Source organism: Cavia porcellus, unplaced genomic scaffold (genome assembly GCF_034190915.1).
Source record: "Cavia porcellus strain 051 isolate PalLab524CR breed Dunkin Hartley unplaced genomic scaffold, mCavPor4.1 scaffold_27, whole genome shotgun sequence".
Classification (NCBI taxonomy): Eukaryota; Metazoa; Chordata; class Mammalia; order Rodentia; family Caviidae; genus Cavia; species Cavia porcellus.
The window spans coordinates 10,895,545-12,048,977 of record NW_026947510.1 but is presented as its reverse complement, the minus strand read 5'-3'; the positions used below and the strand labels follow the sequence as shown (position 1 = coordinate 12,048,977).

General features: G+C 39.1%; 12 protein-coding genes, 6 long non-coding RNA genes, 1 other non-coding gene and 2 pseudogenes across 46 annotated transcripts; 9 read left to right on the top strand and 12 right to left on the bottom strand.

Moving 5' to 3' along the window:
* Positions 1–24,327: 24,327 nt before the first annotated feature.
* Positions 24,328–28,281, bottom strand: LOC100727904 (uncharacterized). 2 transcript variants are annotated; one of them, XR_010043922.1, is made up of 2 exons: positions 26,203–28,281; positions 24,328–26,047 (listed from the first exon to the last, which is right to left on the bottom strand). It is a non-coding gene; the product is annotated as an uncharacterized LOC100727904 (long non-coding RNA). The 2 variants fall into 2 exon arrangements; XR_010043921.1 differs by having other exon boundaries at positions 24,328–26,043.
* Positions 28,282–28,294: 13 nt separating this feature from the next.
* LOC106025842 (uncharacterized) lies at positions 28,295–87,065 on the top strand. 3 transcript variants are annotated; one of them, XR_010043919.1, is made up of 3 exons: positions 28,444–28,613; positions 46,849–46,921; positions 81,766–81,897. It is a non-coding gene; the product is annotated as an uncharacterized LOC106025842 (long non-coding RNA). The 3 variants fall into 3 exon arrangements; XR_010043920.1 differs by lacking the exon at positions 46,849–46,921 and adding an exon at positions 84,997–87,065 and having other exon boundaries at positions 28,475–28,613; positions 81,766–81,868; XR_010043918.1 differs by lacking the exon at positions 46,849–46,921 and having other exon boundaries at positions 28,295–28,613.
* LOC101787012 (putative sperm motility kinase W) lies at positions 45,563–113,923 on the bottom strand. 4 transcript variants are annotated; one of them, XM_063238510.1, is made up of 14 exons: positions 112,455–113,923; positions 104,539–104,701; positions 102,420–102,509; positions 97,835–97,944; positions 95,707–95,857; positions 95,124–95,207; positions 93,355–93,437; positions 63,718–65,661; positions 63,364–63,435; positions 60,911–61,058; positions 54,511–59,806; positions 49,866–53,378; positions 47,742–49,002; positions 45,563–46,290 (listed from the first exon to the last, which is right to left on the bottom strand). In XM_063238510.1, the coding sequence occupies exons 8-10, from the start codon at positions 65,657–65,659 to the stop codon at positions 61,012–61,014; spliced, it is 2,061 nt and encodes a 686-aa protein (XP_063094580.1). In that variant the 5' UTR covers positions 65,660–65,661; positions 93,355–93,437; positions 95,124–95,207; positions 95,707–95,857; positions 97,835–97,944; positions 102,420–102,509; positions 104,539–104,701; positions 112,455–113,923; the 3' UTR covers positions 45,563–46,290; positions 47,742–49,002; positions 49,866–53,378; positions 54,511–59,806; positions 60,911–61,011. The 4 variants fall into 4 exon arrangements, with proteins under 4 accessions (XP_063094580.1, XP_063094578.1, XP_063094579.1 ...); XM_063238508.1 differs by having other exon boundaries at positions 47,742–53,378; XM_063238509.1 differs by having other exon boundaries at positions 47,742–53,378; positions 54,511–55,012.
* Positions 113,924–121,965: 8,042 nt separating this feature from the next.
* On the bottom strand, positions 121,966–146,476 carry Copg1 (COPI coat complex subunit gamma 1). 2 transcript variants are annotated; one of them, XM_003462757.4, is made up of 24 exons: positions 146,290–146,475; positions 145,361–145,413; positions 144,821–144,901; positions 144,510–144,581; positions 144,303–144,382; positions 143,142–143,217; positions 142,888–142,980; positions 142,448–142,534; positions 141,897–142,054; positions 141,669–141,802; positions 138,971–139,038; positions 138,659–138,847; positions 137,724–137,819; positions 135,080–135,323; positions 134,242–134,317; positions 132,445–132,548; positions 131,806–131,931; positions 131,564–131,632; positions 129,272–129,414; positions 128,859–129,030; positions 128,290–128,387; positions 125,789–125,927; positions 125,449–125,547; positions 121,966–122,409 (listed from the first exon to the last, which is right to left on the bottom strand). In XM_003462757.4, exons 1-24 carry the CDS (start codon positions 146,324–146,326, stop codon positions 122,279–122,281), a joined length of 2,625 nt encoding a protein of 874 aa, XP_003462805.1. In that variant the 5' UTR covers positions 146,327–146,475; the 3' UTR covers positions 121,966–122,278. The 2 variants fall into 2 exon arrangements, with proteins under 2 accessions (XP_003462805.1, XP_023417701.1); XM_023561933.2 differs by lacking the exons at positions 125,449–125,547; positions 125,789–125,927 and having other exon boundaries at positions 146,290–146,476.
* A 26-nt stretch (positions 146,477–146,502) lies between these two features.
* LOC134473603 (uncharacterized) lies at positions 146,503–160,424 on the top strand. Of its 4 annotated transcripts, none has more exons than XM_063238518.1 (4): positions 146,503–146,842; positions 146,958–147,216; positions 158,070–158,131; positions 158,736–160,424. In XM_063238518.1, exons 1-4 carry the CDS (start codon positions 146,652–146,654, stop codon positions 158,860–158,862), a joined length of 639 nt encoding a protein of 212 aa, XP_063094588.1. In that variant the 5' UTR covers positions 146,503–146,651; the 3' UTR covers positions 158,863–160,424. The 4 variants fall into 4 exon arrangements, 2 of the variants coding, with proteins under 2 accessions (XP_063094588.1, XP_063094589.1); XM_063238519.1 differs by having other exon boundaries at positions 146,504–146,842; positions 158,719–160,424; XR_010043917.1 differs by having other exon boundaries at positions 146,506–146,842; positions 146,958–147,099.
* Positions 160,425–190,331: 29,907 nt separating this feature from the next.
* Positions 190,332–201,883, top strand: Cnbp (CCHC-type zinc finger nucleic acid binding protein). 4 transcript variants are annotated; one of them, XM_005000356.3, is made up of 5 exons: positions 190,332–190,509; positions 199,185–199,301; positions 199,421–199,513; positions 199,670–199,871; positions 200,900–201,883. In XM_005000356.3, exons 2-5 carry the CDS (start codon positions 199,199–199,201, stop codon positions 201,015–201,017), a joined length of 516 nt encoding a protein of 171 aa, XP_005000413.1. In that variant the 5' UTR covers positions 190,332–190,509; positions 199,185–199,198; the 3' UTR covers positions 201,018–201,883. The 4 variants fall into 4 exon arrangements, with proteins under 4 accessions (XP_005000413.1, XP_005000412.1, XP_023417703.1 ...); XM_005000355.3 differs by having other exon boundaries at positions 199,185–199,322; XM_023561935.2 differs by having other exon boundaries at positions 190,334–190,509; positions 199,673–199,871.
* An 11,115-nt stretch (positions 201,884–212,998) lies between these two features.
* Isy1 (ISY1 splicing factor homolog) lies at positions 212,999–231,478 on the top strand. Of its 2 annotated transcripts, none has more exons than XM_023561934.2 (12): positions 212,999–214,585; positions 214,760–214,930; positions 215,954–215,976; positions 217,802–217,853; positions 218,580–218,645; positions 218,841–218,883; positions 222,137–222,249; positions 224,776–224,893; positions 226,474–226,596; positions 227,510–227,631; positions 230,262–230,348; positions 230,574–231,478. In XM_023561934.2, coding segments are annotated over exons 3-12 (834 nt in total). In that variant the 5' UTR covers positions 212,999–214,585; positions 214,760–214,930; positions 215,954–215,974; the 3' UTR covers positions 230,682–231,478. The 2 variants fall into 2 exon arrangements, with proteins under 2 accessions (XP_023417702.1, XP_003462820.2); XM_003462772.5 differs by having other exon boundaries at positions 213,013–214,585; positions 214,760–214,926.
* Positions 225,142–236,682, bottom strand: LOC134473604 (uncharacterized). The gene is made up of 2 exons (XR_010043923.1): positions 236,558–236,682; positions 225,142–226,102 (listed from the first exon to the last, which is right to left on the bottom strand). It is a non-coding gene; the product is annotated as an uncharacterized LOC134473604 (long non-coding RNA).
* On the top strand, positions 236,457–278,214 carry Rab43 (RAB43, member RAS oncogene family). Of its 4 annotated transcripts, XM_003462760.5 has the most exons (4): positions 236,457–236,592; positions 236,799–237,049; positions 260,839–261,022; positions 277,553–278,214. In XM_003462760.5, the coding sequence occupies exons 2-4, from the start codon at positions 236,852–236,854 to the stop codon at positions 277,801–277,803; spliced, it is 633 nt and encodes a 210-aa protein (XP_003462808.1). In that variant the 5' UTR covers positions 236,457–236,592; positions 236,799–236,851; the 3' UTR covers positions 277,804–278,214. The 4 variants fall into 4 exon arrangements, with proteins under 4 accessions (XP_003462808.1, XP_013000001.1, XP_063094591.1 ...); XM_013144547.3 differs by lacking the exon at positions 236,457–236,592 and having other exon boundaries at positions 236,722–237,049; positions 260,845–261,022; XM_013144548.3 differs by lacking the exons at positions 236,457–236,592; positions 236,799–237,049 and adding an exon at positions 237,240–237,413.
* Positions 278,215–349,061: 70,847 nt separating this feature from the next.
* LOC111754842 (small nucleolar RNA SNORA2/SNORA34 family) lies at positions 349,062–349,198 on the bottom strand. The gene has a single exon (XR_002789517.2). It is a non-coding gene; the product is annotated as a small nucleolar RNA SNORA2/SNORA34 family (small nucleolar RNA).
* Positions 349,199–380,053: 30,855 nt separating this feature from the next.
* Positions 380,054–722,385, bottom strand: Cacnb2 (calcium voltage-gated channel auxiliary subunit beta 2). 11 transcript variants are annotated; one of them, XM_063237565.1, is made up of 14 exons: positions 722,176–722,385; positions 713,054–713,146; positions 490,638–490,757; positions 409,316–409,438; positions 407,583–407,719; positions 404,683–404,759; positions 399,372–399,391; positions 395,828–395,908; positions 395,368–395,426; positions 388,166–388,275; positions 385,778–385,929; positions 384,024–384,119; positions 382,736–382,921; positions 380,054–381,874 (listed from the first exon to the last, which is right to left on the bottom strand). In XM_063237565.1, the coding sequence occupies exons 1-14, from the start codon at positions 722,287–722,289 to the stop codon at positions 381,380–381,382; spliced, it is 1,863 nt and encodes a 620-aa protein (XP_063093635.1). In that variant the 5' UTR covers positions 722,290–722,385; the 3' UTR covers positions 380,054–381,379.
* On the bottom strand, positions 516,325–517,589 carry LOC100719559 (proliferating cell nuclear antigen-like). Its single transcript, XM_063237882.1, has one exon. It carries the CDS (start codon positions 517,419–517,421, stop codon positions 516,636–516,638), a length of 786 nt encoding a protein of 261 aa, XP_063093952.1. The 5' UTR covers positions 517,422–517,589; the 3' UTR covers positions 516,325–516,635.
* Positions 564,867–566,109, top strand: LOC134473489 (uncharacterized). The gene is made up of 2 exons (XR_010043735.1): positions 564,867–564,996; positions 565,502–566,109. It is a non-coding gene; the product is annotated as an uncharacterized LOC134473489 (long non-coding RNA).
* On the top strand, positions 586,454–599,289 carry LOC134473488 (uncharacterized). The gene is made up of 4 exons (XR_010043734.1): positions 586,454–591,245; positions 592,413–592,496; positions 595,231–595,361; positions 598,163–599,289. It is a non-coding gene; the product is annotated as an uncharacterized LOC134473488 (long non-coding RNA).
* On the bottom strand, positions 690,763–698,683 carry LOC134473487 (E2F-associated phosphoprotein-like; annotated as a pseudogene).
* LOC106025971 (uncharacterized) lies at positions 721,188–772,576 on the top strand. The gene is made up of 3 exons (XR_001199577.2): positions 721,188–721,590; positions 766,460–766,507; positions 769,819–772,576. It is a non-coding gene; the product is annotated as an uncharacterized LOC106025971 (long non-coding RNA).
* A 27,382-nt stretch (positions 772,577–799,958) lies between these two features.
* On the bottom strand, positions 799,959–863,726 carry Slc39a12 (solute carrier family 39 member 12). The gene is made up of 13 exons (XM_003462762.5): positions 863,579–863,726; positions 862,402–862,683; positions 853,789–854,070; positions 850,607–850,814; positions 845,999–846,171; positions 841,557–841,725; positions 838,974–839,146; positions 835,182–835,334; positions 833,077–833,187; positions 830,572–830,638; positions 826,753–826,911; positions 824,867–825,054; positions 799,959–800,511 (listed from the first exon to the last, which is right to left on the bottom strand). The coding sequence occupies exons 1-13, from the start codon at positions 863,588–863,590 to the stop codon at positions 800,383–800,385; spliced, it is 2,106 nt and encodes a 701-aa protein (XP_003462810.2). The 5' UTR covers positions 863,591–863,726; the 3' UTR covers positions 799,959–800,382.
* Positions 863,727–897,844: 34,118 nt separating this feature from the next.
* On the bottom strand, positions 897,845–1,008,022 carry Mrc1 (mannose receptor C-type 1). The gene is made up of 30 exons (XM_013144549.3): positions 1,007,782–1,008,022; positions 994,696–995,097; positions 990,837–991,010; positions 986,815–986,979; positions 978,526–978,639; positions 975,151–975,297; positions 958,637–958,822; positions 951,717–951,874; positions 950,419–950,529; positions 945,084–945,199; positions 939,131–939,279; positions 936,977–937,176; positions 933,978–934,105; positions 933,203–933,290; positions 931,863–932,007; positions 928,901–928,942; positions 927,578–927,741; positions 926,515–926,588; positions 924,539–924,639; positions 922,917–923,059; positions 922,414–922,528; positions 919,420–919,586; positions 915,988–916,090; positions 909,572–909,804; positions 907,340–907,505; positions 906,391–906,540; positions 901,723–901,836; positions 901,050–901,214; positions 900,018–900,059; positions 897,845–898,805 (listed from the first exon to the last, which is right to left on the bottom strand). Exons 1-30 carry the CDS (start codon positions 1,007,840–1,007,842, stop codon positions 898,555–898,557), a joined length of 4,374 nt encoding a protein of 1,457 aa, XP_013000003.1. The 5' UTR covers positions 1,007,843–1,008,022; the 3' UTR covers positions 897,845–898,554.
* An 11,106-nt stretch (positions 1,008,023–1,019,128) lies between these two features.
* On the bottom strand, positions 1,019,129–1,064,916 carry Tmem236 (transmembrane protein 236). The gene is made up of 4 exons (XM_003462773.4): positions 1,064,593–1,064,916; positions 1,050,520–1,050,592; positions 1,046,921–1,047,062; positions 1,019,129–1,021,998 (listed from the first exon to the last, which is right to left on the bottom strand). Exons 1-4 carry the CDS (start codon positions 1,064,847–1,064,849, stop codon positions 1,021,436–1,021,438), a joined length of 1,035 nt encoding a protein of 344 aa, XP_003462821.1. The 5' UTR covers positions 1,064,850–1,064,916; the 3' UTR covers positions 1,019,129–1,021,435.
* On the top strand, positions 1,025,348–1,025,744 carry LOC100720575 (small ribosomal subunit protein uS8-like; annotated as a pseudogene).
* Positions 1,064,917–1,082,415: 17,499 nt separating the features above from the next.
* Stam (signal transducing adaptor molecule) lies at positions 1,082,416–1,143,930 on the bottom strand. Its single transcript, XM_003462774.5, has 14 exons — positions 1,143,688–1,143,930; positions 1,130,067–1,130,151; positions 1,112,644–1,112,719; positions 1,112,467–1,112,562; positions 1,110,130–1,110,276; positions 1,105,036–1,105,126; positions 1,103,381–1,103,573; positions 1,101,693–1,101,787; positions 1,098,303–1,098,391; positions 1,094,904–1,094,991; positions 1,093,649–1,093,703; positions 1,092,658–1,092,802; positions 1,090,570–1,090,748; positions 1,082,416–1,086,479 (listed from the first exon to the last, which is right to left on the bottom strand). Exons 1-14 carry the CDS (start codon positions 1,143,725–1,143,727, stop codon positions 1,086,245–1,086,247), a joined length of 1,614 nt encoding a protein of 537 aa, XP_003462822.2. The 5' UTR covers positions 1,143,728–1,143,930; the 3' UTR covers positions 1,082,416–1,086,244.
* Between the last annotated feature and the right edge of the window lie 9,503 nt (positions 1,143,931–1,153,433).

The following is a 1,153,433-nucleotide window of genomic DNA, read 5'->3' as shown; positions in this document are numbered from 1 at the left end:
GTTATATATCTATATTCACTTACTTTCTTTCACTGAAGTATCTTTTTTTAAAATTTTTTAAATTTTTATCAGTACCAGGAATCGAACTCACGACCACCTGCTCACAAGGCAGGTGCTTATGCCACTGAGCTAAATCCTCAGCCCCTGAAATATCTTTGGAGAGCACTTTTTTTTTTTTTTTTTTGGTACCCAGGATCTAACTCACAACCTTACACTTGCCAAGCAGGCACTTACACCATTGAGCTAAATCCTCAGCCCCTAGAACACATTTTTTATGACAGACATTTGTTTGGTTTTGGCTGTTTTCTGTTTTCTTAACCAGCAATTGAACTCAGGACCTTGCGCTTACCAGGCAATCACTTATTCCTCTGAGCTATATCCTTGGTGGTTTGGAGGGTTTTTTGGTTTGTTTGTTTGTTTTGTTTTGTCTTTACCTTTTCAAGACAGGGTCTCACTGCGCAGTTCAGGCTGGCCTTAGGGCTCACTTTGATCCACCTGCCCCAGCCTTCCAAGTGTCATCACACCTGGCTTTTTAGTTTTGGTTTTTTGGAACAGTGTTTCACTATGTAGTTCAGACTGGTCTTAAATTTACTGTGTACCTTAGCCTGGCCTCAGACTCTCGGGACCCTCCTGCCTCAGCCTCCCAAGTGCTGAGATTACAGCTATGCACCAGCATACCCATTTTGGTCATATGCTATTTTACAAGACCACTGAAGGAATTCCTAGATTCATTTAATTGATTTTCCCCCCACAAAATCAGATTTAATTAGCACTTCATGAAAAGACCAAAAACAACTGCATGGTTGTTAATTTTCCAATCCTTCCTTCAGTAGGCATTACTTGAGTAATTTGAACCAGACAGTCTAAGTGGTTAGTGGTAAAGGAAAGTGAACAAGCCTGTCTCTATGGAATGCACGCATTAGTCGTTTTGCCAAAAATGTAACGACAATGGGTAGCCACCATGCTGAACACAAGTAGCTCATTTTTCCATATTTTTGATGCTTTGACCTAAAAACACCGTTTTAACAGCCCAATAGTGCTATTTTTCATGCAATCGCAAAAAGCTACATAAATACAGAGTAAAAATGGTCATTTCATTTATGGTCATTTCATTTGTTTACCAAAGACTATTGATAAAGTGCACACACCGGAAAGAATAAAGCAGGTCCTCCACTTAGATAAAAACTCCAAACGCAGAGAGCTCCCGAGTTTTCCTTCTGTGCGGAATATGTGCACTGAGGGCATTCGTTTGCAGGGAAGCAAGAGGCTGGAGGGAGAAGAAAGCATAGAGGAACAACTGCATAGAGAAAATGATGGCTGTTAGATTTATTAATGGCAGGTGAAGAGGGAGAATTCAGGTCCCCCCTCTGGTGACGATTACAATACGGGTTGGGGGGTCGGCCACCAGGCTGGTGGCCCAGCGCATCTACATTTCGATTTTGAAAGAAAATACTCTGTTCTCAAAGAACAAAGAAGTAGAACCTTCTCTTCTGCTTCCCTCGATCTCCATTATTTGACCACACCATTTTTCCTTTTCTTTCGTGCGGAAGGTCTTTCCCTCGCCGTCCCTTTGCCTGCCTTCCCTTTCCACCGACACGACCCCAAGCGCGGCTGCGACGCAGCCTTCCACACGGAACTCCCCGCAAGGGGAGGGAGGGGCCGCGCCAGCCCGCCGCTCTGCGCACGCGGCCGGGTCCCACCGCCCGCCCGCTCCGCTCCCCTCCCCCTCCGTCCCCGAGGTCGGGCGCGCTAAATTTAGAGCTTGCTGGGTTCGCCGAGATTCACCGGGAAACCTCCGGATTTTCTTGGGGTAAACTGTGAGCTTTGAAGCGCTGCTGGTTTCATCTGGTCTCCGTGGAGGTCCCTCGAGGCCGGAATTGGCTACCCAACCTCGAGCTCGGTCGGCCGACCGTTCAGTGTGCTGGGGTCGGGAATCCCAAGCCCTGACGGTCGCCGTGTGGCCGAGCGCGGGATGGGGCCGCCTGGAGCCCACGGCCTTGCGGGTCCCCTGCGGAGGGGCGGCGCGTGGCGGAGGGGGGAGGGCACCGTGACGGGGGACCGCGTGGCTGCCGCGCGCGTCGCCGTGCCCTGGGGCCTCCCCCGCCCAGTCCCCAGCTGCGCCTGGAGCGCAGATTCGTTTCCCTCTGTCATAGAAGGCCAGCTTTTTGGAAAAGGAAATCAAAACCCAAGGAAAGAAAATCTGCTTTCGCGTTTGTTTTGGTTTTTCGTCTATTTGCTTCTCAATTAAAAAGTGGCCGCCTGGGCGACAGGTCTGCGGTTTTCACAGTGTAAAATGGATTAAAATAAGAGCTCTTGCCCTTCTCGGCTTTCGCCTGCGGTTTGCAACCCCCAGGCGGGTCTAACCCCTGGGTACCCGCAAGGACGAGCTTCCCCGCAGCTGTGCAACCCACCCGTGGGCGGCTCACCCCGGGCCTGGCTGAAGGAGGGGACGTTCCCACGGACAGGTGACCCGCGCGACCCCACGCCCCGGCGCGCTCATGCCAAGCCGCGCTCCTGGACGCAGAGGAGAAAAGTGCAAAGGGTTTGCTCATTCATTTTCTCCTCCGGTGCACGTAGATCTTCCCTCAAGAATCTGGAGTTCGCTGAGGACACTTACTTCCAAAGGACAAGGAGTTCATAGGCACACACTATTGGGTTAATGGGGCGGGGGGACTGCCCCTCGATCATCCTCCCCACGTTATCGTTTCACCAAATACACACAGCATGTGGGAAAGAGTGAGCTGGAACTGGGGCTCACGAGCGAGAAGAGAGTCCCCTCCTTCAACAACCGCGCCTGTCCACGAAGGTGTGGGGGCTTGAGCTCCTGGGGAAATCCCCCCAGGCCCGCCGGTCCCAAGCTGCACGCTTAGATCCGAGAGATCCATGCACATGCCGATCCTTGGAGACTTCTTCCTGCTGTATCCTGCTTTAAAGAAAGAAAGTAGAAGTTTGCTTTCGCGTTGCAAAAACGTCGTTCTGGTCTTTCTGCCCCAACGCAGAGTACATAGCCTCTGGCACCCGCAGGGAATTACCATTATCAGTTGTGACTGTCGCGATCGTTAAGCTAGCAGGGCATCCATAGACTTGGTCCTGCAGGTAGTGAGGCCAGGTACTACCAAGAGAAATCGCAACAGGAACGAGGAGATTCCGATCCTTCTGCACCGACCAAGACTAGCAAACCAGCACTTCGAAGACTGAAGGCTGCGCGCTCCCAAGGGAAATGAGGCCGGTGGGTTCCACCTTAAAAGGCGCGGTGACTGCAGAGGCGCCCCGCGACTGTAGGGGGCGCTGCTGCTCCGCGGTTCCGCCGGCGCCACTGCAAGTGGCTGGCCTCGCAGTTCTCCAGCCCGGGTCCTCGGAGGGGGTGGGGACGCTTGGGGAGGAAGGGCGCGAGTGTGGCAGTTAGGTGAGGAACTCAAGTCCTCTCGGATTTAGAAGCCACCTCTGCCAGGTGTCTGCTGGAAGGAGACAAGAGAAAGCGTGCTTGGGGGCTCCCTCCCTGCCCCCGCCGCTGCCTTCCAACCTCCTCCGCCTCCGCTCCGACCCCCTACGCGCTGCCCAGACCCTTTGTTCTCCAGGTTGGGAGCCGTGGGCTGAGGCGCCCGAGGAAGATGTCCCCGCGGCGGCGTGTGCTTCACCTGCGTTCTCTTGCACCCCTTTCTCACCCGGACGCCCCCGGCTCCGCTCTCCGTCCCGCTTCCCAGCTTGTATCGCCCGAATTCCTGCCACCTCCTAGGCGTCCAGGAGGATGGAGGATGGAGAAACACGCCGCCTCCAACGCGCGGAGCATCCTTGGGCATCACAGCCGAGGCAGGGCTTTCTCCGTGCCTCCGCGGGGCGCAGAGGCAGCCCCAGCAAGGGAGTTGGCTGGGCTCACCTCCGCCATAGGGGACCCCCGATCTCCACAGGAGGAAAGACGACAGTGTCCTTCGCGCCCCCCGGGGAAGGCTGTCCACAGATGAACGCCCCTCCCCCCCCCCCCCGTCGCCTCTACTGCGCGCGACCCCGAGGGCTCCCGAGATGGCATCTCGCTCCCCGAGCACAGCTGCAATTGTGTTCAGCTTGATTTCCTACTCGGAGGGAGGTGTCACGCAGGGAAGCGAGCGGGAGGGGGAGGGGAGCTGGGGAGGGAAAGTGAGCCGAGGTAGCAGAGGTGCAGGGACCCTGATCCGAGTTCGGCAGGCCAGGCCCACTCTCTGGGCCAGGGTGCCGCAGCCGCAGGCTGAGACCTGGTGCGCGCTCTTGTGCCGCGTGCCATCCGCGCTCTGCACGCTAGCGGCGGAGCCGGGACTCCGCACGGAACGGGTAGCAGAGGAGGCGCCTCCCTCCCCCCAGCCGAGGAGAGCAGGCGCGACCGAGCCGGCCACACCAGGCTGCCTGGGACTCCCTCAGTCCTCTTGGCGCCATCCTGCTCTTCGCTGGCCGATGCAGAGCCGCACTAGCTGTTCCCTCCGCAGCGGGTTCCCGGGGACACACCCCGTCCCCACCCCCGAGAGCTGGCGGCCAGCTCGGAATGCCAGGCGGCCAGACGGGCGCCCTGCCAAATTCCGCGTTCCTCTCCAGGAGACGGGGAATTGCGTCCCAGGCTCGGGAAAGCCCGCAGTTCGGGCTTGGGACTCGCTTGCAAACACCCTCCACACACATTCCAGGCGCCAGGGACACCCCTGCAGGTTGAATTCCTGCTCCGTATCACTTCAATTTTAATTAATCTTTTGAATCACCGCTGTCACGTCGCTTGCAGGAAATTAATCAAACTTGAATCCTTGTTGCATAGCAAGAATTTCGATCCGAGTCTTTTAAAAAGGACTTGACTTTGCGAAGTCACGTCTTTTACAGTTCCCTCACTCTCCTTTTAGCAAGGGAAATATTGCAAAAGTCAAGACATGTTTGTTTGCTTCTTCTTGTCTTCAGAATGAAACTTTGCTTTTTTCTGAGCGTTATTTTCCTGCCTTTGAACCAAAAAATGAGATAAATTGCCTACCTTTGTTAATTCAAAATATAATTACTTTGAATGGTCTTTGTTTAAGAGCCCAGATAAACTAAGATAATCGTAATTTTAATGTGACATGACCCCTATTTTTCCTTGTGAATAATGAGAATAAAGCAGTCATTAATTAATACCAAGATATCTTCATAGAAGATGGTATGCGGTCTCGCTGAGACGCCAAAACATCAGTTGTATTAGTAATTGATACTGTATAATTGAACACGAAGATAGTCGTCTATTTTTAACCTCAAAGCTCAGAGTTTATTTGGTGATTACTGAGCTCCTAATAATTTTAGTTCCTTCTTGCTGCAAAAATAATTCTTATGGCTCCAGTTCCCATGCAACACAAACACTTCTCATTAAAATCTGTTCCTCAAAATGACTGGGAAGTTGTATTGTACACTATTTCAATATTTATAACATTTCCTCTTTTCCCATTTTGCTTTGCTGTAATTTACCTACTAAGAATATGAACTCTATCTATAGTATCTTCTACTAGTGTTGCCTTTCAGTGATCCATTGGTTCAGTTGAGTGCATAACACCTAAGATGTTTCCCCCCTGAGTTTCTAGGATTTGAGGATGAGTTCTATTGAAGAATCAGAATTTTTTTTGGTACAGTATAGTTGCTATAGATTAGACTCCCACCTCGCCCATGGCCCATTTTATACTTCTCTGTTGTAAAACAAGACTCAGTTGAACACATTCCCTTTTTCCAACCTGATGTAAGACCGACTCCCACAATTTCCTGGGTTAAATTGAATGCTAACACAGTTTTTGATGTTAAAAAAAAAAAATCTCTCTCCCAATACCTAGGGAAGTCTTCCAAATAACAGTGGAAATTTATGTTTGCTTCAAGGTAGCTGATTATTTCTCAGAATCAATTTGCTGATGGTCTTCACTTTTAAAACCAGTGGGATAGAACTGTAATCTTTTTCTCACCCACACAAGGGGAAAAAACTCCCCTCCATCTTTCTTCAGTCAGGTGCCTCCAAATAAGTTTTGAATCTTTTATACCATATCAATATTCTTAGTACTTATCCTACCAAATCCTTGTGTTTTATTTAACTGTCACTGCCATTCCTAAAGTGTTTAAAAGTATATCAGTTTTGCCCTTTCATTTCCCCTTACTACAATTAAAACTTTAGGTCACTATATGACGGAGGAATGCCTCTCCTGGATTTTACATTTTCCCACTATAATTTAGGCTGAAATGGGATTAAAACAGGATCTAGAGTTCTAATCTTGGTTGATGTTTTGGTGTAGTCACCATAATGAGTCCTATTCCCTGGGGTCATGAAACTCCCAATTGTCAATCAGGCAAAGTGATTCAGAAATGCCATTATTGGGCTCTCATGTCACTCGCCTTCCTCTCATTTTATTTAACAATACCAGAGTTCTCTGATCAGTCATTCGGAATATGAGGCATTATCTGGGGAAAATTCACAAAGTGTCTTGATCTTTCTTGGGAGATACTGTTAAAGGGCTTCTGCACAGCAGAAGGTGCTTGTTTATATTTCTGTTCTTTGGACCACACGATGGATCGAAAGAACTCATGAATACCGCCTAAAAGAAAATCATACCGTAAATCCTTCAAAAATTAATTCATCCAGTCGAATGCTACATTTCTATTTTTGTGTTGGAGATGTTCAGATTTGTTACCGGATAAGTATCACAAGGTCTGGATCCAGTCGACACGGCTTGCTTCCCACCCCTCATTTAATAATGCTAATGTGTTTAGTCTACTTTGGTTAACTAAGAATTTATTTGGGGATGAGGAAGCCTTTTCCCGAGGAGCCTCTGTAACTTGCTTTCCCCAAGTGGCCATCCTGGGTCATTCATACCTCTGATCCAGCTCCGGGACAATTCTCAAAGCCGAAGGCATCGAGTGTTACTCACTCCCGAGCAGCCCAAATTAATAATCAACTAGCGGAGGCCTTACGCCCTCATTCTCGGTTCCATAGAATAGACCCCGGCTCCTGCGAGGGTTTCATTGGAGAGAGGCAGCCGTGCAGGGACGATTTCATAAGAAAACCTCTTGCTGGAGACTTTCACCTACAGGGCTGTGGGCAGGGAGGCAGAACTAACCCTCTCTGGGGTCTCACAATGGAATTCTCTCAGAAAGCACCACACACGCCCGGGCGCTGGGTGCTTGCTGGTGCAACCGCACGGCCCCCTGCACGGCGCGTCCTGCATTTACACTTAGAACCGAGGTGACCAAGGAAGGCCGCCTCGTGTGGGGCGCTCTCCAATGGGACGTATGATCAGCCACTTTCCCGTGAACTGTGCAAAAGTTCCAGGCAGCCCTTCGGAGGGAGAAGGGCAGGGTTTTCACGGCCTGCTCCCCTCGCCGCGCCCTGAGGTTCCCAGCGGCCACGCCAGCCCGGCGCCCGCTCGCTCCCCCTCCAGGCCGCGCGAGCTGGCTGGCTGGCTCTCGGAAGAGGACTGCGATTCCCGGGCGCGGGCGCCGGCTGCGCGCACGGCCCGGAGCACGCGCTTTTCCCTTTCTCTGCAAGCGGGAAAGGCCCATTCGCCCGGCGGTGGCGCGGGCCTCGGCGGAAACCCGAGCTGCCTGCGATTGGCGCTTGGAGAAGGGGCGGGGAGGGCCCAGCAAGCTGCCCCGGAGGCGGGTCGGGCGAATTCCTGAGAAAAACCCCTCTGGAAAACGCCAAACGTTCCGAGAGAGACTAAGGCCTGCCGCTCCCCCGTCCAGCGGCCTCGTCTGGTCCCCTCTGCGCCGCCCAGCTCAGCCCTCACCTGAGACCTAGCAGGGCCTGGCCTTGCTGTCTTCCCCGCCCCCACTCTGAAGCGCCAGCTCCCTGACCTTTCCGAGGCCTGGGCCAGGGTGCTTCGGAGGAAATGAAATTGTTCTGGAGATTACAGTGGGGCTTTAGGCCAGAAGTCCCCCACCCCTTCTCATGCTTCCATGTTAAGTGCAAACTTGGATCTCTCCGCACAAGAATGGACACATTTTCTCTGTCGCTTATTTGCAGTTTTGCAAAGTCCTACATACAGATTAGTGAACATGAAGGCCTTATGGACACCTACACTGTGCAGGTTTGTCAAGGTCCCCAGGCAGTAAACATAATGACAGGTGAGTCCCACCTCACCCCAAGACTTAACAACAGGTCAGACACTCAAAAACTCACTCCTTCGACAGCTTCAACAAACAGGTACGCCATACTGGGGCAGATTCTGGATCCCAGAGCTTAGAATCTTCCTCAGTGACAGGAGACCAGAGGCCCTACCCACAGGTGTCCCCTCCAGGGAATTCCTTCTCTGCAAATGACCCCTCAATCACACAGCACAGGAATCTCTGTGCTCCCCCACCTGTCCAGGTAGTCAGCCTTGTTTCTGGGCTTCCACAGGCTCCACGGTGTAAAGCTTGGTACTTTCAACCTGCATGTTCTGAGTTAGGAGTGGTGGCTCATGCCTGTGATCCCGGCACTGGGGAGACTGAGACAGGAGGATTGTGCTGAGTTAGAGGCCTGCTTGGACTATACAGAATTCACGAGCAGCCTACAATCACAGAGCAAGGTCCTATCTCAAAAAACAGATAACCTACATGTTCCTCTGATGTGACTAAAAATCAAGAGGAAAGAAGGGAGGAAGAAGAAAGGAAGAGGAGGGAAATATAGAATAAAAGATGGCCATAGGGAATCAGCAAAATAGAACAATATCTTACTCAAATTCTCCCTAAATCAGTCTTTCTCAAGAAGAGAGATAACAAGTAGTCTCAGTAACTAGCTTCTCAAGATAACAACTTTTGTGGAGGAGGGCTAGTTGGGGATGGAACCCAGGGCTTCATGCATAGTAGGCAAGTGCTGTACCACTGAGCTCCATCCTCAACCCTTAAGATAACTTTTCTGAGTGATATTTTACTCCCACACCTGACTGGATCCAGCTTGAAGAGAGGAAAGAGTCAGGCAGCTTAAGGGAGATAAACAGCTTTATGGGACAGAATAGCCTCCCTATAGCTACTCATCACTTGCCAGAAAGCCTGGGAGACTCATGCTGCAGGACCTAAGTGCTCTGTCTCCCAACCATTCTTAGCCATAGTCTGCTCCATTTAGATTTAAGAGAGATGGCAAGGCTTAGAAATTCAGGTTTCTTCCCTTTTCTGGCCCATGCCTTGAGAAGGAAATTCTCATACAGAAATATTGCTGTCTTTGAAAGTGTGGAATTGGGCCGGGTCTATCAGATGGATAGACAAGAGTACCATGGCAAAGAAGGGAGAGTGTGTATATGGAGACCAAGAGAGAAAGAGGAGCTCTTTGCATTTGTCCAACTCTATAATTTAGCGTGGGTCTAACCTTCTGAGTGTATTCTCACTCAGCCAAAAGAGTAAAAGAGAACTCGGCCTCTGGGTTTGTGGCAATGTGTGTGTGTGTGTCCGTATGTCTGTGTGTATGTGCCCGTATGTCTGTGTGTGTGTGTGTGTGTGTGTGTGTGTGTGTGTGTGTGTGTGTAGGGGTTGCCTTTCCAAACCTGGCTAGCACAGAAAGGAGCATATAATGGGTAAGAAAAAATCTCTCTCGAAGAGGGAGCTTGAGAAGCCTAGGCCACAGACACAGCCCACAGCAAGTCTGAGGAAGTCTTCCTCATTAAAGAAATCCTTTGTATGATGCTGCATTTCTTTCCCAGATTTGTAGCGGCCACATGGAAGGAGGAGGCAGCTGCAATAGCTGCTGCTTCTACATGCAGGCACCCAGCAGTGTGTGCCTAGCAGCAGACTTGGTGTCCCCAGTGTGAAGAGCCCCGGCTTTGCCCCTTAGGCTGTGACTAAAAACAACCCCCCCGCCCCCATCCAAGCAGCCTCCACAGTGCCTACCCGAAATCCCTAAACAGATTCCTGGACTGCAAGAACACAGTTCATAGCATGAGTGTCTAAGGGCTGGATTCGGTAGACAGCAAGAAAAACAGAAAAATCCCACCCCAATTCCAAAATCATGAACATGCTCATGTACGGTAGCCAGTACTCATGCCTGTATGTATGGCAGTGTCATACTTTTGTCTCCAGAATGACAATTCAGAAATATTTCCTACATACCACCAGAGGCTGTTTTTATATCCCACTATTGTGAGGCAACCTCCTGTAAACTATATTGTGCATTTCCCCCCTGGATTTTAATAAAAGGAGAATTGTGCAAAAGCCATTGCTTTGTCCCAGAACTGAAACAAAGAGGAAACACACAGGAAAGGTGCAGTCTCTCTCTCCAAAATGCCCTCTTCTCTGATTTGGGAGGAAAGCGGCTAGACTCACCATCCCATAATTGTGGTTGATATTTAATCCTCCTTGGTACAAAGCTCATCCTTCCTCTATGCAGAAGTACCATTGAGCTACGACTAACCTTTAGGGTTATATCCCAAACTGGGAGTCCACGGCTTACACTTGGATTGCCTGGGCCTCTTCTAAACTGAACAAAAAGGATTTGAAGAAAATCACATTTTTTTCCCTTCGCAACAAAGCATTCCTAATCACTTCAGCTCGTTGGTGAATTTTTATTCCCGTGTCCACTTGGGGTATTGAAATCGATCGCTGCAATATTTAATATATTACACTCCTAGGGTCATTGCTCTCCTAAGACCAAATTCTCTCCCTCTTGCCCTCAACTCAGCCTGCCTTCTACCCTTCCGCTCCCATCTGTCTCTATTTATCTGTCCACACAACTGGCCTTTAATTCCCAGCCCAGCCAGGCAACTTCATGTTTAGTCTGTTTTCTTCTGGTATGGAAAATTCTGAAAGCTGTAGGCAGCAGTGCACTTAAAAGGGAAAATGAGGAGCTCAGTAGATTGGAGAAAATTAACCTGCCACAAACAACCTCATTAAAGAACTGCCTACCAAGAGTTAAGAATTAATAGCAAAATGGATGGGAAAAAAAACCCTTGAGTGAAGAGACCTTAAACCTCTTCCCCTGAAAGGTGCATAATTTACAAGCCCAACCTAACATTCAGTTTTATTTCCCTTTCCTAGTGACCTGTCCCATAACCTTGTAATCTACTGCAGGGGTGTTTTCTCTTTGGTCCTTTTTCTTTTCTTACACACTCATTTCTTTTTTTACACACCAAATTTCTGATATTTTTTTGGTTCAAAAATGCACTTACGTTGTTTGGAGCCTTTTAATTTAGAAAGACACTTTAAGAGACTCCTGGAAATACCCTTTGGGAATCCTTAGATGATTTGAAGAGTGCCCTTAAAAGAATTGTGTTTGGATAGGGGAGGGAGGTGGAAGATTGGGCAGAAAGAAGCCTGAAAAATCAAAATGAGGACATTTTGGAGATTTAGAGTTCTGATGGTGTATTCTGCACATGAAGTTCAAATTTAAGTAAAGCCCATATGCATGGGCTTTAAGTTGTTTTTCTAATAAAAATTGGGCAGTGTATTCTATATTGGCATTTTATATGTATAATCTCATTTCAATGCAGAACTAAATCCTGGAGCTAGCAGATGAGAATGCTGTGTGGATATTACACTCAATTTCATTGGCTTCAATGAGACTTGCACATCACCATTTCCATTGTAATGGCTTATCTTTGGCTGGAATTTTACACATTGGCATGCTATTCCTTCTTTGGCCAGGATCCTGAATGAAGAAACCCTGTCAATGGATCAGCCATAATGATTCCATTCACATTATACCAGGTAACTGAGATCAGTGGTCCTGATAGTGTTTAGAAAAGATTTCCTGCTTTTCTTTTCCTTAATCGTGATTTTTTGGTACTTTTTTTTTTTTTCTCAAAGAAGATCACATTTAAAATCAATCTTGGTGTATATACACTGAAGTATTGGTTCAAAACAGGAAGAGATAGGAAATTCAGGATCAGGATGCTTCTAATTCATTTAGAAATCCTTCTGTTGTGTCAGGATATTATGCGTAGCCCTCCTATGTAGGATCAGATCCTATTCAGATCACAAACTAGAGACTGATACAAAAGATGAGATTTCAGAAACCCTGGCCACCCCAGTCTTCAAAATGAGTACTAGTTCCATTGAAGTTCTATGGAATAACTTGTCTTCTTCTTATTTAATTGCTATCTGAAATCACAAATACAGAGCAACCTGTATAAGGTTACATGAAATGTTGATATTTTAGGGAAAATAGTTGTTATAGAGGTAGTTTTTCTAAAGAAGGCAGTTGGAGTGATAGCTAATTTCCTAATTTATTCTTCAATGTATAGTGTATAAAGATGTAAAAAGATTAAAACAACACAATTAAAATATTTTTATTATTTTCTTAAAATGATAGAGCAGCAAAACAATAGAAGGTTTAAACATTAACCAAGCTCTTCACCTTAAAAACTTTCCTTATTTAGGAGAGAAAAGAAGTACCAACCCTCCTTTAAAAATTATTGGTGAAGGTCATGCACACTCTTTGAATTCTCCAACCTATACATTTAAGAAGCTCCTGCTATTAACAAAAAAATAAATGAATAAAAATTGGCTTTCTGAACACCAATTTGCCACATGATACATAACACTTGGGACAAAATTAAAAGCACCTCTGTGCATTTGCATCTGGCCACACACTCCACGTTAAAGCCCCAGCCATGTGCTTATGGAGTAGCTCGCCTGGTCTGGAGATACACACTGTTTTTTTATAGTCTGACCAGAATAGTTCAGTACATACAGGGCAAAAGGCTGGGAAGCCCTGGCCTCTCACCCCAGCAAGGAAACTCAGGATCACCGTAGGCTCCCAAGCTGAGTCTCAGCATTGATTTAAAGCCAGCTTTTTCCCTCTTTCCACCTCTGGAGAAGGGATTACTGAATCTGAGTCTTTCCTCCTGTAGCCTTCACCTGGATGCAAGAATAGGCAGTGGGATGGGAAGAAGGGACAGGCTGAAGAGGGTGAGAAAAGAGAAAGGGGAAAGGAAAATAAAGGGAAAGCTGAGAAAGGTAAATAAACCAGTTCCTGGTGATTCCTACTGTAATCATGCAAATTTTCATTTGAATGGATAGGACCAGAAGGTACATAAAAGCTTAACCATCTACTGGTCTGTGTACTTGGCCCCAATGTACAGGAAGAAAACTAATTTTTGACATTTGCATTGCTGACAATCAGAGTTTTCATTTGAAGAGAGTAAAAAAGAGAGAGAGAGATAGAGAAGGGATGAAAGTTAAATGTGCCTTTATTCCTGAAAGATGCCTTCGTGCTGACCAAGTTGTCGCCTTAAGATCCCTTAATATATTCGTGTCATAGCAACTTTCACAGGAAAGGGGTGGGCTGCTGCCTAGGCTCATGCAGTGTCTCTTGCTTGCCGTTTTTCCTTTCTGCTGCTCATCAGTTATCACAAGTCTTGTGTTTTTCCTGGAGCTAACTTAAATTGATCTTAAAGAAGGCAGGCACCGAGGATGGGAATACCACAGCCTTTCACTGCCCTACACGTACTTTCCAATTACTCAATCTCCAGAAAAAATCTGAATTTATTTGTTTGAAGACTTTTTTTTTCCTGTGGCTTGGGGAAGAGGGCAGTCAACCATTCAAATGTTTTTCCTTCTGTTACCTCCCTTTATTTCTGTTCTTTGCATCTGGGATGGTGAGGCTTTTGCAGACCTGTGAGCAGTTGCTCTTTGCTACATTGGTTATATTTTAGAGTCTAAATCCATTCGCTGCTAAGCTTTTCCCACCCCAAAAGGGTCAAACACAAATAGAGCAATGGCACTGATGTGATGAATAAGTGGATCTTCCTGGAGAGCCTGCCATTCTGTCTGTGTTTTTTCTTCTGTTCCAGCCATCTAACCTGATGGAAGACGCAAGCAGCACGAATTGCAAAGCAGGAATAACGTAGAATCTAAGTTTCTTAGGTTGTTTCTCCTATATTCCTTGCAGACTGCATGTGTATGCATGCATGCGTTAGCTGGCAGCAGGCTCTCCTATTCTCTGTTGGAATCCACCTTTACCACACATCTCTCTGGGCCTTAAATGTTCCTTGCAGCAAGGGAACAACCACTGCCCTTCCCAACAGCTAGGCACCATGACCTGCAGCCACGGCCCTACAAAATAATAGAAAGCCCCTTGTACTGCGACCCACGACCCACGCAGCTCAGCTCTGGGAGCAGTCATGGGAACTAAGCAAGGACTGTTCCCCCAGCCAGTAAAATATTTCAACAGGGCAAATATTTTCTGAACACCTACTCTGGCACTTCTAGATGCTACTGTGAGGTCCTAGGAAAATAAAGAATGGAAGTCTGAAGAAACTGCATGGAACCACACATTTTAGGGTTGTGTTTTTCCTAAATACACAGGATGAAAACATCCTGTTTGAAGAGGCAGGAAAGATAGAACAAGAGCCATCCCCATCCGATAGATAGGGTTAATCAGTCAGAAGAGGGGCTTTGGAGCCCAAGGCTTGAATTTGGTGAATTTGTGCAATTTGGAGCATTTCGACTCGGTATTGATTCCTAAACTTAATTTTGAAAACAGCCTCCACTGCCGACGTGTGGGTTGTGTTATCCCAGTATCTGCACGCATCGATTGGGCTAACATAAAATGCACCATACTCTTCACAAAAAAAGGAAAAGGCAGGAACAGTCACAAGAGGAATAGCAGAAAGTGCATAGTTAATATGGGTTGTATGTGAATCCAAGAAACAAGTGCTTTACACCCAGGGGGATTTCACTTAATAGCTAATTTGGTGAGAGTGAGAGTGTGCAAGCAGAGGGCCATCTTAGGGAAGGGAGATAGCTGAATACAGGTTTTTCTGATTGAAATTAACATTTCCTTGTGATATGTATTAGCTAATGTACAAACCCTTACGCACAGTCCACCTAACCCAGATTTTCTTCCATCAATGTAAGCTCAATAGAAATTTTCCTCCTACTCTGCAAGGCTAGAGCCCAGAGACTGAGGAGAGCTGACTGAGGCTGCTTTCCCCTACTCCTGGACCCACCAGGTCCTAAATTCCGAGAAAGGCTGACCCAGGAAGTGCTTTCCACTGCCCCTCTGGCCTGCAGGACCCAGCCACACAGGTCCTCTTCTCATAGTTTGGGCCAGTAACCCCAAGCATGCCTGGTTCTGCCCATTCCCATCCCGGATCCCAACTAGCTTTAAAGAGATCTAGAGCCAGGAACAGGAGATAGAAATATTTTATCTTGGACTAAAGAAAAATTCTTTCCCTTGTTCACAACAAAAACCTAAACCCTTTCCTCTCATTCTTCTTGTCTTCTGAGTCCCTTTCAGGTTTCTACTGGAGAGACAGTGTGTGTGTGTCCCACGTGAGAGAGAGGGAGAAAAGAGAGGGAGGGAAGAAGAGAGTGCTTTAAACAAAAGAAAAGGAGGCCCAGGCCGGGACCTGGTGCTCTCTCCCTCTGGAGCCTTGTTCTGCCTGCAGACCCTCCAGCTCCAAAGTCCAGCAGATACTTTTAGGGGTTTCTGCAAGCGTTTGAGACTAGGCCTGAGCCCACACTTGACGAGGTTGCAGCTCTGGAGACAAAGCCCAAGATCTGACCCCAGCACAGCTGGGCTCCACTGGAGCCCTGAGACCCCCCACAGGCTGTGACTAGAACTGGGGACCTGGCCTCTTATGCCACAGCCTCCTCATGCCCTTGCCGACATGCTGCCAGGGTCGGGCCAGCCAGCTAGGCTGCCTTCGCTAGCCAGCTGCTCCAGGAGGCCTGTGAGTTCAGAACATGCTTGATGGTAAATGAAACCTTAGAGAAAGCCATGTCACTTTGTCCCTGGGCTGGGCAGCCTCTCCAAAGTTCCTCATGCCACCCTCGGCTAGTGCCTGTTTCTGCTCCAGGCCTTAGAGGCCAAGTGGTCATTTACTGCCCCTCTGATTGTGCCAAGGACCAGGTTAGCTCATAAAGCCTTTCACACTCAACAATGGGGATTTTCTCAACAATTAACAAGAAACAACATAATAAAGCCATTTACAAAGACCTTGCTATTTACTATAAATTAGGAAGTCTTTAAGAGACTAGTGCGTAATTTCACACACTTTACAACTGGGGCAGCATTTTAAACACCCTGGAAAACAAGCTTGTTGCACTTTCTTGTGACCTGTCTGCAGTGCACCTCTGTGTCCCCTGGTCCCCAGTAGCAGCTTTGTTTGCTTTGCTGCACTCTAACCTCCACAACCCTGGTCACCATTCCACGTGCAGATGCACTGAGAAGTTCCAAGGCACAGGAACCAAGGCTCCAAGCCAGGCAGCCGACCAGTCAGCCATGCCCCCATCAGGATCTCCACCTTGGGTGGCTCACCCTCCCCACACACTCCAGCCCTCTGGCTGTGAGGCCCAGTGGGAAGGCCCATCTCTTGGCCACTAGTACTCCACACGCACGCGTTTTGGAAGCCTTGGTCAGGCCATCCCTGCCTCATCCAAGAATCTGGGCCCCATTTGCCTGGGGAGACATGAGGTGTGGATGAGAAGGTGAGAAACAGCGAGGTGGCATGTGCAAGGGCTGGCGAGAACTTCGGGGCACACAAAAGGAGTGCCAAATCGGGGTAGGCGCACCGCCCCCAAGGACTGGCCCTGGGAGGGGTCAAGGCTGGCTGGGCCCCTGCGGCCTCTGTGTCAGCTCCTCAGCCGGCAGGCTGTATGTGCACCAGCCCTACCAGGCCAGCTGGGTGTGAGCTCTTCTGCCCCGGGGCAGCAAATCATCACACATCCTGAAGACAGCAAGATCTGGGGGTGGGGAGTGGGGGTGAGAGGGAGTCATAAAAGAAATTTGCCACCATGCAAGATGGCGGCACTTAAGCACCTTTCTGGTGCTGGTGGTGGCCCTGGTCAGAAAGCCCTGGGTTGTCCTGGCTCTCTGAAACCCCACCTCACCCAAAGGTCGGGGATTTGAGGCTACCGAGGGGGAGAGGGACTCGGCTCGGCCATCCAGCCGGCACTTTGCGGCAGCCCTGGGCCGGAGGCTTGTCCCCTGCCTTCCCTCCAGGCCGCTAGGCCGCAGGCCCGCGCCAGCAGCCCCTGGCCACTGACCCCTGTTTACAAACACAGCCTGGGGCGGGGTGGGGCGGCCGGAGTGGGGGGAGGCCGTGCGCCCCGGAGGACGCCACCAGCAGAGAGAGATGAGGAGTTGGTGCGAGAGAGTGGGCCGGCAGCTGGAAAGGACTGAACGCCTTGTTTTTGAAACTGTCAATTCCCTCAACCCCTATTGTGAGGGCTTCATGCAAAACATCTCAGGCCTTTTAAAGTAGGAGCTTGTGAGGCCGCCACAGTTTGAAAAGGAGCCAGAGAGGGAGCGGGGCCTAGGGCATGGGCAAAGAATGATAGCTGGGCCCCCTCTTCTTTTTTTTGGTTAAAAGAGGGTCTGCCAAACAGGTAAAATGTAGCCCTCCCCCACCTCCTCAATCCGCCCTGCATCCCCACCCCCAGGCTAGTTTCCAAAATGCCCTTTGGCCTAGGGAGCAAACCAAAACCAAAACTAGCATTAAAAATAGTTCTTCCTTACAGGCCAGGGGAAAATGCTGGGATAACCGGGGTGACCCGGAGGATTTACTAAGGTGGAGGCCTGGTTCCTCCCTGCCAATTTCCTGAGGTTAGTTGATGGGAGCCTTTAATTTTTTTTTTTCCTGTTTCCTACTTTAGCTCTGGGAAATCCCTCTTTTCACATCCTTTTCAACAGGAAGTTATTTTCAAGGTGAAGCAAAACTCACATTTTCCTTTGTGGATGCTAACGATTTATTTAAAAAAAAATTTTTTTTTTTTTAACCAGGACGAGTTTTATTTGAAGGAAAAAAAGTGCTTTTGAGGAACTAGTTTCTTCTACATCTCTTCCCGCATGCAGACAAAACTATCATTCTCATATCAGCAGAAAATGAATTCTCAATCCAATTTTTGTTTGCCTAGAACTCTGAGGAATTTCTAGACCATTGGAAGTCACCCAGACACGAATAAGATAAAAAATCCACACACCAGCCCATCTAGTTTGTGTTATTGCTGTTTAGTGGTGGCTCCTTGTTGTTGATTTTCAAATAAACAACCATTATTGAGATTACTCCTCTGTAATCAAGTAAGCCAGTAGAAAGGAACACCCACTCTTAAAAAGTAAATAGTTGGGGTGGGGGGGAGAGCAAACTGCCTTCTACAAAGGCAGATAACCTAACTATGGGAGAGAGTACACACATCTCTCTAAAAAAATAATTAAATATTCACTTCACAGTTTTCTCAGAAAATTACTTCTATGTGACACTAAAAAATGTTTCCCTAAAAAGTCAGAGAAAAAGGCTTTTCCTGTATTTTCCTCATATCTGTGAATGCTGAGCTCATTTAGACACAGGCATCACTGACCCTGTAGCTATATAGCACTCTACTCCCTTTAAAAATTTTATTCCCTGAAAACATTTAAATGTAAAAATTAACCTATCAACGGAGGTAACTTTTGTTTTTCTCTCAATAAGGGTTAACTTTTGAACAAATGAGACATTTATAGCAGCTTAGAAAAATCTAGATATTGTCATTAATCATAAAACAACCCAAATAAAATAAACTGCACTGAGAATAATTCCCACCGCAGGATGGGAAAACAGCTTAGGGGCTACCAGGAATTGAAAGAATACCTTGTATTTGAAAGGTACTGCAAACTACTGGTACCTTCCGACAGAAGCCCCAACTCAGGTTTTACTGTGGTTGGCTGGCTTATGGTAGTAATGTGGGTCAAAAATTGTGTTGACTATTTAATTTCTTTCCTTTTTGATAGTATCACTCTGGAATGTGTCGGCCTCCATACTGCTCATTCTCCAGCTTCTATAAACTGGAACTATTGATTCTCTGAGGGCTGGACCAAGTGTCAAAGCTGTAGGCTGCTATTTTATGTCACAAATTCCATAGGGTGTGAAAGGTTTTGGCCCAGACAAGACACTGTAGCCAGGAAAGCCACAACCGGAAGCAGGAAGCCCCATCTTGCCCTGCCCCTAGGAAGTTACCTGTGACGCCATCTTCCCGCCCCTGGGAATTTACATATGGCGCCAAACCTAGGACCAATGGGCTACCTGTGTATCCCTAATGCCTGCCTTAGGTTCCACCCCAAACCGAGGCTATTTACAGGCCCCCACGCCGCGTGTCCGCCAGAGAGATCGCCGGACGCCAGCGGTGGGGTGCCGGTCATCTCTCTCCGTGTTCTCAGAATAAAGGCCACTTTTTACTTTATATTTCTCATCTTTTGTTAATATTTTTCATCTTTTGGAAATAACTCTATCATTTGGTACCGTGACTCGATCGGCAGGCAACTAACTCTTGGGCCACATACCCAGAGTTTCCTCGCCGATAGCCAGATATCATCCTGGATTAATCCCGAGCTTTTTCCTCTCCCGAGACGTTCCTGTCGCCAGCCGCCTGCACTCCGCATCGGCCAGACTGATTTCAGGTGAGCACTCCCCGGGGAACTTTTCGCACTGGGCAGCCCCAGTGGAATGTTCTCTCCGTCTGCGTGGGTCTGTGCATTTTCACGTCCTTAGGACCGCCCAGGGCAGGGTTCTTTCTGGGCAAACCTGCGCCCACAAAATCTCTCACGTTCTTTGGGTTCGGATAGCCCAAAGCAGAGATTTTTGGGACCGCCCACACTGAAAGAATGCCTCACTTCCCTTAAAGCCTTGCGCTTTCACGGGCAAAACTGTTACTGACCCCACGTAGACTCCATTCGTAAATCTCTCAGTGACGACTGGAGTTTATGGTTTGGAACCGTAGCCGCCGCGTGGTACCACAAATAAGTGACGACTTTTTTCTGGACCTCCGGTTTATTTTCTTGCCTGAATCAGTCATGGGGAACGTATTTTCTAACTCCCAAAAGACGCCTTTAAAATGCCTAATTTCCAATTTACGTACTCTAAAAATTAAAGGCACCATAAAAACTAAACAACTAACTTTTTACTGCCAGGAGGTCTGGCCAACCTACCCGCTTATCGGCAAGCCTTGGCCTCCGCAAGGAACATTTGACCCCTGCATTCTCAGGAACTTGTACGATTTTTGTCAAGCTGGCAACAAGTTATTAGAACTCCCTTATGTCCAAGCCTTTCTTATTCTGAGAACACACCCATCTCTCATTAAGTCTTGTGCTCCCGCTGAGATACTTTTAGCTAAGTCTACTGCGCCGCAAACTTTTCCGTCCTGCCCTCCAGTGTTTTTCCGGCCGCCGCCTGCCTACCACCAAACTCTTTCCCTGCCGTTACCTCCCGCCGGGCCGCGCTCTCCTCCCCCTATGCCTGATTCTCTCAGCAGCTCTAATCCCTCTCCATTGCAGATACCTTCCACTGTACGATCGTCTCCCTCTCCGCCTTCCAGGACCCATAATTCTCCCAGCAGCTCTAATCCCTCTGTGTCGCAGTTATCTCCCGATGTTCCATCCTCTCCCCTGCCTTCTCCTGGGACCCATAACTCTCCCAGTGGCTCTGATCCCTCTGTTAGTGCTTCCTCACAGTCTCCGACTTCTCCTGAGAATTCTCTATCCCCTACAGCATTCTCACCGCCTGCCCACCATACTAGGTCTTGGTCGCTATGTCCTTCCAGCAGGTCGCGTGATTGTTCCAGCTTGCGTGGGGAACAGTCGCCATGTTGCAACCCTCTGCCACGTGGCATGGCGCCGCCATGTTCAGGAGGGCCACATGGCGACAGGGCGCCGCCATGTTTCGGGCCACGTGACAGGGCGCTGCCATGTTCCCAGACGCCGCCATGTTCCGGGGGGCCACATGGCGACAGGGCGCCGCCATGTTTTGGGTCACGTGACAGGGCGCCGCCATGTTTCCAGGACCCTCACTGTCAGCGGGTGTCTCCTTGTAGCTCCTCTTGTAAACTGCAACAGCCGCCCTGTTGCAGTGCACATGACGCTTCATTGTGCTGCCGACAGCAGTCCTCTGGCTGCAAGGCACACAGTGAGACGCCATCTGCTCGTGTTTCCCAGGGTGACCGGCAGCAGCTCTGTAGCCGCTCTACAGATGATTGCTCACATGCGCCTACCGGAAGGATGGCTGCTCAAAAGCCCTCTGCTCCGAAATCTCTGGCTCTGCTACCGCTTCGGGAGCCAGCTGGCCCCAAGGAGCTTGTTAACATCCATGTGCCTTTTTCCCTTTCTGATCTATCTCAGATTACCCTTAAATTAGGTAGCTTTTCTGCTGACCCACAGAATTATATCAGGCAATTTAAATTCATTACTAATTGTTATGATTTACATTTTAAGGACATTTATAATGACTCTGGGCCTATAGCTGTGCCAGAGCAGGACAAGCATACTAACTATAACAAACTTTTAAAACAGGTCCAGGAGGCTAATCAAAACCCAGCTGTGTTCCTTTCTAATCCTCGTGCCCTGCAAGCAGTTCCAGCTTTGCTCGCTGTGTCGGGCCGCCTCCCAGCCCCTCCCCCATGCGCCATCCCAGCCCCTCCCTCCCCTGTGCACTGCCGTCGCCGCCGCTGCCATCTTACCCGTTTCCGGGGGCAGTCTGAGCCCGCCCCTGTGCGCTACATCCCAGCGCTTGCCCCACCCACTGGGCGTGCTCTGCCGGAGCACCGCGAAACAGCAGCTCAGCGGCTCTGCTCAGGCATGCTTTTTTTTTTACAATTTAGCTCCGCTCAAAAGATGCTTTTTTATTACAATTCTCAAACCATTTAATCAAGGTTATTGGCCACCTGATAATTTTACCAGCCTTGTTTATCAATCAAAGCCTTCACCAATCTCCTGTTTAACAACTAAGGTTATAAATTCCTTTTTGCTGGGAACCACTAGCTCTATTTCAAGACAAGGGTTTTCTTCAAAGTTTTATTTTATTTGTCTTGGTTCATACTACTGCAAATAACAACTTTAAAAGTAAATGTGTTCAGAATTTGACAGTATTAGATCAGTTTTGATTGATTTATTCATAAGATTGCTAAACCTTTACTGCAAAATGTTTCCATTAAAGCCTTGTTTGGTAGACTAAAGCTTTGTTAATTCTACATGTCACCCTAAAAAAAAAGCGATATGCCATCCAGATAAAGCCTGCTCTCTAATCTAAAATGCCAATATTAAATTCCTACATACTTACTTAATTCTACTGTAGTCCAAATCCCAAACAAAAAGGCAAAACTTGACCTTCAAACCTTATAGAGATCTTAATATGGTTTTTTATATTTTTAACACTTGTGACACTTGGAGTTCTGAGACAGGTAAACCTACACAAGGTGGAGCTGCCTGCCCCCTCCATGGACCACGCTCAAATGCAGCAGAAGACGCCCCATCCTGGCATTCTTTGAGACCTTACTCCAGGGCTACTGGACTGTCCTAGCCACCAGAGAGTGGGTAAGTCATCCTAAGTTCTAGCCCTGACAGGAAATGTTGACACTGCCAGATTCGTCACCGACAGAAAATCGCTGCTGGAGGCTGAGGGGGTTCAGGGCAACCACAGCTCCCTTTAAGGTGTCCGTCTCAGATTCCAAGTCGCACTAAAGTCTCAGGTAAGACATTCTCTATATTTGTGGACATACAGGCCATATATACAGAGTTCTTCCTGAGTATTCAGGCTGCTATATTAAGTCCTCAATCTCTATGACAGGGTATTGATGGTCAACCTATGCCATTTACAAACAGGGCCTATTTTGTGCAGGCCCCAGTCCTAAATCTTAAAATGCCTTTTATACAGGCTTAGACACACTGAGGCCTCAACAGCTTCCACCTATTGTTGCTGGTGGACCCTTCCTCAGTGATATAGACCACCCCCTTCCTTTCTTGTTCACCAATTTGTCAGACAACCCTGGTCAAGACTCTCAGATACATTTTTGTCTTCTCACTTGGTTTATACTTTTTCAGGATACATAAAAGCCTTTCTCATACTTGCTAAAGTTCTGTTACAGCAAATCATTCCAAGGACTACAACCAGGTTACAGCGACCCATGCCTAAGTCAAAGTTGCTGGACTCCCAGCCCTAAATCTGATCATTCTGAGTGGTCGTCTCATCTTCTGTCGCCTACCCGTCTCCGTCTCACAAAGGCCTCACAGCCACAGTTAACAGCCTAAGTCATGTTTTGTTATCCATTTTGGTTCTTAATTTCTTACATTCTATTAATGATCATTTTTACAGCAGGACTCTAACAGTATTGCCTACAGACTCCAATGTCATGCACACCAGAGAAAAGCCTTACCAACCTACCGTCTTAACTTTTATGCTTTCAGATGGGGGAGTAATCACCTCTCATAACTCCACTCCTCCTAACCCCACGTTTAGTTTTCAGAATACTGCCTCACCGTGGAAATGTTTCTACATCAACATGGTCCTGATAGAATGATATGTCTAAATCAAAGGCACCTTTCCCTCTACCTCACCTGGGTCCTTAAATATGACAGTGCCATGTCTCCTCATAACATCTTGTCTCTTTGTTTTTCCAGTCTGACATACGTGCATTCACCAGTGAAGTTGTCCTGGCTAAAACACCTGGCAGCAGTGTCTACCTGGGCATCAACCTTCATCCCGTCGACTCCCCTAGGCTCCAGTACAGCGCCCTTTGCCAGCAGGAAGTAGTTAAAGAGAGAAATCTTCACCCCTTTTCATAATAATAACCATAAGACGGGATATGAAAGGTTTTGGCCCAGACAAGACACTGTAGCCAGGAAAGCCACAACCGGAAGCAGGAAGCCCCATCTTGCCCTGCCCCTAGGAAGTTACCTGTGACGCCATCTTCCCGCCCCTGGGAATTTACATATGGCGCCAAACCTAGGACCAATGGGCTACCTGTGTATCCCTAATGCCTGCCTTAGGTTCCACCCCAAACCGAGGCTATTTACAGGCCCCCACGCCGCGTGTCCGCCGGAGAGATTGCCGGACGCCAGCGGTGGGGTTGCCGGTCATCTCTCTCCGTGTTCTCAGAATAAAGGCCGCTTTTTATTTTATATTTCTCATCTTTTGTTAATATTTTTCATCTTTTGGAAACTATCAGGGTGTATTTGTTTTAATTTGTGTTTATTCTGTCTTACAGTTCTACCACACCCAGGATCTGTAGACTTCGAATATTTCTGCATTTATATGTTAGAAACAATGAGTCCAGAGCCAACAAGGAAAGTACTGGTCTCAACATAGTAGTCGCCATACTTGGAACTTTCTTGATTTAGCAGTAATTAGAAAGTAGAAATCACAGATTTCCAGTGTATGTGTCATACCTTTGAACAGACTGATCTTGCAGGACAAGTCACTGTACCTAAATTCTGGATTGCCTTCAGAGAGGCAAGAACTCAGACTAAAAGGCCAATTTTGCTTCTTTTGCTGAGCTTTCTGAAGATTTAACTATTACATGGACTGGTCTTTGGAACTGTATAAAAATATGGATTCAAGGGGAACATCCCAGAATCTTTGCTTTGTCCATATCTATTATTCCAATAAAAAGCAACTCAGTGAACCTACATCTGGCAACATTCAGGAATGAAAAGAAGGAGGCAGTTCAAAGCATCTATTTACTCCATCGAAATGTATTCAGATGCAGGTATTCTTAGCCTCTGTCCTTTATAAGAGGAAAACCACAGCACATAGACAGCAATTAGGTCTGAGACCATCCAGAGCTAACTGAAACATTTATAGACAAAAGGAAAATTTCAAAGGGAATAGGAATTAAAAGGTTAAGGGGGAAAAAATAGACTGAATTTCCATGAGAAATAGTGACTTAAATTCACACAGTAAACATTTCATTGATGTTTTGTTTTGCTTTGTGATTTATGATCTATAGATGCAACTTCATAGATTCAAGATAGAAAGGAGCTGAGATACATAATTTGTCAGACCAAGGGAGGTGGATCAAAAATTCTTAATTTCAACTTTCATTAAAATAACAAAGGATCACTCTTCCACTTTCTGAAATCTGAAACTTTTAGTGCTTGATAGGCCACAAATTTATGAAGTTTTCTTGCTATTTAGGAAGAAACTTCCCAGTATTATGCACAGAGCCTGTCTGGCCTCATCACAAAGTATTTCAACAAACCACTGCACCCAATAAATGCATTTCTTTCAGGCAAAAACGTTACAAGTGAAAATGTCAACAAAATCATTCATTCCTATTAACTGTTCTTTAATCTGGAATAAGTAGAAATGTATGGAACCAAGAATTACAGCAGACTTCTCAGCACAAACCATTAAATCACGAAGAGTGCGGGGGGAAATAATTCAAGCTTTGAAAGATAATAATCTCCAGCCAAGATTGAGATATCCTGCACAACTATTCCTGGAAATTGATGGAAAAACAAGGTGCTTCCAGGATAAAGAGGAACTAGAGGAATATGCAACCACCAATTCAACTCTACAGAGAATACTGCAGGATCTTCTAAAAAAGAAAAATACGAAGAATCCAGAAACAGTGGCAGAGAGACCACAATGAATGGAGCAGAAAGTGAAATGGAGAAGACAAACTGACAATTAGTGACAGAAAAAGAGCTCAACAGAAATGAGGCAGAGAAGGTTGGATGGTATGAACAGCCATTTTGGAGAAAACAAGACATCATAATAGCTAGTGCTGATTTAATATCCTCTTGTTTTGAAGTCCCATCAAGCTTTTATTCTTCTGTCTACAGTGGTCTTAACATGTTGTATCTTATTGGATTTTATTATATGTGATAATATAAACAAAAACTTTTATAGACAAGGAGATTATACAGAAACCATTGTTCATTTTCTGATAGTTGATTCTAAATACCCTGTAATACTGTCATTCTCTTGAATGGTTTTACATTGTTTTGATATCTTTGATGCTACAGTATACAAAGTTATACTCAAAGATTTCAAGGAAAGAGACACTGTGGTAACTACTTTTATGTCGGGATTATCTTGTGGTGAAACACTATTTTGCTTAAATGGTAAAAAAAAAAGTGAATAAAAAATGAACAATTTCCAAACAGTAAGCATAGGTGTGAACTGTCATTTGTAATGACTGCATAGTACTCCACCATAAGGACGAGCAGTTGTTTCTTTCACCAATCAGTAAAGACTGTTCAAGATCATTGATGGTGACATCATCATATGGGGTCAGACACAAAGCACAGGGCTTTAGTTCACTCCTTGGTCTTGTCACCTACTGAGAGTATTTAGACCAGTCAAAATCTGTGCGTGAAGTTAAAAAATCCACAATAATGGGGCTGGAGATTTAGCTCAGCAGCATAAGCACCTGCCTTGCAAGCAGGCAGTCGTGAGTTCAATTCCCGGTACCGATAAAAACAAAAAAAACAAAACAAAAAAAATTAGAATATATCATTCTTCAACTTTTACTGAGGCACAACTAAGGATGTAGAAATCTAATTGAATACAACAAAAGATTTACAGAAACCTTCTGAAATTCATCAAGCAACAGAGTTTTCACATGCTGAACTGAGGTTAAATGTGTATTTACTCTAACAGTTGTGAATGAGGGAGGGTGTGACAGATGTTTCAACAGAGTTTCAAACTTCCTTTCTGCTGCTGCTTTGCCTAAAGTATTTACAACCTGAAATGAAAAGAACAAGTTAATGTTTTTCTTTCATCAAACAAACTGAAATAATCAGCAGAATGAGATTTGTTCCACCTAACGAAACAACTGTTCAGCTCCATTTCAAGTTGGAGTTATCATTTTAGTGATAATTAACATTAAGGAAATAGTAACACTTCACAGGATTCTTGAATTGTGTTATGGTAATAAGCACTTAACATCATGTCTGACCATTACTGGTTTATAAAAAAAACACTGCCTCAACTGCAAAGCATTAACATTTTGAAAATATCAATATTTGCTGCATTTAGTCATATAAAAAAAACTGCCTCAACTGCAAAGAGTTTTGAAAATATCAGTATCTGCTACATTTATTCAAATAAATTCAAGATCTCATTCAATTATTTTTGTTCACAAATATATTCAATAACAAACTACTTAGGAGCCATTTAAAATATTTGAAGTATAAACAATATTAATATATTCACTGTCATCCAAAGATTCCTCCAGGACATCAGTTTTTAATATTTTTTTAAAAATGTAACAAATACATATGGTCCATAAAAAAACTGGTTGACTAGCAAGCATATCTGTCAGAAATGAAGGTATAAAGACCCAAACCACCAGCTTCCCTCACAACTAACTGAAGCTTTTCAAGCACGTATTTTTTGTTTTGTTTTTTTGAGACAAGGTCTTGCTTTGTAGTGCAGTGTTGGCCTCACACACGCAGATACCCTTGTAAGTTAGCCTCCCGAGTGCATTTAGAGAGGCACTCAACAAATTATTATTTTCACCCGAATGCTGGAGCATGCGATTTAAGAGAATGGGTGTGTTTCATATGCTGGATATTAGTTAAGAGCAGAGATCTTTTCTTGTTCATTCTTGTAACTCCTTCACTGTTATGCCCACTGACAGTTTTTCTTCTTTCCTACACCGTTTTTCTTCTTTCCTACACCGTATACCTTATTCACCTTGTTCTCAGCAGGCATTTGTTATCTGTGAGAAGACAATGGATTTTACTCACGTTTAGACAGACAACTGGTAAGAAACGAAGGCTGTAAAAAATTTCCCGTTAGACTTAATCTATTTCGCTAGGTCGTGTAATATTTAAATTTTCGCAAATATTAAATATGTTAATCTGACCTGCCTCCTACCATAAAGCCGTCTTTAAGATACTTCTCAACTTCAGGTCTTAAAGATATTTTAGGAAAAACAGGCATTTTTTTTCTTGCTTAGTTCTTCAAGATGCTGAAAACGGTAGGTTTTCTTTCCAAATTGCAGACAGCAGTGTCTTCACAATGAGTAGCTACGAACAGTATAGGGACCACCAGGCATCCAGAGAAATCGCGCCATTCAGGTCAAGCCGCGTAAGGAAACGCGTGGAGCCCTTCATGATTTCTCGAGTTTTGCCTAATTAGAAGCGGCCTCTTTGCCTCCAACACCCCAGGCTCCCGTCCTCGGCGGATGTTCAGGGAAATACCGCACTGGATGACAGTGACACGTTGCAGAGAGTATCAAACAAAATGCTGTGTGTGTGCCTTTTGGTTAACTGAACACAGTAGCGCATCATCAGCTCCGCCGCTCCGAGTATTACATCCTGGTTTCCGATCACGCCCCCCCCCCTTTTGCCGACAGCGACTTTAAATCAGATATTAAGGTCTTTCCCTCTTTTTAAAGACCAGGGACGCAGCTGTCGATCTAGAAAGCCACGAGAGTCTCAAAACCTTTGTGAAGGGTGACTGCGGAGGGAGCGCTCACCAGCGGAAATTTCCCACTGCCCTATCTATCCTAGCATCTCCCAGGTGCTACCCGCCCACCGGAAGCGAGACCGGAGGAAACGCCACGTCGACGGGGTGGGTGGACGTATTGCATTGACGTCACGCGTCGAATTTCCGGCGATGGGCGGTCTTCGGAGCCCAAGGAGGCGGGGCGGAGGCGGGGCTTGGCGCTGGTGGAGACTACTGTGGGTAGGTGGGTTGAGACCAGGGGACTACGGGTCGGCGTTGGGCACAGCGGACCCGAAACAAAGGACTCTCGGCCCCCTCTCGGCGCGGCGTCTCGTCTGCTGTGGCTGAGCCGTTAGGTCGAGTGTGCGCGGCCGACCGGTGCCTTCGCCGCGGCGTCTCGGTGGGCTCCTGCTCGGTCCCCACGGCCAGCGCCGCGGTGCGGGACCCGGCTCGGCGGCACCTGCTGCTTAGGGAGCCAGCGGCCCGGCCCCGTGCTCATGATGGGGCTGATTTTCGCTAAAGTATGGAGCCTCTTCTGTAATCAAGGTGAGGAGAAGAGAGCTGACCCCGCAGGGACAGCGGAGGACGGTGCTCTGGGGACCAGGGCGCCCAAGACGCCGAGATGTGGCCCGGTGGAGGGGCAGCAGAAACTCGGTGTTTCAGACCGGAGGGCTGTGCCGGGGAGCCCTGGGGTGGGTAGAAGGGGGATCGGTGAGGAGTCTGCTGTCCCAGGATCCAGACTGGGGGCTTTTGGCCAAGCCAGGCGGGAAGCACCTAATGATGCCTCGAGGGCCTTTTCTGTCTCTTTCGAAGCTTCCTCGCCTTCCCTTTAGTTTTGGCTATAGTTTGCCCGCGAGAAACTTTCTTTTTCATTTGTTTTCTCTTTAATTTTTTTACCGACTTGGTGTTGTTTTCCGGGCCGCTCTCTGGACCTTCACGTTCTTTCAGATGTTACCTGCTCTATAGGACGAGTTCTAGCGAGATACACGGTTTCTGGAATCATCATTGTACTTTTCCTGGTCCTATCGCCTTCTTTTCTTTTTATTGTTATAGATGTTAAAGAAACTAAACGCTTTCGGTTTGTGTAAGGTGTTACGTAACGGTAATTAAGTTAGTCTAGAACAGGTTATGAGGCACCTGGCAGCTGCCAGTCCAAAGGGCCAAGAAGTTGTGCAACCTGTTCTGAGTCAGAATGAATTTGATGTGGGGTTTTCTACAGGGAGAAAACACCCAGATCAAAAAGGGCTGGCAGTCAAGTTTTAGGTGTTCTCTTAACAGAATAGTTTCTTAGTAGTTGAAACCAATTTTAAATTCAGCTAGCTTCTTGCCTGACACAGTGTATGAAGTATTTTTGTATGACGATACTAATTTGTTACTATTCATGTATACACACTTGTTCTGGACTTAAGAAGTGGTGAAGAGAATGTAATAGCTTTGTTCATTTTTTCTATAGATCGACAATGACAATACAATAGTCCTCAGTTTTGTAAATAAAAATATTGTACATATATGGCAATAAAATAGATTCATATACATACACATATGTGTATACTCATGTGCAGTTTCTACAGGTAAATAGCACTTTTCAAGTGATTTCAAAGTGACCAGAGTTCAGCTTCTTGTGGCTATTTTTTATGAATTTAAATATATTATTTTTCAACAATTTATATTTTGTAATCCTTGTAATATAAATTCTTGTAGCAGAGTATTTTAATACACCATTAAAAGTATCAGTGTAATAATCACATCAACGTAACAGTGATTAATAATCACCTGTTACTGTTTTCCTAATTTAAAAAATGAAAATCATTGAAGCGTTTGATTCTTTTGTGAGCCCCATCCCATTCTCCTTTCTCTTTTATCACTGCTGTGTATCTTTTCTGCTTTGATGCTTCCTTAATTAGACTTTGAAGGAAAGAAAGAGATAAAGGGAAGATACAGAAGATAATAAGATATTCACAGTCTACTTTTTATAGTCATATCATTGTTCAGGTCACCTAAGTCCCCATTTCTTCCTGGAATTTAACTTCCCTTTTAAAAAGTTAGAACTAGTGGTTTTTCTACTATTTCTATTCTCCTGTTTTGTAACATTTACTAGTATTGTAGTTCATTATCTAGTCTTCAAATTCAATGTTTTGTTTTTTTTGTTTGGTGGTACCGAGGATTGAACTCAGGACCTTGTGCTTGCCAGGCAGGCAGTTACGCTGCTGAGCTAAATCCCTGGCCCTTAACTAGTCTTCAAAATTAGGCATGGGAGGTACCAAGATTAAAAACAAAAAGTTAAAGGTGATTGCTCTCAGAGTACTCAAAGATTAGTAAATTAGACCTCAAAAAATGGAGTGAGGTAAATTATTTAACAGATGTTTGTAGAAATGCAGTGATGGCACAAGAAAGAAGTGAACCATTTTTCTCGGGTAGTTCTTGGGAGATTTTTACAGAGTAAGTCACACTTGGATTTAATAGGGCATAGGAGGCTAGAGGTACATTGAGGGGATGGTGTCAACTATTTTAGACAGGACTAATATGCAAAAGGAGTGGAAGGAAATAATTTGGTACATTTGAGGAAGCTGATAGTAGTTTAGTTTGCATAGTGCCTTAGTTTGGTTGTTGCAGTTAAATGAGATTTGGTAAGGATGGATCTGGGGACCAGATCGTAGAGGAGCTCAACTGTTGACCAGGGCATTAAGCTCTGTAGAGAAATTAAAGCCATTAAAGAGATTGGTCATTGGATGTTTTTTCCAAAACAGGAGAATCAGGTGATCAGCTTCGTATCTTAGTTTGTATTTTTGTTTTCTGTATCAACAGAATCAACTACCAGTCTTAGGATTTTTGTTCACCACCATACACATCTAATCCAAAGGTACTCAGTTTTGGTTGAATATTGGAATAATATGCCCAGGGTCCTGCTTTAAATTAGTGAAATGTGAATACCAACATGATTCTGGTGAGCAGCCAGTGTTAAGAACTGCTGATCTATCTTTTGGACTTCTTTCTCTTATCTTTTTTTTTTTTTCTTTTTTCTTTTTTTTTTTTTTTTTTAATCGGTACCAGGGATCGAACTTTTATCTTTTAATCTTTCATTATTATGCCTTTTTTGTTTTTTATTATATTATAGAGCCCCAAGCATCTACTCATAAGTTACCTTTCTAGAATAAGTGTATTATAACATGTGTTGCCTAAGTGAAGAATTTGTGTAATATTGTATTAATTTGAGGTGAGAGGGCTAATTACTTTGGCACAATTATCATTGAAGGAAATAATTTCAAAATCTAAATACCTTTCAAAACGTTCTTTTGTACGTAAGTGGTTATGTATGTATGTTTTTACAAAATGCATACTTGAGAATGTGTTGGTACTTTTAAACTCATCTCTCCGAAGTTTGGCTTTTTTAAAATTTCTTTTTAAGTCTCATGGGCATAGTCTTTCCTTTTCTGTGTTGTGACTGTAGTCAGTAGTCATCAGTTTCTTCTAATGTTATCCAGAAAGACTAACAAAATAGGTTTTAGTTGCAGTTCACTTTCATAGCCAAATAATAACATCTTCATATTATTATCTAATGATTTTTTTTCATTGGTTAATTTCATGTTCATCACCCTTGGCATTGATACCTGACTTTGTATGAAAGTGTTACCGTTTATTTCTTACTGCTCAAATACTGTCTTATATTTTTCCTTTTAGCTTATTCTCTAACTGCTGAACTTTTTACTGGTTTCCAGCACATTAAACTTAAACTTACTGTCTGTTATGGTTTGTGTCTAGATGTCCCCCAGAGCCTCATGGGGTTAGGCTTGTAGAGTCTGTGGCTGATTCATGATCCAATGCTGGGATTATGAGTGTGAGTGTTACATTCACTTGAGGGTGGGTAGCCTACATACAATATAAAGGACGGTCTTCTTTGTGCACTTCTTCCTTTCGCTCATCTCTTTTGCTGTCTGCCATCCTCATGAACTGTTACTACTATGCTATGAGCCATCCTGCCTTTGGCCCTAATGATTGTGGACTGCAACCTCCACAAACTGTGAGCTAAATAAACCTTTCCTTCCTTAATTTGGGGGCTCTGATATTTTGTCTCAGCAACAGCAGACAAGTAACAAGAGCACTGTCTGCTTTGTCTTCTAGAACATTATACTTTTGTAAGCATGAGCTCATTAATTCATTTAGATTTCTTACACATCCTGTTCCTCAGAGGCTTTCTTGACTAGTTTTCCAAAAATAGCACCCTTCCCACTCTAGCTTTCATTCTGTCTTTACTGTGTTTCTGAGTAATGTTGGTCACTACCTATAATTGTATTTTACATTTATGTATTTTTTTTTCTTTTAGTAGAAATAAACTCCCTAAGACATGATCTTTGTGTCATTCACTGTTGTATTCCCTGTGCCTTGATGCTTTCTGTCAATTTCTTAGTTTTTTTAAGTATAAAACTGTATATCAAAGTCATACATACAGATAAAACTAAAAGTGCTAAAGTCTTGAAATGCTGTATATCAGTTATATTTCTTTCAATGCTTAACTTTTCTTTCAGTGTCACGTACATATTTCTTGAATACTATGCCTGTCTGGAAATTGTAAACACTTTGTCTTGTGATAGAAAAGAAGTGCTTTTATGTCTGTTACCCTTTTTTCATTATCCTAATATAAATTTGATTTGATCTGGACTCTGCCTTTCCATTATTGTGGCAATATTGCTAGTGTGATATATTCCTTTTCTTCTCTATTTCTCCCCAGAGAAATTATGACATTGTGTCAGTTTTCTTTGTACATTTGATTAAGAGATTTCACAATATCCCAAAGCCTTCCTGTAACAGTTTTTCCCACCATACACCTAAGAGATTGTGTATCTTTCCTCTTTACACCCTGTGTCTTCCTTTCTGGTCCAAACCCAACATGGCTTTTTGTGCTCTGTACACAGCTATTCTCTGCTTGTCCTTGCTCTTATTCTAGGAATTTCCTATGCCTTTCCTCTTTCATTAAACCATGTCTTCCGCCTTCTTTATATTTAACATTGGTGGAACACATCCTTTAGAATTTCCTGAGAGTGTATCCGTTAGTGGTAAATTTTATGGCAATTCCAAATGTCTGAAAATATATTGATTTATCCTTTTACGTGAGTTTGGGCTAGTTACACAATTATGAGTTGGAAAACACTACTTTCAGAATTTTCAAGAGACTATTTTAACCTCCAACTTGCAGTGTTTGTGGTACAGACCTGTATCATTCTTGGCTTCTTTCTACTATATTTTAGAATTTTCTATTTATACCCAGGAATTTTACAGGGCGTACCTTGTATTTCTTTTGATTTTTGTGAACACACTAGATCTTTTCAGCCTAAAGATGTACCTCATTTAGAAATTTTAAAAAAATTATCAGGAATTTTTTTCTACTTTTCTGAAAAATACTCTTGTGGTAAATTGTCTATTAAAGACTTTTTTAATATATTCTAGTATATTGTCTTTTTTATTGTTACTACTGTCTTCCAATCTTCCCATTGGATATTATGGTTCAGCTACTGTATTTTTTACTTGCTATTATTTTATAAATGCTGTCTTCTCTTCCGTTTCCTTATAGTTTCCCTCTAATTTTGTTTTTGTAGCTCTTTAGGGTTTTCTTTCTTTTTTGTTTTTTGTTTTTTTTTTTTTTTTTTTTTTTGAGACAGGATCTTGCCATGTTCAAACTGGCCTTTGGGAGCGGCTTCAGTATGGCTAAACTGAGGAGGAGTTGCGTTGGAGAGACTCAGAGAAAATCAGCTAAAAACACAAATTGGCTTTGAAGTCAACTATGCCTCGAACTCCTGGTAATTTTTCTGCCTCAGCCTCCCAAGTGCTGAGATTACAGGCATTTGCCATTGCAGGAAGCTCTACTGTATCTCTTTGAATTAACCTTTCACATTAGAAGCTTTCTTCAGAGTCCACTTATAATTCCACTGCATGCATATACTGCTTTTTGTTTAGTCGTTCACATATTGCTAATCTTATAGATTTCCTTTTGACTTTTGTAGACTTGTTTTTCATCCTCTAAGAATGAGTATATTAGCAACACAATTTCTGGTGTAGTGTGTATTACTTTTTTTAACCCTAGGCCATTTTTTAATTGTGTTAGACTATCTTTATAAATAATCTCACTAGCAATTTTTTGAGTTCTGCTTGTGCCACATCCTTAGCAACAGATGTTGCCAGTCTTCCTAGTTTAGGCATTCTTTTGGATGCATATCTCATAATAGCTGTAATTTTTTTGATGACTATAGGATGTGCTGTTTTTCACCTTTTTTTTTCCTTTTCTTTTCTTTTTTTTTTTTTTTTTTTTTTGGTACTGGGGAGCAAACTCATGACCTTGTGTTTTCCAGGCACTTACGCAGTAGAGCTAAATCTCCAGCCTGTTTTTCACATTCTTATTGACCATTTGTATATGTTTCTTTAAAGACAGTTCAAATTCCTTGCCTACTTAAAAAATTAGGTCTTTTTTTTTTTTTTTTTTTTGGTACCAGGGATTGAACTCATGACCTCACGCTTGCCAGGTAGGCACTTATGCCGCTGGGCTAAATCCCCAGCCCAATTAGATCTCTTTTATTGTATAATTTAAGAGATTATTAATATACAGCCCTCTGAAACCAGATTTGTCGGACACTTACTGTGTATTTTTCCCTTAGTCTGTGCCACCTCTCCATAGTGCACTCCAGTGCTAGGAACCATTGTGCTAGCCAAGTACACTCCCACTGAGTTAGGGGATTTTGCTAAGAAGAAACTTTTAATTTTGGTCTTATTTCTTCAAAAAAAAATGCTTTCTGTCTCCTTTTTAAGGAAGCTACCCTTTAAGCTTTGGCTTGTATACTTTAGGTCTGTGATCACCTTGTATTATTTTTGGATTATGATATAACCAGGGATTGAGTTTCATTATTTTTTCATGAATATCTACTTGATTCAGCATAACTTTCTCAAGGCTTTTTGCACCAAAATGGATTGCATTGAAGCCTTTCTTCAAACTCAGTCATACAAATGTGAGTCTTATCTCTGTGTTTGCTATTCGCTTATATTGATCTATATGTCTATCTCTAGATCAGGTTGTACCATCTCAGTTACAATAGCTTGGTGCTAAATTTTGAAATCTAATAAATAGAGGCCTCCAACTTTTATCTTTGGAAAAAGGCAAAAGATTTAATTTTGTCAGTTTTGTGTTTTCTGCTTAATGCTTATTGTTTGTTTCCTTCCGTTTAGTTTTTTTTTTTAATTTTATTTAAGGAGAAAAGAAAAAAAACAAAGGGTATGAGTTATACAGAATTTCAAAAAAAAAAAACAAACAGGAAATCACTAGTTAAGTGATTACATATTATCATCTAAAAATAGTTGTTCAGGTTACAAAATTAAAGCATATAAAGTGGACATTCAGACAGTGAGACTGCAAACAATGATCCAATAAAAACTTAGTAATATGATTATCTATCTTATACACTTAAATATACATGCAGTTACATCCTTTAGAGCACTTTCCTGGCTTTTCCTCTCTTTTTTTACAATGACGATTACACATTTTGGGTTTCATTACTCCCACAGTTCTTATTACTTTTTTTTTTGAAAAGAAAACCAAATGTGACATAACAAAACAGTCAGTCAAATCAAAAGGATGGACAGAGTACAAGATGTAAAACCAGAATGCAAGATGATCAACAATGGTTACCATAATGTCTCTTGCTATCTTAAAAAGAATGGCCTGTATCATCAGTTATAATTGAACAAAACAGTAAAGAACAAAACCAATAAAATTAAAACATTAGAGACATTACAGGACTTCAAAAGAAGATAATAGTCAAACCAGAATGGGCATCATATTGAATCTTACTGTCTTCACAGTTGTTGCCTATATTCTCAAACTTGGTACTATCAAGCAAAACAGAATAGATTAAAATCAGTCAAAACAAGATGGTGAGAGCAATACAGGGTCTCAAATCAAGTTAATAGGAAATCAAAGTGGATTACTATAATATATCGTGCTATTTTTATGTATTTTTCCCTTGATTAAAAAGATAAAAATGAATAATAAAAGAGATTGAGATAAAGAGGACATAACAACAAAACAGCACAGGTCAGAACATAACCATTTAAGCAAAATAGTGTTTCACCACAAGATATCCCAACATAAAAGTAGTTACCATAGTGTCTCTTTTCTTGAAATCTTTGAGTATAACTTCATATACTGTAGCATCAAACATATCAAGACAATGTAAAACCATTCAGGAGAATGACAGTATTACAGGGTATTTAGAACCAACTAACAAAATGAACAATGGTTTCCGTATAATCTCCTTGTCTATAAAAGTTTTTGTTTATATTATCACATATAAAAAATCCAATAAGATACAACCTGTTAAGACCGATGGAGACAGAAGAACAAAAGCTTGATGGGACTTCAAAACAAGATGATATTAAATCAGCACTACCTAATATGATGTCTTGTTTTCTCCAAAATGGCTGTTCCTACCATCCAACCTTCTCTGCCTCATTTCTGTTGAGCTGTTTTTCTGTCATTAGTTGTCAATTTGTCTTCTTCATTTCACTTTCTGCTCCATTCATTGTGGCCTCTCTGCCACTGTTTCTGGAATCTTGGTATTTTTCTCTTTTAGAATATCCTGCAGAATTCTCTGTAGAGTTAAATTGGTGGTTGTAAATTCCCCTAGTTCCTCTTTATCCTGGAAGCACCTTGTTTCTCCATTAATTTCTAGGGACAGTTGTGCAGGATATGTCAATCTTTGCTGGAGGTTATTGTCTTTCAAAGCTTGAATTATTTCCCCCCATGCTCTTTGTGATTTGATGGTTTGTGCCGAGAAGTCTGCTGTAATTCTGATGGGTGTTCCCTTGTAAGTGATCTGTTTCTTGTCTCTGACAGCTTTTAATATTCTGTTCTTGTATTAGATTTATAGAATTTTGATTATTATATGCCTGGGTGTAGTTCTGTTTGGGTTATAGGTGACTGGGGTCCTCCTGTATGCCTCATAGATCTGAGTATCTTTACCTTTTCCCCTATTAGGGAAATTCTCTTTGATTATTTCTGTGAATAGCCTTTGTAGTTCATTTGTTTGTATCCCTGCTTCTTCCTTTATAGTCTTATTTCTTAAGTTATAGATCCTCTTATCATCTTCTAGCCTTTATATTGTTACTGCTTGTTTTCTTATTTTTAAGAGGTTTTTCCTTTCATGCTTCCACATTACAAATCTGTCCTCCAGTTCAGATAATCTATCCTTAGTTTCTTTCAAGGTGTTATGCCAGCTTTCAATAGAGTTTTTAGTTTTTTGGTAATCTCTTTGAACCTGCTTCACGTACTCTGTGTTTTCTCTATCTTCTCCATCAAACAAATGTTCTTCCATTCCACCATCTGATTTTTCTTGGGCGGTGCTTAGCATTTCTCTAACTATTCTACTTATATCTTGCTTTACTTGGTTAAATACTTCACTTTTGAACTCATCTGTGAGGTCCCAGAGATAACGTTTTATGCCTATTGGTGCCGTGCCTGATATTGCATGTTTTCTGTCCTCATTCTCCTTTGCATTTATCTTTCCTGGATCAGTGTTGTCAGGAATGGGGACTGAGGACCCTTTCTTGTTGCTGCCTGTTCCCATTCTTTTTGTTCCTTCCATACAAGCATATATAGGAGGCCCTGTTTCTTTCTTTGTCGGTTACAGTTTGTTTGAATTGCACCAGGTAGGTGTTTCCACCCACTGCAGTGTACTAGGGAGACACAGACCTGGGCAGCCTCTGCTGGGCCCACCCCTCCAGGCTAGTCAACATGCTGAAGGCTTCACTGCTTTAAAGTGCATTGCCAGGAGCAGGGACCTGGTTTGGGCTAGCCTACTGGGTCTTAGTCCACAGCATCACCCAGGTCAAGAGCTCCCTACCAATCCAGCTTGAGGGGGGAATATGTGACTGAAGTCACTGAAGCGTGCTGTTTTGGATAGTCTGCCCAGTCACAGAATGTCCTCTGTTGGAACCCTCTAGTCTATGGAAGGGTCCTCATTCCTCTCACTCCCCGCAGGTCGATGCAGGGTTCCTTGCCAACTCTGTTCTCAATTCGGTGCGCCGATTTCCACTCTCAGAGCTTTCACGTCTCTATCCCTGCTGTGCTGATTCAGATGCAGCAGCCGTGGCAGGAAATTCAAGCCATGGTTTCCAAGCAAAGGTTCCAGCCTCAGCACTGAGACTTTAGGTGTTCCCGTCGTAGCACCGGGATTGCATTTCCAGTTGGTTTCTCTCAGCTTAGTTGGTTCCTAGGTCAGCAGGGTATATCTTCCCCCACTTAGGACTCCCCACACCGCACCATTCCTGGAATCTAAGCTGGCTATATCTCCTTCCTTTTACTTTGGACTTGTGTTTACTACCTAGCCTGTTAAGGATGGAACATTGTGTTATTCTTTTTTGTTTTCTTCTTACATATGACGTTAGTATATTAAATACCTTTTAATGTGCTTTATTTTAATACTTAATTAAAACTTTTTAGTTTTTAATGTAATTTCTTTTATGACTTATGGTTTATGCAAATAACTGTTTATTATTTAAATAACTTAAGTTTAGTTCCTAATATAATTGTTTTGTAGTTGGAAATGTATGCTGTGCTTTTCCATTTTATTTTTTAATTAAAGCTTTTTTTTTTTTTTTTTAGTGTTTTGAGACAGTATCTTACCATGTAATTCAGGCCAGCCTTGAACTCATGTTGAGCCTTACAAGTGCTGGCATTATAGTCATGTGCCCACTCTTCCTGGCTTTGTCATTGAGACTTTTTAGTGGCCTGTCTAGATCTGTTTTATTGAAGAGTGTGTATTGTATACCTGTGAGTAATGTTTTATAAGTGTTGTATGATTAAGATGGTAGCAGTCTTATTCAGATTTTATGTGCTTTATTATCTTATAGAGAACATATTGTTAGATCTTGCTTTTTGCCTTTTTTTTTTAATCCATTGTGAACTTCTCTCCCGTTTAATTGGAATGCTTGGTGGGGTTTATTGGTTTGGTTTATTGTGTGGAATGCCCCACTACCTTATCTCTTCTCTTTGTGCCATTTGCTTTTATTATTTGATTAGTGCTTTTCTAGTTTCTTTGGATTGTGATTTTTTTCCCCACAAGTCGTTCAGGCAGATGTACTGTAACATTTTTGTAATGTAATTCTGATCATGATTAATTTTTGTCAAAAAATATTTTGCTTTTGTTCTTAAAGTACATTTTTGCTGAGTACAGCATCTTAGGTTGAATTTTCTTTCTTTTAGTGTATTAAAGTTTTCATTTATTTGCCTCCTTTTTTTTCCAGTTAACATTTGCATATTTATTTTTATGTAGTCTGGCATTTTCTATTACTGCTGTTGTTTTTTCTTTGCTTTTCAAGAAATTAGCCATTGTGTACCTACCAGGTTTGTTTCCAATGTATTTTTCCTATTTGAAATTTATTGTCTTCCTGGATTAAAAATTGTTTTCATATTTTTGTACTCACCGAGTTTACTTTTTCTAACTTGTGTTTCTTTTTTTGTCTTTTTCGTTTTTTATCGGTACTAGGGTTCGAACTCACGACTGCCTGCTTGCAAGGCAGGCGCTTATTAACTTGTGTTTCTTAAACTAGACTTTTCCCCCTAAACTGTCCAGCATAAATCATTAATTAATTACAGTGTTAACTTTTTGTCTTTTTCGTTTTTATCGGTACCAGGGATACAATGTTAATTTTGTGAAGATTGGCATATAAAATAGGAATGAGCCTTCTAAAATAGAAACTATCTGAATGTACCTGAGTTCATAAAGGCATTGTTCTATGACACATTGGTTATACATATACTAGGTCATGATCTCAAAGATTTTAAACTATGATCATAGTCAAATGAAATTAATAACCTAGATTGTTTCTACCTTTTAAAGCATAAGTTACAGATGATCAGCATTTGAATTTTCTAGATAACTAAATGCGTTGTGTTCTCTTGTTGAAGCATTGAAGAAATACAGCTTTGTTATTTCTTCAGGTGCTTCCCTTCAGCCTGGCCTATGACCTCACAGTGTATATTAAATGACTTACTTAGACTCTTTGATCATCTTGTTTTATTTATCTGTAATCCTGTTGTTTACCAGGTTATTTCTCTATTACCTAATAAGCTATTTTTTAAATTTTTGTAACACTGTAAGATTCAGTTTTGTCCCAAAGGTGGAAAAGCATCACATTAAAAGATCATCCACCAAAATTAAAGTGAGATTTACTCATAAAGTATGCTTTTTCGTATATTTACTACTAACCTTTTTCTTTTTCCTTCTCTTCTCTCTCTCCTCCTCTTTCTCTCTCTCTCTCTCTCTCTCTCTCTCTCTCTCTCTCTCTTTTTCTTTTTTTTTTTTTTGTTTTTGGTTTGAGACAAGGTCTTCCTATGTGACTCAGCCTAATCTTGAACTATGTATCAGGCAACCCTCGAAATTATGGTAGTGTTTGTGCCTCAGCTTCCCAAGTATTTGGAATTACAGGGGTGTGTCACCACACCCCACATTTACTACTAAACTGAGAAGTGTAGATATTTCACATGATTATTTTTTTTCCTGTAGGCTCTAAACTTCTTAAAAGACACCCATACAGATTCTATAGTCAAGTATTTTTAAACATTTAAAATAATTACTACAATCTGTTTAAATGTTTTACTTACAGCAGGCCTACCACAGATATATAAAGTAGTGTTAAAAGATGACCAGGAGAGCAACATGTTGTCTTAATAGTTCTGAGTTTTATCTTCAGAATTGAACACCTGGCCAGAATTGTCTTTACTTCCCAGCAGTGTAAACATTGGCAAGTTCTTCATCCTCACTTAGTTTTCTTCTAGTAGAATGAAGAATAATGGCTCTTTCTCATAGAATGATTATGAAGATTGAAGTACATTACGTATGTAAAAACACTTAGAGTGACAGTACAGAATAATGTTTTTTATTTGTATTTTTGACGGTGGTGGTACTGGAGATAGAATCCAGGTCTTTCATACTGAGATACCCCCTCACCCCCCACAACCATACCTTTTATTTGTTTTTGTTTTTTGAATTGGGGTATTGCTGAGTGTTCAGGCTGCTCTTGAATTCAGTGTATCACCCAGGCTGGCCTCCTGCTGAGATTACAGGCTTGTGCTACCAAGTTGACACTTTTTTCTTTTTCTTTTTTTTTCATTTTTAGATAAGATCCCACTAAATTGCTGCTGAGGCTGGGCTGTGATCCTTTGGCTCCTGCCTCCCAGAGTGCTGGGATCATATTGTGGGCCACCAAATCCAGATCGTTGACAGTTGGATGCTGAATCTTACCTTTAAGAGTACTACCTTGCCATAGGAGTCTCCATTTGTTACTTTGTAGTAATGGTGCTATTTTGTGAGTGCTTGTTTACACGCCCCTAAGATTCTGGAGGGTAAAGTATAGCTTTGTTCATGTTAAGTCACAGACACCACCCAGGAAGGGATTTAGGTAACTCAGTAAATACTGAATTATTGAATCATCTCATTTACATTGCTGTTGCAAAAAAAAAAATTAGACATTCAGCATTGTGGCTACCACAGTAGGAATGGGGAAAGGTTAAAGAACTGGAGAGGAAAGTTAATATAGTGTGGCAGAAAGACCAGGGAGACAACATTTTGGCTTTCATTGTCATTATTGATCTACCCGTCTTTACTCAAGCAAACTTAACTTTATAAGGACCACAGTTTCCTTATTTATCAATTAAGCAAGGTGACCCAAGTCAGTGAGTTTGTGCTTTTCCTGGAATTCTAGGCCCTCAGAAGTACCTTTGGAGATGGAAGTGTGAGGGTATAAATGAGTCACAGGTTGTGCACTGTGTGCCACACTGTATCGTCTTAGCAGTGAGTGATAGTCTCCTGTCAGACAGAGATAAGAGTCTTGGGCTTACTGTTTCCAAGAGCCAAGCTACCTGGGATCTCATTGTTGCTGTCTAGGCCTTTGGGTCATTGATTGTAATATCACACATATTCTGTGGTCATTTATCCTGTAAATTATGCCAAATTTGCTAAGTCACCAAATTTGACATTTTTAAAAAAATCTCTTGGTTATATAGTTATTTGTATTCCTTGTAAATTCAAGCTTTGAACTAGTTGCATGATAATTTGAGCACATACTTATACATACGGTAGCAGTACCTGTTTTCTTATATCTTTCCTGTATATCAAAATTTGGTCATTTTTTAGCAATATTAGATTTTAATGTGATAAAACAAATTTTGACGTTTCCAATGATTTTTAACATTGTCACTAGGGCTTCTCTAATCCTTTTTTTTCTTATAGTGTTAGTCTGTTTGGCTTTATTTGATACTCAGTATTAAACTTCTTAGAGCCAGGAGTGATGGCGTACACCTGTAATATCAGCCATGGGGAGGCTGATTAAATAAAGGATTGCCATAAATTCAAGACCAGGCCCGACTACATAGTGAGTTTAGGGCCAGTCTGAACTACATAGTGAGACTGTGTTTAAAAAATACACACACAAAATAAAACTAGTTTCTTTATTCCATTATTGAAAACCAAATGGAGTAGAATGAATAAAATCTTTGAGGTTTTTTTTTTTTTTTTTAAATGATCCTGGGGATTGAAGTAGACATTTCACAGGGACCTAATATCTCCAGTGCTTTTTCATAATTTTTAAAATTGAGTTCTCATCTTAGTACTTACATACTTTTTTTTTAAGGGGAATATTATAAAGAAATTTAAAAAACTAACACTGTAGTCAAGACTGCAAATAAACTTCTGGATCAAAATTAAACTGACTTGGCCAGGGATTTAGCTTAGTTACACAGTGCTTGCCTGGAAAGTACAAGGTCCTGAGTTCAATTACTGGTACAATAAATAAATAAATAAATAAATAGAGATTGGTTTGTCTCTTCATTTAGCATGTTTTTAAAAATATTTGTTTTCTCTTCATTTAGTATAAATAAACATGCCTTATTTTGGGCTCTGGAGATGCACGGCTAAAGGGCACTGGAAGAATTCGTCTCTGCTCTTTACTGGGAGAAGGGTTAGTGCTCGGTGTCCACAAAGTATTTCTAGTGCAATATGATTCCTGGATAACTCTCTCATGGTGTGAAGACTTAGCTTTGAAACATTCTAATTTACTGTAACCCTCCTGGTTATTATAATGTCTAAATCAACAATTGTTTGATTTTCCACAAAGGTTTTAAATTATACATAGCCCACTCCCAATATAAATATAAAGCATGAGAACACCTTGTTACCTGCCAGCAAGGCTCTGCCTCTCCTCGGCCTCCAATGCACTGCCTATCTCCTGAAAGGGCTTGCCCTTGGCTAACCTTGCGGGAAGGGACAAAACCAGGACTCTGTTCCAAACTCAGGGCCTAGCCACACAGCCTCCTGTGTCCCAGCCTCAGTTTCCCACTTGTGGAAGCACTGGGGCTGAGGTTGGGGATCGAGATGTTGCTTATTGTGCCCTTTGGCACAGCTGAGAAGGTGGCACGCCCTCTTTCTGTCCCCTGAGGATCAGGGTGGCTTGTGCTGGGCCTGCTCCAGGTGGGGGATGCGGGGATGACACGGGCTGCTCTGTAGCTGCGTGGCTGCATGGGCTGTGGCTCCAGTGGGAACCAGGAAAGGCTTGCTCTTCTGATCTGGTTTTGAAACTGGAGACCGGAGGTGACCTGAGGGCTGTGGCCAAGTGGACCTACTGCCACTCACATGCCAGCCACCCAGATCCCCAGCTGCTGTCCCTGCCCAGGTGTGGACAATGGTGAGGACATTCCCCAGGAGACACTGATTGGGCTCTATGAGCGAATCCAGCAGCAGGAGCGGAAGACAAATGAGGACCACATGTCCCAGCTGCCCCCAGAAGGTGAAGAAGCTGATCGTGGGGAAGAAGCCCATACATGCTTGGCCCTCAGGCATGGGGCCGCCTGCCCATCATTCTGGCCTCTGGCAGGCAGAGCTGGCGGGGGACTCCCAGGCATTCAAAGCAGTGCCTGCAGGCTTGAGGAATCCTGGCTGTTTGCTCGGGTTGCACTTGAGGCCCTCAGGTCCTTAGTGATGGCCCAACTCTGCTAACTCTAGGCTCTTTCCTTAGTGATCTGAGCCCCCTGTCCCTGACAGGGCACTACAGTGAGCTTTACACCTTGCCCACTCCCTGGTATCCAGGCTGGTGGAGCTGAGGACCTGGCGCCCTGGCTGGGCATTGCTGTGCCCATCCCCAATGTCCCAAGGTGATTGTGGACGTTAACATCGGTCCCTGTGCTGTTTTGCCATAGATCAGATCACTGTATCACCGGCTTGGCTTGTGAGTACCTCTCTGCTTCTCCTTCTGGCCACTGACCACCCACCCTGGGGAGCCTCCATGTGTCCTGACGTGTCCCTAGCCAGTTCCCCGTGCTCTGGGAGCCAGACTTCTGGCTGCTGAGTTCATGAGTGACCAGCATTTTCTGCTTCGTGGTTCCCTGGACTGACCTCTGGCATCCCTGAGACCCACAGCCACAAGGGTCAGGCTTGTGGTGGAGACACAGCTTTCAGCCCTTGGGGTGGCCTCTGTGGGCGTCCACACCATCGCAACAGCCTGCTCTTGGCCTTGAGACCCAGGGTCTATTTCTCCTAGCTCTGTCTCCATCATGCTACTTGTGACTGCTGCCTGCTCTGTGACCCCAGAGTGACCCCCACTAGCCTGGCAGATTGAGGCATGTCCCCATCTCTGTCCCCATCCCTGGTGCCCCAGCAAAACATCCAGATCCCCTCCAGTCCTCTTCCGTCCTACTTCTGCCTTCACACTTCCATTCTCAGGCACCAGGGTACACCAGTCCCCTTTGCCCTGTCTCCTAACAGTAGGTCTGTGTCCTTTGAGAGCCAAGGTGCTCCCCAAGGCAGGCCCAGGCCTTCCTGATGGGTCCCCTAGTGCAGGGGCCCCATCTGGCAGGTTGGCTGCAGGTTTCAGGGCAGCACCACTGCAGTGACAGTAGGGTGCCTGAGCCTGGTGAGCTTCTCAGAAGGGGCCTGCTGCTCTCAGCCCCCAGCCAATTGCTGTGGCTCCTAGGGACAGTGTGTTCTGATTGGCTCACATGAGCCCTGCCCCCTGGACCAGAGGAGGACCAGAGAGTTCTCTCCTCCAAACAAAACTGAGGGCTGTGAGGGTCTCAGGTGCAGGCATGGCAACTGTTCCCCAGCCCAGGGAAGGCTCATGCTGGACCTGTGCATGATCTGGCTTCTCTCCAGGGTTAGTTCTTTAAAGAGCAAGGGCCCTTACTGCCCGTCCAGGAGGACTGGCACTTCCTGCTTGACAGGGCCCTAAGGGGGCCATGCACAGCCATGGCAGCATCTCTTTGCTGTACCATGGGGCTGAGGTGCCAGCTGGGATGACACTGAGACTCAGATGGATAGGAAGCACTGTCCCCAGCGTAGTGTCTGCCCAGATCAGCTGAGCCCAGACTGCTGGCCTCTGGGCCTGATCGAGGTTCCCAACCCACTATGTCCAGTGTGAGTTCATGTCCTCTAAAATCAAAGAATGCATTTTAGGAACAACAGAGGTTAAGAGTAGAATATATTTATTGAGAGAAAGCAAGCTTCTGTCTGAGAGAGAGACAAAAGGGGTCCCAAGCGGGTTGCCAGGGACTCTATTTTTTCTAAAGACTCTTCGAGTAAAATCATGGCATTAAAAAGAGTTTAACATAGGGAAACTGGGTACTCACAAGCCAGATGGGCATAAGGTGGTACAAAACTATGACTAACCAATAAGATGAATAGTTCAGGTAAAATTGATTAAACTGGGGACAAAAGGGGAAGGGAATCACTTAGAATGCAGGAATTCTTAAGAGAGCAGTGAATCTTCCCTAAAGGTTTGGAATGTCACTCCTTACTTCCTCAGGGTGCTAGGGAACTCTTTAGAACTTCACTCCTTAGGATATGGATATATTTGTATGGTCTTTTATCTTGAGGCTTGGCCCACAGCAGGAGGTGCTTGTCTTCCCCTTAGTTGCAAGGTATCTGAGCTTCTGCACTGGCTCCTTTGAGGACCTAGCCCTGTCTCACTTCCTGTAGTATTTCTAACTAACTCAGCTGCTTATAACAGTCCCCTCTCTGAAGAAGTAACCAGAACTGCCATGAGGGTGTCATGGGTGATGACCGATCTGGCTTCTTCAGGCTGAAGAGGGTTGTAGTGGTGACCAGCAGTCAGAGATACTTCTGCAGAGATCCTGTCTAGAGGCCCCCAATAGATACCAGGCATTTTCATCTTGGGTAGACATATAGCTCTAAGTCTGGAGGAGACAAAGACAAAGAAACAGTTGAGTATGTATGGGCCAAAGAATAAAACCAGTAGAACAATTATAAGTATAGGTAACAAAGATTTCCACCAATAGGAACTAGTAATAGATTTCCATAAGAAGGAGAAAGACAAGGTCCAGGAGTCTTAAGAATCTTACATATTGTTAATTTGGTATCTAATGTCTTGAATAGCTACTGAGATATTAGCAGAAGAGTCAGGAGTATATATACACAGCATTCAGTTTTTACAACGGCACAAATGCCTCTGTGTGCTGCTGTTAGAATGTCTGATGTCGGGGCTGGGGATTTAGCTCAGCGGCATAAGCGCCTGCCTTGCAAGCAGGCAGTCGTGAGTTCGATCCCTGGTACCGATAAAAATGAAAAAGACCAAAAAAAAAAAAAAGAATGTCTAATGTCATCTGAGTTTGAAGGCAGCCTGTCTCATTAATTTTTTTCCTTATTTAATAGGGACCAGCAGCAGTGTCATTTAAGGCCCACTCAGTATAGTTAGTCAAGGCCTCAGTATGTTGCATGATGTCTTCTAATCCTAGGGAAGGGATAAAGACAGAGGCCAAATGATCATACCAGTGGAACACACTTCTGGACCATCCATGTTGTACCTGGGTAAGTTTGCCGGTTTTTCGATATTTTTGATACTCCTGCCTTGCAACCATGCAAATCCTAGTGTGCATCTGCCTATCCATCCAGGAAGCCGGCAGGGCCACAGATTGGCTCCACAAGACAAATGGGTGCCATTGGGAGCTCCCCATTTGATTCCAGGGCCATTAAACCAGTCTGTTGCAAACCAGTCATTAGCCTGAAAAGTTACTTGTGTGTCCACATTGTTCAAGGGCTGTCCACCCAAGGTGGCTAGTGGCATTAGGCCAACCAGAATAAAAGTGGTGTTTTTGTTCCCAACATAAGGGGGATTTTCTACTGAGATGTCCTATGGTGGGAGTTAATCATAGATACTCATCCCATATTTGAAAATAGCCATAATGATATCTATGGTTGTTGGCCCTTAGGATAGGACCTTTCTTTTTATCTACCAGGGGCCTTACAGGCCTGTAGAGAGGCTTCAGTGGCATTATAAGAAAAAAATCTGATTATGTCCAGGATCATTAACAATGTAATTTACAGGATCATTAAGAATATAATATTCAGAGGCCATTTTATTACTATGCAATTGTGGGCTGAACTATGAATACTGAACTTCTTTGTTATCTCATTACTATAGTCCTGTAATTTATTCCAATCACATCCTTGAAGTGGAGACACCCACCAAGGAAGTCCTGATGTACTGGACAAGGGCAGTGAGCCACATATCCTGCAAGAGATGTGTTGTAATGATTTTGCATATGCTTGTGCCCACATTAAAAAGGAGTTGCATCCTCCTTTCAGTGGTGAAGGGAACAGTAAAAGGGCTAATAGTAGCCTTACTTACCTGAAGTCTTTGTTTTCTTCTTGAAGAGGAATCTTAGGTCTTCTGTGCGTTCACAGGAGTATGTGGGTGGTTGTTCACATCCAGTGATAGTCTCAAGTTTCCAGGGTTTGTGTCAGGTGTGATGCATCCGAGTGTCCAGGCCTATTGTCTTCAGCATGGAAGAAGTCGACAGGATCACAGTGTAAGGTCCTTCCAAATGGCTGATGAGGGAGGGGATTTTACCAGTACTAAATCTCCAGGGTGGAAGATAGGTTTTCCTTTCTCTGTAGGCTGAGCTTCTGTAAGCTCTTGAAGAGTTTGTTGGAGTTTAGCCAATGAGGTGATGTCTTTTTATAAGGCATCTGTTTCTCTGACAAAGAGAAAATCATCAGTGAGGAAAGGGCATCCATAAGGCATTTCAGGCGGACTGAGGCCTAGGTTTTGAGGTGTATTTGTTATTTTGATAAGAGGTAAAGGTAGGATGAATCTGAACCCTGGTGGGGCCTTGGGCTGAGAGGGCAGTCTGACATCCAGTGGTCACCTTTGCAGTTAGGGCATGGCCCAGGGGGCTTTTGAGTGCAGTCCCTCTTAAGGTCACCTGGCTTGTGGCAGTGATGGCAGGTGAATGTCATTGTTGAGCTCTTCTTGGAGACCTGAGAATCAGACTTAGGGTCTGTTTCTCTTAATGCTGTGCAAAAGCAGCTGCTTTTTCTCAGTCTCTTTGTTTTCTCTCTTTGACCTCCCTCTCATCACAGTTATAAAATACTGAGGAGGCAACTTTTACTAAAGTATCAAGTGAGCTGGGGATTTAGCTCAGTGGCAAAATCACTTGCCTGGCCAATGTGTGGTTGTGTTTGATCCACAAACTCCAACACACACAAAATCAATGAATAAATAAAGTATCAAGTGGAGTATCTGGAGGAAAAGCCATCTTTTGTAGCTTTTTTCTAATAGCTGAGGCTGACTGTGTAATAAACTTATCTTTAAGGATAATTTGTCCCTCTATTGAATCAGAATCTAAAGAAGTATGCTTTATCAATGCCTCTCATAATCCATCTAAGGAGGCAGAAAATTGTTCCTTCTTTTCTTGTTGAATAACTGATAACTTAAAATAATTGAATGGTTTAGTTCTCACTCTTCTTCAGCCTTCAAGAACACATGTCTAGAAATATTTTCTAATCCAATCACCCACCTGGTTGTGGGCCAAGTAAGAGTCTTGCATAGGGACTGTTTGTGATCCAGTGGGAACACAGCTTTTGCAAACTCCAACTGCACTGTGTCGCTGGGCCAAGACAAAATAAATCAGTGCTGCTTTTTTAAAATAAAAACATGTCTTGTCCATTTTTGAACTCGAGTTTGGGCTTTGGGGGCTCGTTTGTGGATTACAAGATTTAATGGCATATTTTTATTATTTTATTCTTGCACAAGTTAAATTTAAACTAGTTGCTAAAGTTATTTCCCTTTATCTTCTGGCCTTCTAAAATTGACAATATGGTATTCATATCCAAAGGCAATAGCAGCCTGTAATGCTGCGTGTCTCTCACTAGAAGTGAATGTCTGATTTAAGAGTAACACTACATCTTTCCAATCTACTTCATATGCCTGAGTAAGTCCTCTAAGGACCTGAATGTACTTGTCAGGCTCATCTGAAAATTTGCCAAGATCTAATTTTATTTGTCTTGGGTCACCAAGAGAGAAAGGTACATGAACTCTGGAAGTTCCAGATCATCCATGTACTCCCTGCAAAGGATACTGCCCTTGAGGAGCTTGCTTAAACTCAGCTAAGGATGGGTATAGTCCTGGAGAGGCCTGGATTACAGCTGGCCTAGAAGCTTTATCCTTAAGGCTGGAAGGGCAGGTGGGGGAAACCTTAGGTTCAGTAAAAAAAGGGGGGGGGGATTTGATTAAGGCTATTTTGTCCTCAGGTTCTAACGGTTCAGGAGGTGCAATTTTCCGCTCTTGGGGAGAAGATGCCTTAAGGGCCCGAGGTGCAGAGTTTTCCTGTGGCTAACATTTACATTTAGAGTATAAATAAGAAATATTTCCCAATGCATAGAAAGTCTGAATGTAGGACAACACTGACCATTTTTCCTGCTTGTCATGGTATGTCTCTGGTTGTAAAAGAGGATCATAATTAATACTTACCTCTGTATTCCACTAAGGCTCTAGGGGGTAGGTAGGCCACACACTCATGCAGAGAAATACCAATTGGATCTTTTTCAGCATGGAAGGCTTGAACATCTAGTGCCTAAGAATGTGTTCCAAAGGAGAAGGGGCTTTGGCATTTTGTTGTCCATGTCTATAAAGTAAAAGCAAGGCATAAGTATGAAACCTTTTCTGTACCCAGGCATTGAACTAAGTACCGTTTGATGAGCTATGAGTGATATTGAGCTATCTAGTTATGCATAAAATGAGTTAAAATAAGATGTCCTTTTTTTTCCTATTTGATAGATGTTCCCCACGTGTCTCTTGGGTTGAAACTGCTCCAGGGCAGGTGAATGCCCTCTGGAGAGAATGGACGATAGATTCTGTCAGCTTATCCACCCTGGACCTGGCACACAATCCTATATTGCTAGATAGCTCGTGAGTTTTGTTTCCATAAAGAATGTTTAATGAAGGAAGCATGACTTTGTAAGCATGTATTATAAGGGAGCATACATTAAAAGGTGAATTGGTGGTAGAGTACTTTTCAGGTTTTTTAGAGTAACTCTCCTCTAGAGATAGATAGAACAACTGACTGGAGGAGCATTACTCCTTAATCTGGGCAAGAGTCTCCAGACATTTGTTTCTCACTTATCTAGGTAACCTTTCTTCGTAACAGGACAAGGTTATACTTCATTTAGATTTCTGTATCTTTGAAGCTCACAGGTTAAATTTATAAATTATCATCTAGCAGTCACATTTTAAGTTAGAAAGAGGCACATCAGTCTTCTAGTCACACAAAAAATCCTAGTTACATTTTTAAAAATTTTATTTAAAGACAAAAGAAAAAACTTTTATTTAAAGAGAAAAGAAAAAACTGAAAAAGAGTCCAAGTAACACAGAATTTCAAAAAAATAGAAATCACTAGATAATAGATTACACATTGTCATCTTAGAAATAATTGCTCAAGGGCTGGGGATTTAGCTCAGCGGCATAAGCACCTGCCTTGCAAGCAGGCGGTCGTGAGTTCGATCCTTGGTACCGATAAAAATGAAAAAGACAAAAAAAAAATACATAAAAAAAAAAAGTAATAATTGCTCAAGTCTATTTACTTTTAATTAACATAGGTAAATCATTTCCCTACTAGCTGCTATGGAATGTAAGCAATCATTGCAAGCTACCTCAGTATAATCTCTGAAGGGACGGGTAGTTTAAGTGATCTGAAGATCTATTGAAAAGTTTAGAATGTTTTTAGTCTACTAGCAGAGAAATAAGAATGATAGAAAAGGGGAGATTTTAAATGGTCATGAGCAAATGTCCATTGAGGAAATGTTGGGTGCCAACCAGGGTGTTGCTCTGGCCAGGAACCCTCAGTTCTCAGTTTCTATTGCCTCAGATAACCAGAAATCAGTCTCCAAAAAGGAATCCAGCTGCCTGTCTGGTCAACATTCTGTTGAATCCATTGGCCACTGGCTTCCATGGGGATTCACCAAACAGATGCTGGGGAAAGCTAGCCTCTGATTTTGAGGGTGGCAGTTGCTATAAGGATAATTAGCTGGCACAGTGACCACTGTGTGTCAAAATTCTATGAGGGATAATTAAAAGACTGAGCAAGATCATTACCTACTTCTTTATCAATTTATAATAAAGGTTTTTAAGTCCATAATTTGAGAGGTTGGAAAGTCTCCTTATTCTAAATAGGTTTAGGTCCCCTATGTGTGCTGCTTTTAAGGATAGCTGCTTCCATTGCCACATGGAAACTGGTTCTCCCCACTGTGTCTTGGGTTTAATTTCCAAAGGAGATTTGCCCAGAACACTGAGCTGGGACACAGCTTTCATGTGTATTCTCCTGAATGGGCACAATTCTGATGTCTCATCTGATTCAGAGATGGAGTATGTGTCCCTCATCTAAGATGACTTCCCTGTCCTTGGCATTAGCAAATGCTCATTTTCTATGGGCTTAACTCAGAAGGAAAAGGTTGGAATAATCTAGAGTTTTTCCCACTTTTATATGCCTTTATTAGGAAAATGTAAAGTGGGAAGAGAGTAAGAGGTAAAGTGAAACAAAGGAAACTGAAGCAGAACAGGCTTGACATTCCTCTGGAGGATAAAGGAGGATCAGAGCCAGTCTGTCTCAGTGAAACCTGTCCTTCAAGTCCGAAGCATGGCCACCAGCCTAGTGCATCTTAAATGGTGGAACGAGTCCCATGTTTTATTGTAGGCATGTAAGTTTTCTAAGTCTGAACTAGATTTCATTTAAGAGAACCATTTAATAGAAATTTATATTAAAGACTGTTGAGGGTGTTCTATTATCATCTGTGGTGCTATTGTCTAAATATAGTTAAGCAAGGAATACCAGTAACTTTAGCAACTAATATAACATGTGAAAGAATAAAATAATAAAAATATGCCATTAAATCTTGTAATCCACAAACAAGCCCCCCAAAGCCTAAACTCAAGTTCAAAAATGGGCAAGACATGTTTTTATTTTCAAAAAGCAGCGCTGATTTATTTTATCCTGGGCCCTGTAACACAGTGCAGTTGGAATTTGCAAAAGCTGTGTGTCCTCCTTAAGGGTTTCTAGCCTCTTGTAGAGAGCAGAGTTTACAAAGTAAAGGGATTATGGGGGTGGATCAGGAAATCTGCTAAGGAAATGTTTTCCTTAGCAGAGGACAGAGTAGTCTAGCATTAGTTAATTCTTTGTCAGCTGATTTTAGCACCACATCTGTTATTAGTAGAGGGCAACAATGGTTAACATATCAATTAGTTTAGGTTCCCGGGATTTACAATTTTTTACAGAAGGGAGCATTGATTAACATATCAGTTAGGTCACCCAGAGGGGGGGAAATGCATACAAAACAGTAGGCGGCTTAACAGGTACTTTGGCTTAATACAAACATAACAAAGCTCTTTTAGCTAGTGTACAGCTTTCCCCACTGATTTTAGTCAGTGCACCAAATCATTGGCTCATGGGTTTTCAGACATAGGTACCTGTTTATAACCTTGCGTCTTTAAAATCATAAGCTGTATAATTTGAACCTTTGACATAGTTTACTAATCTGTGTATAATACAAGGCCCAATAGGAAGATTAACAAAGTTCTTGCAGCTACCATTATTAAAGCTGTTAAACCAAAAGGAGAAAGAAAACCAACATTTAAATTCACTGTTTTGTCACATAATTAACAATTTTTTAAAAGCCAGATAGAGGCCTCCTTGGGGTCTCCATAAGGGAGAACATAAGATTATTAGTTACATTTGGCAATCCTGAGCTTTAAAGAGTCCTTGGAGGGAATGGCAGTCCACTTATCTGTAGGTTGATCGCCTTTGGAAGCCAGGACCTGCTTGAAGTGGGAATGATGCATCGAGGTAGGCTTTCTGGCTACTTTGATAGCAGTTGGAGTGCTGAGGACTACAATGTAGGGACCTTTTCAATGGCTCAAGAGATCCATGGTGAAGCCTGTTGATGAGCACCGGCGACTCAGGCTCTACAGCAGGGTGTTTGTCCTCTCAGTGGGCTGCAGGTGGAGGATGTTGTTGTTAAAATAACCAGTGGATGGAAGTCAAAACTCCCTGAAGAGTTTGGGGAGACTTAAGATCTTGATTAGCTAAATCAGCTAATTTTTCCTCAGAAATCTTAGGTATAAGAGGAGTTCTCTCATATAAAGCCTCAAAAGGGGAAATATCAGTAACATAGAGGGTACATTGCGCATGCAAGAGGTCAAAAAAGGAAGGAGACTCCCCTGGTTCTCACCAGTTTCTAAGGCCATTAGTAATTACCATCTTTAATGTCTGGTTTATATTTTCTACTTGTCTTGAACTTTGAAGGCAGTAAGCACAATGGAGTTTCCAATTGATCTGCAAGGCTTTGGTTAGTTTTTGAGTTATCTAGGCCATAAAAACCAGGCCATTCTCAGACCCGATGGATAAGGGGAGGCCAAATTGTGGGACAACCTCACATAAGAGCTTTTTGACTATCACAGCTAACTCAGATTTTGTAGAAGAAGCTTTTATCCATCCAGTGAAACTATCTACCATTACAAGTAAATACTCATATCATTGAAGTCCAGGCTTCCCCATTTCTGTAAAGTCTACCTTCCAGTGTTCTCTAGGCATAGTCCCACTTAGTGAGTGGCTGCTTTGGGTTCACCAAATGGCACTGAGGGCATCTGAGGCTCACAGGCTGGGCAAGCTTTGATATTAGTCCCCAAATGCAAGTCTTTTCAAGTGCAAATAGGCTCTGACAAAGTAGGTGGGAATGCAGTAATGTCAGGGCTATCTCAAATCCCCACTGATTCTACAGCTGCCTTGTGGGTGGTGGCATCTGCCAAATTATTTCCTCATATAACAAGGCCATCTCCTGCTCAATGGGCTCTACAGCGGATAATAGCCACTCTTCCTGGCATCCAGATGGCAGCCAACAAGTCCAAAATTTGGGAAACATTTTTAATCTTTTGGCCCCAGAAGACAATAAGCACCATTCTTTATAAATGGTCCCATGAACATGGGCAGTAACAAATGCATACTGACAACTTGAGGTCTCACTGAGGGCAATGAGTTCAGCCTGTTGGGCCAATGTTTTTGGCTCCAGGCTTGGTTCCCATAGAATCTGCGAGTCTGTAGTAATGGCTGCTCCCACGACCCACTTACCTGGATAAATTTAACTGCTTCCATCGGAGAAATACAAAGGAACTCTGAATAGTGGCTCATCTGTCAAGTCTGGTCCCCAATACAGATGTGGAGGGGCAAGGAGGGGCATCATCAGGCAGCAGAGTAGCAGGGTTTGAAGCCGCTGTCCCTTGAAACTGATGGTAGTCAGATCTAGAAGTAATGCCTGATAATGCATGACTTGGGAGTTGGGCAGCCATTGGTCCGGTGGAGGCTTGATGAGAGTCTCCAGCGAATAGGAGGAGACAATTAAGAATTTTGGTCCACAAGTCAGTTTTTGTGTCTCCTCTATCAGGATGACTACCGAGGAAAACACCCACAGACAAGGTGGCCATCTGGCTGCCACATAATCAAGTCTCTTGGAAAGATAGGCAACAGGCCTCTGCCAGGGTCCCAAACTCTGCATCAGTCCTATGGCTCCTAGAAATTTTTGCACTTGGTTTTTAGTCACAGACACTGGAATCTGTTGGATGGCTTGCATCTGCTGGGAGGAAAGAGTCATTTATTTTTATTTTTTTATGGAAAGTCCAACAGCCAATGCAGTTTTTCTGCCCAGCAGAAACCTCTTACGCCTGGTCTTTAGGGTCCTCCCGGTTGTCAAATATCTTTTAAGCAACCTCTGATAACTGATTGAAGGGCATTTTCTCAAATCTCTCAAACTTTTGCAATTTTTGCTTAATATCAGTGGCCGACTGGGTTACAAAGGCAATATTAATGGCCCTTGCATTTTTAGCCACTACTGGTGTATAAATGTGATAGGGCTTTTGCACTCTTTTCAAAAAACCCCGAGGGAGACTAATAAGTCTCTGTTGAGCCAATTGCCTCACCTCTGCTCTCTTGGGCAAATTGGTGGGTTTTCTGGGGTGCCCTAATGGCTACTGAGAAGAACTGGCGATACCGATAAGGAATCTCCTCATCTCTGGTTGTCCAATTAGGGTGGGACAAAAGGAAAACATGGTTTTGGCATTCTGGATCAGAGGCAGGTTTTATCCAGATGGCACACTGCTTTTTTTTTGTCCCAGGGTGGGCCATTGCCCACATGGCAGGCCACCGTTTTACTGAAATTACATACTTAACAAAAAAAAAAGAGGCTTTTTCATAGGTAACAAAAGTAATTGTGCGGCATAGTCTCCCAGATATCCACAGCACATGCAAGAACTTGTATTTTATCTCTATAATCACCAGTCACATTGGGCACAATAGTTATTGTTTTATTTTTATTTATTTATTTTTTAATTCTATTTAAGGAGAAAAGAAAAAAAAAGCAGAGAAAGGGTACAAGTTATACAGATTTGCAGAAAAAAAAATGAACAGTAGGAAATCACTAGTTAATGGATTACATATTGTCATCTTAGAAATAATTGTTCAAGTCACAAAATTAAAGCTTGTAAAGTGGACATTCCATCAATGATACTGCAAACAGTTCTGTTCAATGATCCAATAAAACTCTGATATCATTTTCTATCTTATACACTTAAATATACATGCAATTATATAGTTTAGAGCACTTTCTTTTCCTCTCTTTTGTACAATTTGGGTTTCATTGCTCCCACGGTTCTTATTACTTTTTTGGAAGAGAGTAAAACCAAATGGGACATAACAGAACACAATCGGTCAAGTCAAAAGGGTGGACATAATAGATAATGTGAAAACATAATACAAGGTGATCAACAATGGTTACCATAATGCCTCCCGCTATCTCTAATAGAATTGCCTATATCATTAGTTATAATACAATTCAACAAAACAGTAAAGAATAAAACCGACAAAACCAAACCATTGGAGACATTGTAGGTCTTCAAAAGTAGATAAAAGTCAATGAGAATGGGCATTATAATGAGTCTCATTATCTTCACAGCTGATGCCTAAATTTTCGAACCTGATACTATCCAGCAAAACAGAATAGGGGAACATCAGTTAAAAACCAGATGGTGAGAGTAATACAGGGCTTTAAATCGAGGTAATGGAAAGTCAAAGTGGGTTACTATAATATATCCTGCTATTTTTTCCTTTAATTAAAAGGATAAAAATAAAAAAGTAAATAATGGAGTGGAGATTGAGATAAAAGAGGGCATAAAAACGAAACAGTGCAGATCAAAACATAAACATTTAAGCAGAATAGTGTTTCACCACCAGATAATCCTGACCTAAAAGTAGTTACCATATTGTCTCTTTCCCTGAAATCCTTGAGTACAACTTCGTATACTGTAGCATTAAGTATGTCAAAACAATGTAAAACCATTTAAGAGAATGACAGCATTACAGAGTATTTAGAATCGACTAACAGAAAATGAATAATGGTTTCTGTATAATCTCCTTGTCTTTAAAAGGTTTTTGCTTATACTATCATACATAATAAAATCCAGTAAGATACAACCTATTTAGACCATTGGAGACAGAAGGACAAAAGCTAGATGAGACTTCAAAACAAGATGATACTAAATCAGTATTACCTATTAAGATGTCATTTTCTCCAAAATAGCTGTTCCTATCATCCAATCTTCTCTGCCTCATTTCTGTTGAGCTCTTATTCTGTCAGTAGCTGTCAGTTTGTCTTCTTCACTTTGTTCTCTGCTCCATTCGTTGTGGCCTCCACTATTTCTGGATTCTTTGTATTTTTCTTTTTTTAGAATATCCTGTAATACTCTCTCTAGAGTTGAATTGGTGGTTGCAAATTTCCCCAGTTCCTCTTTATCCTGGAAGCACCTTGTTTTTCCATCAATTTCCAGGGACAGTTGTGCAGGATATCTCAATCTTGGCTGGAGATTATTATCTTTCAAAGCTTGAATTATTTCCCCCCATGCTCTTCGTGATTTGATGGTTTGTGCAGAGAAATCTGCTGTAATTCTGATGGGTGCTCCCTTGTAAGTGGTCTGTTTCTTGTCTCTGACAGCTTTTAATATTCTGTTCTTGTATTGAATTTCTGGAATTTTTATTATTATATGCCTGGGTGTTGCTCTGTTTGGGTTGTAGGTAGCTGGGGTCCTGTATGCCTCATACATCTGAGTATCTTTACCTTTTGCTAAATTAGGAAAATTCTCCTGGATTATTTCTGTGAGTAGCTTTTGTAGTTCATTTGTTTGTGTCCCTACTTCTTCTTTTATGTTCTTAATCCTTAAGTTATGGATCCTCTTATCATCTTCTTGTCTTTGTATTATTGCTGTTTGTTTCTTTATTATTTTAAAGAAGTTTTTCATTTCATTCTCCCATATTACAATTCTGCCCTCCAGTTCAGATAGTCTGTCCTTAGTTTCTTTCAAGCTGTTATGCCAGTCTTCGATAGACTTCTTAGTTTCTTGGTAGTCCCTTTGAACCTGCTTCACGTATTCTTTAATTTCCCTGTTATCTCCATCAAACAATTCTCCCCTCTTTTTCTCTTCTTCCATTCCACCATCTGTTTTTTCTTGGGTGGTACTTAGCATTTCTCTAACAATTTTGCATACTTCTAGCTTCAGGTCATTGATAACTTCATTCCTGAATTGGTCTATGAGGCTCTCTATATGGCACTTTATGTCTATTGGTGCGGTGTCTGCTATTGCCTGTTTCTCAGAGTTGGGGGCCGAGGAGCCTTTCTTGTTGCTGCCTCTTCCCATATTCCCTGTTCCTTATATATGCAAGCTTATATGAGAGGCCCAGCTTCTCTCCCTGTCAGCCACAGCCTGATTGAATTGCGCCGGTTAGGTGTTCCCACTCACCTCTGCGCACCAGGCAGCCTACGCGGGGCCCGCCCCTCCCTGCCTCCGTCGGGCTCTGGGATCTGGGTTGGCCCAGCCTACGGGGTCCGCCAGCAGCGTCACACAGGCCAGGCACTTTTCACCAATCCTGCCCGAGAGGGGAATGTGTGGCTGGAGTCGCCACCGCGCCCTGCTCCCGCAGGACTGCTCGGGCCCAGAAAGTCCGCTGGACTCAAACTGTGGTCGAGTGTCAGTTTCTCTCACTGACCTCGCCACAAGTCAGAACATGCCTCCCTGCCCGTCCTGTTTTCGACTCCGTTCGCAGACTCCCGTTCTCAGAGTTTCTGTGTGTCTCTCTCCTTCCTGAGCCAATATGGAGGCAGCCAGCCACCGCGCGGTGGGAAACCCAACTCGCGGCTTCCAATGGCGCGGGGTCCAGCAGAGGCTTTTCTGTTCCTGTTTTAGCACCAGGACTGCATTCCAAGTTGGTTTCTCTCAGCCGACTTCGTTCCTGAGTCAGCAGAGCATAACTCCACCTGCTTATGTCTCTTTAGTCCGCACCATACCTGGCTTCTGAGCCTAGTTTTTCAGAGAGCCTCCGGTAGTTGCTGTTATCTGTCCGCCATGTTCTCCCGGAAGAATAGTTATATTTTTTAAATTTAGATGGGCTTTTTCAAGTAGAAGACGAATTTTTTTTTTCTGTTTTTTGCAACAATCTTGCAAGACTGAATCTGTTCCTAGTTTAGTCAGCCAGAGGTACAAGCAAGAAACAGTGGTCCATGAATAAATAAATGAATATGCTCATCAGGTGTCTCAGTATTAAAAATCTGGCGAAACAATTTCCACTTTTGATCTGTGTTACTTCTCGATTGCTGGATACACCTATATTTCTTGAAACACTAACATTGTTGGGATGGCAGGTTTTTCCCAAGTAACAGCTACCCAAACCAGTTTCTGAAGGGTCTAGTGTAAAACCAGAGGACTGCAGCTGCACCAGGCAAATGTGTATAGCACTTAGGAAAATCAAAATGGAAATTAATGCTCTTAATTTCATGCCATTGCTATTGAAGCAACAGCAATACAAAATATACAAGACGGGTCACATGACTGAGGGTAGACTTGAAAAGTTTTGTTTGTGCTATTACACAAAACCATGGAAAAAGCAGAAAAAGGCGAAGGTCATTGGCGGACGTAAACATCCCTATTTGGATTTATGATGGCTCTGCAGGTAGTTGCACTCATTGTGGTCCTGCTCTCGATCTATGTCCCTGGAACGGTGTCGAGATTCTCTGTGTCTGTGGTCACTGCTCCCATGGGTCTCATCTCGGTGGTTGTGATCACAATGTGGGGCATAGTGGTCCATGTGTTCACGGGAATAATCTTTTGGCTGCAAGTAGGCAGAGTCTCCACTCTCCTGAGTTTCAGAGTCAAATGTCTCTTGCCTGGAGAGGCCTTGACTCATACTGCTGCGATGCTTGTGATGTGGGGCTGAGGAGGAGGAATGGAGGTGGGATTTTGACAGGTTCCAAGCAAGATTCTTCTTCAGGTTGGGAAGCTGACCAATCAGGAGTGGAGCAATCAGTCACCTGATCACCTGGAGAACCCTGGTAACAAAAGGAACATAACTGGGCTGACCTTGGGCTTAACCAAGGTCAGAGTATAAAGAACTAAGTGGTCATCGTGCAAAGACATTCAAGTGTAGTCCTTTGAAAGGATCTAAAATGCTGAAATGAAGTCTAGTGTAGCTCAGTTGCTTAATTCCTTTAATATCCAGTGGCATCAGTACGGTTTGTATTGTGTTATATTGGGCTTTATTAAGTGCCTGAAACAGTACACATAGTAATCAGTTTATTTTATTATTAAGAATAAGTGAAGAAGGGTTACTGCTCTATTACATATTCTTTTGTTGAAATACACATGCAAGAGATTTTTCTATACGTGAACATAAACTTTCCTACCTCTGCTTGAACATAGATTAACAAAAACCACAATTAAAATAAAATACATGTGTGACACTTGATGGAACATCACTCCTCCAGGACCTTTACATACACTGTTTAATTCAGTAACCTAGGAGATAAGGTGATCTAAAGGAAAAAAAGACAAAAGATGTGACAGTCACAACAGATTTTAATTATTGCTAGGGTATCCTTACTGTTCTTAAGGCCAGCAAGCCAAGACGTAAGTTCACCTGAATTGTACATGCAGTTTCAGGTGGATCCAGGCCTTGAATGCAGACAGTTTACTGTCTCAAGGACCACACAGTTAGTTTTAAAAGTCTGTAGTATCGGGCTAGGGATTTAGCTCAGTGGCATAAGTGCCTGCTTGACAACTGCAAGTTGTGAGTTTAATCCCTGGGACCAAAAAAAAAAAAAAAAAAAAAAAAAAAATCCATAATATGTTGTATTTATTGTGCTTTCTTAGATGTACAACATACTGTGAACATTTTTAACTAAGTGACTCATGATGTGAGCCATACTTTCAATACTGTTAAGATACTGGAGCATGCACCAAGCTGGCTGATCTCAGTGGAAGACCTCCAAATTATATAGGGGAGTGAAACTCCTGACCTACTATGTCAGGAGGAGCAAAACACAGTTGACAAAGAATGCTCTAAAGGGGTGATACCAGTTTCCCCAGCACTTCTCCAAAGAGGTGCAAAGCTTAATCAAGGGGCTTGTCAACCCTGACCCAAGCATGCGCCCTACCTTGGAGCAAGTAAGGCATCATCCATGGCTTCGGCTGGAATCTATCCCTTGTCATCCTCCTCAACTGCTCCCCAAAGCCACAGAAAGGGCAATACTGCACATTATGGCTGGGAAGGGGTACAACCGGCTGAAGGTGAATTCGTGTTCTCTAAAATCAAAGAGTAAATTTTAGGAACAATAGAGGTAAAGAGTAAAATATATTTATTGAGAGAAAGCAAGCTTCTGTCTGAGAGAGACAGGAGGAGTCCCAAGCAGTGGGACTCTGTCTTTCCCAGGGACGTTTATAGAGGAAAATCATGGGATGAGATGGACTTGTGGGCAAAACTGGGAACTCACAAGGCAGATGGGCATAAGGTAGGGCAGAACTATGGTTAACCAATAAGATTAATAGTTCAGGTAAATTCATTAAATTGGGGACAAATGGGGAAGTGAGCCACTTAGAAAGCAGGCATTCTTAGAGAGCAGTGAATCTTCCCTAGGGGGTTGGAATGGTGACTCCTGACTTCTGCGGGGTGCTAAGAAGCTATTTAGAACATCAGTCCTTATGGATGTATTTGTTTGATCTTTTGTCTTGAGGTTTGGCCCACAGCAGGAGGTGCCTGTCTCCCCTTAGCTGCAAGGTATCTGAGCTCCTGCACTGGCTCCTTCAGGACCTAGCCCTGTCTCCCTGCCTATAGTATTTCTAGCTAACTCAGGGCCCCGAAACACTACTGCAGGCTTGCTGGGATCTGACAGCAAGCAGTGGGCGTGGAGTGCCTCCACTGTCTTCTCTGCACTGGACACTGCAATAAGACCACAGACCGCAGAGGCCTGCCACAGGTTTAAAGTCAGAGAACTTTTTGTCTTTGTGTTTTGTTTTTCCTGCCTGTGTACATTGTTCTCAGCTTTTGTATTTTTCTCTCTTTTTTGGTCCTGCTTTTTGCTCCTGTTTTATCACTCGTTTTCTAAGGCCTGGTAATCTCCCTTTGTACTTCAGTCTTCTTATCTCTCTTTTATTTTTCTATATTTTCTTGGTATCCCTAATAAATTTTCTCCCTTTAGGGCAAATTGCTCTACTGAGTATATTCTTACTGTATATAATATTCTGCTTTGCCTTATAGTTGGCTGTGTAACTACAAATCTCATACCTGTGATTAAAGCAGGCATATCCTTGGTCATAAGAGTTTATCATTTCCTGGCTGTGTTGGTTGCAGTTGTTATAGCTGATTGTACTATGTTAGCCAAAGTGACAGAGTTATTGGCATCAACTGATCTTCTTTGAACACCACCACCTCAGTTGTCTGAGGGGCACAAACAATCCTGTAGTTCTGGACTACAGAACTATAAGAACTGGGTGCTGGGCCAAACAGGCAGCAGCCCTTCATTCCTACCGAACTGAAGAGGCAGGGCTGGGGATGGAGCTCAGTGGCACAGCTCCTGCCTGGCAAACACAAGACCCTGAGTTTGACTCCCAGTACCAAAAAAGAAATTCCATAGTTTCTCGTTTTGAGAAAAAAAAAAAAAAAAAAAAAAAAAAAGTTCCTTTAAGAAAAGAAGAGGCAAAATCTTGGGATGACAGAATCCAAAGCCAGCTACCCCTACAGAACATCTCTGAAAATAGTCATTTCCTAAAGAGGTCCCAATACTAGTAATAAACTACTGACCATAAGCAATTTACAAGCCTCAAGGCAGAAAACAAGTACAAAGATAGAAAACGAGAAAATGCAGAAGCAAGATGCACCATGACATGTGTTATGTGCATGTTCCAACTTGCCCTGAACACTCTCTGGTTCAGATCCTGCCCCAGGTGCTGCAAACACAGACCACAGTTTGGAAGCCACGAATGTCTTCTCTTTACCAAATGTCACTGTTCCCACGGTGGCAAGCAACACCCTCACGTGTGGAGATTTCTCTTGTTCCAAACTCTGTCCCCACAACACGCATGCCTGTGTGCCCTCAAGGCTGGATATGAGTCTCTGTTTACTGACACAAGACTTCAATGGGCTCCTTTCAAAGGCTTGCAGATACAGACTTGGGGACAGCATTCAGAAGACCAGGGTTTGGGTCCATGTCTCTTCATGGGGATGTGTGGGGGTGATGGTAGATGACCCCTTGCTCTTCCCAGAACACACCCTACTGCCAGGCACAATAAGGGAGGTAGTGGTCAGGTGTGGTCAGGTCCATGGTACCCAGGTCTCCCTGCATCCTCATGGGAGGTTGTGGACAGGTCCATGGTGCCCAGCCCTCCCTGTCCCTGGGGCAGCCTCCCTCAGACAGCAGGATACAAGCCAGGTGACTCTCCCCCCTGCTCCTCCTGTCTTCCTCTCACTGGCTCTCAGCTCCTGGTGCCTGTGCAGCCTTCCCATGCTGTGCACCAACCCCTCCCTCTGCTTCTCACCCACAGGATACACTAGTGATCTTGACTCCTCCTCTCCCCTCCAGCTCCCTGCACAAAGGGCTGCAAGGCAACTCACTGTGGCTTCCACTTGCGTGGCTGACCTCGCTGTCAGGATGACCACGTCCATAGGAGGGATCATGGATCTCCACTACAAAGGCAAGGAGACATGTGTAATGCACGCTCACTGGGAAACACAGCATACAGTGGTGGCTGTGGTCACTCCAGCCTCCTCTGCAGCAGACCCCACTGCAACTCCTCCTACCCACACCTGGCCTCTGCCCACACCTGCCCTTCTCCCTCCCCTCCTCTCCTCCCTACAGTTCTTCCCTGACAGTTGAAAATGATATCGAGACACAGCACATTCTGAGGAAGCAGCCGGACCACTCAGACTCCTTGAGTGACCTCTGGTTCTCTACTGTGCAGTACTTACCCTCGACCACCTTGTGTTTGTGACACTTGCATGTCGATACGGGGCAGCAGCACAGGGCCCTTAGGCAGTCTCTCATGGTTCTCTTGACAGTTTTCCAGCCCCACCTCCTACTGCTGACAGGGGCTGGGGCAGCAGTGAAGGCAGCATTTGGAGTCCCAGGGCTGTGCTGGAAGGACTCACCGGGAGAGGCAGGGTTGGGCTGCCAGTATGACTCAGTAGGGGCACGGCTGGTTTTACAGGACTTGATGGGAACAGCAGGGCTTGGTTGACGGGATGCTTTAGGGGTAGCAGGCCCTGAATGGTAGGACTTGATGGAAGAAGCAGGGCTTGGTTGACGGGATGCTTTAGGGGTAGCAGGTCCTGGATAGTAGGACTTGATGGGAGAAGCAGGGCTTGGTTGACGGGATGCTTTAGGGGTAGCAGGTCCTGGATAGTAGGACTTGATGGAAGAAGCAGGGCTTGGTTGACGGGATGCTTTAGGGGTAGCAGGTTCTGAATGGTAGGACTTGATGGGAGAAGCAGGGCTTGGTTGACGGGATGCTTTAGGGGTAGCAGGCCCTGAATGGTAGGACTTGATGGAAGAAGCAGGGCTTGGTTGACGGGATGCTTTAGGGGTAGCAGGTCCTAGATGATAGGACTTGATGGGAGAAGCAGGGCTTGGTTGACGGGATGCTTTAGGGGTAGCAGGTCCTGTATAGTAGGACTTGGGAGAAGCAGGGCTTGGTTGACGGGATGCTTTAGGGGTAGCAGGTTCTGGATGATAGGACTTGATGGGAGAAGCAGGGCCTGGCTGGCCAGAGGTACCAATAAAGTTTGGACCGGGCTGGCAGGATGTGCGAGCAGGGGGAGTCCTGCTGATGTCAGTTGGCAGGGAGACTGTCTTCCTTTGCTGGCCGAGAGGCTTCACCTCGGGGAGGAAGTGGCCAGTGAAGAGGCAGGGCTCACTGGCCCTCCTAGCTGGTGGGGCAGCTACAGGGGGAGGAGATGCAGATAGCAGATTGTCACCTTTGTTTGTGGACTGTTCAAACAGATGTTCAGCCTCACGTTTGTGTGTGGGCTTCACCTCAGACCCGAAGTGGAATTTCCGGAGTGCCATGCCCCGTAGTAGCAGGAAGGGCGCCATGTACCGATTGTATTTTCTGTACTTCACTGCATCAATCACCTTCAGCGGGTTGTACCCCTTCCCATCCAAAAAGTCCACTATTGCCCTTTCTTTGGCTTTGGGGAGCAGGTGAGGAGGTCGACAAGGGACAGATTCAAGCCGAAGCCATGGATGCTGCCTTACTTGCTCCAAGGTAGGACGCATGCTAGGGTCAGGGTTGAGAAGACCCTTAATTAAGCTTTGCACCTCTTTGGAGAAGTGCTGGGGAAACTGGTATTGCCCCTTTAGGGCATTCTTCATCAATTCTGTTTTGGTCCCACTAAATGGGCGTACCCCAGCGACCATCTCAAATAAAATTACCCCTAAAGACCAAATGTCCAGTGGTGGGCCTTGGTATTTCTTTTTTAAGAATAACTCTGGGGCAGCATACTGTAGGGTGCATCCACACGCGGTCACCTCCTGGCCAGGAAGGAACCTGAAAGCCAAGCCAAAATCGCTGAGCTTGGGGTGGCCTTCACGGTCCATTAATATGTTCGCCGGTTTCAAGTCCCCATGGATGATGCCGCTGTCATGGCAGTACTGCACAGCCTCCAGGAGTTCTCGGAATATCAGCCGGGCCCTCTCTTCCTCCAGCTTCTGTGTCTCAGCAAACTTGATAAAGCGCTGCAGGTCTTTCCCGCGCGCATACTCCAACACCAGGAACACACAGGTACTATTTTCTGACACTTCCAGCAACTTGATGATATTGGGGTGCTGAAGGTCCTTTAGGATGCTGACCTCCCGTATAATAGCAGTAGGCCTCAACTTCTCCTTTTGAAGTACCTTCACAGCTACCAGCATCCCTGTGCACACATGTTCAGTGAGAACCACCTTGGCAAAGTGACCCTCACCAAGGGGCATCAGCATGTCATAGTCCTCAAAGAATGTTCCTGTGGACGATGACATGACGTCCAGCAAAGACATTTTACACGCCACAAACGATGCCTTGATGGAACTAGACTTTATAAAATCAATTATCAAAATTTCGAATCTCAAATCACCAACTCCTCTCCAAACACCACTCCACTTCACCCACAAAGGGTCTCTGGGCTGAAAACCCTACCTTATACAGCTATCTGCTGTGACCTCACAGGGGATCTTGTGAAGTCATGGTGCCAGTGGGCCCAGGCAGAGCTGGTCACCTCCACTTCACCCCTCACACTCTTGGCCACAAGGGTCTTTTGTTTCTAACAGAAAAATGTTACAAAATGTCTTACTAATGTGAGTTATGGAGATTGACACTTGAGTTTTTGAAATTCAAACCTGTAGGATGCTTCAATATCCCTTTTGTTTCTGTTCTGAGAATCTGTTCTCAGCATCTGTAATACCTCTTACATTTAGAGATCCCATGATGTCTACACTCAGCATCTCCAGTTCCTTTTGCTCTTAATTCTTACTGGTGTCAAAGTGATGCTGCAACTTCACTTACATTAGAATAACGTAACGGTCAGTGTATAAAATATGACAAATAAATTAATGCCTGTGCAGCTGACATCAATTCCCCAAAAACATAGTCATTAGACTTATCCTCAAAATCCTTGGAGAGCAGCGGCAAGCACAGTCACAGAAAGGACACCCAAGAGTTGGAGACACATTTATTTACACCAACGGGCACTGATTGGTACATTCCCAGAATATCAGGCCCTGATCTCTGATGGTCTGAGGCCTGTATAGGATAAGCAAGTGGGGAGTACAGGGGCAAAATGGCTTGTTGATTGGGGCTGGTTTATGCAGTGTGCATCACAGTGACCAGCTAGGCATCACAGTGACCAGCCGTTTCTTAGAGACAGAACTGTTACCTGGACAACTAAGAAACTGCAGTATACTGACTGGGGTGCGGGATATTCTGTTACAGGAGGACAGAAGGAAACAGGTGGACATGTGCTGTGTGAATGAAACAGTGAAACAAAACAAAAAGCTCTCTCAACTAAGCATTTTACATCCAGCAAAACTGTCCTTAAAATGAGGGGGAAAGCTCAGACATTCCTAGATGCAAGCACTGAAGAATGTCCGTCCTTCCTACTAGGCCTGCCTTGGGTAGAGGAGTCCCTTAGGTTGAAATGGAAGAACCAGCTCTGGTCCCACATGCCTGTGATCCAGCACTCAGGAGGCTGAGGCAAGATGATCACTGTGAGTTCAAGGCCAGCCTGGGCTACACAGCAAGACCCTGGCTCACAAAGGAGAATTTTTTTGCAGGAACTCAAGTCTGAAGAAAAGTCTGTTAAAGCTGAATAGGTGGACCTTTATGAAAATCAGGCCTGGTTTTGTATTCTACATGTTAGAGGCTCACATATTGAAAAGAAAACAATGCACCCTGTAGTACTGTATTTCCTGAGACACAGTGTGGCATACGTGGAGGAAACTACAAACTCACTCCCCAGATGTGGGGCAGCATCCTGTATATGGCTATGTTTAACTGCCACGGATTCACACCACCCTGGGGTGGCCTTGGGATTTTCAAAGTTATATCCACGGCATCCTCAAAGAAAACATAAATAGCTTTTACACAGGTGACGAGCCCATTGACTCCAAAACGAATGACTCCTGCAGAAGAGCGGGACAGCTGCTGCTGGAGTGGGGACAGCCACGCCCAAGCCTCTCTCCCAGTCAGCAGCATTCGCAGACTGTGGAGCGAGAACCAGGCCTCACAAGGGGGTGGGCCCTGCCTGGAAACCATGTCATTTTCATTGCTTTGTTGGTTGGGTTTTATTCTTTCATTTTGTTTGATTATATTAAATCTGATGCCATGAACAACTGTTCAAAAGATAGCAAGACGTGTTATGGTAGCCATTCTGGACTTACTGTGAGCTTGTTTTGAAGTCCTTTACTGCAGTCATTGTTTTGTGTTTGTTGTTTCTGCTCTATTCTGTTGTTTGATTTTTACCAGGTCCAAAGGTATCTGCAGCTATTTTGAAGATGATAGAGGCATTAACTATTGCTGATTTTCTAAGGCAGTAACTATTGCTGATTTTCTAAGTTTTAAAGACCTGTATCACTTATACTGGTTTATCTTGATCGGTTTTATTCTGTTTTATTTTCCTTGGTTTTATCCTCTTTTTAGGCCAGGGATTCAACTCAGCAGCATAAGATCTGTCTGGCAAGTGTGAGGTCCTGAGTTTGATCCCTGATACGAAAAACATAAAATAAAATAAAATTTTAAAAAATAAAGAAGAAGAAGACGAAAAAGAGCAAGGACAAGATGCTGCAAGCTCATGAAACAGCCACCTGACAGAGGCAAACTCTTGCAAGCTCTAATTCCCTTCTAATGAAGGGGCAGTGTCTTCCCAATCAAAAGCAGAGACTGGGAGACGAGATGGGAAACCTCACCCAATTAGATGCAAAGCAAGAAGGTAGAAAAAGTACAAAGTAAAAGTCCTCTGTGCCAAATACAGAAGAGTTGGCCACTCTACTGTTGGAGTGGGTCTTTGGTTAAGAAAAGGTTTCAGGAGACACAGGGACATATTAGAGTGTAGGTAGCAACATAACTACATGCAGCAGGCCTATCCTGTACCAGTAAATTTTACTTTACTGCAATAGCCAGCTGGGCATGTCACTACCTTCCCCTGAGGGACACTGGAAAGCAGTTTATGTGATTACCCACTTGCTGTGTCAAACAATGAGGTGTGTGAGCAAGTGCAAAAGTCTCAAAATGGGATTTTCACCCACGTTGTGCTCCATCTAACTGTTTTTGTGTGTTTATTCAAGCATCAAAGAGGGTTCAATAATCCCCCATTACTCCAGGATTTGTCTTTTTAAAAGCTTTCTTTTGATTTTTCTGGTGGAAATAGCCCAGTTCTGTACAATGGCATGTGAAAACTATATCTTGGAGGAGGTCACAAGTGAATGAATCGTCAGATTACTCATGCATGAGTGATGAAGATGATCCATTATGACAAAACACTTTCATAACAGAAGAGTGTTGTGGATGGATGGATGTCGATGAAGAGGAGGAAGAGGACTTTGAAATTGGCCATGTGAGTCAAACTTCCTGGGACAGTGAAGTGGAGCAAAGATCAACTGATACTGATACTGACCTCCTTTGTTAAGATGACAAAACAATGTGAATACATATTTGACTAGTGAAAATGTTGCAAAATGGCCACATAACCAAATGAAATGATCTAATGTTAATACTAAGTCCAAAAATATAGTGAGGGACTTGGCAAGAGTGAAATGTATTGGACGAATGCTGATACTGCTATTCAAAGTTGGAAATTTTAACACATGAAATGTTACAAGATTCTGTGAAATATAGAGGTTAAAATTCAAGTAAAGTGTTCTCTATGCACCACTAGCCATATTCAAAAATGTTTTATGACATGGTGCTGAACTGAAAGCATTTATGGATCTGTGTGCTTAGGAGGGATTTCTCATAGTGATTGCAGGAATGTAAAGGCCTCATGGAAAATGATGGGTCAACTCTGGCATAATGCATGCCCTTGTGCATGTGAGGACTTTTTGTGCTTTCAATTTAGACATTTAGCTTGAACTTAGCCACAAGGTGTTTATTCATAGAATAATAAACCAGATGATGTTATGAACAGAAATGTTCTTATGGTTTGGGACTACAGTTCATATGAGATTATTTACAGCAGAGAAAAATCCAGCTTTTCTTGTCAGTGAATTATGTGAAGTACTGTGGAGTGCACTGGTGAGCTGACAGGTGAACAGGCACACACAGCTTCCTAGATCCACGATGATAAGAGGAAAACAAAAAGATCTCAACTGTGTCCTACAAGAAAATACAGGAAAACAAAACATGCTATCAGTGGAAGTGTCCCTCGTGTATGGAACATGCAAGACTGCCTTGGGTATGACAAGTGCAAAGACTGCTTTGGATATGACAGTTGAAGCAAAGCTTATTTATGTGGTAGATTTTTGTTTCTGTTTACATTGCAGTTCACATAGGTTTCTATTTTTGATGTTATCTTTGATGTGAAAATATATCGATGTGTATTCTTTTTTTTTTTTTGTCTTTTTCATTTTTTTATCGGTACCGGGGATTGAACTCATGACCGCCTGCTTGCAAGGCAGGTGCTTATGGTGCTGAGCTAAACCCCCAGCCCCATTGATGTGTATTCTAAAGGCACAACACACAGTAAGAATTTAAGAACTTCTTTTGATACTTTATGTTCCTGTTGGCTACACACTCTATAGCACAATAACCTTGACAAAACAGCAAAACCATTGAGATATCAAGTACATCCTACAAAAAGAGTAGGACAGCAAAACGTGTGCTCCCAGTGTGAGTATTATGTGTCTATGGAATACGCTGTGGTCATGTGCACAGACTGATTTAGATGTGATAATTGAAGTGAAGATTACTTTTTTGTAAATTGCTGTTGGTATTTTCAGTGTAATTTGTATAGGAATATTTTTGTTATTTTTTGTAGACTTTATGCCAAAAAATTGTTGATGTTTTAAATTTTGATGCTTTATTATAAACACTCAATAAATATTAAAAATTCAATACTTTATATTTTTTTGTTTTTTTTTCCTGGTAAGCCACTGTGTAATATAACATCACTTATAAAAGTAAAGTTAATAACTCATCAATAGAAATATTCTAAAGAATGAGTGTATGTCTGGTAAACCTGTTTCTGCACCTTTATGACAAAGTTAGTGTTATGCTCCTGAAATAGTCAAGACCAGGAAAGTTTTCAGGGATGCTGTTCACAGTGTCATCATCTAACCTTGAAGACTCCTCTGGAGGTTTCACCTACATCCTGCCATGCAGACAAGCTCGCTATCTACAGTTGCCAAATCCTGGGAGGCAACACACCTCCTGCAACTGGAGTTCAGTATTCTGTCTCTGAGGTGAACATCAAGACGGTCATACATGTGCCAGGCCCTGGGAGAACTCCTGCTCGTCCTCTGAGAGTTCAGGGAAATCCCTGGGCACTGAGATCACTGCTCCTCTAAGCCAGGGCCTCCCAGTCACTTCTCCTGTTTCTACACTAACAGTGTCCAACAATCTAACAGTTTCAAGGCCAGGGAAGCTAGAGAGGCCTTGCAGCCAGGCCATCCACAGTGTGTTTCAGACAGGACTGGCTGGGCTCCAGCGAGGGAAGTGGTTGCCCTGAAGTCCTGCAGAGTGGTTTTGAAAGAGAGTTTTGTAGGATATATCACCTGGGTTGGATGTTGCTTTCTTTTATGTGTTGAAATACCTCACTCCAAGCTCTCTTGGTCTTAATGGTTTGTGTTGAGAAGTGTGCTGTATTTCTAATGGTTTTACATTTATAAGTGATTCCTTGCTTTTCTTTATGAGGTTATAAGATTCTGTTCTCACCTTGGACTTCCCAGGTATTGACTGTCATATGTCATGGGGAGATCCTTTTCTGATTGTGGCTACTTGGGGTTTCATCTGTCTTTCTTATCTGCATGTCAAGTTACTTCCCCATATTCAGAAAGTTTTCTGCTATTGTTTCTGTCACAGATTTTTATGCCATCTGTGCTGTCTTGTGGTTTTTCACTTATTCCAGTTAGTTGTCTGTGCACCATCTAATAGCTGTTGGATCTACTGTCCATGTTCCAGTTTTGTAAGGTGTCCCTGAGTATTTGGGCACTGACACCAGCCCTGTCTTCTAACTCCAGGGCTCTGTCCTTGTGGTCATTTCTGTTGCCCACACTTTGGATACAAGTTTAATTCTCTAGGATTTCTGTTTGGTACCATTTATGGACTCAAATTCGTTGCTAAGTCACTCATTTACGTTGTGTATCATGTCTTTTTTTTAGCTCAGGTAATTTTGTAGTAGTGTATTTTGTAAATGTACTGATCATTCTGTTGAATTTAAGCTTTTATCACCTTGAATAATTCAGATGATGATTCACTGTCACTACTGTGGAAATCTCTTTAGTTAGTGCTTTTCAGTGATGCTCTAAGAGGTGTTTCTCTCCATTGTTTAAGTTTTAAGAACACTTGTGTCTGTTCTTTTCAAGGGTATTGATGTGTAGTTATCTCTCTGATACTTGTGTCTGCTCTGAATAATCACAATAACAGTGACCTCATAAACTGGGAAATTTTGCTCCTCAAATTCCTATGACAGTGTACAAAACTGATACTTCTTCTACCTTCAGTGTTTGGTAAAATTCAGCAGTGAAGCTAATCAAGCCTGAAGTTACTCAGAAAGGTCTAACGAATTCAGTGTCTTCCATGGAAATGAGGCACAGGCCCATAGACTTGGGCCCTTCTTGTCTTTCAGGAAATTTTTTCCCTGCATCAAAGCTTTCAAACATATCCGGTAACATTCTCTCCTTTGTTTTAGGTTATATTTTTGGCCCTGGGAATTGAACTCAGGGCCTTGCGCTTGCCGGGCAGGCACTTTGTCACTGAGCTCCATTCCCATGCTTCCTCTTAACTGTTTACTCTTTCAGGTTCTAGGTAAATAGTGCTGTCCCTAGTGTTAATTTCTAAACGTATTTCATCATAGTGAGACAAAATTCTCTGCATAATTGAAATTCTTTTAAATTGATTGGGGTTTATTTTGTGACTGTGTTGGAAACATTTCCTCCATGTACAGCAGTGAATACTGCACTGCTGTTTGGATGGGATGCTTCTGTCAGTGGCAGTTGGTATAAGTTTGTCCATAATATACAACCTTTTTTACCAGAGGAACATGGCGGATAGATAGCAGCAGCCTCTGAGGCTCTCAGAGAAACTGCACTTGAAATCTAGGAATGGTGCAGGACAGGAAGATCCAGGCAAGGGGGGATATTCTTTGCTGACCCAGGAATGAACTAAATTAAGAGAAACCATCTGGAAATGCAATCCTGGCAAGATAGCAGGCACAGATAAGGTCTCAGCACGGAAGCTGGACCCGCACCACTGGAAACTGCAATTTGAATTACCTGCAGCTGCTGTTGCATCCCGGTCGGCACAGCAGGGAGAGAGGCGCAAAACCTCGGAGAGTGAGAAGCGTTGAAAGGAGATGGGAGCAGGACTGGCCAGTGCCCTGCATCGACCTGCCAGTGAATTGGACCCTTACATAGAGAAGGAGGCTTCAGCAGAGTACATACTCGGACCAGGCAGACTTCCCGGAACAAGAAGCTGCAGTGACTTCAGTCACATATCCCCCTCTCAAGCGGGATTGGTGGGGAGTGCCTGGCCTGTGAGAAGCCGCGGGCTGAGACCCAATAGGATAGCCCAACTCAGGTCCCAGTACCTGAAGGCGCACCCTAGCAGTGAAGCCTTGGGGGTAGGTTGACCTGGAGGGGCGGGCCCAGAAGAGGCTGCCCAGGTCTGTGTCTCCCTAGTACACTGCAGTGGGCAGGAACACCTAGCCGTCAATTCAAACAGACTGTGGCTGACAGGGAAGGAAGCTGGGCCTCCTATACACGCTTAATATAAGGAACAAAGAATATGGGAAGAGGGAGCAACAAGAAAGGGTCCTCAGTCCCCAATCCCGAGAAACACGCAATAGTAGACATGGGACCAATAGATATAAAGTGCTATCTCCAGAGCCTCATAGAGGAGTTCAGGAATGAAGTTATGAATGACCCGAAGCTAGACATAAGCAGAATACTTAGAGAAATGCTAAGTACCGCCCAGGAAAAAACAGATGGTACAATGGAAGAACAGAAAAAAAGGGGAGAATTGTTTGATGGAGAAAATAGAGAAAACATAGAATACATGAAGGAGGTTCAAAGAGATTACAAGGAAACTAAAAACTCTATTGAAAACTGGCATAACAGCTTGAAAGAAACTAAGGACAGATTATCTGAACTGGAGGGCAGATTTGTAATATGGGAGCATGTAATGAAAAACTTCTTAAAAATAACAAAAAAACAAACAGCAACAATACAAAAACTAGAAGATGATAAGAGGATCTATAACTTAAGAATTAAGAACGTAAGAGAAGAATTGGGGACACAAACAAATAGACTCAAAAGCTATTCACAGAAATAATCCAAGAGAATTTCCCTAATTTGGCAAATGGTAAAGATACTCAGATATATGAGGCATACAGGACCCCAGCAATCTACAACCGAAACAGAGCTACACCCAGGCACATAATAATCAAAATTCCAGAAATCCAATATAAGAACAGAATATTAAAAGCTGTCAGAGACAAGAAACAGATCACTTACAAAGGAACACCCATCAAAATTACAGCAGACTTCTCGGCACAAACCATCAAATCACGAAGAGCGTGGGGGGAAATAATTCAAGCTTTGAAAGATAATAACCTCCAGGCAAGATTGATGTATCCTGCACAACTGTCCCTAGAAATTGATGGAAAAACAAGGTGCTTCCAGGATAAAGAGGAACTAGGGGAATTTGCAACCACTAATTCAACTCTACAGAGAATACTGCAGGATAGTCTAAAAAAAGAAAATACCAAGATTCCAGAAATAGTGGCTGAGAGGCCACAATGAATGGAGCAGAAAACAAAATGAAGAAGACAAACTGACAACAAAGGACTGAAAAAGAGCTCAACAGAAATGAGGTAGAGAAGATTGGAAGGTAGGAACAGCAATTTTGGAGAAAACGAGACATCATAATAGCTAGTGCTGATTTAGTATCATCTTGTTTTGAAGTCCCATCAAACTGGTATTCTTCTGTCTCCATTGGTGTTAAAAGGTTGTATCTTATTGGATTTTATTATATATGATAGTATAAGCAAAAACTTTTATAGACAAGGAGTTTATATAGAAACCATTGTTCATTTTCTGTCAATTGGTTCTAAATACCCTGCAATAATGTCATTCTCTTGAATGGTTTTATAGTGTCATGATATCTTTGGTGCTACAGTATAAGAAGTTATACTCAAAGATTTCAAGGAAAGAGACACTATGGTAACTATTTTTATGTCAGGATATCTTGTGGTGAAACACTGGTTTGCTTAAATGGTTATGATTTGACCTGCGCTGTTCTGTTGTTAGGCCCTCTTTTATCTCAGTCCCCCCCCCCTTTTTTAAATTATTTACTTTTTTAATTTTCTTTTTTTAATTAAGGGAAAATAAATAAAAAATAGCAGGGTACATTATAGTAACCTACTTTGATTTCCTATTAACTTGATTTGAAATCCTGTATTGCCCTCACCATCTTGTTTTGACTGATTTTTCCCCTATTCTGCTTTGCTTGATAGTACCAATATTGAAAGTATAGGCATAACTGTGAACACAATAAGAATCATTATGATGCCCATTCTGATTGACTATTATTTTCTTTTAAAATCCTGTACTGTCTCCAGTGCTTTGGTTTTATTCTTTACTGTTTAGTTCAATTTTATTATAACTGCCAATTCTTCTTAAAATAGCAAGAGGCAGTATGGTAACTGATAGAACTGTGGAGTGGAAGGAAGAGGAGGAGGACTGGCGGCGGCTGAAAAGATAAGAAGTATAAAATATAAGTAACCTTTATTTTGGGAATGCGGGGAGAGATACCCCTGACCCCCTGGGGCATGGCATCTCCACCCCGGGGCCAGCGATCTCTCTGTGGAACACGTGGAGTGAGGCATATAAGTAACCTCAGCCTGGGGTGGAACCTAAGGGGCATTAGGGATGCACAGGTAGCCCATTGGTCTTAGTTTGGCGCCAGAAGTAATTTCTAAAGGTGGGGGGAGATAGGAGCTCCCTGGCTTTACTGGCTACAGTATCCGGCTTGGGCCGGCAACCCTTTCATATCCCATCTTATGATTATTAGGAAAAGGGGCAAAGATTTCTCTCTTTAACTACTTCCTGCTGGCCGAGGGCACTGTACTGGAGTCTAGGGGAGTCGACGGGATGACAGTTGATGTCTAGGTAGAAGCTGGTGCCAGGAGTTTTAGCCATGACAACTTCACTGGTGAATGCACGTATGTTAGACTGAAAAACACAAAGAGACAAGATGTTATGAGGAGACATGGCACTGTCATATTTATGGACCCAAGAGAGGTAGAGGGAAAGGTATCTTTGATTTAGACATGTTATTCTATCAGGATGACGTTGAGGTGGGAACATTTTTATGGCAAGGCAGAATTCTGAAAAATTAAATGTGGGATTAGGAGGAGTGAAGTCATGAGACGTGCTTACTCCCCCATATGAAAGCATAAAAGTTAAAAGGTAGGTAGGTAAGGCTTGTCTCTGGTATATATGATGTTGGAGTCTGTAGGCAATCCTGTTAGAGAGTCCTGCTATAGAAATGATTATTAATAGAATGTAAGAAATTAAGAACCAAAGTGGATGACAAAACATGAAAACCTGTGAGTCGTAAGGCAGAGATGAGTATCAAAAGTATGGTTAGATCTAGGGCCTGAGTGATGTGAAATCAGGATGGCAGTTTAAAAGGGAATAAAAGCATTTTAAGATTTAGGACTGGGGCCTATATAAAATAGGCCCTGTTTGTAACTGGCATAGGTTGACCTTTAATATTCCGTGAGACACTTAGGATTTATTAGCCTGAAAACTCATTAAGAACTCTGTATATGTGGCCTCTTATGTCCATGAATATAGAGATCACCTAGTATTTTGTTTTTACATTATTATGTCCATCCTTTTGATTTGACTGACTGTTCTGATATGTCGCATTTGGTTTTACTCTCTTCAAAAAAAAAAAAAAAAAAAAAAAAAAAAAAGAACTGTGGGAGTCATAAAACCCAAACTGTGTAACTGCCATTCTACCAAAAAAAAAAAAAAAGCTCTAAAGGTTATAACTGCATATATGTTTAAGTGTATAAGATAGCCATATTACTGAGTGGGGTTTTTTTTGGATCATTGAACAAAACTGTTTGCACTCTCACTGTTTGAAAGTCCACTTTATGTGCTTCAATTTTCTAATTTGAACAACTATTTCTAAGATGAGAATATGTAATCTATTCACTAGTGATTTCTTACTGTTTATTTTTTAAATTTTGTATTACTTGTACCCTTTTTCTGTTTTTTTTTTCTTTTTTCTCCTTAAATAAAAAAAATTATCTTCTGAAAAAAATACAATCTTTTGATCCCTAAAAATTGTGTTTAATTTTTCTATTAAATTGTGAGGACGTTGAAATGTCTGACTATAATTCTGTATTCAGTTGTCCTTTTATCAGTTTTTTGCACATTTCGAAGCTCTGTGCACATGTGTTCTGAATTCTTACACACTTGTGGTCAATTGGTGTCTTTCTCCTGAAACAACCTGTTTTATCCTTGGGAATGCAGTCTTCACTCAGAAATTGACTTTCCCTGACGCTCCTGTTGTCACTGCAACTGCCTTGGGCATTGAACTGGCCAGAGCTTTGTGTATCCTCTTTTGAGCAAATTGTACTCTTATATTCAGAGGGGATTTCTGGTCCACTGAGGTAGAGATAGCAACACGCAAGGAGAAAATTCCCCTTAGGCACACAGTAGACAGGCACATTCCAGTAGAGCACAGGGCCCTGACTGAGCAGAAGTTGGAAGTGGGGTAGTCTACGTAGGTAGTTTCCAAGTAGCAGCCCATGGTATCCATAGCAGAGCTGGGAAATAATAATTTCCTGTGCAAATCCTGGCAAACACTACCATCAAGAAGATGCAGCATCACATCAGCAGTTGTTGTGTTTAGGGACATCATGACCCTCCTAGTGTGACACCTGGGGTGGAACCGTCAACTCTGCAGTGCTCTTGATAGAAACACATCACCATAGTCTCAGCATGAGGGAATGTCAGGCAGCCAGCCAAGGGACCTGTGCAGAGGAACAAGGACAGCGTTCCTGGTAGACAGCGGACAGCCACAGATGGGAGGAGACAGCGGTGTCCCGCCACTGCACACAATGTGGAGTCCTAGATAGGTCCTGTAAAAGACAGATGGGAGAAGCCCAGGTGAACTGTCCACTGTACTTAGCAGTACTGCAGGAACGTCCACTTCCTAATGTCACTCATCGTCCTTCGGATCTCTTACGTTCCTCCTGTCTGAAGAAGCCAGGTGATCAGTGTATAGGAACTCAATGACCTTCTTAAAATCTGAAACTATTTCTACATAAAAGGAAAATAAAGCTAATAAGCAGCTTCTTTGTAGGTGCAATGGTTAATCTCACCTGACAGTCTGTGCTTTGTAACTGGTGATGAATGCAAATCACTGCCCTGTGTTCACTCAGCTGGGTTCCAGCCTGTCTTCCACCCTTTGTTTGCTCTTCCCTGATTTTCCTCCTCCCTTTGGATTAGTATTCGCGTCTCTCACCCTGCTGAGCCTCTATCCTGTTGCATGTATGTTGCTGCCTTCCAGCGTGTGCCATTGGTCAGCCAGGCCTCCCTTCAGCAGCGACCCACCAGGCCACGTGTGTGCAGGGAAACAGTGCGACATTTCTGCCTTCCCAGGCTGTGTGCCGCTGTTTCCTACATTTTATTTCTGTGCTCACCGTGGACCTCACTGTACCTGGCCATTATTCTTCTTTCCATTGGGACAGAAGGTGCCTAACATGAACTCACCCTCATTGCCCTCAAGTGCACAGCCCCTGGCATTGGGCACTGCAGGGTGCTGGGTGACCATCTCTGCCTGCACCTCCACAGGGCCTGTGTCACAGGGCTGCTATCCTCTATGAAGTGTTGGTTTGACTTCATGAGTAATTGGGAGAATGATAAACTTGAGTTTTTATGACCACCACTTGTTCCATTCCTGGTGATCCTCACACTCATATCACTGCCTTCCTGGGAAGCTTTCCTGTCATCTCCCTTGCTGAGCAGCTCTGCTAAGGAGGGACACCCTGGCCACCCATGTGTCTGAGGCCATCACAAGAGGCCTCTGTGCTGACAGCAGCAGCTGGCAGGCCTGGGAGATATATATCTGTGTGACACATGTGTGAGTCAGAATCATTGCCCTGAGAGAAGGGGACCAGACACAGACCACACACACTGTGAACCCATGTTCCTGAGACTCAAAAGGAAAAGCAATTTAACTATGAATAGACCCATGGGAGCCTGGGCTGACTGTTCAAAACCAGGGGCTGGCTCCAGGGTCACAACGCTATCCCTGTGTGAGTGCTCGGCCACTGGTGCCCAGCCTAGAGCTGGCCTGGGCTGAAAGAGGGAGCTGGGACAGATCAGCACTGCCTGGCTTCCTTCCATGGTGCCTGGGTCGGGTGTTTGCCTGTGTCCTTGCAGTGTCCGTGCTGTTAAATGACAGGCCTTCCTCACCATCCCTGAGAGCTTCCCCACTCCCCAGCCTGTGTGAGTTTATCTGGGGGTGCTGGTCAGACGCTGAGCTGCTGTCAGGGGTGGAAAAGTAATAGCAAGAAAATATAGGAGCCTTGGGTTTTGTGAGACTTTTCTGACCCTTCTTTCTCTAGCCCTGGAGCAACAATTCCCAGCGAGGCCCCATCTCACCCCCTTGCCTGGGGAGTTCTGGTTTGGGTTGTGGAGACCCAGGGGTGGGAAGTGGGCTCAGCATCCTGCAGGTGGAGGTCCACGATGCTGCTAACCATCCTGCCATCCCGTGGAGGCCTGGCTGAGATCCCCCACGGGGACCAGAACCTCACTACAGCACAACCAGACAGAGCACTGCCCCACTCCAACCCTGTGGCCTGCTGTGGGAGGGTGAGGTCCAGTGGGCTGGGGTCTAAGTGAGATCACAGGAAATGGAGGAAGTGGATCACCTCAGAAAGACAGGAGCACCTGTGGCAGAAGTGGGAACCAAGCGTTTCCAGGACAGTCCACACTGTGCAGGTCATCGGGGTGTCAAAGTGAAACACACCAGCTCTTATACAAAATCTGATGAGTCCTTCCCTGTGACCATGGCCATGATGGCTCCCTGTAATCCCCTCCCTCCTGCCTCCCTGGGAGGAGCCACTGTTACTCAAAGCTGGCTATTGTGCCCCTGGATAAGAGGCAGCTGCTGAAGCCAGAGCCTAGTACCCTTCCATCTGCAGCTTGGAGTGAGAGTGGCTCCTCCCAGGCTCAGCAGACTGGGACCCTCCCTGGTCCAGTTTTTGTGGGGCTAAAGCTGGGTCCTTGGCGTGTCATATCCTGGATGTGGACCAGAAAGGTCACAGGCAGCAACTTTCATGGTGTCACTCCCCAGGGTCTGCATGATGAGGATCACAGGGTGCCAGGGCATCACACTGCCCGCATGGTGCTCACCACACAGGTGGTGCAGAGTAAGAGTCCTGCAGCCTCCAAGCTGGCTGTCCAGCAGCCTCCCAGGATCCCTCCTCGGTGTACTCCAGGCTCTCTAGGCACAGGAGTGCCCGGGACAGCATACAGACCTCCGCAGCGGGAATCAAGTGGAGAGCCTGTGGCTGGCCACCAGGAGCGCCTGACACCTGGGTGGAGCACAGGAGCTTCCTAGTAGCTCCTAAGGAAGGGGAGCAGGTCCTGCCACACTGTGCAAACTCAAACAGAGCCAGGCCACACCAGCAGAGGCCCAAGCAGTCCTACAACATGTAGGTGGCTGAACAAGATGACCAGGATAGCCAGGGGTTCTCAACCCAGGCTTGAGGGTCACCCAGCTGCTTGTGGAGATGCCAGGGATGGTGAGGACAGGCCAGAGGTGCTGCACAGTCTCATGCAAAGCTGGGGTTGTTTAGCCAAAATGCCCACAGTGTCCAGTTGAGAAGCCCTGCCTTATACCCTCATGCTGGCAATGAATTTTGGGGTTTGCTATGGGGGAAAAATGACAAAAACAAAGAAAACTTTCCACTAAAAAACAAGGATAAAACCTTTCTGAGAAATGAGTAAACTGTGGGAGGCAGGGTCATGGGTGGAGAATGGGATGGCACCCTGAGCAGACTCTGGGGTCCCACATTGGCCAAGGTCAGGGCAGAGTGGCAGAAAGCCCCAGGAAAGGAAGTGGGCTGGTTGCAGCCTTTGAAGGTCTCACTGGCCAAGGCCTGTATCAGGCTTCTGGGGCCCACATGCCATCAGGGGGGAAAGTTCCCTGCAATAACCACTCCCCCAGAGAATCTTCCCCCAGTGGAAGCTGGCTGGCTACACACCCTTGTGGGTTGTATGTGGCTGCTGGGGCACATGCCCTCATCTTGTCCTCCACTGACAATGCTACAGCAGGTGGCTGAGTGCTCTGTTGCTATTCAAAGCTACAAAAGGCTTTCTCAGAAGCCCCCTGAGGCATATGGTGCCCATCTTCTGGAAACCGATGGATGCAGGAATTTCTGCACACATAGAAACAAATACCACCAACAGCCAGGACTTTGACCAGGACTTTCCCAGTACCCTGACGCCCACCATGCAGGCTGCAGCTGCTCCCTTGGGCTGGGTGGGCCCCTGCAGGGAAAGTATGTACAGGGACCCAGAAAGGAGCATGCAAGCAGCTGAGAGGGCTCCACTCAGTTTCATTCATCAGCAGAAGACATGGGACACGCAGAACAGACAACAGGGGACACATGCTGGCCAGGCCCTTGGCCTTGGAGTGGTTTCCAAAAGCCGAGTGAAAGAAGAAGGAAGGGAAAGGGGAGGCCTGGCCCATGCAGCACACCCTTCTGGCCACAGAGGGCCCTGCTCTCTTGGCCCTTCTGGGGTGTCCTTCTGTCCCCTACTGAGTGCTCAACCTCAGTCTTATGCACACTGCTAAGCAGGCAGCTATGGCCAGACATATCACAAGTTTTGAGAGAGAGAGTTTTATAAAATTAATACTTGTAAGGCCTCTGTTATGCCTAATTTAAATCCATGCCTCAGCTTAAGGTCCTTCCTACTTAGCTTAATATATATTTTTTAAAAGCTTTTGCATCCTCACAATGAAAGTTGAGAGCAAAGCCAAGTATTGAACTGAGACTAGGACTCACAGGGTAAACAGAGCTCAGAGACCATAATCACCTAAAGCAGGACAGGTGTCAAGGTTTGTGTCTGGATGTCCCCACAAAGCCTCATGCAGGCATGGAAGTCACTGCATCTAGCATTTGTGATTGGTTCATTGTCTAATGCTGGGATTGGCTGTGTGAGTGCTGCACCCACCTTGGGGCAAGAAGCTTGTATACAATATAAGGAAGAAGGCAATCTCTTCCCTTTTTTCCCTTTGCTAGCTCTTGTCATCTTTGGTACCTGCCACCACCATGAAGGGTTGCCCCTGTGCCACACCACCCTGCCTTGGAGCCAGCAGAGTACAGACTGAAACCTCCAAATACTGTAAGCTAAATAAACTTTTCCTTTCTTCACTTTGGGTGTCAAGTATTTTGTCTCAGCAACAAGAGAAAAGTAACCAAGAGAAGTGGCGAGAGAAAGAATCAATGTGTGCTTTGTGGCTCCTTTCACTGAGGATTACAGGTTAACTCCCACTTCTCAAAGACTCAGAAACCACAAAGTGAGGGGCTTGTGACCCTGCCTGATAACACTGCTGGGTGCCAGGGCCCCTGCCCACTGAGGACTTTGTCCAGGGATGAGCTAGCAACATCATAATCACTAGCAACTGTAGGAAGCAGCCCTTGAAACTCAATGCCAAAAGAGACCAATAAATCTAACCCTTAGTAAGTACAGGTGCAAGACAAAGACATCAACTGGTACTTCACAAATGGGTATTTTTCTAGTTTTTCATGATAACAACAATAAAAGATTGCACCTGGGCAGGAACTGTGCAGCAGCTCAGATGCTAGAGATGGATCTGAGGAGCTGGAGCAAATCCTGGAGGTTGTAGGGAAAAGCCTTCATAGGGAGTGAAATGCATCACATGCTATCTCTGCTAGATTCATGTCTCAGGAGATTACCAACTGAATTTAGCAAGGACCTTAAGAAAGGTAGCAATACTCCTTAACCAAAGCAGTGAAAGTCTGTGAGCTTAAGACTCAAGGCAGAATCCTGCTTAATGTCATCGAGCACTAATCTTATCACTCTCTCCACACAAGCATGTAATCATATATGTATGTGTCACATGCAGGAGCACACACACGCACATACACGCATGTGCACATGCACACACACACACAGGCTAGTGTCCTTAAGAATGTCTTGTGCATCAGCTGAGAAGATAATGAGATTCATTATAACGCCCATTCTCGTTGACTTTTATCTACTTTTGAAGACCTACAATGTCTCCAATGGTTTGGTTTTGTCGGTTTTATTCTTTACGGTTTTGTTCAATTGTATAACAACTAATGATATAGGCAATTCTATTAGAAATAGCGGGAGGCATTATGGTAACCATTGTTGATCACCTTGTATTATGTTTTTATATTATCTATTATGTCCACCCTTTTGACTTGACCGATTCTGTTCTGTTATGTCACATTTGGTTTTACTCTCTACCAAAAAAGCAATAAGAACCGTGGGAGCAATGAAACCCAAAATATGTAATAGTCATTGTACAAAAGAGAGGAAAAGAAAGTGCTCTAAACTATATAACTGCATGTATATTTAAATGTATAAGATAGAAAATGATATCACAGAGTTTTATTGGATCATTGAACAGAACTGTTTGCAGTATCATTGTTGGAATGTCCACTCTACAAGCTTTAATTTTGTGACTTGAACAATTATTTCTAAGATGGCAATATGTAATCCATTAACTAGTGATTTCCTACTGCGCATTTTTTTCTCCTGTAAATCTGTATAACTTGTACCCCTTCACTGTTTTTTTTCTTTCTTTTCTTTTCTCCTTAAATAAAATAAAAAATTTAAAAAAAAAAAAAAAAAAAAAAAAAAGAATGTCTTGTGCACAGTCAGCCAGGCCTGGTGGCACACACCTGTAATCCCAGCATTCTGGGAGGTTAAGGTGAGAGGACTGCAAGCTTGAGTCCCACCTGGCCACTTAGGAAGGCCTTGTCTCAAAATTAAAATAAAGTCAGACAGTCTTAACTTGTGCATAGGAGAGGAAATCCTGCCAGAGGAGTTGCTTAGGTACAGTCCAGAGGTTGGGAGCTGCCGTTTTCATTTACCAATAAAGACTCTCAGGTTGTGATGACCTCTGCTCTACCCCCACAGGCAGCTTTGAACAGGGTAGATGAGGTCTCAGAACAACAGCCCCGTCCTGAGTCCCTGCTTCTTTCTGTAATGCAGTTCCAGCTGGTGTGTACACAGAACAATATTTAGATACTTTGAAGCCAGGCATGGTGGCACAAGCCTGGAATCCCAGTACTCAGGAGGCTAAGCCATGAGGATTGTTATGAGTTCAAGGCCAGCCCTGCACTAGAAAATCAGACCCTGTCCCAAAAAGCAAAAAGCAAAACCAAAGAAAAGAAAAGAACAACAGAAACCTTGGGCCTGCTGTCTGTGCCAGGCAGCCTGGCTTCACACGCAGCTAGAGGCCCCGGGGTCCAGGCTGCACACCCAGGATGACGAGTAGGACAAGAGGACAACAGACTTTCAGGCCAGAGGAGGTTTAAGCACTTCCTTCTCTTCCTGTAAGAAAAGGATTTTCATTATCATTAAAATGGTAGTTTTTCAGAAGGAGCCAAACAGGACAGATTAGCACCTCCTGGTGGCACAGGTCTCTTCCAGGAGAAAGGGGAAAAACCAAGAGAGAAAAAGAGAACGCAGTCTGAACACAACTAGTTAGAACAAAGACCTTAAGAGACCAACGCCTGGGCAGATGGAGATCCACAACGCAAGGCCCACCTGGCACAGGGGCAAACACTGCCGTCCAGCAAAGGAGCAAACCTCCAGACCTTGCGTCTGGCCTCAGCCTCAGAGCTCACAGAGCCGCACTCACATGCCACACAGGGCACTGCCAGCCTCCCCTGCAGCAAGGAGATGGTGGAGTTACTCAAGAGCTAAGAAATGATAAACTTAATACCATACAGCTAGGAAAGCCTGACATAACATTCTCTTGCAAGTGACAGAAATCTTCGCCTCTTGCCAACACACCCCAAGGGAAATGGAATGAGGAAGAACTTGAGCCCAGAAGCACCATCCTGTGGCCAGATTCCAGCTGTCTAGTCACCAGGAAAGGTGGAGACGGTACAGGAGAAAAATGTCAGAGAGGCCAGGCAGATTGTACCACAGCCCTTCCTCGGTGCCCAGGGACTTTGTGGAAGCAGACTGCCAGACCCGGAGAAGTTTAAACAGAGCCAGCATGTTAACTCACTAGTTTTTACAAAGAGGAAAAAAGTGATAGTAAAGCCAAAGAGAAGGAGAAACCTTAATACAATAGCACCTACTGACTCCCAACTTTCCTTCAGGAAGTATCCCCACCTGGCTTAGCCAGGCTTTCCCAGTCCACTGGAACATAATGGAAGAGGAGGAAGAGGAGGAGGAGAAGGGGGGGAGGAAGGATAATCTGTTTGGTGTCCCTAAGATTCACTTGTCTCTATTATTTAATATAGACACACAGCACCAAGATTCTGGTGTGCAAATAGGCTTGAAGAACATCGGCTGTTAGGAGCCACTGAAAGGAAGAGAATAAGGCAGCATCTCCTGAGAATCAGCCATGCTGGAACTTGGGGGACCCACCAAAAAAGCAACGAGCCATCCTTACTGCTAAGCACTGAGAGCTGCAGGCTCACCAGGGGGGAAAACAAGTCAGTGTCTCCTGTGGGCCTACGTGCATGTGGGCCTAGAATCAAACATCCCACTCTGCACGCTGCCCCACCCATTAGTCACTGGATGGTGTTGAGGACAACCTGCTTTGATAGCAACTATGATACATAAAGCAACTAAGTGCTTGTATGTTTGGTTTATTATGCTGACCTGCAGCCAGGGGTCTTAGCATCTCTTGGGAGGATGACTGTATGCAATATGGCAAATAGGGGGATTTCCTTCTATCTTGTCTTTGAAGGCAAATATTGCTTTCACTCTTTTGCTTTGTTCTGATTGTTTTGCTGTGTTCAATATTCTGTTTGATTGGTTTTATATTGCTCAGTCTTTGGTATGATTTTTATATACCTGATTGAATGGGCAACTATTGTGAAGAAAACAAGGCATACTATGGTAGCTATTATTGCCATCCCAGTATCCTGCTCTGAAATTCTGTACCAATTTCACTGCATTGTCTTGATTTGCTTTGTTTTGTCTTGTTTTGCTATATTTTACTATCTTTAAAATGAAAAATAAATAAATATACATATAAAAACTGGAAATTGAACACATGTACAGGGCAGATGCAAGCCTGGGGCAAGATAAAGGCTGAGGACACCTGGCTCCAGCTCCAGTTATGTAAGGACGGTAGCCACAGGCATTTCACCCCTGTACTGAAATGCAACATGAGGGTCTTCTCCTAAGATACTTACCCTTGTTAACATCATTTGCTACTTGCAAAGTCTTTGGACCACCCCCAGATCTGTTCATTTGCCTGGGTTTTCTACTCTAACCCCCTAAGTAAACATGGGTGACCCAGAGACACTCCCTGTCTTAACCACTAGAGTCCCTGAAATCTGTAGAGGGCTGTGATCCTCCTGGAGCCCTAAAAGCATACCACTTACCTCATTTAGGTTAAGCCTTCACTGTACACTCATTTGGGGGATATTGGAGATCTAGGCCAGGTACCTGATAACTGGTGCCTGGAACAGAAACCTGAAACCCTGGACTAGGAATTGTAGCCTGAAGAAGTAAGCCCACCCTGAGTGGAAAGTCTGGGTAAGGAGGAGGTCTTCACAGGATGAAAAACCTCACCGGGGACACCAGGAGAAGAGAGGGAAGAACAAGGCTGAGTCTTCCTGCTGTGAACAAGCTGTTTTATCCAACAGTAAAACCAGAGCCAGGGATGTAGCTCAGTGGCTGAGCATCTGCCTGGCAAGCTCAAGGCCATGAGTTCTATTTCTAGAAACAATAACAAAAATAGGCAAAAGCGTTCAGCGGAGGAGCAAAGGTATGTATGGCTGCTCTAAGGCCTGCTTAAAGGTCCGAGGGTTTATGTGCCAAACAAAAGACCTAGAAAAAGGTTAAAAGAAGTAACCAAATATAATATGTGGTTTCCTCAGATAGGCACTATACATATTCATCATTGGGAACGAGTTGAAAAAAATCTTAAAAAGGCACGTAATAGGGGAAAAATCATTTCCCCCTAAGAGGTTCTCAGTTTGGAACCCACTTCATTCAGTTTCAAGTCTGTTACAGAGCGCTTACTCAGTGAATTCTGATTCAGACATGGACAGGGTAAGAAGAAACAGCAGGGGAAGGGACACTTCTCATTTGCACCGACAGGGGAGAGAAATGAATAGGTAGTGAAAGACAGATGGGCTTGAGAGAAGCCAGAGACACAAACAGGCTACGAGAATTCAAAGGGAAAACTGGCTTACAATAACCAAGGGAAAAAAGTGTCTCTATCTTACCAGTTGTTAGGAATGGGACAAATACATTCTAAAGAATCACAAATGTATATGCAACTGTTTATTGTATGTTGGATTCCAGTATTTACTCTCCTTTTGTAGATTTTGATTAAAAGGTGTCTTGATGATTATGGGCTTGTTGGGATGGCCACAAGGAAACTGGCTTGGTTCAACACTTCAAAATCAAATCCCAACTAGAGCAAGGACAAGGACGTAAAGAAACAAGGTTGCTTGTTTTGCTGCAAGGGAAAATCAAGGTTACAGTTCAACCTACTCAAAACACTGTTCAAATCTCCCCGAATTCTTGCAGTGCTCAATTTGTTATTCTTCCCTTGAGAAAAATTGGGAAATCTGTAAATTAAAAAAGGGTATCTAAAGGTTTTGGATCTTCTGATACTTATTGGGTTCCACAGATTAAGCAGGCCAATCCTAATATACAATTGACAAGTAAAGAAAAAGCATTTAAAGGGCTTTTAGACAGAGGAACAAGTGCCTCAGCTATTGCCCAGCACCGTGGGCCTGTGGCTTGGCCTCGGATGTGACCACTACAGCTCTACAGGTCTGAGCAATGTTTCTCACCCTAGTAAAAATGCTAAATTGATTTAGCCTGGAGGGATACAGCATGCCTCTGTTGCCATATGCAATTGCCTTACTTTTGAGCTATAAATTTATGATCAATTTAGAATCACAGCCACAAGGGTGTGGAGGAAAATTTCTTCAGTGGGTGAGAGAGACATCCCAAGATTTGATTTCTAGCCTTCAGGAGCTAACGTCATTTCAGAAATTTGCCTTTAAAAGTACATATAAATGGTGTCAGGCACAGAGAACTGTTGCTGGCCTGGCCTGGCCTGGCCTGGCCTGGCTCTGTGAGGTGGGACCATGCCTTGGAGTTGGGGCTTACAGTCCTGCCTCCAGTATGCTGAGGAGTGAGCACCACCAGGGCCAGCTATGCCTTTCAATGGCTGGCCTTCTGGCAGCAGCACAGCACTGGGCCCAGAGCCGGGAAGATGGAGGTTCCTGAAAGGTGGGACCCAGCTCTGGTCAGCCGGAGCCATCTCGGTTTTTCCAATCACTGGCATATGAACTTTATGCATCAAAAGTTTACACTGCACTGGCCCTGGGGTCCCCGATAACAGTGGGGCCTCCAGGCCAGAGCAGGAACACAACCTGTGTCACCACAGCAAGAGAGAGCCCAAAGTGCCTAAGTAGAAAATGCAGTTTTCTTTTTTTCTCTATACCTTACCACAAAAATCACTTATAATCTTCAGGTCCATAAATAATTAAATGTGCTCACAATTTAAATTTCAAAAAACAAGAGGGAGAGTTCACCTCATAATAGATTTCACTTGTCAGAAAATACTATCTAAAATTTTTAAAATTCTAATAAAGATGTAGCTACTGCAATAGAAAGATAATATAATCAAATAAAAGCTAAAAAGTCCATTGGAAAGACCTTCATACTGGACATTAAAAGCACCAGTCCAGTGCTAATGTGCGGTTGAAGGTGTGCTTGTGTTTTTCTGGAGAACGCTGACTGGCCTATCTGGGTGCCAGAGTCTGGCTGTATCATGGACCCGAAAGCACAGAGGTGATTCCACCTCTCCAGAAGCTGCTACTCAGTCCTATGACAGTGATGCCTCAGAAACCACACAACTGATGGAAAAGGATGAAACTAAAATGAACCTTAACTGACCTAGGATGCTCAGGAGATGGTATCCAAAAAAAAAAAAAAAAAAAAAAAACTAAAGGTCTAAATAGGTGTTGAGTGTATAAAGATCACCAAACTGAAACTTTAATGAAAGAAAGGGACACACGAGTTACTAGTATTCTAAAGATAAAATATAAAAATGTTAATTATCGATAAGATTTTGTCTTTACTCAATCCTTTTAAATGTGAGTTCTCTGCTAATTGACCTATAAAAATTGGACTAGTCAATTTATAGTTACAAATTCTAAAATTGTAAGCAATTATTGTAATTCAATTTGGCTAAAAATATATTTGCATTTTGATGTGTAAGATGTTTGTCAGTCTGTCTGTGTATCTGTTGTCTGTTCACCCAGTCTACTTAAGGAGTTGTTGGGAGTCAAATGAACTAGTGATCATTCATGCATATGGAGTCCAAGCACAAGTGCCATACAGGAGTGCCCAAGTGGCACAGAGCACCTGACAAGTGCCCTGAGGGCACGGGGTGATGGAGGTGAACAGGTGCTCCAACACTGAGAACACAGCGTGTAAGAAGTGAGCCAGCTCATCAAGGGGGCATGATACAAGTATATAAATAGCCCCTGAGGAACTTAGAGGGCTTGCACAGACCCCAACAAATTGTGTGCCTGTTTCTGTGTTTGTTGAATCTGTACAAATCGTTTATGAAATCGTCTATCCATGTTTGTCCATTTGTACACTCTGTAAACAGCTGTTCCTTTTATTTTGAGCTCAACAATTTTTTTCCTTTTTCTTTTGAATTTTTGGATCACTTGACCAAAAGTTGACTGGAGTTAGAGATTTACAAAGCTTAGGTTGCCACCTGGTCCAAATAACCCAAAGACCGGAAATACAAATGTAATATAAATTGTTGTTTATTATGGATTTCAGAGCCCCATTGTTTAAAAAATTAATGGGTTAAATGTTATGATTGGGTTTTTCATCAGTCATCAAAAATAAAAATAAATAAATGAAATGAATAAAAATAAAAACTATATTTTATTAAGATGAGTAAACAAAATCCCTTGGGGTTGGGATTATTGGATAGGACTCTGACTGACAAATAAGAAAGCAGCTGCCTGTTAACTTTTTTAACCAGCTCTTGTTTATTGAGCGGAGGCCTGAGTGATCCACAGCCTTATGGGAGACAGCCCGACTAAAGTTATATAAAATATATTATTATAATATGTTAACATTGATCATCATCAAAAGAAATAGTACAGTAGGGTGTCTGATTTTAAAATGTTCAGACACAAAAGTTTCATATGGCTGTGACAGACTGTTATTAGCCCCATGGTATATTAATGTATGGAGGCTCCCATATATGCAGGTTTTCCAAAATGTAAAACAGGGGTTGTTTGTGGTAACAAAATTTTGTTTCATATTCAAACCTTTGCAGGTACCAAAAACTTATGAGATTCACATTCCACTAAAAGTCAGTAAGTTAGCTCAAAGCGTTCATGTTTTAGATAAGGATGACTGACTAAAAGGGGAACTTTATGTCAAATAAAAGTTCAGATATATTGCAAAATGCCACGATAATAATGTTATATGTGGTTTTGGCTTCTGATTTTCTGTGTAAAATATATAACTGTTAACATTGTATACATATTCAAATGTTGAAATATCCATGGATAATAGAAACTAAGTTTCATTTAATGTTCTAAGGTGTTTCATATTTAGCTAAGACAGCAATGTTAAGCTCACTGCCTCTGATACACTATATTGTTATCAATCTTTTCTTCTGGATGTTCAACAACTAAAAGACCAAAAATCAGAGACAGATGGACTAAGAAGACAGCCAATGTTTTGGTCCCAGCTCTTCAAAGTCAATGAGGACCCAGGACACAAAACCACCTCTGCCTGTGTCATCCACAGATACTCAGTGAGTCCCTGGTGTTTTGGTCAAGAAGATTATGAGAACACAGAGTAAAACAGTCTTGGATGAATGGTGTGCCTAAGGAGAGTCACCAGGAGAAAAAAAATCTCCCAAGCTTTCATGTAAAGCACCTATATGATTATACAGAGAGAGGAGGAAACAGCAAGTAGAAAAAAGCTAACAAGAGGCTCTGGAGGTCTGTTAATAATCTCCCTGTTTCTTGAGTTGGGCACTACTGACATAGGTGTGCTCACTTTGTGATGATTTGTGGTTTGGACACCTTTATGTGAACATGTCACATTTCAAAAAACTTATGCTTAAAATGTTCTGGCTGCATTATTAAAAGACTACATTTTTTCCCCACATAATGATCAGATGTAGTGGCACACACTTGAAATCTCAGCACTATGAAGATAAACAGGCATATGGTTTGCAAGAGTGTTAACTGTCTTTTTCTTCCTTAATTTCCTAACTGCATTTTTAGATTATGTAATTATTTTTCTGCTTTCCATACACAAACATACAAATTATTCTGCAATAAATTTCACCTAGTGGCTGATTAACTTAAAAAGAGAGTATTTTTTAAAAAAGTATTCAAAGGCAGACACCTAGGAAAACAAGACTGATAAAAAAAACTGGTCAAAAACATCAGCCAGGTGTGCTGGTGCACTCCTGAAACCCCAGCAGAAGGCAGAAGGATTGCCTCAAGTTTGAGGTCAGCCTGCGCTCCACATTCCACATGGATATAATGCCAACATTAAAGTGAAAGAGTAAAACAAGAGAGTACTTACTTCTCAAATTCTCTTTCAATCTTTTTGGCAAAGTATTACCAGTGGAATATAAAACCTATTCAAGAAAATGGTGCTAAACACGATTAAAAAATGAATTATTTTAAGGAGCCCATATTAATTTGCACACGTGTGTGTGTGTGGTGATGGCACTAGGCCTTTCTAATTTCTTAAAAATTTGATTACTGTAGAAGGGATTAAACTCTACATTAAACTGAGAACATCCCAGCCCTTTTAATTTTTATTTTGAGACATGGGTTTGCTAAATTGCCCAGGGTATCTAATTTGTAACCCTTCTGACTCAGCCGCTGGGATTACATGCATGAACCACCACACCCAGCTAACAGCCCTTATTAAAATTCCACATCAGAGTTGGAAGCTGTAGATCATAAATTTCAATTTTTCTTATAGAAAGTTTCTCCCTAAACATTCCTTGAAAGGCAATTACTCAGTCTCTATCACTCATAAAATCAAATACATATCAGATTTATTAATAAAGCACAGTATAGAACTAAAGTTTCAGAATTTGCATTTGAAGAAAAAAATTAAAATCAGAAATACTTATGTTGACTGGTCTTTGATATAAATTTATGATCCAAATTTGAGTGGCTCCAAGTGTCATATTTCCTTAATCCACTCATTCTCCCATTGTCACAAAACTCCCTTTTTCAGAAATTACACATTGCTCTTCCATCCATATTCTCAGTCGATGATCCTGACTCTGGTTTCACAATCAGCTTTCACCTACTACATTACTAATACCCCACTTTATTTTCTGCTGATGAACATTCACAACTTAACACCTGTTATCACACTGAAATTGTTCATTATCAAGTACACCAATGACACACTGCTAAAAAGAAAGTCAATTATCACTGGAACCATCAACATCACCTCACACAGCTAGCTGGCCCATCTTCCCTGGTGAGGAAATATTTTTTTCTGGTTTATCCCCTCCCCTACTACTTCACAGACAGCTCCTCATTCCCTGCTCTTGATCCTTCCTCTGGCATGTTAACCCGTGAGTACGCTAAAGTTTAGGTTTAGAACTCTTCTCTTTGCTAGGCGTACTCACTTCCTTGGTAATCTCATTTAAACACATAGAGTTCATATCTTAAATGTAAACTTCAGGATTTTTCATTTCAGTTTGAACTTTCCCCAAAATTCCTAAAAGATGTATTCAAGTGCATATTCAGTGCTCTCACCTCACATTTAACATTACTACAACTGAATTTCTTATCTTTATTCTGAATATTGCTTCCACCCACAGTCTAATTTTTTAATTTCAGAAATGGGAATTTTGTTCCTCTAACTGCTCTGCTCATACCTTGTGGTCTTCTTGATCTGTATTTCTCTTATACTTTTAACTTCTAATCAGGGAATCCTACTGTACCTACCTTCAAGACCTAACTACATCTTACCAACTTCACTTTAATGTTTGTCTTAGCATCATCTCTTATCTGGATGACAGCAACAGGCTGTCATCTAACTTTGTACTTTCTAGACTTTAGAGGCTATGAACACAACAACTACACTGTTAAACCACACCATATCTTTGTTCAAAATTTTATGGAACCAATTTTCACAGACTAAAAGGCTGTGTTTATAATGGCTTCTAAGACACTATCCAAAGTGCTCCTACACAAATCCTTATCTCCTACTATCTTTTTACCTATTTAGTTCCATACTTAAACCTGAAAAACCTTATTTAAAGCTGGATGTGGTGGCATGCCTGTCACCCCAGCACTTGGGATGCTGATGCAGGAAGATCACTGTGACCTCCAAGCTAGTTTGACCTATAAAGTGAGTTCAAGGCCAAGCTAAAATGCATAGTGAAACTATGTCTTAAAAAGACCAAGAAAAGGGGGACAACAAAAAACCTTATATAAAAACGCAGCCCCTCTCCCTCTCTTCTTTAACCTGGTCCCCATAAAGATTCTAAGGCTGCTAGTTTTTTAAATTTATCTGTTTCAGAACAACTTTTAGAATCAAATGCTGTCCTTTGAGTATCAATTATATAATGTACAAAGAAGGCAAAGAAAACTTACTCCTTTAACGTGCTCAAAAGTGACATTTTTCATCTGAACAGGATCTACTGCAGAATCAAGCCCGGTAGTAGTCCGGAAGCGGACTAAATGGAAGAAAACAGATGTTAATATTTAACAGATTAACAAAATTTCAATCATCTTAATTTTTAGATGTAAGAAACCAAAGCCTCCAAAATTAAACATCGGAAAAATCTCTGTTCACATACACCGAAACAAAGTACAGAACAGAAAATAGGTCTTCTGATTTCTAGATCATGTTCAAATAGCAAGTGATTCACATTAAAGACATATATTTTTGTACTTTCCTTTAAAACCAAAAATTATTTTCCTGTTCTTGGACTAATAATAGAAAGCTTAAAATCAATGGTTATCAAATTTCAGTATGAATTTTTGAAAAACCACTTGAAAACTGTGTTAAAATGCAAATCTTCAAAACCGTGCTACACACTAATAGTTTGCAGATTTGAGAAAGAGCCCAGGAGGTTGCATTTTTAACAAGCACCTTCAATTATTCTGACACAACAGGTTACAGATCTACATGGTGAAATATATTGCCTTAAACACAGCATAAAAACCCGGTCCATTCATTTAATTAAAAGAAGGAAAGAAATGATTTCACTTTTGAAGTATTCTTCAATAATGACATCTTTAAGCATATGAGAGGAAGAGTTTGGTAGGATAAAATACTTCAAAGCTACCCTGAGCAACTGTTACAAAGTTTTTAAAAATTGCTCCCCAGGTCAAGTGGAACAGTTACAAATGAGTACAGTGATTTCTAATAACTTCATGAAACTAAAAGATTGCCATTAAGACATAGTGAAATTTAAAGGCAAAAGAAAGAAATGCTTGCTCGGTATGGTGGTACATGTGTGTAATTCCAACATTTTGGGAGGTTGAGGCAGGGCGATCTCAAGCTCAGGCCTACCTGGACAACTCAAGTGAGACTCTGTCTCACAGTAAAAAGGACTGTGGATACAGCTGAGTGCAGGTCTTGGGTTCAATTTCTTAGACAAAAACAAAAAAAATTTCTAACAGAAGAAATGCCTAACACAACAGGAACACACAAGTGGGAAAATACATATATAAAACAGTAATTCTAGAATGGACACTAACAGTTTGAGCCTTTTAATGAACTGTTTAAGGATCTTAAATAATTACAAAGAATGAACATATGGTAAAAACTGAATGATAGCTGAGAAAGTAATTAGAACCACCTACATGTGGTATTTATAACTGTATTTCAGAACTGCAAACTGAAAAGATACTGGATTCATCTGATTAAGAAAAAATTCAATTTATGGGCTTGTCTTTGAAGCACAAGACTGCCTTATATTGTTATTATAACATCCTACATGATGCTAAAATTTGATCATCCCACATGTATCATTTTCTAAAACCCTAGAAAACTAACCACTAGGAATGAAAGGTCTTGTAATGCAATCCACCAGCAGTTCCTTACCAGGTGCCACACCCACGAACCCCCAGAACCACAAGCTAAAATCAACCTCTTTCTTTTAGAAAAAGTACTCAATAGTCAGCCTTGGGTATTTCATCATTGAAACACAAAAAGCCTACATAATCTACAAACAGTGAAAAGGAAAAGAATATTTAAAGAAATAAAAAAGTTGCTGGGGATTTAGCTCAGGGGCACACGTGCCTGCCTGGCAAGCACGGGGACATGAGTTTGATTCATTACCACAAAAAAAAAAAAAAAAAAAAAAGAAAGAAAGAAAAAAGTTAACATGGCAGATAAATAAAAGCATCCTTACCAGATAAAAATGGATTTTTTAAGAGTCCATAAATGCCAAACAGAAGCAGAACAAAAAGAATTAAACGAGTTCGCCTTAAAGAATCTGGAAGAGAGAGAGAAAGGCTTAAGCTGAATACCACCAATGAGATATTGCAGCTAAACAAAATGCAAGTATCAGGATACTGATAATTATACTTTTATAATGTGCAATTTTGGAAGCTAGCATTCTTGTGCACAGCCACAGCCTTTCAGCATCTTCCTCAAAACTTCACGAAACCACATATGCTTTCTGTTCTTGACTTATCTCTTGAGAAAGTAAACTGCCAATATTTCTACTCAAACATAGTTTAACTTATAATGGAATACACCCATGTAAGAAGATGGATGAATTTTTGTTTTTTGAGACAGGATCCCACTATTTAATTGCAAGCTGGCCCTGAGCTCACTATGTAGCCCAGGCTGGTCTCAAACTCTTAGTTATCCTCCTGCTGCAGCCTCCTGAATGCTGGGAAACAGGATGAATGATTTCAGAAAAGTCATTTGTAATAGTTTAAATGTAGGCCTATGACATCTTTTCAGTTATTTTTCTCAAATCAACTTACCATTGGTTTTTTGTGTTAATGTTTGAGCTTTCAGAAAACCCTCTGCAAAACCAGTTTTAAATGCATCTTGATGAGCTTCAGGTATGTTTTTCGTTTTCATGAGTTTGTCCAAACTCTCAACATCTGATCCTCTGTCCCGCAAAAGAAACCCCTACATGCATGAAATAACACAACAGTATTTATTGGTCAACTGTACAGACAGGGATAATACTCATTTATGTCATGATCACCCACTAAAAATTAATTGCAAGTCTAAAATTTCATTTCTATTGCCAATGTGAAGAAATTAAGATTCAACATCAAATTAATCAACTGACCAGGATACTAATTCTAGATCCCACACGCACACAAATCAATTATTAACATAAAGAAAGTGTCATTACTCTGCACTACACTATACTGAAAACACTGCCACATAATGCTTAGGATTATAATGGTCTGATATTCACCGTACTTTATCTCTGCTGGAGGAAAAATTTCATTACCTTATTAAGATTAAAGTATTATTCTGCATGGCTAGGCGTAGTGGCATGCACCTGTAATCCCAGCACTCAGGAGACTGAGGCAGGAGGATCATTGTGAGTTCGAGGCTAGCCCGGACTACAAAGTGAGTTCAAGGCCAGCCTGAACTGCACAGCAAAACCCTGTCTCAAAAAGACAATAAAATAAGAAAATAAAATATTGCCCTGCACATACTAAGCCTAGTTCTAAAAATATAAAGATAATTAAGTCATTCTTCTTAAAGTTTCTAGCCCACTAGGAAAAAATATATAAATATTTTCTTAAAAATTGGTTTTGGCAGTGTGGAGCTTCCTTAAAAAACTAAGATTGGTGGGCCCATTCAACCCAGTTATTCCCCTTCTGGGTATCTTCCCAAAAAGAATTTAAAACATCATACCACAGAGATATATGTGCACCCATGTTTTATAGCAGCTAAGTTTATAATCGCCAGATCTTGGAAACAACCTAAATGGCCACTGACTGAGGAATGGATAAAAAACATGTGGTATTTTTATACAATAAAATATTACTCAGCCATAATTAATGATAAACTGGACATTTTTATAGGTAAATGGATATACCCTGAGAACATATTCATCAGTGTGACAAGCTGAAAGAAAAACATATATATGTGTATATGTATATAAAAATAGTTAAGACAGTTATACTACTGATTTCGCTGAGTTCGCTGAAGAGAAAGATCTGTATTGGTATTGTTTGGACAACTGAACACAGATGTCTTGTACTCTGGGTGAATGATTTGGGGATGACAACGTACAATGTATGTACTATTACTACCTCTGACTGATGTGCTTTGAAATTTTATTGTACATTTATGTTTGAATAAAATGGATTTGAAAAAAATAAAGTGCAAAGAAAGAAAAAAGAAAAAAAGATTTTGGTATCTAGTTATCGTAGCAAAAGAAATTCTATATACGGAAAACCACAAAGACCTTACAGAGAATGGACATAGTAACTATATAGAGGAAAAACATGACAGAGCCACGGAACAGCATTTAAGAACTGTGTGTAATTTGACACATCTTGCAGTCAAAAGCATGGGACAGGGAAAAGACTAAGTGGCATACCAGAAATGAGAACCAAAAAAAATGGTCAGTAAAGGTTTGAAATGCCCTGTAAATCAGACTGAGTTGGGTCATCATTTTATTACTTAACATTTTTTTTTTTAAATCAGGGATTGAATTCACTACCTCAGTTACCAAGCAGGCACTTGTGCCATTGAGCTATATCCCCAGCACTTGACTTTAGATTATTTTGTAAAGACTAAGGGGTAGGTCTGGAGGTAAAAACAACATAGTAAGACTAGAAGGAAGAAGATTTTGTCTGACCATAGCGTTACTAACTTTATTTATACAAGGTACACAAAAGCATTCATAGGTTGGTAGGAAAAATAAAAGCAGCTGTGTAATAAGCAAGTAGAGACAAGGCTCATACTTAGGGGAATTACAACAGGTATAATGATTACGTAAGTCACTCATTTCTTATTATCAGTAAATACCAAGAGAAAATTAATCAGTCAACAAAAGAAATAAAATATTATATGTCCTTGCTGTCTTAATAATTTGAAAATTATTTCTTTCTGAAATGTTAAAAAAGCTCTAATTACCTTCACAAAGGATGGTGCTACATTCTGTGTTTCTGCTACTCTTTCAGAGGTGGACTGCAGACGTCGTGTCCTCGATTTCAAAGTTTTAAAACCCCGAGACTGTATAAAAACTAAACAAAATAGTACCATTTACTTTGTAAGTTGCTAAAAGAAACTAAAATGCTTAATTAGGACTCTAAAAAGCTTATCAGTATGTCTTAGTTTATCTTGTTTTTTATATTTCTTTTGCCAAACACTTCAATAATACACTTTACATTTTTTCTATCAACCTTTTTTACAAACAAAAAAAGAACTTTAAATATTTTATTTCATGTTCATGGTAGAAGAGTAAATAGTTATTTCATAGTATAATTTAGAAAACAGGACCACAAAACTGATAATTTTTTTTCTGATCTTTTGTTTTCTTTCTTTTCTGGTACCAAGAATCACTCAAACTTTAATGCTTTTTCTAAAACATGTAGATCATTGAAAGGTAGCAATTCCAGAATTAATTTGGTATTTTCTTGGTAATTACAAAATATTTTAAAGACAAAAAAATGTCAAAAATCAGTGTTTCCTAATTCTTCAAATCTTAATCCAACTTCTTTCCTTAATAGTATATACCTCAGAAGAGGACAGACAGTATATTCCATTTAAATGTCACTTAACAGTTTTCTGTTTTATCTAACTACAACTTACTCAACCATTTTTCACTTATGGGCATTATTCTTTTATTATTATTTTCTTTTTGTTCCTTTGGTCTGAAGATTAAACCCAACATCTCACATATGCTAAGCACATGTTCTACCAACAAGCTACAGACTCATTACCTTTTTATTGCTAAAATCAACATTGTAGTGAACATTTTCATACATCCTTCAACACATGCAGAACAAATTACTAGAAGTGAAACACTAAGAAATTGCCTTTGAAGAAACTGTTATTGTATGTGCCTAGTTATGAACAAGTGTGTTTTCTTCATACTCTCACCAATACTAGGTCATAAAACCTTTTTAATTTACATAAATTTGGCAAAAAAAAGAAAAAATTGGTATCTTAGAAATTCCAGATTAAAACTCTAAGAAAATTTTAAAAAGATCCTTTTGTATTTTTATTTACTATTTTTCTTAAGTGACCATTTATGTCCTTTGCACACTTCACATTTTTATTTCTTTGTAGACTATAGATGTTACAGGTAATAATCTTTTATAGTGCACATATATTTCATATATCCAGTATGTATGGGTATATATTTAGAGAAGTACACTGTAAACATGTTTTAATTATGTTTTTCAATTATATAACACAAGAATGTATATGTTAATGTAACCATACTTTTAAAATATGTAACGTTTTCTCTATTTTTGTCTTGAGTCCCCACTCTCAAACTAAGATTTTTATTTATTTATTGTATTCAAAACTTTAAAATCTGGAATTTATGTTTTGGTACAATATAAAATAAGAACTTATCTTTTTTCCCAAATGGATAGCCAGCTAACCTAACACATTTATTGATAACCTACCCCTTGTTCACTGATTCAAACTCTTAATTTTTTTACATTATAGGCCAGTACCAGTTTAAATTCTGTAGTTTTACAGTTATTCATGATACTATTCTTTTGATTTCTACTGCTAAAAATTATGATTCCAAATTTCTACAAGTCTTCTAGAGATTTTACTAGACATATGCTAACTTTATAAACTTTGACATGAATGGATACTGCTATAATGCCATGCTTTCCCATTCATTTGACATTCTCTTTTGTTTAGAGAATGTCTCTTAGTTCTTTTTGTCAGTAAAGCTTTACATGCACACATGTATATATGTATAAACATATATTTCTTGTCAGGATAAACACTGGATTTTGAACAAACTGTTACTAAAATCTGCTAAAAGAAAGCTGTTGTTTTCATGTATCTATTTGTATGAAAAAAAGTGAACTCACTATCTGAACACCCTTTGATTTTCTGGCAAATACTTGTATGTTCTACAAATTGAAACTTTGCTCCTTCCTTTAATGACTCAATTCTTTCATTAATCATAATGTTCAGAACTCCCAAATCCTGTCTAAAAACAAGGCACTAGCCATCTTGTTTCTCACACTGATGGCAACGTAAGAGATGTTAAGAAATTTTAAAAAGGGTCGGGGATTTGGCTGAGCGGAATAAGCATCTGCCTGGCAAGCACAGTCTTGAGTTCAATCCCCAGTACCGAAAAAAAAAAAAAAAAAAAAAAGAAACTTTTAAAAGGTTTACCCTGTTTCTAACTTTTCTAAGAGTTTTCACAAAACATAGCAATTAAAATGTATCACACAAAATCATAGCATTTTTCGTCTCCAATCAACATGAATTAACAGGTTTACTAGTGTAAAATTATATCTATATTCCTTGATCATTTTTTTTTTAGCACAAGTCTAGACTTGGTTTTGTCAGATTTTACTTAGGATTTTGGTATTTATTAAGAAACTGACATACTGCATTCTTTTTTCTGCTAATGATCAATTTTAGTAACTTTACAACCTAAATAGGGAAGACGGAGGTCTTGCCATGTTGCCCTAAGTAACCGTGAACTCATGGACTGAAGTGATGATCCAACCTCAGCTCCCATAGCAGCCTGGACCAAGGGCACATGCCATTGTGCCCAGCTTTTTACTAAACTTTTAGGGTTGGGACTATAGTTTAGCGGTAAAATGCTTTTCAGCATGGTGTCTCACTATGTACCCTAAGCAGGATACAATCATTCAATTTTTCTGCTTCAGACTACCTAGCAGCTAGTCATAAATACACATACTCACATATAAAGAAAATCTTTTAAACAACAGGAAATTTATCATTCTAGATAAACAATCTAATTATAAAATCATCTGAAGTACTCAGGAGGCTTAGGCAGAAGGATCACTGCGAGTTTGAGGGCAGCCTGGGGTACATAACTGAGTTTAAGGCCACCATGCACTACATAGTGAGACCTTGTCTCAACAAACAAACAAAAATTACCTGAACTTTGGAGTAATGAAGTTTTTAAAAATTATTATTCTTCAATCAACAGTCATTATCCTACCTATTCTTGGGTCAGTTTTGTCAACTTACATCTAATTATTTCAACACATTTTTATTATTTCACATGGTTGAAGCATTGGTGGCACATGCCCAATAATCCCAGCACTCAGGAGGCTGAGACAGGAGGATCACCATGAGTTTGAGGCCAGCCTAGGCTACATAAGCAAGTGTAAGGCCAGCCTGCACAACACAGTAAGACCTTGTCTCAATCAAAACAAACAAACAAACAAAAAAAAACATCAGCACAGCTACATGCAGTGGTACATGCCTAGAATTCCATTTACTCAGCAGACTGGAGCAAAAAGACAAAGTGTGAAGCCAGCATGAGCCACTTAAACAAAATTCCATCTCAAGAATGGGCCAATCCTGGAGCAGATGTGGCTTAACTTTAGGCTACAATTGGCAAAAACCACATTGCAGTGAGGAGTAAATGTGAATGTGCATGTGTCTACGGGAACCTGTCTGGAAATTCCTGGACTGAGCACTGATGACAAACACAAATAGGTTGCTTCAGTCATGAATCACACACACAATTGTAGTGTCATGCTCGTTCACAGTAGTCTGTGATTTGTAGCTCACATACATTTACTACATAGTACTGTTGAAGAAACCCATCTGCTGTGAGTACTGATCACTGCTATCTTGTTTAAAAACAGAAATGGAGATTCTTCACGTTCCTATTTGGGACCGGGGAATTCAGCTCAGTGGCTCAAGCACTTGCCTGCTAAGTGTGAGGTCATGAGTTCAATCCCCCAGTACCAAAAATAAAAAAAGAAAAAAAAAGAAATGGAAGAGAAGGAATAAGACTATTTTTGGCAATCTTTCAACTGTTTATAACCAAAGCTCACTCTTGCTGACTCCAAGTCTAGAGGTTTTCCTGAGTTCTACTAGAATTAGAAACATACACATCTTTCATGACACATGATCCTAAATTCCATGAAGACGTCTTTTTCATTCATAACTATCACTATCACTTAACAACTATTGCTACTGCCTCGCAACCAGTTAATGAATGATGAATATTTCTCTTCTGAATACTTCCTACTCATTCAGAGTACCTGTCTGCCATCTCTCTCTTTCCCCTATCTTCAAATCATCTTTTACATTAAAAAAAATTTTGATGAATAACGAATAAAATTTGATCTTACTCTCAATTTATTTTCACATATTTTAATTTACTAAAACTCTTCTGGTGTTCCTCTAGACTTTTTATCTCCTTTTAATATTTTTTCTTTCATTTCAATGGGCTTTTGATGAGGGCTAGTAAACAAATTTTAGTCAATTATTGTGAAATAGTTGTAGATATATATCTAGGAGCTGGATTTACTATGATATTTGTTACCCACACACAAAATGTATACCTCCTATTATACATTTTCCTGATCTAAAATAACATAGAACTACCTAAACTGATAGATTTCAAACACTCTTTAAGTCCTACTGTCTATTGCAAATGAGTGGTCATAATCACTAGCATCATTAAAACAAATTTTAAAATGTTAAGTAACCTATTACATTTCTCAAAACAATTACAAGTGTTGCTTCATACCTGGCCAGTAATGAAGATCTGAACAAATTCTTTGAAGAGTTCTTGGATGTTGTCGAAACAAGCAAGTGGAACGTAAAGCACTAAACATATCTAAGTGACCCGGAGGGAAATTGTTAAAGGTAAGTTTCCAGCTTTTCCATACCAAAAACATAAAAATCACATGAAATATTAAGAATTTTTATCAACTGCTATGAAAAGTCACAATATTGGCTGGGGATTTAGCTCAGCGGCATAAGCGCCTGGCTTGCAAGCAGGCAGTCGTGAGTTCGATTCCCGGTACCGATAAAAAGGAAAAAGACCAAAAAAAAAAAAAAAAAACCCCACAAAAAACCCCAGAAAAGTCACAATGTAAGTTTCACAACTTTTGGTCTGTGATATGACCTTGCTTTCATAAAAGTATCTAAAGTATCATTAGTTTAAGAGCTCTTCATGTTACACTCACTCACTTAACACATTACTTTTACATCTGATATATAGCTATCATTCTAATCAATAGAGGTATGAGGTATAAATTCTAATCAATACAGGTATAAGGTATATATGTTCAAGTGAAAATTACCTTTAGAACATAAAGATAAGAAATTGCTCTTCGGTAGAGACAATTTCAAAAGCTTTAGTGATAAAAAAAGGCAAACCGGGGCTGGGGATTTAGCTCAGCGGCATAAGCGCCTGCCTTGCAAGCAGGCAGTCGTGAGTTCGATCCCCGGTACCGGAAAAAAAAAGCAAAAAAAAAAAAAAAAAGGCAAACCACAGCTATTGCTATCTTTCCCTTTTCAAGTTTTCATAACCAGTGAGTATGTAAACAGTTCCCTCCAAAGCTGTGAGCATGAATACAGTGATCCTTTCCAACTCCTCCTCTTAAGTAATGTCAACCCTTTCCTACTTTTTAGATGCTAGGGACTTGCTTTGCAGCCAATAAATAGTAGCTATTGTTGATATGTACCAATTAGAATTACATGCTGCAGATTAGAAAAGCAATAATAATATAAATACTAAAAAGTTTATCCTATTGAACACAACACAGAGCAAGCGTTTCAAGAGTTTTATATAAACAATAAAAGGGGGCTGTCAATCTGAGTCCCCAAGCTCAAAACTATTTTTCCCCTCACTCTTGTATTCTTTGTATCTTCATACTGCATGAAAGACCAAAGAAAAGAATTAGCAAATGAATTGTTTATGCAAAGTATAGCTTTGAATCAAATCATCAACTACTCAAACCTTTGAGGAAGCCCCAATATTCCTTATGTGCTATCCAAAAAGATCTTCTGGAAGCTAACCTGACAGACTGCAGTGTAAACCTACTTATTATGTCAGCGTGTTAAAAGCTTCAAAAAGATGCAGACATCTCAAAGAATATTTCTTTATCAATGTATTCTCACTAAGTTTAAATAAGGACAATAAAAAACACATTCTTCCCTGGTCGTGGTAGTGCACACCTGTAATCCCAGCACTTGGGAGGCTGAGGCAGAAAGATCATTGCAAATTTAAGACTAGTCTGGGCTACAAAGTGAGTTCAAGGCTAGCCTGAACTGCAGAGTGAGACCCACTCTAAAAAACAAATGAATAAATAAAACACCTTTTTCTAAATGTGATACAGTATAGTGCTTTAGATCCAGGAACAGAGTATCAACAATAAAAAAAAGTGATTTAAAGAAAATTTTGCTGAAATCCAAACAATTCACACTTAATTAAAAACACTGTTACAAGTCATGGTGGTGCACACCTTATAATCCCAGCACTATTGGGAGACAAGAGGATCCCAAGTTAGAGGCCAGTTTCACAACTAAATAAGTAAAATATATACATATAATATATAAACATATATACTACATATATATCAGTGTGAGTTTGTTTTAATAAATGTACCATGGTTATGGAAAATGTCAAAATTAAAGGGAAGTAAGGTGCAGAGTATACAAAAACCCTTGACACTACCTTTAAAATTTTTCTGTAAATCTAACATTGTTTGAATATGAAAACTTACCAGAAAAAGGAAAAAAAAAAAAAAAACCTTAAGAACCTGGTCCATAGTAAATGCTAATAAATGATTTCTAACTATTTTTTTTTAATAATACTTACATGGCTTAGTTTCATTAGAACCAAAAATATATAAACATACCATATTTATTTTCAAAGAAGGACTGTGCAGAGATATGAGATGTGTGCCAGTGGGAAGAAATACTTTTGCCTCTGTAAAATCCAGGAAGTAGATCTTCTACCAATTGGTCAATCTGTCCAACTTTTAATTCAGACAATCCAAGGTCCCTTAAATTAAGTGCAGGCTGTAAAAGATGAAGTTAACCAAACAGTAACATTATTGAGACACTTGAAGAGTATTTATGACCTGAAAAAATTTTTCAAATCAAAGACATTAATTTCTTAATATTTAAAATATAATTGATAAAAATACTAAGCTCCCCATCAATCAGAGAATGGATAAAAAAGATGTAGTCTTTCTATACAGTGGAGTGCTACTCAGCCATAAAGGACACATGAGATTTTTATAGGTAAATGGATACAACTTGAGACCACACTCATAAGTGAAATTAATCAAACATCATACTGGATCCCTTGCATAAGAAATCAAAAGAGTAAAATAAGGTCTAAAATATACAATAGATACTGTGAAATGGGAAGAAACTGTTCAAATGGAAAAAGAAAAAGGTTGGGGAAAGAGAAAGGATGAGAGGTAAAAGGGGAAAGATGCAAGTCAGTTGTACTATTAAGATTCTCTTAGCTCATTAAAAAAGGAACGTATGTGCTAATACTGGAGAAATTTTATACCCATATCTTATACTTTGAGTAATTACTTTAAAGATAACACCAGGTAATGTATTAACTATTCCTATTCTATTATTTTGCTACAAAATTGTGTTATTTTTTCTATAAAATAAAAATAACATATATCCTTAAGTTCTAGTTTCACTGAGGTCCTGTGAAGTTTGAAAAAGGCTGAAAAAGTATATCCCTAACGGTATTCTTAAATAAGAAAATGACATTTCAGTATGAATGAGGAAAAAATGTACCTTTTTATTCAAATCAGTATCATCATTGAACTAAGCATTATAATTCACAAATGAGGTTAAGTGTTTTACAGTTTCCCCTTCTTATCACTTAAGGTACTCTCACTTAGTGTTAATTCATCAACAATCAGCCAAACATTTATAATGACTGTGGATGCAGCTCAGTAATAGAGCACCTGCCTAGTGTCCTGTGATGAAAAAAAACAAGAGGAGGGTTGGGGGGTGCGGATACAAAGGGAAAAGAAACTTAAAAGTTACTGTTTTTCTTTGTTATACTACTGAGAAATGAACCTAGTGCTTCCCATTGAGCTATGTTCCTAGCCCTTTTGTAATTTTTTGAGAGAGGGTCTCTACATCTTTAAACTGCCCAACTAAGCTTCAATTTGTGATTCTCCTGCCTCAGCCTCCCAGTATGCTGGTATCACTGGTGTGGCACCACTGCTGCCACGAAGTTTTACTTTGTTATGTTTTATTGTTACCATTCTGGAGTGGATGTTTGGGTAAGCAGTGCCTGATGAAAGCAAAGAAGTCATCACATAGCAAAGAAAGTAAGATCAACTAGGGTGTTCAGCAATATGAAAGGTTTTGACATAACATGGTACTTTCCAAAGACAAATACAAGGACTAACGAGGTCCTGAAGGACATCAATCTGTGTTTCACACCATTAGTCTTATATTGCACCCAGGCTTCTAGTTACTTTTCAAGCACCAAAAATGCCCTTTAACATCAACTCAGCAATTTCACTTGATAAAATAAAGATTTACCAATGAAGGATGGAAACAATGGTATTGTTTCTGGCAACAACAACAAAAAAGAAATAATACCTGTTATAGTCAGGGGTTGTGCAGAAAACAATTAGAATCAGGACACGGAGTTTCTAATATTATTTCTGTGATGGTCACTCACAGTTAACACAAGAAAATGCAGGAAATCTATCCACGACACCAAAGACATAGAATATTTAGCCCAGGGCCCGAATTCCACAGCAATGTCTCACATGAGTCCAGATGAAAACCCAGAGCTCACGACAGTGTCTCCCAAGAGTCCAACTGGAAGAACATGGCGGATAGATAGCAGCAGCCTCGGAGGGTCTCTGAGAAACCGCACTTGAAATCTAGGAATGGTGCCGGGCAGGAAGCCCTAGGCAAGGAGGGAAATTCTTTGCCGACCCAGGAATGAACTAAATTAAGAGAAACCAACTGGAAACGTAATCCCAGTGATACAGCAGGAACAGATAAGGTCTCAGCATGGAAGCCGGGCCCCACGTTACTGGAAACTGTGATTTGAATTACCTGCAGTAGCTGTTGCGTCCCTGGTCCCTGTCAGCACAGCGGGGAGAGAGGCGTGAGAGCTTGGAGAATGAGAAGCATCGGAAGGACTTGGGAGCGGGACTGGCCGGGCGCCCTGCATCAACCTGCGGTGAGTGAGCAAATTGGGACCCTTCCATAGAGGAGGCTTCAGCGGAGGACATACTCGGACTGGGCAGACTTCCCAGAACGAGATGCTGCACTGACTTCAGTCACATATCTCCCTCTCAAGCGGGATTGGTGGGGAGTGCCTGGCCTGCGAGATGCCGCTGGCTGAGACCCAACAGGCTAGCCCAACTCAGGTCCCAGTGCCTGGAGGTGCACCCTAGCCGTGAAGCCTTTGGTAGGTTGACCTGGAGGGGCAGGCCCGGCATAGACTGCCCAGGTCTGTGTCTCCCTGGTGCCGTTGCAGTGGGCGGGAACACCTAGCCGACGCAACTCAAACAGATTGTGGCGGACAGGGAAGGAAGTTGGGCCTCCTATAAATGCTTAAATATAAGGAACAAAGAATATGGGAAGAGGGAGCAACAAGAAAGGGTCCTCAGCCTCCAATCCTGAGAAACATGCAATAGCAGACACGGCACCAATAGACATAAAGCGCTATCTCCAGAGCCTCATAGACAAGTTCAGGAATGAAGTTATTAATGACCTGAAACAAGACATAAGCAGAATAGTTAGAGAAATGCTAAGCACTGCCCAAGAAAAAACAGATGGTACAATGGAAGAACAGAAAAAAAGGGGAGAATTGTCTGATGGAGAAAATAGAGAAAACATAGAATACGTAAAACAGGTTCAAAGAGATTACCAGGAAACTAAAAACTCTATCGAAAACTGGCATAACAGCTTGAAAGAAACTAAGGACAGATTATCTGAACTGGAGGGCAGATTTGTAATATGGGAGCATGAAATGAAAAACTTCTTAAAAATAACAAAAAAACAAACAGCAACAATACAAAAACTAGAAGATGATAAGAGGATCTACAACTTAAGAATTAAGAACATAAGAGAAGAAGTGGGGACACAAACAAATGGACTACAAAAACTATTCACAGAAATAATCCAATAGAGTTTCCCTAATTTAGCAAATGGTAAAGATACTCAGATATATGAGGCATACAGGACTCCAGCCACCTACAACCCAAAAAGAGCTATACCCAAGCATATAATAGTCAAAATTCCAGAAATCCAATATAAGAGCAGAATATTGAAGGCCGTCAGAGACAAGAAACAGATCACTTACAAGGAAACACCCATCAGAATTACAGCAGACTTCTTGGCACAAACCATCAAATCAAGAAGAGCGTGAGGGGAAATAATTCAAGCTTTGAAAGATAATAACCTCCAGCCAAGATTGATATATCCTGCACAACTGTCCCTAGAAATTGATGGAAAAATAAGGTGCTTCCAGGTTAAAGAGGAACTAGGGGAATTTGCAACCACTAATTCAACTCTACAGAGAATACTGCAGGATAGTCTAAAAAAGGAAAATACCAAGATTCCAGAAATAGTGGCAGAGAGGCTACAATGAATGGAGCAGAAAACAAAATGAAGAAGACAAGCTGACCACAAACGACAGAAAAAGAGCTCAACAGAAATGAGGCAGAGAAGATAGGAAGGTAGAAACAGCTATTTTGGAGAAAACAAGACATCATAATAGCTAGTGCTGATTTAGTATCATCTGGCTTTGAAGTCCCATCAAACTGGTATTCTTCTGTCTCCATTGGTCTTAAAAGGTTGTATCTTATTGGATTTTATTATGTATGATAATATAAGCAAAAACTTTTATAGACAAGGAGTTTATATAGAAATCATTGTTCATTTTCTGTTAATTGGTTCTAAATACCTGCAATAATGTCATTCTCTTGAATGGTTTTATAGTGTCTTGATATGTTTGGTACTACAGTATAAGAAGTTATGCTCAAAGAATTCAAGAAAAGAGACACTATGGTAACTATTTTTATGTCAGGATATCTTGTGGTGAAACACTATTATGCCTAAATGGTTATGTTTTGACCTGCGCTGTTCTGTTGTTATGCCCTCTTTTATCTCAATCCCTTTTTTTAAAATTATTTACTTTTTTCTTTTTATTTTTTAATTAAGGGAAAAATAAATAAAAAATAGCAGGATACATTATAGTAACCTACTTTGATTTCCTATTAACTTGATTTGAAATCATGTATTGCCCTCACCATCTTGTTTTGACTGATTTTCCTCTATTCTGCTTTGCTTGATAGTACCAAGTTCGAAAGTATAGGCAAAACTGTGAAGACAATAAGAATCATTATGATGCCCATTCCGGTTGACTATTATTTTTTTTTAAAGTCCTGTAATGTCTCCAATGCTTTGGTTTTATTCTTTACTGTTTAGTTCAATTTTATTATAACTGCCAATTCTTCTTAAAATAGCAAGAGGCAGTATGGTAACCATTGTTGATCAACTTATATTTTGTTTTTACATTATCTATTATGTGCATCCTTTTGATTTGACTGACTCTGTTCTGATATGTCGCATTTGGTTTTACTCTCTTCAAAAAAAGTAAATAAGAACTGTGGGAGTAATAAAACCCAAAATGTGTAATTGTCATTGTACAAAAGAAATGAAAAGAAAAGAAAGTGCTCTAAAGGTTGTAACTGCATATATGTTTAAGTGTATAAGATAGATAACCATATTACTGAGTGTTTTTTGGATCATTGAACAAAACTGTTTTCACTCTCACTGTCTGAAGGTCCACTTTATATGCTTCAGTTTTGGAACTTGAACAACTATTTCTAAGATGATAATATGTAATCTATTAACTAGTGATTTCTTACTGTTTATTTTTTAAATTTTGTATTATTTGTACCCTTTTTCTGTTTTTTTCCTTTTTCTCCTTAAAAAAAAAAAAAAAGAGTCCAACTGGAGGTCCAGAGCCCACAAGAAGGATTCACACCAGTCTCTTTTACAGATTTGTGCTGGGAAGGCCCAAAGGTCAGCGGTGGAAGCTAGAAGAAAATTCTATGCCAGCGGGATAAAGGAGCTATGCTGGTAGGTTGAGGGTTCCACAATGGAGATGAGAAGTCACACTCACAACAAAGACCAGAGCTGTCCTGAAAAGCACCACGGCCATCCTCAGCGACACAGAGGCCCTGAGCTCTTCTGACCATAAGCACAGTCAGGTACATGCCAGGAATCCAGCAAGACGAGTCCATCCTGGAGACCAAGTAGCACACGTCTTTCTCTCCGGAGCCAGGAAGCAATGCTCAATGTGAGGGCCAGAGGTTCTCCAGGAGAACCAATGGCTCAAACAGCAACATGTAGGAGAACCCACAATGCTTCAACACCTCAACGCCTCAACGCTTAGTTTCTCCTTTTCCACGTCTCTATTTATGCTGGCAACTTTCCTCAGATGGGACAGCTACACTCAACACCATGCTGATGTAATCCAGCTGGCGTTAAGTTGACCACCAGTTTTTAATCCATAACAATACCCAACATAAGACATCACACCAAGTTTATACTACAGTCATTAAAACTACTAAAAATGAGCTGGGTGACGGCCGGGTGTGGTGGCTCACACCTATAATCACAGCACTTGGGAGGCTGAGGCAGGAGGATCATTGTGAGTTGAGATCAGCCTGGGCTACAAAGTGGGCTCAAGACCAGCCTGAACTGCATAGCGAGACCCTGTCTCAAAAAGACAAAAAAAAAAAAAAAAAAAAAAAAAAAGCTGGGTGCAGTAGCACATGCCTGTAACTCCAGGTGCTTAGGAAGTTGAGGCAGGAGACAACTGCTGGTTTGAGGCAACAAAGGCAAACCCCATCTCAAAAAAAAAAAAAAATCAATAAATAAAAATATAGAAAATACATAGCATAAACAATTTCATAGAGAGTTCTAAATGAACAAACAGGAATTCAAATCAACCTGTAAGGGCTAGGGGAGTAGTTTAGTGATAAAGTGCTTTCCTAGCACAATCAAGGCCCTGGATTCAAACCTCGTGACACAAAAAACTTTAAAATTTTAAATATCAGCATGTACAGTCTAATTTAACTATCACCAAGTACAAAAAGATAAACAGACCTGAAAATAAATGTAAAATGTTAACAGCATTATCTCTGGAGAGTACAACCACAGAGTAATTTTATTTCACCTACACTAATATTTTCCAAAATGTCTAGTGAGCGTAATTCTGCTGCATGTAGCATTTTTTTTTTTTTTTTTTGATACCAGGGATCCAACCCATGACCTTGTGCTTGCCAGGCAGCTGCTTATGCTGCCCAGCTGTACATAGCAATTTTGACATATGTAACACTCCTGATCTGCAATCTCCCTCCACTCTATTATCCCACTACACAACATGCAATACGTTATTTTGAGAGAAACACCACATTCATACAATTTTCATTTTACTACACTGATTTAACTACTCTATTTTATGAGTAGTTGTGTTTTGAGGATTTTGTTTTTTGAGATTAGGTCTCACTATGTAATCCAGGCTGGCATTCCATTGGTGGCAATCTTCCTGCTTCAGCCTTCTGAGTGCTGGAATGGTAGGCATGCACCACCACACCACCCTGCACTTGGACTGTAATTTGAGTGAAGGGTGTCAGAACAGCAGAGAGACAATGGACTGCCTATAGAAAAACAATGGTAAGGGGCTGGGGATTTAGCTCAGCAGCATAAGCGCCTGCCTTGCAAGCAGGCAGTCACGAGTTTGATCCCTGGCACAGATAAAAAAAAAAAAAAGAAAAAAGAAAAACAATGGTAAACAGGCAAATAGAAAAAAAAAGACAGTGTAAAGATGACAACCTTTTCATCTAATCACAATTTTTTTTCTAAGACAGGCCTTAAAAAGTACCTAGAATTCACTTTCTACTATTCCTCCACTGTCCTCTGCCAGAACTCCTGACTTCAGAATTAAAAGCATCAGGTTAAAGAGGCTGTTCAGAACCTCAACTATTATACTATCTTTTCTTTTCTTTCTTTTTTTTTTTTTTTTTGGTCTTTTTCGTTTTTATTAGTACCAGGGATCTAACTCACACTTGCAAGGAAGGCACTTATGCCGCTGAGCTAAATCCCCAGCCCCCATAGTATCTTTTCTTAAAAACATATTCTGGGGCCAGGGATTTGGCTCAGTGGTGCAGTGCTTGAAGCCTGAGGTCCTGAGTTCCATTCCCAGTACCCTCCTCTCCCCCTGAAATAGACCACATTCAGAGTTTGTAAGTAACTACCTTAATTGGAAACAGGAAGGTTCTTAGGTTCATAATTCCCCATATCCCAGAAATCACTGGATTTCTAATCATATGAATACTGAAAGTACAGTTTTCTACCTTGTGTATTTTACTTTCAAACACCTAGACTAAGCCAGATGTGGTGGCACACACCTGTAACCTGAACACTCGGGAGGCTGAGGCAGGAGGATTTCTGGGAGTTTGAGGCCAGCCTGGGCTACAAAGTGAATTCAAGGCCAGACTGAACTGCATAGCGAGACTGTATCTCCAAAAGAAAAGAAAAAAATTTTTAACAAAACCTAGATTAATCTACTCAAAGCTTCTGAGAGTTAGCAAATGATGTCTTACTATACTGACTTCCTTGAGACTTGGAAGGTAATAGTAGTGAGTTACTCATGAGCAATAGGTAGTGATAGCTGGCTGATATTTCAACAAACAATATTATAAATTATCGCATCAGAAAGACTTCCTCACACAACCAGGGTAAAAACTCTTACCTCACTGCCAGCAGCCTCATGTTCTGGAACTACATCTCGATGCTTGTTTGGAGAAACTGATGCACTGACTGAAACAGTCACGGGTTTTGGTGAATGGAAGGCACTGATAAGATGACTGAGAGGAACTGTAACCTAGAAAAAAAGAAAAGTTTTAATTAAGTAGCATATGTTTTTAAATCTCCTTTGTGTTGTCAGAATTTAGGATATGTTGAAAGTTAAAACTATGGACCCCCAAGTGGCCTGGAGCTGCCTGCACTCTGCCTTGAGAGCCAAAAGCCCCCGGAGAGATCTCTATCCCCTTGAGCAGCCTGTGCACATCACTTGGAGACTGGGAGGACTGTGCAGCATCCCCCATCACTAGAGGATCCTCAGGAAGGTCCCTCCGGGTCTACTTGGGGTTCGCCCAATAACCCCAAGTGGCTGGGAGCCACCTGGTAAGGTATGTCTAAGGACCTACACTCAACTGGGGAAATTCCTGCAGTAGAGATAGATGTTCTCAACCCAGGAAACAACTGAGGGCTGGAGATTTAGCTCAGTGGCTTAAGTGCCTGCTTGGTAAACATGAGGTCATGAGTTCAATCCCCAGTACTTTAAAAAAAAAAAAAAAGAGAGAGAGAGAAACAACTGAGACCTTGCCTTCAGCTTCCCTAAGGGAATATAGGAAAATCACAAAATGAAAGCGCAAAATGTAATTTCAACCTCCAGCCCATCCCAGGCAAGCCTAGGAGACACGGACATAGAAGAAAATGTAAGCCATACACCTGAAACTCGAAATAATAGCAAGTAAAGTAAAGAAATAACTCCAGAAAGCTATAAAGGAACTCAACTCAGAAATAATCTCCTAGGTAAAAGAAATGATGGCCACATCTAAAGAAGACATAGTTTAAAAATAGAGGAACCTGTACAAGGATGTAAACCTTCAATGAATATAAGAAACAAACAGAATGCATGAAACAGATTCAAAGAGATATCCAGAAAACCAAACTTCCATCAAAAGTTGGGAAAACCCCCTCAATGAAAGTGAAGATAGACTTTCAGACTCCAAAGACAAGACTGCAGCTAGTGAACAGCAAAGGAAAGATCTTTTAAAAATAACAAGAAGTCAGGAAATAACAATTCAACAGCTACAAGATGATGCACAGAAAAACAACATAAGATTGATACATATAAATGAAAAAGGTAACAACACAAATGATATTAAGACTACTTATACAATAGCCGAAAATTTCCCAAATTGGAATGGAAACTGAACATACAGATAAAGTGAAGCATACAGCACTCCAAATAGTCAAAACCAAAATAAAACGATACCTAGACGTATAATAATCAACATCCGAAAAATTCCACATAAGAACAGAATATTAAAAGCTGTTAGAGGGCCCGCCCCTCCGCAGTAGGCTGGCCCAGCAGGCCTGGGTTGCCTGGAACTGCCTTCACTGGGCCTGACCCTCAGCTGTGAAAATCTGAGAAGCCCCAGCAAGACCTAGCCACCTGGGACTGCCGCCACTGGGCCCATCCCTTACCTATGAACACCTGGGATGCCCCAGCACAACCTAATCACTTAGGACTACCACTGTGGGCCCATCCCTTAGGGAAACCACCCACCTCCTGGACCTAGTACTGCAGAGGATCTTTGGATCCAACCCCTTCTCCCAGAACCTTGGACTACAAGGAAGTACAGTGCTGGATGGATGGGAGACTCAGGAACCCCTTACCCAAACAGAAGACCTCAGCAGGCTCCAGTCAGTGTGGTGAGTATGCTCCTAAAATAGAGATCTGCAGAGGGTAAATAAGAGTAGAAGTGAAACTCCCTCTAACTATAAGACCTTGACAAACCTGGCAGGAGAGTGGGAATCCCCTCCTCCATACAGATAACATCAAACAGATTGAGGAGTGAGCCAATAAGGCCTCTGCCAACTTGCAGAAAATTAAAAGAGCTTATGAGACCTCCAGTGACACAGTAGGGCCTCAGCTGACACAAATACTATAGGCAGGGAGAGCTGCTGACCTGCAACAACCTGAAGACATAGCAACAGCAGGAACCAAGAGTTGAACTACATCAATACTGCTAGGCTAGTTAGCCCAGAAAGAATATAGGACTCACCCAACAGGCCCTGTAGGAGGAATTCAGGTGACTGGCTCTCCTCTACATTGTCTTATCCAACAACTGGACAAACGACACCTGCACAGTAGGACCCAAAAACTCATACTATAGACAGTTGAAACTGTTCAGACTGAAAGACCAAATATTTATCCAAAAGGTAAAAATAACAAAACAAAAAGGCAAAGTGTAATCTCAAACATCTAGTCCATCAGGAGCAAGTCCAGGCAACACTGAAATAGAGGACTATAAAAAAGTCATACACCAGGAACCTCTGAAAAGACAGCAAATGAAGCAAAGAAACAAATCTATGAGACTACAGAGGAAACCAAATTAGAAATAATGTCTTATGTAAAGACAGAAGTAACCTTAGTAAATAAATTGCTCAACATAGTTAGACAAGAAATAGACAAAAAAAAAAATACAGGAGCTTGGGAAATTGATTGAAACTTTGAATGAACAATGCAGAAAACAAGCAGAATCCATGAAACAAATTCAAAGAGATAGCCAAGAAACAAAAACTATTGAAAGCTGGCAAAACCATTTAAATGAAGCTGAGGATAGAATTTCAAACCTGGAAGACAGGATCACAGATAGAGATCATAAAAAGGTAGAACTTAAAAAAACAAAGCAGCATGAAATGACAATCCAGCAGCTTCAAGATGATGCCAAGAGAAACAATATAAGTCTAATAGGCATCAGTGAAGATGCAGGATTCAATGCAAATGACGTAACTAAACTATTCACAGAATAGCAGAAAATTTCTCACAAATAGGGAAAAAAATGTGATATAGAAATAAGTGAGGCATACAGAATGCCAAACAGTCACAATCAACATAAATCTACACCCAGACATATATCTCAAACATATAGCATAGAAAAAGGACACTAAAAAGCTGTTAAAGAAAGCCTATTAGAAATACGGCAGACTTTTCAGCACAAATTTTCAGGTTAAGACGAGCTTGGAGTGAGGTCCTGATGGGTTCACAGCTGAATTCTGCAAGAAATTTAGAGACGATTTGATGCCAATACTCCTTAAACTCTTCAATAAAATGGAAAAGGAAGCAATCCTCCCTAAATCATTCTTGGAGGCCAGTATTACTCTCATACCAAAACCAGAGAAAGACCCAACCAAAAAGGAGAGCTATAAGCCAGTCTCACTAATGAACACTAATGCAAAGATTCTCAATAAAATACTGGCAAAGAGAATGCAGCAAGTCATCAAGATTATACAACACGACCAAGTGGGATTCATCTCAGGAATGCAGGGATGGTTTAACATACGCAAATAAATAAATGTAATACACATCAATAGAGCCAAAAACAAAAACCACATCGTCATCTCAATAGATGCAGAAAAATCTCTCAATAAAGTCCAATACATGTTCATAATAAAAACCCTTCAGAAACCCAGAATACATGGTGCCTACCAAACCTTAAAAAGGCCATCTATGACAAACCAACAGCCAACATTATACTAAATGGACAAAAACTGAAAGCTTCACACTAAAATCAGGAATAAGACATGGATGTCTACAATCACCACTCCTATTCAATATAGTTCTGGAAACACTAGCCAGAGCAATCAGACTAGAGAGAGAGAAATAAATAGAATAAAGATAGGAAAGGAAGAAGCTAAATTATCACTATTTGCAGATGACATGATACTCTATATAGAAGACCCCAAAAATTCCATTAAAAGACTAATAAACAAATCAGCAGTGTACCTGGATACAAAGTCAATACTCAAAAATCAACAGCATTCCTGTACACAAAAAGCCCAATTATGGAAATATCATCCTTCACAAAACATCTAAAAAAATGAAATACTTAGGAATCAACCTAAGAATGTAAAAGACCTATATGCTGAAAATTATACTACGCTAAAAAAGAAGATTGAAGAGGACATTAGAAAATGGAATGATATTCCTTGCTCTTGGCTAGAAGAATCAACATTGTGAAAATGGCCATACTCCCAAAACTCTTACACAGATTTAACGCAATTCCAATCAAAATACCAAGAGAAAACACGTCTAAAATTCATTTGCAAACAGAAGAAACCCAGAATTACAAAGGCAATTCTGGACAACAAAGGCAAGGCAGGAGGCATCTCAATTTCTGACTTGAAACTATACTACAAAGCCACAATGATAAAATCAGCATGGTACTGGCAAAGAAATAGACCTGAGGATCAATGGAACAGATTAAAAGATGTGAGCACAACCTCAAAGACACTCGGCCACCTGCTATTTGACAAAGGGGCTAAACATGTTCATTAGAAGAAGGATAGCCTCTTTAATAAATGGCGTTGGAAAAACTGGCTGTCTACATGCCCAAGACTTAAACTAGATCCATGCCTATCACCATGCACAAAACTAAAGTCTAAACGGATCAAAGACCTAAATGTTAAAATAGAAACACTAAATCTACTGGAAGACAAGGTAGGTAGAAGTCTTGGAGACATAGGGAGAATTCATGAACAACACGCAAACTGCACAGGAAACACTTCAAAGAAATCACCAACAGAGTAAAAAGAAAAACCTACAGAATGGGAAAGAATTTTAGCCAACAACCCCTCAAAGGACTTATATCCAGAACGTATAAAGAACTGAAAAACATCAAGCCCCCCAAATTCAAAGATCCTCTCTAAAAATGGGCATTTGAGATGAACACACATTTCTCAGGTGAAGACATACAAATAGCAAATAAATACATGAAGAAATGTTCACCATCACTGGTCATTTGAGAAATGCAAATTAAAACAACATTTACATTTCATATCACTCCGGAAAGAATAGCTGCCATCAAGAAATCAACTGATAACAAATGTTGGCAAGGCTGTGAGGGGAAAAGGAACACTGCTCCACTACTGGTAGGAGACTAGACTGGTGCAGCCACTATGGAAATCAGTATGGAGAATTCTCAGAAGACTAGGATTGGAAGTTCCATTCAATCAAGCTATTTCCCTCTTGGGTATTTTCCCAGAAAAACTGAAAAGGTCATATCACAGTGATATATGTGCACCCATATTCATAGCAGCACAATTTGTAATAGCTAAATCTTGGAAACAACCAAGATGCCCATCAACCACCCCGAGTGGATGAAAAAGATGTGGTATTTTTATGCAATGGAATATTACTCAGCTATAAAAAGGATGATCTTGAGGCCTTCATAGGCAAATGGAGACAACCTGAGGCTATCCTTATTAGTGAAATAAATAAGGATCATATTTATAAATATCACATTGTATCTCTAGTATAAAAAGTAATAAGAAATGTAGGAGTAATAAAACCCAAAATGTGTACTTGCGCTTATAAAACAGAGAGGAAAAGAAAGTGTTCCAAAGGATATAACTGCATGTATGTTTAAGTGTATAGGATTGATAACCATATTACTAAGTTTTTGTTGGATAGCTGAACAGAACTGTTTGCAGTCTCACTGTATGAATGCCCACTTTGTATGCTTTACTTTGTAACTTGAACAACTATTTCTAAGACAATATGTAATTATCAACTAGTGATTTCTGTTTATTTTTTAAAAATTATGTATTATCTACTTTTTCTGGTTTTTTTAATTTAAAAAAATAAAGTATTGCTGATGATTCATGGGGGAAAAAAAACTGTTACAGAGAAGAGACAAATCACCTATAAAGGAAAGCCCAGCAAAAGCCCAGCAGACTTCTAAACACAAACAATGAAGTAAAGAAGAACACGGAATGAGGTATTTCAGATCCTAAAAAAAACTGACTTCTAACCCAGATTGATGTACCCTGAAAAACTGTCCTTCAAAACTGATGGAAAAATAAGATATTTCCATGACGAAGAACTTCATAACCACCAAACCAACTCTGCAAAGAATATTGAAAGATATTCTAGATAAACATAAAATATATAACTTCAAGAATGCCAACAAGAAAAAAAGCACTAAGCCTGGCAAACAAATAGAGGGTAAAAGTAAAGAATCAACAGCAGAAAGATAACACAACAAAAATAAACCTATATATATATATATATACATTTATATATCAGTTATAACCGTTAAAGCAAATGGACTCAAGTCACCAATTCAAAGAAATAGACTGGTGGAATGGATCAAGAAACAACATCCAATCATATCATGTACATCTAGTCCAAACGGAAACTCATAGACTGTAAGTCAAAGGATGGAAAACAATACTTCATGCAACGGGAACTACCCACCAAAAAAAAGCAAGGGTAACTACTCTGTTTGCAGACAATGTGAACTTCAAATCAAGAATGATCAAAAGAAAAAGAAAATCACTACGTACTAGTTAGGAGAAAACTTCAAGTGGAAGAGATAACAATCTTAAACATCTATGCAACAAATTCGGGAGCACCAGCTATATAAACAAATATTAACAGAAATGAAAAATCAAATAAGCAATAACACAATTATAATGGGAGACCTTAACACCCCCTGACAATAAGAGACAGATCAACTAGACAGAAAATCAACAAAGAAATAACAGAACCGAATCACATCTGTGAACAAATGCACTTAGTGGACGAGCACAGAGTATTCCATCCTGAAGATCAATGAAATAGATTGTAAGATAGAACTACAACTACACAAAACTCAGCCACCTTATCTTTGACAAAGGGGCCAAACACATTCACCAGAAGAAAGATAATGTCTTTAATAAGTGGTGCTAGAAAAACTGGCTCTCCATATGCCACAAACTAAAACTATACCCATGCCTAGCACCATGCATAAAACTAAAGTCAAAATGGATCAAAGATCTAAATATTAAAACAGAAACACTAAACATGCTGGATGACAAAGTAGTTGGAAATTTTGAAGACACAGGGACAGGCAAGAGAATTCATGAACAAAAATCAAACCACATGGGAAACACTTCCCAGAATCAATAACTGGAATTACGTCTTATTAAAAGTGTTTGCATGTCAAAATAAATCTCCAACAGAGTAAAAGGAAACTTAGAATTTTGAAAAAATCTTAGTAAACTGTCTCGCAAAGGACTTCTACAACATATAAAGTATTTAAAAAATTCTTTATATGTCTAGAACATATAAAGAATTTTAAAAAATCAGACCCCTTGAAATTCAAAGACCCAATCCAAAAATGGGCATCTGAGATGAATACACACTTCGCAGATAAATAAATACAAATGGCAAATAAATACATGAAAAAATGTTCAGCATCATTGGTCATTAGAGAAATGCAAATTAAAACCACACTGAGGTTCCATCTAACTCCAGAAAGAATGGCCAGGACAAAGAAAACCAACAACAAATGCTGGAGGGGCTGCAGGGAAAATGGAACACTTCTGCACTGTTGGTGGGGGTGCAGACTGGTACAACCCGAGGGTCCCCAGACAACTGCCAGGTTTTATGGGCTCAGCAAGAAGCATGTATGCTATGACTAATCCCCATCTTTGGCTTCCTCTGTCACCGCAACCTGCCAGGCAGGAAGTGAGCGGGACTCAGCTCCCCTTAATCACCGCTACCTCCCTGTGACCCGCCTCAATCACGCCTCTTTACAGTTGGGCAGAGCCGCCTAGGCCTCCTCAAACTTCCCTATCTGCACCTCCTGATCACTGATAGGACTAACGGCGTTTGCTCGGTCCCCACCCTGGGCCCTGGAGTCCCAGGAGTCACCCAATCCCATGGGCCCAGGGTGGGGACCAGCCTCCTGCCCAGTGTGACCTTGTGTGGCAGCGGCCCCTTCCTGGCAGCCATCTTTGTCCCTGGTCTCCCCAGGTACCAAGTAGCCCGCTGTCTCATCTGGGCTCCAGGGCTTCGGACCCTGCCCAATTGCCACCTCCCTCACTCGCCCACATTTCCCCCTCTACAGCCACTGAGAATTTGCTGAACACCTGCTGCATATCAGATCCTGGTGCAGGGTAGTCACCTGAGAGCAGCAGTCACCAGCCAGAGCCAGGTGGTGCTGACACACTCAGATGAGATCCTGAGGGGTGCAGAGGAGAGGCCCGCTCGGCCAGCAGCAGCTATGGCGTGTGTGTAGGGGCAAGGAAGGGCCTCTGGGGCATTGGCCTCTGCACAGAGCAGTGTGATGGCCAGACGCACAGCTCTGGTGTCCACATGGGCACATGGTCAGGGACACCTTCATTCCAGGCCACTTCTCGTAAGCGGCAAAAGCCAGATTGTGGCCATGTGACTGCTGGCAGAGGTGCTGGGCATCTCTGCAGCTTTGATAAACTTCCAATCCAAGGTCTCCTCCTGAGTCAGTTACTGTGCCCCTTTTGAAAAGGGGGCTATGGGACCACAGCATTCCTGGGTGATTTTCCCAGAGACCAGAGTTTTTTAAATTCTCAGAGCAGAAAGGAAGCGTCTTTCCCACACTATACCTCAGCCCCAAAAGACCAGCAGGGTTATGCTGTCCCAGATCAGATACTGCTGGGCTCTGCAGGCAACACCTGTCAATCTCCAAACTTCAAACTGATTGGGCCAGTCAGGTCACCTAGTATACTATCTGCCAATCACTGTACCTAGGGAATGCAAAGAGCCAATGGGCTTATCCGTGAGTCACTTGCTATCCCAGAGGCCCTGCTTCCCACACTGGGGACAAGAAGCTGCTCCAAGCACTGCCTGGGCTGCCACCTGAGGAAGGACATGGTTTCTGGAGGAGCAGTCACTGACAACCCCGACAGCCCCCCAAGAGAAATGAGTCTGTTCCCTCCACAGTAGGGCGTGGTGTGCGTATGGCGTTGTGTCAGGACACCTCTAGGGAACGGCAGCACACTCGAGTTGGGGAATTTGAAGAGCGGTTACTAAAGGAACTATTGCCCAAGGATGGGCAGGAAGTGGGGAGGTCACAGGGTAGAGCAGAACCTGCAGCCACTCACAGTGACAGAGTCACCAGGACATGGACAGGGTCGCAGCTGTGAGGAGAGGACAGTGGATTAGGAGCCCCAGGAAGGAGCCAGCGAAGCCCAGCCCCTCTGCCCTCCCCTCTTGCTCCTGGGCACGTTCTCTCACCAAAGCCAGAAACCAGACAACAGGACACTGTGGATGCAAAGCAAGCAGAGAAGCCATGAAAGCTGTGAGGTGGTCCAAGAATCAGAGGGAACTTCCAGAAAAGTGTTTATTTTGGCTGTTTATTTTGGGCCTGGGTTCTACCAGACTGTCTAGGCAGCTTGAACCTGGGGTCCTCCTGCCCGCATTAAAATGCCATTTAAAAACAGGCATTTCCCAGTGTATTTGAGTTAGTTGTTGAGAGCGTGGCTTGCTGTTCACTGGACCTAACGATGCAGAAAGCTGGGCAGACCAACTGACTTTTGGGACCCCCTCTACAGAGGGGTATTGTGAAGGCACCCAAGGGGCCACCCTCTGGGCTTGGGCCCTGGGATAGCACTGGTGGAACATGGTAGGGGAGGTAGAGCCCCAAGGATAAGCCTGAAGAAGAAACTGTCCATAAATACATGCTTGTTTATTTTATAGAGAGGGGATACATTTCTTTGGGGATATACTCTAGAGTAGGTCAGAACTTTTATTCATTTGTGATGTCCTTCCCTGAAAGGCAAGCAGCACAACCTAGGAAAACCTAAAATAATCCTGTTTTAAAGTTACCTTCCAGAAGTTCTTTAGGAGGGGACAGAATTCAAAACAAAACAAAAGCAACCATGATACATTTGCTTCTGAATATAGAAGCTGGTTAAAGGGTTTCCACCAGAATCCTGCAAAAGAAAGGCAAGACTTCTGCATGGTGTTAGGGAGGCCTCTTAGCCCACAGATGCCAAGATGATGTCGACTGGTAACTCCTCTGAACTTCGGGCTGTCACTTGCATTGTGACTGTGTCCAAAAGCAGCAGCCGAGAGCGTATGAGGATGTCATGACCACCCCGGAATACGCCTGGTGGGAAAGAGAGAGAGAAGGCTGTGTGAGGCAGAAGAGCTGCAAGGCCAGGCTGGGGCTGCACCACAGCAGCTGATCAAGGCGGCCCTGGAGAACAGTGGGGTGAGGAGTGCCTGCACAAGTCACGTGGCCTCACTGAACCCCAGGACCTGCAACTACAGAGTGGAGGCAGTAATGTACTACCATTAGTCAGCTCCTGTCCTGCTCAAGTGAATTCACGGAACGTAAGGCTGGTAGCTGATGTTATACTCACATAGGGACAGTCCCACCAAGAGCAAACCGCAGAGCAGGTGGCTGCAAGGCCCAGGGGAACAAGCTGATTCAATGTGGCCAGAAAGGATGTGGGTATGGGCAGTCAACTGTGAGCTGGTGTCCACCCACCCTGTTTATAAACACTCAGCCAAAGTTTCAAAAAATTTCATTTCCTTCTGCTGTTTTTACATACAACTGTACTGCACATAGCATCATTGTCTCAGAAGTACAGACATGGAAATATTCACATATAAAATGCTGGGGAGTGCAGGAAGATGAGCACTGGAATTTGTTACACTCTTCCATCTTTATGCATATTTGAAAATTTCTAAGTGGAAATGCTTGAATACCTATTGGCAGTACTAGGGATCGAATTCAGGGCCTCCCACATGCTGTACAACTACTATACCACTGCATTCAATATCTGACCCTAAATGTTTATTCTTGTTAGTAAAGAATAACCAGCCATGCATAGTGGTACAGGCCTATGATTCCAGCAGTTGGAAGGGCAGGAGGCAGGAGGACTGCTGTGAGTTCAAGAATAACCCTATACTACACAGTGAGTCAAGGCTAGCCTGGACTACATAGCAAGACCCTGTCTCAAACAAACAAACAAACAAACAGACAAATAAACAAAAAGACAAAAAAAGAAAAGAGCCATTAGACATGGGTCTACTGGTGCATGCCTGTAATCTCAGCACTTGACAGGCTGAAGCAGGAGGATTGTCAAAACTTCGAAGCCAGCCTGAGCTAGACAGCAAGACCTGTCTGAAAAAAACCAAAACAATAAAAAAGAGCAACTATGCCTGTAGACACCTAGACAAAAGAAAACAGACATGCCAATGAATAGGAAATACAAATGGAAGATAAATAACTTCATTCCAAATAGAAGAAATAGATATTAAAACTACACGAAGACAACATTTTCATTTCAGACTGCCAAGTTATAAAGTTTAATGATACCCTCTATTGTCCACAGTGTGAAAGGAAAGGAATATAATTCTTTTTTGGTTTTTTTTTTTTTTTTTTGGTACCAGGGATCAAACTCACAACCTCACACATGCCAGGCAGGTGCTTATGCCACTGAGCTAGATCCCCCGCCCCCATGCCCCGCTTTTTTGAGGCAGAGATTTTATGTAGTTTAGACTGCCCTCAACTCTCCATCCTCCTGCCTCAGCTTCTCAAGTTCTAGGATTACAGGTGTGTGCCACCACACCCGGCTATGTATATAAACTGTCTTAAGGACAAACGGGAATTATCAAAATGGCTCACTTGTAAATTTATCAAAATGTACACATGCAAAATAAACTCTGCATGATTAGTTTTCACATCATCATTTGTGTTAACAAAAGACTGGAAACAACTAAATGTTCATCAGTAGTGGCCCAGTCCATAAAAATATGGTATATCTCTACAGTGGGCTACTAGGCAGCCATAAAAAAAGATTCCTAGTTCATGCAATTTGGGATAATGAGAAAGTTGTAGAGATGCATGCTGGTGATAGTAATGCAACAGTGTGAATGTGTCTAATGTACTGAACTGTACACTTAAAAATAATGAATCTGATCTAGGTGTGGTGGCACACACCTGTAATTCCAGCACCCTGGGAGGTTGAGGCAGGTAGATTACAAGTTCAAATCAAGCCTCAACAACTTGGTAACATAGTAAGATTGTATCTTAAAATACACATAAAGGACTAGGGATTTAGCCCAGTGCCGTGAACTCAATTCTAGGCATAAAAATATATACCATATGTTATATAACGTAACATAAATAAGATAAAATAAAATGGCTGGGAATGTAGGTCAGTGCATAGACCCTGGGTTCAATTCCCAGGAACATCCCCTCCAAAAAATTTATTTTTTTTTCTTCCTTTTTTTAGTACTGAGCATTGAACCCAGGGTCTTTGCACTGACCCATATCCCCAACTCTTTATATATTTTTTACAATTTTAAGACCGTCTTAATTTCCTAAGTTGCCCAGGCTGAGCTCAAAAGTGATCCACCTGCCTCAGCCTCCCAAAGATTATAAGTATGCACCACCATGCCTAGCTTGTTATACATATTTTACCATAATTAAAAGATAAAAGAGTAAGAAAGCTCTATATATTGATGAGCCCTGTCCCTGGGCACATTGTAAACTGAAAAGCCAAGTGCAGAACAATGTGTGTACTACTTACACATAAACACCTGAGTTTAAAGATAGAAATGTATTCCTATTACCTCTTTTTGCAGTCATGGAGATGGAAGTCAAGCCTCACACATGCAAGGCAGTCGTTCTACCGCTGAGCTAATCCACAGCCCTTAGATTGTGGGAATATCTCACCAAGTTGCCCATGCTGAGCTGACACCTCAATCCTCCTCTCTTAGCCTCCCAAGTAGCAGAGGTTATAGCTTCTCGTGTTTTTATAGCCACAAAATGACCAGACAATACACAGGCATTGTTCACAATAGTAACAGTGGCTACCTGCTGAAGGGCAGCAACAAAGGTGGAGAACGGGGATGTCTCATCATGGGTCTCTTTATACTTTGTGAGGTTTTTTTTTTCCTTTTTTGTGGTACTGGACATTGAATCCAGGGCCTTTGCACTGAGCCATATCCTCATCCCTTCTTATTTTGAGACAGGCTCTCACTAAGTTGCCCAGGTGGGACTTGAAAACTTGTGATCCTCCTGCCTTGGCCTACAAGTGCTGGGATTACAAGTGTGCAAGATTTAGAAGCAGTGGACTCTGCCTCTTTGTGTCCCAGAGGGGTCCCCAGCCCTCCCACCAGAAGTGTTGCTCACCTGCCAGGAGCAGTGTGTGCGTGTTCTTGTTGTCTGGCACTTTGTCCGACCTCTCACATGCGTGCATTCCCAAGAACTTCACGATGTTGCCCACAGCCTCTGTTGGACAAGACAGCAGGGTTCAGCCATGCAGCTTGTTTTGTGGCAGTGGAGACAAAATCAGGGGCCTGTGCAGGTTGGGCACATACTCTACCTGAGTTCTGCCCCTAGCTCCAGCCTGTATCCTGTCCCCAGGTGCTGAGGGCTCAGGGAAGTGCCCCTGCTCAGGCCGGAAGGGGAGCAGCACTGTCAGCAACCCAAGGGTCTGGAAGGCAGGTGGTGGAGACAAGCAGGCCCCTACCTTCCAGTGTCTTGATGGTGGATAGCGTGAACGTCTCCTCCTTCTCAAACTCATCCCCCACCTCATCCCAGGCAGCTTCAAAGTTCACTTTCATGACCTTCTGGATGTGATCCGCCACACTGACCTCCAGGTCCTCTAGCTGGAGAGGGGGTAGACACCATTTCCAGGGCATGGAGCCCTCTGTGTGCACCTCACACACCTGGGCACTTCCCTCAACTCTCCACCTAACCCCAGGTACACACGCCTGGCGCTGAGCTGTGGCAGGCTCCAAGAACACAGCAACATGCTGGGGCAGCCACCCTAGCCATTCCTGGAGCCAAGTGGTACCCCTTCAATGCAAAACTTTCCTCATCCTAGTTTCTGACAGTGAGACATGTCCATCCTGAATTACCAAGAGGCCAAACATTGCAGATCCGGAGCCCAGGGTTACACAAGGTGCTCAGGTCTGCCTATGCCTTTCACTCTGAGAAGACCACACATGGCTCCAGAACAACAGCCATTTCTTTTTGTTTTTGGTTTTCTGAGAAACGGTCTCACTGAGGACTTAGCTCAGTGGCTCAAGTGTTTTCCTGGTAAGTGTGAGATCGTGAATTCAATCTTTAGCACCAAAAAATAAAACCAAAAAGAGAAAGGGTCTCATTATGTAGCCCAGTCTGGCCTTAAATTCACAGAATTTCTCCTGCTTCAACATTTCCACTACTGGGATGACAGGCATGCACCATCACGCCCCACAGTGGCCATTTCTGTTTCAGCAGATCCTCTCTCTAAGTTGTGATCTTTGGGCATCCTAGCTCTATCTCCTAACACCAGCTGCCCTGCACCCCACTGTGGACTGACTGCAGCTACTGAAGGTCCATAAGACAGGCCTTCAGGGAGCCCTGAAGGTGGATGTTTGATGCCAACATAAGCAAGACCCAGCTCCTGCAGCAGAAGGAAGCCAAGTAAAGCTCTCAGGAGCAGGGTCGGAGAGCCACTTAAGCTTAAGTGTGGCCCCCTCAATTATGGCCCACAAGGTGACACAGGATGAAAGTCAGATGTTCTCCACAGTGGCTGTTCCTCAGCTAAGGAGCCCTGGTCCTTAATATAGGACCAGGAGCCTCTGCTCCTGAATATAATGATCTGCACTGTGATGGCATTGCACTGGGCCTGTACTCACATCCCAGGGGAATCCACTCCAGAGGGACCCTGGACCAGTGGCCCTCCAAGCTTAGGGAAGAGACATGGGAAGGGCTCACTCAGGGCCTACATGAGAGCCCAGCAAACAGGTATGTCCTATTTACCTAGAAAGCAGTGTGTTAAAACAGGAATTGAAGTCCTCATAGCATGCTCACTCTCAACAGGAATCTATTGTAAAGAAGTAATCTCAATGGGAAAATGTAAAGAAATAGGAAGGGGAGGCAGGAGGATTGACGAGTTCAAGGGTAGACTGGACTACATAGTGAGATCCTATCTCCAAAGGGGGGGAAAAAGAAAGAAAAAAAGAAAAGAATCTGAAATGCAAATGAAAATGTGTGCCGTGCATGTCTAATGCAGCTTTGTAAAAGGTAGCAAAGATTTAGAAGTTTAAATATCCAATGTTAAGGAATGAAAGGTCAAACAAGTTATGATCTATATGTACCATGGAGTGTTTTAGTCATTAAAATGGTGTGGCTCGGTACAGCATGTGTTTAGCCTGGGATCTAGCACTGTGCTAATAGACAAATGAATCAAGTGTTTCTGAGGTATCTATAATAGTAAGAAAATATACCATAGTTAGGGGCTGGGGATTTAGCTCAGCGGCATAAGCACCTGCCTTGCAAGCAGGCAGTCATGAGTTCGATCCCCGGTACTGATAAAAGGAAAAAGACAAAAAAAAAAAAAAAAAAAGAAAAAAGAAAATACACCACAGTTTCAAGTGAAAACAGCAGGGCCTATAATATATAGAATGACCTCAATTATGAACTCCTGCTAGGATGGTAGAACACACCTATGATCCTAGCACTTCAGAGCTGATGCTTTGAGTTGAGGCCAACCTAGGTACAAGGTGAGTTCAAGGCCAGCCTGAACTTGGTGAAACCCTGTCTCAGTCCAAAAAAAAAAAAAAAAAATGATGGAACTTCTGCTTACAAAAGGGTGCCTAACAACTATGGGCAATGTTCCCCTATTTCTTTATACTTCACTTTTGATCTGCCAAGCTTTTTTTATATGTGTACTTTTACAAATTTAAAAACAAATCTTTTCATTTCTTTTTCCTTTAGAACTAGGCATTGAACTCAGAGCCTTCCCACTGAGCTACACTCCCAGCCTTTTTTGTTTGAGACAGGGTTTTGCTAAGTTGCTAAATTTCCTAGGCTGGGCCTGAACTTGAAATCCTCCTGCTTAAGCCAGTATGAGGATTACAGGCATGTGCCACCACAGCTGGCTAACTAGAGTTGTAAAGCCAAAGCCAAGAAGAAGAGGAGCCAGTCTGGCCAGCAGCTGCTAAGAGAGAGCTGCTCTGTGGCCCCTGACCCGCTTCTTACCACATACTCATCCTCATAGCCTTCTTCATCCATCTCCCCAGTGGTGGGGTCACAGTCCTTGACAGTGAACTTCATCATGCAGCTGAATGTGCAGGCCACTGTGGGAAGAGAGGCTGAATGGTCAGGGTGTCCCTAGCCTGCCTGCTGGGCTCTGCTGGATGGGCAGTAGCTGTGAGATGCCACCCAACTCCAGTAGGCTGGCCAGAGGCCACCACTTGCAGAGCAAGAAAGAAAGAAGATCGAAAGATGATGCCAAATAATGATAGCTGTGTCACAGCCAGGGCCACTGGGCAAGAAGCCAGGAGTCTCAATGGTACACAATGGAATGGGACCAAGCGTGTACTGTGCCCATCTTCAAGACTGCATGGCCCAGTGAGACAGCACTGCTTTCAACTGGGCAGGCCTATTCTGCACTTAGGCCAGACATTTAGCAGGGGCCTCAGCTTCCTCCCTAGGAACAGGGACAAGAGAATTTGCTCTGAGGATGGAGGCCACCCAGGACAACAAACGTTCAGTCCCAACCTCTTTCCATGGTTCCCAGTAGGCCAGATGGCATCTAAGGGGCTCACCAGCCGTGGGGTCTTCCTTGGGCAGTGCCACCAATGTGTAGCAGGTACCAGGCTGGTTGTAGGGTAGGCTCCGGGCAGGCACATAGCAGAGTACCTCATAGGCCTCGGTGGGCTCCAGGTACACAGTGACGTTCTCCAGTGTCCGGTCGTTGAGGGTGTTCGTGCAGTCAAACTGGATGGGGGTGGGGGAGAGGAGAACTGAGACCCTGCTTCCTGCCCAAGGACCCCACCACTCCCCATTCATGCACTGCCCCCTGCTCCTTGTGTTCTTCTGTGTACCCAGAGAGGTTCTGTGTCAGGAAGTTTAGGGGAAATTTCTGCTGGTGACAAACTCTGCTGCCAACTCTGTTCAGGGTACCAGAACCCTGTGGGACTTAGACCTAGAACCCCAATCACTGTCCCACCCCACTCACCTGGAACACCATGTGCTCAGTGAAGACATGTTTGGTGCAGTGGACGACATACTCCGTCTCTGACTCAGTGAGGGCCACAGGCTCAGGCGAAGACTTGAAGAGGGGCCCCAATCCTTGGAAGTCTGGCACTGCTGCCAACTGCTCTGAAACCCAAAGACCACATATGTTTAGTTTCTCCACTGCCAAACTGATTTAAGGGTGGTTGCTCTTTTTTTGTGGTTTTGTTTTTTTTTTGTTTTTTTTTTTTTTTGCCAGTACTAGGAATTGAACTTAGAACTTTTGCACTGAACTATATTCCCAAACCTTTTCGTTATTGTTTTTGTTTGTTTGTTGTTAAGGTCTCACTGTGTAGTTCAGGCTGGCCTTGAGTTTACTAGGTAGCCCAGGTTGGCCTCGAACTCAAAGTGATCCTCCTGCCTCAGCCTTACAAGTGCTGGGACTAGGGGCATGCACCAGTACACTTGGCTGGCTTATCCCTTTGAAACAGCATCTCACTAGTTGCTCAGGCTAGACTTGAACTCACAATCCTCCCCACTTGGCCTCCCAGAGTGCTGGGATTCCAGGTGGACAGCACCAAACCTAGCTATGATGGTTTCTATGCAAGTCCTACAGCCAATTCTCAAGGTCATCTGCCTGAGACACGTGTGGTGTACTTAGCACTACCTACTCACTTTTTCTTGAACAGGTCTGCATCTCACTCACAAGCTCAAACTGTACCCTCAGGGATCCTCTCCTTCCCTCTGTCCTTGGAAGATGTCAGAAGTAGAAGCAGCAGGGAGACCCCACTGTCCTGGGCCTAACCCCAGCTGCAGCCTCATTCATCTTTGGAGACACAGCAAGGATTCTTGACAAGAAGGTGGGAACCAGGAAAAGACTAGAAAGATGAGGTACAGACTGCTACAGTTATACCATCAGCAAAGAACAAGTCAGCATTTTATACTGGCCAGTGAGTGGCTGTGCACACCTGTAATCCCAGCAATCAGGAGGCTGAGGCAAGAGGATCACTGTGAGTTCAAGGTCAGCCTGGACTACACATGGAGACCTGGCTGAACACACACACGCGCACAAGCACACACGCACGTGCACATGTGAAAGCAAGCTAGTTAGCTAGCTGATGAAGCATGACTTCAAAATAAGGAATGCTGTCTAAGGTGTTGGGTGAGGGTGATCCTGGCACACCATGGCTGAGTGCTAGCTGGGTGCCAGACCTGGAGCCTTGAGTCTCATCACAGTACTGGCCCTCCTTGCAGGCTGTGACAGCCTCTTGCCTATGCCATCAACTGTGCTTTCCTCTGCTCTAGGGCCTTGGGCCACCTGTGTTAAGCCTTGAAGCTACAGCACTGTGTTGGAGCAGAGCTGGATATAGAGCACCCGGTCGTCTCAGGCTGCTATCTGGCTGTAAGGTAATATGCTAACAGGAGACATTGTTCTGGAATAGGAGAGAAGAAGGGGGATTTGTGTCAGCACACACTGAGAGGAAGGTGGCTGGCATTGTAGCAGACACACAACACAGCCAGATGGCAGGAAGAGTTGTTCAGCCCACAGAGGATCACAGCGGGCAGAAGTGATGCTCTTGGGAGAGCAGGAAGGGCTTCCAGAAGGAGGTGCAAGCCCCAGACGGAGGAATGAGGTGCAGCAACAGCCCGGTACCTCAACACAGACTGTCTTTTGCATGGTGGGTGCTGGAGCTTGGCAGTAGGGTACTTGGCCCACACACATGAGCCTCAGAGGACTAGAGGGACATGTGGGACATGGAATCTAAAGTACACCAGTGTCTTTGAGATTCAGCAGGGCTCAGCCATATTGAAAGTGCTGTGTTCCCAGGAGTGGCTCTAAGCCACTTTCACCTGGACCTTAATCCCAGCCTGTTCCATTTCCTACCTGTGTAAACCACTATCTCGGATGGAGCTTCCAACTCCTTAGACACCAGCTGGACCTAACAATCTTCCTGTGGGCCAAAAGTGCTGACAAACCAGAGACGCCCATCCAATTCTCTCGTTCTGTTCTGTACAGGGTTTTTTTGTTGTTGGTTTTTTTTTTTTTTTTTTTTTTAATGGTATCTTACTATATAGCTCAAAGCTCACACAAAAAAAGCTCAGGCTAACCTCAACCTAGTCATGATCCTCCTGCATCAGCCTCCTTAGTTCTGGGAGATAGGTATCTGCCCACCTGTCTTAAATTACTCATTGTTAATCTCGACCCCATCCAGCCGATGAGATGAGTATGTTAGGCCTAGGAAGACAGGTAACCCCCATCCTGACCCTGCTGGCTGTTCAGGTCACTCTTACTCACCCTGGAAGATCTCCTGCCGGGTGGCTGCCACTTTCTCGGGTTGTTTGGCAGATGTGATAGGGGTACTTTCTGCAGGAGTAGACAAACATGGTGACCAACAGCTGCAGGCATGGGCAGCAGGGGCACTGGCCCAGCATTGTTACTCACTTATTATAAATTCCAATTCCCCAGAGTGATGACTCTGCCCACCCTGGTGAAGTTCCAGGCTTAGCAGGCCACCCATCCAAGGACCCTAGTCTCACCTGGTCTCTGCTCAGCCATGGGCGTGGTGGCCAGGGGTACAGACTTGAGGTCAAAGGGTTTCTCTGATGGCTCGAGAGTGTACTGTTGCAGAGCCCTCTCTAGCCCAGGGATGGACACGGTCAGACCTAGAGGCCAGCAGAGATCGGTCACCACAGGACAGTATGACAGAAGGTGTAAGATAAGAGGATCCACTGTGGTCTGATTGGGAGTGAACTGATTAACCCTCTCAGCCTCTGCCTGGTGAATAAACACAGACACAAAGTGACTTATCAAAAGCAAACTGGTGTGAAAACAGAAGTTTTGCTATGGATTTGTCTTCTTGAGACAAAGTCTCACTATGCAGTTCAGGCTGGCCTTGAGTTCACTTTGCAGCCCAGGCTGGTTTCCAACTTGCAATAATTTTCCTGCCTTAGCCTCTCGAGTGCTGGGATTATAGGTGTGCACCACCACACCTGGCTAAAACACAAGGTTTTATGAACAACAAGTGTTCCCATTTACTGAGCTGCTTCCACTCTCATTATCCTGTGTCCCCCAAGGTCATGGCAAATCCATGGGATCACCAAGCAAATTCAGTCATGTTTCTGTCTCAGATTCCTGTTTACGCAGCAAACATGGGTCACAGACATCATGAGACTCACCGTTTAGGATATAGCCGGCATTGAGTGCCTTCTGCTTCTGCTCCAGGACATTCAGGTAGAAGGTGGCTCGGTCTCTTACTTCGTTGTCATCATCCATCACACACCTGCAGCCGGAATACAAGGTGCTCCTGATAGGGCCTGCCAGGGACAGCAGGAAAGATCCTGCAAGGTGTCATCAGGGGCAGCAAGGGCAGGGGAGCAGGTCTCCCAAAACTAAGCTCAATACCCAGAAGTAGGAGACCCAGCAACTCTTGAACCTGGGCATCAAAACACATAGGAGCCAGGCGTATGGCTTAGTGGATGCACAAGGCCTGGGGTCCCATCCCCAGTGAGGGTGACACCTCTGTCCAACAGCCTATGTTAGGAAGCACTTCCTCAAGAGACAGGAAAGTCTATTTTCAATGTGAAAACTTGGACATGAAGTCTCACAGCAGCATTGCTGCTCACAGGCCCAGAAATAACCCAAATGTGATTCATCTATAGAATGAAAGAGTTGGTAACGGAAAGGAATAGCTGGCCGTGGTGTGATATACCTTTAGTCCCAGCTACTGCAGAGGCTGAGACAGGAGGATTATTTGAAGCCACTCTGGGCAACCCTGTAAAACACTGTTTCTTAAAAAAAAAAAAAAAAAAAAAAAAACACTGTTTCTTAAAACAAAAAAAGTCAGACATGGTGGTACACATCTATAATTCCAGCTACTCAGGAGGCAGAAGCAGGACGACCATAAATCTGAAGCTGGCTTGAGCAACACAGCAAGATATTATCTCAAAATAAGGAATAAAATAAAATTATAAAAGGAAAGGAAAAGGGCTGGAAGTGGTAGAGCACTTGGCTAATACATACAAGACCCTAGTTCAACCCTCAGTACCGGAGAGAAATGAAAAAAGGACTAAAGTACTAGGCACACTACAATAGGAATACACTTTAAAAATATGGATAAACTGGGCATGGTGCTGAATGTCTGAAACCCCACTGCTCAGGAGGCTGAGGCAGAAGAATCATTTGGGCTACATAGTGAACTCAAGGCCAACCTGAAGCACACAGCAAGACCCTGTCTCAAAAGAAAAAAAAGACCCAGGGATACAGTTCAGTTCCTGGTTCAAAAAAAAAGGATAAAAGGCAGACTCCTTGCATAAGATAGGAGAGACTAGAGGGGGGAGGAGTGGTTGTAAAATGGACAAAGTTTCTTTATGGAGTGAAGGAGATATTCTAAATTTATTTATTTAAAATTTTTATTTATTTTTGTTTTTGAGACAGGATCTCGCTATATAGCCCAGGCTGGCTTTTTTTTTTTTTTCTTTTTGAGACAGAGTTTCACTATACAGTTCAGGCTTGCCTTGAGCTCATTTTGTAGTCCACCTATGTCTTAAACCTGCCAACAATCCCCCTGCTTCAGTCTCCCAAGTGATGATTACAATCTTGCACCACCGTGCCCACCTAATACAATTATTTTAAAAATGTAGTGCCAGGCATGGTGGCACAAACCTGTAATTCCAGCACTCAGGAGGTTGAGACAAAAGGACTGCTACAAGTTTGAGTCCAGCCTGGGCAACAAAGTGAATTCAAGGCCAGTCTGAATTGCACACTGAAACCTTGTCTCAAAAAGACAAAAAGAAAAAGGAACACTCCAGTTATAAATAGTCACTCATGGGGGATGGGATTTACACACTGCTTTTCATGCTTATCATTTTTTTTCCATATAATCAACAGTTGCATACATTTTCTCCCCTCTTAATGGACAAAGGAAAGCTGCCTGCCCGAGGGAATGCTGACCCCCAGGCAAGGCCCAGACTCACCTCTTCAGCAGCACCAGGATGCTGGGCAGCATCTCTTCATTCTGGGCCCCAAACTTGGCCAGAGCACTCACGGCACCTAAGCAGAAAACAAAGGTGATTCAGCAGTGCCCAGGGCACCACACCAGGCTGGCCTTGGAGCCACTGAGTGATAGCGTCACATCTACTTCATAAGCCAGTGTTGCCAGCACCTCACAAGCTCAGCCCCCAGGGCCCACTCCCACACCGCTGTAACAGGGCAAAGGAACTGCCTTTGCAACCAAATGAGGAAACAACCACTGCTTATTAAGTATCAGCCGCTGAAAGGAAAAATTCTTCCCAATGGGGTGGCATAACGTTTTTTTAAAAAAATTATAAACAAAATTAAGGTAAGAATAGGCTGGTTGTGAACAGTGTGGTGGTGCACACCTGTAATCCCAGCAATCAGGAGGCTGAGGCAGTGGGATTACTGAGTTCAACTCTGGTTCAAAGAAAAAAAAAGTCAAGCAGGGCATGATAGTGCACTTGAGAAGCTGAGGCAGGTAAGCAACTCTTAAGTTTGAGCCCAGCCTAAATTACATAGCAAGATCCTACCTGAGAAAATAAAGTGAGTAAAATGATACTTCAAAAAGAGTCAATAATTTAGAGATGTCCCTACCATTTAACTAGATGACATCTATTTTTTTCCCAACCCATTATATTTCAAAGAAAGAGGAAAAAAAACATGACATTTAAAGTATTTTCCATAAGGATACAAATTCAGCTTGGAAGGTGAGGACATGCAGCATGCAGGTCCCACTGCTAGGTCACTGCCTTGAGAACAAGGATGGGCTAGGGCTCTGTCCACCCAGCCCTGACGTACCTGCCCGGACCTCCTCGTGCTCCAGCACTACGCGGTTGTAGATGAAGCGGATGTACTTGGAGGGGTTGTTGGTCTTGGGCCCCTCCTGGCCCAGCAGATGCAGGATGCGCGTGGCCAGCACCGTGAACTCACAGTCCTCAATGAACTCGCACAGGTGTGACAGCCCCGTCTCCTTGCTCTCCGAGTTCTCCTCGATGATGCTGATGATGCAGTCCACAATGGCACGCTTATATTCAAAGCCACCCTGCAGGGAGGATGGAGCCGAGCCTGGAGCCATAGCCTGGCCAGGCTTGGTATCAGGGACACCAGGCCACACTGGAGCCTTGAGGCTCTGGCTCACTAGGTCTCAGCCTCTGGTCTAGGTACACCTGGGCTTTTCTGCTGCCCACAGGAAGAGTTTAACAGGAATGTTTTCAGAGCCTGTTTTTCTTCCTGAGATGAGACACAGGCAGACTTGACTGCATCAGAGGATCAGACACAGAACCATCACTAACCCAGCAATTCCACTTCCACTGTGTGCCCTGCCCAACTGAGAGCAGAGCCAAACAGGTATGAAAGCATCCTGACTGCCCACCCAGAGCCGCAAAGATCCCTAACTGTGGTCAACACCTACCATGCCTTAAGAAGGGAGGGAATTCTGACAGCTGGAGAAACCTTAAGACATGATGCAACATAAAATAAAACAGGCAGGAAAAGACCAGTCCCCGTCCAATGCCACTTTTCAGAGACAGAAAATGGAATGGTGGCCCAGGGCCTGGGAGAAGGGGGATTGTTATAGTTGATATGCTGTGCCAACCTGAGAAGTCTATAAGCTTAACTGACTCAGTGGGGGGCCTGGGTCCTGACTTTGCTTTTGTTTGGGGGGGAGGGGGGGTTTTCAGTACCAGGAATCAAACTCAGGGCCTTGCACGTGCCAGGTAGGGACTTGTGCCACTGAGTTATATCCCCAGCCCAGGGTCCTCACTTTGTAAGTATTATGAGACTGTCAAGAGGAGGGCATGGAGATGGTGTGAGTGCTACACCCAGCCAGGGCAGACAGCCTGCTTATAAGGTAAGGGAGGAGAAGAGGCTTGCTGCACCTCCTGTAGCTCTTACTGCTTTTGCTGTCTTCTGCCACCTCAAAGTGTTGCCCCTCAACCCGCCACCCTTGGAGCCAGCTGATTACAGACTGAAACCCCAACAAACTGTGAGCTAAATAAACCTTTCCTTCTTTAATTTTGGGTGTCAGGTATATTGTCTCAGCAGTAAGAGAAAAGTAACTAAGACAGGAACACACAGCTAGTGTTTACCAGGACAGTTTACCAGAAATGGATGGCAGTGAAAGTTGGGCACCGTAGACTTCAATGAGAGGTGGCAGGTGAGAGGCCGAGGGCATTAAGCATGTAACCTAGCAACAGGAAGAGATCTGGGTGGCAGTCCTGGGTCAACAGATAGTGCGATCTTGTCTTAGAGGAAGTCATTCCTGAATCTGAGGTCACCAGGCTGTTTAGCAAGGAAAAGTCTACATAAACGCCTGGCTTTGGTTTTTGTTTTTTTTTTTAATTGGAGACAGGATCTTGCTATTTATTTATTTATTTATTTAGAGACAGGATCGCGCTATGTAGTCCAGGCTGGCCTCAAACCTGCAGTGATCCTCCTGTCTGTCTCCTGAGTGCTGGGATTACAGGCGCACAGCACCATGCCTGGCTCACTTGATCTTAACTTTAGAAAAATCTCACAACCGGGTTATATGTTATTAGGCTCCAGTAGCTTTGTTGTAGAAGACAACTGTGCTAAAGCCATCTAATGTATGCATTTCTTTTTTTGTTTGTTTGTTTTTTGTTTTCAGATAGGACCTTACTATGTAGTTCAGGCTGGCCTCAAACCTGTGGTGATCCTCCTGCCTCAGCTTGTGGAATACTGGATCATCTAATGTGTTCAGAACTGAACAATGCTCCCTGCCTCACAGTATATGATTTTAAACATTCTGAATTAGTAGCAAGTATTTAAAATTAAGGTACACATAAGGTTGGGAGGGTCATAGGACTGCACACTGTAACATCTCTGAAGAGCCAAGCCCAAGAGCCAAGGGCTTTTAGAGTGTCAGTGCCCCTCTCTCCCAGTGTTCCTGGATACGCCAGACACCCAGGGTAATGGCTCTTCTCATGCTAGATCCTTGACCCTCTAAGGTAGGGGAGAGGGCACCACTCCCCTGGGAACCAAATCTACTCTGAAAATTTGCTTCTGCTCCTGGGAAATAAATGAGTCTTTCTGAGACACTAAAAAGTGCAATCACTAATCCATGTGAGGAACAAACACAGTACCAATGTCACATTATTAATGCCAGTTTCCCAAAAAACCACCCTCGGAGCTCCTAGAACAGCCCAGACATTTTAAACGCTTGACTCCTCCAGAGAGAACGTATGTTTACTCATCTCAGGCACAAGCATCACCTCAGGCCAGTGAGTCAGTGTCATTACACTTACATCACCCACACACGGGTGTTTAAAGGGCCCGTAGGCACCAGGAAAACAGCTAGTTAGCGGGTGAATGGAGCTCCAAAAAGGAGCTCTTGCCCCATAAAGAGCCTACACCCAGCAGACAGGCCATCCCCGCCTCCACCCCTTTAGGACACCAGGCAGGTCCCAGCCAGCCCAGGCCTTACCTCCTCCCGCAGCATGGTGAACAGGAAGTTCATGAGGACGGCATGTTTTCGGGGGTACTTCTGACACAGGGCACTGATGGCCTGAACAACCACCACCTGAGCCACACAGAGAAGTATGAAAGAAGGCCCTGAGACTTGTTTTCTGGGTGCCAACGAAGTGCTCTCCCACCCCAACGGCAAGACTGGTTCTGGGAGTGACACCAGGGCAGGGAGATGGGACTGCACAGGCATGCTGGGATCCTGAGATTCCCCGCCCACCAGATACCCACATGAGGGCTCCCCAGCCCTGCCCTCATGACAGTGATAGTGTTTCTAGGTTGTCTGCAGAATTGCCCATCACTAAAATCTTCTGGCTTACTTAGTGTTTATTTCCCCTTCTTTAATTTTTTGAGATATGGTCTCACTGTGTAGTGCACATTGACCCAGTACTCACTATGTAGCCCATTCTGATCTCAAATTTGTGGCAATCCTCCTGCCTCATTCTCCTGAGTGCTAAGATTATAGGCATGCACCACCACGCCAAGCTTGAGCTCACTCCTGCGTTTACTTGATGGCTTATCCACTGGCCAGAAATGCTGTTTTCAGTGGTTGGGAGTAGCAGTCCTGCTGTGTTGTTCAGGCTGGCTTGCAGCTCATTTTGTAGCCCAGGCTGACCTTGTAGATGGGGATTCTCCTGCCTCAGCCTCCTAGGTGCTGGGATTCCATGCTCAGAAAAGTAAAGTTCTATGAGAGCAGGTTCCTGTCCTTTTCACTGCTGTGTTCCCTTTTCCTAAAACTCTATATAATAGACAGCAAGTAGCTAAAATATACTTGATATAGAGGAGAGCCAGAGGCAGGTTTGCACTTGTCCCAGAGCTGAGGATCTACAGAGTGACACCCCTGCCCCATGTCCCACTGACAGTACAAGGTGCAGAGCCCCCCTGCCAGCACAATACCTTGAACTCATCAGAGATCTCCGACATGAAGGATGAGATTTGCTTCATGAGGCGGTCAATGCTGCTCTCACTGCCCGTCTTGAGCAGCGTGGTGATGGCCAGCGTGGCAATGCTGCGGTTTGAGTCGGTGACCAGGTTCTCCAGGTCCAGGTTGCAAGCAGTCACAGCAGATGGATGCTTCATGGCCACCTGGTTTGGGGAGGACAGAGACAAAGAGGACAGGACCCATCTGTCACTCCCTGTATAGGGTTTGGTCTGCTCTCAGCGTCTCAAGTGTTGGGGGACCAGGTCTGTGTGAGTCCACACTCTTACCTTATTGAGAGTTCGGACAGCAGCATAGCGGAGCGCGGCCTTGGGGGAGCTACAGAAGAGCTGGAGCACTGAGCAGACACAAGAGACAGACATTGGGGGCTGCATGGCAGTCAAGGGGGATCACAACCTCTGCAGGCCACAGCCAACCTTGGTTCAACTCCCCTTCCCTGTAGATGCTCCCTAACCCACCTGTCTGAGCTGCCGGCACAGCCCAAGGATTCCAGGCACAAGCACCAGCTGTGCCTACTAAGTCCCTGTGGCTGCGAGCCCTGTGTCACTGGTTCCTCACACCAGAGGATGCCGCAGTGACTACTGTCCTCCTTTCCAGAGAAAGACATTGAAGCAGGAGGGCTAAAGCAGCTAAAATGCCCCAGGTTGGCAGCCAGCTGGTCGAAGTGTGGGATTATAGACTGGCCATATCTGCAGCCTGGATACTTGGCCACTGGGAAATGAAACTGCTTTCCTCTCTCACAGTACCAACAGGAAGCAGCATGGCTTCCCCATGGTGCTGGGCACAGAACAAAGTCCTCTCTTAAGCTACCAATTTAGCTGAGCATGGTGGAATTCACATGTAATCCTAGCTATTAGGGAGCCTGAGGCAGGAGGATTTTGAGTTTAAACCTAGATTCGGACCACTTAGGAAAACCCTATATCAAAATTAAAAACATTAATAATAAAGACTAGAGATGTTACTCTAATGATACAGTACCTCGTGGTTAGATTCCCAGCACTGCAAAATAAATAAATCTGAGAGTGGTAACTCATGCCTGCAATATCAACTTTGGAAAGCTGAGGCACAGCTTTCCAAAGAAAATCACAAGTTCCAGTCCAGCCTGGCTCACTTCACAAGCTCTTGTCTCAAAAGGGCTGGTGGCTCAATTTAAAGACCCAGAATTCAACGTCTAGTACAGCTAAACCAATACACAAAGGACCAGTTTATTTCCCATCTCTCAGAGAGCTGTATCAGGGAGCAAATCCCTCTCTGCCCTCTCTGTATCAGAGTCAAATTTTGCACTCAATGGCTGTGTGACCCAGATTACTTTTCTGGAACATCCACACTCCTTTATTCATCACTGGGCTTTTATGTTCTTGTATTTTTTTAACTTGTCTTTTTTTACTTAAAACAGGATCACCCTTATTTCAGAAGCTCTGCTTTATGGTTTCTATATCCCTGGAAACAGGGGACACACTAGGAATGGATGACCACATAGGTTACTGAACAAACTTGTCTGTTCCTTCTGTTTGTGCACGGCAGGCAGAAGCCTTCTCCCTCCATACATAAATGCCATATTTCTGCATAACCAGATTTATACCATTAGTATGAGGATTAAAAAAAAAACATGGAGGTCCAATTGAGTATGGTGCCATCTGCCTGTAATCCCAGCCCTGGAAAGGCTGAAGCAGGATCACCTTGAGCTCAAGGCCAGCTGGAGTTACACTGAGACCCTTTCTCAAAACACTAAAATACCAAAAAAATAAAAAAAACAAGGAGGAGGAGGAGGAGGTGTCTAACCATTCTTTTTGCTGTTGTTATTGTTTTGAGTTTTTGTTTTTTGAGACGCAGTCTCAATGCACATCCAGGCAGATCTTGAACTCACTATAGAGTCCAGACTGGCCTCAAACCCATGGCAATCCTCCTGCTTCAGCTTCTGGAGTGTTGGGATTACAGGCATGTGCCACCACATCCAGCTGTTTTAATGAGACAGTCTCACTGTATAGCCCAGAACGGCCCCAAACTCACAAAGATCCTACTGCCTTCGGCTCCAGAGCGTGAGATGAGAAATGTGCTGCACCATGCATGGCTCCAATCAGCCCTAAGACCTGCAAATCTAACTCCTCAGCCACACCTTTGCTTTCCCTGGTGGGTCCTGGCTCAAGCTGTCTCCCCTCCCCTGCTCTCAGAATCCAGGCCCAGAACCTAAAGGGCTTCTCCTCCTCCACCCTCTCTTCACATGCAGCATTCACACCACTAAGTGCCTCACATGCACTTCCCATGCCATCCCTCCCCTCATGCCTTGCTCACAGGGGCCAGCACAGCAAGTGGGCACACTCAAGTCCACCATGTCTGCTAGAACAGGGCATCATGCTATACCATCTGTGCAGACTTTGACAACAGGCATGTTGCCTGGGCAACAGGCATGACTGTCACACACAGCAAAGAGGGAGACGAGGCCTGGAGACTGCCCAGTGAAGTGCAGAGCCAGGATTCCAACCAGCTGTGTGGCTCCAGGGTCAGTTCAGAACCACTCCTGTACTGCTACCCAGTTCACCTGTGGGTCCTGGTGCCCCACAAGCCCTCCTCCCTCAAAGTATTATGGATTAAGCCTTTACATTGCTCTATGTCCCTAGCCCCTTTCATTTTCATTTTTCTTATTTCGAGACAGGTCTTGCAGACTTGCTAAACTGCCCAGGCTAGGCTCTAACTTGCAATCCTCCTGCCTCAGCCTCCCACAGCACTGCAATTATAGGTGTGCACCACCATGCTTGGCTCACCTTGGCTCCCTGGTATAAGATAAACCTGAAAACAGCCCATCCCCAAAAGTAACACCCAGGATGTGTCTCCACACAGTGACCAGCCGTGGAGCAGGTACCAAACAGATTCTGGCTCCTTGATATCCCATGGACAGTGGCCTACTGAAGGCATTTCCTCACTCTCTCATTTTTGGTCAGAACTACTCGTTAAGTGATGGACACAGACCTGATACAGCTGGGGCCAGCTCCTTGGCACTGCAGCCTGGCAGATTGACAATGGCTGAGGCAGCTTCATACACTACCATCTCATGCTTGTTCCGAAGGCAGCTCTCGATGAAGTCAAACAGTGGACTGTCTCGGCTATAATAAGCGACCCAGAGACGACAAGTTGGGAACAACTCAGCACAACAGAAGGACTGAAGTAGGATCCAGCAGGAGGAGGCCGAATGCTCACCTGCCGTCCTCCTCTTCCAGCTGCTTACTGGCCACACGAATCATCATGCAGTAGGCAAAGGGTGACTTCAGGCCGTGCCGTGTAAATTTGCTGATCATCTTGTTGACAGCCAGGCGGTCGTTCTTTCGCACATGGTACAGGAGCCCCAGTGCATGGTACTAGAGGACAGTGACACAAGTTACACTGCCTGTATGGCCCTGGGCTGCAAGCTTCTGAGATGGGATTTCTATGTAGTTTAACTGGCCTAAAACTCGAAGTGATCCTCCTGCCTCGGGGATTAGGCCTATGCACCAACGTAGCACACCTGGCATTTTATGTTTTCTTCTTTTGGTAAACAGAGGACTAAATCCAGGGCTTTTCCATGAGCTACACACACACCTACTTTGAAGTGTTCTTTTTTTAATACAATGTCATTAAGTCACTAAGTATCCCAGGCTGGGCTGGAACTTGTATTCCTCCTGCCTCAGCCTCCTAGAGTGCTGGTATTGTGGGCATGTGCCGCCCCTTAGCTCCGCCTGAGTATTTCCAGTATTGTCTGTCCTTGTCCTTACCTGGACCATGATATTATCACTGGACGCTGCCTCCTGGGCCTCATTCACCCAGCGCTTGACCATGTCAAAGCTGCACTTCAGCAGGTGCTGTGGATACAGAGCAGATGAGGAGTAGCCAGGGTGGCCACCTGATACCCACCCTGGGCAGGGCACCCAAGCTTCTCCCAGACACGACCCACAGCCTCCCCAGCATCCTGGTCCCAAGGAGGGCCTCAGTTCCCACCTTTCTCCCAATCCCAACTCCAATACCCTATCACCCTATGTGTGGCTTAAGGACATGTGCCAGGGGCCTGTCAAACAACCTAGGCTCTCTTTGATGAGGAGATGAGCAGGACACTCAGACAGGGGGTATAAAACCACCCCCCAATGCACACTGGAAAGGGACTGATATTTTCTACTTTTTTCTTCCTATCCCACAGGGCTGGGCTGCAGCCACTCACCAGGGAAGACACCAGGGCAGAGCTGGAGACACTGGGCACTTTGTCCACAATGGCCTGCTTCATGTAGCGCTCGATGGCCTGCAGCATGGTGCTCTGTGGGGACAGAAGTGGTGAGGTAGGGACCTCAGGAACACAGCTATGGGGTGCAGAGGAGGAAGCCAGTGACTGTTTTGGGGGCGCTCTTGCATACCCCAGCCCAGGGAGCAGGGGACAACTGGAATTGTGCACAGGATGATGGGAGGGCATGAACTCACATCAGTGATCTGGCACAGGGCACGCACGGCTGGGCCCCGGTAGTTGTCCTCTTTTCCAGTCATGTCTTTTGTCAGGCTGTGGAGGATGCAGGATGTTGCTAACATTTGGGCATTGGGACAAGTCCAGTCCTATCCAGCTCCTCTGCTGCCAGACCTGCCTGGGTCACTACACAAGTCCCCTAGCTTGTGCTAACCCTCTGTTCCTCCCACCAAGGCAAAAAGCAGCTGGGCCTGGTGGAAGCTGAGGCAGGAGGATCATTGTGAGTTTGAGACCAGCCTGGGGCTACATAAACAAGCTCAAAGCCAGCCTCCATTACTTTCTCTCAAAACAAAAACCCAAGCAAAAACAAAACAAAACAAATAAAAAACACCACACAAAGGATAACTAAAAGGGTTTTTGTAGCTTAAAACTGACTTGGTTGCTCCTTTGCTTTCACTAAGACATTTTCGTGGCTTCTCAAGCACAGCACAGGACAAGCACCCAACAAGCCCCTAGGAGCCTGGCCAATTCCGTTAATCTGGGGGGGGGGGGGGCAGAGGCCAGAGCTGTCTTGTTTGTCATTCCACACAGACTGAAGCACTCAGTAAATATTTTCAAATTAATCTACCGGTGAGTGTGAGCCCCTCCCTTACAAACACAACTGTGGCAACAAAAATGAGAATGGAGCCCCGCTAAAAAGATAGAAATTATACATTAGGGACATCTGTCTCCTGAATCACTCAGCCTAATGTAGAAAGCATTCCTGGGCAGCACACAGTGATTTCAAGGTCAGCCAGAACCACACAGCAGACACTGTCTCAAAAAAAACAAAACAGGGACTGGGGATTTAGCTCAGCAGCATAAGCACCTGCTTTGCAAGCACATGGTCGTGAGTTCGATCCCTGGTACTGATAAAAAAAAAAAAAAAAGTTCCACAATGACTCAGGTGACTAAGAATCACAGGAAAGAAAGGTTTGTCCCCAAGTCAAAGCCAAGGAAGTCAAAGAGAAACGGCTCACTCTGGAGGCTGCCATGGGTGCCTTCAGTAACTACAGGATGAGGGACAGTATAGGAAAGGACATCTGGCCCAAGGCCAACCAAAAGCCTTTTCATCAGTACACATCACCAAAAAGTCTGTCAATAGACCCCATAGAGGAGCCTCCCATGGTCCCAAGAGTCACCTGCTGGTAACAATGATGACATCCTCTGCAATGCAAGACATCTCCTTGATGGTCAAGTAGCACATCCGCCGCAGTGTGGGCTGGGAAAGAGATGGGAAAAGCCCTATCAGCCTGCTCATTGAGGGCACCAGAGCTGGGAGGAGAAACCATAAGTATAGGTGAAAGCAGCTCTCATCTCTCTGGGAAGGCTGGGGTTGGGACACTTACATCATTGGATTGAAAAAGCTTGGTCATGGCAAAGAAGGCCTCTGTTGCTTCTGTGGTCCCCAAGTGCTCCCCCTGCAGTGATCAAGAAAGAAACTCAGCCTGAGACACAGGGACCAGGCAGTTCTTCCTGTGGAATCAGCTCAGGCCAGACCCTCAGACCCTGTAGGGTTCTGTCAAAGGCAGTGAATCAAAACAAGATGCATAGGGAACCTAGAGCTACAACCTCAGAGAGGCTGTCAAACAGCTCAATGGTACACCCTTCCTGACATCCCCTGCACCACCTTCCCCTACCCCAAACCTTACCCACTCACCTGGTTTATGAGGTAAAGAATCTTGGTGAGGATGTGGGCACATTTCCGAGGGTTGATGGGAGTTTCATTAAAGACACGAGCCTAAGAAGAAGCCACCAAAGGTATTAACTGTGAGCCCAGTTCATTTCCCTTCCACTCTCTCTCCTCAGGTACTGCAAGGTCTGAGAGTCACAGAGGAAATATATATACTTGCCTATACAAGATTATCTCACAGGGAAAGAGTCTGTTTTTAACCAATCTATTAATAATTCCTAAAATGTTTCCCTAACTTTTAAGGATGTGCTGACCTACTGACTAGTAAATGCTTAGCAAACTTTTTAAGTGGAAAGAGAAATGATGATTAGAACAGAAATCTAAGCTTCACACACTTTGCAAGAATCATGTTTCTGTGTTTTGGGGCATAGGCTTTCTCCTTGGTTGCCCTGGAAACCAATACAGAAAGTGTAGTATTGCCGTACTGTTTGTTCACAAACAATGTCAGAGGAGGGGCCCCAGCTGGATGACATTCATGACAGGGACAGAGGTGCAAATGACACTGACCTCCTGGAGTACTGCACTTTTCTCCAGGTGCTGGAATGGGTTGGAGCCTCCACCTGTAGTCAAGGAGAACAAAAAGGACCGATTTCAGGTAGTGACCCTGAATTTCCAAACTCCCAAACACAGGGAGAAGAAAATTGTTCCCATTCTCTACCCAGGAAGTCCTGACTCCTCCAGAACTGCGCACTACTGCTACAGTCTGACCACAGCTCTTGCCAGGGGGCTCTACTCTGCCCCAACCACTTACATTCCCCCAGAAGCCCTGGCACAGTCCTGTGTCTCCAGTGTCACATCCTGCAGTCATTCATGCAAACTGTACTTAACTGAGTCCACAGGTGCCAACCAACTTACCTGTGACCAAAATTTCCCTCACTACCAACGCACATTTATAACCAATTACATGTGTGATTACCTAGTCTGTCTCCTGCACTCCGTGACCCCTCTAACACTATATCCCTCTCGTTCCACTGCAGGATCAGGACACCTACAAAGCCTGGCATTCAGTAGGCACTCTATCTGTTTTCTGATTGATTGAATGAATGAAAAGCCCAAACTTGTTACCCACAGCACAGGTTACGCATCGGTGTGGCCAACACCAACTCAGGCCCGACAGATACCATAAGGTTGGACAGAAAAGGCACAAGATGCATCCAGCTGGGGCCCCTCCTCTGACAGAAGGGAAAACTGTGGCTCACATAGGCCTGTGACCCGCACAAGGTCAGGCAGCAAATCCCAGTAGAAGCTCAGGAGTGGGAAGCCGCGGGGCTCTTTGAGGCTTCTCAAAGCTTGCTAGGCCGTCTGCGACCCGAGGATCTGTTCATCACTGGGCCTCGGCGTCCGCGCCGGCACAAAGGCCGCGAAAGAGGGCTCGCGAGAAAGGTCGGAAAACCTGTGCCACGGGCCAGCCTCCCCAGGCCTCTTGTAGTCCTCACCCGACTCCTCGTCTTTCTTGTCGAATTTCTTCAACATCCTGAGGCCGGCGGGGGCGCAGCAGCAGCGCGAGGATATAGCGACGCGGCGAGCACCAGCTCCCAAACCAGCTCCCCACCCCGGCCACTTCCGGGTTCTGGCAGCCACGTCGCCCTGAGCTCTGCGCCTGCGCCTACGCGTTCCCCGCTCCGCGCATGCGCACTACGAGCCATCGCAGTAGCATCTCTATTAACCCTCTCGGCGCCGGGGCGGGTTGGGTGTTGGAGATCCTCAGCCCGGAGGGTGCAGGCCTTAGAACTCACAGTGACCCGAAGCCCATCTCTACTCCTCACGCAGATCTGATATAAAGGGCTCTTTATATCAGATGCGAGGGACACAGCGCCCTGACCCAGTTAATGTCACCTGTCCTTACTGTCACTACCAGGGAGGCCTCCTTGGCAGCGCCTCACTTTCACAGTCCCTTTCCTCGGCCTGCTTTTGTCACCAGCAACACCCGACATTTTTATTTTCTTGCTTCTACTGTCTTTCGTTCTCTCCAACGGATAATGTTAGCAGGTAATAATTGCTCCGTGGGTTAGTGAACAAAAATGGAGGACATGCTGAACTAATTCGTTTCTGTCCTGCCCTTGTCACACTTGCTCCTGGCACACATTGCTTCGTTATTTATTAGCGTCCAAGGAGCTTCCAGATGGAAAGGCTCAGCCAGGGGCTTCCCTATCTCCCGGAGCAGGAACGAGCGGGCCTCCATGGGAGAATGGCGCGTCACTCCCGCTTGTCAGCCCAGGGACCCACGCGGGACCGTGGAGGCTGAGGTGAGCACGGCGCAGGACCGCTTGCGGACTACACGGCGGACGCGGCCCGAGGCGGGATGGCCAGGCGCTGCAACACGCCGCGCTAGCCTGCCTGGGGAGGGCACAACTCCCAAACTGGTGAGCTGGGTGTGGAGAGGCGGGGCTGGCTGGGGGATCACAGGTGACCTAGGCCGATGAAGGAGTGGCAGTCTTTAAGGTCCGGTTTGGCAGTGCTTGAAGCTGAGGTCGAGTGAACCACGCTACCGTGGGAACTTGTCAAAAGCCAGAAACAATCAAAACCAATCATCCATAGCCTCACACCTCCGAAGAAGAAAATTATCCAAAAAAAAAAGGAAATGTCTGCCCCTACTGGCAAAAAGATGGTTGGAAAATTCCCAAATATCCATCTAAAGGGGATAATTAAGAAAATGATAGTATCCAGGTGTGGTGGTGCATGCCCCCAATCCCAGCACTCAGGAGGCTAAGACTAGAGGATAGTTGTGAGTTACAGACTGGCCTGGGCTACAAAATGAACTTAAGGCCAGCCTAAACTGCATAGTGAGATCCTGTCTCAAAAAGACCAAAAAAGAAAAAGCTGGATGTGGTGGCACATGACTATGACCCCAGCACTCTGGGAAGCTGAGGCACGGGGATTGCAAGTATAAGCCCAGTCCGACAGCTTAGCAACTATCTTTACATTAAAAAAGGAAAGAAAGAAAGAAAGAAAGAAAGAGAAAGAAAGAAAAAGGGATGGGGATGTAGTTCAGTACAAAGACCCTGGTTTCAAGCCCCAATACTAGGAGAAAAAAGATCCATCAAATGCTGTAGCATGAATCTGCATTTCATTTTTCTGACTAATAGTATTTCACTTTACAGTTAGGTCATATTTTATTTGTTGATGAACAATGGATTGTTTCCATTTTGGGACTCTTGTAAATAATACGGTTGTGAATGTTAATATACGACTTTTAGAGTTAGGGTTTTTTGAGATAGTGTCTCACTATGTAGTATAGACCAGCTTTGAACTTGCAATGGAGTCCAGGCTGGCCTGGACTTGTGTTTCTCCTGTCTCAGCCTCCTGAGCAGCTAGATTATTGGCATGTGCCTCCACTCCCAGTATGTATCAGTGTAAGTGTGCATGTGTGCGTGTGTGCGTGTGTGTGTGTGTATAAGCATGCACACATGGTTCACTTTCTGGATAATGGCTTCAGAGCAATAAATGCTTTTAATTTTGATGAAATTCCATTTATCTATATTGTCTTTCATTGTTTGGGCTTTTGGTGTCAAACCTAACAAATCACTGCTTTAGCCGAAGTTATTTTTACCTTATGTTGTCTTCTGAGAGTTTTATGTTTTTACCTCTTATTTTGCTTTGAGATTTTTGCATGGTGTGAGGTAAGGCTCCAACTTCAGCTGTACTGGCACCATTTGTTGAAAAGATTAGTCCTTTCTGCGCTGAATTGTGTGTCATCTTTGCTGAAATCAATCGTCCAGCAATTGCTGGGTTATTTCTGAACTTTTCATTCTATTCCCATGATCTATGTACTCTAGTTTTGAAAGATGTTACCATCAGAGGAAACTGGGCAAAAGGTCCAAAGATCTCTTTGTATTATTTCTTATAACTGCAAATAGATCTATGAGTATCTCTATAAAATGTAGTTTCAAGAAACAGTATAGCAGGCTGAGGATTTAGCCCAGTGGCATAAGCGCCTGCCTCGCTGAGCGCGCAGTCATGATTTTGATCCCCGGTACCAAAAAAAGAAAGAAGAAGAAATAGTATAGATTATTTTTGGCCCATCTCCCATGCCCCAAGGGGAAAAAAATTTAGATGTAGTCTAAGAATTTCCTCGTCCTCCTCTGAGATGCCCTCTTGTGTCCGCTAGGGGGCACCAACTCTCTTTTTACTTCTAGTTTTGCTGCCGCCCGAGCGTGAAGAGATCTGGAAGCCCCCTTGTCAAGCGGTCCTTGAGTGACACAGCGCCTCACCTAGGTGCCCTGGACTAAACAGGAAGACTCAGGCTACCCTTGCTTTTGGCTGTTTTCAGTCTCATAAAATAAGATTCCAGACTAATATCCATTGTGGAAGCCCCTCGCCTGATTGAGCGCTGTTTCGGAACACTTGGAAACTATCGTCCACGCAGTGTAAACTATGATGAATGAAAATTAGGACTGGGGTGTGGCTCAGTAGTAGAGCATTTCTCTATCATGTGAGAGGTCCTGGGTTACATCCCTAGCAATAAATAAATCAGAGTTTCCGCTAGGATGAAATAATGAATACAGGCTGAGTGTGGTGGTGCATGCCTATAATCCCAGCACTCAGGTGGCTGAGACAAGAGGATCGCTGCGAGTTTGAGGCCAGCTGGTGATACATACATAGTGAGTTGGAGACCTCCTTAAGTTACATAGGAAGACAATCTTGTCTCAAAAAAAGAAACAGGCAATGAATATCACACCTTGTAATAGGTGTGACCATTTGGAGCAAGGAGGTAATGCTGCAAGTCCTGGTGTTTCTTAAGGACTCACCAGGAGACAAGACTGTACTCCACCCAAAGAAAATGCCAGAGAAACATCCCTGTGCTTTTTACTGTCACAAAAACTGACCTTCTGGAAGGCTGTGTTCACTGCCAAAGGACGGACAGCTATGGAGGGACAGACTATCTTCACACCTAAGTTTTCTGGATTTTTTTTTCCACTTGTGATTTTCTTTGAAGTTTTCTGGATTTTTTTTAAAGGGTAAAAAAAATGACAGAAGGATAAAATGCAAATAAAGCTTTGTAAATAAGGAGGGAAATAGAGGCTGAAGGGATGGGAAGAAAATGGGAAAAAAAAGAAGAATCAATATATATCTTGTAGTCAAGGATGTAGCTCGGTGGTGCAGCCCCTGCCTAGCAAGTACAAGGTCCTGAGTTCAATTCCCAGTACTCAAAAAAAAAAAAAAAAAAGATGTACTGTGTACAGGAACAAATTCCCTATGACAAGTGTGATCAGTATGTATATCTAAGTTATATCAATAAATTTTAAAAAGAAAGAAAGAAACCCAGGATAGAGCAGTCCCTTTTTTTTGGGGGGGGGTCTTTTTGAGAGAGGTTCTCACTATGCAGTTCAGGCTGGCCTTGAATTTACTTTGCAGCCCAGGCTATTCTCGAACTCATAATGATCCTCCTGCCTCAGCCTCCTGAGTGCTAGGATTACAGGTGTGAGCCATTGTGCCTGGCCCTTTTTAGATGGGATTTTACACTCTAACTTGATTCCTTCCCCTCGAGGCCACCTGGTGATATTGGCTACCAGACCTTGCAAAAAAAATTTTTTTTTGTTTTGTTTTTGTGAGACAGGGTCTCATTATGCAGTTCAGGCCTAAAACTCACTATGTAGCCCAGGTTGGCCTAGTAGTCACAGCAATCCTTCTGCCTTGGTCTCTCAGGTATTGGGATACAGATGTGCATCACTACAACTGGCTACAGGGGTGACTTTGATTTCTTGTTCAGAAGCATCACTAGTGGGCTGGAGACATAGCTCAAAGGCAAAACATTTGCCTAGCATACACACAACCTAGGTGAATCTCTAGCATTTCAAAGAAAACAAAACAGAATCATTAGACACCTGCTATATGAGTCTCTTGGTTTGGAAAAGAACTAAACAAGAGTTGCTGGTGGCTTAGTTTAGTGATACATGCTAATAGTCCCAGCTACTCAGAAGGCTGAAGCAGTCAAGGAGCTTGAGGCCATCTAGACAACAGATAAAGACAAGATGTCACTGTTTAGTTTAAGCTATCCTTGAACTTACTGTGTAGCCCAGCTGACCTCAAACTGTTGGCAATTCTCCTGCTTAGCCCCCTGATTTCTGGGACTGCAAGCATGTGCCACCCAGGATTTGTTTTGTTTTTTGAGACAGGTCACTGTGTAGTACAGGCTGGCCTTGTACTCATCCTGTACCTCAGATTGGCTTTAAACTCATGGTTATCCTCCTTCCTCACCCTTCTGAATACTGGGATGACAGGTGTGTTCCACTATGCCTGGGCTGTTTGTTTTGAGATAGAGTCTTGCTTGGTGGTACAGACTGGCCTTGAGATTGCTATACAGCCCAGGCTGGAATTTACCATCCTCCTGTCTTAGCCTCCCCCAGGCTGGGATTATAGACATATACCACCACACGGGGCTGAGATGCTGTCATTTATTTTTGTTGTTGTTGTTTTTTAATGTTTATTGAAAAACAACTATACTTCTACTTCATGGCAACAAATGAAAATAAAACACATTGGGTTACAAGAGTATTAAATTATAATATAGACATAAATATTACCACAGAATTTAAAGACCTATATAGAGAAAACTAGAAAACATTACAGAGAAATTAAAAATGTCAAGAAACATTTTCATATGAAACACTTAAAAATAACAATTTTCTATGAAAATCCAAAAGACATGAAATTATTGAAACCATTTTGAAAAGGAAGAAAAAACTTTGGAAGGCTAAGATAACGTTATTCCTAAAGTTAATATACGTTTATAATATCTTATTTACTCTTTCAGCTTTTCACATGAGGGAGATAATACTATGTTTGCACATAGGGGTCTGATTTATTTCACTTATAAGTATGGACTTGAGTTGCATGCATTTACCTATAAAAGTCTCCAGTTCATCCTTTTTATGGCTGGGTAATAATTGTATTAAATAAAACCCATCTTTGTTATCTGTTCCTTGGCTGATGGGCATTTGGGTTGTTTCCAAGATTCTGCTATTACAAATTGTGCTGCTATAAACATGGGTGCACATATATCACTGTGGTATGAAATTTTTTATTCTTCTGGAAAAAAATCCCCAAGAGAGTAATAACTGAGTTAAATGGGACCTCTAATCCTAGTTTTCTGAGAAATCTCCACACTGATTTCCACAATGGTTGTACCAGTCTATACTTCTACCAACAGTGAAGAAAGATTCCTTTTTTCCCACAACCCCTCCAGCATTTGTTATTGGTTGATTTCTTTTTTAATAGACCATCTTTCTAGGGTGAGGTGAAACCTCAGTGTTGTTTTAATTTGCATTTGTCAACTGGCCTGGGATATTGAACATTTCTTCATGTATTTGTTTGCTGTTTGTGTTTCTTCATCTGAAGAGTGTATTCATCTCAGAGGCCCATATTTGGGAGGTCTGATTTTTTTTTTTTTAGTTCTTTATATGTTCTCAATAGTAATCCTTTGACTGAGGAATGGCTGGCAAACATTTCTTCCCAGATTATAGGTTGTTTCTTGACTCTGTTGATGGTTTCTTTTGCTGTACAAAGGCTTTTTAATAAAATGAAATCCCAGTTGTTCTTTGTGATAGTTCCTATGAAATCAGGGTTTTATTCATAAAGTCTTTGCCTACAGCAACGTATTCATGAGTTTTACTGATTCTGCCTTCCAACATATTTAATGTTTGTTTTGATATTTAGATCTTTAATCCATTTCTAATTTAGTTTAGTGCATGGTAAAAAGTATGCATCCAATTTTAACCTTCAGTATGTGCAAAGCCAGTTTCTCCAGAACCATTTATTAAAGAGGCTATCCTTTTTCTAGTGAATGTGTGTGGCACCATTATCAAAGATAAGGTGGCTTAGTGTGTCTGGAGTTGTTTCTGCCTTAGTGTGTTTGGAGTTGTTTCTGCAACTTCTAACCTGTTTCACTAGTGCTCAGGTTGGGTTATTTTTTTGTCAGCACCACATTGTTTTATGACAGTAGTTTTATCATAATGGTTGTTGCTATGAGACAGGATCTCCTTAAATAAGCATTGAACTCACCATGTGGCCTAGGCTAGCAACCACCTTTCGGTGAGCTTGGTGCCTCAGCTTGCTGAATGCTGGAATTATAGGCATGTGCCACCACCCCTCCCATGGAACATCATCTTTTTGGTTGGGTGGGTGGGTAGTTGATGTTTGATGTTTTGAGACAGAGTCTTACTATGTAGTTAAGGCTGATCTTGAACTCACTATATAGCCTGGCTAGTCTCATATTTGGGCCATCCTCCTGCCTCAGCCTCCTGAGTATTGGAATTACAGACGTGTCACTCAGCTTTGTTTTGTTTGAGACAGGATCTCTCTGTGTGGCTCAGGCTGGCTTTGGACTCACTCGGTATCCCAAGCTAGCCTCCAACTCAAAGAGATTCTCCTGCTTCAGGCTTCTAAGTTCTCTTATTATAGGTCTGTGCTATTACACACAGCTGAGACCCCATCTTTTTGTTTTTTTGAGACCCCATCTTTTAAGAAACAAAACACCTAAAACATGTTCTGTGAGAGGGACAAAGACTCCAAGTCCAGCTCCTAGTCACAGCTTCAAAGAGAAGGGTTGACCAGGGACACAAATGGATGCCAGGAGGTGGAGTCACTGGAGGTTCCCCACCCTCTTTGTATACCTCATCAGTGAAACTGGACATCGTCCCTTGGCTTGCCATCTGACTTTCAGCCTCTAGGACTGTGAGAAATACATTGTTGTTTATATGCTTTAAAAAGAGAGAGTATTATTAGTCAGGCATGGTAGTACAGCCTGGAACCCCAGCCCTTGAAAGGCTGAGGCAGGAGGATCACCATGAGCTGGAGGCCAGCCTGAGACACATAGTAAGACCTTGTACTAAGAAGAAGGAAAAGGAGGAGGAGGACAGGGGTCAGCATGTCCCAGCCAAGTCTTGCCTGCAGACTCCACAACACATTCCTTTCCCTCTTTCCCAGCTCCTGGGAGTCACCTGCCCTCAGTCTCACTGGCCTTCCTGGGTGGCTGCTTCCTGTTTCTCTGGCTTCCATCTCCAGTCCCTGGCTAATGTCAGTTGCTGGGGCTTTGCCCCCGTCTCCTCACTCAGCAGGCCTGCTGGGCAGTTGCAGTGACTCTGACTGCATTCACCCCTCCTATGCTGGTGTTGCCCAAACCGAGGTCTGTCACACAAACCTGCACTGCAGATAGGGTGTGACGGAGCAAGTGACTCACTTGTTTCCCTCCTTTTGCAGTGATGTCGCCTATCTGCTGCTTAAGACAGACCCAGAGATATGACTGATATCTTCTCCCTGATCCTCCTTATGATCTGTCTGTATTCTTTTTTGTCTCCTCAACAAATAGATGTAGCCAGATGAGGTGGCTCTTGCCCGTGATCACAGTACTTGGGAGGTTGAGGCAGGAGGATCACTATAAGTTTGAGGCCAGCCTGGGCTACACAGTGAGCTCAAGGCCAGTCTGAACTACATAGACAGTGAGATCTTGTCTCAAAAAATCAAACCAAAGTAAAACAAATAGATATAGAATTTCTCCCATGGACCAAGCCATGAGCTGCCTCTCAGGATCAGTAAACTCAGTGCTCATTTAAAACCAGTTTGCAGACTGGGAATTTAGCTCGGCAGCACAGTGCCTGCCTGGCAAGAATGAGGTCCTGAGTTCAAGTCCCAGTGTCTCCCCCCGCAAAAAGAAAACAATTTCCTTAGCCACACAGTTCATGAGGACTGAATGCATTAATAGCATGTAGCACCTGAGGCAGTTATAAGAAGATGGACCTGTGGTCATTCTGTGGCCATTAGGAATAAAAGATCAAAGTTTCAGGTGAGGGAGGAAGATGAGTTTGGATAAAAGAAATAAAGATACATTGAAAGGAAACAAGGAAAATCATAATTTAAAAATTGTACTTTTTTTTCCCTGAAACAGGGTCTCATCACATATTCCCAGCCAGGCTGGCCTTGAACTCACTGTGTAGGTCAGGCTGACCTCAAACTTGCAGTGATCCTTCCGCCTCAGTTTCCACAATGCTGGGATGATAGCCATGTGCTACTATGCCCAGCCAAAAATATTACACTTTTTGTTTATTTTTTGAGACAGGGTCTCTACATAGCTCAGGCTTGCCTCGAACTCACTGTGTAACCCAGGCTGGCCTGAAACTTGCAGCGTCTTCCTGCCTCCCTACCTGACAAAAACTACTTCTAACAAGACTTTTTGATATGGTGGTACACACCTGTAGACCAGCACTCAGGAGACTGAGGCAGGAGGAGCACCTCAAATTCAAGGGCAATCAGGACTACATAGCAAGGTCTTGTCTCAAAAAAATATATATAGTAGAACACTACAACTCCAGGACACAGTGGAATTCCCCAAGGTTGTCCATGTCATTCCCTAGGTCTCTCTCTATACTTCTTTCTTTCTAGTCCCATTCCACCCAAAATCCCTTAAAATTTCTTTAAATCTCTAAATTGTTTTAGTTGATAAAGTAAAGAGCAGAAACCTGATTCTAAGATAAAGGAAGGGATTGGCAGAATTCAAAGAATGTTTTTACCCAGGTGTGGTTATGCACATCTGGAATTCCAGCACTCAGGAGCGGGGCAAGAGGATCATCTTGAGTTGGAGGCCAGCCTTGTTACATGGTGAGTTCAAGGCCAGTCTGGACTACACAGGGAGACCCTGTCTCAAAAACATATTCCAGGCACAAGCCCATGAGTCCAGCATTTGGGAGACTGAGGCAGGAGGATTGGAAGTTTGAGTCCAGCCTGGGAAATTTAGCTAGACTTAAGCAAACAAACAAAAAGGGCTGGAGGTATAGCTTGGTGTGAGTGCCCTGGGTTCAGTCCCCAATACTGAAAAATAAATTAAAAAATTTTTAAAGGCACAATATATGTGAATGAGATGCATGAAGCTGCTGTGGGCATGATGTGACAAACTTCTTTGCTTTTGTTTTGAGACAGGGTCTCATTGGACAGCTTGGCCAGACTGGCCTCAAACTCTCCGTCTTTTCTGTCTCAGCCTCCCAAAGGCTGAGACTACAGCTGTACCACCACACTTTGCTTATACCATTTTACAGTAAAGTTGCTTTTCTCTCCAGTAATGGAGGTTGAGCTCAAATCCTTTGCACTGAGCTACATGCTTAGCCATTTATTAAGTTAGTTAGTTGGAGTTTTTTGTTTGTTTGTTTTGGTGTTTTTGAGACAAGGTCTCACTACATAGTCCAGACTAGCCTTAAACTCACTATATAGCCTAGGCTGGCTTTAAACTCTTTGAAATCCTCCTGCCTCAGCCTCCTGAGCATTACATTACAGGCATGTGGCACCACTCTGGCATTGTTTTTATTTTTTGAGACAAGGTCTCACTACTTAGCCCAGGTTGGCCATGAACTCTCAGTCTTCCGGTCTCAGCCTCCCAAGGGCTGATTACAGGCCTGTACTGCCACACCCAGATCGGATTCTTTTATAATTTCCAATACTATAGATTGAGCCTAGGACCTCCCCCCACCAGGACCTTTTTTTTTTTTTTTTTTGACCTTTTACTGAACTATGTCCTCAGCTCTTTTTATTTTTAAGACAGGATGTTACTGTGTCAGTAAGTTGCCCAGGTTGGCCTTGCACTCCCAGGGTTGAGTGACCCTCCTGCTTCTGCTTCCAAAGAAATGGGGCTATCGATGTGCATCACCTGCTGCACAGAGTTTAAGACCACTCTCAACTATATAGTGACACCCTGCTCAAAAAAAACAATTGCCTTGAAGAATCCCCCTTTTCACTGGTGTGTTGTGTCCCAGACCCACTCCCAGCTTTGGGGGTTGCTAACATAGAAGCTAAATTAGGTGGAGATATATAAGCAGTCTAACGGGGCTGTGTCCTTGGGGAGTCAGTGCAGAGGATGAGAACACATCCTAACTGTGGCTGGAGGCACATCTAAAGAGGACTGAAGTCACAGTGACCAGGTTTATGCATTTCCCTAAGAGATAAGTGGTATGAGATTACTGGCCTCACCCTTTTGAGATTTCCTATATAAATAAACCATTATCTCCTTAGAGATGGGCCATACTACCCCACCCAGTAAGACTAAGCCTGAAACTAGAACTGAAACTAGAACTAAGACTAAAGTCAAGGCTACAGGTTACATAGGTTATCTACCAATGGTAATGATGTCATCTATATCTTCTTGCCTCTGTTGGATCAATGTTAGCCAAGGCTATACTTGTAATCTTTCTCTGTTTTTCTTTCTTAATACTTGTAATCTTATTGGATGGTTATAGCTTGGGGGGGGGTTGGATTTGTTCGTTTTGTTTTTTGAGACCTGGTCTTGCTAGCTTTTCAGGCTAGCTGTGAACTCACTGTGTAGCCAAAGCAAGGTTCTAATTGGTCAGTTATAATTTTGACCTATGTTGTATATGCACCTTATGATTTTGCTCTGTAAAACTTTCTCAGAGATGTGAGTTTGTTGACAACCTATTTTGGGCCTCCTCCTATCTCTCAGGAGCTATTCCTAATCCCCAAACTTATTCCCCAATAAATAAATTTTCCTACTCTTTTTTTTTTTTTTTTTTTTTTTTTGTACTGGGGATTAAACTCATGACCTCACGCTTGCCAGGCAGGCACTTAAGCAACTAAGCTAAACCCCCAGCCCAATTTTCTTACTTTTAATCTCGTTGTTCCTTAGAATTCATTCCTCTACTTCAGAGAACATGAACTCGGCAGATCTGACAGGTAGCAGGCTAGAAGGTACATTTCCCCCTTGTATCTCCCAGGACTCACAGGTCCAGGGAAGTTGCCTTGTGGGTGGCTAGTTTATTGCAGCAAAAGGACTCAAAAGGAAAGGCTGGGGATATAGGTCAGCAGCACAGTGCCTGCCTGGCAAACATGAGGTCCTCAGTTTGATTCAAGGTACAAAAAAAAAAGGAAAAGCATATAGGGCAGCCCCCAGCAGCAGGCAGGGAGCCACTGGGGCCACGAATTTTTTTTTATTTTAGTTCTTTTTTTTTTTAATATCAGGGATTGAACTCATAGCCTTGAGCTTGCCAGGCAGGCGCTTATGCCCCTGAGCTAAATCCCTGGCTCCCAGTGCCTTTGTACAAGCTACATTCCCAGTCCCTTTTTCAAAATTTTTATTTTTACTAGTACACGTTTGCAATGATTACATTCATCATGGGGAATTGGTACACCTACATAACACACCTTAATCGCAGCCCTTTAAAAAAAAAAAAACTTTTTTTTTGTTTAGTTTTTTTGAGACAGGGTCTCCCTGTATTTCTAGGCTGACCAACAAGCAGTGAACGTCCTGCCTCAGCCTCCAGAGCACCAGCACAAGGATTACAGGTGTGCACCATTATGCCCTTTTAAAAAACTTTTTAAGGGGTGGGAGTGCCCGATACCAACTTCTTAAAATTTTCAGACAGGATCTTGCTATCAGGCTGACATCTCACTTACAATCCTGCACCAACCTCCCAGATTTCTAGGAGTACAGGTGTGCACTACCACACCGGGCTAAAATCTGAAACTTTTGGCGAATGAGTACTTGGGATGGAACTAAGGGTCTTTTTGCATGCTAGGCAAGCCCTCTACCACTGAGCTGCACCAGCCCCTAGGATTTCACTGAAGGGTACACACACACACACACACACACACATCCAGCACTACACAAACGCAACCCGGTTTGAGCACTACTTCCCAAATAGACATCCATCACCACGTAATGGGTAAGGAAACTTAGGACTCAATTGAGAAGAGCCAGTGTTGGGTCACGCCAGTCATTATCACTGGGCAGGAATGGCCGACGCGGGCAACCACAGAGGGGAGATGGGGGTGTTCACTGCCTGTGAACTCACAGCTAAGACTCCTCCCGCCACTTCTCTCTCTCTCTCTGTCTCTCTCTCTCTCTCTCTCTCTGTCTCTGTCTCTGAGAGGGGTGTGGTGGCTGCAGTTTGCATCCCTCCAAGATCTCCGAGAAACTCCGAGACCTGCCTGCTCCCTGCTGTCCCCGGGTGCTAGCGTCACTTCCCTGCGGCCTGCTGCACAAGCACAGTCATGCTCTCAGAGGCCTTCCATAGATGGCTTCGAACAACCTTCCTGCTGCCAGCCTTGAACTGCTGTCCCAGCTTCCAGAGATCCAGAGATCTCAGCCCTTTTGCTCCCACCCCCTAATTGGCCCAGTACCCCGGTGGACCTGACTTCTTTCCTAGGAAAGAAATGGAGACAAAGGTGTTATCTCCCTCCCCCCAGCCCTGTGTGCAAGGCTGGAAGGCTGTAGCAGGAGGATCACCACAAGTTCAAGGGCAGCCTGGACAACATAGAGATCCTGTCTCATAGAAAAAAAAATTGTATCTCAATATAGTTATTTTGGGGGCTGGGGATTTAGCTCAGCGGCATAAGCGCCTGCCTTGCAAGCAGGCAGTCGTGAGTTCGATCCCTGGTACCAATAAAAAAAAAAAGACAAAACAAACAAACAAATCAATATAGTTAGTTTTCTTAGGTGTGATTGCGCTGTGGTGTTTATGAAGAATTGGAATTACTTTGTGCAAAAGAAAACCTGAAATTACTAAGCACAAGGCTCTGAGTTTGATTCTTGATACTAAAAAAGACACTCAATAAAGAACTGAAATTACTTTTTTTTTTAAATTTAAGAGGAAAAAGAGAAAAACAAAACAAAACAAAGCGGTGTAAGGGTACACGTAATACAGAACTACAAAAAAAAAACATAACAGTAAGAAATCACCTTTTGATAACACATTGGAATATAAAGCCAATGTGGCACTTGATCAAGAATACAGTAGTTAAATGGAGCCAGGCATGGTGGTGTACGCCTGTAATCCCAGTACTCAGGAGGTTGAGGCTGGAGGATCCATGCAAGTTCAAGGCCTTCCTGGGCTACATAGTGAGACCCTGTCTCAAAAAGAAAGAAAGAGCCTGGGGATTTAATGCAGCAGTTCAAGCGCTTGTCTAGTAAGCTCGAGGTTGTGAGTTTGATCCCCAGTAGCAAAAAAATGTTTAAAAAATAGAAAGAAAGAAACATTGGCACCTTTCAGAACTACTTTCCCTTCTAGGTATCCCCATCCCCACCTACACTGTCTTGTCTTAGGTTCAGGACTCCGTTACCCATTTCTAATTATAACCAACGTTGTCTTCACAAACATTATCCAACATAACCCTTGCATCCAGTGAGAGGAATGCAGCCCAAAGAACCAAGCCTCTAACAACCTCCATGTGAGCCTCAAGCTAAAGGCCTCCATTACCCCTTTAATCTTCTCTGCAACCCTGTGTCAAAGGGTTTACTACTATCTGCATCTTGCAGCAGAAGATATAGGCTCAGGGTCAACACAAGAAACAGCAGAGCTGCAATTCCAACCTGAGTTCTTTGACCCTGAGTCATTCCCCCCACACACACACACTGGAGCTCTGCTTTCACACAGCAGCACCTGCCCTGGGGCAGGCTGGTGTCCAGGCTGCACATTCTCCAAGAGTGTGCTGTCCATATGGGGGAGTGTGTGAGCCAGTGGCGCCCTGACCAGATTAAAAGAAGATGCTTATCGCATTACCTTGGGTCTGTCTTCCTTTCAAAAAACCAGACTGTATGGAGGATACCATGTATAATAAAGAGTAAAAATACACGAAAGTGTCCTTGTGTATGGACTATAGTCTCTCTCTCTCTCGCTCTCTCGCTCGCTCTCTCGCTCTCTCTCTGTCTCTGTCTCTGTCTCTGTCTCTCTCTCTCTTTTATACCAGAAATCAAACTCAGGACCTTGTGCTTGTCAGGAAGGTACTTATAGTACCACTAAGATATATCTCCAGCTCAGCTTTTCTCTCTCTCTCTTCCTTGAAATAAAATGGATTTGGAAAAAAAGCTTTTCTCTTTTTGAGACAAGCTCTCACCATGTATTCCAGGCTGGCCTTGTACTCACAGTGATCCTCCTACCTCATGACTATAGCTTTTCAAGTGAACAGTTAGCTTCCTTGCTTTAAAGTGAGAGGAGATTTACCTAAAAAGGTGGCTAGAGTATAAAGAAAAAATATTAGGGCTGGGGCAGTGGAGCTAATGCTTAGTGTGCAAAAGGCCTTCAGTTTAATCCAATGGGAAAAAATAAACAAATGAAGAAAAACTAAAAGGAGCCGGGCATGGTGGCTCATGCCTGTAATCCCAGCATTCGGGAGGCTGAGGCAGGAGGATCATTGGGAGTTGGAGACCAGCCTGGGCTACAAAGTGAGCTCAAGGCCAGCCTGAACTGCATAAAGAGACCCTGTCTCAAAAAGAAAAAAAGAAAAGAAAAACAAAAACAAAAACAAAAACAGCTGAGCATAATGGTGTACATTTGTAATCCCAGTACTCAGGAGGCTGAGACAGGATGCTCACTGTGAGTTTGAGGCCAGCCTGGACTACATGGTAAATTTAAGGTCAGCCTGAACTATATAGTGAGAGTCTGTCTCAAAGATAATGAAACAGAATTAAAGAAAACAATTCTGGCCATGTGTCTACTCCTGAGTGGCCCTATACCCACTGCCCTAAACCATAGAAAGTGTAGCACTGCCCTTGCTGATTAGCACTTTGGGGAGATACTTGATCAGGTGCAGTCCGGGTTTGGACAGGGCCAAAAGTGCCCCAGTGTGGACAGGTGTGTGATTGGCGTGGTGCAGCGTGCTAGGGAGATTCTATAGCCGCCTCCTGTGTCCTAGCCTGGTGTAGGTCATCCCCTGTGTCCAGAACATGTCGGGCAGCATGTCCCAGTGACCCTGGCTGCAACTGAGAAAAAGGCAAAGCCTAAATAGCTCTCACAGTGGCCAAGGCTGATTATAGTTCTTTCTCAATATAGTCTGTGATTTGCTTTGCAGAAGTTGGCAGCATGTGTTAATGTGTGTTGAGGACAACCTATCAGCTCATATTTAAAAGAGGGAAGCTAGGAGCCTTGAGGTACACCTGTTATCAAGCTATTCAGGAGGCTGAGCCAGGAGGATGGTAAGGTTGAGGCCAACCTAGACTAGTTAGCAAAATCCTATCTCAAAATTTTAAGAGAACTGAGATGCAGCTCAGTAGTAGACATTCTATAAGTTCAATCCTCTCTGCTGGAAAAAGAAAAAATAAGAAAGAATAAAAGGAAGATTTTAAAAAGAGAAGGGAGTCAAGCATGTGGTGGCACATGCCTGTATTCCCCAGCACTCAAGAGACTGAGGCAGAAGGCTTACCATGTGTGTGAGGCCAGCCTGAGCTACATAGTGAAACTCTTAAAAAAAAAAACAGCAACAAAAAACAAAAACAGGAGCCAGGGATATAGCTCCATGGCACAGCATCTGCCTGGCAAGTGACAGGTTGTGAGTTTGACTCCTGGCACCAAATAAATAGAGACAGAGACAGAAACAGAGAGACAGAGAGAGACAGAGAGAGGCTCAGAATGTGGCTCAGTCAGTGATGGAGCACTTGCCAAGCATGTGCTAATGAAGGTCCTGGGTTTGATCTTCAGCACTGTAAAAAATTAGTAAATAAAAATAAGCTGCACAAAAAAAGCGGTTTTGGTAAATTGAAAAAAAAAAAAAAAGAAGATTCCAGACTTTGAAGTCTTCCTCTGCATTCTTTTTTCTCCAAGTACTTACAGATTTTTTTTTTTTTTATCAGTACCAGGGATCAAACTCACGACCATGCGCTTGCAAAGCAGGCACTTATACCACTGAGCTAAATCCCCAGCCCCAGTACTTATAGATTTTAGTGAGCCAATAAAAACACGAGAAGTATATCTAGATTCCTGCATTCATATTGGAAAGCCTTGGTTGCCCCCCAACATCCCACAGCACTCAAACTCTCAGTCATCAAGGTGGGTGGGGACTGGGGTCACAGGAGGCCTTGTACCCTGGGCTCCTCCACCCCTCATGGATGAGCTCTGATGAAAACTGCAGTGCAAGCTGGGCGTGGTGGCTCATGCCTGTAATCCCAGCACTTCCAGAGGCTGAGGCAGGAGGATCGTTGTGAGTTTGAGACTAGCCTGGGCTACAAAGTGAGCTCAAGGCCAGCTGGAATTGCATAGAGACCCTGTCTCAAAAAGACCAAAAAAAAAAAGAGAGAGAGAGAGAAAGAAAGAAAGAAAACTTCAGTGCAATCCAGTTATAAAAAGCTTGGTCTAGTCCAGGTGTGTGGCACACAGCCTACAATCCTGGAACTTGGGAGGCTGAGGTAGGAAGATCAATGCCAGTTTGAGGTCAACCTGGATTATATGGAGAAACCCTGCCTCAAACTACCTCTGAAAGAAAGAAAGAAAGTTTGTTAGCAGGCAGGGCTGGTATTGTGTTTTGTGCCCTTTCCTATATGTTTGAGAATTGACCTAAAATCAACATTATCAGCCAGACATGGTGATACAGGCCTATAATTCCAACATTCTTTAAGGTTCTTGTGGGAGGATTCCAAATTAATGATTTAGCAAGACCCTATATCAAAATAAAGAAGCAGCAAAAGAACATTATCAGGACCGCATATAGCTTTGCCCCTTAATGCCTCTAAAGCTTCTCTAGTCCAGAGGCCAGGGGCCTTCTGACCTGTTCCTGGGTCAGCTAAGTCAGCCTCCCTCTGGGACTTTCACAGCCACAGAAGTCAGGGAATCCTGCTCTTGCACTGGGCCCTTTCTGCCAGGCTCAGCCCCCTTGCTCTGTTCTCCCCACCGATTGCTTCACTTCCTAGCAGAGAAACAGGCAGCAGCAATCCCAAAGTTCCATTTCCCAACAGTAAGCCCTAGTGTAAGGCAATCCTCTAATGAGCTTCCAGAAATAGAAGTCCCAGGTCACAAGGATTGCCTTTCACAGATGCCCGTAGTCACCGATTTACCCCAGGCAGTAAAGACTAATTCCATAGCAAAAGAAAGCACTGGCAAAAAAGTAAACAAAGCTGGCATTCTAGCACCCACCTTAACATGAGTGCTCTGGAGAGCTAAGGCAGGAGCACTGCAGTTCCTAGTCCAGTCTGTGCAATTGAGCACCTAGGGAGACTGTGTCTCAAAATAAGAAATAAAAAAGGGCTGGGAGGTGGCTCAGTGTGCTACAGTAAGTTAAGGAGGCTGGAAATCAGAGATGGTGTGTGGCATGGCGAGGCTCCTAGGGAGGACCCTTCCTGAACTGCAGGCAGCGACTTTTTTGCTGTAGTCTCCTGTGACTGGAAAAGAGTCCTCCTCATCTTTGATTTGTACCTTTTGCAAACCCTCAATAAATAAAACCCTCAGCAATCTCAGCATACCCCCTTCTAGTGTCATGGCAACAAAAACACCAAAATGACACCCAGGATTTGGAGGCAAATTTATTTAACATTGGACAGTTGACCGGAGATCAGTTGTCCCTCAAAATGTCAGGCCCAGAAGGCTTAGGTAAGGAGTTATTATGGGTTTGTAAGAGGAGGTGGCACAGGGGTAGTGTATTTGATTGTCTTTGATTGCTTCTTACACTGTGCATCATAGTGGCCAGCTGTGCATCATAGTGACCAGCCATTTCTAAGAAATAGAAGTAACAGGAGCTGCTACCCGGCCATAACTGCAGTACATTGGCGGGGGTGGGGCGGGATTTTCTGCTGCACTAACCACTCCCTTATCCACCGAGCTGTCTGTTTCCACAAAGCTGTTAATTGTAGCAGGGTGCAAAGTTGTGTTGTGCTTTCTCCTAATGTCATAAGGGGGGGGTAGCTTTGTTTATTTACTTATTTACTTTTGGCTTTTTTTGAGACAGACACTTACTATGTGGTTCAGGCTGGTCTTGAGTTTACTAGATAGCCTGGGCTATTCTTGAACTTGTAGCAATCCTCCTGCCTCAGGATCCGGAATGCTGAGATCACAGGTATCTGCCACCATGATGGCTAAATTTAGTTTTTTCAGAGAAAGGACTTTTTATTTTCAAGATAGTATAATACTACATAGTTTGAGAAAAACTTTAGGGGGCTGGGGATTTAGCTCCGCAGCATAAGCACCTGCCTTGTAAGCAGGCAGTCGTGAGTTAGATCCCCGGTACTGATAAAAAGGAAAAAGACAAAAAAAAAAAGCAGAGAAAAACTTTAAAAGCTCACTCATAAACATGTCATCCTTACTAAATAAACTTTCTCTTCTTCCCCTCTTATTCTTTGGTGGTAGTATGAACTGCTGAACCCCAGGCCTCATGCATACCAGGAAAGTTCTGTACCATTGAGCTGTGTCCTGAGTCCAAGAAAAAACTTCTAGTCTTTACTTTTTCTATTATACTCTGTCTACTACACCCCTATTCTGAATTAAATAGAACTGTTATAGTTATTGATCACAAACATTTACAAGCATACAAACATATTTCACTTCTTTTGTATTTTTGAGGTGCTAGGGATGGAACCTAGGCCCTTGACATGCTAAGCAAGTGCTCTGCTGCATCCCCAGCCCTTTTTATTTCAAGACAGGTTAACTAAATTACTCCGGTGGCCTAAAACTCACAAGCCTCCTGCCACAGCCTCTGGAGCACCTGGGGGTCTTAGATGTGTGACCACACCCAACTTGCACAGATCCTATTATGGTGCTTTTATTCTGTAAACTAAATTCTCCAAGATAGGGTTTATTATATATCAATAAACATATTTGTAATTTTTTTGGTCGTTTTGAGACAGGGTCTCACGATGCAGTTCAGGCTGGCCTTGGGCTTACTTTGTAGCCCAGGCTGGGCTCAAATTTATAACAATCCTCCTGCCTCCACCTTCCAAATGCTGGGATTACAAGCATGAATTACTACACCCAGCATTATTTGTAATTTTGATAGTTGCAAATTACTTTCAAAAAAGTTTACAACAGTGCTCTCTTCAGCAGCACATATACCAAAAAAGGTTATAGCAGGTCATTCTCACCAACAAACAGTAATTTTTTTCCTGAGTATACTGAAGTTGTGTTTTTTAATTTTCTCCTTTGTAAATTACCTATAGGTATCATTTACCTATTGTTATTGATTTATTGAAATTAAATATTATCACTTTTGTCATTCTCTGTACTTTGTCCTTTGATATAACTCTTGAGCCAGATGTGGTGGCTCATGCCTATAATCCCACTGCTCAAGAGGATGAGGCAGGAGGATTGCCAAGAGTTGGGGACCAGTCTGAACGACATAGTGAGACCTTGTCTCAAAGTCTCAAAAAAGTCAAAATGAAACAAATCTAAATATCTTTGCTTTTATAAAACCTGTATTCCCTAATAAGATATATAATTATCTCCTACTTGTTGTAGTCCTCAAAATTAGAATTGTTAGTGGCCACATAATATCTCACCTACTAGATGGCCCATAACTAATTAAAAGTATTCTCTTGGATACTTAGGTGACTTTAATTCATTTTTTTTTTTTGTCTTTTTTTTTTTTTTTTTTTTTTTTTCGTTTTTATCGGTACCAGGGATTGAACTCACGACTGTCTGCTTGCAAGGCAGGCGCTTATGCCGCTGAGCTAAATCCCCAGCCCTTTAATTCATTTTTAATTGAAACATCTATGCACTGGCTTTCTGCTTATCCAATTAATTACTTTCAGTGATTCCCAGAGGAAAGCTCTAGGTTTTGAATATGTCTCACCACTTAAAAATTATGCTGCCTTAAAGCAGGTATAGTGGAGCATGCCTATAATTGTAGCACTTGGGATTCTGAGACAGAAGGACTGACATGAGTTCAAAACCAGCCTGGGCTACATAACTGAGTTCAAGGCCAGCCTGAACTGCATAGCAAGAGATTTTGTCTCAAAAAACCAAAAACAAACGAACAAAATTATGCTGCTGAGCTGGGTGTGGTGACACACACCTGTAAAATCTCAGCCCTGGGAGATTGAGGCAGGAGGATCATCGCAAATTGAGACCAGGTGAGTTCAAGGACAGCCTGGATTACATATGATATCCTGTCTATAAAGAAAGGAAAAACCAAACAAAGTAAAAATTATGCACATGCCTGTAATCCCAGCACTGAAACAGGAGGATCACTGCAAGTTTGAGGTCAGCCTAGGCTACATAGTGAGTTCAAGGCCTGCCTGACCTACATAGCAAGATCTGGTCTCAAAAAACAAATTGCGCCAAACCAGCATTGGTAGTGTACACCTGGGAAGCTGAGGCAGGAAGACTGAAAATTCAAATTCAGACTAGGCAATTTAGCTGCTTAAGTGAGCTGCTTTGTCTCAGTAGTAAGAAAATAAACTGTGTATGGTGATGCATGCTTGGAATCCTAGCATTCAGGAAGCTGAAGCAGGAGGTCAATCTGGGTTACACAGTGAGTTCAGCCTGAGCTGGATAAGGTGGTACATGCCTAGAGTCCCAGCACTCAGCAGGCTGAGGCAGGAAGATCACTGTGAGTTTGAGGCCAGCCTGGACTACATAGCAAGACCCTGACTCAAAAACAAAAAACAGAAAAATAGATGTTCCACAGAAAAAAAACCTATCCCAGAAAAGCTGAAGAAACAACTTATCGTATGGGAATAAATTCAGCATAAAGTAAATGCAAATAAGACATTAAAAAATATTGTTCTTCCTGTAACTTTTACCTTTTTGTTAGAGGAACTTTAGAAAAGTAAGCACTGGGGCTGGAGATTTAGCTCAGTGGCATAAACGCCTGCCTTGCAAGTTTGCGGTCATGAGTTCGATCCCTAGTACTGATAAAAATGAAAAAGACAAAAAAAAAAAAAAAAAAAACGTAGGCACTGTGCTCTGTGCCTCAGAGTGCAACTCATGGGTAGACCCTGGCTTCCAACCCCAGCACTGCAGCAGGAAACGGAAAGAAAGTGGTTCCACTCACTCCCCTGGCTCCTATAATGACACAGAAACTGTAGTGTGTTTAAGTTATCCATTCTTATTACCACATTCCTCAGGGTAACAGAAGAGTGTCTAGCATCAGAGTGTCTGGCAATGAGCAAAGCAGTAGCAAATTCTGATGTACAGGGCCATGCGGGGGGCTTCTGGGGTGGAACAAAGCAGAGAGTTGTCCCTGCCCCCATCCCAAGTTGATGTGTTGGGAACTTGATCCCGATGCAGCAGTGCTAGGGTGGGAGCCTAGTAAGAGTTGATTAGGTCAGAGGCCTCTGCCCTGGGGAGTAGGTAGGTGTTGTCTTAGTCACTTTCCCCATGACTGGGACACAATATCCGACACCCACAACCCAAAGAAGAGAAGCTTATTTTGGTTCATGATTTCAGTGCATGCTTGGCCAGCCCCAAGCAATGGCACAGGGGCCTGCTCAGGCCATGGGAGTCAGGAAATGGAGAGAAAAGGATGGAGCTGGGGACAGGCTTCCAGGTGGACCGCCTCCTCACAGCACATTCATGACTGAATTTACCAATGGATGAAACCACCCATGCATAAAACCCCACCATGACCCAGTCACTTTCAAACACATGAAACTTCTGGGAGACATTTTAGATCTAAATCATAAGATTCCACTCCTTGCCACCCAAAGGCTCACATCCATCTCATCCTGCAAAATATGTTTAGTCCATCTCCAAGAGTTACCAAAGTCCTGCCAGTTCGAGCACTGCTGAAAGGTCCAAGTCCAAAGGCTCCTCTGAGACCATGACCAACTCTTACCTGCAAACCCCTATAAAAATCAAAAAGAAGCTGGGCATGGTGGCTCACGCCTGTAATCCCAGCACTCAGAAGCCTGAGGTAGGAGGGTCCTTGCGAGTTCAAGACCAGCCTGGGCTACAAAGTGAGCTCAAGCCCAGCCTGAACTGCATAGCGAGATCCCTTCTCAAAAAAGACAAAAAAAAAAAAAAAAAAAAAAATCAAAAAGAAGCTAGGTGTGGTGGTGCATGCCTGTAATCCTAGCACTCAGGAGGCTGAGGCAGGAGAGTCACTGCAAGTTTGAGGCTAGGCTAGGGTGCAAAGTGAGTTCAAGACCAACCTGAACTGCATAATGAAACTGTCTCAAAAAGACAAAAAAAAAAAAAAAGCAAGGACTCTCGAGCTACACATATCTAATATACAGTGGCACAGAATAAATGTTCCAATTCCAAAGAGGAGAAATAACAACCTAGAAAGCAATAGGACCAAAGCAAGACTGAAACCCAGTACAGCAAACATGAAATTTGGTAGCTGCATGTCCAGCGCCTGGAGCAAGTTATGGTAACATGTGAGCTCCAAAGGGCTTTGGCAACTTCACTCCATGGCATTGTGTGCTGCAGCCTGTCTTGGGGTGGCCCTACTCACTGCCTTAGCAGGTGTTCCACATTCCTGGCATTTCCAACTTCCTGGAGTCTTTACCATACTTTTGCCTTCATACTCACAGTTTCATGCACAGCCCTCTCAGAGGCTTACTGTCTGGCCTCCCGTACTTGCACCCAAAATCTGGGTAGGAAGCATTGTGTCATCATAAGTTTTGCATTCTATAGCCCTGTGAAACCAGCACTATGTGGGTGATGCCAAGGTCTGCTGGTAGGATAAGCAGTAGCCAGGGCCCTTGAGGTAATGCCTGCAGGGTCCTCTGAGCCTTGGATGTCTTGAGTTGTATGAAACAAATTCCAGGAAACCAATTTCGAAGATGAATTTTCTGGAGTAGGGGGCTTCAGGGATCTCTTCTCAAATAACAGCAGTACAGTTTTACACCCTTGAGCTTATGAAGAGTGAGGTCTTGTTCATTCCTGAGATGCCTTCAAGCCATATTTCCTATTATCCTTTTTTTTCTTTTTGAGACAGGATCTCACTATGCAGTTCAGACTGATCTTAGGCTCAGTTGGTAGCTCAGACTGGCCTTGAATTTGTGAAGGATTCTCCTGCCTCAGCCTCCCAAATGTTAGGGTTATAGGAGTGCACCCAGGTTGGTCTTGAACTTGCAAAGGATTATCCTGCTTCAGCCTCCCAAGTGGTGGCATTACAGGAGTGCACCACCATGCCCGGAATTCCTATTATCCTTTTATAAAGTACTCTGCTTCTTCTTGTTAATCCTTTTCATAACTATGTTCTCCCTAGCCTCAACTTTGCAGATGGTTCCTTTCTGATTTTTGCTCCTTATTTTTACTATAAATCTAATTAAAGGGAACTGGTATTACCCATGCCACAGCCTGAACATTAAGATGCTTTGAAATTTCCCCTGCCAAATTAATTAGTCCTTTGCCCCTAATCACAGCCCTTTGAAAAGTCTCAGGACAAAAACAAAATGAAGACAAATTTTCTAGGACAGGGACTGGGGATTTAGCTCAGCGGCATAAGCGCCTGCCTTGTAAGCAGGCAGTCGTGAGTTTGATCCCTGGGACCAATAAAAAAAAAATTTTTTTTCTAGGACAGCATAATGTACGTGGCCTCTAGTCAAACTATCAGTGACCAGATTAACCATTAATCTCTGCTTACTTGGACTTTTTCACTTTCAAATGTGCCCGCAGAGTAGCTATCATCTCTCTTCTCCCTTTGTCTTCACTTTCAAATAAATCATCTTCTTTTAGTTGAAAAAAAGTCTCTCTCAGGCTGAGGATTTAGCTCAGTGGCATAAGCATCTGCCTTGCAAGCATGTGATTGTGAGTTTGATCCCTAGTGCCGATTTTTTAAAAAATCTCTATTTACTCACAAAATCTGTTTCAGAAACTTTCCTGTCATGGGGACAAAGTACCTGACACCTGCCATTAAGTTTCTGTTTCAGTTCATGGCTGGCTGTCTCCAAGACAGAGGTGCATGACAGAAGGCACTGGGAAAGCTGCCCATCTCGAGGCAGACAGAGAAACGGAGGAGCCAGGGCGGAGCACACACCCATCTAGGCCACAGCACATTCAGCAACTGAGCCCATCGATTGATGAATCCACTGGGCGCAGCTCCCCTGTGGGCCAATCACCTTTTGGAAGTCATTTTTTATCTAAACCATTACAGGAGGAGATTTGCTGTGCAAGGGTGTGTTTGAGATAAGAGAAAATTCAGGACTTTTGCTTGCTCTCCTGCTCTGGCCATTCCACCTTCCCCCTGGTATGACGGAGCAGGTGGGGGCCTCACCAGAGGGCAGGGCCATGCTGTGCTTCCAGAACCATGAGCTGGATACACCTTTTTTTTAATGAATTACCTGACTGTGATTCTAACATTTGGAAGGAAGCCAGGTGTAGTGATACAGGCTTGTGACCCAAGCAATAGAGAGGCTGAGACAGGAGGGACCCTGAGAGTTCAAAGCCAGCCTGGGATACATAGTGAGACTCTGTCAAAAAGATGATGAAAGAAGGGAAGAAAGAGGAAGCGGGAGAGAAAGAGGAAGCGGGAGAGAAAGAGGAAGCATGCACGTAGGAGAGAGCCCTTCATGTATGCTTAAATGAAAAATACGGCATCTCATGCTATCTAAATGTCATCTTGTTGTTGGTGTACTTTTTACTTTATTGTGTGTATGTGCAGACACACAAAACATAACAACGCATCTATCCAAAACATACATGCAGTCTCAGACAGCCACTCCCCACTCCAGAGTGCAAGATCCCAAGCTTGCAGAGCTCAGGTCACTCGTGTCCATGACGGCACAGACAGCATGCTGTCCCTGCTTTCTTACCTAACCTTTAGTTTTTGTTTGTTTGTTTGTGTTTTTGAGACAGGGTCTCATATGCAGTTCAGGCTGGCCTTGAGCTCACTTTGTAGCCCAGGCTGGTCTCAAACTTGCAACTATCCTCCTACCTCAGCCTCCCAAGTATTGGGATTACAGGCATGGGCCACCACGTCTGGCTCAATTTTTTAAATCAGATTTTATTGGTATATTTTAGATATACACAATGATCACATTTATCATAGAAAATTTGTATCTATACATGATATAACTTGACTTTTCTCATCCCCTATCCTCCCTTCAACTCCACCTTTCTCCATTTACAAATCTTTGTTTCTGTGTTTTTCTCTTTTCATTTTCTTTTTACTTTTCTGTCTTTTCCTCCTCCCTTTTTCCCCTTCCTATTTGAATATTTTCTTCCCACTTCACAATACCTATTATATATTTTATTCCTTGTTTACACTTTCTGTTTCTCATACCAGAGAGACAATCTAGTATTTAAATACATGTCCAATTTGTTTCACTTAAGAGGATAGTCTTAAGATGCATCTATTTACCTAGGAATGTCTCAAGCTTATCCTTCTTTATGGCAGAGTAGTACTCCATTGTATAAAAAAAACCCTACATCATCTTTATTTGAGACAGAGTGTAGCTATGCAGTTCAGGCTGGTCAGGAACTCCTTATATAGTCTAGGCTGGCCTACAACTCCTAGTGATTCTTCCTGCTTCAGCCCTTTGAGTAGGATTACAGGTGTGTGCCACCGTAACTGGTTAGATTGGTGTTTTAGTGTGTTTTGTGTTGCCATAACAGAATGCCACAGTCAAGTAATTTATAAAAAATAGAAATGTATCCAGTTCATGGTTCTGGAAGCAGAAACCCAAGAGCATGACCCTGCCCTCTGGTGAGGTCCCCCACCTGCTCATCATGTCAAGGGAAAGGTGGAATGGCCAGAGCATGGGAGCAAGCAAGAGTTCTGAATTTACTCTTGTCACAAACAGACCCTTGCCACAGCAAATCTCCTCCTGTGATGTTAGAATCACAGCATCACCACGCCTAGCTAAGGGACATATTTGCCAAGCAATGATTAACTGTGTGGTCATGAGCAGGCTACTTAAGCTCACTGTGCCCATTTTCTCTTCTGTGAAAATAAAAATATGAGCAGTCACAAGAGTGGCTGGGTAACAGGAGATAAGCTTGTGGAGTACTTAGTCGGGTTCAGTAAGTGCTAGTTACTATTACTAAGCAACTGAACATTTTTCTCTAAAATTTTTTTATTTGATGCTGAAGGTCAAACCCAGAGCCTTGCATGTGCAAGCCAAGAGCTGCACCAGAGAGCCATATCCATCCCTGAAATCTCTCTAGCTTCTCTTTCTTTGTTTTTTCTCTATCTTTCCATCAGTACTGGAGTGCAATCCCAGGGTCACTCTGCCACTGGGCTACTTCTCCACTCCCTTTTTTTTTTTTTTAAACAGAGTCTTGCTGAATGACCCAGTCAGTCCTCAAACTTTCAATCCTCTGACTCAGCCTCTTGAGTACTAGATCTAACATTTTAAAAGGCTGCATAACAATGTGTTATATTGAAATACTTACATATGTATAAAAAGACATATATTTAATACAAATATACTCAGATATTAGGACTTGCTGATGGATGAATGGGACTGGAAAGAGAGGTGTGTGTGTGCATGTGTGCTGTTGTGTGGGATGGAAAGGAGTTGCTGAGCTTTGTAACTGTGAAGATTTACAGACTGGCATGTGCCTGTAATCCCAGTAGTCTAGAAGGCTGAGGCAGGAAGATTACAAGTTTAAACCAAAACTGCACAATTTAGCAACCCTCTGTTTTAAAATTTAAACAATTTTAAACCAGACATGCTAACACATGCTATAATCCTAACACACAGGAGGATTGCCTGTGTTACACGAGTGTAATGCCAGCCTGAAGTATGTAATGAGACCCTGTCTCAAAAAATTAAAAAATAAATAAAAATTTCTGTAAGGGGGAGGGAAGTTAGTTAGGTGTAGCTCAGTGTAAAGGCACACTACAGCAATGAAACAAATAAACCCTTCCACCTCTGAAGCCCCGTGAAACTTTATAGTTTCTATGAAAACCCCTGGAATTGGCTGACATGGTCAGTCATGGAGGTATGGTATTCTTGGAGACGAAGGGGCCCGTTTCTGGAGAGTTCCTGAACATTCTGCCCATCCATCTGCCCACTGGTCCCACCCCACCTGCAGTTCTACATCGTTTTACTCCAGTTGCTTGCTGCAGGTGGCTTGGTATAGGCTTTGAGAGCAGACTTCTCACTGAGTGTCCTTTGGCATCATTACAGGCTCTGCTGGGTGTAGTGGGGGAGCAGTGAGGTTTGGGGGAAATTATTAGCAATAATTCTAATTTACCAATAGCCATTAATTTACCAATAGCAATTAATTCTAATTTACTAATAGCCAGATTTCTACTTGTGTTAGAGTTGACATCAGTAAACAACAAAAGACTAGCAAGAATAATTTATCATTTCCTTTGGATAATTTCTTTTGTGGAAATCCTAATACCAAACTGGGCATGGTTGTGTATGCTTGTAATCCCAGCACCCAGGAGGCTGAGGCAGGAGAACTGCCATGAGTTCAATGCCAATCTGAATTACATAGTGAGACCTGGTCTCAAAAACAAACAAAACAACAACAACAAGAGAAAAGAAAAAAGAAAGAAAGAGAGCTTTATAGTTCTTTACATTATTGTAATTTTTTCTCAGTACTGAGGGCCAAATGCAAGGCTTTCACACAGAACTACATTCCTGCTTTTATTTTTCAGTTTGGGGCAGGGTCTCGCTAAGTTCCTGAATGGGAAACACCCTCTGATGACCGGTAGTGAGTGTCCCTGCTCACTGAGCTGGAGGTGGCAGTGCCTTCTGTGGCCTGCGTGCTGACAACTCTCACTTCCCAACTAGCCCCCTTTTGCTGGCTGCAGCAGCCAGGCCAGGCCCAGGCAGCTAGAGCCACAGGCTGAGAAGGAGGGCCGCTGGGGTGTGGATCTGGACCAGGGACCTTTGAGCTCAGCCCAGGGGCAGCCCAGAAGCTATGATGAAGGATCTGAGCAGGACGCTCCCAAGGAGAGATCTAGAGGGGTCGGCTAGGGCCGGCATGGGCAGGGAGTTCAGTTCTACAGAGCTCTAGTGGAGCTGCTAAAAGGTTGCTTTTTCTTTTTTCATCTTGGTCAAATACCCTGACACAAATTTGATGTTTTACCTGGGGTGTGTGGTATATACCTGTAGTCCAAGCACTCAGAAGGCTGAGGCAGGAAAATCACTGTGTGTTTGAGGCCAGTCTGGGATTCAGTGAGATCCTGGCTCAAAACAACAACAGTGTACAGCCATACCACGCTGAATGTGCCTGTCTCAGCCTCTTGAGTAATGAGCCTCTCAGGAGGCCTGATCTGTGCCTGATCTCATCAAAACCACAATAAAGTTGGCATTTTAATGACTTTTAAGTATGCATTAATGGCATTAATTACATGAACTATAAAGCTGTACAACTATTGCCACTATGTTTTCCCCTGTGGCATCAAGATTCTATTGTTTCCTCTATATAGGTTTTTTTGTTGTTGTTTTCAGATCCATTGGATTTCAAAGAGGAAAAAAAAAGAAAAAAACAACTAAAACTAAGTCACCACTATTTCTAAAAAATTTCCATCACCTCAAACAGAATCTATAATTTCTGTTTTGTTTTGAGACAGCATCTCTCTCTATAGTTCAGGCTGACCTCAAACTCATGGTGATCCTCCTGCCACAGTCTCCCAAGGGCTGGGATTATGGATGTGCACCACCATACCTGGCACGTTTGTTTGCTTTACAGTGATGAAGTAGGCATACTCTAAAATTTATCACTTTTAGGTCTACAATTCCTTAACACTGAGTCACTCTCACTGCTGACAGCTGGCAGTGTCCAGAACTTATTTTCCCAAAGTGAAACTTCGCACCCGTGAAGCAGGATTTCCAGGTCGTGGTGTAACTGAGTAGTAGGGCATGTGTTCAGCATACTTGAGGCCCTGGGTTAAGTCATCACCATGTACACACTAAAATCAAAGTACTAACTTTTCTGGGCATGGTGGTACACATGCCTATAATCCCAGCTCTCACGCTGAGGCAGGAAGATCACTCTGAAATTGGGACCAGCCTGGACCACATAGCAAGACCCTATCTCAAAAGATCAAAATAATAATAAAATCTTAATTTAGACACTATCCCCCAGTTCTTTCTTCTCTCGGCCCCTGGAAATCATAACTTTTTATCCCTAGGACTTTGACTCTAGATTCTAGAGTCTAGATTTTAGACCTTTCATATAAATGCAAACACATGATACTTGTCTCTGTGCATGTAGCTTATTTTATTTGGTGTAATGTTGTCAATTTCCCCTAAATCACAGCATGTGTGAGAATCTGCTTCCTTTTTCAAGGCTGAATGATACTCTGTTATGTGAGCAAAAATACTATATTCCATCTGTCTTTTATTTATCTATCTACTGATAGACATGTGAGATGTTTTACTTTGTGGTTGTTTTGAATCATGCTTCAATAGACATTGGTGTTTGACTTCCTGTTTTCAATTTTTTTTTTGCTATCTCTAGAAGTGTTTTGGTGGATCATATAGATATTATTTTTTATTGTTGTTTTGAGACAGGGGTCTCATGATGTAGCCTGGTTGGCCTTGAACGTGTGTTGATCCTCCTACCTCAGCCTCAAAGTGCTGGGATCACAGGTGTGCGCTACCACTCTCTGCTCTGGTAATTCCATTTTTAAATTTGGAAGAATGGCCAAGCTATTTCCCATGGAGGCCGCACTGCTTCACATTTCTACCAGCACTGGATGAGGGCCACTGGAAGGGCCGGGTAGAGCTGAGACCAGCTCATCCTCTTGTCTTGGCCTGCACTAGGGCTTCTTGGGCTGAAGAAACCACTTCTCCTGTGTCAGCCACTTGCTTCTGGGTGGGGCAGCCAGCTCCTTCAGGCTTTTCCTTCTAGTGTCAGCATTTAGATCTGTCCTGATGACTTCTGATCTTCATTCTGATTCATCCCACTGTTAAAAACCCTGAGTAAGCCGGGTTTGGTGGCACACGCCTAGCATCCCAACACTCCGAAGGTTGAGGCAGGACGATTACCTCAAGTTCCAGGACACCCTAGACTTTACCAGGCTTCAAAAAACTATGAGCAAGATGATTAAATCACCCTTAACAGCAAAATTGCTGTCCTTTTTTGTTTTTAGACATAGGTCTTTTTTTTTTCAAATGCATTTTATTTCAAGGAGAAAAAGAAAAAGAAGAAAAAAACTAAAACAAAATTTCAAAACACAGGGGCAACAATGGTACATACATTGTGCATTGTCATCCACAAATCATTCAACCAGAGCACAAGATATCTGCATTCAATTGTCAGACCAGATCTTTCTCTTCAGTGAACTCAGAGAAATCAGTAGTATAATTGTCTTAACTCCGTACACTCACATATACATATGTTGTTTCTTTCAAATTCTCACACTAATGAGGCAATACTGTGTTTACACATGTGTATCTTATTTATTTCACTAATGAGGATGGCCTCAAGTTGCATCCATTTACCTATAAAAGTGGAGACAGGGTCTTGATAAGTAGTCCAGGCTGATTTTATTATGTGCCCTAGAATTTATAGTGATCCTCCTACTGCAGTTTTTCAAGAACTGGGATTACAGGTGTGAACCACCATGCCCAGCTTCTGTTCAGTTGTATGGTTTCTCTTTTCCTTGAAGCTCTTATGAGAGCCTACTCCTGGGCTGGTGTCCTGGCCTTGTGACTATCAGTAAGTCACTCAACTTCTCTGGGTTACTGCCTTGTGGAGGCTCTTGGGCGATGCGATATCATAGTTATTTTTTTCTTTACAAGACTCTTTTGCTACTTGGAAAAAGAATCCAATTATATAGTCTATCTTTAAAGCAATTATATTAAGCCAACCTTGGTGCTGAAGTTTCAAAATGGAGTGCTGCTTTTTTCCCCCTTGATGCTGAGGATTGAACCCAGAGCCTTTGTACTGAGCTATATCCCTATCTGTTTATTTATTTATTTAGAGACAGGGTCTCATTATGTAGTTCAGGCTGGCCTCAAACTTGCAGTGATCTCTCTGAGTGCTGGGATTACAGACGTGCCACCATACCTACCTCTTTATTTCTTATTTTGTTGCAAGGTCTCGGGCTGGGCTCAAACTTGTGATCCTTCTGTTACAGTGCAGTGAGCCAAAAATAGTCTAGGTGCTTGTGAACAGATGAGGATAGAACCAGAGTGCACACCTGGACGTTTGTTGCAGACTCCAGAAGGCAGTAGGAAGCAGGCAAAGGGCTAAGGGAAGGTAGGTGAAAGGGAAAAAAGGCCCACGACTCTGGCTTTCGTATTTATAGGGTCAGATACCACTGCTCCAAGTTGCCTCCCGCTGCTCTGATGTCAGCAGTTTATGTGACCTCCCAACTTTAATCCCCAATAATCATTAGAGTGGTGCTGCGGTTACAGTGAACAAAGGCAAGTGAGTGACTCAGCTCCTTTGTTTCTGTTTCCTGCCTCAGCCTCCCAGAGTGCTGGAATGACAGGCAAACATAGACCACCAACCTGGTTTATTTTCATTTCTGGAGGCACCAGCAGTTATTGCTTTGACGACAGTTTGATTAATTTAGAATAGGAGATGATAAAAATTACTGTATTTAGAAAATATATTGAGTTAAAATAAAAGATCTCTGGGGGGGGGTCCATGCCTGTAATCTCGGTACTTGGGAGGCTGAGGCAGGAGGATCACTGTGAGTTCAAGGCTTGTCTGCACTATACACCAAGAGCCTGTCTCAAAAAAAGTCAAAATAAATAAAGATAAAAAATAAAAATAAATAAATTAATTAAATAAAAGAACAGCTGGGAGTGGTAGGTGCATACCTATAATCCCAGCACTCTGGGAGGCTGGGGCAGGAGTATTGTTGTATAGTGAGACTCTATTTTATTTTATTTTTAAAAATTTTTTTGTCTTTTTCTTTTTTATCCATACCAGGGATCGAACTCACAACTGCCTGCTTGCAAGGGAGGCACTTACGCCGCTGAGCTAAATCCCCAGCCCTGAGACTCTATTTTAGAAAAACAAAATTAAAGAAAAAAGTAATAACTAAAAAGACAAAAGGAATGCATAAAATATCTTCAGAGACTCTATGTTTCTTGGCACCAATTAATGCATACATTTTACAGAGGTTTATATATTGCAATAAAATTTGTGATTGCTATTGAACTGGTTTGTCCTAGACCAAGAGGCCTGGGTGTTTTGCATGTGGACTTTGCCGACTCATTCCCATTAGCTTCTCAGAAACACAGCGAGAGTGGCCCAGACAAAGCGAATATTTAAAAGTGGACGCTGCTTGCAGCACCCCTGACTCAGCACAGCCTCGATTCTCTCTTGGCAAAGAAAATCAAGGACTCTGCGACTTCCCTACTGCGCTCAATAAGGCTTTGTGCCGATGTCCTCACAGTGTCTTGTGAAGCAGCCTCTAGGGACAGGGGACAGGGCCAGTGCACACAGGCTGTGATCAACTTCCTTGGAGCTGCCCTGTGCCTCTGGGAGTGCCACATACATTCGTTCACAAAATGGGAAATGAAATGACTCGTGTTATTTTTGTTTTCTAACTTTTTGTTTGTTCATTTGTATTGGTTTGGGGTGGTTTGAGATAGGGTTTTGCTATGTAGCCCAGGCTGGCCTCCAACTCAAGTTGATCCTCCTGCCTCAGCCTCTTCTGAACACTGGGATGACAGGTGTTTACCACCATACTCAGCTCAATATAGATGAACCTTGAGGACACTAAGTGCTAAGTCAAATAAGTGACAGACACAGAAGGAAAAAGACTGCAGGAGTCTCACTTATCGGAGCTCTGAGAGCAGTCAGTGAGCTGGTGGGAGTAAAGGGATGAGGTGGGAACCAGGGGAGGAGGTGTCCGTGGCACAGAGCAAAAGCACTCATTGCCTGGCAGCTGGCCTGGGTTCAGGCTCTTTCCAGGCTGAGATGTCAGGGAAGCATGTCTATCTAGCACACGCCATGTTGCATGTTCCATGTGGCTCCCCAAAGTAAGATACCCAGCTAACAGGACCACCTCAGAGACACAGTTCTTCTTGCACTGGGCCCTGCTTTGGAAGATGGAAATCTGCTCAGCTTTTTCTTTTTTGCAATAATTGAAATTGGATGCATGGCCTTGTGCCTGCTAGGCAAGTGCCTTAGGATAAACTACAACCTCAGCTTTTCTTTGTTATTTTCTATTTTAAAATTAAATTATTATTACCACTATTGCTATTACAATTAGCAGGTACTGGGCCTGGAACCTAGATCATTCACAGTAAGCTGCATCCCCAGACCTTTTTATACAGCATCTCCCCATATGACTAACCTCCCAAGATGGGACTCGAACTTGGGATCCTCTTTGCTGTCACCACACCTAGGTTTCTTTTAATTTCATTTTGAGACAGTGTTATAGTCTTGGTTACTTTTCTCTCATTGCTGAGACAAAACACCAGACATCCAAAATTAAGGAAGGAAAGGTTTATTTAGCTCACAGTTTGTGGAGGTTTCAGTCCATAATCAGCTGGCTCCAAGGCAGAGTGGCATGGCACAGGGGTAACACTTCCAGGGCAAAAGACAGCAAAACCAGCCAGAGGAAAGGGGTTGTGGGGAAGTGAGCCTCTTTTCTTCCTTTATATTGTACACAGACCACCCCTCCTCCAGGTTGGGTATAGCACTCACAAAATCTCTTTGCCCTCCTCTGCACAGGATAAGGATGTTTACAAAGGAGGGACTCTGGCTCCTTGCTCAGTGCATTAGTTCAATTTCTAAACTTCTCAAGTTGACAAAGTATATGAATCATAACAGCAGAATTGCAAGGAAAACAATTACATACAGGACACATAATTTATAGTATTATTTATGATAGTCACCGCAAGAGTCAAGTACAAAGAAAGTGCAGGGATCTGCCCACACACTACATATCTAGAGAATTCAGCCAAGGACCTGGATCCTTTGGCAGTGTCCTGCATGAGTTCAGCTAAAGACCTAGAGCCCATGACAGTACCTCCTATGTGTAACTGGAGGCCTAAAGCTCACAACAATGACTCACGCAAGTCTATTTCATGGATCTGCACAGAGAAGACCCAAAAGTCATCAGTGGAAGCTAGACAGTCTGTGCCAGTGGGATAAAGAATCTGTGCCAGCAAGTTGGGAGACCTGCACTGGAGCCAGGAAGCGATGCTCAAAGTAAGGACCAGAGCTTCCACAGCCATCCTCAGCGACAATGAGGTCCTAAGCTCCTCTGACAATGAGAACAGCCAAATTCATATCCAGAAGCCCCATGACAAACTTCTCCACAAAAACCAATAGCAACAGGAGAGTCAGCAACACCAAGGAGAACCAACAACCTCTTTGACTCCAGTTCTTTTTGTCTTGGCAACAATCCTCAGCTGAGCCATGCACACTCGGCACCATACTGATCCCGTTCAGCTGGTACTACAAGTTGACAGTCCACCACAGACAGATTTTATGAAATTTCCAAGGTTAATCTTGAATTTATGACTGACTTTCCTCAGCCTCTCAAATGGCTGAGACCACAGGTGTGTACCATCATGCCTGGTTAGTTTTCTTTAATTGAATGATGACCCTTTTTAAAAAATATCTAAGGCTGGGCATGGTGGCACAAGCCAGGAACGCCAGCTCTCGTGAGGCTGGGGCAGAAGGATTGCTGTGAGTGCATGCCAGCCTGGGTACACAGCAAGTTTAAGGCCAGCCTAAACCACATAGACCCTGTCTCCAAAATTTCAAACCAGCTGGGGATATAGTTTAGTGGCACAATGCCTGCTTGGCAAGCATGAGGTTTTGAGTTTGATCCCAAGTACCCTCCCTCAAAAAAAAAAAAACCCATGTAAACCAAAAAAATCAGTTTAAATGAAGTGAGATACAGATTCAGAGACTTGAAAATTTAACCCTTCCAGAGTAAAGCTTGATGCTTAACTCAGACACAGTGGTCAGGGCCATGTCCTGTCAGGTGTCACCATGTAGCAAGGTCACTACAGTCCCAGCCTGCCTTGTACCCCTGTCCCTTTCCTCCTCCTTTTTTTCCCCATGTAGTGCTGAAAATCATACGAGGGGCCTCGAATATCCGAGAAGAGGCCCCTATCCCTGAATGGCATTCCCAGACCCATTCTATACTAGCAGAACCTGATCGACGGCAGCCCTAGGAAGGTAGAAATATTTGTGACCTGACTCATTCAAGAAGCCTGCTAATCAGTCTGCAGAGAGGAACTTTAGACCCACGGGGGAGTGCTTTGCAGGAATCAGAGACAAGGGCAAACAGGAAGTCTTCAGGCCAACACTGTGCATGAGGTATGGTCATTTGCGCCTACAATCCAAGCACTGTAGGAGGCTGAGGCAAGAGGATCACATGTTTGATCCCAGCTTGGGCAATTTAGTTATTTAGTGATACCCTGCCTCAAATAGAAAATAAAAAGGACTGGGGATGTTACTCAGCAGGAAACACCAAGATTCAATCCCCAGTATTGAAAAATACAAAATACAAAATAAAGGCCTGAGCACAGGAAGCCACCCAGAGGCCTCCGGAGAGCCCGGAGTGGAGACCAAGTTGGTGTCCCAGGTAACTGGACCACTGTGGGCCAGGCCAACTTCAGCACCACACCCGCTCAATGTTCTCTGCCTGAACTGTGGGTCCTTATCATGTGCAGTTTTGCAGTCATGGCGTGGCCTGTCCTCTGGTGACCCCAAAGACCTGTGACATACTCACTTCATCACTCAGCTGAGGTCCACACTGGGACAGGGAGAAGCTTTGGTTTTCGTGGCTCTCTCCTCCCCTCCATGTGTATTTAGCTTTTGCCAAAGCCAATGCCATGAGAGTGAAGACACCCATCCTATACTGCTGTCCCCAGTTCCTGGACGGTGGCTGCTCAGTAAATGTTTGGTGAACCAAGTCACTCCCAAGCTCAGGGTGACAAAGGCTGAATCAGGATGGAGGGCTCAGGTGTTATGTCAGCCACTAATAAGCATTCATTCAGGGCTCTGCTCCCATGACCTCCTCCACACCAAGGCTGTGAAAATCACTGAGGCCTGGCCTGCCTGTGACCTTCAGGGCCTGTGATAAAGAATTGATTCCTATCCAGGCTTCTGGACTTTATTTCATTCATTCATTTATTGATTTATTTTCTTGAGACAGGGTCTCACTGTGTAGTTCAGGCTGACCTATGTAACCAAATCTGCTTTTGAACTTATGGTGATCCTCCAGCTTCAGCCTCCCAATTGCTGGGATTATAGGCATGTGCCATTATGCCTGGCCAGGCTTCTGGATTTTAATTTTCAGATACTTTTTTTTCCTGCTATCTTAACCTATACATTCATCTTTCATGCCCTACATAATACAGTTGTTTTGTTTTGTTTTTTGAGACAAGATCTTTCTGTGTAGGCCAGGCTGGCCTCAAACTCAAGGTGTTCCTCCTGTCTCAGCCTCCTGAGTGTGGGGATTATACGCCACCACGCCTGTCTATGTCATGGTTTCTTTGTATTTATTTATGTTTTGTTTTTGGTACCAGAACTCAAATTTAGGACCTTGCCCTTGCCAGGCAGGAACTGTGCCACTAAGCTATATCCCTGGCCCCTATTTATTTTTATTTTTGGAGACAGGGTCTTATAATTTTTCCCTGGCTGGCTTTGAACTCCCACACTTAGGTAGTTCTCCTGCTTCATTCTTCTAAGTAGCCAAGATTACAAGTGTGTACCTTTATGTTAGTTCTTCCTGATTAGTTTTATTTTAAAAAACTTTTTTCCTAATTATTTTTAAGCCAATCCACTTTTTTTTTTGAGACCAAGTCTAGGCTTCTAGTTCAGACCAGCCTTGAACTCACTATGTAGCCTAGCCTGGCTTCCCACTTGCAGTGGTCCTGCCTCAGCCTCCCAAGTCCTGCAATTATAGGTGTGCATTAGCATGCCTGGCTTTAGTCTTATTTTCAGACAAAATCTTAATTACTACACAAATGAAAACCACATTGAGATTTTTATAGGTAAATGGATGAGACCATACTTGTAAGTAAAATAAATCAAATTCACATGTGTAAATACTGTATTGTCTCCCTAGTATAAAAAATGGTAAGGCTACATAAGATACACAATGAATTCATACAAAACAAAACAGTATAAAACTGATCAGAACAGAGTAATAAAGGCATTTCAGGCCTTCAAAACCAGACAATAACTATAACCACTCTAAACAAAGAATAAAAGCATTACTGGGGCCGGGGATTTAGCTTAGTGGCCTAAGTGCCTGCCTGGTAAGTGTGAGTTTGTGAGTTTGATCCCCAGTACCAAAACAAACAAACAAACAAACAAATAAAAACCCCAAGAATTACTGGATTTCATAGCATGATGATAGGAAATCAGCAATGGCTACCATAATTTCTCTTTTTCTTCAAAATAGTTGTTCATATCATCCCACATACTACAGTTAATTCTTGTAAACTGTTTAGGAGAAGTTCTAGGCAACTTCTACATAACATCTATCCTTTCTGCATTAGAGGGAAAACAAAACAAAACAAAAAAATTACTAGAAAAACAAGAAACAAAAAAGACAAATAAATAACAATAGCAAGGAACCCAAAACAATGAGCATATAGGCCTTCAAAACAAGGTGATAGGAACATAACTAAGGTTGTTATTTTACATAGTGTTCTTTAAAAGAGTTCCTCAGATCACCAGACACAAGCATGCAAAATTGACCCAATCCTACGAATGTTAACTGTTTTGTTACAAGAACTAATAGAACTTGTAGCACAATCATCTTAGCTAACTTAAGTGTGTTTATACAAATTTAGACATTTCTCCTTTTCCCTGAGATATTATTTTCCCCCTTTGAGCAGATTCTTACCCTCTCACGGTATTTATTGAGGATTTTGTATATTATGTAGTCTTACCATTTTTTACACTAGGGAGACATTACGGTATTTACATATGTGAGTTTGGTATATTTTACTTATGAGTATGGTCTCAAGTTACATCCATTTACTTATAAAAATCTCAATGTGATCATTCTTTATAGCTGAGTAGTACTCCATTGTATAAAAGTACCACATCTTTTTTATCCATTCCTCAGTTGATGGGCATTCAGGTTGTTCCCAAGATCTAACTATTACAAATTGTGCTTCTATAAACATGGGTGCACATATATCACTGTGATATGATGTTTTCAGTTCTTCTGGGAATATGCCTAGAAGTAGAGTAGCTGTTTTGTTGAATGGGACTTCCAATCCCAGCTTTTTGAGGTATCTCCAGACTGACCACAGTGGTTGCACCAGTCTACACTCCCACCAACAGTGCAGGAGAGTTCCTTTTTCCCTGAAGCCTCTCCAGCATTTGTTGTTGGTAGTTTTCTTGATACTGGCCATTCTTTCTGGAGTGAGATAGAATCTCAGTGTGGTTTTAATTTGCATTTCTCTAATGACCAATGATGATGAGCATTTTTTCATGTATTTATTTGCCATTTGTATTTCTTCAATGAGAAGTGTGTATTCATGTCAGATGTGCATTTTTGGATTGGGTCTTTGAATTTTGGGGGTTGATTTTTTAAATTCTTTATATATTCTAGATAGAAATCCTTTCTCGGAGGGACAGTTGACTTAGATTTTTTCAAAATTCATGGGTTTCCTTCTCTTTGTTGGTTTGTTTTTCGAGACAGAGTCTCACTTTGTAATTCAGGCTGTTTATTCAGGCCAAACTCTCTATGTTGTCCTGGCTGGTCATGAACTCCTGTCTCAGCCTCCCAAGTCCTAGGATAACAAGTATACGCCATCTTGCCCAGCTAGTGAGTATTTACAAGGTAATTTGTTGAAATGCAAGTGACAGTTGGGGACTATCCTCTCAATGTCAGCACTGTACACTGTCTGGCTCTCCTCAGTGTAGACCAAGATGAGTCACTGGGCTCTGGGGACAGCACACCTGTGCCAGCTCCTATGATCCACAGCTTCCCTCCCATCAGTGGAGAAGGAAGACACATGTCACCTGAAGTCGTCCTTGCTTTCTCTCAGCCAAACAATGTTTCCCTTTCAGAGTTACTCTGTGAGTGAGCATTGCCCAGGAGAACCATCCACCTTCTCCAGGGCCAGCAAAAATCAGGGCTCTGAATCCCCTGCAGGCAGAGGGTGGTCCCAACGCCAGAGAACCAGGGATGTGAAAATGCTGGGAATCAGGCTGGCTTGGTTGTGCAATCAGGGCACTTGATTGCCTCAACAAACCAGGAGCAGAAGTTTGCTAGGAGCGCATCTCTGCCTCCTGGCCACTGCAGGTGCCAGCTCCACTTGGATCTGTCTCCCCGCAGGACCAAGCAATAGAGATGCCACAAGGGATTGGGGGCAGAAGGGCCACACATATGCAATAGGCAGTGCTGAAACCCTTGCTGACCACATCAGCGACCCAAACCTAAGGTTCAAAAAATCCTGACCAACCCCTAAACTTCATGAGGACTTTGAAAAAGAATGGTCACTAAATATTGACACAGGTTGGGTGTGGTCGCACACGCCTGTGATCCCAGTACTTAGAAGGCTGAGGCAGGAGGATCACTGCAGATTCAGTCTAGACTACAAAATCCCAGCCTAGAGCCAGGGATATAGCTTATCGGCACAGCACCTGCCTGGCAAGCACAAGGTCCTGAGTTGATTTCCAGTACCACAAAAACCCAACAAACAGGAAGTTAGGCATGGCAGGGCATACCTGTAAGTCCAGCACTTTGAGACACTCAAGTGAGAGAATCACAAGTTTGACCCTAGCCTGGGCAATTCAGCAATTTAGGCAGACTCTCCTCCAGAAAGGTTTGGGATGTATTTGGCTCAGGTTAAAAGCCAGTACAGAGCAGGGTGAGGGGAGAGGTAGAAACAATAATTTATTTTCCTCAACTTTAGCTGCCCACTTTCCAAGTACAGTGACAGTGATAGTTCACGAATGTAGGGCACAGGCACCCTGGGATATTCCTGTTGTTTCCCTGGGCAGACAGGAAAGACTTGATCTGTGTAGTCTCACCAGAGTCTGAGGCTGGACTCTGAGGCAGGCATTCCAACAGAATCGTGAGTCAGCAGGCAGCTCAGGAAACCCAGCACTATGCTGGCTACAGCTTCCAACTCACCCTCTAAAACGCTGGGTTCTTTCTCAGTGTCTTTGTTATCATCCTGCAAGTTCTTTGACGGCTTGGTCTCTGTCATCACTTGTCACCTTGATAATACCAGGTTTTCAGGCTGGGTGAACCTGAACGCTGGAGGGATAGAGGATAAAACACTTTGGAGGAAGGAAAGGCAAGAGGAGTCTTTTTGTGTTATTGGTAGTTTATCTCTAGAATGAGCTTCCTTCCTTCCTTTTTTTCTCTTTTGCGCTAGATTTTTGAAACACGGTTTCTCGTGGCCTTGAACTCACTGTGTAGCTCAGACTGGCCACAAACTCTTAAGTATTCTCCTGACTCAGCCTCCTGAGTGCTGGTATTATAAGATTACAGGCATGTGCTATTACACCCAGTGTTTTTTTTTTTTCTTTCTTTCTTATTTTCAAATATCTCTAGAGAAACAGGTGTGCACAAAAGTACATCCAAGCAACACAATGCTGTGGTTAAGCTCCACAGATAGTTACAATATATGAGCAGCGGCTCTATTAATAAGAGTCATTATAGAACTGAATGCCAAACAGAGATGGCCATTAGCTGTTACTTCTCTGTAGCCAAGCAGTAAACACATTGTTTCCATTTCTTCTACTTCAGTCTTTGCATACCTATAGAATATCTAGCTGACAGAACTATTTTACTCTCACCTTCTTTCTCCTTAACTGTTTAAAAATTGTAATATGAGGAACATTCTGTTCTTGGATCTATAGTGAATAGTAACCATTTTATGTAGCAATGTGGTTAGAATGGCAACAAAAAAATAAGTCAGTAACTATTCTTTTATGGCTCCTCTTTTTTTTTTTTTTGAGACAGGGTCTCCCTGTGTAGTTTGCACTGGCCTTGAACTCATTAGGTAGCCCAGGCTGGACCTGGAACTTTGGGGACCCTCCTGCTTAAGCCTACCAAGTGGAGGCTTTCTCTTGACTATTTTAAGTTTCTCGGCACCCAGCTGGACTTCGACCAGTCCCTTGCATTACCCTTCCTCTTTGCTTCAGCACAGGAAGTCCTTCCTTGTCTGCCACTGCCTTTTCCTGGAGATACCATAAAGATGAGTGAGATTATACTGGAAAAGCCTGGAAACCTCTGAACCTGTGTAAGCTTCTTGGCAATGAAACATAGAAGCCCTAAAACACGAGTTTATCGATGGTGTCTCTGGTACATCCATGGCTAGGGATTTATTCAACCTGATTGGACATGTAGCCTTTTTGTACTGAATTTTAAAAATTTCTAATTTAGGACTGGGGATTTAGCTCAGTGGCATAAGTGCCTGCCTGGCAAGCATGAGGTCATGAGTTAGATCCCCAGTTCCACCAAAAAAAAAAAAAAAAAAAAAAACTCCTTTAGATTGCTTTGGTTTTAAAAGTTTCAAATATCCCTGGTTGGGCTGGGGATTTAGCTCAGTGGCATATGTACCTGCCTGGCAAGCATGAGGTTGTGAGTTCAATCCCCAGTACCAAAAACAAACAAACAAACAAACCAAAAAAGACTCCCCAAAATCAAATGTCACTGGTTCTTAAAAAGAAGACATTCACTGGGCATGGTGGTGCACACTGGTAATCCAAACATTCTGGAGGCTGAGGCAGGATGACCACTGAAAGTTCAATGCCAGCCTGGGCCACACTGCGAGACCCTGTCTCAAAAAAAAAAAAAAGACATTTGCTCTCTGATCATTGCTGCCTTGGACACTGAGCTGTGGGTATCATCTGCTAAATGTTTTCTGGTGACTAAGCACCAGTGATTTGCAGGCCGGGTTCAGGCTGAGTCTCAGTGGTTGTGCTTGCAGCCACTTATAGGCTCAGAACTGGGAGAGTTAGCTAAATTGGCACAGGAGCAAGAGACAACCCATCTACACCATCACCAAAAGAATGCATTCTACAAACAAGGACTGTTCTTCAGAGTTTTAACTTCTCAGATTTGCGCACTTAACTTTGAAAAGTAAGATGTTATTAAAGAAATGCAGAATATAGTTATGGGACACACCCTACATAACAGGAAGTGGGTACTAAACTCCAGGAGTATATTTAGTAGGATATGACAGTAATTTCAGAACCTTTTGGAGCTTAAGAGAGAAGGGCCTTTCTTTTTTTCCCCATGCTTCTAATAAAGCCATTTCAGATTGGACACACAAAATTTTACAGTATTTTAGTTCACATTGAATAGTTCATGGGGTGGGGATGGTGCTGGGATCAACCTAGGGACATTTTTTTTCATTTAAAAAAACTTTTTATTAGTATAGCTTACATATATATTATATATATATATATACATATACATGAAATTAATCACAAGGAATTTGTACCTGTACATGTTAAACCTTGCTTCTTTTTTTCCCATTTCCCTCCCTTCCTTTTGACCCCTCGCCCCTTATTTACAAAAATGGTTTTCCATTTTTTCCCATTATTTTTTCCCTTGTCCCTTCTTTCCTTTCTCCTTCATTCCCCTTCTCATTTGAACATTTCCTTCCCATTTTTCAGTATCTGTTATACATTTTGGTCTTTATTTACTTCTCACACCAGAGAAACAAGGTGGTTTTTAACATCTCCAATTTATTTCACTCAAGAGTATGGTTTCGAGGTTCATTCATTTAGCTAGAAATGTCTCAGACTTACTCCAGGGCCAATGTTGATTTTTTTCTTTTTCTTTTCTTTTCTTTCTTTCTTTCTTTCTTTTTTTTTTTTTTTTTTTTTTTGAGACAGGAGACAGGATCTTGCTATGTATCTCAGGCTAGCCTTGAACTCACAATGTAGTCCAGGCTGGCCTCAAACTCATGGCGATCCTCCTGCCTTAGCATTCCAAGTTTTGGGATTACAGGCATTGGAGAGAACTGTTTATTTTCGTACCACAGTACTGGTAATTGTTCCCAGGACCTTTGCATTGATCTACATCCTCAGCCCATTTTTGAAATTCTTGAGACAAAATCTTGTCAAGTCACTAAATGATTTAAACTGGGTGCCAATATGAGTTTCCTGACTCAGTTTCCCATGGGCCTGGGATTACAGGGATGAGGCACTACGCCCCGTAGCAAACAACTTAAATTACCCTATGAAAGCCTCTTGGTTTCGTCTGAGGTAATAGCTATCTATGACTCTATAATTTTTTTTGGAGCCAACGCCAAATTCAAACTGAAAGCCATTTCTCAATGTGATAGCGCTCTTTCCCCTAAATCACAGGGGATATTAAGCCTGCTATGTTAAATGGGTCACAAGGAGGGTTGTGACACAGTCTCATCACTGACTGGATACGGAACCAAGGGCTTTCACCTTGAGCTACAATTTCACTCTTTTCCCACCTTATTTTGGACGCGGGGTCTCACTGTGTGGCAGAAGCTGGCCTAGCACTCCTGGCTCAACATCCCAAGCGCTAGGAGTATTTATTACAGGCCAGGGATACCGAGCTTGGCTAACTAGGACTTTTATTTAGCCCTGGTGGTGAGAGAAAGGAGGTCTTTTGGACTCTACTCAGGATCACTCAAAACCAAACCAAATCTTGACTTCATCCTAAAGTAAATGTGTTTACCAACAAATACAGGCAGGTTCTGAAATCCAAGTGCCCGAGGGAGCCAGAGAAAGGGGAAGGATTTTCCTCGCTCATACAAATTACAGGCAGCCTCTCTGGCCGTGGCCTGGCCTCCCTGCTGTAGCTGCTGGGAACGTGGACAAGACTCCGACTTCCTGACTGCAGGACTGGCTGGGAGCAGTGGCAGCACTAGGATTCGCCGAGAGCCGGGCGGGGCTGCCAGCGGGAAAAGCCCCACTAGGGGAACCATAGGACAAGCCGCCACACGCGGAGCCAGACGCCTGCCCCGCCCTACGTCGCGCTCGTGCAGGGTGGACGTACCAGCGGGTGGATCTGATTGGACATCTGAAGCCCTGCACGCTGATTGGCCGCGTGGGCGAGGCGGAGAGGAGCCGTGCGCAGCGACGTGTGGTGCCGTGTGCAGACCCGCGTGTGGCGCAGGCAAAGACCCTGAAAATAAACAGCCGCTCCCTCGCGAGCTTCCTTCTCTGAGGCTGCGTCCGAGTCTCCGCTGCTGCGGGTCCGCTCAGACGCCGAAGGTAGGGGAAAACGTATGGGTAGAGGGTGGAGAAGCCGTGGTCGGGCCCCGAGCGGAGGCGGACGGAAGGCGTCGGGAGCGGGGCGATGGCGGCCGCACTTTGGCCTTCGCTGCTGCTGCGTCAGGAGGAGACCTCAGCCGCCGCCTCGGGCCCGGCTTCCGGTCCACCGCCGTCCGCGACCCCGGTGTCCTTCCTCGGTCCGGGAGCGCAGTGCTGCGCTTTAGTGTCCGCCGCCCAGGCACCACCACGGAACGCGCGTTCGGTGGAGAAGGCCGGGCCGAGCACTGCTAGGCCGAGGCCTGCGCTCGTGTGCGGGTGTGGGGCCGGGGCGGCTTGGCGGGAACCGACGGGCAGGCGGTGGGGGATGGGTGGGCCATGTGCCGGGCAGGACCCAGGACCCTCGCAGCAAGGCCTGGGCAACTGGGGAATACGTTCTCCGTGTCGGACAGCCCCTCCCTATTCTTCAACTTTTTTCACGTAGGTTGAAGTTACTTTAATTACGCTGCCGTTCAGAAAGGGCTGGTAGGAACATCTTTTGCTCAGTCACCAAGATTCACATTTCAGAGACCTTATTAAAAACAAAACAGACAAACAGCAACAACAGAAACCTTTACAGAAAAAACTCCTGAGTTTGTCAGGGCTCCAAGACCATAGTTTCAGTGGTAGTCTTTGCTGTAATTTCCTGAGTTAAACTGGTGTAAATTACAATTGATACTGGAAGTTTCCTTTTAAATTGTCTATAACATGAAAACCTATTTTAGGAAGGGCATGGTCGCCTACATGTGGGTTTGGATGTTGTTAGGGACAAGGCTTGTGCCTTGTTGCCACATGTTAAGCACATGGCTTCAGCCAGAGGGCATTTTGAAAGGAAGTGACCGCATTTCATCTTGGGGATTTTAGAAAATTTGCTCTGTAATTGCCTGTAACTTAAGATAGTGTGCGTCATAGAGAAGGGCCCACAGAGGTAGGGTTAAAGAAGCCAAGACTTAGAGTTATCTTTTTAAAAGAGTGATTGATTTCATTTCCATCGTGTTCCCAAATTAAATTTTAAACATTTTTCCCACTTTGTTGTCTGACTCCATTTTGGAGAGAAACAGCCAGTTAATAATTGCATCAATGAATCAAATCTTTGAGAGTTTTAAAAAGATACATGAGATATAGACCATATTTCCTAAATTGTTGATAAAATGCCTAAAGAATTATTACCCTGATGAAGGTTTACAGAACATAAACTGTCACTGTCGTAGTACGTGTTTTTAGCTAACTTATCTTGAAGGATCTCTTTGTGTACTAGAATATAAAAGGAATAATTTATTAGATTTCAGGGATGAATAAAGTGCTTAAATTTTTTCCCAGATTGCAGCTGTTGGCAACCGTTTTTAAACAGGAGCTGAAATGAAAGTATTGCAGTGTACTTACAGACATCACATTAGGAAACTTTCTTGGGAATTAAAGGTCCATGTTTTTTCATATTGATAATAGTGGTGATTGATTTCAAACGGATCTGCAGTCTAAATTACTATGGGCCTGGTGGTCAGGCCTGTAATTCTAGCACTTGAGAGGCTGAGGCAAGAGGATCTAAGTGAGTTGGAGACCAGCTGAAGCTACGTAGTGGGTTCAAGGTCAGCCTGATTTATCTAGCAAGACCCTTTCTCAAAAAAAAAAAAAAAAAAAAGCCAAATTAGTGGGAGGTAAGTGGCATTTCTTCACTGGCAATTGAGCACCTGAAATGAGGTGATTTTTAAGTTATTGAGCTAGTTTTGTAATACGATTTTATAGTTTGATTCTTTTTACTTTTGCTTTATATTCACATACAAATATGTCAAGTATATCAAAAGATAACAGTGCTTACAAGCAGTCAAACCACTTTTGGGCTAATTGGAGAGTCTGGCTCATTATAGGCTGAATACTAAGCTTGAGAAATTTTGCTCTGTTTCTTTAACTGCAGGCGTGAATGCTTCAAAAATAAAACAAAACTCTGGTTGGCTTCTTTCCTCTTCCTAGCTTTCTGACTGACGTAGGTGGAGAGCCAGAAGACTGATGCCAAGGCACCCTGGCCAGCTCTGGGGAACAGCTTTCCCTGTTCTCACTTAATAGAGCATAGAGCTCCACCTCTGCAGTGTGAGGCTGGTGCAGTACTGGAGTGTGAAAGTCCAGTGAGCTGCATAGCATTGTCCTGTGGGGATAATAAAATGAGAGTTGTGACCACCGGAATTTAGGTTGTAAAGTAGTGTTGTTAATAAGGAAAAAGAAGTGATTGGCTATAGTGGCTCCATAATTACAAATGAGGGGATTAACTAGTGAAATTCAGTTGTCAGCATTTGTCCTGTGGTGGGACTTCCAAATTCTGCCTCAGACAACGGTTTAGAAAAGTTGTGTGAAAGTAAATTTTTTTACTTTGGTTTGACAAGAAATTGCTTGTGCAGTGTTTTAAAGTAGGTAGTGAATTGGTGTATTCATGTAGAGATTTTTTGTGTCCTCTTATCATGTAACCTTAACAAAACCTTTGCAGAGGACTTAGAACTAGATTGGAAATTCTAGTATCCTAGTAAGTTATATGACTTTGAGTAAGTCATTTAAAATCATCTCTCATTTTCCTATCAAAATAAGAATACATAACTTACAGGTATGTAAGATTATGGATAAAACATTTATTAGTACCTAATTCGTTGCAGATATTCAGCTATTTAAACCTTTCAGGTAATCAAGTCCAGGAACTAAGTGCCACAAGACTGGTAAGAACAGAATTGGCTTCAAGTTATATGCTGTGTTCTTCAGCCTTCTGGCCAAGATGCAAGCAATGCAGAATGCATCCTGCCTTCTATTATATCTGTAATTCATAAAAAGTAAAGTGTTAATGTGGTGTGTTGAGATATCAGACTAACTTAATTGGAACATAACAATTCCATCAAAGGGCAAAAGTTCCATTATAGATTATAGGTGTGGGGCCATACAGTGAAACGAAAGACTAGCCTCAACTGTATAGTGAGACTGACTCCAAAAAAGAAGCAAAATTAGGGGCTGGGGGGTTTAGCTCAGCGGCATAAGCCACCTGCCTTGCAAGCAGGTGGTTGTGAGTTCGATCCCTGGTACTGATAAAAATGAAAAAGACAGAAGGGGGGGGTGGCAAAATTTAGCATGCATGGCTTGTCAGTCTTTTACCTTGTCTTATCTTTCTGAGACACGGTTTAACTATGCATTTCAGGCTGGGCCATGGACCTACTTTGTTGCCCAGGTTGGCCTCTGAACGTGAAGCAGTTTTCCTGGGTCAGCCTCCCAAGTGCTGGGATTGATTATAGGCACATGCCACTATGCCCAGCTAGGCTTTTCTGTTCATTTTAAGAGTGTTGGTTGTATTCTTCCTGCTGCCTGGTGTGTCTTGTGCTGCTGACATTTTGTTTTTGTTTTTGTTTTTTTAAAGACAGAATCTCATTTTGTAGTTCAGCCTAGCCTCGAATTTAACATTCATTCCTCTTGGCTCAACTTCCTTTGTGATGTGTGCCACCACACCTGACTTTCTTGCTACCTCTTGTGCATCTGTATCTAGTCTGAAGCTAAAGAAGAATGGAAAGAATAACTATGCAGAGAACATAAAGGTCCACTGTGCTTTTTTATTTTTTGTTGTTTTTATTTTTTTGAGACAGGATTTTGCTGTGCAGTTCAGGCTGGCCTTGAATCTCCTTTGTAGCCTAGGCTGGCCTCAAACTTGCAGCATTTGAGTGCTGGATTACAGGTGTATGCCACTATACCCAGCTGAACTAAGTATTTCTAAAGCAAAACTTTGGATGGTTCTCATCTCAGGTCAGTTTTATCATCTTTTCTGCAATCGGAGGAGAGCAATCATGTTTTTGAGATAACAAAACAGGTGGTTCAATTAAATGGTTAACCCAAGGCTACTTGTGACACTTAACAGTCCTTATCTGTGTCCAGGCTACATAGATGTCCATAGTTTTTACCGAAAAAAAGTACACTGATGTTGTGTGATAACAGTGAAAAGGCAGCTCTTTTTTCTTTATTCCTGCTACTGAGGATTGACTTTGGGGCCTTTGTGCACTGAGTTACATCCCCAACCCTTCTTATTTTTGAAACAGCCGGCTAAATTCTTTCAACTTGGGCTTGTTCTCAACCTCCAGGTACTAATTACAGTAATAATCAGGCTTTTAATATTGTGTCAATACAAGTATTTTGTGGCATCCCATATAGTATAGTACAGAGGCTTAGTTGATTTTAAATTCTTGCAGTAACTTGAAGTGTTATGACCTGAGGGGTCCTGGGAAAATTGATTGCTGGCTTCTTTAGTGACCCCTAGTGGAAACTTCTCAGGATTGTATTCATCTGAAATGCTTTCATTGGTTTCATCATTTAGAAATTTGTTTTGCTGTCTTGTCATAGAACCAAGCAACATTAAAAGTGCAAGTTGCAGGTTGTTTCTCTTTTTAATTATTTGAGGAACTGTTTAGAGTGTCAGGTTTTGTTTTATTTTTGCTTGATTTTATGAAACAGGATCTTGCCATCTTGCCATGCAATTCAGACTGGTCTTGAACTCACTGTGTAGCCCAGGCTCTAATCAAGCTCGAAGTGATCTTCCCACTTCAGCCTCCCTGGGATTATAGGAGAGTGTCACCATACCCAGCTAGAGTGTCAGATCTGAATCTCTGTGAGAAACTGAAAACTGAGCTGAATGTGGTTGTGCATGCTGGAAATCCTGGTACTTGGGAGGCTGAGTCAGGAGCATCACAGATCCAAGGCTGGTCTGGGGCTACACAGTGAGGCTTGAAAATCACAATAAATCAGAAAACTCCTAAAAATCTTCATTTCCCAGAGTGCTGGTGTGTGACACTGCACCCACTGTGGGTTGTTGTTGATTCTTAATGAGTATATAATTGAACATACAATACTACTTCAAATTAGTGATGCAAGAACTATTGTGGTTGATAGTGAGAATTTGGGTACTTTATTATTAGCATTTGATTGGACTGGGTCTGTACAAAACACAGTTTCAGCACAAGACTAAAGGTCTCCCTGCCCCTAAAACAATTAAAATACTGAATTATGTAACTGCTATCAAAAAGGGTAGGTACATGAAGTGTTGTCATGATTCAGAGATAAGTTACTTGTTCTCTGAGTCTAGGGGTATGATGAGACAGATGCTAACCGAAGATGTAGACCTTAATAGGAAGGAGTTACAGCTAGGAGACAGATTCAGATTCTTTATTATAGAATTGGCCCTTAAGAGTTGGAAAGGTTGTAACAGGTGGAGAGAGTAGTACAGAAAAGAAAACAAACAGAAAAGCCCAGCCAGGCATCGAGAATTACAGAGCTATAATTCTCAGCTGTCTCACTGTGGTTTTTCCAAGGAACTGAGTTTAAATTTCTCTGAAGACCTTTTAGCTAAATCTTTATCTATGAGTATTAGGAGAGAGACATACCTCAAGGGATAAGCAGGATACCACTAAAATATTGTGGTGCATGAGTTGAAACAAATCTCTCCTCCTTTAAGAAGCATAATAGGAGTTGTTGACTGACTTGTGCTACTAGACAGAAGTATCACTAGGTGCCAGTTATTTGGTGAAAGTGATACACAGCTGATTCATTGGTGGTCACAGGAAGAAGGCAGATTTTGGACACATTTTGAGTCCAGCCTGAGCTACATAGTGAGATCTTGTCTCAAAAAGTAAATAAAAATAGATAAAAAATTATAATGGATTTTTTTGTTCTTTCATTAACCTTAATTTACTTTGATAAAGCAGATCATGTGAGAAAATTTGTTAACTGCAAAACAAACATCTGAAACTTCTATTACAGTGTAAAATGAGACTTTGCCACTAAGGGGTAGAATATATACTTATTTTGCAAAATAATTTCAAACACTGTTAGCAAGAATATTTTGTTTTTATTAAATTGAGAAATACTGCTTACCCTAAATATAATTTGTAGTTTGTACTGAAATAACATTTTAGCCAACCTTAGTCAGGAATTAGGATAGGGCAAAATAGAGCTTAATAGTAAAATGTAATTTTAATTGTCTTCATTCCAGAAATCAATCAATCTTTCTTTTTTCTTTTTTTGTACCAGGGATTGAACTTTCAACTTCACATCAGGCAGGCATTTATGCTGCTGAGCTAAATCCCCAGCCCCAGAAATACTTTTTTGAAAATCCTTTTTTTCTTCTTTCTAAAAACTTCTTCTTCTTCTTTTTTTTTTTTTTTTTTTGGTACCGGGGATGGAATTCACCACCACGCTCTTGCAAGCCGCAAGGCAGGCGCTTATGCCATTGAGCTAAAATCCCCAGCACCTTCTTTCTATAAACTTGAATCTGGTCTCCTGAGAGGAGAGTAAACAAGATTACATAATCTAAGAAACAGTTTAGGAAAAATCCTACATTGGTTAATGAGTTCTTGAATAGCTAAATTTTAAAAATTAGTATTTATGCTGGAAGTAAATCTAAATTTTAATTGTTGATATTTCACTGTTAAGTATCTGATTCATTTACCTTTATACATTCTAATTGTGAAATTAACAGATTCTTTCACGTTATTTTGAAGGGATAATGATCAGGAACTGTCATTTGTTACATGTTTTGACATACATTGAATATTGGATATCCACTTTTTGATTGTTTTGGACAGATCAAGTGACCTGGATTACACTGTGAAAGTCAGTAATTTAAATCCAAAGAACTCATTGACAGAAGTAGTTGAATATTTAAATTTACCTCACTCAACTAGAAAAGATGCAGAACAGAGCAAATGAAGCTGGGCATGGTGGTGCATGCCTGTAATCCCATCATTCAGAAGGCTGAGGCAAGGATCATCACAAAAGTTCAAGGCCAGCGTGACCCGTACAGTGAAACCCTGCCTCAAAAAATCCCAAAAAGAGCCGGGGAGTGATGGCTCACACCTGTAATCCCAGCACTCCAGGAGGCTAAGGTGGGAGGATCATTGTGAGTTCAGACCAGCCTGGGCTACAAAGTGAGCTCAAGGCTAGCCTGAACTGCATAGAGAGACCCCGTCTCAAAAAAAAAAAAAAAAAAAAAAAAAAACAAACAACCAACAAAAAGAAAAAGGAGCAAATGAGATGGGAGTAGGAGGAAGAGCCCCAGCTGCATTTTTTCTTGACTGCATTATGTGTGCTTTACTTTTTGTTTGTTTGTTTGTTTGTACTAAGGATGAATTTACAACCTCATACTTAACCAAGCAGGCCCTTACACCGCTGAGCTAAACATCAGGCCCTATTTGCTATTTTGTTTGTTTCTCCTTTTTTTTTTTAAAGACAAAGTCTCACTTGGAAGTTCAGGTGCTTGAACTCACTGTGCCCCAGACTGACTTTAAATTTACAGTGATCCTTTTCAGCCTCCCATATGCTGGGAGTGTGCAACACCATTGCCTGGATTGTGGTTTTTTTCCTTTCCTCTCCAGACAGGGTCTGGCCATGTGGTTCAGGTTGTCCTTGAATTCCAGAGTGGTCCTCCTACTTTAGCCTCAGAGCTGGGATTATAGATGTGTCTAGTGTGTTGTCACACATTGCTCTAGTTTAAAATTTTAACAGTTGAAATTAAAATTTCAGATCTAGTCTTAGCTGGATGATGCATTTATATAGGTTTGAGAGGATATTTTTAAAAACTGCCTTAACAATTTATTTAGATATGGAAGCAGGAAAATGTGTACATGATCATAATGTTTTCATTTTATTCTTTTTTTAAGTCAGGGTCTCATTATATAACTCAGACTGCCCTTGAACTCAGGTGATATTTTGCCTCAGCCTCCTGAGTGCTGGAATTAGAGGCATGCGCCACCATGCCCAGCTTCATTCCACTCTATTTTGTTACATTTCATTCTCTAGGAAAAGCCTTTGATTATTTTTAGGTTCTTACCTAAGTGTAAAATTCATTTAGTTTAGTGGAAATTTTTTTTAAAAAATGATAACCAATAAAGAATCTAGTGTGGAATTCCAATTAACCTTGCTTTAAATGTAAAATTACACTGTGGAAATATTGGTAGAAGGAAGAAGAAACAAATTACAAGGGTTCCCAGTGCTTAGGTTACTACTTCAACTTTGGTGAACCTTCTTGTTGTTTTCCTGATACTTTTTTTTGTGTGTGTGGGGTGGTACTGGGGATCAAATGCATGACCTCACACTCAATAGACAGGTGCTTGTGCCACTGAGCTAAATCTCTGGCCCCCTTTCATATGTTTTAAATAGACTTCTGTCTATCAGAAGTAAAAGTTTTTTTCTAATTGATTTTTGTTTTCTGTGTTTTTGTTTTGTTTTGTTTTTGGTGCCAGGGGTCGAACTTGCATTTGCCAAGCAGGCATTTACGCCACTGAGCTAAACCACCAGCCCTGTTTTCTGTGTTTTTGAGATAAGGTCTTGCTTTGTGGTTCAGACTGCCCTTGAGTTCATTTTGTAGTCCAGACTAGTCTCTTTAACTTGCAGCGATCCTCTTGCCTCAGCTTCCCAAGTGCTGGGATTACAAGAATGCACCACTATGGCTAGCTCTTGATTATTGTTTTAACATAACTGCTTTAAACACTATCTCAAGCATCAGATAGGTGCAATAGTGTAGTGTAGTTCATTCCTCTATATATTATAGGTATCTAATGGCTAAATGTAGATGTTTATTTCTAGCCCAATATGCTTTCAAGTGGCTTACTGTAATTTTTAACGTTTCCAAGATCTAACTGCAGCCATGAGCAGCAATGAGTGCTTCAAATGTGGACGATCTGGCCACTGGGCCCGGGAATGCCCTACTGGTGGAGGCCGTGGCCGTGGAATGAGAAGCCGTGGCAGAGGTGGTTTTACCTCGGATAGAGGTATTTTTGTCGAGTAAAAAATTTTGAAGTACTTGAGTATTCACTCGTAGCGAGACTCATCTAATTGGCCAAATTCTTTTTGTTTCTGCTCAAAATAGGTTTCCAGTTTGTTTCCTCATCTCTTCCAGACATCTGTTACCGCTGTGGTGAGTCTGGTCATCTTGCCAAGGATTGTGATCTTCAGGAAGATGGTAAGTATTTAATTTTTTCCTGTTCTTGTAGACAGAGGGCAGCAAGTAACCTCTGCAGGTAGCACTGGGAAGGATTTCAGCCAGGAGGTGGTTTAGAATATAACTACACTTTGAACAGGTTTTATAGTCTTTGTATGCTTCTTTTCCTTATTGTTGAAGCCTGCTATAACTGCGGTAGAGGTGGCCACATTGCCAAGGACTGCAAGGAGCCGAAGAGAGAGCGAGAGCAGTGCTGCTACAACTGTGGCAAACCAGGTCATCTGGCTCGTGACTGTGACCATGCGGATGAGCAGAAGTGCTATTCTTGTGGAGAGTTCGGACACATTCAGAAAGATTGCACCAAAGTGAAGTGCTATAGGTAAGTTGGTTCATGGCTAGAACTCTGTAGACAGTTGGAGATAGCTCAATTAAAGGGAAGTTTGTGAAGGGTAGTTCTTTCAGTGGGAACTGGCAAGGACCAGGTGAGACTCTTTTCAATAGCTTATTTCTACAGCATCAGCCTGTATTCTGTCTGCGATTGCAAAGTATGAATGAGTATAGATTTTTTTCATTCCTCCGCCTAGATAGGATTTTGTTGTGTAGGCCAGGATGGCCTCAACAACAAACCCTCTTGCCTTGGCCTTTTGAGTGCTAGCATTAAGTTGTGTGCCGTAGCAATTACTTTGCTTTTTTTTGGTGTTTTGAGACAGTCTGACTATGTAGCCCAGGCTGGCCTTGAAACCACAGAGATCCTCCTGCCTCAGCTTCCTGAGAGCTGGGTTTATGGGCATGTATCATCATTTCCTGCCTATATATATTACACTATAGTTTGGGTTTACTATTGCTCAGGCTGGGTTTGAATTTGCAAACTTTTTGCCTCAGTCTCAGAGTGCTGAGATTATAGACATGTGCTACCACATCCAGCTGTTTGGGTTTATTCAATGTCAATTGTTGACCTTTTAGGGCAAAAAAATTTTTTTATTTAGTTATTTTCTTTGGTGTTAAGGATTAAACTCATGACCTCATGCTTGCTAGGCAAGTGCTTATGCTGCTGAGCTAAATCCCCAGCCCTGTTGTTTATTTATTTATTTAACAGTTGTGCTATATAGTTCAAAGCTGTTCTTGAACTTACACTGACTGACCTGGAACTCATGATGATCGTCCTGCCTCAGCTTCCTGAGTGTTAAGCTTACTTTTGTGCTTCAGCATTCTCAAACAGGGCAAACACTTCAGTGGCTACAACCTACTTATTCCTGCCCTTAGTTTATTAGTTTGAAGCATTGTATTATTCAAGACAAACATATTTCTTTGCCTCATAGTGGGCTTTTATTCAGCAATAACTATTGCTTTGGTAAACAATTTTACTTGTTCCAAATACCATTGTGAAATTCTTAATTTCTTTTTCAGGTGTGGTGAGACTGGTCACGTAGCCATCAATTGCAGCAAGACGAGTGAAGTCAACTGTTACCGCTGTGGCGAGTCAGGGCATCTTGCACGGGAATGCACAATTGAGGCCACAGCCTAATTATTTTCCTTTGTCGCCCCTCCTTTTTTTGATTGATGGTTGTATTATTTTCTCTGAATCCTCTTCACTGGCCAAAGGTTGGCAGATAGAGGCTACTCCCAGGCCAGTGAGCTTTACTTGCCGTGTAAAAGGAGGAAAGGGGTGGAAAAAAACCGATTTTCTGCATTTAACTACAAAAAAGTTTATGTTTAGTTTGGTAGAGGTGTTATGTATAATGCTTTGTTAAAGAACCCCCTTTCCGTGCCACTGGTGAATAGGGATTGATGAGTGGGAAGAGTTGTCAGACCAGTACGCCCATCCTGGGCTTGATATATGTTCCCATGTAGGAGGTAAAACCAATTCTGGAAGTATCTTTCAACTTCCTTAAATAACTTTAATTTTAGCATAATGATGGCCTTGGATTGTCTGACCTCAGTAGCTATTAAATAACATCAAGTAACATCTGTATCAGGCCCTCATAGAACATACAGTTGAGTGGGAGTAAACAAAAAGACAAGTGTGTGCACTAATGGCTGTGTGAGAGAACAGATAGACACCTTAGACAGGAACACCTTCATCACAGCGTTGGTGGTGGACATACAGTTGGGGATGACAAAGGTTTAGAACACAGTTTTTCAAAGACTAAATCTAAAACCCAGAGTAAACATTGATGCTCAGAGTTAGCATAATTTGGAGCTATTCAGGAATTGCAGAGAAATGCATTTTCACAGAAATCAAGATGTTATTTTTGTATACTATATCACTTAGACAACTGTTTCATTTGCTGTAATCAGTTTTTAAAAGTCAGATGGAAAAAGCAACTGAAGTCGTAGAAAATAGAAAATGTAATTTTAAACTATTCCAATAAAGCTGGAGGAGGAAGGGGAGTTTGACTAAAGTTCTTTTTGTTTCAAATTTTCATTGATGTATTTGGCGTAAAATGCTGTGTTAAAGAGGGGGAAATAGAGGATTGAAACCTTGAAGTTTAAACCTTTTTCTTGGTTATCTTTAGGGAAGAAAAAAGTGCTGTTATAATGATATAGGTTTGGATACTTAGTTGTTTTGCAAAACCGTGGGAAACTTTTTTCTCATTGTAATCCATTGTAATGGTGCCCATTAGTGCTGTGGTCATCCTGAGCAGTTTTTAACACCTCCACTGTGTTTGAGCATTTCACATTTTTCCTCTGGTTTGTAAGGATCTGGAATGTTACAGTCCTTGGTTTTTTTCTGGGGTCCCATTTAGAATATACATGGGCATTAGAAAATGTCTAGCTAATAACCTTAGTTAATAAATGAATCAGAATTTAGATTGCTCAAAAGATGAAACAGTTAAGCCTGGAAACCTGAGCACCCTTCCTACCCCATCCTCTATCACTGTGCCCCTCCCACTAAATTAAATTTAGTCAATGATACATCTTTCCCCATTGAGGTCATGTTACCCTTCACAGCTCTAGACATGGGTGTGTTGTGTATCTGGTCAGTTTGTTAGGTGTCTCATGTCAGGATGCAGCTCTAGCCTGCTGTGTTCCTTTGCTAACCATGTCAGATCGGTAAGCAGAGCAGTCAAGAAAATGAGGTTACACCAGCTCAAATTCATTTTCTAAGGAGTGCAATCTTAGTGTCTCTGTTGTTCAGTAGTTGTGCTAAGCAAATGGTCTATCTCAACTTTTAACTAAGTATACACGTATGTAGATAATTTCAATTTTGGTCACAAATAGCAAACAGTACAGGGAATGATCTGCTTCAAAGGGATCACTGTTAAATGCAGTTGAATGTGAGGTTTGGAGGCCAGTGCATATGTGGCCATTTCCTCCCAAGGTTTCCCCTCATGTAGGAAACCTAAAACAATAGAAGGGGGTGCCAGGCTCTTTGTCACCCCAGTTCTGATTATCAGCTTTGTATGCCAGGAAGTTAAATGGTCTATTCAACTTCACAGCTAGTTTGCTTCATGTGATTGTTACGCATTCATGGTCCCTGACCTGTCTTGTTTTGAGACCCATTTCATATTCACAGCAAATCATGAAGGCTCTTTCATGATGAGTTTGCCTTGACTTTGACGATTGGAGGTGTGCAATGCAAATGTGTATTTTTCAGGGGAATCAAGCTGATCCATAGGTAATGTGCTATAGTTCTTGGAGGAATAAAAGTCTTGTGAGACTTGAATTTAAGGTCCTTAAAACCCAAATGACCAAGCATGGTGCTGCATTCTTGTAATCCCAGGGTGAGACCCTGTCTATAAAAACAAACAGGATACTCTGAATGATATAAACTCATTTAGAAGGGTGAAGATTCTGTGGAAAGGAAAAAAAGGAAAAACGGCCTTTCTCATTTGGGAAAAAACTATGCAAGTGATGAAGTCTGTCTAATAATCAGGTGACATCTCCCAGCTGTGACCATATGCTCATCCACTGGTATTTTGATTGGTAGTTAATATATAGTGAACCTGAACAGAAAATGGCAGAGCTCAGAGTTTGCATTCACAAGGCCCGTTTTTAGGCGAGCACAAACTCAGGAAGGTTTTGGTTCAGCTTGTTTTATGTTCAAACTGTACCTGAGAGAGGAAGTAAAATTTATTTGTAGTTGACGTTTAAAAACTCAAGTTGGAGTACATGAGCATTAGGGTTGTACACATATTCTTAGTGTTTTGCTTTTTTTTTTTTTAATCAGTACCAGGGATCGAACTCATGACTGCCTGTTTGCAAGGCAGGCGCTTATGCTGCTGAGCTAAATCCCCAGTCCCTGTGCACATATTCTTGCTCGTCCTCATCACATTGAAGGAGCACGGGCTGATCCCATAGCTATTGTGGTTGGATTCACTAAGCCAGCCATGTCTGAGTCATGCATTCAGAAAAAATGAACAGCGGCTGTCAAAGGACTGGACTTGTGGATTTACAGAAAGATTAAACAAGATTTTTGTTTTTAATCCGTATTGGGGATTGAACTCACAACCACACACTTGCAAGGCAGGTGCTTATGCTGTTGAGCTAAACAAGTTTTTATAGTAACCTGCTTGCCATAAAACTTTTAAGTACTGGAGGAAAAAATACTAAAGCTCATACTTCCTTCTAGGCTTGCTTGTTTTTTGTTTGAGACAGGGTATAACTATATGGTTTGGCCTCTTGCATTCCCTGTAGCCCAGGGTGGCCTCGTAACTGAATGTGATCCTCCTGCTTCAGCTTCCCAACCACTTGGTGTCACTGGCCTCTGGCACCACAACTGGGGCTTTCTTTTAAATAGCCATAACTAGGCAGGTGCATGTTCTTCCTTCAGGCAGCACTGCACCAGATGTGCTAGAAGGACAGAGGTAGGCTCTGCAATATCTTCTCCCCTGCCCTTGGTGAGCATGTAGTGGATATTTGTTAACAGTGATTAAAGCAGGGATAATGCTACATCTGATGGAGCGAAATGCTGCTTTCATCTGAAAACCTGTAGTGAACATCTTATTTGTGGATTTGTGTTGTTACCGTGGAGTTGACTTTCACATATTTGGTAGAGTTCAGTGCCTAGTTCCAATTCTAAGATTTGGATAGGTGATTCTAGTTGGTGGATCTATTGATTCTGCGTCAGATTGTTTTCCTTAACAGTTTTTTTTTTTTTAAATCAGAAGATAGGTCATCAAAAAGAAAAAGCCTTGATACTGGAATATTTGCAAAATGACAGGTAATGCAGAAATAGGATTTTCCATTTTATCATTTCTTAAGACTTAACCTGCTGAGGATCCAGCATGTGCTTGTAGTCAGGTGTAGCAATGCTCAGCTGTTTTGACCTTTTTTTGAGTCCATCTTACTAAGTTGCCCCAGTTGGCCTCTTGATGATTCGATCCTGCCTTGCCCCCCAAATATGTGAGATTACTGATGTGAATGACTATGCCTGGGTAGAAACTTGTTTATTAAAAAAAAATTTTTTTTTAACTCTACAATAGCATTAATCGAGGAGAGCACAACAGAATGAGTATCTTCCAGTGGGGATTTGGGTCAGCTGGTGAGGACAAATGAATAGGTCCCCTGATTCTGAGGCCAGGCTTGAAGCTAGTTTGGATGAACAACAGGAAGCAAGGCAACCATGACTTAAGTCAGTGGAGGGAATAATAGCATAGTGATTGTCCTGTCAGCCAGCTTCAACTACCGACAAATTTATGTCACTTTTACTCTTTGTAAAGCAAATCCTAGCCGTTATGCAGTTGTGCTTGTATGTGGCATTCTGCGAAGAGCAGAATTTTATGGCAGTCCTGAGGATTGAGCCCAGAGCCTTTGCACTGAACTCGGTAGCCCTCTGTTTCGTTTTTTTTTTTTTTTTTTTTTTTTTAAGAGTAAAACAATAAAATAGTACAATGAGAGTACTGTTGGGTTTCAAAAACAAGACAGGAAATCAGCAGTTAATATATTGCACATAGTTATGCTCTAAATAGTTGCTTAGACTATCAGTTACAGACATGCAAATTTAACATATAAGCCCTGTGTCGTTTAGTTGCTATCAGTTCAGAAATTTCAGGTGTATGACTTCTAAGTTCTTGTATGACTGTCTCCTGAACTTGATCTGTGTGAGATACAGGCATGCAAAATTAATCAAATAATACAAGCATCAAGTTGTTTCTTCAGTTGCTATCATTTCAGAAGTTTTAGGGTGTGTAACTTGTAATTTCCTTTGTGTGTATGTCTCCTGGACTAGTTCTGGGTGGGCTGGAAGTCTGAGATTGTACCTTTGCTCCTTCATTTTGACATTTTCCTGGGTTCTTCCCAGTCAGACTTGCTGAGTCCCTGTGGCTTCCTGCACTGGCTGCTTTGTCTTGCTGTGCAGGGGATTGGGCTAGGTACCTGTGTTCCTGTGATCCAGGGTTCCTAGGGTGGCAGAGAAGTGCAGGGCAGCAGCTCACCCATGTTCCCATGGCCTTACCAGGCTCACAGTTGCTGTCCGGTGGTAGGGGCTAGACAAGGGGTGTGGCTTCTTTGCTGGCTCACAGAAGATGGGGGGGGGGCGGGGAGGGCGTAGCTTCTCAGGCAGCAGTGACTGACTCGGAATTTTTTTTTTTTTGAGGCAGGTTTGGTAAATTACCTGGCTGACTCCAACATAACTGTTTGGCTTCCAGATTGCTGGGATTACTAACACTTTTAGTTAATTAACTTGGTTGAAGTGTAATTTACAAACACTATGTACTCATTTTAACAGCTTGGTATGTTCTGCTAAGTATATTATCACATAACCAGTATCACTACAAGAAGTTTTCTTTCTGACCTTTTATGGTCAGCTCCCCCTAACTCATTCCAGGAAACTACTGAGTTTTGTGTTTTTGAGACAAGATTTCACTATGCAGTGCAGACTGGCCTAGAGCTCACTTCGTAGCCCAGGCTGGTCCTCAAACACAAGGATCCTCTTGCCTCAGCCTCCCAAATGCTGGGATTACAGGCTTGTGCCACCGTGTCTGCTAGCACAAAGGTATTCAGTATCACAAAAGTCCTGCATGTTAGTTTTTAGAGGCATAGGATGAGGATAAGAAAAAATTATAATGAGACAGTTGCACCCCTCATTTTATAAATGAGTCCTAGGGAAAGTTTGAAAAGCCAGGGCTAAAACCATGGAGTGAGTTAGGATCAACTAGTTGTAGTCCACTTGAGTTTGTAAAGCTGTGCTTCACAACCTGGGAGAATTACTATAGCAAGGTGTGGCAGTGTTTGACTGTAACCCCAGCTACATGGGAGGCTGAAGAAAGATCCCAAGTTTGAACCCAACCTGGGCAAGTTAGAGTCTGTCTCAATAAAAAGAGCTGTAGCTGTAGCTCAGTGATTGAGCACTTGACTTAGTTTACACAATGTCCTGGGTTTGATCCACTGCACCAAAAGAGGGAAAAGAAAGATTCAGGATTTTAAAACTTTTAAAAATCAACATGTATTAGTGTACATAGCACGAGTCCCTAAATTGGAACATACAACATCCTATTTGTTACCAGAATCATGGGTGTGTTTCACATGATTTTTTATCTTGCCAAGTTTCTAAAATGGAATGCTGCATCAAAATTTTAAGCATGTTTAAATTTCCCCACAAACACTATATTTAATCCACAAATAATTTTTACACCATTTTCACTAGAAAATATGTGCACATTGTAGTTTTGTAGTCCTTTTGTAGTTTTTCTATGTATTACTAAGTGTTTTCTACCTTTATTACTCCCATTGATAGAAGTTTGTGTTATTAAATAGCATTTAAAATTGTTTACTGGTTAGTTGATTAGGCACTGGGAAGATTTCTCAATTTTAGAAATGAAAATAGAGCATGCTGTCCCATTCCTGTAATCCAAGCACTCAGGAAGCAGAGGCAGACGAACGGCCTCAAGCTTGAGGTGTGTTAAAAAAAAAGTCAACATATGTCTTGTCTTAAATCCATGTCAGTTCCTTTCTATTGAGAAAAAAGCAAGGTTGATTTTTATGAATTCCTACAGCATTTATTTGGCTATTAACTCTGATATGTATTTCAACTGCTATTCCCATAGTTTATGGAAAGTTGTAGATCTGGAAGATTGAATGGGCATTGGGCTTCCTGTCAGCTATTAGAAGGTGCAGAATATCAAGATTTCACTTTCAGTGATTCTAAGGATTATCAGGTTAAGTAAATTTCATTGTTTTCTGTACATTATAAAGCTGCAGTGTTTCTGTGCTTTAGAAGAGTACTACATGTTCCTAGATCACTTCAGTCATGCCAAGCAGTAAAGGAGTCTACATTCTTTTTTTTGTCTTTTTCTTTTTTACTGGTACCAGGGATTGAACTCACGACCACACACCTGCAAGGGAGGCGCATAAGCCGCTGAGCTAAACCTCCAGCCCAGGAGTCTAAATTCTTGAGAAAGCGTGGAAGACCACCAGGACAGCTGGGCATGGTGGCACATGCCTGTCACCCCAGCACATGGGAGGCTGAGACAGGAAGGTCACTGAATTTGAGGCCAACCTGAACTACATAGTGAGAATGTCTTAAAGAAAAGACTATCAGAACTTAGTGTTGATAATCTGGAAAACCTGGCCAAGTCACATTGCATTTTCTTAGCCAAGCTCTGCTGTACATGGGCCCAATTTCCTTATGGTCTTAGCCCAGGAGCCTTGTTCATTCTTGATGTTTGTAGCATCAATCAGACATGGGGTGCTTGGTGAGACCTCATTTGATTCAACTTCACTACATAAGTTACTGGTTTAGGTTTAAAACCAAGTCCTGCCAAAGCTGCAGTGTCTTGTAACATGAAAATCACTTCTGTGTTATCATTGGGATTACTTGAGCTCTTGATAAAGGGCCTAGCACTTAGAAATATTAAATGGTACTTCTATGATTTTATTCAAACTCTTCTGACAGTACCAACAGATTGTTCCCACAGCACCTGAGATGAGTGTTTCTCAGCATGTTTGGCAAATGAGAAATAGACTGTTTGCTCAGGCCTTTGAAAGCATAAAAACGATGGAGAAATGACTGAAGCTGATCAGCTGAGAACTGAAGGAAGTTGTGCTGTAGGGAGTTGGGATAGAGAATGTGAGTCCCTAATGGAGTGGGGTGGGGATGGGTGTGACACTTGGCAGTAGTGTTTATCAGTTGGTACTTTTGTTTTTTCCTTTGGTCTTTTTGAAACATAGTACAGGCTGGCCTTGAGTTCATTTTAGCCCAGGCTGGCCTCAAACTCAGGGCAATCCTCTTGTCTCCGCCTCCCAACTGCTGGGATTACAAGTGTGTACCACCACACCTGGCTTGCTTAATGCATTTTTCTTTTTTTTCTTTTCTCCCTCCCCTCTTTTTTGTGTGTTTTTTTAAAGATGGTCTTGCTATGCATTTTGGGCTCACCTTGAGCTCACTTTGTAGCCCTAACTGATCTTTAACTCTGATTCTCCTGCCTCAGCCTCTTGAGTGAGGGATTATAGGTGTGAGCCACCATGCCTGGCTCCCCTTTCCTTTTAAGACAGGCTCTTAATGTTAGTTTAGGCTGACCTGAAACTCAACATAGTTCTCCCGTTTTAGCTTCCCAAGTGCTAGGATTACAGATGTGCTCTATTGTGCTAGGCTACTGAAAGTGTAAGTTTATTTAGTCTTTTTGAAAGATCTCAGTATGCAGTTTAGGCTGGCTTTCAACTCACTTTGTAGCCCAAGCTGGCCTTGAATTTAGCAGTACTCGTGCTTTGGCCTCCCAAGTGCTAGGATTACAGAGATATGCCATCCATTGTGCTTGACTTGAATGTGTAATTTTAAGCCTGACAATTTTAATTAATTTATTTATTTGGTATTGGGAATTGAACTCTGGACCTTGGGCTTGCTAGGCAAGCACTTGTGCCGAGTTATATCCCTAGTCCCATGACATTTTCTTTTTTAAATAGGTGCTTGCTATGTAGTTCTGGCTAGGCTTGAATTTACTTGTAACCTAGGCTGGCTTTGAACTCACAGTAATCCTCCTGCCTCAGTCTCCCAAGTGCTGGGATTATAGTTATGTGCTACTACACCTGGTTTAGGATTTGGGTCCTGATTCTAAATTTGTTCATAATTTAAACTGATTAAAGGGGTTGGGGATGTTACAGTGGCACACCTGGCAAGTATAAGGTTGTGAATTAGATTCCTGGTCCAAAAAAATTGATTAGAAATTTAATTTGGTTTTGAAGATTTGAAATAAGAGCCTACAAATATAGTGGTTATACATTTTATAATTTAAAATTCTTGTGCCTTTGTAATTTTCACTCTGCATTGCTCTACACTCTTTGTCTTTTTAAAAATGTGTTACTATTATTTCGTGACATGAGAATTGAACCTAGGGCCTTCATATTTAGCTTCCATCTCCAACTCTTTTTTTAAAAAAAAATTCTGACAGGGTCTCCCTAAATATCCCAGGCTGGGCTCGAACTTGTAATCCTCTTGCCTCAGACTCCTGGAGAACTGGAATGACAAGTGCGCATCATCATGTCTGGCTATAACAAATCTACAGTTCTTTTGTCATGTAAGGTAACAATCATCTCTAGGTTTGGGTATCACGCAGTGTACACCCTTGAGAAGGTACTATTCTGCCTACTTTTCTGGGCTCTGGCCACTGAAGATTACTACCTTTCTCATGCAGAAAATGCATTTGCACCGTCTCAGCATTACCCAAAATATCAAAATGTAAAGCCTCATCTCAGTCCTTGCTCTGCACAGGTCAGTAGGATAGGCTCAGGATATTTGTATTTAACATTCCCTTAAAAGGGGGAGGGCAGAATGGAAGGAAAAAGATTATTGGTCTGAGCTTATATAAAAATCCTGCTAGGGGGCTGGGGACGTAGTTCAGTGTTTAAGCACTTGCATAGCATCCCCAGCACTGAAGAAAAAACTCAGGTCCACAAACACATGAGGCCTCAAAGCCTGAGGGTGTCTAGCTTCAAACATCCTATCAGTTTTCCTATTGTTTTTCCTGAAGGGCAGGGCACATTTACATGTGAGTTGTATATTTTTCTCCCATTGTGCCCTGTCTCTGTCACTGTATTGGCAGTGTTTTTTCTGGGGTAAAAATCTTAAACTTGTGGGGCTTGCTCAGCTCTGCTCTGAACTCCTCTTAGATAGGAGGTCTTATCTCAACCCTTGCTTTCTGTTGACATAGTTGTGTGCAAATGAGAATACCTAGTCTCTTGTAAGGACATTTATTTAGCAAAGCAGTGGGGTTTGAATCCAGGACTCTGCATATGAGGTAGACATTCCACCATAGGGCTACATTTCCAGTTCATCAAAAATCTGACTTTTTAGTCCTAAAGTCTATAGAAAACAGCCCAGTGTCACTCTGCTATTCACCCGGAACACATGATAAGGAATCCCTTAGTTTAGCATCTTTGTAATAGTGCTAGGCTGAGAATTTCCCAAACCAAATCCTTGCTTTTTTTTTTTTTTTTTGCTTATCACTTCTTCCCTCAATTTGTCTCTTCAGTGTTGCATTTTTCTTCTTTTCGTGTGTGTGTGTGTGTGTGTGTGTGTGTGTGTGTGTGTGTTTTGTACCAGCGATCAAACTCATGAACGCACTTGCCAGGCAGGTGCTTACACCACTGAGCTATAACTTTGGCCCTCATTTTGTAATTTCTATAGGAATGGAAAAGTTCGGAATGCTGGTTCAGCTAAATAATTCAAATTCATTCAAGTTTTGTTTTCCATGTAACTGCAGGACACAATTGAGCCAAGTTCTTACACTATATAAATATCCTTTGCCCTTCATTTTCCAAAAACAGTCCTTAATTCTGAATCCAACCAGCATCATTTTTTTTTTTTGTAATTCTGAGGATTGAACCCAGGATCTGTCACACACACACACACACACACACACACTACATCGTTACCCCTGAGCCACAAACCCCCCCCCCCCTTTCCCCGGGTCATGATTCTTTTGTCTTATTGCTGGGTGACTGATTTAAATGTGTTATGTTGCTACCCACTTGGACCACCAGTGGTACATGCATGGCTCTTTTTTTTTTTTTTCAATTTTTTAAAAATTTTATTTAAGGAGAAAAGAAAAAAGCAGGGAAAGGGTACAAGTTATACAGATTTACAGAAAATGAACAGTAGGAAATCACTAGTTAATGGATTACATATTGTCATCTTAGAAATAATTGTTCAAGTCACAAAATTAAAGCTTGTAAAGTGGACATTCCAACAATGATACTGCAAACAGTTCTGTTCATTGATCCAATAAAACACTGTGATATCATTTTCTATCTTATACACTTAAATATACATGCAGTTATATAGTTTGGAGCACTTTCTTTTCCTCTCTTTTGTACCATGACTTACACATTTTGGGTTTCATTGCTCCCACGGTTCTTATTACTTTTTTGGAAGAGAGTAAAACCAAATGTGACATAACAGAACAGAATCGGTCAAGTCAAAAGGGTGGACATAATAGATAATGTAAAAACATAACATGCATGACTCTTATTGGGCAGCATGGGATAGTCCCATCAAGTAGTTTAAGCTGCCTGATGGGGCAAGCATGTATGTACCATTGTGGTTCAAGTAGGTGGGAGCAGGTTAAACCTGGGTCTCACTAAATTGTGCTAGCTGGCATCAAAAGTCCAAATATTCCTGCCTCAGCCTCTCTAGTAACTCTGGTTACAGGTATGTGCTACCATACCTGGTACCAGAAGCTCTTGTTTTTGTTTTTTGGAGATCAGGTCATGATTGTAGTTCCGACTGCCCTTGAACTCATAGCACTCCTGCCTCAGCCTCCAAACTGCTGGGATCACAGTCATCTGGCACTAGACCTGGCCATTACTTTAAATGGTACTAAAAGTTTAATTGAAAAGGCTAGCTGGGTGTGGTGGCACACATCTGTAATCTCAACATGCAGGAGGCTGAGGCAGGCAATTAATACGAGTTTGAGACCAGCCTGGACTACATACCAAGTCCCTGTTTCAAAACAAAAAACACAATATAATGAGAGCTCTGAAAGTTAAATTTGTAAATGAATCTCATCCACAGTCAGTAGGACTGCTGCTGGAATCTATTTTACAGAGGCTGTCCATATTCCACTATTTTCTTAATCACTCATCTGACTCTCACCCTTGGCCCCCCTCTCGAATTCTTGTGATTAATTATATTGGCACCAATGGATAATTGGAATTGGCTTCCCATCCCTGGATCCTTAATTACACCTACATGACCCTCTTTTTGATGTGACACATTCACAGTTCAGGGGCTCAGAACATGGCTACCTTTGTTGTCTGTTTTCTTATCACCTTGCTTTCCAGTTGTCTGATTAATAAAGAGCAGTATCTAAGGCCCTTGAATGGTAAAGGAGTGCTTTTGACTTCTGAGTCAGATGAAACCTGAAAGGATGTTTTCTAATACTGTTTTTTTTCCACCCAAGTTAATGTACATTATTAAACACTACTTATAAGGTATGGACTGATAAAATACATGAAAATTTCACCTGTATTGACAGTTGGTGTGAAAGAATGTGGGTTCAGTGTTGTTCCAAATCAGGATTCTCATATTGCTCTTCCTAGTTTTTATAATGTTATAGGTTAAAGCATCTCTATAGGTGAGTATTTACAACTATAATGAATTAGTGATTGGATTTAATAACATCATAGACATATATTGATTAGGTTTTCAAAAGTTCATAGATCAAGTCTAGGGATGTAATCCTAGCTACTCAGGAGGATGATACAGGATTCCAAGATCAAGACCAGGGCTGCGGATTTAGTTCAGTAGTGTCTGCCTGGCAAGGGCAAGGTCATGAGTTTCGATCCCCAGTACCAAAAACAAAACAAAAACATACCAAGTGGTTCAGTGACTAAGTGCTTCTAGGTTCAATCCCCAGTACTGAAAAAAAAAGAACCCACAGACCTAAGTGGTTGAACTAAGTTAGGAATCCAAGCTGGTAGGCATCACCCAGGTAGATCAGTGACCTGAGGAGATGAGTTCTGTGGGTGAAATTGCTGCTGCAGGCAGAAGCTCGATGTAGGTGAACAGAGAAGGGAAGACCATTTAACAGACTGCAGCAAAGGGAATGGTATTAGCATGGTCTTTCAAATACCAGACCTGACTTCTAGTTTTAGCACTAAATGCAATTCATTGGTTTGTCTAACTGAAGACTGGTGAGCTAACAGTCTCATTCATCAACCTATAATGATGTAACCACATCATTTCTGAAAGTGGCTGATGTCCAATGTGACATCTTAAACATCTAACAGGGAGAGTTTTGTCAAGCATTGTAGTCCCAAGGTTCCTTTTGACTAGGTCAGCTTCAGGTCTTCTTGAAGGTTCCTCAGGTCTTCCATCACTCTACCTAGAGAAATGGGGTAATCAGCTCCTGTCTTCCTGGTCCTTGTCACAGTGTCTTCTGGTTCCAGCCATGTCCTCCATCACAGAACTTCTGAGAAGTTACACAGCACTAACCATACTTCTTGCCCAAGGAAGTGGGTGTTTCATCTCTGGACTTTAAACCCTTTTATTTGTTACTATTTTTGTGGTACTGGGGATTGAACCCAATGCCTTTACACTGAGCTGTATCCTCAGCCCTTAAAAAAAATATTTTTTTAAAAATTTGAGACAGGGTCTCATTAAGTTGCCCCAGTGGGGCTCGAATTTGATCCTTCTGGCTCAAGCTCTTTGGTTACTGGATTACGGAGGTGCATCATCATACTAGAATATTAAAATCCTTTACAGAAGGTGGCCTCAAGCACTATTCAGCTCTCCAAGGCCACGAGGTTACAGAAGAGGTCAGAAGTAGCAGTGACCCTAAGGAAATGGTAGGGACCAGTAGAGTGGTGGAACTGGATCGGCTGGAGATCTGGAGACAGACGCGCCCGCGGGAGCCGCAGCACCCTCTGTGGGAGCTCGGCTTCACTCGGCAATTGTTGGAGCCACCGTTCTCCGTTTACGCAGGAGGGGTACGATCCGGTTCAGGGTCTCCGGCGGCTGTGAAGACTCAGCTCGTTCAGAAAAGTGAAGACGGGTAATTTCCAAAAGAAGACAGCCGCTTCCACAGAACAGCCCTGAAAGGGGCTGGAGAGATTAGAAGAAAAGCAACCAGAACCCCACAGAGCCTTCCCCGCAATAGAACGCCGCGTTGCACACTTCTGCAGTGCCAACGATTAACGTGACCAACTCCAGACCCCGTAAGCGAGAGCGATTTCCCCAAAATTCCCTCGTCCCCCTCAATAACGTGCGACGATGGGTGGGACGGACGCGTGCGAAATATGCTCAGGGAAGGATAGCCAATTGCTTCCCCTCCCTGTTCCTCCACTTCCAGTTCCTCCATTCACTTCCTGTCCGTCACTTCCGCTCCTTAGTGTTCATCATCACTTCCGGTCCCTTTCACTGACTCTTCCGACAAAGCGTCAGTGTCCGGCTACAATTGGAATCTTCGGTTCTCGCGAGTGTCGTCGTGGTCCGAGACTGAGAAGCAGCCGGGACTGGGGCTGTGCGGACGCCGGGCAGCGCCCACACCGGCATCATGGTAGGTGGGTACTGGATGATGCTGGGTGCTAGGGGGTGAATGAGGATGGGCTGTGGGCTCTGGGACGCTCGGGGCTGTCATAGATCCAGGCTTCACCTGGGGCTCCTCTTCCCCTCGTTGGCTGGCAAACGGGAAAAAGCGCAACCGCGGGCCTCGGACCGCTTTTGAGTTTGAATTCTGGGAAGCTCTTTAGTTACCCACAGGGAAACTGAGGGACGGAGCGCGAGGACCCGCTCCCAGTCACAGTGCAACACGGTGGCTCGTCGTCGGGAACCAGTCAGATACAGGATGTGAACTGAGTGTGTGATCTTGGCTTGCGTGGCTTGATTGCCTCTTCATCCGACCACGATGTGTAAATAGGAGGAACTTGCAGTGAACTTGGGTATTGTGCATCTTGCCTAATGAGGTCCCCGTTAAAAGCCCAAGGACAGGAACTCGCAAAGTTTGGAGAGGCCTCTAAGGTCATCAGTTCTGGAGTCCTTCATAGTCTTTTCCACAACAGTAATCCCGTTTGGTATTCACCTGTGTGCATATACAAGCTATAGTGATGGAACATGCACAGGCATATACATGACCATATAAGCATTAGTAATGTACACAGGTGGAATAATCGTGTTTGTGTGTTTGTTTGCTTATTGGTAGTGTTGAGGATTGAACCCAGGGTCTCATGCAGCTAGACAAACACTACCACTGAGATACACCTCCAGCGCACCAATACATATTTCTATTAACATAAAAAGATATATAATAAACAATTATATATTACAGGCCAATTACAGGCCAGGGATTTAGCCCAGTGGCATAAGTGCCTGCCTGACAAGCTCGAGGTTCCAAATTCAATCCCTGGTACCAAAATAAATAAGTAAATAAATAAACAATCACAAGAGATTGCATAGCAGGCTAAAGAAGATGTATTGGAAGTGTCTTGCTTGTGACTGTATCCTTAAAAGAGCTTTTCACTGAACAGTAAATGTAAAAAAAAAAAAAAAAAGTTTCTTAATCATGAATATTTTTCTTTCTCTTCCAGGCTCGAAATGCAGAGAAGGCCATGTAAGTATCATTGCATTTTGGCTGAATGTTTTTTGTAACTTAACCACTATAAGAGTCTGTGGTCTTTTTGGTATAGGAGCTGTTTGAGAAGCTATTTCTTTCTCTGTTTTTGTAAACTAGCACCCTCATGTCTATTTTACTCCATTAGGGTTTTCTGACAGCTTGCAGAGCTTATACTGGATGAACTTTTGTTCACCTGTGAATAGTGTGGGAACAATAGCTAGGGCATTCCATGAAGCTAATCTTCTAGTGTGTTACTCATCACAGAGGACTGATGAATTGAATTTTGCAAAGTCCTTACATGCAGTATAATGAACTAGATTCTCAGGTGTTCAAGAACACAAATGGCTGGATGAGAGAGGATAAGGAAGGAATGGGTTAGTGAGATCCTGTTCCCTTCCACCTCCCCATATTACAGTGGAATAGGAATGTAGCTCAGTGTGAAAGGCCTGGATTCAGCCCCCAGTATCACAAAAGGAAGAGGAGGGAGAGGCAGAAGAAGAGAAATTTTGATGGCATGGTAGTGCCTGCCTGCAATTCCAGCTACTTGGGAGGCTGAAGCAGGATGAGTTCAAGGCCAGATTGGGCAATACAGACTCTATGTCCAAAAAAAAGGACTGGAAGTAACTCAGTTATAAGGCACTTGACTAGCATGCATAAGGCATTGTGCTCAATCCTGTTGCAGTCAGAGGTTGCAAGGAGAACAATTACATAGAGGGCACAGCATTTCTAGTATTATTTTATGATGGTCACTCAGAGTTAAATATAAGAAAGTACAGGAGTTAAATACAAGAAAGTACAGGAAATCTGTCCACAACACTAAAGACCTAAAAAATCCAGCCAAGGACCTGAATCCCACAGTAATATCCTGCATGGGTCCACGTGAAGACCTAGAGCCCATGACAGTGCCTCCCATGAGTCCAACTGGAGGTCTAGAGCCCATGATAATGACTCATTTAAGTGTGTTTTATGGATCTGTGCTGGGAAGGCCCAAAGATCAGTGGTGAAAACTAGAAAGGCTATGCCAGTTGAAGGATGTGCCAGTAAGTTGAGGGTTCTGCAGTGGAGCTAAGAACCAGGGGTCCTCTGAAAAATACCACAGCCATCCTCCGAGACAGTGAGGTCCCGAGCTCCTCTGATAGGAGAACAGTTGAGTATGTCTTAAGAAGCCAATGTGACAAGCTTCTGGAGCTTAAACAGCACACATCTTGCCTTCTGGAGCCAGGAAATGATGCTCAATGTAAGGACCAGAACTCCCCTAAAGTGAACCACAGACATTCTCAGCAACAGCATCCCGAGCTCCTCTGATTATAATGGCTGAATTCATGTTGAGGAAGCTAGCCATGATAAGCTCCTCCAAGGGAACCAATGGCTCCAAACAGCAGCAATGCCACACTCTTCCTCCACATCTTTTATGCTGGCAGCTTTCTTCAGGTGGGCCATTACACTCAGCAACATGCTGATTTAGTTCAGCTAGTGTTAAGTTGACCATCAATTTTTTTTTTTTGTCTTAATTTTTTTATCGGTACCGGGGATCGAACTCATGACCACACACTTGCAAGATAGGTGCTTATGCTGCTGAGCTAAATCTCCAGCCCAACCACCAATTTTTAATCTACAACAGTTCCCCAGTACCACTCAAGCCAACCCACAAAGGGCTTTGTAGGCCCTGTTCCCTGAGACATGGAAACCCTAAGGCACTCTGTGGTTTTAGTTTCTTGATTGCTGTTCTTCTGAGTGACGTTATAGTAGCTCTGCCCCTTCCGGAAACTTGTGTGATTAGAAGCCTGATCAGCTCTAATGGTATCTTCTGTGTCCCTGGCAGGACAGCATTGGCGAGGTTTCGCCAAGCTCAGCTGGAAGAAGGAAAAGTGAAGGTGAGTGTAAATCTTCCTGATAGGCTGTGAAGTGTCCAGAACAAGTGCATCACAACTCCTTCCTTGACAGACTTGGAGCCCTGCAACTGCCTGTTTGTCCTTGTTCACATCCAAGTTGAGTTTCCAGTGTTCCTGTGGGTAGCTGAGGCAGTGGACTCACCTGGCTGCTTATTTTTCCATAAAATGATAACTGACTCCCTTGAACATGTCAGCTCTGTCTAATATGGAATAATAGGAAGTGGAACATGGGGGTAGCTGTGCCTTAATGCGAGTGTAGAGTCTTAACTCAAGGGGACCGAGCCAAATTAGGACTTCTAGATATTAGGCTCTGATTATTAATATTATATTTTAATGTTGTACACATGCACACATCTATATTTATGTATGTATATTTGGCCTACATACTGACATCTGTCCTTTCTCAATGTGGTATACATAAACCATGGTCTCTCCATCCCTGGGCGTTTGTGCCATTTCCATTCTTTTATGGTACTATGCCTGCATTTGTTGGATGTTTTCATCTGTCATTGTTTCTTAAGGAGAGAAAAGAGTGAGATTTAAGGGCCAAGAAGGAGAGCTAGTCACTGAAACTTCAAATGTGCTGAGATTGGAGGAGGCATTGGCCTCAGGCTTGGATTTGCCATGTGTGTGTTTGTTTCTGTATGTCTGTGTCACATGAGCTATAGCTAGTCCAGTGGCCACATGTGTTCTTTTGCTTCCTCTTAGGAAAGAAGACCCTTCCTGGCCTCAGAATGTACCGAGCTGCCCAAAGCCGAGAAGTGGAGACGACAGGTGATTTCTGGGTGAATCTAATCTATATAGAAGTAACAAGTCTCTAATTGCTTCTTTTTTTTAATCTAAATGACTCTTAGACCAGAATTCTAAGAAATTCTAATGATCAGGGGTTTTTTGATAATGATTAGTTTTGAAATATAATGCTTTCAGAATTTCAAAAATCATGAAAATGTACTATCCTTGATTTTACAGATCATTGGAGAGATTTCAAAAAAGGTGGCTCAGATTCAGAATGGTAAGTTGACTTTTACTTTGTTTGATTTTTTTCTATGTTTTTGAGACACAGTCTCACTCACTGTGTAGCTCAGGTTGACCATCAACTAATTACATAGCCCATACTAGCCTGGAACTCCTGGCGGTCCTCCTGCCTCAGCCTCCCAAATGCTGGGATCACACACATGTACCATCACACCTTCGTAGCTAACTATCCTTTTAAAGGACTGAGTTCTCAGATGCAGTTACCTTGGTAACTTGAATCTTCTTGCGATGATCTATTGATCATCATCTATTAAGCAAATAATCAGCAAGGAAACATTAGACGTGAACAATACTGCCACCCATGACCTGGTTGATATTTTCTAGAATCTAGTGCCTAACAACATTTCCCCTAGCAAGAATAGTTTTTCTTTTTCTTTTTTTTTCTTTTTCTTCTTCTTCCTCCTCCTCCTCCTTCTTTTTTTTAATTGTCTTTTTGAGACAGGCTCTCAATCTGCAGTTCAGGCCGGCCTTGAGCTTACGTTGTAGCCCAGGATGGTCTCGAACTTGCAGCAGTCCTGCCTCAGCCTCCTGAGTGCTGAGATTACATGCCTTGCTAGTTTTTCATTTTTTAAGAGCACATGTAGGGGCTGGGGATTTAGCTCAGCGGCATAAGTGCCTGCCTTGCAAGCAGGCAGTTGTGAGTTCGATCCCCGGTACCGATAAAAAGGAAAATGACAAACACACACACACACACACACACACACACACACACACACACACAAGCAAACATGTGTAGCTGATTGTGGGTACACACATGTAATCCCAGCTTCTTGAGAGGTGAGGCAGGAGCTTTACAGGTTCAACACCAGCCTGAAAAATAGTGAGCCTCTGTCAGTAATAAAAAGAGTTGGAGATGTAGCTCAGTGATGGAGTACTCCTGTAGCAAATACCACCACACCAAAAAAACTCAACACAGGTGCTGGGGATTTAGCTCAGCGACATAAGCACCTGCCTGGCAGGCGCGAGGTTGTGAGTTCGATCTTCAGTACCGATAAAACAAACAAACAAACAAAAAACAAAACTCAGTATATGCAGCACTCACCAAAGTAAAACATATTCTAGGCTAGAACACATGTTAGCAATATTATTATTATTATTATTATTTATTTATTTTTGGTGCCAGGGATTGAACTCACAGGCACTTATGCCACTGAGCTAAATCTCCAGCCCTAATATTAGTATTATTATTATTAGATATAGAGTCTTGCAATATAGTCCAGGCTGGCACTGAACTATGTAGCCCAAGCTGAACTCAAACTCACAGTGTTCCTCCTGCCTTAGCTTCCTAAGTACAAGGATTATGGCTGAGCACCACCATGTCCAGTAAGCAGATTTAATTAAAATCATATAAATTGTTTTCTTTGATTTTAAAAACAGAAAGTTATCCAGAAAATGAAAAAATAATTCCAGATATTGTCCGATATATTGGCTCACCCCTGTAATACCAGCTGTGGGGAGGCTGAGGCAGGAGGGTTGCCGTGAGTTCAAGGCCAGCCTGACTACATAGTGAGACCCTGGCTAAAAAAAAATTCTAGGCATTGAACTTTATATATGTGGTCACTTGACTTTTTTTTTTTTTAAATCGATACCAGGGATTGAACTAATGACTGCCTGCTTGCAAGGCAGGTGCTTAAGCCGCTGAGCTAAATCCCCAGCCCCAGTTACTTGACTTTTGACAAAGGTAGTAAAACAATTCAGTGGAGAAAAGGATAATAATAAACTTTATCCTTTGTTTGCTTTGAATCAATTTAGGTCATCAAGACAGACCAGGACAGGGCCTCACTATGTAGCCCAGACTGACCTGAACCCATGGTGATCCTCCTGTCTCTGGCTCCCATGTACTGGATTTACAGGTGTGCACCACTACACCTGGCTAGGCATGAACTTCAAAACTAAAAAATAAGAAAATTAATTTGCTTTTTAAAAAAATGGGTGGCAAAATAACTAGGCTTAGTGATAGATTCTTGTAATCACAGCACTATAGGCTGTGGCAGAAGGATTCCAAGTTCAAGCCCAACCTGGGCTTATATTTTTCTTAGTTCCACAACTAGTTTCTTGGCAAAATCTTGTGTCAGGACTGCGAATGAGGCTCAGCACGAAAGCCCTGGGTACAAAGACTTCAATTCTTCTTTTTTTTTTTTTTAAGACTTCAAATTCTTGTTTGTTCCAGATGAGTGGTGACTATAACTGGGAAACAGAAGGCTCCTTGGCAGACATGGTGGTGCATGTCTATAATCCCAGCCATTGGGAGGCTGAGGATAGAGGATTCTATTCTATTGGGAGGATAGAGGATAGAGGATGCTATGAGTTCAAAACTAGCCTGGGCTACATAGTGAAATATTGTCTCAAAAAATAGAAAATGAGGCTCCAGTGCTTGTCCCTTTCTCATGTCAGTGTTTGCAGGAGTCTTGAAAGGAGGTTTAGGGGCTGGGGATTTAGCTCAGCGGCATAAGCGCCTGCCTTGCAAGCAGGCAGTCGTGAGTTCGATCTCTGGTACCGATAAAAAGGAAAAAGACAAAACAAAAAAAAAAAAAAAAAAGAAAGGAGGTTTAGATCTCTAACCTTCTGAAAAAGTGGGAGTGGGACATTGTAAAAAGTATCTTATTTATTTATTTTTGTATCTTTATTTTTACTTGACTTTTTTGTTTGTTTTTGTTTTTTTGAGACTGGGTCTTAATATGTTGCCCAGGCTGGTTTGGAATTCATAGACTCAAGCAATCTTCCTGCCTTGGCCTCCTGAAGACCTGGGGCTACAGGTACACGACACTGTGCCTGACTTTTTTTGTTTGAGATGTTTTTGCTATGTAACTCAGGCTGGCCTCTAACTCACAGGAACTTAGGGTGGCCTTGAACCTTGTGATCTTCCTGCTTCAGACTCCTGAGTGCCAGGACTACAGGTGTGCACTGCCATACCTGGCTTTCATTTTTCATAGTTCCATCAATGGAACTGCAAGATTGTTTCTGTTTCTCTTTCCTCAGTTGCTAGTGAAGATGCTATTTGTTTTAAAGGATTTTTTTCTCCTGTGCTAGTGGGAATGGTGTTTATAAACCTTACTTTTTCATTTATTTGGGTATTGGGCATCTTCATATCCATTTAAATGAGAATTTCATGCAGTATCCCTAAGGAAGAGTGGCCATTCACATTGGAGAGATGATGTTGAATGTAAATGTTGATGTTTATTTAAGGTATACCAGCTTAAAGAAATGTTTCTAACCTTTTGTTTTTCTAGCTGGTTTAGGTGAATTCCGAATTCGGGACCTGAATGACGAGATTAACAAGCTGCTAAGGGAGAAAGGGCACTGGGAAGTCCGGATAAAGGAGCTGGGTGGCCCAGACTATGGGGTAAGCACACTGCATCCCAGTAGGATGAGTGACCAAGCCAGTGAGTCCCAGCCCGGGTCCACTGCCCAGGAGGAGGCCAGGAAGGAATGGACTCCTGTCCCCCATGGCCATGGTCCCCTGCATCCCTTGGGAAGTAGGGCTGCTGCTCACTGGTGTCCTTCCCTGAGGGACCTTCACAGTGTTCCATTCTGTCCCTTTTGGGGGGCTTTTTCCAGTTTGGGTTCACCTTTTCACAGTGGTAACTTTTTTTTTGTTTTTTTTTTGGTACTGAGGATTGAACTCATGATCTTGTGCTTGCAAGACAGGCACTTATGCCACTGAGCTAAATCCCCAGCCCCTAATCGTAACTTTTGATCATATAAATAGTATGTATTCTATTGCAAAAAGAGAAAAAAACATATAAAGAATAAGAAAATATCTTAAAATATCTATACTATATGTATGGTATATGTATTACAGGTATTACTTAGAAGTAATTGCTTATTAGGGTTGGAGATTTAGCTCAGTGGCATAAGTGCCTACCTGGCAAGTATGAGGTCATGAGTTCAATTCCCAGTACCAAAACAAACAAATAAAGAATTGCTGTTAACATTTTTCTACTTGTGTTTCTGAAGTCTTTCCAGGCATTTTCATACATGTTTGTTTTTAGAGATTGGTTCATATTCTGGATACATACTTTGTGCTTGTAACAGTATACCAAGAACATAATTTCCTGCTAATAAGTAATCATTTATTCCATTTTAAAAATGTTTTGAGAGTTCCATTCGCTGGTACCAAAAAGACAAAAAACAGTTTTGAAAGCTGGGTGTGGTGGCACATACCTGCAATCCTGGCACTCTGGAGGCTGAGGCAGGAGGACTACACGTGCTTTTTGTTTTGTTTTGTTCTGTTTGCTTTTGGTCTTTTTGAGACACGGTGTTCAGATTGGCCTTGAACTCACTTTGTAGCTCATGCTGGCCTCTAAATCCGATCAGAACCTCTTGTTTCAGCCTTCTGAGAACTGGGATTACAGGCCAGGGATACCATGTTTTGCAATGGATTACAAATTGATCCCAGCTTGGGCAGCTTAGCAAGACTATCTTGAAATTTTAAAAATTAAGATAATTTTTAAAGAGTTATTTATCAAAGTTGTTGGGGGCTGGGGTTTTAGCTCAGCGGCATAAGCACCTGCCTTGCAAGCAGGTGGTCATGAGTTTGATCCCTGGTACTGATAAAAAGTTCAAAAAAAAAAAGTCATTTATCAAAGTTATGTAAGGTTCCATACTATAGTGGTACCTCACTTCATGAATTTTAATTCTTTCCGTGTTTTTGGATGCAAACCAAATTGGTCATGAACTGAATCAAATTTCCCCAAGGTCAACAGTGAACGGAACCATTGAATTTGATTTGCTTCTCCTCAACTCGTTTTGCAGCCAGAATTGTAGAAAGAGTTAAGTTCACATTCACAAATGTAATATAGGGATGATAAGGACTTCCAAAAATCCCAAATAATGTAAGGGAAAAATAACTCCTAACCTGCTAGATATCTAATATATGCCAAATCCATGTTCTCTAAAAATCAGAGAATGAATTCTAGGAACAGCGGAGAATAGGAGTAGGAAAGGAAATGTTACCTGGATGTGGTGGTACATGCCTGCAATTGTAGCTCTGTGAGTTTGAGGCCTTCCTGGGCTACATAGTGAGTTCGCTAGCCTGAACCATATAGCAAGACATAGGATCAAAAAACTCAAAAACCAAACAAACAAACAAAAGCAAGTGTTTATTGAGAGAAAGATAGCTTCTAAGGATGAAGGGGTCCCAAGTGGGTGGCCCTGGGGGACACTGCTCCTCAAGGGAGTTCTACAGAGCAAAGTCCCAAGGTGAGGCAGATATAATGTGGGCCAATATTATAATCAACTAATAAAATTACAAGTATAGTTGCTTAGGTAACACTGACCCAGTGGGAAATCACAAGGTGGGCATGAGATGGGACAAAGCTATGGTCAACCAATAAGATTATGAGTATAATCACTTAGGTAATATTGATTAAATGGAGATCAAATGGGGAAGCAAGGCATATAGCAAGGTACATGGAGCAAACAAATGTGATTTCCTTATCTGAGTGTTTTATTTGTTTGCTACTGATTCATTTAGCTAATTTGTAATTTTTTTAAACTGTTGTCACTTCTTGTGCTGAGTATTTATCTAAGTCAGTATAAGAATTTTATAAAGACATGAGTTTTAGGGGATAAGAATTAGAATGCATCAGTGAATGTGCCATAATTTACTTAAGTCTTATTGTTAGATATTGAAGAATTTTTTTTTTTCTTTTGAGACAGGGCATCACTGTGCAGTTCAGGCTGGCCTTGAACTCACTTTGTGGTGTAGGCTGGCCTCGAACTTGCAGTGATCCTCCTCCCGTGTGCTAGGATTCCATGTACATAAATATTTTCCATGTTTAATATTATTTGAAGTATATTTATAGAAGTGGAAAGAAATAGCAAGTTTATGTACCAGATTCATTTTGTCTTTTTCCCTCCCAATAAGAAAGTTGGCCCTAAAATGCTGGATCATGAAGGGAAAGAAGTTCCAGGAAACCGAGGTTACAAGTACTTTGGAGCAGCAAAGGATTTACCTGGTGTTAGGGAGCTCTTTGAGAAAGAACGTAAGTAACTCAGGCTTTTGAAGGTTTTCACCTCTAACTTGGTAACCAAGTTGTTATGGAAAGCAGGATACCAGACTTTTTCAGATACTGTAGGAACTAACTGTACACTCCTGAAGAGATGGAAAAAGCCTTTTATTTGACTAATCTGGCTTAAGAGAAGCTTGCACTTTGTAACTTCTGAGCCCCAGAGGCAGTGTTGCAAAGGTTTTTATACAGTTTGTGGTAGAAAAAAGATGAGAACCAACAAAGACAGTTACTTAAAAACGACAAGTTTATAACTTTGGCCATCTGGTCATCCTCAAAAATAGGAATCTAACCAAGGACAAGAGAGGTGGGGATGGGCACCGCAAATTAGGAAGTGAAGTCCCAGTACTCGAGGAAGGAGGAGGAGGCACAGAAGGGAGGCTCCAAGCATCCACAAGTTAGAGAGCTGCTGTGGAACTGCTGTAGTGTCAAAGTGAAGCCTAGGCAGGAGGAGGAAGTGGGCCAATAGGATCACTCTTTAAAATGGACCATTTAACAAAATAAAGTGTGAGTAATTTACTATATGCTAAATGCTTTTCTGATATTATTTCTTTTTCTTTTTCCTCTTTCTCTTTTCTTTTGTGACAGGGTCTCACTGTGTAGTCTAGCCTGGCCTAGACCTTGTGATGATCCTCCTGCCTCAGGTTCCTGAGTGCTTAGATTACAGTTGTGTCCACCATGCCTTGCTTTCTGCAGCAGCTCTGGAGTTCTTTTTCTTCGGTGTCTTTAGTTGGGTTGTCGTGCCTACCTTGATGTCCTGACTTAATTTAAAATGTTTATCTTGGGGCTGGGGATTTAGCTCAGCGGCATAAGTGCCTACCTTGCAAGTGCATGGTTGTGAGTTCGATCCCTGGTACCAATAAAAAATAAATAAATAAATAAATAAAATAAAATATTTATCTTTATGGTCATCTTGACTTTGGGGAAGAGCCAGAAGTCACAGGTGGGAGCTGAGGATTTAGCTTAACGGTGTAAGTACCTGCCTGGCAAGTGTGACATTGTGAGTTCGATTCCAGGTACCAAAAAAAAAAAAGTCACAGGTTGCCCGTTCTGGTGAAAGAGGTGGAATGAGGACACAGCATCATATTTTTATGAGCTTCCTTTCTGTTGATGATGCTTGGCAGCAGCATTCACCATAATTTGGATCCCACTTCATAAAGACACTCAGGAAAGAGGACTCCGGAGCTGTTTCAGAAAGTGACAAGAGCAGTGAGGTTAATGTGCTGGAAATGAAAGAGAAGGATTTTGTTTTATTTTGTGACAGGATCTCAGTATGCAGTTCAGGCTGGCCTTGAATTCCTCATGTAGCCCAGGGTGGCTTGGGAGTCATAGCAAATCTCATGCCTCAGGCTCCTGAGTGCTGGAATTATAGACATACATCACCTTGCTTGTCAGCAGTGTGTTTTTCTGTGATATACTTCTGAAAACTTAAACGTGGACTGCATATTTTGATCAAACTTTTGTGTACTGTCTGACTGCACGGTGCTATGGGAGAAGGGTGGGCTCAAGTGTCACTGTAACCTAGAAATGAGCTAAATTGCCTCTGTTTCCTCTAGCTCTTCCTCCTCCCAGAAAGACTCGTGCTGAGCTCATGAAGGCGATTGACTTTGAGTACTATGGTTACCTAGATGAAGATGATGGTGTCATTGTGCCTCTGGAGCAAGAATATGAGAAGAAACGTAGGTCTCTGGGTGTCTCAAACAGGACACCCTCTGCTTTTTCTCCTTTGAAAACTGTTTCGAGGAATACATTTGGCAGAAGGCTATTTTCCTTCCTGCTAATTCAGGTCCTCAGAGGTCTTAGAACTCTGGGCTGTGAGTCAATCCCAGATGACAAGTGAGTCGATCAGTGTGGTGCTGCCCTGGGGAAGCTGCAGGGCTGCCACTCCCTGCCTTAGGTGCAGCAGAGGGCTTTCAGGTGCAGAATATGGTGTGCGGGTGCTAGTCTGAACAGCGCTGGGTGACCTAGGACTTTGGAAGCAAGTCCTGGGTGTGGAGCTCCTTCCCAGCTTGCTGGGGCCTCCATTTTTTTTTTTCCTTTTTTCTTTTTCTTTCTTTTTTTTTTTTTTTTTTTTGGTACTGGAGATCGAACTCAAGACCACACGCTTGCAAGGTAGGCGCTTATGTCACTGAGCTAAAGCCCTGGATTTTTTCCCCTTTTTCAGTTTTTTTTTTCCCTTTTGTACCAGGGATCAAATGCATAATCTCATGGCTGCCAGACAGGCTCTTGTGCTGCTGAGCTAAATCCCCAGCCCCTCTTTCTTTTGAGTTTTAAGCATCTCTCTGTAGCCCAGTCTGGCCCTGAACTTGTGGTCCTCTCACCTCGGCTTCCCAAATACTAAAGCATGTAACTATCCATGACTCTCCTTTTCATGTGGGTGTGTCTGAAAGCCCCTCAGCTGGCCTTGGGAGTATTGAGGGGACAGTCCCTGAAAAGGTGTTGTATAATGACTTAAAGCTAGAGTATTGTGGAACCAGACCTCGTTCCCAGCCACGTCCTGGCTCAGGGCAGAGTGAAGGCAGCTCTTTCCAGAGCACTGTTTTGGCCTTTCCTTCAGAGATGTGATTGCAGCTCCTGTCTCCCTGTCTGCAGTAAGAGCTGAGCTAGTGGAAAAATGGAAAGCAGAGAGAGATGCTCGGCTAGCAAGAGGAGAAAAGGAAGAGGAGGAAGAGGAGGAGGAGGAAATCAACATCTATGCTGTCACTGAGGAGGAGGTACTAACATGGGTCCTGGCTTGGTGCAGAGACCAGTGTTTGGGTTCAACGCCAGCACCCTCCCAATGGGATGGCTGTGAAGATCAATGTTCAGGATCAGGGAGGGTCCAGGGAAGGAGGGAAAGGATGGCCATGGGAATCACTGTCAGCTGTGCTTTGCACCAGGGATGGCATCCTTTCTGCTTTTGATTTGTTTTGTTTTGTTCTGAGACAGGATCCTACTATGTAGCACAGGTTGGCCTTTAACTTTCAGTAATCTTCCTACCTCAGCCTCCTGAGTGCTGGGATTACAGAAGTTTATCACCCTGCCTGACCCTTCCTGCCATCTTAACAATTAGTGAAGCAGAGTGGGCTTTAGAACACCATATTCCAGGTTTCAGCCCCAGCCTCACTCAGCTATTCAGATGGTGCTGCCAGTGGTTCCTCTGTGCCCAGCATCTCCATTTCCAGATGGAGACAGAAAGGACCCACAGAAACTCACAGCTAGGAGGAGCTGGGCTCCAGGCTTCCAAGCAGGCCCAGCATGTGGAGGCCTGGAGTGTGGACAGCACCCTGCGGGTCTACTCCATTGTTCCAAGATAGGGGAGGGACACACACACACACACACACACACACACACACACACACACAAGCAGCTGTGAGAGGGGTAGTGGCTCAGTGAAGGTCACATGTCACAGTGAGGACTGGAGGTTCCACCACAGCGGGGCTTAGGCAAGGATGGTGTGTGGCCTAGGAGGTTTCCCTAGGTCCTCTGTAGCAAGTGTTTGATGAGTGACTATATGAGCCAGGCTCATGCCGGGTGCAGGGGCACAGCCACCATCCAAGCTCAGGTGTAGCACACGGTTGTAGGGGACCAGTGCAGCCTGAGATCAGGAACTGAGGGGAATAAAGCAAGTGGTAAGCAGGCAAAGGGAGTATATGCTCCATGCTGAGGGACACCAAGAACAGGGAAAGGACAGACAAACAGAACAGACAGATGGGCCCTGGGAAACATGAGTGACTGTGTATGGTCGAGCGCCCTGGAAACAGAGTTGTCCTCATTGAGCAATAGAAATCATTTTCTTTTCCTTTTTCTTCAGAAACAACTGCAGACATCTAGGTCATTGCAGAGCTAGTTTCCAGAGCTCCCACGGGCCTTTCCCTGTTTCCCCAGTGGCTATACCATGTGTAACTTAGTGCAACAGCAAAGCCTGACATTATCCTCAGCATGATGAGTGAGATCTGTGGCTTTTATCGGGGATGGGACTGTCTCCTCTGCAGTGGACACAGACCTGCTTCCTGGGCACAGAGTGGCTCTTGTTGCTCCCTTCTTGTCACACCTCCTCACCTCTGCATCCTCATCCCCACAAACTCTTTTCTGCTCTCTGTCTCTGTAATTCTGTCATTTCAGGACAAAACTAAAAATAAGAGTGGCTGTACAACCAGTTTTGAATCCTCCCAAGGGTCAATTTTGATGATGGTTGTTACTTGCCACAGGATACTGTTGAGACCTATCCACTGTGGAGTTCAGATTTCCTCCTTTTTACCACTGAGTGGTCTGCCATTTGCAGAAATTCGAGCAGGTCTGGAGTATAAGGGTCACGGGGCAGTGCCAGGGCTAGAACAGAAGTGAAGTTCTTCCTGAAGGGGCTTCATTTTCCAATCTCTGGTACTGCAGTTTGACTTGTTGCTGACCTTTAAATACCCAGGGAATCACAGGTACTGTTGTGTCTGATGTTTGTGGGTTATATTTAGAGTCCAGTGTGGGGCTCTAATGGATAGGGTTGCTGTGAAGTTTCTCTTGCCATGCTTTTGTTGAGTGTCTTAGGGGAATAGAATTACTAGGTCCCAGGGTGTGGTGTGTTTAATGGTTGTAGATACAATTGTTTTCCCAAACTGCTGAGCCAGTTGTGGTGCAAGCTTGTCAGCCTGACACTCAGGGCTGTGAATGTGGCTCAGTGGTAGAGTTCTTGCCTTGCATGCACAAGGCCATGGGTTTGATCCACAGTACCACAAAAACAAAACAAAATCCTGGCACTCAGGAGGCTAAATCAGAAGATCTCAAGTTAAAGCCCAGGCTGGGCAGTTTAGCAAGACCCTATATATATATTTAAAAAAAAAAAAAAAAAAAAAGGGTAAAAAACCTCCAAAGTCCTCAAACTGATCACACTCCTACCAGTACCTTAGGAGAGCTTCCCTCTGGCAGCCAGAATGGGGCAAGACCATGTTGGCACCTGGCATGGAGCCCAGCCAACAGCAGACTCTCATGTTATTTCCTTGGTTATTAGTAATCATCTGTAGCCTTTTGGTTAATCTTACTTATTTTTGTGGACGTCTTTCAAATTTAAATTTTAGAACATAGGCAATAAAAGTCACAAGTTTCCAAAGCATTGTACTCTTCTCCCTGTTCCCTGTCTTCCCTGTTGTCTGCTGTTGGTTTCTGTTCTTTTCTCTCCGGGACAGGAGGTGGCATAAAGCATGAGTGTTTCGTCACTTTTCATGTTTAATAATGTGTCTTGGGCATCCCCTGTGGAAGTACAGACCTCTCGTTCTCTTTTTTTCCTGACAGCTGTAGGGTGGCACCATTTTATAGAGGTGCCATTGATAGTGTTGCAGGTGCCTTGCAATGGCCATACTTTTTCTTTTTGCAGTCCGATGAGGAAGGCAGCCAGGAGAAAGGAGGGGAGGATGGGCAGCAGAAGTTCATCGCTCATGTGCCAGTGCCGTCACAGCAGGAGGTAGGCTAGAGGTTGCCAGCTGCCCAGGAACAGGAGCTTGCTCCTCTGGAACAGGTTGTGCTCAAGAGGGTGGAACCCCAGAAAGTCAGATGTTCCTGGTGGTGGGGAGTTGTGGCTCTTAGAGGCCACCTGGGTGTGTGAATCATACTTCTCAGTGATACCCTGGGGACTCCCTCTTGGAGGGACTCCAGGCCGAGGATTGAGCCCAGTCTCTGCTGCCTGCAGATTGAGGAGGCCCTTGTGCGAAGGAAGAAAATGGAACTGCTCCAGAAGTATGCAAGTGAAACCCTGCAGGCCCAGAGTGAAGAAGCCAAAAGGCTCTTGGGCTACTAGGACAAGCCAGCTACTCCTTGGAGTCTGAAAATCCAGTGGGCGGCTTGCTATCCCTGAGGCATTCCTGCCTACATGGCCACCCCAGCTGCGGTCAGGCCGCTGGCACCTGGAGGCCCTGCTTCTTTTTCATCTTTTATCCTTCTCGTCTTTCTTGCCTCCAGGGCTGATCCGAGCCCGAGCACAGGGCTCTTGTCTTCTGCCTCCCATTAGGCTGTCGTCAACTTTTTTACTGATGATTTATTTTGACCTGTGTGAGTTGTCTTATGAACCCATTTCTTTTTATTTTGGCCTGTGTTAACTACCATATGAACTCATTTTATTTTGGATATAAAAGATTGCCTTCTGGCTGCCTATTAAGCATTTTGTTTTGCCTCATACTGTGATTTTGAAGAGAGAAGAATCAACTAATGGCCAACATGAAGCTGGGTGTGGGGGCCTTCCCCTGTTACCCTAGCACTCAGGAGGCCCTGAGAATCGCTGCAAGTTCAAGACCAGCCTTGCCTAGTGAGTTCAAAGCCAGTTGCACTACATGGTGAGACCCTGAGTCATACCAAAGGCAAATAAAAATTAATTTTTCTAAAAGGATACTCTTTTTTCTGCAGAACTGAGATGATATGTCAGCCTTGAGCCCATTGTTTGGGGTCAGTGGCCTGAGTTGCTCCACAATGCTGGACACTGCCCTACTTCTCCACCAGCCTTCTTCCTGGAGGGCTGGAATATTGACTTTGCAACTTCTGCACTGTAATCTGTTCTGCAGAGAACCATTTTTATTAAAGATTTTTTGTAATAAAAGAAAACTGCCATGCCTTCTTCCTGGGGTGATTATCCTGAGGGAACATGAGGTCACCCACAGGGATGCTCTCTGACACAAGCACAGAACATATCCTGGGCTCCAGCAGGGAGTGGAGGCCCCCATGGGCTCCTGTGTTGGCCTGTGTGGTTGTCCATGCTGGACATGTAGGAGTCCTGAGGTCACTGAGCTGGGTCTTCACTGTTGAGTGAGGACCTAGTGCAGAGGCTGCAGGCCTGAGTGGTCCTGGGCTTGGGCCTTGTACCTTATAGCATTGTGGAAGCATCTTGATGCTCTTTGTTAGGGCCAGGTGACTGTCTCTTGAGTGTGGGGCACTGACTTGGGCTGTTGGGAAATGGGAGCTCCTGGCTTGGAGAAGTGCATCCCGCAGCAAGAGTGTGTTTTTCTTGCTGGAGTGGCACAGACAGGGATAAAAGTGCTGTGTGGAGCTGCAGGTGGTTGTGCCCAGATAGCTGTCTAGCAGCAGGCCATGTTGGCTCCCTCTCTTAAGGAACCTTACACTGCAGTAACTAGAAATGTTCTGAGGGAGGAAGAACCTAGTTTTTGTTGACTTGCTCCAGGAAGCTCCCTTCCTAAAGGACTGTCCAAGTCCCAACCCTGAGCCGAGCCTTGGGTAGATGTGCAGAGAGGAGGGAGAAGTCCAGGAAGGAGGGAGAAGTTCAGTGGTAGACAGGCCAGGCTCTGGGGTGCATCACCTAGCCTATGGCTCCCTGGAGTAGTAAGCTCATGAGTGAGCTTCATAGGGGCTTTGAATAAGTTCTGGGATCCAGCCTCAGTTTTCCTGTTCTGAGGTCCAGGACTGGAGTCCCAGCAGTAGTGGACTGTAGGCAGAGGCATCAGAGGGCCTGAGGACACTGTCCAGGTCTTTGTAGGGTGGGGTAGGGGTTGACTCGGGCATGGCAGACTTCAGGTCCAGTCATGGACAGAAAGGAGAACCCACAGGCAGTAACACTTCCTCACATATGGAGTAAGGCAGAAGATTCTCACATCACACATTCTTGGTCCCTAGATGAGATAAGCCCTAGAGCAAGTCTATCCTGCACAGTAAGGGCTGCAGAACTCCAGTGTCTTCCCCCAAGTCTCATCAGGGCCTCTTGGGTCCTACTTTGGGAAAAACAGGCTTGGAGTGGAGCAGCACCCAGCTGGCCATCTTACAAGTCTCCCATGTGTTGACCCAGAGGGCCTGGAACAGAGGGAAGTTCTCAGCTGGCCTCCAGCCAAGCCTGAGGACAGTAGGAAAGCTGTCAGCATAGGTGTGATCATTGGGAGTGAATGTGGTCAATTGGGCCCAGCTAACCAGGCTTGGTTTAATTTACAAAATCCAGTGACTTATGTTAGCTTTGGCTCTGCCTGCAGTATCAGAAAGGCGACTTTTCCTCTTATGTTAGCTTTGGCTCTGCCTGCAGTTTCAGAAAGGCGACTTACTTCCTTCCCCTCACCTCCCCACCCATCCTCTGTCCTCTGGTGAGGCTGTGCAGTCTCCCTCCTGGCTCAGCCCATTCTCCCAGTCCTCCTTCCCCTCACCCCCAGCCCCTGTCCAGCAGGGAGCTGAAACCCATCCTATTCGGTTTCTACCCAGTGGCTCCTGGGAGGGGACATGCTGGGGCCTGATCCCCTGCACACTGGCCCACTTCCCCTGCCTCCTTGGTGCTGGGACAGGTAGGGCACTTGGGGGCCCGTGTTGGCTCCTCCCCATCTGCCCCGCTGAGGGGTGCAGAAGGCTCTCTCCCAGAGCTGACTTGAGCCGGTGCTTTGTTGTTCCACTGGATACTTCTGGGCTACAACTCACTGGGACCTTAAAACTACTGCAATCTCTTTGGCCTTAAAGCAAAGGTAGAGGGCTACTCTAGAGTCCCTCTGGTGGGCTGATCTGGGAAGGATGAAAAGGCTCTGCAGGTTTAGAGGGGACAGGGGGTATTGCTTGTTGGCATGCATTTCTTGGGGGCTCTCCTTGGAGTGGTCTGGGAAGCAAGATTGTGTGAGATCACTTCTCCCCAGGCAGACCAAATGGAGTTAGGGCTGTGTCTGGACTAGGGAGGAAGCCAGGGCAGCCTTGTGGAACCACCTAGTCCTGGTCTGGGGCTGGCAGAGGGATTCCAGGGCACAGTAGAGTTGGATGAGAGGTGCCAAGAGGCAGGTGGCCTGCATATGGTGGGTCAAGGTCTCTATTGTGAGATCACCCTTACCAGAGGCTGAAGGAGGGGATTCATTTGTTCCCGTGTTTGTGACATTTTGAGACGTGGGAGGGAAGGGAAAGCAGTTGCCTGCTGCTGTTTTGCCTACCAGGTATGCTGAGGGCCACTTCCTGTTGCATAAGGCTGTACCAGCCTCCTGCACTTGGATCTCCAGTGCTACGGCAGAATTCTAGGTGTTGTTTGCCACTTTCAGTTTTCTAAGTGTTTTTCCATATTCATGACACAGGGCCTGTGGTTGGTGTCTAGTCATCTTTTTGATGACTTTTTATGTTGTTGTTTTTTTTTTTTTTTTTTTTTTAGTTCAGGCCTCAGTTGTGTTAAGGACTACCCTTTAGCTATGTAGCCCAGGCTAGCCTTGAACTCATGACGTTCCTTCTGCTTCAGCCTCCTAGGTGCTAGGATTACAGGTGTGCGCCACTATGCCCAACTGTCCAGCTGTTTGTTTGTTTTTTAACCGACAGCCTTATTTGTGGGGAGAACCGGAGGTCAGACTCATGACCCTATGCTTGCCAAGCCAGGGCCTTATTTTTATTTTGAAATAGGATCTTGCTAAGTTACCCAGGCTGGGTTAGAACCTGCCATCCTTCTGTCTGTCCATTTTTAACAACTGTAGATAACGCATTATTTCAAATCTGGGGCATTAAAGGAGACTTCTTAAGTATTTTAAACTACCCCATTTCACATGAATATTATTCAGCTTCAGATACAGTGCTATTGCTCTTCATGAACTTACTACCTAAAGACAGGAGACACATTTTTGTTGTTGTTTGTGTTTTGCTTTGTTTGGTACCAGGGATTGAACTCATAACCTCACATTTGCCAGGCAGGTGTTTGTGCTGCTGAGCTGTATCCCTAGCTCCCACATTTTTTAAAAAGTTTTCCTGAGGTATAATTTATATACTATGGTGGACATGGTAGCTTATTCCTATAACCCAAGCACTTGAGAGGATGAGGCAGGATGATTGCCACAGGTTTAAGGTCAGCCTGGGCTACATAGTGCGTTCGAGGCTACCCTGAATTTCATACTGAGACCTTGCCTCCAAAAAGCTACTTTTTATATACCATAAAATCTACTTTGTAAGTATACATTTTGATGATTTTTAATATTTCCTGAGTTTGTAAGCCCTACCACAGTCCTTTCAGGTTGTTTCTAGTATCTAACAGAGGAGAGGGAGCCTGGATGACAAAAATCTAGGCCCAGTGCCATAGGTGGTGGTGCATTCCTATAATTCCAGCAGTGGGGAGGCTGAGGCAGGAGAATTGATGCATGTTCAAGGACAGCCTGAACTACATATTGAGACTGCCTCAAAAAAAAACTCCTTGGGGGATGGAGGGAAGAGGTAAAAATAACTGAAATGTGTTATGTACAGGTACCAATCTCCTACAGTAAATGTAATCATTATATACTGCAAACATGTACTAATAAAAGTTTCAAAGAAAAAAAGAAATCCAGGCCCAGACCAGGCTTTCCCCCACTTTGCTCTGCATGAAATCCAGGCTGGGTATTGTCGGGGACAGGTGTCCACTCCCAGGGACTCATCCCAGCCCTGGCCCAAGTCTGTCTCCTGGACCAAGACACTGTGCACCAGGCACTAAGTGACCACTCGAGCCTGCGCCATGCCTGCCTGACAGCCATCCCCAGTGTATGGAGACCCTCAGCCTGGGAATGAAGGGAGACATTTCCTGCTACCGCAGCAGACAGCAGAAGGCTTTTCAGGGTCCCCTGGGGCTTGCTGTGCTACCTGTGAGAGTTTCCCAGAGGATGGAGTTCGCCATTAGGGGACAGACAGCTGTCCTGCCCTCACTGAGTGGCCTTGCCTGCTCCTGCCTGTCCCCTGAAGCTGGATAGGGTCCTTTGCGACCCTGGAAAAGGACCCATCTCTTCCCCCTGGGTTTCAGTTGCTGTGTGCCCTGAGAAAAACCTGTAGTCCCACAGCAGTGTCGGGCCAACGCCAGACTACTCGGAGTAATCATGCAGTTACAGGAAACACATGTGCCACAGGCCTGACAGGGCGAGTTCACAACTGAATCCCCCTCCCTCCTGGCTTTGGGGGTCGGGTCCCATTTGATCAAGTTAAATCTTTAACTGTTTTTGGAAAGGGTCTCGCCATGTAGCTTAGGCTGGTCTTGTAGCTTAGATGATCTGATTGCCTCAGCCTCTAGAGGCTAAAAACTCTCGGCTTCTAAGAGATAAACTGATCTCATCTCTCTGAGGACCCCTGGCTCCCGAGTCAACTCAGGAGCCCCGTCTCCAGCTCTGGTTCTAAGCTGGGTCCTCAGCCTGTGCCCACAGTCCAACCAAGGCCAGCCTTTCGTGAGCACCAGGGCAGCATCTCCTGGAAGTGCCCTTGTGCACCTGGCTGACGGAGGAACTGAGCGGGCAGAGGACAGAGAGAGGGAAGGACCACTGGATGGAGCGAGAAGCGGGGCGCAGGCGGGAACTTTGGGGGCTCTGAGGGAATTGGGGGCGGGGCGACGAGGGTGGGGAGAGCCTTCTGTGGGCGGGAGTACGCGTGGCTAAGGGGGGGCGGCGGATTTCCTTCCCGGATGCGGCGCGAAGGGCGGGGCCGGGTGGGGGCGTAACGTGGGTGTCGGGGAGGAGTTGAAGGCGGTGCAACCGTTGCGCTCGGAGTGCTGAGGGACGACTAAGGACTAGGGATCAAGGTGCTGGGGGCGGAACCGAGGGGATGTCCTGAGGGAAGGCTCCGGCGCTCGGGGCGGGGCGGAGAGCCGAGCTGAGGGAGCGCTGGCGGGCCGGGGGCGGAGTCAGGTGCTGAGGGCGGAGTCAGAGTGCTGAGGGCGGGCCCGGGAAGTCCCGAGGGGAGGCTCGCGCGCTCTGGGCGGGGCCAGGCGGGCTGAGGGAAGCTCACCGGGCTGAGGTGCCTCCGGGCCATTCTGACGCGAGGCGAGCAGTTCGCGAGCGGGCGCGGAGGGCCGGGTTGGGTCGGGTCGGGTCGGGTCGGGTCGGGTCGGGTCAGGCCGGGCTGGGCTGGGCTGGGCCGGGCAAGGCGGGCGGAGTTGAGCCCGCGGGCTCTAGGCGGGCCGGGGCGGGGCGGAGGCGCGGTCGGCGACGGCAGTAGTTAAGGTGTTGCCTCGGTTCCACGTCTCCAGAGGGCCGTGGGCTGGAGCGTGCGGAGCTCAGGCCACTGGCAACGTGCGGAGCCATGGCGGGGCCCGGGCCAGGGGATCCGGACGAGCAGTACGACTTCCTGTTCAAGCTGGTGCTGGTGGGCGACGCGAGCGTGGGCAAGACGTGCGTGGTGCAGCGCTTCAAGACGGGCACCTTCTCGGAGCGCCAGGGCAGCACCATCGGCGTGGACTTCACCATGAAGACGCTGGAGATCCAGGGCAAGCGGGTCAAGGTGGGCCTGGCGGGGACTGAGATAGACCCTTCCCTGGGAGCCCCTCGCGGTCCCTGCACCCGGAGAGTGGCACTCGGGGGCGAGCAGGGACCAGGAAGTGGTGGCTTCTGAGGCTTGAGGGCTGAAAGTTTCTGCCCGAAATTTCCGGCCTGGCCACGCCTCCTCCCTCGCCGCTTTATGGCCCCGGTGGCGGAACTTTCCTCGGTCCCCTCCTCCGCCGGCCCGAGCGGTCCCAGAACTCTGCGGATCCGGAAGCAGGGGAGCGGACAGGGCTCGGCCACCGAGCTGGCCAGCAGGATGTGGGTGCCACCGTGTCCCGCGGCGGCCGGATGAGTGACAGACACTGGCGATGAATGAAATCGAGGTACCAGGCCCCGCTGTAGAGCGGCTGACCGGGCCAGGACCGGGCGCTGTCTGTTCCTGAGCGCAATATCTGCGAGCCGCACTCTGCACTTGCGGGTATCCAAGTTCACCAGTCTCAGGACGACCCTGGAGAGCTCAGGGGAGGGCTGTTGCTCTCACTGTGGTTTCCCACAAGTGGGAGTCTCTTTGGTGGCTCTGCCTGAGTGCTGTAGGTCTGCTTCTGATTGCCTTTGGCTGGGATAGTTAGCTCTTTGTCTTTGTTTCTGTAAAACTGGGAATTCCAGGGTGTCACCTCCCTCCTGCCGCACCGTGGAGGGAAAGTAAGTTTTAAACCTTTATAGGACCGTGAGGACTCTATGGAGTACACTCGACTGGGAAACCAGGAACTCCTACCTACAAGGTTTCACAGTCTTTTGGGTTGCAGGGCATTTGCGTCTGCACAGGGTAAACAGAGGGCAGCCACCTGGAGTCATTTGGGGAGCACCCCTTTTGGAGCAGGTGGCAGAGAAGGGTGGCTACGGGTGGAGTGGAGTATGCTCATGTTTGAGCCTGTGGAGTTGCCAGTGCCACACTGAAAGGGCAGTGTGAAAACTGAGGCACCCATAAAGAGCAAGAGTTCGTCTGGAAAGCGTCTGTGTTTTTGGTGGTCCTGTGCTGGCAGTGGTTAGAGAGGGGGCGGGGCTCTTGTTTACCTGTTGAGATAGCAAGTGTGACCCAGCTGTGCTTGGGTGGACTGTGCACCCAGCACACATTATGCAATGCAGGGCCAGTAGTTCATTGTTTCGTACCAGGGATTGAACTCACAACCTCATGCTTGCCAAGCAGGTGCTTATGCCACTGAGCTAAATCCCAGCCTGCCCTCCCCCTCTGTTGTTTCTTTCTGTCACTTCCTGATTGTCTGTCTTAGGAGGTGACCAGGTGGGGCTGTGTAAGAGCCCAAGCCCCACTTAGAGATGTAGCTGCTACCTTTCTGGAGAGGCTGCTGTGAACTAGGGATGGTACAGTGTGTTCCCCTCACTGGAGGGCATTGTGATTACAATAATAATTTTTTTTAATACTAGAGATTGAACCTAGGGTCTCATGAATGCTGTGCATGCTGGGTGTCATGGCAAATGCCTATAAACCCAGCTTTCAGAGGGCTGAGGCAGGAGGATTACTGAGAGTTTGGGGCCAGTCTGGGTTACATAGTGAGTTCAAGGCCAGTGTGAACTACAGAGTGAAACCCTGTCTTAAAAAACAAAACAAAACAAAGAATGCTGTGCACTTGCACTGCCACTGAGCTACACCACCAGCCCTAGAGGGAGTTATTACCCTCAGTTCACTGTGCACAGGTTTGCCTTGGACACAGCCAGAAAGTGACAGGTGTGGAAAAGTTCTGTGTTTTTCTGGCTCCAGAACGCTAAGCTCTTTCCCCTCCAGCAGACTGCTTGGTAAAAGGGTTGTTTGCAGGGGGAAAGCCTTGACAATGATTTCTCTCCTCACTTTTCAGTAGGGGAACCCTGAACCCCAGTGCCTGGAGAGGCTGGGGTTCAACTCAGTAGCATTGAACCTTGTAGGAACCTGGTCCTTCACGTTGGGAGAGCAGGATTTTGCTGACTCAACAAAGAGCAGTCATTTTCCCCTCCTGGAGTCTGTTTCCTCATCTGTAAAGTATCTTGGAAGGGTCTTCAACTCTGCCTGTGATTGTGACTGTGACTGTGACTGTGTCCGTGTATATATGTGTGTGTGACTGGGGATCGAAACCAGGGTACCATACCACTTGGTATGTAGTTCAGCCTGGCTTCACAGCAATCTTCCTGAGTGCTGGATTATAGGCCTACTCCAGCACAGCCAGCCTTTATTTTTTATTGTGAGACAGGGTCTCAATAAATTGCCTAAGCTAAACTTAAACTTGCTATCCTCCTACACTGTCACAGGCCAGGTCACAGGGTCCCCAAGCTAAAATAAAGAACTCAAGCCACCCCTTTAAAATCAGTACAGGGGCTCACTGACTCCTGTCACGGGAAAAAGAATTTTCAGGAAACAACAGTAAAAGAGAATGAGAGAAGTTTATTAGAGGGAGATACAGGCTGATCTCAAGATTGGAAGTGCTCAAGGAAGTGAAGCATATTACTGGAATTGGGGAATCTTGTGTTTTGGAATTCCATGGAATTAGATAATCTCTAGTCTTAGTGTTAGTGGTTGGGAGAGGATGGCCCACCCCTAGTGAGATAATGATTTATTCCTAGGGAAAATCCCAAAGGATGGTCCTTTCCTGAGTGAATGAGGACCATTTGCAAGTAAAAGAGAGTGGGCAGACTCTTAAGGGATTTACCTAGGTTTGTTGTTTTGGGAGAAGGAAAAATAATAAACCCAGTTTAAGTTCAGAAGATGCAGTTTTTCTTTTTCTGGTGATATTTTTATTTGTTTTTGAGGCAAGCTGGCCTTGAACTTGTTTATGTAGCCCAGGTTGACCTCAACTCATGTGACCTGCCTCAGCCTCCCCAGTACTGGGATTACAAGCATGTGCAACCACACCCAGCAGCAGTTTTTCTTTTATTTTCTTGTCTCCTTTCTACCTAGCTTTTATTTAATCTATCCTATCAATTTTATTAAGGTTTAATTTACACACAGTAGACTCTGCTCATTTTAAGCGTATAAATCTGTGAATTTGACAGATATATACTGACATGTAACTACCATAATCAGGAGAGACGATATTTCCATCAGCTGAGGAAGTTCCTTGTTTTTGTAGCCAGTTCCCTCTTTTCACTGCATCCCCAGCAACCAGTTAACTGTTTTCTGTACTTTAGTTTCAGCAATATGATTTTAGGTGGAATCTTTGTGTTTGTTTTTTGAGACAAGGTCTCAAGTATGTATTCCAGACTGGCCTTGAACTCACAAAGCAGCCCAAACTGGCCTCAAACTTGTGGCAGTCGTCCTGCTTCAGGGTCCTAAGTGCAGGGATTACAGGCATGTGCTACCATGCCCAGGTCTTGTTACTTTATTGTATGCATCTGCTCGTGGCATTTATGAGACTTGAAATTCCCTGGTTTGCCTTTTCCTTTAGAAAATTAGCTCCTTTAAGACAGAGGAATCCAGCTGGCCAGCCACAGGCACAGTGTTCAGTACGTACATGCCTGTGTTCATATTTTAGAGAGCAAACTGAAGCCAGGAAAGATAATGTGACTGTCTTACCCAAGGTCTCTAGTAAGTCAGTAGCAAAATCAGGATTTGAACCCAGGTTCTGGCTGGCTCCTCCTTGCACTTGCCAGACAGGTGCTTAGACCACTGAGCTAAATCTCCAGCAGGTTAGTGAATCTTGAAAGAATGACTTGTTGAGAAAGCTGTGGACTTGGGCTGAACTCAGGGTGCAGTGTATTTATCTACCCAGCCTAACATTTCTGTAGCTCGAGACAATTTGTGGTACATGGGCTAGCTGGCAAGCCTTTGCACATGGTCATCACTTCCTGGGTCCACATGGGTTCCTTTGGCTCTGGCTCCCAGTATTGTAGACAGCCAAGTTAGGTAGAAATATCCTAGGCAGTCACACTGGGCTGGCTCGAGGGAGTCAGTGAAGAGGATGAGAACACAGCACAACTGTGCCTGGAGGTACCTCCACTGAAGGCCAGGCCACAAGATAAAGACTGAATGATGGAGTATATGTTGCCTCTGAGGGTTGCTGTATATTATAATTGGTATCATCTGGTCCAATAAAGTCTAGATAGATACCTCAGTGGGTGACCAGGACCTCCTGACTCAACTCCAAAAGAGGTTCTTTCTTTGTGTGTTTGCTGGGTGACTTTCTTCCCCATTGGATCAACGTTACCTAAACTGCTATAGTTGTAATCTTATTGGTTGATCATAGTTTTGTCCAACATTATAGCCACCTCATAATTTTATACCAATATTGTGATTTTGCCCAATAAAACTTCCTCTGGAAAGTAAGGTCACTTTCCAGCATCCCACTTGGATCCCCTCCTGTCTCACTCAGGAACTGTGTCTCAGTAAAATTTTCTACTCTTAACTTCCATTGTTACTTAGAATTCATTCTTCGATTTTGGGTAACATGAACTCCACAGATTTGACTTGTAGCAGTTTGAGAGTTATAATATTTCCCTTATATCATTTGGAAGTCCTATATCACTAGAACTTCAGATATCTGAGTACTGCTGGTCTTTCAGACTTGAAAGCACTGAACCAGGAGTCGGAAAGCCTGGGTCTACTATCTCTGTCACAACCTTGGGCAATTTCTATTCCCATTTGGAACTTCATACTTATCATTCTTCACATGGTGCTAATGACCACTGTTTCTTCTCCTGAAGGTTGCTGTAAAAGTATGGACATATATAAGAGCTGGGCAGGTGGCACACACCTGCAGTCCCACAGGAGAATTGCTGTGAGTTCTCCAAGTTTGAGGCCAGTCTAGACTATGTAGTGAGTTCAAGGCCCTCCTGAACTATCTAGTAAGACCCTGTCTCAAAAAACAAAAACAAGGCAGGGAAATCATTGTGAGTTCGAGGTCAGCCTGGGCTGCAAAGTGAGTTCAGGGCCAACCTGAATTGCATAGTGTATCTCAAAAAGACCAGAAAAAGGCGCACATAAGAAAAGTATTTCCCAGGGGCTGGGGATTTAGCTCAGTGGCATAAGTGCCTGCCCTCGCAAGGGTGTGGTTGTGAGTTTGATCCCCTGTACAGATGAAAAAGAAAAAAAAAGGAAAGTGTTTCCCTTCTACCTTTGTCTCCCAAGCCACCACTAAGCAGAAGCAGTCACTGTTGCACATTTATTTATCCTGAAAGTGTAGATTAGACCAAAAATGTATAATGTAAACCAACACAAGGGTTCATTTCATTATTACTATTGTTACCACTTCCTCCTGAGGGGTTGTCTGAGTTAGGCCCTCTCCTCTGCACTGTCCCCCAGGAAATCTCAGCTACTCTCAATCCCTGAAACACTGACTGGCTCTTGTCTTTCCTCTTATCTGGGACAGCACAAAGGCCTGTTATATAAAGTGGGTTTTGCAGCTCACTAGGCACACGGCCTAGCCGAGGTCAGCCTTGTCTGCACTGTACCCCTTTCCTCAGTGCAGGTTATTGGGGCTGCTGCCAGATCTCTTTTGCAGAGAGGTAGTTTGTGCCCTTGGGCCTGGGACTTCAGATTGCAGGACCTTTGGCCTTGGTGCTTAGCTGTCCTTGGCCTAGAAGTCATCTTTGTTTTTCTAGCTGCTCCTGGTACCTCCCAGAGAAGGGGGCAGGGAAGGGTAAAAGGCACCTTTTTTTCTTCCTTTCGAGAGTCTTGAGTTTGAATCCAGAACTCTTGTGCATTTTAATCAAGTATTCTACCACTGAGCTTCACCCCCTAGCCCAGAAATGTTGAAGTTGTTTTAGTTGTGCCTTCTCAGTTCTTCCCATGTCAGGTTTGATTTTGAAACTATACATTCTCTTATTTGGATGAAATCAGTTTGACTTTTCAGTCTTGATCAGAAATAGCAAAAGGACTGTTAGATAAGAGAAGTTCTGGGTCATGCTGGTTTTCTGAAGAAATCTGTTCTTGATACCAGTGGCAACCACCTGGTTGCAAAGTAAACCTTGCCTCCTGAGGCTTCTTAGCAATCTAGTGGACAGTGGAAAGAAGACTGCCTCCCAGCTGCAGGTACCAGGTTCAAATCTTGGCTCTGCCACATGTTACCTTGGGTATGTCCATTTCTCATCTAAATCCCTGTGTGTCATCAGCACATGGGAAGTGATGCTGGGTAATAACTAGCTTGGGAGGTGGGACACTGGTGTTCTCAGCCTGCCCTCCAGTCACCAGAGCAATCACTCACCTCTTTGATACCTGTCAGTGAAGGAGGTGAGATGTACCAGCATTACTAACCTTCCCTGGAAAGAGCAGAAGGTGGTCTCCGGGGATCATGTTAGCACTAGAGGGGACCTATGCAGACATCTTTTGGCATAGCTACTCAGAGTGTCCCTGTCTCTTGTCCTCCGATGGTTGGAGTTTTCTCTGGGTGCCTTGTGCATGCAGATTCTTCCGTCTCCTTGGTAAGAGCAACCCTCTCGCTCATACAAGTGCATTTTGTCCATTTTCATTATTTTGCTCATTCATTGTTCTGTTTGATCCTTGTGTCACCCTATAGGAGATGTCCCTATTGTCCAGAGGAGGACATGAAGGCCTGCACGTGACAGAGTATGGCCAGGCCTTCCTCCCCCTCACTGCTGTGCCATATACCATCCCTATAAACACACACAGGGTAACCAACCAAGAGAGAGGTTGGGTTTAGTTTAAATTTAGGTCATCACAGATCCTTGCATTTTATGTTTTGATTAGCAGTGTGATATCAACATTGTAACATCAAGTGCTTATTAGACAAATGAACAAATCCTTACTAATTCAGATTAACTGGGGGAAGTATTGAAAAATGACCAATTCGAGAGAAAAGGCTCATCTCCTAGACCTTTCTATGCAATACTGTTTTATTGTTCACATTGCAGCAGAAACCAATTAGGCCAGGGGCCATTCTAACCTTGTAGCTCCTGAGAAAGGGCCATTTGTTATTTTTCTATTTTATTTTATTTTATCATTTTATTTTTTGAGACGGGGCTTCACTGGTCTCACTATGCTAGCCCAGGCTGGTCTCAAACTTGTAGTAATTCACCTGTAATAGTGTCCTGAGACCTATAATGACAGGAATTCACCAGTACCTAACCTCATTTCTCTTTAAGACCCTTGCTTAAAAACAACTCAGAATGTGCTCTCTTGATTGCACCACTGTGGTTTACAAAACTACTGTTCCTGAATGGGGAGGAGGCAGACCTAATTCTGGAGTTGTATGAGTGGTGGTTTTTAGAGGTTTTTCATGAGCAAGTGGGGTAACTGTCCTACACATATAGTGTTAGTTCTTACTGCTCAGGAGGCTGAGGTGAAGATTGTTAGCCTTCCACAGTGCTAAGATCACAGGTATACACCACCACATGTGACTGAATTATAATTTCTTCTTTCTTTTTTTTAGACAGGATCTCACTATATAGTTCTAACTTTGAACTCACTCTGTAGCTTAGGCTGGCCTCAGATTTGCAATTGTCCTGCTTCAGTCTCCCAAGTCCTGAGATTATGAATGTGCCACTATGGCTGGCATTATTACTTCTTTTTTGTTATTCTGTCAATTTTCTTTTCTAGGAGACAGTTGTACAAGACAGGAACTGCAACTCAAACACCTATTCCCTTACCTTTCCCTGTATCTTTTTTTTCCCTTCTTTGTATTGGGAATGGAACCTAGGGTTTGAAGGTATTAGCCAAGTGGACCACCACTTATCCATACCTAAGCACCTCAGTTTTGTAAAATTTGAAATTCAGCTGCAGGCATCACACTTGACTCCCAAATACCTCAGTGTGAAAGTTTTAAGAATAAGGATTATAGTAAGTATCACTGGGCATAGTGGTACATGCCTCTAATCCCAGCATTTGGGAGGCTGAGTCAGGAGAATCACTGAGTTTGAGGTTGGCTGACCTACATAGTAGGTTCAAGGCCAGTTTGAACTTAGCAAGATCCTGTCTGAAGGAAAAGAAGGAGAAGGAAGAAGGAAGAAAGGAAGAAAGAAAGAAGAGAAAGTAGTACTAGTAGCAATAGTAGTACTACAAGAGATCTGACTCAGGATAAGTAGAGTACTTGTCTAGCATGTGAAGGCCCTGGGTTCAGTTCTCAGCACCTCAAAAAAAAAAAAAAAAGCACAACACCACAATTGCACCTAACCATATTAGTATTTTTTTTCTTAGAATCTGTTGTTGAGTTTGTTTTTAGGTTTTCTCAACCATATTAGTCAGTTTTTCATCACTGGGACATAATACCCAACACTTACAACTTAAAGAAAGAGAGATTTGTTTTGATGTATGGTTTCAGAGGTTCAGTCAATGGTTGACTGTCTATGAAGCAGAAATAGCATGGCAGAAAGCTTATGGCAGCTAGGAAGCGGCATGGGGGAACAGTGTCACTGAGGGGGCCAAGGATCAGATATGATATCCAAGAGTATATCTACTTGACACACTAGACATACTTTGCTTTACTAATCCCTTAGCCGGTTCTAAAACCAATCATGTTGAAAGTCCAGCTAAATTGTCAAATTCCAACCCTCATCAACCTGACATCCGAACACGTGACCTTAAATCATACTTAACCTCCAAATGGAGACAATAATAATAAGGTCATAATTCTAGCTAACATGCAGTTATACTGTTTGCAAGTGAAAATGCAATAGTGTTCCCCAAAATCTCAACAGTTCCAGCATTGCTTAAAAGTCTCAATCCAAAGTCTCCTCTGAAACTCAAGCAAACTCAGTTTTTAATCCTTGTAACAATCAAAAAACAAGTTATATAAACCCAACATACAATGACATAGTGTAAACATTCTTATTCCAAAAGGGAGCAGTAAGGGTATAGGTAAAAAAGGATAGGACTTTGCAAGACTAAAACCTCCCAGGACAAACATTATGTCCCATAGGTCCATATCCAGTGTCCAGGACACATGATGGCAAGATGTAAATTCCAAAGGGTTTGGATAGCCCCACCCCGTGGTTGCAGCCCACCCAGCTTCTCTTAGGCTGGCTCTGCTTGTTGCAGCTTTCTTCAGCTAACAGTTCACATTCCTGTCATTTCCCACTTCCTGGGGTCTCTGCTGCATCTTCAGCTTCATTCTCACAGTGCATTGCTCTCCCAGGAGGACCTTGCCTAGCCTCCAGGGTCTTCCTTTGAATCTGGTAGAAGCCTCTATGACCCTACACTTTGGCATTCTATGTTCCTAAAAAAAATCATGTGCATGAAGGCAGGGTCTACCATCAGCTCAAGAAGGCAGGCCTCCTTCTACCATGATCGTAGTGACCTCTGAATGCCTAGATAATCGAGCACAGTTAAGTTAATCTTGAAGAACTAATTCCCCAGACAGCCTTCCTTTAGTGGTGGCTCCAGGGACTCTTCTCAAATAGAAAGGTTGGCACCTTTTGCTCCCCTGAGCTGCTGATGGGTGGGGGTCTTGCTGATTTCTTCTTTCCCTGTTTTTTGTTTTTTTTTTTTTTTTTTTGTCTTTTGAGACAAGTTTTCACTGTGTATTTCAGGCTGGCCTTGAATTTATTGCAGTTCTCCTGCCTCAGCTTCCCAAGTGTTGGGATTACAGGTCCATACCACCATGCCCAGCCTGGGGTCTTGCTATCTCTGAGATGCCGCCTCTTATCCGAGTTCAAAGTATTTGGTTTCTTTTTAATGGCACTAATTTCTTTGGCAACCACACCTCCTTTGGTACCAATGATACAATGTTTTTTTCAGGCCAAAATTTAACTTTTCCCAATCATTTTGTTTCACTGTGCCTAGTGCATGCTGTAAATCTGACTAAAGGCTGCCAGTAGTATCCATGCTGAATGTTTGAATGTTAGGCTATCTTGTAATTTCCTTTGCAGAAAAGTCCTTCACCCTTAAATTTAGCCTCCTGCAAAGTGTCAGAACATGGGCAAAACATAGACAAGTTCTTTGCCAGAATGTAAGATGGATAGCCTCTAATCGAATTCCTGGTGGTGTCTTCATTTCCATCTGAAACCTCTTAAGCCTGATCTTTACTGTCTGCTTTTTTTTTTTTTTTGTACCTTGGCATGAACTCATGACCTTGTGCTTGCCAGGCAGGGGCTTGTGTCACTGAGCTAAATCCCTGGCTACTGTCTGCATTCTAGTCTTCTGAAATCTGACTGGAACCACCCATCAGGCTCTGCTTACAGCATTCTGGGGCTTCTCTAGCCTGAATCTTCAAATCTTTCCAAATTCATCCTGCAAACCAGTTCCAAAGAGCTCTGAACCACGTGGTTATATATAGTCACAGCAACAAATCTTGCTGTAGTACCAAAATTTCTGTATGAGTCAGCTTTTCATCATTGGAATGTATTGCCTGGTATCACAACTGTATTGCCTGATATCATTATTTAGGTTCACAATTTCAGAATATTCAGTCCACGTTTGGCTAGCTCTGAGGCAGAAATGATGTAGAGCAAAGATCTGGTGGAGGAAAGCTGCTTACCCATGGCAGCCAGGAAGCAGAGCTGGGGAAAAGTGCCACAGAGGAAAGGGCCAGACATCAGATATAGTGAATACCCAAGATCCCACCTCTATGATCCACCCAGATACACCCCATGTGTGCTTTACTGATCTTTGGTGGGCTTTAATGCCAATCAAGTTGACAATCTAACTTAGCTCTCACAACAACTTTCCACAATTCTTTTGTGTGTATGTGGTGCTGAGGTTGGAACCAGGACCAAGTGCGTGCTAGGCCAAGTGCTATACCACTGAGCTACACCCTCAGCTCCCCCAATGTCTTTTACAGTGCTTCCACCAGCTCAGTCTTCTGTGTCCATACTTTGCATTTGAGTGCTGTTTCTTTGTCTCCTAGACCAGATCAAAACCTTACTTTATAATTTTCTTTTAAGTAATGATATCTTTTTAAAAAAAATTTTTAAGTAATGGTATCTTAATGTGTTTCTCAGGCTGTTCTTGCATTCTTACCTCAGCTTCCTTGGTAGCTGGGACTACAGCACATATTGTTGTGCCAGGCCTTATTTTTTTTTTTAATTCTTTGTTTGTTTATTTATTTATTTATTTATTTATATTTTGAGTCAGGGTCTTGCTATGCAGTTCAGACTGGTCTTGAATTCACTAGGTAGCCCAGGTTGGCCTCACAGTCTTCCTGCTTCTACCTCCTAAGAACTAGAATTTTAGGCCTGCACCACCACACCTGGCTCTATTTTTTTTAAACAATACTGATTTTTTGTTTGAGGAGTCACCTTCTGATGCTTATGGTATCTTTTTACTTATTCCTTTATCCCCCTTGTTTGTTTATTAGACATGGTCTCCCTGTGCAGTTCAGGCTGACCTTGAGCTCACTTTGTAGCCTAGGCTGGTCTCAAACTTGGAACAGTTCTCTTGCCTCAGCCTCCTGATTGCTGGGATTACAGGTGTGAGCCACCATGCCCGGTCTCGGTTTTTTTGTTTTTTTGTTTTTTGTTTTTTAGACAGGGCCTTGCTATGTAGTTTGGGCTGGCCTTGAACTCACTATGCACCTGAGGCTAGCCTTCAGCAATCCTGCTAGCTCAGCCCCCTGAGCACAGGTATTATAGCTGTGCACCACCATGCCTGGCTCCTTTATTCCTTTTATTTTCTATAAGCTGGAAGCTAAATTTAAAGATTCCTTGAGTCTCAGGTTAGGCTGTTGTGGCAAGAATTGCCTCAGGTAGTGTGTGCTGGATCCTGCAGTATTCCTGTCGGGCAGCCTGCCCTGTCAGGCACTTACTGGGAATGAGGCCACATTTGATCACATCATTAGAGAAGTGTCTTTAAGATTTGTCCACTTTTGTTTGTTTAAGGACTTTGCTTTATTACATTTGTGCTTTCCTGTAATCCCAGCTATTCAGCAGGCTGAGGCAAATTCTCAAAGTTGGATGCCAGCTTGGGCAGTTTTTTTTTTCTTTTTGAGACAAGGTCTCGCTATGCAGTTCAGGCTGGCCTTGAGCTCACCATGTAGCCCAGGCTGGTCTCAAGCTTTCAACAGTTCTGCCTCAGCCTCCTGAGTGCTGGGATTACAGGCCTGTGCTACCACACCGGCTAGCTTGGGCAATTTAGTAAGGCCCTGTCTCAAAATAAAAATATAAAAAGGACTAGGGCTGTAGTTCAGTCGTTAGAGCATTCCTGGATTCAAACTCCAGTATTGGAAAGGAGAAAGCAAGAGAGGAGAAAGGGAAGGAGGAAGATTCCTCTGTTGCTCTTTTGACCTTGTTTTTGAAGTATTCAGAGCCATAGCCTTGGGGCTGGGGATGTAGCTGAGTGGTGGAGCACATAATATGCTCCAAGCCTTGAGTTTGATTTCCCCACCACCAGAGTGACAAAAAGAGAGAGAGAGAGAGAGAGAGAGAGAGAGAGAGAGAGAGAGAGAGAGAGAGAGATTAGGCCTGGATTTGACCTTTTTTTGTGTGTGGAACAGCAGACAAGCTGAGATGGAATTAAAAGGGAAGAACTGAAACCTAGAAGGTGCCTTGATGGGATTAATTGTGGTTGTTGGTTAGAGGTTGCCTACCTGCCACTCAGACTTCAGCACCAATTTGAAGATAATTACACTGTGACCGTGCGGTTTGTTCACCCTGTAAGTTCCTGCCTTCTCCCAGGCACCTCTGCAGGCCCAAACAGTGAAAGATAAATTGAGGGACTCCCGGCTTCTGGGTCACCTCTGCTTGGAAAAACATAGAAACATGTATCAGGCGTGTAATGCTGTTAGTGCTGTCACTGTGGTGACTGTGATTTCTGAGCCAAGCCTTGGACCACGTAGCTCAACAAGTATGCTTAGATTTATTGTAGTGACAGCAGTACAAAATGTTGACAGTGAGGATGGTTCCTCTAAAGCAGGGCCCGCGGTTGCCATAGCTGTCATGGAAATGTGTACTGCATACTAGGAAGGCCCTGAGGAGGTGGCAGTCTGATCTCCCCAGGGCAGCGGAGATGTGGGGGAGGGACAGAAAGGGGACCAGACCCTGGTATGCAGGGTCATCAAGGTTCAGGGAGGCACAGTGTTTGCCCAGGTTGGGGAACAAGACCCTGGAGAGCTCCTGGCCAGGCCAACCTGCAGCAGGAAGAGCAGTGTTAGGGGGGCTGCCTGCTAGTGTGTGTTCTTGAGAGTTGATGTGGTGACTAGTGGAGGATGAGGACAAAGGTTTCTAGGCATGCTGGAGGACCCTGTGTAGCCCATACTCCTTGATCAAAGTATTGAGGGGCAAGAGGGGATTTGAGGGGTGGAAAGCCTGGTTTGGAACTTGTACTGGAGTCCCCCATAGACTGGCTCCTAGCACTGAGGAATTCTGGGAAAAGAAAAGACTTGGGTTTTGGGGAGTTATGCAGAGGATGCAAGGGTGAAAGAAGACAGAACTGGAGTTGTGACTAAGTGCTGCTGGCTCGCCAGAACCCTCTCTAGATAGGCACAGTTGCTGTGAGGAGCTCACAGCCTACTCTGTCTCATGCCTGCCTTGTACAGCAGTGCTCTTCTAGACTGAGCTGAGTTGACTTGGCAGCCCGTGTGGGTGTGGTCTCTTCACATTTTTCCCTGGTTGCTAGTGGAACCTGTGCCTGAGGTTGGGGTGGTGGCCGGAAAGCGGCCAGGATGGGAAGCACAGGTAGCTGCTGCCCTCCCAGACTGTGGGAAGGAAATTCAGATGGTAAAAGCCAGTGTGACTCTCCTCCTCACACAGCTTGAAAGCCCCAGACCTTGGGCTCCTCTTTCATTCTGCACAGCCATACTACCAATTGTGGAGAGTTGCACTGTAACAAAGGATAAAGAAAATCCTTTCTGATGCTGGGTCCTGAGTGCAAGTTAGGGAATGGGAGGGGTTTGGTGTGCAGGATACTGTCCCAAGTATCCTTGGGTCCCTCTGGCACAGGCTGCATTCAAGCCCACTTCGCTTGTCCCAGCCTATGTCACTGAGCCAGTGTGTTCTTGCTCTATTATCTGCTGCTCACCTACCTAACCACAAGGTGTGTGGACTACCCAGATAGGGCCCGCGTCTGGCTTTGTGGAACACACTGTAGGTTGGCAGCCACTGATTGTTTTCCTGTTGCCTGGCAGGGCCTGGTGTGTGGGCTTCTCTGGAGTACCTGGTGCAGCAGTGCAGCCAGTGATAGTAGAGGATAGACCACAGCTCCACCTCCTGGTTTGACTTGTGCATTCCAAGACAGGATTGTATTTGGGTCAGTCTGATCACTTTAGCATCTGTCCTGACAACTAACTTCGCCAAAGTCCTTTTCTAATACGGAGGTGTGAGGAACTTTCCACTGCCTGCCTTGTTACTCAGAAAGGACACTAAATAAATGCCACTTGTAGTTGGGCATGGTGGCACACATTTGTAATCTTCAGCACTTGGGAAGCAGAGGCGGAAGGACCGTTGCAACTTCAAGACCAGCCTGAGCTACAAAGTGAGCTCAAGGTGAGCCTGAACTGCATAGTGAAACCCTGTCTCAAAAAGATAAAACAAAACAAAAACAAAAAACCCCCTAAAACCCACTGTGTTCCTAACAGGAAGGACCAAGCTGGCACAGATATTGACATTGGGCTTTCTACAGTGCTTTAACCATGGTACTTTCCCAAACAGTACCTGTGAGCTCTTGCAGTGGGACCAGTAGCCACAAGTCCTAGGAAAGCAGCTTCCAGGCAGGCGCTTATGCCACTGAACTAAATCCCCAGCCCCCAGGGCCTGTCTTGATATGCTGGGGCCTGTTCCATGCCAGGCATGGTGTTGGTGGTACAGGGAGGGATAAGGATGCCGTCCCTACATGGTGACACAACCTATGATCCCATTACTCAGGAGGCTGAAGCAGGAGGATCATTGTGGGGCCAGCCTGAGCTACATAGTGAGTTCAAGGCCAGCCTGCACTACATAATGAGACTGTGTCAAAAAACAAAACAAAACAAAAGAGGTGGGAGGGGATGTACTAGTACTGGAGGAAAAAAAAACCTCAGATGCCTTACTGATAAGGTGGAATCACCACTGGCAGCCCCTGGCTTGTTCCCACTCAGACCTTTTTGTTTGCCTTAGAGAAGAGTGATTAGATGTCTTTGTTTTTGTTTTTGCTCCAGGCAGTATGCCCTTTTTTCTCTCTTTTCATTTTATGAGAAAAGAGGTTTATTTTGGATTTTTTGGTTCTAGAGGTACAGGGTTATGGGTGGTGTCTGGTAATGACCTTTTTGCTGGTAGAGCCCCAAAGGAGTACAGGGTGTCATGTGTGAAAACAAGCAGTGTGTGTGTGTGTGTGTGTGTGTGTGTGTGTGTGTGTGTGCACACGTGCGCGTGCGTATCCACGTGCATGTGTCTGTGTCATATCCCTGCATCTGCCAGCCCCCGTCTTGCTGCTTTTTGTGTTCCCTGCCTAGTCCTCAAAACTGTCCTAGTGTAGGACTTGTGACAGGATACAAATGTGTGCTACTATAGACAAGGGCTCAGGGACACTGGACTGTAGCTGTGGGGTCAGGGACATGTACTGTGGGGTCCTGAGAGACATACAGGATGCATCTAGATGCTAAGAATGACAGCTTGTCCTGGGAAAGCAGTGATGGCAGGGGTGTGAAGACTCAGCAATAGTGAAGCCAGAAGCTCTGAAAAGAAAGGCCCCGTGGAGCTCTGACAGCACAAAGATCAAAGACTTGATGTCCCCACCCAACCTGTTTAAACTCACCTCCTTCAACTCTGCTGTGGAGGGGAGGGAAGCTGGAGCCCTGCCTGTCCTCAAGGTCCAGGAAGTCCAGGAGATGCTTCTGCATTGTAGAGATCCGCGCCAGAGACTTTCCCTATGGGTCATGCGAGACCAGAATCCCAGCTGGGGAGCAGTGGAGAAGCTAGGGTCTGCTCAGGGCACAGTGCTAGCCCTACCAGCTGTCCAGATTCTGTGGATGGCGGTTACCACCTAAGACCTGAGAGCGGACAGTGACAAGATCTTCATGGGTCCTTGGAACTGCGATTCGGCTGCCATGGGAGGAAGCCTGGGTTGGGTTGAGGCTGCTGGAAGTGACCTATGGACACTGGGGTGGTGGTGCCACTGTGAGAAGAGGTTTGGCAGGCACAGATGTAGTGGAGACTTAGTGTCCAGGGTCCTCCTCAAGACAGGAATCAAGATTCTTATCACTTGGATGCCTTTACCATACCCTTCCTCCCCCAGCCTGGTTGTTTCCTCTGCAGGCTGCAGGAGGACAGTGACAGTGACACTGCGGGGACTTCTGCCCAGTCTACGGCTTAGAGCCTCTGAGTGCAGGCCTGTCCTCTGCCATTGCAAGCTTATAATGCCTCCTGGCTGGAAGCACCTCACCCGACACCTGGCACCTGTTTCCCTTGGGCACTGCCTTGGGGAGCAGGATCTCTCTAGGTGTGGTTTCTCTGTCCTCTTAGAATGCAGCAGGCATTGAGACCTGTGGTGAGGGTCCTGTGAGCCTTCTGTGCAGTCCCATGACACCATTCTCCACCCAGCAGCTCGGGTGATATTTTTAGTGCATCTACCTTTTTGCAGCTGGGGATGGAGCCCATGGCCTTGGGTGGTTAAGCATGTGCTGTACCCCTGAGCTTCACCGCAGGCCTTGGAGTGTTGTCTCTGCCTGACCTTCCTGGTCTGCTTGGATTTAGGTCCAGGGCACCTGCTCTGGGGACAGGGCTGCATCCTACTGCTGGTTCCTGCTGTGGGCAAAGACTGACCCTGACTGGACTTGGGATTTTGGATGTGTCTCACAGTTGCCCTTCTGAGGGGGTAAAGAGGAGACTTTTTGCCCCCCCCCCCCCGACCCTGTTGGTCATGGGGATCCCAGGTGGTTGGCCCTGCCTACCTGGGTCATGAAGACGAGTGCAGATGGTTTCCAGCAGGCCACCTCAGCCAGACTTGGGTGCTCAAGGGCAAAATGAGACCTATGTGGCAGGGGTCACCTGTGTGAAGCTGGGTGCTACAGTGTGACCAGAGAGTGGGGGCCCTGATACAGTGGTTTGCTTTGGAAGTCTGCAGCTTTTTATTGTCATGACTATAGGATCCTTATAAGATCCTATGTGGGCTGACTCCAGCTGACTGCCTGGCACATCTTCCTCATATCCATCTGCACGCTGCCCTCTGTGTCTCTCACATGTTCAAGCCTTTTCCTGCTGCTGGACACTGCTCATGTGATTATTCCTCATTATCTAGGCCTCTATGCAGAAGTCAACATCCTGGCCTTCCTGGGCCATGGAGGTGGCCTTTGCTGCCCTTGGAGTGCTGGGCCCCCTCCACCTACTCAAAGTGTGTGTAAAGGTTGTCTACCTGCCCCTCCTACAACAGATGCTGTTTGCGCTTCATTCCCTGCTTCTCGAACAGCTGAGAGATGTGGCAGGAGCTCAGTACAGGTTCAATGAAAAGCCAAGGAACCAGGTATGATAGATAGTATACTTTGGGAGGCAGAGGCAGGAGAATCACATGTTCCAGCCCAGCCTGGGCTACTTAGCAACTTAGCAAGACCTTATCTCAAAATTAAAAAAAAAAAAAAAAAAAAAAAAGGGCTGGGTGGTAACTCATTGCAAAGGCCCCAGTACTTACTACCAAAAAAACGAAAAAAACAACGTGCACATAACCCAATACAGTTTCCTTTTGTTACTTCATATACTCTACTTGGCATATATATATATATAAATTTTTTTAGATAAAGTCTCACTATGTAATTTAGGCTGGCCTTGAACTCACAATACTCCTACATCAGCCTCCTAAGTGCTGCAATTACAGGCGGGCACCACCATGCCTGGCTACTTGGTATATATGAAAAACACTACTAGCCAGGAAACTATAATAGCTCAAAAATATTGTCCCATAAATCACATTTATTCATGCCAGCACTGCACATTGGTTTCATCCTCTGACCCTGCAGCACCTTTATTGACAGATGAAAATGCAATAGTTCAGAGACACAAAACAGATAAGTGACAGAACAGGGTCATATCTCAGGCCTGCTGGGCCTGGGGGTTCACAATATCCTTTCCCTCCCCTTCCTCTAATTTAGGGGCAGGATGGGAGCTTCACCTGTCAGGGAAGCATCTCCTTTCCCAAAACACCTCTTCCTAACATCCACCGTACCCCAAGCTTGGCCTAGAGTCCTTGGACTGTAGTTATTTTGCTGGTTTTCCATTTCATTGTACTTTATTTTTAGTGTTCTCTTTCACCACATATATTTTTAATTGACAGTATGGTTGTATATGTTTATGAGGTATGGTGTGAATTTCAATACATGTTCAATCTGTAAAGATCAGATTGTGGTGATTAATTGTCGCTTCAGACATTTTCATTCCTTTGTGTTGTGAACATTCAAAATACCTCTGGAAGCAGTTTGGAACTTTTTTCAGTCAGGCTTATTAAGCACAGTTCCCCTCCTTTGCTGGAGTACATTATAACCTATTGTTCCTATCTACTTGCACTGGTGAACATTTTCTGTCCCTCCCCCCATACTCTGCCTAGGTTCTGATTTTTCTAACCATGTAGTGCCTTTCAGTTGTTCATGCACAGTACTGCTTTTTAATATTTTGTTTATTTAGCTGGGTGCGGTGGTGCATGTTTGTAATCCCAGCACTTGAGAGGTTGAGGCAGGAAGATAACTGTGAGATTGAGGCCAGTCTAGGCTGTAAAGTGAGTTGAAGGATAGCCTGAACTGCATAATGAAACTGTCTCAAAAATGAAAAAAAAATTTATTTATTTAGTCTTTTTGAGACAGGGTCTCTTTTTGAGACAGGGTCTCTTTTTGAGACAGGGTCTCACTGTGTAGTTCAGGCTGGCCTTGAGCTCACTTTGTAGCCTACCACTAGTCTTGAACTCAAAACAATCCTCCTGCCTCAGCCTCCTGAGCACTGGGATTATGGCTTGAGCTACCACACCTGATTTGTTTATTTATTTTTGAGACAGGATCTCATGGAGTTGCCTAGGCTGCCTCTGACTCCTGGGCTCAAACAATCCTCCTGCCTCAGTTGTCTGTATAGCTGGGGTGACAGGTGTATGCTATTGTGGTCAGTTTGTTGCTTTTTATTTGAAATAGACTAAGCACTGTGTGTGGTTTAAAGAGTTATTTGGCTCTAGAAGGATTGTTACAAGATCTGAGGATACCCTTTCTTGACCTCCAGAGGGCCATGACCAGTTTTTTTTTTTTTGACCAGTTGTTTGTTGATAGGCTTTTTGCCTCTCCATTTATATTGATTTTTTTCTTCTTTTCCAGCTGTAGGCATAATCCATGAACTTCTTGCTCATGTGTAAGGAACTTTTGTAAGGATGGTCCCTTAACCTTGTATTGCATCCAGTAGTGTGGGTTGCTGATGTGGATTAAGTCTGAATTCAGTCCCTTGCAGCCTTATTTTCAAACTATCTGCTGACTTTGGTCACTTCTCTGAACCTTTACTGCCCTGGTCTTAACCATTCTGTCAGACCTGGATGCTGGCCCTGGTGTGCTCTTTCTGCCCTTGTTCTCTTTGTATCGTCTCATTCTCTGTCATCCTCCGTGCAGCCATCAGAGGCATCCCATTCAAAGAGACCTGAGGCGCCCCAGACTCCCTGAGCTTCTGCCTCTACCACTTCCTTTGTTCTCTCTCATCTTGTGCTTACCCTGCTTTCTCTTCTGCTTTGCCTGTCTTTGCCTTGTTTCCATTTTCTGTAAATGGAAAATTTTCTCTTACGTGAGAAACTCAAAGTATAAATGTAAATAAAAGACAGATAATAGGAAATAAGACAGTATTTTCCAAATACTGTCTTTGCCTTGTTTCTGTACTATGCTCCTGAGCTGCCTCAGGGTTCAGCAACCCATTCTCATTCCTGTGACAGAGTCCCTGATGCAGTAAACTATCTGGAAAAGAAGGAAAGGGACCTTTTAGCCCATAGTTTCCGATATCCATGCAGGACACCAGCATCTGCCCCTTCCCTATGTGGGTCCCCTTGTGTCCCTTGGGAACACTGTGATGTAGCAAGCGGCATTATGGCTAGAATGCTGGTGAGAGGGACAGAGGGCTCTGGTAACACAGGCCTGGAGCTGGGAAGGAGGTGTGTTCTAGTAGAGTAAGCCATTGTCACGGGAACCATCTAGGGCCCCTTCCCAGGACAGCGCCCACAATGTTGCCTCTCCCCCTCTCCCACAGGTCCACCCCTTAAAGGCACTGGCACACTGACACTTCTGCCTTGTGAGTCTGTGGGATAGTCAGGCTGTGCCCACAGCACGCAGGTCTTTGGTACTTGCTGTCTGTCCCTGGAGAGTGCTTGCCAGCACTCTAGGCTTTGAAGCATGCTCAGTGGTTACCTGTCCAGGCCACCACCACTCCTCATTAGAGCCACATTCCCCACACCCTGCAGCTCTGCCCTGCTTGTTTTTATTTGCATGTTTGTTGTACACGATGGTACATTCCTCATGGGTAGTTGGAGTGTGGACATCGCATATCTTGGTTTTTTTAAGTTCTCATCCCTAGCCCCTCTCTCTATCTTTTTATCCCCTTCCCGTTTGTGCAAGTTCCATTTCTTATTTCCTATTATCTGTCTTTTATTTACATTTATACTTTGAGTTTCTCACATAAGAGAAAATTTGTAATATTTAAGGTTGTGCGCCTGGTATATTTCATCTAGCATTATGGGCTCAAGGTGCATCCATTTTCCTACACATAACTCCAATTTATCCTTTTTATGACAGAGTAGTATCCTATCTTGTGTACATACCACATTCTGAATGCATGCATTTATTAACATCTAGGCCACTTCCAAGATTTAGTCATTGTGAATTATGCTGCTATAAACATCGGTATACATGTAATCACCATGGTATGACTTTTACTCTTTTGTTCAATTCTGGTATCCTGCTTGTTTTTTCCTTACTGTTATCTGGTCTACATATTGTTTAATGTATATTGTTTAATTAATAGTTATGATATATTAAAATTATTAATAAATTATCAGAACTTTGTATTATATGTTGATATATTTAAATATAAAATGTTAAAGCATTATGTATATAATAAAAGTTAAGTATGGTGGTGCACACCTATAATTCTTGCAAGGCTGAAGCAGAAGGATCACAAGTTTGAGTCCAGCTTGAACAACTTAGACACTTTCAAAAAACAGTAAAGGGCTGGTGATGTAGTTCAGTGCACAGCCCGTGGGTTTAATCCCCAGTGTAATAAATAAATACAAGTTCTTATTTTTAAAAATTTTTTTGAAACAAGGTTTTGCTATGTGGTTCAGGCTGTGCTTGAACTCACTATGGAGTCCAGGTGGCCTCAAACTCACAGCAATCCGCCTGCGTTACCTCTAGAGTGCTGGAATTACAGGTGTACACTACCATACTCAGCTTTGCCTCTACTCGAAGGATTTCTTCTACTTTATCTTCCAGCCCTTGTGTTGTACTTTTCATTTATGTTAATATATTTTTAATTTTCAAGGGTTTTATTTTCTTGCAGAATGCCATCCCTTTTCTAAAAAGATCATGCCCTGAGGCTGGGGGATAGCATAGTGGCAGAGCACATGTCCAGTGTGTTCCGGGTTCAATCCTCAGCACTGTGAACAAAAGACAGTACTATATTCTTCATCCTGATCTTATAGCTCTCTTCCTGTTCCTGAAGATACAGATGTTCTGAGATGGTGACTTACTTCTATGGAGTTTGCCCTCTCCTCAGGTTATGCTCTTTCTCTCTCTTCCATGTTCCCCTCTGGATAGAGAGGAACCTTCGCTTCCTCTAATCCCTGTGTGAACTGGGGGCACTAGGAACTGCAGAATCAGGGCTCCAGGTGGAGCCTCTGATGGCTGAAGCATCAACAGGAAATTCTTGAGAGAGGCTCCTTGGCCTGTTGTGGCCAATGCTTTAAGCCTCTGCTTGTACTTAGGGCAGTGGCCACCACAGGGCCAAGGCCAGGGCCATGCCCTGCTTTCAGAGTCTGCCAAGGGCAGTGATGGTGAATGTTTTGGAAAATGAGTGCCCAAATTGCAACCCCAAACCCACTTGTCTATCACAGAGTGCCAACACTGCAACTAAGCAGTGTTCCAGCAGAACATCCAATACTTGGGCTGCTGGGGGGAGTTGGCTCTGGTGCTGACAGAAATGGATCTGTGTGCTCACTGCGGCACACATGCCATAGGATTGCCACCACTGGTCTATGGCCTCTGGACTTGTCTCCTCTGGACCTGGAGAACTGGATAAAGAAGTGCCAGAGAGCTGTTGGAGTGTTTGCTGTGAGATGTGGTCCCCAGCATGCCGGCACTAGCTGAGGAGGAGAAGGACAGGGAGGAAAGTGCCCTGCAGCTCTGTGTGGCACATAAACTCCTACATCTACAAAGAGCCCCGCCTCCTGTCAGGGATGGTGGCACATGCCTATCATCCCTGCACTTAGGAGACTGAGGTGGGAGAATTGCCACAAGTTGGAGGCCAGCCTAAACTACATAGTGAGTTCAGTGCTGGTGTGGACTACGTATAGCAAGACCCTGTCTCAAAAAAACAAAAGAATCCCACCCAGACCCCTTCTCCAGGCCTGCTCTGCACAAAGATACGTCAAAGGAAGCCAGGCAGCTTCTTCCCACAGCCGTACCAGCAGGGGCTCTGCAGAGAGCACTAGCAGGCATTGGTTAAGTGAAGTCACCTAGCTGTTTGCTTTGGCCACCCTGGGTCACCTGATGGATAGAAGCAGGCTTGTACTTAAAGGCACTCCAGGACTCGGCCATCACCCCAGAAGGTGCCTGCTACTCTAGCGCAGGCTCTGGGCTGTTGACCTTTGGGGAAGCCTGTGTGCTGGAGAGGCCTAATGCCTTTAGTGGGCAGGGATCCAGATGTTCATGCTTGCAACATCCCTGGAGGCAACTGTCACTGCAGATTCATGGGCATGCTGAGAATTGGGCCAGGTTACAATGTGTTGTTTGTTTATTGTGGGAGACAACTCTAGTGACTCCCTTGAATGCAAAACAATTACTGCAACTTTGATTATTTGGAGACATTTTATTATACTGATATGTAGAGAGCTGGCTATGGCATTTCCTTTTCTCTTTAACTGGCTCTAAGCATTGGAAATGAGGGTAGCCAAAGTGCTGATATGTAATCTCTAAGGCCAACAGACAGTCCTGTTTCCTCCCATAGTGTTCTCGGTATAGAAGTTGAGCACAGTGGGATGTTAGAGCCAGTCAGTTCTGGAAATGTCAACTGGGTATGAGCCTCAAGGTAAAGAGACTATGACTCCCTAGGGCACAAGAGTTTACATATCAAAAACTAAAAGCCTCTCAAAACAATTTAGTTGCTACTTAATTAGATTATGTAAATTGATTCTTCTGTACATATCTTTATCTCTGTGATTTATAGAGGTGCCTTTCTCTCACCTGGCCAGCCAGTTCAAGTTACTCATAAAATTCCCACCATCCTCACTGTCACTTATCCCTGAGCCACTCCCCTTCTTCACAAGATAATAAGTTCTGGGAGAGGCCTACTATCAGAGCCTTTGTCTGAATGCCTCAAGGAGATTGGACTTAAGACCCCTTGGCTGCCCTTAACTGGGAATATGTCTTGGTGTTTTTACTCTTGCTATGGGTTGTGTTGTTGGTGATAGATTAAAATTAACTTGCTGGAATTCCAATAATGTCTCCGTGAGATTACAAATGTAACTTTTTGGATTGTGAGAAAAACTAAAAAGAGGATTGCAATACATGGATAACTAAACTCAATATTTGGGATTACAATGTTTGTCCTCTTTTCCTGGAGGACCCTAAAGTTAAAAGTTAGGGCTGCCTGCCTTCCTTTTACTTCCTCCTTTCTTCCCCAAGATTGGTCCCAGAAGACAGGTCCTTGTGTGCCACCTCATGGGTCAGTGGAGCTGGTGCTTTGTGTGGTAGCTCCCTGCCCCCTGTGCTCAGCATGTACCAGGGTTCAGCAGAGGCCTTGTTTCTTTAGCTGCAGATCTGGGACACAGCTGGCCAGGAGCGGTTTCGCACCATCACCCAGAGCTACTACCGCAGTGCCAATGGGGCCATCCTTGCCTACGACATCACCAAGAGGAGCACCTTCCTGTCTGTGCCCCATTGGATTGAGGATGTGAGAAAGTATGCTGGCTCCAGCATTGTGCAACTGCTGATTGGTGAGCAGGGCTGGGAGGGACCTCAAGACACAGTTACTATGGGCCTATCTCTGCCTCCCCCCACACTGGGAATCAAACTTAAAACCTTGCACTTTCCAAGCAGCCACTGTGCCCCTGAGCTGTATCTCTTTCCCTTTCCTTTTTTCTCGCTGTCTTTGTGACAGGGTCTTGTTAAGTAATTTACACTAGTCAGGAACCCACTATGTAGCCTGAACTATTCTTCTGTCTCAGTTTCCAAGGACTGGCTCTTTCTCTTTCCAAGCTCAGGGCAAGCCTACAGCAGAGAGGAGTGAGCTTGAGCAGTTTGAATCCTGAGCTTACCCACCCTGATCCTGCCATCACCTACAGTGCTGGAGTTGTAACAGGTGTGAGCTAGAGGACAGGAGAAAGGCAGCTGGTACTCACTCTAGTGAGGGTGTGTTCCCTTGCCCTGTAGCTGGTAATACGACTCTACAGGCTGATAAGACAGGAAGGGAAATTTATTTGGCTTTTAGCTCTGGAGAACTGAGGCTGCCCAGCTGCATCTAATGACCTCCTTGTGGGATCAGCCATGGGGTTTCCAACCTTGTCCAGTCCGGATGCCCCCTCAGCACTGCAGTTGCATTGAGTTCCCACCCTCCTCTCCTCCCTGTAAAGATCAAGCTCCAGCCCAAGTTTCGAAGGGGACAGATAAAGTCAACCCATAGTATCAAGTTTCTGCACTGTGGCCCCGCTGCCTCATCACAGTCACGAGATTTGCTTCTCCAGCCCTGGCTTCGCTGGTGGGAGGGGATAGATTCAGAAAGTCCCCCAAGCCTGTGAGCTCAGATGTGGCCCCATCAGTTTGCCTTTCTGGCCTGGCCACTTCCTCTACCCTGGACATTTCTCAAAAGCCTCTGGTATAGAGCACCTCACATAGTTACAGAGACAGGACCCTGTAACAGACCCAGGTCCCCATCAACCTCCTTCAGCCATTTGCACTTCAGTCTACCTCCTCATTTTTCTTTCCTTGTCCCTCCTTTTGCTTTGAGACCAAAATTACGTGCCAAACCATTTCACCGGTCTATACGCCAGCACAAGTCTATAGACACACTAGAAATACATGACAATACTATTTTCATATCTGAAATTATTGACAATTTTTAGCTGGTTGTAGCAGTTTGGACCTATAGTCCCAGCTACTTGGGAAGCTGAAGCAGGAGGATAACCGGAGCCCAGGGGTTTTCAAGGCCAGCCTGAGGCAATCCTCCTGCCTCAGCCTTCTGAGTAGCCAGGATAGCACCTGTGTGCCACTATGCTTGACAGAATCGGAAGTCTTCACAGTTTCCCTCCCTCCCTCCCTCTCTCCCTTCCTTTTCTCTCTCTCTCTCCCTTTCTTTTTTTTTTATTTTTTTAATTTTTTTAAGTTTTATTTAAGGAGGAAAAAAAACAGAAAAAGGGTACAAGTAATACAAAATTTAAAAAATAAACAGTAAGAAATCACTAGTTAATAGATTACATATTCTCATCTTACAAATAGTTGTTCAAGTTACAAAATTAAAGCATATAAAGTGGACTTTCAAACAGTGAGAGTGCAAACAGTTTTGTTCATTGATCCAACAAAACTCAGTAATATGATTATCTATCTTATACGTTTAAATATACATGCAGTTACACCCTTTAGAGCACTTTCTTTTCTCTTTTTTACAATGACAATTACACATTTTGGATTTTATTACTCCCACAGTTCTTATTACTTTTTTCGGAGAGAGTATCAGAACAGAGTCAGTCAAATCAAAAGGATGGACATAATAGATACTGTAAAAACAAAATACAGGGTGATCAACAGTGGTTACCATACTGCCTCTTGCTGTCTTAAGAATTGCCTATATCATCAGTTATAATAAAATTGAACAAAACAGTAAAGAATAAAACCAAAACATTGGAGACATTACAGGACTTTAAAAGAAGATAATAGTCAACCAGAATGGGCATCATAATGAATCTTATTGTCTTCACAGTTGCCTATACTTTCGAACTTGGTACTATCAAGCTAAGCAGAATAGGGGAAAATCAGTCGAAACAAGATGGTGAGGGCAATACAGGGTTTCAAATCAAGTTAATAGGAAATCAAAGTAGGTTACTATAATTTATTCTGTTATTTTTTATTTTTCCCTTAATTAAAAAGATAAAAAGAAAAAAGTAAATAATTAAAAAAAGGAGATTGAGATAAAAGAGGGCATAACAACAAAACAGCGCAGGTCAAAACATAACCATTTAAGCAAAATAGTGTTTCACCACAAGATATCCTGACAAAAAAGTAGTTACCATAGTGTCTCTTTCCTTGAAATCTTTGAGTATAACTTTGTATACTGCAGTACCAAACATATCCAGACAATGTAAAACCATTCAAGAGAATGACATTGTTACAGGGTATTTAGAGCCAACTAACAGAAAATGAACAATGGTTTCTGGATAATCTTGTCTATAAAAGTTTTTGCTTATATTATCACATATAATAAAATCCAATAGGATACAACCTGTTAAGACCAATGGAGACAGAAGAATAAAAGCTTTATGGGACTTCAAAGCCAGATGATACTAAATCAGCACTAGCTATTATGATGTCTTGGTTTTCTCCAAAATAGCTGTTCCTACCATCCAATCCTCTCTGCCTCATTTCTGTTGAGCTCTTTTTCTGTCGTTTGTTGTCAGTTTGTCTTCTTCATTTCTCTTTCTGCTCCATTCATTGTGGCCTCTCTGCCACTATTTCTGGAATCTTGGTATTTTCCTTTTTTAGAATATCCTGCAGTATTCTCTGTAGAGTTGAATTGGTGGTTGCAAATTCCCCTAGCTCTTTTTTATCCTGGAAACACTTTGTTTTTCCATCCATTTCCAGGGACAGTTGTGCAGCATATATCAATCTTGGCTAGAGGTTATTATCTTTCAAAGCTTGAATTATTTCCCCCTATGCTCTTCGTGATTTGATGGTTTGTGCCGAGAAGTCTGCTGTAATTCTGATGCGTGTTCCCTTGTAAGTTATCTGTTTCTTGTCTCTGACAGCTTGTAATATTCTGTTCTTATATTGGATTTCTGGAATTTTGATTATTATATGCCTGGGTGTAGCTCTGTTTGGGTTGTAGGTGGCTGGGGTCCTGTATGCCTCATACATCTGAGTATCTTTACCTTTTGCTAAATTAGGGAAATTCTCTTGGATTATTTCTGAGAATAGCTTTTGTAGTCCATTTGTTTGTGTTCCTACTTCTTCTTTTTATGTTCTTAATTCTTAAGTTATAGATCCTCTTATCATCTTCTAGCCTTTGTATTACTGCTGTTTGTTTTCTTGTTAGTTTTAAGAAGTTTTTCATTTCATGCTCCCACATTACAAATCTTCCCTCCAGTTCAGATAATCTATCCTTAGTTTCTTTCAAGCTGTTATGCCAGCTTTCGATAGTTTTTAGTTTCCTGGTAATCTCTTTGAACCTGCTTCACGTATTCTATGTTTTCTCTATTTTCTCCATCAAACAATTCTCCCCTTTTTTTCTGTTCTTCCATTCCACTATCTGTTTTTTCTTGGGCGGTGCTTAGCATTTCTTTAACTATTCTACTTATATCTTGCTTTAGGTCGTTAATAACTTCATTCCTGAACTCGTCTATAGGCTCTGGAGATAACGCTTTATGTCTGTTGGTGTCGTGTCTGATATTGCATGTTTCTCAGGATTGGGGGCTGAGGAGCCTTTCTTGTTGCTCCCTCTTCCCATATTTTTTGTTCCTGCTATACAAGTGTGTATAGGAGGCCCAGTTTCTTTCTTTGTCGGTTACAGTTTGTTTGAATCACGCTGGCTAGGTGTTCCCACCCACTGCAGTGTACTAGGGAGACACAGACCTGAGCAGCCTATGCTTGGCCCACCCCTCCAGGTCAACCTACTGAAGGCTTCACTGCTAGGGTGCACCTCCAGGTGCTGGGACCTGGTTTGGGCTAGCCTACTGGGTCTTAAGTCAGCGGCGACACCCAGGCCAGGCACTCCCCACCAATCCCGCTTGAGAGGGGAATATGTGACTAAGGACACTGCAGCGTCCTGTTCCGGCTAGTCTGCCCAGTCCTAGTATGTCCTTTGCTGAAGCCTCCTACTCTATGGAAGGGTCCCCAATCCACTCACGACAGGTCGATGTAGGGCTCCCAGCCAGTCCCGCTCTCAACTCCATTCACCGCTTTCCACTCTCAGAGCTTTTGCGCGACCCTCTCCTTGCCGTGCTGATTGGGACACAGCAGCGGCTGCAGGAAATTAAAATTGCGGCTTCCAGTGGTGCGGGCTCCAGCTTCCATGCTGAGATCTTATCTGCTCCTGTTATAGCACTGGGATTGTGTTTCCAGTTGTTTTCTCTTAGTTTAGTTCATTCCTGGGTCAGCAGGGTATATATCTCCCCTTGCTTAGGACTTCTTGCCCCGCACCATTCCTGGATTTTATGTGGGATATCTCAGAGAGCCTCTGTAGCTGCTGGTATCTGTCTGCCATATTCTCCCTTTTCTTTATTTTAAAGAAAAAAGGAAATAACAAAATTTCAAAACAAGATAATAAGAGAGTAACAATGGTTAATACATTGTGTATTGTTATCTTTAAATTAGTTACTCAGAGTGTAAAATATTAGCATTTAATTGTGCAGACAATACTAGCACAGACCTTTCTTTTCAATGAACTAAGAAATTAGTAGTAAAACTATCTTAACTATCATCTGTATATGCATGTGTGTGTATTGTTTTTCCTTTTCTCCATTTTCCAATCCCAGTTTCTCTTTGCTTTTGAAAGTTCTTCCCATTTTACATTATCTGTTGTACATTTTGGATCCTATTTACTTTTTCAGCTTGTAGGAAGACAATATGATGTTTACACATGTGAGTCTGATTTATTTCACTTACGAGAATGGTCTCTAGTTGCTTCCATTTACCTATAAAAGCCTTGAAGTTACCCTTCTTTATAGCTGAGTAATACTTCATTATATAAAAACACTACATTTTTTTCTCTGTTCTTTGTTTTTTTCTTTTTCTTTTTCTTTTCTTTTTTCTCTGTTCTTTGGTTGATGAGCATTTGGATTGTTTTCAAGATCCAGTTATTACAAATTGTGCGGCTGTAAACATGGGTGCACATATATTGCTGTGGTATGATTTTTTAATTCTTCTGGGAAGATACCTAACAGGGGAATAGCTAGATCAAATGGGACCTCCAAACCTAGTTTTTTGAGGACTCTCCACACTGATTTCCACATTGGTTGCACCAATCTACACTCCACCAACAGTGCAGAAGGGCTCCTTTCTTTCCAGAGCCCCCCCCATCATTTTTTATTGGTTGACTTCTTGATAATAGCCATTCTTTCAGGGTGAGGTGGAATCTCAGTGTTGTTTTCATTTTCATTTCTCCAATGGTCAGTGATAGTGAACATTTCTTCATGTATTTGATGTTTGTATTTCTTTATCTGAGAAATGTGTCTTCATCTTAGATGGCCATTTTTGGATTGGGTCTTTACATTTGGGAGATCTGGGTTTTTTTTAGTTCTTTATATGTTCTCATTAATAATCCTTTGAGGGTTTTTAATTTTAGTTGTTCCTTTGAGGAACAACTGGCAAATATTCTTTCCCACATTTTGAGTTTTCCCTCTGCTAGTGGTTTCTCTTGCTGTGAAAAAGCTTTTTAATAAGATGAAATTCCAGTTATTGATTCTTTACGATAGTTCCTATGCAATCTGGGTTTTATTCATAGTCTTTGCCCACATGGATGTCTTCAAGAATTTTACCTATTCTATTTTCCAGCAGATTTAATGTTTCTGTTTTAATATTTAGATCTTTGATCCACTTCAAATTTATCTTAGTACTGTGAAAGATGAGTCCAGTTTTAATCTTCAGTATATGCAAAGCCAGTTTTTCTAGCACCATTTATTATTTTATTTTTTGTTTTTTTTTGTGGTACCAGGGATCAAACTCACGACTGCGTGCTCACCAGGCAGGCACTTTATTACCACTGAGCTAAATCCCTGGCCCACCGTTTATTATTTTAAAGAAAAAGAAAAATTTCAAAACAATAATTAGGTGGTAACAATGGTATATATATTGCATATCATATATGTATATACATACATATATATGTATTTTATATATGTGTTATATATACATATACATGTATTGTTTCTTTCAGCTCACACTAGTGAGACAATACAGTGTTTACACATGCATGTCTAATTTAATTAACTTATGAATATAGTCTCAAGTTGCACCTATTTACCTATAAAAGTCTCAAGTTATCCTTCTATGACTTAGTACTGCATTATATAGAAATAACACATCGTTTATCCATTTCTCAGTGGATAGGCATCTATGAGTTTCCTAGATCTAGCTATTACATCAACGCCATTTATTAAAGAGGCTATCTTTCTTCCAGTGAATGTATTTGGCACCTTTTTGAAGATATGTATGTCTGGCATTGCTTCTATATCTTCTAACCTGTTTCCTTGATCTTTGGGTCTGGGGTTTTGGTTTTTTTTGTTTTTTGTTTTTTGCTAGTATCATGCTGCTTTAATCACAGTAGTTCTTTTATAGTATAATTTCTTTTTTTTTTTTTTAACATTTTTTTAAAATTTTATTTAAGGAGAAAAGAAAAAAAAGCAGGGAAAGGGTACAAGTTATACAGATTTACAGAAAAAAAATGAACAGTAGGAAATCACTAGTTAATGGATTACATATTGTCATCTTAGAAATAATTGTTCAAGTCACAAAATTAAAGCTTGTAAAGTGGACATTCCATCAATGATACTGCAAACAGTTCTGTTCATTGATCCAATAAAACTCTGTGATATCATTTTCTATCTTATACACTTAAATATACATGCAGTTATATAGTTTGGAGCACTTTCTTTTCCTTTTGTACCATGACTATTACACATTTTGGGTTTCATTGCTCCCACGGTTCTTATTACTTTTTTGGAAGAGAGTAAAACCAAATGTGACATAACAGAACAGAATTGGTCAAGTCAAAAGGGTGGACATAATAGATAATGTAAAAACATAATACAAGGTGATCAACAATGGTTACTATAATGCCTCCCGCTATCTCTAATAGAATTGCCTATATCGTTAGTTATAATACAATTGAACAAAACAGTAAAGAATAAAACCGACAAAACCAAAACATTGGAGATATTGTAGGTCTTCAAAAGTAGATAAAAGTCAACAAGAATGGGCGTCATAATGAATCTCATTATCTTCACAGCTGATGCCTAAACTTTCGAACCTGATACTATCCAGCAAAACAGAATAGAGGAACCTCAGTCAAAAACAAGATGGTGAGAGTAATACAGGGCTTTAAATCAAGGTAATGAAAAGTCAAAGTGGGTTACTATAATATATCCTGTTATTTTTTTCCTTTAATTAAAAGGATAAAGATAAAAAAGTAAATAATGGAGTGGAGATTGAGATAAAAGAGGGCATAACAATGAAACAGCGCAGATCAAAACATAACCATTTAAGCAGAATAGTGTTTCACCACCAGATAATCCTAACCTAAAAGTAGTTACCATATTGTCTCTTTCTTTGAAATCCTTGAGTACAACTTCGTATACTGTAGCATTAAGTATATCAAAACAATGTAAAACCATTCAAGAGAATGACAGCATTACAGAGTATTTAGAATCGACTAACAGAAAATGAATAATGGTTTCTGTATAATCTCCTTGTCTTTACAAGGTTTTTGCTTATACTATCGTACATAATAAAATCCAGTAAGATACAACCTATTTAGACCATTGGAGACAGAAGGACAAAAGCTAGATGAGACTTCAAAACAAGATGATACTAAATCAGTATTACCTATTAAGATGTCATTTTCTCCAAAATAGCTGTTCCTATCATCCAATCTTCTCTGCCTCATTTCTGTTGAGCTCTTTTTCTGTCAGTAGCTGTCAGTTTGTCTTCTTCACTTTGTTCTCTGCTCCATTCGTTGTGGCCTCTCTGCCATTATTTCTGGATTCTTTGTATTTTTCCTTTTTTAGAATATCCTGCAATACTCTCTGTAGAGTTGAATTGGTGGTTGCAAATTCCCCCAGTTCCTCTTTATCCTGGAAGCACCTTGTTTTTCCATCAATTTCCAGGGACAGTTGTGCAGGATATCTCAATCTTGGCTGGAGATTATTATCTTTCAAAGCTTGAATTATTTCCCCCCATGCTCTTCGTGATTTGATGGTTTGTGCAGAGAAATCTGCTGTAATTCTGATGGGTGTTCCCTTGTAAGTGGTCTGTTTCTTGTCTCTGACAGCTTTTAATATTCTGTTCTTGTATTGAATTTCTGGAATTTTTATTATTATATGCCTGGGTGTTGCTCTGTTAGGGTTGTAGGTAGCTGGGGTCCTGTATGCCTCATACATCTGAGTATCTTTACCTTTTGCTAAATTAGGAAAATTCTCCTGGATTATTTCTGTGAGTAGCTTTTGTAGTTCACTTGTTTGTGTCCCTACTTCTTCTTTTATGTTCTTAATCCTTAAGTTATGGATCCTCTTATCATCTTCTAGTCTTTGTATTATTGCTGTTTGTTTCTTTGTTATTTTTAAGAAGTTTTTCATTTCATTCTCCCATATTACAAGTCTGCCCTCCAGTTCAGATAGTCTGTCCTTAGTTTCTTTCAAGCTGTTATGCCAGTCTTCTATAGACTCCTTAGTATCTTGGTAGTCCCTTTGAACCTGCTTCACGTATTCTATGCTTTCTCTGTTTTCTCCATCAAACAATTCTCCCCTTTTTTTCTGTTCTTCCATTCCACCGTTTTTTCTTGGGTGGTACTTAGCATTTCTCTAACTATTCTGCATACTTCTAGCTTCAGGTCATTGATAACTTCATTCCTGAATTAGTCTATGAGGCTCTCTATATGGTGCCTTATGTGTATTGGTGCGGTGTCTGCTATTGCCTGTTTCTCAGAATTGGGGGCCGAGGAGCCTTTCTTGTTGCTGCCTCTTCCCATGCTGCCTCTTCTTCTCTGTTCCTTATATATGCAAGCTTATATAAGAGGCCCAGCTTCTCTCCCAGTCAGCCACAGCCTGATCGAATTGCGCCAGTTAGGTGTTCCCGCTCACCGCTGCGCACCAGGGAGTTACGGACCAGGCAGCCTACGCGTCTCCCCTCCTGGCCACCGTCAGGCTCTGGGATCTGGGTTGGGACAGCCTACCAGGTCCGCCGGCAGCGTCACGCAGGCCAGGCACTTTTCACCAATCCCGCCTGAGAGGGGGATGTGTGGCTGGAGTCGCCACCGCGCCCTGCTCCCGCAGGACTGCTCGGGCCCAGAAAGTCCTCCGCTGGAGTCAAACTGTGGTAGAGTGTCAGTTTCTCTCACTCACCTCACCACAAGTCAGTGCACGCCTCCCTGCCGTTCGCAGATTGCCGTTCTCAGAGCTTCTGCGCGTCTCTCTCCTTACCGAGCCACTGTAGAGGCAGCCAGCCGCTGCACGGCGGGAAACCCAAATTGCGGCTTACAATGGCGCGGGGTCTAGCCTCCACACCGAGGCTTTTCTGTTCCTGTTTTAGCACCAGGAATGCATTCCAAGTTGGTTTCTCTCAGCCCAGTTCGTTCCTGACTCAGCAGAGCATATCTCCACCTGCTTATGTCTCCTTAGTCCGCACCATTCCTGGCTTCTGAGCCGAGTCTTTCAGAGAGCCTCCGGTAGTTGCTGTTATCTGTCCGCCATGTTCTCCCGGAAGTCTATAGTATAATTTCAAGTCAGGGATTGTGATGCCCTCTGTCTTGCCTTTGTTGCCCAGGATTGCCTTTGCTGTTTTAGGTCTCAGCTGGTTCCAGGTGAATTTTAGGATTGTTTTCTCTAATTCTGTGAGATATGCTATTGGAATTTTCATTGGGATTGCACTGAATCTGTGTAACAGTTTTGGAAGTGTGGCTATTTTCACTATATTGGATCTTCCTACCCCAAATCACTGGATATCTCTCCATTTTCTAATATCCTTTTAAGTCTCCTTTTTCAGAATACTGCAGTTTTCAATGTAGAGGTCTTTTACATCCTTTGTTAGATTGATTTCTAGATATTTCATTTTTTTGGATGCTATTATGGAAGGTGTTGTCTCCCTAATTTCTCTCTCGGTGAGTTTATTATTCATGTACTGGAAAGCTATAGATTTTTGAGGGTTGACTTTGTATCCAGTTATACTACTGAATTTGCTTATTAAATCTAGCAGTTTTTTAGTGGAGCTTTTGGGGTCTTCTATATACAGTATCATGTCATCTTCAAATAATGATAATTTAACTTCTTCTTTTCCTATCTTTATCTCCCCCCCCCCTTTTCTAATTGCTCTGGCTGAAGTTTCCAGGAGTATGTTGAGTAAGAGTGGAGACAGTGGACATCCTTGTCTCATTCTTGATTTTAGAGAGATAGTTTTCAGTTTTTATTCATTTAGTATGATGTTGGCTGTTGGTTTGTCATAGATGGCTTTTATCCGATTGAGATAAAAACCATATATTCCAATTTTCTGTAGCGTTTTTTTATAGTGAATGGGTTCTGGACTTTGCCAAAAGCTTTTTCTGCTTCTATTGAGATAATCATATGATTTTTGTCCTTTCCTCTGTTAATATGGTGTATTACATTTAAGAATTTACGTATGTTGTACTATCCCTGCATTCGTGGGATGAATTCTACTCGATCATGGTGTGTAATCTTCTTGAAGATTTGTTGCATTCTGTTTGCCATATCTTATTGAGGATTTTTATATCTATGTTCATTAAAGATTGGTCTATAACTTTCTTAGTTGGGTCCTTCCCTGGTTTTGGTATCAGGCTAATGTTTGCTTCCAGGAATGAATTTGGGAGTATTATGTCCCTTTTAATTTTATTAAAGACTTTGAGAAGTGGTGGTCTTAAGTCTTCTTTAAATAATTTCTTGTAGAATTCAGTAGTGAATCCATCAGGGCTTGGGCTTTTCTTTGTTGGTAGATCTTTAAGTACATCTTCCATTTCATTGATATCGATTTATTTAGAATTTTTATATCTTCTTGAGTCAGCTTTGGTAATATATATATATATAATATATTATAATTTATATATATTTATATATATGAATCTGTCCATTTCTTCTGCATTTTCCAACTTATTAGAATACAAGTTTTCTTTCTTTCTTTTTTTTTTGTCTTTTTTAAGATGGGGTCTTGCTATGCAGTTCAGGCTGGCCTTGCTCACTTTGTAGCCCAGGCTGGTCTCGAACTCGCAATGATCCTCCCACCTCAGCCTCCTGAATACTAGGATTATAGGTGTGAGCCATCACACCCAGCAGGATACAAGTTTTCTTTTCTTTTTTTAAAATTTTATTTAAAGGAGAAATAAAACAGTATGAAGGGTACAAGTAATACAGAATTTAAAAAAACAGTAAGAAATCACTAATAGATTACATATTGTCATCTTGGAAATAGTTGCTCATAGTTTTCTAAGTAGTATAGATGATCTTCTGGATTTCTGTAAGGTCTCTTGTGATGTCACCCTTTTCATTACTAATTACATGAATTTGATTCTTTCCTCTTTTTAATAAAGTTTAATAAAGGGTTTGTTGATTAGTCTTTCAAAGAACCAGCTCTCAGAAAGTTCCAGTGTTTGACTTCCAACTTCATCCATCTCATTGAGTTCCAGGCCTGTCCTCTGTGTCTTGCCATTCTCCACCTTCTTTTTTTTCTTTTATTTTGTCTTCTGTGTTGATGCCTGCCAACTTCCCATGGTATATAGCTCTATCACTAGCATGAAGGCTTCTCTTAAGGAGAAAAGGAGAGACTCTTTCCCCATGGATGTCTTCCAGATGTAGTTGGTTCTTCCAGGTGTAGTTGGTTCCCAAGAACCAATTGTATAGCTATCCGACTTTTAGCCATATAGCTATTCCAAGAACCTAGCCTCTGGTGTTGACAGTTCTGTGATAATGTCTATGTTGCATCCCAGAGATATGCTGAACATGGAGCTGATCATGGCCTCTGGATTGGGGGACTGGGATTGGTCGTCTGACAGTAGAGTTCTCAAGGGTACAACTGCTGTCTCCTCACTGCTGCTTCTGATGCTTTCATGTTATTGAATTACCTGATTACTTTGTCTTTCAGAGGTGTGTGTGTCTGTGTGCTGGTCTGTTGTCCTTGGTCTTGGAGTTCCCATCAGTATTATACTCTTTTAGCTGCCCTGCCATGCAGGATGTAATGGAGGGGCTCAGAGTGTGGACTCACCGTCTTCCAGCCAGACCACTCTCCAGGATGTAATGGAGGGGCACAGAGCGCAGAGCGCAGACTGAATGTCTTCCAGCCAGGCCATCCTGGGGATGTTTTCCTCATGTTTTTTTTTCTCCCTCTGTTCGTTTTCCTTGCCTGGTAAATTCTTTCTTTTGGGGTTCACGGAGTTCTAGTCCTTGTTATTTCTTTCTAGAATGTTCTTTAAAACCTTTTGGAGTGCTGGTTTGGTGATCATAAATTTCCTTAGATGTTTTTTGTTATGGAAATATCTTCTCCATCAGTTTTGAATATTGAAGGTTGTTTTCCTTTAGATTCGAAAGCTGTCTTTGACTTGAGGGTTTGTGCAGAGAACTCAGCTGTGATTCTGTTGGACTTTCCTTTGTATGTGATTTATTTTCCTGAAAGCTTTTAAGATTCTATTCTTGTCAAATTTCTGGAATCTTGACTATAATATGCCTAGATGTAGATTTTTTTTTGATCACGGATAATTGGAATTTTATATATCTCAAATATCTGTATGTCATATTATTTTTCTCTATCAGGGATGTTTTCTGCCATCACGTCTATGAAGTTTTTTTTAATATCATTTCTGTTATCTCTTGCATTTTCATTGACTCGAATCAATTTAAGTTATTCTTCTTTGCCTTTCTAGCAGCCACTGGATTGTTTTCATGTTCCCTTGCTATTTTTGAGAAATATTTCTTTTCATGGTCACTAACTTCAAGCCTGCTGTATCTGAGATCCTGTCCTCAGACTGGCTTAATATGCTATGCATACTTTCAATGGAACTTTTATTCTCCTAGATATCTGTTTGAATCTGCTGTATGAATTCCATTTCTTTCTATGCTGAGCATTCATGGCTTCCATCATTTTTTTAAGCTCATCTATTTTTTTTTGTCTGTGTTTGCCGTAGAAACACTAAGCTTGGTCTTCACTGTGGACATGACGTTTGGCAGTTATCTGAGAAATTATTTCTGATTTGACTTTTCCAGAGCCTCATTCAATTGTTTAGTTGTTACTACTTAAGAGAGGCCAGATGGGAGGCTTTTAATTTGTCCCATGCCCCTGGGTTTGTCTTTGGTGAACTGAATGTCTGGAGTTGCATCTTGTTTAAGTGTCTTCTCTTTTTTTTTTTTCTTTTTTTAGTTTAGTTCCTGGGGTGATGCTTGTAAATTGCCTATGGTTAGTTGCTTTGCTGCTAATATTTAGAACCCTTAGGCAATGAGTACTTCTCTAAAGTGTCTTTTCAGTATAGCTAGTCTTTGGTTTTGAATCTGTTGGAAGATCCTCCCTCTTCAATTTGTTGGAGATGAGAAGTTGCTGCTTGTTTGGCTCAGTCCTTGGTTCTTTGGCACTATGCCACAGTATTTTCTGAGACCCTTAGTCAGTCTGAGTCATGGAATACCAGGAAGAACAACTGTTGAGAACAATGAAATCACTTTTAGCTATAATGGTACCAATAGCATCAAACACAGGTACCAGCTAGTGTAGTCCTTCATGTCTGCTGCTTCTCTCCACTGCTACATCTCTGTAGAGACCTCTGGGATTGCCAGCCATCACTGTATGTTTGCAGGTTTGAACTGCTCCTCTCATATGGTGAATCCCATCTCAGGGAAAAGGCACCACTGGCTATTTCCTTCTTCTTTGTTGAATTTTTTTCTCTTCACTCTCTCCATGGGCTTCATTTCATGCTTCAGATTCTTCCTGGGTCTAGGGGACTCACTTCCCTCCTTGTCTTCCTCACATTGCTATATTCTAGTGCCTGGATGGTGACTCTCAGAGAGGCTCTTTCTCTGCTGCTTATCACTCCACTATCTTGGTGCTCCTCAGAAAACACTTCCTTGGCTGCCTTACGAGATGTGCTGGGCTGTGCATTCAGGCTGAACTGATCTGGGATATCCCTGCCCAGCCTTCAGGGGTCCTGGTCTGGAGTGCAATCCTATTGGGTGGTGGTGGGTGAGAAGCCTTTTTTTTTTTTTGGTCCTTCTATAGCTGTGTTAAAACAATAATAACTTAGAGAGGAACCTAAGTGCTTCTAGAAAGAGATTAGGTAGTGGAAATATCATTGACGAGCCCAAGTTGTACCCACAGATAGAGTGGTAGTTTGTACTGTCACTCTCAGAAAAGCAAAATCATCCAAAATCAGTTTACAAAGAATAAAACCATTCCAAAGGATAATAGAAGAGAATAAATAATAACAGTTTTAGCAAAAACAGAAAGAAGTAACTTCAGATTTGTTAAGTAAATGGTAACTGCATGATAATCACTTTTTTTTTTTTGGTTCTGGGACTCGAACTCATGACCTTGCGTTTGCCACACAGGGTGTTGAGCTAAACTCCCATCCAGTAATCACATTTTTCCTGAAACATTTACTGTATCATTTAATCTCGGTCCTGCCCTCCTGTGATGAAGGTGGTAGGTAGATAGGAGGGAAACTGAGACCCAAAGGTAAGTGCCCTAGCCCAGGGTCACATAAAAGTATGTGGAGGTAGAACTACTAGGACTTCCTCTAGCTCTAGCACCTTGTGTTTCCTAAGCCTGCTCTCCATTCTCATGGAAGCAGCAGGCCAGGGACAGAGCTTAGCTGAAAGGGCCTGGCCATAGAGGGGCTTTGGTTCCATTCCCAAGAATGCAAAGAGAAGCAATACATACAGCAGGCTCTTGTAAAACTAAGAAAGAAAAACTGAGAGACTAGGGAATGGGATAAATCGGATGTGGTGGTGCATGTCTATAGTCCCAGAACTCTATAAAGAGCCTGAGGCAGGAATATGCCCATGGTTCTAGGCCAGCATACATATTGGGGATACATAGTGAGACTTTAAGACTTTTTTTAAAAACAGCAACAACAACAAAAAGAGGGCTGGGGATATAGATCAATGCAGATGCCTTGGGTTTAATCCCTAGTACTAGGGAAAATAAAATGAGTCAAGCAGCTACTTGGGAGGTTGAGGCAGGAGGATCACACTTATGAGGCCAGCCAGGGCAATTTAGCAAGCTCCTATCTCAAATTCAAAAAGGGATGGAGTGTAGCTCACTGGTACAGCCTTGCCTAGCATGCATGAGGCCCTGGGTGCCATGCCCAAGGGCAGGAGGGAAAAGAAAAGAGTCTCACTGTGTAATTTAGGCTGGCCTTGAGTTCACTGTGGAGCCCAGGCTGTCCTGAAACTTACAGTGATATTCCTGTTTCAGTCTCCCTAGTGCTGGGATTACAGGCATGGATTACAGGTATGTGTCACCATACCTGGTATTTTATTTTACTTTATTTTTAAATTTTATTTATTTAAAAAATAAAACAGAATAAAAACCAAAACAAAACAGTAAGAGTGATACAGGAGTTCAAAACAAGGTAACAGGAAATCAAGAATGGCTATCATAATTCCCCCTATTGTCTTCAAAATAACTGCCTATACCATCAGACACAGGAAAGGCAGACAAAACAGAACAGAATAAAAACCAATCAAAACAAAACAATGAAAGTGAGACAGCACTTCAAAACAAGATAATAGCAAATCAAATGTGGGCACCATAATATATCGTGCTATCTTCGAAATAGCTCTCCATGCCATCAGATATAAAATCAAACAAAACAAAACCAAACAAAACAATGAAAATGATATTGGACTTTAAAACAGATAAAAAGGAATTAACAGTGGCTACCACCTTCAAAAGGAAATACCCCATAATTGCTATATTGCATATTGTTATCCTCTAAATAGATGCTCAGGCTTGCAAAGTCAATCATACAATACAGACAGTAATTTTTTTTTTTTTTTTTACTTCAGTAGCTGTGTTTCTGAGAAACACAGCTTCAGTCTGTGTTTCTCAGAATTAGCTGGTTTCTGGGTGTCACACTTCTTGTCTTCCAGCCCGTGGGCCAGGTGGTTCATAGAAGGGATTAGTATTTTTGTTCTCTTCCTGGGCTACATAGCTGCTGCTGGCTCACAGGAAGGGGTTAGCTTCTTAGTTTTCTTCCTGGGCCTCATGGCTGCTTCTAGCTTATAGGAAGGTGTTGGCCCAGTCCTTTTGGTTTGTTTTTGAAACGCCTTACTTATGTAGTGCAGGTCAGCCTTGAGTTTATTATGTAGCCTAGACTGGCCTTGAACTCTCAGCAGTCTCCTGGTTGAGCCTCTGAAGGGCTAGGATTATAGGCGTGTGCCACCATGCCCAGCTAGAAAATCTGTCTTGCAGAAGACAGTTTACCAAGCCCAGGTGTGTTTCTCTGTAGCTGGCAGAGGGAGTGAGTGGCATTGGGTTTTCTAGATGGCTCTGCCTGGCAAAGATAGGCTAACCATTACCCTGTGGGTCTCATCATGCTGTCCCTGGTCTCTCCATGACAGGGAACAAGTCTGACCTGGCTGAGCTTCGAGAGGTCCAGCTGGCTGAGGCGCAGAGCCTGGCCAAGCACTACGACATTCTGTGTGCCATCGAGACCTCTGCCAAGGATGCAAGCAATGTGGAGGAGGCCTTTGTACAAGTTGCCACTGAACTCATCATGCGGCATGGGGGCCCCATGTTCAGAGAGAAAAGCACCGACCTCATCCAGCTGGACAGCAAGGACATTGGGGAGAGCTGGGGCTGCGGGTGCTGACGAGCCGGGCCAGATTCCCTCCTTCCTTCGGGCTCTGTACCAGAAGGGGATGCTGGGAAGGAGGATCTGGACTCCCTACAGTGCCTGGTGGCTGGAGTGGTGGGCTCCATGTTCTCCATATTCCAGGACTGCCCTGTGCCCACCAGCTGACCCTAGAGTGGGATGGACTGCCCTGTTTCACCTTTTCCTTTGCCCAGTGATCTTGACTTTGCTGCTGGAGCCCAGATTCTGCCAGGCTCTTGGGGCCTGTTGTCTGGAGTCTTGTGAGCAGGAGCTAGCTGGACCAGTTCCTAAGTACAGCCTGGCGCTGATTTCCCCTGCTAGAGGTGGCATCCTCCCTAGTGCCTGCCACAGCCATGGAGACGCCCTTGGTCCAGATTTTTTCCCTATCAAAACTAGGTTTATTGGTTCTTTGTGTGGTTTCTCATTTTTATCAGCACAAGTGTGGGGATCTTGACCCAAGGCATCTGGGTATGGCCACAGTGGCTAACCTTGTGGCCTGGAGGGCTGGGACATGGCAGGAGAGGGACACTGAAGAGAGAAGCAGCAGCCTTGAGATAGCAGTAGCACATTAGAGGATGTGACCAATGCCTCAAGGCTGGGCTGGGTCCTCAGCAGCAAACTCAAAGCCACCTATGTCCATTCCTGAGTCTGAGGGCCCAGAGGCCTCACCTGGAGCCATGGCCAGGTCACCCTCATCCCCTAGGCCTGTAATGGTGTCAACCTATGTGGGGTGCTGGGCTTGGAAAGCAAGTGGAGACCCCTAAAAACCAGTTCCATCCTCTGGGCAGGGTGCACAGAACCCTCTTTGCCCACCTCAACCCTGACAGGAGTCACTGTTTCTGAGGTATGGGACACCCAGATGCAATGGTGGTGGCTGTGTCCCACCCAGGTGACCCTTTCCTCACTCTAAGTACTGTGGCCACAGCAGCCCCTTCTCTGGGGCATGGGCCTGCTTTTCTACTGAGACTTGGGCCTGTGGCTGAGCTTGGCGCCCCTGGGGACAGGGTCCAGGTGGGCGAGGAGCTGCTCTTCTTCAGGGCTCATAGAACACACCTGGGCTCAGGTGTGGTCATCAGAGAATGGGCGTGTTGCACTGCTCCCACTCCACCTCCCAGAGGCCTGGCTCTCCTCTGTCTTGGTGCAGACCCTGAAGCCATTGCCTTCACTCTGGGACACCTTGGCTGCCCAGATCCAGGGCCAGCACAAGATAGAACTCATTTGTCACGTTGGACTGTGAGCCACCACCCTATACCCACTGCCCACCATAGCCTGCCTAGGGGCAGGGAAAGCATAGATGCTCCACCAGGACTCTCTGTGGTGGCCCCTTGACTAGACCAGCAGCCAGAATGCTGTGGCACTTGTCCCCTTTCATAGTCTGCGGTGTCAAGGATATGGGTGAAGGGAACCCTCTCCAGAACTGCTTTGTACCAAATTCAGCCTAGAAATCCAAGTTGCCCTCGGTGCTTTGCCTTCTCTCCCACCCTAGAGCCCCAACCTTCCCATCCATTTCCACCCCACCCTAGTATCTCATTGCTCCTCATCCTCTTCTGTATCCATCCCTGTCTTCTCCAGTGACAGTGTCCTCATCCCTGTTCTCTCACCTGAATATGAAGTGCTCTTGGGCTCCAGTTCCACTGCTCAGGCCCCAGTTCTGCTCAATGGCAGGTCTGAAAGAACACACGGTCCAGGCTTCCCAGAGCTTTAAGATGGGGTCCTCACTCAGCCTCAACTTCTCTCCTGTCCCATCCTGTGCCGTCCCAGCTGATCTGGCCTCCCCGTCCTGACCCTTCTTCTCCCCCCATCTTCTCTTTCATTCCTGTCTCTTAGAATTCCACCAGTGACCCAGCAGGGTACCGCTGAGTGCCCTGGGAGAATAAGTCCTTCCCTGCCCTGTGGTCATGAGGTCCCCACAGCCAAGCTGAAGCCATTTCCTGGGTAATAGTGGCCACCCCTCCAGCCTCAGTGCCAGTGTCCAGGCCTCGGGCCCTGAAGTGTCCCATCAATTGGGGCTCCCTGCCCCCGAGGCTGGGGTAAGGAGAGAGGGAAGTGTGGAGGACAGAAAACAAAACCAGCCAGTGTCTCCTGCCCACCACACGTCCAGCTCCCAGCAGCTTGGCCTCTGGGGCCAGAGGGGAGCAGTTTCCTCTCATTTCCAAATCAGCCAGTGAAGGAGCAGCCAGGCAAGGGGCTCCTGTCCATCCTGGAAGGAGTCAGCCCTAGGGTCAGGGAGCCCAGAAAGCCCTGATTCACACTGAATTCAGCTCCTGTCTTCTCTGGGGGATGACAGCCAGCAGAGCCCTCAGCCCTGAAGGCCTACACTTGGGCTGGGGCCCTCAGCCAGCCTGAGGATGCCATTTGCATTGGGATTTTTTCATGTTACCTATTTATGAATATGTACATGTTTATAGCAAATCTATTTCTTAAAACATGGAAAAATGGCCTTTGTGGGAACTTTCAGAGCCAGAGTGTAAAAGGCCTTACCCATTAAACAGATTTCTGTCAGGAGCCAACCAGCTCAAGACTGGTCCTGTCACCTGCCAGATGGCCAGATGGTCTGCTGCCATGGCCAGTCCACCATCCCCCTGGAAGGTGGTGTGTGTAGCCTTGATCAAGTCACGGCCCCTCTCTGAGCCCCAGCTCCCACATTTGGCATTGTGCTGGGAGGGCTTCTTGGTGGGGCTCAGCCCGTGAGGGAAGGGTCACTTTCCCTGCTTCTGAAGGGAGCAGATGGGCTCAGGCTTTGACATCATGGGCCAGAGCTTGACTTCTGGAGCCCTCATCCAGGGAGGAAGCAGAGTGGTCATCTAGTGAGGAGCTGAGAGCCGCAGGAAGACCCTCCCAGCACAGAGCGGGTCCCAGTGCTCACAGCAGGTGCACAGTATTACCCGAGAGCCTGCACCAGAAGCCCCTGAGTCCACAGCCCTGGGAGATTGTGTCAGCCTGCTTCCTGCCACTACATCAGGTCCTCTGTGGAGAGGCACTTTGGGGCAGCACAGCCACTAGCCGGTCTTCCCCAGGAGGGAAAGAGGGCAGCCTGCCCCACCGAGCCCAACTCAGAGACAGACTGACCTGAAGGGGCCGCATCAGCCCCCATCAAGCCCCATGCCTGCTGCAGGCAGTGTGACCTCGAGCACTCATTGCTCCTTTTGGATCCCAGATTCCTGGCAGGGTCTTATCTCTGCTTCTTCCTGTGTCCCTGAAAGCCCTGTGACACTCAGGAGGAGAGGACTTAGTTCACCAGGGCCTTCCAGAGTGGGTTCACTACAGGTGCATATGGCCTTTTCCCTTCGGAGAAGGATTGAAGCTCACCTGATACTGACCTTGCTGTGCTCTAAATGCAAGGAAGAAGCACCATTGCTACTTGTGCACTCTGGGAGATAAATCCATCACTGTCCCCAGAGGCTGGAACGTGGGTTAGTCTAACCCCAGGCCCCTCTGATGCTTCTGCCTACACCATGGGCTCTTAAGGCACACTCAAAGAGTACTAGGCCCAATCATGGACTTAGAAGGGAAACAGGCTGGGGCTGGGCTTGCCAGCCCTTCCCATAGGGAGCTTCCAAGAGTGAGTCCCTCATCCAGTGGGTCTCCTCCCTCCCTCACAGCCGTCCATGGCATCTGCAGCCACAGGTTGTAAGAGAAGTGGCCAGACTCTGGGAGTAGAGGTGCATGCCTCTGTTCCCAGCACTCAGGAAACTGAGGCAGGAAGATTGCTCCAAGTTCAAGAATTATATGGGTTACATGGTGAATTCATAGCTACCCTGGACTATATAGCAAGACCTTGTTTCAAAAGCAAAATCATTGCCTCACATACAGACTCAAAGATATCACCAGTGTAGGAGATCCTATGCCAGTGGTGGCTGCAGCTGTCCAAGTGAGGAGCTAGTCCTGCGGCAGCATGAGATGTCTCTGTGTTCCTGCTCCTGGAGGCAGGAGACCTGCAACATCTCTTGTGTCCTGGGCATTGCAAGTTGATTGCCTTGAATCCTCTCGCCACAGCCTCTGAACCTCTGCAGCCTACTCTACACACAAGACCTCGAGATGTAGGCAGGGCTACTGCCAGGTAGCTGGCTCAGGTCTCCCTCTGAGCTCCCATTCCTGTGCACCTCCTGCCTTTAGTGTCTGCTGGCAACTTTGCCAAGTCTGCATCTTAAGTGGGAGCTGGGGCTTAAAGAAAGGATGACCCATAGGAGACTGCAAACAAGAGGTCCTGGGTCCCCACCTGTGTGAGTTCCTTGACCTCTATCATAACCCTGTCCTAAGTGCTTCTGAAGTGAAAGAAAAGCTCATGATTAGGGACAGGATGCCAGGCCAAGTGCTGTTGCCTGCCCAGGACAGTGCTGCTAAGCTCAAGCAGACCATGTACGGAATCCCTCGCCTAAAGACAACATTCTGTTCCTCTGGCCAGGTTGTTAAATGAACCAGTGGCTAAATGAGGAGTTGTACATATTATGCACATTACAACATTCAGAGCAAAGAAATAGTCCTTGGAAACTCCAACTCGATGACTTCTATTTTATTTCTATAACTCTTCCATTCAGCACTGTAACATAGAACATAAACAGTGCTGTACTATACAGCAGTCAGTGAGAATTACAGTGCTGTAGGGTAGAACAATCCATCAGGCCACACTGCTGCTCACACATGCCGCTGTGTTTTAAATCTAAACGTGTGTTGTGAGTCCCAGCAGGACCTGGACCTGATGCCAGGGGCTGGCTTATGACACCAAACACACTAAGCAATGGTCTCTGGTGTGAACAGTGTTGGTGGGTTCTGGTGATGAAGCAGGTGGCCAACATCCTCACAGCCTGTGCAGCTTGATGGCCATGCTGTCATGGGCCAGTCATTTCTTCCACTTTGGACTCTGGGACCACAACCATGGGGTGAGCGCCACACAGCCTCACCCAGGAAACAGGTTCAGAGACACTGAGTGACCGGCTCAAGACTTGGGCTCCCCTGCAGCTGTGTGGCCACATTATGGAATGTGTGCTCAGTCTCTGTGTGACCCTTATAGCCAAATGGGCTCTGATCAGTGTCCCCAGCCAAGCTGGCCCTGCTGCCAGTCCAGATGCAGAGGGTCATTGTGGACCTCTCTTGAGATTCCAGTCACCAGCAGGGAGGGTAGAGCTGTGTAGCCTGCTGTGGGGGTGATAGGATGGCTTCCCTCCCCTGGACATTTGCTGAACAGGGCCTCTCTTCACCCCTACATATGAGACCTGGTGTTCAGAGGAGAGGAGGGTGAGCCTCGTTACTCAGGACTGAGCTTTAGACTCTTTCCCTGTCACTTCTGGATATGCAATCACTCCTGGGCCTTGGAGGAGGGGCTATCTGCCTGAAGAGCCTCGTGATGGGGGTGACTGTCCTCAAAGAGCCAGCTCTCTCTTTGCCTTCTCAGATGATCCTGGAAACCTGGATGAGCAGGGTAAGAAAGAGTCTCAGATCATTGTGGAGGAGCAGACCTACTGTGCGCCTACCCCCTCCCCCCGCCCCCATGTCCTGAGGCAGGGCCAGCCCCTGGCCACAGGGCAACAATGTTACTCCAACAGCCTCTGCTGAACTGTCATCCTGTGGGCACCTGAGGGCTTTTCACTGCCTAGTTTCCCTTGCAGCTGCCCAATCAGTTTTGGCTTCTCCCAGACACAAGTGGGTGGAAGTATAGGCCCCTGACTTTGGCAGCTGTACTGAGTTCCAGATGCCACAGGGCTCGGCTGCCACCTTTGGGGATGAGGCTGTGGGGCCCTGTCTGAGGCATGGGGAGCCATCTCCACCAGATCCATATACAAGAAACAGCGTGAAAGCTGAATTTGGTCACACTGTGAAACTAGGATCCAAACACACTTAACAGTGTGTATCAGGACCCAGTAACACAAAAAGTAAAACAGCACACTTTTTCTGTCTCCTCTTCTACTAGTCCTCAGAACCAGCCTGGCCTGATGTTGCACGCCTTTGAGTCTCAGCCTTTTGGGAGACTGAAGCAGGAGGATCCCTTAGGATGATAAACTGAAGCCCACCTTTGGGAATTCAGCAAAACCATGTCTCAGAATAAGAAAGGGCTGGAGATTGTTATTGTCTGGCTGGTGGATTCTTTTCACAATCTAGGAAAAATTACAAGGTAGAGAGTCAAAACAGGACTGAGCATAAGTATTTATTGTAGAGTGAAAACAGGAAGCAGCATTTATGGTAAAGTGGAAGCACAATACTCTTAGGCAAATGAATCTGGGATGGGACCAGAAAAGGGTTGTGAAAGGAACTTACTGTTTAGGGATTTTACACAAAAATGCATCTCAGCCAAATTGAGATTAACCTATGGAGCTATAATCAGGAAAGTTTGACATAGAAGTGAGTTTATAGGAGCTTGGGGAGGGAACAGCAATCCTACTGTCCCAGCCTCCTGTAATCCTACTGCTGGGATTACAGATGTGCACCACCACACCCAGCTCTCTGCTGGAGTTTCCTGAACTAACCTTACAAAAAGAAAGTTTACAAATACTGACTTTGGGAATAGCTAGTAGTTCTCCAGTGAAACCTGGAGTTCTCACTCTGCCAGTTCACACTTAGTGGAAGCCCAGAGGATTCTAAGGAGTGCAGTGAACTTGCCTCTCTGGGCAGTGCAGGACGAGGCTGTGGGCACTTCCTTTGTCCTTGGGCACTTGGCACAGGGCCGCGTGGCCTACCGCATTCCTGGAAGCCTCCAGGAAGGGACTTGGCCGCAGGCCTGGTGGACCCTATCAGCAGGTCCCTGGTCACCTGGTCAGGTTCCAAACCCTTCATCCCATGCCACACCACCCCTGCACACCTAGGTTTTCCATGCTTCCTACTTGTTTCCTGGGGAAAATGGGCTTGGGAGGCAGAGGAGGGAGCCTGGTTCCTGAGCTGCAGCAAGCCATGTCCAAGCATCCTACAGAGAGAGCTCCCCCTTCTGTTACTGCAGGCCCCCACCTGCCCAGGGGGCACGGGAGCAAAGTCAGACCAAAACTAAGTCCTAGATAGATTAAGAGTTGAAATGCTAGGGCCAGGGATTTAGCTCAGTGGCATAAGCACCTGCCAGGCAAGCATGAGGTCATGAGTTTGAGCCCAATACCAAAAACCAAAGGAGTTAAAATGCTGTTAGAGATTAATACCCTCCAGAAGATTAAAGGAAGCTTTAATCCATACTCTTGCCAGAGCGACGCCGTGCACAGACAGGCATTTCAGAGTTGGGCAACTGCGTGCTTGTGTCCCTAACTCACAGAGTCTGAAGTCCAGGGTTCACACTCTATCCTGAGCAGTTTGTCTCAGTTCACACCTGGTACTCCTCACCTTTCCTTCTTGTACCCTCTTCCCTCTATGTTCCTTTGTGTATTTGTCTTTAGCCTTTGGTTTCCCAGCACCATAACTCAGGAAAACTTGTTTAGCAGTTTTCTCCTACATCAGTGCCTCATCCCTGCTGTGACTCTTTACAGCCTGCTTGTCCCCATCCGCTCAGACCCATGAGGGCTTATGAGGATGGTTACTGAAACACAGACCAGTGAAAAAAATTTTCTTCTCTCACAAACATGAAGACCAAAAAATTTAAACATCTGGTACCTTTTTCAGCTGGAGGCTTGTCAGTAGGTATTTGCAGTCAAATACTCGGAAACAGTACAAGTGCCTACCAGTAAGTAAAGGGTGATGGAGTCCTATAGTTACACAGTCCCGACGCTCAATCCCAAACTACTGCGCAGAAATTACAGTTATGGACAGAGGATTCTTTTCCACTTCCATAACATTCAGAAATAGGTAAATCTAAACCAAAATGTTTGTGGATGTTTACAATGCAATAAAACTGGAGAAAAGGAAGAAAAGGGCAAATATGAAACTTGGGACAGTGGTTAGTTCCAGGTAGGAATAGGAAAGACCATAAAATCACTGCAGAGTGTTGGTCCTGTTTGGTTTCTTCAGCTGGGTAGAAGAATCGGTCAGCTTTGTTATCTTTAGTAGCATATGCACATGCTTGCTATTCTAAATGTATATTTGCTAAAAATTTTAATTTCACTTGTGAAATAATTTTTGAAAAATAATGTTTGTCTTTAAGATAGAAGTTGTCAATATAATGGTCAAGATGAAGGTCAAAGTAGGAAGCTGGAGGATAAAGCAGAATTTGATGTAAAAGACAAAATTAAAACCAAATTATAGAGGCTCCTAAATTCTAGCATCTATGTAAGAGGCTCATTCCAGAAAGAATACAGATAGGAGAAAAAACTAACTAAACAAACACATAAAAGTATCCATCTGGACACCTTAAGCTATAGTTAGAACAAATGTAACAGAAAATATGCTCCCCCCCCAGTATACTTCAGTTTCTGTTAGTTGCCCAGATAACCTCCAGTTTACTTCAGTTCCTGTTATAGTTCGTGTTACTTCTGTTTCCCAGAAACTGCTGGTCACTATGATGCAGAACTGGTCACTGTGATGCACATTGTATGAGCCAATCCCTAATTGGCAAGCCACCCTACCCCTGTATTTCCACTTTGCTACCCCTAAAAGCCTCCTTCCGTGAGCTTTCTGTGCCTGACATTTTTTTTTTTTTTTTTGAGGTTAGTGCCCATCAACATTAAATAAATCTGCTTCCAAATCCTGGGTGATGTTTTGGTGTTTCTGTTTGCTATTGCACTAAGAGAGTTCTAAATTAGTTGTGTGAGAGTTGACCCCCCTGCTATAACCCCCTCCCCGAGTTATAAAAAGCAGCAAAGAATGTTTCACTCCCTAACTCCCCAGAGCCGGGAATAAAAGGGTTAACTCCCTAACTCCCCAGAGCGGGGAAATAAAAGGGTTAACTCCCTAGCTCCCCAGAGCTATCAGAGCAGAGCAGAAAGAAATGCCTAACTCCCCAGAGCTATCAGAGCAGAGAAAAAAAAAAAAAAAGAAAGAATGCACCTGCAAGGTCGTTCTGTCTCAACGAGATAAGTAAGACAAGTAACTGTTCTGTTCTGGGCACATAGTGACTGGGCTAGGACCCCCAGTCTCCATGGTTACTCAACCCCAAACCCCTCCAATCAATTTCTGCCAAATCCTATGCTGCTCAAAATTAACCAATGCGATTTGCTTCTGTAAACTTGCTTGCCTCCCGCTTGTACCCTTAAAAACCCTACACAAATTCCCCTCGAGGCCCTCTGCACTTGTTTGCCTGGGGGACCCCATGCGCATGGAAATAAACTTTTTACTCCTCACTACGAGCTGAGTCCTTGGGGTCTTCTCCCCTGCGACACCGGTTCTTACATATGGAGGCCCCAGCGAGATAGTAGTCTCACGGGAGACGACCTCAACGGCTCCGCCTTACACCGCGGGTGAGTACGACCGGTCACTTTTGTTTACTTTCATTTTGAGATCGATCTACCAGTACTTTACACCCCAAGCCGAGCGGCTCCAATCTAGGGGCAATTTCTGTTATCTGTTCTCTGGTGACCGGGGGACGCCCCACACGGTTTTCCGTGACTCACCGTCTGCGATAGGATTTTCCTATCGGTCTGGGGAATTTCATTCCCAATCTGTGGTCCTTCTGGGCCAGTCTGGGGAATTTCATTCCCAATCTGTGGTCCTTCTGGGCCAGTCTGGGGAATTTCATTCCCAATCTGTGGTCCTTCTGGGCCAGTCTGGGGAATTTCATTCCCAATCTGTGGTCCTTCTGGGCCAGTCTGGGGAATTTCATTCCCAATCTGTGGTCCTTCTGGGCCAGTCTGGGGAATTTCATTCCCAATCTGTGGTCCTTCTGGGCCAGTCTGGGGAATTTCATTCCCAATCTGTGGTCCTTCTGGGCCAATCTGGGGAATTTCATTCCCAATCTGTGGTCCTTCTGGGCCAATCTGGGGAATTTCATTCCCAATCTGTGGTCCTTCTGGGCCAATCTGGGGAATTTCATTCCCAATCTGTGGTCCTCTGGGCCAATCTGGGGAATTTCATTCCCAATCTGTGGTCCGTCTGGGCCAATCTGGGGAATTTCATTCCCAATCTGTGGTCCGTCCGGGCCAATCTGGAGGCACCCCCTAAGGTGACTCATTTGGTGTGAAACTCATGCGTGAGAGTGAGGTGGCCGGCCTGTTTGTCCTGTGTGTTGTGACTGTTATGATCGGTTATTTGTTGTGTCGCGCGTACGCTAACCACTCTTTGTCTTCAGAACACCATGGGACAAACGACATCGTCCCCATTGTCCCTCACCCTTGACCATTGGTCAGAGGTTTGAGAGAGGGCTCACAATCTCTCCTTACAGGTTAAAAAAGTAAATGACAGACTTTCTGCTCGTCTGAGTGGCCCACATTCTCCGTGGGTTGGCCACCAGAGGGGACTTTCCACCTTCCCCTCATCTTAGCAATTAAAAACATCATCTTCCGCCCCAGACGAAGAGGGCCACCCGGACCAGCATGCCTACATCTTGGTATGGCAGGACCTCAGGAAAGAGCCCCCACCGTGGGTAAAACCCTTCCTTCCTCCGCCCTCTCCTTGGTTGCCTGTTTAAACTTGTTACTAACTTAGGGGCTTGTTGCCCATTTCTGTTGCAGGATCCATATGGCTTATTAGATTCAAGGTTCATGATAAGAAAAATTATTTCTTTTAGCTGACCAAACTATGCAAGAAGCTCCCTTTGTTTGTGTCTTTAATGTTGTGGCATCTTGTTTAATATGTAAGACTTCAATTGATTGCTTGCAACCTCAACATACCTTTTAAAAGGAGTATTTTTTCCTCTCTGATAAAAATGTAAACATGTGCACATATATATGTATATCTATGGTTATTAAGAATCATATCAACTTTACCAAGTAAAAACCAGGTCATACTATATTTGAGCCAGTTAAAAGGTTACAGTTTTGTTTTTAAAATACAGCATTTTTATGTGGTAAAAAGACATAAAATAAGTATGTTTTAGACTACTAAAAGGTGACTTCAAGGGTTTTGTTGAGAGTTTTGATGTTGTCTGAGAAGTGAGAAAAAAGGTAATTGACTGGTAATAGTAAAAAGAGGGACAAAGAGAGTGGTCTTCAAGTAAAGGTGTCTGGCTATGCCAGAATGTAAAAAAAGATTAAAGCTTAGTTTGAGAGGTATTATTGTAAGTTATAAAAGGCTCAAGAGGATGTGAATTTTATTTGTCTTGGTTTATAGTACTACAAATAACAGGTTTGACAAAAAGTAAATGTGTTCAGAATTTGACAGTATTAGATCAGTTTTGATAAAAGTATACATAAGATTGTACTTTGCTACAAAATGTTTCCATTAAAATGAGATTATAGGTGATACTACAAATAAGATACAAGTTCTTACATGTACTGTGAACATCTGGGAGATTATGCAGCACAATTTTGTTACCTATAAAAAAGCCCTTTTTGTTAAGAATATAATTTTAGTAAAATGATGGCCTGCCACGTGACACCCTTGGACAAAAAACAGTGTGCCATCCAGATAAAGCCGGCTCTCTGATCCGGAATGCTAAAACCATGTTCTCCTTTTGTGCCACCCTGACTGGACATCCAGAGGTAAGGAGGTTTCCCAGTATCGCCAGTTGTTCTCTTTGTAACTCAGTCGGCCCCACATGTTAGACAAAAATTACAAAGGTTTAAGAGGTTTAAAAAAATGCCCCTCAGCCAGTTAATAAAGATAGCACAAAAAGGTCTTTAAAAACTAAAAAATTTACAAAAAGATAGCCAAGATGTTAAAATTGCTCTATGAGAAAAAACTTTTAAAAAACAGACGAGAGTTTCTGGGGGCAATTGGATACTGTAGGCTAAATTTTACTAAAAAGCTTGCCTCTATGACTCCCATAAGGGAGAAACTCAAAATTCGCTGAAATGGACTGATAAATGTAAATAGGCCTTCCAACAGCTCAAGCGGGCCTTGACAGAGGCCCCAGCCCTGGGACTCCCTGACGTTACAAAGCCTTTCATCTTGTTCATAGATAAACTCAGGGACATTGCCAAAGGAGTCCTAACTCAGGACATTGGCCCTTAAAAGAGGCCTATAGCCTACCTCTCCAAAAGACTTAATCCAATAACAGGAGTATGGCCCCCTGCCTTAAAATACTAGCTACTATGACAATGTTACTTAAGGAAACAAAAAAAACACGCTTTGGGCAAGTAATTTCTGTGGTAACCTCTCACAGTTTAGAGACTCTTATCAAAACCCCTCCTAAAAAAAGGCTCTCCAATGCCAGAATTCTACTGTCAAGCCCTGCTTCTAGACCCAGAGTCAATGATATTCAAGACTTCTTCAGCTTTAAACCCAGCCACCCTTATGCCTGATGATGACCTGGAGGAACAAAGGACACCTCTCCATGAGTGTGCTGACATCCTCAAACTGCAGCGGAACCTACAGGCTGATCTTACTGACCAGCTTTTGGAAAATGCCGACAACTGTTCGATGGAAGCAGCTTCATCCAGAACGGCAGAGACAGATGAGTGGCCGGGACAACAGTGACCACCAAAAAGGAGGTACTCTGGGTTAAAGGGTTAGAGCCTAGCACCTCTGCCCAAAAGGCAGAGCTCATTGCTTTGACTGATGTACTAAAACTAGCCACAAAAAGGAGGGTAAACATCTATACTGATAGTACATATGCTTTTGCTACTATACATATACATAGAGCCATCTATTAAGAGCGAGGTCTCTTAACCTTGGCCAGAGCTAAGATTAAAAAAAAAAAAGAGGGCTCCACAAATCCTAAATTTGCTGGCAGCAGTCTGGCTGTCAGCAGATTGCTGCTATTCACCTGAGGAAACAATTTGGCAGATCAGGCCGCTAAAAGAGTAACAATCACATCAGAGAGGCCAGCCAAAAAAAAAAAAAGTAACTGCTCTGATGCGAGTCCCCCCAACCTTATCAAAACCAGTCTACACAAAAAAGACTACACTGGTTGTTGTGAGCCATCTAACGGATTCCAGTCCCTGTGACTAAAAGACAAGTACAAAATTTCTAAGAGCCACAGGACTGATCCAAAGTTTGGGACCCTGGCAGAGGCCTGTTGTCCACCTTTCCAAGAGACTTGGTTCTGTGGCAACCAGATGGCCACCCTGTCTGCGGTGATTTCTTCAATGGCCCCCCTCATAAAGGAGGCTTAAAAATTGACTTTTGGACACAAACTCTTAATTGTTTCCTCCTATTCACTGGAGACTCTCATCAAGGCCCCACCAGACTGATAGATGTCTAATTCCTGAGCCATACATTATCAGGCACTATTTCTAGAAACAACAGCTTCAAACTCGGCTACTTTGCTGCCTGAGGATGACCCCTCGTTGCCTCATTGATCACCTCACGAAACATCGACCTTATGTAGTTGATAAGCTACTGTCTAGAGTTCCATCCTACTTCTCTGATGAAAACAGTTATGTCTCTCAAGAGCCCATTTGCACTTAAAAAGACCAACATCTGACAGCTCAACTTCCAAGAGATTCCGGGGGCTAATATCAAGCTAGCCCAGTCTGTGAGCTTCAGATGCCCTCAGTGCCAATTGGTAAATCTAAAAGTACTGCAACAAATAAAAACCACTGGTTATCGTGGGACTATGCCTAAAAACACTAAAAAATAGATTTTACAAAAATAAAAAACCTAAATTCAAAAATATAAGTGTTTTCTACTTAGTCTGAGTCAGCTCTGATAGCAGTTTCTCTGATTTGGTCTCCCTTTTTATCCGTGGGGTCCAACAATGGCCTGGCTTTTATAGCCTAGTAACTCAAATTAACCTAAGCTTTACAGATCAATTAAAAAACTCGATTGGGCTTACCAGCCTCAGAGTTCAAAAAAGGTAAAAAGATAAGTTAGATTTTAAAGACTATAATTACTAATGGCCTTAAAAACTGGCGAAAACTGGGTGAGTCTCTTTTCCTTCTGCCCCTTTACATGCGTGATACACCCCCTATGTTGCAGATATTTCCTCTTTTGAAGTTTTATGTGAGGTTTCTAAAAATTAGCTAATTTAACTAATCAAGATCTTATTAAGTCTCCCCAGACTTTTCAGCTAGCTGTGACTTCCATCCACTGGTTACTTCGCTGCTGCCCACTACAGCTAAAGAGCCTAGACACCTGGACAAGCGACCTCACCGTAAATCTCTTGAGAGCGACCTCACCGTAAATCTCTTAAGCCGCAATAGATTGTCAAAACAGCTAAAAGCCTGCCTAGATTCAACGTTCCCAATGCAGACAAGTCCCAACTTCAAAAGACCGTCAGCCTACAAATAAGTAAACTGTCATTTCTTCCAAGGACACTTTAAAGCTTAAGATTGTCTAATATAACTGATAATTTTGTGTTCTCCTCCTTTATAGAGACCCCAAGGAGGCCTCTGTCTGACTTAAAAATTGTTACTTATATGGTAAAACAGAGTAAATTTAAATGTTGGTTTTCTTTCTCCTTTTGGTTAACAGCTTTAATGACAGCTACAAGACCTTTGTTAATCCTCCTACTGGGCCTTATGTTATAAACAAGTTGATAAACTATGTCAAAGTTCTTAAAAGCTTGTGATTTTAAAGACACATACAAGGTTATAAACAGATGCAATAAAAAAGCTAAGAAAAAAAAATTAAATCTCGAGAGCCCCCTTCAAGTAAAGCCAAAATGTTCTCCTTCTGGAAATCAATCCTGCCCTATATTCTCCCTTTACTGGGACCCCTGGCTGGATTCATTATAGTCATGGCTATAGCCCCTTACCTCATTAACCGAGTAACCCAGTTTGTGAGGGCTCAGATCTCTCAAGTAAAGGTTATGGTGCTACGTCAACAGTATGACCCCTTACCAATACAGGACCTTTAAGATTAAAAGTCATCGAAAAAAAAAAGGGGGGAATGTGAGAGTTGACCCCCCTGCTATAACCCCCTCCCCGAGTTATAAAAAGCAGCAAAGAATGTTTCACTCCCTAACTCCCCAGAGCCGGGAATAAAAGGGTTAACTCCCTAACTCCCCAGAGCGGGGAAATAAAAGGGTTAACTCCCTAGCTCCCCAGAGCTATCAGAGCAGAGCAGAAAGAAATGCCTAACTCCCCAGAGCTATCAGAGCAGAGAAAAAAAAAAAAAAAGAAAGAATGCACCTGCAAGGTCGTTCTGTCTCAACGAGATAAGTAAGACAAGTAACTGTTCTGTTCTGGGCACATAGTGACTGGGCTAGGACCCCCAGTCTCCATGGTTACTCAACCCCAAACCCCTCCAATCAATTTCTGCCAAATCCTATGCTGCTCAAAATTAACCAATGCGATTTGCTTCTGTAAACTTGCTTGCCTCCCGCTTGTACCCTTAAAAACCCTACACAAATTCCCCTCGAGGCCCTCTGCACTTGTTTGCCTGGGGGACCCCATGCGCATGGAAATAAACTTTTTACTCCTCACTACGAGCTGAGTCCTTGGGGTCTTCTCCCCTGCGACACCGGTTCTTACAGTTGTGGTGATGCACGCTTGTAAGCCCATTATTCTAGGAAACTGAGGCAGGAGGAAAGCAAGCTTCAGCACAGCAATTTAGCAAAGCCCTATCTCAAAACATAAAGAAAGAAAAAGTAGGGTGGGGTGCTGGAGATGTAGTTCAGTGTAAAGGTCCTGGTTTAATCCTCAGTGCTGCAAACAAAACAAAACAAAAACTAAAAAGGTCTAATATAGTCTTGGAGGCAATACATTAAAAGGGAATATAAGGAAAGTTGGGGAATAGGCAGAGAAAGTTTAAGTACCTCCATGGTGTTTCTGGCAAATAAGGAGTAAAATCCCTGCTTATCGGGGACATGGCTAGATCCCCAATCTCCTAAACAAGTGTACTTTGAAGAAGGCTTAAGTAAATGAGATAAGTAGTATGATTTTAGGGCTCCAGGAGGATCAAAATCCATCACAGAGTTCGAGGACTCTTGTGGCTAAGACAGGCGATGCCTCTGGGCAGCATGTATTTATTATTTTTTTTCAAACAACGCAGGACACTGAACAGACCTTGGGAGTGGTTCAAGGATTTTGTAAGTAACAACTTATGTCAACAAGGAGAGTATCTTAGAGAAGATCTTCATGTTGCCTTTCACTACAGGGGTGAAATGCCTGCGGCTACAGTCTTCATTTAGTTAACTGGAGTTGGAGCCAGGTGTCCTCAGCCGTTATGTTTTCTTTCCCTGGCCATGCAGCAGTCCTGCACCTGAGTTCAATTCCCAGTTGAAACAACTCCCAACACCTGCTAAAGAGGGTAGCTGAAATTTAAAAAAAAAATCAGAACTGATGAACCTCCTAGGTATTATTATTAGTTATTGAGACAGTTATTGAGACTATTATTAGTTACTGTTTTCCAGGCTGGCCTTAAACTCACAGTGATTCTCCTGCCTCAGCCTCCCCAGTTCTGGATTTCCAGGCATGTGCTGCTATGCTCTTTTTTTTTTTTTTCCTTTCAGTGCTGAAGGTTGAACACAGGGCTCTCTGTACTGCATCCTCAATGCTTTTTAAATTTTTTGTTTTAAGACAGGATCCCATTAAGTCTCTAAATTTCACAGACTGGGCTCAAGTTTTCTATCCTCCTGCCTCAGCCTCCCAGAGTGCTGGGATGACTGGTGTGCTCCATCGCCCACCTAGTTTCATGGCTGTCTGAAGTTCCTCCAGGATTCTGGCATTTGGAAGCACAGTGGGAACAGCTTTGTCCTCCTAATGTTTTCTGCGTACACTCAGGCAGCCCAGTATCACCACAGTCCCTGGTCAGAACCCAGCCAGGACTTTCAGCCCCTGCCAAGGGCCATGGCTTCTATGTCTAAGCTGCCCCTGCAGTGCAGGTTCCGCCTTCTGGTGAGATCCTGGTGGTGATGTCCAGAGCTCTCCCACAGGACCATTCCCAAGGTTTCTACTGCAGAAACCCCATGAGGTGAGCAATAAACTGCTGTTCCTACTTAAAGCTGCTGACGTGGGGAATGCTGTTATGCAGCAGCCCAGCAGCAGATAGATACACTACCGAAGAAGCCCTCCCGCTTGCTTGGAACATGTGAGGCTGTGTGTGTGTGGGGACATTTATGTTCACCATAACCAGCGAGGCCCGACATAATCATAGCAGGTTGGAAGGAAGGCAGGATCCGGCAGGATCTAACAGGCCCAGGGCCTTCGTGTGTACAGAGCTCCTGGGGGTGAGTGTGTGAATACCTGTGCCTGGGTCCTTTGGGATGCCTGGCCTGAGGAGGCCCAGGGCTCAGGAAAAGGGTATGGGCGGTGATAGGTTTTCCCTCGGTGCAGCAGAAACGCAAGAGCAAAGAAAGGAACAAGAAAAAGGCTTTCATTGCGGAACACAGACATACTGCAGTAGAGTGCAAAATCCCATTCTGGGCAGACGAAGAAGCAGTAAGCTTTTCAGTTTAACCGAGAGTGGAGTTTGAAGGGGCGAGCAGAGTGACGTTTTGACAGCTGATTGGGGGAATGTTGGAGTGCGTGCAAAAAGTAGGGAGTTCAAATTTTGGGTTTGCAAGAAGAACGTGGAAGTCCAGCGCCATGTTGGGTAGGTGCCATACTGAGCCTGGCAGCGCTTCACACAGGCACAACCCTCCATCAGGTGGTGAGAGCCTGGAGGCGCCAGGCCCACTGCTGTTGTCCTTGTTCTGTGCCCTCGGGAGCACACACGCAGGAACAAGTCATCATGGGTGTTAGGAAGCAGCCCTGGCGCTGACAGCCCCTGGCTGAAGGGCTTGAAGAGTGTGCTTCCAGGTGACATATGAGTCACATGTGCGAAGCTGTCCCAGGTGGGGAAGGAAAGGCAAGGAGGGAACAACAAAGCTATAATGTTTCAGAAAAAACAGGAGGACGGAGTCTTTGTGAGCGCTCTCCTTTTTTTGCTTTTGCTCATTTTCTAGGAGGAATTGTATGGGATATTTCCAAATGATCTGCAACTCGTTGAGTATGCCTTTTGGCCGATCTTGCTAACATCCTCTTCTACCTTCTTACAAAAGTATTCCGTTTGACCTTAAATTGCTCCCAAGGCCACCAAAAAATAGTCTGTGGTTCCAACTATAGCCGCTAGGAGGCGAACGCACCCGCCGAGTGCAAGGAGGGACCGCGAAGGTTTCCAGTCATCCAAACTCAGGCTGGGGAATTCATGGCTAATTCAGTTGTTCCCAAAGTGGGCGTCTGCGAGACTTCACTCACCACGCCATGATCTAGCTACTTAATATTTTTCTTAGGACCAGATCTCTTTCTCTCTCTCCCTTTATTTTTTTTCATTTTCTGTGACAGGGTCTCCCTATCTAACTCAGCCTGGCCTTGAGATCACCATTTTCCTGCCTCAGCCTCCCTAGTGTGTGCCACCGCGGCCGGGTTCTAATTTAATTGAAAAGCCTTCTCCCCTGCCACACGGAGAGAATAGCCTCACCACAGTGAGGTAAGACAAGGTGCCCCTATCCTCATTCCCAGCCAGAGGTGCGGCACTGCAAGGCTTAGACGCAGGTCACAGTGCTGGTGTTTAGGGCCACCAACCCAGCGCCCCATGCCAGCTGGAACTGTGTTGGATCCTCCTAATCACAGGAGGCAAAAGTTCTTATTTCCCAGAGCGGGGGTTGGAGGGGCCAAGCAGACATTCTGCTTCCTGCAGCCTAAGTCACTGGAGTCTCACAGGATTGACTTTCCCCATGTTACAGATTTTGTGGAGGCGGATTTGCTGCCCCATGTGGCAGAAGAGAAGGGCCCAGCGCCTCCCTCCAGCCCTGCTCCCTGCTTTTCATTTTCTCGCTGTGGTGCTGGGGATTGAACCCGGGGCCTTCACAATGAGCCACATCCCCAGTGCTGCTTTTTATTCTCTAAGTTTTGAAATAAGTTCTCTCTGTGTTGTCCAGATTGGGCCCAAATTTGCTGTCCTCCTGCCTCAGTCTCCAGAGTGCTGGCATCACAGGTGCTTGAGGTCAGATTGGGCTACATAGTTCAAGGCCAGTATGGACTACATAGTGAGGTACTGTCTCAAAACACCAGAAGAAGAAAGAGGAGAAGGAGGAGGAGGAAAAGGAGAAGCAGCAGCAGCAGCAAAGGAAAGGAAAAGGAAAGCTGCACTTCAAATGTCTGTGCTTTCCTGGGCAGCGTTGCACACTATGAGCGCTTCTGGAGAAGCAGTGTGGTGGTGGTGAGAAGTCTCAGCTCCCAGGCGGCCACTTGGCCCTGCTGCGGGGACTCCCCAGAACACCACTGCTGAGTAATGCTGTTCGGTAGGGAGGTGGAGTCAGCATACTTTATTTACCGTATTTCATTGTAAAGCTGGGGGAATGTATCCCCATCACGAGTAGAGGAGTGTCTACCTCAGTCCCTTACACACTAGTATTAACTAGCCGTAGCCTCAGCCCTGGGAGAGCCAACCAGGACTTTTATCTAAGCACTGGGTCCTGCTTGCCAAAGAAGTCTTCTATGAAAGCCCAGCCAGCGTGTAGAACAACTTCTGTGAAGCTGCTGAGGTTGAAGCAGGTCTGGGGGTTACTGGAATCCCCCCAGTCTTCCCCCACTATGGTCAGCCCAGAGACACTCTGAGAATTCACATACTCCAGGGACCTCACCTCTAGTTCACCCCCCTCCTACCTACTGGGCAACCAACCCTGAGGAAGGAAGCTGATTCCCAGCCTGGCCATGGGGACCGGGGCACTGAGATGGCGCCAGGTCTTCTGGTCAGAGTTTGGGGCTCATCTCCATCTGGGACTCTGTTCTGGAGCAGCCATGCAGCCACCTGCCTAGAGCTTGCTTGCATCAATCCTGTCCATGGGGTGTCCACTGCCCCGTGACCTAGCCTGCTCTGTGCCCTCTGCCTCAGCACCTGCGGGCACACGGAGCAGATGTGAGGCTACGTGGGCCTTGCTGGGAACACAGGCCTTGCACTGGGGCCCAAGGCACCGCCACTGGCAGCCCTGACAGGAGGATTGTCCTTGTGTGGCCCTGGGGTGGCTCCATATGTCCTGCTGGAGACCATCTGTGGCACAGAGAAACTCTCCAGGTTACCAAGAGCAGGGCCCAGGAGCCACACCTGTCCCCATGGAATGAGTTACCTCTACAGGGATCCCCATGTGACTCTAACCCCAGCTACCCTCACTCTTCCCATCCACTTCCCATCACCAGGCTGCTGAGTTCACTGACTCCCTAGCTCACCACACTCACACTGTATGATGAGGAAGTTTGTGATCAACTTTCAGATCCAGGAGCCTTTGCATAAAACTATAATGGACAGTTTCTTTTAAAATGTCACAGTTGCTGGTCACGGTGGTGCACTCAAGAGGTCAAAGCAGAAAGAAAACTGTGAGTTCAAGGCCAGCCTAGGCTACAAAGTGAGTTCAAAGCCAGCCTGGACTACATTGCAAGACCCTGCCTTGGAAAAAAAAAAAAAAAAAAAAAAAGAATGGGGTGTGCATGGCACAGTGCTGGCCTATGCCCACGTGGGTTCCCAGGGCTTTGGGAACTGTTCTGTGAAGTGTCCTGGGATCTTGTAGTTAAACAGGTCATATCTACTTCTTCAGCCAGCTTTGTACACCCTTTGTCACCTCTGCAAGGGGCCACGGGTCACCTCTGGTCATGTGCTTGATGGTGCCAAATGTGCTGTACCCCTGATGTCAGAGGCCTGAGTATGCACATCTGTGTGAATTTCCATGGGCAAACCAAAGCACCAGTGCCCCACCCCAGTTCAAATCCCAGCTCTGTGGTGAGTCCTGTTTGTTCCCTTGGGACCTGAGGCCAGTCCTCTGTGCCAAAGGTGATTAGACTACAGTGTTTAAACTCCTGCTTCTTGGACTGGATATGATGACACACACCTGCAATCTCAGAGTTTTGGAGGCTGAGGTAGGAGAATTATTGAGAGTTTGAGGCCAGCCTAGGCTATATAGTGAGTTCAAGGCCAACCTGAAATATAGAGACCCTGTCTCAAAAAAACAAACCAAAACACAAAACAAAACAAATCCAAAACACTTTTGTTTCCTCACTGGAGATAATGCAATTTCCATTAAAACCCTTCCCTCCCTGTGATAAGGGCCCAGTGCCAGCCTCATTTTCTCCTCCAAGTCCAAGATTAGGCCTGGTGCTCTCTGAGTTTGCCTTAAGGGCCCATGGTGTGGGCAGAGGCATCAGAGAGCCCTGGGGACAGACTGGCCCATTGTTCCAGCCTTTGGGGACAGTGATGGATTTGTGTCCTTAAGGGCGCAAGTAGCAATGGTGCTTCTTCCCTGCATTTAGAGTAGAGCAGGAAACGCCAGCATCAGGTGTTCCATTTTCTGGGAAGAGCAGGTCACACTTCCAGGGGCAGGCATGGGGCTTGATGGGGGCTGATGCGGCCCCTTCAGGTCAGTCTGTCTCTGAGCTGGGCTCGGTGGGGCAGGCTGCCCTCTTTCCCTCCTGGGGAAGACCCGCTAGTGGCTGTGCTGCCCCAAAGTGCCTCTCCCCAGAGGACCTGCTCTCATGGCAGGGATGTAAGAAATAGAGAGACAGTTGGTCTTTTCATTTAGCATTGTGTGGAAATTTCCCTGCAATCCACAGATAGTTAAGGCAGTTATTTTCAGTTTAATCACAAAGAATGACCCCACCCAGAAAGTTCCAGAACGAGATGTTGGAATAAGATTTATGAGCAAGCCATATTCCACCACTGCACAGACATGGGTGTGTCTGCTGAGAAACCAGGGGCAGCTCAGATGGCAGCTGAGAAGATTGTACCCACTGACCTCACACAGTGAGGGCAAGAAAAAGGGACTCCAGGAGCTAGGGAGGTAAAAGCCACTGCTTAATCAGATTGCTACGGCAATTTTGGGTTTTACCAAATGTTACAGCAGTGAGGTTTACCAGAGAGGCAGGAAACTGAGTAGCGTTCAGAGAAGTGGAGGGAACTGAACTCATTATGTTTTTATTATTGTAGGCCTAGAGGGGTCCAGCACCCAAAGTCTGAGCCCCGGTCTGGGTTAGGGTTGTTGTTACACAGAGCTTGTGGCAAGAAAGGGAGTTACCCAAAGGTAACAGGTTTATAGCTTTGAACATCTGGTTTGCCTCAGCTGTCTGGGGGGTCAAATAAGGGGGCTGTGAAGCAATTCCTATGGGAAAGGGAGGAGGGGAGCTCATCAAGGTTCAGAAACTGTTGCAATCAAAGTAAGAACATAAGGTCTGCTGTCCAGCACTGGTGGTTGAGCCCTTGGTGAGGGCAGTGGGGGTAGGGGAATCCAGGTGCCTGTCTGTGGACGGGGAACCATATCTGTAGAATCGCATTATTTTCATTTCTACTTTACTTCAGAGTTTTGAGTCTGTATTATTGGGTTCTGCACAGTGGATTTCTAACGTAGGGAGTGACCAAGACAATCTCCCAGGGCTGTGGACTCACGGGCTTCTGGTCCCAGCACCTGATGTAGGCTCTCAGCTCCTCACTAGATGACCATTCTGCTTCGTCCCTGGATGAGGGCTCCAGAAGTCAAGCTTTGGCCCAGGAAGCAAAGCCTGAGCCCATCTGCTCCCTTTAGAAGCAGGGACAGTGACCCTTCCCTCACGGGCTGGGCCCCACTAAGAAGCTTTCCCAGCACAATGCCAAATGTGGGAGCTGGGGCTCAGAGAGGGGCCATGTCTTGCCCAAGGCTAGACACACACCTGCCCTTCAGGCACAGAGCAATTCTGGCCAACGGGGCCAGAGCTGTGAACTGGGAAGGTGTCTCACAGTTCCATGGAGGTGGTGGACTGGCCATGGCAGCACAAGAGACTGTCTGGCAGGTGACAGGACCAGTCTTGAGCCGGTTGTCTCCTGATGGAAATCTGATTAATGGGTACGGCCTTTTACACTCTGGCTCTGAAAGTTTCCATAAAGGCCATTTTCCCATGCTTTAAGAAATAGATTTGCTATAAACATGTACATATTCATAAATAGGTAACATGAAAAAATCCCAATGCAAATGGCATCCTCAGGCTGGCTGAGGGCCCCAGCCCAAGTGTAGGCCTTCAGGGCTGAGGGCCCTGCTGGCTGTCATCCCCCAGAGAAGACAGGAGCTGAATTCAGTGTGAATCAGGGCTTTCTGGGCTCCCTGACCCTAGGGCTGACTCCTTCCAGGATGGACAGGAGCCCCTGCCTGGCTGCTCCTTCACTGGCTGATTTGGAAATGAGAGGAAACTGCTCCCCTCTGGCCCCAGAGGCCAAGCTGCTGGGAGCTGGACGTGTGGTGGGCAGGAGACACTGGCTGGTTTTGTTTTCTGTCCTCTACACTTCCATCTCTCCTTACCCCAGCCTCGGGGGCAGGGAGCCCCAATTGATGGGACACTGCACTGAGGCTGGAGGGGTGGCCACTATTACCCAGGAAATGGCTTCAGCTTGGCTGTGGGGACCTCATGACCACAGGGCAGAGAAGGACTTATTCTCCCAGGGCACTCAGCGGTGCTTTGCTGGGTCACTGGTGGAATTCTAAGAGACAGGAATGAAAGAGAAGATGGGGGGAGAAGAAGGGTCAGGACGGGGAGGCCAGATCAGCTGGGACGGCACAGGATAGGACAGGAGAGAAGTTGAGGCTGAGTGAGGACCGCATCCTAAGGCTCTGGGAAGCCTGGACCATGTGTCCTTTCAGACAAGCCTGTTTTGAATGCTTAGAACTTCAGGCTGTCTTTGTTTAAATATTACAATGATAATAGCATAAAATATAACCTTGCATTTTACATTTTTCTCTAAGAGGAACTTTAGTGTCACATACAAACTAACAAGTACAGTGGTATTATTATAGATTGCTAAATTAGGTAGAAAAAGTCTAGGCAGTCAGACAGGCTTAGACCCTTGATGGAGGCAAGACAAAAGGTAAAATCCCATTACAGCTGTGGCTGGCAACAAATCAGGCTAGGCTTCAAGGTAACTGCAAAAGGAGCAAACATACACACTCCCCAAGGAGGTAAGCGATAACATCACCTTGAGGTAAGTGATGACACTGGTCTAATACAAAATCTAGATGAACATCAGACACCCCAGTGGGCGATCAGCAGCCCTGGATCCACCACCTCCCTGAGAAGTTCTTTGTTCTTTCCTTGCCTGCTTGCTATGTGACTTCTTATCCAATGGATCAATATTACCTAACAGTTATATTTGTAATCTTATTCCTTGATTACAACTTAACTCACATTGCATCCATGTGGGTTTTGCTGTATAAAATTTCAATATAGAGTGGGATCCCTGGGCTACCCCTTTGGGACCCTTCCTCTTCCTCTGACAGGAACTTTCTATCTCTTCTTAAATCTTTCTTATTCTTTATTTATTTTTTATTTTAAAGATAGTAAAATCCAAAACAACAAGACGGAACAAAGCCAATCAAAACAATGCAGCAAAATTGGTACAGAACTTCAAAGCAGGATACCAGAAAAACAATCATAGGTATCATAGTATATCTTGTCCATTCAATCAGGTGTAGCAAAATCAAACCAAAAACAAAACACAGTAAGACTAATCAAAACAGAATGCTGAACAAAGCAAAAACAGTTAATCAGAACAAAGCAAAACTGTGAGAACGATATCGGACTTCAAAGACAAGGTAGAAGGAATCCCCCATATTTGCTACATTGCATACGGTCATCCTCCCAAGAGATGCTCAGACCACTGTCCCCAGGCCTGCATAATCGACCGAACAATTCAAGCATGTAGGTGGTTTAGGTACCTTAGTTGCTATCAACATAGCCTGTCCTTGAACCACCCGGTTGCTTGGGGCTGTGAGGGGGTTGTTTGATTTGCAGCCCATGCATCAGTAATCTTACAGGAGGTGCTATCTGACTTTTCTCTCCCTGGAACCCGTGCAGCTTGTACAACTTACCAGGAAGGCTGCCTACTTGATTTCTTGGTTGGTCCCCCAAGTCCCAGCATGACTGATTCTCAGGAGACACTGATTTTTTTCTCCAAATCTTTTCTACTCATAACCTCCATTGTTCCTAGAATTCATTCTTTAATTTTTAGGGAACATGAACCCTGTATATCACATATCTAATAGTTTGAGAGATTTAATATTTTCATATTTCATCTTCTATGTCTTATTCTGTAACAGTATCTCAGTTCAGGAATGCTTTGGTCCATGACCAATTTAGCTTGCAAACAAAATCGTTTGGCAGAGTTTTGTTTTTGTTTACAAATTCTATATCAGATGACAAACCTGACAACAGCTGTTTTTCCCACACAAACACAAACATGGCCATCTTTTCCAAAATCATGGAACTAATTAAGTTTATGAACTGATGTACTACTGCGTTTTTTAAATTAAATTTGAGGCCTTATTCATGCTTTGTGTTTAATTTTAATAAACACAAACATTTAAGGTTATTTATATGGTAGAGTAAAACAACTTGATAAATCTACATAGTGTGTAATCAAATAATGGCCATTATCATTTTCATGTCCTGAAGCTTTTATCATTACTATGAAGTAAAAATTGGAAAGTTTGGGGTTACTGTAGTAGTTCTGAACACATACTGTTCTCTCAGTATCATGGTGTGCTATAGAAGACTACAACTAATTCTTCACATCTAACTTCACATCTAACATTTTTCTATAATTCATGAGCTTTTTTTTTTTTTACCATTGTAGTACAATTTAATCTAACTCCACAAAAATCTTCAATTTCAACTTCTCTAGATTGTAATACAGGCATGTGCATACCTCATTTTTCTATTCTTCACTGTTACATTTGATGCCCAAAATGAAGAATGCATTGTGACGGTCATGTTTTCAATTCTATGAATAGTTCAAATTATAAAGTGGAAGTGATTTTTCTAGAAGTTGTGGCAAGTTTTCCTGGTAAAGTTAAAAGGCATTTTTATCGCGACTTACTTTGGGTTTCAATATACCAGGTTGTTCTTTATTTTAAAATGTTAATCATTAAAATAGCATGGACCCTGAACTGGCTTAATTCCTAATGATGAATAAGTTTTTCTTTTTTCTTTTTGGTACTGGAGATCAAACTCATGACCTTGCGCTTGCTAGCCAGGTGCTTACACTGCTGAGTTAAATCCCCAGCCCTGACGAGTAATTATTAACACTTAGGGGACAAGAAAAATTTTCCACATATCCTTTACTTCAAAAGACTAGTTAGTAATGCCTTTCACTTGTTTTCTTATAAAAGTGCGTAACCACTGTTTTCCATGGCATAAGAGCAATGCATGGAGAGAATTAAATTGGCTGTTGCACATTGTGATAATTAACCGTGGTGCGACTTGAATAAGAAATGCCTAGCAGTATTGGGTACCCGGTGGAGAGTTCTGATTGTCTATGTTAAGGTGAGACAAATAAAAAACAGAGACAAGTTTAATAATATATGAATTGCTACAAAATCAGTTTCTCTGGATAGATCCTCCTCTAATCCTCCAAAACAGTCATTATTTATTATGTGTATACACTGATATGTGGGGCTAGCAAAAGATTCCAATTTGGCAAAAGACTCAGACTCAAAATGGTGTAGATGATCATATTCTAAGAAGGATCTTGTCCTGGAGTATACTCTTGAGATGATTTAAGAGGGTGAAATGATCTTATATTAAAAAGAGTCAATAGAAAATCTCAAATGAGTGGTATTGATAATCCCAAGCCTCCATTTTATCATCCCTTAGGGAAGAATGCAAAATTAATCATTGTGAATTTGTGGTTCCCCGCATAGCAGGTTAGTGTGCAGCACAGTTCTGGGTGTGTCTGGAAGACTAAGCCTAGATGTGGGTGGCACAAACCAATAGGTTTAGAGCCTGGATGGAATGAAAGGGGAAAGAAGGGAGGTTCCCTTTTAGCTTATTCAGAGGAGCTCCGGTTTTCACCATTGCCTCGGACATCTATCTGCAGACTTCCAGGGCAGACCCTCAGCTTCTCACAGCAGACTCTGCAGGGAGCTCCAGACCTGGATCCTCTGGCTCTGCAGCACAGACCTTTTGCATCCTTCCACCCCTGACTCTGCAGGTGGCCATCGTATACCCTGTGTAATCCTTTACAATAGTAAATCTGTTTCTCCAGTGAACCCTAGCAATCTGGATTTTGATACCAGAGAATTGGGTCTAATTGCTGTGACTAGCTGGCCATGTGGTATGGAAGGAAGCCTTTGAAATAGGTTTGTGGGAGCAGTCTGGAAAAGTTTGGAGATGTTGGCTAGAGAAGCAGATGGGAAAGACCAGGCTCAGAGATTTCATCTGGAAACAAGGACTTGCTGCATCCAGCACAGCTCTTGAAACTCTGGAGGGAGGACGGTGAAGGATGAAGACAGGAGTGAATATACAAAAGCTGAGGTCAGGTGGAGCCCCTTCTCCTGATGGGAGAAAGGAACTGCCCAGCACCTGTATCATGTTTAGTTACACAACCAGCATAAGAAGTTTGCAGAGAGTTTAAGGGAGGGAGGGATCTGGGACAGGAAGAATAATCTTCAGCAGAACAGCATGGCTTGGTGGTTTCACAAAGATCAAGGGGAGAAGTGTCTGTATTATCAGGCGAAGGTCAAGTCAGTACCTGTGTCAGCTCCCTGAGCACCACACACTTCTTGTGGGGCCCTGCCAAACTTATGAGAAGCAGTTAGCTTTGTCATAGATACCTGAGGTAGAGACAGCTTTGCCCCCCGAAAGAAATCTATTGGCAGTTGGACTCCAGGGGATGTGTTGTGCTCTGGCAAAAATTTTGTCTACATTTTGTTCCTGTTCTGAGTCTTTCAGGCAGCTGAGATTAACAGCAGTGGACTAATTATTCTGTCAGAGGAAATTTGAAGGCAGTCAGACATGCAGGTAGTAGCTTGGGTACCGATGGGGACTTTTAGGCAACTCTACCTTGAGAATTAAGGGCAAAGAGCCCAGCTGAATGACTTAAACTTTTTTCCATTTGGCCAGAAAAGAAATCTGGTAAAGGTGAGGCCTGCAAAGATAGAGTGGAAGACAGCTTTTGTTTCGTTGCTAAAATGATTAGAATTATAAAGAAGCCAAGTACTTTATAAAAGGATGCAGGGAAGGTGGTTTAAAGGCATCACAGGAACTCTCAGGACGCTACTCCTTACCAGGCTCAAAATTGAAAAAGTGGAGGCTTTTCTTTGAGAAGAGAGCCCCAGGGTACCTTGTTGGGGAAGAGATGCCCAGGATTCTGTTTACCATGCTCCACTGTCCAGGCATTTGAAGGCCTCTACAATAGAAATAATTTTGTATAAACCTAAGTTCTTTGTTTTGTGGAGCTGAAGAATAATATCATTGAAAAAAGAAAGAGTTAAGGAAATTATTGGAAATAATAGTAATAAGAAAAAAGTTCTTTGTGGATGCCCAAGAAGGAATTCTGAAAAGAAGTCCAATGTACCTTTTTTATTTTGGCCTTATATACAGGCACTTGTTTCAAATAGGTGACTTTGTGGGCTTAGAGTTTAAAGAAAATTAGTTATTTAGCTGGTGTCCAGGACTCAAATTACTCTGGGCTCAAAGAACTCTGGTTATTCTGCATTTACAACTGAGCCCAGAGGTTAGGGACGTGCAGTAAAATAATTTAGCATGTCTTCTTCTTGGGAGGAAAGGTCCTGACTTCCCTTCTTACTGTGGAATTACCATTCTTCTTCTGATTATCTTTGCATAAGCTTGGCTTAGTTGCTTGAATCAGCTCTTAACCACGGTGAACCCTTTTCTTTTATCTGATCCTATGGCTTGGCTTCCCAATGGTCTTGCTCATAAATAAACTAAATTACTCTGCAAACACTAGCAAGGTTCAAAATGGCTCAGATGTTGCTCATGCTGTGAGGACACCTTGGTATCACCTACTAGCCTTGGTGCTGGTTTTAGGTGCATGCAGAATGCTAGAGTTGTGGGATCAGGGAGGCTTTCTATAGAATTCAGAAGGCTTTGCTGCCTTCTGCCTTCCATGAGCTATTTCTCCTTTTGGATATCCTCTGCCATGCCCCACAGCCTTGAAACCATATAACTGTGAACTAAAATTTCTACAAGCTAAATAAACTTTTGCTCTAATTTTAGGTGTTGGGTATTTTGTTTCAGCAATGAGAAAAGTAACCAAGACAAAGAGGGAGCCTTAGGAGCCAGGACTGTAAAGAAGGAAGGCTTGGGATTTTAATGTGTAAGGGAATAGGAGTGGAGGAAATCCTGGTGCTGAGGGACTCTGCGGCCTACACATGGTGACTTACCATTGGGTGGGAGCAGAAAGTTTGATAAATCTCAGGAAAGGAGAAAACTGACATGAAACCACAGCACATAGTGTTCAGGGAGAGCAGAGTTACCGAGGCATCCTCAGGTGCAGGGACAGAAAGTGAGACCTGCAGTCCTATCTTCCAGGAGGTGTGCTCCTGTTACGGCAAAACAGACTGAATGCAGGAACAAACAGCACCACGAAAGTTTAGGAGACAGGTAGGCCTGACTGGGATCTCTCCCAAAGAGTCAAAGCCCCGCCTGATGGGGTTTTGGGGCTTTTATGGTGAAAGCAAGCAAGAGTTACAGAAGCAGACTTAGCACAATATGACTGAAGGGTTGGATAAGTATCATGGGTTGTTTGAGGCAGTTTAAACATCTCAAGTTATATTGCAAAGCCATCAATTAAACAAGCATGGGTTACACGAAAGTAATGTTGTTATCAGGCTTGTCTGGACATGTTCTCTTTGTTTTGGCAGGTACTTTTGGCAAGCTTTTACTTAAAATTTTAATTCTCCCTTTATCCTTAGAAAGTTACAGTGTATGATCAGATGTACAAAATCTCATGCCTAAAGCTCCACTGCAGTCCACGGTGGCATCAGGTCTTGAGGGGAGCTCACACTCCAGCTCTGAATGATTGTGTGTTTAAAGTACACACCATCTGTTTACACATGTGTGATCAATTGTATGGATCTACAGTGCCGGTGTATGCCACCAAATTTCCAGAGATATAATTGTGAGATGTTTGTTGATGGAGTCTATTGGTATATCACAGTTGTGTTTGTAGGGTTTCATCATGTCTCTTCAGAACATGAAATTTCTGATTCCCTCTTGTGTTTTATAGCTTTCTCAGTGCTCCTAGTTTGAGGTTATGGGAATTTATATAAGGCCTAATTTCTAGGGATTAGGAGGTCTACTAGAGATACAGATGCACTGGATGATGGTCCTGTTTACTATGGAACAAAGTACTCCCTATGCAGTCTGAGGATGGGGTCTCTACCCTACAGAGCATCTAAATCCTTTCACCAGCATTTCAGAGAAGAGGCAGAATTCTCAGGTAAGAGATGGTCCTACTTTGAATGATTCAAATAATATTGATGCTACTGACCTGATATTAAGGAACCCATGAGCTAAGATGCTCTTGGAAAGTTTGGGCTGTCTTTAAAAAGGGAAATAACAGAGATAAGCCAGGGTCTTATAAATCCTCCTTATTCGTAGGATTTTGGGTTTGCTATCTAGGGTGGTAGGACAGCTTGTCATATCTGAATCTCTCTGTGTTGCTTTCTGATACACACTCCCATTATTTCATTTCTTTCTCTGTATTTACAGACCTGGAGCTCTCTTAAACTTCTTAGACATCTAGTGATATTTTAATGCTTCTTTCCTGGAATCCATTTCTTTTTTATGTTGGACATTCATGGTTATCATTTTCCTAAACTCTTATACATATATATATATATATATTTTTTTTTTTTAATCTGTATTTGTTCAAGAGTCACTAAGCATGTCTTTCATTGTGGTCAACATCTCTACAGAAATCTGAGAAATTATTTCTGATTTGATTTTTTCTAGAGTCTCATTTGTTTGCTTTGTTGTTACCACTGCAGGTGGGTGGCTTTTGGATCGTTCCACCTCATTGTCCCCTGAGTTTGCCTTTGGTAAGCTGAACATCTGGAATTTTATCTTCTCATTTTGTATTTTTTTCTTAGTTTAATTCCTGGGTTGATGCTTATACACTGCCTGTGATGTGTAGCTTTATTGCTAGTATTTAGAAATTTTAGGGGATGACCGCCATGACCCATGCAGCTCTTTAGGTTGTTGGGGTGAAGGACTGTGAGAATATGAGAAAATATAGAGACTAAATCTAGGGTCAGATGGAGCCCCCTTACTCTCCTGAGGGGAGAGAAGGATCTGCCCCTCACTGCAGGGGGCATTTATTTATGAATTTTAGTAACTTAATGTCACATGACACCCTGTTGTCCTCGCAATCCACTGTTCGGATTGTTTTGGAGTTAGGTCCTCTCTGGCTGAAGCAGCTTCTTCACTTGGCTTGTCCCAGGCACGCTTTGTTCTTGGGTTGGCCACACTCTAGCCTTGCATGTGTGGTCAATTTCCAGCTTCAATGGCTCCCAACAAATGACTACTTCTCAGAGGTGTCTTCCAGGTATATCTGAATTTTGGGTTTTGAGTCTGTTGCAGGATTCTACCTCTTCAATTTATTGGGGATGAGAAATTACTTCCTACTTGGCCCAGCCTCTGGTTCTTTGGCACTGGCCTATAGTATAGTATTTACTTTTTTTGGGAAATCTGAGTCTTGGTATTCCAGGAAGAACAACTGGTCAGAACAATGATGTCATTTTGGCTAAAGTGGTACAATCAGCAATAACAATAGTATTAAATACACACTAGAACATGACAAACTAAGGTAACTATCAATTTGCTATCTTTAGTTGAATGAACTAGATTTGTGGTTATATAACAAAATCCAAATGAGCCAGGAAATTTTATGTAGTAAACAAACCCTCAACATAGCAATTTTATTCTCAAGAGAGAAAATTAAAAAGACATTGGGGTTGGGAAATAGAGAAATACAAGAGAAGGAAGAGATTAGGAGCAAGGCTGGAGGACAAAGGAGGATCATGCAAATTTTGAGAAGCTGCTGCAGAAGACAGGAGGGAAAGAGAGAAGGGAGAATAAAAAGAACAGAATAGAACAACAACAAAAAAACTAGAAACCACGTTCACACTTACATAAACACAGGAATAAAACCTGAGAAAACCCAAAATACAAACAACGAGAGAGAGAGAGAGAGAGAGAGAGAGAGAGAGAGAGAGAATTTAAAAAGCAAAAAAAAAAAAAAAAAAAAAGAAGATAAAAAAAATGTCCATTTCAATATGTGTCTCCTCTGCCACTGGTAGACAGCACGGACTGACAGCGTCCAGATCCATGTTGATCAACTCCAGCAAGGAGCAGCAGCTCCATGCTAGCGTAGTGGATAATCCCCAGTGAGCCTGCAACCCAATTTCCACAGGCTCAGGCTGGTCTCTGACTCTGAGCATGGAACCAGCCCAGCCCAGCCTGAAACACTCCTGGGCCCGCTGAACTTGCCTGGGAACCACTATGTGGAGCCAGCATCTACTCTGAGTCCCAAGCTCAGTTGGCTTCACCCTAAAATGGCTTCCAGCTAATTGCCTTCTCTGGTGTGAAGTCCCAACGGGAGCAACTCAGGCCCAGCCACTGCAGTCCACCACTCCACTTTATTTCTAAATAAGAAACTAAGCTGTGCTTCTCTGTGGAGGCTTCTGGGGTCACAGCAGTCACCGATGTCTGCAGGTTCAAGCTGCCCCTCTCATGCAATGAGTACGGGCTCAGAGAGAAAGTTCCACCTACCTCCTTTGTTGAAGTTTCTCTGTTTGTTCTTCCCATGGGCTTCAATTCTCAATTCAGACCCTTCTAGGGTCCAGGGGATCCACTTCCCTCCTTCTCCTCATGTTGTTATGTGTAGTTTAGGCTGGTCTTGAATTCTCTGTATGCCGCAGGGTGGTCTCAAATTCATAGCAATCCTCCTGCCTTAGCCCACCAAGTACTGGGATTGAAAGGGAAAAACTGTACAAGAGAAAACTGTTCTTTTAAAAACTTTGTTCTTTTTGAAACTACCTAGCTCTGTAACTACTTTTTGGCTCTTTATAGCTCTTTAATTACTTTCTTGACCCCTGTAACCATGGGAGCATAACTGAACATGCAGGATGTCTGATTGTAACTGATGATCAGTAATCTAACCTTGTAACTGATGATCTTAGCTTGCTAGCTAATCAAAAGAACTACCAGGCTGTTCTGCATCGCCTTTGTACCTCCTGCTTATACAGTGTTTGTTTGCCATGGCAGGGTTACAGGCATGCAACACCATGCCTAGCTTCTACAAATAATTTGTAGGTGTCTTTTTCCATTACTTTAAATAAGAAAATTAAGCTGAATTATGTTTAATTACTAATTAGTTTCTTAAATTATAATGAAACACCATACAATGCCATGTAAAACTTACAGGCTGCTGATATATAAGTGTTAAATATTATCTTTTGACCTTCAGACAATTTCCTTGTATGATTCAGTCATATGATTTCTCTTAGTTCATACAGTCTTTTTTTTGTACTGGAAATTGAACTCAGGACTTGTGCTTGGCTGGCAGATGCTGTGCCACTGAGCTATAGTCCTGGCCCAGTTCTTACAGTCTTGCTCTGTATGTGATTGACATCATGCCTATGAAAACATATATATGTCTTTGTGTATTCTATTGATTATATTAATCATATAATTTACTAACTTCTCCACTCACTATATGTTCAAAACATTCAATATTAGGAGATTAGAGGTAGCAGTGTTTGACACCTAATGACTCACAAATATTTCGTGTTTTGATTTTAATTGCTCATGATCCAGGTGTTAGCATTTCTCAGTGGTTACAGTAGGTAATAGTTTTGCTGATATCTGGAGTGATGATTTAGATCTGGAATATTCCTAAGCCACTGTGTGTGGGGAGTCACACCCCTCTGGTGAGCCCATTGCCCTGTGGCCCAGGAGAGAAGCCACAGCTCCCAATGAGTCCCTTCCCCTGCAGTGCAGGTGGGGGTGGGGGATGGGAGAGAATAACTCATCCTTCTGCTGAGCTCCCTGGCACACTGGCTTGGGGAGAAAAGGCCATGCCCTAGAGCCCTGAAACCATCAGGGGAGCATTAGTGGGCTGCCTTTTTGCACCTCTCTGCCACTTTGGGAACCTCGGGTCAGAGGAACCCAGGTGCCTAGCCCAAGCCACTGCACCACAGGACAGGCAAACCAATGCAGGAAGCACCAGGGACTGAGTAAACAGCTGATAGGGAGGAACACAGGAAAATGTCAGGGTGCAGTCTCTGACCTCTGGCCTGCCCAGATCAAGTTCAGGAGACATAGACATGGGAGAAATTAGAAGTTACACACCTGAAATTTCTCAAGTGATGGCAACTGATGTGTCTTTGTTACTTTTCTCTTGTTTCTGAGATAAAATACCTGCCACCCCAAATTAGAAAAGATTTATTTAGCTTAAAGTTTTTGGAGGTTTCAGTGCATGCTCAAGGCAGGGTGACATGGCTAAGGGGCAATGGTTCATGGCAGCTGCAAGCAACAAGAGTGAAAAGGGGAAAAGGGAAAATAAAAGCCTCCTTCCCTCCTTTATATTGTATGCCGGCTCCCCACCCCGGGTGGGTGCAGCACTCATATCACCATTCCCGGTGCTAGAAATGAACAAATCACAAACACTAGACTCAGCCACTTTTAAAAAGCCCACCCCACATGACTGCATGAGGCTTTGGGGAAATATTTAAACACAAATCATAACATGAAGCAAAGGAACAACTTAGTGATTATATTATTTGATTAATTTTGCAGTCTATATCTCATGCAGTACAAGTCCAAGAGACATACTCATAAAGGGAGTTGAAGGCTACATGAGATTTTTGAGAGATAACAACTGCAGTAAAGAAATAACTTAATGCTTATATTGTTTGATTAAATTTGCATGCCTGTATCTGGTATTCTGAGCAACTTTTTAGAGGATAACAATGCAATATAGTAACTATTGTTGATTTCCTACTGCCTTGTTTTTGAAATTCACCATCATTCTCATTGTTTTATTGATTTGTTTGTTCTGTTAAGAAAAAGATGTAGTTTTATTTTCTTCTGGGTTGCATTGTCTGACAGTAAACTAGCTGTCTCTGTCTGATTTTGCATCTATGATAACATGATCCATTAGAGTTACCCTTATGCAGATATTTTCTTTTTCAGTAACATCCCTGCAATATTTATAGGTAACATGTTAATTTTATTTTACAGATTCTTGAGATTTTTTGGGTGATGTACTTTATTAGTGTTGTAAACAGACTCTTCCAGGTTTTTTATTTTCATTTTTATTTTTTGGTAATGGAAATCAAACTCAGTACCTTGGGTCAAATTTGCTTCTTAAAAACTAGCAATTAATATTAGCCTTCTGTTTATTTCCTGAATTAAATGACTTGCACTGACTACCTGGATCCGTACTCAAGTTATACCAATATTTTATTTTATTTTTGTTTTTTTGAGACAAGGTTTTACTATGCAGTTCAACTTGGCCTCGAGCTCACTTTTGTAGCTTAGGCTTGTCTCTAACTTGTAACAATCCTCCTGCCTCAGCCTTCCAAGTATTAGGACTACAGGCATGTGCCACCACACCTGGCTCAAATAACATTTATTAGGGCACAATGATTTCGTATTCTACCTTTCCTATACATATTATGGGGGAAGTGATGTTTGAACTTCACTTATTTTTGCTTCTTTCATCTGCATAACAGAACTATTAATATATAAGGGACTTTTACTAAGTTAAGAAATTAAAGCAGTAATATTAGATGCTTTGGAAGGAAATGCAGGTTAGGGAGAAAATACCACGTCACAGAGTGTAAACAGGGACCACTAGAAAGTGTATACTCAGATTTTCTCAGGGAGGCTTCCAATTCAGGGTTCACTTTTGCAAGTACAAATTAATGGGGTTAGCGCTTAGGTATGTGTGCCACCAGCAAGGAAATGTCAAATAAAATCCCGAGATCATGAGCTTGCAGCTACATTAAATATTAAACGATCAAGTTTTGAAGATGGCTAGTTCCTTTTTCCAGCTCCAAAATCCCTCAGAGTATAATTTCCAAGACCTAGAAAGAAAGAATATTTGTGTCCATTAATCTATTCTCTATGTATTATTAAGTTTAAAAAACTTCCCATTTCTGTAGTAAGGGTATGTCTGAAAATCATTTTTCTTTGGAGGGTAGTGCAGGGAAGCTGAAGCTCTTTCTGCCCTGCTCTCTCTTCTTAGGGTTGTAATGTTTGCAATTTTTATGATTCTGTGAATTTGTAATAAGCAGGTCTACATTTCTTATTACTAAGATAGAAAGTATCTTGCAGGGGGAGGGGGAAGGCAAAGCCACCGAGCAAGAAAGGCGAGCTTGACTCTTACTTTATCATGGAGTGAAGAGACAGCGTCTCCTGCAGTGTTGATTGGACTGTGCGGTATCCCAGTACTGACGGCTCGGCATCTGGCATGAAGCATGTCTGGGGGCTTCCTAGTTCTTCACTTTACCAATCATGTAGTCGTCTATTCTCTTTTCCCAAGACAGATTTTAAAATACTTGCATTATACGTATCCTAACTGCAGTGTCTAATCCTGAATGATACTTTACAATCCTGAGAATTTACAAAAGTGAGGGGGCCGGGGATGAGGCCAAATATGGCTGCAACGTGCTGTGGGAAAATGAAAACCACAGTGTGTTCTTGCATGTATGGAAGGCTGGACCTGTCTTGCTCAGTCCTGGATGTACATGGTGTCACATGCATGTCATCTGAATCCTGAGACACAGGTTTATACTTATGGTACAGTTGAGGAACAAACGCGTCTTTCTTCCCGTCCTTCACTCTGTAATCTGCTCACCACCAGGTGGTAAATGCCCACGGTTCCACTGGGGTCTGCTGAGAGGTCCCTCCTTTTGCACACATCCCCCTTCTCTCCTGAGTAGTCCCCGAGGACAATGACATGAGCACTCATCACTGTTGTGTTGCCATTTGTATTTTTTTATTTTAAAGAGATTAAGACAAAAGAAGACATAACAAAGCAGATCAGATCAGAACAATGCAAGTAACACAGCATTTTATCACAAGATGACCCATAATTATAACTACCATAATATCTCTTTCTTTGAAATAGTTGAGCATAACTTCATATATGATAGTATCAAACATAACAAAACAGTACAAAGCCATTCAAGAGAATGAAAGCATTACAGGGCATTACCATTCCAACTAATGAATGCAAACATTATAAGGCTTCAAAGCAATGTAATGGGGAATCATGATTACCGTAAATTCTTATGTACTCTTACCATTTGTTACACTAGGGAGACTATATGGTATTTATACATGTGAGTTTGATTTATTTCGCTTATGAGTATGGTCTCAAGTTGCGTCCATTTATTTATAAATATTTCAATGTGATCATTCTTTATAGCTGAGTAGTATTCCATTGTATAAAAATACCACAACTTTTTTATCCATTCCTCGGTTGATGGACACTTAGGTTGTTTCCAAGATCTGGCTATTATAAATTGTGCTGCTATTTGTGGTGCCATTTGAAGGTGACTGGTGTCACAGGTGACTTGTGTCACTTCAGTCATGACAAGATACAGAATGTCTGGAGAATCTGCTTCCATGACCTGCATGACAAAGGATGCTTCCCTGAGCTGTCCTTTCTGGGAGGCTGCCTTGGCCCTCCCTCTAGCTCTGCCTACTGAATGCTCATATTTCTTGTCTACATTTCTCACTCTGTATGTGCCTGTTTTTCCTAATCTGCCAGTTGGGTCTTTGTCTGCACTTTCCCAGAATGACCTCTCCCAAGGTGCTCTGGTTCAGAACTCCATGGTCTTTGTCCCTTGGCTTATGTCCCTCTGTACAGAATGTCAAGTCTCTAATGCTGCTTGTTTTCTTCCCTGTGTCAAAAGTGATGTCTGCTCAGTGCTCTGTGTGAGCCAGGTGCCTCCTCAGCATTGTCCTGAGAAGCCATGTTGGATGGGGGTCTCCCAGACTCCTCTGCTGATGGCAGACAGCTTCTTTTTTTTTTTTTTTGTCTTTTTCATTTTTATCGGTACCAGGGATCGAACTCATGACCGCCTGCTTGCAAGGCAGGCACTTATGCCGCTGCGTTAACTCCCCAGCTGGCAGACAACTTCTATCAGCCCCCATCCTAGGTTCTGTGTAGGGTAGCAGTGAGCAGGATAGAGGTGGTAGAGAGATGTTCATCAGAATTTTTCAGTTTATGTTGAAGGGTTCACATCCTCCAAAATATGATTTCTAGTAGAACAATGTATGTGCATATAAACAGCTATACATCTTCTTTTGTGATTCTCAGATATAGACAATAATTACAAGTATTTCCAGTGCTTGCTTCTCTGATACAGTAGTGTGATCTACAAAATATGACCAAGTCATCTTTTCTATTGTTTCTCCTGGTGCTCCATGGTGCCAAGCCATCTGGGTGCTTAGGAAACCTTCAGATTGTGTCAATTTCCTTGTTCAGTTCTCTGTAGAAAGATGTCAACTTTGTGTTCTTAATGCCAATTTTTTTCTTTAAAAAAAGGAGGACTTTCCCAATGACGTTAAACAGTGGTCTCCCTCTATTGTGACATCCTAAAGACTGGGTCAAATTCCTGGCCTAAGACTCTAGGATGGTAAAACCATAGATCCCCAAGTAATTCTGCAAGTAATGTAGTCCAATACCCTGATTCACACAAGATTAAAACATGTCACTTAGGCTAGGCACAGTGGTAACCTGCAACTCAGCTATGCAACAGGCTGAGTTAGGAGGATTGTGAGTTTGAGGCCTGCCAGGGCCACTTAGTGAGACACCATCTCAAAAAATCAAATCCAAACAAAAGAACAACATCAAAACACAACACAACACAATGAAACCTCACATGCTATTTGAAGACTTTTGAAGCACTCTGTGTTTGGAAAATTCAAGCTTTCAAACAAACTCATATGAATCAAAGCAATGCCTATATTTCATGAGAATGATATGGCAGCAATTTATTCCAGAACTATTATTACATGTTTTTTTCTTAAATGCTAACATGTACGTACTTCAAGTTATTTTTTCAAAACCTAACTAGTGTACACTTTACCATAGATGAAATAATGAGCTAAAATTGGCACATTCCACTGGTGTGGACAGAGACCTCACAGAACACCAGTGAGTACTGTGTACTGGTGAGCAAGAGTGTCCTGTGAATAGGGTCAGCTGGAGCTTTGATTGTTCTTTTTCTATTTTTTCCCCTTAGATTATTGTGGAAGCAAACCCAGAAGTGCTGAATGTGTGAGTGATGAAATGTGTGCTGGTAAACTTGATCAATACTTAGGAAAATGTGTAGGGAGTGGCAGCCCCATTGCTGCCTCCCCGCCTCTCCCTCCTATGGGCATGTAATGCACCTGCCTACATTAACCATAATCCTCTCCTGCTTACGTCACATACCCGGACGTGACGATGAGTCATCAGAAACTACCCCTTTCTGTCCCACCAGCCCGCCCTTGGCCCATAAAGGATCCGACCACTTCTTCAATAAACGAAACTTGATTGGACTCCTCAGCTTGTCTCCATCTCTCTTTGTCTCCCGCCCTGTTTTATTCATCCCTGTTCCCTCTCCAGGTATATACCCCACGGATTGATCCACGGGCCGGATCCAAAATGTTAAATATTTCTAATGGTGCCATAGTATTTTTAATGCATGTGATTCATACTTTCACATTTCTCACAACTTTCAATTTTTATTATTTATCTATCTTATCTCTGTATTTTTGAGATAGGGTCTTGCTATGCAGTTCTCACTGGCCTTCAACTTACTTTGTAGCCCCAGCTGGCTTTGAACTTGAAGCAATTCTCCTGTCTCAGCCTCCTGAGTGCTGTGACTACAGGCATGCACCACCATTACTGGCCTCAGTTTTTAAATGGCATTGCCTGTTCTTGAGTTTTTGCCATTTCTATTCTCCCCCATACCTTACTTTATGGAGCCACATGGTTTAAAGAGCCAAGAAGTAATCTATCCTCATATCCTTGATTTTCAGATGACAATTTTTTAAATATGTGACTAGAAATATTTTAGAATATTATATATCCCATATGTAAAAGGTTTGAATTGATGAAAGTATGTGCATTTTATAGAGAAATATCATAAAATTTGTATAATTTAATGCCTAGTTCTCATAAGTCTGCCTTACTTGGAGGACAGATGAAAGATTTGATCCTATGGAGACTCATCTTTCAGAGTTGGGCAGGATGCCTGTCCTATAAATAAAATCTTAGAATGAAATAAAATTTAATGTATTTAATGATGTGCTGTTTACCACTCTGGTTCCATGTAAAAAATTTTTTATATGTCTGTGCCAATAGATAGCTGGACTCTGCTCAGACAGATTAGCTCTTCTGGCATGACGGGAGAAATAGTTGAGATACGGCTCTCTTGGGGAAGTCAGAGAAAAGACTTAAAATTCTATCAGAGTTCTTTCAACACAGATTGCAATATATACCATGATTTTTATAATTTTTATACTTTCTCTTCTTGGGAGAGACAAAATTGGTCAATTGTTGGGAGCCGCAGCCCCGAGCCCGGTCGCCTCACTTGGCGGACGTGAGGCCTGTAGTAAAGAGTAAAGCCTGAGGTAGATTACCCCTCCCATCGAGCACGTTAGTTTCCTGCTTACCGCGTAAGCAACCCGCTCAACAATATAGTCTGCCTGGCAACTGATGATGTTAGCCAATCAGCTTGCCTTGCTTACTTTAACATGATTGGACACTGTATCCGTATATATACTGGTGCCACCCCTGGGGGGGAAGAAGAAGCCCGGAAGTAGAAGCCCAAAAGGAGCCGCGGGGAGCGGACCAAAGGAGGCTTCGGCTGGGAGCGATCCCAGGGCAGGCTGTACGGAGAAGGAAAATAAAAGAAAAGGTTGTCCACTGCCAGGCTTTGTCGTGTGTCCTTCCTGCCGGCCGGGAGCGACATCGACATTTGGAGGCCCGCACGGGGACTGATCACCCCCGAGACGTGACAGCGGACAACGCTCCAGTACAGAGCTGCGAGACAGGTGAGTTGGGGATAAGCCTGGGCTCTGGGTGGCGCGCACCTACAGGGCTTTTAGACTCCCCTCAGGCTCACGCGTAAGTGGCGGATTCCTTGGGCCTCACGCGGTGAGTAACATATTAAAAGATGGGAAACATGTTAGGTAGCAACACTAAGAGCGAGGGTGGTTGTGGAGAAAGCTCTCAAGAGCTTACAAAAGTACGCAGGGTATCTGAGCAGGCCCAGTCAGGGAGCTCCCGAGAGGTGTCTGTCAAGGGGAACAAGGATGCTAAGGAGAAGGATGGGGCTCTAGCCTCGGAGTCGTCTGACTCCGAGGACGAGGGAAAGTTGAATGGCAAGGAGGCCAAAGAGACCAGCTGTCAGGAGCCTAAGTCGCTCGATAAGGAGTCGCAGGGTTCTTTCCCAGCGTTGCGCCGTGAATTGCGCTCCGCTCAACTTGGTCTGCGGAGGAGTAGAGAGCTCCTGAGCGCTCCCCGGCGCGAGAGGGAGGCGAAGCCTTCCGCCCCACCTTGGGGGCTGTTCCCGGAAGCGATCCCTCGTCACGAGGCGGCCGCCCAGGAGCTCCCTTCCTCTTCGCCAGAACAGGAAGTGATGCACGGGCCCCCATTTTCCGCCCAATCACGGCCGCCGTCTTATGCTCCGCCGCCGGCGGGTCGGTATTTTTACAGGCGGCTTTGGCAGGGGGGACGTTTGTCTCATGAGGTACATCCACCACCTGGGATAGATAGTGGCCCCTACGGGATATTTCCTGTACAAGTAGCTATGGGCCAGGGACGTAATGCATGGGAGCCTTTTGAGATAAAGCAGATTAGAGAACTTAAAAATGCAGTTACAACCTTTGGGCCGACTGCGCCTTACACCATTGCCATGCTGGAGAACCTGTCTTCTGGGCCCCTCACCCCCGCAGACTGGATTCAGCTGGCAAAGGCGTGTCTGCCCTCGGGTAGTTACCTGGATTGGCGAGCCTGGTACGCAGAGTTCTCTGCAGAGCAGGCTGAGAGAAACGCCAGTCGGGGAAACCGGGGGTGGAACAAGGAAATGCTTATGGGAGAAGGTCGGCACGCTGATGATCAGACTCAGTTCCCCGGCGCTGTCTATGAACAAATCAATGCCATAGGGCTCCGCGCCTGGAAGCAGGTAAGTGGTGCCGGAACAGCCTCCTTGTGTCTTTCAAAAATAATTCAGGGTACCACAGAGCCATTTGTTGACTTTGTGGCCCGAATGCAAGATGCTGCCGATAAGATATTTTCTGATCCGGGAGTGGCTCGACCGCTGGTAAGGCAGCTGATTTTTGAGCAATGTACAAAGGAGTGCAAGGCAGCGATAGCTCCTCATAAGAACAAGGACCTCAACGCCTGGATTAGGATATGTAGAGAGATAGGGGGGCCGCTCTCCAACTCGGGAGTGGCTGCTCTCCTGGCCGCGGCTGTACAGCAGAGGGGACCTCGCGGGTTAGAAGGGGAATGTAAGGCTAAAGGGTGTTTTGCCTGCGGGGAGCCAGGACACATTAAACGTCATTGCCCAAACAATACAGATGCTAGGCCTCGCCCTAGGAATGAAGAACCATATGTTTGTGGGCGATGCAAGAGGGGATCACACAAAGCTGAGGAGTGTAGGTCGGTCTTTGATGCTCAGGGCAACCGTATTTGTGGACGAGATGCTAGAGGGCCAAAAAACGGCCAGAGGGGGCCCCCTTCACAGGCGGGCCCCCGCCCCAGAGACAGGACAGCTCAGGATGGCAGCCTTCAACAAGGGCCACCCCTGGGTCAGCAGGTGTGGACCTCAGTGTCGCCTCCAGACTTATATTAGTGCCTGATATGGGTGTTCAAGTGGTTGAAACCACCTTTAAGGGACCGTTACCCGAAAATTCCGTGGGTCTGGTGATCGGGAGATCCTCCACGGCCCTTCGGGGTCTCATAGTAGTCCCGGGGGTCATAGACTCAGACTACACAGGACACATTAAAATTATGGTTCAATCTCTTGTGGGTACTATGGTAATCAATAAAGGAGACAAGATAGCGCAGCTCTTGCTGCTCCCCAGTCTCCACAAGAGATTCCCCTCAAAGCAGAAAATTAGAGAAAGTCAAGGTTTCGGTTCCTCAGGGGAAGTCTTCGAGGGACTCCATATAATACTTGATAAAAGGCCCATGCTCTCACTTAAGGTCAATGGCAAGAATATAACAGGGCTCCTAGACACAGGAGCTGACCGTTCCATTATCTCTAGAAAGGATTGGCCCTCCAACTGGCCCACCAACACTGCAGATAACACGCTGCAGGGCCTGGGGATGGTGTCAGCTCCTCAGGTTAGTGCTTCAACCCTGCTCTGGTGCGATGAGGAGGGTCATCAGGGCCATTTCCAACCATTTGTGTTGCAGTTGCCAGTGTCTCTATGGGGAAGGGACATCCTCACTCAGATGGATGTCACGCTTACGTCAAACTGCTCCCCCCAGGCTAAGAATATACTCAGGAACCAGGGATATACCCCCGGCAAAGGCTTGGGCAATGCCCTACAGGGTCGGACATCCCCAATACCAGTAGAGAACAAAAAAGGTAGGCAAGGGCTGGGTTTTTCTTAGGGGCCGCTGAAGAAGCTCTCCTACCCACTTCGATCAAAATCACCTGGAGGTCAAATGATCCGGTTTGGGTACCTCAGTGGCCCCTGCCTAAGGAGAAGCTATTAGCCTTGTCAGAAATAGTCAGTACACAACTTAGATTAGGACACATTAAGCCGTCAACCTCCCCATGGAACACCCCCATTTTTATAATTAAGAAAAAGTCTGGCAAATGGAGGCTGCTCCATGATCTAAGGGCGGTCAACGCGCAGATGCAGTCCCTGGGGGCGGTCCAGAGGGGGCTGCCAGCTCTCTCAGCCATCCCTCAGTCCTGGCCAGTTTGTGTTATAGATCTTAGAGACTGTTTCTTCTCAATCCCCCTGCATCCAGAGGACACTCATAGGTTCGCCTTTACTTTACCCACCATTAACCAAGAAAGCCCTGATCTCAGATACGAGTGGATAACGCTGCCCCAAGGTATGGCCAACAGTCCCACTATGTGTCAGATTTACCTTGATTCCCTACTGGCCCCCCTACGGAAATCCTTTCCCAAGATAAGATGTGTGCATTACATGGACGACCTTTTGCTCAGCGGCAGGGACCCAGACATGCTAAATAATATGCTCGGCCAGTTGGTCGAGGCCCTGAGACAAGCTAATCTGCATGTTGCCCCCGACAAGATTCAGGGAGGAGAAATGGTGACCTACTTAGGCGCGAGAATCTCCCCTATGCTAGTCTCTCCGCAGAAGGTCACCATTAGGACGGATGGCGTTAGGACCCTAAATGACATGCAAAAGCTATTGGGAGACATTAATTGGATTAGGCCATATTTATATATACCAAATTCAGATCTCAAACCCCTGTTCGACCTTCTGAAGGGAGACCCAGATATAGCCTCCCACAGGAGGCTCACTCCTGAGGCAAGAGCTGCCTTACAGAGAGTGGAAAAAGCCTTAGGTGGGGCTACCTTACACAGAATTGAACCAGGGCGACCCTTTGATGTCTGTTTGCTACAGACTAGTCTACAGCCCACAGCGGTGATTTGGCAGAAAGGACCATTACTGTGGATACACCCTAAGGTCTCACCTGCAAAAGTCATAGAGCATTACCCGGAGGCAGTCGCTTCATTGGCCCTTGAGGCGCATGATAGAGCTGTCCAACATTTTGGCTCAGGACCACAAGCCATCCGAGTACCCTATACCGCCAGCCAGATCAAGACCCTGGCTGCCTGCATAGATACATGGGCCATTCTGAGATGTGTTTTCCATGGGGATATAAACAATCAATACCCTAAAGACCCTATCTTGTCATTTGTCACTCAGCACCCTATAATTTTTCCAAAGGTTACTGCCTCTGAGCCATTAGTCCCAGCAACTACAATATATACAGATGGCTCCAAGACGGGGATAGGCGCCTATGTGATCCTAGGCAAGCCCCCGGTTACCATACAATTTGAACCTGATCAGCCTCAGGTGGTGGAACTGCAGATCGTTAAAATGATTCTTGAACGGTTCTCAGAAGCCATTAATATTGTCTCCGATTCTAGGTATGTGGTCAATGCTATGCAAGTGCTTGAGACTGCCGGTTTAATTAGATCCACTTCCACAGTGGCTGGGCTGTTCCTGTCTATCCAGACATTGCTTCAGAACAGACACCATAAGGTCTTCACCACCCACATAAGAGCACATACATCCCTGCCGGGGCCCATGGCACAGGGAAATGCGGCTGCTGATACTGCCACTCGCCCGTTATGGATTTTTACCTTACTAACACCAATCGAGCGAGCCCGTGCCTTCCATGATAAGTTTCATGTCAATGCCAGGACACTAGCAAACCATTTCCATGTTTCCAGAGCAGATGCACGAGATATCGTGCGACTATGTGGCTCCTGTGCCACATACAAACCTGCCATACCGATGGGAGTAAACCCTCGAGGTTTGATCCCTGGTGATGTTTGGCAGATGGACATCACACATATACAGGAATTTGGGACTCTTAAATATGTTCATGTTTCCACAGACAAAAACTGATAATGGACCAGCCTATATAGGCAAAAACATGGTATCCCATACAATCCCCAAGGTCAAGGAATCATTGAGAGGGCTCATAGAAGCCTCAAAGAAATTTTACAAAAACAAAAAGGGGGAGTAGGCCAAGGCCTGGCCCCAAAGGCGCGATTATCCATGGCACTATTCACACACAATTTTTTAAATTTAAATAATGATAATTGCTCCCCAGCCGTGGAGCACTGCAACCCTTCCCCCAACCATAAAGGGTGGGTGAAGTGGAAAGATGCCCTGACAGGACAATGGATGGGCCCGGATCCAGTGGTCAGCTGGAACCGAGGCGCGGTTTGTGTTTTCCCACAGGAATCGGGACGAGAACCACTGTGGGTACCGGAGAGACTGACACGGGCGACAAAGCCCTCGACTGAAGATCAGACCTGCCCTACCGGAGATCCATCACAGACCAACCAACAAGATGAATAGAAATAGCGGTAGCCCGAAATGGACAAGAAGATCCTCAGGCATATGCATGGCTCGCTCGCCTAGCCTACGACCGAGTCTAGGGGTGGTGAGCTTCCCACACTCCTCCTCTAAAAAATTATGACATAGCTGGGTAGGAGAGTCAATGACGGGTAAGAGCGTACTCCCCCGGTGCGACTCAACCTAAGCCAGGCCCTACCCCATCCTGCACGTAAGCCGCTGGACTGTTAGATGCTGCCCAGGTCTAAATTTCTCTCCGAGGGGATTTCTTTATGGAGAGGAAATGAGTGCAAGCTTGTGTGCATCCAGGTTCCGTCCAGTTTGTGCCTGGCCCTAGAAAAAGGACGAGGGCCTCAGGGCCTTGGCAGACCATGGGACGGCCAACCAGGGTCTAAGCCAAGGACCTACGGTGGGCCTACGCATAGGGCATAAGCCTCTGCACCCAGTCCAGAAAGGGCTACGATGCGCACATTCATAAAAAATAAAAAAGGGGGAGATGTTGGGAGCCGCAGCCCCGAGCCCGGTCGCCTCACTTGGCGGACGTGAGGCCTGTAGTAAAGAGTAAAGCCTGAGGTAGATTACCCCTCCCATCGAGCACGTTAGTTTCCTGCTTACCGCGTAAGCAACCCGCTCAACAATATAGTCTGCCTGGCAACTGATGATGTTAGCCAATCAGCTTGCCTTGCTTACTTTAACATGATTGGACACTGTATCCGTATATATACTGGTGCCACCCCTGGGGGGGAAGAAGAAGCCCGGAAGTAGAAGCCCAAAAGGAGCCGCGGGGAGCGGACCAAAGGAGGCTTCGGCTGGGAGCGATCCCAGGGCAGGCTGTACGGAGAAGGAAAATAAAAGAAAAGGTTGTCCACTGCCAGGCTTTGTCGTGTGTCCTTCCTGCCGGCCGGGAGCGACATCGACAGTCAATTTTTGGGGGGAGGGTCCTGGGAATCAAACTCATGACTTGTGCTTGTCAGGCAGGCACTGTGCTGCTGAGCTAGATCTCTGCCCCCAAACTGGTCAGTTTTTGAGAGATTTGTATCAAGTTTCCCAAGTCACACATATGAGGAACTGTGTTATAATGAAAATAATAGTCGACATTTCTATAGACGCCGTTACAAGCCAAGGACATGTCTGAGTCTGGTATGTATTGATGAATCTATTTCCTCACGTAAAACCTGTTTTGGTTGCAGCTCTGCAGGCTGAGGAGGAGGGTAGGTATCTTGCAGGCCAGCACCCAGGGCTGCCCTCCCAATAGGGTGGAGATGCCTTCCCCAAAGTTAATTACCTTAAATGTCCCCAACTCCCAAGACCAGAAATTCACTGATGACCTGCAGGAGTCCCCTGCAGAAGTATAGGAGATGGAGAAGCTCTGGATAGAGTGAGAGTCCCGACCCTTCAGGGAGGACGTGCCATCCCGCAGGTCCCCTGGGCTCTCCAGGCTGGCTGGGCTCCTGCCTTTGCCTCCCTGCCTCTGACCAAAGGCAAGGCTCCTCTTGTCCCCTTGGGCCTCCACAGACATCTGGAGGGACAGCGATGCTAGTTATACTACCAGTGAGGGGCCCAGGAGGGGAAGGCCTGCTCCCCAGGAGAAGTCCCTCCTATGCGAGTGCAGTCTCTGCCCAGGACCCTCCCTTGCTGCTCCGGACAAGAGCTGGGAAGGTCTGGGCCTGAGCTGTTTGTCCTCACCATGATTCTTAGCCACTGGTCCTTGGACACAGCTCCAGGTCACTCCCCAGACACATACACTGTCTCCACTTCTGCGTTCTCTGCAGGAGCATCTGGCTGAGCCCTGCTTCCTTGCCAGAGCTTCTGGTCCTTGCCTCTCCACTTGCCCAAGCTGAATGTGCCAGTTCTTGCTGCAGCCTGGCTTCCCCTGTGCTCTGCCCAGGTCTCCAACTGGTAGACAGTGACCCAGGCCAGTGCCAGCCCCAAGCAGAGAGAGGGCCACAGTCACCTGTGCCTCCTGCCTGGGCTGCCCTCCCCAGCTGTGCCCCTTCATCCGCCTATCACTCTCTTGTTCCAGCAGAGCTCAAGAAGCAGTCGTGTGGCCCAGCATGTCCCAGTGCTCCAGCCTCAAGGAGTCTGGCAGTGGTATGCTGAGCTGGGCCTGCCTGGGCAACAGCTGTGTGGACAGTGAGAGCCTCAAGTGCAGTGCAACCTGTGTGCCCTCTCAGAAGTGGGTAAGCGCCTGGCTGGAACTGCCTTCTTAAGCAGGGTGCACCGGACTGAGGCTTGGTGGCCAGTTGGGAACAGAAGGATGTCCTAGGAGGGCAAGGAGAGCAAGGCTGTCTGTGGCCAAAAGGGAGTACAAGGGGGCTGGGGATTTAGCTCAGCGGCATAAGCGCCTGCCTTACAAGCAGGCGGTCGTGAGTTCGATCCCCAGTACCGATAAAAATGAAAATGACAAAAAAAAAAAAAAAACAAAAGGGAGTACAGGACAATCCAGGGCCACTCCTTTCCTATCCTTCTTCGGGGGCATTTATTCTTTCACTTGGCTTTTGAAAACCACTCTAAGACCAAGACCCTGGGCAGTGCGTCCCACATACTCTGACTTGCATGTCCCGTGTTTGCTGCTGATCAATGAAATTGAGTGAAGCCGTCTCAGCTGCCTGTAGGCCCCTTTCTGGGTCCCCATGCGTGCTTTCCCCGGCAGAGGCCTCCAGCCAGCCTGAGGCCGTTGCCACAGCCTTTGTGGTGAGCTCCGGGGAACTGGGAAAGTCCTGGTGGAAGTCCGGTTGATGATGGTATTTGTTTTTCTGAGTGTTTACTTTGCTACCAGCTACTTACCCTATGCAAGCAGCACCCCAAAATCCCTGGGTTTCCAGGAGAAGGGCACTGTGAGCCTCATGAAGCTTCTGAGATCGGCTTTTGTGGCCTCTGAGCAGGAACCTCAGCCACCTGCACTGTGGCTGCAGCACTGTTAGCAGAGAATGAGGTGAGGGCGCCTGCCCCAGCAGCCACATAGCTACCAGGAGTGTGTCTAGGCAGCCAGATTCCCCTCTGGGGAGGAGGCTCTGGCTGAGTGGTAGATGCAGGGAATTGTCGCCCCTGGTGTCTGTCATGTGCAGGAGGCCAGTGGCGGGAAGACAGGCTGGTCAGATTCACAGAAGGGGAAACTGAGGACTGAAACCTAACCACCTGCTTTGAGGAGGCTGAGATCTGGTCTGTTCTGCGTCCCCAGACGTCACTGGGGAAGGGCAGCCTGTTTTTCACCTGTGGACAGAAGAGGACATGGGCTAGGGCCCCTCTCATCTCTAGGATGTGGTCACACTGGAAATGCTGTGCCCAACTGTGGTGCAGCTGTCTGTGGGACTCCAGGAGGAAGCACCAGTATGTGTGGGTTTAAGGGGTGGTCACACTGGGCAGTGTGACTGTGACCATGTTACAGAGCTTCCTCTAGTCACTGGCCTTCCCCTCCCCCAACTGCATCTCTGTGGGGTCCTGAGCTGAGCCCATCTATGGATGGGCCCCTAGCAGTTCTGCCCGAGGCCCCACACCATCAGCAAGGCATTGCTGCAGGTCCCATAGCCCCATGGCCAGAGCACAGCCACCCCCAGTCTCACTTGATGACTCCTCAGTGGTCGCCCAGGCATCTGTTCCCATCCCCTCCTCTCCCATCCCAAAGCTGCTGTGAGGAGAACATCAAGGACACAGGGACTCAGGCAGCATCTAGGGTGGAGGAGGAGCAGGAGATGGCAAGGGTTCCCCAAGTGGTCAGAGCACAGCCAGCCTTAAGGGGTGACATGGTACCTGCTTTGTCCTCTGAAACCTGCACAGTGGAGCCTGAGTGGGGTGGTGACTGTTACTTACTCGTTCCCCAAGCATCTGGTTCTTGTGTGGCAAAGGCCCTGCCGGAGTCTGCTGGACCCCAGAGACCCAGTGCATTGATGTCACCTCCTCCTGAAGCACTCAGGAGCCCCACCCCATGGAGAGCAGCTGCCTCACCCCTTGTAGACACCTCAATCCTGCCTGTGCCTGGCCCATACTCCCGTCAGGAGACTGGAAGGTTCTCACCAGTCTGGCCCCTCGCTGGTGCTCTGTTCTTTGGAAGTTGCTAACTGGGGTTCCCCGGCCACTTCAGGATCCATATCTATCTGTAGCTGAGTTTGTCCCTGTTGTGGGTCTCCCTGCAAAGCTGCAAGGCTGCTGTGGGTGGGCCTGGCCCTCTTGATCTTGGAGCACTGTGGCTGCTGACCCTGTGTGGCTTAGGGGCTGTCCTTGGGGCTCCTGTTATGGTTGATACACTGTGTCAGCTTGAGAAGTTTAGGCAACCAGCAGGGAGCCAGGGTCTTTTATAAACACTCTGGCAAATGGTGAGTGCTACACCCACCAAAGAGATGTAGCCGCTTACAGTGCAGGGAGGGAAACAGGCTTGCTCTGCCCTCCCCTTTTTGCTCTGGCTGCTTTCCTTCCTTAATTTTGGGTGTCGAGTATGTTGTCCCAGCAAGAAGGAAAAGTAACTAAGAGGGGCTGCTGAGAGGACAGGTCCTCAGCCTGTCTCACCTGCCAGGAGAAGTGGGACCAGTGGAAACTGGTCCTGGCCTTGAAGGTGACAGAAGTGACAGTGTCCCATCCTTGCCCTCTTGTTGCCACCATGGGCTTGTCGGTCCTCTGCTGAGATGCTGCTCCATGTGCTCCTAGGGCACCACGTGTGCCACCTCTGTGTCCCCAAGTATATATGTTCCCTATTTCTCAGGGGCTGGGTATGGGATATATTCGAAGGCAGAGGAGGAGGGGACGAGAGAGGACCCTCGTGGCAGGGGTCACAGTGGACTTATCAGAGAAGGGTGGGAGAGGCTATGTTCCTAGGCCAGCACACATAGCCCTCACTGACTCCCTCACAAAGGACATGGGGACAGGAGAGGTGGGAGGGAGGGTGGTAGGGGCTGGGAACACAAGAAGCTCAGTGCCTGTGTTGTCCAGTCATTGGATTGGAGCTCGGTGTGTTTGAGACCCAGATGACCTGCACAGTGGGGACCGTCCTGGAAATGGGGTTGGTGCCACCTCTGTCCCAGGTGCTCCCATCTCTCCCAGAATTTCCCACCCCTCCGTTTCCTGTGATCTTGTCGATGTCCGCTCCCGGCCGGCAGGAAGGACACACGACAAAGTCTGGTAGTGGACAACCTTTTCTTTTTATTTTCCTTCTCCGTACAGCCTGCCCTGGGTTCTCCCAGCTGAAGCCTCCTTTGGTCCGCTTCCCGCGGCTCCTTTTGTGCTTCAGTCTGCCCCAAAGCCTCTACCGGTCCGCTCTCCGCGGCTCCTTCTGGGCTTCTACTTCCGGGCTTCTGTCTGGCTTCTACTTCCGCCCAGGGGTGGCACCGGTATATATACGGGTACAGTGTCCAATCATGTTAAAGTAAGCAAGGCAAGCTGATTGGCTAACATCATCAGTTGCCAGGCAGACTATATTGTTGAGCGGGTTGTTTACGCGGTAAGCAGGAAACTAACATATTCGATGGGAGGGGTAATCTACCTCAGGCCTCACTCTTTACTACAGGCCTCACGTCCGCCAAGTGAGGCGACCGGGCTCGGGGCTGTGGCTCCCAACATGATCTCACTTAGACTCCAGACCACTGGACCTCTTCCTCCGAAACTGCCTGCGGTAGGCAATGAGGCTGGAGTGGGGTGGTGCCGTCTGGCTGTTCTGTAGTTAGTGAGGTCCCAGTGCCCATGGGGGATCACAGCCCAGCCTCCTCGGGATGGCAGGGTGGTTGGCAGCATCGTGGGCCTCCACCTGCAGGATGCTGAGCCCACTTCCCACCCCCTGGGTCTCCATGACCCAAGTCAGCACTTGCTCCCTAGGGGACACTATGGGGCCTGGCTGGGAATCGCTGCTCCAGGGGCAAAGACGAAAGGATCTGAGAATCAAACCCAAGACCCCATTGAACTTGTTGTGTATTTTTCATTAGACCTTCAACTTCCAGAGGGGCACCTGGTGGCCTTGTGTCCATTTTACTGATGCTCTCACCCAAGGACTCAGGTCAAGGCCAACATGCACACACACACACACACACACACACACACACACACACACACACAGGGCAGTCCTTGACAGTATGGTGCAGGTGCGTGGCTTACTGGCAGAGGGTGTCATATACACACAGGCACTGCAGTGCTGTGTCCCTGCAGGTAAGGGCCAGGCTGTGGTGTTGTCCCCAAGCTCTGGCTAAGCACCTTCTCCACCCTCTGTTCAATAAAAACAACTCTGCCCTTCTTCCTCCTGTCCATTTTTTTTTTTTTTTTTGATACTGGGAACCGAACTCATGACCTCCTGCTTGCCAGGCAGGTGCTTATGCCGCTGAGGTAAATCCTCAGCCCCCATCCTGTCCAAATTTTGTCTAGAAACTGATGCTTTCTGATCTGAGAACGTAGGTAGGCTCTAGTGGACACAGTCCCACAGAGACACAGATGGGCGAGAAGCAACAGGAGCAGGACGAGCCCCTGTGGCAGCAGGGACTGGGGAGCCGCCTGCAGCACCGTGGCTTCCACACTCTCCGGCCTGGGAAAAGCCTCCCCAGACCACAGGCGTGAGTCCGAGCTCATCCCGCTGCTGTGGTATTCCTTTTCCATGCCTGACCACAAGCAGCTCAGCGTCTCCCCTGCCTCACACAGGCTTGGGAGAGGGGAGGATCTCAGGGATGGTGAGGAAGGTCTGCCCTTTAACAGAGGGGACGCGGCAAAGACACATGCAAACACGCTCCGCCTGACGGGGGCACTACAGAAGGAAGCCGGGCGCTGCTCATCTGTGCCGAGCTGCCCTGTGGCAGCCTAGCCCAGCTGTAACTGGGTACTCACACATCCAGGTGTCCTTGGCTGCAGGGGAGGGCCCGACCCAGGAGCCAGCCCTTTATTTTCAACAGATTCAGCCCAGGCTCCCACAGGTGTCTTTGTAAGTTGCTTACACTTTTGAGTCTTGGGAACATGGGCTCCCGGGGTGTGGGTGCTGTGCTTGGCCCCTTCTCCCAGGGTAATGTTTCTGACTCACCTGAGTGTTGCATGAATATACATCACTCTGTCTCGTCTGCAGGCTACAAGGACCCTGCTATCAGTAGTGGTCTCTGCTGGCGGAGGACACCACAGACACATGGGTGGCCAGGGTGTCCCTCCTCAAGGGAGCTGCTTGGTGTGGGACATGAGAGGAGAGCTTCCCATGAAGGCACCGACATGGGCCTGAGGATCACCAGGAACCCTAAGAAGTGGCAGCCATAAAAACTCAGGTTTATTATTCTTTCAATTACTCAAGAAGACAAATCAGCACTTTATAGAGGAACAGCACTTTATAGAGGAAAGTGACCCCGTGACACAGGTGCTGTGGGGGCACATGCAGAGGCGGTTACCCGACAGCCTGAGGCCCCCGATGCCAGGGGCTGTGTGCTCCAGGGTGATGCGGGCCAGTTTCACGTTAGGCACACGCTGTCCCAGTGGAAAGAATAATAGTACAGCAGGGGCCACAGTGAGCACAGAAATAAAACCTAGAAGCAGCAGCACACAGGCTGGGAAGGCAGAGATGTCACACTGTTCCCACGCACACACGCGGCACGGTGGACGCCGCTGAAGGGAGGCCCGGCAGACCTGCACCGCACCTGGGAGCCAGCGAGGTACACCAACACAGCAGAGGCACAGCAGGGAGGGAGGTGCAAACACCAACCCCAAGGAAGGAAGACAGCCAGGCAAGAGGAACACAGGGCAGATAAAGCACAGCTAGAACATGGGCTCAAACCCAGACTAATAATCATGTGAAATGAGTTTATATTAATTATCAATTACAAAGTACAGATTATCAGAATGAGATTAACCACACAGCCTAAAAACTCCATTTATTAGCTTTATTTTAAACCTTTTATGGAGAAATAATTTCAGATTTAAAGAAGGTCATCAGTTCCTATAAACTCATCACTTAGCTTCTTCAGACAGAACCTGGAAATGGACATTCCTACAATATTGCTAAGTACAGTGGAGCGTTGACTGGGTGTCACCCTTTGTCCTTTACAGGACCTATCTAGGATGGCACATTGTGTGTAGTGGCCGGGGCTCCTCAGGCCCTCCCACCCATGGCTGTCCTTCCGCTGTCCTCTGTTTTCTGTGTACTTCATCTTCATTTCTGTGCACAGATCCCTCGGTGAAGGGAGGTAGTGCCGCGTGTTCTGTGGGCCGGAACCTTGTGATGCAGCCCTGGCCACTGCAGAGAAGCCTGGATACCACCATGCTGTGAGCGGCCGGGGACCTGCCCAGGCCATGCTGAGCTCCATCTACCAAGCTCACGACGGGAGCCACCCCAGCCCCATTACCAGACTGGTGTGTGGTGTGTGGGGGCCCCTAGATCCCAGCCCCAGCCGTCAAGTGTCTTCTTCACTTTAGAAACTTCTGCGGTCCCTGCAGCGCTCTTTGGGGCCCTCCCCACCCCTGACAGGGATGCTGAGTTCTCTGCTGCCACCGTGTGGTAGAAAGATGGAACAGCAGTGGCAAGGATGGGCTGGGTTCCAATTTGAGGAAACTTGCTGTTCTCATTTTGGGGCTTCTGGGCCTCTTGAGAGTTTGAATATGAGGAGAGGGGCAGGAACCCCCAGAAAGCCTGAGATTTCTGATAAGGTGAGTGCAGGCGTGAGGGATGCCTTGAACTGGGGCAGGACAGGCACTGAATGCACAGCTGCCCTCAGTTTCTCCAGAGCCCTGCTACTGGAGCAGAGGCACAGCCAAGGTGCATGTCACCCTCCTATAGAAGCGCAGACCCAGACTAGCTCATTCCACACTTCTAACTTCACACCGTTTGTCTGACTTCATGGTTGTGACTCTGATCCTGCCTGGTACTAGGGTTTGTTCTGGAAATGCAAGGGGCCATCTACCATCACCCCCACACATCCCTGTGAAGAGACAAGGACCCCTATACCTCGGCCTGCTGAATCCTGCCCCAAGTCTAATATGGGCCCTGCAAGCCTTTGAAAAGAGCACATTCAAGTCACATATTGCTAAACAGAGACTCACATCTGGCCTTGAGGTCCCATTGCCATGTGCTGTGGGGACAGTTTGAACCCATGACTGAACTCCTCCCACACAGGGGTCTTGCCTGCCACTGTAGGGACAGCGACCTGTGATATCAGGGAAGGGTCTGTGGTCCATGTTTGTACTATCTGGGCAAAGGCTTGTGCCAGAGGATCTTCAGGGCAAGCTGGTAGATGGATGTAACACATGTTATATTGCCCATTGCTTATGTACTTTCTCATTTTCTATTTTTAAAATTTGTTTTCTGTGTTGAGGCTTGTAAATTGCTTATGGTGGGTAGCTTAGTATTGAGAACTCTTTGGGAAATTACAGCTTTTTAGGCATGGCTTCCAGGGGTAGCTGGCTTGTGGCAATTTGAACAATTCTTGAATGCAGAACAACTTGCTGAAACATTAGTTAAGTCGAGGTTTATTTCTACATACTGATATCTACAGAGTTGGTATTTCCTTCTATAACTGACTGTAAGCATTGCAAATAAGGCTAGTTTAAGTACTAATATGTAACCTCTAAGACCAGTCTGTCTCCCATTTTGTCACATAGTGCTCTCTCTAAAAGATTCGAGAACAGCAGGATGGCAGAGCCACTCAGCTCCAGGAAAGTCACCTGGGTCTGAGCCTCGAAGTAAACAGCTATGACTCCCTGGGGCACAAAAGTTTATATGTAAGAAACCAGAGCAACAGACTCCTAAAACAATTCAAATGCTACCTTAATTGAATTATGCAGATCCTTCTGCATGTCATTTTCCTTGCATTTTGCAAAGATGCTTTTCTCTCTACCTGGCTAGCCAGCTCAAGTTAATCATGTAGTTCCCTCACTGTCACGCATCCTTGAACCACTCCATTCTTCACAAGATAATAAATTCTGATAAAGGCCTTGGCTCAAGGCCTTTGTCCATATATTCTCATTTGGCTTGGGCCTAGGACCCTGTGGCTGCCCTTAGACAATGTCTTGGTGTCTTTACTCTCGCTGTGGGTTGCAGTGGAGATGGTAGATTGGGATTAACTTGCTGGGATTCCAATAACGTCTCAATGGGATTACAAATATAACTTTCTGAATTATGAGGAAGATTAGAAAACTGACTTGGATTACAATATTAAGTATTTGGATTACAATACTGGATTTTGAGTCTGTTGCAAGATCCTGCCTCTTCAATTTATTAGGAATGAAAGGTTGTGGCCTATTTGGCCTAGCACTCAGTTCTCTGGTACTGGACTATCTGTTAATGACCCCAGATAACCTAGGTGATGCCATACAAGAAGATCAATTGATACCAGTAACTTGGTCACTTTGGCTAAAGCAGTACAATCAGCAATAACAACTGTAGCAAGCACAGACTAGGAAATGACAAACGTAACTAATAACATGCTACGTTTAACCACAGGTATGAGATTTATAGTTATATAACCAAATCCAAGAAAAATAAAAAATTATAGACAGTAAATATCCATTCAATGGAGCAGTTTTACCCAAAAGGGAGAAAATTTAAAAGGGATAAGAGGAAAAAATAAAGAAATAGAAAGAAGGACAAAGGAGGATTACCAAGCCTTGGGAAACTCGTGAAGACAAGAGGGAAAGAAGAAAAAAAATATGATAAAACAAAAACTAAGACAAGTGTTCACACTATGAAAAACAAAACAAAAGCGAAGACAAAAGTTCTGACTTTAATCATTGGGTATCTTCTGGGGTCTACAGTTTTGTGGCACTGTCTGATTTAGGGTATGACTCTACTGTCAGAGCCCAGGTCCCTGCTGGTTGATCCCAGCAAGTCTGCAGTAGGATTAGGGCTTGGTGCCGGTTCTGGTGTTTTCTGGGATACTGTGAAACCTCTTAATCAAATGTACAAAGAAAACTAACACAATGTTCTAATTATTTACTCTAGGGGGAAAATGGAGAAAAGAAGGAATGTAGCACACCATGGATTAGCAGTAACAAAGGATAGCCACAATAATGGGAAAAGAATCCAGATTACATCAAATTCACGTTAGGATAATGAAGAAAGGGTAACGGACAAAGAAGCGCTTTCTTCACTTTCTCTTCTGTCACAAGACAGAGGTGTTTACAGTTTCCAGATAGGCAGAGTGTTCAAGAAACACTTCTGTGACATGGGGAAAAGTAAGGCATATAAAGAGACTGATCACAGCATTTCAAGACTTCAGCACTATTTTACTTTTTCTCTATATTATTTTGATATAAAATAATTTTGATATATTATTTTATGCCTGAATAAAGCAAAACTAAGAAATTGACCAAAAGCATTGAGGTACTTGGAATACAATAGTGAATAACACAAAATTCATGTCTCAAGGAGACATGAATACAAAAATATAAAATTGTAAGTAGTGACCAACATTCCTCAGAAAAGCAGTAAAGAGATAGAATGAAAGCCAGAGTGGGAAGAGTGCTATTTTTGAAAAAGTGGTCAAGGAAGCCTCTGAGGAAAAGGATGTAGGAAATCTGAATGAATTAATGGATTGAAGCTTACAAGGTATGGATAAAGAATGTTCTAGAAAACAGGGAGCAGATAGACAGCAAGTTTAAATTTAATGTGCTGGAGACCAGTAAAAAGTTAATAAGCTAAAAGGAAAAATGTAAGTATCTGAGCAGTAAGAAATAAACGGTAACACTTTCATAGAAAGTTAGGTATCAGTGCTCGAGATGATAAACAGGAAATTAACCAATGAGGAAAAATGATTAGATAATGACATAAAGGTATTATTTTTATTAGGCTATGCAAGTGACCTGCAGTTAAAACCGTATTTCATCTGCCTTTCTGGATAACATTAGAAGAAACAGATGATCACTGTGAACAGCGGAAACACTGACGGAAAACTGTGGCTATAAAGGTAACAAAGAAATAGAAAAAAGCCAAACTTCAAAGAGATGAGTTTAAAGTACCAAATACACCCTCAAGTATGTATTTTGTAAAAACATACCCAACACTTAGATATAAAACAACGCTTTGAAAGGTATTTAATTTTAAAATTATTTCCTTTAATGATAATTATGCCAAACTAATCAGCCTTCTGGCTTCATATTACACAATATTACAGGGATTATGTATTTTTAAATTTTTTATTTAGGCAATACATTTTAGTATACTTATTTCAGAAAGGTAACAGTTATGAGAAGATGCCTGGGGCTCTATAATAAAATAAAAAGCCAGTCATACAAAAAACAAAAAAAGACAGAATACTGAAAGAAAAGAGCGAAAAATAGTCCATAAGATAGATCAGCAGAATCATGCTGGTATTCATATTTTAGTTTTAAATGGGCTCTGGGTGTATTATTCCAATACTCAGCCAAAACTGAGTACTTTAGGATTAGATGTGTATGGTGGTGAATAAAAAATGCTGAGGCTGGTAGTTCATTCTATTGATACACAAAACAAAAATACAAAGTAAGATATGAACCCAATGAACTGACTCCCCTGCTTTGAAAAAAAACATCCAATGACCCGTATCTTCAGTGGCTCCAATTCCTCTATGCAGCTTAATGTCTTGGTCAGCAGCTGAGGCCCTCTGGTCCCCCCACCTGTCTTCACCAATCTCATCTAACTGCAACAACCAAACTAAGGCACTAGACAGCCAAACTAAACTGCTACAGCTTCCTCAAATGCACCAACTTATTCCCTTCCTCTTCTTTTGCATATCAGCCTTTCTTTAAAATAGTTTAACTCCTATGCCCCATCAGGTCCATGTAGGCCTGACTTATTCCGTAAAATTTCCCAAGAACTCTCTGAGAAAAATGATTCACTTCCTTCTTTGTGCCATCATTGCATGTCTACAGACATCTGTTAAATAACTTACCTCATTTCATTTTTCTAGGTCTAACTAATCTTTGAGTGCTTTGAAATAATCTCTGTCTTTTTTGTTTTTAATATTTGTACCTTCCATTAATTCTGAAGACTAGATCATGAACTCTATTACTATGGTACAAACGGGGAAAATAAACATGGTAGAAAAATCATGAGCTCTAAATTTTTAAGTGGAAAAATAAATTCTAAGTGGGGACATAGGTAACCCGAGCAATGACTATAAAAAGTAGCCCGTGAATGTCGCATCATCTTTATTTGGGTATAGTTAGTCCCCTATCCACACAGACACTCTGATGCCCTCTCAAGCTTGTTTTTCTCACCCTCCCTGTACTCTATGATGCCCACACCCAGCCCCTGCAATGTCCAAACCACCAACCAGTGATCACTCAATCACGACCTGTGCTGTACAGGGTTGATCTTGATTATCTTGTGAATGTACAATAAAATTTTTTTGTTTTTGTGTTTATGAGCTTGATCTTTATCTCTTTTCATTTCTTCCCCAGTCTGATTAACTAAGCGTCAAAGCAGAACAGATAAACAGTAGTGATACAAGAGAAAAGAGAATGGGATGGGGTTCACAGCAGAATCAAACACTTCGATGATTTTTATTTTTTAAGCTGGGGGAGCACAATCGAAATACCATTAGCACACCTCATAGAGCTAGAGAAAACATTCCTAAAATTCATCTGGAACCGGAAGAGAACTACAACAGCAAAAGCAATCCTGGGCAACAAAGGCTAGACAAGAGGCATCACAATTCCTGACTTGAAAATATACTACAAAGCTATTGTGATAAAATCAGCATGGTACTTGCAAATAAGAAACCTGAGGCTCAATGGAACAGAATATAAGATTTAGACACAACTACAAACACAGTCTCCTTATCTTTGACAAAGGGGCCAAACAAGTTCACTGGAAAAAACATTTAACAAATGTTGCTGGATAGACTCTCTACATGAAGACTAAAACTAGAATCATTTTTATCACCATGCATTAAAGTAAAAATAGATCAAAGATTTAAATATTAAAACAGAAACACTAAGTCTATTGGAAGAGAAAGGTACATAAAAATCTTGAAGACATAGGGGTAGGTAGAGAGTTCATGAACAAAACCAAGATTGCATGGGAAATACTTCAAAGAATCAACAACTGGGGTCTTGTTTTTTTCTTTTCTCGCTCTCCTCTTTCAGTCTTTCAGAGACATGCTTTCACTATATAGTTCAGGCTGGCCTTGAACTCACTTTGTAGCCCAGGCTGGTCTCGAACTTGCAATGCTTCTCCTATCTCAGCCTCCCAAGTGCAGGTATGTGCCACCATGCCTGGTTTGGGGTCTTGTATTATTAAAAAGCTTTTGCACAGCAAAAAGAAATCACCAAAAAAGTGAAAAGACAACCCACAGAGCAGGAAAAAATATGGCCAATTGTCTCTCTGACAAAGGACTTCTACCTTGTACGTATAAAGAACTGAAAAAATCAGACCCTTCTCAAATTCAAAGACCCAATCCAAAATGATCATCTGAGATGAATATACACTTCTCAGATGAAGAAATACAAATGGCAAATATATGAAAAAACATTCAATATCACTAGTCATTCAAGAGATGCAAATTAAGACAACGCTGAGATTCTACCTCATCCCAGAAAGAATGGCTAACATCAAGAAGCCAATCAATAATAAATGCTGGCAAGGCTGTGGGGAAAAAAGAACCCTTCTCTTCTGTTGGTGTGAGTGTAGACTGGTGCAACCACTGTGGAAATAAGTTTGGACATTCCTCAGAAAACTAGGATTAGAGGTCCCATTCCACCCACCTATTCCCCTGCTGAGTGTATTCTCAGAGGAATTCAAATCATCAGACCACAGTGATATATATGTGCATCCATGTTTATACAGCACAGTTTGAGGCACCTAAATCTTGGAAACAACCCAAATGCTCACCAACTGAGGAATGGATAAAATAGAAGTCTTTTTATAAAATGGAATACTATTCAGCTATAAAGAAAGATAAAGTTGACACTTTTATAGGTAAATGGATGCAACTTGAGACCACACTCATATGTGAAATAAATCAGACTCACATGTGTAGACATTGTATTGTCTCCCTGGTGTGATAAACTGAGAGTAAATAAATGTCCAGTAGATACCGTGAAATGGGAAGAAAGTGTTCAAAGGGAAAAAGGACCTAGGATGGATAAACAGGAAAAGACAGTAGGGAGAAGGGCAAATATGCAAGTCAGTTACACTATTAGCGGCTCTTAGTTCATTAAAAAGACTTGTGCTAGAAGTTGGATTGAGATTGGATTGATTGGAGAAATTTTTATCCTGTATCTTGTACTTTGAGCAATTATTTTAAAGGTAACATGTAATGTATTAACTTGTTTTCTATTATTTTATGAAATTTTGTTTTACCTTTTATCAATGAAACAAAAAATAAATTATGGAAACAATAAACAGGTGACTATGATTATTAATCACATCAATACTTCTAAAGATATATTAAAATACTGTTACATCATTGTATATTATTGTTGAAAAATAATGTGTTTAAATTTACAGATAATAGCCACAAGAAAGTAAACTTGGGTCACTTTGAAATCACTTGAAAAGTGCTACTTACCTGTAGAAACCGTGCGCGCGCGCGCACATACACACACACACACACACACACACACATGTATGTATATATATATGAATCTAAACTACTATTGTATTGTAGTATATACACAGTGTTTTTATTTATAAAACTGAGGACTATTTTGCTTCTCTGGTACCTGGAATCAAACTCACTGGGCCGCTGGGCTATAACCCTGGTTCCTATTTTAGTGTTTTTGTCCATCTATAGGACAAATGAACAAAGCCATTACATTCTCTTCACGACTTAAGTCCAGAACAACTGTGTTTACATGGACAGTAACAAATTACTATCCCACACAAAAATGCTTCATACGCTTATGCCTGGTGCACACATTGTGTCTGGTGAAATGAAGCTAGCTGAATTTAAAGCTGGTTTCAATTACTAAGAAACTATTCTGAAGAACACCTAAAATTTGACCATCAGCCCCTTTTGAGTGTTTTCTCCCTTTAGAAAACCTCACATCTCACTCATTCTGACTCAGAATGGGTTGCGCAACCTCTCGGCCCTTTGGACAGGTAACCGCCAGGTGCCTTGCACCTGTTCTGGACTAATTACGGACACCTAACACCTTACACAAACTGAAACCGCTTAGTTTAATGCTTATGATAAAAACTAAAAATATAAAACGAGGAGATAGGACCGGGGGAAGTTCGATAATGATTTCCAGAAACCCGTGTATGTCAACAGCTCGGTCCTGAGTTCTACAGAGCAGGCAGCATCGGAGAGAACGTGAAGGCACCATCGCTGGCTCAGAGTAGGGGCGGAACACAAGCAAAGTCAGTAGAAAATGAAAAAGAAAACAAATGAAAAAAAAGTCTGAGGCTTGCGAGCAGACTCTAGCTAGAACTAGACACCAGAGGATGCTTCAAGTAAGACAGAAAAGGCCCTCGAGGCAACATTAGGAGCTTCCCGCTTTGCTCCGCGGAAAGTTCCCGAACAGCGTGGATCCTGGGCCAGCAGACGCCTTCCTCCAGACCCCCTCCTTCCCACCCCCAAGCTCTCCGGCACATCCCTCTGGTTTGAAACTCCGGGTTTCTGCCGCCCCTCCACCGGGCCACCTCTCGGCGTCTTGGGCCGTCCCGGTCCCCAAAGCCCCCCGTCCTTCGCTGTCCCCGCAGGGTCAGCTCCGTCCTCTCCTTGGTTACAGAGGAGGCTCCACCGTTCAGCTAAGATGAGCCCCATCATGAGCACGGGGCCGGACGGCTGGCTCCCTCAGCAGCAGGCGCCGCCGAGCCGGGCCCCGCACCGCGGCGCTGGCCGTGGAGACCGAGCGGCGAGGGCACCGGTCAGCCGAGCAGACTCGATCCGCCGGCTCAGCCACAGGTGAGGCGGCACCGCGCCGCGAGCGGACGGAGCGTCCCATTTCCAGCCCGCCGAGCCAACGCGGCCCCCTAGTGCCCCGGTCTCAACCCTCCTACCCACCCGCCCAGGCCTCCACCAGCCCCGCCTCCGCCCCGCCTCTCTCGGGCTCCGAAGACCGCCCATCGCCGGAAATTCGATGCGTGACGTCATCTCGTTTACGTCAGCCCACCCCTTTGACGTGGCGCTTCCTCCGGCCTCACTTCCGGTGGGCGGGTAGCATTTGGGAAACGTGGGAATTGATGGGGCAGTGGGGAGTTTCCATTGGAGAGCGCTCCTTCACCTGTCACCTTTCACAAAGGCTTCCGAACTCACTTTCGAGGCTTTCTAGCTGCGTTCCTGGACCTTAAAAAGATGGGAAGACCGCAGTGTCTGATTTGGGAGTCGCTGTTTGTTGCCCTTTAGCTGCACTGTGATGTTTTTCTTAATGCCTTTTCCTCGCAGCTGGAGTGGCACACTCAGTTTGGCAAAACATTAGATAAGTTCCGGGATCTTAAATCGAAATTTAAATAATTGAAGGTAATTGAAAATAAAAAAGCTTAAGTTGAGTAGTAGAGCACTTATCTGAGCTCTGAATTAGATCCCCAGAAACACACACACACACACGCACGCGAAGCTTCACGGTGTTAGGTAGGTTTAACTGAAGGGACCATGGACCTTAATCAGGCAGTAGGATTTCAACCCTGACAAGCATGACCTTGTACTAAAATACTAATTTGCCTGTACGAAGTGTATGGCTTATTTCCTCCCAGCGTTAAATTTCAAAGACCCTTTGAGACTTAAACATAGGATAATTTGCTCCAACTTTATGATACTAAAGGTAAGTTTCAACTTCTTAATATAAATCAAAGAAGTTGAATTTAGGCTACGCAAATTAGCTTAACTTTAAGGACCATCTGTTGCACCATGAATATAAATCATATTTGTTTAAATAAACAGGCTTTTTATTTCTAGTTGCAGCTTAATTGTTAAAGGAAACATTCTCTATCAGCTTCTGAAGTTATTAGACATAAATATAAACCATACCTACTTATTCTGGTTTTCTAATTTCTAAGAAACCCTGAAAAGGACAAAGTATTTGTATTAAATAAAAAGCAAAACGGATAGATTTCCTAATACGTTTATGATGGTGTAGTGAAACTTCAGTGATAATAGATATGAATTATTACTCCACTTTTAATTAAGTAGCATGCATATATTTGAGCCAGACTCTGGTATTTTTTTTTTTGCTTCTACTTCTTTGAAATATCTCAATTTTGCACTGCAGAACTGTTGGTTAAAACTGTAGTTTACTCATACATCGTTTTAATGATAGCTTATCTGACAGTGTTACTGCTTTAATATTTAATAAATTTTTCATTTTGTAAAGTTTATTTGTAGACTTAGAGATACAAAATTTTTAGTAACTGAAACTAGTACCCATCGAAAAAGTGATTATTGAGAATATAGCTGTGTGTTATCCAAACAGAAATCAAGTTTATTGCTATGTCAAAAAATACACTTCAGATGGGCATGGTGGTTTAGGTCTGTAATCCCAGCATTCAGAAGGCAGAGGCAGGAGGATCACTGTGAGTTCAAAGCCAGCCTGGGCTATATAGTAAATTCAACACCAACCTGAACAACACAGCAAGACCCTGTATAAAAAATTATAATACTAGCATTGGGCTTCTTTTTTGTGTTAATTGAAAGAACAATGAAAATGCATACAGTAAAATCTCTGTCTGTTTAAAATCTTTTAAAAAGATGTGAATGCTGAACTGAAATTTCAAGGAAGGAAAATGTTGAACAACTCAAGGATTTTTAAAAATAAAACTGTATATCATATTTCTGGGAACTTCAGATAATACTTGGAAACCAAACTTCAGATAATACCTGGAAAAACTGGTTGCAGCTGAAACTGACTTCAGTTTCTTACTCTTGGATCAATTTGTGCCTGACTTGAGAGTTTAACAGTGTGTCCAGCTAGTGATTAAAGTCACTTTTTTTTAGTACTATGGATGAAAATTACCATTTAAAAATATTTTTAAAAACTCATCAAATTCAAGATAACCTCCATTATGATTTTAGTCTACTTGGTCAGATTGCAGATGAGTTGGGAGTGACAGTTTTCTCATCAGGAAATTCCCTTCTGCCATGTGATCTAAGAAATAAGTATGATTTCATTCAGTAAATATCTGTTGAGATAAACGTTTGTTAGATACAAATGATGCAAAAGAAGATACCACATACCTGACAATAGGTAGAGTATGTAAATAAAATTGTGATGTTTTGTGTTCACAAAGAGGACCTGTCATATCCTGAGTTCTAAAACATCTATCTGGTCAAAGTAGCTTTGAGGCTGTGACTTTGGTCATAATCAGTGAGAATGAACATCCCTTCTACACTTTAGGATGTGACCAGCTCAATGTGATCAGCCTTCTCACATTCAGTGAGTGCTTTTCCCAATAGACACCTCAACACATTCATTACACGTAGTCCTTTATGACCTCTGATTCTCCTGCCTTGCTCAGTGGTAGTCTGAGTGGCTAATTTATGTTTTTACAAAGGTTTTTAAAGGTGATTAAATTTCTTGAATGTTTCAGATCCTCTTTACTTTATAAATGGCTGTACCTCGCCCCATTCTCTGCCCTTTGCCGTAATCCTATTCCTTAAAGTGGAAAGTCTTACATGTATTTCTAAACATCTCATTAAACACTTAAAGTCTTCCTCTTTCCCGAGATAGACAAGTTACCTTTCTCTTAACATACTAGAATTTGGGTCAATTTAGTTTTTCTGTCCTGAATTGTCTTCCACTATCCTACAGTCATTCTTAACACATGGGTTACAATATTAACATTTATTGAGTGCTGACTTTGTTCCATCGCTATTCTAAGCACATCACCTAATTTATTTTTTTTTGTGACACTTTGACAGATCATTATTTAACAGGAAAATGAGGTACAAGAACTTTAATAATATACTTGAGGCTACAAGACCTGAAGTTTGAATCCTAGCAATCTGGTATTAAGGAAAAGTCTAATTCTTAACAATTGCAAAGATATAGATTACTCAAGTGGAGTTTAGGATGATAGGTGGGTGGGTGGATCAGGTCCTTAAGTAGGGAGGGACAAAAAGGATCTAGATCCCAGGAGGGGAGACCACCTCTGAATGTTCTCCATACTATCTAAGTGTGCTGAAGTAATGAACTAATTTCCAGCAAGTATATATACTTTATCACAGTTTAGTGTTTCTCTACTTTGTAAAGATGTCCACCCACGTATTCATTTAGTCATTTGATAAGTATTTGAGTGATTATTGTGTATTAGGTACTGGTTATATAGTGGTGAAATAAAATCTCTATCCTCAAGGAGTTATAAGCTAGTTCAACTTGTTCTTAACTTTGTCCTATCAGATACAGATATCAACCTTTACTGTTGCAATGGTCACTACAAACTTGAGGCTACCAAAATTCCTCTTGGAAATGTCTAGATTAGACATCTCCTGTATTGATTTCAGGTGATTTGAGCTCAAATGAATCCCATTAATTTACTGAAGAAATATGGTATGGTGGAAAGAGACTGGCTTTAAAAGCCACATTATTATCTTTAATCTATTTGTGAGAACGTGGAGGTATTTCAGTTCTGAGAGTTTTGAGACCAGAACTACTTAGTACCGAAACAGAGATAATAACTACTTTGAAGTGTATTTGACATAATGGCTGTGTTACACAGTAATTTTCTACAGAATTGTTCTATCATAGAAAAGAACTATTATACTTAGAAAAAAAATTCATGTGAGAACTAATGAGAAAATAAACTTAAGGAAAACTCTTTCCGACAGTTATATGTAAATGGTCATGGGACAGTGCCAACAAAATAAACATGAAATACTAAGCCAAGGAGATAAGCGCTTTTACTTTTTCATTTAACCATAAAATGGCTTGGTGACTTTGATTAGGTAACTTCTTTGAGATCTTTTCCCACATCTGCTGAGGACAGATGTCATCTGACAAAAAGACTATGCAAAGGTCTACTACACTGTCTAGGTTACTTTTCTCTGTTGCTGGGACAAAACATCCAACACTCAAAATGAAGGAAGGAAAGGTTTATTTAGCTCACTATTTGTGGACATTTCAGTCCATAATCAGCTGGCTCCAAGGCGGGGTGGCACGGCACTGGGGCAATACTTTAAGGCAGCAGCCAGAGCAAAATGGGGAAGAACAAGCCTCTTTTCCTCCCTTATATTGTACACATGGCCCCCCTCTCAGCAGCATGTAACACAAAATCTCTGTGCCCTCTTCTTGCACAGGATGAGGATATTTACAAAGTAAAGATTCTGGCTCCCTGCTGAGTCTCTCAGTTAAACTTCTAAACTTCTCAAATTGACACAGTGTATCAACCATAACATACACTAAGTAGGTCAAACATGATACAATTAGCCCCAACACTTATAAATATACTCTATATGGATTTTGTTTCCTGGGCATATTAAGACACCATTAACATAACTCAAAATCATGAACTCCGTTGCTTCATTCTGAACTGAAGCTAGAGCTGTACTCCCGAGAAAGTAATTGCATAAAATTCCAAAGTGGCTGATGCAGCCAAGTGAACTCAGCCCGCATCCTCTAGTTGGAGGTCAACCCTAAGTATACTAATCAGACAGCTCCTTCAGGATAACAGCACCTTCCCTCTCAACAAGCTCACGCCTACTTAAAATCCTTCTAGAAATACTCCCAACCTTTGTGAGGTAGCTGCGATTTGCGGCTGCTGATTGGTTACCAAATAGGGAAGGGGTGGGTCGACAGCGCAGGAAATGACGCACCGGAAGCGATTTTTTTCGCCGTAAGTTGGGGGCGCGGATTTGAAAAGTAGGATGTAAAATGAAACGAGGTTGCTGGTGCTAATCTTTCTTTCCTAGCTGTGTTTAATTAACCAAGGAGTCAAACACAAAGGTTTCTCCTTGATTTGTAGCGTTCCCTTAGAGCACCTGGTGTGTTGGGGGCGAGGAAGCCGCTTCTAATCCAGCAAACTTCGAGAAACCCTGAGGAGTTCCACACATTTCTGTACTTAGCTCTGCGTGAACGGCGCCATTTCTCTGGACGCGTGGCGGTCTCCACACTGCGTGGTTACTGACTGGGGAGACACTGCTCTGCAGTTTGGAAAAAAAACCTACAGTTTTTGGCATCTGGAAGAACTAAACAAAAAAATGCTTATTTTTAAAAAAATATTTTTAAGAACTGAGGTTGAGGGGTGGGGATTTAGCTCAGCGGCAAAGCACCTGCCTTGCAAGCAGGCAGTCGTGAGTTCGATCCCTGGTACCGATAAAAAGGAAAAAGACAAAAAAAAAAAAATGAGGTTGAAAACTATCTTATAGACGGCTTTATGAATAAGGAGATAGATCAAATAAAATATTCAACATTTCCAAAAATTTAAATATACGTTCTAGTGAAATTAAGACCAACAGGAATTTTTTACAGCCATTGTTTCTACTACTTGTCTCTCCCAATGTGAGTAAAGTCAGATTAACCTTTGATAGATACAAGTGCCTACTGGGACGAAGTGAATAAGGTATACGTTTTAACACTTAATAATCTGAAAGAAGAAAAAGCTATGTTAATTGGCATGTAGTAAAGGGTTACAAGGACAAACAACAGAAGATGGCTGTTCTTGTTTTTTTTTTGTCTTTTTCATTTTTATCGGTACTGGGGATCGAACTCATGACCGCCTGCTTGCAAGGCAGGTGCTTATGCCGCTGAGCTAAACCCCCAGCCCTGGGATGGCTGTTCTTAACTAATATCCAGTGTATGAAATACACCTGTTCTCTTAAAACGCTTGCTCCAGCGTTCAGGTGAGAAGAATTTGTTGATGTCTCTAAATGCTATCAGTTTTTGCTAGTTGCTTTCACACTTACATTTTGATCTTCACAGTTCTTTTTGGTGAACATTTGCCCAAGAACCAAGTAAATGATCCAAATTAGCATAGTTATCAACTAACTTGAAATCTGAACGTAAAGGGCTAAGATGCAAAGAGAAAAGAATTCACATTTAGAATCTCAAGTGTTTGATTTGTGTTTCAGGTCTTTGAGTGAAATTGCTTCTTGTTACTTTGATTTCCTCTTAAAAGACTGTGAAAATTGAGAATGGTTGAAAATACAGTTGTTTTATGGTGTCACATTTGAGTAAAAGTGACTTACATTGTTTTTGCTGCCTAAGTCTTCAAAGTATGATTTTGCTATTGACCATTTCAATCACAGAAGTGCACTGTGGGTACTGATTGTCTTTGATTTTAAAGCTCGAGTTCCATTCCAATTTACCATGCTGTCTCTACACAACTTTGTTTTTTCTGAAGCTTTAGCTTCTGGGCACGTTTCTAAGTCACTTATGCCAAGCATATTGTTAAGTGTTTATTAAATGATAGTTTTTGAAGCCAGGACTTTTAGGTTCGACTTCTATGTTCAGCATTTACTTCCATTATTTTTGTAGTGTTTACTTTTTTTTTTTTCACTTTTGGTTTTTTGAGACACACGCTTATAGTGTAGTCTGGGCTGGTGTTCAACTTGCTATGTAGGTCAGGTTGACTTTTAACTCATAACAGTGACTTAGCTTCCCAGGTGCTGGGTTTATTGACATTTACCTGCTCCAATGTTTTTTAAAATGATGAACATTGTTTTATAAATGATCCACATATCTTTCTTTGATATCCTCTTTTTTTTTAAACCCATGAACTATATGACTACAAAAAGGAAAGCTATCCTTTTGTGAAAAATCACGGAAGGGAAAGGAATAGTTAATAGCTAAAACTTGAGAAAATAGATAGGTAGTCTGGTGGATTAGTAGACAAAGTAGTATATAAAGATTCTACAAGGGAGGTGTAGTTCACAAAAGGAAAATAATTGCTTGAGCCAGGTGTTGTAGCGCAGGCTGAGGTAGGATCGTTGTTGAGCCAACCTGCTCTACAAAGCAAGACTCTATCTTGAAAAAAGAAAAAAAATGTGCTTGAAAAGCTTTAGTTATAAAGGAAGCTGGTTAAGTCTTTATACCTTCGTTTCTAACACATGCATTTGCTACTCTATCCATCTTTTTTATGGACAATATGTATTTGTTATGTTAAAAAAGACTGATGTTAAAAAGTTGGTATTCTTGGGGATTGATAGATGACAGTGTGTATATTATTATATTTCAAATACTGGTATTTTTTCTTTTTTTTTTTAAATTTTATTTAAGGAGAAAAAAACCGAAAAAGGGTCCAAGTTATACAGAATTTCAGAAAAAATAAACAGTAGGAAATCACTAGTTAATAGATTACATAGTGTTATCTTAGAAATAGTTGTCCAAGTTATAAAATTAAAGCATATAAAGTGGACTTTCAAACATTGAGACTGCAAACAGTTCTGTTCAATGATCCAACAAAACTTGTAATATGGTTATCTAATACACTTAAATCTACATGCAGTTATATCCTTTAGAGCACTTTTTTTTCCTTTCTTTTGTACAATGACAATTACACATTTTGGGTTTTATTACTCCCACAGTTCTTATTACTTTTTTGCTGTTGAGCTATATATCTGGCCCAAGTGTTCCTTTTGTAATTCTGTGTAAGAGTCAAATAGTTTACTGTTAGCATTTTTTTCACTAGTTATCAATTGCTGTGACAAAACAAGTCATTTGCTTTGCCTCTCCAGGTTTAAGTACTTTTATGGACATAATTCACTTGATTTTTTTGTTTTAGCAATCTTCTAGTTAGGTGATACTAGTGGTATTCCCAGTATTAAGATGAAGATACTGTAATCAGATCTAGCTCTTGGGTTCTTGTTTTGGGACAACTAAGATTGAAGTCAACAAAACAGCAAACAGCAAAATGCGTGGGTATTAGAATAAAAGAGAAGTTCTCTGATAATTGGAGAAACATGTTCCGTGAGGTGGACATCATGGATATTTAAGTTTATTGGGTTTTTATATAGTTTTTGAGACTGGTATATGTGATAGAAAGCAGGGATGCTTCTGGTTGTAGGTAAGCCTTGATGCCTGGAAAGCAAGCAGTTTTATTTGCATTTTATTTCTTTCAAGGTCTGTTTCATTTGGTGAAAGACATTTTCTTTGTCTCTTGCATTTCATTAGGTTCTGATAATCTCTTTTGGTATGCTAAGTTACTTAGCACCCCCTACCCCATCATCTTTTTTTAAAAAAAATTTTATTTTAAAGGGGGTAAAATTAAACACAACAAAGCAGAACAAAACAGGACATAAGAAAGCAATGTAAGAGATGTAAATTTCAAAGCTAGATGATCTGAGATCTTCACTCTCTATCATATTGTCTCTTGTTTTTTCCAAATAGCTGTCCATGTCTTCGCATACAGAAAATTCATACAAAATGACATAGTATGAAACTGATCTGAACTGAATGAGGAAGGTGTTTTAGGTTTTCCAAACTAGATAATAGGGAAGTCACCAATGGCTATCATAAAGTCTCTCGTTCTCTTCAAAATAGCTCTCCATACCTTCATGTATTTTGAAGTTTAACAAAACAAAACAGGTAAGGGGGGATGGGTTGCTTGGTTTCCTGGTGCTCCAGGTCCCAGCATGGCGCAGGTCCCAGTAAATGCCAGTGGCTCCTGTCCTGGGCCTCTGGAGCCTGCCACACTCACAGCTGCTCACCAGGAGAGGGATTGCCTGGTTTCCTGGTGCTCCAGGTCCCAGCATGGCACGGGTCCTAGTAAACACTAGTGGCTCCCATCCTGGGCTACCAGAGCCTGCCACTTCAAGCTGTTTCTTTCTAATGAATTGACCATTTCACTGCCCAAGTTCTGAAATGGCCAACAGACTATAGAAAGACATCTCTTTAGGCTCCTGCTTGAAACCAATAGCGTCAGGAAGCTGCTGGCCTTGATTCAGGGCCAGACCATCATATTTTTTTAACTATTCAGTGCCCTATCTACCTAAATTATCCTATTTCCTGGCTTTATGTTCCAATTGATAGAGTATTCTGGCACAATAGAGAAGCGAAAGTACAAAATGAATAGGTTTATTGAGTTGAGGATGTGGAAAGTAGCACATAACCCATGGCAGCTGGGCTGTCTCCTTTGACCAGAATATGGGATATGGGATATATGTAACCTTTGATTGGGGATGGTTAGGGTGGGCATTGATGATGTGAGAGGAGCTGATTGGAATTTTCTTTGTGAGCACTGGGAAAGGCAAAAGGAAGTTGTAATAGGGGAAGGAGGAAGTGAACTTGGTAAACATCCCCGATTTGGCCTTCCACCACCATAATGTCCTGTAATTTATTCTAGGGTAAAACTCTTTCATTCCCATCTTTTTATTGTTAGGAAAAGGGCAAAGTCTCTTACTACTTCCTGCTGAAAGGGGGCACCATATTGGGATTTAGGAAGGTTGATGGGATGATGGTTGATGCCCATGTAGAAGCTGGTACCAGGTGTTTCGGCCAGGACATGGAATTAATCATTGGTGAGTGCTCACATCTTAGATTGGAAAAATAAAAAACACAAGTTTCTATGAGGAGGCAGATCACTATCATAATTAAAGGACCTAAGGATGGTAAAAGGAAAAGTGCTCTTGATCCAAATGTGTCATTCCATCAGGGCCATGGTGAGGAAGAATCTGAAAAAATAACCATGAAGTTGTGAGAGGTAATTATTCCCCCATCTGAAAGGGTAAAAGTTAAAAGTGTAGGTAGGACTTGTCCTTGTTTTAGGAGTTGGGCTGGAAAGAATAAGAAGCATGAGAAATATAGGGCCTGATGATTGAATCATGTTTGGTAAATTATAGACTAGGGGTGGGGAGGGCTGTGGCTGTATCACTATAAGTGATATGAGATCTTATACCTGTAGGAGTCTCATGATTAGCTAAACAGCTGAAGGCAGAGCGAACTAAGATAGTTATAGTGAAAAAATTAACTAATGGAATGTAAGGGATCAGGAGTCAAAGAGGATAGCAAAACCTGACCTAGCTGGCTGTGGGCCCTGGTGAGATGGAGGCAGGAGATAGGAGATGAGATGACCACTCAGAATGTTTAGCATCAGGGAAGTTAGGGTTAGGAGGGCACTGCTTAGCTTGAGTGATGTGGAACCAAGATGGAAGTCTAGTGACCTTAACCACCATTGAAGTTCTGAGGAAGACTAGGTAGAGGCCACTCCATTTAGTTGTATTCCTGTTGAGAGATATGAGGAATAAAGGCTGACCCATTATCTGACTGAATATTCTGAGGTAAACCAATCTGGGGACAATTTTCTGTAACAATAGTTTTGTAACTACATCAGCAGTCTCCCTGGTTGTGGGAAAGGCTTTTTTCTATCCTGAAAAAATACAAACAAATGTGAGAAGGTATTTGAGAATTTTATAGTGGGGCCTGTGTGTAAAATCTACCTGTCAGTCCTGACCAGGGGTGTGTCTGTGAAACTGATGAATAGGAAAGGAAGGGGATGTTATGTGTCCCTGAGAAGAGGTTTTACTCTCATAGAGATGACAGGTGTAAGTTGTTGAAACCTCAGAGTGTCTGGGTCAGTCTACATAAAGGAATCCTGACAATCAGGGTGTAGGGGGGATGGTAAAAAAAAGGCATTTTTAAGGTCTAGGACTATGAAGTGAGTGGTGGAGGGAAGGATATGACAGAACATAGTTCAAGGGTTTGGCACCATTGGGTGAACTGGGGTAACAGCATCATTGATTACCCTAAGGTCTTGTATTAGATTATAGGACTCATTAGGCTTAAGTACCAGGAGAATGAGAGTATTGTAGGGTGAATGAGTAAGTTTAAGAAAACTGTTGTGGAATATGGTAGACAGATAGCAGCAGCTATGGAGGCTCTCTGAGAGATCCAGCTTAGAATCCAGGAATGGTGTGGAGTGAGGAATCCTAAGCAAGAGGAGATATACCCTGCTGACCCAAGAACAAACTGGGCTGAGAGAAACCAACTGGGAATGCAATCCTGGTGCTATAACAGGAACAGATAAAGCCTCAGCGTGGAAGCTGGAGCCTGCACCATTGGAAGCCATGATTTGGGTTACCTGCCACCACTGCTGCATCTGAATCAGCTCAGCAGGGAGAGAGATGCGTGAAAGCTCTGAGAATGGAAATTGGTGAACAGAGTTGAGAGCGGGATGGGTGGGGAGCCGTGCATCGACCTCCGGTGAGTGAGGGAAACGGACTCTTCCACGGTCTAGGAGGCTCCAACAGAGGACATTCTGGGACTGGGCAGACTTGCCAGAACAGGGCGCTGTAATGACTTCAGTCACATATCCCCCTCTCAAGTGGGATTGGTGAGTAGTGCCTAGCCTACATGACACTGCTGGCTGAGACCCAGTAGGCTAGCACAACTCAGGTCCCAGTGCCTGGAGGTGCACCCTAGCAGTGAAGCCTTCGGTAGGTTGACCTGGAGGGGCAGGCTCCACATAGGCTGCCCGGTCCGTAACTCCCTGGTGCACTGCACTGGGCGGGAACACCTAGCTGGTGCAATTCAAACAGACTGTGGCCGACAGTGAAGGAAGCTGGGCCTCCTATATAGCTTGTATAAAAGGAACAAAGAATATGGGAAGAGGGAGCAACAAGAAAGGCCCCTCGGCCCCCAATCCTGAGAAACAGGCAATAGCAGACATGGCACCAATAGACATAAAGCGCTATCTCCAGAGCCTCATAGATGAGTTCAGGAATGAAGTTATTAATGACCTGAAGCAAGACATAAGCAGAATAGTTAGAGAAATGCTAAGCACCACCCAAGAAAAAAACAGATGGTGGAATGAAAGAACAGAAAAAAAGGGAAGAATTGTTTAATGGAGAAAATAGAGAAAACATAGAATACATGAAGCAGGTTCAAAGAGATTACCAGGAAGCTAAAAACTCTATCGAAAACTGGCATAACAGCTTGAAAGAAACTAAGGATAGATTATCTGAACTGGAGGGCAGATTTGTAATATGGGAGCATGAAATGAAAAACTTCTTAAAAATAAGAAACAGCAATAATACAAAGACTAGAAGATGATAAGAGGATCTATAACTCAAGAACTAAGAACATAAAAGAAGAGGTAGGGACACAAACAAATGGACTACAAAAGCTACTCGCAGAAATAATCCAGGAGAATTTTCCTAATTTAGCAAAAGGTAAAGATACTCAGAGGTATGAAGCATACAGGACCCCAGCCACCTACAACCCAAACAGAGCTACACCCAGGCATATAATAATCAAAATACCAGAAATCCAATATAAGAGCAGAATATTGAAGGCCGTCAGAGACAAGAAACAGATCACTTACAAGGGAACACCCATCAGAATTACAGCAGACTTCTCAGCACAAACCATCAAATCACGAAGAGCGTGGGGGGAAATAATTCAAGCTTTGAAAGATAATAACCTCCAGCCAAGATTGATATATCCTGCACAACTATCCCTGGAAATTGATGGAAAAACAAGGTGTTTCCAGGATAAAGAGGAACTAGGGGAATATGCAACCACCAATTCAACTCTACAGAGAATACTGCAGGATATTCTAAAAAAGAAAAATACGAAGAATCCAGAAATAGTGGCAGAGAGGCCACAATGAATGGAGCAGAAAACAAAATGAAGAAGACAAACTGACAACTAATGACAGAAAAAGCTGAACAGAAATGAGGCAGAGAAGATTGGATGATAGGAACAGCTATTTTGGAGAAAATGACATTGTAATAGGTAATGTTGATTTAATATTATCTTGTTTTGAAGTCCCATCAAGCTTTTGTTCTTGTGTCTCCATAGGTCTTATCATGTTGTATCTTGTTGGATTTTATTATATGTGATAGTATAAACAAAAACTTTTATAGACAAGGAGATTATACAGAAACCATTGTTCATTTTCTGTTAGTTGATTCTAAATACCCTGTAATACTGTCATTCTCTTGAATGGTTTTACATTGTTTTGATATATTTGATGCTACCGTATACGAAGTTATACTCAAAGATTTCAAGGAAAGAGACAATATGGTAACTACTTTTATGTTGGGATTATCTTGTGGTGAAACACTATCTTGCTTAAATGGTTATGTTTTGATCTGTGCTGTTTTGTTGTTATGCCCTCTTTTATCTCAATCTCCATTTTATTATTTACTTTTTTACTTTTATCCTTTTAATTAAGGGAAAAATAAATAAAAAATAGCAGGATATATTATAGTAACCCACTTTGATTTTTTATTAACTTGATTTGAAGCCCTGTATTGCTCTCACCATCTTGTTTTGACTGATGTTCCTCTAATCTGTTTTGCTTGATAGTACCAGGTTTGAAAGTTTAGGCAACAGCTGTGAAGATAGTGGGATTCATTATGACGCCCATTCTGGTTGACTATTATCTACTTTTGAAGACCTGTAATGTCTCCAATGTTTTGGTTTTGTTAGTTTTGTTCTTTACTGTTTTGTTCAATTTTATTATAACTGATGATATAGGCAATTCTATTTGAGATAGCGGGAGGCATTATGGTAACCATTGTTGATCACCTTGTATTATGTTTTTACATTATCTATTATGTCCACCCTTTTGATTTGACTGACTGTTCTGTTATGTCACATTTGGTTCTACTCCCTTCCAAAAAAGTAATAAGAACTGTGGGAGCAACAAAACCCAAAATGGGTAATTGTCATTGTACAAAAGAGAGGAAAAGAAAGTGCTCTAAACGATATAACTGCATGTATATATAAGTGTATAAGATAGATAATGATATCATTGAGTTTTGTTGGATCATTGAACAGAACTGTTTGCAGTCTCACTGTTGGAATGTCCACTTTACAAGCTTTAATTTTGTGACTTGAACAAATATTTCTAAGATGATAATATGTAATCCATTAACTAGCGATTTCCTACTGTTTATTTTTTTCCTGAAATTCTGTATAACTTGTACCCTTTTTCTGTTTTTTTCTTTTTCTCCTTAAATAAAATTAAAAAAAGAAAAAAGAAAACTGTTGTCAAAACCACGCTTGATTATAGGATTAAGTCCCCATAAATGTTTGGGAGCTATAGGATATTGGGGAATGCAAGTAAAAATTGAAGGATCCTTGAGATGAATTAAAATAAGTGTGGCATGGGTATCATGGTTGGGATTGGAGGTATCTCAAAGTATGGAATCAACCAGAGAAGAAGGGAGGGAAGGGGATGGCTTTGTGGTGTGCTGTGAGGGTGTCTGGAGGATGAGAGCTGTGGGGAGGAAGAAGGTTAAGGAGAAATTAAGCTTTTGAAGAAGATCTCTACCTAAAAGGGGAATGGGACATGTTGAAATTATTAGAAAGCTATGGGTAAAGAAGAGTCTGGAACCTGCAAGGAATAGGCCCTGTCTGTAGAGGCTGTGCAGATTGGCCATCAACAACCACTACAGAGACTGAGGACTTAATACAACAGCCTGAAAACTCAGGAAGAGCACTACATATGGCCTCTATGTCCACCAGTACAGAGAATGTCTTACTTGAGCCCTCCAGTGGGACTTAGGGCTCTGAAAAGGGTACCGTAAGGGGGGCTGTGTACTCTGAGCACCATCAGTCTTCTGCAGCAAGTCCAAGTAGATCAGCTAGAGATGAATGCAGTGGTGAGGAGATCTCCTGTGAGGCAAGGAGTTAGAGCATGGCTTACCCGCTCTCTAGTGGCTAGGACAGTTGCTCTTTCAGTGGCCCTTGAGATTGCAGAAGGGGCATTCTCTTGCCCAGCATCCTTTTGGTCACACTTGAAGCATGGTCCTGGAGGGGCTCAGGCAGTTCCACCTTGTCTCAGTTTACCTGTCTTAGAGCTCCAAGTGTCACTGCTAAAAGATCAGATTGTTATTTTTTCTTTTGATTTTTATCTCTGTTGTTGAAAACATGAAAAGCCACATTGAGAAGGTCTCCCTGTGGGGTTTGAGGGCCAGGTTTAGCCTTTTGTCTTGGGATTTGGCCCACAGTGGAAAATATCTGTCTCTTCCACAGTCACAAGACATCTGGTTCTCTGTGCTGGCTCCTTTGAGGCCCTAGCCCTGTCTGACTGCCTATAATATTTTTAACTGACTTAGTTGCCTGTAGCATTTTTTTGTCTGAAGAAGTAACCCAAACTGCCATGAGGGATAATGGGCGGAAACCGATTTGACTTCTTCAGGCTGAAGGAGGTTGAAGTTGTTGAGCGGTAGTCAGAGATACTCTGCAGAGCTTTTAACTAGTGGCCTCAGTAGATAGCAGGCATTTTTATTTTGGGTAAGTTAAGTATGCAGGAGTCAAATAATAGAATCAACAGGGTATTTATGAGTATAATTTTAGTAATGGCTTCCCATAAGGAGGATAAGGATAAGGTCCAGGGAATTTTATTTTATTTTATCTTTTGGTACCAGGTATTGAACTCATGATCTTGTGTTTGCCAAGCAGGTACTTACATTGCTGAGCTAAACCCCTGGCCCCAGTCCAGGGAATTTTAGAATCCGACATGTAATTCATTTGTCATACATACATTTAGGTTTTACAATTTTATAAGTATCTCCTGTGCTGTTAGAATGTCTAATGCCATCTGATTTTTGGAGGATGGCCTATTTTATTAATTTTATCTTTTTATTTAGGAGAGAGATCTGCTGTGATGTCATTTACGGCCAATTGAGAATAGTTAATTATGGCCCCAAAATGCATCATATAATCTTTTTCTGAAAAAGATCTGGTGGATCCCAGTAAAGGGAATCTAAAAATAATTTAGTATATTTATTATCATGCCTTGGGCTTTGACACCTTTTAGGCAAGAATAAACTTTAATCAAAGCATGCATAATCAAAGTCTAAAACATGTCTAATCAAAGCATGAACAGTAGGGCTGACAGTTAAGTTTAGAAACTGCTTTTAGGTTATAGCAATTGTAACTCATTAGCTGTTAGGTCCTTTCGTTGATGGACATTATAAATTGTTATTTAAAAATTATCATTTGACTGATGGCCTCATGTTGATTTGATTTGAATCTCTTGGCTGGAGCATAAGAAAAAGGCAGATGTCTGGATCTGAAAGAAAATATTTGTTATAAAGAATCCCAATTTTATATTTGAAGGCATGTGTATACCATCAGATCAGCAACAATGAATTGTCTTAGCCATATTAACTTTAGTTGGGGTATCTCCCATTAAGGCTATGGAGATAATTGGGGCTAGTTACAGTTACCAGGTGGTCACCTTCTTACTCATCAATTGAAGTCAGGTCCAGTGTCTTCTCTCCCCAAGGGATTTTGTTTAACCAGTTTTAGCATCATTGTGACAAGCTGGCAACCTAGGTGGAAGCATGTTTTTTAAATCTATAACCCAAATAAACCTTGACTAAATGGTTTGAAAATACAAAAGAAAAAGGAAAAAGGATTGTTGAGCTCAAATAAAAAGGAACAACTGTTTTACAGAGCAGACAAATGGACAAACATGGACAGATAACCTGTATAGTATAAACAGACTGAACAAATAGACAACAGATATATAGACTGACAAACATGTTACAAACTCAGAGTGCACTCAAATGTATTTGGCCAATTTGAACTATAATAAATATGCACTTCCTTTGTAAAACAGGAAAAAAAAAAAGAACCATAATAAATAGACTAGTGTGAACCTTTTTGTAGATTAATTGAGATCTCTTGAAATAAGAATATCAGAAAAGGAACTTAATTTATGGTTACTCTGAGATAGGTTAGAGAGGGGAAAAAAGAACATGACTATGAACTAATCCTTTGGGACCAGCCTGTTTCTGAAGCAGGAATAGGGGCTGAGGCTGAGAAGGCTGTGGAGTGGAAGGTGTGGCTGGCCACCGAGCAGCCAACTGCCCACCAGGCGTCTTTGGGCAATTACCAGGTGACTGACTATAAAATGGCTGCTCGTCACCATGTGATACGGAAACACAAGATGACGACTGTTTACCATGAGACCCACCACTAAATGACAGCTGCTGGTCTCATGATGAGGGACTGCCAGATGGTGGTGCCCTGTCACGTGGCGGAGGCTACAAGATGGCAGCTGTCCTCCACTAAGCTGCAGCAAGATGGCTGCTGAGAACCACCTGGCCTCTAGATGAGTGAAACGCATGTGGTAAAGTATGAGTTGGTGTGGAAAATGGCGATGCAAGAACAAGGAGCAAAGTAGAGCCATCTGACAGAATAGATGACTTAGGTGGAGGGGACTGAGAAATCTGAGACTGGAGAGAGAAACTAAGGGAAGGATTAGAGGCCCCTGCCGGGGAAGAAGTGGGAGAGGATGGCGCAGGGGGCACAGAAACCTCTGGCGGAGAAAGCTGCAAGATTTGGTCTGGGAGATATGGAGGAGGAGCTGTCAAGACAGGAGAAGCATCATCTAAGAGGTCTGGTGGGCAGGGAGGGGGAGTTCCTGGTGGAGCAGAGTGAGCCATAAATATTTGGGCCATTATAGAGGACAGAGTGAGAGAAGGACATGCCCTCAAAGTGAAAAAGGCCTAACAATGAAGGGTTTCTGCCAACTGGCTGCCATTGTGACAAAAGTATAAATAAAGTATCTGCTTTTTGGTTTTTATAGCCTTCTTGAAGCCAAAAGCACCAAGATTATGAACCAGGCACATCAGAGGTGTGTTTTTCAGGGCACAGGAAATGGTTCCCATGACCGAATTATAAGTGAGCTGAGAGAACAACTTTGTCTCGGGATGTAAGAGCTTTAGCTCTCCCCCAAGAAATGTGGAAGCTGTCCTGGATCACACGTATCAAAAGTTGTCACCTGTTTTGAAAGTGTGACAAGAAGGTCCCAACAGCCATTCTCATCCCAGCAGTCACTGAAGAGTACAGGGTGGAGTCCCAGCGCCCCCCAAAATAACAGTTTTTCCTGAGACTTTCCTGCCCAAGGAATGTGAAAACTGCTGTCTCTGTCCAGGGACAGCAAGGATAGGTTTTCTGATGCAAGCTTGCAAATTTTAGGAGTGGAAACAGAAAACCCCAGTTGGCAGCTCACCTGTGATGAGTGAAGAGGGTCGCTGTTGCATGTGGATTAGCAGCAGCAAGTAAACAGTCCCAGAAAAAAAAAAAAAGGCGGTTCATAGGTAGGGTGGCTTGAACTGGAAGTGGCTCCCAGGAGCTAATGCACTCTGCCATCCGAGTTTCAAGACACCATAATGATAAAGTATTCTGGTGCAACAGAGAAGCAAAAGTACAAAATGACCAGGTTTATTAAGTTGAGGATGTGGAAAGTAGCACACAGCCCATGGCAGCTGGGCTGTCTCCCTCCACCGGAATGTGGGATATGGGACATATGTAACCTTTGACTGGGGGTTGGTGCCTAGGATGGGCATTGATGAGAGGAGTTGATTGGAATTTTCTTTGCAAGCACTGGGAAAGGCAAAAGGAAGTTGTAATAGGGGAAGGAGGAAGTGACCTCAGGGTAAACATCCCCGATTTGGCCTTCCACCACCATAATGTCCTGTAATTTATTCTAGGGCAAAACTCTTTCACTGATTTGCATTAGTGACACAGACTGCTGTTAGGGTGCAGTGGGCAGTTAAGGGTCTTGCAAGCTACTTTTGCTGAGAGAGGGCACTGTGGGAGCAACAGAGCCCACTGCTGTGAGTCCTATCTAAAGGTCCTGAATACAAACCAGGAAGCGTACTTATTGCAGAATCTGTTTGTATCACCATTTGTACCTTTAAAGCTGTCAAAGGAGAAGAAATAAATTTGCTTAAGCAGGTGAGAAAACATAGTCTAAATATCAAGGATACCAGAAGCATTAATGTTGGTTCTGTTAGGGAGAATGATAAAGTTTAGATCCCTGGCTATGATTCTCTATGACTTAGACAATTTTTGGTGGATCTTTGAAGCACAGTTGGCTAGTTTCTATGTCATATCTCTTATTATACCAGACTGATCAGCATAAAAGCAACATTTTTTTCTTTATCTGATGTCTTATTTAAAGTTAATAAATTTTGGGGCTGGGGATTTAGCTCAGCGGCATAAGTGCCTGCCTTGTAAGTAGGCAGTCATGAGTTCGATCCCTGGTACCTATAAAAACGAAAAAAAGACCAAAGAAAAAAAAAGTTAATAAATTAGAGGCATGTAAATTTTTTAGCTGTGAGGTTGTAGAAGACCCCATGTTTTTGAAGGACAGTCTCAGCTAAGTAATTAAAAGATTCTTACTGAACTTTTAGAGTTGTTATTGTGGCTTCTTAGCCTTATTGAATCATAACAGGAAAAGTTGTAGCTGGACACTGTCAGCAGGGGCCTGTATTTTGGAACCCCTCTGTATATTTACCCTGAATTATTATTAATATTTTATATAGTTTGGTTATGTTTTCTTGCTGGGTATTTGAGATCAAGTTTAAGTGAGACCTGTATTAATTAGAATTACCTTATGGTATATATAAAGATCAGTTAAGACTCCACAGGAGTTACTTTTGGAATCATCTATAGAGCCTCTTAGCTCCTCTGCCAGTGCCATCTACTAGGATGAATCATGGTCTGTGCTAGAACACATGGCTCTGCTTGGAAGCATGGGAACACGTTTTTCTTGAGTGATCCTACTCCTAGCATGATGTATACTGGTTAACTTTTGTTCTCGGGGGCAACCATCTCCTTGTTCAAGAGATTGGGTAGCTCACCAAAGCTGTAGGATCCTGCAGAAAAGTTACTTCACATCCTGGGTCCTTGCTGACCTTGGAGGGTCAGAAACAAAATACTGGTTATTTTTAGTGCAATTACATAATTAGTTTTGGTCTCAGAGCCTTAGTTGTTGAACACTTAGGAAGTCAGTTGCACCAGTATTGAAGAGAGAGCAACCATGATTGTCTTAGAAGTCGGACTTCAATCAAATAGTTTTAGATAATGAGTGTAACATTTTTATAGAGAAAGTTTGAAAGCAAAGCATAACATTTTAGCACAACAATTATACTGATACTATTAATTTTGAACCATGATGTTTTTTAAAAAAGTGTTATATATTTATATGGAATATGTCTTAGCACAAAAAAGAGCCATATATTATTAGATGGGATATTTGTTTACTGTCTCATTATTAAACCAGATTTGAAACTTTGTCTTTTTGTAACAAGGCTGATTTTATACAGTAAGTCCTGCAGAAGTTAGAACCATCTCTCAATCCAAAGAAAGTCTGTACATAGGCAACTTTAAGGCATCCACTGAAGACATATCTGAAGTGGAGGTCTGTCTTACTAACTGAGAGAGAAAAGTCCAAACCTGTAGCTCAGCTCTTAATGGAGGCTTAAGAAAAGACTTTAACAGTGTCACTTCAGGTCACTCTGGGGCCGAGGATACTAGGAGATCACTGAGAGAATTTTAGCTCACCTCACTGAGGAATGCAGGTGGGATGATAGACAAGTGGAGGTTTTTCTGCTGGGTACCCTGTCAGGCCCTGACAGGTTGCTGAGACTGTGTTTCCGCTGAGAAACCTTTGGGTGTTCACTAAGAAGTTGTCCTGGCCGTGGCCCCTCAGTTGTCCCCTCAGCTTTCACCTATTCCAGGCAACCAGAGATCCTGAAAGAAATCCAGCTGCTTGTGTGGCTAACAATACTAAAGGTCAAGTCTGTTTGATCTAAGGTCATATATGCTCTGTGTCTTTGTTTTGGGGCAAAGAAAATTGAGGCCAAGAAAACAGCAAGCAACAGGGAGTGACAGTGCATGTTTATTAATTATTACTAATTCTATTCTTTTACTAATTCCTGTTCTTACGAATAGGAAGGGAGGGGGTTTCCTCAAGGTGCAATAACAGTAAGTACTTAAATGCAGTGGCTTTTATAGTTTTTGGTACTGGTGAATGCGACGGGATGCAGGGATGCTCGTGGTTGTTGCAAGGCCTTTGGTGTTCAGGAAGCAGGCTGTCTTGTTTATATTCCACCTCTCTAGGGTTCCTCGGAGTTTGTTTAGTAACCTTTTCCCTATCCTTTGCATTCCACTAGGCCCTGATTGTCAGTTTACCTGCGTTAATTATTCAAGCCCTTTGTTTATCAACTCACTTAAGCCCTGACTTTTAGTTTACTTTTAGGTTAACTACTCAAAATCTGTGCCCTGACTTCCTTCTATCTCCTGGCCTCACTCATGCACCTAGTAATTTGTAGTCTCGATGCATCCAGGTGCAAGTACTTTCTTCATGATTAAACCAAAAGACATTTGGTAGAGACTATTCCTGGGATGAATAAATGGAAAATCATTTATGTTTATTATCACCTAATTGCATATGAGTGATGTAATTTCTTTCCTTTTTTTTCTGGTGCTGATGATACAAGCTCACAACCTTGAGTTTGCCAAGCAGGCACGCACGCCACTGAGCTAAAGCCCCAGTAATACATAATTTCTTATAACTCATTTTTGGTTTTTCTGTTTTTGTTTGCTTAGCGTTAGTTTTTAATGTCTTGTGTAATCTGTTTTAAAGCACTTGTGATCAATTAATAATACTAGTTTTGAATCATATGAGTGATATCTGCATTCTTTCTCACTAGCAATAATGAATGCAGTATTATTTTTCCCTGTTGCAAAATAAAGGGCCCCATACCTGCTTACCTTGTATTTAGTTGGGAAAATAAATCTAGTATAGTACAATTTTTTAAACATATTTTTCTACCTATAGTTGGATCAGCCTCTTCCACTTTTTATCTTAAAATCAGCTTAAGGAGTATTTCATCAACTATAGTTTGTGAGACATATTATGATTCATAGTATTCTCTGCAACCAGAAGGTATGGTGGTGCATGCCTACAGTTGCACCACTCAGGAGTCTGAGACAGGAGGATTGCTGTAAGTTTGAGCCTCATCTAAGTGAGCTACAAAGTGAGTTCAAGGCCAGCCTGAATTACTGTCTTAGTTACTTTTTACTCATTGCTGAGACAAAATACCTGATGACCAAAGTTGGGAAAGGAAAGGTTTATTTCTTACAGTTTTTGGAGGTTTCAGTCCATACTCAGTTGGCTCCAATGCAGGGTGGCATGGCAGGGCCACAGTTCATGGCTGCTGCAAACAGCAAAGCAGAAACCTGCAAGAGAGCAAGATACGCTTTCTTCCTGCCATTACATTACATCCTGGCTCCACCACTAGGCCAGTGTAGGACTCACACCCCTAATCCAAGTGCTAGACAATGAACCAATCACAAATGCACAACGCAGATGCATGAAGCCTGAGGGCCACCCACATAAATCATGACAATTACATAGTGAAACCCTGTCTTGAAAAAAAAAAGACCGTCCCTCCTAAATAATATTCTTTGCCATTCTATAACAAGACTTTACTTTTGGAGTAAAACTTTTGTATCTGAGGGTGGAATTTAACTTTTTGTCACTTCCCTGTTTTATGTAATCTGTCTGGATGTCCATCTATTGCTGCCCTGTGAAACTTACTAAAGATGATAATGGCAGTAGTGGCAGATACTTATTCAGTGCTTAATGCAGTTCATGTGCAAATTAAGAAGAATGTGGAAATCTTATTAATTGTCCTTGATTCTTACAGAAGTGTAAATGAGGGCTGGGGATTTTGCGGCATAAGCACCTGCCTGGCAAGTGCAAGATTGTGAGTTCAATCCCTGGTACCCAAACAAACAAACAAAAATGTAAATGATAATTTTTCACAAATAAAAAGTTTTATATTTACATATAATGATAATAGAATACACTTAGAATTTATAAATTAAACAAATTGCCTTTTCAGAGAAACTCAAACACTCAAAAGCCAGTTACCAGACGTACACTGACTCTGAATCAAAGTACTTTTTGAGAGCTTCAACTCACTGGAAGAAAAACACAACTGACCTCAGTAACACATTGAAAATTCTTTTTACATTTTTACTATGTTCTTTTGTGCCAGGGTCTCACTGTGTGGCCCAGCTGGCCTAAAACTTGTAGCAATCTTTCTGCCTCAGCCTCTCAAGTGCTGAGATTATAGGCATTCACTGTGATGCCCAGGTTGTTTTTACTCTTAAATGTCAGTGTCTATGCTTCACTTTTCTAAAAACAAGAAGCTGACGGTAACCATAACTTGACATTTTCATTCAGGGATTAATATGATCTAGTATAAAAGATACTCAAGAGATTTTCATAGGTCTCAGCCTGCAGTATCTTGCTATTCACAAAATTTACAGGTCCTTCGTAATAGTCTTCAGGACTCTGGCGGAATTTAGTATGCATGTAATCACTTCCGGGGGATTTTCTCTTCAGCCCTCTTCCTCCTCTCTCTGCTTTTCTTCTTTGTCCTCTTTTCCTTCACTTTCACTCCTACCTCTTTTTCTCTTCTTTCTCTTTCTCCTTCCACTCTTCTCCCTCCTCTTTTTATATTACTTAGGACCAAATCCAGGGGTACTGTACCACTGAGTTGTGTGTCTAGCCTCTTTTTATTTTTTGAGACAGGGTTTCACTAAATTGCCCAGGGTGCACTCCAACTTGCAATCCTGCTGTCTCAGCCTCCGCACTGGTTGAGATTTCTTTTTTTTTTTTTTTAAAGATAGAATTTTTTACTTTGGGGTCATTTTAAAAGAATAGAATTTTAAAATTACAGAATTACTATATATGCCCTTCACCTACTTTTCCCTAATGCTAACATCTTACAGTATGATGGTACATTTTGTAGTATTTAGGGACCAACAATGGCTACTTTGGAAGGCTGGGAGGATCACTTGAGCCCAAATGTTCAAGACTAGCCTGCACTGCATAGTGCAATCCCTGTCTAAAAAATGGTGGCCCACTCATATAATCTTAGCATGCTGGGAGCTGAGGGAGAAGGAGCCCAAGTTTAAGCCCAGCCTAGATAATTTGGTGACGAAATAAAAAGTTTAAAAAGAGCTGAGGATGTAACTCAGTGCAAAAGCCCTGGACTTAATCTAGTACTAAAAAACAAAACAACAGAACAAACCACTGGTACTTTCCTAGTAACATTACTATGTGTGTCAGTGGGTTTCAGATTATAATAAACTTCAAATTTTATTCATATATTACTAGTTTTGCCCCTAATATCTTTTCTATTCCTAGGCCAGGTCCAGGATTCCATGCTGTGTTTAATAATGTTGCCTCCATAGTCTCCTCTGGTCTTTGACAGTGGCTCATTCTTTTCTTTTTTGTAAGACCTTGATGATTTTGAGACTGAGGAGTTGTAGAATATTCTTACACATAGTTTGTCTGATGTTTTTCTGGTGGTTAGGTAGGGGTTAATGAGTAGTTCTTCTTAAATCACTTGAAGATAAAAACATTCCTAAATGATAATACTTCAGCAGTGCCCTCTGACTTTGAAAAGATCCGGTAGTCAAAAAGAGAACATATTCCCTGAGGACATGCAAGATCTTGAACTGCCACAGAGGTGAAGGCCTTGCCATAGCCAGGGCACATTGGGTTCCCCTGGAAATTTAGATTCAGTAGGTCTGGGATGGAATACACTTTTCATTTGTTTGTACATTTTGAATTTCACAGGTGTCTTGTGAATATATATGCAGGTTTGAGAACTGCCCTACCAAAAAAATCAACCTTTATGTTTTCTGTAATAATGATCAATAATTATTTAATATTGGACTCTGCACTAAACTTACTTCAGGATTATACAGTTTAGTCCTATTTACTTCACTTAAATATAGTGAATTCGCACTTGTCTATTGTCAACTTTTATTTCTTTTCCTCTTTGCTGTTTTCAGTTTTTCTTCAGTTGTCTAATTGTTATACTTTGGGAAAGACATTTTTTCTAATGTGCTTCTATTATTGCTATAGGCTGAATGTGCTTTTTAAAATTGGGATCCTTTTTTGTCTTTGTGTGTTGTGAGATTCTGTATTTCTGACAAGTTCCCAGGATTTAGGGTTCCCTTGGTTTGAGAAGCACAGTTTGAATAATGAATTAGTGGAAATGTATTTAAAGATAAACTTTATTCTCTTAAAGAGCAAAAAGTAAAAATTTACTATTATGTTCATAGGTTTGTTACATGATATAGAACTGCTAATTTATATAAGTATGCATCATGCAAATTTAGATCCTTGAAGTAGAAAAGTATAGTTATCCTGGCTTTGTAATTAAGAGATTTCTGTCTCACCTGTCACTTATCACTCATTAAGCGTCAACAAATCTGATGCTTTTAAGTTGTAAGGACTTTGTGCTGCTTTTGGGATTGACTTTCCTGCAGGTTGTGATATGTACAAAAAGAGTTCATGTTACAATCTTTATAACAAAAAGGACATGAGTGCAGGCCAGGAGGTGCACCTCCACTTCCTTCCTCTGAGAGGCAAGCTCTTTTTAACTGTTGTACATAGGCAGGTGTCTGGTATGTACAATAATAGGTGTTCTTTAAAGACTGAATAAAATAATTTGTATATCATGTAATGCCATGCTCAGCTTTCCTTGGCAGCTTTCAAAGTATCTTTAAAAATATATTTTAGAAAGTTCCAATTGTGAACTGAATCTTCATGCAAGTTGACGTTCATTAATAATCTATGCTATTGTTTTTTGGTTAAGTTTGGTGTTTGCATGTGTACTTTAATTTTTATTGCTACTTGTTTGTAGTACCTAATGTTTACATTCCTTGTGTGGAATTGGTACACATGCATAACACTCTTAATTCTTTTTTCATCCTCTTCCTCTCCCTTCTTTGCCTTCTCTCCATCTCTTGACCACCTGAACTGGCTTATAGTTTAAGAAAACTATTCTTGAATAGTTTCTTGAATGATGTTCAGTTACCAGTGAACTTGTGAAAAGGAAGTTATACTTTGAAGAAACTCAGGCACAAGAGATAGCAGTTAATAGATCTATGATTACTGTGATTACTGAAGCTGTTTTATGTAAGTGAAAAAATGTCAAGGCAATTTATTTTTGTGGTGTTTGTTTTCTTTTTTGATGGATTTTCCCCTGCCTTTCCCTGAAAGATGATTATTCCCCCAAATCTATCCTTTCTTGCTTTCAACAGCTGGTGTAACATCTTCACATTGAAGCTTTTTTTTTTTTTTTTTGGTGAGGAGCAGAAAACATGGTGAGGGTTTAGTGATAATAGATTACTTTTATTCTTAGCATTTGAAGCTACCCAGAGATATACTGTACTAAGTTAATGGGAGTGTTGTACATAGTCATGAAAATTTATTAAGTTGTATCATTTGGATCTTTCAAAAAAGAAACTTTAGAAAATTTAAACACTATCCACAGAATTAAGAAAATCTTAGGTGCCCTTCCCAATGGAGTAATAGTGAGACAGAAGCTTAACTATCTGTAACAGCTGTTTTCAGAGTTATTGCCACTGAACGTCAGGGTCAGCCTGGTGTGTTCTGAGTTGTGTGCTGGGCAGTGCTCTTGACTCCTCCTTGAGAAGGCTGTCCACAGAATGGAACAGAGTCAAAAGGGAGTAGTTTGTAGGGAGCATGTTTGTTCAGGCACACGTACAGTACACTAAACAAGGCTAAGTGTTACAGGGCAGGTGATAAACATACCCCCAAGAAGGAGGATGGGCACTAGAGGTGGTGGCTGCCGAGAGAGGTCCAGGTTGTTCTGTGTTTGTCTTAGAATTTGGGCAGTGGCTGGGGGTGGTAATCGATGCAGCTTCCTTTCAATCAACTGTGAATGTCTGTTGTGTTCTGAGGAAGGGGAGTCAGTGGGCCTGGTTGGAACCTGCACTGCAACCAGAATTCCTCAGGGGAGGCAAAAGCCACAATACAAATACAAGTAAATGAGGTTTAACTGGTCAACAGGGCCACCACAGTTTTGCCAGGGGCTGGTGCCCCAAGGTGTGACTGTGTGGGACCAGCAGGTGTTAAAATGAGTAGGAGGGAAATTGAAAGGGGGAATGATGTGCTTTTCTCAGGAAGTGACAATCTCAAGAAATCTAGACTCTGACTGTTGTTAGAATTTTTCCTGTTTCCAGTTGCCCAGATTTGTAGGTTATTCCTGGCTGACTGCGTATGCTAGCATTATATTATAGCTTAACTGGAAGAAAACAATGATCCCTAAAATTGAACTCTCTAGCTGCTTGTTTTCTTGCAAATAGTTGATTTAAGAGTCAGATGAGGGTGGACCATCAAGGGGCCATGAAATAAAATCTGTCTGGGCCCTATCATCTGAAATGGTTTCAATTATTCCTAGGCAGGGCCTGAGTTGGGACATTGAGAAGCTTCATGAAGTGATTGGGCAGCTAAATTGGAGATGCACTAGGCCAGAGATGTTACACAGATAGATGTGTGTTTGAATCAGCAGGGAAGATTTTTAAAACACTATTGTTAACCCCATCGTTGGAAATCCTTATCTAACTTTTCTATATGAGGACTAGATTTTTTTTAAGCTAACCAAGTGATTTTATTGTGTAACCTGGATTGAGCACTACCTTAGAGGATGATGGTAGTTTGTTTCTAGAAAACTATCATCAACTGACTATTGAATGAATTGAATATAAAATGTGTCCTATGCTTTCATGTATGAGTATGTTATGTAAATCTCATGAAATCATAGTATACTCTAGGAAACTGCAAATTTCTTGACATTAGTATTTTTGTAAAAACTATACTTGGCATATGTGAGGATGCTGAACTTTATTACCTTGAAAGATTTCTTAATTCATTTTTGTTTTTATCAGTACCAGGGACTGAACTTACGACCACGCGCTTACAAGGCAGGCACTTATGCTGCTGAGCTAAATCCCCACCCCAAAAGATTTCTTTATATTCTCTGATTCTGAAATTAAAATTGATTTAGATTCATTGAAAATTAATTGCATGATTTTTGTTATAGAATTGGACTGGGTAACCTGATACCTTGGGTAAGCCTGTGTAAAGATTGGGTTCACTGGGGTGGACCTTCTGGTCGGATTGCAGTATTGGGTGTAGATCCTGTTATCCCATTGGCTTTCTTAAAGATGATGTAGCATTGGATGACTGAGCTTGAGTCTATCGGCTATAACCAGGTGCTGAGATAATCTTGGTTCCTGAGTCCACGAGGGCTGATTTGTCAATAGGTTGAGCCTATACCTTTATTAGGGGTCTAGGTTTTTAGGGGTTGGACTGAGTTGACATTGGTGGTCCTAGAGGACTGATAGGGAACTTATGGCAGGAATTCTACAGAGGGCACACAGAACCTTCTGTCAGCATGCAAGCCCAATGTATGAGTTGTTTTTTCTAAACTAAAACCTCAGTATTCAGGTTTAATTGGAGTGTTGGGACTTTTCAGTAAATATGTGGGTTTTGGGTTGCAGCTTGGGCATTTGGTCTCTAAAAGGTTTGCCATCATTGACCTAGAGCCTCAGTCTATGGGGTCCTGCCTAGCACTGGGAGTTAGTGGGGCAAGGCTGGATTTTGGGTCTATTGGAACAGGCCTAGAGCTTGGGTGGATCCTAAAGTGGATTGGAACCAGAGCAGGCATAGATTTTGGGTTCGTAGGGATCAGTCTGACATCTGCAATCATATGTTTGTCTTGTACCTGAAACCATGGTGACCGCACTAGACTGGTGCTGTGGGGACCAACCTGGTGTCAGAATCTACAAAGTCTGGCTTAGAACTTGGATACAGGTACTGGCCTGATGGCTAGGCCTCTAAGGGTTGACTTAGGTCGCAGGGCCACAGTAGCCAGCCCAGAACCAGAATCTTCTGGGTGCTCTTAATGAGGGCAGCACAGCACTGGGGTCTGCTGGGAAGGACCCAGCTTTGAGGTCTGCTAGAACAAGCTGGGGGTGTGGAACTACATTTATTGGTCTGGAAGGTGGAGCTGTGGGGTCCTGCCTGATGCTTGGTTTTATTAGGATGGTGCTGTTACTGGGATTGGGGTAAATGCTGTTGATGATTTCTTTTCCTTCCCCCAAGCAGAGAATTTTTCTCTCTATTTTGTGCTGCTTGAGGTTGACGAAGGGCGTCATGAAGTGAATAACATAAAACAGTCTCTCCTACCCTCTTTGATGTGTCTTTTTTTCTAATCAATGAGAAGTCTTAATAGAAATAGGGCAGACAGAGGATATACTCATGTACAGATAAAAACACAAATGGCCAATAAAGTAAAAACTAGGATTGATGAAGGGGAAACAAACACTTACGATAATTTAAGGGTAAATTGATACAGTATTTCTTAGAGGATTTTACCAGTATATGTCCAGAAAATAATTTTTTTTTGTTACTGAGGATGTAACTCACAATCTTGCGCTTGCCAGGCAGACGCTTGTGCCACTGACTTAAATCCCTACCCCCCAATATTTCTTTGGAGTTTTTTTCTAAGATAATAGATAAGAGCAAAGATGGTTACAGAGGGAAATGAGGTAGATAATTGCTTGTATCTAATAGTCTTGCAATAAAAAAAAAGCTGGAGGTGACATTAGGGTGAAGGTTGGAATGGTGCTATGGATTCTACAGGATCCAGTAGCTTTAAACAAAAGGTATGGCTTGTAGGGATAACATGAAGGTATGTTTTATTTCATGACTTCTCCAGATCAGGAATTGGGTTAATTTGCTGTTAGAATAACCACAAAAATTATTCCAGTGAATGATCAGGGTTCTTTGTGAAAAAATCAATCCAGGCTCATTCTAGTCCACAACCAGAGTGATTGTGACAGCAACAAGAAGACCAAGGAACAGTAGAACAAGAACTACTATAACTACTATAGTTGAACAGATTCTTTTTCTGGAGCTGTCTGCAGTAGGAATTACCAAGAGAAATCAATTTACAGAATAACTAGAATTAATTCTGTCTTAGCTATGATGAATTGTGGTTTCTAATGTAGGGAGTACAGGTTTTCCTTTGATTGGCCTAGGTTTATATTATATTAAAAACCCCAACAATATTAAAACCATAGTTTTATATCTGGCATGGTAGCACATGCCTGCAATTCCAGCCCTTAGAAGGTTGAGGCAGGATTGCTGTTAGTTCAAGTCCAGCCTGGGCTACACACTGAGTTCAAGGCCAGCTTGAGTAAGAGTCTGCATCAAAACAAAACAGGAACCCCAAAACAGATTTTTAAACCTTTCTTCAAAGTCAAATCTATATTAAATATGTCAGTATTCATTTTACCAGCCATTCAAGAAAATGATTATTTTTTAGCCCAAATAGTACTTTAATTTTGGTTTTGGTAGTACTGGGAATTGAATCTGGAGCCTTCTCACTTAGTTACAGCCCCAGCCCTTTTATTATTATGTATTTTGAGACAGGGTCTCACTAAATCATTATGTTAAGTTCCTGATCATTGCTTGTATCTAGACCAATATGACAAATAGCAAATGTTTTTATCATTCTCTATAGGGACACCTTCATTCTCACCACAATCTTTTGACTGAATTCTCCTTGATGCATCCTGCAGTGGAATGGGAGAGACCAAACATGGCTTGTAGTTGGATTTTGAAGGAAGTAATGTCATATCAACCACTACAGTGAAAACTTTTCTGTGATATGTGATGATCTCTTGCTGTGGCGGATGATGACCTTGGATGGTTTGAAGTTGAAGCCACTGGAGCTATGTTCAGAACAGCATTATTTACTGTACCCAAAAGCTAGAAACAACCCAGGAGCCCATTAACAGAGGAGTAGATAAACATATCCATACAGGGAAGAGTATTCAGTCTTAAAAAGGGGTGAAAGTATGGCCTAGGCTCCAATATAGATGAACCTTGAAGCATTATATTAAGTGAAATAAGCCAGACATAAAAGGAAAAATGTTGCATGTGTCCACTTACATAGGACACTAGAATGGCAAATTCATAGAAAGTAAACTAGAGCTCATCAGGGAGTGAGGGATGGAGAGTGAGAGATTAGGGGGTAGGTGGTATGGATATAGGGTTTCTGTTTGAGATGATGCAAAAATTCTGGAGATGCATAGTAGTGATAGTTGTACAATGTACTTAATGCCTTTAAAATTACACATTTAAAAATAGCTAACATGGTGGGTTCTATGTTATGTGTATTTTATGGCACACAAAAGACTGAGAAGTCTAATTTTAAATACAGGAAGCTTTCCTTTATGTCACCTCACCCTTTTTGTTTTTCATTTATTTACTTGCTTTTTAGTACTGGGGATTAAACCCAGAGCCTTTGCACTTAGCTACATCCTAGAACTTTATATATTTGTGATTTTGAGACAGGTTCTTAATTGAGTCATGTAGGGTGTGCAGGCTGGTTTTGGATTTATACTTTTCCTGCCTCATCCTCTCAGAGTGATGGGGGTTACAGGTATGTGGAACCATGCCCAGCAGTTCACTCTTTCAAATTCAGGGCAATGGTAGAATTTCTTCACTGAGTTTCAGCAATGAATTTCAGCATTATGGTCTGTCTTAAAAAAAATGAATGGCTCATAGTTACTAATTGATGTAAAGAACTGATACAAAATTAATTGTTGTTTATCAGATTCCTGGGTCATCCGGGCACATTAAATGTGGGGAAGTGTCTTAGATGCAAACACATTGATGAGAGTAGAAAATAACAGTATCCAGTGTACATGTAAAAGAACCATGAAAACTTTGCACAATTAACTGCACAATTAACTTCAATGTGTGTCAGAAGAAAACCAGATAAAATACTTGATTTGAATAAGTCGTGCAAAAATGATTCTGAATTTCACCAAGTATAGACAGCCTTTGATTAAAGATGAGTTCATTATTTTTTCTCAGCTGTTCAATTATAAATACATAGACTAGAGCAACAGTGGATGTACTGTAATTATTGTGTATATTTCTACACAGTCCTCCTTTTCATTCACATAAGTAGCTACTTGTGGATTATTTAAATACTTTTTCTGCAGTAGCCTTAAAGTTATAGCAGGAAGCAGCAAACTAGATGTTTTACTTATAGCTGCAAGCCACTTTGACTTAAGATTCTACTTTAAGGGACTTGGTTTTTTGTTCTTTTTAGGTCATAGCATAAAAGCAAACTTCAGAAGTTTCTAGAGCTAGATTTATGGTTTCAATAAAAAGGAACATCTGACCTGTGAGAAACAACTTGAGTATTTGGGTGTGCCACTGGATGAATAGAAATTGACTAGGAATGTGGATTTTATAGCTGGACACATCTGCATTTGAGCTATGGCTTCTTTACATAAACGACTTTAGTTACACTGATTTCCAAATCAGAGAAATGAGAATAATGACTGTTACCTAATAGGAACTTCATTGGAAATGATCACCTTACCTCATGGTTGTTATAAGAGAATATCCATGAGAAATATTTAACAGAGTAGCCAGCACATAAAAACAAAGTTTAAATTTCTCTGGCATGTGAAGAAAATCCAAAAATATATACTAAATTTTAAAAAATTAAATCTGAGAATTTGAAAAGATGAACATTAGATATTTGAGGCAAATTCACTTTAGGTTAGCACTTTATTTCTTGATTTATTTGTTTGATAAATACTGAATGCCTACTGTATGCAGAGATCATGCTATGATAGATATCAATAGTACAGTAGTAAAAAAGTGGACAAACAATCCAAGCCCTTATTTTCTGGATTTTCTATCTGGAGTTGTTGGGGGAGAGTAAACAAATGACTAAGTTATTTGGACTTTACAGGGCACTAATGCTGTGGACTTATGCGGAAAACCAAAGAAAACAGTGTGATAGTAGTGCTGGATTATAATATTTGGCATGTTACAAAGGGTGGTCAGGAAGAACGTTGCTGTAAAGGTGACATATTAGCAAAAATAAGATTGTGAAGGAGTAAACAGTGCAGAGAATTCTGAGAGTTCAGCCTAGCCGAAAGATCCTAAGGTGTGGTTGTCCCTTGCCATATTCCAGAGACATCAGGAAGCCAGTGGTTCTAAAGCAGAGTGAACAAGAACAAGAGATATTGTAGAGGAAATCAGAAGAAGAGACTTGTCTCTGTAAGGCTTGAAGCCTCTTTAAGGACTTTGGCGTTGACTCTGGTAATGACGTTGGTTGTAATGGAAGGGCATTGGGAGTGTGTGGGGCTGAGTGGTAACCAGTACAGAAGCTGCACTCTGGCTTTGTATTGAGAATAAATGGTAGAAGAACAGAAAAGAAGCAAACTAAGTAAGAAAGTTTGAGTACTCATAAGGAGGGTTGAACCAGAATAATAGTAGAAGTGGTGAGAAGTATCTAAATTCTGGATATTTTGAAGTAGAACCTATAGGATTTGCTGACACATGATGAATGTGAGAAAGAGGCATGAAGTCGAATCTGAGATTTGGAGCCTGCCCATCTTGGAAGGATGGGAAGACTTCCATGGTAGGTTTCAGAAAGAAGACAGCAGCTTATTTTGGGACATGAAATGTTGAGGAGACAGCTGAATAATGAGTATGGAATTCAGAAAGAAGGTATGGCCTAGCAATGTAAATTTGTTAATTTTTGAAATCTGAATGTGTGAAACTATTGTATTTGAGAACCTTGGTCCATGTGCTCTAAGGCAGGGAAATACAGCCATCTGGGATACAAGTATTGTGCTCTAATTACTTATTGTAGAGAACAGCATTTTGTTTCTCTCAAATACTTGTAAGATGTCATAGATTATGCTGTAAAGCCCCTTCACTTACTTGACCTTGTGGTGTACATGACTGACCTAGCTCTCTCTAGGCAGCCCAGCTGCTGAAGCCAGGTGGCATGCTGGGTTATAGCACATGCACTATAATCCTGGCAGAAAATGAAGAGCAGGTTGCCTGGACCCTCACACATTTCCTTGCCTTCAACTTCTTTGTGACAATAGGGTATTAAGGTCCCCGGTACAATTGTGTTGTTACTTCTTTGATTTTTTATGTGTATTAGTATTTGTCTTACATAGTTGTGTGCTCCTGTAGTTAGTGAACATATATTTTTACAATTGTTATCTCTTCCTCTTAAATATTTCCTCTAACAAGTACATAGTGAGCTTCTTTATCTCTTTTGATCATTTTTGTTTTAAAGTTCACATTGTCTGCAAACAGAATAGCTATATCTGCTTTTTTCTGGGTTTCTGTCATATGGAATATTGTTTTCCCTTCTTTGACTTTCAGTCTGTGAGTTGCTTTTTGAGTTAGATGTGTTTCTTGTATACAGCATATTGTTTGATTTTGTTTCTTGATCCATTCTGTCAATGTATTTCTTTTAATTAGTGAACTGAGGCCATTTACATTTAGCTGATAGATACGGGCTTATCTTTGTCATGTTGTTTTCCTGTTGTTGGCTTCCTGCTTTTCCCATTTAATTGCTTGCTCTGCCTGGTGATTTCTTTCTGTTATGTCTACTTTTAATTAAATGCATGTTGTGTATGCATCATGCTGTTGGATCTTGCTTCTTGATCCATTCTGTCAGTCCGTGTCTTTTGATTGGTGAATTGAGGCCATAAACATTGATGGTTATAATTGATATTATTGACTTTTCCTTGTCATGTTATTTTCCTGTTGTTAGCTCTCCCTCTTTTTATCCCTCCCTCTAATTGTTTGCTTTTCCTGGTGGGTTCATTTTGTTGGGGTTCATGGAGCTGTAGTCCTTATTATCTCTTTCTAGAATGTACTTCAGAACATTTTTAGAGTGCTGGTTTTCTGGTCAGAAATTTTCTCAGATGTTGTCATGGAAGTATCTAATTTCTTTATCAATTTTGAAAGATAGTTTTGCAGGGTACATTAATCTGGGTTGAAAGTGCTGAGAAGTCAGCTGTAATTTTGATGAGATTTGTTTCATAAGTGATTTGTTTCTTTTCTCTAACAGCTTTCAAGATTTATTGTGTTGAGTTTCTGGAATCTTGACTGTGATATGCCTGGTGTAGGTTTTATTTTTTAATCATTGCCAATGGAGTTCTTATATGCCTTGTTTAGTTCTGTGTCAAATTCTTTTTCTCTACCAGGAAAGTTTTCTGTCATGATATCTGTTAAGATTTTTGTAATGTCATTTGTGGTATCTCCTGCTTTTTTTCATTGACTCCAATTAATCTTAAATTGTTTTTCTTTGTCTCATCTAGCAGCTGCTAGGCTGGCTTCTTATGGTGCCTTGCTGTTTTTGAAAAATGTTTCTTTTTCTGGTCATGAACTCTAAGCCTGTTTTCAATATCTGAGACCTGTCCTCAACTTGGCCTAATTTGCTTTGAATACTTGCAATGGAGTTTTTATTCACCTGGATATCTGCATTATGGATTCCATTTCTTTCTTATGCTGAGCTTCCATAATTTTTTAAAGCTTGTCTATTTTTTTTGTCTGTATCTGCTCTAACGTCATTAAGCATGGTGTGTATTTTGGTAATCTCTAGTTATCTGAGAGATTATTTCTGAGTTCAGTCTTTTAGAGCCTTATTCTACTGCCTTGTACTCATCACTTAAGAGAGACCTGGTGGGGGCTGACAGATTGTCCCACCTCATTGCCCCCTGGATTTGCCTTTGGTGAACTAGATGTCTGGGGTCACATTTAACTTCAGTGTCTTCTCATTTTATTTTCTCTCTTTTTTTTAGTTTAATTCCTGGGATGATGCTTGTAAGTTGCCTATGGTGGGTTGCTTTATTGCTGGTATTTAGGACCCTTAGATGATGACTACTTCTCTGAGGTATCTTCCTGGTATATCTGGGTTTTGGGTTTGAGTCTGTTGGAAGACCTTACCTCTTCAGTTTGTTGTAAATGAGCAGTTGTTGCTTGTTTGGCCTAGTCCCTGGTTCTTAGGCACTATGCCACTGTATGTTCTGTGACTTTCAGTCAGTCATGGAATACCAGGACCCACAGCTGTTTAGAACAATGATGTCACTTTTGGCTATATGGTACCACTAGCATCAAACACTGCCTCGAAAACAACAAACTGAGCTAACCTTTAATTTGCTACTTTTAACTGTGTGAGTGAGATTTGTGATTATATAACAAAATGTAAAACAAACCAGATATTATATGTACTATATAAGTCTGAAATGTGTTAGTTTTGCCCTCAATAGTTAAAATTTAAAATGGATTAAGGAGGAAATGCAGAATTGGATGAAGAGGTTGGAGGACAAAGGGGGATCACACCAAATTGGGGAAACTGGTGCAAGTGACTGAAGGAAAAGAGAGATGGAAGAGATAAAAGGCAGAACAGAACAGAACCACACTCACAAAGAGGTTAGGAACCATTTTCATACTCATGTAAACAAGAAGAAAAGAAAAAAATTAAAAAGAAAAAGAAAAATAGTCCATTTCCAGGATTTTTTCTGGTTTCAGTAGACAGCCTGAGGAGACAGAGTCTCAAATTGTGCTGATCTATCCCAGCAAGCCAGCTGTTGCTTTATGGCAGAGTAGTGGATAATCTGAGTAGGCGTGCTGGGTGACCACAGTTATTGGGCTCACAGCAGTGCAAGCAATTTCCATGGGTCTATGCCCAGCTGGGAGCTGCTAGATGCAACCAGCAGCAGTTCTGGACTCTCTCCAAAATGGCTACCAGCCAATTGCTCCCTCCCTGAATAAGGACTAAATCTTCTGCACTCACCACCAGTCAGTGCAGTCCTCCACATCTGCTGCTCCCCTCCACTGCTGTGTCTCTGCAGAGGCCTCCGGTGTTGTCAGCCATCACTGTCACTGTGACCCTGTTTTCCCAATTTCGAACACTTCTTTTCATGCATTGAGTCCCGTCTCAGGGTGAAGGCACTGTCAGCTTCCACTACCTTCTTCCTGAAGTTTTCCTTTTAAGTCTCTCTGTGGGCTTCAATTCTCTTAAAATTCTTCCTGGGTCCAGGAGGCCCACTTCCTTCTTGTCTTTTTTGTGATGTTATATTCCAACATCTGCATGGTGACTCTCATCTGCATGGTTTTCTCTGCTGCTTACCACTTTGCCATCTTCCTGGAAGTCTTCACTGTTGCGTGTGTGTGTGTTTGTGTGTGTGTGTGTGTGTGTGTGTGTCTGATTTTAAAAAATTAATTGTAGCCTTAGGCTACCTGCTTTTTAGGTAAGAACTGTTAAAAGCCAGTGCAGCTGTAGATTAAAGGCTGCAAACACATCAGACTGTTTGTTGGTTTTCATTCAAGTCACCCAAGTGACTGGGTCTTGGATAAAGGAAGTAGATAATTAGAATTAGTTGTCTAATACCAGTTTGATTCCTCTTACAGATTTTCTTTAGGAACTTCTCATGACTTAGAATCTCCATAAATTCACAAAGTCTTGTACATGAGCTAAGATCTTTTGAGAGCCTTTCTTGTATACTACTCTGAGCTTTTATACCCCTAGTAGCCATAGCTTCTGCTGTCATGCCATTTAAGACACTGTCATTCAAGTTTACCAGCCAGGTTCCTGGAGCTCCACCACCATGCTTTGAAAGCATTTTGGACTTAGAGAACTTTTTCTTTCTCTTTTTAATAGCACAAGAGAAAAGTTACTGCAAGCTTTATAGGATTCAGATAATTCCTCTACATTCCTCATCCTGCCTGTCAATGTTAATAAGTGTCATCTGACTGGACAGAATCTGTTTACCTATAATACTCCTGTTTTCAGAGCTCAGCCTACTTCCTCAGATTTTAAATGTATTATAAGAAACTACAGAATCTATTTCTTCTCATTTGTTAGGCTGGGATGAAAACAGTAGGAAAGCAGATGGGCAGCAAATTTGTATTGGTGTGTATTTTTGGTTAATACATGAAGAAATGAGCAGTGCTAGCAAAACAGAAAAATATTTGCATATTTAAAACAAAAAGAATTTAGTTAAAAATTCTAATATACACAATTTTCAGTAGGTTTTATTTCCATTTTTGAAACAATAGTGCCACAGTAGATACTGTTTGTCTTTGATCAAATGGTACTTAGACTGAGGCAGACTCAGGGACATAAGCAGTCACTTGAATCTTTTGCAGCTTGAAATAGTTTTTCTGTTATAGCATCTATTGCCTGCTCAGAAACAGTGATAGAAAAGTAAAGAAGTTGGAAAATAAAGCACATACTTATAGAACACAGAAATGTAAGAAAAATGCATTAAAGGACAAAATTCGGGAAATGTGGGGAGTTAATGTGTCTCTTTACATATTTAGCTTCAATATAGATATTTGTATGAAAACAGAAAAAATATTTAAATTCCACAGTATCTACGTGAAAACCTTGTGTCACATTTTAAATAGCAAAATGAAATACGAGTAATTAAAAATAAACTTTGGCAGAAATTAAAACTGACCCAGAATCCATCTTAGTTGTCTAACCGTACGCTTATATTTTAGTAACATCAGAGCATCCAAAACTAGTAGCAGTATATCACAGAACAAAGGGAAAGGATGAGTGAAATGTGTCATGAAGGACCTCAGTTTAAAAATGAATAAAATTCCAAATATGAATAAAAATTGTTGCACATATAAGGTGAGAAAAACATTACTGTGGCTCGTATTTTAAAAGTCTTTTGCTTACCTTGAACTCTTTTTTGAAGTCAGCTACAATGAGTTTACTGAAGGAACATCAGCTGGTCAGTATATCTTGTGAGGGAGATGCACCACCCATGGTAGGTGTTGTGGAATATGTCACATTCTGAATCTAAGCATCATTCCTAAGTTGACAATTAATACTACTAATAAACAGTGCAGAAGCCAGCTCTTTATTTATTTTATGTGAGTGACTTTAAACCAGGTTTGTTAAACAGTTCAGTGTAGCTGACAGTGAATGTTTAACAGGAATGCATAGTAGACCATGTTAAGATGTGGCATTGTCCCCAAGTACAATATGACTAAAATATCCTACATTTAGCAGCACCTCTTTGTAACATTAACTTAAATAAGAAATAGAACATAGAAAGAACTGAAATGGGTATGACAAATCATTAAGTACATTTCTACAACTATGTTAAGTGTCTGTGAAAAGACTGTCATTCTGCAAGTTCTTGGGGTTATTTCTTCCTTTGTAGATTCACTACATACTATATGTATGTTTATCCATTGTATAGTTTTCATATACCAATATAAATGCTCTATATCAAGTTTTTCAATGTAGTTATTTGATGAATAGTCTGATTTGTACTAACATGTTCCATCGTAAGGTAAGAAACTAAAAATCAGGTACAAATTAAAAAGATAGACTCTATTAATGCCAATTACTTTTTTTTTTCAGTACTGGGAATTGAACTCAGGACCTTGTATTTGTCAGGCAGGCGCTATGCTGCTGAACTATATCCTTGGCCCTTACACTATACTTTGAAAGGGATTAATGATAGCAAAGATAAACACTATATTTAGATAGGATGAAACAGCATGTAGAAAAGGTTTGACTGATGATCATATTGTGATGAAAATTTATGTAAAATATTTTATAAAAGCAATTTTAATTGAAATATGGTTTCCTGATGAGTCAAAGTTTTTGTCAAAAATTAATGATGACTATTTTTATATTCTGTAAATAAACTCTTAGAGGCAGTACAGAGATAACAGATTCTGAGGGAAATTTTTCAAATATTAGCTGATAAAATACTATATACAACTCACTTTTAAAACTTCATTTTTTTGGTGTGGGAAATCATTAAATTTGAAACAGTTTAACTTATAAATATCCAAGACTATTTGGGCAAGAACTTGGGATAATTAGAGAAAGCAAGACAAAAAATTATTATGACTATTACTTTGTTAAATACACAGGAAAATTAGGCCGCTATAGAGAGGCATTTTCCTGGGACAAGCTCCAGGTGGTGGGTAATTGCACACCTAGTTCTGTCTTACTTATCCAGCCATAATTGGATACGTAAGAGACACGGAGAAGGTTCTAGCATGATGACATAAACTTCCTACAGCTGTGTAATTGAGGAATGGTGATTGTGTCTTCTAGGTTCCCCTTCAGAGTAGATGTCTGGTGTAGGAAAATATTAATATTTGATTCACTTTAAGCCACCTCATTTTGTCTTGAAAATACTTAAAGAGCAGAAACATTGGTTAGAAGAAGCACTTCTGGGTTCCTACACACAAGGAAACTGGTCAAGCTGGTGATGGGGAGGAACAGTAGGTAACTGGGGGATGAACAACAGGAACAGTAGGCAAGGTTAGAAAATGAGGTGGGAGAAGATATAAAAATTTATTTTCCTACGAAATAATTCCACAAGCTGTGTAAACGTCTCTTACTAATAAAACAAATACTTGAACACACAAAAATTGTACATTTCCAGTGAAACACTCACAGTACAAATCGCCTGTAGTTTTACTCTCTAGGAGCAAAAACAAGGAGGCAGCAGATAAACACTTTTCTAGTTACCTTTGGCAGCAAGCTTCCTCGCATTCCCTGACTGCTCAATGGATTATCAAAGCAACATACAGCACAGTTACACACAAAGCCAGGTGGGCAGAATTCTAGATTTCAGTCCCTTAGCTCTTCATTAATCTTCACCATTCTACTCACTCGCACACTTACGCACAGACACACACGCACGTGCATACAATGGGTTCCAGTGCTGTGACTATAAGACACTAGCTACTAAGAACGTGTTTGTCACAATCAGTGTGAACTGTATGGAGTAGAACAATCTCTGGAATTTGGTTATATTTACCATAATTTATGGTTAAATTATAAACTTACAAGGATGGTATAACATTCAGAAATCAAACCTTTTCAAGTCAAGCAATCACACATATTTACAGTATGTACACACTTTCTAGTAGAGTGGAGATAGTGTCTAGACAATGTTATTACAAATTTCCTGAATGTGGGCATCTCTAGTCCCTGTAATTCATAAAGCAAATCTGCTGACTTGGCATTAAGACTCTAAAATATTGTGATCAAACATATATATATGTATATATATTATATATAATTATAAGGTGTTTGCAGAAATAACATTTACAAACTGTCTATACAGTACACAGTACTAGGACATAGAAAATAGATTCTAACTTTATGATCCCCTTTGTGTAAGGCAAGACTGAATCTGTCCCCAAATTTAGTCAGCCAGAGGTACAAGCAAGAAACAGTGGTCCATGAATGAATGAATATGCCAATCAGGTATCTTAGTATTAAAAATCTGGAGAAACAAATTCCACTTTTGATCTGTGCTGCTTCTGGATTGCTGGATACATCTATATTTCTTAAAACACTAACATTGTCTGGATGGCAATAGGTTTCTTCCAAGTAGCAGTTACCCAAACCAGTTTCTGAAGAGTCTAATGTACAACCATAAGGCTGCAGCTGTACCAGGCCAATGAATATAGCACTTACCAAAAAAATGTATATTAATACTCTAATTTCATGCCATTGCTATTCAAGCAACAGCAGTACAAAATATACAAGACAGGCCACATATTTGCAGAATAAACCCCAAAGATTGTGTTTGAGGGTGGGCTGTTATACAAGACTCAAAGGGGAAAAAACACAAAAAGGCAAAAGTCATTGGCGGACGTAAACATCCCTATTCCACTCCCCAGCCTCGTTCCGTTTTTTGGATATCACTTCTCCATCCTTGTCACAGTAGCGATCCTTGGATTTATGGCGGCTCCGCTGTTTGTTGCACTCATTGTGGTCCTGCTCTCGATCTATGTCCCTGGAGCGGTGCCGAGACTCTCTGTGTCTGTGGTCACTGCTCCCGTGGGTCTCGTCTCGGTGGTTGTGATCACGATGTGGGACATAGTGGTCCATGTGTTCATGGGAATAATCTTCCTTTGGCTCCACGTAGGCAGAGTCTCTACTCTCCTGAGTTTCAGAGTCAAATGTCTCTTGCCTGGAGAGGCCTCGACTCGTACCGCTGCGATGGTTGTGGTGTGGGGCTGAGGAGGAGGACCTGTGATGGGATTTTTTGACAGGCTCCAGGCATGGTTCTTCTTCAGGCTGGGAAGCTGACCGGGCAGGAGCAGAGCGATCAGTCCTCTGATCACCTTGAGAACTCTAGTAACAAAAGGAACATATCTGGGCTTAACCAAGGTCAGAGTATAAAGAACTAAGAGGTCACAGTACAAAGACATTCAAGTGTAGTCCTGTGAAATGATGTCTAGTCTAGCTGAGTTAATTCCTTTGATATCATCCAGTGGCATCAATAGGGTTTGTATTGTATTATATTGGACTTCAATTCGTAAGTGCATGAAACAGTACATATAATAATCAACCTATTTATTATAAATAATAAATGAAGGGGGGGTACTGTTCTTTTATATGTTCTCTTATGGTTGAAAAAGACACACAGGTCTAAGATATTTCTACACATGGGGTACAGACTTACCTACCTCTGCTTGAACATGTGAAATTAACAAAAAGCACAATTAAAATTAAGTGCTTACATGATACTTGACATGGAACATCACTGTTCCAGACCTTTATATATACTAACTCTTCAATAACCTAGGAAATAAGGTAATATCAAGAAAAAAACAGAGGAAAGGTGACACAATCACAACAGGTTGTAATTATCACTAGGTGGTCCTTACTGTTCTTGAGGCAAGCAAGCCAGGAAGTAATTTCATCTAGATTGTATGTATTTACAGGTGGAGCCAGGCTTTGAATGCCGGTGATCTGCTGTAAGGACCTTGTAGTTAGCAAATTTTAAAGTCTGTAGTATGTTGTATTTATTGTGCTTTCTTAGAGGTATACAACACATAGTGAACACTGTTAACCAAGTGACTCATGATGTGAGTCATACTTTAGATACCATTAAGATACTGGAGCATGCACCAAGCTGGCTGTTTGGGCTCGGAACCCAGTGGTGTTATCTGTAGCAGCCTAGCTTCTCTGTGAAGAAACAATTGCCCTTACCTGTGAATTAGAGGCTAGGGTGGGGCTGATGGGCAGAGCTGAAGTGGCTAATGTGCGGCTAAGGAGAGGGTTAGGCAGGTTGCTGCTGGGAGGATGGGTGGCTTTCCAATAGGCCTCCAGATAGTCGGCCAAGTGCTCACAAGCATCCTCAAGCTGGTTCTCATCCAAGATCACATCAAACAACTCCTGTAGCGGAAAATATTGCAGATGGCACTCTTAATTCCAGGACTGAGTTCCCACCATCTTCCCCTGCACCTCATAAAATGAGGGAAGAGTGCCAGGGGTCATGAGCTACACTTCTTTGTATTTGTCCTTCTGTGTTCTGCTTTCTGTTTTCTGTTACCAGACTGTCTTAGGCAGCTTTCAAGTGTGTGTTACCACATGTAATAGTTTCGAACCTTGCTTGCTTAACCAGAAAGTGAACAGTTGTCAAAATAGTTACTAAGGGCTTGGTAGTGCAAAAGAAGTTATGTTCAAAACAAGGCATTGAGGGCCGGGGCTTAGTTCAGTGGCTCAGGCGCTTCCCTGGGGGTGCAAGGTTGTAAGTTCAACCTCCAATACAAAAAGAAAAAGGCATTGATATCTTGGTAGAAAAGAGACGTGAAAAAGAATAAAACTTTGTACAGTATAAGAAGTCTTTTCTTCACATGAATCAGAAGTTAATGAGGCACAATTGGGACATGAAATTTGGCAGAAACAGCTGAAACTTTTGACATGGTCCAAATTTAACAGGAAACAATGCCCCACTTTTTAAGATTTTAAAAAGACTTTATGATAGATTTAACATTCTTCAATCAGATTGAGAGAATCACAACTTTTATGAGATGGTGAGATGGCTGTGCTTGGAAATAAGTTAGAAGGTATGGGTTAGAAGTAAAGATGTGCTCAGAAATAAGATTCTGAGCAAGTTACTCTTCAGAATTTTGTTTTTACATGGCCTCAAGTCAGTTTCTTAGATAGTTATTAAGAGCAGACGATTTGCTCCCTGAGATTAGAAGTGAATAACAGATCAGCTTCAGGGACATCCAGCTTATACATCAAGTTTGTGAAACTCTACAGGGTACATGTTGTGTTTTGTAAGCCACCATCCTAGGTGGCCTACTCACACTCAAAACACAGGACACCACAGAAGCAGTTAGGGCGATTTACTTGTTTGGAATGCATGCTGCTTTAAGTGATGAGGATTCTCTCCCCTAACAGGCATTGGAATCCTTTTATTTGTTTTTCAAAATAAAACGCCAAGTCTAATCTCTTCAGCTATATTCTACTTCATATGGAGGTAACTTACTGGAGGACACTGAGCCAGTTTATCAGCTGCTACCATCTGGACATTGAGGTGTTTAGCTTGAGATTTTCCTCGAGATTTTATTAACCTTTGTAAAACCTGTAAAAGACACGAGTTTTTAACAGAAGAATGTCTGTGCTCAGGTAAACTAAAAGGTAGGTTATTGACTTCTGTATCTGACGGCCTGCTTTATTGTAGGTTAAGCTATACAATACAAATTATAGGTTTATCTCCAAAATTAGCATGTTAACATAAATCTGAGTTTCAAGCTTTAAGCACTTCCATACAGCTTATTCTAACACTTTTCAAACTTGTTGTCTCATGTCCTCTTCAGATAAAAAAAAATAGAGAATCCCAAAGAGCAAAAGCTCTTTATAAAACCAAAAGTTTTATAAAAATGTATACTATTTATTACATTGGTATTTAAAAAGTAACCCATTTAAAAATTAATCTGTTAAAATCCTTTATATAAACACAGCTATAGCTTTTTTATTAATCTAATACTTGATTTAATAGACAACAGTCTTGTTTCATACTTGATTTAATACACTTTCAGTCTGCTACAGTATAGTGTTTTGGTTGACATATACAAAGAAAATCCAGCCTACTACAGATATGTAATTGGAAAAGGAGAAATAGTTTAATTATACCTTAAAGGTGCTGATATTATTTTGATACTGTATTAAAGCACAAATATAACTGCCTTAAAAACTAGTTGCTATGTGTAGTCTGGAACTATACCAACCAATGCACTTTTCTTGCACTGGTCTATTTTAAATTAAAATGGATCTTTTACCAGGCATGATTCATAATATCTTTTGGAAAGTAATGGTTCACTGAGTTTCTGCAGATCTTTCAAATGTTGACATATTTCATGGTATCATTGGCAATATATTCTTCTTTGTTTTTGAAGTGACAGCTCATTTTATTCACGATAGCTGCCAGGTACTTGAGTCATTTGTTTTTTGAGACAATAAATGGTATTTTATAAAAAGAGTGGCTAATTTAGTTCAAATAATCCCCTCCATTACTTGGCTTTGAGGCTGTATATGCTGTGTGGAAGTATGCAGGCAGCACAAAGGTATATTTTAATGTATGCTTTCCAATTTTACTACCCAAAACATTAAACAGGTTTATATTTAAGAGTCAAAATTTTAAAAATTTCATCAAGTTCATTACTTTATTGAGACTGGTCTATTTTAAATTTGGCTGGATCTTTTACTCTGCAGAATTCATCATACCATTCACTGACCATTTGGAAAGTAATGGTTTCAGATCTTCAGATCCTTCCGATCTTCCAAAGTGAAACTAACTCTCCTTTTAAAATGTCCTTTAGGGCATGATGTTGATAAATACTATAACAACTAGTGCTCATTAGTACCACTGTCTTGATTCATGTGTCAATCCTCGGAGTTTTACCCAACATTGATTTCTCACCTTACATGCAAAAGTCAACATAGTGAAAAAGGCAATAACATCTTAATAAGGTCAGTGACATAATCTTTACCTCATGCACCCTCAAAACACCTCAGAACCTTCCAGGGGTCCATGAACTTCATTATAAGACTTGCTGTACTAAGTCTTGAAACTAACCATGCCTTATTTATATTAGTCTTAAAAACTCTTGAGTAATAGGAATTTCTTTAAACTCTATACATCCATCATAAGGCACAGCCTGCTGTAATTGGGAAAACGAACATAAAACACATTTGAGTAATGTCTGACTACATGGAGCAAACAGTAGCAACCCTACTTACCTTAGGAGAAGAAATCTTTACGTAGACTATAATAGGGGCCAGAGAGGTTTTACTAAGTTGAGCCGGATGATTAATAGTATCTGCATCAAGGACTACCAATTGGAGTGTTCTTGCAAGTTCAAAGATCCTTTCAATTTCACTCTGAACTTCCGCTGTAAAAAGTTAAACAAAGTTCACTTATTTAGGTTAAGATAAAGTCGGGTGGTACACTATCTCTTCAACAAAAAGGTCAGTCATTTAATATTTCAGGCAATATAACTGCTAAAAGATATCCTTTAGAAAGTGCTAGTTTTTCATGTTTTTAGAAATCAGGGGATTGGGGGCAGGGACTTAGCTCAGCGGCATAAGCACCTGCCTGGCACGTGTGAGGTCGTGAGTTTGATCCCTGGTTAAAAAAAAAAAAAAAGAAATTAAGGAATTTGTCTCTAATAGCTAGCTCTAAATTTTGCTTCTAGTATACTACTCTGAGAATTAAATTTTTTTTTCTGCTGAATAATTATTTTTTGTCTTTTTATCGGTACTGGGGATCGAACTCATGACTGCCTGCTTGCAAGGCAGGCGCTTATGCCACTGAACTAAATCCCCAGCTCCCCTGCTGAATAATTCTTCATATTATAAAATTTTTATTCTGTGAAATTATTTCACAAAAAATTTAAAATGTGTTTGGCATGTTTCTACCACTTTCCCGTAGCAACCACTATCAGTTTTCTCTTCATTGCACAAGCTTGTCTATGCTTGTATCCATTATTATTCTGTTGAGATATATTCATTATCAAGCTGAACTACAATGTAAAACAAGAGAGACATGAAGACTGCCTATTAAATACTTGTCTAAAAACACTTCTCATATTTTCTACCAACAAACAATCCTATAATATACATTTTAAAGGGAAGCTATGTATTAAAAACACCACTATAGAAATCCAATCTATAAAATTATAGAAAAATCTATTACTGAACATCTAAAAATCTACTTCCACTCTAGGAAAGTTATATTCAGTTTATCTATGACTCTGTGATCTTGTCAAGATTCTAAAAACAGTACCATCTAATTAAATATTCTCTATGGTTGCTGTTAGCCATATATGACTACAGTGCACTTGAAATGTAGCACGTATGAACAAATCAGTTTTTTAAATTTTAATAATCTAAGTCAGAAGTTATTGTACTTGGCAGAATAAATCTATAAAGAATAATGTGTAATTTGCAATTCCCACCTCAATCTTACAAGGTCACTTCTATGAGACTTTTGGTCAGCAAATTGGAACTTATGAATACCTTTCATTCTTCTTATGTACTTGTATTCATGCCAAAAGATTCTTAAATTTTAACTAAATTATTATTCTAGAAAAGGCAAGTTACTAATTGTTTATCTCACAGTCTGCTATGACTAGAATTCTTTTATTTACCTGGATGCATTTAAGAAATCAGGGACCTAAGTATTTGAGATACTGGCTTTAAAATGACAGTCTTGCTAAATGAAAAAATAAGTTTGATCAAGATTCTGAATTTACCAGTTTATGTGATTCTCTGTTCCCTTTATTTATGAACTATGCCAGTGCAATATAGTTAACAAAATTTGGACCTTACACAGTAAGTAACTCAGTTCTTCAAGCAAAAAATAACAAAGAGGAAAGACTTCTGAAAAACTAAAAGATTTAAGAGACTTTTGAGGTATATATTGACCTCATTTGGACCCTGACTGAATCAAACATTAATTTATGTATTTATAGTGTATTAGCTAATAAGCTTGGTTAAATATGTGATTTCCTTTCAAATAACCTAGGAGTAGTAGGGGAGGCTAAAAATGAAAGAAGACTCACTATAAACAGGTAGTTTCTGTAGTCTTATTGAACAAAGTGTTTCTGGCACTGTAACCTCCTACATCATTCTGTTAAAATATCACTTCCTCAGAAAGATCTTCCCTTTATAAAATTATACCCTTTCCCTTAGCACATTCTACCCTTGGCCTGCTACTTCTTCAGGACTCTTCAATTATTGGCCAACTATCTATCACTGTAAGTTTTTGTCCATGTCTTTCTCCTGAGGCAGAAACCTCAAGAGACTTGAGGATTTACTGAATATGATTTCATGACTGAGGTAATTCAACTATTCATTCATATTAGTGAAAACACACTACTGCAACTAAAACATCAAGGCTAACAGTATGAGCATTTTGAACTTGAAACTATTACAACAAATCCTTCTGCACCATGAGGTCTTTGAGGCTAGCTGGCACTAGTGTCATTACTGTGACTAGCTGGCTGTCACTATGTCTGCCTTTTCTGCACTCTGGCACATGGAACTGCCATCTAGTTAGTCTCATTGCCTTTTTTAGGGTAGGAATGTTTAAACAGGCTGAAATGCACCAATACTGCAGAGACTTACCTAAGCTTGACCTTGTGTTGGACCTTTCTATTATTGCATGCTTACTGGGATTGTTTAATACTGAGCGTTTGGCAAGGGAGATGTCAGCAGTGACCCTTGTGATGGATATCCTGTTGCAAGAAAAAAAGAAGATTCTCCGGTTTTTAATCTAATAAGAGGATAAAAGCACATGCCCAAATATAAGTATATATACACATGTATTTTCAAGCCATATGTTAGGACACTTAATAATTGAATTTTGTTTATCTTACACCAGCGTTACTTAGCATTTATTGTTTGCATACCAGATGCAGTTATGTATTAAGCATTTTACTTGAATCATCTGATTAAATCATTCCCAAATAGGTAAGAGAGAGGGCAAACTACTTTTACTACTGAAGAAAATGGGTCACAGGAAGATTATTTATTCAAGACACTATTTTACTAAATGGTAGAGTTAAGATTTGAACCTGCCAGAAGCCAATTTGTCCTTCCTGTGAGCTGGCAGCTGGCACAAGCCATCAGGGTACTGTGAGGAAAAACAAACTACTCTGCCCTTTCTGTGAGTTGGTGGAAGCCAGGCTTGTCCTGGAACAACTAACAAGAAGCAATTTGGCCTTCCTGTGAGTTGGCAGAAGCTGAACTAGGCCTGAGAGGAATACCAAGAAACCACCCTTTCTATGAGCCAACTGACACGTGGGCTGGGAGACAAAACCTCCCCACCACCCTGTCACAAGCAACTGACTGGTTCAGAGGACAGACTTGAGTGGATAACAACTAAGGTACCAAAACAACTTAATGCTTGTATTGCTTGATTGACTTTGCAGGCCTCGGGCTGGTATTCTGAGCAGCAACTAGGAGGATAACGATATGCAATATAGCAAATATGGAGGATTTCCTTCTGTATTGTTTTTGAAATCCAATATTTTTCTCACTGTTTTGTTCTGTTTTATTGTTTTATTTTATTCTGTTTTGATTTTATTATGTCTGATGGTATGGGCAGCAATTCTGAAGATAACAGGAGACATTATGGTAGCCATTGTTGATTTCCTATTATCTTGTTTTGAAATCCTGTATCACTTTCACTGTTTTGTTTTGATTGGCTTTATTAGGTTTTATTTTGTTTGGTTTTATTCTCTTTAAAGTATGCTTTAATTCTTCTGATAGATTTTATTCTGTTTTGTTTGATTTTATTGTGTTTGATGGTATGGACAGCTATTTTCAAGAAAACAAGAGACATTATGGTGGCTATTGTTGATTTTCTATTATCTTGTTTTGAAGTCTTGTATTGCTTTCATTGTTCTGTTCTGATTAGCTTTATTCTGTTTTGTTTGGCTTTATTCTTTTAAAAAGATTTGAACTCACTCTATATCTATCTATCTCCCCTTAGCTCCTGTATATTTATATATGCCCTTAGCACCTGTACCATAATTCAGTGTTATGATTGGCATGGAAAAGAAATAAAGAAAAGATAAATGTAGTCTTCCCTCAAAGACCTAAAAGTCTACTGCCAGACATGAGGAGTAAGAAAGACAAATTAGTAAATGGCTAAAGTTTATATTGACTGAGAAAGCCCACCTCTGCGTGTTGGGAGCTGCTGCCTGTTGGGAGCCATCACCAGAAAGCCCCTTCCTCTGCATGCCCAGGTTGGGCAGAAAGAACCAGGAGAAGGCCCAACTCTGCCTGCAGGGAGCTGCCATTGGAAGGCCCCTTCCTCCATGTGCCCAGCTTGGGCAGAGAGAAGAAGGAGAAGGCCTGCTTCTGCCCGCTGAGGGCCAGTGCTAGAAGGCCCTTTCCTTCACATGCCCAGCACAGGCCAAAGAAGACAGACAGATCTACCTCTGCCTGCTGTGCAGCCACCAAAAGGCCACATGCTACAGGTGGCCAGTGTGGGCAGAGAGAACCAGAAGATCTACCTTCACCTTCAAGGAGCTGCCACTGGAAGGCTTTTCCTGAGGTCAGCCAGCAGGAGCAGGGACACTTAGCCAGGTAAGCCCTGGGCCCATAGGCCCCCAGTGGAGGCCCTTGGTTCCCTCAGACAGCCATCATCCACTAGCAGAATCAGGCAAACATACCCCTGTGTGTCTGCCAGTATCGGAGTCCCAGTATAGACACACATGCTAAGAGAAGCAGCCCCATCTACACGCACCCCTGATTGTCAGTGAAGTCCCAGTGGAGCTGCATATCTCTGGAGAAGCCCACTTCATACCCTGTAAATCTGGAATTAGCGGAACCCAAGTGCCTGTCCCATCCCCCTACACTGCTTAGGGGTAGCCAACGTGGGAAGTGCCTGAGACCCCAAAACCAGCTTGCTGGTAGGAATTCAGGAGAATGTCAAGAGGAAAGAGCAAAAGGCAAACTAAGACCTCTAGCCCACATACAGTAAGTCTGGGAGATACGGTCATGAAAGAAAATGCAAGTCACATACCTGAAATCTCTGAGAGATTAGCAACTGAAGTAAGGAAACAACTTCACGATATTGTAAAAGCAGTCAAATCATAAATAATATCTCAGGTAAAAGAAGAAATCAGAAACATACTGAAAGAATTGTTCAGCAGGTCTAAAAAAGACAGAGACAATAAAGAAGAGCATAGGAAATTGATGGAAACCTTGAATGAATATAGAAAGGGATTACAGTGCATAAAACAGATTCAAAGAGAGATGCAGGAAATTAAAAATTCAATCAAAAGCTGGCAAAATCACACGAAACAGACTGAAGATAGATTTTCAAACCTTTAAAACAGGATTGCAGCTAGTGACTGTGAAAGGAAAGATCTCTTAAAAATAACATGGAATCAGGAAATAACAATGCAATGGCTGCAAGAGATGCAAAAAAGCATAACTTAAGAGTGATAGGTGTAGGTGAAGAAGCAGGGGTCAACACAAACAAAATTAAAAGGATATTCACCGAAGTAATAGAAGAAAACTTCCCAAACATGGGAAATGGATTTGGCATGCAGATCAGTGAGGCATATAGGGCTCCAACTAGCCATAACCAAAGTAAATCTAGACAGACATATAATAGTCAAGATCCCAGAAATTCAGCACAAGAATATTAAAAGCTGTTAGAGAAAAGAGACAGATCACCTATAAAGGAAAACCAATCAGAATCACAGCGAGTTGTCAACACAAACCATCAAGTGAGTTTGGAGTGAAGTGTTTCAAACCCTGAAAGAAAACAACTTCCAACCCAGATTGATCTACCCAGGAAAACTATCTTTCAAAATTGATGGAAAAATAAGATACTTCCATGATAAAGAACAACTGAAGGAATTCATGACTAACAAACTCTTCACAGAATGTTAAAGAATATTCTAGAGAGAGATAAGCTGACCATGGTTCCACGAACAGCAGCAGAGGAGGATCACCAAACAAGACAGGCAATTGAATGAAGGGGAAAAGTGAGAGTCAACAACAGGAGAATAGCAGGGCAGAGACAGACCAATGTATGCTGGTAATGTAGATGGCCTGAGGTCAGTAATAAAAAGAAACATAGAGTGGGTCAAGAAATGATCTATCAGTATACTGTATACAAGAAATACATCTAACTGGAAAGGAAATTCATAGACTGAAAATCAAAGGGGAAAAAACAATTGTTTCATGTGACAGGAGACAAAGAATAACTTTCTCATCAACTGTAGAATGGATAAGAAAGATATGATATTTTCCAGGCAGTGGAAAGCTACCCAGCTAGAAAGTAGAATAATCTTAAGGTTCCTGTAGGTAAATAGATGCAACTGGAGATCCTGTTCATGGCTGAAACGGTTTGAACTCATATGCGTGAACCCTAGCATAAGAAACAGAAGGAGTTCACAGGATCCAAAAGCACAATAGTTAATGTAAGAGCAAAGGGGAGGAAACAACTGTCAATTAATTATTGTCTTATCTTGAACTATTGCATTGTTTGCACAATTTTGTTAAGGGTTGGCTTTGTTGTGTCTTATTTTGTTAGATTTTATGCTGTGAGATGGTACGGGCAGCTATTTTGAATACAGTGGGATATTTTATGGTAATCATGGTTTCCAATTACATTGTTTTGAAGCCTTATAATGCTTTCATTCATTGGTTTGATGGATTTTATTGTTTTGTTCGATTTCATTACATGTGATGGCACGAACAGCTATTTTGAAGAAAACAAGACATTATGGCATCCATTGCTAATTTACTATCATCTTGTTTTGAAGTCTTACCATGCTTTTGTTCTTCTATTTTGATTGGTTCTATCCTGTTGTGTGTTATTTGATTCTATTATGTGAAATGGTATAAACAATTTTTTTGAGAAAAATGAGATATTATACTAGCCATTGTTCACTTCCTGTTATTTGGTTTTGAATACTTTCATTTTTTGGAATGGTTTTGTAGTATTTTGTTATATTTGGTATTCTTGTGTGTGAAGGTATGCTCAACTATGTCAAAGGAAAGAGACATTATGGTAGCTACTGTTGATAACCAGTTGTCTTGTTGTGAAGTGCTGTGTTGCTTGCATTGTTCTGTTCTGATTTTCTTTTTCTGTTCTCTTTTGTTTTATCCTCTTTAACATAAAAAAAAAGTTTTAAAAAAAGTTTATATGGACCTGTGAAAAGAATATTCAGGGTATTGCAAGAGATAGTAAGATGAGAGGATCTTTTAAAGTAGGATAGAAATGAGAGTGGTAGAACATGAAAGCTGGAAATAATAAATATACCAGAGAATGCTGAATATTCAGTGAATATGCAAGTTGGCAGGAATAAAAGCTGTGAAACAAAATTGAAGGCTCATAATATCTCTGAGGAGGGTGGTAAAGGTACTAAAAACAAGAGGCTTGATTTAAAAGTCTGCTTCAGAGAGAACTCTCACCCTGGAGCATCAAGTAACCAGGTGATAATTGTTTTTTATCAAATAAAGCCCATAGATTTATTATCTAAAGGCAGAGAAATGGAAAGCCCCTGAGAAGGGCACACTAGGCAGAACTAGGGACAGTGAATACCAGATGGAAAGAAAAAAAGGATTCTGATTGTTGAACTGCCAGTCTTGTTTTCCATCTTAAGAGTTTTGATAGCCAGGCTTAAATATTTATATTCTATAGGGGTCAGAAAGGAAGATTCTTGAGGAAACTGACTGCCCAAGAATAAAGACCCAGATAATGTATGTTGCAGGTTGCCTATATAAATTCTCCAGCAGCACAAAATCAGGTTTGAACTATGTACTTTCAATTTGCTATTCAGTGTCCCAGTCTCTAATAGGAACACAGCTGTCTTCAATGATAAAGTTAAGGATGCTTCCAAAAGAATAAACAACCCTCTTAAAAGGCAAAGAAATGGAAATAGAAAAGAAAATTAAATAACCCAAGAACAGTCATTGGGGAGCGCTGATTGTCTTGGTTACTTTTCTCTTGTTGTTGAGACAAAATACCTGATGCCCAAAGTAAAGCAAAGAAAGGTTTATTTAGCTTATAGTTTTTGGAGATTTCAGTCCATACTCAGCTGACTCCAAGTGATGTGGCTGAGTGGCAGCCATGAGTGAAAGGGCAAAAGGGGAAAAGCATGTCTCCTTCCCTCACTTCTACTGTATGTTGGCACCCCACCCCGGCGGGTGTAACACTCACACTGTCAATCCCAGTGCTAGACAATGAGCCAATCACAATGACTGAATGAGGCTTTGGGGGGACATGTAAACAAGCCACAGCACTTGGAGTAACATAACCAAAGGAGAAGAGAAAATTCCAGAATTAGGGCTTGGTTTTGCAAACTGAAAGCATCCAGCATGATTAAAATCTATAGCAAGACCTGTTCTTATAAATTTCCTAACACTGGGAACATAAAGGGAAAAACTAAAAGCTTCCAGAAGAGAATAGCTCCCATCCCACACAGGGGTCAGGAATTAAAACGCTCTGCATTTTTCAACAGCAACATTAGGAGTCAGTGGCATGGTCTCAGATACTCTATAATCTACTTTTAGTTTAAATATTGAGGTTTCTGTGCATTCCTATCATGGCTGTGATACTTCAGGAGCTGCTTGATTCTTTACTGTGCTACCTACTGCTTATTTTATTCAAAGTTACCATTCAGGAGATTATAAGCTTCCTGAAGCCAAAGCCCTTGTTTGATTTTGCTTCTCACAGTGCCTGGCAATTGAAGAATACTCAGAGACCTGCTTGGGCAAGGAGATGAGGGGAGGTTACGTGCAAGCTCACTGGCATGGCATTCTTGATATGGCCCCAACTTTGTTGCCAGGCATTCTGCTAGAAGTTTCAGCTTATGGTTTACATACGAGTTCTTCATAGGCAGAGATAGCAGCTTCAGCATCTCTGCATTTCTCTAGCAGTGCGTACATAGCTAGAGGGGAGAAGCTGGAGGTTAATTTGAGGAGTTCAGTATACATCTTAGAGGAGATATTAAATAGTCAGTTATATATGGGTCTGAAGTTTAAGCAGGGACCAGCAAAGGAGTGACATTTAAAAATCTTATACCAAAGGAGTGAATGCAGATAGAAGGGAGAAAAATCTAGAGGGCAAAAACGCTAGGAAAGCCTGGTTCCAGAGATCATGCAAAGTATTGCTCATGGACAAGTACCAGACTTACAAATCATCTCTGGGTTTAGCAATGTGAAAGGAGTAAACAAAAACAGTACAATATGTACATCTCAGTTTTGCTGTAAAAGAAAAACGTGAGACCTAGAGGGGAATGTAAAGTCAGAGGTGAGGAAAAGTAGCTACATTTTTGTATACACATGGAATTTCCATTAGAATAGGAATTACTGGTAAATAAAGGGAAGGATAGCCATATTCAGATAACGTGCAGAAGTTCTAGGTCCTGAATAGCTGGAGGTGGGGGAGTTGGCCATCGCTAGAACAACATAATGGAGGCAAAGAACACCCTGATGCATGCAAAAAAGATGGCCTGGCAGTCTTTTGGAAGAGTGGGAATGTGAGTGGAGAAGGATATATGTTATGATGTTGGACAAGAGTAAGATGACCGTGGGTCAAGAGCTAAGGGTGATACACATTGGCAGGTTTGTATCCACATCCACTGATGGATGCCAAGTGTAGAACTAGAGGGCTGAGGATGTGCAAAGCAGATATGAAAAATATTTACTGAGTCACACTGAACAAATGAAACTCGTTTCCTGTTATTACATAGAAGCCAGAAGGATTTTCTCTTGTGATTGATCACATTCCTGTCGCCAGAGTTCTGTCATTTCCAAGAAAAAAAGAATCCATAAAACCAGCATTCTGAAATACTCACCGCCCTTCAAATCTGTGTTTTAAAAAATCAAACAATGCTTTTTGCATCATATCTGTGACCTGTAATTGAGCAAGTGATAAATTATGTTAAAATATTGTAAAATATTACCTATCTTAGGAACACTTAAAAAACTAAGCTTTGCATTTCTAAAAAGTAGCATATAAAGTTACTGTATTTTTCTGTTTCTGAGTTCCAATGAAATGACAATTAAAAAGGAAAAGTCTCTGAACTTGTGTGGTAGTGACAAAAATTATATTGCAATTGCTTTGAGTCACTCTGTACTTGATACTGTTTCCAGGACCAGTTGCCACAAGCAGAAATCTCCAAAGCAACAGCCAAAGCACCGAGCAGTGTGTGTCACAAGTTGAAACCCAACATGCTGTGCTACTGCGACCTCCTTACATTCAAGAGTTAGGAATGGAAGGTGGAGTTGCAGTTGTGACAGAGAGCAGCTGCTCACCTCATATCCCTTCAGGGAGGGGCCCACTAGGACCACTGGTCGCATGGAAGGAACCACGTCGTAAGGAGGAGTGTGCTCTGTCTGCAGAGAGAGGAGATACTTTTAGACGTTTCTCAGGCAAGGGGAAGTTAAAATGTTTCAAATATAATAAGGTCCTCTTTTTGAACTCTGTAATACGAGGCCCAGCAAACCTAATCAAGGATTGGTGGATTTATTTTTCTCAAGTTTTCAAGTTACTGAATGATTTGTAGTTTTCTTGATCTTAGGAAACACTACTGTCCACGTTCATCCCGAAAGCAGGAAGGGCTGCTTTTTAACAAAAACTATTGGTAGAACAAACAGAAACATGCCTCATGCAGAATGGGTGCTTTAGGCTTGACCGGAGGTTAATACTGCTTTTCAAGAGCACGTGAGTTTTCTGAAGAGTTGAGATGATCAGCCCTGGCAAGGTTAATTATGGAAGAAAAGATTCCATTACCTTTGCATTTTAGATGCTTGTCTTACCTGCATAACACTTAGTATCAAGACAATGGGACTGTCACAACCAAATATTTGAAAATTATATTTTATCGTGAGAGTTTAAATGGTCTTGCATGCTTATTCCAGTCAACAGTGCTCATGTTCACTGTTCATAGCTTTAGTGATTAATGCTTTTAGATTTCTGGTTTCTATATACTGGCATTTAAAACTTAAAATATAAGGTTTATATTCTTAGAGGAAAGCTGCTCACTGTGTAATAGTCAGCCAACCTTCGGTGGCTTCAGAAGGTTCATTATAGACTTGCATAACTAATATGCTCTCAAAAATAGTTTAGGTAGTGTATCTGTTACATAACTAATTTATGTCTTTCTCCAGTAGTTTTTTTTTTAGACAGCAGAGAGAGGAGCTGAATGTTGTTGCTATTTATAAAACCATCAACACTTTTTAGTTTAACTGCTTTAAAGTTTTTCCAAAAAAATTTGATTTATACTAAAACTATTTTGATAATATATATGATATATATTATATATATATATTTTTTTTTTTTTTGAGGCAAGTGCAGATTGGCCTTGAATGCTTAGGTAGCCCAGGCTGGTCTCTAACTCATGAGGCCATGATCCTCTTGCCTCAGCCTCCCAAGTGCTGGGATAACAGGCATGCACCACTATGCCCAGACTTAGAAAATATTAAATTGACCAAGAAATAATCTTTTCTAAATTCAGAAGAGTGATAGGCATGAGATTAGCAGATCATTTGCTTATTTGTATGTTCTCTATAACTCTGCATTAAGGAGTATCTAAAACATATTTTTAAGAGCCACAGGCACAAAAGAAAAACACTGTTTAAAGTAGTTAAAGAATTTGACAAGTTGTTAAGTTTGGAATCATTCTGTCACTGCAAAACATTTTACTAATGTTTAAAGTTGTCTATTCCCAACTTTCTGGCTTCATTAGCGTTTAAGTTGCTTATAGGAGGAATTAAAAAAGCAGTTCAAATTCAAAAGCTTTAGTCTGCAATTTCGTCACCAGTTATAAATGATATTATCAGAGGGGAGAAAAATAACACCATAACTGTGCTGTCACATTTCACTGCTTAAAAATTTACTTAGTGCTCAAAATTAATTTTATTAAACATGATAAAAGAATACATTTTTGAACGAAAAATTAAAGGACAAACAATACAGTGACAGCACAAATGCCACACAAGCACCACTCTAAAAGCAACCTAAAACACAGAAAACAGTCTTATTGAAACTTAGGTGTTTTTTTCCTCTGAGTTTTGCATTGATGTTTACCACATAATAACAAGAATGAATACCAGTGCCGAAGGCATCATAAGCATATTTAGTCAATGATTACAATAAACCACCTGAGATCATATTGAAACTATTTGGAAGCCAAGCCCTTTTAACTATGCAGTATAAGAATACCTTTTCCACCATTGTAATCAGGAATATAAATTGCATGCATTTTAGGAACAGCTATCAAGAACTTTTATTTCAAGTCTTTGAGTCTCACATGCCCCATTACTTGATAGGTCTTTTAGTTCCTTTCACCTGTGGCTACCAACTAGCAAAGGGTTACCCATGCTGGTAATCAGTCAGCTTCTTAATCGATAGGGTAGCTACAGAAATTACCTTATTTGATGGAATATTGCTGTTTTGAGCCCTGCTGATCACGACATTATTTTCTACCTATCCTTTCCTGATAACTATTTTGTTTGAATTATCTAGTGGAAAAAATTGTAATAAACTCAAAGTTTTGAAATGTAAGGGCAAGCAAGCTTCAATAACAGTATTTAATGTGGTTTTAGTGTCTGTCTCTGCTCTGTAAAGTCTGGAGTGACTTAGCAATGATGATTTTCTAAACAGTGGACAGATTGCTAGTCACTTGGCTGGAGACTTTAGCTAATGCAAAGAGAAGACGGATGCAATGTTGTGGATAAACATTGACTTGGGCTTTATGTGTTAAACAAAAATCCAGGTGTTTTGAGTTTTGTCTGGAGTTCTGAGGACTTCCCTTCTTAAAGTAACTGTTACTTTGAGGAATAAAAAAAAAAAGCCAAAAATTTTAAGATTAGAGTTCATATGTGACACCTTATTAATGTCCTTAGACTTCCACAAGGAAAAATACTTCTTTCTAGGGGAGAAGAGTTTACGATATTGAAAGTTTGGGATAGAGAGTAGACTTAACCTTACATTGATGTGTCAGAATATACCCATCATTGTGCTTGACTTGGTGACATTAGCTGTAGGAAGTCATACATCCAAGAAGAAAAAAAAATTTGGGGAGGGCATTTCTTTAAAAATAATGCTTTAAAGCTATAAAGTATGTGGAGAAGAGTTAGATTGTCTGGTGTAAACAGAGCTTGGGAGTTTCCTGCATCTTCCTGTCAGTGGACAAGTAGCATCACTGTGTAGCATCTTGGTTGGCCAATGGCCAAGGCTCTACCCGTGACCATCAGGCCCACTGTTCAACAGGTGAGATGCTGAAACTGGACTGATGGAGAAGGCAAGAACATCGGGAGAGTATTTATAGATGACAATAGGAAAAACTCACAGTAAACCGCCAAAACAAGCCTGCAGTTTTCCACTGGTCTTGCTCATCTGCAGATTTTGCACCTAGTGGATCAGAAGTTTAAATACTGACTAAAAATTGAATATTTTTTTTCAGTACAAGCTATGTATCTGGATATCATAAATCAGAATCTAATAACTGTTTTAATATGCTTGATTATAAGTTAAATTTCTGGAAAAAAAGAAAGACAAAGACAGACAGAATAAGCATGCACAATTGAGGTGCATTGTATGGAGTTGTCCATGTTGGAATCCTTCAATGTTTAAACAAATTCCCTTCATGGTAGATATTATTCCATCAAAAAGGATAAGTACTGTAATGGCATTTTAATAGGTCACTGAATTTAGTTGGTTTGAAATGCATGGACTCAATTAGCTGTTGATAGGTTCTTTTCTTAGGACAGAAATGACTGTATTGCATAAAACTGGGAATTAATGCTAATGATGCCAGTGGCAGGATAAACACAGCTTATGTCAATGTAAACTTACCAATTTCTGCTTCTGCTTAGCTATAGCAGCATGGAAAAGAAACAAAGAATAACAGAGCATGCATGTTATTGGCTTGTCAAAGGACGCAGACAGTCAACAGGACTAGAAATGTGACGCAGTGCAGGTGAGCGGGTGGACAATGGGAGCTGGGAAGTTCATGTTACCTTCTTAAAGAAGGGCATTCTTTTCTCTTTGGAGTGGGGTGACGTTACACTGTTTGCACTGGGTTTAGGGGAGCGGTGGTTTGCTGGAATATCATTTTCTTCTGCATCTAAGCCAGTAGCATCTATGTCTATAGCTATATACAGACAAACAATTCAAAAATCATCAGGTGGATAGGAGAGGAAAAACAGGTTATAAAGAAAATTAAATGAAAGCAAATAAACTAACCACTGTAAAAGATCTATCATGAATGTCTAACACAGTACACAAGAAAGTCAAAATCTAAAGATACAATATGTTAAGAATGCAGTATAATCAAAGTCTATCAAAACTGAAAGATACCCACATGGTGTTTGCTTGAGCAAGTCAGTTTCATGTAAATTTCCTAACTATTATTAGAGGAACATTTATAATTCTTAGTTTCAAATATGTTGATACTCTCCATGTATAAAAGTATCATACATTACATTTGGCTTCACTTAGTACAATACCTACACCCAGCTTTTAGACAGAAGGCATTGGAAACTTTTAACACAATATGCCTCAGATTTCTCATCATTCTTGATTTTGTGTGAAAATAAGAGCCGTGTGAAAAATTTGCTAAAGCTGCAACAGATATTTGAGGGAATGAGAGTATAGAAAATCCTCAGGTCCAGGTAACACAAAGGAACCATACCGTAGGCACATGATTCAGAGAGGAGATTCCCAGATGGACAGAATTAAAATTTCAGATTTCAGGATATGTGTATCCTCAGAGAAACCTGATTGCATACTAACAGGATTCTAATGAAATCAATCTAATAAAACCACAGAAGACACCTTCTGATGATTTATGAAACCACTGGCTATCATAAAGGCCAGATAGAAGGGCATTAAATCCAAACAGACTATGCCACTGATTTCCTCATCTGTAAAATGAAGATTTCAGGTTTGTTGCTTGACATGCTTTTACTTTTGAAATCTTTCAACCTGAAAATAAAGCTCTTAAAAAACAGTACATGAAGCTGGGTGTGGTGGTGCATATCTGTGATCCCAATGCTTGGGGAAGCTGAGCACCCACCATGGGCTGGGTGTCAAATAAAGAGATCCTATGTCAAATAAAAAGGGCTGGGGATGTAGCTCAGTGCAAAGCCCCTGGGTTCATCAGTCTCTAATACTAGAAAAAGAAAGGTTAGTGACAAAAACCTGCAGAATCTTGTTCTGAAGTTCATAAAATGTTTCCACATGCAGTTACTATAGAATTTTATTCACTGTAAAATCAGAAATGGAAATATTTTAAAGATCAACTTCAGCCCCTTTAAGATTTAAATAGTAAACTTGTTAGAGTGTAAGGGACTTGTTCTTGGCAAAAATTCAGCATCACCGGGACTCAGAATCTAGTTCTCCTGCCTTGGCGAGTCCATATTTGTCCATGTACCATCCTGCCTTCTGGGTGAGAGTCCTTCTTAACTTGGGTGCTCTCACTTGGTTTCTTTCGTATCCCCAAGAGGATCCAGATTTAGGATGTTTTCATACAATTGGGCTTGCTGGAAAATTAAGATTTGATCAAGGAGAAAAAATTTACTCACCCTAGAGAAGCATTATTTACATGTTAGCATTCCACCATAAGCCACAGTATGACCAGATTTAAGGAGTAATTACCACTTGGAGGAATAGCTTGGCACTGTGGTGCAGCTCCCATTCCCTGTGATACACATGCTGACTTGATGCTCACAACAGCCTTCTAACCTTTTCAAGGACGAGATCATCTAGTAGGTACCCCTTATTTTATCAGTTTTGCAGTTATGGATATTAGATGATCCAGTCTTTTGTATACTAGGCTCTTGTGTTTAATTGTTCTTTTTCTTTGGATTAGTAAAATAAACCCTGTGATGGAATGAGTACCTGGCATTGTTTGCACAATATTGCAAATATCAGCTTTGGCTTGTATAATAGATGAGGTATCATTTCCCACCAAATGAAGATGATAATGAGAGTTAACTCCAGTCATGTGGGTAGGCTTACCTACTAAATGTGTCTTCTCTTTGCCTCACCTGTGTGTACAGATTGAGCTGAAAGGTTGAGTGGGTGCAGGTAAGCATCATTAAATTAGCCCAGGGGTTTGAACCTGGCCTTGCTTTTTTTTTTTTTCTAATTTTAAAGAAAAAAAAGATAAACATAGTCTGGCTTTTATACCACACCATAGAGAACTTTTTATTCATGTAGGAAGGTTTTGTAAGGGGCTTATGATATTAGCCGAGGAAGAGTCAGGAGGAAAAAAGTTTTGAGGAATGGTTTTCTCCAAATCCTAATAAGGAGGCATGTCATTAGTACCCTACTGGACATGAAGGAAAGAATTTGCGTTGTTACTTCATTGTTCTTGAAACAGGCGAAAACTGTCATTAAATGTTTCCCTCCTGATGGTACATTCTCACATATTTTTATCTTTTTCATTCTCATTGGGCTTATAAAGGTCACAATTCAAGGGATAGGACCTGTCAGGCCTGGTAGTACATGGCTATAATCCTAGTATTCTAGGGGGTTGAGCCAGGAGAATAACAAATTTGAGTCTTGCCTGGGCAACTTAACAAGTATCTGTTTCAAAGTAAAAACTAAAAAAAAAGGCTTGGAGTATAGCTTGGAGCAAAAGCCTTGAGTTCAACAGCCAGCATTGCCAAAGAAGGGATGGAGTGCAGTAACTGCCAAAGGGCTTTCTGAAACTGAGGGTGCCCGGGATTGACAGGACCCGGAAAGGTGAAGTCTGTACATTTTCAACTCTTTTTCAGACTTCTGTACACTTTATTTGATTCATATGGTTCTTTTACTGAGAGAGATTACCAGTTTTAATTTTATACTTCCACACCTTAGCAAAAATTAATGTTTACTTGGGAGAAAGTACTTTTATATATTTGAAAACAGTTTTTCCATTCTTGTTTATCAGAATCTGTTTGTCTATCTGTCCTTTTACAGAGCCTTAGAAATTTTTTTGGTACTGGGAATCAAACTCTGGGCTTCATGCTTGCCAGGTGGGCATTTAATGCCACTAAACCTCTAGCTAAACCCCCAGCCCCTGAAATCTAAATTTTAATCTGAGAGCTTGGGTCCAGTTGAGCCAAGTTCAGGGGTGATATGTATACATGTGCCCAGGTGTGGGGTACATTGTCTGCAGCTGGTTGCTACCTCATTATCCAAATGTTAAGTGGAAATATCTCTGTTCCCAAATCCTTGAGACTATCCAAATATATTTTCTTGTGACCAGATACCTATATTCCTTGGTCTAGCAAAGGGTTGAAAGAACCTCTGGGGAATAAAAAGAAGATGAAAATTACACTTGCTGATCAATCCATACTCCCTGGAAGTGAATTAGGGGGACTTTGCTCCAACTTTTCCTTAGGATCAGCTGAGTTATTCATATGTAAATTATCAGAGACCAGATTACATATTATACATTTTGCAGGTGCTTACATCTCCAGCCCATTCAGTTACAAGTTTTTCTACTTTTGGTATTCAGAAAACTTACTTTTTTACATTAATTCTTCATGCAACTTTATTTTTAACCAAAAATAAACATATTATGAATTGAAATGTTATCTTTAAGCATACACAAATTTATTCTCCTTTTATTATACCAACTGGAAGACTACAGCACATTTAGAGGAAATGGAAGAATTCTGGTGGTCCATAGAAGGGGATCTTTCTCACAATGTGATGTAGATTTCCATTTTAGAAGTCTCCTAACAGCCCCCAGGAGTCCAGAAGACAGACTTTTGGATACACAGGAAGTGTGTGAAGTTCATACAGGAATCCCTGCAGCTTCACACATTTGAGAAGAGCAGGATTAGGTGCCATTCCCCTGTCCATTCAGGAAAACCTACTCCATGATGATCAAGGGAAGATGTAAGTCTCACATAATTGCTACAGGGCTTTGATTTTCACTTCAAGGGGCCTACTTTACTAACTTTGAGCAGCTTACAACTGCTCCAAGTCACAAGATTATAGTTTTTGAGATCCATATGCATCCTAAACTGATTTATTTCTTATTGTGTGCAGATTTTGTCCACTTAAAAATCCTGCAGTTTTTGCTATGTTTGCTACGGTCTTGCTAATCTTTGATTTCTAAAACATGTCAACATTTATGAGCGAGCTGTGATTATTAGTAATACAAGAAGCTTATTCTTAAAACACAGTAGTAACTGTATTGCTGGTTCTGTAATTTATCCATAGGCACCTAATTCTCTCTCTCTCGCTTTTTAAAATCTCTTTTAATTTCTAGCTTCCTAGTAATCACGCTTGCTCAAAATCATCTTGCTCTAATTCTGTAGCAGCCAATCCTTATGCCTTACTCTGACCCCCAGTTACATTTCTTGGGAAACTAAGATATAATCACAGAATTGCATATTGAGATAGTTTCCTATCATACAAAACTCCAAGTTCCACACAAAATGCTAGTATTGACAAAGTTAGCAAATAAAATGCTATTAAGTATGAATTTCAGATAAACAATTTTTAGTGTATGTCTAGTATGTTTAGTGTATTTCCCATATGATATATGCTAAAAATTGTTTCCTTAAAATTCAAATTAATTGACTGTCCTTTATTTAGCAGACCAGAGTAAACCCATTGCTTTGTGTAAGTAGTTACTCTTCCCACAATGCATTTTGGTTTGTTTTTTAATTTTTTATGCATTATCTGTGTCTTCCCTAGAGCCTGCCTGTTGTACCTTATACCATTCCAGTCTCTCCATCTTCACTTGATTCTCCATTTCTCACCTTCCTAAAGTTCAAATCCCACTTCTCTTTTTATTTAACATTATAGCCTATACCTCACATTGCACTGTAGTGCTTGGTGGGCATTCACCCATTTACTGCTGAGAATAATGTGTGAGGCACCATGGTAGGGACTGGGATAAAAAAATAAATTATGGTTATCACTTTGATCATTTATAGCAACTTAGAGTAAACATATTGACATTATTTATTATTTTGTCTTTAAAGCCAGGAAAAAATTTCCCAGGCTTTTCCTAATTCTATGAGGGGCTTTTTATTTCTGATACATTTTAACATTTGTAAAGTTTACAGAGCCCTTCCGTGGGTGTAAATCCACAGGACTAAGTAAAACTGGGGAAAGCATGAAATGAATGTGTACTGTTCAGCGCTTATCACCTACTTACCAGACGATGGAGGTGTGGATTTTCTGGAACTAGGTACTATGTCACCCAAACTGGACGATGAATTTCCTCCTGATTTACTGGAGTAAAGCAAAAAGCAGGTTAAATCTGATGCCTATTTCTGGTCCAAGAACATGTGTATTCCTCATTAGGAGAATTCATTGTTTTTTATTCAGCTTTAAGTTAATCCTTCTTAGAAGGAAGCAACTAGTGATGTTGTGATGGAGATTCCTGGAGTACTTGAAGTTATATGGAAATATCTGTTCTCAAATGTGAACATTTAGTTTCAAAGAGATTGAGAGAATAGAAGAGAACTTGGGTAACTTCTACAGCCTTAAAGTGTGCAGGTCAGATTCAGAAGCCAACACAGAGATTTCCTTTGCTTTTTTTCTCTTGAGAGGCCCTGTGAGACAATGTACACAGAACCTGGAGGCTAATGCCCAAACTTAGTATTTCCAGCTTTTTTTTTTTTTTTTTTAGCTTGATCATTTTTAGTATACTAAGATTGAAACTTTTGTGGCAACCTGTAAAACAAAAACAGAACTAGGCAAGGGGAGAGGAGAAGGAAGGAAGAGAAACAAAAAAATTGAGAAAAGGATAAAATGAAAACAGCTTTGTGAAAGGGGAGGGGAAGAGGAGATGAAGAGAGGGTAGGAGAATGGGGAAAAAATGAATCAAGTTATATCGTGTGAGGTGATCATTATGTATACCTAAAATGTACCAAGAAACTTAAAGTAAAAAAAAGGAAAAACACATCAGTAGCAAAACTTGCTAACCTTCAAGGCACATTAAGAAACACAAAAATAGAATATATTACCATTTAACTAACAGATAGTACCCAGAATACATCTCAAGTTTAACATGAAAGACTATACTTGGTTAATTAAAAATGATCTAAAGAACCTACAATTCAGAACTATAGTTCAGATTCTGAAGTTTGACAGAGGTTTGCTTTTGTGCTCAGTAACTTTGGAATTACTACTAGACCAACAGCACTTCTGGTTTTTACCTGCATGTGAGGGGGCTAAATAAAATAGTACTAAACGGCCCCTTCACATGTGATGATGCAAGGAATATTTTAAAACAATGTCATGGAAGTTAGGCAAGAACTGCACTGCCTGTTTATTATCATGGATGAACCAGGGTCTAGATTGACACTGAGGTAAATATTAGCATGAAAATGTTAACAGGCTGAATCTTCTTGCTATTATTATAGCATTTTAATAGATAAAATAAATGTGAAAACAAAAAGTAACAAGGAAGCTTTATATCTTTTTTAGATTTTTGAAAGACACATTCATATAATAAGGACAATAGTTGTACTAAAAAGTGAAATTAATTTGTACAGTTATGTAAGGACACATTGGGACCAAACTATTTTCTTTCAGAAGTATTTTTTTCTAAAGTGTAAGTCTAATTTCAGTTCAAGTATGGGTTTGTATTGATATTCTTTTTTTAATTTTATAGTAAAAATATTACCTGAGTGTAAAAATTGTGAGAGACATTTGCTAGTAGTTAAAATATTCAGGATACAGATTTGTCCTTGACTTTTAATTCTTTAAAAATGCCAAATCCTTAAATGTTTCCCAGTTGTATTGCTTTTGATGTCTGTCCGGTTTAATAATGGTCTATCAGAAGCTCAAAAAAGAGCCTGACTCTACTCAATTTTTTTTTTAATGTTAGGAGACAGATGAAAAAACCTGTGAAAATAGCTAGAAGTATTTTTCATACTTGGGTGAACGCTTGGGTAAAAAGATGAAACAAAATAAAACCAAGAAAATCAAAGAGTATGAGCAACCCAGTTCCCTAGAATTGAGTCAGTTTTTTTTTTTTTTTTGGTCTTTTTGGAACAGGGTTTCACTATGTAGTTCGCTGGCCTTGAATTTACTTTGTAGGCCTGGCTGGCCTTGAACTCACAGCAATCTTCCTGCCTTAGCTTCCCAAAATCTTGGGATTATAAGCATGTGCCATCACTCCTGGCAAGTTACAAGATTTTATAAGCCTGACAATTATAAAATGCTACCTAATGAGAATTCCAAACCATAGCACATACTGTGTTTCACTGATTTGTTGACAACTGAAAAAAATTCCTAACACACAAATATTATTGAGCAAGGAACAAACATAAACAAATAAGATACATGCCAGAGAAAAACACAGAGACCTAGCTATTCACATTAAAGAAAAATCTTGCCTATATCTCATCCTTTCATGGAAGGAGAAGCATGCCACATCCTTCAATTTGTCTGCAAAGGTTTCAATTTAAAATGCACTACACATATGAGTGGCTTTCCTGGTGAGTCTTTCAGTGAAAGGTAAACAACCTCAGGCTTCCTAGGAAGGATTACTCAGCCCCAGCTTATTACATAACTCATCTAATAACTATCTGCAAAGGGAATTTTAACTTATTTCAGACTTTGGGTAAGTCTTTAAGTACTTAACAGTAGACAGAACTGAAAGTCGAGTCTCTCAGGTAAAAATGAAACTTAACAGATGACAAGAATTTCTATTTGCCGACGATGTCTAAAAGTGTCATCTCTAAAATGTCTCCCTCCATGCCAGGCAGCTACAGACATTAGGATTAGTCACCAGGGCTGCTCAGCGCCAGAGTACTCTCAGCAGTTAATTAGGACTGCAGAATTTCCTCTCCACTAAACTGCAGTTTAATATTCTATAACCTTAGCTATTTTCATTAATGATCATAATTAATCGGGTTCCCTCACAAAAGGGATGGAAATCAGGTACTGGGATGAAGTTTTAAAAACATTGTGATGTAAATAAACCCCATCACCAGTCTACTTTTAAATACATAATACAGATTGTAGAACAGAGCAAACAGCAGTTGGGGAATGAATTTTGGTACAATCTGAACTTTTACATGTAATTTATCATTTTTCTCATACCTGGAGTAGAATTTTCCTTGCTTGGCTCTCTGTTCATGCTGTAGCCTCATGTTTTCTAGTTTGACTGGGCTTGGAATGAATCCAATTTCACAGCCTTCTTTAACCAATCGTCCTATCCACCAGTCATTATTAAATTTCTAAACAGAAAATGAAACGTATTAAAGTCAGTGCACAAAAGTTCAAATCCTTGAAACACTTCTTTCAAATTAACTGTTTTCACTGAAGAGAAGTGTAGCATTTGCAATGAGCTCTGCTTCATCTGTTATAATTCAAAACCCCTCAGGTTCATAGGTTTCATCATGTAAGAATGAAATACGTTTGGGGTACTCAGCAGGTCATAGAAAGCCTTTTTCTTCCTCCTTTGTCCTTGTGCTGCCTTTAGCACTAGGCTGAATTCTGTCCCTAGGAGGAGAACAAGTCTTCCCTACCAGAGACTGTTAGAACTGACGTGTTAACAGAGGTCTTTCCCGGCTACATAATCAGATAAACTTAATTCGAAGCATTAAGAGCAAGATAAATCCTGCCATCTACCTGAAAATATTTTTGTCACAACAAAACTTGCCGTTGTGACTTTTATAATTACATAATTATATAATGTGATGTTCACTGATGATTTTTATTTGCATTGATGTTGACAGTTTCTCTTTTGCTTGTATATTTATCTTGACTCTCTATGATTTGATTTCATTTTCTTCAACTGACTAAGTCTGCTCTTGAACACAGCAAAGAATACTCACTGTTTTCTTTCCGTAGTAGAAAGAGATTCTCCTCTAGAATCAGCCATTAAGAGGCCTCATAGTAATCTTAGCTCCTTGTTATAAAGTGACTTGTGAGGCACAGTCACTTCTAAGGTTTTCTCTCCTTGCCATCTAGCTAGCATGTAAACTCTTCCTGAAAGTTACTGTAATGCCAGAGTAGGCTGCTTTAATTGGCAGCATCACTTCCTTTATTTACAGCCTTTCATGGACTACTCAGTTAAACACACACATTGTTTCCTGCGCCATATCATCCCGAAGGTGCTACAGTTAAAAATTCCTCCAGGTCCAAGAAAAAACTCAAACATACACAGAATACTATTTTCAGGGAATTTCTGTCACTCAATACAGGGCTGCCCACAGCAGACATTTGGCACATACTAACTGAGAACAAAAACTTGAGGGTGAACTTTCCCAACTTACAAGTTGTGTCACTGTTAACTGAAAGGTAAAGAATTATGGCATGGGGAAAAAGGAATCTTTCTGGTATCTGTTTCTTGCCTCATTGGCTCTGATTATTACCATTCTCTCTTTCACTGCTGAAATTCGGCATTTGAGGGGGAAAAAGGGCACCGGTAGGCAGACTCTAGACATTGTCAGCAGAGAGAAGAGGCACGAATTCTGTGTTTTACTAAAGCTCTCCTCAGATGGTCAAACTTACGACATCAGAAATACATATATGCAAGGTTAAGTGTATAAAAAACAGGTACGGGTTAAGCATAAAAAGGATCATCTCCTCTAACCGTTCCCAATTTCTGGGTCACAGAGCCCAAGGGAACCCTGACGTTACTGCCAGAAGCTTATGAGTCCTCTCTCCTTTAAACTGTGTATTTATATCAGAAAAGGTTGACAGCCACTGATTTAGTGTGTGTTATACAGCTGCAGCTATACACAATGTGTTTCACAGCATTAAGAAATAAGAAATGATGTTTCAAGGTGAAAACTCATACTGAGGGAAACTGAAGTCATTTTCCTTACTTCCTTAACATGCAGAAAATCTTTTGCTTCGAATGAGATGGCCATGCCTGGCACCGGAACATCATCTTCATGGGCTGCACTATAGCTGACATTTGTCCGAACTGCAAATGCGACGGGTTTTGTCTAAAGAAGAAAAGGGAGAAAAATAAGAAATGACAGTGTCCTTCCCTTCTCCCTGTTCAAATAGAAACATACACTGCAAAACTGCTGTAATCATTGTTTTTTTTTTCCACATTGGTTCTTAATCACAAAACAGCTGTTAGTATTCACAGCGCATCAAATGGTTCTCAGCAGTGTTCTCTGTGAAAACACTGTAAGTAATGAAGGTAAAGATGAACTATTGAATTATGTGTTTACAGCTGAACAGCTTGTAGCGACTAGAAATCAGGAAACACAAACATGAATTAATACCCAGCTGTTTTTTTTTTTTTTTTTTGCTTTAGGTAGGAAACTCTCCCTGCCGTCTCACTCAGACTTCTAATTTTAATTAGTCATTAATGATGCAATTCTTAAAGGCACATAGTATTGGATGGAGGAAAAATGAAGGAATGTATTCTACAAATTTAGTAACTATTATTCATGACTGCGAGGGATTATGAAAGCAATGACTTTTTCTATTAATTGTCCTCCTTGATTCATTAAGCTATGAGTATCCTTCATTATTTGATTCTTTGAGATTTTGCACAAAAGAATTTGTCCTCTTTTGGCAATACTATGTTTATCCAAAAGATGAAAAAATAAATGAGCTCAGAAATGGTGAAAAGAAATACTGTTCTAACTGGCATTTGTGTTGTCCATTAAGGGAAAATGAATTTCTTGTGAGCATTTTCTTTATCATCTGTGAGCTCCTCATGGGGAGCTGCCCGGGAGGCCCTGGGAGAATCAGAGGAGAGGAGAACCATTTTCATTTTCTAATCATCCAGAGTTAGTTTTTCTCCTCCCTGCTGTCTGGATGGAGATTGAGCTAAGAAACCTGATGTCACTCAGGCCCACCCACAGATTGGTAAGGGAAGTCTAAGTTCTGCATGAAGGCACAGTGGATGTGAAATGTATTTTACTATCTGAATACCAGTTATTGGTGTTCATCACATTTTTAATGCTGTAAAGAGCACTGCATTTTATGTGGAAATTATAACTTCACATAGACACACACAAATATTACATGTATGGTGTTTATAGATTATATAGTGTATTGCATTACACACAGGTCATAAGTTTTAACACTGTAAATCCTTGATGGTATTTCCATGTTTTATGTGGCATTTTCTTAAAGATAAAATTTTTCCCAGGATAGCAGTCAAAATACATTTGCTTTTATCCACTTTTTAAGGTAGTATTTTTCATGTGATATATTTTGCTAAAATACTTAACATTATATATAAGTAAATGTTTTGCTATATTTATTTCTCTTTTTTACATTTCGTTATCTTTGTAATAGTTGTTCTTTCAATCATGTATACCAAAATGAGATGAAACACAGAACATTATAGAACTTATCAAAACAGAATATTGAATAGAGCATTAATCAGAATAGAGAAAAACAGTAATAAAAATATTTGCCTTCAAAGAGATGGTAGAAGGAAGTCCCCCTTATTTGCTATGGTCAACCTCACAGGAGACGCTCAGATTTCTGGTTCCCATTTGCTAATGGGGGGGAGGGGGATTCTCTCTCTTTTTTTAAAGCAGGGTCTTGCTATGTATTTCAGGCCGGGCTTGAACACTATATATTCTCCTGCCTCAGCTCTCCATGCTGAATTATAGGTGTGCATCACCACACCTAGTTTGTTTATCATCTATGTAGGCGCAGTGAAAATCAATTCCTTTGTGTTGTTATTCTTTTCAGATCAGTTAACACAGTTTAATACCTTCCATTGGATTAATGTTGGAAAATCATGTCATAGCCAAGGTATTTTACTCCAATATATTCCCAAAGATAAGAGAAATTGGTGAAGTTTTCCAATATTCATTTTGTTTACAGTGTTCTAATTTTTATCTTCTTTGATAATACACTAAAACCTCAGATATTAAGGTTTTTTTTTTTAAAAAGCTAACTTGAAGTTCCAAAGGAATATTCCTTAAAGGATCATTAAATTTTTATCCCATGAAACCACTATTTGTCCTGTGTCTCCTGCTTTAGGTTAATGTCTTTGATTCTGGCCCCATGTCAGTATCAGCAAAGGCCATACAGGACATTTTTATTTTCATCATGTAAAGTCTTAATCTTTTTCTAAGAAGTGCACTCTTCTTCTGGAAGCCTATCAGAATTTTATGGTTTTCCAGCATTGTGGCCCTGGGAGATGACCTGTTTTATTCTCTTGGGTGCCATCCTAAAAATCTGGGACTCTGATTTTTGTGACATGAATGAATCCCAGCTCTTTGTCTCTTCCAGAGCTGGACATTGCATAACTGTACTTTAAACTTGAAAATAGTATGCCATCCCAAATTCTACTTTCATTCAACCCCTTCAATGCTGTAGGAGCTTTATTATCAGGCCAGTGTCATAACTTGAGCCTGCTTTTGCTGTCTGCTTCTACCTGGACTTCTGGGCAACTTATTTTGTAGCTGTGAAGAACAGGCACGTGAGGCAGGAATAGAGTTTTCTCCCAGTTTTTCGCTTTTCACTGTCCCATGCCACGGTGAAAAGGAAACAATGCCTTTTTAGATACCCTCTTTCCATCATGTGGACAGATGCTACATAGCTTTAGGGTGACTGGTAAATCATCTGTGCTTTCTGACGACCTTGTTACAGAGCATTCGAAGTTTGCTACACATCAGTTTCTGGAGTCAACCTGAACACGTTATCAAGATAATAAGTACCAGTTTATAGGACACTAGTATCTCAAGATCCAGGCAAAAAAGTTAAAGTGCTTTAAAAACACTAAGGCTGTGTCTTCAGTCTGTTTTCATTTATATGTCTGAGAAGAGAATGAGTACATAATACAGATGTTAAGGTATTTTTATTACTCTTTTCCTGGTCCTTCACCTTGAATGTGACTTATACAAGCTGTGCCTTTAGAAATGTCTGTCAGGTGACAAGCAATGTGTTGCTGTTATACATAAATTGTTGCATTTTACTCCCCACAGCAACTGTTTTTCCCTAATTAGGAAACTGAGGTTTTAAAAAGTTCTTTCAGATTCTAGAAAAAGAGAGAGAAAAAAATACCAGGATTCCAGCAACAGTGGCAGAGAGGCCTCAATGAACAAGGAAGACAGTGGAATGAAGGAGAAAAATGGACAAAAATATCAGAAAAATAGAATAGCAGAGTTGAGGCAGAGAAGGTAGGCTATAATTTTTAACATAGATGGCCTAGATACACTAACAAAAAGAAACACAGGCAGAGTAGATTAGAAGGCAGGATCCATCGAGATGCTCTGAATAGGAAATATACTCAACCTGAAAGAAGGTTAATAAACTGCAAGTTAAAGATGAGAAAATGAAGCTCTCAGGGAACCAGAGAGAAATAGGGACAACTCGTCCAGCAGCCGCAGATAGGTGCAGGGTAGAACTACACAGCTGCAAGGAAGGAAAACTTTGTGGCTTTAGTAAGTAAAACAGCACAGCTCAAGATCAAGCTCAGGGGTAAAAAGGCTCAGCACCACTCAGATAGATAATGGATTGCTCCCTTAATCTAAAAACTAAAGGAGTTAGTGGGACCCAAAATATACAAAATATCCTGAGAGAGGGAAAGGTGAGGAATTGCCTAAAAAAGGAAGGCAGAGGACACTGTTAATGTGTATCAGGATTTAAAAGCCACAGTAGTCTTATCGCTCTGTTTAGTTTGATTTTATTTTGCTCGAGTCAGTCTACTGATACTAGATTTGAGGGCAGAGATAGCTATCCCCAAAATAGCAGGCTATACCACGGTATCTATCCTTAATTTCCTATTAACTTAAACTGAAGCCCTGTATTGCTTATATTGTCTTACTATGACTGATCTTGTTTGAAGCTGGTTTGTTAAAATGCTGTTTTGGCTTAACTGATCTTATTCGAATTTGGTATGCTTGATAATATTGAGTCTAAGAGTAGAGGCAACCACTCTGAAGATGTCAAGATGTAATAACATACCCATTTTGGTTTGATTATTAACTGCTTTTGAAGTCCTACAATGTCTCCAAAGTTGTGTTTTTATTAAAATAGCTATGTAACGCTATGTTCAATTATTATGTGTCTTCTGACGACCTTGTTACAGAGCATTCGAAGTTTGCTACACATCAGCTTCTGGAGTCAACCTGAACACATTATCAAGATAATAAGTACACATTATCAAGATAATAAGATGATGTGGCCAACTCTATTGAAAATAACACGAGAAAGCATAGTAACTACTATAGATCATCTAATAATGTTGTTTTATATGTCTTTTTCATTTCATGTTTTTCTAAGAATTTGTTTTTTTTTGTCTTGTTATGATCTATTTTCCCCTATAATACAGAGAGGATAGATATACATGTAGAGATTCACACATGGGGAGCATTTCTAAACAGTTTACAGGAACAGATTATATAATGCACGATGTAATGAACAGAAACTCTGAAGAAGAAGAAACACTAAGAAACCCAGTGCTAATTCTGTAACATTATTATTCACTGTTCAGAGTGATGTTAGTCTAGTCTCTTATGTTCAATTTCAGTGCCTGTAAAGATAAGGACAGCTACTATGAAGAGAATGAGAGACATTATGGCAATCACTATTGACTTCCCCAATGTCAGGTCTTGAAGACCTAAAAAGCCTTCATCACTCTCTTACAATCAGATGAGTTCTATAATGTTCAGTATGTATTCACTGTGTGTGTGTGAAGATGGGGACAGCTATTTGGAAGAAAACTAGAGACAATAAGAAAGCAATGAAGATCTCCAGTGGACTTGCTTTGAAATCAGTGTTTCTTAAAATTGTTTCCTTATGATCTGTTTTGTTCTGTTTTGGTAATGTTTAATCTTACCCTCTTTAAGATATGGGCAATTCTTTTGAAGATAGCAACAGGCATTATAGTAGCCATTGTTGATCACCTTGGATTTTGTTTTTACATCATATACTATGTCTATTCTTATTTTAACTGACTCCATTTTGCTTTGTCACATTTGGTTTTATTCTCTTTAAACAAAGTAATAAGAACTGTAGGAATAATAAAACCTAAAATGTGCAATTGTTATTATAAATAAGGAAGGAAAAGAAAGTGCTCTAAAGGATATAACCGCATGTATGTGTAAATGTGTAAAACAGGTAACCATATTTCTAAGTTTTCTTTATAAAAAAAAGTTCTTTCAGACTGTAAGCAATGGAGAGTCTTTAAATACAACTATCTTACTCCAAAACTGGAGTTCTTTCAGCATAACTGCTTTTTTTTTTCTCAGCTGTACTAGGGACTAAAGCCAAACCCTCATGCACACTAGACAAGTGTTCTACACTGTCAGTCTTTATTTTGAGACAGAGTCTTGCTAAATTGCCCAGGCTGGCCTCAATCTTGACATCCTCATGCCTCGGCCTCCTGCATAGCTAGGATTACAGATAGACAGATCACTACTAACTACACTGCCCTTCATTTAAAGAGGTACATTAGTGCCAATTTTAGAGCATTTTTATACTTGCATGAAATTTTGAAGACCCAGTTATACTTTACAAAATGCTAAAACAAAATGGGGTTGGAATAAAAAGAAGAAAGAAGGCAGAAGAAGGAAGAAGCAGCAGCCCCAAGTCTACCTTGCTGTCTCACTCTAAAAGAATTTCACCCATTGGAAAGTCAGTGTCTCCCGACAACTGGCCATGCGGAGACTTGGCGGACCAACCAAGAAATCAACTAGCCAGCCTTCTGGCAAGCGGCACAAGCTGTACGGGTTCCAGGAAGAAGTCAGATAGCGCCTGCTGTGAGCCTACTAGCGTGTGGGCTGAGAATCAAACCCTGTCTGCGTGCCCCTCCGATCCCCCAAGCAACTGGATGGTTCGGAGGACACGTTGAGTTGATAGCAACTAACGTACCTATAACTAAAGGCTTATATTATTTGGTTGATTATGCAGGCCTGGGGGCAGTGGTCTGAGCATGTCTTAGGAGGATGACAGTATGCAATATAGCAAATATAGGGGGTTTGCTTCTCTTGAAGTCAAATATTGTTTTCACTGTTTTGCTTTGTTCTGACTATTTTGCTTTATTCAACATTCTGTTTTGACTGGCCTTATTGTGTTTTGTTTTTGATTTGATTTTGCTGTATTTAAGGGAATAAACAACTATTGTAAAAGGACACAGCTTCCCGAGTTCTGAAAGTCAGCATCAGGTCATGCAACCTCCCTGAGAGTAAATGTTTCATGGATTAACTTTAAGGATTTTTAACTACCTTAAGGTTCTTTTGATCACATTATAGCTTTGTTTTGGAAGCTGATTATTTTTTGCAAAATTCATTCTCCAAATACCTCTCCCAAGACAGCTTTGGGCCCCTCAGTTTAGCATCCTTTGCAGTTATCATTGAGGATTCTTTGACTTCCATCAATATTGCTCCATTGCAATTACTTCCAGTGTCCTTTTCTTTTTTTAAACTCAGTTTAGTCCTTCTAGGTGCATACTTCTGACAGGTGACTGTACTTAGACTACAGCCGCTCAATCACTTTGCAAATGCTAAAGGTGCAAACTCCCTGGTTTCACCACTCTCTTCCTCACCTCGATTCTGGCATTAGCACTCTTTGGCCGAAAGAAACAAAGGGATGTTTCTGAAGCATTTATTCACATCTCAAACTTTCTGCCTTTCACATGCATCTGCTGAGTCAGACTTTCTAACTCTAACTCTACCATCCTCAATCACCGTGCCATATGTTACTCTGCCGAGGGACGGATGCCTCGGCCCAGTCCTCAGCAGATATGCATGCGACAGAGCCAGTCTAGCAGCCTGGGAGGGTATCTGTGAACAGCTCCATGGCTGTAGGACTTCCAAGCTCAGTTCACTAGTCAGAGGCCTGGTCTGTGAAACCTCCCAAAGATGTATTTAACGATTATATCACAAGCAATTTTTATCTCCTCATCAACTTCTAGTATCACCATAGCTGTCTGTTAAAACACAAAATTATAAGTAGAAGATAGTATCTTTGGTCATGAAGTAGAATAAACAGATCATCATAAATTCATGGTACTATTTCTAGCTTTCTTTCAGTGATTTAATGAGTTGATAATGAAACTAATAATAGATACAATGTTTACAACACAAAGTTTATAATAAATATGTTAAGAGCAGGATATCTACCATTATAAAGTAAAAAAGAGGACCAGCACACCAAGTGCTTTGGGTCTGAGCAATACGAAGGATAGAAAAGCCACAAAATGGTATGGGGATGGCTCAGATGACCGGAAGGTAAAAAGAAAAAGCCCTAAGGAACAGGTAAATTTTGAGATTGTATGAATCAGCTGGGTAGAGTTTAGCAGAGAGCTCAAAGTCTGACAAAGTTTGGGCAAGAGAACTGGCCCTAGGTTATGAAGTATTAGACACATGGATGGCACTGAAAGTCACAAATTGGGTGAGATTGCCAAGGAAACAAGCACACAGGGAGGCCCTTTAATTACCAGAAGAGGCTCAGAAGTATCCACAATAAAGAGAGTGACTACATAGACCAGTGGTAGTGAACTTATGGCATGGGTGTTTCAGCAGACTGTATCACTGAAAGGCTTATATATTTTATTTATATTTTTTGACATTTATATACTCATGTTCATGGCAGCCTTATTTATAGTAGCTAAACAGTGAAAACAACTCACCAGGCATGCATACCTGTAATCCCTACTACCGAGTAGGCTGAAGCAGGAGGATCACAGCTCAAGGCTTGTCTTGAGAAGTTCAGGAAGACTACATCTCAAAATAACAAAGTCATTGAAGGTTTAAAAAGTTTGCATTGCTGGCATGGGTTATAGTTTTTAGGAAGGGAAGAAAAGAAAGGTTTCCAAGAGAAGGAACAGTGGTGTCAAATATTGCTACTACATCAAAAAGATGAAGGCTGACAAATGCCATGTGGACTTTGTAACCCAGGAGTGACTGTTGACAATATCCAAGTCAACAGCTTAAAGAAAATACAAGCCCTAGTGGACTGAAAAAGAATAAAAAGACAGGAATTGGACACAATGGGTGTAGGCAATTCTCCAAGGCATTTTGCTACAAGAGGGAGAAAGAAACAAATTGGAAATGGCATGGGAAGTAGTGAAAAAATGTTTTTCTTTTAAAGTAGGAGAAATTTGATGATGGGAATGATCTAGTAGAAAAGAAAAATACATGACGGAAACGGTAAAATGCAGGAGCAATGGCCCTAGTTGGAGCAGGACACGGTGGAATCCACTGCAAAGGAGAAGACACAGCCTTGGAGGTGGGGAGCTCAACTCTGGATAAAGACAGAGGCAGAAAGTGCAGACAGGTGTGTCAGTGAGGGGAGGGAATGTCACCTTCTGTCTCAGGTGCTTACTGGAGTAGAAGGGTGGAAGCAAAAATAAGGAAGAAGGTATTAGAGGTTTGCGAAGGGAGACAATGGTATGGGACAGTAATCTAAGAATGGGAAAGATTAAATGGATAGGAAAGTATGCCTGGCTTGCCTGGCAGTGTAAGGTCACCGACTTATAAAGCTAACCACACTATACTAGAATACAGTGAACATCATTACCCAGGTAATGCAGTTAAAAGCATAATCCTTCACCACGGTATTTAAAACCACATTTTCCCATCTTGCTTTGAGGATATATACATTTTCTTCGCTCCTCTGAATTGATCTCTGAAGTAGGTCATAAAACCTCCTCAAATGAATAGTTTATACTATATTATTTATTCCTATTTACTTTTATCACAGCCTCCAAGTATTTCCCATAGTGCTAGGTATGCATTAGTAACTGATTCCTCTCTGTTAGAGGAATCAGATGTTTCTGGCACTTATCCAGCCAGTATTCTAAGATTCTGTTATGAATGCTAACACCGTGAAAAACAGGTTGGCCCAATTTGCATTTTGTATTATGATTAATGTGCATATACATAAATGCAAGTTTTCATATAGTTAAAGTAGTTACATTAAGAATTAAGAAAAGGGATGTTTAAAATAAAAATTGAAATCTTAGTACTTAGTACTCACTTATTTATACAATAAGTGAGCTAAAGTCGTACATGAAACAAAAAAAGTATAGAATATTTATCTTATTTTTTTAAGAGCAGAAATATTTATTGAGAAAGAAAGCTTCTGAGAGAGAGAGACAGAAGGGGTCCCCAAGAAGTATTTTACCTTTTAATAGATATAGTTTTTCTTTTTTCATTGACAATCTTTTGCAAAAGTATTTTATGAAGTAAATGATAAGTCACCAAATAATAGAATATCCTTAAGGAGCTCATTTTAAAGCAAAAAAAAAAAATCTCATATTTGTGAATACAAATATCAAAGTATTGCTTGATATAGGACTCAATATTCAAGGTGAAGTGACTAGAATAATAATGACAGATACGGAAGTGCACCATGACTCTTTCCTTCTGCTATCAGAGCCATTTTGGACCTGAGCTTCTCAGCTAAGGTCTGCGAAAGATTAACTACTGGTTATTTTAAACTGAATGTTTGTGCCCCTCAGCATTCAGATGTTACACTGTCATCCCCAAGGTGGGAGGTAATTAGGTCATGAGAGTGTGGTCCTACGAGAAGGGTTAGTGCCCTTAATGTGTAAGGCCATGGGAGGCTGCTTTCCTGCCGCCCAGCAAGAAGACAGCTGTCCAGGGGCCAGGAAGGGGGCCTTCACCACACACCAAATCTTTGACCGTGGAATTTCCAGCCTCCAGAACAGAGAAATGTCAGTCTATAATCCACTTAGTCCATGGCATTCTATTACAGAGGCCCTAGTGGACTAGTGCACTAGGAAAAACAAACATCGACAGAGAGAGTTATCCAACACCAAATTCCCTACAAAGTAGAGAGATGAAGCTACATGTAATTCCAGTGAAGTTCTGTCCTTCATAGAGCACTGGCCATCAGTGAATGCATTCGGCCTTCTTTTCCCTGACTCTTCTAGAGTGAGGTCTTTCTCTGGACCACTGAAAAAGAAGCCAGTACTGGGAGAAGCGGCTCCAATTTATTTATTCTGAGTTCTAAATGTCTATTTCTTCTTTGGAGGAAAATGTGAAGTAATTTCAGGTAAGGCAGCATCTTATGAAGAAAATGACTTCACATTTTGTTTTACTATTATCTTACCAAACACGACGACAGTATTTTGCAAGTTATTTGAGAGCAAATTGTATAAATCACATACACTGATTGTACTTTAATTTTACTTTAGGCTTGTGAAAGAAAACTACATCTTTTTCTTCTTTGGTTATCTCAATGAGTTCAACATGATGTTTTATATTTTTAGTGAAAAACTGATCTTTCATCTACAATACTTTTTTTAATCAAACTCCATAGTAGCAAAAGTTATTTCTGAATTCCAAATCCCTATATGCTTTTTCAGAGGAAAAAAAAATCCTGCGCAATTGTCAGTAAAATCTGCTCCTCCTCACAACACACCTGTACTCAGCCTCTGTTTAATTTAAAGCCCATCGCTGCACAGTTGAAAGGAAAGGACAGCATAGGATTTCTTTCTTTGAGCCTTGAGGCCCTAGTGGAGGATAATCTGCCTACATTGTATGAAAGTCTTTAAGTAGCTGAAAAACTTGAATTTGAGAGTAGCTAGGCAGCTTTCCTGTACTGGTTGGCTGCACCTACTGTGTGGATGTGACCTTCAGCTCTTCATCAACTTCATACTGTGTCTTTGTTTATCAGTTGGTGTCTTACCCACTTAGCCGGTCCATTTCTTATCTGAATTTCCCTAATAGTGTTTCTATTTTGTTGTAAAGTACAAAAAACTAAAAAAACAAAAAGTACAATGATGTAAAGCTATCATCTCCTTTTTCTTGTTTTTTAATGACAAGATTTAATATTCTGCAAATGTTACTGTTATCCAAAGTGACAGACAGATGTAATGAATCTCTATAAGAAATCGCAATGAATTTTTCATGAAAGTAGAAAAACACCACCTTGATTTTCATATCAAATCTTAGGAGAATCCAAAATAGCACTTCAAAAAGTCTTTAAAAGGAAATAAAAATTTTTAATCTTTTTTTTTACTTAAAGGAAAAAAAGCAAAACAGAAAAAGGGTAGACGTAATACATAATTTCAAAAAATATACAGTCAGAAATCATTAGTTGATAATTACATATTGTCCTTTTACAAATAGTGTTCAAGTTACAAAAGTGAAGCATACAAAGTGGACATTCAAACAGCAAGACTGCAAACAGTTCTGTTCAACTATCCAAGAAAATTTAGTAATATTGTTATCAATCCCATACACTTAAACATACATACAGTTATATTTTCCCCTCTTTTTTATAATAGCAATTACACATTTTGGGTTTTATTATTCCTACATTTCTTATTACTTTTTACACTAGAGACACAATGTGATATTTATAAATATGATTCTTTTTAATTTTACTAATGAGGATAACCTCAAGTTGTCTCCACTTGCCTATGAAGGCCTCAAGATCACCCTTTTTTATAGCTGAGTAATATTCCATTCTATAAAAATACGTCTTTTTTATCCACTCTGCAGTTGATGGGCATCTTTAGTTGTTTCCAAGATTTAGCTATTACAAATTGTACTGCTATTAACATGGGTGCACATACATCACTATGATATGACCTTTTTCAGTTTTTCAGGGAAAATACCCAGGAGGGGAATAGCTGGATTGAATGAAACTTCCAATCCTAGTCTTCTGAGAATTCTCCGTGGTGATTTCCATAGTGGTTGCACCAGTCTACACTCTCACCAACAGTGGAGCAGTGTTCCTTTTTCCCCACAGCCTTGCCAGTATTTGTTACCAGTTGATTTCTTGATGGCAGCCATTCTTTCTGAGTGAGATGAAATCTCAATGCTGTTTTAATTTGCATTTCTCGAATGACCTGTGATGGTGAACATTTATTCATGTATTTATTTGTTATTTGTGTGTCTTCATCTGAGAACTGTGTGTTCGTTCACCTCAGATGCCTATTTTTGGAGATAATCTTTGAATTTGGGGGGCTTGATGTTTTTCAATTCTTTATGTGTTCTGGATATAAGTCCTCTGTCTGAGGGGTTGCTGGCTGTAATTCTTTCCCATTCTGTAGTTTTTCTTTTCACTCTGTTAGTGATTTATTTTGAAGTGTAGAAACTTTTCAATAATATGAGATCCCAGTTTGTGTTTTGTTCATGAATTCTCTGCCTACCCCTATGTCTCCAAGATTTCTACCTACCTTGTCTTCCAGTAGATTTAGTGTTTTCTGTTTTAATATTTAGGTCTTTGATACATTTAGACTTTAGTTTTGTGCATAGTGATAGGCAGGGATCTAGTTTCAGTCTTTGGCATATGGAGAGCCCATGTTTCCAACACCATTTATTAAAGAGGCTATCCTTCTTCCAGTGAACATGTTTAGCCCCTTTGTCAAATATGAGGTGGCTGAGGGGGCTGGGGATTTAGCTCAGCGGCATAAGCGCCTGCCTTGCAAGCAGGCAGTCGTGAGTTCGATCCCTGGTACCGATAAAAAGGAAAAAGACAAAAAAAAAAAAAAAAAAAAGACAAAAAAATACGAGGTGGCTGAGTGTCTTTGTAGTTGTGCTTGCATTTTCTAATCTGTTCCATTGATCCTCAGGTCTATTTCTTAGCCAGTACCATGCTGATTATAATAGTTTCAAGTCAGGACCTGAGATGCCTTCTGTCTTACCTTTGTTGCCCAGAATTGCCTTTGATATTCTAGGTGTCTTCTGTTTCCAAATGAATTTTAGGAGTGTTTTATCTAGATCTGTTAAATATGTTAATGGTATTTTGATTGGGATTGCGTTAAATCTGTATAACAGTTTTGGGAGTATGGCCACTTTCACAATTCCTAACCAAGAGCAAGGAATATCCTTCTATTTTCTAATATCCTCTTCAATCTCCTTTTTTAGCATAGTATAATTTTCAGCATGTAGGTCTTTTACATTCTTAGGTTGATTCCTAAGTATTTCATTTTTTTGTCTTTTTCCTTTTTATCGGTACCGGGGATCGAACTCACGACTGCCTGCTTGCAAGGCAGGCACTTATGCCGCTGAGCTAAATCCCCAGCCTCTAAGTATTTCATTTTTTAGTTGCTATTGTGAAGGGCAATATTTCCATAATTTCTCTCTCAGTGAGTTTTTTGTTTGTGTCCAGGAATGCTATTGATTTTTGAGCACTGACTTTGTATCCAGCTGCACTGCTGAATTTATTATTTCTTGTAGTCTTTTAATGGAGTTTTTGATCTTCTATATAAAGCATCATGTCCTCTGCAAATAGTGATAATTTAACCTCTTCCTTTCCTATCTTTGTCCCTTTTACTTCTCTCTCATCTGATTGCTCTGGCTAGTGTTTCCAGAATTATATTGAATAGGAGTGGTGATAGTGGACATCCTTGTCTTTTTTCTGATTTTAAAGTGAAAGATTTCAGTTTTTGTCCATTTAGTATAATGTTGGCTGTTGGTTTGTCATAGATGGCCTTTATATGATTGAGGTAGACACCGTGTATTCCTAGTTTCTGAAGGGTTTTTATCATGAACATGTGTTGGGCTTTATTGAAAGCTTTTTCTGCATCTATTGAGATGACTATGTGGTTTTTGTTTTTGGCTCTGTTGATATTGTGGATTACATTTATTCACCTGCATATGTTAAATCATCCTTGCATTCTTGGGATGAATCACATTTGGTCATGATGTATAATCTTCTTGATGATTTGCTGCATTCTATTTGCCAGTATTTTATTGAGAATCTTTGCATCAATGTTCATTAGTGAGATTGGCCTATAGTCCTTTTTGGTTGGGTCTTTCCCTGGCTTTGGTATGAGAGTAATACTTGCCTCCAGGAATGATTTAGGGAGGATTGCTTCCTTTTCAATTTCATTGAAGAGTTTAAGGAGTATTGGCATCAAGTCTTCTCTAAATTTCTTGTAGAATTCAGTTGTGAATCCATCAGGACCTGGCCTTTTCTTTGTTGGTAAGTTTTTAATTACATTTTCAATTTCAATAGCTGATATTAGGTTACTCAAAATTGCTATATTTTCTTGGTTGAGCTTTGATAGCTCATATGTTTCTAGAAATCTGTCCATTTCCTCTGTGTTTTCCACTCTATGTGAATAGAGATTTTCAAAGTATGTATTCATGATCTTTTGAATTTCCATGGAATCTGTCATAATTGATGAAGCATTAGGTTGTTTATTTGTGCTCATTCTGTTTTCTTGCTATGCCAATTTATCGCTATATATTTCCCTCTTAAGGCCACTTTAATTGCAAACCACCAATTGCAGTATGTTGTTTCTGCATTTTCACTTAATTGTAGGTACTGCTTTATTTCTTCTTTAATTTCATCAGTAGCCCACTGGTTGTTCAAAAGGGTGTTATTTAATTTCTATGTATTTATGCAGGTTTTGCAATTTCCTTTGCCATTAGTTTCCAATTTCAATGTGCTATGGTCAGATATTATGCATGGGATAATTTCAGTAGCTTTGCAGTTACTTTAGAATGTTTTAATGGGATAATATATGGTATATTTTGTCCCATGCGCAGCTGAGAAGCATGTGTATCCTGATGTGGTTGGGTGGAACACTCTGTAAACATCTACTAAGTCCAATTGCTCCCAGGTATGATTCAGTTCTATTGTTTCTTTGCTGACTTTTTGTCTAGTTGAGCTATCTCTTTGTGACAATGGGCTGTGAAGGCCCCGTGTTATAATTGTGTTCGTATATATTTGCTTTTTATGTCCATTAGTATCTGTCTTATATAGTTGGGTGCTCTTGTATTTGGTGCATATAGATTTATAATTGTTAGGTTTTCCTCTTGAATTTTTCCACTAATGAGTATGTAGTGACCTTCTTTATCTCTTTTAATCATTTTAGGTTTGAAGTTCACGTTGTCTGCAAATAGAATAGTTACCCCTGCTTTTTTCTGGGTTCCTGTTGCATGAAATGCTGTTTTCCATCCTTTGACTTTTAATCTATGAGTTTCCTTCTGGGTCAGATGTGTTTCTTGGATACAGCATATTGTGAGATCTTGTTTCTTGATCCGTTCTCTTAATCTATTTCTTTTGATAGGTGAGTTGAGGCCATTTACATTTATGGGTATCACTGATATGTACTGGCTCGACTTTGTTCCAGTTGTTTGCTTTCTGCTTTTCCCCATTGTTTAATTGCTTGTCCTACTTGGTGGTTTCTTTCTGTTGTTGTTTGGGGATTGTGGTCATTTTTATCTCTATCTAATATGTCTTTCAACACTTTCTAGGGTTGGTTTGGTGGATATGAATTTCTTCAGTTGTTCTTTGTCATGGAAGTATCTTGTTTTTCCATAAATTTGAATTTAAGTTTTTCTGGGTATATCAGTCCGGGTTGAAAGTTGTTTTCTTTCAGGGCTTGAAATACCTCATTCCAAGGTCGTCTTGACTTGAGGGTTTGTACTGAAAAGTCTGCTGTGATTCTAATGGGCTTTCCTTGATAGATGAGTTGTGTCTTTTTTCTTAATGCTTTTTGTAATATGTTTTTATGCTGTATGTCTGAGATATTAATTATTATATGTCTGGGTACAATTTATTGTTGGTTGTGACTATTTGGCATTCTATATGCCTCACTTATGTGCATATCAGAATTTTTCCCCATGTTTGGGAAATTTTCTGCTATTACTTCTGTGAATATTTTAGTTATGTCATTTTCATTGACTCCTGCATCTTCACTGGTTCCTATTAATCTTATATTGTTGCTCTTGGCACCATCTTGAAGCTGCTGGATTGTCATTTCATGCTGCTTTGTTATTTTTAAAAGTTCTATCTTTTCATGATCACTAATTGTGATCCTGTCCTCAAGGCCTGAAATCCTATCCTCAGCATCATTTAAATGGTTCTTCTACCTCTGAATAGAATTTTTTGTTTCTTGGATGTCTCCTTGAGTTTGTTTCATGAATTGCGCTTGTTTTCTATATTGTTCATTTAAGGTTTCAGTCAGTTTCCCATGCTCCTGTACCTTTTTCTCTATTTCTTCTATAGCTGTGCTCAGCAACTCCTTTACTAAGGTTGTTATCTCTATCTTTACATGGGAGTGTACTTCTAGTTTGATTTCCTCTATATCCTCATGGAGTTGTTTTTTAATTTCACTTGCTATCTTCTCAGAGATTTCCGGTGTGTTACTTCTGCAGTCCTCTATTTCAGTGTCTCCTGTACTTGCTCCTGCTGGACTAGATGTTTGAGATTGCATTTTGCTTTTTCGTTTTGCCATTTTCCCCTTTTGAGTTAATATTTGGTCCTTCAGTCCCCCTATTGTCAACTGTTGGTAGTGTGTATCTTGGGGTCCTACTGTAAGGCTGATGTTTGCCCAATTGCTGGGTCCTCAATGAAGAGGTGGGCCAGTCACCTGACTTCCCCCTGCAGGCCTGTTGGGTGAGTCCTGTATTCTTCCTGGGTTGACAAGCCTAGTAGTATTAATGTAGGTCACCTTTTAGTTCCTGTACTTTATCTTCAGTTATTCCAGGTCACCAGATCTCCCTGTCTACAGTGTTTGTGTCGGCTGAGGCCCTGCTGGTGTGCCTATTGTGTGCCTGTGTCTCACAAGCCCTTTTGATTTTCTCCAAGCTGGGGGAGTCCTTATTGGCACACTTCTCACCCTGCCTGATGTTTTCTGTGCGCAGAAAGGGGTCACCCACACTCTTGCCAGACTCACCACGGTCTTACAGTTAGTTGGACGGAGCTTAACTACTGGCCCTATTTACCCACTGTATATCTCTATTTTAGGAGTATACTCACTACATTGACTGGAGCCTGCTGAGATCTTCTGTTTGAGTGAGGCAGTTATTGAATCTCTCTTCAAGCTAGCACAGTTAATCTGCCATAGTCCAAGGTTCTGGGAGAAAGGGTAGGAGCTTAAGGTCAACAGCAGTATTAGGTCCAGGAGGTAGGGAGTGTCCCCGAGGGGCCAGCAGATGTCCTGGGTCAGGGCGTCCGATGAGCACAGGCCAAGGTCCCAGGGCAGCATGGCATTCCTCAGTGCTGACTGGAGTTGCGCAGGAAGCGGGTAGCTGCGTGGGCCAAGGTCTGAGGGCAGCACACATTCCCTAGGGCCAGTGGGAGTCATGCAGGAAGCTGGTGATGGTGCAGGGCAAGGTCCCAGGGCTCTGTGGCGTTTCCCACTGCCAGCTGGAGTTGCACCTATTTCTGGGTCTTGAGCAACGTTTCAAAGCTTCCTCAGTGCATTAGGAATCACCTGGCCCACTTTTGGCTCTCGGGGAAGACTGCTGGCAACTGCTCGCCACTTGGAGCTCATGGGTGTGGGCTAGCTGGGCCTGCAGGGACGCTGTGTGTCCTTTGGTGATTTCAGACACAGGGCATGATCTTACTACCTGGGAGCAGAGTTCCAAGTTTTCCCTGTGCGCTGAAATTCAACCCACGGGCAGTGAGGGCCTGGGACTGGATTCCGGGCCCTGCTTGCTGCTTGGAGGTGGCTGGGCAGGAGGAAGTAGAAATTTTGAGGATTTCTAGTTTGGGAATTTTGATACTGGAAAACTGGTATCCAAAACAGTGTGGAAGAGCACCATGATAGCAGAGTGGTAAGCAGCAGAGAAAACGTGAATGTTGCTATCCAGATGCTGGAATACAGCAATGTGAAGAAGACAAGATGGAGGCAAAAGTGGATCCCCTGGGCCCATAAAGAATACAAATTGTGCATTGAAGCCCAAAGAGAGAAACTTTAACCAAGAAGAAGGAGGTAGCTGGTGGCATCTTCTCCCTGAGACAGGACTCACTATGCAAGAGGAGTGTTTCAAATCTGAGGACACACGATGACTGCTAGTGACCCCAGAGGCCTCTATGAGCAGGTGCAGCATGAAGGGGAGCAGCAGATGTGAAGGACATTTGCTGGCATCAGTACTGAGAGCTCAGTTGTCTCAAAGGAGGGGGATTCACTAGGAACCATCCTGGACAGGGACCAACTGAGATCACAATTCAGAGTGGCTGCCAGCGCCTAGCTGGGTTTGGGCCTGTGGAAGCACGTGGATGGCTGCAGGCCGAATGAGTTTGGTCTTGACTATAAAGTGCACTGAGATTATTCATGTCTCCACCAAAAAGCTTCTGCTGGCTTGCTGGCATAGATGAGCACGTATCTGGATAGGGAATCCACATGTCATCTACCAGTGACAGCAGAGACAAGGAAGGGGACTCTTGTTTCCTTTTTCTTTTGCTCTCTCTTGTTTGTTGTTGTTATGGGGGGCTTTTTGGTTGTCTTGTTTTTCACCTTGTTTGATCTTGTTTTTGTAAGGGTGGGGACATGGTTTCTAGCCTCCTTGTTGTTGTGGTTTTGTACTGTTTTTTTCTCTATTCCTTCTTTCTTTCCCTCCAGTTTTATGCACCAGTTTCTCAAAGTCAGTGAGATTCCCTTTGTCTTCTAACTTTACTTCTGATTTCTTCATCTTCTTCTACTTCTCTATTTTCTCCTTAGCTCATTTTAAATTTTAATTCTTGAGGGCAAAAGTGACACATTTCAGACTTAGATAGTACATATAATTATCTGGTTTGTTTTACATTTTGTTATATAATCACAAGTCTAGTTCATAAGGTTAAAAGTGGCAAATTAAGAGTTAGCTTAGTTTGTTGTTTTCTGGGCAGTGTTTGATGCTAGTGGCACCACGTAACCAAAAGTTCTAAACAGCTGTGGGTCTTGGTATTCCATGACTGACTGACTGAAGGTCACAGAACATACAGTGGCACAGTGCCTAAGAACCGGGCACTAGGCCAAACAAGCAACAACTTCTCATCTACAACAAACTAAAGAGGTAAGGTCTTCCAACAGACTCAAACCCAAAACCCAGATATACCAGGAAGATACCTCAGAGACGTAGTCATCATCTAAGGGTCCTAAATACCAGCAATAAAGCAACCCACCATAGGCAACTTACAAGCATCATCCCAGGAATTAAACTAGAAAAAAGAGAGAAAATAAAATGAGAAGACACTTAAGCAAAATGCATTCCCAGACATCCAGTTCACCAAAGGCAAATCCAGGGGGCAATGAGGTGGGACAATCTGTAAGCCCCCACCAGGTCTCTCAAAACTGATAATCACAAGGCAGCAGAATAAGGCTCTGAAAGACTAAACTCAGAAATAATCTCTCAGATAACTAGAGATTACCAAAATGTACACCATGCTTAATTACATTAAAGCAGATACAGACAAAAAATAGACAAGCTTAAGAAAATTATGGAAGCTCAGCATAGCAAAGAAATGGAATCCATAAAGCAGATTCAAGCAGATATCCAGGAGAATAAAAACTCCATTGCAAATATGCAAAGCAGATTAGGCCCATGTGAGGACAGGATCTCAGATATTGAAGACAGGCTTGCAGTTTGTGACCAGGAAAAGAAACATTTTTCAAATGGGACCATAAGAAGCAAGGGACCATAAGAAGTCAATCTAGGAGCTACTAGACGAGCAAAGAAAAACAACTTAAAATTAATTGGAGTCAATGAAAAAATCAGGAGATACCACAAAGGACATTACAAAAATCTTCGCAGACATCATGACAGAAAACTTTTCTGGTAGAAAGAAAGAATTTGACACAGATTAACGAGGCATATCAGAAGTCCATTGGCAATGATTAAAAAAAAACCTACAGCCAGGCATATTATAGTCAAGATTCCAGAAATTGACCACAATAGAATCCTAAAAGTTGTTAGAGAAAAGAAATAATCACTTATAAAGGAAAGCCCATCAGAATTACAGCTGAGTTCTCAGCACAAACTCTGGAATCAATGAGAGCTTGGAGTGAAATATTTCAAGTTGTAAAGGAAAACAACTTTCAACCCAGACTGATGTACCCTGCAAAACTATCTTTCAAAATTGATAGAGAAATAAGATACTTCTGTGACAACATCAGGAAATTTATGACCACCAAATCAGCACTCCGAACTGTTTTGAAGGACATTCTAGAAAGAGATAATAAGGATCACAGCTCCATGAACTCCAACAGAAGGAACCCATCAGGAAAGGCAAATAATTAGAGGGAAGGAAAAGAAAGCAGGGCAGTCATGGAAATTAAATAGCACCTCCTGAACAACCAATGGGTCATAGATGAAATTAGACAATTTTCACAGTTGAATGATAATGACAATACAACATACCAGAACTTATAGGACACAATGAAAGAAACGTTAACAGGGAACTTTATAGGAGTATTTACCCATATGAGGAAAACAGAGCAAGCACATTTAACAACTTAATGCTGAATCTCCAACTTCTAGAAAAAGAAGAGCAAGGGATAGGGATTTAGCTCAGCAGTGTGAGCACCTGCTCGGCAAGTGCCAGCTTGTGAGTTTGATCCCTGGTACTGAAAAATAAAACAAAACAAGAAACAAAATTAGAAAGATGAGCAGGCTAAGCCAAAAGCTTGTACAATGGAGGAAACTATAAAGATCACAGCAGAAATTAATGCACTGGAAACTAAAAACCAAAAACAAAACAAAAACAAACAAAAAACTTAGATAAATGAATTGGTTCTTTGAAAGATTAAATAAAATTGACAAACTCTTAGCCAACCTTATTTAAAAAAAGGAAAAAAACAAAGCTCAAATCCATGCAATTAGGAATGAAAAGGATGGAACCACAACTGACCCTGCAGAAATCCAGATCATCTATACCTACTTTGAAAACTTGTATGCTAATAAGAGGGAAAATATAGAAGAAATGGACAGATTCCCAGATACATATTAATTACCAAAGCTGAATCTAGAAGTGGTAAAAATCCTAAATAAACCAATATCAATGAAATCAAATATGTAATTAAAAATCACTAACAAAGAAAATCCCAGGCCCTGACAGATTCACTGCTGAATTTTACAAGAAATTTAGAGAAGACCTAACATTACTACTTCTCAAACTATTTTATGAAATTGAAAGGGAAACAATACTCCCAAATTCATTCCTGGAAGCAAGCATTACCCTGATACCAAAACTGGAGAAGGGCCAAATTAAGAAAGGGAATTACAAGCCAATCTCCCTAATGAACACAGATGCAAAAATCCTTAATAAGATACTGGCAAACAGAATGCAGCAAATCATCAAGACGATTACACACTAATCTTCATCAAACAGGATTCATCCCAGGGATGCAAGGATGGTTCAACATACATATATACATAAGTGTATTAACAGAGCCAAGGACAAAAATCATATGATCATCTCATAGATGCAGAAAAAGCTTTTGACAAAGTCCAGCACCCACTGATGATAAAAACCATACAGTAAGTTGGAAGAGGGTCTTTATGTCAATCTGATAAAAGCCATCTTACTAGCCACCATCATACTAAATGAACAAAGACTCAAAACTATTTCTCTAAAACCAGGAATGAGAGAAGGACGTCCACTCTCTCCACTCTTATACAACTTAGTCCTGGGAACTTTAGTTGGAGCAATTAGACAAGAGAAAGAAATAATGCGAATAAAGGTAGGAAAGGAAGAAGTTAAACTATCATTTGCAGATGACACGATAGTTTAAGTAAAAATTTAAATAATGTAAGACAAAACAGTGTGAAATCAGCATGAAGAGTGACACACAGACCACATCTCCATGGATGCCAGTGGCTCCATTATCTGCAGAGCCCGATTCCCAGAGTGTGGCCCTGTAAACACTGAATACTTTCCCTTTCGCCGCCACGGTTCCTTGCAGAGTTTGTAGTCTCTCACAAGGATGCAAATGGAAGAATTAAAAAGAATGAAGAGTGGTATTCTTTTTAAACTGCTGCTTGGCATTTAAACTGTTATAAAATGTCTATTCTGCCCTTGTTTAGAAAATTATACACTGCAAAGAATTTCCAAAGACAAATTCTAAACAAATGCAAGGAAAGCTTTTGCAAAGTACATGCTGACAAATACGGGCAGACACATTCTATTTTGTGTTAATTCAGTAATCTTTGCTTTCAATGCTGTTCCAGCAGCTGTGATCTTAGCTAAATAAGTTCACAGAATTCCAGTGATGAAAAATTGTGCAAGTTTGGATGTGTTTACATTATCAGTTATTTCACATTTTTAAGTCTTCCCCCGCAAAATGAGCAGATACCTCAAAACAGAGTATCTCTATAACCTAAACAAACTGTTCTGCAGGGGATCAATTAAAGCAGGGGGTGGTAGGTGAAAAGTTCCAAACATGAGATCCTGTTGGGACACTTACTCTTTAGAAACTCTTAAAATCGTTGTGGTCACTCTTATTTCAGTGTTGCAACACTTTTTAAGTAAAGCTTTGTGATTGATACTCTTTGCTTGAGAGCACAGAACATGGCCAAAGGAGAGAACACAGAAGACGGCGGGGATCAGTTTAGCGGATGAGAAGTTTATTCCTAATGACAGACTCTCATCAATGACTGACTTGTACTTTCAGACTCCCAGTTACTAAAACACCTACACGTGAACTCTGATAATAACTTGCAATGACTTTAATCAAAGATAGCCAAATATCTGCCCAAGCAACTTCAATCAAGTTAGAGGATTTCCAATTCCCTTATGACATTTTGTGAGTCAAGATTTCACAAAGAGCAATTGGCTATTGATTAAAAATCCAAGCCTCAACTTACTTAGAGCATATTAGTGGCAGTTAGCTTGGGAAACAGGCTTATTCATTCAGATACTGTTAGAGCGAATCATAGTTGCTTTGGGTGCTTACAACACAGACATCACCCTGCTTAATTAAATGTATTTAGCTAACTCCCCCATAAAAGGCTTATGACATATGGCATTACAAAAGAAGAAACAAAAGTTGAGAGAGTTTGAGTTTGTGTCTAGTAAATGAGAGTCCAGGAAGCAAACCTATGTCTTTTTGACTACAAAAGCACACACTGTCTCAGAGCCACTGTACTGCCATTGGAGACATCACGGCCTTTTCTATATCACTTATGTTTTCATTTATTGCTACTTATTTTCTAATTTTTCCAAAATTCCTACTTCATGTCATCATATGCCATGTAAATACTATAAAGTTTACTTAGTTCATAACTTCTAGTTAAGTTTCACTAATAGCTCCTCAAATAATTTAAACTTATTATTCTTTGGTTATAGTTTTTACATAAGTTTTTATATTTCCCAGTTAAAATTCTCCTAAAATATATCCAATTGATTTTTTTCTTTAAAAAGTTAACTACGAGTAGAAAACTTATCAAATATTGTAAAGCAAAGAAAGAAAATGTCATCTATGATTTATTTAGTCATTTGGCTCACATTTTAGAGATTAGGTACATACTCCTTAAAAAAAAAGCCCAAAGTAGGGTATTAGTCACCCAATGTTGTAACTATTATTTCATTTAGAAATCTTTTGCTTTTCCAAGTCATTTTTAATGATTGCATATACCTGTATCCATTAAAGAAATAACAGTTTATTGGGCCAGTGAAACAACTTTTCAATTTCCCAGAAAGCAAAAGCTAAGGCAAAGGGTTTACATAGGAATGCAGCCCACCGTGCAGAAGGAGGAATGAGAGAACAAAGCCAGGAGGGATGCAAAAGAAATGGGAGGGAACATTACCAACCTGATTGCTACAGGCATGAGTGATGTCTAACCCATGGGCTGTCCTGTGAGGAGCCATAAAACCATGCGCTGTTAGTGGGATGTTCTTTATCAGCCTCCATGATTAAAAGCCTCTCTGATTAAAAGTTTGCACACTGGAAGTGATTCTTGTTTTAGTCTTGATGTGGAGGCTGTAACACCCACTGACTCCCTCTATGAAGGGGAATCACCACAGAGATGGGTGGCACAAGAGGCAGATGAGGCCAAAGACATTAAGGGATGTCTAAGAAGCGTCTATACTATTAGACATTTTTTTGCTATTAAAAAGAATCTACAGCATTTTATCCTTATTTCATTGGACAAATATTTAGATCGAAAGGTGTTCACATCTGAAGAAATCTGATATATTTCTCTCTGGAAAAACTTGCTAATTCTTATTCTCACTAGCAGAGGATAAACTCAACTTTGTTCTCCTTGTCATAATTACAGCTTCTGAACTAGGAACTCTATGCTTTTAAAGAATCTTCAGCTCTAGGGAGGATGGAAACATAAAGAGTTATGGATTCTAGCCTGATATAGTGGCACATAGCTATAATTCAGCACTCTGGGAGGCTGAGGCAAGAGGATTGCAAATTTAACTCCACCTGGACAATTTAATAGTTTTGCAAGGCCCTGTCTTAAAATAAAACAAAAAAGATCAGCTGGGTCTAGAGTGCCTGGGTTCAATCCATAGTACTACACACAAATACACATACACAAGTGCAAATCCATTGCATTCATGTGTACACACACATGCATACACACACACATATATACACGTGAAGTTGTGGATTCTGTTTTCTATAACTAAACTAGTCATTTAGGGTAACTAGCCAGTTACCCTTAATAGATTCAGTTCAGTAACAGTAATTTCCTTTTTAAGTCATCAAGTATTTATTAAGTGCTTTACATGCAAAGCATATTCTTAACAAAGGCAATGCAGAGATCAAAGAGATGGATTTTGCTTTGTGCTGCTGAAACTCCAATAAGAGAGAAAAATATTGTACTAACAATTATATTATTCTTTGTAATTGTGCTAAGTTTTGCAAAGGAGATGTATTGATATGATGGTACTTTCCATAGTTAGCACTTAATTACAGGACCTGCCTTATTCTGGAGGGCCAAGAGAACTAGCTTTTTAATAACAAGATTGGCAACCAAAAGACAAAAAAAAAACCTTCCATTTTTAAAATGAATTTAATAAACATATGATCTTGAAATAAGTTGAACACTTTGTTTATAAAAAACCAAGCATATGTAAATATGTCCAAGTGAATGCTGGCCTCTTAATAAATGAGTGTGTGTATGCATATATATATATATATATATATACACACACACACACATATATGTGTGTGTGTATGTATACACACATATTTGACACTTATTTTTGAAAGCATTAAAAGCATAACATTTTGAATATCCTTAGTATTAGTAATTCATTTTCCTTTAGATTTATAAAATAACCCAGAATCACTTGGATCCAAATTTAATGGATAAAGTGTATGATCAACCTGTCTTCCTTATATACTTCATATACTGTCTAACAATTTGTCAACATGTTTGAAGAGAATATCAGTTCCTTCTAGGGATCACAGAAGTTCTTACTTTTTTATGGTTCTCATACATTGTCTTTCTAGAATTTTTAGTAAGAGATACAGGTATGCCTCAGTAATCTTCAGTATAGATCTGTTAAGATTTGGGATCATGCAATATATGGCTTTTGTGTTCACTCTTGGCATAAAAAAACACAGTTTCCAGAAATATTTACACATGCATATAAATGTGCACACAATACAGTATACACATAGATGTGTTTGGGTGTATATCTGTAGCTCCAAATAAGGATCATTATAAAAGATAACACATAAAATACATACATGACACAAAGTTGACATACACGTGTTACATAAAATTAAGTTTTTCTACTTTTTTTTTTCTTTTTTTTTTTTGTCTTTTTCATTTTTTATCGGTACCAGGGATCGAACCTCACGACTGCCTGCTTGCAAGGCAGGCGCTTATGCCGCTGAGCTAAATCCCCAGCCCCAGTTTTTCTACTTTTAACAAAAGATTCTGAATATATATAAGCCATAAATCATCCAAATTATCATACATTGCTAAGATTTTCTCACTTCTAATGCATATTGAAGAATTTGGGGGATCTAGTAACAAAGAAATACCTACAATTTCATTTTGTGTATATTGCTAAATTTTTCTTAAATCTGGACTTCCCATAATTGTTTAGGCTGATAAATCTAAGTAATTTGTAGGATCCTCATGGAGAAAAATGTCTTGAAGACCATTGGTTTCCAAATGGCTCTGCTGAATGAATGGGCCTATTAGGACTTCCAAAATAGCTACTATGGTCCTGGAGGGACTATATTTTTATAAATAAAATACTGGATTTCTTTCTTCAGTGTTTATTTTTAACTGAAATGATTTTAAATGTTTATGGGATGAAGTGTAATGTTTTGATATCTATATATATGTAATGATCAGAACAAGGTAATTATATCCATTATTTCAAATACTGCTTTTGTGACTAGACCATTCAAAATCCTTCTACTTACTTTGAAACATATGTTACATTGTTGTATGGTTATCCTACTGTACAATGCAACATCTCACTCTAGAAGGAATTTCTGGATCTTTTTTCCCAGTACTGGTGATTGAACCAAGGAGTGCTGCACCACTGAGCAACATGCCTAATCCTTTTTATTATAATGAAACAGAGTCTTGATAAGTTGCCGAGGCTGGACTTGAACTTGTGATACTTCTGTTTCAGCCTCTGGAGGAGCTGGAATTACAAGGGTGCATTAACACGCCCAACAATTCCTTTCTTTCTTTTTTAGATGAAATTGTTATGTTGCCTTATACTTTGACCCGGTATAGGGGAAAAGGGCCTGTAGGTTGGCTGTACTGATATTTGTCAGTAATTCATTTTCTGGGTTTTATGGTTTAATTCTAAGAAAGGTTCCCAGAAAGGTTTCTGTGTCTGGAAGATGACTGAGTTGTGGGGATGCTGTACTCATCAGTGGATTCATCTGTGAATAAGAGTTCACAGCTGAGTGTGCTGTTAGAAGGTGGGGCCTGGTTGGAGGTGGGTTTCTAGGGGTGTGACCTAAAGGGTATATTCTAGTCCCGGCCCGTCTTCCCTCTTTGCTTCCTGGCTACCACGGATGAACAGCGATCCTCAGCCAAGCCTTTCCAGCCATGCCATTTATAGCTTGGAGCCAGACAACTGTGGACTGAAATCATGGCCAAAATAATCCTCTCCCCCTCTAAACTGTGGTTATCAGCTATCTTCTCCTTGCAATAGGAAAGTGACTAACATGTTGGGACAAAATAATTGACATACACAACTTTAAAAAGAAAAAGTTTCTTTTGGCTTATGGTTTCAGAAGTTTAAGTCCATGTACAGCTAGCTCCAATGCAGATACATCATGACAGAAAAAGGCTGCTCAATCTGTAGCATCTAGGAAGCAGAGAACAGAGAAAGAGTACAAGAGAAAGAGGCCAGGGACCTGATACTATCCCCAACGTTACCTCTCATGATACCCAGGTACAAACAGAAGTGTGTTCTACAATCCTCAGTGTCTCTCAAGCCAATTAACAATCAGGATTAACCATCACACTGATTTATCACCAAGGACCAATCACTTAACCAGTCATGGCAGTAATATTACCTGCTTTAAAATCTCCAAAGGTCAGAGATCTCCCTAGTGATGAACACATGGAGGTGGTGTTTCCAAGAGGGAGAAGAAGGAAGCCTTCCAGCTTTCCATGTGATATTCTGGAGTGAATTACACGAAACTGGGATCTCGTCAGTAAACTTTGGTTCCATGGGCCATCCTACAAATTGTCAGGCCTGAGGAAGGAGTTGTGGGAACCTTGATTTATAGCCAAGTCAGATGGTTGTGGGTAACCTGGAGACCCACCAGACAGGGCTGGTGTCTGAATCAGGGACAGTCTTTTGGTACTGAGTCTTTCACTCAGACAGAGTCTGTATTAATTCTAGGCAGGTAACATCAGAGTTGAATTAAAATTGTGGGACATGGATCTTGTTACCTACAGAAAGCTGGAGAATTGCTCAGTGTGCAGAAAATCATTATGTGGTGTCAGAAGTATTGAGAGTCTTAGGACAGTAACAGGTAACAAGAGTTTTCCTTTTAGCAATGAGTTAATGAAAGCAATCCACAGGCAAGTTGGATACTTGTTACTGTTTAGATCTCAAGTATCCTCCTCCCCAAATCTCAGGTCTTCAGAAGTGAGGCTTTTAGAAGTGATTGACCAGGTAAGCTTTAACCTGATCAGTGGATTAATCTATTGATGAGATCACAATTTAATGGCAAATTGGGAAGCGATGGAAACAGGAGATGGAGCCTACTGAAGGGAGCAGTAGGCACTGGAGGCATGACCTTGGCCGTGGTATCTGGTCCCTGCCCCTTCTCTGGCTTTTCCATCTCTGCTTCCCAGCTGCCATGATGTGAGAAGCTTTTCCTACAATGCCCTTTTGACAAGGTGCTTCTGCCTCCCAATATCTCTAGAAGCAATGGAGCCAAGTGACCATGGACTGAAACCTCAAACCAAGAATCAAGATAAATCTTTAAGTTGTTTATGTCAGGTATTTTGTCAGATCAAGAAAAATCTGACTACCCACAATACTTCATTGTGTTTAATAGCTACAGAATGATCCACACGTTGGCCTATCCTGCAATTATGGGCTGTTGTAAGGTACATGAAGGAAGTGGTTACGGTTCCAGAAAATTAGTTTCTCATCTGTATACAGTCTAACAACTCACACTGATTAATGGTATCTTGTCGTATAAGTTTAAATAAGCATTGGGCTTGCTGCCAATAGAGAGATGACCATGGTACCAGAGTCTGCAGTCTTCAGGCCCTTGGCTTCCTTGTTAGATAAGGAATCCACAGGGTGCCCTTCCATTCCAACTTGTCATCCTGCAAGTTACATTCATGTTCACATTTGCAATGATCCTCTACCCCACCATGAGAGCTCCTTCTTACATAAAAGCATAATTATATCTTTACAGAGGCCCCTTTTCAATGTGAGCAATTTCAGTGAAATATCTTGAAACACTGTGTTTCATCTTTTGACTATTAGAGCTATAAGAGCCCTTTTCCAGAGAATCCAACCCTTTCATTTTAAAAATTAAACTCTGAAGTCTAGCAGTTCTGTGCCTTGTTAAGGTCACAGGCAGCAGTGTGGTGGGCAGCTGCAGCTGGGGCTCCCAGCTCCTTGTCCAGTGCTTTCTCCAGTTACACCCTAACCCTGGCTCTGACACATGAAAAGCCCAATTGAAACCTCTAGAAATTATTTTTAACTTTATATGGCAGCTCTTAATTGATATTTTACAGCCAGAAAAAGATACGCATTTTTAAGCCAGAACAACTGTAAAATCAATCTCCTTCCCCACTTTGGCTATTTAAAGCAAGTTAGTTAGTTCTGTGTGATTGATAGGAGAAGACACACATTTCTGGCATCACTTACCAACACACCAGTGCACCAGCTGAGTATTGACTGCTGGCTTGAGACACTAATAAGTCCAGAGTCTGTTCCTAGGAAAATGCATTGCGTGCGTCATTAAGGCTATTTTCAGCCTTGCTGCCTTGAATTGAATGTAAACTAGAGCTGGTGATTCTGAATTTAAATGTGATTTAGGGAGGGATGGAGAAAGCATCACATATCGTTTTCAGGATTTGGAACATGGCAATATGTTTTAAAAGGCAGTAAAAGTTTGTAGACTTTTGTAAGATTTTCTATAAGTCCTCTGAATAATAAACCAAATATTACCTTTACACTTATCAACCTGTATTAAGTTAAACAGAAATAATGCTGCTGGAAACATTCACTTATTTCCATTTCATGTGTATCTTTCCCTACAATGGTATGCTGCTATGGTGTGGAATCTGTCTAAAAGCCTGTGGTATTATTGAAAGGTGGTAGGACCTGTTAAAGCGGGGGAAGAAGTGAAGTCATTGGGGACAGACCCTTGAAGGGGACATAGGGACACCAGCCCCTTCTTCTTTTGCACTTCCCAGCTGCATAAGGTGAGTAGACTCCTTAGCCCTGTGCTTCCACCATGTTAAACTACCTTCTCATAAGCCCAAAAGCAATGAGCCAACCTACCATAGACTGAAATCTGAAATGTTGAGCCAAAGTGAACCTTTCTCCTTTTTAAGTTGAATTCTCTCATGTATTTTGTCACAGCAATGGAAAACTAATACAAAAACCAAATGGAAATGAGCTGTGCTACTATTTCTTAAAAAGAAAGCTAGCTCTCACTTGGAAAATACTGCACTGAATTCCTAGTGGGCAGCAGCAAGGCATGACATTTTCACTGATGACATTTAAAAGCACCACAGTCGATCTTTACATACATCTTTAAGAACCACCCCTACCACACAACAGCTTTGCAAAGCCTGATGAACCACTTTAATTTTCTGTCTGAAGCAGAACATATTCTACGTAGTGATATTCCATTTCTGTTTTCTATCACATTTAGCCACTGGTGTAAGAACTGTTACAAATGCAAAAGGCAAGTCTCTCCTAAACCTAATTAACTGAAACTACTCCAGAAAGGTGGGCTCAGATAGCTGCATTTTAATTAAAACTATATAGAATATTCAGAAACACAGAAAACCTAGGACCCATGACTTGTGGAAATTCTGAAAGGTCACATTTATTTGAAGACTGAGCTCCCAAATAGTAAACCAAGAAGTTTCTTAGGAAGATATAATTGTGTTTGACACAGTTTTAATCTAGACCTTAATTCAAACCAAGGATATTAAAGCTCTTTTGTCAGTGCTCCAAATCCCAACTTTTGGCGTAAACATTGGTTAACATAGGGTAGCTTATACCATGGAACCACCTTAGGCAGGTAAAGTAGAAAGATGACTTGCATGTCAAAGGAACTTGGACTCCTTGTTCAACAACAGTTCAGCTCATCAACCACAGGATTCAAGGAAAACAGAAGTCATTCAAGTCAGGAAAGTATGACCTACAGAAAGCAAAGGAGGAAAACGAAGCTTTGAGGTGCACAGGAGCTCAGCAAGCAGATATAGTAGAAATAAGTTTGTAGGGCACCATGTCAACAGATGAATATAGAGAAAAAGGGGAGATACTAGGGCTATTTGTGGGGTGAGACACACATGTACAGGCACTCTTGAAAATAGTTAAGCAGAACAAATGTGTAGTGTCATGACGCAGAGTGGGCATGAGATTCACACAGAGACATAATTCATAAAATATCTTTAAGATACATCATTTATGACATGTACCCCTTTGTCTAAGTCATTCCTTCTTTGGCACAACTGTAACAAGCAAAATTGTAGGTTCCTTCAGTATCACAAAGTCAAATACATTTGGCAGAGACTTTTAAGTATTATTATTCCTACTTGGCAAATGAAGAAAATCAGATGGCAGACCCCAAACCAGATGCTTGCATGTGATACAGTCTCTAACCCTTAATTCCAGCTCCACTACCCCATAATTTTTGCTTCAATTTTAGGCTTTTTCCAACTAGTGCTACAGAGGAAGTGGAAAATCTAAAGGCTTAAACCATGGGCAGTTAGGGAAGATTGTGGCAGGGGGATAATGGCTTTGTATCTTGGAGAAAGTAATACCAACAAGAAAGGAGTTTTCACGTGTCAGAAGAAATCTTTTAATACAATGTGACAAAATGGTAGCTGTTTTTATCCTGTATAAATAATTCATTAATTTTAAGGAATGCTCATTTGTAGATTTCACAGTTCTATATAACGCTGATCCTTGATCATCTGCTGAAATGTCAGTGTTCCTATTTGCAATCAGGAGAATGGAAACTGGCACGACTGGCTCAAACATCCACAGCCTTCTCGCCTTGTGGATCTGCCTCTGTGACCAGATTGAGTTCCTTTAAGGAAAGGGGTTTATTTTCTCTTTTTATTCTGCTGCCACCCCTTTTTTTTGCACCTAGTATTTGACCAAGACTCTGGATATTTGAGTACTTACCAGGGGTCAGGCACTGAAGACATAAAGCCAAGTGCTTGTGAAAAACCAGTTAAAAGGGGCAACTAGGCACACTGTGATAGGACTTAGTGAACTGTATAATTCTAGCGGGAAGGAAAGTCCAGAGAGGAAGAAAAGCCAGAGATTATAAGCCTTTGTCATATCATATAGCCTTTACGGTTCATAGATGAAAAAATACAAATGTACATGATAGAAACATATGCAGAAATTCAGATTTTTTAAAAAAACATGAAACAAAAGCACTGAGGTTTTCTTTTTTTCTTAATGCAACAATTAAGAAGAAGTATATTCACATTATCACTTAGCTTCCTAGGCATAGCATTGCTACTTTAGCCCCAGAGGGTGCTGTCTTTTTACTAAAAATGTTAAGCTTTTTAAAAGGTATTTTATAATAAGCTCATTCATATAATTTTGAAGTTCTTTCACGAATACACTTCTTTTTAGACTAGAATCTTTTGGATAGTGCAAGCATTTCTTTTCCTTAAATGAGGATGAAAATGTATTTTATAAATATAATTCTAAGCAGTCATTCTGAAGTTGAGTGCTGTATTTAAAATGTTTATGATGAATAAACATGTTTATGATGACTTGTAGCATGACAACAAAAATGTATTGAGCATGTTTAAAACTGCTAAAAATGAATAAAGAACCAGGATTTTTAATCTCAAGATCCTGTGATCCGTAAGAGTTGAAAAAACAGTACATAAAACAATAGAGATGTAATTAAATATATTTTAGTAAGAAGTAGAGGGTGATTAGAGAAGAATGTGTATCAACCACTCTTTTTCTTAGTAACCAGATATTCCTTCCATGGATGTGGTTTATGATTTTAGGGTGATCACTGCCTTAGCCATGCAAACTTGATTGAATTTGTTTTATTCACAACAACTCTATCTCAGAAAAACTGTCATTGGTCTCAATCTGTTTACTTAGATATACAATGAGGTGAGAACCAAACTATTTATAATCTCTTCTACATGTTACTCCATCTGCCTGCTTGGTCGAGGGTCAGATTGCTAGATTTGTGGAAATTTGTTAGAATTAAGACAAAGAGACTGAGAGTACCCAAGTTAGCTTTGTATCAAGCTCCTGACGTGCATGACGTTGATTTCATTCAGTGAATATTTGCCGGCAAGTTAGGTGATCGGTTTGGCTTGACAATCACATGCTGAAAACATTAAGTGGGCTGACTGGAGGCAGAAATACTAGTGACTAAACAGGATCTTGGGAGATGGGACAACTGATGGGCACTGTGTTGGTTACTTTTTTCCTGCTGCTGAGACAAAATACCTGACAGCCAAAATTAAGGAAGGAGAGGTTTATTTAACTCACAGTTGTGGAGGTTTCAGTTCATAATCAGCAAGCAGCCTCGAAAGTAGGGTGGCATGGCGCAGGGACAACAGGTCAAGGTGGCAGAAGAGAGCAAAAGCAGTAACAGCAAACGGGGGGACAGCAGCTCTCTTTTCCTCCTACACCGCACACAGGCCACCCACCTGTACCGTCTCTGGGTCCTCTTCTTGTACAGGCTCAGGGTGTTTACAAAGTGAGCCCGGCTGACTGGCCCTCTGCTGAATAACTCAGTTAAGCTTCTAAACTTCTGGATTCTCAAGCTGACACAATGTATCAACCATAACAGGCACCAAGAAGGGAATGAAAAAACCCAAGACATCCGATGTTGACATTCATGGCACTAAGAATTCTCAATGCCAATGGCCAACTATGTTCAGCACTTTTTGTTTAAGAATACAGGAAAGCATTTACATATACTTCCACCAAAATGTAAAATGCCTTTTTTTAAAAACAGCAGTCAGAATCAATTATCTGTAAACCTCATTTTCAAGGATATATCAACTAAATGAAATGTTCTTGTTTAACTCAATCTTGGCTACACAGCATCTATAGAGCTTTATTATTTTATTTTTTTGGTACAAGGAAATGAACCCAGAGTCTTCACACTGAGATAACTCTCAAGCCCTTTTTATTTTTTTATATTTTTTTTGAGATAAGGTAGTACTAAATTGCCCAGGCTGGGCTCAAATTTACAATCCTCCTCCTTTAACTTTGCAGAGTATTGGGATTACAGGTGTGTACACCATATCTTGCATTTTGTTTTCTTTCTACTTCTTATTTTTTCAGTTCTGGGGGATCAAACCCAGGGCCTTTCACTCTACCAACAAATCACACTTCAACCCCATAAATCTAATGCTTAGGCCTCTTGCCTAGAGATTCTGATTTAGAGTTTGGAGCAGGATTCATATTATAGGTATCTTGCTTACTGATTTATGCATGCAGGGTCCACAACCTTCCTTCCGGGCCTAACTCATATCTTGCGAATTCATTCATTCCTTTCATGACTCATAAAAGAAACATGTTAGAGGGCATTAACAGTAGGGGATTACACAGTAGGGAAAGATCCCCTACTATTATATAGTAGGGGAGATTCAAAGATAAACATGCAAGCAGGATGACAGTGCAGTCCTACAATCCCAGCAACATGGAGGCTGGGTTGGGAGGGTCACAAGTTTAAGGCCACCATGAGCAACTTAGTAAGGCCTTGTCTCAAAGCAGGAAAAATAAAAAGAAAAAGCTAGCAATGGATGTACCTCATTGATACAGTGCCCGTGGATTCAATGCCCAGGACTGCCAGAATCAAAACCATAAACGAACAACAAAAGAAAATAAGATCATATAAAATTTACTTCTCAAGAAAATGAGCATCGGGGCTGGAGATTTAGCTCAGCGGCATAAGCGCCTGCCTTGCAAGCAGGCAGTCGTGAGTTCGATCCCTGCTACCAGTAAAAATTAAAAAAAAAAAACTAAGGGAAGAGCTACCAAGAAGGGATCAATTGACTGTGTCTAAAGAAGGGTTGAGAAGGGTAGAAAGTTGACCAAAAAGCTCCAAAGCGAGAAGTCATTTTGGTAGGATTGAGAAGACAAATCAATAGGACTCCTGGATTTCAGGCTGCTATAATGGATACAGAGAATGAAGTTATTCTCCAGTAGTTCTCACCTTAGCTCACTGGATTCTTGCTCCATTAAAATACCGAAGCCTCTTCTGTGTGCACTGCTCAACCGGCATTTGATATCTGTGTATAGCTCTGTATCTTTTATGGAGGTCTCAGCCAGACTGTACATTCACCAACCTGTAAGCTTTGTGAGGTAGGAGCCACCTCTTACTCATTATGGTTTGCCCAGTACCTGGCATACTGACACCTATAAATACTTGTTCACCTCGAAGTTTAGACTTCAGATTCTCTAAGAATAAAGATGGTCTCCCCATGTGAAGAACTGAGCACTGACTTCGAATACCAGCCCTCATCCCAGAGAGTAAAGATTAAAATGTGACAAAAAGAAAAAGCAAAGTGAATTTGTCATTTCCATTGAAAGTCTTTAGAAGAGATTATTTCATACTCTCAAAAATTAAGAATGCCTTTATATTTTATCCTATTCCTTTATTTGTGTATTATTTTTGAGACAGAGTCTTGTTGTGTAGCTCAGGCTGGCCTTGAACTCACTTTTCTAGCCGAAGCTGGCCCTGAACTCACAGTGACCCTCCTGCCTTAGTCTCTTGAGTGCTGGCATTACAGGTGTGCACCACCATACCTGGCTCATCCTATTCCATTTAAAACATCATTTTCATATTACTAGGATAGTATTTAAACTTTGTTTAGATTTGTTTCAACTAGGGACCCAGTTTGTTGATACATTTCTAATAATTATTGGTTTAGAACTTGTCCCACCACAGAGGAACTAGAACTTTTAGATAAAGAATTGAAGAAGTCCCTTGAATGTGGTGGTGTATGCTTGTAATCCTAACACTCTGTGAGATGAGTCCGGAGAATCACCGGTTAGAGTTCTATCTGAACAATTCAGCAACTTAGTGAGACCTGGTCTCAAAATAAAAACAAACTGGGAGTGTAGCTCAGTGTGAAGGCCTTGCATTTCATTCTCAGGAGACAGAGAGCAAGCTGGAGAGTTGTGAAGTTCCACTTAAGTGAGAGCAAATGCTTATATCTATAATGGATCATTAATTAATGAGTACAAAGGAATTTGATTACCAAAATACTATATTAGGACAGAACTTCTGTGCAATTCCTAAGTTAACCATCATGGTTATAAAAACCAACCTGATTAGATGTACAGGTGAAACAGGCCCAAGCAGACTCCAGATTTAGTGCCTACTTGTTGTAATTCTCCTTGGATGGCTTGGAAGGTTTTGGTTTGCTGTGTCAGGATTCTTGGCTTTGTGTGCCTTGTGGGAGTGTCAGATAAGTAATTTCCCTTAGGACTGGGGAGGTGTGACCCTATGTGTTTGTCAAGTGTTGTCACTCTCCTGCTGGGTCTAGATAATGTGTGATTATTAACTGCCAAAATGTTCAGCAACAAACCTTTTTTATAAAGAGGGTGGATGCAAGTGCTTATCTTTGTGACCAGCAAGACTGAGAAGGCCACAAAGCATTGAAGTCCTCTGCATGTGTCCTGGGAAGAGAATAAACAGGAGTAGGTGATGGAGAGTGTGAAGAGAAGAGAATGCTTGCTTGGATCTGGTTGAAAAAAACAGAAGGGAGGTAAAAGCAGGCCAGGACCAGGCTCACAAGTGGCAAGGACACTTATTTTCCCATCGATATGTTTGTCCTTGATGATTTCATCCACTCCCACGGCTTCAGCTACAACCTACGATCGATGATTCCTATGTACATAGATTCTGTCCTGAAGTCTTAGTATCCACCTGCTTCTGATTCTGTCTGATGATCGCACTATTCAACAAGTTCAGCCATTAATTTATCTATGCATGACCTGCCTTCAGCTTCCCCATTCTGCCCAGCATCACCTGCTCTCCTCCCTCTTAGTTATTTCCTCTTCCCCCTAGGTCGCCATCATCCATAGGCTCTGCCTGCTAAATACGTTTTAAAAATTTTTTCCTTCTTCTCCATCTTATTGCCCTTTGCTTAAATACAGATGCTGTAAATTTTCTCCAATTTTACTTCTTTAAGTTGAAAGAAGAGCAAAAGCAGAATCCAGACAAGCAAATGATGGTGGCTAGTGTTGTAGTAAAACTTGGTATATTTTAGAGATGAATGATAGGATTTATTAATATCGGGAAATGAGAATTTTGAGAGGAACATTGGAAAGTGAGGTGGAGGTCGGAAAGCAAGTGCTCTAATTTGGACAACTTCACTGGGAGATTCATGGAAATATATAAATGGAGAAGTTATATAGGAAGTTGGACACAAAATTAAACCTCAAAGTGGGAAGTTAAACAAAAGGGCTGAACTAGTTCTGAATGCTGAAGGGTAATAACTTGTTTTGAATGGAGTACAAGAAGCCTGTCTCCCTCCACTACCACTGCCCACTCCCAAAAAGGAAAAATAGAAAGTCAGGCATGATGCCAACAGAAGTCAAGAGCACAGTGTATTTTGAACTGGAGGGAGTCACTGACTCTTTTGAATGTTGCTGACAGGTTGAGTAAGATAAGGCAAAGCTGATGACTTATTGGCCAACACAGGTTGTCAGTGACCTTGACTGGAGCAATCTGGTGTTGATACATTAGAATCTAGACATGAAGAAGTGATGAAGGGACAGGTTAAGTGCGGACCACTCAGCTGTGAGAGTCTGGCTGGGAGGGAGGGGAGGTATGAGGCTGTAGATTGGAGGATCTGGGACACAGGGTTTCTAGGTTTTTAGGATGGGCAACTCTACATTGCGTTATACTGTTGGAGTAATTCAGGAGAGAGAAGACCGGATGTTGCAGGATATGAAAGATCACTGAAGGCAGGAAGGTGTGAGATATAGCAGATGATGATCTTGACAGAAATCAGGGGTAGAAAGCTGGGGATTTAGCTCAGTGGCTCAAGCACTTGCCTGGTAAGTGCTTGCCTGGTCATGAGTTCAATTCTCAGTACCAAAAAAAAAAAAAAGACTAAAATGTGTCATTTGGGGCTGAGGATTTAGTTCAGTGGCACGATCCCTAGAACCAGAGAAAGAGAGAGAGACAGAGAGAGAGACAGAGAGAGAGAGAGAGAGAGAGAGAGAGAGAGAAGAGAGAGGAGAGAGAGATAGGGAGAAAGAGAAGAGAAGAGGAGGGAGAGAAGAGAGAAGAGAGGAGGAGGGAGAGGGAGAGGGAGAGGAAGGGAGGGAGGTGGGGGGTAGGATAATAGCACAAGCATCTGCCAACCTTTGTTTGGTGGAAAATATGAAATACAACAACTTATTTTCTTTTAAAAGTGAAAAAGGTTATTAAAATACTAAAGTTGGAAGATAGAAATTTGAAAAGAAATTATGAAAATCATTTCAGATCATATAAAAGTAAATGCTGATTATGCTTGCTTAACAGCTCCTATGTGCTCTCTTATGGGCAGGAGGAGTGCTACTTTGAGATATCTCCATAATTTTTTACAGTGAGCATACTGTCCTAGGCTCCTTGGAAATTTTGCAAAGATAAGGAGAAAGACTGTGAAATCAAGATTGCTTGGGATATCACATTGAGAAGTTTCTCCAGCGAAAATAGCTAAGATGGAACAGAGAGATAGGAAGAGCCAACATTCCTCCCCCTGACTCCCCTGGGAAGTGACCAGCTGATCTGGAGAAACACAGGCTGTGATGATAGTGTTTCCCTGACTTTGCAGGCCTAAAGTCAGTAGTCTGATCATCTGTTTGGAGGACAACAATATGCAATGTAGCATATATGGGGGAATCTCCTTCTGAAGATGATGTCCACTGTTGATTCCCTATTATCTTGTTTTGAAATCCTGTATCATTCTCATTGTCTTGTTTGGTTAGGTTTTATTGTTTTATCTTGTTTGATTTTATTATATCCGATGGCATCGCAGCTATTTTGAAGATAAGAAGATATATGATGGTAGCCATTTTTGATTAACGATTATCTTGTTTTGAACTCCTGTATTGCATTACTTGTTTTGTTTCTATTGGTTCTATTCTGTTTCTGTTTTGTCTGAAGGTACGGGCAGCTATTTTGAAGACAATGAGAGGCATTATGGTAACCATTCCTATTATCTTGTTTTAAAATTCTGTGTCACTTACACTGTCATGTTTTGATTGCCTTTATTCTGTCTTACTTTGCTTTGCTTTATTCGTCTAAAATAAAATTTAAAAAATAAATGGGGAAAAAGAGTATTCTATGATTGGTGAATTTGACTCTTGCTTCCCTCATGGTGTGGAGCACCACTCAGGGAAGAAATGTATAGCTCTGACTGGCAGTGCCATGCAAGCTCTCTGAAGGTTTGGTTTTCCACAGTGCTGAGGAACACTGAGGACAATGTCCCAGAGGACAATGTCACCTTTGCAAAAGAAATGCAGCCACAGCACTGTAGAGCAGGTGACAACTGGTTCAGTGCTCCTAATGCCATCAGAGTGCAACATTTAAAGGTTACAGGATGAATGCGGGGCAGTGATTAGACATTTTTTTTATAAAAAAGCAAAGCTACAGGTTTTGCAAACGTAATTCATAAAAAGACTCATCTTCAATGTTGATATACTATTAATAGCAAAATCTTTAAAAATTTTGAAAGAATTCACCTTCTTTCATTCTAATATTCACAGGCCTTTAAGTTGAGAAATGGCATAAGTTTGTTGAACGTAATTAATGGGCTTTCTTTCAAAAGTTCTTAGAGATATATCTACATTCAATATCCACATAAACATTATTCACAATATCCCAAAATGTAGAAGCTTTTACACAAGCATTTATAAGCAGATAAACAAAGTATGGTATATACATCCAAGGAGATACTGCTCAGCCTTCTGAAAGAAATCATGACATATGCTTCACTGTGAGTGAACTTTGAGAATATTGTGCTGTCAAGTCAGTCATGAAAGAATAAACATATGATTCTACCTTCATTAGATACACAGATTAGCCAAATTCATAGGGGCAGAATGTAGAATTGTAGTTTGCAGGAACTGAGAAATGGAGAGTTTGATGAAGTTTCATTTTGAGAGCATAAAAATGTTCTGAAATGGATGTGCGGGTGGCTCCACAACCATAGGAATGCGCCTAATGCCGAAGTGCAAACGTAGTTAAGGCTAAAATGGTCGGTTTGACATATATTTTACTATGCTAAAAGAATCACAAAAAATGCTTAGCATCATATAAAATGAAAAAAGTTCTTGGAGGTAGCTCATCATAGTTATAATCTATGAGCTTGGAACAAGAGGAAAATGTTTCTAAGAGGCAAACTCTGTTTATATGGGCATCCAAACAGTCTTCAGATACTCTTTATTTGTTAGTTGAAAACTGAAGTGAAACAAGTTGTTTCATATTCATTCCTTAGTACAGTCATGGTTGCATGGACCTGAGATGTCAAACTATCCCACAACAAGCTATGTCCAAAGGGAAGCACACTCTGTGGTTGGCCCCTTGGGTAAAAAGACTCAAAGTTCAGACAAATGCACAAGATTAATTTCTAGCACTGTTAAAAGAAGAGTGAAATAGAGCAGTAAATACATATCCAAGCACAGACAGACCTGCATTGGAGGTTGTCATTTCTGTGTGAAGTTAGCATGAATGGGATACATTATTTATATAGGGCAGGATCTATATGTAGAATATGCCTGGTAGTCCAAGGCAGAGGTACAAGCCACTATGGGGAGAGAGGACATCAGGGACTTGTAGGCAGGTGACAGGGCAGAAGGTAAGGGCCAGCTGAAGGGAATAAACTTTCAAGAATAAATGGACTACAGCGGAGAGTTTGCAGTGATTGGAATGCATAATGAAAAAGAAGCTTGAAGAATAATGTAGATTAGCTGGTAAATAAAGCAGGCTGGAAATCTCTAGGTCACACAGACTGGTAGGTAGTTTCTTGAATTATGGCCTTCTTATTATTATAAGGAGCACTATCCATTTGTAGCTACAAAAGAACCATTAGCATAGAAACAGTGTTCACAGAGTTAAACCATTTAACAAATCTTACTGCTTTAACCTTCTTAAAATTCTGGAAAGACAAGCAAGTGGAAAGTGTTGAGTGACATACAATTAGCCCTCTAGCTGAGTTCCATCATTCAGAAGTGCTCAACAGCATTCCCCACACCAATTACTCTCCAAGGAAGAGCCCTGAGCATTCCCTTGGGTTGTGCATTTATCCCAAACAGACTTAACCTCCAGCCACAGCAACAGGAGGTCGCCAACCAGATTCTTCATTCTTTCCCTGAAAATGCGCTCACTCTTCCACAAATTGCTAAGCACAGCCCTCTCATAACCCTAATTGTTCCAGGCAACTTAGCCACTTTCATTTACCTGTTAATTTAATTGCCATTTCTAAATCTAAATCTCAAGCAACACTTACTAAGTCACCTTCTGAATATATCACCAAGAACTCCTAGAAGCAACCAGCCCCCACATGTTCCTTTCTGCATCAAGCAGTGATTATGGAGCACTTGTGTGTCACATTTTTCCCTAAAAATACAAGCTCTTCTGATGCATCTTCTAAAGCTCTTTAGAGGCCAATGCCCTATGACATATCAGTGGATATTTTTATGTGAACTCTATGACTTTGATGGTGATTTTTCATCCCAGTGAGTATGAATATCCCATTTTAAAAAAATCAAACCAAAATCACTTGTTTTCCTCCCAATGAAAGGAAAACTTACATTCTTTGTTTTGTTTTGAAAAACTGTACCTACCATTAGCATTTAAAGAGGAAGTACTTTGACAGTGTATCAACAGTGTTTCCTTCAAAACTCAGGCCTGTGATTCATATTAAATGCTTTATTAAACAGATTCCCATTTACTTCTGATGGGGAAAAATTTTGTTCTTATGGAGTAAAAAACAATCTTACCTTTTAATGTGTAAAGTGTAGATACATATATAGTTCACAGTGATATAAATATGTTTGTGGTACAAAATTTCATGGGGGTTTATGGAGAAAATGTCTAGAAAATGCTTCCTAGAGGGGCAGCAATGAAAAAGGTTGAATAACAATGCTTTTTAATATAAAAAATTAATGTTAATATAGTGATACAAAATGTATTAATTTATTAGGGAGTCTTGAAATCCATAGGCATTATTTTTTCTGGCACACTTTTTCTTATTCCCGCCTATGTAATAAAACTTCTGGATGCTTCTAAAGTGGTTGAGTTCTTTTGCCCCATACATGTCACATCCTGTAACTGCCCACTGGATTTTGTCCATCTCCTATTGTTTACCTTATGAGAATATGGACTGTCTTTATTCATTCATTCAACATTGACAGAATATCTATTATGAACCTGACCCTTGGCTCATGCTTGAGAGCATAGTAAGAAACAAGACAAATAAGGATCCTGGCCATCTGCCATCTGCCACTTATATCCTACCTGTGACAAAGGTTGACAAACTATATCAAACAGTTTATAAGACAATAGGTAAACATACATGAGTAATCTATAAGGTATAGATTATTCCTTATCCAAAATACTGGAGACCAAAAATATTTCGTATTTTGGACGTCTCTGAATGTTGGAACATTAGCGTGTACAAAATGAGATATTGTAGGGATGAGTCCCAATCCTAAAAACAAAGATTCATTTATGGTTCCTATGTATGTTATATACTGATTGGCTGAAGATAATTTTATCCAACATTTTTAATGTGCCTGTGTTTTCACTGGGCCCCATCTCAGGAAGTCAGAGGTGGAACTTTCCACTTGTGACATTATGCCAATTTGGAGCATTTCAGATTTTAACATTATAAATGTGCAACCTACATATCCACAAAGCTCAGTAGAAGAAATAAACAAGGTGATGCAACAGACCATGCTCAAGAAGAAATCTCTGAGGCTGTACAACTAACTGGGATGTGGGATGAGAGGACTCGACCCACGATGGCTAGAAGAAGATGCTCAGCCTCAGGACAAACCTCAGGAGCTTGAGAGTGCAGGTTTGCAGATGGAGGAGACCAGAGTAACTGCCAGGCAAAGAGGCACAAATGGGGCATGGGGACGGGCAGGAAAGGTCACTGGGAAATGACACCAGTGGAGTAGCTCACGTACTACCTTTGAAACCGTGAACAGGAGTTTTCACCTTGCTAAAATCAGTGGGGAGAGATAGGCTCCAGTGCGAGTGTGAAGTTCAGCCCTTTGGCTGTTATGGTGAAGGATGACCGAAGGACACAGAGGGCAGGCTACTCTACTGTGGAAGGTGGTTATTCAGTGTGATCATTCTAACTAAATTCTATTTAAAAAAAATAGTTTCTATGAGTCTCAATATTTTATCATGACTTTTGCAGGGGTGGGGTTTGATAAAGGGTCTTTCTACATAGTTCAGGCTACCTTTGAAGTAGATATCCCTGTTTTAGTTTTCTGAGTGCTGGGATTATAAGAATGGGCCACCGTACCTGGTTTATGGCTTATTTTGAAAGGATTTACATTAATTAATTGAATAGCAACAATTCAATAAGGTCAAAACTTGCACAGGAAATGGAATTGGAACACCAAGGACAGAAAGATATGAATATGGAAGGGTTGTGTGCCCAAATGTGAGGTGAGTTCCCACTTTTACTGTTGATGATCAGCATTTATGAAGCTGTTAAAAAGATGTATTAGAAACCAAAACGTATCATGAGAATGCACAATGGCATAATAGCTTGAGCTTAATCTAGGTGCAGATGATGATGTTATGACCTAGCATCCTGGCCAATACAGACATGCCCTTTAGGGTAAATTCAATGAAAGCACACATTTCCCTTGAGTGACTGTGTTTGTAGTGCTATTAATGTGACCACTGGTACCTGAGAGGAACAAAAACTTTCTGGTGACAGTTGTGACACAGAATATGTGATACAGGGAACCGTGGAGGCAGAGTCTTTACTTGTGAAACACTCTCTTATGGGAGAAGACCATGAATAAAAACGGTCAGTCTTTTCAGTGGAAAATCATGTTTATTCAAGGACACAGTTCTAAAGCCATTTAGTGTCTTTATATGTAATGTACCAAGGAAAGAAAACTTCATATTAAACAAATTCTGTCACAGTCCAGTTCAGGACACAACAGATCTGAGGTGATAGAAGTGTTCCAAGCCTACATACATATGCATTGAGTTTGAGGGGAACCCGAGTGGGTGAGTGCTCTTGTATCTACCTGGGAACACTACTTCTGCTACAATGAGACCAAACACTTTAGATTGCCACTGGGTATTTATAAGATAAACAACCCAGACAGCTGCCCTGTGTGTGTGTGTGTGTGTCTTTCCATTAAGTTGCTGCTTTTCTACATCAACGGAGCTGAGAAGACTGTGGCCTGAGAGGCACTGGGCAGAACCGTGGGGAAAGGCTCCATAGTTGCCAAGCCCCGCCTACCCTTCAGATCCGAGTTCTGCACTACTTCCTCAAAATTGGGTGCGGGTTTTGAATGATCTCTTTTGACTTGAATGGATTTTATCAGACAGTTAGGATTACCAAATCAGCCAATGACCCTCCAATTACATACTGCAATAGCTATTGAACTGTATTGCAAGTAAGAGGTTTGACATGTCACTACTGATATTTTCTTTTTTCCTGAAGTGGGCATTGAACCAAGGCCTTTCCACTGAACCACATCCCTACCTACTTCTACTCATTTTTTTTTGTTATTTCTCAATTTTGAGACTGAGTTTTGCTAAGTCACTAAGTGAATGTAGTAACTTTAAAGAGAATATTTTTTCCCCAGTAGTGAAAGTTAAACCCAGGACTTTTATATGGAGCTATATCCCTGGCTCTTTTTATTTTGAGATAAGGCTTTGCTAAGTTGATCAGGTTGCACTCAAACTTGTGATCCTTTTGCCTCAGCCTCCCACACTGCTAAGGTTATAGACATGTGTCACCACACTCAGCTCAGTAGTAATTCATTTTATGTTAAAAAAAAGATCATGGCAGAGGTGAGGGTTATTCTTACACTGATTTGCTCTTTTCTGTTACTTTGACAGGCTTTTGGAAGAGGCAGCGAAAAAGGACAATCAAGCTCTGAGGGTTTCTTTACCATCTACTCTGTGTCCACCTGCAACCCCTTGTGAACCACCTCATCACACCATTTCAACATCATCCACCACATTCTTTCCTTTTTCCTTCTCAACAGCTACTAAAAGTTGCAGTGTTCAGGTGATGGGGTAAAATTCATACAGGCAATGAGAAAACTGTTCTTGCTAAGGACTTTGCTCATCCTACTGAATGTTGCAAACAGGCACAGGGCAATAATGGTTCCCTCAAATCAAGCTCAAGTTCAGTACCCACGCACATGTTTATTTGAAAGGCTGACATGAAAAGAAAGGTAGCATGTTCATTTTTGTAAAGCAATCATGCTTTAATATTGTTGGAAGTGTGTATTAATGGTACAATTTTGGGCTTTATCAACTTCCTAATCTGAGAATTACAGAGATCCTAGAGATACACAGAGAAAACTACAAACAAGACAGAAGTAGATTCTCTGGGCCTGTAAGCACGGTGTACCTTATATCGCTCACCCAGTGTCCGCCATGCTGGTGACAGTGGGCTCCTTTGTGTGTCTGTGCTCTGAGCCACATGCCTTCCTTCTGATTCTTGTTCCCAACCTGGCACTGAAGTTGAGTGCGGGGGACTTGCCGAGGTTTCCTTTCTCTACGACAATGGGCCTATCTCCTCAACTGTGTCCTGGTAACTGCATCTCTGAAAATAATCCTATAACGTGTACTTCAGTCTCAGAGGCCCCCAAAGCAAGCCCATGGGGCTGATGTTGTTCCCAGAAGGCTGTTGTTCCTAGAGAAGGCACCTGGCAAAAGGACAATGGAAAATCACGTGTGCCAAACGGCCTCACAGAGATTCTGTTAAGTTGGCACAGCAACTCCTGGGATTCAGTTCTTGGCCCTCAGCATTTATCGCTTGTACGAACATCACAAGTCACTTCACTTCTTTCACTGTGAAATGGGGACAGAAGAGCAAATCTCACAGTGAGGACGCAAGCAGCAAATTCATACAGAGCACTGCGCAAGTGCTTCTGGTTCATATCAGACCCTCTCAGATCCTGCCCCAGTTGAAATGGAGGTTTAACCTCATTGTGGCAAGGCTGTTCTGACTTTCCCCCAGCAAGGTAGATCTTGTGTGACCCTTTATCTTAAGGAATGGATGTGACTTTAGCTGCCCTTAAGCACCATTCTAAGACAGTAGGACCCCTATCACCCTGGCTGGTCTCAGCAGGCCTCTGCCTTCCTGATGACTACAGCGTCAGGTTCATGACAGTCACAATGGGCAGACCTTGTCCCATTGTGACTGTCATGACTTCACTATCTACAGTGACAACTTTCTGGACTCTAGTACATAACCCTCAAATTCCACTACTGCCACCTCTAATCCACCAGTACCTCAAAATGTTGAACATCTTCATTGAATCTTCTCTTTCATTTCCGCTAACTTTCTGACAGCAATGGGCCTTTTCTGTCTTTCAGGGCTCCCCTTCCACCTGCAGCCTAGATTCCATGTTCTCCCTTCTCTAGAGCAGAGATGCTCAAGTTCTGGTGCCCAGATCAGCAGCAGCAGCCCCAGGGAGCTTGTGAGCGATGCCTGTGCTTGGATTCCCCAGTTCTATGGAGCAGAGCATCTGGGGTGGGGTGAGGTGGAGTGCTGTGTCTTTTCACCAGCCTCTGGGACTCTGATACAGCTCAGCATGTAAGAACTGTGGCTCCTGGGAAGTTAGTAGTGAAAAGGCACTTTCACCCCCTTGCCCTTTCTCTTGTTTCTTTTCTCTAACTTTATCATGATTAGCTCCCCCAGGTCCTGCAACAGAAGGAAGGAAGGATGGGTGCATGGACAGATGGACTTGAATTCTGCTCCTCCTATAAATTCCATTAAATATTTATTTTATTTCATTAACAACATACTCAGGAGATATGACATACTGTCTGTTGTCACTTTCTTTCAAAGCTATTTCCAGACTCCTTAGATCAGGCTTCTACCCCAACCCACATCCCATGATATTAAAACTCTTCTTTCCAAGGGCAATGATAATATGTTACTTTTCAAAACTTAAAGCTCTCCTCCTTCATCTGTCAGCAGCATTTGACATTACTGAACACCTGCTTAGTCTTGAAGCCAGGCCTACTTTTCTAATAGAGGAACGTCTTGGTTTTCCACTACCAATGACCTTAGCCTTTCTCAGTATTTTCCCCAGTTCTCTTTCCGTCTCTCTCTCAGCACAGATTTCCCAGCTTTCTCTGATTCAGGGCACTCAGTCTTTCTGCTCTAGTGCTTTCACCTTCACACATCTGATTACTACCTCTAGATGATAACTCTAAATCCATCTTTCTATCCAAGCCTCTCCACATAGCCATGCTTCCCCAGAGCCTGCAACCTCATGGATGTGTCCAACTTGTGGTTCATGGTTCTCAAATTTAGCACTTTCCAAATTCAATTTACCGTCTTCAGTCCATACCAAATTCTAATTTCATTCTCAGTTTTTATTAATGCCATCATTCTCCAAATGTACTGCAGCATGTCCCAAAACAGTGTTCCAGAAAATACTAGATCCTTTTAAAATATGTTTTAAAAATAGTATCTATGGACCTCTAAGTTCAAGAAATGGGCCAATGCCATCCTTCTTTCAAAGCTTTTAGAAATCTCACACAGAAAAAAAAACACACACAGCCAATTGAAAACTGACTTGAGCAAGGTCTTTTTTAAATACTAAGTGATATCCATGGGAATGCCTATTTATTTTTGTCATCCATATTCTCACTGAGATCCAAGTATTTGTCTGGCCTTCTTGGCCTTTTTCCATGCTGCGATCTTAATTCTAGTCTGATGGTCGGCTCCCCACCTCAAGTTCCTGGTACTTCTTACCCAGCTATTGCAACTGATCATCTCACTTCCACTCTCTTGGATCTTTAATCCAGCATAATTAGAGCTCAGATTTATTTGGTTAAAGTACAGCTCATACCATTTTACTCACTGGCTCAAAACTTTCACTCAGTGAAAGAATAAATATCATCATGACGAAAGTGCCATTCAAGGTTCTCACTAACTTAGATGGATTCCTGCTTGCTGTTCCCTTTGTTTCCCTCTATTCTGTGCCCCACGCTTCATTTAAAAAGGACTTTTGATCCTTAAATTTTCTGACATCCATGCTGGAGCTTTTGCTGTTTCTTTGCTTCATCATGAAAAGCTCTCCTCCATCACCAAAACTTCTCAGTCTTATTTCTCCTCTATAGCTCACGTACATCCCACCACCTTCCTGAGCTTCTTGATGTTCCAATCATGAATGGCTGCTGTTCCTTTTGAATCCAAAAGCATTACTGCGCCAGCTGCATCTGGCTTGTCTCCCAAATGAGGCATGGAATGGACACAAACTATCCCTCATTCATATTTATCTCCCCAGCTGGATCTACTGCAGTGTCTGGCTCAGACAGCTCTCTAGAAATAACCTGGATAATGAACGTGGATCCCATTATGTTGACCTGTGCACAGAAAACAAGACTCATGATCTGTAATTCAGAACCAATGACCCTGGAAACCAGTACATGTGTAATGGAAAAGAAAATTCTTCTTGTTCTTAAAGTACAAGCTTCCTTTAATATTGAGTGCTGGAAGTTTGTTAAATTGATACTCAGCTAGTAGCTGTAAACATCATGGTTCAAGATAAGGTATCAGACACAGCAATTTGTACCAGTTCCCAGAGTGCCAGCTGATCCACAATTTCTTCTCTTGTTCCAGAGAGGAATCAGATGGGTTCAAATTTCCAATAAAACTTTAATATTGAAGAACAACAAAAAGAAAATAATGTGAATGCATTAGTTCTTAGCAAGAAACACGGGCAGAAGCAAAATATGCCAGTGTTTCTTCATGAAATTAGACATTACTTGTAAGGAAAGACAGGGACACATTCCATTTGTTATATAACAAATTAATAATACAATAAAAAACTTTAAATTACAACAATTTTTCATTTTTCCAGAAAGCAGTGAGAAAAACCATTCAAATTTATTAAAGCTGTTTTGACAAAAAAGTTCTGGCCTTTTTTCTTTTGTTCTTTGCTTTTCATTTATATTATTATTTCCTCTTTGCTCTCTCAATTTACAATTTTAAATGCCATGATCTTTCAAAAATACTTCAGCTAGTATATAATTTTATCCATCTTCCATGTGTAATATAAGGGGAGAAGGAAGCTAATATTTATTGAACTGTCACAGCAAGTTTTGTTAAATGGTTATTATTTTGCAAATTACAGCCATCTACTGTGGCATGCACAGTGGATAAAGTAATCTACTTTGGACTAAGCAAGTGAATCAAATCCTGCTTTTGAGAGAGAGGTAAGAAATTCATTAACTTGTGTTATCTCAGTTTTCTTTACAAGAGGCAGCCAAGGAGATTTTGGGAGTGTTACACACCTGGGGGTTGGGAGGTGGCCTGCATACTCTATAAACGAGGAAAGGAGGCTCGTTTTCCTCCTTTTTGTTTGGTTGCTGCGTTGAAGTTTGCCCCACGGCCATGCCAGCCTGCCTTGGAGCCAGCTGATTATGGTTTGAAACCTCCCCATACTGTAAGCTAAATAAACCTTTCCTTCCTTAATTTTGGGTGTTGAGTATTTTGGGTCAACAATAAGAGAAAAGTAACCAAGATATGCTCTTTGGCCTGTGTCCTTTCGTGGGCCTGAGCTCACATACTGATTTCTGGGCTATTTGTAGTAGGTGCTTCAGAGCCTTTGCCTCTATCATTGACATTGCCAGGAGTGTTGTATTCCATCTTCCAAACTCATCCCCCATCCACACTCCAGTTAGGTTTCTATTAAATGTGTCTTTTGGAGAAGCCATTATGATCACTTCTTAATTTGTGCTAGGGTCTGAATGGGTCACCCTCAGATTTGTAGGTTGAGGCTTAAACTTCACTACACTCAGGTAATTGTGTTAAGAGCTAAGCCTGTAAGAGGGGATTAGGTCAGGAAGGTAGAATATTCATAAGATCAGTATCCTTCTAAAAAGGCTTGATGATGTTCACTTCTGCTTTTATGTCATATGATGACACAGCAAGAAAGCACTATCTATGAAGAAGAAATCAAGCCCTCACCAGATAATCAGTGGGCACTTACCAGCCTCCAGAATTTAAGAAATTTCTGCTCTTTGTGGGTCACTAAGTATTTTGTTAGAGCAACAGGAACAGACTGAGGCAAAGTGCTTCCCATCATTTACTGCTACATCACGTTTTATATATATATGTATTTGTGTGTGGTCTGTTTTCTTCATCTGGACCGTAAGACCCGAGGGCAGGAAGTTTGTTTTCCTTATTCATGATAGGTGCGTCAGGCCTGGTAACAGTGAGCAGAGAGGAAAGGAAAATGAGGGGGGGGGTGGTAAGGAAGAAGGGAGGAGGGAAAGTAGGAAGGATGTGGATTTCAGCCAAGGAGACCTCTCTTCCACCAGAGAAGCTAACAGAGTCTGAATAACCAAGTAATTAAGTTGATATACAACTGTCTGAACAGCCAAACCTCAGGATCCCTGGATACTGATTCATGATGTTAATCTAAAGAGATGCTTACAGCAGGATTTTAAATGTAGTCAGTGAGGGACACATGTATCCAGGGGAAAGCGATTCAGAGTAACTGAATTAGGGGACTGGTATCAAATTATACCTCCAAGAAGTTCAGGCTATGTTACCCCAAAATAGGTCACTTTGGTATGAGGATTATTTTGAGCTGAAAGGTTAAGAGAGAATCAATAGATGTCAAAAGAGTTTCCTGCCTTCCCTTCTTCAGCCCAAAACCAGGGCACAAATATCTTCTGGTAAAGTCCAGCACCCTGACTTTAGGACACTAGAACAAAAGAGTGGTGTGTGTGTCTGTGTGTCTGTATAAACCCAGGGCCTTGTGCATGCTAGGCAACTACTGTACCACTGCATCCTTAGGAGAATGATCTTCTTACCAGTGGAGAATCAGCACTGAACTGAGTCTGCATTAACAGACCTTCCTAAAATAACTCATCTTCCACTGGGTTTCATACATATTTCCTAGTCACTTTCCTGGAACTTATGGTCCCTTGAAGCCCAAATACCTTTTCCTTTGTTGAAAAATGCTGCATAAACCCTGTCACTTTTCTATGAACTCTTCTGCATGTAAAATATTAATAAAATTGTGTGTCATTTTTTTCTGATCCTATGACTTTGGTTTAATTCAGAAGCCTTTAGATATTAAACCTGAGGGGGTAAAAAAGTAGTTTCTCCTGACTAATAACCTTGATTTCACTACCAGTTCATATGCCTCTCTAGTCTGTTCTATTCAGTGCTTAGCCAGGTCACCCTTCAACTATTTAATCTGATATGTGGTCCCTTTGTTAGAGCTCTGTTTCTTAGAGCTCTATTTCCTATCTGGAATTCAGATTAGGCAGCATAAAAACATGTCATATGAAGACTTGGGCCTAAAAATCTAAAGAGAAAACAGGTGGCCATATATCTCATATTACCAGAAGAATAGAATGGGGCTCAAAAAAATAATGGTAAAACAAGACAGACCTTCATTCCACAAAAAGCAGGATGTTCATATAGAGTTGTTGGCGGAGGACACAGGCTACCAGCCAAGAGGAGAAAGGATGGCCTTTCTGGAGGGCTGTGGTACAGGAGAGCAGATGGGTGCCTAGCTTGGAACTCTACTGATGACACACAGCATCGACAAGAGCAGAATCCAGGTGTCCTTGGACCTTGCAGACCTGGCTATCACCCACCAGCTGCAGGGCCTTCACTGCCAACTGACAAACTTGGGCATCAGTATCCACATCACTAAAGCAAGGTGGATGAAACTGGTGACTGACCAACCCAGTTCCAAGGAGATGGTTCAGTGGTACTTTAGTCATGGTTGGAGAGGAGAATCCAGTTACTCCAGGTTGCTGTCTCCCACATTTAGGGCCATTCACCCAAATTGATCAGTGAAGCTATGCTTTCTGTTTGAAAAACTGAAGTTTGATAGAGGATCTCATTTGGAGGAAGAAAAAAGTGTTCTACAAATAAGAGGTTAAAAACCCACCAGAATAGATCAATACCTCTTTCACTTCTGAAATTCTATACATTGGTGCCATCAACCAACCAGCTAACAGCTTTGAAAGAATATGAAACTTAAAGTCTGAAAGTTGAACTAAAAAACAGACATTCATATGTAATAGTTTCATCCAGCTATACTGATGGAAGCTCATTTTCATGTATTTGTATATTTCTCAGTTTCTCTTAAAATCTCTTAAAAATTTAATATTAAATAATTTTCTATGATCAGGCAGTTTCTGAGGCACCTGTGATCTATACCCAAATAGAAGGCGATCTCAAATATAAACTGAGTTCACACTGTATAAACTTCTCATGGTCAACTTGGTATTGCAGAAGATAGTCCCATGCGGAAGCTCCAGATGCTAACCGACTCTGTTTTGCTCCTTGGAACACGCTGTTACATCTTGTAATTTTCCTTGCAGAGGGTTATGACTAAGTGACTGAGTTTTGGCCTATTATCTCTGCCTTGTTTCCTGCTCTGGAGGTTGAAAATGGCAGAGTCACAAAACAAAGACTGGTTTTCCATGTACTGGTTAGAGAAGAGCCACTGAGAAGGTGCTGGGCTGCATCACTGAGGAGAAATAAGTCTTTACTTTGATAAAGGTGGTACTGTCCCAACACAAGGGTCTACTTAACATTTACATGCAGACTATTTAAATGCCACATTATATAACATATGCTGTTATAATAAAAAATACTTATATTTTATAAATAAATTTTCCAGAAACTTTTTACCTGCCTCACAGATCTCAGTAGACACATTGAGTTATCTATTCTTAAACAGAACTTCCATCCAGCTCGTTGGAAGCCAAACTTGGAATCCTTGAGATTTACCATAATATCCGCTTTTATGAGACTGTATCCTCAGAAATGAATGTTAGATCTCTACTTAAATTCTTTTATCAAGTGACTTATATAATTATACCAAAATAAGACTGATTGAGCTATTCAGGTCAATGTATCCTCAGGAAATAATACATTGTTGTTCAAAATAAAGTAATTGAGAATATGGTCCTTGTACTTTGAGAGATTTGTGGGTTTCAAGGTGGCTTTATTTTCTGAGAAATAATTTTGAACAAAAAAAGTCTCATCTTATATTCAGGCATGTGTGATAAAAATTTTCTGAACATTTATTTTTGTGCATTCTTTAAGGTTTTTTTTTTTTTTTTTGGTATCAGGGATCGAACTCATGACCTCATGCTTGCCAAGGCAGGTGCTTGTGCTGCTGAGTTAAACTCCCAATCCTATTTTCTAAGTTTAGATGGAAAAGTAAACAGGATTTATTTTTGTTCAGTTGTATAAGCTCATTTGCTTTTGGCATCGGACTGGAATGGGAACTTACATTTTGTATGTATAAGAATTTCAGATTATTTTTTCAGGTGGTTTTGGGTTTAAAAAATACTAAACATGCTTTGTAAGTGATGCTGTTTTTCATTATAAATTTATATGTAGACCAGAGACAATCCATACACACATTTTCAAGGATAAATTTTTACCTGTAAGTCCTTTCTAAAATTTTATTACTGGTAGATAGCAAGGAAGAATAATGTAAGTATGATGAATAGAAAAGAAATAGCATTGTTTTGATTTGGATCATTATTTATTGTTATTATTCTCTGCTTTGTTCATCATGAAAAAATTTTTGAGAACATTCCAATTTGTATTTTCCTACCAAAATTTCTGGTATAGCAATGTCTAGTCGAAACAAATTTCAAGTTGTTTAAATTTAAAATTAAATACAAGTTTCTACTACAGAGCAGAACTCTCTTATTGTTGGACTAATCATTACTGATCACAAATCATAAACTAAGTCACTATTTGTGTTTTACCTTTTTATTATACCCGGGTTAAGATTTTCAAGGTTATACTTACCAAACAGCTTTTCTCTTTTAAAGCTTTCTTCATGGAATATTTAATAGGCATCTTTGTTCTAGATTCCCTTTTAATAAACTTACTGTCTAAAAATTATAAGCACTCTTCTTATAGTGTCTAAAAACTGCCTTCAGTTCCAAGCCTGATCTATATGCTCTGGACTCACTGCTTTTATGGACCCCCCAATAGGGCCAGAATTCATCAGGCTGTATTGGATCTCAGCATTTTAAATGTTATATATAATATGCGTGTGTGGGTGTGCACATATGTCTATGTATATCCATACTACAAAAGTTTTAACATAGATAAATCTATTGCAAATTTTTTGGGAAAGTATCAAAGATCTGTTTAGTCTTTATTTTGTAGTTTGATTACTGTCAGACTGAGGCAAAGAGGGAACAGCTAAAAGAGGAAGGGAATTTAAAGAATAGCAAGGACTCTATAGATACTCTTCCTTCACACACATGCATTATCATCAGATCAGGTGGATCTGTGGTTTCATGGTTTAATCAACTGTGAACTGTTTATTGCCAGCTCAATATGATGTCTCCCCTCACTTCATGCTTTTCTGTATATCCAGGGCATGGATGCCTGGTGTAATTATGTTTACAGAATCTGCCAACAGTGTGCCAAGTTGGATTTTCTCTCCACCCAAGACACTTGTGTGAGGCTTAGAAGGCAAAAGGGAAGGCATATTATTGCTCCTCCATCAGCTGAAAGCATTGCACAGGCAGCAGATAACAGAGTTTTAAGTTCCACGAGGCCAGCAGTTTTCAAAGTCTGATTGCGGAACCCCTAGAAGTTCCCGTTTAGGGATTCCGTGAGGTCAAAACTATTTTTTCAATCACACTAAGACATCACTAGCCTTTTAACACTTTCCTCTCATGATCCCATAATGGAGTTTTCCAGCAGCTACCTGACCTCCAAAGACTTTATCATACGGATGCCTAAGGGAGTGTGTGCTCACAGAAATGAATATTAATACTGTAGCAATTTGTTCTAATACAACAGGTGTGCTTCAAGAAGCTTCATGCTATTAAATAAAATGAACATTTGATTAAAGACAATAGTTGGATTGTAGAAAAAAGGAGTGGGTGTTACAAAGTTTTAAACTTGCCATGACAAATCTATTGTTTTCTGTAGGTAGTTATAGCCTCTGTAAAGTTATAAAATACATAACTTTCTAACACCCACTCATTTTGTCTACAATCAAAACTATCATTTGCAGATGGATAATCTCATTTTATCTAATACTTAGTAAGGAATTTTCTTTACCAACACCAGCTCATACCAGCACCTACAGATTCTTAAACATTCTACTTGATGATAAACCGAAGCAATATAGACAAAGCTGCTGCCTCGCCAAAACCACATTATTCTCATTTGCTTGGTCTTGGATCACAACATTATAATCAAGAGGCATCTGCACAGTGCAGAACTTGACACTTAACCCAGTACTGAAACTGAATTATGAGAAATGCTAGGATATAAAGTAGCCTAACTTTGTAAGCAAGAAATTGGTTATTTGTGGTCACTAATCAAGTTAGACTAAGCTGCTTGCTTTTCTAAAACAAATCTTGCTGCTCTTGGAAGCTTTGTAAAATAGTCTGTCTTGATCATACTGTATCTATCTACATAGCTGGCACACTGCCCCATACCTAACAGCCTTTCACATATGTGTATGTGCATGTATATATCAATGAATAAATAGTATTATAACAACTGTTATGCTCTAACAAGATTAAAAAATAACAAAGACAGAGCACAAAGCCCTGGGGCAATAGATGATTGGGCAGGAATAAAGAGTGGGTGACAACCGGGCATCTCTGATCTCAATACTAAGAATCTATATTGTGGTTGTGTTCCCTGTTGCTTTATAAACCAAGGGAGTTCTTGTCTTACAGATTTCTAAAATGTTTTTGAAATCTTTCTGTTTTTGAGCAGTTTTATACTAAGGGGTAAATGGGATATGTACATTCATGTGTACACACACATACACACACACACACACACACACACACACACACACAAACATAGCCCAATACACACTCACTCATCTACTGAGTACAGGCTGTTAAGGTGTAACTTAATCTTATGGAATTTGTAGACTGTGGGAGAAGAGAATAAGAAATCACCAAGAAGCAAGGCCTCCCTGTGAACCAGCACCATACATGGGCCACTGCCCCCAGGAGGACAGCCAGACCCCAGTCTTTTCACGTGAGTCAGCATCATTCACAGACTGTAGGGGAGGAGAACAAGAAGTCACCAAGAAGAAAGCTGTCCCTGTGAATCAGCACCATGTGCAGGCCAGCAGGGGGACAGCCAAACCCTAGCCTTTTCTAGCAGGTTGGGAAATAAGAGCCAACTCCCCTCCCTTTGCCCCGTCCGCCACCAGTTCATCCAGAGAAACACAGGCTGCAAATGATAGGCATTGAGGTGCAATGCAATTTGATGCTTGTGGTGTTTGGTGTTTCACTGACTTTGCAGGTGTAGGGCCGGTGGTCTGATCAACTTCTCAGAGGATAATGGTATGCAGTGTGGCATCTATGGGGATCTCCTTCTGAAGGTGGTGGCCATTGTTAATTCCCTATGATCTTGTTTTGAAGTTCTGTATCATTTTCATTGTTTTGTTGGGCTGGGTTTTATTCTGTTTTGTTTTGTTTGATTTTTATTATATCTGATGGCATGGGCAGCTGTTTCAAAGATAACAAGATATATTATGGTAGCCATTTTGGATTTATTATTATCTTGTTTTGAAATCCTTATTTTGTTTTTATTGGTTCTATTCTGTTATGTTTTATATGATTTTTACTAAGTCTGAAGGTATCGTTAGCTATTTGGAAGACAACAAGAGGCATTATAGTAACCATTGTTAATCTCCTATTGAAGTTCTGTGTCGCACTGGTTTGTTTTGATTGGTTTTATTTTGCTTGGTTTTATTCTCTTTAAGATAAATTTTAAAAAAGAATCTGTTTATGGAAACTATCAAGATAATATGACCTAATCAAGACAGGTGGGGAGGATTACAGCAATGGATTGATTACAAAAAACCATAAGAAAACTCGGGTGAAAGACATCAATTGTCATTAAAATTTTAAGTCTTACTTTAAAGAGCATAATTGAATTTTTTATGGTTCAAACTTTGGCTAATTTCACAATCAAGGTTCGAGTAGTTTGAAAATTGGGATTATGAAACAAGAGATGTTTCACTTTTTTTTAAAAAAAAAACAAGATTTGGAATCTCCTATTTCTAAAATTTATCTATTCTTGAAAAAGATAAATAATGGTCTTGGGACAAAAACACATGCTTAGAAAAAGACACAGTGGGGTTTATTCACTTTGTTCCTTAACCATTTCAGATGGGTGGGCAGTAATTTTGCCTCAGTTAATTTCCTTGTTTGAGCTTTTTAAGGAGAAAAATACTGCTATTTACATGTAAAGCTTTTAATTAAAGAGAACTTGGGGGAGTCTATTTTTCATATTGTAGATTTTTACAGGGAAAGTCTTATATTTCAGTTGACAGTTTCACTAACTGTGGAAGTTCATTCTAGATTTAAAAAAAAGTTTATTTTTGTAAGCAACACTTACAGGAAAAGGCAAATTAATTAGGTGTTTGAGGAAGCACTGAGAAACATATAAAAAGAGCTTGGGGCCTGCTCTGGGCACTGGTAGAAAAGCAGATCTGTGTTATATCCACAAGCCAGAGGGAATGGATGGAGAAAGTAACCAAGCCAACACTGCCTGTGTGGTCATTTGGAATATTATAAAATCTCAGGTAAGAGGGGTCAGTCATGGATAAATACAAAAGCCTCTGCTCAGACTCAAATATAGATGAGAGATCACCTTCTCCAGATAATCATTTAGTTTATACATTCCAGGCAAATATGTAAATGCTTTTCAGGTAACTAAACAGGAATAGAGTAGAAGATCCTCATCACACACTCCTTGGGTGATTTACATGTCAGAATGATATTCATTCCTCTCAGGAATTGCTTTTGGAAAAAAGTGTCTCAATAACAGAAATCGCAGGGCAGAACACATTATACGCTGATGCTTGAGACACTGAATTGTAATGAGAAACTTCTAGAAGTTAACCAGTAGCTCATGAAAAATTACCCCATGTAAATTTTAAAGAGAACAAAACAAATGTCCCGGTCTCTCCCTCAAACCATACATATTTTATAGTAATAGAGAATGTAACCATTTTGTATGATGATGAAGTCAGATTTTTTTAACATTTGTATCATTATTTTATTAAAATTAATGTCTGTTGATATTAGACCTTCGCTGTTTTAAAAAATTTCTTCTCCCTATCATTTTTTACAATATAAACCTCATAAAACGTTTTCTGCTTTTCTACCAATGCCCAGAGCAGGCCCCAAGCTCTTTTTATATGTTTCTCAGTATGTCACAACAGTTTCATATAAAGAAATCTACTATTATAATTTGTCATAAGAAATTTAAAGACAAAATTATTTGCCTTTTAAAAGGTGAAAAGAAGATTATCTGTCAACATTCAATATGGATTCACATTTCTTTGGAAAAACACCTAGCAAACCAGACATGGAAGAAAACCTCCTTAAAATGATAAATTCTTTAGATAGGAACTCCAAATTAAATATTATACTAACTTGTAAAAACAAATCATCCTTTTCTAAAGCCCCACTAAAACAAGAATGCCCATTATCTTGCATAAGCAACACTGCAATGGAGACCAATCAGTGCTGTAAACTGAGATAAAATCGAACATTTACATAAAAAGAATTGAGAAGTGTTATGTACGTGTACAAACTCCCCATGATGAGTATAAATCATAATGTACTAAAAACATGTACTAATAAAAAAATTAGATTTTCATTATTCATGTTATGACTGTCCTATTTATGTTGGACAGAAAAGTCAAAAATCTATTAAAAGATTTTAAGCATTTAAGAAGTTTAGAAAGGTTGAGGAATATAATGATTTTCAGACAAAAATCAACTGTATTTCCATACATTAGCAAAGAAAAAACTATGACTAAAAAGAAAAGGTTAAATGGGAAGATCACATAACAAATGAAAACTAAGATTGCTAAAAAAAAGTTAAAAAGTATGCACATGACTTCTTCTCCCATGTGGTGCTGGGGATGGAACCCAGGGCCTTGCACATACCAGGCAAGAGCTTTATAAATGAGCTACAATGTTATGAGAAAAATTATAAGACATTCAGGAACTAAATTAACAAATATTTTACATTCATTGTTAAAATGACTCAATATTATAACGAACATTTCCTCCATGTTGATTTACAAACTTAAATGCAATGTCAAACAAAATCTCACCAGATTATGTTTATATTCTTTTCTTTTTTTTTTTTTTTTTTCTGTTGACTTCATGAATGAACCTAAAATTTAAGTGGAAGAGAAAGGTCCAAAAACTGTCAATTCTGTCCTGAAGAACATTGTGGGATGACATGTTCAAATCATATCAGTATTTATTTTAATCGTACCAGTAAAAAGGTGATACAGCATTCACATTGGAAAAGGAGTCCAAGAAAGTAATCATAGGTAGGAAAGTGCTTTATGACTTAAGAGGTATTTCAGATTTGGAAGAGAAAACAACCTACTGAAAAAAAGTTCTGGATTAGGGACTTAGCTCAGTGGCATAAGCACCTGCCTGGCAAGAACAAGGTTATGAGTTGGATCTCCGGTACAAAAACATACAAACAAACAAACAAAGTTCTGGAATAAGTAGGTAAATCCATGTGAAATTAGATCCTGTGTCACTCTATATACAAAAACCAATTTCAAACAGAGTAAGGAACTAAATACAGAAGACAAAATTATAAAATTATTAGAAAAAAGGATTCTTTATGCACTTAGTATAGTCTGCAAAACAAAGCCTTTCAGCAATACAAACAACAAAAACAATGAGATAGTATATACAATCCTCCTATAGTCATAGAAAAAGACAACTGCATTAAAAATTAGTCCAAAACCATGCAGTCATTTCATAGGAGAATAAAACAAAAGCAAAATACTCATGTATATATGTATATACACACACAAAAAATAGTATCATAAATAATCATGGAAATGCAAATAAAATCAGGGTAAGATTTAAATTTTACACTTGCTATGTTGATAAAAAATTAAATCTGACAGTATGATGTGTTATAAGAGACTATGGAGCGAGGATTGGTGGTATATGCCTGTAATTCCAGTGCTTGGGAGGGTGAGACAGGAAGATCACCTGTGAGTTTGAGACCAGACTAGGCTACATAGTGAGCTCAAGGCCAGCCTGAACTACATAGTGAGAAGCTGTCTCAAAAACAAACAATGAAAAGAATTTGGAACAAAAGACTCCTCTCATTATGATGGTAAATTTTGATGATCACTTTAAAAATCAACTGCCATTACCTAGTCAAAGTAAAATACACATCCTTTATCACCCAAATACTAGTTATAAAGACTTTAGAGAAATTCTTGTACATATACACAAGTGCAAATGATTTCAGAGCACAAATGGGAGTAATGACTTAAATGTACACTGGCAGGAGTACAGATCCATTTTGGAATGTTTTATAATAGATTATTACATTTTGATAAAGGTAAATCAATTATTTTGACAAATCAATAAGGATATATTACACACAAAAGCAAATCACAAAAGAGGACTGTCATGGTTTATAACTAGACAGCCCCCAAGAGCCTCATGCTTTCATAGGTGGAGCATTTGAAGGTGTTGTTGGGAGGTAGAGCCTGGTTGGAAGAGGGAGATGCCAGGGGGGTGACCTGGAAGGGTTTATCTCCTCCCTGGCTCCTCCAGTTCTGGTGCCTCTGCCTTGAGCAGCTCTCCACCCATAGCCTTCCAACATGACTTCCTGCCTTGGGGCAGAAAACTATGAACTAAAAAACATGAGTGAAAATAAACTGCTATCTTTTTAAGTTGAGGGTGTTAGGTACTTTTTCCCGGGAATGAGAAAAGTGACCAAGAGAAATACCTTGTTATTCTTTTACTTAGACAATGGCTTGAAAACACGTAAGTAGTATGACAAAGTATAGTGTACAGGACGGAGTAAGAAATGCCAAGTTCAATTTAAGTATAACCCTTAATAAAGGAGGCTTAGAGAAGGACAAGAAGGACATTGGAGGAGCCTTCATAGCTATCAGCAATGTTCTATGTTTTAATGAAGGCCTTGAGTACAAGAGTTTCTATCACTATTATGAATATTTCTTTATGTATTATTTAATTCACTAAATATAATTGAAAAGTCAAGTTGCATCATATTTTTAACACATCTTAATTATATGATAATATATTTATGGTCAAAGTCTACAGAAAAACGTTGCTGATGCATACCAGTATTCCATGATAGCATATTTAAGAATATGGCTTAAGAAATAGAGTTTAATTGGTTCTGTTCTGTACTGTTTTGATCAATTCTATTATATCTGATGATATAGGCAACTTTTTAAAAAAATAGCAAGAGGCACAATGGTAATCATTTTGATCACCTGATAGTCTATTTTTGCATCATGTACTATGCCCACCCTTCTGTTCTAACCGACTCTGTTTTGTTTAGTCACGTTAGGTTTTATTCTCTTCAAAAAAAAAAAAAAAAAACCCAAAAAGTGTAACTGTTATTGTAAAAAAGAGAGGAAAGAAAAGTGGCCTAAGGGATATAACTGCATGTATGTTTGAGTGTGTAGGATGGAAAACCGTTATTACTGAGCTTTTGTTGGATCATTGACCAGAACTCTCTGCAATCTCACTGTATGAATGTCCACTTTATATGCTTTAATTTTGTAATTTGGACAACTGTTTCTAGGATGACGGTGTGTGGCCTATTAACTAGTGATTTCTTAATGTATAATTTTTTTTTCTTGAAATCCTGAATTATTTGTACCCTTTTACTGCTTTTTTAAATTTCCTATCTTTTTTCTCTTTAAATAAATAAAAAAAGAAATAGAGTTTAAGAAAAAAAACTCTCCAACAGTCATAAAGTCTTATAACAATTTCTCTTTAGCTATGGTTCATGTTACAAAAGCAAACTGAGTGGTGCAATAGTCTGTATGTGGTACAACAGACATTTTTATGTCTCATGCTTGCGTTCTTTTATCATCATCTTTTCTGTAATTATTCCAAATATGACAATAATCAAATTCCACATGGACCAACAACTTGGGACATTTGTTTATGGAATGCACATGATACAGGTTTTATATATAAATCTCACTTTACTGGAAAAATACCCAATTTATTTATAATCTCATCATTATATAACAGAATGGTACCTCAGAAACTGGGCTGGAACGTTGCCCATGGCAGCCAACAGAAAGCCCTGGCAACTGCTAGCCAGGAATGTGCCTGCCAAGACAGGTACTTCTTCCTCAGGACAAAGATACCTGTGCTCAGGGTGGTTCCTGCTTTGTTTTCTCTCACCCCATGCCTTGGGCATGAGTACAGCAGGGGAATGGTAGACTCCACTTCACCACAGTTTTCTAAAAAGATCTCTTCCTGTTACCTCTACCCCAAAACTACTTAGTAACGATCTTTCACTAAAGAACCCATTGACAAGACCAAAAATTCATTCTAACTCTCACTCAATGCACTGGGACAGGAGGGAAACAAAATTGAACTGTGCATCTTGATTCTCTCCCGGGAACATATGTGGTAACAGAGAGAAGACATAGTCTCATTTTAAAAATTGTAAGACAGGGACTGGGGATTTAGCTCAGTGGCATAAGCACCTGCCTTGTAAGCAGGCAGTCGTGAGTTCAATTCCCAGTACTGATAAAAAGAGAGAAAAAAAAATTGTAAGACAAAGATGGCACAATGTGACCACATTCAAAGTATTAGAATTCCATTCACACATTCTTTCATCACTCAGGAGATCATGTGATTCCTTCAGAACATAAAGGAATCCATCTACAAAGAAATTGAACTGTAAGTGTCAACAGGCTGGTCTCAGTCCAAGCTCCTCCAAGTTGTACATGTTCAGGGACAGAAACAACTCAATGTGGTATCACTTGAGGCTGTAAGAGAAGAACCAAGAAGGTGTTCTGGGCGTGGGAGGGGACAGGCAGAGAGAGAATGAAGGGTGGTGGGACAAATGACAGACCATACCCGACCAGAGCACACAACTGCTGAATGTTAGACTCTTTTTAGGAGAACCTTTCATTTTGGGGCAGGAAAAATCACTTTTGCTACAAAATATAATATTTCACAGAAGCCAGTAAGATGGCAGAATGTAAATCTTGAGAAGTTTAGAAGCATAACTAAGTAATTCAGCAGTTCTACATTCTGGGGTGTGGAGGACATGCCCCAGGACTCTTCTTTACCTAGAGGAAGTTGCAATGGTTGATTCACTGTGTCAACTTGAGAGGTTTTTAAGTTTAACTGAGTGACTCCGCAGGGTACCAGGGCCCTCACTTTGTAAACTTCCTGAGCCTGTTCAAGAGGAGGGCAGGGAGATGATGTGAGTGCTACATCTGCCCCAGGGAAATGCAGCCTGCTTGTAATATAAGCAAAGAAAAGAACCATGTTCTTTCCCCCGTTTGTTCTTGTTGCTCTTGCTGTCTTCCTCTGCTATGTCACTCTGCCTTGGAGTCAGCTAATTTTAGACTGAAATCTCCACAAACTGTAAGCTAAATAAACCTTTGCTGCCTTAATTTTGGGTGTCAGAGATTTTGTCTCAGCAATGAGAGAAAAGTAACTAAGACACAGAATATTTCTGGAGTATAGACAGCCTTATCCTCTTGTGAACTGCAGACAAAATCTCTATACAGCTGACTGATGTTCTAGTTATCTAAACCACATAGATAATCTAGGGAAGAATAAGCAGGATAACTAGGTCCATTACATTTTATGGGAGTTAACACGGATAAAACATCTCAGAAGCCCATAGACTAGCAAACCATCATAGGCAAGCAGCCAGGCAAAACCACAGTTCCCACTAGCTGTTAATCTTGAAAGGATATCTCAGTCTGTTTTACTTTCATACAGACCATTAAAACATCTTAAGACAGGGGCTGGGGATTTACCTCAGCGGCATAAGCGCCTGCCTTGCAAGCAGGCAGTTGTGAGTTTGATCCCTGGTACTGATAAAAACGAAAAAGACAAAAAAAAAAAAAATCTTAAGACAAAACACTGAAATTGTTACTCATTGACCACTATCTAAACTAGAACATGCTTAAAAGTTCATGTGAGTATTCAGAATATTATATATTTTGCCCAAACTTGGCCTCCATGCAAGACACCATAGCTGAATCCAGAGCTCCAAAAATTTATGTGGCAATGCCCTTAAGTGGCAGAGAACAAAGGAAAACACTGCATATGTAGGGCAGTGTCACACAGTTCTTCAGCATCTGCCATGCAGCGTTATTAACAGAGGGGTTCTTCTACTATGGATAGATTTGTTTCCAGTGACTGCGAAAGCAATCCTGGAAATACACTCAACCTGTATGTATATTAGCTGACCATTTCTCTGAGGAAGGTCACAGATTTCAAGAGCATTCATGAGTTAGGGAAAGGATAAAGAACCACTGTTTTTTAAAAAATCATTTCACATTGAAGTTATGATAAACATTTTTCATCCAAGGAAATAGCACATATGTTTCAGGGAAATATGAAGAATTTTCTAAGGGTTAAGATTTAAAGTATCTATTTTCTAACACTGCTAGATTTCCTTGTACCAGAGTCAACAAAGTTGATGGAATCATTACATTTTTTTGATGGAATCATTATTAATACCGAGACATTTTATACACAAATGAATTTCTAGAAATAAAAATATTCTAATTCTTCTCTTACAAAGATAGATCTCCAGCTTTTGTATTTTATCAAGACATTCGTCTAAAGTGTAATATTGAAAACGGAAGATTCAGGCTGGGGATTAGCTCAGTGGCATAAGCACCTGCCTGGTAAGTGCAAGGTCTTGAGTTTGACCCCTAGTACCAAACAAAAACAAAAACAAAAAAACAGAAAACAAGAACCAAAACCAAATGATCCATATTTGGCAGTTAGGAGAAATTTGAAGTATCATTTCTGGCACTCCAAAGGCTCTGAATTCCTCCCAGCCAGATGCAACATCTCGCACTGCCACACTCCAGGGATACACTCTGGGGGAGCATTCCTACTAGCTGCCTGGGTCGGGGAGGTTCTGAACTCCATCCAGCCAGGTTTTAGGACCCAGCGACACTCTGGGGGTTAGGTATGGAGGATCCTAGCTCTACCCAGCCCAGCAGTGCAATCCATCAGGGAAACACCCAGCCAGCCTCACAGGTAACAGAGGAACTAAGCCCAGCCCAGCCCAGCCCAGCCCAGTCCAATGCCTCAGAATTACCCATCAGGGAGCAACCAGCCTAGCCTCTGGCGGTTAGGTAGAGTGCATCCCTGGAGTGTGGTGGTGCCAGGGCTTGCATCTGGCTGGGAGGAGTTCAGAGCCTCTGGAGTGCCAGAAATGATACTTTAAATTTCTCCTAAATGCTAAATATGAAACATTTGTTTTCTGCTAGCCACCTGGGTCTAGTCAGACTCTAGACCCGGGCGACACACTCGGGCTTATGCCCCTGCTAGCTGCATGGAGCTCTGCCCAGCCTAGTGTCCCAGAGCAACCCAGTGCAGTAGATCAGAGGAACACCCGGCCAGCCTCACAGGCTACATAGCCCGAGTCTCTGGTGCCATAGTTCAGGGGGTGCACCCCAGCTAACCACGGTGATATCGGAGGACTGAAGCTCTGCCCAGCACAGCGTTCTTGTGCAACTGATCAGGAGGCTGCCTGGCTAACTGCATGGGTCCCAGGGGAAAATGACAAAATGAAAGAGCAAGATGCAGTCTCAGTCCACTGGGCCACCGAGAACAAACCCCAGAGATGCTGAAATGCAAGACGCTGGAGATCACACAACTGAACCTTCTGAAATGATAGCAACTGAAGTAAAGAAGCAATCAGAGGAAATCAGATCAGAAAAATGAAATGGCAAACATTATGAAAGAAATGTTGTGTGCATCTAAAGAAGATCTACATAAAAAATAGAGGAACATAGAAAATGATGGAAACCTTGAATGAACAATATAAGATAGAATTAATATAAGAAGGCATGAAACAGATTAAAGGGATATTCAGGAAATTAAAAATTCTACTGAAAGCTGGAAAAACCATTTGAATGAAGCTGAAGATAGACTCTCAGACCTTGAAGACAGGGTGAAAGCTTACAATCATGAAAGAAAAGATCTTTTAAAGATAACAAGGAACCAGGAAACAGTTCAACAGCCACAAGATGATGCAAAGAGAAACAATATAAGATTGACAGGGGACAACAAAAAAAGCAGGGGACCACACAAATGACATACGAAGACTATTTACAGAAATAATAGCAGAAATTTTTCCAAACATCGGAAGAGAATCTGATAGGCAGATAAGTGAGACATATAGAACCCCAATTAACCATAACCAAAATAAATCTTCACCCAGACATATAGAAATTCAGCACAAGAACAGAATACTAAAAGATGTCAGAGGGGAAAAGAAACCATCACTTGCAAAGGAAAGCCTCAAAATCACGGCAGACTTCTCAACACAAACCTTCAAGCCAAGAAGAGCTTGGAATGAAGTATTTCAGGTCTTGAAAGATAACAACTTTCAACCCAGATTGATGTACCCTGCAAAACTATCTTTAAAACTGATGGAGAAATAAGACTCCCATGACAAAGAATGACTGATGAAATGCACCGATAAGCCAACACTACAAAGAATACTGAAAGACACTCTAAAAAAATACAAAGATAACTATAATCCCAAGAACCACAACTAAAGGAAACCCTAAGTAGGGCAAACAAACAGAAAAAGTAGAAAACTAACAACAGAAAGATAGCATGACAGGAATAAGTCAATACATATCAGTTATTTCCATCGATGTAAATGGTCTAAACTCACCAATAAAAAGAAACAGACTTGCAGAGTGCATTACAAAATGAATCCAACAACATGCTATGTACAGGAAACACATTTAACTCAAAAGGAAATCCACAGACTAAAAGTCAAAGGATGGAAAACAATACTCCATGCAAAAGGAACCCAGAAAAAAGCAGGGGCAGCTATTCTGCTATTTTGTTTGCAGACAATGTGAATTTCAAATTAAGAATGATCAAAAGAGATGAAGAAGGTCACTACATACTTGTTAGAGGAAAACTTGAAGAGATTACAATCATAAATGTATATGCACCAAATATGAGAGCACCCCAGTATGTAAGGCAAATCCTAATAGACATGAAAAACCAAACAAATAATGATACAGTTATAATGGGGGACCTTAACACACCATTGTCACAAAAAGAGATCAACCAAACAAAAAATCAGCAAGGAAATAACAGAACTGAATCAAACTTGTGAACAAATGGACCTAGTAGACATGTACCGAGTGTTCTACCCAACACCAGAATACAGATTCTTCTCAGCTGCACGTGGATCATTCTCTAAAATAGATCATACACTAGCCACAGAACACGCTTAACTAAATGCAAAGAAACTGAAATAATTCCATGCATATTACATGACCATAATGTAGTAAAATTGGAAATTAATGATAAAAAGCCCCACAAGAACCCCATAAATACATGGAAATTAAATAACACTCTCCTAAACAACCAATGAGTCACAGAAGAAATTAAACAATACCTACAATCGAGCAAAATGCAAATAAACTTATTGGAACTTGGGGGACACATTGAAAGCAGTTCTCAAGGGGAAATTTATAGCACTAAACTCCCACATCAGGAAAATGGAATGAACACATAAACAACCTAATGCTGCATCTCAAACTTCTAGAAAAAGAAGAGCAAGTCAATCAAGCCCAAAGCCCAAAGAAGGGAGGAAATTATAATGATCAGAGGAGAAATTAATGCAATAGAAACTAAGAAAATAACACAAAGAATTAGTGAGTTGGTTCTTTGAAAGAATGAATAAAATTGATAAGCCCCTAGCCAACCTTATCAAAAAGGGGAAAGAAAAACTCAAATCCACACAATAAGAAATGAAAAGGATGAAATCAATACAGACCCTATGGAAATACAGAATATCATCAATACCTACTTTGAAAACCTTTACTCTCATAGGTTTGATAACATGGAAGAAATGGACAGATTCCTAGAAATGTATGAATTACCAAAGCTGAACCAAGAAGATGTAAAACTGCTGAATAACTCAATTTCAGTTAATGAAATTGAAAATGTAATTAGAACCTTACCAACAAAGGAAAGCCCAGGTCCTGATGGATTCATTGCTGACTTCTACAAGAAATTTAGGAAGTCTTAATGCCAAGATTCCTCAAATTCTTCAATGAAATAGAAAATTGCTGGGTGTGCACGCCTGTAATCCCGGCACTTGGGAGGCTGAGGCAGGAGGATCCTTGCAAGTTTGAGACCAGTCTGGGCTACAAAGTGAGCTCAAGGCTAGCCTGAACTGCACAGTGACACTCTGTCTCAAAAAAATATATGGAAGTAAGTCTCCCTAACTCATTCCTGGAAGCAAGTATTACCCTAATACTAAAACCAGAGAAAGACCCAACCAAAAAAGAAAATTAAATCTCTCTAAAGAACATAGGTGCAAAAATCCTCTATAAAATACTCACAAATAGAATGCAAAAAGTCATCAAGAAGATTATACACCATGATCAAGTGGGATTCATCCCAGGAATGCAGGGATGGTTCAACATACACAAATCAATAAATGAAATACACCATATCAATAGAGCCAAGTACAAGAATCACATGATCATCTCAATAGATACTGAAAAAGCTTTCAACAAAATCCAACAATCATTCATGATAAAAACACTACAGAAAATTGAAATAGATGGTTTCTACCTCAATCTGATAAAAGCCATATATAATAGACAGCCAACATCTTACAAAATGGACAAAAAAACTGATGACTTTCACTCTAAAATCAGGAACAAGATAAGGATGTTCATTATCACCATTCCTATTCAATATAGTTCTGGAAACATTAGCCAGAGCAATCAGACAAGAGAGAGAAATAAAAGGAATAAAGATAGGAAAGGAAGAACTTAAATTATCATTATTTGCAGATAATGTGATACTCTATATAGAGAACCCCCAAAACTCCATTGAAAGACTTCTAGATGTAATAACCAAGTTCAGTAATGTAGCTGGATATAAGGTCAACATTAAAAAGTCAATAGCATTCTTGTACACAACCAACAAATAAACTGAGAGAGAATAAGCGAAACCATAACCTTCAGTATAGCATCCAAAAAATGAAATACTTAGGAATCAATTTAAGAAAGGAAGTAAAAGATCTACACAGTGAGAATTACATTACTCTGAAAAATGAAATTGACAAGGATTTAAGAAAATGGAAAGATATTCTCTGTTCATGGATAGGAAGAACAAACATTGAGAAAATGGCCATTCTCCCAAAAATGTTATACACATTTAATGTGATTCCAATCAAAAAACCATTTTCATACCTCACAGATCTAGAGAAATCAATCCTAAAATTCATCTGGAACCAGAAGAGACCTAGAAAAGCAAAGGCAATTCTGGGCAACAAAGATAAGGTAGGTGACATCACAATCCCTGACTTGAAATTATATTACAAAGCTACTGGGATAAAATCAGCATGGTACTGGAATAAAAACAGACCTGAAGATAAATGCAATAGATTAAAAAATACAACCATAACTATAAACACACTCAGCCACCTCATCTTTGACAAAGGAGTCAAATATGTACACTGGAAGAAAGATAGCCTCTTTAATGAGTGGTGCTGGAAAAACTGGCTTTCCATATGCCAAAAACTGAAACTAGATATATGTCTATCACCATACACTAAAGTCAAAATGGATCAAAGGTGTATTAAAACAGAAACACTAAATCTGCTCAAAGACAAAGTAGGTAGAAATCTTGACAACATACGAGTAGGCAGAAAGTTCATCAACAAAAATCAAACTGCATGGGAAATACTTCCTAGAACCCACAACTGAGATCTCATCTTATTAAAAAGGTTTTGCATGTCAAAAGAAATCTCTAAAAGAGTAAAAAGAAAATCCATGAATTGGGAAAATATCTTAGCCAACTGTCCCTCAGACAAAGGACTTCTATCTAGAATGTACAAAGAAATTAAAAAATGAGTCCCCCAAAATTCAAGGATCCAACCCAAAAAATGGGCATTTGAGATGAATACACACTTCTCAGATGAAGAAATATAAATGGCAGATAAATATATGAAAAGATGTTCAACATCAATGGTCTTTGGTCTTTAATGCAAATTAAAACAGCACTGAGATTCCATCTTAGAACAGAAAGAATGGCTAAGATTAAGAAATCAACCAATAACAAATGCTGGAGTGGCTGTGGGGGAAAAGGAACTCTTCTCCACTGTTGGGAGTGCAAGCTGATGCAAGCACTGTGGAAATCAGTGTGGAGATTTCTCAAAAAGCTAGGATTAGAGATTCCATTTGATGCAGCTATCTCACTTGTGAGCATTTTCCCAGAACTGAAAACATCGTACCACAGTGATGTATGTTCACCCATGTTTATAGCAATACAATTTGTAATAGCCAGATCTTGGAAACAACCCAAGTACCCATCAAGGAATGGATAAAAAAGATGTATTTTTATACAATGGAGTACTACTCAGCTATGAAGAAAGATTACATTGAGACTTTTATAAATAAATGGATGCGACTTGAGACCTTACTCCTAAGTGAAATAAATCAAACTCCCACGTGTAAATACTGTATGTCTCTCTAGCGTAAGAAATTGAAAAAAATATATACAACCCACATTTTACCATAAATACTGTGTGTTTCCTGTATTTCCTGGATAGAATCAAACTGAACTGTAATGCTGAACTAAATTCCATACTGAAGACTGATATTTAGTTATGGGTGAAATCTCAATTAGCAGACTGTGAGGGTTAATTTTTGGTCAACTTGACTGTACCCTAGGGTAGGCAGAACAAAAGATGGAGGAACAGGGGGCTGAAATTTAGCTCAGCAGCATAAGTGTCTGCCTGGCAAGTGCAAGGTTGTGAGTTTGATCCCCAGTGCCACACACACACAAAAAGATGGAGGAACAAATAATGTGCCCCTTTTGTGTTCTGTCTGGTTACTTGAGCTGAGTGAAGGCATCAGACTTTTATGCCTTTGGGTTGAGACTAATATCATTAATTGGTTCTCTGGCCTCTAAATTCTCACAGAGATTGTAACATCAGATTCTTCATGGCCACAGCTTAAAGACAGCAGGCTGTGGGACTTCTCATTCTCTAGAGTCATTTGCACAGACTCCCACAATAAACCTCCCTACCTCTGTCTTTATCTGTATCTCCCCTGGTTTGTTTTCTGGAGAATTATGATTAATATATAAACTCATGCTCAAAGAATAGGCCTTGGTTTTACATCAAAAGATGACTGCTGGCCTGTACACTTATTAAATAAAACATTTGAGATATAAATATGTCCCTTTCTCAGACTTTTTGATTGACTGGGGGAGAGGGCACTCACTTAGCTGCCACCCCGAAATGCTACCTCAGAGATGGATTGCGTGAATACACAGTGGCTCCTAAACTGCAGCACACAGTTCATAGTGCTTGTGTGACATGACATGGACAACAGTGGACCTGCTTCTGTCATTTTAAGGGAGGGGCTGAACAGGATGGAGCTGTATATTGCAGTGCTGTTGTTGTTTAAATGTCTGCCTAGATGAGGGACCAAGGCTTAAACATTGTATATTCTCTGGCCTCTCACATTTCACACGGTCAGTGACCCTTGCAAGTGTGTTGAGTGAATAATGCATTAATACACCATATGGAGATCTTGATCTATTCCAAGAAGTTTTATATGCCATCGTGTGCATCTTATTATAGGACCTATTTTATGCTTTGGACTACTTAAAATCACGAAGTTGAAAAGTGAGTAGTCCTATCCTCAGAGGAGAAGCAAGTAGTAGTAGGTCTAATCTGACTACGTGACTTTCCTGCTGAATGTGTGTGACACCAGGTTCCTTGTAAAAGAAGTTGTAACTTAACTCTCCTCTGTAATGAATGTAGGCTGACTCAAATGTAAGGTTACAATTGATCCAATAAATATTTCATTCTAGGGTGACTATAGTTCCTTTAAGGAGACAAAGGAATGGCTGTTTAAAATGCAGGGAGCAGCGGTAGTTGAGTGGGAAAGTGCTTACCTAGCGTGTGTGAGGCCCTGGGTCCCGTCCTCAGCACTGAGAAAAATAATTTTCTCATAAATAATAATAAATAAATAAAATAAAATCCAGAGAATGAAACCCAAGGACTACTAGACTATCTAGACTCCTGACCACTTTCTTCCTTACCTATGTAGGGCATAGGCGATAGTATGATTTGGCCTCAAATATTCAAGAATTGACACTTTTTAAAGGCGTGGGTGTTAATCTTGCAAGTAAACGTCAGTATAAAGATCTTCTAGTAGGAAATGACCAGAACACAAATAACTTTGCTAGCTAATTGTGTGGTTCATTTTCCTTTCTAAAAATAGGCTTTAAGTAAAAGAAAAAACAGGCCATACAAATTTCTTTTCCAAACATCATGGAAGCAGTGCCCTGCTCCTCCTGTATAAAATTTATACATCTCTCTATTCAGTTACAACATATAACTACGTTTTTCTTTGCATTAATTTTTATACGATTTCTTTCATCTCTTCTCCCTTAGATGCCGCTTCATGAACTCTTTTCAGATCATTTCATTGCAATTTCAACCTTCTCTGTTTTTCAGCATTTTTCATACTATATATTTCCTAGATATTTGATTATTTTTTCCATTTCTTTGCAGGAAGAGTCCCTATTCCAACAGTTTCAAGCACATTTTATTTATGTCTCTGTTTAATCAAGAATAGTATACACACATTCTGAAATCTCTCCCTTGAACTAACAACCTACTAAATTTGAGAAACTTTAGTTCAAGATGTTTTAATGCTAAAATGTAAAACTGAACTTACTACAAATCACTATTATAAGGATTGTAAGCGAAACTGAAAGAGGAAAAACAAGATTCAGCATTTTGCCCATGAGCTCTATTGGTGCTGTCAATATTCAATACAAAAATAAAAGCACAGGCAGTACTATTACTTTTAAAATTGTTTTGGTAGTTGTTCTATTTTATTGTTGCTTTATAGTTAATGAAAAAAATGCTTTTTCCTTTATTTCCTTCAGAGGAAGAAGAAGACAACAGTAATGCATTTGTAGTTTATGTGTTTCCCAAATGGGCGTATTGATGAGATGAGAGAACCCAAGAACAGAAGCCCTTGAGACAGAAGCTTGGGTCTTTGCTCTTATTTGCTACTTAGGAGCCCAGTGATGCTCACTGAGATGCTTCAGTACCCACCATCAATCTCTTCATCCATAAATCTCTGTCCTTCCTCCCTTAGTGAGTAGCTGCCTAGGCCAAGGGAACCTACACAAGAGAAGTTCAAACACCGAGACACTGTACAAATACAAGCTGTTATTGCAACCTCAGGGTGGCACAGCTTAATAGGCTCATTGAAAATAATTTGAGACAAGAAAGTATTTTATAGCCATAATCACAATAGCCAAGAGACAGAAACAGCCTAAATGGCCATTGGCATATTGGTAAATAAGTCAACATGGCTGCAGAATGGGCTAAAAACAAAGAAAGCAAAAGTCCACCTGTGACTTTTAGAAACCGACCAATAGGAGGAGGCTTGCTGCACAGCATGTCGGGAGCAGAAACTGACAGAAGAAAGTGTTTTCTTCAACCTAACAATGCCTTAAATAGTTGGGGAAACATCTAAGTTTTTATCCATAACCTGAATGCTTCAATGGCTCACAGAATCTATGACCATCATGATTTCTATCAGTTTCCAACTGTGGAAATATTACCTCAGTCCTGCTTACCTCTCCCAAGGAATTCTACAATGTACATAACTACTTTGCTTGTCATAAAAGCTCAAGTTTATCTTCTCTGGAAATGTTGGTTTTGTCTCACTGAACCTGCATTCCCTATTTTCCAAATTGATTCTATATTTGAATAAAATTTATTTTATTTTTTATTTTTTGAGGTGATGGGACTGAGCCCAGGACCTCATGCATGCTAGGAAAGTACTATACCGTCACTGAGGGAAGTATACTCTGAACCTATCAGTAGCACAATCACCAAATTACACTCTCAACTCTGTTTTAAATTCATCTGTGGTCTCTTACAAGAAGAATGAACAAAGTAATATGTTATATCAGGCCAGGGATTTAGCTCAGCGGCATAGTGCCTGCCTGGTGAGTGTGAGGTCATGAGTTCTATCCCCAGTACCAAAAAACAAACAAACAAAAAAACAAATACCCATGCTATATATATCAGATATCAGCAGAGTATTAACCCTGATAAAAGGAAATTCTGTAACATGGATGAACTTTGAGGAGGCCAAGCTGAGTGAAATAAGCCAAAAGAGGATAATTAACATATGATTCTTCTTACATGAGGTATCTAATTTAATCATCAAAAATCATAAAAACAGACAGAATGTAGTCACATTAGACAAAGGAATGCAGACCTGTACAAATGGGTACAGAGCTTCAGTTGTACACGATGATAATGTCCTACAGCGATGGGAACCTAGCTGACACTACTGAGCTGTATGCTTAAAACAGTTCACAGAGTTTAACAAATACTTCCGTGTGGTTATTTTAATATAAATTGGGAATTAAGACAGATCTAGAATAAATTAAACCAAAACAGCAGTCTTTGTTAGACTCTTTGGTCATGCAACGCTCTCTTACCTTACAGAAGTGCATTGCTGGTTAGTGAAGGTGCGGCCCTCATCTGAGGAGCATCTACAGTCCAAATCTTCCTGGAAGCGTCCCTCATCCCCTGGTCCTGCGGTCCACCTGCTTGCCATTCCTGCGGCATTCGCCTCACTGTCTGTCAACCTAACACTGATCACGTTACTCAGGCCACTGACACACATTTCCCATGTCGCCGTTATTCCATGAGCTTGTGGATGCAAGAGCCACATCTAAGACTGCTGCTTCTCTAGCTCCTACCTAGTGGCACAAGACTACTCTTTGCATGTTTTTAGTTGAATAAATTTTACTGTAGTACAGTTTCAATATTTTTTATTTAGGTGTTGTAAGACAAAAACTCAGAACAAAGTTGATTGTTTTAAGTTCGATTAAAGTGTGTTTTTCCCTGTTCATAACTGATGGAGGAAAAGGCAAGGAAGAATTATGTACTTATAGCTGTGTTTACAATGATACAATAAAGATTTTCTGTTACAGCTCAGAGAGAGAGAGAGACAGACAGACAGAGACAGAGACAGCAAGAGAATGAGAGCTTAAGCAGGAAAGTTTAAAATAATCTGTCCCCAATCTTTTTATGATTTTGAAATAGCCAGAAGACTATAATAGGTTAAAAGCCCTTATAGGGATTCTTGAACAAGAGTTCAGTTTTAAATGTGGGTTGATATCAGCCCTCTTGAACTTCCATTAATAAAGTACCATAAATGTACCACAAAAGACTGCTGGATTTATAGAGTATTGAGTTCTTTTGAAAATGTGTGACTTTTGACCATAAGAAACTTAAAACTTATGGATAGATTGCCAAAATAAATCCTAAAGAAGTAACATAGGATTTTATTTCCAAAGTAATCAGGTGTTGCTGAGAAAAGTGCTGGGGAAGGGATCTATTCTAGTGTGATCCAGTACAGCACACATCTTACTCTCCAGGGGCTCAAAGTCAGGGTGCGAGAGACAGGACACATGCCTTGGTCATAGGGTGGATGGGATGCAGTGTGACTGGCCATGGTAATCCACTATGAGGTCAAGTGAAAGTGACAATGTCAGCCACATTCTATTCACTCTGAAGCCATGGGCATTTACAATCCTGCCTTCCATAACCTACCACTAAACTACAGCAGTGCCTCCATACTTGCCTTTAATTTATTTTGGAAGGCATGATAAGTACCCAAAATGACAGGTACCAAAAAACTGTTTTGGCTGGAAAGGACAGGCAGTCATGAGGTAATGAACACAGACAACTTCTAGCTTCAAGTGTGAAGAACCAAACAACTGAGTATGGAGACAACATTCTGGGGTCTAAATGAATTAAGTACCAACTTTGATGAGTTTGAAAGCAGTCAAGTAACTAAAGTATGACTGTAAAAGTAAATAATTTTAATAAGATAAGTTAACATAAAAATGCATACAGCAACTAGACAACCCAAGGTAAAGGCATTAGTATTATCACTTCTTATGCAGACTCCCCATTGGAACCTGACATCCTTGAGGGCAGGAGCTATGTTGTCTATGTCCATTACAAGAGGCCAAGAGGAGGGAGAAAAGGTTTTAGAACCCCATACTTGACATGCACTGGCTCACTCAGTAATCATTACAACCTGAGAGGCAGAACTTACTTTTACAAATGGTGACAGTGAGCTTGCCATGTAATTTACCAAGAGGCCAGGCTACTAGTCCAGGTAGAGATGGAATTCCAATCCATGTCTTACTGAGTTGAGTTGTAACAGAGATCATAGACCTGTGATGCTTAAAAAGTTTCATCTGATCTTTTAACCAAAAAATGTACCAGCCCCTGCACTTGGGCTTTTCCTGGAGTAGGGGTCACACTGATAGAAAGAGAATACTCAGAGATAAAAGAGTTTGAAAGAAAACATGGGGTGTTCCATTGTGAGTTGGTGGCAGACCTGGGATACTAACCTTAGAGAGAGTACACTGAAATACAGACTAACAATGATAGCCAAAGTTTTCAAAAGGATGAAACAAGAAAGAACAAGATAGCAGTGGTTTGAAACTCATTTTGGAACTGAAATTCCATATTCATCAAAAAACGTAAGTGCAATTCCCAATCCATAATGTGAATGGGGAGAAGGCTGTGGACTCAATGCCTGCTGCATGTTTAGATCACAACCTGCTAGGCCCCCATTGCTTCTGCAGTAGCTTTGAGACCCCGGGGACTCTTCCAAATTCACTGTGAAAGCCAAACCCATGCTATAGCAGCAGATGCCAGCAGGGCCGGCATACACATTTGGTTGAATGGATTTCTGTATTTCAGTGGAGGGAACTGATGCAGAAAATCTTGGAAGGAACTACCAGAGTGGTAGTGGAAGGAGGCTGTGTGTTGTAACTTTTGAGATAGAATGGACTTATTAAAGAAGGAAACTAGCGTATGGCTTGCAGAAAAGTCCAGAGAAACCCCAGTAAAAGATCAGTGGACTTGGTGATTGGAAAGTGACTTTACTTTAGAAGATCAGTTGACAAACTCAGAAAAAAAAAAGAACAATGATTACAGAAGAACTATGTCATTAAACATCTGACAAACTAGAGAACCAGAGAAAAAATATATAGGGAAAGAAATTATCAAGGAGAAAAAAAAGGTAATTTCGACAATTGAAATGACCAGGCTTTAACAATGAATGCTTGAGAAGTTAGGGATAAATAACCCAAAGATCCACACCAAGTTATACATGTCAAATGTCAAAATACCAAAGGAAAAACACCTCACAAGATATTAAAATTATAAAAAACAAAATCATATTTAAAGACAAACACACAGAGTATCTTTACAAGACACTGAAAGAAAATGTGTCTTTGTTCTTGAAAATTATTCCCAGCCAAGCTGGTGATTAAATGTGAGGGTAGAGGGGCTGGGGATTTAGCTCAGTGGCATAAGCGCCTGCCTTGCAAGCAGGCAGTCGTGAGTTCGATCCCTGGTACCGATAAAAAGACAAAAAAAATGTGAGGGTAGAAAAAAGACATTTCTAACCATATCTCAAAGAACCAACCTTTATCTGGAAAGTTCCACATGTAGGCAAAAGATCTGCCCATTTCTCCTCTGTGGTCCTCGCCTTGCATTTCCTCTTATACCTACTGTTCCCGGTAGAGTTTCTTTCACAGAGTAGAAACACAGCCATGAGAACAATGAGCTACAATTTAATGTGAATGCCCTTGCTAAGTGTATCACACTGAACCAATACTAGCTCTGCTTCAGTCCCCATCACATCCAGATTTCCAAACTCACATTCTCTGCAGATAGGGTGGAAAGCATCACATTTGAGAATTTCATAAAAAAGAAAATTATTCTTTCCATTAAAAAGATGATCACATGACCCAGAAATTTCACTGCTAGGTATATAAACACAAGAAATGAAAACATCGGTTCATAAAAAATTTATGCATAAATGCACATGACAGCGTTATTCACAACACCTAAAAAACTAGAAACAACCTAAGTGTCCACCAGTTGATAAGTGTATAAATGTAGTGTGGAATACTACTAAGGCTTTGATCTTACAGATGAGTGTATGGAAAAGGATTAAACAAACACAAAATGCAATATGGCTTGTGGTGTGGCAGTGGTGGGATCCAGGAAGGTCAGAAAACTCAGAGCTAAGACAAAGACTTCTCTGGACTGTTTGTATTTATTGGGTTCTTAACAATTCAGGGGCGTGTGGGAAGTGGAGGGTACATCTGAGGCAAAAATCCTGAAAATGAGCAGGCCTTGAGAAGTTACAACAAAGACATTCCAGGCAGTAAATCTTGCTAATTAAGAAAGCTGTCTTATCTTTAAGGTTGGCAGTTATTACCCTGGAATAGGAGTGACAGCCAAATGTCCTCCTCAGTGGTCTTCTCTTGCCTCAGAGGCTGTGAATATGAGCCTTTTCCAATGCAGATCACTGTGGTCAGCTACTTAACCCATAACTGCCTGGTTCACAACAGAATACATACACTATAGCATCATTGAGATAGGTTCTCAATATGTAGTTCAGGATGGCTTTGAACTCTGTATCCCAGGCAGCCTTTGAGCTGGCAATGATCCTCCAGCCTCAGTCTCCCAGTGGCTAGGGTCACAGGCATGTACTGTCACACCTGGCTACACAACAGAATATTATCTAGCAGTAAAACAAGTTGCTGATATATATTAAACGTATTGTACAGATGAAAGCAGACAGTCACAGATCACCTATTTTAACGGTTTCTTTTATATGCAATGTGCAGAATAGATAAATCTAGAGACAAAGTTCATCAGTGGTTTTCTAGGGTTGAGGGTTTGAATGAATGGGGAATGGTTGGCTAGTGGGTTTGGGATTTCTTTTGGGGGTGATGAAAATATCCTAAAATTGATTATTGTCATAATTGTATAACAACTCTGCAACTAAAAAACCACTAAATTATTTACTTTAAACTAGGGAATTATAGCTTAGTAAAGTTGCTTTTAAAGAAAAAAAAAACCATTGTGAAAATAAATTAAATCCATATATTACTTATCTTTAAAGCAGTACCAAACACCATCATTGAAAACAGGACAGGATTTTCAGAATACTCAAACTGAGCGAGATCAAAACACAAATTTGGGATTAGAAAGTATCAACTTACAAAACAACATCATATCAGTTGAGCTTTACTTGCCTCAAAATTACTATCAAATCTGCTCATTGTAGAGTGTGCTAGTTTAAGAGAAGCCAAACGAACTGGAGATGAGCACTAGATTTAGAGGTAGCACAGGGTGCCTTGTTATATAACCATTACATAACTTAATTTCCAAAGGCAGTGTCTCTAGTCTTACTGCTGGCCAATTACCTGATTTCATAGAGGTCTCATTAAGGTAATTAGCGGATAATGTAGTTCATCTTTATATAGGCCCAGTTTCTGAGAGCCCAGCTGAGGTTTTTCTAGGCTTCTACAAAGACTTAAGATGTAGGGTCCACAGGATGAGTACAAACACCAATTTGTAGAGCCATTTTTTGGGGGAGATGTAACAAAATAAATGCAGAGAACATTAGATTCTTCAAAAGTAAACATGCAAAATATTTAGACTAAAGTTGCATAAAAATTCATATATTTTTAATTGTTAAAGCTTCAGTTTCAAATAAATTCCATCAAGGCAAGATGATATACCTACAGGAAGAGTAACTGATACAAACAACCAAACAAACACCTAGACATCCACAACTGATCTATTACTGTTTTTCTTCAACGCTATTGGAACTACTAAACTGTGATTTTAACAAAGTTAATTTCAATCCTGGTCCTTTTATCTTCTCCCAGACTATCTTCAAGTTCTTACCCAAGAGCAACTCAAATATATCAAAGGTTTAAGATACTGAACTAATTTTAAAGAAAAATGAATGTAAAAGAACTATTTTCATTAACTATATTTCAATTATTTTGCCTTCACTTTAAATTTTCTCTTTTATTCCCCCATCTTCCACATCATTTTCCACTTTCAGGGCAGTGTGACAAGTGACACTAACATGGTTGATTTAAGATTAACATTTTGATTCATGCTAGGTTAAAGGATTTAAAAGTTCTTTGCAGTTATGCCATTTAATTCAAGATCTCAAGCATGCAGTCATAGACAAAAATGGCCCAATAAGCTAATTAAAGATTCTGAAAACCAAAACTATATTGGATCGGGTCACATGGTGATGGAATATGAATCTGAGAAACTGTTTAATTTTGGTTTGTGAAAATTACATGAATAAATTAGCTGCATATGGAACCTTATTTCTGGACTATAAACTGTTATTTTTTTCCCCTTGATTTTTCTTTACATCCAGATGCAAAATATAGGAGGTAGAATTTGGATTTTTCACTTGCAACATGCATTAGCTTCAGTGCCATTGTGCAGCAATTCACCAAATGTTTGTTATTGCATGTTATTAAGTGCAACGTCAGAGTATCTCAAATGGCTAATTTTGGTGGAGCAGATGGGGTGATGGCAACTGGGCCACACCTTGCTTTATCAGGCACAAACCCTCCCCACTCGAGGTGTACGTACCCCTCAGTTACTACTGTCAGACTAGAGATGGTTCCCCGCCAGCCAAGGTGAGAGCATTGGTTGATATATGGAAACACTGCTTTGTTGAAGCCCAGGTCTCCTGGCAGCTTCTCAGTCAACTACTATGGCAGCTGTGCGAGAGCCCATGAATATTACATAAGGCTGGCCATGTACGCAAACCAGAACCGCCACGCCACCATTCCCATAGCAACACACATAGCTTTTACTCCTCTCAGAGATGCAGCAGCTCTGAGAAGTGTTGCAATGCTACCTTAATTTTCCTAGCAAGAACATACTACTTACTCTTTTTCAAAGCCATAATCTTTGTTTTTCAAAAGAAAATCAACCACAGAGTTAAAATATGTTTACTCTAAAGCTACAAAAAAAAAAATCACACAAAATAAGGCATCTTATACTCGAACAAGAATCTATGCTTTAAAAATAGCCGTTATTCAAATGCCTGAGGAAAGGGATCCAAACCAGCGATCCAAATCATCATTTCATAGTGAAATGAAACACAGCTTGAGATAAATTCTTTATATATTACATCTGATTCCCACTTATACAGATATATACACACTTTACCATAGTGGATGAAGAAGAAAATGTTCCAAGGGGAGGAACGGTTTTAATCAATAGAACACTTTTTGATTTATCTTTTAAAAGTATAAAACAATACATCATTTAAGTATAAAAATCTATGGAGTAAATGTGGGGGAAACTTTTCGCTCAAGACAGGATAAATATTAGCTCAAAGAAAGTATGAGTGTGTGTTTTAAAGAGATGGACTTACTGGGAAAAAAAAGTAAAATGTTTTGGTAAATGATTAGTTTCTCCTCTATGCATACTGAAAGATCTTTTTGTGTGGATATAAATAAACTACCCACACATGGAAACAAGTTGCACGGATTGTACAACAGTGTAAAAGGAGAACTTGTCTGCATATCACTCTTCCTCTTCTACCAGAAGACAAAAGTATAGTCCATGACTTTTAGCATTTTAAACCGACACGCTGGGACACTGCTAAAGCAAATGCGAGCTTCTAGAGGCACGTCCACAGGTGATCCGTCCTGGCAGAGCAAAACCTGGGAAGAAAGATTGCAGCAAGAGACAGTTTTACCTTGGCTTTGTCCAACTGGGCCTGCGCCTGTCGCTCAGCCTCTCTGCGCACTGCCTCGCGGTCCTCCTCCAGAGACACATCGGAATCGGACGGACGGCTGGTGTAGGAGTCTGCCGAACCCTGGAGAGAAAAGTGTGTATTTTAAAAATAGATCGAATGTATGATGTTTGCATGCGAAACGTCTGATTAAAGTTGGCAGTTTGCTTCCTTGTGCTATAAATTCCTGAAAAGTGGGGAACAGAATCCATATCGCAGCAACCCACCTAGAAAAAAAAAAAACAAAAAAAACCGCAGGGTACTGGTCCCTACCGAGTTATCATCCCTTCCCAGTCTTCATATTCCAAACACTAAGCGTTCTGGGGAGCCAGGACACGTTCCTTTACAATCCAACCAGCTTGGTGGTGCAGTGCAGAGCTGCAGGCACTGCTGGGTTTCAAGGGTAGCTTCAAGAACAACCTTCATTCATGCTCAAGCGAGTATCTGCAAACGGAATATGAAGCCTAACAACACAGACGTCAGTCTCATGAGTTATAAATTTGAACTTTCCAAAATATCGCTTCCATGATGACTCCCACTGTAATCCTGAGGATCTCCTGTACCTTTTTATACACCTGCCACCTTTTCCAACAAAATCGAGACACTGGCAGCTGGCTTCCTTCACTCCCTCTTCCAGGGACACATTTCAAAAGACCTTAGGTAGAAAGATATTCAGGAAGAGGGTCTACCGAAAACACCTGCCTGGAATATGTCCTCTGGCAATAAAATGGCAACGCAAGAAAAAGAGCTTTAAAAAAAGATAACAATCTCCCTGGCTCCCTCTCTTGCAGCCGTGAGCGTATTAACTCAACTAAACCACCCAAACGGCGTCTCCCCCACCGCCAGCCCAGCGCTTACACAGATATCGGAATTCTTCAGCCTTCCTCCCTTGGCTCTTTTCAGAAGCCTGAACCAGGTGGCCTTCATGAGCCAGACAGCGCCTTGATGCTCCGCAGCTGCAGCCCCGGGCACGGAGTCTCAGTGCGCGCCGAGCCCTGGAAGATGCCAGCTCCTTTCCTCTCCATGCTCCAGGTCAGCCCTCTGCTCGTCCCTTCCTGCCCGCGAGGCTCTCACTCCTTGCCCCAGCAGGCTCCCATCCGAGAGATTCGGAGGCTCCCGTGCCGAGGGGAAGCACGCCCTCGAATGCTTTCTGCGGCTTTTAGAATAACACTCCAAGTGCATTCAAAGGCAGGGCGCAGGCAGCAGCAACTGTTCTAAACTTGTTACGCTAAATATTCTCTTTCCTGGGCTTGAATTGTTCAAGGAAATTAGTTGTAAGATCTTTAAAAAAACCTAGTGCGGAGGAAGGGGGCAAAAAACAAACTGAAAGAAACGTATGCGGTGACATTTAGAAGTGCAAAGTTCAAGCCTTATCTTTGGCGATCTGGAGGGGGCGGGGAGGGAGGAGGGCCGAGTCCGGCACTGGGCATGCTCCATATGTAGCCCTTTTACGCAGATGCTCACATCACACTGTTCCTCTATGTCAAATGCCATTTTACATCCAAAGTGTAACAGCTGGAAAGGTCCCTTCGCTCCTCTAACCAGCACCTGGCCAGTTTTCTGGGTTTCTGTTTCAGGTGAGCCTTCTCAAAGACAAACATGTAGGCGATACCTTCATTTAATAATCCCTTGCTATTACCTGCCACGGAGCATAGCCCATACATGAAGCCAATTTGCAGATAACAGATATTACAGGCAGTATCAGATAGCAAAAATTAAGTAGTGCCCACCCAACATAGTATAATACTGCTCTTTATTGCTATAGATTTTCTCAAATCATAGGCAAAAGCAAGATCTGGTCGTTTAATTAGGACTTGAGAGTAATCACAGTTCTTTAAATCAATGAGTCTAACTGCCCAAAATGACTTTGAACTGCATCTCCAACTGAGAAACCACCATTTGAAATACACCATTAGAATAAATAACTATGTGAACTGTTATATAACAATACTTAGGAATAAATTTCAAAGCTTGGTTGATTAATTCACTTGTGTCAAGATCCAGAGAATACTGTAATTGAATACAAATGCTTCTTGTAGATAAGGTGACAACATGCTTGAGAAAGATAGTACATTTACTAACTTCCTGTAGGACAGAATAGTTTTAAAATATATTCTTGAAGAAATGCACACTCCCAAGTTTCTTGGACATAAATTAGAAAACAAACTGCACCTTTACTATGGTAGGATATTATTTTGCAAAGTTGCATACAAACCAAAGATGTTAATAAAAAATCTGACCCTCTCTCCCTCCCTCCCTTCTTCCTCGCCCTCCCCACCTTTGGTCTCTAGGCTAATACCAATCTTCATGATCTAAATGCTAGAAAATACATAAAGTAGGACCTTCAGAATAAGAGTTCAAGATTGTACCTTGATTTAATATCACGACAAAGCTTACTATATCAATTACTTATCTTGTTAGGAAGTGAATGTAAAATGTCTGGGAGATACAGATGCATTGCAATTTTTTATTCAAACAAAATTAAAAGCGACAAATGTGTCTTTCAACTCAGCCGTATAAGGTAGATGATTCGTACTCTTCCTAGAGGACTTTTTTTTTTTTTTTGTACTTTTTTTTTTTTTTGGTCTTTTTCCTTTTTATCGGTACCAGGGATCGAACTCACGACTGCCTGCTTGCAAGGCAGGCACTTATGCCGCTGAGCCAAATCCCCAGCCCCCTTCCTAGAGGACTTTTTAGAGCAACAGTAGCATCATGGAAAATGACCAAGACACACAATTACACTGCACAAAAGGCCTCAGTCCCCATTATCACTGGTGCTGGCATTTAAAACCCAATCACCCTCTTAAAGGTTCAGGTCATACTTTGGTGAAGGCACAGTTTCGCTCACTTTTAGAATCCCACATAACAGGAAGTGAGTAATGAAAGTGCATCACTCACAATTTTGTGTAATCTTATTCCCTTTTAATCAAAATAAGATTTTATAACTCCTTTGCTAATTAATAATCAGTTATAGCCTTTACATTTTGTAATCATTTTTGAAACTGATTTCCAGGTTTAAATACTTAATCAGTTTTTAAAAAATATCTCTTTACTAACTTTGGGAATGATCTTTTGAATATCTGTAGCTTACTAATCTTTGATGATTTTATAATGAGATGTGATTATGATTTGACCTTTCGAGTAGCTTATTGTAGGAGCCAGATTTTTATTCTTTGTAATAATATACTGTATACTGTATTTAGAAAATATTTTTCATGATAGAAGATATCTGAACCCCTTGTCAAAGAGACACAAACAACCATCGCTTTAAATTCTCCTACACAAAGACAGTCACTGCAGAACACTGTAGAACATTTCAGTCTCCAGAGTTGTTGCATTTTTGAAAGTCACCCTTCTAACATGCACAATTAATCTTTTTTCTCCTGGGAGTATGGATTTATGCAGTTAGAAGTGATACATCTAATTAAGCTTTTGCCTTTGGTACCATATGGGCTTTCTAGGTCATCGTGCTTCAAGTAGTTTTTGGTCAGGAGCAGCTGGCAGTCATTTCCATGAATCCTGAACAGGTTCATTAGGAGCTGTGCCCCTGATCTGCGCATTCCTGCAGATGTGTTAGTCTTGGTAGCATTTGTCCTTGAAGCTGCCTCACACTTTGGCTATCTTTATTTCCTTTTCTGCATCTGAACCTTTGCGCTGCTAATTGTATAGTTATAATTAGAGTGAGCCTAATGTCTGTCAGGAGCTCAACCCAGGATCTTAAACTTTATCCTTAGAACTCTAAATATGTGTTCTCTGCTTATAAGAAAACTAAATTTAATCTGATTAACTTCTGCTTTTATCTATTCTTCAATTTCTTTTGGTACTTTTAAGTCAAATTTTTGCACCAACAAAGCATAACTCTCCGTTAACTTTTTTCTTTAACATTTTTTGGTATTTGTAAAGTTTACTTGTTTGATGTTGTTCTCTGCTGTTTCACAGTCATATATGTTGCCAGCACCAGCTTTCTTGAGAGTTCTTGTAAAAGCTGAAAGATATGAGCTATAAGCCTGTTGTAAGAGGGACATCTGGGGCCCAAAACTGTGTCATTTATCTACTTTGGTGGTAAATCTTGATATGGAATCTAAAGCAATGCTCTTGAACCCAATCAACCTCAAGCAATATCCCAAGGGCCCTCTAATTACCACAAAACTACTTTCCCTCAACTTTAAGACTCTAAACCACCTCCTCATGCATAGCGCTAGACCTGCCTAAACATCTTACCACCACGCTGGTCAGGGCCACAATTTTTTTAGAATACATAAAAATGGATGAGGATCAGGGGCTGTTTCTGTTGGGGGGAGGGTGTAATTCTTTCATTTTAAAAATCATATTGACATCATATTATTTTAGTTTAAAGAATTAACATTTGTTCTGGGGAGCAATCTAAATTAATCCAGAAATTTAATTGCAATTCCTGGCTTATTTTTCTTTTTGTAAACTAGATCATAAACTATTCATGGATATTTGAACTCTAAAGATTAAAAAACGACGTAAGATGTTAAGATGTAGTACATCTTCACAAATATTGTCTACTTTCGATTGCAAATGTCATGCAATTACTATTCAAATTAATACAATAATAAATGTCTGGAATGTGACTGGATATCATTTGGCTAAATGTCAGAATATGTAGCAATAGAGGTGACAGTAATGAATCTTCACAACCTCATCCTTGTAGGATAATTTTATAAGCTGGTATGTTAGATTAAACTTTTAGGAGAGAACAGGAAACTTTATAAGCTGTGTGTAGCTATAGTATGCGCTAGTAAAAAATTAAATTTTGTAAGCTACCTGGCTATAAAAAAGACTGAGGTTTTATTTCTATCACTAAACTTGATATTCTAGTAGAGTTTGACTTTTTTAAGTTATCAGAAAAATAACTGCTATAGGAGATAACAGAAGTTGAGAAACTGATGATGGGAGGGATGGCATTTTAGTAAAGGTGATGAGATGAGAGTCAAGGATGACACTAAGCTGGAACCAAAGGACAAAAGCAAAGAATTTACCCTGCAGTATGTGAGAAAAGACATCCAGGCAGAGGGAGTAGCATACACCAAGGCCCCAAGGACAAGAAATCCTTAGCATGTCTGAAAACCGCAAAGGATCAGTCTCCCTCCCTTTCTCCCTCCATATGTATTCTATACATACTACATATTCTATCTAATTCTATAATTCTATATCTAACATAGACCCAAACGCTCTATCCTCTCTTTACATACTCTAACATATATGTATCTATATATACATATTATATATATTCGTATACATAATTTACTCTACAGACCTATATATATACATATACACACACTGCACACACACACACACACACACAGACACACAGACACACACACACACTCTCTAATAGACCCTAGCACATATGGGATATGTATGAGACTTCTCCATCTCCATGCTATCATCTCATGGAAAAATTCCTTACATTTTTGATTTCCTTAATTAGAAATGGCACTTAATTTCCTGTCAGTGAACCCTACATTTTGGAAATGTCACGTCTTCAGAGATTTAAACAAACTTCTTGGACTTTATTCTAAATCTAACATTGTCTCTTAGCGGCTCAGGAGTGTGTTCTTGAGATTGTTCTGCATTATGTGAATAATTAGGACACTCAGCTTACTAAGATTAGGCTTGATACATGAGTGATAACTGTAATGTTAACTTTCAATGAATGCAGGCCCTGTGCTGATTTGCAAATATTATCTAATTCAGTGGTGATGAGCCTAGGCATGTGTGCCACAGTGGGCTGTTGGTATTATTGAAAGCTCTAAAAGGTTTGCCATCACCGACCTCAACCAGCCTCCAACTTCATTTTCACTGATGGGAAAGTGGAGGCATGGAGAAGCCGAGTCACTTGACTGAAGTGACACAGCTAACCAGCAATGGAGTTTCAGGTCAACTTTCAGTAATCTAAGTAAGTTGTGTGCCCTGTATTGGTTTGTAAAGCTAGAATAAATCTCCACGTGCAACTGATATTTCTGTTATTCAAAAATGTTCCTTTTTCTGTATGCCAGTTATATATATATATATCTGTCTGTTTCCAATGGTCATAAGTTATCATGATAACTTTCCAATCAATTCTTAGTTAAGCTTCGAGCACATGTGCATGCATGAGAGTGCACCCTTCTTTCTTTCTTTTTCCCTGTGCCCTTTCATCATTTTTCAAATTTTATGTTTTCAAAAGCCATAGGAAAAGTACAATGGGGGGGCCAATGAAACACAGATAATTCACATTTGTTAAAGTTATGCTATTTTGTAGACTTGGCTGCTACTCTGAAATTTTTCTCAGTACCTCAAAATGGTGACACATTCTTTGCATGACTTAGCAGCAATGAAAAGTGGAGAACTAGACCAGGAACACCAGGGACATCAGGAAACGAGCTATTTGAATGTTGCTCTCTTCCCCGGAAATAAACAACCTTTTGGTGAGCTGATAGCAAGACTCCAAGGCAGCAAACCTCACCTGAAGCTGGCTGGAATTCAAGGTCTTCTGAGGAAACTGTCACTTTAGAACCATTGACAGTGTTCAGTACAGAAGCCAAAGTTATAAAAAGAACCAAATTGTAGGGCTAGAGCGCAGATATGAGACACTGCACATATTTTTAAGAGTAACATATCAAAACACTGTTATCACCAAAGTATTCAGTAAAGTGATGGCATTATGTATGTTTATATTCCATACTAGAGTGGCTGCCCAATATTTGCAAATTTTGATATGGTCAAAAAAGCATCATTTAAAAAAAAACTTAAAATTAGATGGTCAGCTTGAATATAATTTTGGGCTCTACAGTTGATGCATACAATAATGTCTCTTCATAATCACATTATGTATGTGTATATACTGAGAGGTTTTCTAGGTCTTTAATTTGTATTCACTGATGATAATTTTGTATGTTAATATGACTCCTATGGAAAATTTTATCTTTCCAGCATGAGAATAGAAATGGGTAGGCAGGAAGCTGAAAAACATGATCTCAGGCAAGAAGCACTGAGATCACCAAACTGTCTCAATATATTGTTGAAGAAAACTAAATGACAAAACAGGAGTGAAAAAATTTTACATAGAAGTTTTTTGGTACAGGAAATACCTGGTAGAAACTCTGAGTGGACATCCTTACACTTAGGATTTCCACTGAACCACTCGAATCAGCACAGACACATGCTATTATTTCTCTGTTTCCAAGAAAACCTTCCAGGCAGGGTGGTGTATGCCAATAACCCCAGGCAGGATTATGTTGGAAGCTACCTAGGGTTTATGTATCAGGAGCAAAGCTTCCTTTGACTCCATTTCCTCTGTCAGTTCTTAACCATTTCCTTATTCTCTTTTGCACACACACAAAAGTGCTTAGAAAACATTACCTCTGCTCACTGCAATTCTTTTTTCCCGTTTCTCCCTTAACCCTACTCACCCCACCCCGATGCTGGTGTATCAAGGTAATCCATGATCTAGACCAACACTAGGGACCCGTTGTCAGGGCTCATCCTTCCCAACAGGGAAGTAGCACTGAGCACCCCTCCCTCTATTCATTTTTTTAGCTTGACTTTCAAGAAAACCACTCTTGGAGCCCTGGGCTTTCTTACCCCTCTGGCCTTTTCCTTTGCTAGTATCCCCCCCCCCCCCTGCTCTTTTTCCTCTTACCTGCCCCTCATCCAAGCTCCCCATTCCTTTCTATTCCTACCTCGCCAGTCTCCATGACGTTCATCACAGGACCAGAAACTCTCCTCCCCTAGACTTCTGCACGTCTCAATGAGGCTTTCTGCAACCTCTGAATTTAAAGTTGTAACCCTTATGGCCCTCCAATTTCACTTATTCTGTTTACTTTTATAAATAGTCCTTTACCTTCCAACATATAATTTACGTAGGATATTTATTATTTACTGTCCTCCTTTCTTCACCAGAATATTATAGCCTTTATAAGAGTAGATAATGTTTTCAGTCCCATCTCCTTATATTCCCTAGAACAGTGTCAGATGTAGGATACGCACCCTGTAAACACGTGTTGAAAGAATAAATAAGTATCGGGGGAGGGAGACAGGTAGGGAGAGAGAGAGAGAGGAGAGAGGAGAGAAGACAGAGAGGAGAGGGAACAGAGAAGAGTGGAGAGGGGCGAGCAGAGACAGGAGACCAGAAACTATTCTCCCTCATGTCTTACATCTTGAAATTCTCTATGGGGTCTGCCTTAGCATTTCCACACATTTCTAAACATTCCTAGACATGCTCGTATCTCTTTATTATTAAAATACTACCAACAGAAATGTGAGTGTCCATGGTGAGTGGGCAATAAATATTTATTATGAGTAAAAGAATAAAGCCAAGATTTCAGCTTGACGCTATTCTTAGTGTTTTAATATAAACCTCAACACATACCAAGTCCATTAACTTAGTGCAAATGTCAGCTATAGGTCAGTTGATTAAACAATGATGTTCCACAATGAGCAAGGTACCCTTAATTTTTTTTTAAAAGTATGCTTTAAATTTATATAGACTCTTTCGTCAAAGTAATTTGAGATTATATATTTTGATAATATAACTAAATCTCATTTTGAATTCTTTTCTCAACAATTTCACTTTTTCACTCTAAAGTTCTATTCTAAAATTGCCAGTGTCTCACTGTCAGCAAAGGCAAGTCACATACACATTTCCCAGGCTGGATCTCTCCTCTATAAAATGATTATGCTGAGGTGAGCTATCAGAAAGAGTGTTCTTGGAAATTTTCTTGCAGATGGCTGAAAATACATTGTTACTACAATATGTATGAAGCTCACTTTTCATGTGTTAGTTACTCCTGCCATTTCTTATCTTACTGGAATGGAGTTTAAAATCACAGAAGAAAATGTGACTATAAATGTAATTTCTAATAAGACAGTATAGCAGAAAGATATTTCTTTAAATAATTTTGATAGATATGTAATGCATGTATGTATATTTTATAATAGGTAAATAACTTTGTAATATATAAATTTTATTTATATTATTTTAATCATGCTGGGCCCCGAGCCCAGGCCCTTATACATGCTAAACATGTCTTCTACCACCAAGCTACATTCCAAGCCTGTTGAGTAATATTTTTAAAGGACTACAACTCACTGGATCAATATAAAAGCCCGTAACATCTTAATGGATTCTTTACTACTAAATAAAGGCCATGTGTTAGGCCTTCTCCTGAGTTGCAAGGCAAACCAAAGAATGTTAGCTCTTATCTTCCAAGGTGAGTTCTTCTAGGTGTCAGTGAACAGCCAACCACAAATGCTAACGGTCAGCTATGTGTTCTCCAGGACTCCACTGCTGTGAAAGGGATGTGACTTCCCTCTGTATGGAGTTCACTCTCTGATTTTTTTTTTTGATATATCCACAAGGCATACTAATTTCTAAGAAAATGACTGATATCTATATATCCTATATATCTATATATATTATATAGATGCTTAGCATAACATATAATATATATATTATATGAATAAAAAGTTCACCAAAACAACAACTAGTCATGGGGAGCAGGAAAAAGTGTGCAATTTGGGGCCAGGCATGGTAGTGCCAGCATTTGAGAGGCTAAGGCAGGAGGATTGCTGTGAATTTGAGGCCAGCCTAAGCTACGTAGTGAGTTCAAGCCCAGCCTGCACTACACAGTGAGACCTTGTCTCAAAAAAAAAAAGTGTCCAATTCACAAAATTAAACACGGTATCATTTTTCTCTAGACGTTAAGTATTCTTTGCAGAGTACCAATTTGAAATACTGGGAAAATACACAGAAACTGACACTTTCATACCTTGATATGAAATTGATAGCTTATGACTAACCTTTTGAGAAGTGTTTCCTTTTGTGTCTAAACAGATATTTAGATAAATAATTTCACTTCTGGGACCTACTGGAAGAAAATTCTTAAATTATCAACCACAGTAGACTATTGGTCAAACTTAAAAGCTTTATGAAGACTAAAAAGAGCTTCATGGATATGCAAATGTGTATGATGCTTGCATTTGGTAACAAAACTGATAAAGAAATAAACAAAGCCCAAATCCCAAAGCATTTTTATACAAGTATATATATAAATTTATATATATAAATGTCCTAGAATTATAACAAAAATAACTGAAAGATAGGGTTAGATAAGTTTTCTTAAAAATGCTCATGGGTCAATTTAAATGTTTTGTAATGTTAGTATGTTTGTAAAAAAAACTACTCATATTGCAATTGAAATTTCTAAGAAAATATTTTTTATATTGCAAGACAGTTTGTGCATATCTTCTTTCTTTAATTAATCTATTTAATTTGGATAATATTTTGCATGCAACGGAAGTAGCCAAAGACTAGGTCTCCTGAAAGATTCTCCTTTCACATAAAAAAAAGTATCAAATTAACAAAGTAAGGGTTGATACAGGAATTCTGTCAGATAAGAAATAAAAATTGAAAGAAAAATACTTAGAAATAAAATGTTAACATTTTAATTTCATTTCCCTGTTAAACATGTGCAAAATGATTACTTAACTTTTCATCTTAAAACACTGGATTTTTTTTTCATGTAAGCAACTTAAATAATTTGTTGGTACTGGGTGAAGTACTTAAACAGGCCAAATGACTAAGTAACTTGGTGGTAAATTATTAATATTCTGCTCTAAAAGTCTGACCTTTCAGAAAGATATGACTTTGGTTCAGAGAGATTTAATATAAAAATAGGCTACACGATCAGGGATTTGGTTGGAAAAATACCAGAAGCGTGGAGCATATTGCAGTAAAGTACTGCAGAGTATCCTAGTGACCTAACATATTTATTCATCTCCTGAGTGACCCACCCACCTCCCGGAAGTGATTGGAGGACTAGAGATAATCTGGTTATACACATTTATGTACCTAAAAGACTGCACATTTTAGATTATTCATCTGGGAATGTGCCTTTGGTATATAATATTAATTGCAGAAAATTCAGACTATGTAAAAATGTTACTAAAACACATATATAGTCAAAAGTAATTTTTGTACTATTTTGTCTCATGAACTAGAAAGCTTCTTAAACAAATCATACATACAAATATTTGCTCAGTTTTAAGTTTTGAAGTGTAATGAACTTTAATGGTGGCAAGTTTTCATCAAACAAGGAAAAAATGGCCTGAGAATTTGGTAAGGACTAGACATGGCTGGGTAGCTATGTGGACTGCTGCGTGTCACCTCGTACCCTGGTGGCAACTGTCTTAAGCTTGGTAGGATATGCATATATTATACACTGCTGTTAAAGATACACATCAGACTCAGCATTCTGAACCAAAATATACTTCCTGCATTTTTTCCATCTAAGTGACAACCACTTAACATTATGTTCAGCTATGTATTATTAGAGTGCCCACTTCCTGACAATATAGAGCCATTGTAATATAACATTCAGATGAGGACAGGGTGGTTGTTTTCTTAACTTTTGTGTCCCAAACCCGAGTGAATGTGCAGGAAGAAGACATAATTCAGGTTTCTGGACTAGTGAGAGAGATTCCTAACTAGACAGGCAATAACACAAAACATCATTCGGCAGTTCTAGGAATTTCTATGAAGGAATAGCACAAGGTACCAGGAGAGACAATAAGAGGGAAACTAAGATGAAACTTAGAAGGGGCTGCTAAAAGGAAAGGATGTCTCGGCTGGGTGCTGAAGCTGACAGCAAACAGTCATACAAAGAAGTAAGGAAACAACAGTCTGAGGTAGATGCACTAGCATGAAGGTGAAGAAGTTCTGCGTGTTTTTAAGGAGTTAAAGCTAGGGAACAAAAGGCAGGCTTTTGCGATAATAGCTAGCTATACCTTTTGGAATGCAGTATTTCAGATACAAGCTGATACATTTAATTACAAAGAGAATTAAGGTTAATACCATTAATTCTTTAACTTCTGAATGAATATATGTAACTCTTTAATGATTTTCCATCATCAGTACATTTATATCCAATCACCACATGCCAGGCCCTGAGAGCATGAGAATGCATAAGACATATTTTCTATCCCTGAGTGGTTTACAATACGTAGGCATTTTAGTAATTGGTATTCAAAAAACTTCAAGACATAAAAGTTGTATACTTTGCCATATAAAGTTAAAAATCAGAAATAAAATCAGAAATAAAAATCAGATATAAAATCAATATGTCTACTGATACTTTACCATATAAAGTTAAAAATCAGAAATAAAAATCAGAAATAAAATCAATATGTCTATTGATAACGTTTGATATCTTTCATAGGTAAAACATCTTTTAAATCAATAAAAAAGCCCAACCAAAAACTCAGTAGAAAATGGACAAAAGAAAAGAAAGGAAGAAATAAATGGTAAGAAATATTCAAAGAAAAAAGAAACCCTCTCCCACATTTCAGTGGTACGAGAGATACAGTCTAGGGACTTCTCACTGAGCTACATCTTCAGCCCTATTTTATTTTATTTTATCTTATCTTATTTTATTTTGTAATTTAAGTTCAGAGCTGTCTTCTAGAAGTAGGTCAGGAAAGAACACAGTTACTTTATTAGAAATACCCTGCTTCTACATGGTTTTTATAAAATAGTTATGTTATTCTTCTATTATTTTTTTGTTTTAATTGTGAATAAAATTGTTTTGTAGGCTATTCAAGAAGCATTTCTCAGACTGATTTATGCATTTTTATCTTAAAATTTTGTTTTGGTGATGATTTTTCCTTGTGGTTAAAATAAAACTTTTTTAATAGAAAAATGTGCACTTTGCAAGCTGCTAATAAAAGCATGGTCAAAGAAAATTACAAGCATCTTTGAAAGTACTAATTACATGAAATTAAATTATTTACCTTTTACATTTTATTTGGCCTTATTCTAACTAGATGCTTTCCCAGGTAGATCACATAAAAACAAATATCAACATTACAGCTTCCATGTACCATTTCAGTAATTCTGAAATGTTAGGTAGAATGGATTTTTTTCTTTATATTATATCATTAAATATAATAGTATTTCTATATTCTCTGAATAAAAATCCATCAAGATGACATATTTTGGTCATATTTTTAATTTTATAATTATAATTTCTTTCTTTTTTATTTAAAAAATAAAAGAGATTAAGATAAAAGAGGACATAACAACAGAGGAAAACAGGACAACAAGAGGACATAGGTCAGAACAGAACAATTTAAGCAACATAGTGTTTTACCCCAAGATAACCCGACATAACAGTAGTTACCATAGTGTCTTTTTCCTAGGAATATTTGAGTATGTCTTCATATACTATGGCATCAAACATAACAAGACAATGTAAAACCACTCAAGAGGATGAAAGTATTACAGGGTATTTAGAACCAACTAACAGAGAACAAATAATGGTTTCTATATTTTTTGTTTTGGTACCAGGGATTGAACTCACAACCTTTGCTTGCAGGCAGGTAAGCAATATCCCTGGCCATAACTGATTTCTAAATGTTGAAAATATTTCATACCAGTAGAAGTATTTTTCAATATTATAATTAGAAAAAGATTATTAAAGATCTATTTTTGCAAATCGTAAAAATAGCAACTATGTGTTTAATTAGAAAAAATTAAAATAGTGAGATTTAAAAGCTGTAGATATTATTCATGATCCATGGGTTTTATATCTCTCTCACTGTAAAATAAATTTTCTTTCTAGGAAATGTTTTTGATCCTTCTAGTGGCTTGGCTTTACTATCTGTTCTTTTTTATTAGTTCATCTTTGTGATACATAATTAGTATACAGCTCTCTAAAACATTTAGATGGCTATACAGCAAAAAACCCAAGGAAAGCATTAAAAATCTTTATGATATATTGTAGACCAATTTAATCGGAACTTCTGGGAACAGGGAACAGTAACAGTGTCTTCTGAAACTTTGCATATAGCCAGCCTCAGGGAGGCTGAGGCAGCAGGATCACAAGTTCTAGCCCAGCCTAAACAACTTAAGTGACTTGTTGAGACCCCATCTCAAACACACAAATGAATATAAACATAAATAAAAATAGAATAATAAAATAAAATAAACCTGAGAATGTATCTCAGTGAGAAGGCCCTGGGTTAGATCCAGTACCACAAGAAACATAAAACCCCATAAAGCCAACATTGAGAACTGCTACACTAAGACAAACAGTAACAGTGATTGCCTGTGGGGAAGAGAACTGAGGAATTTAAGCCCAGAAATGGGTGGGACTTAGCTTTCCACTTCCAATCTTTTTTAAAAATTTTAATTTAATTAATTAATTTTTTATTTTAAGGAGAAAAAAGAAAACATAGAAAAATCAAGAAGCAAACAAACCCCCTCCATAAAACAACAAAAGCAAAACAATGACAACGAGGAACAATAATAGCTATGTATGTTTCCAAAACAATGGGATAGGAATTTAACAATGGTTTTTATATTACATATTGCTATCTTTAAAATAGTTGCTCAGGTTACCAAATACAGGAATAAAACAAAACAATGAAATGGGACATAATGTTGGATTTCAAAAATAAGACAGAAGGAAATCTCCCACAGTTTGCTATAATGCATATTATTATCCTCCAAACACATGTTCAGAGTACCAGCTTTAGGCCTGCAAAGTCCATCAAACAATGTAAGCATTGTGGTGTGTTTTTTTTTTTTTTACTTCAGTTGCTATCATTTCAGCCTGAGTTCCTCCAAATCAGCCAGTTGCTTACTTGGCATGTGAGTGAGTGAGTGTGTGTGTGTGTGTGTGTGTGTGTGTGTGTGTGCACTGTTCATGTCTCCCAGCCCATGCACCTGCTGGCTCATGGGAAGGCATTATTTGGGTTCTTGCTTCTCCTCCCATTCTGCATGGCTGTCTCTGGCTCCATTTTCAACCTTTTATAAAGGGTTTAAGTTTCTTTGTTTGTGTGTTTACTTATCTATTTATTACCATATGCATATTACTCTTGAAATATTTAAATACAAAATTTCTAGGCTATTTTCCAGAATTTGTAATATCTTTCTGTAACATAGCCATTACTTGGAAACTTTTTCAATTATAGAAGAAATGCTATATTTTATATTTATACTTAAAAGCTTTCAAGCTACTCTTTTTTTTTTTTAACAAGGTACTCTTAAACACATCAGTACAACCCAGAGGCAGAAGCAGAGTCTGGTGATTCTGTGGATTCTCAGGATGGACTCTGGAAACCTGTAGGATCCCCTTGGGGAAACAGTGGCTTCTTGGCCCTGGTAACTCTGATTCAGGGCACATCTTTTAGTTTGTCCCCAAAATATCTTTGAGCATTTTCAATGTCAAAGGTAGCAATTTGACTGAAATAACCATAGCATAGAAGATGGCAATCTATCAAGTAGCCAGTATTCTTGTCTGCTTTCTGACCCTCTATCTGCACACCTACGTGTGCGTGCGCGCACGTGTGTGTTACTGATATTCTAACTATCCTCACTACTTGGGAGCTGCATGAAGGCAGAGATTGATGCTGTTTTGTTTTACTGTTGAATCTCTGGTATCTCATACAGAATTTGGCACATACCAGAAACTCAATGAATGCTTCTAGGGCAAAAACGATGCTGTGTTGCTACTCATCTCTATGAAAATACTACTGCCTATTCTTTCCCCTGCACCACTCTTGCTCCAGTCAAATCATTCATCTTTCCCATGCTCCTCAGCTCCTTTTGTTAGACTTTCTGCACCTATTCCTCACTCCCAACCCTTTGTCGCCCAGTGACCAGATGAATTGTGCTACATGTCAGACCACACCATTCCTCTGTTTAAAATACTTAAGTTTCCTCTCATTTCACGTAAAACAAAATCCAAACTCTTTCCCTAAATTCCTCGGGTTTTGCTTACTTGTGTAAATGTCTTGTACCATAATAAATATTGGTGAGTAAGTGAAAAGTAAAGGCACTGATCTCTCATATCAAACCTTGGAAGATATTGGGTATTAAGCAGGTAAAATTATGATAGCTAATTAGCCTCAGTGAGTGTTCTGTGGATTGTCTACAAATACAACATCTACATTTCCTACACATGAGAAATCATGAGCAAACCTAGTCCTGGAGCATCCCAGGGTTTGGGAAAAGACACAAAATGATGAGTACAGAGAAAGACAGCAATGCCTGTGGACAGCAAAGCCATAGTTTGATAAGCATTTCCAGATAGCACCTGTCAGAAATGGTGATCTTCCTGAAAAACCAGGAAACATCTGGGCGGTGCTAGAAGATAAGAGATTCGGTGTTAAAGCAAGTGAATATTTTTGTTTTTGCTGCTGCTGCTATTGTTTTGCTATATTTAAGAGTAAACTTTTTCAATGAGCTGAAGAACATAATGCTGGAGCCCCACCGTACATCGCTTATCACATTTGTAATTTTGTTTAAGATAATATGGCAAAAATATATGAAATTCTCACTTCATTATGTAAGTTCACTCCTTTTTATGTTATCCTTTCTGTTTTCATCAAGAAAAAAGGTTTGTGTTGTTATCCCTTTCCTTTTTGTAACACTCTTAGTTTTTATCTTGTTCTTTGAAGATAACAATACACAGAACAATAATTTTTCTTATTATAAAATAAAATTGAACTGTATAATGAGTAACAACTACACACAGAATGCAATCATTATGTATCACAAACACATACTGATTTTTATTTTTAAAAAATTTTCAGACAGTCCTGCTCTGTAGTACAGGCTGGCTTTGAACTTGTGGCAGTGCTTCTGCTTCAGCCTCCTGGTTGCTGAGATTGCAGGCGTGCGCACCACATCCCGCTGATTTCAGAAAAAGATAATAGGAACCAGGGAGATAGATCTTTTGCAAATGGGAAGAGTTGGAGGAAAGAAGGAGAGAGAGAGAAGGGGAAAAAGAAGTAAAGGATTAAGATGTGTAATATGCATGTACCAAACCCCCAGGATGAATGTAACCACTGTGTGCTGCAAACATTTACTAATAATTTTTTCAAAGTGGAAAAAAAGGCTACGTGAAGAAGTATTTATAAACAGTGTCAGGAGAGGCACCTGGGACCGGTGGACCCCAGCTGCCTACAGCCAGCAGGATTGTGGAGCTCTGAGTGAGCCATCCCATGAACGTAGATCATTAGACAATGATATTTTTCTGGACCTATTTAGTCTGCATTCAGCACATGTTTCATTAATACACCATTCAGAAATACAATGCTACTTCCCCACATTCCCTATCCTGTAGTCAATTAAATCATATTAAAATAAACCTATTATTTGGAGAGGTGGGGCTTCCTACTTGCTATTACTGACAACAGAACCAAGGGATGGCAGCCAGGAGTATAATTTCCCCAGCTGGAACTGCATCTGGAGACTTGGTCTCAGCAATTAATATTAACAGCTCTGTTGCTTTCACTTCCTTCTACTTTCAGAAAACCAGCTGCTCTCATTCTTCCAGGCAGCTCCTGGGGATGCACACAGTGTGGCAGCCCACCATAGGGGGAGGATGCTATAGTTTTTTGTAAGTGCTAGTTAACATGGTTGCATGGGCACTGCATGGAGGAAAGTTTACATTAAAAAGAGTGCCGCAGTTGGAATATTACTTATTTCCTTTCCTATTCATCTTTTCTTTGGTGATCTGAAAAATTTAAAATATTGCAATGGATCTTTCTTTAAGGTTAGCCTCAAAAATTCATTTTCCTTTTTAATAACTTCTTATTTATTTTAAACATAATTTAAAACAGGACCATTTGACTTTTTTCCTAAGTTGTCTTTTATTAGCTAATGTTTGTGATACATAATGAATACATGAGTTATGGGAAGCTTATACATATACATATTCCATCTTAATCTTCTTCCCCTTCTCTCCTCCTTCCGTATCCCCTCTCTATCTGCAGAAGGTCTACCTCCTTGGTTCCTATCATGTATCTTTCAGTTTTTCTCTTTCAATTATTTATACCTAAAATATCATTCTCAAAATAGTGTCTTAGCCTCACACAAAGACACTGAGGTTCCCCTAATCACACATTAATATTCAAGGGTTTTCAATTAATCAAACCTTTTAATTTTTTTGCTAAAAGAAAATGAAAATGTCTGGTGATTCAATCAATATTTGAAAACATGTTTTGGAAAGGAATTAAAAATATTGTCGATTCTTGTGGATAAGCATCAACTGAGTGAATGAGAACTAAAAATTTGTAATTAAAAATTTGAAAACAGTTTCTGAGGAGCTTTGAAGATAGTATGCAGACTGAAATAAGTTACACAAAGAACAAATACTGCATGATTCTATGCTTCATGAGGTCCGTGGTGCAGTCATGTTCATAGACACAAAATGGAATGCGGGTTCCCAGAGTTTGGGAAGGGGAGAATGTGAAGAACATGAAATTGTATAGTATTTGTTCTTTGTGACTGCTGTGTAATTCAGTTTGTGTATCATCAAAATTCCTCAGATACTGATTTAAATATTTTAAATTGTGTAAGGCCTTGGGCTCAATCCCCAGCAATGCCCCCCTCCAATTATATTATACCGTGATGAATTGAAAAACAATTTTTTTTTGGCAGAGAAAGAGTAAGCTTCAACATTTGCTTTTTAAAATGTGACACAAAGGAATAAATTTTCTATGTTACAACTACATTACAATAAAAACTAAGAATCTACACATTACATTTGCTTTGGCTGATGCCCCCAAGCACCTAGGACAGCACTAGACTGGGCAGGCCCTCAATTCAAATCTGTACTTTGGAGGCAGGAACAGAAGGAAAGAAAAGAGGTCATTTTGGTTTTCCAGTTGAAGTTCACAATACTAAGTAGCCCCTTTCCAAATCTCCTGCACTGCAAACAGTCTGACTCAGGAGACACCTCTATCAAGTCACCATGAAGTCTAATAATTATAGTTTGGATGTATTCATGACTTTATGTATTTTGAATAGAGCAAGCAAATCTAGAGAAATTAATTCTACATGTGCTACTGAGTTACTAAAAAATCCAGAGCATTTCAGGTTGTGTCAGTGTTTTAAGTAACAAATAATTTCAGCACTAAAATACCCAATTAGCACTCACTCAGAATTAAAATGTTGACATATCACCAAGTATGCTGTCATTAGCTGAATATAATAATTCAAATGAGAAAACTGACACATTGCTTTGAATTCAGGCCTAGGAAGAAGCTGACTATAATTATCGGTTGGGTTTTCTTTGTTGTCGACTGCTGTTATTTTGCCCTGCCAGTTTTCCTGGTCTCCAGGCACTCACCTCCACCCCCTCCTCACTTCCACACTCAAATTCTTAATTAGACCATTTCCCTAATGATAATACCTTCCACAGGCAGCTGAAGCAAAATGTTCCAGGCCCCTGATTAACATGAAGACAATGACCTTTTAAAACAGCCAAAAGGAGTTCAAGGACCTTGTATATCTCATAATAATCATTTTAAGTTCATTCTCAGGTCTGGATAGAAATTTAAATGTGACACTGAATAAAGGAACAAAGGCTAATGTTTGTGTTGGAAAGTGTAATTTTCAGAAACCTCAAAAAAATTGCTTTCTATAAAAGGACATCTGTAGTGCATTCCCAAATGTTATGCCAGGCTCATGTAGAAAGTATAATACATTTTGCTGGTATAAAAATGCCTGCAGGGCTCTACTCATAAAGATTGCATCAGGGATCAGCAACTATAGGTCCTGGGCTCAAGTGAACCCTATTGCCTCTTTGTGTATAGCTTGTGCATTGAGAATGGCTCTCATAATTTTAATAATTGAAAATAACCAAAAGAAGAAGAGGATCTTACGATATGTGAAATTATATGAAAGTTCATTTCAGAGCCCACAAGTAAAACTTTATTGGTACCTCAACACACACTTAGTCATGTGCAAGCTGTCCGAGATGCCTATTCAACTGCAAAAGAATCATGGTTCCAGCAGAGATCCCGAAGCTGAAAATATTTACTATCTGGCTTTTGACAGGAATAGTTTGTCAGCCTCTGACAACTTAAAGATATGCCAGACTTAAAGTGACATAGCTCACACAATATTGATACTGATATTGATAATAAACCAAAGTATTCCTTGCTTCAGTAACTCTGCAACAATAATTGAAAGGTCTATTTTTGGAACTTTATGCAGCACAAGAACTTATTTCCCAAACTTGCACATCTTTTAATAATTATTATTTAGACTTAAACTTTTATCTTAGTTTTTATTCCAGTGGCTGCATTAAGTAATGAAAAATATTTTGATTTTCCCAATTATATCAGAGACATTTAGATGAAGGCACTTTTGTAAGCATTTTCAGAACATCTATGAGTCAGGAAAATAGAAATAAACTTTAAAGGTAGATACTCTGTTTATTTATTGTTCTCCCTTCATATCTAGTGATAACCAAGCTCAGTTCCATCAATACCAGAAGTGTCACTCTGCATGTCCCCAGGAAGGGTCCGAGAGAACTAAATTTTCAGTTGCTTATTAGCAGCATCTGTGACAAATATCGCCTTCTATTTCCCAGTCTTAAGAACTAAGCCTGGTTCTGGAATGGGAGAAAAGACGTCTCCATCAGTTAAAAGCTACCTTTTCTAGGTAAAAATTGCCTTAGTTTCTCCTAAAACACAGCTGTAGAAGTGCAATCTGAAGAGTAAAAAACACCTCCCAGAGGATTTAGAAAACAATGGTTTTAACAATGGAGTTAATCCCCATTAGCACGCTGAGATTATTTTAATAAAGATAGAACTAACTTTTTCCTCATACATTGATACAGGGAAGGAAGGGTGAAGCCACAGGACAAGATCAAAGAGGACAGGACAGTTCAAAACACTCAGCTTCCAATTAATTTTCATCTCTGTGTCAGTGAGATTTCTGTTACTGTACCAATTACCAGAGATAAATTTAATTTATAAACAAGAAGGGCTTATGTTCATTTATGCAGGTGTCATTCAGTCCATGACTGATGAGCTCCATTGCTGTGGGCCCATGGCAGGGCAGCACAACATGGTGGAAGGATTCGCACCACCTTCCAATGGCACCAAGCTGTGGACTAACACTTCATCCAGATAGAAACTACAGCGGCCTAACACCAAAGAAAACAGAAGTTTCTTCTTCTGCTAAATGTGAAGGATACAGCCTTTGCTTTCACTAAAGTACTCTGTGTTTAAGGGGGTAGTGTAATAAATATTAAACTTCACCTATTTTAGATGGGCAACCTTGGATAAGTGATATAATTGTGCTAAGGCTGAATTTTCTATCTGAAGAATATGGTGGGGAAAGGGAGAGAGAAAATGGTCCTGGGGAAACAAAAGTGTGATGTTAACACTGGGGTATTAGTTGGCTTTCCATTGTTGTGACAAAATACTGGCCATAAATCTACTTTTGGAAGGGAAGGTTTATGTTGGTTCATAGTTCCCGAGGCTTCAGTCTATGCTTAGACATCCTGAGAGCCAGGAAGCTATGTGAGGAGGGAAGGGAAAGGAAGGGCTCAGGAACAAGAGAGTCTCCAAGATCATGTCCCTGTGACCAATTCCCTTCAGTGAGGTCCCAGTTTATAAGTCTTTATCATCTCCCAATAATTCTTCAGATTATAATCTTACATCAGATTATAAACTTCAGATTAACCCTTGATGATCCAATGATAAATTCCAAAATCCTTATCTCTGAACATATGGGAACATTTTAGATCCAAACCATAACACTTTGTAAAGACCATGTGGGTACATACATGCTCAGAAAAGGGCTATTTGGTGCTACTTTATGTCTATTCCACTGTGAAAGACACAAAATACTGAGTATAGGCTATTTGCAGACTGCAGGGGAGGAGAGCAACAAGTCAACAAGAAGTAAAGTTCTCCTGTGAGTTGGTACCATGTATGTGCTGACTGGGGGACAGCCAGACACCAGCCCCTTCTGGCACACAGGTAGGGAGATAAGAAGAGCCAACATCCTGCATTTCAGAAGCAGCATCAGCTGACATAAAGAAATATCTTCATAACATCATAGAAGAACTCAAAACAGAAATACTAATATAAGTAAAGATATAAGAAGATTAATAAAAGAAATGCTAAGCACCTCTCAAGAAGACACAGATTAACAAATGGAGGAACACAGAAAAAGGAGGGTAACCTTTGATGAAGAATATAAAAAAAAGGCTGGGGAGTTAGCTCAGTGGCATAAGCTAGCTAGCACAAGGCCATGAGTTCAATCCTCAATACCAAATATATATATATATATATATATATATATATATATATATATAATATTCATATTACATGAAACAGATCCTAAGAGATTACCAGAAAATCAAAAACTCCATTGAAAGCTGGCAAAACTGCTTGAAAGAAACTAAAGATAGACTATCAAAACTTGAAGACAGGTTTGCAATGTCATTGTGAAAGGAAACATCTCTTAAAAATAACAAGAAAACGGGGACTAACAATATAAAGGGTTAGAGGACAACAAGAGGATCTACACTTAAGAATAAAAAATGTGAGTGAAGAAGCAGGGGTAAACATAAGTGAATACAAAGGCTATTTACAGAAATAATTAAGGAAAACTTCCCAAGCACAGAAAAAGGAAATGATACTCAGATATATGAGGCATACAGAACTCCAGCCAGCTACAACCAAAACAGATCTACACCGAGACATATAATAATCAAGATCCCAGAAATGAGCATGTTTGGCAAGATTACAGAGTTAAGTTAGTTAAGCAATGGAGCCAGACTCTCCATCAACCACCACGTTGTACTACCTTGATAGTAAGATGTATACCCAAAAGGACAATACAGAGAGAATGAGTGACCACAAATCCCTGTCAGCACAGAAGTGACATATTAAGAGTTGGCCATACATTATTGCAAATAATAAAAAAAAATGGCAAAAAAGGGAAAAAATATAGCTCAACAGTAATTAGAAATATTCATGTTTGAAAATGACATAATACCTTAGTCATTCAAAATAACCATTTAAAAATGATATCAATATTGCAATGGAATTCAAAAAGTGAAAGTCTAAGTTAGTATCTTTTTGAATAACAAGTTGGGAATACATATTATGCTTTTACAAGTAGATATTTATTAATTCTCATTTTTTTGAATCTATGAGAAGAAAAATTGTGCAAAAATATATTTAGATATGACAATGTTCATTGTGGAATGATAGGGATATCAATATTGTGTGTGTGTGTATGTGTGTGTGTCTGTGTAAAACAAACCAAATATCCAAAGCTGAGAGAAAGCTTAATTACGAAAAATACTTTGGAAATTATATTCAATAAATATGTATCTTTTTAGTGCCTAAAGAATAACAGGGATTTTAAGTATGAGCTCTTATTTTTAATGAGGAGGCTGCTCCTTCCCAACACCACCCAGCTTTGTTCTCTGATTAGACCCTTTAATGAAGACGAGAGCTTGTGACTAATAGTTTAAGCTCGCCTTGGGTTCATCCTTTTTAAAACATAGCATTTACTGAAAAGACAATTCTGGATGCTCTCCAAAGCAGGCCTGCCAAACATATCCCTCTAAATCTTGTAACCAAGAGAGAAGAAATACACTTATGTGGTCACAACTGTGAGTTAAAGAGAGGCAGAATCTGAAAATTATGCGACTGTTTGGAGGAGTCAGCAAACTACAGAAGAAAAGAAAGGGAAATTTAAATGCCAAGGGATGAAAGAGATGCTACCATGGTTTTAGATTTCCAATTTAAGTGTCCTTTTATGGTTCAAAGAGGCTGTCATTATTTCTCACTTTAATTGTAAACATGCAATACATGACAGAAATCACACCATTAATACTCCACATTCTCTTTACTTTAGAACAGGCACTATTGTTGGAGATTTGAAAAGTCCATTTAGATGTACAATAAAGACATATTCAGCCACCTAACTCTACTAAGTTTCTGTCTGTCTCTGTCTGTGTCTAAGCAGGGCTCAACTATAATATGAATTAATAGCAATATGAGTTAAGCCAGGGTTTACTAGATATGTAAACATTTCACTTACATTGTGCAACTTCATCTAACAACAGTGAGGCAGGTTCTCTTTTATTAGCATCCATGTTTTACAGATGAGGAACCAAGCTTTAAATAGGTTGATAGAATGGTTTGTATGTAGATGTCCCCCAAATCCTCGTGTGGCCATAGGTTGCACATTTCAGAGGTGGCTGGATCTACGGTATGTGATGGTGGTATTACCTGTGTGTGTGTGTGTGTGTGTGTGTGTGTGTGTGTGTGTGTGTGATTACTACATTACTCCACTGATTGGGATGGCGTAGTACTGGGTGTGGATAATGGGAAGAGCCACGCAGGACAGGTGGCACCACCCAGAGGGCAGGTATCCTGAAAGGGATAAAAGGCAAAGACAGCCTGCTGCTGTTTCATTTCTCCACTGCTTTGCTGCCGTCTGCCCAACTGTTTCTCCTCTGTGATACCCCTCTGCCGTGCCAGCCTGCCTTGGAGCAAATCAGTTATGGACTGAAACCTCTGAAAACTGTGATCTACGATAAAACTTTTCTCCTTTAATTTTGGGTGTCAGTGTTTGTTTCAGTTGCTTTGCTCAAAGTTACTCAAAACTACTAAGCAGCAAAGATGGATTCTGACACATCATCTAACTACCATGTATATATTCTTAACCTCCCTGTGAATTCCAATAAACTGCTTTTGAACTGAAAGAATCTGAGACTCCTCGGAGCGGGAATACTCATCTGGTCTAACCATCTAAGTCTGTGTAAGAAGCCCTTTCAGACCAGCTCTTCTAAACAAAAATGAGCTTTAAGTTATTTGAGAATCTTATTAAACTGTGAATTCTGTAGATCCTGAGATTCTGCATTCCTAAGAAACTCTGAGGTCACTTGGAGTAGAAAGGAGTCTAATGAAAGCCACATGCATGGCTTTTTAACTTCAAATGTTTTTCAGGTGCCACATTTCAGCTGCTCACTAGGCAAACATGGCTAATGCTACCACACTGAGCAGCACACGCATAAAGGATATTTCCACCATCACAAGAGCTCTATTGGACAAGTGTTGGCTACAGCATGTCAACAGCCAACACTTCAAAAGGGGCAGCCACTTCTTAGTCGGCTCACATTAGTCTTAAAACTGAAGAGAGATACATCTTGTCCCTTTTTATAACTTCTACTGGCCTAGCTCTCCTCTTTAATGAGACATGACAAGGAAATATATAAGACAGCCCTTAGAAATGTAATATATTTTAACATGTTTCTTATTGATATATATTTCTTACTTAAAAATAAGGAATCTACAGGAAAATGACCTTAGCATAAAATGGTATTTTACCATCTCACAATAATAAAAATTCATATATGGGTGTATTATAAAATAGTTTGGATTACTATTACCTATACTGAAGTGAAGTACAGGATACATCAAATATTTAATAATAATGACAAGCCACAAGAAAAAAATTATTAATGGCACAAACAATATTTGAGTTGCAAAGAAAAAAAAGAAAGTAAGACTTTGGAACTAATAACAATAGAAAATAATTTATTTTTAAATATAACAGTTTGTAAATTTAATTTAAATAGTATAATTAATGAGATTTTTACTATAAAGCAAAGAGAAATTCCTGGAGCTCCTTTTTTTAAATGGTTATGTGGACTTCCTCTTAGAGAACAAACACAATCAAAGTTAAGTCCTCAATGAGAAATTTGATGTGTTTTAACCTTTAGGAAAAAAAAAGATGCAAATACTTAACATAAGACAAAAATCCAAATGTGGTTCCAAACCTGGATGTCTAAAGTAATAAATTTATAATGACTTTATATTTCTTTTTTTTTTAAAGTTCAAATAACTTTATTTAAATTGAAAAATAGTCAAGCCCTTTTATTATAAAGATCACCAGGAGTATTTAAGTAAGGCAGTAATTTCTAGGTTAACAACAGATTTAACTCTGGACCTTTTTAAACAAGTATAGAGAATAGAGGGGAAAAAAAGGTTATTTACAGAAAACAATTATCTACATATGTACTCAGGTACAAATTTGGTAATAGAAAAGACTTCAGTACACGCTGGCATCTCAGAAGCAGTTCTTGAATAGCTGAGTTTTTCTTTCTTGAATTTTAAGAATGCCTAAGATCCTTCTTCATCCTCAATCTTGGGAGCCAAATAGTACTTCAAATGTCCCATATCAGAAATTTTATACTCTACAACAAGGGGTACATCTGCAGACATGCTGAGTGTTACTGTAGGAGAGAGTGGAGTTGCTTTTGTAAAGAAGTTTAGATACCTCAGTGCAAAAGTTAGCTGAACAGGCTCATTCATCTCTATGGTAACAGCTTTTTCCTCTTTGTCAACGTTGCTGGTTTGTGACAACTTAATGTTTCCATTTCCAAGTTCTCCACTTGCAGAAAATTTCACTCCATCTTTTGCACATGATATCACCACAGCATCTCCGATGTGACTGAGGTCTCGGCATATACGTGCGAACTCACCAGAAGGCATCTTTACCACACAACTGTATTCTTGCTCTGGAATTCCAAGTTGTTCAACATCCAAATCCATTAACTTCATTTCATAATCGGATACTTTCTCCTGATTTGGTGCTTCGAATACTAGTGCCAGAGTGTCTGCATTATCTTCAGCTCTTAGGGTAATGATGTCTTCATTGCCAGCGCATTTCAGTATTTTGGACATGCTGGTGAGATTCACACCCATGGCCAAGTTGCGGTCACAGCGGTACGTGTCGAAGCCCTCAGAGCGCAGCGTGAGCTGCACCAGGGAGACGTGGGACGAGTCCATGCTCTGTAGGTTCACGCCGCCCGAGCTGATATCCCAGCAGGCCTCGTTGATGAGGTCCTTGAGAGCCTCCAGCACCTTCTTCAGGATGGAGCCTTGGACCAGGCGCGCCTCGAACATGGTGGCGAAGTCGCGACGACACAGCTGCACACGAGGAGGAAAGTAAAGCCCAGCCGGTTTAGGCTTCCTGAGGATAAGAGCGAGCAGGCGAAGTTGCAGCGAGAGCCTTAGACCGAGAGGAACAGAAGCAGACTGCTTCGGCTACAGCCGTTGAATACCGCCACTTCCGCCAGCGCGCTTTCAGCCCCCTTTACCCAGTCATGACTTTATATTTCAAAGAACACCAGGTCATCTAAGTTCTCTTGTCATTTTAGGGCAGCACTAACTTTTTGTTTTTTAATATAGTGACTCATGCTGTGACTGTTTAACATGACTACATACTTGAAATCTTTTTTCTTCACTGTAAAGCATATGGTTTCTCAAATTATGTAAAAAAGATACAAATTATTCATAAAAAGGCTGGCTTCTGTGCAAAATCATATATAACAGGTGTATACTCTAAACAAATGAGATCTAATTATTGAATGTTTGGATTCCTAAAATACTCTTTGGGGTGAATTCTAGGATATAATTTCTGAAAACATTTATATTCTTTATTAAAAAATAATGAAAACCAGGAATTCATTTTCTGGAATGTTGTCTTTAAAATGTTAGCACCATTCCTAGTTGGCACTGTATGCATGAGTACACCTCTTACATAGTTTAAAAATTCCGCATCAATCACAGGCAATATTGATAATAACCTCAGGGACAAGGTGTAAAGATTGTATGCATTTGGGTATTAATTACATAGAAGTTTTCTGTGAGTCATGTTGAAATGTTATAATTTTGCAATCACTTTATGTTTCTGGGAACATAGGAGTTGAGCCGTAACCTACTCTTAAAATCTTGTTCATTTGACAGAGTCCGGAAGAAAAAATACAAAAGACAAAATGGTAACTCACACTGTACCTGTTAAACACATTAGTTGAGAGACCATTTTGAAAATTAAAACAAAGCCTTCAAATCTCCCACTAGAATTACAGTCATTGTCTGTAATCTCATTCCAATGTCTAGAATACAGAAGCCAAATTAAACAGGAAACTCTGAACTCTCAACTTGCTATGCTTAGAGAATTCAGGTGCTTTTCAGTAAAGTTGTTTGTTTAGCACATGACAAGAAGTGAAACTATCTCCTTCTAATATTCCTCTACACATACCTAAAAAAAGAAATTTTGTTCTTAGTGGAATATGAGCAGACATTCATTCTTTAATACAGATTTCTTAAACTTTGCCAATAAGTTAGAAAATATAAACATTTCTAAAATCAAATCAAATTACCATCTCACTTTATCAAGATATTGAGGAATCAGAAATATAGTTACTAAATATGTATCTAATATATCAAAGAAATAGATGGCTTAAAATATCTTCCCACAATTTCAGAAATCTGTCCATAACTCAGTTTAGCTCTTTTATATACATAAAAGAAGCAGGTAGCTACATTCCTATTCTTTTGCTCTGCATATTAATTAATGTGAATTTTTATATAATTGTATGGACTAAGGTCAATACTAAATCCTAGTGATATGCTACTACTTTTTGATGTTTAAGGAAAGTACTGCTTAGAGGGAGGTTTAGTTAACAGCTTACTAAATATTTGCAAGTAGTACTCTAAAGGAAGTCACACAACCTAGAAAAACCTACTAATTCAATACTTTCAGCTATATATAACATTTCACTGGAGAAACAAAATTTTTAAAGAGTCTACATTGCCTATAGTTATACTTGCAGGGATTGTTTGAAAATCTCCTTTTAGAAGATGTTTAAAGGCATTGAAAACTCTTTTCAATCCAAGTTGGTGTATAGAAATAATACAAAATGTTACAACTAAGACAATTAGAAATTGCTTAATTTTAACTTCTGTTTTGATTTATTTCAGCATTAGTGCTGGTCCATCAGAAACGTATTATTTTATATTACTATCAATGATAGCATTTGAGCGGAAGCATTAAAAGGCAACTACAAAAAGATTTAAAAACTGATGAAGAATGCTAGATATCAGTGAGCTTAACTAGTTCTTACTGCTGTAGAACACCCACTGCCCTTGGACATTTTACACGCACACCTTGAACTGGTTTCTTAGCACACACAATAAGAAGTCCCTTTGCAGGAAGCTAAAGCACAACGTACTATTGTAATGTTTCCCCAAATGGAATACAGTGATGCCAAGGCTCTTAAAATACGTTCTTGGGCATTGAACGACAAAAAGTGATTATTTACTAGCACTAGGGGGACAATAGTAAGGCAAATTGATGAAAATTCCACATTCAGACAAAAATTAATTTTGATGTACCATGTATTTTTAAAATCTTTTTGTTTTTTGAGATGGATCCTGGTATGTTGCCTAGGCTGGTGTCAAACTGGCCGGCTTAAGCAACTTCCTGCCTCAGCCTTCTGAGTAGCTGGGACCACACTTAGTTGTGATGTAATGTATTAAATGACAATGAAAAGCAAAATACCAGGAACTTATATTCAATTTATTATTAGGAATAATCACATGAATGCCTGGGGGGATTTAGGTCAGCATCACAAGTGCCTGCCTGGCAGGTGTGAGGTTCTTAGTTTGATCCCTGGTACCCAGGGGATGGGGCGCGGGGGAAGATTAATCACATGATCCAGACATTAAAAAGCTCCTACAGTTCAGTGGAGAACCAGCAAACATAATAGTAGCTCAGGAAGACAGGAAACAGCCTTCCTGAGAAAAATTAATTTCCCATTTATTTAAAAAGGTAGAAATATTTTCTACAAATTTGAAGAACATTCAAGTGTTATTTTAAAGACATAGTCATTTACTGGATTTTATCCCCCATAAGTCATAAATAAAGATACTTGTACACAATTCCTTTCTTCCTTGACGTGGATTTGCTTTGAATTATGAATAACTGGTGTGGGAAGGTATATAAAAAATTCCATGAATACTTAATACTGTATTGCCCTCCCATGACGAATAATGTGGCCCTTTTGTCAACTTGCAGGAAGTAGATACAAAGAATGTCACATTTTTCTATCTCAACATTGTCATGCAAAGAAAACATTTCAACAAAAAATTTCATTTCCTTACAACCTTTTAAAAAATGGTAACAAAAATGTTGCCAAACATCCTTGTAGCACAAGGACAGGGATCTGCCAAGGAAGTCATTATGCTTTAATTAGAAATAGCTTGACTAAATGATGCACAGGCGTAAGAGGTTGTACAGAATGAAATACAGCAACAGGAACAGAAGTTCTATCTTGGGTAGCACTTGGAAAAATGCCAAGGCCACCAAGCCCAAGAGTTCAAGTCCTCCTGTACTTACAAAACCCTGGCTATCCAATAGTTTTAAATAAGAATGAAGGAAGACGGAGTATTATAAAAAAAAAAAAAAGGTGCTACAAACAGTATCTGGTGTTCAGATACTCTAATGAGAATTTTAAGACCAGAGAGGTTAAATTACTTAAAGTCAATCAGCTAGACTGTAGGCTGAGGGCAAACTGACTTCCAGGTGGTGCCCTTACCCAAACCCAAGGAAGGGGAACAAAAGTGACAAAGAAGTAATAATGCCTGAACCCCAGAAATACTCTTCACTACCACCTCAGTCATGAATCAGCTGTGGAGTCCAGGGCAGGTCTCGTGACTTCTCTGGGCATTTGCTTTCATCTTTACAATGAGTGAATTGGATTAGGTGAATGTCTGTAGTTCTCTCTACTTCTATCATTCTAAAATTCTGCATGTACAAAAGAAATAGCTCTATACACATACAGTAGAAATAGCTAAATATGCTACGGTAAAATCAAGAGAACTTGATGAGCATTCTTTAATCATGTTTTAAGCTCTATTATACATGATAATAAGAACAAAAGTTAGACAAAGAAATATTACATGAGAAATGGGAGTTTTGGCAGAAAGAAGAACATAGAAAGAAGAAAAAAAATAGAAATCTAGGTGAGCACAGTAGACAGATGCACAGAGGAGAAATGGTGGGACAGAGAGAGACGGTACAAAATATAAAAAGGCAAGAGGAAAGAGTAGGCTGAGATATAGAAAGAGAAGCCCAGAAAAATAATTAAACTGCATGGAAGCTTCCATATTAATAATACCATCAATAAAAATACTGCTGCTGTTCATATGTTTCTGTCACTACACGAGAGAGGATATTTCCATTTTTTGTTCTCAAATCCAAACTATAGGGATTACTTTTATTAATTATTCCATTTTGTAAGAAAAAGGAACTGTTTCTTAAAGATGTTGGACACCACATCCCATATCACACCATTACCATGAAGACAAGAAAAGGACATGAATTCATACCCTCTGGCTTGAATATTTGCTTTTCTCAGTCATATCATGATCTTGCCCAGTGATTTTTAAAAAGCACTATTGCATAGTAGCTTTGAACTTACTTGGAGACTAAAGGAAATATGTGGTACTAGTAGGTTCAAGTCCAAATTGCAGACAGTACACTCTAAGGTGCAAGATAGACGCGTCAATGAAGAACGGGATGAATGCTACACAGCACAAAACGTCATAGGAGTGGGCTCCCACAGGAACAGAGAAGGTTCCAGGGAGGGACAGGAAGAGAGCCAGACCTGTGAAGAAGCATATGGTGACTGGACACAAGAAATTCTCTGTGAAAAGTTTGGGTTGGTCCAGAGATCAAAGATGTTATGGCTGAAAAGGCAGCTGAGCCACCATCCCAGAGAGGACCTGGGCGCCAGGACAGGCCTTGTAAAATGGATCTTACAGTAAGGAGAAATTCCAGATATTTACTACATGGGGGTGGAGATGTTAAAGTCTTTATTTAGGAAATCAATTGTAAGGCTCACAGAAAGCACGACCTAGGAAGAAGAGCCACATCGGTGTTTCTTAGATATGAGAGAAGACCTGAAACAAAGTAAGGTATGAATACAAATGAGAGGGAACAGATGGACCAAAAGTCTGCAAAAGGGCATCAAGCTTTTACTCACAGCAAGCCAATGGACACATAGTTCGTGACTCATGAAGTCAATAGAGAGTTCATGTAACATGTTGCCCTCTTTGCTATAGAGTATGTGTGTGCGTGCCCTGATGGCGGAGATTAGACCCAGGGCCTTGGGGATGCTAGCCAAGTGCTCTACTACTGAGACAATGTCTTGCTGAGTCAAACAGGCTTGACTCGAACTTGTAGTCCTCTTGTCTGAGCTTCCCAAGGAGCTGCAATTTACAGGCATGTGCCACCCCCATCAGCTATTGTCATATTTTTATCTACTTGTTACTTTTTATGGACTTTAAAATCTGTTACTTCTCAGGCTACTTTTGATCTTTTTTGTTCATTTATTTTTGAGACAGGACCTCGCTATACAGTTCATGCTGGCTTAGAACTTGCTATGTAGCCCAGGCTGGCCTCGAACTCACACTGAGCCTCCTGCCTCAGCTGGGGTCAAGTGCTGGATTGTAAGTGTGCAGCACCACATCCAGCTTTTTGTTCTTTTTTATACTTAAAATGTTTTAACTCAGTTCACCTTCGATGTTCATTTTCTAAAATTACTGCAATAGTCAATTGATGGTAGAATCCAAGGAAGAACTAGTAATCACAGAAAGTAAAAGAGCAATTAGATAAAACTAATCCAATTTCTCTAATTTTTGAAGTATTTATCACCATTAACAAAGCAGTCTGAAAACATCTTTAGATAAATACTCCTCAAGTACTTACAACTAAAACAAAATAACCCATAGTATTATGAAACAAAAGGGAAAATGAGTTTTTAGAAAAACAATTTAAGCTAAAAATATCTTAATAAGGATGTTTAAGAAGTCCTTAAAAGCTAAAACATTTGACTAAAAAGGATACCTGGGATGTATGTAGAAGCATTCAGAAGTGATGTTAGTTATCATGTGAAAACTTTCAGAAAAATTGCTTATTAGTTATTAAACTAACTGATTTAACTGTATAAATACATAGTAATAATAAAATGAAAGTTAGAAATAGAAGTTGCTTTGGGGAATGACAATTAAGAATTTCATCTTAGATCTGCTAATAGTGGTAGAGTAAACATGGAGAGATGCATAAAAAAGGAATTGGACTTCTACAGTAGTATATATTAATTGTACAGATAATGGGTTTTTCTCTGACATCTAGGTACAGCAGAGCTACATAATATACTTTACTTCCATTCCTCATTCTGTCCCCTCCCTTCATTCTCTCTTCCTTTCCCTCATCTCCTCCCCCCATCTCTAACAGCCTTCATTTTCTTTTATGTCATCTTCTTTTTTCTTTTCTAGGTTCTTCATATGACAGAAAATGTGATTTTGACTTTCTTATTCTGGATTATTTCACTTAAGGTGATGATATCCAGTTCCATCCATTTTTTTGGCAAATGGCATGATTTCATTCCCTGTTATGGCTGAATAATATTTCATTATGTATATTGTACATTTTCTTTACCATCTGTTGATGACATAAACTGGCTCAATATCCTGGCTATTGTGAATTGTGCTGCAATAACCCTAAGTATGCAGGTATCTCTATTGCTTTCTGACTTTAATTTCTTCAGTATACAAAAGAGTAACACAGCTGGATCATATGTCGCTCTGTTTTTAGTTTTTGAGGAACTTCCATATTGATTTCTTTAGTTGCTATACTAATTTACATTTCTATCAATAGTGTAGAAGGACTTACTGTTTTTGTATTCTTGATAATAGCCATTCTGATTAGGATGAGAGAGATTAACTATATAGCTTTGGATTGCATTTTTCTAATGGCTAAAAATGTTGAACAATTTTGCATATACTTATTGACCATTTATACTACTTTTTTTGGAAAGGTATCTATTCAGCCAGGTCATTTGCCCCTTGATTGATGGAGGGTTCTTTTTTGATTATTTTAGTTTTGTATATATTTTGGATATTAATACTCTGACTGAATGGTAGCTGGCACAGATCTTTTCCCATTCTGTAGGTCTGAGAACTTCCACTCATAGGCAGTGAACTAATGGTACACGAACTGTATGTATCACTGAAAACCCTAAAAGGTTTGTCATCAATGCTATAGGCTGTCTCTTTACCTTATGGATTTTCTTTTGAACAAGAGAAACTACAGAAACTACATCAACACATGGAGTTTGAATAATATACTTTTGATAAGTTAGTTTCTGAAGAAATCAGAGAAAGATTAAAAATTCCTAGAAATGAATGATTAAAAAATCCCTAGAATCAAATGATGCTGAAAATGGAACATGCCATAATCTGTGGGGGAGAATGAAAGCAGTCTTGAGAGGAACATTTAGAAACGTTAAGTAAACAACCTAACAATGCATCACAGGTCCTAGAGAGATAAGAAACCAAGCCCCAAACCAGTAGAAGCAAAGAAATAATAAAGATTTGAAGAAGTTACTGAAATAGAGAGTAAAAAACAACACAAAAGATGAATGAAGCAAAGAGTTGGTTCTCTGAAAAGATAGCAAGACTGATAAACCCTTACCTACACTAACCAAAACAAGAGAAAGAAGACCCAGATTCTTAAAATTAGAGATGAAAAGGATGATATTTCAATAGATACCACTGAAATCCACAGGATTATTAGAAATTATTTTGAAAATTTATATAGAATAAATTATAGAACTTAGAAGAAATGGATAAATTTCTAGACACATATGACCTACCAAAGTTGAACAAAGAAGAAATTTAAAAATTTAAACAGATCAACAACAAGCAGTGAGATTGAAGAAGACATTAAATATCTCTCAACAAAGAAAGTCCCTGGACCAATGGATTTACTGCTTAATTTTACCAGGCCCCCCTGAACAAGTAGATTTGCTAAGTCTACCAGACCACTAATGCTCTGCAGACTATCCCTGAAAGAGAAAAAAAGATGTTTCTAAATTCATTCTACAAAACCAGTATTACCGTAACACCAAAACCAGATGAAGACTCAACAAAAAACTATGGGTCAATATCCTTGAAGAACACAGATGCAAAAATTCTCAATAAGATTCTTGCAAACAGAATTTAAAGACTACATACAATGACCAAGTTGGTTTTATACCAAGGATGCAAGAATGGTTCAACATATGTAAACAATCCATATAATACACTACATAAATATAACCAAGAATGAAAAATCACATGATCATCTCAATAGACACAGGAAAAAAAACTTTGACAAAATTTGACATCATTTCATGATAAAAACATTGAAGACACTAAGCATAGAAGGATTCTTCCTTAATAAAAACTGTATACAACAAATCTGCCATCATACTAAATAAAAAAAAACTAAGTGTTTCTTCTACAATTCAGAATGAGATAAAACTGTCCACTCTTACCAATCCTATTCAATATTGCACTTAAAATTTTAGCTAGGGGGCAATTAGGCAAGAGAAAGAAAAGTGTTACAGGAAAGTAAGAAGTCAACTTAATCCTGTTTGTAAACAAAGCAATCCTTTACTTAGAAGACCTTAAAAACCTTCCAACAGAAGACTTTTAGACCTGACAGATTCAGCAAAGTGGCAGGATACTAAGTTAACATGCAAAAATCAACAAAGTTGCGGTACACCAATAATGAACCCAATGAAAAAAAAATCAGAAAAATAATTCCATGCAAAAACCTTAAAATACCCGAAGACATCTAATCAAAGAGATGAAAGACTTTTATAACGAAAATTACACAAAGTGGAAGAGGACATGGGAAGAGTGAATTCTCTTGTTCAATGATAGGCAGAATTTTGTTAAAGTGATCATACTACCAAATGTGATCTACAGATTTAATGCAATCCCCATCGAAGTACCAATGATACTCTTCACACAGCTAGAAAAAACAACCCTAAGATACATATGAAAACACAAAAAGACCCAGCACAGTCAAAGCAGTCCTTCGTGAAAGAGTAGTGGCATAATAACAGATAAGAGGACCAATGGAATAGAGGACACAGAAACAAATCTACACCACTGTAGCCATCTGATTCTTGATTAAGGAGGCCACAAACACGTTGGAGCAACGATATCTGCATTCACAAATGGTGTTGGGAAAACTGGATACCCATATATATATATGTTGAAGCACCATCCCTAGCTTTTATCCTGTACTAAATTTCATTCAAAATAAATCAAAGAGCTAGATCTAAGATATGAAACTTCAAAGCTGCTAGAAGAAAATACAGGAGAAGTTCTTCAAGGGACAGGCACAAAGACTTCCTGAGCAGGACTCCAACAGTGCAGGAGATAATAACAAGGATGAACAAGTGGAAGTTGTAGAGTGTATTTAAGGAGGGCTACACAAAGGTGATGGGGTTGAATCTGGAGCAGAGATGGAAACTTCAGGAGAGAGCTTCTCACCATAGATAAATACAGTTTAAGGTACAGCTTTAAAGAACACACACATTTAACCCATGAGGGGAAAAGTCAGATAAAAATGGGAAGTTCTGTTCAGAGGAGTGGGAGGCAGAGAAAAAGAAAGAGATAAAGGAGGGGCAAGCGAGGGACTTAAAAATAGGTTAGAAAAATCAACATTGTAGACAACAACCCCTGGCTTTAGTAATCAGGGAAGCATTCATGTTTCTTTCTACCACTAGCAGGAAATTTCACTAGTTTGGTAACGAAGGGTAGTGGAAGAACATGGATTTTGAAATCAGCTAACTTTGCTCAGCTATGGCCTGCTGTATATTTAGCAGACTTGCTGTTCTGCCACCCAAGATCTAGGATGGCCTAATAGCTTAGGAGGGCAGGCTCTGGAGCCCACTCCTTCACAGCTGACTGTCACAATCCAGCTTGGCTCTGGGGTCCAAGTCACCGTTTACAATTCTGTGCCTCCATTTCTTTTCCCTATCTGAAAATAGAAATAATAATAGATCAGCCACACAAGACTCTTGTGAGCTATAGATGAATCGGTAGATACACAACAAATGTTAGTTAAAATAATACTAGTTTTGCATTGAGTCTTAATTTCCTGCTCTATGACAGAGAAAATACCATGTATTTCTGAGGTTACCTGAACTAGTGATGTCAAAGAAATCTCAGTGTTAATTGTCCTCTTCTTAGAATGTTGTTTCATCAATGTATTAATGTCATACGTTTTCCTTTGTGCCTCTTCTGTGATATGTTAGACTTCTTCATAAGTCTATCTTGCAACCCTAAGTGGAAGATCATGTTTTTGTATTTGTGGCTTAATTTACTACAGACTAGTTTGGTTTCGTTTCTCCCAAGGACTCCAGAGGACTATGTATAAAAGTATGGATCATAAAAATCAATCTTAACATCAAAACATTTAGAGAATAAGTATCAACATTAAAAAGTTAGGGTTAGTCCACATGTTGATTTAAAAACATTACTTATAAACTCCAACCACCATCTAAAACCAAATCTAGCTTTTGAAGGGGGTAAAGATATGCTACTTAGAGACTCTACTTTAGTTTGAAGTTGAGTTGTAAAATCGATTCTAAAGTGAAAAAAATGGAAAATGATAACCAGTGCTTAAAGGTTATTTGGACTCCCAAAATGTTCCTTTGAGTCATGACCATTTGTGTGATTATTTTTTAGTTAGTTGAAGCATTAAGTCTTCCCATATCCCAAGAACCTACTATATGGAAGGGTTTCCTTGGGAGACTACTTAAAATGTTTCTAATATTGTCTTGTATGTGAAAAGAACAATAAAAAAAGATTTGGATTGAAATATTTTGGTCCATGATACTATACAGACAGACATAAGGAATTTATAAATAACTAAGCTATTCTTGGGCTTTTATTTTTATTCTACTGTTTGTTTCTTGAGCATAATTCACACCTCTTTGTCATCAACCTGACTTCCTTCCTCTGCCTTTTATTCCTAGTCAGCTTTCTCATCATTATCAACTGACTAAACTATCAACAGTAAGTATTCTGAATTAAAGAAAACAGCACACTACAATTACCATTCATGGGAAATTCAGGTGTCACAGTACAGTAAGAAAATAGTATGAAGACAGTAAACTCATTAGAGCTGGAAATAGTCTCTTGAACAGCTATATTTCAACAACACCTGGCACATAGTAGTTGCTCAGTGAACACTGACTGGAAGAAGGTAAGAATGTGTTTTTCTATTTCCACATGTTCCTATCCATTCATTCCTTAATATTTGTCATATATTTCAAGAATACAGATACTGTGCTGTACGTCAGTTCTGTGGTTGACAAAACAAACATAGTTCTTGCCCTTAATAGAACTTCTTGGCTAGACTAGAGCTGAAAAGGGTATTCCAGAAATCTATTGCAGCATTTTTAATTGGTCAAGGATCCTACTTTGTACACAATTCTATGAAATGATGAACTGCACAAACAACTTCATGACATGTGAATATCCTGCCATAACTTCTAGAGGTAAAGAGCTTGCTTATAAAACTCTCAAGAACCTGGAATCTAACTCTATTTTACATCAGAGGACAAAGATTTTTGCCTAGATATAAAGTATATTGAATTTTCTAGAAATAAACGTACTGTATAAATCAATGGTAGACAGTAGCTTGTTTAGAACTTTTCAAAAGTTAAGCATTATCACCAAAAGCCACACGTGTGTCCCATACTTCTGTTTTGTCTTTGTCTTTGCAGTGTGTGGTACCAATCCCAGAGCCCCACACAGGCTAGACAAGCACTCCTCCGCTGAGCAACCTGCCCAGCCCCACCGTTGTGAATCAGTCTGGACACTTACCTTAGCGATGCTTCCCACATAGAAGGAAGCACCTGGCCATTCTATCACACTTTCTACTGTGGTTGTGAGGCACAATTACAAACTGAAACCTCTCATCAAGAAGAGCTAACTTACATAGTACTTTTCACTATTTTAGGCCAAGAGTCTTAGGTTCAAAAATTTCATGTCAGTCGTTTCCACTAATTATGAAGTTCACTGCAAGGATCATAAGAAGGTGGGTTGAAATTCACATAAAAGAAACCCAGCTTGGCTACAGACATAGCTCAGTGGTAAAGTGCCTGACTGGAGTGCGCAAGGCCCTCAGTTGATCCCCAGCCCTGCTAAGTAAATAAATAAGAAATATGGTCTGGTATAAATTTGAACCCCAATCATCAATCATTGATGGATCACCAATTGATCAATCAATCAATTGCATTTGTAAGAAACAAATAAACTAGGAGTTATAACAGAAAACATTGGGCAAAACCACTTCACTGAGGTTAGGGAAAACTCTGAGAAATCCCAGTTTAACTGAGCCCTTCAGATTGGAGGAAGCAACAGAGAACAACATTCCTGATAAAAGAACAAAGGTAAAATATCTGATAATAGAAAAAACTAGACATGTTGGAGGGGTTAGAAAGTATCAGTGGGATGAGGAAAAGGAATCCTGAGGTGCAGGTGTAGGGCTTCCTGAAATTAGCACAATGTAGAGCAATTGCCCAATAGGTTTGGGATTTTAGGTAGTGAGGCCTCAATGTGGCAGACAAAGCACAGCATGTTGGTACCTTGTTCTTCCAGGAGCTCCTGCCATGAACTGACATCAAGGTATGTAAGGAACATGGCAGCACACAGGGCCACACTGACACATCGATGGCAGGGGTCAGGTCTCCTGGAATCTAAAGGATGCTACTTCCTTGGGATGTCAGAGTTCCAGTGAAAGAACCAGGGGGAAAACCCTCCAAAAAGTTAGGAGAAGAAAATCAGCTCACTCTGGGGGAGCATAATCAGCCCATCTTACACCAGATCCTTCTCTGATGGTAACTAGGGAGAGCTATGAACTCAGTAGTAGCTCTACCATTGCATGAAAACAAAAAAGACTACATTTATTCAAGTGTGACCTTTGTTCTCATTTGTTACAATAATATATGTCATCCTGTGAATAAATTATAAACTTAACACCAAATAGGAAATTTAACTTTAAAAGAATACTAGAATTTTCTTTTTCAATATAGTGACTTTTCTAGGTTTATACTAAGCATACAAGAACTATATGGTTCAAAAAGATAAGCTCCTTGTCCAGCACCCCTAAAATCTAGAAAGGTCAAATAACAAGAGGTATCAGAAGTACTATGTTAAGCACCTTGAAACACTGTAATAGCTTTACTTCAGAATTGACTCCTGAAGAAAGAAACCACAAGTTTCTCTGTAGCCGTGCTGTGTTTTAATGCTTTGGAGCTGCTAATCCATGTAAAGACCATGCAATAATGAATCTGTTTTCATAACCAACAGACTTCATTCCCTCCAAGTGGTCTGTCTTACTTCTCAGAAATACACTACACCTCTGCTTTTGGACCTCTGGCCCCAGTGTATACTGGAACTCTTTTAATGAAGGCGCTGCCTCCCACACCTCCATGGCTCTAATTGGAAAACAAAGCAATAAGTAAAAACAGCAATAACAAAATGCAGATTTTGTTTTTTGGGTACTGGGATCAAACTTATGACCAGCACTTGCCAGGCTAGTGCTTATGCCATGGAGCTAAACCCCAGCCCCGAAGGTGCAGAGTTTTAACAAATGACCCCAGCTGTTTGCACTCTTTATTTCGCTGTGACTTCAGCTGCACCCAATACCTCTGATCGCTCTGCTTCTGGCCCCAACACAACCAGTGATGCCAGAATCTTGGAATTTTATCAAGGCTTGGGCAAGAAGGTGGAGGGAACACAAGGGGAGGAGGGCTGGCTGGGGTTGGGACAGGGTAACTTAGAAAGTTTTCATGGGATGTCACCGAGGAGACTGTTCCCAAGAGAAGACAGATGACCAAGCAAGCAGTTTAAGGGTCCAAGTTGTGAGGAAAGATACATCCTAATGATTAACAAATTAACACCTCACTATCATCTTGTGTTTTATTATTTTCATGAGTGCCATACTATATTTGCTCCTGGAGGTCCATAGGGTCATATCAGCATTATTTCAAATATAAAGATAAGGAGTTTGACTCAGAGATACTGGGTGATTCATTCAATATTGCTCAACTCACTGGGGCCTGCTCTAGGTTTTTGAAGGGTCATAAATTCCATTTTAATACATATCAAGTACTCAGCAAGCAACCAGAAACTCTCTAGAATTGAAAAGCTTTCAACCTATTACTCAAAATGTAGACGTGATCTATGTATGCCTAGAAGGATTTGTTGTTTATACTAGAAATAAAATTTTGCTCATGATACTTTATTATAATGACTTTGGAAAAAGAGGTTGATATTGAGTATTGTCAGAGAAAACAGACATCCTAGGTAATATGACTAATAGGAAGCCCTTCCTAGCCCAGAGAAATATAGGGAAAGTCTTTGAGAACTAAACTGGAAATCTAAATTCAGATCCTCAAACTAGATTTCAGTGAATAAGAAGTGTCGACACTTCATCCTACCTGGAGTAATACATTCTCTCTCTTCCCACACATTTGCTTTCTTTTTTCCTTCCATGTAGTTTTAGATGTGTTTGTGATAATTTTACTTTGATGTGTACCTTGGAGTGAATCAACACATACTGATAAATGTGAAGAAAACAAGTACTTATGCACTTACTTTATATGAAAAAGATATTAAGATACAAAAGTTGAGAAGCCATATGTCCTGAAAACGAAAAGTTTTCCAAGTCAATAAAATGTAATCTTTTAAAGTCCAGCTCTAATTTTAAAACATGAGATCCATCAGGATTAAAACATAAGCCATGTTATTGTTTAATAATCATACTTTTCTACAAAAAGATGATCAGGTGTCTCATTATATTTCATTATCTTTTTATTGAACAAATTAAATTTTCCTAGCACTAAACAATATTTCAGACTAAGAAGACTTTATTAAAGTATCTCTTAATTTACAGCTTTACTAGAAATGGTGTATATGATAGGTTCCAAATACACTCTGCCACTCTGCTCAAAGCTTTTATTGATACTAATGTACATACTCTCTCATTGGCTTCCATGATGAGAAGTTCAATAGAACTAGGTAATAATATCAAAGATGTTAAATATTACCTGAGAAACATTCTCCCTTAACAAGGTCAAATATTGTGAAATGTTTCCTTTCAGTTTTTCTTGGAAAACAGTTCTGCAACGAAACCCTTGTTATTCACATAACAATTAAATAGATACCTACATTTTTGAAAAATACCAAGTCGAATTAAGAGAAACTCTTCCAAAGCAACAACTCTCAAAACAAATCAGAATGGTTATAAATGGAATTAATTCCTAGAATACTCTTAGGCCCTGTACTTGTTATCATTCATTTATTATTACTGGTCCTTCTCTCTGTCCCAGTTTATCAGCCCCACTGTTCTTTGTTTCAGTGTCCTTCCATTATAGCATTAGTCACTGATCAAATTCCATAGCGTAAGAGCCTTCTCACAGTGGCGACATGTGCTATCTTCATAGCCTGTAGATAAAGCAGTTATGTTCCCTAGTGTGGCAGCAATGAACACAATGAGAAGGCATGTGTTTTCCTGTTTCATGGAGGAGCCCTGGGGTGCAAATGTGATATGCAGAGGTCGCCTCAATTCCTGCAGTCTGAAATGTAAGCTGAATATCGAGTAGAGGAGGCATCACCTCTTATCAGGATAAGAAAGAGGTACAATGAAGCTGACATGGACCCTAAAATGTACGTTTAGGTTGCAGACTCCTTTGGTGACTGGGTTAATCTAGACAGTTATACTAGAACACCAGCCTGAATACGTGGCAGGAAGTGACCTGTGAAAACGTCCTCTGTCAAAAGCCCACAAGCAGGTCAAGCCAAATATTCTTTTTAGTATACTCTGAAATAGCTTTGGAGAAAACATCAGGAGAGGAGAGAACATGAAATGCTTGATTTGTATTTTCAGCATTATAATCCTCTATTTTCTTAGGTTTGTGAAAACTTTAGCTACTTTGCCTTGTTGAATTGATGAACTAATCAGAAAAAAGCATTTCATGGATAAACACATTTAAAAAGGGACTTTACAATTTTGAAATATGTATGATTCTGGAATCTTAAATTATGTTAGACTTCTTCCTAATTCCATAATTAGAAACCTGATTTAGTTCATTGTGTTGAGCTGAATTAATCTCATTTCCTTTGTTCCACATTAAGGGTGGACCGGAAATTATGCAAATATACTGGATTGGAAATTATTTTTCTTGGCTTGTGCAGACCACTTGGTTTTCTGTAGTAGAATGAAAAAGGTCAAAAATGGTAAAAATGGAGTAACATGTATTCCTAAGAAAACTGTAAAAACTATTTTGAAATTTCTGCCTGGCAAGTAGTTTTTAAGCTCATTACTTCACCTAACTAAAAATATAAGTAAAATAAGGTAAACTATGAGACAATAATTAAAAGATAGCAAAATCAATAAAGATCTTGGCTTGGTCCAATTTATGAGTCTTATTTTATCACAGAATTATCATGTAATCCATCAGGATGGTGGGATACAGTGTCATGTGATCCTAAGTTTATAACTGCAAAACATACAAACAAAAAGAACAATAGAACCCAGTGGAAAATCTGGTTATGAACACATATTCTAGCAAAGAAAAAAAAAAGGGTAGGAAATGGCGTCCATACAGTCTTTACAAAAATGGGTTTCATATACAAGTACATTCCCTGTGAGAATTATGTCTGTGTTCTTGTTTTTCAGAAAAATAGCAGGGACACAATGCTTAGAAAAATAGCAGGGAAACAATGCTTAGCTTTTTTTTTTATTTCCAAGTGATTATTTCATGAAATATGAGACTTTTTAATAAAATGTCTTGTTTACAGGGACTAAAAATGATTTCTAATGCACATGCTAATTTTGAGATGATCTTGGTAGAAGGCCTGTGGGGGGCATTGCCTGTGACTCTGCCAAAGAAGGCAGGAAACTGCTAGCTGCTGGCTTGGCTGCCTGCAGGCCTGGGAGGGTTGGTGAATGCTCTCACCTGCCGCTCCAGACTCTTAGGCTCAAGGTCAGCCAGGTGAACCTGCCTGAAGACCTGGGAACCCGAGTCCCCATTCCTAAAAGAAAGCTGTCTGCAAGGGAAGACAAAGCAGTCAAGGATCACAATAAGTAGAGGCAAAACACCACCAAGAACAATAAAGGCACGGGCAGGTCTACCTGTGCCCCATGTTCCCATGAGGCTGTTCACCAGCTTCCAATTCCTGCTTTGCCATGATACCCCTATGATCCTAAACGGGATTCCTGTAGATTCTCAATCTGCACAATAAAGTGTCTTTTTCACTGGGTTACTGCATCAAGAAAGTTTGAGCAAGAAACATTAGGTCTCATATAACATACACACTCAGAACAGGGCTTTTAAAATTGCACTTAATGGCCACCGCCACTCTACTTTGTCTTTCTGTGAATTAATTTACTGTTCCACATATCTTATGTAAGTGGAGTCATGCAATATTTGTCCTTGGATGTCTGGCTTATTTCCTGTAGCAGACTGTCTTCAATTTTAATGACATTCTAAAGGCCAGGGTTATGCTGTAGAGTGGAAAATAGTCCCACAAAAGTCATGCATTCTTGCTCAGCTGTAGAAATTGAACCAATATTTATTTTGTCAACATCAAAGCAGATATTACACTGATAATCAGGAACCGTTATTGTTTAAAAACAATCACTGTTATTACCTTTGGTAGCTTTATTAATCTGAGGTTTAGTGAAAATTGTTTTTCCTGGGATCTCTTTAAACAAGTAACTTTTAACATCTCTACCAGTGTCTTATCTCAGCTGTAGCACCTATTGCTTCAAAAACCATACAGGAGTCAAGAGCAGGCTCTCATGGAAACTCCAATCATGCCGATGAGTCCTTACAAAGTTCTGCGATTGCCTACCCTTCATATGAAATGGAAAGAAAAAGGAGTAGATTTGAGGTCCCTTTAAAATACAAACTTTCTGTTTGTTTTGAGACAGGGTCTCACTATGTGGTTCAGGTAATCCTGCCTCCAGTGCTGGGATTACAAGGCGTATGCCATAATACCTGGCAAAATATAAACTTTTACTAAGTTCAAATTGAGTCCACATAGCCATGTACAACCCTTGACAGTGTAATACGTGTATCTTAACTCATTTTAAACAGACAATTTGTGAAGCTATTCTAATCATTGCCACTCAATAAATACTAAATCATAACTGAATTTCACAACTTGCAAATTTTCAGCTGATCTTTTTATTTATGTCTACAGAGATTCATGATTCTTTATTCCTCCGTAACACAAATATCTTTGTATCTCATTATATTATCCAAGTACATGGCAACTTCCCTAGCCAGAGGCCACACTCATGCATAACTCCACTTAGATAGCATTCAATGCAAAATACCGGGCATGAGTGATTAACATTTTTGGCAATAACACGACTTTACTTTTTCCTATAATGTTACAGTTGAGTAACATAAAACTCTTTTAAAAACACTCAAACAACAACTTAGAATTATTCCCAGCCCACTGTCAAACCCTGGAAGCTGAGCTGTGCTAGTGGCTCAAAACCTCCTGATGTGGAAACTCAGCCTTGAAAGGTTCTTTACAAGCATTTTTATCAAACATTAAACTCTATAAAATTAAAACACAAAAATGACCAAAAGCTTCTGTACCCAAAAGCAAGGCTCTAGACTCATCAGGTTTCGTGCTGTAGAAATACCCATATTGCTGACAGCAAAATATCAGTATCAAGCATTCATTTCTCAACCATTCATGAGGGTTTTGAAAAAATGACCAAACAATAGACACCTATTGTGAGGTGCAGTACTTTGAATATAATGCGTCACCTTTGCGGCCCTTATAACCTTGTCAACACAGATGTGGATAATGTATATCACCTTCATTTTAGAGACTATAAAACAATTCTGGAGATTTTAATCCACTTGCTCCAAAACTAAGACAGCAGTGTTCAAATCAAGAAATAAATCTTATAGTTAAGATGATTATGCTACAAATTTTATTAGTTCTTGGAACAAAACAGTTAACATTCATAGAATTGGATCAATTTTACATGTTTGTGTCTGGTAATCTGAGGAATTCTTTTGAAAATTACTATGTAAAATAACAACCTTAGTTATATTCCTACCACTTTGTTTTCAAGGCCTATATTGTCATTGTTTTGGCTCTTTGCTATTGTTATTTATTTGTTTTTGTTTCTTATTTTTCTAGTAATTTGTTTGTTTTGTTTTGCTTTTACCTCTAATGCATAAGGGATCGATGTACATGTAGAGACTTACACATGCCTAGAACTTCTCCTAAACAGTTTACGAGAATTCACTGTATTATGTGGGATGATATGAACAGCTACTTCAAAGAAAAAGAGACATTATAGTAGCTATTGCTGATTTACTATTGTCATGCTGTGAAATCCAGTAATGCGTTTATTCTTTGTTTGAGTGGCTTTAGTCTGTTTTGTATTTTTAATTTCAACATATATGAAGGTGTGGACAGCTATTTGAAGAGAATAGGAGACATTACAGTAGCCAGTGTTGACTTTCCTATTGTCTGGTTTTGAAGGCCTGTAATGCCTTCATTACTCTGTTCTGATCAGTTTTATACTATTTTGTTCTGTATGAATTCATTGTGTGTGAAGATATAGACAACTATTTAGGAGAAAACAAGAGACATTACGGTAGCCAGTGATGATCTGTTGTCTTGCTTTGAAATCCTGTGTTCCATTGTTGTCTTCTGATCTGCTTTGTTTTATTTTGTTATGTTTAGTTTAACCCTCTTCAAAGTAAAAAAAAAAAAGAGAGAGAAAGAAATCTTAATCTCCTCCTTTAAAGGACATGGAGGTATCTTCTCATCTTATCGTATCTCATTTGCAAAAGTTCTATTTTCCTTATCTTTTATTTTGCTCTTTACTGTATTTTGGGTTTCTCATATAAGGGAAACTATGTAACATTTAAGTTCATGTGTCTTACTCACTTCACTTAACGTTATGGTCACAGGTGTATCCATTTCCCTACAAATGATTCAAGTTTATTCCTGTCTTTACAGTAGCACTCTTTTTTTTTTTTGTATCAGGGATCAAATTCACAACCTGGCACTGCCAGGCAGGTGCTTATGCTGCTGAGCTAAATCTCCGGCTACAGTAGCATTCCTTTATGCATAAATACCTGTTTCTTTATCCATTTATCTTTTGATGGAAATATAGGTCACTTCCAAGATTTATCTATTGTGAATTATGCTGCCGAATACACGGATTTGCATGTATCCCCACTGTGATATGGTATCTTTAATTCTTTCAAGAAGATACCTACAAGCTAAAAGCTCAGTCAAATAGAATTTCTCGTTTGACTTTCCTGGGGACTCTCCACACTGATTTCCATAGTGGCTCTACTAGTTTACATTTCCACCAACAATGCAGAAGGGTTCTTTTCCCCCAGAACCTCACTAGCATTTGTTCTTATTTGATTTTTGGCTTTCTGGAATAAAATGGAATCTCAATGTTTTAATTTGCATTTCTCCAATGACCAGAGATGTGGAACATATTTTTTCATGTATTTATAGGGTATTTGTATTTCTGAGAAATGTCTGTTTGTTTCAATTCCCCATTTTTTGATTAGGTCTTTTACTATGGGGGTTTAATTGTATGTTTTTATATATTCTAGAAATTAATTCTGTCCAAGGAATAGCTGACAAAAAGTTTTCCCATTCTGAAGGATGTCTTTTCATGCTGTTGAGTTTTTTATTTGTTTTTTTGCTATGCAGAAGCTTTAAATTTTGATACGATACTTCTTGTCAGTTCTTATTATTTCTTGTGCAATTAGAGTTCTGCTTACTTCATCTTCCAGAAGATTAAGTGCTTTTGCTTTATCATTTAGATATTTGATCTATTTTTAGTTTAGTTTAGTACATGGTAAGGGTCTAGGCTCAATTGTCTGCCTATGGACAGCCAGTATTCCCAGCACCAGTTGGTAAGGAGGCTCTCTTTCCTCTAGTGTATTGCTTAGTGTATAGTCATTGACTTTGTCAATGATCCGACAGCTGAATGTGGCTGGAGTTTTTCCTACGCCATTCTGTCCCACTGATCCACACATCTGTGTTATGGCCAACACCATGTTGTTACCATAACTGTAGTTTTGTAGAAGTCCAGCACTGTGGTGTTTCCTGCTTTGCTCTTGTTGCTCAGGATTGCTCTTGCTATTCTAGGTCTCTTCTGGCTCCACGTGAATTTTAAGGTTGTTTTGTCTAGGTCTCTGAGGAGCACTATTGGTATTTTGATTGAGATGGCATTCAATTTGTGTATCAGTTTTCATAATGTTAGTTAGTTCTGCCTATGCAGGAATAGGGGATATCTTTCAATTTTTTTTTTTTTTTGTCTTTACCGGTACCAGGGGTTGAACTCACGACTGCCTGCTTGCAAGGCAGGCGCTTATGCCGCTGAGCTAAATCCCCAGCCCCTATCTTTCCATTTTCTGATGTCCTTTTCAATCTCCCTCTTCAGAGTACAGTTTTCATTGTAGTGGTCTTTCTAATTCCTGTAGTTACAGTTTAGAGTTCTTTCACTTCCTCAGATTAATTCCTAATTTTTAATGTTTCTTGATGCTGTTGTAAGTAGTATTGATTTCATATTTCTTTCTTAGAGAATTTATTATTGGTATACAGAAATGCTATTGATTTCTGTGTGTTAACTATATCTTACTAATAACTATATCTTATTAATCTAGGAATATTTTGGTGGAATATAGATACCATTGCTGTTTATCACAAATACCATTGTTTGGCATCACAGAGCTAAGTTTTTTTATTCTTAGTCATTGCAAAAGTTGTAGGAAGCTGTTAATAACTGCTGTGAGTTTTATACTAAGCAGTCTACATATCATCACAGTCTGTATTCAATCTCTTGAAAGATAATTATTTTTAATTTTACAGACTATGAAACTGAGGCTCAGAAAAGACAAAACTTGCTAGAATCATACAATTACTAATACTACTAGTACTATTAATATTCCATTACTAGGATTGCTAGTACTTACTGTCAATTCTGACTGGACTCAAACACTTGCTTCTAATCACAATAAAAACAAACAAACAAACAAAAAAGCTAAACTATGAGGAACATCCCAAATACACAGAAAATTTTTCACAAATCAGAGATAATTTACCTAAGGAGGGAGGAAAAAAAAAAAGGATAGAAGGACTAATAATCTTATGCTAGGAAAATGCTATACAACTCTTGTTAGAAAACACATCACAGTTGAGAAATTTACAATGCAAAGTATCAGAATTCAGGAAAAGACAGGTACACTTAATACCTGGCAGACTTCATGTATATAGTTGGGCAGCAAAAAGAGTAATTATTTTTTGCCATTAGTATTGGCTTAACGTTATTCTGATGCATGATGAGAATTAAGTGAAAGGCAGGCAAAGCAGTGCATGCTTGTAATTCCAGCACTCTGGGAAGCTGAAGCAGGACAATAACAAGTTTGAGTCTAACATGGGCAACTCAGGGACTTAGCAGGCTCTGTCTCAAAATAAGAGATGCCCATGGGTTGTGAGTGCCCTGGATTGTTCACTTCCCTGTGCTGCTGTGCAAAAAACAAACACAACAAAGAACTAAATGAATTATCACTAAATTTGAATGAGTTTTCATGTAGTTGGAGATCTGGAGTTTGGGGTAACTAGAAAATACAACTAAGGCAAAACTGAAATATATTTGGATTAGAACAAAAAAAGACTACATACTTTATCATCCTAAAAAATCATTCTTTAATGCACACACAGACATTAATACACATACAAAAATTCTTTCCATTTATGTTATTGTCCAATCTGGAAAAATTATTTTCTGCCATTACTTGCAGAACTTTGCAGAAGACTGTATTGAAAGTGTTAATGATTACATGAGACAGTCTTAAGAAGTTTTTTTAAACTTTAACCACTCAAACAAAAATTCATACTTTTGTAAAGCCTTCTCAAACATAGTTGTTAGCTAAAATAAGGAGTTGTGGGGCCATAGGGAATAAGAGGACAGAAATAGTTTAAAAGGATAAAACTTCCTAGGCAGATTTATCCTTAATACTTTAAAATATTAAAATTCACTGTAGGGTCCATTATTCTTGCAACTGTTTTTGAATCATATAGATTGATGTTTCTATTAAATAACAGTGACATTATTGTATCCATTTTTCATATTTGCAAGCAAGTATTCAAAATGATCAAAAGAGTATAATTGTTAATTTAAGTATTTCACAATTTGAGGTTGGGGTTATAAATCTTGTTAATTCTTAACAGAATTTGTCTCCAGAAACAATTACAGAAGTTATTTTATAACTGAGAAAATTTTCAGACAACAGGTCAGTTTACCAGAAATGATTATTCCAAATACCCCTCAAAACAGGCACAGCTGAACAGGTTTTGATGATTTCCAAATTACATAGGTGTGTCATTTGAAAGTTTCAGAAACATGTGTGAAGCAACTGATGTTTAGAAATCCTTTACAATTAGTGCATGTTACCATAATAAAGCCTACAGAAATATAATTATAGTATATAAAATTTGGTGAGATCAATAGAAGCAAAATGCATTCTGTATCTTTAGAAAATTTAAAATGAAATATAATGAAGATCATGAAAATCACACAGAATTAAGCTATAAGTCAGAGTTGATTGATTGTACTTTTTATATAATACAACACAAATGATTACCACTGAGATATTTCTTTGTTCTCAATTGAACTAAACGTAGAGTAGGTCCAAACACCTAGACATGAGAGATAACTTGGAGTGTTAGACCAGCTTTATTTAATCGATTTTAAAATACTTTTGTGCCCTACTAGCACAGATACTTGTAACTTCATGATTTTTATACTGATGGGTCCTAACTTGTTTTTTCCTTTGGCATTGGAGATTGAACCCCAGGCCTTTGTACTGGGCTATATCCCCAGCCCTTTTTGTTTCTTATTTTGATACAGGGTCTCCCTAAGTCACAAGTTGCCCAGATGAGTCTAAACTTTTGATCCTCCTGTCTCAGCCTTCCAGAGGGGATTACAGGCATGTGCTACCACACCTGGCTCAGGCTTTAATTAAATTTTAGGCTCTGGGGTTATTTTTTTCTAAAGCCTTCCCCAGAATAATGACAATCATATCATTATCAATAGTGATTTGTTTTTAAATTTTCTTGATATATAAACACAGTTATTCCTAATTTTATGGATGATGAAACTGAGGCTCAGTAATAGGATCATTGTCATAAAATCACATCATAACATTATAAAAAGTAATATTTCTGTTATGATATTAATTATGGTAAGATTGTTTCTGTAAACATTCTAAACCAACTCCAAAGACGCCTGCAGTCACCCTTGCGTGGCAAAGCTCTGTGCTGAATATTTTTCAAACATTAGTCTTTCATGTTTGCACTTTGGTAAATAAAAAAAAAAACTTTTACAATGACAAACAGCAATAAAATCTTAATCTGCAGCAACACAGGAAGTCAGATCATCCTAAAAAGCCCTCAGAAACAAACAAGCAAAAGCTCAGCAGAGAAGCTGTCAAAATGATTTTCAAGGCAACAAGTGCTTGCTGACAGCTGGGAAAAACATTTCCACTTTCATTCTGTTTCTCCCCATATTCTCCCCACTTACTCTACTACTAACCCAGCCTCAGCAACATACTTTTAAAACCAGAGTTACAATATTACTTGCTTAAAGTTCCTCAACATTTAAGTAATAACACTGCAAGACAAGTTTCTGGCAAGACAAGGCAGTCTTTAAAAAAGCAATCAAGTTGACTTTAGCCGGAGCTCACTAGCAGTTGAGTATACTATGTCTTGTCTTAAACCACACCATGAAGCTGGCCTCCCTCCCTCCGGGTCTGCTTACCCTAGGAGCAATGCATTTAGTCTGAGGAGACAGGAGGCGTCTGTCAAGCATGCCAGTGCAGTTCCAGGGGTGCAGAACTCCAGCACGGTATCTTCCCAGGCGCCTCAACTTGGTACCAGCTAAGGGCAGTCAAGTCGCGCTCTGCCCAGCAGCATGACAATTACTTTCCTTTTCTTTGCTGCTCTTAATGTGAGTTTTTGACTTTCTGCAATTCTTCAGATTACAACCGTTCTCTCTGTTTCAGAACCGGCAGAAGAGTCCACTAGCAAACACAAGTAGGAGGGTCTTTTCCTAGTCTGAATTACGTCAGCTGGCTTGAACAAGGGAGCCTGCAAACTTGTCAAAGCTGAGTAACACTTCATTACTATCAGATGCATGCCTTCAGGCTGACCTGGCCTCACAGCGCTTAAAGATACTTTCCGCAGTATAGAACAAAAGATTGCACAATGGGGTAAGCTCAGAACATTCAACTACTGTCTTGTCCTCAAAACAGCTGGAATAAAAATGAAAACATTCTTCTAACTCCTACCCGATGAAGAAATATTTTTCTTTTGCGTGGAAGAAAGTGATGTCTTTCACCTTTGTTGTCTTTCAAGTTCTCAATGTGTATGGAGCATATAATCTTTTTCCACAGTCAAATTAGTATTGCTTTGATAAATTTTGCTTATTTAAATAAAAAAAAGTCTTTTAAAGGAACTGGAGATGTATATCAGATCACATTCTCTGTGACAACAAAACAAAAACAATACCAAATCCTTTTTTCTTCATCAAAAGACATTTTTTAAAAAGTTGAAGTGTAACCAGAACTCTGAAAACATGTTTGCAATGCACCTAACAAAGCCTATAACTATCCACATGCAAATAATTATGGTATTCAGAAAATCCAAAATATATTCAGGAAACAGAAAGAACTCTTATCAATAAATACAACTTATAATCTAAAAAGAATAAAGACAAAATTGCATGAATAAATAGGAGATAAAATCCTAGTGGTCAATAAATGGGTTAAAATGCTTGGCTTCACTACTAATGGAAAAATACAAACCCAAATCACAGTTTAACATTTCATACTCATCAGAGTGGAGGAAATATTTTAGAAATTTGAAAATACCAAATCTCAGGGACGATAACAAGCAAGGATTGGCAAGCTACAGCCCGCTGGCCAAATTCAGCCAGCCACCTGTTCCACGCAACCTGGAAGCCCAGAATGCAAATAAACGATTGGGGCAGATATCAAAAGCAGAATGGTATTTCATGGCACATGAAAATCAAATCACTGTTAAAGTTTTATGATGATACAACCACCCTTTTAAAATTTACTATTCTCTATGGTTGCTTTTGTACTACAAAAGCAGAGGTGAGTAACTGCAGTAGACCATGGAGCTCACAAAGCCTTCAATATTTCCTCTGTGGCCCTCAACAGAAGAGTTTTGCTAACTCCTGATGAACAACAGCCAGATTTTCTCACAGGATCGCTGGGAGGACTCCTGGCACTCCATGTTAGGGCTGCAGCAGAATGCAGTACTGATACCCGGGGTGTGGAAGTTCTCAGACTCAGTACCTCATTCCTCAGTACCAAGGTTTGGTACCAGCAAGTTGGCATCCTTTAAATCAACCAACCTCAGACTGAAAATACTCCAGAAATATTTGTCTGTATGCAAGAGGTATAGAGTTATTTTTCTTGTCAGCGTTCCTCAAACAATACAATTTATCAACTATGGATATTAAGTGTTATAGACCTAGAGATGATTTATAGTACATGAGGGGATGTGCATAGGTTATAAATGCAAATAGTATGCCATTGTATACTAAGGACCTGAGTACCCTGGGATGCTGATTTTACCAGGAGTTCTGGAACCAATTCCCTTTCAGATATCAAGGAAGGACCCTATATGCAACACCATCATCATATGCGTACACAGAGAGGTACAAATACGAACATTCATAGCAAGATTGTAGTAAAGACTTGGAAGCAGCTTACATGTACATCAACAGAAGAATGGTTTAACAAACTTGGGGACACTATTCAGTGAATGGTCTAGAAGTTAAATGCATGGGTAAGTTCCCACAAATACAGTGTTGGTAGAGAAAATGTTGCAGAAATTTAAGATAACTTAAGAATCCACATGTTCAGGATTTTCTTTTTCTTGACATGTGCTTTCTCTTCTCTTTTTGGTAACAGCCACCTCAACAAGAGTGAGGTGATATCACAGTGTGGGTTTCACTTGGGTTTCTCTGATTGGTAATGTTGAGCACATTGTCCTATACCTTGTTGGCCATTTGCATATTGTATTTTGAGAAATGTCTATGCTAGCCTTTTGCTTTTTTATTGTCTTTTTTATTGGGCTGTATGAGTTTCTTAGGTATCTTGGCTATAAACTCCTCATCAGATAGATACGTGGTTTACAAATTTTTTCATCGTGATGACTGTTTCTTTTGCTGTCTAAAACCTTTTCATTTGCTATAGTCCACTTTTTTAATTTTTGCTTTTCTGCCTGAATTTTTGGTATGATACCAAAAAAATCACATTTTCAAAGTAAGTACTGAGATTTTTCTTCATCTCTTCTAGTTTCATGCTTTAGGCTCTTACACTTAGGTCTTAAATCTAATTTAAGCTGATTTTTGTGTTTGGTGAAAGATGAGGGTCCTGTTTCATCTCAGTATTTATATATGTATATAAAATAGGTTGTCCACACTCAATAGAAACAATTTCCAAAAAGAACCGATGACATGATTTGTATAAAGTTTGAAAATATGCAAAGATGTTATCAAATGTAGGAGATAAAAATATAAAAGTTAGTATAAAAACAGTAACTACCAAAACCAGAATGGGGTTATGTGTTAGAAGAGGATATTGGAAGGGCTGATGAGGAAAGGTAAATGTTCTGGTGATATTGTGTTCCTTAAACTAGCCCATAATTATATGCTTGGTTATTAAATTATTTTGTATGTTTCTTTGTATTTTGAAACAAACAATAATATATTTAGCAAATCAGGAAAAACTATTGAAAAAATCATAACACAAAAAATAACAAATCATTATGTAGTCATTGAAATGTTTATGGGACATTTTTATTATGCAACAAGTAGATGTGATAGATAAAATTAAGTTAAAGTAAAAAATGGACTGCTAATTTTTCTCCGCAATGACCCCACCATTAAAAATATTTAGAAAAATCTAGTAAGGAAATAGATAGAGTATGTTAACCGGGATTTCTGGGTAGTGGTTTGAAGAGGTTGTTTTTTTTTCTTTAAAAAATTACTTTTCAAACTTTCTGCGATGGGTTCGTACAACTCCTTCAACCTAAAAGGTTTTTTTGTCATGTTGTTCTTTTGTTTTCATTGTCTTGTAGACAATCAAGGATGATCAAATTTGCTACAGAAATTAGAAACTTCTGTCACCTCACTATTCACTGAGTCAGGCAAACGTAATTCATGTCAGCTGTAAAGGTGACATGAACTTGTAGAACAATGACAGAAAGGCAAATGAATTTGCCCAGTAGAAATGCTAGCGATGGCTATCTTGTGTGAAAGATGAACTCCTGCTTCATTTTATTGCCCTGAAGGGTGTTAACCAATTTCGTATCTAGCTTAACAGGCAGCCCAGCATTCTTTCTCTCAATGATTCTACCTATGTGTCTCCCACAATCTTTTAAATTGGCTTTATCATTCTGCTAGTTCCTTCAGTGAATTTAAAAAATGCTCTTTGGTACATAGTCATTCTGTATTTGTTTGAAATAAATGTTCTACAGGCTGAAGATGTAGGTCAGAGGTAAAATGCTTGCCTAGCATGCATGAACCTTGGGTTCAGTCCCCAGCACTGAAAAAAGTCCTCAGACTTCGGGATAATTACATTTAGACATCTGTTTTAAAACTGAAACAGTTTCCCTCCTAAAATTAATATGTGACTGCTAGCTTTCCAAGCCCTGCTCCCTTTATGCCATTAAAATATATTTATAGTGAAAAGTATAATAATGACTTCACCTAAGCAAAAAACAACTTGAGTTTGTAAAGAAGGGTGAGGATGAACCTTCTGAATGACCTATCTGGGAATTTCAGTGCCTTCCCAAGCTCCTGTAAACACTGTAATACTAAACAACATTATTTTCTAGGTTACAATTATATCATCCTCCTCATATGTTAATTTTAAGATGTTTTTCTTGCTCTCAAATGGGATTGAGATTTTGTTGAGATCCTTGGGAGAAGTATGAGGAAAAGAACTGAAACGGAGAAATTTAGGAAGAATTATTCTCTTTACTGAGAAACAAATCACTGAGAGCAGAAAACAGGAAACAGAGTAACTGAGTCACCCGCAGGGCTGGAAGTGACAGATTTCAGATGCCAGAGAGTTCCTTATGCCAGAAAACAGAAGAAATCAGAAATTCAAGACAATTTGATCACTTTCCAGTGTTAAAGAGAATAGAGAAGAGAAGCAAACCTTAATTTGGGTGGGTGAATTCATAACTAATAGCAATTGTTGTGTTTCATATCTCCAACAAAATTTTAAGTTAGATTGTTACAAGCAGCTTGTTACAGGAGAATTCCCAAGCCAAGCAGAGCCAAGCCAAATCCAAGCAAACTGAACGGAAGACTGCACCAAGGAGATAAGGATGGAGCATTAATCTTTACGCCAGTGGATCGTTGGATCTTCCTGCCAGTGGGCTGCTGCAGGATAATTCCTCAAAGGCAACAGAGCTGAATTTAGGAAAAGTTTAGTTTATATAGCATTTAGAAGTGGGAGGTACAAAGCAAGTGACAAAATGTTACATAACTGGCTACATACATTGAGTCACCTATTGGCAGGCATGCAGGCTAGCCTTGAAACAACGGGAACAAGAGGGGGGCCCTTACAGGATGAGCCCAGTTAAGGGCATTACCATAATATAGAAATGTTCAGGGGAGGGGCCCTTACAGAGCCAGCATAGTTAAAGGTATCACCTTTATACGCCCAGGGTGCCTTAAGGTATAGACAATTATTCTCACTCAGTGCTCATCCCATAGTCAAGGTCAACTGAATTCAGCAGAAACAGCAGAACAGAAGCTTGGTCAGAGACTTCTGACCATGGAATAGCCACAAGTTTACTGTCTTATAAATGTGTTCCTACATTATAATTGTGCCCCAACAAGCTGAACTAGATGCAAATATTATAGGCAGTCAGATAGCACGAGGCCCTTGAAGGAGCCAGTGTTTAAAGATCAGATACCTTACAACAGTTGGGAGACAGATATCTCTGCTGTGGGCCAGACCTCAAGACAAAAGATAAAGCAAATATGCCCACATACTTGCTAAGGACAAAATCAGGGATTGATAGGTATCTATCACCCTGAGGAAGCCAGAAGGAGCCACTAACCCAGCCCGCGACGGGAAGATCCCCTATGCATGCTTGCTTGCTATGTGACTTGCTTCCCCATTTGTTCCCAAATCAACCAATTTTACCTGACCTATTACACTCGTAATCTTATTGGTTGACCATGGTTCTGTCCACTCATTCCCATCTTGCAAGTTCCCACTTTTCCCCCACCTTGGGTCTGCCTCACTTTGTGGTTTTGCTCTATAAAAATTCCTAGAAAAAAGCAGGGACTTTTGTCTCTCTCAGATAGAAGCTTTCTTTCTTTCTCTCAGTAAATATATTCTTCTCTTAACCTCTCTTGTTCCTAAAATTCATTCTTTGATTTTAGAGAGCGCGAACTCATACATCTAGTAGGTCAGGAGTTTCTTTCCCCTATATCAAGGCATCCATAACTTAGGGAACCAGCATCCCTACATAGCTAAGTTAAATACTATACTAAAAATAATATTTTCTTTTCTCTAGGTATAAAATAAATCTGTAATTCATTTTCGTTGTTGAGTACCGAAAAACAAGAGAACAAATAAAGAAATACTTATCCTTGCTATCACTCAGGGGTCAGACTTCAAAAGGTAATCGTCAGGATTACATAAAACATCTCCTACACATGTGGCATATCAGGGTTTCCAAATTCATGTGCATTTCCTTTCTAAAACTCAGTGGTTCTCTATGGGGAGTGGCTTTATCCCCCAGCGATGTTGGGCAGTTTCTAGAAGCATCATTGATTGCCACAACTGGGAGTGCTAAGTGATTTACTGGCATTTCATGTGCGGAGGCCAAGGATGCTGGTCAACATGCACAGTACACAGAGCAGCCCCAGTCTGTCCCCAGTGCTGAGACCAAGACACCATGCGTGGAGGTGCTTTTTCTAACAACACTGCCAACATGCAATGCTTTAAATTACAGCCCAGTATGACACAGCATGACATTAAAATCATTTCTAGATCTACATATGGGGTAGGCTGGCTGAAAACAGCACAGACTGAAGAGCAAAAGGAAGGATCTGGAAAAGCAGACTACTGTGGGCTCGGAGCATGTCCAAACCAGACCACGGAGATCAACAAGGTGTCCTGCTCTGCAGTGCTCACAAGAGAACCCACAGGAACCCACAGATAGGTGGGTGTCAGATTTCAGATGGAAGAAGCTGAGACTTCTGCAGACCTAGGGAGCATCTGTACCACTAACATTTTGCTTTTGCTCCTTAACAATTCCCTTTCACCACCCTCCCACTCTCACCTCCAAGTGGTCTTTGTTAAACTGTGAAAAGAGCATAATAAAAATGTGAATGACTGTGTAACTAAAGAACTTCTGGAATGCTGTTTTGGGGACTAAAGATGCATGCTTACTCTTTCGAGAAGAGGGTTCTCACTACTGTTAAACCGACATGCAGTATTATTACTATCCAGTCAGGTCAACAGAAGGCAGGGAAGACCATTTCAGCAAATTGGCTCTTCAATCTGAGATAATTTTTCCATTTGTTGTTTTAAGATCTAAAATTGCAGCAGACTTTTCTAGTTAGAGAGGTGGTGGCCAAAGTATAAATATGTTGTGAAGAGATCCCCTCCCCAAATAGAGAATTTAGGTCAAATACTTCAAGTGGCCAGTCAAGACTTTAAAGTCCAAACTATTCAACTGGAAAGGACTGTGAAAAAATTCCCTTGATCACACCCCAACGTAGAGTGTAGGCATCAATACTGTCATTTCTGATTACAAGAAGCCATGAAATGTATACAAATATGGATAATTACGGTATATTTTAGCCAGACAGTGAATCATAAAGCTCTAGAGCGTGTGCGTGCTTAAAACTCACATGTGTTTTTGGTAAATAACAGCCAAACACATCGTTTTCTAAAAAAAGGAAAAAATAGGAAACAATTTCATATTCCAAAGTTTTAAAAAAGGAAATGCCCACATATACAATGGGGTTTTCTTTCCATATAACAATCTGTTGTCATCAATAGTAATTTCTTTTTGACTTCTGTAACAAAATGTTCAACAGAAAAACTGGGTTTTGCCTGAGATGGTGATGAGACAGCACAAAGTATTTTGTCCTAAAACTGTATTATCTAATCCAAATAGGTACACTATGGGACACTTCTGCCTGTATCTCCCGAGGTGTCTCATAATCAGCCCTGAATTCAACTCATCTAGTTGCAGATGAGCTAAGAATCTTCACTCAAACGGGAGCCACTCAAACAGATGGGAGTCCCTGTTTCTATTTTATAAAATACTTAGCGGTGTGGAGAATTCAGTTGGCTTTTTGTCCCTCTTCTCTCCTTGATAGAATAGCTGCGCCTACCTTTTTTATTTTTAGGTAGTCTGCTCTTTAAACAACTACTTGCACAACAGCATATTATATACAAGCACATCACAGTCAACTATACTCATGAATGGAAAAGGGCTCTCTGCTTCCCATCCCCCAACCTCCACTGTACGATGAAGCACACTTGAATATTACCAATGGAGAGGTGCAAGAAATTTATCAGCATACATCAACTCTGCCATTTCAAACAACCTTAGGAAAAAAACAGGAGGAGGAGAGGATGTTTGGTGGGGTTTTCTTGGACCTCTTTATCCCTCCATGGATCTGTTTCATTATAAATTTGACTCGGAAGGGGATAGCTGGCAACTTTTTGGTATTTGTAACCTAGATTAAACATAGAAAAAACCCTCTTTCCATGTCACTAAAGCTCATTAAACATTTCCCTAGAATTAACTATAAAAGAACAGCTAATGACTCTTCGTAATAGTTGAATGAATCTAGCTAATTCAGTATACTATGTAATGTTTCAATGTTTCTCTTTAACACAGTTGCCAGGGAATTATTTGAGATGAGGTATGTTTCAGGGCTTAAAGAAGATGCATGAAATGCTTTCACTATGCTTTTGAAATACTCCTTCTTATTCTACTTCCTAATCCTCTTCTCCCAGACTTTCTCTATCCTGCTACTCTAGGGAGTTTTCCTTCTGACAATTTCATATTTCATCAGTGTTGGAAAAATGACTATTTTATAATGTTGAAATTGATACTATATATTTTCATGTGGTTACATTTGCCTAGATGTTTCCCACTCTAATTCCAACAAGACGCCTCTATAGATTTCCAACAGGTTTGTTAATCCTTTCATGTCCCCCCAAATAACTACAGATTCCTCTCCCTATACTGCAGACTGTATACTATGGTAATAGCACCACTTTTGTGCCTCTTGTTGAGATCAAAAGCTCAACTAAGGTCTGTCCATTCTGCTCCCAAGTGTTTTCCAAATCCAACCCTCGATATCTCTCTCATGACCACAACAGCCCTTTGGTTGCTGTCCAACATCCACAGAGCAAACAGGAATGACGACTATCACTCTACTTATTTCCTACTGTTACTAAAATAGCCTTCAGGATGTGGTAAAAGTTGATTTCCAACTATATCTATGGTGTCACTTCCCTGGCACCTTACCCTGAATACCCACATTGCAGCCATACTGTTGACCCTTTGTCCCCAGCCCACATCAACAGCATTCCTGTATTGGGTCTCTGAAGTTCTTTTACCTGCTTGACAGGCTGTCCCTGTAGACACTCACATGGCGTCAGGTCACACCCAGAGATCACCTTCCTAAACAAGTCTTTACTATTCAGACCCATTCTAGCATGATTATATTTGATTTTTCTTATCACATATAGCAATACTTGTTTTTAAAAAATATATGTAAAATAGACTAAATAATTTAATGTATATTAAATACGGTTGATGTTCATATCATGCATGTATGTGTGTATCTATATAAATATTTGCTTTCTGTCTTACTTTTCTCTTTGCTGAGACAAAATACCAATGTCTGCAAGTTAAGTGAGGACAAGTTTATTTGGCTCACAGTTTATAGAGGTTTCAGTCCATAATTGGTTGGCTTCTAGGCAGGGTAGCCTCAGAGAGAACAATTTATGGCAGGCAGAAGGTAGCTAAACAAATAGGCACCTTAACAGCATTTTTCTGCTTGTTTTATACTCTAATGTAGGCTACAGATTTGGGGGGGGGATTAGGGAAGTGCCAAAGCAATCAGTAGACTGATTTAGTGATCACATACTCTTAATTCCAGCACTGTACCATGAATCAATCACATACTCTAGATCCAGCCACCTCTGAAAAAGCCCCACCTATGATTTCATGAGACCCTGGGGAGACATCGAGACACAAGTCATAATACCATTCCTAATTAGGATGTAGAAACTCAAACCTGTCCATCATGTTATTTTAGCTTTAATGTTACTAGGATGAGCAGAATGATGCTTTTAGAGTAATACAGTTTGGCTTATAATACAGCAAAACCTTGAAGTACATACAGTAAACTGGAAAGTACTTGATTTAGACTTTGATCTGAGTTAGTCTCAATTCTGCTGTGATTTATGATTGGGTTAAATTGCTTGACAAACTTGAGCTTCTGAGTCTGCTGCTAAGAAGAAAGGATGCTTGATTTGACACTCTAGAAAGTGGCCAATTATACAGTCTAGATCTAATAGTTGTAGATAATTACTCTATTGAACATATTGAATGGAAAATGCCATGATCTCCATCCATTAGAGACACCAATTATAATCCCCAGGATTTCTCAGTTAGACAGAGACAGAGAAAAGAGAAAAGGTCAGAATAAAAGTTAGTTGCTTAGCATCTAATTTTGATCTAATTTCTACTTAAACTAAAGCCTGTTACTGTCACGAGTCTTGGAAGCACAACTGAGAAGTGTCTGCTCCTGCATTTGATTACATAGTTATCTGTCTCATATCTGACTAACGCATAGCTCACCTGCACAGGGTCTGTAAAACATCTGAAGCATTAGGCAATGCATGGTGGTGTTTTATGATGGTTCTAGACAAATATTTGTGTTATATTTAAAAATACTTCCTAAATTTGAAAAGCATAAATTTATAAATTCATATAGTAGAGTAAAATCATTGAAGAAAATGGATCTTGGGGTTAATGAATTTGAGGGAACGGGCTATTTTTTGAAAGGGCCTGAAGGACTTCTCAAAATAGGATCATGATGTAAGATGTAATAGGTCTTTCCTTCACCTTATTGATTTCTCCAGTGAGTAAAACTCATCCTACTTTCTTAATGTAAACTTGGCATAAAGCAAAATTCCTTACTCCCTGATTTTGACTACAATGACATTTGTTAGCACCTATATTCCTTTTCTCCCCATTTTTAAATTATAAAAGATGACTTACAAGTACTAATCCTGGAAAAATACATACAATCACTTAATAAAAATATATGCATGATACAATACCTGCTTTTTTGGGCATATGAACATGAGACTATTTTTTTGTTATTTGTGGAACTTTGGAATCTATTACAAGCAGGACCTTTCCTTGTGTTGTAAAATGTGACTCACAACTTAGAATTTTATTTGGAATAATACTTTTCCTGGATGTTTATCATATTTTTCTTTGTAATACAGATAAGAACCCACATCAATAATACTGATTTCTGCATGGCACAAAATGTGCACACTTAACTGAATGTATCGTGCAGCACAGCTGAGTGGAGAAAGGATTAGGGAAGGAATTAAGAAGAAAAAGATGAGATGTCTCCCCACAGTACTGGTGACTGAAATTAGGGCCTTCACAGTGAGCCACAGCTGAGTGGAGAAAGGATTAGGGAAGGAATTAAGAAGAAAAAGATGACATTTCTCCCCACAGTACTGGCGACTGAAATTAGGGCCTTCACAGTGAGCCACATCCCCAGTCTTTTTATTTTTTATTTTGAGACAGAGTTTTGCTAAGTTGCTAAGTGGTCAATGCTGGGCTCGAATTTGCAGTCCTCCTGTCTCGGTCTTCTAGTGGTAGGATTGTGCATCAAGCATACATTTTAATACACATGATAACTGGAAAATTCATCTGTGTGGATGCGGACCTCTAACTATTTTTCATTACAAATTTCTCTCATCAGTGGTCCTAAGAGTATGGTAGAGCATTTTGAAACCATTTCAGGATGTGTGTGAAATTAAAATTCTTCTGGAATATCAAATGAAAAACTGTAAAAATAACAATTTTGAAGATGTGGAAGTTTTATAAATACTTGTTCTTTAAATATTATGTAAAATCATACACTACAAATATCTGACATTACAAATAGTTCAGAAGCCCTGACACTTATTTAATTCCTGATAATGAGTGATTCATTTAATTGAGTTCCACAGAATTCTGTGAATCTGTAGTTATTTCCAAGGATTTCTTTAGAATCAGTGTCTTGCTGTTACATTGGTCCTTAAAGTTAGAGTGACAGAATGAGTTGTTTGCTACAGGTAATGCACATTGGGCTCTTACATTATATATACAAATGTAACATAGGTATCAGGTACTTAAATATAATTGTAAGGAATCTGAGAATTATTCTAACAATGAAGAAGATGTACATGATACTTCAGCAAAGAAATCAAGCACAGTATCTGGATAAACACTCTTGCTTGCTTTAAGCCATCAGTTCTCTCCCTCGCAGCAAAGCAGACTCACGGGAGAGCTCTGAGTCATGCCAGTACCTAAATCCCATCTCTCTGAGGTTCTGACTTAATTGCTCTGGGATGCAACTTGGGCATATGGAGTTTCAAAAGCTCCCCAGATAATTCTTAATGTGCAGTCAAGGCAAAAAAACTACTGTTGTAGAGCCATGTAAATATTCTTTTTTTCTCTATAGGTTTCACCACTGTCTAGACATTGATCTTTGAACTTGTACTATGAAACCTAGTGTATTAATGAAGTTTCAAACTTTACAAGCAATGAATTTTTTTTTTTTTTTTTTTTTTTTTGGTACCAGGGATCAAATTCATGACCTCATGCTTGCCAGGCAAGTGCTTTATGCAGCTGAGCTAAATCTCCAGCCCCAGAAACCTAGTATTTTAAGACTGTCGCTTGGGTATTTCCCTGACACACCTGCTTCTGGGTGTCTTGGGCCTTTTTAGGCTTTCCTTTTAGGAGTGACTGCTATCCTACCCCAGTTAATCTATAGGCAACTCTTCTTCTGGTGTCTGCTCTACTTCTCCTTCACCTTCGATCACTTTGCACTTCTGATATGTCCTCGATTTTCACTTTGCCTTGTTTTTGTTTCTTTGACTCAAATTATTTTAATCTTGAGCCAGCCCCACCTTAGTCCAGACTCTGAAAGCCTAGCATGTGAAACAGACTTTATTGGTCGGCTCTTTGTTGCTGTGACCAAAACGCCTGATGTACACAGTTTATATGAGAAAACTTTTATTTTAGCTTATCGTTTCAGAGGGGTCAGTCCATGGTATTCTGGCTCTACAGTACAAGTGGAAGGATGTGGAAGAGGAAAGCTGCTAACTCCTTGGCAGCCAGGAGGCAGAGACAGAGAGAGAGGGGCCAGCAACAAGAGTTTACCTTTCCAGATTGCACTTCCACTGACCTCCTTCCTCTAACCAGATTCCACCTTCAAACAGCACTTTCAGTTGATAATAACGCATTGATGAGATCAGCACCCAGGATCCAAGCATTTTACAAAGCTCCACCTCCCAACACATGAAATTTTTGGGAGATGTTTTTGATCCAAATCGTAACACTTGCCCATCTACTAAAGGAGGACAGTTAGATACTGCTTTAAACTTCTACTCTCAGCAGAACATAGCACATAAATGTGGTCATTCACAGTACTACTAGAACAACTTAATGTTTCCAGACGTGCATATTTCCACAGAACAGCAGTGAGTTATATCTGATATTTCTGTAGGCTGAACAATCATAAGAGAATTATACTATTTTTATTACAAAATGGATATGCTTATGACAAACATTCCTTTATATGAAAAATATGCTCTTTTGTGGTCACTTCGCTTGGCCCCTGAGATCCACAGGTGTTTTGGAATAACATTGGGACATATTTCAAGGCACTGCCTCAAATAGAATGTACAAATCAGAAATATTCTAGGAAATTATTCTTAAATCTTATGGAAATTTAACTTAGTCAAATAAGTAGTAGCCTATTTGAGAGTTTAAATTTTTTTCTTTTCTTACTTTTTCCTCTCCAAATCAACACGAAGCATGTATAAAAATTTGAAGAGGTTACCAAGATCACAGGAGTAAACTCCCATATTCCAAAGGAAAGTGAGCATATCATAAAGCAAAACTTTCTCTGAGTGAGCTGCACTTACAAAGTGCCCTAAGAAATCTGAGTTTCTTACAGAAGTTAATGTAATATAGTTAAGAGAGTGCGGAAGTTCTGATGAGTCTGAGAAGGGTGGAACCACAAGTTTACCTCCATCTGCCCTAGTTTCCTTGACTAAAACATACAACGTGCTCCTTCCTTTTCTTGCATAAATTTTACAGCAAAGTTACATTAACATTGAGTTGCTCTTTAGTGAACAGAGATTAAACATATTCACCCTGAGACATGGTTTTGAGTTCAATGCAACATTTACTGTGGACAAAGGCTGTACATTTCCTAATGATTTAGTTGGGATTTCTCAATGTAACTCAAGGTCACATTCTCAGTTACTATGCTTTACTTATTCCTAATTGTTCTATTATTTTCCCTTTCTTTCACTGTTATGTTTTTCCTTCTGCTTCCATATACTAATTACAGTGGCTTCAATCTTTTGCTATTCATTATTCAATCAGATAACAACGTGTTAATTACAGTGTCAAGCACAGCTAAGTTCTTAATGTTATCTATTTAAAATACCATTTATGTTGCTCAGTATCTGTCACTGACTTTCCAAGTGGCTTACTTATTTCTCCTTCTGTATTCCTTTTCTTCTATCAACCACTCATCAGCGTTTGTGATACCAGTGAAATCTCTGCTTTCTGCAATAGGCCTCTCATACCTTCTTGGAAAACTTCTGATCCATATTTAAGACCAGTTGAAGCTTCCTTTCCTTTGGGAAGCATTTCTTGGCCTTTCCCTTCATTACCCACCAAATATTCCTTATTAGCCCCAGGCACTCAGTGTATGCAAATATTTATCATACCTTGCCTCTCTTTCTCCTGTAACTCTGCAGCTTCTCGTGAGCAGAAACTGTCCATTTATCTCTCTGTCTCCAGGCTCTAGCACCCAGATGATGCCTGCTCTAGTTTAGATAGGAATGTCCTCCAAAAGCTCATGTGGAATGACTTGGCCTTGGCTGACGGCACTAATGGGAGGTGGAGGAAACAGTAAGTGGTGGGGCTCAGTTGGAGGAAGGAGGTCCCTGGAGATGTGACTTTGAAGGACCTTCTGTGTCTGTCTCCTAGCAGCCCTGAGGGGAGCAGGTGTGCTCTACCACATAACAGTCTGCTTTACATTTGGTCCAGAAACAATGCAGCGAGATGACCATGGTTGAAAACCTCAAAAATCATGAACAAAAATAAATGTTTCTTCCTTTATATGATTTACATTTAGGTCTGTGATTCATTTTGAGCTGGCTTTTGTACATGGTAAGATGCAGGGGACCTAGTTTCATTCTTTTGCATATATATATTCAGTTTTCATAGCATTCTTTATTAGAGAGATTGTCCTTTTCTGAAAATATGGTCTTTCCACTTTTGCCAAAAAAGTCTGTTCGTTGTTAGTATGTGAATTAATGTACTTATTTTCTATTCTGTTCTACTGGTTTATGAGATGATTTTTATGACAGTGTGCTATGTCGTTTTGTTTACCACAGTATTGTGGTATATTTGGAAGTCATGTATTGGGATAACTTTAGTTTTGTTTTTCTCACTCAGAGTTGCTTTGGGTATTATGAGTTCTCTAGAATTTCATATGAATTTTATGATTATTTTTCATGTTATCAGTATTTTGATGGGCATTACATGGCAGATGCAGATTATTTTAGATAGTGTGGACACCTTAACTATCAATTCTTCCAGCCCACAAAAATGAGATGCCTTTCTACTTGTGTGTGTCTCATTCAATTTCTTTCATCAGTATTTTATAGTTTTCTTTATAGTGATCTTTTACTGATTGGACATTCTTTAAAAGACATTCAAAACGGCCAAGAAATATATGAAAAATTGTACATCACTAAGCAGAGAAATGCAAACCAAAACCAAAATGAGATACTATTTCAACCCAGTTAGAATGATTATTATAAAAAGTACAAAAAGTTGCTGAGGGACATTGACAGGATTGGAACAATTGTGCATGTTAGTGTATGGTGACCTGAGGAACTCTTGAAGATCATTATGTAAAATAACAACCCTAGTTATGCTCCTTCCATCTTGTTTTGAAGGCTATATTGTTAATGTTTTGGGCTCTTTGCTACTGTTATTTGTCTTTTTTGTTTAGTGTTTTCCTAGTAATTTGTTTAGTTTTGTTTTACCCTCTAATACAGAAAGGATAGGAATATATATAGAAACTTATACATGCATAGAATTTTTCCTAAACAGTTTATAAGAATCAATTATATAATGCATGTGAAATGAACAGCTGCTTTGAAGAAAAAGAGGCCTTACGTTACCCATTGCTGATTCCATATTTCATGCTGTGAAATCTAGTAGTGCCATTACTCTTTACTCAGAGTGATTTTAGTCTGTTTGGTATTATTTAATTTCAACATACATGAAGGTATTGACAGCTGTTTTGAAGAGAACAAGAGACATTATGGCAGTCCTTGTTGATTTCTCTATCTTCTGGTTTTGAAGGCCTATAATGCCTTCATTACTCAGTTCTGATCAGTTTAATACTATTTTGTTTTGTATGGATTCATTGCGTGTGAAGATATGGACAACTATTTAGAAGAAAACAAGAGACATTATGGTAGCCAATGATGATCTCCTGTTGTCTTGTTTTGAAATTTGTGTCATTTACATTGTTTTTTTCTGATTGGCTTTGTTCTGTTTTGTTGTTTAGCTTTACCCTCTTTAAAATTAAAAGTTGCTGATGGAGATGTAGACAAAAGGGAATTCTTATATACTGTTGATTGGAATATAGTTTATCATGGTAATTATGGAAAACAATATGGATTTTCCTAAAAAATAATAAAAATAAAAGTACCATATGATCTAGTAATTGTTATTGATATATATCCAAAGGAAATGAAATTATTACATCAAAGAAATCTGTTTATCGCAACACTATTCAAAACAGCCAAGATATGAGCTCAATCAAGGGAACTACTGATAGATGAATGGATAAAGAAAATGTGGTCTATATATACAATGAAATATTGTCACAAAAAGAAAACGCTGTCATTTGTGCCAGTATGGATGAACTACAGAACATTACGTTCTGTGAAATAAGCCAGGCATTGAAAGACAAATACTGTATGTTTTTAATTATTTATGGAAACTAAAAAAGTTGATCTCATGGAAGTAGAGGGTAGAGTCATGGTCACCTAGAGGATAGCAAGTGTAGAAAGAAGTTTGGTAACAGGTAGCAACATACAGTTAGATAGGAGGGATCAGTGTTTTTTTTTTTAAAGAATAGTATGGTACTTATAATCTATGACATTTTATGATATAGTTAAAAATAATTAGATGACATTCGAAGTTTCCTAGGACTTACAAATGATTTGAAGAAATGGAAATCACCCAGATTTTACCATTGTACATTGTGTACAAGCATCAAATTTGTTGTACTGTACTGTAGAAGTACACGGAAAATGTATCCATACGAAGAAGTTTATTACTCTAAATGACTTAGCTGTGATCAATAAAACAAAAGACAAAGAATGTATTCCTTTAATGTTTTGACAATTTACCATTTAGTCTCGATAATATAGTCAGTATGATATAAAAGATTAAAATAACACTAATAGCTATCTACTAATAGCTGTCTATATCAAATCATGTAGTTAATGTCTTAGTTATTTTTCTCACTGCTGAGATAAAATACCTGACACATAGAAGTTAAAAGAGGAAAGGCTTAACTTGGCTCACAGTTTGTAGAGGTTTCAGTCCACAGTTGGCTGACTCCAAAGCAGAGGAGAAACAGTCCATGGCGAGGCAGGCAACAGGCAGGGAGCAACCCTCCCTTTCTCTTTTGTCCCATCCAGATTACAAGCCTTTTGGATGATGCCATCCATACCTTGGGTGGGGCTTCTCATTACCCACACCAATTAGTAGACTAATCCAATACCACATACCCTTACTTACCTTAGACTTAATCACTTCCAAAAAGCCTCATTTATGATTGCATGAGGCTTTATTGGGGGGACATCTAGATAAAAGCCATATCAGTTATCTATGCAAGTGTCATTTAGTATCTGTAGTGTTTCTAAACCACTTACTGTATCTCATTCAAGGTAACTTTTTGAAATTATGAGAATGTGGAATGTTTTTGTAGGTCAAAACACTGTTATGCATATTTATAAGTAAACACAGCAAGCAAGCAAACAAAACTATTTGGATCGAATTGCCAAAAACCTCAATAATAAACACTAACCATAGCATATCTATCTGCTCGCCGCCTGCTTACTGTAAGCCATGAGATTTCACCTATGAAGGGTGATTCATATTTTTTTCCTTAGTGTCATTCAGCTCATTTAACTATTCTCACCATTAGCTATGATCTCTTGGAAATCAGCATTAATGCTTTCTGATTTTCAAGATATCTGTTTAAGGGACTTTCACGTCTTAGAAAAATTGCTTAACATTGGCAATCCATAACTTATAAAAAATTCAAGAAAATGAGACAGAGAGAAAAAGGTAACTCAGCAGCAAGAGGAGGCAATGCTTTCCAGTGATTGCCACAGACCTCAACCAGAAAGGTGACGCATGCAACACAGCACCTTCTGTATTGCCAAGGTGCATACTCCTAGGAGGTAGTGGAAGAAATTAATTAAATCATCACGTACTACAGCACTCTTGAATGCATACAAAAAGCCAAAAGGTGTGCCCAGACAATCTTCCAAAGCCCGAATACACCAGTGCATTTATATTCCCAACTGCTGTAGTTAATGAGGGCAACAGGTTAGGGTGAGGCCAAGTGTCCTGCAAGTACATCCAGCTCACTGCCAGCTTCTTAGCACACGTGGAGCAGAGCTCCCCTGCTTTGTCTTCTCATGCTTTCTCAATTCCTTCTGCTTCTCAGAGTCTCATTTTCCTCCTGGCTTGCCCTTTGGAAAAAACCCCGTCAGTCTGTGGTATGTAGAGTAAAGAGTGTACTAGTGGTCTCCTTAGAGGAAAAATGTAAGCTGTTTCCCCTCAGTACTGTCGACAGTAATTCTAACCACAAGTCAAGTAAATTAAGTTAGACAACGATTTTTTGAAAACTCTTACTTTCTTGAATATGGTCACTCTACTTGTAATGAAATGATTTATGAGAGCATTTCACCATTTGCTAAGTATTGATCAAAGGTGTTTGACATGTAAATGAAAATCAACTGCACTCTATTTACAAACAACTACCAATGTGGATGTATACTACATCATTTTCTCAGCCCCTAAATAAGAAAGGCCAACAGTGAATGGCATTCTAATGATTTTCTCTTCTTGTGATTTCTATACATTGATTCATTTGACCTAAAAATAACACTCTGGGATACATACATACATTCTACAAATGAGGAAACAGTGGTGTGAGAAGTCAAAGAACACGTCCAAAGTCTCACTAAGCAGCAGGGCTTGGACTCTGTCTCAGCAGGCTGGACCTAGGCTTTGTGCTTTTAGACATTACGTTCTATTGCCTGTCATAATCACGTTCCTTTCTGGTCCAAGGACTTAATTATAAAGTATGTTTTATGTGGTACATTCATTTCCCCCACTAGCCTTCTATTCTGACTATACTGAGCCCCACCAAGCCTCTCCAGAGTCTTTGGACTTGCTTCTCCCTGGAACACTCTGTACCTTGGATCATTATGTAGCCATCCCTTGTCACTTAGGTCTCAGTTCATTTAGGTTCAGACTTTGGTCTGTTGGAAAACACCTTAGCCTTCTTAATTTGTTGCTTCATCTGGTTTCCTTACCTACTGTCTTTCACAGTTAAAACAGATTCTTTAAAAGTCCAAAGACTCTCATCTGCCTTATTTGTGGTCAATTTCCCAGTATTTGGAGCAACACCTAGGCCAGAGCAGAACTCAGTACTTGCTGAATGAATGAATGACAGTAGGAAGTTGAAGGTTTTTGCCCTAGTTTAAATTATTGGCGGTGGTCTAACAGGGAGGAAAGCCAAAGCAAAAACAACACTTATCCTGATGACCATTGCAATTACTATTTCCTTTCCCAAGCAGGAAAAGAATTCCAATCAGTTCCTTGTGTTTCATCAATGCCTGCCCAAGTGCTGCTTCTGATTAGAGGTCACACACACCTCAGCCTCTTCTGCTTCCATCAGAGGAAAAATGCCCAACCCCATGAGTGGTGTGCTCTTCTCCTCTAAAGGCCACTTTTTCTTTTCTTTTGCTTCTTTATTGCACCAAAAACCCCTAACATTTGGTGCCTTATGACTTGGACTGGCAGAGTTTGTGAGCTCCTGAGCGTCAGCCCAGTTTGAGCTCCCCTGCCTACAAGCCACCTTTCCTTCCTCTAGGACCTGCCTATTGGCCATTGCTAGCCTACAGCCAACACTGATCCACCTCATTTGTCACAGATGAGCCATCTTTCTGTCTGGGGTTTTCTGTCTCGGTTTCTCAGTCTATAACAGCTCTCATGCTTCTTGGGCAGGACTGCATCCCAAGACAGAGCTGTTATCCTTTTGTTTCTAGGTTCCCCTCTCCCCACTCTTGGCAATGGCAGATGAGAATGTCACACTCTCAAAACAGGTGACTACTTCTTTTGGTAAGTGTAACCCGCGACAACTCTCATGTTCCTTGGGCCGGGCTACAGCTCTTGTCTCAAGGCAGAGCTGTTCTCGTGGCTCACCTCTAATTCAGTCACTATGGGGAATACTATTTCCTGTCCCCACAAAAACATACCTCTGGGGTGCTTGTTTGTACCCTTGGTGCTCTTGGCCTCAGGAAAGCCATGAAACAAAAATCCTTCAAGATTTATGTCACTTTTGTCACAGCAACGGCAAGTGGTTAGGAATCCCTTATGTCCAGGTCTTTTTCACTCTGGGGATGTGCCCCTCTTTTATTTAGTCACATACAGTGTGGTTCAAGTCTTTCTGGTTTACTCTACTCCATCAGGATCTCTCCCTCCCTCCCCACCAGATCCCTTAGATGATGTGCCTCCTGTTTTTACTCCTCCTGCCCCATATCCCCAAGCCCAAATCCCTCGGCCTTCCCAACCAGAGGTTTCTGAGCCCCTGCTTCATCCTCTTCCCTTTCCTCACCCCCACTGGCCTCTAAATCTTTCCTTGCTTCCTGTCCCCATTCCCAGACTCAACCTGAACTATCCCCTCAACCTGAGGCATCTATCACGTTGGAGAGCTCATCTTTTTTTTTTTCCCTCTGCTCCTGTGTTGCCATTCTCCCCGCTGGCTCACCATACTTGGTCTCGCATGTTTCAACCACCTATCAAACCACATGGCATTTCAACACCATCTTGCGATCTCTTACAACATGGTCCTCAGCAGGCATCTTGCTGCAGTTCACATGGAGGACTGGCCATCTTGTTGTAGGTCACATGATGGCCAGTTGCCATCTTGTGCTCCCTCACCATGTAACAGCAGCAGCCATCTTGTTGTGGGTCTCATGGTAACCAATTGCAATTTGTGCTTCCCTGTCACAGGATGACAAGCAGTCATCTTATGGACGATCACCTTGTAACTGCCCACAGACACCTTCTGGGCAGTTGGCTGCTCAGTAGCCATCTATACTCCCTACTTCACAGCCTTCTCAGCCTCAATCTCTATTTCTTCTTTGGGAACAGGCTGTCCTGAGGGACTAGTTCATATTCATGTTCCTTTGTCCCTTGCCAACCTATCTCAGGTTAACTATAAATTAGGTTCCTTTTTTGTTGACCCACAAACTTATATTAGAGAATTAAATTTGTAACTATTATGATTTACATTTCAAGGATAGCTATCTGATTCTGAACACCACCTTCAGCTCATAAGAGCAGGTTCAATTATGATAAATAGCTAAAAAAAAAAAAGCCAATCATGGACATCAAACAAATACTACTAAAAATGACCCTGTGTCTGCTGTTCTTAATTCAAGAGATCTCTGTTTACTGACCTACAAAAAGGATCTCAATAGTCTATTTATAGTTACAAATTTAAAATCTATAAAAGTTATTATAATTCAAATTGGCCAAATATACTTGAGTGCACTATGATTGTGTAAGGTATTTGTCTGTTAAAGTATATGTTTCTATGTCCAGTCTATACAGATCATCGATATATATTTCTCTGTCATATCCATAAACAGCTGTTCTTTTTATTTGAGCTCAATGATCTTTTCTTTTTTCTTTTGAATTTTCAAATTATTTAATCAAGGTTTATTTGCATTATAGATTTAAAAGTCATGCTTCCAATGGGTTTTCCAGCTGGTCAAAAATTGGTTACATTGTTGTTTATTATTGACTTGGGTATCTCATTGTTTAAAAATTAATGGGCTACATGTTATATAGCCCATTAATTGATTGAGCTTTTCATAAGTTATTAAAAATTACTAAGATAATTAAACAAAATCCATTAGGGTTAAGATTGTTAGACAAAACCAGAACTGAAGAATAAACAAACATCTGCCTGATAACATTTTTAACCAGTTTTTATTCATTAATCAGAGGCCCCAATAATTCCCATAGCCTTATGGGAGACACCCCAACTAAAAATATATTAAGGTTTTGATTTAAAAATACTAATACAAAAGCTTCATATGCTAAGGCAATTCAGTATTGCTAATCTTATGGTATATTAAATATACTTATGCCTTCAAGTATACAAATCTTCTAAAATATATGATAACAAACATGTTCTTTCAGATCCAGACATCTGCCTTTTTCTGATGCTCCATCCAGGAGATTCAAGTCAAACCAACATTAGTTCACCAATCAAATAATAATTTTTTAAACAAAAATTTATGAAATGCATATGCTACATATGTGCCACTAAGAGATACTTTAAAACATTTCTTCATTGATATCCTATTAATGAACAAGTTAAAACCTTCTTATGTCAAAAATGCAAATTCAAGTATGTTACAAAATGTCATGATTGTCATTCAACAATATTAGGCAACTTTTTGTGTAAAATATTCTTATTACCTCTTACTTTCTCAGTCTACCTTGACATTTGTGCAAAACTACAAAAACGTTAACCTTGACCTTCAAACCCCACAGGAAGACCTTCTTAATATGGCTTTTCATGTTTTCAACAGAGATAAAATTCAAAAGCAGAAAAAAAGACACAAAAAAAGAAATTTGCTAAATATCAGTCTGATCTTTTAGCAGTGGCACTTGGGGCTCTTAACACAGATAAACCAAAACAAGACAGAGCTGCCCAAGGCCCTCCCAGACCATGCTCCACGTGTGAAAAGGAAGGACACTGGGCAAGAGAGTGCCTCAATCCACCACTTCCTCGGGGTCCCTCTCCCCACTGCAATCTCAAGGGCCAGTGGAAGAGTGACTGTCCAAGCTGCCAGAGTAGGGTAAGCCATCCTTCAATTCCTTGCCCTCACAGGAGATCTCATCACCAGTGGATTCATTGCTGGCTGATCCACTTGGACTTGCTGCTGAAGACAACTGATGGGGCCCACAGCCCCCATTAAGGTATCTTTCACAGAGACCTAAGTCTCACTGGAGGACTCAGGTAAGACACTCTCTGTACTGTAGACACAGAGGCCAAATATAGTATTCTTTCTGAGTTTCCAGGCTATTATATTAAATCCTCAGTCACTAAAGTGGGTGTTGATGGCCAGCCTACACAGCCTCTTCAAACAGGGCCCATTCCATGCAGATTCCAAACTATCTTCTTCACTCAGAGCTTTCTAATAATACTAGTATGTTCCATATCCTTTTAGGGATGGATCTTCTCCAAAAGCTTAACTTCCTCTTTACTTTCTCCCTCCTCACAGCTTGCATCCTCCAGACACACCTCACAAAACTCATTTTAAAACTACACCAACCTTGGTTTCAACTCCCTGCTTCCCAAAGTCTCCCTCTTCTTGCTGACTACAACCAAATCCTCTCCTTTCTCCAACACTTGTTACAACAACATGCTGATCTCTGTCTTCTCCAGCCTTCTAATGGGACTAAACTAGATTCTCCCACATCCCCAGGAGACCTAATTTATCTTAACTCTTCTAACTCTACAGGACTGCAACCAAAGTGAAGTGGCCCCTACTTGGTCTTCCTCACAACTCTGATGGCGGTCAAGGTTGCTAGACTAACTGGTTCCATGTCACTCAGGCTAAGTAGATGTGAGTGTTCATCAATGATAAACTCCTTGTCTGAGTTAGAACACCTGGTACCAGCTTCTACATGGGCATCAACTGTCATCTCGTTGGCTTTCCTGATCCCCAACACAGTGCCCCTGCCCAGCAGGAATCAGAGAGACTCAGCACACTCTCCTAACAACAGAAAGACTGGAATGAAAGGTATCTGCTGTAGTATAAATTACTGGACATTTTTGGCAGTGGTCTAACATGATGGAAGGCCAAAGCAAAAAACAACACTTACCCGACAACCACTTCCTCCTCCTTCCCCATCAGCCCTGATCACAATTTCCTATTTCTTTTCCCATTTGGGAAGAGAATTCCCATCAGTCCCTCACATTTCATCACAGCCCACCCAAGCACCACTTCTGGTCAGAGCTCACACACCCGTCAGTCCCCTCTGTTTCCAACAGAGGAAAAATGCCCAACCCTACTAGTGGTGTGCTGCTCTCCACGTCTGCAATAAAGACCACTTTTTGTTTTCTTTCTCTATTGTGCCAAAAAACCCTAACAGAAATCTTCAAGAAACAATTGGCTGTTTCTTATGGTCTAAAGCTAGGAAATGGTTTTTCCCCTAGCTTTAGGATGAAGGAAGAAGTCATTAGTTTAGCAATGAGGTCTTTGGAGATCTTTCAGAGAACTGTTGCCACCAAGCAGGTTGTGTGTGTGTGTGTGTGTGTGTGTGCGCGCGTGTGTGTGTGTGTGTTAGGGGGTGTATAGGGAAGCAAAAGCAAACAGCTGTGAGTTTAACAGCACATGGAAAATAAGAGTGTTTTTTCTTTAACTCTCCCAAAGTTGAAGAGGTTACAAAAGTAAGTAGCAACATTGTTCTTGCAATAGGAACTCACACCTCCTTTCTTCTCTGCTGTCCTGGAGGAGAGCAGAGGTAATCTGTTGGTGGAGGTAATTACAAAAAGAACAATGAATGAAGAAGTAAACTGTGAAGATTTGCGGGGGCCAGTGTCTTCACATTTTGCATGATAGGAGTAAGGGAAAGGACATATTGAAAGGGGGCTTTTTACTTATCCACATAGGATCCATATAAAGGTTAAGATCTGTTCCACTTGTCAACAAGGATTTTTAATTCTGAGATCATTGAAAATAATATTAACAAGGGCTTACTGAATTTCCCATTGATTTACTAGGCTTTACACTGTAAAGGTGGTCAAGAAGTTATTATAAGCCTGCTCCATCTGTCTATCCGTGTCCATCCATCCTACTTACCTGTGTACCAACCTACCTGCCTAGCTGTGTATTTTATGCAGTGCTGGTGACTGAGCTCAGGGCCTTGTGCAAGCTAGACAAATGATCTACCACTGGGCTGCACACTCTCAGCCCCAGCTCGTATTTAGATTAGAACTGCATAAATAAATAAATGGAGACTGGTATAGCAAAGAAATTGAATTAAAATATTTGGGAAATTGGTGTTTCAAGTACTATTAATGTTCTCCAAAGTTCATATATAACTGAACAAATATCAGTATGTGTCCCTGGCCCTCCTAAAGGCTGCAATTTGGGAATGTTGAAAGGTTGTTGTCAAATACAACCAGTACTAAAAGTTAAAACTATGAACTTAGAAATTAAATATACTAAAACCAAACAGAGTGAATATTCAGAACTTACAATTTTTGTTTTACTACATTTTGCTGTTTTCCATATCCCTGAGGTTATTTATATCTATTGTATCTGCACATTGGAAGTGTTATATAATGGTGTGTTCATGAGCGTTTATTTCCAGCTCTGCATTCACTGAACACACATAATAGTTTGAAATTGGTCCAGGTTGAAGAATTTATACCCTAGAAATTGGCAATTGCTACAAACCAGAATTTAACTTATTTTATAAATACTTGAATATTAAACATTTAGCACTATATGCAGTGACCTATCTATTAACTAGAAACTATATGCATATCTTTAACTTGTTAGTTTGATTAGTATGGGAATTTCCAAGAGCTAGAGTCTTTTTTTTAAAAGTTAGAAAAATAAAAAAGAAAACAATTAGAGCCACATGTGGTGGCACTTGCCCATAATGCCAGCACTCAGAAGGCTGAGGCAGGAGGACTGCCATGAGTTCAAGGGCTGCATGGTTACAGAGTGATTGCAAGGCCTACGTGAACTACACAGTGTGACCCTGGGTGGAAAAGCTGAAAACAAAACAAAACAAAAACAAAATTAGAATTCTATTTGTCTTTCCCATTAGTTTTTATCAGTTTTTGGTATTTGTGACTTTTAATCTTTTGGTACAAACTTTAAGCAGTTTTCAAGATGAAGTAAAATTCTTTTGTTGGGCTGGTATTACTATTCACTGTAACTGCATTAGTAAAATCTTCCACTGGAACTTGGGCACCTTTTTATAATAATCTTGTTGTAGATATTACAGAAGATACTGGAAGGTTTTTGTGTACTCAGGAGTAGGAATAGAGACTGCTTGGCAGGTAACTGAAGGTTATGGAAATACGCAGGTTTGGTTACTTTGGAGTGGCTCATTCCCCCCCCTACAAACATGGAAAAATATCTATGGAATTACAGTTGTTTAAATGTATTTCCATGTGTCTGCAAATCACTTTTTAGACTTGAATAAAGAGGAGAAAGAACAGGGAAGAGGGGAGAAGGGCAAAGAGATAGGATGAAAGAGTGGACAAGGAAACTGATATTTAGTGGTGTAACAAATAAAAAAATACACTGTTTTGAGAATTTAGTCACAAATAGCCCAGTTTTCATTCCCATGTGTGAACATAGTCAAGCATTTTTTAAGTACTTCTCCAAAATGAACAACTTAATTAATATCCAAGTTTGCTAATAAAATGTTCCTTAGGATTACTTTTTTGATAGATTGACCCATTAAATAGTTTTTTCTCCCAACTGCCAATCAGTGGTACTTTGTTTTACAATAACTCTCTTTTTTAAAAAGCTACTAACTATAATATTGAGTTTATAATATAAAAATTTAGTTTATCTGTGATATAATCCATTTATATTTATGTTTAATCTTTTATTCACTCTATGATTGATGTTTATTGATTATAAAAAGCCAAAGCACCTCCCTAGCATGTAAGAAGCCCTGGGTTTGCTCCCTGACATTGCAAAAAAAAAAAAAAAAAAATCCAATAATGCTCTAGGATAAATGTAAAATCACTTGGCATTTTACACTGCCAGTTAAAATATTTATTGATTTCCAAAAGCCTCTAGTTAATTGATTCCTTTAATCAAAAGCCATTTCAATGGAATGGAATTAAATTTATCAGAAATAGATGACCTGCAGGCCATCATTTTTATAGTAACCACAAGCAGCTCTTTGGACGTGATTAACTAGAAGAGCGTCATGTTTTGCATTAGTGTGGGAAAAATACCACTTTCCTCAGGGGAATACATCTGCAATTCTCTTTGCCAGCAGTGAGTCTAAGAAACGAAGGTCAGCAGGGGTGATACCTGATGCATTTTGCAGAAAACTTTCCCTCAGTAGTTGATTATAATTTTTTTTTTGTCTTTTTCCTTTTTATCAGTACCGGGGATTGAACTCACGACTGCCTGCTTTACAAGGCAGATGCTTATGCCACTGAGCTAAATCCCCAGCCCCCAGTTGATTATAAATTTAAATAAAGTTTTCAATTCAATCTCAGTCTCTCATCTTGAGGCCCTAAGTTTGGGAAGAAGGGGCAACGCTGATCCAACTCATTCTATGTTTAGGGCAAAGACAGAATGCTCCAAAGATAGAAATTCAATTCAGAGAAGCAAACAGAAAATACTTTTTAAAAATACATACAAATGTACTCTCCTTAGAAGATATTTGGGGTGGACTGGAGACATTTTAGGTCATCACAACTAGAGAAAATATACTACTTTTTCTTTCTTTCTTTTTTTTTTTACGTACTGGGGCATGAACCAGGGTATTCACACTGAGCTGCAGCCCTAACTTTTTTTTTATTTTTAATTTTAGACAGGATTTTGCTAAGTCAGTAAGTAACGCAGGCTGGACTTGAACTTGTAATCTTTCTGACTCAGCCTCCCAGAGTGCTGAGTTTACAGACATGCATGTACCACCACACTTGGCAGTACTGTTACTTAAGGAAAAGGAACCAGGGATGCTGCTAAACATCCTACAATTTGCAAGACGGCCCCTCTGTAACAAAAATTATCCAGCCCAGAATGTCAGCATTACAGAGCTTGAGAATCTGCCATAAACGTAAACTATTACTACAATATTAGATTAATAAAATATTGCTCAAAATAAAGGTGAGTATACTGGATATATTTAATACTAATCATCTAAACGCATGTTTCTTTTTTATCTATGAGTAATTTTTGAGGATTCTTTACCTAATGCAGCCATGGTAAACAATACCAGTCATCAAGTTCTTTGGATGCTAAGATGACAATATGTAATCTATTAACTAGTGATTTCTTACTGTATATTTTTTTCTTGAAATTCTGTATTACTTGTACCCTTTTACTGCTTTGTTTTGTTTTTGTTTTTCTCTTAAAAAAAAGTTCTTTGGGTGTGCTAGGCACTGCAGTACGTGCATTTTGCTTGCATTATCTGATTCAAATTCATTACAACACAGGACGCTCCAATTATTCTTAGTGATTTTTTTATTGTATCAAGTATCCTCTAGAGGTCAGTACTCACTTGCTCTTGACTCTCAGTAATTGGCAGTAGGATGACCTTGAATGTTGTGACAAAACAGTCATTGTCCTGAGAGGCCCTAGAACTCAGTGGGATATCATTTTAATATCCTCCAAGGATTTCTAGAGTACTGACAAATATTTGAGACATAAAAAGGGGTGGGATTTATCAAAAATGTTTTAATGGAAAAGGCACACACAAGTCTGAAAAGCTGGGGGAAAAAGACACAGTCCAAATCCATGTAGTACAAACTTTGTCTTTCTTTCCCTCCAGCACTGGGCAGTGAACCTGGGTCTCATGCGTGGTAGGCAGGCATTCTACCACTGAGCTACACTCTCAGCCCCTTGGGTGCAAGGCAAGAAGGCAAGTCAGGGATGTACACGATGTGGGATGTAACAACTTTTCCTCAGCCCATCCCACCAAACACGTATGAATGACGGATGATGTGGTAACCTTAAGCAATACTGATAAAATAATTTTCAGAGAAATACGCATTTCCAGTCATACATAGTTGCTGATAACATTCATTTAATATCTGGCCATTATTTCTGGTTGTTAGGTAATCTTAACCAGCTGAGACAAGAGGATATGAATTATTCCTTTGCAGTAATCTGAGAACAAAATTAGAATTACAAACAAAATATTTCAATGACTAACCAAATAAAATACTTTCCTGTAAAGGAGCTTGTTTATATTTCATACCTTTTTAATGCTTAAAATAATTAAGACCAATAAAAATGTGTCAGCCTTGTAATTCTAATTTCAAACCTGTAAATGAGTAATTGGTGTACATTTGGGATCTTTAAGTAAAAACTTATTAAGTTTATTTACACTCTGGAACATTTAGAAAATCATTAGTTTCAACACACTTATGATTTTAATTTTCCTTTATTTTATAAGGTTTATTTACTTGGGAGCCTGGAGGTGTAGCTCAGTGGTGGAACTCTTGCCTAACGTGTGTGAGCACATGGGTTTGACCCCAAGAAACCAAAGACAAATTACATAGTTGAAGTTTGTCAGTTGGACAACTTACATGCTTCAAAAAACCAAAAAGTATTAAATATATAAATGTATTTTAAAAGGTGTTGGAGCTGAAAGGAACATAGCACCATAAGGTAAATCCTGACATCCTGACATCAAGAAAGGTCAGGTCAACCCAGGAGTGAATTAAATGAAAAGACTTTAACCTGGAGAGCCACAGCCTTGAGCGCTTGTGAGGTTCCTGTGGAGTTCCCTGGTTACCCACCCTATGGAGAAGTCTGACAGATAGCAACTCACATCCGTCTATGCAGAACCACTATGCAGAACCACAGCCTAGAGACAACACCGATCCAAACCTTCCCAAGGAGCCTGGGCTACCTGCCCATCTGTACGTGTGACTGGACTAATAATTTGCTCAAACCAGATAGAAAATTAAGGAAAATTTTCCTTAATTTGGAAAATTAAGGAAAAAAAAGTCTAAAAAGATCCAAAATAAACATGCAAAAACTAGCCTTAAAAAAACAGAAATAGAGAGGGAATATAAACAAGATCCAAATTGCTATCTTCAGAGAGTATCAAGAGATTTATTGCATTTATAACACAAAAACAAGAAGCTCTAAAAAAGTCCCAATGAGGCAGTAAGTATGTCCTTGAGCATTAAGGTATTCTTGCCAACATAAAAGTGCAATAGCCATGATAATTAATAGAATGCTTGTATTTGAGACCATTTGAAGAGGAAAGGTATGTAAAACCAAACAAAGAATGACAGAAAAAATATAAGTGGTTAAAAAACATGGATATCTTCAGGCTTCCAATGTTTACCTCTAAGAAAATGGGCAAAATACAAAAATCAAAGATGCATTTAGATTTAAAATCCTACTCAATGGTAAACAGGATGATTATGAAAAAGACTCATACCTAAGCTTAGCTTAATAAAAATGTGAAATTCAGGAATAAAGAGAAAATACGAAAAGAAACTTGAAAAACAAAGGAACAAATTATCTACAAGAGAAAACTGCATGACTGTAGAAAGATTTGAGGGAAAAGACATTTTGAAATAGAGCTTTACAGCAAAATAAATTATAAAGTATGATATCAGTACTACAAAAATTTGTTAAAGTTCAAGAACTCAAGAAGTTTACTAAACATACATCAAAAAATACATATATATTTCTAAAGGTTTTCCCCCAAAACATAAGAAGAATCCAAAGGCGAAGACTTCATGAAATGTTGAAAACATTATTAGTGAAGAAAGAGAAAAAGAAGGAACTTTAAAGAAACAAGAGGATCCCTGGCTGGAGAGATTTTCCAAGTGTCAGTTTTTAATAATATCAGAGTACATTTCCTTCTCTAAGGAACTGGGACACAAGTCATATTTTCAGAATCAAAATATTATAAATGTGGTTGATTAGCTTTTAAATTAAACAAAGAATAATACAGAATGAAGCTAAAGGCTTATTTAACTCCAGTTTCAGAACAGAATATAAATGATATAAATATCTCTCAGAAACTGGAGGTTATAAGTGGGCGGTACTGTGTTTCAAATTTCTCATCTTTCAAAATATATCAAGTTAGTACATTTCTAAATAATGAATAAAGTACAGCATTTAAATCTATACTGGCAACCACCACATAAAGTATGATTTATAAAGTTTATTTTTCATCTAGCACTGGTGATTGAACTCAGGGCCTTCTCCTTGAGCTACATATTCAACCATTTATTATTTTTATTTTGAAACAGGCTTTTGCTGAGTTGCTAAGTTGCTCAGACTGGGCTCAAACTTGCAGTCCTCCTGCTCAAGTATAAACCTTTTTACAGTGGCTTTTCTTTAGGGACATATTTGTAGAACAGACTGGAAGAGTAGAGGAGGCATTATTCTTTTTTATATCCTTTCATTCGACTTGAACTTTTTTTGGGGGGGGGTCATATGCATTTATCTACGCCGTAAAAAAAATATAGTGAAAGAACAAAAACTGTTAAGAGACAAGTAAAAATATCCAGGAATGCATTATTGAAAAAATAGCCTGCCCAATTTATGTATCTAATTTAAAGACTGAATTTTTCCTATTGCATGATGTCTTCGGCTTACTAACAAAAGACATCGACATTTTATCATCACAGTAGTCTTCATTTCTGAGAGTATAAAACATGCTGACTAACTACAAAATCCAACCTTAATTGGCAAGTTGTAGAATTTCAAAGACAAAGTTTTAAAACACATTTCTGAACATACCATACAAGAGAAAAAATGCAGCACTATTCACGTTGAAAATAACTAATTAAAAATAAAATTTAGAAGCTGAATAACAAACAGGTTTAGCATTAGCAGCAGCATTGCTGCCATTCTGAAAGATGAGAAAGATTTGATGCTCATGCATCAAATCCCTGCTCCGTGGGACAAGCGCCCATGCTCTGACCAAGTGCTCCCTGAGCAAGACAGGCTTTCTCTGTCCTTAGAAAAACATGTCCGACCGCCCTGACTTTCAGCCAGTTCATTTTCCTTGACACTTCTCACTTCATTCATTTGTTATTCTAATTTGTTTATTCACATGATCCACTTATTTTGTTATTTCCCTTTTCCCACCTCAGTAGAATGGAGAGTGCTTCTGATGAACAAAAGACTTTTTTGCATAGATGTCCCAGAACACGTGGTGATACTCAATAGTTATCAGCTGGATATTTAAAAAACTCCTAATAATATTTCTTCTCATAACAGTAGGTCTCAGAAATATCTTCATGTTTCCTATTTCACACTGGCAAACCTAATGTCAAATTTAAAATGATTTTCCTATCTCCATTCTAACTTTCTAATCAATATTCCTTTTGTTACATGCATGTTTTGAAGCTCACTCTCCGTGGACTGTTTATCAGGACACCCATACTGAAGGAAATGGAGATGCCCAGGGTCCAGCACAAGCCACATCTTATGGGTCTACCATGTCTGTGGCCTTGGGTGATAGGATGGATGGGCCACACCAAATGGTTTGGCCTGTCCAATGGCAACATCTACTTTCCAGTTACATGGAGGCTTCAAAATAAAAGTTCATGGCAGTTCACTCCTTATGCAACTAGTGGGGCCGTTTTCAGTCTATCTTCTCTTCCGGTTTGTGATTTTTTCCTACTTCTGCCCTGTTATCAATCCAGAGCTTCTCTCACTTCCAGGTTTACACACATAAAGCAAAACAGATCGACTCCAGAAAGTTAGCACTCAGGATTTTATGATTTTTGAAATGTACCACAAAACCCTTCTCTTTTACTCAAATACTAAAAGTGCTCATCTTAGTGAAAAAAGGGATGATAATGAAAAAAGACAATCAAATCCCTTACAAGGAATAAAGTTTTTTAAGAAATTGCGGCAATGTTTCAAACCTTGAACAGAATCAGAGTAAGTCTATATGCAAGTAAGACTCTGATTTATGATTGCATTTTTGAAAGTATTTCAGTTTCTGACTGACACTGGCACAATACGTATCAGTGAATGGATGACATTTTATACAAAAGGGACAACTTATTCACCCCAGAAAGATGTTAAGTCATACCCTTGACTCATTTTTCCAAGAGCCAAAGGTGTCAAGCATACCTTACAGCTTCCATAACTTTGCTGGCTCCCAAACTTGGCACACGTAAGGTTGTTTTTGGCAGGTTGATGTGTATCCAACTTACTACTCACTATGGCCTCAACAGCCAGATTTCATGAAGTGTTGAAAGTGACCTTGTGATGAAGCTCAATGACAACCCAAGAAATCACCGTGAATGCACTCAAAGAGCTACAAGTACCAAACATACCTGGAGCTGGGGGTGTAGTATAGTGGCAGACTGCTTGCTTAGCATGCTTAAAGCTTGGGTTTGATTGCCAGCGCCACAAAAATAAACAAATAAAAAATATACCTACTGCCTTGCAATAATCTTCAAAAAAACATGAGAAACATAAAATGTTGACATATAAGAGGCTTAAACCATGTAAGTCTTCGATTATCTGACTGAAGTAGGGTAATACATACATCCCCGGTAGTAAAATTCATCTACGTGTTTGCTACTGCATAGTAGCAAGTGCTCCAGTTAACTGTATTTCTTTTATTATCATTGATTTGCATTGCATTTTTGTGATACTGGGGCTTTTCTACTGAGCTACATCCCTTATTTTAATTTTTTCTTTTGAAACAGGATCTCACTGAGTTACTAAACTGTCCAGGCTGAGCTTGAATTTCTGACCCTCCTGCCTCAGCCTCCCAGAATGCTAGGATTATAGCTGTGCACTTCAGGCCCAGCTGATTTGAAGATTTTTTAAAAATCTCTTATACTTTAATTGGAATATGTTTTTTGCTACAAATACCAGAATATATTCCCCTCAATTCCTTGAACAGTCTCACATCTTACATGGATGGCATCATATTACGTATGTCCCTTCCCATCCCCAATTCATCATGTATCCCAAAATTACTGGGCATGGCCACTCAGAGCCATCACTGTGCTGGGAAATAAACAATACACTGATGATGAGCCAAATGAACAAAATTCAGTCTTTATCTTCACGTTAGTAGGTGATGTGAGAAATTTCAGGTATTTTCTCGAGTTACTGTGAGATGCCGGAGAATTTCATTGCATATCATTTAATCCAAGTTCACTATGACTCAGTAACGCTTAGTTCCTGGTCCTCCTTCTCCCTTCCTTTCTTTTCTTTCTTATTCTTCTCTCTCCCTTTGTGTATTTGTTTTCTTCATTTTGCAATGATATCTTATCTCTATTCCAACAAGACTGATATGAATCCAAAATTCATGTCGTTAATTCCAAAAACTCTACGTATTCATCTGAGTGTTCTAATTTTCTTTAAATTCATTCAAACCGTAGACACCTGTATTTGGTCCTCTCCCAGGTCTTCTAGAAATCTGTACTGTGTATAGAAACATACCCATCTCTTCCTTCCTAATAACCGATGTCTTCTTAAGTGGGTAAACCCCTATTTCTTCCTTCCAGAAGCAGGCTATACTTAATTTCCACTTTCATCACCCATTTGCTGCTTATAAGTGTTAGACTTTCCCCAGGCCCTAAACATTCTTTTCCAAGATCTCAACAAAATGCCTCCTACTGAAGTCAGTTTGGCACAGTGGGTACCCATTCTTGCCCTCCTGAAACCCTCTCTACCCTCGGTCACCAAATAGGACCTCGTTTCTTGCTCTATTTCCCTGGAATCTACTCACTTTTATTGTCAGTCTCTTACCATGTGAGGATTCCCTAGGAATCTTGCATCCACCTCTGCCCTAACAGAGATCACAATTAGCAGTCACGAACGGATTCTGGCTTCCTGATGAGTTCTGCTTCCTTGCAATGCTGAGTTTGCTAGTTTATAGTTAAGCCAACACGTTAACAGATTAGGAGATTTTACATAAAATCCGAACATACAGTGTGTTCTGAAAAGCATAATTTGTACCATATATAGGCTAAAAGTAAAAGAAAGTAGAATGTCAAATAGATATAAGTGGTTAATGGGACAAAACAATGACAAAAGACCAGCTTACTCTCTATGTAATAACCAAAAGTTATGCTTACAGAAGATTTTGGGGCTTCATGCTGAGATATTCCTGAGTTAATTCTATTTGTATCTGGTTCTCATTCTGGTCGTATTATCCATGATATGTTATTCTTTAATTTTATTTCCAAAAGGATTTTATTCTGAATACTTTAGATTACTTTTTCCCTAAATACTGAACTTAGCTGATAAAAGCTGAACCATGAAACAAGTGAAATAGTAAAACATAGATAATGAAAGATTTAAATTCCAAATTCCATTCCAATCACTATTTATTCATCCATCTGTACTATAAAGCAGATGCATTTACTTCCTATAGTTAGGCTTTTCTTAACCGTCATTTTAAAGATGATTCTTCCACAGGGAAGAATATAAGAGAGGAAGCAGATAAGGATAGAAAGACAAATCCTCATAAGGAAAGGCATTGTAATGTGTGTTTTTTTTCTACCTCTTTGAATAAGACATAAAAATATATGCTTGAGAGTAATTAATCCTAAAGTCCTATTTCTCAAAGCTGACATTTCAATTTCTATTACATCTTATTCCAAGAATAATACATCTTTCTATAGAAGAGATAAAAAGTCAGAGTGAAAAGTACAGCATGACCTACAAGCAAAAAGGCCATTCTTGTTTTAATTAAGGAAGAGGAGAGATAGATTTCTTCTTCATATTTATCCATCTACAGTGAAATGGTACCACACGTACTGTAATTTTTAAACTCCTAACAGCATTGAACTAATTGAAAGATGTACTTATGTTTTGAAAATAAAAATCCATGCAGAATTCAGGGAGAATGAATGTCTGTGCAATGACAGCATAAATCAAGGTTGTGTTGACTGCATTTGATTTCTTGCCTTGGTACCTCCTAGCCCACTAAGCTTGGTTGCCAGGCAACCAGGGCAGCTTTGCTGAATATAGATATTAACAGGTTTAGGTTGCACTGAAAGAAAAAAAAAAAAACTGGAGTGAACATGAGCATAGACTTATGCTTCACCTGGAAATTTTGGGGAAACAAACAATCCTTTCAACAAAATATGTGAAAACAAATGTGTTTAATAAATACTTTTTATTCTGCTCCAATGAGTCTCGATGCTGCAAGGGTGGTACATTCCTTTATTTGACGTAATATATTTGCCCATTGTAAACCGAGAAATACTCTTGTCCGTTACCACCATGACTTGTAATTCTGTGTTTAAAGACCCTAGTGGTTTTTCTAGAAATTGAAGCAATGTTAATCTCATTTTAATAAAAAAAAATCACTTTTATAGTCATGTGTCAAGATTCTCTCACAGAGATCATTTTATCTGTGGTGTGTGGTCAGAGGTCAGTAGGTCAGATTTAAAAAGAATCTCCCAAGAACAAGCTAGAACACTGGCGTCAGGAAGATACAAGAAGTTAAGGACAGATCGGGGCCATGTATCCACAAAGGTGGCCTGTCTCAGCAGGCAGACTGCTCTTGTGGATGTACAATATTTTTACATGATTATGAGAAAGTAGCAGGAAACGATGTCCCTCATGGGAACTGTCATACTTCCTAAGAGTTCAGTGTTGGCTCTTAGGAAGAAAAGTAATTGTGGCACAGAGATATGTTTCTTTCTTTCCTTTCTCAAACATTTCTCCCATCTTGCCTTTCAGTCAGTACTCCCACAGGGCCTTGAGGGAAAAATAGAAACAAGGAAAACCTTCTTTCTATTTCTTCATCTCCAAAGGCTGCTCTAGCAGCCAACAAGGTTCAAGCTTGTCTTCTGTCACTGTGCGTCCTGCCATGAGGCTAATGACTCTAGAGAGACCTCCATGAAGCTTCAGAGTTGAAAGGACAGCTAGCTGCAAGAGACAGCTCTAGAGAGAGAAAGCTTTCTCTGCTGGGCTCTGTTGCACAGGACTACGATCTGCATGCAAAACTAGAAAAGTCTACCCCACACCTGTCATTCACATTAAATATGTGCTATTAATGCTGCTGCTATTCCAATCTGCAAGCAGCTAAAATGGTGGCCACAGCAGCAACACTGCTAACAAGTTTCTTAGACTGCCACTTTTCACCGGGACAGGGTCTCAAAGTTGGTCCCCCAACTTAATGACAAATGGTGACTCCACTGAGTTTCTCTGTACCAAGTCAGGATGTCTGATGTGAGCAGTTCTGAGCAATTCATTACAGTGCTATTTCCTCCTTCTGCTGTGATAGGCTGAGAACATTGTTACTCTTAGCCTTTCTAATTTAAATGGATGCATAAATTAGATCACTTTCGTAGATCCCAGGAAATGTAAGATATTCATCTCCTTCTTACTCACTAGGAGGTGGCTCTGCAGATGCATCTGCAGATTCGTGGAGTTAGGTTAACTAGGCAGAATGGATGCAAGGACATTATGCTTTACTTCAGCCACCAAAGCCACATGACTCTCCTAACTTCACACGAAAAGTTAATAATGATCATAAATACAAGAGCTGGGAACTAGCAAGTTGTGCTAAGATTAAACTACCAAATTTCTGTGGTGACAGGAACACCAATATGTTTGCACTCCTGAATATACGAACTCCTTTTTTTTTTTTTTTTAAAGAGTGGGTGCGTGCTCTGTACCTTGAATGTTCTTCTCTCACCTTTGTTTTTTTTTTTCATAGAATAAAAATCAAAGTTATGCTCTTTTTTCTCCCTAGTTGTATCATTTTCTAGAGAATTAGCACTGGTAAATTCTTTCTTTCTTCCCTAGAATATTTTGAATTCTCTGTAATATTTTCCCTAGAAGTTATTTCATTCTTGTTGATTTTAAATGCATTTGAGATGTCATGTTTCAAATGCAAGATACATATCTAGAATTGTGAAATATATTGTCTGTTCTGTTCAAGTAATATAGCTGCTTTACAGAAGGGATACATTTATGGATGCGATGAGGATAATTCTAATGATTTCCATTCTTTCCTATGATGTTTACAGATAAGTCTTAGTTTTTATCTTGTCTTAGAAGAAGTAGCAGCAGTTAAGTTTCAGGGATATAGGAATCAAGTTTTTAGCTAAGCAGAGGGCACAGAAGAATAACAGTAAGAATACATAACATACATTCACAAATACATATCCTATTCCCATGTATCAATAAAACCAGAATTTAATTCCAATTCCTACCTATAGAAGTGGTGAGGATGAGACTCTGAAATACAGATTGATACTGAACTGTGGACACTTTCGAAGGCCAAACTAACACATGTGGATTGACATACAAGTGATTTTTAAGTAGTGGGGCCAGAAAAAAAATCATAGTTCCTTATGAAGACATTTCTTGCCTTGAATATACACGTTCTTTGCAGTCTTATAATTTGCCTTTGCAATCACTAGTAAGTTGAACAAAATGATCCTAACTTAGCAGGTGAAGAAAGTGATTCTTACATTGATATGCTCAGAATCACAAAGCTGACTTCCTGGCTAATTCCAGACCAGTCCATAGGGAAAGCCACACTGCAGTCTTCCCTAAATTTCAGATTAGCAGCAGTAGAATTTTGCTAAAGACAGCTTAAACCTTCCCAGTCCTCAGTTTTCTCCACCTTAATTATCCACTCATACTCTGTTATCACAATTTAAACAACTGCATAACTTGTCATCCAAACCAGAATACTACTGAGAATGAAAGGGGACACGACTAATAACTCAGGAGCAAAAGCCATAGTGTGGGACTTGTGATCACCCTAGGGGTTGCTTTTGTTTTGTTTTCCTATGCAGTGCTGGAGATTAAATCTAGGGTCTCATGCATGCCAAGCACATGCTGGGTCACTGGCACACAGCCCTCCCTTATATTTAATGAATCCTTGCAAAAAAAGCTATCATTTACTGATTAACTTATTTTTAAATCTCACATGGTGTTATTTGTGCCACTTTTTCTTTTTTACCTCAATTGCCTGCTCCGTGCTGGAACTGAGCTGGGCTGGGATGTTTAATTTGTTGGTGGGTGGTGAGGATGTTTTGAAGGATTTTGAAGTGCTTGGAAAGTTAAGAAAACCTGGATTCAGTGAGACTTATTGAATGGAAATGTTTGATATGAATAGGAAAGGGAAACTTTGGAAGTCAGCAGTCGGTACACAGGCTATCACAGAAGCCCAGCAGACACAAGGGCATGAATTCCTGAATTAATGTTAGTGTATTGGGATGGACTAGAAAGGACAAAGAGTGAATTATTTGTACATGCAGGTATGATGACAAGCACTTTATACATGTTATTTTAAAATATTTCTACAGGAAAGGTTTTATTATTCTCTTATTGAGAGCTCCTAACTCCCATCTTATAACAAAGGTTACCAAATCTCAGAGGTTAATAATTTGTACAGAGCCGCAAATCTAGCAGTAGAGTTAGAATCAAACCAATAGTCTATCTATGAAGCACAGCTTTTCTCATTAGAGTTCACTATCAACAGTGTTTAGAGTTTGGGAGTATGAGAGAAAAATTTCACCATGAGTAGAAACGGGAAAGAGGTTAGTTTTGAGATAAGGCATAACTTGTCCCTTTTTAAATTTCTAATAACGTATGAGTTTGAACTGTGATTATTTAAAAAATATATGCACAAATATAATAATTACATTTATTTTATATTTTATCTTTCATAGTTACTGTAGTTATAAATATAATTAATAGTGTCAAACTGTATACATTATTTCTTTTTTTTTTGTATCAGAAACTGAACTCAGGCCCTTGCTTGTGCCACTGAGCTACATCCCCGGTCCACATTATTATTTTTTAATGCCTGGGGCTGGCCACATAAAGCATTCTATATTCATAGTCACTAAAGTCATTTTGGTATAATCTCTCTACTTTCTAAGTCTAGACATAGAGTTAGTCCATTTAGAATACAATTATGTACGGGTGTGTTAGAAAAAGAAAACCATTTCTTCTACGTGTATCTAAAAGAATCTCAGTTGCAATAAGCAAGGTAAATATTTTACATATCTCTATCAATAGCTACACTACGACTCCCTGTGCACAGTGAATAAAGTTGACAAAACTAAAAGCTGTATGGATGCTTGGAAAAGTTAAGTATAAACCTCCAAATGTATTGTAATAAGGGAAGAGAGAAGAGGAAACCCTGTATACTAATGACAGTGACATTCATTCATAGCACAAAAAGAATACAAAATTGGATATTGTCAGAAATTGCTGTTATGTAAAAAGACCAGTAATCTAGAAGTTGCTTCAAAATTTGCATGTCAAATGAAGTATATCAACAAGAAATAAATCTCCAGCGAAGTCACAATTTAAGCCCTTCAGATTATAATTCACCAAATGAGACAGTGGAAAGGGTAGGAAAAAGAGACAGGGATTCTTTCAAATTTGAGAGATTTCTGTGGTTGACAAAAGATTCCTGCACATACGAATTTCAATGACTAAGGGACAGTAATGGATTCGTTTTCGCTTCAGAAATAAGCCAGTTTTCCATCTCCTATGCGGCATGCTTAATAGTCATGTTAGTTTTTTCACTAATTTCTAGTAATGTCTACTTTTACTCAATATATTTGCTTAAAGTATCTCTATCAAGAAATCAAAAGCAAATCCCTAAGTTCTGGATTCTTATCCAATCTCAACAATCTTCATTAAATGAAGTTAAGTACTCATTTATATTGTTTGATTTCCTTAAAGTGTACTTATTTCTTAAGGTGTATAATTTAAAAAAGGAGAAGCCAGTGAAACATATTATACATTAAGAAGAGTTATATTATACTATGAGTTCCACCTGAGTGTTTTCAGCTCCAATGAATTTAAAGAACAGCAAGAGACATTTGTGTAGGGTTAGGAATCTCTGGGGTTAACAGGTGGAGCCTGTTATTTCTGTATTTCAAAGAAGTGAGTTTTCAACAAAGTAGGTCAGGTCATTGTAAAGTCAGATATACATCCTTCAGTGGTCTATTGAATTGTCACAAGCAAGCGTTTATAAGATCTTGTCTCAAAAAACACACTCTTAGAAGAAGGTGTTTTCCTCTTATACATAAACACAGCCAAAGAATATACAGAGTTTTCTACATAGAGTTTTGTTATGTCTTTAACTATATCCTAACACAAAGGATAAACTGTTATTAGAAGAGTTGTGTTCACTAAATCTGAATGCTTATCCCTAAATCTCCCTTTTCAACAGTAACTTTAATATTAGTTTACAATTTTTTCTAACTTGTTACTCCCAAATCACAGTAATGCTGCTCTGTCTCAATACATTAAAAATAAAATGAACAAACTGCTAAACTCTTAGGAGCCAGATCAGGTCCTAATGTGCAAGTTTGCAGTGTGATTAGTCTCTGGAAAGTCATATTTGCATTGCTCTATCCTTCTCCTCCTCACGTCTGCAACCTTATTTAGCACGTGCTGATGTGTGACGTCCCATGATGCCACCATACACCAGGCTTCTCCGGAGAACCGAGACAAGGAATTTAGGTTTGTCTTGGAATGTGAAGTAAAGTATTTTGGTTTCCATATCCCCAAGATTCAACTAACCATGAACTTAGAAATATCTGGAAAAAGACACTGCAGCTATACTAAATGAGTACAGACGTTTCTTCATTTTTATTCCCTGGGTAATATAGTATAACAATTTACCTAGCCCTGACGTATTAGGCAGTGTAAGTAATCTAGAGATGAATTAAAGAGAATGTGCACAGATTACAGGCAAATATGACACCGTTTCTATGAGATATTTTAGTACTCATGAGGATCCTGGGACCAATCCCCTGGAGCTCAAGGGTGACTATAAATATAAGAGACATGGGACAGTCAGAGTGTGACTGATAGCCCAGCTACCCTACCCTCCTTGTCATCCCTCACACACTATCAGCATGTGCCTACCCCACCCAGGACTTTCACGCTCACTTGCCCAGAGACTCTGCTTCCTGTATTTCTTCATAGCTGACTCACTTTCAAGTTTCTGTTCATGTAAGCTTGACTGATCATCTTGCAACACCCCCTCTCAATTTCCTGTACTTTCTAATCCCTGCTGTGTTTTATTTTCTTTGTCATCTTATAATTTATGCACTTGCTTTCTGTGTGTCTCCCTTCTTAGATGCAAGCTGCATAGGTCAGAGACTCCCAAGTATCCCATTCACTGCCGCTTGCTCAGTGCCCAAGGCATCCTAGAGAGGCCTGCAATATATTTGTGGAATGATCATTGAACCCTTCTGCCCAAACTGATGGAAATCAGAGCAATGGTCAACATGTGACAATGCTTCTCCATACATATTTAGTATTCAAATTAAAGGATTTCAGAATATTCTTTAACATGAATGATTGGTTCATTGTACAATCAGCACACACCAATTAAATTACTGTCACATACCCTGTAATACAACAGGGATTAAACTCTGAAACTACTACTTCTGACAAACCCTGATGCAGAGGTATTTGTAATAGAATGGGATGCACAGTGAAATTTTTACCTAAGAAAATGGAAGTATTTTGACATTACAGATATGTGTTTCTAAGTTTTTGATAAACAATGAGTATAACTGAGTCTGAAGTAAACCAAACCTAATGATAGCCGGAGTTTATAAAATGTTTCAAGTGTGTCCACTGGGTGGGATCCCCTCTGGGAGAATTAATCTTTTAGGAGAATTAAGTAGATAAAAGTGGAAATATTCTTTTGAAGCTACTCTTCTCTTCAGTGTTTAAATGCCAGAAGAAAGTTGGTGACTCTAATCTGGGCATCAGAATTAGTCCCTGATGGCAAACAAACTCACTGGCCTCTAAATCATATCCCTGGGTCATAACAGGACAGAATGAAGAAGCAATGATACTCATAATATCACAAAAGGAATTCTTTTAATAATTAATAACCCCCAAAATTAATAACCTCAAACTTGATTCTTTAGTTTTCTGAAACAATCATGGGAATTATGTTTTGAACTAAGATATATTTCTTTTAATGAAGCACTGTAAACAATGACTGCCCATAACAGAAAAAAACATAATTGCCATTTTCAAGCAAATACTGTGTTATCTGAGATGAGTTAAGAGTGACCTAATTGGTGAATTTCAAATTGAAGTAGTAAACATTATTTCTTAAGAAGAAAGAATCATTTATATTTCCTGAGTTACCTTAAGGAAACTATAATCATAATTTAATAATAATTGTTATAGTCAATACAGTTGTATTTGTCTATTTTGTGCTGGTACCAGCAAAAAAAATTTGGTGTCAGGCACACAGCTGTGGGTAGAGATTAGATTGCAACTTATTTGCTTATTAACTTTAATATATCAATCTCCCTAAACATGATAGCAGAGAGGTAAAGTTCCTAGTTTTTTTTAAAGAGTTTATAGATAATTCTTGCTATTTTGAGCTCAATCTGACATGTTTTAAAATCTTTGTTAAGAAACTACCTTAGAAACAAGTTTAAGAGTCAAATTTGATTGGGATTAATACACCATTGCTGTTGCTGAAATACTAAACTTTCAGTGTACATGTTTATTATTGATTGATGGAAATTACTTAGGCATATAAAAAATTAAGATATCAATTGCTATCTTGTTTCAAAGGGGCAGGAGGAGGAAGGAACATGTTGACAATATCCCCAAAGAATGAAAACTGCCTAATCTACCCTTAAAATTTGACTTACCTCCACTCAAAATCTACACCACTGGTTCTGGAATTCAAAATTATGCTCCTGACTTTGTATACATGTGTTTTAAATTCTGTGTGGTATGTAAAAGTGAAGCAATTTAAAAATGGCAAAACAAACCTAGAGTTTACATGTCTTGTACTTCATATTTTTGTCTTACACCATCATGATCTTGATAAAAGATGTCTAACATATTTATACATTTCTCTAAGGCAAATGCTTTCTGAAGATTTTCCAAATACTTCTACTAACATGAAACCACTAAATGAATTCAAGTTCTCAAATTATGTGTTTGTGCTTTAAAAATATTTTGAAGACATATAAAATCATTGTGTACTTACCCAGGAGACATTTTTACCCTTAGGTGTTTTTAGCATGGCAACATCAGTACAGAGGTGGTCAGTAACAATTTCACCAACATGGAAAAATTCGGTGGAGTGTATTCCAAATGTTTTTTGTTACCCAAAAGCAAAAAGTTCTCTGGTTTGCCAGACACAAAATTCATAAGTAATAATGAAAATAATCTTCAGATTACCCATCCTCCTTCCTGGTTTTAAGCATGTGAAGACATACATAATAGATCACCACTATAATCACACAGTATGTAGAGACAGTGGTTGCCACAAGTATATCTTCTGTATATTCCTCAAATCCAGAGTAGAATATTTCCTTAAGAATTAAAAATGGAATCCACGTGGAAACATCCAAAATCATAAAGGTAGTCCTCCCCCAGCTGTTGAAGTGCAATATCCAGTTACTCTCCAACCTTTACTGAAAAGCCTGGTATCTCTAGCTTTCAACAACTATTAAGAAAAATAGTGAAAATGAAGAGCATCTAGGCGACCTTGCAGGTTAGCTGCTGTGGCATCCATTTTAGGAGCGCCAGACTCCAGGGCTGCCCAGAGGACATAGATAATGCAGGGCTCAGTTTCAATAAATAATACATAGTCTCAGGTGCAGTGCGTACCTGGAAGTACCTTCTGCGCAGCTTCGCAGTGTAGGCATTGCTCTGTCTTCTGTCCCAAAGCCTCACTGTGCACCTGTTGTTGATTCAACTGCTCCCTGAAAGGCTGGTATCCTAACAACCGGGAAGAGTTGTTTATAAAGGTAAGAAAAATAGAATTCCCAAAGGGGGAGCAAATTAGAATCCCAGATGGAAAAGCAAGCTGAAAATAAGGGTTGGCTCTCATTCCTTTGTTCCTGCGCCCTTGTGTCCCTTTACTTTTACCTCATGTCAATCTAGATTAGTAAAGCGGATCCAGGCTAAATTTTGCTCCTATCAGTTGTGATTAGTGTGAGTTGATGAAATCGGATTATACAGGCGGGCCTTGGCTTTCCCCCTTAGCAAGCAATGCCATGCGGCAGGAAAGCCTGCTGTCCTTCTCACCAGGCTGAAGCTTTCTGGAAGGTTCTACAGGAGGGAATAGGTAAGAGAAAACCTGCTCACCTGAAGCTGCTCAGACACAAATACAGATGGGAGGAATGATTTAGTTCATTTTTTACTTTTTCTTCCAAATTCTAATGCTTGAATTGAAGTGATTTTGCTAGGGTAAAAATGATATTTTTGCATTTTATTATAAATTCTCTCCTTTAAGGGTGGTCACTTCATCAAGAGATTAAGGTCATGAAAGTGACAAAAGGGGACATGGGAATTAGGAGTCACTTTTTAAAAGTATCTGTTGTATGCTAGGCACTGCACAAAAAAATTTACATATATTTAGGCTCAAGCAATCCTGGAAGTAAGTATTCAATATTACCACTTTAAAGAGGAGAAAATTAAGATTTAAAGATATTGAATCCTTCTCAGTAAAGACTTAATGGATCAAAGCAATGCTTTTTATTTTTAGATTCTTCTCTGAACTCAAATGTCATCAGGATTTCTTTGAATCTCAATGTATTTGTAAAGGAATTGCTCACATACATATTTCTAAAGAACTACATGTTACCCTGGTATATCTAAGAATTTCTTGATATTATGGTTCTTATTTGAAAAATAATGTTTTAGAAAACTTTATAAGTCTTTTAAAGTAAATTTTTGTCAAGTGTAAAGCAGCTAGAGCTACAGTTTATTGCATAAATATCAAAGCTGCCAGCAAAGAGATCTGTTTGTGCTGTCCACTCAATACATACATTCAATGATAATTATGATTATTTCTTAAAATTGTTCCATGTGGTATTTTATCTTTTCTTAATATTGCTCAAAACAATTGCAGTCTCATACGTCTGACTGAATAATTTTGGATGAATTTTTTGGTTAGAGGCAGTGCTAATCAGTATTGAATTTTGAAAAATTAAATAGCTTATATTGCAATTATTGCAGATCAAAGGGAATTTTTAACCAGTTCAACATCAAAAGCAAAAATTAAAATGGACACTAAAGTGGAGATAAAAATAATTTTAAAATGAAATTTTAGCTCAATTATGAGTGTCCTTTGTTTCCTTCTAAGTGTGCATGTATAAACCTCATCTGCCACATTTTGCTCTAAGCTCCTAAGATATGTACAATATTCTTTTCCTCAGAGAATACAGTGCTCTAGATTGCTCAATAACTTGTTAATTTTTTTTATACTGGGGATCAAATTCATGACCTCATGCTTTTCAGGTAGGGGCTTGTGCCACTGGGTTATATCCCTGGTCGTTATAACTTGTTGATTAATTGCTTATAGTTACATTATGAAACTTAACATAGTTTTTTGAATATAATTTTTTGGTTAAAATTTACTATAACACAATACTCATCTAAAGTGAATACAGCATCCAGTTAAAATGTAAATGATAGCGATCACTTATTTATATTTGTATTTTTGTATTTCAAAGTTCCTAAAACTTATGAATAGGCATCTTGTATAACATTAGTGCTCTATAAGAAAGTTGCATAAAATTAAGAACAGATCCATGTGATTCCACACATATTTAATATTTTTCTAGTAATTTTTGGTTTTAATTTACAGTTACATTTTTGTTTCTCTGCATGCATGACCTGTGGTTGTTATGGACTGAATTGTGACCTCAAAGAAGATATATTTAAGTCCCACATGACTGGTGTCCTTGTAAGAAGAAGATATTTGGACATAGAGACAGGAGGAGAGGGAAGATAATGTAAAGACATCTAGGGAGACTGGACTATGGGAATAGTTATTATCTCAACCACAGTGTTATACCAAGGAGAAAAAACTGATTGCGACTATAAACAAGGATAAACTTGAGATAGTTCTAAGACAAGGGGTGCACCTTGAGACCACACTCTTAAGTGAAATGAATGAGATACATGTATAAATATTGCATTGTTTCTCTGGTGTGAAAAACTGGAAGTGTAAATAAGGACCAAAGTGTACAACAGGTATTGTGAAATAAGAAGGGATTGTTCAAAACAAAGAAAAACTAAGGAGAGGGGAGGAGTAAAGGAAGGAAGGGAAAAATGACAAGGATAAAATGGAAACAAAGCTTTATGAAGGAGGGCAAGAGAGGGTAAAGTGGGGAAGGGATTGGGGAAAAAGAGGAATCGATATATACAAGTACAAATTCCTTATAATTGGTATGATCACTATGTAGAACTAAATTGTATTAATAAGTATAATTGAAATTAAAAAAAAAAGACACCCAGGGAAAAGATGATCACGTGAGTGAATCAAGGTGGCTACAAGACATGGACTGCCAGAATCCCAGAAACTGAAACAGGTGCGAGAAGCATCGTTCTCAGTCATCCGCAGGTGCACAGCCCTAAGAATACCTCAGCTTTCCAGCTTTCACCCTGCAGTGCCGGGGGACGGTAAGCATCATTAATTAAGTTACCCATGTTTTAGCAGGTTCTTGTTCACAATCCTGGTAAAACTAACATACATGTCACATCTTTTTCTTTTCAATGATTCTTTTGCATATGTCTAGCTGTTTTTATTAGTTTTGCCACTAAAATTTTATGGGAGAAAACATTAGAATTTAATTTTGAAACTTGAGTTTACAGTATGTCTATATTTTATTGTACATTTCACTTAAATTATTTGTTGATTATCTGCACATTTCACACATTAAATTTTTAGGGTGCTCAAACTGTAACCCAAAATCCACTTATTTATCACAAAGCAGCAACACTGCAATTAAACCTGAATACTGAGGTTTTAGTTTAGAAATAAAACAACTCACACATTAACATCTTTTGTTTTAAAAGAAAAACAAATGATATGCGTGCCCTAGGTTCATCACCAATGTATTAGGCCTCCTCGACCTGAGACTCTGGGACCCTGATGAGTGGAGGGGTGCATAGGTTCATGAATGGGAAAAACAATCACATCTTTATTTTCAGTAACTTCTAACTGATGTTAGGCATTTCAATTATGAGTATTTACAACAAGCCATAGTAGTTCTGGAGTACCTGTGACACCAGTAATAGGAATGTTATTTTCATAATAGACTATCCTTGTTTTAGGATAAAATTTGTTGCAACATTGGGGACTGAACTCAGAGCCTTTGAGCTGAGCTAAATCTTCAGGCTCTTTTTTTATTCTGAGGCAGGGTCTAATCAGTCATAAAGTCACCCAAGCTAAGCTTAAACTTGCAATCATCTTGCGTTTGCCTCCCAGCGTGCTGGGATTACAGGTATGAGTCAGCAAGCCTGGCAAGATATGTTGAAATTTCATGTTCATCTTCTAGCTAATTATCTACAAACTAAATTATCCAGGGGGAAGTTTGCAATCTGCCTTAAAATTATAATGGGATGCATAAAAATATTGAAGTTGTTTGATAAATACATGATCATATGAATAAATATGTGATAAAGCAAATACAGTACATGAGTACTGATGGGAGAATTAGTATGGGTGTCTTAATATTCAATTTCACTTCATGTTTGAAAAATCTGTACTTGAAAATTGTGGTAGTAATTATACTCATCATCAGTCTTGTTACAAAATATATAAATAAGTATATATATTGCTACCCTACAGATTTAGTTTTTAAAGTATTTTGAAAACTGTATTGCCATATTAATAATTTCTTTTGTGATTCCTCAATTTCATATTATGCTCTTAAAACATTCCTTCAAGAAAGACTTCATAGGGCTTTACCAATAAAAGAGACATGGCACAAGACATTAAGAATTTCATCGACAAGATTATCATGGAAAAACAGGTACAAGGCAATATTATTCCATGAAGCTATCTGAAAGGTAAAAAGCTTTCAACTTATAGTAGATAAAAAGAAAAATATACAAAAATGAAATCTCTGACATGCCACGTAACAACCATGAACAAAATTAAAATCTTCCTGATGGAAAGACATAGCTGAATTAACTTTTGAGCTAGTACTCTAGTTCTGTACTCTAAAACTTAGTGCAACACAACAATTACGGCTCGGTGGGCCCACTGAGTCCAGTGGGGGCAGCTTCCATCTGGAGACTGCAATCCAGGGAGGGTCAGAGATCTCCCAGGGCTGTCATCTGAAGATATAGCCAAGTCATAGATGCACTTATGGGTTGGACACCCTGGAGGGCTTACTCGCATGGCTAGCAGATGGGGGCAAAACATGGACGTCTCTATGACTTTCCCAGGGCAAGAAATCCAAGAAACTCTACGGGGAGCTATAAAGATTCTTACCTAACCTTGGCACTCACACAGCATTGCATCTACTGTATTTTATTTGTTAAAAGCGAATCAGAGCCAGCTTGGAATCAGAAGGGACCAATACAAAGACATGAATTCTGGGTGGTAGCTCACGGGAGGAACAAGGACACCTGCGAGAGCAGCTGCAGCATAAACTCCCACGCACATCCAGGGCAAGGCCCGAGTGTGTCACTGCCTCTGATGAGATGGCTCTGCTCACTGTCAGTCCTGCTCACCTGTGTGCCTATCACATTTAGATCACTGCCTCTCACAGAACCCCAGATGAATCCTTTGCCATTCAGCTTCTTACACTGGCCTTGGGTAAGTAAAAAATGGGGCCAAATATGTGATTTAGTGCTCCCTAGTTTCCCATTTTCTGTAAGATTTCAACTACTCTCATTCAGTTCATTCAATAACAGGAGTGCTTCCTGAGGGTGAGAAATGCAGTGGATATATATCTTTATTTTAGTACCTTCCCCAATTCGAGAAGCACAATACTGCTTGTGACATAGCAGTCACGTGAAAATAACTACCAATTTTCATAATCCTAAAAGTAAGATATGCAATGCTGTCCATGGTTTTTTGGAAAGGCACTGGAAAAATAAAACAGAAATTGTTGACAATATGTACCCAGAACTAAGAATATCCCAACCCTCTGTGCTCAGTTTTTTTTTTGGGAGACAACAGTAATTTTATTATGTCCAACTAGGTATATCCCATGGATCAAGGCTATTTCAGCAAACCTTAATTGACCATATAGTGGAATTTTAAAAGCAAATAGAGAGGTGAATTAATAAATTAGAGAATAAAGGAAAAAAGTGCATTAAAAATAATTTTATCCAATCAGTCCAAGCTCTCAGTGAGTCTGTTTCCCAACAGATTGAGTACATACAATATGCTAGGCACGTCTATAAAACATTATCTTACTCTGCTAAGTCTGCCTCGTGATAATAAGACAGATACTAGTTAGTCTTGCCATTTTGGGCAGGATAGAAATGGAAATGCAGAGAGTTGACGCAAACCCAGCTTCAACCCCTTAAGTATCACACACCTTTGCTGGCCCCCTCAGTCTGTCTCTAGTTTTAACAAGAACAGCTGTCCATGGCTGCTGCCCACTGAGGAGCATAAAACAGATTTGTAGCCTATACCTCTGCTTCTCTGTGACCTACTCTGTCAATCCACCTCTGATTCCAGCCACAGGTGCCACAGATTCTGTCATGTCAAGTGCCAGCCATGTGACTGTGACTCTTGGTTCTTTACCCCAGGGTCTCACGACCACAGCCACTCAGTCCACCTTGGAGCCTAGAATATGTGAGGACTTACTTCCCCTGGAAACAGCTCTTGACAAATAGGGGGCAGGAGCTGAGGACAGATGCCTTTACCTCCTGTATCTGAGGTTGTGGTATACTTCTGGAGAGGAGTAGACTCTAGTCCCCTTTGCTCACAATCTTGATAATGTTTCTTTATTTTGGTTTTTCCCCTCCCCAGACTCCTAGGAACTCCTCCCCTGGACAATAAATTAGAGGCACTGAATACTTGTCTCAGGCTCTGCTCTCTTCTCAAAGGAATGAGGTCAGTGCCCACTATTCAGTGAAGAGAATGGAGGAAATACTCAATCTGTGAGCATTTCTTCTGTGAATACACTAAGTGAGCCCCTCCTGAAAGTGGACCTTGGGGAGTGCCTAAGTAGATACCACTCTCACGAGCAGGCCTGTTAGTTGCCTCACTATTAGACTGTGATTCCCATGAGGGCAATGGTTTGACTTTCAGCAAACCGAACAACTAAATGGATGCTTAGCATTTAACAGGCACTCAATTAATAGGTGCCGATTAGCCAAGTGAGTGGTTCTTACTCCTGAGGTTTAGCTCTTGGAGTTCTCACCTATTAAAAATGCAGGTAGTATCTTCTGTAGGAAATTTTCGTCATCCAAATAATGCTTTAACTGAAACTCTATTTGAAATGAATGAATGTGAATTTTTATGCACATGTTTATGACTAACAACCAGTCACAACACTAGAATTTAGAGTACGTAGGTTAGAAGGAGCATAGCTGTAGAGTCTGATCTGGAATCAGACTCCTCTACTTACAAAGCATAGAAACTGGGGTAAGATAATTCACGTTATTGAATGTTTCCTTATCCTTGTAAAGGTAATAGTGGCCTCTACCAAGGGGCCTTGTGTGAACACAAAACAAAGCCATGTATGAAGCCTGTGGCATAGTAATCAGTGCTCAGTACCCAGGATTTCTCCTGCCCTTGAGTCTTGCTTGGTCTTTATGATGTACTTATCCTGCGATCAATACCTGAGCCCATTTGAGAGTGTCATATTTCTCCTTTTGTAAGAGAAAAATTAACTTTCATGTTTACTTCACTCTGGTATGAAGCCAGACTCAAAAGTATGCAGGTAAAACTTACTTGAGGTTTGTAAAATTAATCATAGATAGTGAAGGCGGTAAAGTTAGGGCTGTCATGTAGAGTTGCACATTCTGTGCATTGCACAAGAGTCCTGGACAAAGGAAGAATCAGACGTGAAACACGAAAGCTGCATCCTCTCATTGGGATTCATTTTTCTAACCTGTCCACGGAAAGAGAGTTCCTTTCTCTAACAGGCACAGGGTGGCTCCAACACCTAGGACATGGCTTTATGTGTATGGATTAAATAAATGGTGGGCTCTAGAACCACAGTCATCCAAAGCGGTCCTGACACTGGCTTTAGGGACATAGCCCTTCCTTATCTCTATTTTTAGTCTGCTAAACAAATGGTTTTTCTAGTGCTCATAGGCTGAAATGATTACATAAGTACCTACGCACAGCATTTAGGATAGTGCCTGTTATATTCGAAGCACTTGGTAAATGCTCATGGTTCACTATTACAATTTTTATTCCTCAAAATGTGCACACAAGTGCACACAGCAGAGCTCTACGCCTTCGTCGTTTCTCAGTAAGTCTAGACATCTGGGTCAGTTTAGGGCTCCATTGCAGTGAGGTCCCGATCCTCCTCAAAGAAATTCTTTTCTCTCATGTTTGCATTCATCCTCTATCAGGATTTGCTGGCCTACACCCAGCATTTATTCTATTTTATTTTTTTGTAAGGCAAATGAAGACATTTGCCAATTGTGGTGAAACATACACAGTATTAATAATTTAAAGTAGAATTTAGGTCTATTTGAAACTAGTTTATGCGCGCACACAATTTTGAATAAGCCCAATTACCAATATATGAGTCTGTTTTTTAAAAATTTTTGATGGATATAACAGAAAAATTGATGAACATGTTTAAAAGGACTACTAAAAGATATACTTGATAAAAACCCAGCTCTTACGGTTTGAAATCGCTGTCGGAATCTGTATTTTGGGGCAGGAAATTGTTTAGTTCAACTGTATGAGTGTAGGCCAGTCCAGATATCTCAGGTATGTGGCCTAAAATTTTGTCAATAGATCATGATAACTCTTAGGATAACTTATGATGTTTTATCAACTAACTGGTGACCCTTGTTGGCATTTGAACTCTTCAAGGGCAACAACCACATTCATCATCTTGGTATATACTACTCTGACATATTATACACAAAAATTACTGGCTGAAACAATACAAATGCCTGCCAAGCGAACTTCAAAGACGCATCCCATTAGAACACACTGCAGTAATACAACCCAGAGCTGACAAGGACATGGGTAATGTTATAAAACAATGGTGTCTTAAGCAAGGGTCTAACCACATCCTGTGCCCTCCAAGGGAGTCATCAACAATGACTTGTCATTATTAATAAGGGTCACGAAGCCATTTTCTGGCTTTTTCCATCAGTGAGCACTGGGGGAAGGGGTTGGTCAGAAAGGGAGGGGCTTTCTGAACTTCTTCCAGGAAGAAAAGAACCATTTGTTTTATGATTCTGGGACAGCTTTCAAAAAGACAGTCACATCCTTTCAGATTTGATTAATTTGGTCAGCCAACTAAATTAAGATGTCCTTGATAAGAAAAGGATGAAGGGATGTATATAGTGAGAATCCCTGAGATTTCCAAAAGCCTCAATTTCAACCATAATTTACTAGAGATTAAACAAAACAAAACAAAAACTACTTGCAGGGGCTAATTAACCCACAATGTGTTGTGAGTACAATAGCTATCTTTTGCTATGTTAGCCATTTTCTATCTCCATCTTCTATAATATAAATGAATTTTTGGTGTAAAAAATCACATTTCATGAGTAAAAGTAGACAAAAATAAGATTACCATATTTATGATTCTTTTTTTGTCCTCTCAATACCTTGTGTCACTGAGACTTTTCCCACCCTTTTCTTCCTTCAGTTTGGGAACGGACAGGACCAGGGCCCTGCTTCACTTTCTCCATTCAAACCCAGTGGCCTATGATGCGGGAAGATGCTTTTCTGAGAAACTGTCTTCACACTAATATGGATTTAAGATGTTGGCGAGGAAAGGTCTGTATTTCTAACCACATCCTGTAGCTCCTTGGTCATGATGTAGGTACAGCAGATACTTGATCAGGCTTTAAATGAATCTATACAGCAACACCAACATTAAAAACAACCTGTTCCGAGCTGGGGATGTAGCTCAGCGGCACAGCACCAGCCTGGCAAGTGCAAGGCCTTGAGTTTGATTCTTGATACTGAAAAAAACAAAACCAAAAACCAAAACCAGAAAAACAACCTTTTCCTTCTAATCACATTTATCTCTGGAGTTCTTTGCAACACCCAAGGGGTCAGTGTCTGCTAGGGCTGACTTGGGAACCAGAAGATTGCTAACTACAAGCCGGACCGTCTTGAAGACTGGATGTTTTGCCAGCTAAAGCAGAGATAGGCCTTATGGGAAAAACAAGGAGGTTTCCAAAGGGACAATCAGATAAAAGTTAGTTACTCAGCCAAACTGCACCATGCCCTGCTACCTGCCTTGCTAACCTAAAACACACAAGTGCACACAGCAGAGCTCTACGCCTTCGTCGTTTCTCAGTAAGTCTAGACATTTGGGTCAGTTTAGGGCTCCATTGCAGTGAGGTCCCGATCCTCTTCAAAGAAATTCTTTTCTCTCATGTTTGCATTCATCCTCTATCAGGGTTTGCTGGCCTAGACCCAGCATTTTTTCTATTTTATTTTTTTGTAAGGGAATTGAACTCAGGACCTCATGATTGCCAGGCAGGCACTGTGCTCCTGAGCTATATCCCTGACCCAGATCTGTCATTTCTCAATTTCTAGACAGTACCAAGAGTCATCACTTAAATTCTGAATATAGGCCAACAGTTTACATATATGTAAATATTATATTACATGATTGCTGATAGGAAACTCATTCCCAAATTCCCATAACCAATCTGCCTAAATAAAGATAAAAATAATAATAAATAAAGATAACAATAATAAAGAGAAACTCAGAATTTACGAGCAAAAAGTTAAGGTAAAGATACTGCTTTACTTTATTAAGGATACAGACTATTTGATTCATCTTTGTATTTCAAAGAATAACAGTGTTTCTGATATGTGCTTGGAATTAAATGTTAATTTAGTGAATAAATGTAAACACCATTAAACTGAAAATTAAATTTGCTTCATAATTCATTAGATATAACATTTTAATTGTTCTTGTTTAATGAACCTCTGTACATGTTTTTCTTCTTAACCTTATGTTGATTTTTCATGTCATATCTTTTAAATTTATGCTAATATTTAGTGCTCCCTCTTGTCTTTTAAACTGATCGTCATTTTTCCCCTTGTTTATTAAAGTTGGGCCATTTGGTTGAAAAGAACAGCGATCTCTGACAACTTCACAAGTGAAATGGCCCTATTTAAAGATCGTTCATTTGTGCAAACTCAGAAATGCTGAACAACCAATCAGCCTTCAGAAAGGCCAGGAACTGTTTCTGATCTTCACTCACCAGCTCTGTCATTACCACAACTTGCTACCTACAAAGACCGTCATCTTTATAGCTAGTTTCCTTCCAAGCTTTGCTTTCTACGATCCGGGCCACTAGGATAAATCTTCCTTCTCACAGTTTCTGCTTCTGCACAATAATTTTACTCAAATTTGATTTTCCATACTCCTCTAATCTTTACTCTCATCATTGAAATTTCAGCCCCTGCTCCCACAGTATTTCTGTGAATTCTTCACTCAAATTCCTAAGCCAAAGCGCTGACCCTAGTCAAAGTCTGCACTGATTGCCTGTTGGGGATGGTGGTGGTGGTTCTGTCTCTGTAGTTTTCGTAGCTGCCATCTGTCAGGAACTACTGAATGAGCTGCATGAGGTTGACATAGCCAAAGACTATAGGCAAGTAGCTACATGATTAACATTTCCAATAAGATTGGCAGAATTATTCACTTCTTTATATTGCTTACAATTGTTCCATTTTTTGGTTTGTTGGTTTAGTTTACCATGAAATTGCCTAAGATCATTTCTTTTTGCCTGAAGTTTACAATAGTTCTAATCTTTTCTGTTATGTGAAGCTGAAAACCATGGCTGGTACATTACATGTTCTGTATTCACTCATCCTTTGAGGTCACTATAAAGTATATTTTAATACTTTTGTTACTGAAATTTATGAAAGTCTAGCAAAGAACAAAGAATAGTTGAATTGCAAGTTCCTCACTTAATCTGAACAAAGCCTCGCCTGGTTGCAATTAAGTCACATATTTTGAAATCAGAAAAATTGATTTATATTAGTAATAAAAATGGGTGATAAAGCTTTACTCCGAAATTTAAAATCTTGGGTTCCATTGGTCTGAATTGTCATTTCGAAACCATTCATCAAATACTTATTGTGTTAGTCTATTTAATGAAAGTAGACCCATTATATAAAATGGAAGAAAATGTTAAAATCATGATGAGTTGCATGGACAATACAGACTTTATTTATTTTGTGTGTGTGTGTGTGTGTGCACGCGTGTGCCAATTCACTTATTGTGGGAATAATATTCTGGACATACTCTTCCTTCAACTCCTTAATAATACTCAATACTCAAAATACTAATAATACTCAAAAACATGTGTGTGGGCAGCCTCTTGTATGCGTTCCCTTATTATGAAGCTGACTTTCTCCCCTGATGAAGGTACGTTGGCACTCACAGGGTAATGTTGGGAAAAGGAACTCTGAGAGCTAGCACTGTGCTTACACAGGAAATTTTGCCTCATATCTGACCCACCAGAAGGCTGCAGTTAAAGAACATCTGCATAGTCTGAAACCTCATCACAGGTGACACTGCCATGACTCCCAGTTCCTGTTGTTTTCTGCAGATAGCAATGGGGCCGAGCTATCCGGGCTGGCATAGTCACTGCAGAAAATGCCACGAGAAGCACATGTCTCCAAGCTTGTGCTCATCAAGGGCTTAAACAGGTACAGTAAACATGGAGCATCCAATCAACTCAGAAAAGTGCCAGCTCATCATCTTGCTTTTCGTGGACCAACATGGTGAACAGAATCCAAATCAGAGCCTTTCAAAAGCATGTTCTTTGATCTGATTGTACTGCCAATCATGACTCTAAAGTTATTAAGTTTGGTGGGGGAAATACAGTGAAATAAATCATACCAACAAAAAGGATGAAAAAAACCCCAGAAAAGTACCCTGCCACAGTGATGGCTTTACCCTTTGAAGTGCAGATTCATTTCAAAATTTTCAGTGCTGCCTGGTCTGCAGAAATAAAAATTCTATTATTTTTTAATGGTAATGAGCACATTATAATTGTGGTTCAGAAGTAAAAAATTTATGAAGTTAGTTATTTGCTGGTGCAAAGAGTGCTTTAATAAACTTTTAAAACCATAATTGGAGGTCAGAGGAAAAAAGACATAGATTTCTCTTATAAAAATTTATGACCCTGAAAAGAGAACAGTCATAAACACGATACAATTCTCACCCCTTTCTCTATTCATCTTTAGTCAGATAAAAATTCATAGGCTAACTCTGTAGGGCACTTAAGATTGTAATGTCTAGGACACATCTGTATTGCTGCTGTTATGGTTTAGGTCTAAAATGAGCCTTGACATGCTCATGTATTCAGAGGTAGGGCTTTGGGAAAGTGATTGGCTCATGAGCTCTCTAATTTCATGAATGAACTCGCCCACTGATGGATTCATAATTTGATGGCTTAATTGGGTGGTGATAAAGATTTAAAAGGTGGGGCTTACTTGGCAGAACGGGTCGTGGAGGCATGCCCTTGGGGACTCTATCTGGTCCCTAGCCTCTTCCCTGGCTCCCATTCTCTCAGTTCTCTGCTTCCTGGCTGCCACAAGGTGAGCATCTTTCCTCTACCTTATGCCCTTCTACCATGATGTTTCTGCCTTGCCGCGGTATAAAGCTGTGTTGTTTGGCCATGGACTGAAACCTCTGAAACCTTGTACCAAAATAAAGTTTCCTTCCTTTTAAGTTGGTTGAGTCAGGTATTTTGTCACAGTGATGAAAAGCTGGTGAACACAGCTGCCATATCAGGTCTGAGGTACAGGAAAAAGAAGTTGGTTGGAGGAAACTTTTGCATTTACATCAGTTTTTTAAAGGATTTTTCAGTGCCCTTGCAGGATAAAAATGATTCTGATAGGTGCCACTAGACATGTTTTGAAAAAAATTTATAAAATATTCTCCCTTAACCGTTTCTGCTTCAAGCACCTTCAAGTTCTATTTCTTCTAAGATTGAGACTAAGTAAAGTAAGTGGCCAGATTGATTGTTTGAACCAGATTAATCCAGGTCTAAGAAAAGTGGCCAATAGTCTTCAGGGTATAACTCATCACATCCCGCTACATATGGGATATCCTATTTTTTTCTATGGAATTTATAATGAATTTACTGTTGAAGGTTAGAAGGACACCACTGTCAAAAGGTGAGGCTCTTCTGTATATAAGAAAACCCACTTTTATCGTCCCTTCTTGACATTCTCCAGAGCTCTGTCTGCTCACACACATTTCCGTCAAGGAGAAGCAGCCCAATGATATACACTGGATCTAGCAACCAAAGATGTACTTTGAAAGGAATAAAGAAACATGTTATTTTAGTTCTTTTATCAATAGGCTCTTCAATTCTGTAACCAATTCTGTAAACTTTTAATGTAATCAAACATTGCCATTCAACAAATTGCCAATACCTGCAGAATATTTGAAAAAAAAATCATTACTGTTGCTACTTAAATCAACTCAAAGATTTATTGAGACACTGGTTTCACTGGAAAGCTGCGCCTGACCTTCTTTTTTTTTTTTATTACAAACTCTATGTTTATGCAAAAAATATCAATAGTGAGTCAGTCTAGGATTCATTTTCCCATTTTTCTGGAGTGAACTGTTGGTTTTTCCTTTGGGAAATTCTCTGCCTTGATGGTGGACAGGCTGATGAAAGAGCCATTTAGGGCCCCTTCACTGCTTGGCTTGGGGAAATCAAGATGGGCTACTATGTTTCTGGCTCCTAGAAACGTGAATATTGAGTAATTTGACATAAGTTAATTGAGCCAAGCCCACGAGCTTCAGAAGAAGGATTGCAAAATCCCAGCCACAATTCCTGACACTCAGATTTTCAGAGCTGTCCTGACCCTCTTCTACATTTCCTGATTTGCTCAGCTCTGTTGGCCAGGGATTCTCCAGCAATAATGCACATGAAAACCACAATGAGAGAAATTATCAAAATGAAATCAGCAGAAATAACTTTGAGATTTTGATTCTAGGGGTCTGAACTAGTTCTCAGGGATTTGCCTTTTATTTTTTTCAAATAGTCTTAGAAATTTTAACTCTGATGCTTTTGAAATATACAACGAGAAATACTACTACAACTCTCCAGTGAATTTCATATTTTATATCAAGAAGAAGTGATTTCCATCATTTACCACTACATAATTTTATCTACCTTATAAAGCCTTGGAGAATAATTATCAATATAAGGGCATATAACCTTGAGGGAGCGGCCAAGGGAAAGACTCCAGATCTTTCTAGTAGATGCTTTGGAAACTGCACTTTCTGACATCCTGTGTCTCCTTTAAGTAGGACCCCTGAAGTGCAGGAAGAAGCTTGGGTTTCTAATTGAGAATGTACCCACTCATCTCTGTAGAAAAAGACTGAGAGATTCCTTTTAGAACGAGCACTTTGTTTTACTATTAGCCCCAAAGAAAACCACCCGATAGTGAAAAAATCACTGAGGAGGTTTCTGGCAGACTTGTGACACCATTACACAGAAAAAACAAAAAGAAGAAAAAGCAAAGGAGGAGGAGAAAGAGGAGGCGGTGGAGGAGGAGGAGAAAGAAGAGAAAAAGAAAAAAAAAGAGAGGAGACAGAAACTGCAAGAAGTCCAGTCCTTGGTCGCAGTGCTGAGAGAAACAGTCACGCCTCCCACTCTTTATTCAGGTTTGTTTGGAAATCTGAGTAGATCACATAAATTATTTATTTCTTTGGAAGTGGGAAGGAGAAGGGTGATATGTACATCACAAAGTGCAAAGAAGAAAAAGCCCAATAAGAAAAAAAAAATGAAGCCACTTCTGATGATTCAAACAGGAGAGAATTGGCTGTTATCTCAATGTAATACCAAGAAAGAGAACAAACGCAAGCCTCCGTCTCAATGGGAAGCCGGTCTATTCAGCAGAAAGGTCAACCAGCAGGGAATTGAAAGCTCCAAAACCAGCAACACAAAAGGCTGCTACCTGCCTGAGTTTTTAGACTTGGATGTGGGGCAGGGAAGGGGAACAGAATTTGAAAGAAACGTCTCCTAAAGTTGACCTGCCACTTGCATTATGTGGTCAAAAGGCTAGGACAACTTCTAATACACACAGCTGTTAACCCAAAGCTCTATACAAATACTCTTGTGTTGCTTTCATTTTTAAGCAGCTCTCATAAAAGATATTTCAAAACATGGTTCATGTTTTTAAATGTATTTATGTACTTTGTAACCCCCACTTTTAAGTAAAGCTAGTTTGTGGGTTTTATTGAATTTATGATTCAAATCAGAACTAAGAACTCTTCTGCTCTTGAGTGGATAAGTAGAATGCTCCTTTCATTAAATATTTAAGACATGTAGGAGCTCAGATGTAGAGCGATTGTCTACAACACACCATACCCTGCGCTAGGTTCGGTCCCCAGCATTGCAAAATGAAATGAAATGCTCTGGTTATAATCTATACGGTGAAAAAGGCCAAGAGAGTAAATTGATTACATAGTTTCAACATCTAGCAACAAAATTTCTCTTCTACTTTATCCATACTGACATGATCAAGAAACCTAACTTTATACAGTCACACAGCTCTATGTATATGCGTATGTGTACATATAATGAATCTTACATATATGAAATGAAAATTTCATGTGATAATGGCAAATCTAAACAGAAGGGTGGTTGTGGGAAATCGGAATTTGATAGTATTTCTTCAGCGTTAGTTTTATATTTACTCAACAAGTATTCTTGGGACTCTGTCAGGGGTGAGGTACTCTTGTTGGGCAGCAGGAAGGCCGCAACAACAGTGAAGGTGACAGCAGCAGCAGCAGAAGTGCAGAGATGGGGGCAGGTTACTGAAGGAGCAGTTATGCTAAGGTGCAGTGATGCTCTTTAACAAGCAGACACATAACCACGCCTGCGCAACAGCATCGACTGAGCCGCCCGCAGAGGAAAAAGTGAGCCCAGGGTTATGGGAAACTGCATGATTTTCAGTGCCACTGGGACTTCAGGGTATACAAGTGCTAAAAGTTAAGGCCAATGAGATTCACAGGTCACAGGGTCAAGACAGATCTTGTCATGTGCAGGTCAGGGTGTGCTTACATTCTCAGAAAATGCAAATCAGTTGAGAGTTTTAAGTAGCGACCTAATATGACTGCATTTCAGAAAAATCATAACATCAGCTAGAATATGGGGAAGGGAATGCTGGAGAGTAAAGAATATGATAGGAACATGTAATTGCCAGTTTTCCTAAATCTCTGTTTTCCAGGGATTTTTCTTCTAGGCATTTCTCCCCTGTGTGTCGGCCCTCAGCAGCTTCTCTAGAGTTACTGACAAACCTGTGACCACATAAAGGAAAATCAATACAGACAAGGAGATGAAGATATCAAATGAAGAGAAGAAATAGCCAGAAACTATGGAATCAGGTGGATGTGGCATCACAGAAGTGAAGGAAAGTCTTTTTCAGAGAGTGGGATGGGACCACAGCCAAAAGACAAGACTATCTTAACTCACACACATGTTGTGTGAAGGAACATAACTTGTGCAGCTATCACTAATCAATGGAAAGATATTTCAAGATGATGTACACTCATCTGCTTGGATCTCATGTGCTCCTTCTACTCTTTATATACCTTGGAAATGGCTAATAATAAGGGGGATCAGAGTACAAATACACTCAACAGGATTGATCTCCCTTCGTGGGAGAGGTTCTTAGCATGTCAAGCAAAAGACCTGACCCTGATCTTTCAAACACCTATGCATATAACACTCCAGTCAGACAGACCATGCCCTTCTTTATTCCGAAGTATTTGAAGAGTACATGTCTGTCTTTTAGTCAACAGGTTTCTTCATTTATGGATGATCTTCATTCAAATCACTTTAAGTTGAGTGTTTTCTACTGTTGTACTAGGATATTCATCTTATATAATTATATATATAATTTTATACTTATATGAATATACTTACATTATTTATAAGTATAAAATTATATATAATATATGATATACATAAATATATGAGCTTTATTTAATGCAAAATTTGTATATAATAATCTTATGCTTTATATTTTATAAGCCTTTCTGGAAAAAGATAAAGGATATTATAATTGTAAGGCAACTATCATACTAAATATTAATTGCAAAAATAAATTTATAAAAAATAGAGGCATCTTACTATAAAATGCCTAATGATATAAAAATTCTACTTATCTCTTTATAATTTTATTTCTGTGAACTGTCTACATATTGGTAGCCTTCTAGTGCATCTTACGCAAAGACCAGTAGAGACATAAACACATGAAGAGAAAATATGAGCATATACATACATTGTTTTTTGCCTTAATTTTTATAAAACATTTCAGAATGTACATTTTCATATTGGCCTATACAAATGTAGCTTCTGAAAAATTTTTTATGTCTGCATGGTATTGCCCAATCTAGATGGTATAATATTTATTTTCTCCTGTCGTTAGATAATTCTGCTATGGCAAACATCTTTCATTGCTCCATAAACCCTTAGTTCCCTCGGAGCTAACTAACTAACTGAGTCCTTAAGAAGACACATTCCTACCTCAAAGCAGTGCACCATTAGCATAGCTTCTTCTGAGCACAGAGATGAGGGGTGCAGTTCTCTCTGTGTTTCCCACTTTTAAAGCAGTCCTGGGCAGATAACATGTGGTCAGTAATTGCCACATGGAGAAACAGAGATGATGACTACTGTAGCTCTGCATAATTTAATAAATTTATGAACGCTGCCTTTACAGCAATGAATGCATCCTTCTAAAAGTGACTGCCGTTATTCAGCGCAAGAGGAGTGGTGCTCAGATGCAGAGGTGGGTGGGTAACAATTAAAATAGTTCACACTTGGGGACTTATTGTATTATTCACAGAAAACCTATGAGTAAGGTTCTATTAAAGGTCCTCATTTCACAGAAAAGAACGTCAAAGCACAGAGCGATGGGGCAGCTTGCCCACATTTCCCCACTGGGTGAAGCCTAGGGCCTTGCTCCAGAGTCTCTGGTTCTTCCCATAAGAAACTGCCTCCTGCAGGGAGGGGACAGCAAAGGGTGAGGACGACGAGGGACGTGCTGAGGGGGGTGTCAGGGCAGTTGCATCGTTTCAAGTTCCTGGTCATCCTCTACACATGCCCAGGCTTTGATCTGGTTTCCTTTCCCTCTCTTCCCACCTTAGTGTTTATGAGAATGTTTATCTATCTCATTCTTCACTAATAAAAGATTGTTATATGGGAAAACTTCTAATGGAAGCAAAATTCAAAGCTCTGAAAAATTTTAATCATTAAGCAACATGTCTATTGTAAAATACTAATACTTAGGTTGGATATAGCTGAAGCTCAGAAGCACTATGTTAAGGTAGGAATATATTTTCTTAAGGATTTTGTGTACTGAAGGGTGAATAAGAAAAAAGAGAAAGAGAGAGAAGAGACGAGACGAGATGAGACACAAGCAGACAGGCAGGCAGACAGACAGACAGACAGACAATAAATTAGAACCTCAATGTTACCTTAAAATTCTGAAGAGTTAAAATAAGAATTTTAGTATGGTCAAAATTAAGAACTATTAAAAACTCATGGAGTTCCAAATCTGAAAAACTGCCAATCTCTCCTATATGAATTTGACTTTTAAAAAAACCCACAAATATTAAAAACCAGTTGTTCTTAAGGATATCATAAGATATTTCTGGAAAATTCCAATTACTTAAGTATTTAAAGCATACTATATATACTTCACATTTAAAAATTATAATGATTGGGGGAAAGCATGAACTATAGTGAAAAACATTTATTACTTACAATTCTACTAACCAGAAGTCTTTATTAACTGGCACTTCATCACCCTCAAGTTCAATGATAATTGATTTATCTACTCAGAAGCACTACATGATTTTCATGTTAATTAAATTTAACTATAATGTAATTATTTAAACTTAGAAATATGTTGCAAAAAGATGAATGAAGCTTTGTACTTGAATAAGAATACATTTCAGGTTGAAATTCAGGTTGACTGTATTAGACTCTGTGACCTTTGATAACACAATTGATTTCTCCTTCATAATATGCTTATAGGTTGCTTTAATGTCAAATAAAATAGTGTGCATAAGCAATTATGAAAACTCTGATAGATTGCAAGTATGCATAAGGCAATCATACTAATTAGAATTTAACTAGAGAACTAAATTGTTTAAGTTATGCTATATGCATAAAAGTAGCACTTGGAAATAGCATTACTTTTTTTTATTTTAAAGAGAGTAAAACAAAACATAATAAAACAGAACAAAATAGATCAGAAGAAAACAATGTAAGTGACACAGATCTCAAAGCAAGAAAACGGGAAATCTACAGTGGCTACCATAATGTCTCTTGCTTTTTTTTCTAAATAGTTGTCTATATCTTCCCACACAATGAATTCATACAGTACCACACTTAAGTACTCAAAAGTTCAAACGTTATCGCATACAGGCAAGTGTGATCATATATGCAGTGAGTGATACACGAACTAGTTTTTCTCCACTAACTCCCTTATCAAAGCTTTCTAACAATGGTAGTTACCAAGTCAGACCGGCAGCCACCACATCAAGCAATTATCTACCAGCTCCTTTCCTTGCATCCCTACTTCTCTTCAGACTGTTGTTTCTCTGTCTTGTGGTTTCATTTTACAGCTGTTTTTGAAAAACACCTGTCTCAGGCGATATTGGTGCTGGACCAGCAGTATTTCATTTTAACTTTCAAAATAAACTTTCAGTGCTTTACCATTGTCTTGATTATACAGGATAATAATTAGACTTAGAGAAAAGAATTCCCCAGTACCACAAGATAAATAAATGATAATACCAGATCAAGTCTCAGTTAATACTCTAATGTTTTTCTATATATCGATCTTCAGCCGTTTTATTATGCTAACGACCAGTTCCTTTTCCCCTTCTCAGTTAAAATTGCCTTAAAAGACAGATAAACAAGAAAATAAAGAAAGAGCCTTTACTAGTACTTCAAAAAGAAGCCTAGGCAAATGGTCAATAAATACATGCTTAGCCTCCTTAGTCACCAAGGCAGTGCAAAGTAACGCCATAATGTGAGAGTGCTACACGTTTGCCAGATTGGCTAAAAGGCAAAATGTAATATCAGATCCAGCTCAGGTCTGCTGGGAGGAGTGTGAACTGAGTATTTTGCAAAGCTACTTAAACCCAGTGTTACACTCTATAACTTGGCAGTTCGGTTCCTATACTTACATCCTTCAAACCCATAACTAAAAGCACTATCCCTGTTTATTTACCCAAATCCCCATCAACAGTAGATCAATAGATCTGATAGCAGTCGATCAGTATATCAGATACTTAAAATCAATAGATATTAATCAGATTAGCAGATCATTAAATCACTATATTTATGTTCTACGCTAGAATCCACCCAAATGCCCATCCACAGTAGATCAGATAATCAGATCATGTACTTGAACACTGTGTAGCCATGAAAATTGGTGGGCTATAACTGTAAATATGTGCAAATACACAGATTCATCTTAAAAGAATGGCATACGGTGACCCAAAACAGTATATTCTGCATGAGTCCATAAAATTCAGAGTAGGAAAAACAAATTAATGAATTTTTCAGTTAGATTCATGGGTGCCTAGGGCAGCAGGGAGGAAACAGCAAAGTGAAAGAAGATTAAGAAGAATGACCCAGCCTGGTGTCTTGATTTGGATGATGGTCACACAGGGGCACTTACCGCCTGCCGCAGGACACTACATCTCCGCACTCACTGTCCCTCCCACATGCATGATGAACATCCCCAAACTTTTATACAAAAACTCAAAAAGTTTTGCATCCTGAAGGATTTCAGATTTTAGATTTTGAGATTAGGGATGTTTAGTGAGAAAAAAACACATCTATGAAAATATTCCAGAATTCCAAAACCTCACAAATCTGAAACACTTCTGATCCCAAGCACTTCAGACAAGGCCTATTCAGCCCGCGCAGTGGTCCCTTCGTATCCACGGCAGATACGTTTCAGAACCATCTTGGATACTGAAATTAAAAAATGATTAAGTCTCTTATATAAAGTGCATACTATTTGCATATAACTTTATGTGCATCTTCCCATTTGCTTTAAAATCATCTCTAGTTGGTCTAATACCTAATATAAAGTGCTATGTATAACAAGAAAAGAATCTGTGCAACTTTACTGCTGATGAAAATTTCCCCAAATATTTCTGATCTGCAATTAGTTGAATCCACAGATGTGGAATCTACTGGCATGCAGGGTCAACCGCCCTTCAATTAAAAAGTTTTGCCCAAAGTGTGTCAATTATCTGCAATTGTATGCAATTGCATGCAAATATCACTATTTCAGAAGTATTTTACAGAAATGCACACAGAGCTTTCCATGTTTATCCTTTCAAATTTAAGAATGTTTACTCTGACGATAAATTTCATGTCATTCAGTAAAACAGCAAAACAATTTAGGCAAACAGAAATTATAATTATTATTTTTTTGCCTTATTCTGCCACCTTCCCCTCACAGTTCTGTGTTCCCTTAGACTGAATCTGGGGCCTTACAAGTGCTAAGCAAGTGCTCCACCTCTAAATTACACTGCCAGCCCCAGGAATAATTGCTAAGCCACAAAGCTGGGTTTCAAAACAATTATTAAGTATAAACAAAATAATGAAGACTAGATCTCAAAAATAAATAATAATGTCTAAAAGAGAGGCTTATACATGAAGTCAAATGGAGGAAGAGTTCTAGCCCATCGGCATGGTCCACTGCTCATGGAATAGTTTTTAACATGAAGGCGACATTTGATGCACAAGGAAAGCGATTCTGATTAAAGGGTCACCTCCAATGGGTAAAAATTGGAAATAAAGAACCATGGCATATGCATATAGCGTTTTTTGAAAGTCATGTAACTTTCAAAAATTTTTTGAAAATGCTAGAGTAAGAGGAATCTTTAAGAAAGCTTTCATATTAAAAAAAAAGTAAAAGAAGCAGAGGAAGATTCACACACACACACACACAGTCCTGCAATTCTCATTGGGAAACTTTCTGAGAAATTTATCATTAGGCAAGTTTATCACTGTGCAGACACTGCAGAGTGCACTCACACCAGCTAAGGCAACTACGCAAGAGGCATTGTGGAACCCTGCTGTACATGTGGTCCCTCACAGAATAAAATGCAGTTAACCAGTGCTTCAGTGTAAGTGGCACCTCAGTTCATAAACTTAATTCTTTCCACGATTCTGGCAGCCAATCAAATGGGTCAAGAAAGCAAATTTCACCAAAAGGTTTAACTGAACTAATGAATTTAAGTTGGTTCTTGTCCCATTTGGTTGGTGACCAGAATCATGGAAAGAATCATGAACTGAGGTACCACTGTACATGTATGCCATCTGATTTATATCTCTAATGTGATATGCTTTATATTGCCTATATATAATTATATCTAATATATAATCTATATATAATATGGATGTTAGACTGGCAGAATCTGAGTTGTCATCCCCTAGAAGTGACAGTGGAGTTGAGGAAGGACAGGTAGTGAGATGGTCCATCTGGTGTGACAAAATCCTGTCCACCAGTTTCACACTGGGGCTTGGGCCACCCCTCTGTCCTGCTGTCCACCTGCTTACTCAATGGGTAACCTAAACTCCATCAGCTTGGTAGGTAAATTTGGTCTTATTTGTGAACATGTATATAGTGGGCTCTTTTTCTCCAAGGAAATGAAGTGTGCTTTGGCTTTCACATGTCTAAAAGTCTGAGTTGGTCATTTATAAAGAAAGCTGAAATTCATATATTGAACTGTCAAAGAAGACAGGGTAAGACAGCAGCAGGTGGGTAACGGGAGAGTTCCTAAAATGCAATGTTTTAAAATAAAGGGCAATTTATATCTAGTGCTTGAAGTGCATGAATATTTTTCTCTTTAAAATATAGTTGTGCTGTACATTTTGTGATTCCTTAACAAAAGTACAAGGTACAAAAGTTTTTGAGAATCAGTAGATGAAATAAATCTCTATATGTTTCAATCATGAGTCACAAAATGCAGCTAAAAGCTGTCTGTCCTTTCTATTTATTCACAAAAAGGACAAAAATAAGGGCATAAAAGATTGCTTTGAGCCTCATTTTCAGAAATCCTTATACAAGAGTTATACATAGTCATGGATTTCTTCTAATTCACTACACAAGAATAAACAGCAGTAACATAAATCTATGGCATTCTTAGTCTTCATTATCCCATAAAATATGATTTTAATTTCAAGTTATTTGTAATTTAATATTTTCTTTATGTGGGTAATTTCAACATGAAAAAGTTTGTACACTTATTCCCAAATCTTATTTAAAAAGCAATTAATTTTTCTGTTGGAAAAAAACCCCATCTATCCCTGCAGATGTCGTCTTTAAAAATCTTGGCTGGTTACCTCACTACTACATTTTACTGCTAATTGTCAACTGTTGCATTCAGAATACAGATGCCACCAAATATATAATGCAAGCAAAACAAACCTTTAAATTAAAGGAGCCTTTAAGGTTTTTAATTACTTAAAAAAATTATATCCTTAACACCTGATAGGCTATATGTAATTATTTTTTCCCGTCTTCCCATGCCTGGTCTCCAACTTTATTATTTAGATCATATCAGATCTTGACCTTGTTTGTCCCGGAAGTCTCACATGTCTGTCTTCTGTTGACCAATTATCCAAGGCCATGGGTTTCTTTACATTACATCCTTAAGAACTGACTAGCTTTCTTTGTCAATTTTCTATTTGTTTTGCAGCCAGAAATCTCAAATCAGTGTTAAGCAATTCGGCACTGCAGTCTAGCCAGCCTGCATAAACCTCCTGTTTCCTTTCACATCACTCTCGGAGAATAAAGTGGCTCCACACTAAAGGAGTATGAAAATAAAGCCAGAGCTTCTTTGGAGCTCAGCGGCTGTAGACTGCACAGCATATTTCAATTAGCATCTAATCACCTTAAGTAGCGATACTTCAGGATGTGTGTCAGCTAGCCTAGTAGAATTTAATGCTCAGACAGCCATTTTGCAAAACACAGCAGGTCCATGAAATAAAGGACTATTTTACTGAAATAGTCACAGGATGGTAAAGCTATTGTAAATGCTGGCATTACTGCAAAAGCTGTGTCATCCATCAAATGATTACCATCTACTAGTTTTCTGAAGCTGTCCAAAATCAGGATTTAACATAAGCCTCTGTGACTATCTTTAATTTGACAAACTGTAGTATTTATCTCTACTAGAAAACAATTTTTTTCCCATGCCATAATTTAAATACCCAAACAAGCTACTCTAGGTGAAAGCATATCAACTGATTTGAACTGATACAGATACCTGAGACAATAGATCTCCCAAACAGCCACCTGGGGAAGTTATTTTCAACCGGATTAAAGTAACACAGTACAAAAAAATTTGATACAAAAATATCTCAGGGAATATCTTTGAATCTTATAGACCTCGGGTGTCTGGAAAACTCCTAGTACAAATAATTGGTTGTTTCAGCACAGAGATGAAAACATCAGAAGGAAGCAACATGCACCAGACAGACACGAACAGTATTCTCAGCGGCAATTCCAGGGCAGCCGAAACTTACATAGGACACCCGTACTCGCCGGCGATGTACCAGCCCGCAGCACTGCATGAAGAGGGGGCAGAACGCAGTCAGCGCGTGGCTTCTCCCAGCTGCACTCTGTCCTCCTCACGGCCACTGCCCATTGCGTCCCACCTTGCACTCCCAGGTGAGTGGCATGGGCTGATCAACACTTAGCTTCTGCCTCCTTGGGAGTTAGTACAAAATCCAAGATTCCTGCAGGCATCCAAAACTTTGTTGTCTCTGTTTATCTGCTCTTCCCTCCACCTAAGTAACCTGAGATCTTCTTCTCCTGGGGGTGGGAGGCGGGTTGTCTATTGATAAAAATGTCCAAAAAGTAGCTTTTCTTTTTCTGAAGTAACTCTTGCTAACACAGAGTTATGGCTGGCCACATCATCAGAGTTTCTTAGCAACGCTTTTGCAGTAGCCATGCTCAAGTCGGGAGATTTTCAAACATCAGAGAGTCTGGCATCTCCAGAGCCTGCAGTACTGAGCTTCTGTGAAGAGGCAGCCCAGCCCTGCTGCTGTTGACGGCTTCTAAGAACGCTCGGCTCCGGCTCTGCTTGCCTATTATTGTCTTCCTCACAACGCACAGGCTGGCAACAGCTTTCTGGGTTCATTGCTGCTACCTCTGAAACGCTGTGGGCATGTCTGATTTGCTACTTCTGCCTCCTCCCCTCCCTTGGAGAAATGCCTGGGTCTAGACTTTAATTCACTGTGGATTCCTAGTCCTACAGAACCGCCCTCCAAACAGCAGATGCTTGCTTTGTCCTGCAGTATGCATTTCACATGATTGTAAGAAGCATCACTGGAGTAGCCTCAAGACCAGATGTACTGCAGTTGTATGGGTTTTTGTGAGCGTGCTCACTACCAAATACTAATTTTCTACACAGAAGCATGTTAAATGAACATAACTCTGGCTAGCAAATTTGATCAGAGTCAGGCTTACTTAATTGATTAGGGTACATCACTTAATTGATTAAGGTATATCACTCTACACACAGTCAGCTAAATAAGGCTGCCTTCCAAGCCCGAGAGTTTACAAGTCAGTACTCCCAGTAAGCCGTCCCTGACATCACTGCCTACAGTACCACTGCTCAGTGGCTGCACAGATCCTAACACTCTTCCTAAAAGGGCTTGTACATGTCACACCTAAAAAGATGAATCATTAAGGCACTGGGGATTCAACTATTAATTCAGATGATATCAACCATTCTAACAAGCAATGATTCATAGGACCTTCCAGTGCACCACAGATATTGATCCACATTTGCCCCTTGCTCAAGTCATCCACTGTTGCTGCTTACAAAGGCAAATTAATTATTTCAGGCTGCAGAAGTAGCAGTATGCACTTTAAACCCACAAAAACGACAGCCTGCTAATTCTCAATCACTTTGCCAACATTTTCTTAAAAACCTACGATTTAAACCAACAACTCTGTATTGTTGTTACTGGTAACCTTGGGGACTATTTAGAGTAGAAAAAAGAATTCACTCTTGTTTGACCAATAAAATAAATGAGGTCCTAAATGCTTATTCTATTGGTGATATTATAAGCAGTAATGAATATCCTATAATTTTTAGCTATGAAATTTCTTGAACTTTGTCACACAATAATAAACTCTCTGTTTTTATAGGTCCAAACAGGAATTAGAAGACTAAGGAAAGAAAAAGAGAATACTTTTGTGATTAAATGAGAAACCCGTGGCAAAATATTTTACAAACTAACTTTGAATTAAGTCTTGAGGGAAAAGTTAACATTTTGTGGGATAAACAAGACATATTTCTAGTATGTAGGATTTCAATTTTATTTTTCAATGCAAAGTAATGAGAAATAGCAATACAGTGGTACTTCAGTTTGCAAGTGCTTTTGTTTCAACAAAAGCATTTGGCAAATTTTTGTTTTTGTCTGCAAACTCTGCCTCAGGTGACAAACACAACCATGGTCATTTTTTATGCACAAACACAACACAAACATGTCCATCTTTTCCAAAATCATGGAACAAATCATGAACCAAGAACTGTTGGAGAAAACAGAATTCAAATTTATATTCTTTTCTTACATCTTCTTCACCACACATTTAAGAGAATAACTGAATAGAAATAAAGAATAAAAATTAACACAAAGTTAGAAGAAGATGGAAACACTGGGGAGATGACCTATCTTTGATTCTGGATTTGACTTGGAATTCACTTAACTTTTTATTAACTGTGATATTTTTAAACACAATATGAGAGAGATTCCCCAGATTATTATAGATTCCACCCACCTTGTCATTCAAGCATTCATGAACGCCTGCTAAGCACTAGTTAATTGGATTCAGCAAACATTTATTGAGCACCTTCTATTTGCTCAGCACGGTGCTAGAGTGCGTGGGATATGAAATGGATAAAGAGCAAATCTATATATGCCTCTAGGCACTTGCAACACAACTGAGGAAAGAGAATGAAGCACTTAGGGGTGATGGGAACACCAGGGGAACTAATCCCTGCTATCCCTGGGAAGAGCACTGAAGGCTTTGTTCAGATAGGGATCCTTAGGCTAGCCTGCACAGAGAAAGAATCCCAGGCAATGGGACAGAAATGCAAAAATGCACACAGAATACATAAGAAATAAATTTTATTTGTATAGAATATACAAGGAGAATGTGCATAGATTAACTCTTCATGGCATTGTTACCCCACAAGTGACCCTTATTCATCATGAATCCCCACCACTTAGCCCAATGAATAACATATAGAAGGTATTGCAAAGATTTATAGTTGTACCCTCATTATCCATTCATCATTTCATCTACAGGAACAGAAACAGAAACAAGGCTATTGAATTAAGACAAGTGTCTCAGCCTCCCTTGCAACTTGGATGGCCATGTGATTAGCTCCTGGCCTATGGGACAGAAGCAGAAATGACACATGCCAATTCCTTGGTCATGAGCTTAAAGGGGCCAGAACATGCCTCCCCTGCCTGCTTTTTTTCCTTTCTTGCTGGCCTGAAGGTAGATGTACTGCTGAAAACTGGAACAGCTGATTAGGAAGAGAAAATAGCTGGCCACTCAGGCAGGAGAACATAGTGAAAGGTGAGACTGAGCCTGAGTCCCTTGCCATGGGAGCAGCTGTATCAGTGCAAGAGTGCTTAACCTTTGGAGGATACCATGAAAGACAAACAAATGTCTCTACTAAGTAAGTCACATTTTCTTGGACCTCAGTTAAAGAAGTTAAACCTGAATTTTAAAAGTACCTCCAGCATTTGGGAAATTAATAATTTACAGAATTCAAGACTAAAGAGATGAGAAGATGGGAGAGGGGACAAGAGTCAGGAGCCTAGAACGGGGTCAGACTGAAGGGTCCTGGATGCCACGACATAGAGTATAGACTGTAGCTAGCAGGATACGCAGAAGCACTGAGGCTTTTAAGTGTGAAAATACCTGTTGTTTTATTAAGAAGTAGGAGCACACACTCTACATTGTTTGGTCTAAAAATAAAGATTCAGTAGTGGAGAAATTGGAAGCTTCTGAGCTTCTGTGTTTACAATAAGTGTCCGTCTACTGGGTAGTTGAATCAAATGAAGCCAATAAAACTACATGCTTGGTTCCTGTAGCTAAATTATAAAACTAACAAGTTGTTCAATTAGCTCTGTTGTTATAGCAGGTAGTGCATTAGGAATAAACTTGAAGCGTGACTATGAGAACGACAAAAACAACAAATTAAAAATAATCCTAGAAAATTTGAATGCAATACCAAGTATTTTTTTTTAAATCCAAGAGATTTATTTCTGGGCAATCTTTACAGAATATGAGAATAGTTCTTCATTTGTTTGGCTTTATTTTAGATTATAATTAGGAAAGAAAAGCACATAGGGGATGATAAAGTGATTTTTCTAAGAAAACTCTTTGATAATAAGGAATAAAACCAGATTACAATGCTGATGGCATCAATGTTGAGAGTAGAATGGGAAGAGTATCTGGGAGAGCAAGATAGGAAAGACTGACCAGTGGGTACTATGTGCCAGCTTGGAAAATGGTAAGAACGAGGATGCTGTTGGGTGGCTGTAGATAATGACACTAGAGTGGCTACAGACAACAATAATCTGTACATTTCAAAAGCTAGAATGAAAGATTCTGAACGTCTCACCATAAAGCAATGGAAAATTGGGCTGGGGATTTAGCTCAGCAGCATAAGCACCTGCCTGACAAGGCGAGGTTGTAAGTTGGATCCCTGGTACAAAAACAACAAAACAAAGCCAAACGGCAAAAAGTCAAAGAAATACATACATGTAAAAAGAAATCACATGGTAGGAACCCTAGTAATACGTGAATTTTTATATTTTTGTAGATCCATTAAAAATAATAAAGAAATGTTAAACATTCCACAGTAGGTACACCATTAATATACACAATTTTCACATTTTTATGTGTTCATTAAAAATAGCTTTAATAAAGAATTGCTAAAAAAATAAAACCGACCTAGAGAAGCCTTCTGTTGTAGAGCTGAAGGTTTCTTGTCGGCAATAATTCTCCCTCACTGTTATGGCTAATTTTTTGTTTTGTTTGTGTTTTTCAGTGCAGAGAACAGATCTTAGGGTATTCACATGCCAGGCAAAAATGCACCACTGAGCTACACCCCCAGGCCATACGGCTCATTTTGTGCTTTGGTTTCAGGAAAGATACATCTCTGCCCTCATGGTCGCTCTAGCCCATATACTTCCTGTACCCCTGCTCTGTGGTATGTTGCTCGAACACAACCATTCGAAGCCTAGTGTTCTCATGTGCACAGATTTCACTGATTTCAGCAAAAACAAAAACAGGACCAAATGTCTGTATTTATTTCATTACATCAACAATATCAACTGAGTGCCGTTCATCACGTGCGTATCTCACTAGTAATATGATGACAAGGAAAATAACCAAGGTCCAGGAGTATATGGAGCTTAAGACCTGGAGGACAAAACAATTGAATTAAATAATCATAAGCAATAGCGCTAGAGATTGGTAGATTCTTTGAAAGAAAGTAAGAATGGTATGAAAGTGTAGAACGGATGGACGTCTTCTCAAATGACAAGGGATAGGAAAGGTAACTCTGGGGAAGCACTGTGTAAGCAGAGGTATAGAATGTGGCAGGAGTCTCTCAAATGCAGAGGAGATCAAACAGAGAGCGGGGATTAGAGACTCCTCTGCAAGGGGAAGGAGCATTGTTTATAAAGGTCTCTACCAGGGAGACGACAACGCTGTGTGGAAGTAGCTAGAGGATTAAGAGGCAAAGGGGGACAAGAGGATGTTAGGGGAACAGATAATTGCTACATCATGGGGACCACGCTGAGGACTTTTATCCTGATACTAAAAGCAGCAGGATTCCAGTCAGACAGCCAAGGAGCCTAATCAAATAGGCGTTATTTAAAATATATCCTGGCAGTGAAGTTAAGCTGGGTTGGAAGATGCTAGAGAGGAACCGGGGAGACATCCGAATGAAAGACAGTGCTATCTCACGTTAAGCAGGTAGAGCTGCAAGGTGAGAGTAGAGGCCGAGTTGCGAGACGGTCAGGAGTTAAAGCAGATGAGCACAGAAAATAGAAGACACCCAGAAAAAAAGATGTTTCCCAAGCATTTGAGTTTCTGTGTACTTCTGTCCATTACTGAGGCTCAGTCTCCCACAGAGCACTTCATGATGCCCTGTGGTTCCCGTGTCAGTTCCAGCCAGCTTTCCTTCTTGCTCCCATCCTCACTGCTGTTGCAGGACCAGTCTGCATCTAACCCCTGTATCTTTCATTGATCTGTATGTTAGCCACACAGTATAATCAGGGGAGGAAAAAAAACCAAACTTCTAAAATTACTAATAATCAGGGAATGCATGCCAGACTTCAGGGACAAGTTTTAGATGTGGTGTGGAGTTAGACTACGCATAGTATGCTCGAGATTGTGGAAAAACTGCATAGTCCCAGTGAATCTCAGTTTCCCCATAGACCACTCATACTGAAAGAAGGGCGACGTGGGGCAACATGATGCATTTAAAAGCAAGGGTCAGTCTTTGTCACATAGCTCAAAGAACAGAGGAATCCCGTAACGCACAGCAACACCTCTCAATAGTCCTTTGCCTTTCTTTCTCAACTCTGTCATACATGAAAACCATATGAAACTCATTCCCCCTTTCTAATCCAAACTAAAACATGAAACATGAACTTCCCCAGCCCTCAGCTTCCCAGCTCTCTCCCGCCATTCACATCCCAAGCTGTATATGGGTAGACTTGCTTAGTTTTGCAGCTTTTATTTTCCTTTAATTTCCCCCATAACACCAATTTCCGAGAATCAGAATAGTGAGCCAACGACAACATCTGCATCTCTTTCAGTCTACAGTTTCAGCCCACTGTCTTGTTATTCAAGCTTGCTGTTTTGTTTTAGGCAACAATATGATATTATTAGGTGCTGGTGGTAGAGACACACTTAGTGAAGGCAGAATTCTTTTTAATAGGCAACAGAGAAGAAGAAAAGAGAAATGGCCATGAACAGTCATGTTTTAAAATCTTCCATGACATATTGTTTTTCTAAGGATATACCCAACCATCATTACTCATTAGCTTATCAGAAAGTATCACCTGCATGTAGGACAGAATACTCTGCCCCCACGTGAAACAGGTGAAGCACATTACTTTTATCACAGAACCTTTCATGAACAAATCTATGATGATAGCAAGATAAAATACTTTCCTCATATTACTGATTTCTTCTTCGACTAGAAGAACTAAGAAAAAGAAATACACATTTTTCCTGAATTTGTTATGAAACATTAAAGATGGATTTTAGAATTCTATGGAATGACTAGAAACTGTGTGTATTTTAAATAAAATCCCTATTTGTCATGTCATTTGCCATCTCCCAGTCCACTACTCATCCTACCATATAATTCACTTATAAAACTGATAATTTATAATAAATCCTTGGATTCTAATGGAAGAGACGAAGAACAGCAGTTACTATGCGATATTAGTCACTTGGACACAGCAGCTGACACAGTTTAGAGGAGGACAGGCCTAATTTGGCTCGTGGTTTCCAAGAACTCAGTCTATAGTCAGCTGGCTCCAAGGCAGGGCCACCCTGGCAGAGAGCTCAGCAAGGCTCTTCTTAGTCCAAGGTGATCGGGAAGCAGAGCAGAGTGACAGTGCCAGTGAGGAAGGGGCCAAGAAACAGAGTCTGCAAGGCCCTGCCTCCATGATCCATCCAGACACACCCATCAAGCTCCACAAATCCTCTGGGTGGCTAAGCAAGTTGACAATCCAGCTTATTCATCACACATGCAATGACCCTTACTGAGCTCCAGTCCCTAAGGTGGGCAAAATCCTTTACAGTACAGGTGATTCTCAAGGAGCCATTAGGAGTTAAGTTCTCCTTTTATCTCCAGTTTATATGTGAAGAAACCGGGGTGTATGACTTGAGCAAGTATCCCAAAGCAATGGCAAAACCAGGACTTCCTGACTTCTGAGTTCTTGGTCTTAAATTTTCCCATGTTCTTGATGCAAGGTTAAAAAAAATGAATTTTGCAACCTGACCCTGGAGGAGCATAGAATGGTTAATTAGTGAGTCCAATCATATAACAGATACTTTCCCACCATCAGTAGCAGTCTGCATTTCACTGATTTCCTTCTAGTAGTTTTCCAAAGCATTCCAAAGCCTTCTGCACAGCATCCCTCCTCAGAACATCTCTTCCTCCTTTCTTGTGAAGTCTGAAGTTTACTAGCATTGTCTTTAAAAGATCAAATACCTCTTGAATAGAGGAGCCTTAGCAAGGCAAAGTATTTAAAACTCTATTTTGTCTTTATCTACGTATTCTTCACTTTGTTCCAGATATGGTTTAAAGCAATTGCCAGGCATGGTGGCGCATGTCTGCAATCCCAGCAATCGGGAGGCTGAGGCAGGTGGATCACCACGAGTTTGAGGCCAGCTGGGCTACAGAGCAAGACCTTGTCTCAAAAAGCAAAGCAGAAATAATAATAAGAAATAGTTTAAAGCAATGTGTAAGAATAAGCTTCAAATAATGTTTAAATAGCATAACATAAAAGAAGAGTTAAAAGAAAACAGAATGACAAAGATGAGGACACAACAGAGAGGGAAAAATGAGGTTTGAAATGTGTCCCATCACAATCTATGCCCGTCCTGTAAATGAGCCATGAATTCAGCTCTAAGCTTTCTAGCAGCCAACTCAAAAAGGGAAATTCGGTCAGTTACATAATTTACTGGCCATAAAGCTTAAAATAAACCCAATGTTCAGAAGTACAACTCTGCTTGGCATTGTTGGGAGGTAAGGAATTCTGAAGCCCCGTAGAAAAGGAACATCATGTAAAGGCACAAACAGTATCACTTACAGTGTCCTCACAGTAAATGCCACAGTGAGTTTTAGAAAGTCATTCCTCAGACTGACCTTCAGAGGAAACTGAGCGCCTCACACCTTAGCAGCGTTCAATGAGATGCTGTGGGCAAACATGCACTGATACGGGCCCTTGGTGAGCACTCTTCCCGGAAGCTTCCTATCAGCTATGAAGAAGACTTCTTGGTCATCCTTGGGTTACACATGAGAATACAGACTTAAGAGCTGGGCCATTTGGCTAGCATTACAGCACTCATCAGTGGCAGAAACAGGGTTCAAATCCAGATCTGTTTAACTCCAAAGAACTTTATTCATCTTCCCTAGGACTCCAGGGTTTTGGACAATGAGTGGACTCTGTCCTTTAAACAATTCCACTGAGTGCTGTTTCATATTAATGAGTTGCTGTACATATCAGACGGCAGCTAACCTTAGACCACTGAACACAGAGCCGTATGACTGACCAATAACCAAGGTGGGAGTGGACAGAAGGTGAAAATGTGTAGGGGAAGATATTTCACTTCAACTGTTGTAGTTACAGCCACTGGCTTTCCCTCCAAACACTCATTCACAACAGACAAATTTCAGAAAATAATGAGGAAAGAAGTAAGTTGTTTCAGTGGGCAGATACTGAAAAATAAGAACACACCTGGGTAAATGGAAATGGAGGAATCCAGGATAGATTTTGTAAAAAAAATTGTCTCGGATCTTTCTACATTAGGTTCCTCTGGTGGTCAGAAGTATCTGGAAATCTTAATCTTTATTTTGTGCAAAAGGTAAAAGATTTTCTTCTGTAATTATTGCTAACTAAAGTATTCTCCACAAGCAGAATGAACAACTTCAATAGATACGAGCTAATACACAAAGCAGACAACCTGGCCTGAAGTACGACTTAGAAATCACATACTGAAATAGTGAAACACTAACTTTGCTTTGAGGCATATCATTGAGTTGCCTAATTTTCATATGTCTTTGGGGATATTTTTGGAGAATTAGACAAACAGGAGCTAAGAAAAGTGTTTGTATGTGTGTAAACTTTTATATTAGATGAAGTGCCCAAAGTCACTTAGCAAAGTATCTAAAGAAAAACAATGTTCATTTCACATTTCACAGTTTTAATATTTTTTTACTTCATCTTATCCTAAAAGAAAGTCATGTATTATTATTTGCTATCATAATGTGAAACTAACTGTCCTCAGATCAATTTAATTTGGAAAATAAAAGCATTGTTCTGGTTGGTTCCACTCAATTCTCAGTTCAAGATGACTAGGCACCTCCTATGTATGGGACGTCCTTGTTGATGCCAGTAAAAAGAAGAATTAATCATGGAGGCAGTGAAGATTCTGCTTGTATTTCCCTGAGTAAGAGTTCAAACAGTTGCACACAATCCCAAATTTCCTTTTATGAACAAAGCAAGAGAATATTCTTTAAGGTCAAATCTCTGTAGAGATTTTTTTTTTTAGAGAAAAAGATGAAAGACTTTTTATTTTTTGGTCCATAAATTGTACTTTACATATTACCCTCACAAAAGCCCATAATAAAGCAAATACACCCTGCAAGAATACTTAAATTCTCAATAAAGAATGTTAAAAGGAGTGATCCAAACATTATGGGGGTTACAGGTATTTTAATTAGGGATATTCCCTTTTTTCTTTTATTTAAAGAAAGACAAAACAAAATAGAAAACTGGCAGAAACAGTACATATTTTCTTTTCTTTCTTTTTTTTTCTTTTTTTCTTTTTCATTTTTATCGGTACTGGGGATCAAACTCACGACCGCCTGCTTGCAAGGCAGGTACTTATGCCTCTGAGCTAAATCCCCAATCCCCAAAATAGTACATATTTTCAAAGAAAAGAAATAAATAGTAATAAATCACTAGTTGATGTATACATATTGTCCCTCCACAAATAGTCGTTCAAGATACACAAGTGGAACATATAAATGAGAATTCAACCAGGGAGACTGCAAACAGTTCTGTTCAACTATCCAACAAAAACTAAGTATTATAGCTATCAATCCAATACACTGAGACATGTATGCATTTATCCAGATCTTCATTTATGTTGAGACCTAACAAAACTTATTAGATTAAAATCTTTTTGAACAAAGATTAATAATATTGCTGGATTTCACATCATAACATTCTGGAATCGGCACTGGGTACTGCAGTGCCCCTTTCCTTCCTTCAAAGTATTTGTTCATTTCATCATGTGTCATAATATCAGTTCTCATAAACTGTTTATAGGTTTTACGTAGGCATGAGTCTTAACATGTATTTCTATCCTTTCTATATTAGAGGGAGAAACAACAAAGCAGGACAGAACTAAACTTTCTTCTATAGACATATAAAACTAAAAAGATATATAAATCTGCTGTATAAGGAGTTCTACCATGGTCACTGTGCTGTTTCTTGTTATCATCAACAGAATTAGCTATATCATCAGATAAAGTATAATTGAACATATCAGTACATAACAGGATTAACAGAAATACAACTTTGTAGATAGTGTAGAGCTACAAAAACAGGTAGTAATCAAATCAGAATGGGTATCATAGTGAATCATTGTCATTTTCAGTATAGTTTTCTACACTTCTCAATTTGATACCAGCAACCTGACAGTTTTGAATAAAATCTGTCAATAATAAGCAGCAATCAAACAAGTCAGATTTAACTAAGATCAGTCATGATACAACAGTGTAAGTTATACAGGGATCCTGATTGAGCTAATAGGAAATTAAAGATGACCACTGAGTTATGTCCTGATATCTTTGGGACAGTGGTCTGTGCCCCTCAGATCCAGTGCTTGCATACAAACTAGGATGGAACAAGTCTAACCAAGCAGAGTGGTGTGAGTAATAGGGGTTTTAATTCCTGATACACTATTAGCTATATCTTTTGCTTTTTTTTTTTTTTTGAAGACTATTTCTTCTCTTTACTCCTCCAGAATGAACTGTGTATTTTTGGGTCTCCCCAACACTCACGGTTTTGTATTGGGGGGGGGGCAACCTGCTATTTACCTAAGTGTTTCCGAACTTTCTCACTCCTGGGCTGGATTTCTAGTTATACTTCTTTATTTATTATAGCCTGTCTGTTCAACCTATCCATAAATAATAGTCTAGTTACCTCTATTACTCTCTGGTTCCCTACCACATCGAGTTCCATTTTCTCATGTTTGATTTTGGTCCATATAACCTTCTTCAGGCTAATGATATTTCCTATAAAGAGCCTTTCGGTGGACCCTATTTCTTAATCCACTCTGCCTGCGATTCTCTCTTTTTTCCCTTAAGTTAGTGCATAGAGGCCATCTATATTAGAAATTATACCCAACCTTCTTTGCCTCATTTCTGTTGAGCTCTTTTTCTGTCATTAGTTGTCGGTTTGTCTTCTTCATTTTGCTTTCTGCTCCATTCATTGTGGCCTCTCTGCCAGTGTTTCTGGAAGCCTGGTACTTTTCTCTTTTAGAATGTCCTTCAGTATTCTCTGTAGAGTTGGATTGGTGGTTGCGAATTCCCCCAGTTCCTTTTTATTTTGGAAGCACCTTTTTTCTCCATTAATTTCTAGGGACATTTGCGCAGGATATATCAGTCTTGGCTGGAGGTTATTGTCTTTCAAAGCTTGGATTATTTCACCCCATGCTCTTCGAGATTTGATGGTTTGTGTTGAGAAGTCTGCTGTAATTCTGATGGGTGTTCCCTTGTAAGTGATCTGTTTCTTGTCTCTGACAGCTTTTAATATTCTGTTCTTATATTGGATTTCTGGAATCTTGATTATTATATGCTTGGGTGTAGTTCTATTTGGATTGTAGGTGGCTGGAGTTCTGTGTACCTCACACATCTGAGCATCTTTACCTTTTCCTATGTTTGGGAAGTTCTTCTTGATTATTTCTGTGAATAGCCTTTGCAGTTCCTTTGTTTGTATCCCTGCTTCTTCATTTACATTCTTAATTCTTAAGTTATAGATCCTCTTATCATCTTCTAGCGTTTGTATTGTTACTGCCTGTTTCCTTGTTATTTTTAAGAAGTTTTTCCTTTCATGTTCCCACATTACAAACTTGTCCTCCAGTTCAGATAATCTATCCTTAGTTTTTTTCAAGCTTTTATGCCAGCTTTCAATAGAGTTTTTAGTTTCCTAGTAATCGCTTTGAACCTGCTTCATGTATTCTATGTTTTCTCTATTTTCTCCGTCAAATAATTCTCCCTTTTTTTTGTTTTTCCATTCTACCATCTATTTTTTCATGGGAGGTGCTCAGCATTTCTTTAATTATTCTATTTATATCTTGCTTTACTTGGTTAAATACTTTACTTTTGAACTCGTCTATGAGGTCCCGAAGATATCACTTTATGTCTATTGGTGCCATGCCTGATATTGCGTGTTTTCTGTCCTCATTCTCCTTCACATGTACCTTTCCTGGATCAGTATTCTCAGGATTGGGGACTGAGGACCTTTTCTTGTTGCTTCCTCTTCTCATATTTTTTGATCCTTCCATACAGGTGTATATAGGAGGCCCAGTTTCTTTGTCAGTTTCAGTTTGTCTGAAGCGTGCTGACTAGGTGGCCCCACCCACTGTAGTTTACTAGGAGGTACAGACCTCACAGCTATGCTGGGCCCAGCCCTCCAGGTCAACCTACTGAAGGCTTCACTGCGTTAGGTTGCACTGCCAGGCGCAGGGACCTGGTTTGGGCTAGCCTATTGGACCTCAGTCCAGGTCAAGTGCTCCCCAACAATTCCACTTGAGAGGGGAATATGTGACAGAAGCCACTGAAGTGCCCTGTTCCAGCCAGTCTGCCAGGTCCCAGAACGTCATCTGTTGGAGCCTCTTTGTCTACGGAAGGGTCCCCGTTCCTCTCACCCACCTCAGGTTGATGCAGGGCTCCCCGCCAGCTCTGCTCCCAGTTTGGTTCGCTGATTCCCGCTCAAAGAGTGTTCACCTCTCTGGTGAGTTGAAACTAGTAGGCTATCCCGGCTGTGCCGATTCAGGTGTGGCAGCAGCAGGGTATTCAAGCTGCGGGTTTCAGAGGTGGTACTGAGACATTAGCTGTTCCAATCGTAGCACCTGAACTGCATTTCCAATTGGTTTCTCTCAGCTTAGTTCGTTCCTGGGCCGGCAGGGTATATCTCCCCCTGCTTAGGACTCCCCACACCGCACCATTCCTGGAATCTAAGCTGGCTATCTCAGAGAGCCTCCATAGCTGCTGTTATCTATCCACCATCTTTCCTCCATTCCCTCTGTGAAGATTTTGTTAATTCTTGTGACATTCATGGGAAGGTTTCCCAGAATGCCAGTCCCCATACTAAATTTCTATTTTTTACTAATTCCAAGTGTGAAAACAAACTGATATTTCTACTACTATTGGATGCTTTTCAAAATACATTGTTAATATGGAACAGGGTTAGGATAGTGATGTTTGGTTTATGAACAAATGAATAATTTTAAATAGTCACTGACACTGAAAACACATTGTAAGCCAAAAGCCCAAGCATGGATCACAATAATAAAAAGTAACTTAGTGGAAACAAGGTAATGGTAGAATTGGGCATTAAAAAATAATAAACTGAGTACAGTGGTACATACTTGTAATCCCAGAACTCTGGGAGACTGAGGCAGGATGTTCCTATATTTGAGTCCATTCCAGGCAAGTTAGTAAGATTCTGTCTCAAAAAATAAAAAAGGGCTGTGGATGTAGCCCAATGTGATGGGTCTAGGTTTAATTCCCAGTAGTAATAATTAATTAAGTAAGAAGCCAGTTAGAGCTGAGGATTTAGCTCAGGGGCATAAGTGCCTGTCTGGCAAGCACTATGTTGTGAGTTCGATCCCTGGTACAAACAAACAAACAAACAAACAAAAAGCAAGAAGCCAATTAGAGGAAATAGAGAAGGAACTGTGTTTATATTTTAGAAACAGAGAATAGGTGGAAATTAATGGGCGATGAGAACTTTTAAAATCCAGAAAATTTGACGTTTTAGTCCACAGGGGGGAAAATATATCTACTAACAGAATTAGACATCTGTCCAATGTTAAATTTCCCAAATTAAGAAAATAATTTAAACTCTAGAGAGATTACAGAAGAACTACAAAGCTGATAAATGGAGTAAACTAAGAGCTTGGGGAAACAGTGAAGAAAATGACTTTACAGCCCAAGCTAAGGTCAAAATGCTATCTTCTATACTTTTCTGAGCAGAAAGAACGTGCGCCATATACTCCATACAAATCTCCCTAGGGCGCCCCCTGTATGCCAGCCCATGTTCAAGACACTAGAAATATGCAAGTAAGCAAGTGAAATATCTCTCCTCCCATGGGATTACACAGGCAATGGAAGTTCAGAATATCAACATGCCATGTTCTGCATTTTGTGACAGGGAATAAAGAACGGCAGACAATGCAAGGTAACTCCCCCCCACCCCTCGTGCTCCTCCTCTTCCCTCTTTTCTTTTCTCCTCTATCTTTTTATCTCTTTTTGCCTCTCTCTAGAAAAATTCTCACTCTGTAGTTCAGGCTAGCCTCAAACTTAAGAGTCTTGTGCTTCAAGCTCCCACGTGCTGACATTACAAGCAGATACCACCATGGCTGGTTATTTTATCCAAGGGGTTTATCTTGTACATACATATATAATATGCCACTATACCAAATATAATATCTACATCATATATATGATATAATAGCTTACATAATAATGATATAGCTTGTATCTTATATCACACCAGGTTATCTAAGGAAGAGTTTCTTCAAATGATAAGCTCTGAGTAGAAAAAAGCAATGAGACACATCACCAAGGGGAAAAAAATCCAGGCAGATATATTTAGAGGAAAACATCCTTGGCACGTGGGAAAAACAACAAGAGGGCACTTGTGGCTGGAGCCCAGCCAGTGGCCAGGGGCTGGTTGGCTTAAGATCATTTAGGTCTAGATAGTGACTGGACTTCATTCTAATTGAGGGAATCCATTGGAACACTATGAAGAGGACACATGATTTGATCTGCTCCTCAGCAGTAGCATTCTGTCTACTGTGGGGACTGGAAGGAGATAATGAGGAAAAGGGACATCATTTTTAAAACTAGTACAACAGTTCAGATAAAAGACAAAGGCAAGGTCTATGGCATTTGAGGGAGAAAATCTTGAGAAGTCGTAAGGTTCCGGGCATGTTTTCAAAGGAGAGGTGGCATGATGGACCTATAGGTGGATGCTTGGGTGGAGAGGAAGAAATAGCCAACAGTGAACCCAGTTAGGGTCTGCAGAAAGCAGGGGAGGGCTGAGTGACCACATGAATGGCAAGTTTCATTTCCTAAGAAGAATAGGAAGGAACAGGCTTTTGGGGGAATATTAATTTTGAGAAATCTATAGGATGAAAACATCAAGAGGTCCAGTAGGCAGTTAGATGTGCAACTCCAGAGTTCTGAAGGGAGCTTCAAGTACAGACAGGAAGTTGAAATCAGCACAGTCTTTAAAACCATGAGCTTTAGTGAAACTCCCATGAATAGTCCAAATATTGACTCCTGGCACATTTTTATCATTTAGAGGTAAGAAAAGAAGAAGGGTGTAGCGAAGGAGATTGAGGCAGGGAAGAAACAAGGAGAGGGTGGGAATCTATGAGATACAAAAGTGATTACCTTGATCCCAAGCCAATGGAAGGTCAGGGCAGATGAGGACAGAATTGACTCTCAGATCTGAACATGGGAGGGTTGTGGATGATTTGTGACCCAAATGAATTCCCTTGACGGACTGTTTAAGTGAGGTCAATTAAGAGAGGGAGGCAAACAATTTGACACAGTGGGTAGAGAAACTTTTTCAAGGTTTTCTTTAGCAAAGAGTAGAAAAATGAAAACATAGCTGTAAAAAAGATGTGGGACTGGGGACTGTTTTTCTCTGAACAGGAGATATTACGAGTTACAGGAAATGAGCAAAAGATATTTCAAGAGACAGAATGGATAATTGTAGAAGCAAAGTCGTCAGCTGGGCCAGAGAGGAGGGAAACCCATGCAAAAGCAGCGATGAGTCAAGAGAGAGGCTGTGAGTGGGTCTACCCCAGAACCCGCACCGCACCGCACCGGAAGCAGCCTGAGTCTGGTTACCAGTGGGCAGATTCAATAGTAAGGGCAGCAGGAAGGTCTTTTTAAAGCTTTTCTCAGATGTGGTTAAGAGAAAGATAATTAGTTGAAAAAGAGGAGATGTCAAACAAAGAAGGTGTGAAAAAGACCTTCTGGATAGAAAAATAGGAAAAATAAAATAAAAGACAGTATTGAGCCCAAGGTTGAAATTTGTGTAAAAATGTCATCTCAGTGCTAACAAACAGGACAACTTTTTTCCTGCTATGCTCATCTGCAGAGGCTCAAGGGCAGAGTCAATGAGAGTCAAATTCAGGCTGGAGTGAGACTTCCCAGGAATATTAGGGGAAAGGAGAGAGTGGCTGAGGCTGTCTCATGGGAGTGAGAGACCTAAAGAGAACAGGAAGGAAAATGGGAACATGGTGGTGGTGAGCGGCGATGGGCTAGGACAAAGACACTGGCTACGAAGATGTGGAATTACAGAACCATAGAAGAACCCTTAGATCAACCTAGACCTGCGGTCTGACTTCAAAAGACATCCCTTTTCTTCTCATACAGAGCCAGATCTGATTTAGTTATCTGAGAACACACGAGCATGAGAGAGAAAATGAGCAAAGAGTTTCTCAAATTTAAGACCAGAAACAGTAGAACTTTGGTCCTGTTATCTAGCTTGGGATAAAGTACTTCAAAAAATTACTTTTCCAATTTTTATAAGTAGAAGTATTTTATTTCTCATATGTGAACCAGACAGTCACCAGAGGCAAAGTAATTAAACTATGAATTTTCAATTTTTTTGAAATATCTAACTCATTATGTTTTATACAAACAGCTTTACCCCTTCATAAAGAATAATTCCTTCAGGTCTTAACATCCACTAAATTGACTCTGGAGAAGTGGAGTTTTTCCTGTTGCATTTCAAAGCTCAGGTTTATATATTTTAATTGCACTTTTGAGTTGGCAGATGTTATGATTTCTGTCTCTGTCTGTCTTTGAGACAGGCTCTCTCCTTGTAGTTCAGGCTGGCCTCAAACTCATGGCAATCCTCCTGTCTCAGCCTGTCAAGTGCCGGGATTGCAGACTATGTCCAGATGATTGCAATGTTTACGCCCTCCTTCTCCAAATTCGTATGTTGAAACTAGTAATCAGTGCTAGTATTAAAAGGCAAGGTCTTGGGAGGTGATTGGGTCAGCAGGGTAGAGATTTCATCTGTGGTATTAGTGCCCTTTAAAAGGCCCTAGAGAGACCCCTTCCCCCATCTACCATATGAAGACATTAGAACGGTGCCATCTTTAAACCAGGAACAGACCCTCATCGGGCACCAAATCTGCTTTGAACTTAGATTTCCTTTCTACCCTTCAGATCAATAAGAAATAAATGTCAGCTGGGTCTAATCCATTATTTTGTTACTGTAGATTGAATGGACTAAGACTAGGTGTATTTTGGAAAGTTTCAACAGAAAGGCCTAAAATCCCAGTATAAATTTTGAATTTATATGGGATATTTGGCCTTTTGGACAATCTTCCTATAACCAACACAGCTTATTCCAAATTGGACAAATCTAAAGAAAACTATGACATTTACTTGTTTGTTCCTTGATTCTATTAGGCTTTAAATCAGAGGCAGAAGACAAAATGCATTTAGTTGTTTCTTTTTTGAGAGTTGTTCCTAGTTGGAAAGGAGAAGAGAGCTTATGGAACTTCAAGTGCCTGGGCCACTTTGAATGAAGATGAACTACCTTGAGTAAACAAAATATAGTTAATGCATGTCATTAACAAAACCTCAAAATATTTTTATTGTCATATCAAAAACAAAAGAAAAAAGCAAGCTATGTGTGGCAGGCACAGGAGCTAGAATTAGCCTGCACTGTGACCTCCCCCCAGGTCCTCCATGGTGGCTTCCAGAGTTCATATCCAGGTGCAACGCAATCTAGTAAAATAATTCTAAAACCCACATCTTAACGTTAGAAGTTCATGGTGATCTTGTGGGAGGCATTACCTGCTGTCCAGCTTGGCAGCTTAGACACATCTGGCAGGAGGTACAAGGCATGGAGACTCATCTGGGGTGAGTACTAGCTGGCAGCAGCCACACTGCTCTGACAAGTCTGTGTGCGGCAGGTTCCATGTGGCAGGATTCTGTCTGGGGGTCATGGCCACAGAGGTAGCCACTCAGAATGGGAGGAGCCAGGGAGCTCTGGGAGAGGAGACAGAAGGGTCCACTGGCACAGACCCTGGTGCTCTGAGTCCCAGATCTCTAAAGGCCCCAGCAGCTCAGTGCCCCACAACTAGTGAGCTGTGTCTTCCTTGTGGTCATAGAGGGCACTGGCCATGCAAAACAAGCTATACAGCTGAAAAGTCTCATCTGGACTATGTGTAGAATGACTGAATGCATCCAAATTTGAGTTTGACTCCATCGGGATTTTGAGTTAATGGGTCTCACCCCTTCCACCTTTAGTAAAGAAATAAACATAGGGTCCACAACCCAGGATCTAGTTTGGTCTCGTTAATATTATGAAGGAAATAGAAAAAAATAACTGCACTTTTAAAAAAGTGGACAGGTCTTACAGGTTCTCCTTTTTAAAATCTTAAGTTTTCTAAGGTTATAATAATTATAATCGTAGTTTAACCATCATGGAGTACTTTCTGTGTGATAAGCACTTCATTTTTCTTAAATTTTCACAATTCTCAAAGCATATATTTTTGTACCCATATAGCAGATGGGAAAAATAAGAATAGAGGCTCACTAATTGGAAAAATCTTGGGTAGCCTGTGGAGCAAAAACAGGGCTTCAGTTCCAGGCAATCTAAATGTAGAGCTGGGGTTTTCAATCCTTCAGTAGTTTGTATCTTATGCTGTCTAGGGTGGTGCCATGGGGAGGTGTTCAAATCCCAAGTGGTGGGGCCTGGCAGGAGGTCTTTGGATCACTGAGGGTGTGGCCTGGAAGGGGGCTGGTGCAGATAATGGGACTTTCATCTCTTTCCCTTTTTCTCTTTTGCTTCCTGGCTTTTAGGGCAGTGATTTTGCTCTAGTGCATGCTCTTGCCATGATGTACTGTCCAACACAAGCCCAAAGCAACCCGGGCCAACCAACCATGCACTGGAATCCCTACAACCATGAGCCAAAAATAAACCTTTCTCTCTTTCTAAACTGATGAGCTCAGGTATTTGTTATAATAACCACTGAGCTTACAGCCTTTTACTTAAGGCTTTTCACTGCGGGACCCAGGGACTTAGTGCACTTTTTGCCACACTGCTGTTCCCTGACCTTTGGAACAGAAAGGTCCACAGAGGGTCCCTCCTGCATTGTCACTCCCAGGCCTACAGTGGGTCTTTCCCCAGCACCAAGGCAATGATGCCCTTAGATTGTTCCTCAGCTCTTGAACAGTACGGGGATTTCATGAATTTCAAAGTAAGATAGGAGCAAAAATAAAGGAGAAAGGTCTTGATGTATAAAAGAAATGTAGCAACACTTCCAACCTCATGCCTCACCTCCCCAGGATTCTGAATCTCTGACAGAATTCTGAGCTATGCCCTGAGTCCCACCTTCCTGAAGAACGGAAGAACCAGAAATGGCTGATCTTTTTGCTTCTCTGTGGAACAGAGGTGATCCCATGGTTAACCCAAAAGGCCAGATGCATTTTGTATTTTTGGGGGCAAAAATATAAATGCAGGAACAGCACTGGAGGGTTCCTTCCTGCCCACTTCTCCTAACACACACACACACACACACACACACACACACACACACACACACGCTCAGGAATAGCAGCCACACTATGTTCATGTGCTGTTTTCTTGTCTTTTTCCAGGTTTGGGAGATCACAGTGCTACTGGGCTCATGGTCTCATAACATCTTCAGAGTGGTAACTATGTCCCCTTGACCACTGTTTTTGCTTTCTCTGACTTAGGATTCTTGAACCTACCTTGATAATACACATCACTTTCCTAGGTGGAGACTCTTAGTCATGTATGTAAAATCCCATTTGCCATATAAGGTAGCATATTCAGAGATTCTAGGGCGTAGACACCGTTGTCTTTGATGGGACACTGATCTAGCCTACCATAGTGCCCACATTCTATGGATACTTCCCTATTAAGCCACAACAAATCTCATGTCCTTGTACATGTGGTTGTCAAAAGAATCCAAAAAGTTGCTCAGAAGTTTGAAATAAGCAAATGAATCCAAAACTCCCAGGCAAAATTGATGATAAGCACTTAACAGTCTCTGCTGTAGGTGAGAATTAGTGTTATGTCTCACCTAAATATGCATACCTGTTTTTTTATATTGTACATTAGGAAAAGTTATATATTTTTAATGAGCCCCATAGTCACTGACATATGGGGAATTTGGAAATGGGTTATCCTGCTTTTACTTTTGAAATGACTTTTGTTCAAAAGTAAAATTGTGATGTCTAAAATTCATTGTGGAATTCAATGGTCTTCTTTTGTATGAGTAACATCAAAGACATCAGGTATCTGTGACTCCAGAATAAACCATTTCTTTGATGGGGCTCTAAGGAGTTTTGACATGTCTTCTGAGGATGTGACAGAATTGTGGCCAAGGTCATTGCATGAAGGACACTGTCCTATGGTAAAGCCAGGCTTCTCTCCACTGACTGCTTTTCAATAGGCAGAGATGAAAGACAGCGACTTCTACCTTGCAGTCACTTTACCATGTCATTCTCCTCAGCTGCACAGCACTGTAGTTAGAAATAGCTCATCTTCCCAAATGAGGAAACAGAGCTCCTGCAGGGAGGTGACGTGTTCAAGGACACTCGGAGGCTGGATGCTATGGCTGAGATTCTAGCTCAAAGCCTTGAGCTGCCCATGCCCTGCTCCTCACACGCTGCCAGGCTTTCCTGGGTTGTGGTCTGTTATCCCATTCTGCGTCTCCATGTTCTTTAAAATGATCCCCATAAAGGGCCAAAGTTACCCTTCACACCAAATATTCTGCCTTACGCCCAGCTACCCGGAAGCCTTATGAATCACTTTTTAAAAACTTCAATGAATGTCTTATCAGGAACTATGCTTTTTAAAAAATCATATTTAACACAACGGTGTGTCTAAATTGCCATTAAAATATAGGAGTTTTGTGTCTTAAATAGTTCTGTGGATTCCAAAATAGTCTCTCTTCACACCTATTGGTATGTACAATACTTTCTAAATTTCATTGAGAATATAACAATATTTACAGCTGCAACAGCATCAAAGAAAATGTAGTCTTTATCTTGATAGATGGATTAAAGAACTTTTTGGCAGATTTTCTTTGGAAATTTCATAGCTTTTATCCAACTTCACTTATAAAACACATAAAGTTTAATGTTCTTATTGTTTCAGTCTTAATAAAATTATTTATGTGATATTTAGATTTTTCATGTGTATATTTATTCCATATATTTGCTAATATACCTTTCCTTTCTGTTTCACTTGTCCTTATAACGAAGTTTAGTATTTTAAAGTACCAATATGTTTTTCTGTTAGAGTATTTTTCTATCTCATCAAAATAGACTTTATCTCTTCACTGTCTTGACAAATCAACATTTTTATTCCAATTATGATTGGTTTTATATTTATCTTTACTAAAAACATTCTTCTTAATCCTTTAATTTTGATGAATTGCTGTGATTGACTTCAAAATCTAATTAGCTAGCCACAGAAATGCATCAGAGAGTAACAGGACACATTCCTCTTTGTGCTGGAGCTGGAGGAAAAGATGCAGCTTAGTATTATCAGTGATGCTCCCAGAACTACGTTAAAGACCTGTCCTGCCTGTCTGCATCACAAGACGCTGATTTGTATAGATCTCAGATGGACGAATCCTTACAATGCAATAAAACTCTGCTATCCAACAGCCAATTATACAAATTAAACAGAGTATAAGCGTAACTTCCTGTCCAGCTATTTTTATACTCTCATGGTTCTAATTTAATTTTTAAGGATTTTTTTGACTATGAAGAATTTCGTTGGAGTTTTAAAAGGACTGGAGCCAAATTACTAAGAACATATTTAATATTTTACTCTGGGTTCTTGAAATACTTCTCAATGTATACAAATCTACATATTTTAGTATGTTTAAAAATATTTCACTTTATAATTGTTAAAAACAGAAAGAATAAAATAACAATTACTTGTAATTTCAAAAGCTAGTTAGCTACCTGATAATCATCTTGCATATCTAGTCTTTTTAAAAAGTGAAATTCTCAACAACTACAAAGATAATACATAACGTATCAAATATTGTAATGATCCAACTAACCTGTTTTGAAGCTCGGTTTTGTTATGGTTAATCCTTTTTTGCTTTTTACTTCTTTAAAATAAAAATGTAGAATTCTCCTTATTGTTTTTGTGAAAACGATACCCATGTATTAAAAACTCTATAGTGCAGGTAAGTATAAAGATGAGAGACTTAAAAGCTACATGTGAACACCTGTAAAAAGTATAATAATCATCTCCAATTACTTGCCTTGCAATTAGATGGAAAGCAGTTTCTGCAAGAACAGAATCAACCTATTGATGTTATTTTTAACTGATCAAACTATTGATGTTATTCCAATAAAGAAAAAATAATGCAAGTAAAAATAATTCGACTGCTAAACTTCAAGTAATGATTGTTTCACACAATTGCATTTCCTAAATTACCTAAAGCTAAGAGAAAATGAGAAAAATACACTAGATTATTTTTCTTTTTTGGTGGTGCTATTGATCCAAGCCAGGGCCTTGGCCATGCTAGCCTGGCTTATCTCCTGTGACCTCTGTCTAGTACTCAATGCTGGAGAGCAGGAATGATTTCCTGGCAGCACTGTGCCCCACGAGACCTCTGCCACACTCTCACTTCTTTCCACTTACCTACCGCTCAATGCCCAGGGCTTGTCTCTTGTATCTTAATGTTTGAAATCATGCTTCAATGATTTCACATCTTTCTGCTTGATGTGGGTGGTCCTGAAATGGATTCAGTGCTTATCACAGACCTTTCTCCTGCATGTATACACTGGATGAATGCTCCAGGTGGGAATGATAGCTTTAGGTCCCATACCTGGAACATTGTAGAAAATATCCCAGTATGGAGGAGTAGATGGAGAAATATGAACAACTGATTTTTTCCCTTATTTGAAGTTTTTAATCCTCGCAGTTTGCTATTCCATGTAGCAGTTATCAAATACAATAGGTTTGTGCAAACTTCATACTTGTTCTTTTCAAAGAATATATCTTACACTTCATGGTTCCTCTTAGGGAGCTAGTGACGCTGGAAATTGACCACACCTGCAGGAGCGGCCAGTTGGGTCTGAGAACAAAGACTGCCCAGGGTAAGCCACAGAAACAAGCGACTCTGGACCCAAAAATCAGGCCATACATGCAGATTACTAGGCAATGGGGTGTCATGTGACATTAAGTTGCTAATGTACAAATAAACATCCCTACGAGGGAGGGGGCAGTTCCTTTCCTTCTCCAGAGAGTAAGGTTTTACCTGACCTCAGCTTTTGTCTCTTATTTTGTCATCCTATTGCGTCCTTCACACCTGGGAACTGCCAGAGCTGTGGTTACTCTAAATGGGGTCTCTAATATGCATGTAAATGCATTAGAGTACGATCATCTGTTTGAGTCTCAGTATTCATATTTATTCATAATTCATTTTTTTACACTGGCCTGAATTTCACAATTAGTATGAAATATAATAATGATTTGGGGCTAGCTCTATGTTTTCTCTTCCTTCAAAGGCATTGTGTCTCATGTGAAGGTGCAGGTTCTAAATCCTGACACCAGGGTCATGCCTTCCCTCTGGCTCTTCAGGTTCTGGGATCTCACACAGGTTATTTTGCCCTTCTGCACCTCCATGTTCACATATCTAAAATGGGGCTACAGTCATCAGTCTTTTTTATGTAATTGTTATGGCTGTTTAAATCATCTTTTTTCTTTCCCCTTTTGAGAGAAAATGTTAAATTTTATTAAATTCAGCTCCACTAGAAATTACTTATCTCTTAGGCTCTGAGGACCAAATGAAATGCTGGGGATACATATGGATTTTCACACTTGCTAGAATACAATCTAAAGCTTTGTTTCATTCCTTAGAGATTTTAGAGCTCTGGTTTCATTATACTCCATGAATTGTGTTAGCTAATACTTTTTCTTCCTTCTTCATTTCTTCTCTCCCTCCCTGTTGAACCTACAGCCTTCACTGAGCTACATGCTTAGCACTTTTTAAAAGAAGAGTGAGACAGGGTCTCGGGAAGTTGCCTGAGCTGGGCTTGAACATGGCCTCAGTCTACCAACTAGCTGGGATTACAGGGGTGCAGCATTGTGCCCTGAAATATGTAGTACTGTTATTTGAAATGATTTTTAGGGCTGGGGATGTTTAACAGTAAGAATGCTTGTCCAGGATATGTGAGACCCTGGGTTATATCCCTAGTACTAAAAAAATTACTCCTGCCTAGAAGGAAGTGTTTTCTGAAGCAGAATATTCTAAATGTGGAATTCTGCAACGCACTGAGGAGAAGGCGAGGCGGTAGAAGTCTCACTGGTGGAGGCACTGCACAAACTCTGGATGCCACTCCTCAGTGGTTACTGTTGTTGATGGTCATGTGCCCGAGGTACCTGTACCTGCTCTGCTGGTGTGTGCTACAGGGGAAGTGTAAACAACTATTGGTTAAACTAGTCTGGTGGTATTATGTTGGGTTCCTCTTTAACTGAATTTGTATTTATGAAGGGGGTTTGCAAATTTCTATTTGATTGAGATCATCCTACTGGATCATGTCATTGACTTTGAATTTACTGTGGTAAGAGGACGAGCTCTATATGTTTAGTTATTTCATGAGTCTCTGGAACATTCGATATGAGCCAGACAGTACAAGAGGGGCCTAGAGTCCCTAGGGAGGAAATGAAAACAAATTGCTCCCTCCACCAGCTAGAAATCAGATTGTCCCTGATGCTAACAGTGGCTCAAAGAGGAATGTAGATGCTGTGAGAGCTGACAACAGACTTCCTGTTATATTTGATCTTAAGTCCAGGGAGGAAATAAGGCAAAACCTGAGATTTGAAGAATGAGATGTTAACAAGGTGAAGAGAGAAAGCCCAGGATCCAGGATCAGATCAGCATGTGTGTCTGGAAAAGGAGGTGATTGCCAATAAAAGGCCAGAATGGGGTCTCCTGACTGTAGGGAGGAAAATCATGGTTCTCCAAGCATTTTCCCAGCTGTGTTAAGGTATAAGTGACAAACAAAAACTTCATATATTTGAGGTATACTTGATGACTTTACACACACACACACACACACACACACACACACACACACACACAGTGAAACAGCCACCGTAATGAAGATAATGAACATTTCCATCACTTCTTATCATTCTGATTTTCTCGGTGTGTGCAGTGAGAACACGTTAGATCTTCCCCCTTAGTAAATCTCAAGTACACAGTGTTGTTATTGCCCATGCTTGCTAAGTGGGACATCACATCTCCAGAGCTCACTCAGCCCGCAGAAGTGAATCCCGCTTTGGCCAACATCGTTCCATTCCCTCCCACCTCAGCCCTACACAGCCAGCCTTCTCCCTGCCTACACTTAAGGTAGTTTGAAAGGGCTTGTGTTCATCATAAGGATGATTGGAAGTCACCGAAGGGTGCTAGCCAGGGAATTCATGAAGAGACTTCCATCTTGAAAAGTGTACTGTGGGTGCACATGAAAAACAGCATGGAAGGGACTGGCTGAGCAGGCAGAGGGCACAGGAGCTCATGTGGGGCAGGCAGAGGGAAGGAGGAGATAAAGGCACCCGCTTAGACACTGCCACGGTTAGAGCCAAAGCAATTGGCGATGGTCTGGCTTTGGAGTCCGAGGCAGAGGAAGCTTATCAAGGATGACTGCAAGGCAACTGATGCGTATCACCAGGCCGAGAGATTAAATACCATTTGCTGAGGAGTAGCTGAAGATGGGCCAGGTTCAGGGACGCCAAGATCCCAAGCTGGTCTTTGGACATTTTGGTTCTGAGATGTTTGAGAAAATCAAGAGATGCTTCCAAGAAAGTGGTTGGATTTGTAGATAAAATATATATTTCATGTATCCTGGCCATGCCCTTCCAGTCCTTGCCATCTCACCACAGGTGAATTACCAAAATCTAGGACTGGGCAGGACTTCTTCCGAGCACACCACCGTAGATGGCACTGATGAGAAACACACATCTACAAGCTTCCTGAGACTTAATTCAAAGGATGGGCTATGTTTTATACACGTTTATATGTTTCATACATGTCTGGCTACATGAGTCACTGGGAATCATGCAACATGGTGTTTAGGTTCTAGACTCATACGTCCAAGAGAGTTCAAATGGAATCGAACAACGTGTCAAATGCAATATGTTCATAGGCTTTTCCCCCCTAGTATCAATAGAATACTCAGCTTTCATTGTGCTAGTTTAAACCATGAACTATTCATATCATTCCAGTCATTTAACATTTTTATGACAGTTTATGAAATATGAAAATATTTAACCTCTCACACTTTTCAGTTTTCAGTTTTCTTCATCTGAGCCTGCTCAAATGAAACTTGTGTGAGTTTTTTGCAGTTGAGAACGTAGAGAAACAACTACCTCCCCTCCAAGACTCAGAAGGACTCAGCATAGCCACAGTTATGTGCCTGTGCCCTCACAAGTGATTCGAGACTTAGGTACCCAAATCTTCTTTGAGACAAATAAATGTGTTTCAAAGTTTACAAAAGTTGAGGATGGGAAGCTGGGCCTAGTGGCGCATACTTGTAATCCTAGGACTCAGGGAGGCTGAGGCAGGAGGGTAACAAGTTTGCGCTCCTTCTGGAATAGTGACTTAGCAAAATGCTGTTTCAAAATAAATTTTAAAATACTGGAAATGTAGTTTAGTGAGAAGGCTGTGGCTTTAGTCTCCAGTACAGGAAATTGAATTAAAAAATTAAAAAATTAAAAAAATTAAACTGAGGGTGGGGTGGCAGTCTGGAAACTAAAATCAGAATCTAGACATATGATCCAAGATGAAATGGTATTCAGAATACTTTCCTACTTTTAAAGCACTGAACTAGATTTAATTTTTATATTAATAATTACAATTAATAATTATACTCAACAATCGATCAAATTTAGCCAAGGTGCCTGCCTTAAAGCAAAAATCCTGCTTTTGTTCTTTTGGCCACTAGGTGGCAGACTTTGCAAAACAATATTGCGTCATTGCAAAGATTTTATTTTTTTAAGATTCAAATCTTAATAAAAACATTTGGGTTATAGATGTCATCAAATCTTAAAATACCTCCATGGAGTTCACAGCACCTCTGTAATTAAAAAGTAAAGTCAGAATTTTACAATCACAGGCTTCAGATATAATCTAATCTGGCCATCTTTCATGTTCTAGAAAACTCAAGCTAGAAGTAACAGCAGGGCTGGGTATTGGTGAATGCCAGAGATGGACCCAACATCCAGGCCTATGGTGTCTCCAATTTAATTGTTTTCCACTCTTGTTTTTTTTTTTAATCTTTTTATTGGTACCAGGGATCGAACTCACAACCTCCTGCTTGCAAGGCAGGTGCTTATGCCACTGAGCTAGATCCCCAGCCCCGCCACTCCTGTTTTTAAGAACTGTAACACCCTAGCAGTCACCAATATCTGAATGAAGCTATTCTGGCAAATATTAAGTCATTCCTTCATGAAGAAATTTTGAATTAGTACAAGCCCATGCCTTTGGCATTCAATTCACTCATGTTATCCTATTTAAAGCAAGTCAGAAGTTCAAAAGATTTAAAATGACCTTTTAAGAAAATGTTACAAGTAGTTCCTCATGCTAAAGTTGTTTTTTTTTTTTTTGGTTTTTTTTTCCTTACATGTGTATATTTGTTTTTGGCTTTTTGGTGGTATTTTAATTTTTGGTTCACATTAGGTGGAAAACGTTAGCAAAAATTTGGAAAACATTAATCAAATAATGGGAAAAATGAAAAGAACGCCATGGGTTTGTGATTGAAAAACCCAAGAATTGAACCAAGGTAGACCTCAAAACTCCGCCATTCCACAGAACAGGAAAAGTGCACATACGTGAAACAATCTTGCAATATGAGCTATCAAGAACTCTGGTTTTGTTAAGAGAAGATCAGACTAGAATTGGAAGCATTTCTTAAGTGGTGCCAAAAATTTGAAAAACAAAACAGACTTTAATCAGGGTTTGGATCCAAGCATGCTATATGCCAATCATGAAGTTGTGTCTGGGGGGGAAACGGGAGCTATATGAAACCAAATGCCAAGTGCGATGAGGAGAGATGTTTTAGAAGACAGTCTTCATATTTCCCATCTTAGGGTTGTCTACGTCTGGTCCATTCTTCCACCTGGAAGGCTTCCAGAGCACAAGACAACATGAGATCCAAACTAGGACGTGCTGTGTGCTACAGAAAATGGGGAGCAAAGTACGTGGGCCGATGAAAGCCTTTCTGAATCTCCAGTCATAAAATGCTCAGTGAATCAGGTCCAGGATTCTTAGCATAGTGTAAAATGTCCCTTCTGGGCTGATTCATGCCTCTCTTTTGATTCATTATCCTTTTGTGCCATAATCCTCCTCTACATTCAGGGACACCAGGGTACCCCATTTTACCAATTGTCTAGTGGGGAACTGAAAAAGTTTGGGTCTGGGATGTCACCCACGCGCCTCTAATAGTACTCCGCATAGTGCTATCAGGAAGGGAAGTTGTGGAACCACTATCAGGAAGAGGTGGAACCTAGTGGGAGTTCCTCAGATCATGAGGGTTGTGACTCCAAAGAGGACAGTGGGACCTTGCCCCCTTTCTCTTTCTCTTCTACTTCCTGGCCATGAACGTAATGGTTTGGCTCCATTTCCTGCTCCCTCCACGATGTACTGCCCTACATCAGGCCCCAAAGTGATAGGGCCAATTGATTACAGAGTGACACTTCCTTTTCTTGTCTTTGGTTTTCTACCTACAGAGCTGCTCCCATTCCAAGGCATAGCTTAAACAATTTTTATGCTGATTTGTTAGGGAACAACGAGGCCATAACAAAGCACCATACACTGGGTGCCTTAAAACAAAGAATCACATTCTCTCATAGTTTTGGAGATCAAAGGTCTAAGGTTGAGGTGTTGGCAGGGCCATGTTGGCTCTCTGAAGGCTTTGAGGAAGAATCTGCCCTGTGCTTTTCTCTTAGCTTTGGTGTTAAGTGCTAGGCTGTATATCTGTTAATTCAATGTGTGCTCCACCTTCTCCCGGCCTTCCCATGTGTGTGTCCCTGTGTGTCAGTATTCCCTTATTATAAGGACATCAGTCATATTGGTTTAATGGCCATCCAATCTGATATGACTGCATCTGCATTTGAATACACCTGCAAAGACCTTCTATACAAAGTCATATCACAGGCCCCAAATACTAGAACTCAGCCTATCTTTATAGAACACTTAGTTCAACCCCCAACACTGTCTTTCCCTATTTCCTTTCTCTACCTCTTTCCCCAAGAGTGAATGCTACCTCTTTCTACTAGGTGTCTGTCTCTCTGTAATAGTGTAGATCACTGTTACGGTTTGTGTCTGGATGTCCCCCCAAAGCCTCACGCAGTCATAGAGGCATGCTTTGCAGAGGCAGCTGAATGCAGAGTTTATGACTGATTTATTGTCTAGGCTGGGATTAGGGATGTGAGTTCTAGAGACAAGAGTCTTCTCTCTCTCTCTTCCTCCTCCTTTTTTGCTCTTGTTGCTTTTGTTGTCTTTCCATCATGAACTGTCGCCCTCTGCCACACTCCACTGCCTTGGAGCCAACAGATTGTGGACTGAAACCTCCACAAAGCACGAGCTAAACAAACATTTCCCTCCCTCATTTTGCACACTAGGTATTCTGTCTCAGCAATGAGAGAAAAATAACTAAGACAACCATATTGGAGGCAAATGTTCTGTACAAACTCTCCAGTTTGCAAGATTCTGGGTAAGCAGGGCCTCTTTCCTTTCCATTTCACATTTTGTGTTTGCCCCGCTTGGCACTTTGCCTCATGCTTAGAACTCTGGGTCTATGAATGAACATATTTTTCTGTAGTTTAACTCTGGAGTAGATCCAGCTTCCTGACATTTTTCTATAGATAAACTAGACTGTGAGACTGAAGCAACCTCCCAGGGAGATCCTTAGCTGGGAGTTCAGGCCAAGTTCTGGACAGGAAGGTGGGGGTAGGGTGGGGAGACAAACGTTGGGTCACTGTAGCAGAAATTTTCCAGTGTGTCAGTGGCTTCCAGGAGAAGCAGGGAGCAGTGGAATGGGTATGCGCAAGAAGCTGCCATTTGGGGGTAACATTTTTTTTTTCATAACACAAGTACAGGTGTCCTACAAGAATATGTCACTGGGTTATAGTGTGATCACAGATGAGTATATTTCATTCTCTCTAACCATTTTGACTAATAATGACATTTGACTTACAAACTTCCTTAGAAAGAGGATCATTGCTCAGGGGGGACCTCCTGAGACAGTTCTGAAGCTACACACCACATAACTGTCCAGGCGTAGAGTGGGGAGCTGTATGCATCTGTTGAAGGCCTTTTTCCCCATTCCTCATGGATTCATGAGCTCCCTTCAATACAGTAATATCTGTGCCCTGCGCTCACACTGCTGCTGTCATTCCAGAGACGGAGGTGCCACTGCTACCAGCAGTCTGACTTCTGTGTCTGGTTTGGGCCAACAGCGCATTTCCCTGCTTGTTAACAACCAGGGTAATGTGACGGCACTGACCTGGGTTAGACTCCACATCAGGCTGCAGCCAAACTTGATCCATAAGATGTGAAGTCCTGGCTGGTGTGTGTAACCAGTCCAAATCATGGCACCGCTCTGGCTGACAGAGTCCACCAAGGCCACCCAAGCTCTGGGCCACGCAGAGCAGGACCCAGATGAGCCAGCTCTAAGTGACTCATTTTTAGGGATCAATTGGCAGAGAACAGTCTGGACAGATATCCAATCTCAACCATTTTGTATTATGGCCTTTTAATTAAACCAAATGATACCTACACTTTCATTTGGAAAGAGAAGTTACACTTCTATAGTGGAAAACATACATAGCATAAATTACCATTTTGCCAGTTTTTACATGTTCACTTCAGGGGCAGGAAGCACATTTACACCACTGAGCTACTGTTCCCACTGTCACCGCTTCTCATTATCCCAAAGTAAACTCTGCAGCTATCAAACAGCAACCCCGCCTTTCCCCGCCCCTGGGAACAATTACTCTGTTTTCTGTGTCTATGAGTTTAGTGACTCTAGGTAGCTCATAGGAGTAGAACATGCAGTGTTTGTCCTTTTGTGTCTAGAATATTTCACTGAGCATCATGTCTCCAAGGTTCATCTATGGATGTATTTGCTCATGTCAGAATTACATTCTTTAAGGCTCAAAATTAATCCATTGTATCAGTAGGCTACATTGTTTATTCATTCATGAGGAGATGGGCATTTGGGTTGGTTCCGTTTGGCTACTATGAATAATGTTGTTATGATCATGACTGTACATACAATTTCCAAGTCCCTGCTTTCTTTTATAGATAGCATATACCCAGAAGGGGAAATAATAATTGTCATATGATAATTTTTTTTTGTCTTTTTCCTTTTTATCAGTATCAGGGATCGAACTCCCGACTGTCTGCTTGCAAGGCAGGCACTTATGCCGCTGAGCTAAATCCCCAGCCCCTGCATTTTTATTCTGATTTTAAGATCTATTAAGAGAGCAAAAGTGGCCGAGACCCTTCCCCCAGTGCCAAGTACATCAAAGCACAAGATCCCACCATGTCGTCTGATGATATTGGACCAAGGCAGGAGAGCATGTGTCTCCTCTGGACAGATAAAGTCCCAGTCATGAGCCAGCCTCTCGTAGCGGGATCTAACGAGGCAATCTACACTCCAGACCAGCATCGCATGCTCCTGGTCTTTTGTGTTCCTCAGGCCTGGGACACAGGAACTCCTGGCTTCCTGTTGGGTTCACAGTCTTCTCACAACAGCAGAGAAGCTCTCAGCAGGCAAACATTAGAGATTGGGAGGATTCTGTCTGACTTACGCATCAGTGCAGCATCCTTCTCCACATGGTGTACGTGCTGGCTGATCTGCCTAAACATTTGCTACCAGGATGAATGAAACCAGCAGAGACAGGAAGAAAGGAACGGAGATTTTCCTAAAACCACAGTTACCATCAAAATTTATGTGTAAGTATGATTTGTTATAATGCAAGTGGTCCATACATTGATGAATAAGCTCTTGAGAGCAGGGATCTTGCTTTATATTCCTTTGTGCCAGGAAAATTATCCTAGTCCTTCTTTCATTCACAGTGGGAGATTAAGAGCCGCCTGCTATAGGAGATAACATGCACAATGCACTCAGCACAGTGCCCACCTGTCAGAGCTCAGTATTTGTTAGGCTCTCATTAAGGATGATTTCCAAAAGGCTGACAGACTCACTTAAAGTCACAGAGTTCTGACAGACTACCAAATCCTAATCCTTGATTCCCAGTGTAGTACTTTTTTCTTTTCTTTTTTTTTAGGGCTACCATTCCTTTTATAACTTAACAGAAAGAAATCTAGCAAATCACAATAATCAAGGAAACATGTTTCCACTAGAGACTAGCTCCCAAAGTAAAATCACAAATCCTTACGAGCTTTAGAAACAAAGAACTACAAGCACAGGTCACTAAAACTACACACGTAAGAGAGACACCACTGTCAATACATGAAGAGAGCAAATCAAGTGGTCCACAGTACAGTGCAGAAAGCAAGGGTAAGAGAACTCGGAACCTGGGGCGATGCTCCCGGGCTCCCTGGGCTTAGCTGCTGTCCCAGATCCCCCAATTTCAGGCTGCAACCATGTGAGAGGGATATCTGTGTTTTCCCAACTTCTCTCAGCTATTTAAAGGATTGGGAAACTTGGAATGATGCTTTTAGTGGATGCAGGAAAATAATTGTCAAAAAGGTTTCAAAACATTATAATAACCTTACGAAGAGCAGTTCGAATTTTTTATACTAGCAAATTTTAGGGAAAACTATCACAACGTAGCTCAGCCATACCATTTGATGATTCAAACTTCAACAATTAAAAGAAGATGTTGGTTACTATCATTTGGAATTCTTCTTTCCACTGAAAAACTTTTGTTTTTTCTCCCATTATTAAGGATTGAAGCCAAGACTTTTATACTCAGCTACATCCCTGGCATAGCATTGTTGTTTTATTTTTCACTTTTTATTTCAGATACGGGGTTCCTAAATCACCAAACTGCCCAGGATGGGCACCAATTTGTGATTCTCCTGCCTCAGCCTCCCAGAGTGCTGGGATTACAGATTGTCTATCACCACGCCAGTTTGCAAAAGCATATTTTTAAGGATTCACAAGATAATTTTATCAACTCTTTTTCTCACTCACTAGTGCAAATATTGTAAACTATGAACCTGAAAGTTAAAGTATTTCTTTCCTACGGCTCAAAAGATGGGATGACACAGTGGAGACAAGCTGGTGTTCAGAAGTTGGATGAGCCTCTTTCTCTGCTTAAATTTTCTCATCTGCAGAGTGAAAAGGATGAGAGTAGTACTCTATTACTGAGGTTGGTCATGAGATTTAAAGGAATAATGGTCTAACAAGCGTTAGTGATAACATTATTCCTTCTTAAGAACAATTTTCCTGGCTATAGTTTTAGACATGTTTTTCATTATCAATTCCAAAGGGGAAAAAAACCTCATGAAGTATGTGTCATCATTATCTTCAAAAGAAAGTTCAAAATGTTTTGTATAAATACCTTTGTGCTTGCTCTTAATGTGCTTGGAAAAGGCCAACAAAGTAAAATCATTAAAGGGCAACTTCCAAATTAAGGCAATAATATATTCATGGGATTCAGTCCCTTCCAAATGTGTTTGTGCAGATCCTATCGCAATTGCTAAGAATTTTTATGAAAGGAAAGAAATACTTTCTTTTGCTTACAAAAGGTTCAGACTCAAGGAGTGTCAGAGGCTGTACTTCTTAGTTTGTAATACACTGAGAATTCTGAGTTGTGAAGGATTTGATTTAGAACTTGTGCCTTTACCATTCTGTCCTGAGTCACATAAAAAAATCACATTTCTACTAGAAAGGCACAGCTGTCAATCAACACGTACTGCACCATGAAGTTTTTATGAAATGCCACTTATTGGTTGTGGTACAATGGATAAGCAGCAGATGCAAATCTATCTTCTCAAGGAGATCCCAGTCTTACACGGAAACAGAATGCAAAAACATACAAGAGGCCCACAAGCCATGCTTTATTTATGGCAACCAGAGACACAGGATTGGGGGCGATGCTTTTTACTTTGCTTGTGGACCCTTCCTAGCCAGGGCTATTTCTATACTCGCTGTGAGAATACACTGAGGTTCTGAGAAATGTTCCCTCGGCTCTGCCAATTAACCTTCTTCCTGCTCTTCCTCTGAATCGGAACATGTATTATGCATATTTGCCATTAGTGCAATTTACTTTCTTTTTGAGATTACTTATGGTTTAAAATCTCTTTATGTGGGGCTGGGGATTTAGCTCAGCAGCATAAGCGCCTGCCTTGCAAGTGTGTGGTCATGAGTTCAATCCCTGGTACCGGTAAAAATACAAAAAAAAAAAAAAAATCTCTTTATGCGCCTAATAATTGACAGAAGCTACAAAAAGGATAATGTGACTTGTCCCAACCCTACACTTCCTTCTCATGGTTCAAGCTTATGTGGATGGGAAATGAACGTGTATGATTCCAGACAAGGGAATAAAATGTATCTCCCCAAACACTAAGAGGCAAGAAGTTCAGCTACGTGACCTGCGAGACTCTCTCTAGATCTAAATGTCTGTGACCTGCTCTGTCTATTATCATTTATAACTTTTTCCAAGCAGTGTTTTTCTGATTTTATTTTTTGTTATTACAATTTAGGACTGGATAGCCTGATAATATTTTTAAGTCTTTTTTAAAAAGTAAAGCAGTGCTTTAGTATATGAAAAAATAAGCTAAAAAGACCAACAACTCAAGTATCCAGTTCAACAAGCTATAGTCAAGGCATTAGACTAAAAAATAAAAAAGAAAGAGATAAGAACAGAAAACTACTAAAGAAGAAAAACCCGAAGAAAGAAAGAAGGTTCTGAAAAGAACAACAAAACTGAGTTTTCTGTATCAAGGACTGGCAAACTATCACTCATGGCCAAATCCAGCCCAACATCTGTTTTTGTTCCAATTTTAGTCTATGTGCTGCCAAAGAGAGATGGAGCCATATTACTGTACTGCACGCACAGGCTGTAGGATGCCTTTGTTTTCTTTGAATAGTTCTAATAATACCACGGCTGATAACCATTTCCCCGTATTAATTCATGTTCACTTGTTTAACTGTTGTCAAAAACAGATCGAGGGGACAGAGGGCGAATGTGACAGTGCGCATTTTCTCCACTAGGTGGCGCTGAGTCGCCTTGCTTCTATTTTCTAACCTGAAGGAACGTTTACTCTATGGGAGAACTGTTCCTTTGCTGTTGATTCGAGATATTTCTGACAGTTCTATTACTTCCCCCCACCCAATAAACTCATTTTGAAGGCGACTGTTGAGGAATGAGGGAGGTGACCATGCCGGGTCCTTCTCCTGCCTCTAGTCTAGCTGTGAGTTAGCCAATTTGAACTATGTAAAATATGATGCCAGTAGTTTGCTATGTTAGGGATTATAGTGAGTAAGGCATGATATTCATGGAATATTCACAGCTATGAACTAAGAATTGGTTATTGAGTGACTCACACTGAAGTTGAGGCTGCCATCTGGATTCCTGAGGCTCTTAGAAGTAGTACCCACAAGATTCTTCTATTCCATTTGCTTTATAAAATGTGTGCTTAAATTTCAGTACTAAAGGGGGAATGTCCTTAATTCACTTTCTCTTCAAATAGTAGGATTAGCGCTATACCTAAATCTATGGTGTTAAGTTTTAATTTCAAAAGAAATGACCATAAACATCCTTTAAAAAAATGCTACATTATAGCTCTTACCCTTTATTGCCACCCATTACCACAAATAAACCTATAAATGTACAGATCTGTAGCTAAGAATTAAGAATTTTTATAAGAATATTTTCTTTGTATGTAAAAAATATGCCCAGTAGAGAATTCTCCTTTTTAAAAACCTCATTTTATTAATACTTTAATATTGAATATATTTTGTTGCCAAATATTTTAAGTATCATTATCATAAAATGTAAATACATTCCTTGAATGATTTTGACTTCTTACCAAGTAAAACTGAAAAAAAAGTTTAAAAGCACATTTTCTATTTGCTTTGTTCAGTGCTACTTTGAACTATTTAACTCCATGAACTTTAAAATCCCACATTAAATTTGGCTGGGTACATATCTGTGGTCTAATAAGACTAATTTTAGATCTTTGCTATTTTCCCAAGCAGAAATACAACTAAAATTTTGAACTTCTGCCTCAATCCCTGAATATGGGAATAATCATTCTTGTTTTCTAAGAATAAATAAAATTGTGTAACCGAAATTATGAATTTAGCCTTTCAGGCTGGAAAAATTCTGATCTCTTATTCATTAATATACCGATATCAGCCATACTAATGAGTAACAGTAATTTCTCATGCTAATCATACTATTATGTGATTATATAAGAAATGCAGTTGAAGTAATTGATCTTTTTTACACATGTAGATAATTTCTATAAAAAGTGCTTTCTAGAACAGTTAAAAACAACATAAAGTCAGAAAAAGATGAAAAGCACTCAGCACTGTTATAGGACAGTACAGGATTTGATTTCGAGTCATAGCTTCATCTTTGCCCTTTGCACTAAGCGTTCTATAGACACCATGTCCAACCATACAAGGTCACAAGAGCTATGCGAGGTGGAAGCCGGATTCAAAGGCAGGGCATTATGTTTTGAAGCCTTAGCCTTCATTATTTCTCCATTATGGTCTTGTAGGATTAATGACATGCCTTCCAATTGTTCCTAAAACAAAGCTGTTTTAAGTAAATGAGACGTTAGATAATCCAACTTCTTGGTAATGTTTTCATGTATGTATATAAAAGATACTCTATAGGAAAGGTTGTCTTCTCACTTGAAAGAATGTAAAATGCTGGCTGCCACCTTTTTCTCCTCTCAGAGGATACATGGCTCCCTTTCATTTTTTGGCTGACCAGGTTTTTGATGATGGAACTTCAGTACTTGATTCAAAGCACATTAGGATCTCATCTTTGGGCTTTCCTTCCCCATGGGCTCACTGGCTTGTCTCAGAGCTGGGTCACCTCTCGCATACATCTCTGATTTTATACCTGCCCTCATGTGCCCCGAGCCGTATCTCCCAATCCCTCTCAATAAGGAAGGCACTGCCTCTTACCTTCTTCCTTTGAATAAACTCCAATTTATGCACCAAAATGTAGTTGTAATGTATCTCTGAGAAACCCCTACTGGTCCTATTATAGTAAGTGAAATAAAATTCCCACTGTAATTTCAGGAAATGTGTTATCATTATGCCTCTCAGGAGGGCAGCTAATGACATTCTTGGAGCTATAGATGAAGATTCATTTAAGCAGCCATTCTCCTTGATTTGAAATGTCAGCTACTATGGAACCGTCTCTCCTTCCCTTATTTTATATGCTTCCAGGCGGGACAGTAATATTGTCTGCAGGAAACACTAGAAACAGCTAACTCAGATTTCTCTGGAACTCTTACAAATCAAACAAAATACAGTACATGACAGATCCAAGTCCTGCTAAAGTAGGAAGTATCTGGGAATTTAAAAGCATCCCTCATCAACCCCAGCATCACTTCCTCTCTGGCATGATTAAAATATTTGAGTAGTATTTGAATGAGGACCAGGGTACGGCCTGCCTATAATATTTACTGACTCCAGTTCAATCTTGACTCAAGCCATATTCTTAAAAATCTGTATCCTACCCTATAAAGGGGAAGTGTAGAATGTTTCTTGTGAAAGATGGTTGAACTGTTGGAGTATTTTGAGTGAAATGTATAATGCTTGTATCAATTAAAGACTTAATAAACCGGAAGGCAGTTTGTAGTCTGCCTGTTGAAGTTGACTTGCCATATCTCTGCTGTCTTCACCTTCCACCCACTTCTGCCAGAGATTTTGTAATGCTCAATATTAAAAAGGTCTGGTTGAGTCCTCCCAAACAGGACATAAAAGAATAGATGGCATTTAAAAATAATTTATTATGCAGAGCCAGAGACCTGAGAAATAGCAGGTCACGTATGATGAAGAAAATGAAATGAACTGTCTGTGTTAAGTAATCCTGTGACTTTGGCCTTGAGCAAATGGAGGGTTGGCTAACATGAGAAAAGAACAAAGACTTTGGAGGAGACAGAGACATGCAGACATCTTTGGTGCCCACCCTAAACTCCTCTGTAGGTAGAAGGTAGTGAAATCTGGACTGAGTGGAGAGAGAGATTTGTGCAGGGTGCACATGAGACATGGCAGAGGAAGAGGGCTTACGCTATGTGACCTATTTCTGCTCCTGCGATGAAGAAACCCAGCTTGACTTCAATTTGGCTCTGATGACCATGGAAGATTGCAGTAAAGTCAGAATCCTGCATCAGACAGAAGTCCAAGAAACTTTGGCCGGTCATGCTTGTGGGACACAAGCCTCTGTCCCCAAGCGTAACCTCCTACGCTCTGCTGTGGGAGGCCAGGTTCTGCTCCAGCCTCTGTCAAGGACAAGCTTTGGAATTGCGTCCAAGTTTGGCTCTGACTAAAGCTCCCTCAAAGAAGAATATAAACATCTGTTCCATTCCTTCATGGATCAGACAAAAACTCTGTGAAGAAGAAATCAGCTACAAAATGAGGGTCAATAAGCACCCAAACAACTTTATCAAAGAGGATGGAATTCTTTTATGTACAAAACTTACTTTTAAAAACTGCTTTCATATCTAGTTGAGTAAATCTGTTTCCTATTAGCTTGCTGAGGTTTGAAACCAGAAAGCAACTGGGCATTTCTTCTAAAAAGTGCAGGTCGAGGGCGGTGTGTGAGCCCGAGACAGACAGAGACAGAGAGGGGAAGAGGATGATGAGGAGGAGGAGGAGGAGGTGATGAAGGCTGGCATTAATAGTCTGTAAGCCCAATAGGACTGAGTTCCAAAGTTTCTGTGTATTTTGGGTGTTTTCTTTGGGTTCTATCTTTGTTGTTCCATTCAGTGCAACAAAGGCAAACACCATGGTGACATCAATTAGAAGGTTTAGGGAACAAAAACATTGCCAACGAATATTACAGGTTGAGTATTCCTAACACAAAAATCCAAAATCTGAAATGCTGCAAAATCTGAAGCTTTTTTGAGCATTTACATGGCTCTATAATTGATGACTTAAAGTATACAAATTTAGTTTAATAGCTAAAATTATTTAAAGTACATCATAAAATTACCTTCCTGCTATATATATATATATATATGGTGTATATGAAACATAAATTAATTTGCTGTTTGGATATGTGTCCCAACCCTAAGATACATCATCATGTATGCATACATAGCCCAAAAGCCAAAAAATAAAATTTAAAACCTGAAACTGTTTCTAAGCATTTCAGATAAATAATCTGTATTTTATATTCAAGTTATTTTTATTCATTTCTAGATTTATCTAAAAGCAGTACTTAGTAAACTAGACCTCATTACTTCTAAAAATTAAAATAGGCCCATTATTCTCAGACCAAAAAAAAAGTCAAGACAGGATGATATGTTATTGGCATGACAGGCATGATTTTGGACATATTTCACTGAATAGGAAAATTCCTATTTTCTAAAAACCTCAAGATTTCTGCTTTATTGGAGAAAAAATAATGCGAAAGGGAAAATTTAAAAAAAAAAACAAAAACACGGCTACAATAGGATTCTACCTAAAACTGAAGACAATTATTTTTTAAAGTAAAAATGAAACTAACATGTTGATAGTGGTCATGTCTTTTAATAAATAAGGACATTTGAGGCACTTTTGAGTTTTTAATTATTAACCATGTTGTAGTCTAAAAAAATTTTTTTTTTTAAATTTCTGGAGGGGATACCAGGAATTGGACTCAGGACCTTGCACTTACCAGGCAGGTACTGTGCCTCAGATCATGTTGTAGTTTATAAAAAAAAAAACCAAACTCCAAATACAGTTTCTTACTGTAAAAAAAGATAATACAGGAATATTTTATTTTTTAAAACATAAATATTAAACATGTAGTTTTAATTATTCTTAAAAACTTTGTAAAATAGATTAATCACCAAGATATTTACAGAATGAGAATAATGTATTAAGAGTATGATTCTTTTTGCAGAAAATTAAATTTATAAAATTTCACTTTCTCATTCAACAAATATTGGCTGAATACCTCTTACTGATTAGCATCTATGCCATGTTATTCTAGTGCTGTGGAGTAATAATTTATTAATATTCAACATCACGTAAGATGTTAGTATATGATTTAATTCATAGTCCTTAAGTGAAAACCAAATATACAGGATTAATCCAAAAGCATCAAAATCAAAGAGCTCACTCTGAAGCACAACTAGCAATCTTTAGGATCCTATTGAAATGGTTTTATCTCTTTGCATGTCGTGACTATCACACATGCAAACAACTGACAGTAAAATGCATTTGTCTTACTCCACTGTAACTTCTATGGACCTGCAGAGGCTTGGTCAGATTCTGAGATGACTCTGAAAGGACACTTTATCAGTGTTTCTGACAGGACACTTCATCAGGACTTCGGTACCCACTGCCAACTTTTCCCTTTGTGACATTTGCAGCTACCAATGTTGCTACTCAGAACCAATCAATCATCAGGACTGGTGAATGGTGAAATTCAAATTCTCCGGTCCATTCCTCATTGATTCACATATAAAGAGAAATGTACTTCAACAACAATTTGTCCAATAGAGTTTTTTAAAAAACTAAACATTGCGATTCTTTTATAAATCTCTAATACAAAAGACAGCCCAAGATTCTGGATTGGCTAAAAGGAACATTGTGCTCCAGAAAGGGGTCCTTGAGACCCCTTTGAAAACCATTTACTTCTTTTTAAAAGGGTGTATAAAGGTCTTTTAAAATGCCTTTAAGTACACAGGGCCAAAATGTTTCTTTAAATGAACACTTTGAACCACCCAGTGAATAGAGAAAGCAAGTTCCAGGAACCAGCAGATGTGGGTGCAGCAGGAGTATCAATCTTAACCCCATATTGCTCTGTGACACAGTTAGACTCACTGCTGCTTAGCCTCAGGATGAATCTACATACCTGCACCAGAGTATAAGCAGGTGTCAATTTCTGAACATTCTTAAGAGGTGATAAAAAGGACGGAGACCTCTGGGAAGCATCCTTCCAGGGGCCACAGTATCTTGGCTTCCCTTGCCCCATCTCTGCCCTCTTTCTCCTCTTTCACTATAGCAAAGCAGCCGGTCAGGCAAAATTAACCCATCAAGTTTAGTTTTTCTACATTCACAAACAAGACTATTTGCAATTTCCAAAGCGAGAGAGCAACTGAAGCTTTGTCCCTTTGGAAATTTTAGAATATGGAAATGAACAAAGAAATACAATAAGTAATTTAAAAAAGGAGCGAAGATAGAGAAAAATATTCGTCAGAAGCAAGCTAGAGATAACGGGAACAGAAGCTAATGAATATTAGGAAAATAAATACAAAAAAAGAATCAAATATAATATCCGAATTCTACCCAAGTTTTTGTATTCCAAAAGATGCCCCCAACTGGCTATTTAATCTGTGAGGGATAGGAAGAGCTACGTGGAATTCCTAGGGTGTCTTCCATGCTTGCTCACTTCTGCCTTGAAGACTTGTTCCAGGGCTATACGCATTAAGAGGAACACGGCAGAAGGGTCAGGAAAAGTGTACTGTAACAACTGCATCAAAATCCAGCTCTTTTGAGACTGAGCTGTCCGAGAAAGTCAAATGTCTTTGCCAACAGCACCTGGAAAGTGAATTATTATTTCATCTGATTCCCTCTGATTTTTTACTACCAGTTCAAATTACTTCTTTCCTCACCCTTGAAGAACAATGATTGCTGAGTCATTTTATTTTAGAGGCAAAAAGAGAATAAATTATAACCAAAAACTCTTTTGAAACTTACTTGTTCTCTTATAATGACAAGAGTGGAAAAATACTCTGGATTCTGGAGGTTGAAGTATTTTCAACAGAAGATAAATTTCAGAGAGATATACAGATGTGTGTGTGTGTGTGTGTGTGTGTGTGTGTGTGTGTAGTAGAAATGAATGAATGACAGAACTACATGTTCACACAGCCCTCTGGGGCCTCTACTTTCCTCATCCATGGAATGAAAAAGTTATAACAATATTTAATGCTCCTTGAAAAATTTGAAGAATCTATACATTTACTACTTCAAACTAACTGAAATGAATTAGGTATTACAATGATCAATAAATACCTGGAAAATACATCATCAGTCTACCTGACTTAACCAACAAGTTGTTCAAGTGGACAGACAGACTACGCAAAATGGCATGCTGTTACTTCAATAGTGGTGAAAATAGCTTCATATTTGAGTAGAAAATTTTAATGAAGAACTGACATTTGGTACAGATTAGCTAAACCAGAAATATTTCCATTATATTGATAATGACATATTAGAATGCAGTGGCCAGCCATAGGCCTTTGGCATCATACATTCAGTGCACACCATCCACTGGAAGTCAGTTGTCTTCAAAATATTTACAATATCCTGCAAAAGGTAACATGAGAAATTAAGAAGGTACAGCACTTACGACTCAGTATGATTCCAAGGATATAATTAGCTTTTCATAGTGATACAAAACTCTTACTGGAAAACTGATACACAAAACCTTCACAACCAAGGAAAGGCCATCAGGACGATGGAGAGGCTGAGACCAGGGGTGTGAACAGGGGAACAGGAAATGGTTGATTGCATGAACTGGTCTGGCTCCCTTTCACCTTGTCAGTCCCTAGGCTTCAGGCACATTGGACACACTTGGTCTCTAGGCCCTTACATGGCTATTCTCTCTCCTGGGAACGTCCTCTTAATGTTCAACTTCTCATCTCAAGTTTTTGCTCACATGTACTATCAATGAGACCAATCTTGGCCTCAATGAGCGACTGAAATATATACTCCCACTCCCTTAACCTGATGCTCATTCTATATGACATTAGTAAGTGTTAAGGTTTGTGTTTAGATATCCCTTTAAAGCCTCATGCAATCAAAGGTGGGGCTGGATCTAGAGTGTGTGATTCACGGTACAGTGTTAGGATTACGGGCGAGTAGCCTGGATACAATATAAGGGACAGATAGAGGCTTGCTGCTAATCACATTCTTGTCACTTGTTACCTTTGTGGTTCACTGCTTTGCTTGTTGCTGCCTGTCACAAACTGTTTCTCCTCTGTAATGTCCCTCTGCCATGCCATGTGCCTTTAGAGTCAGCTGACTATGGACCGAAACCTCTACAAACAGTGAGCCAAATAAACTTTTTTCCCTTAACTTAGGGTCTCAGGTATTTTGTCTCAGCAATAAAAAAAAGTAAGAATTTATGAATATAAGAATAGTATGGCTTCTGCCATACTAAGCAATTGGACTGACATCCTTCAACCAGAATGTAAACCTTGAATGTGTAGGGAATTTTCTGGGTGGTGTGTACAGGGCAACAAGAGAGGTGTGCTCAACAGCATAGATCACATACTTGCTTCTATGTAGCATATGCTAAGTGAATATTTGCTCAATAAATGTATGAAGAAATAAGTGAATACAAAGTTTCTATTGATAACCCGGGACGGATCTCTGGATTATCTCTAGAGAACCTGGATCAAATAAGCAGAATAGTTAAAAAACTGTATTTACAGCATTATCATTACCATCATCCTGACTTGGTGTGCACCTCCACTGTAATGGGCCCAATCACCTAGACAAAAATGGTAACCCTTTATGTTGCTTTATTTTTGCTTTTGACAAGCATTTCATAAAGACTTTTGTTTTGGAATTGGAGAGGTTAGGATATTCAGATTTTGCATAATGAATTTTTAAAAACTACATTGAGGGTGGGTTACAGGAAAAAAAGAATGATACCAGCACAGAGGGCTCCAACCATCTTACCCCAGCTCCAACAGAGTAGCATTTATGTTATCACCAACCATATAAGCTATCTTTTAAAACATGTTTCTTAAACACTAAATATTCTGAAAAAACATTTTTCAGAGAGGCATTTTTGTACTGCATGATTGCCATCATTAATCAAGTCTGGTGCCAGATAAAGCACACATAGTTATAATTACAGGATATGTCCACTAATGATATGATTTTTTGTTTGTTTTGCTTGAGAATAAAGCATCTAACGATATCTGAGGGAATGTTCTTCTAATAGACTCAATCAGGTAGACATTCATACTCAGATTTATACAAGAGATCAAGACTTATTTTAAGGGGCAGGGATATAGCTCAGTGGCACAGCACCTGCCTGGCAATTGTGAGGCCCTGAATTTGATTCCTAGTGAAAAAAAAAAAAAAAAAAAAAAAAAGGACTTAATTTAAAACAATAGGAGAGAGCTGGAGAATGAAGATAGTGACAGTGGAGTCCAAGGGCACATGGAACCCTGAGCACTGCTGGGCACAGCCCAGCAACAAGAGCATTAAAAATTGATGTAAATAAGAAACAATAAGTGCGTCTACTTGGCACTGAAATGAGGCTAAAAAGCCCAGACTGCTCCTCAGTATAAAAAAGGGCCCTGGGAGTGGGTAATGAAGGTTAAGGTGTGAAAAGTGGAGAGGATTTAATAGCCACCTAAAAGCAGTTTTTCTCTTTCTTCAAACTTAGTTCCCTAGTGTCACACTCACAAGAACACCAACAAAATACATATTCATGGAATGCTAAGCGTAAGGAAAATCATGTGGTAAAGGGTAGCAAAAGTCAGGACATGTGTAACATCAGAGAGTTTGCTAGATTTCAATTTGATTTCTTAAGAGCTTTCCAATCATCTCTAATTCAAAACGGTTGTCTTTGTCAAGATGCATTAGGAGGAAAGACTAGGCTTGAGCTGGTGCTCTCTTTATTATTGAAAGTAGTTTCGTTGCTCACTTAAAATTCTTTGCAAGCCCTCAGATTGGACCCAAAAAATGCCATATTCTCAGGGGATCTCTGAGCTCAGTATTCACTGGAACTGGGCCAGACCCCAAACTAAATGTCTGGACTTCCCGCCAGACCTGCCCAAGCGCTTATAAAAATCTGGAACAAATGAGGTCCTGACTTAGACGAATGTGATGTGCTTCAAAGATGGTAAAAGTCAGACCCTGGATGACTTCTGAAATAAACATTCAGAGGCGCTGCTGTCTCAGGAGGGAACACTAGATGTCACTGCACCATGAGATGTCCTGTTAGAAACCTGTGCGCGCATGTGAGGGTACACAGTGGACACATTTCACTCCACTGGTCTGAATTTTTACACCTTAAATTAGCATTTCACAACCAATACGGACCAATGATTTTTTTTAGCCAATTCTCTTAAAAACAAATCTATGTGGGTAACATGCACTGCTCTCTTTGTGATCATACACACCAAACCCTACCTTTCTCCTCTTTTAATCTGGGCAAATTATCTGAGGAGTGGATGGGAAATGAGGGACATTTGGACAGAACACACAGGCACAGCCACTCCCACTGCTGCCACACTAAGACTTTCCCTATTTCATAAATAGCCTGTGTTCCAGGTCCCCAAATGTGTCCGCTGACATTTACTGCCCTGAACTTTCCCCAGGATCTCAGATTGTAAAATTACAATCTGGGCCTGCAGACAGCGGCGGCCTTCCTCCTTCCAGACTGCTTGCTGTGACATGTACAAGTGTTGTACACTCTTTTTTACAAAACTGAGTATTTTTCACTAGTTCATGTCTGCAGCACATAACGTTTCCATTCCTTGTGTGGAGCTGGTGCATGGACAGAACACATCTTCGTTCCTGCTTTTATCCCTCTCTCTTTCCTCCCTCTCCCCTCTAGCCATCTCTTTATCCCTTTCCTTATTCTTTTTCTCTGTTGTTTGGACACCACCACTGGTCTTTAGAGGAATGCAAGTGAAAGCACACTGAGACTCCATTTTACCTCTGAAAGAATGGCCATCATCTAGAAATCAAATAATAATAAGTTTACTAGAGAGGCTGCAGGGGAAAGAAGACCCCTTCTGAAATGGGTGGTGGGAATTTAAACCAGCACAATCACTACACAAATCGGTATGGAGATTCCTCATGAAACCGGAACTACAAATTTCAATGGCCCCAGATGTCCCCTTTCTAACTAAAGTTACCATATTAGGATGATTACACTCATATTTCAGCAGCACAATTTATACTAGCTAAATCTTGGAAGAGGCCTATGTGTCCATCAACAGTTGAATGGACGCAAGTTCTTTGTATCATCTCTGTGCAAAGGAAAAAAAGGATGACACAGTAGAGGTGAGGTGAGGTATGGCATGGTGGTATCGTATCATATCGTATCTTATCGTATTTTTTGCTGTTGAAGACAGAACTGAGGGCTTTCCATGTGCAAGGGAGGTACTCTACCACAGAGCTCTACCACAGTCTACGATCTTGGTTTTTTTTTTTTTTTCCGCGTACACTGACATACTTATTTCTAAGAATGTTCTACAATACTCTGAAATTCTTTTAAAAAACAAATTTGCAATAAAATCATGGAAACTGAAACTTTTATACCTTTTAGAAAATGGTTAAGTACTTCAACTGGAATAATAAAAGGGTAAGGGCAATGGTGCCGTTACCATCAGACACAATGGAAGTAAAGATTTTGGAAATCCATTTGTGTGTTTTTCTATGTCTTTATGTGTATCAGAGACTTCTTCCTATAAGTCACTAATTTTTTTTTTGTTCTATTTTAGATTTTGTGAAAATCAGAAGACCTAGCAAATCAAATATTCCTAAAGACACTTACAGATACACACAACTTTATGCTGCTTACCTAAAAAAATGAAGTTTTAAATTTAAATTTACCCCTATGCACTTATAAAAAAGGGGTGAATTTCCACACAGTACAAATTTGTAACAGGAAAACTGAAATGTACTAGATTATTTCATGAAAGATGTGTATGAGAGAGAAAAGGAGTTGGAAAAGAACTGACCTTATTAATCACTTCTCTGTGTTCCCAAGCGCTCAACCTTTAACCAGAGAATAATTTGACATGAATAATGGACAAGTTCATACTGTATTTGAAGGAATTATATTAATAGCAATGTAAAGGCGTACTCTTTTCAGATAGGAACATTTATAGATAATCTGAAGGTTTTCAAGAATTAATCTTTTATTCTATTATATTTAATGCATAGTCATATGAATTTTAGGATATACTACATGGAAAATTTCCGAATAAGAATGTATTTTTTAAAGGCTTGGAATAAGGTAAAATATCATTCGAGGTTCATAAAAGAATCTATAACTGACTAGATAAATTCAGTCTTTAATTTGCTGTTTGTTAAAAATCAAATAATTATTTATAAGATTACTTACAGATGCAAATGAGTTAGAGCTGACCTATCTGAGATCAATTTCATTCATGTAGAATGAGAAGTTTTATGGAAGACATTTTTTTGTCTTCAGTATCAGAATGAGAAGTTTTATGGAAGACATTTTTTTGTCTTCAGTATCAGAGTCTTAGCTTCTTGCTTCATTCTGGAGTTGCATAATCTGAACATTATTTTCCTTTTCTATGTAGTTGTAGAGCTTCCTGCCTACCCTGTTCCGGCAGCCCCTACCAGGTTCCTATCAAGGGTCTCACCTGTCTGCCATGTGACTTGGATCAGAGAAATCAGAGCTGTGAGACCATAGTGAAGGATTTTTATAACATTTTTGTCAATGAGACTCGAAACTTGTTTTACAGTAAAAAGTTTAAATTTTGTGTCTAGGATACTCAACTTCCAAAAATATTTCTTATTATATTGTATTTATTTAAAAGTAGGTTAAGCACTAGAAAAGGATTTTTACAAACTTCTATCTTTACAATTTTCCATTCACCTAAATGATTGAAAAAGGAATGTAAAATCTGATCCAGATTAAATAAATGCTATTGAAAATATTAACTCAGTGTACAGAAATTGACAGTATTGAAAAATAAATTGGGAAACTCAGTGGCCAAAGGGTAAAGCATCCAACATGAGTTGAATACGTACAATGACTTTTAATTATTTGAATAAATGATAAATCAAGAATTATAGAAATAAATCAATAGGTAGCTAGCATGTACTGCTTAGTTACCATGTAACCTAAAACTCAGCATTTTACATGCATTATGCCGCATTAAATATCCAGAGTCATGTGAATAAATTACTCTTTATCATCTTCATTTTATGGAAAATAAACCAATGTTTAAAAAAGTTAACTTTCTCTGGGTTCTTCTCCTAGTATTTGACCACTAAAACTGGTCAGACTCTAGAGAGGTTTTCTTAAGACATATTACTTGTCTTTTGTCAGTAGCTGAAAAATATATTTTTTATGTGTATTTGACCACAGTGCCATAAATCAAAGAATAATTTCCCACCACATACTGTATAGCAGTTTCATTCCTGGAGGCTCTGACAGCTTATCCATGTGTTGCTGAACACACATCACTAAGGCTGAAAACATCTCTACAGCAGAGAGTGCTATTAACATGCTTTTAGTTGTACACTAATTTGCATCTCGGAATGAAAGGAAAAAATAGTATTCTTGAGCCCAGGAAAGTTAATACTTTTTCCAATCATGATTTTCAGGTCATGCAAAATCAAACAGCATCAATCTTGCAAAGAGCAAACCCAAGGCAGCTCTCAAACCCTGAAAGGCACCAGCCAAGGCTTTAGGTACAGAGTGACTGTGATTTATAGTTACACACAGTTACATTCACACTCTCTCAAAGATCAGACATGAGAACCACTGCATTCTCCCTGCCCAACAGGGGAGGAAGCCAAGGTCAGAGAGGTTACAGACTCATTTCTGGGAGCTGAATTGCTGGCACTCCAGGTGTGTTCTTGCCCCTGGGGCCCTTGTGAAGACAGCATTCTTTGGGACTCCCAGTGTGTGCCAGGCTTGTGTCATGTGGGCTGCTACCTTGGGCACAAGTGAGCAAACCAGGAATGAGGTTTTTACACATCGCCCCAATCCATGGCATCCAATCACATGAGGCTGAGAAGCCTCGATTCCTTACTTTCCTGTGCATTTTATCATCAGTCTTTTAGGTCACAGCTTCTAACATGTCTGATCCAAGCTCATAGATACCATATATAGTATTGACTAGTATATAAATATGTAAGATCTCTCCCCTAATCTGCTTCAGAATTCAAATCTTTACTTTCAACCCAGTGATTTTAATTTGAGCAGCAGAAGGTGGAATTACACATTGTTATTTTATATATCCTAATTTATTAAAACCCAAATCAGCCCCTGGTATGTGGCAGAGTAGCCCTTAAAAGTCTATGGGGTGGGGAAGGAAGAAGAATCATTTTATAAAAGGTCCTGGAATAATTTGTTATCCAAATATAAAATTAGATCCCTCCCTCACATTATAAACAAAAAAAAGCAAAAATTTAAAAAACATCTTAGATGTAAATAATGTTATTATGCCTCCCTATTATAAGGGAAAGATGTCTTAAAAGAGAAATGGAAAACATTAAAAGCATTCTTATAATTTAGAACATGTTCACCAAAAACAATGACATCATCACAATTTAGAACTCATTCACCGAAAATAATGTGAAATAACAATTTATAACTCAGGGTAGATATGTGCAACATATGAAAGAACTGTTGTAAGAATACACATATAAATGAGTACAAAAATGAACACACACAAAGAGAAAAATCAAGATATATCATGTTCCAGTACAATTCTCTATAAAATGTGCATTTTACATTTACTTCAAAGCATTTAAAAATCCTTGATTTTGGTGAAGATGAAATAGGTTGAAAGGAAAAAATTGTTCTTTACAAAATTTGGGTTCTCCAATAAGAACATATTGATCTTATTATATTTCAGGCTAACAAATCTAGGAGAGAGAAATTTCAAGATAATCAATTTTCAGACAAGGAAAAAAGCTCAGAGAAAATCAGGAAGAATAATCCAGGTTATATATAGCTGGTGAGTGGCAGTGCCAGGTCTCAAACCCAAGCCCAGATATTTCATTATGTATAACACCCTATAATTGCCTTTTAAGAGTTGCAACACACAAGTTCCCTTGTGAAATACCAAGGTCTATGAGAAAAATTTTTCACTTTTGTTCAGAGAGTGTTATATACAGAATGGCATGTACTCTTTAGCCTCAACTAATTAACATGCAATTGATCAAGGTTGAAACATTGTTATATGAATACATTCATGCATACATACCCAGGGTGTGTGTGTGTGTGTGTGTGTGTGTGTGTGTGTGTGTATTTCTCTGTTATGGAGCTTCATTAACTGCTGGACACAAATGGACTTAAAGTTTACTACAGTCACAACTTTGTGTGTATTTCAATGTATTCTAAAAACCTAATGATTCTCCTGATAGGTACCATCTCTGTCCTCCCAAATGGAGACCCGAGAAATGTGCCCATAGTGGGAAGAGCAGTTCATGTTTAAACTGAGGACTAGGACATTCTCTCCTCCTGTCAACCTAAAAGGGACCTGTTTTCTACCTTAGCAATGTTCCTCTTAGAAGTTATCTTTAAGTCTCTGTTGCATTAAGCAAGAGGCCCTTTTCTTTCTCCTATCCATTTCAAAATGTAGACATTCACCAGAGCTTTCTATCACTTGTTAATGACAAGTGTCTTCTAATGTGCATAGTCAAACTAATATTTCTATCTTTAAAAATATAGGCTTTGAAGAACTTTTTTCATACTGTTTTATTTTATAATATGCCCAAAATATTCAGCATATAAAAAGATTCATTTGGAAAATATTTATAGAGGAAAAAAAAGAGTATTTCAGGTTGCCCTTAAATAGTTAGAGTATGTTATAGATAAGCATGTACAATGAATATAGTCAATTCTCTTATTCAATAAAGCATTTATAATTAAAAGTGAGCAGCCTGCAATTTTTACAAATTTTCAAGTAGACTCCATTGTAGAACAAGTTCAATATTACTCCAAAATTATATATCAAACTATAACTCAGTTTATTAAAAGCAAGAGGGAAACATTTTAAGAAATATCCTCACTTCGATTTCCTGCTGTCAAAGTCTGAAAATAGGTGAACTTTGAGGATTAAGAGATGACTTTTTTTGAGTATTTAATAACCACTTGTAAGTTAAAGCAGAAAGCCCCTGCAGGAACATTCACTTATCGAGGAAAACCTTAGTCTTCCATGAACTTGGTCTTACCATTAAACTGTTTTTTAAAAATTCACATTTTTGAGGTGGAGTGTAGAGGCAGGGTCTATGTATTCCGATTGGCTTGAACTCACTCTGTAGCCCAGGCTGCCTTTGTGCTCTCAACAGACCTTCTGCCTCACCTCCTGAGTGCTGGGATTGTAGGAGTCCGCCTCTACGCATGACTAAAAATCCATATTTTTGTGTGAGTGATGAAAAGTAATTCTTAAGTCACTTCTTCCTGGATACATTAATAGAATACACATTTACAGTACTACAATTTACATTTATTCGGGCCTGTTATCCACAAAAGGGCAATAAAACAATCCGACAGGTAATGTGGAATGGCAGCTTTTCTGGAAATTACATTAGGTTTACACTGCATAGCTAATGTGGCCATTTTCCAGTTGAGATCCAATAATTTTACAGTTAGCAAATAAAGCAGGTGCCTTCATGAAATTTCACACACAACTCAGCATCACCCTGGGTTACGTAGACGTCTACTTACCAATTCTTCAGAACGTTTCCAGAAGCTTTTTCTTTCTAAACTCTAACTTTATAGCTTAGACTTTTCCCTAAAAGAAAAAGCTGACATATAGCTTTCCCAGTAGTTGAGATGTCTTGGAAATGAATGCCAAACCTTCTGTAGGCTGGGCTTCAGTCTATGAAAATTTAACAAATGAGGTGATTAAAAAATAAAGAATGAGAAAACTCAACACAGCCCTGAACAGAACTGTTATTAATGCAGTGTTTTTGAAGTTCTTCATAAATTTCTCAGAAAAAAGCTTGTCAGCCCATGGACATATTCTTCTTTGCCTTGGTCTTAGTATTTGTCTAAAAGTTGTCTTTTACAGTCCTTCTGCCTAGAAGAAAGGTCCCTATTATTTTCATCTTTTTAAATTCACACTTTCAAAAAGAACCTTGAGATTCTAAAAAACCAGAGCACACATGTAATACATCAACTTGAATTACACAGAACTTGACGTAAAAAAGTCTTCCAACTTGCTCCTTTTTGCTTGTATAACTTTTTAAAATAATAGTTCATAAACTATTTCAATTAATAAAATTGTATTTATTTAGTGTGCATAATGTTTGGAGTCCTTAAGCAACAAACGGACCTAAAGTTCTAGATGTGTGATATGGACCCTAATCCATTATTGCCCATTAGAATGCACATGTTAAATATACTTGAATATATATAACAATGAATGAGGAGTCAAAAGATAAATAAATGTGTGCAGTTTTCTAAGTTTCAGGGTACTTACAAGTACTTATATTATACATTTTAGTATTATATGGTTACTATGCTATAAATACATTTATAATTTACATATATTATAATTTTTATATATCACTCATTTATGTATTATAATTTTTAGTAAATGTTAACTGTTTCATAATGCTCAAGGTTTCAATGGTTATTAACTAAGCTATACCAAGGCCTGCCCCATAGAAGATTTACATTTTTATTATTATGTACACGCTAGCATGTTTTCCTTTACCTTGCCAACAAGAATAGAGCCTGGCATCAGCCTCCTCAGTGCTATCTCTGCAGAGGCCAGAACATATTGGGGAGTTTCTGGGACAGTGTGAATGTGTGCTCCTGGAGTTTGGAGACAGTGCATAAAACAGACCAGGCCTTGTTTCAAAATTTCCTGAGAAATGCCCGTAAGCAGGATGAAGGCTATCTGGAGCAACTGGCTAACAGGGAAAAAGAGAAAGTGGCTCTGCGTGGGGAGAAAGAGAGAGAAAGAAGGGGCTGCAGGGTGGCTATTTCCATGGCTCCATCTGACTCAGTATGGAGATGGAAGACAAGTCAGGTGTGGACAGGCGGATGCCCCCCTGGAGAGAAAGCTGGGGAAGAGGAAGCCTGCCGAGCCAAGAGGGCAGACAGCTTCCTCCTTTGAGAATCCTCACCGATGGAAGAGGCCGGGGAATCTGAGAACCAGTGAGACTCACACCCGAAGTCACTAGCAATTGCTGGAACTGGACTGAACCTGAGAAAGATCAAACATATTTTCCCACCTCTGGAAAAATATTTTCCCATCTTACAAAATGTCTTCTTCCTTTATTCCTCGACTAAATTACAGCACCTGAGGAGGGAGGTTTTGATTTAAAAAGGGGAAAATTCAAACACCTCTTCTCCTAGCCAACACTAAGGACTGGAGTAAGGAGAAGGCCAGGAGGCTGCTTCCGATTCAGAGACTGGGGCATCTGGTCTACCAGTGACAGGGGTCGGATTTCATGCTTATTTGTGATTAGAATTTTAATGCATAGCACTTTAAAAATAATCCAAAATGACTGGCAAATTATACAAAATGACAAATACTATTGAGATAGCCTTGCTCAATTGAAAACTAAGACACTGAATAGAAATGAAAAAATCCAAATATTTTTGTCTGTTCAATAAGTTAGAGAAATGCACATTCTCTCTCTATATATATAGATAACAATAGTAGCTTCTGTTTATAAGAACTCTCACTCTGCTAATTACCGTGCATAGTAGTTTAGAAATCCTATTTAATTCTCTCAATAACTATATGAACATGTGAATCTTATTATCCCTATCACATAGATGGGAAAATTAAGGCTACTATTAGCCTGTAGCTTTCTCAATGATGTAGAAGTAATACAATTATATTGGCCTCTAATTCAAAGATTCATACGTCTACCTGCTGAGAAGTTACCTTGTTAATAATGTACTTGGGAAGGTCAGGAAATTCATATTCAAGGGTATGGAAAACATAAAACCAAAACAAAATAAAAATACACTTAAGATTTATCATTAATAAAAATTAGAGAGTTTGGAATATGAAATGAGAATCAAATCTTAAAGTATAAGGAACTCAGCAAAAAATAAAGCATCTTCCCACTAGTAGAAGTTTAGTAACTATTCAGTAAGTTGCTCATGAATTAAATGAAATTTGCACTCCTGAAATTCACTTAACATAGAAACTAGAGGAGGGGATGCCCTGTGATCATAAACGATACCATATGTATTCATCATGCACTAAGTGTTGGCCATGGTCTTGTCTAGACACTGTACCAGGTTCCAATGCCTAAGAGTAAACAAAACAGGTCAGGCAGCTGCCCCGATGGAGATTACCACATACATGTCTATCATGCCAGAGTGCCACTGAGTCTGGAGGTTGATTTGCCTATGGCTGCAATTGAGTGGCAGAGTAAACCTTCTGAAACAGAAATCTGAAAACCTATTACGGTTTAAACTATGAGGGAACCTTAAATCTTATAAGAAAAAAGGTTACTTTCAAGGAAAAGAAAGATTCTGCTTCTGTTAATTAAAATAACATTTATCACATTAGTATTTAAATGGCCTGACTACCCAGGGTATATCTGTGGGTGATTCCAGGTTCCATTCTTGGGCACACTGACTGGTGGCCTGTGATGATACATCATTACAGGTTCCTCTCCTGGTTAATGCTTAGTTGATAAGCTTCATTATAAGGTCAGTTGTGCAAAGCATAAATGACACTTTCTACAAAAGTTTACATGTGGTAGCCCCAAATACGCCACAGCAACAAAGAGAAATTTATGAAAAAGAGTTTGTTTCTATAGCAACTATCACATGGACCATCTGTAAGCCAAACCACGGCAAGAAAAGCAAAAATGAACACTTTTAAAGTCTGCAGTGGGTCCCTTTGTCTACTTAGCATAACGTTAAAATTTAGTATTTTTTCTCCTTTATGGATAAACTTCTTTTGTTTGCCATTTCACAGTCTGATTGCTTTTTTTGTTTGAATGAGCTTGTTTTTATCGAAGCTTATGAATCTAACCTTCATAAAAATGACTATATTTGCCTGCTGAAACTTCCATGCATAAATGAATAAGCCAAACACAAAGGTTAATTGGCATGAGCTGAGAAACATGGATTGTGAAAAACTGTATTGTATTTCAAAAGATAGATTCTATAAAATGCTATTATGAAACTACAGCTCTTTGTTTATTTGGTGGTTGTTTGAAAAAAAATTCCAACAGCCTGCTTTTCATAATAGTTGTCACTAGAAAAAAGTAGCAAAATGAAATTTCAACACAATTACTTGTCCCTTCATTACCATGTATGTAATTGGGTTGCTCCTTCTATAATTTCTGTTTAAATAATCAACAATTTACCCAATTTCTCTCTCTCTCTCTCTCTCTCTCTCTCTCTCTCTCTCTCTATCTATATGCATGATGTGCAAATGTGCATGTCTGTGTGATTTGTCTGCCCCTTGTTCAGACTCATATTTAATGAAACAGAGATAATAAAACATTTTAATCTTGAATAAAACTGGTGCCTTTATAAGAAATGATTTTCTGAGCTCCTGTATGATGTGTTACTCAGAAAGACACACACAGGAAAAGAGACAGCCATAAACATCAAACAAGGGAAAATGGCTATTTATCATCCAAAATACAAAATCCTTTTTTGGCCAGTGTCATACTTCACAACTGTCCACATCAGTGCTCTGGGTTTCAGGAGGTCACCCTTCAGGTCCCAGTCCTCTGAATAACACTGTTAACAATTTCTGCTTCCCAAGTACCTACTCCAGTGTGCCTACTCCTACTTGGCTGAGAGAAACCACCGAAGGAACCTATCTTGCCCTGAGAACTGGGTCTGGATGCCATGACACATTTCCCTGTGCCTCCTTCGTACCCATGAGACACCCAGGACAATGCAAAACCTGCTCTTGAGCTACATGGTCTGACATTTTCAAAAGGTGAATGGCAGAATTTTCAAACACTTATCAAGGGAATGTCCAGTGATGGGACAATTCACAAAGACCCTGTAAACAGCTTTTCCAATGATGAAAATTCAGCTTGTTTACTAATAGAGATAATGTGAAGCTCAATTGCACTGTGTCATCCTGTAGTTCCAGACAGGAATTTCAATGTAAATACATCACAGATTACAAAGTACATTCCTCCTGTAACAAAGGCAGCAAGGGCAAAGAACTTGCTGTTTCTAGAAGCTACAACATTCCAGATGCAAGTTACCACACTGGCAAAACACAGAAGGGATAAACATCCCAAAATAGAAGCAGAGAGGGATCTGGAACCGTGACCTCTGGTGCAACCTTCTCAATTCATTCTATTTGGCTGTCCCTCGTGAGCCATTACTCCCTGCCAGGCCCCACCTAAATCCTTAATCTATATTCTCTCAGGTATTTTCATAAATACATGTAAGTTTTGCATTACTGTGAGGAAATGAAGGTTTGAAGGAGTTAAGAGATGAAGTAAGTGGCAGAGACGATTTCTGGGCCCATCTCTTTATTCCAAAGCCCAGGTTATCATTCCCATAAACTCTGTCTGTAGCTTCTTTGGAAAACAGAGAAGCTGCCATCCAGAGAAAATAGCTGTATGTAATCAATCACAGTCACAAATGAAATCAGAAATTAAATATATTTATTCCAAGTCCTGAAAAACGATATTTTCACAGTTTCTTTTTGAACACACCTAACGGCAAGAAGGGTTTTACTGGGTAATATTGTTATGCCTTCCAAATTCACCTTATTTATACTGCCCACCAACATTTTTTTTTATCAGCTTCCTCCATAATTATTTATTTTCCAATCTCTCAAGTTGTTCCTACTTTTATTGTTGGCTTACAATTATTAAATCAATATGAAAATTTGATAAAGTTTTGAGTCTTTTAGAAAAATAAAGTATAATAATAATTTTTAAGTGATAAGCATAATTTTATTAGGAAAAATAAGTAGACCAATTCACCTACATAGATACTTTAATGAGCAAATACAACAGAAAACATTACTAATAGTTATAAAAATCATTATTTTGTTAAGAATTTTAAGTTTTTAACTCATGACCTTGCACTGGCCAGGCCGGCACTGTGCCGCTGAGCTGTATCCCTGGCTAAGAATTTTAAGTTTTATTTAAATATGTATGCTCATTTTTATGCACTACTTTAAGCAAATTTCTCTTCCTTTTGCCAGTGGAAAGGAAACATTCAAATCCCAGGCAAATTGTAAGATGCACCAAAGACTATGCCAAGTAGAATGAATTTTAAAGCCAGCATATTATATATATTGTATAAATCAAAATATTCTCATTATTTATAACTTCCACAATGGAGACTTTCAGCACAGCAAAAGTTTAAAGCACAAATATCCTACTGTCTAAAAAAGAGGTCTAAGTTACAGAGTTACTGGAAAAGCAAACCTAACACCACAAATGCAAATGAGTCACTATTTGTGACCTTTGACTTTTATTATTTTTGTCATTTACCTAGTATTTTATGTTACTTTTTTTTATTTTTCCAATTCTGGGGATGGAATCCAGGACCTTGAAGGCAAGGGCTACACTGCTGAGCTATGCCTCTAGCCCTTACTGCCTTACTGGGTATTTTCAACCATCTGATTTAGTACTTTTTAGTAACAATCGCCTCTCCAATTGCTCCTGCTCTCTCACAGAGTCCACTTCCAGCTTGCTCGCAAACATGGCGATCTAGATGTCTCCTCTGGCCTTCTGAACCTGGGGGTCACTCTGCCCGTGTTATCTCAGCGTGGTTCCTGCTTGGCTTTGCTCACAAGACTTTCCTGTCATCTTCGTAATATCAGCCAGCTGTTCTTGCACTCTGATTCTTTCTACCTGGGAATGTTGGGCTTCACCCAACATTTTACTCAATATCCATTTGCATATTGTCCTGCCTCTGCAATCAAGATGCAAATCCATGGAAGGAAGGAACTTTGGTTTTTGGTCACTGCAACTATCAGAGCCTTGACCAGTGTCAAGTTCATAGCAGATTCCCAATAAATATTTACATTACTACTTTCCAAAGTGGTAGATGGAACCTTCACAGTTCCAATGCTCCTGACATGGTGTTGTGTTTTGTTTTGTTTTACGGACATATTTATTGAGTACCTAGTAATTAAAAGAGTAATTCAGGTGTTAGGATCATGAATGCATAGAAATATTGAATTTTACCATTAGGGAGTCTAGAAGAAATGATAAAGTTGCACATTACAAAGCAACCTACATTGAATGTATGTTGTATTAATAAAAACTACATACATTTAGAGTATAGCAAGTCAATTCAAACTGGAAGGGTCATGAACTGCCTCAGAGAGAAGAGTTTCAGGTGGATCTTGAAAACAAGGCTAGGATTTGATTTAGTAGGAAACGAAAGTGCAGAAGGTAGAAACATGTATTTCCAGGGAATGATTAGTAAGGCACCCTATTAAAGCTGAGTTCTACTGACGAAGTGAACTTGAGGCTGGTCTTCAGCGTGGGGAGGTGTTCTTGAACAGGGATTTGAAGGTCAATACTTTCCAGCAGGCACCAGGGAACCACCTAGCATTTTTCATCAATGCTTTGTTATCAATGTCACACTTCAGACATGAAAATCTAGAGGCAATGCAAGAACAGAACTACAGGAAGGGTCTCCACATTGTGCCAGAGGGTCTCCACAGGACGTTTTCCAGAGCCAAGAGAAGTGAATACTGATAGCTTCATTCCCCAAATCTATCATTTTTCTCAACAGTATCCCAAACTTTAGCCAGGTTTTTACCCATCTTTTGTTAGAGGCTCCATGCTCCAGGAGAAGTTAACCTGACTGTGTTCTTGTCTTAAAGATATCCCATCTGCCTGTCACTTGCCCAGTCCACAAAAAATCCAGCTGTATCATTCATAATATATCCTTCCTCAGGTCTCAAGTACTGGTCCACGGGCAGCCAGGTGACACACTTCAAGGCAGTGAGATACAAAGAGATGGTTCCTGGAAGCTTCCAGGAAGTGTCCTCTTAAAACACACTGTGGATGTCATTGTGGCGGAGCTGGAATTCCTTTGGCAGGAAGAGGATGGAGCCTGCAGAACCAGAGAAACAGACTGGAGCGCTTGGTGTAAGTTTGTCTTGAGGTCTGCTTTATCTCTGGACGTCAGTTCTGTCAGCCAATAAAATTCCTATGGCTTAAGCCAGGTTAAGTTGCCTTTTCTGTTTCTTGCAGGCAAAAGCAGTCTAGCTACTCTACCTTAGACTTGAAGTAGGCCTGAGTGTCAGGAGGAGGTAATTAACAGTAGGGGAGAGGGAATGGGAAGAAGGGATTTGCTTGTTCAGTAAACATTTCCTGGGTGTTTCCTACCTGCCAGAGCAAAGGACAGAACTTAAAGAACAAGAAGATGATCATGACAAACAGTCCTTCCATTAGAGAAAGCTCCACGTCTATGAACAACGGACTAAGGTCATGACTCTCCTAGGAGAGCAATGACTAGGCAGTGAAGAGGCCTAATGGAACCCCTGGAGGACCAAAGTGTGAGAAGACCAGAGGTGAGAGAGACAGAGGGGGGCAGTAGAGAGAGAAAGTGGGAAGGGGAGGGAGGGAAGCCTAAGGAGCATCCTAAATGCAAGAATGGCATGAAAAACTACAGGATAATGTAGAGTCCGGAAGTAGACATCTCATGAGAAGTACAGCTCGATTTTTCTTTATGGAAAAAAATCAGAAACAGAGGGAAATGAACTGGCCATTTTGGTCCAGTTGCCTGAAAGGTCATCGTTCTAAAGCCTCTTACCATTACCTTTGGGACAGAGGGACACACATAAAGGCATTTTGTCCATCATGAAGCCCCCTGAGACAAGGGGTACAAGGAAAAGGATATTTATTTGCAGAATGAAGTCTTAGTTCAATAAGCGAGTGTCACAGAGGGAACAGACACATAGGTTTTTTAATTCCTGCCATTTACCAGCTATGTGAGCACAGAACACATGACTACATTTCTCCATATCTCAGTTTCTTCATTCATAAAGTGGGGATCATCATAATATCTACCTGGGTTAATACCTGTACATTTCTTAAGCACATTAAAGGTGGTATATAAATGTTAACTACTCTCTCCCTTTTTATCAGTATGTTTGTGATACATAATACATTTGTCACGGGAAACTGACACACATACATATGATATCTCGCTCTCTTTTGCTTTCTCTTGTCTCCTCCCTTTGATCTCCCTCATCTCCAGATCCCTTTCTCATCTGTACAAAGTCTATCTCCCTATTTCCTATCACCTATCTTTTATTTTGCTCTTTATATCATTTATACTTGATGTTTCTCATATAAGAAAAACCATCTGATATTTAACCTTCTGTATCTAATTTATTTCAACTAACATTATATTCTCAAGTTGCAACTATTTTATACGAATGATTCAAATTTATCATTCTTTATGGGTGAGTAATACTCTACTGTACATATGCGCATTTCTTTATCCATTTATCTGGATACACTGATAGGTGCTTTCAAGATTTATCCATTGTGAATTGTGTTGCTATAAACATAGTTGTTTTTGCTGCTGCTGCTGTTGTGCTATTTAATGACTTAGTATTGGGTTAAAATAAATTCTGAAGTTACATCCTGGGCCCAGATTCCATAGTTTATTATATGACTCTCAGCAACTTATTTAATCTCTATTGTTGCATCCATAAAATAAAAATGGTTACGGTAACAGTAGCTTTCTTTTCATGGTATTATCCTGAGGGTCAGTCACGTGCAAAATGAAGTCTGGAAGATTATAAGCACACTGCATTATCCATTGCTGGTTTTCCTACTGTCAGAAATCAGGAATTTTTTAAGAAGGCATCACAGAGGTCCAGATAAAAGCTTATTTAAAAGTGCATTTTATTAATGGACCAAAGAATAAGATGCTCTATATACAAGGGTTAACGCTAATGATAGAAGCAAGTTCACAGACATTACATGGGAGCCAATAACAGCTTTGTCTGTTTTCTTCTCAGCAGTAGCCCAGGGAGAGACTAAGCAGTATCAGAGTGAGCTACCATATCGAGGGGAATGAGCTCCAGAGCTTATCACAAAAGGCAGGCATCACCTCAGAAAGAACTGCCTTGGCCCCATCGGCACTGACAGTCTGAACAGATTCCATTGTCACTGCACCCATCTGAGGATCACTGTGCATCCTCCGGGCCAGGAGCCAGCAGCTCATAATCCTCACTGTTTTGATAGTGGAACGCACTGATGAGACACTGACGGAGGGATGAAGCACTCTCTGTTACGGCAGGATAAAGTCAGTCTAGCTGATCATAACCTGAACTCGAACCCACATCTGATCTTCTTCGTGCACTTGGAAATCCATAAGGAGGAATCGCCTCTGAACCTCTTTCGTAGCCCGGGTAGGTAGACTTGTGCTTATAACTTGTACTTGTGAGCCTTTCCTCAATGGAATGAGCTATAGAACTGGGTGCTTCCGTTTGAAGTGCTGAGGCTACTCTTGCCTGTTTACATTGGAACATCTCCTATGCCATTTAAAGCCTCAAAATATGCGGTTTTATGTAAACTTACTAAACTGGCTAACAACTGTTTAATGACTGCTTAAAATAACCAAAGTGAAACAGAGCAAACCCCATTATATTCTGGAAACGTATTTCTGAGACCATCTTGAATTGTCCTTTGCAATAGCTGACTATTTAAAGAAAGGCCTCGTCTCCATCATACTTAGCCAAATTTTTTAAATTCAAAGGGGAAAAAAATCAGAGACTGTGAAAATAGTAAGACTCAGTCTAAGTGTAGTCCTCTAGATGCTCAATCTAGATGTGGAAGTTTAAAATCCAGAAGCCATTTTTATTTTTGAAAGGAATCTTTTGAAACACAGGGCAGCAGTACCAATGTCAAACAAACAGGCATCATGTTTAAACCACTATGTTATACATGCTGGGACTGCTAGAAGCATAATTACAGGCATGCTCATGGCATGAGACTGTTTCATGTGATTTATTTCAGACTTCACAGAATTGTAAAAGACCTGCAGAGATAAGGTTGAGTGTAGAGGGTCCCAGAGTCATTCCAAGTGACGGAGAAGAGGCCTAGGACAAAAAGCCAGAAACAAGAAACAGGGGAGGAACTGAGAATTACAAATGTTCTGAGTAGCAAATATATCCAGAATTTCCTAGAGGAGAAGAAAGAAAGAAATGAATCCTGGCAAATCAAGCTATAGCTTATGGGTCTTTGCAGATTTGAGTTGTGATTAGTGGGATGCTGGGGGTCAGAGCTCTACTCTAAGAATTCCTTCTCACTCATATCCATCTAGTGTGTGCTATAATGCCACTTCCCACAAAAAATGCACCCCTCATTCCTATTTAACACTACAAACTGCACCACATCCAACACTCCAGAACATTCTTACTCTCCTCTACTTTTTGTTGTTTCTATAGCATCCATCACCTTCTAACTACCTCTGTATATAATTTGGGTAATGTTTATTGCCCAGTGTTGATTTTTCCATGCAGAAGTGAGGAAATTCATAGTTTTGACTCACTGATATTTCGTGAGCTCTCAGAAGAGTTCCTGGCATAAAATGGATGTGCATAAATATTTACTAAATAAACGAATGATTCTAAGACTGTTGTCAATCCAAGATGTTTTGGCTTCCCTTCTATAAACCCTCATCAGTACTCTGACAACTTGATCCCACCTTCAAAGAGAAGGGATTTCAGTACAGTGAACTCAGAGGTGAAAGAATTCATCAGCCTATTGTGCTAGCATGGACAGATCTTGAAGCTAGGCCAAGGGATTTGGGCCTTGTGTTCTAGAAGATGTTCCCTCTGCAAGGGCCCTTCTAGAATTTTCTTCCCATAAGAACTTGCAAAACAAGGTAGGTTTGGTTTTCCTTCTACATAGAGAGCTTCTTTTCTCAAGTGGAAACCAGGAAGGGCCAACTAAAAAGAATACACTTGCCTTCAATAGCCACAGTATGGCTGACATTTAAAAAATAAAGTCAGTATTGGTAATGACATGGAGAAACTAGAGTGTTTGTTCACTGCTGGTAGAAATGTGTAATGGTTCATTCACTGTCAAAAATAGCTTGGCAGTTCCTTAGGAAGTTATACATGCAATTAACATGTGATCCTGCCATTCTGCTCCAGTTTATGCCTGAAAGAATTCTAACTACCACTTTGAAAACAAGAATTTCAAAAGTTCGTTCTCATGTGTTCTTAGCAGCACTAATCTCAACAGTCAAAAGGTGGAAACTATTTCAGTGTCATCAGTGGACAGATAAACTGTCCCACTAAGAGGAAAGAAGTACAGGTTACCCTACAAAACATCATGCTAATGAAGGAAACCAAACTCCAACAGGTTACATACTCTGTGCTTCTACTTACACGAAATGTCTAGAAAAGATAAATCCATAGAAAGAGGACACAGATTGGTGCTTGTTTGGGATGGGGTGGGATGTTTAACAGAGATGGGGAGAAATTGCTTGAGGGGCAGTAAACGAGTTTAACTTTGGAGTGTTGAAAGTGTTCTGGAAATACACAGAGACAATAATGGTACGACACTTGAGAGTACAAATGCTACTGAGTAGTTCACTTTAAAATGGTTATGTGAATTTCACACCAATTAATTATTAAAATTATTAAACCTTAGTGAATGAATGCAGTCACTTGGGACTGTCTGGTAGAGACAAAGAACCCTTGAAGGTTCTGCTGATCAAATCCACTGGGGTTTGGGTCCAAAGTGAAAGTCAGTAGTGGAAGGTGCCTTGGCCTTGTTCTTGCTGCCTCTGTAACCCAGGGAGATCAGAGGAACAGGGCTGTCAGCCTCTCCCAATTGCCTGTGAGCCATATGCGTCCCAGTAGATGATGCCTTAAACCGTGGGTGACACTGAGCTGTACATGTATTGTATTTTCTCATATGCTTCCATACACGAGATTAATCATAAGAAATAACAAAATGAAACCATTATAACAATATACAGTAATAAAGTCATGTGAGTGAGTTTTTCTCCCTCCCAATCTGAGATCTTTCAGAGACTACCTTTGGACTATGGCTGACCTTGACTAACCAAAAGTTGGGAAAGTGAACCATAGATGGGGGTGTGTGTGTGCATCATATTTACCACTGAGACCCCAGGCTCAAATCTGTTTATCTCACTTGTGCCTTATTTGTATTAAATCATAGTTTAGTTCCTCTTACCATAGTGAAGATCAAGAACAATTTGGAGGTGCTCTGATCCCTGTCTTACTTAATCACTTTAACAAGGAGGGCTGGGAATCAAATGCTCCAGTAAATATCCTGCCTGCTACAGTCTGGCTCAGTCTGCATCCTAGAGAACCTAACCTGACACTGACCATGGCCTCATTTCCTCAACACACTAGGTTCATTAGGAAGAGAACACTAGCCAGAAATATAAGGACATAGGTTCAAAGCTCATGTGCTTGATTAATTTCTCACCAAAAAAAAAAAAAAAACAAAAAAACTCCTTTAAGAACACTGTAGATTGAAATCGAAGTCACAGGAGGATGGCTGTGATCAATTTGAGACATTTCAAACCATCTCCTCACATATTTCTTGTGGGCAATGGGTCAGGACCCTTAACAGATACTTAACTGTCAAGTGCACAACAGAGCAGAGAGGCAGGGTGGGGAGAATATTCACTGGAAAATATAGAGAACATGTAACCTCTGTCTTCTAAGAATTAGGTACATGTAAAAACTCACTTCTTAAACTAATGGCAGGGGATTAGAAACTAGAGAAAGACATTTGACATATGGTGTGAAATAAAGAATTATTTCCATCAGGTTCTCGTTCCCACTTCATTCCCCAGTCTCATTTCTGCTTCACCGAGTAGCCCTTTCAACTTGTTCAACTGCTTTGACCTGAAAATTGTTCACATTTGGGGCATATTTATATGGCAGGAGGGGAAGAGTTGAAGCCTCTCCTTTGAAAGTTTATGTGTTCGGTCCCAGGAGTTAAGGAAAAGACAACAGACCCATTTAACACACTTTTTTGGGACTCTGTACCCATGACTTTAAACAAACATTTTCCCTTTCTATAGTTTAGATCCCAAACATGTGAAATATGGATCAACCCTTACAATTCCTCTAAATTAATAGAATTTTATGTTCCTTAAATATTATCAAAAATAAAAAGTTTGAAACTGAAAAATTTCATATTTAACAGCAGTTTTATTGGAGTAGGGCAGCTCACAACATCTCCCAGGACTCTACTAATAGCTGAAGTTCACATAGACTGTAGAGTCAGAAATTAGATAATTTGTCATATATGATGGGAATATTTTACAAGAATCAATTTTGATTTGAGGGGAATGGTCACCAATCATGACCTAAAAGTAAATATGAAAAGATCATGAACTTACAAAGTTCCTTTAGTCATTCTCTACAGTCAAAATCTGAAGTCACCATCATCTTGCTTGGCAGTTGCATTCTGGATCACTCTCCAAATGCTGATGTTTAATGCAACACTATAAATTTTCCACATAAGAATGTGAACTGAACTGTCTAAAACTATGGAATCCTCAGAGTGGCCAGAGCACCGAGAAGCACATGACAGCTAATAGTTTTCTTTGCCTAATAAATAGGCAAAGATTTAAAAGAATGACAGTAGCCAATGTTAAGACGCAGTAGAAAATATGATGGTAGTTGAAACTAATTCATTCTCTAGGAGGATAAATTGGCAATAGGAAATAAAAGCTCTAAAATTGTTACAATTCTGCTTCTGAGGATGTATCTTCAGGCAATAACCTGATACCGAGTGTTCAATATTGTGCTGCCTGCCTCCTTACTAAAGGAAACACTAATTTTTTAAGAACAAAAAAAAAATGTAAGAGAACTATTATAAAAACAAAATACTATTCTCCCCCTGAGTTACATTAAGTGAAATGAAAAAGTTTTCACAGTATTTAACCTAATGAGGAAAATAAGCCATGGAACAATGCAAAAGATACAAAAATTTGTATAAAGTATTCCTATCACAAATATGTGCATCTATAATGTCTAGAATATAAGAGTACAATATCAAAGGGATTGAATAATGTGTGTTTATCACTTTTAATATATTTTCAGGCTTCTCTTTAATAAATATGAAATATTATTTTAAAGTCTCACTCATGAATGTTAAATTCTTGTGCAAAATAAAGTCTTCCAAGTCACAACTGAGACTATGAAAATAATCACCCTGAAGGAAACCAGGTTACTATCAAAGCGTGAAAACCCAATATTGCTAAGAATCTACTTTGAAGAATTTGTTTAAAACATAGACAATCTTCTAATGCATATTCCTGGATTGGAGATGTAGCTCAGCAGTAGAACATTTGCTTAGCACAGGTGAGGCCTGGGTTTAACCCACTCCTCCCAAATTTAAAAAATGAAAAAATAAAAAGCCTATTTCCTATCACTACCCAGGATGGATTCTGATAAAAGTTTAAGTTCATTTTTATATGCAGCTCTCTCTCTCTCTCTCTTTCTCACTCACATAGCAAAAATAGACAACCCCCAACAGTGATCATATCACATTCTAAATTTATTTTAAGAGCATATTATTTTTTATTTTCAGAAAACTAATAAACCATTTTTACTTAACATACCCTTTCATATGCCAGAAAGAGATGATTTTGTGAGATTAAGAATTTCTCTCCCTAAATATGCTTTAGTTCCCAAGTTTTCCAAAATAGCGTAAGTTACGTTCATCATAAAAATAATTTGAATGTCACAAAATGGCCTCAAGTTTGCTAAGAAATTTGGAACTAAGGAGAAGATTTAAATCATAAATGGAACTTGTGGTCGTGTACTGTTATTGTCAACTAATAGAAACATGGAACTTAGCATGTAACTGTCACCACACAATTTGCTACCTATGTGAAGTCGTGAATAAAACGTAATTTCAATGTCTAAGAAATCTACACCATCAACTTCACCCTGTCATGGTTACCCACCATCACTGTTATAAGCTCTTCATGTAAGATTATTTCAGAATGGCATCTGGATTTTCCTGAAAAGGCAGAGGCATTTTAAAAGTCCAAAATCAGGCATTTTTGCAACCTTATCAAAAGCATTGTTCCATCTTTATAAAGCCAAATGACTCCGTGCATGTCATATTGAAACACTTGAGAGATGAGGTATAACATTCAGTAACTAAATGTACCACAGGAAAAGCTTTAAACAAAGATAATTGATTTTATTAGATTAAAAATATTCCCCGAGGGCTCTTTTGCTTCTCAGAATCATGCTATATTATACAGTTAAATGTCCTATCTAAAATCTCACTTAAAGATATTTTTTTTTTTTTTTTGTCTTTTTCGTTTTTATCGGTACCAGGGATCGAACTCACGACTGCCTGCTTGCAAGGCAGGCGATTATGCCGCTGAGCTAAATCCCCAGCCCCAAAGATATTTTTAAAAATATAAGAACCCTTCATATCTAAAGGTTAAAATTTGTCTTCCTAAAAAGACTCTTTTCCCCTTATTAACAGTCTTTAAAAAAAAAGTGTGATCTCTGAGCTATTTCTAATTTCAGCTAATTGAATAAAGAATCGGAGATTTGGAATATAGTACCACATATTAGGTACTATATTCCATGTTAGGTTATCTTAGGAAAAGCCTAACACACATTCTGAACTCAAAAAATGTCAAAGTCAGTCAACTGGATGGCTTTTATCAGATTCATTTATTCTCATTTGCTCCCATTGACTGGGCATCTATAATGATCACACGAATATCCATTTCTGAGAACAGGATGTTAACAAATAATTCAGAGTTTGCTTTCACTGTAAATAACTGATGTCCTCCTAGCTACCACCCCTAGCTCCAGGTACCTACATGTGCTGGCCTTCCCATCAACCCAACTCCACTTCCTCTGGGGCTCTCAGTCAATTATCACCTTCCAGGAAGCCTTCTCTGAGCACCCAGATCCACCAGCTCCCTGGGTACCTTCTGACTTGCTCCCTGTGTCCTCTTTCCTCAGGTCTTTCCACTGTGTGTCACCAAAGGAATTATTTTAGTTGATTAACACCCTGTTCCCACTCAAGGTCTTAGTAAGTTCCATGGAATCAGGGATCCTGTATTTTGCTATTAAATCCATAGGGCAGGACACAATGACAGTTATACGAAACCTACTTCATTTTTTGGATTGATTTGATTGCATGAATGACACTGAGACACTTCCTTCTGAGGATGACTTCCATGGCACAGATGTACTTTTTTCACAGATAAACTTTTATTCAAAATATACCTGTATTTCTGTACAAAGGGTCACTCAAAGAGGCCTTTCTGAAAAATTTCCCATTGGCCTTCTGAGTCCCCTTAGCTTGGTTTATGCTTCTTTGCACCTCTCACTCAATTCCTGTCTGTCTGCACTACTGCCTGTAGTCCCCATGTGAATACACTTTCATCTGTGTTGTATTTTGCTATACTGCATGCGCTGAGAGCAGCCCTGCAATAGTAGGTACTGGGTTCTATGTGTTGGATGAATGAACCGGTGTTCTGGGTACACAGAGAAAGCCACACACATGGGGATCCCCTCATCTTGATTTCTACTTCCTGCCCATCGTTTGCCAGCCTTACCTCAGGGTAAGAGACAGATTTCCATTTTCCTTTCTTTTTTCCCAGCCTACGCTCCTCTGACATCAGTACTATTTCAGTGAGTATGCAAAAACAAGTACCCTGCTAGAAGCTGTGTCCAAAACAGTGTGAGATGCCAGAACAAATTCATTCCTCTTAGCTTTTTCCAGGGCAACAGCAAACCCAAGATGACCTTCCAATTCCCTTTTGCCAAAATGCATTAAAACCCTGCTCAAATAAATGCTTGCCAGAACCAGCTGAGTGCACCGTATAAATGGAATTTAAATAACACATTTCCTATCTGGAAGTACTTTGTATACAATTTAAATAATTTGTTTGCATTAAAAATTTTTAGGTTGCTTAAAGTGAAGCCACAAAGGACTATGTTTTTAAAATATAGTTTCTCCCCCATTTTTAAAAGTGAATTTTATACTATATGATGATATTTTAATTTTTCAAAAACATTGGTTGGGGGACATTTTACCAAATAGCCAACATCTTACCAAATAACCAAATTCTCCAAACTATCAAGATCCTCAAAAGTAAGGCAAATATGATAGCATGGCATGGTACTGTGGGCCTGTCAGCTAACATTCCAGGAGGCTGAGGCAGGAGGCTCACGAGTGTGAGCCTAATTTGGGCAACACAGTGACTTACCAAGACCTTGTCTCTTAAAAAAAAATTAAAAAGTGCTGGGCACGTAGATCAGTGTGAAGGTCTTGGGATAACCCTCCTATAATGTCCCCCAAAATACATTCATAAGTAAAGAAAGAAAGAATGGATGGATGGATAGGGGGATGAAGGAAAGTCTGAGAAACTGTCATTGTCAAAGGAAACAATGACTACTAAATATAAGATGGTGTCCTGTATGGGACCCTGGGGCAGAAACAAGATCTTAGGAAAAGCTAAGGGGATCTGAGTAGGGTCTGAGCTTTAGTTGGTAACAGCATATTAATATTAGTATGTCAATTATGATGAATGTACCAAAAACAATGTAGGATGTTAATGATGTACGAGACTGGTCTTGGTTACAACAGAACTCCTCATACCACCTTCCTAATAATGCTGGAAATCTAAAAGTATCTTACAATAAAATGTGAAATAGGAAAAACATTTTAAGTTTCCTTTTAGGTGGTTAAAACTTCTGATAATCATGAAGTATCAGTGATAGAAATCTTAGTTTTGCCATTTCTGAAGAACTAATGTTTTTCTCTTGCAGTCAACCCAATTCAGTTAAGATCAGCAAGTATTAACTGAGTGATCTGCTATGGGGTATACTTATAGTGAGTAATGATTAAGACAGCCTTGGGATGGAGCTCAGATAGAGCACTTGCCTAGCATGTGTAAGGTCCTGAGTTCAATACCTAGCCCTACAACAGTAAGATAAAATTCACAGTCAATATTAAGATTAAGTGTAAATATCCAGGTGTGGTGACCCATGCTTGTAATCCCAACTACTTATGATGCTGAGGCAGGAAAACCTTAAGCTCCATGCCTGCCTGAACAATAGGGCAAGAGCCTGCCTCAAAATTAAAAAATACCAGGGATACAGCTCAATGGCAGAGTACTCCTGGATTCAATCTCCAGCACTAGCAAAAAAGACTGAGTATGCTAATTTTTGAAATTTTCTTAAATTCTCAGCCTTAGTTTTACCAGGAAAGAAGTTTTATGAGAGAAAGGAGGGACTTGGGTGAGATCCTTTGGGGCCATCTCTCAGACGCAGAATTTTAAAGGGCAAAGTGACTGTGAGTTATGCTGTCCTTAATCCTCATAACTGCCCATGAGGGAGGAATATGCTTTGCTATTTTGCAGTTGTTTTGCCATTTTGCACTAAAGTTGGTGACCTTCCAACATTACTTGTGGCCAGTATCAAAAGCTAGTCTTATCTGGCCCACAGTCTTGCCCTGGCATGACAATGGGAAATCACTCGCTTTAAGGGAGATGTCCATGCCTCAGATAACCAAAGGAAAAGACAAAGGAATTTGGAATATGGCCACCTCCCAAGGGAATTAAAGATTTAATCTATTCCAATAACAGCAGCCCCCCTGGGAAGATGTCGCCATCACTTCTCCTCCGTAAGTCCTCTTTCTGTCTCTATTTCCAGGCTTGCTTGTGTGACTTGTGGCTCAGTGATGAGCCTTGTCGTCTGTCATTCCACTCTACCCTGATACAAAATATAAGATCATTCTTTGCTCTCCAGAGAGCAAAAGGCAAACGAGGCTAGTAGGTTTCTAAACGACCGTCTTATATGGCCTCAGCGCTCTCTCTTGCATAAATACACTGATCTCCTAACTGAGAAGCCAAGAAAAGAAACTATAAATAGCCTCTGCTCCAGCCAGCAAGGAAGTGGACTGTAGTTATGCCAACTTGTACATAAAAGCATCAAGATGGAATCTTTAGGACATACACTTTTTGACAGCTCTATCTCTACCATGAAGAAGAAAGAACACCTTGGTCGACAGTAAGCTAAAAGTGTTTTTATGAAATTCTGCCAGTCAGAGAAATGTGAATTACCAGAGTTAGACTATTGAAGAGGAAATTTAGTTTGCGTTTCCTTTTTGAACAGAAAAAAGTGTTTAAGTCATTCTATCAGGTTAAAGCATGTTTTAAACATAGACATACATGCTCATAATAAGCAAAAGGAAGTAACCCATATGCAGTGCTACCAAACAAAAGCACATGCCACTTACCTAAAACACTTGGAAGACATCTTTGAGTTCTCTCTTTAAAATATTCAGATTTAAGTCTATCTTTACCCAAGGGTTTCCAACAACTTAATGAAAAAACTAAGCGTGTGTGGAATGCATATCCCAGAGGCCCCTGGTATTATGGTATGTTCGAAATGACTTCATTCTGAAACACAAAGCCAGCCATGAGAATCCAAGTCTCAGTCGACAACCAGGACCAGGTATGTTATAGAACAAACAGAAAGAAGTTGGTATTGAGCAGGAAAGGAAGAAATGAAGGTAAGAGAGCCAGGGGAGCTCATCCCTGGCAATGAGCTAGTTTGACTGGCATTTCTCTTACCCAGGGTAGAGAAAACCTTATCCACAACCTTGGACTAAGTTGTCATCTTTCTGTAACCACTTACCAGATAGCAAGGACTGCTCTCCCTACGATTTATTAATTCTCTCTCTAGACCTCTCAATATCATCTTGTTTTTTAATGTTCTGCTAAAAGGAAATAAAGAACATCAAAGTTGTAGACATTTATTTCACTCTGTTTAGTTTACATTGCAGTAAAAATGTTTATAGTCACTCAGGCGGTAGGAATCCCTTGTATAGTGAGAACAAGAAAACTAGGCTTTGGTTCTGTGATGACACAGCTGGAGCACCAAGCTGCTGGAGGTCTTCACCTACTTACCTCTTTCAAAAGGTAGAATCAAGACAAAGGAGACTCAATCACTGCTGTACGTTTGGCTCATGTCTCCACCCAGCCCTACATCTGCAAGGTTTGGTTGTAATAACCAAGAATCCCCCAGAAATACATTATCTAGCACTACTTCCTTGTGCTTCAAAGATTCTCAGTTTCAAGCAGACTTGCTAATGGAGGTTCCTTTTAATTTGCTATCCCCATGGCAACACTAAGGCCACCCCTTACCAACTTTGATGCAGATTTCACTGAATTTTTGCCAGCCCTTATATCTAAAAGCTGTATGTGCTCTCACCTCCAGCATTATCTCAACTACTGAAGTGTCTATCATCCATGCCAAATGAAGCAAGAAAGGGGGGAAAAGAACTTTCTCTCAAAGTGAAAGGATTGATTGATTGATTGATTATTTTGGTCAACAGGATCCTAGAAAATAAAACCTCACCTGACTAATCTTTGAATTTCATAACTGCTATGTATTTTAATTCTGATGTATGTGCACAACTCACATGTCTAATAAATGTTTCCTGAATGAGAATTAAATAGATTCCTTACTATTTAAGCTCTAATGCAGCCTAATCAGGGTCAGTTAATGTTTAAGGTACCTGCCATAATTACTTTTCCTCTTGCTGAGACAAAATATCCACACCTAAAGTTAAAGGAGAAAAAGTTTATTTTGTCTCAAAGTTTGTGGAGCTATTAGTCCATAATCGGCTGGCTCCAAAGTAGGGTGGCATGGCACAGGGGCATTACACAGGAAAAACAGCTCATGGCAAACAGAAGTGAAGTAAGTGAGCAACAAGTGGTAACAATGGCAACTGCCTTTCTGTCCTTTATGTTTTACCCAGGGCACCCACCCCTTAGGAGGGTAGCACTTACACCCTTAATCCTAGCGTTGCACATGAATCCCAGGGTTACATCCTGGATCCAAGAGGCAGAAACCTTAGATCCAGCTACCTTTGAAAAGCTCCACCTATGACCACATGAGGCTTTGTGGGGACATCAAAACAAGCCATAAAAGTGCCAGTCTAAGTTACTCCAAAATCACTGACAGCAAGCCTCACCAAAAACAGGAAAGGAAAAGGCTCAAAGGATCACGTACATTGGTATTAGGTTGTAAAGCCTTTGATCCTTGATCCCCACAGACCCACAAGCAATGGCTTAATGAGGTTAATACAATAAGGTCATATCAGACTCCTCTTTACCCAAATTCAACTTAACATCCATACAAGTAACCACTCCCTAAAAAGGACATCTGCAATGAGCGAGTGTTCCAGACGGCATCAGCTGAAAGGGAGGCACCACTAGCTGGGCTCAGTCATGCCTGTGCCCTCCTCGAAGGATGCTCACCTCACTGCTTCAGACAGCAATAGTCTACCTGAAAAATGTATATTACCTGATTATCTGTCTATCTATCTATCTATCTACCTATCTATCTCTCTATCTCTCTTTCTCTCTCTCTCTCCACCTACCCCCTCCCGTTATAGGCAATCTGTAGAAATTTCTGATTCTATAAATTCTGTTTGCTAGATGTCTTCATGACCAGGTAAAGTGAGGCTGCTCCGTCAAAGCTTCTTCAGTCACCACCTAAAATGCAGGTTTACTCCTCCCCAGCTCTACACACTCTCTTGTGTCACCACTACCAAGTTCTGATGTTCTTTACCTCTATGCAAAATTCCCATTAATATTTCCCTCCTCGTCTTCTCTCCTCCTGGCAGTCCTTTACGTTCCCTGAAGCTCTAAACACGATGAGCAGACTCTGTGTCCTTCACCTCTAAAACGGAAGAGGGTCTTTCCATCCCAGGCCTCTCTGGAACACAGCTCACAGGACACTACCACAGCTGCTGCCCTGTTGGAGGTGGTGGTGGGGGCTGAGTGTCCTGACCATTCCAGACCACTTCACCTCCACCCTCCAAATTCTGCTTCCTCCACTCGGCCTTCTAGTTCTCTATGGTTCTCTTCAACTCATCCTTCTAGCCCTCACTGCTACTCATTTTCAAGACCTCCTGAATGCCTTAAAAGACACTGCTCATGTCCTGCAGAAATGGTGTTTCCTTCTTTCATGACTTTGCTCACACTGGCCCATTCTAGAATTTTTTTCCTTTCCATTCCCATTGTGGGAGGCTCAGGCTCATGTTTAATTTCTTTCCCAGTGGTGTATGATTCCGTACTAAGAGGACCATCTCCCAACAACAAACTTCTATAGCACCTTCTCTAGTTCCCTGTTTAAGGCATTCCTCCTATCAGACACACTGTGTGTACATTTCAGCTCCTCACTAAAACGGGAAGCTTCCTGGAATCAGAGATTGCATGTCTTTCGTAGAATTAAGCACCCAGACAGTGCCTTATATTATGTATTCGATTTATCACCTACAGTAACTAAAGCTTTTTCTTCCTCACACTGTTTGTATAAAGTCACACACACATACACTTCTGTGATGTGGAACAAACACTGTGCAGCCATGAACACAATTCTCCTTGGCACACTAGAAAGGTTGCAATAGTGCTCCTGGGTACCACAGACTACAGCAAAATCCAACCTGTGCCAACATTCCAGAGGGGACTGCTTTGAACCCAACACCAAGAGCTCACTCTTCCCAGGTCCCCACACAGTGCATTTTGTTTCTCCTGGACAACATAGCAACTTCAGAGTGAAAAAAGCCAGAAGACTAGAGTTCTCTGTCTTCTAGCACAGAGACAGACAGGCAGGCAGACAGACACAGGGAAATAGAAAAAAGAGAATTCTGAGCTCTTGATTAATAGGATCCTACGAACTTTAATGAAACAAATAAATATTTCTTGCATTTTTTTTGTACCTGAATTGGTCAGCTTTCTCATCACAGAGACACGATATCCAATACCCACCACCTAGAGGAGCAGCAGCTTACTCTGCTTATGGTTTGGGCGGAAGTGTGTGGTACCGCAAACCTGCTTCATTCACAGAGAGGCGGCAGAGCAGGATAGCCCAGCAGAGCAAGGAGGACGGGACTGTGAGTGATAACAAAGGCCACGTCGTCATGATCCACCCAGACACACCCAGGAGTTCACTCTACTCATCTGGGAGACATTTCTTAACCCAATGAAGTTGACATATCAGCATAACAGTCACAGTTTTCAATAATCACTATTTCAATAACTGTCACTCATTCTTCATGGACAATGCTTTTCCTCTGACCCCACAGGACCAGCTTCTGACCTGTATCCATCTTATTTAATCTGCAACGAAGGAAACCAATGGGGAAAAGGTGGCTAAGTATGTGTCTGAGAGTCAGATCTTTCATTTCTAGTTTCGGTTGCTTCTCTGCAGTCTTTACTCAAATCAGTCTGGATCCCAAAATCAAACTAGCACCAGTGAGTAACGACAGGAGCAGTAGCCATCTCACATTTTATTTCATTTCATTGTTGGTGCTGGGAACTGAACCACGGCAGCCTGCTTTCTGCTAGTGAGCCACACCTACATTCCCAGATCCTCCAATTTTATCTTTTTTTTTTTTTTTTTATCGGTACCGGGGATCGAATTCACGACCGCCTGCTTGCAAGGCAGGTGCTTATGCCGCTGAGCTAAATCCCCAGCCCAATCCTCTAATTTTAAATCTGTATTTCAAACAACACTATGCAAATTTTGCTGCTAACCATATAATCAAATTGTGTCTAATTTTCAGAAATGTGGAAACCCCTAAGACTCAACAGGGTTATTTAAGAGGGGTTTGAGCCAAGAACCTAGATTCATTAGTCTTAATAATCTCTGATCGAAGTGGTTAACAACCCAGGATTAAAACTTATTTTATCATCAAATAGTTGCATGTCATTGATACTATCACCCTTTCATGATTTTCTTGGTGTTTTTAAACTATTTTTAAAACTTTTAAAAACAAAGGTAAAAAATAAGCTTCAATTCTTTCAGATTTTTTAAAACATTTTTATCAGTCAAGGAAAAATTTTAAAAGTGATATTCAATACACCTAGATTGTACTTAAATTCAAACTACTAAACAAAGCATGGTGGTTCAGGCCTATAATCCATCACTCAGGAGACTGAGGCAGGAGGATGTCTGAGAGATTAAGACCAGCTTGGAATGCATAAAAGGCAGCCTGAGACCCTCCCTACATAGTATGACCCTCCCTAAAATAAAATAAAATTTCAGATATTTCACACACATACTCCAGTGCTTACACCAAACATATTAGGTAAGACAAATATGCACTCAGAAATTAAAGTGTCTCAAAATCCCTCAATTTAAAAGGCTATTGGTATGATGCTGCTTCTCCCAAACAGGAGCAAGATTAAGCAAAGGTGGCAATTTTACAAACTATTATTAAAAGGTAACTATTAGAAAAGAGCCTTTATTTGTTAGATACTCCAGCAAATGAAGTCTTAACCCTCTCCATAAATTTCCTTTACTAGGTTGTATAGTAAAGTACCCATTTAATAAAGGACACTAGGGACTCACCATCCTTAGTTTTTCACTGGTAAATATCTACACTATCATCAGCTCCCCTGAGCTAACTAATTTTGCCAGGATATTTGTGGTACTTTTATAGAAATATAAAATCTAAACATTTGAAAGTCTCAGTGAGCTGCCAGGCATTTTAGAAACCAAAAAAAAAAAAAAAAAAAAAAAAAAAAAAGTAACAAGACACAGCCCTACCACTAGATCCAAAATTCTTAATGTCAACAAAACATACCATGTTCTTGCCTCTCATGTTGAGAAACCATGCTATATTAAACAGTCTAAAAGCAATCTTCCCATGTGGAGAAACTCCAATGATACATTAAATAATGCAAATTCCAAGGACAGAAAACTGTATAAACTTGATATTATAAAGACTTCTGCCTTCACCCACAAGTCTAAACTGTACTCTGAGTTCCTAGGGCTCATAGCTTTTAGGAACCTCATTCTAGCATGTTCCAGAATTTCTCACCTGTGAGTATCTTGCAAAACCATGCACTGTTCTTAAACAAGTCACTGGCTGGTATGTTTTATTACCACCATTCCAGCCAACATTTATAGAGTTTACCAGGTACCAGACAGTAGACTAATGTAAACCACCGTACTTGATGAATTATCTTTACTTCATTGGCCCTTTCATTTCTCACAACTGCTTTATAAAATGAGCCTTATTATATAAACTGAAGCTTACAAACATTAACTTGCCCAATGACAGACAACTGGAGAGTTCAAATGTGTAGATTTCAATCCCAGCAGTCTGACTGTGGAGTGTGAGCTCATGACCAGCCAATTCTGCCACCAAATGATGAACATGGACATGCTATCCTTGTTCATGACACACTGAACATAAGGTGTAATAGGTGAAGACTTTTAGCAGTGAATGCTAACACTAATAGTAACGACATTTTCCTAACGAAATAACCTGATCGGGCACAGTGGGCACAGGCCACGGGGGTTAAGTAAGTTTTGCCTCTGTTGAGGACCTTGGACCTAGTATCTCTACACTTCTATGTTCATATTTTCAGGATATTGCATAGCTTGACATAAAGTATGAAAAAAAACGCATACAAAACTAGCAAGCCCATGGAGCGGGAGAAAAAGGAACCCCTCCCCACTGCTGATGGGAGTGTAGACTGGTGCAACCACTGTGGAAATCAGTGTGGAGATTCCTCAAAAACTAGGACTTGTGGTCCCATTTGACCGAGCTATTCCCCTTCTGGGTATCTTACCAAAAGAATTAAAAACATCATACCACAGTGATATATGTGCACCCATGTTTATAGCAGCACAGTTTGTAATAGTCAGATCTTGGAAACAACCTAAGTGCCCATCGACTGAGGGATGGATAAAAAAAGATGTGGTATTTTTATACAATGGAGTACTGCTCAGTCAAAAAGAATGATAAATGGGACACTTACAGGTAAATGGATGCACCTTGAGAACATACTTATTAGTAAAATAAATAAGACACACATGTAAATATCATATTGTTTCATTAGTGTGACAAGTTGAAAGAAAAAACATATGTATATGTATATGTATATGAAAATAGCTAAGATAGTTATACTACTGGTTTCTCTGAGTTTTCTGAAGAGAAAGATTTGTGCTGGTATTGTTAGGACAATAAAAGGCAAATGTCTTGGGCTCTAGGTGAATGATTTGGGCATGACAATAGGCAATACATGTACATTGTTACTCCCTGACTGATGCACTTTAAAATTACGTTGTTTTTTGTTCATTTTTCTTTTTTGTAATCTATAAATAAAATGAATTTAAAAAACTAGCAAGCCTAGTGCAACTGGCATCTAAGAAAGTAAAGATTCAAAATATCGGAAAAATGTTTTCAATCAACCATTTAAATGGAAAGGCTGCTTTTCACCTCTTAAAAGACCAACATACTGATCTTTTATTCTGCTCTTAACTGTTCTTTCTCTGCTCTTAACTTCTTCTCTATCTAGAATATGACTAAACTGAGGGTTAAGGACCTCACCATGTGGACACAAGGTATGGATAAAGTATCTCTTTTCATTATGCATGTGGTGTGGGGGACAAAATGGCATTCACAGAAGCATAATACATAGTGGAAGTCAATTATTTCCAGTGAGAAAGTGTTCAGCCTGCATCGCTTTTTTTATTTCTCCCAGCAACAACCCTTACCCTCCCTTCTTGGGGAACTATTCTAACCATTCTTTCTGTGCACCCTCCCACTCAAACATATTTGATGTAAACTGATCCAGCATATCACAGTATTGTATTCTTGCCCACTGAGATAAATCCTAAAGGTGGTATGTGAAATAAGCAGATCAGTCATTCTTTTTTGAAATGAAATTATGAAAGAAAATACATTTATTTCTCTGCTATCGAAGTTGAAAGCGAGGAAGCTGAAGCTTCCAATTGCCAGGACCTTAATTACTTAGGGAAATTCTGTCTATGGTAAGAGAAAATCAAATAGGTATGCACCAGAGATAGTCTTGTTAGCTCCAGTAACAGTCCTGCCTCTTAAAGCCAAACCTGACAATTCTCCTTTTGTTTATAAAAATTTGAGATGAGATTCTGATCCTTATAAGAAAATCCTAATGTCTCACAATCTTCAGGAGAATCTCAATGAAATTTCCATATAGAATCCTCATGTCTACCACAAGACAGAGGACTACCCAACTTCTCCTGCAAAATCTCCTGTGCTATTAAACCTAATGGCTGAGTATCCCAACAAAGGCCTACAAACAACGTAACAACAGTTTTCTCTTTGTGTCCTAAGTATGTGTTTAATGACAAAGCCAGTGGTACCGGCTAACATACACAGTGCTTGAAATGCCCTCAAGTTGGGAAATGAGTCTTGCTTCCCATTAAGATTCCAAGAAAAAATTGTTATTACTTTAAATATAGGTTCTAAGTCTTGATGTGTCAATTTCCCCTAATTAGTAAGATTCTCAAACATCTCATTGAATTTCTCTAAGAAGTCTAGCATTGTGGTAAAACTTGACAATACCAATAGTAAGCTGAGAACGCAGCTTACTAGTTTCTAAAACCAATATAACTCAGTTCTTCCTCTAGAACAACAGGGCTGCTCAAATATTTTATTATTTTATTTTATTTTATTTTATTAGTACTGGGGATTGAGTTCATTACCTTACCCTCACCAGGCAGGTGCTTACTGCTGAGTTAAATCCTCGGCCTGCTCAAATATTTTAACAGCATAACCATTACAGTCCCTCTTGTCATCACAAGGACCCCAAAAGGGCTTTCTCTAAAGACATACAATATTGAAATGGTTAGATCCACTGGCAACTGGGGGTAGTTTGTCACAAAGACTAACATATGTAAAAAATATAGAGGTAGTCCACATGGCCATGAACACATACTTGGATACTGACATAATACCAGAAAGATATATTTTCACAGGCTTACTTATCCCTATTGACAATCCACTTGCTACTAGATACCAAAGTTTGCAGAAAGTTCAAGTGGTTCCAGTGACTTATTCTTTTACCTGTATCTGGGATGTGATATTTCCCCAAGTCGTCTGTAGGCAAGTGACAGCTCACAGTTCACAGGCTTCATTCATCCTGTAAAGTGGACCTTGGCTGTTTTAGTCTCCATGCCAAATCTACTCATTCTTCCTCTGGTAATAGCCCTCTGAGGAATCACGCTTTTTCTCACACTTAGATCATGTGGCTATGTGCAGTTGACTTTTTCTCCCACCTCCAGAGTAAGCACATGGCTCACGCTTGGCCCATTGATGAATCAAAAATCCCCAGCTTGAGTGATCAGTTCATGGATGTGTGGTCATCCAATCTGCACCAATGACAGAACAGTGTGAACCTTAAAGGATGTAGGAATGAAGCTCTTTGAGAATGATCTGGCCACCACCCAGAGCGAACAATCAGACCAACATGGACGAAAATGAAAGTCAGAGATGGAAAATGCCCAGGTGTCCAATGATCTCCCATGTGGAATCCTGTCTTTTATACAGGAACTTTACAGTTGAGTAAGTTCACACATTTTCTTGTCACTTAAGCTACTCCAGTCAATTCTAACTCACACATCCCAGTTTTTCTTTTTAGAAAATGAATGTAGGGAAGATGATAGGGGAAGAATGTGAAAAAGTGGGGAAAGTGGGTCCATAAATACAAGCATGAAGATAAGCACTGTGTTTCCAAAGCAAGATTTTCCAATAAAATGTTCACCTGCACCACCCAGGAGGAAAATCACCTTACAAAACAATGCATTTGTCCAAATGCCATAAAGTGACTCAACACAGTGCTCTAAACTGAAGTTGAACTTAATCAGAAGATATTATTCAGAGAGCAGGATGTTTACTGTACAGTGATGATTCTTATCAACAATTCTCTACATTTTCTTTTTTTACAATAAGTGAGCAATTTATTGTGAAACATATATAGATATATATATATATATAAAATTGATGATGGATGAATAAAAATACAATTCTGTCTTCTGATGCTACGCTAACTCTTCCTATAAACTTAGGCTTTAATCTGGCAGTGACTTTTCTTTTGTCCTATAAAAATGAAATAATAGCATTTAAATTTCCTTCAGTTTGTATACATTATATGGCTATGGACTCAGGGAAACATAATACAGAAAATTGTGTTATAATTTCTGATGAAGTGAGCCAGGACAGAAATTCAATTTTTAAATTCCTTCTCAAAAATATTTTTACAGAACATATTTCATGACATACTAAATCAACCATTTGGGGATGCTAACTTTTGAAATGGTTGATATGAATGTTTGATTAGAGACAGGGAATGGTTGCTATAAATGGTACTGTCTGTTGTTCCCCATCAAATGTAACCTGTTTTATTTCTCTCAAATTTCCTCTGATCACTTTCAACTCTTTGGTCCTTCTCACATTTTTTCATCTTTTCTTGTCCTCCTGTGGCATCCAAAGACATAACAATAATAGGGAGGAGCAGGAACTTTTCCCCTTTGTTTTAAAAAATTGTTTATGTTTTAATTTTAAAGAGAATAAAACCAAGCAAAATAAAACAGAATAAAGTCAATCAAAACAGTGTAAGTAATACAGGATTTCAAAACAAGATTAACAGGACATCAACAATGGCCACCACAATATCTCTTGTCATCTTCAAAATAGCTGCCTGTACCATCAGACACAGCAAAATCAAACGAGCAGAACAGAGTAGAACCAATTAAAACAAACAATGAATGCAATACAGACTTCAAAATAAGATGGTAGCAAATCCCAAATGGCCACCATAATATATCTTGTCTTTGAAATAGCTGACTTTGCCATCAGATATAATAAAAACAAACAAAACAGAATAAAACTAAACCAAACAATGAAAACGATACAGGAATTTAAAACAAGCTAGAGGCTATAATGTATTTTGTTAGCCTCTCAATAGATGATCAGATTATCAGTTTTAGGCCTGCAAAGTCAATGAAACACTAAACATTACAAGCATTAAGTCGTATTTTACTTCAATAGCTGTCATCTCAGCCTGTGTTTGCTGAGTTACTGAGGAAGTGTTACTTATTGGGTGGGTTGGGGTGGGGATGGACCTTGACTATTCTTGTCTTCCAGCTGGCATCTGGTTCGCCTCCCTGTGGCCTGTGCATGGCCACATTTTCTTTTAAAATGAGCTAGATCCAGGTAGTGGGGTCATGGACATGCTTTGGTTTGTGAATTATTTTCAAATGGCGGTATATTCATTTTATATTCAGGAAGAAAACGTCTATTTGTAAACACAGAATATAAAGGATAATAGATAAATACACAGATATCCTTCGGAGAAAAGCTATTCATTGCATACAAGACTTTTGTAGACTTACCAACTCATGGCTATATTATTTCTGACCCTCTTTTTAATTAAACCTATTTTAAAAAATACCTACCAGAAATATCATTTGTAAAAGAAACAGTTCCTGATTATTATAGGTGCAGCTGTATTAACAATCCTGATTCTCTCTGAAAACCTAAGCTATTGAAGCTATGATTATTGTAGTACGGTTTTAAGGCTACTTTGGGTACCTCTTCACTGTGATTGTGTGTATTTATTAAGATGGGAATTATAAATGAACCTCAAAGAAGAAAACAGTTGTTTTGAAGATTTCTTGGCTGTGAGTAGAGTGTGGAAGGAAAAAAATCATCTCAAGATTAAGCATATTTTACAAGAGATTAAGCATATTTTGCAAAGATACACAAACTTGGACCAAATTAATATCACTGGCCTATGTAAAGGCATCACCATTAAAATCATTCACAAGGAGCCTATCCTGGGGGAAAATAATACACTTGCTTTTCAAAATAATTTTCTTCCTCCAACTGATTTTCCTCTAAATAGCCTAGGCCAAACTTCTACCACCATTCAGCATAAGAAGAAGAAAGCACATTGATAAAAAGAATGTGGAACTTGTTTTCCTATGTTTGGGTAAAATGAAAAAAACCTAAATGGACAGGAGATCTTTTCTCTCCAAGGGCAGGAAATGAAAAAGTGGACAATAATTTTAAATGTAGCTCCTTACTCTATGAAATGGAAAAAGGGGCAGAAGGAAGTATTCAAATGTATATGATGTGATATTCAGAAATATGATATGAATATGATACTGAGCAAAAATGTTTTTGGCATAAAGATGGTCCTTTTGTGTGAGACACTGCTGAAAATTAAGTTCTGGGCAGAGCTTGGCTGCATGAAAGATAGGGAATGATCACCACTTAATTATGTGTTGATAAACAGCTTCCAAAATTTTTTTTTCCAGGTAAGCGAAGAGTAAATTTTTAATGTAAAAATCTCTCTTCCCTCCTCCCTCCTCTTCCCCTCCCTTTATTTGTCCCATATATTATGTGGGCCATCTTCTTTTTTTTTTTTTTTACAGTGTCTACCATAAAGCTTCTTATTTTCTTCTAAATATCTGTCCATACCTTCACACACAATGAATTTATACAAAACAAAATAGTATTAAGCTGATCAGAACAGAGTAATGAAGGCATTATAGGCCTTCAAAACCAAACAATAGGAAAATCAACAATGGCTGCCACAATGTCTCTTGTCCTCTTCGATACCTTCATTTATGTTGAAATTAAACAATACAAAACAGACTAAAACCACTCTGAACAAAGAATAAAATAATTACTGGATTTCACACCATAATGATATGGAATCAGCAATGAATACTACAATATCTCTTTTCTTCAAAATAGCTGTGAGGTAACAATAAATGAATGGATATTAAAAAAATTTTTAAACATAGCAATTAAAAACAGTCATCTGGGTGTGGTGGCACTTGCCTATAGCCCAAGTCTGGGAGACAGAGGCAAAAGGGTCACAAACTCAACATACATCTGGGCAACTTAGGGACTTAGCAAGACTGTTTCAATATTTAAAAAAAAAAAAGAAAAAAAAGGAAAAGGCTGGGATGTAGGTCATCGAGAAGACTCTGGGTTCAATTCCTAGTAAAGTACCACAAAAAACAAAAAAGAAAAAAGAAAATAAATTAAGTAATATGAAATTTTTGTATGGTAATTTCACAAGATATAAGTGACATTATAAATGGCTTCTCCAAAATTTCCACATGGAAAGGGCTTGGGGCAATACACTGCTGGGAAGGGAGTGGTGATGGGGGATATTTTGGGGAGACTTGATGAGACACCTCACTGGTTTAGTAAACTTGGTTTTCATTCAGGTAATAAAAATACTTCACATGACACCTGTCTTCCCCGCCACCCCTTCTCTGAGGTACTGGGATTTAACCTAGGGCCTGTGCATTGAGTTACATTCTCAGCCTTTTTTATTTTTGTATTACTATTTTTTTGAGGCAGGAACTCACTAAACTGCCTTTGAACTTGAGTGATCTTCCTGCCCTAGACTGCAAGAGGGTCAGCAATTACAGCTGTATGCTCCTACACCCAACTTGGTTTCAAAGCCTCTTTTATCTAGTGGCTTTCTGCATGAATATCCTTATTTCTCAGAGGAACTGAGTTACAACTTTCTTAGATCCCACAGACAGATAGGTGGAGCCTCATATAGAAGAAATACTGTTTTCTCATGGTCAGGTTGAACATTTCTGGATGGGTTGCCCAGTTGAGTAGCCTAGCTCGTTAGAGAAAGTAGCAGATATACCTCCCTCAACCCACCATATACACTCTCCACGCTGTGCCATGTACAAACTGTACCCTACTCTTAAGAAATCCAACATCCCAACCAACCCCATCTTTAAGGACAGGGCAGGGTGGCCGAGCAGGAGGTGCTGGAAGACTGACCCAGTGCTCTGCAGACTTCCCTGTTCTGTTCTCAATATTTAGAGAAATGGGATAGTGTTGGGACACAGAAGTTTGCAGTCCTCCATGAACTTCCTTTTGCTCTTTGCTTCAGATATCTGGGCACTCAACATTTTTACCCTCCTCTATCTCATCCAGGACCAGAACTTACAAGCAAAAAGAACTCACACACAATTAACCATCCTTAAAATGATGAAGTGTATTTAATCTCTAAAACATATACCTAGGAAAATTTATGAGACATTAAAATAGAACTCAAAAAAATAGGACTTGATTCAGATCTCAACTGCTTGATTTTTAAGATTTGTCACTGTTGGTTTATCCTAGAAATATTTATGACTTTAAGAATGACAGATTACATAAATACTCTAAATTCATCCTAAATATAACCATAAAGTTATCCATTGAAGGAAGTGCACATATATTTGAATGCAACCATACTATTACAGAGATAAAGTTAATTTATACTTAGAGCTTGTTTGAAAGTTAAATAGCTTTCTCAACAGACCACTTTTCATCTAAAATCTAAACTAAAACAACATTTTTGACCCAGAAACCCACAACACTTCCAACCACAGAAATATAAACATCTATGGTCAATCTAATGTCATTCTGAGAGAAAATAAAAAAGACATGTGGCATTTGTTAGTAAATATACTGCCCTTTAAAATGCTCTAAACTGAGAGAAAACTACAAAAATACATAGTAAGTTGATGTTTGTTTGGATGGAATACTTTTTAAGATGTTTATTCAGAAACGTATGCAGTTAGTCCTCTGCAAGTTGTACAACCCACTTTGGATGAAAACATTTAGAAAATGAAACATTTCATCTATACGAAACATTACTGATTTCCTTTGTCATTATTTCCTTAAAAATACAGTATGTTAACAATCTACATAACATTTACAGTGTGTGAGGTATTATAAGTGATCCAGAGATGATTTAAAGTGAACATGAGGATGTGCACAGCTTACAGTGTGATGTCATTTTAGGTAAGGGGCTAACCCACAGAGGGTCCTGAAACCAGCACCCAACAGATGCCAAGGGATGGTGGTACAGCCTGGAGTTTTGAAAGGTGCACATGTGTCACTACTATAATAGTTATCTGGAGGAAAAAAGCAAGATGAGCCTACAGTGGTCCTACCTGGAAGTCCCATGTGAAGTGACAGCATCTCTTTGTTTTGGTTTTGCAGGGCTTCAGGATTCGGCTACCCTACACTGGTCTAGTCCCATCTCCTACCTCCATCCACAGCCTGCCCTGTGTGTGCCCTCTTCTCTGTAGGGATGAGATCTCTCAGCCTGGCACTTCTTCTCCCAACTTTTTCTCTTTCCCCTTCCATGTATCCTCAACCTTCAATCTTCAGCTTATGTCTGGCTTTTTAAAAACAATTCTTTAAGAGTTTTAATAAGTAAAAAGCTCCATTATTTCCAATTACCCATCCAAAAGGAAATGAATAATCAGTCCCATCAATATTCATCATAAAACTAAGCAAAAAAGGGAGGAGAGATGAAGACTGGTAACCAAGAAGAAAAAGAAGAGACAACACAGGATTCCAACAAATGATGAATTACTGTATGGTCATGATAAAGATAACAGAGACCAAACATGGGTCAATGCACAGAGAAGAGGTTATCATGACTACAGAGGCCAGGTCAGCAACAACAGCCAGTTCCAAATAGTGTCTTAAATTGTCCTGCTTGTATGACTACACTGTGCCTTGATTGCCAAAGGCATGAACCTTACAAAACTCAGTGCAGAGCAATGTTTTGTGATAAACTGTTCCATCAACAGATAACTGGTCCATACAGTTTCCTTTACACAGTATTGTACAATGAAATGCCAACTGCACTATTTAGGAATGGCTTGCTAAAATGTTGAAAAAGTGAAAGACTTCATCTTTGTCATAGACGGCCACTTCAATGGAACACTGCTCATGTGATGGGTGGTAGATTTCTTCAGCTTTGGCCTGCTCTGAGGGATTTTTTGGGTTAGATTGCAGCGTCTTGTAGCCTTGTCTTTTCTTCCTGTTGTCTGGGTTTTTGTATCTTAGAACCTCCCTTCTGTTGTTGTTGGAATCCTGTGTTGTCTCTCCTTTTTCTTCTTGGTTACCTGTGCTGCTTTGTCTGCATCCCCAGAATCAGAATCAAAACATACATTGTCATGGTACTTCGCTGGAGCTATGCCAGCATTTTCACTTCCTGAGGCAGACCCTGTTCCGGAGAAGACAGCTTGTCCTCCATTGCTTTTAGGGTGGAATTTAACTCAGCTTCCGTTTCTTTTTCAAATTCATCTTCACTAGAGGACTTGATTTCTCCAGTAAGACGCTTTGTGATGAGTTTTTGTTTCTGGCCAAGGGTTCCATGTAAAAGCACATCCACCTCATCTTCAGAGCTGCTCAAGGCTGGCTCCTCATCACTAGGCTCTTCGACTGCATAGGGCTCGCGGTCATCCTGGAGCAAACTCACACACCTCTCCGTTTCTGTTTACACCACAGTTACTGCCCCTCTTATGTCTGACTTTTGCTGAAGCACTTGTTCCATTCTCCCCAGGGTGGAATTAACTAGTCCAACCCCTGGGTACCCTTCACACATTGCACTGTAGAACTTCTAATAAAGATTGCTCCAAGAACAATGTCATTTTGTTCTACATATGGCCCTGTGCCTGGCAAAGCTACTTCACAGGTTGAATAAATAACTGACCAAGCAGATGTGTAAGGACCAGCAGAGAGGACTTAGTACAAATAAAATCTAGTACAGTCAGAAAATATAGATACCTATTTTCAATGTAGTTTTCATGCACGCGTGCACATGTACATCCAATATGGTGACAGGAATTAGTTCATAATAAATAAAGCACCTTCAAATCTTGAAAACACAGCTTTTTTGCTTTGAATAAAAAAAAGGTCAAATGCAGATGTGTGGTCCTGAAACAATGGTGTTTGAGAATCCAGCTCCCCATGTGTTTTTAAAATCATTACAACGTAGTTTATCACACTCATTTTATATATCACTCATGGAGGATGCTGATATTTCTTATCATACCTATAATACAGAGAAATGTTGGAAAACACTAGCAGGATTGTTTTGTTCTGTTTTATAGGAATATTGTAAACACTTCCCCAAAAGACCCAGACATGTAGAGCTGTCTAATAAATACTATTTTTCTTCTGCAAAAGGTACTAGACAGGGTAAATGGTAGTGTCTCTTGGAAATCAAACAATCCAATTTTCTCAAAAACTGCTCTCCCCTAAACAAATGACCTGAGGCAGAGAAAGAATGGCCAATTTTGAACTACTATTACTTCTTCTTCCATATGAGGGAAAATATCTGTCGGCAATACCAGTTCAAAGGGATTTACACAAATTTATGGAAAAAACTACAAGAGGGAATTAAGCAGCTGCTTGGGACTATAAATTCCTTAACTTTCTTCATTTTGACAATAAGGAAAACCTACTCACATTGTGATTGCATATGGTTTTATCTGTTAAAAACTGTTTAAAGGATTTTTAAAAAATTGCCAAACTGCAATAAAGTTATCACTATAAAATGTCAGCCTCCACCTCTACCTCCCAACTGTGATCTAGGTACGACTAACGAGATCCCAAAACCTCTCTGAAGAGGCTGGCAGATGTTGTCTAAAGAGTCTTTCCCCAAGTCTCTTCCCCATCCCACAGTTCCACTTGTCTCTGCATCACAGGACCATGGATCACTCCCCCGCTGTGTGCGGGGAAGGGGTGGGTGGTGGTGTCAGATTTTCACCACATGTAACACCTTCTTACCCCACCCTAGTGTTCTTCTCTGTCTCACAAACCTTTCACTCTTTATTTTACCTAAAATTCTGCCACTTTTCCCCATTCTACTCTTCCACCTGCTCCAAACTATTCTTTAAAAAATTTTTCCAACCTGGAGAGAAAAAGTGAAAGAATGCAGTATTACAGGGTACTTAGAATCAACTAACAGAGCAGTGCAGTTGATACTTGTATACCTGAGATACAGAAACACTATGAACAGCTTTTTAAATATATGTTCAGTATTAAAACAGGTGACCCGCACTTCCTTGATGGTTCTACCTTAGACCACCTCAGCTCTTGGGGCGCATCACTTTGCCCAGATGTTGCCAGAATCCTGGCCCATCTTGCTGAGATCTTTTGTCTTCCACTCACATTACAGTTGAGGGCATTGGGCAAACCCCAAAACCAGAGTTTAAGCATCACTGTTATAGAAAATCTCTTATTGCCCAATCAACACCTAAGCATGCCCAAGCACAGCAGTATGATATAATAAATACTGTGCACTTCCTAAGTGTCTGAATTTGAGCAAATGAATGAATTTATCAAGATTTCCATTTATCAATTACTGAATGAGGAGACAAACAGCCCTCACCTCAGTGAGCTGTACTCATGATGAAAGTGCTTAGCATAGTGGCTGACATCCTGTCAGCATGAGTCAGGTATTTTTTCTTTGACAATGTCTGGTTTTTCCAAATAGTTGCCCCATCAGGGCATTTTTTAAACTGTCCTCACTCTAGGATACTGTGTCATGGCCACCATGGCCAGAGGCCCCTTGTAACCTGGGACCCCCACTCTCAACCCCTGTTTCTCTCTCCACGTGTCCCAATTCCAAGCACACAGGTATTTACCATCTCAGAAATACATTGCACTTGTGTTGTTGGACTTTGTGGTTGAGATTAAGGCTAACTCATTACATTCACTATTCAGAACTCAGCATTGTTTTCTCTGGGCTCACACAGGGCTCTCTGGTGTTCCTCTACAAAAGCACATACACAGGGAAGGCTTGGAGGAAAGGGTGTTTTCTGCTAGCGAGTCATGCCTTGGAACACTACTTCCCTGGGAGGTGGTTCTATCTCATTTCTGTATGGCCCAGTCTGAGCCCCCTTGAGCCTTTCAAGGTACTAATGCTTACTCATGAGTGAGCATTTGATCCTTTAGAAACTGGGTTCAAGGACATACAAGTCCAACCTGTGATGCCAATAATCCATTTGATTTAAGTCTTTCGTAGAGTTTTTTAGACTTGACTCCTTGAACGCATTCTGTTTAGCAAAGGATTCTGACTTCAAATATAATATTGAAAAAATAAATATAAATTTGTACAGAGATTTCTCAAAGAACTAAAATTAGAAATTCCATTTGACCCAGCTTTGCTTCTTCTAGGTAACTTTCCAAAAGAAATAAAGACGACATAGTACAGTGATACATGCATACCCATGTTTATAGCAGCACAATTCATAACACCTAAATTCTGGAAGCATACTGTAAGTCCATCAACAGATGAATGGATAAAGAAAGAAAATTCCATTATGTATAGATAATGGAATATTACTCAGCTGCAAAGAGAAATTTGAGATAGTTGTAGAAAAATGGATACACCTGGGTCCCAATATGAATGTCAAGTAAAATAAATCAGACATGTAAGCTTAAATACCATATGGCATCTCTCATTTGAGTAAAATGAAGAGCAGACTAAAGCACTGAAGAATAAAATAAGAAGATAGATCTTTTGCAAATGGTAAAGGGTCCCGAGGTCATGGATGAGGGGAGAGGAGATGTCAAAAGATTAAGATGCATCATATATGTGTAATAAAAACCCAAAATGAATGTAAATATATGTCATAGATATGAACTAAAAATAATAATAAAAATGGAGAAAAGGGATCTAGAGACAGGGAAGAAAGAGGGTGGGGAGGCACAGGGGAGTAAAACAGAATCAAGATGTGCTATGTACATGTTCCTGCTCCCTGAGATGAGCGTAAACTTCATGTTTTGCAAACATGTACAAATAAAACAAAATTTAAAAAGAATAAAATTCTTCAATATGAGCCACACCAGGTAGACAAATAAGCATCATCAAATAAATCAGTAAGAGAAGACACCTGCTGTTTCATTTTTTTTTCTACAAGTAACAAAGACACAACAGCACGTCATGACCTACTGCATGGGCGTTCTTGCTGCAGCTCACTGTGTAATTGTCAGACAGGAAGGTTAAGGGGGATGCTTCCTTCCTCCCTCTTTCTGGGATTAAACTTCTAAGAAGCTTGAAGTAACAACAGTAGGGACCCAGTGGATACAATCAGGTACATGAGAAATGGAAGGACCAAAATTCAAATAATAATAGCTTTAAATAATAGTTATTGGCCCATATGAAGTTCTGCAACATTTCCTCTTAAAATATAGCCCTGTGTCTAAATATGAGGGGGAAATGCTAAAAGGAAAATCTAAAAGCCATAGATTACTTGCTCATATGCACACATTCATGTATAAATGTTGCATGCTCATTACTGTGACTTTCGACGATTCAGAAGGATTTTTCCCATCAGAAAAATTATACTAAAGAGTGAACCAGATTCTGGGTTTCTGATGAATTTAATTATTAACTTCTCCAAATCTTTTAAACATTTTATAATCTCTGACGTTTTACTAGCTACAAATTATCAAGGTGTTTGGAAGAGATTTTATACTTGGGAGAAACTGAACAATCTAAAAAAATTCATATGGTAAAGAAAATTAAAGTCAGTTTCTAATTAAGGTATGATTTTATTAAATTGATTACTTTAGGTAACTTAAAAAGTTAATAAATAAGTTTATTCCATTTCTATATGAGCTACATTGATCAGCTGGGAAGAAATTTATATTTTTATTCCTTAACTTCTCTAGAAAATGTTATTTTTCTGACTCTGATACATTTTGGGTTTTTTGGTTCAATGCTTTCTAGTATAGATTTATTTTCATGTTATAAACTTAACCTATAAAGAAAAAAGTTAAATATGAAACTAATTATAATAGTCACTATCTATTAAGGATTGCATTACGACTATCTTCCCAAATTCATAAGTTAGGATGCTAATCCTTAGGACCTCAGAATAACACAATATAGTAGAATAGAATAGAATAACAGAATATTAAATAACTTTTTTGGAAATAACTTTTCAGGTGAACCAAGTTCATTAGACTAGGCCCTAATCCAACATGATTGGCATCTTTATAAAGGAAGAAATGTGTCTTTATAAAGACAGAAGGCCACTGAAAATGAAAGCGGGAATCTGGAGGTCAAGGTGAGGGGCCCAGACCTGAGCCCTCACTCTCAGTTTTCAGAAGAAATCAGTCCCAGTCAGGGATAGTGGCACAATGCCAGTAACCTGAGAAGCCTGAGCAGAATGATCCCAAGTTCAAGTACACAGAGACTCTGCCCCAAGATGATTTTTTAAAAAGCAAAAGGGCTAGGGATTTAGCTCAGTATGAAGACTCTAGGTTCAATTCCCAGTACTCCAATCAGTCAATCAATCAACCAATCAGAGAAAATCAGCTCTGTGGATACCCAGATCTCAGACCTTTGTCTGCAGTACTTGAGACAATAACTTTCTCTTTTTTTAAGCAACCCAGAGTGGGTTACTTTATCACAGCATGCCTGAATGAATATACCATGTATGTTACTTTTTCTTTCAAGTTAAAGTTTAATGGCTTATTTTGATGGGGGATGGGTGTTAATGGAAAGGAAAAAAGAGGTTGACCATTTTCCAACTTTCAGATACAGTGCCTGGGCCAAAGAACAATCTAGCATCTTTCAGTGGCTGGGACATCTCAATGGAAATAACCTTCAAGGTTACATCTAGAAGATAAAAATCACTGGCTCAAAGAAGATAGAACTTTCCAAGAAAGAGACACTGGTGAGGTCACAATGCCCAGACCCTGAAGCCAGCAGAGATGAGACAACAGGGCCTGAACATGTGTCCTTATCACACAGTCCAAAGGTGCTTACTGTCCCCTTGCTCTCCCCTCAAGGTGCAGAGGAAAGGCGGGATGGAGACTGGATCATTCCTGAGTGTACTGAGGACAGACATTACAGGAATATTGAGATGCAAAGCCCTAAGCCAACACAGTGTAACTCTCTAAAAGCTGGTGACAGATTGGTGAGGTGGTGGCAGTGGGCAGGGACTTCCTTTCAGTCCTTTTCCCCATTACAGTGTGTGGAAGATTCAGCAAAGATCCTCCCACCCTCCTGTGATAATCTCCCTGAAATTTTCTTTTTATTGCTCCTCAAACTGTAAAATAAGCATCTGGAAAAGCAGGTTTAATCATAATTGAGACACAGGTGAGCACTCCAAGTCTCTCCTCCACCTCAGGTCTGCACAGTAAACATGCACACCTGGTCACTGGCCTGGACTCCTGAGATAAAATCAAAATACTTACTTGTTGAACAGGACCATGGCAAACATTTTTGAGACCTAAGTCAAAATCTCAAAAATGACATCTTTAACAGTTGACAGTCATCAAACATAAAGATTTCCAGAAGCACATCAATAGAGGAGCTGAAAATATTTACCTGTCAAAAGCACGGGATGAAGAAGGAGGGACTCCTGATCACACTAGACTAGACTGCTGTGAAGAGCATGAATAATTAACTGGAAGTGAGTAACTGATCTTCAGCAGTAGTCCTAAAAGTTTAGAGTTTAACTGCAACATAGGCTTTTTATAAATTCAATGAAACTATTTTCCTAGTCGTATTAGTTACTCTGTACTAGATTATCTGAATAACTTTTCAAGTATTCCAATGGAGTTAATATTTCTAAAAATTTGCATGGTTTGGACAAATAGAAGACGAAGAAAACGGGGCATAGAAAGTTTAACTCAAAGCATTGATGTGAGTCTAAGACAATAAAAGGACCTGCAAAAATAACTCTTGGATTTATAGTCATATATTTTGTCTCAGTGAAAACAAAAGACAGCAATGATAAAAATAGCCTCAGCAACAAATAATAAAGACCTTAATCGAACCTAGTTTAGAGGTAAGTGTTCCAAATCATGAAACAACCTGAGAATAAGAAAAATTTCTAATATAATCATATCCTTGTTCACTCATTAAAATTATGCTCACAGACATGTGAAAGCCAATTAGATACTGAAGTACAAAATGTACATTTTGCTTTATTATTTCCTAAGGTACACAGGTCTCCTAAAAAGAAAAAAATTGCAATATAATATATGGCACTATACTACTCAAAGAACAAGGGACTTCTTTTTTAGAAAGATAAATATCTTCATACTGATGCATTTAAGAAAAGTTCTTAAGGGGACCCAAAGCAGATTCTGCCATTCATAAAACGTAAGTAAATACCTAATAAGATAGACGTTTACAGGAAATCGCAGCAGTAATAAATCTACCACTTTATTATTTATAGTTGTGTTTGTGACGAATACAGCATAACAAGGCAACAAGCCAGTATTTAAGGGCTGAAAGATTTATCCAACCTTAAACATATCAGTCTATGCAGGCCTGGAGTCTGTAATCATTATCGCAGTTTAATCTGTCTTTGCAAAACAAAACTAAAAAATAGACTGTGTGTCTCTATGATTAATCATACATATTTAAAGCCAATCTGAACTAATATAAAAGGTCCAGAGAAGCAGTCCCAAGAACATGGTACTGGAAGACGATGGAATTTGTTTAGAATACCATGTTCTGAAAGTGTCATGCAACCTTCTGTTAAATATTTGGTTCATTCCATTTTGTCACTCTGATTTGTATTCTGGAAGCCCTTAGAAGCTACAGGATTATTTTGTTACAACCACAACACATCCTGGTGAGCAAAATCCCAGATCACTTGCTGAGTTCTTCCCTGCTAACCACAAAGAAAAACGGTACTTGAAAATTCCAAAAGGAGATGTGAAGTCCGAAGGCTCAAGTTTCTGCAGAAAGCACACTGGTAGCTACAATTCAGCGACCTATAAAAATAAATTAGTGTACACAGTACGTGAGTCCTGGCTATGTATAGAGAACCATACAGCGGAGCTCACTGTACTCTGAATGAAGAGGGGCCGTGCTGTGGAATAATCACAATAAAACAAACCTGGCAAGTCGTCTCTGGCATTTGGTGTTCCTCCTAGGAAGACTGCCAGGTGCATAAATGTAGCCAGAGAGAACACATGTCTTTAAGAAAACGAAGAAAAAGAATTTTTTTAAAGAGGGGAAACAAAACAGGGAACGAGTAAGAAAGATATAGGGGACAGGAGTGTGCTTGGAAGTGGAAGAAAACAAAATAGAACAAAGTGGGCTAAACAAGCAGTTACAGTCCCTCACACTTCCTCCTCCAACCCACAGTTGCTTTAATTTTGATGACCAGTACTTATTTGCAGATGTACATAGTTTTCCCTGACCTTGGCAGTATCGAAGAATTTATACAGTGCACCGTTCTTGCACAATCCCTTGAAAAGAACAGAGTGAATGTTCTAGCCTCAGTGCCAGCCAGGGCTTGCTGTTACTCCTATCCCACCTATTTGTCTTCCAGTACATTAATTTACCCGCTTAGGGACTGGTGCTAAAGTAAACTACTACTTTATTCTAAACATCCGACCTGAGAGAGTTTTTTTTTTTTCGGATGAAGCTGGCAGGAAAGAGCTAAATTATAAGAAACCTTAATTTATTATACTATGAAGGTATCCAAGGCACAAAATGCAAAGGCTTTTAAGAATTTTGCCTTTGGAGGTTTATGATGATGACAACTTCTTATTCACACATCTATTCCAATGCACAACCAAAGAATACAGTCAACAAAGAACCAAAGACAATGATAATGTCTACAATTATCTTAACAGCCCAAGACAAGTATAGTTTTGTGTATTAAATATCATTTAGTACATAATTTCAACACTATTACTTAATTCTACTTATAATGCCTAGAAGTCATGCTTAACACTTTCTGGTCTTTAATTAATTAAAATACCTATTACAAAGCACTGGCTCCAATGGATTTATAACTGTTTCTAAAGGAGACTGATGTAAAATCAGGTATTGGACACATGACCTAGCTTTGCACAGATTTACAACGCAGGTGGTTGACAGCCTGTGTCAGCTCTAGTCAAGCCCCCACACACACCAGTACAATGTTGCAGATGACTCACACTTAAGTTCTTTCCTAGTTACTCAAAAAATAGGGGAATAAGCTTTCAGAATTCCCTCCAAATTTATGTACCTATAAATTTTGAGGGAAGAAGAAATAAACTCTTCCAATTCTCCTCATCATTAACAAGAGCAGTGGAGTGCACTGAAATGGTGAACAAAGTTGGAAATTTAAGCAGTTTTTGATAAGGGAAGGAGATATTGTTATTTTTAAAAGCAGAATCTAGTTTTGATAATGTTGAAAACATCCCCACTCCTTGTAATGAAGTTGGGTTCAGATTCCTAACCTATTTGTGACATAATGGTGACTATGGATAAGTTACTTTACCTTTCATCTGTAAAATGGAGCTACAGATAGGACATATAGTAAACTTCCTGTAAAAGTTAAATATTTCTTCTGTCATGGGTTCAGGTTCAGGTTTTAAACAAAGTTCCAAATAGGCAATATTTATAAATAATAGTAATAAGTCTTTAAATAGTATTGGTAAGGTGTTAGGTACAGGTCTAGGCAACAGATGAGTTATACCACCTAATCCTCACACAGAATTTATATAAGAGGCACTGTTTTCTATATGAAAGTGTTGCAGTGCATAAAGGCAAATCTTTTCATCCAGTAACCAACTCTAAATGACAACATCAATCCAGAATCTAGCTTTAGAGTTCAGACGTTCAACCACTAACCTGCTTGATGAAAAAACACTTTAATCTCGCTACATCAGAAATTTATGTAAAAGAGAAATACACATGTTGTAAGTCGAGGACAGTGCACATATACTGCATGTAGTACCATTTTATGTATAACATAGAGGAATGAGACTTAGACAATAAGATGAATCACAGTTAACTTTCCTTCCATTTAGTGCTTTAGGAAAATGTAAGGAGGAACAAGTAATATCCTTGAAATGTTTGATAAATAAAATTAGTGTATTAGTTTTCATTGCTGAGAACAAATACCTGACATATGCAATTTAAAAATGAAGAGGTCTATTTTTGTTCACGGTTTCAGGGCATTCAGTCTATGGTTATCTGGCTCCAAGGTAGAAACATGATAGAAGACCGTGATAGAGCAAAGACGCTTAGATCACCACAGCCAGGAATCAGAACAGAGGAACAATATAGAGAGCAAAATTCTAGGGACTATATACAATACTCAAATTCAGACCTCCATGACCCACCCACGCATGCTCAGAAGTGCTTTACAAATCTCCTTCATGTTTCGTAAGCCAGCAAGGTTATGATCACTATTTATAGTCAGTTAGTTAGTCTATTCCTTCATCACAAGCTTATGTATAGAGAGAAAAACCAAAAGGATCTTCATTTCCCACACATAGCCAACCTTGAAACAGAAGCCACCCACAGGTGTTCCTCAGTGCATATCCTTCACCTCATACACTAGAAGTGATGTTCTGGGGCCAAGGGAATAAGCTTCAAGGATAAATTAATTCCTAATTTGCCATTTTTTAAACTGCCATCTATAAACTATCATTGACTTCAAATATGTTGATAATATTAAGGATCAGAAAGCTAGTTAATTGGTTAGATAATGGTGGGTTGATTCAAAAGATGGAACAGTCATCTATGACTGGAAAAATTCTTCATGGTAGCTGTAATCTTGATTCAAAGTCTAAAGCAGAAATTTATAAGCCATTTTTCCTTAAGGCTAATGAATATTCTTAAAGAATGATTTTAGTTAGAACAGCATAAATAGATAATGACTAAAAATGTACTGGTATGGTTCTTTTTAAAAAGTATGTAAATTTATTTTATCCTTTTAATTTGTAGGTTTTCTTCATGTATAATATATTCCAATGTGCTTTAGCACATTCCAAAAATATGCTATAATTTAATTAAATAGTTATAGATCTAGTTATTATGATTAACAGGATATTTACTAGAAAGTGTGATGGAATACCCTCTTAAGATCTTTCAGGTTATGTACATTCATAAACATTGTTCTTATATTCCTCAAACCTGGAGCAGAGAGAATTTGTGGCTTTATTATTAGAAAATAGATATTAATGCTACAGTGAGCTCCCTCTACACTGTTAAAACATTGAAATGAAAAAAAAGGTCACCAATGTCAATGTTGGCTAGGATGCAAGCAACTGGAAATATATATTGCTTGTGGGAAAGCAAATTGGTGCAACAAATTTAGAAAACTGTTTCACAGTGCTCACTTTAGCTGATCAAATGCATCCTATATAATTCAGGGATTCCACTCTACTCATTGCTAAAAGTGCATATGTACCAAAGATATATGCAAGAATTTATAAAGCAGCACTATCCCTAGTAATCCCAAATAGAAATAATCCAAAGCCTATCTATGGGAAGCATATAAATCAGCTGTGGCACATACATACAATGGAATACTGTATAGTGAGAAAATCAACTAGTTACTAAAATGAACAAAATAAATAACAATCAAAGTTGAGCGCAAGATTTCAGACACAAAATGAAATAATTTGCATAAAACTTGAAAAACAGGTCAAACTAATTTATGGTATCAGAAGAATAGTGGTTACTTTAGTGAGGAACCCAATACTACAGACTGAGAAGGATCAAAGGAGACATGTGGGGTATGGGCAATGCTTACTTATAGATCAGGTGATGGTTCTATAGGTGTTTGGATGCAATAAACTCATCACGCGTAGCACATAATTGCACACTTCTTGGCATATATGTCACATTAATAATAAAAGCATTTATTTTAAAAGTTAAAAAACAAAAAATGCTTACAAAGTCTAATTGTACAAAACCATTATCAGGCCATTCGAGGTGCCACAGCAGGACCAGTAAAGCTGGTTTAAGCAACAGGAAGTAAATTCTCACAGGTCCAGAAGCTCGAAGTCTAAGATGCAGGTGTCAGCAAGGCTGTTTCCAGTGAGGCTTGCTCTTGGTGATTGTGGACTGTGGTTTTTTTTTGTTGTGTTCTCGCCTGGCCCTTTGTGTGTACAACAACTGTGCATCCTCTACCCCTTCTTATTAGGACAATGCTCCTATACCATCAGGGTCCATACTTTTCTCAACTGCCCTTAAAGACCCTACCTCCAAAGTCCAAATGCATATTGATATTCTCCATTTATTCTCAATGGAAATAGTCCAAAACAAACTCTGATATTCTTTTGTTTTTTAAAAGTGATTCTTAATGTTTGCTCTTTGTACACAATGTCACGAATCAGAACCATAAAACTTAAGACATGTCAGTGTTATGAAGTCTACCTAAAAGTGTCTAATATTTCCCAAATAGTTTTAAGTCTTTATAACATAATGTTTATGAAAGAAGTCTAAGGTTTTTTAAATTATACAGAATAATTTTAATTTAAAGATAATAGGACCCAATTTTGATAAGTTTTTTTTGGGGTACTGGGGATTGAACTCACAACCTCATGCTTGCCAGGCAGGCACTTACACTACTGAACTAAATCCCCAGCTGTGATAGTTTTAAAGAAAGTCTACATATATTAACCAAACTCTTTTCTAATTATATATGTGCTCTAACCACAGACAGGTTAGTAAATATACATTGAAATAAGTCACTTTATGAAATGTCTATTTATGATTAAAAACAAAATGTTTAAAAGGCATCCCTTTTTTTTTCTTTTCTGTCTTTTGAGACAGGTCTCCCAGTGCAGTTCAGGCTGGCCTTGAGCTTACTTTTTTAGCCCAGGCTGGTCTCAAACTTGCAATGATCCTCCTGCCTCAGCCTCCTGAGTGCTGAGATTATAGGCATGTGCTAACACACCTGGCTCTAAAAGGTTTTCTTTTGAATTATTTAAAAGCCCAAAATGCTTATTGCTATCAGCCATGGATTTCTGCAAACATTCTCAGGAATCCAGTTCTTTTAAGTATCTAGTAATGATGTGGTGACTTTTGCTTATTTTCAAATGTTAGAAAAATATGGATGTTGTTTAATAAAGATTAAGTCACTAAAGGAAAAGTACAATTTTTAACCCCAAATTATTGTCTGATCGCCCTTCTGCAATGATGCAAGCTGGAACTTCAAGGTTTTCAATGATGCATTTGCGTCATATTACTGTAAAACCCATGACATAGTGGGCACATGCTTATCCTGAGATTCTAGGAAATGGAGCTCTGCTTTTACTGTTCTTTTTTTTTTTTCCTTCTTAAACTCTCACATATGTTTTAACAATATCTATCTACATTTGAATAATTTAACAGCTCTCTTTGTCATTTATAATTGTGTCTCGAGCAAACATATGTTAGTAAGAACACAACGTCACAGGGAAGTTATGAGAAGAAGCAAATTTCAATGAATTTATATGCAGCGAACCTGTAATCCTTCCTAGTTTTGTCTGTTGAGTTTTCAAATGAAAGAGAACGATATAGCCAAAAGGACAATTAGAAAATGCAGTCTAGGAATTACCTTTCAAAGACATTTTTTACTAGCTTAATTGAGCAATCATAGAGTCTATATTATTAATTTCTATCTATAACACCTTGCTTGCTTAAAACATAACAGTTTCTGTTCCCATGCAATTGATTCAAGCTGCTTGGAATTATCTGTTACTTCACTGCATCTGCTATTTGTACTGAAGCATTTCATGCTTTCTTTTTTGTCTCAGATCCCCAAGTATGCAGTCCTGATATGACTCAAAATTGTGGAATAGCGTCTCAGGTTTAATCTTCTCATCCCAGAGGCAGAATAGATACAGACGCTTGAAATAGAAATGGCCTTGGCTACCTTCCTTCTCACTGAGTCACCTAAGTGACTATGTCCCAAGGTCTTCATTCATCATCAGGTCCATGACGTCTGCTCTTTCTGTGACAACATCAGACCAACGCACATGCCATGGGCTCCTCTTTTCATCTTCCAACCTCTTGACATCATTAGAATACTGCTCTGCCAGTGGATTCCACTTAATTTTTAATCTTTTTTCATTTTTATTGTTTCTTAGCAAACAAATTCTGGTCCTTCTACACCAATTCTTTTTCTAACTTCCTACTACCCAAATTCCCAATTAGGATAGACAAGAAGCAAAACTTTCCAAGTTGCCTAAAAACACTCAGATGTACCACTGATGTACTTAAGGCAAAAGGGGAACTGATGGCTGGGGGGGATCATCCTGTTAAGAGGAGGGGAGTACAGGCAGCAGCAGCTGCCAGTCGACATGGACATCCTCGTGGAGACCACACACAGCTATGGTGCAAGCTAACCTTGGCCAACAATGGAAAGAGACAGAGAGAAGCCCCTTGGACAGTGTCACAAAGAGTCAAGAGATCTCATTAGGGTGGACAGAGATAGGACCCAAAAGTCAGAAGGACAGCGGAAACCTTCCTGCCAAATGAACAGGAGTCAACAGTAGAACCTCTGGCTGCAATGAAAGACCTGAGAGGCAATGGGGAACATGACATAAAAAAAAATGAGGCAGCCCTTCCAGGTGACAATCAGTAAGAGATTATTACAACAGCACTGACCAGAAACAAGATCAGGAATAGGCCACACAACCAAAGCGAAGATTTGTCTATCCTAATACAGTGATCATTTAAATTACCCTCAAAGCATCACATGATTTTTTAAAAAAACATTTCAAGAACAAGAACAATTTTCTCTTTCTCTTTCCAAGCTCAAAGAGGAAAGGACAATAAGAGAACTCAAGCTAGAGGAATTTCAATCTCTGAGCCGCATCACTGGGGAGATGGACAGCCTCTCCTCTCCCCTAAAAACCAGTAAAGCAAACCCTGCAATCTCTCCTACTGTGGTTGATCTTTTTCTTATAGAAAAAATCCCCATTATACAGTCTGCAATTGTCTTTCCTCAAATTGCCAGAAAAGAGTGCAATATGAGTCCCACTTAAAATATAAATATTTTCATTATGACATTAAACAGCACAGTTGTCACTCAGTTTAAAGCAAAACCATATTCTACAAATCTTAAGGATTTCAATACATTCCTCAAAGCCGCGAAATTAAGAGTTTCCTTACCTGACGAACGAAACTGTTTGAGGTAGTATCAGATGAAGTGCTTCCATCAGATCCTTTAAATCTGCTTTTCCTTCGGGCTCCTTTCCCATGTGTCTACAGGGGAAAAAAAAGTGCAAGTGGTATTACTAGCAGACCCTTTCACAGGAAGCTACGCTTAGTTCTCAAAAATGTCAAAGGCCACAACAAGTAATATATTGCCAGGGCATCTGGAAAATTAATGTTAGTAGAATGACAAAAAATTTAAATCAGTATATATACAGGAAAAAGAGGTTTCTCTGCATTTAATAATTGCTGCATTGAACTAACTTACACTATCTACATATATACTGGCATCCAAGGAACAAAAACTGCTAAACATAAAACACTTAAAAATAAGCACTTAGGGCTGGGAACATAGCTCAGTGGCACAGCATCTGCCTGGCAAGCACCAAGTCCTGAGTTCAATTCCTGGTATGAAAAAAGTACTTAAAAACAAATATTTAAGAATAAGACATTAAGGATAAGATAATCTGTTTCAATAATAGGATTCAGGCAAGCATGAACATCTATAAACAAATTTATTCAGTCACATCTGAAATTTACATTCAGAGTTCTGAGCATAAACTATGCATCAATATAATTGCAATTTAAGCACAGATAAACTTATTGTAAATAATAAACGTCTGTATAAAAATGAAAACTAGTTCCAGAATTGAGCTTTAAAGTATACCTAGGTTGGAGAACTTGAGAAAAATTCCTTTACAAGCACTCTTTTTATCTTTAAAATGAGGTTAAGTATTAAGAGACTTAATAGCCCATAGGGTGAAGTATTAAATAAAATAATGTATTTATAGCATTCAGACTGGTATCAAGCACATGATAAGGGTTCAAAATATATAAAATGTGAAACCCACACAAGGATTAGAAAGTGAAGGGATAGATCGGGCTAAAATATATAATATAATGAAAATTATTAGGCTTATAGAGATTTCATTACAATTCAAAGCCATCACATGATAACAGGACTTATGTTTTTAAAGTGGGTATGATGGCACAAGCTTCTAATTCCACCATGGTGGAGACTGGGGCAGGAGAATCATAAGTTCAAGCCCAGCCTCAGCAACTGAGCCACTTAGCAAGAGCTCCATCTCAAAAAACACTTGAAAAAGGACTGGAGTTGTAGCTCAGTGTGAAGGCCCTGCGTTCAATTCTCAGTTCTGGACCAAACAAAAAACTGTTCTTTTAAATCACAGTCAGGTTTTAAAAATGCTACTTGTCACTTGTACCAACCTCTCACAAGGGATGTACTACATACACGTACTAGTAAACTAAAATTTAAATAGCAATAGGACTTGAAAATGCAAATTTAAGTGGGACAATGGAGAATTATAAACTTAATATAGAATAAGAACATAAAGGCAAATAAATAATTTTTAGCAAAAATGCTTAGTTGCTTCCATAGATTCATAAAATTTTCATTAAAATATCTTATAAATCATGATGTATGTAGCACTGAGGCAAACTGAAATCTATTATAAACATTTGGGTTACAAGTAATTTAGATGGATTTGCAATCAGTGAGAGTGGTGTAGTATTAAAGCAAAAATTTTTCCTTAATATGTTTGTTCTCTTCCAAGTAGCTAAGGGATTTATATTAGAAATGTGTTTCCATGGCATTTAATTAACTCTCAACTTCATAAAAGGCAAGACAGGCTACACTGGGCTTTCACAATATAATATACACGCTTCTCCTCACTTCACAGCTTATTCTTCTTACGTAAACATTGTTCAGTAAACTGTTGAAAAATAACATTCTTTTAACAACGCTCTTCCTTTTCCAATTATTATATAAAGCTTCGGACAGAAGTACCTTCCAAGGCCTGAGCAGAGTAAAATTAGGTATGAAAATCTTATTTAAAAATTTATGTTATTTCATATGGGAAAATACTTATTTCCTTAAAAGCATTTTCAAGGTGTTTTTTTTGGAGGTTTTGGGACAGGGTCTCACATGTAGTCCAAGCTGGCCTTAAACTCACGGTCCTGTAGTCTCTCCAGTACTGAGCAATGAGTGTGCACCCCTCACTTGGCCCTGCTTGGTTTTTTTAGGAAAAGTTGGGAGCAATCTATGCTAAATGTACTGTTGAACATAATATCATTCATCTTCATGGGGAACACGAATTCTAGAAAACAAAAATAAAATATAATCTAATTATCTTTGCTTCTGGTGCCATTTTGAAATGTGTGAAAGTGTGTATTTTTAAAATTCTACTGTTGTTTATTTCTGCATTTTAACATCAAATGTTTTCCAATCTTGCTGTGTAGATTTCTTACACTTTTTCACAGTTGCTCACAATTGCACAACATGCCCAGTGACAGCCACATGATGCAGGCAGCATGGAGTCCCAGAGGAGGCTTTTTGCAAGAAACTGAACACATAAAAATCCACTTTAATTTTCCCAGCCCACTGGGAATACTACAAATATTTCAGATGCATTTAGCTCCCCATACAAGGTCTACGTGAGGAATGATCAGTTTTCCATTGTACTAAGATGCAGTTTACACACTAAAAATATATTACACTGAATCACATGCCAAGTGGTGATACGTTTGAGAAAAATATATTGCCCATCATTTGAATATTTGAAAAATAACATTTACATATTAACTTTTTCACACCTTAATGGTGTTATAGGAAATTCTATTCATTTTAGATATCTTAAATTTTTTATTTTGATTAGTACATTTGCTGTACATAATGATTACAGTACCTTCATTATGCGGAGTTGGTGCACGTACCTAACTCATCTTAATTCTTTTTACATCTCCCCATCTTTTGATCTTTCCATTTGCAAAAGATCTATCTTCCTGTTTTCTATTATCTTTTATTTTGCTCTTTATATTTTGGGTTTCTTATGGAAGTGAAATCATGCAATACTTAAACTCGTGTGTCTGATTTATTTCCCTTAGTTATCAAAAGCCAAAATAGATAAATGTGCTAAATGATTCTACCGCCCTCTTATTTTACTCATTTCAGCATAATTTTTCTTTTAAAGTGTCCTTTTATTAAAACTACACCATGATCACTCTGGGTTATTTTGTATAATAATATTTAGGAGAAAGGAAAATAAATTTAAAGCATCTCTTGAAAGGTAATAATCTATTTTAATGTACTTTTAAAATGCTGGTGAAGAGTTATACTGCTGTTACAAAATTAAGTTGCCTTAATTCAGTGCATACTTAAAATTAAGACCATCTTGCTGAAATGACTCGGGTTTCTTCCCTGCAGCTATTATAAATCCTTGAAAATAAGGACTGCAGCATTTCAACTGAAGGAATTAGGAGGAGAGAAAAAAAAAAAAAAACAGGACATGAAACATTCCCTAAAACAAAAAGACAGGTAAGATTAAATGTTCAAATACTTCGCTGGCTATATTTGGAAGAGAAGCACAATTTTCTTATTTAATTTTTGGCTTCAAATGTAGGTACTGGCATGCACAATAATTTTTCTAAATATTTTTTAGCAACTCTAAACATCCAGTATCTGAAAGAGTTAACAATTAGAGCAGGCCAGGGACAAAAAAGGAAAGAAAGGAAAGTAAGGAGTTTGCCAGAGTGAAAAAGGTTGTGCATGGATTTTCCCTGGCACATACGCACCCCTAAAGTTGTGCTTAGAACAATCCCAAAAGTCACTACTTTGTAATCCATATGGAGTTTAGTAAAAAATTGTATCGCAGATTTAAATTCCTCTCATTGCACCAAACTATGATTTCAGCAAGATTTAAGAAATTTGCACAAAATATGTGACATTTAAAGATAGAATCAAAATTCGTCATGATGTTAATATCATGATAGGGTGAATTTCCTTCTTGCCAGTGTGCTTTAAAAAAAACCCCTCTACTATTAAAATCAGCAAATAAATGTTCATGTTTTCACAGGTAACTAAACTGTAATTTCTGAATAACTGAAGGAGAGGCGAGTTAATTATAGAAAGCTGTCAGTTAGCTAGAGATTTCCATGGGGAACACAAAGTTGTCATGGTAGCTCCTGGGGACAGCAGTACGGCTGAGGGTGCCTCTATGCTGATGGGTCACAAGTGACAGTTCTCTTATCTGCAAATTGCTCCCTATGAGCAGAAATGTTGATGTCTAAACTGAGTTTTCACCCTGTCTATTTGTACTCAACTGATGTTTACTTATCCTTTTAGATTTCAGGTTGTTCTCACGTGCCAAAGCAAACAAAACCAAAACTACCCAGAGGAATCATCTATTAAATCTCATTTCCCACTAGATCAGTGTGAACAAGGTTGTCAGGTCTTTTACTAGGTGAGAAGCAGCTGAGATTACCTCCCTATAGAGAAAGGGAAAACTGAGTTGGGTTTTGGATGGGTTCCTTCACACAGGAGCAGAAAGGAATCAGGGCGTAGGCACAGAGTGTGGGGGTGTGGGTAGGGGAGCGAAGAGGAGCACGTCTAGAAAGGTGACTTTTTGTTGTTTTAATTTTATTAATACATGTTCTCAGTACATAAGGGTTCCATTTATTGTGGGGAGTTGGCACATGGGCATGACACATCTTAATTCATTTTTCTGTCTCTTTTACCCCCTGCACCCTTTGCTCCATCTCATCTTTAAGTCCTCTTCAGATATTAACCCTGTGACAAAAAGGACAGGAAACGCCTGGGGACAAACTAAATCTTTTTAAAAATCCATCTCCTGCCAGGCTCAGGAAGATCTCTAAGAAAGACACAGTTCATTTAGTACTATAATAAATTTCAACTTTTGTTAGTTATAAAAGTAACATATGGCATTTGCCATATAGTATTTGTAGAGTACTGCATAGACACGTCCCACAGTCATAAAACCGAAGGGAGCTACCTCCTTACTGTCCCCTACAAGGTTAACATGCTTTGCTCAGCTTTTCTTGAAAGATCAAGGCTGTACTACATAATGCACAGGAGTTAGCTTCAGCAACTGGTAAAGTAGGTCTATACATAAAAAGCGAAGACCCACAGAAAAGCAGCATAAAACCACCAGAACAACTGACCATTAATTCACTCAGTAAAACTCACTCAGAAATTCTGAACAGCATTTTTAAAAAATTTTCTCTCATGCAACCCTGGAATAAAAATACCATTCAATTCAAAAGGAAGCCGACTGGTGATGAACAGTGAAAGCTTTAACAAAACATAAAGCACAGCACCCAGGACTGTTGCAACTGGAGACTACACAACACTACCTTGTACCACAGACATAAGAAAGTCTCAGGAAAACGGTGCTGTCTTGGTTCAAAAGTCACAGGAAAAAGGCTGAAGCAGTTCTTCAGCAGGATACTGCCACACGGGGCTGTAAGGTGCTTGCAAAGCAGCTGGCAGGCTCCACTGAGCTAGGGTGCAACCAGCTGAGAGCTGTTGCCAGGAGCAAAGCAAACAGGCCCCATGCTTGCAGTCTGTTCATTTTCGGGTGTGACTGGAGATGCTGGTTACAATCTCCTTGAAGCCTCAATTGCCCAGCTACTGCTCTCATTTCCCCTCCACTTCCGCTTCTGTCACCCTCCTGTTTTCAATCCCTATCACCTGCTTTCCATCCCTTTATCCAGCAGCTTGACCACTCTGGAGAATTACTAGTTACAACTTTCAAGCAATGCCTTCCAACACAAATATTATCCGAGGACCCACATGACTGACACTTCCCAGTAGTCATGCTGAAAAGGCAAAGAGCAGCAGAGAAATTATGATCTGAAATATTTTTATCATATCAATATGCAATCCATTTCCAAGTGATTAGTGTAGATGGGTTTGAGTCTTTAACACAGACCATGATAGTAAACCTGCCAGAGCTTCCAGTGTTAACAAAGAGCCAGTGGCACACATGCTATAGGTTCACCACCACTGACAGAGATCTTTGATATCTGCTGTGGACTTCACATTTATAGCATGCTCAGTTCAGACTAGCTGCAGTCCAGATACTCAGGAGCCACAGGTAGCTAGTGGCTACTGCAGTGGACAGTGAAAGCTCACAGGTTGGACATCTGTACGAGTACTTTGACTTTGGAGGTGACCTGTGCTTCAACTGACACTGAAACTGTTCAACAGATTACCTTAAAAAATGACAAAAATGTTAAATCAGAACTTTCAAGAATTTGTAAGAAATAGAACCACTGTGCTCAGAACACTGTGCTTGGAAAGGGGTTGGAAGGAATGAAGGTTGTTCAGTCCCATACACAGCATTATTGCTTCAAATAAATAAATGGCAAGAGTTTATGAATCTTCACCTTTCACACTGCTCATATAAAACTTATAATCCTGAGGAAAACAAACAAACAAAAAGACTCTTAGAAACCACAACTACTTAGAGGCTCCATTTGCAAATGGAAGTTCCATTTCTAAGTGGAATTACTATTCCTTAGGGCTTCAAAAAAGGGCGAATGTTCCAAAGACAGCCTCGATTCTCTGCAGTTTTATGACTGGTCTGTTCTGCCCAGACACAGACTAGTTGGCCTAGCCAAGTTTCACACAAACCCTATAATACCAGGATTTATCAGCTATAAAATAAGCAATGTTGCTCTCAAACAATAGCTGTGATATGAACACAATTCAAGTAAAATTACTTCCAGTTTTGGAACACAGAGATAGCAGGGAGACAGATATTGTTACAATGGAATATTTACACCTCATCTGCTTTATAGAAACCCATTCCTCTCTTCACTGTGTTACCTGGTATCTATGTTATCATTTGCCAATTCCTGTGGATTGATCTTGGAAATGTCTGGTCATGGACCTATTGTATCCATGATGCTTTCATCCTTAAAAAGTTAGGTTTTATTAACTTAGAGCCAAACCGTTATATCAATCTTCCTTTCTAGCTAGTGACTCTATCTCTGGACTCATCACCATCCTACAAAACATTTTCAAGTGGAGGGTTCCAGTGAGGTATCATGATTCCTTTCCAAACCTTTTCCATACATCTCTGGTGCAATACACTAAACATTCCAAAGTGTCCAAGATGTGGCCTCAAATCTCGTCAGTCTGATTTCCAACTGTACCCAATCTTCACATTTCCTCTCTTTGAAACAGGGATTATAAAGGTATCTATAACTAAGACTTCCAACTTCTATGAGTTTCAGGTTTTCCTCCCTTAGGATTTCCTCCTTTTAAATGAAAATCTCGGCCACTTTCCCATTTCTTTTCAGCTGCCACTTTTCTATATAGCTCTTGCAGATTAACTCAAAATAGAGTATCTGTGACTTCTAATATTATTTCCTTAGATATCCCTACTGTACAATTGCTAAACCTTTGTCATACTTGCAGCTACTGGAATGTAAGTTCTTCGAGGAGAAATCGCATCTTTTTTACATTGGAATCATTTCCACATGATTAATTATATAAATCACTAATTAGAATCTCTTATCTGAATGCAGTCCAGCTTTACGTCAGCCTTCACTTTGATCTTTCGACAATTCAGGAACTATTTTTTGTCAGACAAATAAAAACTTTTCCTAAAAAAATCCCTCAAGGAAAGTCAAAAAAAAAAAGCAGCTCTAAAAGTCCCTTCATCTATCAATAGTCAAGACTTTCATCCTGGCACAACCAAGGTCCCCAAATACATTTTTCACTCTCATCTAACCTGTCAAGCATCTAGATAAAATCAGGAATGTAAAACCAATGTGGGGTTAGAATTCAGATCCTCTGGCAGACACTAGATGGGACTGCGGCTGGTTAGTTACACGTCTCAGCTCTGCTTGTGAACGTAAAAGGATGGAGCAGACTAACATCTTGCTGTGTTTCACCACTACAAGAGAAATGAATTTCTGACTATACAAGTTCTTAGTTTCTACATTCTTCTCCCATCTCAAATCAAATTATGTGTTTTAAATTAGCATATTTATTTCCTATGGGGTCAAAGAAAGTTCAATAAAGCTCAAATAGCATGCTTCTGGGAACCACCATTATTACCACAGTAACAGACTATTTAGTCATTTCTACCTATCAAAACAGCAACAAAACATTTGCAATCTCTGTCTCATTCCCATCCTATTACTGGAATGATACGCTTGCATCTTCTATCCAGTGCGCTTTTCGTGTGCACGAATATGTGCACACACGCATATCATCTTGCCACAACTTACAAGCTGGCAAACATAAGCTTGAAACCAGCAAGCCAATGCCATTAAGCAAAGACAAGTCTTCAGCATGAAGCTTGACTCTAAACCTTGAGTAGCTACACACAACCAGAACAAAGCTAGGAGTCTGAAGGCAGTTCCCTGCTAGGATAAAAGTTGAGAGACTCCTTATCGCCAAGACCTGAGGTGTCTGTAATCCAAACTCTACCTGCCAAAGCCCTACGTAAAAGCCACTTTACCGTTGCCCGACGCCTACTACCGACTTCTCCTATTTCACAACAAGCAGCCGGGCAGAATTTTTCCAGCAACCGCGAATACTCAGAGTAGTGGAAGGGGATCCGGGGAGTTCCCCGGTGTGGCTAACATTTCAAGAGGAATGGAAAAATAACAACTTTCTAGTCCCCAACTCGCTCCCCCTTGAGAAAAAGGAGGCAGAGGGTCAGGTAAGCCACGGGCCCGCGGGGATAATGGATGTAATCCTCCAGGTGGCCAGGGCGATCCGGGTCGATCTACGGACACCTCCGGGGATCCACCGTCCCAGCTCCCTGGCCACCTCGGCCAGATCTCACGCACCCTGCCGAGCCGGGCCAGAAGGGACGGAGTGCGGGGAAGCGGAGCCCCCTCCCGCCCACCCGGACTCACGATCTTGAGCAGGTCCAGTCCGCTCGCCTGGTTCATGTCTGTCCATGTACCTCTCTCCCTGGCAGGGACGAGGTGGGCCGAGCCCAGCAGCCCCGAGACGCCTGCAGCGGGGACCCGCAGGTCTCCCCCGCCCCTTCCCACTTGCTTTGCCAAAGCAGAGAAAAATGGAAGCTAGAGGAGTTGGGGAGCCGCCGAGGGGCAGGGTCCGCGCGCCCGCAGAGGAGCGGCGGCGCGGCGCGGCAGGAGGAGGAGGTGGCCGCGGAGACGCGAGGGAGGAGGGAGGAGGGACCGCGAGGCCGGCCGGGGTGGCGGGAGAGCGCGGCTTGCCGACCGACCGACCGACCGACCGACCCGCCGACCGGCCGAGGGCGCCGCGCCGTCGCTACCTGTGCCCCGGGCGCCCCCGCGGGCGCCGCGCCCTCCAGCAGCTCCATCTGGATCTCCTGCGCCGCCGCCGCCGCCGCCGTGGGAGGCGACTTGGCCATGTCGCTCTGGACCATTGGCGGAAAGTCGGGGGGAGCAGCAGTGGCCCGGGGCGAGCCCCTTCCTCCTGCGTGGCCTCGCAGCGGACGCCCCGCAGCGGGCGCTCAGGGCGCGGGGCCACGCCGGGCCATGCCGTGGAGCCACGCGCGGGCGGCGGGGTGGCGGGGCCGGGACGCCGGTGCCTGCCTGCGGCCGGGCCGGCGACCGAGACGCGGAGTGCGGGCGCCCGCGCGAGGCTGGCCCGGAGGGAGGAGGCAGGGCCGGGAAGGGCTCCCGGGCAGGGGGAGGCGCGTCGCCAAGCGAGTGACAGCCGCCGCCGGCGCGCGGAAAAGTTCCTCGCGGGAGGCGCGCGCCGCGTGGGTCCCACCCGGCCGCCGCGCGTCTCCGTGGCACGCGCGCTGGAAAGTTTTCAAAGCCACAAGAGCCGGGCCCGGCGCCCGGGAGGTGGCTTCTTTTTCTCCGGCGGCGGAGCGCAGCTTCTAGTTCCCTCTGGAGGCGTCCCAGCGGGCGGGTGGGAAGGAAAAACAGGTCCTTAACTTCAGAGGGGACAACACGGGCTCCTCAATTCAGGCTCCCAGGGGTAAAGGCTTCCTGCAGCGCGGGTGGGCGTCTGCAAAGAACCTCCTGGGTCGTGGAAAGCATTTCCAAGGGTCACTAATGAGCCAGGGGCTGGTGAACTAAGGATTGTGATCCCGTCCGAGTCTGCTTCTTCAACCACATCCAATGGACCACTCCTGACTCCCAACGCTTCCTTTACTACTTCTGTCTTTGCTCGGTGACACTGCTTTACTCACAGAGTTGACTTCTTTCATATAGGGTTAGCAAGCTTCAGTATGCCATTTGGATCAAAGAAATACTTAAGATGCTGAACTCTTGATTAAATAGAGTGGCCACAGTTTAAAAAAAAAAGAGCTTCTCCTGGACTACTCCTTCGGACGTTCCTAAGACTCACTTTTATATGATAGGTTGCATTTCATTTTGATAAATGTTACAGTGAAGAATCTCTGCCCAATGCGATTTCCCAGTCATCCTTAGTATTTCACAATAGCAAAATGTAACAGGTGTGTATACTGAAATATACATGCAGAAGTTTACTGCGCTAGGATTCAACTATGGTGGGCATTTTACTGTGACAGTGTCACGAAGCACGGTTCTTGGAAACCCATCTCCACCATACACTGGTTTAACTCGTGTTTAAAACAAAAGTTTTGATGTGGTTAAAGAGTAGTGATATCCGAAGTGCCATTGGTTTTCTAATTTCAGTGTTAACGCTATTTTATTTACATTTTACTAAATTTATTTACTAAATGTAAATAAAATGTTAAATAGAAAGACTGAGTATGCATTGGCAATGATTTAAAAGCAGGGAGGGTGGCCCATTTCCAAAAGCAGTCAAGTATGGAGCTGAGAGGTTGTGGTTCAGGATGGGTGCAGGCCAAGTAGTAAAGGATAGGGACACTGTCTATGTCACAACCATGACCAGGAGCCTCCCCAGCACCTTGAAAGTTTGTTTTAGAAAAAAGGAAAGTTCTCGTTTATAACAGCAGGCAGTGATTGCAGTGCATTGTCTGTGCATGCATGTGAAAATGGAAGAAATCATATTGAAAGCTTTAGAGGTGAAGTCTACTTTAGCCCTATGCTTTGTTGAAAGTGCCACTCTTACAGCTCTGTTCCTCTAATCATTGTTTTCTTGATAGTATATTTAAACCTCAGTAATAACATCATCTGTCTATTAGACTGTGAGCTCTGTATAGTAGGAGGTGTGCTTCCAGGGCTTACCAAGAATCTGGCAAATGCCCTGAAAGCTCTACTACCTAAAAGCTCAATAGTTATTCAATAAAATATGAACCGATCTTCTATTTTATGCCACTGGATGAGCACAACCAGCAAAGACCAGGTCACTGCCCCTGTAAGGCTGAGGTTAACTGGTGAGCACTCAGGAGGTATGTAATCCACACTTGCTGAATGATGAATTCCAGTATGGTTTTAAAAAATTGGGGGTTTGATGAAATTTATTATTTCCCTCCTGGCATCCAGATAATTTCTTGTAATGTAATTATTTGTCCATTCTCTTTCAATTATGACCATTTGGGAGACAATTTTATCTTTCATGAGATTTTTAAAAAAGAGATCATAAAATATCGAAGCAACCTTGGAAACAATTTTTAATAATGCTTACAATTATAGCTAGAGAGCAAGTAAAGTTTGAATTAAATGTTCGAATAATATGGTATATTCACTTCATATAATTTATGACATCAAATTCTTGTTTTTAAATTAGTTCCCACCTAGACAGAGTTCTTAGAGAACAGCAATTGAGTTTTATTTATTTTAACACTAAGCATGATGTCTGGTATTTAGCTTGAACTTGAAAATATTTGTTGTATAAATCAATGAATGAAGCACGATGAACGGTCTATTTTTGTGTGCCTTAAACCATAGCACCCAGCTTTGGTAGTTTTAACATACAAAGACAACATTTGTCTAATATCTAATAACCCCCATGAGAACATTATATTAATTCATTCTCTATAACTCATGCTAATTGAGTTAGCACACTGAAACAATACAATGTATCCATTCAGAACCCTGTTTGCCTTATAAAAGGTTTCAAATAAAAACAAAAGTGTTGCTTCCTTAAAAGGAAGCAATGTCAGGATAAAAATAGAACACAAAGGCTTGGAGAACTGATCATTCCTGCCTTCCATCTTGGTCATTTTTCTTATTTTTAACATACTTTGTCATGTGCAGTGTTTAAAAGCCACAGATGAAAGTGAAAATTTGATAAGTAAAACCTAATCCCTTTAATGTTAAAAGTTACACAAATGGAAGAAACTCCAGTAATAATGGATGTACCATCGTCAGCAGAGGCATTCAAATACAGATGACTAATTTCTTCAAGCTGTATGTTAGCTTCCTGGTGCTTGTTAGTTGCTGTAAAAGACAGGCGTAATCTGGGCATTACTAATGTTCTGAAGTGAGAACACTGGTCAGGGCAGCCAGAAATGTTTTTAAAAGTTTTTTGTTTGTACATGGAAGACACCATAATTAGAATTCATTGTTTCTCTCTCACTTGCAGATTTGTGACTGCACCTTAAGACCTGGGGGGAGGAGATCTTTGGAGCAGATAGGCGTCCTGTGTGGTTTCTCACTTTACTTAGATCATTTTCACCTCAGTTCTGGGTTTTTGCCATTAATCACATCTGCATAAGATATATCAGCATCAGCTACCAGCCTGACTTTGTATGAGGCAATGCATGAAGTTTCACATCGGCTGTCTGTAAAAGTACCCTATTAAATGAATGCCCTGAATTGCAGAATATTTAAACATGTAACAGTGCAAGCAGATCCAGCATAAGAAGGAAGTGTGTTTATTTCTATGTATACAGTACAAGGTTAAAGTCAAAACATGCAAGTGGTCATGGAACACTTAATTTCATTTCAGTTCCCTAGAAAAGGCTTCATGGAAGTGAAATTTCACTTGTTTGGGTCTACCCACAAGTAACAGCTCTAGAAGATCTAATATTAGTATAGCACTTTTAGTTTATAGAGCATATTCATTATCTGTTTCTTATCCAAACCTTGTTCTGAATATAACACTTGATTCTTTTCCTACCTGAGGTGCTAGGGTTTGTGTTAAGGATTTATAGCTATTATCTTGTTTGTGAATTAAATATTACACACTGTTAGGGTTAAGTGAAACTTCAGGAGCAAATAAACCCTAAATATTTAGTGGTTTCCTTTGATGGAGAATAGGAGTTCCCCATTATAAGGGTCTCTGTTTCCTGCTGATATTTGGGAACAAAATCTTGAGTGACTATCTACTATAGTGACTTCCAGGGTGGTGTAATTACAATGTCACCATGGTTATTCCCATCTAGGTTCATTGGGAGGAGGAAAAGGACGATAGAACACAGGTGGTGGTAGATGGTGGGGTGTACCAGTTTGTATTGGAAAGGACCACTTCTCCTCCCTTTGTATTTTATTGGCTAGAATTCTATCTGATGCAAAAATCTGATAGACAACCTGAAAAATATGGTTCAATAGTATACTCTAAGAAGAAAAGAAGAGTGGATTTGAATAACTAGGAAAGAATGACTTAAGCCTGAATAGCTGACATTGGACAAAGGCAAAACTTCACCTGTGTTTTAAACCCCCACTTGAAGACTTCTTGACAGTAAACTACAGTTGTCTGTCTGCTGTGTTTTAAAAAGCCCTGCTACACAAATGAGGACTGAGTTGTTGGTTATAGAGACACATTTACATATTTCTTCTGCTTGTATCCTGAGATGACTACAGAATTATAGACATAGAACTGATTGCATCATTGGCTATGACTTGCACAAATTTTATTATGGACCAGTGTGTGTGTGTGCAGCAGGCTATCTGTATCATTGAAAGCTCTAACAAGTTCACCATCCCTCATCTAGGGCAATAGGGATAACAGCATCAAGCAAAGTATGACTCCTATACCAGTAAAGTATACAACAGAGCAGGGAAAACACGTGTAAAGGATGACAAATATGATTAAAAACTCCATGTGAGAAATTCTTAAATGTCAGGAAAGAATATTCCATGCAAAGACAGAAAATACAAAAATGGAATGGCAGATATTTAATATAGCTTAAATAACATTGGAAGGTGAGGGTCTGGCATTGATAATGAAACTACCCAAGTTACTCTACATTTTGCTGTCTGATAGACTCAACCAGTTTTTTGATAAAGTGTCACATTTACAATCAAAGTGTTTGGCTTTTCAGGCCTTTTATAAAATTGCTAGGTATTTTTTTAAGGGAATGCACAAACACACAGAGACAAGTATTCCTGGGTCTCTGGACTATAAATTGAGACCCATTGTATTAAGAAGCATTTGAATGTACATATTTAAAGTTAATAGCTTTCTTGTAGCTTGGTTGTCCATGCCCAGAAGAAACCTCTGTTAGCTGGGTGTACTGGTGCCAGAAAGGAAAGATGGTATGTACAGAATCAGCTAGAAAAGTGTGTACACACTTCAGCAGTTTGCTGTACTAATAAATGTCTGGAAGCTAATGGCCACCACTTTGAGCACCTCTTATAATTGTAAAGGTAACTTGTATAACTCTCATGTCTCAATAAAATTTAGTATTAAAATATTTATACAAGTTCTTTTTCCTAATGTACACATAATGTACTCAGACTCTCTTGCAGTTAGATACATCTATGTGGCTACCACGGGAAGTGTAGTGAAGAACTTTTGGAAACGCACATGGAAAAGTTGAATGAGTGTAAAGAAAAGAACTTGGGTCATGAATGATACCACAGAGCTACCACTATCATGCCTAGGACTGCTAACCTTATAGACTTCTTTTGAGTGAGGCCAAATGAACATTTATGCTGCTTGAGTTTCTGTTCTAGGTTTTTCTGATAAATCATAACAAATCTTAGAATCATTTCATGACCTAGAAGATTTCTATTTTAAGTGAACTTTCTTGAGGTGTAATTTACCTTATCTGGGTTTAGATGGCAGAGTATTCTGGTCTCATAAAGTGAGATGGGATATGTTTTGCTCTTTTCTATTTCTGGAAGTGCTTATATGGAATTAGTAATACTTATTTCTTAAATATTTAGAGGAATTCACCAGTGGGTCTACTTTTTTATGATGAAGTTTTAAATGATCAATTCAAATTCTTTTATTGATATATCATTATTTGATTTATTTCAGTTTAAGAACTAAAAATTCATAATTTTCAAAGAATTTGTCTGTTTCATCTTAGTATCCAGATATTACCCTTTGAAAAGGTGTATTTACTGGATACTGATATCTCCCTTTTTATTCCTGCTATTAATAATCTGTATTTTCTCTTGATCCCTCTGCATAGAATTATAAATATCTATCTTTTCATAACTCAGACTTTGGTTTCATTGATTTTCTCAACTGTTTTAATGTTTACTATTTTTAAAACAATTTTATTATTTCCTTTCCTGTGATTTCTTTAGGCTTATATTTTTCTCATGTTTCTTCACACAGGTTAAGTCATTTATTTGATATCTCACTTTTGTTCTAATGTAAACATAGTATAAACTTTCCACTAAACACCTCTTTAGCTGTATATTATTTTTTAAATCTTGAAATTGAATTTATTGTGATTTCTTCTTTTAACCCTGGGAATATACGGGAGTGGTGTGCTTTTTTTCCCTTCATTTTCTTTTGTCTGGTGGTGCTGGGAATTGAACTCAGGGCCTCATGCATGCTAGGCAAGCATTCTATCTCTGAGCTACATATATTGTCTCTGGAACTTGGTGTTTAAAGTTTTAAGAGTATGGGAGATTTTGCAGATATTTTTCACTTTTGATTTTTAGTTCCCTTCTATTATAATCAGAGGATATACTTTGTTTTCAACCTATTTATTTATTTATTATTTTTGTTTTTTGTTTTTTTTTTTTTAGAGAGGGTCTCATGATTAGTTCAGGCTGAACTTGAACTCATTATTAGAACAGGCTGGCTACATTTGTGCCAGTCCTCCAACCACAGCCTCCTGGGTACTAGGATTACAGTCATGTGTCATCAAACCCTTTTAAATTTAATCAGATTTGTTTTATATTTATGGCTCAGGAAATCATCTAGTATAGTAAATTTTTTGTGTACACACTTGAAAGAATGTGTGTTTTACTGTTGTTTGGCAGAACATTAAATGAAGATTAGATAGTTGCTCATAATGATTTTTAGATCTCCTATATTATTATGCTCCTGCCTTAGAGTAGCCACTGAGCAAGAGAATACTGATGGCAGGCAAGGCAAGGATTGGCTGATTGGGGCAGACATGTTTTATCTCAGTTTTCAAGGGTGATTATTCTCTGGCCAGGTTTATTCTGGGGAGAAGACAGTATGTTTTCATCTACATAGTAGGTTTCTTGTAAGTAGTATGTAGTTTCATTGCTATTTTGTCAAATCTGACAATCTATGACTTAAATTCGGCAGTTCCATCCATTTACATGCAAATAAATATGGATATGCTTGAATTTAAATAAATATTAGGCTATTTGCTTTTCATATTTCCATTTGTTCTTTGTTCCTCTTCTTCCTCCTTTCTTGTACCCTTATAATAAGATTTTTAGAATATATGTATTCTTAAATCTCTGACTTGTTAATTACATCTCATTTTAAAAGCAAGAAAATAGGTATTACATTACTGGTATATATATTATACATGAATCCATTCAACTCATGTAGAAAGAAAGAATTTTACAAGTTAGTCTTTTTCCATGTGTAAGTTACTCCATTATTCCATTCTGAAGCATGTTATCTCTTGCAATAATAGTAGCATTTGGGCCATTTCCTGTCTCAAAGGTAGAGAACCTGAGATTCAGAGTTTTTTCATGGGCTGTTAATGCCAGTGGTCATGACAGCATGTTGGGAGATGTTGAAACTGGAAATTGAACACATGTGCAGGGCTGTAGCATGGCTGGGTCATGGCTGACCAGCGAACAGAGACACCTCACAGGGCAAGATAAGGTCACAGCTGAGGACAACTAGCTCCAACTCCAATTAACTAATTAAAGACTGTAGCTGCAGGCATTTCATTTCTGTAGTGAAATGCAACATAGAGATCTTCTCCTAAAATACTGCTCCTAAATTAACATAATCTGTTACTTGGAAAAGGCTTGGAACCACTCCCGGAGTCTGTTCAGTTTCCTGTGTTTTCCACTCTAACCCCTTCTTTGAAAACTAAATAAATACGGGCCACCTAGAGGCATTTATTGTCTTAGCCCACAGAGTCTTGACTCTGCATAGGGTTTTGATCCTCCTGGAGTCCTAAAATCATACCACTTGTTTCATTTATTTGCCACATACTTGTTTGAGAGATTGGGGCCTAGATTGGGGATCTAGGCCAGGTCCCCAAAAACAGCAGATGAGTCAGGTTGTGCTCTGCTAGCACTGAGTATAGAATGCGATGAGTGAGGGTCCTCTTCTCTGAGATGAAAGTGGTTCTGCTGGTCCTGTGGTCAGAGTCCTGTGACAACGAGCAGAAGCATCTGGAAACCCTATCTACAAAGACATGCTGTAACTCAACCATCACAAAATTATACTTATACCACTTCACCAAGCATAAGCTCCAATTCCAAAATGATAAAACATATAGGAAAATAAGCCATGATGAGTGAAGAGTCTGCAGAATGGCAGAGAATTATCATTCCAATAGATTCATAAATGGAATCTGAACCACATAGTAATAGAGTATTCCATGTAGAATGAACTTTTATTTTTAAAAAATAGCAAGATTTTATCCCTGCCTGCCTTATGTATTTGATTCTTAAAGGCAAGAAGGCATCACATTGGACTCAATGATCTTTAGTAACCAATAAAACAACCTGAGTAAAATTATAGAGAGCTATACTGCAAAAATAAGTTTTTATGACATATTATGGAGTAGCCTAATATTCTTTAGGGGTTATTGTGGAGACTGAAATGTGAAACCAATAAAATGGTCATTTTCCAACTTATTATTTACTTTTTATTTATGTTAAAGAGAATAAAAGCAAACCAAACAGAATAAAGATAATCAGAACAAAACAATGAAAGTGTTACAGGACTTCAAAACCATGTAGGGAGAAAATCAAAAGTGGTTACCATAATACATCCTGTTATCTTCCAAACAGCTCTCCATAGCATCAAACACAGTAAAATCAAACAAGATGGAACCTAATGAAATTATGAAAACAATACAGGAATTCAAAACAAGATAATAGGAAATTAACAATGGTTACCACCTTCTCTTTTCAGATGTTTCCTCTCCATCACTTTCATAATATCTATTGTACATTTTGGATCCCACTAACTCCTTCAGCTTTTTACAATAGGACATAACACGATGTTCACCCATATGAGTCCAAACCATTTCACCTGTGAGCGTGATCTCAAGTTGCTGCTTCCATTTACCCACAAGAGCCTCAAGATTATCCTTCTTTATAGCTCAGTGATTTTCCATTGTATGGAAATACCATCTCTTTCTTATCTATTCTGCAGTTGATGGGCAAGGTACCCCTGCTTTTTTCTGATTTTCTGTCACATGGAACAATTGTTTTCTCTCCTTTGACTTTTGGTCTATTAATTATCTTTTGAGTTAATGTGTTGTTTGTATACAGCATATTGATGGATCTTGTTTCTTGATATACTCTCCCTGTGTTTCTTTTCATTGGTGAATTCAGGCCATCTACATTAATAGTTATAACTGCAGGCACTGGCTCATTTCTGCCTCATGCGACTCTCCTGCTGGTGGCCACCTACTTTTCTCCTTTGTTTAATTGCCTACCTTTTTGGTGATCCCCCTCTGTTGCTGTTCCTGGAGTCATCGTCATCTTTATCACTCTCTAGAGTATCCTTCAGTGTTCTTTGTAGGGTTGGTTTGGTGGTCCATGAATTCGTTCAGTTGTTCTTTATCATGGAAGTATCTTATTTTTCCATCAATTTTGAAAAATAGTTTTGCAAAGTACATCTGTTGGAACTTGTTTTATTTCAGGATTTAAAACACTTCAAGCAGCTCTTCTTGACTTGATGGTTTGTGTTGAGAAGTCTGTCATGATTCTGGTGGGTTTTCCTTTATAGGTGATCTGTTCTTTTTGCTAAAAGCCTTTAATAGCCTTTAATATTCTGTTCTTGTGCTGAATTTCTGGGACCTTGATTATTATATGTGTGAGAGTAAATTTATTTTGGATATGGCTAGTGGGAGTTCTATACACAGTTATCTATATGCTAGGTCCTTTTCCCATGTTTGGGAAGTTTTCTACTATTACTTCTGTTAATGTTCTTTTAGGTCATTTATGTTGGCCCCGCCTTTTTCTATAACACCTATCATTCTTAAGCTGCTTTTCTTTGTGTTTTCATACAGCTATTGAAGTGTTATTTCTTGGTTCCTTGTTTTTTTTTAAAGAAATCTTTTCTTTCATAATCGCTAGCTGCAATCCTGTCTTTAAGGTCTGAAATACCATCTTTAGTTTCTTTCAAGTAGTTTTACCAGCTTTAATGGAGTTTTTAATTTCCTAGATATCTCTTTGAATCCATTTCATGCATTGTAATTCCTTCTTATACTGTTCATTCAAGGTTTCCATCATTTTTCTGTGATCCTCTCTTTTATCTATGTGTTCTTTAGATCTGCTCAGCAATTCTTTCACTATGTTTGTTAATTCTTCTTTTACCTGATATATCATTTCTGATCTGATTACTTTTACAACCTCATGAAGTTGTTTCTTTATTTCAGTTGCTGGCCTTTCAGAGATTTCAGGTGTGTGACTTCCATTTTCTTCCATCACTGTATTTCCGAGACTTATTCTCTGTAGGCTGGAGGTCTGAGATTGCCTTTTGCTCCTTCACCTTGACATTTTCTTGGGGTCCTCCCAAAAAACCAGTTGTGAGATCCCAGGTGATTCCTATGTTAGTTGCCCCTCCACAGTGTAGGGGAAGGAGCCAGGCACCTGGGTTTCTCTGGACCCAGGTTCCTGGGGAAGCAGTGGGGAATGGGGTGGGCTTCTCCAGACCTGTGTGGCTACCTTGTGGCTTCCCTGATGGCCAGTGCTGTGTGATGGTGGGCCTGCTTTTTCTCTCAGCCTTCATGGGAACTCCCCCAATGATGGCAGCTGCTTGGGGGCATGTTTATCTGATTCTCTCAGCCTGTACTGGCTGTCCACAGAAAAAGGTGCTTCAATGGCAGCTTGCAGGTGCATGAGGCATATCTGGATGTTTCTCCTTGCATGCACTGGTGGCTTGAAGAACAACCATCCAGATGGTGCCAGGTGCACAGGGATGGGTCTGGTTGTTTCTCCCTTCTCATGCTGCCTACCTGTAGGAGGCAAGCCTTTTGATGGTGGTAAGAATACAGTGGCCAGTCTTTCACTTTCCAATTTAATAACCTCATAAGTCTTCTCTTATGATTTTTCTGGATAATTTTTACAAAGTTTTATGTAGCTCTCCTAGCAAGTTTGGGGTAATAGAACTTAATATATAGGTGATATTTGTTGCTATTTCATTAACTATTTCTAAAAGAATATGTTATTATCCTTTTAAAAATCTGTACAAATAGGGACAACATTGAGTTGTGCATTTAAACATACATTTTATTCAGGTATTCTGATGGTACCATCCCTAAACAACACCAAATCTCTGCTAGGTATCGTACTAAGCACTTTACACAGATTATTTCATTTAATTCACATCACCACTCTAAGACATTAGCATTACTATTTCTATTTGATAGAAATGTAAATCTAACTGATCTCCTAACAGTGACACAGGTAGTAAATGTTTAATGATTTTGGATTTAAAATATTGAACCTATAAAATTCTTGGAATGGGGGTCTCTCAAATCTGTTTTATGCTTGGTTACTCTGTTTTCTAATTGGAAGGACATATTTATTCACCTGGATAATTTTTTAAAGATTCCTAGGAAGTTTACCCTCATCACTAAGTATAGGATGAAGTACCTTGCCTGGCTGTTTTGTAGTTATCAGATGGAATTACTAACAAATTAATAACTTAAATCTTAAGGTATTATAATGAAAAAATAACTAAAAAAATTCACAATTGTAAGCCTTTGAAATCAGTATCTTTCTTTTCCTTTGAAATTCATAATCTGGTTTTTAATAGTACTTCTATTGTTGACTATTTTCTCACTTGAGGAATTTTTTTGGTACTAGAAACTGATCTCACTTGAGCTTTATAAGGGGAATTCTAATTTCATTAACTCCTACTAATAAAATACTTTCAGAATGGTGAGAGCTCATAAAGTGTTTCTGCTCACTTTGGAAACTTCAGTTTGAAACTCTTAAAAATCTATCTATTCTCACATTGCTCTTCGTTGAGAGAAATAATCAAGTTGGCCCTTTATCACACAAACAAAAGGACTAAGTAAGACATAAAGACCTCAAAGATGAATTTGGTACATAAAAGATATAGAACTCTGCCATTCCAATTTTCATCCTATATCTTCTTAGGTGATTAATTAGAAAATTATATCCATAAGCAAATAGTAATAGGAATGCAGTTTCTTGAAATATAGAAAAATGTTCAAAGGTAACTTTGGAGGTCTATGGTACTCTTCTTTAGAAAAATCCCATCTTAAAAATAAGTCTTCCAACTGAGTGTGGTGGCGCATACCTGTAATCCCAGCACTTGAGAGACTGAGGAAGGAGGATCGTTGCGAGTTCGAGACTAGCTTGGGCTACAAAGTGAGCTCAAGGCCAGCCTCAACTGCATAGCAAAACTCTGTCTCAAAAAAACAAAAACAAACAAAACAAAAGAACAAAGAAAAACCCCAAAATAAATCTTCCTCTTTCTTACCTTGCCACTACCACAGAAGAAAAACCTATGAAATATCAAACAAAGACATGACAGAGATGGCTTTAGGATTTAGAGTGTTTTCCTTTAAATAATACAACTCAAGCTTAACAATTGTTTACTGCATTCCACAAAGTCTGCTTTACATAAACAATCTGGTGATATCCTCACTACATACTTGGAAGAGTTATTGCTATCTACAGTTAGGCAACCAAGGCTTAAAATAATTTATACTCTGTTGCCAAGTATTTAATAAATAGCTACTAAAATTATTGTAAAATTAAGAACAGCATTAATCACTACTTCAATAAAGTTGAAATAAAGACTATTGTAAATAATAAAAAGAACTGGTCTTCACTTTCAGCAACTGCAGTCTTAGTGATATTACTGGATTTGTCTTCACTTACATGGCCTAAGGTTTTGTCTTATAAAGGACACAGAAACAAATGCTTGCTATTTCTCAATTTCTAAAACATACTGAGATAAAAATTTCCAGCAATTTCTATAGTATTCATTTTAGACTGATAAATAATTTGATAATTTTATTGAAGTTAAAAAAACCCACATTATGTAAAATGAACCATTTTAAAATGTGCAACTGAGTGGCATTTAGTACAGACCCAATGTTATATAACTATCAATTTATCTAACTAACATTTTTATGACTTCAAACACAAACTCTGTTTAGAAAAGAGGAAATGTTTCGGCTATTTGACCTCTCTTGAAATACTGTATGAATTTTAATATTAGATAAAATTGAGATATTGATTAGGGATTACATATAATCTGTAGATGGCTTTGGGAAATACTAACAATTTTACTGCATTGAGTATTCCAATCCATGAACATGGGATAACTTTGCATTTATGAAGGTCTTCCTTGATTTCTCTCAGTAATGCTTTGTAATTTTCACTGTGTCAGCCTCACACTCTTATGGTTAAATGCATTCTAACTATTTTATTTTTTGATGTTATTATAAGTGTCATGGTCAGGTTATTCATTTCTAGTGTACAAGAATACGTGATTTTTAGCATATATTATATCCTGCAACTTTGTTGAATTCAATTCATTTGTTTTTGCATGTATTATGATTTTCTGTATATCAGATCATATTATCTATAAAAAGAGGTAAATTTACATCTTCTTTTCCAGTTTGGATGTCTTTATTTCTTCCTCCTTCTTGATTGTTTTAGCTTACACTTCTGTATAATATTGAAAGTAAGACTGGATATCCTTGTCATTTTCCTAATCTCAATGAAAATGTTGTTTTTCATCACTGGAAATGATCTTACAATTATGTTACCTGTGGGTTTTCATAAATGCCCTTTATGGTTTGTGTGCTTGTTTGTTTGAGGCAGGGTTGCACGATATAGTCCAGGCTGGCCTTAAACGCACTGTGTAGCCCAGGCTGGCCTTGAACTTGCAGGGAACCTCCTGGCTCAGCTTTGCAAGCTCTTGGATTACAGGTACGTGCCTGTACCTGGCTGGGGTCCAAGGGAACGAAAGTGAGAGGTCAGGAGGAGTAGAAGCAGAAATAAGTAGAATAAAGTTATACCATGTACAGGAACCTAATGACTTCAGTGAATGTAAACACTGTATGTGATACCATGAGCTAAGGTTCATAATGTCATCAAGAATGAAAACTGGGATAGAGGAATTAAAGGAAGAGGTGAGGGGGCTAAAGGGACAGGGATAATAAAAAAGAAAAACTGTAGTATGTACACATAACCACTCCCCAAGTGACTGTAAACTATGTGTACTGAAAACACATGCTAATAAAAAATTTTATGATGGTCCCTTTATGAAGGTCAGGAAGCTTCTTATTTTAATTATTTTATTTAATTTAAACACTGGCTATTTTAAGATCAGTCATATGTGGTAACAATATTAGTTTACTTATTTGTATTCTGAAGTACTTTCTAACCCACTAGGTTTCTTTAACTTAAATCCTAATTTCTAATTTAGGTATCCCAGATTATATTATCATTATCCCTGAAAACTAGGAACATGTAACTCATGGAATACTGATGTATGCCAATGTTTATGTGGCAAATTATAGAAAAGGATATAACATTTGAATATGCTGAACAATCATCTTATTTAATATCTCATAAAATAATGCTTTCATTCATTAGTCATTCAGGACTAATTTTCTGCCAAAAAATCTAAAGCAATTAAAAATAAACAAATGTATGCAATTAATAAATAACACTTTAAGAATCTTGATCTATTCAACTAGGGAGAAAGTACTTTAAGCATGTAAAAGCTAGATACCATTTTACAACTGTGTAAATTCTCAAGTTATTAGCCAAGTTAATACTATTTTGCTTTCATTTCTCTTACCAAATTAGGGATTCTAATTCTCATCTAACTTGGAAGTGCTACAGTGGAAACATAGGTCTAATTTTCTTCTTAGCTCTAATGCATCACAGCTGGAGTCCTGTGGGTAAGACTCAATTTCTCATCGCCAGTGATGTCAAATTCTAGAATAAAATTTATACTAAAAATGCAGTCTTTGCTTTTGAGGCCTACCTTTATAATTTAACATACATTACTCACGATTTTTAACTAAAAATAATTAAGTTAGGAATACCAATCATACTACAAGGACTAATGTTGGCAAGACATTTTATTTTTTACACTTTTCTTTAAACTATATCAAGATTGGGGTGGGAATGTTTGAAAAAAATAGCCAAAAACCTTATTAAGCTGAGTTTTCAGGGGATAAGCTATTTTGGTAGAAGAAGTTCAGAGAAACACTATTGGAAACACTGAAAAATCTTTCATAATATTTTAGTTTAGTCAACTATTTTCCGACTCTGTAGTCTGTCTCAGGAAGTATCAGTAGCAACAACATTCATGATAAAAACTAGATAGACTCTAGGTGGCTTTTAGGTGTTCATATTATAAATAAATGTAGGGTGCAGGATTCTCCCCTTCCACTGTCTGCCTTTTCTTGCACATGTTGAAAAGTGTTTCTAGTTAGATAAGCATTCCAGGTATTGTCTAAGAGTAACTTATCTAGTATGTCATAAAATGGTGAGCACTTTCAGTGGTAAGCTAGGGAGTATTTCTTAAAATGACGCTATTGACATCATGACTCAGAAGTCTGAGATTTAAACATGAATGGCCCGTGCTGATAATCTTACTATTCTTTATGGTTAAAAGAAGTTGTCCTATACTTTCATTACTTTTCAAAGTTTCTCTCCACTATAAAACCCTGTAAGTACATGACAGGAAATTTAAAGCAAGTGAAATATTAGTTCAGTTACTATGTGCTTGACTTTTTCTCTCTTTGTTGACATACTCACTTCTGTGGAGCTTCTAGAGAAAGATCACAAAGAAAGAATTTTAGATCATTGATACCTTTGAATTGTATTTCAAAAAACGTAGTAGAAAGCATTGTCATGTTCAATAAGACGGTGTGTGTTTGAGAATAAAAAACAATATTGTCTTCAGCTGATTTTTTTATTATAGATTATGATGAGCAGCACATTTAGAAGCATTTTATGTCCATCTAATAAGCAACCCAGGTAAAAAAAATTACTGGTTTTCTGAATCACATATTTAACAAAAATATTTCAATCATGGTTGAAGAGGCACCTAACGAAGTCTTTATATCAGTGCACTAATAGTATATTCTAGAAAGATGATACATTAAATCCAAGTGTCCAAAAGAACATTGAAAATTAGAGTAGATAATATTTAGGTAACTAAGTTCCATTCATCATATTGAGAAATTTGGGAAGAGTAACCTATTATTGTTGCTGAAGCCATAGAAATAAAATAGACACAAAGTGCCAGATGACAATAATAAAAATAGAAACCTTTGTTGCATCCTGAAAAATCTCAAGGGTTTTGTAAATGTAATTGAATATGTTAAGCACAGCCCCTCTAGAGAGAACAGACACAAGTGTTTGATTACAGGCATTAGAAATAGGTAATAATTTGGGAAGGGCTGTTTATTTGAAACTATAGTAATGGATTCTTCAACAAGGAGAGGTGCGGATAGTGTTGGAAAACTGAGAAATAGTTTACAAAGATAATAAGCAAAATTACTCTTCAGTTATATAAGTATTTTCACAAAAGTATACACAATCTGAAACTTTTTACATATTCTTCCTCTGCATCAGGCACTATACAAATGTGTCACAGAGCGTTTAATTTAATCCCAACAGCAATTCCATAAAGTATCCCCTTATTATTTCCGCTTGCTAATAACAGCACCATAGAAAATCTTTCCCAAATTTTGAAGCTATTTGGTGGCAAATATTGATAATATTTGTCCATACACATTTATATGCAAGTATAGATTAGAAAGCAATAACTTCTGCTACTCTATTTAGAGACCTGTCTTAGAATAATCTAATAAAGTGGATAATGGAACAGAAATTGGACTTGGTAGGATTTTGTCATCATGGAGCATTTTAGTTTAATATTACTCTATAAAACAAAAGGTTGTATTGGGAGGGGTGCAAAGGAAGGAGAAGGAAGGGAAGAGTGTACAGGAGAGGGGTGAGGGGATGGGGAAAGGGGTCAGAGGAGAAGAAGGGTTATGGGAGGAGGGATTTGTCTGTTGAAATCTCATTGAATCAAGCGGTTATCTAATTTCCTTCTTTAAGAAGTAAGTCAGGCTCTAAATAGTCCAGATAGTGGAAGTCCTCATGACTAAGTAAATTCTACTAGATTTTTCCAAATGACTGAATGCCTAGCTATGGAGTCACATTGGCCTGGGTTTAAGTACCCCAAATAGCATCCTGCTACTTGAGACCTTGGAGAAATTCTTGGCATCTCTGAAGATCAAGCTTCTTATCTATAATTTAGGAAAACAATCTCTACCTTTTGAAGTTGGAGGGATATCATGTACTAATTAACACAAGAATTTAACCAATAGGAATCAATCCATAAGCATGAATCATTCTTCTCTCTTGCTTTCTGATTGAGACAATGAGTGGTATTCTCTCAGGGCTGATTAACTTTCACTGATATTTGGGGACAATAGAGAAATGAGGAAATTCAGTCAAAAAGTTCATGTTCATAATGCTGCTATAATTAATTTCTGTGTTTTTTCTAAAATCCATAGCTGGTAAGTGTGAAGCCTTTAAATACTAGGCTTTTGTATTGCAACCCTAATGCCTGTTTCCTAGTCATTTGCAGGGTATATCACTGTCTCATCCTTTGCAGCCCCTGACGAATATGTCCAATGACACATACATAGGCACACCCACAAAGCACACTACACACCCTTTTCACATGCAACACACATATACACCAATCATGTGACACAAACCAAATTCACCTCACAAACACACCTCATACATGAAAATACACATTCCTAACACATCACACATACAATACACACTGTACATATTTCACACAACACATACATTGCAGCACAACCACATACACCAAACTCATATATGTCTCTCCCACGCATATACCACACACCTCACACATACCTTAAGCACACGTCACACACAGTATACATACTTCACAATACAATCACACACAATTTACACAGCACACACATATATACTAATTATATCACACTATGCAGATCTCTCACACACACAGTCTAGAAGGATGAGAGAAAGAAAAATGTCATCCATAAAATATAGAAGGACAATAGACTTTACAAAGTTCTCCTCTCCACAGCTATAGTGCAAAGTCACCAAACAATTGTAAACATATAATATTCACCTTAATTAAAATCTTGTCACAGAACCTTTAGATTTAGAACATAAAACATCCCATTTCTTTTTTCTTGCTGATATTATTAGTGTAATCAGAGGATAACAAAACACCACCCATGCACCAAATATATCTAAAACACAAACCTTGTTACCATATCTCTTGACTCTTTTCTACAAAAGGAATCTGATTTTCTTCATTGCCTTTGCTGGAAACTTTCATACTGTCTTTTATTTATTTTGTCTCTTCAATCAGATGGGAAATTATGTTCATTCTTGCCTTACACATGTCTTTCCAAATAATTCTCCTTTTCTTCTTTCCCTGTCATTATCCTAGTCAACAATGTCAACTCTGGATCTCTCACTTTACACTAGAAACCGCTGTAGTACAGTGGTCTGGAGGCCTTCCTACATCTACATCTGAGCATTGCCAACAGAATCATTTTAAAAAACAAAACAAGGCTTGGGGACTGTAGCTCGGGGCTGTGTAGTCAGCTTTTTGTTACTGGGCAAAAATACTTGCTACAATTTAAAGGAGAAAAGATTTCTGTGGCTCACGTTTTAGAAATTTCAGTCCATGGTCACTCAGGTTGCTCCAAGGCAGAAACATCACGGTGGAAGGACATAGTGGAGTCCAGAGGATTGCATTGGCAGCAGGAAGCAGAGAGACAGGGCGAGAGCCAGAGGGAAGGAGCCAGGGATCAGATGTAGTCCCTAAGGCCACGCCCCATTACCCCCCACCCCCAAGGCAGGTCCAGAAGTGTGCTTTACAGATCTCCTGAGTGCCTGTCAAGGCAATCGTGTTTACAGTCAAGATTAACTGTCACCCTGGCAGAGCCCATCTCTGGGGGTGTGAGGCCTTGGGTTCAGGCTTTAGTACCACACCAAACACCTCTTGTGTCAAGTTTCTGGTATGTTAGAATTTTTTTTAACAAGGTCTTGCTCCTGAAAGTCTGGTCTTCCTTTGCTCCTCCTGGAAAACCTTCCTGCCATCACCCTTTCTCCTCTACTACCGATTTATAAATGAACAAATTAGTCATTCAAATAGAAAAAGACTGAGCTTTTCCCCAGCTTACAAAAGCAGGATTTAACTCATTAACGTGAGTTTTTGGGACATGTGATAGAATTATTTTAAAATATTTTGCAGGTAAATTATTTTACTGCTTGAATAAATCTTGTTCTATTTTTAGGAAATGATATAAGAGGATAGATTTTAAAATATATAGATAAGTCATTAATGTAGCAGTTTAGAAATATCCATTATTTAAATCTTTGTTACAGTAAACAATGACAAGTAAATAGGAAATGGCAGAAAGGAACAGACAACCTCAAAAAACATAATTGATAGGATATTTCAGGTTGTTACATTTCATGTTACAATGTGGGTGATGTATCACATCTAATCATTCTTGGTTCTTGAGTCATTAACATGGATTGCAGTGGACCGAATGTCCATGTCCCCTGAAAATTCATGTTAAAAATCTCAATTCTCAAAGTGATGGTATTTAGATGTGGGATGTTTAGGAGGTAATACGATCACAAGAATGGAGCCCCGTGGATAGGATTAGTGCCCTTATACGGACAGGAGAGACACATGAATCTGATTTTTTCAGGAACAACTTTCAAAGCTTATTTAATCCTAAAGAGGCTTATTTTGGTCTTCTAATCACTTCCAAGGAAAACTTTTTAAAAAATTCATCTTACTACCTTAAGTAAATTTTCCATTTCATGAGAAAGTATAACTTAGTAAAAAAAAATTATTCCAACACTACTCTTTTACATATTTTTCCCATTTAAACAGACAAAACTATTTAATTTTTATTTTAAAGCCTTCTCAGAAATGGCCCCTGAGCCTTTTTTAAAATTTCAAAATCAGAATTAAAAACCTGTGGGAAAACCGTCCCTTATCTTTCTCCACCAAGGACCACCCCCAGCACATCATTAACAGCATGATGCAAAATGCTAATATTCCCATGTCTTTAATATTATGCATTGCGATAACAAATTATAGTCTCGATAAGTAATGGTTATTGAATAGTTAATGTGAGATCCTTTAAAATTTGGTATGGATAATTCTGTAAAGTACAATTTGACAAGCTTGGGCTAACATTCAGTGTTGGTACCTTTCTTCAAGGTGGTATTAAATGGCAAATGAGTCAGACATGAATGAGCAAGTATTATGAGTAATCAATCTTCTTTGAAAGTTTTGCAGAGCAGATTTTGGGTGAATGGGGGTTATTTTCAAGAAGTTTTTTATTTAAAAATCATTGTTTAAATTTTTATCATTATTTGCTCTCATGCTACCAATTATGTTTGCCATATTTATTTTGATATATTGATGACATATTAATTGGTATTGCTCTTTAAAGTAGTGAAAATGATTCAACTGTGATGGATTATATACTGAGCTCAAGGTCTATAATGTTTAATGCAGTTGTTTTAAAGATTAACTGGAAGAATGGCTATCAAGGACTCGGGTTGCTTTGAATATAGTAATTTCTCAATAGAATCTACTTGCATTTTAATAAGCAAATGTTATGTCTTAGTTGTATTAGTAGTAGTATAATATACTAAAGGCATATCTGGCATGTTTTAAGTCCTACACAACTTTGAATTAATTTCTTATTTTTTATTTTAATGTGAATTATCTGAATTAGTGTCTTTAGTTCTATAGTGTTGTAACATTTCAAATAGTAAAAGTCTGGATTATTCTCAAAGACAGATATACATGAAAGGATTTCATTTTAAAGAAATTTTACCACTATGATTACTGTTTCCTGTATGGAATTTTTGAACTATGTCCTCTAAACCCATTGGAACTCTAAATTATGTTTAGTTTAATCTTGAAGGAGATAATTATTAGATAGAATTACTATCTTGCAGTAACATAATGTGCTAACTAAAAGTCTTCAGAATTGTGGGGATTTTGTCATTTCATTGAAATGCAGTATATGCACGGGAAAATATGCAAGCCATGAATGTAGTACTTCATTTATTTTTATGTAATGAATATGCATTTGCGTGGTCAGTACTCACGAATATAGTGGTCCCTTAAAAAGCGCCTTCAGTCCTTTGCCTACCACTGCTCCCCATCAGAGAAAACCACCATGAAGACTAACATTATGTATTACTTTTCATGTTTCTGACTATTCCATGGTATGTACTTGTCTTGGTTATTTTTCTTTCAATGCTGAGACAAAATACCAGACACTCAAAATTAAAGAAGAAAAGGTTTATGCTTACTGTTTGTGGAGTTTTCAGATGATAATCAGCTGGCTCCAAAGCAGGATGATGTGGCACTGGGGCAACACTCCAAGGCTGCAGCCAGAACAAAGTGGAAAACAAGCCTTTCCTTCTTCCTTATATTTTACGCAGGCCACCTCCTGCTTCCAGGGTGGGTGTAACACTCCCAAAGTCTGTTTTCTTGCAAAGGATGACAATATTTACAAAGTAAGAACCCTGGCTCCCTGCTGAGTCTCTCAGTTAAACTTCTAAACTTCTCAAGTTGATACAATGTATCAACCTTAACAGTACTCTTTAGTACATTACTTCTTTCACTCTGTGTTATGGTTGGAAGATGTTTCCAGGTTGTAGTGTGTATTTGTGACTTGTTCTTTCTCATCTCCTTTCTTGTTTTTCCTTTTGAGTAATGATCTTGCCAAGTCACTAACTTGTCTAGTCTAGGCTCAAAGTTATGATTCTCTTGCCTCAGCCTTCCAGAGTGCTGGGATTATAGGTATGCACCACCATACTTGGCTTGTTCATTATTATTTTTGATTTGTCTTTGTCTTTGTTTGATGATTCACCTGCTCAGTATGTTTAAGGATACTTAGTTTGTTTTTCCACTTAGGGTTACTGTAAGCATTGTGCTTGTGAACATTATTATACACATATTTGGCAAACATATAGATACATTTCAGTGGGTATAAACCTATTAAGTCATGGGGAATGATGTTCAGATTTAGTAGATACCGCCAATCAGTTTTCTAAATAGATATACCAGTTTATGTTTCCTCCAAAAAGAAGTGTTAACATCTTCACATTCCTTTTAAGACTTGGAATCATTTATCTTTTTATTTTTAGCCATTCTAGAGAGTATACAGTGTCAAGAACTATAAAGAGGCTGAGACTTTTATTTTATGCTCAAACTAATTAGCTTATCATAGCTGTGAGAATACTGGAAGAAGACATATTCCTGGGTCAGAGAAGGATAGTTTATTACTTCACAGCAAAATAGCAACCGGAGTAGCAGTATTTCTGTACCAGTTCTCCATGCCCCAGATACACAGGGTAAAACAAAGAAGATCACATAATACATGTCTGACCAGTGAGTTGACAACAGCTGGGGAATCTCAAGATTAGGAAACTCAGTTCTTTTAGGTCTGTAAGGATGCCTGTTTGACTTCAAAGGGTGACAATAGCCCTATTCTCTAACAGCATACATGGTACAAATATCTTTGAGAAGACAGTCTCCAAAAAGAGAACAATGCTTCTTGTATGTGGTGCAGAAATATTAAAGATCCATGGAAAATTATGTCTCCATGGTACAATCCATTATGGTTTTAATTTGTGTTTCACTGGTAGTTGATGAAGATGAGCACTTTGTCAGCCATCTGTGTATCCTCTTTGAAGAAGTGCATTTTTAATCTTTTGTGCATATATTCCTTTCGAGTTGTTGTATGGTGGTGGTGGTTGTTTTTTGTTTTTGTATGCTGGATACCAGTGCTTTCAATGATGTGATTAAAAACTAAGGTAAATACACAAATTAAAAAAAAACTATTATGGCAAAAGACATATTGCCATTAATCCCCCTTAAAATAGTTGGCCTCACCACGAACACATTCATTTCATCATTTTTTCTACTTTCTAAAGCAGTTCTGAAAACTTTCAGGAGTGTCTAAGTGGTGCTGTCGTAGTTGTCTTGGTGTCCTGAATTGATTCCAAATGTTTACCTTTCATCATCATTTTGACTTGGGGGAAGAGCCAGAAGTCACAGGGTACCAGTTGCAATGAATAAGGTGGATGAAGAGATGCTGCAGCATTTTTTAAAAGAGTCTGCTTTTTTGTTAGAATGCACTTGGCAACAGTACTGTGTTTTGGATCACAGGTTGTAAAGACACTCAAGAAAGAAGACTTCCAGAACTGCTTTGGGAAGTGACAAGAACAATGGGATAAATGTGTTCGAGGGAAGGGAGCACATTTGGAGGAAGATTAATGGCAGTATGTTTCCTACTGTAAAAATAATTGTAAGCTTTCACCATGCATTTTTATCACACCTTATATTACATATATATTTAGCAAATATCCTCTCTCCCCTGTCCTTTCACCTGTTAATGTGTCATTTGATGAACAAAAGTTTTAAGTTGTAGTATTGGTCTCAAAATAGACAAAATAATTGGAAAAATACAGAATTCAGAAAAAGATGCACTATCTTTATCTGTTTGGGTCGCTATAACAAAATATATTATATTGGCTAATTTGGAAACAACAGATATTTCTCACAATTTGGGAGGCCCTGAAGTCCAAGATCAGTGCACCAGCAGGTTCAGTGTTGAGGGAGGTCCTGTTCTTCACTGATGGTGCCATCTGTATCCTTGCATTGTAGAAGGGGGAGGGGCTGGGGTCTCCTTTGAACCTTTTTTCTAAGGCAATAATTCTACTTGTGAGGGTGGAACCATCACGACTTAATCACTTCCCAAGGAGCCCACCCTAACATTGCCATAATGACTAATCAGTTTTAATATGAATCTTGGAGAGACACATGCAGACTACTGCATCTGTCATTCTATGATCATCATTTGCTTTTTGACAAAGTTGAGTCAGGAGAGAATTGATTTTTACGCAAGTGGTTTAAGTCAATATATGCATGAAAAAATGAGCATGAAACAAATTTATATTGACCCATGTCTCATTCAATTATATAAGTCCATCAAGATAAATATAAAGTGAAAAACAATAAAGCTTTAAGACAATAGCATATTTTTGTGACTTTGGGTTATGTAAAAATTTATTTAAAAGGACCCTCAGATATTAACCACAAAAGAAAACAATGATAACTTCCCCTACCTTATAGTCACAACTTGGAAATATTAAGCTGAACTTCATGTAGAGTAAAAGTTTAAAGAAAATACATTCTTACTGATACATTTTAAAATTTCACTTAATTCTAGATCCCTTTCTAATACTATAATAGGCTTAAATTCTACAATAATAAATATATATAGGGAGAAATTTAAAACCTTAAAATGTAACCCCAACTGTTGAAGTTAAGGTATTCTTTAATCTATGTACCTTGAGTATGGTGGAAATAATATATATATATATGTATATATATATATATATATTGTATTAATAGATTCCTTAGTGTATTTAATATTTTTTTCTGTTGCCACAATGACCAGAAAAATAAATGAATATGCTAAATTCTGATCTCCTGACAATGTTCTGAGGGGTTTACTCAGCTTATTCTTTTGTACTAGACCACATTATAAATCGTTAATCCACCCGTGAGACAGCTGGCTGTGTATCAGGTGTCTAGTTGTGTCTCAGGAGAGTCCCTAGGACTCTTTTGCCTTTTTCTTCAACCAGCGCTCTGACTGCCATCTCTAATACTTACATCTCTAATTCTAAACAGTGAGCTTCAGCTGAAAGTTCAGAGACTGGAGTATGGAACATGAGAGCCTCATTACGTAGCTTAGACACAGATATGGCAACAATCAATAAGAGAAATCCTTGGGCTCTATGAGTTTGCATTGGTTTAATGCTGTCTGGGCTGACTGTTGGCCTCAGAGGCTCTGACTTAGGGAAATTTTAAAATACTCCAGATCAGCTCTTCTGTGGAATTCTACAGCTAACTCATGGAGGTCACCTGTGGCATGGAGGAATTGGGATATCAGTTTTTCCAGACCAGTCAGATTAACAGTGTGTGTCACTTACTATGGGGCTCAGGGTCATTGAAATCACGTAATTTATATTAAGTGAGATATAAACAATTACTGCTAAATTTTTCTTCAGGTAATACAGTGATGTCTAACTTGCTGCCTTAATTCAGATTTGGCCCAGAAAGAAAGAACTGGCAATGAAGATACTTATTACTGGGAAATGGTAGGAATAGACATTTGTAGATAAGGTCATTTCTCACCAGTGTGTAGGATAGATTGTGTAGATATTGGACAGAAAGAGAATAAATTTAGCTCTGTGAAATACATTACAGTTTTATAGAAATACAAACCTTTCCCACAGAAAAAAGCAGTCACTCTATTGTCATTGCAGAGATAGTTGGGCACACAGGGACAGAACCAAACAGAGGTAAATACTATCACATGAGAGCAACGGGCAGGCAAACAGCTCCTCTCTATCAGAGATGGAATACAGGGGAGGAGGACTTTGGTTAACGCACAACTAGGTTACTCTCAAAACTACCTGAATACATCATGGCTTTGCTGTAATTTATCAGATAATGGAGTAGCAAAATTTGACAGCTCTTTCCCCACCTTCCTTTCTCTTCCTCATTCCTACTGCTGTTTTTATGTCTGTATGAGCATGTTCAGAGTGTCTAGGGAATGAACTGTCATGTAAAATGGAAGAGACAGAAGTGAGAGAAGGGAAAAGAACATGAAAATACGCATTCCTTCCTTCTCAATGCTGATTGAGCAAACACTCAAAAACTCACCAAACATCAGCCAAGAATCGTATTGTGCTAATTAAGGAAAATAAAGAAAAATTTTGATCCTGTTTATATAGATTAACTAGTAATGCCAGTGCTTATGTGACAGATACTGTATCTTTCACCTACTTAAATATGTTGAACCAGGGATTTTTCCATTTCTTATTTTATCCATTCCCATTCTTTCTTCTGGATCTTTCCAATAGCACACCAAAATTTCATCTTAAAATAAGAAAGGAAATAATTAAAAAGAAAACAACAGATTTCCCTCTGAACTCAATCTTAAAAACTTCTCTGCCACTCCTAGCAAAATCCCTTAAAAGGTATTATGGACCAGATCTAAAATGTCCATCAGAAACCTCATATGTTTGGAAAACAACTGGGTCACAGGGTGCCACGCTCCTTAGTGGATTCATCCATTGATGAGCTCTGTCCCATGACTGAATATGTTAGTGGGCAGGGCCTGTTTAGAGCTCTGTCATTGGAGACATGACCTGGAAGTGTATGTTTTTATCTTTGGCCCCTCCCTTTGCTCTCTTCTTCCTGGCTGCAATGGGTCAAGCACTATTTCCTTTGCTATGCCCCTCTGCCATCCTGTTTCTGCCCTGGAGTCTGTCGACAATCGACCAAAACCATAAGGCCAAATATAACTTTAATGTTTTAAATTGTAGCTATCAGGTATCTTGTCCCCCCCCCAAAAAGTAGCCAGAACAGAACAGCCAGAATTGGCATCATAGTGAGGCTGTTGCTGTGATTGTACCTGAACATATGGTTTAAAAGCCTTTACAAAGGGTTTGCAGGAGGAATTTAGAAAGATTGAAAGATGCAAGCTAGAAAACCCCAAAATATTGTCAGTCAGTCTTCATGACAAACTCTGGTCAGAGCTCAAAGAATAAGTCTTGTAAGAATATAGACAAGCTTAAGAATTTTTGGTTGAAAACATTAACCTAAAAGCTATGTATATTACCATGGCAGAAGTGATTTCATCATTTTGCTCATATTTTGAAACTTTGCAGGAGACTGAGGGTAAGGGTAATGAACTGAGAGATCTGGCAGAGAAAATTTCAAAGCAGCCTGATATTAAGACTGTGGAATGAATACTACTGGGTATTTTTGGCCAAACCTATAGTAAAAACTGGAGTAAAAAATTTATCTGAAAAGTTTGCAGTATCATCAAAAAGGAAGTGCTTACAAATTGGGGCCATAGAGAGTAGAACAGGAAGGATATATTAGAAAAAAAGTCAATTACTTTGTACTGGAGAAATAGAAAAGATGGCTTAAGACCATATCAAGAATCAGTAAGACTCTATCTTTCTTAGACCCAAGGATACAAAACTGCAGAGTTTTTATTTGTGAAGACAGCCCTGGGGCCCATACTTAACAGAGGCTTCCTAGAAAATTGGTTACCTTGGATTTTTTGTTTTGACAGTGTGCAAACATCCAGGCACTTAGAGACCCATATAGCCATGATGTGAGGACGCTGGCTAGAGCTAGAGCTGGTAGCAGACCTTGGCATCATCCATGTGGTACTGGTTTCACATGTATTAAAAATATGAGTTATGGGGTCATGGAATCTCCCACCCAGATTTCAAAAGAAGGTCTGGAAGGCCAGGCAATATGTCCCTGAGAGGGAAGTACATAAAGCTGTGAGAGTGAAGTAAACAATGCAGTGCAGACCCCAGAAAACTGAAATACCTGATATGTTAAAACATCTGTAAAAATAGCCACAAGCTCTGAGCAGACCCAGCCCAAAGGAGATGCCATGTGAACTACAGCTAATACTGTAGGGGTCGAGCTTCTCACTCCCTTTGCAGCTCACATTTTGCTGTAGAATGATGGAAGCACCTGATTAAAATGAGCTTTGTACAGAATGCGAAAAAAGATGTTACAAACTGCCCTGGGTGCTACACACAGACCTACAGGATTTAATATGCTCTGCTAGGTTTTGGTCTTGCTTTGTTCCCCTTCTTTTCTATCCTCGTAAAACTCCTTTTTCTAATGAGACTGTTATTCTGTGCTATTGTGTGCTGGAAGTATTTAACTTTCTTGTTGATTTTTAGAGAGGCTCACAGCAGAGTTTGCCTTGAGTCTCACAGGAGATTTTAAACCTGGATTCTTCAGCAATGCTAAAAACTGTTAAGAAGGGTGATTCTTAGAGATGAACAAAAGGTATTTTACATAATGAGATGCACATAAGATTTTTGAGGGTTATAAGTAGAATGTTATGGTCTAGGTCTAAAATGTTCACCAAAGTCTCATGTGTTTGAGAACTGACTGGACTGTGGGCTGGCTGTACTCGTCACTGGACTTGTTCACTGATGAGTTCATAGTTGCATGTGCAAGTGGGTCAGTAGGAGTGTGAACAGGAAGGATATATTTTTATCCCTGTCATCTACCTTTGCACTTTGCTTTCTGGCTGCCATGGATTGATCATTCTTTCGTTTGCTGTACCCAAATGCCCTACAACCAGTTGAACACGAAGTACAACTATGAATCAAAATAAATTACTTGTCATTTAAGTTGTGGGTAGTCTACATTTTGTTCCAGCAGTGGGAAAGTAGTTAAGGCCTTTAGAGCTGCTTGTGTCCATAATTTCCAACATCTCTTTTCTCATTCTGCACAAAGCTCATTTTAATCAGGTGCTTCATTTCATCATTCTACAGAAATTGCTTTTTTGTCTTAGTATTCAAATTGTGGCCACTTCCCTTGGCTCCTAGGATACCACACTCTCCAGGGTTTCCTTACTTCTTGCAGGTGGATCCTCTGTTTCCTTTGTTGGTTCTCTTTGGCACCCTGATGAGGTAATGGAAAGAGGACACAAGGACTCATTTTTTTTTTGGTTTTATTTTCCTTTCTGTTTGCATTTATTACTGTAATGCTGTTACCTAGTTGTTTAACTTTAAATACCATCTACTTATTAAAGATGCCCAGGTTTTTACTCCCATACTCTCAGACTTCTCTCCCATATAAATTCCCATTTGATATATATACATCGATGTGAAAAAGACATCTCTAACACTTACCTCCAAAACTGAGATACTGATATTTCTAAATTTACTTTATCCAATGTCTTTATGACTTCATTGAAAGTTCTTCCTTCTAGTTGTTCAAACTCAAACCCTAAGTGTCATCCTTAATTTAGCTCTCAGATGCCTGTTGATTGTACCTTTAATAAACAACAAGAAACTTTGCTACCTTAATGTCTACCATTCATATCCCAGCAACCAGTATCTGTTCTGAATTATTCCAATAGCATCCTAAAAGGTCTCCTGGCTTCTTATTTTTGAATCTTTAAGACCAACTCTCAACACAGAGAAAAAAGAATAAAAAATTTCAATGACCTTGCCTTCTACTATCTTTTTATTTGTTTGCTTATTTTTCTGCGTATACAATTATATTGCCTGGTTACATCTAAAATTCCTAATGAATAAGTAGAGAAAGAACAAACTTACTCCATGGGATAAAACTATTAAGATACCCAAAGGGAAAGATTCAGGAAGGGGAATGAGGTTAGTAGTGATGGTAGGGACAGAATCAAAAGGAGGGGCTGGAGAGGCACTGAATAGCTTTCATGAAGGCTGAGACATCAGACAAAATATTTCTCTGAGCTATGCAAAGTGTTTGTTTTCTGTACCAGAAAATTTCAGTGAAAAATAGGACTGCAGACAATGATTTCCAAAGGTGCTTTGTGTTGGGTTTCAATAAAACACTGAGTTGAGACTGGCATGTAAGTAATGTGGTATATTTGCTTGCCCTGGCATTGTACATGTGATATATGCTTGGCAATGGGTTTGCTACAGGGAAGATGTTGGTGGGTATAGGTTAGGAATAGCCACTGTAGCCAGAAGTAATGGGCTGGCTATGCTGTGCTAAGGGTTTTGAATTATATTTCGTAGACCATTAGTAGCACATCCATTTTTAAAGAGGGAAGTTAATGAAGAATTCTGTTAAATTTGGTGATGAATTGGAAATCACGAAGCTGGTAGAAGGAATTAAGAAGTAGACTTTTCCCCCCAAAGTGAAAGTCAGTGGATGTTCTAAAAAGAGAAGAAAAAGAGTAAGAGACGTTGTACTCACTATATCAATGCCCTTCAAAAACACATTTCTCTTGTCACTACAAACTTGTGCACCCTGACGACCTCTGCAAAAAGGGAGAGTTGATTTAGAAGTGAAAGTGACCAAAGAGTTGACTTAGAAGATCAGGTTCAGAATGACTCAGGTTAAGCTAGAGTTTGGGATAGATAATGACACCATTGTTTAAGAAAATACAGGATTCTAGTTTTAGCTGGAGAAAGGTGAAAACAATGCAATCAGGTCTTAAGATGTTGAGTTTGAAAAACCTAAAAATCACCAAATGGAGTCACCAGCAGAGGCACTAGAAAAAAAAAAACTAAAGATCAGGGAGCTGGAAGCAGCAATTCCTGTTAGGACCAAATCTGTCCAAACAACGGGCATGAGTGTGAGCAGCTAGAGACAATGCAGAGAAGGAGACAAGACTTACAGGATGGGCTAGAGACAGTGAAAAGCTCTGAAAAGACAGAGACAGCAGAGTAAATCTGAAAGATGCTACGAAGTCATAGAAACCCAGAGAAGTTTCAAAATGGTCTGTCTCTTTCTTTCTCTGCTACTCCTATGCCTGCTTCTACCTCACCTCCTTTTATGGTAAAATGAGATTAACAGTCTAAATCAAAAGACTAAAAAGCTGCCAAGAACATTCCCCACCTGGCCTACTCAAACAAGGCCTTGGGAAGAGTAGTTAATCCCAAAGACACATTCTTAGTAAGGACAAGGAATTAGCAGTAACAGTACAAACCAATCTTTCTTAAGGGCCAGCTACTGCACTGAGACAACCTCCAGTCTGCATAACAATGCCGTGAAGGTCCTGAATTTGTATGAAATAAATGAAGGTAAATGAAGCTCACACACTTCAGTTGTGCACAGGTCAAAGCTCTAAGCAAGTGGGAAAGCTGGGATCTGAGTTTAAACAGTGCATTTGGTTTTGTCCCTGCTTTCCATTCCAGTGTCCTATTGGATAGGAAAGATTAAGAGTCTTACTTTGCATATGTTTTTTGTAAGAAATAATATCTAAAACAAAACTTTAAGTAACACAGTGATAGAAGCAGACAATGGTGGTAATTAAGTACAAATCTGAGCATAAGAAGAGATTTCTAAAACATGATTATATGGATGAAGAATCATAATAATGTAAATAAGACCAAGTGTTAGAACTTGCTCATTTATTTTATTAGAAACACAGAACTAGAAATGTTTGAACAGCACTAAAAAAAAAAAAGAGTCTTCATTCCTGTCCTGTATACAATTTCTGACCATAATGCTTCCTTTCTTTCCTCTGTTAAACTAATGCAGATAAATGTTTAGTCACGTTGACTTTATCAGGGAATGTTCAAGTACCTGCACTTCAGCATCCACTACATGCCCAAAAAAGGACTGTATTCCCGTGCGGGCCGGCTGTTTCTGATAGGGGAGGATCCCACTGCTAGTGCTATGCTGGCTATTTCCCATGGAGAAACCTCAGATACGGTCTTCACTGCTGTCATGAATGAAATCTGTTTTCAGATGGACCTTCTCTACCTTAAATAAATTAGGAGCAATTTAAATTCATCTGTTATTAATGATTCTGGGGGTATTTTTTTCAGTACTCATGCTGAAAAGCTGCATTTGTTACAGTTAAAGAGATGATTTATAAATGCCATAGGGACACAACAGAGAATTTTAGAACTCCAAGAATTAATTAAGAGTGTCAAGAAGATGCATTAATATCTTTTTTCATTAAGCTGGAAGTCACTGAGTTTTTCACTTCAGAGACATTCCAGAACCATGGGAGAAAATGCCATGTGAAATTTCTATAAAGGGATATCTATGCAGATCTTGGAGTGATGAATATGCTAAATAAAGTAAGTAACAAAAAAATCATGAGACAAGAATAGTCTGCGTAAGTAAAAAGGAACAATTAATGTTAATAGTAATCAGTGAGAAAATATGCCTAAGTAGTCATATTCCTTTAATTTTTCTTTTCCAAAGTTTCTTAATTGAAGTTTTTGAAAAATTAAACTCTATTGTAGAACAGGCACCATGTAGTGTAAAAGTAGTTTTATTTTGTATTTTTTCGGTTAACCAGTGCTTTCAAACCAAGATTCCACTGAATGATAAATAATAACCTAGCTTTGGAAAAGTACAATAATCAGGAAGTGGGGGCTGGGGATTTAGCTCAGCGGCATAAGCACCTGCCTTGCAAGCAGGTGGTCATGAATTCGATCCCCAGTACCAATAAAAAGGAAAAAGAAAAAAAAAAGACAAACAATAATCAGGAAGTATCTATTGGTATCCTTTATAATAAAATACTAATTGTAAGTAAAAATAAAATAAAATAAACTGGAAGAAAACAGTAGCTCTTTGGGACTTTTATCTTGCAGTTCTAACCGTACAAAATATGGCATGAAAATTCTTCCTAATAACCGTTATCTCAGATCTTTCCTAACTTTTCAAGTTAAACTTTCTAGACATCACATCACCTATAGTGCTAAATTCACCTCCAAGATCTTTGAGTTAAATTATGCATAGTTTTTAGCATAATCACAAACTATTAATTTATCACTGTTTTAACCAATGAAATTAGATTATTGACATGTTGTGTTCAAGCAAGTCAGGGAGTGCAGACTATCCAGTATATTAGAACTTTTGGTTGCTATTCTAGACATGTCTTCATGGTTTGAATGTAATATCTTTCTGTGAAATATAAAATGGAGCCTGACAATCCATCATGTTTTATCCACATGCTCAAGTTGTCGGACAAAACATCTTTAAACTTCCAGAAAAATAAAAATATACCTGCTCCAAAAGAAAATATGGATTGTTACAAATCTTAGGATGTCAAATTCTTGCAGTTAGTACATAAATCTAGGAGATGGCCTTTTCTGTACACCAACATAATGAGTAAGATCTATGGTCGTAATTAGGAAGAACATCAATATCATTACCCAGCTGTAGGAATTTTACTTCTTACCATAAATACAAATTTACCAGGCCATCCTTTCTACTAGACTAAAAACTCCTTTAGAGCAGGATATATGATTTGTTCATTGTTAGTGCTTAAATTGTCTGGCAAAGATTAAAGTTTCCATAAATAGCATGTTTTAAATTGACAGATTTGTGAGTTTTATTGGAAGAGCTGTAATCAATTGTCAAATCCATTAGGAAAGATACTGTGTTTTTCATTTTCTTTACTAGGGAACACAGGTTGGGCCAGCAGAGGGCAGATTATGGAACTATTTTCATGGACTATACTATACACAAACTAGCAAGAGTTTGTTGGACCCGGAGGCAGGCACGGGACATTTAGCTTGCTGTCATTTGCCTCATGCAGAATATATAGTGTTTACTCACTTTTCTTAAAAGAGTAGCTTTGGCACATGGTATCCATGTGCTTTCTTCATAGGTCTCCTACGATGGTCAAGAAAGAGTATCCCTGAGTCAAGTGCAGGACACCATTTTCCCAAAGGGATTCGAGTCCCTCAAGACCATCAAATGCACATGGGAATATCTAGCACAAGCTAAAATGTTACAATATGGCTTTTAACAAAAAGCATTCCCCAGGTCCTATGGAGAGCTTCTGCACTCATGAAGAGGATCAAAATATATGCAAAGTTACCTCAAGAAATCCTGAAAGATTTAATGTGTTTCTGACAAAAGGAAAGACAAGGCCATCTATTTTTCTGGCCATAAACACCAGAAGGATCATTATTATTTGCTGGCAGTGGGAAAGAGAATGCAAATCAAGAACGCAGTCATCCTCTAAGCCCTACGTGCCCACGTCATCCTCTGGAACGTGTGGGAGTATTTTGACCATCCTTCCTGCAATAAATTGCCAGAAGTCATTCTGAAAATGACTGTGTGCCTTATGCTATTACTAATTTACAATAATTTCTAATGGTTATACTCTTTTCCTTTTTTAACATCTGGATTTAATAATTATGGAAGCATTAGAAGTATGACATATGGCTAATAGTGTACCTTTTAGGGCACTCCTTTGAATCCTCGGTACAATAAATGTTTCTTCCTTACCTACAGGGTGTTATACACTCTGCTGGTCTTTATGGACCTATCCTTAATGAGGTCTGTCTAACTGTGTAGCACCTATAATGAATGTATTGAAAATTATTCATCTAGGGCCAGGATTAGCTCAGTTGTAGAGAACTTGGGTAGCATGTAGGAGGTCCTGGGTTCCATTATTAGCTCCACCAAAAGAAACAAAAAAGTTCAGGCAAAGAATTCTATTTTTACTCTCTTTTTCAGGATTTTTTTTTTCCTCTCTGAAACATTTTTCAAAAGTAATTTTTGTCACCCCTTTATACAAGGTCAGACCAACTTTTGTGGTCTTTCTCACTAGGCACAAAAAGCAGTCCAGTGGCTCCTCAGGTAGCAACTCACCTTGTTAGAGACCTATGCTTGCCAAAAAAAAAAAAAAAAATCTTTCTTTCTTTCTTTTTTCTTTCTTAGAGCAATGCCATTCAGCATTTTCCTTGGATCCATATTTAAATAAGTGAATGAATAGTACTTAAAGTCAAACAATAAATGTCACTAGACTTTTAATTTGTACCTTTTAATATGCATTTCATGGTTGTAGAGTATTTTATCATTGTAGAGTATTCTGCAAGGTGGGTGGTACTGATTCCTTGGTTCTGAGTCCATTCTGCAGAATCTGAGCTTTGGAAGTGATCTATGTCTGGTAAAGAAGCTTTTCCTGAAAAACTGGGGAGTAGCATCAGCAAGAGTCCATACGTCAAGGACCTATGTTGGTTAATGTTGTTTTGCAGTGTGCACACTTTGGAAAACAACTTCCATTGTGGACATGGGGTCTAACTATTGGCCAGGGCACTAACCAAAAACCTAGCTTCCATGTCCAGCATGAGGTACCTAATGTTCATGCAAGACAGAGCAGATCATGCCAGGGGAAGTAAATCTCAATTTATTCTAGTCTAACTGGTTTATATAGGCCACATATATATGATCAAAACCAAGGGCAAAAAGAGTATCTTTCTGCTCCTGCTTTCACATGGAATACATGCAGGCTAATTCCAGCCTCTGAGACTTTGCATTATGATTTTGAGTGAAGCCCCTCAGTCTGCTTGCAAGTCATGTAAAGAAAAATTATTGGTGATTGTTTTGTGAAGTTGAGACATTTTTAGTAAAGTGACAAATCTTCCTTGTTAATAGACCTAGAGCAAGGCTGCTAAGAATTTGGAAATAAGCAGACACAACTTGGAAGAGTTGACCTATGAGGTTAACTCACAGCAGAAAATCACCTGTAAGAATCTGATTAATTCTCAATTGCAAGCAGGTTGAATATAATAACATGATATTCCTAAGGGAGGAAAAAAGAGAACCAGCTATTTGGAAGTGGCAGGGGAGAGCAGATCCTAGTTGAAAGAGCTCTGATAATGAGGTCAAATTCATACCTATTCTGGGTCACAATTTCCTGTTTCCTTTTTATTTTTTGTATATTGGATTCTTAAATTGAAGTACCTCCGTTTGGCATTCCTAGTTTGTATAGAAATCTCCAATATTCATTATTTTCACCTAATTATAAGAAAATTGGAATAAATTGTAGTACTTATACAGCAACACTCTTCTTAATCAAAAAGAATTAAGGAACTAGCATGGTCATGTTGCATTAGCAAGATGCACTATTACACCTTGATCCTTACAATTTAAGCAAAATGAATTGAAATTAATTTGACGTGCTTAGAATTTTTAGGGTTATGAACTGGGATACCTCAGTTAACCTCTCCAAGCTGCAGCTTCCAGCCCACATGCTATTTCATATGTAGGCTGCTACATGAATAAATGATCAAAGGTACATACAGTCTTGCCCAGTGTCTGGAATATTCTAATGAAACTTCACTTGGTAGAGAATTCTAGTTTCAGGAATCGAGGTGCCAAAGTAGCTTTTCCTCCCATAATCAGGTGCCTCTGTAGTTCATTTTCTTCTCATTCTCTGAAGGAGAGATCAAAAGACCCGTGAGAAAGACTGAAGGTAAAGATGAATGGAGTGAAAATACTGAGCGCTCTTGGCCATGCTTAAAATCTTTTAAAAATACAACCTTCTGTGGATGTTCTGGGAATATTTTTTTCCCTAACCCTTGCTTTGGGGTCCACTCTTACAAGCAGTGTGTTTACAGATGGTGCTATAACAAGCAAGGGAATATTACCAGGGCGATGGCATCATGCTGTGAGAGTTAAAACTCCAGGAAAATAATCAGGGACAAAAACTCATAACTGACTCATCTCTGGTGATTAGGAGGAGGCACTATTCCCAGCTAAAGGCAATTTTGTGGGTAGCAATCAAGTAGATGACATGTTCTGGAGGTGACGGAGTCTTGAGGCTGAGTCTACCTGCCACAGACAAGTACAGAGAGTCCTGACGTATAGTGAGAACAAAAGAGCACTTGCCTACTCATTCATTTGTGATTCTTTGATACGGATGCTCAAAGGTTGCTTGAATTCCCACGTTGGCCAAGCAATTGGTCTGGAACAACAGCAGGCAGACTGTGGAACAGTCAGAATATTCCTGTTGCTGCAATAGGGGCAAAGAAAGTTGGAGAGGAGAACAGAACTCCAAGCCCCAATACGCATTCTGTTTTTGGTTAGCTCCTTAAAAAATGTATCAATCAGAAACCTTACTCCATTCAGGCTGTTATAACAAAAGGATCCAAGACTGGAAAATACCTAACAACAAATTTATTGCTTATATCTCTAAAAGCTATGAAATTTAAGTTCAAGGCATCAGCAGATTTAGTGTGCAGTGGGGGGAAGTCTTTGCTTCTACAAGAAATCACTAAGTATTGCTCCTAACAGAGAGAAGGAAAATTTCTATTCCTTCAAGTCCTTTTATAGGGGCTCTAATCTACCCCTAAAGCCTTGGCTTCAGTGCTGGCACACTGCAGATTAAATTTCAGTATGGATTTTGCAGGAGATATAAACTTTCAAACCATAGCGCTCATCTTTCCTTTTCCTAAAATTCCTTTGTAAAGACTCAGATCCAGCTTATTCTCTGAAGCTGGCCAAATAGGGAAGTGGAAATAACATTGAACGTTCACAGCAGGCCAAATTATTTGCATCATTTTTTCTCTACCTATCAATAAACCTTCAAAGTTAGCAGTTTTATGTCAGCATTTAATATGTGAAAAATCTCCAGAGACGTTTAGAAATTTGACAGCAATTTGAACAATCAATTAGGCATGACGCTAGGATGAAAAGAGGGCTGCTTATCTTCACGCTTCTTGTTATTTTTACCTGGACACGAGGGCACCTCTGAGTTTGGTATTTGTAGCTGAGGACCTCATAGTAAGAGCTCCATCAATTTGCCCCTGGGGTAAGCCAAATTTGGAATAGTAATTGCCAGTAAATCCTGAGTGAAGGCTGAACAAATAAAAGGAGACAGCCCTGCAGTCTGAGAAGTAACCTAAGGTTTTCTGGTCCAGAGAAAGTTACTAATTCTTACTCCCTGGAGAACAGAATCATTCAGTCTCTCTACTGTGTCATTTCAGAGAGGATATTTTGTTTGAAATGAGGGGAATCTTCTTTTCCCTTTACATAGGAAGGACACTGCTATTCTATTTTGAAAAGAAGTGTTTACAATTATGTGGGTAAAAGTTTCTCAACATTGCTGACAACGTGAGACTGTGTTTGGAAAACAATATCTCTATCTATGGGGAAAATTATTACAAAAAATATACCAATAGAGAGAAAGGAAGGAAAGAAGGCAGGGATAGATGAATTTGATGTGTAGATAAAATGAAGAGAGATATAAGAAGATAGAGATATTCCTGAAAAATTTTTTTCTTTCTTTTTTTTTTTATTTTTAAAAAAAGATTAAGATAAAAGAGGACATAACACAGGCCAGAGCAAGACAATTTAAGCAACATAGTGTTTCACTACAAGACAATCTGACATAACAGTAGTGTCTCTTTCCTTGAAATATTTGAATATACCTTGATATACTATAGTATCAAACATAAAAAGACAGTGTAAAACCATTCAAGAGAATGAAAGTATTACAGGTATTCAGAACCAACTAACAGAGAATGAACAATGGTTACTATATTATCTCCTTGACTAAAAAAAATTTGTTTATACTATCATATATAATAAAATCCAATAAGATACAATCGATGGAGACAGAAGAACAAAAGCTTGGTGGGAATTCAAAACAAGATGATATTAAATCATCACTAGCTATTGTAATGTCTTGTTTTCTTATTTCTGAAAATTTGCTTTAACTTTGAAATACTAATGAAAATTTAAAGAAAAACTTGGATGAAATGATGAGTAGATTAAACGGTCTTTGCTATGATTCCATGAAACTTGTAAAAAACTTTAATCTGACAATTAACATGTTGTACTATAACTACTTAATTTAACAATTTACTAGTTAGTATTTAGATCTTCCACCTTACTGGAATTACTCTTTCCTTCAATATTCAAATAAATATCTTAAAGCACTCATGCTTTGTGAAAACTCTAGTACATAGTCTCACGGATCCAACAGGATTTCTGGGAGAAATTATTTTCATTGTCATTTTTTCCTGTGAATTCTGACTCCTGATTTGTTCTCAATCCCTGCTTATTTACCATTCTGTGTTTTCATTTTACAGATGTTTCTCAAACTTTGATCCTTCTCTTCCCTCTTACGTTCCTTTTCCTCTTTGTTAAAGGACAATTAAAAAGAAAAGAAAAATCAAACCAAACCTAAACCATGGTGCCTTGTGCAAACATACAAAGAGATGCTAAATATTTTCTTTACCTTATTAGTAATGGAACCAGTAAAATATTACCACTGCTGCAGGTGAAAATTTTAAAAATACGTAAATGTATGTTATGGTTTATATCTAGATAACCCCCCAAACCCTTGTGCAGTCATAGGGGCAGGCAGCTAGGTCCAACACTGAGATTATGGGTGTGAGTGCCACACCCACCCTAAGGTAGGCAGCCTACCTACAGTATGGGACAGAAAAAGTCTTTTCTTGTGCTCTTCTCCTTTTGGTTCTTGTTGATTTTTCTGTCCTCCACTACCTTATACGTTGCTGTCTGCCATGAGCCACTCTACTTCTTAATTTTAGGGTGCCACATAAAAGTAACTAAGAAAATACTTATGCTAAAAGAAATTTACAGATCAAAGCAAAAGTGATGAACATGTACTTGACAATAACATCACCATATGATCTTCACTTTTCTGAGCCAGGATCATTTACTGATGTCCTTGTTTACATAGTTGTAGAAGAGCTCAAAGAAAGCTGAAGAAAATGCACAGGAGTGTGTTAAATATTCTAATAGTTTTGCTCATTAAAATATCTTCTATAAATTTTCTTGATATTTTCTTTGCCTTTATTCTCCAAAGAAAAACTTAAATATATTTGTTGAAGTTTTAGGATTTTTACAAGAATGGGAAAATAATGAATAACTGAACAACACAGCAGAGCTGGAGATAATTCAGAACTGAATACTGAGTGTCACTTTACTTTGAATATCCCATACATCTGTTGCACAGAGCTTTTTTTAGGTGATATCTTTGGAGAATGGTCACCTTTGCCAACCTCAGCTTACCTCCCTATCTGCATCTTTACCATCTCTTATCTATCAGGATCAGACCTCTCTCATTTTCTCATCCAGGCTAAAACTGAAATTTGTTCATTGAATCTAAAGACCTATTAGAAATTTTCCCATATAAAGGCCAGTTTTCCACGGAAGCAGTATTTTATCCTCCTAGGGCAACCTGCACAAAACAGTCAGCTTTGAAATAAAAGCATTTTCTTTCATTCAATCAATTATTCAGGCTTTTGGGGAACATCCTTGGAATTTCCAGTCTGTAGCCAATGGCGAGTCTTCAATAAAATTCTGTTCTTTTACAACTTAGGTAAACAAAACCAAGAGTTCACCTGGGTTTCTGAAGCCTTTCTTCCTCCTATCTCCTTTCCATGTTCTTCCTTTCTTCCTTTTTCTTCCTTCCTCTTTTGACCCTCAGCTTCCTATATCAAGATATTGTCTGATCTGTGAGTCCCTTTCTAAACAGTGTGCCTGTGCATTGCCCTTATTGAGGACAATTTGGAAAGTGAAGAAAGACCTCTTTTCTGTCCATCCCAGACAGACTCTTTCAGCAGTCTGTCATGAAACTTGGCCTGCAATTGAAATAATAATATTCAGAAAGCTAAAAAGTAATTCAAACATAATGCCTTTTGTTCTTCAAATCCTGGCTATTTGTTGTATTTCCAGAATGCAGTTGGTGTTATTTTAAATTTTATTTAAAGAAAGACAAAACAAAACAGAAAACAGGTAGAAATAGTACATACTTTCAAAGAAAAAAATAAACAGTAATAAATCACTAGTTGATGTTTACATATTGTCCTCTTACAAATAGTTGTTCAAGATACAAAAGTGGAACATATAAATGGGAATTCAAACAGAGAAACTGCAAATAGTTCTGTTCCACTATCTAATAACAACTTAGTAATATGATTATCAATCCTATACAATTAAACATACATGATTTATCCATATCTTCATTTATGTTGAGATTAAACAAACCAAAGCAGACTAAAATCACTCTGAACAAAGAATAATAATATTGCTGGATTTCACATCATGACACTCTGGAATCATTGGGTACTGTAGTGCCTTTTTTTTTCCTTCAAAGTATTTTGTTCATTTCATCATGTGTCATAAGATCAGTTCTTGTAAACTGTTTATAGGTTTTACGCAAGCATGAGTGTCATGGTTTATGTCTGTGGCCTCAGGCCTCATGAGTTTGCACTGTGCATTTGTGATTGGCTCATTGTCTAGTGCTTGGATTGATAGTGTCAGTGCTATACCCACAAAGGGGTGGAGCCAGGATGTAATGTAATGGCAGGAAGAAGGTGTGTCTTGTTCTCTTGCTGGTTTCAGCCTTGCTGTTTGCAGCTGCCATGAACTTTGGCTCTGCCATGCCACCCTGCTTTGGAGCCAACTGAGTATGGACTGAAACCTCCAGAATCTGTAAGAAATAAAACTTTCCTTTCCCACTTTGTGCATCAGGTATTTTGTCTCAGTGACTAGTAAAAAGTAACTAAGACAATGAGTCTTAACATGTATTTCTATCCTTTCTATATTAGAGGGAAAAACAGAAAAAAGCAGGACAGAACAAACATATTGCTATAGACACATAAAACTAAAAAGACTTATAAAACTGCTGTACAAGGAGTTCTGCCATGGTTACTGTGTTGTCTTTTGTTATCATCCAGAGAATTGGCTATATCATCAGATAAAGTATAATTGAATATATCAGTACATAACAGTATTAATAGAAACACAACTTTGTAGGTAGTGTAGAACTACAAAAACAGGTAATAATCAAACCAGAATGGGTATCGTAGTGAATCATTGTCATTTTTCAGTATAGGTGTCTATACTCTCTGACTTGATACTATCAACCTTAACAGTTTTGAATAAAATCTGTCAATAACAAACAGCAATCAAACAAAGCAGATTTAATTAAGATCAGTCATGATATAACAATATAAGTTATACAGGGCTCCAGTTTAAGTTAATAGGAAATTAAAGATGATTACTGTGCTATATCCTGATATTTTTGGGATAGCTGTCTGTGCCCTCAGATCTAGTGCTTGTCTACAAACTGGGATGGAATAAGTTCTATCTAAGCAGAGTGGTGTGAGTAATTTGGATTTTAAATCCTGATACACTATTAGCAATATCTTCTGCTGTCTTTTTAAAGACTTTTCCTCCCCTTTCACTCCCCCAGGGTGTACTGTGCATTTTTGGGTCTCCCCAACACCTTCAGTTTTATATTGGGGGGCAACCTGCTATTTATCTAAGTGTTTCTGCACTTTCTCACTCCGGAACTATGAAGTGATAATTCACCTACAAGATCATTGCAGCAAACGCAGTTGTTTTTTTAAAGTAAGGGCAGAATATTGAGGTTTAAAATCCAGGGTCTTGTGCATGGGCAAGTTCTCTAACAGAAGCTACACCCTCAATCTGGAGAGAGAGTCTTGATAGGAAGGTCAAATAATGCTTGATTTTAAAAAATGGAAGAAGAATCATTGGGAACCAAGAATCTAAGAACTATATTTGTCCTTAGGTTATGTATGCAGATTATGTCCCTTCATCTCATTTTTGGAGTTTCATTTGTTTTCTATTTTTTCTTGCAATCTCTAATATCTGTGGAGGGGACCAAGCAGAATTATAAAGCATGTGAAGTGTGGCTAGGGAACTGTATTTGTGTAGACTGTTTAACTGATGTGATGATATTGCAACTTGAAGTATGAATGCATCCTGCAAAATCTGCAGCTGGGTATTTGGTTATCTGTGGTTGACAACTTGGTGTGAACTTGCTGCGAGGTTGTTTCTTGGGGGGGTGTGAACTTTTGGAAAGGAAGAGAAAGTCAAAAAGATCCTTCAGCACATACATTGTTTTCTCTAAACTATCTTAGGGAGAATTCTTATCTTCAATTCACAGCTGATTGAAGCTAAGTCATAAGAACTAGGCTGTCTAAGGTGACACCATTTACCACCTAGGTTGGAATGGAGGTTTCTGTGACTTGATGTCATCTGCAGGCCAGCTATTTTTTGATACATCTTGCTGTGACCTGAAGATCTCTGTTGTCTTTAAGTAGGAGTCTATGTTTTCCCAACTCTCAGAAAATGCATTGTGCCCATTCTCAACATATCTTACTTGATATTTTGTATGCGACCTCCATGGGCTTTGATTTAAACTATATTGTGTTCCTTACTCTTTGTCTTTTGCCAATCCACAACCATTTCTGCTAACTGCTCATTGAGTTTCTGAATCTGCCTAAGTGATTTTCCATAACTTTCCAAAATTTAGCTTTTCTAATATTGTTTTAAAATACCATAGAATTTCCTCTTGTTGATGCAAAAGAATTATATCTTATAAAATGTGACTATCTGACTTTCCTTCCTTCCTGCCACTTGCCAGACATTGTGTTTGTTGGATTCTGGAAAAAAATCACCCAATGAAAGATAATAATTTTCCTCGAGGAGCTTACACAGAATCCATTAAAGTACAAGCTTCCTGTTGCGTTACTATATCGTTTCACTTGCATTGAGACACAGAGAATTGCTCTGATTTCCTTTCCTATCACCACAGTGTTGCTCATAAATTTAAACCACACACTGAGTGGTAACAGATCATTACTGTATTTTGCTCATCTTTTTAAAAGGGCAAGTTAGGGGAAATCTTTGAAGATATCAAGTCTATTTGGCACGAAGAATTTTTGGTCTTCTCCCCCCCATACAACTTGCATTTCAACACCAGTAATCTGGTCTGAAATCTCATATGTACCAAGTCAGAATCCTACCATTTGGGATCACTTACATTATGGGAATTTATATACAACTACTCCTTTTCTACATAAAAACTTTTGTTCTAACTACTATGTAATTTCTATAGCTATTATATTTTGTTAAGGCCACCCAAAATACAGCCTGGGTAAAGCAGATGATTAAAGGCAATAAACATGGGTAGTAGGTACAGGGAGACCAGCACACCCTGAAATATTTTGAGATCAAGCTGCTAAGCAAAGCACCCCCTGTCTTTTCTAAAATGAGAATGGCCTTTTATCTACTGGTACTCGGAGTCTGTTCAAACAGGAAGCTTTGAACTCTTACATTGGGCACATTTCCCAGGAGTTCCACATATCTTCCTCTGGACATTGGCCAACAAGTGATGGTCCAAGGATGAGGCTGGGCTTTGTTTGAAGTGCTCTGTGTGTCTTGGCTTCCCTTGCTGGACTTATCCACCATGCTTTGAGTTCTCTTTTCAGCCTGTCTGAGATCTTTCTTCTGGAAATGGTTTTGGCCCTTGAACCAGAGTTTGGGTTCCAATTCTACCACTTCACCTTCCTTAATTGTTACTAGAAATTCCAGAAAGAGTAACAGCTGAGTTTCCACATGAAATGAAGTGCCTGTGACAAGTTGTCATGCCCTACGGTTAAATATTTCCTTTCAAAACAGAGAATATCCTTAAAGCCATGATCATCAAACTTTACACTTCAAAACTAATGAGGAGTTTCAGCCAAAAACAATGGAGAATTAGAGATCCACTCAAATGTTATAATACCAACTTTACCAAAAATAATATTTGAAAAAATATATATATATGAAATGCAAAACTGAATAACAACATGGGGCATATTGCTGGTAAAAGTTTAAGATGCCCATAACTTTCCTTTTATAGCATTTTTGATAGCATTACTCACAGTTGAAGATTTGACCAACTCTGAATAGTGAGACACTCACTTGTTGCTGATCCCAAAGTAGACCCAGGTCTTGGAGAATTTTTTTTTAAGTTAAAAACAGTAAGTAATTTACCAATTCTGTCTGTGGGTTGATAAGATTGTATTTTAAAATGCAAATAGCCTGTGGGGGGAATAAACATGGTAAAGTTTTTGATAAAGATTCTGTGTAATTTTTTGTTTTGTTTTGTTTTTTAGGGATTGAGCTCATGACCTTGCACTTGCCAGGCAGAAACTTAAAACATGGTAAATTTTTACCAATGGTGTCTACAGATTTAATATGATTGGCAGATTCAGTTGCTATGAAGAAAAGGAAGTTATTATGGGAGTGTGGAGACTGGAAAAGGCAAGATGGACGTGCAGTTTGAATATGGAGTGGGAAAATGCATGAGACTTAGACTATTCCAATGATGTATCCACATGCTGATTCTGTGCAAAGAGCTTCGGGAATGGAGAAGTCATTAGGAGGCTGAAGAGGGATGTGGAGCCATTCCATAACAAAACCTCTTTGCCTTGGAATTTTCCTAGGCCTTGGGGATCTGGTATCTCCATGAGTGCTTTCTATAGGTCTAGAAATTACTCTTCAAGTTTCAATAATTCACATAGCACTTCTTAAAGTCCAGTGAGAAGTTGTCATTCAAGCAATAAATACTGAGAGAGTAGCCATGTGGCCCTTAGGAGGACAAGGTTTCCAGACAATGAATATGGTACAGTGCAGGGAGCAAGTGTGGCATTGTCCAGAAAGACAAAGGTTTTAGAAGGAAGGTCAGATGTTGGAGAGTCCTGGATATAATGAGCCATTTTTAAAGAAAAAAAAAAGAAAGAAAACATGGTACAAAATCAAAATAAGATGGCAGGAGAGTCTCAGTGGTTAGTTCATGGTGGATTGTTGTCATTATCTAGTGAGACAGAAAGCACTGGAGGGATTCGAGCAGGGAGTGTTAGGATATGACATAGATTTTTAAAGATTCAGCTGCTGTGTTGAAATATCCTTTTTCCAAGAGCCACTTTGTATGAAGAATTGCTTGACTCTTAAATCTAAAATCACCTTACTGTAGCCATGAGCAGTGCCATCCTTTAGCAACTCCAAATCATGTCATGTATTATATTTTTTATCTATACTTGTATCACTTGACTAAACTATTGGAAAAATGAGAAAAGATCTTTTTTGAGGAGCTCAGATACTACTAGCAACAGATCATAAACAGTCTAAAAAGGGGATATAGCCTTTTTGTTTTATTTTAGTGAGTAGAACTGGGAATTTTAAAATTATGATAGGAAAAGGCCATGGTATAGGAACCTGCGGATGATTTCAAACAGAAAATGAAAACCCGTAGACTGTGCTACCTGAGAAGAATGGGGACATGGCTCCAGATCCTTGGGAATGAGGGTCAGGTTTTCTTTTTATATAAACTTTAATAAAGATGCATGAAGATGATAGATGGATGTCAAAATAGTATGTGAAAGAATCGCTATATAGAGACTTCAGTTTTCCCTCTATACAAAAAGGTGAGGTTATCTGCCAAGAGTCAGCAGGATGCTAATGGGATAGGAGGGCTGAGCAAAATAGTGAAGTCTTACAGTAGCCACTGTAGAGAGAAAGAACATGGTATTCCAAGAATTGGTGTCAACTTGTTTTTTCTTGTGAGTGTGGTTTTCTCCCTCAGAGGATAGGAATATATGGAGAACACAAAGTACTTGACTGGTTCAAGGTTTGAAAAATATTGCATAACTGTGATATGAAAGACATGGAAGCCAGGGTTAGAGGATATGAGTGCAGAGTGGTGGACATGAAGAACCATTTATTGTTGGCTGAGGAGGGAGTTCAGAGGCAGCAGGGATATAAGCTGGAGAAGGTGGTTAAGAGATCAGATACCTCAAATAAACAATAGCTATCTGAGAGAGGAAATGAGGACAGTGGAGTCTGAGGGGTAACATGGGTGTAAGGCATTATGAGAGAGACAGCTGGACTGATATGATAACTGAGGGATTATGACAAGAGTCAAAAGGAATAGAATTCATATGACCCAAGAACTGAGAGCTTAGACTGGAGATTATAAAATTATTCATGTGGGTAGTTAAGGCAGGTGGGACTCCAAAACGATTTGGGGTACAGAGAATCATTTCTCAATGTCCCTTGTGGCTCTCACATCCTACTGTCTGGATTCATAAAAGAAATCATAATTCAACAATGTTTAATTGACTCCTGGTGACAGTCATTTATAATACTGGATAACAACTGGTTAAGAATTTTTTTGTTTTATGAAAGCACCTCAGTATTTATGTCCATCTATACATTGCTATGGGTCATTTCACAGTGAAAATGGGATAATTTGATTCAGAAGTGGATCTGACCAGATGGTTATCATTTTGTGGTTTTACTCCTCTAACATTATTTCCCTACTTGTCAAGATGGAATGGTAACATTGACCAATAATAGTGATTGCTGAGATTGTCATATAAATGAAATTCATTTCTAAGATGCTTAGCCTGGTATCCCTTCTCTCCTTCCTACCTGGGCCTATCCTTCCTCTGCTCCAGGTAGGAACTACCACATTAAGAAAATAAAATATACCCAATTATTCTTTAATATAAAATGGCCTTTAAAAACCCGATGTGTTCAGCAGCTTGGCTTTGAAAAGATGATTAGATCACAGAGGCACAGTACTCTTTAGATTTACCCACTGACACATTCATAGCTTAATATGTTTTTAGGAGGTGGGGCCTCGTTGGAGGAAGTGGGTCATTTGCCACAAACCCTTGGAGGATATATCTCTAGCTCTGGGTGTTGCTCCATTACCTGGATGTCAGGGGTTGAAAAGCTTTCCCCTGCCAGGCCCTTCCACCATGATGTTTCTGCTTTGGAACCAGCCAACCATTGACTAAAATTTCTGAAACTGTGAGTCAAATTAAACCTATCCTTTAAATTGCAAGTGTCAGATATTTTGTCCCAGCAACAGAAAAGTTCACCAATACAACCTCTATCCCTTGCCTTAATCAATCTAGTGTGGAGACCTGAACTGAGTGAAGAACGCATACCATATGCTAAGCACTTGGCAGTGAGGCCAAAATGAGTATAGTTCATCTTATTCCCATGGCTGAAAAATTCTGAAGTGTCAAATATAAAAGAAATAAATGGAGCTCATCTATAGACAGGAGCCAGAAACACACCTCCGCCAGTTTCCCCCCTAAACTTCAGGGCTAGATTAGTTAAAAGAATCATCATAAAACTCAGAGTGTAAAAGTCAAGAGCAGAGGACCTGGCAGAGTTTATGATTTCATAATTGCTTTCGTTTTTTAGGCATTGTTATATCAGATAGACACGGGGAGTCAAAAATAATCTATGTGATTTATTGGACAGTAATCTGGAGTGTGTATGTGCTTGGGGGATGGTAGAAGCAGAGAGAGACTAAAAGGAAAAACAAGAATAGGCAGAGAACTTGGAGAGCCAAGGAAACAAGAAATAAAACAAGTGAGGGGGGTATTCCAGCTTACTGCAGGAGACACTTCTCCCAAAGAACCCAAACATGCTTCCTAATGCTACCCTTCACTTTCAGTTTAATCTGAAGTCCTCCTGGAAAGATGCAATGGAAACATCAGACAGCTTAAAGCCAGAAGGAAATGAGAGAAGAAATGTGGTGATCTACAGCTGACACACAGCCACAAGGAGTCAGAACGGAGGAGGGTGGCTGTTCTACTGCAGAGTGTACCTTATAATTCAAAAAACTTAGTCACCAGACTCTGAGAACAGATAAGAGTGGGAGGAAATATTTAGGAGCAGCAGTAGGGAAGCATTTAATAAAACTCTGCAACTCTAAAACATCAAGAGCAGAGCTCTTGACAAGCTCCCAGCCTTATGGAACCTTCAGAAAACCAAAGGACCAACTAATGGAATAAAGTACATCCATCCATGCTATACTGTGTGGTGTAAACATAATTCACACTCAACTGACGGAGACATTTAACAGTGGAGACTATTTGAAAAAATCACCTTCCAGGCATAGTGATGTCCAGTCCTCATAGAACTCTGTAAAATGTGGATCAGTTCTAAAAATGACCATTTCCTGTCAAAACAGAAAAACAAATGTGGATGTTGAAATTGCCTGTCCATTCTAGGTTACAAGCACATGGATGGGTCAATGAATATATGAACCTCATACTTTGTCATCAAAATAGATACAACTTTTTGAAAAAGATTATAGATATTCAGAAAGCCTAGAAAATAAATCACTAAATTTCTTGAGGTCAGTTTTAGGTTTGGGAAGTTTGTCATTTTGTCAATGCTCTGCAAAGGTGGAGCTCAAGTGGAACACTATAGTTGAGGCAAAAGTTGACCAACCAAGCTAAAGGATTGGGTTGGAAGGGAAGAAAAGAGATGGTAAATCTGAGAGGAAGAAGGAAAGAAAGCCTTCACAGGTGGATTCATGGGTTCATGATGGGCAGATAACTGGAAGAAAAGAATGGTGGTTCTAAGTGTAGGCCACTACAGACATACATATTTATGTTTCAAGAGTCTTAATCAGAACTATTGTAATCTAGAAACAAGTTTCTGTGTACAGTTGATTAAACAAAAGTCCCAGAAAGAAAAGTACTCCTATATCAAGTAGACTGAGCAGTTAGAAGCTTTGGGCCCAGAATGAAGGTCAATATTCTCCAGTTCTTTGTTTCGTAGCCTGAAAAATGGTGGGTAGGGTGTGAAGTCAGTGGGATGCTCACAAAGAATCACAGAACAGAGTGACAGAAAGGTCAACAAAACAAGACAAAACAAAACAACAGTGGCATCCAGGAGACATTCATGTGGTAATCCTTTCTTAAATTGTACCAACTAAAATGAACTTAGATTAAAAAAAGAAAGAAAGAAAGAAAGAAAAGAAAAAAGATTAAGTCACAGATAAGATTTTCAAAGAAAATTTTAAATAATTCCTGTGTTTTCTGCAGCTCAAAGTGAGAAGCTTGACTTTCTAAGTAAATGGCCATTTGCAGCTCTTTTTGTGTATCAGGGCCACCTGCACCCCGTCCCAACTGCATGTTACCAACTTGTCCCCCACACACAGTGGCCCACCCAAAGGCACAGAAAAAAAAATTTCATACAAAAGAACCTTTCTTCTGGCTTAAAGCAGCATTTGAGTCAGATTGCAACTGAAGATCAACACATTTGTATTATTGTCACACTGAGGATTGATTTTTTTTTTTTACTGGTACAAAGTATTCTAAAAAAGAATGGAAAATTACCCCTGTTTGCTTCAAAGAACCATGCTGATTTCCTTGAAATATGTTGCACTTCAGCGTTGCTCAGGGCAACTGATTTAATTCACAGAGATCCTGCCTGTGACTGATAGTTTAAGAAAGGTGAAGTTTATTTGCAGAAGATTTCAGATTGGATATAATAAGTATGTAGAAAGACATCAAGCAGTTAGGAAAACAAGAACAGATTTTAGATCTGTTTAGCTAATTGCAAAAAGACTATTTCATAAATCTGAGTCCTTATGAGAATTTGCTTGAAAGCTATTGGAAAACTTTTAAGAAAAAGATTGACCGGAGGCATAGAAATCACTAAACAAATCCAGCTAATGCGTTTTCACACAGGGAACAGATGTCATTGCATAAAATTCAATCTAAAACATTTTGTCAAAAAGGGCTTCGGCTAGGATAGCAGTTAGACAAGAATTTGGCAGATAGTAGTGCAATCGAGGGTCTGAACTTTGTATATTCCATTTAATTCCTTCAAACACCATATGAATCAATTAATCAGTCAATTAATTAAACAATCTATCTGTCTAAAAAACTATATATATGTTATAGTGATAGATTACTGGATATGGGTATAATTACTATCATTTTGGTGCTTTACTTTCCTTTTGAAGTAAATAAGCAAGCAGTATAACTTTCAAAGACATACATTTTCAACCAAAGTAACATCTCCAAATGAACTGTTTATTGAACACAGCATCTGGCAAATACTAATTTGCTATGGAAGTCTGTTGTTTGACAGTAATCACTCCTGAGTCACAGGGTGACTCTGATTTCAGATTGCACACACGGTTGGTCAGAAGCCATGGAAAATAACTGAAGCATTCATGTTTTCAGTTTCATGTTGCAGTTTGGGGGCAGAGTCGAAAATTCATCCTATTGTGCCTTTTTTCTATCAGGGATATACTTATATCACAGTCCCTTCACATTGGATTTATTTAACTTGCTTCCATATCTGACTCCTAGTAGATTAAATGCTTTTGAAAGCAGAGAATATCTCTATTTTGAGTTCCTGCCCAAATGCCTAGGACTTTACTAGCCCTCAATAAATGTATATTGAATGAATGAATGCATTAATGGATGTCTTCTTCAATATTGACTAATCTTCACACATCAAAAGCTAATACAATTATAGAAAGCTATTGAAGGAGATCAAATTATGCCAAGCCCCAGACAAAGCACTATGCCATAAATGTTACATAAAACTGAAGGCAATTGAGAATTATACAGAAAGAGGTCTTCCCCTCTCCCAATCTCCTGTAAAGTACAGCATCAGTGTCCCTTTGTGAAAGCATTGCCCCTGCCCCAAACTCAGTGCGATATCAGAAATTAAAGAATAATTCTTATCACTGAAGACAGGAAGTCAACACCAAGATATATTTGTAGAAACATATTATTAAAACAACTTACAGCTTCCATTAATTTTCCTATACATGTATTTCTTAGTCACTGCCTCGTGATTTGTTTTCCTTGAAGCTTTAGACAACTTTCTATAAGCTCTGGAGTAAAATTGCCTCTTTGGGTCATTTTACTTCTTTTCGTTGAAAATCCATATGTGTAAATATTCATAAAGAATTGTGCGCTTTTTCTCCTGTTAGTCTGTCTTTTGTTTTTATAATTTGCAGACTTCTAACAAAGGAACCTAAGAGGTTAGAAGAGGAGTTTTTCCTCCTGGACTCCATTATATTTACTATTTCTTTTTCTATTCATCAAAGAAATTTTTGTCCTGGTAGTATTCATTTTATTTCATAGCCCTTATTTCCTCTTTTAAGATTTCAACGTCTGGTGCAAAAGTAACGAGCCTCTACCTTAACCTTGTGGGACCCTTGAAAGACTTCCGCTTCTCAAGAATATTTCAACCCATAAAATGAACTCAGAGAGTTTTTGCTTTATAGCCTCTGCCTTATTACTTTATTTTCCGTGTTCTAGGATTTGGAAAACACAATTTTACCTTTATATTAACTTTGTTAGTTCAGCAATTTTCACTATTGTGAGGACTTTGGTTTTAGATTTGGTAAAGCCATTGTCTTCTTTCTAAAATGACTTCAAACTCCCATTTTTGTCTGGGTGTATGGACAATAATATCCCTAAAAGGACCTCTTAGGAAGGAAGACGCTTTCTTTCTGCATTCATGCTTTGCTCTGCTAATGTGAGTTTTTAGAGAGTGAAAAGCAGGAGTCTTATTTCTCTAAATCATGTATCTGGCAAAGATCACCAGGACCATACCATTAAACCAGTGGCCACAACTAATGAGGGATAAATTAATGGCTTTCCAGGAACAAGGATCTATTTCCCAAACAAACACAAACACAAAAATGACAAAAACAAAAAAGAAAATAGAATATAACAGAACCTTAAGAAAACAGAAAGTAAGCCAAGTTAAACTGCTATTTTTTGTTATTCACTCTGGGATCCAAGAAGAGACAAAACGGCTCCCGCAGCCCATGAGGTTCACGTTTCAAGCTGTTCATTTACAAGCTATCACGTGAGTCTACTTGAACATTTTACTGTCATCGTTAAAATTCCTAAGGTATGTTTTTCAAAATGTTGAAGAATACATATGTAAAAAATGAACGCATATTTTATCCAACCCAATGATCAACTCAGTGATCCAACACAGATTTTATCCATTTCAGTGATCAGTGTGGGAGCCAATAACAAAGCTAAGAATTTTCCACAAGAAATGCTGAAGAACAGAGATGTACACAGTCAATGAAGAATACAGAAATAAATTTGCTAACAAATATAGAATATGTTAGCATCCTAAAAACAGTAACATATAATATTTAACATTTTCTTATACCAGGATAGTTTTTTGTAGTGTAAAAAAGTCTGTCTGCATCATTGTGGGCCAGAATTATTTGTATATCAGTTTTCTGCAAGTTTACTTCTCCTAGGATTAGAACATTGCCATTTTAGGAGATAGTAATTTGGTTACTATAAATATATTATTTTATTTAATCTTCACTACACTCTTATTTACACCTTTTCAGAGCCTCACAATACTTATACTATCATTCTTCTGTATTATAGGTAGTGGACATAATGCTTAGGAAAGCTAAATATAATGATCCACAAATCTGACAGGCTGTAGAGTGGCAGAATTGGGATTTGAGTCAATGTCTGTCTGTCTCCCATACTTAATCTTATAACCACTAAATGGCACTAATGGTACTCTAGATGTCATTTTCCCCTGCCTACTCTTTTCTTCCTGAGTATAGTAGTCTTCTTCTCCACAATGGATGTTTCTAGACCCCCAGCAGATGTCTGAATTCTCTGATAGTATAGAATTCCACATAGGCTATATTTTTTCCTATGCATACCTATGATAAAGTTCAGTTTATAATTTAGACACATTAAGAGGTTAATAATAACAACTGATATAAAATACAACAATTATAACATTACACTGTAGTACAAGTTTTGTGAATGTAGTTTCTCTCAACTTATCATAGTGTATTACATTCACTCATGCGAGATCATACTTAAGAGAAACACTATGCTGTGTCTCTTTGGCTTAGTGAGTAGCCAACATCACTGCTGTATGTTTTGAAGCAACTGGTAAATAAAATAAGCATGATTTGAATACAAGCATTGTGATTCCATAACAATTGACCTAATAACTAACATGGCTATTAGGTGATTCACAGATAGGTATCATATGCAGTATTGTACACTGACAAAGAATGGTTCACGTCCAGGGGGAATGAAACAGGATGATATGAGATTTCCTCAAGCTACACGGAAGGACATGTGTTATGGCTCATGTCTAGATGTCACTCCAAAGTTTCATGTGCTCATAGGTGGAGCTTTTTCAGAGGTGGCTGGATTGGTAAATGTACAATATTAGGCTTCAGGGCACTAGGATTAAGAGTGTGAGTGCTACCTACCCTAAGTAGCCTGGGTAAGATACAAGGGATAGAAAAAGCTATGGTATTTCCTTGTTGCTTTTACTATTTTCTGCCTACCGTGAACTGTTTCTCTGTGAAGTCACCCTGCCTTGGAGCCAGATGACTATGGACTGAATCCTCTAATAAGTACGAGCTAAATAAACCTTTCACCCTTTTTACTTTGGGTGTCTGGTATTTTATTTCAGCAATGAGAAAAACGTAACCAACACAACATGCAATTTAATATTTATGAATTCTAAAATTAGAAATTCCACATGACCCAGCTTTCCTCTCTCTAGTCATGATAGGACAGCATACCACAGCAATACATCAATCCCAGTGTTTATGGCACAGTTCATAACAGCTAAATCTTGGAAGCAGCCTGTGTACTCATCAACAGATGATTTGATAAAGAAAATGAGATCTATATATAATGGAATACTATCCAACCATAAAGAAGAATATATTTGTAGGAAAATGGATGCACCTGGAAAATATACTGTTGAGAAAATAAATCAGACACACAATCTTGAATACCATGTAGTATCTCTCATGTGACTAAGACAAAGTATGAACTAAGAGAAAAATAAAGGAAAGGACAGAAGGAGACCAGGGCATGAAGCTCTTGCAGATGAGACAGTCCAGGGGACCACGAGCAAGCGTCGAGGGTCAGGCGGTGGAGAAATGGGTAGAGTGAAGATGTGCCAGGTACAAGATCCTAGTAGCCTCCATGAATGTGCACATTACCTGCGATGAACACGGACTAAGATTAACAATAACAACAGGAATGGAAGGGAGGGGGAAGAGAGTTAGAGCAGTTGGGAGGGTAGGGAGGGAAGGGGATTGAAAAAAAAATAAACAGGCTGACTGTAAAATGCTTGTATCTCAAACATGTACTATTAAAAAACTTACAAATTGTATACTTCTGCAATTTTCCATTTAAAATTTTGAGACCTTGATGGACTGCAGATAAAACTTCAGATAGGATGGGGGTGGGGGGAATCCACCAAATTACTCTTTTTATGCTTTCTCCCGAAAGCACTAACAGCAGTGATATTTCATGATAGCAGCACAAATAAGTGAATATAAGATCACAGTCAAGAAATAAAGATGATCCTTTAGGTAGACAAAATTCTATATTTTCCAGCAGAGCCACCAGAGGCCACCAGCTCTACCAACACTCGGACATTTAGCCTAGTGAGAGTTTCTGGGGAAATTCTGACCTCCAGAACTGTAAGAGAATAAATTTGTATTAATTTTAGTTAGGAAGTTTGCAGTAACCCAATATACCCAATAATCACTCTCAAGATATTATACCAAGATTTCCCACTCATAAGACCCAATGATCCTTTATCACCTTCCTTCTTAGCCTCTCCTAGAAGGCTGCCAGATACAGTAGAGGGACGGAATGTGAGTTTTGGAGAAGAAGAAGCTAGATCTGATTTTAATTAGCATTTTAATGGTCATAATTCTTTCTTGACATTTCTTAGAATTTTTGTATGTGTTTTCACACCCTGAGAAACTGGGAGCAGAGGACAAGGATTGCAGTTTCTCTGGAAAGAACTGTAGCTTCTCAGCATCATAGGGTGGTCACAGTCTAATCAGTCTTGTAGCTGTAGCCATGTTGTAAACACGTGTTTAGCACCTTGTCTGCTACTAACAGTGAGCCATTCTGGAACATGAAATAGGCACTAATAAGCTTACATGTAGTGTATAAGTTTATACACATTATACAATTATTTAAATCCTATGAAGGCTTTTAAAACCATAATAAACTGTGCAAGCAAATAAATCCTTAATTTGGAAATTTCTACATGAGATTCTTTATAGTTCTGTTAACCATGCTAGGAGAGCCAAATGTCACATTACTTAAATACTCTCCAATATCATCTGCTGGCATTTTAAAATACTTGAACATTCATTTAACTCTATAAATAACATTAAGTTTTGTATTTCTTATTTATTAAATACTCTTTTTCAGATATACAATCCTAATGTGTAAAGTGTGTAAAGACTGTTGGCAGTATCTTTGGAATTACTAATGATTTAAGGATTCCTGAGAAATCTTATGAATTATATTTTATTCCTGAAACCCACACTCATTCTTTTCCTGTAAATGGAATTAATATCTATCAGGAATTTGGAAACACTAGTTCAAATTCCTACCCTATCTGTTTATTAGTGACATGGTCTTAGGCAAATTGCTATTTTTAGTTTAGATGTCCTCATCAAAAGGGGATAAATATGCAATATAGGTTTACTTTAAGGATTTAATATATATAGAAAGTATGTATAGTGTTTAAAAAATAGCTCAAAATGTAGGGGTATATTTTCATGACCCTGGATTTAGTAATGAATTCTTAGACATAATACAAAAACATGAGTAATCAATGATAAAATAGAAAAATTGGGCTTCATTTAGTTGAAAACATTGATGCATTAATATAGAAAGTGAAAAGACAATGGGAGACTGGGAGAAAATAATTGCAAATTATATTATCTGCTAAGGCATATATCTGATCATATATCCAAATGTTATGAAGAACTCTTAACTTTAAACAACACAGCAATAACAAACCAAACAAAAGAAGCCAAGTGTGGCGGCACATGCCTATTATTCCATCACTTGGGAGGCTGAGGCAGGAGGATTGCCAGGAGTTCAAGGCCAGCCTGGGCTACATATCAAGACCCTATCTCAATAAACAAAAAACAACAACAATACAACCCAGTTAAAATACAAGCAAACGGACTTCCTGTTTGTTCCCCATTCTATGTATAAGGAAGTAGGAAGTCATCACTCTGTTCTAACCAGTTAGAAGCCGAACAACTGAAACATCGGCAACTCTTTCTAGACCCACAAGGCAGGCACTGCCCTGAGATTAGGAGCACAGGCAGGCAGATATGAAGAATGGCAGCTCACAAAAGGAGAAACACACAGGCAGAACCCTGCTGAGGAACAGGGCCATGGGTCTTCACCAAGCTGCTGCTGATTAGCTGTTGGAGTCCAAGCATAGGCAAATCTGAATGTGATCAAAAACTTCTGGTTACCAAGTCTTGGGGGCTCCGTATTCATTCGTAAGTTTTACCCCCAGAGTTTGATCAGGTTCTCATGGTAAATACAGTAGGCAAGTTTCCACTTGCTTCTGACATGGAGGTGAGGGAAAAGAAATACACCATTCTAAAACCCAAACACAGTTGTTTTTTTAATGCAGTGTGCCCTCAGGAAGAATTGGTTAACCAAAAGTTAAATTGCTGATTAAATCTGCTTTTATCAGAGCCTACAGATTCCTGGGAGAGGGAACTACTAAAACCCAGCTGTAGACCTTCCACCTGGGAGAAGGAAGACACCCAGGTTCTCTAACCATCTAGTGCATGGAAGGAGTGGATGTTCACTGGCAGGGCCCGAGCTCATTGAATGACTGAGAATAATGAAAAGGACTATAAAACTCATCCTCATCCGCCTGCACCCCAACATCACATTTTTAAAGGTCTATTTATAGCAGTTGCTTTGACAATAAAATTGATAAACCACTAGCCAGGTTAACTGTAAGGAGAAAGGGGAAAATCCCACTGTAAGTGGTGTAGACTTTAGTGCCCATCTGTCAGAAATAGATCCAGCACACAAAATCACAGAGGTAAATTCAATACCACTATCACTCAACTGGATATAACTGACATCTAAAGACAACTTTAACCAACAGCAGAATACATGTTCTTTTCAAGCTCACAGGTGGTCGTGAGTTCGATCCCTGGTACCGATAAAAATGAAAAAGACAAAAAAAAAAAAAATTCACCAAGATAGGCCATAGGGGCCCTAAAGCACACCTTAGCAAATTTTAAGGAAATAGAATTCATATACTATCTGTTCTGAGACTATAACTGAATTAAACTAGAAAGTATCAAAAAGGTAACTGGAAAGCCCCCAAATAGTTGTAAACAACAAACTTCTAAATAATACATGTGTCAAAAAACTAAATCTCAAGGGAAATATTGAAATACTTTGCACAAAATTAAAATGAAAGCATAGTTTACTAAGTTCTTGGGGATGTAACAAAAGCAATACTTAGGGAAAATTTATCATAGGGAATGCCTACACTGTATTAAAGGAGAAGAAAAATCTAAAATCAGTTATTTGATCTTCTGTCTTAAAGAGCTTTAAAAAACACAAATTAAACTCACTGGAAGCAGAAAAAAGCAGACTACTTTCTAAATCATTACATGAGGCCTGAGTTAACCATTAATATTCAATTACAGTGAGATTGTAGGATACAAGTTGATACACAAAAGGCATTTTTTCCCTCCATAATATCAATAAACAAGTGGACTTTAATGTTAAAAATAAATAAGCATTTAAATTAGTATTCCACGGTGCAATACATAGATATTAATCCAAAAACACCAGTGAAAGATACCAGAGAACCAAATAATTGGAGGGAGATTATGTCAAGAGTACAAAAGCTCAGCATCCTCAAGACCTCAGTTATCGAAGTATAGACTCAAAGCAAAGCAAACCAAAATCCCAGAAAAATTAGTTAGTGAGCATCAGCATACTGATTCCAAAGTATGTATTGGAGAGAAAACAGACCCAGACTCAATATTGAGGAAAGGAATAAATTTAGAAGATTGATACAACCCAAATCTGAGTTGTAGTAAAAAGCAACCACAATCAATACAATATAGTACTGGCAAAAGAATAGACAAATAGAGCATAACAGCCATGAAATAGATTCACAAAAATACAACCAACTGATTACGAAGGCAAAAGACAATAGGATGGAGTAAAGACAGTTTTCAGCAAATAGTCCTGAACCACTTGGCATCCACACATGCAAAAACCATGACTATAAACACAAACTTTAAACTCTGTACAAAAATTAATTCAAAATTCATCAAAATATCATGACACTCCTTTAATATGTCTGATTTTATTCTGTTAAAATAAATTCAGTTAAAAATAAATTTAAATAAATTTAATTTAAATTTTAAAAAATGAACTCAGAAGAAGTCACACAGTTACTTTTAAAATATGAAACTAGAAAACTCCTAGAAACAACATAGAAGGAAAATGTCAATGACCTGGGGTTTGGTAATGAAATTTTAGGCGCAATACTAAAGGTACTATAAATAAAAAACTATGGTAAACTGACTTTATTTTCTGTACTGTGACTGATACTGTCAAGAGAATGAAAGACTAAACCATAGGCTGAGAGTAAATAGTTGCAAAAAAGAAGGAAGGGGGGCTGGGGATTTAGCTCAACGGCAAAAGAGCCTGCCTTGCAAGCAGGCAGTCGTGAGTTCAATCCCCGGTACCGATAAAAAGGAAAAAAGACAAAAAAAAAAAAAAAAAAAAAAAAAAAAGGAAGGTCGGAAAGAAAGAAAGAAATCTGATAAAGAACTATTAGCCAAAATACTCAAAGAAATTCAGCAATACTCTTGAAATTCAGTAATAAGGAAAAAAAACTGATTGAAAAATGGACCAAATAGCTGAACAAATCACTGGCTTATCAAGATATGTAAATGTAAATAAACATATGAAAGCTATCCTACACCATATAAGGGAAATACAAATGAAAACAATTGAGATAGCACAATATCCTAACTAGGATGAACAACACCCAGAACACTGACAGTACAAAGTGCGACTGAAATTGTGGAGCAGCATAAACTCTCATTCATTGCTAGTGGGAATCCTAAGCAGTACAGCCACTTGGAGGTTCATTTGGTAGTTTCTTATAAAACTAAATATACCCTTACTATATGACAGGGCCATTGTGCTAGTTGGTACTTATTCAAACAAGATGAAAACTTCTACCCACAAACACAAAACAAACCTGCACAGGGATGTGTACAACAGTTTTATCTATAAATGTCAAAATTTGGAAACAACCAAGATGTTCCTTGATAGATGAAAGGATAACTAAACTGTGGTACCTCCAAATTGGGGAATATATACAGCAATGAAAGAAATGAGATATTGGCATATAAAAAATAGAGGAACCTTACATTCATATTATTAAGCAAAAGAATTCAATCTGAAGTGGCTACATGCTGTATGACTACATCATGTTGAGATTCCAGAAAAGACAAACTACAGCGATAGTGAAAATAGTCATAGTTGCAGAGGTTAGAGCGAGTGATAAAAAGGCAGAGAAGAAAGAAATTTTAAGGCAGTGAAAACACTATAATCATGCAATATTGGAAACACGTAATTGTGTATTTGTCCAAATCCATAGAGGATTCACCTCTAAGAATGCTGTAATTTTATCACTAATGTGACACCATTACAGACTCCAAACATAAACTATGGATGCTGGATGGATGATGATGTGTCACTATGGACACATACAATGTAAAAAAGGTACTGCTCTCCTAGGGGATACTGAGATGGGGAAAGCCATGTTTGTACAAGACAAGATGGTAGTGGGAAATAGTTGTACTTTCTGTTCAGGTTTGCTGTGAACATAAAACTATTCTTAAAAATTTTTCCTTGAAAAATAAACTAAGGATTTGAATATACATTTATATAAAGAAGATACAGAAGCGGCCAATAAGCGCATGAAAAATATTTATCATCCTTAAAATCGCAATCACAATGAGATAAAATTTTACACCTACTAGAGTGATGTAATAACAAAAACACAGAAAATAACAAGAGTTGGTGAAGAAGTCAAGAATTTGGAATTATTTTACACTGTTGTTTAGTATATAAAATTGTAGAACTGCTGTGGAAAGTTTGATAGTCTCTTAAAAAGCTAAACATGGTATTTCCATATGACTAGTGATTCTGTCCCCAGGGACAGATACTACGAAGAAAGTTAAAATAGGAATTCAGACATTTGTATGCTGAAGTTCATTGCAAGAAAGCCACAAGATGACTTCGGGAAAAACCCAATGTCTATGAGCAGATAAGCGGAAAAGCAACCATAAAAAGAGATGGAACAGGAAAGAACCTCAAAAATCTTATGCTAAGCTAGACACAAAAGGGCTACAATTATATAATTTCATGTCTATGAAATACCTAGAACAGACAGATTCATAAAGGTATAAAGTAGATTAGAAACTACTAAGGCCTAGCAAGTAGAGGAAAGTTATTATTCAGTGGCTACAGAGAATTTAGGAAACCTAAACTGTGACAGTAGCACAAGCGTGTGAATGTAATTAATGCCACTGAATCATATGGGTGAGAATGGCTCAAATGAGCCAGGTATAGAGGTGCAGGCTTATAATCCTAGACCCCTGGATGGCTGAGGCAAGAGGATCACAGCTTTCAGCCCAGCCTGGAGAACTTAGTGATTTAGTGGGACCTTGCCTCAATAAATAAATAAATAAATAAATAAATAAATAAATAAATAAATAAAATAAAATTTTTGTTTAAATGCACTAGGGATGCAGATTGATACAAAGGTCCTGGGTTTAATACTCTGTACTGCAAGATAAAATAAAAACTTAAAGTGGCGTATGTCAGGTTAAATATATTTTTCGACAAAGAAGAATTGGCAAAAGAAAATCTCCTAAAGTTCATTATACTACTGAATTCAGAATGTAGTTTGGAACCATTTCATCCTCTTTGCCCTATGGCAGACAGAGGATCTTAGCCCAGATTTCCTAAGAAAAACAGACGTGTTTCTCAAAAGTACTTATGATAGGAAAAGAAAGTGCTCTAAAGGACACAACTGCAAGTGTGTTTAGGTGTGTAAGATAGATGATCATATTACTGAGTTTTGTTGGATCATTGAACAGAACTGTTTGCAGTCTCGCCGTTTGAATGTTCACTTTGTATGTTTTAATTTTGTAATGAACAACTATTTCTAAGATGACAATATGTAATCTATTAACTAGTGCTTTCTTACTGTTTATTTTGAAATTCTGTATTACTTGTACCCTTTTACAGTTTTGTTTTCTTAAATAAAATTTTAAAAAGTACTTATATTGAGAAGAAATCCTGGGACAGAGATGGCAGATAGTGCTGCAAGAGGAACAGAAGGAGGGCAGTCAATTCTGTGGTCGTCTCTGAGCCCAGCCCCGTGGGGATGGGCCCAGGACCTGTAGGATGGGCATGGATGGAATTGCCCCAAAGACCTTATTTGACTTGTTTCTTCCCCTCTGGGAAATGTTTGTGCTTGGGTTAATGCACTGGTGTGTTTGCCCTGTAAGGCTGGAGCGTCTGCTACAGGCTGCCTCTGATCCTAGTTGCAGCTATGAAGAGTCCTAGGTCAGAACATGAAGAAGATACCAATATGGCAGAAGCATATGCCATCAGGTGACATCCTGGATAAAAGTGGCCAAGCAGATGCCAGGAGAGGCATGAGAGAGGCTCGGAATTATATTCCAATGCAGCAAACCTCTTGGAGAAACCGAATGGTATTTGGTTCAAAAATCTCAGGAAGATTCATATACTATCTTCAGTGGAATTTAAGGCCCTTTAAACTTCCTGAAGTCTGCACACTTAGCACTCTATTTATCTGTTCAGAATTATCAAGTATGACTCACCCTTATGTACCTCTGTGTTCTAGTCCAGTAACTCAATGTCCACAAATCTGCGTCAATTTCCTGCCTTTAGACATCTGCTTGGGCCATTCCCTTCACCTGGAAATCCCCTCTTACTGTTGAAAACACATCCACTCTTAAAGGAATAGATCCTGTCCCTTTTATCAAAAAGCCCTTCCTGACCAATGCTATTGGATGGGGCGATTCAGGGGTAGAGTCAGTCAGATTCCTGGAGCTGGGTCACAATGTGTAGATGGGGCTAAGAAGTCAAGTCCCAAAGTAACCCAAAGAAAGGCGTGAGAATGTGATTTAAACTGGATTTCTAATATAAATAGGTTAAACTGAGGGCAAGGAAAAAATTTTTTTCAATGAAAAAAAAAAACAAAAAACCCAGATGATGTAACATGCAAAGAACAAGAAGCCAAAGAATAGGATTCAGGCCGGTGTGTGTGAGTCCATGGGCCAGAAGGTCCCCTTCACCCTCCACCTTTGGCCTCCACTGCAACCTGTGTTCCTCACTTGTTATCAATAAACCTTGTATCACCATGATAGCTATTTGTACACTTGCCTTATCTCCTCGACAGATGGTAAATTCCTGGAGAACTGGGATCATGCCATTTGCACTCTGCTGTTAAAAGCACAATATCTTTCAAAACGGAAGTGCAACAGGCATGTGCTAAATTGGCTGGCTGGAACATATGGCATGGCTGGGCTTGGTCTGGGCTCAGGGCTTGGGGTGAGGCTCAGTTTTTCTCTGGCTGGTCCTAAAGCTTTGGAAACAAACACAGGAGTGCAGCTGGAGAGGAGGAATAAGTTCTCCTGTCCTATAGCACAATGGGAAAGTATGGTTGAAATCATTAATCATTTAATTATAAATTTCAAAATAATTGGCAGAGAGGATTTTGAATGCTCCTAACACACACACACAAACAAACACACACACACACACACACACACACACACACGATACATATTTGAGATCTGCCAATTAACTTTATTTGATCACTATATACTTTATAGATATATTGAAATGTTACACTATAATCAGTATGCTCAGTTATCATATATTAATTGTAGTTTTTAAAAAATGACATGGGAGCTAGGAGGAGAGGAAGAACTGATAAACACCATTTTTGACTATGGCGTCACTGTATGAATCCCCAACATTTACCTGAAATTTTTTCACTGGTACGTGTTTGTGGTGCATAATGATTACATTCATAGTGGGGAGATGGCACATGTACATGATACATATTTAATTCATTTTAATATATATATATATTATTTTTAAAAACATGTTTATAGTACTAAACAGTCTTGTTACTCTAGAGCTTGGTACCTGCAGAGATACACTACAATCCCCTCCCTTTTAAATCTCATTTCTCTCCTCTCTCTCCCCTTCTTTGCCTCTCTTTGTTCCTTTTCCATTCCAAAAAAAAAAAAAAAAATCTATCTTCCTAGTCCCTATTATCTAGTTCTTATTTTGCTCTTTATTTATACTTTGGGTTTCTCATATAAGAGAAACCATGTGATAGTTCAGCTTTTTTATCTGATTTATTTCACTTAACATTATTAAGTGAAACATTATCAATTTTAAGTCAACTAACAGGCTTGGTGGTTTGTGAATTGATTCACCATCTTCTATTATTGCTATGGTTTGTGTTCGGATGGCACTTCCGAGCCTCATGCAATCATGGACATGGCTGAATCTATCATTCATGATTGGTTCATTGTCTAGCACTGGGGTTGTTTATGTGAGTGGAACACCCGTCCAGGGTGGGGCCGACGTACAGTGTAAGGGCAGGAAGAAGGTGTGTCTATTCCGGTGTTTTTCTCTTGCCGTTTTGCAGGGGCTATGAATGGCGGCCACCATGCCACCCTGCCTTGGAGCCAGCTGAGTATAGACTGAAACTTCCAAAATTGTAAGAGATAAACCTTCCCTTCCCAAATTTTGGGCGTCAGGTATTTTGGCTCAACAAGGAGAGAAACGTAACTAAGACAATTCTCATCCTGAACTTTAGTCTAGAAGGAGCAAATGACTTGGTACCCCATTCAAGGAAATTCAAACAGCACCAGAGCCAGAAAGTACCAGGTTGCATGAACCTCTTGTGTCTAGATATTTTTGTGGCTTTTGCCTGAGTCTCAGATGTTTCCTGGAGCTGCCATTCACAGGTGGCCCTGCTCCCCAGCCCATATGTGACCCGCAAAGATCTTCACAGCGAACTTACACAGCCTTCATTGAGGAAGGGCTCTGTGCTTGGCAGGCTATAATTTACCTCCCACCCAGAGCTGTCTCTGAAGCAGTAAGCATCTCTTGTCCTAACAGAGACATATTTTTCCTTTACCCACTGAAATTTCTTTTATTGTTTCATCTTATCTCCTCACAGAAGCAGACCTGAAATAAAGAGCATATGGAAATCTCATGGATTGAGAAACAGCATCTTTATCTAACACTGCACTCATAGAGTGGCATTGAGAGGTCCATTCCCCCTGATTGTCTGACATCCATGTCCTTGTGAAAAATTATAGTGCAGGAGGAAAGAATATGCTAGGTCCCTGGACACAGAGACACAAGACAAAAACAGCATTTCAGTCTAACTTGAATTATAAGAGTTAAGGTTGGTGGAGTAAAAAGATGTTACCTCTGGCTCCATTCTTCGGAGAGTCCTAAAACCCTCCACTGGGGATAGGACAGGAGTGGGAGCTTTTAAATTGATCTTTTTTTTTTTTAAATTGATCTTAACAAAGAATGGAGAGCCAGGTCCCCCAGCTCCTGTCTGAGAAGTGACCTGGGGTCTCCTCAGGCAGATTGACTTTTTATTCGCTTTTCCCCACAATAGATCCATTACAACAGGAGACTTGGAACCAGCCTATCTGTCACCATAAAACACTAACATGAGTCCCGGCCTACTGCAGAGTTAACCTTATCTGAAAGGCATTATGTGATCAAGGCAGACTTGGCAACCTTCAGGCACTCTGTTGAGCAGAAAAGGCTGGGGTGCTGATTTTCGCCTCTTCAGCTCATTTTGACTCTGCTAAATGAAGGAATAGCAAACACAATGTCAGTGTGATGACTGAAAGGACAAAAACCAGAGACAGGCTTGCTAAGTTAAGTACATTCAAAGGAGAAATATTTATATTTTACATTTTAAATAGTCCCGAAGGGATGCGCAATATGTTTTTCATCTCACTTGTGTTTAAGAACTTATCGTACTGGAAAGGCAAAGCAGGGCCCTCAAGCTGTGGAGTCAAATGATAGTGATTTTCTTATCCTATTGATCAAACTAACAAACTCAGGATACAAACAGGCCTTTCTGTGCAAATGCATGACATATAGATTATTCAGAAGAAAAGGTAAATGACCACACTAAAGAGAAATGCATTCCTTCACAAGACCTGGCCCTCTGGACACAAACAACTAAAAGGTAACATATGTCTCCATGCTTCTCCTGTATAATTATGTAACACAAAGGCACATTTTCTGGAATGTGTTTCCTGGGACTCGGAGGGAATGCGGTACAGATTTGTGGGAAGGAGGAACTGGGAACATTCTAGAAAACTCACAAATGAAGGAACAAATGCAGGAGTATTTCTGATCTCTATTTTCATACTCTAATTAGGTATCCATCCACCCTGGGAAAGCCAGGTTGACCTACAATCCACAGAGTGCATTGGACATGGTGTTGTTTAACCTGTAAGTTTCTTGAGAGAGAGTGGTATCTTTCAAGGTCTTTACATGATCAGAGAGTAATCTGTGTTGGTTTACTTGTTCTGTGGAGAGTCAAAGGCCCACCCAGGCAGGTGAAAAGAGAAAGCTGGATGTTAGAGGGATTGGAAAAATTTGTTATTTAAGGAAATAAGGGGAAAAGGCATCATGCAGGACAGCTCAACAGATTATCATAGACAGCAAAGTTAGGTTATTGTAGGCAGCCAGCCAGGGCTAGGTTCTCCAAGGAGCCAGTGCCAGACCTCAAGACAAAAGATGAAATAAATGCACCCACATACTTCCCCTAAGAATAAACAACAGAGATTGATACTCTAAATAGGTATCCATCACCTTGGGAAAGCCACGAAGGGCCACAGACTCCCTCCTCCAGGAAAGCCCCTGATCAGCAGTCTACTCGCTGCATGAATTGCTTCCCCATTTGATTCTGATTTAATCAATATTACCTGAGCAATGATGATCATAATCTTATTGGTTAACCATAGTCTTGTCCCACTTCATGCCCACCTTGTGATTTCACATTTTTCCCCAATTTGGACCTCCCTCACCTCATGGTTTTGCTCTTTAAAAATCCCTGCAAAAGGCAGGGTCCTCAGCAACCCACTCACGACCCTGTCTGTCTCTCTCAGACAGGTTTGTTTCCCCTATAAATGTGTTCTCTGTAGTTCCTAGAATTCATTTTTCAATTTTAGAGAACATGAACTTGTACCAGACACCTGGCAGTTGGGAATTTCTTTCCCCTGTTATCAAGGAAATGTCATGGGTACAAGCTTAGGAAAATACCAGAAGTTTGCTGTGGTGCTGCAGTGCGGTGGCTCAGAGAGGGGGTGCTCTCTTGTGAGGGTTTGGGTCCCAGCTTTGCCATGGTCTCGCCATGTGACTTTGGCCAAGTTACTTAATCTATGTGAGTCATTCTCTCTCCATCTGCCAAACGGGGGAAATAATATTTATCTTTTTCCATTTTAATACAGCATTTACTACATGCTAGAAACAATTCTAGGTAATAACCAGATTCACTGGTTCTCACATGGATAGTATGAAGTAGAATGTTAAAGTTTTGTTGATTAAATGAGATAATACAGATTGTTATTTAAAGAACAGTATTCAAAATACAGATGTGTTCAACAAATACTGCTAATGCTGTTATTATTACTGACTTTGAGTGGTGAAACATTTATTTATTTATTTTTTGGTACTGGCAATTGAAGTCCCAACCTTGTGCTTGCCATATGAGTGGTGTAATTTAAACTTTATTCATTTTCTAGTAATCAGATGGATAAAAAATTAACAGAAGTAACAATGTAGCAATAACTATAATTCATTGAATATTTATTATGTGGCAAGAACTGTGTTAGGTTCCTCACATATAGCATATACTTGGAAGATAGAAATGCTATATCTGCGAAAAGTCAAGGAATTTGTACAAATTAACATAAATGAGTCAGGAGCAGGCTTCAGAACGCATGTTCTTTCCATAATTCTGGCTATAGAGAACAGAACTAACAACAAAATTTCACAGTCAGTGAGAAAACTACAGATGCTCTTTGACTTAAAATGTGATTGGATTCTGGTAAACTCATCATCAGTTGAAAACACTGTAAGTGGAAAATGAATTTAAGTAACCTACCTTACTGAACATCACAGTTTAGCCTCTTCTACTTGAATGTGTTCAGAATATTTTTGTGATCCTACCAACCAATGAATCATCTAACATAAAGCCTACTTAACAGTAAACTGTTGAATATCTCATGTAACTTAGTGAATATGTGTATCCGTAAAAACAATGGCATCACAATACACTTTCACTCACTGGCTAAGTAGTGACATACCATGGAGCCACACGGATCAGAAATGCAGTGTCATGGGAGCAGGGATGATGGCCAGATGATTCTACTGGCTTTGGGGAGATCTAGAAATGTCACAAAGACTCGGGAGAAAGACGTGAGTGGCAGAGGGGGCCATCCTGGTGAATATACAGAGGTGAGAGAAAGCAAATATGAAGAGGAAATGTACAAGCAACCTGAATTTGTGGGCCAGAAAATGCAAAGAGGAAGAAAATGAAAAATAAAACAGAAAAATTAGAAAGACAGCAGTCATGGAGAATCTTTATTCCGTATTATCCAACAAGGATATTTTCCTAAAGAGGATGACAAATATTTGAATAAGGGAGTGATGTGATTTGATTTGTCTTTCAGATAGTTCATCTTAAATTTTTATTTATCACTTTATGGAAGAATGCCAACTCTGAAAAGGACAAAAATGAAAGAAAGCATTCTTTGTTCCACAAAAGAGCTAAAAGTCTGGTGGGAATGATGGACAAGAAAGGAGTTAACTATGCAACTGGCTGAGTGCTATGATAGTGACCTGGGCATAGAAAAGAACACTCACATGAAGTCTGCAAACCCAAAACAGCCCCCCAAAATAGATGGGAAAATGCTTCCCTTTCCTGAACTGTATGTAATGCAAGCTTAAGTCTTTGTAACACAAATATCTTGTCCTTCTCCAAAACCTCTTTGCACAGTGTCAGCTCTAGACTTGGCAGGGATCTTAGCAATCACCTGCCACCACCTTTCTTCAGTGACTGGGGAGCCCTCCTACTCCAATGCAGCGTGCTCCATTCTGGCTGATAAGCCGGGAAGGTGATTCCTGATCTTGTGCCTCAGATTTCCTTCCGAGTTGCCTTTTGATTTCCTTTACTTTTTTGTTTTTTATTTTTTTGTACCAGGAGTCAGACTCGGGGCCTTGCGCTTGCCAGGCAGACATGGTGCCGCTGAGCTACATCACCAGCTCTTGGTTTCTTTTCACTCTTGTCCAAGGCAGTGTACGCAGTGGGAGAAGCCCAGCACCTCGGATTCAGGATGGCACTGCCATGCACTAGCTGTGCAGTACTGGGCAGGTTGCTGAAACTTTCCCACTCAAGTTGGTCATCTCTAAAATGGTTTGATACAGAGCTTAAGTGACCAGAGGGACAGTAAAAGTGAAGCATTTAGCAAATGTCTTGCAAAGGAAGTTAAAAAAAACAAGAGCTATTACTATTATTACAACCCTACTTTCTTTTTTTAATAGTCCTACAGATTTAAACCAGGAGCTTGAGCATGCTAGACATATTCTCTGCTATTGATATACACCCCAGCCCAATATCCAGCTAAGTTAATATTCAGGAAAATTCAACTCTTGCAGACTGGCCTGATAACCAAGTATTTCCCTATGTATTTTGCTGATATATTTAAAACACCAAACGAGAATAGTTTGTTTACCCATAATAACCACAGTTATTTGTAGGGTTTCTTTACTATTTTTTTAATATCCATGAAATCAACGGTGATGGTCCCTTCTTTAAAGTGTACAATTTGCATGTTAAGTACACTCACTTTGTCCAATTATCAACACAATCCATTCTCAGACTTTTTTTAGCACCTCTAACTGAAATTCTGTCCCCTTTAAATAATAACTCCTTGTTTCTTTTTGTGGCCCCGACAACAACCATTGTATTTTCTATGAAATTGACTACTCTAGGATCCCACACATATAGAATTATATAATATATTTCCTTACACATCCAAGTACATTTCATTCAGCACAATGTTTTCAAGATTCTTGCATGTTGTAGCATGTGTCAGAATTTCAATCTTTTTTTCTTTTCTCTTTTTGAGATAGTTGGCATTGTTTCTAGACCTTTATACTGAGCTATATCCATTGCCCTTCTTTTATTTTTCATTTTAAGACAAGGTCTGTCTTAGCTACCTTCTCTTTGCTGGGATAAAATACCCAGCACTCACAAATTAAAATAGAAAAGTTTATTTTGGCTCACACTTGTAAAGGTTTCAGTGCATCGTTGGCTGGATCTGAGGAAGAATGATATGGCAGATAAGTATGGAAGAGGAGAAACAGTTCATGGTGTGGCACCAAGAAGCATAGCAGGACCAAGAGATGAAGATATATATCCTCTTTCAGGTCAGGGCCACAGCAACTCACCACTTCCCACCTGGCTTCACCTCCCAACATCACATCAACTATAAACTCCTTAGTGGATCAATGCAGTGATGAGAATTATGCATTTATGATCCAGTTTCCTCCCCAAATCCTCACCTATGAGCACATGAGGCTTTGCTGGGACAACTAGATATAAATCATAACAGGCTCTCACTAAACTGGTAAATCGCCCAGACTGGGACTTGCAATCCTGATGCCTCAGCCTTCCGAGTAATGCGTTATGGGCAGGCATCACCACACACATTCTATCGTAGTCTCATATCAGATTTTGTTTATGTACTCATCATCAACAACAATTTGGTTTGTTTCCTCTGGTTTTGCTATTGCTATATAATTTTAATACACCTGTGTTTTATATCTAAGATGTATCTTATACACAATCTGGACTTGGATTTTTAAAATTACTCTAACAATCTCTGTCCATTAGATGGTACATTTAGACCATTATGTTTAAAATGGTTATTGCTATAACTGGTTGGTTTAATATCATACTTGTTACTGTTTTCTATACATTGATCTTTTTTCCATCTTTTCCTTTTTCTTCCACTTTTCTGCATTTTCTTATTTTAATGTAATATTTTTTATGCTTCCATCATTTTTCCTCTCACTTAGTGTAATTAAGCTTCATTTTTAGTTTTTTTAGTGGTCACTCTGGATTTCAAATTTATGCAACTATGTCACTTCTCGTACAGTAAATGTGAATACCTTAACACAGTATGTGTTTCCAATTTCTCTCCAATTCTTTGCAATACTGTTGTTACTCATTTCAAATTTCTGTAAGTTATAATTATTGAATATACTTTTTGCTATTATTTTAAATAAACTGATACTTATTGGATCAATAAGATCAAGAATAAACAAAATATTTTATTACATTTTCAGTTAACCCGCCCTGGTGTTCTTCCTTTCTTCATGCAGATCCAAGTTTCTGACCTGCAGTATTGTGTTTGTGAAACACTTTTTAAAGATTTCTGGCAAAACAAGATTAATGGCAATGAATTTCCTCAATTTTTGTTTGCAAGAGAAGAATTTTTCTCTTTCATCTCTGAGGAGAATTGCATCAGACTTATAGGTTGGTAATTCTTATCTGTTTAAAAAAATAAAATATTCATTCACTCTGTTCTTGATTCCATGGTTTCTAAAGTATGATAGTTCTTATTCTAATCTTTTCTACTGTATAGGTAAATAGTTTTGACTTCTTTTTTCAAATTTTTTTCTTTTCCTCTGGCTTTCAGCAGCTTGAAAATGTCATGCTTATGTATAGTTTTTTGTTATTTATTCTGCTTGGTGTTCTTTGAACTTTCTGAATATAAAATTTGGTGTCTGTCATTAATTTAGGGAAATTCTAAGTAATTATTGCTTCAAATATTTATTCTGTTTCTTTTTCTTTCTTTTTTGTACACCCATTGCATTATATTTTTTCTAATTGTTCTGTAATTCTTAAATATTCTGTATCATGTTGTATCTTATTGGATTTTAATATGTGTGATAGTATAAACACATTTTTATGGAAAATGAGATATGATAGTAGCCATTGTTCATTTTCTGTTATTTGGTTCTGAATGCCCTGTTTCATTCACTTGAATGGTTTTATACTATTTTGCTATGTTTGGTACTATTGTATGTGAAGGTGTGCTCAGCTATTTCAAAGAAAGAGATGTTATGTTAGTTAATATCTGGTTGTCTTGTGAAGTGCTGTGTTGCTTACATTGTTCTGTTCTGATCTGCTTTGTTCTGTCCTCTTTTGTTTTATTCTCTTTAAAATAAAAAAATGCAAAAAAAAAAAAAACCCATTCTGGCTTGCACTTTAAATTTTTTCTTTGTATTTCGGTTTTAGTTATTTCTGTTGATTTTCTTCAAATTTACTCACTCCTTCACTGGTTATATCCAGGCCACTGAGGTTCCACTGAAAATATTCCTTACTTTGTATCTTTTGGAATTCTACATTTCTCTACGATTATTTCTTAAAACTTTCATCCCTCTACTTTATATTACCCATATGTTCTTATATACTGTCCAATATTTCCATTGAGTAAATTTCCACTGTTCTAAATCATTGGTCTGATAATTCTAGGGCCTCTGCTATGTCTGAGTCTGGTTCTGATGTAATTTGTCTCCTCCATCTATGTTTCCTGCCTTTTAGTCTGCCTTACATGTCAGCTGTAAACCAGGAGTCACATATAACAACAAACTTTAAAACTCAAACATGAAACTTCATTCAGTATCTTTTTGAAATTTCAAGTTTTGTTTAATGTTGGCCAAATGTTACATAGTTCTGGTGTAATTTATTTTTAGACATTTTATTCATTAATTCCTATAGCTCTACCAAAAAATAAGGACTACAAGAAGTTTTATTAAATACAAGAATATAACATTTTAGGGCTGGGGATTTAGCTCAGCGGCATAAGCACCTGCCTTGCAAGTGCAAAGTCATGAGTTCAATCCCCAGTACCTATATATACAGATGTTATATTTACAGCTTTGGAATATATGTAGAGTTGATAAGCTGCTTTTCTACTCAATGGGTCATTAATATCTTCTTATAACAATAAATATTTGAAATACTCATTTATAATGCAGGATTTCATTCTTCCAAAAAGTGTTAACAAAAGTTCTTCATAGACATCTGTAGGAAAAGAAGAGGAGGCTGAAAGAATAGTGCTATCTTCCTTTCCTTGAGTTTCCCCAGGAAATTTTAATGACATCTAAGAAGGTTACATACATGTCTTCCTTTAAGAAAATAGTTGCTTCTTAAAAGGTAGCCCTAGCTTTTGGAAAGCTGATCCATAGCAGCAATCTTACAGGATAAAGAGCGTTCAGTTTTGAGACTTTCATCTGAGGTTTGCTCAACCCTAATATCCATGATTAAGTTGCTTCCAATTTTATGCTCAGTTTCCAGGAGCCTCATTTGACTTTACAGGCATTGTCATGTGTGTTCTTGATTTGAGTCATCTGTGAATTCAAAAATTACATTTTCTAAGTCTTGATCCAGTTTATTGACAAGACTGGAACACAGTGAATGTAAAGAGTGAGTGGTGATAAGTGACATTTTTCTAATTTAAACTAAATCTTGAACTCAGGTTTTCAAAATACATTTCTTTCAATAATTATGCAGAAAAGAATCCCAAAGCATTAATGTTTGAGAATTATCCTCTGTGGAGACCATGGGTTTCCTAAGGCTACTGTAATAACCACAAACTGAGTGACTGAGACCTAGAGAAGCATATTCGCTCACAATTCTGGAGACTTGCAATCCACAGTCAGGGTAGTGGCCAGGCCATGCTTCCTCTGTAGGCTAGTAAAAGGTCCATCTTGCCTCTTCACAGTTCTGGTGGTTGCCAACAATCTCTGCTATTTCTTGACTTTTAGCTGTCCCACTCTAGTCTGCTTGCTTTTATGTTGTTATTTTCTTACGTGGCTTTCTCTGCATGTCTCCTCATCAAGACCAGTCATAGTGCTGATCCCTTCCTGAGTGAAGTATGACCTTATCCTTACTGATTGCCTTTGCAATGACTTTATTTCCAAATAAGATGACATTCTGAGGTTTGGATTTCATGTGCACTTTGGGGGAACTTCATTCAAACCATATACGAGTGACTTCTGCAAGAACAACAGACTCTACTATAAGCCACGTGCTGTTTGTTATGCAGTGGAATACACAAAGCACTACATCCCACTTCCACTGAAAAAGAACCCTGAGCCCTGATCAGACAGTTGATACTCAGGGAAACAGCATGGGATCATCTCATCTAGCTTCCTGATTTACGGAGGAGAAAACGCAGGCCTGAAGACTCATCCATTGATGATAAATCTGGGGTAAGATCCTCTGAGCTCTTTCTTTAACCATTTGCAAAATTAACAGGAAACCATAAAGACTGTACAAAAAGTGCTGCATAATTCATAAATCCTTATGAGTGAAATAAACATGAACTGAGATGTTACAGCACCCTGAGATGACTGACATCATATAGACTTGGCAGGACCAGTAGAAATGGGAATGATTGTTAAACTTGCTGGCCTGGAAGTCAGAGATGGAAAACTTAGTCCTGGGTTGATTGCTTTACAGAGATAAGTGCTAGGGTGATATCTACACTCTCTGGACCTCAGTTTCCTTCTGAAGAGGTAATGGGATGTAGGGATTAATATTACAGTCAGCTTCCATTAACCCACCAATACTCTGCAAATTAACAGACTTCTATGGTCTCAATGTCATCATCTATAAAACGGCACTGAAAGCAATATTACACCTACATTCTCAGGGTTCTTAAGAGAATCAAGGGACTTTCATCAGCACTTTCAACTATTATCTGGCACGTGGTGTTGCACAAATATTTGCTATTATATCAGTATTAAAAGTCAAAGGGTTGAATTAAATGCCTAAAATTGGTTCCAATGCCAGGATTATGTTACGCTGTGGGATTAGCCTATATTCTCTCTTCCTAGCCTGATATTTAGTGGAAATGTGGAGATGATGAGATAAATCTAGTCCATGAGGGAGAAAGTTTCCAGAGAGAGCTTCCAGAGTTCTACTTGGGGTGTCAGTGGGAGCCCAGATGATTCAGAACTGGACAAAACCTCTCTCTCTGTGGGCAGGTGTAGAGGAAGATTCTTTTAAATTTTTTTTTTTTCACAACTACAGAGGTGGAGGGATTTACTACAAAGAAAGAAAAGCACGAGGCATTTGCAAAATGGGCTGAGTGGCATGTGGGAGAAAGAGCTGTGTCGCAGAGAATCTATCTTGGAAAGATGTTATGGGGGGGATGCAGGGCAGTGAGTACAGATAGGAAAGACATGCAAGTGTTATTTTATAAGCCACTCAAACAACCAATGTGGTACTGGGGATTTAGCTCAGCGGCATAAGCACCTGCCTTGCAAGTGTGTGGTCATGAGTTTGATCCCCAGTACCAATAAAAAAGCAAAAAGACAAAAAAAAAAAAAAAAACCACTCTAGATTTGAGCTTTCAAAATTTAGCTTCTGAAAATCTCTGTAGCTTCTCAAAATTTCTCCTATATTTCAGTCCGATTTTGAGAGGTGTGTATATCAGGGGCTTTCCCCCAGCTTGAAAGATACTACTTGAGCAGGTGCAGCTCCACTGTCCAGGCCCAGTAGGATGGCACTGACCCTATTTAAATAAGCCAGTACTCACGCAAGCACCCACTCGGTTTCCCTGTGATGGTTCTGGACTCTTTTTCAGGACTGGCTTCATTTCCTCAGCAGGTGTGTGGGTACCAGGAGGAATCAGTTGAATTTCTTTAGTGTAGCTGGATGGAATCTAATAGGTTTTCAACTTGTTTTGAGAGATAAAGAACAAGAGGGAGGGGCTCTTGATGTATGTACACATTAGGACACAGGGACAAAACCTGCCTGGAGAGGATGCGAGAGAGGCCGCTATCTCTCATGCTCTGGAACTAATTCAAGGTGAAGAAAACACGGGACAGCTTTGACAAACTGATGAAAAACGTTTTGGCTGCTTTACAGAGGATTGTATTTATATAAAGTCTTGATCTCCACTCTCTACTAAGAAAAAGTATTTTTTTGACCAAAGTTACAACACTGGGAGGTCAACTGTGAAACTACTGAGAGAAGACAGTATCAAAGCTGATAGCAGTGATGATGCGGGTGGTTCATATTTACTGAGCCATTAGTCTTTTCCAGGCACTGTGCTTAGTGCCTTAGGAGCAGTAACCCACATAGACCTCACCACAACCCCAGGGGATAGGGCCTATTTTCAGTTTGCTTTACAGAAAGAAGAAATTGCTATTCCCAGCAACGTAGCTTGAGATTTGAATGGAGATTCCAGTTAGGAACCTGAATTTTTAATGATCATTCAAGAATGCCAGCTGATCAGTCCAACCTGCCTGAGTGACTAGCAGCCTGTGATCCTGCCCTTTCCTCTCAGTTTAGAAAAGGATAAGGAATTATAAACATGCATCCTTCTGAGGGAAGTTTTCATAAGGGGAGGCACAGTTTTACCTTCACTTCGGGATTCGGGGAAGGGGTGAAGAAGTTGGGAGTGGCCACAATCTCTGAGCACATTTACTGGCATTTAAGAGTCTAATGATTTTTCAGGGTCTACACAGCATTCCAACAATATGGTCCAATTCCCTTTTATTAGAGATAGCTCTGTCTGTGTATAATGGATATCTAAATAAAAAGTTCAAGAAGTCGGGTATGGTGGTATATGTCTCTAATCCCAACACTCAGGAGGGTGAGGCAGGAGGATTGCTACAAATTCAAGGCCATCCTGGGCTACACAGTGAGTTCAGGGGCAACCTGAACTGTACAGTAGACCTTGTCTCAAAAAAATTTTTTACATGATTTTATATCTCTCCACAAGCATTTCTAATTCAGTAGAAAAAAAAACCCAAATCAGTCATCAAGAAGAAATACAGTGGAATCCTAAATCTAGGCCCCAGAAACAAACATTCTAATGTTATTGAAAAATTTGGTTTCAAGGAAAACACCATTTACCCTAAAGATCAGGAACAGCCCATAAAAGACAGCTTAATGGGATGACGATAGCCATTCCAAATTTAGACTCTTCACATTTAAAGGGCACACGGGTGTTATCCTATTTTGTTATTAGCACTCAATTTTGAGGAATAGAGATTTTCTAGCAATTTTAAGGTGGCTTGTGGCAGGAGGTTTGTCACAGACTGTGGTCTGGTACCTTAAGCCTGTTATGGATTATCATAAAGCCAGTGATAAGGTAAAAAAGGAAAGAAATGAGGATCTCAGAAAGGTGCCTTCAGAAATCTCTATGCTACATTATCCTCAGGATGACCTATGGGTGGACAGGTCTCTGCCTCCAATCAGAACACACGGATGACAAGCTTGTAAGAGCCTGAGAATGTCCCTCTACGTCCTCTGGACAGCTGGCTCTCTTCCAGCCCTTCTGCATCCTCCTCCCAGTCTCCCCAGTATCGAATTCCCTCCAATTGGAAGGATATAAAGTACCCAACTCACACCAAAAATTTTAACTTAGCCAGTTGCAGACTACTGTAAACTGGAACTGGAATCAAAGTTATCCATTAGAGCTCTTCTCATTAAGTTGACAGAAATTAAGGTTTAATGTCAAAATCAAAACCTAGGCATAGGAACCCAATTGCAGATGGTGCCAGTACTTTTTGCAGGTGACATCTATACCACGTTGATCTGAACAAAAGGGTGTTTATCTACTGACAATTTATCCTGTAATAAAAGAAGGGTAAAGCTCTGTGTGTCAAACCTACTTACATTTCATGGTAAAGAACAATCAAAACACTGTCTCATTCAGTAAGTTTCAGGTTGATTTGGTGTTCCAAGTGAAGGGAGAAAGAAAAACAAAAGGGAGTTTGGGTCTAGGAATCTGTATCTAGCATGAGGCTTGTAGAAGCTTCATCAACTCACTCCAAAGCGCACAGATCCTAAGCAAGAGTTATGCACCTGTTATTTCTCAAAGTCAAGTCTGCCTCTGGTGTTTAGAGTTGTACCTCATCCAGCACCATCGAGACCCCCAGAAGTCACACAAAATCAAAGTCTCTGGCCTCACTGCAGACCTACAGAATCAGAAAGTCTAGGGATGGAACCAGCGATCTGCTTCCCACAGATGAGTCTTCCATGAGGTTCTGCTTTGTGCCAAAGTTTGAGGACTATTGCACTATTCAGTGAAGCCTTTCCTTCAAGCATGCTCTAAAGGCAACCGGAGGAGGAGCCCTCTTCCTTTTGGAATCCAGGAAATGTGGCTGAAAAAGACTGTGTTTGGATACAGGCATAGCAAAGAGTTACCTACCAAAGGGTAAGAGGCAAGAGAGTCTTACATGACCGAGGGCTATGAGTCACTTTGATGGAAAAATAGGCATTTTTGCTTGTCAAGATACATCATTCAAAAATAAGAAAACTATTAGGCATGAATTTTCCAAGAAAAAAGTGACTGAAGTCAGGGTTATTTTCTATTTTAATAATTTTGCTGGGTTCTCGGCAATGTTGCTTGTTCACTTCGTGTGCTGTGGCCTCAGAAAGAATAGAAAATATTCTTGTCATTAGGATTATTCCCATAAACATTCTCAGTTACACAGTCTGTGAGAGTTTAGGCGTTCATTTATTGCCTGACTCAAGTTTTGTTATTTCAATTTTTTTTGAACTTCATCTTTTGTTTCCAAGTTCTCCTTGCCTGGAACAGAGTTCCTTTAGTGATTTATGCAGAAAAATGCTGACATATTATCCTTTGGGTTTCCAGGATTGCTTATTCATGAGCACTCACAAGCCAGTGGGTAACAATTCCAGGTGAACGATAACTGTATGGCTTTATAAGAGAAGGCTTAGAAATCTGACATGCAGTAATAGAAGGTAATATGAACCACCACATTAAAATTAGACTTTATTACATTTATTTATAATTTAGTTTGCTAGGGGTTTATAATTTCACAGAAAATACGCACTGATTGACATCAAAACAGTTGCACCTGATTTTATCCCAACAGACATTTTTCTATTTCAAATGCTACATTCTTTCTTAGAGAAACTATTTTTAAAGTTTTTTATGATTACTAAAAAAAGGACAAAAGCAAAGCAGTTCCATTACAGTGTTGGAAACAAACAAAATTTCCACGAAGGACAGTCTGACCTTTACATATTCTCCCAAAACAAAAGGGCATTATAAAATTAATGTTAATGAACTAGGACATACTCTTTGCCTAAGATAAAAATACTTAGCTTACTAATCATCGTAGAGTACAATAAAGAAAGGAAACAATGCCCTACAAATTTACTTTTGAAGGATTCCAAGGATCTTAATTTATATTTTAATATTTTGTTCATATATAGCCAAGAGTAAGAGAGAAAGCCAACCTAGGATCAAACCAATGTTCTGCAGCAGAAACATCATCCAGGGTCGTCGTGTTTGAACATGAGTCATTTCAGGAAGCTAAAAAAAGAATGAAAAACCAGAATAAGATCCAGATATATTCAACTGCTGGGAAAAGCTTGGTGGGAAAACATGAGAGACTCTGTTATTCAGAACTCAATAACCTTTAAAATTCCCAAAACAGTTACAAAATGTTTGATACCTATTCTTGCCATGAGTTTGAAATGTAAGCTAAATTAAGCCTACAGATCCTAATATTGTCAGAAATCATAGGATGACATAGTTATCACTGGAAACACAACTCTTCTTTCTTTTGTTTTTGGAATGTGTTTAGATGTGAAACAGATAATACATGAAAACTGTGATTTTCAACTTCTCCTTCAGGGTTATGCACTGGTTTTTGAAAGCATCTGTTTTTTTTTTTTTTTTTTTTTTTCTTTTCAAACAGATGACCAAGGTCTCCCTGACCTTTAGAACAGTAAAACTATCATCTCCCCTAATTATATCTTATTCTCAGAGATAAGGGGTAAGTGATTCTATGTTTATCACGTACCATAACACTATTAGAGGGAAATGTTCATTCAAACATCCATGTGAAGAGTTTGCACCAGTATGGTTTTGACTCTATCAGTTTGTATCCCTTGTCCTGAGAATTTAAAGTGTATATTCTCCACAACAGTCATTTCTGTTGGGAGTACAGCCTCCGGTCAGTGCAGACTGGAGATTTAACTCAGTGTTGGCAACCTCTGACATCTTGAGTGTGATAATTCTTTGTCCACTGTCAGATATTTAAACTGTGTCCCTGGTTTCCAATGGATGCCAGTTTTACTAGGAGTTATTTGCTTTTCCATCCCTGGTCACAAGAATAAAAAATGTCTCCAGACCTTGTCAAATGCCTCCTAGGCAAAGAAAACACTCCAGCAGAGAACTATTGGATGATTTATTAACCAAATGAATGGTAAACATATGACATATTCAGACTCTTTAGATTTATTGCAGAGGAAAATAGGTAGAAGCATTCTCAAATACCCACAGAGGTGCATCATGAAAGTTCTGTTTGAGTAGGCTTGAAATGAGTATTTGTTGTTTTTAATTAGGTATTTCAATTAGGTGACAATTTGGATTATTGTATTCTATCTCAGTCCACAACGTTAAACAGTAGACTAAAAGACAAAATAAAATCCAAAAATGCTGTCCTGGATGGAAGATCTTAAATCACATTCCCTTCTGGTGTTTTTCTGATGTGTTTAAACATGTTAAGTTAGAGAACTCCTGTATGACCTAGAACTATAAATTCAGAAAAATATTTTTAAAAATCTATAGACTATAGATAATAATAAACTTATATTTCTAATTTGATTTATCAATAGGAGTCTAAGGCATTTAATTTTGTTTTATATTTTAAATATCATACATACTTACACTCACTTGAAGTTTAAGTTAGATGTAATTATTGCAAGTTGTCTAATATGGTTAACAAGGGCTTCATGATAAACTGTCCCCTACTTCTTCCTATTGGAATGAGCATCTAAAGTTCTACTAGTAACACTGTTTTACTTTCCAATGCCTTGATATTAATCTGACATCCACAATGAACCCGACAGAATTCCATGTGATAGTGTAGTTTGTATGTTTGAGAAAAGAATACTATTGCTCTCAGAGACCTTGTATTTGATTGTACTCTTTAAAGATTAACAAGACGCATGTGTTTTCCAATACATCTTTGATTCTCAGTAGTTTTAAGCAATTTGCAATAGTTAATGTTAATGCTAGATAACATAGCTAAACAGTTTCCTAAGCTGTAAACTATATCTCAGACTTTATTGGTGAGACAAAGTTATACCATGTATGGTCACTTAGAGGCTCAAACTTTGATTAACATTTCTTTCCAAATACAGAGAGAAAGACAGTGTATAGTTCCCTCTCCTTATTCTTCAAATAATATAATTAATTGTCATTTATGTGATGTGGCTGAATTATCAGTATAATATCCTACCTCAGCTGTGCTACTGTACCTGGCTGATATTCACCTTGATAGAGCTGGGAAAGTGGTTTCTAGAAATATTTTCTTGGTGAACATTGATAAATTGTAGGTCTTTTACAGAAGCACCAAGATTATTTTGAGCAGCTTGTTATTGAGAAACATATTTCAGACAATATAAAATTACAGTGTTTAAAATGGTTGTGAGTCATTAAGGTAGAATTTGAAATATATTTTCAAATCATCGGTCTTAATAAACCTACATTTAAAAAGTTCATTTTCAAATTTCCATCTATGCCTCAAATTTCTGCTCAAGGTCTTTGGTTAGAGGGAAGAAAACCCTTGACTAGGGAAGAATTAATAACCAAAAAGGTTTACATACAAAGCTAGAAGCAATGTCTTAGGAATTACAGCAACATCTTAAGCAGAATTAGTCCTCAGTAATCCAGAAATGTCACAAGTTTTAAAAGCAGTTGTTTAATCTTTCATTTTTCTCACAGGCTTCGGCATATAAACCTGCAGCTTATTTGTGGCATTTAACAAATGATAGAGTTGAATACATTTGTTTATAAGATCCAATGACCCTATTCTAGTGAGAACATTAATCCTTTATTTTGAGTATGTAGATGGCATTGCCCCTAAGAAAACACCATCAGAATTTTACAGCTCCAAATACAACATTCGCATGAAATACAACATCTTCAGAGGAGCTAAGCAGAAGCTCTGTCTTTTTTTCATCAAAATATTAGGATCTGTGATAACTAGCCATTAATTTAGGTGTTTCCCCAAAGCTTGTCTTTCAAAGTCTTTCAAAATGCTCAAGCTACAAAACTTTTTGCAACACATTTTATTTGCTTTTCATTTATATCATATTCTTTATTACATTTCCTTCCATTACCATAATCCTGCAAAAGAGAAAAATATTAATTCATTTGTGTTATGTGGGAGCATTGGCTCAGGGAAAATAAGGACTTGCCCAGAGTCACTTAGCTGTGATGTCAGAAGTAGGTCCAGAATTCAGGTCAGCTTATTACTGGAGAGGACCTAGGAATAACTACCGACATCAGCTCTCTATCTGAAATTCACCCTTGTCCATTATTGGCACTAACTCTATGGAATTAAAAGATGAATGGAGAGGGTTAATGCTAAAGTGTCAAGTTAGGCATAGATCCATTACTGAATATAAAGGAAAATGGGACGGAAACAAATGATTCAGATATCTTTCTATCTCCATAAAATACATCACAGTGCTGCTTTGTCAAGGGTACATTTGCAAAAGGTGGTACAAACACACTTCATGAGTGAACAAATATGAACAATGAAAATTCCATTATAAAAAATGTTTAAGGTGATTCTTATCCAAAAAAATAGAAGCTTTAATTTTAATTTGGGTGGCCTATCTGAACTCTCCTTGTCCACATATAAATTGTGCATAAGAGAACACAGTTAAAACTTCCTTTGAGATAATACTTAGTTCTTTTCTAGCATAATAATGAATACATGACTCATAATATCTCTTGGGTACTTGCCAAAATACCAGAGAGCCTTATAGAAAACCTTTCCAAAAGACACAAATATAAAGTGCCAAAGTTTAAGTCATATCTGATTACAGCTTTTCAGCTCCTCTGAAGTTACTCATATTTTTCATCATTTCAGTAAGTAAAGTTTGAAGAAAAATAAAAGTCCATAGGAATTAAATTTCAAGAGCATATATTTTGCTTTTTTTCTGTTCCCCTGGCTTTCATCAAGAAAAGTCTCTTTTTACTCCAGGGCCATTAAGTTCTGCTGTTGAGCAGTTTTGCAGATTTGATTTATACCATAAGACTAGGGAAGCTGAAATAATGGATAAAATATATTATAATTGAGGTGAAGGAACAGAAAAAATGGGAAAAATTTTAGCAAAAGAGACTTTCCCAGAGACAGTGCAAAGAGAAATGACCTTTAGATTTCCGCCAGAAATTTAGAAATGTTGAAGTGGGAAAGTAACTTACTTTTTTAAACATTATGTTTAGCAAATTGCCTAGCTCATACCCATGGACGCAAAAACATGAGACTCAAGAAATTGTAATTTTGGGGGTTGGGGGTGGGATGGGGACTTTATCTACAATGCAATTATTAATCTATCATTGTAAAACTCTTTTCAACATTTTGTATCAAGGCACAGGTAAGCAGCTCTTCAAAATACACAATAGTTCACACACTGGTCATGACTTGTCCATAGGTAATTCTATTTTATTTTATTATCCATTGGAGACATAGTGGCAATGGTTAACTACTACAAGGAATTTCTTAACATTTTTAGAGGATGATACTAAGTAAATGTTTTAAACTTAAGTCAGTCCCTCCAACTGTAATTCTAGTCAAGCCAAAGCTTTGAAATAAATCTTCATGGAGAAAATTAGGAGAATGTATCAGGAAAGAGTAGAAATTAATACCACATCCCAGATAGTCCGTGACAATTACATAATAGGAAATACCTATCACAAAGAAGGATAACATGCAAGATATTCTCTGGAGCTAATATTTTATTTCTCTCTGTACTTTAGACTTCCATGCCAGCAAAGTCCCATTTATCTACTTCCATTTGTATTTGGGGGTGGGAGGAGTACTGCAAATTGAACTCAGCACCTTGAGCCTGCCAGGCAGGCACTAGCCCTCTATTGCCATCTGTAATCTCAAACTGTTTTCTTTGTGCCATTAAAGAGCTGTTAGTGAATATTTCAGTGTTACTTTCATTCATGATTCACACATGAATATTCTGAAGAAAAAATATCAACATCCAATGTCTAAGAAGGATAAATAATATCAAAGACCTTTCATTAATAATGATTCACAATTCATGTACAGAAAATCAATAGTCATCTAATGAAGATACTTGGTGATGTCTTTTATGGAAGAAAAATTGTTGCTCAACTATTTCTTTCTTCTCTCAGGAATACATAGCTTTTAGCATCACTGATTGTTAAAGTGACTGTGTTACAACGCGCACTCGACAACTGACTGATGCCATAGTTTTCTAAGAGGATCCCAAGCCCCATTGTACATGCTGTGACAGGTACGCAGTCGCATCTAATAAGCAGAGTCATGTTTGTTCCTGAGAAATATGATGAAGAAAAAACTCAGAAACTTGCATTTGAGGACATCCTAACCATGCTAGCTTTCTTGAGAACATATTTGCTCTTAGATACTACCTTCTGCCAGGACACAGTGAGCCATTTACAAATGCCACAGAATTAGAGTTAACTCTATTTTGGTTGAGTGCAAAGAAAACATTGAAAAACAAAACAAATACATGTTTAGAGTCACCATTTGGCTTGAAAAACGTCCAATTACTTGTTTGCAAGTGCACATTGTGTGCTTTAAAGTCAAGCATTTAGTGCCTTCTAGTTTGCAATACAACATATAAAAAACTTACAAGTTACCACTCTGCTCTAACATGTACAGAGCTGATCAGATAAAAAACAAACAACTCTTCTTAGATCCATGCAAGAAGAGAGGTCACGGAGCACACCATTGTCTCAGACCCTGGAGAGACAGCAGGTAGATTCAGAAAATCACAACTCCTCACAGAAGGAGCCTACCAACAGAAGTCCTGCTAGAACCAACGCTTGGGCTAGAACACTTGACTATAATGAATCAATTTTCAGTGAGGACAACTGGAAAAACACCAAAGGATCCAGTCATAAGGTCTGTCTGCGTCTGTGAAGCTCACTTCTAAATGGTTCCCAGTGAACACTAGAGAAAAAAATCTCTTCCTGCATCTGGCAGAGGAAGGAGAAAAATAATCATCTTCCAATATGCCAGAGCAGTATGCTCTTTTAAATAAGGCCTACCCTCAGGAGAAACTAGTTAACCACTAGCAAATCTCACTTTGGTTTACAGAAGTTAATGTATCTTAGAGAAAGAAAATATGCAATACCAGCTGCCCTAACTACTATGGCAAGGTAAGGAGGAAGGAGTGTCTTTGTGAGTGCCATTCAGGGACACAGCGTGCCTATGAGACCCGGACCTCTGTGACTGTTAGTCATGATCTTTTAACTCCACTGCACTAAGGAACCGAGAGGATGAGTTAAGCACTGTCCTGGGTGTGTCTGGTGGGTCACGGAGCCATGCCTTGGTACTACATACACTCCTAGCCTGCTCCACTCTCATATTCTTTCTCTGGTCTGTTTCCCAGCCACATAGAATATACAGTTTGGTTCCATCAGAAGCTCCCACCAAAATGCCTTGGAGCCAACTGACAAATGGGTTGAATTTCCCCAAACTGTGAGTTAAATTAAATTGTGGGTGTCAGGTGTTGTGTCCCAGCAATGGAAAATCTAAATAATACAGAAAATTGGTACCAGAGAGGTGTAGTCATTGCTATAACTGTACCTGACTATGTGGTTTAGAATCCTTAGAAATTGTGTTGCTGGAACAATTTTGAAAGGTTTAGAGATACTGGCTAGAGAAGCCTTAGTATAGTGAAGCAGAACCTGAAAAGTGATTCTGGTACAAACGCAGAAGACCAGAATACAGAGAGGAATGTAGGTAATAAAGCTGACCAAATGTAGGTTTCAGTTGGGAATAAGATCTCTATTAGCAGTTGGATAAGAAGCCATATATGTTACATTACGGTAAAAAAATTGTTTTATTACATTTTGTACATGTTCTGAGATTTGACAGAAGAATGAGATTAAGGACAATAAACTAATTTGGAAAAAGAAATTTCAAGACAGCCTAACATTTAGCTTGGCATGGATAGTGCTGGTTGCTTTTAGCCAGATTTATAGTAAGAACTGAGGGCAAAAGGCTGAGAAGAAAAATTTGAAAAACTTAAAATTTGGTCCCACAGGAAACACCTGTAAAGTTGAGTCAAAGGAGGTATGGCTGCTAAAGACATTACTGCAGTTGAAAAGAAAACAACTATTTTGTACAGACATGACAAGAAAGATGCCCTGAGGGCATCTCAGGAATCAGCAAACTTTCATCCATGCGGACACAGAATTTCCTTCTCCTATACTTTACTAATATGCTGTGAAAGATCAAGTTAGCACAACTTTTTTATCTAGTATATCATGTCTGCTTTTCAACAAAATTGTAAAGTATGCTAAAAGTATAAAAGTTTACAAAGATTGAACGATCATCAGAATTAGAGTAAGATATGGCAGGAATGTTGATATTATTAGTTTAGAAATATTTTTTGAGGAAAAAATTTATTTTATGAACAAAGTAAAACAAAATTTCATAATAAAATAATAGGAGAATAATAATGATTAATACATTGAGTAGACACAATATTTCCACTAAGTGCTAAGGGGATACAATAAGAAAAAAGGAAAAAACACATAAAAACAAATGAACAATGTATTTTGTGAAGAATCAAAAGAAAAAATAAGTTGGATATTAAACACTGTAACAGTAATGAAGAATGTCTTTGATGAGGTCATTAATAGATTATCAAAGAAAGAACCTATGTTTTTGAGGATATTCTTAAAGAATTTTTTTTAAAAAGCAGAGAGAAAAAGACTAAAGAACAAAGCAAAACCAGAGCAAAGAATTTTGAGACAGCTACAAAAAGTTTCATAAATCAGGGTAAGAGAGAAGCAATATTTGAAACAATAAGGACTAAGAATTTTTCCAAATAAATGCCAGACACAAAACTAGGTGCACAGGAAGTTCAAGTGAAAAGTTTCACGACACTGAACTTCACAGCAGTTTCTTAGATATGAAAAGCATAGCCAACAAAACAGAAGATAAATAGGACTTAATCAAAATTAAAAACTTTTTTTGCAAAGGACAGAACCAAGAGAATTAAAGATACCCAATAGAATGGAACAAAATGTTTGCAGAGTTTCACTTTTGGAAGATAAAAAAGTTCTAGAGGGCTGGAGATATATAGATCAGCAGCACAGTGCCTGCCTGCAAATGCAAGGTCATGAGTTCAATTTCTAGTACCAAAAAGAAAAAAGTTCTGGAGACAGATAGTGGTGATGACTGCATAACAGTGTGAATAGAGTTAATGCTTTTGAATTGTACACCTAAAAACTTAGAATGCTAAATTTCGTGATACATATATTTTACCACAATAAACACATACACACCACGATTTCAAAGGCATTCCTTTGATTACCTGTTTAGTTTTTTTGTTGTTGTTTGTTTGTGTTTAGCTTACTGCAGTAGTACATTAAGGTTTTTAGGGTAGGTCTAGGTATATAGATGATAGGGAGAAGTGTTTACTGCCTGGTAAAGGTTATCATTATCACTGAGAAATAGGAAATTCTGAGTTATGTTTGGAAGTCAAAGTTCAAAGCATAAACTCAACTCTCATGTTCATAAATAACCATAAAACAATCCATTTCTGGAGAATTGGGAACCCCATCCTTTTAGTCATCTGCAGTATTGAGTATTTTGAGTAATTTTGTGATTGGCTATTAGAAACGAGATAGAAAGAAGTCTAGAGTTTTCTAGTCTTTTCCTTTTTTTTTTTTTTTTGTATTAGGGTTTGAATTCAGGGGCTACACTTCTGCTAAGCTACATCTTCAGCCCCTTTTTAAAAACTGAGAAAGGGTCTCACTAAATTTCCCTGGTTGAGCTTAAACCCTTGATTCTCTGTCTCTTAGTGCTGGAGGATAGGCATGTACCACCACACCTTGGTAAAACTTCCTTCTTCTTAAGGAATCTGGCTGATCCTTTGACTTGACTTGGTGGAAAAGGTTCCCTAGCCTCAAAAAAGAAAGTGTAATCAGCTACAAAATTTCAGGAGGGCCCTTTCTACAATATTCTGGAAAATGGAAATTTCCTCTGAAATGTCCACTTAAAATACTATATCAATTATTGCTTTAATAATCTCTCAAGTATTTAATTCAATAAAAGTTTGGGTGTGGTAATCTTGTGATTCTTATTTAAGTTTTCTCTTTTTAAATGGACTTTATTTTCTTGGTTTTTCTTTTTGAATCTGTGAAAAGGAGGATAGTGACATTGTGTTCTATTTTAGAATCATATTTGATTAGTAGGATCCTGAAAACAGATTACTATGTTGACTCACGATATCCTGAAATTGGTAGATTTTTCTTATTAACACAGGTCCTGTTTTGAATTGATTTTTTTAATTAGTAGACTTAAATAAAGTTAATACAACAATTTTAATCTTTTTTTCTAAGCAAGAAGTCAGACACTAAAGCTTTCAGTGTATCTGAGATTGTAAAACCAGTAGCCTCTCTCAAGATAACTTTAAAAGCTTTAGCATTAGAAATATATTATACAAAAAGAGAAATAAATGTATTTATCAGCTATTCAAATTCAGGATTTTATGGACCTGTGGTATCTTCCCAAAGTCATGCATAAAAATTGCTCTTTAGAGATCTATGAGTTATAAAATAAAGATCCTATCAATGTCATTTCATTTGTATTTAACAATACATCTCTCCTGTTTTTCCTAGAAATGATTCAGTTAGACAAATTCTTAATTGTATAGCTCAACAAAGACAGCCATCAACTAGCTTTTATATTGTCCTAAGAAGTGACTAATTTGAAGTGTGTGTGTGTGTGTGTGTGCGTGTGCAATTTCAGAGAGGAAGTCGAATTTTTTAAAATTATAGAGCATTACATATTTATCAAAATAAACGAGGCCTATTTCTCACTCTCTTAGAAAATTTCTAACTGTAAGGTTTAACAGAAAGAATAGAACTCTTCCAAAGTTGTTGGTGAGAATGAGTCATACTTTTTACTTTTATGAAGAAATCATTTGAATGCTAAATTGTATTAATTTTACTGATGGAAATAAGGTTGAAATTCTGGTCATTTTTTCAGAAAAACACTGTAAAATGCTACCAGTTTCCTTCACTCTCACTTATTTGAAATATATGCTATATAAGATTTCATGTATCTTTTTCAGAGAAAGAACTTCTGCCTGTGGACAGATACTGTTTAAAGAGATTATACCTAGGAATTATAAGGTATAAGATCTAGGAATTAAGATAATTTAAGATTTTTTTAATACAAAAGGACTAATTTTTCAGCCTCAACTGGTGGCTGTAAACTATTGACTGAACTACATTTGGACTTATCCAGATTTCTCTGATATAAAATGATTTAATCAAATGTCAAATTTGAAAGATAAATAATGATGGGGAGGAGGGAATAAGAGTAAACTGAGTGTGTACAAACTGGTTAAAAGTCTAGTCATGTGATTAATGAAGAGGCCTGGCTAGAATTTTGCTCTCCTCTCAGTTCATGTTCTTTTCATTCAACTCACTATCTTGAAGCTGTTATATTTACTGAACTAAAATAATTGCAGAGAAATTCCACAGGATTCTGCTAATTCTATTTATTTCCTCGATTCTATTTATTTCCTTGCCTTTAAAGACAGAAAATCTTAAATTCAGATTCAAAATACTGTTTACCTGATTTTCACACAAAGTGGCTTGAAAATTACAAAAGTGCTCCAGGAAAACCTGATTGTGAATCTTCTGAGAGGGATTTCAGGGAGAGCTCAGATAGCAAATTGCTCCAAAGTGAGTATTCTTGTTCTGGCTGTTTCCTCCTACATTAGTATGTAAATGAAATAAATTTGCAGAAACATTAGCTACAGTCTTGAAGAAGAGTGCCAGGGACCACAGATTATGAACTGAGTTTAGGAGGTCCCAGCCCGTCTTTGTCCTGTCCTGTGAGTCAGACTGGAACACAGAGTCTTCCTGCTTTCTCCTGGTCACAGCTTAAGCCCTACAGCTACTGATACCAGGGTGCTCACAGGGCAAGGTTAGACCTGCTGAGGACGGTAAGTATCTTTAAAGCAAGGTAGTAGTAACAGTGAATAGCTCCCTTGAAAAAGACAGACACTATGGTAACTACTATTAAGTTGGGTTATATGGTGGTGAAGTACTAGGTTGCTGAAACAGTCATGCTTTGACCTCTATTGTTATATTGTTAGGTCCTGTTTTATCTCAATCTCCCCCTTATTCTTTAAAAAAAATTATTTAGTTATTTCTTATGTTTGTCTTAATTAAGGGGAAAAATTTAAAAAATTAGGATATATAATAGTAACTCTTTTTGATTTCCTATTAACTTGTTTTGAAGTCCTGTAATACTCCCACGATCTTGTTTTGACTGATTAGACTCTGTTCCATTCTGTATGACAGTATCAAGTTTGAGGATATAGGCAACTACTTTGAAGGCCATAAGATTCACTAAGATTCCCATTCTGGTTTGACCATTGTCTTCTTTGGAAGTCCTGTAATGTTTACAATGCCTAAGTTTTATTGGTCTTGTTCTCTACTGTTTTGTCCAACTTTATAATATCTAATGAGATAGACAATTCTTTTTAAGAAAACAAGAGACATCGTTGATAACCATTGTTGATAACCTTGTACTCTGTTCTACACCATGTGCTATGTCTATCCTTGGTTTTGACTGACAGCTTTGTTTTGCCATATTTGACTGTATTCTCTCCCCCCCAAAAAAGCAATAAGAACTAAGGAGTAATAAAATCCAAAATGTGTAAATTTTGTTGTAAAAAAGAGAGGGGAAAAAAAAAAGAGCTCTAACGGATATAACAGCAAGTGTGTTTAGGGGTGTTAAATAGCTGACTATATCAATGTTTTTGGATCATTGAACACAGCTGTTTGCAGTCTCCCTGTTTGAATGTCCACTTTGTATTCTTTGATACTGTGATTTGAGCAACTGTTTTCAAGATGATAAAATGTAATCTATTAACAGGTGATTTCTTACTGTTTTTTTTTTTTTTTTGTAGTTCTGTATTACGTGTACCCTTACACCGCTTTGTTTTGTTTTGTGTTTTTCTCTTTTTCCTCTTAAATAATAAAACAAAACAAAACAAAACAAAACAGTGAATAGCTCCCCCGGGAAACTATATTCTTATTGCCTCTTATCTCATCCTTGCAAGGAAGCTTTGTTCTTCTACTGTTCCTGGAAACACTCACTACCTTTCACCTATTGTTCTTGACACACATTTGACCGATAAATACCAAGGTCCTGACCTGCTTTCACTCCCTGTGAACAACTGGTCACCTCAGGTCCTCTTTGCATTGCTATTTTGTCTCTTGCTTTCTTTTGCTGTGCACTGTAACATCTTGCAAGACATTGGGGACTCACTGCAGGGGTCCTTGATAGAAGAGTCATTTTAAAAGAGCATCCAAAATTGGAGAGGCAGAAAAAAATTTAGGACACTGTGTGGTCTGGGAGATTGGTAGTGGGAAGAAGGATGGAAACAGAGCATAAGATCATGCTTCAGATCTACGAGTCTTTGATTCCAACACCTCCTGCCTTCCTCCAAACCAAAATCTGAAGATGCTTAAGCCCTTTCTATAAAATGGTATAGTATTTATATGCATCCTATGCACATCCTCCTGTATCCTTTAAATCAGTTGTGTAAATTATTTGTAGTACCTAATAAATGTAAATGATATGTAATAATTATACTACATGGTTTAGCAAATGATGACAACAAAGTCTGTATAAGATCAGTACAGATACAGTTTTGCAAGGAGGGATATTTTTGATCTGCAGATCTATTTCTGTGGAACCTGCAGGTACAGAGGGTGCCTGTAACTAATTTGCCCTGTATTTACATAGAGAGGTCACTTCAGATTTGGTTTTTTGGGGGGGAGGGGGCTCCTTTCCCCCACTGCCTCCTGCCCTGAGTTGCAGCCCCTCCACATCTACTTGGGTCCTATTAATGTAGTGGACCTGGGGGATTTGTCCAGTCTCAAATGCAAGGACATCTATAGTTATATCTCAGAGTCCCTTGAAATTGCTACACACTTGTTTTTATGGGAACACAATTTGAGGAGAATCTTAGTACTGTGCTCCAGCACACAGTCACACAGAACAGAAGCAGGAAGGTGCAGCTACCTATACCAAAGGACTCAGAGAGAAAGCCAGCACCAGAAGACCAGTCCCATTCCCCACATCCAGAGGCCAAGATCAGTCCCATACTTGGTATAAATTCCACTGCAAACTTGGCTGGAGTACACAGCATGTTTCAGGGTCTGACCTGGACACTACACAGAACGGTGGACACAGGAGGAATTTTACTGCTTTTCTTTCTTTTTGATTGTTTGATTGTTTTTCCTTTTTCTAGGTGGTTGGGCTTTTTTTCCCTTTCTTTTCTCATTAGTTTTTTACCTTTATTTTTGTTTTCTGCTATTTGTCTTCTTTTTTCCCCCAGCTATCTCTCTTGATTTTATGATGTTTTCATTAACATGAACATTGTATCTTTTCTTTATGGTTTACTTCAATACTCTTTCATTTTCTCTTTTATTCTTTCTCTCCTGTGTTTCAAGTTTCCCAAAACTTAGGTGATCATCCTTTTCCCTCCAGCCTTATTTTTTACTATATTTGACCTCAGTCACCTAACTTATCCCTATCCCTCTTAAATACCCTATCAAGGATAGGATAAAAACACTCTGGTAAGGGGAAAATCATGGCATACAACTTCCTGGAGTATATTGGTTTATTTTATATAATTGTAGAATTTGATTCAATGATTAGAGGTATCAGATTAATAGCTATCACAGTTTGTTAGCTAGGTTGTGCTTGATGCCATTGTTATTGTTAACTGTACTACTTTAGTCAGGGTGTCATATCTGTTATAATCAATTTTCCCCCTTGTATAACAACACTGTGATTGTCTGGGGTCATAACCATCACCATAGTCTGGTACCAAAAGACTAGATTCTAATCCAAATAGATAGCAATTTCTTATCCTTAATAAATTGGGAAGGTAGGTTCTTGGGATAGACACAAAGCCCAAGGACTACCTATATCTGGAAGACATCTCTGAGGAACAGAAATTTCCTAGGGAAGCCTCGATACTAGAGATAAAGTTGTCATCATAAGAAATCTACAAGCATTGACACATAAAACAAAAAATAGAAAATGACAAAATGAGGAAACAAAATGCAACCTCAGACCTCCATCCCTCCCAGGACAAGTCCAAAACACAATGAGATAGAGGAAACTGAAAGTCACTCACTGGACTCTGAAATAATATGATTCTGAAATGAAAGCATCAGAAGTGAAAAGACAAATGGAAGAGGCTATCGAACCAGCAGATTGAATGCAGAAAAGAATATAATATCAGATCTAGGATTACAACTAGCAAAGAGGAAAAAGAATGTATCTTAAAAATAGCAAGAGACTGAAAAATCAATCCAACAGCTGCAAGATGAAGCAAAGAAGAAAAATATAAGATTGATGGAGTCAGTGAGAAAACTGGAGAAGCACAAATGTCATTTAAAAAAAAACCTCTTCAGAGAAGTAATGGCAGAAAACTTCCCAAAAATGGATAAAAAATTTGACATATAAATAAATGAAGCATATAGAACTCCAAATGGTCATGTCCAAAATAAATCTACACCAATGCATATAATAATCAACATTCCAGAAATTCAATACAAGAACAGAATATTAAAAGCAGAGAAATGGAACAAATTACCTATAAAGAAAAACCCATCAAAATTATAGCAGACTTCCCAACACAAACCATCAAATAAATCAAGGAGAGCTTGGAATGATTTACTTCAAGCCCTAAAAGAAAATGACCTCTAACCTAGATTGATGTACTCCATAAAACTCTTTCAAAATCAATAGAGAAATAAGATACTTCCATGACAAAGAGCAACTGAAGAAATTCATGATCACAAAATAAGAATTCCAAAATACTTTGAAGCATATATTATAAAGATAAAACAAAAATCACAAGCGCAAAAACACCAAAAAAGGAGCCACCAAACAGAATAAAAAATTGAACAGAGAGGAAAGACAGGGAATCAACAACAGGAAAATAATAAAAGACAGATAAGCCACTACCTATCAGTTATTGCCATTAAGGTAAATGCTCTCAGTTCATCAGTGAAAAGAAATAAACTGGCAGAATGGATCAATAAACAAGATGCAACAATACGCTGCATAGAAGAAATACATTTAACTGAAAAAGAAATTTGTAGACTGAAAAAGCATGGAAAACAATACTCCATGCCCAGCAAAAAGCAAGGGTTGCTATTTTATTTGCAGATGTGAACCTCATGACTAATCCTAAAGAGACAAAGAAGGTCACTACACACATGTTAATAGAAAACTCCAAGAAGATGTAACAATCATAAATATATATGTACCAAATACCAGTGCACCCAAATACATAAAAAAAAATTTGACCTGAAAAATCAAATAAGCACTAACACAGTTATAATGGAGGACCTTAATGTTCTGGTCACAATTAGATAGATTACCTAGACTAAAAATCAATAAAGAAATATCAGAACTAAACTAAATCTGTGAACAAATGTATTTAGTATAGGTCTACAGAGTATCCCACCCCACAACATAAGAGTACACAGTCTTCTCAAGTGCACATGGCACATTTTCCAAAATAGATCATATACTAACTTATAGAACATGCTTAAGTAAATGCAGAGGAATTGAAATTATCCCATGCATAACATTTGACCACAGTGAAATGAAAATGGAAATCAATGGCAAAAGAAATCACAAAAACTACGTAAACATGTGCAAATTAAGCAACACCCTCCTGAACAAACAAAGAGTCACAGAGGAAATTAAAGAAAAAAATAGTATCTACATTAGGCAACAATGCTGATAAAACATACTGAAATCTATGGGACATGATGAAGACAGTCCTATGTGGGAAACTTACAGTAGTGAATTCTCACATCAGAAAAACAAAATGTGCTCAAATACACAACTTAATGTTGAACCTCAAACTTCTAGAAAAAGCAGAACATATCAAACCCAAACCTCATACAAGAGAGAAAATCATAGAACAGAAATTAATGCACTTGAGACTAAGAAAATAATACAAAGAATCAATACCTCAAAGAGTTGGTACTTTGAAGTATCAAATAAAATTGATAAAACTTTAGCCAACCTGATCAAAAAAAGGAAAGAAAAGACTTAAATTTACACAAATAGGGATAAAAGGGGTGAAATCACAAAGGATCAAGCAGAAATTCAGGAGATCATCAATATATATTTTGAGAACCTGTACTCCAGTAAGATGGAAAATGCAGAAGAAATGGACAGATTCCTCGATATATATAAAATATCAAAACTGAATCAAGAAGATACAAAGATTCTAAAAAATCCAATATCAGTCAATGAAATTGAAAGTGTAATTAAAATCTTACCAACAAAGAAAAGCCCAGGTCTTGAAGAATTCACTGTTTAATTCTAAAAGAAATTTAGACAAAAATCTAATGTCACTGATGCTGAAACTCTTTAATGAAATTGAAAGGGAAGAGATACTTCCATAATTCTTCCTGGAGGCAAATATTACTCAGATACCAAAACCAAAGAGGGACTCAACCAAAAAAGAAAACTATAGGCAATCTCACGAATGAACATAGATGCAAAAATTCTCAATAAGATACTGGCAAACAGAATGTAGCAAATCATCAAGAAAAATTTTCACCATTACCAAGTAGAAGAAGCTAAATTATTATTTACAGATGACATAGAAAACCCCAAAAACTTCACCAAAAGACTTCTAGACTTAATAATCAAATTCAGTAGTATAGGTGGATAGAAAATCAGTGATAAAAAATCAATAGCCTGTATACAAATAATAAACTCACCGTGAAAGAAATTAGAGAAATCACATCTTTCACAACAGCATCCAAAAAAAAAAAAAAAAAAAAAAAAAAAAAAGAATCAATATAACAAAGGAAGTAAAAGATCTTTACATTGAAGTTTCTGCATGTCAAAAGAAATCTCCAGCATAATGAAAAGAAAAACCACAAACTGGGAAAAGATCTTAGTGAACGCCCCCTCAGACAAGGGACTCTTGTCTAAAACACATAAAGAATTAAAAAAACTCAGACCCCCAAAATTCAAAGATCCAATCCAAAAATGGGCATCTGAGATGAATACGCACTTCTCAGATGAAAAAATGCAAATGACAAATAAATACATGAAAAAATGTTCATCATCATTGGTCATTAGAGAAATGCAAATTAAAACCACACTGAGATACCATCTCACTCCTGAAAGAATGGCCAGGATCAAGAAAACCAACAACAACAAATGCTGGAGAGGCTGTGGGGAAAAAGGAACTCTCCCACACTGTTGGTGGGAGTGTAGACTGGTGCAGCCTTTGTGGAGGTCAGTCTGGAGATTTCTCAAAAAGCTGGGATTGGAAGTCCCATTTATTCCAGCTATTCCACTTCTAGGCATATTCCCTGAAGAACTGAAAGCATCATACCACAGTGATATATGCGCACCTATGTTTATAGCAGCACAATTTATAATTGCCAGATCTTGGAAACAACCCAAGTGTCCATCAACTGAGGAATGGATAAAAAAGTTGTGGTATTTCTATACAATGGAGTATTATTCAGCTATAAAGAAGGATCACATTGAGATATTTATCAATAAATGGGTACAGCTTGAGACCATACTCATAAGTGAAATAAATCAATCTCGCATGTGTGAATACCGAATAGTTTCCCTAATGTAAGTAATGATTCAAATATATAAAAATATGTGGTAATCATGATTCCCCATTATGTGGCCTTGAAGTCTTATAAAGTTTCACTTATTAATTGGAAAGGCTTTATTCTGGGCTTCTTGATATGGAAATATTTGAAGCTATAGTATATGAAGTTTTATTCAAATATTTCAAGGAAAAAAACAGACACTATGGTAACTACTATTAAGTCGGGTTATTTGGTGGTGAAGCACTAGGTCATGCTTTGACCTGTATTGTTATATTGTTATGTCCTGTTTTATCTCAATCTCTCCCTTATTCTTTAAAAAAATTATTTAGTTATTTCTTATGTTTATTTTAATTAAGGGGAAAAATTTAAAAAATTAGCAGGATATATAATAGTAACTTTTTTTTGATTTCCTATTAACTTGTTTTGAAGTCCTGTAGTACTCCCACGATCTTGTTTTGACTGATTAGACTCTGTTCCATTCTGTATGATAGTATCAAGTTTGAGGGTATAGGCAAGTACTTTGAAGGCAATAAGATTCACTAAGATGCCCATTCTGGTTTGACTATTGTCTCCTTTGGAAGTCCTGTAATGTTTACAATGCTTAAGCTTTATTAGTCTTGTTCTCTACTGTTTTGTTCAACTTTATAATATCTAATGAGATAGACAATTCTTTTTAAGGAAACAAGAGACATTGTTGATAACCATTGTTGATAACCTTGTACTCTGTTTTACATCACGTGCTATGTCTATCCTTGGTTTTGACTGACAGCTTTGTTTTGCCATATTTGACTTTATTCTCTCCCCCCCAAAAAGTAATAAGAACTAAGGAGTAATAAAACCCAAAATGTGTAAATTTTGTTGTAAAAAAGAGAGGGAAAAAAAGAGCTCTAAAGGATATAACAGCAAGTGTGTTTAGGGGTGTTAAATAGCTGACCATATTAATGTTTTTGGTTGGATCATTGAGCACAACTGTTTACAGTCTCACTTGTTTGAATGTCCCCTTTGTATGCTTTGATACTGTGATTTGAGCAACTATCTCTAAGATGATAATGTGTAATCTATTAACTGGTGATTTCTTACTATTTTTTTTTGTAGCTCTGTATTACTTGTACCCTCACACTGCTTTGTTTTGTTTTGTTTTGTGTTTTTCTCTTATTCCTTTTAAATAAAATTTTAAAAAAAGAAAATTATAGTATTCTGAAAAAGGAGATGGAAGAGCATATCAGAAAATGGAAAGATATCCTTCACTCATGATTTGGAAGACCTAACATAGTGAAAATGGCCATACTACCAAAATTTTTATCCAAATTTAATATAATCTCAACCAAAATATCCTTAACATACCTCACAGAACTAGAGAAGCATTCCTAAAATTCATTTGGTATCAGAAGAGACACAAAATAGCAAAAACAATTCTGGACAGCAAAGAGAAGTCAAGGGGCATCACAATCTCTGACTTCAAATTAATATTACAAAGCTACTGTGATAAAAAAACAGCATGGTACTGGTACTAAGCTAAAATTAAAATGAATCACCAATCTAAACATTAAAACAGAAACACTAAATCTGCTATAAGAGATAATAGGCAGAATTCTTGAGGACGTAGGTGTGAGCAAGAATTTCATAAACAAACTTCTGATTGCACTGGAAATAATACAAAGAATCAACCACTGGGATCTCATCCTATTAAAAAGCTTCTGCAAAAACAAAAGAAATGACCAACAGAGTGAAAAGACAACCCGCAGAGTGGGAAAAAGTTTTAGTTGGTCATCCTTCAAACAAAGGACTTATATGTAAAACATATAAGCAATTGAAGAAACCAGCCCTCCCAAATTTAAAAACCCAATCCAGAAATGGTCATCTGATGTAAGTAAATAGACATGTCTCAGAACAGAAAGCACAAACAGCAAACAAATATTATGAAAAAAATGTTCAACACTGTTGATCGTTTGGGAGATGCAAATTAAAACAACCTGGATTCCCTCTCCAGAAAGAATGGCTATCATCAAGAAATCAACCATTAACAAATGCTAAAGGGGCTGTGGGGAAAAGGAACCCTTCTCCACTGTTAGTAAAAAGTGTAGATTTGTACATCTGTGGAAATCAGTGTGGAGATTTCTCAAAAACTAGGGTCAGAGGTGCCATTTGACCCAGCTATACTCCTTCTTAGTATATTCCATGAAGAATTACAGACTTGTACCATAGCAATATATGTGCACCCATGTTTATTAGCAGCACAATTTATAATATCTAAATCCTGGACACAATTCACATGCCCATCAAGCAATGAATGGATAAAAAGATGTGTTTTTTAAAAAAAATACAATGGAGCACTACTCAGCCATAAAGAAGGATAAAATTGAGACATTTTAGGTAAGTGGATGCACCTTGAGGCCATATTCTTAAGTGAAATAAATAGGACACACATAGGTAAATATTGCATTGTCTCCCTGGTATGAGAAACTGAAATAGTAAATAAGGACCAAAATATATTATGGGTACTATGAAATGGCAAGAAATTATTCAAAAGGAAAGAGGAACTAGGGAAGAGGAAAAGGAAAGAAGAAAAAAAGAAAAATGAGGATACAAAGGAAACAAATCTTTGTTATTAGGGAGGGAAGAGGGGTTGCAATAAGGCAAAGGAATTAGGGAAAAAATGAAGAATCAAATGATATCATGTAAAAGTACAAAGTCCCTAAGATGTATATGATCATTAATTATATCTAAAATATACCAGTAAACTTAATTGAAAACAATTTTTTAAAATAAAAAAAGCTCTGGGTATGTAACTTAATGCTTCTTAGGGTCAACCTTGTGCAAAAAGAAAAAAAGGGAAAGAAAACCACATATACGGGAAAATTATATGGAAGTATATCAAAATATTAACAATACTAGGGTGATGAAATTATTAGAAAGGATTTTTCTAAATTTTGTAATTAAATATTATAATAAAAGCTTTGAAATAAAAAAATACATGAGAAATTCAAAAGCATTTCAAAATGATCAGTATAAACAGAAAACATGTTTAATACATGGGAGTCAGCTGAATCAGTGTTTCAAAGGAAGTTTATAGCTTTAATTACTAATATTAGAATAAAAAGATTAAAAATCTACTCTGTAATTTTTACCTCATGTATCAAAGAAAATAAAGAAACAAAACACAGTGTAAGGATAGAGATAATAAAAATCATAGCAGAAATAATAAGCATTGATATGTAGTTATTGCTGGTTTTTTCTCCCCCTTGTGAAATTCAGGTTTCCTGGTCCTGGAAACTTAGGCATATAAGATCACAGATTTTTGTTCTTAGGGAGAATACACCAGGGAATACAAAAAAAAAGTTTCCCATGAACTTGAAGCTATGACTGCCACCTGATCACCTACTGTTTTTTATATCAGTGGCCCAATAACAAATAAAGAGCTACCATCACGGTGGGAAAATTCACTGATGATTACCTTGAGCAATGGTTGTGGTGACACAAAGTGTGGGGGAAGAAAGAACCTAGCTGGAAACTGGAGGATTCCTTGGGGTGCTCCCATTCCTGGTACAATAGTGAACAGGCCACTAGAGGAAACGTGTGTAAGTGCCCAGACCTCTCAGTGAAGCCCTGGGTGTCCCTTCCAGGAAAGGGCCCTGGATCCATCCAAGTGCTGTGCAGAGGGGAGGAGAATCAAGATTGGGTGCCAGAGAACAGAGAGGACAAATATCAAATACAAATGGCCTCAAAACCAGCTGCTATGGCTCTTTTTCCTCCAGATACTTTGTATTAAATAACTTGGAGTTTTTGGATGGTTGTAATTAGAAAGGACTTCGGAAGAGAGTTGACCGAAAGGGTGGTGTGATCATTTGGGCTAGAAGGAGACAACCATTAATAGATGTCACGTGTGTTTACTTCATATTCATTCATCTTCTTCCCCAGCCACTGCTACAAAGACCAGTTCCAAGAAGGTGTTGGCTACTTTTGGTACCAATCTTTGATTCTGTTGAATATTGTATCCCATTCCTTTGTACTGGGGTTCTCTGAGGTAAGTAACAGCATGGGTCTATGGGAATAGCCTCGGCACTCAAGCATGCCTACCATGAAATGTGGAGACATAGTGCTTCTGGGGATGGTTGAATGATGGGCTCCAAACAAAGCTTCTCTCAGGTAAATAGTTTCGAGGCATGTGGTGTAAGCCTCCTCAGAAGGTCTTAAGTGATGCAGTCCTCAAAGTGCTGGTCAGCTTAGTAGGAACAGATCGCTGTTTTGACTTTTTTTGTCTTCTGTTTTCATTCCTCCAGCCCTTTGTTTGCTAAGAATATCTCCAGAGTGAACTGTTTTCCCACTCACCTTTGTCTTTTGCCCTGCTTTTAGGGAAACCTAGTCTGGGACTCTCATCTTCATAACTGATTTCCTCTGGCCACCCACGCAGAGCTGTATTTGTTCTTAACTTCCCTTAGCAATGATTCAATGCCACTGGGAGTTAGTGCACTTGGATAGGGCAATCCCATTTTAGAGAATGAAGGTTGGCAGTTTTCCCCAGAGAAGACTTTCTTCTTTGTTGATCTGGTTGCTAATGGCCCCATTCTGGCCCCTTATTCTTTCTCTTTTAGGAGTTTGAAATCAAACACACCCAACATCTTTGAAACAAACTAAGCAAAAATCTAGGGAGTCTTTTAAGATTAACCCTGCTTAGCCGCTGCCTGGTAAAATAGGCAGGATTTAGCCAATAGCCATTATATTATCCTTCGGTTGCTGTCATTTATTTTCTTTGCTATTTTGGAGCTTGGAACCTTGTTTTCTTCTCTTTAAAAGACAGACTGTTTGCTTTGGCATGGGCCCAGAGCACACCAACAGTTAAACTTGTGGCTGTGTGAAAGAGCCGGTGTTTGTTTAGAAGTTACTCAGAAGGCCGTGAGAGCAGGCGACCTGGATTTTAGGAAGTAGCCCGGGGAAAACTGAAGTATTTTCTTTCTTGTCTTCCTGCCAGAATACTGGTTTCCCTTTGGCCAGTAGTAATTTACAACGAGGTCAAGATTTATAATAGCTGGAATTTCATAGGATATCAGATGCATTGCTTTCTTATAAGCAATCTCTTGCCCTTAAAGGATGAGTAGAAATGTGAGGGCAGGATGACATATTTATCTTAGAGTTCCACATGACAAATGGCACTTGGTAATCTTCCCAGATCAATTTTGGAAACATAGACACAATAACAAAGAAAAAGGATTGACTGTACCTATACATCCATCATACTTGAAGAGAGATCCAGACTGGGTTAAAAACAGAATAAACTTCAAAAGAAAACAGCAATTGCCCTCAATTGACCCATAAAGAAAAGAGAAATTAAAAGTAGAAAGCTGAAAATCAGGAGGCTCAGAAGCGAATCTGAGCATTGATAGGTAGACATTTTTAACAGAGGATAAGTTCATATCCTCTAACAGTCACTGACAGGCTGTTTGCAGAGTCACAAAAGGCTAGAAATCCAGAGGACTGCAGGATTCTGTAACAAAAGCTCATAATGGGTCACTGGGTTGCGAAATAGAAGTAGAATTTGTCCACTTTTTGTACATTATTAAGATGAACATTTTCCTGGTCACAAAGCATACCTAAGAACATTTCTAAGCAGGGAAGTACACCTGGTGTTTACCCCATCTGCTTGAACTCACAAGAATTAAGAACAACCAGCAACTCAGAAATGCACAGGGACTTAAAATGGTGGCAATCACTGAGAATCTCATGGAAATGTACTTGAGAATATACTGTTATTCTGGTTGTATCCACTTGGGCTCCTGCCTTCACATTGTTTTTTCCTTAGAAAACATTCCCTTATTTCTTTTTTCTTGTATTCTTCTTTCTTCCTCCTTTGTCCTGTCTTTGTTTTCCTCCTCTTCTTCCTCCCAATCCTTCTTTTGCTTTTGTTTTCTTGAGACAAGATATTACTGTGTGGAAACTCAGGCTGGTCTTGAATTTACAATCCTTTTGCTTCTGCCTCCTGAGTGCTGGGATTATGGGAAGGAACCACTTATGCCTGGCTGGAAATGTTACTTACAGTCATGACAGTATCCGGATTCTGCCTCATCATTAGTGAATCCCAATGGCTCTGTCTCACATATTGCCTTCATGTTTATTTTTCTTTATCTTCTCCAGGATACAAGGAATAACATAAATTACTTCTGTTCAGAGTGATTTTTCAGTCGTAAGCATTTCTTTTGTCATTTTAATTCATTTTTATTTTTCTAAGAACAACTGATGAGAAGGCAAAGTCATGAATTTCACCAGAAAGATATTTAGATGGTAATCAAATCCAACAGAGGGTGACCTTTAAAAAGTCAAGTTTATCTAACAGAGATCAGAATTTAACTGGCAGGAAAAAACAAAGTGAAATTTTACAGGTTCAAGGAATTTCCTTCGTAAAATTGTAGAGGTGAAAAGTGATGACTGTGTTATTATTAGCGTTAGCGAAGATCTCTTTAAGAGGAAACAGTGGGTACTTTTAGAGGCCAAGCACCACGACGATCTTTCTCATTTCACCAGCATGAGAGCCCTTTGGTAGTTAAAACTCAAAGATAAAATCTTGATTTTCAAAAATATGACTCGTTAATTAGGTCAAGCAGATAATTAAATGACAAATTCAGTTGGACTGTTGTTCTTTGGATAAGCAGAATGACTATCACAACGTTTCCTTGTTTAGCTATAACTCTAGGCTGGAATAAAATGAGCTACTGACCACTTTTGGACAGTTACAAAAGTTTCATTCTTTCCACTTAAATTACTAAAGAACGTCACATTGTCTATATTTCTAACATATCCCTCCTACATACAATTTACCTTCTTGGAATATATAGGATGTTTCCCTAGTCATTTATACTATTATTTATATTATTATTATATTTTTCTCATTTTCTCTGAATTTTGCCTTCCATTTTATTACTTGCTCTTTTTTACTGTTTTTATGTCTTCAGTGTTTAGAAAAACAAAATAGAAAGGCCATAAAGCTCACCATTTCCACCAAGGATAAATATAAGAACATGCCCGCAGTGACTGTTAATATCCAGTCCTGGACACAGGGATCAGCAGATACCGACAGGCCAATGTACAGGCCTATGAAGGCAGTCAGAGCACTTATAAAATTCATCAGGATGGCAGTCTTCACAGAGAGCCCAGAGCTTAAGAGCACAGCAAAGTCTCCTGAAATTTAATGGAAAAAGAAAGTGTAATTATCAATTAACCAATGATCCCTTTGTGCCAGTAGGCCGTTTGAAATTTCAGCAACTGGAACCAATTTTGGAAGTAAAGCTCATTGATCAGTTAATAAAGCACTTTCCTATATTTCTCTAGGACCACAGCCAACTCATTCTACTATCAGGAAGTTGTAGTTTGGGAGTGCTGCTTCTCCTAAATACAGTCTATTCAGGGAGATCTATGACATATTCTTTAGTTCCTGATGCCTGGTGACATTTTTAACTTAGACAAATGCAAAACAAAGTTACCCTCTGACCCGGGGCTTCTAAATCTTTGCTGTCTGGAAACTTACCAGGGGACATCATGACATTAGATGGGCTTATGTGACTTAGGCAGAAACTGCTGTGGGGAAACGAAAAACTACTTAATCAGGGAGTTTTAAATAATTGCAAAAGTCCGTTAGGAAAACAAGTTTTTCCTTTAGAAAATGACTTTGTCATCTTGACAGTTATAGAAAAGTGACCTCCTTCTGCCTATACCTTTCCTCCAAAAGAATGACCTACTCGCAATTTTCAGAGTGCCCACTTGTCTTTCTCAGGGATTGAGATTGAAACTGAGTAAAGAGAGACTCTGGTGGCTCTCTGTCCTGCTTCCATTGCATAATTGGTCCTATAATAGGCATACTGTGGACGTCACTCTGTCTCATGATTTAGAGTTGAAGATCAGGTGCTTCACCACTATTGTAGTCAGCACAGATCTGTAGGATAAGGCTCCCAAACCAGCTATGTTTCAACGGCTCAGGAAGGACCTTAGATAAATTCTCCAAGAAGAATGGGTCAATAATGTATTGGTATCTGAGTGTGGCAGCACACATTTGTGATCCCAGTCCTCTGGAGGCTGAGCAGGAAGGTCCCTGTGAGTTCCAGGCAAGCCTAGGCTGCTAACCAAATCCAAGGCCAGCCTGAACTGCACAGCAAGACCCTGTGTTTAAAAAAAAAAAAAGAAGTTTTAGACCTTGAGTGCTTCAGGGAGCGCTGAAGACCCGAAAGGGGAAGCAGAAAGAATGGTTGCTAAGAGCCCACTCCCTAGAGCCTGTGCTTGTGCAAATCCATCCCTACTATTTCTGGGTCTGTTTGTGAAATCCCTATTTTATCCCCTCTTGGTTCCTGGAGGGCAGGATTTGAATTACAGGGCTATTAAGATTACCCAGAAAAAAGAGTCTTGTGTGTATTTGCTACCAAAGGCCTGTCATTTCAATTTTATGCTTCACTTTAAATATTTTATATAAATTAGGTTGATGAAACCATGGTTTGGTTTTAATTTAAATGTTATTTTATCTCATTGCCCTGTGTTCTAGCATAATGAGTGGAGTTCTCCTCTTAGTATTTTTCCCACATTTAATATGTAGATCTAAAAGTTCTTGCCAAAGTTCTTTAAAATTCAATTTCTCTGAATGACTCTCTCTCATATAGAATTCTCTGAGATTCACAGTCATTTCCGGCTCTGGGAAAGATCTACTTAAATTTTACCTCGAGGTTCAGAAATTTGAGTCCTTTTACTCTTACGGTTTAAATAAATTGTAAATGGAAAGCATTCATCTTTCAGTCATGTTGGCAAGATAATCCAAGTAAATCATAGCTGTAATGAATGTACTATGACTTTCTGAAACAGCAGGAAAATTTTTGATTCTATTGTCCAACTTACCCATTTCATGTGGAATTTCATGACACAAGATAGCAATTGTTGTGGTCACTCCTGATTCAGATGAGGATGAGAAGGCTGCTCCCAACACTAGGCCATCTGCAAAATTATGCAGGCTGTCCCCAACCAGTATCATTACTGCTAATAAGCTAATGGTTTTGCCTAAGGAACCAAAAAGGTATACGAAGCATTAGCAAAGTGCTACATATTTCATAGGATCTTCCAAACACCTACCCTTCATATCCTTATATTGCATGTAATTAAATCACATCACTTTAAGCTTTCAAAATAAATCAGGACTAGAGATGCAAGTATGGTAACCAATGTGCTTAAAAAGATAGTGACTGTTTTCTTACAGGCTAAAACAATCATGAAATTAATTGTGCATTTACATTCATTATTTTATTACCTTGTCTAGCTATGCTAAAAGCTGAAAATAAAAAGAATACTACGTTTCAGAATACTTCTGCTACTTTGCCAGTTGTGTCTTTTGAGGTGCATTTAAAATAATTTAAGAACTTTGCTATGTTTGGAATGCTTATGCCCCACCCCCATACACTCCATATTGCTTATGCTGAAATTTATCCTATTAATGAGATGGTTTCAGGAAGTAGGGCTACAGAATTGTCATTAAAATGGAGCTGATTTTCCAAAATTCTTCCTCTGAGTCTAACTGTCTCATGTCCATCTGCTGCGCTCTGCTTTCTGTCACTGTGCAAATGTCTTGCTTTTGGAGATTGGTGTTGATGAGCCTCCTAAAGGGCCTCATTCGTTTCCCAATGGTGACCACAATAGAACCATGAACAGCACTTCACCCCGCTTTCCATTAGCTGTGGAACAATTACTCAGTGTACTTCTCTTTCTGAAAAATATCTTTCAGTACTAGATCAGTTAGATGTTGAACAAAATAAAAACAAAGCTTCAGTTTTCATGGGATTCTATTGCCTAATACCCATTATCTGATTAGGAGAGAGTTGATGAAATAGTTTTGATCACAAATGAGTTCCAGTTTTTAGTGGACAGAATTTCTGATTTTAAAAACTCAAGTTGCATGTTATAACTCAGAGTTGAACGACTCACAAACACAGAAAGTATTTTGAGGATAACATTTGTTCTGACAGTAAGTTGCCCAGGAATACCATTTGGTAAGAACAGTCATTAGCCAAGGAGCGTATTCTAAACCTCCGTTAGTTATTCAGCTGAAAATATATTGTGAAATAGAGGAAAGGAGTAGCTGTTAGTACTGTTAGAACTGAACACATTGTTCTAATAATTGTATTCAGTACAAGTGGAAAGAGGTTGCTTTCTGGGTTCTAACCCACACATGTGCTAAGACTGAGGGCAACCACACTATGATGTGGCAAGCTATTTCATATGGGGAATGTCCCACTTGCATATCTCACTTAATAAAATAACATCAGGTTAGAGACCAGATGTTCAGCCAGGAGACAGCTGCACTGACTGTGTTACAAAGGTGGCCTGTGCATTTGACCTGGAAAAATCATATATATTTATAAAATATTACTATAGGACTAACAGTCCTACAGTTTTACTAACTCATTTTATCCTTTGTTAAAAATAGGCGGATTTCAGAAATAGACCTAAACATGCAGATTAAATATTAAATTCTTAAATTTAGGGAGTTTACACTGGCATAGCCTAAAGCTCTCATTTTTAGAAATAAAGCTTTCATTCTGAAATCAAAAATTATTTTAATTTAAAGTAAAATGTTGGATATTACTATAGCATGCAAATAAAGTGATTTCTACGTGCCTACACACAGCTTCGATATGAACAGAATGTATTCAAATGGGAGATTTTTACAGAATATGTCTACTAGGAAACATATGGTCTATTTTGCTTCTGTTATCTTATTATCTCTCATTATGGGTTTCTAAATTTCAGATTATGGATGCATGACAAGCCATGAGACATTTGCACATAGGCCACAAAGAAGACATTGTGGGTATTCTTTAAGGTATACATTATTTAGCGAAGATAGGTATCCACTGGTAATTTAATGTACTCATTACAGAAATGTCTATGATATTTTACCTTTGCCCATATACCTGGCAGCCGTATTAAGCTCCACATTTCTGAACTATCCAAGGTTTTCCATGTTGAAATATGTGTTAGAACTAATATGACTTGGCTTTTTGTTTACTTAAATCAGGTCAGGCTGTAGAAAGGATTTTCACATCTTTTGAAACTCACGCTGAGCTCTACCAATGAGATAATATGAGACAAGTCATCAAATAGTTGAAGCTAATTTAGTATTTTCCTGGCAAAGGGGCAGTTACATGCTCTAATTTGGATTTGTTCACTGTTCTTTCCCTATGCTAAGTTTGATATCTGTAATGGGAAGATATGAAGGCCACAAAATACTTGTGTAGGATGATTGTTACTTTCTGGTCTAGTTTCCATTACTCGCTCCTAATTTGACCTGCCATATCTTTGTCTACCTTTCCTTTCTTAAAAAAAAGTTCATTGTAGATATACTACATCCCAAGCCTTCTCCATTAATCCCAGGATTAAAAATTTAAAAGGAAAATTACCACCAACAATGTCCTGCAAGCACAACAAGTATGTAATTGCATGTTTTGAATCAAATAAATGAGTTAGTAAAACTAAAACAATTCAAATAGTCATCATGAACAATAAAAGTGTTTGCTCTTCTGAATATTTATATCCCAAACTACATGGCAGATTATGGATAAAGAAAATTCTCATTTAAGCCTGTATATGTGGTACCCAAAACACTAACTGTATTCAAACATTCCTTGATAGTATAAAAAAGTGAAAGAATTCATGAATGCATGATGAATTAATGACTATAAATAAATTGTTGGTCTATTAACGCTTCTTTGGCTCTTCAAGGCTGGGGCTTATTAACTATGTGATCCTGAGCAATGGCTTAATCAAAAAATTGATTCCTTTGTTTGTATAATTTGGATATTTATTCTTGCTTTCTTAAATTGTAGGGGAATTCAATTGAGAGACTACAAGTGTTTAACACTATGCCTATTGTATAAAAATGTTTAGTTCATGGCGGTTAATAGCTGGTTATGACAGAGTAGGAATAACTAATCATAACTGAGTTAACATTAAAATATGAAGATGTATGTGTCACAATAGAGGAATATAAATGAGAAAAAATGGGGGAAATATCTAAGAGTAACTGATGAAAACCAAACCAAATCAAAGCAAAAAACTTCAAAGAATTATTTAGAAATGTAAGCAGAAAATACATCCTATCTAAAATTGGTAAATTAAATTCAGAAATAGTGAAAATTCATAGAAAAAAGATTGATAGAAAATAAGAGAAACAAATGAGTTACAGAATAAAATGTGACAAATGGGATAGTTTGATTTGAACTCTACTGTCTCAGTGACACAATAGTCAGATAGACATTTATGCTCAATTTTAAGTTATTTATGATAAAAGTTGAAAAGCCAATGATGTCACCATATTTCATGGTGAGTTAAAAATTTCAAACATCATATATGAATGATTAATTAGAGCCGAGCCCTGATAAACTAATGTGTATATATATATATATATATATATATATATACACTAAACATGCAGATTAAATATTAAATTCTTAAATTTAGGGAGCCGATTAGTTGCAGATTTCAGGAAAAAGGTCTTAAATGATTGGGGAAAACAGACTGATAGACCTTAATTAAAGATTTTTTGCAGGTTTTTAAATAAAATATATACCAATATAAAATCTGTATAATTTTGACATATTTATTTTAAAAATACTTTTTGTGGCACGTACTATACTTAAAGTATGGCTTTTAAAAATTGGTACTCACATTTTCTATTGGAGGTTGTCATACTGGCTACAGAAATTTCAGCTGCTTGTGAATCTTCTGGGCCTTTCTATTTTAAATTTAAAAATAACTGATTAAAGATAAATAACAGTCACATTGAATTGAAAAATGAAACATCTTAAGAGCTATGTTAATTTTAAAAAACAAAAATCTTTTACTATACTAGCTGTATGTTTATAACTAAGTTTTTAAGACAAATCACATGTTAAACTGAAAGTATGTGAATAGAGCATACTTTTTACAGTACTAAATTTAGCTGAATATAACATGCTTGCTTAGATCAATATCTTCCACAGAAAGCTGAAGGCTAGGGAAGCAGTCTGTAGTCCAGACAGAAATTACATTAGTGCTTATGAAATGCAAAAGCTGTAGGAAAAAAAACTTTTATCTAATTTGGCCCATTTCCTAGATGGTGGGCTGTAATCTAAGATTCACTTTTCAGTTCATAAATTCATAGGGTATTCTGGATGGAGAAGAGACCCATGCAAAGGTAATACATCATTTCATTTATGGCATCATTTTTCTCTTTTACTGCTTTTCCAGTCAGTGAAAGAATCTTGACAATATAGAAAGTAGATCAATGGACTTACAAAAGACAAATGCAATATATTTATTAAATTTTTCACCCTTTAATATGAAAGAGAGGGGGATTTTTAAAATTTCCTTCTGTGGTAGAATTTATGAGTACATGCTTTTGCTTCACGGACTGTTGTAGCTCAGTTTCTGGATGACACTCTGTATGCTTAGCATCTTTAATCCATTGTGAAAACAATCATCTTCACGTAGTGTTAAACGTACTTTTAAAAGGATATTCATATTCTCTCGCTCAAAGTTGTGGAAATTCTGACACAAATTTAATGTGAGAAAAGCATCTTTTTTTGTGTAAAACAGAGAAAGCAATGCTCACACATAACAGCATCCATTCAAAAGATATCCTGCTTTTGGGGAAGGAGGAAGAAGAAATAGAGTTGGACCCATGGCAGAGACTTAGAGAGTTTCAAGCCTCTTTCCTGAAATTGGGTGGATCCAAAAACAAAACAAAACAAAACAGAATACCCAATGTGATCATTTTATGTTATATCAAAAATCTGATTATAATTAAAATGTTTTATGATTCTACTAACAGACAGGATTTCAAATGTTTAATAAAAGAACACTTCCCCCCCCAAAATGGCTATGTATTTCATATTATGTAAAGGAAACTACAAACAAACATTCAAGTTTCCTTGTTAACCAAGAAGAATTATGAGTCTTCTTCCTTCAATCTATACTTTCCTGGAAAAAATGGGAAACTGAGCCCATCACACAATCTTGCAAGTTCATATGATTTCTATTTCAAGCTGCAGGTTGATCTTGCAGCTTACATACTGAAATAAATGGTTAATATATAGTACCAGTGACCTGGAATGTTCAAATAGTTTAAAATTCACTAAGTTCGCAGCAGACACTTGCTTATGTGCATCTTGTAGCTGTGGATTCTCCATTCAGACAAAAGTAATGAAACCCACCATAAAGTGATTTTAAAAGGAATCGTAGCCTGATGTTACCTTGTTTCAAACCACATTTAAAATATCTGAGCAATTATTTGAAAGCAATTATTTGTTATAAATAATAAAGATTTCAAAAATTATTTAAAGGAGTATTTTTGTGTTCCTGTGTCTGAGTTAGCATTATATGTACAACCCATTGGCACACTTTTACTTTGCTAACTTAATGTCTCACAATGAGCTCAGTAGTGTCTCTCAGAAATCTATCCTTGTACTGCAAACTTCCTATATGAAAGCCTTAGTTACAAGAGCCACATTTACAATTATTTATTGCTTCCATATTTGTCCTGTCCCTATCCTTGTTTTATTGGATAGAATGGGAATATTATTTTGAGCCTAATTGGAATTATATCAGAGTCTTAACAAGTATTTATTTTTTAAACAATCCAACCAATTTTGAGACTACAGACAAAATATTGTAAAAAAGATTCAGTAGAATCAAAAGCATCTACTATCAAATGACTCATTGGACAGAATCAAATCTCTTCTGCATTGTGAAATGAGCATCCCAGTCAGTAGTAGAATAATTAGGGATTAATCCCTGTTCAACATTTATTTGCATCAACCTAGGAATGGTTAAAATTATACAGACTAGGATATGTAAAGCTCAGCTGTTTCATGAAAACTGTAAACAAAACGATGCAAATTGATCATTCCACTAATCTGTCATGTTTCAAAGTGGTGTTCTGTGCTCTTTAAACAGCTTCTGGGTGACTGGCCAAGAATCCAGTGTTCATTATGGCCAAGAATAGCTAGGTCAAGAATGGATTCTACTCTATCCACACCAATTTTCCACCTATTCATTGAAAAATAAAGGAAAGAAAGTAATCAAATCTGGGCTGGGGATATAGCTCAGTGACATGGTTGTGAGTTTGATCCCCAGTACCAAAAAAGAAAGAAAGAAATCAAATTAATTAAATGCCTCAGAGCCATAACTTACCAGCTGGATAGTTGAAGCAGACTTGCCTCTGCCTGACTGGTCATCTAATTCAGGGTTAAGTGCAGGATGGTGGGGATGTCCCACATGCCCATTAATCAGTGACAGGCCCTGCTGCAGGAGGATGGTTTAAAATTAGTGTGGACGCCAGAAAGACTCAGAGACAGACTTGGTCAATTCCATGGTTCTACTGAACATTTTGTTTATGGGCCAAAGCGTTGGGTGGCACACAAATAGTACTGCACAGGGGAAACTTCATCATGATGAGTGTTTGCTGAGATGTCTCATCTTACAGAAGCACAATTCTGCCCTAAAATACACATGCTCTGGATACTTTAACTTCAACCATCCTCTTTATAATTAAAAGAGCCTTAATTTTTTTCTTTTTAGCTTTTTTTTCCTTTTTGGTACTGAGGATCAAACTCATGCCCTCATGCATGCCAGGCATGTGCTTGTGCCTCTGAGCTTTATCCTATGCCCTTAAAAGAGCCCTGAAGAGCAGTTTTCATATTGTCTTTCTCATACATTTAAATTTTATATTTATACAAATTTAATTTTAAATAGTGACTGAGCTATCAAAATGCTGTATTGTAGTTTTAGTAGTGTAAATACTATCTTAAGAAATATATTCACCAATTAAAGTACTGTACTTACAAACATTTGTATTTCTTTTATTTCATGCAATAATGTAAGTCTTGAAATTATGCTCTTTAAAACTCACTTTTCAGTTCCTAGCAAAGTTCAAGGGTCAATGGAACAAACTGCATTTTGAAATATTCAGAATTTCTTTCACACATTTCCATCTTGGTTAAATATCTATTAGCTATAGATCGTTATGTTAATATTATACTTTAGTTTTCCTGTCCCTCAAAAGCTCATTTATTAAATATAAGTGGGGATCTATTATTGCTTTTTAATGCTTCTTGGGATTCAAACTCTTTTTTAAGGAAGTTAATTTCCTAAACATTTAGGGTAGATGGTGTGACTGAAACTTGTATCTCCAATTTCCAAATTATTGTACCATCCTAGCTTGAGCCCTAGGCCAAAGAAAAGTCCTACTGTATTAAGAGAGAACATTTTTACAAGAGTTGATTTAAAATCTATTTGAAACTTTCATATTTACTTATTTTTGAAAGTTTCAAACTTACAGAAATGTTGAAAAAATTGTAATGTGATACTCAGATACCAACATTCTGGATTCTATAATAAAAAACTACTATATTTTATCACACAGCTATCTGTCCTTCTTTAATGCAACATTAAATGCATTTTATTTTGTGATTCATAAAATAAGAGTTTGAAACAAATTTATAAATAATATTTAAAGTCATTAATATTTTCCTGGGGCATAGGCATCATATCTACATTAATAGTTAATTAAGTGAACAGGTAAAGGGCTAGAGGGTGGGGAGAAAGCCACAAAAACAGCAGGGTCCCACATCTCTGTAAAGAAGTATTACTTTTTCTCTTGGAGTTTTTTACAAGCATTTATTTTTTAATCATCCTACCAAGAAAATAATCAACTTTTCTTATATATAAACAAAGGAAATATAATTCATGAATAAAACACATTGCTTTATACATTTCATCAAACAGAGAGAAGTTGATCAAATACAGCCACAGTAAAAGAAATTATTCAAACTAGAAAGAGATTTGGTATGAATCACAATTCTGAGCTTCCTGTGTTTATAATTTTAAATGCCCTTAAGGTAGAGTATAACAAATGATTTTTATGAAGTTTCAAAATTTTCACTTTCTTGTTTGTTTGTTTTTGTTTAGAAAAGACATCCAAAATATTAATCAGTAGTTAAAGACTTTGGGTCTCTTTCCGCAGACATGAAATGGTCTCTTGTTTTGAACCAACCCTGAAGATTAAACAGAAGATTATGTAACAAATACATTAACTGGAAAGCAACAGATGTTAAAAAAATAACTACAACAATGAGGAACTTGCTATTCAGGCTGATTTATATATTCTTTTAAGTTAAAGTACCATCCGTTACACAGACTATTTCATGAAGATGTCATTACTTCTGAAGAAGCATCCTTGAAAAAAAATTAATGGTATGAAAACTTGAAGCAAAAGATAAATAAAACTTAAAATATACCTTGGCATTTGGTGATACAAGAAGAATAAAACATTTTTCTATCAAGAAAAATCCATGAATGCCTCCAATTAATCCCAACAGCTTCCAGATATGACCTTTGCTTTCATGGAAATGTCCAAACTCTAGTGATTCCTGCCTGTGTAAATCAAGAACCTTAAAAAAAAGATAGAAAAAGGAAAGAAGGAAATATAACTTTTCATGACTTAAATATCAAACGGTCGAAGCAGTAGTTGAATAGAGTTTAAGGAGAGGGAATTCCATGAAAACTGAGATCATAAAAAACCCAGTTTGCTTTTGAATATGTGAATACTTCTACTACACATTTAATCAAGCTCAAGTAAAATGTGTACTACAGAAAATAAAGGAGAGCTTTGGAGGAGAACTTGTGCTAATGAACAGGAACACCTAAACTCTATTTCAGCCAGTGGCCTAAATTTGCATTCATTGTGAGTTTTTTGATTAAATTTGGTTTTTTTCCAGAAGTTCTAGCTGTATCTGTTTACAGAGCAATGCTTAAAAGATATTGATATATGTTACATCCAGGACACATATAAGTACATAGTTCATTAAGTTTCTTCCCATTCTCCACTGCAGTTAAAGTAAAATTTTAATAAATATTCAAATAAGTAAGAAATCCACCTGGAAGACTTTCTAGTGAATGCAACTCATGAATGATTGACTCAACACTTCAAGTGACTTTGTGATTTTCTTTTGTTAATTCTTAGGATTTAGCCATTGAACCCAGTGAAGGCTGAGTAACTTCTCAATCTGCTCCTTTTTTAAAATTTTATTTTGAGATAAGAATTGCTAAATTGCCCAGATTGGTCTCAAATTTGCAATCATCCTGCCTCAGACTCCTGAGTAGCTGGTATTATAGGCATGTGTCAATGTACCCAGCTTCATGAATTCTTATTAGGGATGAATCATTTTGTATTATCCCTTCCCCAAGAGAAGAAAATTTGCAAAATAGGTCAAGTGGCTTCCAGATTTAGGATGTTTCTGATGACTAAATTCAAAAAAGAAAAACTAAATTCTATATGTATAGATTGATGGATATATGTTCACATCTATGTATGTAGATATTTACATGTATAGAAACACACAGCTCTCTATGTCTATGGATTCAGCATCCACAGATTCTACCAACTGTAGATTGAAAACATTCAGGGGGAAAAATGCATCTCTACTGAGCAAGTACAAATTCTTTTCTTGTCACTGCTTCCTAAATAATGCAGAAAAACAACTATTTACACAGCATTTATGTTGTAATTTGGTATTACAAGTAGTCTAGAAATTATTTAACTATGAGAACATATAAAAAAGTGTGTATACATGCATATACATATGTGTTTCTATACATATACTTTTAGCACATATCTAGGCATAACTAAAATCAAATATGTATTGGTCAATTTTTTCTTTTCACATGAATGTTAACAAATACACATCAAATACTTGTGATTGGCAATTTTTTTTTCACAAAATAAAACAAACAAAAAAAACCTCCCAAAATCTCATGGTAGAATGTAGATGTTTAAATTGAATAAAGCAAGCAAAAGAAAAAAAGAAATGGGGAAATCACAACAGTGGTATTTTTCTCATTTCTGCAAAAATTTTGAAAACTTGGATCATATTCAGGAACCACTGATTTTTCTAGCTTTCCACCACATTTGTACCACATCTTTCTTCCTCTTTCCAAAAACTCTTGTCCTCATCTCTCTTCTCAAGCCAAAACCTTGTCTTCAAAATCTCATGAAACCAAGATAATCTTTTAAGGTTCACTCTTGTGCCATTTCTTACCCACCTCCAAATTTACTCTGGCTGCCCCTAACTGTGTTCCTCTTGGAGAGAGACCAGGAAGCTTTCAGATCCTTTAGCTGTTTCCCAGGATCCCTGGTAATAAACAACACTGCAACCACTGCGGTGACCTAGAAAAAGGCCTCAGCCACTGCCTCAAGCCAATAATAAGCCCTGAAATATTTCCAGAAAATTAGATTACAAGGGGAATTAAAACTAATAATGGTTTGTTTTATTTCTTCAATGCTCACTCTGCGATTTTCCAAACATCAAATAATCATTGAGCCTCTCAGCAACAAGAATGATCCTGTAGAAAACTGCCAGAGGGACGTGGAAAATTTTAACAAATCAGGCGTAGCAAGGGGAGGGATGATGGTCTATTGTCATCATCTATATGAAGAGATTTTAGAGGGAAGAGATAACTTCCTCTTTAAAACCTTTCACCTGAACTTTCAGCACCTCAGGTCTTTAATTTCTCACTTCTGGTAAAAAAAAAGTCTAAGAAGACTATAACATAGGACCAACTTCCTGGTACTTATATTTTCTTCATGAGAAATCCAGGCACTATTATTCAGGCAAGAAAGATAGATGTACCCCAGCAGCTCAAATGAAGAGATATTAATGATGGTACAATGCCTCAGGGGTGGGCAGGGTTGGGTATGAACAAGGGATAATGAAGCATCCCCAGACCAGCAAGCTCTGGGACCGTTACCACCCTTAGGGCTGAGAGGGCAATGGGAAGAGATGATGTGGAAGCTCAGTGAGAGATGGGGCCATGAAGGGACATCTAGATGCAGTGTGATATCTATGGAGCTGATTCCAGAGCAGATGAGAGGGGTGGGGAGGGGGGAGGCAATTGAAAAGGTGTACCGCTTTCTCTCTTTGTTTCTACCCTGGGATTCTCCTTTTTGCTCCTCATCTGCTGAATCCAAACACAAATCTAGATTGCAAAGAGCTGGAGAGATAGCACTACCAGAAGCAGAAAGAGGATCTGAGATGGGGAGTGAGGGAAGCTCACTGCAGCAAACTGGTGTAGTGTCTGGTTTTGAAACTTTCTTAATAGGAATCTCGATATGATCACTTTTCTATTACAAATTTCACACATAAGAATTGCAGCTGGTGAAATTAATGTCTTGTCATCTTTTCCTTTCTGAAAGTATAGGGAAACTTAGGGCAAATACTATTTCCTTCCAAAGAAAATGTTGGCCACTGTATTTATTATTGAAATCCCCATAAAAGTTCACACAGATAACTCCAGTAAAGAGAAACTGGAAATATTGTGACTCTTTTCATGTAACAGAAATCATATGATATCTAAGTTTGTGTGTCTGGTTTATTTCACTTCACATTATTTTCTCAAGTAGTATCCATTTACCTAAAAGTACATCAAATTTATCTTTCTTCACAGCAGAGCCGTACTCTATTGTGCATAAATATCACATTTTCCTTATCCATTCATCTGTTGATGGACATGTGCTGATCTTGGATGTTTTTAAGATCTACCTATTGCAAACTGTGGTCCTAAAAGCAGGGCTATCTGGGCCAAGGATATAGCTCAGTGGCATAAGTACCTGCCAGACAAGCACAAGTCCTGAGGCCCTGAGTTTGATTCCCAATACCCAAAACAAAACAAGCCAAACAAAAATCAAGGTTAAGTGTGGGTCACTATACTATGATGATTTTAACTCTTTGAGCTAGAGTCTTGGGGGATACTTGGGTCCAATGAAATTTCTACTTTTAGTTTTTTGAGGACTCTCCACAGTGATTTGCACAGTAGTTGTACTCTGAGTGACATTTTGGCCGCTCTATAAAGGTTATGGTACAAAGTTTATTAACTTGTCATTCTTTAATTCTTTTGTTATGAAACTTTTTTATAGAAGCATAGAGTGCTTTTAAATATTTTCTTAATATCTGCATAGATTACCTTAAAACTTAAACAAATAAATAGAAGAGAAATTAGAAATACTGCATCTGAACTGCAAAGAAACAGATTACCTGAGGGATGAGGTGGAGCAGAGCATCCCCTGAGAGGGTCCCCACAGCCAAGCCCACGAAGAGCTGTAGGATGAGACTATAGTTCTCCTCACAGCTGTGGAAAAGGACCAACGCCGTCCCGAGCATGGAGCCCAGTGTGAGAAGCATCACAGCTCCTGTGCTGTAGCCATATTCTAAGTAAAAGCAAATCACAAAACACAGAGTTGGTGGATGCCTATTCATGTATCAGCGAGTGGACATGCCATAACCATCTGCCTGACAATAATAGTTGACAGAGACATGGATGGTTCAATCCCCAGTGCTACCCCAAAAAGTTAAAAAGGAAAATTTTATGTCGTGTTTAACACAATTTAAGTGAATTGTTGGAATGGTCAAAGAACATAGGTTTTATTTCATTCCAATTTAGTAAAAATAACCCCTCATGTTACAAAATCATCTCTAAAGATTTTCAACTCAGTTTCATATCCCATTTCTTCCCTGGGAGACTCTATGTGGGAGATGTCATTCCTCTTACCTAAAACATACAGATAATTGAATTTTAACATTGGTACCTAGATGTCTAACAAAATGAAAAACTGTCATATCTTTTGGTTCCTATAAAATATCACAAAATGTCAAGAATTCATGAGGACAAATTAGAGTATGATGTTTCTCAGTCAAAAGGCAACGTTTCAAAGTCTTCTATGTTTCTACTTTTCTCCCCCTGGTCTTGGCAGGGGATACAATATAATACTGAAAATCTTTTAGAATCTTTTTAGGTCCTCTTTGAGTCAAGTTTTGTCTACTCTCATGTAGGAGGGATAACATGAAAACTCATCAGTTCCTGACATTTGCAGTCAAAGGACTCTGCTAATTTACCCCAGATCCCAGAAAAGATGTCATAAGTCTTGATTGGGGTTAGATGATTTGCAAATAGATTCGCCTAAGCATTTCCCATCATTGCAATCAAACTTGACCTACCTATTAAACTCTTAGTCATTTCTGAGGAGCTATTTAAATAAGGCTAAAATTTGATTACATGTTGGCACAGTCATCTTTCCTGGAAACTCAGCTGAATGTGACACTTTGAGGTTGAATTATAGCATACTGAACAATATTCCCTTAATAAGCCTCCCTGTGTTGCCTCTGTTCAGTGCAACATCTTCCATTTCTATAATTTCCAAAAGCTAATAGAAGCCCTTCTCTTCAGTTGTATAATATGAAATTTTAGATCTGAGAAGAGTGATGATTTTCTAGATTCTTCAGTGTGCTTTGTTACTTTTTTCAAGAAAACTAATCCCTAGAAATGTCTCACAGCTTTATTAGAAATGGTATAAAACTTTCTTCACAGATCTTCAAAAATCCTTCCCATGTGGCCTGTATATCTCAGGGCACCAGATAATACAAACCTACCCTTTGATGCTCAGTGTGCCACAGTTCTGTTCTCACTCATTTGTGGGCATCCCTGACCACCAGGTGCTGACTTATTTAGCTGGCCACTTTTGATGAAGGTTTTTTTTCCTTCCCAGTGAGTGTGGACTCTTCGGTAGTTAGCCCAGGCATGTTTTGGTTCACATAAAATCTTCCAGTAAGCCACTTGCTGATATAAAGTCTTTTGTGACTTAAAGGTGGGTAGCTAAACAATTCAACAAAGATGGTATTGTAGACTAACTCAAAGGAAAAGAAAGCAGCTCTGAAAATATTTTGAGGTCTTCAGATGAAAAGTAACACTTATGGGTTTTGTGAATTCATTGTCACAATTTATTCAGTGCCATAGCTATTATTTTTGGAGGAAACTTAAACATACAACGTTTTAAATTTACTAAACATACATTTGTATTCCTATTAGCATCTGAATTTCACAGATGCTTTGCAAAGTCACTAGAGAGTTCACCTACAGTGACTCAGTGGGACACAGTAAGTGTCAGTATCCTCTCTTCACTTCCTGGAGCTGCCAGACATGCCTGTGAGGCTGATACCCTAATCCAGCCCGATGTGCCTTCATTTTTTATGTGTTCTGTGACGTGCAAAAAGTTGGATTTAGTCTATCACTATTTTCCCATCATGCATAGAAAAATGGGTTGGGAAAGTAGAAATCACTTAAAATCACAGGTTAGCTGTGGATGAGACAAGACTCGGCTCTGCATCCGGCTTCTAATACTAACGCTTTTTCTTTTCCACCATACCACTTCTTAACATGGGTTTGGTAAGTGGTGTGTGAATGAGTCAGCTCTAGGGAACAAAATCAATTTTTACCACTTACACACAAAATCTAACATGCTTATTGAAAAGAAGAATAGTGTCAGAGCTAGAAATAAGAACTCTGGGACCAGCTTACTTGAGTATGAATTCCAACTTTATAGCTTACTGGTTGTATGTCCTTGAGCAATGCATGTAACATTTCCATGTCTTGGTTCCCTCATTTGCAAAATGAGGATAACGGAAGTAATCCCTTGAGCCTCCTTGAATCACTGGGAGGATGATACGTGTTGGTAAATGAACAATGCTTTGAGCGGCACCTAGTACAGAGTATGCATTCTGCTCTCACTAGTCTCATCACCTAGATGGCCAACATTAGCTTTCTAACGAAGAAGCAGAACTCACTCTCTAGAGTGGTAGGTGGTAGTGCTTGTTGGTCCATGGACGGCTGGCAAGAGCAGCTGAGGAGCTGCTGGATGATCCCTGGACTTAGGTGCTTGAAGTCCTCCTTAGAAATGGGTGAAAGGCTATCTTGTAAAAATATCTCTCCCAGCTGCTTAGCAGAGAAGCAAGTCTGTATGGAGAAAACACACATTGTTACTAACTCCAGACTAAACCATGGGTGCCAATCTTAAGGACCCAGAAGTGGATCAAATGACTACCACTGGTTTATGAGGACACTGTTACACATTTTTCTGCTACCTTTTGTTAATTTTCAAAGATTATTTTAAGTCTCCGATCAAAGTCTGCAGTATCTCACCTTCATTCTAAGCATTATTTAATATTTTTTGCACTTTTTTTTTCTCTACTGAAGAGACACACTATATTTCACAATGGGTTGCCTAGTGTTCTAACAAATCACCTAAGGATGCTTTGACGTTTTTCTGGTTTGTTGTTTTTCAAAAAAGCTAAGACTTTACATGTTAAGCCTGAACTCAGTGATGATGAGGTCATTGTGTTTAATACTCTCTGATTTAATGAATCTGCATCGGCAACACATTTTCAAAAGTAAAAGAAGGTTAAATTTATCAAAAGTGAATGCTAAGTTAACTAGCTGCTGTACAAATACTGGATGTTATGGCCCTCTGTGAACTGATATGCCTGCTCCATGAAAACAGTGGAAATCTTTGTTATTTTCTATTAACTTCACCTATTTTTGTCTAGATTTTCGTATTTTCCACATTATATAGGCATACTTATAAAAGGTGGGATTGTAAGTAAATAACAAATTCAGTAAGTCTCTAAAAACTGCCATAAAGTGTTTGTCCATCACAGAGGTGAAGGCTGACATCTTATGCATCAAAGATTACAATGATAAGAATACCAGCCAGGTTCTCTAGCACCAATGAACAATTTCAACTAAAATAAAATCCCCCAGTCAATGTCTTTGTAATCTTTAGTTGCAATCAATAAATATTTTGAGTAAAAAAAGAATCAGATTTATAAGGCTGACCAGACATTCTGTGCTGTAGAATGCAAGGATTTTTAACAAATGTGGATTGATAATCAGAATATTTGCTGGTTCCATCTCCCACCTAAAAACCTATGGTAATGATTTTACAGGTGAGATTTTTTTTTTATTTTTAATGGGAAATGTTTGGTTACATGGAACAGAAACCCCTTGATGCAGAAAAACAAGAGGAGCCTGCAATGGAAGAGGTCAGAGGGTCACAGAATAGAAATGAAGGACAAAAGGAAAAGCTGGACCTCAGAAGAAACTGTGAGTTGAAACTGGACAACCAGGAGCAAAGATGTGCGCGCTTGCACTCCAAGTATTTTTTCTTTTCTGCTTTCTTCTGTATATAACAATTTCCTTTTGCAGTTTATGCCTTTCACTTGGTACACACATGGCCATAGAAATCTCAACTCTGAAACGACCTTTGATTCAAGGTCCCAAGACTGGTTGATCCTGCAAATCCTGAGAGAGATCTGATTGATTCTGCAAAGTCATGGTTCTGTTGACTCAGGCATCTGCCTGGTTGGATCAGTTCTGCCCACGTTGAAGGAGTGAGGAAGACATTTCTCAGAAAGGGAATGGGCAAGAAATCTCAAAGCTTTCTACTCTGAAAAGCATCAACAGAAAGTTAGATTGTGATAATTTTCCCTATATTTAAATGATGTATACCAAAGACAACATTCTCTTTTGCTCACTTGTTACTGAAGGAATCCAATTATTTCATTGTTAAAAATAATAAGAAGAAAGGGAAACTAATAACAAACTTTTAGTGATGAAGCTTTCATAATAAATGCTCATATTAGAAAATGCATAACTAGCAAATAAAAGACTGGGGAGATAAACAGGAACAGAGTGTTATGTATCTTTCCCCAGTTCACTATCAAGAAATTGAATAGTTTCCAGTTTTAGAAAACCATCTCCTAGAAGAAGGTTGTTCTATTATAAGCTTTTGTGTCCTTGATCTTTGCTTGCTCTCCCTGTGCTTCTCAGGTCTGCTTTTAAATTTCTTCTGAAATCACTAGCACATGTCTTAATGGCGATTCAATATGTTCTATGAATTTTTAACACAAAACATGTTAACAAAGAAGAGAATAGCAGGAAAATTTAGATGATTTTGCTAATAACTTTTTAAACATCTTTATTGTTCTACAGAAAATATCAGTATATGTTTACATTTAAGTTGATGTCAGAATTCTATGGATGTTTTCAGATATATTCTATATTTCTAACTCTTATTCTTTAGTTTGAACACATTTGGAGCATTCATTAAAGACAAAGTGTAGGGCTTGGGATGTGGATCAATGTAGAACACTTATTTATCAAGCATGAGGCCCTTGATTCATCCCCTCTATACCACAAAATAATACTAATTAATACTAATACTACTATTACTAATAATAAGGAAAAAAAAAAGAGTGCTGGGTTCCATTCCCAGGGTTCCTGATTCAGTAGATTCATGGGTGGGATGTGAGAATTTGCATGTCTAGCAAGTTCTCAGCTAATGCTGTTGCTTTGGTCCAGGGACAAGATGTGGAGAAGCATTGATTAAATAATACAGGCAGGGTCCCCAGATCCGGTGTCCCATATTAGGATCACAACAAGAATCACAAAGAAAATCATATAATGGAAGAGAGCAGAATAATTACAGAAGAGGTTGTTTTGTTTACTTTCTACAGTCAGCAGACATGATTATTAATTTTCTTAAGAGATGCACGCTTTTGTCAGGTACAGTGGTACAAGTTCTTAATCCTAGCACTCTAGGAGGCTGAGGCAGGAGGATTGAAAATTTCAGCCTAGACTGAACAACTTACTGACTTAGTGAGACTCTGTCTCAAAATAAGAAGTAAAAAGATATGGAGATGGCCTTGAGTTCAGTTCTCAGTAACACTAACACTAACACTAACACTAACACTAACACAGTAACACTAATGAACACTGACAAACATTAAAACACTCCACACACTACACTACGCAACATGCCTTAAGTAAATAATGCTAAAAAATATTTTTAAAACCTTTATCTTTTTTTGCAAACTGTGTTTCCATAATCCTTTCCTGAGAGGTGGCCCTGAAGAAACATGTAAGAAAGTTTGGAAGTCAACTAATGACCTTCAGCTGTATGCAGTAAGCATCCATTTGAAAGAATCTACAAAGATACAGTTTACACATGGCGAAGGCAAGAGAATTTGACCTTTAAAATTATATAATAGCAACTATGGGTGATAGATAGGTTGCCTAATCATACATTTGTAACTTGTGGGCATAGCATTCAGCATTATTAGGAATACGTAAAGACTTTTTCTTTCTTAAGGTACTGATTGTGTTCCATAGGAGTATTACTTATTGAAGATACAAATAACAAAAAATATAATTTATTCTAATCAACAATTCCCAAAATTAATATGGTTGTGAAGAACACAAAATGCACTATCAGACAACATATGTATGCATATATCTTCAGTTTCTGTGAATTTAAGGATTTACTAGCTCTACATCTAACCTGTATTATATACAAACTAACCTATTATAGTTGTTTTAACAATTAATAAGACAGTTTGTAGGTTAAACAATACAGTGCTTACCACTGTAGTAAGTATTCCATAGATGTAAGCCAGTGTCATGGAACATTAATTTTTGAAGATTTTTAAAAAAATAGAGTAGGGAAGGATTCTATAATCAAAGTTTGAGAAATAATGGGTTCAATAAAACTTTAAAAATTTGTTTACTAGTAAGACCTTTCCTCCAAACTTCTCAGTACGCCACAGGGAAGTGTCCACCCCTAGTTTTTACCCAACTATTATGACTGTAGCACTTTTTTTCAGAAAGCAAAGAGGTAGACCAGGGAATGCACTTTGGGATATAATTTCAGGAAATAAAAGTCTGGCTACGTTTATATGCTTACAGATTATTTTTCTTCAAAAACTTTCTTAGTGCCATCTACCATGCAAATACTTTTCTGTTGCTTGCAGGCCAAAGTAATCACTTCTTGACCTAACCTAAATTTGAAGTGTTCATTCATCATTTTGATTATTATGTAATATCTATATCTTTCACTGCCTTATAAACTCCCTAAGTACAGGACCTATTTTCGCTCAGCACTATTATTTCTCATGTCGTTTGGGGACTGATACATACTAAATGCTCATAATGTTTTCTGAATTTGTTTGTGCATTTCATAGGGACCCAACGGAGAGCAGAGCAATATATCATTCTTCCAAATACTTTGACCTTATTTTTATGTCTACAGAGATCCACTTATTGAAAAAGAAAAACTAGGAAGTATCCTAGAACAGAAAATTTTCTTACATTTTCTACAGCTCTGGCAGAACTTTCACAACAGGTCTTCCTTCAACAATAACAAATGATGGTATAAAATGAATAATGGAAATACCTGCTCCCAGGACACTGGGCCATCATCTAACTCTTCGTCCATAGATATAGAAAGGTTAGAGTAGTCCCAATCATGGGTTTTTATGTTGTCTTGTTTCCTTTGAGGTTGATGGTTTTCATCCTTTTTATTACAGGTGCTTTTGGTCCAAAGAATATTGAGGAGCTGGTCCAGTTCTAGAAATTTCATACAAAATCTGGTGTCACATAGAATAGACAAGTTCAGAATAATCATAATTTTACATGTGTACAACATAGATATTTTACAAGACAATGAAAACTCAGAGTTTCAACCTGAACAAAGCTAATGGTCGGTCATTGGTATTCCATATGTATACATTGATTCTTTTACAAGTTCCTGGTTAAACTTTGGGGCTGAGCCAGTTTTTATGAAGTTATCTTCATTAGTGATATGGTGGGAATAAAGATAATAAAATGGGCAATCCACCAAAGGGAATCCTTTCCATAGAATCAATAATTTTCCCATTCTATACAAAGGTAAATTAAAGAAGAAACTGACCTAATTTTAAGAAATTAATTACCTGACTATTATCTTTACATAGATCAAATTATTTTCAAGGTTAGTAGATTGACTATTATCTTAATATAGATCAATCAAATTGTCTTCCTGTTAAGTATAATTCAAAAAAAGAGAAAATAAATGAAAGCAAACTAACATTACAGAAACAAACTAGATCTTGTTTTCTAATGCCACTGTGATATTGTAATAGCTGTAAAATTATAGATTGAAATGTAACTCCAGACTTTTGAAATCTGATTAACACAGAGGCGAATTAAATATGATAGTAAATTTCAATGAGTCTACCCATTTTACTATCTGTGAATAAAATATCTTTGAAATTTTTCTAGGTACTATCCTTACTGATAGGAAATATTACAAAATATATAGTTTTTAAAAAATGATCAGTGTTTATCAGAAAAAGTTATATGACTTATAGAAAACTGGGCAAGTGTGACCCATATTCAGGAAAAGAAATGCCAAAAAAATACATCTCTGAACATTCCTAGATGTTTGATTTAATAGATTGTCTATAAAGCAGCTATATAAGCATGCCTAAGGGGCTAAAAGAAATCATACTTTAAATAAGTAAAGGGAAGTATGACAATAATAAATCGACTACAATTTTAAATTAAAAAATTACAAGAAATTCCCAATAGATATTCTGGAGTTGAAAAACTTACTAAAGTAAAAAAAATCACTAGACACATTCAACAACATGTTTGATCAGGCAAAATAAAATTACTGAACATAAAGATAATAGAAATAATCCATCCTGAAGAATAAAGAGAAGAACTGGGTCTAGAGGAAGATGGTGATGACAATATCATCTCAGAGACCTGTGGAGCAACAGTAGATGTATTGATATATACTGACTGACAATCAGAGATAGGAGGCAGAGAAAAAATCAGAAAAAATTGGAGACTATAATGGCTAATAACTATTGAAGTCTAATGTAAAGTCTTTTTCATCATGTTTAAGAAGCTCATCACACTAATAGGAAAAATGCAATAAAAGTTCACACACAGAAGGTACATTATTGTGAAAGTCAAATACAAAGAAGAAATCTGGAAAGCAACAAAAAGAAATGACTCGTCACCTATAGGGGACCATGACCAGTTAATGGCTGACTTGCTGTCTAAATAATACAAACCAGAAGGTAGTGGAAAGGTGTATTAAAATAGCAAGAAAAAAAAGAAAAGAAAAAGAAAAAAAAAAACCAAAAAATTGTCAGTGAGGAATTTTATACTCAGCAAAACAATCCTTTGCATCAAAGGAAAGATTTCATTGCTAGCCAACCTGCTTTACAAAAATTACAATATGAAGTTATTTAGGCTGAAAAAAATTACCCAAATAGGGAGAAATTTTCCCCTTTTGGCCAAGTCTGCTGGGAGAAATGAACAACACTGGAAATATAAGAATGTGGGTTAATATCAAAGACTATAAATATATTTTGCTTGTTTTTCTTTAAACTTAATAAAAAATACTTCAGGCTTTTTTTCAAAGTCAGAAACATATCAAGAAAGCTGAGTTATATACCTACCACTATTTAACATTATATTGGGATTATTAAGCAATGCAAGTAAATGAGAAAGCAAATATTAAAACTGGAAAGAAAAAGGCAAAAGTATATCGATCTAGTGATGATATAATTATATACCTGAAGCTTCTAAAAAAATCAATATAAAGAATCAAATGTCATCATGGAGCAGAGTATAAAGTGAATGTATAAAAATCAGTAGCTTTCATATTTATAATGACCAGTTAGAATAGAGAATGAAATAGGACTTCATTTAAGACAAGCAGAAAGAAAGGTAGATGCTTACATCTAAACATAAAGTTTTACTAAGTGTGGAAACTAATAAAACATTACACAATATACATGTAAACGGATGTGGTGGTACAGGCCTGAAACCCCAGTTACTCAGGAGCCTGAGAAAGGACCTCAAATTCAAGATTAGTTTAGGAATCTTAGGAAGACCCTGTCTTGAAATTTAAAAAAAATTAAAGGACTGGGAATGCATCTTTGAATCAGAGTGCTTGTGTAATATACACAAATCTTGGATTCAACCCCAAACATAAATATATATATATAGACATGATCAGATAGAAGAACATTACATTCCTGAATATAAATTTACAACACCTACTACCCACTAAGTAAATTTATAGTTCTTTTTCTTAATTTTTATTTTTGGTAATGCTAATATGGAGCTTAACAGTTTGATGATGGTCAATTAAAACAAGTAAGTCAAAAAAACCTTCAAAAGTACACATAATGGAAGCCTAGCTCAAGTAGACATTTCAGAGTTACAAAGCTGTTGAAAGTAAAACAGTATGGCACTGGTGCATGAATAGACAAGCTGTCAAATAGAATGGAATAGGAAACCCACAAAGAGACTCAAAAACATTTAGAAATATTTTGTAGTGCATAAAAGTAATATCTCAAATCAGTGGAGGGAATACTATATTTTAAATAATGATATAAATAAAATTGGATAACCAAAAGGAAAAATAAACTGGATTTATTCCTCATGACACACACCATAAATAATTCTAAGTAGATCAGAAATGTAAAGATACAAGCATCAAAAGAAAATGTGAGTAGCTTTTTTCTTACCACAGAGCATGTGAAATTTTTATAACTGAAACTCAAATTCAAAAGCAATAAAGTAAAATTTGATTAATTTAATTGTATAAAAATAGATGATTGATATATTTGAATAAATGATTGATTCCAGGTTCAGGCAGAAATGTGCAAGATAAACCTAGAATATCAGGTTATTTTAGAAAGTAAGAGATGTATAAAATATTTTAAAGACTTTGTCAGAAGGACTTAAAGCCAACTTGAACAATATTCTACTGATCAAACAGGGATAAATCTAAGTACCAACTAATAAAATAATGATAAACTGAAAAATACAAAATCATAATATTTTTAAAAATACCATTGTTTTCCTTTGAAAGATGCAAGGGAACTTGTTTCTAAGTTGAAAACTGGTGAAGTATTAAGAATTTATAGTTTCTTTTTAAGAATCTCAGTAAAATGAAAGATTTTCCATTATAGAATTATTACACCAAAAAATACAGCAAGAAGAGAAAATAGATCCAAGCTAGGCAGTGATCATCAATATCTTATAACTTTTCAAAAGGAGGAAGGGAAAAGAGAGAAAAATAGAAAGATCCAAATGTTACATTCCTCCTGGTGGAGGTTACTGAATATAAAATAGTGTTCCCAAAATTAAGCTGAAAAATAATCAAGCCCCCAGCCATGCTAATCAATATACATGCAGTGCAGCAAATGGAAATGGATGTAAACTAATTATGAATGCAACAAAATAGACAAGATGGAAAAGCCTGACATGTATAAAAGAAATTTAATAAATCTACTAACAACTTGCATTTTATAAATCTTATTCAGAATCTAGGTCAATAAATAATGAATGTTTTTAAATTAGGAAAATGTAAATATCAGACATTTTTATAATATTAAGAAATCATTAATTTTTTTAAATGTGGTATTGGTAAAGAGATACTTTTAAAAATCTATCTTTGTTCACTTTAATGCAGATTTGAAAAAAGTCATGTAATCCTCAAGTTTTTTTGTCTTAACTAGTTTGAAGAAATATGTAAAGTACACATTCTGATTCCCTTCCAGCATCTCATTTCATCTCAGAGCTCTAAGAAGAAGGAGTCAGAAATTCAGCAATAGTAAATAATTCACATGTTACTTTTATTCTAAACTAAATGATTCAAAGGCAAAGTTCTGAGTCTCCTGAATAATTTTGAATATTATTTCATCATTCTGTACAGTGTAGTACCACCTCTGGGCCTGGCATGATGTGCCAAACAGGAAAGTGTTGAGTTAGTTCTCATGGGACAAGTGCATGTTCATGCCTCATCAGTACCCAGATGTCATAGCACATAATCCTTGAAAGTCACCTGAGCATTCTCATGACAAGCTGAGATAAAATGAAATATAAAACATACCTGAGGAAATTCAGTCATCAAACATTTCAGCCTTTGTTTTGGACACAATTTGTGTGGTAGATGTGACTTGGAAGTTAAATTCATAAAACAAAATATTCTTACCTGATAGGTGGAGATTATTTGTACTATTCAAGAAACGGAAAATATATTCAGTAAAATAGTCTGGGGAAGGCAAGTTTCTTCGTCCCAAACAAACACCTTGGAGGGACAGAGCAATGATGCTCGCTGCCAGCTGAGGAAGGGTGTTTTCATCAGCACCATCACTGCTCAGGATTCCGGATTTCTTCTGCAGCATTTTGGTTTCCATGCACTGAAATCAGATGCAAAGTCAAGAGGAAATGTTCACTTTGAAGTGATTTTGTACAAGATGTATCTATGATTTTTCCCGAAGATAATAGTACATCTCAAAGAAGCTTCAACTGTTTGTAGGAAGGACTGTTGTTGTTTACTGTCTCAGAAGCAATTGTATTTGCCATGACACTGAATTTTCTACAACTGTTCCTCAGTTGTACAACCTTTTACATTATCCCCTGTACGTTTTTCAAGATGATCTGCTCTGTTTTCACCTTTCAATGGTGAACTTTCTCCCAGGTTCAAGGACAGCCTGCAGGCTAATGATGTTCAAATACACTTTCCCTATCCTGACGTCATTCCGTCTCTGCTTCCTTGTATCATCACAGAGCACTTCCACTTCCACACTGGTCTTTAATCTCAAATTCAGTGTGCAGCCACCATCAATCAAGTGCCTACATTCTCCAACTTCTCCAGTACATATGTATGACAGGGGTCTTTTTCATTTGTGAATGTCAATTTCCTCCATTCAATTATGAGTGTCTGAGAGGCTAGAGGTTTGCCTTATACCCTAGTACTAGCAATACTCATTTATTTAAACATTTACTGAAAGCCTACTCCTTATGCTAAGCCAACTATTGGACCAGGTTCATCAAAAGAGAAAATGAAAGAAACTTACTGTGTCAATATTCAATGTTTGTGACCTAAGACAAAGAAACAAGTGTACTTATTTAGAAGGGAATTAGGCAAGGAGTGAGGAAAAGTATGGGGGGCAGTGTGACAATCATAAAGGTATGTTTTACGCATATCTTTATGCACCAATTCTCCAAAACAAATGTCACTATTCTATATTAAAAACATACACTAATAACCTTTTGAAATGCCAGTTGGATTTGAATTCTACAGTTAATGATGTAGACAGGAGCATATTCATAGCTGCTGTGGGGAGCCCAGTCGAAAGCTAAGGGCTAAGCACTAAGGTTTTTATAAATCTGGAGAAGTAGGGGGAGTTCCCTGAGTAAAAATATCAAGTTGAAATATAATAGAGTACAGATCTAATAGTACTGTGCTTTACATGGAGGCTGTGAAAGAGTACCAATCACAAGGTGTTCCTGAGGATAAAGGAGGATTCCAAGCACCATTCGCAGCCTTGAAGCCCTTAGGGTGTGGTCAGCAACATGCATCTTCCCTGCAAGAGTCATAGCTAGTGGGAGCTGTGGACAGGTCCCTATTCTATTACCAGGGAAACAGAAAGCCCTAGAATGAACTGAAGGGATGAGAACACTCAGAGTCAAGGCCAGCTCAAACACAAGAGAATGAAAGAATAGAGTGGTACTTAAATGCTGGGTCTCTGGGGGAATGGATACTGTGTAATAAAGCTATTTTTATTTAGTGGCTGAGATGGTTGTTAGTGGCTTGGCCATGTGAGCTGAATCCCATGCAGATCAAAACCTGGAGATGCAAGTGATGGGCATGGTGTGCAGTACCTGCCGTGACCTTCCACAGGAAGTCAGGACTGACTGATTTCCTAGGATGCCCTGATGAATGGCCTCCAGGACCCTTCCCAGGAACTAGGGACAGTTGTGTCTCTAGATCATTGGAATGGGCCTAGAAAAGGCTTATGAAAGCAAGGTCAATTCCTACTGAGTAAATAGAGGAATAAATTAGTTTTCCTACAGCATTATTTTATTCTTTTCTGTGTTTGATCTTACATTCAGAAGTGGATATTAGCGGTACATACAGAATAACCAGAAACCTGACGTATATACACCAACTGCTTTTAAATACTGGATCCCTATTTCCATTTAACCCCATCAATGGGGTTTTGGGTAAGATGATTAAAATTGTAGTGGTTCATTCAAACCAATGTTGGGTTGCATAGATGTTGCCATGAAGACAACAAAAAACTACATTCTGTCAAGTAAACTTCCTAAAATGGAAATAGATAAAGAATTATGGTTAAAGTCTGATATCTGTGGGATTAGAGCTACTAAAGTGATGCAGTCAAAGTGTTGGGTAAACGTCTGTTCCAACAGTAACAAGAGATATTAAACATATTTATAGCAAATTGGAGGATATATTTGCTGGTAATTAAGCCAGAACAGGACTTTAGTTCTTAGAAGCTACAATTGAGACCAAAACCAAAGTTGTTTGTACATATCAATGAATAGTTTGAGAGAGAAAAAAGCCAGTTTTAATCATACTTCTCAAAAATGTGGGTTAGCGCCTCAGTTTTTCTAGAAAATGTGGCTTAAATGAACTTAATGTTCACAGAACTTTATTTGCTAAAACTTCCTATTGTAACTTAAAAAGCAAAAGCATCATTGATACCTGTGTGCACATGAAGACATGGGTCAAATCCCTGGCATTAAATAAATAAATAGCATCACTGAAAGGTCAGCTTTTGGCAGAATATTAATGATGGCACCACTGACCAAGTGCCCATTTCTTAAGACTGGTAACTGGGAGAGATGAAAAGCATTTGAATGGGTCTTGTATATATGCAGTACAAATCAAAAGCCACAAAAAGGATATTTTTTTTGAGCTGGTTATGATGAATAATGCTTGTTTGCAAGCTGCTTCTTCAGCAAAATAACTAAAGATAAATTTGTCTCTCTATAGGAAGGCAAGGCAAATAGGCACACTGATCTCCACACTTTAGTTCAGTCCTTGGACATGGATCAAAAAGCTTTAAGTCACATTGATTTGAGTGCGCAGGAGGATTCAGGGGAAGAGAGTTGACCTGTCCTCTGGCTAGCTTACCTACCCGCCCACCCAGCTTCTGGCTAAACTCATCTTCCACTTAGTCATTCCATTTCCACTTTTGACTCAGAATTTTTAAATTATGTCACTTAGCATGTCATAGTTTAAAACCATAAATACTTATCTCCCTTGGAAGTTCTTGAATGTCTCATGAAAAATAAGTGACGAAAAATCAGGCTCTGACACTGTAGCTTAGTAGCAGAACCAGTTATCAGGTGTGCCCTTCTTACCTGGCTCCTGGAAGTGTCAAAGTACTGCCTAGTGAAAGCCAAGATATCTTCTGTCTCATTCTGTGAGAGGAAGTAGGAGTCTTCATCCTGCCGGAGGCTCAACAGGCTGCGTAAGTAAAATTTATATTCTTTATTACTCATGTTGAGCTTTGAAGAGCAGATATCTTCCTGATGAATGATGTAATAAAGGAGGAGAAGAGACACCCTCTGGATGACCTCCTCTTGAAGCTGCTCTTCGAGATCTCCTCCAGCTATTAGTATCAGTGCATCTGGTTCAAAACACTATGGGGAGAAAAGTAAAAGACAAAGAGGCACAAAAAATAAATAGCACCAGAACACTAACAACCACAAGACAGTGGCCCAAATGATTACTTCAGGAAAAGATGAGAAACGTAGTTAGGTCCAATAACTAAATATAGATAAATCTATCGTGATTACACTTTTTTTCTTTCAGTACTAGGGATTGAACCTAAGGCCTTCATAGTGAGCTGTACCTCAAGTTCTTTTTTATTTTTCATTTTGATGCAGGGTGTCTCTAAGTTACTAAATTTCCCAGCCTGGGCTGGAACTTAGAATTTTCCTGTCTCAGCCTCCCAGATGGGTGGGATTACATGCAGGTGCTATAATGCCCAGCTGCTTTTATGTAACAGTGAGCCCTCCTAGTGAGCCCTTTTTCTAAGGGAGATCCCTCTGGCCCAACTCCAGGTGCCACAAGTTGTATGTGTTTTACTTTACATAAGACCATCCAAAGCTTTGGCTCTTCAAATGATGCTACATTTGTACAGGATAAAATCAAATTCCCTGCTGTTTCTCCTTGCTGTGGCTGCTATATGCCCTACCTCCCCTACCTTATCTTCACCTTTTACTATCATTGCACTAAACGCACCACGCTCTTTCCCACACCTTTCAGGTCTGCTTATTCCCCAGACTTCTCAAATCTCAGTTTAAAATGCTTCCTTCTTAGAGAAGCCTTCCCAGGACCTCTCATCTCTGTCCCCCAGCACAACACTGTCCAAAAGGAACATAACGCAAGTTGCCTACATCTTTGGAATCTTCTAGAAGCCACATTTTAAAAAGTAAAATGAAACAGGTGAAGTTAATTTTAACAATATTTTATAGAAATTTACATATCTAAGATAATTTCTTTTTGCATATAAACAAAAAACTTTAAATTACTTAGATATTTTATATTCTTTTTGTTGGATTGAGTCTTCAAAAATTGGTGCATATTTTATATTTATAGCACATCTCAACTCTGATGAGCCACATATTAAGGGCCCAATAGCCATGAATGGCTAAAGCTACCATGTTGGATAATACAGCTCTAGAACATCATAATTTCATTTTCTTTATAGCAGTGGTATTGTAAAATTACTTTGCATTTTATTTTCTCTATTCCTTATGAGAACAGTGGTCCACAAAGGCCAGATTTTGTCTGTTTTGCACAGCATATTTCCAGCATATAGCAGGATACCTGGCACTAAAGAAGTACAGAAACTCAAGGAAGGAGCACCATGCTAAGAGAATTCTAAAGTGCTTTGCATTAAAAGGAATCAGAACATATGCTCCAAGTGGTATATCCCAAATCTAACACTTTGGCAACTGATTATTTTCAGCTGAAGGGAATTGAGAAATAATAGATATAGAAAACTCTCTACCCTTCCCCTATTAACCTAAATTTTTCCTAATAAAGATGTCTTCCCTGTACCAAGTAAAGGAGAATGCTCTTATCCCTGGAGACTAGGAGTTGATGTGGATCTCAATGCATACAATCAAACTACAAAACAACTCTTAGCATCCATTAGCACCCTCCTGTGTTTCCCAGTCATTTTCTCTACAATTTACCACTTTTGCCACAGCCCCCCTGTTTTCTGTTCTTTTCACATCTCTATAGTGCATTGCTCTTTGTTAAAATGGTATACAGTTTCCTGGGTCTAATCACTTCTTTGAAGGCTTTCACTTCTTTCATGAGGCTTCCAATGCCACATAACAATTTTTACCATAAATAAAACTTGCATTTCTTTTTTCTTGTTTATTCGCCTTTTGTGAGTTAGGTTCACAAGACCGGATCACAGCTTTTAAGAGGATAAAGGAGGGAAACATTTATTTCATCCTATGCTATGATACTTTCTACCACAAACTATAGGCATAAGTGATTCCTCTAATCTCAGAAGTTCCTCTGGCATAAAATGTTTGGATCACCGTATTGGAACGCAGAGAAGAAAACTAGACAAAAAAATTGGGGAGGAGAAGCTGTTTTAGCAAGAAAAGAACAACTCTCTTCAAAACAGTTGGGAGCTCTTGAGGGTTCTCCAGTGTCTGAGAAGCAACTTCATTACCCAACAACAACCCTTTCAGCATTAAGCATTGAGGAATGTCTGCCCTGAATCTGAGATATTTGTCCCACTGTGTGGACAATTTACTACAGTGTTTTTTTCATTTGTTCTTCTATGAAGTAGATGTTTTAAAAGTTCTAATTCCATGTCTGCTGGGCAACCCACTGGGTAACATCTGGTATAAACCATCTGCCTCAGGAAAAAGCAAATTTTGTCTATCACCAAAGCAAAGCATAATGGTATTATTTTCAAAGCAACACAAATTTTAATCCTTTCTCAACTCAATTGTAAGACAGTCAAGAACTTGACAGAGGGGGCACAAGATTCACAACAAGAGCGACTTTCAATGTTGATGTTAAGTTTCACCTCTGAAGCCACAGCTGCCATTTTCTGTGCCTTGAGTGGCTCCCAAGAAAAGGTTCAAGTGTTGGTTTATGGAATTGATGCCAAGATTCAAAGTGGTAACTCATTTGAAACAAAAGTATAACAAAGCCAAATAACCTCTGATACCAAATCATTGGTAGTGTTAGCTACTGTTTAATGACCAGTCCTATACAGAACACAATGTACTCAAGTATTCTTCAGAATACAGTCTAATTGGTTTTGGAAAATCTTTAGGGCGATGAATATTTTGATACTGGAAACTGTATCTCATTATATTAAATGGGAAAATAAAATATTCTCATCTGATACAATAATCCACCAAATGTTTCCACAGAAAGTATTTAGACTACCAATCATACAATTATGTAATTATTTAAAGTTTAACAAATGAATGAGTGTATCTGTACACAATAGGCAAAGATAGTGCACAGAATAGAACAAAAATTTTCTTCTACGAAAAAATCTATAGGCCTTCCCATGATCCAGGATCCTCAGTGGGTTGAATGGGAAGAGACTCAGCAAGAAGATGAACTACATCCTCCCGGTTCATGGACTGGGAAACCAGAAGAGTATCCCCTCCATAAGTGAGTGGCTGAGTCAGAGGAACTCAGGGTGACATGACAGCAGCTGACGTGAAAGGAATAGCTTGATGCTTGTACTATTTGATTGACTTTGCAGGCCTGGGGCTGATGGTCTGGGCATCTCTTTGGAGGATGGCAGTCTGCACTGTGGCAACTGTAGGGATTTCCTTCTGTGTTGTTTGTGAAATCCAATGTTTTGTTCTGTTTTACTGTTTTGTTTTATTTCTGTATCTGGTAACCTGAGCAACTATTTTGAAGATAACAATATGCAGTATAACAATCATTGTTAAATCCTAGCATCTTGTTTTGAAAACCTAGATAGCTTGTTAGTTTTTTTAAAGAAAAAGGAAAAAAAACTATAGTTATAAGATAGCTGAAAACCAAATTTAAGGGAGAGTAAGTAACGTGTCTAAGTCACATAGCTAATTGTAGTTAGTCGTGCCAGTTTTAAATCCTACTCTTCCAATGACAGCCTTATTCTCTAATCCCTTTCTTTGGTGCCATGGAGGCATAAGTTGTGGGCTCTCCATGTATTTAAGGTACAGCCTCTTCAACCATTCTTTTTCTCTCCTTCCTTCTGGGTAGGAGGAGAAGTCAATTAGGAGGCAAGAGAACAGGAGACTAGAGCTTGGATGAGTTCATGCTGCTGTACAGTCAAGTGCTGCTCAGGCTGTTTATGAGGCTGGACCAGTAGGAAGAAGAAGAGCACTTACAGCATGAGGAGAGGATGAACACGGGGTCACCAGGCCGTATGCAGGTAGCTAGGGCTTGGCCGACAAACACGTCTCATCCCACCTGAGGTGTCTAAGGAGACTCCTGTCCCTTCACTGTCCCCTCAGCGTTTCTTTGTACACTTTTCCAGGGTTAGAAAAGGGTGCGTGTTTCAGAGGACAGCTGAGGAAAGAATATGCATTGTAACCGTACAGATAAGCGTCCTAGAATTGTAACGAAACATACATGTGAAGATAATACTGATTTCTGACAAGTTTAAGTCAGTCATGGCGGCACTTTCTTTTACTTGAGTGGTGATTTCAGTCATCTTGAATGAATAGGTATTACCTAATCCTGAGTTTAATTTTTGAGGCCTGCAGAAATAAAGCATAACCAGGAATCAAATGACTGAACTGAGAACTTTGTTCCCTTTTGTATTTAAATCTTAGAGAAGCTACTTTAATAGGGAAGACAGTGGCATGAGGAAAGAATGCCATGGGAAATATCAGAAGCACTAAATAAGAAAATAAAAATTCCTCCTCTGGGTAAATCTATGACAGAAAAGAAGCATGGTGGGGACCAGTGGAGGGCAGGGGAAATGAAGATTTTCAACTTATTACCATGACATTTGGCTTTGTCATTAAAGTGTTGAGTAGCTGACTAAATTGTGTTTGGAGAAGAATGTTTAACACAATTTTCCAATACTGAGGCCCATAGCCATCAAGATCAGTCCAAGCTGCTGACTCCTGTGAAGTGATTCTTTGTTAAAGAATAACGAACTCATTCAGGAATAATCCATTGATTTCCTTTTAAAGCTTGTCAGGAATCTAGGAATAAGTGTTAAAGAATTTGCAAACAAATAAACTTTGGGAAAACAATTAAATTTAAGGTGGAGGCCTTCTTTACATCTAAATGAGCTATCTGGACACCTGATGGTAATTGTCTGTCATACCTGGACACCCAATCAGATCACCTCCTCCAGCTATGTAACTTCTGGTCTGTTTATTGCTCATATAGGTAAGATGTGATAGTATTCTTTCCCTACATCCATAATACAGGCATCAGACTTGCAGGGTAAACTAGGGCGGCTTTATCCTCAAAGATGTTTAACATTTCATTTTGACACATGGGTACACCTACTATCTTCTTTCAGGTTCTTAGATTTCCATAAGGTCTTTTTTAATAGTGGTCATCTTTTTTAAGGATAATAATTGATTTTAAAATAGAATAAGTAACATATTTCTTTCATTTCTTGGCAAGCAGAGCAGGAAGGATGTTGTCTGATGGCAGGGACTGACTTTTACTGGTTCCATAGGAGATTTCATGGATCTTCTGACAAAAAGAAGTCTTAACAGAATTAAATTTTTTAAAAAGAAACTTTCTAGATAAATGAGTAATGCTTGACACTTTCTACATGTTATCCATAAAAATCAAGACAAATCAATGAGGTAGGTAGAATGAATGGAGAACCTTATGACAGTGAATTCTACATGAATATATCTGAGAATTTGTCTGGAGAACTTAGTCAAAAACCAAAGCATCTGGGATAGCTGAGAAGAGATCTAGGGATTGGTTGAGAGGATGAATTCTGAAGAATGTTACTGTTCCCATGTCCCTAGGAAATGAAGCATCAGACATCACTGTGAGGTACAGGGAAGGTGAGGAAACAGAAGAAGCTTCAATCCTTTGTCTAGCCTCTGGCTATATGTGCATGGCATGCCCACAGAGATATCTTCCCAACAATGAGAGTCATTACCTTAGTCCTATTAAGATAGGGTAAAAGAAATAAAGATCTACAAAAAGCAACAAGGAAATTCAATTTTTTATCTTCCTTATTAACTTAAAACTCTGGGTCAGATTCTTGTTCAGCTCTGCATATGGGAATAATAATCATTTAAGAAAAATTGGCAAAACAAGATGCGTTAACCCTACATGTTCCTGGTCTATCTCACTTCCTTCAAGACTGAGGAAACTAAGATACGAGTAACTGGAAAAATGCACAATGTTCACAGGGACACTCATTGCCAGCTCGTACAATGTCCAGGTCTAGACCTCCTTGAAGCAATGCCTAGGAGTCCCCAAACCTACAAAAAACTCAGGTTGCAGGAAAAGCAGAGCCTTGAGTTCACCTTAGGATGAGACAACCTCCCCAAGCAGAGAAATTATCCCATGATAGGAACAGAGGTAGCCTCCTCCCAAGCAAGGATGATAATGTCTTGGGAACCAAATGCCCTCTCAAGCCATAAGGATCCTTCAAGAGGTAGAAACCAGGCTGAGATAAAGACCAACCACACCTTGGCCTGCCTCAGCTAATCATTGTGAGCTTGTGCTTTTGTGAGCAGGCCATCTTGAACCTCTTCATAAAAGTGAGCCCCTCCAAGCACTCAAGCTGGAGTCCTCTTCCAATTCTTTCTTAACTTCTAACTCTGCCTAATAAACCTGTCTGCTTCACACTGATGTGTTCTAAAATTCTTTTGCTATAAAGTGAATCTGAAACCTACTTTGAGGGCAAAGTTGAATTGTACATCTTTTCTTTGGGGGACTTCCTTGCCCCCACCCCACCATAACATCCATAGAAGTGGAGACCAAGGTTCAGCATATCCTAACAACTAGAAGGTTCCACTTCCAGAGCAGGGAGGGCACTCTTCACTTCAGGAACCTATGTAGGACCATGATGCTCATCTTTATGGACAAGTTTACTCTTTGGAGTCAGTGCATCCCTTATTATTTCCATTAAAACTCTAATTCTCAAAGAAGAAAAGAGGGAGAGAAGTCAGTATCATCTAAGAAATATCCATTTTCAAAGGCTGCAGCATGCATAGATTTACTTTTGAATGTCCAACATTCTCAGTACTTCTCAAATTTAATTTTTTTATCTACACCTAACGTCGGGAGCATTTTTTTCTTCTGCACAATTTCAAGATACTGACTTCCCTGGGTTCTTTTAGAAATATAAAATCACTTATTTTCCTTCTCTTTATGAAATTGAGAGGACCCTGTTTGCCCCAGCCTCTCATAGATGAGGACAATTTCTAGGCTCCTCACTGATGGAGGATCGGGTGACCCGAAGCCCTTGAGCAGGTGAGGCTGAGTGAGATTCACATTTGTTTCACCTCAGCTTCTTTCAGAGAAAAAGAGCAGCAGGACGAGAGCAAAACTATTATACTGACTGCTTCAAGGCCTGAGAATGGAAATAATTCAAATAGAAGCCAGATTGGCCAAGCCTTTCATAATGTCACAGAAAACAATAAATTGAAAAACAACCTCTTCCTCCCAGCCCCAAATATGGAGAATATTTTTGCTTGCTTACATTCCCCCTAGCAAAACTAATACTCAACCAGCCTTAATAAGGCACTTCATGTCATTAAAACAGAACATTGCCCTGAAGCAAATTCTCAGAGGACATTAATAAGATATGACTCCTGGTTATTTCCAGTGGGATATCTTCTGTTGCTATCTAGATATATTAATGTCATCACAGATGAGCTGCCTATTATAACACGTTTCCTCTGGGAACCACTGGACATTTTAATAATTATTGAATTATTTATGGTCTACCCAGAGAAAAGTGTTATGTGTAAGACCCTTTATGTCATCAAATAAATAAATAAATACTTTTAAAAAACAACACTTAGGCAGTGTGCTCCGAACCCTATCCCTTGAGCTATGCATGACTGAGAAAATCTTCTAAAATTTATATTAGGAAGCAGTTACTTGCTTCTGATGAACTTATTTATTTTTTCTACTTATCTATATTTTTGTAGGCTTTACCTAAAAAATCTCAACAGTCGGGAAGGGGTGGTGCAGAGTGATTTGGCTGAATTTTGTTTGTGTCCATTTATGACATGGTTTTCCTTTCATTTTCTGCTTTTATTTAAACCTTCTACCCTGCCACCAACTACCCAGATGGGTGGATTCTCAGCCCTCACTCACTTCGTACCAAAGTGACCCAGAGAGACTTTTAAAATTTCCATTCCAGACAAGCTGAGTCTCATTCTGAGAGGAGGAAGCCCTTATATAAACGTTCTGTGAAACCTGCTCAGCTGATAGGTCAGGCTGTGGAGTGGGTCTCAGAGAACCATGGGTACAATTTCAGCTCTGCCTACAAAATTGCTCTCTCCCAGCTAAGATCCCTCATCATTATGATGATTGTTCAATCATTGTGCCATGCAAGATACTAGAGAATACAAGGTTTTAAGAAAATCTTAAAACCTGAACATGAAACAAATGTAAGATTGTTAAGATTATGCTACAGAAAACAGCACTTATTTAAGTATATGCACGTTTGGTGCAGGAAAGAAATGAGAAAGAAAGAGAAGGAGGGAGGGAGAAAGCAAGAAAGTAAAGCAAAGTTCATGCCTACAAATAAATACTGCACCTCTAAACATGCATGAAGTTTCTAGAAGTTTAAGGTGGTAAAACAAAGTGCTCCTGTCCTTAAGTACTATCTAAAGAATGCTGAAAAGTTTGCTGGATTCCAAACACAAACTATTTTACCACAATCCATTGTTCACTGGAGTTTTGGAAATTTGGTGTTTGTTTTCTGAAGCAATGGTCTTTTGAACATGCCCTGCTCCATGATCCCCTTCTATGTCACTAACCAGGTGGCAGTCTCCCCGCGTTCCGTGTGTCCGTGGGCACCCAGTCTTCTCCAGCAGGGTTCTGATGAGGCTCCTGGAGTGGTTGAGGGGTGGATGATCACCAGCAGCGAGAAGTTGCAGTATTTCTGCCAGTTGGCCTGGACTCCCCGGGTTGCTGCTGTCCTGGGTTGAAGATTTGTCCGTCTCAGTACAGGACGCAAGGCTGAGTAGAAGGAACAAAGGCACCCCATACACTGAAAGCTTGGTCCAGAGGCACATTTCCGCTCTTCCTTTACCTTGAGTCTGTATTAGACAGGGACAAGTGGGTGGCTGTTAATGGGATCAACTTGTAAGCAAAGAAATTTCTATGGTATAAGGGAAAAATAAAGGCTTCAATTATTGTGCCTAAACATGTTTGAAAGGACTCATTAATTAGGTGGCTAAGCTGATTTGGAAAGACAAGCTGTTCCTAACCCCCAGGGGATCTGTAGGTAATTTATAACCCCAAACAGCAGGCTGGAAAATACTATGGCTGTAGACTTGCAAACTGGCAAACAGTTAAGACACCATTAGATTTGTCTCTGCCTGAAGTAACCTCAGACAAACATTAGGAAGAGGAAATGTTTCCCTTTCTCTACAGGTGGTACCAAAACAGGCCGCAGGACTGGACCAGCTTCACCCTCTCACATCTTAAAGAACCCTTCTAGATTCCTCTTCCTCATCATTAAATTAAGCAAATGAAAGTTAAAAAAAATGAAACGTGAATAAATTACTATTATAATTTTTAAGTAAAAATGCTTTGGGCAAGGAAAAGTACTAGAAGAAAATGATAATAGGAAAAGTTGATCTTTCTTTTTCTTTTACTAAAAGTCAAGATTCTGGAGAATGAAGTATCTTAGAAAGCAAGAGGATTTCAAAACTTCATGAGCCTCAATGCTTTCAGTCAGTGGTCCAAAAAAGGGCCAGAGATAACTTTTGAGCCAGTCAACTTCTGGAGATAAAAGCAAAGCTTTTCAGTTAATTTTTTTGTTTAAGGAATATAAAGTGTTAACACCATCTCATGTCAGATCCCAGCCCAGAGCAGAGATGCTGGAATTACATGGGGGGTGAGGGGATCACAGATAAAGTGTAAGATTCTTAGGTTAGCATTTAAAAATTGACAGAGGGTCATACTAACATTTCTAAACCCAAATCTTACCTTAAGAAACATAAATGATTTTTTATCTGGAGCACCACAGCTTTTGAAATCTCGGAGAGTATTTCATGGTTTCAAAGTCCTCTGTTTTTAAAATTCTTTGACTGTGTGCTGGGAGCTGAAGGGGATTATTTCAAGCCAGAGACGTTTTCAGTTGCTATGGAGAGCTGCTTCAAAGGTAACAATGAGGGTGGATAAAAGTGAGAACTTTCTATCTCACAGATTTAGGATAATCAAATTAATGTGATTAATGAATTTGTCCTTGTATATCAACGTTTAACCAGATTTTAAAAGCATCGTCTACAGTCTCTTGCCTTTCCAGAGACAGAGTCAGGGTCCAAAAATATGTCATCATCTTGCAGAATGGAAGTCTTTAGCATTCCATCAAGATTTTTTCTTCCCAGCTGATTCTGTGATAACTATTTCTCATCCAGACTTAAATCCAGGATTTGTTGAAAAGATACACTTTTTAGAAACTTTCTGATTTCACAAAGCACAGAAGTTTAAAAGATTTAAAGCATTTGGAATTAGAAGTTTTCAAGCCAGGCATGGTGGTGCATACCTAGAATCATGGCACTGTGGGAGGTTGGGGCAGGAGGATAGCTAGTTTTTTCCCAGCCTGAGCATCTTAGCAATTTAGCTAAGTTTCAGAATTTTAAAAACTAAAAAAGGGTGGGGAATGTGAAAGACCTGGCTTTAATCTCTTTACCAAAAACGCAGAAAAAGAAAGAAAGAGAGAGAGAGAGAGAGAGAGAGAGAGAGAGAGAGAGAGAGAGAAGAAAGAAAGAAAAAGAAAGAAAGAAAGAAAGAAAGAAAGAAAGAAAAAGGAAGAGGATGATGAGTTTTCAAATAAGTATTTGTTGGGTAACTAAAGTTCTCACTTGAGAAGCAAGTGAATGTAAATAGAGGACTTTAATTAGCTGCACAGATCATGATCCCTACTGTGTGGAAGACTTTATTATATTGGGTTCTTCAGATCCTGCAAAACCCAACCTCTCCATATATTAATGTAATGGTTGATACATTGTGTCAACTTGAGAAGTTTAGAAGTTTAAGCGACTCTGCAGTGAGTCAGGGTTCTTACTGCGGAAGAGGGGGCTCCTAGGTGATGGGAGTGCTACACCCACCCGGGGTGTAGCATCCTGCTTACAATATAGTGGGGAGTAGAAAAGGCTTGCCCCTGTCCTTTGCTCTTGCTACTTTTGCTGTTGTCTGCTGCCCCTGTGCCATGCCACCCTGCTTTGGAGCCAGCTGATTATGGACTTAAACCTTCCAGAAACTAGAGAAAAGTAATCAAGACAATGAGTGAACCAACAACGTAAGGAACAAAGTGGTAAAACTAATAGGCATCAGAAGAAGTTAAACCTTGAGATTTTTAAAGTAGACAGAGATCATGCAAGTAGTATAGAGTTCAAGAAACCCAAAATGATTTCAAAGATTGCAGATGATGGATGGAAACTGTTGAGTTCAAGTGTCAGTGTGTGTGTGTGTGTGTGTGTGTGTGTGTGTGTGTGTGTGCAGGAGAGAAAGGCTGTTAATGGAGAGGTCAGAAAAGTCAGATAAGAATGAAACTGAGACAACTAATCTCACTAGTCACTAATTGAATACAAAAATCAAGAACAGAAAGGGATGATGCTCAAGGAATGCTGTTGTTTCTGATAGACATATATATTTCTTAAAAAATGCAAGACTTTCTCTTTCATCCTCTGTCATGCAGCACTCTACTCCAACTGCAAAGGGAAGGACTTGGCTCTGTCTTGTGAGTTCTAGGGTAAGGTTACCTGGTGGCAGAGTCTGGAATGATCAGAGGGAGAAGCAAGGGGTTAGACCAAAGACCTTTACGTTGAGGGTCCAGCAGAGACAGAGAGGGCAGGAGGAGATAGGCTGAGGCAGATGGCACTGGACCAGCACGTCCTGCAGGCTTACGCTAATACCCCCCACAGTGGGGATCTGTGAGTGTCATTTACCAGTTTGGTTCTACCCAGTCTCAAGAACTTGGTTCAAAAGTTCCTATGGAAAAATAGCCCCAAAGCTATTCAAAATTAGCTGATCCTACCTGATAGGACTAATACCCATGCTTTCTGCTCATTCTTGCAATTAGCCCTCACCTGCTGGCAAGATCCTTAATGTCACCTGATCCCACTGTTTATAACCAGCCTTGTTACTTCATAATGAGGTCCGAGTTTGCTCTGATCCGTGGTTCCAGGACAGCAGTCCTGCTGGGACCTTGGCCTGCTTCCTGCTTCCCCTACCCACTGTCCACCTGGAAGTCACATGTGCTCTCAGATTCCCTGACTCAAGGTTGTAGCTGAAGCCTTTCATGTTCAACCTCTTTCCCCAAGAAGCCTACATTCAACCTTTCCCAAATGTGTTTATATTTTCAACCCAAAGCAACGTTCAGGGTAAGGAGTACCTTATTTTAACTATGTAAGGAAGGACTAATTTACTTTTGATTGACCCTTGCAAGGTATGTAACCCAAATCTGGGATCAGTTCTTCTCAATGTGGAGGCACTAATTCATGCTACCCCAGGAGGTACGATAAGGAGGGGGCAGATTCTTACCACTCAGTCCTCTCTGCAGTCTGATTGTTTTCCTTTTGGTGTTGCAAACTCCTTTCTCATATCAGTACAACACAATGTGTTTACATATGTACCCAACATCAGTCCAGAATAATTAAAAGGGTCCACTAGGGCCCATAAAATACAAATGGTTGCAAATAAAGACAAAACAAGGGTAGAGTCATCTTGAGGCTATAACTCAAGGTGACCATGTACAGTTCTACAGGTAGAGCACTATATAGCTCTACAGATCAACATTCACTTTTGCAATAACTATAGATTTTTACATTTATTACGACAACATTCCTGCAGATGTCTTGGGAAAGGGCAGCTTTTGTTAATTCACACACAAGTACGCCTTGATCTAGTGACAGCGTTGTGAGTGTTTCTCATCTTCAGCACCCAGTCAAGGCATTGTGAGGCCAGCTCTGGCAATAGAGATTCCTCAACTATGAGCTGCTTCTGGTTCCTGCCACTCTACACACACCCCTTCACATTGCGAAGATGACAAGCTCTCTAAGTAGTGATTACAATAACATTTACTAGTATTTGAATATCTTTCATGCCTAGGCACTGTGTTGAGTGAGTCTATATTTTACCACAAATATCAGATAAACCTAGTGAAATCCTAACTGCACAATTCAGAAACACCTAGGGTCCCATAGGTAGTAGGCACCAAAGGTATCTAGGCCTGTTGACACCAAAGTCGGTGTTTGCTGCAATGTGACCCGTTTTTACTTCTGAATCCTTCTAAGGCTTCTTTCTACAATGCTGTGTAGGAAATAAGTGGGTGACTCAGGCATGTCAGGGAAATAATCTGCTGATTTTACTTCTTCCATTCTCCCCAAAACTCCTTCAAGTCAAATATTCTCAAAACTTTTCTGAGAATTACTATTATTAATTATTATTATTATCATAATTATATTTTGAAAGCAAATAATTTAAAAAGTTTTCCAACACATAGAATCATAGGCTCACCCTTTCTGTAATTCTTGCTAACAGTGTTTATCACCAGGCACTTGAATCAAGTATTACTATTCCTATAAACTGTTTTCTCACAGTATAAACCACCTCCAACTGAAAGTCATCTACAGTCTTATAGTCTTATATATTTATCTTTGCAAAATTATTGTATTTCTTTTTTTGTTTGTTTGTTTTTTTTGAGACAGGTTTCGCTATGCAGTTCAGGCTGGCCTTGAGCTCACTTTGTAGCCCAGCCTGGTCTTGAACTCAAAACGATCCTCCTGCCTCAGCCTCCTGAGTGCTGGGATTACAGGCGTGAGCCACCACACCCGGCTCAAAATTATTGTATTTCTAATAGTGAGAAAATGTCAATTGTTTTGAACTTAGCTCTTTGGGTGGTTATTGATCTAGGAGCTGACAGTAAAAATGATAAACAAAATTTATATATTTCATATATAGCTCTCAAATGATACCTTTTCTCTTATAAATACTTGAGTACAAGAAAAAAAAATCTCCCAGGCAAAAATAAAAGAGATGAACTACTTATGATCTTTTGAGTTTTCTCTTTTAACATAATTTGTATTATTGTACACTTTTATGATGCATCGTTCCCTACTTACTATATTATCTGTGTCTCATTAGGTAGAGATCTGTTCTATTAGTAATTTCAAAAATCCACCTATCAGAGAAAGAAGATGAAAGAAGGTGATATCTAAATCATGCTATGAGCACTAGCCACCTGGCCTTGGAGTCTGGGATAAGTCCAATAAACTATTTCTATGAGATCAATTCCATCAAGTTTTCTGTTGGTTTGAGCTAAACACTGCTACATCTCGAGGCAACACCAATATGTCTTATCATTCTTTTTGTTATTCCTGGAACTGATGTGTTTCAGAGATACTAATGGAAGTGGAGGGTTGGTGTGGGGCGGCAGGGTGGGCACTCACAATACAGCTTTTCTCTGAATCACTCTGAGCCAATCTCTGTGTAAAAAAAGATCTGCATTGTATTTCTATACAAGTTGGCTTAACTTTGGTCACTTAGAATAAGACATATGGATTATCTCACCGTTTTTGAGAATCAGGTGACAATGCAGGGTCTGTCACAAGACTGCAAAACAAATGTCACCCAGCTTCTCTTGAAGGCTTGTCTGGGCTGGGTCCTTTTCCAGTTTACATGGTCGTGCAGCAATGAGAAGGTGATTAAGACACCCACTTTTGGCAATGTGATGTGATTCAGTCCCCTGGGTGAGTTTCTCTTTGTACTTTCCCCCATGCTTTCTCTCTGACCCCCTGTGAATGACTCTCCTATCAATTTCTCTACACTCTGACCCACTCCGTCATTTTCAGCATGACTGTCACATTCTCAAGCCTCAAGACTCAGAGTACACTCCTTCCTGTTTTCCTGTAAATTTCCATCATGGTTTTTCTTTCTACAAAATTTTAAAAGTTACAGAGGTGTGACCAGAAAATATGATAGCCACTGCTGTGTCCTCTCCAATGGAAAAGCAGGGATCTTTAATACAAAAGGCAAGTGCAAAGCATGTTGAGTCTCAGGGACAGTGTGTGACACTTTTCAATTTGTTCATTGCCACCTATGGTGGGAATAAGGTGTGGGCTGAGAAATGGGCAAATGGTTTCATATTCCATTGTTACAAAATTCTGTGTCATATACCACTCTGGTGCCATAATTTCTGTCATATAAAAACAACACAGTGTTCACTTATCACAGTGGATTTGGACCTGTGTGACATCTGGCTCTTAAAAGTATATTTTGAATTAATTCAGGACATTGAGGCAGCCATAAGAGGACTGCCAGGATTGCTGAAAAAAGTTGTGAGAACAAAAGGATAAGTGTGCTCAAAGTGAGGAGGAGTCTCTTGAGGGGGATTAATGGCAATGTGTGTTTTTACTGCAATAAATGTTTAAAAAAACTTAACACTCATCATATTTTTAACCACATCTAGCATTTACATTATTATTTATTTAAGCTCTGGTCTATATAGTTATAAAATCCACAAGGAAAGGGACTATGTATGTCTTTCTGCTGCTATTCTAACATTCATTTTCACATAATGCCTATAGCATTTACTAGCCTTTCAACAATTACTTGGTGAAAAAGTGAATAACTGAATGAGTGAACCAGAGGAGGGGAAACTGATTAGACTGTGGTGATCTCTCGACGGATACAGGGGGTTAATGTGATCAAGACACCTGATACTAGAAGAGGAGAAGATTGGCCTAAAGTAAATAACTCAGCTATTAGAAAAGAAAAAACCATGGCCAAGATGGTAATATGCTGAATTGAGAAAATGGTGATGGGGGGGGGACAGACCTCATCTCTTGTGTCACGAGTAATACCTCTTGTTGTAAGAGAAAATGAAGAAAGAAGCTTCAGCTAATGTCTGAGCCTCACTTGCTTAACTGAGCACCTTTGTTCAAATCGCCTCCACCTCCTGGATTTCTACTGTGTAGGAGGCAATGCAAACAATGCATGTGAGACCTCCCTTGAACCTGAGAGTGTTACATCTGATAAGAAGAGTCCTTACTTGGGTCCCATAGCTGCTGGTAAAAAAAAAAAAAAAAAACCCTAGAACTCTAAGTGTGGAGGTGATCATCCATATGGATTATGTAATTCTAATAGATGCCATTCTAAAGTTCATGATGTCTGTGGTGTCCCCCTAATGGAGTGAGAGGCAATGGTCCTATACCTGATACTTTGGGAAAACAATCCAATTATATTCCTCAGGGTTTTCCAGAGAAACTGAAGGAACAGATACAGAAATAGAGACAGACATATAAAGGGACTCATTACAACGAATGACCTATGAGATTATGGAGGCTCATGATATGCAGTCCGAAGTCCTGAAAACTAGGGAAATCAATCATGTAAATTCCAGTCAACTTGAAAGGCAGAAGACTAATATCCCAGCTTCGAAGGGCATTAGAAAGCGTGAGTAAATTCAGTTTTCTACCTTTTTGTTCTATTCTTTGATGGATTACAAGACAATCTGGTTCAACAATTGAAAAATTCAAATGATAATCTCATCCAGAAACACCTATACAGACACAGCCAGAAATAATGTTTAACCAATTATTTGGGTACAGTATGGCTCAATCAATTGGGTAAATGAAATTAACCATCTCCTCAATGTGATGTTATTAGAACAAAACTTCCTGTTATATTAGAACTTTTTGAAACTTAGCTTCTTTTGGGGGATACATAGTATTTCTCACTTGAACTTGAGAGAGTCTAAGACTGCATGAATAGATTAAGGCCAGTCCAGGGAAATAATGATAAGATAGATGATGTAGCATGTAGCACCTGGCTGAAAACACCAGTGAAACATTATCATCATCAAAGCCAGGACATGGGTGGACATGTTTCTTCAAGTTGGCCAGACTCCCATGAGTATCTAAGGTAACTTAACACTGTTTTAGTCTCTTTCTCATGGCTGAGACATAATTACCCAGTGTCCACAATTTAAAGGACTAGAGATTCTTTTTGTCTCATGCTTCCAATCTATGGCTGGACAGCTCCAAGGTGCGAGGGGCACAGTAGAAATGTGAACTGTGTAAGAAAGCTGCTCATGTCAGGGTGGCTAAGAAGCAGAGAAAAAAGGGAGAAGCCAGCAAGGGAAATACATCCTTCCAATTCACACCATTGCCCTGCATCCTCCAACCAGGCTCTACATTCCTAACACTGCATTCAGCTATGGGTTCATCACTGGGTTAATTCACTGGGTGGTATAGCATCCCCATGATACAAATCAACTTTCAGGTACATGAAGCTTTTGGTGGACAGTTTAGATCACCTCCAAAGTGCAACAAGGAGGCTGAGGAATGGAGGTATCTAGTACTTTTGGAGATCTGCCTGGGCTAGAGATGAGTCTGGAATGAAGATTGGTTAAAGCACTAGTAGACTGATAAATGCATCACAACTGGTGTGTGACCAGGTAGCACTGATTTATAACAATGGTTCAATTGTGTAAATACTTCTACCACTGTGAATTTGGAGTTATCAGTAAGAACACTAAACCCTCCATTGGGAAGAGTCTGGTGTCAGCCAAGTCAAGCACATCACTAGCAGAATGCTATAAGCAATGGTAGACTCTGCCTACCCCTCTAACATACATCTCAGAGTGTGTTCCCTCACTCCACCAGAGAACTGGAAGTTTATTCTCTGGAAAGACTGAGTCAGAGAAACTCAATTTGGAGACCATAGACAAGATTGTGGCATGGGGTGGGTGGATTGGGAGATGACGGTTCTGAGAAAAAATGCAAGTGAAATACTATATCTTAAATAGTGAGTCCATTCAGATGGAGTATTTATACTTGGAGAAATGAGAGCAGATATTGTACCTATGAATCCATTACAGAATAATGTGAAAAAACAAACATCTTAAAACTAAGAGCTTTTAAATATTGATTGTGAAAATAACATATTTTCTAGAATTTCAGTACACAAGTTTACTGGTTGAAAGCAGCTGCAATTGAAGCAGTATAAAGCTAAGCACTGGAGATCAAGACAAGATTCAAACAATTTACAGGAAAAAAAATAGGTCACATATAAAAGGCACAGAGTCGGTAATGCACTGACTTCTTGAAAGCAATGCTGAATGTTGAGAAGCTGTGATATACTTTCTTCAAATTCTTTAGGGAATCTAATTTACACAAAGGTGAGAGAACTCTTTTGGCTGAATGTCTCCTAGAAAAAACTGTGATTGTTTGGTCTATCTGTTCAAATTAGATGAGATTACTCATTGTGTGCAGGAATAAAATTAGTGATTAGCCCTTCAAAAATAAGACGTAAAAAGGAGAAAGAAAAAATTTTTATGAGAAAGTTTAAAGCAATGATATGTAAAGAAAAGAGGACTAGCAAACTCTTTATGGCTTGCGTTAATAATGTATAAGCATTGAATGTGACTTTAACAAAAAATATGGCAACATAGCTATACTAAAATTATGGCAGTAAGACAATTTTTAATGGCAATGGTTGTAAGACATCAAATAAAATGCTTCTGGTTATATATCCTACAAATATTCTTGCATATTTTGCTCAAGGAGGCAGACACACATTAAATGACAGACAGTGAAGATCCTGGAAAGATGGCAGATTGATAGGTAGCAGGGTAGAGAGCCTCTCTGAGAAAGACAACTCAGATGCTAGAATTTAACACCATGGAAAAGACCAGATGGAAGGAGAGGGATTCTCATGACCCATGAAGAAACTGAGGAAAAAGAAAAAGAAAAAGAAAAAGAAAAAGAAAAAGAAAAAGAAAGAAAGAAAGAAAGAAAGAAAAAAGAAAGAAAGGAAAATGTGGATGAAAGGCTGGAACAAGATTCACTCTCACTAGAGCTGGTCCAGTGCTGTGCTGGGCACGCCTTGGAGTCAGACCACTCACAGTTGTGCTGAAGTTGCAGTAGCACTAAAATCAGGGGATTGGTGAGCCCAAGGCCCTTGGCGAGAGGATGCAGCACAACAGAGAGCAGAACCGACGTGGAGAGCTGCACTAACCCGTGGTGAGTGCTAGGAATTTGGTCCCGTGGAGGGGGTGACCAGCTGGATGACATATTGGAGTTCGGCAGGATGGGCTTGAACCTGGAACTGCAGTGGGGTCAGCTGGCCACTCCTGGCCCAAAGAAGACTGGTGGGATATGCTTGGGCTGGGTCACACCCCTGGTCAGGACTTAATAGCGAGAGACGAAACTGTCCTGAATGTGTGACATCCACATGGCACAGACTAACATGCTTAAGGCTCTCGCCAGTTGACTGGCTCAGATGAGAGGGGCCAGCCCACATCATCCCTGTGTGCACCTCACAGAGCAGCAGTAAACTAGAGAGGGTAGCAATCCCCTAGCCAGCACACCTCAGAAAAACCACAAGCAATATGGAAAGAGCCTGAGACCTCCACCATACACCTGTCTGAAAGAAACCAGAAACATGACAAGAGAAAGCAACAAGAAAAATCCTTAAGCTGCTAACTCAGGGAAAATAAGTCCAGGAGAGGTAAATACAGAAGCAATCGAGGGCAGCAATCATGCAATATCGGACACGGCATCAGCGGACATAAAGAAATACTTTTGTGACCTCATAGATAAACTTAAAACTGAAATTCTAATTCAAGTGAAGCAAGATATAAAAAAGATTAATAAAAGAAATTCTAAGCGTGTCTCAAGAAGACACAGATGGAAGAGTGGAGGAACCCAGAAAAGGGAAAGAAACCTTTGATGAAGAATATAAACAAAATCTAGGATACATGAACAGATCCAAAGAGATTACCAGGAAATTAAAAACTCCAGTGAAAGCTGGCAAAATGCCTTGACAGAAACTAAAGTTAGACTTTCAAAACTTGTAGATTTGCAATGTGTGATCGTGAAAGGAAAGATCTCTTAAAAATAACAAAGGGACCAGGAAGTAACAATGCACAGACTACAAGATGACAAGAGGAACTATAACTTATGAATAAAAAACATGAATGAAGAAGCAGGAGCAAACACAAATGAAATTCAAAGGCTATTCACAGAAATAATTAAGGAAAACTTCCCAAGCATAGGAAAAGGAAATGATATTCAGATATATGAGGCATATAGAACTCCAGCCAACTACAACCAAAACAGATCTACACCCAGATGTATAATAATCAAGATCCCAGAAATTCATCACAAGAACAGAATATTAAAAGTGGTCATAGAAAAGAAACAGATCACCTATAAAGGAAAACCCATCAAAATCACAAAAGACTTCTTGACACAAACTATCAAATCATGAAGAATTTGGAGCCAAGTATTCCAAGCCCTGAAAGAAAATAACCTCCAACCCAGACTGACGTACCCTGAAAAACTGTCTCTCAAAATTAATGGAGAAATAAGATGTTTTCATGACAAAGAAGAACTGTGGGAGTTTGTGACTACCAACCCAGCCCTACAAAAAATACTGAAGGCCGAGAGAGAGAGAGAGAGAGAGAGAGAGAGAGAGAGAGAGAGAGAGAGAGAGAATCACCAGGATTCCAGAAATAGTGGCAGAGAGGCCTCGATGAATGGGGCAGACAGTGGAATGAAGGGGGAAAGTAGACAACCAGCAGCAGAAAAATAGCATGGCAGAGATGAGGCAGGGAAGGCTGGCTATAATCTCTTTACACAGATGGCCTTGATACACTAACAAAAAGAAACACAGGCAGAGTAGATTAGGAGATAAGGTTCACTGCGACGCTCTGAATAGGAAATATAACCTACCTGAAAGAGGGTTAATGAACTGAAAGTCAAAGATGAGAAGACAATGCTCTATGTGACAGAGAACCAGGAAGAAATAGGGACAGCTTGTCCAGCAGCTACAGATAGGATGGAAAGTCATGACACTTTTGTGCAGTGGAGAACTACTCAACTATAAGGAAGGAAAACTTTAAGGCTTTAGTAGGTAAAAGCATACAGCTCAAGATCAAGCTCAGAGGTAAAAAGGTTCAGAACCACTTACATAGATAGTAGGTTTCCCCCCTAATCTAAAAACTAAAGGAGTTATTAGGACCCAAAATGTACAAAGCGCCCTGAGAAAGGGAAAGAGAAGGAATTATCTAAAAAAGGAAGGCAGAGGACATTGTTAATAGTGTATCAGGATTTAAAAGCCACATTAGTATTATTGCTGTTTAGTTTTATTTTATTCTGTTCCAATCTGTCTACTCATACTAGATTTGAGGGCATGGACAGCTATCTCAAAAATAGCAGGATATACTATGGTAACTATCCTTAATTTCCTATTAACTTAACCTGAAGCCTTGTATTACTTACATTGTCTTACTATGACTGATCTTATTTGAATCTGGTTTGTTAAATCGCTGTTTTGTCTTGACTGATTTTATTTGAATTTGGTATGTGTGACAATATCAAGTCTAAGAGCAGAGGCAACTACTCTGAAGACGATAAGATGCAACAGGATACCCACTCTGGTTTGATAATTAACTGCCTTTGAAGACCTATAATGTCTCCAATGTTTTGTTTTTATTAATATTTCTATGTAGTACTATGTTAAATTATATTATGCCTGATGATATAGACAATTCTATTGAAAATAACAAGAGACATTATAGTACCTACTGCAGATCACCTAATATTGTGGTTTTTATATGTCTTTTTTGTTTCATGTTTTTCTAGGAAGTTGTTTTGTTGTCTTGTTTTGATTTGTTTTTCCCTCTAATACAGAAAGGATAGGTATACAGGTAGAGATTCATGCATGTGTATAACTTCTAAACAATTTATGAGAACAGATTATATAATGCACGATGTAATGAACAGATACTCTGAAGAAAAAGAGACACTAAGATACCCAGTGCTAATTCTGTAGTGTCATGATATAAAATCTGGCAATACTATTATTCTCTGTCCAGAGTGATGTTAGCCTATTTTCTTTTGTTTAATTCCAACATACATAAAGATATAGACAGCTATTTTGAAGAGAATGAGAGACATTATGGCAGCCATTGTTGACTTCCCTATTGTCTGATCTTGAAGACCTAAAATGCCTTCAATCATCCTGTTCTGATCAGTTTAGTACTATTTTGTTCTGTATGAATTCACTGTGTGTGAAGGTATGGATAACTATTTGGAAGAAACAATGCAATGAAGATAGACATACAATAGATAGACATACAATACAATAGACAGTGAAGATCTCTGGTGGTCTTGCTTTGAAATCTGTGTTTCTTAAATTGTTTTCTTATTATCTGTTTTGTTCTGTTTAATTTTACCCTCTTTAAAAGAAAAAGAAAAAAATAAATGACAGACATTATTGTTATCATGGAACACTCAAATTAACTATCAACAGGATATTAGGTTATGAAATACCTTTTCAGCTGACTATTGTGCAGCCAGTAGATAATTATTTTATATGTAAAGAAATGGTGTCCAAAAGTTATTTAAGGAAAAAACAGTGTACATGCTCCTGCATTTGTGCAAAAAGTGGGGTAGGGGATCATGCACTCCTTCTGTGTATGTTTGTATGCTACTGCTTGAAGCTTCTTGTATATTCCTTCAGAAATATGCTCTGCATATACAAAACTATGTGAGTTGCATGTGTATATGCATGTACTGCTGAAGCAGTGATGGGCCATTTGAGCTGACTTTCTCTATATGTACCAACCATATAAACTCTTTCAAGGGAGATGCCTTCATATATCAGGAGTAAAACAGTCTTGTTTGTCACAGAGATAATTGAGACTGTGGGATGAACTGAGTATACAAATTCTGACGTGGTCATTGTCTTTCTCTGGCTTCTACATCTCCCATGTATCTCTCAGTAACATCCCTGGGGCCTTACCCAGCTTAGTGTAGCTCTTTGTTTGTCCTGTTATGCTTTCATTATTGTTTTTGTTTATTAAATTAGAAAAGCATTATGGCTTACTTCTTCAAATTTCTCTTTTGAAGATCGCCATGTACCTAAAACATTAATGAAACTTAAATATTTTTCTTTTATTACTTAGCTTTCATATCAGTGAGGCTCCTTGATCTACCCAAAAAGCCCACAAAGAACTAAGGGAGATATAGGACGTCTTCCCTTTCTTATACAATATAAATAGCATTTTGAATATTTGAATGTATGTAGCATGTGTTATCTACTCACTGACAGTGAAAAAGTAACATGTACAGTAAGACACTTTCTAGGTTGGTCTCTGGCTGATATTGGAAAACAGTTGGGTATCCTCAGTATCACACCCCTGACTCCTTGCTAAGTTCCAAGCCCAAGTCTTGCACCCTGGAGCAGAGAGGAAGGATGCTGGGAGGCCCCTTGGGACTTTGCCATCACAGCTGTCCCGAGCCCCCTTGCTCTGGATTCTAGTCTTGCATGGTTATTGCTTTTGCTCCTGAGGTATTTGGGTTATGCTGGCCTTTGTTTTGGTTTCTCATGGCCAGTTTCATTCCACCATGATCTACTCTGGCTCACTCCATTTGCACAGAAAATATTCACCCCTTCTCCTGCCTCCCAAACCACTTGGCACATAGATTTAAATCCTGAATTCACACTGAGGTTTAAATTTCTGTAAGTATGCTTCTTTGGTAACATCCTATATCCTATCGCTTCAGTATTAGAATATTCATAACATGGGAGCTGGGCAGATCTGGGGTGCCCTCACTGGCCTCTCTGCGTGTCTGGAGGACTCTGGATTTCTGCGCCCAGACTGCTGGAGTTCCCTCAGGCTTCCAGGTGCAGTGAAGGAGAGAGGTGGGTTTGAGGCTTCCACATCAGCCTCCCCATTCCCGGCTTCATTTGGAGACCTGCTGAGCTCCCGATAGGTGGGCTGGCCCACACTACCAGCCTAGCCCAGCCTGTTTAGCTGCCGCGCCTGGCCATAGGTCTGCAGAGGAGGAGCTGGGCAGATCCGGGGTGCCCTCACCAGCCTCTCTGCGTGTCTGGAGGACTCTGGATATCTCCGCCCAGACTGCTGGAGTTCCCTCAGGCTTCCAGGTGCAGTGAAGGAGAGAGGTGGGTTTGAGGCTTCCACATCAGCCTCCCCATTCCCGGCTTCATTTGGAGACCTGCTGAGCTCCCCATAGGTGGGCTGGCCCACACTACCAGCCTAGCCCAGCCTGTTTAGCTGCCGCGCCTGGCCATAGGTCTGCAGAGGAGGAGCTGGGCAGATCTGGGGTGCCCTCACTGGCCTCTCTGCGTGTCTGGAGGACTCTGGATATCTGCGCCCAGACTGCTGGAGTTCCCTCAGGCTTCCAGGTGCAGTGAAGGAGAGAGGTGGGTTTGAGGCTTCCACATCAGCCTCCCCATTCCTGGCTTCATTTGGAGACCTGCTGAGCTCCCGATAGGTGGGCTGGCCCACACTACCAGCCTAGCCCAGCCTGTTTAGCTGCCGCGCCTGGCCATAGGTCTGCAGAGGAGGAGCTGGGCAGATCTGGGGTGCCCTCACTGGCCTCTCTGCGTGTCTGGAGGACTCTGGATATCTGCGCCCAGTCTGCTGGAGTTCCCTCAGGCTTCCAGGTGCAGTGAAGGGGAGAGGTGGGTTTGAGGCTTCCACATCAGCCTCCCCATTCCCGGCTTCATTTGGAGACCTGCTGAGCTCCCGATAGGTGGGCTGGCCCACACTACCAGCCTAGCCCAGCCTGTTTAGCTGCCGCGCCTGGCCATAGGTCTGCAGAGGAGGAGCTGGGCAGATCTGGGGTGCACTCACCGGCCTCTCTGCGTGTCTGGAGGACTGTGGATATCTCTGCAACCAGGGAGGGTCCACAGGTTCCTGAAGCACTGCGGCCTGTGGTGAGTACCCTAACCCGGCTGCGATTGAAGAACTGTGGAACTTCCAAGGGGCAGGTGGGCGCACAGTGTCCCTGAGGCCCAGCTTGTCTGGAACTGCGGAGTTCTGAGCTGGCAGAGGAGGGCCACTGGTTCTGTAGGCCTAATGGCTTGGAGTAGCGCGGCGCCAGAGTCCCAGTAGCTCCAAACATAGAAGGGGATTTTCAACAGATCCTGAGGAAGCTTTCAAATAACACTTGAAACACAGAAATATAGGAAAATGACAAAACGAAAGACCAAATTACAATCTCAAACCTCCAGCCCATCTCAAGAAACCCTAGGAGCGATGTATATAGAAGAAAATATATCCCATCCACCTCATATATCGGACACAATAGCCACTGAAATTGACAAGCAACTCCAGGAAGCTTTAAAGAAATTCAAACTCGAAATAATCTCCCAGATAAAAGAAGAAATGATAAAAGAAATGAAAGAGATTCTAAATATATCTAAAGAAAACACAGATAAAAAATTGGAGGAACTAAACAAAAAGATAGAATCCCTAGACGAGCAATATAAGAAACAAACAGAATACATAATGCAGATGCACAGAGATATACAGGAAATAAAAAACTCCACTGAAAGTTGTAAAAACCGCCTTAATGAAAGTGAAGATAGAATTTCAGACCTTGAAGACAGGATTGCAGCTAGTGAACAGAAAAGGAAAGATCTTTTGAAAATAACAAGGAACCAGGAAACAACAATTCAACAACTGCAAGACGATGCAAAGAAGAATAACATAAGAATGATAGGGATTAATGAAAGAGAGGGAGACAACATGAAGGATATCAGGAGGGTATTTAGAGAAGTAATAGCTGAAAATTTCCCAAGCATGAGATCAGAAACTGACATCAGGATCAGTGAAGCATATAGAACTCCAAACAGTCATAACCAAAATAAAACTACACCCAGACATATAATAGTCACCATCCCAGAAATCCAACACAAGAATAGATTATTAAAAGCTGTCAGAGAGAAAAGACAAATCACTTATAAAGGAAAACCTATCAGAATCACAGCAGACTTCTCAGCACAAACGATAAAGTCAAGAAGAGCATGGAGTGAAGTATTCCAGATCCTAAAGCAAAATGATTTCCAACCAAGACTGATATATCCTGCAAAACTATCATTCAAAATAGATGGTGCAATACGATACTTCCATGACAAAGAACAGCTGAAGAACTTCATGAACACCAAACCAACCCTGCAAAAAATATTGAAAGACAGTTTAGATACACAAAGGAAAAAACCGCTAAGCAAAGCAAATAATTAAACAGAACCGAAAGATAAAGATGCAACAGCAGAGAGATAACATTCCTACAATTAACCAGCATTTAACAGTAATAACCATTAATGTAAATGGTCTCAATGCACCAATCAAAAGAAACAGACTAGCAGAATGGATCAAGAAACAAAATCCAACCATATGCTGTTTACAGGAAACCCATCTAACCCAGAAAGATACTCACAGACTGAAAGTCAAAGGATGGAAAACAATTCTTCATGCAGCAGGAATCCAAAAAAAGGCAGGAGTAGCCATTCTGTTTGCAGACAACGTGAACTTTAAACCAACAATGACCATAAAGGACAAAGAAGGTCACTACATACTCGTAAGGGGAAAACTCCAAGAGGAAGAGATAACTATCTTAAATATATACGCACCAAACTCCAGAGCACCCAGTTATATAAAACAATTATTAACAGAAATGAAAACTCAAATTATCAGTAACACAATTGTAACAGGAGACCTTAATACACCACTGACACCAAGGGACAGATCAACCAGACAGAAAATGAGCAAAGAAATAACAGAACTGAATCACACCTGTGAACAAATGGGTTTGATAGACATATACAGAATGTTCCACCCAACAACATCAGAATACACATTCTTCTCAGCAGTACATGGATCATTTTCTAAAATAGACCATATATTAGCTCACAGAACATATTTAAGCAAATGCAAAAGAGTTGAAATCATCCCTTGCATATTATCGGATCATAGCGCTCTGAAATTAGAAATTAATGACAAAGGATACTGCAAAAATTCCGCAAACACATGGAAACTAAATAACACACTCTTGAGTAATCAGTGGGTCACAGAAGAAATTAAAGAAGAAATTAAACAATACCTAAAAGAAAATGAAAATGCAGATACAACTTACCGGAATCTGTGGGATGCAATGAAAGCTGTTCTGAGAGGAAAATTTATTGCACTGAGTTCCCACATCAGGAAAACAGAACGAATACAAATAAATAACTTGATACTACACCTCAAACAGCTAGAAAAAGAAGAGCAAGTCAAGCCCAAAGCCAAAAGAAGAGAGGAAATTATAAAAATCAGAGCAGAAATCAATGCAATAGAGACTAAGAAAACAATCCAAAGAATCAACGAATCAAAGAGTTGGTTCTTTGAAAGAATAAATAAAATTGATAAGCCCCTAGCCAACCTTATTAAAAAAAGGAAAGAAAAAGCTCAAATTCATGCAATAAAAAATGAAAAAGGAGAAATCACTACAGACCCAATAGAAATACAGAGGATCATCAATACCTATTTCGAAAACCTCTACTCTCAAAAGTTTGATAACACAGAAGAAATAGACAGATTCTTAGAAGCATATGAAGTACCAAAGCTAGATCAAGAGGATATAAAACTGTTGAATAACCCAATCTCTGCTAATGAAATTGAGAATGTAATTGGGTCCTTGCCCACCAAGAAGAGCCCAGGCCCAGATGGATTCACTGCAGAATTCTACAAGAAATATAAAGAAGACCTAATGCCGACACTCCTCAAACTATTCAATGAAATTGAAAGGGAAGCAATCCTTCCTAAGTCATTCCTGGAAGCAAATATTACTCTAGTACCAAAACCTGAGAAAGACCCAACTATAAAAGAGAACTATAGACCGATCTCCCTAATGAACACAGATGCAAAAATCCTCAATAAAATATTGGCAAATAGGATCCAGCAAATCATCAAGAAGATTATACACCATGACCAGGTGGGATTCATCCCAGGAATGCAAGGATGGTTCAACATACACAAATCAATAAATGTAATCCACCATATCAATAAAGCCAAAAATAAGAATCACATGATCATCTCTATAGATGCAGAAAAAGCCTTCGATAAGGTCCAACACTTATTCATGATAAGAACTTTACAGAAAATTGGAATAAATGGTCTTTACCTCAATATAATAAAGGCCATTTATGACAAACCAACAGCCAGCATCATACTAAATGGCCAAAAATTGAAAGCCTTTACTTTAAAATCGGGTACAAGACAAGGATGTCCTTTATCACCACTCCTATTTAATATAGTACTGGAAGTACTAGCCAGAGCAATTAGGCAAGAAAGAGAAATAAAAGGGGTAAAGATAGGAAAAGAAGAAGTTAAATTATCATTGTTTGCAGATGACATGATACTCTACATAGAAGACCCCCTAAACTCCATTGAAATACTCTTAGATACAATAAATAAATTCAGTAATGTGGCTGGATACAAAATCAATACTCAGAAATCAATAGCATTCCTATACACGAACAACAAAATTACAGAGAGGGAAATAAGAGAAACTGGACTATTCACATTAGCAAGCAAAAAAATGAAATATTTAGGAATTACTCTTACGAAAGAAGTGAAAGACTTATACAGTGAAAATTATATTACACTGAAAAAGGAAATTGAAGATGATCTCAGAAAATGGAAAGACATCCCTTGCTCATGGATAGGAAGAACAAACATTGTGAAAATGGCCATTCTCCCAAAACTGTTATACAGATTCAATGCAATCCCAATAGAAATACCATCAACATACCTTATAGATCTAGAGAAATCACTCCTAAATTTCATCTGGAACCAGAAGAGACCTAGAATCGCAAAGGCAATTCTAAGCAGCAAAGACAAAGCAGGAGGCATCACAATCCCTGACTTGAAGTTATACTACAAAGCAACAGTAGTAAAATCAACATGGTATTGGAATCAAAACAGAGCTGAAGATCAGTGGAATAGATTAGAAGATACAACCACAACTACGAACACACTCAACCACCTTATTTTTGATAAAGGAGCCAAGCAGGTTCACTGGAAGAACGACAGTCTCTTTAATAAATGGTGCTGGAAAAACTGGCTCTCCATTTGCCGAAAACTAAAGCTAGACCCATGTCTATCACCATGTACTAAATTAAAATCTAAATGGATCAAGGATCTGAATATTAAAACAGAAACACTAAATCTATTGGAAGACAAAATAGGTAGAAACCTTGGAGACATAGGAGTAGGTAAAGAATTCATGAACAGGACTCAAACCGCACGGGAAATACTTCCCAGAATCAATAACTGGGACCACTTCTTATTAAAAGTTTCTGCATATCAAAAGAAATCTCCAGCATAGTGAAAAGAAAACCCACAAACTGGGAAAAGATTTTAGTGAACTCTCTCTCAGACAAGGGCCTCTTGTCTAAAACATATAAAGAATTAAAGAAACTCAGACCTCCGAAATTCAAAGATCCAATCCAAAAATGGATATCTGAGATGAATATGCAATTCTCAGATGAAGAAATGCAAATGGCAAATAAATACATGAAAAAATGCTCATCATCATTGGTCATTAGAGAAATGCAAATTAAAACCACACTGAGATACCATCTCACTCCTGAAAGAATGGCCAGGATCAAGAAAACCGACAACAAATGCTGGAGAGGCTGTGGGGAAAAAGGAACTCTCCTGCACTGCTGGTGGGAGTGTAGACTGGTACAGCCTTTGTGGAGATCTGTCTGGAGATTTCTCAAAAAGTTGGGACTGGAAATCCCATTTATTCCAGCTATTCCACTTCTAGGCATATTCCCAGAAGAACTGAAAGCATCATACCACAGTGATATATGTGCACCTATGTTTATAGCAGCACAATTTGTAATCGCCAGATCTTGGAAACAACCCAAGTGCCCATCAACTGAGGAATGGATAAAAAAGTTGTGGTATTTCTACACAATGGAGTATTATTCAGCTATAAAGAAGGATCACATTGAGATATTTATCAATAAATGGGCGCAGCTTGAGACCATACTCATAAGTGAAATAAATCAATCTCGCATGTGTGAATACCGAATAGTTTCCCTAATGTAAGTAATGATTCAAATATATAAAAATATGTGGTAATCATGATTCCCCATTAGGTGGCCTTGAAGCCTTATAAAGTTTTCACTCATTAATTAGAAAGGCTTTATTCTGGGCTTCTTGATATGAAAATATTTGAAGCTAGAGTATATGAAGTTTTACCCAAATATTTCAAGGAAAAAGACACTATGGTAACTACTATTAAGTCAGGTTATATAGTGGTGAAGTACTAGGTTATTGAAACAGTCATGCTGTGACCTCTATTGTTATATTGTTATGTCCTGTTTTATCTCAATCTCCCCCTTATTGTTTCAAAAAAAAATTATTTAGTCATTTCTTATGTTTGTCTTAATTAAAGAAAAAATTCAAAAAAATTAGGATATATAAATAGTAACTCTTTTCGATTTCCTATTAACTTGTTTTGAAGTCCTGTAGTACTCCCACGATCTTGTTTTGACTGATTAGACTCTGTTCCATTCTATATGATAGTATCAAGTTTGAAGACATAGGCAACTACTTTGAAGACAATAAGATTCACTAAGATACCCATTCTGGTTTGACTATTGTCTTCTTTGGAAGTCCTGTAATGTTTACAATGCCTAAGTTTTATTGGTCTTGTTCTCTACTGTTTTGTCCAACTTTATAATATCTAATAAGATAGACAATTCTTTTTAAGGAAACAAGGGACAACGTTGATAACCATTGTTGATAAACTTGTACTCTGTTCTACACCATGTGCTATGTCTATCCTTGGTATTGACTGACAGCTTTGTTTTGCCATGTTTGACTGTATTCTTCCCCCCTCCCAAAGAAAGTAATAAGCACTAAGGAGTAATAAAATCCAAGATGTGTAAATTTTGTTGTAAAAAAGAGAGGGAAAAAAAAAAGAAAGAAAAAGAGCTCTAACGGATATAACAGCAAGTGTGTTTGGGGGTGTTAAATAGCTGACTTTATCAATGTTTTTGGAACATTGAACACAGCTGTTCGCAGTCTCCCTGTTTGAATGTCCACCTTGTGTTCTTTGATACTGTGATTTGAGGAACTATTTTCAAGAAAATAGTGTGTAATCTACTAGCAGGTAATTTCTTACTGTTATGGTTTTTTGTTTCGTTTCGTTTTGTTTTGTTTTGTAGTTCTGTATTGCGTGTACCCTTATGCCGCTTTGGTTTGTTTTGTGTTTTTCTCTTTTTCCTCTTAAATAAAAAAAAAAAAAGAATATTCATAACATGAATTCAACCTTATTTATTAATATATCTTGTTAATTAACATACTCAGTTTCCCCCAGTTAGCTCTCCATTTAATTCTATACTCTTCTTTATAAAATAAAACATTCATTCTGCAAGTCCTTCTAAAATTGATACTTGAACTATTGACGATTGTTGCACCTCCCTGTAACATAATACATAATTATTACACTTCACTGTACATGCTGAGAAACCCCAAGATCTGCTGTCTACCAGCTGCATACCCAGGAGAGGAGGTGGCACAATTTAATCCAAGTACAATGATCTAAGAACCAAGGGAGCCAGTAGAGTAGGTCCTGGGCCAAGGGCACTGGAAGACTATGTAACATCTCGAACAGGCAGACAGGAAGCAATATAGGGCAAATTCATCCTTCCTCCACTTTTTGTTCTGGTCAGCCCCTCAAAAGCTTAGATGATGACCACCCACACTACAGAAAGCCATCAACTTTACAGAGTTATCTCATTAAAATGCAAATCTCTCCCAGGAACAGTTGCATGAACACAGCCGCAGCTGAGTAAAGTGTGCTGCCATTCACCAAAGGGGAGATGGAAAACGGGTGGCCCTGTGGGAAAAAGGCTGTGTCTTATTTTATTAAAATTTAGATGTCCGTGAATCAGTCAAGTAGCCAAGTTAGAAATTCTAAGTAGAAGGCTGAAGATTAAAAAATTGAGATTCGCTGACATGAAAGTATCATTGGTTTATTCATCTACTTAGTTTATTGGAACTTTACTTTTCTGTCAGTAGAGTGACTATTTTCAAAAATAAAAAAAAATTACTCATTATGCATTTCACAAAAGTGTTAAGTAGAATGGATCAAACATAAACATTGCATTAATTAAAAATAGAGAGAGAAAAATCAAGTTCCACAAGAATTCTCTTTAAATCTGACGAATTTGAAAAGTAACCCAAGAAAGTCCATGGTAAGCTTTAGATCACCTACCTCCTACCCGAAGGAATTACTGTTTCTTTCTGACAAACATTGTTGCTTTTTTTTCAAAAAGTATTTTTATATTAAGAAATTAATTTCATAGGTTGATTAAACCTCATAGGTTGATTAATTTCATAGGCTGATTTCTCTTAAATTGCATCAGAATAATGTATAAAACACCACTTGATTTAGACTTACAGACTTATAAATCATAAGATAGATATGCCCAAAACTTCCAAGCACACTTAATGCAGAAGTCACCTTTTGTATAAACTACTTCATAATCTGTTTCAACAAAGTCCAGTTAGTGCTCTGTGGGTAGTCCTGTTTGTGGCTTTTAAGTAAGGGTGACTATGGCAAGGGAAAGTTAGAGAGCCACCAAAGGCAATATCAAGTACCATTCAGAAGTTTTGTGATAGGGGCTGCGGATATAGCTCAGCAGCATAAGCACCTGTTTGGCAAGCACAAGGTCCTGAGTTCAATTCCCAATACCAAAAAAACAAAACAAAAAGAAAACAGTACTTTGCTGGGAATTAGCTCAGTGGCATAAGCACCTGCCTGGAAGGTGTGAGGTCATGAGTTTGATTCCCAGTACAAGAAAAAAGAATTTTTTCCCAAAAGTTTTATGATAAGGAACAAGAATTGTGCAGTAGACCTACTCAGTCTTGAGTTTCTTGCCAACATTTCTATATGTTCTTTTAAGACAATACTGTGTATGACTTCAGTCCCACACTTTTGTCTTCAATAATCTGCATACTTATTTCCTTGTTCCAAGTTATAAGTTTGGTGCCTTTCTGTGACATTAGGCATGACCTACAGTTCCATAAAAGGGCAGGTGGCATGTATGCTATTGACTGAATTCTTCAAGTGTGGTTGGTAATCACTGATATCTTAGAGATGTGGGGTATGGGTGCTGATCTTCTCTGAGGTTACAGTTTTGGTGCTGAGGTTCAACCAAATATAAATAGTTTTGATTTCTTCGCTAATCATAAAACAATCTGCTAGCATCTCTAGAGGAATACCCTTTGCAGACATGTGAAATGTGTTCACAAGTTTGATGTTATACGGGTATGTTCAGAAGAACCAAGTGTATTTGACCACATGCCCTTCGCTGGGGCACAATGACAGTTTTGAATTTGAAGTTACATTGTCATCAGTATTCTGCTTTGGTTCTTTATATTTTAAAACTTGATGCTTCACCATGAGATACAGAGGAAACAAATTCCATTAGTTGAAAAGAACAAAGACCAAGGAGTATAGATATTGTTGGCTGTATAGATATTTTACCTGCAGTCCTGGATACACCAGATTTTTCCCTTTGTTGGACATTTTTTGTAAGTTCCATGAAATTGGTGGCAGCTACCAGTTTTAAAGGCAGAGAATGGAAATTGTTGGAGAACAGCTAGCTGTGGCCTGTTCCACAAAGAACACATTCTCATGAGCCTGGGACTTCTTTTATTTTTCAGTTTTTTCATAGCCTATGTGAGAGTGGTTGGCAGGGATCCTAAACCATTCAGCTTCTTATGAAGGAGCGAGTGTTTTGTACGCAGTTCTTTGACATCCTGAGGCTTGGCACTGTGAACTATTCTTGGTTGAAGAACACAGTGGCTTGGATCCTCCAAGGATCAACTTCAGGAAAGGTTACCTGATACGGCCCGACCTCCACAAGCTTGCTGTCCTCGCTCTTCTCCCTCCCCACACAGAAACCCCAGAGGTTTTGGTGCCTTTCAAGGAAAAATTCTGGCACCTAAGACAGCTATACGCAAAATAAGCACAAAACTGTACACATCCTGAGGAGGAGTTCAGAGGGAAACTGTGGCTTCAGAAGTGAGTTGGCAGAGACTCCTCAGAAATCCTGCCAGGTTCTTTGCCACTTGGCAATGTACTTCAAGTCAGATGTTCAGGCGTAAGTCTCAGTTGGGCCTGTTTTTCACATCCCACACGTATGGCCTGGGTGTCTCCACTGGATGTGGTGTGCTCTTGCAACAGTGAAATAGGAGTCCCAACACCTGCTTTGTGATTCATATCACAGGTGCTGAGCTCACCAGCAGGTGCCTCCAGCCAAGCTGCCATCTGTGTGGGAAGGGCTCTTAGCAGAGGTAGCCTGCATGTGCACGCCTGGAACAGACTTCTGATAAAGCATCCCTGTTGTAATCAGTCTCTAGTTACAGCCCTCTGTCACATGGGCACTTCCCTCAGAGACCTGAGAGAAGCCTCATATGCAGATAAAATCAGAATTCGTAATGGAACTCAAACTCAACACAGAAAACAGAGACCATAGAAGCTTTGCTCATCTCTCAGAAAAGTTTTCTGAAGGGAAACCTTCAGGGAAAAAACCTTGCCAGATAAAATCATCACATTTAGAGCAATAATTTTGTAAACACTGTCAATCCACACCCTACCTTCTCCTGCAGGAAACTTTAATATCTCTTGCCTGTCTCCCCCCGCCCCACCCCACCTCCCAATCAGGAGAAAGGGCCGAGTTTCAGAAGCAGGTCCTACAGCAGCATCTGGCAGTAGTTAGCAAAAGATACTTCAGGAATGCTTGGAATCCTATTTTTGTTCCATGCCAATGTTCTGGCTTGGTAAGTGCTTAACCAATTGCAATTCAACACAGTAGGAACCAAGCATTACTTTGATTTTCAGAAAATTGAGAGGCAAGAGGTGGACTCCCTTTAAAAATATTTACTACAATTTTTATCAAAGACACGGATGTGTTTTCTGCTTCTTCTTTCTCTAGAGAATAGAGCTGGGTGGTGGTCAGGGGCATCAGAAGTTTCCACTTACTCCTAGAAGGTAAACAAAACTTGACCCAAGGAGGCCGGCACTTCCATGAGGTAGGAGTCTTTATGGGGACACTTCACTATTATTACCCACTGTCCAGAGAAATGGTTTGTATCATAAAAGACTTAGGTTCTCCCCAGAGCTATGCTTTCTGGCCCTTTCTTCTTATTGTTCATATTGCAAGCCTGGACGAGTAAGACAATGTTCACTCTCTTCAGTACAGGGGGAAAGGATTGTGTCAGGCAGCTTTCTGGCACTGTAACAAAATACCTGAGACAGTCAACTTATTAAGAGAAAGTAGATTACTTTCACTCATGAATTAGGTAGGTCCATTGCTTTTGGGCTTAGGCAAGGCAGCCCTCCATGGTGTGGGTGTGCAGCAGATTAAAGTCAGTTACATCACAGGCTAGGGAGCAAAGAGAAAGAAGAGGCTGGGGTCCCATAGTCTCCTTCAAGAGTATGTCCCCCATGACCAAAGGCTTCTTCCCACAAGGCCCACCTTCTAAAGGACCCATCACTTTTCTACCATATCACCTGAAATCAAGCCTTTAACACATAGGCCACTGGAGACCTTTCAAAATGGTAAATATAAACTTGAATTTTAGCATCTATGGCTCATGGTTAATTGAATCTGAAATAATGAAGATGCTACCACCTTTATTTAGCCACTTAAAGTTTACCCTGTCATTTGGGCAGTGCATTTGTTTACATACGGTACCAAGCACTATCACTGCTGTTGTCTTTTTAACAAGTCAATTCTTGTTCACGTGAGGTATGTTTGATTGTTTTATATTCACAATTTTTATATGCTTTTTAAATTTAGAATATTGGAGCCCCTTTGATGTTTGTTTCTAGCAAAATCTAATAGTAAGTTCTGGTTATTTGATTTTACTAATTTGTGATACTTTTATTTGGGAAAAATAACCTATAATTTTATGCTACAATCTATAAAAACCCATCATCAGTACATTAGATATAATTTTTATTCTTTTCTAGAATAAAAATTCTTCTCAGTTTTTACAATAGGCACATTTGGGACCCCGAGACTGACTAACTGGAAGGCAGTGCCAAAAGATCTGCAAAGTGAAAAAAACTGAAAAAGGGAGAGATGTTAGCACATCAGAGAGGAAGAAGTCTGTGTTGCGAAATGGGAGAAAAAAAGATGTCTCCTTATTGTCAACTATTCAAAGCACAGAAATAATAAAACTTGAAAGAAAAAATGAAACCAAAAAATTCCAATAGTGGTCAAGGATTATAATAATTCTATGGGTGGTGCTGACAGATTGACTAACATCCAACAAGCTATCATGTAATCAAAAAGCAAGGAGAATATATTATTATAAAATAGTTATGCACCCAAACAAAATGGAACTCACTTGTTATTTAAAACGAGGGGGTTCAAAAAGTCATTTACAATTTATATTAGGTCTAACAGTCCAAATAATTGAAAAATACGAGATAGCAAAATGCCAACCAGGATATCCATCATCAACATCCTATGTTTAGTGGATAGACATTTTATTGAAATTATACCATCTGCTGAAATAAAGGATAATCTGATACCACAGTGTAAAACGTCATTCCAAAGCAGACAATAATGCAAAAAGAACTTGGAAAAAGACTAGATACCACTGTCTAGATTGTAACATTGCACTGAGTATAAAATGTTTCAAGGTATACCATACACACACAAAAAAATCATTGAATAAATCTGATTAAATTGTTTTTATATTTCCTGTTATATTGTCTTATAAAAATTAGCAAAAATATACAATTTTTGGTCATAATGTATTAAATAACTGTAGCGGTAAGTAGTTACCTCCTGTACTGTTAGGCTAGCATTTGGGATTTCCAACAGCTTTAAGGAGATGCTCTTTCAATGCAAGAGGGCTCTAGAGTACTCGCCAAAGTCAAAGTCTAAGGCTGCATGCCTTGGAACCTCCCAGAAGGCCTTTTGAAATGGAGATTTCAAGGCTCCGTCCCAGGTCTACTTCACCCAAATTACAAGCTGGACTAGGAGAAAACTAAATTTGGAAACACCTCTTTATGCAGCGACTATACCCAGTGTCATCTGAGAACTACTGACAAAACCATGGTAAGGGGACAGACCCAGAGAGCTGGAACTTTTTGTTCTTAAGTCAGCAGAGAAGTAAAACAAAGTAAAAACATGGTAGATTTGTAGATTTTATTAGAACTCCCAAGGCAGTGTGTAGGTGAATTATAACCAGACCCAAAAGGAAAAAGCTGTGATAGAAAAGAATTCTGCTCATTATTCCCAGTTAGTTGAAATGAGCCTGATAATCATGCAGAGTTTCCATGAATAATGTTAATATTTCAAAGCCCCACATTACATTCTGATCTCCAACTCAGGCAGCCTTTGTAACATTGGTTTCATTTTCCTTTAAAAGACCTGCCTGTTGGGGATCTGAGGGGCTTCCAAATAAAAAACATGATTTATGGATGCTAATGAAATGCTATTACCAAAATGTGGGTTCCCTCTAAGTGGTTAAGTGGTTTGGGTGAAATTTCTAGTTGAAACAAGTCTCCTGGTATATTTATATGATAATAAGTACTGAGGCTCGCCCAAACAATGTTTTAAGGGGAGTCTTTTTATATTTTGACACAATATGGATTCCCTAACAAAAACAAGAAACACAAAAAGGCAAATTATAATGTGATAATTTGGGGTCATACACTCTCCTTGGTTGAAATTTGCTTCAGTTACTAGTAGCCATTCTGTGCCAAGAAATTTACCAACTGCTCTCCCATCGCTGTGACAGAGATGACCGTTTTCATGTTCTCAAGAATTTAACCTAACAGGGAAGCCTCAGCTATAACCAATAGCTTCAACCTAATGCTATTTAGCATTATTTCTTCACATTTTAGTTCCTTTGTACTGCTGTAATGGATTTCAACAGACAGACTGGGTAACTTATACAGAACTGAAAAAACTCATCCTCTCACAGTTGTGGAGGCTGAAACAAAGATGCTGACGTCTGGAGAGTCCTGCAGTGGCATTATCTGGAGAGGAGGAATGCTGAGCCTCCCAGGCAGACAGCAGGAGGAGAGAAGGGCTCCCTCTCTTTTTTTTTTAATCGTTACTGGGGAATCAAACTCCTGACTGCCTATTTACAAAGCAGGCGCTTATGCCGCTGAGCTAAATCCCCAGCCCGAGGGCTCCCTCTTTTATATGGACCTCAACCACACTCACCAGGGAGGCACCCTCTTGGCCCAATCGCTTCTCAAAGGCTCCACCTGTCAATAATATTCCATTACTACTGAGTTTCAGCATGTGAGTTTAAGAAGGGCCACCAACTGTAGCTCAGCAGAATCACCTGAAGTATTTGCTTGTTCTGCTGAGGCAATGCCTGCACCCCTCTTCCAGATTCTGGGTCTAGGATGAGTTCCAGGTTACAGTGTGCACCAAGGCACCCACACATAATGAACTTGGTTTTCCACAAGGTGTTAGGAGAGAAGAAATTCTCCCCAGTATAAGTACTTTATAGTCTTAGTAATCCAAATGTTTCCAAATTAAAATAGAATTTTCTACCTATTTTGTTATAGAGAAAAGATAATTATTCTCTACACAATTATATGAACTACACAGTTGTAGGAACTAAATCTCAGCCCAATTCTTCATATAACTACTACAGTGACTTTGTGGCCCAAAATTTGAATGCTGGAGTATAAAGGAGCATTCTTGTAAATTATGCCTGATGTAACTTCAATGTAACTTCAGTGACGCAGGGAGACATGTTGTCTCTGCTCAGATCACACGAGCAGAGCTAACACACCACACCAGGGTGCTGTGAATATAGACTGAGTCAAGGGCTACCCAGAATGTCCACCATTTGTATTTGAGCCTGTGACCCCCATGCTGTTCCCAGCCCGCCTCTCCACATTCCTCCTATGTTAATACCCAGCTCCTTCTCATCTGCTGGCTTTGCTCCAATGCTTCCTCATTCATTGTCCACCTCTGCCTTCCTCCACTCCCCAAGATGCTTCCTACTCATCTTTAAGGCTCTTTTCAATTTCTGCTCAGCAGCCCCCTCACACATGCTGTTCTTGATATCCAGAGGGATTCAACAGAAAGCAAATGAAGCATATGTTCCAGGGCAACTCACTTGCATGGCTTCCTTCCAAGGACCTAGCAGTGTTTTCATATGATTATGTTTCTAAAACAATTTCTTTTAACCTAGGGCTACACGCTGTCCTATATCCTTAGCTGTTTTTTTTTTAAATTTTGGGATTGGGTCTTGCTAAATTGCTAAACTGCCCTTGCTATGCTAGAACTTGTGATCTTCCTGCCTGACCTTCCCATATTGCTGGGATTACAGGCACCTATCACCACACTCAGTTTAAAATAAAATTTGTATAAGGTATTCTAAACTCGGTTGTTTTAAAATTTTCTTATTAATTAACTCTCCATCACAATTCTTGTCTTTGGGACAACCATGAGCATTTAGGGGAATTAGGCAGACACATCCTGAATTTGAAGTACAATCGGTTTGGGTTTTAATAGAACAATATATGTGTGTGTTTGTCAGTATCAGCTAGGTTTCAACCACAGATACAAAACAGGTAGATTAATCATCGTGGATACATACATACATATATATGTATAGAGGCATAGGAGAAGGAATTACCTTGGGTAGTGTGTCACACAGGCTTAGCCAACATGAAGTTCACGGACAGGCCATCAGCAAAGAAAGATTAGGGATCATCTGGAACTTTGTAGCCCAAAGCTGCACTTCCCCTTCCTTGCCCCTCCCAGGAAAACTCTAAACTCAACTTTAAGACTAATCAACTGACTGAGTCAACTGATTGAGTTAAGTTCTCTTCTAACTGATTAAGTCAGGCCCATTCCAGATAACTTCCCTAACATAAAATCATCTAATCAGAGCTTTCCTTCTGTGATATTCCTCCAGTGCACTTGGATTTACATTTGGACAAGTACTACCAGACTTTAGCCTAGAGAAATACATATCAACAAAGTCCCCATACACAAGGCTTCTAGAGATATTCCTGTCATCCTTGTGCAAAAATCATCCTTCATGCACTAGAAGGTTGAGGGCCAGATTTTATGGAGGAGTATTAATCTTCCTGTACCCAGGACCAAACAAATGGGAAATAAAAGAGAAACAAAGTTAGAAAGGCATGAATGCTAAATCAACTCTAGAGAAACTCACCAGAATGTAAAAGTAAAATAAATATAAGTTTTCAGTTACCATTAATGCCTAGTCAAAATACAAAGTGTCAGCAATAATGTAGACAATTATAAAAACATTGCAGTGCAGTGGGAAAACCTTTTTTCCCACTTCTATCCCAATGAGAATGTAGTATTAGAGCTTTATCAAATACATCACTGAAATTGTGACTTGGAAAAGCCTCCTTGAAACATTTCATTAAAAAAAATCAGAAATTCTTCTATAGCAACTGGAGGACTGCAGTTTAAAATGTATGGAATACTTGTTTTACTATTTTTAAATTACATTTAAATGTATTTAATGTAAATCAGTGTCAATAAGGTTAATGCTAATATAAAGCTAAGCAAAAACTTAGCCATAAAAATAATAGATTATTCCTCGTTAGAAAGAAAACAGTAATAAGAGAACTTTCAGACCATCCAAAAAATAATTTATGATTAAAAAATAGAAATTTCTAATAAATTTGCTATGTTAGGTTATATGACAATTTAGTTGATAAAGGTAAGTAAATCATACTAACATGTTAGGAAAATATTTAAATGAAAACTTCACCAAAAATCCCTGGTTTACACATAGGATGTGTCCTCTATAGTTACATGTGCTGGGACCTTGTTTACTAAAATACTGGCCTTGAGAAATGAGGGAGCCTTTACAACATGGGACCTGGGAGGACGTAATTAGATCATGAGGCCTTGGCCTCATTAACGTGCTCTGTCTCTCTGGAGAGACTGGGTTAGTTCCCTGGAGGGGACTAAATCCTCTTAGAGTAACTTAGATCCTAAAGGACTAAATCGGTTACCACGAGTGTCTCCCTAGCATATGCTCCTCCTCGGCATGCACCTGCAGCTCCTTCTGCTTTTCCATCACAAGTGGAACTACCATCAGGGCCTCACTAGACTCCAAGCAGATGCCAGTGTCCAATTTGAATGTCCCCAGCTCTAGAACTCTGAGCCAAATGAAATCTCTTTCTGATACGATTTACCCAGCCCCGGGTATTTTGCTACACCAAGAGGACAGACTAAGAAATGTACCATTATAAAAAAAAGAAACTAGATTAATACCATAAATTCCAAAGCTATTAATATTACTCATTTTATATACACACTCCTCAAAATCTGTGCCCTGAAATATTAATGCTTGTAAATGAAAACAATTTGATAAACTATATTTGGCTCTAATCCTAAAATTTTATACATTATTAATAAAGTTGGTAGTTGAAAGAAATTTTCTATGCTATCAAATATTTTTAAAATTTCTGACTAACTGGTCCAAAGATAGAATTATCTTTCTATTCTCTCTACAAAACAAACAAACAAAAACAATTGCAACCTAAAGGGGTATGATGGTTAATTTTTGTATCAACTTAGTTGTACCACAGTGCCTAGGTACTTGATCAAATACTATTCTAGGTATTTCTGTGAAGCTATTTAAAGATTAATATTTTGATTGGTGCATTTTAAGTAAAATAGATTACTCTCTGCAATATAGATGGCCTTAATCCAATCCACTGAAGGACTAAATAGAACAAAGACTGACCTCCCTCTGCAAGCTGAGGTACAGTTCCAGCAAACACTATCTGCACTACAAGTCTTCCATGGTATCCACCGTATCAGTTAGCCTATTCTGGAATCTCCACGTTTCTGATGTCATGTGATCCAATTCCTTAAAATTACTTTCGCTAAGATAGATAGATGCATAGCGCTTCGATCTCTTCTTACTCCATCTCCTATTGGTTTCTCTAGATTACCCTGATAAATGCAAAGCACAGTTAAAAAGCACTGGTCAGATTGGGCTGAATTTTGTGCCTTTAAAATTTGTATGTTGAAGCTCTAATTCACATTAATTCAGAATTATGAATATATGGCTTTTAAAGGCAATTAAATTAAAATGAGGTAGTCAGGGGGAGCTTTAGTCCAATCTGACCAGTGACATTATAAAGAGACTAGGACAGTAGGGACACATTCACAGAGGGACAATCATGAGAAGAGGCAGCACGGGAATAACCACATGCAAGCCAAGAACAGAGGCTTCCAAGGAATCAACCCTGCCAGCACCTCCATCTTGGACTTTCCCCCCAAGAACTATCAGAAAATAAATTTCTATTGCTTAAGCCACCGTAAGTTTTTCTTCTGGCAATCTTAGCAAATGAATAAACAGAAAGTACATCGGGAAGTTAGTTACTAAAAATAAATAATGTGTAGTTGTCCTCAATTTGTGGTGATGTTGTAGTTGCCAACTTTTAAGAATTTATAATTCCTTAGAATTTCTTTTCCTATTTTGTTAACGTTCATTTTTATACCTGTTTTGGTATTCTTTTTCTTAAAGTGGGCCCTCCAAAATACAGACTTCAGGGCCCACAAAGTGGACCCTCTTCCTGCTGACACTGAATCTGTGTCTTCTGCTCTCACATGAAGACCTTCGACATGGCCTAGCACTGTGCCCTCCACACTATGGTAAAGTGGTCTGTTTGTGTGTCTGGCCTAGCTCTGAGGGCACCCCACTCCCCACTCCTGTGTACAGTTAATGCTTGTTATCTCTGTGTGAGTCCAAAGAGCCTCGCTCAATGCCTGGCACACATATCAGACACTCAAGAAATAGAACTATCTGATGAAAGAATGAATCAATACACAGACAGATCTGTGAATAAATAGGCACCAAAAAAAAAAAAAAAAAAAAAAAAAAAAAAAAAAAACTAAGTCAAGCCTTCCAGTCTCTCTATACATCACCTTTATTTTTCGAGTTCAAGTTACAGACTATTCACATTATTTGAGCTCCACTGAAGAAAAATACCATTGTGGTATCTTCTAGCTACTGGATTCTGATGAAAACCTAAATCAAATACACAGCTAATGAGGACACCAACAGCACTTAAACATTTAACCCCAGAGAGAACACCCTGCTTAAAAAGATACAACAACAAATAACATACAACAATCAAATACAAGAACAAATGAATAAAACACAAAAATTGCTCTTCTCCACCCAATACCTGATCTCAAAACGTATCTCTGGTATCTTAGGACTGTGTTTGGATAGGTATGTAGAGACCCATGACTTATCTATTTGATTATGTGTTTGAGCAGATAATCTGAGAGTGTGAAATACAATACTCAGAACCTTGTCAGACACACATTGTTTCCTGAAATGATAAGATATTTAAGTCTGAAATATGTGTTCTTTGGAGTTCAGAATATTTTCTGTAAAAATATCACCCTGAATAACAATGAAAAAAACTTGTATAAATAATTTGTAAACCACACTTCCTCATGTACTTCTCCTTATTCCACATTTCTAACTCCATCATGTATTTTGAGGGGAGACTCTCAAACACACATAACCACACCCTGACACACACACACATACACATATGGTCTAATTCATTATGCATTGCTTTGACAATGTAGCCACTGAAATCCCTCAGTGGAACATGCTTTGTTCTTACCAAGAAAATGAAAAGCAATTTGTTTTCTATTATTCGAGGTGGAGAAGAGCATTATTTGCACCCAACAAGCATTCCCAAAGTTACCTACATCTCATTTCCTGCTTTTTTCTCCATGCCACCTATATAAACTGGGATCTTGGAAAGCTCATCATAGTTCCCACTCAGTTGGCTGCTTCTTAATCTTTTTTTCAAATGATGGATATTCCTGAAAATTCAGCCATCCACTCCACCCGCAATCAAAGGTACACATGCATATAAACACAACATTTTTGCATCTCCTTGTCTTTTTATGCCATCTAAGAAAAGCTGCCCAGTGACCATGGGTGAACTTCTGCCATTAAGAAAGCAAAAGAAAGGGTGCAAGCAGGATGGTACCAGTGTGGGAATGTGAAACCGACGGGAGAGTCCATAATATACACAAAGCTTTATCTAAAGCAGGATTCTTAAGCAAACAGGAATGGCTGAAGGGAGGTAATAAGTTGTTCTTCCCAAGAGCAGTGCTTTCCACGTTTGAATTTTAAGTTGAGTTAATGTTATAAGAGAAGAACTGGGGAAACTATACAATTTAATACGGTAAAAATTTATTTGATGCCTGGTGTTTTAGTTTTTCCTTTTCCAAACAGATGAGGAGTCCAATTTACAGAATTCTACTAATGATGTTGTTTAAAAGTAAAGTGTAAAGTAAATATTATTTTAAAACAAATTTACACTTAAGAATATCACCAAAATACGAATCTATTAAAAATAGATCATGTCTTTAATGTTCATTTCACATTATCTGAGTACATCTAGTTATGCAAATTTACATTTCTATTTCACATCTTTGTCTTTCTGATATACATATAACAGGAGAAAAAAAACACCCTTGTAATATGTGCTCCATAAAATCCTGTCCAGGGAAAACAAGATTTGCTGTCCCCTTATTCTTCTTCATATGGATAAAATACAATCCTAAATACCTGGAGTGATTTTAAGACTGATAAAACAAAAAAATTGAGTAAATTTTTATTCCACCTCAGGTTATCTGTCTTTATTTTAAAAATGGTATTCTAATTGTTGAATTACAGTTTAGCAGTGGCATATCTTTGGGAATTCCTTAAAATATTTCAGGAGTTCAGACAGTCATTTCTGAAACCCTTCTGATCAGCATGATGTTGACACTAGTTCCCCATCAAAGATGCTGAAATGCTGGCACTGTGTTATGCATTCACCTAAGATATTTTTACAAGCAGTCATCAACATTATTATGCCCTTTGGTGTGTGTGTGTGAAAATGTCTTGTCAGGCTAGAAAATGAGCAATTATTTCTTCAATTAGGCAAAGAAAAGGGACAGGCCAATACAATGCTGTGCTAATTTTTAAAAGAAACAATCACATTGAATTAAAGAATTCAAAACTTTGTTTAGAATTTTATAAAATCCAAATGTAACAACATGACATTGCAATACTAAATGACTGCATGTTCGTTCTGTTCAATATTTCCCATGAGAACTTTTGTATCACTTGTTCCTGGACTTGAATGACTGTTAAAATAGAGAGTATTTTCAAAGGTGGTTTCCTGGGGTATGTGCACCCGTCTCTTCTTATAAAAATAATAGGCAGCCAAGGCGGCACCCATTATGATCAGGAGGACCACGACAACCACCACGCCTGCTGCACTGGAAGATTTTTTGGTAGGTTCCATCTTTCTGGAGTCAGCTATAAATAAAAAAAAAAATATTAGAAAACAAGTGGAAGGAGAAAAAGGGTTAAAAGTGATGGAAAGTGATACAAATTGCCTTGCTGAAAAACTAAAATACATGAGAATTCTTTCAAGAGAGCCAACATGACATGCAGGTGAAAGGTTAAGATGGCTATTCGGTTGCAAGAATATTTTATCCATTTATGAGCAACAAAACAATGTTTAAAAGCCATAAATAATATGTTATATGGATATATACATTTCATATATGTATACACATACCTTGTTTCAAAATAATTTGACCTGCTTACAAACACATTGTAATAAGAAGATAAATAGAATAATAATAATGATGATAAAAGCAAATGAAAATAAGGGAAAATAAAATAAGACCAGCAGAAATTTGAACTCATGAATATAATTAGTAAACAAATTGCATCATGAGATTAATAAAAGGGTAATAGGCAAGTGATAAGTCTCAGTGGAGTCCTTTTTTTAGCTGCCAACAATATGAATAAAATATTTAGTAAAAAAGAATAGAATTAGTTCCCAAATTCAAATCCTCTATAAAACTTCAAACAAAAACTGCTTAAAACGGAAGTAATCCACAAAAATTCCTAAGAAAAATTTCTTCCATGGGTTCCCAAAGAATAAAGTTTTAAAAATGAAAATGCCAACCCATTTCAAGTCCTGTTTTTCTAAAGTATTATCTAAGTAAACGATAAGTGACTTCCATGTGCGCCACCTCCACCCAGCCAAGTTCCTGAGCTCTGAAAACAACCACAGCTTCTTCCTGCATCCTGCAGTCTCCCAAATGAGCACTGGGATGAAGCTTACTCTGCTTGGGCTCCACACACCAGCCCCACCCGCAAGGTCTCTGCATCCACTGCTGCAGCCACATACTCAGCCACTGTTGCTCCCCCAACCTCATGCTCCTCAGCTTCTCATCACCCACCTAATCCTGTCCCACTAACTCCCCTATCCTAGCCATAAAAGACCTGGCTCAATCAACTGGACTAGGGCTCTTCTTTGAAGTTATCTTGGAGATTCCATCCAGAACCCCCAAATTCAGGGTGGCTGTGCTATTTATTGTGTCATTATCTCACAGTGGAATGATGATATACAATAATGACAAAGGACAGTTACCTCGAGCAATCTGACCAAAGGTTCAGGGGGGGCAGTAAAGGATTATTATGGTTTTTAAATCTGAAATTTCATAATTGTCTTACCTTTTGTTGTAATTAATGTCTGAGTCGGTTCAGGATCAATAACTGTAAACCACAAATTACATAAAAATCCATAAGAACTAGATATAGACAGTAACTTTTATTTCTTTACCACTATAAGGAAGCCTTCATATTTGACTTATGACATAATATTATGAATGAAAGGATCAAGAGATGGATAGATAGATAGACAGATAAAAGATCTATCCGTCCTCCATCCATCTAGTTATCAATGTTATAGCAGCAACTTGCAACTACATAATGAGTTTGAATATACTGTAAGAGTTGAAAATATGGACCTCCATGCTGCATTTGAGCGTTGATACTTTTCTGAAAATCTACTCAGTCTACCAGTGAGTGAAACTACTCTGGGCTGAGGATTTTGAAACTGGCCCACTGAAATCTAGAATGTTAGTATTTGTGTGAAAAGTAAAATAAAACCACAACATTGAACCTAAAGGCTAAAAATCTAATAAAACCTACTGAGGGAAAATAACTTGCTTATCTGATTCATTTAATTAAGTTTCTGTCTCATTAATAACTTTTTCTCTTAGGAAGGATAACAGGTAAAATGGTACAGATATGTTTAAGTCCAGACAGTGGCACACTGTGGGCATTTAACTCTATTAATTTCCCCACTCCCTCTTCTTGTTAAGGTCTTTCACTCCATCTCAGGTGGAGACTCAGTTGCTTTCACATGACTTGTTTCGTAATCAAATCTGAGTCCTCTCCAGCCCTGGCCTCTTCTGCTTCTCCCTAATACACTAAGGCTGTGTAGATGAGCTGTCCCAACTGCTTGTAATTTAGCAAATTTATACTCAAGGATACCCCACTGTAAAAGTATTGATAGGTAAGCAGAGAATACCCCTCACTCATTCATAGCTGCAGGCAGTAATCGACTTGGTGGAATGGATTTTTCATAGATAAAAGGAAAGCTTTGCAATGGGTCTCTGTAATCCCACACCTGGTCTCTCACTGTTTGAAAGAAATGGTGGCTTGTGAACATATGTACCATGCAACAAACCTCTTACTCACTTTTTGGTCTTTTACAAATAAATCCTTTGTAGGAAGAACAATGGATATTAGACCAAAGCCCCGAGGAGGCTGTCATAACTACACAATCATTTCGCTCAGTAGAGGGATCTCCTGAGTTCCAGTTGACAAATGATAATGGGCTGTTGTTTAACCAAAACCACTTTCCTGGTCATCAAAAAAAAAAAAAAAAAAAAGGGTAAAAACAAAAGTTGAAAATAACCCCTTTAAATTCTGCTTATTGGCACAAAATTTCTAAGTGTATTATTTTTTACTATAATTATGAATTGCTTACAAGCAGACTTTTAACAGGTAAGAAACTAATGACATTATAGGGAAGCAAACAACAAGAGTGTATTTATTATACAGTTTTAGCTGAAATTTTATTTCTAACTTTATAAATATTTACACTTATCCTTTCCTAGTTTTTTCATTTTGGCAAAAAAAAAGGAAAATATTCTTTAGTCTTTAAACTACAGAAGGAAATTTTAAATAGCAGGTTTGAGAATAATATGTGAGTCATTTAAACTTTCAATTTTTATCTGAGACAAAAATGAGTTTGAAATTTCAAAATCATCAAAAATTAATCATTTTTAAGACTTTCTGGAACTTAAACCTATTTTATATGCATCATTTTGAAATATTTGCAATTAAAAAGTGGCTCTTCGAATATTACCTTCAACATTTCTGAACAATCCTATCCAAAAATTGGTTTTACTTCTAAGAGGTTCAACTAGGTATGACAGAAAACTGGATTCAGCAGCACTTTCAATGGAAACCAGAGAGGAACCTGGAAAGTATAAAAAGATAAATATGATAGGCAGAACTTGGGGAGGTAAATATTTTTATAAACAATACTGATATTAGAGACAATAAAAATCAGCCCAACATTCTGGGAGACTGAGGCAGAAGGATCACAACTTCAAGTCCGTGCAAGCTAGTGACTTTGTGAGACCCTACCTGAAAACTAAAAAATTAAAAAGGGTTGGGGATGCAGTTCAGTGCAAACACCTTGGGTTTATTCTCCATGACTGCAGAAGAAAAAAGTGGGGAGGGTAATTTCAGTAAGTGGATGTTTGTCTTTCAAAATACCAGTATTCATTCTGAGAATATGATCTTCTATGCATCATTTTTGTACAAGCAAGCAACGAGTTCCTGCAAAATGTGCAAACATAAATGAGCTACAATAAAACTTAATGATATTGTGGTTCATTTTCCAGTCATAAAGGGATAGCATAAATGAACATGACGGAGAAAAAGGTGAGATAGGGTACGGCCATGTTGGACACTCATTTAGGGGAAGCAACTAATGGGAAGAATGGCAAAAAGGGAATTTAAGTAGAGAAGAGCATAGAGTCTTATGTAGCAGGGGCAGAAAACGATTCCAGATAACAATAATTAAATACAAAGATGAAGGGATGCACAGAACTTCTTTTAGAACAATGATGGTTTGATTTGGCTGAATTATCATCATAATATGGTCACTGGACTACAAACAAACCAAAAATTAGGCCAGCAGGAGATGAGAGCTAGGCTTGCTGACAGGAGATTAGTGTGATGGTAAAGGATACTTAGTTTTGTGGGGCAGCAGAATAACACAATATACTATAGGACTATTAATCTGGCTGCCTTGTGCAGGACCATTCAAAGCAAAGACAGACAGAAACCCAGAACACAAATTAGGCATTAGATACTCAGCATTAGATTTCTATAGAAAAAAATCTACATCTTTTTAATATTAACTAATATATATTAAATATTTCATGCCAGGCATTGCATTTTGCTTTGGTCTTCATATGCATTATCCCATTAAATTTTAAAGGACCTACTAAATAGGTGCTATTGTCAGGTCATCTATAGACAAGCAAACTAAAGTACAGACTAAGCCTAGAAATTTGCTAATGACCTCACACTAGCAGAGCAGAGTCATATGATGATACAGACGTTCTGAATCTTGAGGGCCTAAACTTAACGTATGCCTACATCCCATATTGCCGTGTTCTGGCTTATCCCTTTGCTAATTGTTTTCTCTGTGTTATTATATCATCTAATATTAAATGTATTTAATAGACACTGGCCATTTGTGTCCATTACGGCTTATTTCTAGATGTTCCCCAAAGTTTCATGTGGTCATAGTTGGGGCTGGATCTAGGATGTGTGATGCTGGAATTAAGGTTGCGATGCTGGGATGAAGGATGCCCCACACTGGGGGTGAGTGCCATCTGCCCTAAGCGTGGGTAGCCTGGATAGAATAAGAGACAGAAAGAGGGCCGCTGCCATCACTCTTGGCCATTGCTTGTCTTCTGCTGTCTCCTGCCCACACTGCAATGTCCCTCTGCCATGCCACCATGCCTTGGGGCCAGCTGACTATGGACTGAAAGCTCTACTGTGATCCAAATAAGCCTTTCCTCCTTTAACTTTAGGTACTGGGTAATTTATTTCAGCAACAAGAAAAGTAATTAAATCTGTAATTCATAGACAGTAGCCATTTTATGACATGTTTTGCTAAAGTGAGAATTATTTGCTAGATAATAAAATTAAAAACAAGTTTTTTACATAGGCAGTGTAAATTTTTAAATATACCTTGTGACATGAGAATCAGAAATAGCATAATAGTAGTTCTGAAAATATTTTATTTATTAAATTAACCAGAGTATTATAAGACTCCAAAGGGCACTTATGCAAGAAAAATGATTGAATCTTGGTAATTACGTAAGTTTTGTACTACTTTGAGTATTTTAACTTGTCTGAATCTCACTGCCTTTTTCCTAGCTGTGTAGTATCCTTAAAAACTATCAGCCCTGTCACAGTGAAAACCAATAGCCTGGACACCGCAGGAGGGCTGAGAATGTGGTTGGAATGCTTTCCAATCTCCATTCTCAAAGAATTCCCATTGTTTAAACTGCCAGATAATATCCTAGAAAAGCCTGCTGGGCAAAACTTGCCTTTATAGGACCTGATTCATAAGTCCCTCACTGCAGACTTGCTTGGGAGTGTTTGCCAAACTCTCAGTGGCAAGGAAGTGACAGAAGGTGGGGAAAATAATAACGTAAAGAAACGTAAAACCTGAGTAATAAAATATCTATAAGGGACTTTTTAAAGCATTTATGTGTTAATAGGTTACAGATAGCAGCAAGATGCATACATGCATTACTTGTGTGCATTCCCGACAAAGACCTGCGAAGGTCCTAGGCTCTCTCCTCTGTCTAACCTTTGGGTTCTGCAAAAGCAGAACATGAAGGCTAAGGTAGAGTTTTTAAACTGCTTAGATGAACATTAAAAGTTCATCCTACACAGAGCCTCTTAGTAAAATCTGGGAGACTTAATAGCCCTAGCCTCCCATATAAAAACATCTGTGTCTATCACATATAGGAAAGCACATCTATACACATCATAATCAAATTGTGAAAATACAGTCTTAAAATCATCAAGGGTGTAATTACTTGTGATGTACAGAGACCTAACACTAATTTTTAACCAGAAACCATGGAGTGCAGGAAGAAATCAGATGAAATGTTTAAAAAACTGCAAGAAAATGACTGTTGACTGGGAATTTTCTATCTAGAAAAACCAACCTTCAAAGATAAAAGAAAAACTAAAACACTCCTAAATAAACAAAAGTGAATTTGTTACTGCAATAAACACTAAAGAGAGCCCTTCAGGCTGAAATAAAAGAACACATGAGAGTAACTCAAATTTACATGAAAAAATGAATATACACACATACATACATACATGCATGCATGCATATATATACATACCTAGTGTAAATAAATAAATAGCACAGGAAAAGTAACTATACACATAAATATAGCAAACATATGAGTGTGTTTTTTCTTTATAACTTTTTTGTATCCTATCTGACTTAAAGTAACTACATAAATAAATAATTTTAAATCGGTCTCATTGGGTATATGACATAAAAGATGTTTGGTATGACAATAATAGTGGAGGGCAGAGAGAACAGTTATGTAAGACCAAAACCTTTGTTACAATTAAAATTAAATTTATATGAATCTAAATTAGATTGATGAAAATTAAGATGCTAATTGCAATCTCCACTAAAATGCTAACTAAACTACACATAGACACCCCTTGATTTAACAGTGCAGTTATGACTCCATAAAGTGATCCTAAAATCCAAACTCCCAAGATGAAGGATTCTAAATTGGGCAATATCTGAATAATAAAAGATAGAATGACATTAAAAAGTACACTAAAAACTATCTATATAATGCAAAAGAAAGCAGTCATAGAGGAATGAGGAAACCAAAATTCATAAGACATGTAGGGGAAAAATGGCAAATACAAGACTTAGACATACTGACTTTAGCAGTAATCACACTAAATTTAAGTATATCAAACATTAAATAAAATAAAGATTCATAGAATATTCAAATTAATTAATTAGAAAGGTTTAATTGTATGTTTTTCTGTAAATATATTTTTATTAAAAATAAAAGACACTTGAGATTCAAAGACACAAATAAGTAAAAGTCTGGACAAAGCTATGCTGCTATGCAGACAATAACTTAAAAAGAGCTGGAGCAGCTATGCTAACATTAGACAAAAGTTATTTCTAGTTACAATGAAGACATTCTATAATGATAAAGTTTCAATTAATCAAGAAAATTTTGGACATATAGACATATATGTATCTGACAACAGAACCCAAAAATACACAAATCAGATGCTAACCAAGCAGACTTCATCTGATGCAGAGAACAAAGTTAAAAGTTAAGGTTGACTTCTGAATCAACTTAGGTTGGAAATGAGAATACAACCCTTGCACTCCACTATTGGATTAGGGTATATGAATTAGGGTGTATAAAATGTACTTAAAATAATTCAGTAAAATATTTGACGAGACAACTAAGTAGCTTTAAAATGCTCCCTGAAAAATTATCTTTATTTGGGGGGAGGGATCACTCATGTATGTCAGGTGTATTTGAGTTTTGTCTTTGTTTTTCTACACAAAGAAAATTAGACGTAAATCCATTTTAATTATAGGCAAAATAAAATGATTCTTAGGTGCTTGTAAAACCCAAGCTCATCAGTTAATAAGCAAACATAATACTTGCAATAACTGAGGATGAGAATCATAACAAGGTAGAATATTAGGGTGGAAAGACTTATTTAGCAAATAAATATTTTTACATGAATTTAGGTTATAAAGTTCAAAGGTATTTGTGAGAGCTTAATACTGACTATTCTATTGTCAAAAAAATCATTAAAAAATAAACAAGTATTTTACATTTTTTGTGTTTTATATATATACTTATTAATGTCACGGGACCCTGGAGTAGATAGTTATGGGGTTTTTTTTAGGAAATGTGGCACTTACTCATCCGAAGACACTCCAGAGAAGCCTGGCCCCAGTTCCTTGTGAATGAAGATTCAATGTAGTAGCAGTGACCATGGAAAGGAATCCACGCATTGAGTTCCGACTCTGGACACCTGCCCGGCAGCTGTGGTGGTTCAGTAGCAGGAATTTCTGTTAATACGGAGATATTAAAAATAAAGCAAAATTGGAAGTGTCAACGTGATATAGAATAATATTTTCACAGCTAAGGAAATTTATATCAACTATCACCATTCTTTTAAAAAAAAAAACCAAAGTTTGTTATTTGAATCCACTATTTTTATTAAAGCGCATTTACTTACTTACCATTTTAAATATATTGCAACAGAATACATAATCGTATAGTGGTAATCAATCACAGTCAAAATGTATAACTCTACATCTATTAATACTTAGTTGTAAGTTTTTAAAAGTCACACCAAAGTAATTTATAAGGGAGATTTCTTTCAAGCCACTCTTTCCCATTCTTCTTAGCTAATAATGGCACCTGTGCTTTAACTAAATATTATAATTAGGATTCTAGGACTGTGTCCATAATATCTGTTAATTTGATGAAACTATATGCATTCTGATGGAATTCTACTAATACAAATGTGCTGTTTCTATTTAAAAGGAACAGAATTTCTTGGGTAATCTGTCATAAATTCAGAGGACAGCCTCAATTCCAATACATACAGATTTATAAAGAGAAAATAAACTATAAATAAGGAAAACTTACTATCTCCATTACTTTGACATCTATCTATCTATCTATCTATCTATCTATCTATCTATCTATCTATCTATCTATCTATCTTCCCAGATCAAAGAAATATTTTGTTTTCTACTTAGCCACCCAAGATCCATCACTATTTAACAACTTTGACTGTGATGAGTGGTAACTTATTCAGAAAATTTCAAATCCTTCAATTGTTTTCATATATCAAATTACCATCTGATCTCTTGCAGAGAAAATAAAAACTTTCATTGCAATATGATGTCTTCCAGAAGCCATCAACATCCATATAAACACATGCTGACTTCAGCTTGGGCTCATTAGCTGCCCAGTTATTGTACCTCATCCTCCATTTATCAATCCAAGTGTAGTCATTGTTGGTCTGAAAGAACAAAAACCACTATGAACATAGGGTTTTGTCTCATTTAGACAGTACCAGAAGAACCAAGCAACGAATAAAGACTGCATTTTAAGATTGTGGTCCAACACAGTGTCTTAAACATCTGTGAATAAAAAGAATGTTATAAATCATCTGTACCAACTTAGAGTTAGTGAAAGAAATCACCCTTTCTTGAAAATAGTTATTTCTTAGAGATCCCTAGGAAGACATCCTTGAGAGTAATTTGGAAAAACACAGACTAAAAAACCTGTGTCTTCATCCATGAAATTCTTTGTTTTCAAGTTGTTCAGGGCCAAGGGAAAGTTTTCATAGCAAATAAATCATTTATGTTATTTAAATTAAAATAAACAGTGAGTAAATTTCATTGACTCATGCATCTCTGAGAGACAGTCTTCTACTTGTTCTGCTGTAGAAATCTTACTAGTGGCACATGACTTAGGTAAGACCATTTATCTGGGTAGATAAAACAGGAGCCCAGTCTTTTGGTTTCTAGTTACATATTCTTTCAACTATATAAAGCATGATGCCATTAAGAAACAAAAACAAACCCAAAAACTGGCTGTTTTGTCTCACTTCTCACTTTTCTATTAAATTAAGTCAAATTTATGATCACATACAAAGTCACTAATAACATGAATATTTATCAAAAATATAGTAAGTATCTTTTTAAAAATTTAAAATATATTTGTACAGATTACAGTTAAGAACAGGTGGTATATATAACATTATCCAGAGATAACTAAATTTTTAAAAAATTCAAATATTTTCCAACTGTTATCATTTAATTTACCAAGAAAATAGCCAAATATCCAATGACTAAGTTAAAAGCATGTATCTATTTCAAGTTAGAGTTCTTTTTGTGTTCTCCTATGTTTAATCAAATCATTCCTGCATAATCATGAAATGCAGACAGAGAAGGTAATAGTACTGCTTTAGTCAGCAATATTGGTTTTAGGGAAAACTATTTAATCATTCTTACAATAAGCCAAAGCCTATCATAAACTCATAGGAGAACTGTGAGTACATGCATAAGAAAATGAATAATCAAACAAATCAATTATGAAAAACAGTCAATGGAGATCAAAAATGCCTTGCTTATGCTTTAGTTGCAGAAATCATTACAGAACTATTTACTTTTAAATCTTCACTTTTGTACCTAGGAAATCCTGATTATATAACATGTAAGTCTTTATCTCTGCATCAGGGCATTGGGAGCTCTATAAAATCGGACAACGATCTAGTTACCAGTTTTGCCTCCTTTGGTGCTTTTCTTTCTCGGTATTTTTTCCTTCTGTTGTATCATGCTAGACTACAGTCCACCTAAAAGGCTGACTTTCTCAGAGTAGCCCTGGTGGTCCTCGTCAGCGTCACTGGTCCTGCTTCTCTCCTCCAATAACACTGTATATATCTCTCTTTAAAACTTCTGGTATTATCTCTTGGTTACCTATTGAATCTCTATTTCTGCAACTAGTAAGTTTGCTAGTTCACGAGCCTGGTTTTAGGAATAATTTGGCAACTCTATCACACATGATTCTGGGCCTTATCCCTTACTTTGTACTATGCTCTACTAACCTTCCTTTCTGTGTTATGGAATAGACAGAACTGAGAGCAATGAGATGTTTCTTATACATGGATGAAAATTTCACAACTTTAGGACATCTGTCAATCTAGAAGAGCTTGTCACAAAAATAAAATTATCCTCATCACCCAGTAACTATGCCTCCAACCTCCTTTCTTGATTCCCATACCCTAGGTGTAATCATAACACTGAAAGTAAATAAGCAAATCAACATAACTATTAGGTTCAAAATATAATTTTAATATTCACAAACAGTTATGCAATTCTTAAATTGATTTGTGACATATATCACTAGCTTCCCTAGGTCCTTGAAGGCAGTGGATCCTTGAGAGATTGGGTGCTATTCATGTTAATACCATTCTCATTTCTCAGCAATTTCTTTCACATAACTGTTCATCAGAATGAACAGGAAAAGCATATTCAGCCACCACTTACGCATATCATGTTGCGTGTTTCTCAAGCATCTTACCAAGTTACTGTTCAGGCCAATCCACACAGGTACATTAAATGGCTGCATTTTCAACCACAAAAATGAATTAGTGTAGGGATCCAGAATGCTAGCAATAAGGGAAGTGTATTCCCTGCAATATTTCTCTGCTTCATGCCAGGATAACTTATTTTTCATGAGTGAATAGCTGCTTTCGCCATATTTAATAAAGCCATTTGCTGGAACTGTTGTTGGAGAATTAGGCAAGGAAGAATCTGGAAAGAATAGATTATTTCCATTAGGATTACCAATAAATATGAATTGAGTCATGAGTGTACAACTTTCTCTCATTCATCAACAAAACAATCAAAATACAAATCCAAACTATCAAGTGTTAAAAATATTTTCATGAATCATTTTATAAAAGAACTATTTTTTAGTCAATATGCCTGATAAAATAATTTTAAATCTGTATTTAGGGTAAGGTAGATATTTGATGAAGATTCTAAACTAAAATATAATTGTTGCAAATTCATTGTTATCTCATATCTGGATAAAAGAAACATCACAGTTTAATACTAAAAATTAAAGACTATCTGTTGTATTGTAACGCAAATATTTATTTCTCTCTCTTTGCCAAGTTTTAAGGTTAAGAACAGCCTTCCTCTCTCTCCCTTTGTTTTACTCCACTCATAACTGCACCTGTTTGCATCTGTTTTCTCCCCCTGTAAGCAATGCATTTTCAAGACACTGATAAGTTGGAATGAAATTGTACACACGTAAGTCCTTGGTCCATGTACCCTTGACCTCAGGGCCCACCTTACAGATGACTGTCTATGCTCACTAAGTCTCCCATCACTGTCCAAACTGGTCCAGGTGCTGGCACCTTGCTAAGTCAGGTTAGCAAGCCACTTCCACTTTGTTTCTTCCTGAACATCTTAGCATGGGTTTCTAATCACTGCATTGTGTCTATGCCTCACTGTACAGCATACAATCAAGACACAAGACCAGAATTTGTTTCTGTTTGCCCCAGCTGATGTTCTAGAGCAGTGATAAGTGACCATCCAGTGGATTAAATATGGCCTATTGTCTTTTGTTTTTTGAAGTCCATGAGATATCAATGGCTTTGAAATGGTTGGGGAAGAAAATGTAGAATAATAATTCTTGACACTGTAAATATTACATGAAATTCAAATTTGCATCTATAAATAGAGTTTGACTGGAACACAGCCACATGCATTTGCTTACATATTTTCTATGACTATTTAGGACCAAGACAGTGCTGAATTATCTCACAAACACTGTGAGCTCTACACAACTTCAACTATCTCCAGTGGGGCTCTTTTATATAAAAGTAAGCATTAGCCTAGAGTTCTACATATCTTTGCTTACCAATTTTCACCTTGGCCAGTTCTCTGTTCTGTTCCACTTTATACTAACCCAATCGTCATCAGCCTTGTTTTAACACTACAGATGAGCTTAACTTTCTTTTGGTTGTACCTGATATGCAGTAACTGCTTCAGCCTCCCTTTCTCCTGCTGTTGCTGCCATCTTGTGTTGATCAGATAACATTAAACCAAGAGGCTGGGACAGGAACTTCAAAAGGTCAGTGTGCAAGAAACTGCCTTATCTAGTTCCCATTCCTGAAAGGCTGGGTTTATCTTAATGCCATTCAAAAACTTGGGGGCCATTAAAAGTGGCAAATGAGGCTTGAAGGAAAGGAAAGGAAAGGAAAGGAAAGGAAAGGAGGAAGAAAGAAACAAAGAGAGAAGGCTGTACATCACCAGGAAACTTAGCTCTACCCAATTTGCTTATTCATAAAATCCTTCATAGAAAATATGAAGAGTGAAAAAAACTGAAATGATGAGATGTTGTTTCTCAGTGGTTAGATCATAAGAAACTTTTTTCTTTTCTTTCTTATTTTATGATATTTTCCAGCTTTTCAGCTAAAAAGATACTTTATATTTTATTTAAAATACTGTTTCCTGCTGGGTGTGGTGGTGCCCATCTATAGTTCCAGCACTCTGGAAGGCTGAGGCAGGAGAATTGCAAATTTGAGTTCCATTTAAGCAATCTAGTGATTTAGCAAGAACTTGTCTCAAAAAAAATTTTTTTTAAAGGGCTGAGGATGTAGCTCAGTCCAAAGGCCCTATGTTCAATCCCAAAATAAGTTAATCAGCAATAATAAATTCTTCATTATACATTATATAATATACATGTTTCATATATATATATCTGAAAAATGCATAAAATCAAAATGAAGGGACTAAGGTCACCCTTCATCCCACTATTCAAACACACTCCCATTTTGATGTACTGCCTTATAATTTCTGTCATTCTTTTTAAAGGAGAATTGAGTAACTTTGTATTCCCTTCGGTAGCATATATTCTAAAGGGGACTTGATAGTGTTTTTTGATAATTGATAGTTTCTACAACTTTAAATATGCTGCCTTTTTTACTTTGATAATATTACTCTTTCCTTTTGTCATTAAAATATTTACAGTATTATTAAGCATCACAAAAGATTCTATCAAATATGTTAAGAAGAAAAAGAAGATTTGGGGCTGGGGATTTAGCTCAGCGGCATAAGCGCCTGCCTTGCAAGCAGGCAGTCGTGAGTTCGATCCCCAGTACCGATAAAAAAGAAAAAGACAAAAAAAAAAAAGAAGATTTGAAACAAGCATGTGGCTCACCATTCATACCCCACACAATGTGATATTGATGGCCTAGAAGTCAGGCGTGCTGGGCCACATTACCTTCCCCATTGCCCAGATGCCAAAATCTCCAGCTGCTCAAGTCTCTTCTATAAAATGGCATTGAATCTAATCTAAACATTATACAATGGATACATCTATTATGCACAGATTTATTAAAATACTAATATCAGCTAAATAGTTAATTTGATACAAATTTAAAATGGAGTGAAAATGGGATAGGGCTTGTGTACAACCCACATGCATCCTCCTGTATACTTTAAATCATCTCTAGATTACTTGTGAGGCCTAGCACAATGTAAATGATATATAAATAGAATTACAGTGTATTGATTAGAGAATGATGACAAAGATAGCCTGTATAGGTTTAGTATACATACAGATGAAGTTTTTTTCTAAATATTTTCAATCTGTAATTGGCTGACTCAGAATGTAGAGCTGGTGGATGCAGACAGCAGACTGCATAAAGAGAAAGTGACAAGGTCTGGACTCGATTTTGGGTTAAGGAGATGAGAATTTCTGCAATGTGCTTTCTAGACACCTTGAAAGGATCTTTAGCAATTCTAAGCACTGTCACAGGTTCACATTAGGCCCCTGAGCCTCCTGACAGTGTCGAGAAATCTGTTAGACCTGAGAGAGCAAGTACCTTCTAACTCACTCATCTTCTGGGAACAGCATTTAGGGGTACCTCAGCCATTATGGACCCTCCCCTCTATCCATTTTTAAATTCCCAACTCTTTTGTGCAGCTGTATATCACTGTTCTAGTTTCACTAGAAACTAAAACTACAGAACTATAACTTGATTCATAGTAAATATCCATACATTCTGTTTTATTTTATTTAACCACATTCAAGATTTCTAAGATGTAAAGAGAAACTCAAATCAGATGCCTACATGTTTTAAGACACAGAAAATAGGACAGTCCAGGCATAATGCCACATGCCTGAAATTCTAGGATATGGGAGGCTGAAACAGGATAATCTCCATGAGTTTGAGGCCAGCAGGGCTACATTTTGAGTTTAAAGTCAAACTGAACTACATACTGTGAACCTGTCTCAAAAGAAAGAAAGAAAGACAGAGAGAAGAGACCAAGATGATGGAGCAGTAAGCAGCAGAGAAAACAGCCTGTTGGAGAGTTGCCATCCAGACACTAGAATTTAGCATCACAAGGAAGATAAGAAAGAGGGAAGTAGGTACTCTGGACCCAGGAAGAATCTGAAGTGAACTGAAGCCTACCAAGAGAGTAAAGAGAGAAACTCCACCAAACAAGGAGCTAGCCGATGGCATCTTCTCCCCAAGATAAGACTTAGTGCATGAGAGGAGCAGTTCAAACGTGTGGATCCAGGGTGATAGTGACAGCTGGTGACCCCAGAGGCTTCTGAAGACAGCCATGGCAGTGGAGGGGAGCAGCAGATGTGAGGGACTGCACTGGCTGGCAGTGCGTGCAGAGGACTTAGTCCTTCCATGGGAGTGATTAGCCAGGAGCCATTTTGGAGATGGGCTGGATAAGTCCAGAACCCAGAACTGCGGCTGGCTCCATCTAACAGCGCCCACTGGGCCTGGATCCATGGCAATTACTTGGGTCGGTGGCAAGCCCCGTGAGTGGTCTTGGAGCAGGCATGCTGAGATTATACACTATCTTGTCAAAAAGCTACTTTTGGCTTTCTAGGAGAGATCTGCATGAATTGGGACTGTGTCTTCACAAGATGTCTACTAATGAAATCAGAGAAAACTCCTGGAATTGGACTTTCCTTTCCTTTCTTTATATTTCTCCTTTATTATTTGATTTTGTTTATGTGTGAGTACGAATGCGGTTCCTAGGCTCTTTATGGTTGTGGTTCTGTTCTTCCTTTTATCTCTTCCATCTCTCTTTTCTGAAATAAATAAGATTAAAAGATGCAGAAACAACTCCGGACACACTAAGCCACCTTTTCTTTGTCAGAGGTGCCAAACACACTCACTGGAAGAAAGATACCTATTTAATAAATGGTGCTGGAAAAACCGGCTCTGCACATGCTGAAGATTAAAGTTGGACCTGTATCTTTCACTACGCACTACACTGAATTCAAAATGGATCAAAGACTAAATATTACAACAGAAACATCAAATCTGCTGGAAGATAGAGTAGGTAAAACTCTTGAAGACATTGGTGTAGGCAAAGACTTTATCAACAAAACCCCTATTGCACAGGAACTGTCACAAAGAATCAACAATTGAGATCTCGTCTTATTGAAAAGCTTTTCACAGCAAGAGAAACAATTAACAGAGTAAAGATACAACCAACAATGTGGGAGAAAATGTTTACCTGCTGTTCCTCAGATGAAGGATTACTATCAAGACCATATAAAGAAGTAAAAAAAACAAGTCCTCCCAGATTTACATACAATTCCAAAAATGGGCATCTTAGATAAATACACATTTCTCAGATGAAGAAATACAAAGAGCAAATAAGTACATGAAAAATGTTCAACATCACTGATCATTCAAGAGATGTAAATTAAAGCAACACTGAGATTCCACTTCATCCTGGAAAGAATGGTTATTACCAAGAAATCAACCAATAACACATGCTGGAAAGGCGGTGAGAAAAAAGGAACCCTTTTCCACTGTTGGTGGGAGTTTAAACTAGTACAACCACTCTGGAAATCAGTGTGGAGATCTCTCAAAAAACTAGGATTAGAGGTCCCATTTGACCTAGATATTCCTCTTCTGGGTATCTTCCTAAAAGAATTAAATACATCATACCACAGCAATATAGGTGCAGGCATGTTCACAGCAGCATAATTTGTAATAGCCAAATCTTGGAAATAATCTAAATGTCCATACACTGAGGAATGGATAAAAAAGTTGTGGTACTCTGACAATAGTAATTTGTTAATTAGTGATTTCTTACTGTTTTTTTTTTTTGAAATTCTGTATTACTTGTACCCTTTTACTGTTTTGTTTTTTTTCTCTTTAAATAAAAAAAAGATGTGGTACTTTTATACAATGGAATACTACTCAGCCATACAGAAAGGCAAACTTGAGACTTTTATAAGTAAACGGATGCAATTTGGGTCCATACTCATAAGTGAAATTAGACATGAATGTGTAAACATTGTATTGTCTCACCAGTGTGAGAAGCTAAAATAAGCTGTGTGTGTGTGTGTGTGTGTGTGAGAAATATAGTTAAGATAGTTATCTGATTTCTCTGAGTTCACTGAAGAGAAAGGGTTGCACTGGTACTGTTTGGACAATTTAACGCAGCTGTCTTGTGCTCTGGCTAACTGATTTGAGGTCAGCCATGAGCAATATATGTACCAGTGTTGAACCCTGAATCTTGTGTTTTGAAATTTTGTTTTTATTTTACTTTTCTCTTTGAAATACAATGGGTTTAGAAAAAAACATAGGACAAATGACGAGATGACGAGGCATATATGACACTCCGTGCCAATGGTTCTCAAATTGTATGAGCCAACTGTGGTTTTCCTATGCGGACACTTAAAAAAAGATACTAGCAGGCAAATGTTTTAAAGTTCTAACAAAATTAAGGAAATGTTTTGATTTCAAGTTTAATCTACCCCAAATTCAAATTTTCTGTAGTGCTAATGAAGCGGACTCATGGCTGAAGTCTAGGAAACCTCACCTCTTCTGTCAGTCACAGGCTCACACAGATTAAAGTAAGAATCAAGGAAATGGCCCAAATTTAAAGACACGTTTGAAAGCCCGCCGTGTCCAGGCAGATGCGGTTTGGTGGACTCACCTGACAGAGTCTGGCATATGTAGCCTTTCCTGTTGTCACAGATGTCGTCCATCCATTTCCCTGCGTCCCTCGACTTCCCACCCGTAATAACCACACAGTCAGCCTGTATGTTTACAGACAAAGAAAGACAAACAGGAATTCACAATCATTAATATTAATTCATTTAAAAGCAAATGAGAGTCTTCAATGTTCCAAGCTTTCTGAAAATCTTGCTTTATGTGTACCCAGCCCGCAGGCACTTTCTGCCCGCCTATACCCACTTCACATGCAGATCTTTGCATTTGATTCTTGCTATCTGAACTGAAAACCAAATAGACTAAGATAAAACCCGTATCTACCACGGTTTTTGTCCAGGATTAGATACAAATTGTGATTACAACATGTTTGGTTTTTCTAACCTATCGGTTGTCATATCCTGCCTTACTCATGTCTGACATGGATCTAACTGCTGCCCATGTATTATTTCATTTAAATTCAAATCTATCCTATGACACAGGTACTGTGACTGTGCCCATTTTTGCATGAAAGAAATGAATCACAGGGAAATGAGGATGCTCTCCTAAGGTCACCCAGGTAGTTAAGTGAAAACAGATAGCATCCAAGTCCCAGGCACTAAGCCTCCAAGCAGACCTGCTAGTGATCTAACTATTAGTTCTCCATGATGAGGAATGCAAGGTGCACTGGGGGACCAGCTTCCCAGGAAAGGGGTCCTAATTGACAAAGGCCCACAAAAGAATGTGGAATCGAATATTATTGTGAATGAACCTGATGCCTGCAACCTTTCGGCCTGTCATAATGCAGACAGAGAGGCCGCTATGCCAAGTATGAAGAGAGGCAAGATGGAAAGAATCTCTATGCCTGGTGATGCTAGGGAGCCATGTATCACGTGCTGCCAATTATATGACATGTGCTTCTCATATTTTAACATTTCTAAAATAAGAGGTGAATATCATAATCAGCAGTATGAAGAATTTAATTGGTTGATTCTTCTTTAGTGGCACATGCTAAGAGAGTGAGTTTTTCCATCAGTAGTATTTTAGGTGTAATGAAATATTGTGATTTGCCTTTCAGGCTGTACTTTTGTCATGGAAATATTAAACATTCCTTGCTGTTTAAGCTGGCTGAATTGAATTTTTCTTGTGTCTATGGCTTCATCAGTCTGTATAAGCTCAACTTTCCACAGCACTGAGTTACTGCAGCCCCTTAACTATAGGGAGATGGAGCTCGCAGTTTCCTAGGATCTAGCCTAACTCTACAGAAAGCTGGCTTCTGATCATTTAAGTTTCACTTGTTCCTTCCTTCTGCTTCTGTTTTTCTTTGATACTTCTCTGTGTCTGTTTCTCTGTGTCTGTGTCTGTATCCATAAGATACACTTTAACAAACTTAAAAGAAAAACTGTAATTTTGCAAACTATACTCTATGACCACAAAAAAGGAGTCAATAACTACAGAACCCAAAATGTTTAAAAATGTTAACAATAATAATATAGCAATGGTGACAGTCATATGTAACTTAAAAGTTTGAGCAACTATTTCTAAGATGACAATGTGTAAATCTATTAACCGGTAATTTCTGCGTTTTTTTTTTTTTTTTTTTTGTAGTTCTGTATTACTTGTACCCTTACACTGTTATCTTTTTTTCTTTTTAAATAAAAGTAAAAAAAAAAGGGTAGTGACTGCACCTCATTAAAAAAGAAAGTGACTGAATTCTACGGTAAAGTGGGTATAGCTTCCTGTGTGTGTGTGTGTGTGTGTGTGTGTGTGTGTGTGTGTGTGTAAGGAATTCAACACTAACTTAAACTGTGTTTAATTCTCTCTCTTTTTCAAGTCCTAAAATTGTAACAAAACATTATGTGTGTTTTGATTCCATTTTTGTGAAATGTAAATTTTGTAAATTTACACATATGCTCAAAAATTCCAAGAGTAAACTCAACATTCTTTGTACATGTTAAGATTACAGATTCTTTTGTTGGTTTGTTTTTATTGCTTCTACATTTTTTATATTTTCAAAATGACAAAAGTAGACATTGATGATTTTGACTTATATTAAATTCATTTTTTACCCATTTCTTTAAGCAAATCCTAAGTCATTCCACTCTAACTTCAATAAATTTTTAACTCTAATTAATACAAAGAGGATAAAAGAATTTCTCCATGGAAAAGCACTCCTCATCAAAATATACCCACACTATATATAGGTTCTAAGTTGTTATAAAAATTGATTCTGATCAGATCATTTTTTAATTTAATCCTATTTTTTCTATCTGACAAAGTGCAAACTCTCTCAAAGAGCGTCTAGATTTCTGTAAATTCTACTTTCAAAGCTTACTTGTACTTCTTTTATAAAACAAAACAAAACAAAACAAAACAAATGCCTGTCATATTGAAAGGCATTTACTCCTACCCAAACATACCTCTTACTCTCTTCTTGAAGACTTTGCTCACTGTGTCCCTGAGCATGGCCTTCCTCTTCCTCTTATGATGATGTTTTAAGTGTCTCAAGGATATATTTGTAGTTGATTCTTTTTAATAACTCCCCCTCTATCATGTCATGCACTGACAGTGGCTTGCACAAAGAGCCCCATAGATAATGTCAGCTGATTAAATGATTGCACACCACACGAATTTCCTCTTTGATAGAGTACTTTCTAGTTGATTCCATCTTTACACATTTTTATTTCTCCACTGTCTCCTTTTTTACATAAGGAAGATTTTTATGCCCATATTTTGTACTCTGAGTAACTACTTTAAAGATAACAATATGCAATGTATTAAATATTGAATTTTGTCATGAAAATTTGTTTTACTTTTTCATAGAATTAAAAAAGGCCTGCATTCTGGCTTAAGTGTAAGGTCTTTGAAGGTAAAAACAAAATCTTACATTTTTTTATGATTTTCACAATCCTCAGTATGATGTTAGATATCATAGGTTGACTGTTCAATTATGTAAGAACAAAAGTAGTAAAATAAAGGTCACCTCCTAGGTTAATGTACAAAGACACTTAGTGCGGTCTGTGGTACATAATAAGCACACTATAAATATGATCTTACTAATGCGAATGATGGTGTGGATTATATCTTCACAAGTAGTACAGTAGTAGCTTCCAGACCTACAATCCTGCAGCAGTTACAAGGGATAAGGGGCAGCTGATTCAAAGAAAACTGATAACTTTGGGTTCCTGCCTTTTTCCTGATTACTTATTAGGCTCATTGTGGAGCTGGGTCTCCCTACTACTCACCACCCTAATGCCCTAAAATAAGGTGTTCTTAATATACAAACCTTCTCTCAAAATTGGCTCCATCTGAAACAATTAAAATTTGCAAGAAAGTACCACAGCAAAGAGTACACTGATACATTAGTCATAGATTAGTCAAAAATAAGCCTCCATGCAAGCTGATAGTGTATAGAGAGCAATCTGAAAGTGATATTTACATCTTCATAAGAAAGGCTGCTTCTTCTTCCACCAGGGAAACCTTTCCCCCAGTTTGTATACTGAACTCCTCGCCCGTCTGTCCAGAGGAACTTGTGCTCTGAGTTGACATCGTTCAGCCCAATCCAGGCATTAAAAGTGGAATCCTTCATCTGGGAGTTAAGAAATGCTAAAAGAAAGTTTCACAAAGTGGTTTTAAATTTGGGGGTTCATATTCATCATAGAGAAAATATTTAAAAACATGTTAACTTCAGAATACTGAGCATGGGATGTTTTTATCATTACTTAAAGGACCTTACCATGGAAACATTCCAACCTTAGCATCACGATAGCTATTGAGCTTTGAACATTGAAAAGTTTCCTACAATGGAAGCCTTAGTTTTATCTAGGAGACTGCACAATGAAGTGCAAGCAGCACCCTGTTCAAGGGGCACCAGGGCAGGGGAGCAAAGGAGGCTGAAGTCCATCTGGTGCCCCTCTCCGTGATGTGTACCCCAATCTGGTTGTGCCTGCCTATCAGCCTGCAGAAAGAAGCACATTTTCCCCATTCATAAATGCTCACCCTAGGAGTTAGCAGCTGTCCTGATTCTGTAAATCAAATGATTTGATGATAATTATCAGGAAGAGGGCCTCTTAACACAGAAAATTCTGAAAATCAAAACAAGAGGGACCAGGCTCTCAAATGATTACTATCTCAGATTGCCAATCCAAAAGAGCTACCCAACTGGGATTCCTCTCAAACTAGCAACCCCGAGGGATCAGTGACCATCTGTGAATGTGCCTGGACCTAGAGGTCATACTCATGCAAAGTGATCTCCTCAATGGGTGAAGGGATCTAGAGAAATTCAGAGCATGTAAACAATACAGCTTGCTTGCTTGACCTATCTACATTTCTATCTATCTATCTACCAATTCTGTATCAGAGGATGATGACAAATATTCGGAAGCTATAGAATGTTTAACTGTACATGCACCCACTCCTTTCCTTTAGCTCATCCCTGCGGCTTCCCCCAGGTGCAGCTCCTAAAAACTGTGTCCAAGGCATGAACTCCAGTTTACATAAGCACCTGCCCAGTGGAATAGCAGTTTACAAATGTCTTAAAGTAGCTTAAAGGGATCTACTGAATGTAAATAGAAAGGGGTGACCTTGAACTTGGGGTTACCAATAGAAGATGCAAATTAGATAAAACTATCTGTTTCTTCATACCCAGTCCCACAGAGCAGTCACAGCTAATACTGATTCTTTTGAACAACAGCAGAAGTACTAAATACCTCCCTGAAAGATGAACTTTTTTCTCAACTAAATCTAAGAAAACAGCAACAACAAAAGGACATTATGTCCAACATTTTTCAGAGAAAGAAGAGTAGGGGTAGATATTTATTTTAGTTTTATTTTATTCCTTAAATAAAATGGTAACTTTTGCCTTATCCCTAACTGGAAATAAAATGTGGGAAAGCTTCACCTGCCAATAGTCAGCATCGACTTTTTTTTTTCTTTTGGTTACTGCCAACAGCCACAATAAGAATTCAGCAACGTGTGTGTGTGTTGCCAGGAATAATGTTATTTTATCTGAAAATTGTTTCCTTCTGCACATCTCTACTACCCAGGTTCTAATTTTGTTATGTCAGGAATCAGCAGTTTGTGGTTGAGAGGAAATCAATGACTATGTTTCTCTGCTGGGTAGCTAAGCCCCAAAAATGTGGCAGACCAATTAGAGCAATGTGAACTTTCTTGCCTTGTGTGCTATGGCTTGATCCTTTTCTTTCAGTGTCTGGCAAGTTGCTGAACTTGTCAAAGGTTCTCAGTGAAAACACAGTTGGTTTATTGTACATTATGTTCTAAACGTGGTGGCATTTACAAACATTGAGTGGAACATTATGAAAAATTTTAGCCTCTTACTTATACTTTTTGGGATAGGCAGTTCATATTTCTTCTACACTATCCTCATGAATTTATACACATGACAAGCATCTACTGAACAACTTTTCTATATCTGGTAGCAGCCATCCATGACTCTAACGTATCCATTTGAGCCTGTTCACGCATTTTCACAATTCCTTCCTTACCTCCCTCACCAAGCAGCTCACAGCTCACCTGATGTCTTCCAGCCACCCTGACTTTGAATCTAAATCTATTATTTCTCTGTAACTGCCACTCAATGGTCTTCCTTCTAGGACCACACATGAAGATCTTTCCAAAATCCATTTTCTCTCTTTGCCAAACTAGTTAAGCAGAGGTTCTTTGACCCATAATTAGTTTGCAGTGCCCTTTATCAGTGTAGTCTGCCATTACCTGTAGTTGGCCAACATCTTCCATCAAGGGTGAATCACAAATTTAACTTAATATCTATTTCACCAAAGATAGACCCAAGAGATTACACAAAAGTGCAAAGTGCCCTTCTTTTAACAGTAAACACATTGAATTTTTACAATCTATTATATGGACATGGCAAGTTTTCTCATCAGTGTTCTTCATAGGTCTGGCTTATCTTTATGCATTATAAAAAATGTTCTGAATCTGAATATTTATCAGTTTGATGGTTTCATAAATTATATAATCAGGTGACTCAAAAAGGAATAAAGTGAAGTCAGCAGTGTTTCATTTTGTTTTTACCACTACTCTTCTTTGCCTCTTTGGAAAATGAAGATTTTTGGAAACAGATGGAACAGAACTGAATGCAAGCTGGCCAGACCTAGGTTGGATCCCCAAACCCACTTCTCACAGGGAAGTTTCCTGACGCAAGTCTCTTAAACACTATTTCCTCTCTCAGGAAACCAGGTAACAATCCCTGTTTCATACAGTTGCAATGAAAATGGGGCAGAATTCTATACAGAGAGCCCAGCAAATCATGTCTATGATTGAATAAAATCATTTTCAGTAAGTGACTTTTTTTTACTTACACTAAAAAAAAAAGTTATAATCAGCAATGTCCCACTATTTTATGGGCAAATATATACATATAAATTCCTCATTGAGTGGAGGTCAGCCCACATACCTTGTTCCCTTTCATTGAGTATGGAAACCAGATTCCCTTTAAATCCTATGCAAGCTTTTCGTGCCTCTTGCCAATTTTTTCTCTCTTCTTCAACAAATCCAAAGATTTTATAACACTGAGATGGAATTCAAAAAAACAGGGGTTAACTAAAACTGATAAAGTTGACTCTAAAGAAATTTCAAGTATTCAAGACGATTATAAGTACATATAAATTTTCTCACAACCAAACAGCAACTTTAAAAACAAAGTTAGCTTTATGACTCACAGATTTTCTTTGCTATAAGCTTTTATTCTCCCTAGAGATAAAGATTACAACTATTTGGGTAATATCTCAAATGCACTTTCAATTTCCAGTGAAAGCTTACCATTAGAATCTCCACTTAACTCTTGTCAAAAATTCCCTAAAATGTCAAGGGAGTCAAAAGTTAACTTTGAGCTGAAAAATTTGCTGTTTTACTCCCTAGTGGTCAATGCTAAGCCTGTGGCTACTCCTGGTACAGTACCTTGTTGTTGTAAAACTTCCACCCGTTCTTGCAGCCGCCTGGGGTAGGGGGTGTGGTGGGCACCGTGGTGGCATTAATACTGCTGTTATGCCGCTGGCATATGAAGGGGCTGGGATAACCACAGTTAATGTCATTCCACAACCCTGGCGAAAAGCAAGAAGAGTTACATTTCACGAATGTGTACAAACCCTTTTAACGTCATACTTAGGTTGTGTAAGGATTTGCAAACACAGTCTTTTTGGTAGTGGAAATTGATCTTGCACTTGTCAGCAGGCACTTTTGCCACTGCGATATATCCCCAGTCCTCAAACATAGTTTAAAATACAACTAAACATCAAGTTTGAAGACATAGGCAACTACTTTGAAGACAATAAGATTCACTAAGATACCCATTCTGGTTTGACTATTGTCTTCTTTGGAAGTCCTGTAATGTTTACAATGCCTAAGTTTTATTGGTCTTGTTCTCTACTGTTTTGTCCAACTTTATAATATCTAATGAGATAGACAATTCTTTTTAAGGAAACAAGGGACAACGTTGATAACCATTGTTGATAAACTTGTACTCTGTTCTACATCATGTGCTATGTCTATCCTTGGTATTGACTGACAGCTTTGTTTTGCCATATTTGACTGTATTCTTCCCCCCCCCCCAAAAAAAAAGTAATAAGCACTAAGGAGTAATGAAATCCAAAGTGTGTGAATTTTGTTGTAAAAAAGAGAGGGGAAAAAAAAAAGAAAAGAAAAAGAGCTCTAACGGATATAACAGCAAGTGTGTTTAGGGGTGTTAAATAGCTGACTGTATCAATGTTTTTGGATCATTGAACACAGCTGTTTGCAGTCTACCTGTTTGAATGTCCACCTTGTATTCTTTGATACTGTGATTTGAGGAACTATTTTCAAGATGATAATATGTAATATACTAACAGGTGATTTCTTACTGTTATGTTTTTTTTTGTTGGTTTGTTTTGTTTTTTTTTGTTTTGTTTTGTTTTGTTTTTGTAGTTCTGTATTACGTGTACCCTTACACCGCTTTGGTTTGTTTTGTGTTTTTCTCTTTTTCCTCTTAAATTAAAAAAAAAATACAACTAAACTTTATTTTTTACACACATAACTAGAAGAATCCATGTTATAAAATAATAGAAGAATATTTTAAGCTGATAATAATTTAAATCTATAGGGCAATTTCTTATGAACCAAGAATATTGCAGAAAATATTATCTAGTTAGTAATCACTAGTAAGAATAGTCTGATAATACCTAAGCATCTGCTCAGTTTTAGATGGATTATCTCATTTAATCTTCTCAGCAATAGATTGATTATGTGATTATTCCCATTTTACAGACTAATAAGAAACTGGAGAGAAATAAAAGTGATAGATAAACATATTCTAGATACATTCCTCAAGACCATGAAAAAACATTTTATAATTTGGGAAGAACTGAGAATACTATGTCTTTTATTAGGTTAATGGCAAGTATCCCTAAAATTGAATAGTTACGCTGCTAAAATTAGAATCCTCTCTTTGTGATGTAAGTGCACAACTTGTTCCTTTTAGGCTAAGGCTGAAGGAAATGACACATTATACCACAAAGCACATTCAAGAAAATTTATGTGTCCTCTACCTGAATCTGTATACAAAGTTACACAATTTTCATCTTCATTTGCAAAATTGGGTTCACCGGGGGCCCAAGACACATAATCCACTTTGGATCCATCCATCCAACTGGAAAAGAAAATGCAAGAATTTTACAAAAATCCAGTCATTAAAAATAATTGGCTGCAACCTAGAATGGGAAAGAGCGAGTCAGTTAAGATGACAGGAGCACAGGACACTAAGCAAGCAGAAGAGAGAACCTAGAGGGACTGACAGGAAAACCCCAAAGGCCTGCACACTGGGCACATCCCAGAACTTTGTGTTTCCAAGTAAAAACTCTGACACCTTTGGGTCCAGTTTTCAAGTAACACAAATTACATTTAACCTTGTATATCATCAGCCATCAGCAAATCAGCCACTTTCAGAGAGACCTTAATACTAACTATTGGTCTGCCTTTTGCTTGTCCCCTAGAAGAAACTATCTTTAGTCCTGACATAGGAGAACAAATGGAGATCTCAGTGACTCTGGAAGTGGACCAGAGGCCAAAGTCCTCCCATGGTCCTCTTGGGCATGATTTCCATATAACCAAATCCCCCTGGAGAGGCAGAGAATATAAAGTTTCTCATTGTGCCCGTTCTCTGACTCCTATGTCAATTCAGGTTTGTTTTAAGGTAGGTGGGCCAATGATTATTTTCTTAAGTCATAGAAATTCAGAGACTGGGAGAGTTGAAAGGAAAAACAGATCATCAAATTTGACCCTCTCATTTTAGAGATGACAACATGGGTTTCTGTTCCAAGGAAAACCAAATGTTCCTGTTCTTGAGAAATAACAGGCTTGAATTTAGGTCTCCATTGCTCAAAGATGGCTGTAAAAGTCCCATGGAATGTATGCGGCTAAGACATCTGTACACGAGCCACGAGGACCTCTGCTCTTCCAGTTCAGGGGAGCACGTGTATTCATAAATGAAGAAGGAAATCTCAAAGATGTGCTAATTGTCTCCATCTTTCTGTGCTTTTTCTGGTCCCTATGTTTTACAGAAAGCAAAATAATTTTTTAGAATGAAAGTATACTTGAAACCAGTGCTGCTAAGCAGTGAGTAGGCAACAGGAAAGGGTCCTCAGGGGCTAGTACCTATGTTAGTCTAAACTGAGTAGTAGTTTTAAAATAAATTCACGATCCCTAGCTATCTAATACATCTTCTTATTTGACAGCTTACTGATAAGCAAGGATGTCCTATAACAAAGGCAAGTGATATTTTGCAAAATCCAATTTTGAATTGTTTAGGAACGATTGACATTGCTATTCCTTTTTTTGGTATCTTCCTAAAAGAATTAAAAGCATCATGCTGCAGCAATATATGCATACCCATGTTCATAATAGTACACTTTATAATAACTAAATCTTGGAAAAGTCCAAATGCCCATAAACTGATGAGTGGATAAAGATGTGATTTTTTAATTTAATAAGTACTACTCTGTTATAAGGAAGGATAAACTTGAGATATTTCTAGCTAAATGAATGCACCTTGAGACCACACTCTTAAGTGAGATCAGTCGGATATGCATGTATAAATACTGCACTGGTTCTCTGGTGTGAGAAACTAAAAGTGTTTAAGTTAGGACCAAAATGTATAATAGATATTGTGAAATAGGAAGAAAAGGTTCAAATAAAAAGAGTAACTAGGGAACATTATGTATGCCTAAAATGTACCAATAAACTTAATTTTTAAAAAGATAGGAAAGAAAAAGGAAAAATATTTAAAAGGATTATTTTCAACTATCTTGTGAGAGATGCTTTTTAGAAAGAGAATTCTGGCTATAGCCACACCACCCTGAATGCACCATGTCTCACAAGCTAAGCAGCACTGGGCCTGGTTAGTTTTTGGATGGGAGAATGCTATAGAAGTTTCAAAATGTGTTCACCAAAGCAAAAGTCTCAAAATAATTCAGCATTGCCAGATCAGTTTGTCCTAAGCAAAGCTGTTTTGGTTTGATTTACTTACATAAATGTCTTATCCACGCTGATCAATAAACCAATAAAATACGCTGACATTGATGGTGCATCCTTTCTGTTTACCTAGAACATGAAATTTTACATAGTTTAATTTATAACAAAATAATAAACAAAACCTATACATTAATGAGACTACCTATTTGTAAATTTTTCTAAGGAATAATGCATGCAGAAGGGTTGTATATGCTAAGTTATATTCTCCACAGAAATAAACAGATGTATATAATATAACAACACACACTTACAAAGCAAATGTCTTAAGTCATTCTGTATAATATTAAATGTCTGTAACAGGTTTTGAAGACACCTTTTCAAAAAGAAAGTAACTAGTGAGGATTGTGCATCAAAAGGAGTATTTTTCGCTGGTATGGATTTAATATATAATAAGGTTATGCCTATGAAAATACTGCACAAATATATTTTAGGATACATCCTGAGAATTTCAAAGCAAGGTAAATCCACAAAGATAAAAAGTTAGACCACATAATCATATCATCATAATTCAATGAATTTTTTATCCGTTAGTATTAATGAATTTATTTTTTGCTGCTCTCTCTCCTACTTCTCTGGCAAGCAATAAATATACCATAAAAAATTTAATCAGGAAGATATGGGCCAAGTGCCCTTAGGAAAAATAAATTAGACCTTCTGTAATAGACGACAATTTGGATACAACCAGGAAAGATTTTTATATGAATAATCATGGTATACTATATATTAGCCAATGATTTGATACAACAAAACAGATAATGAGGCTTCTGATATACAAAGGGTCTCTTATTGATATATAACGATTAGTTAAGACTTATAATCTTTGAACAACAAATTAATAAACTCCAAGCCATAAAATATGGATCCTTCTAAAGCCCAGACTGTTCTGCCCTAAAGTATCATTTCTACAATGGCCCCCTCCTCAGGCAAGTACATCAGTGACTCTGAACCTAGGAGCTTCAACTTTAGCATATAGTCTGAAATTATGCCATGGGCTGCCAACCGCAGACATTAACTATGTTTATAACGCATCAGTATCCTATTTGTAACCATATTCTTACATATTTCCATAGAAACTTCTTTTCACTTTCACTTTTAATAGTAACAAGATCACCAAAATTCCTCTTGCAAAAAGCTCGTGCATTGTCCATGCTTTCCTTCTGTTTGCTAAAATAATACTGGTACTCTTTGTAAATAACCCACCCATCTTCAGTGACTGGTGGATCTGAAAACATAATGAGAAAGAATGATGAGTGTTACTTACTTTTAAAAACAATTAGATATGGACAGAGTAACTGTGTTAAAGATGAGAGCCCATAATAAGGAAGATGTCTATGCCAAATACAGACTAAGTTGCTTCAAGCCAAGTATCTACCTTCCACAACCTTGTTAAGACCAGCCAGCTTCTCTTCCCAATCAAGCTCTATGTGTCCTTATTGGGTAAAACAATTCCCAGTATTACTTTCATCAATCAAATAGCACAGCTAGAAATATTTACACATGTGTAACCATAATGTCCTAGCTCCTACAAATTAGAGCTGTGGGAAACTGGATTTCTTCCAGATTACAGATGGATTGGGCACTTTATAGAAGGATTGGAGAACCAAGGAACTCACATACAGGATGCCTAAGGCTTCTTCCAAATCACAGAATTTTAAGGTTATATGCTGTGGGAGACTAAGGACACCCAAAGACACTGATTCTAATCCCTGTCATCTGTGAATGTTATTCTAATAGTGATGGTCACACTGCAGATGCAACTAAAGTAAGGATTTTGAAAAGGATAGATGACCCTGGATTATCTGGATGAGCCTTGAATGTTAGTCCAGCGTCTTTATGGAGGGACACAGAGGGATATGTGACTGCATCATAAGGCAATATGACAGCTGAAGCAAGATGCTGCACTGCTGGTTTTGAAGATGGGGGAAGGGAGCATGAACCACTCTCTTCAGACTGTGGGACTCCAGAAGCTGATTACAAACAAGGAAACAGATCCTCCTCAGATCTTTTAAGAGGGCATGGTTACAGTGACATTTGGATTTTGGCCCAGTGAAACTGATTTCAGATTTCTGACTTCCAGAACTGCATGGCAATAAATGTACATTTTTTAGGCCACCCTGTTGGGGATGACAGGTTACTGTAGCCACTGATCATCTATTAAGAAGAAGAATTTGACTCATGGACCCATGGGAAGTTGTACTAATGGATCTTCTGTATGTGTGTGTTGGGGGGCTTTTCTCTGGAGAGGACAATGTAACCTTTCGCATGATTGTCCAATATTAGGAATTTCTCTCCACCTTTCTAGGGTATTTTCTTTTTATTCAGATAGGAAAAGGGAGACAAAGACAACTCATACAACTATCAGAAAATACAGAAACACCTACTTTCTTGTGGAGCTGGTGTTGGCTCTGGATTTGGTGTTTTTCCTGTAAAACAAGAGAGAATTAAACATAAATGAAGCTCCAACCCTTACATTTTCTGGGTCAAAACCACTAAAAATCTTTACCATCCACCTCCCAACACCCAGAGACTCTTGTTCACTTATGTTGTATGGAGGGGAGTAAAAGAAAAGGAGTTAGAATTTAATATTTAAACAGATTATCTACACTAAGGGCCAGCAGAAACTGGAAGACAGTTTGTAGACACAAGTAGTATCACATAAAGGAAAGAAAAGGACAGGAGTTTTGGAATCAGGGAGCCTGTCTCCAAATTCAAAGCCTGAATTTAAATTATTTAGCCTCCATTTTCTCAACTGCAAAAAGGAATGAGTAAAATGTGTAAATAGGGTAAAACACAGTATTTAAGTCATTGGTATACAGTAGGTGTTCGATAGGGATGAGTTTTCCACAGAACAGAAGATTCAGAAATGATGCCAGGAACATTTAGTCACCTGATCTTTGTCAAAGGGGCCAAAAACATATGTTAGAGGAAAGATAGCCTCTTTAATACATGGTGCTTGGAAAACTGGCTAACTACATGTAAAAGATTGAATCTAAACCCATATTATTCAGTATAAACTAAAATAAAATCAAAGTGGATCAAAGACTGAAATATTAAAACAAATAATCTGCTGGTGGATAAAGTAGGAAAAAATGCAGGGATGAGCAAAGATTTTCTGAATGAAATAAAGGGCTGGGAATATAGTTCAGCATCATAGGACTTGCCCGGCAAGTGCAAGGTTGTAAGTTCGATACTCAGTACAAAAAAATATTATATAATCTCTAGATTCAACAAATGGGATCATATCAAATTAAAAAGCTTCAAACCAGCAAAGGAAACAACCAAAAGAATGAAGATACAATCCAAAGAATGGAAAAACATTTTGCCAGCCATTCCTTGGATGGAGGGTTAATATCTAAAATATATAAAGAACTCAAAAGAATTAGACACCCACAATAAATGATCCAATCAAAAAATGAGCAACTGAAATAAATAGATGCTTCTTATAATAAGAAGTACAAATGGTCGATACACTAAAAATACTCAAAATCTCTGGCCATGAGAGAAACACAAATTAAAATAACATAGATTTCATCTCACTCCCGAAAAACAGGGTCACCATCAAGATATCAAATAATAACAAATGCTGGGGAGACTGCGGGGGAAAAAGGAGCCTTACTACATTTCAGTGGCACTATAAACTACTACAACCTCTAGGGGAATCAATATGGAGATCCTTCAGAATACTAAAAATAAAAATTTCATTCAACCCAATTATTCACCTTGCAAGGTTTATTCCTGAAAGAGGTAAAGACATCCTATTACAGTGATATGTCCACACTCATATTTATAGCAGCACAACTCATAATACATAGATCTTAGAATCATACTATGTATTCACTAACGGATGATTAGATGAAAAAATGTGGTATTTGTACACAATGGAGTACTGCTGTGTTACACAGAAGTATGAATTGGAGTCATCCAGGAAAATGGATGCACTCTGAGACCATAATGTTAAATGAAATAAATCAGGCACATAAATTCAAATATGCCACGGTTTGTCTTATATGAGAAACAAAGTATACATAAGTTAAAGAGCAAAGTAAATTATAGGAAACAGGGAGACAGAACTTTTGTAAATGGGAAGGGGACCAAGACCTTGATGGAGGAGAGAGAAAAGAGGGATGAGGACACAAAAAGAATTCAGATGTATTATATACAAGCACCAACTCCCTATGATGAACATAATCAGTATGTTCTGCAAACATGTACTAACAGAAATAAAAATTTTCAAACGATTAGTTTTCCAGTCAGACATTTTATAATTAGTTGTGAATTTACTTACAACTTATCATTTGAAACTAATCCACATGTACCATTTGTTTACAAAACACAAATATATTTTCTTCAAAGAATCTAATTAAATGTATGTTTCAATAAAATTTAAATAGAATAATTATCTTTCCAAGAGGTTAATAATGTATCTGGATTATGTTGGCCTCTGATGAAAAGACCCAGGTTCCCTAGCTTTGGGCTTAATATATTAAACATATGCAAGAATAGAGCAAAACTACAAATAATACTAAAAGTTCACTAGTAGGCATTGAGAGCCAGGAGACCTTTTTAAAAACCTTGGTTCATTAGAGAAAGAATAAGGAAAGGAGGAAGGAAAACATGCAGATAGCCAGAGGGCATGATGGTGCCTCTAGCAGGAGAGCTGACAGTGGATACAGCTCCCAACACCAGAGGGCAATGCAGATCCCTTTATCTATTCACAGCGGAGGAAGGTGATCTATATTTCCTTGTCCAAGGATAGCTTAGTTTATTTGTTTTCAAAATCTAAGGTCCTAGATTCTCTGACCCTGATTTCTGACTGGTTACATGGGACTTTCTGAGTCACCATCCACAACAGGACGGCTCCGAAAGCATCAAGAACCTCCAGGTGGCAACTGTTCACAGCACGGAACATTTCCTTCGAAATTATTACTGAGAATATTCAGACTTGGGGAATATTTTACCTAGCTGATAACTAATACATAAGTTCCGAAGGCAGAAATCCCAGAACAGAGACTGCACTGCCCTTTTCTGACTCTGCTTCACAGTGCAGGATGTGGCCTCCCATCCAACCCTGCCACGCAGACCTTGACCAGAAGCGCAGCTGCTCGTGGGAACAGTTCTGGTGGATGTGACTCTTGTCCAGAATTCCGGGGTGGCCTTTTGATCTTCTGTTCCTTTGGAACATTTATCTGTGCTCAGTCACTTCTCTCTTATCCTGTGAAGTGACAACCCCTGACTGCTCCCTGTGACTCTGTTATTTTAGTTGTTTCTAATAATAAAAGGAAGATACTGGGGAATCAGGATAGTTTTCCAATTTAAGAGGAAGGAGAAGGTAGGCAACCATACCTTTTTGTATCTGACAAATCCAGTTGTTAAGATGTTCACAGTTAATATCATTCCAGTACATATTGGGGTCACCTTTCATCTCACCACAATATTCAACATTATTATAATTATTGGGTTCTCCATAAGCCCAGTTTTCATAGGAAAGCTGTGTCAGAAACATTAGACTTCATTTTAGCCAAAAAGCCAAGAATCAGCACTCTATTAGAAATATTGTCACAATTATTATCATTTCTGTCAAACCAATGCCAATCATTTATTTAAACAGAAAAAAGATACATTTGCATTTTTCATTCATTTACCTGTCCTCACAGTAGTTTTGCTTTGAAACAATTTCTGAACATAGATAGCAAAGAAACACTTTTTATTACATGGAACTTTTTGTAGCTGAGAAGAGTAGACAATTGGTTATCACAGCATTTTTTTTTACTCTCACTAAATAGAATGGGTTCAAACATCACAAAAGTAGAATTTAACAGGAAAAACTTAGCAAGAGTTCCACTTCTCAGTAGTGAAAGTTGCTAAATTAGCAACTCATCCTTAAAGGCTAATATTTCAGTGGTTTTCTGGAAACTTTCTCTTTACTAGATGAGTAAGATAAAGAAACACAGTTGATTCATCTTATAGAAGAAAAAGACCTATAAAATGTTGCTAATGAAGCTTCCAAAGTTTGCCACAATGAACAGCAGACATAATGGAAAGTGCTGCTTTCAGGTCCTCTGAAATTTCCAGTGTGTAACTAGAGGCTACAGAGTTTTGAGGTAAGCATCACGAGATATAAACATATAATCTAAATATTAATGAAGCCATCAAATAGACCATCTTTCCACGTGCCTTGAAAAGTTGCTGGTGGATTATACCAGAAGGCAGAACTGAAATTACACGAAATCATTTCCTGTGATAACCACAGCAGCTAAATATTGCCAGCAGCGCCATAACTTCTCATTTCTCCAATTCTGGGAATAGAGAAGTTTAACAATCCGTGACAGTCACCAGTGGGATTGCCACAAATCGTGTCTACTTGCACTCATCTGGAAAAGTCCAGAGAACATTCAGTTTTGAAGAAGTGTAACACTCTATGCACTGATTTTGTACAGAATGAGGATATTTTAGAAAAACTACTGGAATAAGTAGATTTTCATCCCGCAGCCATAGCTATGCTTTGGGTAAGCAAAACTAAAGAAAGCAAGAGCAAAATAGTAACCCTAAATTTATGTTTATTTTGCATTTTAAAAACCCAGCTATCTTAACAACCCATCTGGCCAAAAAAAATTGATTAAGCCAAAGGATAATAAAAATAAATATATGATAAAGAAAATGATACATTAAATCAAATTACTCACTGGAGAGCCAGAACTCCAGGTGAAACCTTCTGAACTACCTCCGTATGTCAGGCCCAACCAGAACACCTCATGATAATTCCCAGTACTCCTACAAAACACGAACAGGACATGCATGGATCAAGTTTGGTCACCTATAGGAATTAATCAGAATTGCTGGGGATTTAGCTCAGTGGTGTATGCGCTTGTGTGGCAAGCGCGAGGTCGTGAGTTCAATCCTCAGTACCAAAAAAAAAGAATTAATCAGAATTGGAAGTTATCTCCAAAACAAAATTAGATAGCACAAAAGTAAATAGATTTTTTAAAAAGGCCCATGAGTTTGAAACATGATGTAGGTGTTTCGAGTAGCATCCTGAACCAACAATTTCAGAAATATAATTATTTTCCTAATATCATTCACATCAAATAGACTTTGCAAATGAGATTAAAATTCAGAAGATGTACATTTTGGTATAACCCATATATTTCTTGACACTGGGCCTCTGTTTCAGAATAAATTACTGTAAAGCATTGGAAGATATTCATTCATTCATTTTACAAATATATAATGGGCATCTTTTACCTTTACAGAGCAATACAATGATGGATTTACATGTGTAATGTTGAGGAGTTTTAAACTTAAACTAGATCTTTAAAAAGGCCCAAGGATTTGAAACATGATGTAGATGTTCTGAGTAGCATCCTGAACCAACAATTTCAGAAATATAATTATTTTCCTAATACACATTCACATCAAATAGGTAAAAGAAAGAAGTGCTATAACAGAAAAGATATTTACGTTATTAATCTCCATATTATTTGCTGCTCTTCTTTACTCTTGATAGTAGCTAGATCTCCACCCAGGGCTCGACAAAAATCTCGAGATTCAAACCATGTTTTCTTCTCATGTTTTCCTTTTGCAAACAGCTAGAGATGATATGATTTCAGAAATTATTTTGCACTTCATATCTTATCAACTCAGAAGAAAAAATCATTTACTTTGGAAGAGGTTTCATTTATAGAGAAACAAAGCATTTCCATGGCTTCAAACAATATAATTCTCTTGATTTAAAGTCAATTTATTAGTGACTATTTGAGATTCAAATTTTGCTGAGAAAACCTTAGAAAATAAAAGAGAAATGAGATTAAAATCTTAGAAACTGCAGGCATGTTGTTTAGGTAAGGAGCTCATTATAAGACAGGATTAACTTGGGAAAGTGAAAAGTAGCATTGAAATACATGAAAATAAATTGTTGATAAAGAGAAGACAAACACAAATAAAGGATATTTTAAGGAAGATGGCCCTCCTAAAACTGCACAGTTTGCTATCTTGTTTTGCTTAAACAATGAATAATCTGGCAATCTCTCAACATACTACTAGTAATGTTCTTCCAAAAATATTGCCTTGTCTTCTTGCCTTACAGTTGTACATTTTCAGAAGTATTAAAACATGCCATGACAGAGTCATTTGGTAGAAATGGGTTAGAAGCTAAACTAAATTTAATAGACTTTATAATTTAGAGACTATAACCTATTATCCAGAAGACTAAAAATAGAACCATAAATGGTATTCACAGTGACATCCTGGAACATACTTATAATATCAAACAGTATAGGAGTTAACCATACCCATCAACTTTCAGAATTGTCATTCATCTTTCCTTGTGAATCACAGCCCCCACCATTACTGGTTTGTGGAAAAAGGAAATTTATATCCAATGGACTATGGCTGCCAGGTAGTAATGTAAAACTACTTTGACCTTGAACTTAATCTTGACTTGAGTTACCTGATCAAAGGTGTCTGAAAGAGTGTCAGTAGCTCCCAAGACTCCTGTGAGTACTTCAATGTAATAGATTTTGTTTCCTTAAATAAATTTATTTCCAGCTGAATTTAGTTAACTGCAGCCTCTCGATATTCTAAACACAGCCTATGTTTCCAAACCAACCCTGTCCACGGGACATCTAACACCTCATAGTTTCCAAGGTAGCATGTGTGTTGTTCTGTTGAGCACCCACCTAGATACTGCCTACAGTGGAATCACCAGCTTACTTCCAAGCTCTAGAAATATCTGATGTTCTTGTCAAATAACTGTGATAGACCTCCACAGTCTACCATCCTCTGGCAAAGGACAACAGATAAAATGAATTTGGTTTTTGTTCAGCAGTGCAAGATTCCAGACGTACTAATAGTGTTAAAATACTTCATTTGGTTAGTGTTAGCTTTTTGATATTCTATTTATAAAATCTTTCTCATTTTTTTTGGCTTAGCCCTGTCATGGTTTACGTCTGTGTCCCCCAGGCCTCATGAGTTTGCATTGTTCATTTGTGATGGTTCATTGTCTAGTGCTTAGATTGATGGTGTCAGTGCTCCACCCACATAGGGGTGGAGCCAGGATGTGATGTCATGGCAGGAAGAAGGTGTGTCTTCTTCTTTGCTGGTTCCTATTTGCTGTTTGCAGCCACCATGAACTGTGGCCCAGCCATGCCCGCCTGTCTTGGAGCCAACTAAGTGTGGACTGAAACCTCCAAAAAACTGTAAGAAATAAACTTTCCTTTCCCAACTTTGGGCTTCAGGTATTTTGTCTCAGCGACGAGTAAAAAGTGACTAAGACAGAATTAATATATTCTCTCCTGTACAAATTATGCTTTGAGCTTTGATGGGACTACATCAACTAATATAACCTTCTTGAGTTGCAGAATATTAAACAACTTGATTCTGAAACAATTTCTTTCCTTCTTATTTTTCTGTCCCCCAGTGCTGAGGATTGAACTCAGAGTCTCGCACATGCTAGCAAGCTACATCCTTCAGCCCTGTCAAAAGCTCTTCATTAGTCTTAATGAACTAACTCAAAAGGTATGGCAATGCTGTATGCTGTCCAAAAGGATGGAGTAAAAGAGATCCTAACAGTATCAGGATGCACTATATACATTTCTGTATTTAGCTAAATCTTTTTCTAGAGAAGACATGACTTATTAAGAGAGAGAAAAAAGACTCAAATCCTCAATTCACTGGAGTTTTTCTGTTTTTGCTTCCATTTTTGTTTAGCTGATTGTTTATTTTAATGAACTTGATTACATAAGGAAAAAATTGATAACTCAACCTAAGAATATATAAAATAGTAGTAGAATATTGAATTTCATTTAAGGGGCACTGCGAGGTCACATATCCCTATCTCTCAATGCCTTTATCTCTGATCATTATAATCATTGGGAGTTAAATTAGAAAAATGAAGCGCTCTCTAAAAAACCTATGTGGCTTTGGGGCTGGGGGTTTAGCTCAGCGGCATAAGCGCCTGCCTTGAAAGCAGGCAGTCGTGAGTTCGATCCCCGGTACCGGTAAAAAGGAAAAAGACCAAAAAAAAAAAAAAAAAAAAAAAAAAACCTATGTGGCTTTATAGAATGTTTAACAAGTTGTGATAGTTAAAATCTTGTGTTCCAAGACCAGAACAAAAATGAGATGAAACAGGATAGCACAGGAGGGAAGAAAATTTTTTATAAAGATGGAAAAAGACTTAGCTCAGAATAGAAATAGAAGACCTGGGAGAAAAAAGAGAAATAGAAAGGAAGGGACAATGACTAGACTGTGAGTTGCATTTGCTTGCAACTGGTCATTAGAATTCCACCAAGGAACTCTTGGAAACAACTGATGCTCAGGACAATAAGGCCAGTACACAACCTCTCCAGGTAAAGCCTGGATAACAAAGTGTTCTGCTTTTGCTTTTGTTTTTAATTCCTCAGATGATTCTAAAGGAAGACAGATATTTCACATTCTTTGTTAGCTTAGTAATTAATACTTACCTTGAAGCAGGAGCTTGTTTTACTGGTGGTACCCCAATCCTCTGGGCATTTGGGCTCAGGAGTTGTTGTGGGCTCTGGTGGACGAGTTACTCCTTCTGCCCAGTGCTTACACACAAATTTTGCCTTTTGATCACATTTCAGAACATCCCATAAGCCCCCTGCAATCCCAGTCCTCATGGCAACACAACCTGCCTTTCGACCTGCATTGAACATTAAACACATAAAGTAGAATTCATTCTATAAGTGCTCACTAAATGTTATGGTTCAGATAGAAAATATGCCCCAAAGTCTTGTACACTCAAAGGTGAGGCTTTGGGAAGGTAACTGGGTCATGGGGGTGCTATGCTCATCAGTGGGTTTGTCTACTAATGAGTTCAGCTACTGAATGTGCTGTCAGGAGCTGGGACCTGGTTGGAGGAGGGTCAGTGGGGGGTGTGATGCAGAAGGGTGTATCTCCCTCCCAGGTCCTCCTTTCTTGTGTTGCTTTCTGCTACCATGATGTGAGTATTTTCCTCTGCTAGACCCTTTTACCATGCCCCTCCTGCCTCGGAGCCAGCCAACTATAATCTAAAAGTGTAAGCCAAAATAATCTCTTTTCCTTTGAGCTGTGGGTATCAGGTATTTTTTCCCAGCAATGAAAAAGTGACTAAGACACTGAAGGCCTAACATGTTCACAGGAGACAACACAAAGCTGAGTGTGAAATACGTGCTAATATCTGCATGCAATGAGAAAACTAGAAGAGGCTACTACACTCGTGCAGTTGGTGTGTGCTTTTCAAACCATCCTTGACTTTTACTTGTGTGGTATATAACCCTAACTGAATTATGATACTAAGGAGTTTTTTAAATAACATTTTGTATTCCTAACATTTGGTAGGGTGTCCCACACATTTAATGACACAATATTTTTAGTATGATGATCAAATTAGCCACATTGGCAAAAATAGTGGTTTAATAGAATTTTCTTCTTCTTTCCTTCCTGCCTTCCTCCCTTGCTCCTTGGACTCCAGTTTGATGCATTTTTTTGTTCCCTAAGAACATTCCAGGATTTGCCTCTTAGAATTCTATTGCTAAATGAGCAATAGAGGCAAAGGAAAGCTAGACAATAAGAATTACCATATTTTTTTAAAAGTATGCATTCAGTTCTTAATATGCAACTCAGTTATTTTAAAAATTACCCAAAATTTTATCATTTTTCATAAAACTTAATAATTTAATAATTAAACAAGAATCACACTGTTCAGATTATTGATATATTTTCCTTATTGAAACCTGAGAATGCAAGTTAAAATAACTCCTCGAGATTAAGATATGTTAGGCAAAGTAGTAAATTCCTACTCTTGGGCTATTGTTCCATTTTTAGCTTTTGATACAGGTACAATGAAATGTTTCTAAAAAGAATGTTGAATTTTATTACATTTAGTGGTGTATATGCCAGTGGTACTAGTGTAAATAGAAGACAAAGAACTTTTCAGACCCTATGTTGGAAAGTACTTAAAACCTCTAACCATGGAACACAAATCAAAACTGACAGCTGGATGTTTGGTGCAAATATAAACAGCCCAAGTCTGCTAACTACCCAGGTTAGTCTGAACCCATGCTCAGATATTTTTTAATCACGTAAATTTTTAGAGTCCCAATTTCTACATCTTTTTAATGAAGATACTTAAACTTATCTTCCAGGATTCTTACAAGCATAGAGTACACCCAAGGCATGTGAAGAGCTAAACACAATGATACTCTCAAAATAATCAGAATAATAAATTCCACATAAACACTACCTCCTCAAAAACACTACTATTTCCATTCATAGTTACACTGAAAAGCTTTATATTTGTTTCATATTGTTTTATGTTTTCAGGAATAAGATGATCATTTGGAACATGTGTGACTGCCTAGGATTTCATAAGTGTTTTTCAAGTAGACCAGAAGCAAACAACTAGCAATTTTCTCTCTCTGCTTTTTTTCCTTATAGCACTGCAAATTCATTCTGATTTGATAAAAAATAAAAGGAAGAAAAAAATTAAAAGTTACTGAAAGCACAATGAACTTGGATAGTTTAATTGGTTGCACAGTCTACTTTGGAGCAGTAATTGTCCTTGCTGACTGGATGGGCAGGGTGAAGGGAACCCTTGGGCCCAGGCCTGTACGTACCTGGCATATCCGCATTCCAATGTGTGAACTGGACCTCCTCTTGCTCGGTCCACTGAAAGGTGCCTTTGATTTGTATATCTGAAAGTCCTGTCCAAAAATATTTTTCAGGCCTCAATCCAACCAGACTAGTCAGGAATGCTTGTTCATATCTTTAAAATAAAAATTAACATTCAACTTATCTTTAAAATAAAAATTAACATTCAACTAGTCTTTAGAAACATTTATATAAATTTTCAATTACCAACCTGAGAACTATCTCAATTCTATGAGTTATGATTTAGTTGGTGATCCAAATGCATTTTATTTATATGCCATTTCAATTTTAATAATTTTCACTAAAGAAATGAGCTTACAAGGGGGAAAATGTCATATACCTGAGCAAATAAAATTGTTTGAAATACATTACTTCTTTTTAGCTCACATACCCTCTTTGCCCTCCCTCAAAATCTAAGAGAATTTTTGAAAACACAAAATAAATTTGAAAATAGCAATTTAAAGAAATTGATTAGACTTCTGGGAGAACACGGTAGATAGATAGCAGCAGCTTTGGAGGCTCTCTGAGAAACCGCACTTAAAATCCAGGAGTGGTGTTGGGCGAGAAATCCTAAGCAAGGGGAGATATACTTTGCCAACCCAGGAACGAACTAAACCAAGAGAAACCAACTGGAAACGCAATCCTGGTGATATAACAGGAAAAGATAAGGTCTCAGCGCAGAAGCTGGACCCTGCACCACTGGAGGCTGCGATTTGAATTTCCTACAGCCGCTGCTGCGTCCCAATCAGCAAAGCAAGGAGAGAGATGAGAAAGCTCTGAGAGTGGGAAGTGGTGAATGGAGTTGAGAGCGGGACTGGCGGGGAGCCCTGCATTGACCTGCAGTGAGTGAGTGGATTGGGGACCCTTCCATAGAGTAGGAGGCTTCAGCAAAGGACATACTGGAACCAGGCGGGCTGGCCGGGACAGGATGCTGCAGTGACTTCAGTCACATATTCCCTTCTCAAGCAGGATTGGTGGGGAGTACCTGGCCTGCGTGACACCGCTGACCAAGACCCAGTAAGCTAGCCCAAACCATGTCCTAGCACCTGGAGGTGCACCCTAGCAGTGAAGCCTTCGGTAGGTTGACCTGGAGGGGTGGGCCCAGCATAGGCTGCTCAGGTCTGTGTCTCCCTAGTGCACTGTAGAAGGCGGGAACACCTAGCCGGTGCAATTCAAACAAACTGTAACCGACAAAGAAAGAAACTGGGCCTCCTATATACGCTTGTATAAAAAGGAACAAAAAAATATGGGAAGAGGGAGCAACAAGAAAGGGTCCTCGGCCCCCAATCCTGAGAAACATGCAATATCAGACATGGTACCAAAAGACATAAAGCACTATGTCCAGAGCCTCATAGACGAGTTAGGAATGAAGTTATTAATGACCTGAAGCAAGATATAAGTAGAATAGTTAGAGAAATGCTAAGCACTGCCCAAGAAAAAACAGATGGTGGAATGGAAGAACAGAAAAAAAGGGGAGAATTGTTTGATGGAGAAAATAGAGAAAACATAGAATACGTAAAGCAGGCTCAAAGAGATCACCAGGAAACTAAAAACTCTATCGAAAGCTGGCATAACAGCTTGAAAGAAACTAAGGATAGTTTATCTGAACTGGAGGGCAGATTTGTAATATGGGAGCATGAAATGAAAAACTTCTTAAAAATAACAAAAAAACAAACATCAACAATACAAAGGCTAGAAGATGATAAGAGGATCTATAACTTAAGAATTAAGAACATAAAAGAAGAAGTAGGAATACAAACAAATGGACTACAAAAGTTATTCACAGAAATAATCCAAGAGAATTTCCCTAATTTAGCAAGATACTCAGATGTATGAGGCATATAGGACCCCAGCAACCTACAACCCAAACAGAGATATACCCAGGCATATAATAATCAAAATTCCAGAGATCCAATATAAGAACAGAATACTAAAAGCCATCAGAGACAAGAAACAGATCACTTACAAGGGAACACCCATCAGAATTACAGCGGACTTCTTAGCACAAACTATCAAATCATAAAGGGCATGGGAGGAAATAATTCAAGCTTTGAAAGATAATAACCTCCAGCCAAGATTGATGTATCCTACACAACTGTCCCTAGAAATTGATGGAAAAACAAGGTGCTTCCAGAATGAAGAGGAACTAGGGGAATTTACAACCACCAATTCAACTCTACAGAGAATACTGCAGGATATTCAAAAAAAGGAAAATACCAAGATTCCAGAAATAGTGGCAGAGAGGCCACAATGAATGGAGCAGAAAGCAAAATGAAGAAGACAAACCAACAACAAACGACAGAAAAAGAGCTCAACAGAAATGAGGCAGAGAAGATCGGATGGTAGGAATAGCTATTTTGGAGAAAACAAGACATCATAATAGCTAGAGATGATTTAGTATCATCTTGTTTTGAAGTCCCATCAAACATATGTTCTGTCTCTATCGGTCTTAAAAGGTTGTATCTTATTGGATTTTATTATATATGATAATATAAGTAAAAACTTTTATAGACAAGGAGATTATACAGAAACCATTGTTCATTTTCTGTTAATTGGTTCTAAATACCCTCTAAAAATGTCATTCTCTTGAATGGTTTTATAGTGTCTTGATATGTTTGGTGCTATAGTATACGAAGTTATACTCAAAGATTTCAAAGAAAGAGACACTATGGTAACTATTTTTATGTCAGAATATCTTGTGGTGAAACACTATTTTGCTTAAATGGTTATGTTTTGACCTGCGCTGGTCTGTTGTTATGCCCTCTTTTATCTCAATCCCTTTTTTTTAAACTTATTTACTTTTTTCTTTTTATCTTTTTAACTAAGGGAAAAATAAATAAAAAATAGCAGGATACATTATAGTAACCTACTTTGATTTCCTATTAACTTGATTTGAAATTCTGTATTGCCCTCACCATCTTGTTTTGAGTGATTTTCCCCTATTCTGCTTTGCTTGATAGTACCAAGTTCAAAAGTATAGGCAACAACTGTAAAGACAATAAGATTCACTATGACGCCCATTCTAGTTGACTATTATCTTCTTTTAAAAGTCCTGTAATGTCTCCAATGCTTTGGTTTTATTATTTACTGTTTTGTTCAATATTTATTATAACTGGCAATTCTTAAAATAGCAAGAGGCAGCATGGTAACCACTGTTGATCACCTTGTATTTTGTTTTTACATTATCTATTATGTCCATCCTTTTGATTTGACTGACTCTGTTCTGATATGTCACATTTGGTTTTACTCTCTTCAAAAAAAGTAATAAGAACTGTGGGAGTAATAAAATGTGTAATTGTCATTGTACAAAAGAAAAGAAAAGAAAGTGCTCTAAAGGTTATAACTGCATATATGTTTAAGTGTATAAGATAGATAACCATATTACTGAGCTTTTTTTGGATCATTGAACAAAACTGTTTGCACTCTCACTGTTTGAAAGTGCACTTTATATGCTTCAATTTTGTAACTTGAACAACTATTTCTAAGATGAGAATATGTAATCTATTAACTAGTGATTTCTTACTGTTTATTTTTTAAATTTTGTATTACTTGTACCCTTCTTTTTTTCCTTTTCACCTTAAATTAAAAAAAAAGAAATTAATTAAAAACTCAACCTACTTTGCTAATATGCTCTACTTGATTCTTGATTAAGAAAACAAGGACAGATAATAACATTATTAAGCATATTATAAATGGAATAATCTAAGGGATGTTCCCCCTTAAATTTCATATCTCAGCTATGAAACCAAAAACTATCAAGAAATACACAGAAGCAGATCCAATTTCTAGAAAGAGCTAGGAGCTGAAGGAGGAATTCTAACACCTTTTCTCCCTTTGGATTCTATCTATCGAACCCGTATAAACTGGTAACAATGCAGTTCAATCCGTAAGACAATCAGGGCAGGAAAGGTGAAGAGATCCAGCAATAACAGAACATATATTTGTCCACAGTCTGAATAATTTCATACCCTAAACAGAGTGAACAACCAATAGATCCAAATGCAATTACTTTTTTTAAAAGTCGGAAAATCAAATTTGACAACAGAGTTAGTGAGCGCCAGAATATAAACACCTTAAAAAACACCTACAGAAAAACAAACATAGGGGCTGGAGATACAGCTCAGTGTTTGATCCCTGCTACAAAAAAAAAGGTAGTGAAATCTTATACATGGTTCTGCAATTATAACAAAACAGAAAATGTGCCTATGAGCAGTTTCCCTCCTTTGTCACAAGGTAAATGTATCTACATTATGATTTTCATGTGAGTACCTTATAGTTTGAGATTATGAAAATAATGTAAGGTGAAAACAGTTCTTTTTTAAAGACAGCGCATTACAAATGTTATATGATGCTCATTTTTTCATCAAAGAATTTTTAAAATCAGTCTTCTACATTTTTATCGGGTCTGCCTTGAAATTCCAATAAATATAATTTATTATATTGAAATTCAACAACTGTTTACTTCTTCTAATGGACATTTTCAAACTTCTTCTAAGTTTCTTCACTGTCTTATCCAAGACTCTGCAAAGAGTAGGTGAAGAATAAATAATTCTCAAACATAGATGGGATCCTACAGGTCAAAATCACCTAAAATCATCTATGTTCATTTGATTTTATTAACCCATCAGCATACTAATCAAGCAAAGCGAAGAAATAAATGGAAGGATGCAAAGAATGAATAAATGTGTAGTATGATATAAATCATGCTATATAGCTATATGTCTATATATACATATATAGACACGCTACATAGCTATATATCTATATATACATCTATATCTGTATCTATCTATACATGTATACATTTGTATCTGTAGCTGTATCTGTATCTATATGTCTATATCTATCTATATATCTCCAGGCATAACTCTGACCTACCTTGTCTGATAGTAAATAAGGTCTAAGACCTCAACCCCTCAGTGCAGAAGGGTCCTTCCCCAAGCTATGAAAGGAAGAAAGCAAGAAGAATCTGAACAGACAGGTCTTACAAGGTTTCCCCACCAAGGCTGTTAGCAATCATGCCTAAGCAATGCTATATCCATAAAAAATCAACAGGACAAGGTTCAGAGAGCTCCCAGAGAACTGAATACATGAGGTACCTGGAGGTCCATGCAACCGAAAAAGTCACGGGAGCCCCACACCCCTTCTTCCACACCTCACACACTACATCTTTTCATCTGTATCCTTTACAACAAGTAAATGTAATGTTTCCCTGAGTTCTCTGAGGTGCTCAAGCAAATTAAACAAATCCAAAAGGAGGGCATGAGAACTCTTCTCTAAAGCCTGTCAAAAGCATAGACAGAAGAAGCTGGGGCTTGAGACTGGTAGTTGAAGGAATGGGTAGGAACAGATTTGGGAACCAAGTCTTCAATCTAATTCCCTTTCCAGAAGGATAGTGCCAGAAGTGAACTGGATCACATGATGCCCAGCTGGTGCCCACAACAGAACTGTTTGCTGGCTGATGGTGAGAATTCCCCACATCTTTGAAGGTCACAAGCGATCTGTGTTGGGGGTGAATATTAGGAGACACTGAGATTGAGTTGGTTTTCCCTTCTGCACTGCCAGGTTAACTAACTCTCTTTGGCCTCTTCGTGGTGGAAGACAGACCCTAAAATTTTACTTCCATCTGCTATAAAAGGTTGATGTATGTACTGGGAAAAAAGTTAAATCTATAAAGTATGGTAGGAAGATTAACTGTTCTGAATACTGCTGTGTATCACTAAAAGTAGCAAAGTATTTTATAATGTTTGTAATGAAACATCTAAAGAAGAGTATTGGTTTTGATGTTTCTGTCTTTTGTAAACTGTTCCTAGGAGCACATCTAATTCAATGAGAAATTGAGAGGATTCTAATGCTTAGGATTTTTCTGAAAACTTCATTATTTGAAATAGTTTAAGTAAAGTTAAAATAGTTACATACCTGTCTTCAATAGTTGTTAAATAAGCCTTCTCATTTTTGCATGTTTGGTTTGCTTCTGTAAATGTGGAGAGTGTATTTCCAATCAAATAGCAGTAATAGCCATATCTTTTCCAGCCCTGTTAATGTCACCAAGCAATAAAGAAATTAGCAGATTATCATGCATATTTATTAGAAAATATTATTTAATAATCATAATACAAACTGATTAAACAATAGAAAAGTTTAAAGAACACAAATGTGAAGGATTTCAAATGAAAATTTCATAGATGAATAAAGAATATAGTACTATGTGGTTCCACATGTAACAAATTATAAGACCAAACTGAAGGGGAAGGAAGTCATCCTCTTCAATTCAGATGCATGCTCCAAGGAAGACTATTTGTGAAGTGTTGAGTCACTAATGGGAACAAAGAGAATGGCTAAGATTTCAGTTAGGAACAGGGAACCCCAAAAATACTCTGGGGCATAGCAAGCCTAGCTACCTATTCAAGCCAAGAGTGAGTATAAAATATAAAGCTATATTATCTGGTCATAGGTCACAGGAGAACTCCTGTCACATCTCAGGCAACATGCATGGTTTGATATGGCTTTCTCTCCTATCCTGTATTTTAAATGCTCAGAAATACTAGATGAAAATATGGCAGCAACAGCCAAAACAAAACAAAACAAGACAAACCCATGCTAGTATTTGAGAGGAACAGGAGGAACTCTCCAGGAATCAAAAATAAGTAGAATACTAAAAGCTGAGTGAAAAATGTACAAGCTGTTCTTGCCTGTATCTTGAGTGTATCAAATTAGTAAATAGGATAACTAGAGCACAAAGAGAGGTGAAAAAAGGGGCTAAAGAACAATGAGGTGCAACACTGACTTAAGTTTTAGAGAAATGAACAAAAGTAAGTGAGAATTTTCAAGAATTGAAAGATATGAATTTTCAAAATGAAGAATTATACTGAGTACCAAAAGGAAAAACCAAAAGACACTCTAAATTCATTGTAGTAAGTACACAGAATGCTCAAGACAATGAAATCTTAAAATTAATCTGAGATAAAAGGTAGAATATGTAATTAAAAGAGGTAGAAAAATTAATGTAATAATAAAAACTCCAATGACAAAAACCAGGGCCAGGAGAAAATGAAGTAATACACAACTTGTCAGAAAACAGCTGTCAATCTAGAATTCTAACCCGATGCAGTTCAGCTATTAATTAGGATGAGGAGGAACTTCAGACACTTTCAGATAGTTTTCTGCTACTGGTATTCAGTGAGAGAACTAAAAGACTGACTCTGGAAAGAAAGAATTTTAAGACAGGAAGAATGAGAGGCCTAAGAAGACTATATTGACTAACGAAATTGATAAACATCTTAGTAAATTCAGGTCTCATTGCCTGCATAAATAACAAGGATAACTACTTAGAGGTGGGAGCTAAAGAATGGAACAAGAATGACATAGGTAATTAACAGCATCCTGACAATGCTAATTACCTCTTTACTACAGCTCTAGTTAAATAATGTGATCAATCAAAGAGGTTGGATGAATGATACAATAGCACTCTACTATTTTTCCAATTTTGAGTTCAATATTATTTCAAAATTTAAAGTTTAGTCTATATAACGAGAATAATAATTCTCATTTTACTTAGGTAGCTGATATAGATATTAATTTTACCCAGTTAGGAAAATCTATATGATTAATTATTTAAAAATAGAAGTAGAAAGTATAATTTCCAAATCTATACAGGAGGAAAATGTAATAAAGATCAACTCAACCAATGAAATGTACAAAAAAACAAAATAGAAAGCAAAGAGTGATAAAATAAAATACAAGTAAGGTGGTGGAAGTAAATCTAAATATATCAGAAAGCACAACAAACATAAATTCATCTGTTCACCAGTAAAAAGCCAGGGTTCCTCAAATTAAAGTCAGAATTAAGTTATATATACATGACATATATATGTATATGAAATATTTATAGATTAATAATATACCAACATTAATGTTAAATAAAATCAATCTTAATGATAAAAAAGGCATTGTTAGTAATTAAGTAATTACATGAAAATTAAAGGATCAACTCATTAGGAAGCCCTAACAACACGGCCACCAAAGTACATTAATTAAAAATTGCCAGAATCCTCCCAAATTTAAAGACCTGATCCAAAAATGGGCATCTGAGATATATGCACTTCTCAGATAAAGAAATACAAATGGTAAAGAAATATATGAATAAATGTCCAACATCATTGGTTATTCAAGAAATACAAATTAAAACACTGAGATCCCATCTCACCCCAGAAAGAATGGCTAACAGCAAAAATCAACTGGTAACAAATGCTGATAAGGCTGTGGGGAAAAAGGAACACTTCCTCACTGTTGGTGGGAGGGTAGACTGGTACAACCACTGTGAAAATCAGTGCAGAGATTCCTCAGAAAACTAGGATTAGAGGTCCTATTTGAGCCAGCTATGTCCGCTCTGGGTATTTTCCCAGAAGAATTAAAAACATCATACCACAGCAATATGTGTGCACCCATGTTTATAGCAGCACAATTTGTAGTAGCTAAATCTTGAAGACAATCCAGGTGCCCATCAACTGAGGAATGGACAAAAAAGATGCGGGCTCTTTTATGTAATGTAGTATTACTCAGCCATAGAGAAGAATAAACTGGAGACTTTTATAGGCAAATGGATGCAACTTGAACCATACTCATAAGTGAAATTAATCAGACCCATACATGTACAAATCATATTGTCTAACTAGTGTGACAAACTGAACAAGTAAATAGAATCCAAAATGTACAATAGACATTGTGAGTAGGCAAGAAATTATTCCAAAGAAAAGACAACCTGTGACTGGGAAAGGGGAAAGGAAATGTATGCATATTATATACATAATGTAGTTGAGATAATTGTACAATCAGTTTCTATTTGTTCCTGGCAAAAGAATGTTTTATGCTAATATTGTTTAGAGAAGATATCATGCCTATATCCTGCACTCTGAAAAACTACTAAGAAGACAATAGTGCACAACATATCAACTACTGTAACTATTCTACTCAGTTTTGAAACTAGGTCTCATTGTCTTTTTTCTCTTTAAAATAAAAAACATTACCAGAATTACAACCCAAATATTTTGTCAAGTAGGCAAAATACTAAAAATGTAGCCTATCTAGGTAATACCGCTGATAAATTCTACCTAATCAATACAGATAGACCTCTGGTACACAGTGATCAAAGAAAATCCTACTGATTTACCCATGAAATAGTCACAGAAACTATGAATAAGACCATAAGTAAAATTTCACAAAGTAATACCAAGACATCTTTATGTGATCACAATTATTAAAATCAATAATATCCCTCAAACATTTGGAAAATAGATAAAATTCTACCACCAAAACCCCTACCACTGCCAATATGCTGTCTGTCTTTCTGAAAAAATGAATCACAAAAATTCTAATGGAAATAAAAATATTTGGATTTCAGAATAATAAAAATACCAAGTAAAACTTGGTGACTAATCCACGGTTCATTTCCATCTTTTCTTTCTATAAGCATTTTAATAACATGTTTATTTTAATGTCACATTATTAATATCTCCTTTTATAACAAGATTTATATTAGTGTCTGTCAGAGAGGTTAGAATATTGGCAACTCATACCCTTTATGTTCATTTATTGGTTTAAAGGAGTTCTGGAAAACGTTTAAGAGTTTTAAATGCTTTATTATTTAAATTTAAATACCAAGCAGTTGGCTGCAGCACGCATACAACCAGGATCTGATAGCACTGACGAGAAAGTTGAATCACAAATCTGTATGAAAACAGGCTTGTGATTTTGAACTTTGAAAAAGACCACTACACCACATACGCTCAAACAAAATATATGCCTTGTTATCTTCCTTTGCTGGTAAGTAAGTAGTTTTTCTCCTTATCTTTTTTGGTAAGTAAGTAAGTAGTTTTTCTCTTTTATCTTTTTGTCCTTTGAGAAAGGTACTATTCATAGCAGATATTTATAAATTGGCCAAATTATATAATTTCACCAAGTCTGAGTTCCTCTTCTAATTATGACTATGACAATTCTTCTATAAGTTTATAAGAACATAATAATACCTGGACTTGACAATGGCTGCTGTTATTGTTCTCATTACCATCCTAATGATTAAATTGGGTTCCTATCAGAGGTTGGTAAGTATGTGACAATGGAAAAAGATACAAATAATCTATGTAGAAGGAATACATTTACTATTTTAGCAAACAGTAATAACATACAATCCCTTGTACATGCAGAGGATTAGGCAAAGAACATGCAATTGTGCTGACCTGGGTACAGGGGAAAAGGGTTCCAGTCTCACCTGTTTTTAACTCTAATACTATGCAGCTTCTTTAGGCTGAAGTTTTCAGAAGCAAAAATTAGATAAAGAATTTTGACCATTGCTAAGATCCTTCATATTGCCAACATTTTATAATTTGCTATTCTCTGCTCTAATTTTTCTTTATGGCTTATTTGTACAGTACCAAATTATTTTTCACAAATTCATAGCCTCATGGTGTTTGTTATAAAGTGATGTGACCACAATTTCACTCTTGGGAAGAGACAATTAGTTTCTACTTCACTTTTATTCAAGAGAAGTGAGAAAGGACAAAAGAGGAAGATGAGCAACTCAGCAATCAAACAGGAAAATAATAATCATAAACCTGCAAAACTATTTTTGTAGTTTCTTTGTGCTTTTCAAAATTATTTTACAGACAATCTGCTTAAGCCTCCCTCAGGACACATCAGGAGGTGTTACAGTCACTGGGGAAGATGAGGCACAGCAGGCTTGTGAGACAGTATAACTGAGTCACTCTGGGCCCAGGTGGAATCCAGATTTCCTGCTTCCTCTCGCACTGATCTACTGAGGAGCTTTTCTTCTAGAACAAAGTTCCTTTAGAATACTAAAAATGGGGAAAAAGTCCAAAGATAGCTGACTATCAGAACGTGGGTTATGTACTGGAATGTTCTTTGTAACCCACCTAGGCACCACTCTTCTCCCACAACCTGCCTTGTCTCATCATCTCTCCAAGTTCCATTTAGGGTGTCACTCTATTCTTTGTTCTGTCTTCCAGTTCTTATGACATTCTGAATGGCCCTCCTGACCATGTGTACCCCCCATATTAGCCATAGAGAATTCCTGGGAAAAGCTCAATTAAGGAGAACTGTGACACCAAACAATAAATCATGAAGCGTTTGGCCAGCAGAAATATTTAGAACTGATGATAACAACGCATTTTTCATATGTAACCAAATGCATCCAAGAATATCTGTGAATCTTAAGTCATTGTACACATTCTGTACTTACTTTCTGGCAGCCTGTTTCTTCTTCCACTGTTTCAGGAGCTTGGGCTTGGGCTTTCATCTTGCAGATGTAACCAAGTGGATGCTCACAAGTCCTATCTGCCCAGAACCCATCCTGAAGAAAACCAAGGGAAACATGATTATTTGTTCCTTGAATTTGATGCCATTTTCTAGTAATTATGACTCACAGAAGAAAGACTACAGAATGTAGTAGTCAATTCTCCAATCAGTATAACATGTAAATTACAAATTTGATGTTCCACTCCCTAAATAATAACACTTTGCTTTATTCTTCTTTTTTATGCCTATGACTTAACTATTTAAGTATCCAGTTTGTCTTGCATTATACACATTAAATTGTTGTTAACTAATGCCATCTTCAGAACTTTTTCCTCATCCTATAGTGAAATTCTTTACCTATTAAACAACAACTTTCTATTTTGTTTTTCCAACTCCTGGGCAATCACATTCTACTCTGTCTCTGAATTTGACTTCTGTAAGGACCTAATAGAAGGTCATACATTTACATCCTTTACATAACACTTGCTTCTTTCTCTTCAACACTTCAAACCCTAGCCACTGACCCTCCTAACTCTGTCTCTTTTCAGTTCTTTACTAGAATGACTCTCTCTGGTTTCTTCTACCTACCCTTGACATCTGCTCATTTCTTCAGTTTTCAATCAATCATGATGAAACAATGAAAGAAATAGCTAATATTTACTGTATAGCAAATTTAGATTGGGAGCTGTCTATGATATTTGCACTAAGCCATTTAATCCTTACACCTACATAGGAGCTGGGTAAAATGACTAGCCCCACCCTACAAATGAAGGAAGAAGTCAGGAAGCAAAACCTAGCTTCTTAACCACGACATACACTTAGCAACACTATGGTCATATTAGGGACATGGATGCAATCATTTTATGCAACACTTGCAAGTAAACTGAAAAATCAAATGTAATTCTACAAGTACAGACTCCAAGGTGTAGAACAGTTCTAACTAGGTCTGTATCTCCTCAGAGCAACCAGGTTAAGGTAGAACCAAATAGGAATAATGTGAGTCATGGTTATAGCTTAATTTTATCCTTAAATCAAATGTTTCTGTTTCCTGTCTTGGAAATGATCTTGACATTCTGATTTCGCAAGACAACTGAAAGAGTCTAAAGGAACCAAAACTAAATCAGTTCTTTGATTTACATCAATTTACTTAAAGTCACACCAATCTCAACTAACAGATACCCTACATGGGACATAAGGAGACCCCCCTGGTGTCTTGGACGAGACAACACTGGGGCTGCTCACCTTGCCTTTCATCACCACACAGTCCTCCTGCCGGTTGTTCTCATGGCTGGGTTCTCCACGCAGCCACTTGGTAAATGTTACTGGGGTCCCATCGCTCCATTCAAAGAACATTTGAACCTTGATGTCATTTAAGCCAATCCAAAGCTCATCACTTGGCTCTAAACAGGAAACAAAAACACCAAAAAAACAGAAGCAGTATATACAAAGGGTGTTTTCCAGGGTTGGCAGGGCATCCAGAAAGCAAGGCTCTCTTTTTCAGAACCCTCCTTTGACACCATAACTGCCATAGAGTTAACCTTCTCTCTCTCAGGAGTTCCACTGGTCTACATGTGGGAGGCTCCTGGCCACTACATTGTATGTTACCAAATTTAGGTTGTGCAATGTTTTCTCTGTATTATAAGCATGACTTTGTTTTTGGTTGCACTATTACAAATTATATCTCCTGAGATTTGGGAAAATGAAATCAAGCTAAATGGATTATTACCAGCTCTCTTTTGAAGTTGGTTTATTTTTATTGTTGTTACAAATAAGTTTATCATGCCAATCACACTCATATTTTTGTAAATACAATATTCTGTTTATAGAAATCTACTTGATGCCTACTAAGTCTTACTAGTGCTTTAAAACAACTTTAAAATCACTTTAGTTTTATTCACTGTTGCTATCAAGTACATTCTAAATGCTTCCTTTAAAGTTTGATAACTCTATTAGGGCTGAAAATGATCTAAAAGTAAAAGAACAATAAACTAAGGCACATAGATTGACTTCTAACAGTTGGCATTTATTTGTCTACAGATATAAATTAATCTGTAACTTTCACAAAAAAACGGTAAAATGCCAACAAAATGCAAATAGCAAGGTTAAAATCAAAACAAACCATACGGATTTAAAATGTGATTATTTTGTTATGAAATACTTGAAGAACATTATTATTGGTAAGTAGTTACAGTCCGGAAAAATTTTAAATGTCACAACAAAAATGAGACAAAGTACAGTGATTAAAAAATCTGTGATCTCAGGGCTGGAAAAATAACATTTCCAAATTTAAAAACTAAAGAAAATATAATTCAATATCTACTTAATTTGCATGACTGGGAACCTACCATAACAGTTTAATGTATGATCTTTCAATGGTAAAATGAGACTTTCAAGGGTCATAAAAATATTTGGTAGGAAATGCAAAAAAACAAGTTAGATGGTAATTTGTCTAAGTCATTTAACTTTTTCCTCCTAAAAGCTGTCACTCAACTTTGCTTTTGGAGAAGTCCCAGGCTGGCCTCATGCCAACTCCAGCAGATGTTTCCAGTGTCGTGAAACATGAGTGACACTGCCAGCATGATCCCCTTCCCTTCACGTGAGTTGGCAGATCAGGATCTTCTGAGCAACAAACATAAGCTTCAGAGAGACCTCATGTGCCCCTCAAGGATTTTGGTGGAAGACCAATGTAAAATAATAAAATATTAACAGTCTACATATCTTTTGTAGTGTAGTCTACTACACTGTTCTCCTCTTACACAGTTTGTAATGCCTAAACGCAATCTTAATTCTACAAAAGTACCTAATAAGTGAGTGTCAAGTTTTTAGATTGATTTTTACAAATGCATTCAGGAAGTTGTGTTAGTGGGTAAACAACACAGCTTTGTGTGCAGGCACTTTATATACAAATACTTGCAATATATTTCCATGATTTAATATAAAACAAGCTTTTGAAGGCTTTTGATCTAGAAGCAATAATCTTAATTTCACAACTTTTCTTTACCTATATCAAGATTATTTTAAGCATTTATAACATTGTAATATAACAAATATACTGTAAATATATTAGTTTTTAATAAATCCTTTTTAAGAATGGAAGTTTTTCTGATTCATTTACATATATTCTTTTTTTTTTAATTTTGAAAAGAACAAAACCAAATGAGAAAGAAAACAAAACGGGGTCATTCAAAACAAAGGAATACACATAGCACATGATTAAAAGCACAATACAAGGTGATCTACAATGGTTACTATGTTGTCTCTTGTTATCTTCAATAGTATTGTCTATATCATCAGGCATAGTAAAATTGAACATAGCGGTACAGAACAGTATCAATAAAAACAAAACACTGGAAACATTATAGGACTTTGAAAGCAGGTAATAGTCAGACCAGAATAGGTATCCTAGTGAATCTTATTTTCTTCAGAGTAGTTGCCTATACCCTCAGACTTGATACTATCAAACATAACAGATTCGAATAGAATCAGTCAAGACAAGACAGCAGTTTAACAAACCAGACTCAAATAAGATCAGTCACAAGAAGACAGTGTGGTACAGGGCTTCAGATTAATTTAAAAGGAAATTAAGGATGGTTACCATAGTATATTCTGCTATTTTTGGAACAGCTGTCTGTGTCCTCAAATCTAGTACAAGTAGACAGACTGGAACACAATATAACCAAACTAAACAAAGTGATGAGAAAAATGTGGGTTTTAAATCATGATACACTATTAACAATGTCCTCTGCCTTCCTTTTTTAGACAATTCCTCCCCTTTCACTTTCACAGGAAGCACTGTACATTTTGGATCCCACTAACTTTAGTTTTTAGATTAGGGAGGCAACCTGCTATTTACTTAAGTGTTTCTGAACCATTTTACCCCTGAGCTTGATCTTAAGTTGTATTCCTTTACCTACAAAAGCCTTCCTTCTAGCTGAGTAGTTCTCCACTACACAAAAGTATTATTTCTTTCCAATCTATCTGTAGCTGCTGGACTAGCTACCCCTATTTCTCTATTCGAACAGATTTGAATAGACTGATTCTATTCAAATCTGTTATGTTTGATAGTATGAGGCCCTTTCTGTATTAGGTACAATTACTCTGAAGAGTTTATTTCTCTCTGGTTCCCTGTCACATAGAGCATTATTTTCTTCTCTTTGAATTTCAGTCCACAAACCCTTTTTCAGGTTGATTATATTTCCTATACAGAGCATCTCAGTGGACCCTATCTCCTGATCTACTCTGCCCGTGTTTCTTTTGTTGTGCATTAAGGCCATGTATGTTAGAGATTATAGCCAGTCTTCTCTGCCTCATCTCTGCCATGCTATTTTTCTGCCTTTTTGGTTGCCTACTTTCCCCTTCATTCCACTGTCTGCCCCGTTTATTGAGGTCTCTCTGCCACTGTTCCTGAAATCCTGGTGGTTTTTTTCTCTCTCTCTAGAATGTCCTTCAGTAGTTTTTGTAGGGCTGGATTGGTGGTCACGAACTCCCCCAGTTCCTCTTTGTCATCTTGTTTCTTCATTAATTTTGAGAAATAGTTTTGCAGGGTACTTCAATCTGGGCTGGAGGTTATTTTCTTTCAGGGCTTGGAATGCTTCACTCCAAGCTCTTCTTGATTTGATGATTTGTGTCAAGCAGTCTGTTGTGATTTTGATGGGTTTTCCTTTATAAGTGATCTGTTTCTTTTCTCTAACAGCTTTTAATATTTTATTCTTGTGTTGAATTTCTGGGATCTTGATTATTATATGATTTAGTATAGATCTGTTTTGGTTGTAGTTGGCTGGAGTTCTGTATGCCTCATACATCTGAATATTGATTCCTTTTCCTATGCTTAGAAGTTTTCCTTAATTATTTCTGTGAATAGTCTTTGTATTTCCTTTGTGTTTACCCCTGCTTCTTCACTCACATTTTTTATTCTTAAATTATAAATCCTCTTGTCGTTTTCTAGCCTTTGTATTGTTACTTCCTGTTTCCTTGTTAATTTTTAAGAGATCTTTCCTTTCGTGATCACACATTGCAAACTCGTCTTTAAGTTTTGATACTCTATCTTTAGTTTCTTTCAAGCAGTTTTGCCAGCTTTCAAGGGAGTTTTTAATTTCCTGACTATGTCTCTGAATCAGTTTCATGTATTCTAGGTTTTTTTATATTCTTAATTGAAGGGTTGTCTCCTTTTTCTGTGCTCAATTCTTCCATCTGTGTCTTCCTGAGACGTGCTTAGCATTTCTTTTATTAATCTATCTTATATCTTGCTTTACTTGTATTAGTATTTCTGTTTTGAGTTCTTCTATAATGTCACAAAGATATTTATATCAGCTGATGCTGCTTCCAATATTGTAGGTTTGCTGCCTCCATCTCTTCTGTGTTTACCTCTCCTGGATCCATATTGTTTGGTTGGCTTTTTTTGTTGTTGTTGTTTCTTTCTCTTGTCATGTTTCTGGTTCTTCTAGAGAAGCATATAGCGGATGTCCCAGGCCCTTTCTGTATTGGTTACAATTACTCGGAAGCATGCTGGCTGGGGATTGCTGCCCTCTCCAGTTTGCTGTTGATCACTGATGTATAAGCAGGGGCAGTGCAGGCTGGCCCCTCACTCCGAGCCAGTCAACCACTGAGGGTTTTTACCACATTAGTGTGTGCCATGCAGATGGAACCAGTTCGGGACAGCTTCAGGTGCAACTTCATCCCTGGCTATTGGGTCCCACACAGGGGCGGGATCCAGTCCAGGCAGTTCCTACCAATCTTCTCTGCACCAGGAATGGCTAACTGAAGCTGAAATGGTTCCAGGTTCAGGCCCGTCCTGCCCTATTCCAAAATGTTGCTCAACCAGTTACCCCCTCCCATGGGAGGACCAAATTCCGGGTACTCACCACCGGCCAGTGCAGATCTGCACACCAGCTCTATTCTCCATTGTGACGTGTCCTCCCGCCGAGGTCCTTGGGCTCGCCAACCCCCAACTTCATGTGACCACAAGTTGTCGGACTCCAGTGGCACCTAGCAGAGCATGGGACTGGCTCTGGTGAGAGCGTGTCTGGCTCCAGCCTTCTATCCATATTTTTCTTTTTTCTTAGTTTCTTCCTGGGTCATGAGAATCCCTCTCCTTTCATCTGATCTTCTCCATGATGTTAAATTCTAGCATCTAAGCTATTTCTCTCAGAGAGGCTCTTTACCTTGCTACTTATCAATCTGCCACCTTCCACCCCCTTTACATATTTTCAAGCTGAATTTCAGACTACTCTTCATCATTCAACTCCTCAAAATAACTAAACAATAAGACATATGGTTCTTTTATCACTATGTCATGTTATATAAAGTGAGCAAGATTTGTACTCTAGTCTTTTACATCTTAACTAACGTTTTTCCACGGACTCATTTCAAAGCTTGACTAGCTATAGTAAGTGTCATGATAACCTTAAGTAACTGTTATTCTGATATATCCACTGTGATTACATTATTGCTTAGTCTGATTTTCCCACACTAACGACACCTAGAATAATTATGAAATTGTTGATAGGCTGCAGCAGGCTGTTTTCTCCATACTGTGCTCACTGGGGTGCACAGTGGAGGACAGTGACCATTGGATACAGGAACAAAGAGCAGAAATTTGGGGGTGGGGAGGGCTTGCAAAATTAAATGTTTTTTTTTTTTTTTTTTGCTACTGCTGTTTTTCTCTCACCAGTTTGTTAATGGCTCCCCTGTGCCCCATCAATTTTTGGGCACTGTGTGTCAGGAAGCTGGCTCCTCTATGACCACACCATCCATTTCCTCTTGTTTTGCTGGGTGGAAATGAAGGATGGCTGCAGCAATTTAGCAGCTGCATCACTAAGAGATGGAAACTGTAATCATTTCATCAACAAGTGATACAGTGAGCCCATGATCGCAGTGATGCCTCTCAGCCTGCTCTTCTTTAGGACATGTATTCTCAATTCATGCCACTCATCTGTTCTTGTATTTCTGGACAGTACATTTTCCAAGTATTTCTCTTTTAGAATAAATGTTTGCAGTACATAATGATTACATTTATCACAGGGAGTTGGTCCCAGTACACAACACAGTTCTCTCTGTTGTTGTTGTTCTCTACCCTTCCCACTTCTCCCTGCTTCTTCCAGCTCTTGGTCTATTCTCGCTTACAAAGGCTCTATTTCCATTTTTTTCTTCAATTCTTTTTCCTCATCCCCCTTTCCTCTCTTTCCTTCCTCATCCTTCCATTTCTTGGTTCCCTCTCTCCTTGAGAATGATTTCCCTACTTCCTATTATTTCTTTTGGATTTTACTCTTTATACTTTGTGTTTCTCATATAAGAGAAACCATGTGATACTGAGCTGTGTGTCTAATTTATTTCACTTAACATTATGGTCTCAAGGTGCATCCATTTTTCCTACAAATGCCTGAAGTTTATTCCTCTTTATGACAGAGCAGTATTCCATTGTGTGTTAGATATCACATTTTTTCTTTATTCATTTATCTGTTGATAGGCATATGAGCCATTTCCAAGATCTGGCTATTACAATGTGTATGCATGCATTACTGCAGTATAAGAACTTTAACTCTTTTATATTAAGAGGCCAAAAACACACAATGAAGGAAAAGTCCTGGGAAAATAGTGCTGGAGAAAATAGTTCTGGGAAAATTAGATGACCACATGCAGAATATTGAGCTAAGTATTTTTAAAATTATATATGTAGAGTGTTACATTTCTATTATATTACTTTAAAAGGTCGACACCTAACCATTACAAAAAGAATGTCTTATTTCTTTCACAATTCAACACACTAGCAGCAGGAGCCAGATTAACAGTAAGTCCAAAATGTGTGAGCTGGTTCATTTAGAGATGTTTCTTAGGAGATAAAATATGGACCTTAATTTTCAAAAATGCACACATACATGCAAGTAATTAAAAAAGTTAAATATTTTGCTAAGTATAGAGTTGATATCTTTGAATCTACATTATATGTGGAAAAATCTTCTAAAACTACCCATGAATTTATTACATATTAACAGAAAACTAAATCACTAAATTTATACAATCTTCACACCACAGCCATGACTAACATCTGTTGTTAAATTTATACTGCAAATTCAGTTTTTAATATTTGTGATTAAATTTTCCAGACATAGGTGGGGAGGAGAAGGAACTAGAACCAAGCATATTTACAGTTTCTAGCTTCTCACCATATCCTAGCTGGGAGATGATAAAGTCAAATTCTTCGATGGTATGAATGCTTGCAAGGTCTCCACCCTCCTTTCGACAGGCAGTCAGGGCATCTCTCTGGATTTTCTTTGCTTCTTTGTGAATCTTGTAACAGTGGCCTGCATAGGGCCACCACTGACTAGGACACTTACTGGGCACACCAGTTTCTAGACAAAAACAAGGTTTGAAAGTATTTAAGAGAAAATCTGATTACAATTATAACTATTTTCCACTATTTTATGTATGAAGCAGTAAAGAAAGATAAACAAAAGCAATATGTTTTTCCTTTTAAGAATATTCACAAAGATAAACTTGACATATTGTATCTTGTTAGTCTTTAGACTAAAAAGTGAAAGCACTCATCTTTTTACTTTAAAATAAAATCAGCAGGAAGTTTCTTTTTTAAAAACTTTATATGCAATAAGACAACACTAAGATACAGTACACTAATTTTATCTATCTTTTATCATCAATAAACCTGTAGTAAGCATCTAGTATATTTAAATGCTAGAACTCTCAAAGCTTTGATATGAACACATCCTCTAAAATATTTATACATATCTTTATTCCATGGATGTTAGAAAACTCATCATTCTTCAGAGCAAGGACAATACCCATGAGGCAGGCATGAGAAAGACCAGCACTGAAGCTGAAGTAGAAAGGTGGGGAATACTTGGGCTACTAGGAATGTTTTGCTACAACAATAGTGTGAACCAACCACCTGCACCTCTGAATTGACTCAATGCCATTTACTTGTTCCCAAAAGATGACATGTGTTATTGTGACCAGGAAAGCAATTTAGATTCAGAAATCTTTCACACAAAACTGGAATTTGCTGCAAATTTTGTGACTTCAAACAAGTTCCAAATGCAAATCAAAATATCCACATACATAAAAATTTTTAATTAATAATAATGCTTGTCATACTAACATTAAATTATTCATCCTACTCTGTTCTTTTCAACCAGAAAAAAATAGAAATTAATGTGCTTGGAAATGACAAATACTACCAATTGTTATTTAAGGAAATTAAAATCAAAATCCTCAACATTGCTGTAAATAGTTATGGTCAGATTTCTTAAGCTTGATTAAATTTGGAAAAGTTTAATCATAATGACCTGGAGCAAATGACACTAAAGATGTTTGAAGACGTCTTTTTATTCAACTGTACATGCCTCGGAACCCATCATAGGGCCTGATAGGTGCTTGGTGAGCTCAAATATGATATAACTAAACAAACAATGGACTTAATAAACAAGATGATCAGTGAGTTTCTAGGAGGAACAAATAAAATGCTAGCTGAGCTAAACAAAATGATTTTAATAAACACCATGATTAACCATTTTAGCCAAGAAATAAAGGCCATGAACAGGTACCAAAGAGAAATCCAGCAGATTAAAATTTCTATTGAAAGTGTGAGCAGCAGATGACCAATGTGAGGACAGACTGTCCTCAGTAAAATATAGGGCTGATGCAGGTGACTACATATTCAAAAATACCTCAATAACAAAAATATTTTATAAAACATGAATCTAACAGCTTCTTCATGACTCAAAGAAGGCCACTCTAAGATGAACTGAAATTAGTGTAAATAGAAATAGCATACATTGCATTTAAAAAACTGTAGAAATTATAGCACAATATGTTTCAAGTATGGGGAAAGAATTTAACATGCAGACAAATGAGGCATATAGAAGCCCAAATACAGTGATACTTTAGTTCATAACTGCTTTTATTTGCAAACAATTTGGTTCACAAACAGAAATTTGCAAAATTTTGTTTTTCTTTGCAAACTCTGCACTGGGTGATGAATACAATCACAGCCATCTTTCCCACACGAACACACACATGGCCATCTTTTCCAGAATTGTGGAGGAAATTAAGTTCTTGAACCAAGGTATCACTGTAGCTACAAACAAAAAGAACATCTCTAGGACACATCATAGCCAAAATTTTAGAAGTTCATCACAAAGACAGAATCATAAAGACAGTTAGAAAAAAAAAAAAAGTACATCCCTTATACAGGTAAATCCATTAGAATTACAACAGACTTCTCAAAACAAACATGCAGTGCCCTGACAGCTTGGAATTAAGTGTTTCAAATTCTAAAAGACAATAACTTCCAACCCAGAATGATATATCCTGCAAGACTATCTTCCAAAACAGATGGAGAAATAAGGACTTAGAATGACAAATAGCACCTTTAGAAATTTGTTTTCACCAAACTGGCATTTCAAATAATTCCAGAGGAGTTCCTAGAAAGGAACAACAGAGATAAAAATGCCAAAAAAGTCTAATTTAGTGAATATACCAGGCAGGGTGATTAATTAAGCAGGAGAAAAAAAGGACTAAGCAACACGAAAATAATGCAATAACAGGAATAAGATAATATCTTCTAGTAAAAACTCATTATGAATGGTCACAACTCTCCAATCAAAAGATAGGCAGGTTAGATCAAAAAACAAAACCTAACAGCATGTTCTATACAAGAAATACATTTAATCCTAAAAGAAATTCACATAGTATTAAAAAAAAGGATGGAAAACAATATTTCATGCAACAGGAGCCTATAAACAAGCAGAAGTAGTGATTCTATTTTCAGAAAAGTAAACTAAAAACCAAAATTGGTCAGAAGGAGCAAAGAAGGTCATTTTATATTGGTTAAGGAAACAATTCAGCAGGAAGAGATGAGAATTATAAATATATATGTACTGAAAACTGTCACAACCAACCTTATAAAGTAAATACTACTAGATATAAAAGATCAAATAAACATGAACACAACTGTAATGAATGCGTGCAATACTTCACTACTACAAATAGATAACTAAACAAAGCAATTAACAAAGGGATATCATTGGGCAGTGTAGAATTACACAGCTGGAAGGAAGGACAACCTTGTAACTTTAGTAAGTAAAGGAGTACAGCTCAAGATCAAGCTCAGGGGTAAAAAGGTTTAGCAACACTCAGATAGGTAACAAGTTAGCCCCCTAATCTAAAAACTAAAAGAGCTAGTGGGACCCAAAACATACAAAGCACCCTGAGAAAGGGAAAAGGGAGGAACTGTCTAAAAAAGGAAGGCAAAGGACATTGTTAATAGTGTATCAGGATTTAAAAGTCATGGTAGTCTTATCGCTCTGTTTAGTTTGATTATATTTTGTTCCAGTCTGTCTACCCAGATTTAGATTTGAGGGCACAGACAGCTAACCCAAAAATAGCAAGTTATACCATGGTAACTATCCTTAATTTCCTATTAACTTACACTGAAATCCTGTATTACTTACATTGTCTTACTATGACTGATCTTATTTGAAGCTGGTTTGTTAGACCGCTGTTTAGCCTTGACTGATTTCATTTGAATATAGTATCCTTGATAGTATCAAGTCTGGGAGTGGAGACAACTAATCTGAAGATGATAAGATGTAAAAGGTATCAATTCTGGTTTTGATTATTAACTGCTTTCAAGTCCTACAATATCTTCAAAGTTGTGTTTTTAATAAAATAGCTATGTAATGTTAAATTCAATTATATTATGTCTGATAATGTGGATAATTCTATTGAAAATAACAAGAGAAAGCATAGTAACTACTGTAGATAACCTAATATTGCGGTCCTATGCAGAAAGGATAGATATACATGTAGAGATTCACACATGGGAAGAATTTCTAAACTATTTATGGGAACAGATTATATAATACATGATGTAATGAATGGATGCTCTGAAGAAGAGACACTAAGAAACCCAGTGCTAATGCTGTAGCATTATGATATGAAATCTAGCAATACTATCATTCACTGTTCAGAGTGATATTAGTCTAGTCTCTTATGTTCAATTTCAGCATATGTAAAGATAAAGACAGCTACTATGAAGAGACTGAGAAACATTATGGTAGACATTATTGACTTCCCCAAAATCAGGTCTTGAAGACCCAAAAAGCCTTCATCATCCTGTAATGATTTTATTAGTTCTATAATATTCAGTATATATTCAATGTGTGTGAAGAGGGGGACAACTATTTGAAAGAAAACTAGATAAAATAAGATACAGTGAAGATCTCCAGTGGACTTGCTTTGAAATCTATGTTTCTTTAAATTGTTTCCTTATAAACTGTTTTGTTCTGTTTTGTTATGTTTAATCTTACCCTCTTTAAGTAAAAAACAAGTGTGTAGAACTGATACCATGTTACTAAGTTCTTGTTGGATCGTTGAGCAGAACTGTTTGCTGTGTCATTGTTTGAATATCACTTTGTATGCTTTAATTTTGTAACTCGAAAAACTATTTCTAAAATGACGGTAAGTAACTTATTGACTGGTGATTTCTTACTGTTTACTTTTCTGAAATTCTGTATTGTTTATACCCTTTTATCTGTTTTTTTTCTTTAAATAAAAAAACAACAAAACAACAACAAAGGGATATCAGATTTGAACCACATCCACAAACAAATGGACTTCACAGATATTTATAGTATTCCACACCAAGTTAACATAACATACATTCTTCTCAGAAGCATTCAGAACATTTTCCAAAACAGACATAATAGCCCATAAAGCATGCTTAAATAAATACAAAAGAACTGAAAATTGCCCATGTGTATTACAAGATCATATTACAACAAAACTAAAAGTCAACATAGAAATTATGCAAGAAAAGAAACACAGAAATTATGCAAACACATGGAGATTTAACAATACACTCCTGAATAATGAATGAGTGACAGAAGAAATAAGGAGGAAATTAAACAGCTCCTAGAATCAAACAATAATGCCAGTACAATATTCAACAACTTATGGACATAATAAAAGCAGTCATCCTAAGAGTAAAGTTTATAACTGTCGGTGCCTACTTCAGAAAAACAAAGTGAGCTCAGATGAATAACCTAATGATGTACTTCAATAGCCTATAAAAATAAAAACAATAAAATTGAAAGTTATTACAGGGAAGGACATTTTAAATCTTAGAGCAGAAATTAATAAAATTGAAACAAAAATGAATTAAAGAGCTGATTCTTTGAAAGAAAAAACAAAACAGACAAACCCTTAGCCAATCTTACTTAAAAAAGGACTCATATTAATGCACATAGAAAGAAACAAGGCAAAATCACAAAAAATCCTTAAGATATTTAGTAACTACCTGAAAAACTTGTACTCCTAGAAACTGAAGAATCCAAAAGAAATGGATAGCTTCTTAGATGAATGTATAAAAACTGAAGAAAGAAGACATAAAAACCTTGAGAAATCCAATAACAAGCAATGAAATTAAAGGCGTAGTTTAAAAAAATAAAACCAAGGAAAGCCCAGTGGTGAATGAATTGACCACTGAGTTTTGCAAGAACTTTAGGGAAGATCTAACATCAATACTCCTGAAACTTTAATGAACTTAAAAGAAAAGGAAGATTATCAAACTCATTCCTGGAAGTTAGCATTCCCTGGAGTACCAAATCTGACAAGCTGTCTGTTCAACTAATAAAGAAAACTATAGGTCAAACTCTTCAACGAACTTAGATGTAAAAATCTTCAACAAGACACTGGCAAGTGGGATGCAACAAATCACAGTATATTTGTCTTTCTGTTTTATATCTTTTTTAGCCTATCAGTGTGCCTGGCTGTCAATCTGTGTGTATGATAATTAACTTGATAAAAACTTAGAAAAAAATTTTTAAAAATCTGATACTGACAAAAATAATCTTTAATGCAGATGGAAGGAAACGGAAAGAAAGAAAGTAATTGAGATGTGTTATGTATGTGTACCAGTTCCCACACAATGAATGTGATCACTATATACTCCAAACATGAACTAATAAAAATAATTTTTTAATTTAAAAAAATAATGCAACAAATCAACAAGAAGATTATGACCAAATAGGTTTCATCCCAAGGATGAGGGAATGGCCCAACATATGCAAAGCAATAAGTGTAATACATCACACAAACAGAAGTAGGGACAGAAATCACACAATGATCTCAGTGGACATAGGGAAAACCTATGACAAAACCCAACATATATTCATGATAGGAACCTAGAAGAAAATAGGTGCAGGAGAATATTATCTCCATCTGATAAAATTCATGACAAACCTACTGCCAAGATTATACTAAAGGAATATTTGGAAGCTTTTTCTGTAAAATCCACAAGACAAAGATATCCATATTACCACTACTATTCAACAGAGTATCAAAACTTTAGCTGGATAAGAAAAAGTATAGGTTTCCTGCCAGGATAAGTGAATCCGGTAGGCACGGAATCCTGCCCCAGTCTGGGGGAACTCTCTTTGTTGCCCAGGGACCAGCGCGTGGCTTCCTGCTGGGACCAGCAAGTGGGGCCTAGGCATGGAATCCCACCCCAATCTGGGGGAATTCTCTTCATCTCCTGGGGACCAGCCCGCATTTTCCTCCCAGGACCACTGAGTGGGGTCTAGGTACAGAATGCCGCCCTAATTTGTGGGAACTCTCTTCATCGCTTGGGGACCAGCCTGCGGTTTCCTGCCAGGACCAGCAAGTCCGGTAGGCACAGAATGCCGCCCCAGTCTGGGGGAGCTCTCTTCCTCGCCTGGGGGCCAGGCCTCGGTTCCCTGCCAGGCCCAGCAAGTGGGGCCGCAGAGCGGAACCCAGTCCCAGTCTGGGGGAATTCTCTCCCTCACTTCAACAATACTTGAAGCTCGAAAATGTAGGAAAATGACAAAACCAAAGACCAAAATGCAACATCAAACATCCAGCCCGTCCCAAGAAAGCCTAGGAACCACGTACATAGAAGAAAACACATGCCACATACCTGAAATACCTGAAATAATAGTAACTGAAATGAAGAAGCAACTCTGAGAAGCTTTAAAGGAATTCAAACTAGAAATAATCTCTCAGGTAAAAGAAGAAATGGTAAAAGAAATGAAGGAGATGCTGAACATATCTAAAGAAGACACAGTTAAAAAATTGGAGGACCTAAACAAAAAGATAGAATCCCTGGATGAACAATATAAGAAACAAACAGAATATATAAAGCAGATGCAAAGAAAGGAAATCAAAAACTCCATTGAAAGTTGTAAAAACCGCCTCAACGAATGTGAAGATAGAATCTCAGACCTCAAAGACAAGATTGCAGCCAGTGAACAGGAAAGAAAAGATCTTTTAAAAATAACAAGAAATCAGGAAATAACAATTCAACACCTGCAAGATGACACAAAGTAAAACAACATAAGGTTGATAGGGATAAATGAAAAAGAAGGGGACAATATAAATGATATCAAGAGGATATTTAGAGAAGTAATAGCTGAAAATTTCCCAAACGTGAGATTGGAAAATGATATCAAGATCAACGAAGCATATAGAACTCCAAATAGCCATAACCAAAATAAATCTACACCCAGGCATATAATAATGACCATCCCAGAAATCGAACAAAAGAATAGAATATTAAAAGCTGTAAGAGACAAAAGACAGATCACCTATAAAGGAAAACCTATCAGGATCACAGCAGACTTCTCAGCACAAACAATAAAGTCAAGAAGAGCATGAGTGAAGTATTTCAGATCCTAAAGGAAAATGATTTCCAACCTAGGCTGATCTACCCTGCAAAACTGTCCTTCAAAATCGATGGAGAAATAAGGTACTTCCATGACAAAGAACAGCTGAAAAACTACATGATCACCAAGCCAACCCTGCAAAGAATACTGAAAGACAGCCTAGATACATTTAGGAAAAAACTACTAAACAAGCAGACAATTAAACAGAACAGAAAGATAAAGATGCAACAGCAAAAAGATAACATGTCAACAATAAACCAATATATAACAGTTATAACTATTAATGTAAATGGTCTCAATGCACCAATTAAGAGAAACAGACTGGCAGAATGAAGCAAGAAACAAAATCCAACTGTAAGTTGTCTACAAGAAACCCATCTAGGGGCTGGGGATTTAGCTCCGTGGCATAAGCGCCTGCCTTGCAAGCAGGCAGTTGTGAGTTCGATGCCTGGTACCCATAAAAATGAAAAAGACAAAAAAAAAAAAAAGAAAGAAACCCATGTAACCCAAAAGGATACTCACAGACTAAAAGACAAAGGATGGAAAACAATACTTCATGCAATAGGAACCCCCCAAAAAAGCGGGGGTAGCTATTCTGTTTGCAGACAATCTGAATTTCAAGCCAATAATGATCAGAAGGGATAAAGAAGGTCACTACATATTGCTCAAGGGAAAACTTCAAGAGGAAGAGATAACTATCATAAATATATATGCACCAAACTCTAGAGCACCCAGTTATATAAAACAAGTACTAACAGCAATGAAAAACCAAATTAGCACTAACACAATTCTAATAGGAGATAATAACACACCATTGACACCAATGGACAGATCAACCAGACAGAAAGTAAGTAAAGAAATAAAAGAACTGAATCGCACCTGTGAACAAATGGACTTAATAGACATATACAGAATATACCACCCAACAACAGAATACATATTCTTCTCAGCAGTACATGGATCATTCTCTAAAATAGACCATATATTAATTCATAGAACATATTTAAATAAATTCTAAAGGGTAGAAATTATCCCTTGCATGCTATTGGACATAGCGCTATGAAATTAGAAATTAATGATAAAAGATACTGCAAAAATCCCACAAACACATGGAAACTGAATAATACACTCTGGAGTAATCAGCGGGTCACAGAGGAAATTAAAGAAGAAATTAAACAATACCTACAAACAAATGAAAACACAAATACAACTTACTGGAATCTGTGGGATGCAATGAAAGCTGTCCTAGGAGGAAAATTTATTGCAATGAGTTCCCACATTAGGAAAACAGAACAATACAAATAAATAAACTGATGTTACACCTCAAACATCTAGAAAAAGAAGAGCAAGTCAAGCCCAAAGCCAAAAGAAGAGAAGAAATTATAAAAATCAGAGCAGAAATCAATACAATAGAGACCAAAAAAACAATCCAAAAAAATCAACGAATCAAAGAGCTGGTTCTTTGAAAGAATAAATAAAATTGACAAGCCCCTAACCAACCTTATTTTAAAAAGGGAAGAAAAAGTTCAAATTCATGCATTAAGGAATGAAAGAGGCGAAATTACTACAGACCCTATAGAAATACAGAAGATCATCAACACCTATTTCAAAAATCTATACTCTCAAAGGTTGGATAACACAGAGGAAATAGACAGATTCCTAGAAGCATACGAAGTACCAAAACTAGGTCATGAAGATGTAAAACTACTGAACAAGCCAATCTCTATTACTGAAATTGAAAATGTAATTAAATCTTTAACTACAAAGAAGAGCCAAGGCCCAGACGGATTCACTGCAGAAATTCTACAGGAAATACAAAGACCTAATGCCAACACTCTTCAAACTCTTCAATGAAATTGAAAGGGAAGCAATCAAACATCACTCTAGTACCAAAACCAGAGAAGGACCCAACTGAAAAAGACAACTACAGACCAATCACCCTAATGAACACAGATGCAAAAATCCTCAATAAAATATTGGCAAATAGGATGCAGTAAATCATCAAGAAGATTATATACCATGATCAACTGGGATTCATCCTGGGCATGCAGGGATGGTTCAACATACATAAATCAACAAATGTAATCCACCATATCAATAGAGCCAAAAGTAAAATAACATGATAATTTCTATAGATGCAGAAAAAGCTTTTGATAAGGTCCAACATTCATTTATGATAAGAACCTTGCAGAAAATTGGAATAGTTAGTCTTTACCTCAATATAATAAAGGCCATTTATGACAAACCAACAGCCAGTGTCATACTAAATGGCCAAAAATTGAAGGCCTTTACTTTAAAACCAGGCACAAGACAAGGATGTCCCTTATCACCACTCCTATTTAATATAGTACTGGAAATAATAGCCAGAGAAAGTAGACAAGAGAGAGAGACAGAGAGAGAGAGAGAGAGAGAAAAGGCATAAAAATAGGAAAAGAAGAAGTTAAATTATCATTATTTGCCGATGACATGATACTCTACATAGAAGACCCCCAAAACTCCATTGAAAGACTCTTAGATATAATAAATAAATTCAGCACTGTGGCTGGATACAACATCAATACTCAACAATCAATAGCATTCCTATACACTAACAACAAAATCACAGAGAGAAAATAAAAGAAGCCACATCCTTCACACTAGCACCCAAAAAATTGAAATATTTAGGAATTACTCTCACGAAAGAAGTGAAAGACCTATCCAGGGAAAATTATAATACACTGAAAAATGAAATTGAAGATGATCTCAGAAAATGGAAAGACATCCCTTGCTCATGGATAGGAAGAATAAATATTGTGAAGATGGCCATTCTCCCAAAATTCTTATACAGATTCATTGCAATCCCGATAAAAATACCATCAACATACCTCATAGATCTCGAGAAATCACTCCTAAAATTCGTCTGGAACCAGAAGAAACCTAGAATAGCAAAGGCAATTCTAAGCAGCAAAGGCAAGGCAAGAGGCATCACAATCCCTGACTTGAAGTTATACTACAAAGCAACAGAAGTAAAATCAACATTGTACTGGAACCAAAACAGAGCTGAAGATCAGTGGAATAGATTAGAAGATACAACCACAACTACAAACACACTCAACCACCTTATCTTTGATAAGGTTCACTGGAAGAACGACAGTCTCTTTAATAAATGGTGCTGGAAAAACTGGCTCTCCATATGCCGAAAACTAAAACTAGACTCATGCCTATCACCATGTACTAAAATAAAATCTAAGTGGATCAAAGATCTGAATATTAAAACAGAAACACTAAATCTATTGGAAGACAAATTGGGTAAAAACCTTGAAGACACAGGAGTAGGTAGAGAATTCATGAACAGAACTGAAACCACATGGGAAATACTTCCCAGAATCAATAACTGGTATCACCTCTTATTAAAAAGTTTCTGCACATCAAAAGAAATCTCCAGCATAGTGAAAAGAAAACCTACAAACTGCCAAAAAATCTTAGTGAACTGCCCCTCAGACAAAGGACTTCTGTCTAAAACATACAAAGAATTTTAAAAAATCAGACCCCCAAAATTCAAAGACCCAATCCAAAAATGGGCATCTGAGATGAATACACAATTCTCAGATGAAGAAATACAAATGGCAAATAAATACATGAAAAAATATTCATCATCATTAGTCATTAGAGAAATGCAAATTAAAACCCCACTGAGATTTCGTCTCACTCCTGAAAGAATGGCCAAGATCAAGAAAGCCACCAACAACAAATGCTGGAGAGGCTGTGGGGAAAAAGGAACTCTCTTGCACTGTTTGTGGGAGTGTAGACTGGTGCAACCATTGTAGAGGTCAGTCTGGAGATTTCTCAGAAAGCTGGGATTGGAAGCCCCATTTGACCCAGCTATTCCACTTCTAGGCATATTCCCAGAAGAACTGAAAGCATCATACCATAGTGATATATGTGCACCCATGTTTATAGCAGCACAATTTGTAATAACCAGATCTTGGAAACAACCCAAGTGTCCATCAACTGAGGAATGGATAAAAAAGTTCTGGTATTTTTCTACAATGGAGTACTACTCAGCTATAAAGAATGATCACATTGAGATATTTATAAATAAATGGAAGCACTTTGAGACCATATTCATAAGTGAAATAAATCAAACTCACATGTATAAATACCGAATAGTTTCCCTAGTGTAAGAAATGATAAAAATATATAAAACTATGTGGTAATCGTGATTCCCAATCATATTGGTTTGAAGCGATATAATGTTTTCATTCATTAAATGGAATGGTTTTAATTTGGGTTGTTCGATTTTATTGTCTGTGATTGTACGAATAGCTATTTTGAAGAAAAAAGACATCATAATAGCTAGTGCTGATTTAATATCATCTTGTTTTGAAGTCCCATCAAGCTGTTGTTCATCTGTTTCCATTGGTTTAATCACGTTGTATCTTATGTTTTAATATATGTGATAGTATAAACAAATTTTTATAGGCAAATTGATAATATAAAACCGTTGCTCGTTTTCTGTTACCTGGTTCTAAATACCCTGTAATACTTTCATTCTTTTGAATGGTTTCACACTGTCTTAATATGCTTGATGCTATAGCATACGAAGTTATACTCAAATATTTCAAGGAAAGAGACACTATGGTAACTACTATTATGTCAGGTTATCTGGTGGTGAAACACTATGATGCTTAAATTGTTCTATTCTGACCTGGGTTGTTCTGTTGTTATGTCCTCTTTTATCTCAATCTCCCCCCTTTTTTTTCCTTTTTTTAAAAAAAATTAATTTATTTTTTCTTATTATTTTTTTAATTAAGGGAAAAATATATTTAAAAATAGTGGGATATATTATAGTAACTTTTTTGTTTTCCTTTTAACTTGATTTGAACCATTGTATTTCTCTCCCCATCTTGTTTTGACTGATTTTACTCTATTATGTTTTGCTTCATAGTATCAAGTTTGAGGGTATAGGCAACCAGTTTGAAGGCAATAAGATTTACTATGATGCCCGTTATAGTTTGACTATTATCTTCTTTTGAAGTCCTGTAAGGTGTCCAGTGTGGGTTTTATTGGTCTTGTTTTGTACTGTTTTGATCAATTCTATTATACCTGATGATATAGGGAACTCTTTTTCAGATAGCAAGAGGCATAATGGTAACTATTTTTGATTACCTGGTATTCTATTTTTGCATCATGTACTATGTCTATTCTTCTGTTCTAACTGACTCTTTTGCTTTGTCTCATTTGGTTTTTTTCTCTTAAAAAAAGTAATAAGAACTGTGGGAGTAATAAAACCCAAAATGTGTAATTGTTATTGTAAAAAAGAGAGGAAAAGAAAATGATCTAAAGGATATAACTGCATGTATATTTAAGTGTGTATGATAGAAAACTATATTACTAAGTTTTTGTTGGATCATTGAACAGAACTGTTTGCAGTCTCACTGAATGTCCACTTTGTATGCTTTAATTTTGTAACTTGAACAACTATTTCTAAGATGACAATATGTAACCTATTAATTAGTGATATCTTACTGTATTTTTTTCTTGAAATTCTGTATTATTTGTACCCTTTTACTGCTTTGTTTTTTTATTTCCTTTCTTTTTTTCTCTTTAAATAAAAAAAGTATAAAAGGTATATATATAGATATGAAAGGAAGAAGTCAAAATATCCTTATTTGCAGAGGCCTTATTTGCATTCCAGCAAAATGCTCCTAGAACTAATAAATAAATTCAGCAAGTTAACAGTATTCAAAAACAGCACACAAAAATCAGTTAACATTCCTGGACATCATCAGGAATCCACTGAGACAGAAATTAGGAAAACAATACCATTCACAGTAGTTTCAAGAAAAATTGAATACTTAGGAATTAACAAAACAAAGGAAATAAAATAACTATAACAACAAGAAGAAATATACCACTCTGAAAATGGAGATCAAAGAGGACATCAGAAAATGGAAAGGTATCTGCTATTTCAAGACAGGCAGAAACTAATATTGTCAGAGTAGCTATAATACCAAAGTTGATACATAGTTTTAATGCAAACCCAATAAAAACACCAACAGAATTCTTCTCTGAATTAGAAAAAGCAATGCTTAAATTCATGTGGAACCAGAAGAGACCTATAATAACAAAAGAAACCCTGAGCAACAAATGCAAAGCACTAAACATGACAATCTCAGAGTTCAAGTTGTATTACAAAGCTACAATAATTGAAAACAGCATGGCACTGGGGAAAAAATACTGGTATGTGGATTAATGATGCAGAAGAAAGGATGCAGAAACAAGCACAGGAACATTCAGCCATCTGATCTTCCTACACTGATCACCTTTTTAACAAATGGAGCTGGGAAAACTGGCTTATATGAAGAAGATTGAATCTAGACTCTCATCATGCACTAAAATAAAATCAAAATGGATCAAAGAACTAAATATTTAATGACATTTATTATAATATAAAATAGGTAAAACTTAGGACCAAAATTGCAAAAATAAATAAATAAAAACATCAGTAATAAACAAATGGCATCATATCAATAAAAACCATTCTGTACAGTGAGGGAAACCAACAGACTGAAGAGATAATTTATAGAATGGAAAAAATTTCTCCAGCTACTTCTTGCACAGAGAACTAATTCCTAGAATATTTAAAGAATTCAAAGGAATTAGAACCTCAAAATAAAAGGCCCAATCAAAAAATGAGTAACTAAAATATACTTCTCAGAACAAGAAGTACAAATAAGTACATTAAAAACTGCTCAACATCTCTGGCCATTAGAGAAATGCAATTTAAAACAACACTGACATTCCAGAAAGAATGGCCATCATCAAGAAACCAAAGAATCACAATTGCTGTGAGGCTTTAGGAGAAAGAAACCCTTCCACATTGCTGGTAGGAATGTAAACTAATACAACCACTATGGGAATCAGTATAGAAATGCCTCAAAAAGCTAAAACTAAAATTTCCATTTGACCCAAGTATTCACATTCTAGATATCTTCCTGAAAGAGTTAAAAGACGTCATCTATTACAGTAATACACCCATATCCATGTTTGCAGCAGCACAAATCATAGCTAAATATTAGACACAGCCTATGTGTCCATCAACAGATGAATAGATTAAAAATATATTTATACACAAGGGAGTACTACTCTGCTATAAAGAAGGATAAACTTAAATTATTTATAAGAAAATGAATATTCTTTGCGGCCCTATAGTTAAGTGAATTGAATGAGGCACATGCACTTAAGTACTGTATTGCTTCTCTTGTATAAGAAACCCAAGGTATAAATAATTTAAAAGGCAAAATTAAATGTAGGTAATAGGAAACAGGGAGATAGATCTTTTCAAATGGAAGGGGATCAAAAGATGGAGGGAATCAGAGCAGGCAGTGGAAGGTGAAGTAAAAAGAATTAAGATGTGTGATGTCTCCACAATGAATGCAATCATTAAGTACTGCAAACATATACAAATACCGAATTTTTAAAAGAGTTCTTCCTCTCATACCAGTGACACTATAAAATATTTGTCTTCTTCTCTAAAATAGCAATTACAAGTCTTTGAAAGAGAATTGTACAAGCCAGGGATGGTGAATCTTTTAGAGATCAGCGCCCAACTGCAAAAAACCTATTTACTGCAAAGTACTAACACTGAGATTAAACCCAAATACTGTGGTTTTAGTTTAGAAAAAAAAAACCTTGTAGATTAACATCTTCTGTCTTAAAAACACCATGTGTGCCATAGATTTACCACCGCTGGTATGAGCCCTCCCAAGAAAGAAAAATTATATTATTCTTACAGGAGGAATAGAAAAGATGAAATGCAAAACTGGTTGAGTGTTCCCTGAGGCTTATCCCCAGGCATTCTCAAGAGGTAAAGAATGAGCAAGCCCAAGAACTCTCATTTATATCCATTAGCAAACTCAGCCATGTCTGTGTCTATTAGAATTACAAATATACCAACTCTGATCCAGCAAATCTTCTAGGATTTACTGTATACATAAAATGACTTGTATATAAAGTATTTACTTCAGAATTGTTTATAATGATCAAAAATTGGAAATAAACTAAAGATCCATTGAGAAGATATATATAATTTGTTCACGTAATGGCTATTATTTAGTCATAAAAATGAATGCAGAAACTATGTAATTTGTAGAGTGAAAACAAGATTGTTATTAAGTGAGAAACAGTACAACCATTATGTGGATAATGCACTGTTATTTGTATAAAATATAAGAATAACTATAAACACAACTGCTTATGTACTCCTAGAATAACTGCATAAGGATATACACATCAGATACTGATTCTCCAGGAAACAGACTAGGTAAGAGGTAAGAGAAAAATGTTATTCTCACTTAGTATCTTTTCAATTTCTATCAGTATCATTCATACTTAAATGAAATTGCTTCTAAAAGTCAAGAAAAGTGCTACACTTCAGGTTTCTCAAGCAAAAAAAGCAAGTAAAAATCTATGTAAAACACTCATAATCCACCCAAAACAGATGATGAGTGGTGAAGAAATGAAGTTCGTTTTTACCACTTTGAAGAAAAAAATTTGTTTTTGTCTTAGCAGTTTAATATTCTGTATCAGAGAGCATCAGTGAACTTCCCCAGAGCCTAAGCTGTACATATAACATTGTGTTTCTACTTTGGGTGTGCTTTATACACTCTGTGAAGGCTTCCATGTAAGAACATACAGTAAATAGCACTAGAGCCCTGACTGATCCATAATGGTAAAATAAAAGTAACCCTTCCATGGGAAGGTGAAATTTTTATTTACATCAAAGCTTTACACAATGCCCAAACACGTTGCATACTCAGAGAAATTAGCAATTAATAGTGATAACCAATAACACCACCACCCATAAAAAGCCCTTTAAGAATATCATCACATTTACAAAACCTCTAGTCATTTCACGCAAATTATAATTAAGCTTTAATTTTATTTTCCCTTTATTTCTACTATTTTATGCACTTCAGATCATCAAATGGATCACTTACCTGAGGGAATTATAAAAGAATTCAAACTATTGTTGCCCTTTTTACAAATATAGCCCAGTTTCTGAGCACATTCCAGGTTTTCCCATTTAGCATTTTTTCCAGGATTAAGGGACACACAGCTTTTTCCAGGTTCCACTGATGGGCTTCCTTTGAGAAAATAAAAAAGTTAAAGTGGGGCTATGATCGGGATTCCAGGTAGAAAGCTCTCCCCACCCTGCGTCTTCATCTTTGAGATAAATGGATCCCCAGTCTGTCTTCTGCTACACATTCACAAATAAATATTTACTGACTGCAGAGCAAAAGACATGATGGGTATCTATTTGTTTCCTTGTCGGTGGATCATTCCAAAGCCTAAAATGTTGACTAGAAAAGTATTCTTCTTTGAACTGCTTTCCCCATCACCCAGCAATGAATCTAAATCTAAAAATTTAAACAGTTGTCACGTTGGATTACACTATGTATCACAGACAGATACTAAACAAAAAGACTATATGGTGTTCCATATTAAACATTGTCAATACATACAAAAAAAGAAAACAAAAAACCTAAGTCAAGCTAATGGTGAGAACCAGGCTGGGGAATCTCTGGACATATGGAAACCTCCAATCAGACAGAAGAAACAGGAAAAAGAAAGGGATGGCAGGGGACATGGAAACAGAAGGAAGATCTGAAACTGCAATACATATATTCAACTCAGTCCATTTAAGAATACTTTTATGAGCTAATGTCTTATTTCTTAATGGAAACTGATTAAAGAAGCAGAGTCAACATTGCTAATGCAATAGATGTAGACATGGACACCTATATTTTTCACGCTCTGTTCTCCTCTGGTACATAATTTTAAAATCAGTGCTCCAAAAACAGGTACATCTCACACCTGTCCCTGGGGCAAATAAGCTACACTCTGCTAGCAATGATGCTTTGTGACTTCTGATATTTATATAAGCTGACTCCACTTCACTTTCTCTTCCTCAAAGATGGAAATCACATTACCTGCTCCATAAGGTCTTTATCACAAAAATGTTAAGGTTACTTAAATAGCACACAAGGAAAAAGATTGGTAGTGAAAAGTCCAATGATAGTTTTAAAATGCATTGATATCATGAGCAATAAAACAGAACAGATGTCAGTGGTAGAAAGAAATTTTAAAAAATAATATTTTCTAGTCAATTGCTATTAATATATTCATTAGTAGGTCATGTTGTACATTTATTAGCACAACACTATCAACGTTCAGATATCAATTAGTGCTCTTTCATCATTTGTGTAAAATATCTTCACTTAAAATGTAAGTGTATTTCAGTAGAATCATTACTCAGCAAGTGCTCAGTTGAGATGCTTGACTAGACAATTTGTGTAAAAACAACTTATAATGGACAAAATTCCTAATTTTAGTTTTTAAAAGTGTCCTTTCAGAAGGTAATTTAATCTTGTACCTGCTTCTCAGGAATTTGGTTTAATAAGAAAAACTTTTCATTTCTTTTCTCATTAATATTCTAATGAATATTCTAAAGAATTTCATATCTTTACCTGCTTCAAGGTTAGCCCACAATTAGTCTCACTAAACTCTTGGATTGCAAAAGGTTAAATATTATCATCTTTGCTCTCAAAATGAATAAGAAAGAAAATGGCCTGCTTAACACTGTACGGCTTGGCTGCTAAGAGAATAAAGTCTAGTTTCCTAACAAATTATTATTGTCTAATGATGTATTTAAACTATGCTGGGATTCTCCAACTGAAATGAGTGAATGAGTAGGAAGACAATAAATATTCACTCATAAAAAGGAACATCTTATATTTCCTTGCAGTAATACTTACTACCCATAAATAAAGCCATCATTTCAAGATGTATGGAGCAGGCTGGTGGAGTGGCTCAGTGGGTGAACAAATGCTTAACACGCAAACAAACAAAACAAAATTCAAACAGCCTTGTAGCCACAATGCATTGAAAGTAGAATTTCATAGTAAAATTTAATCAATTTAAACCAATATGTAACCCCTGAAAATTTATCTTCATGTTTTTGCATCTGTTTGGAATACTATTTTATCAAAGTTTTTCTTTTTTAATACAGTTCAATATAAAAAATAGAAAGGTTAATTTTTAAACCAAATGCAAAGACCATTCACTGCCTTCAAAAAAGAAATCTAGGCATATCAAACAATACCATATCAGAATTGTTTTCAGAAGAATTAAGATGGAGCCAATCGGCTCTTTTCTCCTATCCTACACCCATGACAGACATCATTAATCATTCATTGTACTCCTTTCTAATATCCAAGATTGCCACTAAGCTGGGGTTAAAGGGGATGGAATCATAATCAAGGGCCTCGAGTAGCTACTAACAACAGTGGGTGTTAATCAGTGAATAAGATAAAAAGTTCCAGCGTTGGTCTTTCATTTTTCTCTGAATAGTCATTTCTACATACAACTTCCATTCAGTAATTAGTCTCTTTTTAGTTCTGATACATATGTAATTCCAGCATTTTCTGCCCTCCAGGGCATTAGAAAGTTATCATATGTTTAGCCATGTCTTGACTTTATTTTTCTATAAATTATGAATTGTTGACAAGAGCTAGTAAACTTTTTATGCTAGTATGCAACACTATAATCTATGACTAACATGGTATTTTTAATCCAACTCTAAAAACATGAGAAAACAGTGTAAATGTACACCTTAAGGTCTTTGTAACACTGACAGCAATACGCAAATACTTCACAACTCCAAATAATAAGAATTGGCCAGCCCAGAGTAATTTTGGTTCACTTAAATTCATACTGTGTATCTGTAAGTATAAATAAATATATATGTAAAATCTTTGACTATGAGGCATGTTACAGATCATGAATATATATTTACGCATAAGCACTTTGAATTAGAATGTCAAGAAATTCAAAGTTAGGCCAAAGTTTCAAAGGTAAGTCAAGCAGAGAGATTTGGAAGCACCTTATTGGTTTTTACAAATACTTGCTGTGTGCTTCTTTCAAGAATCACAACAAGGTTCATGATATGTAACATCAAATATACAGTAATTGTTAAATTTTTAGTAAATACATTTAAAAAATGATGTTTAAGAGTAGCTGCAAAATTTGCTTTTGACGGTAATACCTTAACAAATACTTTAAACAGACTTGTACTGCTTTGTGCATTAATCCCAGCAAACAAGTCCTTAACCCAGGAATCTGGCATATCTAACTTCAGCTTTATCATCTTCAAGTCTAGCTGGCAGATTTCAAAGTAAGGTATAAAATGGAATATGTTGGATGAAGGTCTCCAGTTCTTCTTTTTGAGATTACATTTGAGATGGTAGAGTTTTCCGTCATATTCAAGTGAATGAAACTTGAGAGAAATTAATCACAGACAGGCTTAGCCTTACCTGGTAACCAGTTCAAATACCGGAATGGACTGCCGCCACTCCACTGCCAACCACTGTTAAAACTCAGGCTGTTAAGTCCAATCCAGAGTCCTGAGGTCAAGGTACTGGTCAATCCTGTAGGGTAAGAAGCAAAACAAAACTGGCATTCAGAAAGGGCAGTGAAATGAAACTCAGAATTAAGTGTTAAAATAAACCTGTAATTGAGGGAAGTAATAATCATCAGGCCCAATATCACTGTTCCTTTGATTCTCTTAGTAATCCAAAGCAAGGACAACTATCATTTCCATTGACAGGTAAAGAAACTGAGGCAGAGAGTATATAGACAAACTAGTAAGACTCCTGTCCAGGTTTTGATCCAGATCTAAGTGAGGCAAACTCCATCATCTTGACTACATGCTTTCTCAATGACAGCAAGAACATGCTTCTTTTATCTAAGTACAACTATGATTAATGATCATTAAATAATGGCATGTTCATTTCATTTGAGAGTAAAAATAAGATTTATACAAATGCCAAAGTTTTCTGTGATGGAAAATTTTAAAAAGCATTTCAACCTATCATGTTCATAAGTTACCACCTTAAGTTCATAATTCATAATTTAAGAATTTTTATGATTTTTAAATCAATCTTTGTTCTTTCTTAAAATGATGATTCAATGCAAAAGCACTAAATGTTTATGCTAAGATGAAAAATGATTTTTAGGCAGATAATAAATCATAATTATAATGTACAAGGCCAATACAGAGGACTGTCGCATAAAACAAAAACCAGAAGCAAATGGGCTTCCTAGTGCGAAAAACTAACCTTTTATTACCTAAATATTTTAAAGACCAGAGCTAAGAATTCTCACTCTCTCTAAATTCTTTTAATTAAGAGCAATTTTTTAAAAAAAATACGATTTGTATTAATAAAATACCAACTTCAAAAATATTCTTTGTATTAATAAAACACCAACCTCATTTATGTTGGTAAACAAAAATGACTGAGTTTCATCTATTGTTATCTGTGTTGATTCCCCAATCAATTCTTTCAGCAGTAAGTTATCAATTATTGATCCTTTCCAATATTCAGTGCATTGTATTTACTTACTTAATCCAGATAAACTATGAGGAGTCATCTTCATTTTGTAGATGAGAATACTGAGTTTAAATGACACAGCAGAGCTGAAACCTGAACCCAATTCTATATACCACACTCTGACTCCATACTTCTGATATAACCAGTCACTCCAATTTATTGCAAAGCCACTAAAGTTGTTACCATTTTTATTAGCTTGTATATACACACATTCAGGTCACCTGCTGAAATGAACGGAGGGGCCTTGAGATTGCTTGCCTAAAAACTGGCCTCACATTTTTTTGTGCCCAGTTCTGTAAGCGATTATATGATTTCCATGCTGTACTGGGGCCTGTTTCCCCGCTGGCGGGGAGTCACTTGTGAAGAGAAAACCCTTTGAGGATACTGATTAGATGGGTATTGATTAGGGAGCCTGAAGCTGAACAAACTAAAATGACCTCAATACCAGAGACAAATAGTATGAAATTAAATACTGTCATATAAAAATCAATAAAAATGAATTCAAATCCATTTGTTTTTATAAAGAATACTAGAAGAAAGCTTCAGAGGTAGGGCAGCTCTCTTATTTAGGTGCTTTATATATTTTGGGATATTTCTAGTCCAACTACTTTGTTTCACAGATAAGAACAGAGAGGCTGAACAATTTGCAGAGAAAAACAGTATTAATGGAAGAGGATTGGAACCCAAGGTTCAATTTAGTTTTTCCGGGGAATATTAACCTTTGTTCAAACTACATTGTCCTGTAAGTTATTTCTGTAATATATTTTCTTGGTAGTTTTAAATAGCAGAGCACACTTAAGGAAAGAGGAATGAAGTAGACAGATATGTCTAATACAGGTATCTTTGCTTCCCAAAAATAGCCCACTGCACAGCTCAATCCTGAACGTGGTTCTTTGACATTAGATTTCTACCTCCCAAATACACAAATATTTGTTATAGGGATTTTCCAAGGATGTTACAAATAGGAACTTTGTTTAGTGTTAAATCAGAGATTAGCTTCATCAAGCATGATCACATTCACTTAAAAAAAAAAAACTCTATGTAAGGAACGTAAACATTTATGTACTACAAATACAAAACAAATAGAGAAACAGATTGAGGGATGATGGAACAGGAAGGAAAGGAAGGAAACAAGGATGAAAAAAATTAACATGCGTTATGTACTTGTACTAATATGCTACAAGGAAGACAAACATTGTGTACTACATATATACTAACACACTAAAACTTAAAAATCCAAGAATTCATCTAAATTAAATAATTTTATAGCTATGCATGTCATCAATTACTTTTATTTTGTTATTTCACACACAATTATGAACATTATTTTGAACTTCACTTTATTTACTATTTTCCCCTCTTTGAAGGAAAGAAATCAACTAATGGGTGTTGTTTTACTTCATTCCACATAAAGTATCAAGGGGAGACACTTGTTTGCAGACCACACCATAGAAATAGTCTGAGATCAGTTTTCTATTGAAGACATTCTTTATGTTAATAATTATTTTATTAATTTTTATTGAATATTGGATGATATTCACAAATTCTTCCAAGTTGTGCTAACTGGAATAATATTTCTCTCTATCCTTCAAGGGGATATACCAGAGGAAGTATTCTTAAAAGAACATTTCAAAAATATTACTCTCAAAATCAACTACTTTGGGATCTTTAAAAAATGCATCAGTTAAGAAAATAAGCATAACTGCAAGAGAAATCACCAAGTGATTTCCACAGTGTGGAAAATATTTGCCAGCTGTTTCTTAGACAAAAGATTATTATCTAGAATTTATAAAGAACTCAAAAAAAATCACACTACCCAAATTTTAAAACTCAACCCAAAAATGGGCATGCGAGATGAATACATACTTCTCAGATGAAGAAATACGAACAGCAAATAAATATATGAAAAAAGGTTCAATATTCGAGCGATACAAAGTAACACAACACTAAAATTTCATCTCAATACAGAAAAAAATGGCTATTAAGAAGAAATCAACCAATAACAAATGCTGAAGGCTGTGGGGAAACAGGAATTCTTCTCTATTGTTGAATGTAGACAGTGAAATCACTGTGGAAATCAGTGTGGAGATTTCACAAAAACTAGGGTTAGAGGTCCCATTAAACCCAGCTATTCCCTGTCTGGGTATCTTTCCAAAAGAACTGAAAGCATTATACTACAGCTATATATGCACATCCATTTTTATAACATCACAGTTTATAACAGATAAATCTTGGAAACAGCCCAAATGTCCATCAGCTGGTGAATGGACAAAGAAGATGTGGCTCTTTTCTACAATGGAGTACTGTTCTACAATAAAAAAGGACAAGCTTGAGATACTTCTAGGTAAATGGATGCACCGTGAGACCATACCCTCACTGAAATAAATCAGACAGACACATGTAAATACCTCACTGTCTCCTGTATGAGAAACTTAAAGTGTAAATAAGGGCCAAAATGTAAATAGGTATTATATAGTAAGAAAATAAATGGGGACAGGAACAAGGGGGGGGGGTAGGGGGAAAGCAAAGAAGAGAAAGATAACAAAGTAAGAAGAAAAAACGGAAGCAAAGCTTCTGTAAGTGGGGAGGGGAATAGGGGCTGAAGGGAGGGCAGGGGAGTGGGGGAAAAGGCAACAGTCAGGTCACGTGCAGGTACAGATTCTCTATGATAAATATATAATGTATACCTACCATATATAAAACCTGACTAGAAAAAAGAAAGTAAGTATAAATCAGGTTCAAAACTATAACTAATACACTGATTAAAGAATTAAAAGAATTAGCTGAATTACTGTTTGACCTGATCAAAAATTATACTTTTCTCTCTTATTACGTAAAAACAAGGTTTTATTGGGTCACTAAGTTGCCCCAAATGGGCTTGAATTTACAATCCTTCTTTGCCTTCCCAGAATGCCAGAATTACTGGCATACAGCACCAAATCCAGCTGATTATAGCTCTTTAAGGGAAGTATTTATCCTTTAGTCTGCTTCATCAGTTCAAGGTACTTCTAAGCTGATCTTAAATAATTAATACTTCTTAAAATAGGGCCTGACCTACAGTATGTGCTCAATAAATATAAATGGTTGCTATTATAATTATTGTCATTATTTTTAATAACTGCATGTAGAATTAGGGTTAGCAAAAGTATGATTTAGAGACCAAGTTTAAACTTCATGTTAAATGCATCACTTAAAGAGCTGAAGGGTGTTTGCCTAGTCAGTCTGAGGTCCTAAATTATATCCCAACTCCACCAAACCACAGAAAGGTAGAGTTAAATCTCCTTAAAGTCATTGTTAAGGCATGTGTTTAGGTGCACTCCCATAGCCTCACGCGGTCATAGGACTTTTTAAGAGGCAGCAGGATCTAGACTCATTGAATTGGTACTGCTCTAGTCCTGGTAGACTGGATACAATATAAAGGACATAAAGAGGCTTGTCTCTCCCTTCCCTTGTATATATATGCCATCTTCTGCTGCCATGAACTGTTTCTCCTCTGTGATATCCCTCTACCAATCCACCCTGAACCTAGATTGCAGAAATAGAAGTAAAGATGATGAGATGGCTATGGGTGATGGGCAGAAATGTTTTTTCCTCTGGACTGTAATATATCATTTCACAAATCTGGAATACATTTACTGAAGAAAGGTGTCAATGTGTAAATAAAGTTTACTTAGTGAGACACAGGCTAGTAAACCAGAAGACATCTGAGTTCCAGTTCAGCTACCGTCTGAACACAAGGCATTAAGCAAGTTTCCTAACTTCTCCTTCTTGGTCTGATATCTCATCTATAAAATGAGGATAATAATATTTATTTACAGAATTGGTTGGGGCTTCAAAAATAAAGCCCAGTGTTTGGCACACAGTAGCTGTTCAATAAGTGACAGTGCATTTAATTTCAGAATCATCCAAATGACTTACACAATTTTAAAAAGTATTTATGTCCCAAAATCCATGCGGAAAATAAGCTTTACTTTGTGTATGTGTTAGTAGAATTAAACCCTGAGCTTTGTGCATGCTAGGCAGGTACTGAGATAAATCTTTAGTCTTACTTAAAAGTCTAAATATTTGTAGTTTCCATTTTAACAGCATATTTCCAAACAGAGCAGGATTACAAACACCCACTCACACAATTGTTCTCTAGATTCTTCCTCAATCCATGCCAATTAGTATCAAATGTTGCAAATATCTTTCTTTCAGCAAAAATGGAATGTCTTTCCTCTATTTTATCTTTTGCATTTCCTGTCAGGCTTTTTTTTCTTATTGCAGGATATTTCTGGCTTACAGAAAGGAAGGCAGTACTCCAAATCTCTTTAAGAAAATTCACTGTTGTTCAGATTGTAGTTAAAATTTGCTGAGTAGAATCTCAGAGGTTTCAATATGACTCAAGTAAGCAACTAAGGTGAACTCAGCCCTGAATGTCCAGGCATGTGTTGGCTCCCCCAGTAGACACACTGATGTCACTCTAATGAGTTCAGCCAGATTCACTGTTTATTCCCATTTCTCTTTTCTTCTAGGCAATGCAAGGAGAGACTAAACAGCTCTCTATGGTCTATGTCTTGGTTTCTAGAAGGTCAGAAAACACGCAAAAATTGAAAAAGTCAAGAAAACACAACCCGGACTTCAGAAAAGAACAGATGCCAAGTGCAGCCGTTTCAACCTTGATATGTGTAAATGTATTCCCTGTAAACGGGCACAAATGGCCTGAGCATTGTCATGAACCACCTCGTTCTATCCTTTAATCATCTACATGAATTAATATTTATCTCTTTCCATGCCTTCTCTGTCTCTGTATTTTTAATCCTGCTTATAAATATCAATTGTTTAGATATTTGTCTTAATGTTAGAACTTCTGCAAAAACCAGAACAAAACAGAGTGTGCAGACAGAGGCAGAATTTCTTCCTTCAAATCTAAGTGTGTGCACACACACTGTGAGGTCATACTGTTTTCCATGCTCTGTCCAGTTAATGACAATGTACAGGACACATGTGTTGCAGCTGATGAAGGGTGCCACCCCCAAAACAGTCAAAAAATGCAAGCACTGGGAAAGCAGACAGAGTGACTACGTATAATGGCCAGCATGTTGGTTCACGCACATTTTCCCTTGAAAGGCGTCTGGCCGCTGAGGCAAGGAAGCCTCCAGTAGTTCCCCTAACACCACCCACCCAGTTTCAGATGGAGGACTCAGACAGTCAGCATCCAGAGTCGATTCCCGTGACCCCTGCCTCCTAGTGTCAGTAGCTGGGTTCAACCACATACTATCATGGAGTTTTGTCAACATGGTCCCTCAACCTTCTGCATCAGACTCACCTAAGGGATGAATAAAATACAGATCCTGGAAACAGTTGTTGATCTAGAATCTCTGAAACCCAGGCCTGGCCTCTTCACTCTAGCAAATTTCCCAGATGATGAATAAGAAACTGCTCTTTTAAAAACTCAACAGTCATCTTGCCATAAACTTTCCAGTTGTCCAAACATTAGGCTGAATTTCTAAATAATTATTTTTATTTAGCTGCAGCATAATTTGTTTGCCAGAAAACATTCATCAAGACTCTTTTTCATGAAAGATCCTACACAAATCTTCTTACCAGGGGTAGGTGGTACAGTTGTCACTGCCAACCTGTCTCACTACCCCATTCTTCACACAGTGCTCACCACTTCCTAAGGCATCTGTACTTACTCATTTGGTTTCTTATTTACATCTGTTTTTCCCATTGCTCTTTAAGCTCTATGTGAACAGCATGGGGTCAATTTTGGGTGCCCAGGAGCTAACACAATGGCTGGCATACCTGATAGTTTGTTAAAAGAGTGAAGAAAAAAATTAATGCATGTATAGATATTGCTCACATAATAACCTACCTGTTTAACAACTGTCTGAACTTACGACTTACCAGTCAGACTTATGACCTTTTATTTCTATAGTTCTGTACATCTTTATAGAGCCTCAATGTCTTTTTCAGTACAGTACACCTTATTTATATAGTACTGTAATTTTGCTGATTATACTGTACAGAATACCACTGTAGTTTTATGTTCTGTTACACATTAAGAGTTACATAAATAAAAGCAAAGTAATCAAGATAGAGTTTCCATTGACCATCTCTTGTTCTGAATATTGTAATTTAGTGACCAATTTAAAGCCCTAATCACAGGAATGAAACTCAGTCATTAAACAAGGAGTGTCTGTATTCTTGTAGGGGAAATGGAACATGTATGTAAGTAGCTGTTATAAACGTGATAAACAGATAAGAGTAATGGAAGGAACTATTTTTCTACTGTATAAAACTTGGGGAATTTCAGATTTTTCAATGGCATAGAAAAAGATGTAGGGTGAGAAATATGAGACATCAATGTCATCTAGGAGGTATGTAAGACTTTTGTTAAGATGACAGAATGCATGAAGGAGACAAGAATAGTAAGTGGACCCCTGGCAGCCTCTGGGTGTTCAGCCACTTGACAGGAAATGAAAAGTCACTAAAGACAAACACGGCAACCACAGGGTCAGCAGTGTATTAATCTAATAGTGTCAGGGTGAAATGGAGAGGAAATTCTGAAAATGGTCAGAAGGATGTGGTTCTCCCTGCAATGATTTCTCACTGAGTTCTGCCTCCTCAAGTTTGATTTTTAGAATCTGAAGCAGACACTCTTTTCTCAAGCAAACATTACCTTTTCTAACATTTATAATCTTACAACAGGTATTTAAGCATATTATGGAAAGGATATTGGTAAGATGTGAAAAATTATGATGTTCAAAAGCTGGGGAGACGGGAGGCAAAGAGGACTCAGGAGAAGTTCTTAATCTGTCTCTGCTGATAGGAGCAGTATTTGTTTAATCATCTCAAACTCCACGACGTTAAAGAAAGACCTCTGACTTCCACTGAGTCCTGGCTGGTGACGACTTGACCAGCATGGTGCCACTGCATGTGTCCAAGAACAACATCAGTCATCTCTAACAGCCAATATATGTTCAGGGTCCTTCATAGCACTGGCTCTAGATACAGTCATAATCAATAGAACAATGCTGGCGTAGGAAATAAGACCTATTTCCCACCCTTGAGGTCAGTTTCAGAGAGTAGATTTACCTTATCATCTGTACTATCTGCTTAGGGAACATCTCTATCATGGTGCCAAGAATCATTGGCACTGCCTACTTTTTAAGTTAAATTATGTAGAAATAATGCAATCATGATCATACTTACAACATTGCATATTACCTGTTAGGTATGTCTGCTCATGAATCTCTGTGATACTCAAAAGCTCAGCATCCTGCTGTTGGCAGCTCTTCCTTGCCTGTTGCCAGGTCAGTGCAGACTTGGAGTTGATCTGGTAGAGGATGCTGGTCAGTGGGTCTTTAGTCCATAATGTTTCACTGCCCTCAACTGCAAAAATTATCAAATGGAAATTGCTGTGTTAAGTATTGGAAACACTTTCCAGGAACAGTATTTTTTAAGACATCCTAACAGCATGATTACTTAAACCATTATATTTCTTTTTCTTTCCCCTTTTTTTCCTGTTTCTTTAAATTTTGAAAGCTGGTTGGATTTTATTCACTCTGAAATGAGTTGGGGCATTCAAAGTATCAGCCTTATTCTACCTGTTCAAAAAAAAAAAAAAAGGTGTATTGCAAACGAGTTAATAGGGGTTGGGGATTTAGCTCAGAGGCAAAAGTGCCTGCCTGGCAAGTGCGAGGTCATGAGTTCAATCCCAGGTACCCAAACAACAACAACAACAAAAAACATGAGTTAATAAAAGGTTAAAACTGGAAAAAAACATATATCAACTAATAGATACATTTCAAAAAGAAAAAAGAGAGGCCTCATCCTCTGTGGCTCAGTTAAGTTGGGAATTAAGGCAAATATAAAGATGAAAGGGAGATTATTCCATTTGTTTTATTTTGTTTTTTAGTACTGAGGATTGAATCCAGGGCCTTTACACTGAGCTACACTCTCAAGCCCTTTTTGTTTCTATTTTGAGACAGGATCTAAGTCACTAAGTTGTTCAGGTTGGGTTCAAACTTGCAATTCCCCTATCTCAGACTCCCAAATAGCTGACATAACAAGTGTGAACCACAGTGACCAGCTTAACATTGTTAATTTGCAAATAGCACTGGGAATAAGAGAGCATATGTTACCCAATATACTCTACAAACCTGGTGTGCTCTATGACAGCCCACTGCTAGCAGGGTAGACAAATAGTATTTATAGCATTTACATGCAAGATGTTTGAGAATTTAGTAAAGAAATGAGATCTCTTCATATTTCTCTTATTATGGAATTTTCCATTTTTTAATAATATAAAATTTTATATACAAGTCATGGAAGAAATCATCTCACCATTTATTTGAAAGGAAGAGAGAATCATCTCTCCATTTATTTGAGCAGTTTCTCAGATTCACTGAGAAGTGCTCAACTTGCTGAGAAATTCAGTTTCCATAAGCATACAGCCCATGCTGGTGGGCTTTCTAACTGGGACTCAGTTATGTTTTGCATCTGATGACCACAGACCTTTTTGTACTACACGTACCACACCCTGTGATAGGAAATGTGTGGTTCATGATGCATCGAAAAGGAAGAAAATACATTAGAATTTGATTCGAGTAACAGTATAAATTCATAATTTTTTGTGTCTTATGATATCTGGGATCAAACAACTCTAGGCAAGAACTCTATATCCAAGCCCTAAAAACTAATTATAAAATCATTATATGTTCACATAAAAATGAATTTCAATTAGTAATATTAAACTTAAATTACATTTGAGGCCTTTTAAGTTTTCTATGTCAATACAAGTGAGATCATCTACATGACATTAAAGTATATTTGAATTTGAAGACAGTTTAAGCAAGTATTTTTAGAAAAACAAAGTTTTGTTTGTAATATTATAAGAAATGTAAAGGATTAATAAAAGTATTATTTTATTCTCCAGAAGTAGAGGAAAGGGATATAAATAAAGAAGAGGATTCAATTGACTCTTCTTTTAAAGAAAATATGTTTTGTATTTTAAATCAAGAAATTAAAACATCTCTCTCAATGATTTGTAAGTTTGCTGACTGTACAACATCACTACAAAGGGTTCAAGCTTCTACTGTAAACCACCCCAAGTAATGTTGAAAGCTAAAGTTGCAAGCTATAGGAAATTGAGAGCAGAGTCTTTTCCTCTTCCTGTTCTCATGATATTTTAAATGGTTTAAACAGAAGGAAAACATCATAACAAACAATCCAAAGTACAATGACACATGAATATTTAGGGTACGTAACTGGTATATCATTTTCCTCTATCGAACCTCCTGGTTTTAAGCTAATACAAAATGAAAGAGATTGTAAAATTACAAACCTTTTGGCATGAAATTTATAAACTGTGCTTTAAATTTAAATGTGAAATTAAACAGTTTGTTTAGGTATTTCACTTTCACATTTAACAGAAAAAAGTGCATAATTTGATTCTGAAGACCTAACTTAGAAGAAACAAGAATAAAAATTACTCTGACTATAAAAACATATACTAATAATACATAAATAAGTAAGTGAATATAGAAAAAAAATTATTCTACTAGTAAACTGCCCCCCTCTTTGCAGGGGAAATTGTTTTAGGATCTCCAAGGTTGTGAGTTTTCTTTGTGATCAGCAGTTTACCCTTTATCATCCCATTTCATTCATTAAATCACACATTTCCCCACTATTTCCTTGTCAATACCACTTAAATGGGGGTGCTATACTCAAACCCAAGAAATACATTCTCTTATTCCCTTCTAGATATAAAATATATCATTCCTATTAAGTGAGAGAATGACACTCTTCAATCGCTATCCCTTTATATCTTTTAAATTTTAAAAGACAGGAAAGCATACTATGTTTTCCTGACATAAAGTTCTCTCATGGAAAAATTAAACCTGTAATTATAACCAAAACAAAACTTTAATTGTAACCAAATCTCTAAATGTTGACAGAAAATCAGCACATGCATCTGTCCAAGACCAGGAGTAGTGTCATAATCAACCAAAAACCTGTCATGTTTATGGGCATTTATCCAGAGTACAGTGACTGCCTAAAGAAGACAATTATAATGGTCAGAATTGAAATTTACTTTTAGTGGGATGATTAGGAGTGACCAATCCCAAGAGATAAGAATGAAAAGTTCTAGGAGCCTGACTTCAATTTGACAAATGAAGGTACACATTTATGTGTAGAACTGTGGTGATAAAATGTAGCAGTAAGTGATGCCACTGCCACCATCCTGGACCACACTGCGTGCCCATCCCTGAACCCTGCTGGTCTGCAAGTACAGAATTCTGGGTGATGCCAGGAAACTGGAGCTGCTCTGATCTAATCTGAAGCAGTAAGTTAAAGAGGCCAGAGGGTTAGGAAATGAGAAGCTGGCAGCGGAAGGATGTGTGTGATGGGGAAAGTGAAGCAAAGAACTGACCCTTTCCTCTTTCTACAGCTCAGATCTGCCGCCTGACACAGGGGCCCTCCTCCACTCCACCTAAAACCAGATGTGCTGTCTCTTTACTAGTTCTTAACCAAGAATTCGTAAGCAATAGTGCTGCTACCTAACTTTGTTCTTGCATTATTGCAAAAACACTTGAACTTTTATTTCTAAAAGACCTGCATGTATATAAATTACCCAATTCTACTGATTCCTATGTTAAATTAAATTATATCCTTTGAAAATTAAGCTTAAGAAGGAAATGATTAACATTATTTTCACCACAAGGAGTTCTTTTCATTATATTGTCGCAAAGTATGGGAGCCTGCTCTTGTCTCTCTTCCAACAAACCTCATGGAAGGCATCATTTAAATTTTGTTTTGATCTGTGGTTTGATAAAGTTAAACACAGAAGGTGATTAGAGTAATGATGCATCTATCTACAGCTTTGAGTATAATATTGATCATATATATTTTGTTCTATATAGTCTTAGAAAATGATTGATAGTTAGTTTAAAAAATTGGGGGGTTATTTGATGCAGGGACAATTGGGGTATAGTCTAATCTTAACGAGACCTAAATACGTATCAAAGAGCCCAGGATCAAAAGTATTCTCTGGTCTAGTCTTGGGCCAACATGAGCCATCTTGCCACTGTAAAATAAGAATAATATCTGTAAAGAGTAATGGAAGGATATTATGTGTTAATTCATGTGAATAACTTTGGGAGGAAACTGGCTTAGATAAACACAGGTCTTCTTATCTCATAGCCAGAGCGAATGTGTCAGACTTTTCTTGTTAAATGGTTACTTACATTTCGTAGGACAAAATCCAAACAGCTTATTAGTGTCGTAGTCTGCGGTGGTCGCGCACCAGAGCCACCCATCTGACCGGCCAGCATTTGTGCAGTCTGCATACAACTTGTTTCCAAACTTGAAGGGAAAAGCACAGGGGGCTCCATTTGCATTGCCCTGCAGCGTGTATACGGCTATGGAAATAATTTGCAGTTAGAATCAGAGTGATTCTGAATTTAAACACTGAATTTCCTGTAAAGAGTCTATAAGACTTGCTCTTTTAAACATACAAAATCTCTGAAATGTAATTAAGAATTCTTACTTAGGATAAGCTCTGAATGTCAACTGGTAGCATAAAACCAACGTAAAGAGTTATCTTTTCCCAAAGTGAGAATTCCTAGAAAAATAAAGACTTTAACTTTCTGAAGAATTTATTGATGATTGGATTGTCAGTGGAGATAACTCTGAGCTTCTCTAATCGTTTTGATGTAAGACTTGCTCTTTTAAACATACTTGGGGTACCTACACTGGAGAGTCCCCTCATTTATTCAACCTGTACTCCCGTCTTTTGCTGGACATCTCCAATAGACTATGTAGGAACTACATTTTCTACTTCTGTTGGAACACATTTTCCTCCTTCCTCTTACAAAATAATAATAGTCACTTCTATTGACATCAGCGTTAACTTCCACATTTCCTCCAAAACAGAGGAAAGGCCATCCTTCCGCTTGGTTAATGCCATAGCATTATCAAAGCATTAGGTTGAAAATAACTAAAGCTATGCAATCCCAGCATGCAGGTGACATTTAAGTTCCCTCCAATCTTTTCTTGTCCATCCGGTCTTTGTAACACTGATTATGAGTAAGAATAGGAATTTTGGCTAGCTGCCTAATTTGTATCACAAAAAGAAACCATTCAAAACCACCAAAACCATTAGCTACTATCTACAATTGACCCTTGATGTCTTCAAAACCAAATTCAAAAAGAGCAAGTGCAAAGTTCTGCATTCAGCTAGAACAGAAAATGAAACACATATGGAACCATTAGGGTTTTTACTTTTTTGTCTTTTTCTTGGTATAGGGAACCCAGAGCCTTCACACTCAGCTGTCTCCAACCCTTGTTATTTTTTATTTTGAGCAGGTTCTCAAAGCTTTGCAAAACTTCTCAGCCCAGGCTCGAACTCGTGATCCTCCTGCCTCATTTACCCAGAACCTTGGATTACCAGAATACATCAGCACATACAGTTAGAACCACTGCTGCTAAGAATTTGCCTTAAATCAAAAGGATCAGAGTTATCTCCACTAACAATCCAACCACTCATATAGATAAACTCTTCAGGACCGTTAAAGTCTTTATTTTTCTAGGAATTCTCACTTTGGGAGGTAATAACTCTTTATATTGCCTTTATGCTACCAACTGACACTCAGAGTTTATCCTGAGTAAGAATTCTTCATTACATTTCAGAGATTTTGTGATTTGAAAAGTTCTTGAAAGACACTTAGCTTTTTAGCTAATAAGAAATGTGTAAGACATATAGCACATAATAAGAACACAAGAAATGTTAGCTCCTTCCTTTTTGTACTTCATTTATTGCACTTATCCAACCAGGGCTTTGTTTTAATTTAATTATCTCAAAATTATATTTTCATCAGCTGGCTAGTTGTAAATAACTTTAAAATGTTATTCTATCATCAGTTCCACTAAGTTACAGGACTAGTTGTCCAAAACGTAAATTGTATATGTTATGTGCTAGATTCTGAAAGAATCATGCCAACTTTTAGTCACTGGGATGCCTGTGCCTTTCTATGAAGAAAACTCATAAAGACTTCTCCATGCCCTAGGGGCACTATTTATTAAGTTGGTCAAGAAAATTTCTTGCTTTGTACATAGATGCCAATCCAAAAGGGCTCTTTTGGGACTAACTTGGCTTATTTAATGATTACTAAACCTCTCTATATACCAGGTGCTAATGAGATTGAAAGGATGAAGTTCCACCCCAGACACATCATTAAAGTATCATAAAACTGCAGTGTAATTATTCTTCCTCATGTGGTCCAAAGTTTCAGACAACTCTCAAATCCATCTGAAATACAGCTCTGATTCTATTATTCTAAATTAACTGTAGAATCAGCCAACGTTACAACTCAGGTTGATTGATATCAGTTCAATTGTGTATTCTATTTAACGTGTCTCAGGTTAACTCTGAGGGTCTACATCCTCTAGAAGGAGTATTTTAAATACTGGGAGATTGTTAGAGAGTATTCAGAAGGTGGTCAGTTGACTACCTGCATCAGTATCACCCAGAGCTTCATAAAAATGATTCAAAACATCCCTGTGCCCTTCCTGTTCTGCGCTAATTCAAACTGGGGAAGAAGGGAGGTTGCAAACTCCATTTTTAACAAGCTCTCCAAGTGATTCTTAAGCATATTGAAGAATGACACCCGCTCTCCTAAACCTTAGGCACATTTGTCTCAAAATATACAGGAGGACAGAAAGGGCAGGAGATGGGGAACCGAGGCATTGTATTTTAAAACAAGTACAGTGATGTGTTAGTAGCAATCTTAATCAAATTGAATTCCTCAATTAGCATTAGCACAACTGTTCCATCTGTGGAAGTTGACTCAGTCAAGTTCGATTTACCATTCTTGCCCTTTAATTTTCTATCGATTTTCTCCTAGGAGTCTGTATTACTTAGGCTGCCTCTTGAAATTTCCAATTCGGGCATTATGTTCAATAAATAGCTTTGAATGACTTTTATGAGCCCTATACTCACCCTATTTCAATTTCTACTTAGACTGTCCCTGAAAATAGAAAGCTAACAAATTATCTCCTTACAAAACTGAATCCCTGTGCTTTGTCTCAGTTGGGATAAGCTATGTTCAACACATCTTAGCAGCCCGAGCAACAAAGAAATTTTGAAAATACATAAATGTTGTCCCTAAAGGAGGCTCTGCTCTGACCTTGAGGGTTGTCTTAGATAACACTTAACAATAACTAAGTGTCCAAACTTGAAATGGGGTGACACTATCACCTGACTCAAAAGACCAGCCTTTATACATGGCTTCAAGTTCTTTTTTATTTTTGTTTTCTTTTGTAACAGTTTCCAGAGAATGCACACTGGCCAGGATAGAAGAAGATGAAATACACTGATTTTATTTAACCATCAAGAGCACAAAAAGCCAACCACAGTACAATAACTTCCCACCACAGCACTGCTACTACTTTCAAAGACAGCTAACTAAATACGGTGCATGTTAATTTATTATCTAACGCCTCTAGTCTGGTTAGTACATTCTCTCAATACTCAAAGGGTGACAAATTCAGAAACACTTAGAAACCCAAACTGTATGGAAATTTGCCAAAAATTTCATTTCAGGCAATTTGAATTGATAAATACTGTTCTAAGGATCATTTCCCTTGGGAAAACTTAAAGGAAAAGAATCGTTTGGTTAGACTCATCTATCATGAAATCTTATAAAGTTAAATAGGAAGATTTAAGTCAAAGGTTACAGAAAATAGTTTTCTGAAAAATTTTCTGAAAAGTTCTGCAAAGTTGAAAAATAGAGAAATTCAAATGGAATACTGTCATATTAACTACAGATAGCTAAGATATTATTCAGGAACTTTTAACACGTTTATTTAGTGTCATGTTCTAAACAAAAAAGCATTCAAAGCGGTTAATATTTCTAATAAAGACCTTTTTTTTTTTTTTGATATAGGAATCTAACTCATGACTTTGCGCTTGCCAGGCAGGCGCTTGTGCTGCTGAGCTAAATACCCTGACCCCAATACATACATGAACATTGTTATTTTTAAAAATTCTATCTCAGAAAAAGACAGAAATACGACACAAAGATAAAAAAATGCCAAGTTTCTCACCTTCATAACCTCTGGAGCACAAATCATCTGTGGTCCCATAGATCTTCCACCGGCTCCACAGGCCAGATCCCTTGTACAACATAACATTCTTTTCTTGTTTATTGCCATAGTTAAAGTACAGATCTTCACCCTTGATCCCAAAAAGTGTGTCATTTTTGCACTCCCATTTCTGAATCTCACTTTTGGAGTTGCAAGGATAGAGGGTGACAGGAACCCAATCGGTTTTTGACGGCACTCCCAAGCATAACTTAAAAGCAATGCTCATGACCTGGTCCGGGGACACCCATCGGAATTTCTGTAACTTTGAGTCCTGGTTGCAAGGTGCAGTTTGGACTGCATTGGAGTTGACTGCTTCTACACAGCGCTTGTGATCTTCATTATAGATTAAAAATTGTCTCGTATCTGTTACAAAGAAGAAATAAAACGCGTGAGTGGTCATGTAATAAGTATAATGGCTTAGGTTAAAAGTTGCGTATCTTTATATTTCCTAAAAATGTATGATTACAGGAAAAGGAGAGGTAGCCAGACCCTGGCCTGGCACGTTTTCTTCCGGGGCATCCCGGAAGCAGGAGGGAGGAGCTGACTTCCGGGTTTGCCAGCCTTAGCACCAGTGGCCACTAGCAACCAGCCGGAAGTCCTGGAGATGATGAAGAGCCTCAGGAAAAGGCGCACTTGACATGCAGTGAGCTGCACATAAAGGAAGATAACAAAAGGGAAGAATATCAATCTAAAAAAAGAAACTGAAGTAATTCAATACAAAAGCTGTAAAATTAAATACACGAATTTCCCAGAACAGGATTTTGAAGTGTGACATATCTGAAATCTTTTTGAACCAGAAAGATGAAACCTACATATAATTATTTTACTGATTGCCCTAGGGGCTTTTAACTTTCTTAAATTTAAAAAATATTGTTACTTTAGATAACGTTATCATCCTTTTATGCCCTGAAAGTTTTTGAAATATATTCTGGGTAGTAAAGGTCAGGCCCACTTGATAAATTTTATCTTGTTTTCTTTTTCTCTTTCAACATTAAATAATTGAAAGATTCGTGAAAAATTCTTCTACATTGTTGGTAAGGAAGTAAATTAGTACAACCACTATAGAAATGACTGTGAAGATTCCTCAAAAAACTGAATTATGTTATGTTTGCTTCTTTTTTATAAAAATCTTTTTAGTCTGTCTTGCATTCTGAGCAACTATTTGGAAGATACTACACAGTATATTGTTATTGTTATGAAATTTTTTTACTTTTTATTATTATAAAATAAAAAAAATCACTGGGCCAAGGATTTAGTTCAGTGGTGTAAGCGCCTGCTTGGTAAGCACAAGGTCGCGAGTTTGATCTCTGCTACCAAAAAAAAAAAAAAAAAAAAAATGACTTACTATCTAAAATGTCTAATATAGTATGTTAACTTTCATTTTATTGGCATATTCAATCTAACCTTTATAGACTAAAAGGATACAAAAGTATATTTAATAATTATTTCTGGTTTTCAATAAAGGACAAATAAATGTAATTTTTATATCACTGGAGACATTTAGAAGCATGACTTTTTTTCACCAAGTACATTTATTAGAAAAGAAGAAAGTTATGAAATATCCTCATATCTTTCCTTAAGAAATTAGAAATGAAAGACAGAAAAAAACAAAAAACACATAGAAGAAAATAATAAAGATCAGAAAACACAATCCCTTTTCAAAATGCCATCATTTTTCATAAAAATTAACATTTTTATTCTTCCATTTCTGTAGAAATACACTCTAAACAACTTTGATCAAAGAACAAAATTAGAGCTCCAACCCTCTTCAATCCCATGACTTATAACAAAGTCACACCAATCATCACAGCTTTTGAAACAACAATTTTTATGCTTGTAATTTGGAACTGGTGATAAGTAAATATATATGGATGGCTTCTATTAGAGTACATAACTGCCAACTGGCAAAATGAGACTTCCTCTCAGAAAGGGAAAGAAAAAAAGGACTCAGTAAGCATATTTTTTTCTTTAAATCAAAGTTGAATTCATGTCAACATTTTTCTTTTTATATTTTTTTTAAAGAATACACAAATGGGGCAGGGATTTAGCTCAGTAGCATAAGCGCCTGCCTAGTAAGCATGAGGTAATGAGTTCAATCCCTGGTACAAAAAAAAACAACAACAACAAAACAAATGAAATTTTTTTTAATTTTAGAGGATGCATATAAATTATAGTCTTCTGAAGTTTTCCTAAATTCTTTCAACTTATTTTTCATTTTTGTTGTTGTTTTGCTTTTTAAGACAAGGTCTCATTATGTAATGCGGGATGGCCTTGAACTTACTGTGTAGCCCAGGCTGGCCTCATACTCTCAGTGATCCTCCTGCCTCAGCCTCTCATGCGCTGGGATTACAGATGTACACCACCACTGCATAGTTCTCTCAAAAGAGCTGATAACATTGCAGATTTTGAGGGTCTGAATAAACCTATTTTTAACCAAATCATTCCAGTGAAATAAAACCAAGAAAAGTGCCACGAGGAAGGTTCTCCTGTGTTGTAAGAGTTTTTTTCTGGCCTGGGTTCTGTTTGCTGTTCTCGATACCACAGTGGGATCCACACCACCCAGAATCTAAGCCTGACTCATAGCTGGAAGAGGTCACTTTCTCCCTGCATGCTCCTCTGTCTCCCTCCGGCTACACTTTTGGAGACCTCTGCCTCTTTGCTACCTGGGATCCTAAGTCTGTGCTCCATTGAATGGCTGCCTGGCTGCCTCAGCTGTTACTCATGTGTGTGCATTTGATTTCTTGGAATTGGGACGCAATAAAGCCTGGATCCAGAACACCTGCTTCTGTTGGCATTGCCGGGGTTGACATCTGTCACCCGAACTTGCCATACCTGACTGAATCGCCTGTCTAGCTGGACTCTGCCTCGCTTGACCCCATTTGCTTGCTGCCCATGCCCTTGTGTGACTAAATGAGGAATTTTGTGCCTTGGCAATAAAATTAAAATTTCAACAGTACAGTGCTTGACTCATAATAAAACACAGGAGATAGGAAATTTTTGTAGATTTTTTTAAAACTAGAGTCATGTACCACATATGAATATAAATTTAGTCCCCACTAAAAAGGTAATGAGTCCTGAAACTTCTGTCAGTTAATTCATTTTGGCTATTTCACTTGCTGTTTTCCTTTCTGGACTTGTTTTCCATCTTCCAGATAGCTTTGCTCAATAACATCTCATTGTTAATAGTAAATATATCTTTCCCTTCACAGTTCAACTGCATTGATTGTACTGTTGAACAGCAAACACTGAGTGTTTGTGTCACCTTCTACTACTGAACTATATTCCCAGTCTTTTTTTTTAAACAGGACCTTCCTAGATTGCCCATGCTGGGCTCAAATTTGTGATTTTCCTGCCTCAACCTCCTGAGTACTGGTATTAGAACAGGTGTGTACCACCATGCAGACCAACAGCACATACTGGCTGACCAACTGAGTGGTAACCAACCATTTAAGGTAAGGCATAGAAAAGTCTGTACACAAATAATGTTGCTTCCTTAGAGGGTTTATACCTACAGGACTTTTATTTTACATGCCTAATTTTCATCTGTAGTTCCTTTCAACTTTAAGCGTGATGGAAGTCTTCTCTTTCTCATCCATCTAGCTTGGTATACCCAAAACATAGGTATCATCCTGGATTTTCCATTTTCCCACACTTTTCAGGACAATAGCAAAATCTATTGGTGCTACCTAAAAATATACTACAAAGGTTAATTTCATGAGATGACTTGGCAAACTTGTGATGGGCAGATATCAGGTCAAACACTATTCTACATGTTGCTGTAGTCTTTGCTGAAGATGAGAAATTCACTTAAATCAGTAGAATTTGAGGAAATTAAAAGAAAAACCAAACTGTGAAGAGGGAATCCATCAAAGGAGAGAGACTTCTGCCTCTAAACTGCCTTTAGTATGGATTTTAAATGTTCCCCAAAAGCCCATGTATTAAAGCTTTTTCCTCAGTGTGGTATTTCAGGGACATGGTAGATCCTCCAGGAGGTGAGAGGAGACAAGGAGAGAGAGAGAGAGAGAGAGAGAGAGAGAGAGAGAGAGAGAGAGAAAGGGAAAGAGAGAGAGAGAGAGAGAGAGAGAGAGAGAGAGAGAGAGATCTGGAGTCCCACAGTTTTCTTGGAGAGCACACTTCCAGGGACTCAAGGACTTTTTACAAGGTCTCACCTCTCTCCTCTCTCTCTTTTCTCTCTGTCTCTCTCTCTTTCTCTGTCTCTCTGTCTCTGTCTCTCTGTCTCTCTCTGTGTCTCTGTCTCTCTGTCTCTGTCTCTCTGTGTCTCTCTGTCTGTCTTTGTCCCTCTCTGTCTCTCTGTCTCTGTCTCTGTCTCTGTCTCTGTCTGTCTCTGTCTCTCTCTCTCTCTCTCTCTCTCTCTCTCTCTCTCTCTCTCTCTCCTTCCTGGCCATGAAGTATACAGTTTTACTCTTCCACCATGATGTGCTACCTGGCTATTAACTACCCAAAGCAATTGCTGTAGCTAATCATGGCCTGGACCCTCCAAAGCTGTGAGCCAAAATAAAGCTTTTCTCTTTATAAATTGATTAACTCAAGCATTTCCTTATAATGATGGGAAGCTGAATTATACAGACTAACTGTAATAACAGCTTTTCCCTGTCACTCCTGGACTCACTGTTCTCCACAGTTGTGTGAGCCAATTCCTTATCGCTCTAGACACACACACACACATTCTATTTCTCTGCAAAGCCCTGTCTAATACATATGTCCTCCTCCAGTCTTTTCAACTTTATATGCCAACCTATAACAAACCTGCTCCTACTCTCTCTGAAGTGCTGTCATCGAGGAGATTAACATCTGTCTCCCAATTTCCTTCCAGCACCTGGGTCTGACTTATTGCTAACTCCACAGTGCCAAATCTACTGCATATAATGGTTGCATCCCCTGAATCACAGTACAGTGTGATTTCTATTTTCACAATTTCTTTACTGTATTGCCTGGAATGTATACCACACTGTGGCTGAATATTAATACTTCACTCACTATGTTCTCTTACCTTAGGCCTTGGGCTAGAATATTTGTTCCTAACCAAAGATTATTCCTTGACAATAAAGACCCTGTGACCCATGCATCACCTTTCAACCATGCTGTTTTTCTGTTCCTCAGACCCACCAGTCTCCTGTCTGCACCAGCAACTTCGTATTTTGAGTTCCTTTTTCTGGGTCTGCTAAGATGCCAGGGCAGGTATCAACTCCTTTACAAACTGGCCACATTTGTTTACTTTTGTCTGTGTCTCATCTGTCATGTACTACTAGTGTAAAGTCCATGAGAAAAATAAACTTGATCTTTCTGGTTGAACACAGTAGTTTCTCTTTGGGAAGCATGTAGTCATCTCTCAACAATATTAGTTGAATAAATGAAAGCTTACTTAATCTGAAGCATCTTGACAAACAGTTCAGATAAATAATTTAATAATTAGGGGTACATTTAACATTAGCCTTGTTCCCTGAAAGCTTGCTTCTTTTCCCAAGAGCAATTTACAAACACTTATACTTACAAAAAAAGCATTTGGAAATAAAAAGTTTCAACATGCACTTATCTAGTTGTGTTTATTCAACTTATCTTTCGAAGTTAGGAAGCAGAAGTTCCATATTGTCTCCATCAGACAATACAAGGAAACGTAAAGTTATCACATTATAGTGATGTATTTGTGCATAATTCTTCTCCCCCAGCAGTCAACAAGTGGGTTTGCATTTATCACTGTCTCTGTGAAATGCATTTGACTTAAAATGTCATACTTCCTCTTCTGAAAGGACTTTTAGCCCTGAGCAAAAGGCAAATTGGGGCATTCTTGTCACCCTTCACCACTCTAATGTCACATCTTTATAAAACATTCTAACTTTTATTTGTACTAATTCTGTTTTTATAATAAAAATATTGCAAAGCTGAGCAGACAGAGGGTCCCATTCACATTTTTGCCTTCTCATTTCATTTTTAAGATCTGAGTTTCTTGTTTTAATACTTACACATCAGAACCTTATGAATTGGAAAGATTCTCCCTGTATCTGAACTCCATCTTTCTATGTCATACTTACTTTGTGACAAATACTTGGCAAACATGTACTGTATGCAAACACTGTGCTAGTGAAAAAACAAACAGAAGTCAAAGAAGCAAGTTCCCTGACCACACCAAGTTAATACTCTAGTCTGATTATTTCAAGGGCCAACAATAAGGAAAAATAAATTTAGGAATGGATTGATAAAGCTAAATCAACATCTCAAGTTCATAGTAACTGAAGTTCAGATATCTAATACCATCAGCATGAATTTTTTAAGTATATTTTACCATTTTTAAATTATTATACAGCATTAAATAAGCAAAGACTTTTCCAAACCCACCAGCAAAGAAACCTTAGGTTTTAAAAGGTAGGTATGTAGGGATATAAGATGATATTCTATAGAGTCTATTACACCTTTAGTCTTTCTCTACCATCAACACATAAAATGCTGACATAAAAAGATAAAAGAAAATAACTTCTGGAATAGCGGGACGCTGAGTTAGCAGAACATAATCAAGCATATTCTAGTGGTAGTGAGTGCCAGAACATTCCTGATTCCTCTTTGGCCTTTGCCATCTTAGTGCATGTTGGCCCCACTGCCAAATTCCACAGCATATCTTTTGGCCTGGGTACTTTTTCTGGTCCTCAGAGACTCCAGTCCCAAGGTTGCACACAGAACTGTATAGAAGGGACCCCGGGATCAGCTCTTCTCCAGTGATGGGCAGGTTCAGGGCCTTGCCCCTCAGATGGGATGACTGTGAGACTCTGAGAGAGTGATCCTTAATGTCACCCACAGCTCCCCTGAGATCCCCAACTCCCCTTGCCCACTGTGGTCACAGGCTTGTCCACACACTTTCCCTTCCTGTCTCACTTCCCCATTCTCCTGCCAGTGCTTCCTGGGATTGCCTTGCACTCAAATCAGAGCACAGCTGTCAGATACCTTCAGGAAGAGCACAAACCGCAAGATAGGGTATGTCCATCAGCCTTAGGAAGCAAATGCAAAGCCAGGCATAGTGGCAGATATGTGTAACTGTGGTACTTTAGGAGGCTGAGGCAGGAGGATCACAAATGTATACACCAGCCTGGGCAACTTAGCAAAAATAAAATAAAAAATAAAAACAAAAATCAAAAATAAAAATCAAAATAAAAAAGATCTGGAGATGCAGATCAGTATGAAAGCCCTGGGTTTAATCCACAGTATTACCCAAATAATAATAATAACATTAATAACAGGAAGAAAAACCTATGACGGTTTCCCCCCAAAATACTGAAATCAAGTGAAAATTATTTACTAAATACTTAGTAGATACGAAAAGCTACACTTGATGCTAGGGGTAGATGAAGAATCATCAGGCTAGGCTTGATCATCATCAGGATTGATCAAAAGGTAAAGGAAAAATTAAGAATTATTTTATTTCTCACTTCGATCTTTCATTCATTCATTAAATATTCAGAATACCTACCAATTTGTCACTACATTTGGCTATTTGGGGAGGTACAAATATGAATCTGAAATGGCTTTTCTTTTTATTTTGGTTTTTCCAGAACCTACGCTTTCGCACTGAGCTACATCCCCCAACCCTTTTTAAATTGTTTTTTCTTTTAATTTTGAGATAGGAGACCACTGTGTCACCAAGTTGTCCAGGCTGAGCTCCAACTTGGACTTCTCCTGACTCAGCCTCCCAGAGTTCCAAAATTATAGGCCTTTGCCACCATACTCAGCTGTGAAGTGATCCAAAGCTCAAGGGGAAGACAAAAATGCATGAAATCCCTATGACATTCCTTCAACATCTCTACAATATTAATTTCTATGTCAACGCTCATCCTCCCTCCTCGGGCTTGTCTACCAGCAACTTTTGAATGTCAGCTCTGCCCCAACATGGGAACAAATGAACACATATACAGGTTTTGTAGAAGTTGTTTGCACACTCGTGTTTGTTCATCCACATGCAGTCATGCCAGTGAACTCTTTCATCCTGTCAACTTGTATGTAGAGCTTCACTGTGTGGTTCCCAGTTAACCAGATCCAAGAGCTTCCTGGCTGTGTGACCTTGGTCAGTACCACTCACTGCTCCCATTTTCCCATTGGTAAAGTAAAAGAGAGGTAACAGGACCTAAGCACTGTGGTAAGAATTAAATAAGATAATTTAAATAAAGATCTTAGAATAGTTCTCATTATAGCAATTGCTTAGGACCTATTTGTTATTATTATCATTAACTTCAGGAAATTGGTCTTGGATACCATGTGCAATGGTTCAGAGCCAAGGGAATTAGAGCCAAGGGAGAGCTGATTCAGCAACCTAGAAAGAGAGGAGGACAGGACAGAAGGACACAGAAAGCAGGGATCCAGAGTTTCCAGCCTCAGAAGCAGACAGCATTAAAGGGAGAAAAATGTTTTTGGGGACTGGCAAAATATGCAGTCAAATTTTGGCTCCACCATGAGCTGTGTTGCCTTAAACTGACCATTCCAGTTTCCTGATCTATAAAATGAGGATAGTTCTTTGATAGAACATTAGTTCTTTGATAGACTCACTGTGAACCCCTATGTGAATTCATGTAAAACCCTGGAGAATCATTTCACGTGTAGTAAATACTGAATCAACACATCCTTGTCTCCCTCTAGAAATAAAAAAATCCAAAATTGTGATACAGGAAGAGGATCTAAATCCCTCTTTTAGCATATGGTGGTTTTTATCCACATGTACATCTTTCCAACCAATGCACTCCAGCTGCTAAATTATGTCTACTTAGCCTGAGTCAGAAAACACAGGCAACTGAAATGACAGACACACTGTTGGTGGGAATGTATACTAGTGCAATGACTGTGGAAATCAGTGTGAAGAGGCCTCAAAAACCTAAAGATTAAAATTCCAGTTGAACCAGTTATTCCCTCGTAGGTATCTTCCCAAAGAGATTAGAGATAGCATATTACAGTGATCCATGCATAACTATGTTTATAGCAGCACAATTCATAATAGCTAAATCTTGGAAGAGGCCTATATGTCTTTAAGTAAGGAAAATGTAGTATTTATGCCCAAGGGAGTACTACTCTGTCACAAAGAGAGATAAACTTGACTCATCTGTAAGAAAATGGAATGCACCTCCCTCAAGACCATAAGGTTAAGCAAGATAAGTCAGACATGGAGGCTGAAATGTCACATGATTTATTATATGGAAAACTCAAAACATAAATAAATTAAAGAGCAAACTAAAATAAGAAACAAGGAGATAAATCTTTTGCAAAAGGGAAGGGAACCATGAGATGGAGGGAGGAGAGGGGAAGAAGGGGATGAAAACACAATTGAAACGTGTTGTGGACAGGGACCACCTCCTCAGGATGTGTGTAATCACTGTGTGAAGCAAACATGGAATAATAAAGAGAAGGAGGAGTTGAGGGAGAAGGAGGAGGAGAGGAGAAGAAAACATGATCAAGAGTTCGCTCTGGTCCTTGCCGCAAGGATCTTCTGTTACCTACTCTCCTTTTAGAGTCTCAGGTTCTCCTCCAGCAAAAAGAAAGTGTCACCTCCCCACCTGCCTTGGGCAAAGCTAGGGTTCCTGAGATCTATACTGCAACTACATTTATTTGTGCTCAATACTTGTAGCTTAAACCACAGATCACACTTAGTCACTAAAACTCTAACCTAGTCCTCCGCTGAGACATACAGATGTGAACACAGACCTCCAAATACAAGCCCTGAGAAAAGCTATGAAGTGGAGTATGAAAACAAATGAAATACGAGCCAAGGGCTGGTGTTTCTCTCCCACTTAACTGCATTTTGTGGAAAATAAATACTTTTAAGAATTAATATTGTAAGATGGTTTTATACTGAATAATAAGTTTTCAAGAGTAATGGTGAGTTTTAATACCATGACAGCGTGACATTCTCTTCCTTAGCATTTAGATGAGGAAAATGAAACAGGAAGAATGAGAGCATCGGAATTAGGTGGTTTTTTGCATATATTAAAGTCAGAGTCATTATATGGTGGCTTCCCGCTCTGAGCCCCTGACCTAGTCCAGAAAGGCCAGCCTGATTCTCACTCAGCCAGTCTTAAATTACAGCAAGAAATCTAAAGGGAGGTGGAAAAGGGAGAGTTGAAAATGAAGTTCAAATCCAAGGTCTACCTCTGCCTACTCAAGCAGTGCCTGTGAACCTGCACAATGATCACACTAAAACTTGACTTCCCAGGTCGCTCTTGCTTCATAGAAGCAAATCTCCCTCTGGTTTCACAGCGGGCCCTTGCCCTGGGCTTTTTCTAGCCCCTGTGGGAGCTGCATCCTGAGAGCTTGGAGAGAGGCCCCTGTTCCCTTTGCTCTGTGGTCCGTGGCACTAGTTCATGAGATCTTGTCAGTCACAGCTCATCCCAACTCTGCATTTCAAGGCATCGTATCAGGAGCTTCACATCCACCATGGTGGGAATATTTCATCACGGAAATCAGTAAACACCACAAATCAAATCACTGTTTTGTTTTTTTTTTTCTTCTGAAAACAACTTGTTCAGTTTACCAGCACGCTATTACTCACAAACCAAATTCTCTCATTGTCAAGCAAAAAAAGTCTCTGCTGGTGGTGTTCAACTCTACCACGTGTCTACTGCAGCCATAATTTCCCAAGACCTAAATGTTGGCAGTGAGGGGTAAAAGATAGCAGGCCGAGAAGGGCAAGTGACCCCTCTGGTACCTGGCCTGGACTCCCAGGCACACTGGCGCACATCCACCCTTTCATGAAGCCCATCCTGCTGGATGCCTACGGTGCTGCTCCCTCGGGAGTGGAAGAGAAGGTTCTGGGTTGACCAGAAGCAAGGATGGAGGGTAGGAAGCCAGAGAAGGGGCCCTGGAGATTCACCTGTGTGTTGCTTTGCTAATGAAGCTGCTGTTCCACCCACTTTACCCAGATCCCTCTCCTTACGTGCTACTTGGACTAAGAAAAGGTAAATTGAGGATCATGGGCTCTGGGGAGAAACACAAATTTTGAAAGGGGCCCCTTGACCTTTTTTGTTTGTTTCTTTGCTTTTGATTCTCCAAATAAACAGTTCTTCAATACCTCTTTCTCTCTCCCCCAATAGCTATGCCTAGGAAAAGGAAGACATAGGTCAGGGTGAAGCATTCTGCTGTCTCAAGGAGGCAAAACTTCCTAAGAAAATTGAGAAATACTTCTTCCTCAAAAGCATTGGTGCCAGTTTAAAAAAAAAAAAAAAAAAAAAAAACAACTAAGGGCTGCCCATGATGGGAGCTGTGGCCCTATGTGACGAACGTGATGATTGTCAGCCTAGAATGAGACTCCTCTCAGTTGAATGTGCAATTGAATAGCAGTGAATATACAGTTCACACCACATTTCAGTGTGTGTGTGTGTGTGTGTGTGTGTGTGTGTGTGTGTGTGTGTATGTGTTTGAGACAAAGTCTGGGCCCTATTGAGCTAAATAAAATATAATAAATCAATTTCTTTCTATTTTTTTCTTCCTTTTCTTTTTTAATATGACTACATTATGCAGCTGTTCCTGCTGGACTGGACTAGCTTATAGAATCCGGGTTTTAAATTATTCATTCAGCATCTGTCTGAAGGCACCTCATCACAGGGAACTTACTACTCCTCAACAGACTACTCCATTTAAGACAACAGAACCCTTAGATTTTCTCAGGTCTGAATTTTCCCCTTTGGGGCTTAGAGAATATTTTAATTCTCTTACACAAGATAGAAATATTAGGAAAGATAGAGATAGAGAGGGGGCCTCACCTACCAAGTCCAAGTTCCAGAGACTCTTCTCCAGCACCTACTATCAGCTGAGAAAGCCACTATGTAGCCAAGACTCTGGACCCCAGGAGTCTCGGTTCAGCATGTTTTCTTGAGAAACTTTGCCTTCTAGTTCTTAAAATACCACTCTTACCAGAAACTAATTATTGTTGCAGGAGGAGGGAAAACCACTTCTTTTCACACTTAATGCTTATACCAAACACATACTGTGGGTCAGAGATTTGTAACTCATCCAGTCAACACTACAACTCATGCAAAAGGAAATACTATTTTCCCCATTTTATAGACATAGAAACTAAGGCACAAAAGTGTAAGTCACTGCTCAGGGTCATACAGCTAGCAAGTGACAGAGGCAGGGTACCAACCATGCTGCCATCACTTGTAATTTGATAATCACTACTCTCCATGGTTAGTAGGATCCAGTTGTCAAACACTCTCTCTGCAGGGAGTCCCCCCTCCCACCACCATCACAGCAGGGCTCTGTGCAGGGCCCCTGGGACAAACTCTACTCCAGTTAGCTGGTGGAAATAAAGGCGGGTGAGGAACAACAGCAAAGCACCAAAGTTGAAATCCCTCGTAAACCATCTCAAAAATAAAAGCAGGAATAAAAATTGTCCCACGCAGTCTTGCTGAAGCTCAAGCAGGTTGAGTGGAAGAAACAGAAAGACTCAATAACATCTTAGAGATTTTGAAAAGCTCTGAACCTACTCCTAAAAAGCAATCACCTATCTTCAGCCAAAGCGCGATTAAAAACTGAAAGCATCTGCTCATGAGACAGTTTGACCAATTTAGAAAACAGATAAGGATGAGCCTCCCAGCCATAAAAATTGCAAATTATTAAAAATGGTTCCCAGGAGAAAAATGAATGTGGCAATCACATGGAATCCCAGGGAGAGGGGAGTTGCTGGGTGATCTTGCCCTTGGATGTGGGAGAAGAATCTTTGTCCTCCTCCTCTCAAACTGAGAGTCTCAGAAAGTAATTGTTGGGAGTTAGTTGGAAATGGAGCGGCACACCACAGAGCAGGAAATCCTTGCACAAGCTGAGGAGAGAGAGAGCCGCAGGGCTCCTGCAGGCAGCACCTGTCACGCGGGAAGCTGTCTCACTGCTGGGCTTGTAAACCTGGGGCAGGCTGAGATTGTACCTGTGTGCAGGTGCTGTGAGGGAAGTGTGGTCTCCTCTCACAGGTGAACACAGGAAGGACTCGTAGCATGAACCTCAAAGATGAAAGTACGCCCCAAGCCCCCACGTCATTGCAAAATTCCCACCTCATGGCTGACTTACCCAGGAGCTGCACAGCCACAGGCACGACAGAGACAAAACCCAGGAGCAGGGACAGCCTCATGGCCCAGGGTTTATCCTTTTCTCCCACGATGCAAAGGAGAGCATGAAAAAGAAACACACAGGACCCCTGACAGTCCCCTCTGTCCCCCAGTCTGGCCCGGGTCCTCAGGGTGAAAAGGAGGCCAGAGGAAGCTGCCCCTTTTAAAGGGTTCCTGAATTTAGGAAAACCCTCCAGTAAGGAGATATCCTGTCACATGGGGGTGGTTACAAAAACAGGAATTCAAAGTTACAACTTTGCTTCGTAAGCTAACTTCTGAGAAGGGCAGGCACAGGGGGAAGAGGAGAAAGGCACACGTGCGAGAGAAGGGTGACAACAGGGAGGGGTGACAACAGGGAGGGGTGCACAGCTGCCCTGGCTTGCAGGGAAGTGACTGGGCCAGGACCTCTCTGCTGCTAAGTGTGCAGCTGAGTGGAGAACAGGCTCCTATGGGAAGCAGGGAGTTAGGGGTCGCTATGCAGAGACACCCACTCTAAAGGGACAAAAACAACAGATGCTAAAGGGTAGTTTTCCTGGGGAACAGTTTTCATGGGGACAGTTTTCATGGGGGACAGTTTTCCTGGGGACACTTTTACTTAAGAGGCAACTGATCTTATTCTCTATACTCAGTGCTCTGAATCACCCTCCTCCTTTTTTCCTGGAAATTTTTAAAAGACACGGTTTAAATAGAGCTTGGCTCCTCTACCTGGAGGAAAAGTGACAGAAGCTAAATCTAAATTGGAATTCCAGGAAAACCAAGAGCGAAAGAATTCTAGGAGCCTTTGTCCAAGTCAGAGCAAAGAGGGGCAAAGGATGGACAGGAAAGTGTGGCAGTTGGGCCCCGCCATAGTGGCCATCCTCAACTTGGAAAGGTCCTCCAGTGAGAAGAAAACCTAGGTTTTAGGTCAGATGTCTGTTAGTGTCATGATCAGAGAGAATCTTTGTTTAAATGAAAATAAAAAGTTAACAGAGTTTTCATGAAACACAATATCAGCCCCAACATCATTTTTGCTATGTTCTTCAGAAGTAAAACATGATTTAAAAACATCTTGAAACAGACACTAATGATTAGATAGCTGCGAGGTGACTGAGTGTGGGAGATGTTTAGTAACTGAAAGAAAGAAGCTACTGGAAACATTGTATTTTTGAAATTTTAAATGAATGTTTTATCTTCAAATGGGAAGAAAGTTCCAAAGATTCTCCATCTTTGTGATAAAGTTGAAAACTTTACTTCCTAAAGAAAATTGTGATACAGTCCTCTCATAAATTTAAGATTATTACAGGAAGAGAAAAGATGACAAAATGTAGGACAGAAGGTCAGTGTTTTTCACAAAGCCAGTGCCTAACTGACCCAAAAAAATTTGCTTGGGAAAGAGAATAAATGAAACAAAAATGTTTCAAACATGGTTTTATCAATTTAGATTGAAGAATTTTAATGAATCATTTGTAGCTTTTAAATGTTATTTTAAAAATGTCGTCATATTGCCTTGAGAGTTTTGCCTAAGTTGGATTTATATGATTTCCAAAGGAAGTACAATTTGAGTAATCTTTACACTCATTCTCAGGATTTTTTTTTAACTATAAAGTGTGTCACATCACATTGAGGTAGTAATCAAAATTTGGAATCAGTAGTAAAGCCTGTGGCTTTGAAGCAACACGAAGCCAACTTTTCCACATGATATTTATCTGCATACCCTTAACCTTTTGGAAATAAAGATTTGTTAAGCTGGAAGAGGTGACCAAGGCAAATAAGAAACCTGCTCTTAGGGAAGTAACATATCAGATGTATCAGATGGCAAAATAGTAAGTTCCAAGAACCCATTCTTCCATCTAAACAACTACTGAACTGGCAGAAACTGTCTAAAATAACTATTTTTGAAGTTTAGAGTCTAGCTAAAAACTTGGACCAAGGAGGCAAAAAAAGGCAACAACAACAGCAAAACCCTTAATCTGAAACCTACAGAACACTGACAAAAGAAAGTCAATGTCTACATAAGTGGAAAGATATCCAGATTCATGGATTGGAAGGCTTAATATTGTTAAGAGGATGATATTGTTGAAGGCAATTTAAAGATTTATGCAATCCTTATCAAAATTCTAATTTTTTGCAGAAATAAAAAAATTAAAAGTCACATGGAATTTCATGGTATTCCACATAGCCAGATCAGTTTTTTAAAAAAGTTGGTAGAGTCATACTTCTTGATTTCAAAACTTACAATAAACCTACAATACAGTAATTTAAACAATGTAATTTAGCATAAGGACATATAGGTCAGTGGAATAATTAGCCTAAAAACAAATCCTGATGCATGTGGCCAATTGAGTTTTGACAAAATATTAAGATCATTTAACAGTATTTTGTGGTTCTTTTGGTGTTTAGTGTAGGGATTTTTGTTTTTCTTTTGCAGAGCTAGCAATTATACTCTTTGCAATGAGGTATGTCTGGAGTCCTCTTTAATTTTTGCTTTCTTTCCTTAGTTCTTTCATATATATATATATATATATATATATATATATATATATATATATTGAGACAAGATCTTGCTACATCACTAAGCTGCCCGTGCTGGGCTCCAACTTAAGATCCTCCTTCCTCAGGCCCTCAGAGTTCTGAGATTACAGGCATGAGCCATCACACCTGTTCAAGAACAGTGTTTTTAATAAATGATGCCAGGGAAATCGTATAAGCACATGCAAAATAACAAAGCTGAATTCTTACAACTTATAAAAATTAACCCAAAATGAATCAAAGATTTAGGATTATAAATCTCTTAGAAGGAAGCACCAGGAAGACTTTCATGATATTGGGTTCAACAGTTTCTTAGATACGATGCAAAAAACACAAGCCACAAGAAAAAATAAGTAAATAAATAATTTTATCAAACTTAAAAACTTTTATTTATCAAAGGATGCCATGAAGGTAGAAAAAGACCACCCATAGAATAAGAGAAAATATTTGTAATCATACAATTAGTATTCATAGCAAATAAACAAGTATGACTTAATTTTAAAAATAAGCAGTGAACTGAAAGACAGTTCTCTAACAAAGATCTAAAATGACCAGTGAACACATGTGAAACATCCTGAGCCATCAGGGAAACAAAAATCAAAACTACAATGAGATGCCATTTCATATCTAAAAGTATGTCTTTTATCAAAAACTAGTCAAAAATAATGTTGGTGAAGATATGAGAAACGGGAATGCTTGAGCACTGAGAATTTTATAGTATAGTCGCTATCAAAAGCAGTTTGAGGGGGGCTGGAGATTTAGCTCAGCGGCATAAGCGCCTGCCATGCAAGCAGGCAGTCGTGAGTTCGATCCCTGGTATTGAAAAAGACAAAAAAAAAAAAAAAAAAAAAGCAGTTTGAGGGGCTGGGGATTTAGCTCAGCGGCATAAGCGCCTGCCTTGCAAGCAGGGAATCATAAGTTCAATCCCTGGTACCGATAAAAAGGAAAAAGACAAAAAAAAAATAGCAGTTTGGCAGTTCCTCACAAAGTTAAATATAAAATGACCATATGATCCAGTATTTCCACGTTCAGATAGACACTGCAAAAAAATGAGAACATATCTGTACAGCAGTGTTCATAGAATTATTTTTTACAATATTTAAAAGGTAAAATAAACTCAGGGGTTTATCAGAAAACAAACAAAATGTAGTGTATATGTGCAGTGGAATACTATACAGCCATGAAATCAATCTTGGTTCTGTATAACCTTTAAACATTATGTCAAGTGCAATAAACCAGGCATAAAAGGAGAAATATTGTGTGATTCCACTTACTTGAGGTGAATAAAATAGGAAAACCCATAGAAAGAGAAAGAAAAGAGCTTATCAGAATGTGAAAAGATATGAGGGCAAAGGAAAATAGTTATTACTTAATGAGTATAAAGGTTATGTCCTGGATGATGAACGTTCTAGAAATAGTGGCAATAGCTAACTTTATGAATGCACATGAAAGCTCCTGAATTGTACAGTAAAAAGACAGCAACAATAGTACATTTTATGTTACAGATTATTTTACCACAATTTTTAAAAATCTCATTGCTTTTCTCTTTTTGTATTTTGCTTTTAGTTTTGGTTCTAGTTTCTCGTTAGCTATTAATGATGGCGGTTGATTCCATCTATTCCTATCTTCAAGCTGAAACTAAAAAAATTTCTTCATTTGGTACCCAGCAAGACAAGTGCTGAATTATGTCATTTCCTCGTAACCTTCTCCACTATCAGCCACCTGACACTCTCAGTTCCACATAAGAAATTCTGGTCTGCTTTGCCCTCAAACCCTTCCAGTGAAATTAGCTCAACAAATTCCTGGAAAACCTATTAGAATAAAGTGAACGTCATAAAAATGCAAGCACTAAGTGTGTGGAAGAGTTATGTTTACAATGTGCTGTAGCCTGTTTAATGTGCAAAAGCATTCTGTCTTTTAAAAAATTGCATGTATTTTAATTTTAAAATGGTTTCTTGCTGGGGCTGGAGGTTTAGCTCAGGGGCATAAGCGCCTGCCTGGCAAGCTAGAGGTCTGAGTTCAATCCTCGTTACCAAAAAAAGGTTTTTTGTCTTAGTTACTTTTTACTGGTCACTGAAACAAAATACCTGATGGGAAAGGAAAGGTTTATTTCTTACAGTTTTTGGAGGTTTCAGTCCATACTCAGTTGGCTCCAAGGCAGGATGTCATGGAGGGGCTGCAGTTCATGGCGGCAGTGAACAGCAAGGCAGAAACTGGCAAGAGAGAGAGAGACATGCCTTCCTCCAGCCATTACATTGTATGTTGGCTCCAGCCCTAGGCGGGTGTAGCACTGACACCAACGATCCAAGCGCTAGACAATACCAATCACAAATGCACAATGCAAACTCACGAGGCCTGGGGGCCACCGACATAAACCATGGCTGCTTTCTTGCTGAAAAAGAAAAACTGCTAATGATCTTAGGAGGCTTTAGCAAATTCCAATCTTCATGCTACTGACTGGTCAGGACAGTGCTTGCTGAAGTCTTGAGTGCCTGCTGCAGGTCTTCGAGTGCAGGTTCTGAGAGATGCGCTCAGCCCAGGGCGCTCCCTGCCTGAAAGGTGTCAATGATGCAAAAGTTTCCCAATAAAGACATGGCCTATAAAAGTAAATACGTCTATGTAGTGTTTCTCAGATGAAACTAGTGCTCCATTCACAAGTTTTCTCTTATTAAGTAGGCCTCCCTTTTAATAGGCAAGTGTGTTCAAATGGTACCAAGGTAATTTCTATTCTGGTAGAAAAAAATAGATATAAATAATGCCAATTTTGTCATAAAGGTGCATTATCATGAGTGTATAATATTCACATTTATTCTTTAGAATATTTCTAGTGATAGATTATTAATTTTAATTTTGTTTTATTATATTATAAGTGAGCACTTTAACTGGAACAAATGTAAATAAAAGTATTAAAATTTTAATATTTACTGTTTATAAAAAATCAAAATTTTCATCATCAACTGATTTTTGGAGTACAAAGTCTAAAAACACAAAAATAAGGTCCTATATGAATTACAATGAAAATACCACAGCACTCTACAAAAACAGCTCTTCAATTATTACACCTAAGGCTGTCTTCACACATCACAATAGCACATTCCAGAGCATGTATCACATACACGGATACAAAACACAGTGTGTTTTGTTTTTTTGGCCTTTCTGTAGGACATTCTTAACATCCTTCTGGCCTTGTTGCATTGTCATTAGGCTTTTATTAACTTATGCAATATGTGGTTAATAGGAACATAAAATATCAATAAAATAAATTATTAAATTCTTGATCTCTATTACACATGTAGAATAAACATCAACATTTTCACATCAGCAGTGTACTTGCTTTTAAATACCTACAAAATAACACCAGAAATAAATTTCTATATGAGAGACAACAAAAATACCAATAGAACCCTACAACGAAAATAATATTTCCTTCAATTGTCACGCCCAAGGCAGTCTTCACACAGCACCACTGTCTGTTCTCGGCACACGTCTTACACTGGCAGCACACGTGCTTAGCTTTCCTTTCCCGTGTGGCAGCCACGCTTGTTACCTCTTTTGACTTCTCGTTTTGTCAGGAGCTTCCTACTATGTTGAATAGCATGCCCCTGGCAGAAAAAGAATATATCAATAAAATAAAATATCAAACATGTAGTGAGTGCTTACTAATGACTTACACCAACATTTTTACATTGCTTGCAAAACCTAAAAGATAACATTAGAAGTAAAATTCTACATGAACTACAGTGTGAATGCAAACAAAGGTCTGCCTTAACTGCCACACACCAAGAGGTCTGCACACAGGACAGCAGCATGCCCCACACACAAGTATCTCTTGCAATGACAGCACATATGTTTTATTTTCTTGTCCTTTCCTGTAGGGCACAGTTGACATCTTTTTGGTCTTCCTGTACCTGTCCACCTATCAGCTTGCCAGTGTGCTTCACCATTTTTTGACATAGTCTCATGGGAAGAAACAGTTTACTTTTCCTCTGCTGTAAATGACGTCTTATAGGGGAATGAAACGCCCAACCTACTATGTCCACGAACTCGTGTTCCCTAAAACCGAAGAATGAATTTTAGCAACTACAGAGGTTAAGAGCAGAATATGTTTATTGAGAGAAAGAAACCTTCGGCTGAGAGACAGAAGGGGTCCCAAGTGGGTTTCCAAGGACTCTGTCATTTTAGGGATTTGTGTAGAGAAGGGAAAGATTGGAACTCCCAAGGCAGATGTGGATAAGGTGGGACATACTATAGTTGGCCAATAAGATCAATAGTTTAAGTAAAATTAATTATATTAGGGACAAATGGGGAAGCGAGTCGCGTAGAAAGCAGGCATTATTACAGAGCAGTGACTCTTTCCTAGGGGGATGGGAACTATTTAGGGTACCAATCCCAGGATGTGGGTGCATTTGTATGGTCTTTTGTCTTCAGGCCTGGCCCACAGCAGGAGACATCAGTTTATGTTTGCACCGGCTCCATTGAGGATCTAGCCCTGTCTCACTGCCTGTGTTCCTAACTAGCTCAGCTGCCTGCAACATTATGAGTTCCAGTTCCAATCTTCTAACAAAATTTCTCTGTGGTATTTTGCACTTGTTAATTTTTTTTTTTTTTTTTTTTTTTGTAAACTAACAAACTACTTATGCCACACATGATTAGGATCGAGTAAAAGACAACCATGGCCAGCACTTTGTGTTTCCAGTGACATCATAGCTGCTACCTAACTCATCATCTATTCCACCTTTGGTTTTGTTATAGAACGTTTCCATCTCAGGCTTTCATTTGGTCAATATTTCCCCATCAGTTTTTCCACCACCGTGCAATGTTGACATCAGCAGTATGAGTTTGTTTTTCTTTGCTACACATGAGGCCAATGTAAATCTTTCTGAAATCTAAAGATGTACTCTACAATTCTCTGTTTCATCTGGAATTTCTGCTTTGTTCCTACATGCAGTTCCAACCTGTGCTCTGTTAGCAAATGTAACCTCAGTTGGAAATGGGTAAACCAACTGTTGAATGTCACATTCCGGGTTAGTTTGAGAGATGGGAATGGTGAGTGTGTTCACAGCATCATTTGGTTTATGACACTATGAACAAAGACCTTCTGGTTGAGTTCCAGGGTAGATTTCTAAACTGAAAGCATAGTAAGTCTTCACATCCTCAAGAGCATACATTTTTATGCCATATTTGAAGATTTTTGGGAAGTGTATCACCTGAAGCTACAGCAACCATGGAATGTTGCAAGATGTTTGTCAATCGTTGTGTAGTCAGATGGTGTGTAAATACCTTGACAATTATCCACAAGTCTTGCCAAGTGGATAGCAGCCAGGTTATCAGTTCTTTTTTCTTTTTTTCTAGAGGGGTGGTTTTGTCATCAAACCTCAGGTAATTCTGAAGTAAACCAAGTCCTCTCAAGGTCATTGTTGTTCTATAACCTCAATGCTACACACACTGCTTTTTCATTCCTACCATGACCGTAAGAAAGATCGCTTAGAACCCAGACAATGAATGCTTTCAGTTCAGCTAGTCAGAAGTCATGAGTACTTTGTTAGTACGGCTATTGGTGCACTCAGAACATTTTACTGGTATTGCAGCATTTGTGTGTTTGTCCATCCTGTAGCAGTTCATTAGAAATAATTTCCAACACTGAATGGCAGTGCTGGTATTCTGGCCAATAGGAGTCACCCCTGCCAAGACCCTCACTATAGTTTTGGACCCAGTCCTAATATTGGATCATTCCATTTTGTTGTATGACCATTTTGACTAGTCAAATACGTACTCACAGTGTTGTTTTCTTTTCATCTGAATCCAGGAGGTCTGCATTCCCTGTGTTTGTATCTGTTGATTCTTGCTCCATTTCACTGCCACGGGAACTTTAAGTCACAAGGCAATGTCAAAGCCTGTATCATCTTTATCATCTGTGCATCGATGATCTGATGATTCACTTTTGAGACCTTCTCCAAAACTTGGAAATCTCTTTTTTTCATGTGGCATTGTACTGAATTGGGCTACTTTTTCCAGAAAAATCAAAAGAAGTCTTTTTTAAAAAAAAAATCCTAAATGCAGAGCAAGTTAGCAATGAGGACTTTATGGGTAAAACTTACCTGTTGTAGTGCCTGTACACATCTTGCCGTTCATCTTCCAAGTAGGTGAATATACAGACTTTTTTTCTTTCCCCAGGCACAGCTTCTATGAGTCCCACCCACATTCGATTATGGTAAAGCATGTTTACACAGCAGAATGGTCTGGCTATATTTTACCTTCTATGAGGCTCAGCTAAACATACAGAATCTGCTAGACAGATCATAAATGTGAGTAAAAAAATCCCTATTTGACACTTTTGCACACATGTATACTTCTTGTTGTTTGTCATACGAAGTAGATAAACACAAAGATTACCTCGTGTATCCTCCAAGTGCTGTTATGGAGATGCACAGCCAGCTACTGTTAAGCTAAAATTCTACAAATTTACAGTAAAAATTATGGAATAAATCATCATAACCTGGTATTATGCCCCTAATATAAATGAGAACAAATTTTAAAATTTATGACATAGAACACTATCTTTTATGTTCTTATTTCACATACTTTTTGATCTTTACATTTTTATAACCAAATCCCTTTGTTTTGGCTCAATTATCTAAAATTTGACTTTAATTATAAATATCTTTAGATAGTATAGATTTATTACCTATGATATCATATGCAGACTCGTTGAGGGGCTTATGAATTGTATAGTTCTTTAACAAATGCTTTACTTTTTGTCTGGCATGACACACAACTTTATAATGTAATTATTTAATTTCACAAACTGATTTCATTAGAAAGCTATAGGGCTTATTCAATATTTGGAAAAAATTAATAACAAGATAAAAATTTATTTATAATTTGAAGTGATGTGCATGTTAGAGATAGAAACCAAGACCAAAAAATTCTAGGCTCATTTCTCCAAGCTACACCAAATATGTAATGTTTTCTATAATTTTTAATGATTTGGAATGTAAATTTTGTACTTGTTCACACTATAAATCAAGAATAATAATAATTATTTTAGGTTATCTATTCTCAAAGGCATCTAAACTAAATCTTTAAAAAGAAAATTTTTTGAGAAAGAGAGCCATTCTTGAAAAATTCATTAATACTCCAGTGTCAATCTAAAGCAAATTATGAGATTTTTAAATATACATACTACTAAAGTCACACTTAATTAACTATGATACATTTAAAACTAAACTCTCTTTTTCTTTGAGATGGAAGTCTCAGCAAGTCAGTAAGTTGCCCAGGCTAGGCTTGAACCTGGAATCCTCTGGCCTCAGTCACACTTAGTCCTAGAATTTTAGGCATGTGCCACCACTCTTGGCTAAGACTAAACTGCTTTTTAAAGTAATCTTGCCCATTTTATTAAAACTTTTTAAATGTATTACTTATTCACAAAAACAATACCTAGTCTTATGCCAACTAATCAAATTTGTTAAATGTATTAATAAAATGCTTTAAAATGATAATATGAATAAAAGCTCTTGTAAATAGACAATTGTTTACCAGTCTTTAGTGCTATAAAACTTTCTTTTTTTTTGGTCTTTTTCCTTTTTTTTTTATCAGTACCGGGGATCGAACCCACGACTGCCTGCTTGCAAGGCAGGCGCTTATGCCGCTGAGCTAAATCCCCAGCCCCTATAAAACTTTCAAGTACAGGTATATTGTTATCATTTCTCAAGGATGTGAAAATTGTGCAGTCGTAAACTGAAAGATTTCTTCCCAGGACTCTGAAAATCACACACAGCAGTTTGGTAAATACATGTCTGAGCACTGCTCCAAGTTCATGAATTCATAACTTGCTATGAGTGTTTGAAGCATTCTTGTTTTGGATTTGTTTGGTTAGTTTTGTTTTTTGGAGACAGGGTTTCACTATGCAGTTCAGCTTGGCTTTGAACTGACTGTGTGGCCCAGGCTGGCCTTGAACTCATGGTGATCCCTGGCCTCAGCCTCCTGGGTGCTGAGATTGTAGGACTGTGTCACCGTGCCAGGCTTGAACCACTCTTCTAATGCAAAGGGATATGGTGTGTATCTACAGTCCATATAATGACTGTTTCTTTTTTTTCTCACCGACTTTGTTGGTTCTATATTTGGATTAAATTACCAAAAAGCCTGGAAAGTGGAAAGACAGACTAGCATCCAGGAAGCTAAACACTGAGGAAATGCTGCATCATATGATTTTGACTGACAGATACAAATAGCCACTTTATGAAATGAGGACTCCTGGTATAGACACGGCATGCACTCTGTCTTTTGTTACTATCTCCTGTATGGAGTGTTGGCCATTCCTAAGTACTGTGGTCTCTACGTGGTATATTATTATTCTCTGAAGTTTAATTCAGTATATGTTTTACTATCTGTGATGAGCAAAAACTATTGGAATGTTCACTAAATCAAGTTTTTCTCCAAGATTCACTACATCAGATACTCACCTGTCAACCAGAGAGCCCAGTGTTTGGCACAGCACAGGTATTCCACAAACTATTTAATTTCTCTCTCCTTTCCTAAGCCTTCCTGTTATCAACCCTCTGTGAAATAAGGTAGACAAGAAGACTGAGGAGAGGTTTAGTGGCACATACCTGTAATTTCATCATTCAGGAGGCTGGGGCAGGAGGATCAACAGAGTTTGCGGCCAGCCTGGGCTACATCATGAGTTCAGGCCCAGCCTAAAGTGCACAGTGTCTCAAAATAGTATTTTTTAAAAAAGATTGTATCATTTATGTATTGTAATTTTAAACATCAACTTTTAGAAAGAAGAGGCACTTTAGAAATCTATGAAAGAATTTTTATTAAAAAATTTAGATAATACAAAATAGTCTGATCACAGAAGAAATTGTAAGTATATCCTTCAACAACTAACTTTAGAATGAAATTAACATTTAATAAGGATGTATTGTCAGTTGGGCTCCAAATTTTACTTGGGATAAAATGTCATAGTCCTATCATTGACTCAGCTATGTTTTACACACCTACTTTTATGGAGCAGAAAACTAAACTGTTTATCAGGACAAAAAAGGTACATGAACCTTAATACCAACAATCTTTAGAAGTTATGAGAATTGCAATATAATTTTAATAACATAACTTTCAATTACATAGTCTAGAATTAACAGTGCTCGGGATAACTAGCTGTAATGTCTACTAAATGCCATTGGCTTGACCTTTGTAAACAAGTGTACAATCAAGTTAAATTAGATACTCAACACTCTCCTACACATAATCTTGGGTATACGCCTTCATTACTTATGTAGTATTGCCACTCCTAAAATATAAGGCACATTCATTTTCAAATATTGAGCACAAAATGCATTCTAAACTCGAGCAATATTTCTGTTTCTCTGAGCACTGTTTATACATACCAATGTAACATAAACATACACTTATGAGAAATATTTCACATACAGAAACATTACATATTAATCACTTACTGATATGCTCTTCTTAATTAAAATAAAGATTACCAAGGAAGAACTTGAAATTATTTTCATTAAATATTTTTATTTTTAACATGAGTATTATACCCATAGAACCAGCCTATGAAGGTAAAGACTCACTGTGAAATCAAATGCCCTCAGGCTTCCCCTTAGTTAATGTATTTACAGATTAACGAGAAACCCAAGAAAGTAAAAACAAGATGAAAGTCTTTAAAAAGTGCTATAATTTCTTGGTTCAGCGGCTTACACCTGTAACCCAGCTATTGAGAAGACTAAGGCAGGAAAACCACAAGTTCAAGGCCAAGTTAGCAAAGTCCCATCAAAGAGTGAAAAGAGCTGAGGATGCAGCTCAGCCCTCCATGGGACCAGTTTTCAGTACCAAAAAACAAAACAAAGAAGCAAAAAAAGACCGTATTATTTTTCACAAAGGTAAGATTTAAAGTATTATTCTAGAAGGTAAGCAGGGATACAGAAAAGAATAAAACAAGAAAAATAAAGCAATATATTTAGGAAGTGTTTCTTGGAGATGATACCATTAAAACACTTGCAATTCATCATTATTGTTTGAAGAATTCATACTCTTCTGTATCAGTGTCCCAGTGTAGCAAAGGCAAATTCTGTGATTACGTATTTAATGATTTTTAGGGCATCAATATCCATGATACAGTAATAGATAAGGCATTCGTCTTAATATATTTGTAAATTGAACTCAGAATTTTAAATAGGGCTTGTACTAGACTTTATTTTTACAAATAAAAATAGCACTCAATTTCACAAATAAAATATTTTTATAGTCTACATCTTCATTTTATGGCTTCCTACTGTAAAACTTTACCTGGGTATTGATGCACCTTGACTTCATTATGCTAACCAGCATTCATGTCAGTGCTGGAATACTAGCAAAATAGCTAAGCCTTATGCTGAGTCAAATACCTGTTGAAGTAATTGCTTTCTGAAATTAGTCAATGAAATAAAAGTTACTTGCAAACACAGAATAAAGAACATGGCTCTTGGGCTCAGGATGCAGCTCAGTGGTGGGTGTTGGCCTAGTTGTACAAGGCCCCAGATTTGATCCCTAGCATTGAAAAAAAAAAAAAAAACAAAATCAAAAAACTAACTGAACAACAACAACAACAAACCCAAATGCAAATCAAACAGCTCAAAAAGTGCATATATGAGTCTGTTCGAGAATTTTAAAAAATAAAAATTTTAAAAAGGCAATCCTGAAATTATAATTTACAGACTTTTAAAAAACAAGAATAATCTAAAACTTTTCAATAAATTCAGGTGTTATTTTCTAAAAAGTCTCTTTCTTGATTTAACTTACAGGGAAAACATGCTCTCAGTTTTTAAAAAAGCTTCATTAAAGATTGTTTCTCAGGTTTAAAAAAATTCCAATATATATAACTAAAGTTAGTTGCTAACATTTTCTAGAGGCCTACAGAGAAATTTGTAAGAATATAACTTTGTTTAAATTTAGCACCATGTGTAAACATAAAAAACACTTAAGCTAGTTATTAAAAATGATATATTCACTACAATCTATTTATTTATATAGTGCCAAAGTTTAAGCCCAGGAAAATAAATTACTTGATGTGTTCATACAACCATAATGAAGAATTCTGGCTATCTTACATTTTCTCTTTAAGACAGAGATGTTTCAAAGCTAGAGAAAGGCCTGAATTTGGTTAAATAATTGAAGTAAATGTAAGAAAGAGTCACTAGTACATTTTTACAAAGGCCTAATACAGGAGTGACGGTCCCCAAAGCAATGATTAAACTAAATCTAACAAAAACAAAGGGTAAGTCCTGGAGCAGGATGCTCAAGGAATTGAGAACAGGATTTTGAGGAGTGAATATCATTCGAACCACAGAAAGAAAACTGAATATGTAGACTGGGTACAGCCAGCCTGACTTGTACACGCTGGAGTTACCAGCCACACGCACCATCTCTATTGTATCAGACCACCACAGAAAGCTCCAGAGGACTATCACTGCCCGGGCATCTCTCTGAGACATTGTCTTCAGGATCCCAGATTCGAAGGAGGGCTCCCGGGGTCCCAGGGCGACGTGGCTCAGCCGCTGTGATAGTCCGGTGGTCTTGGCTGCCTGGGAAAGTGCAGGGTTTCCTTCACTCTGTCCCACTTGCTCGGTCACAGTTTTTATTTGTTGCAAAGTGGTTGTGTGGATGTACCTGTCTTCGTTACCTGTGATAAATTGATGTATGTGCATTTTTAGTATTAAAATAAACATTTTTAATTTAAAATTTAACAAAATTCAAATGAAAGTGAGGAGTAAATTCTGTGGGTTCTCTTAGTTGAGGCCTATATCCTCAACAGTGGAAATGGAGAAGGTTCTTGGTGTCTTCTATGTTCCTGGCTCTAGATCTTAAGAAATTTTTAGTATTTTACAGTAAAAGCTTTCACTGGTCACTGAATTAAGCATGATTCACACATTGTCTCATTCAATGGTGGGAACATAGAGTTTATTATGACATTTTACAAATACGGAAACAGAGGCTCTCAAGGTTAAATGATGCCCAGATTCATATTTGGAAATGGGCAGAGCTGGAATTCAACACCAAAGGTTGTTTAACTCCAGATGACAATCCATAACTTTACAACTGCCACCAGCCAGATATTGTGGGCCACTTACAAAACACAGGTGTGTCATAAAATCAAATGAATCTAAAACTTGACCAGGATAGCCCTGTCATTTTGTAAGATGACGCAGGTTCACAGGGATCAGTACTCCACAGATCTCTAGGTAGAGAATTTAGCGCTCAGAGGGAATCTATTTGATCACTGGAGAATCATAATGAAGAATAATATGCTGAATTCAAGATTTCTTTTTCTCATGACTAGGAATGGAACTCAGGGCCTTTGCACTGAGCTACTTCCCCTGACCTTTTTATTTTTTATTCTGAGACAGCATCTTGTTAAGTCACTAAGTTGCCCAGGGTAGGCTCAAACTTGTGATTCTCCTGCCTCAGTTTCCTCAAAGTGCTGAGACTGCAGGTGTGTGCCACCACATGGGGTTGAATTTAAGACTGATAAACTGTTCTTCATCAAAGGTTTTTGAAGTGGCAAGTAGGATTAGTTGGTCAAGGGATCTCTCCTGTGGTCATGAGATTATACACTAGTCCTCTGAAAAACGAAGGCATCGGACTTGTTACCATTAGGGATGTGTGTGTGCATTTGTGCATGTGTGTAGGTGCATGTGTGGGTTTTCAGTCCTCATTGTATGTATATCATATTATTCAGGTTGGAAATTACTAAGGAACTCTCAAGACCTACAGTGCTCCTGATGGAGTTGTGTTTGTTGAGTTGTTGTCCAACAAACTACCGAGGATGGAATCTAGGTTCTATGCGATTGGGTAAGTACTGTACCGCTGAACTATGCTCCCAGCCCAAAACCATTGTTTTTATATATGAAAGGTATGGCACACTTCCTCAAACAATTATTCACTTAAACATCATTTTTTTTTTGCTAAAAATTTATCATTTCTGACAAAGTTTATTCTGGAAAATGCTAAGCCACCGTATTGTCTGATGAGAAAGAATTTAAAGAGAGTCATTATTTTGAATAGCTCTAAAGGTTAGTCAGTAAACTGTACTGAGCTGAAAGTGAAAAAAATTTAAAATAAACTACAATTCACAAGTAATAAAATGTTTTGTTACAATAAATAATGTTTGCGTGAAGGACACAATAAACTTCACTAGTTTTTACTTACACAATTAGTTACTTAAAATGTAAAAATAAATTGAGTATTTTTGAAAACTAAAAAATAACTTAAATTCTCAATGAAACATTATTTCAGATATGAATCATTCAAAACTAAATGCCAAGATTCATGACTTAAAACCTTTATAATAAATCATAGTGGCCTGAATAGTTATGATTTTAACAAACAATACTCAAGTAAAAAATAAAATCATATTACTTTTAGATTCCCCAGGTGTGTGGCACACATCTGTAATCCCAGCACGTGAGAGTTTGAAACTGGGGTAGGAGGGTTGCTTTGAGTTCTACACTAGCCTGGGCTTCATAGTAAGTTCAAAGCCACCTACACTGCATAGAAAACCTGTCTCACAATAATAATAATAATAACAATAAAGGAAATCATCTCTTTTTCAATTTAGATGCTCACTGCATCTCTATTTTTAAAAACTTCAATATAGAATATATGTTTTGTAGAGTATGGACGTTGTGACCTGGAGAAATTCCTTTACTTCCCTTAGCAGACAAAGCCATTTGAACAAAAATCCAAATCCTCTTGCCAACACTGACCATGGACACAGAATATAGTTTAGGATTTTAAAAGATGATTGCAAATTCAGCATTTAGGAAGTGACCCACTAAGAAGTGACACGTTAACATTTTCCTACACAGTCTGAGAATAAGACTTGTTGGTGTGAACGATGAATTCCCAGCTAGAGTTTGGTTTTGGTGAGAAAGCACGTCCCAGTTCACGTGTAATTGATGAAGTTGGGGTGGAAACTTCCTGTCTGTATGACTCAACAAGGCCTTGCTTAGGTTTGGGAGTACAGAGACTATGAACTTTTTAATGCAGTGAGTAGCCCTAGTTTAACTAGAAAGTGCCACTGGCCTCCCAGAGTCAAAGGAGAGACTGAAAAGTCAAGAAATCTTTTGGTGATTGGATTAGACCAGTAACCATAACTTTGAGCGACATAAATATTCATGCAGTCAATAGTAGGCTCTTGTGATTAGTTTTCCCTCCAAATTAGTACTTTTTAAATTTCTACTTATAGCTGGGATTCTTCTTGTTGTTATTTGTTCTGTTTTGGTAAAATGATATGGAGGTGCACAAAAACTATAAAAGGTATTAGTTTAAAGAGAGAGCAATGCACTCACTCCCAGAGAGGCACACAGTGCCCTCTTCAAGCAAGAAATAGCTGCTGCTCTGTGAAGTTCCTACACTGGCTGCCAGCTTCTGAAATAACTCATCTTTCTTCACTGAGCAAACTAAATAATGCAGAAAAATATTTTTCCATAACAGACAAATGTGTAAGTAAATATAGTAACTCCTACGAATTTTACTTTACTGTTTGCTTCTATTGACTTGTTTCTCTCTCTAACATGTTCCCTGGAGAGTTACCATTAGGCACACAGGGAATAGATACAATCCCACAGAACAAGTCGGTAGAGAGACAGTTTCTAGGTGACCACGCTGTCCTCATACAAAGAGGTCAAGAGGGCCATGCCCTATCTAAATAAAAAGGAAGATCACAAGCAAAGGCACCTAAAAACACATCACAAGGAGGATGCTCTTAATGAACTAGACTCCCAAATGCCGGTTAGGAGCAGGCAAATATGAAAGGGTTGTGCCACACCTAAAGTAGATGTCAGCAAACAGTGTACCAAGTAGCGTAGAAATGTTTCCATTGTCTTCCACTTCCTGTACTCAGACCACGAAGTAAAGAATAATAAATGGTGACAGGGCTTTAGAAAGAAAGCACAGTATTGGGATCTGGAGCCCTCACAGGAAGTCAGATGCATGGATGCTCGGATTCTTATGTGAGACTCTTGCATGTAGCTCTTTCCCCCATAATGGTGCACATGAATGTCCTGGTTGATGCACATCAGTAATACTGGAAAGAGAGGCAAGTGCCAGCACCTTATGAGGCCATGCTCCAAAGTCATTGTCTGATTTCTAACTGTGATGATGAAGCACGGTTACACTGGAAAATCTGAAATCACTGATGATCACAGGGTTGGGAAAATTGTTGTGAACCTCACAGGTGGGTTAAACAAGTGTGGCATGATTAGTCCCCAGTTTGATGCACAGCTGAGAGACCCAGAAAAATGGCAGAATAATCTGCTCCCGCCTGTCAGTTTGGTTTCATTGTACGGACAATCTCAGTTGGCATCATGGGCCATGAGGAAGCATGATGAAAACAAAAGAAGAAAAACCCTGGGATTCTTTTTCTAAGGATGTGCAACATGAATAAAATGCCTCAGCAGGGGAAAATATTTTTTCCCATGTAGTTCTTTTTTAATTTAAAAAGATAAAAGCAATGCTACAAAGTCTCAAAACAAGATAGGAGAGTAACAATGCTTAATACATTGTGTATTGTAATCTTCAAAGTAGTTGCTCATATGACAAGACATAGGTAAGAAAAATCAATCAAACAATATAGGCACAAAACTTCCTTTTCGATAAACTAAATAGAAATTAGTAGTATAACTATCTTAACGATCTTGTATATATGTAATATATATTTTTTTCCTTTTCTGTTTCTTCTTTTCTCCTGTCCTCCTTCCCAGTTTCTCTTTCCTTTTGAACATTTTTTTCCATGTCACTATATCTACTGTACATTTTGGATCTTACTTACTCTTATCATTTCTTACAATAGGGAGTAAAAACATGTTTACATATGTGAGTCTGATTTCTTTCACTTATGAGTATGGTCTCAAGTTGCGTCCATTTACTTATGAAAGTCTCAAATTTATCCTTCTTTATAACTGTGTAGTACTGCACTATATAAAAATACCACATCTTTTTTTAACTATTCCTCGGGTGATGGGCATTGCCCCATTACAGTAAATCACCGTAGACTACTTATAGTCTCTAATATAATGTAAATACTATATAGTGTGCTATACTCTTTAGGGAATAACGAGGGGGAAAATTGGTACACATTTAGTACAGATGCACCAATCCACACTCAGCTAGATCTGTAGAAGCTGTGAGGGCCAATGGTAAATTCTGTGACAAAAATTATCAATACTACCCCAAATTAGTCAAGAGAGGCCCATCTGAGAAGTCAGAGTTAAGCAGAGATGGGGAGGATAAGGAACTAGCTAGGTGATGAATGGATAAGAGAGCTTGCCAGGTAGTAGAATTGAACATGTGAGGATCCGTCAGCAATCACAAGTTGAAGGAGAGCTTGGAGAAAGGTTAGGAAGGCAGACAGAAGAGGAAGCAGAGAGGCACAATAGTCACTAAGTGCTTTCTAGTTACTAGGGTCCATTCTAAGGCTTTTCTATGCATTACGTCCTTATTAAAGTCCTGGGATGCAGACTCTGTTGGTTATCTGTTTTAATAAAAACCAAACATAGGCATGGAGAGATAGAGAATGACTTCCAAGGTCACACAGCCAGAAGTAGAAAAAGCAGAACTTGAATCCCCAACCGTTAGCCATCGTAACCCCAGTGACTGTAACAGAATCGGATGAAATAAACCATTAGGGCTCAGGAGAGAAGATATGGACTTTATTCTCAGTTCAACAGAAAGTATTTTCTGAACTCAGAGCAAGAGAAACATCCACTTCAGGGAAAATGGATTACGATGGAGTCAAAGGGGATTTGAGTGGTGACATGGGCAGAGGCAGTTGAGGTGTGACATGTTCTTACTCTTGAGCAATCCGATGACCAAGTATTATTCCAAAGAAAGTGTGACTAGTATTGATGGATACTTTCTAAATTATACTTTTTCCATGGGCAAAATGTTCTAAAGGAAACTAAAAACAATTCGGGTGAATGCTGAAAAAAATGAGTAGTTTTTTTAAAATTTCATAACACAACACACTCAAAGCACTTTTAGTCATAATTCTCTTGGAGACCTAGAGAAGTAAATGCAGTAAGAAAGAATATAACCCGAAGTAAATGATAAACGTTGTTATTTGGAAACTATACAGTCACTGAGGCAGGAAGACAAGTATTGCCAAGAAACAAATGATCAAATTCGGTGTCTCCCTAACAGGAAGTTTATAATGAAGGATGAAGTCAGTGTCTACCCAGCACATAAAATAGTGTCTGACATCTACCAAGTCAAGCATGTGTTGACTAAAAAGCAGCAACAGTCAATTTTCTGCTTTAAACTGATGGAAGCAGAACAGAGAATAACAGAGTACATAATAAACAATCAGGATGACTGAAGTTTGTTAACCTGTGGCTTTGGTTGCACTGTGACTCAGACACTGTATATTGCGAGAGGTTCAAAAACTTGAAAAATAGTATTATCCTATGTGTCTCAAGATCACAAGTTGATTTCTTATACTTGCCTGTTCACATCACAAAGAAAAATTCTGCATTCTGGAATTAATATCTGTGTGGATAAAGACAGCTTATGCCACCCAGCAAGAGCTCATCAAGTGCACCTTTTCCCAATCCCATGATTAATATCCAGCGCTATCTCCTTGGCTAGAAATTGGTCCTGGCTGCAGATATAACAGGGGAATTGGCAAATGCTACAAATCCAGAGTTCCCTTCTCAGCACCTCACCCTAGGACAGCAGTTGATCAAATTTTGACCAGCATACTGTTTTCAGGGCTCCAAACTCTATACAAACTTTCCCCAAATGTGGAGGAGGAGGAAGAAAAGGAGGAGGAGAAGAAGGAGGAAAAGGAGGAAGAATTGAAGACAAATATTCATCCCATCAGCAGTTCAAGAAAAACTCATGTCATACAGCCCCAGATGTGAAATAGCTGTGCACCTTTCTTAACAAAAGGCATTATATTATTATCCAGAAAATTCAAAAGGCCCAGCATCCAGCTTCAATTCCCTGCCAGGAGCTGTATAACTCTGACAATGAACAGATATGTCATTTCTGGATTTTAATTAGTATAAAATTTTAAGGACTTTTTTTCTGTCTGAGGACAGTTACGAATTTTAAAGATTGTTTTCCCCTCCACCATTATTTTATAGATTCATCTAACACTGGACAAAAAACTGCTAAAAACTGAAAACTTTCAATTTTAAACTATTTTATTTTTGAAGATTGAGAAAACTTTCTATCCCAAACTTACTAATCTTTAGCTTTTCCTTCAAGCTATTTTGGCCAGTTAATTTTATGTTTAGATGAGAGTATGATTTATTTACTGTACACAGAAGTAGAAAATCATTATATATTTACACGTTATATATGATATGTATTTCTAGACATGTTTATTCAGAAATATATAATATATAAAATAATGCATCCTGAATTATGGTCCCCTATTCTATCAGTTTCCCTCAAATATTTATTTTAGAACATATATAAAAATAATATATCAAATGAATTCAATTAAATATAGATTCAAACGTTGAAAAGTATAGAGTTATTTCATTGCCAAGTATAAGTAATTCTACACTTTGAAAAGCCTCTACTATGTTCTCTGTAATCTTATAAATACTTTGAAGCAGCAAGCATTCACATACAGACTAGAATTGAATGAATCTAAGAAAAACATAGACAAGACCTACAAATTCAAGCTAGGCTCTAGTAGGGTGACTAAGCAGACTTACAAGGAAAGGAGCCTGGTTCATGCGTTCAGAGCACTGATCTTCACTTTCTGCACATTTACTAATATCTCATTTTGTCTACTCAACTAGCAGCTCTGCCCTCAGCATCTGATACTGCTTTGAAAAAAAATTCATTGTCTATACATAAGATAACTAAGATGACTATACTACTAATTCTATAAGTTCTTGGAAAAGATCAGTTAATACTCATTTGATTAGATCAACTTTGCATGTTGATATCTGGTAATCTAAGCAACCCTTTTGAAGGTAACAATATGTAATATAACAACCATTGTTGAATTCCTATTACCTTGTTTTGAAAACTTATATTGTATTGCTTTGGGTTTGCTGTAGTTGTTTGTCTCTTTTGCTGCTTTTTTTTCTGTTAAATGTTAAAAAAAAATTAAATTTTAGGAAGATGGCCCTGAAAAAAAAAACAACAACAAAAAAAAAAAAAAAAAAGAAAAAGAAAGAAATAGATCCATGAGCAAGATTAGCCAAACAAAAGATGGAATTTCTTTTCCGGGGCCTATTAACACAAGGGTACAATGCACACTGATGAATAAAGCCTGAACTAAGGCCGGTGAACTTGAGCATACAGGCTTGGCCCAACAATTGCTCGGCGCAAACTGGTAGAAGGACTGGGGCTTTCTGCACAGTCTCCCACTCAGATGGCCCTCTGGCCCCAGTCCTAAGAGAGCCCTTTAAGCAGGGCCATAAAAGAAACAGATTACCTATAAGGAAGACCCATCAAAATAATGACAGACTTCTCAACACAAACTATCAAATCAAGAAGAGCTTGAAAAGAGCTGGGGATTTAGCTCAGCGGCATAAGCACCTGTCTTGCAAGCAGGTGGTTGTGAGTTCGATCCCCGGTACCGATAAAAAGTTTAAAAAAAAAAAAAAAAAAAAAAAGAAGAGCTTGGAGTGAAGTATTCTAAGCCTTGAAAGAAGATAACCTCCAACCCAGATTAAAGTACCCTACAAAACTCTCTTTCAAAATTAATGGAGAAACAAGATGTTTCCATGATAAGGAGAAACTGTGGGAATTCTTGACCACCAATACAAATCTACAAAAAATACTAAAGGACATTCTACAGAGATACAAAAAAAAAAAAAAAAAAAAAAAGAGATTCCAGCAACCATGCAGAGAGGCCTCAATGAATGGGGCAGACAGTGGAATGAAGGAGAAAAGTTGACAAATAATAGCAGAAAAATAGAATAGCAGAGAAGAGGCAGAGAAGGCAGGCTATAGTCTCTAATATAGATGGCCTTGATACACTAACAAAAAGACAGGCAGAGTAGATCAGGAGATAGGATCATCGAGGTGCTCTGAATTGGAAATATACTCAACCTGAAGAGGGTTAATAAACTGAAAGTCAAAGATGAGAAAGCAATGCTCTATGTGACAGGGAACCAAAGAGAAGTAGGGATAACTCACCCAGCAGCTGCAGATAGGTTGGAAAGTCATGACACTTTTGTGCAGTGGAGAGCTACTCAGCTATAAGGAAAGAAAACCTTGAGGCTTTAGTAAGTAAAGGAATACAGCTCAAGATCAAACTCTCTCCACCTACTCTCACCCAGAGTGCACACCACAGCTGCCTGCCTAGAGGAGTGAGTTGGGCTGAGCAGTGGGACCCCATTTCAGCCTAGCTGACTGCCTTCTCTCACCTGGAGGGCACACGGCAGCTGCTCCACCAGGGAACTGGAGGGAACTGGGCCAAGCTTCGGGAACCTGCTCTGGCTTTAACTGCGACCTTCTTTCGACCTGGAGAGCATCAGCACTACTGCCACTGCCTGAAGGAGGGAGCAGCCCTGCTGAGGAGGTTTGAGGCCTACCTAGGCCATAGGGGGACCCTCTATCAGCCTGGGGAGCTTTGCTATCCAAGGACATGGATGGTTATACAACATCCAATCCCCAGGAGAGTATGAGATCCTTGCTCTAGGGGGTTGAGGGCCCGCTGGGCTTGCAGCCACACTAGATTGGGTTTAGCGGGATTTGGGATTGCCTGCACCACACCAGGTGGCCTTCTTTCCCTCAGGGGAGCTTTGCTGCCAGAGAGGGGAGCTGTGTAGCTTGAGGAGGCTTTAGGTCTACCTGAGAGGAGCCTGGCAACCTTGTTTTTGTTTTTTTTTTTTTGTTTTTTTTTTTTGTCTTTTTCCTTTTTATCAGTACCAGGGATCGAACTCACGACTGGGCAACCTTGTTTTAATCAGGGGGCCTCGCTGCCCAAGGAGGGAACTATATTACCAGAGTCGTCCCAGGAGCCCAGGACATAAGAGACAGTTTCCAACAGGCTCAGGGGAAGCTTTGGAACAACATTTGAAACATGGAAATATAGGAAACGAAAGACCAAAATGCAATCTCAAATATACAGCCCACTCCAAGAAAGCCGAGGAGCCATGTACATAGAAGAAAATACATGCCATATGCCTGAATTTGGTTACTATTATTAGTAACCAAAATAAAGAAGCAACTCCGGGAAGCTTTAAAGGAATTCAAATTAGAAATAATCTCTCAGGTAAAAGAAGAAACGATAAAAGAAATAAAGGAGATGCTGAACATATCTAAAGAAGACACAGTTTAAAAATTGCAGGACCTAAACAAAAAGATAGAATCCCTGGATGAACAATATAAGAAACAAACAGAATATATAAAGCAGATGCAAAGAGATATACAGGAAATCAAAAATTCCATTGAAAGTTGTAAAAACCACCTCAATGAATGTGAAGATAGAATTTCAGACCTCAAAGACAAGATTGCAGCCAGTGAACAGGAAAGGAAAGATCTTTTAAAAATAACAAGAAATCAGGAAATAACAATTCAACACCTGCAAGATGACACAAAGTAAAACAACATAAGGTTGATAGGGATAAATGAAAAAGAAGGGGACAACATAAAGGATGTCAAGAGGATATTTAGAGAAGTAATAGCTGAAAATTTCCCAAACATGAGATTGGAAACTGATATAAAGATCAATGAAGCATACAGAACTTCAAATAGCCATAATCAAAATAAAACTACACCCATACATATAATAATCACCATCCCAGAAATCGAACAAAAGAATAGAATATTAAAAGCTGTCAGGGAGAAAAGACGGATCACCTATACAGGAAAACCTATCAGAATCACAGCAGACTTCTCAGCACGAACAATAAAGTCAAGAAGAGCATAGAGTGAAATATTTCAGATCCTAAATGAAAATGATTTCTAACCTAGGCTGATGTACCCTGCAAAACTGTCCTTCAAAATCAATAGAGAAATAAGATACTTTCATGACAAAGAACAGCTGAAGAACTTCATGATCACCAAGCCAACCCTGCAAACAATATTGAAAGACAGTTTAGATCCACTTAGGAAAAAAACCACTAAACAAAGCAGACAATTAAACATAACAGAAAGATAAAGATGCAACAGCAGAAAGAGAACATGTCAACAATAAACCAACATATAGCAGTTATAACCATTAATGTAAGTGGTCTCAATGCACCAATTAAAAGAAACAGACTGGCAGAATGGATTAAGAAACAAAATCCATGGGGCTGGGGATTTAGCTCAGCGGCATAAGCGCCTACCTTGCAAGCAGGCAGTTGTGAGTTCGATCCCTGGTACCGATAAAAAGGACAAAAAACAAAACAACAACAAAAAAAAGTCAATCAAGAAACAAAATCCAACCATATGCTGTCCAAAAGAAACCCATCTAACCCAAAAGGATACTCACAGACTGAAAGTCAAAGGATGAAAAACAGTACTTCGTGCAACAGGAACCCAAAAAAAGCGGGATGATGGAAGTTATTCTGTTTGCAGACAATGTGAACTTCAAATCAATAATGATCAGAAGAGATAAAGAAGGTCACTACATAATGGTTAGGGGAAAACTTCAAGAGGAAGAGATAACTATCTTAAATATATATGCACCAAATTCCAGAGCACCCAGTTATATAAAACAAGTACTAACAGCAATGAAAAACCAAATTATCAGGAATACAATTTTAACACGAGATCTTAACACACCATTGACACCAATGGACAGATCAACCAGACAGAAAATCAGCAAAGAAATAAAAGAACTGAATCACACCTGTGAACAAATGGACTTGATAGACATATACAGAGTATTCCACCCAATGACAACAGAATACACATTTTTCTCAGCAGTACATGGGTCATTCTCTAAAATAGACCATATATTTTAACTCATAGAACATATTTAAATAAATGCAAAAAAGTTGAAATTATCCTTTGCATGTTATCTGATCATAGTGCTATGAAATTAGAAATTAATGATAAAAGATACTGCAAAAATCCCACAAACACATGGAAACTAAATAACACACTCTTGAGTAATCAGTGGGTCACAGAGAAAATTAAAGAAGAAATTAAACAATACCTACAAACTAATGAAAACACAAATACAACCTACCAGAATCTGTGGGATGCAATGAAAGCTGTCCTCAAAGGAAAATTTATTGCACTGAGTTCCCACATAAGGAAAACAGAACGAATACAAATAAATAACCTGATGTTACACCTCAAACATCTAGAAAAAGAAGAGCAAGTCAAGCCCAAAGCCAAAAAAGGAGAGGAAATTATAAAAATCAGAGCAGAAATCAATGCAGTAGAGACTAAAAAAAAAAATCCAAAAAATCGATAAGCCTCTAGCCAACCTTATTTTAAAAAGGGAAGAAAAAGCTCAGATTCATGCAATAAGGGATGAAAATTGCAAAATCACTACAGACCCTATAGAAATACAGAATATCATCAACACCTATTTCAAAAACCTCTACTCTCAAAGGTTTGATAACGCAGAAGAATAGACAGATTTCTAGAAGCATATGAAGTACCAAAGCTAGATCAAGAGGATATAAAACTGCTGAATAACCCAATTTCTATTAATGAAATTGAGAACGTAATTAAGTCCTTATCTACAAAGAAGAGTCCAGGCCCAGACGGATTCACTGCAGAATTCTACAAGAAATGCAAACAAGACCGAATGCCGACACTCCTCAAACTCTTCAATGAAATTGAAAAGGAAGCAATCCTTCCTAAGTCGTTCCTGGAAACAAATGTTACTCTAGTACCAAAACCTGAGAAAGACCCAACTGAAAAAGACAACTACAGACCAATCTCCCTAATGAACACAGATGCAAAAATCCTCAATAAAATATTGGCAAATAGGATGCAGCAAATCATCAAGAAGATTATACACCATGACCTAGTGGGATTCATCCCAGGCATGCAGGGATGGTTCAACTACATAAATCAATAAATGTAATCCACCATATCAATACAGCTAAAAGTAAAATAACATGAAAATTTCTATAGATGCAGAAAAAGCTTTTGATAAGGTCCAACATTCATTTATGATAAGAACCTTGCAGAAAATTGGAATAGACAATCTTTACCTCAATATAATAAAGGCCATTTATGACAAACCAACAGCCAGTATCATACTAAATGGCCAAAAATTGAAGGCCTTTACTTTAAAATCAGGCACAAGACAAAGATGTCCTTTATCACCACTCCTATTTAATATAGTACTGGGAATATTAGCCAGAGCAATTAGACAAGAGAGAGAGAAATCAAAGGCATAAAGATAGGAAAAGAAGAAGTTAAATTATCATTATTTGCAGATGACATGATACTCTACATACAAAGACCCCCAAAACTCCATTGAAAGACTCCTAGATATAATAAATAAATTCAGCACTGTGGCTGGATACAACATCAATACTCAACAATCAATAATAGCATTCCTATACACTAACAACAAAATCACAGAGAGAGAAATAAGAGAAACCACATCCTTCACACTAGCAACCAAAAAAATGAAATATTTAAGAATTACTCTCACGAAAGAAGTGAAAGACCTATACAGTGAAAATTATAATACACTGAAAAAGGAAATTGAAGATGATATCAGAAAATGGAAAGACATCCCTTGCTCATGGATAGGAAGAATAAATATTGTGAAAATGGCCATTCTCCCAAAATTCTTATACAGATTCAATGCAATCCCGATAAAAATACCATCAACATACCTCATAGATCTCGAGAAATCACTCCTAAAATTCATCTTGAGCAAGAAGAGGCCTAGAATAGCAAAGACAGTTCTAAGCAGCAAAGGCAAGGCAGGAGGCATCACAATCCCTGACTTGAAGTTACACTACAAAGCAACCGTAGTAAAATCAACATGGTACTGGAACCAAAACAGAGCTGAAGATCAGTGGAATAGATTAGAAGATACAACCACAACTACAAACACACTCAACCACCTTATCTTTGATAAGGTTCACTGGAAGAACGACAGTCTCTTTAATAAATGGTGCTGGAAAAACTGGCTCTCCATATGCCGAAAACTAAAACTAGACTCATGCCTATCACCATGTACTAAAATAAAATCTAAATGGATCAAAGATCTGAATATTAAAACAGAAATACTAAATCTATTGGAAGACAAATTGGGTAAAAACCTTGAAGACATAGGAGTAGGTAGAGAATTCATGAACAGAACTGAAACCACACGGGAAATACTTCCCAGAATCAATAACTGGTATCACCTCTTATTAAAAAGTTTCTGCACATCAAAAGAAATCTCCAGCATAGTGAAAAGAAAACCTACAAACTGGGAAAAAAATCTTAGTGAACTTCCCTTCAGACAAAGGACTTCTGTCTAAAACATATAAAGAATTTTAAAAAATCAGACCCCCCAAATTCAAAGACCCAATCCAAAAATGGGCATCTGAGATGAATACACAATTCTCAGATGAAGAAATACAAATGGCAAATAAATATATGAAAAAATGTTCATCATCATTAGTCATTAGAGAAATGCAAATTAAAAGCACACTGAGATTTCATCTCACTCTTGAAAGAATGGCCAAGATCAAGAAAGCCACCAACAACAAATGCTGGAGAGGCTGTGGGGGAAAAGGAACTCTCCTGCACTGTTGGTGGGAGTGTAGACTGGTGCATCCATTGTGGAGGTCAGTCTGGAGATTTCTCAGAAAGCTAGGATTGGAAGTCCCATTTGTTCTAGCTATTCCACTTCTAGGCATATTCCCAGAAGAACTGAAAGCATCATACCACGGTGATATATGTGCACCCATGTTTATAGCAGCACAATTTGTAATAGCCAGATCTTGGAAACAACCCAAGTGTCCATCAACTGAGGAATGGATAAAAAAGTTGTGGTATTTCTATACAATGGAGTATTATTCAGCTGTAAAGAAGGATCACATTGAGATATTTATCAATAAATGGACACAGTTTGAGACCATACTCATAAGTAAAATAAATCAAACTCACATATATAAATACCGAATAGTTTCCCTAGTGTAAGAAATGATAAGAATACATAAAACTATGTGGTAATCGTGATTTCCAATCATATTGGTTTGAAGCAATATAATGTTTTCACTCATTAAATGGAATGGTTTTAATCTGGGTTGTTCGATTTTATTGTCTGTGATTGTACGAATAGCTATTTTGAAGAAAACAAGACATCATAATAGCTAGTGCTGACTTAATATCATCTTGTTTTGAAGTCCCATCAAGTTATTGTTCATCTGTTTCCATTGGTTTTATCACATTGTATCTTATATTTTAATATATGTGATAGTATAAACAAAATTTTTTTATAGGCAAAGAGATAATATAGAAACCATTGTTCGTTTTCTGTTAGCTGGTTCTAAATACCCTGTAATACTTTCATTCTCTTGAATGGTTTCACACTGTCTTGATATGCTTGATGCTATAGCATACGAAGTTATACTCAAATATTTCAAGGAAAGAGACACTATGGTAACTACTATTATGTCAGGTTATCTGGTGGTGAAACACTATGATGCTTAAATTGTTCTATTCTGACCTGTGTTGTTCTGTTGTTATGTCCTCTTTTATCTCAATCTCCCCTTTTTTATCCTTTTTTTAAAAAAAATTAATTTATTTTTTCTTATTTTTGTTAATTAAGGGAAAAATATATTTTAAAATAGTGGGATATATTATAGTAACTTTTTTGCTTTCCTATTAACTTGATTTGACCATTGTATTGCTCTCCCCATCTTGTTTTGACTGATTTTACTCTATTCTGTTTTTTTTGATAGTATCAAGTTTGAGGGTATAGGCAACCACTTTGAAGGCAATAAGATTTACTATGATGCCCATTATGGTTTGACTATTATCTTCTTTTGAAGTCTGTAAGGTCTCCAGTGTAGGTTTTATTGGTCTTGGTCTGTACTGTTTTGTTCAATTCTACTATACCTGATGATATAGGAAACTCTTTTTAAGATAGCAAGAGGCATAATGGTAACCATTTTGATTACCTGGTATTCTATTTTTGCATCATGTACTATGTCCATTCTTCTTTTCTAACTGACTCTTTTGCTTTGTCTCATTTGGGTTTTTTCTCTTAAAAAAAAAAAGTAATAAGAATTGTGGGAGTAATAAAGCCCAAAATGTGTAATTGTTATTGTAAAAAAGAGAGGAAAAAAATGATCTAAAGGATATAACTGCATGTATATTTAAGTGTGTAAGATAGAAAACCGTATTACTAAGTTTTTGTTGAATCATTGAACACAACTGTTTGCAATCTCACTGAATGTCCACTTTGTATGCTTTAATTTTGTAGTTTGAACAACTATTTCTAAGATGACAATATGTAATCTATTAATTAGTGATTTCTTACTGTATTTTTTTTCTTGTAATTCTGTATTACTTGTACCGTTTTACTGTTTTGTTTTGGGTTTTTTTCTCTTTTAATAAAGAAAAAAAGATGGGGACAACTATTTGGAAGAAAACAAGAGACAATACAGTAGACAGTGAAGATCTCCAGTGGTCTTGCTTTGAAATCTGTGTTTCTTAAAATTGTTTTCTTATGATCTGCTTTGTTCTGTCTTGTTCTGTTTAATCTTACTCTCTTTAAAATAAAAAAAAAGAACTGATTACACTAACAAGCACTGGAGACATCAGGTTTTCTTGGCAGCACAGCGTAGGGACCTGCTTAACCTCATGGTAAGAGAAGATGCAATGTGGCTTTGGGCCCAGAGAAGCACGTCAGCATAGTGTGGCTCTTGCATAGTCCAGCATGTCTCAGGCAGACAGAGAAATGGCTCCACCCACAGCAGGAGTGGTTCAAAGCCTTTCAGAGGCCTCCCAGGCATCAGCCATGTCAGACCTTAGAAGGAAAAGGCAGATGAGTGACTCCAGAAAGAGTGTGAGCTCTTAAGAAGCAGGCCTTCCCACCCCCTCCCCAACAACAAGTCACATCCACACCCAGAAATGGGGGACTTGATGTCCTAAAATAGCCATGGAAGCAGAGCATGAGAAAAGCAGTATTCCCATAGAAAGGACCCCACTATTAATATACACACAGTGTCAACAAAAAAATGACCAGGAACATCTGCACACTCTGCAGGCAATCCGCTCCCTTCAATACAAGACAAGCAAATTTAGATATTGAAAACAATGGCCTTCGCCTTTCATTTCATACTGCAACCAACACAAGTTTGTCTTTGTTGGTGAACAAACAAGGCTTGTTATCCTAAAGAAATGTAGGCAAAATGATCCATGCTCTGACATTCCTATCAGTCTCCCTGATACACTTATTTCAAAAACATTCTGCCACCCCCCAAGTGTCTCATTTTACATACCAAAATCATTCACAATTTTTCCCACTTAGGAAGAAATTAACAATACAAAAACAAATCACTAAAATCATATGAAGTTGCTTCAATCAAATGGGCTGTGAACTCAAGATTTTGAGGGCACCTGATGTTCTGTGTCTGCTGGCATGTGGCTCACTCCAGGAATTTTTCGTCTAATCCAAAAGGACTGAATTCTGACAACTGCCACTTCATTAGAAGGTATAATCAGAAATGTTAGCTGGGCGTGGTGGTGCATGCCTGTAACCCCAGCATTTTGGAGGCTGAGGCAGGAGGATCGTTGTGAGCTCTACACCAGCCTGTGCTACAAAGTGAGCTCAAGGCCTGCCTACATGGAACAGGGAGACCCTCTCAAAAAGACAAAAATAAAATGTTACTCACTTTTACATCAGTCAGTCATTTGGCCACTCATTTCTTGAGAATGAGAAGAAATTCCTAGAACTGACATACTTTCCTGGAACTTCCTTCTTCTATGAAACAAAAGGAGGGTGAGGAAGGAAACACCCTCCCTTTTTGGTATGGCCTGAACACAGTGTCCTCATATGCATCCCTGACCGTATTATTGCAAAACAATGCATTATGGAAGCAAAGCTCTAATCTGAGCAATTCTTTGGAAGATAATGCGCAATGTAACAACCATTGTTAAATTCCTACCATCTTGTTCTGAAAGTCCATATTGTTATTGTGGTTTTTGTTGTTGCTGTTGTCGTCTGTCTCTTTTGCTTTTTGTTTTTCTTTTCTGTATTTTTTTTTCTCTTGAAATAAAAAAAAAAGGAAACCAAGCTCATGTGGGGCTGGTATTGTATAATAAGCTATTTCTTAAAAAGAAACAAAGAGGAACTCAAGATGTCATTCATTTTATCCAGATACAAGAAAAAGGAAAAGAAAGAAAAAAACAGTGCCCCCAACTATCTTCATTTCCTTTAAGTCTGTAACATCTTTTACATTCTGTCTGGTTAAGGCATGATAAATAACATTTTATGGAAATCTGCGACGTAAGTGTCTTTAGGAATTTAGGAATTTAGGAATTGATCTCTCAGATCTTAAACTTGGTATTTACTATCATTCCTAATACTCCTTAGAATCAGATGTAGGCATCAGAATTGTTTCTGTAGCTTTAAAAATGGACAGATCTGGCTTGGCAGAGATGCTGCAGGCCTGCAGTCATTTTCATTCCCAGAAATTTAGCAATTTAGTGAGACTAAGCAATTTACAAAAGTCTGTATCTCAAAAAACAAAACAAAACAAAAAAACCTGGGGATTGTAGCTTGATACAAAGACCCTGAGTCCAATTCCCTAGGTCCCTCCTCCAAAAAAGGAAAAAGAAAAAGAAAAAAAATCATACCTGCCAGATTCTGTCTCCCCCTCTGCATGCTGAGCTCATGTACTTACAGTTTGGAGATTTTCCTGGTTCTAGAGGGTACCCAAGGTTAAGAGCTCCTGCTTATATGTTAAAAAAGAAGCCTTTGAGACACTAGAAATACAATAAAAATCATCAGTGCCATACATTTTCGAAATTCTGTTTTGGAGTTGTGCATGCAGTTCGGTGGTAGAGCACATGCTTAGTATCTGCAAGGCCCTGAGTTCTATCCCTAACAAACTAGAAAGAAAAAGAAAAAGAAAAGAAATCATGCTTCATTAGTCAATAACAAGCAGAAGTAACTAACAAAGAGCAGCAGTTCCTCTTTTTTCTCCTATCCCTGTCCTGTGAGCTCACAGACCTGAGACAGCCTTCTCTGTCCCATTCCCCCAAATTATGATTTAATTATCTGGAGCTGTAGCCTAGATATCAAAGAAATTTTACGCTCCTTGGTTGATTCTAATGTATAGCCAAGGATGAAAATCACAGCTTTTAATTAGAGATATAAAACCAGAATCATCCAGTGGGATGTTCTTTTTAAAATTTATACATAATTAAATTCTAGCTCCAAAGATCCTGATTCAGTTCATATAGGTGTTATGCTTGGCACTAATATTTTTAAAGCACCCTGCAGTGTTTTACATGTTGTAACAATCAAGAAAAATGGACAGAAATATTATAGAGACATAAATTCAAACACTGCCTGATCAAATAAATTAATATACAGATTATCATATTTGATATATTGCTTATTTATAAATTAACAAATTTGTACTCTCGGGAGCATTTAACTTTTCTTCACAAATATTTAAATGTAAATTTTTTGAGAAAACTATTGATAGATAATTTTCACTTATAGGAAAAAATTAGACTTCCTAAGCATAGTGCCAAAGGCTCAACCAAAAAAGGAAGGAAGAAAGAAAGATTGATAGCTGGAAATACAGCAAAATTTAAAATTCTCTATATCAAAAACACCATGGTAAAATTATAAAACAAATGATAACTGAAATATGTGACACAGCTATGACAGCCAAAGCTTAACTCCTTTAATATTTATAGAACACATAAGTCAGTAACAAATTTTTTAAAAGAAAGGATATAACAACAGAAAACTAAATAAGGAATATAAACATAAATGTATTTTAATTAAAAATACAAATGGCCAGCAGAATAATGGGAAAATTTTAAACACAACTACTTCAAAAGGCAAACCATGAAAGTGAGAAGATATTATTTGCCAGTACAGTTGGGAAAGATAAAACAGAATAAATTACAAGGTTGCGGAGAAAACAGCGTTTTTTTAGGCTGACATCTAGAAGGTAAATTAGCATACTCTTTAGAAAGAGTGACCAGTCTACATGGATCAAAAACCTTAAAATCATGTATAGATTTTGAGCCAAAAACTCTGCACCCAGGCATTTAAGAAGGAAATAATCTCTGCTGCTGAGGTCCCTGCAGCTCTTGGCTTGATGCTCTGGGTATTAAAGAGCCGACAGAGAAGGCATTGGCCCAGGGCCCCTGTGAGCAGATTTATTTGAAAGTCACGCCTTGCCAACATCATACCTGGCATCTCTCACTGATATGACAGTGGAAACCACCTCCTTTGCAGAGTGCTGAGGTTTCCACGCAAGCGGCCTGTTGGCCTCATGGCCCGCAAGCCGTCCCTGACTGTGCAGACAGCCCTAATGCAGCCAATGCATTCTCCTCACCCCATAGCGTTCCTGCAACCCCCTTCCAATCCCCTCTGTGTTTCTCTGCGAGTGCAGCCAGTCCATAATAGTTCCTTTCTTCTGGCAGCAGTTGCCAAGGAGTCTGGGCATGAGCAGCAGCTCGAGGTCTTTTGAGGACACTCTGCTGTCATCCTCCAGATATCATTCGGCTCTCAGCCAGTGCCAGTTAACTCTCTCCATTCCCAGCTTCTGTTCTGCTGGTCACCTTATTAAGGGGTTTCTGACTGCCATACTCAACATGGTCGCTTCAAATACAGACTTTCTATACCATGCATGAGCTCTGCTCATGACTTGTCCCCTCCCCAACCCAAACACCATGGCCCTGCTCATTCTATAACAGCAGGGCTTACAATGGCAAAAAAACAAAAACAAAAACAAAACAAAAAAATGGGATATTATTCAATGAATAAAAATGATGCAGTAGCAGACGACGTAATAACAAGATTGACACTCATCATACAGTGAGGAGAAAAGCAACATCGGTTTTCTTAATTGAATACAATAAGCACTGTTAGTAACAAATCTCTAGTTTGTAAGTTATATGGTTGATTTCCCTATTTATTTTCTGCTAGTCTCTAATTTATAACTTTTAATATGAGTATGGTATTTATCTGGGAAAATAACACTAGAAATAAAACAAATTAAAAATGGCATGTTAAAAAAGTTATAGGTGTTGTACACCAAGTCTGCTTGTACTCCAGGAGCCTGTGCCTGCTCTACCTGCAAAGATGAATTTGCCCAGAGCGATTTGCCTCTAAGTGGTGCAAAGTTCTGATTTTGCAGAAGCCAGGACCGGAGAGGGCATTTGCCACCTCAGCTGTGGCAGTGCCCTAGAAACAGGTACAGCTGACAGCTCTGCATGAGGTCCCGGATGGATGGTTTTCAAACTTTCAGTACCCACCCAGGAAATCTTATTTCCCAAACACTCCCATTCACTGTTACACACACCTGGGTTCCCTAAGGCCTGACCATCCTTTGATATAGAAAGTTTTCTTCACCATATCCATCTACAAACTCTTTCAAATCCCAGACTACCCTTTAGTTCTTTCTGATCTCCAACACCTCAGATTAAGTCTTCCTTCACCTAGAGCCCCGTAGTATTTTACCTATATACTCTATTATATCAGTTTGTAACACTATATTCAAGCTGGGCTACAGATACTATTTAAACAAATCCTGCAGATAGGATAGAAAACCCTCACCCTAGCCATGAACATTTCCAACTTGCTGTTTGTAGCTGCTGACACATGCAAGAATTAAGGCATTTGAGAAGTGGCAACTGAAAGGTGATAGTGATCAGAGCTCAGACAATGTAATGTCTATTGCAATGGCTGGTGTAAGGGGGAGCTGGGAGTCCCCATGGGGTGGGGAACACCTAAAAGAAGTTTGGCTCTATTAGACTCAGCCGCAAGGTGTAGGAAGAAAGGAGCATGGTAGTTTACAGTAGAGAAAAATGATCATTACTTGCAATCATTAAAGCTCATGCAATCTTTTGGTACAATACATTCGGGGGGGGGGCGGAAAGCTGTATTTCCAAACAAAAACCATTAGTCCAGTGTGGGGGACAACCTGGAAGACTTTCCTTGATCAAAGAGCAATTAACTCCCCTCTGGCTATACCTGGCCCTCTCTCCACGTACTGTTACATACAGAGCTGGCTAGGCCATTTCTTTACCCCTTCAACTGGCTCTAAGCAATGTCAATAGGGCTGGCTGAAATGCCTATGCTTAATCTTTGAAACTAGGTGACAGTTGCTCTTGCCCTATCTGTGACTCCCCAAAATCATGTTTGAGGCAGGCAGGATGAAGAGCCTCCTCTGCTGTCAACTGGGATGGAGCCTTGAGATAAGAGGCTATGACTTCTGAGGGAATAAAATTTACATATCAGAACTGAAGCACCACCCTAAAACAACAGATAGTGCCTCAACTGTGTTATGCAGATTACTCTTGCTGCATATCCTTCCCTCTGCATATTGCAGAAGTGATCTCAGGCCATGTGTCTATCTCAGCTCTTAGCATTCACATACTTCCCACCTTTCCACAGTCACTCATCCGTGAGCCACTCCAGTCTTCATGAGTTAATAAAATCTAGGTTGGATCCTAAATTCAGCCAAGATGGTGGTTCACTGGAACAAAGGCCTCACCCCAGGGCCCAACTCGGGTTTTAATACCTCATGAAACTAGATGATAGTCACTGTTTCCCCATCCCATGACTCTGTATTTTGTGCCCTGGGAAGTCATAATCTCTTATCTTGAGGCTTCGATCTCAGTTGACAGTATGGAATGTCACTGCTCTTCATCTTGCCTAGCTTGACCATGTTTTTTGGGAGTCATGGGGTGGGGAAACAGCAGCTATTATCTAGCTTCAAAGATTATGCATAGGCACATCAGCCAGCCCTATTTACATTGTTTAAAGCCAACTGAAGGGATAAAGAAACGGCCTACCCAGCTCTGCACATATTAGTACACGGAGACAGGACCAGGTTTAGCCACAGTGGAGATAACTGCTCTTTATTTCAAGGAGAGTCTTTCAGGTGGTCCTCCACATTTCAGGACTTCTCTAGAACTCACTGGAAGGAAGTCAGTATTCCAGCTGGCAAAAGAAAGGTAGTCCATCTAAAGCATCAGCAAAATGTCAGCTCATGTCACAAAGACAAGTAACCTGGGATTGCGGATTGACAGAGTTTAGTGCACAGACTCTTGCAGGTGGGTGGAGGCAGCACCTTAATTTTGCACACAAGAATGATGACAGAAAAACAGAAGCAGTGGGACACTGAATGATCTGAACCAAATAATCAGAACACTGCTGATACTGATACATATAATCTGATACTGCGTTCTAGAACAGGAGCAGGAACAAGATGGGAGAGGAAGAAGAGACGGAGGGCTAATCATTAATAGTTCGAGACTCAGCTAACAGACTTGAGATGGAAATGGTAGGGTGCACTCTTTGTACCCACAGGCGGGTGAGAGCGGAGGATCTTTAAACTGGATGATTCTATTATTGTCATTTGTTCACATGAATAGAAATTAATATTATTTGGCACGATGTATGTCTGTTAAATTAGCATAACTCAGATCTATGTGTGAGAAAATATTTCCATGAAGATTCAATTTACATGAAATAATGCACTTAGGAATTGTGGCAAGATGATCACTTGAAACTGAGGTGTTTTCACTGGTGATAGGAAGTAAAAAAAGATATCCTGGTCCAGTATATTTTCTATTTAAAATTTAGAAAAGGAAAAGCTCCATAAAGATAAAATTTTGTAGGTTGGCTTTAAGATGGTGAGGATAGCATAAGAGTATCCATATAGCCAAGCATTTTGTATCTTCTAGCTTCGTCTAAAGTCAAAACTGCTGCAGGATGATGGATAGCTATGCATGCCAAATTTGGATGGAGCACAGCATATCTTTCACCACATTTTGTAAAAGGAGACAAATTTTCTAAATCCTGCTCAACATCAATTCTTACCCTATTTCTTTCACTCTAAATATACCATATGTAGTGGCATCATATTTATATTATACTTAGAATCAAATTTACACATTAAGATTTATATGTTAATGTGTTTAAGTTTCATGGGATAAATAAGAATGTCCTATGGGCTCAAAATTTATATAATTTATTTTACTACTATGCACACTAAAATGAGTTTTAGAGACATAAGTTGAAAGCTTGCATAAAAACTAAGTGCATGAATCATTTACATTCATAAAGATTTTGATTAGATTGGGGTATTGGTAGAGCTAATTAAACAAGATATTAATTATCGCCCCCACCCCAGTTTGGGCAGAAAGAAGTTTAAGGAGGACCTTCAAAAAGAAGCAGTTATGAAAAATATTCTAGAGCTTTCTTTCCAAGACTGACTTCTTCTTTTATGTCTTTTATTTTGATTCTCAAAGTTGTCATCGCTGCTGAATTTCAGGAAAATTCCCCTTTAAAAATCCAACTCATCAGTAACAAAAGTAAATGTCATTAGCTTATTCTAAAAATATATATATGTGCATTTTTAAAAAATAGAACTTTTCACTTGAACAGAAAGTTTACATTGACATAAAAAATATAGAATCATCAAACACAATCTTGCAGTTTAAAGGAGTCTAGAAATATGGTAGAGGGTTTAGAGATTCCCAAGTCACCTTAGTTTAAAACAAAAACATTTGGCTCTGGACAACAGATGTAACATAGAGTACTTTTTCCTTAACAGGGGCCCCCGACTGTCACCTTCTCTGTCACTTGTGTTGTGTTAAGTACAATAGTCATGTCTACTCAGTGAAAAATGCAAAATGAGACACTTAGATTTCCTTGTAATCTCCAAGTTAGTCTAGCTTTCAATTTGAGGAGCGAAGTGATGAGCAGAGGGTTGATTCTTGGCCCACAAAAGAGTCACTGGCTCTGCTCATCATCCCTGTCACTCTGAAAGCTTCCACCCACCCTGTTGGAAAGTGATCTTACAACATCTACCCATTTCTAATGCACAGCACGACAAAATTTTAGTTACACAATATTTACTTAAATATTGTAAATTAAACACATATTATCACATGATATTAAATAAGTTAAAGGAATTTATAATTGAATAAATAAAACATTCAGTTAATAAAACACGTCTTAAGGCAATTTCCATTTAATTTCAACTGATCGCTTTGGAGGAATACGACCCTATCATGGTTTTATTTGTGTGATCTTTGAGTTTTCATACTCTACAATTAAATTCCTATAATTCTCTAGGACACAACTATAATATTCAAAGTATAACAAAGATATATGAAATATCATTTTATTTATGTAAACAAAGATTTAAGAGATCGCACAAAAACATAAATCTACAATAATTTAATTAGGTAAAATTTTTGCTAGGGTAAATACTAAATTTTGCTATTAAATATTTAATAGTTTTATTAAATTATCAGAAGTACCAAAAGGCAGTGAAGAAATAAGAATAACTATCAAAATAGGTTTTAAAAAGCTATGTTTAGATAGCTTCATTGTCAATCTTCCATCAGCAATCTTATCCGTAAGAGAAGATACAATGTTATTAAACACATCATCAGATAGCAGAGGGACAAAAAAAGAAAGACTTACAAAACTTTTTAAAAAGTTGTTTTTAAAAAATACTTACTCACTTCCCTCCCTCTAAGAGGATACATCCTGAGCTTTTCAATAATGTCAACCACGATCAAGGAGAGCATAACCAGAGACACAGGGAAGTCTGGGAGGGAGTCAGGTAATAAAACAGCAGACTCATTGCTCTTCCTTTGCACCTGTTTTTAGAAAACCATTCAGACTCATTAAATTCTTGTGCTTACTTCACTCAAAATTGTTTTCAATCTTGTGCAAGCAGTGCTAAGTTAATTATAAGTACATTAACTAAAAAATTAAAAGCTTGATGTTTCAGCTTCTCAGGTTATAAATGTCACAAGATAATGAACTGTTTCTTAAGATGCAATAAGGATTCATTTAAGAGGAAGAGTTTTCAATTAAAGATGGGGTTTAGTAAATTCATGTAAAAATATAATAGTAGGCTCTTGGTGATCCTGGAATGGCTAATTCCTTTCACCTGTTAAACCAAGTTTTGATGAGTCCAACCTCCAAGAGAAATAAATAATAGCGTCTAGGGTTTTCAAGGAGGGAGAGCTCTGATTATACTAGGTGTGTTTTCCTCCTTCATGTGCGTATGGTGCAGAAAATTTAGGGCAAGTATCATGTTAATGGGGAAATACCAAAAATTTTTTTTCTGAGATTAGGAGTAAGATAAAGATGCCACTAGAATCATTTCAATTCGGTATTTTACTGGTGGTTTTAGCTGGTGTAAGGTGTCATGAAAATAAATAAGCAGTATAAGAATTAAAAAGAAAGAAAAACAAAGCATGGCTATTCATAAACTGCATGATTATATATGGATAAAATCTCCCAAAATAGATAAATTATGCATAAATGCCAATGACAAAAATTTAGAAGGTAAGATTTTTAAAAAATGAAACCATTCAATCAACTTTTTCTTTTTCTCTCTCTCTTTTTTGAGGTGAGGTCCTGGGAATTGAACCCAATGAATCACATAAGCTCTTTTTAATTTTTTTTTTAATTTTGAGAGAAGGTTTTTGCCTATTTCATTAAGTTGCCCATTTTAGGCTTGAATTTAGGATTCTCTTGCCTCAGGCTCCCAGAGTGGTGGGTTTACAAGTTTGTGCCAACACATCCAGCCACATTTCAACTTTTTGTGGAACATGATGAGCAGATTATAAAATGTACGTGAAATTGAAAAGGCAAGGAAATTTAGGAGAAAAAGAAGAGAAGATAATGTGATATAGAACCATTACAAAACTACAACAATTGTTAGTATAGGAAAAGAAAACTAGGCAATGGAGCAGAACAAAAGCCCAGAAACAAATCACACACGTGCACAACTGACTTACTACAAAGGCAAGACTGCAAAGCATGGGCAACACAGACTTTCTTACTAAATGGTACAATGTCTGCTGAATGTTCTTTGAAAAAAAAAAAAAGAAGTAAAACTCGATCCTCGACTACACAGCATATACAATTAACATGATGTTCCAGATGGATTTGGGGTCTAAAAGAGACTAGAAAAACAATGTCCCTCTAAAATACGAGAAGGGGAAACATCCTTAGAATTTTGAGGTTCAGACTCACAGTATCACAAAATTTTTTCAAATAAAGGGCCAGAAGCAATATCCATAAACACAAGAAATTGATAAATGGAACTATTATCAAGTTAAAAATTTCTGTTCACTAAAGGATACCAAGAAGAATATGAAGGTAAGCCACCTTCATATTCTTCTTGGTATCCTTTAGTGAACAGAATGTGGAGATATCTTTTAGTGAACAGAATGTGGAGATATCTTTTAGTGAATAGAATGTGGAGATACCAGAAATACACATAGGCAAAGAAGGGACTGTAATACAGAGATAACACTTTCCAATGAGTGTAATCTTTTTAAAAAAAAAATAAGCAACCCAATAGGAAAATGGGCAGGATAAAGAGATGCTCAACCTCACTATTTATGAAGGAAACAAAATTTAAAACTATAATGAGATTCAGGAACATCGCCACTAGGATATCTAAAAGATACACAATGCAAGTGCTGGTCAGGATGGGGAGAAACAGCCACACTCATTCTATCCTAGTGGATTCTTTATTATAAAAATGAGAATAATCTCTTTGAAACTCAGTTGGCATCAACTATTACAATGGAACATTTGAATATCTTCCAATCTATATATTCTATTCCTATGTATTTACCCAACTGAATATGTGACAAGGAACGTATTCCAAGGGTGGCATAATTTGTAATGTCCCAAAATGGAATAAACTGAAATGCGCATCAATAATAGAACCAATAGATTGTGATATCGGGCAGGGGTGTAGCTCAAAGGAGGATTGTGTGCTTGTTAGCATGCATGAAGTCTTGGATTTGATTCCCAATATCACATGATAAACAAATAAATATGTTATCTTCATAAATGAAACACTCAATAACACTGAAGATGAATGAACTAAACTACATATAAACATACAACATAAAGTCACAACTATACTTTTGAATGAAAGAAATCAGCCATAAGTTATACAGTGCAATACAATACACAAACACACATACAATTTGATATCTACAAAAAGTAAAAAAGCAGACAAACTGTTCTGTGGTCGAGTTCCCTTAAGGAAGGAGGAAAAGATAGTCACTGCCGGGAGCTCTGGGTAGAGCTGACCAAGATGTATTTCTTGGCCTAAGTAGCATTTGCATAGGGCTTGCTCTGTAGTGCCCCATTGATAGTGTGCATTTATGGCTTGTGCATGCTTCTGCTTGTGTTACACTTTAGTGAAAGGCTCAGTGAAAAATTAATCAAAAGAGGAAGGAACAGATGTAACAAGGGATGAGCTGTCATAGACAAGAACAGAAAAGAGCTATCAAACTCCAGGTACTCATTGTTCCTTGAGAGGTTGTAAATTGAAATTTTAAAGCTCTTGGGAAGCTCCAAGCTACTGCTTTTTTATTTTCCACAGATTAAGCAGATTAATAGAGCATTCTTCTCTGACTTTCTTGGGTAATAAAGTTTTCACAGCCTGTTAATTTTGCCTATAAAAATTCTGCCTTGTGGACACACCCAACATCTTTGGGAACCACATTTAATCAAAGCATAAAGTGGTTTTCGAAGAGCCATCCTGTGCAAAGAATTTGTCTGTGGATATGTTATCGATGAACTTAAAAGTTCAAGAGGTTGGGGCTGGGGATTTAGCTCAGTGGCATAAGCGCCTGCCTTGCAAGCAGGCATTCGTGAGTTTGATCCCTGGTATCCATAAAAAGGAAAAGACCAAAAAAAAAAAAGTTCAAGAGGTTATTCTTTTGGATATTGTGATATTAGAACTGATGACAATCATGAAAAACATCAGGCTGATAGAAGGAACAAATGTAGATCAACTCTTGAATTTCTTACTTTTTTATTATTTTGAAATAACATTCCCATCTTGCACACATAAACACAAGAGTAATGATTTGTTTTAAAAAAAACAATGTATCAACAATCACAGAGCTAACAATGATGCTAATGATCTTAGCATTGTATATATGTAGCAATTTGGGAGGAGACTAGATTCAATAAATTTGAGGAAATTTTGTTGGGCAAGCTGCTGTCAACTTCCAATAACAGAAAATTCTAAAGCCTCAAAATTTTGCAGCAGAAGAAAGCAAAAATCCATACCTCAGTCACTGCTATAGAAAAGCTGAAGCTGGGAAGTGTGGTGAGTAATACGCACATCATCAGAACGGGTCTCCTAGCAGGGAAGAGAAAATAAGCAAAAGCAGTAATGTACAAGATCAAGAGTTCCTGTTATATTTTGCTAATTTTGCAGTTACTGTTCCATTCATGTATAGTTTTTTTAAGAACCCAACTGCTTCCCTATTTCTATTTCCCAAATGTTTGAGTATGGCAAAGAGGAACACATGCAAAAATCAGCATTGTTTTCTTGAACAAAAGGGTGAGAGACTACTAACGCATCAAAGCACAAATTAAATAACATTTAACATTTCCACATTTATTACTTAGAATCCTACTCATGAGTCAGATCTAGTGAGCAACTGAAAAAAGAAATATGTCTTTATCAAGCTAGAGTATATCCATGTTGTAAAATTGATTTTCTAAAAGTATATTTAGAACTAGGCATAATAGCACATGCTTTCAATTTCAGCACCGAGGGAGGCTGAGACAGAAGGCTTGCAAGTTCAAGATCCCCCCTGTACAGCTTACAAGACTCTGTCTTAAAATGAAAAATACAAAAAGGGCTGAGAGTGTAGATCAGTGGTAGAATGTCCTTGATGCGTAGTACCAAAGAAAATACAAAAGAAAGATTAAGAGATGATAGACTATTAAAGATCACTTAAAATAAGAACATTTGGACACTTTTCTGGAACCAAAAAATCATGTATATAAAAAGGCATAATTTTAACTGATTTTTAGACCACTTATATAATCAAATAGTGATTAAATTATGATATGATATAGTGGTACTATATGACAGAGAAGATAGGATATTTAGCTTCATTCATGAATGGAAGACAACAGATGTGTAAAGGTTTTCTACAAGGAGATATTTACCTTTTCTTTAATTAAATATATTATTTTAAAACTTTTTTGTATTTTAATGTAATACAAGTGGACATTAATAAAGAAAATGTAAGCAAGCACTCTTCTGTGAAAAAATAAAACAAAGTTTTATAACAAAATAGACTAACAATAATTAATACAGTGTACTATAATCCTGAAAGAAAAGCCAAAATGTTACTCACAGTACAAGTCATAGACAAAAAAAGAATATCTCTTACAAAAAAGAAAACAAACAGATAATAACACAGTGTTTTCTTTTCAGTGAACTAAAAGAAACTGGTAGTATAAATGAAACAGATTAACATGTATATTGAAATAAAATGAAATAGAAAATTTGAGGAATTATTTGAACATCTCCCCACTTCTTATTTTTCTATCTTGTTTTGCTTTTTACCATGTATATACTTTGAGTTTCTTGTATAATCTGACATTTAAGTTTGTGTGTCTAACTTACTTCACTTAACATTATGGTCTCAAGTACATTCATTTGCCTACAAATGCCTCAAGTTTATCTTTGTGGCAGAGTAGTATTTCATTGTGTATGAACAACATGCTTTCCTTATTCATTCATCTGTTGATGCATATACACAGTTTTCAAGATCTAGCTATTACCAGTTGTGCTACTATAAACATGAGCATACATGTACCCTTTTATATAATGTGTTTCTAAAAACAAAACCATTATTTTCAATTTTTAACAATTTCTCCTAGATTCCTTTAACTCAGGGCTACCTTAGATGCTGCAAATGCAGACATTGGTTAACAGAGGTTGATTGGTCTTTTCTCTTTCACAAACTTGGTCAATGCCAGCCATGGTGGGATTTAAAACTGGTGGCTTGGATTCTTTGAGACCAGATCCAAGTTCCTGCAACACAAGGCTTCCAAAGGAACATCGCTGAACCACCTACCAGTCTTCTTTTCCTCAACTGGATCTCTAAAAGAGGGATGGCTCCTGGGCCTCCTTTATCTGCATTATCTTCCTGGATTATGTCATCCATTCCCATGGGTTTGAACACACCCACTTCCCCCTGGCTCTCAAATACATGCTGTTCTTGTTCCTGAGCTGTAGCTTTGCACACCCATCTGTGCGCCATCTCCCCGGACAGTAAAGAAGAAATGCAGACTTCACATGTACGAAAGGGAAGTCAAGTTCTCTTCCACACCTCTGACAATCCATCACGTGGTCCATTGCAGATTCTGATTCTTCTTAACACAACAGATCATCCACTATTACTTCTCATCTGTAATATATCAGTACTTCTACTCTGGTGTAGCAATATTTTCTTCATATTACAAAATGGAATCATATTTTTATTTTACTTTTGGGTTTTTATTTTTTAGACAGTGTCTCATTATGCAATACAGGCTGGCCTTGAACTCACAGTGATCCTCCTGCCTCAGCCTTCAAGGTGCTGGGATTATAGATGTGTGTATGCTGGAGTCATATTTTTAAACTGTAAAATACATCTTACTAACCTACTCAAAAATCTTCAACGCTGATGGTCATTGGTGATACCCACCTCTAATCTCAGCTCCTGGGTAACTGAGGAAGGAGAATCAAAAGATTTGAGCCCGCCCTAGACAAATTAGCAATTTAGTGAGACCCTGTCTCAAAATTTAAAAATAAAATACAGAATCAAATAAAATACAAAGAGATAGGGGTGCAGGTCAGTGCAAAATCCTTGAGTTTAATTTCCAGCTACAACAGCAGCAGCAACAGCAACAACATCCTTCAACGCTGGGTGGGGGTGGACTTGGGACATGATTTTAATGCATTCAGAGCTTGGGTTTTGCCGATGATGGACTTTGCAGATGGATGCCAGTGATGAGTGCAGGTCCTTACTGACACCAAACCATACCAAAAAATGGTTAAGGTCATAATTTTATGTTATGTTCATTTTACTACAATTTTTTAAAAAATCCAATGGATATGCAATGTGATTAGAATAAAACTAAAACTTATTATTCCAGCACACATGTTCTACAGTTATCCTTCTTTTCCTCATACTTAACTCCAGAAACACCGGTCTTTTGTTATTTTGTCTTCCCATCAACCTGGTCCATCTCAGTCTTATATTGTCTGTTCCCTTCACTGGGGTTCTGTCTGGTCATTTGTCTCTATAGATACATAGACATTAGAGGAGATTCTGGTGAAGCTCAGAAAGGAAAGGAAAGAGCTAGAGAGAAAAGTTTTGTCTCTTGGAAAATAGATATCTTATAATGGACAGAATGCTGTTAGGAATATGAATGTTAAAGATACTTCTGGTGGGGGCTGGGGATTTAGCTCAGCGGCATAAGCGCCTGCCTTGCAAGCAGGTGGTTATGAGTTCGATCCCCATTATGGTTAAAAAAAAAAAAAAAAAAGATACTTCTGGTGGTTTAAGATGGAAAAGAAGACGAATGTTTTTGAAAATGGATCCTATTTATAAAAAGACAGAAAAGACCGAATTGTGCTCTATCAGGTAGAGCAGGAACCTGGAAACAATGAACTCAGATATGGAACTGAGTGTTCCTAAGCAAGTATGGAGACATGGTCCGTTTTCTATTTGTTACAAAAATGTGAGGGTAGAGATAAATTGAAGAAGGAATTGTTTAGCAAAAAAGAAACTAGAACTTTACTGTTCACTAAAATTTAGCCTATCCATAATGCAAAATGGAACAAAATAGACTTAGAAAAGAAAACTCAGATTGTGTCTCATGGATCCAAGCAACCACCTCACCCAGCCTATTGCTGGCTTTGGAGAGAGAGAGGCAATAGAGAATGGGATGGAGTGGGACCCTTGGGCTTCCTGGGCTCCGGTGAGGAAAGCTGCTGGGAGAGCTATTTGGATGCAAATCCATTATAGAAAAGGAAAGAAAAACTATGCTGATCAAAAGGAGGTACAAATGTGGGTGCTACAACCTTGAGACCAGAGGTTTCCTTCACAAATCAGAGGGTAAGGCCACTAAGTAAGCCAAGGAGTTGGAGCTGCCACCTTAGGGCCTGGACAATAGAAATCCAGACCCAGAGAATTATTCTCAAATCTAAAGACTTCATGAAAATTCCCTCTTAGGTTCTGAACATGTTCTGAGACTCACAGTACCTATTTGTCTCCCAATTTCTCCCTTTGGAAATAGTGGTCTCTCTCCTGCCCCACTATTTTGGATATGGCTTCACAGGTCCATGGATGAACTTCTGACCTTGAGTTGCTGATATTTACACAGGATTGTGAACTTACAATTAATGTTAGAGTGATTAAGAGTTTTGATGTTGGAGTAGACAAATCTGTTTTCCACATGGAAAGAACATAAATGTTGAGGGTCAGCAGGTGAAATCTATGAGTTGTTTTTTTTTCTTCTGAATAGCTATGCTTAAGGTCCAATTCCTGGTACCTCAGAATATACAGTGATTCCATTTATGCTATAAAAATATCATTTGATAGAGGATCAAGTTAAAATGGGGTAAAGTGTACCATAACCCAATGTGGCTAGTGTCTTTTAAAAATGGAGAAATTGGAATCAGACATACACAGATAGAAGACTATGAAGACACACAGCAAGAAATCATGGGAACATGGTGGCAGCTATGACGATGAGGTGTTGCAGTGCCACGGAAGGCCAAGGACGGACCTTGAACCAGCAGAAGCCAGGAAGAAGACAAAGAATGGGTTCTCTCTATGTCCTTCAGAAGGGACAAACCTTCTAGCACCTTGATCTCAAATTTCTATCCTCCAGATTTGCGGATGATATATTTCTTTTCTCTTTTTCTTCTTTTTTAAAATTTTATTTTAAAGGGGGTAAAATTAAACACAACAAAACAGAACAAAATAGGACATAAGAACGCAATGTAAGAGATACAAATTTCAAAGCTAGATGACCTGAGATCACTGTCTATCATATTGTCTCTTGTTTTCTTCCAAATAGTTGTCCATGTCTTTGCATACAGAGAATTCATACAAAACAACATAGTATGAAACTGATCTGAACAGAATGAGGAAGGCAATTTAGGTCTTTAAGACTAGACAACAGGGAAGTCACCAATGGCTGTCGTAGAAATTCTTGTTCTCTTCAAAATAGCTGTCCATACTTTCATGTATATTGAAGTTCAACAAAACAAAACAGGCAGGAGAGGAGGGGTTGCTTGGTTTCCTGGTGCTCCAGTTCCCAGCATGGTGCAGGTCCCAGTAAGTAAATGCCAGTGGCTCCCGTCCTGGGCTTCCAGAGCTGGGATGATATATTTCTTTAAGTTATCAAACTTATGGGACTTTGTGACAGACGTTCTGGATAACTAATATGAATAATGCATTTATGCTATTAGTATCATAGATACAGCTTTGAGAGTCTACTCATGCTGGAACTAATGTAGTGATACAATTATAACACAGATCGGCTAAAGAACAGAACTTGGGGCATGGTGCATTTCCCTCCCACAGAAATGGGCTAAGAGCTATCAATGTCCCTTCACGAGGGTCTATTAAAAAAGCAGCAATAAGAAGGACTCTTAAGAGTGTGGCCCACGAAGAAAGAACAGAGCTGGACCATGAGGGGTTAAAACTTCCTGTTTATGAGCAAACATTCTGGCCCTGAGACTCCTAGTAGAGGAAGCATAGCAGCTGGAAAGGTCAGACAGTAACTTGAGAAAAGCCTTTCTGCTCAGAAATGTACCAAGATTCGCTTTTGCCTGCCTACATTCAAAGTTTCCAGGATTCCCACAATCTGGTCTTAACTCTCCAGAACATGCCAACACTCCCTGTCTACACTCCAGCTGAGTTCATACTCCATGCCAAGTACCTGAGAAAAGTGTGCTACATACACCACATAAACTCCACAACAACTCTGCTGAGTGACGATGAAATTGATGCTGAAAGTGTAATTCGGGGGCTGGGGATTTAGCTCAGCGGCATAAGCGCCTGCCTTGCAAGCAGGCAGTCGTGAGTTCAATCCCTGGTACCGATAAAAAGGAAAAAGACCAAAAAAAAAAAAAAAAGTGTAATTCATTTGACCCAGTCCGAGGTGAAAGAGGAGTTCCAATCTCAGTCTTTCTGATTCCAAAACCCACACATCTGCAATTGCAAAACTGTTCATCTCATTTCACTCTACTTGCCCCTTTCTAAACAAGTTGGTCTTCTCCTACTGTTTAAAAAATTATGCTTATTCTTCTATTGACTCATGACTCTTAGTCATCCCCTCTTGCACATCTTTCCACCCTCATCTTTCCAAGCCCAGTTCAAGTCAGGCTTCCTTCTGAGATTGTTTCTGAATCCTTGCCTCATAAACTTGCATCTAAACAGCAGAGTCCTAAGAACCCATAGAGGGAAGGTGCTATGTGGGCTGATGGGGAGGGGCAGGAAGTGAGGTGGAAAGAATGAATTACAAAAAAATTCCCCTATGATCAGTATTAAATTTTGATGACTGCGTTAGCTAGATTAATATTGGACTCATGGGTGGATCACATAAAATTTTGTGATTTGTTGCATAGTATTCTAGTGTCTTCTAATAGCATTTATGCTATTAGAAGATATGCTAATATATTATATTAGTTATCTAGAACTTCTGTCGCAAAGTCCTGTAAGTTTGATAACTTAAAGAAATCCCAGCTTTTGGTGGGAGTGTAGACTGGTACAGCCTTTGTGGAGATCTGTCTGGAGATTTCTCAAAAAGTTGGGACTGGAAATCCCATTTATTCCAGCTATTCCACTTCTAGGCATATTCCCAGAAGAACTGAAAGCATCATACCACAGTGATATATGTGCACCTATGTTTATAGCAGCACAATTTGTAATCGCCAGATCTTGGAAACAACCCAAGTGTCCATCAACTGAGGAATGGATAAAAAAGTTGTGGTATTTCTATACAATGGAGTATTATTCAGCTATAAAGAAGGATCACATTGAGATATTTATCAATAAATGGGCGCAGCTTGAGACCATACTCATAAGTGAAATAAATCAATCTCGCATGTGTGAATACCGAATAGTTTCCCTAATGTAAGTAACGATTCAAATATATAAAAATATGTGGTAATCATGATTCCCCATTAGGTGGCCTTGGAGCCTTATAAAGTTTTCACTCATTAATTAGAAAGGCTTTATTCTGGGCTTCTTGATATGAAAATATTTGAAGCTAGAGTATATGAAGTTTTATCCAAATATTTCAAGGAAAAAGACACTATGGTAACTACTATTAAGTCAGGTTATATGGTGGTGAAGTACTAGGTTGTTGAAACAGTCATGCTGTGACCTCTATTGTTATATTGTTATGTCCTGTTTTATCTCAATCTCCCCCTTATTGTTTTAAAAAAATTATTTAGTCATTTCTTATGTTTGTCTTAATTAAAGAAAAAATTCAAAAAATTAGGATATATAAATAGTAACTCTTTTTGATTTCCTATTAACTTGTTTTGAAGTCCTGTAGTACTCCCACGATCTTGTTTTGACTGATTAGACTCTGTTCCATTCTATATGGTAGTATCAAGTTTGAAGACATAGGCAACTACTTTGAAGACAATAAGATTCACTAAGATATCCATTCTGGTTTGACCATTGTCTTCTTTGGAAGTCCTGTAATGTTTACAATGCCTAAGTTTTATTGGTCTTGTTCTCTACTGTTTTGTCCAACTTTATAATATCTAATGAGATAGACAATTCTTTTTAAGGAAACAAGGGACAACATTGATAACCATTGTTGATAAACTTGTACTCTGTTCTACACCATGTGCTATGTCTATCCTTGGTATTGACTGACAGCTTTGTTTTGCCATATTTGACTGTATTCTTCCTCCCCCCCCCCAAAAAAAAGTAATAAGCACTAAGGAGTAATAAAATCCAAAATGTGTAAATTTTGTTGTAAAAAGAGAGGGGAAAAAAAAAAAAGAGCTCTAACGGATATAACAGCAAGTGTGTTTAGGGGTGTTAAATAGCTGACTTTATCAATGTTTTTGGAACATTGAACACAGCTGTTTGCAGTCTCCCTGTTTGAATGTCCACCTTGTATTCTTTGATACTGTGATTTGAGGAACTATTTTCAAGATGATAATATGTAATCTACTAACAGGTGATTTCTTACTGTTATGTTTTTTTTTGTTTGTTTTGTTTTTTTTTTGTTTTGTTTTGTTTTTTTGTAGTTCTGTATTACGTGTACCCTTACACCGCTTTGGTTTGTTTTGTGTTTTTCTCTTTTTCCTCTTAAATAAAAAAAAAAAAAAAAAGAAATCCCAGCTTCTAGTGTTGCATAGTATTCATAGTGTCTTCTGGAGTTTCATGAAAAGTTGTGCAGTCTCCATAGTAGAGTACAAAATCCCTAATGCAGTCAGGTATTACCCTATATCAGTCCAAGGATAGAACCAGCTAGAAGGAAGAATTTGTATCGGAAGACAGGACATGTAGGCAGAGGCCAAAGAGTAGACAGTCCTGAACACTAGCTATATCCTGCATGCAGCAATTTGTACTCCTGATGTTAGCTTGTGGACAGGCCTGTCAAGTACCCAGTGGCTACTCACTTAATACTGACTTATAAAGGCACTGAATGGATGAGAAATGGGAATTGGAAAGAAATTCAGGCACGAAGGTAACAAGAGGCATTATGGTAACCATTGCTGATTTCCTAATATCTTGTTTTGAAATCCTGTATCACTTTTACTGTTTTGTTTTGATTGACTTTATTCTGTTTCGTTTGGTTTAGTTTTATTCTCTTTAAAATATACCTTCATTCTTTTGATAGGTTTTATTCTGTTTTGTTTTGTTTTATGTCTGATCTAATGGACAGCTATTTCCATAGTAGTAGCCCTTGTTCATTTCCTATTATCTTGTTTTGAAGGCTTGTATTGCTTTCATTGTTTTGTTCTGATTAGCCTTATTCAGTTTGGTTTGGTTTGGTTTTATTCTCTTTAAAAGAAAAAGAAAGATGGCTAATGTCAACATAAAATAGAGATGAGAGTAAACTACTGAATACATGTGGAAAATAGTTCAGCTATTCATTCATTAATCTAAACCATGCTAAAAGTACATCTGACACCCTGACTCAGTCTGATCTTAATGCATAGATAGGCTGATGGGAGCTGCCTAACTGTGGGATGAGGGAATCCTGCAATGACAGCAAATGTTTCTGTGGGTTTTAGTGAACCATCCCCTCAGCTGTGAACCAGGTGACATTGCAAATGAGGCTAATGGTGACGCCAGCAGCTGCATCAAAGAGCTTTAGGGCTTCAGTGAAATCATATCCAGTTAGTAAAAAGCTAATCTGCATCTCAAGGTGATTTACAAAAGAATAAAAGATACTGGAACCATGGGATAAGAATGACTGATGGATTTCTACACATTAGAGAAAACAGCAGATTGATACAGCAAGGTGGCACAACCACCTACCATCCAGTGCTAGACCTTGAATACAGATACAGTAACTGAAGAGAAGTCACCCACTGAGGCACAGAGTTGGGCGCTGTCTTCTCAGAAGTGGTAGCTTATAAGATGATGGGAGATGAAGTACTCAAAGAGCAAAAATAGGGAAAATAACAGAGCACTGCGCAGAGCCCCGAGACCCTGGTCAAATTCACTGGCATATTAAGGAAGAACGAGGAGATCTGACACTGGGTGTGAATCTGAAGAATTTAGGGCACCACACCAGAAACTCAAATGTATGGTGTCCCGCAAGTATGGGCCTAACTGGGTACAGTAAGCAGTCATGCAGAACAGGGAGTGAAGAAGAAGCAATGCATTATGGTGATTCATTGCATGCGGTAATAAAAGAAAATCAAAAGGTATAATCTGGTTGATTAGAGAAAGCCTGCCAGAATATGACAAAATTATGATACTCTGACAATGAGTGTGTACAAAGAAGACTGCCCCAAGGGAGGGTTCTGGGAAGAAGTAACTGGCAGGCACGAATATTTAATTTACAGTGTCTTACCAGCAACTCTCAAGATGCTCAGAAGAGTGGGCTCTATTTTGAGTATCTTGGCTAGTTTCATACTACTTAGGGACAGTATAGTGCTCAAGAGACCAGGCTCTGAGGACAGATCGCTTGGCACAAACTTGCCTCAGTTACTCTTTGGCTGTGTGATCTTGAAATTCCCATGCCTCAATTTCTCTAATCTGCAAAATAGGGATTGTACTTTTATATGTAAATGTTAAGGTATTAAATAGTAAAGACAATTGTTTAGAATTGTGCTTGGAACATAGAAAATGTTCCATAAGTATTTGTTCTTATTCTATTATGACTACACTTTCTTCTACTATTCCACTGCTTAACATAAATCGACAACAAAATCTTAACCAGTGTTAATGACTTAAGCCAGTAAAATGCAGCCCAAATTGTTGAAATCTTTGATAGTGCCTAGGATTCCTGGCAGGTCAGAGTCTACTCCAAAGGATGTCAGAGTTCCTGAAATAGAGCTCAGGATCGCAGGAGCCCCCACAAACACTCATGGCTGTCCGGCCCACATTGTGCCTTCTCTGGAAAGACTTCCTTGGGTGTCTAGCTGGCCTGTAGCTCAGTGGTTGCACATGTTATTGGTAGGATTTCTCTTGTTTATTGAACAGACAGTTTGGTGTTCGTGTAAATAGCTTTTCTTTATTCCTCCACAGCATCTCCCTTGTCCCTTATGAATAATGACAGGGAACCCTAAAAAAGAACAATACTTCTAAAAAGATGAGGAAGTGTTTAACAAGCATGCATGGTGTTAAAGCCCAGGGTGTACTGCTGATTTAGTGTACGTCTTAAGCTCTGTGAAATGGTTTCTTCCCTTATAAAATGAGAATTATGCCTACTTGGTCAGCTTCACAGCACTGTCACGCAAGTCACAGAGACAACCGGATATAAACCGGACTGTGTAAAGGAGAAGTATTTTATAAGAGACTAATGATGTCCTGTATTGGTCCTAATTATTTTCAAAAGATAAAAGATGCCCTAGAAATTCTCCAAAATCAAGGAATATCACTGACAGCATCTATTTTTGTTCAGCTTTGTCAATTTTATCTTACCCCTGCCACTTCACAGACTCATTCCAAAGATTAAACAAAGATTTTAAATGAAAACAATCAATTCACCCTAAGGTGGCAAAAGTAATGATATTCATTAGGTGCTTGCTACTTGCTAGCCACGATGCGAGAAAGATTTTAGGTGTAACATTATATAGTTCCTTAACCAATATTCCAAGAAAGACACTAGATTGTCCCTGTTTTGCTCATGGGAATACTGAAGCTCAAAGAATTCATGCAGATGTCAAATCTGGGATTTGAATCCAGGACTTATCTTTCTTAGTTGTATTGCCAGGACAAACTCTGTACCAGCCCATGGCTCCCTTTCTCTCTAAAGACTCACTTTGTGGGGCTCACGATGCTATGTGGGCCTTCAGGGTGGCTCCAGAATAGAATCATCAACGTTAAAACTGTGAATGTTAAGGATCTATTACATTTCACATAAACAACTCTGTATCTAATATAGTCTTCAAAAATTTTTTTTCAGCATTGGAGATTGAATCCAGAGCCTGCACACTGAGGTACATCCCTGGCCTTTTTCATTTTTTAAGATAGGGTCTCACTAAGTTGCTCAGGTGGAACTTACACTTGTACTTGTCCTCCCTGAACTTCCCAAAGTGCTGCAATTACAGGAATGATCCACCATGATCAGCTAGTTCCTATTCTCAATTCTTGCTTTCTATAGTAGCAATTATTTCTGTATCTTATTGATTGAACAATTAAGACTCAACACCCTGTATAGCACCTTAGGCAATATTCAACTACAGATACGTGGGAATCATCTATAAATAACACTGAAATACACATCATCTGTAAATAATACCAAAATACACATCTCTGGGAGAAATGTATCCTAATGGCATTAAAAGAGTTGTCCTGAAACATCCTTAGCATTCAAGCTCAAAAGAATAAGGGAGAAATAGCAGGATATAAAACTGCATGGAATCTAACAGACCTGGGTTTATAAATCTAGGTGAGCTTATCGCCCAACAAAGTACTTCTTTAAGTTTCTGTTTCTTCATCTACAACCTGAGAACATCAGCACGTTTACTACACAGTGTTGTCCTAAAGTTCACATTTATTGGTAAGCACAAAGTGTACAAAGTCCACAGAATAATGCTTTGCTGTTTCTTCTGTTTCATGCCACTAAAAGATACTCTGTGATAGTGGCCTTTAGGGAATAGTTTCATAGTTCACTGAAATTATACATAAACTTTCAATTATCTGAAACTATTAAAAACGTTTATGACCAGCCACACCCACAAACAGAAACCAAAGGCTAGGAGAGGACTTCTCACAGGAATCACTGAAGATGGTAATTGTGGTGACAGATACTTTATTTTAGCACAGGGTGGTTCCCAGGCCAGATGTATGGAATGAAATCCGTAGATAATAGAAGGCACTAGATAAGAACATATTCCAGGGAGTGTAGTATATCCTTAATCTCAGTTGTTTCAGCAGATCGGGACCTTGTCCTTTCAAAGAGATTTCCTAAGGTAGTAGGCAGAAGTATCATTTAGAGAGAAAGACCTAAGTCCAAAGTGCAGTGTCAACTGACTTTGGGTCAGTTGCTTAATTTCTCTAATCATCATTTTCCTCTTGGAAATATTAATAATAAATTCATTAAAAGAGCTACTTCATTGAGTTAAATCATTATATGAGGTGGTATAGCATTAAATTAAATGCTGTAGGAAACTCATGACATGTAAAAAATAATCACTAAAGATGTAATTATAGCTTAATAATAATGCTGATAATAGTAATGTAGGAAATGAGAAAGAATTCTGCCTGCATCATAACCATAGTCCTAGGGATCTGAACCAATGTGAAAAAAAAAATCTCCAACATACTTGGCACATAATGGGCCAGCTTTCTGCTGGTTTACCTTTGCTGTCATTTGGACCTTCCATCATGTCCTCAATTTCTAGTCCAACCAGAGTCTTGGACAATCAAAGCGTTACCCCTAGAGTGTGTGAGAGGTGAGGGTTCATTCCAGGTCCCGGTTATACCACAGGAGACCCCAGGGATCTGGTCAAGATTGGAAAGTTCCCTATGCCTCACTAAAAAAAAATCAGGGACAACTGCAAAATGTCAATTTGAGACGTTAGAGCGCCACCTTTGGAAAACAGAAAAATCCTCTGAAGTTCAGGGGGTCACTTCACAAACTCCATCTGCACTTCTGCCACGGCAGCATCTTCCCAAGGATGTTTCTATTTTCTTTATGTATTATTCTTACATTTCTGCCTTTGCCTATATTTAAATTCTCAACTTAATGATTTCAAATGTTCTCTATGTTGTTCTACTTTAAAATAAAAAAATCACTATGAAAGAAAATTTACCTGGGAGTGGTGAAGTACAGTTGTAATCTGGGCACTTTGGGAAGCTAAGGCAGGAGGGCAAAAGCTCAAGGCTAGCCTGGGAAATGTAGCAACTTAGTAAGCCTCTGTCTTAAAACAAAAAATAAAAAATAAAAATAAAAAAGGGGTAGCTCAGTGTGAACACCTTGGGTTCAAGGCCCAGTTTTGGGGGAAAAAGAAGGAAAAAATTAACTTATCAAAGAGTAAGATATCGAATCTAAAGATCAAAAAGGAAAACATGCATTGGCATCGGGGATTATTATATCTTTACATGATGACAGTCTAGCAAAACTGCTAGTTAAACCAAAATTAAATCCTGATTTCTACAAAGCAATAAATAAGTAAATAAACAAACTTGATTTCTTTAAAATACATTTCTATTGTCACTGAAACAGTATTTTCTCACTGCAAGAGCAATAGAATTTACCAACTAAACAAACCTATTGCTTCTAATACTCGGTGAGTTAATAATTAAATGTTGCCTTGGATCTACAAAACACAATGTAAACATTTAAAAATAGATACTACTTTCAGTTTTACATGGAAGTAAAATTCCACATTAGAACCTCACTGGTAACTTTATGCAATTTAGTGTACAAAGAAATTAGTTGTAATGTTTACATCTTAGGATTTCAGGGACTCAGCTAACGCCATTCTTATTAACACATGTCGTTTGTTATTGCATAGAAAAATGATCATAGAAAATGTAGAAGGTACATCATATCAGAAATAGTGGTTGACTTCACCATTAATCTAACCTTAACACTTGTGTAACACGCCCATTCTTCTGTAATGTAACACATTAGGAATTATCTGAAAGCATCACAAGGATTTCCCTGATAAAGACTTCTTTTACTTACCATCCAGTAATTTTTTGGTAAAGATGATGTTTCTTGTATAAAAGAACTTTTATGGGAATCCAGATCAACAGAGTCACTACAGCCACGTAAGCAATAGAACAGGAAACAACCAGCCAATACCATGTTCCCTCGGACATATTCCTTGCCTTGTGGTAGGCAGTGGCAAACTGTTCCATAATCACAAGTATAGGGATGGAAAAAGCAGCAAACTCGAGAATCTCAAAAACCACAAGCTTAATTAGTCTTCCAGAAGCCATCCTGAGGAACAGCAAGCTGCCCAGTATCCAACACGCTCTCCCTGTGATTGTGAGCAGGCACACAGATACTGAATTAGGTTCAAGTTCCTTACCCTGGAATCACTAGCCAGAGACTTTACTCTTTTATTGACCCTCACATGGTTCGATGATCTTCTAACTTAACAACCATAGGCCCTTAAAGCAACAGGGTCATCGTGCAAGTGGCCGCTTCCATGATGTATTTGCACAAATGTATTTGCACATCCGTTATGAGAGATCAAGTGACCTCTAAAGTGTGCCTTGGAATACTGTTTTTAAAAAGAGGCTTTTAAAACCTAGTGTTTAATGCTAATTGCACAAAAATTATTTTTACAACATTCAACTTTTATTAAATAGAACCATTAGAATAATATAAATTGAGAGTCAAATAGGGAAAGGAAATATAATCTAATCCTCTATTTTTATATCTAAGCAAATTCATGCAAACAGAGACATTCAAACCCAGAGTATTCAACTTTAGGAAACTATCTCTTACTTTTCTTCAAAGTGCTTAAAATAGGAGTCTGTGGTCACTTTTTCATTCTCCTAAACTAATATCATGCCTGATACTTACAATATTTATCTGTTACTGCACATTGGTTGCCTTCTGACACAGAGTATTGTTGTTTTTACTTTACTAGTCAGGAAACTGAAATGACAATATTAGAAACCTGTTATCAGAACTAACACATTAAGAGCTATTCATATTTAGTCTTAAAGCAAATCAAATATTTAAAGACAACAACTATATTCACAAATCCTTCAAAAAATATATTTGAGAACCCATGGCGCTAGCTTTCTTTACTAGGTCTAAAGACGTAAAGATGTATAAGTGACAAGGGTTCACAACTTTCACATTCAGGGACAAAAATAAATCTGTGAATAACAAAAAGGGACAAAGGTCAAGAGCATAAGTGAAATGCTATAGTAACACAGGAGAATTTCATCTGGGCTCAGGGAAGGGAAAGGCAAAATAAGAACAATAAAGATGGATGGGGTGTTGATGACATTTCTGATAGAAAAAATTCAGGCAAGTTTCGGTGGTTAGCAAGAATCTGCTGGGGCACAGCAAGAACTAGGAAAAGTGATGCTAGCAAACTCCATTGAAGGAATATATACATATATATTCCTTCATATCCCGTAAAGGATTTGGGAAGGGGAGGAGATGGTAGACAGCGAAAAAGCAATCATTTGATCATTTGGAATGGAAAGTCAGTGATGTGGATAGAAGACAGGCACGGCACTGTCAGGAGAACCAGTTGTGTTAACACCATCTGTTGGACACTTCCTGTGGGTGACCCAAAGCCACAGATAAAACCTGGGTGGCTGGGCACGTTAGGGCTGTGAATCAAGGGCTGTACCCTGCCATTACCCATCCTTCTTCTCCGGCCACATCTGCCTAGTGTGAAAGTGCTTCAGGCCACAGAATGTCCAGCTATCAACATGAGGCTTCGTATCAGCTAATCAGTCAGACCTCATCCTTGGAAACAGCTAAGAGGGGATGAGGGTATAGCTCAGCAGCACAAGTGTCTGCCTGGCAAGCACAAGGTCATGAGCTTGATCCTCGGTACCAAAAAGAAGAAAGAAAAAAGAAATTGAGATGCCAGAAGAATTGAAAACATCATACCACAGTCATATATTGTGCACCCATGTTTATAGCAGCATGATTTGTAATAGCCAAATAGTGGAAACAACCCAAATGCCCATCAACCGAGGAATGGATAAAAAAGATGTGGAATTTTTATACAATGGAGTACGACTCAGTTAGAAAAAGGATCGCAATGAAGCTTTTATAGGTAAGTAGATGTGACTTGAGACCATACTCATCAGTGAAATAAATCAGACTCACACGTGTAAATACTGGATTGTCTCCCTAGTATAAGAAACGGAAAGAGTAAGGTTCAAAATCTTCAGTAAAGGGGCTGGAGGTTTAGCTCAGCGGCATAAGCGCCTGCCTTGCAAGCAGGCAGTCGTGAGTTCGATCCCCGGTACCGATAAAAAGGAAAAAGACAAAAAAAAAAAAAAAAAAAAAAAAAATCTTCAGTAAATATTGTGAAAGGTAACAAGCTGCTCGAAGGGGAAAAATACGGAAAAAGAAAAGAGAAGGAAGGGAAAAGAAGAGTTGGAATAGAACAGATTAGATCAATTTTGCATGTCTATATCTGGTAAGCTAAGCAACTCTTTTGACTATAACTGTGCAAAATAACAACTATTGTTCAATTCTTATCAACCTTTTTTGAAAGCCTATATTGTTATTGTTTTGGAGTTTTTTTGTTGTTGTTTGTCTCTTTTCGTTCTTGTTTTTCTTATCTTTTTGTTTTGTTTTTCCCTCTTTAAAATAAGAAAATTAAAAATTTTAAAAACAGAAAGAAATTGAGCTAAGAAATAGTAAATAGCATGAAAGAATGCCAGGATTTAAAGTTAGAGCAAGCCAAACTGTATGGAGTAGAACAATCCTTGGGATGTTATGAAGTCACTAACTACATAATGAATGAATAGAATGAATGAGGCAGTAAGTGAATGACTGAATGAAAGCCAAGCAAATGAATACAAGAGAGAGCACAGTGATGATGCTGAGCTGGAGAGTGAGAAGCTGAGAGACTGACAGCATCCTGTAGACCAGTCTCCACGGGGGCCTCAGGTATTGAATTTTCTAGTTCATATGTGTCCTTACAAAGAGGACACATTGTTCTTTCAACCAAAAGGGTTTGTGTTGGCTGGAAATTTAGCTCAGCCACATAAGCGCCTGCCTTGCAAGTGTGTGGTCATCAGTTCAATCCCCGGTACCAAAAAAAGGGTTTGTGTAAAAAGCAGACACCATATAAATTTACTAGATGATTCAGAGGAAAACACTGGATTTTAAAGAATGAAAGTGAAAGGAATCAGAGAAAACTCATCAGCTGAGGTAACTCGACCTGATCTCTCCTTCTGTTAACTCAAAGCAATATCTATATACTGCTATGGCAACGCTCTCTGTGTATGACTATGACCTTTCCTTTGAAAAACGGTTGTAAGAATGCTCATGATTAATAACAGATAGATGATAGACGATAGATAAATAATTGATTTATGTGGACATGAAGAGCGGGAGAGATCAATACAGATGCTTTGTATAACATAAATGACACAATGCCATTTTGTTTTAAAATATTGTAGCTGTACATTTATTTACATGTAAAGTTTCAAATCCAGAAAAGTATTCATTAAACTGTTAACAGCTGTCCCTAGGTTTGGGAGGTGGAGTGAAGGAGATTTTTAGCCATTCTTAACATTGCCAAAGGGGAAAAAAAATGAGAAGAAAAAGAACAAAACACACACACACACAAATAAACATTGCCATAGTTTAAATATTTCACAGGCATAAACATTAGAAAAGACTTTTAGACTAAGCAAATTTGATTTAAATAGTAACTGTGACTTAAGAAATTTGAGGCTCTATTTTTTTTTAAATCTTTCCTGCACCAGTTTATTTTTCCTTGCTTGTCCGGTAGCAGGGGCCACACAAACAAATTTCACTTCCACATGGCCATTTGTGGCTGTACTAAAGAGCAACAAAATAGCCAGGCAGCAAGCAGAAGACTAGGACAGCTTTCTAAGTGTTTGCAACAATAGTATGGGTGACAATGCTACAATATCACTCCCAACCATTACCAACTCGAGTTCCCTCAAAACTCCACATTCCATGATGGATTTGAGCCATTAACAAAGGAGGCTGGGGAGGACTGCGCGATATTTTCCTGGTCCAAGGCATAGGCTTCAATGATTTCAATTCTCAGCTCTTTCAAGGCGTGATTTGACTGAATTCCTAACAGACTGGCAGAGTAACTAGCTAGTTTGGCAAAGAAAAAAAATGCCATTATGCCAACATTAAGCTACTGGAAGGAAATAATGCCAGAGCCTGACTTGCAGACAAAGACCAAGGGAAATTAAAAGGGCTTGAAAGTTACCACCCTTCAGCTGGGACCAGCTGATTCCAGTCCTGAGTCCTGCCCTTCTAAGCCCCCTGATGAATTTGCCACACAATCACACTGCCAAAACTGGAAGAACGTGGAGGGGCATTTTCAAATCACCCAAATTCTTTACTTGGGTTAGTCCAGTACTGATTCAAAGAACACTGTGCCTTAGTGTGAACTTTATTGCTGGGTTTAAGAACGTCCTGACAGGGAAAAAAAAAAACCCCAGATTTAATTTTCTGAAGCTGAATCCTCTGTGGAAAGACTGAGCCCTGTGGTTAGAATTCACTTCCACGTAGGAGTGTTGATGCAGTGATTTTTATTTTAGTAAGCAGAAGATACTCTGTCCAGAGGAACACCTGTTCTCTACACTTCCAACTGTCATTTCCTTCCTGCAGGCAGGAAGTCAAAAATTGAAAGTGTCTAAAATCGTTAGTAATCTCAAGGCTTGGTCATTGTTTTCAGCAAAGGGTGTGTGAAACGAAGTGTACAAACTGCCTGGCATGTTCTGGCATTTCCTGGTTAGTTTCCTGTGATGTTGATGTGCAAAAAGGGCAGGAGCTGGTGGCAAACTGCTCTCGGGTTAAAGCTGGATCCACAGAGAGCTGAGTGAGGAGGTTAAACTGTGTTCCTGGGCCTCATCTACTGATAGTTATAATCCAAACAGTTGCTGATCCTTGCAAGCAGGTGTTACCAGACAACTCACCGGAAGTGAGCCTAGTAACATTATGATGCTATCTGCCATGCTACCTCCATCATCAATGCTATGATATTTTAGTCTGGGCTATACTAATTTTAAAGAATAGGATACTGTGTAATTTCGTATGCTCGTCTATTGAAGCAGTTATAATGATAATTTAAGCAATTTTTAGGAGCAAAGACAATACCATACTCATTTTTGTAACCTTCTCATACTTGGTGACTCTTGCTAAAATAAGCAAAATATAGAGAATATTGTTACATTTAAAAATTTATGTACTTTTGATTGATAGAATCAATTACCTTTTTTCTCCCCCTTCAAAACTGGAGATTAAACCCAGAAACTTGAAAAGCTTCTACCACTGAATTACATCGTTGGTCTTTATGGTACCTTGAAATACTTTTCTATTATAATTGTTCAGATCTTTAAAAAAATCAAGAAAATAAATGAAGATTTTCTCTTTTATTACAGTCATCACACAAATTATGCATAGTAAGCTTCGAATTATAAAAATATTAAAGAAAAAATAATTCTTAAATTAAATGTTTAAGAGACAAACAACAATCTAGTCTTTCAGTACTCCAGATAGATTTAATCAAACAATTAAAATTTATTTAAAAGTAGGTACAGCCTTACTAAGCATAAATTCATCCTCATATTTAACAAAGATGCTTTGGCCTAAATTTTCCCAATTTCACTAGTGAAGGTATCAAATTTTTCCTCACTTTGGGTAAATCAACTTGAACTAATTTTCAGTAGTCTTACTCATACTCCCACGAAAGAAGTAAGATGATGCTTACTGAGAAAATTGGCCACGGTACATAAACTAGCTTAACCTTCCACATGACTTGCAGTGGCTGCATGGTCTGCAGTGTTTTACTCCTCCAAATGGGGCAGGGTTTCGTTTTAATCACAATTCTGAGTTGATCTTCTATGAGACATTGTGAGTTTTGAACTTCTAAGCTTCACCCTTCTAAGATAGAATATCCTCTTTTAAAATGTCAACTATGAAGGTGTGAGTCTTGTGGAAGGTAATATACTATACCTGCTCACACTGCATTCTGTGCGCCCATTTAATTTGACAAACATTTAATGAGATGAGTTACGTTTTCTCATCAAACCCGCCTCAGTGGCCCCCATCCCATTTAGAGTAAATGCCTTGGGCCTTTCTGTACCTTTTAAAGCCTTATCTAACTCTTCCTACTTTCTGTTCTGACTTAATTCTTCATTATTTTTGTTGTCAATCCTTCAAAATTCTTTAAATACACAGACATAAAGTCTTTAGAAAGCTAAGGCAGGGTCTTTTCAGCCTGTTACGGAGCTAGACAGATCCAACAGTGATTTCAACAGAGGCACAGTGGGAAGTGTACGCCCACGACACGGTGGGAGCATAGGGGAGACAGTGCCAAGGGTCACCCTGGAGGCTCAGGTAAATGTTTCCTGACCAAACGCAAACACCATCCCTGTGCTTAGAAAACAAGCCCTAAAAAACCATGACAACAATACATTCAAATATCTAATTGCTTTTATTTCCAGTTCAGGAATCAGGACAGCATCCCATTCTGCAAAACGGAGAAAGAACTCCAATCAGTCAAGCAGCAGGCATCAGTTTCAGGCAGGAAAGGGTTGAAGCGAGCAGAAATGAAGACCAAAAAGCAGATTGGTCATTGCAAACCTCTTTCTTTATAAGACACTTCCTCAACCCTGGCTTGGGTTGCTGGGCACCTTCTGACAAGTAGCTGTGAATTTGTTTTGTTTTAAACCGGCTCATGTTTTCAGTTCAGTTTGATTATAGGGTGTCCGGCACAACTGAATCTATTCTGGTTTGATCTGTCTATTGAGGCCTAGCAAAGTAGTGACCACCTATAAATTCCATTTAACCTGAGTCTAACTGGATCCTTCCAAAGTTCCTAAAAGGAAATATTAACTTTGTTATAAAATACTGAAATGACTGAACTGCATATCTAATTACCCAGTTGTAAGCAATATTAGTTTTTATCTTTCCCCTCCCTTTTTTTTTTCTGGCACTGGGGATTATACTCAAAGCTTTCATACTAAACTATGTCCCTTGCCCTTTTTAGTAATTTTAAAAAATATTTTAAGGTAGAATCTAACCAAATTGATAAGTTGCCCAGGCTGGGCTCGAACTTTTGATCCTGCTGCCTCATCCTGCCTGAGTACTGGGATTATCTGGCCTCCTTTTCTTGTTTTATTTTTGAGACACGGTCTCACTATGCAGCCCAGTTTGGCCTTGAAGTCATGAAGATCCTCTTGCCTCAACCTCTAGAGCTGGCATTACAGGCATGCATCACCATGCCCAGCCCCATCTCTTTTTATAGTAGTTTCCTTACTAAATTCTAACTTTGTGCCGTGGTTTTAAATGTGTGTATTTCATCCCATTACTCATCTATGACCTCCTTATAAGTAGTGACTCTATCTTTTTGTCTAAGGGTAAGCCCCATATGACCTCCTTAAAAGTAATGACTCTATCTTTTTGTATAAGGGTAAGCCCCAAACACCACCACTTCCAATAATTTGCTAGAACTCACAAGACTCATTGCTATGATTCACTGCATCAAATGGACACAGACCAAACTCAGTAAAGGGCCAAGGCCACAGTGGAGCACGTTTCCAATTTTCCTCTCCCCATGGAGTCACACAGGACCCAGTTAATGCCCCAGTGACCATTCCCAACAGCAGATATGTCATGTTACCAACTAGCAAAGCTCATGAGACACTCAGTATCTACAGTTTCTCTCGGGGGCCTGATCAGATTGGTACACTCTGCCCAGGATGCACAGCTGCAGACTCCCAGAAGGAGCAGGAATGCATCAGAAACCACATTGTTCAGACACTGTGAGCCACTCTGATCACTCTGGGAATAGTGGGAACCTGAAGCTGAGCTCCCAGAGGTCAGATATGGACTACTTCTGTAAACACGCCTTTCAGAACACAGCACTTCAGCCTATAGTGGAAATGCTTCACTGTCCTCTCACTGCCCATCACTAGACCCCACTAGTACCCACTGGCCGAAGTCCATTTTCAACCTTGTGCTCTCGTTAGAATGTGACAATGGGAATTTAAAAATGAAAATATCAGACATACAAAATATTATAGTAACATTTAAAAACTTCATATATGGTTTTAAAAACTCCATTTGTTTTGTATTCCTATTTACTTAAATGTGGACAAACCAATTTCATATAAACATCTAGCTAATGTCATATAAATATAGAAATACACAAAATATAATGATTTAAGTCACCATCACTAAAGTAGTGGCCCACATGATTTCTATTTTTAACATCGATTATCTGACCTAAGGCATTTAAGTTTCTCTGTAAAAAATACACTTCAAATTTTTATCATCAAGCCAGTGTCACAGAGTTGATGGATTCAGATTAGTAACAAATCAATTAGTCTCTATAATTAAAAATTTTGAGTGACTGAATCCTTGATTGTTGATGAGATCCAGATGCTGAATGTTTTGACAAGACCCTGGCCAAGCCTGAGTAGACATCTGTGCTTCACCTCTGCCCTCCAGTGACTTTCTCTGTGCTGTAAGATGGCCCAAGGAGAGCAGATCCTTGGCACGAGAAGAAAGTGAAACACAAACCTGCCCAGATCACCAGTCTCCTCCACTGTCTTGTTTTCCTGAAAGAGTCCAAAGATTGAACCTTGTGAAATCCTGGTCGGAGCATTTCATTAATAGATGTATTCTGCATTTTGAAGACCAGGTTACATGGAAACTGTATTGATTCCTTTGATTTTAATTTTTTCATGTGTTTAAGAATATAAATTGTAAAACCTGTCATTTTCACAAGCTCTGGCTATAATGGGGAAAATGAAACAAGAGGCTCGATTGGTAGGCTGGGGTCAGGATGAAGGGAAATCTTGGAGATAGGGAAAATTGATTGGAAAAGGGGAGAAAGGAGAGTGAGGAGGGAACAGAAGTCCTGCAGGATGGAATTTCCCAAAATACACTACTCAGAGTTCTCTGAAGCAACCTGAAATAATACGCAAAACTCTCGGAGAGCATTTTTCTGGGAAATGGTCCACAGCTTTCTTCAGCTACTCAGAATGTCCGTGATGCCTCACACCAGGTGGGAGAAGAAATTTTGTTCCAAAGGAGCATGTTGCATACCATCAGTGTTTTCAAAGCCAGTAAGACCTAGGCATTACTTGGGACACATGTTAAAATGACAGCTTTGCACCATCACCAAAGATCAAACTGTTTAGGCAATTTTACCAAATATCTCTATGACATAGTTTCGAGAACAGACTAGTTTCTTGGGAATCACACTCGGTTTTCATTTCATAACTTCATGATTTTGGGGGCCCAACTTCTGTTGGTAAAGGTGTGTTAAACTCTTGTGAGAGTTAACAGGAAAATGTTACTTCAGAGGGTCACTGCAGATGCAGCCACAGATAAGAGTTGAAGTTCCCTGCATGTAATTCTCTTCTCTGGGAAACTGAAGAACTTTCTAAAAAGAATCTTGATACACATATTATTCTCCTTGGATTGCTCATGGTAAATTAGCTAGGAAGGCAACAGCTACTCCTAGTAGAGCATGTCAGACAGTTACAGTATGTTCAATAATAAGTTCTTACTTCTGATTCTGCAGTTGTATCAGTTGCTGTTCCTTTGACTGCTCAGTGAACCTAGAATATTCTCCACATTAAGTAAATGAAGTCTGAAAATCAGTATTTTACAGAGAAAAACAATGGATCAGAAACTGAGTGTCCTAGAGGATTACTCTTCCCTAACTGATTGGGGAAGATAACTGTAACTGATTGGACATATAATCTTTGTTTAGTCTTTTTTGTGTTTTTCATGATTCAATCTCAGCAGCATCACATACTGATAATCTAAATTCAGTACTTTATATGAATTCTTAGCAATGTGCATGTTAAACAGTTAAGTGGAACATATTTTGTCTTTCATAAAACAATGTGCATGATGATTTAATTGCTGAAGGAAAAACTGGTATTTTTGTAGATGGTGAATCAAACTGCATTAAATGACACTGTACACTACAACCCACATATGCATCTAGTGTGCTCGTTCCTGGTCTTCTGTTTCCTTCCCGTAGAGTCTGCTCCATTTGAGCTCAGCCAGTGAGCAGCCTGGCAGAAGATCAGAGGGCAGCACAAGCTGAGTATTTATTCTGTCCCTCCTGCCTGCCTGTCACAGCAGCCAGTTCTGCAGTCTGTCCCTGCTCCACAGGGTCAGCTGTCACTGGATTGCACACCGTCACCACTTACCACTGTCAGCACTGTGGTGGGAAGAGCTGAGGGTGCCTCAACCTCCTTTTTTCCTTTAGTCTTGAGTAATTCTTTCATTAAAGCCTGTTCACCTGAGCTTCCCAAGTGTAATTCTGCTTCCTCCAGGACCCTAATCAATAATACAAACAGCTCTCTGAAGCGTCAGCCTGTGTCCTGTGAAGTGGAATTGATCATTCACTCAACATTTAGTAAATGAATACTATGAAAAAACATTGCCCTTGGTGGAATGATACAAAAGAAATACTTTATTAGTATCATGAAGCAGCTCTATTAACACACATACAAGAGATTTGGGTTGCCTAAACTTTAAAAATTTCAGCATAACTGTAATTTCTTCACACAGTTTTATTACTTAGCTATCAAATAGGTAGTCTATGGTCCCATGACATCGCCACAGTCCTGTGCAAGAGTCTGACTTAGTTCACTAGCATCAGATTAGAACCTTGAGGATCTTAGAATCTTAAGCCAGTCAAAAGTCTGTAGCCAGCTTAATCTTTAAAATATAACTTTGTATTCTAATGAGGTATTCTCACACAAAAGTGCTCACATTAAAGTCCTGCTGCGACTCTCTCTCTCTCTCCAAGAGGGCCAACATCTTGGAGAACAAGGACCTATTTTCTTCCTACCGGTGGCCTGTAGTCTTCTCAGCATGCACTGCTCACACAGTGGAGTAAATCAACTGTTTAATGATGAGATGGTAGGCAGCTTAGTCTAGTGGATAAGAGTAAAGACTGTAGCCTGTTGTAATGCCGCAAACCCATAATTCCAGCACTCAGGAGGCTGAGGCAGAAGGACTGCCAGAAATTTGAGGGCAGCTTGGGCTACAGTGAATCAAGGTCAGCCTGAACTATATAGTAAGACCCTGTCTCCAAAAAAAAAAAAAAAAAAAATTGTAGACATTACTTAAGTGTGAGTTATCCAAACATTCTCAGGCAAATGGTAATTTGGGGACATTTGTATCACCTTAGTTTAAATGGGTTCTTTGAAAAGCACTTAGACTGGTACCTATCCCAGAGTAGGGGCTATGTAAATGATGTTGAATAGATCAAATTAAAGAATCTGTGTAACACGTGGAGGTATTAATCCTGAAAGGGACCTTAGACACAATTCTCTCCTTATAGACAAGAAAACTGAAGCCAAGAAAAAATGTAGTAAGTGAAAAAGTCATGAGATCCCAGATAACCTCACTCAAGGAAAGATCTGCTTAGTGATACAGCTATTTTAGAAACAATTTTATTCCAGCAAGACAACAAACACATGGGCATCCAAATCTGCAATGGAAAAGGTTTCACTATGAGTGGATTCACTTATGTTTCACAGTAAACTTATTTTATTGTAATTACCCAATGCAACTTTCAAGACTCATGAGGGGTCTGAGATTTTATATTCCAAACTCAACATAGTTAGTTCCCTAAAAGCTGACTGAAGATAGATGTAAGACTGCATTACTCACTGCACAGGGAGGTCAGAAGGTGGCCGGGTGACACCTGTACTTGCAGTGGGCTATGGGAGCCATAAGGACTCTGAGCTTAAAAAGAACCCAAAGCTAAATGGCAAGTCACCTACCCCTTTCTCAGGAAAGAGACACTAACCAACCCTTCCAACTGCTGTAAGCAGACCTGCTCCTTGTTCCAGAAGACACTACCTCTAACTTTCCCAACGTTCTTGGAGACAGCCCGGAGTAGCAGTTAGTCTCTGCTTGCACAAACATGACAGAACTATGGAGAGTTATCTTCCACAGATTTCTACTCATTTTCATTTAGTGCCTGGTAAATTTCCTAAAAGTACACCAATCTGTCATTCTGATTAATTTTTTTTCGACAGAGGCTGAGACATGACCTGTTCAATTAGTCTAATTCAACTAAAAACACAGCCTCCAAGTGGGACACAGCCATCTTCAATCACACCCCTCTGGCCTGGATCCAGGTAGTTCAACAAGTCCCATAAACCATCAAAATTCACCTTCAAAAATCAGAAAGACCTGGACTTCCAATTAATGTGGACACACACAGGAAGCAAGTAATTATCAAGTTATTCTATGACTATAAAACCAAAAGAAAGGCAAGCATGCTATTCAGAACCAGTGTTATACATTTCCACCTAAGGAGCAGATTATGCAAGGGACTACAATACACACATCGTATGAACCACCAAGATTCATTCCAGCCCAATTTCCCTTTTGCTAGACTTTCATAGTTCTACATGATACCATCTCCCCAGCCTAGTGTGTTGTCTCTTGCTGTATAACAAATTACTACATGACTGATGTCTGAAAACAGCATACTTTCATTATTTCACAAGTACTGTAACCCTGTAAGAGGATTCTGGTCCTCTTCAAGATCATGAGTGTGATGGTAGGCAGGGCTGGGTTCTCTGGAGGCTTGGCTTAACAACAGTCTGATTCCAAGCTGGGTCTGTTAGCAAGATGAAGCTTTGTGTGTCATAATCACTGCAGTGACCTGTCACCTTCACCAGTCTCTGTGCTATCAGAAAGTATACAAACATTCTGCTTATACACAAAGGAAGGGGCTTAAACAAAGGCATGAACATCGTGGAAGTACCATGGAGAACCACTTCAGAGTCTGCTTGCCACAAGGCAGACACTTTCTTTAAGATTCCAGTCAAGTCTTACATTAGCACTCACAGAAATAGGATATGAGGGCTAGGGATGTAGCTGAGTGATACACTATTTGCCTGGCACGAATGTTCAATCCCCAGCACCACAAAGGAACAAAACAAAAGCAATGTGAGCCACATTAACAATTTTCTAGTACCCATATTAGAAAAACCATAAAGCATACAAAGCAATACTACATTACTGACGCAATGGTGACAGGGAAATAGTCCTATAAACTAATAAAGCAGTCTACACTGCTGTTTTTTAGTTCTAAATTCAAACTAAAAAGATTTAAGTTCAGTTTCAAAATTTCAATAGAAATTTTCAAGTGCTGAATGGTCCAGCTCTGGTTCTCTTTAACAGGTAAGGGGTGTGTGGTTCTCTGAAAGCTCACTGGCAAATTGGAGACAGGTTGACTAACTGTGGGAAGGTAAAATCTAAAGTTACTAGATTCTTTGGTTTTTCAGAAAACCAAAAATCTGTATTTTTAGGAAATCACCTAGTCATGACATCTTTTACTTTCTTTTGAAAAAATTCATTCTACACAGACCAAATTTCAGATGTTATCAGATTTTTAACAACAAAAAAAATTGTTCTGGGGAGTGATGAGGAGCTGAAGGATTAAGTCTTCTAGTGGATCAAAAAAAGAAAATGCATCTCAAGCTACAAGTCATGAAAGTAGAAAGCAAGCATCCCTTTATCTCTGGGAAAAGAACGGGAGACAGCAGGCTGGCACTGAGTGAGTAGTCTGAGCTTTGAGATGAGTCCCACTGTTGATGGAAAAGCAGCACGAGCTGACCTCACTCCGAGAATAGCAAGGACTTCGAGTTTGTCTTCCTATAGAGCATCTGTGGTATTTAAGCTCAACATATCATCACCCAAATGCTACAATTTGGATTAAACAGGGTTTAGATTGTAACCTGGCGATAAGCCAGGCTCAGTATCCTTCCTAGTGCATATCTCTATGCCATGTCAGGAGCTGGAGAACATATGACCTATAGACAACCTCACAGTATACTGCACAACATTTATTTTTGACAGTACAGTGGATCATTACTACATTTACTGCTTGTTTCAGTAAGTTTATCTGAATTTGTGAAGACCTGGATTCAAGCATTGAGATTTGTAGATATTCACATACTTAAAAGAAATTCCTGCCAGATATAGTGCGATTTAGTGCTCTTTAAAACTTCAGAAAGCAGTTAGTAAATCTTGAAACTCATGTATATACTTGGTCCAAGCAAATGAAGAACCATCATCAGTAGCTAACAAAAATATTTGACTTTGAAGGTGTTCTTATGTTAAACTGAAGTCACTTCAGATATGGTAAGAAGGAAAATTCTAGATGTTGCCTAGAATTCTTAAAGCGTATTAAGTTGGAAATAAGTGGTGAGTAGTCACTCGTTCTCCTCTAAATGACTTTTAGGGCCATTATTAGAACTATTAGAGCATTTGCTTGGAAAACAGATTTGTTTCAGGAGATTAACTAGGGAAAACATAAATTTCAGTTGTATACATGTATCATTTTGTCCAAGGAGAAACAACAGATGAGGAAAACAACAGCTAGCAAGGGAATACACAAAACATCTACACGTACATACACATATGTGCACACACATTCACATACATCACCAGCAACCTCCGTTTACAAGTGCGCAGTCACACTCCTCCATACTTGGTTTTATAACTTGCCCATTAATTCTGGCAGCTGTAGCTCTTCCGATACCCACTTTAGGTCTCTTTTGTGTGGTCATATCCATGTAGTTCTTAACCATTCAACATGTATAACACCGTGCTGTATTAGGTTCCTACCTTTATTCTTAAGTACATCATTACTGAAATTTTCAAGTGCTGTGTCTCTAACCTCATTTCCCCCCCAAATCCTGGGGCTTTTTTACTGAAGACTTTTGCAGAACATAGGGATTTTTAGAATGCATCATGTGCATTTATATGTAATTCACCAATTGAGTTCCATTTCACAAAAAATAACTATTGGAGAACACCACACAGGTTATCTGCTGAAAACCACCACCAATATTCAGATGTCTCCTAACCTAATTTTAAACAATCTGTAAAGTATTTTAATGACAGCCCTTGGAATAAGTTTATAGATATGTGAGTTATAAACAGTACTTGATTAAAATGATACAAATAGATACAAAGAAAAGGAGTATAATTTCTAGAAGACATTTAGCATGGTAATCTAAGTCATGCTATTTAAGTTTTAATTTAGTGATTACATGGCAGGGGGTGAGCTACCCCCCAAGCATTTATTTTCTGACAAAGTCTTGCTAAGTTTCCAAGGCTGGGCTCTAACCTGCAATTTACTTGTATCAACCTCCCAGAGTGCAGGGATTAGAAGTGTGCACAACCATGCTTGCATGATGATTACTTTTAATTAAACTATTATATTATTTAAATACCTTTCCATTATGTTACCACTCTCTTTTACTTGACTTTGAAAACAATTTTCTGACCATTTTTAATTATAGCACACATGAAACATTTGGCATGACCTTAACACCACTTTTGGTTTTCTCTGCTAATATAAACAGAATCAAGTTTTAATAATTATGCTCCAGAAAACAAAAATTGGGGATATGTCCTGTGTTTCAAATATACAACTGTCCATAGTTAAACAGCTACAAATGCTGGATGAGAGTTACACACAGAATTTGTTCCCATAAGACCAACAACCTTGAGAAACATTCTTTTTCCAATATGAAACGCAAGCAGAAAAGTAAAAATACTTAGTTTAATGAGTAACCAAAATAACTTGCAGTCTAGTGAAATTCTGTCCTAGAACAAATCTTTCAATTTCAAAAACAAATTAGATAACTTGAAGTGAATCTAATGGACTACCTTCCTGCTCCAAGTAAATTAATACTTGGCAATTACACAAATGAAATAGCCCTGAAGTTGTGATATTCAAATATTTCACTAAACTCTAATACAAGCTAAGCTGCCTTTCAAAGGAAAGAATATTAACTGTATGAATACAGGATTAGTATTTACTGTGAAACAAAAACTTTTTTCTGGTAGGGGCAGCAAACCCTAATTAGTATTCCTTAGGACAACCCTTGAAAAATTAGGATGGGACAGAAAAAAAAAGGGGAGATTACAATCAGTAATAAATAGAAAAGTGTATCTTTACTCCCTGCAAAAGAAGAATAGAAAGCTCATCTAGTTTACTTAATAAACCATTGAAATAAACCATTACTTCTTTAACATATTACATTAAATAATAGAAACTAACTTATGAAAGTTCTTTTAAGTGTCCATAAGGTAACTAATTTTCTAAAGCAGGAAAACTAAAAGCAGATACATGTGGAATTGTTTTGAGTATAAAAATGGATTTATGTAATGAACAACACAATTGACTTTTCTTAAATAGCTACATTATTTTTACTTATTAATAACCTGTAAAGAAATGGCATACATGGCATTTTTTCTAGGCATGTATTTGTGATGCCAACATTTTGCAGCTTATCTGAAGACAGTCTTAGCTAGCAAAAATCATTTTGCATAGCGCTCTAGAACCTTAGCAATCTACTCACGTAAGCCAAACAGCTAAATCATGGTAACTGCAGCATATTTCCTCTATTATCATTTATGGCCAATAGGACCACAGGCACCACTTTGCCCACTGGAACACCAAGACAATAAAATTTCACATAGTCTGATGCTACTTATCTCCTTACTTTAACACAGTATACAAATACAGTATGTCCCAGAGCTTGTTTTCCCCCAAGTAAGTACCAGTGAAAGCACTTCTACCCAGTGTACAAATGCTCCTGGTAGGGACATTCAAATAGGAAAAAAAAAAAAAAGCCTTGACAATTGAACAGTGGAAATACAGTATCCTCACATTATCTGCAGAAAGTAAACTGTTAAGACCATGCTGGAAATCATGTTCCCAATTTTCCGTACCATAGTAACCAATGCTACTCTGCTCTTTTTTCTCTTCTAAGCTAACAGAAGGTGAATTCCATGGCAGAGGTGAGATATGTAGGCTCAATGCCAGACACATTTTGGGTAGACAGGAGTAAAGAACATAAAGCACTGAATTTTAGCAAGCTACAAAGAATTAGGCAGTTGCATTAAGCCTTAGGAATTACAAATAAGTAGAAGGCAACTCCAAGAGATTCATGGAGCTGCCCACGATCACATTATCTACCAAGTCACCTTTTTGATGGAAACTGTATCTGGGTGAAAATTCCTGGGTCAATAAACTGAAATGCCTAACAGTGAAATGAACCAGTAAATTCCTACAATTTAACATAGTTCTTATTTTCACCTTCAACACAAAATACCATCACCACCATCTAGCACATTCTTTATAATTCACAGCCACAAATTATACATTTACAATGCAAATTAATGTACTTTATAATGTGCCACCAACATTTTTAGAAATGAACTATGAAGTGTCTTTGACAAGTATTGTTTTCCTGTGTTTCTGATAACTTCAGTTGCATTTACAGCAACTCCTGAGTATGTTACCATTATTTTTGTAAACTACAGAGTATCAAAGATACTTATATTGAAAACTTTTTCTCTGAAGAACCAACTCCAAAACAGTAAGACTGATTTATTTTCTGTCTTTGTTCAGAGAAAAATAAACATATCATATGGATGCTTTACACAAGTTTTCCTGTTTGCATTGTACCCACCTCATGTAAGCTGACATAAAAAACCAGGTGATATAGATTATTTTAACTGGCACGTATTTCCTAACTTGGCTGTTGCTTATGTATTTTATTCAACATGCTCCCTGCCTGGTAACCACCTGGAGAAAATCAAACAGTCCGGATTTTTTTTTTTTAAAGAAACTTCCCTCCAATGCAGCAATTTCAGCATCTTCATAGAAGGCTACAAGATAATGAGAAATCTTTTAAAACACATTCCAAAATTTATGAACCCAAAGGTATAGCACTGTTAAGTGCTGATTACATTTCTAACATGACGCAGGATCCATCAACATTAAGTGGGTAAACAAACCAAGAAAAGCTGATTTTTATTTGAATGGCAAAAAGTGAAGATTTACTTTTGTTTTGGGGTTTCTTTTTTGAACCAATTTTCTTCAGCTGCTTTGAAGACAATGGAAAATGAAGACCACAAAAGTATACTGAGCTGCAGTAACATCAACAGCTTGTTACAATCTATTGTACAGACACTTAAAAGTTAACAATGTTTAGGTAAGTATACCTAAGTCTGAAATTAGTCTCATTACTTCTAACCAGAAATCATATATTGCTGTTTCAATTTCTTTTTGAAATATGTAATAACACCCACTACAAGAATATATCACCAAGTAAAATAACACCATCGAGAAACAGAGGTACGTTCAGAATGTGACTTTCCACAAGACAATAGTGTAAAGTTTTAAAAAGGCAGTATCTTGAGGGAATGGAGTGACACGGATATTAACTCAAATTATATATAAGGAATCTGGAGGTCACTTGGTAAAGTACTACAGAATTCCTGTTAGTTTTCTACCAGGAAATAGTTATGTGATAATAGTTTAGGTTTTATGGCAGACTGTCCTTCCTTATCCTTATGAAATGCATGAAGTACTTAGAAACACAGTTTACAATGTCCATAACTTTTATATCCACACAAAAATGTATACGTGAGTAGATGGACACATCTGTATACAAATACAGATTTGTACACATAAACATACACTAAGGAGATGATTAGTTAATCTAGATGAAGAATATTTGGGTGTTTGATATATTACTTTTTCAATCTTTTTATAGGTATGAAAAATCTCAATACAAAAAGTTGTCAGATAAACATCATTGATAGATACTTAACTTTAGGAAGCCAACTTAGTAATTCCTATTTCCCTTCTGAAGTAAAAGGTAATTATAAGACCTTAAAGAAAATATACACAAGTTACTTCTACATATTTTGTTCTAAGAAGAAAAGCAGTTAGTCAACCTAAATAAAACCAAACCCAACTCCTCCCCCAAGAAAAACCACACAAACAAAAGAAAACCACCAAAACAGAAATACAGGAGTGAAAATTTTAAACTATAGTTTTGTTATTAAAATTTAAAAGCAACATAATCAAAGAGAATAATTATTAGTACAACTGGTAAGGAAACAGATGAGAAAAAGAAAATAATGCATAATAGACAAAGATTTGATTGTACCAATCAATCTCATTCTGGAAAATAGAGTTGCAGTTTATTACATAGGGCATCATGTTTTTCTCATACCACCTTAATGTTTTAGACACAACACATTTTAAGCTCAATTAAGACATATGTTACCTAGGAAACTGTGTCTATCAGAAATGAACAATGGACTTCTAAGCATTTTAAGAACTAAGAACTAATAGGTATAGGAAGAAAGTTCCACAAGTATTTAATATGAAGGGAATCCTTTGGCATATCAAAAGGTCCCTCACTGAGTGGGGAAATAGGTAATAGTAGAGGAAGACCATAAAGTTAGAAAAGACTGTAAAACCATATTAAGCATATATGATAAATCACTAGTATAAGTTTTAGGACACTGATTATTACATCCAATGAGTCTGTTGACTATTTATGCTACATAGTAACTGGATTGAATTTTTTCCACTTAGTGTCACCTTTATGGAAACATATCTCAAAGTTTATGAAAGAAATAAACAAACTGAGAAATAAAAATGGCTTCATAGAAGTTTACATTATAGCTAGATGATTTTATAAATTCTACTCCTTCAAAATAAGGACATCTATTAATGAAAGATTCCTTGAAAGTGCAACACAACAGAAAATCCCTTGTGACCCTAACTGGTATCCTTCTATTCTATCCTTGTTGTGTCATATGAAAGATGGAAAAGCAAGTATTACGATTTTCACTGAACATTTTTCACTTGGCATATTCATTCTTAATAAATGAAAAAGCATAAACTAATATGGTATTCACTGTAAGTGCTCATCATTTAAATCTTTATAAGCCCAATAACTGAATAGGTAATGGAAAATGGTATATGCACTGTCATAAACACAGGGTTCGTGGGTTTCTTGTATTTCACCACGCTTTGACTTTCAGAGGGTAAAAAGCATACTAAAAATACTTATTTGATTTTATAACATGAAGGATATCAAAATTAAATTGGGAAAAGGATACAGTTGTAAACAAAAAATAAGAGGAAAATACAGTGTGACCTGGGAAGTGTATCAGTTAAACCACAATATTCAAATTAGAACAAAGATTATAATCTTTTCAACCCAATGTGTATCAAAAGTAATGGAATTTGAATGGAAATTTTAAAATTAGTGTTTCAGGACAATATACTTTAAACTCAAGAAAATACACGAGCATAAAACACTTAAATTGAAGATGGTGCTTTAAATCTGAACCTGTAAAATCAGTCACCATTACTATTAACTGCCAACGATGGAGTCATTTGTCAAATAATCCACCTAATTACAGTTACCTTAGAAAACACAAATCAAACTTGCATTTATAGTATGATACATGTTAAATCAACTCATTGAACATGATATTCAACTCAATTTTTCAGTGTTTCAGAACAATGGTGTTAAAATTATAATAGAGCACAACCAGGGAAATTATAAATATTTATGATAAAAATGTCTGTGAAAAATATTTTTCGTATGAATGAAAAAAGAAACATTCATTCAAAAATACTTGAAAATATGAGCCAAAATAATTCCATCAGAACTTTATAGGAAAGAAAGCAACCCATAACTCCAGTTTGAAAGGTAATAATAAATACATAAACTGATAAAGAAATGTAGGAATATGAATTATTTTGAAAGATCTACTTATATTCATTTTAATGAAGAATCAAAGAATACAGTGTATTAAAAGACATATTTAAAGATTAGTAGGAGGGTAAGAAAGATAAATCAAATTTGTTCCTATCCCAAATAATTATAAGAGACTGAAAATGTAGTGTAACTCACGTTTCTTTCCAGTTTAAAAATTTCTATTCATTGCCTCTATCTTTGGTGTTACTGCCACCAATGAACACAGTATACAGCTCAGAAACCTAATTACTATTCAACTAGTAAAAATGAAATAGACATTATTTCTTTAAAAAGAAAATATAAAGAACATGATCCTACTTAATTTTGTCTCATGGTCCCACAACATCTGAAATATCATGCCAAAATGTAAGCTTAAAAGGGAACATTATCATTTTTATAACTGCACCAAAAATTTAGCTACTGTACGCTGGTGTGATGACAGCCAGTAGTACGCAGAGGCTACAGAAAGACATAATATACTTAAGTTGAGCTCATAATTAGCAAATTAGTAAAGGGAAGGTTGGACAACAATGCTTTCACTTGAATATGCTACAACTTTGTTCTCTTGCAGTTGAAAGAACCTTGCATAAAACATTAGGAAACAAAGTAGTTGTGGTTACAATAAAATAGCAAAGTAAATTAATTTAACACAGTGTTAAATATATTCACATGATCACCATTGTGATTCAAATGGCCACTAATGAAGTTATATATCAATATATATACATAACATATGCCACAACAGTTTTTGTAAGTTTGACTTTTTGCAGACCAGGTAATTTTACGAGACAAATAATCTTGTATCAATTCTCCATATTATGAAAGGAATTAAATGTTGTAAGTAGTTTCATTCCTCTGGGGGAGAAGGAGGGGTCAACCTCTAAAATGTCTGTGCAAATCGGAGCGTTTTACCTTCTTGGATATTTGAATTTGTTGACCAAGACAGATTCATATAAGCCGAGGATAAACCAATCTCAAGATATTAATGGATCTTGTAACATTGTCAGCGGCATTTAGCAGGTGCTTGCCACAAAGAAGAAAACTTGGTCCTATAGCAGAGCCTTCTGAGAATAGGGTTGCTGTGGCTGAGCTGGCTGTGGGCTGGCTCCTGGCTGCGACAGGGTGGACGACGTTAAGGTATAGTTTGGCACCTGGGACATACTAGCTCCTGCAGCCTGGTAGATTGTGATATCAGCAGTTGCAGCAACAGCAGCGGCAGGAGGAGGACTATACATTGCAGCCTGGTTGGGATACGTAGTTCCTTGAACAGAACTAACCATTGCACTGTGGATGGAGAAAAACATTCAGTGAGCTAAATATTGCAGTATACAACCATTCAGAGATACACAGAAAAGCTATTAATCAAACATTTATTCATTTAAATTTATTTGATAATTTTTATTAAATATCTATAATGTATCAAACGTTGTTATAGGAACTGTGACATTAAAAAAAAAGTTCCTCTCATTGTGGGGCCTTAAATTCAAGTAGGGAGAGGGTAACAAAGAAATCTGTAATACGTCAACAAGTTATAACTGCTATGAAAAAAAACAGCATGGCACAAAGGATCAAAGTCCTTGGCACAAGAGATTCTAGTTAATCCTGAGAGGCAGAGATGGCCTTTCAGAAAAGGCAACATTTAAGCAAAAACCTAAAAGAAGGGAATCATATCAATTATCCAGGAAAATATATTTTGGGCCACAAAAAAGAACTCTTTGAAAGAGAAAATGCCAGCTAAGTTCAAGAAACAACACCACAAGGACTGCAGGCAAGTGAGTATCAGGATGTCATAATAGTAAGCAGCAGAATTGAGGGGGAGGTAATTTAGAACACAGTGTCTTGAAGACCACGAGGATTCCGAGTGAGATCAACAGACACTGGCTGCTTTTGAGAAGGGTAATGTGATGACTTAGGTTCTAATAGGCTGTCTCTGGAACAAGAATAGAAGCGAGACTGCTAGAGGCTACTAGATTCTCTCATATGACAGATGATGGGGCCAGAGCCATGGTGGAGATGGGATAAAAGGATCAGTTTTAGAAATAGTCTCACTGAAAGTGGTTAATGGACAAAGTAGTCAAGAATGTCTGAAGTTTTATAAGCCACAAAAAACAGTAACAGCAACAACAACAACAACAAAAAACCATCTAGCTGAGTGCCCATTCACTGAGAAGAAAACTACAGACTAGAAAACAATGAACTGGACTGGAAGGGATATGGGAAAAATTAAAGAATGGTTTTGGATATGTCAAATGAGATGCCAGAAAACATAGCAATCAGCTATTCAAGTCCACTTGGGAGCCAACAGCAAGTGCAATGTTCAGTCAGAATTCAATGTTCACGGCTACAAGAGATCCTAGGAAGTAACCACTACCAGACAAAAAAGCAGCTCACAGAGCAAGCTCTAGATGTCCTGAAGTCAAGAAGCTAAAGAGGCACTAGGCAATGGAGAATGAGGAGTAAATGAAGCACAAGGAAAACTAAGAGACAATGGTCACAAGTCAGTGAAAAGTATTTCTAAAAAGAGAACGGAATTGGACTTAAGAGGGTGGGAGAAACGACTAGAGGAGCTGGAGAAATCACCAGTGTTCTTGACAAAAATCCAATGGAATAGTAAAGACGAAAGTCTGATCATTTCATTTCTCTTATTTTCCTAAAAATATACAAAAGGGAAAAAAATATATATATATATATACACACAGAAGAAATAAAAGACTTTCTATATACACACCACTCTACTTATCTGTGCCTATACTTACTCAGATCTGAAACGACACCCTATGTGATGTCATATGGAGTGTACGGGGCCTGACCCTACCAATACAGCACATCTACTCGTCACCTGTGAAGAAGCATTCCAATAGGTGCTTTTTGTCCTAGCACAACCTTGACACATTCTGCCTTTTTGGCCTGGCTTATTCTATCTGTTGGTTCGTAGCTTCATTTTTGCTAAGATGAAGCCTGCTTGCTTTGCTATGTCTTGTGTCGTAAGAAGATCCAACGGCACACCGGTCACTTTTCCTTCCTAGCATCTGCCTTTTTACTTGTCTACAGGCCCAAATACCATAACTTAAGAGCCAGAACTGAGTGTTATTGACTTTTACAGTTACATTGTGTAATATGGTTCTATGTCAGATAGGAACTCAGTAAATATTTAATAAATATTTAAACAATCATTACAACTTCCCGCTTTGCAAAGACTCTTTGACAATTTAAATACATATAAATGTATACTACAGATACTTACATAAAAATAAATGTGTTTAGGTGGAGAAGAAAACCAACAGCAGAGCAGATGTAAGATAAACCTAGTTGTAAGGACCAGGATAAGATATCGACTTGCATTATATGTGACTCAAGCTTTCTAGTTGCAAATCAGGGACAATGACGATTTTTGTAGTTGTTTTTGATAGGTAGTTGTTTCTGGTTTTTTGGAAATGCTTTTCAGTTCACACCTAGAAGCCTATTTCTTTTACATATAATTATAGCTTTAGAGTTAATACTTTTTCAGACTTCTGTCATCCTAGGTCAACCTTACTGCCCACTGGAAAAAGTGGCAGTTTCCAAAAGCCACAAATAGTGACGATGATGGATCAATCTACAAAATCTGCCATGAGCACAGATGTACTATAGTGATAGGGAACAGCATGGGACCTATCCTTACCAAGAGCAAAGACAAAAAGTCTGAAAGGCCTGATATGTGGCAAGCACTACCACCAGAACCTTATTACTTTAGCTTAGAGTTTACGGTTAGAGAAGTCAGACACATAGAGTTTACGGTTAGAGAAGTCAGACACATACAGAGTTGCTGACAAGGACTGAAGAATGAATGGCCCTCAGTAGCATGTTAAGGAACTTGAGCCTTACATAACAGATAATAAGGAAGTTCATAAAGGGAGGAGGTTAAAGGGGTTAAAAATAATCAAGATATTTTAAATGCACATACCAATTTCCCAAAATAAAATTCACCATTCTATATTACTAATGTGCTCTCATAAAAAATAATTTTAAAAATTAAGAGCTTTAAATGACAACAAGATAGAGAGATTCACAGGTCAAGATTATAAGCTAGAGGACCTTGTAGATCAGGCAAGAAATGATGAGAGTCTAACTACAAGATGAAATGATATTAATGGAAAAGAGTTATTTAGAAAAACAAATAATTGCATACATGGGCAACATGTTGAGGAGAAAGTACAGAATAGAGATAAGGGAGAGAAGTATTGCATGAATTGTAGGGTAACAACTCAAGTCATTGGGTGAATGGTGGAACTGTAAACTGAGACAGGAAGTATGGTATCAAGTGGTATCAAGTTGACAGTACGGTAATAACTAATACTTATGGAGTGTTTAGTATGTGCCAGGGCCTGCGCTATTTACATCACCAATTATCCTTTAATATGTGTGGCAATGTAAAATATAAAGTTATAACCAAACTAAATTTTCATACTATTATTTTATCAGGATGGACCACAAAATTATACTAATCAGGTGTCAGCAATGCAATCAGAATGCCTGGTTTGAGACTTAGCTAAGTGGGTTATCTCCTTCAGTACCTAGCATATGTTAAACACCCCGTAAATGTTAGACCTCCTTTCTTAAGGTCACTTCAGAATACTAGATAGGACAAGACAATAATGCCTGAATATTCCGGAAGCACCTCCAGCCTCCTCTCTGAGGACAGTAAAGGAGCACTGATAAGAAAGGTTTCAGAAATTGTGCCTGTGCCACCTCAACATCTTTGCTGCATGTCAGAATACCATGACTTGTAGAATATACTTGGGTAAACTCTTAACTTACTACTTTCTGTCTCAAAGGAACCAATCTGGCTTACATTTTCATTAATTTAAAAAAGACATTATATAAATTATAACCACTTAACTGCACGGCAGACAACATTATAAGTAAATGCCAAAAAGAACTGGACCTGTCATCTCATAGCCAGCTCTCTGTCCCAAGGGCCATAGAAGCACAGATGCTTGTGCCTTCTTTCAAATATTGTGCTTTCTACAATAACATTTTGACAAAGGGCAAAATAAAATATTTTCTTAAACAGCCCACGTTATATATATTCTAATAACAGAATTTAGATTTTATAAAAAATTTGTGAGAAATTGATATATTTACTAGTATTGTTAAAAAAAGTATCAAGTATCACAGACTCAACACAAACACTTGATAGGAATATTCAAAAATATATAAAACTATCAGCAAAATACAGCTTAGCGAGTCAAACAGAGGACTGGCTTGCAGCTGGTCCTCTAGATACCAGAGGGCTTCCTGGAGAACTCTGCACACCACAAAGGCGCTGTCTGCCTGCAGGCAGCTGAAAAGCTGTAATAGCACCAACTCCAAACAACACCAATAATCCAATTACTTGGGGTAGGAAGCTGGGGTCTGCTGATTAGGAAGGGCTGGGCTGGCGGATGGAGGAGGAACCGCGCCTTGAGTGAGAGAAGACAGCTGCTCCGGGGGAAGGCTGTAGCTCTGGAGATGGCTCATCTGTGCACTCCCTGCAACCATGTAAGCACCACTCTGCGGAGGCCCTGGGTAGACCTACAGCAGCCAATGAGAAAACATATTCCCACATGAAGTTTTAACACACTTTCAAAACCAGAGAAAAAGTATTTATTTCTGTCCCCAGGTATTTTACAAAAAGACACTTTTAAGTGATGTGGACTACTGACTTTTGTTTTTAACCAATGAAGGGACTCATGAAACTTTATATTAATATAACTGATTTTTCATTAAACATATTTAACACTTTCCACCTTGATATTTTTTTTAAAAAGTCCAAACAATATTTAGGAGTGTGAATTCACTGCTTTTTTGTTATAGCCTGCATCTATAATTTATATTTCTAAAAGTGAAACTTATTGGGCCCTGAGCAAGCTATCTTCCTACAGCAGGGGTCAGCAAAGTTTCTTATAAAGGGCTTGACGGCAAATATTTAAGGTTTTTATGCCATATAACTATTTAATTCTATAGGTACAGAATGCTGAAACAAGTGACAGCAGGTGAATTCTAATAAAACCTGTATGCTTTTAATCTAAAGAGACTGAAGTTTTTTTGTGTGTGTCTTTTTTTCATTTTTATCGGTACCGGGGATCGAACTCACGACCGCCTGCTTGCAAGGCAGGTACTTATGCTACTGAGCTAAATCCCCAGCCCTGAGATTGAAGCTTTAAATATTCAAAATCTTATGTGTGTTTTAATTTCCTGCAGTATCCATTACCTATGTTTCAAAAGAACTTCTACTGGCTATGTGGTAAGATCATTCAAGTGTTAAGACAATAACAAACTATGAGACCTGAACAACAATCATCTTATATTTCTGCTAAATCCTAAGAGACTCACCACATTCCAAAATGGTATGATGCTGCTGAAAGGTGCAAACACACCTGTGTCAATCCTTATAACTGTATTCCATTGTTCTTTGCAAACTGAATGTGGAAGTTTGATTATTTGCCTGACTCGAATTGGGTGACGAAGGTGCTTCGTGTTTCTGGGGCCTGGCTCTTACCTCCACGGAGCTGACCCGCATTTCAGGGGACATGGCCCATGGGAAAAAATGATCTGAACAAAGTTTGTGGCCACTGTAAGTGGACAAAACAATTATCTGGCTAGCTACTCCTATAACTAGAACATGCAACAGTTGTTTGAGATAAAGAAAGAAAAGGGCTCCATATTTGCATTATATGCACTCTAATGTAAGGGGGGGGGAAACTCAATGTTAAGGTGGCTTTTAAAAAATATACAGAAATTCTGTGTTTTGTTAATTAATAAAAGCTTTTCAGATCATTCTTTTCCACTGCATTTATGTTTCCCTTTTAAGAATAAGTAGACGTTCATTAGATGTTTAAGAGAGCTTTGTTTTTTATTTCTGGAAATGGTATACTTTAATTTGTGAGTTTTTAAGAATATACTTTATGGAGATATGATTGATATAGAAAATGCTGTATATATTTATTGTATCCAACTTGATAGGTCTGGAGGTGAATATACACTCTTCAAGCCATCACCATAAGCTACGCCATACACATAGCAAGCGACTTACGAGTTCCCACTCTCCATCCACTTTATTTTTTCTTTTTGTGATAAGAACATCTAAATTAAGGAGCTTGCTCAAAAAAAAAAAAAAAAAGCCTTACACTCTCTGAAGAATTCAATAACAATTAGAAATCTGACTTAAGAATAATAAAAATTGTTTTTTTCCAGATAATTACATACGAAGTTCTAAAAATACATAGATGTTTAGCCTTCAACTTTAAAGATTCTGATTCAGTAGCTCTAGGTCAGGACCAAAAAAACCCCCACATTTAACACGTTATTTGTATTCATCAAAAAATTTGATTAAGCATCATTTTCATTCTAAACATTACTTTCACATTTCACAAAAATACTATTCTCAATAACTTTGCATGCATTAGAGAACTTAAATATATTTGAGTTTATAATAGCTAACCTGAGCACCAGACGACTGCATGTAATACTGCTGATTCTGTAATTTTGCATACATGGAATACATTGGATCTTCATTCATTAACTTTGTATACAATGAAAGTGCCTCCATTACTTTGACATTAAGTTCTGAGAGTTCTGAATGTTTTCTGAAACATAAAACAATAATTTGAAACACAGTTGCTCACTTAAATGATACAATGTTCTAGAAAATACAATAAAATGTGAACAATACCAAAAATTAACACTAGAAGACTATTAAATATATATATATGTATATATATTTAATGTATGTATTTTATATATATATGTATTTTTGGTGCCAGCAATTGAACTCAGGATCACGTGCTTGCCAGGCAGGTACTTGCACCACTGAGCTATATCCCCAGTGAAGACTATTCTTGTGACACATATATCTTATATTTTAGACCAGATGCAACCAGATTGTTTAAAGTTTGCATACTGTACTTAACTCTACCTTGAAATAAGTAGGCTTCCTCATGATTCATGTGTGGGTCCTGGTAATGCGAAAGATGATTATATCACCTCTTATTTTTAAAAAGATTTAATATAAAAACGGTGAACAAAGTCCTTATTTTTAAAAAAAGACAAACCCAATTCTTCATATTTAGTTAAAAACAATAAAATAAGGAATGGTTCCTTTGGAATATCTTTTTAATTATCCCTTGATGATGATATTGGAACAATGGATTGGACCCAAAACCTCTGCACTGAGCTATTGCCCTAACTTAAAAAAAATAATAACCATTTTGTTTCTTTTATTTTTAGACAGTGTCTTGTTAAGCTGCTCAAGCTAGACTTGAACTTGTGATCCACTTGTCTCAGTCTCCCAGACTGCTAGGATGTCAGGTGTATACTACTATGCGCAACTTGAAGTATCTTCTTTAAAAAGGCAGATATAATCCATTCTGCAGTTTATAGATATGATTTCAGGGAAGAAAGTACACAATCAGAAATAATACATGCTCTTTTACCTATCAATGTCTTCCAGCTTTTCATCAATGAGAGGTCCCATTTGGTGACACATTGCTAAAGTGACAAGAATTAAAGATATAAGTAAGTTCTTGGAACAAAATAGTTAACATTCGTAAGATTGGAACAATTGTGCGTATTATTGTATGGTGATCTGAGGGACTGTTAAAGATGATTATGTAAAATAATAACCCTAGTAATGCTCATCCCACCTTGTTTTGAAGGCCTATATTTCAGTGTTCTGGGCTCTTTGTTTTATTGTTGTTTATATGTCTTTTTTGTTTTGTGTTTCTACGAATTTGTTTTGTTTTGTCTTGGTTTGTTCTGTTTTTCCCTCTAATACAGAAAGGATAGGTATACATTTAGAGACTCATGCATGCGTAGCACTCTAAACAGTTTATGAGAATCGATTATATGGTGCATGATGAAATGAATAGTTACTTTGAAGAAAAACAGACACTAAGATACTCAGTGCTGATTCAGTGGCATCATGATGCAAAATCCAGCAGTGCTATTGTGCTTTGTTCACAGTGATTTTCAGTCTGTTTCGTACTGTTTAATTTCAACACATGGAGGTATGGACAGCTATTTTGAAGAGAATGGGAGACATTATGGCAGCCATTGTTGACTTCTCTATTGTCTGGTCTTGAAGACCTAAAATACCTTCATCATCCTGTTCGGATCAGTTTTATACTATTTTGTTTTGTATGAATTCACTCTATGTGAAGATGTGGACAACTATTTGGAAGAAAACAAGAGACAGGATGACAGACAGTGAAGGTCTCCGGTTGTCTTACTTTGAAATCCGAGCCTCTTACATTGTTTTTTATGATCTATTTTGTTATGTTTAATTTTACCCTCTTTAAAATAAAATTAAAAAAAGAAAACAACAAAAAAATGAAACTTTAAGAAACATTCATATAATTAAGTTTAACTTGGAATAATACAAATTACATTAATTAATCTTAGTCAACAACTCAAACTCGACTTTCTTAAAAGTATAATGGTGACAGCTGAATCTAAAACTAAAATACCTCCAAATTTAACACTTTTTCATTTCTAAGAAGCTGAGTAAAATATTTAATTTGCATTAAAAAGTATAAGAATTCAGACTTTATCCAATGTTTAAGAAGTAAAGCTGGACCAACAAAAAGTGAAAAATGTTACATTTATAAGATTCTCAAAACTCCTTGTTTTCCTGTACAGTAGATATAATCTCCAGTTATTCTGTTTTTGCAAGGCAAATACAAGACTTACCTTCAAGATGAAGTAGCTCTGGTAGATCTGGTTGATTATCACTGGGATCTGTACTTTGCAACATCTGTAACAACTGATCCATTTTATCCTACCGGAATTAAACAACATAAAGTTTCAAATCTTAACGAAACATTATATTTCACTTTGTTAACCATATAATGGGCATAAAACTTCTATAATTTATAGTTACAAAGACTTTAATTTTGCTCATGTTTTTAGCTTCCAAGAATTCTCTTTAGTATCATGTGAAGTTAGACCCTGGAAAGCCATTCCTATGTATTTTTGTTAACAGAGATTCTCTTAAATTAGAAAAAACAAAGCCAGGTTTAAACTTACAATGTGTGAATTCTTCAATCCCTGTATCATGCTGAAGGATTTTACACTGTTTTGGGCAGCTGTAGCTCAGCCACACAACAGGTGTGACAGCCCACTAAACATGGCTTGCTATGACTAATAACTCAGTCATGAGTTCTCCCCAGTGGTGAATGCAGCAGCTGTTTCAGTAAGGCAGAGCTCAGCTCAATTACAGCTGTTCTTGGAAGAAGTGCTATAAGGATTTACTCTACATTTTCTTTCCACCAGGTTTCAGTTGGTCATTTAAAGGAGGAAAACTCGCAGTTTCTATATTCTCCCATGTGAGAAAGGCTGGAAGGTATCTCAAACCTATGGCTCAGATCTATTTTAGAATCTTCTGTTGTAAGGATCAAAACAACTAATAAAATCAACAATACATAAATGTATATCACAGAAGTACATATATACTTTTAATCAAACTAGTTTTAAGCTACCAAAGAATACAACTAAAATAATCACAAAATGTTCTCTATACATAGTTTTTATATGGTTAGAAATGGCATAATAATTAAAGACTACTAATTCTAAGAAAAACAGTAATTCAAAACAAAACCAAATATTATTCTGTGAAGGAAAATAGCTTGAGGATGAATTAATCACTAAAGTGAAAATAACAAAAATGTATTAAAATTTCAACTCAAATGAATTCTGTATTTTGAAATGGATACTACTTTTCAAAACAAATGATTGATCATTTTAACTTTAAGTCTACAAAAAGGAAGGCATTTATCAGAAAAGTTTGTGTACAATCAAAAAAAAAAAAAAAGGGAAAATGAGAATGGAGAGTCAACTAGCATTTGAATAGCATTTGTCTTGTCAACTAGCATTTGCTTTGTTTGTTTCTAGAATATTACATACTACCGGAAATTATCTGCTGTCAGAGGCATGGGGTTTGTTTCTTTCCAGAGCACCAGTTTGACTGCATGGATTTCCTTCTGTGATGCAATCGCACCTAATATAATTTTCCCTGACCCAGTTGGATTCTTTGGATTTTAGCAGTTTTCTACACCCTGTTTTTCTAAAAGAACCACCTTCAAATCATCTCCTTCTATCTCTTCTAAAAGAATGCTAAAAATCTATAAAGACTTTCACAAATTTTAAACATGATTTCTCATTTTTCAGAAGTTTAATATGTTTCAAAGGATATGATTTCCAGGACATTATATAAAAAGTTACATTAGTCTAAATATATGTAAAAGAACTAAAAGACGACAGCAATTTACATTCACCATTACTATTTAAAAACCAGTCTGGGACAGAGAATGTAGCTCAGTGGTACAGCACTTACCTACAAAGGCCCTGTATTCATCCCAGCACCACAGAGAAGCAAACAACAATCAGGAACTTCAAACTGTTCATTTTTTTTCTCCCTGAACTCAATATAACTTGTTCTAGCATTATTGTATTCTTTCAATATCTTCAGTTTCACGCTGGAATCATAGTGGCCTGTCACTTACATATTTTTATATCTACTCATTGATATTTCATTTTGTTTCACTATTTTTTGGTAGCAAAATAGGTAAGACCATCTCAATTGTGTTACCTAGCCATTAGAGTCATCATTTTCCTAAACTAACACCAATATTTGAAATTGCACCTGAAAATTTTTGTACTATTGGGCAAAGCACCACAGTAAGCTTCAGTATAGGCAAGAAACAGAGTCATGGTCTGTGCAGTGGGAGAGGGAAATTGCAGGAGCAAAGGGTAGAAAGGTGGTGGCAAAGACTGCACTCAGGCAGGTCAATTTTAGGAAACAGCACTTACAGAAAATGAGGATCTGAAAAGATTCTCCTAAAATAATCTACACCAGGGGCCAGTGAAGACTTTCGGAAAGTGAAAGCTTAGGGTGCCATGGGCCATATGATCCTCTCTTACATAGTTCTGCCCATGCGGCAGCCACATATAGTATGTAAACAAACATAGTTGTGTTCCAAATTTGACCTAGAGGTGATAATATCTTGTATGGTTTGCATTTCCGTATTTTGATATTGTATTGCTAGCTCAAAAAGTATGTTGATATTGCTATCTGAAAAAGTAATGCCTGAATAGAAAAAGGAAAACACAAGCATGCTTAAAGATGAAAAAGTAACCAGTTTAATCTTTCTTATATGTAATAATAGCAGAGGGTTTTAAAATTAAGTAGACAGGATATATTAGCTCAAAAAAATCTCAATTTAAATCATAATATATCAGTTTAGGTACTACTATTTAGCTTCAAATACTATTGAGCAGTCATCAAATTGACACTGTATTTTCAAACATAATCTTGAAAGCATGCATTGTTTTAGATGTGACAATGATGTATGGATACTTTTAACATGAAATAAGCATAAGCTTTTCCAAAGTACCCAAATGTGTTCTAGCTAAGGAGGAACCATAATTCATTCCCATGAAATGGTTTATGTAGTAGTAATTTAACAGCAGTTTAAATTTTAGAAACAGCAATTTGTTTTATTCACAAAACAGATAGTTAATAAGTGTCTCTCAGTAATGAACAAAAATTCTAATTTGCTTATGTACAAGGGGAAACAGGTATTTTTATATCAATGTGAGTGTAAAATTGCCACTTTACATAATACTTTGACGATATCTATTAACAAAGAAAACACACAGATTCATCAACTTGACAGTTCTATCCTTGTATATCTAAAGAAATAGAAAGATAAAAGTGCAAAAAGTCTCACTATAACACTGTTTGCAATACAATAGCAGTAAAAACTGGAAACATCCATAGTATGTAAGAGAATAATTAAATCATGAGTCTATTCTTTGAAGTATTAGGCAGGAATGTCCCCCAGTTCTGGGAACAGAGTCAGAGCCTCACATCTGCTAGGCAAGCATTATCCCACTGAGCTATATCCTCAGCCCTGGCCCTGCACAGGAAGTGCTGACATGGTGAAAAGGGGACTGGAGAGGAAGTGTCCGGAATACTTCGTACGGTTTGAATTTTTATAATAAGACAATACAAGATTATTCAAGTAACTGATTGCTTTACAGAAAGCAAAGACACAAAGTACAACCATTACCACCAAGGAAATTACTTACTTCATCAATAAAAGCTGGTTCCGGCTCTGGCTCTATTGTCTCTATCTGAACATCATCACTAAATTGTACCGTCTTCTTCTCTGTTTTAACTGCAAAATATGTGAAAATTATCTTTCCTTATAACACATTTAAGATTATATTTAAAATGCTAAGTTGGAAATCTAAGATAAATTTAAATTTTTTCATTTATACCCCTCAAGCATAAACTCAATTTATAGAATTGGGCTGCTAACGGAAAAATAGTGCGAACAAAATTCTTAAAATTCTGTCAAAATGTCTTAATTTTCACTTGTAAAGATTTTATGAACTCCATCAAAAAAGATTTCAGTAAAAAAGTACGTTTTCTAAAAAAAAATTAGTCACCCACTATATAAGGGTTTAGTAAATTGCGAGGGAAAATACAGAATTTTACAGTGACATAAGTGAACTCTATACTTTAAAACAAATTCTCTTCTTAAATTATCAGTCCTTGAAAGATAAACCTCATTTGACAGAAATATCACCTTATTTCAACATGGTGAACTGAAAATCAACTCTCTGCTTTCTGGCATGCCATCCAGACTGCAACAATACAGTGACGCCCAGCCCAGCAAAGAACCCTGCAAGTGGTCTTGATGGGGCCCTGAAATGTCTGTCCCACAGGTCAGCCTGGATTTTCTAGCTATGTTAGACTATGAAATGACAGTGGATCATTAAGAGAATGCCAACCAATGGACAGAAGCACATCTCTTGCTCTCCAAAGCAATCTTTAAAAACTATTTCATATAACTAGTAAATATATTATTAATAAGGATCTTCCCAATAAGACTAAGAAGCATGTTGATTCTAAAAGAATAAACTTCCTTTCTGTATTTTTTCTTCCCTCTGTGAGGTCAATCAGAATTCATAAAAATATTAAGAATCAAGATCGAAGGGGAAACATCAGTGGCAGAATCAGTGATGAGAAGTATTTACTACACTATCATTGTGCTTGAGGAATATTCCATTTCTCCCAAAGAATCTCAAAACAAATTTGATGTAATATGCCTATTTTACAAATAAGGTGGTTTGCAAAGACTAAAAATCCTTTCAGAAGACAAAACTAGCAAATGGTAAAGCCTGGATTTGAATACCAATCTGCTTTGCTTTAGTTGCCCATCCCCATCCTGCAGTCTGACCTGTGATTTTACTCTGAGTCCAAGAAGTCGTGTCACTTAAGTACTTTGTGTTGTGTACTTCCATATAAAACAGAAGTGGTGTAATTCCCAATATAAGGTGATATTCAGCCCACTTGAGTCACCATAAAACAGAACATTCTACATACAAAAAAGTTTCAGCTGATTCATTTATCCTTCATGGGAAAGTGCATCTACTACAGGTAATTTTGCTCTTTATGGCAGTTACCCAAAAGACATGGCAGATTTCATACAACTAATGAGGTGAAAATTATAGTTCTTTTTGTCACAGCAACTAATTATGTGGTAGATAAAACATCTAGCATTTATCTTCCAAATTGAGAAACACAGCTACATTACTTCATCTCTGATTCTCCAGCTTCTCTTTTAGATCGTTCACAGAAGGACTAAAAGATTTACATTAAAGCTGCACTGTCATATGAAGAAAAAGAGATCCAATGGCAATGTGCTCCACAGGACATTTTGGATCTTATCTTGAGCAAAAGTCCAAGACAATTCTCAATTTCCTAAAAGCTGATTCAAGGACCAAGAAAGTTCCCAAAATACAGAATATGAACACACACCACCACAAGTCTGATGATTTAAAAAGCTAGCACAGTGCAGGAGACATGGCTCAATGGTAGAGCACTTGCCTAGCATTTGCAGGGCCCTGGATTCAACTGCTAGTACATGAACAAGATAGGACTGGACAGAACTAAAATCTTCCACATGGTATGATGGTGCACACCTATAATAGCACTCTGGACGACTGAGGTAGGAGGATCACATAAGCATGGTCTGGGTAACTTAGTGGCTTTGCCAAGACCCTGTCTCAAGATTAAAAAAAAAAAAAAAAAAAGAATTAAATGGCTGGGGATATAGCTCAAAGTGAAGGTGAAGGCCCTATAAGTAATCCCCAATTACTTTCCTCCATACCCAACACACACACAGAGAATACTACACAGTACCATTTAAACAAGATTATACAACAAGATTATACATATTGCTGAATTCCAAGAAAAAAGACCTTGATAAGAAGTATGTATATCAGGAATCTGTCTTAGAAAGGTAACATAAAGATAGTGCTTTATTAGAAATCTGTAATTTCTGGCTTGTTAATGCCTTCTCTTCAGAGAGAAGTGAAGTATCTTCACTGCCAACAAATATTTATGTATTATCTTTTCTATAAGTACTGATGTAGAGGGATGGGGATCTATAGTTCAGTGGCTATATCCACTGAGTTTGATCCCCAGTATCAAAAATAAGTAAGTAAATAAAAATTAAAATAAAGAAATGTAGTATATTTCTAGGTGATGTGGGGAAAAAAAAAGATGGCCAAGACAATATCCTTTCTTCAAATTCTTTTTAACTAAGTAAGAACCAATCATCTTGCAGTTTATGTTTCTTTGATCTCTTCCGACATTTATATAAAGATGAAATCAGATGTTCTGCCACAGAGTTACAACCCATAAAAATCTCTAAAAATCTGAAACCTTCAATCAATATTAATCTTTCTAGGCTTGTACAAAATTTTTCATTTACTTAAATACAGAGAGATGATGACTTAAATCTTGGTGACTCAAAGCTCACCACTATGAAGATTCATGTATTACATAGGAATGTAGTTAACTCTTTCCTGATGCTTTAACAAAATATAGTTAAGTTACAATTCCTGCAGCTATTGTGGATGCCACAGGTATCACTTTTTTTCCAAAAGTGAACTTTCTATAAATAAACTTTTTATTTTTAGTTCATTACTCTTCATCAGCAAAAGTTTAGAAATCAAACAAAAAAAACCTATTAGTTAAATATCCATTGATATGACTCTGTCTATCAGACATGGTGGCTTAGGACCACCATACTGCTTTGAGCCTACTGCTATTAGGGCAAGACACTAGAAAACTGTTCTAACATTTGTGATTATAGAACAGTCTTTACATTTCTACCAGCTGATTAAAAAAAACTAGTAATTCTGTAACACTTAGATTTGTACTTGTTCAATGGCATCTATGCAGATACATAATGATAATTTTTAAAAGTCCACAGTGTCTAAAGTTAATCTTGGTAGAGGATTTCAATTCTTATTTTTCTGTTTTTATGAAAATAATCTGCCCAGGCACTTGGGGGAAAAAAAACACGTTGGAGGACTAGCACCCATGAGTCACTGCTTCAAAAGCTAATGAAGTACAAGTTTATGGGTTACCTATCATTCATCAACAGACTGAAAAATACTTACTCATTTCCGGTTCAGCAGTGAGATCCGCAGTCACAAAATTGGAGGGAAATAGCCCGATGCCTTGATGGGTTTCACCTTTCCACCAGTTTGGATCACTATGATGAAAAAAAAACAGTAGTTCACTATAAAATCTTTTAAAAAGATTCCTAGCACTAGGCATGATGGTGTATGCCTGGAATCCCAGCACTTGGGAGGGCTGAAGCAGGAGGATCAACTCAAATAAGAGACCAGCCTGGACTACAATGCCAAGATCTTATCTCAGAAAACAAACAAACAAGATTCCTGCAAGATTTTATTTCTATAAATCTTTCCTTCCTTTATGTATTTAACTTATTACCAGATTGGAATCCCACAACAATCTGGTAAAGGACCCAATGAATGTGAATTTATTACAAATATAGAGTACTCAAGAATAGATAAACAGTTACTAGTTTCCCATCTCTTTGAAGGCTAATGAATCTTTTGAGAGTTTCATAAAAGCTGTGAATTCTCGGGGCTGGGGATTTAGCTCAGTGGTATAAGTGCCTGCCTTGCAAGCAGGCAGTCGTGAGTTCGATCCCCGGTACCAATAAAAAAGAAAAAGACAAAAAAAAAAAAAAAAAAAAAAAAAAAAAGCTGTGAATTCTCATTTAAAAGAGGCTCTTATGCCTAGTGCTCTAGAACCAGTGGCCTTGCACTGAGTAGGTATTTATAAAAAAACCTACAACCAAGATTTTGGGCAATTTAACCAGTTAACCAGTTCAAACTTTACACCTTATTTTCCTCACTCAAGAAAACACATTAAAGTATAAATGCTATGGTCTGAATATTTGTCCCCTGAAATTCTTATGTTGAAATCCTAACCCGCATGGTGATGGTACCAGGAGCTGGGGCCTCTAGAAGTTCATCTGGTCACAGAGGCATAAATTTCTAGAATGGAGGTAGTGTCTTTAAAAGGACACTTGAGAGAGTGCCATGTGTTAGCAGTGAAGCAACCGAGGTCTATGAGGGTACTCATTCGAAAGACAGGAAATCCAATGGCCTTGACCTTGGACTTTCCAGTGTTCAGAACTATGAGAAAGTTCTGCTGTTTCTAAATCACCTTGTCCATGAAGTCTGTTCTAGCAGTCCAACAAGACTAACACAGGAAGTGCTACTATACAAATAACCTCAAATCAATCTGAATTTATTTTTTAAAACACGTTGCAAATTTCAGTACTCCATCACTAGTCACAATAATCTGTATTAATTCATTTTCAACTACAACATCACAGAGTTATAGCTTTTAAACCAAATCAATAGACTGGATCACTTTTTATAACATAAATGTATAATTTCAGGTAAAATATTCTTCCACATGTTGATACTGTTCTGTATAAATAAAATCAATAGACTACGCATTTCTTACAAATTCAGAATATTTTCTAAAATTTAACTTAATTGATTTAACACTTATGTTAGATGAAACAAAAAATAGATAAAACTATACCTCAAAAACAAATTTAAAAACTATTTAAAGAGTATAAATAAAAAAACCAAATTACAAAACAAGAAGGTACGTAGTATGACAAAAGCAAATCAACTGTCATTCTGAGAAAACACCTAGTCAACATTCTGATTACATTTGGCCATTGCATTCAACAAAAATAATGTGAAACACAAAAGTATTAGGTATTTTCACAGAAGTTCAACTACTACTTCGCCGTTACCTGTCATCAAGAACTGTGATAATTTCTCCAGCTTTAAAAGTAAGCTCATTATCTTCAGCAGCTTCAAAGTCATATATGGCTCGAACCTTTCGGCCGTCATGTTGGTGGTTGGTTAAAAGGTTGGATGTGCTCGGATACAGAGTGGAAAGGGCAGTGGACTGCTGTCTTTGCTCCTTGAGAGACAACTCAATGGCTGGAAAATAATGATCCAAAACGTTCATCTTCCCAACAATGCAAAGAAGTACAAACAGATATCTCAACACAGAAAGTATTAGTCTTTGAACTCCAACTGGAAATCTGGACACAGTCTTTGTTCACAATATAGTGAACAAAAATCACTTTGTCAATTTATTCATTTATTTTGAATCGAAAAATTTTAAAAAATTGACAAAAATCATAATTTTTATTTTTAAGGAACAGATATAATTTATTCTAGGTAATAAAAAACTCTTGGGTACTTTTCTAATTTAACAGTAGATAGTTTACATTTTCTTTCACCTTTTTTATGTACACATGTAATTTAAATTCACAAAATGATAATCCAAATTACTTGGGAATCAAGAGGTCCATATCCCACTGCAGATTTACTTAAGAATCACAAAAGTATTGTCTGAGAACCTAAATTTTATTGTTACAATGGTAACTATTACATAATTGATTATAAGACTCATCTAACAAATTCCCTCAAATGCTTCTTTATCTCCTCCACTATGAGAATATAGGAAAGTATCTTTTAGGACCTTGAAGAAGGAGATTATCCTCAATAGAATACAAAAAGTAAAACTTACAGCAAAATACAAATCAACAAACAAATTTTGGTATCACAATTTTAAATGTTTCTTTTTTTTTTTTTGGTGGTGGTGGGGTCCTGGAGACTGAAACCAGGATCAATGCATATAAAGTAGGTGCTTTACTACTGAGCTATATTCCTTCAGCCTCTAAAACTTCTATTTGATGGAGCATATCATTATCGAAGCTAAAACGTAAGGCAATAACTCAGGATAAGTATTTTACAATAGAAACAACGCTAACAGATTAAAATCTAAAATAAAGACCTGTACATATCATCACTAAAATAAAAGCACACACACACAAAAAAAGACAATTCCACCTGATGAAATCAGAACGGTCAATACAAAAAAGACTTAACCTTAGAACTAGTCATGGAAATAAAAATAAAAATACTTGAAAGTTACTTTGAATCTATCAGACTCAGAAAAAATAGTATCAAGCATTATCAGATTTAAAAATAATTACAATAACAACAGCTTGCATACATCACTGATGAAAGAAAAGTCATATAACCATTTAGCAAAGTATCCTATCCTGCAACAGCACTTTCAGTCACACACAATAGTCACACCAATATTCACAAAGAACACACACAAGGTTCATAGCAACACTACTTTTATTACAGTGAAAAAGATCAGAAAAATGTACAAAGAAGAGTACAGAAAAAACAGGCTGCATCAGTACACTGGAGTAGGATAGAGGCAGCGGCTTACAGAGAAGAACGAAATGACACCAGGAAGGGAACCAGAGAGATTGCTGCTTTAGTTATAAAGTTCCATTTGCTTCATCTTCAGATATATCAGGGAAATACTACTCAGTTAGAAATTTATCTTCATCTCACCATCAGGGAGTTAAAAACCCACCTTTTGCTAAATCTTCTTCTTCTTTTTTGTTAGCCACAGTACCAGGGTCCTTGGCTACTAGAGCTGGGCTTGCTTTTGCTTGTTCTGCAGCCTAACAAAAAAAAAAAGAAAGAAAGAAAAGAACAAATTATTTGAAATTTGTTCACAGACTCCTGTAGTCACATCTAATCTAAGAGCTCACAAAGCCAATCAACTCCACCAATCAACTACAGATTTCGGAAGAAGACAGACATCTAAATGGGATGAACATCTCTCTTAAAAGAGAGAGAAGAGTCAGAATTGGGGCAAACCACGAGTGTAGGAAGGGAAGAGGAAAGGGATGTAAAAAGAATTAAGACATATTACACACAAGCACAGACTCTATACAATGAATGTAATCACTATGAAATGCAAACATGTGCTAATAAAAATTAAAATTTTTAAAAAGGAAAAAATGTAGAGCCTAAGCACAATTAAATACACAAAGCCTACAGCACTAAAAAGAAGTGAATTGGGAGAAAATGACTGAAAGCAACTGGACACAGGTCAAATACATACCCTCAGATTTGTATAAATAGTTTAACAGTATGCAAATCAGGAAAAACTAGAGGAAAATTTTTAAGTTTTTAAAAAAAACTTTTTAAATCAGAAAAGGATTGAGAAAAGGAACAGATAATTTAAAAAGTTTTTTAAATGTAATACCTATTCATTATAGTTTATTGCTTCCTTCCATGTTTCTGTATAACAATATAAAGACTCATAAAATTGTTTTGTAAACCAAAATGCACAGTTAACTTTACAGTATGTTGCATTCAATGTGCTAGCAAACAAATACACAAACTAGTTCGCACTGCTGTAATTACAAGCTTCCAAGACTCATGATTTCCATGGCCTTAGTTTCTGTACTCACAGAACACAAATCAGAATACAACCTGTTTTACCAGCCTCATTTTCACCCTTCGTAACAGTTACCAAAGATTGACTTGCACTCCTCTGGCACATATTCGCTCCTGCTTAAAATATTCTTCCTCCTTAGACTCCTTTTATTCCATCCACTTTTTTCTTTCATTGAATTAATAAATAGCTGAAGTACTGCTTTCTCAATGAAGTATTCCTAAATCTTTTAATCACATATCCCCACCTATGTTCTTCTGATAACAGTTTTCAATAAGACACTCTACAGGTGGTTAAGAATGCAAACTGTGGAATCAAAAATACAGGTCTGAATCGCACACCACTCTCTAGGGGTGTGACATGAGGTAGATTAGCCTCTTTGTGACTCAAGTTCCTCATTAGCAAAGAGAGGATAGTCATAGCACCTGTACCTCATGAGCACCTCACAGTCTATCTGAGGATCCGATTAACACACAAACTTTCAAAATAAGATGGTGTTCATGCAGGCTTAAAGTGATGGTGTAACATTATCTCTAGGGGGTTAAAAGGTCAGCAGAGATAACTCAAAGTCACAAACAAACGATGCTGAGGTCGGGAGTCAATGGACCTATACAGTTGCAAGACTTTTATATTTTACACCAAATGACATGATGCAGATTGTGAATAGTTATAAACAACAATTGCAGTCCCCAGAGTATTTTAAGAAAAATCACATGTAACACTTAAAACTGTTCTTCTAGCCCAGCTTAGAAGTGTGCTTCTAGCCCAAGAATTATCTTGCTTCATTTCTGTCTCTGTAACTGAAGTGTATGCTCCTTGAGGCAATGTTCTTAACTATCAAAAGTGATAAATAAATGTTTGCTGAGTGTAATGAAGGAAAAACATTCAGTATTATATTAAAATAACAGTCCTATATTCTTCACTTACTGCCTTTTGTATTGTCAAACAAATGTAAGGGAACTTATTTTTAGAAAAGCTGGTAAGAAGAAAAGCTTTTGGGAATTTCCTTGAATATAACTTCAAGCACTCTCATTCTGACCCATCACTTGTTGTAACTTCAGAAATATAATTACTATATGTGCTGAAAGTGAAGGCATACTTGGTCTGAGACAGCTTTTATCATTTGTATGAATTTTTTCATAATTTGGTGAATTTCACATCATAGAGACATACTGACCTTTTGTCGTCTTTGAAGGAATCTCTACCACTTGATAAGGAGTGCAAAAGTAAGCTACATAAGAGTTATACTCCCAAATGACATTTTTCACAGTGGTAGATAGTCAAACATAAATTTTCTTAGTAGTTTTACATTATTTTCTTCTGTACTTGAATGAAAAAAATACCAAGAAAACTATATTTTAAGTATGTGCTAACAATAATCTGATGAAAACAGAGTGATGATTTAAGTATCTGAAGTGTGTTTAAAATCTAGAGACAGTTCGACAGTTGAACTTATATATATATAAAATTTCTTTCCTTATTGGTGGGGAGGAGGATACTAGAAATTGAACACAGCCTGGGTTTGAACAATTTTCTTGCTTCAGCCTCCCAGACTGTTGGAACTACAGGTATTTAAATATTTCTTATAACTGCAAGATAACAACTAACAAAATTAGCTTTTGCGTATTTTATAATGTATAGATGAAATGAATAAAAATGGTAACTTTCCTATTAGTCTTTTCTGTCCTAAATATTGTTAATAAGAGAATAACCTAATTACTCAATCACAAAAGAAATTCTCTTGCTGGGGTTGGCGATCTCTCCGTGGAATACGTGGAGTAAGACACATAAGTAGCCTCGGTTTGGGGTGGAAGCTAAGCGGGCATCAGGGATGCACAGGTAGCCCACTGGTCCTAGGTTTGGCACCATAGGTAAGTTCCTAGGGGAGGGGGAAATAGGAGCTCCTTGGCTTTACTGGCTACAGTGTCCTGTCTGGGCCAAAACCCTTTCACTTATCCTTTGAAATCCAGTAGGGACAGATACATTTCTACTGAACTCTACCAAAAGGATGGCAGAGCCAGGCAGTACCAAGAATGATGGCTTAAGAGTCAGCACGCCTGTGCTCTAGTTACAAGGTACATCTCTGGGAAAATTACTTTACCACTCTCAGCCTCACATTTTTCATCTGTAAAGTGAGATTAGATTAGAGGACCCCTAAAATTGTTCCCATAACTAACATTTTGGGTTGACAAAGCAAGCATATATGCCAAAAGTTACTGCCTTCTAAGAGCAAGCCCATTGTAGAGTAAAATGTGGTTTTATGCTTGCACTGAAAGCTTTACTCTAGAGCACTGCTTCTCACACTTCGATGTGCACACACATCACCTGGGACATGGCATGGAGTCAAGAGTCCACAGTATGGTGTGGTACCTGAATGGCCTCATCCTAATATGCTTCGGGGTGATGGGGACACTGACCAATGAATCACATTCTGTGTGACATATTCTAACACTGAATGCCATCCCATGTTTATCTATGCTCTTTGGTTCTCTGTGTTGAACCTACTCTTTGATAAATAAAACACTGCTTCTATTGTCAAAGGACTTTTACTATCTTGCGTTACTTTAAGTATACACACTCAGAATCATTCCTGGTAAAAGCCAGCTGTCAATTACGAACAAATATTAAACAAAGACATAATATATGATTTTTCAAATCAAATTGTCCTTTGCTTCCTTCTTCTTTCAGATATACTTCTGAGACTTCACATCTCAAGGAAATGTATTGGGAAGAAAATCTAGACAGATCTGGAAATATGTAGATAATCTACATGACCCCTGAAAGGGGTCAATGGTCCAAAGATAACTCTGCACAACTGAGTTCAGACTACTCATAATATACCTGATCCACATCATGGAGAAAGAAAGTATACTAAATTACGACACCTTCTAAGCCTGGGTAGAATGGTCACCTGTTCCTATGACACAGATACGATTGGTTCTATTATACAATCGTGTCTGTTAGTATGACACGTGTAAAGGGAGAATAAACCATTCAGTTAACTATATTTGTTGAGGAGAAGGGAGATTTATGCATTGGTCAGTTCTTAGTAAGACACAAGGTACCTCATGTGCTCCTCTTCCCATTAACTCATCTTACCTCCTTCCCATTTTCAATGAACAGCATCAAAAAAATCAGAGGCTGGGGATATAGCTCAGAGGTGCAGCACCTGCTCAGCAAGCATGACTTCCTGAGTGTGATTTCTAGGTACCACCCCCCAATCAAAAAACAAATGTTTGTGAGGCTACAGGGAAAAAGGAAACTTCTACATTGCTGGTGGGAATGTAAACCAGTACAACCACCATGGAGATCAGTATGGAGATTCCTCAAAAAAACTAAAACTAGACATTCCATTCAACCCAGCTATTTCCTTCCTATGTATCCTTCCAAAAAGGTTCAAGTCATCATATTACAGTGATCCATGTGTATTTATATTTATAGCAGCACAACTCAGAGAAATGGATAAAAAAAATTTAGTGTTTATATACAAGGGAGTACTACTCTGCCATAAAGAATGATTAACTTGAGTCATTTAGGAGAATGGATGCACCTGAAGACCATAATATTGAGTGTAACAAATTAGACCGTGCTTAAATATCACATGGTTTCTCTTATATGACAAACTCAAAGTATAAATAAATAGCAAGATAAATATGGATAATATAAATTAGGGAGATAGTTCTTTTTCACATGGAAAGTGGATCAAGAGATGGGGGGGGCGCATGAACAACTGAGATATGTTATATACCAACTCCCAATCAAGAATGTAATGTAATCATTACATAATGCAAACAATGTACTAATAAAGAACAAAAATAAATTCAGGTGTTTATAAATTTCCTACTCAAAACAACACATAAACTCTTCCTCAAATTTTAAAAGCACCCTGATTTTTAAGCTGTTATGCTTTGTTGATAAAATTATAGCATTAAGAGCATTTAATTGTCAGTATTATATGATAAAGCAACCTTGTCCATATAAAAACTATATAAAAATTTCAAAATTATAATATGTAAATCAATTCACTTAAAAAGACAGTGAGATAGTAGAAGTTGAGACATACTCAGATTTCACTGTAACATTTTCTTTCCCCTTTAAATATTGGATTATGATTAACAAAATTCTTTTGAGTAAAAAACCTAGAAATGGAGGAAAAACGAAAACTTCCAGTAAGTGTAGCTATTTTAGAGAAACTGAAGGGTACACAACTTTATAAAATACCTGAGAACCAATAGCTGGGAAAGTAACTCCTTGCTCTTTAAGGTTCTTAATCATTGCTGATATTAGACTAAGCTGTGGATCATTCTTAAATTCGTCCGTCCATTCAACCATAAGAGCTTTTAACTTCTCACATACTTTAGGATGACCCTAAGAAATAAGGAAAAAAATTAATGAAGAATTGCTTCATAGATACTGATTTTAAATAGTCTCTTTAAATATAAAACTATAATAAAGTACTGTAGATCTTTTTCTGACTTACAAATTACAAATTTGAAAATAAGATGGTTGAGAAAAACTTATTTTTACAATATAAAAACTGAGAAGATACTATCTCATTTGAAAACTGAAGCATATTAACTATGCAATACTTTATTTTGAAGATCAAAAAGGACTTTTCACAGTATTTCCCATTTAACCAAGCTTTGTACATAGGGAAGACAAGGGCAAGTAGTTTATTTTGGTTTGTTTTTTGAAGAACAATTAAACATAGCAAAGGAGAGAATAAATGATACAGTTATTTTAATTCCTGATTTTTAGTGTTCATGAAGGTGTGTTTTTCTCATGATAATCTTCTGAAGTCTGGTTTCTGAGATTTTACACACTAATCTCTCGAAAACTTTTGTTTTTCAAAATTTTTCACCTCTTTAAGTATAAAACTAAGTATAAATTGTAAAACAGTTTCAAAGTCCTCTCACTTATATGTAGTTTTTCTTCAAAACAGTTGCTTGTACTACCTAAGTTTGTATATTACATACTACAGAAAACACAATATTAGAATCTTTTTATGAGCATTCAAGAAATGAAAAAACAATGCTTACTAGTTAGTAGAAAATAACTAAGAATAACTGTAAAAAGAAAAGGGGTTGGGCTGGGGATTTAGCTCAGCAGCATAAGCACCTGCCTGGCAAGCACAAGGTCATGAGCTCAATCTCCAGTCCCCAAAAAACCAAAAAAAAAAAAAACACCAAACAAACCTCTAAAACAAAACAAAAAAAGGGATTATCACATTAATCATGTTTTTAAAAGCACAACATTCTAAATTATCAAATTTCTGCATCACTTTTTCTACTAAAAACTCACGTTTTTGCAAAAACACTTGAGGCATTTCTTTTTCAATATTTACATTTTTCTTGATGTATTATATCAAAAAATTTCTAAAGCCAGAAATAATTACCTTTCAAACATATAAATCTGTATTAGGAAAACTCACACATTTCTTACTGATTTAAATCTTCAAAGCTTTTTGAATTATGGGGTCAAATTCTTTATTCCATATGCAGTAATATGTAGGCCCCCTTAGGACCTTATTTTCCTTTTTGGCCTGGATAGAGGAACGCACAGCACCTTGACTATTCTGTGGCCTGGCGAGCTACATGTTTTCCTATATAGGCCTGACCCCAAGCCAGGGACTCTGAACATTCCTAGCTACTGACGTACTTGTTGCCGTCTGATACACTAAAAGATCAAATATTTTGGCAAACACACAGAGACTTGCCCTGGCCCTGAGCAGGTGAATTCTTACACAAACTCTCTAACCTCATCCGTGCATTTACAGACACACACCTTGTTCAGTGTGTGTCTTACTAGTTGCACAAACACCTTGTTCAGTGTTCATCATTAGGACACTGCAATCCTTGGTTCATAAGTCCCACTAACATGCTTTGGACCCATCACCATGGCTTCCGTGTGTATTCCTTTAAAATCATACCCACTCCATCTCAGGGTGGCTTGGGGATGTCTCTGGCAGCAACTTCCCTATAACCACTTTGTCCCAACTCCAGCTGCAGGTGTGGTCAGACAGAGTAACAGCACAGTATGAAAAGCCTGTGACAAGTCATGGTCTTATTCATATAAGACAGAAATTCAACAGTCAACTGAACAATATAATCTTGTGTTCTGGTCTACATTGTGTTCTGGTCCTAGTATTTGTGAAGGGCTCCACATAACCAAAATACCTCTGTGGTTATAAAAAAAAAAAAAAAAAAAAAAAAAAAAAAAAAGCTTCGAAAACTATGCCTAAAATAGACTTGTATTATTGTTTCATTAGATGCAGAAATATAAATATTGTCTTAGATGAAAGGAATGATGCAAACAAGAAGCTAACTAAATACACTTTAATATGGCATGAAAACGTCAGTTCTCAAAGTTATGTGTATCTGTAGCCTGTAGTAAAATCTTTACTTATAGAATGCACAGATACATCCTAGATGGTGTTGGGGGGGCAGGCTCCAGCACAGGATAATCCTATCATTCTGTGTGATTTAAAATGTGAAGAATTAAACAATGAAACACATTAAGAAAGAAAGTGATCTTAATTTCAGAAACAACACTCCTTACCTTATTTAATACGTTGCTTACTTCACTAGCAAAATCTCTTGAACATACTTCTAAGTGAAAAATTTTGCCGCAGTTTGATACACATGCTCCTAGAAGCTAAAAGCATAAAGTCAGAAGTTAAAAAGGATCAATGTTAAGGTAATAATATATGGTACAACTTAAAACAAAATCACTTACAGTCAATGCTTGCATAGCAACATGAGGATCTTTGTGATTCACTCTTCTCATAATAGACCGAAGACAATCTTTAGGTCTAAAAAATGAGAAATTTAACAATTAATAAGTAGCACACACGGCTTCCCACCTTTAACTGTTATAGGCAATAGGCTACTATACAAAGGGAAAATATGGTAGTTATTTAATTTTTATTAACGACATGTTTGAAACAGTACACTAATTAGTTCTTTTAAAATTTTCAAAAACAATTAACAAGTTTGTTTACTTGGCAACTGTGCATTGGGCATTTCAAGCTAATACTGTGTGAAAAACATCTGAAAATAAAATAGTAAGCCAAGACTCTTTTCTAGTTGTGGCAGATAAAGGTGATCAGACTTATACTATTTCAATAAACAATAGAAAATGAAAAGATACATTTAAAATATATACTGGATGCAGCTCAAGGTTTCCAGAGTAAAGGCAGCACCCTTGGGCCTGAGATGTGCCTGCACTTCCCCAGGGGAGACCTTCAACCACCAGCAGCTCTTGCTCCCCAGTAACTATGTGTAACAGTGAGACAGTGACCAACACTATAGACATGTTGGAAAAGATGCAACAGAACTAGGAAGAGTTCACTGTTCAGATACTGGAGAGATGTAATACAGAAAAGGCACCTGGGCCTGTTACAGTGGTCAGGAGTGAGGTTAAGATCTTTGTGATGAGGAATGATTTCAAATGAGTTTAACAAAGTGTACAGCCTCACCTGACATTGCAACATGAGGAGACTTTGATGGTTATGTGACACATGAAACCAAACACTGCATCTGCTTCCATCTGCACCACATGGCCACTCTCCTGTTCAAATCTGGTTATAAACACAGGCTGTGTCCTACCTGGCGAGATGTCCAAAATCAAGCACTGCAACTTAAATTCCACTTATCAGACAGAAATCTTCAGGTTGGAGCACTTGATTTTAAATTTCTATTCTTTTTTCAGGGAATTCTCTGTTGTAGTTACAGTTATTTTAAAAATTAGCAAAATAGTTTTTTTCCCAGGGCCAAATCTAAGGTCTGTGTATGTTAGGCAAGTGCTTCACACGGAATGACATCTCCAGCCCATGTGTATATTTACTTTCTATCCCATACTTGTGCATGTTTTTTCACCCAATTGATTCCTTCAAAAAATAAATCTGTTGGAGGTGGTTTCTTGTTTTGAAATTTTCTTTCTCTTAGAAAAAAAAAACGGTACTGTGATGGCCAGCAGGAAAATGTAGCCTTGTGACACCTGGAATCAAAACACTTGGAAAGTAACAACTTAGGGAAGGAAAACAGGAGAGTTCTGGGAATCAAGAAAAAGTCAACCTGAAAACTAGAAACTATCAAGAAAACCAAGAAATTGAAGACCACACAGGGAAATAAACAAAGCAATCTAAAGCACTAACTCCAACTCGCACAAACAGAAGATAAGCCTGTAAAGGGCCAAAGCTCCCAGGAGAAGCACAGGCTAGGTGGACAGCACCAGCTTCAAGAAAAGTCCATGGTATTAAAAACTGCAAATATGGCATGGGGCTTTACTCTGAATATGTAGGCTAGAGCTGGAGAAGAAACGCATTGCAGCCTCCACCGTACTTGGGACTGATATAATCAGAAGCCATTTGGGAAAGGGGTTTAAGGCTGACCTATGCCGGGAATCAGAAGTCATTCAACAACTTTATTTGAGCGTCTCTGGGGTCACCCTACTACACTGATTGAATGAGAGAGAGCCACAAGACAGTCATGGAGAAGGGCCGGGCTATTCACAGTATCCCTGAGAAGTTTAAGCAGCTGTGTGCTGAAGTTATGAAAAACACAGGAGACTGGTGATTAAAAGACACCAACCACTCTGTGGTGAGAAGCCAGGCTGCTGGTAGGGTTCTCTGAGGGGGCTGGGTCTAACTAAGAGTGCTGGCATTAAGTCCAGCAGACTGTTGGCCCTCCTTACTGCCTCCTCCCAGCACAGCGCTCAGTGGTGTGTTTGTTCTTCTCCATCTGCCAATGTATCCAGGTATTAGCTTGGCTTGGACAGATACCACACTGCGGGATCCATGGACAGAAGGGCCTCTGGGGCACCCACAGGGCATGAAACCAAGGGGACACAGCAGTGAGGAGGGGTGCATAGAAGTGCTTGAACACTGACAGCAGCTGGACTGAATATAGCCCCGAGGCAGACAACATGACACTGACTCACAACGCCCAGCCCGAAAAGCAGGCCAGGACCCAGCATCCACCCAGCAGAAAATGGGTGTGGAAACAAATAGGCGCTTAGTTTTAATTCTCTATCCTCCACAAATATCTGATATATCCCAATACCACAGGTTCTGCAAAGAACCATTCACCAAACACAAGGTGTTGGTGACTCATTTCTTTTTCTTTGTTTTTGGTTTCATTTTTTCCCTAACTTTTGCTCTGTTTTTGTTCTTTTTTTTTGTTTGTCTTATTCTGTTATTTTTTTTACTTAGTTTATTAACTTCCTTTTATTTTTTAATTGGATTTTTATCTCATTTTCTCTCATCTTTCTCATTCAAATTTTACTTTATTTCCTCTGTCCCATTCCCTACGTTTTTATTAATGTTATTAAGCTTTAATTTTTAGGTATTTACTTGATGCTATACTTTTATTGCTGCATTAAAACAAACAAACAACAAAACCATACACACACAAAAAAACAGTTCTGGGGATTTGAACCCAGGAAATGTTGAGCTATGTCCTGGCCGTATCTTAGGTTTTCAAGTTTGTGACAGGGTCTAGTGAGTTGTTCAGACTGTCAAATCTTGCAGTTTTCCTGTCTCAGCTTCTCAAGTAGATGGGATTACAACTGTGTGACATTATGCCCAGGTTATTATAACTATTTTTAATAAGTTATTGAATAAGCAAACACAGGCTAACCACAATGAAAGCTCCAATTTTTCGTAACTCTTCCCTGCTTGTAAGATCTGGAACATGGAAGTTATTATTACTTTTTTGAAGGGCCAAGAAAACTGATAACCAAAAAGCTACCTACCGATACATATAAGTATATAAGAGGGACCAAGGTGCTACTCTCATTATTTTGTTCAGAATCCTCCCTGCCATGACCAAACTGATTAAGGAAAACAGGATTCTGCCACTCAGTTGCTCTGAGTTGGTAAACCACTGGCTATCACAATTACAGTCAGTTTTTATTTTGATTTTCTCAGGCATCTGTGCCTAAGACTGCTCTGCCTAGCAAGGGAAAACTGTATAAATATGTACCACGTTTCAGAGCGGTAGTTTCCACAGTGCCGTAGTCTGCTCATTCTTAGTTGCCTACTTTCTTCTCTTCATTCTCTTCTTTCAGCTTTTCTTTTTTTCCATCATTGTCCTCATGGCAGTGCCTGTTTTGCGCCTATAAATCTGTTTTTTTGTCTCTTTCTTGTTTTGCTCTGCAGCTTCCTTGCCTTTTTTGTTCCCACCTATTTGTTTCCAGGAACTTCTTTTAAAATGGGGTTTAATGAACTACACTCCATCTCTTTATGGTCAAAAGCACATCACTGGCATTGGGCATCTTGCTCTTAACTTTCATTTACAGACTCTTGGCACAGGCTTTGGCGTACAGCACCAAAATGCTGGTAGCGGAGGAGACAGAGGTCCAGGTTTCCCTGCAAATATTGATACCATCCAGGTGTGCCTTCTTGATGATCCTGGCAGGTGTATGTCCTTTGCCTTCTCCACCACTGCTGTCACAAGGGCCCAAGTCTCTTCTTCCACAGGCCCCTCTTTAAGCAGCTACTACCTCTGGACCTACTACTGAATTCTTTTCTATTGTTAATGGTGGTACAGTTTCTGTTCTTCCCAGATAAATCCTGTATGTCAATATTGGCTTGTACTTGTGTCCATATTATTACTGTAGATCTTGTTCCTATTTTTAGGGATGGTACAGTTGTAGCTATTATTGATTCATATAGAATGTTACTAAAACAGTCTTTGACTTTATTAATATTGCTTATTTTTCTATTGCTAATGGTGGCATAGTTATGCTTTTAGATGGTTTTTACTGTATGCCAATATCTGAGTTGTCTTTCTACTGGCAATATTACTGTAGTTTGTTTCTCCTAACTGGTATGGAGATTAAAGATAAGCAAGTTGGACACTAAGAAGGTCCTCAAACATCACACTAAAGAGTCTGAATAGGAGCATAATATCAAAACACAATCAAACCCAAGGACACACCATTACAGGTAAAGAGATCTCCACAATAGTGTCAGTGCTTTCTACCCTAACTGATCTCAACCTACAGCACAAAAACAATATACACATATGAGAAAGCAAGACAAGATGTCCCCACAAACTCCTGACTCCCCTGAACCAATCTTATGAGCACTAACATAAAGGAAACTCTAGGCAAAGAACTCAAAAACCAAATGTTCAAATGTTTGAAGAAATAAACACATAAGCAAAAGCTAAGATGCTTAACAAGCTCAAAGAGAATTTAATTAGACAAAGGAATCACCAATAAAATGTTTGATAAGGTTAAAGAATAAACAAATAATTAACTGCGTTAAGAAAGAATACATTAATGATCACTTCAGAAAAGAATGAGAAAGTATGAAAAGAAAGCAAGCAGAGATAGATGAATGGAAAACATGGGTAGCAGACTTGAAAAATGTGAGGACAAAGTATCAGAAATAGAAAACAAGGTGGATGTATTTACTGTCACAAAAGCAAACTACTAAAAAAACTGAAAGACATAAATGTTTTAGAGACAAATAAAAAAGTAAAAATATGTTCAAGTAACTGAGGGCATTAGGCTACTGAGTAATAATTCGGATTTCAGTGCAAGGAAGGTAATCCCAAGAATACCACTATGATCTCAGTGAGTTAAGTAGAAAGAAATCAGAATTTAGGAGGCCGGAGAGAGCTAGAATTTGCAGAGTAGAGCAAAGGAGTAACTCAAGATTCCTGTAAAGGAGTCTAGTTAGGTCCACTGTGGAAAATACCATACATGAAAAATCACATGAGGCTGGACAGAAAGTGACTGACAACTTACAGTATACGTCAAAAGTTTCGTAAAGCTCACAAAGTTGTCTTAGTTTATAAAAGAGTAAATGGTACTTGTTGAATATTCAGGGCAAAACAGAGTTAAGACACAGTTACATTATCCCTAAGTCCACCCTGAAACAACTGAAAAATAAGCTACAGAATGACACAATTTAAAAGAATAAAGTCCAACATTTCTTTCTTTCTTTTTTTTTTTTTTTTTTTTTGGCAGTACTAAGAATGTAACCTAGGGACTTTGTACTGAGCTAAATCCTTAGTTCTTTTTCTTTTTTCAAAACACTGCTAATGACTGGGAGAAAATTCAGGATGGATTAGCAGCTAAAGATTCATATGAGCTATTGCCACATATGCTTGTTGTTGATGTACAAAAAAAGTGAAACATCAAGAAAATGTTACATAAAAAGAAACAAAACTCTAGAAACCAAAAATAGCAAAATTAAAAATTGGATAAAATTAATCAGATAAGTATGAAAGAGTCAGGGCTGGGGGTTTAGCTCAGCGGAGTAAGATCCTGCTTGGCAAATGTGAGGTCGTGAGTTCAATCCTTGGTACAAAAAAAAAAGCAAAAACCAAAAAGCAACACAGTATGAAAGAGTCGAATTTAAAAATATAATGAAAGTGTCTGAAGCACAGATGGAAAACAATGGCGTAAAAAACTGAAAAAGGGCCAACTCTTAAAATTTTAAATGGAAAAAAATAAAACCATAAAAATTCAATTGACATTTTAAAAAAGTGGAAATAAAGAAAAAATAAACAGAATAGGCACAAATGATCTTTATAAATGGAAGACTAAAATTTCAATCCATGTCATTAAACTATACCAAGGAAAAAGACCATCACGTATTAAAGAGTTAATTTCCCCAAGAAGGCATCACAATTCTAAATGTGTACGTACCTATGAAATAAAAGAATTTTAAATTATAAAAGGAAAATGCTGCTAGAGCTGAAAGGAAAAATGGACAAATTTATTGGAAATTTTGACAAAGCAATCTCAACAATCTTTGCAACTTGACTTTACTGACATGAAACTCCATTCATCATATAACAACATAAATTTTTCAAGTGCATAGAAAATTTACAAAAGGGACCACATTCTGTGCTACAAAAACAAATGCTGACCAAATAAGATGGACTAAAACCACACGAAGTACATTCTTCCACCACAACAGAATTAAACACAAATTGATAACTAAATGATAGAAGAAAAGTTCCAAATAGTGTACTAGAAATCACACAACACATACTTCATGAAAACTTATGTTAAGGGGCTGGAGGTTTAGCTCAGCGGCATAAGCACCTGACTTGCAAGCAGGCAGTCGTGAGTTCGATCCCCGGTACCGATAAAAAGGAAAAAGACAAAAAAACAACAAAAAAACTTATGTTAAATAGCTTATGTCTTGTATTCTGGTTAATGACAATGAAGTTAACAATACACAATGTACTCCTGTTATTCTCTTAATATTCTGTTAGGACATTTTATTTCTTCATAAAATGAAGAGTAAAAACTATGAATGGCTCAAAATGTTCAAAAGATAAATGGGTGAACAAATTATAACATACTTATACACTATAATTCTTATTGGCAATAAACAGAACTGATACACATAAAAACATAAATTCATCTTAGAAACATTCAGTTCTAGATGTAACATACAATTTCATTTCATGAACTTCTATAAAAAAGAAACTTTAATCTCTATAATGACAGAACACTTGCGAGCAGTTGTCTGGAGTGAAAAGTACTAAGTTAAATGCTTTCTATCTTGATTATGGTAATACTGATACAAGTATGTGCATTTATCAAAACTGAAACTGTCAAACTGTACACTTTATAAGAGGTTCATTTTATTGCAGAAAAATACACTATAAAGATTTTTCAAAGTGGCATGTAGCAAAGGCACTGTTTACATTAACAACGGTAACATGAAGTAACGGTAGTGTGTAAAACATTTGTGTTCATGTGTTCAAAAATTCATGAGCAAGGAACTCATTGAATGTTCAAACTATTTATCACAAACTGAGTCTCAAAATTCAGTTTCTCACACATTTACCAATTAGCAGGTAGTATCTGGCAGATGAAAAGGAAAACATAACTTAGAAGAGTCTCTAACAGTAGTACTTAAATGAAAAATTTACATCTGTAAATAATGTTACAAAAAGATCTTGATTCGGGGCTGGGAATTTAGCTCAGCGGCATAAGCACCTGCCTTGCAAGCAGGCGGTCCTGGGTTCGATCCCCAGTACCAATAAAAAAAAAATCTTGATACAACCTCAAATCCATGAGGATGTTACTACTAAAGACACAGGGGTTGGTAAGTGTAGGTAAGAAAGAGAGAAATTGGAACATTTGTTCACTGTTGATAGGAATGTAAATGGTTTGTAAAACAGTATGTTAATGGAGACAGTGTACAGGCTCTTGAATGAAAAACAGAATTACCACATAGATTTATCTTTTTTCTTGCTATGACTAAATACCTGACACACACAACTAAACAGGAAGTGCTTATTTTGGGCTTACAATTTCAGAAGTTTCAGTCTATGGTCAGCTGGCTCCAAGGTATATATACCATGGCAGAAGGCATTGCCAAGAAAAGCTGCTAACCTAATAGCTGCCTGGAAGGAAAGAAAGCAAGGAGGAGACCAGGGACCAGACTCAGTGCTAAAGGGCACATTCCATGACACATCCAGACATGTGTTTTACTCATCTCTTAGCTGTCTCTTCTGGGAATATATCCGCAAGAACTCAAGCAGGGTCTTGAAGAGTTATTGTGCATCCGATTTTCATAACCACATTATTTACAATAGCCAAAATATGGTAACTGTCCAAGTGTACATACACTGACAAATAAATGGGTAAGTAAAATGTGGCATATACACAGTTAGTTTGCCTTAAAAAAAAAATTCTAATGCTTGCTTCAGCAGCACACATACTAAAAAAAAAAAAAAAAAAGTTCTAGCACATATTAGAACATGGATAAACCCTGAAAAAATTATGCTAAGCAATTAAGCCAGTTATGGACAAATACTGTATAATGTCACTTATATAGGTTTTTATAAAATCAAAATCACTATTAGTCGTCAAAGTTTATGGGCAAGAGGGAATAGACTCTTTAATGTATATATAATTTCACTTTTATAAGATGAAAAGAACTCTGAAGATGGATGATAATAGCTATACAATAATAAGAATATATTTAATAGCACTGAACTATATGCTGAATAATGAATTATAGTAATTTTTATGTTCCATGTATTTTACTGCAATAAAAATAATTGAAAAAAGTTTATATCAGTAACCTAAACTTTTACCTTAAAAAACTAAGAAAAGAATAGCAAAACAAACCCAAAGTGAGGAGAGAAAAAGAAATAATGAAGATTAAAGAAGAGATAAATGGAAATTACAACCGAAAACCAACAGAAAAAATCAATGAAACCAAGTTTTTTTTTAAAAAAAGATCAACTAAACTGACAAATCTTGAAATTTAGACTGACCAAATAGACTCACATTATTAAAATCAAAAAAGAAGAAACATTACTTCCAATCTGTTGAAATAAAAAGGATTTTAAAAAACCCCAAATAATTGAATGTCAACAAATTAGCCAACCTAGATAAAATAGACAAATTCCTACAAAGATCCTACTATTAGATAAAGTATTCAAGACTTATGTTGGATAAAAGATTGACATCTTTTATTTCATAAAACTTTTGAAAAGTCTAGTATGACCCATTTGTACATCTCATTTGAAAAATATTTTAATGTTCTAAAATTATAGGTTAAGCAATGGCAAAATGCTTTTATATTACTCAGGAAAGTATTATTATTGAGAAGACAGTAAACCTAAATTGTAATTCCTGCACATTACAAAATCCATCAGTGATCTTTTAGATCAATTTTTCAAAATGAAAATGGCATCTTTTCATTATCTCTCTTGGGGCCTCACAAAGTAAGAATACGACTTTTTCTGGAAAGTACTGCAAATAGAAAAAATAGTTTTAAAAGGTTAACAGTGACGCTAACATAAAGCAAAGTTAATGGATATGTTTGAATGGATAACCTCCAATCACCTATTAAGTGAGACTGAAAAAGTACAAAAGTACTAGCAAATAACACTTAATGGGGCACTAATTGGTATTTGGGAGAGAAAATTCTCTGTAGTAATTCACTACGTGGAATGTTTCATTCTTGTTCCTGCCTAATCAATGTTAGTAGTTCTAGCTTATGTAAGAGCCAAACCATACACAATGGAGCAATACCACATGGGCTTAGAACCACTGCTGAACAACAGAAGCATGGCTGATACAACAGGAAAAAGATTTGGAGATTGACAGAGGTATCTGTTAAAAAAATAATAAAGCAAGGGAAAGAGGTGCTTCTACTACCTCCTTATCAGAACATTAATATAGTCTTTCTAGATCCAGAGACTTTGGAGATACTCAACAATTTCAGTTCTACAGACAAACATGTCTTATTCTTTATCATTACTTCTACATTTATGGCTTTCAAAGTTATGTAAGAATGATTTAAACTTTACATTTTCATCTTATATGCTACAAAAACATTTTACTGTGGCCTATTATTCAAGGACACATATATGTCTATATTGGGAGTATTACATATACGCATAAATAACTTCTATAGGTCTTAGTATGCCAGTACTTAGCAGGCACAAAGTAGCTAAAAGAAACGAGAACGCAAGTATTTACTGAAAGAACTAAACATATTTGGAAATTAACAGACAAAAAAACCCCTTCTTAAATACTGAATAGTCTTATATAGTGGCTGTCATTCAAAGTATAAAGGCATTATAGGCTTTATGCAAACTCTAATGTAAAATATGAAAGAATTCGGAACTAAACTGAGTAATATTGTAATAATTCTTATTTAAGAATGTCAAAATGTCAATTTGATTTGTAACACGTTATATAAACATAATTTACTTAACACATGGAAAGGGAAGCAAAACAGAATACAGTTAGTCTTAATTTTGAGCTTACTAAGCATGCATTTATTATTATGAGAGATACTTAGAATATGAATATAGGAAAATGTATACAATGCTTCTTAAGTATTTTACAAATTCATGAAGTCCCAAAATACTTGATTAGAAAAGGAGGTAAATTAAAACATCACCTTACTAAAACTAAATATTATAGGATTAACGGAAGGGAAAAGTCACCACATAAATTCAGTACAATGGTATTTTGAGATTCCCAGACAATATAACACAATGTTTTCTAATATTCAGTCAAACAAAATAAAATGTACTACGTATGGAAGAGAGAGAAATTATTAAATACTGGAAGACTGGTATACTCTGGTGATTTTAACAGGTCAGAGTTATAAGAATGCAATGCAGCACGGTGCAGTGGGGGGAAAAAACCCAGAAGTCCAAGTATTGAAATTGAAACCTGACTCTAATTTTGCCTCTGCTTACTATTGGTTAAGTTCTATTACACTCTCAGGACTTTAGTTTGTTCATCTGTAAAATAATCTCTACTGCATAATTCTTATTCTACAAAACACAGGATGTTTTACAACTTAGTAAAATAAAAAATAAATTATTTCCTCAAGTAAAAACAGAAAACTCAGATATATTCAGATTCTGCTCTCAACTACCTAGTCAAACAGCTGGCTTTCTCTTGTCCCTATTCTCTCCAAAATCATCATCTCAGTTTCTCCCGTCACAATGGAACATTCCCTTCTAACATACACAGACATTATAATACAACTACCTCTAAAAGAAGAAAATTTCCATGCAACAACCAGTGAAAGAAAAATCTCATTTAAAGAGCAGTAAAAGAGACAAAATGTGTCATAAGAAATACTACAAAACCTGTACAAGATTGACAAGAAAACTTTAAAATACTATTAAAAGGATACAAAAGATATGCTAGGTCCCCAAATAGGAAGACCTGATACAAAAAAATAAAATGTATTGATTTTTTTTTTTTTTTTTTGTCTTTTTCCTTTTTATCGGTACCGGGGATCGAACTCACGACTGCCTGCTTGCAAGGCAGGTGCTTATGCTGCTGAGCTAAATCCCCAGCCCCTAAAATATATTGACTTAAGGAGTGAATTTAAAAGTGAATTTAAAAAGAAAATTTTGTTTTTAAACTATTCTAGTCAATTGTAAGATTTATCTAAGGACAGTGGAGATGGCAAAAATATGTAGAAAAACTCCTGAAAAAATAAATAAAAGAGACTAATTCTACCAAATATTAAAAAAGTATGACAAAGTTTAATAAAGGAAACAGCACAGAAAGAGAAATGTATCAAGAAACTTTTAAAAGAGAAAACTCAAAAATAGATCTAAATTCATACAGGAATATATAATACATAATATATAAAGACATTATTTCAAATTAAAAGGAGCTAAGACAGGTCTCTTTAGTAAATGGTGTTGTGGTACTTGGGTTCCAAACAGTAAATAGTAAGCCTCATATGTCATATTGCTAACAGGATACATTCCAAAAAGATCACATACAGCAACTTCGGAGACAGTTCTGTGATTTCTTACAAAGTTAAATATACCCATCATAAGAATTAGTTATCATATCCTTTGATATTTACCCAGTTACACTGAAAATCTAAGTTTTTCTCACACGGTATATGAATGTTTGCAGCAGATTTATTCACAATTATAAAAAACTAAAGCAAACTAAGTGTCCTCCAGATAATAAACTGCAGTAATACATAAACTGCAATGGAATATTATTCAGGAATAAAATATAAGCTAAGTCACAAAGGCAGAAAAAACCTTACTGCTAATTGAAAGAACCATGTGCACATGTCAGGCAACTGATTTCTGCTCTAGTGACTCTGCATTTTTCCAGTTTTTAAGAGACTAAGTTTTTTCCTACCTTGCAGTATTCACACACATGTCATAGTTTTTTCCTCAGATGCACTACTTTCTGCTCTTGTCAACTTTAAAATCAGCACAATGTCATTCACACACTCAAATCCCTCCATCAAAGCCCTAAGTAGGTCTCTCTTTTGTTCTCCATTAGAGTTCACTAGCTTCTCAACCCTTTCCCTGTTTATTCCTATTTTCTACCGTAGGCTGTGAGTACCATGGGTAGCAAAAGCTGTGTCCACTTAATTCATTACTATGCACAGAAAACTGTCAAGACAACCACTCTCCATTTATGAATGGAAGATGAAACAAATAAGAAATTCTTTTGTTAAGGAGAATGTTAATATGAATATGATTTCTCCTTTGTAAATACAGAGCCAAAAGAAACATTTTTAACAAACTCCTTCCTGAAAACTTGCATTTATATTGTTCACAAAATATCACAGTAACTATCAATTTATCCTTCTCCTTGTTTGAATAAATCAAAGATCCACTACTTAAATATAACTATTAGCCAAGAAAAGAATTATATCATGTTTTCCACATCAGTTAGTATATCTTTGATTATAGCTAAGCAAAAATTGTAACATATAAAATAAAGCACATAGTAACCTAGACAGCGATTATACAAATTTCAATTTATTATTGTAGTCAATCCCCACATCTATTTTGACATATATAAAACATAAACCAACCAAAACTAACAGAAAGTCCTTTATTATGTGGAAACATGCTAAAGAAAACTGTTACTATCATTCTGAAAGTTCTCTTGATTTCCAGACAAGAGACTGTTCAAGTGTATCATGTGAGCTAGCTGGCATTCTTCACCAGTTACTCATGCGCTGGAACTGCATGCTAAAAATCATGTGACTACCTTGAGGAGTCTGAGAAATTTCTCAGAATGCTTTTTAAAAGTTTTAAGTTTAGCATAATAAAGTATTTCCAGCTTTTAAATAAAATAAATTACATGAAGCAAAGGATTACATCTACTCGGTTTCCTGAGATTGATATCATTATTAAAAATTATTAAGCAATTTCTTCAATAATTATTGAGTCAAATATTCCATTTGTCACTAAAACTGATGTCAAATTAAAAGCTAATTTCTAAATTTCTCCACTGATACTTTAAAAGAAACAAACAGCATCCATATAGGATGCAGGGTTGAGAAATGGAGATGTAAATTAGGACGTGTCAATTTTCATCTTTTTAAACTGTTTTAATTTTTGAGCCATGTGAATATTTACTTTTTAAAGTAAATACTTTCTGTTAGCACCTGTGTTTTTAAAATCAAACATAAATGTGTACATGCATATATGTGTGTGCAGACTTTAAATTATAAAAAAGTTCCCTTAAAATTTAATGACAATTTTTCATAACATCATAGGAAGCAATGCATCTAGTTTACAGAAATAAGTAAATAAAATTTCTGACTAAATGAAATTTCACAATCATGGCTCTTTCCCTCTTAAGACCTTAAGACATTTTCCAAACTGTAACAAATCTAAGACAGATGGCTTGAAAAGAGGAAAGAGATAATAAACAATTTCATTGTACTTAGGTTTTAAATAATTATACATACTACGAATCAGTTGATCTTTCAAATCATCTTATAACTAGTACATATGGACAGCTTATGGAGAGCTGGTTTGTTAGTTAGAAATCTAGATAGGTATGTTTAGATATGGGCCGCTGATAGTAGCATAAAAACACTGAACAATATTTTCAGTTGAGAAGGAGATCTAGATACCTGATGTGATTTAGAGTAGAGCGAAACATATGATAGGGCATGAGAGGATTTCAGACCGCCTGTGAGATAGGGTAGATCAAAAGCAAATTACACATGGTGACAGGGGTCTGCTGGAGGGGGGAAATGCATTATCTTTTAGGGGGCATAGCATTTCAATTTGAGGTAATAAAAGAAAATTAGGTGGATAGTGATGGTACCTGCACAGCAGTGTGAATATATTAAATGCTGCTGAAACTTAAAAAGGGTAAGTTTCATTTTTATTTACACAATACACAATAAAAATAAATTTAAAACAAATGACACATTAAAATATCAACATAAGCAGTTCATTCCTCACCTGAAAAGAACCTTAATAATTTTATACTATTTAACTGATCTGGGAATACATAATGTTTATCTACTAGCTATTTAGGCATAGTAATTTTAAGGACACATAAAGATATTTTAAATTAAAATAAGAACAAATGAACTTTTATGCCAAAGAAAATGTTTCAGTACTTTATATAAATATATTTTGCTTTCTAACAATATAATCATGATTTTTTTTTTATAATGGAGAAAGGAGCCCAGGAAAGCAAAAGTGGCTACAGTGCACGAAAATCATGAAGATGGCACTTATGCATGCCATTTTGCAACATAAGAATATCAAGGTACAACAAAAGACATCCAAAACAAAACAAAATGGGTATGGAAGTAAAGTAGTACTTAAAAAAATAATACATACACGAGCAACTATTCAGAATATGATGCTTATTAAAATCTTAAAAATATTAAAATGGTATCTCTATTATTTAATACTTTTCAAACAACTCCTTGAGATATAAATTGATAGTTATTTCCATAAACAAATAAGTACTTAGAAATTAGTGGGAAATTAAAACCACTAGAGACTACTAACAAAGGAGGAAAGCATGAAGTGCGAGGGAAAAAAATTAATTCAAGATATAGTATAATTCAAAGTAATTCAAAGATATAGTATAATCTTAGTTAAAATCTTCAAATAACTCAAATGTTAGAAAAAGCGTATGAATTTAAAATAAATTTTAAAGGCTAAAAAAAGAACATGTCTCTAAATCTATTGATACATGATAAAAACAAAACACAGATATTTAAAAAACATTTAAAATATTTTAAAATATTTTAAAAATATTTTTAAAGCTACAAATCAATTTCAAATGTGAGGAAACGCAAAATAAGAAAGGTTAACGTGCAGAAAAAATGAACTGACTTCCACACCTTCATTATACACTATACAGAACTTCAGATAGGTTATACATTTATTTTTTAAACTATAAAATCATGGAATATTTCCAGTAATGAAAAGGAGTCTGTCTTTTGATTTCAAGAAACTCATCAAGGTACTATAAAAAGTGTTCATAAAATAACACCAGAGTAAAGATAAAATGAGAACTAACAGTAAGAGGATGACTTTGCAAATAGAATGCTAGATAAAGCTTTATCTCAAAACTATACAGAAAACAGATCTTGGTTGACACCCAGCCCTCAACAGAAAAACCACCACAAATAAGACTTTAATCAAGTGTCCAGAGCTGCATTCATTTAAATACGTGCCAAGTACCGCTACAAACACCTTACCTATTGACTATCTCACGGTCACAGCAATCCCCATCTGAAAAAGATACTATTTTATGCGGCAAACTAGAAAAGTAAGTCCCAGAAAGACACGTTACTGACCACTGTGACACGACTCGGTGGTTAGAGTCAGAATTTGAACTTAGTCTCATTTCAGAGTCCACAGTCTCAACCACTAAGTTATTTGCTTCCTTCCTCTATACCACAAAATTTGGTGAATTGTTTACAAATCTAAGTTACTTCACATAAATTACTAAAATGTAGGAGAATGCACAATTAGGAAATGTGCTGGGAATTGAAGCTAATGTCTCATACATGATAAGCATGCACTCTACCACGGAGCTACAGGCACAGCCCTAAGAAGGCCTTTGATAGAATGGTTCCTAATGATAGAAGGGTTCCAAGAAACTTGATATTAAAGGGATAAGCAGACACTCCATGACAGAAATGATTCTAAAAAAATGTAAACTGGTTCTGAAAAAACGTAAGTCACAGAGACAATAAGCAAGATAGGAAAATACCCCACACAAAAGGAATAAAAGAACCAAAAGTGCCAAGCATAGTGACCCACACCTATAATCCCAGCACGCTGGAATCTGAGTCAGAATTACAAACTCAAGCCTAGACCACCAACTTAGGAGACTTTAGTGAGACTTTGTCTCAAGGGAAAAAAACCTGGCCAAAGGCTCTAAGTTCAATTCCTAGTACTTGACAGGGCGAAGGGAGGGGGGGGGGGCATTTTACCTAAGATATAAAAGCACTGGCAACTCAAGTAATTAGTTGAAATGAATGGGAAATAGAAGTAAATAGAAAATAACTAGCCCAAAGGACTAAGAAATTGAGACTGAATTCTCTATGGAAGATAGAGAAGTAAGGTGAACATAGCTGTCACATGGCAAATGAAAACGAGAATTAGATATAAAATAGATGATAATAGAAACAAATGCCAGAATGTTAATCAAAACTCCAGGCAAGGTAAGGAATGTCTCAAGTAAAGTGGGCTAAATCAAAATGGAGAAAGAGGAATAGATACAAAGAACATAGTAGTTATTCAGATTCTAATTAAATTAATGAACTGGGCCAGAAAGCACAAGACTCAATATACTGAAATGCAAAGATAACAAAGGGACTAGTGGGGCCATGTCTGAATCAGTCTTTGGAAAGTATGTAGGGAAGTGCATTAGGGATCCTCAGAGCTAGAGTGAAGGGGTAGACAGGCCCTGAACAGAAAACAAGCTCTCTCTGCCTGACAGCACAGGCTGAAGAATTAAGGAGACTCTCATCAACATTTTCAGAAGGCCTGTGAAGAGTAAAAGTATTCATTAACAAAATAAAGATGGAGGCGACTCTGAGGTTTTAAGTACAATGAAAAAAATTATCTCATCATTAATTGCAACAGGAAACGAAGGAAAAGTAGGTTTAAGCAAAAAGAGATGAGCTCAGGTTTCTGTAGGGTAAGATAAAGGACTATATATTATGAAATCTAAAAATGATGTTGTGTCCACAGGACCAGTCCTTGGGTAAGAAGAAGCAGAACTAAAAATCAGAACTCTTCCATATAAAAACACTTGAAAGTTTCAAGACATTAAAAGAAAAAGCGTTACGAAAAACAAACTAAGGAAAATTTAAGGAACATCGGTATCTATGAGAAAAGGAACAGCCAAAGAAGATACTGTGAGTTACTAAGATGACCACTCAGAAGAATCAAGTGCAGTGCAACAGTGCTTCATAGTCTTTTTCATATCAAAGTACACAAACAAGTCAATAATATTTGTGGCACAATATGGTAGACCACTGATGGCGGAATGTTATTAGCCCAGGAGTACAGGAAATCATATGCATGCCTGGTAATTTACTTTTGTGCTACCTGGAAAACAGCAACACATGCCAAAAGTTTAAGGTTATATTTCTCTAATTTCTTTCTTTCAATAGTCAATAATCAAGTTGGATGGAATACTGCAGAAGCAACAAATCAAGTGAAAAAGATTTCACAGAAGAAAAATAGTAAAAGACAGAGACTAACAAAGTACCAACTATTTACTAATCATGTCATGCTGATAACATGGGGTAACCTATGTGGGATGATTCTTCAAGGTATTCCTGTAAACACATTCCCCTTTTAAACTACATTGTAACGTAATGCCTTTACCCTCCTCATTTTTTTTCTTCATCTTTTGAAACTTAGAACACTTACCCAGTGCGGGATTGGCCGACCTTATCACAAATATCCAGAATGAGGCCCCAGTCCTCAGCCGTGTTCATCTCACTGGTTGCTTTCTCTGTAGATTACAAGAGGAATTGTAGAAACGTTATTTTTCAGATCTTTAAAGTATATGTAATCACATTCAAATCACCAAGGTATGGTTTAATCAAGTTTTAATAAAAATCCAAACAGCTGCCAGCACTCCAGTCAGCAAGACCTTTATATCCACCTTTAGCCCTGGGAGTATAACATGTTTTTTAACACAGAGGCACGTTCATGGGTGTTTAAAACCCATATTTATTCTTTAGAATATAACTATTGATGAACTGTTAATTTCAATTTTATGAATTTTATTATCTTAAACAATGAATGCTTAAACAGGAAAAAACCCACAAAAATAACGTATTACATTTTTAATATTTATTGTCTATAAAAAGAGCATCAAAAAGTTTAACATCAACTGATTTTAGGTGTAAAAAGCCTAAAAAACTACAACAAAAGTAAATACCTATATGAACTAAAATGAAAATACCAACAGCACTCTACAAAAAAAGTTTTAATTAGCACAGCTAAATAATAAGAAAATAAGATGTCAATAAAATATCAAATATGTAATGAGTTTTTATAATAGAGATCAACATTTTCACATCAGCTGTGTGCTTGCTTGCAAAACCTACAAGATAATATCAGAAATAAACTCCTATATAAACTACAATGAAAATACCAATATCATTCTACAAAAAAAAAAACTTTACTTCAATTATCAGACCTAAATAATGTCAATAAGATAAAATATTAAATGTGTAATGAGTGCTTAGTATAGACATCAACATTTCACATCAGCTATAGTATACTCGCTTATAAAACCTAAAAGATAGTATCAGAAATAAAAGCCTATGTGAGTTGCAATGTAAACACAAAGCCACCAAAGAAATAATTTTTGCTTAAACTATCACACTTTCCAAGGGATTCTTCACACATGACAACGTATATTCCAGACACACATCTCTCTAGTACTGACAGCACATGTTCTTAGCATTTCTTTCCTATGTAGCAGGCCATTCTCATCACCTCTCTATTCCTGTTTTGTCAAGACCTTCTTACTATGTTGTACAATATGCACTTGGCAGAGGAATAAGCTATCAATAATAAAATACAATATCAAATGTGTTATGAGTGCTTAGAATAAACATCAACATTTTCACATTAGCTGTTTACTTGCTTACAAAACTTAACAGGTAACTTCAGAAATGAAAACCTATGTGAACTACAATGAAACTACCAAGAGAACTCTACAAAAAAAATGATGTTTGCTTCAATTGTCATACCCAGGGCACTCTTCACACATGAAAATTGACTGTTCCATGAACAAGTATCACGCTGCTAGTATATACGTTTTGTTTTTCCTATCCTTTCTTGTATGGCACAGTTGACATCTTTTTGGGTTTCCTGTTGTCATAGTAGACCTTTGGGATGCTGTGCCTGCCTGTTCACCCATCAGTCACTAGTGTTACTGCCTTTGAAAACCATCAAGCTATTTATGTCACACATGCTTAGCAGCAAGTAAAACACAACCACTGATCAATGCTTTCAGATAGTAATAAATAAATAGTTTCCAGTGACATCACAGTTGCTGCATAACTTATCAAGAACATGTACTCCACTTCTGATTTTTTTGTAGAAAGTTTCTGTTTTATCACAGTTTCCCTATCAATTATTCCATCATGGTACAATGTCGACATTAGCAGTACCAGTTTGCTTTTCTTTGCCATATACGAGACCAATATAAATCTTACTGAAATCCAAAGATTGTACTATACAATTGCAACATTTCATGTGGAGTTTCTGCTTTGCTCCTGTATATAGCTCCTGTGCTGGTCAACATTTGCTCTGTTAGCAAATGTAACATCAATTGGAAACTGGTAATCCAGTTGTCTAATGTCATAGTCTGATATTTTGGGAGATAGAAGCAACAAGTTTGTCCACAACATTGTTTAGTTTTATTACTATCTGAATAAGGAACTGATGGCTGAGTTCCAGGATAAATTTCTAAACTAAAGTATAGTAATTCTTCACATCTACAAAGGCATAAATTTTTATGCCATATTTTGACCTATTGCTCTCTCATAAGTTTTTTACATTCCTGCAATTACCATGAGAAATCCCCGCTAAGTACAGCAGACCTAGGAATGCTTTCAGTTCAGCTAATAAAGTGTCATAATAATACATTCTTAAATATGGCTACTGGTGCATACAAAACTTTTTACTTGCATCTCAGCCTTTGTGTATTTCACAGCATCTTGTAGTATTTCATCTAGAATGATTTCCAACACTGAATGGCAGTGTTGGTATTCTATCTAATATGCTTCCCCGCTTTAAGACCCACACTATATTTTTGGACCTACTTCTAATTGCTGTTTTCTTTGTCATCTGAATCAAAGAGGTATGCTCTCCCTGTGTCTGTATGGGTCAATTCTTGCTCCATTTCACTGTCACAGGAACTTTGGCTCCCATGGCCAATGTAAGTTTTTATCATCATCATCATCATCGTCATCACCACCCACACCACTCTTACGTTATGAAAACATGTATTTTACTATAGTAGAACACCTTCATCATCCATGCATGAATAAAACTGATGATTCACTTTTGACCTCCTCTAAAAATTGTAAATTGGATTTTTCACGTGTCATTGTACTGAACTGGGCTACTTCTACCACAAAAATCTAAAAAAAAAATTTTTTAAAGACAAACCTAGAATAGTGTGGGTATATTACACTTCCTGAGATGTTCAGGTAAACATATGCAACAACTGTTCCTAGAGCATCATATGAGTATAATCCTGGTTTGACATTTTTGCACATGTGCACACACCTTGACTTTTGTTGTATGAAGTTGATAAAACAAAGACTACTTCCTGTATTCCTCAGAGATAGGTACTGAGATGTATAGCCAGACACTATCATGCTAAAGTAGAAAAGGGACATCGGACATTGTTGGGACCCAGTGTTATGCTCCAATAAAGGGTTTGGAAAGAACATAATGTCTATCACCTATCATAATTTTCCCCATTCACACTTCAGTTGTTTTTTGATTGGTTTTTCTTAAAGAAAAACAGTTACATACAGGTCCACTCTACCTGCAAATAGACTAAAATAAGAAATATGATTTTCATTTTGAAAAAAATTTCCTTACTTGCCTACGAAGTAACATAGCCTAAGCAAAGATCTCAATCAAAATGCCTCAGGCAATTAATTATTTAGCTAGAATTGCTTTTTTGGTTGGGGAGAGAGGATTGAAGGAAAGAAAAATCAAGCTCTGAATATTTTTTCCTAAATAAAAACTTGGCATATTAAAAAAAAATTAACAGAGTTATAGCAGATTGGACCCAATCATCTAATTTAGCTCCCTTCCTTAATTACAAGTTTTTTTAGATAAATACACAAGGTCAAAGTAAACATCAGAAGTGATAAATAGCAACTGTATCTTAAAAGTTTTATACCAAAATAAATATATATGGTACATAAATATATACGTAATCTATAGAGAACACCCAAGAAAAGTCATATATCTGCACTAAGGAAAAAAAGCTTAAGAACAAGGCTACTTTATACTACTTAATTTTCAGAAGGTTCAAGCTGGTAGCAGAAAGAATGGTTGGAAATGAAAGTGAAGGAAGAGGACCTAGGGAGGAACAGTAACAGCTGTTGGGAATGTAGGTGCCTTTCTCACTAGAACCACTAGCAACTATCTCTCATGCAGAGCAGAGGAGTGAAGAGTGAAGTGAAGATTCTTTCTCTGGAAGTCAAGCGAAATTTTCTGGACTAATAGTCCCCAAGCATACTGGAATCCTAGGCATAAAAAATGAAGGAAATCTTTGTTTTCAATTTGACATGTATGGAATTTAGCAGTCAGCAGCCCATGTGAACAAGTAAAAAGTTGAATACGTACTTCTCTTGGATCTTTCAGGGACAGGAGCTTAAACAGTGAACCTCAATCCAAGAACTAGAGACAGACAAGCAGACGCAAAGTATCACAACTTTACACAGTCAGCAATCACCACCCACAACCAAAGCAACCAAAGCCTGGATGTAAGATCTAAAGGTGATTGACAAATTGCTAGAGACTTGGTGGGGATAAGCATGAGAGTTAAAACTCTAGAGGCGAGCAAATCACAGGGGCAGCTCAGCTCTGTGAGTTTTATCCAGGAACAATACTAGTTTCTCATGGTAAACAGGACAGAAATTCCTACCTAGTATCAGGAGAGGGAGAAAAAAGGAAAAAACCATTTGAAAATACACCAGAGCACTCTGTTCTTCTTAACAAGGCCTACCTTGTTAAGAGCAACAATTTCACTACTTGCTCTAATCATAGTTTAGATATATTAACTCACCTGAGATAAGGGGCATTCCTAGCTCCTACTTGCTCTTGTCTGCTACCTCAGCAAAGAGAAATACCCAGCCACAGTCCACTCTCCCATCTCACCTGAATGAGGCAAAGACTAAAGGAAAAGGTGGTACAAAGTTCATAGTCCAGAGACCAAGCTCTTCATTAAAACCTGAGTATAACTGCTTGTGAACCAAGTACCTCTACCATATTAATACTAGTGAAAAATAGAAACAAAAAGTGAAAGTGACAGGCCTGGGGGTATTCCTATAATCCCACCACTCTGGGAGGTTAAAGCAAGAGCATCACAAGTTCAAACAAAACCAGAGAAACTTTAATTTTGTCTCAAAATTAAAAATTAGAAAAGGGCTGGAAATGTAAATTAGTGTGAAGGACTCTGGATTCAATCCCTATTACTCAGAAAACAGCACAACCCAAAAACGAACAAAAAATCTAGAAGCTACTAAGTATACCATTTCGGGATAGAGCTGACTTATACAGCAAGAAAAGTTATCAGGGATAAAGAGAATCACTACACAATAGATGTCAATTCTCCAGAAAAACACAGCAATCCTCATTCATGTACCTAATAATAGAGCATCAAAATATATGAAGCAATAATAAAATAAGAAATCAACTATTAAAATGGTAAGAAGAAAGCCACTATTAAAACCAAAGAAATGAACAGATTAGGCAGCAGAAAATCAGTAAGGAAATAGTGGAACTCAACAATACCATCAATGATTGATATCTATTTTACCCAACAACCAAACTATACAATTCTCAAGTTCATATGTATCTTAGTTACTTTTCTTGTTGCCGAGATAAAATATGTGACACTGAACATTAAAGGAAGAAACATTTATTTCAACTCAGAGTTTGTAGATGTTTCAGTCCACAGTCAGCTGGCTCCAAGGCAGGGTGGCAAGGCAGAAGGGCATCACGGAGGAAACAGTCCATGGTAACCAAGTACGAGACAGTGAAGCAGCAGCAAGCCTACCTTTTCCTTATATCCCATCCAGGATACAACCCTTTTAGGCGGTACCAGTCACACTCAAGGTGAGGTTTCTGTCTTCAGCAAACCTATTCAGCCACACCACAATTATTCCAATCAGTGGACTAATTTATAAACATGTGCCCTAAATCCCTACATCACATACCTTTTGTTCAGCAAGCTCTGAAAAGCTCACCTATGAGAACACGAGGCTTTGGGGGGACATCTAGAGACAAGCCATAACATCATCAAGATAAGCAACATCCATCAAGTAGATTATTTAGGATACAAAGCCTATAATCCCAGCACGAAGGAGACTGAACTGGGAGGATCACTGTGAGTTTGAGGTCAGCCTGGGCTACATAGTGCATTCAAGGCCAACCTGAATTATATAATGAGACCTGTCTGGAAAAAAAAAGAAAGAAAAGTTTAGGATGTTATTCAATTGTTTATTCTAACCAAGGTATATGAAGAAATAAACTGTCTCAAATTTACCTGTATTTGTTCAAGCATCCCTAGTGTATTGTAAAGCCCTTGATGATATTAAACTCTACATTGAGTAACCCTTTCAATACCCATGCTCTCAGTCTAAGAACATCAAAACATCTAAAAGAGTCCCAAACGCAAAGCTTCTAAACCTCAAAACTCTACTCCCAAAATACTTAGGCCCTCTAAAGCCCAAGAAGATTGAATAAGTCATCCTGAACCATATACCTCAGTCTAATGTTTATTTCCGTGTAGAAAACTAAAGCCAGTTATTGCTTTGATCTGCTAGTGCATTTTAATTATTAATGCATTATTCTTGACTGGTAGCCAAGCAGACTTCTCTCTTCAAAAAATTACCTAAGTACATTTTGTTTTGTTTTGGTATTAGGGATAGAACTTAAGCATGCTTTACCAGTGAGCTACATTCTCCATCGTTTTTCATTTTTTGAGACAGTGTCTCTCACAGACATGCACCACTATACCCAGCTCTAAGCATGGTGTTTTTAAAAGAACATATATTAGCCTTAAAATTTACCACCTTATTCTAAAAATATAATAGCTAAGTGTATTAAAACTAAACTTATTAAAAAGTATTAAAACTAAACTTATTAAAAAGTTAAAAACTTATTAAAAAGATACACTATGTCTGATCAAATATGAATTGGTAATTATCATAACTGTAATCTTAAGAGATTCTGAATCAATGACATAACCAAGAATCTGTGGTACAGTCATTAGGAGACGTGCTGACACTCACAGACAATCTTCTTCAATTCCGCCCCATGTGAACAGGATCAGCATCTGTCTGTTATGGTTTAGATTTCAAATGTGTTCAGACTCATGTGTTCCTTCAGTGGTGAGGCTATCTACAGCCATGCAATACTGATCTCCTCAGAGATAGGATCTTCAGAAGGTGACTGGATCACGGGGCTAAGCCTATAAATGAAGCAATCTACTGATGATTCCATAGCTAAATGCACCATAAGGAGAACAGGGCCTATGAGAAGAAGCAGAGCATTGGTGGTCTGTCTCTAAAGGATGTATCTTTTCTGTGGCTCCTCCCTGTTTCCAGGCTACCATGAAGTCAGCAGCTTTCCTGTACTCCATTTGTTGGCCATGATGTTTCTGCTTCACCAAAGGCAATATAGCCAGCTGCCCACCGACTGAAATCTCAGAAACCACGAAACAAAATAAATCTATATTCCTTTACAGTGTGTGTTTCAAGTATTTTGTCCCAGCAACAGAACAGTGACTAATACTGTATCTGATTCAAACCTAGACATGTAAATCAGAAATGCAAGTTATCTGAGACTTCTAATTTGATGCTTTAAGATTAACAATTGGAAGCACAATTCTTACGTTATCAAAGAACAAATATCTTCAAATCAGAAGAATATTAAATATGAGTAGCAATTCAACATGGTTTTGTGAATAGCAAATGAAATCAAAACTTTTTATTTTCTAACACAAAAACAAGGCTTGTGGGAAAGGTTGGAAGAGACTAAAATAACAGAGTTGCCTCTAAAGAATTCAAGAGTTCATAATGATCTCATTTTATCTTCAGAGTTCCTAACACTGATAATTAAAAACAGATTAAGAAATTTGTCCAGTAGTACACAGAAAATCACACATAAGGGGCTCAACCAAATTTCAATAGTCTTCCTAATGGAGACTTTTTTCTGAAAACCAGATACTTTTGATTTTTTTTTTCAAATTTTATGACTACCAAAACACTTGGGGAGTGAGAAATGATAAAAGGATGACTATCCATCACAATTAGGCAACAGGAACAGAGCTCTCATTCAGTCAGCTTACAGATGTAACAGTTCTTCAAAAATGGCCCATAAAGAGTCTGGTTCCCTGGTAGTATGCTCCATATGCTTGAGGCCCTGGGTTCAATCTCCAACAGTCAAAACAACAAAACAAACAAAAAAACTCTAATAAAAAAAACGGATCAAGAGAATAGGTCAGGCCAAAAAGATACACATCTGAAAAGCAGCATAGTGTAAAGTCAATCAGGAGTGAAATTTGCCTTTAGGAAAGAAAAGATATTTGAAAAAGAGCCAAATACTAAGAGAGAGATCTTACGCCAGGATCCTTACGAGGCACGTGCAGTATGTGTAGCATATAGAAGGCAGCATATATTTGTTTGCAATACCAAAAATTACAATTACAGTAGTCAAGAATGACTCTCAGGCTCTTGAACTATGTGACTAAGTAAACAATACACGCACCAGTCATCACACAGAAGCAAAGATCCAATACAGTCTTGAACACCCTGAATTTGAGGTTTTGAAGCTTACCCAACTACAAAAGGCCGTGTTTTACAGATAATCCTCATAGCAATCCTGTGAGTTAGGTACTTACGCCAATTTGTAAAAGTGAAGTGAACTGAAAGGTGTTCTATACCTGCTCTACCATAAATTTTGCCCATTTACTTTTAGTAAATGCTGCAGGCACAATTTAAGCACAATTTAAGAACATCAAGCTCTTTCCATCAAATCACACATCAAGAAAAGTTAGTTTGCCTGCGGTTTAGGATACTGACTGGACCAAATGAATGGATTAAAAACATGTCTAAGTCTGTAGATTGTAGAGTTACCCAAGATAGTATCCTTGGGTATAAAAAGGCAGTATTATAAAAACAAAGACAATAATTTTGCAGAGATAGAAATGATTCAAAGACAGCTCTAAAGACTAAAATGGTATAAAACTATAATATAAAGAATGAACTAACTACACAAAGAAAGATATGGTCAATTATCAATCAATTCTTTACAACATAACAAAACTTCAGATAAGAAACACAAGACTGACAATCTTGAAAAATATCAATAATGCATTTTTGGATACACTGAATTGTTACTGTGTACTAGGTATTGTCCATAAGGTGCTAGGGGTAGAAATGAATTCTTTCATCCTTATAGAAGTTACATTCTACAACAAGAGATTGATGAACCACTTGATGTCAGGTAGTTAAAGTGCTATTAAGAAAAATAAAATGGTAAGAAGAACCAGTGATGGGTAAAGATAGACTTTAAAAAAAAATAGGAAGCAACTAGGGAAAGCTTCTATAGAAAATGGCAAGACCTTAAAACACCTAGGAGAGCAGTAATCTACACCAAGAAAATGGCGTAAGTTAGCTTCAAAGACAGAAACAAGCATATAGTGTCCAAAAGGCAGTCAGGACATGACAAAAGGCAGTCAGGAAATCACAGTCACATCAGATTGTGGGCCACAACAAAGATCTGCATTTGCTTGAAAATAGTATGGGAAGTTACCCAGGAGAGGTTCTGAGCAGGTAAGTGACATAGACACTTTCTAAAGTAGCCCGAGCTTTTGTAAATGATTGTAGGTGGTAGAGTGCTAACAAAGAAGAATACCACAGTGTTCTTGACATAGTCTGTGAAAGAGATTACAATGACCAAATATGATACTACTGCTGAAGTGGAGAGAAGTGATAAGTTTCTGTGTGTGTGTGTGTGTGTGTGTGTGTGTGTATATATATATATATATATATATTTTTTTTTTTTTTTTTTTAGGTAAAACCAAAAAATCTTGTGGTAAACTGGGCATAGAATGTAAAGCAAAAAGAATCAATAATGAATCCTGGACATCAGAAACCAGTGGCAAGACATATTAATAGTACCATTTCGGAAACAGACAAAGATGAAAGTTCAGGGAGCTGGCCATGGTGGCACACATCTGTAATCTCAGCACTTGGGAGGCTGAGGCAGGAGGACTGCCATGAATTCAAGGCCAGCCTGGGTTACATAAGTGAGTTTAAGACCAACCTGCACTACATAGTGAGACCCTATCTAAAATCAATCAATAAATAAAGTTTAGGGCTAAGAATTGAGTTTTGACCTGTTTATTTTTAGACTTATCAGAATCTAAGAGGCAATACCTAAATCTGAATTCAGGCTGAGATTAAATTTTTTTTTAATTTTATTTTGAAGGTAGTAAACATGTAACAGCACAACAGAACAAAGCCAATCAAGACAACACAGTGAAATTGGTACAGGATTTCACAGTAGGACACTGGGATAGTAGTAACAGGTACTATGGTATATCTTTTTATCTTCACAATAGTTGTCCAGTCAATTAGGTATAGCAAAATCAAACCAAAAATAGAACATTATAAAACCAATTGAGAATACTGAATAGAGCAAAAGAAACATAACAAAACAGAACAATGAAAACAACCTTTGCCTTCAAACAGAAGACAGAAGGAAATCCCCCATATTTGCTATACTGCATATGGTCATCCTCCCAAGAGATGCTGAGACATCTATCCACAGTAGCTATGGGAGGGTGGGTGAGGGAAGGGTGTTTGATTTGTTAGCCCATGTGACAGTAGGCTCACAGGTAATGGTTCTCCTCCAGGCTCACACCGCAGGCGCTTACCAAGAGGGCCGGTGAATAAGCTGCTTGAGTCCCACCATGGCCGGATCTCAGGAGTTCTGATTCTCCTCCTGGCCCTCGCCACAGGCGCTTACCAAGAGGGCAGGTGAATAAGCTCAGGCTGAGATTAAATTTATAAATTTGAGAGTCACTTGAGTGATTAAACCTAAGAAATTACATGAGTTTTTTTTTTAATCTCTATAAACAAAAACAGAAATTATTCTAAGCACTTCACAAATACCAACTCAACTCTAACTACCCTGTAAGTTAGAACTTTTATTATCCCCATATCCCATATTCAAGATAAGAAAACAGAGGCAGAGAATATTCAAGCAGCTAGCCCTAAGTCACATTTCTGATAACAAACCTGAGGCTTGAATTCAAGCAGTGTCTTTAACTCAGTTTCCAGGATTAGTAACACTAGGGTAAGTTTCCTCTCAAGATATCAAAAGGAAAAATGTCAAAGGAGAAGAGGATCCAGAACTGATCCCCTCACGATATTCATCATCCGGCCATTGAAAATAGGAAAAGTTAAAAAAAAAAAAAGGAAAAGTAATAAAAGCTAAAAAGGAGTTAAGCAGAAATATAATGTCCAGAATGAAGTGGGTTTATTAAGTTTACTGAGTGTTTATTAGCACCAGACTCTGGTCTACATGCTAGGGATACAGTAAACAAAACAAAAATCTGTCCTCACACAGCTCACACAGTAGTGACAGGTTTAGGCATTTCTTCAAGAAAAAGGCTGTCACCAGTACTTTGCCTCAATACAGAAAATGTTATATTACATAAAACAGTCAATTTCTGATTCACAATTTCAGTATATAAATAAAGTTGAAAACAATTCTGAAAGAGTATAAATGTATACAAATGTAAAGGAATTGATATTTCTTTTAAATGAATTAGATGGGGTTAATATAACTGACACATTGGAAGACAAGGTGACAAGGAAGAGCTGAATGTATTCTGTAGTCTACATGCTGTATCTTATATGATATACTAGTGAAAAAGAAAGAAAGAAAAAACCAGCATAGCAATCTTCTGGACTTCATTCAAGGATTTCTAACAGGGGATGACTAAATGCTCTTCTTAAACTTGTGATTTTTCAATATATGGATCATGAGAACTCATACAGATACAAAACTGGACTAATTTATTTGGACAACTGTTTCTGGGAAGATAATATGTAACCTATTAACTGATGATTTCTTACTGTATATTTTTTTTTCTTGAAATTCTGTATTACTTGTACCCTTTTACTGCTTTGTTTTTTTATGTTCTTTCTTTTTTTCTCTTCAAATAAAAAAACTGGACTAACTTTAAAAAGCTTTTCTGAAAAATATAAAACACCTACCACGTAGCAATACCAAAATAATTAAGGAGCAAAACAGAGAATACAACTATTCCTAATGCTACATAATTTGGTAAACAAACAAAAAAGATAAGACCAACTGGTATTTAAAGGCCAGTGATGGGGTAAAACACTCTGCACTGTGTAGGACAGGCTCCCCAAAAGATATTTATTTAGTCTAAAAGGTCAATATCCTTCCTACTAAGAAACCCTAGGCTACAGCATTCAGGAAATAATTTAGGTTAAAACAAGTTGGCTCTAAGCTGGAAATGATGATATGCAAAAAGATAAAATAACAAAAACAAAAGAATAAAGGCAAGCAGGAGCCTGTGTGCAAACTGGGTGATGTGGGTTCAAGAAACAGGTTTAACCTTAGAAATTTATCAGAATCCAATGCATGTATGTGCTGAAAAACAGAGCATGCCTTGATTTCAAACCCTAGCATCAGAAAAACAAATTAACAAGTCAATAGACTATAAAGCTGATTCTGGTTCGTTGACAGTTCATTAAAGCTAGGTGAAGGTGCTAGAAACGGACGAAAGGACTACTGTTTTGTTTTAAGCATTTGTCCTACAGTTAATGCAATAAGTTGTAAAACTGCTCGAGAGCAGTTAGAAGATCTTGCTCATCATAGCATCTTTTATGTCAATGAGCACTGTTTTGTAAATACTAAGGCAAATGCTTATTAAATGAAATTTTCCAACTTTATTTGTTATTATTGGTGAAATTTTCTAATTTTATTGACAATAATCGGTGATCTCTAAAGTTCAATCCACTGCTAAAATTCAGGACATTAAAGCTGAGAAAAAAGTAAAGCTAGCATCTAACTATACAAGGCACTGTGTAGCCTCAACATACTGTTTCATTTAATGACAGAACAGAAGCAGGTATTTCCCCCTGTTTAAAGATGAGGGCACTGGAACTCAAAGAATTTACCTTGCCTCTTTATCTCTAATTTTTACTGTGATCTACATAGCGGCAGAGACAGAACAGAACCATTTTGTAGTCTTATCCCAAATCCCTAAGCTTCAGTGATATGCGGTAAGATATAGCCCAAAAAGCATAAAGTAACTCCATAAGGTTATACTTATATTCCTTTACTAGAATAGTCATCAAATTTTACCTTACAGGTCTTGAACATGGTATTTCTTCTTTGCTTTCATTCCATACTTGTGTATCAAGGTAATTTCTAACTACATTCAAAGCACCCCAAAATTCTCTACCCAGAAATTCAAGTCCCAGAATTAGTATTTTCAGGCCAGAAAACGTAGCTACAAGTAAACAAAACATAGCATGTCGAATTGTCATGAGACTGATCATACCTAATACCAATGATTCAGGAAGCAATAAAAAGTTAGCATTTCAGACGCTTTTCTAGATTCAAAGTTCTCTTGAAAACTTCTTAACGTATAACGACCTAAACTGAGAAAAGCATCTCAGGTCTTCAATTCGGTTCCCATTATTACCACGTAATTCATCTTCATCTTTCCCAGTATTTCTGACAGTCTACCCTGAATCAGACTTCTTTCCTACAGGGACTACTAAAGAAGATTTTTAAAATCCCCCCTAACACCTTATCTGAAACATTCTGCCAGTCTCACACACTTAATTAACATTTGACCACAGAAACACTTTTACAGGATTTAAAATTCCACTGTACCCGATACGCCACAGTCCTTCGCTGTGCTTCCAGAAGCAAAGTCCCAGCACCAGATGCTACACCAGCTGCTCCTCGAGGCCCCTGACACCAACCCCTTAAACAGCTCCTTCGAAACCCACGATTCTGGCTCAAAGGCCATGTCACAGGTTCTGAGTCGCAGTTCTTTCAAAGAGGATGCGCCGAGCTCTCAATCTTATGTCAGCTCTTAAAGGAAGACTCTCAGGAAAGGGGAAAGGCCTCGCCGTGACCCGAGGATCCAGAATGTACAAGAGGGACGGACAAAACCGGCTTGCAGTCCGGTGGGGAATGGACAGCGAGGGCTAATAACACTCACCAACATCCTGGTCGAAGGGATTGGTGGCAAAGAGAGGCATCTCCACTGTGTGTCGAGGTGTCCGCAGGGACTCCCCCTCGGCACCACCGGAGTCAGGGTGCGACGTAGGAAGGAAGATTCCTCAGGCAAAACCAGCTAGAGACAGATCACACCTGGACCACGACAGCTCCACCTCTCATCCACCCCCAGCAACCGCGGGAGCAGCCGCGGCGGCAACAGCAAAGAAGGTTGGTAGGGCCCCGCGCGGAGCATGTCGGGAATCCAGGCGACCTCAGCCCTGCCTGTTGCGAATCTGTCCAGAATCTCCTCCATCCGCGCAGAACCACTCAAGGAACACCTTCGGCCTAGCTATATCTCATGATTACTTACAGAAAAGAGTAAGATTAATAGCTGCAGTTTCCTCTTTTTTCGTGGCCCAAAGGTCGCGAAGGACAGGGTCCTCCAGGCGTATCTAAGGCAACTAAAAACTCTAGTTGTGAATCAGAGACTGAGCAAAGACAGGGGGGTAGAATTAGGGTCTAGGGAATTCCTTTTATTCTCCCCAGCCCCAAATTCGGGCGTCTGTTGGAATACTGTAGTTCCGCAAAGCGGGATAGAAACGCCTTTGGGTCATCTAAGTTACACACACACACGCACAAAACCTATAGTTTAACTCGCTGAGTGAGGTGACAACAATGTGGTTGATGGAAGTCATGTGAGCTGAAGAAATTGGCTGGAATCCCTGAAAAGGGGAGTGTCCGGACGCTGACACCTTGCTGGGGGTCCCCTAGCGCCGGGTTTCCGAGTATGCAGAAGGCTCTTTTAGTGGGACGTCAACACCTTCTGACTAAGCTTGCGATCACCAAGCAGCTGTGACGATGAGAAAATGGATCTTTCACGGCCCCACCTAGCCTTGTGAAACTGAGAGAAGAAAAAAGTGGAAAAATGAAGCTAGAAATTGATTCATGATTCCTAGTAACTTCAAATATGAATTCAGTTTGTGTATGTAACACAAATTATCCGTTGTCGTGGAGAAATTGAAAGAATACTAGATTTTGCGTTGCACTTGGAACAAATTTAGTAAGCTCATTTGCGCATAAATAGAAATTATCTACATTTGCCTAACTCACAAGCTTCCAAAATTAGCATGGAAACATATTGGAATGTCAATAAAATGATTGGCATAATATATAAAACATTATTACAAAAGCAAGTTTAAAATGAAATCCCACTTCCTAAAGTGAAAATGCAAATTAAAGTAGCAGATAATGTTTTTCATAATTCAAAGTAACACAATCAGGAATGTAGGAAACTGTACATCCACATATTGGTGGTTGAAAGTAAATTAACAATCTTCCTAAGGGAAATGTTTGGAAGTCAAAGCTTTTTAAATATAAATACTTTTGGACCCAGCATTTTATTTTAAATTTACCATCTTTGAAAGCATGAACACAGGTACACACTGTTTATAATATCAAAGTATTATTAACCACTAAAATGTCCAACATTGGACAGATTGCTTCATTTCTTGGCTTCTGTTTTCTTATCTCTTAAGAAACAAGAGTAATAGGGTCCTGAGGATCAAATAGACTGATACAAGCAAAAGTGTGTAACAGTGCCTGGCATATAATAAACACTAAATAAAGGTAAGTAATCACTAAAATTATTATTGGTCAAAGAAGTTGTGGTACTCATGATGTAAAAACTATACAAGCATTGATGGTGATGCTATAGATCTGTATTTACATAGACATCTGAATATATAAATTTTTAAAAAGTTACAGAACCATGCAAATTTACAAATACCTACAAATTTGAAAGTCTACAAGAAATACACAGGAATATTATGGCGTGATTACTTCCAAATAGTAAGATCCCGAAAGATGTTTTTGTTCTTCATGCATTTTATATTTTCCAAATATTTTAATGGAAAACATGTATTTCTTTTATGAGCAGAAAAACATGATATGAAAATCCAAAACAATGTATATAGTAGTACCACCAAGTTCTTGACAGTTTGAAGGACTAATATGAAAATCTTTTTTGTGCTTCATTATGACAAATACAAAATTTTTCCAAATTTAGTATTGACACAGGAATCAGAGCATTGTCTTTTTAAAAACCTTCCCTTAAAAAAAAAAACCTTCCCTTGATTACTAGGCTGACAGAATCATGTAATAACTTGTTCACCTCAATTTATGAAGCAGTATCTCGAGTACATTATTATAATTTCCTTATATCAGAGCCAAGTATTTGTAAAAATGTATTTGGCTATACTTTGTCTGGTAAGGATATTGAATTGTCCAGCCTTAATTAACAATACATGAACATTGAAGATAACATACTAGCTCTGACATACTTTACCCATGGGATTCTGACCTAGAAGAACAATGTTAGCTATTGGTCTTTATGATTAAATAACAAAAAAATTATCAAAATACAAAATTTATGATATTTATAGTACATAATTTATGATAAAATTATATTTATGATATTACTGTGTTTGACAAAAGTCACATACAAAAACAAAATGTTTTCTGAGGTTAACTTCCCTTTGAAATACTGAAATTACAAAATTTTTCACTTTTGTTATGTACATTTATAAAGAAATTGAATTCATTCTTGAAATAGTTTTTTAAACATTTTAAACAGTTTTTTAAACATTTTAAAGATTTAAACATTTTTAAACATTTTAGTTTTTCACATTAAAATGTTTAATAAATTTTGTGGCTAATTTTAAAATATCCCTTTATTCTCTAATGTACAATTTTTTTTTTATCAGTACTGGGGATCGAATTCATGACCGCCTGCTTGCAAGGCAGGTGCTTATGCCACTGAGCTAAATCCCCAGCCTATCCCTTCATTCTCAATTTGACTTTGTAAATTCTTGTATATTAAAGATAATGACATACAAGTGATGTTACTCCCAAAAAAACCCTGTAATTTTAAGGCTCCAGAAAAGGAGTATCTTAGAAAGGTTATTAACGGTTTAATAATTCTAAATTAGCGAGAATGATTAATATTTTTCAAATTTAGCCCTTCCTCTCCATCCTGTCACCACTTTAGTACCCATCCTCATCATCTCTTAAGTGAATTACAGTAACGCCCTTTTATCCATAGGGCCTGAGGTGAACAGTGGTCCAAAAATATTAAATGAAAAATTCCAATAAATGAGCAAGTATTAAACTGTATGCTATTCTGAGTAGTACTGTGAACTATCCCATCGTTCTGTTCCATGTGGCCCAGCCTGTGAGTCCAGGGTATTCATGTGGTAGATCTTACCTCCCATTCATTTTGGTTATCAGATTGACTTTATTAACATAGTTGTTATAATTGTTTAATTATTAGTTACTGTTAATAATTTCTTATTGTGTGTAAATAATAAATTTTATCCTAGCTTACACATGCAGGAAAAAACATAGGCTATATTGGATTCAATACTATGCAGTTTCAGACATCCACTAGAGTATTCAGAAATAAAGTGATCAGGGGAAAAATAAAGCGATTGGGATAAAGGGGTTGGGAAAAGACTACTGTATTCACCTCCTAATATTTTTTCTCCTTTCTTACTGCTATGGAATAAACTGTATCCACCTAAAATCCCCAACGCCAACATACCAACATGATGATAGTTTGTAGATGTATGCTTTGGAAAATAGGATTTACATTAGGCTATAGAGCGTGGGGCTTTGTGGTGGGATTAATATCCTTATTATAAGAGGCATAATATTGCTTGACGTCTCTCTTCTACCTTGTGAGGACACAATAAGAAGGCAGTTGTCTACAAGCAAGTAGGGAATCCTCAGCAGAAACTGAGTATATTGACATACGACCTCACACTCCCAACAACTAGAACTGTGAGAAAATTAATTTATGCTGTGCAAATCATTTACATTATAGTGTTTCGTTAGAGCAGCCCATGCTACCTAATGCACCTTATTTATTCCAAACTGTTCTCTCTCGCCAGAATTATTTTTCTAAGGCACAAATGTGATTATATAATTCCCTTAACATTCTTACTGGTTTCTTCTGCCAGTCATTCAATATAACTTAATTAACACTTTATGTTTGCCAGGCACCATCCTATATGCTGGAAAATCATAGGGATAAAGGCATTGTAACATTTTTTGGAGAGTAACCTAGATGGCAAGAAGTCATTAATTCAACTAATTTCTTGATTATAGATTCAGAGTTTCCAGCCTGCAATATAAACCACTAATTTTCTAGTGTTTCATCCATATACATGGTTAGTTCCTCTTTAGTTTTTTTTTTTTTTCTTTTCTGCTTTTGTCTTTCTAAACTACCAGGAACCATCCAAATATCCCTGTATTTTCCATGTCTCCAAACAAGCAATTCTTCTTGTTTCTTCTGCTTATTCTATTTAGATAAATCCTAGGCCTCCTCTCAATCTGCAGTCAGATTTCACTTCCCAAAAGCATTTCCTAACTCAGTATCTGACCAGCACTAGGTATAAAATAAATATTCGTTGATTAATTGGTTAATTGGCTACCTCTATCACAGCACTTAATGGTATGATATTTGTTCCAGATATTGACTGCTACATAAAAACATACCATATCTAGTGTCATAGAAAAAAACAATCGTTTCTTTTGCTTATAAATCAGAAATGCGGTCAGAGCTCAGCAAGAACAGCAAGCATAACTATCTTTCACACTGTGTCCTATCAGCAGAGCTGCTCAAGCACCAAAATGATTCAGAATAGGAAAAGAATACAGCATCACTGCAGTCATATTCTGTTGGACAGGTACTCACAATGTCTTTAAATGAGGGGAGAGGAGATAAAATTTAGAAAGCATTTTAAGGAATCTTGGGGGCCATATTTAAAAGCTACTATAGTATTGGAACATTGTATTTGTTTATACAAGCATTGGTTTTAAAATCCTTTTAATCTCTACATTTATGGACTCTGTATAGTAATGTTCCATAAAATGTGTTAAATGTAGTGAATAAAATATAATTAAAATAGCATACTTTCATCACTGATTGTAGAGGTGATAGAATTTGGTCACCTAAGCAAACAGAGCACTGGACAAAAATACAAGGAACAAATTATTTCCAACATGAGACATGAGGCAGCATTAGACTATTATTCTGAAGAGAAAGGGTCTACGCAGTGAGTCCCGTTTGCCAACAGTTTTCTGCCCAGAATCAGTTTCTGACTATGACGTAGAGACAATTAAATAGCGCATCAAAAAGTCTTATTGAAGAGATAAAAATCAGAATTTGAGGAAGCCAAGAAATGAGAACTGGAAAGAGAGAATGTTACTAAATTGGAGGGTGTTGTGCAGAGAAGAGCTTCAGAAATCTGCCCAAAAATCTTGATAGTTTGACTATATGCTAATCTAGGCACACATAGGGAACAAGCTCTACAACTCTAGGGAGAAAATTATTACTAGGGAAACACTAAAATTTCACACTAGTTTAGGAATCATTTCAGTTACCAAAGCCAGAGGGAGGAAACTTGATTGAATACCCTGAGTGTCAGGTAAATACTCCAACAGAGTAACGCATGAGTAATGGGGAGTAGCCTGAGAAACAAGGCTTCTCTTACTAGGTTTAACAACAAATTCTTAAAAGATAAAGCTGAGAACATGTGTGACTAGGGTAAAGTGAAACACGAAACTCTTAAAAGGAATTGCCCCACCCTGTGTTGGTTTTTGACTACTACAACAAATACTGAGGTAACCAATTTATAAAAAATATGTAGTGCTTTTTAGTTCAGAAGTTTCAGTTCATGACCAATTGGTCCTGTTGTTTTGGGTGAGGCAACACACTAGGGCAGGAGCACATGGTGAGGCAAAACAATTTACTTCATGGATGGGAGACAAAGTGGGAGGAAGAAGGGGCCTGATCCCATAATCTTGTTCAAGGCCACATCTCAGAGACCTAAAGACCTCCCACTAGGCTCCACCTTTTAAAATTTTCATCCATTCCCAATGGTGCCGCACTTGGAACTAAGACTTTTTAACACATGGAACTTTTTTTTAAGGATAATTTTTTAAAAATGAAAACAAGTCAAAACAGGTGAGTAGGATAGTTACAATAGTTGGTATATGTGTATTGGTGTCTTTGTAGTAGTTATTCAGAGTACAGGATATTGGCATGACCTTGTCTAAACAATACTAGCACAAAACATTTTTTTGAGGAACAGAGAGAAGCTAGCAGTGTTACTATCTTAACTATCTTGTATCTACATATATTTTTATGTATCTACATAAAGTACTTGACTAGAATGCTCAAGGCCCTAAATTCAATCCTTAATGCCACAAAATAAATAAATAAAATTTAAACATAAAGATTAAAGAATCACATACAAAACAAAAGGCTTAGAGAATTCAGTAGCAGCAGCAGCATCGGAACAGGAGATGTTCAAATCTGACAAAAACAAAGTTTCGTAGTCAAAACGAATATGGTATCACTTGCAAATTTGAATCCACACAAAGCAATGAAAAGTATTAGTGATCATACAAAAAAAGAAATAATTTTTCACTTTAAAATTTATTTAAATACAGGAAGACAATGTCTAATTATGAACAGGAAAAATGGAAATAGTGTTTAAGAAATCTCGTGATGCATAAAAGTGATATTACTTTAAAATAGACAGTAGTACGTTAAAAATGCATGCTATAAACCCTAGATCATACCTTGCTCCAAAAGAAAATAAAGCTAATTTCCATGAGTATCTATTTGTATTTATAGATATCCTTGAAAATGCATAAATATTTTTAAAAATTCAAAAGAAAATAGTAAGTAAAGACAAAAAAGAGACAAATAGATGATAGATTTAAACACAACCATATTAATAATTACAGTAAGTACACAAGACCTAAATACTCCAATGAAAAGGTGAAGATTGTCCAAACAAATTTTTAAAAGATAAGTACCCCTTATATGATGTGTATATGAAAGCTATTTTAAAATAAAGACAGATTAGCAGGTATGCAGTATCAGAATATTTAGGAGAGTGGAAATTTTTTTGTTTTTTGTTTTTTGTCTTTTTGAGACGGGGTCTTGCTATGCAGTTCAGGCTGGCCTTGAGCTCACTTTCTAGCCCAGGCTGGTCTCAAACTCACAATGATCCTCCTGCCTCAGCCTCCCGAGTGGTGGGATTACAGGCATGAGCCACCACGCCTAGGAGAGTACCTTTGTTTTCTTTTTTCTCTTATGCTTCAGAGGATGCATAAGGGAAAACATCCACTTTTCTCTATATCCACACTTAACACAGAACATTTTTTTGACTGGCCAGATGACGGCTTTTTCACTAAGTTATTTTCTAGTTCTTGGGTACACCAATTGGGTGTCCTACAATTTGACTCAATTTATACAATATCTATCTTCCAATTGCATCAGATCATACAAGGTAAGACTCTCTCGCACAAGGCTGACCCCCCACTGCAGATAGTTTGTCATCCTTGCTTCTGACTGAGTGGCTATAAATCAGATGTCCCCATGATTTCCTCCTTGTATTAGGTTTTTGCTAGTATGGCTTTCAGAATTCAGGGAGAAGCATTTTACTTAGATTAACCTGTTTGTAATAATGATTATAACTCAGGAATAGTCTAATGGAAGACATACATAGGGCAAGGTATGAGAAAAGAAATGTGGAGCTTATGAACTGCAGTGAATTCTTATAATTTTATGCTGCTTGGGCAAAAATTGGATCTTCTTATATGAGAAGCAGGGCTTAGCCACCCTTGACACACATTCTGATTCTCTGCCTCCTGCCAGCTCCCTAGTGTGGTCCATGAAGATATCTTTCTTCCCGTGACCACTTCCCTATGAAGTGGCTGGATACAACACATTTGACTTGTGTTACTGACACCTCTATGCCTCATGAGTTGCCCAGCTGTGCCAGGGATTACCTCTTAGTCACAGAACACGTGCCTGCTTGTTCTAGAACTCCACAGAAAGGAAATCAGTATGAGTAACAACCTGGACTTCCATAGACCTTGACCCACAGGAATCTGCCACCTCTCCCTTACCTTCTCTCACTGGTTGAGCACCATGTCCTGGAGCTACCCCTTTCCTGTTGATCCTCTAAAGCATGCTGCCCTCTTATTTCTAGGATTTATAAGAAAGAAACTGCTCTGTTATTCTTTGTCATTTCTTGAATGGTTTTCTTTATAGCCTCTAACCAAAATATCTGAACTTACCTTCTCTTCTGGTCAGAGCTCTTCTAGAGAATAGCTACGCTGATAAGAACAAACTGGATATAAATCCGACAAAAGATACAAGGGTATTATCAGTATAGATGCCCCCTGACATGAATGAGATTAATTTATCCTCAAATCCATTATAAGTTGAAAATATTGTAAGTTAAAAATGAGTTTAATATGGCTAACCTAATGAATATTATAGTGTAGACAACATAGCATGCAGTAGAGTACACTGTTTACTTTCATGATTGAATGGCTGACTGGGAGGTGAAACTTGCTGTTACTGCCAGTCTAAGAGTCTACTGTATTGCATTTTACTTGGCCAGGAAAATATCACTATTAAAATTAGGTTTCTACTGAATTTGTACCACTTCTGCACCATCATTTGCAAAATCAAAATATCCCAAGTTGACCCATTATAAATCAAGGATACATGTTTAAATGTGCTTCCTGTAGGCAGGACATTTGATCATGAATTGGACACTTACACATCAGTCTGTCAAAATTAGAAAGTAATGCCTGAACGGCCCACTGTAAATATACATGATCCAATTCCTGACAGGAAGTCAGTTTATATGTAGAACATATACTTTCATGATGCTCAAAAGCAGATCAGATAAAAACATACAACACATGTCCATTCCCCGTTTACCACCTTTCCATGTTCAGCAACTCAGAAGCTCTACAAACCCTCTCTTTTTTCTTAAGAGTCTTAGGATATCCTAATTATGCAGTGTTGCCACTTGGAAATAAATAGTTGCATTTTTTTCTTTTCTAACTTAAAGGCATTTTTCTAGGGGTTCATAGTTTGTTTTTTTTTTAATCAAGTTTGAGCAATTTTAGCCATTCCTGTATTTCTAATGGATGTGTAGGTCTCTCCCTGTCCTCCCTCCTTTTTTCTCCCTCATTGGACGGTCTTCTCTGAATTTCTCCAAATTCCCAAGATCAAGGAGGTAGTGCTAATTAGGCGTGATTCCTAGAGTGACCAGCATGAACCTGGTCCTCCTTTCTCCCCTTTGGTGTGCTCTCCTTAGCGTGCTGGGATAACCTGGTACCTGGCTAGGGTGTAAGGGATCGCTCTGCGTTCACCAGTCCTGTCCATCTCCGTGGTTTGGCTCTGGTTCCAGAAGATCTGTCTGACAAGAAGGTTGCTTTCGTTGGCCTGTAAAGAATTTTTATCGCAGACTAAGGGCGAGAGCACCAGCATAGCAGTAACACATGGGGTGTGTGACAAACTGTTTCAGGCCTATATGTGTTTTTCATGAACAATTTCACAACTCTAGGAGGTTAATTTTTTTATATATATATATATCCCCACTGAGGAAACTAAGGCATATAAAGGTAAGTTGCCCAAATTCAGACTGCTAATAAGACGGATGGGGTCAGGAATAAAAGGTTTGTATTTCAGTAACCTGACTCCAGAGCCTGCCTTCTTAATCACCAGCGTTAAGCCGCACGAGGAAGGCTCTGTTAAGCGGCAAGAGCGGATCTTCAAAGGAAGAGAGAAAAAAAAGAAAAAAGATTCAGAGCACAGATAACAGGAGACACCACCTTTCCGGCTGGAAAAGACTCTTATCTGGCCCAAGGATA

What these genes read in the sequence shown, in the direction of transcription:
- LOC101787012 (XM_063238507.1), bottom strand. Translation starts at nt 65,659, where the DNA reads ATGCTGGTAGCTGTGAAGGTACTTCAAAAGGAGAAGTTGAGGCCTACT. An exon ending in CAAACACAAGGTGGTCGAGG is followed by an intron (nt 63,436 to 63,717) that starts GTAAGTACTGCA and finishes TTGCCTTTGTAG; the next exon opens with TGGAGATCCATGATCCCTCC.
- Copg1 (XM_003462757.4), bottom strand. Translation starts at nt 146,326, where the DNA reads ATGTTGAAGAAATTCGACAAGAAAGACGAGGAGTCGG. An exon ending in TTCTTTACCTCATAAACCAG is followed by an intron (nt 144,582 to 144,820) that starts GTGAGTGGGTAA and finishes TGATCACTGCAG; the next exon opens with GGGGAGCACTTGGGGACCAC. An exon ending in AGCTTTTTCAATCCAATGAT is followed by an intron (nt 144,383 to 144,509) that starts GTAAGTGTCCCA and finishes TCTCTTTCCCAG; the next exon opens with CCCACACTGCGGCGGATGTG.
- LOC134473603 (XM_063238518.1), top strand. Translation starts at nt 146,652, where the DNA reads ATGCGAGGGACACAGCGCCCTGACCCAGTTAATGTCACCTGTCCTTAC. An exon ending in CCAACGGATAATGTTAGCAG is followed by an intron (nt 146,843 to 146,957) that starts GTAATAATTGCT and finishes GTTATTTATTAG; the next exon opens with CGTCCAAGGAGCTTCCAGAT. An exon ending in AGGGCACAACTCCCAAACTG is followed by an intron (nt 147,217 to 158,069) that starts GTGAGCTGGGTG and finishes CTGTATTTCTAG; the next exon opens with GCTGACCAACAAGCAGTGAA.
- Cnbp (XM_005000355.3), top strand. Translation starts at nt 199,199, where the DNA reads ATGAGCAGCAATGAGTGCTTCAAATGTGGACGATCTGGCCACTGGGCC. An exon ending in TTGTGATCTTCAGGAAGATG is followed by an intron (nt 199,514 to 199,669) that starts GTAAGTATTTAA and finishes TCCTTATTGTTG; the next exon opens with AAGCCTGCTATAACTGCGGT. An exon ending in ACCAAAGTGAAGTGCTATAG is followed by an intron (nt 199,872 to 200,899) that starts GTAAGTTGGTTC and finishes TTTCTTTTTCAG; the next exon opens with GTGTGGTGAGACTGGTCACG.
- Isy1 (XM_003462772.5), top strand. An exon ending in GGAGCTCTTTGAGAAAGAAC is followed by an intron (nt 224,894 to 226,473) that starts GTAAGTAACTCA and finishes TGTTTCCTCTAG; the next exon opens with CTCTTCCTCCTCCCAGAAAG. An exon ending in ATGCTGTCACTGAGGAGGAG is followed by an intron (nt 227,632 to 230,261) that starts GTACTAACATGG and finishes TTCTTTTTGCAG; the next exon opens with TCCGATGAGGAAGGCAGCCA.
- Rab43 (XM_003462760.5), top strand. Translation starts at nt 236,852, where the DNA reads ATGGCGGGGCCCGGGCCAGGGGATCCGGACGAGCAGTACGACTTCCTG. An exon ending in TCCAGGGCAAGCGGGTCAAG is followed by an intron (nt 237,050 to 260,838) that starts GTGGGCCTGGCG and finishes TTGTTTCTTTAG; the next exon opens with CTGCAGATCTGGGACACAGC. An exon ending in CATTGTGCAACTGCTGATTG is followed by an intron (nt 261,023 to 277,552) that starts GTGAGCAGGGCT and finishes TCTCCATGACAG; the next exon opens with GGAACAAGTCTGACCTGGCT.
- LOC100719559 (XM_063237882.1), bottom strand. Translation starts at nt 517,421, where the DNA reads ATGTTCGAGGCGCGCCTGGTCCAAGGCTCCATCCTGAAGAAGGTGCTG.
- Cacnb2 (XM_063237564.1), bottom strand. Translation starts at nt 722,289, where the DNA reads ATGGTCCAGAGCGACATGGCCAAGTCGCCTCCCACGGCGGCGGCGGCG. An exon ending in CGGGGGCGCCCGGGGCACAG is followed by an intron (nt 713,147 to 722,175) that starts GTAGCGACGGCG and finishes TTTCCCCTGTAG; the next exon opens with ACACATGGGAAAGGAGCCCG. An exon ending in ATCCACACCTCCATCGTCTG is followed by an intron (nt 399,670 to 404,682) that starts GTAAGTAGGTGA and finishes GTCTGTATATAG; the next exon opens with CTATAGACATAGATGCTACT.
- Slc39a12 (XM_003462762.5), bottom strand. An exon ending in TGCTCCACCTCATCCCTCAG is followed by an intron (nt 835,335 to 838,973) that starts GTAATCTGTTTC and finishes CTTTTTTTTAAG; the next exon opens with GTTCTTGATTTACACAGGCA. An exon ending in TTGTATCACCAAATGCCAAG is followed by an intron (nt 833,188 to 835,181) that starts GTATATTTTAAG and finishes ATCCTCCTGCAG; the next exon opens with CAGGGCCTGTCACTGATTAA.
- Mrc1 (XM_013144549.3), bottom strand. Translation starts at nt 1,007,842, where the DNA reads ATGAGGCTGTCCCTGCTCCTGGGTTTTGTCTCTGTCGTGCCTGTGGCT. An exon ending in TGGATTTTGTCCTACGAAAT is followed by an intron (nt 986,980 to 990,836) that starts GTAAGTAACCAT and finishes TAATTTTTGCAG; the next exon opens with TTGAGGGCAGTGAAACATTA. An exon ending in AACACCAGCTCCACAAGAAA is followed by an intron (nt 927,742 to 928,900) that starts GTAGGTGTTTCT and finishes TTATGTTTTCAG; the next exon opens with ATCCACCAGTCACTGAAGAT.
- Tmem236 (XM_003462773.4), bottom strand. Translation starts at nt 1,064,849, where the DNA reads ATGGCTTCTGGAAGACTAATTAAGCTTGTGGTTTTTGAGATTCTCGAG. An exon ending in TTTCTATAGCAGTGACTGAG is followed by an intron (nt 1,047,063 to 1,050,519) that starts GTATGGATTTTT and finishes TTCTAAAAACAG; the next exon opens with GTGCAAAGGAAGAGCAATGA. An exon ending in TCTTAGAGGGAGGGAAGTGA is followed by an intron (nt 1,021,999 to 1,046,920) that starts GTAAGTATTTTT and finishes AATTTATCACAG; the next exon opens with GTAACGAAGACAGGTACATC.
- Stam (XM_003462774.5), bottom strand. Translation starts at nt 1,143,727, where the DNA reads ATGCCTCTCTTTGCCACCAATCCCTTCGACCAGGATGTTG. An exon ending in CACTGCTGAACCGGAAATGA is followed by an intron (nt 1,098,392 to 1,101,692) that starts GTAAGTATTTTT and finishes CATATTTTGCAG; the next exon opens with TTAAAACAGAGAAGAAGACG. An exon ending in TGCAGTCGTCTGGTGCTCAG is followed by an intron (nt 1,090,749 to 1,092,657) that starts GTTAGCTATTAT and finishes TGGCTGCTGTAG; the next exon opens with GTCTACCCAGGGCCTCCGCA.